The sequence below is a fragment of the Choloepus didactylus genome, chromosome 8 (assembly GCF_015220235.1).
Source record: "Choloepus didactylus isolate mChoDid1 chromosome 8, mChoDid1.pri, whole genome shotgun sequence".
In the NCBI taxonomy this organism is placed as follows: Eukaryota; Metazoa; Chordata; class Mammalia; order Pilosa; family Megalonychidae; genus Choloepus; species Choloepus didactylus.
Genome location: NC_051314.1, coordinates 74496125 through 75485371, shown reverse-complemented (window position 1 = coordinate 75485371; position 989247 = coordinate 74496125). Strand labels below are relative to the sequence as shown.

The following is a 989247-nucleotide window of genomic DNA, read 5'->3' as shown; positions in this document are numbered from 1 at the left end:
TAGAGGTCTAGAATAAGTTGAACTGAATAACAGAGGCCAGAAAACAAAGCCAACCAACAAGAAAACCACTAGGTAAAAGACAGAAAACAAGCTCCAAAATAAACTAATCAAGAGAATCAGATGCCTAGACAACTTAAGATAACAAGCCATACCAGGAAACACGAAAACATGGACCAGCCAAAGGAACAAACTAATAGCTCAGCTGAGACACAGGAGTGGAGGCAACTAATGCTAAATAAATTTGATGAAATGAAGGAAGATATAGCAAAAGAGCTGAAGGATATAAAGAAGACACTGGCTGACCATAAAGAAGAATTCATAAACTTAAAAAAACAAATGGCAGAACTCATGGGAATGAAGGCCACAATGGAGGAGATGAAAAACACAATGGAGGGACACAACAGTAGATTTGAACAGGCAGAAGAAAGGATCAGTGAACTGGAAGACAGGTCATTCGAATTCATACACACAAAAGAACAGATGGTGAAAAAAATGGAAAAATATGAGCAGGGTCTTAGGGAGCTGAGTGACAACATGAAACACACAAATATACGTGTTATGGGTATCCCAGAAGGAGAAGAGAGGGGAAAAGGGGCAGAAAGAGTAATAGAAGACATATTCACTGAAAATTTCCCAACTCTTATAAAAGACAGAAAATTAGAGATTCAAGAAGTACAATGTACCCCAAATAGAATAGATCCCAATAGACCTACTCCAAGACACTTACTGGTCAGATTGTCCAATGTCAAAGACAAAGAGAGGATTCTGAAAGCAGCATGAGAAAAGCAATCCATCACGTACAAGGGAAAGTCAATAAGACTATGTACAGATTTCTCTGCAGAAACCATGGAGGCAAGAAGACAGTGGCATGATATATTTAAGATACTGAAAGAGAAAAACTGCCAAGCAAGAATTCTATACCCAGCAAAACTTTCCTTCAAAAATGAGGGAGAGATTAAAACATTTTCAGACAAACAGACACTGAGAGAGTTTGTGAATAAGAGACCAGCACTACAAGAAATACTAAAGGGAGCGCTACAGGCTGATAGGAAAAGACAGGAGAGAGAGAGTTGGAGAAGAGTGCAGAAATGAAGATTATCAGGAAAGGTAAAAGGAGAGGAAAAAATAAGATATGACATATAAATTCCAAAAAACAAAATGGTAGTAGAAAGTACTGCCCTTACAGTATTAACACTAAATGTAAATGGATGAAACTCCCCAATAAAAAGACACAGACTGGCAGAATGGATTAAAAAACAGGACTCATCTATATGCTGTCTACAAGAAACTCACTTTAGACACAAGGACAAACATAGACTGAAAGTGAAAGGTTGGAGAAAGATATTTCATGCAAACAACAAACAGAAAAAAGCGGGAGTAGCTATATTAATACCAGACAAGTTAGACTTCAAAAGCGAAACAATTAAAAGTGACAAAGAAGGACACTATATATTAATAAATGGGTCAATTCATCAAGAAAACATAACAGTCATAAATATTTATGCACCAAACCAGAATGCCCCAAAATTCATGAGGCAAACACTGTGATCACTGAAAGGAGAAATAGATACCTCTACAATAATAGTTGGAGACTTCAATACACCACTCTCATCAATGGATAGAACATCTAGACAGAGGATTACTAAAGAAACAGAGATGTTGAATTGTATGATAAATGAACTAGACTTGACAGACATTTATAGAACACTACATCCAACAACAGCAGGATACACTTTTTTCTCAAGTGCTCATGGAACATTCTCTAGGATAGACCACATGTTGGGTCACAAAGCAAGTCTCAACAAATTTAAAAATATTGATATTATACAAAACACTTTCTCAGACCACAATGGATGAAGTTGGAAATAAATAAAAGGCAGAAGGTCATAAAATTCACAAACATATGGAGGCTAAACAACACCCTCTTAGAAAACCAGTGGGTAAAGGAAGAAATTACAAGAGAAATTAGTAAATACCTCGAGGCAAATGACAATGAAAACACAACTTATCAAAACTTATGGGATGCAGCAAAGGCGGTGCTGAGAGGGAAATTTATTGCCCTAAATGCCTATATTAAAAGAGAAGAGAGAACAAAAATTGAAGAGTTAACTGCTCACCTGGAGGAATTAGAGAAAGAACAGCAAACTAACCCCAAAGCAAGCAGAAGGGAAGAAATAACAAAGATTAGAGCAGAAATAAATGCAATTGAGAACAGGAAAACAATAGAGAGAATCAAGAAAACCAGAAGTTGGTTCTTTGAGAAAATCAATAAAATCGATGGACCACTGGCTAGGCTAACAAAAAAAAAGAGAGAGCAGATGCAAATAAATGCAATCAGAAATGGGAAAGGAAATATAACTACCGACCCTGCAGAAATTAAGGAGATAATAAGAAGATACTATGAGCAACTATATGCTAATAAACTAGACAACTTAGATGAAATGGACAACTTCCTAGAAAAGCATAAACAACCAACATTAACTCAAGAAGAAATAGATGACCTCAACAAACCAATCACAAGTAAAGAGATTGAGTCAGTCATCAAAAAGCTCCCAAAAAGGAAAAGCCCAGGACCAGATGGTTTCACATGTGAATTCTACCAAGCATTCAAGAATGAATTAGTACCAATCCTGCTCAATCTCTTCAAAAAAATTGAATAAGAGGGAAAGCTACCTAACTCTTTCTATGAAGCCATCATCACCCTAATACCAAAACCAGGCAAAGATACTACAAAAAAAGAAAATTATAGACCAATTTCTTTAATGAATATAGACGCAAAAATCCTCAACAAAATACTTGCAAATCGAATCCAGCAGCACATTAAAAGAATTATACACCACGACGAGGTGGGATTTATTCCAGGTATGCAAGGCTGGTTCAACACAAGAAAATCAATTAATGTAATACACCACATCAATAAATCAAAGCAGAAGAACCACATGATCATCTCGATTGATGCAGAAAAGGCATTTGACAAAATTCAACATCCTTTCCTGATGAAAACACTTCAAAGGATAGGAATAGAAGGGAACTTTTTCAATATGATAAAGGCAATATATGAAAAACCCACAGCTAACATCACACTCAATGGAGAGAGACTGAAAGCTTTTCCTCTAAGATCAGGAACAAGACAGGGATGCCCACTATCACCATTGCTATTCAACATTGTGCTGGAAGTTCTAGCTAGAGCAATTAGGCAAGAAAAAGAAATAAAAGGCATCCAAATTGGAGAGGAAGAAGTAAAACTTTCACTATTTGCAGATGACATGATTCTATATGTAGGAAATCCAGAAAAATCTACAGCAAAGCTACTAGAACTAGTCAATGAATACAGCAAAGTAGCAGGCTACAAGATCAACACGCAAAAATCTGTAGTGTTCCTATACACAAGTAATGTGCAACAAGAGGAGGAAATCAAGAAAAAAATCCCATTTACAATAGCAACCAAAAGAATCAAGTATTTAGGAATAAACTTAACCAAGGACACAAAAGACCTTTACATAGAAAACTATAAGAAACTGCAAAAAGAAATTGAACAAGACCTGAAAAAATGGAAGAACATACCATGTTCATGGATTGGAAGACTAAATATAGTTAAGATGGCAATTTTACCTAAACTGATTTACAGATTCAATGCAATACCAATTCAAATCCCAACAACTTACTTTACAGAAATAGAAAAACCAATAACTAAATTTATTTGGAAGGGTAAGGTGCCCCAAATAGCCAAAAATGTCTTGAGAAAGAGGAGTGAAGTGGGAGGTCTCACACTACCTGACTTTGAAGCATATTACAAAGCTACAGTGCTCAAAACAGCACGGTACTGGCATAAGGACAGATATACTGATCAATGGAATCGAATTGAGTGTTCAGAAGTAGACCCTCACATATATGGACAACTGATCTTTGATAAGGCAGTGAAGCCGAAGCAACTGGGAAAGAGCAGCCTGTTCAATAAATGGTGTTTGGAGAACTGGATATCCATTTCCAAAAGAATGAAAGAGGATGTCCATCTCACACCTTATACCAAAATTAACTCAAAGTGGATCAAAGACCTAAACATTAGCACCAAGACCATAAAACTCTTAGAAGAAAATGTAGGGCAATATCTTAAAGATCTTGTGAAAGGAGGTGGTTTCTTAGACCTCACACCCAAGGCACGAGCAACCAAAGAACAAATAGACAAATGGGATCTCCTCAAAATTAAACACTTTTGTACATCAAAGGACTTTGTCAGAAAAGTAAAAAGGCAACCTACACAATGGGAGATGATATTTGGAAACCACATATCAGATAAGGGTTTAATATCCCGAATATATGAAGGAATCCTGCATCTCAATAACAGAAAGACAAACAATCCAATTAAAAAATGGGCAAAAGACATGAACAGACATTTTTCTGAAGAGGAAATACAAATGGCTCAAAAGCATATGAAAAAATGCTCAACTTCACTGGCTATTAAGGAAATGCAAATCAAAACCACAATGAAATATCATCTCACACCTACCAGAATGGTCATTATCCAAAAAACAGAAAATGACAAGTGCTGGAGAGGATGTGGAGAAAGAGGCACACATTCATTGTTGGTGGGAATGTAGAATGGTGCAACCACTCTGGAAGACAGTATGGAGGTTCCTCAGGAAGCTAAATATAGATTTGCCATATGACCCAGCTATTCCATTGCTGGGTATATACTCAGAGGAACTGAAACTTAAGACACAAACAGACATTTGTAAACCAATGTTTATTGCAGCATTATTCACAATTGCCAAGAGATGGAAACAGCCCAAATGTCCATCAAAGGACGGGTGGATAAACAAACTGTGGTATATACACATGATGGAATATTATGCAGCTGTAAGACAGAACAAAGACATGGATCATGTAATAATGTGGATGAACCTTGAGGACATTATGTTGAGTGAAGTTAGCCAGAAACAAAAGGACAGATTCTGTATGGTCTCACTAATATGAACAGACATTAATGAACAAACTTTGGGAGTTAAAAGCTGACAACACAGGCGACCAGGAGACAGAAAGAGGGCAGAGATCAGCCATTTGATGCTGAAGGACTACAGAATGTTTAGGATTGATTGCATAGATCCGGAAATAGACAAGATAATACTGTGTGATGGTAGCACGGTATTGTAAGTACACTGAACAAAGATGTCTGTGAGCAAAGCTGAAAGAGGTGGGATAGGAGAATGTATGACACCAGAGGTAAAGATAGATGATAAAGACTGGGACTGTATAACGTGGCAAAAACTGGAGTGGCCAATGACTGTTACTAAATATACAAATATAAAAATGTTTTTGCATGTGGGAAAGAAAATGAATGTCAACCATGTAGAAATTTGAAAAAGGGATGGTATTCAGGAAAAAACATAATCAAAGCAAACTGGAGTCTATGGTCAACAGTAACATTGTAATATACCTCCATTAAATGTAACAAAGGCAATACGCCAATGTTAAATGTATATGAGAAGGGGATATAGGGGAGTAATGTGGGATTCTTGGTAGTGGTGTTATTTGCTGTCCTTAGTAGTATATTGTATTGTATGACATGTTATTTTTCTTTTTATCATTTTTTCTTATTGCTAAAAAAAAAAAACAAAAAACAAAAAAAACAATTTTTCTTGTAGTAATAAGTATTTTCAAATGCTGATTGTGGTGATAAGTGTACAACTTTATGATGATACCATGAACAACTGATTGTACACTGTGGATAAATGTATGGTATGTGAATATAACTCTATAAAATTGTAGGAAAATATATATATAGGAGTAAAAGTGTTGGAGAAAACATGGTGAGAGGGATGATGCCTCACCAATATGGACTAACTACAATGTGTAAACTCAGAATTGAATCTTAGAACATAGCCTAACGTGGACACAATAATTGTAATAGTCCCTAGATTGTAAGCTCTTACAGCAGTTAACTCTATCCCTGAAGTGTAAGGCCTATCTCTAAACTTTGAGATGCTGATCCCCTAACATATGTTGTCACAAACATTGGGACTGGCGGTTTGATGTGCTGAGCCCTCGAGCATGGGACTTGCCCTTATGAAGCTCATTACCACAAAGGAGAGTCTAAACTTGTATGTAATGGTGCCTAAGAGTCTCCCCCTGAGTACCTCTTTGTTGCTCAGATGTGGCCCTCTCTCTCTCTAACTGAGCCATCTCGACAGGTGAACTCGCTGCCCTCCCGCCTACGTGGGACCCGACTCCCAGGGGTGTAAATCTCCCTGGCAACGCAGAGTATGACTCCCGGGGATGAATGTGGACCTGGCATCGTGGGACTGAGAGTATCTTCTTGACCAAAAGGGGGATGCAAAATGAGACGAAATAGTTTCAGTGGCTGAGAGATTCCAAATGGAGTCGAGAGGTCACTCTGGTGGACATTCTTATGCACTATATAGATAACACCTCTTAGGTTTTAATGTATTGGAATAGCTAGAAGTAAATACCTGAAACTACCAAACTCCAACCCAGCAGTCTGGACTCCTGAAGACAATTATATAATAATGTAGATTACAAGGGGTGACAGTGTGATTGTGAAGACCTTGTGGATCACACCCCCTTTATCTAGTGTATGGATGAGTGGAGGAATGGGGATAAAAACTAAAGGACAAATGGGGTGGGATGGGGGGATGATTTGGGTGTTTTTTTTTCACTTTTATTTTTTATTCTTGTTCTGGTTCTTTCTGATGTAAGGAAGATGTTCAGAGACAGATTGTGGTGATGAACACATAACTATGTTATCATACTGTGGACAGTGGATTATATATCATGGATGATTGTATGGTGTGTGAATGTATTTCAATAAAACTGAATTTAATTAAAAAAAAAAGAAATTAACAAAAAAAAAAAAAAAAGAGCATATATGAACAACCCACAGCCAGCATAGTACTCAATGGTGAGAGACTGAAAGCCTTCCCTCTAAGATCAGGAACAAGACAAGGATGCCTGCTATCACCACTGTTATTCACCATTGTGCTGGAAGTGCTAGCCAGGGCAATCCGGCAAGACAAAGAAATAAAAGGCATCCAAATTGGAAACGAAGAAGTAAAACTGTCATTGTTTGCAGATGATATGATCTTATATCTGGAATACCCTGAGAATCGACGATACATCTACTAGAGCTAATAAACAAATTTAGCAAAGTAGCAGGATACAAGATTAATGCACATAAGTCAGTAATGTTTCTATACACTAGAAATGAACAAACTGAAGAAACACTCAAGAAAAGGATACCATTTTCAATAGCAACTAAAGAAATCAAGTACCTAGAAATAAACTTGACCAAAGGGTAAAAGACGTATACAAAGAAAACTACATAACTCTACTAAAAGAAATAGAAGGGAACCTTAAAAGATGGAAAAATATTCCATGTTCATGGATAGGAAGGCTAAAAGTCATTAAGATGTCAATTCTACCCAAACTCATCTACAGATTCAATGCAATCCCAATCAAAATTCCAACAACCTACTTTGCAGACTTGGAAAAGCTAGTTATCAAATTTATTTGGAAAGGGAAGATGCCTCGAATTGCTAAAGACACTCTAAAAAAGAAAAACAAAGTGGGAGGACTTACACTCCCTGACTTTGAAGCTTATTATAAAGCCACAGTTGTCAAAACAGCATGGTACTGGCACAAAGATAGACATATAGAGCAATGGAATCAAATTGAGAATTCAGAGATAGACCCTGAGATCTATGGCCGACTGATCTTTGATAAGGCCTCCAAAGTCACTGAACTGGGTCATAATGGTCTTTTCAACAAATGGGGCTGGGAGAGTTGGATATCCATATCCAAAAGAATGAAAGAGGACCCCTACCTCACACCCTACACAAAAATTAACTCAAAATGGACCAGAGATCACAATATAAAAGAAAGTACCGTAAAACTCCTAGAAGATAATGTAGGAAAACATTTTCAAGACCTTGTATTAGGCGGACACTTCCTAGACTTTACACCCAAAGCACAAGCAACAAAAGAAAAAAATAGTTAAATGGGAACTCCTCAACCTTAGAAGTTTCTGTACCTCAAAGGAATTTGTCAAAAAGGTAAAGAGGCAGCCAACTCAATGGGAAAAAATTTTTGGAAATCATGTATCTGACAAAAGACTGATATCTTGCATATATAAAGAAATCCTACAACTCAATGACAATAGTACAGACAGCCCAATTATAAAATGGGCAAAAGATATGAAAAGACAGTTCTCTGAAGAGGAAATACAAATGGCCAAGAAACACATGAAAAAATGTTCAGCTTCACTAGCTATTAGAGAGATGCAAATTAAGACCACAATGAGATACCATCTCACACCAGTTAGAATGGCTGCCATTAAACAAACAGGAAACTACAAATGCTGGAGGGGATGTGGAGAAATTGGAACTCTTATTCATTGTTGGTGGGACTGTAAGTCTGGAAGTCAGTCTGGCAGTTCCTTAGAAAACTAGATATAGAGTTACCGTTCGATCCAGTGATTGCACTTCTCGGTATATACCCGGAAGATCGGAAAGCAGTGACACGAACAGATTATCTGCACACCAATGTTCATAGCAGCATTATTCACAATTGCCAGGAGATGGAAACAACCCAAATGTCCTTCAACAGACGAGTGGATAAAGAAAATGTGGTATATACACATGATGGAATACTAAACGGCAGTAAGAAGCAACAATCTCGTGAAACATATGACAACATGGATGAACCTTGAAGACATAATGCTGAGTGAAATAAGCCAGGCACAAAAAGAGAAATAATATATGCTACCACTAATGTGAACTTTGAAAAATGTAAAACAAATGGTTTATAAATGTATAATGTAGGGGAACTAGCAATAGAGAGCAATTAAGGAAGGGGGAACAATAATCCAAGAAGAGCAGATAAACTATTGTGGGTAAATTTAACGTTCTGGGAATGCGTAGGAATGACTATGGTCTGTTAATTTCTGATAGGTATAGTAGGAACAAGTTCACAGAAATGTTGCTATATTAGGTAACTTTCTTGGGGTAGAGTAGGAACATGTTGGAAATAAAGTAGTTATCTTAAAAAAAAAAAAAAAATCTAGTAGGGGAGACATAGTACTCCACACCCGGACCTTGTCACTCCCAGCTTCCTGTAATCCGAGCTGGAGCGAGAGAGACAGGGAAAGTTCTGGCTAGGGAGAGTTCCTGGAAGGTTTATTAGAACTTAAAAGAGCTAGCCAGGCAAGAAGGGCAGGGAGTGGGGAGGGCAGGGAGTAGAACGGATGTGAAAAGCGCATTCTCTCTAAGCAAGTAGCATCCTACACTATGAGTAGCTGTGCTCTGTTCTGCCGTTCACCCCAACCACATTGGAAGATCCTGGGTTCTCTCACTGCACCCATCAAGACAGAGTATGTGCTCATGGATGCTTCTTTAGTGAATGAACAAGCAAAAATCAAAACGTGATAGGAAGGATGAGCCACAGAGCAGCAGATTCTATTAAGCTAAACTGGGGTTCCTTCCTGCCCGGCCCTGGACTGGCCCTGACTTGGTCCTGCGACCCTGCAGGCACCCTGCCAAGTGTAGGACCTGTATATACCCAACCCAGTGTGTTCGCGGCTGTATGGGGGGGAGGTGTCTGTGTCCTGGGATGGACAATGGCTTGGGGCCCAGGGAAGCACTCAGAGGCCTCAGGCTCCTTTGTCCAGCAGCTCCCTCCCGTTTTGTCATCTTTGAAACTGAAATGCTTCACTGGTTCTTGCAGAAGTTCCCTTTTACCACCAAACTTTCTAGGCTTGACAAGGGAAAAAGATTGGGTCTCCCATCCCTACCCCATCAGGTTCTGGAGCAGTATCTCACTCACCACACCCTCCTAGCTGCTTAATTCTGTCTGTTGATTCTGACTCAGGTTTGGGAACTCTAAACCCACAGATTAAATCCTGTAGTCCAGCCTGACACACAGGCTAAACCTTTCCAGCTCCACTCCCACATACTTCCTAAACTCATCTGGCTCACAGAATTAATTTCCTTCTCTCCCCCTTCCTCAAGTCCCCCCTCCTCAACCACCACCCTTCCAAAATCTCTTCTCGGCTAAAGTCCCCTATCCAAACCAACCCTAGACTATAAGGACCCCTGGAGCAGAAGAAGCCTCAAAAATCCTTGAGTCCTTGTGTCCAGCAGGGCCCAGAGGAGGCAGCAGAGAGCAAAGCAGCAGGGACAAAATGCCACCTCTCTCATTGTTTCTCCCAGTGTGGGTGTGACTGGAGATTAGGAATAAACTAGGCCCTGGTGCAGGAGGCAAAAATCTCTTCAAGGCTGAACACCCATGGGCTGGTTGACTTAACCCAACACTGCTTAGATTCCTTGGTTTTGACATATCCCGAACTATTTCCTTCACACTCACCTTTAAATCAACATTCCCCTTTTTTTTTTCCTTAAAAGAAATGTATTTTGAGATTTTGCTTTATATCACCATACATATTGAAAGCTTGCTATAAATAGGTTATTGTCAAAAATAAATAAGGATGATATTGTTAAATTATAATTCCATCATACATACTGCTAAAGATTCTGAGCTTCCTCTGCTAGAGTTAGAGGGTCTTTAAAGTCAGCCCAGTGAGTTAATGCATAATGGACGTAGGGTTTCTGTTTGGGGTGTTGGGAAGGTTCTGGCAATGGATACGGGTGATGTTAGTGCAACATTGTGAATGTGATTAATCCTTCTCAATCATATGCTTGGGAGTGGATAAGATGGGAAAGTTTATGTTCAATATATATGTTGAATATATATATATATATATATATTTTTTTTTTTTTAAAGAGCAACTGAAGAGACAATGACAATAAATGCAACCTGTGATTCTGGACTGGGTCTAATAATGGAGGAGAAAGGCTCAAAGGGACATTATTGGGACATATGAAAATATTATAGTCTGTAGCCTTTCTATCAATGTGAAATGTCTTGAACTTGATAACTGAACTTACGGTGGTTATATAAGTGTATATCCTTGTTCTTAGGAAATGTACATTGGAAGTATTATGTGTTCAGGGAGCATGATATATACAATTTACATTCAAATGTTTAGACAAGAGGGAGAGAGAAAGAGAAAGAGAGAGATGGATTGACAGAATGATACAGCAAATGTGGCCAAATGTTAAAATTAATGGATCTGGGTATGCAGGAGGGTGTTAGAATTCCCTGTATGGGTTTTGTATTATTTTTGCAGCTGTCCTGTAAGTTTGAAATGATTTCAAAATTAAAAGTTTAAGGGAAGAATAGAAAAAAAAAAAAAAAGAACATGGCCTTTTATGGGGTACATAATAGATTCAAACAAGCACATACCCAAAAAAAACTGAAAGCAGTAATCAAACAGATATTTGTATACTAATGTTCATAGCAGCTTTATTTAACATAGCCAAAAGATGGAAGCAACCCAAATGTCCATCAACTGATAAACAAAATGTGATATATACATACAATGGAATATTATTCAGCAGTAAAAAGGAATGAAGTTCTGATACATGTGACAACATGGATGAACTTTGAAGACAAAATGTTGAGTGAAATAAGCCAAGCACAAAGGACAAATTTATCAGCTCAGTGACATAAAATTAGTATAAGCAAATTCATAGATTCGGAAACTAGAATAAAAGCTACAGCAGCTGGGGAGGGGGTAGGGAATGAAGAATTAAGACTTAAATTGTACAGTTTCTATTTGGAGTGATGGAAAAGTTTTGGTAATGGATGGTGGTGAGTGATGGTAGCCCAACATTGTGAATGGAATTAACGGCACTGTATTATATATTTGGAAGTGGTTAAAAGGGGAAATTTTAGGATATATATATATATATATGTCACTAGAATAAAAATTTAAAAACTATAGGACTCTACAATGCAAACAGTGAAACGTAATATAAACCATGGGCTAAATAGTACAATTTTCATAATATTCTTCCATCAATTGTAACAAATGTATCACACTAATGCAAGGTGTTAATAATACTGCGTGGGTGCGGGAGGGTATATGGGAACTCTATTTTTGGCATGATTTTTCTGTAAACCTTCAACTTCTCCATAACAAAACAAAACCAAACAATTGAACTAATTAATTCCATAAAGAGGTACCTAATTATCATTTCCTATCAGTTTTACTTTCTAAATGTTTTCAGTCTGTTCCCCTCTCCTCATTCCTAATTCCATCCAGGTACCAATTCCAATCTTCAAGAGCCAGGCATGTAGAGACAGCAGGCAAGAAAATACAGACTATAGCAACTGGAAAGGTCAAGTGTGAAAGCATTAGCATCCAAATACTGTATTAAACATCTCCATACTGCCAAACATTTCTATGGGCCAAATTTGGTCCAGCATTTCATCTCCCCTATTATAGACAGATAAGGGCAAAAATATGGAATGTACCAGGTATATTGGATGTATTATGTCCCCCAAAACTCCATGTTCTTCAGTGCAATCTTGTGGTGGCAGACATATTAATGTTGATTAGGTTGGAACCTTTGGATTAGGTTGTTTCTATGGAGATGTGACCCACCCAACTGTAGGTGATAAAGCTGACTAGATCATTTCCATGGAGGTGTGGCCCCGCCCATTCAGTGTGGGCCTTGATTAGTTCACTGGAGTCTTATAAAAGCTCACAAATAGAAGGACCTCAGAGCTGCAGCTGAGACAGACGTTTTGGAAAATGGTTGTTGAAAGCTGACATTTTGGAGAATGCCATTTTGAAACACAACCTGGGAGCAAGCAGATGCCAGCTACATGCCTTCCCAGCTAACAGAGGTTTTCCAGATGCCAATGGCCTTTCTCCAGTGAAGGTACCCTATTGTTGATGCCTTACCTTGGACACTTGATGGCCTTAAGACTGTATGTGTGTAACCAAATAACCCCTCTTTTATAAAAGCCAGTCCATTTCAGGTATTTTGCATTCTGGCAGCATTAGCAAACCAGAACAACTGGTATTTCAGGAAAGAACATAGGCAAAGGATTGCAAAATAAAGGTTCACTTTAAGTAGTCTTATGTATTGGCTAAATGACTAAGTTTGAAAGCTAAGTAGTTTTATGTTTTGCTAAATGACTTAAGTTTGAAATTTGCTTTATTCAATAGGGCTTTAGTAGGAGAGAAGGTTTTAGAACCAGTCCACTTATGGGAGCAAGCTTAGAGGGATTCTTAGTGGAGGGTAGGAGACTAGTTAGGAAGCTGTAGCAATAGCCCACCCAGGTGGATCTCAATTATGGTAATGGCTTTAGGAATGAGAAGAGGGGGATGAACTGAAAATATTTAGAAAGTAAAACTGGTAGAAAATGGCTAAGGATGAGGAAGTCTGTGAGAGAGGAGACTAAGATGATATCCAGGTTTCTTTTATTTATTTATTTTTAAATGCAATTTTATTGAGATAAACTCACACACTATATCATCCATCCAAAGTATACAATCAATGGCTCAGAGCATCATCATATAGTTGTGCATTCATTGCCACAATTAATTTTCAAACATTTTCATTACTCCAAAACAAAGGAAAAAATAATAAAATTAAAAAATATAAAAGAACACCCAAACCATCCCATACCCCTTATCCCCCTCTATTATTTATACATGTTTTTTGCCTTTATTTTATTACTCATCTGCCCATACACTGCTTAAAGGGAGTGTCAGTCACCAGGTTTTCACTATCACACAGTCACAAGATAAAAGTTATATAGTTATACAACTATCAACAAGAATCAAGTCTACTGGATTACCATTCAACAGATTCAGGTATTTCCTACCAGCCATTCTAATACACTAGAAACTAAAAAGGAATATCTATATAATGCATAAGAAAAACCTCCAGATTGACCTCTTGACTCTCATTTGAATTCTCTCAGCCATGGAAGTTTTATTTAGTTTCAGTTTCTTTCCCCCTTTTTGGTCAAGGCAGCATTCTCAATCCCATGATGCCAGGTCCAGGCTCATCCGTGGGAGTCCTGTCCCTCGTGCCAGGGAGACTTACACTTCTGGGAGTCATGTCCCACGTAGGGGGAGGGTAGTGAGTTTATTTGCAGAGTTGGCTGAGAGAAAGAGGCCACATCTGAGCAACAAAAGAGGTTCTCTGAGGGTGACTCTTAGGCATCATTGTTAGTGGGCTTAACTTCTTTGCAGGAATAAGTTTCATAAGGGCAATCCTCCAGTGAAGGTACCCGATTATTAATATGGTACCTTGGACACTTTATGGCCTTAAGACTGTAACTGTGTAACTAAATAAACCCTCTTTTATAAAAGCCAATCCATTTCTGGTGTTTTGCATTCCAGTAGTATTAGCAAACCAGAACAGTGAGTCCTTAACAATATTTGTCCTTTTGTTTCTGGCTTATTTCACTCAACATGTCCTCAACTTCATTCACCTAGTTGCATGCCTCATGACTTCATTCCTTCTTGTAGCCACTCAATATTACCTTGTATGTATACACCACAGTTGGTCCTTCCGTTCACCTCACAATGCACCCTTAGGCCACCTCCATTCATTGCAAATCATGAATACTGCTGCCATAAACTGCAGTGTGTAAATGTCTATTTGTGTCCCTGCTTTCAGTTCTTCCGAGCATATACCAAATCACCAGGTTGCAGGATCACCAGGTTTCTTTCTTTTTTTTTTTTTTTACATGAATGTTCATAGCAGCATTATTCATAGTAGTTCAAACGTGGAAACAACTCAAATGTCTATCAACTGACGAATAAATAAAATACGGTATTATCATATAATAGAATATAATTTCACAATAAAAAGGAACAAAGTACTGATACATGCTACAACATGATGAACCTTGGAAACTTTATGCTAAAGGAAAGAAGCCAGTCACAAAGGCCCACATATAGCATGATTCCATTTATATGAAATATTCAGAATAGGCAAATCTATAGACTACAGTTGTGGTTGTTTAAGGATAGGGGAATGGAAAGATTGGGGATGACAGCTAAGGCATGTATAGTTTCTTTTTAGGGTAATAAAAATGTTCTGAAACTGATTGTGAGATGGTTGCACAACTCTGTGAATACATACTAAAAGTCACTGAAGGGGTGAAGTGTATGGTATATGAACTATATCTCAAAGGTTGTTAAATAACACACACACACCCGACTTGCTGTACCTCACCTCCATGGTCCCTGATTAGGTATGTACCAGGAAGAGTCTGCAGATTTACAGTTCCAACAAATTCCCAGGTGGTGTCAATGATTTTAGTCCAGGGACCATATTCTGAGGACCACCACAGTAGTGGTTTTTCAATCTTGGTTGCTCATGAGAATTACCAGAGAGCTGGTAAAAATCTGATGCTCAGGATTAAATCAGTATCTCTGGAGGTGGGACCCTGGTAACTCCTAGAGGTCCCTAGGTGATTCAAATCAGTGTGCAATAAAGTTTGGAACTCCAGGCAAATAGGTTAATAGTAGTCGCTATGGGGATAGATGAGCAAAATAAATAAGGAAGAGAGGAACAGAGCCCCAGCTCTCAACCAGATGCCTTATACATCACAATATTGTAAACAGGGTAACTAGCTATAAGTGAAAATTAAGAAAATAATTATTAATTCAAATGCAATATTGACATATAAGTTAAATTGACCTTCCAACACCCAGAGCATTAATATATCCCGAATCCAAACAAGATTCAACAAATTCTTAAAGATACTCCAGAGTCTTTTCATTTTAGGTATCTAAGATCTCTCAGGGACCATCTTCTTCTCCCAATGTAATCCTGAGCCAGAAGAGTGACTGCTTCTGTTTTCTCCTTCTTCTTTTCATAACATAATCAAATACACACCTCCCTCTTTCTTAAAATAACAAAAACAGAAACAAACAAACAAAAAAACTTACAGCAGATACAAATATTACCTACTAGCATGGCCATTATTATAATTATCCAGATGTTCAACCCAGGTAGGTAGCACAAAGGTGTAGTCAGAGCAAGGACTCACTTGGTTTTGCAGTGGCAAGCTGGAAAGCCAGCTCATGTAGAAACAGGATCCAAGAACATGGGGATAAGACAGGATATGGCACTCAAACCAAGCATGGAGGAACAGTTAGGAAATGACATCCAGACATGTAGACTGAGAGCAAGTGGGCAAGTTAACATGCCTGGAAAAACAGTAAATTATGAAGGCCAATCCAAGGAAAGTTCTACCAGCCCTCTGCTCTGGTTTAAGAAGCAGAATCTCTCCTGTGGGTTAACAAGGGCAAGCAACTGCATGGGCAAAACTCAGTCCTACAGGTGCATGAAAATGCAGTTGGAAGTCAGGTGTTCTGGAGAGGCCCTAGATTGCTCAAAGCCATCTTCAGACCCTCCTTTGCCATGGTTTCTGAAGGTTGGTTTTCTGCTAATTGACATCATGACTTACAATCATCCATGGTGTATAATCAACTGTTCACAGTACCTTCTTATAGTTGTGCATTCATCACCCTAATCTATTTTTGAACATTTTCTGAATGGCTCTCCCACACTTTTGCAGGTTAGGATTCTGAATGCAGTCATTACCCATATAATGGCGAATGTTTGGTAGTATGTAAAATGGTTAAAGAAAAACAGCATTGGAGTCATAGTGATTTCATTTAACTCATCTCTTTGGGTGTCTTCTTTCAAAATTTCCTTCCCATCCTTATCCGCCTCTCCAACCACCAGGTGTCTTTTTTATGAGTGGATAGCTATGTCATTCATTAGCTGCATTAGGAAATACAGATGGAAAAATTGTGGCAGGGAAGAAATAATTTTGGACATCTTGAAAGTGAAGATTAACCAGAGTGGTATCAAGGAAACTAATTTGAAAGAGGAAAAACAAATGTAGCTATGTCTGAAGAGTATCCATTGGAATTGGTAACTAGGTGATCTTGTTGAGAGCCATTTTAGTGGAGAGGTAGAGGTAAAAGCCAGATTACAGTGGACTAGAAAGGGAATGAATCGAGTTACATCTATCATTATAGATAAATCTTGGAAACAAAGTTGAACTGCCAAACAATTTACAGGAAGATACATCATGCACAATACAATTCCAAGTTTTCAAAGTGGCAGAATATTAATTTCTTGGATATATAAATATTATTGAGAGCATCAACTCATACACAGGAATTATAAAACATGGTAGTGGTTACACCTGAGGAGGCAGGAAAATAAGATTGAGGAAGGGTACACAGGGGCTTCTAGTGGTGCCTGTAATGTACAATTTCTTAAAAAAAAAAACTGGTTGGTAGGTACACACAGCCTCTTTTTATATGTATGTTTGAAGTATTTCCCAATAAAAAGTCTATTTTTAAGTGAATGGTAGAAACATTAGGAAGGGAATGAGAAATTGTAGCTAACTAATCCGGCCCACAGGGATATTTTTTCCCCTTTTGAATCAGAAGTCTTAGTGAATAAATTAACCTGTGCCAATTTCACATATTCCTAGTAAATGCTCTTAACAATCCTGTGTATCATTGGAGTATCAGGTCTATTTTCACAAGAGAGCTCAGAGAGATTACATGATTTCAGATGCAATTGTTAAATAGTATTGCATTTGAACATAGGCCTTTCAATCAGTTTGAGATTAACCAGGAAGGAGTAATTCCTCTTTCACAGGGAGAGGTGAGAAAATTGGAAGTTAATATGCTACATCTCTAAATTTCTCCCTGAAATTAAAATTGCTGGGTTGATCCAGATTTGGCAGGCAGGGGCCTGTCTTTAGCCTCACAAGATTTGTTCATCAGACGATCTAAGCTGTTCTACCCCAGTGAGATGGAATTATGACCATAATCCTCAGCCAGTCTTTTTTTTTTTTAAGCCAGTCCATTTTTGCTATTTCTATAGACCCTACCACATTCCTAATTGTGGGAATAATGAAAAGGTCCTGCTTTTTGGTGACCATCTTTGGGGAAGTCATTTAACCCTTTTTGGTTTTCAACTTTTACACATCTGCTAAAAGAATGTCTACTCTATCCTAGACTGAATTTAATAAAAATTAAAAGTCTAAATTTCTTAGTTCCAAAACCCTTCCATGAAGTTAGCCTATTTTATTCCCATCCTAACATATTACTTCTAGGTATATTATCACTTACTCAGTTTAGGATCCTTACCTCTAAATTTTCCAGTAGCCTTCCCATTTCCAAATGTTACTCGTCTTTCAAGTCTTCTGCTTCTTCACAAAACCATTCTGACAACCCAACCTTAGAAACTTTCTTCTCTTGACTCCTATATAGCTATTATTTAACATAAACCAGCTACTCACATGTCCCAATTTGCCAGTGTTGGTTTTTACTTATTATGCTAACACAATTATGATATCCCAATCATAACTTATTTTGTAGATGATCACTTTTTGTATTCTTTACTATGATTACTAGATAGTAATCATTCAATAAAACTTTCCTGATTGGGTTTCAAATTCTTGATGGCTTCATTCTCTGCAGTATGTTTGTACAGTGTTTAACCCGTATACAGTAGTAAAACCTCCCCTTCATGAGGTAGATTTTCATTTTCTACAAAGTGCCGTCTTCTCATCTACCTTCTCCAAGCCCTGACATGTCAAGATGTAACCAATGTGACCTGCTTCTTCTCAGGGACCAGAGAAGCTCCAACATATATTCAGAAAGACTGTAGTTCATTAAAGGGCTGATTATTAGCTAAGGAAGAATCAGGATTTGCTAAGGGTTAATATCTGGGGCAGAAATTGGAAATGAGAAACTTTATATTGTCATATTCTCTGAAGACAAGGGGTCCTAATAGATTACCAAAAACAGTAACAATTTATAAGAGGTGAAAAGGCTGAGATTTTAAGAGGGCAATCTGTGGTACTAAACTTTTCAACTGAGTTCCTAAGAGTAATTAATAAGTCTGTGTTCTCATCTCTCTAGAACCTTCACATTCTTTGAAGGAAAGAGACCAAGACCCACTGAGTTCATCCAACAAGAAGCCATAACTTTATTAATGATAGAAACAGTACAAATTTCAAACCAAGCTGAAGGTTACTCTTTTGAAACACCAAAAAAAAGTCCTCATTTTCAGATGGTTACATAGTTAATTCCTATAAGAGAAGAGAGATAATCAGATGTAGTTACAGGCAAACTGGGTGAATTCAGTTCATTAAAACCTAAGGCAAATCAGAATAGGCTTTAGAATGAGGCTTTCTAATTGGCTGATATCAAGCAGAGTAAACAAAGAAGGTTTTGGTATCTTTTTATTTCAAGATATTATTCAAAGTCAAGATGCCATCATGAACGCTGTAGGGTTCAATTCAATGATGTATCAGGCTCTTAAAAAAGTCACTCACATAATTGGTCAGGATAGAGGAAGTCAAGGAATAAAGGATTGGACACTTACCATAATAGCATTTACAATATCATTACTGTTGTTCTTCAGGGCTCGGACCGCCTTTGCTCTTGACACATTTGCTTGTGACATGACCAATTCTATGTCCTTAACTTCCACGCCTGTTTCATCAACCTAAGACAAAAGAGGAAAAAAACCCTCAATAAACCAAGGCAAGGACAACTCCAGTAATTCTTTGGCATCAGGAAGCTGATGAATCTAGTTCTTAACTAAAAAAACCCACATAACTCAGTGGGGTTTGAGAGCCTAAAACAATATAGGATTCACCTATTGATAAAAAACATATATAGAAAGGATTAAAAGCATAAAAGATTTCCTGGTATACCTCTTCCTCTTCACTCTCCTCTTGTACAGTTGGAGTCTGTGTGTTTTCTTGAATGTTTGAGACAGCTTCACCTTGTACTTTGAATTTCTCAGCAGCTGCTAGTTGCGCTTGTTGAGATAAATCCTCAATCTATAGGGCAGAGAATATAGAGATTCATTTGAGTAGACAGTCTGCAGTAATGAAAAGAAACCATATATATCATTTCTAAACTCCTGCTCTCACTCAAAACTATATTACTGTAGAAAGAGACATGGCTTAGGTTTAGAGCAGTTGTTTTCAACTGGGGGAGATACAGCACCTCAGGGGACATTAGGCAATGTCTGGAGATATTTTTGGCTATCACAACTGGGGGGTGCCATAATGCAAAATATTCTATAGTATATAGGCCAGCACCCCCACCCCCCACCCCTAAAGAATTATCTAGCCCAAAATGTCAATAGTGGTGAGGGTAAGCGACTCTCAAGAAAATTTTACTTACCTTGGCTTCCCCAAAAACTATGTAGGTATCTGAAGCTGGGCTCTTGTAGACATCTGGCTTTGTGATGACAAAGAGGATATTCTTAGATTTTCGGATAGTGACTCTAGTAACCCCTGTAACCTGTCGAAGACCCAGTTTGGACATAGCCTAAAAGAATAGAAAAGCATACCAGGTTTTCATTCTTAGAAGCAGCTTCAGGAAACAAGAACATAGTAAGACCACGTCCAAAGCAAAGCCTATACATGTGGAATCTAGTTTTTAGTAACTCAAAAACCAAATAACTCAGTGGGGTCTGAGAGCCTAAAACAAAGCTTTATGCAAGTTAAGATTAGAGAACCAGTTTCCAGGATTCCTGTGTTCTCTGCCATAATAACTCTTGTCATTTTAAACATGACCACCACTACCAAGAGTTCTACTACACGTGTTCCACTCTAAAGCTGTTTCATCAAAACCTTTAATCCTTGTTTATAACTTAAAATCTTACCTTCCGTGCCTTCTTTTCACTCCGACTCTGTTTTGCTTTACTGACTGGTTCTTCATCAATTTCAGCTGCTGCTGCCAGCTAAGGAGATACAATAGCTCTGAGTAAACTGGAACCACAATCCCCATGTCGTTTTCCCTTTATTAAGGTCACAGTTCCACATTCACAAGTCAGTTTTTCTAATCAACCCTAGTTCTCCAATGCTTCTTTGACCCTAGTGCTTTTACCAGTTAATCAGAGAACACCCACCTGGGCCTGTTGTGTGGTTGTTTGTGTAGAATCCTGTTCCTCCAGCTCTGGTACTGATTCATCACTGTCAGATTCTGTTCCAGATCCTAAGATGACAAACAGCTTTTGCTATTTAATAGTAGAGTGTAGGGAGCGGTCATCTCACCATGGCTTGCCTGAACCTCACAAAGTTATTTGTAAACCAACTGAGTTGGCTGAAGTCAGCTCCATGGCTCCTGATATAGAAACTAGTGTGTACACATTCATTAGAAGACCCAGCCCCAGAAATGAGGGGTAATAACTAGAAACAACTGAGCAGTTTACATACTCTGCTTCCTTTCCCTCAGGGTCTTTACTTCTTGGCCAGGAAAACACCAATAACCCACCGAACTCTAAAAACCCAATACCACCACAGAAAGGTTCTGGCAGACAAGGTGTCTCCAGATACATTTAAGTGAAAAAACAAAAAACAATGATGTCACATTGTGGAGGCAGGGCACTTTCCCCTCATCCTGGGTTGGGAGAGGCAAGAAGCAGTTGTGTATACACGTTTGGTCTTATTTTCAAACCACTTCACCCTAGCAATTTGATCTAATCAATATAGCTTGAAGATTCTCAGTGACGTCGACCTATAACTCTAATAATCATCTCCTCCACTAGATACTGTCTTGTGTCCGCCCTCATTTCTTCCAAACATAATTCAGATATTTTAAGTTTCCCTCAATTGAAGGGCCAAGCATCAGTAAAGATTACTGAGGGAAAAAAGCATATACCACCATCATTCTCAGGCAAGAAAAAACAGGTCTCTATACAGTTTTAAGGGTGTCCCTGGGCAACTGGTCATTACTAAGTTTAAGAAGAGAAAAGAAATTCAAATTACTCCAGATTCCCCCATATTTGTAGCAAATTCCAGGCCCAGGGACAAGGTTAGTGATGTGGTAGAGATTAGAGCAAATTAAAGGTCTGGTAGGTCTTGGTTTTCAAAGTCAGATTAGTTAGGTAAAAAAATATGGCAGACCCAGAGTTCTGTCTGGAGATCACTTGACACAAGTTGATTCACAATGAACAATCTGAGGTGATGAAAACCAAGATTTGATTTCATATCCGGAGAGCTCTTGCATGTAAAATTATCATTCTATGTTCTATGTCCAAACACAAGCAGATACATCAGAGAAAGCGGCGCATCCTAGGGTTAGTATTGGTGGGTAGACCCCAAGAGGGGTGTGGGCGACACACCATGCACACAGCAAACCAAGGCAAATACCCTTATTGTTCTTCAGAACAGGTTGCTTGGTGGAGGGGGTTGGGGCAGGGATTCCAGCAGGTTTTGGGATAGGCATGTTGACGAGGACGGACTGGAAAGGCACTCCCCCTGAGACTGGTTCCGGGGGAATCAGAGGCGGCAATTCATCCTCATCAGCAGGGGCTGGGGGCTTATGGGGTGATTCCAGCACCAGCCCAGGTGAGGACGGTGGAAGTTGCTGTTTAGGAAGCAGAGGGGGAACCGGGGAGGGAGCAAGAGGCAGAGAGACTGCTGGGGTAGGTCCTGGAGAGACAGATGCTGACCCAGCTTTAGGAAGGACTTTCTCAGAGGCAGCTGTTGCTAGAGGGATAGAGGTCTTAGACTCAGGAGCCTCCAAGGAACCCTTTGGGGAATGAACAGAATCTTTGTCCTTCACTGCAGAGACAGGGAGGACTTTGGGAGTCTTTGGAGGGGCTGGAGGCACTGAAGAAAGGGGTCCTTTATTTCCATTCTTAGCTGAGGAATCTGGGCATGTAGGAGGCGAAGCGGCAGAACCTTTCTTGGCTGGTGGACCTTTCTGGGTGGCAGCTGGGATGACTGGTCCTGGGGCAACAGGTACTTCCTGGAAAGTTGCAGGACCTTTCTTTGTAAAGGGCTCCCCTTTAGATGACTGAGGGGCAATGGTCTCCAAGGGACAGTTGACTGAAACTGGGGAAGGAGGGGCCCCTTTGGGGGAGGAAGGAGCCACAGCTGGAATAGCAGGAGTGCCTTTGGGGGATGGGGCAGCAGAGGCCTTTTGGGGGGACAGAGGAGTCTCAGCTAGGGGAATGGGGGTCCCTTTAGAAGAGGGAGGAGTTATAGCTAGGACAGTGGGGGCCTCTATAGGGGATGGAGTAGCTGGGACCCCTTTGAGAGATGGAGGAATAGCAGCCGGAGGACTGGGGTCCTCTTTAGAGGAAGGAGGAGTCATAGCTGGGATAGCAGGGGTCCCCTTGGTGGGTAGGGTAGGAGGAGACCCCTTGGTGGATGGAGGAGTCTCTGCTGGAAGATTTAGGTCCCCTTTATAGGAGAGAGGAGTTATATTTGGGGCAGCAAGGGCCTCCTGCTCCCTGGCGGGTGGGATAACAGGGGTCCTCTTTGGGGAAAGGGAAGGAGGGGGCCCCTTGGTGGGTGGGGTAGCAGGGGCGCCTTTGGTGGATGGAGGAGTCTCAGCTGGAGGATTGGGGTCCCCTTTAGAGACCCCCTTGTTGCGTGGTTTAGAGGAGGTCCCTTTGGTGGGTGGAGTAGCAGGGGTCCTCTTGGGGCATGGGGTATCTGAGGCCCCTTTGGTGGATGGAGGAGTCTCAGCTGGAGGATTAGGACCCTCTTTAGAGGAGAGAGGAGTTACAGGGTGAGTAGCAGGGGCCCATTTGGTGGGTGGGGTAGGAGGAACCCCCTTAGTAGGTGAAAGAGCCTCAGCTGGAGGACGGAGGTCCCCTTTAGAGGAGAGAGGAGTTACAGATGGGGTAGCAGGGGACTTCTTGGTGGCTAGGGTAGCAGGTGTCCCCTTAGTGGGTGGAGGAGTCTCAGCTGGAGGACTGGGGTCCCTTTTAGAGAAAGGAATTTCAGGTGGGGCAGAAGGTGACCCCTTGGTGGATGAGGTTTTGGGGACCCCCTTGGTGGGTGGAAGAATCTCAACTGGAGGAATGGAGTCCCCTTTAGAGGAGAGAGGAGTTACAAGTAGGGTAGTAGGGGCCTTCTTGGTGGTTGGGGTAGGTAGAGGAGTCTCAGCTGGAGGATTAGGGTCCCCTTTAAAGGGAGGAGTTACAGCTGGGGTAGTGGGATCCCCTTTAGGGGATGAAATAGCAGAGGTCCCCTTGGGAGATGGAAGAATCTCAGCTGAGGGATTGGGATCCCCTTTAGAGGAGGGAAGAGTTATAGCTTGGGGAGTAGGGGCTCTTTTGGGGGATGGGGTTAATAGGGTCTCTTTGGGGGAGGGAACCAGAACAGGGGTAGTAGGGGCATCTTTGGGGGATGGGAAAGCAGAGGCCCCTTTACAGGATGGAGGAGTAGGAGAATGCTTTTTGGCTGGTGAGCCTTTAGGGCCTTGAAAAGAAAGACTGGCTTCTGGAAGAAAGGGAACTTCAACTGGAGAAATAGGCAATGGGAGATTTCCAACTGGAGAATCAGGGATAGCAGGCACACTTTTAGAAACTGAAGGAGCAAGAGTCAAGGTAGTAGGGGAAGGAGCTGAACCCTTCTTGGCTGGAGGTCTTTTAGTCTGAGGAGACACACTGGTCCCTGAAGGAGATGGTGAATCAGCTAGGTAAGTTTGAGTTCCTTTGGAAGATGCAGTAACAGAAGCACCCGAGCCTTTCTCAGCTGGGTGCCCATGAGTAGAGGAAGCAGCAGGTGCCAATGCTGCTGTATGAGAAATATCATCAACTTCCTCTGCATTTGGAGGAGGCATCCCAGTTGGGGGAAGAGAGGGCAAGGGCACAGACTTGGTTATTTCAGGGGCCAGTGCCAAGGTAGCTACAGAAGTAGAAACAACCTGGGGGGATGAAATCACAGCTGGAGCCACAGGGCAAGTTACAGAGGCTGAAGGAAGCAAAGGTAGAGTGGAAGCACCTTTCTTGGCTGGCTGACTTTTAGGAGCTTCTGAAGAGACAGCTCCTTCTAGAAAAGGGATGGCTGTAGTTATAGGAATAGCAGTAGCTGTGGCAGTTGCAGGAGCTACCCCAGCAGGGGCAGCAGGATCTTTCTTATTTGGGATGTCTGTAGGAGCTGCAGAGGCACCACTTTCCAAAGAAAATGTAGCTACTGTTGGAGTAGTGGGAAAACTTTTGAGGAGCACACTAGCAGGGCCTGGGCTGGTATAAGAATCTGTCTTGATTACAGAGGCTGGGGAGTTAAGAACACCCGGAGAAGAGGTAATAGTGTTGGCTAGCTCAACTACAGGAAGAAATTTTACAGGGCTCTCCTTTGCTAAGGCAGCTTTAGGAGAAAGAGACATCTCCAGAGAAGGCAAACTCTGGGGAGAAGGGGAATCTTTAGGGGCTGCCAGAGCCAATGGCGGTAGAGTAGGGTCTTTCTTGGTGGAGAGTCCTGGCTGGTCTGGAGAAATAGGGTCTCTTACAGGACAGGCAGGTACAGTTTGGAGATCTTTCTGTGTTGGAAGTTTTACAAGTACTGAAGTGGGGAGACTTCTGGAGTCTTCAGGAACTGGCAGAGGAGGAGGAGAGACTGCTGTCCCCAGAGTGGTTAGTTCTTGAGGAGTAGGAAGCTCTTTGGGAACCACAGGTGCTATAACCAAGGTAGTATGGGAAGCTGATGAAACTGGAGAAGAGATACAAGTAGCTACCTCACAGATGGGAGGTGCTGCAGAAATTGCAGATGGGCTAGTTATCACAAGTGGTGTGGCTCCAACAAAAGAAACAGGAGCTTCTTTTAAACCTGGACTCCCTGGAGAAGCAGGAACCTGGGACACCAAAGACTGATCATGAGCAGAATCAGGAGAGTCTCTGGGAATAAGAGAAGCTGTAAGAGATAATGGAAAAGAGGTAGCTACATTTGGAGAGCCAGAAGTGCTGTCACTAGTGATGGTAGAGGGGGAAGTCAAAACCAAAGGGGAAGTCACTGGAAAAGCACCCACAACTGCAGGAACCACCTCATTTCTGGAAGGAAGGGGAGGAATTACAGATCTCTGAGAATGACCCACAGGGACAGTATCCACTGTAGGATCTGAGAGAACATAAGGGCCTGTTTGACCTGAAGGTTGGACAGGAGAACTAAAAGAACTCTCATGTAAAGGTACAAGATGAGAACCCAGAGAAGTGAGGAAAACTGGGGGCACACTGGGAGCTGCAGTCTTTTGAGAAGAGGTGGTCGTAGGAACACACTGGGTTGAAAGTGGTAAGGCAGCAGGTGGACTAAGGGACCCTTTTAAGGTGATGTTTACTGGGTTTTGTGGAGAAATCAGAGCTGAGGGAACAGGGATGCCTTTCACCTGAGAGGAAGTGATGGTTAGGGGAGCAGCGGGTGGTGTTTGAGGACACGGGGTCACTACAGATTGAACAGGGGCCAAAGGAGTTACAAAGTGGGGTGAAACATCACTGACTATACCTGGAGGACTGGGGGTACCTTTTGGGTTAGTGACTACCTGAGAGGGAACCTGAATAGAAGTCTTTGGGTCTGAGGGAGCAACGGGAGTTGAAAGAGATGTCATTAATCCTGACTCAGTGGCAACAACTGGAGGAGGCGAGGTCAGAGGGTTAGGTGGAAAAGCAGAGCTCTTCTGAACTGAGGGGGGAGCCAAGGCCACTAGAGCCAAGGGAGCTGAAGAGGAATGGGCTCCTTTCAAAGCCGGAGCTATCATGGGAGAGGCTAGAGCTAAGGCAGCTGGGGAGATGGGAGGCCCTATTAGGTCTGGTAGGAAAGTGGGGGTACCAGCAGGGGAAGGGGAACCTCCCAAAGCTAGGGCTGTCTCTAAGGATGAGTGGGGAAAAGGGACCTCAAAAGGGGTTGAGGGAGTAGGGAATGGGGAAGGCTGGTTAGCAGTTGCCAGAGGGCCTTGTTGGGGGACCAGAGAGCAAGGAGGCGGAAGGGTAGGTCCAGGCTGTTCTAAGGCAGCAGTGACACTCAAGGCTGAAGGTGTAGGAAGTATAGCTGGAGCAAAGCAAAAAAAGGGGATAAAGAAGGAAAGAGAAAGGAAAAACAAAGATGAGTTATGCAGCCCCAACTTGGTTCAACATGCCTCACAGGAAACACTGGAGTTTTTAATCTGAGAATAAAAGTCATCACAAAGGATTAGACAACTGTGACAGGCAACACCAACCTTCCACAAACATACTTCAGTGGTCAAGTGAGAATACATCCCCTCTCTCCCATCTCCCACACTTCCCAAGTTCTACCAAAATAAGTGAACTATTTTAGGGTGGGAGAACAGTCTAAGAGCAGCCTATTAGTCTCTAAATGGGAGGAAGTCCAGGAATGGGGTGGGAATAGTATGCTTTCTACCCTTTCCCGGCTGTGCCTTCCCCCTTCCCTCTTCATATGAATCCCATTCAAAGTCATTCTTTACAGGCAGCGGAATTACCACTAGAACAGCTGTGCTACCCTGTCCACCTAAGGATCATGAACTAACTGAAATAGATATTGAAAACTGGAACAAGGAAGGTAGTGAGTGGTGCTAATGATGGGGGATCAGACCTGAATGAGAAAAAGCAGGGCTTTATACCCTTGGGCCATCATGAGATCAGGAAAAATCTGACTTTGCTAAAACTTTTCGGAAGGGGTACCTGGCACAATTCAGATCTTCCTGAGGTTGAAACTTAAGAATTAAATACTAAGTCACTTAGCTTCCTTATGTCTCAGTTTATTCACCAAAAACCCAAACTCCATCATGTCTAGATTCTCCTGGGTAATGGCAGCTCTCAGACATTCAGCTAAGATGAATTAGACTCCCAGGGAGACAGCTTAGTCACAAGGGCAAGGACTATATTATAAAACTGTAACCTAACTTGTCAAACCAGACTACAGTTCTATTTTGGAAGTAGAAATTGGAGTGGAGAGAAAACTCTGGATCCCCTGAATGTGGATAAATAATTCATTTTGCCAAAGTATACCAATATTTGTCACAAGAGTAAAGCTAATAGGTTTTCTGAATGATGGAAAAAAAAATTATGCCTGTCATTCAGGAGATAACAGGATTAGACCAACAAATGCTCAACCCATAGAAGAGAGCATCAAATCAAGGGGAGAAAACAACAAATGCACAGTATCCAAATTCTCAATTCAAATACACAACCAGTAATTCTGAAGTTCTTACAGTATCCTACTGTAGAAAAGATAAGTGGCTCAACCATTTCTACCAGAACTTTGTAGGTCAAAGTCTTCCGATTACAGTGCAAATGCTTTCAAATAGATTAATTAGAATTAAAGACATGGAATGTGTTTTCCTTTGACTGGACCTCAAGACAGGATGAGACCCATATTGCTTGCTTTGAAATCATAACCAATTCCCTGCCCCAGTTTTCTCATTCATTATAAAATACATTACTTAATCATAATTATAGGCAAAATCCTGAGTGTTTACCACTACTCCCTTAATATTACAAAATCACTGTTCAAGCTCAAACTATTCAGGAATAAGTTTAACAGCACTGTCTCAGGATTGCTTTAGAGGTAAATAGCATTAGTTTTGAAACCTGAAATCAGATTTTCCAGTCATCTGATTTTGTCTCCACATCTGTAAAATTAAGTTATTCAATGACACAGATGTCCAAGGTCTTGGTTAGCACTGAAATTACAGGACCTTTAGAGATCAGTCCTTTAATTTTTTCTTTCCTTGAAGTTCAAGGATTTCATATGGCTCATTTCCTAGCTCAGAGGCCCCTCATTTCTCCTTCCTAGCAGCTGCATTAATCCTTTCCGCTGCTAAAATCAGACAGGTGAAGAGGGAGGACCTTAATGCTTTCAACAATAAACAACTCCATTTTAACTCCAAAAGGGGGCAGAAATCGCCCTTAAGTGACAGGTGGAATTAAAAAAAAAGTGAGGAGGATGGAGGTTATAGTTCAAGATTTCCTTCACTTAGTTCTGCAAAACTGACTCAATGGGGTTAAAATTTTTTTCACTACTACCTCCCCAAGTTTTCTATAGAGAGGTGTTTTCACCAGAACTCAACTTGCCTTCACACTGTACTGTATGCCCATTAATTTCAAAACTGAAGAGCAGCCAAAAGAAGGCTTTATTTCAATCCCAGGGTTCCAGACAAGCTGTTGGTGCAGGCACTATTCCAGCACACTAGAAACATTTCAACACCAATCCACAGAACAAGGTAACCGACCTCAGAGGGCCCAGTAAGACATTAACCACTAGTATGCATCTCATTCAGACATGTGATGAAGGCACAATGCCAAGCACTGCTATCCAAAACCTTGATGCAACTTGCTGGCTGGAACTTCACAAAAGATCAGGTCTCCTTGGCCTGTGTGTCATCCAGTTCCAAAAGGCAAGAATCACTGAGCCCCCTCTCCCCTCAGTTTTCCTCTGTGAAGTAGAGGTTTCATAGCAGAGCTCCCTTTGAGGCAACTGGCATAAACAGCAAATCTGGCTAGGGCACTTTTAATGTCCCCAAATGTTAAAGATACTATTTTTTACTCCATCCCCCTAATGCAGCTCCTCCAGAGTAGGAGTTAACCTTCTCGTCTCCCCTTCCCGGTAAAGCTGCAGCCCATATTCTCTAATGAATCGCGTTAATTCTCTGAAACGCAGACACGTATTCCCTTGGTCGTTTTACTCACCAAATACCTTAAGGCCGATCTTAAAATCCTAATAACGACAAAGGGGCTAGAGGAACCTACCTGTCTCAGCCTGGGGCTGTGGCAACTCCTGCTCTGTAGCAGGGACGGTTTCTGTGGCTTCACCGGGCATTTCTGAAGGAAGGGAATAAAAAGGTCTGAATTGACTGGATCCATCTTCCTGCCTAACCCAGAGTCAAGTATTCTTAAAAACTCTGCGGAAGGCCGTTAAGAAAAACATCAGGGGGCTTGGGGACAATCTTCCCTAAAGTAACTGGGAATGCGTGAGAAATATGACGTGACCCTCACATCTCTGATGAAACGAATCACCACCTCTCACTGCGTCCCTTCACTCCGCAGAGCGCAGACTTCCCAGTGTCCAGGGTTCATTTTATTCCACACTCCAAAATCCCCTAAGCCAGCAATCACCACTGCGTTCTCAACCCAAGGGCGAGGATCCCGGTCTGGCTCCCAACCAGGGGAGACATAAGACGCTATCTCAAGCCTCATTTCCCCTTCTTCCATTCACAATGCCTGGGCTGGAGGCCCCGGGACTCCCATTTGCCAACTTTCGGGAGCCAGGAGGGGCGGGGAAATAGGGTGCCTAAGTTCTCCACACTCGCTTGTCACAATTAAGAATGGTGGGTGTGTGTGTGTGTGTGGGGGGAGGCGTTCCAAGGCTGTGACCCCTTAACCTCCTCCGGATTCTCGTGAAGCGGCTCTCAACCTCAGACGCACTCGGCTAACGCCCGCAACACAGCAACGCTCCTACCTCCCCAGTCCTGGATTCTGCGCTCGGCCACCGGCCTTCTGCCCTGCTTTTGCCAGGACACCAACCTCAGACCCCATTTTGAACGGAGGCCTCAAGGCAACACTTCCCAGGGCCGAGTAGGGCCCCGGTGGCCCCATGGAGCCTTCGGCTCACCTTAACTCAGTCCCTGCGGCGGCCCAGCCCCCAAAGAAAGCGGATGACTGCGGATAGAAAGAAACGGCGCAGACGGCACTTACTGTGCGGTAAGCGCGGAACCAAGATGGCGGCAGAAAGAGAGGGAGCAGGAGCGTAACCCACGCCTGCTGCAGAAGGAAGCCTGGCCCGGAGTGGGCGGGATCAGGATCCGATTCCGGGTTAGGAGGTGCCGGCAGCCACTTCCTTTAACCAGTGACTCGTCCGGTTGTCCCCAGGACGGGGCTGGTGATGAGCTTTAAATAAGGGTAAGCACAGAACAGCACGCGCTGGCCAAGCAGTTGCTCCGATAGCCGACCTCCTCCCACCCCTTAAGTCGGGGCTTTTTTTGGTATCTGCATTTAAACCATAAAGAGAGAACCAATCTCTGCTTCCCGGTTGCCAAAGGAGTCACAGCGGTATTAAAGGGACCTCCCGATGAACGTTTCTCAACTAACGCAGGAAAATACGAGACATTAATATCGAATGCCACAGAGATTGCATTCACGCCATTGGGATGTGGCAGTGGCCAAGGTTAACTCCCAATTCTTTTTATTTTTGAAACACGATTTAGGTCTGTGTTGAAATTATGCATTCTTTGGGTGGACCTCAGTTGACAGTGGAAGAGAGACGTGAAGCCAACCTATTCATAATTTGCCACCTTCTACAGTTTGAGTTACAGTTTGGTACATTAAGGTTTGTAGAGCCGTCTCCCTTTACTAGTAATATCTCCCTCCAGTTTATAAGGCTACAGGTTCTCCTCCCTAGAAAAGAACATAGACACACACACCATTCTTTTCTTTCTCGTTATTCTGGAGACTTTTTAGATCTGAAACTCTAGGAGTCCAGGACTCCACATTAAGAACTCATGCTTTATACAGTAGGATTCTTGAATGATAGTGTGGGTATTTTTGACATTCTTTTCAGAGAGGAGATAATGTTAGTGATTAAGAACATGGACTCTGAGGCCAGACTCCTATGTCACCTAAGAGTAACCTTAGGTAATTTAATTAACCTAGTTATGCCTCAGTTTCTCGTCTGTAAAATGTGGATAATAGCTACTTATAAGATTAAGAATATTAGATAGGTAATATATGTATAGCCCTTAAAAAGTATTGTTACTATTAAAATTGTAGCTAGAACTTCTTCCTCAGCAAATAAGTGATCTGGAAGATTTTTAGTGCAATCCATTTCAGAAGAGGGTCAGAAATAACTAATTATCTTTTTAGACAAAACAACATTTTGACTATTCTCCTTTCTTCCCCCAGCAATCTCACTGATTTTTTTCTGTCTCTGTTGCAATCATTAGCCAAGGATTTTATTTTTTCTTTGGATTTCTTTATAAATTGGGCAAGTTTGGAGATGGAAGTCATTTCTGCATGCTCTTTATATCCACAATCCTAATATATTGGGGAATTGGCAAATCAGGGGAAAGGGAAGTCAATAGTGTTTGCATGTTTCTGCTGTCTTCAAGAATCAAACATTTATTCTTTTTCATGAGCACATGTTCTGTAATTAATAATTTTATGGGCTAGTAAACCAGCTTTTATCCAAGGTCTTTAATATCAAAGCATTAAAATGTGTTAATGCTAGACATATTTATATAACCATAATGAAAGCTTAAAGCATCTTTTGTTGAAAGCATAATACCATCTTTCCACTCTCATTCTTGAGTTCTTATGATGGACTAGGAACTGATGAGTCCTTAGTAATTACCTGTATTCAGGAATTTTAATTGACCTACTGTTTTTAGAACCAGAAGAGTGAACAGTATAATAAACAGAAGCTCAAATAGTGAGCCATTTTGTACAATAGCCTTTAATATTTTTTAAAAAAACTTACAAAAGAGAAAGGAATGCAAGGCATTTCAGTGAATTGGCATTAAGATGTTTTATATAAACCAAAAGATAAAATTAAAAGACTATATAGAAGAAACAATGTTAAAGGAAGTACAAAGGAAGGAAAATTTTAAGTCACAGGAAAGCACTGGCCTAATAGCTTGCTTCTTAATGTTTCTGAGAAGGTAGAATGTAAATTAGAACCACTGCTTTGTTTAGAGTGGTTTTAAAACCAGGCAAGCAAAATCTGACACAGACTCTATCACACAAAACCAAACACTGAAGAAATGAAAGTTTAAGTATTCTATCTAAATATATAAAAACTTTTTTGACAAATAGAGCAGGTTTCATGTTGGTGAAGATGGTTATTTTTTCTAAGCTGCTTTTTTATGACAAATCCAACTGCTCTCTGAGGGAAGAAGTTAGGAGCTACAATTCCAAAAGTTGTAAAAAACACTATATTAAGCCCTAATATTGTTTATGTAGTAACTAATATCTTTTGAATTGAAGTTTTGCTAAGTTTAGATTCCTTGTTTAAAATGAGTTTTAAAATACGGGCAGTGGGGTGTTGCCTAATCAATAAGAACATTAGTAAGCAAAATTAGGAAGTGACTGGATATACACTCCAGGTATAATTTACTTAAGGGACTAAGAATTAAAGACAAAGCCCTCACTCATTCAGAAATTGGAGGCTACAGTGAGCTGAGAGGAAAATCTTGGGTATATTACTGCTTACCTCTATTTATAGCAACTGGTTGAACAGTATTTATATATCAGAAACCTTAGAATTATCTTTGTATATTATTAAATTTTACAAATCTTATCTGAAATCCAACATCAATTTTTCCTAAAGAGCATCTTTCCAGGAACCCTGACACTCTCCATTGGTGGTCTCAAGGAATCTTTTCAGCATATTTCTTCAGAATAGGAAATTTTACTTTGCGTATTAAGACACATACATAGTTCTGCCACATTTATTAAATGGCTCTTGAATTATTTGATCTTTGGTTTGAAGGCTAGAAGATAGCCACATTGGTTTAAGGGGAGTTGTTATCTTCAGAAATCTTTCTGTAAATCTAAAATAAAATAGATTCTGTCAAAGGATAATAAAGGAAAACAAAACAAAACACATTTATTTTCACATTTTGATGTGCTTACTGCTTCCATTAAATTCACATCATACATAAAGATTTGCTTTCACATTTGCTAAAGTCCACATCATAGGCTGAGCTAGTACAGAACAAGAATACATTTAGTAAGGCAGGTTGAAATGGCAGCTTTAACCAGGCTTTCCAAGTTCACAGTCATCATTGTTCATTCAATAAACACATATTTGAGTGTCTACTAAGGCACCACTTAAACCATCACATTTAATTAAAAAAAGAAATGAAGTGGAGAGGGAATTTGTATTTCTGTAACATTGCCACAGTTTTTAGGGTATCCATTGATCTCTTCAATAATATTCTCTCTGCTGATTTTTTTCCTTTTGGCTTAAACATATGCTCAGGTCTCTCCTATTCCTAGAACTCTGCCTTTGACCTTGCTATCCTCCTGGTTCCTCCTTCTAGTTGCCATATCCAACAGGATTTTATCACTTCCCTCCTGCATTTGAAACTTGATAATCTCCTTGAAAGTCTCCTTTCTCCTTGCTTCTGTGACACTTTTCCTCCCTTTGTTCATTTTCCACTTCCAAATCATTACCAAGTCTCAAGGATGGCTCCAGCATCTGTACCTTTTGGAGATCTCCAGTGCTATTGTCCTAATGGCAATAGCCCACCTGGCCTCTTGAGCTCTAATCTATCCTTGCCTCTCCCCAGATGTATTGTTACCAGATTTATACTTATATCCTATCATTTCCGGCCTCATTTTTTTTTTTCAGACTAGCTGTACCACTTGATGGTTTCTAGAGCCATTGATGCTTTCTTGCCTCTATATGTCTTTGTTCCTGTTGTTCCTCCTAGAGTGAACAACCCTTTTTCTTTTTCCATCTTTGTACCCTTATCCAGCAAATCTTTGGTTGTGGAAATCCTACTCATGCCTCAAAGCATGGGATCTGGCATTTGGGAATTAGAATTCTTATAGCAGTTCACTGAGAGGACTTCAGATACCACCCTTTCATATGAAGTCATCTCAGATTCTTTCAGTCAGATGTGATCTCCTTCTTAGCATTTTGTACTTCTTCATTTTGCTTCATGTTAGTAAGACTATTCATTTCTTAAGGGCAGGGAGGCACGGTGTGGAATTCATTTTTGTATAACTCATCTTTGTTTCCCTCATAGGACCTGATACATAGAATGTATTGAACTGAATTAAGGGACCTCAACATTAAAAAACACTATGAATAAGACAAATCAATGAATTTTGGGGGAAGAGGGCAAACACTAGACTCTGGCTGCTTTAAACTACCCATACTAAGATCCAAACAGATAAAATGGAAAGGTAATGGAGTCTTACCACTCTTCTTGAGAAGCTCTCCTTTTCGGTATTTATCCAGTTTATCAAGAAATTGTTCAAAAATTTTCACATAAGGAGCTAGACCGGTCTTCTTATAATCTAAGTTATGAAGGACATACATTATAGTTAGTATTTTGACAGCAAGAATAACATGAAAGTATATTTTTTAAGTTTCTTTTATGAATTCTGTAGAACAGTGCTGCACAATAGAAATCTAATGCAGGAAACATGTAATTTAAAGTAATCTAGAAGCCACATTCAAAAAAGCAAAAATAAAAAGGTGAGATTAATTTTAATATATTTTATTTAATCCAATAGATCTAAAATATTGTCATGTCAACGTGTAAAAAAAAATTGACATATTTTATATTCCTTTTTCATACTAAGTGTGATGGTTAGGTTCATGTGTCAACTTGGCTAGGTGATGGTTCCCAGTTGTCTGGTCAAGCAAGTACTGGCCTAACCATTACTGCAAGAACATTTGTGGCTGGTTAATAAACCAGAAGGCTGGTTTATTAAATCAGTCAATTGATTGCATCTGTGGCTGATTACATCAATGAAGGGCCCTATGGAATTTGGACTCGTGCATCCTGCTGTACAGAATTTGGACTCATGCATCCCCACAGTTGTGTGAGACACTTTTATAAAATCTCATATTTACAGACATTTCCCTAGAGAACCCTAACTAATACACTAAGTATTCTAAATCCAGTGTGTACTTAAAGTACATCTCAATTCAGATGCTAAATTATCAACAGAAATATTTGATCTATATTTAAATTTAAATTATATAAAATATGCAGTTAAAAAAGTAGGCTTAAAAAAAAAACAAACAAAAAAAACAAACAAAAAACTAGGCTTCCATACCCAAGTTGTTCCAAACATAATTAAAACTTTCCAATAACCCAACTGAATCAGTTTTTAAATTAAAATTAAATAAAATATTTTAGTTGTACTAGCCATATTTCAAATGCTTAGTAACCACATGTGGCTATAGTATTGGATAGTGCAGCTCGAAAACTTCTAAACCACATGTATATATCTACTCTACTAGTCAGGTTTTCTAGAATTAGACAAACATAATTGATTCCTATGTTAAGTCCCATTCAACATTCCTTTCTTTAAAAATTGTGACGTCAATATTAAATACTTTAACAGAGCAAAATTTTAAAAATATAAATTTAGGGCTGTGCCTTCTGGAGACAATCATAAGTTCATCCTCACACAGCATTAAGTATAGGTTTATAAAACCTTTGATATATAAAATAGTATTAAAATGTACATAAATTTTTAAATACAGAATCTTATCCATTTAGTTGTACAATTTATAATTAATGCCCAGCAGGGGAAAAATCTGAATGAGAACAAGAAAGGGGTTTAACATGAGATTTGGATTTTGGTAGTATGTTATATCTGCATGGAATTAAGAGACCTCATAGTAGTTCCCTGAAAAGTTAAAAAAAAGAAACTAATTCTTAAAAAAAAAATTTAGTAAATATTATCTGACTTGGTACTGAAGAAGGAATCTTGATGAGGGTATTGAGGATGAATAGCTGAATAGTGGCAATTCCAATAGTACAATTTTGATTGTACTATTATAATTTTAATTATATAAATACATAAGTATATAAATATAAATTATAATTGATTATAATTTTGCTCCAAATTTTTATATCATGAATTTTCATATAATGAATAAACTTCTCCAAAGAAATAATTTAGTTTGGGCTCAACCACATAGTACTTTGAATCTTTAATTCAATATTATAAGTTCCTTGGCTGTAAGTCTATAGGTTTGTTTCACTATTGCAGATAGAATATATAAGAATATCCAAAAGATTTAAATTATAAAATGTGCAGTTTAAATATATATAATTTAAACAGATATTTACTGGTTGCCTATTATATATCAAGTGCTATGCTAAATTTTTAAAAAGTATAAGCCAAAGTACTTGGTCTCAAGAAGTTTATAAGTTAATTGGAAAAAGAAGACATATATTATAATAGAAAACAATATATGATTATATGCCACATAGGCATATGGATAATTATAGGAGTCTAAAGAATTGACCACTCAGTATTAACTGAGGTAGATACGAACTGTGTCTTGGAAAAGATACAATTAGAATACTTAGAGAGGAGGGTGGAGAATGTTCCAGGATTTGGGGATTAGAAAAAAAGGAATATAAACTGGTAGTAGTGTGAAAAAGAGCAAAGGCTTAAAATCACAGAAACTAAAGAGATAATAAGGAACTTATATATCTTATATTTCAACCTCCCATCACTTCTAGAGCATTTCTGATTGATGGCTATTAGCCTATTTATGAATTAACATATTTATGAATACTTGAATGACAGGCTGTTTTTGGACAGTATATTATCAGAAGTTTCTCCTTATAAGGAGCCAAAACTTGCCTCCCTAAAACTTCTGAACAAAGGAAAAATATGCCCACAAGGAGACAATATTAAATTTTAAAAATTGTTTTAAAGCAAAATATGCACATTGTTAAAAAGAGTAAAATGGTACTAACAGATTTATAATGGAAACATAGCAGTCCTTTGCCCTAATTCTGCCCTTTCCCTCCTCTTGAATGGCAAGCACTTTGAACAAATGAACAGTTCCACTGTTGTTTAGAAGTCTGAGGCCATTCTGATTCCCTTTCTTAGGTCTGTGGCTTTTTTTGGGGGGCGGAGGGGAAGGGTGCGGTTGAGGTTGGGTGGTGTGAGAGTAGGGAGGACTTTGAAGCTCTTTGGATCCTTTCTTAATTCTCAGTGCTTTAAAATTTCAAAATCATGTGCCTTGGTGTAGGTCTGTTTTTCATTTTTTTGTGCTGAGCCCTTTCATAAAGGGCTTATTTCTGGGACGTTTTCCTATTAATTTTGTAATTACTTTTTTCATGTTTTACCTCTTTCTGAACTCCGGTAGTTAGACATTAGAACTTTGAACCCAGTCCTCTAATTTTTAAAAATGTTTTTCTTAAAACAACAATAAACTTGTTTTTTTTATATTACTTTCTGGGAAATCTCAACTTTTCTAATCGTTCCATTCCTAATGATTATGTTTTTGATTCCTAAGAGCTCTTTCTTGTTCTCTGAGTGTTCTTTTTCATAGCATTCTGTTCCTGTTCTTGGATGCAGTATCTTCCCTTACTGTTCTCTGATATATTACAGTTCTTTAAAAGAGGTTCTTTTATTCCATTGCATTGTCTGTTTTCCCTGAGTTCCTTTTATAGTTTATTCTGATCTGTCTTTCATGTTGGAGACTTTTTTTTTCAAATATTTTAAACAGAATAGTTGTATTCCACAAACATTAATAGTGGAAATGTACTATGCTTAGGTATTATGTTAGAGCTGGTAAAGATGAAGCAAGATTTGAGCTTAGATGTTAAAAGAAGGGTAGCAACATTGGACTAAAAAGGTCAGAGACCACAGATCTACCCTGTCCAATTTGGTAGCCAGACCTACCAAATCCATTTTTCCAAAGATGATATACAGATGGCCAATAAGCACTTGAAAAGATGCTCACATCATTAGCCATTAGGAAAATGCATATCAAACCACAGTGAGATACCACTTCATACTTACTAAGATGGCTATTATTAAAACAACAACAACAGAAAAATAATGAGTAGTTGGTGAGGATGTGGAGAGAAATTGGAACTCTAGTGCATTGTTGGGGTGAATAGAAAACGGTTTAGCCACTGTGGTAAAAAGTTTGGGAGTTCTTCAAAAAGTTAAACATAGAATTACCATGACCTGGCAATTTCACTCCTAAGAATATAGCCAAAAGAACACCAATGTTCATAGCAGCATTATTCACAAGAGCCAAAGGAGGAACAAATGTACATCAACTGATGAATGGATAAGCAAAGTGTGGCATATCCATACAATGGAATATCATTCACGCCATAAAAAGGAATGATGTGTCTGAGACATACTACATCATGGATGAACTTTGTAACATTATGCTAATAGTTGTCAGACACAGAAGGCTACATATTGTAGGATTCCACTTACATGAATGTCTAGAATAAGCAAATAAGTGGGAGTTATTGCTTATGAGTTCACAGTTTGTTTTTGGGTGATGCAAATGTTTTGGTAATGGATGATGTTGATGGTAGCATGACTATGAATAATTAGTGGCACTGAATTGTACACTTAATTCTGGTTAAAATGGCAAATTTTTTGAATTATTTATGTGTTACCACAATAAAAGAAAATTAAGTGAAAATAAAAGTTCAGTTTCTCAAGTCACATTAGCCACATTTCAAGTGCTTAAAAGCTACATGTGGCTAGTGACTAACATATTGGACTGTGAAGATATATATTTCCATCTTCAGAGAAAATTCTATTAGATTCTATTGCTATAGAGTATCTTTTGAGTGTTGGTAGATTTGATTTCCATTAGTAGTAGGATTTATAAATTCCTAGTTCCTTCAAGTTCTTGAGTATTTGAGTTAATTTTAGTTTACATCTGTATTTACTATAAAACCCGTCTGGATACATCAAAAACAAAGTAAAGGACAGAAGCACTGTGTATGTAGTAAGTGTTTAATAAACAACAGTTGAATCTAAGAGACTGTGAGATTCAAATAACCGTCAACAATAACAACAAAACAACTATCAACACCAATTGACAATTTTTTCTCACAATATCAATCCCATCAATTAGAATTTGCTTGGTAAATATTTGTTGAATCAAATTGGATCAATAGCACCACTTAAGTAATTGATGAAGAAAAGACAGAAACATTATTGCTACAGCATTATTTGTTACGAGCTGGCTTCAGGATAAACATTGACCCATTCTGAGCTGAATCCAAGGGGAATTAATTAATTGTTGGGATGACAGAAAATATCACTAAAAAAAGTGAGATTTCAATATACTAACCTACCTCTGGTTCTACGTTTGATGTCAGATTCAGCTTTATTCTCCTCTTTTTCCTCTTCGTTAGTAGAAATGGTATCCAGTTCATGGCAGATGAAGCTACAAGTCACAGAACAGGAGAATTTCACAGTTGGCTCCTGGTTAACATTACCCAATGAATGATAGCACATGAACCCCACAAGCTTTTCTGTGAAAAAACTGTGGGGCCAATTAAATTTGAGATATTCTAAACTAACCTTGGAGTTTTTTCATGTACATTAGCATATTATAGACTGGGAAATCTTGCAGAAATGAAACTTTTATTTTGTTTAAGTCAACATTTCCCAACCTTATTTGACCTTAAAATCTTCTCATGCATAACAGCAGCTGAAGAACTTGTGTTCTGTAGAACTCAGGAAATGTTGCTCTACTAGGCATCATTTTGTAAACTCAGAGCCAGGTGGCTCCATAACCAAATATACATTCCCATGCAGCTACCTTTCTGGAAGAATCTAATCCAGTGTACTTCAAATTCAGAACAAAAATCACAAACAAACTCAAATTAGGAGTGATCTGGACTATACCTTATGGTTGGAACAGCAAATGGGTCAAACTGATCCACTTTCTGTAAATCAATAGGAACAGAAATGCGACCTGTAAGAACCAAAAGTTATAAACTGATGATTGTGGAATATAAACTATTATAGCCTCTCTCTCTCTCTCTAAGCAGTTTTACTGAAATATATTCACATACTATACAATCATCCAAAGTGTACAACAGTTGTTCACAGCACCATCATATAGTTGTATACCCACACCACAATTTTTAACATTTTCATTACTTCAAAAATAATAAAAATAAAAGTAAAAAAGAAACACCCCAAACATCCCACACCCCCCCCCCAACTCATCTACTTCCTGTCCCCATTTTTCCACTCATCTGTCCATACACTGGGTAAAGGGAGTGTGAGCCACGAGGCCCTCACAATCACATGGTCACACCATATAAGCTATACAGTCACACAATCATCTTCAAGAATCAAGTATACTAGATTGCAGTTCAACAGTTTCAGGTATTTCCTTCTAGCTATTCTAGTAAACTAAAACTAAAAAGGGGTATCTGTATAATGCATAAGAATAATATCCAGAATGACGTCTCAACTCCATTTAAAATCTCTCAGCCACTGAAACTTTGTTTCATTTCTCTTCCCCCTTTTGGTCTAGAAGACTTTCTCAATCCTACGAAGGTGGGTCCAGGTTCATCCCCAGGAGTCATGTCCCACATTGCCAGGGAGGTTTACACCCCTGGGAGTTGTGTCCCACGTAGCAGGGAGGGCAGTGAGTTTACCTGCCGAGTTGGCTTAGAGAGGGAGGCCACACCTGAGCAACAAAAGAGGTTCTCTGGGGGTGATTCTCAGGCACAATTATAAGTAGACTTAGCCTCTTCTTTGCAGTAACAACTTTCATAAGGGCAAGCCCCAAGATCGAGGGCTCAGCCTACTAAAATGGTAATCCCCAATGCTTGCGAGAATATCAGGAATTCCCCAGGTGAGGAATTTAATGTTTCCACCTTTTTCCACAGGCCCTCAAGGGGGCTTTGCAAATACTTTTTATTCTCTGTCCAGATTACTCTGGGATGTATCAGGGCTGCACGCTAACCTGTACAAACCAACCAGAGCTCACTCCCTATTCAAGGTTCCATGTAATTATGGTGTTTGAGTAAACTGACCATATAAGTTAAATTATATAGTGTACTACAGAATATATCGATTTTGTACCAAATAAACATCTTTTTCTTTGGTCCCATACAGAAGCCAAAGTTTTAAAACACAGTTAACTGAGCCCTCGATCATGGGACTTGCCCTTATGAAGCTCGTTACCGCAAAGGAGAGTCTAAACTTGCATGTAATTGTGCCTAAGAGTCTCCCCCTGAGTACCTCTTTGTTGCTCAGATGTGGCCCTCTCTCTCTCTAACTGAGCCATCTTGACAGGTGAACTCGCAGCCCTCCCCCCTACGTGGGACCCGACTCCCAGGGTTGTAAATCTCCCTGGCAATGCAGAATATGACTCCCGGGGATGAATGTGGACCCGGCATTGTGGGACTGAGAGTATCTTCTTGACCAAAAGGGGGATGCAAAATGAGACGAAATAGTTTCAGTGGCTGAGAGATTTCAAATGGAGTCAAGAGGTCACTCTGGTGGACACGAGAGGTCACTCTGGTGGACATTCTTATGCACTATATAGATAACACCTCTTAGGTTTTAATGTATTGGAATAGCTAGAAGTAAATACCTGAAACTACCAAACTCCAACCCAGCAGTCTGGACTCCTGAGGACAATTATATAATAATGTAGATTACAAGGGGTGACAGTGTGATTGTGAAGACCTTGTGGATCACACCCCCTTTATCTAGTGTATGGATGAGTGGAGGAATGGGGATAAAAACTAAAGGACAAATGGGGTGGGATGGGGGGATGATTTGGGTGTTCTTTTTTCATTTTTATTTTTTATTATATGGTCTGGTTCTTTCTGATGTAAGGAAAATGTTCAGAGATAGATGTGGTGACGAACGCATCACTATGTTATCATACTGTGGACAGTGAATTGTATACCATGGATGATTGTATGGTGTATGAATGTATTTCAATAAAACTGAATTTAATTAAAAAAAAAAAAAAAAACAACACAGTTAATATCATCCTCTATCTTTTAGTCTGATCTACCCCAGTCTCAACGAAGTCCATTTCATTCATATCTCCAATTGAAGTCTGATCTCTTTTTTTATCCTTTTTAACAGTAGCTGCATGGGGCAATGCTGACACTCATAGCTGCCAAACTGTGGCTCCGAGTTCCAGGTGCCACACAGACACCTGAAGCTCCAGGGACCGACCAGGTCACACACAAACAGCTCAGTATCTCAGAATTTAGAAATAACTGTTACAACTCATGAATAGATGTAACTGCTGTAAGAGCTTACAATCCAGGAAACTTTACATAAGCCCTCCCCTGATAACACATGCTCCCAGATTCAATTCTCAGAGTTTGCACATTATTATTAGTCCTTATTAGTGAGGCATTATAATGTTCATCTTCTCATTTCTGGCTTCTTTCACTCAACCTACTGTCCTCAAGGTCCATTCACCTAGTTGCATACCTCACAATTTCATTCCTTCTTGCTGCTGCTCAGTATTCCATTGTGTGTACACACCACAGTTCACCATTCGGTTTATCAGATGATGTACCCTTAGGCCACCTCCATTCATTGCAAATTGTGAATACTGCTGCCACAAACACCAGTGTGCAAATGTCCACTTGTGTCCCTACTCTCAATTCCTCTGAATATACAATCAATAACAGGGTTGCAGGACCATATGGCTTACTTAGCTTCCTGTGGAACCACCACACTGCCCTCCAGATGGGCTGCACCATTCTACTTCCCCACCAACAGTGAATAGGTACATCCCTCTCTTCATTTTCTCCAGCACTCGTATCCCTCTGTTTATTTTTTTCAAAAGTTTTGTTCACATACCACACAATCCATCCTAAGTAAACGATCAGTGATTCCTGGCATAATCACATAGTTATGTATTTACCACCACCATCTTTATGAGGACATTTCCATTTCTTTCACAATGAAAGAGGAAGAGGAGGGAAAAAAAACGAAGAATAAAAGATAGAAGAAAAAAAAATACAACGAAAAGATCATATAACCCCACCACCACCACCACCAAGATTCCCATACCACTCCCTTATATCCCCCACTTACAGACATTTAGCTTTGGTGTATTGCCTTTGTTATAATTAACGGAAGCATCTTACAATGTTACCATTAACTAGACTCTAGTTTGTACTGATTATATTTTTTCCCCTATACTATACAGTCTTCAACAGCTTGCAATGTTGACATTCATTTGTTCTCCCTCATGTAAAAACATTTTTATATTAGTACACTTAATCACCATCATTGACCACTCTAGGTTTCACTATTTTACAGTCCCAGTCTTTATCCTCTATCTATCTTTCTGGTTTCATACATGCCCCTAGCCTTCCTCTTTCACCCATACTCACATTCATCTTTGTTCACTGTACTTACAATATTGTGCTACCATCACACAGTATTGTGCTATTTCTGGATCTATATGATCAGTCTTGTGAACATTCTGTACTCCTTCAGCATCAGATGCCTGATCTCTATCCTCTTTCTAACTCCTGATAACCTGTGTTCTCAACCTGTGTTAAAGTCGAAACAGCAGCATGTTTCTTATAAGTAATTTTTTTTTTATTTTTATTTTGAAATAATTTGAAACATATAGGACAGTTGCAAATACAATACAAACCCCATACAGAGAACTCCATCACCCCCCCACCCCCAGATATCCGTATCTACCAATTTTACATTTTGCTACCATTGCAGTTCCTTCTTTCCTTCCTTCCTCTCTCCCTCCTTCCTTTCCTCCCCCCCTTTCTCTTTCTTTCAACTATATATATTCTCTTTCTATCAATTATCTATCTACCCATTTAACATCTTCTGAACATTTGAGAGCAGGTTGCAACTGATAAGTTATTTTTGGTTAAAATTTTTATCTAAGGCTTAGAACAAGGGTTAGACTCATCTGTTAAGAACAATATTTAGAAATATAAAGTACTTCTACAACAACAAAAAACAGATGTTAAAGAGTACTGAATTATTTCCTGTTGCTGCTTGTTTCTACTTTTATTTCTTCTCTCTCTTTCTAATATCCTCCCTATATAAGTTAGAACAATCTCAGATTTAGTGAACCCTAAAAATGGAACAAAATTGATGGAAATAGTTCATTATATTAGCTTGGTTTATTTGCTGAGATCAGAGTAGACACCCATATATTGGCATCTTTAGAAAGCAAGTTGGAAATAAAATGGACAACATTAACCTACCCTTTTACAGTATCCACACTTGGAACACTACATAAAATTCTTCACATCTTAAAACTGACATAATGAACCTAAAGAATTCTGGGTGAGTAACAAGTAAAATAATTAAGGGAACTGGGAATTGCTGCTTAAAGACAGAGTAAAAAGACTGCAGCTACTTAATATGAAAGGGAAAGGAATATAATAAAAACATATACGTTATGAGTGAAGATAAATATTCACCCAAACCTTGAATATTAGAGTGAAGGGATACCCATTGAAGCTTTAGAATTAAGCTTAAAACAAATAATAAGAAATATTATGCTTATTATCAAAACAAACAAACAAACAGGTTTGAAGAAGGCCTATATAAATGTATGGACTAAAGTCATATAGGTTATTAGAGGAAAACTATGCAGTTTGGGAAAATTGAATATGTGCCAGACACTTTCTAAGCACTTTACATTTGATCTTCACAATAACCCACTGAGGTAGGTACTATTATCATTTCCATTTTACAGTTCAGAAAACTCAGACATAGAGAAGTTAACCCACAATGAGTAAGTGACAGGGTATGACTGGTAACACCAAAGAGGACAACTATAGACTTCTCTTTATGTCTCCTAGTTGGATAGAGAAAAGTTTTGTGTCAATACAGCTACTTTTATATCTATTTTAAAGTCAATTTCAGTCCACTAAATCTAATCTAAGAGAAATGTAAAGAATAAAGCTAAAACTATTGAAAAAGAACTGAAGGAGGCAAGAGAGTAGAAAAAACACAGAAGTATTAAGATCTGAACTCTCTTCCTAACTCTGACACAATTTGTTTATGACTGGACAAGTCACCTTAACCTCTTAGCCCACTATTTTCTCATCTGTACAATGAGTACTATGATTCCTAAGGTCCTCTCCAACTCTAATTCTAATTCAGAGCCTCAGAAACTCAACTGAAAAATATTTACATAGTAGAACTGAGCTGGGAGGTATTTAATTGACAATGTAAAAAATAAGTTAATTAGGTATTAGCTGACAGCAATTGTTCAACCTTCTATTATCTCGGAGATTATATGTATTCATACCCAATAAAGTGCTAAACAAAAAATAACTTTCATTTTTCTTTTGGTTGTCCTTACTTTCTTTACATAGTACCTGTTTTAGGATGAACACTAAAAGGGCTTTTCAGTAGATGATTGATTCCTTTGCTAACATTGATATCCAGCCGTGGAAAACAGTACTGGAGCATGATCTCCCATTCTAGCCAGGGTCCACATTTGTCATTTTTGGTATTCTGAAAGCAGACGTAAGTCAGCATGAGGATCAATAGGAACGAGAGATTTTCTTGAAAGAAGGTTAAAAAATGATCTTCAACCATCTATAACCATCTATAACTTACTAAACAAAAAAATCAGAATTTAAATAACAATAATTGCATCATTATATTTGTAGTACAGATTTCAATGGAATATACCTGGCATCTGCTGGCTACTTTCTTCAAAAGCTCCCAGCGCTGAAGTGAACTGTGTTGTTTTTGGAAGCCTTGCTGAAGTTCATCATGAATTGGTGATGGGTCATTAAGGAACACACTCATTTAGGGCATATCAATGAACAACTTAGTTTTCAGTATGTATTACCGTAAGAATATCTAAAGCTTATAAATATTTAGAAAGTAATTATTAATGTTCTCTACAATGCAAATGTTAAAACATTTATTTCCTTAAAGATTCCCCTGTTAAAATACAGTGGAGACTTGACAGAAAGAATGCCTATAAGGTTTAATGTAGAAGAGTTCCCTGGTCTGCACATATTTTGACTCAATGATTCAGCATTCCTTAAATAGCCATTAATTCTAGGAGGACTATCTTCCAGAAACAAGGAAACTGATTTGTGAAATGGCCTCATTTCTCATTGTATTCAGACTAGAGATACAAAAATGCAGGAATTTAGGAGGCATTTTGTGTGAAAAACATTAAACTTATAGGAATAAGTATATGAGACTATACAGGCAGAACACATATATAGATCAATATAACTAGCTCAAAATGGTCTCAGGAAAGGATATTTTCAGGAACAAGGGCTAAAATCTTATCCCAGCATTCTTTATTTTCAAGAATATCTTGATTGACCAAGGCATACTCTTCAAAGTATTTTTTTATTATGTTTATAGACCTTCTGTAGGAACAAAACCAACAAAGCCCCAGCATTTGGCACATATAACATCACATAGGTATTGTTGCTGTTTGGTGGGACACTAGTGCTTTTTCAATTTTCAATGATTTCTAGAACTTAATGGAGTAAAATGAGAATAATATTCCATTGCAGAATCACAAGAGTTAAATGAGACACTCTAAGGGGAAAGAACCTACCTAGCATAGCACCTGGCTGAGAATAGATATTCAAGAAATGTTGACTTTTTAATTAAACTCCACAACCTAGAAGTTTAATAGCGTCAAAAATAAATATGTATCAAGGATAGAAAGCAACCAAGCAAGGACAACACATCAGCAGTAGAATGTGTGGGATACAGTCTAAAATTTCTATTCTGAATATTCCTTTAACATCTTAACAATTATATAGAGCTCTGCAATTTGCAGATACACTTCACACCTCCTGTTTCATTTAATTTTTTGCCACAATATTTAGAGATAAGTAGAACAGACTCTGTTCTCCCCATTGTACAAATGAGGAAATGGAGGCTCTAATATTTTATTAAGTTCATAGGAAATGGCAGGATAGGGATTCTTATTCCTAATCCAATTCTCTTTTCACTATCCCAGAGAAGAAGTGAATTCAATGGAAAGAGCATGGGCTTTGGAGTCAGGCAGACTGGGACATGAACCTGAATCGAGCAGTTACTTGTTTTGTGATGCCAAGCAAGTTATACAGTCTCCCTGAAACTTACTTTCCTCATCTATAAATGGAGATCCTATCATAAACCTCATGACGCTGTTGTGAAGACCAGTGAGAACATTTGTAAAACATTCAATATGGATACTGCAGCATGTACTGAAGCACAGAATAGGCACTCGTTAAACTGTAGCTATTATTATACTATGAATGCTACCCCAACAGTGAAAATTGATAACAAGGTAATTCTAAAAGCACACGTAGGTAAATCAAACACAAACTACATGGAACCTTTTCCAACAGACCTGACGAAAGGGTGAATTTTTTCACCAAGGTGAACTTTCTTTTTAATTTCTTGACCACCCTAAAAAATAAACCATCAAAAAAGAATTTTGTGTGTATCACATAAAACATAAATGAAATTAAACTATTTCTTTTCAGTATTCTATTATCATATTTAAAATTATATATATATATGCAAAGACATTTCTTACATTCTGTCAAAGTATAGAAGCTTAGATGCTATTTCATATAATCTCAATACCTGTAACTTTCTGTGTTAACTTTTCTTGAAATAATTGAACCAGAAAAGTAAATTAACTGTCATTTTGCCACAAAGGTGGACACATTGTAAAATACGAAATATCAAAAAAAAAATGTAGCTACTATGATCTTATTTAATTTATTGATAAGATCATCTACTCTGGGAAGTGGATGCTACAAAAGATAGTTTAATTTTCTTTGTTACTAAACATACGAGACTTGGCAACATGGGCAAAAAAGAGATGTAAATTACCATTAAGAGGATCTTACCTTTAAAAGACTCAAATACTCAACTATCCCAGAACGTACCGCGGAGGACAATTTTCTAACCGATTCATCACAGACCCAACAGTGAACACCTCTCCTTCCGGAATATACCCAGAGACGATGCTTAAATCCAAAGTCCTCTGAGGAAGGCAGGAATAATAGGATTTAAAACAAATCTACAGATTCCAGGTTCTTGCTTACTTCTTTAGTCTCATTTTAAATCTCTTATTCACATGTACATTCCCTTTAACCATACTGGATTATTTGTAGTTTCCCAAATGCCCCACACTCTTGCCTTTATGTGTTTACCCATCCTGGTCTCGCTGTCAAGAATTTCTTCATGCCCCAGCACTTCCATTTCTCTCCCTGACCATTTATCCTTAAAGACTTGTCTCAGGATTTTAAAGGAGTTAATATATTTAAAGTATTTTAGAATGGCACCTGGGACATAGTAAGCCCTATATAAGAGTCAGCTATCATTATTATCATTATCATCACTTCTTCTGGGAAGCCTTTTCTAACCCACTCTCTTCCCATTCTTGTGCACATTCCTATTGCTCTATATCCCCAGAGCACCTTGTGCATTTTACTTAATACAAATATATCTGTCTCCTTAGAGTGTGTGACCTAATAGAGGTAGGAAGTGTTATCTTTCATATTTCCTTCATCTGGAACAGCACCTAGTCACAGAGTTGCCCTAAAAATGACTGACTTGGGAAAAAATGCACTTGTTTGCTCAACAGCTTTATTAGAATTCTGACTGCAACTTTATTCAAATCTTTTATTTCCTCATCATATGTTTCAAGGAAACATATTAAAAATTCATAAGATTAGATTATAAAATGGTACAGATAGACTAACATTCAGAGGAAACAGATTCTTGCATCTGTCCCCACTCAGATACTGCCGATACTTGCCCTTCAATGCTCGGTCGATGATGTGTATGGCCATTGTCATGAGGGTCCAGCACTTAGAACATATGTCTGCAGAACTGGAGCAGAGGCATCATTACTCACTGTCAGTGACATCACCCACCCCAACAGCAAGGCCCGGGGTCCCTTACCTACAACATCTCCTCACATCGTCATAGTCTGTCATATCAATGTCAAACACCAGCTCTTTCTCCTGAGCCTGGAAAGCTCCCAGCTTCACTGTATTGTATTGACTAGGCTACAAATACAAAGTATTTATCAGTTTCTGTGAGAGCTGCCATGCTGTTACATCTGCTATGTTCTACCCACACAGACAAAGTGGCCAAAGAGAAATGGAAAAGCCACATAATGCCAAGTCTATGTCAGTTAAAGTTTATTCATTTGGATCCCCCAAATCCAGAATTGATGACAAATTAACATTTATAAGAGTTAGATAAATATATATTCACCATAAATATTTGTTGCTTGACAGAAATCATAAACTTTTTTGGTTTCTGGTAAGGAAGGGTACTTATAAATAATTAATACCCTGTTGCAAGGGGTTTTAAAGACCTTTACTTGTTATTGTATACGCAAGTAATCAAGATGTAGTTATTTTAAGATATTCAATCATTCGAAAGGATCTTCTCAATGCATATGAATTGAGCCTTTATAATAAAAAGGTTATGGTCTACCAATAAAGAAGGTGGAATGAATACAGATACTTTTGTTCCCTTCAGAGCCCTACAAAAATGTTAGAAAAGGGTTTTCAAGGCATAACCCTTTTTTTTTTTTAAATTAAATTCAGTTTTATTGAAATACATTCACACACCATACAATCATCCATGATATACAATCCACTGTCCACAGTATGATAACATAGTTATGCGTTCATCACCACAGTCTATCTCTGAACATTTTCATCAAGGCATAACTCTTTTAAAAAAGAACCAAAGAGGGGACAACACTGTTACAATTTTTATAACTGGAAATCAGAAGGGAGTTGTAACTGAGGAGACCCGTAGAAGCCGAATCTTAAGCTGTCAGTAAGGAGAGCTAAGAAGCAACCCAATTTATACAGGATCTCCAAAAGGCTCAGGAATAGGTATCTCTGGAGTGTGTGTATGTGAGGTATGGTGGAGGAGGCTGGTGGTGAGGCTGAGATTTAATACAGGAGGACTGGTTCAAAGTCTTTTCAAGAAGCAGTTAACTCCCAAGGTTCCTACACTTACTTTGCAGAGTTGGGTAACTGCTCTTTCTTTTATCTAGCACAAGACACCTAATTTATTATCTGGAGAATGTAAAACAGGCTTTCTGCATGAGGGGGACAACAGGCACAGTCAAAGAAAGGGGGTATTATACTGATAATAGGAGGATTAACTGGACATTTTTACATATGGAATGTTGAAAACCAACCTCCTTCCCCCCACTTCTAAAACCTTCCACTACCACCCCAGGCAGGAGACTGGAATTCTTCTCTGAAGAATCTGACCAGGTTAAGAGGACACTTTTTCAAAAACTTTTGTGGGTCAGACATTGTTCTTAGCCCTACAAATAGATGAGTGATCAAACCAAAGATCTCTGCCCTAGTAGAGTTTTTACCAACAAAGATCTAGAAAAACTGACACCAATTAAATGGCCCAGCCAGATCATCCTGCAGTAAAGAAATCTCAATCATGCGTACAGAGCTTCCAATATGCTTTTTGTACTCTTAAATATAAGCAATGAGTAAGAAAGTAGCAGACATCTGAGAAAAGCCTCTAATATGAAATAGAAGGGGGAAAACAGAAAATAAAGCAACTTAGAGAAAGCAGACAGTGCAAGAGAAGAAAACTTAAAAACCATCATAATGTCCTCAGAGAGATATTTTATCAATGAAAAATGTACAGGATGCACTAAAAAAAAAAGAGCTCTTAGAAATTAAAATATAGTAGCACAAATGAAAGCCTCAAAGGATAGATAATAAAAATGAGGAAATACCCTAAAAAGTAGAGCAAAACGAAAGAGATGGACAGCCAGGAGTTACAACATCTGACTTGAGGATTTCTAGAGAGAACAGAGAAAACAGACAAGAAAAATTATATATATTTTTTTTAAAAAAAGAAATTTCCCAGAATTGAAGGACATGAGTCTATAATAGAAAGGGTCCACTAAATATCCAGCACAATAGATGAAAAAAGATGCACTCCAAGGCACATTACTGTGAAATTTTAGAACACTGGGGATAAAGAGAAAATCCTAAGAGCTTCCAGGTCTAGCATATAGGAACAACAATCAAAGTAGGTGTCTTAATAGCAACATTGGAAACTAGAAGATAATGGAGCAATCCATTCAAAATTCTGAGAGATGATGATTTCTAAACAATCATCAGTCAAGTCTAAAGGTAGAACAAAAGATATTTTCTGGATATTTAAGGTGTCAAAAATTTTGTCTTCCACACACTTTTTCTCAGGAAGCTCCTGGAGGATAGTTGGTGCCAAAATAAGGGAGTAAAACAAGAGGAGGACATGGGATTGGGCAACAGGACATCCAATAAAGGAGAGAGGTGAGAGGAATCCAAGGTGATGGTGAAAGGAGATTAAAGATCATATTTATCCATCAGGCCTAGACAGCCATCAGTCTAGACTGGAGAAGTCAGAATGCTCCTGGAGGAATTTCTTCAAGATGAAATTGAAAGACTACCTGAAAGTTCTGAATATATTGGGAGATTTAGACAATTGGCAAAGAGTTTGGGATTGAATTAGTGATCTAACCCCAGTTATTAATTTAATCAAAATTGTATTAGGAACATAAGGGAATGGAAAGGTTGCATGTGTGGTAGGAAGTGAGGTAAAAGAAAGCTAAATCTTCATCTCCCAGTGTGGAAAGTCAATAGATAATGCTTAAAATGAAAAAAAAAAAAAAAAAAAGAAGAAGAAGAAATATAAGCTGTTATCTAAAGACAAGAAGGCAAAAACTAAGAATCGGCCAAAAGAAAGTGGTTGTCCTTAGAGAGCAGTAAATGGGAGGAGAGGAGAGTGACTCTTTTTTAAGCCTTATAGAGCTGCTTATTCTGTAAACTATGTGCATATATAGCTAATAAAAATCACAAAACAAAATACAAACAGAAAATGGTTTATAGATGTCTTGGCTCAATAAAAAAATGAGACATTCCCCCCCTCTCCAGGGTTAGAGAGAAGGAAGTAGAGTAGAACCCTGGCCTTCATTTTGAGAATTCAGTTTTATGCTTCACCTACTAAGAGGTATAATCTGCTCCAAAGCATTTTTCCTGCCTTTTCTGATCCTGGTGAGGGGTGATAAGCCTGGGATTTAGAGTAAAAACACCTGGGTTCAAGTCCCAACTCTATCAGCTGGAAATTCTGTGACTTGGGAAAACTGTTTTACTTCTCTGGGCCTGTTTTCTCCTCTGTAAAAAGAATAATGAGGATTGATATGAGGACCAAATCACTCAACATAAGAAAAAGCTCCATATAAAAGTTTATCATTCCTGTGCATGTATTTTTTTCCCATGTGTTGTATCTTTAAGGAGGAGAAGAAGGGCAATTTTTGGTTTATTCATTCAATAAATGTTTACCGGGTGCCTTCTATCAGCCAGGTGGTATTCTAGGCACTCAGGATACATCAGTGTCAAGAGGGTAGGGAAAGTAGCAGGTTGCAGTAGGTTGCATTGAGAAAGGGCTATTTGAGCAAAGACTTGAAGTAAAGTGAGTGAACAAGCCAAGCAGATATCTGAGGAAATGGGTTCTAGGCAGTGGAAACAGCTTGGGCAAGTCACTATGGCTGGAGGAGAGTGAGTGAGGGGGAGAGAGAGGCTTTTACTCTGGATGAAATGAAGAACATGTGGAGAATAGTTTTGAGAAGAATCGTAGAATCCGGCTTGTTTTTAACAAGATCACTCTGGTGCCCGTGTTGAGAATAGACTTCAGAGCATAGAGTGACAAACTATTAGGTTTTTATAGTAATTCAGGTGGGAGATGATGATGATAGAAGCACTGGTGGCAGTGGTTGGATTTTAGATATATATTATGGTAAAGTCAAAGGGATTTCCTAATCTAAAGGATATGAGAGTCTGAGAGAGAGAGGAATTAGGAATAAGTCCAGTGCTGGGAGAAAACATGGTTTTTTTTTTGGTTCCCTACCATTGACTTCCTTGTTAGTCTTTTAGCCAGATATCCACTTTTATTTTTGTTCTAGTGAGAATGAAACCCATTCACTTCTAACTGATTTTGAGTCAGTAATGTAGAGTGTCAAAGAACAAAGAGATTACAATTTACTTGCAAAAGTCAAATAAGCAGTCTTAACAATGTTCTTAACTTAAATAAACTCTAAAAAATAGTACCCCAAAAGCTAGGGCACTAACAGATCCTTGGTTTAAAAAACAAAACAACAAAATACATTTAAAAAGATTTCTTACTCTGTGGGAATATACTGCGCCTATGTCAATCTTGTATGGATTCATTTTCTGCATCTCCTTTTCCAGCTCACTCTGATTGTTGAAAGATTGGTAGCGAATATAAATATCATCTTTCAAAGTGAATGAAAATTCACGGTGTTGAAAGTAATTCTTTACCACTGCAAAATAAATTTACATGTTAAAATTAATTTGGTACTTTATTCAATTCAAGGCATATGACATTAATCAATGAGAAGATATTTAATGAGCTACCTGGGCTCAACACTGCGCTAGATGTAAACAAAAGCATAAGGCTTAGTCCCTAATTTGAATGGGTTTACCATCTATTATCTGCTAGGAAAAAGCAAAAATGAGGATAAAGATGAAGAAATATCTTGCAAAATACAATGCCATTTCTGTCTACTTGGTGGACACTAATAAATGAAATCAGGTGCGAAGATGAAAGTACTTTTCCGTCTCCGGGAGACACTGAACTGTCCCTCATGCAGATCACACTGCTGCAGCTTCAGGCTACAACCGCGCAACCCCCGGGGTTTATGGACCGCAGCAGGTAAACCGGCCACCGGATGTGAGCCTGACCAGGTGGTGGTAAGGAGCAGCGGCCCTGCCTTTCACTGTGCAGTCGTAGGCTGGCTGCCATATCCTGTCTCGGCCCACGTCCTCTTCAGGGGTGGTGGGGAGGGTTGGAGATAATGCATAAGGGCGCCTGGCACAACGCCTGGCGCACAGAAGGCATTTCGTAAAGTCATTCCAAGAACACCCCGCCGGAACCTCTCACACTCCCTCCCGCCCCACCCCGCTCCTCGCGTCCATCACCTCCGCCATAGTTGAGCCAGCGATAGTACTGGGAGTAAGGAAAGAGCCTCCGGTAATAAAGCTTAAGCAGTTCAGGTAGCTCCGCGGGGTCAAACGTCTCCATGGTGCAAGGAACTTGACCCAGGCAAATTTAACTGCAGGAATTGGCGGGAACCACACCACCGGAGCCTCCGCTAGTGCGCAGGCGCGCTGCGGCCGCGGCCCATCCCCTGCCGGGGCCTCTGGGAATTGTAGTTTCCTCTTCGGATTCAGCCGGGGCGGGGAAGTGCTCCCACTGAGTTCCACGCTCGGGGCGCCGGATAAATGGGCGGGGAAGCTGGAAGAATCTCTGTGGAAAGGTGAGACCGTTTTCAAAAGGTAAGCATATTGGCTTAAGTTATAAAGATGAAGGAAAAAAAGTTCCTCACTAAACTTTATAAATGTTTTAGAAATAACACATTTAAACAGTGTAAACCGGTATCCTTTTAAGAGGGCTTGGAAATTAGTTCTTTTAATATTTCATGGAGTTATAAGGCAATGGAACACCCAGGATTACTGAAATATAAATTAAAGGCAACTGCAGAATCATGGAATGCCTTACGAGTATGAAAGGATCCCGTTTGCTACTGATGTAGCGGAGCTGCCTTGCCCGGTAAAGATACATCTCTTTGCAACTGTGGATTGGGATGGGCCGTCTGTTAATTATATCAGTATGGTGTCACTTGAAAACCATCATTTTCATGAATTTTATTTTTTACGGTGATGGTAAGAAAGGAGAGAATAGCGTCTCCTGTAAGCTTTGGATTTCTGTGCCTAATCTTGAAAATGATCATTGCCTTCCATCTCCTGTGGGCAGGGTGGTCTAAAATGGGCTCTGTGCACATCATATTTACTTGAATGTTGCTGGAAATCTGGCTTCCTGCACAAATCTTTGTTGATTTCTGCAGTCCTTATGCATCCTGGTTAAGGCAGGCTGAATTTCAGGGCAGGGAAGGTCTTCACTCCCCCAGTAGTAGGAGTGCTATGTGGAGGGCCCTTTTCTGGAACCACTTCCACCTTGGACTTCTTAATAGAGGTTTCTCAGCTCCCTAATTGCTGCCTTTAAAAACTGACTTCCTTAGGTTCTTTAGGAGTCCCCTATTAAAAATCTAGGACCACCAAGGAGAGCAACATCTTAAGGAACTAAGACATAAGGGAAGAAAGGTTTATTGAGTTCTGACTATATACTTGATTTGCTAAACATTAGTTTTCTCATCAGGAAAAAGGGAATAATAACAGCTAACATTTACTTGGCACTTACTCTGCTCTCAGGTACCATTTTCAGTAAGACTTTATTTCTCATTAGAACCAGATGTGGTAGGTACCAATATTATCCCTAATTTACCTATGGGGAAATAAGCACAGAAAATTTAAGTAATTTTTCTTCGGCTAGTAAGTGGAAGAGACCATAAGTGGGGAGCCAAACAGCCTGATTCTAGAGTTTGTGCATTTAACTCCTAAGCTACATGTTGTGTCTCTACAATGTTGTCAGGGTTAAATGAGATAAAGTAAGGAGAGCCAGAGCCACTCAAGTGAGAAAACCCTAATTTCCTAGAAGTGCTCTGGCATAGAGACCTTTATCCCAAGTGCCACTGGGAGGCAGTATTGCCATTCAGTTAGTTTTCCTCCCTTGCTTTCCAGGCCATTGTTCTTCCACCTAGGTGCAAAGCCCCTTTCTCCTTCAGGCCTTACTCTATTATGACTCTGCCATCCTCTTTAGTCTGCTTTGGTCAGCCCCACGTCTCTTCCCAAGTTCCATGCAGACTGGGACACCCTTAGTGTCCTCATGGACTTCCCTTCCACTTCAATTCCTATTGTTATTTAGCATCTAAAAGGATGATCTTTGTGGTTATGGTATGGTCCATCCAATTATTCTTTAATTCATTGATTTACTAAAAAAATAGTTAATGAACATATGTGTGGCACATGTTGGTAGGCTCTGGGGAGAAGAAAAATTACTGACATAGTTTGTGCCGTCAAGTAAGTTATAGTCTAATAGGAGTAAGACACAAATCAAAAAGTGCAAAGAAGGGTTATAGATGCATTTGTAACTCAACTATTGGTATCAGCATGTTCCTTAAGACTTGAATAAAATTGGCTTAGATCCCAAGTCTACAATTTGGGACATATCCAGTGACTTCTAGATTTCTGCAAATCTGCAGAGAGCTCACTTTCTCATGGTCTAACTCAGAGCTCCTGCCAGCATAGTCAATTTTGTTAAGAAATCACTTGTCATCCTGCACAGGTTGTCCTTTTTCTGTCCTAAATTGACAGAAGATATTGAGCTCACCCATTACTGTAATTTTCTCCCTCCCCACCACCGCCCCCCCCACATATTAAATTATTAAATTGAAGGTTTGGGAAATTTGAAGGTAACTTTACATGAATAATCGAACTTAGGGAATTCGACACCCCTGTTCTCCAAAGTCCTGCCATGTTTCTTGACTGTCTTCTTTCTCATCCCTCCTCCCTCTGCCAACAAGCTTCCCACCCCCAGGTTCCTATTCGTTTCTGTTGTAGAGCAGTTTGGCTTTCTCTTGTGCCCCTGTTCTATACATGGTCTTGGCCAAAAGGGCAAGAAGTGATTCCCTTCCTCTCTAGAGACAAATCACATTAGTTTTCTAAACAAAGTTTTTTCCCCAAAAGAAATCTGTGCCAACTGTTACAATAATTATTGTTTTTCACCTCACTACACTTCACTAGAAATATATAAGGGGAAGACTAAAGTCACAAAATAATAAGTGGTAGATTTTCCTTTTAAATAGGGGACCAATAATGGTTCCTAGGCAAGGTGGAATTGAGGTGATTCTGGAAAGATGGGTGCGGTTTGCTAGATTGTAAGGGGGAGGGAATTGCATGTAAAGCAGGTAGAGAGAACACACGGTCAAAGGTGTAAATGGCACGGCACCTTCAGGAAACTGCCAACAGTTCCTTAGGGACAGAGCCCAAACTTCCGGGAAAGGCATCCCGAGAGGTGGGCTAAAGGGGCAAGCCATGGCCAGAGCATTGCATGACAAGCTAAGGAGTGGGGGGGAAAATTACTCATCTTCCACTTTTATTAAGCTTTGGTTAAAGTGAAAATAAAATGCTGATCAGATCAGCATACCCCACCCTGAATGGGTGGGGTAACACCTCCATGGAAATTATCCAATCAGAGTTATCACCCACAGTTGGGTGGGGCGCAGCTCCACGGAAACGCTCAAAGAATTACAATCTAATCAACACTGATACTCTGCCCACACAAGATTACATAAAAAATAATGGCGTTTTGGGGGACATGACACATTCAAACTGGCACAGAGGGTGTGCGCAGTGAGAAGAGAGGAACGACCTGCAAAGAGATCTTAAGGGTACTGACTTCAGAAATTGAGCGGAGGAAGGAAAGCCACAAAGAACAATGAGAATGAATGGTAGTCAAAGCAGGAGAGCTAGGAGGGAATGATTTCACAGGGGCCAAAGGAGCTTGAGAGAGTTGTGAAAGGGTAAACATGATCAATTAATATGAAGACTGAGAAGAAACCCCCTCAGTTAGGGCAACCAGGAAGTCGCTGATGATTTTTGCCACATCTGTTTAATGGAATGTTCAGGGCAGTAGGCAGATTTCAGGGGGTTGAGGAAGGAATAGGAGGGTCTTCCTCCTGTTTTTCTGATCTTGTTTACTGGCACCATCACCACCCACCTGGTTGCCCAAGACAGGAACCTGAGAGTCAGCCTGAGAGTTCCTTCCTCTGCCTCACTCCCACCACTAAGGTGTCAATAATCCCTTTTAGTTCTAACATTCCTGGAGTATGTCTTCTCCTCTCCATCCCTATTACTGCTGCCTCAGTCCAGGTTCTGTCTGTCTCTAATTTAGATTGTTGCAGTAGACTCCTAATTGGTCTCCCCATTTCCAGCCTTGTGCCATCTTTCCCACTGTTGTAGAGGTAAGATTCTTCAGTTGCTCCCCAGGCTGATTCCTGACAGGGCTCCTGCCAGACTCTAACTAGATCTTTGATTCCCTTCCTTGTAGCTTGCACTTCAGTGAAATAAAACAGTCTTTGAAAATCTGATGCTCTTCCATGTTTCTGAGGCTTTGTACATGCTATTCACAATGTCTGGAATGCCATTTTCTGCTGGTGAATGTCTTCTGATTTGTTTTCCTCTTTGGGGAAGACTTCCTCCCTCTACTAGAGATAGGTCTTCCCCTATCTCCTGTTCTTTATTATGAACTATTGCAAGTATACGGGAATAAAATAACAAACACCCTCATATCCATTGCCTAGATTTGACAAATCCTTACATTTTCTGCATTTTTTGGATACAGTTTTAAAATCTCTTTTATAGGAATTGTTGCATTATACTGTAGTAGTTTCTTTAGGGCAGGAACTTTTTTTTCTTATTTTTCTTTGTTTTTTAGCTTTAGCATGATTCCTTGCACATAGTAGGTATTCAGAATGTTAACAGAGATGGGATTATGGATGATTTAAAAATTTTTTCTGTGACCTTTTCTATAGTTTTAAAGTTTCCACAGTTATTATTTTTGAAATGAAAAAAAAGTAATCTGGTAATTTTGTTGGCAAACGTTTTCCAAGCGTAAGAGCCAGGAACCCAGTTATTGCTGGAAGGAATGACCAGTATCGAGTGGGGCTTCCCCTCTAAGTGTGTGGTTTTCTGTAGTTTGGGTAACCTCTGATGTCACGAAGGCCTTCCTCATGCTTTGTTTGTGTTATGGGTTGCCAGGTTTTTCTAGAATTCTTACTGTCATTCCCCACATCCCTTATAATTGAGTAACTGCTTAATGTGTCTGGAGTTTCCTTTAGGGATGATGAAAATATTTTGGAACTAGATAGAGATGGTGGTTGCACAACATTGTGAATGTAGAAATGCCACTGAATTGGTCCCTTTAAAATAGTAATTTTATGTTATGTGAATTTCACCTCAATTAAAAAAAATGGGCAAAGGATTTAATAGACCTTTCTCTAAAGAAGGTATACAATGGCCAATAAGCTCATGAAAAGATATTCAATATCAATAGTAGCTAGGGAGATGCAAATCAAAACCACAATGCGATCACTTCACGCCCACTAGGATGGCATAAGACAGACGATGACAGGTGTTGGTGAGGATGTGGAGAAATTGGAACCCTTATAAATTTCTGGTGGGATTGTAAAATGATACAGCTGCTTTGGAAAACAGTCTGGTAATTCTTCAAAGTGTTTAACATATGACCCAGCAATTCCACTCCTAGGTTTATACTCAAGAGAAATAAAAACATATGCCCACACACATATATTCATAGCAGCCATTTCACAATAGCCCAGAAGTGGAAACAATGCAAATGTCCATCAACTGATGAATGAATAAATAAATATGGTATAACCATACAGTGGAATACTATTCAGTCGTAAAAAGAAATGAAGTACTGATACATGCTCCAACATGAGTGAACCTTGAAAACATTATGCTAGATGAAAGAATTCAGTCATAAAAGGCTTTCATTTGTATGAAATGTTCAGAATAGCCAAATCCAAAGAGAAAGGAAGTAGATTAGTGGTTACCAGGGTTGGGGAGAAGGAGGAATGGGGAGTGAATGCTCTGGATGTGAGGTTTCTTTTTGGGGTGATAAAAATGTTTAGAAACTACATAGTGATGATTGTTGCACAACTCTGTGACTATCTAAAAACCACTAAATTGTACACTTTAAAAGGTGAATTATATCTCAATAAAGTAGTTATTAAAAACAAAAAAACAAAAAACAGCAGTATGTATAATCCTGGTTGCAGGACCCAAGACATGAAGCAGCTGCCGTTCTTTTGGAAAGGGGCTGATAGCATCAAGACTGAGAGCCCCAGTTTGCAGCAGCCCCTCTCACACTGGCAATCATAGGCATGGGCTCTGCTGAAATTGGTCTGCCCCTTCATCCCCAACACTCCAGCAGGGCCTTTGCATCCCAGTATCCCAACTTAAATTCAGAAAATGGAGCTACAGAACACAGGAAACTGTCTCTGACAGACCAGGATAGCTGTTTTCTTTTTTTTTCTGGTTTACATTTTTTTTTCTTATTAAATTCAGTTTTATTGAAATACATTCACACACCATACAATCATCCATGATATACAATCCACTGTCTACAATATGATAACATAGTTATGCTTTCATCACCACAATCTATCTCTGAACATTTTCCTTACATCAGAAAAAACCAGAACAAGAATAAAAAATAAAAGTGAAAAAAGAACACCCAAATCATCCCCCCATCCCACCCCATTTGTCCTTTAGTTTTTATCCCCATTCCTCCACTCATCCATACACTAGATGAAGGGGGTGTGATCCACAAGGTCTTCACAATCACACTGTCACCCCTTGTAATCTACATTATTATATAATTGTCTTCAGGAGTCCAGACTGCTGGGTTGGAGTTTGGTAGTTTCAGGTATTTACTTCTAGCTATTCCAATACATTAAAGCCTAAGAGGTGTTATCTATATAGTGCATAAGAATGTCCACCAGAGTGACCTCTTGACTCCATTTGGAATCTCTCAGCCACTGAAACTATTTCATCTCATTTTGCATCCCCCTTTTGGTCAAGAAGATACTCTCAGTCCCACGATGCCAGGTCCACATTCATCCCCGGGAGTCATACTCTGTGTTGCCAGGGAGATTTACACCCCTGGGAGTTGGGTCCCACGTAGGGGGGAGGGCAGCGAGTTCACCTGTTGAGATGGCTCAGTTAGAGAGAGAGAGGGCCACATCTGAGCAACAAAGACGTACTCAGGCGGAGACTCTTAGGCACCATTACATTCAACTTTAGACTCTCCTTTGTGGTAATGAGCTTCATAAGGGCAAGTCCCATGCTCGAGGGCTCAGCACATCAAACCGCCAGTCCCAATGTTTGTGACAACATCAACACCAGTCCAGGTGTGGATGTCCAACACATCCGCACCTTCCCCCAGATCCTCGGGGCTGGGGAGGGGGAGGCTGTAAATATATTTTTTATTATCTGCCCAAATTACTCTGGGATGTGTCACTATTTCACTCCAGCCTATACTAACCTACCGTATCTCACTTCCTATTCAAAGTTCCATGCAGTTGTGGTGTTTGAACAAATCGACTGTAGAGTTGTACCGTTTAGAAAATTTAGATCCTGTACCAAATAGATATCTATTCCCTTGGTCTCATATGAAAGTTGAAATTTTAAAACACAATCAGTTTCAACCTTTATCCTTTGGCCTGGCTTGCCCTGGTCTTATCTGGTTTACATTTTGTCAACAACTCAGCTGAGTGAGGGTACTGGTGAGAAACTGCTGGCTTGGCACGAGGGAGGGGAGCAGGCCAGATTCCTACCATAAGAGGGAGGTGTTGTCAAAATAGCGGGGGAAGGAGGGAGCGAGGCTGCAAGGGGGCAAAAAGCAGGACCCGGGAGGCTGCCCAGAGAAGGAGATTCACCTAGGTCTCAAGTCGCCAGCACTGAATCCTTCTCTGAGGAAATAAGGTGCGTGTGTGTGTGCATGTGTGTGTATGTGTATGTGTGTTGAATGAAAGAAGGGATTGGGGGTATGTTTGGAGAGTGGTCTCCAAACCTTTTTTTGGTTGTTTTGTTTTTGTTTTTTTAATTGTGGTAAAAAATATTTAACATAAAATTTGCCATTTTAACAATTTTTTGTGTGTGTACAGTCAGTGGCATTGATTACATGCACGATGTTATGCGGCTTTCATTGCTATTTATTTCCAAAATTTTTTACTTTCTTTAAAGATCCTCCAATGTCGTCACTAATCCCTTTGGGTTGTACTAAACGTTCCTGAAAGAAATTTTGTCACCATCCTTGCATCACTGTGTTTTCTCTGCTTTTTAATCTTCACTGCCTTGCAATGTGGGAAAGCTATTGGTTAGAAGTTGGGGGTGATTTTACACTTAGAAATAGGTGTAATACCTGGGTATGCTCTGCATATGTGCATTCTTGAAAGTGGGGGAAATCAGCTCTTTCATGGTTAATACTGATAGCTGTGGGGCAAGTTTTTGAAACTTGGGGTAAGCAAAAGGGACCTTTTTAATTAGGCCAAGAGAATTGTGTTACTGAAGCTCTGTACTGTAATCTGGGTTGCTGCTCAACTCCATCCCCTACTCTCCCTGTGACAAACTCTTGGCAGAGGGAGTGAGGAATTTTTTTTTTATTCACATGCCCAGTAAACAAGGACTTTAATAGTCCTATTATTCCTCCCTACTTGTTACATATTTGATCTGTGGAGAACAGAGTGGAAGCAAAATTCCAGAGGGTGTAAAACAGGAAGTGTCTGAAATCCAAAATATAAAAACCATTTCCAAAACAAGAATTCTTCAGGTAAGGTTTTTCTTTTCTCTTTGGAATTTTATATACTGACATGAAGTGAGGTGTAATATGAAAAATGCAAGTACAAGGTATAAGCTGCCTATTTGCTAACTTTTTCCCAGTTGGCAGAGGAGGTGAGTCAACTTTTGCGATAAGACTGAGATTGAAGAATCTGTTAGTCAAGTTTTATTCTTGGACAGATATAACTTTTCCAAAAAGGGTTTGGGGCAACCTGAAGTAAAAAGTACTATACAATAAGGTTATTAAAACGCAAATAGAAATACAGAGAGAAATAGAAAATTAAAATGATGAAAGTAATAGAAAAGAAAAAATGCTGACTACTAGGGTTAATATAATTGTTACAATTGAACATTAAATTTGGCCTTGTTCTTCTAAGAGATTATGAAGAATTAGATAGTTTTTAAATAATGAGTAGTATATAATTTACTTGGAAGAGACAAAATCTTTCCTGGTATTAAATGCGTGACAAGATTTATCATGTGGGGTCTTGCGCAGTGTACAGAGTGTTCTTGATAAGAATTTTAGAGCAAACGCAGAAGCAATTTTTCTCTGTTTCTTGTATTGGTTTATAGTAAAGACTTAAGACAAAACTTTAAAGCCTAATTCAGTGGAAGAGAGTGTTCCCCTTGGGGAGAAGGGTGTGAGTTGGTGGGAATGTCAGTGTGGTTTTTGGAGATTTGCCCATCAGAGTGGAAGGTGAACAGAGCCTTCCTGAGCAAGTGGAAGGTGAATAGAACCTTCTCACCCACCAGCTATGGCTGCTGCAGGGGTCTAGGAGTCTTGTCTGGGAAAGAGAATATTTCCAAGGGATGAAGGAATAGGTCTCCTTTGCTACTGGGCTCCTGCTTGGCACCACTTTTTTTTTTTCTTTAATGCTTGTGTATTTATTGATTTATTTTTTAAAGAAGAATTTTACAAATATACTCATATTTGGGGATTACTAATTCTGGGAAAGTTTCCGTTTTGCAAATGGATTCTTGGAGAGGGCATGATTATGGGCAGGTGGACTTTGAGTTTCTTTGGCAATTACAGTATTTGGGGAGGGCTTTCCCAGCATGTGTCCTCTTGGCTACTGATGAGGTGTGTCTTTTTCTTTTTAATATTAAAGGAGTTGTAGGTTTACAGAAAAAATCATTCATAAAATACAGAGTTCCCTTTTACCTCCCCCCCCACACACAATTTTCCCTGTTATTAACACTGCATTAGTATGGTACCTTTGCTACAATTGATGAAAGACTATTATTATAATTGAACTGTTAACTACAGTCTATAGTTTACATTTGGTTTCTATGTGTTGTACAGTACTATGTTTTTCAAAAATTTTAATTCTAGTAACATATGTACAACCTAAAATTTCCCCTTTTGACCACATTCAAATATTAATTTAGTGCTGTTAATTACATTCGCTATGTTGTGCTATCATCAACACCATCCTTTAAAAAACCTTAACAGGTTTTCCAAACCGAAGTTCTGTACCAATTAAGCATTAACTCCCCATTCCCTATCCTACCCCAGCCCCTGGTAACCTGTATTCTAGTTTCTTAATCTATGAATTTGCCTATTCTAATTATTTCATATTAGTGAGATCATAAAATATTTGTCATTTTGTGACTGACTTATTTCACTCAACATGAGATCCTCACGGTTCATTCATGTTATCACATATATCTGAACTTCATTCCTTTTTATGGCTGAATAATATTCCATTATATGTATATACCACATTTTGTTTATCCGTTCATCTTTTGATGGACACTTGGGTTGCTTCCATTGTTTGAAAATTGTGAATAATGCCACTATGAACATCTGTGTGCAAATATCAGTTTGAGTCTCTGCTTTCAATTCTTTTGGGTATGTAACAAGAAGTGGTATTGCCAGGTCATATGTTAATTCTGCCTTTAACTTTCTGAGGAACTGCCAAACTGTTTTCCACAGTGGCTGCACTATTTTACATTCCGATCAACAATGAATGAGAGTTCCTATTTCTCCACATCCTCTCCAAAACTTATAATTTTCCATTTTTTAAATAGTAGCCATTCTAGTGGGTGTGAAGTGGTATCACATTATGGTTTTGATTTGCATTTCCCTAATTTCTAATAATGTTGAACATCTTTTATTGTGCTTTTTGGCCATTTATATATCTTTTTTTGGAGAAATGTCTATTCAAGTCTTTTGCCCAATTTTAAATTGGTTGTTTGTCTTTTTGTTGTTGAGTTTTGTTGTTGAGTAGGATTTCCTTATATATCTATATATTAAACCCTTATTGGATATGTGGTTTCCAAATATCTTCTCCCATTTTGTAGGTCGTCTTTTTACTTTCAAGATGATGCTCTTTGATGCTTAGTTTTTAATTTGATAAAGTACCATTGATGTTTTTTATTTTGTTGTTTGTGCTTTGGGTGTAGAGTCTAAGAAATCATTACCTAATACAAGGTCCTGAAGATGCTTCCCTGTCTTTTCTCCCAGGAGTTTTATAGTCCTGGTTCTTATATTTAGGTCTCTGATGCATTTTGAGTTACTTTTTGTCTGAGGTATGAGGTAGGGTTCCACTTTCATTCCTTTTGAAATGGCTATTCAGTTTTCCTAGCACCATTTTTGAAGAGACTGCTCTTTCCACATTGAGTGGACTTGGCACAAAATCAGTTGTCAAAAATCAATTGGCCATGTGAGGGTTTATTTTTGAACTCACAATTCAGTTCCACTGGTCTATATGTCTGTCTTTGTACCAATACCATGCTGTTCTGATTACTGTAGCTTTGTAATAAGTTTTCAAATTGGGAAGTGTGAGTCATTCAACTTCATTCTTTTCAGGACGGTTTTGGCTATTCTGGGCCCCTTACCCTGCTATATAAATTTTTTTTTTTTTGAAGTTTAGACTAATTTATTAAAAGCCTCCCCTCTCAGCCCTCCCAGTCTCTTGGGTCACTTTTTCCACTTGTAGATCTTGTGCACCAGCCCCAAGAAGATAGCCAGGGGCAGGGGCTCAGAGTACTGCTCAATGAGACCCAGAAGGTGGCTGTAACTGTCTTCCTCGTATTGTGTAAAGGCAGCTGGCAACTCCATCTCCTCATACAGCGCCTTCACCTGGGCCACCTTCTCAGCCTCCTTCTGCCCGTAGTTCTCCTGCAGGATCTGGTGCTGTTCCGGAGAGGCCTATTGCAGACACTGAACCACCAGCCAGCTGTACTTGTTGTCTTGAATGTCAGTGACAATCTTGCCAGTCACATTGGATTCCCAAAAAGGTTAAGGTAATCGTCCCAAATCTGAAAGAACTCTCCCATCTCCAGCAGGATCTTCTTGGCATTGGCATGCTCCTTCTCCCCATCAATGCCCACCATATACATGGCAGCAGCTACAGGAAGGTAGAAGGAGTAGAAAGCTGTCTTGTACTTGACAATGGATTTGTACCTCTTTTCAGTGACTCTGCCAAGATCCACATTGCCCTGGGGGGCTGTGATGAGGTCCAACGTCTGCCCAATCTCAGTCTGATAGGAAATCTGCAGGAACAGCTCTATCAGGTTCAGATAATAGGGCTGCTCCTAGCAGTAGAGCTTCAGCAGGTGGTAGATACACGCTTCCAGCAGCATGGCATCATTAATGGCATCCAAACCTATACCTGGCTTCTGATACCAGCAGAGCTGTCCCCACTGGGTGAGGCATGAATCCATGATGTCATCTGACACCAGGAAAAAAGTTTGGAGCAGTTCCACACATCAGCCCACAGTCAGGGCCAGCTGGAGGCAATAGGCATCCTGCTTTTTTGGCTCCTCCAGCTCCTGGAACAGTGCCAGCACCATCAAACCCCAGTTGTACTTGCTTCCAATGAATTGTACTCCAAGATCTCCTTGAGCCGACCAATAGGATCTCCTGTCTCTTGGTGCCCCATCTCATTCTCGGTCAGCACCTTGACAATCTGGGAGAAGAGTTGGATGAAATTCTGCTTTTCTTGGGCGTAAACATCAGATTTCTTGTCTCCATTCATTCTGAGGGAGGAGCAAAGTGCTCAGTTCCTGGATGCTGGTTCTTGCTTAGTCCATGCTATATAAATTTGATGACTGACTTTTCCATTTCTGCAAGAAGGCTGTGGAATTTTGTTTGGGATTGCCTTGAATCTGTAAATCACTTTGGGTAGAATTGACATCTTAAAGATATTTAGTCTTCCATCTGTGAACACAGAATGTCTTTCCATTTATTTAGGTCTTCTTTGCTTTCTTTTAGCAATGTTTTGTAGTTTTCCATGTATAAGTCCTTTACATCCTTGGTTAAATTTATTCCTACATATCTGATTCTTTTAGTTGCCATTGTAAATGGATTTTTTTTTTCTTGATTTCCTCCTCAGATGGTTCATTACTAGTGAACAGAAACACTACTGATTTTTGCATGTTGATCTTGTACCCCACCACTTTGCTGAATTCATTTATTAGCTATAGTAGCTTTTTTGTGCATTTGCAGTATTTTCTATATAGAATCATGTCATCTGCAAATAGGAAAAGTTTTACTTCTTCCTTTCCAATTTGGATGCCATTTATTTCTTTTTCTTGCCTAATTGCTCTGGCAAGACTTCCAGTACAAGGTTGAATAAGTGTAGTGACAGTGGGCATCCTTGTCTTGTTCTAATCTTAGAAGGAAAGCTTTCAGTCTTTCACCATTGAGTATGATTTTAGCTGAGATTTTCATATAAACCCTTTATCAGATTGAGGAAGTTTCCTTCTATTCCTAGTTTTCTGGGTGTTTTTTTCAAGAAGGGATACTGTGTCAATTGAGATGTTTATGTGCCCCCCCCCTTGCTCTATTATGTGATATATTACACTCATTGATTTTCTTATATTCTTATGTTGAGCCACCCTTGCATACCTGGAATAAATCCCAGTTGGCCAAGGTGTATAATTCTCTTAATGTACTGTTGGGTTTGGTTTCCCAGTATTTTTTTTTTCCATTTTTCCAAATCACACATCCCCTTCAAACATATTTATTATGGCTACTGTTTATTTTATTTATTTATTTTTACAGCTTTGTTGAGATATAATTCACTTATTTAAAGTACACAATTCAGTAGCCTTTAGTATATTCACAAAGTTGTGCACTCGTTGCCACAGTGAGTGTTAGAACATTTTCATTACCCTCTGTGATGTTTAGGTTCATGTGACAACTTGGCCAGGTGATGGTGTCCATGTGTCTGATCAAGCAAGCACTGGCCTAACCATTACTACAAGGACATTTGTGGCTGGTTGGTAAACCAGAAGGCTGGTTTATTAAATCATCAGTAAATTGTCTGCACCTGTGACTGTTTACTTCAACAAAGGGGTGCCTTCTGCAATGAGAGAATTCAATCAGCTGGATTTAATCCAATCATTTGAAGACTTTTAATGAAGAGAGAGAGAGAGGACCTTCCCTTCTTCTTCAGCTAGCCAGTGAAGCATTTCCTGAGGAATTCATTGAACACATTCATTGGAGTTGCCAGTTCACTGCCTGAGCTACAGAATTTGGATTCGTGCATTCTGCCCTATGGAATTTGGACTCGTGCATCCCCACAGTTGCATGAAACACTTTTATAAAATCTTATATTTACAGGTATCTCTTGTTGGTTCTGTTTCCCTAGAGAACCCCAATGAATACACCCCCTAAAGAAACTCCATACCATTTAGTGTCAGTCCCCATTTCCCCCAACTGTTTCCTCCCACCTTGCTTGAGACAATTACCAATCTACTTCTGTCTCTATAGACAGCATGTATCAGTATCTTATTTCTTTTTATTGTGGAATAATATTCCATTGTATTGATATACCACATTTTATTTATCCACTTTTTAGCTATTGTAAATAATGCTGCTATGAACATTCTTGAACGAGAGTTTGTGTGGACATACGTTTTCAATTTTCTTGGGTATATACCTAGGAGCAGAATTGCTGGATCATATGGTAACTCTATATTTAACCATTTGAGGAACTGTCAGAGTGTTTTTCAAAACACTTGCACCACCTTACATTCCCACCAGCAATGTATGAGGGTTCCAGTTGCTCCACATTCTTGTCAACACTTGTCATTATCCAACTTTTTGATTATAGCCATCCTTGTGGGTTTGGAGTTGTGTTTCCTTGTGCTTTTGATTTTTATGTCTCTAATGGCTAATGACGTTGAACATTTTTTCATGTGCTTATTGGCTACTTGTAAACCTTCTTTGGAGAAATGTCTATTCAATCTTTTGCCCATTTTTCAATTGGGTTATTTGTCTTTAATACTGAGTTGTATTTATTCTTTTTATATTCTCGGTTCAAGTTGTGTTAATTCTCTATATATTCTAGATTCATATCTGATTTATAAAGTATTTCTACTATTCTGTGCATTGTCTTTTCACCTTCTTCACAGTGTCCTATGACATATAAAAGTTTTTAATTTTAATAATGTCTAATTTATCTAGTTTTTCTTTTGTTGCCTGTGCTTTTGATGTCATATCTAAGAAACCATTGCCTTATCCAAGGTCACAAAGATTTACGCCTATGCTTTTTGGCAAGTGTTTTATAGTTTTAACTCTTACAGTTAGGTGTGTGGTCTATTTTGAGTTAATTTTTGTATAGAGTGTGAGGTGGGAGTCCAATCATTCTTTTGCATCTAGATATCAATTTTCCCAGCAGCTTTGTTGAAAAGTCTTTTCTTTCCCCCATTGAATTGTCTTGGCACCCTGTAGAAATCAATTGACCACAATTGTGAGGGTTTATTTCCTTATGAGTATCATACTATACTGATTACTGTCGCTTTTTAGTACATTTTGAAATCAGGAATTATGAGTTGCCCAATGTTCTTCTTTTCAAGATTGTTTTGGCTGCTCTGGGTCCCTGTTTATTGCTCTCTGTAGAATGTAAGCCCTGCAAAGGCCGGAATTTTTCTTTCATAGTCACTGGTATATTACAAGCATCTAGAATAGTGCCTAACATGTAGATTGCACTCAATAAATATTTGTTTAGTAAATGAATATCTTTCCTACAAGAATGTGAGCTTCTTGAGTGCAGGAAACATGTCTTGTTTATTTTTGTGTCTTCTATACGTAGCACAGTGCCTGAATGCTATGGGTGCTCAGCAAATGTTTTATGAATGCATGAGTGACAAAGTGCAGGACACAATCCACATTCTTTACCATACCATCCAAAGTTCTTCCTGATCAGGCCGTTACATATCTCTCCAGAATCATCTCCTGCTACTCACTGTTGCTCCATGGCCTCTAGCCTTACCAGACCTCTGTGCCTTCTCACGTCTTCTTCCTGCTGCTTGGAGTATGATTCCCTTCCTTAATTAGTCTGCTGAGTTGGTAGTCAACTCAACTGCTACCTCTTCCCTGACCCTTAGGTATAAATAGGCACTTTCTCTTGTAGTGTTTTATACTTTTTCTTAATAATTTATTCCATTTCTGTGTCCTCACTAGTTCTGTGAGTTCCTTGAGGATAGACACTATGTTTGATTCATCTTTGTATCCTCAGCATCTACCGAGGGCTTGGTACAGAGTTGGTGTGTAATAAATGTTTATTTCAATCAACAAGCAAAGGAAATAGTAAGAGCAAAGTCCTAGAGGCAAAAATGCATGGCAGGTTTGAGAAACAGAATTTCCCAGCTTGACTGCAAGCTGGCATTTGTGAATTGGATCATAAGTGCAGGACCTTGAATCATCTGGGGAGGAGTTTCTACTTCATTTGGTTGGCCCTGGCAACTCCTGAAGGTTTTGCATAGGGAAATGATGTTACTGAGGCTGGACTTCTCTACAGGCCAGGTGAGAAGAGTGAAGGTAAAAACCATGACAGAATGTAAGGAAGGCAGAGAGTAAGACAATATTAAAGAAAAATCTGTAGGGTTCAGAAAGTGATTGAAGATGGGGAGTGAGGAAGACAGAGGAACCAAAGATTGGTCAAGGCTTTTGCACGTAGATACCGAGCAAACACAATCTTGGTTTATACCTGCTTCTATGTGTCTTCATGAAGTCAGACACTTTCTAAGTATCTGTAGAGAATGAAAAAACTCTGTAAAAACACAGTATGTGTCATATTGTAGTTGCTACCTTAAAGCAAAAGAATAAGAATGTAGAGACTAAAACAGCAACAGTATAGTGAATCGATTGGCTGGAGTAGCATTGTTCTATGAGTATGTCTCAAAAACAAACAGGCTCTTCCAGAAGTAGTAATTGTTTATTTAACAAATGTATCTTGGACCAAAGCCATGAAGTAGGTGCTGTTCAAGATACAAAGATGAATCTACCACAGACCTGCTCCAAGTGTTCCCGTCCAGTTGGTGAGATAAGTTACACATGAAGGTATGGATGGGATGTTATGGTAGAGCAGAGGGAGTAGTACCCACTGGCTGATAGTTCAGAGAAGGCTTTATGTGGAGGAAGTGTGATTGCAGAGCCTTGCAGAACAGGTGGTATTTGACATGCAGAGATGAGGAACAGGGCATTTCAGGCCAAGGGAACAGTGAGAGCAAAGTTCTAGAGGATTGAAAGGGCACAGCGTGAACGAATGGAGAGAAGCAAGCTCTTTGATTTACATGGAACACAGGCTGTGTGATTGGGAGTAGAGGGAGATAAGGCTGCATCCCAGTCATTGAGGGCCTTGTACACCTGACTGAGGTCTTAGATTTAGATTTATTTAGTAGGTTGGATGTTTTTCAGGTAGTGAAGTAACATCAACAGAGCTGTGTTTTAGGAAAATTAACCAGATAGCACTCTGTGGATGAGAGAGGAAGGGCTGACAATGTGGGGACCAGTGAGAAGTCCTCTGTGATAGGCCAGTCAAGAGGTACTGAGTACGGAAAGCTTGAACAATAGAAGTGGCCATAGGAATGAAGAGAATGGACAGATGCTCCAGATACTACTGAACAATAACATTAATAGAAATTGGAGGTCCTGGAAGAGAATCAGTTTTAGGAGAGAACATGATAAGTTCTATCTTGGATGTATTGAGTATCTTGCTGAACATTCAGCTAGAGAGTCCTGAAGGAAATTGGAAGTACAATAAGAACCTCAGAAAATGGTCAGACTTGGCAGCTGTGCAGAGGTGATAGTTGATGCCTTGAGAGGGGATGAGATTGTCAGCGATAGAATGAGGAGTAAGCAGGGAAGAAATCTGGGACAGAATATTGGGGAATCTCTGCATTTAGGATATGGGAGGGAGAGGAAGAGCTGGGGGGAGGGGCAGAAAGGAAGGGAGTCTGACAGAAGAAGAAGAATCAGGAGAGTAGAATGTCTCAGAGGTCAAGGGAAGAAATGATAAATTTATGTTATGTAAGTTACCACAATAACTCTTTTAAAAAAAAGTCATTATGTGTCTTATTTTGCCAGAGCTGCTATTACATGTACCACACAATGGGTTGGCTTAAACAATGGGAATCTATTGACTCATGGTTTTGAGACTAGGCAAAGTCTGAAATCTAGATATTGGCAAGGTTTGCTTTCTCTCCAAAGACTGTGTGTACTGGTGCTGGCTGTACACAATCCTTGGGGTTCTTTGACTTTCCAATCACGTGACAATGTTCTCTCCTTTTTCTACTAGGTTCCCACTGACTTATTGCTTCTGGTTTCTCCCTGCGGCTTTCTCTCATAAGGCCTCCAGTAATCCTGATTAAGGCCCATCTTGGTTCAGTTTGCCACACTTTAACTAAAAATAACATCTTCAAAAGTTCCTTTACAATGGATTCACATCCACTGGGGCATGGATTACAATTAAGAACATATCTAAATTGGGGTACTGTGCTGGTTTGGATGTAGTATGTCCCCCCAAATGCCATGTTCCTTGATGCAGTCTTGTGGGGGCAGATGTATCAGTGTTGATTAGGTTGGAACATATTGAGTGTTTCCATGGCGATGTGACTTAATCAAGGTGGGCAAGACCTTTGATTGGATAATTTCCATGGAGCTATCACCCACCCATTCAGGGTGGGTCTGAATTAAATCACTGGAGTCATATAAAAGAGCTGACAAACAAAAGGAACTCAGAGCAGCTGAAAGTGACATTTTGGAGAGAAGCCAAGAGAGATATTTTGAAGATGGCCATTGAAAGTAGACTTTTGCTACTCCAGAGTTTGCTTGGGAGAAACTTAGAGAATACCCCCAGATGCCTAGAGAGAAATGTCCTGGGAGAAAGCCATTTTGAAACGCAACCTGGGAGCAAAGGAAGGAGACGCCAGCCACGTGCCTTCCCAGACAGCAGAGGTTTTCCGGATGCCATTGGCCTTCCTTCAGTGAAGGTAGCCTACTGTTGATGCGTTTGGACACTCTTATGGCCTTAAGACTGTAACTTTGTAGCCAAATAAACCCCCTCTATAAAAGCCAATCCATTTCTGTGTTTTGGAAAAGAGCAGTATTAGCAAACCAAAACAGGTACATAATTCAACCTACCACCACAAGGGAGGAACATGTTCTCCAAGTGGGATAGTCAGAAGTATTAAAATATGGCCTCTGACTGTGAGAGGGAAGAACTGATGTGGGAAAAGCAGGGCAGGGCCAGACCATGGAAGGTCTTCCAGGGGAGAGGCAGTGGTTAGATACAAGGCTTTGTTGGTAGACACCCTGGACTTGATCCTATCTCTGCTACTGACTATCTGTTTGACCTTGGACAAGTCACTTAATTTTTGCCTTACCCTGTGCCTCAATTTCCTCATCTGAAAAATGGGCATAATGGTTGCACGTACCTTATGAGGTTGTTGTGTGAGGATCACGTGAGCTAATACATATGTAAGGTGCTTTGAACACTGCTTGGCACATGGTCAGTTGTATATAACTGTTCCTATTATTATTATTTATCAAGCTGAGGAGTTTTGACTTTTTCCTGTGATGTGACAGGGAGCCACTGACAGGTTTTAACAAGGGCATGGCATGATCTGAAGGCAATCTCCTTCACCTGTGACTCTCTTGGAATCTCAGAATCAGATAAAACCACTAGAAAAAGAAAGTGCTAAATATTGCAATGTGGTTTGCAGAGAAGAGATTAACAAGCCTTAGGAACTGGGTGCTAGTAAGGCCTTGGTGAGTTCTGAGGGAGCTTGTGGATAGCAATGGGGGTGGAAGGTGGAGTGTAAGGGCCTGGGGAGTTGGTGGAGGGCAAGCAAACAGAGGCTCTGTGAATATGTTTTTTTAAGAACTTAGCCATATAGGTTAAGAGAGAGGAGGGTTGTTTAAAGGGTGGCAAAGTAGAAGGGCCCTAGGAAGGAGGAAGAGTTAAAGAAGGAGGATAGAGGACAATATAGTGACGTTTATTAACAAGATAACACTGTGTGGATGAGAGGGGGAAGGACTGACAATGTGGTGTAAGAAAGCTAAATTCTCCATTTACCATAATAGGGAATCAGTTGAGAATGTCTCAAATTAATAAATTAAGAAATAGCAATATAAGTTTATGAATCTCCTGAGTCAAAGGCAGAAACATAAGTGATTGTACAGCATTTGCAGATGAATGATTGTAAAAACAAGCAGGCCACTTTGGGCTTTTATTTGAAACATTTAAGTCATCTTCAGGTATTTAATTCATGTTCGGGTTTGATCTGTGGTTTAGGATTCTGCCTGGCATATGTCTTCTGCAAGTGTAGTCTTTTTGCTGCTAGGCATGTGATAGTTAAATCATACTATCCAGGAAGGCTGTGGGGTCCAAGATCCTTCCTAATGGGGGTGGGGAGGGGCATATGGATTTTCCTCTTTGATTGGCATCAGGAAATTACTCTTTCAGTCAATGAACAGGCAGAATGAAGCCCTTTCTATTACCACAGTACACCAGAGAATGCCAATTGGGCAGAACAGAGGCAGCTGGCTAGAAAACAAGAGCTCTCAGATTGGAGAAAGGCAGAAAGCTTCAGAGAAGGGGGAAGAAAGAGAAAGAGTGGGGGGATGGGAGAAGGGGTTGCTTTTGTGCCCTTCACTCCCTAAGAGTCTTCTTGTTGACATCACCAGTGACCTTCTAGTCCTCACTGGACATCCCTGTTTCATTATTGATCCTTATTAAGCCCCTCTTCCCTTAGCTTCCATCAGCTTTCCCTCTCCTACTTCTCTTATTCTCCCATTATATTTTTCTCCCAGGATGATTCTATTAATATTACTTTATTTAACAACATTTATTAGGCATCTGCCATGTCCATTCACTGTTCCAGATACAGATGAATACATAGCCTAAAAATGGAGAGAAGCAATACAACAAAGTGCAGTGGGCATCATGATAAACCCAAGTTCAGGCTGCAGTGGGGAAACCAAGAAGAGAGTAGTCAATTCCATTAGATCAGGGGTCAGGAAAGTCTTCTTCCTGGACCACTCTTTTCTGCTCCTTTTCCTGTGCTGTACTGAATCTCTCAGTGCTCATCTATGAAACAGTATGGTAGCCATGAAGGTGCTGCTTAGATCTCGCTTCAAGAGAACCTACTCTGCAGAGCACAGTTGGCTTGCAGCCTCCAGTTGCCCCCAGCCAATGAATGATGATGGCAGTACTAGAGGGGGGCCAGTTCTGTCTAATCCTGAATTGGGCAGTCTTTGCTCAGACTACCCGTTGGTTGACTGAGACTTTCTCTGAGCTGTACGGCAGTCTAAGGCTCTTCCTACCTGTTCCGGTTTGCTAAAGTTGCTGTTATGCAAAATACCAGAAATGGGTTGGCTTTTTTAAAGGGGGTTTATTTGGTTACAAATTTACAGTCTGAAGGCCATGAAAATGTCCAAATTAAGTCTTCAACATGAGTATACCTTCACCGAAGGAAGGCCAATGGTGTCCAGAAAAACTGTTAGCTGGGAAGGCACGTGGCTGGCGAGTGCTGATTCCAGGTTGTGTTCCAGCTCCACTCTCAGCTCCTGTGCATTATTCAAATTGTTGCTCTTGGGGTGTTTTGTTCTCTTAGCTTCTCTGGAGCAAACTCTGGGCTAGCATTTCCAAAGTGTCAGCAAAAGTATGCTTTCAGTAGCTGTCTCCAAAATGTCTCTCTTAGCTGCAGCAACTCTCCAAAATGTCACTCTCAGCTGCTCTGAGGTCCTTCTGTTTGTGAGTTCTTTTATAGGACTCCAGTGATTAAATCAAGACTCACCCCAAGTGGGCGGGGTCCATATCTCCATGGAAATAGTTTAATCAAACGTTTTACCCACAGTTGATTGAGTCACGTCTACATGGAAACACTTAATCCAAAGATTCCAACCTAATCAACACGAATACGCCTGTCCCCACAAGAATGCATTAAAGAATATGGCATTTTGGGGGACATAATGTATCCAAACTGGCACACCAAGTGATCCAAAAAGTTGTTAGTTTTGAGTGGGGACTGGAACAAAATGAAGCTCTGTAACAGGTCCAGGCTGCTGTACAAGCTGCTCTGCCACTTGGGTCCATGTGATCCAGCAGATCCTATGGTGCTTGAAGTGTCAGTGGCAAATAGACATGCTGTTTGGAGCCTTTGGTGGGCCTCTGTAGGAGAATGGCAACTTAGACCCTTAGGATTTTGGAGCAAAGCCCTGCCATCCACTGCAGGTTATTACTCTCCTTTTGAGAAACAGCTTTTGACCTGCTACTGGGCTTTAGTAGAGACCAAATGCTTTATCATGGGCCACCAAGTTACCATGAGACCTGAGCTGCCCATCATGAACTGGGTGTTGCGTACCCCACCAAGCCATGAAGTTGGGCATGTACAATAGCACTCCATCATTAAATGGGAGTGGTTTATATGAGTTCAGGGGTCTGGGAGAGAGATATGTGAATAGACTTCTCTGAATGGGCAAAAAACATGAAGATATTTGTGCCTCATGTGAATGGTCACCAGAGGGCAACTTCAGCAGAGGAGGATTTTAATAAGGGAATATGATGATCCCTTCTGTTCATACCAGCCAGCGTCTTTCCCCAACCACTCCTGTCATTGCCCACTGGAATCATGAACAAAGTGGCCATTGTGGAGGGGATGGAGGTTATACACTGGCTCAGTAATGTGAACTTCCACTCACCAAGGCTGAGCTGGCTACAGCATTGCTAGCAACAGAGACCAATACTGAGCCCCCAGTATGGTTTCATTCCCCAAGGTGATCAGCCATCTAGCTTTTCCTGGGGAATTCACCTTCGCCTTCATCACTTTCCAACCTGTGGCCTGCCCTATGGAATCTGGACTTGCCAATTCCCATGGTTGCATGAGCCAATTCCTATAGCAAATATCTTAGTATTTACATATATAGATATAGATATCTCCTGTCAGTTCCGTTTCTCTGGAGAACCCTGACTAATACAGTCTATATTTATAAATTGCTTTGGCTGCAATATTTCACCCAAATTGTTGGGTCTCCTAACTGATCTCCCTACCTTTATCACATTCCTGTTTTGTCTATTCCCCATCTTGACCGTGAGATGGATCTGTCTGAAACTAAATCTGGCCATCTTCCTCTCCAGCTTACTACCTCCTAATAGCACACCCTCATTGCTTAAGGATAATATCCAGATTCCTGAGTGTGACCCACAAGGCCCTTTGTGATCTGGTCTTCACTACCTCACCTGCCATCTCTTCCTCTGTGTGCTGTGCACTGCACCTGTGCTGAACTCCTTGTGGGAATCAGGAAGTTTCATGCTTCTCACTACTCCATTCATGTACACAGTGCTGCTGCCTGGAGTGTCCTTTCATCCAAAAAGAGTTCACTTTTTGAACTCTGACTTATCTTGTAGGAAGTAGTTCCACAAATACCACCTCTGGGAAGCCATCCCTAACTCTGCCACGCAGTGGATCATCATCCTTTGCTGCCTCATTGGACTGTATGTATGGTTCTCTTATGGCATCTGTCACACTGCATATGTTTGGTTATCTGCCTGACTCCCCTCTCTACTCTGTGGCTTCTTGCAGGACCAAGTAGTAGTCAATACAGAGTCCCTGGCATCTAGTGTGGTGCATGGCACAAAGTAAATATGCAATAGACATTGGTTAAAGGAAAATGGAAGGAAAAAAATGAAAGCTGTTCTCTTTCTATTGAAGGGGACAGACAGACCTCTGCCATGTGGCTCTACCTGGTGGGCCTTGTGGGCCTGTTCTACCTTCTGCGCTGGTTCCGGGAAAGGCAGGTGGTGAGCCACCTCCGAGACAAGTACGTCTTCATCACAGGCTGTGACTCGGGCTTCGGGAACCTGCTGGCCAGGCAGCTGGACCTGCGAGGCCTGAGGGTGCTGGCTGCGTGTCTGACAGAGAAGGGGGCCGAGCAGCTGAGGGACCAGACGTCAGACAGGGTGGAGACGGTGATCCTGGACGTCACCAAGACAGAGAGCATTGCTGCAGCCACTCAGTGGGTGAAGGAGCACGTGGGGGACAGAGGTATGAAGAAGTATTTTTTCCTTTCCATATACTTAGGCCATATAGATGCTAAGGTTATGTATATGTCAAAAGCAGGGCTTAAAAGGCTGGCTTTGTCATTTGAAGGACAGCTGTGAGTCTTTGTGGTGGTTCATTTCCTTAACAATGTTTACACTGAAAAATAAGTCCAAAAGATTTGAGGGTATTATCTCACCTTGCAAGTAGAGTATTTACAGGCACAATTCTTGTTTGAAGAGTGTTCAAGGTGTTCTTAAGAAATGATTCTCCTTCCTTTTGCTGCCACTTAAAATATACGCATTCCTTGAAGTCAGCCTTTGGTTCTCTTCTCTTTTTAAGCATCATTTCCTCTAGATATTATTCATGTCCTCTCTGACCTGCTTCTTCTCCCTCCTCCCTCATTTTATGATTTAGTAGATCATGTTAATTTGACTTGATGTCTCTCAATGTCCTTTCCATGCTCTTTGTTGAGGCCTGTGCTAATGCAATATAGCCCTCTAGCCTCCTGCAGTATTTGGCCCCAACCTCTCCTCTTCCATCTAGACATCCACTGGAATCGTCTAAATCCTTGCTACTCACTGTGTGGTCTGGGGACCAGCAGCATCAGAATCCCTGGACACTTATTAAAAGGCAGGATCTCTGGCCCCACCCCAAACCTACTCAATCTGCGTCTTTATTTTAACAAGACCCCTAGGGAATTCGTAGGCACATTAAAGTTTGAGAAGCAGTAGTCTAAAACACATATTAGAATTAGATCCCCTGTTTATAACCCTGCAGTAATCATTCCCTGCCTCCACTGCTTCCAGGATAACATCTTATCTCTGTGTTTTTAAGGGCCTTCAAGACCTGGTCCCAGACTGTCAAATCTTACCTCCTAAGCCATCGCTTTACTTGTGTTCTACTTCCCATTCCCAAACACCCCATCCTCTTTCCTGACCCCGTACCTTTTGTCCTGCTCTTCCCTCATCCTCAGATGTTTTTCCTTCATCCTCTTGCACTTGTCTTCTTCAAGAGTCTTCTGTGGCTCTTCCTCAGGCCCTTTTCCTCCCATCAGAGTTAACCATACCTTCTTCTATGGTTGGGAAGCACATAATTTATATCATACTTTCTACTAAATTTGTTCTGCCTTTTGTAAATTAGTTGTTCACCACCAGATTCCATCAATAGATGTAAGTGTTTTCATCTTACTGAAATCTTTTCTATTTACTCTTGAGTCAGTTTTGCTAGGTTATACTTTTCTGGGAAATAGGAGCATTGGATTTATTCACATAAACTTTTCCTTAATATTCTCTTATTATTTTTTAAATGTTTTCAAGATTGGTAGTTTAAATAAATCCTAATATCATTAATTTTTTCTTAAAATCAGTGTTGTCAGAATTTTGTTAATTTTATTAGTCTTTTCAAAGTCTAACTTTTGACTGTTTTCTATAGCATATTGTTTTCTACTTCATTTGTTTCTGCTCTTAAGTTGATTATCTCCTTCCTTTGACTTTATTTGGGTCAATTCTGTTGTACTTTTCTAACTTCCTAATTTGAATGCTTACTTTATTCATTTTCAGCCTCCTTTCTAATAGAAGCATTAAAAGCTACTTATTTCCTTAGAAGGACCACTTTAGTTGTCTCCCACAATTTAAAGTATATTTTTGTAATTGTTCACTCCTAAATATTTTCTAATATCCATTATCGTGTCTTCTTCAACTATAAGTTATTTAGGGATGCTTCTTAATTTCCAAACATGTCTTTTTAAAAAGTTATTGTTATGTATTGATCTACAACTTAATTACATTGTAGTTAAACAATGTGTTCTGTATTTGTTGAGATTTGCTTTGTGGCCCAGTATGTTGTCAATCTTCATAAATGTTCCATGTGTCTTGGAAAGAATGTAGAATGTTTTTGGGAGGAGTGATCTCAATGTGTTCATTAGACCAAATTTGTAATTTTTATTGGTAAAATTTTCTATATCCTTATTGTTTTTTGTTAGCTTAATTTACCAATCACTCAGAAAAGACATTAAAATTTTCCCCTGTGGCGATTGATTTTGAAATTTCTTTTCAAAAAAATTCCTGTCAATTTTTGTTATGTATATTTTTGAGGCTTTGTTACTAGTTGCAATCAAGCATAGAGCAGTTGTATCTTCCTAGCAAATGAGAATTTTATTATTATGTAGTGATCCTCTTCACTCTAGTAATGTTTTTTTTTGTCTTACAGTCTGTTTTATCTGATGCTAATTTAGCTTTACTAATTCTTTTTTGGTAAAGTTTTGCCTGGTTTATCTTTTTCCATCCTTATACTTTCAACCTTCCTATATCCCCATATTTTATACAAATCTCTTATAAATAGCATATAGCTAGATATTTTTAAAAATTCAACCAGACATGGTATGTGAGAAAAACTGCCTATTGCATGCTATGGACTATATTTAATAGGAATACCCTACTAGTACCATACCAATACTAGGGGTAAATAATTGGGGGAGATAAGAGTTATGGGTGTTTTGACTTATGCTAATTGTCTAAAATTGAGGGTGATGATGATTGTACAACCAAGAGAGGATAATGTGAAACACTGATTGTTTATGTTGGATAGAATATATGCTATGTGAAATTAGGGACCCCCTACTTAATAAGTCAAGCCCTTGATCTTCAGGCTTGCTCTTATGGAACTTACTTCTGTAAAAGGGAGGCTAAGCCTACTTATGATTATGCCTAAGAGCCTCTTTTGTTGCTCAGATGTTGCCTCTTTCTTTCTAAGCCCAACTCTGCAGATAAATTCATTACCCTTCCCCCTACATGGGACATGACTCCCAGGGGTGTGAGTTTCCCTGGTGACATGGGACGTGACTCCCATGGATGAGCCTGGCCCTGGCATCAAGGGATTGAGGATGCCTTCTTGACCAAAAAGAAAAAGAAATGTAACAAAATAAGGTTTCAGTGGCTAAGATATTTCAAATAGAGTTGAGAGGCTGCTCTGTGGGTTACTCTTATGCAAGCTTCAGCTAGATACTGCAAACTGCCACAGCATGCCAAGCCCGAACCAACAGTATTCCTGAAAACCCTAAAGAATAACCGAGTCCTTATCTGAGACTCTATAAAATTTTCACTCACCAAGTTTTATTCTTCAGAAACTAATAACCTCCAGATTGTTCCTATGCCAGGTAAGTCCCCAAATCCAGAGGCACCAGCCTCTTCAAGAACATCAACCAGCTGCATCCCCCTTCCCCATAATGTCAACACCCCTTTTCAATATGAACAAATTGGAGTGGTCATTGCCTACGTATTCCCGAAGATTGAGACAGTGATCAAATGAGAGGGCAGAGTAGCAACAGATAAGATAGGATTTAACAAAGGACTATGACTACTGAATCATTATATAGATATTTCTTTTTAGTTTTTAGTGTATTAGAACAGCTAGAAGGAAATAACTGAAATTGTGGAACTGTACCTCATACCATACTTTGAAATTTGCTCTATGACTACTTGTTAAACCATATTTTGAAACTTATCACTTTTCTGCATGTATATTTCACACTAAGAATTGTTTAAAAAAAACCAACTCAACGTTTTTTTTTTTAAACTAGCATATTTGATTCATCTGCTCTTACTTAATTATTGCTATGTTTGGATTTATTTCTATCATCTTATTTTGTGATTTTTGTCTCATTCCCCCCTAAGATTCTTTTTCTCTCTTGCCTTCTTTTGAATTGATTGATTTTTTAATTCCATCTTTTCCCACTATTAAATTGAAAGTAATATATTCTGTTTCTATTTTCTTTCATGACTCTTCTAGAGATTTTAACTGCCTATTTAATTTATGAAAGTGTAAAATTAACATCTTTACCCTTCTGTTGAATAATCCAAGACCCTCAGAACAATTGAACTCCACTCTCCCCTCCTGACATATATGTTATTGCTCTTGTATGTTTTAATTCTATTTTTTAACCCTACAATAGATGAAGCTTGTTTAGATTTATCACCTATTTTCTGTTTTCTTTGCTTGTCATTCTTCCTTGAATCTTCCATCAAAAAATTACCTTCCTCCAGACTGAATACATTCCTTAGAATTTAGAATTTAGAAGGTGCTGGGGGAAAAATCTCTCTGTTTTTTGCATTTATTTAAATGTTTTTATTTTGCCCTCATTTTTGAAAGGTATTTTTGCTGGATATGCAATTCTAAGTTTACAGTTGTTTTTTTTTCTCAGCACATTGAAAATATAGTCCCACTGTCTTCTGGCTTCTTTTGTTGATATTGATAAGTCAGCTGTCAGCCTAATTGTTTTTCCTTTGAAATTAATCTTGTCTTTTCTTTATAGTTATTTTAAAGACATTCTCTTTCTTTGATCTTACTGAAGCTTTATTTTGGCATGTGGATTATTTTTTTGTTTATACTACTTGGGATTTATTTGGCTTTTTGAATCTGGATTAGTATCTTTCATTGGTTCTGGAAAATTCACAGTCATTATAATTATTGCTTCAAATAATGCCTTTATTCCATCCCCTCTCTCCTTTCTTTATGAATCTGATTAGGTATATGTTAGATTATTTTACTTTGTTCTGGTGTCTCTTATCTTTTCTCTCCTGTTTTCTATCTCTTTTTTTTCTTAATGCTCTATTCTGTATAATTGCCTTTTTCTGTTTTCCAGTTCATTACTTTCTCTTTTCAGCTATATCTATCTGCAGTTAAACTTGTCCACCAAATTTTAAAATATCAGGTGTTATACTTTTATCCATAGTTCTATTTGGTTTCTTTTCCAAATCTGCCTGATCATTTTTATAGTATCTTGTCGTTCTCAATATTTTCAATCCCTTCTTTTATTTTAAACATATTTTAGCATACTTACATTATGTGTTGATAATTCTATTGCCTAAAGTTTTTGTTAGTCTTTTTCTGCTGTCTATTGTTTCTGTTAGTTCTTGCATGTGATACTTAGTTTCCTTGTGTATTTAGTGATTTTTGACAATAAGCTTCTGCTTCTCTTGGTAACACTGCCTGGTGATGTCTGGTGAGGCCTGACCTAAAGATTCCTCCAGAGAGGGTCTGTATTTGCTTCTGTCAGAACCTGTGGCCACTTTACACTTAATTCTTGGCTTGCAGTTTTTGGACCACCCAGATGGTATGAATTTGGCCTCCAGACCCTTATGAGATATGGCTTGTGGTTATGATTTCTCAGGGGTGATTTTCCCCCACCCCCAATACCACAGTTCAAAACAGACAATTTTACTTGCAGTCTTTTGGAAGGGGATATTATTTCTAGTTCACCCTTAAACTTGTAGTGTAGCTATTTAGGATCCTAGTTTAATGAGAAGAGTGTCTTTGACTGGGCTCTCTACCTCAGTTGGACCCTGGCCTTTGTCTCCTGCCTTCTGTGCATTTTGAGGCTGTGAATACTGACATTCAAGTTCACACATGTTGGCCAGTTGGCTCAAATCAAAAGCCAGCATTGGTGCTCCATTTACCATTTACCCTTTCTTCTGGTTCTTGCATTTTATGATATTTTGGTCTGAGCCTTTATTTTTTTAACTTATAGATGCATTTAAGAAGGTTAAAACATACATTTTGTCTAGCATTTTTACTAGTTTTTAGCTGGAAGATTGGTCAAAGTAAACGGTCTGCCATTTTGTCTGAAACTGAACTCCTGGTTTGCCTTTTATTGTTTTAGGACTTTGGGGCCTGGTCAACAATGCAGGCATTATTCACCCATTCGGCTGCTGTGAGTGGCTGAGGATAGAGACCTTCGAGAAGATCTTCAAAGTGAACCTGACTGGGTTGATTGCGGTGACCTTGAGCATGCTTCCCTTGGTGAGGAGAGCACAGGGGAGGATCGTCAATGTTTCCAGCATCCTGGGGAGAATTGCTTTCTTTGGAGGAGGCTACAGTAGCTCCAAGCATGGAGTGGAAGCCTTTTCAGATATTCTGAGGTAATTCTCTTAAGTTAAAAACAAAACAAAACCAAAGCAACTATTGAATACTTAAATAAGGTTTAGGTATTGTGCTAGTTGCTTTCCTTTACAGTATCTTATTTCATCACTCCCAAAATCTTGAAAAGCAGCTATTACTACTAATCCATTTTACATGAGGAAACCGAAGCTCAGATTTGTTAAGTATCTTTACAGCAGTTTTCCAGTCATAGTCATGAGGCAGCAGAACTGTGTTTTGACCCCCGTCTGTTTCCTGTCACCATATTATACTTTATTTCCCAAGATGTAGCCTTGAAAAACTTCCATTTCTGAAGAGGATGACTGCCTTCTTTTTCCTTAAAGTGAACTTATTCTTGTTCTTTCATGGTGACTATCTCTCTGGTTGTTCATCTGCTTCCAACCATCTTCTTCCTTCCTTTTATTCTGTATATTTTTTCTTTGCCTAATAGCTTTTCTCTTACTTATAGCTTCAATTTGCTATGACTCCAGATGGCCCTGTCTCTACCTCCTAGCTTTTTTTCGTGCATGATTTCAGCTTGGTGTCTCTCTACCAGCTACTTCCTTCTCTTTATATTTCCTGGGTTTAATTCCCAAGAGAGGATCCTATTGGCCTTGTTTATGTGTGTGTATGTGTGTGTCAGGCAGTACCATTATGTGACACTGTTGTGCACTTACATGTCAGGCATTGTGAGTTTCATAACAACTCAGTGCAGAAGGTATTATTTTTATCCTTATTGTATGTATAAGGAAACTGAGGCATGGAGTTTTAGTAGATTGCCCGTGGTCATATGGTCTCCTCCCATCGAGTACCCTCCCTGGTCCAATCAGCTGTAGATATTAGGGTACAGTTACATAGTACAAAATATAGCTGCACAAACTCCCCTTTAGCAGGGGCTGACCATGGGGCAATTTCACTTGGAAATGAGTGGTGACTACTAAAGGCACAGTATAGGTGTATGTCTGTTATACATGTCATCTGCCTTGGAAGGGAAGGGGGAAATCAACCAAGGAAATCACCATGTGTTGTTACCATGTGGCAGGCTCCTCACCTGGCTGCCTGCTTACCTAGAGTCCCGTTAACCCCATGCGGCCCCTGCCAGCCGATACACCACCTCTCAGGACTGCTCTCTTGAACTCCTTAACTCATTCCCAGACCAAGAGCCAAGACGTTTACTTCCAATACTCAAATCGCTGTTTAATTCCTTTTGAAAATTTCCAGTTTGCCTTAGTTGTGCTAAAGTTAAACAGGGAAAGGAAGTTTTGTTCCACGTTTGGGTTGGGGTTTTGTAGGGGAATGGAGATGTGGTGGTAGGACTCAGAGTGAGAGAACTCCAAGGGGAAGTGAAATCCAGGAAAGCAGGGTCACCTCTGGCTTGCATACCTCTCCTTTATAGTTTTTTTCTTTTTTTTCCATTGTATTGAAATTATTTGTTTACTTGTCAGATTCACTCATTGTGAGCTTCTTGAGATGGGGAACTGTATTAGTTAGGGTTCTCTAGGGAAACAGAATCAACAAGAGATATCTATATAAGATTTATAAAAGTGTCTCACACAACTGTGGGTATGCACGAGTCCAAATTCCATAGGGCAGGCAGCAGACTGGCAACTCCAATGAAGATGTTCAATGAACTCCTCGGGCAACAAACTGGCAACGTCGATGAATTCCTCAGGAAATGCTTCACTGGTCAGCTGAAGAAGAAGTGAAGGTCCTCTATCTGTCTCACTTAAAAGTCTTCAACTGATTGGATTAAATCCAGCCGACTGCATTCTCTCACTGTGGAAGACATGCCCTTTGTTGATGTAATCAGTCACAGCTGCAGCCAATTGACTGATGATTTAATAAACCAGCCTGTTGGTTTATTAATCAGCCACAAATGTCCTTACAGTAACAGTTAGGCCAGTGCTTGCTTGACCAGACACCTGGGTACTATCACCTGGTAAACTGACACATGAACCTAGCCATCACAGAAACCAAGTCTTGATCTTCTGAGATTGTGCATGTGAAACACTAAGCACAGTGCCTATCATAATAAATTCTAATTATTTTATTATTCTTTGGATTCCCCAGTGTCTAGCACATGGTTGGTACTTAATAACTATTTGTTAAAGGAGTGGATTTGGGATTGAATGGTGGTGGTACTTTGTATCATCATGCCCCAAGTATTGGACCTCAGGATGTTTAAATTTTGTCTCCTCTACATTTCTTTGTTCTGTAAAAGACTCACTAAAAGTGTTTTTATAGCTTCCTTTTTTGTTTTCGTTTTCCCTGAAAGCATTGAAATTATGGTGTCTTTCAATCAAAGGAATTAACCTGAAGGTTTTGTTGCAGGCGTGAACTTCGGCATTTTGGGGTGAAAATCAGCATAGTTGAACCTGGCTATTTCAAAACGGCAATGTCAGACCTGCAGATGTCCTTGGCGGCAGAGAAGCAAAACTGGGATGAAGTCCCTACAGATATTAAGGAAGCCTATGGACAGCAATTTTTTGATGCCTGTGAGCTTTTTTCTCTTGATAGGGATAATGGGTACCCTTGCATGAGAGGGAGAAGAGAGAGTTGGTGGGGTGAGACAGGCAGATCCTCTGGGAACGAAGCTCCTTAAACAAAGCCTGCCTGGGCTGTGAGGGGATTGGGAAAGTCCCAGTGGCCTCATGCTTGGCTGGTGGTGTCTGTCTTGACTAAGGAAGGGGCCATATAGGCAGCCTGGGACTGGGGCCTGCCCTTCCTGCCATGTCACCTGTGGGCCTGGCCACCTGAGCAGGAGGGAGGTATTATGTAGAGGCATGAAACCTCTGGGTCTTGAGAGGGAGGGCCTCTGGGTAGTTTGGCAGGGCTGGTGTGAGAGGCCTGCTCAACTAAAGTACAGCTTTTACTACTGCCTATTCTTTTGGTAATGAAGGGGCTGGTCACAACTCTGTCTTACTGTGACTGGAAGGAAGTGCTGGGTGGGACATATATGTGAGTGAGGAGCAAGTTTGTGTGTGTGTGTGTCAGGGGTGGGGGTTGGCTATTCCAAGAGACTGGACCTTATGCGCAGGCCACGGAAGCCTTGGAGGAATGAGATGGTACAATTTCACGTAAGAAGATCCATTCCAATGGCTTGGAAGAGGAGGCAAGGCAGCCCTCTTAGTAGAAGTAAGCCTTGAATCCTGGTGTGGAGCTGTGTCTTCCTGGGAGAAGACAGTCTTTCTCTTCACACAAAGATGTCGGTAGCCTGCTAAGGCCAAAGGGAGCAGACCCTTTTCCATTTCACACAAAGGCCCTGGGTGGTGAGCAGCAGCCCTGTCACTGGTGATGGGTGATACTGCAGTCCAGAGAAAAGGAGGAGGGGAATGGGCAGACAGAAGATTCCTGGCCTAGAACACTCAGAACTCAGTCTGCTAGAGAACTACAGTTCCCAGCCTGCCAGAGGGCTGGCCATTGTTCTTAGCTCTTCTCATCTGAAGTTTTTAACTGTCTATTAGGGAATTTTTTTTCCCCTGTGGGTGTGTATCTATAGTTTAACAGTTGACTAAGAAGTGACTGTGTAAAAGGAGGGACATACATATTTCATGATTTGTGCCTTTTCTTTTTGAAAGGAGTTGAAATTGTTCATGTATTTGTTCATGAATTAGAATAATCTAGATCAGCACTGTCCAAGAGAAATATAATGAGAGCCACATGTGTAATTTTAAATGTTCTAGTAGTCACATTAAAAAAAAAAAAGAAAAAGAAACAGGTAAAATTAATTTTGTGGTATATGAACTATATCTCAATAAAAAGGTTAAAAATTTACAACTGAAAAAGTAGATTCACATACCTGTGTTATTCCAAATGTACTTCAGAGTTTTCTAATAACTGAATGGAGTATCAGTTTTTAAATTAAAATTAATTAAAATTACATTAAAAATTTTAGTTTCTTGGTTGCACTAGCCATATTCTAAGTACTCAGTAGCCACTGTGGCTAGTAGCTATCATGTTGGAAAGCACAGGTCTAGATTGGCCTAATCCTTGCAGAAACTAAACCTGGTTAGATTTCTATGACTATGTACAGCAGGATCTTAAAATAAAAATATGAAGAATAAGATTGCTGACCACTGTTTCTTTTTTTCTTGTTTACAGATCACAACAACACCAAAGAAGGGCTGCAGAATGGTAGCCAAAACCTGAACCTGGTCACTGACTGCATGGAACACGCTCTGACATCTGTGCATCCCCGCACTCGATATTCAGCTGGCTGGGACTCTCAGTTTTTCTTTATTCCTCTATCTTATTTACCTACATGGTTGGCAGATTATATATTGACTAGATCTTGGCCCAAACCAGCCCAGGCAGTCTAAAGAAAACTGGTGTGTTGGCCCTTGGAATGAAGAAGACAATTAAAAGTCTGAAATTGGTTGTTAGTCTCTTGCTAATTTTAATTTAGAACCTAGATTTTTTGTAACAAGATTTCTTACCTAAATTTATTTTTCTGGCATCATCAGAAAACCAAGTTCACATTCCAGGTGATGAATCTTTACTATTTTCCCCATTTTTGATAAGACTATTTCCTAAATGCCTTAGATGTCCTTGCCCTATTCAACAGAGTAGACTAAAAACAATTTAACCTGTTTTAATGTTACTTCTTTATGTATACGAACAGCTATTCTGTGCTGTGATAAACTATTGTTCAGGGACTGCTGAGGAATATGAGGTCTTTCCATGCTTGAAATGGCTCTGTATTGCATGCTTTTTACAAATATTTGATTTTGCTTTCTCCTCCTCTTTAGACAGCTGTTGTTTTTCAATGTATTTCTTCTTTATTTAAAACAAAATGATTTTTAATTTTTATGTCAAAATAATACACACATTGTTAAAAATTCAATTAATACTCAGTTAAAATAAAAAAACAGTCTCCCACCCTCATCTCCACCCTTCAGTGCTGCTCCCTAAAGGCAAATGCTTTCAACTTTTGGCGATTTCTTCTGGTATTTACTGCCCTATTTCTAAATAAAATACTTATACTACTACTTCTTGATTTATTAATTTTAGGTATTGTTGACTGACTTCCTGTTGTGGTAAATAAGAATTTCACTTACTTCTACCACTTTCCAGCCCATTTCCCGTAACTTCATATTTCTAATTATCACATTTTTGGTTAAATTAATAGTATTTGCATTGTTAAATATGTAAATGTTGTTTACTGTTTAGCCAAATAGTTTTCCTTTATAGTAACATTTTTTTGTTTTTCTTGGAGTTAATTATTGCCTTGGTTTAATTGCATAGTTTTTTTTTTTTTTTTTTTTATGTTTTTTTTTTTGTTGTTGTTTGTTTTTTTTTTAATCATCATTTTATTGAGATATATTCACATACCACGCAGTCATACAAAACAAATTGTACTTTCGATTGTTTACAGTACCATTACATAGTTGTACATTCATCACCTAAATCAATCCCTGACACCTTCATTAGCACACACACAAAAATAACAAGAATAATAATTAGAGTGAAAAAGAGCAATTGAAGTAAAAAAGAACACTGGGTACCTTTGTCTGTTTGTTTCCTTCCCCTACTTTTCTACACATCCATCCATAAACTAGACAAAGTGGTGTTTGGTCCTTATGGCTTTCCCAATCCCATTGTCACCCCTCATAAGCTACATTTTTATACAACTGTCTTCGAGATTCATGGGTTCTGGGTTGTAGTTTGATAGTTTCAGGTATCCACCACCAGCTACCCCAATTCTTTAGAACCTAAAAAGGGTTGTCTAAAGTGTGCATAAGAGTGCCCACCAGAGTGACCTCTCGGCTCCTTTTGGAATCTCTCTGCCACTGAAGCTTATTTCATTTCCTTTCACATCCCCCTTTTGGTCAAGAAGATGTTCTCCGTCCCACGGTGCCAGGTCTACATTCCTCCCTGGGAGTCATATTCCACGTTGCCAGGGAGATTCACTTCCCTGGGTGTCTGATCCCACGTAGGGGGGAGGGCAGTGATTTCACCTTTCAAGTTGGCTTAGCCAGAGAGAGAGGGCCACATCTGAGCAACAAAGAGGCATTTTTTATTTGACTTTTTTTTTTCCCAGTTCCTGCTGATCTGTCAGATCATTATCTGCAGTATTTTCTAGTTAGTTAAATAAATCCTAGAACCTACCCATCCATCCCTTCCGCTCTGCCCCCTGAGGCCTCCCTCTCATAGCTTTGTCTTCTTATTTCTATATGGCTGGCTGCTTTCTAGTTCTGCTATTTAGTTATTGTTCTAGGACTCCCCTTCTTCACTTCCCCTATGTATGATCATCTAAGAGCACATGGCTTCTTGGTTTTCCCCTTATTTTGATGGCACTCATGCTCACTAGCTTTCTAAATCTTTGCATATCTGAAAAGAAAGACCGTTCCATACCCAAGCATCACAGATTGATTGAGTATGGAAATCTAGGGTTGAAAAATAATTTTCTCTCAGAGTTTTTAAGATATTGCTCCATGTTCTTGTCATATCCGTTGTGGCTCTTGAGAGCCCCAGTGCCACTCTGATTCTTGTTCCTTTGTGTGGGAGCTGTTTTTGTCTACCCTCTGTGGGAACTTTTAGACTCTTTTTATCTCAGGTGTTCTAAAATTTCACAATGATGGATATGGGCTAAATCCTTTATTCAGTTATTGTGTTGGGTACTCAGCACAATTCATGATGTAGGAGACCAAAGGGAGACTTGCTGGAGCAATGCAAGTAGGTGAGAGTGGATGGGATTTGGGCCACAAGTGGAAGGATTGGCTTCAGGGAGTAGCGTGATTGGCTTCAGGTGGTAGCACGACTTAAACCGATAAAGGTTTGTTTTTCTTAAATAACTATAAGTTTGGAAGTAGGAGGTCACTGGCTGGTTCAGTAGCTCATCTATGTCAGGGTCAAAGTTTGTGTGCATCTTTTGGCCTCTTCCGGTTTGTCACCTTGAGGTTGTAAGATGATTGCTGCAGATCCAGACATCCCTTCAGTTTTCAAGACAGTGAGAGGGTAAGAGGGAAGGACAAAGTTGTTTGCATCTGTCCCCTTCTATGGGGAAAGCAAATGATTTCTGAGAAATCTCCACTATAGGTTTTCCCTTATGTAGTGTGACCATATAATTTATTGTGAAATTGAGAGTGAAAAGAGGCACTATTAATAATTTACAGGGAGACAACAGGTATAAACTGACACTGGCTTAGGTAAATTGGGACCCTTGCCACTCTACTTTGATACAGTACCAGTATCTAAGCCTTAATTCTTATACAAATTCTGCCAACTGTTCAAAAAATGTTAAGATAATAGCAAGTTTAAAGGTTTTCCAATCCAGGATCACACTTGGAGTTTAATTGTTATATCTTGTAATCACATTTAATCTGGAACAATTTGTTAACCTTTTTTTTTGTCTTCTATGATTCTGACATTTTTGAAGAGTATATACGTGTATATACACACACACACACATAAACACACACAATTATTTTGTAAAATGTCCAATTATTTTGTAAAATGTCCCCCAGTTTTAATTGTATGATCTGTCCTAATGATTAGATTCAGGTTATGCATTTTGACAGAAATACCATGAAATGATATTGTGTTCCTCTCAGTGCAGCATATCAGTAGGCACAGATGTCAGTTTATCAGTCAGCTGGTGATGTTAACTTTGAAAACTTAGGTAGAGTCTGCCAGTTTACTCCACTGTAAAAATATTTTTCCTTTACATCGTTGGTTAAATTTATTCCTAGATATTTGATTCTTATCTTTGCTATCGTAAATGGAATTTTAAAAATTTCCTCTTCAGATTGTTCATTACTAATGTATAGAAACACTAGATTTTTGTGTGTTGATCTTGTACCCTGCCACTTTGCTGAATCTGTCTATTAGCTAGCTTTGTTGTGGGGTTTTCAGGATTTCCTATATATAGGATCATGTCATGTGCAAATAGGGGGAAGTTCTACTTCTTCCTTTCCAATTTTGATGCCTTTTATTTCTCTTTCTTGCCTAATTGCTCTGGCTAGAATTTCCAGTACAATGCTGAATAACAGTGGTGACAGTGGGCATCCTTGTCTTGTTCCTGATTTTTGAGGGATAGCTTTCAGATTTTCCACCATAAAGTATTATGCTAGTGGTAGGTTGTTCATATATGCCCATCATCATATTGAGGAAGTTTCCTTCTATTCCAAGTTTTCTGAATGTTTTTTATCATGAAGAGGTGCTGGACATTGTCACATGCCTTTTCTGCATCCAATGAAATGGTCATTGGGCTTTTCCTTCTTCCTATTAATGTGAGTATTATGTTAATTGATTTTCCTATGTTGAACCACCTTTTCCAACCCTCTTATGGAATAAAGCCCACTTGATCAAGGTGTATAAGTCTTTTAATGTGTTGTTGATTTGGATTTGCTAGTATTTTGTTGGGAATTTTTGCATCTATATACAGAAGGGATATTGGTCTGTAATTTTCTTTTCTTATAGTGTCTTTATCTGACTTTGGTATTAGGGTGATGTTGGTCTCATAGAATGAATTAAGTAGTGTTCCCTCCTCTTGAGTCTTTTGGAAAAATTTGACCAGGATTGGTGTTAATTCTTTTTGCAATGTTTGGCAAAATTCACCCGTGAAACCATCTGGTCCTGGATTTCTCTTTTTTGGAAGGTTTTTGATGACTGATTCAATCTCTTTACTAGTTCTTGGTCTGCCAAGTCTTTTATTTGTTCGTGGGCCAGTATAGGTAGTTTGTGTGTTTTTAGGAAATTGTCCATCTCATCTATGTTATCTGATTTGTTGGCATACAAATACTTGAGTCTTCTCTCTTTTTCTTTGTCAGTCTAGCTAAAGGTTTGTCATTTTTGTTGATCTTTCAAAGAACCAACTTTTGGTTTTGTTAATTTTTATCTATTGTTTTTCTGTCCTCTGTTACATTTAGCTCTGCTCTTATCTTAATTATTTCCTTCCTTCTGCTAGTTTTGTGTTTATTTGCTCTTTTTCTGATTCCTTAAGGTATACAGTTAGATTTTATTAATTTGAGATCTTTCTTTTTTTCTAATGTAGGTGTTTACAGCTAGAAATTTTCCTCTGAGCACTGCCTTTGCTACATGCCATACGCTTTGGTATGTTGTGCTTTCATTTTCATTCATTTCAATGTATTTTCTACTTTCCCTTGTGATTTTGCCTTTGACCCACTTGTAGTTTGAGTGTGTTTTATTTCCACATAATTGTGAATTTTCCATTTTCCTTCTGTTATTGATTTCTGGTTTCATTCTACTGAGAAGGTGCTCTGTGTGATTTCAGTCTTTTTAAATGTCTCTGTATCAGCACTGTTTTATTCCTAATATATTGCCTATCCTTGAGAATGTTCCATGTGTGCTTAAGAAGAATGTGTATTGTGATGCTGCTGGGTAGAGTGTTCTATTTGTTGGATGGGATGTTGTATGTAAGTTTGCAGTTCTAAATTGGTTTGTAGTGTTCAAGTTCTCTACTTCCTATTATCTTCTGTCTGGTTTTCTATTCATTATTGAAAATGGGATATTGAAGTCTCCAACTATCACTGTGGAACTGTTTGTTTCTGCCTTCAATTCTGTAAATTTTTGCTCCTGTAAATTTTTGCTTCATATATTTTGGGGCTCTGTTGTTAGGTTTTTATATGTTTATAATTGTTATATCTTCTTAATGGATTGAACCTTTTATAAATATATATTTTCCTCCTTTGACTCTTGCAAACTTTTTTTGACTTAAAGTCTCTCTTGTCTGACAATAATATAGCTGTGCCAACTCTCTTTTGGCTATTTATGTGGAATATCTTTTTCTATCTTTTCCCATTCAACATCTTTGTTTCTTTTTATCTTAAGTGAGTCTCTTAGAGACAGCTGATAGATGAATCATGTTTTTTAAATCCAATCTTCCAATCTCTGTCTTTTAATAATAAAGTTTAATCTATTTACATTTGAAGTAATTACTGATAAGGATTTACTTCTGCCATTTAGCTAATTGTTTCCTGCATCTTTCATGTTTTTGTTCTTCAATTCCTCCTTTACTGATTTCTTTGGTGTTTAATTGATTTTGGGTAACATAGCATTTTGTCCTTGTGTCTAAAGTGAGTTTCTTGTAGACAGCATATAGATGGGTCCTGTTTTTTAATCCATTCTGCCAGTCTGTGTCTTTTTATTGGGGAGTTTAATCCATTTACATTTAGTGTTATTACTGTAAGGGCAGTACTTTCTACTACCATTTTGTTTTTTGGAATTTATATGTCATATCTTATTTTTTCCTCTCCTTTTACCTTTCCTGATAATCTTCATTTCTGCACTCTCCTCCAACTCTCTCTCTCCTGTCTTTTCCTATCAGCCTGTAGCACTCCCTTTAGTATTTCTTGTAGTGCCGGTCTCTTATTCACAAACTCTCTCAGTGTCTGTTTGTCTGAAAATGTTTTAATCTCTCCCTCATTTTTGAAGGAAAGTTTTGCTGGGTATAGAATTCTTGGTTGGCAGTTTTTCTCTTTCAGTATCTTAAATATATCATGCCACTGTCTTCTTGCCTCCATGGTTTCTGCAGAGAAATCTGTACATAGTCTTATTGACTTTCCCTTGTATGTAATGGATTGCTTTTCTCTTGCTGCTTTCAGAATCCTCTCTTTGTCTTTGACATTGGATAATCTGACCAGTAAGTGTCTTGGAGTAGGTCTATTGGGATCTATTCTATTTGGGGTACGTTGTACTTCTTGAATCTCTAATTTTCTGTCTTTTATAAGAGTTGGGAAATTTTCAGTGAATATGTCTTCTATTACTCTTTCTGCCCCTTTTCCCCTCTCTTCTCCTTCCGGGATACCCATAACATGTATATTTGTGCGTTTCATGTTGTCACTCAGCTCCCTAAGACCCTGCTCATATTTTTCCATTTTTTTCACCGTCTGTTCTTTTGTGTGTATGAATTCGAATGACCTGTCTTCCAGTTCACTGATCCTTTCTTCTGCCTGTTCAAATCTACTGTTGTGTCCCTCCATTGTGTTTTTCATTTCCTCCATTGTGGCCTTCATTCCCATGAGTTCTGCCATTTGTTTTTTTAAGTTTATGAATTCTTCTTTATGGTCAGCCAGTGTCTTCTTTATATCCTTCAGCTCTTTTGCTATATCTTCCTTCATTTCATCAAATTTATTTAGCATTAGTTGCCTCCACTCCTGTGTCTCAGCTGAGCTATTAGTTTGTTCCTTTGGCTGGTCCATGTTTTCGTGTTTCCTGGTATGGCTTGTTATCTTAAGTTGTCTAGGCATCTGATTCTCTTGATTAGTTTATTTTGGAGCTTGTTTTCTGTCTTTTACTTAGTGGTTTTCTTGTTGGTTGGCTTTGTTTTCTGGCCTCTGTTATTCAGTTCAACTTATTCTAGACCTCTAACTTAGGTTCTATTTAGTTGATTGGAATTTTTCCCCTCTTGTTTTTTCTGTTTCTTGCTCTGCCTCTATGTAACCTTTTTGTGAGTGGGTCTCCTCAGATATGGTCGACCCTAGTCAGATTTTCCCAGTCTAGTGAGGCCCAGGTCTCATTGGGAGGGTATGGAGTTTTCCTGAGAATGAGACCCTCCTATGAGGCCTTTAGAATTGGTGCTTTTCCTCTCCTGTCCAGCAGGTGGCGCTGGCCAACCCGCAGCTCCCCCACCAGTGTAAGGAGGTATGGAGCCTTTAGTTCTCCTGGTGACTCTGATCCTGTCAGGGGCGTAGCAGACTGAAGCTGGAATCTGAATTCCAGCCCCTGGGGTCTGAATTCCCAGAAGGAGGACTGCCAGTTGAGCTGGGCCTCCCTCCACTCTCCCAATCTTCAGAATTTCAGTTGTCTCCCAGGGGCACTATTCCCTTCTCCTCTCTCCTCTTTGGGGCCTCTCCAGGTAGATTCCTTGGTCAGCCTGAGTTGCCAATTAAAGACGGGGGTGGAGGCCTTCAGTAGTGAATACGGAATTCAAAGACACTGTAGGTACTCTGTCTCCCCTCAAGCCCAGCCTAGTCCCTCTACCTGGGCTTTCCGATAGAAAATAACCACATATATTACTTTCATATTTAAAAAAAAAAAAAAGTAGAAAAGAAATCAAGAAAAATAAAAATGCAAAAAAAAAAAAAAAAGAAAGAAAAGCGTCTCTTTTAAACGTTTTTCCCCAGCCTGGAAGTTTTGTCAGTGTCAGAATAGAGCATTTAAAGATATGCTTTGGGCTATTGTCTGATAATTACTCTCCAGCCGCTTCAGTTCCACCCCTGCCGGGGGCTATTGAAATACAAAAAGATAAGGGATCAGCGAGAAGCCAGAAGGGACAAAATGTAAGGGAAAAAAAAATGGCTTTTTTGGAGTCTGGGAATGGGTGCCCGCTTTTACGTGCCCCCACTTCTTGGAGCCCAGCCCTTCTTTAGCACCCCAGCTCCCAAAGTTAGTTAATTAATTTGTTAATTAATTCTGCAGTTGAGGCTGGTTTGAACCTCCCTTCTTGCCCTCAGCAGATTGCTGTTTTTTGTTTTTTTTTTTCCCCCTCCTTTCAGGGAGCCGGCAGCAAGACAGTCTGTGAGGTCTGGGTGGGGAGGGGCGCCAGACCCCTGGTCTGGGAAACTTAAAATGTTCGCTGCGATCTCAGCTTTTCCTCCAATTCCAAACTTGTGTCCAATGTGTGACTGGTTACTGGAGACCCCGAAAACACTGTTTCATATAGTTCTTGGGTAATTGCCAGCTGCTCTAGGGGAGAGACGAAATTCTGCTCCTCACCACTCCGCCATCTTGCCCCGCCTCTAACATAGCATTTTGATTTCCCTTTTCTGTATTTTCTTTTTTATTATATTCTTGGTGGTTACCTTGGGGATTATAATTAACATTCTAAACTTATAACTAAACTACCAACATAGTTTCTATAGTGTGCAAACTGTCTGCTCCTGTACAGCTCATCTCTTCCCCTTTATATTGTTAATGTCTCTGATTACCTCTTTATTCATTTTGTACTCATTAACATAGATACATAATTATTGTTTTATGCATTTGTCTTTTAAATAATATAGAAAAATAGCTGGATAAAAAAATCAAGGCATTATTGGAATGAAATCATTTTCTATTTGAATCCCATGGGGTACTGATATAAAATGTCATTATTAGCTGTTTGTGAACACCATCTTCTGCAGATGGTGTCAACACATCAACAGCTTTGGCTTCATTTTTCATGTATGCCTAAAGAAACTTGGAATTGGAACTGTCATTTGTCCAAAATGAAAAGTCATGCTTCACAGAATGATATGTAAATGTATCTTCTACAACTGCAGATGTTAAGTCATTTTCTTTGGGTATAGTCTTTTTAAAAAAATAATGACTAACTTGTGAAGTAGATGCAGATTCTTCTACCAGCCTATCAGTGATATCACTGTGGACCTCATGGTGGACAGCAAATATCAACAAACATTTTGCATGAGTTATTAATTTGTTATCAACTTTCTAAAGAAATGAAATTTATTTAATTTTTCATTAAATATGTGTAAGAAAGGAATAAGTTTCGTTTTCACATAGAGACAGCATGGAATAAGGGAAATGGAGGCAAAACCAGTTTAAACAAGCCCCAGACAAAGAGAAGAGAGAATCTGCCTGATGTAAAGAGACATGAGGTAGTATCAGAGGCGGGAACTCACAGCAAAAAAAAATAAAAATTTGGGGGGGGATTGGCTAATCAGTTCAAAATCTCAATAATGAGCTAGTTGGCTCTCTGGGATTGGCTGTACAAATTAAAATCTCAAAAGATGAATTAGTTAGTGTTCTCGGATAGGCTGTAACCTCTGTAGTACCCAGTCAATGGGGAAACAGGGGAGGGACTTGCGAATTAGGAGTAGGAGATTTAAACATCGCCATTCTCTTCCTCTGGCGTGCCAGCCTTCCGCGTGTTTGGCTGGACGCCCCATCTTGCAAGATCGTAAATAAATTCTTTTCTCTTCCAGAACCGAGAGAGCGTTTATTCCCTTACAGGTACCACTTTATTTCCGACATATGTACTTTTGAAACCCATTGCTGCCAAAGGTTTATTGCCAGATAAAAAAAGGATTATCAAACAATAAAATAAAAAGCTGTAGATTTATATCATATAAAACTACTGTAAGCAAGAGCATATACACTACAGCAGTACAACTCAGCCTGTTTCCTTACGTATTTCAAGTACACTTAATCCATAATTTTTCACTGACCTTTAGCTTGGGATTTGGTGCACATCAAAGGCCACAGCACAACTGGATGGTTCACTCACCAGGTGATCCAGAGACACATCTGCCAAGACATGCATTAATGCTGGTTTTGCTTCAGATTTGGCTATCTATTAAAGTGAGAACTCTTTCAGTGCTACTGGATAAGCATGGCAGAATGTAGAAGTACAAAGTGGAAATCTTCCAACCCCACCCGGTTTATTTTAATAATTATTAGTAATGCTTCATTAGAAAATGAAAATTCCAGGATAAATGTTACTCCAGATGCAACACGGGGACAATAGGCATAAACTGGGCTGCCTTGGGCAAACCAGGACATAGAGTCACCTTACAGCTGTATTAGTTAGGGTTCTCTGGTGGCAAGCAATAGAAATGGACTCCGATTAACTAAAAGAGAAAGACAATTTATGGGAAGAATTTTTGGGGGTGGAGTATAGAATTGAAGGCTAAAGAATCAGGTTTGGAGAAAGGTTCTCAGTTGCAAGAACTCCTTATCAGTGCTGAAATAACCGTCCTTTCTGCACTGATATTGCTCCACACTGCTCAAAGTCCTGAGGGAGAGAGTTCAGCTGGCCTAACTGCATTCCTGTACCTTCCCCTTGGTGAGGGTGCCGGGATTTACATACCTGCCAAACCTTGCAGACCATGAAAGTGGTGATTTTCCAAAAGGAGAACAGGTGTTATATTAAAGAGGAAGAAATAGAAGCTGAGCAGTCAAAAAACAAAGGCCCACCATTCAGATTTTGCTCCTTCTCCTGGTTTAAGGTCTTCCTCTCTGTCACAGTCGAGCCATTATTCTGGGTGTCCTCACTGCTCATGAAGATGACACATATCCTAGCATCACACTTTCTTGATCTCCCCAACTTTAGTGACTTTCGTTTGTTTCAGCCAGCCACAGATCAGAACCTCAGTCTGGACATTGAGTACCCAGAGCCACTCCTCTGAATTCTTAAGCTCCAGTTCCTACTTTCTGATCATTTAGTCCTTATCTTCCCAGATCTCTCACTTCTGTCCTCCCAAATCTTGTTCTTTGACCTCATGTAAATTGCAGATCCCTCAACCCTTTCTTTCATTTTCTCCAACCTATCAATCTGCTTCTACCTTCACTTTCTTCCCCATGGATCATAAACCTATGATCCATTGTTTTGGTCACTTGCTTGCTTATATAACATTGAGCTTGCAGTCTAATACTGAGTTTTCTGCAGCAGCTTCTATTCCCCTAACCAAATAAGAAATCCCTCAATTTTCCATCTTCCTCACTGACCAATACCATTTTCTCCCCTGCAGTTTCATAGAAAAAATGTCTGTCCTCCTATGGAAGGCCAATCTCCCTACCCCACAGCCTGCTCCAGCCCTTTTCTCTACATGGAACCAACTTTGTAAACTTCTTTATCCAGTTAAAAACCAAACTTACATTTCCATGCAATTTCGTTTTATGAGGAACAGTGGTGCATTTTGTTACGGTAGACAAAATGCTTCAGTTCTGCTGGTCTGAAGACATACTTTACTTATTTTTTATTGTGGTTACTTCTCATTAAGCATAGGAGCTTGATAAGAACCAGCTCTTAGGGGCCATCAACAAGCAGTTGCACCTGAACTGTACAACGAAGTTTTCCTAAACTTTAATAGCTTTACTTTTTTTTAATTTATAGAAATATTTATTTTAAAGTAAAGCACTTCTAAAACCCAGAAATGATTTAGATTAAAAGCTCCAAGGTGTGTTGTTTCAGGTAGGTACCATCCATACCTTCAACCCATTTATTAAGCCAAACCATTTCAAACAACTTCAAGTTCATAAATTTACAGTGAGGTATAGAAGCCCAACCAGGATGGGACAGAATGTGTTCCAAGTTAGAAGGGGCCAGCGTGGCTCCTCAGTGGCGTCTCCTGCAGAGCACCTGGGCTCCACTGTGCAACTAAGGTTTTCTTCCCTCAAATCTGAATGTGATTGTTTAGATCCTCTATCTGTGGCTGGTTTAGCTTCTGATTCTAATGGTATGCTGCTTTGTTGTCTAGAGGTTGATCCAAGCCTCCGGGTTCCTCTTTGGTAGGCCTCCATTACTTATGTGTGAGCCTCAGGAGAGCTGACCAGTCTGAAGGTTGGGAATACTTGCTGAAAGAGGAGCCTCCATTCCACCAAAAAGCTGTCCTGGATCCTACTGCAGAAGCTGTTTTCATCAGGGGATGGTGAGTCTAGAAGAGCATAGCCAAGAAGATGTCCTAAGGGGTTTCCTCTGAGAGTTTATCCCCAAGAGGGAGCCATCTGGCCACTTCCTTTTTTTTTTTTTTTAATAATTCAATTTTATTGAGATATATTCACACACCATACAGTCACACAAAGCTCACAATCAATTGTACACAGCACCACCATACAGCTGTGCGTGCATCACCAAAATCAATTTTTGAACACCTTCATTACCACACACACACAAGTAATAAGACTAAAAATTAAAGTGAAAAAGAACAACTAAAGTAAAAAAGATCACTGGGTGCTTTTTTTTTTTTTGCCCCTGTTTTTCTACTCATCTATCCGTACACTGGACAAAGAGGAGTGTGGTCTATGTGGCTTTCCCAATCACACTGTCACCCTTCATAAGCTACATTGTTGGCCACTTCCTTTTAAATGACATTTCTAATAGCTGCTCCATTTCCTCAAGGTCTGTTGTAACATTATCTATTTGACTGTTACATATGGTTGCTGTTCTAGGAACTGAACACTTTCTTAATTTTTCAGATACTTTCTTCATCTTTCAACTTCAACTTTACTTTTAAGGCCTGCAACTCTTCCATCTGCCTTTTGGCTGTTTCATTAAAAAGCTTTGGACTTAACAGGTAACAGACTCTTAGAAATGACTAGAGGTTTGTGTGTTTGCAGGCAGGCCACCGCTCAGCACAGAGGGGGGCTGCGGAGTGTACACTGTCTTCACTGTAACGAGGCGGCAAGACTGAACCCCAAATGCCTGCTGGCAGTCCTCGTCACTCACGTTTAAGTGGTGCTCTGCCTTAAGAGCGTTACTTTTAAAAGCTGGTTTTTGGCAGCCTAAATTATAAAAGTTTAAAAGGTACAGGGAAAGCTGGGATGTAGGCAGGGACAGGATGTAATGACTTTGAAAGCAGTATCAGAAGTAGAGCTGGATGCACCCTCATCATTATTCAGTGTCTGGGTGCTCATTTATAATAGCACCTTTATCTCTCGCAGTGGGTCTCAAGGGGCTGCAGGGGACATTAAAAGAGATTGTTTCTTGCACATAATAGTTGCTTAATAAATATTCATTGAATGAGAAAGCAGAGACAGGCACTTCAGAGCTTTGCAGATAGCAAGAGCTGTTCATTGAGATGTGCTGCAAGTTTTTGGCGTGGGTGGAAGTGGTAATAAAGTGGTAGTTTTATGTGGAACACGCAGGGCACAGAGGCAGCTGGATGGAAAATCGTGCCATAAAGAACTTTTGATGTGATTATGTAACCAAGTTACCCAGAGTGGAGGTCTCATTAATCTAGACCCATGGAATTCCGATGCCCCCTAAACCTTTCTTGTATTCCTTTTGCTTTTGTTTTCCATATGAACACCCATTTAATACAGCTGTGCTCCTGCTACCTGGAAGTGCCAAGCACTGGGGTCACAGAGACTTGAAGTCAAGTATCCCAGCCTTCGGAGAGCACACAGCTTAGGTGACAGCAAACAACTCCTGACCCATCCAGAGGTAACGACTGCCAGGGCTGGGGCTGTGGGGCCTTGGAGAAAGGAGCCATTACTCAGGCAAGTGGGAGACGAAGGGGAGAGAAATTTGGGGGATGGTTTCTCAGAGAATGTAAAGGGTGAAGCAGAAATTTGCTGCCAAAGAAGTTGTGTGTGTGTATGACTTTTTAAAGAGAACGGCCTTGTAAGCAGGAGCAGATAAAGCATGAAGTAAGTGGTAAAGCAAATATCAAGTTGCCAAAGATCATTTTCAAGACTTTGCAATCAGGTAAAAGTTATGCTGAGTCATTGCTTCCTGGAGCCAGATGTTCTTCAAGCTGGTCTTTTTTTTTTGAGAGAGAAAAGAAGTGAGAACCAAATCCCCAGATGAAAAGGGGAATAAGGGAGAGAAATTTCACTCTCATTTGAAAGAACAGAAACAATGAAAAACAGAAGAAGGAGAGAAGGGAAGGAGGTCAAAGCATGTGTCCACATCCTCTTTCAGGGTGGCCAGTACTTGCTGAGCCCCTGTTTGTACCACCTGCCATCTCCCGAGCCTCACTGAAGCCTCCCTGCTCCCTCTGGGAGACCCTTCCTGATCACCCGGTCCAACTGGGTTCTTGCTGTACTGTGGTGCCTCAGTACTCATCATTAATTGGTTCCGGGAGATGCCACAAGTACCCAAAACAATGGGAACCAAACAAATTTCTTCCCATAAGGAATAATGTAAATAAATTTAATGCATTTCAAAACCAAAGACAATGACGTTTTAAAGGCAATATGTAAAAAGATATGGTTGTATTATCATTACTTTACAAGAGAAATAAACCTAAAAATTAATAAATACTTAGATTAAATAAAGTAAAAACTTCACTTCACCTGTACTGAGAAGAGTCCATGGCCTGATGGGATGGTGGGAGGAGAGTGGTGAGGAGCAGAGGTTACACAGGGTGTTGCTTGGAAGGAGAGTCCCCCTCCAACAGAACATCGGGCACTGGCACTTCAGGTGTTCTGTCTCTTTTCTGCTTTTTTTCAACTTGCACCACAGCCTCTGACACACTCTTTGTCACCTTCACTAAAAATTTATCCAATGAGAACTGCTTCTGTCTTCTTTTCAGAATTCCTTGAAGATGTGAAATTCTTCGGTCATTCAATAAATTCACATTTCTGCTTGTCAGAGCTTTGTCCGAATGGTACCTCTCCACAAGTTTTGAACTTCTGCCCATTTTGCACACATTTCTTTTACCAAGGAACTGGGGACATCCTCCCTTATCTCCTCCTCACCTGAAGAGATCTCTTCAGCCACCTCTTGTTGCTGCTCCTTCTGTGGTTCCTGCAGCTCCTCAGTGCTGAGCTCTCCATGATGTTCTTCCACTGACTCCTCAACATCAGCCTTTTTTATCGCTTCTTTATTCTTAATGATGGTGGGGATCATTGTTCTAGGCACACTGTATTCCCCAGCAAGTTCAGTCATGTGAATACCACTCTCATATTTGCCTATTGTTTCCCTTTTTTGCTCAATGGTGGTGCAAAGTAATTTTCTTTACTGCTCAGTGCTATCGCTGCTCATTTTCTTAGGACCCATGATGAGAAAAAGTGCAAAAACACACAAAATGACCACAGAAGCTAAGATAAGACCATAAGGGAATGTGCACAGGGCAAGAGCTATAGCATGACAAACGTGAGACCCTTTGTTTTGGCTGGAAAGGGCAGCAAGTCATGAGACAACCGACACTTGTGCATTGAGTACCAAACAAACAATGAGTACCAGGACAAAACTTTCATGTCAAAATCTGTCGAGTACCAAATTCGACGAGCTTCAAAGCAGTTGAGCACCGAGTTACCACTGTACTTTTTCCTGGCTCTACTCCTGCGGCATTTTGCCCTCTGCCTCTGTGCATCCTATTGCCTGCATTTTCTGTGTGCCCCTTGACACCAGGACCTGTTTGCATTTTGGTGTCTCTTCCAGCTCTCTGGAGCCTGGGCACAGATTGTCACATTGGCCCCTGAATGGGCCTTCTGCCTCCATCTTTCTCTCTCTCACCCTTCTTTCTGGAATAGTTTTTCATGACAACCTCAATTCTCTTGCTCAAAAAATGTCAGGCCTCCACTGCCTATGATAGAATGAAAAACAACCATCAAAAGTCAAATGGTAGAAGGGTGATGCTTAATGCCGAGGAAATAATCATGATATATTAAGTAAAATTAGATTATGTTCACTATGATCCCAAGTTTGTTAAAAATATAGGTCAAATGACTGAAAACATATAAATCAAGATGCTGACTGTGGTGATTACAATTGATCTTTATTTTTATCTTTCTGTATTTTCCAATGATCTACAATAAACATGTTCTTTGTGGATTGAATCATGCTCCCTCAAAAGGCATGTTCAGTTCCCAACCCCTGGTCCTCTGTGTGTGAACCCATTTGTGACTAGGATAGATGTGCCCAAACCAATTGAGGGTGGGCCCTAATCCAATATGGCTGACATCCCCAGAAGCAAAGGAAATTGAACACAGAAAAAGAGAAGCCATGGGGAGCAGCCGGAAGCTGGAAGTCAATGGAACCCAGAAAAGAAAGGCAAAGATACCACCATGTGCACTGCCATGTGACAGAAAAGGGAGAGAACCCCAAAGATTGCCAGCCAGCCAGAAAACCCCAACCCCAGGAGGAAGCAAACCATGATCCAATAAATTCTACCTTCTGTATGGTATTTGTTTTAGCTGGTAGGAAACTAAACACATGTCTTACCTTTGCATTAAAAAAAAATCCCCCAGTAAATATTTTAAAAGCAAAAATATGTCCATCAATAGAATGGAGAAATAAATCATGGTATTGTCATATAATGGAAAATTATTCAGCAGTGAAAGTGAATGAACTACGCTAACGTCAACATGGACGAATCTTAGAAATATAAAGCTGAGTGACAAAAGCAAGTTTCGAAGACCACAGTATGAGAACATTTTTATAAAGGTCAGTAACAAGAAAACATAAACAATATGTTGTTTAGGGATACAACCTGTATGTGGTAAATCTGAAAAGAAAAACAAGGAAAAATTTAAAAAATAAATAAAGTTCAGAATGGTGTTTACTTCCAGGGGAGGCGAGATCTTGTGATCAGTAAGGTTGGTAATTTGGGTTGTGTTCTAGTTCTCAGGTTGGTGGATAGGCTCATGACTGTTAAGTTATTTTGTTTCATAGCAGACATGTATACACTACACATTCTTTTGTATATGCAAATGGTTAATAATTGAAAATGGGAATAAATAGCTGAGGGGTTTTACCCTGCTTCTGCCTGCCCGAGGCTTTCCTTCTGAGCTGCTTGGGCAGCGCAGGTGGCGGGCAGGGTGAGAGGTTGAGAGGAGAGACGAGAGCAGAGCCTGGCACGGGATCTGGAGAGAGGTGGAGACACAGGCAGTTTGCCAAACCAAGGTTGGGAACGGGCTGAGGATCAAGGGCTCTGGAACACCCAGGGGCAGTGGGGCTGATCCCACCAAGAAGGGAGGTGCGGCCGCTATTTGGGAACAGGCTGTATCAGGTGTTTCTCCCTCCTGTAACGCTGCTGCCCGAGTCCACACTGCGGACGTCCCACAGGGCCCTCACCCCTGTGTGCAGCTTCCCTCACGCGGCCCCTCACGCCTCGGAACAACCCTCTTTCCAGAGACTGGTCTTACTTCTCCTGTAAATGCCAGGCGCAGCCTCACGTCTGACTTCTGCTCGTGCTGTTCCCTCTGGGATGTCTTTCCTTCCCTTTCCTTACACGACCTCTCTGAAGTCTTCGCTGACTCTACTGACCCAGGCTCCTTTCTTTCTAGTTTGCTTCCTGGGGGACTCACAGTCTATACCATACACTTCGGCATTGGCTGGGATTGAAGCTTGTTTGAAAATTAATGAAAATGCATATAAAACCCCTTGCCTACTGTTTAACACGTGGCATATGCTAAACAAAAAGGGGGGAGGGGGTTGCTTTGGTCATGTAACTCAGATGCAGGTGTCTCCTGTGTTCTAGCCCTGGTAGCCATGTCTGTTTTCACCACCATAATTTGGAAAGCAAATCTGCAATTTCTCCCTAAAGAATCCATTTACAAAACAGTAGTGGTGGGCCACAGAGCTTTTACTCAGAATTTAGTAGGGAAGAAGCTGGAAGGTGTTTACATCACACACCTCAAAGCAAGCACTTTAAAACCCCATAATGGACTGGTTGGATCCCCCAAACCTCTTCTCTCTGCCTTTTTCACTGCAGTTTTGCTCCCTGGTGCTCTTCCACCAGTACCCAGCCTCTTGGCTTTTCCCCACTGCTCAGGATTTTCCTCCAGTAATATCAAATTTTCCATCACGCAGACTGTTTCAGCTCAGTCCCAGTTCCTGTCCCAGATGTGCAAACCCAGGTCTTTCTTGGTGCTCAGCAAACAAAGGCCCTTAAGTTACCCAGGTCTGACATCTTTATGGGATCCATACATCCTATTTTGCCCAATTTTCTCCTATTGTCTCAGCATAGCTATTAAAACCCCTCTGCACACTCTCAAAATGACTTGGCTTGGATGCTAAATTATATTTCCAATTGTAGATTACCATTCCCCCACAAAGTAGTCAGTTCTTTGATTCTATCTGGTTTCTCAGATGAGATTAATAACTCTTTTAGGTAAGGGACCCAATTTTCTATACATTTGTATCATTTGTCTTGGTAGCTGTTGAAAGGTATTTGTTAAATTGGACATCATGAGTCAACGTATATGGCCGGCCTGTGGAGGTGTGGGGAAGGCAGGAAGGGGCCTTCCCTAAGGACAGTGTTCATGCTGGGGAACACTGCCGGGAGGTCAGGTTGGATGGACATGGCAGGGCCTGTGAAGGGCAGGACTGCAGGAAGATTAAATGCAATACTGTGTGTCAGTGCACACTCATGTGCAGGTGTGCAGAGAGATGTTAGTGCAGGAGCACACGGTAGGTACTCAGTGAATGTTAGTTTCTCTCTCGTGTTTATAGCTCATCAGATTTTTAATATGACTTTTACTTTAGCCTAATGTTGGGTAGTTTCCTAAGTGCTGAAAAAAACATTGTCTAACTTTAAGTCTCAGGCATCTCTATAAGGTGTTTGTTATTATCTCTATTTTACAGAAGGGATAATAGGATCTAAGGTAAAATAACTTGGTTTTCAGATCATCAGTAACTAGATTCTTTTAAAAACAATTCTAAAATTTGTGCAAACAACATTCATGGAAATGAAAATAAAAGAAAGAAAAGCCAACCAATAAGACTTCAGTCACATTAATACATCAAACTATTGTGATCTCTTCACATTTCCTTCGAATTCTTGTCAAGATGCAGACATAATTTTAAAGTTTCAATTATAGTGTAAAAACAATTTTATTTTTTGCCTAGTATTTTATAATTCTAAATCATCTTTCAAAATTTTAGATTTGTTTTATAATTCATAATTCATGTAACTTCTAGTAGTTGGACATTTAGGTTGTTTAAAAACATTTGCAATTTTAGATCATGCTGCAATAAGCATCACTGGGACTGTAAGTCTTGTCTTCTGTTGGATTTGAATTTTCTTGGAAGGGGGTCATGGCTCTACAACAGCCCATGTGAAGATAGAAATATTTCTTCAGATTATGGCAAAAGTGCTTGAGGTCTCTGTAGAGCCTTTTCTTTTCTGTCCCACAGTACATATTCTCTGCTCTTTTATATAATGGGGTCTTGATGCTTTTGTTTACCAATTTGTATGGGACATTTTATATGACATACAAAGTAGATACCAACTACTTGCAAGTCATATTTGCCATACCTTCTATGTCCTATAGAAGAGATACAATTGTGACCAAGATAGTTAGAGTACTTAGAGTCAAATTAGTGGGGATAAAAAAGAGTGAGACTGAAGAAAGGGGCATCAGTTAGAAGGGTGCAAGGAACTAAAGACAAAGTGATGGTGATGACATCTGGGATAAGCTGGTGTTTTAGTTTCCATGAAATGGTCCAGCTCAAGCAATGGGAATTTATTCGCTTACAGTTAGAATCCTGGAAAATGTCCAAATTAAGGTATCATCAAGGCAATGCTTTCTTCCCAAAGCCTGGCTGCTGCTGAACTTTGGCTCCTCTGCCACATGGTAAGGCATAGGCAGCATCTTCCATGTTTCATTGATTTCAGCTTCTTGCTTCTGTGGCTTCCTCTCTCTGTATTCATTTCATTTATAAAGGACTCCAGTAAGAGGGTTAAGGACCACTTTGAATGAGGTGGGCCATACCCTAACTGAAGTAGCCTTGTCAGAAGGTCCTACTTACCATGGGTCCACACCCACAGGAATAGATTAAATTTAAGAACTTCTTCTGGGGTACATGCAGCTTTTAACCACCACAGCTGGCCATAATGGAAATAATAACAGTATCTCACATTTCTCTCATATTTTATGGCTACAGAAATTTTTTTTGTAAATCAACTATTTTAAAATGGAGAGGAAGGATGAATCCTAAAGTCACTTCAAAGAAAAAAATGAGTGGGGGTAGGTGACTGTTTCAGTTTGCTAAAGCTGCTGAAATGCAATATACCAGAAATATATTGGCTCTTAATAATGCAGATTTATTAAGTTACAAGTTACAATTCTAAGACTGTGGAAATGTCCAAATCAAGGCATCAACAAGAGGACACTTTCTCTGAAGAAAGGCCATGGCATCTGGGGTTCCTCTGTCACATGGGAAGGCACATGGTGACATCTGCTGATCCTTCTCTCCTGGCTTCTGGTTTCAAAAAATGGCTCTTGCTTTCCAAAATGTCTTTGGGTATTGTCTCTCTAAGCATCTCTGAGCTCTCTCAGTTTCATCTGTCTTTTCTCCTCTCATAGAGGACCCCCAGTAAAGGATTAAGACCCACCTTGAATAGGTGGGTCACATCTTCATTGAAACAACCTAATCAAAAGGTCCCACCCACAATAGGTCTGCCCCCACAAGAATGGATTGAAAGAACATAGGCATTTCTGGGGTACATAACAGATTCAAACCAGCACAGTGGCTGATAAATATATAAAGTGGCGAGAAGGATTACTGCACAATCAGGTATTTACCATGTATTTTTTTGTTGCAGAGATGTTTCTTCTTACCATGTCATGATTCTCAGTTTATAGATTTGAATTCTGCAGTTTTGTAAATTGCTTCATGTATATACATGCAAAAAAAAAAACCCACAATAATTTGGGGTTAGGCTGGAATGTCAACTATCTGACAAAATGCAATAAACCCAGCCAGTAAAACACCTTTTTAGAGACATGAGGTATTGACAAATGTATTGAAATAGATAGTTTTGACAACCTTGGGCTTTAGTGGGTCACATGTTCTTTGGATAGAGATTTCACAAGGTATCCTTTGAATTAAAAAATTTCTTTCATATAGAATATTTTGTCTTGAGTGGGCAGGTTAGCTTTCAGAACTTTGTGATATTTTCACAAAATGTAAGATTGATGTGTTTAAGGAGCAGAAAAGGAAAAGAGTTAAGGAAGAAACACCCCCAAACATCTTTGGAGAATGGAACCACAGACCGTTATTAAATTCATCCACTAGTTTTTCTAATCTTGCCTTGGCTGAGGTACAATTGTCTTGAGGAGCCTCTCATACTTGGCTTTTCTCCCTTTCTACCTCTCCCCTCTTGGTGAGGGTCAAATTCCTGTCTTGGATGTTCCAGAGTTTCTCAAGTGCAAGTCTTTTCTGCCTTGAATCCCTGTGGATCTGAATCTATGTGGTGGTTGACCTATTTTGCTCATTGAAAACTCACATTCCATTTGAGGCTAAACTGAAAGAGTCAGAGGAAGAAAATCTCCTTTGGGGGGAACTGGTTGTACTTTGAAACTGAACCATTTCCATACAATGAACTGACTTGCCTGCTCCAAGGCACAGGCTGTTCTGTATTAGCCTTGGGTGGCCTTCCCAAGATCTGTGTGCCTCCCACTGAGGCATCCCTGACCTCCAGTGGAGCAGGCCAGACTTCATACCAATTTCCAAAAACTGAACAAAATGACTTTTCAATAAATGCAAATATGAATGAGTCAGTGAAGCTGGTAGCCCCAGGAGTGCAGACTGAAGTAGTGCTCAATCTCTCCTCATCTAGGGGTTACTGGGCTGTGGCCGGTGCCATGAGTCATCCCTGTGGCTGTCCTCAGTGGCCCTCCAAAAGTTCCCACAGCTGGCAGCTCTTCCTCCCTGGTCTCTCTTTCTAAGGCACTTTACCTGTGCTTTAGGCCTCACACAGGTCCTCTGGCAGTGCTCAGGGCAGTGCCTCAGACTCCTGCCATAGGTGTGACTTGCCCCTCTTCAGTCAGCCAGGACCTGCCCTGGGGAGATGGACAGAGACCCAGGACTTTCCTCAGTAGCCAATCCCACTCCCCAGTTGTCTGTTGACCAATTCAAGTTGGGAGGCAGAAAAAAACCTCAGCACCCCTTTAGCACTTAAGCAAATGAGATGTTGGGGGCTGGAAAGGACAGTGTGTTTAAACAACCCTTGGAACTCTGGCCTTAGACCTGTGGCTCCCCCAAAATCTAGAGACCTCCTCTCCTCTGGCAGTAATGTGGGAGCTGGGCCCAGGCTGAGCACAGGGATCAGACGGAGAACAACATCCAGACAACTGCCCCCAAGTCTGCCAGCCATTGTGCAGGAGGCAGTGACACGGCCCTAGCCCTCCTTTGAGATGTGCCACTTGTGAAGGGTGCCCCTGAGGGGAAGGGGAGACTTAGCCATTCCTCCACGGGCTGTGCCGAGATCCCAGGAAGGAGGCTTGGGGGGAAATTTCCAGAGGAGTCCCTTCCCCTTGCTCAGAGCCATTCTGCGAGGATGTGGGAGCCACAGCTCTTGCTGGAAGGCCTCATGCAGCTCAGCACACCCCAGAACAGGTGGATCATTGTAATAAAAAAATGTGAATGATGTCTGGATTCAACTTCTGGGGGAGAAGGATAAACTACCACCCCACCATATGTATGTGACTTTTTGATTTCCCACTGCAGTTTCCATTTTTCAAATGGTAATTTTCAACCCTCTCTGCTTGTCTAATGTCTGCTCGGAAGAGTTTGAGACCCTATCCCTGTTTTAAAATGCATGCAGGTTAAGAAGAATCTCCAACCCAAGGGAAAATAAAACTCAAAAAGCTTTGCATAAAAAAGAAAAAAAAAAAAAAAAAAAAAAAAAAGCGTGTGTTGATTAACCCTTAAGATGACTGAATCATTGTAAAGTCAGAGACAAATAATGACTACTTAAGATGGGCTTTTAAGAGAACTGTAATTATGTTTCTTCAACAAAATAAAAACTTGGTGGGAACTCAGGGAACAATCTCAATGTACCTTTTTTTAAAATTTAAAAAAAAATTTTATTGTGGTAAAACATAGATAACATAAAATTTGCCATTTTAACCATTTTTACAAATATATTTAAGTGGCATTAATTACTTCACAATGCTGTGTAACCATCACCACTATCTATTTCTAAAATATCTCAGCACCCCCAACACAAAATCAGTATCCATTAACCAATAACTCCCCACTCCTTCCCTCCCCCCAGTCCCTAGGAACCTCTAATCAATTTGCTGTCTCTATGGTTTGCCTATTCTAGAAATTTAATGTAAATGGGCTCATACAATATTTGTCTTTTTGTGTCTGGAATATTTTATTCAATATGCTATCTTCATGTTGTAGCATGTATCAGAATCTCATTCCTTTTTATGGATGAATAATATCCCAATGTGTGGTACCACGTTTTGTTTATCCCTTGATTGGTTGGTGGATGCTTGGGTTGCTTCTGCTTTTTGGCTATTGTGAATAATGCTGCTATGAACATTGATGTAAAAGTATTTGTTTGAATCCCTGTTTCCAGTTCTTTTGGTTGTATACCTAGGAATGGAATTGCTGGGGTCATATGGTATGGTAGTTTGAAGCTGTTATGTAACCCAGAAAAGGCCAAGTTCTTTTAATACATTCCTGTGGGTGCAGACCTGTTATGGATTGGACCTTTTGATTAGGTTATTTCAATTGAGATGTGACCTGCCCCATTCAAGGTGAGTCTTAATCCGCATACTATAGTCTTTTTTTTTTTTTAACTTGAAAACAAGTTTTATTTAGAAAGAGTTTCTAACTTTGTTAAAGCTGGAAGCAAGTTCCTTTCACAAGTACAGTTCTAGAGACCTATTAATTTCAGAGATCCCAGTGTTCAAAACTATATTCAAAACTAATAACACAAACAAACTCACAACAAAAGGAAACAGTTTTTAGATTGGTTTGGAATGTGCAGCCATTGATTTCAGTTCTTCTCAGAAACAGGCCGACCACTTCTTTAGACATCAGATGGGATGGAGTCAGTACCCAGAGAAGGAAATGTCTTTTCAAAAAGTTACCTACTTGGACAAGACTGTTCAAATCCTTAGAAAAGACAATAGGATCAGAGAACTGTCTTTTCATATCTTTTGCCCATTTTATAATTGGGCTGTCTGTACTATTGTCATTGAGTTGTAGGATTTCTTTATATATGCAAGATATCAGTCTTTTGTCAGATACATGGTTTCCAAAAATTTTTTCCCATTGAGTTGGCTGCCTCTTTACCTTTTTGACAAATTCCTTTGAGGTGCAGAAACTTCTAAGCTTGAGGAGTTCCCATTTATCTATTTTTTCTTTTGTTGCTTGTGCTTTGGGTGTAAAGTCTAGGAAGTGGCTGCCTAATACAAGGTCTTGAAGATGTTTTCCTACATTATCTTCTAGGAGTTTTATGGTACTTTCTTTTATATTGAGATCTTTCATCCATTTTGAGTTAATTTTTGTGTAGGGTGTGAGGTAAGGGTCCTCTTTCATTCTTTTGGATATGGATATCCAACTCTCCCAACCCCATTTGTTGAAAAGACCATTATGACTCAGTTCAGTGACTTTGGGGGCCTTATCAAAGATCAGTCGGCCATAGATCTCAGGGTCTATCTCCAAATTCTCAATTCGATTCCATTGCTCTATATGTCTATCTTTGTGCCAGTACCATGCTGTTTTGACAACTGTGGCTTTATACTAAGCTTCAAAGTCAGGGAGTGTAAGTCCTCCCACTTTGTTTTTCTTTTTTAGAGTGTCTTTAGCAATTCGAGGCATCTTCCCTTTCCAAATAAATTTGATAACTAGCTTTTCCAAGTCTGCAAAGTAGGTTGTTGGAATTTTGATTGGGATTGCATTGAATCTGTAGATGAGTTTGGGTAGAATTGACATCTTAATGACAGTTAGCCTTCCTATCCATGAACATGGAATATTTTTCCATCTTTTAAGGTCCCCTTCTATTTCTTTTAGTAGAGTTATGTAGTTTTCTTTGTATAGGTCTTTTACATCTTTGGTTAAGTTTATTCCTAGGTACTTGATTTTTTTAGTTGCTATTGAAAATGGTATCTTTTTCTTGAGTGTTTCTTCAGTTTGTTCATTTCTAGCATATAGAAGCATTACTGACTTATGTGCATTAATCTTGTATCCTGCTACTTTGCTAAATTTGTTTATTAGCTCTAGTAGCTGTATCGCCAATTTCTCAGGGTTTTCCAGATATAAGATCATATCATCTGCAAACAATGACAGTTTTACTTCTTCTTTTCCAATTTGGATACCTTTTATTTCTTTGTCTTGCTGGATTGCCCTGGCTAGCACTTCCAGCACAATGTTGAATAACAGTGGTGACAGCGGGTACTGGCTGTGGGTTTTTCATATATGCTCTTTACCATATTGAGGAAGTTTCCTTCAATTCCTACCTTTTGAAGTGTGTTTATCAAAAACAGATGTTGGATTTTGTCAAATGCTTTTTCAGCATCTATTGAGATGATCATTTGATTTTTCCCTTTTAAATTTTTAGTGGGTTTTAATACATTGATTGATTTTCTTATGTTGAACCATCCTTGCATGCCTGGAATGTACCCCACTTGATCATGGTGTATGATTTTTTTAATGTGTCTTTGGATTCAATTTGCAAGTATTTTTGTTGAGGATTTTTGCATCTATATTCATTAGGGAGATTGGCTGGTAGTTTTCCTTTTTTGTAGCATCTTTGCCTGGTTTTGGTATTAGATTGACGTTAGCTTCATAAAATGAGTTAGGTAGTGTTCCATTTTCTTCAATGTTTTGAAAGAGTTTGAGTAAGATTGGTGTCAGTTCTTTCTGGAAAGTTTAGTAGAATTCCCCTGTGAAGCCATCTGGCCTTGGGCATTTATTTGTGGGAAGATTTTTGATGACTGATTGGATCTCTTTGCTTGTGATGGATTGATTGAGGTCTTCTATTTCTTCTCTGGTCAGTCTAGGTTGTTCATATGTTTCCAGGAAATTGTCCATTTCCTCTGGATTATCCAGTTTGTTGCCATACAGTTGTTCATAGTATCCTCTTATAATTTTTTTAATTTCTTCAGGATCTGCAGTTATGTCACCTTTTTCATTCATTATTTTGTTTATATGGGTCTTCTCTCTTTTTGATTTTGTCAGTCTAGCTAGGGGCTTGTCAATCTTGTTGATCTTCTCAAAGAACCAACTTTTGGTGTTATTTATCCTCTCTATTATTTTTTTGTTCTCTATGTCATTTATTTCTGCTTTAATCCTTGTTATTTCTTTTCTTCTACTTGGTTTAGGATTGGTTTGCTGTTCATTTTCTAAGCTTCTTTAGTTGATCCATTAGTTCTTTGATTTTGGCTCTTTCTTCCTTTTTAATATATGCATTTAGTGCTATAAATTTCCCCCTCAGCACTGCTTTTGCTGCATCCCATAGGTTTTGGTATGTTGTGTTCTCATTTTCATTCGTCTCTATATATTTAGCAATTTCTCTTGCTATTTCTTCTTTAACCCACTGATTGTTTAGGAGTGTGTTGTTTAACCTCCAGGTATTTGTGAATTTTCTAAGCCTCTGATGGTTATTGACTTCTAATTGTATTCCATTGTGGTCAGAGAATGTGCTTTGAATAATTTCAATCTTTTTAAGTTTATTGAGGCTTGTTTTATGTCCCAGCATATGATGTATTCTGGAGAAAGTTCCGTGAGCACTAGAAAAGTATGTGTATCCTGGTGATTTGGGATGTAATGTTCTGTATATGTCTGTTAAATCTAATTCATTTATCAGATTGTTTAGGTTTTCAGTTTCCTTATTGGTCTTCTGTCTGGTTGATCTATCTATAGGAGAGAGTGATGTGTTGCAGTCTCCCACAGTTATTGTGGAAACATCAATTGCTTCCTTTAGTTTTGCCAGTGTTTCTCTCATGTATTTTGTGGCACCTTGATTGGGTGCATAGACATTTATGATTGTTATTTCTTCTTGTTGAATTGCCCCTTTTATTAGTATGTAGTGGCCTTCTTTGTCTCTCAAAACATCCCTGCATTTAAAGTCTATTTTATCTGAGATTAATATTGCTACACCTGCTTTCTTTTGGCTGTAGCTTGCATGAAATATTTTTTTCCATCCTTTCACTTTCAATTTCTTTGTGTCCCTGTGTCTAAAATGAGTCTCTTGTATGCAACATATTGATGGTTCATTTTTTTTTGATCCATTCTGTGAATCTATATCTTTTAATTGGGGATTTTAATCCATTTACATTCAACGTTATAACCGTGGAGGCATTTCTTGAATCAGCCATCTTATCCTTTTGTTCATGTTTGTCATATATATTTTTCCCCTCTCTCTATTAATATCCTTTATTGTACCCATACCAAATCTCCTTAGTACTGAACCTTTCTCCAAGTCTCTCTGTCCTTTCTTTGTTTCTCTGTCTGTAGGGCTCCCTTTAGTATCTCCAGTAGGGCAGGTCTCTTGTTAGCAAATTCTCGCAGCATTTGTTTCTCTGTGAAAAATTTAAGCTTTTCCTGAAATTTGAAGGAGAACTTTGCTAGATAAAGTATTCTTGGTTGGAAATTTTTCTCACTCAGAATTTTAAATATATCATGCCACTGTCCTTCTCGCCTCCGTGGTGGCTGCTGAGTAGTCACTACTTAGTCTTATGCTGTTTCTTTTGTATGTGGTGAATTGCTTTTCTCTTGCTGCTTTCAGAATTTGCTCCTTCTCTTCCGTGTCTGACAGTGCGATCAGAATATGTCTCGGAGTGGGTTTATTTGGATTTATTCTACTTAGAGTTCACTGAGCACTTATGATTTGTGTATTTGTGTTGTTTAGAAGATTTGGGAAGTTTTCCCCAACAATTTCTTTGAATACTCTTTCTAGACCTTTACCCTTTTCTTCCCCTTCTGGAACACCAATGAGTCTTACATTCAGATGTTTTATATTATCTATCATATCCCTGAGGTCCATTTTGATTTTTTCAATTTTTTTCCCTATTCTTTCTTTTATGCTTTCGTTTTCCATTCTGTCATCTTCCAGGTCACTGATTCATTGTTCAACTTCCTCTAGTCTTGTACTATGAGTGTCCAGAATCTTTTTAATTTGGTCAATAGTTTCTTTAATTTCCATAAGATCATCTATTTTTTTATTTAGTCTTGCAATGTCTTCTTTATGCTCTTCTAGGGTCTTCTTGATATCCTTTGTATCCCGTACTATGGTCTTATTGTTCATCTTTAGTTCTTTGAGTAGCTACTCTAGGTGCTGTGTCTCTTCTGATCTTTTGATTTGGGTGATTGGGCTTGGGTTATCCATAGCGTCTGTTTTTTTCATATGCTTTATAATTTTCTGTTGTTTTTGGCCTCTTGGCATTTGCTGAACTTGATAGGGTTCTTTTAGGATTTGTAGACCAATTGAAGTCCTTATCTCTAATTTATCAGATTTACAGCCTCATGTAGTACACTCTCTCTAACTAACCAGCAGCTGGCGTCCACGAGCCACCTGTTCTCCACAAGCCAGTTCTCCCCTGCTTTGCCTTTGCGGTGAGTGGGGGAGTGAGTCTTATGGGGTCCAATTGGTGTACCAAGCTTGCGTGTGTAGTTGGTGTTGCCCACCCTGTATATGGGGCGTGTTTCTAGGCAGTCGGGGGGGGGGGTGGTGGCTCTAACAATCAAATCTCCCTGGTGATCCTGGAGTTTTAAAGCTGCTGCAATAGTCTAATCCTTCAGTTCAGTCCTGCCACAGTTTGTCTCTGCCACTGACCCACAAGTCCTTGGTATTGGCGTATGGCTCCTGAGACTTGCAAGTGGGTCCCTCTTCCAGGCCGTGCACCCCCTGGTCCTCTGTTGAGGGATGACTGTGCTATGTCACAGGTGAGTGCAGGGTGGTTCTGGGCTGCTGGACTGTGTAGGGAGGCTCCCAGTCTGCTGAAATGATGGCTGAATGGGGCTTTGTTAATTCACACTGCTCTACCTTCCCAACTCTGGGACAATCAGCTGAGGTTGCAGGGAAGGCTAATGTCCACGCCCAGTTTTTTTTTTTTTTTTTTTTTAGATGTCACCAGATAAAACACAAGAGGCCCAATTAACTTTGAATTTCAAGTAAATTATTTTTTAGTATATCCTATGCAATATTTGGAGCATACTTATACAAAAACATTATCTGTTGTTCATCTGAAATTCAAAGTTAATTGGACGCCCAGTTTTGTGGTGTGTGCCTGTTATTTGAAGCACTTCTGTCACACTGGATTGTCTGGGGCACCTCTGGGCTATGGGGCTGGCGATGGGCAGGAGTGTTTCCTGTCCACCAGGATGGTGGCTGTGAGCGGACACCCCCCTTTTCTTGGGAAGTTGTGGTGTTTAGTGAATTTTCTCAGCCACTGGATTATTGCCTTTTGTCTCAGAGCTCTCTTAGTTCTGCTCTTGTCTTGACCTGCCCAAATTGCAAGTCTTTGAAGCTTTCTATATTGGGCTTCTTAGAGTAATTGTTTTAGAAAAAGAAAAAAGGATTGAAAAAAAAAAAAAAAAGGCCCTCCTCACAGGTCTAATGGGTTATTGAAATGCTAAGAGACAAAGCAATTAGGGCCATTAAGGAAAGGTCCACAGGGCAGAGAGTTCAGCTTTTCTTCGGGATTTGCATATGAGCCTCAGGGCCTGAGCTCTGCCCTTCTCCTTTCTGTGTTCACTAGAACTCCAAAAAGCCTCCACTTTTATTTTGGAATTTTTTGTGCTGTTTTTTTTTCTATGCCTGTCTCCTCTCTGCTGGGCTGGCTGCTCTCAGATTCTCTGGTGTCTGGTCTCAGTCTATCTATGGTTGGAGTTTGGATCAGTAGAATGAGTTTCCGATAAGGGCTGCCACTGCAGTTCTCCATTCTCCTTCCTGGAGCTGACAGCCCCTCCTCCCATGGGACTGAGCCTGGCGGGGGGGGGGGTGCGGGTCCCCTGGCCACAAAAACTTATAGATTTCGCTGATCTCAGCTGTTCCATGTTTTCATGAGTGTTGTATGAAGTATGCCCAAAGTCAAATTGCTCTGTGGTGTCCAGTCCACGCAGTTCCTGGCTTTCTACCTACTTTCCTGGAGGAGTAACTAAAACATACAGCTCACCAGTCCACCATCTTGCCCTTGTATCCCCTATAGTCTTTTATAAGAAGATAAAGAACATACATAAAAATACTGGAGAGCTCAGAGAGGACCAACGGAAGCTCAGAGAGGAAGCCACTGAAACCAGAAGCTCAAAGCATGAAACCCAGGAGTGAAGGACCAGCAGACACTAGCCATGTGACAGAGGTGTCTCGGATGCCAGCAGCCTGTCCTCAGAGTCCAGGTATCACCCTCTTGATGCCTTAAGTTGGACATTTTCATGGTCTAAGAACTGTAAATTGTAAGTTAATAAATCTCCATTGTGAAAGTCAACCCATTTCTAGTATATTGCATTCCAGCAGCTTTAGCAAACCAAAACATATGGTTATTCATATGAAACATATGGTTTCACTTTTTGAGGAACACCAGAGTATTTTTTTTTTTTTATGATCAAAAACTTATATTTAGAATTTGCCAGCTGGACTCAGTTTATATGATCCCAATTTTGTTGGCAACATCTAAAGCATGATAGTCAGGAGCCAGTCTAACATATGCCACCTTCTCTCCATCAGGACTGATCAGGGTGTTGACCTTTGCCACGTCAATGTCATAGAGCTTCTTCCCAACCTGTTTGATCTAGTGCTTGTTGGCCTTGACATCCACAATGAACACAAGTGTGCTGTTGTCTTCAATCTTCTTCACGGCTGACTCAGTGGTCAGGGAGAACTTGATGATGGCATAGTGGTTAAGCTTGTTTCTCCTGGGGGAGCTCTTCCAAGGATATTTGGGCTGTCTTCTGAGATGCAATGTCTTGGGCCGTCGGAATGTGGATGAAGTGTGGATCTTCTTTTTCTTGTGACTATGGATACCTTTTGTACTGACTTCTTGGCTTTCAAAGCCTTTGCTTTGGCTTCAGTTTTGGGAGGGGCAGGGGCTTCCTTGTTCGCTTTCGGCGCCATCTTCATGAAAAAAGCACCAGAGTATTTTTTAAAGTAGCTTTGTACCCTAAATATCATTCACTAACTGTGACAATGGATTACTACATATCCTGGCGTTATCAAACACCCCTTTTTGAGAAATACTGGAGAAGGGCAAAGTGCAGAGTGCACAGGCCCAGGAGATTGGGGGAGTAAGTCAGGGGAAAGGTAAGGTTCTGTAGTCCACAAAGCTTGGGCTTTTTATCACTACCCCATGCCCACAAACAACTGAAAGGGTGAGGATGGCCCTGAGATGATTCTTTCTCTTACCCCACCTTTATGACTTTTTTTTTTTTTGGCCCCTTAGACCAAATTATTTTATATCCATTTAAAATATCCATCAAAGGACAATGAAGTTTATAGCTGGGACAGGTATACATAACTTGAGGCAGTTGCAGTCCATCATGCCCACTGAATAACAACTTTGCTGCTGAAATTTCTTAAAACTTAACAAACTTAAAGCAAAAGACTGAAAGACACAAAAGGAGGGGTAGTTTGCAAATGCACCCTGTTTCCCCAAGATCAGTAAATAAGCAAGAGCTACATGCAGCGGTGTGAGTATTAAGACATTTCTCAGATCTTCTCAAATGAGTCCAAAGTGGGAAGGGATGGGGGGAGGAAATTGGTAGGAAAGCATTGCTATAGACACCATAACAGACAATAAATTTAGATGATTTAAAATAAAAAAGGCAAGAGGCAGCATTTCAGCAGCAAAATGCTCAATAAAAATTATGTTGTAGAGGGTAATACATGAAAATTGGAGTAAGAAGAGGGCAGAAAAATGGGTCAGCAGGATGGGTGAAGGCCTCAAAGGAAATACGGTGTTGTTCTGTGAGGAATAACACGTTCTGAATTTGGAACTGCCTGGAATAACTTTGGTTCTCTTGTATTTATATCTTTGAAGAGCCTGATCAAGGCAATATTTCCACAATGATAGCAGTAGTTAGGAGCAAACCCTACTGTTACCAGCTTCTCATCAAACATAAATTTATAGCCTTCGTACATTGGTTGGTGTGCTCTGCAGATAAGTTTCAAGTTGTTGATATGAACAAACTCATTAGTGACCTTTGCTCCAAAAAGCCAACCTGCTCCTCAGGGACTGATTGCCTAAGTAACTGCATCTTCAGGATCTGACCAAACCAGGTCACAAAATGCTCCTTTATGAGGAATTTGCTGATTCCATTCAATAGTTCAAATTTGATCCAGTGTTTTGCTTTCAGGAGATAAACCACCATGAACACACAAAATCTGCTCATCTATTAAAGCTGCTACTGGGGGCATGTCAAAAACTTTGGTACAATATCTCCCGGCATCAGCATTTCCATATTTGGTTTGACAATCATCATAAAACCTCTACACCTTTGTTTTCTGTCTATTCTCATGATTTCCTCACAAGACTGTAACATGATCAGGCCATTTAGCCTTTAGTGCAAGAAGGTAAGTGAAAGTCTCCAACCTATAGTAATTTCTGTCTACAAAGTCACCCATAAATATGTAGTTTGTGTCAGGAACCTGACTTCCAGTTCTAAATAGTTCACAAAAGTCATAAAACTGTTCATACTGTTACTGGTGTTGATACTGGCTGAACATTTGACTCTTCCAAGAGGAGGTCACAACATAGTCACATATCTGCTTTAGGTCATTCTCTGGCAGGTACTTGCATAGCTGCACTATCTCCACATACTTGTCCAAGTCTAGTGGTGCCATTTTAGAAGTACAGTCCATGACACAGTGGTGGCAGCGGTGGTAGATGTTGTGGCAGAGTCTGAAGCTACAACTACTTTTTTTTCTTACATTTTTTTAATTGTGAAATATATATACAGAAAAGTGACAACATTCAAAGAATGTTATGGGTTACAGTTCCATAATTTCAGTTATCTACTTATTGTGAAATATAACATTTATACAGAAAGGTGATAACTTTCAAAGTACAATTTAATGAACAGCTATAGAGCAAATTTCAAAGAATGTTATGGGTTAAATTTCCACCATTTCAACTATTTCCTTTTAGCTATTCTAATACCCTAGCAACTAAAAAAATAAAAAAGGAAAAAGAAAATAAAAAAATATTTATATGAAGTTTCAGTTTTCGTAATCTTTTGTTAAATCCTATCTTTTTTGTTGCTACCCCTTCCTCTCGTTTAATCACTTTCTCAGTCTTCAGGGATGTCTAGGCAGTGCCACCCTAACTTTTTCATATTGAAAAAGGGTGTCAACACTATGGGAAGAGCAGATGCATCTGACTGATGTTCTTGAAGAGGCTCTTGCCTCTGGGTTTTAGGACTTCTCTGGCATAGGAACACTCTGGAGGATTTAAGTTTCTGAAAAATAAACTTCATGAGTGAAATTTTATAGAGTCTCAGATAGGGACCAGAGTATTATTTAGGGTTTTGGGGACTACTGTTGATTTGGGCTTGTCCTAGTGTGCCCATTTGATATATTTAGCTGAAGCTTGCATAAGAGCAACCTCCAGTATAGTCTCTCAATTCTATTTGAAATCTCTTAGCAAATGAAACCTTATTTTGTTGCCCTTTCTTTTCTCCCTTTGGTCAAGAAGACATTCTCAATCCCTCAATGTCACAGCCAAGCTCATTCCTGGAATCCATGTCCTGCATTGCCAGGGAGACGCACTCACCTGGGAGTCGTGTCCCACGTAGTGGGGAGGGTAATAAATTTATTTTTAGAATTGGGCTTAGAAAGAGAAAGGCCACATCTAAGCAACAAAAGAGGTTCTCTGGAGGTGACACCCAGGCATAATTATTGGTGAGCTTAGCCTCCCCTTTACAGCCATAAGTTTCACAAGAGCAAACTTCAAGATTGAGGCTTGACTTACTAAGTAAGGGGTTCCGAATTTTACATAGAATAGATTCTGTCCAAGACAAACAATCAATGTCTCACATTATCATCACTTAGTTTTACAATCATCATCACTCTCAATTTTAAACAATTATCATGACCCAAAACACCCCAAAGCCCAAAGTTCTTATCAGCCCCTAATTATTTATCCCTAGTATTTGTGTGGTACTAGTAAGGTATTCCTATTAATTATAGTCCCTAGAATGCAATAGATAGTTTTTCCCATATACTACTCTGGTTGTTAACTCTTTGTACCAGTGTATGACTACTTTTAATGTTGATTTTAATCTTCCCTCATATCTAATTTTTAAATCATATTTTTATTGTAGAATATGACATATATATATAGAAGTGATAACTTTCCAAGTGCAATTTAACAAGTAGTTAGAAAGCAAATTTCAAAGAGTATTATAGGTTACAGTTCCACAGTTTCAGTTATTTCCTTATTGTGAAATATAACATATATAGAAAAAGGTGATAGCTTTCAAATTGCAATTTAACAGGTAGCTATAGAACACATTTCAAAGGATGCTATGTTTTACAGTTCCACCATTTCAATTCTTTTCTTCTGGCTATTCTAATGCCCTAGCAACTAAGAAAAAGAAAATTATATAAAGATTCAGTATTCATAATCCTTTGTTAAATTCCATCTTGTCTGTTGCTACCCCTTCCTCTAGTTTAATCACTTTCCCAATCTTCAGGGATATCTAGACAGTGACCACCCTAATCTGTTCATGTTGAAAAGGGTGTCAACTTTATGAACAAAGGGGACACATTTACTTGATGTTCTTGAAGAGGCTATTGCCTCTGGGTTTTGGGACTTAGCTGGTGTAGGAGTTCTCTGAGGATTTAAGTTTCTGAAGAATAAACTTAGTGAGTGAAGCATTTATAGAGTCTCAGCTAGGGATCTGGGTATTCTTTAAGGGTTTTGGAACTACTGTTGACTTGGGCTTATCATACTGTGTTCATCTAGCATATCTAGGTGAAGCTTGCGTAGGAGTAACCTCCAGGACAGCCTCTTGACTCTATTTGAATTCTCTTAGCCACTAAAACCTTATTTTGTTGCCTTTCTTTTCCCCCTTTTGGTCAAAAAGGCATTCTCAATCCCTTGATGCCAGAGTCAGGTTCATTCCTGGAATCTGTATCCCACATCACCAGGGAAGCTCATTTATTTTGGGTGTACTGTCCCACGTTGGGGGGCAGGTGATGAATTTATTTGCAGAGTTAGGCTTAGAGAGAGAAAGTCCACATTTGAGCAACAAAAGAAGCTCTCTGGAGGTGACTCCTAGGCATAGTTATAGGTGGGCTTAGCCTCACCTTTACAGCCATAAGTTTCACCCAAGCAAGCCTCAATATTGAGGGCTTGACTTATAAAGTAGGGGTTCCTAAGTTCACAAAGCATATGTTATGTCCACAATAATACATCCATATCTCACGTTGTTATCACTTAGTTGTACAATCTTCATTACTCTCCATTTTAAACAATTCTCATGACCCAAAACATCTCATAGCACTTTTCAGCCCTTAATTATTTGTCCCTAGTATTTGTGTAATACTAGTGTGGTATAATTAATAGTCCCTAGTATTATTATATTATATTAATAATTATATTAATTATAGTCCCTAGTATGTAATGTGTAGATTTTTCCCATGCACCCTTTTGATGTCAACTCTCTGTGCTAGTGTCATACCTTAGAAGTATATCATGCAAGCACCTGTCTATATTTGTGGTGCTGATCTTTAAACAACTTCTTTCAATCCTATTTGCCTTCAATATGGCTCTAATACTTATAATCCCATTAACAAACAATCATCACTCCTATCCATTGCCATACCTTTGAATTCACCATTATTAATATATCCAAACATATTAGGTTATCATTCCCCCTTCACTAGCTTCTGCCTATCACTAGGATCCCAATATTCTACATTATAAGTCATTGATTTTACATTGTTCAGGGAGTTCATAGTAGTGGTAGCAAACAGTATCTCTCCTTTTGTGTCTGACATTTCACTCAGCATTAAATCTTTAAGGTTCATCCATGTTGCCATCTGTTTTGTGACCTAGTTCCTTCTCACTGCAAAGTATTGCATTGTATGTATATACAGTTTGTTTCTCCACTCTGCTGTTGAGGAAAACTTGGATCGTTTCCATCTCTAGGCAATCATGAACAGTGCTGCTATGAACATCGGTGTATCTAATTTTGAGGGAGAGAGTGAAGAGGCAAAGATCTAGCACAATATATGCCTAGACTCCACACCCCCACTCACCATCTACCTAGTACAGAGAATTTCTGTGAGAGATGGCAGGACATCTGGTGCCAGTGCTGTTCCAGCAGGAGACACTCACTGATGTTTATGTGCCAAGTGTCTTTGTTTGCCAGGGCTGCTCTGCCAAGTACCATAAAATGGGTTGGCTTAAGGAACAGTAATTTTTTTTTTAATTTTATTTTATTTTGAAATAAATTCAAAGTTATAGGAACAGTTGCAAAAACAATACTAACCCCATACAAAGAATTCCATCATACCCTGACCCCCTTCCCCCGATAGCTCAATCCACCAACCTTAACATGCTGTCACATCGCTATTTCTTTCCCTCTCTATCATCCATCATCTATTGCTCCATCTTCTGAACATATGAGAGCTAGTTGCACACATCCTTGAACATACACTATAATTCACGTATACACTTCCCATGAACAAGAACATTCTTTTATCCAATCCCATTAAGCGCAGCTGAGAAGTACAACAGGTTCAACGATACAAAGCTTACATTCTATATTTCCTTTACCTTATGTCTCAACTGTGTCCCTTTGAGCCACCTGTCCTCTATCCTCTAATTCCATCCAAGTTCATCCTTGGCATTCAATCATCTATTTAGACTGTCTTTTTTTTTTTTTTTTTTTTTAGTTGTGGGAACATATATGCAGCCTAAATCTTCTCATTCCACCCCCTCCCTAGCCTTCCATTAGTGGGATTAATCACCTTTAGAATGTTGTAATGTTCTTTCCCACCATCCATTACTAGAAATTTCCCTTCACCTCAAACAGCAACTCCACTCTCATTTCTTAACTCCCCATTGCACTGTCCCCCATTTCTCTTAACCCGAATTCTACAATTCATCTCTATGGTTACATTCTCTGATAGTTTCTTTGTGTTTGCTGTGGGGGTTAAAATTAACCTCTTATATCCATAACAATCTTGTTTTTCTTTGATACCACCTCCACTTCAATAGGACACATAAACTATGTTCCTATACTCCTCCATTCCCCTACCTTTATATAGTTGTCTAAAATTACATATTTTACATTGAGTTCAAAACCACTGATTTGTCATTAGGGTTTGTGTAATTTATATCATGTGGGAAGTAAATAGTGGAGTTACAGTTCAAATATTATTGACTTCTATTTGTATTCCATTGTGGTTGGAGAATGTGCTTTGAGTATATTCAATTTTTTTTTTTTTTTTAATTTCTTGAGGCTTGTTTTATGTCCCAGCTTATGGTCCCTTCTGGAGAAAGATCTGTGATCACTAGAGAAAAATGAGTGTCCTGGTGCTTTGGGATGTAAGGTACTATATATTTCTGTTACAATTCTCTATATCTCCTTCTTTCTGTTGTTTCTCTGTTGGTAGGGTTCCCTTTTGAATCTGTAGTAGGGCAGGTCTTTTATTGGCAAAGTCTCTCAGGATTTGTTTGTCTGTGAAAAATTTAAGCTCTCCCTCGAATTTGAAGGAGAGTTTTGCTGGATAAAGTATTCTTGGCTGGAAATTTTTCTCTCTCAGTATTTTAAATATGTCATGCCACTGCCTTCTTGCCTCCATGGTGGCCGCTGAGTAGTCACAACTTAGTCTTATGTTGTTTCCTTTGTATGTGGTGAATTGCTTTTCTCTTTCTGCTTTCATAACTTGCTCCTTCTCTTCAGTATTTGAGAGTCTGATCAGAATATGACTTGGGGTGGCTTTATTTGGATTTACTCTATTTGGAGTTTGCTGGGCATTTATGCTTTGTGTGTTTATATTGTGTGGAAGTTTGGGGAAGTTTTCCCCAACAATTTCTTTGAATACTCTTTCTAGACCTTTACCCTTCTCTTCCCCTTCTGGGACACCAATGAGTCTTAAGTTTGGACGTTTTATTTTATCTATCATATCCCTGAGATCCATTTCGATTTTTTTGATTTTTTTCTCCATTCTTTCTTTTGTTCTTTCATTTTCTGTTCTGTGGACTTCTAGGACGCTGAGATGTTGCTCAGCTTCCTCTAGTCTTGTATTGTGAATATCCAGAGTCTTTTTAATTTGGCCAACAGTTTCTTTTATTTCCATAAGATCTTCTGTTTTTTTATTTAGCCTTGCAATGTCTTCTTTATGCTCTTCTAGGGTCTTCTTTATGTAGCTTATATCCTGGGCCATGGTCTTCTTGATGTCCTTTAAATCCTTTGCCATGCTTTCGTTCCTCGATTGTGTTTCTTTAATTCTGCGAGGAACTTCGTTTCTTCTGATAACTTGATTTCTGTGTTTGGAATTAGATTCTCCATATCGTCTGGTTTTATCATATGCACTGAGATTTTCTGTTGTTTTTGCCCTCTTGGCATTTGCTCTGCTCGACAGGGTTCTTTTAATTTGTAAAAAAAAAAAAAAAAAAAAAAACTATCTTATTTTTCAGAAACACTGTTTGGTGACATACACTTTCTCTAATTAACCAGCAGATGGTGCCTGTGAGTCACCTATACCTCTCAAGTCAGTTCTCCACCTTGTCCCCGTGTTATATGGGGAAACAATTCTTGTGGCGTCCAGTCGGAGTACTCAGCCTGGGTGTGTTGTTGGACCTGTCTGCCCTGAATGCAGGGCGCTTGTACGAGTGGTCAGGGAGGAAGCACAGCCTCAATATTCAAATCCCCCTGGTTCCCAGAGATTCAAGGCCGCCACAAGAGTCCAAGCCTTCATTTCATTTCAGCCCCAGCCCCTCTCTCGATGTCCCACAGACCACCGGACTTGGTGTAGTGTCTCTGGGATCTCTGAGCAGGTCCCCCCGCCCAGCCGCGATCCTCCAGGACCTCTGCTGAGGTAATGCTGTGCTACGTCATCAGCACACGTCATCCCTCAAGGGAAGCCCCGGGCCGCCAGGCCTAGCCAGCTTGCTTTCAGCTTTATGCAAAAAATGGCCGAACAGGGCGTCTCCATACCCCCCTCCTCACACGGTTCCTCCTTCCCAGCTCCGGGACAACTGGTGGGGCTCTGGGCTGTGGGCACGGCCCCAGGCAGGAGTTTATCCAGCCCTCCCGGGAGCGAGCTGCTAGCAAACAGGGATTCTTTCAGCTTCTGGCTCTCCGCTCCGTTCCCCCAGCCCCAGGGATATCTGCAGCGGGCTATCTTCCAGGCCAGACACCGAGAGGCTGGCCCAGCCCCCTCTTGCTGTGTTTTACTGCGTGTTTCCCACGATCGCACCTGCAGCTGATTGCACCTGCAGCTGCTCCTGGCTTTTCCCCTTTTTTCTTTTTTTTTTTTTTATTAAAAGAGCCCGTTGGTCTCCAGATGCCAAACCCTGGCTTCCCCGGATCGCCGCGCGGCTGCGGGACTTCCAGCCAGCTTACTCACTCGTTTCAGAATGCAGACTCTCAGTTTCACCAAGTATACAGCCCCTGGGAACTAGCAGCTCTCATCCAGCTGGCACATTGCTGTAACCAGTATTCTGGGTCACTCTCTGGTCCTTATCTAGTGTTTTCCACAGAGGTGTTCCTTAGCCCTGTCTCACCTAGCCGCCATCTTGGTTTCTTCAAACAACAGTAATTTATTGTCTCATGGTTTTGGAGGCTAGAAGTCAAAAATTAAAATCTCAACAGTGCTGGCTTGCCTCAACACTTGGGGTTCCTTGGCTTGCATCTCTGCCTCCATTTCATGGCTTCCCATCTGGATTCTACTTCTCCTGCTCAGTAGTCTGTGTCTCTGTCTAGATTTCCTCTCCTTATAAGGACTGCAACCATATGGATTAAGGTCCACTCATATTCAATTTGGCCCCATCTAAATAGGATCTTTGAAGACCCTATTTACAGCTGGGTTCCCACTTCTAATAATAACACCACCTTCAGAGGTCCTCTTTACAAATGGGGGTGAGGACTTGAACATGACCCTTGTGGGGGACGTGATTCACTTCCCAACACCCAGGAACATCTTAGGACTTTGTCACGTGGGCTGCAGGTGCTCACCAGTATCCAGGTTCTCCTCTTCTTCCTAGATCCATTATGTTTCTTAACCTTCTTGAATCCACACAGGTTCTTGTCAATGCTCAGACCCTACACCGTTGCTGTTATCCACCATGTTTTTGCTCTCTTATCTCACCTGTCACCCTGTGTGCAATGGAAGGCCCTAGCTGATGGTGGAGCCACCAGATGGAAAGACCTGGGTCCCTGAATTACACATTGGTGTATGGGAATATTGACAAGTAGTTTCCCTGTTAAGCAGTGTTTGAATTGTAAAGCCCAGGTGAAAATGATCCCAGACATCCTTACAGGTTGTTCACATTGGGGATAATGTCTGATTGGTCTTTTTTTGGCTCCCAATATCACATATATGAATTAGGAAACATCATAAACTTCAAGGCAGGTTATATGCAGCTGGTGGTGAAGGCTCTGATATAGGTGCAGATGCAGATTCCCTGCTTTATTAAAGAATTTGTGGAATACTGTTTGAAACCAAGAAGGAACACTGAAGAAAGCAAGAGGACACACCAAAAAGGCACAGGTCAGATGTTGAAAAATGTATCCAACAAATAATGAACATGGTTCGCAAGAAACTGGTCCTGCACATTGCTGCTAACTTACAAGATTTTGAGAAAGTAATTGACAGGACAAAATAAAACCTCCTTTTACTAGGAGGATGAATTTAGTGGATGTTCCAGTTCGTTAATGCTGCCTTTTCAAAAACACCAGAAATGTATCAGCTTTTATAAAGGGGGTTTACTTGGTTACAAAGTTACAGTCTTAAGGCCATAAAGTGTCCAAGGTAAGTCATCAACAATTGGGTGCCTTCACTGGAGGATGGCCAATGGTGTCCAGAAAACCTCTGTTAGCTGGGAAGGCCTGTGTCTGGTGACTGCTCCTGAGTTCTGGTTTCAAAATGGCTTTCTCCCAGGACGTTCCTCTCTAGGCTGCAGCTCCTCAAAAATGTCACTCTCAGTTGCTCTTGGGGCATTTGTCCTCTCTTAGCTTCTCCAGAGCAAAAGTCTGCTTTCAAGGGCGATCTTCTAAATGTTGCTCTGTAAGCTGCAGCTCCTCTCTCAGCTCCTGTGCATTCTTCAAAGTGTCCCTCTTGGCTGTAGCAAGCTCGCTCCTTCTGTCTGAGCTTATATAGTGCTCTACTAAACTAATCAAGGCCCACGCTGAAAGGGCAGGGCCACAACTGCAAGGAAATTATCTAATCTGAGTTATCACCCACAGTTGGGTGGGTCGCATCTCCATGGAAACACTCAAAGAATTACAATCTAATCAACACTAATACATCAGCCCACACAGGATTTCATCAACGACAATGGCGTTTGGGGGGACATAATACCCTCAAACTGGCACAGTGGACAATGAAAATATTGAAGAACTCTTTTTTTTTTTTTTTTTTAAATAGAAAAGATTTTTCTTTTAATTTATTTTTTTTTTTTATTTTTATTTTTTTTTTAAATCATCATTTTATTGAGATATATTCACATACCACGCAGTCATACAAAACAAATTGTACTTTCGATTGTTTACAGTACCATTACATAGTTGTACATTCATCACCTAAATCAATCCCTGACACCTTCATTAGCACACACACAAAAATAACAAGAATAATAATTAGAGTGAAAAAGAGCAATTGAAGTAAAAAAGAACACTGGGTACCTTTGTCTGTCTGTTTCCCTCCCCTACTTTTCTACACATCCATCCATAAACTAGACAAAGTGGTGTTTGGTCCTTATGGCTTTCCCAATCCCATTGTCACCCCTCATAAGCTACATTTTTATACAACTGTCTTCGAGATTCATGGGTTCTGGGTTGTAGTTTGATAGTTTCAGGTATCCACCACCAGCTACCCCAATTCTTTAGAACCTAAAAAGGGTTGTCTAAAGTGTGCATAAGAGTGCCCACCAGAGTGACCTCTCGGCTCCTTTTGGAATCTCTCTGCCACTGAAGCTTATTTCATTTCCTTTCACATCCCCCTTTTGGTCAAGAAGATGTTCTCCGTCCCACGGTGCCAGGTCTACATTCCTCCCTGGGAGTCATATTCCACGTTGCCAGGGAGATTCACTTCCCTGGGTGTCTGATCCCACGTAGGGGGGAGGGCAGTGATTTCACCTTTCAAGTTGGCTTAGCCAGAGAGAGAGGGCCACATCTGAGCAACAAAGAGGCATTCAGGAGGAGACTCTTAGGCACAAATACAGGGAGGCTTAGCCTCTCCTTTGCAGCAACCGTCTTCCCAAGGGTAAAACTTATGGTAGAGGGCTCAACCCATCAAACCACCAGTCCCCTATGTCTGTGGTCATGTTAGCAACCATGGAGGTGGGGTAGGCGAATACCCCTGCATTCTCCACAGGCTCCTCAAGGGGGCACTACATCTTTTTTTTTTTTTTTTTCCCCTTGTTTGTCTTTTTTCTTTTTTTTTTTTTTTTTAACTTTCCCTTCTTTTTTCAAATCACCTGTATGAAAAAAAAAGTTAAAAAGAAAACAAACATACAATAAAAGAGCATTTCAAAGAGACCATAGCAAGGGAGTAAGAAAAAGACAACTAACCTAAGATAACTGCTTAACTTCCAACATGTTCCTACTTTACCCCAAGAAAGTTACATAATATAGCAACATTTCAGTGAACTTGTTCCTACTACAACCATCAGAAATTAACAGACCATAGTCATTTCTGGGCATCCCCAGAACGTTAAATAGCTTATCTGTTCTTCCTGGATTATTGTTCCCCCTTCCTTAATTGCTCTCTACTGCTAGTTCCCCTACATTCTACATTATAAACCATTTGTTTTACATTTTTCAAAGTTCACATTAGTGGTAGCATATAATATTTCTCTTTTTGTGCCTGGCTTATTTCGCTCAGCATTATGTCTTCAAGGTTCATCCATGTTGTCATATGTTTCACCAGATCGTTCCTTCTTACTGCCGCGTAGTATTCCATCGTGTGTATATACCACATTTTATTTATCCACTCATCTGTTGAAGGACATTTGGGTTGTTTCCATCTCTTGGCAATTGTGAATAATGCTGCTATGAACATTGGTGTGCAGATATCTGTTCGTGTCACTGCTTTCCGATCTTCCGGGTATATACCGAGGAGTGCAATCGCTGGATCGAATGGTAGCTCTATATCTAGTTTTCTAAGGAACTGCCAGACTGACTTCCAGAGTGGCTGAACCATTATACAGTCCCACCAACAATGAATAAGAGTTCCATTTTCTCCACATCCCCTCCAGCATTTGTAGTTTCCTGTTTGTTTAATGGCAGCCATTCTAACCGGTGTTAGATGGTATCTCATTGTGGTCTTAATTTGCATCTCTCTAATAGCTAGTGAAGCTGAACATTTTTTCATGTGTTTCTTGGTCATTTGTATTTCCTCTTCAGAGAACTGTCTTTTCATATCTTTTGCCCATTTTATAATTGGGCTGTCTGTACTATTGTCATTGAGTTGTAGGATTTCTTTGTATATGCAAGATATCAGTCTTTTGTCAGATACATGGTTTCCAAAAATTTTTTCCCATTGAGTTGGCTGCCTCTTTACCTTTTTGAGAAATTCCTTTGAGGTGCAGAAACTTCTAAGCTTGAGGAGTTCCCATTTATCTATTTTCTCTTTTGTTGCTTGTGCTTTGGGTGTAAAGTCTAGGAAGTGGCCTCCTAATACAAGGTCTTGAAGATGTTTTCCTACATTATCTTCTAGGAGTTTTATGGTACTTTCTTTTATATTGAGATCTTTGGTCCATTTTGAGTTAATTTTTGTGTAGGGGGTGAGGTAGGGGTCCTCTTTCATTCTTTTGGATATGGATATCCAACTCTCCCAGCCCCATTTGTTGAAAAGACCATTATGGCTCAGTTCGGTGACTTTGGGGGCCTTATCAAAGATCAGTCGGCCATAGATCTGAGGGTCTATCTCTGAATTCTCAATTCGATTCCATTGATCTATATGTCTATCTTTGTGCCAGTACCATGCTGTCTTGGCAACTGTGGCTTTATAATAAGCTTCAAAGTCAGGGAGTGTAAGTCCTCCCACTTCGTTTTTCTTTTTTAGAGTGTCTTTAGCAATTCGAGGCATCTTCCCTTTCCAAATAAATTTGATAACTAGCTTTTCCAAGTCTGCAAAGTAGGTTGTTGGAATTTTGATTGGGATTGCATTGAATCTGTAGATGAGTTTGGGTAGAATTGACATCTTAATGACATTTAGCCTTCCTATCCATGAACATGGAATATTTTTCCATCTTTTAAGGTCCCCTTCTATTTCTTTTAGTAGAGTTATGTAGTTTTCTTTGTATAGGTCTTTTACATCTTTGGTTAAGTTGATTCCTAGGTACTTGATTTTTTTAGTTGCTATTGAAAATGGTATCTTTTTCTTGAGTGTCTCTTCAGTTTGTTCATTTCTAGCATATAGATGAAGAACTCTTAGTATCACATAGCAATGAACTTAAATCTGATGAATTTGTTCAATTTATTTGATATTCATCATTGATTAGAGGAAAAGGGGAAGCCATGGATATTTGATATTACATCTTTAAGAGAAATTTAAATATTTTAGAAATTTTATATCATGTAGAAAAAAAAAGTGGCACTTCTTACAAATGAGAATGTGGAATGAACAAAGGCCACATATAAACAAATGGACTCCCAGACACACTCTTAACAATTAGTAACCTGTAAAACTAAGATAAAGAATTTATAAAAAGATCATCCATTTTGAGTTTTCTTCCCATTGCTTTATCTACAGTTTTGGACTGGAAGTTCACAGCAAAATACTTCTGGAGTCTAGCAATTCCTTGAATTTGGGGACTGTTCCAGTTTGCTAATGCTGCTGGGATGCAAAATATCAGAAATGGATTGGCTTTTATAAAAGAGGGTTTATTTGGTTACACATTTACAGTCTTAAGGCCATAAGGTGTCCAAGGTAACCATCAACAATCAAGTCAGTACCTTCACTGATGGCCAAAGACCTCTGTTAGCTGGTGTCTGCTCCGGAGTTCTGGTTTCAAAATGGCTTTCTTCCAGGATGTTCCTCTCTAGGCTATAGCAGCATCTGGGCCTGTGTTGCTCTTTTTAAAGTACTCCAGTGATCCAATAATGATCCATGCTGAACGGGTGGAGCCACACCTCCATGGAAACATTCAATCAAGAGGTTACACCCTAATCAAAGGTGTCACTCACAGTTGGGTGGGTCACATCTCCATGGAAACACTCAGCCACAAGTTTCCAACCAAATCAACACCAATACATCTGCCCGCACAAGACTGCATGAAAGATAATGCTGTTTTGGGGGCCTTAAAATGACCAAACCGGCACAGGGACCAACTTCAGGCATTTCTAGTTCTCCTTTCTCTCCTCACTCATCTTCACTCATCACCAAACAGTATTAGTGATCACTCCTCTCCCTCCTCTTGCCTCCAAACCTCACTCAGTCAGCAATTCAATCCCTAAGTAAACAGGTTGTTTTAAAATGCCTCATGTATTTATTTTACTTCACTAAATGTTATCTGCATTCATTATATCTTTATTGTATTATTTCATTGTTTGTTTATATCACAGTAAATGTTTACTGCAGGAAAGAAGGAAAATATAATTCATAGCAAAAGCTGTATAGTATCTTTGTGTACTACATACCCATTGTTGACTTTTAAGACTAAAGTAATCAGGTACTTGCTGTTTTACGTGTTTCATATTATGGGGGGATCTTTGGTGGATTATTCCATAGATGCTTCAGAGCATTTTGGGATATTCAGGGAAATTGATTGGAGTTTTGGGTTGGGCTGGGAACATATAACTTTTTTCCCAATTAAAATAATGAACAATGAATCAAAGGTTCCTGATAGCCAACACACTTTTAGGAATGGATTAGATTAAGATGAGGGATTAACCTAATTAGAAGCTGGGTTTCTGATTTATAGGGGCTGGTCTTTGTCAGATCACCAACACTGCTAGAGGTTAGCTGTCTAGGGGTCCCAACTGAAAACCTGTTTATCAGGGTTTCTCCTCTTTTGTGATCCTAGATATCCAATTTTTATCTTCTCATTCCCATAGGACTGCCAAAAATTCTGTTCAACCCCTTAACAGTGGTATTCAAGTTGACAAGATACCCTGAGTGGAAAAGTGGCTTCCAATATTTTGCTCACTTCTCTGGGCTTCTCAAGTCCTCACTGCCTTGGTTATGCTTTAATGTTTTTAAAAAGATTTTTGTATTTCTTCAGCTGTTCTAATTATTTTCAGTTGGATCTTTGATATGAAGGAAGTTAATCCACCCTGGCCAAAAGTGGCTATGGATTCCTTTTGTATTTTTAATTTCTTTTATTAGAGAAATTATAGGGTTACAGAAAAATCATGCAGAGTTCCATATACCCTCCATAATATGTACAATTTTCCTATTAACACTTTGCATTAATGTAGTAACTTTGTTATAACTGATGAACACTATTGTTATAATTATACTATTAACTATAGTCCATAGTTTACATTAGGGTTCACTGTTGTGTTACAACATCCTATAGTTAATAAAAATTTTTATTCTAGTAACATATGTAAAGTAAAATTTCACCTTTTAACCACATTCAAATATATACTTTAGTGCTATTAATTACATTCACTATGTTGTGCTACCATCACCACCTTCCATTAACAAAACTTTTTCATCACCCCAAACAGAAATTTTGAACCAATTAAGTATTAACTACCCATTACCTACCTGCGGGACACTGATTACGTGCTTCAACTTGGCGGGCCTGGGCTGGCGGACCGGATCCACCCCTGGGGAGGGTAGTGGGCACGGGCGACAGCGCCCTCTACAGCCCCCCGGGCCTGGGAAAGTGAGGCCGGAGGCAGGCCCCATTTCCTCACCCAAAATACACCACTGTTAGGGGAGGCTTGCTGGAGGGAACCGCCTTTTCCCCACCCCCTTATCTTGCCCGGACACTCCCCGTTGCTGGTGCAACTCCCATCACCACCGGTGCGCATACATTGTTGCCAGACACCGTTTCGGGAGTAACTCTCACCCCTTTTCAATCAACCTCCGCGCCCTCTCAGAACCAATCCAAGCCTTTAACCTCTACAGCTACCCCGCCCTCTAAACCGCCCGATATAAGCTTGTACTCTCCCCTAATAAACTCTCTTGGTTTTCTTCATCCTAAAAGAAACGTGTCCCGCCTGTTCCTTTCTCGCCGCCCTCCATACTTTGCACGCCTCCCGCCGGGGACCTGGCCAAGTCCCCCACCTTGCCCTCGCCTCCGGGAAAGAGCCCCCGCCGCCGGTACCCTCGGAGCAATCCTGGGAGCCTAGGATTTAGCAACCGGCCGCCACCCTCCCCCAGACGAGCCAACTGCGACCGCACCTACCCCACCCCAGCTCCTAGTTTCTGACTCTATGAATTTGTTATTAGTTATTTCATATCAGTGAGATCATACAGTATTTGTCCTTTCGTGTCTGATTTATTTCACTCAACATGATGTCTTCAAGGTTCATCCATATTGTAGCATGTATCAGAACTTCATTCTTTTTTCAGCTGAATAATATTCCATTGTATGTATATACCACATTTTGTTTATCTATTCATCTGTTGATGAATACTTGTGTTGCTTCCACATACTGGCAATTGTGAATAATGCTGCTATGAACATCAGTGGGAAAATATCTGTTAGAGTCCCTGCTTTCAATTTTTTTGGGTATATACCTTGAAGCAGGACTGCCAGATTATAGAATAAATCTATACTTAACTTTCTGAGGAACTGCGAAAAATTTTTCCACAGTGCTGCACCATTTTACATTCCCACCAACAATGAATGAGTGTTCCTATTTCCTCACAGATTCTCCAACACCTGTTATTTTCCATTTTTTTAAAAATAGTAACCATTCTAGTAAGTGTGAGGTGGTATCACTTTGTGGTTTGATTTGCATTTCCCTAATTGCTAATGATGTTGAACATCTTTTTGTGTGCATATTGGCCATTTATATATGTTCTTTGGAGAAATGTCTATTCAAGTCTTGCTTTTTGTGTTGTCTTTTGGTTGTTGAGTTGTAGGATTTCTTTATATATCCTTGATATTAACCCTTATTGGATATGTGGCTTCCAAATATTTCTTCCATTCTGTAGCATGTCTTTTTACTTTCATGATGAAATTCTTTGATGCACAATAGCTTTAAATTTTCATGAAGTTCTATTCATCTGTGTTTCCTTTTGTTCCTCATGCTTTTGGTATAAAGTCTAAGAAACCATTGCCTAACACAAGGTTCTGACACAAGCTTCCCCATGTTTTCTGCTAGGAGTTTTATAGCTTGAGTTCTGATATTTAGGCCTTTAATCCATTTTGAGTTACATTTTGTATATGGTGTGAGGTAGGCATTTTATATATGGTGCGAGGTAGGCATTTTATATATGGTGCATTTTAGAAACTGCAAGAAGTAAAAAGTGGAGTTACATATCAAAAATACAATATAACAGTACTGGCATTTATAATGAACTATATGTCTACCATTACTATATTTCTTTGTGCTTCTTCAACCCACTGTCTAGTGTCCTTTCCTTTCAGCCTGAAAAATTCCCTTTAGCATTGCTTGTAGGGAAGGTCTTCTGGTAGTGAATTCCCTCAGCTTTTGTTTATCTGGGAAAGTCTTAATCTCTCCCTCATTTTTGAAAGACAGTCTTTCTGGAAATAAAATTCTTGATTGGCAGTTGTTTCATATCAGAACTTTAGATATTTCATCCCACTAGCATTTTGTCTCCATAGTTTCTAACAAGAAATTGGCACTTCATCCTATTGGGTCTCCCTTTACATAAAACATTGCTTTTCTCTTGCAAATTTTAAGAACTCTATTCTTGTCCTTGTCATTGACAGTTTGAGTATTATGTGTCTGGGCATGGTTCTCTTCAAGTTTATTCTGTTTAGGGTTTGTTGGGATTCTTAAATGTGTATATTCATGACTTTTGTTAAATTTGGGGAGTTTTCTGCCATTATTTCTTTGAATATTCCTTTTCCCCTTTCTTTCTTTCTTCTTCTTCTTCTGGTACTCCCAGAATGTATATATTGGTAGGTTTGATGGTGTTCCACAGGCTGTGTTCACTTTTTCATAATTTTTGCTTTCTGCTCCTCAGCCTAAATCATTTCATTTTTTTTTTTTTCAGTTTAGTTCTCTGATTCCTTCTTCTTCGAGCTCCAATCTGCTGTTGAAACCCTTCAGGGATTTTTCATTTCAGTTACTGTTGTGTTCAACACCAATATTTCTGTTTGGTTTCTTTTTAAAATTTTTACCTCTTTATCTTGGACAGAATATAGGCTATGTGAAATTAGGAACCCCAACTTACTAAGTCAAGCCTTGATCTTGAAGCTCACTCTTATGAAACTAATGACTGTAAAAGGGAGGCCAAGCCTTCCTATAATTATGCCTAAGAAGCACCACCAGAGAACCTCTTTTGTTGCTGAGATGTGGCCTTTCCCTCTCTCTAAGTCCAACCCAGCAAATAAATTCATTAACCTCCCCTCTATATGGAACGTGACTCCCAGGGAAGTGAATTTCTCTGGCAACATGGGACATGACTCCCAGGAATGAGCCTGGGTGTGGCATTGAGAGATTGAAAATGCCTTCTTGACCAAAAGGGGGAAAAGAAAGGTAAAAAAAAATAAGGTTACTGTGGCAAAGAGATTTCAAATAGAGTTGAGAGGCGATCCTGGAGGTTAATCTTATGCAAGCACCAACTAGATATATCCCAAATGGCCACAGTATGCCAAGCCCTAACCAACAGTAGTCCTGAAATACCGAGGTCACTCTCTGAGACAATAAAAGTTTTACTCATTAAGTATATTTTTCAGATACTTAAATCCACCAGAGTGTTCCTATGCCAGTCAAGTCCTAAAACCCAGAGGCAACAACCTCTTTAAGAACATCAACCTGATGCAGCCCCCTTCCCCATAATGTTGGGACCCCTTTTCAATGTGAACAAGTTGTGGTGGTCACTGCCTAGACACCCCTGAAGATTGAGAAAGTGATTAAATGAGAGAAAGGGGTAGCAACAGACAAGTTAGGATTTAACAAGGATTGTGAATACTGAGTCTTTATACATATACATATATGTATATGTATGTATGTATTAGATGCTAGGGTATTGTAGTACCTGGAAGGAAATAACTGAAATGGTGGATCTGTGACCCATGGCACAGCTGCTTGTTGAATTGTACTTAGAGGATTATTAGCTTTCTGCATACATCTTAAGTTTCATGGTAGGGAAGTGACTGAAGCTGTGGAAATGTAGCCCATAACATTCTTTGAACTTTCCTATATAAGCGCTTGTTGCTTTGAGAGTTGTCACATTTCTGTATGTATGTTATACATCATAATAAGGAAATAACTGAAAAAAAAAGTCTTTCTGCTGTATGCCTATCCTTCTTTGTCAATTTCTATATTTTTATCTTGTTCCTTTTGTTGGGCCATCATTTCCTATTTCTTATTTGTCCTGTAATCTTTTGTTGCACACTGTACATTTTAATATTTTAATGGGTTAACTCTGGGATTTAGGCCCTGAGTTATCTGTTTTTTAACTTGGTATCTAGCTGGTGATATGACGGAGATTTTGTTGCATGCCAGGAGCTAATAAAAACAAACAAACCAATGCAAAAACAACTTTCACAATCTTTTCAAATTGTTGGGCAAGTTCTGGGAGGGTGAGCCAAAGGCAGTTTCCTGACTCAGTCTTTCAGGCTGCCATCCAATAAATTGGCATTAACCTACAGGCATTCCAGAATGAGCACAGGGGTTACTCTGCTCCCTCCAAAACAGGGCCAGGGACCCACAATGGAGCACAGGCTGGCTCCACACTGTCAGGGAAGTAGTTGGGGAGGGGTGAACAAGGACTCTGTGAGCTTCTCCTAGCATGTTTTTTTGTTTTTTAAATTCAGTTTTATTGAGATATATTAACGTATCATACAATCATCCATGGTGTACAATCAACTGTTCACAGTACCATCATACAGTTGTGCATTTATCACCCCAATCTATTTTTTGAACATTTTCCTTATACCAGAAAAAATAAAAATAAGAATAAAAAATAAAAGTAAAAAAGAACACCCAAATCACCCCCCCATCTCACCCTATTTTTCATTTAGTTTTTGTCCCCATTTTTCTACTCATCCATCCATACACTGGATAAAGGGAGTGTGATCCACAAGGTTTTCACAATCACACTGTCACCCCTTGTAAGCTACATTGTTACACAATCATCTTCAAGAGTCAAGACCACTGGGTTGTATTTCGGCAGTTTCAGGTATTTACTTCTAGCTATTCCAATACCTTAAAACCTAAAAAGTGTTATCTATATAGTGTGTAAGAGGGCCCACCAGAGTGATCTCTCAACTCCATTTGAAATCTCTGAGTCACTGAAACTTTATTTTGTTTCCTTTTGCATCCCCCCTTTTGGTCAAGAAGATGTTCTCAGTCCCACAATGCCAGGTCCAGATTCATCCCCGGGAGTCAGGTCCCTTGTAGGGGAGAGGGCAGTGAGATTACCTGCCGAGGTGGCTTACTTAGAGAGAGAGAGAGAGAGGCCATATCTGAGCAACAAAGAGCTACTTGGGGAGACTCTTAGGCACAACTATATGCAAGTCTAGCCTCTCCCTTGCAGTAACAAGCTTCATAAGGGCAAGTCCCATGATAGAGGGCTCGATATACCAAACCGCCAGTCCTCAATGTTTGTGAGAACATCAGCAACAATCCAGGTGAGGAAGCCCAACACTTCTGCATTTTCCCCTGGTTTCTCAGGGGGACCCTGAATAAATATTTTTTATTCTCTGCCCAAATTACTTTGGGATGTGTCACTATTTCACACTAACTTTACAAACCTACCAGGTCTCACTTCCTATTCAAAGTTCCATGTAATTACAGTATTTGAACAAACTGTATGAGTTAAATTGTTTAGGAAATATAGATCCTGCACCAAATAAACATCTCTTCCCTTGGTCTCACATGGAAGTTGAAGTTTTAAAATACAGTCAGTATCGTCCTTTACCGATTTGCCCTGGTCCTAGCTGGATCTGCTGCTTCATTCATAACTCTAATTGAAGTCTGGACTATTTTTCAGCTTTTTTAACAGTTGCTGTATACGCTAATACTGACATTCATATCTATGCTAATGCTGACTTTCATATCTGCTGAACTCTAGCTCTGAGTTTCAGGTGTCACACAGATACCCAAAGTTCCAGGGATCAATCATCTCCTAGCATTTTTAAAGCTGGGTTTTCTTGATTTGGCACTTACCCAGTTTCTGCAACCCTTTAAATGTTTTCCAGAGTTTTGAGGATGATGACTCTGGCAGCTTTCACTAGCTGTTCAAAGATTCTGTGGGGGAACAGTACCCTACAATATCTTATGCCGTCACCTTGGTCTACTGGAAGCAGTTGTGAATTTGTAAGTGAAAAAAGTTGTCCAATAGGAGAATAAACTGATCTGTATTTTACACAATTTATGTATTTGCAAATACATAAAAATCTGGAAGGATATACAGTCAAACTGTTAACTGCAATTACCTCTGGAAAGTTGACCAGTGGAGGGATGGTTTTCACTTTATATACTTTTGTATTTTTAAATTCATTACAAAAACTGATTATTACTGTTCCTAAAACAAAACAAAACAAAACAAAAAAACAAAACACATACACACAAAAAAATAACACTTTTGCAGGGACTAAAATAAAGACAATGCAGTTGTCACAGGACAGGAAGTTTCAGGCACAATGGGGTGATGAGCCTGAGTGATGGGCAAAGACAAAATCTATGGTTAGAGCCATGTAAGTAAGTTTGGTTTCAGAAGTGCTGGTGGACATGAAGGTGAAGCTATGGTGGTGAGTGGCTGAGAAGGAGGAGAAGAGAAATTCACTATAAACAAGGAGCTTCAGGCACAGGACTGGATGACATACTAAGAAAATATGTTGTTGAGAGGGAGGTGCTTTTTACTCAGCATTCTTTTCCCCAATGCTGAGGCAGGGAGGGGGACAAAATGAGGGGAAGGTTGAGAGCAGGAAGAGAGAAGCTGGGAAGGGACTGGGCTGATGCAAGGACCAAACTAAACAGAGCAGGTGTTTGAGGAGGATTGTCTTAGTCACGGACCTATAGAAATAGCAGGCACACAGTCACCAGGAGAGAATCTGGCCAGAGTTGTTTAAGTCTGGGTATTTCAAGAATTTAGAGGAAAGAGAAGGAAAGCATTAGCTTATTTAACTATAAGAACATAAATTCTGAAAATCCACTGGAAGGAGAAATCTTTATTTCCCAAATGGAACACCACTACTGACGTAAGAATTTAAGATTAGGCTATGATCTCGCACACATTCTTTTTTTCTGCCTAAGAAATCTTATTGCCTTGTAAAAAATTAAATTTTTAACTTTGATATAATTGGAGATTCACATGCAGTTGTCAGAAATTATACAGAGATCATGCGTACTCTTTCTAGTTTTCCCCAATGTTAATATCCTGCAAAGCTACAGTGCAATGTAACAACCAAGATATTGACATCAATATAGTCAAACTACAGAACACTTCCATCACCACAAGAATGCCCCATTTGTCTGTTTATAGCCACACCACTTCCCTCCTCTCTCTCCTTAACTCCTGGCAATCACTAATCTATTTTCAATTTCTAAAATTTTGTCATTTCAAGGATGCTACATAAATAGAATGAAACAGTATATAACTTTTTGATATTGGCTTTTTTCACTCAGCATAATTCTCTGGAGATTCATCCAGGTTGTTTCACGTAACAGTACTTTGTCCTTTTTATTGCTGAGTACTATTCCACAGTTTGTTTAACATTTACCTGTTGAAGGACATCTGGGTTGTTTCCAGGTTTGGGCTATTATGAAAAAAGCTGATATAAACATTTGTGTAGAGGTTTATGTGTGAACCTAAGTTTTCATTTCTTTGGGATAAAAATGCCCAACAGTGCAATTGCTAAATTGTATGGTAGCTACATCTGTAGTTTTTTAACTGCCAAACTGTTTTCCAGAGTGGCTGGATCATCTTGCTTCTACCAGCAATGTAGGAATGATCCAGTTTCTCTGCATCCTCACCAGCATTTGTGTTATAATTATTTTTCACTTTAGCCTTTCTGACAGGTGTGTAGTAATATCTCACTGTGGGATGAATGTGCATATCCCTAATGGTTAATGACATTGAACATCTTTTCATATGCATATTTATCATCTGTATATCTTCTTTGGTGACATGTCTCTTCATGTCTTTTGCCCATGTTCTTAATTGGATTGTTTGTTACTAAGCTGTGAGAATTCTTTCTTTGAAAGCTCAAGATACTGGTCCTTTATTGGTTATGTGGTTTGCAAATATTTTCTCCCACTCTCTAGCTTGTCATTTCATCCATTTAACTAGATTTTTTCTGGAGCAAATGTTTTAAATTTTGTTGAATTCCAATTTATCTATTTTTTTTTTAATTTTTCATACTTTATTCCCTGCATCAATAGGTTAAGAAAATAGAATTTTCCCAAGTACTAATTTATAGATAAAGTGAATAAGCGGCACACAAAATAGTCAGTTTCACAGATAGTAACATTCAGTGATCCCTTTAAATGCAATTTCAATCCTTATTTTAAGCTAAGTGCAATAATAATTTAATACAATATACCTAAATACACACACAACCTGTATCTCCCAAACTATAAGTGGTTTCCATAGTCACATATGGTTTTGGTCAAGTACATATTTCCACAATGAACAAGTACTAACAAATATGTTAAAAAACAAACAAACAAACAAAAACCCCACTACCCCAAATGCTTGTCTTGCCAACAGGTTTTTAAGCAATGCCATTCATGCTCCTGAAAGCATTTATTTTTAGAAGCTTTAATCTGATCTGGCAAAATTAGTTCTTCTAAAACTTGACAAACATTATGTATCAATGCCAAAGGTTCTAAATCAAAAAAGCTTTCCAACACTGAAGCATTCACATAAAACTTAATTTCTCAAAAAAAAAAAAAAAAATCACTCCTGCTATCTGAAGAAAATTAAAACAAATCACCATTTAAGACACTTAAACATTCTTCAAAAAGACTGTGTTTTCCTATATCATCCTCTACTTAAGAGAAATGCAAACCAGTTCACTGTCATTAATATGCTCATAGACTACTTTTGTCTAGAAACTTGAGAAAACGTTTCAGTTATCATAGGATCAAATGTGCCGTTTAGGTGTCACATATTAAACAGCTACAATATACCTTACAATGGCAAAAAGACACCTAATACATAAATACTACTCCATCATCTAGATAGTAAAAAGTCAGAAGGGATTACATGAATTGCAAAGTACTTTAACTTATCTATGGTCATTAAAACCCAATAAGTAATTCAAGTATGGCAATACAATGGCAGGCAATTAAAGGCTCAAATACTCTAAAATCAAAGACATGAAAATTAAGGCCAAAAACTGTGTGTTTCTCCAACTTTCATTTTCATGGTTAGGTATCAGGACCTTACTATTGGAAATATGCAGTTACTACATATGTAACCCAGAAGATAAGAAAGCTTCAGAAAGTACAAAAATTATCAAGATCCATAGTTTGCTTCATCAAATGCTTTTCTAGTTCCTTTCCATTCTTCATTCGTAGTAAGTCTTTAACCCTAGCCTACTTCCTTGGGTCCTTTCGAATCAAGAAGATGATATCTTCAATTTGTACTCAACCTTGTCTTCCAAATCACATTGTCTTATGAGTCATTTCAGTGATGAACTCTATCCACTGACTCAGTATAAGGATTCTGGTCATCCCCAAATCCATACATCTTACTCCGTAATTCTTTAGAAAAAAGTGTCTTTCTTTTACCCTGTCCATCTTCTGCACCTCCTCCAGTTTCTTCATTTTCTTCCTCAAATGTGAGGTCTTGTTTCCTCATCTGCCATCCCACCAGCCAGCTCAATTTATCAATTTTTAATTTTGTGGATTGTACCTTTGGTGTCAAGTCCATACTTTGGTGCCTAATCCTAGACCCCAAAGATTTTCTCCTCTTTTTTTCCTAAAAGTTTTAATGTTTTACATTTTATATTTATGAGACTTAGATCAAGGTGTTTTTCTTTTCTTTTTTCTTTCTTTTTTTGCCTATGGATATCCAACTCCTCCAGCACCATTTTTTTTTGAAAAGGTAACCTTCGTCCATGGAATTGTTTTTGCACCTTTGTCAAAAAAATCAGTTGGGTAAATGAGCCTGAACCCGGCATCGTGGGATTGAGAACATCTTCTTTACCAAAAGGGGGATGCGAAATGAAACAAAGTGAAGCTTTGGTGGCTGAGAGATTTCAAATGGAGTCGAGAGGTCACTCTGGTGGACATTCTCATGCACTCCATAGATCACCCTCTTTAGGTTTTAATACATTGAAATAGCTAGAAGTAAATACCTGAAACTGCCGAACTGCAACCCAGTGGTCTTGACTCTTGAAGATGATTGTATAACAATGTAGCTTACAAAGGGTGACAGTGTGATTGTGAAAACCTTGTGGATCATACTCCCTTTATCCAGTGTATGGATGGATGATTTTTTTCATTAGCATTGTGTAGTTTTTAGCATGCAAGTCCTGTATATATATTGTTAGATTTACACCTGAGTGTTTTATTTTTTGGAGTGATTGTAAATGGTATCATATTTTTTAAAAGAATGTTCATTTTCATTGTTAGTACAATTGATTTTTGTACCTTTATCTTGTATTTTGCAATCTTGCCAAACTCAGTCATTGGCTGTAGGGGGTGGGACCCAGGGATCAGGGTGTCCTCCATGTGGCTGGTGACCAGGGTCAGGTTCTTACGTCCTTGAGAGATAAACTTGCTAAATCTTGGCAAGCAGTTATGTAAAGAAAATATATTAACACATGAGTATGTGAAATGTTTTAGCACATGGATATGAAAGCAAGTAAGAAAACGACTGCAAAGAAACAAAATAATCAGAGCATCCTCTGGAGGAGAGGAGATGAAGTTTTTCTGTGTCCAGGTCTGACGGCTGGGTGGTGGCTGCTGGAGAGATGTGATAAGAAGCAGCAGCATGAACGGTTATGAGCCCAAGCTCTACAGTGATTGCCTGGGTTCCCTTTCCGACTTTGCAACCGACTTGCAGGGCGATCTTAGGCAAGTATTTCAACATATCTTACAATATTTCCGTTTTCTCATCTATGAATAGGGTACCTTATGGGGTTGTTGTGAAGTGCACTGAATTAAAAGGGCAGTGTCTGACATATATCACTCTGAGTGTTCTGCCCAACTGCTCAAGGGAAAGACAGCCTGTCAAGGCAGGTGGGCAGAGCCGCAAGCAAGCCTGGAACCAGTGCTCAGTAAATACAGCCTTCGATGTATTTACCTTGTAGTTCTCCGACACCCCTGCAGAAGCTTGGCTTCAGATCCCCTTGAACATATCTGATATATTGTCAGGGCTCAGGAGACCCGTTTTGCAGTGTGCTGGTTCTATGATAGCGACATGAACATCAAAAGAAAACCAAAGTTCTCTTCTGAAACACAAGGCCAGAGAGAGTGAACTGAAGGAAACCTAGGTGTGCCTGTGGACAGTCCTGCCCTGTCCCCTCAAGGATGCCCAAGGCAAAGAGCTTTGGGAAAATAGGGAACAGTAAACTCCGGGAAGCTGGAGTTCCTCAACAGAGGAAACAAACATTTCCTTACCAGACTCGAACATGCTTCAGGCCAGGGAGGTTTTAGCTACCCTAGACGTTCTTCCTCTCCATCTCAGGTTACAGCTCAGCTCTTTTGTGCTGCCTTCCTGAACCCCTGCTTTAAGGGAAAGCAAGTCAATCCCTTATTCTTGCCTCTAATCACTTGGTATAAACTTGTATTTGTTTAATGTGAATTTACCTATGTGAAAAGACATGGACCCTGCCCTCAGATTTCTTCAGTGACTGGTTGAGTACCTGTCATGAACTCTCCAAGTTCGTGACCCAATTAGGTTCTGTTATAATTAACTGCTGACTTATCAGTCTCCTGTGTGGGCTGGGAGCTCCTCAAGCACGTGGAGCCCGCCCAGTGCCTGGCATTACGGAGCAGCACTGAGCCCTGTGTCCAGTAAATTGTTAACCGAGAGAAGTTTCTGATGTCCGGAGTTCTTGTTCAGCATAAAGGACCTTCCTGCCAGGAGAGTCTGTGAGAATTGTGGGGTGGGCTAAGAGGAAGCTTGCTCAGATTTGAGGTCTGTTGGGACAAGTCCACAAAGGGGAAGGTGACTGGTGTCCAGGGGAAGAGTGAATTGAGCAACCTGTTTGGGAAATGTTTTGTTCCCTTACTTTGGTGTTCAGCTACCCATAGTGTCAACCGGAAAGAAAAATGTGCCTGGAGAATTTAAAAAGGAGCTGTTCTTGCCTTATGCAAGCGTATTTCCAGGAAGGCATTGATGACTGTCAACGCTTCGGAGGCACTGCTTCTTCAGACGGACTGGTTGGTTTTCTTACACAGAATAAAAGCTCAGGCTTTTATTTTGACTCAGAGGTTTTCTGTAGAACTAGATCTAAATTCCGGCTCTTCCCATGCTTGAATGGGGAGAGTATCACTTAGGTTACAGAGTTGCTTCAAATAGTAAAGAAAATGTGAGGCATAGTGCTTTGTACATATTAAGCACTCAGAAATTAAACCTTCCCTCATAAAGACTATTAGTTAATTTTTTCCATAACTCTTATCAGAAAATTTGAGCACCCATACAAGTATATTTATAAATTATATTTGCACATATTACTTTACTATTATATCCATTATAAAACATATTCAGACAGAAATTATAAAAGCATGAGATTTAAATAAACATAAATATCAATTTTAATATTTTCTTCCAATGGATGGATTGTCTCTCTCATCCCTAGGTATGTGCTCTCCACTTCAAATACTCCTTCACTTACAACACTACAAGTATGACTGGGACACAAACTTTTTTTTCCTCTTAAAAGTTTACTTTATTCATCACTTAATAGATGTTAGCAGAACATGAACATAAAGAAATAAAACAACAGAACTTTTCATCTTTATTGATCTCAAATACAATTCTCCTGACTAGTGGTTACTTTTGAAATAGTAATTGAATTGAAGAAAATTATTATTTTGTTTTGTTTTGTTTTTCCTTGTTTTGTACATAGGTAATTAAATGCAAAAAATGTATAGGACAGAATTCCCATTTGCTTTATTTATTTAATCTTGATAGATGATAGTTTTAAAAATGTATACGATCTCTCATTGAATCTCTATGTAATTTTCTACCCCATCTGACCCCCACTATTTTCAAAGAAACAAAATGAAGATAAAAAGTAACCTAAGGGAAAACTATCAGAAGTCTATTTCCAACAACAGATGGTTCAACTAACCCCTGAGAATTTGTTGTACTGTATGCACCAAGGTTTTGAACTTCCGGTTCCAATAAAATACCAGTTTGTGTTTCTTTTACAAAAATACATTACATTAAGCCTTGTTTCTATAATTTCAGGGTTTTGTCTCCACTCCAACTTTTTTTTTCTTTTGGCAAATGTAGAGACATTCTAATTAAAGTGGAGAGGAAAACAAGCATCATTCATCACCATAAGAATAATGCAAAAAAGAACATACTCATTTTTTCATTCTTTCTACTTTAAATAGTTTGGGGACTGGCATCATCATGCAGTCCCTGACTAATTCCTAGGTAATGACTTAAAGTAAGCTTGAGTCACTTGAAAATAAATTCCAAAGGTATCGATAATTCCTGTCCCAAGTTTAACCTTCTCTTAAAAATACCCTTCCGGTCTAAGAGGGAAGGCATTCCTTTGAAGTAATCACGTTACATCCAGGTTTCTGTTTCTGGGTTCTTCTGTTTCTTTTTCCTCATTCAATTTGCCAAGTGTATGCAGTTTAAATTTTTTTTCCTTTTTAAAAAACTTTTTATCTTGAAATACTTTCAAACTTACAGGACAGGTAAGAAAATAGTATGAACCCCATACAGAGAACTCCAACAAACTCCTACCCCCCAGATTCCCAGATCCACCAGTTTTAATGTTTTGCCACATTTGCTGTCTGTTTGTCCATCTTTCTGTCTTTCTATCTGTCAATCCATTTTCTGAGCACTTGATGTAGGTTGTATATATTATGCTCATTTCCTTAGAACAAGGATATTCACTCATTTTACCACCTAAAGCGCAGTTATCAAGTTTAAGAAATTTAACATTGACATAAAGATTTCAGCCCATATTTCAATTTTTCATGTGTCCCAATAATATTCCTTTGAACCTTTCTCCTGCCTTGCTAAATCCCATCCAGGATCATGTATGGCATTTAATAGTCATTGCTTCTTTAGTTGCTCTTTCTTTTTTTCAATTGTGGGAACATATATACAATGTAAACTTTCCCATCTCAGCCACTCCAAAAGCATACACTTTATTATTGCAGTTCCCTCACCACTTTCCATTACTAAGACTTTCCCATCTCCCTACACGGAAACCCTACATCCATGATGAGTTAACTCCACATTCCCCCTGCCCCTCCCACTCCTGCCAACCTGTACTCTAATTTCTGTCTCTGTCAACTTGCATATTCTCTCAGTTTTCTTTTAAAGATATTAAGATCAAGAAGTGGTCTCCTTATTTATGACCACGTAAACCTGAGTTGAAAAGAATATTCTTACTTCCCAGGGGCTCTTTACATTTTCACTTTTATTGAAACTTTTAAAAGAAGTACCATCTAAATAGGTTTAATGCTGCTGCAAACACACCAACTGATGAATACATTAAGTCTAAAATACTCAGGTAAGCGGTATTCTTCATGTTGCGCAGATATTATTGGTGAAATATTACTGCTGGGGACTGAATCATGTCCCCCACAAAAGGCATTTTTCAAGTCCCAAGACCTAGTACTGTCAGTGTGGACCCACTGCATACAAGATCTCTTCAAGATGTTACTTCAGTTAAGGTGTGAACCAACTGCATAAGGTTGGGGTTTTATCCAGATTGCTGGAGTTCTGTAAAAGCAGAGTAAAAGTCAGACACAGAGGAAAACCACAGGGAGCACAGAAGCTGGAAGTCAACAGAACCCAGAGGAGAAAGAAGATGCAGGCATTTGTAGAGCCATGTGGCAGAAAAGCCAAGGAACCCCAAAGAGGGGGAAGCAAGCCTTGCAGCTACTGAAACTGTGAGCTAAAAAATTCCTGATGTTAAGCCAATCCATTGTATGGTATTAGCAACCGGAAAATGAAAACAGTTACATAGGGATTTAAGTGTATTTGGAGAAATTGATTGGTATTTTAAAGTGGGTGAGGAACACATTATTATTTTTCCACTTAAAGTAATATATTTTGTACGAAATTGCTAAGGCATTCTTTCTTCTAGAATTTAAAAAACAGTCTGGATAATTAAAAATACATTAACCATATATAAATTTTCCCTTTTCAAAGATAATATTGCAATAATGAAATCATCTTGGGGATGAGCCTGGCCCTGGCATTGTGGGATTAGAAAGTCTTCTTGACCCAAAGGGGGAAGAGAAATGAACAAAATAGAGTTTCGGTGACTGAAAGATTTCAAATAAAGTCAAGAGATCATTCTGGAGGTTATTCTTATACATTATATAGAGATCCCTTTTTAGTGTATTGGAAGAGCTAGAGGGAAATACCAGAAACTGTTGAACTGTAATCCAATAGCCTTGATTCTTGAAGATGATTGTATATATATTGTATATTATATAACTCTTAAGGTGTAACTGTGTAATTGCAAAACCATGTGACTGACACTCCCTTTATCCAGTTTATGGACCAATGAGTAAGTAAACAAAGACAAAAAATAAATAAATAATGAGGGGGAGGGGGAATAACGGGTATGGGATGTTTTGGGTGTTCTCTTTTTATTTTTGTTTTTATTATTTTTGGAGTAATGAAAATGTTCAAAAATTGATTGTGGTGATGAATGCACAACTGCATGATGATACTGTGAACCACTGATTGTATACTTTGGATGATTACCTGGTATGTGAATATAGATCAATAAAATTGCATTAAAAATATTGCAATAATGTGCACTAAGCACTAAAAATGGAATAAATAGAAGAATGAAATTCAGACTCCTGTTATCCCATGTAGTTTCAGGGATGGCTTATATTTGGGTAAGGAGGAATATCTATACATGTTTAATAAATGTCCAGAAAAGACACGTCAACTTTATTAGCTGTTCATAGCCTGCCCATAAAATTATCACATTTCAAAACAATTTGATTGTGGATTTGTTCATTTCTTCCTTTAGTTTTGTCAATACGTGTTTTAAATATTTTGAATCCATGCTATGTATATATATTCAAGCAATGCAGTTTAGAATTGTTATAGCTTCCTGGTGGACTGACGCTTTCATCATTTTGTATTGTCCCTTTTTATCTCTGGTTATGTTTCTTGCCTTAAATCTTTACCTTCTGATATTAGTATAGCTGTGCTAACTTTCTTTTGGTTAGTGCTTGCATGCTGTACTTTTTTTCTTCCTTTCACTTTCAACTTTTCTCTAGCTTTATATTTTAGAAGTGTGTCCTGCAAGCAACATATAGTTGGGTTTTTCCTTTCTTTTTAAAAGCCACTTGATCTTTTATTGGACATATTTAGTTCATTTATATTTAATATCATTACTTACATAGTTTGGTTTAAATTTACCATCTTATTATTGGTTTTCTATTTGTTTCCCCATTCTGTGTAGTTTTTTACCCTTCTTTCCTGCCTTCTTTATTATTATTTCATTTTTTCTATTAGCTTGTTAAATACAGTATTCTTTTAATGTTTACCTTAGAGATTACAACATGTGCCCTCAGTTTTTTAACCACAAAGGGAAAAAGAATAACTGTACCGTGGAGAAGACTGGCAGACACTCCCTCAGCTGAGTGACCAAAGTGAAGATCACCAGTAATGGCAAAATTGAAATCATGCACCCCCTGATAGGGTGTATTTAGAACCTAGCATCCTTTGTGTGATATTCCTGCCAAAGATGTATGGCCTGAATTTAACCATGAGGAAATATCAGACACACACAAATAGAGAGGATTTCTACAAAATAATTGGTCTGCAATTTTTACAAATAATTATGGTAATGAAAGTCAAGGAAAGTCGGAAGAGCTGTTCCAGACTGAAAGAGACTAGAGAGGCATGACTATTAAATGTAATGTGTGATTCTGTACAGAATCCCTTTGCTATTAAGTGCACTTCTGAGACAGTGGATGAAACTTGGCGGAGGTCTGAGGTTTAGAAGAGTTAACAAGTATTTAGTGGCAGGTTGGTATTTCTGTATATATTTGCTATTGGCATTTTCTCTTTTGTGAATTGCCTGTATTTATCCTTAACCCCAAAATCATTTATTGAAAAATTCATTCTCTCCTCACTTGTCTGAAATGCTGACTTCAATATATCCCACATTTTCATATAGACAGAGTGTGTTTTGGAGATCTTTGTGCTTTTCCCAGAGCTATTTGTCTGTTTTGTGCCATTTCTACAGTGTGTTTTTTTTTTTTTTGTCAAGTTAATGTTAGTTTATTTCATATGTTACTCCAAGGAACATTCACTGGAGAACTTACTAATAGTCTTAGATTTGTGAACTTAGAAAAAATATATAAAAACAGCTTCAGAAATATAAACCAAGAGTTTTCTTTTTAAATTCTGTAGAAGTGGTTTGGCAACCTAGGCAGTATTAAAAAGCAGTGCTCTTTTCCATAAAAGCAGAAAAAGTTTCATAGTTCCTCAAAACTTAGTGTGCAAAATTTCCTGGGGAGCTTGTTGCGTGTACCGGAGGCCCAGGAAATTCTGATGAAAAGGCCAAGCACCTACTCTCTTCATGGGGAGTTTTTAGTTTGGAGCTGGGCACAGTGTAAGTACACTGGCAGCAGCCATATTTGATGAACCCACGTTAATCACTCCCCTACATAAATTCCTTCCAATAGGCTTATTCTTCTAATATGTCAGTCATGTGTAAACGTCATGCTGATTTGCATCGTGTTTCTGTCAGTGGCACCCAAAAGTGTCATACGCCATGGTTTATGGGTGCGTTACAGACGACTCTGGCTGAAGCACCAGATGTTAAAGTGAGGATGGTGATTATCACTGGACCTCCAGAGACTCAGTTCAAGGTATGAGCTCTGGAGTGTGTAACAAACAAATGGATGTGGGGAATATTTAGTGCTTTGTGCTTTTCCCAGAGCTATTTGTCTGTTTTGTGCCAGTTCTACGATGTGGGTTTTTTTTTGTCAAGTTAATGTTAATTTATTTCATATGTTACTCCAAGGAGCATTCACTGGAGAACTGTAACAAATGAATGGATGTGGGGAATATTTAGTGTCCTCTTTTTAGGAAATCTATAACCTGGCTTCTCCTTTAAATATACAGCAAAATCTGTCAGTGGAAATTCACATGACTAAGTGCAACATAGAAACTTGTCCAAATCACTTTTCAAAAAATAGTTAAACCAAAAGGTGTTGGTTTAATTTTGAGAATTCTGTAATAGTTGCTTATAGAATTTGTTGGGTCTCCCTGCCTTCTTTTTTTTTTTTTTTTTTAATCTTCATTTTATTGCGATATATTCACATACCACGCAGTCATACAAAACAAATCGTACATTCGATTGTTCACAGTACCATTACATAGCTGTACATTCATCACCTAAATCAATCCCTGACATCTTCATTAGGACACACACAAAAATAACAAGAATAATAATTAGAGTGAAAAAGAGCAATTGAAGTAAAAAAGAACACTGGGAACCTTGTCTGTTTGTTTCCTTCCCCTATTTTTCTACTCATCCATCCATAAACTAGACAAAGTGGAGTGTGGTCCTTATGGCTTTCCCAATCCCATTGTCACCCCTCATAAGCTACATTTTTATACAATTGTCTTGGAGATTCATGGGTTCTGGGTTGTAGTTTGATAGTTTCAGGTATCCACCACCAGCTACCCCAATTCTTTAGAACCTAAAAAGGGTTGTCTAAAGTGTGCGTAAGAGTGCCCACCAGAGTGACCTCTCGGCTCCTTTTGGAATCTCTCTGCCACTGAAGCTTATTTCATTTCCTTTCACATCCCCCTTTTGGTCAAGAAGATGTTCTCCATCCCACGATGCGGGGTCTACATTCCTCCCCGGGAGTCATATTCCACGTTGCCAGGGAGATTCACTCCCCTGGGTGTCTGATCCCACGTAGCGGGGAGGGCAGTGATTTCACCTTTCAAGTTGGCTTAGGTGGAGAAAGAGGGCAACATCTGAGCAACAAAGAGGCATTTGTCTCCCTGCCTTCTAAAGGTGAATTTGCTCTATGCCTGTTGTATGTTAACATGAGACCTTGAGACTAAAATTTACAAAACAGCCTGGTTAATATGCCTTGGAGAACTTGTTCCTAAATGTCTCCTGTTCTTAAAATGCCCCATATCCTTTTATCCTTTGTTTAACTCTGTTAGTCATCACCCATTGTCTCCTCACTAAATCTCCTGAATCCTTGGAACTTTAGAGGTGGAAAATGGCAGGAGCTCCTGTGGCCTTCATCTCAGTGTATAACCACAACACACGGTCAGTGGGCTATGGGACATTTGGGGCTGGGACACCTCTCATTGTGTACTGAAGGGTGGTGCATGTAGCAGGGCAATGAAGAACAGGGTCTTGGGAGGCAGGCTGCTAGTTCAAATCCCAGCTCTGCCATAATCTGCTGTGTGACCTTGGGCAAGTTACTTAACTTTTCTCTGACTAGTTTTCTCATTTGTGTGATGGGGATAATAGCGTCTACATTGTAAGGTGGGTTGCAAGGTATAAACGATGTGTAAAGTGCTTAGAAAAGTATCTGATGCATAGGAAGCACAATATAAGTGTGTCAGTGGTGGTATTTATTCTGCAGGCTCTGGGCAAATTAAAGTAAGACCTTGCCAAATCCTCAAATTCACAAATATATACCATTAGCATATGATTTCACCCATAAAATTTAGTACTGTTGTCTTGCATGGATGTAAACTACTGAATTCTTAGATAACTAGTTTATCCAAAATCCATGTCTTGGTCCTACTACTTAGCAGCTGGGCAATAGGACAATTATTTAACCTTAAACCTTAAACCTTAATTTCCTTAGTTCTAAAATGTGGCTAGTAATGGTGTCAGCCTTTCTCCCCATGTCCACCCCCTACCCCCACCCCCACCCCCACCCTTCTTTTTAAACCTTTACTTTCTCTGACCTCTTTTGTCATTGGGCCACTTTTTTTTCATTAAAAAATTCAAAGCTTTTTTCACTTCATTTACAGGAAGAGTAGGAAAAAAAGGAGGGTTTTTTTTTTGTTGTTTCATTTTGTTTTTTTGCAATGTGGGTGCTGGCAGTTGACCAGGCTCACACTCAGGCTAAGAGATTTACTCCCTCACCTCAGCCTTGTGGTCCAGGCAGCAACAATGATGCCTCAAAAATGTTGCAAATTGTTTCTTCTCCAGAAACTTCAGGGTCAGTCACCTGTAGTTTAAAATCTTATAAGATAAATACAATGTTTCTTCTTCTTGGTGCTGAGCTTTTCCCGTTTTCTAAATGGAATTACTATCTTACTATTTCTATAATGCTTGTATTCTGGAAAATTCAAAGTTGTTTTCCTTATAACCTCTAGTAACATCCTATTTTGCAGTTGTCTTAAATGTAACATTTAAGAGAAGTTATAATGGTTTAATCTCATTACGTGATTGGTGATAATTCCAAACGAATATTTCAGAGATCTAAGGAATAGTGAACCTCCTAACCCATATATATTTTTTTAAACTCTACCCTTATATTTAATTAAAAGGGCAAGCATCATGAATTAACCCAGCTGTTTTCCTAAATTACAAAAGTAACATGATTCAGTATGAAAATAAGAAACTGTCTACAAATGTCTGACAGTAATAAATCTCAATATACAATGCATACAGGAGTCATACAAAGCAACAAACTCTCATACAAAACAAAAATATTTTAATACCTTTAAAATCCAAATTTTTCTCTAAAATAATTCATGAAAAAGATTCTCAAGTCAGATTTAACACCTCAATTAGTCAAACATCAGGAAGCTACATTACAGCTATTTAATATACAAAGAGACATCTTTCCAATCAGTTGTTTCCTTCTAATGTCTCCATTCCAGAATTGTACAGCCTCTTCTGTTTCTGTACAGTCTCTATTCCTTCATTTCTTCAGATCATGGAAACTCAATTTGTTGAACACTAGAAATTTGTTGATACAATGTTGTATAAATTATAACATTTTGTTGTTGACCATCTGCAGTTATTAAGCCACCAGGTGTTAGCAAATGCTCCCTCTGCAAGCTCTTCACTTAGTCCATCTGTAGCTGTGACTGTTCCACCAACTCCTTTCTCTTCTTTCATAGCCTCTCTGAATTTCTGAAGGTATAATTTCAGAGGTTCTAGGTGACTGTCAAAGCCTAAAGTAGACATGGCAAAGAGAATATCCTCTCAATTGATTGTCTTCCGTTTCTCTCAATGGCATCTTTCACTTGCTTCAGATGTTATAAAGCTGATAAACTCACACATTCTGGAACACGTTTTTAGCATCTTTTGCAATCTTTCCTGTTTGAGGTATGGCATTTTTTTTTCATTATTCTTGCCACATTTGCAATTGGAAGATATATAACTTGTTCTCTGAAACTTTCTTTTGAGCCATTTGTGTCTTTAGGATCATTCAGGCTGTCCTCAGTATCATCCTGAGGCCATATAACATAATGACTTCCTCCAATATAGTTTGCAGAAATTCCAAGTTGGGAAGCATATGTTGTAGAATTGTCACCATTCATTGTCATGAAATACCATCAGAATCTATTGTGAATGGTGTTTAGGAACGCCTCCCTAAAAAAATGTCTGGTCTTTGCTTTCAATCTAAAAAATAAACATCTCCAATGCAGCCCTGGTTGGCTCCCATATCCAATTGGCTGTTTGGTTGGACAGAAACTGGCCCTAACCCATATTTTTTCCTATGAATTCAGGAGCTTCCATTTTGGAAGAAAATGTATATTCCTAGAGTTCTTTGCCTGTGTTAAGTATTAGCTACATCTGTGGCCTGATACTCTGAGGATGAGTGGAAGATAAGATATTAAGGTGGGTTTTGTTTTTTCTGTAATCCCCTAAAATAAGCTTATCATTTTGGCACCAATGAAAATGTCAGATGCTTTTGGACTTATGGTTTGCCCTGGCAATTTAAACCAACTCTCAGGCTCCTTTTTCCTTTGGTGTATACCAGAAAAATTAATGGGTTGTACATAATAGAAGAGTTCTTACATGTAACTTCTAGTTGTATATAGTGTGTGACAAGATGTGTTCAGTCTAAATATCAGAAGCATGCATTTACTTGATTTTGTAACCTCTTTACTCAAAGTAGAAACCATCTGGTTAAGATTAAGAAACGTGTTTAAATAGAAAATATTCCTGTCAGTAGGTATCTCACTGGGCCATTTAGACATAAGGTTGGCTTTGTGTGAGCCTGACATAGCTGGCTCTAGAGTTCTTCCAGAGTCTCTCCTGCTCAAGAAAAATGCAATTAATCTCTTATTGCCAGCATGAGAGGTCTTACCTTTAGGATTGGAGTGTAAATGCTTGTTTTTCCACAAAAATTAATTCTTAAAATTTTCAGTTAGGCTCACTACTAATTAATTGTTTGTAACTATTTTTGCCAGAAGTATACGGTTTATTCTTTCATCAGTTATCCAATTGCCTTGCCTATGATGGGTACTAGTTATGTTTAACCTTTTCCAGGGCTTCCTGACTTTCTCTGACTCTTATGGTATCCTCAAGAATCTGTCAAATTTGCAAGTATCATCCAGTTGGATCTGGACCATTTTAAAAGTTGATTGACTTTTTATGTTTCCTACATAATTGGCATCGATAGGATATGTTCTTTTTTGGGGTGAGGGAAATGTTTTAGAATTAGGTAGTGGTGATTGTTGCACAACATTGTGAATATACTAAAAACCAGTGAACTGTGTAATTTAAAATGGCTACAATGATGAATTTTATGTTATGTGAATTTTATCTCAATAAACATGTAAAACACAAATAATTAAATTATAATTAAGAAAAAAATTAAAAACACATGGAGGGTCATGGAATAGCAGGTCTAACTGGGGTGGAAGAAGAACAAGCAATGTGGTCAGAGAGTCACATACGTGAGTTTGCTTTCAGAGGAGATGGTGAGCTCTGGTGGGTGGTCACGGGGTGAGGAGCCAAGACGGAGGGGAGGGAAGGTCACTGTGGTGAAGAGACGTGGCTCCGTACCAACCCTGCAGGCTGGCTTGCCAAGAGAAGACAGCTGTGGGAGGGAAAGAAAATGGGACTGGGGATCAGGATTCCTGGAATCCGATCCTGGCCAGGCCCTTAGCTGGGGAACTGTGGGACGGCCATTTACCAACTCTCAGTGTCAGTTTGCACATCTGTCAGTAGGACAGCAAAGGAACACCCACCTTGTCAGGTTATCATAGAATTGAGTGGCTGTCATGTGACAGGTACAGAGTCCCATAGGATTAGAAATTAGTAAGAAAGATTCAAGCATAAAATTTATTTTAGACTAAGTGAAGAGTAGTTTCTCTGAATGTCCTCCAGAGTGAACATCGTCATCTTTTCTAACTCTTATAACAACCTTACGAGACATTTTTGAGAAAATGTGAGAAAGCTGGGCTCAGAGGGCTATCTTTGCCTACAAGTTACCCAGCAGAGTGGGGAAAGTGGGGGTTCGAAGTCAGGCCTTTTTGACTTTCTTTACTAAAACTTCTTTTCCCCTAACACTGAAGTATATATCTGAATATGATTAAAAGGGAAATGTTAGATTGTATATATGGTAACAGAATGAAATGAAAATAAAAATAAAAAGCCCATAGAACTACTACCCAAACAGGGAACCCTAAGCTAAACCATGAACTTTAATAGTACGATTATAAAATGTGCTATCATAAATTGTAACAAACGTTACACAACAATGCAAGGTATTGTTGGTGGGGTGGTATATAGGAATCCAGTATTTTATTTATGATTGTTATGTAAACCCACAAATTCTCTAATTTAAAAAAAAGATACAATTAAGGCACAAAAAAATACCACCAAACCTGAAACAAAACAAAAAAAGATGGTGGACTCCAAATTTTTTTGGTCATGGACCCTGATTAGGTTGACATTTGTGTACCCCCATGTGGATATATGTTTTTTTATAACTTACATAGATGCAAACTAAGCTATTATAATAGTTATTAAAATATGCAAATTAGATGTTTTTAAAGGATTAAGCTAAAAACAAATAAAAGTTCTAATATTTTTCCTGTATTCACATGGCATTCCTAGGTTGTGTATATCCCATTTCACTAGAGACCTTTGCCTTATATCAGTATGACTGGACAAAGCCTCATCGTAGAAGGAAACATTCCCTCAGCCATGCTCAAATTTTCCTCAGTAAGGAGCCCCTTACCTCAGGCTGTTGGAAAAAGCTTCTTCCATATACTTTACTTAGAAATGCAGTAGGTTACACCAAACACAGATACTCTCCTAACACTTCTAGAAACATTGACCATCTTCCCCAGTTTTACAAAACTGTCCTTGGTCAATCATTCATTGGGAATGGCAGACACAGCGATGCCAGCATTGTTCACCAAACCACAGAGGCCTGGCAGAAACAAGAGAAATTAGTTAGAAATGGGGAAAAAAATTCTACAAGCATTTCATTGTCTGGTTATCAGGCACTTTCCTTCAAAATGAGAACAGTTCGGATAAGCAGAAAACATTGTCATTGCCAAAGGGAAGCAGGTCTGATCTGCTCGTGGCCTTAGCAACTTGAGAAGCAAGCCTTAGTTTGTTTTCTTGCAGGCCAGAAGACACGGACTTTGGTTAGCTCCTTTAGTCGACATGACAAATATTTATTGAATGTCTCCCATGTGCCAGGCACAGTTCTGGGCACTTCTGGGATACAGCAGTGAACAAAGACACAAAGATCTCTCACCTTGCAGAGCATATACACTTGTGGCAGCAACACATATTAAACAATGAATGTTAAAAAATAATAAAATATATTATGTTAAAAGTTCTGGGAAAAATAAAAAGTAGAGCAGGGTAAGGGCGATCTGGGTAGTGGGACTAGATTGCAGCATGTAATGGAGTCATAGTGAGCTTCACTGGGAAGGTGAAGTTTGAGCAAAGGCCTGAAGGTGTGAGGGATAACACCAATCTATGGAAAGACTATTCCAGGCAGAGGAAACAGCTAGATCCAAAGGGCTGAGGTGGGACCATGTGTCTGTGAACAGTAGGAGCCCAGTGTGCATGGAATGGAGTGAAGGGGTGGCAGGGAAGGGGTTCAAGAGGTAAAGGAGGAGTATGGAGGGCCATGTTGGAATTTCATAGGCCATGGTAAAGAATTGGCTATCATTGTATGGGAAATGGGAGTGACATAATCTGGATTTAGAAGTATTATTATGATTTGTGCATGGAGAATAGACTGAAGGAGGACAAGGGTAGAAATAGAGTGTCTAGTTAGGAGGCCAGGACAATAATTCAGGCAAGAGATGATGGTGGCTAGCAAAATTAGGAGTTTCAGAGTAGGGATGAGAGACCAGGGAGGTAGGAGGAAAACCAGGGCAGTGTGGTGTCCTGGATCCCAGGGATCAAAGTATATTAAGAAGGAGGCAGTGATCATCTGAGTCAAATGCTGATAGGTCAAGTAAGGTAAGGAACCGAGAATAAAATCTATTAGATTTATCAATGTGGAAGTTATTAGAGGCCTTGACAAGAATGCTTAAAGGGGGATGGTGGAGCAAAGCCTGATTGGAATGGGTTTAAGAAAGAATGGGGAGAGAAAAATAAGAGACAGAATGTGTAGACCACCCTTTGGAGGAATTTTACTACATGGGGGAGGAAAGAAATGGGGTGCTATCTGGAGAGGGAATGTACTAGATTAAATAATGCCCCCCCCCCCAAAATTCATGTCCACCTGGAACCTGTGAATGTGGGGCTTTACTTGGAAATGTGGTCTTTGCAGATGGAATTAAATTAAGATGTGGTCATACCGGATTAGGGTGGAGTCTAAATCCAATATGACTGATTGGATTCATTTTGAAGAAGAGGGAAATTTGGACACATGGTTATGCTGCCACAACTCAAAGAACGCTAAGGATTTCTGGTGCCTATTCAAGCACCAGATGCTAGAATAGGCAAGGAAAGATACTCTCCTAGAGTTTTCAAGGGGAGGTGACCTTACTGATACCTGGATTTTGGACTTCCAGCCTACAGAACCATGAGAGAATTAATTTCTGTTGTCTTAAGCCACCCAGTTTTTGGTACTTTGTTATGGCAGCCCTAGGAAACTAACACAGGGAGTTAAGGTCAAGAGATTCCTTTTCTTTTCTTCTCCCTTTTTTTCTCTTCTCTTTCTTTTTTCCTTTTTTTTTTTTGGTAAGATGGGATAAATAGCATGTTTGTGTGCTGATGGGCTGCCTTGAGTAGGAAAGAGGGGAGAATCGCTGGAATGATGGCCTTTGGAGTGTGGTAGAAGGGAGCACCTAGTGCACAGGGGGAGGAACTAGCTCCAGACAGGTATACGGAGAGCTCATTTCTGGTGAGAAGTCTCTGCCTGTGTCTTCGCCTGTATCTATGTCTACGTCTACATCTATGTCTACGTCTACGTCTCTATCATCTAGAGAGAGCCTCACCTCTTCCGAGGATTTGTCCTGCCTAGACTGTGCCCCACATTTTGGTGCGTCTCATCATTGAATCATCTTCCTTCCGTGTCCTGTTCCCTCTGTTAACTGTCTCATAAAGTAATCACTGTGAAAAGTGGGAGCAGAAGACTGGGAGACTATGAATGAAGAAAGCTCCTTGAAGGAGTTTGGGTCTGATAAGGAACAGAGAAATGGGGCAATAGCTGGAAGGAATACTTCACTTGTTTTGAAGATGGGAGAAACATCAGCATATTGGTGTGCTAATGGCAATGATCCAATAGAAAGTGAAAAAGTTGATGAGAAAGGAGTGGGGGGATTGGGTTTGTTTGTAAAGTTGGAAAGTGGGACTGGAAACTAGTGTATGAGTGGAGGTGTTGACCTTAATGAGTTCAAGCTATTTATCCTCAAAGCGGAAGAGAAGGTGGAAAATATGGGCACAGACACTTGTAGGTGAGTAGATGTATTATAGCAGTGGAAACGTGTCTCAAAAAACCAGGAAGTGAAGTCTTCAGCTGAGGGAGAAAATTGGAGAGGAAGGAGTTGGAGTTTGAGTCATCTGAGAGTGGGAAAGCAAATGGACTAAGGAAACAGGTATGATTACAGGGCAGTTTTAAAGTCCCATTGGAGGCTGATGAATTTAAAATGAATTTAAAGTGGAGCAAGAAAGAGAAAGGGATTCTCTGGGAGAAGCTCAAGGCAATAGAGGATTTTGCTGCTGATGAACAGTCAGTTCTGGAGGGCACAGTGGTTTCATGAGTTGAGGAGATGTGGGAAATGAGGACAGAAAGGAGGGTCAGCAGAGTCATATGGGGATTATGCTGCAGGAGATTCATTTACTGATTTACTCTTTCATTCTTGCACTCATTCAGTGCCACCTGTGTTCCAGGTTGTGTTCTAGGTGCAGGGGACAGACTGGTGCACAAAACAGAAAAATCTCTGTTTGGATCTTAACATTGTAGTAGGGGTGAGCGTCACCTGGAATCTATGGATCCCTGTGGTGACTGACAAAAAATGTGGATAAAGGGCATCGTGAACTTATCCTTATGGTTTCAAGTCAGAAAGTGGGGGTGAACTACAAAGTGCTGGGAGAGGAGGGGAGGTGGAGGCAGTCAGGGGTCCCCTTTTCACATAATAATTTTTATACCTTCCTAATGTCTTGACCCATTTATCATTATGAAATGTATGTATTTGTCTCTAGTACTATTTCTTTTCTTAAAATTGATTAATATAGCCACTGGAATTCTCTTTTTTGATCCTTTTACTTTCAGTCTGTTGAATCTTTAGCTCTAAAGCATGGCTCTTATAGACTGCATATAGTTGAGGCTTGCTTTTGTATCTAGTCCCACAAACTACCTTTTGTCTGGACCCTTTAGTCCATCTACAATAAAAACAATTATTGATGTACTTGGATTTATGTTTGCCATTTTGCTATTTGTTTGCTATAGGCTTCATAATTTTTTGTGTTCTATAACTCATTTATCGCCATCTTTTGTGTTTAAACACTTTTAGTGTAACATTTTGATTCCTCTGTTTATTTTTTAAAACTTTTTTAAAAACTTATTTTTTGATGGCTGCTTTGGTGCAGGTTCTCAACTGGGGGAAATATTGCTCCTCCCAGGGGATATTTGGAAATGTCTGGAGACATTTTTGGTTGTCACAGCCCAGGGATGAGGGCTGCCACTGGCATGTAGTGGATGAGGCCAGGGATGCTACCAAATTCAACAGTGCAGAGAACAGATCTCACACAAATAATTTTCTGGCCAAAAATTTCAAAAGTGCCAAGGTTGAGAAACCTTGCTCTAGGGATTACAATATTATATTACAATATATATTTATATCTTAATTTATCACAATCTACTTCAGATTAATACTGGTAAAATACAGAAACTTTATTTAATAGAACTCTACTTCCTTTCTTCTCCTTTGTGCTATTATTGTCATATGTATTATATCTATAAGTGCTATAAAACCAATAATGTAGAGTTATAAGTTTTGCTTTATGCAATCATAGTTTTTAAAATAAATTTAAAATAAGAAATAAAAATATATATACTCATGCAGTCTTTGATACTTATCCATATATTGACCATCTGGTGCTCTTCAGTTTTTTCCTTTGGCTTTGAGTTATCATCTGGTGTCATTTCCTTTCCCCCAGGACTTCTTTGGTATTTCTTGTAGTGCTGGTCTGTTAGCAGCAAATTCTTTCAGTTTTTGTTTCTCTTGGAATGTCTTTATTTTGCCTTCATTTTGGAAGGAAAGGTTTGATAGTTACAGAGGTCTTGGTTGATCATATTTTTCTTTCAGCACTTTGAATATGTCATCCCATTGTCTTCTGGCGTCCATTGTTTCGATGGTTGCTAGTTGTGTTGTTGTTTCCCTCTATGTAATGAGTCATTTTTTTCTCTTGCTGATTTAAGATTTTCTCCTTGAATTTGGTATTCAGTAGTTACAACGTGTGGATTTTTTTGTGTTTATCCTACTTGGGGTTTGTTGCGTTTCTTGGTTATGTAGATTAGTGTTTTCCAACAAATTTGGGATGTTTTTGGCAACACTTTTCAAATTTCTTTTATGTCCTTTTCTCTCTCTTTGCTCTACCTGGGACTTCCATGCTTATGGCATGCTTGATTGGAGACAATCTTTTGTCTCCTTGTTCTTCATGTAGAATAATTTCTACTTATCTACCTTCCAAGTCACTTATCCTTTCTTCTGTCATCTCAAATCTTTGTTGAATTCCTCTTTTGATTTTTTCATTTAAGTTATTATACTTCTCAACCCTAGGATTTTCATTTGGTTCTTTTTTAATAGTTTGTATTTCACTGTCAGCATTTTCTGTTTGTTGAGTCATTACTGTCGGTTTTCTTTTAATTCTTTATACATAGCCTCCTTTAATTATTTGAACATGTTTATAATAACTGCTTTGGAATCTTTTCCTGCTAAATCCAGCATTGGGCCTACTCAGTACAGTTTTAATAGACAGCTATATTTTTCTTATGTGTGGATAACACTTTGCTGTTTCTTTGCATACCATAATTTTTGTTGAAAACTGGCAGTTTAGATAATATATTGTAGATATTACAGATTTTGATTTTTTCCTGAGGGTTTTTTTTACTTTCCTGGACTTAAACTGCATAATCTGGTTCTTCATTGGTTTGCAGTTACTGGTGTCTCTGTTCATTTTTTAAATTCTTATTTTTTTAAAAAATTTAAAACCTAGCTTCTGATTAGTTGCCCTAGCATCTGCATAGCTTAGTAGTCAGCCTAGGGTTTGGGAAGAGGTTGTGCTCAAACACCTCCAGCTGTTTACTTTCTGTCCATTAATCTGTATGTGAGTTAGGGAGTGCATTCAGAGTTCAATCAGTTCTCAAATTAGCCTTGACTTTTGCTTTCAGGGTGGCTTTTGCAGATTTCTCCTGTGCATGTTTGTAGTTTCCTAGTTAATTGGTGACATACAGAGAGTTTATCTCAGCCCTTCTACGGCTCTCATTTCCAGGATGTCCCGGTTAAATTTCTGACTTGTCTGCTGCTTACTCCACACAAACTCAGGCTAGAAGAGATGTGGGTTTTCCCTGTGTTTTTTTCTTCCCCCTAGCGAGTTTGCTACTTTTAGTAATAATGCTTGCGGTGTGTTTTCACTGGTCTGAAATTGAGCCTACCTCCTTTGGCAGCAAAGCTGCTGATTTTCTGGCTAGCTCTGCATTGGTAGCACTGCCAAACTTGCCCATTGAGCTGGAGTGAGGATGGGGGAGGGGGGTAGTTTTCCTGAATAAATCATGAACAAAACTGAAGATCTAGCAGCTTTTCATGGATAAATGCTTCTCTTTGTTGTTTATCTTCAGTTGATTTCCAGAGAGCCCAAAAGGTAGTTTTTGGTAGTTTTGTCCACTTTTCAATTGTTTTTGGTGGAGAGGAGCTGTTGACATCTTCACTCCACCACAGCGATAAGTCTCCCCACTTCTTTTGAGTTAAGGTTTGTATCGTAAAACCTGGCAACTTCAGGACAGACATTCACACCCCCAAAAGGGTAAACTGCATCATAGAGGAAGTCTAGAAACATTTTTCTCTGGAGAGGAGAGAAAACTAAGGTAGAATTTTTTTTCAAAACTTTTCTGCCATCAGTCAAGCAAGTATTTTTGACTTTCAGTTCAGGACAACTGATTTTGAGTCCCAAACAGGGCTTTGATTCATGTGGGACAAGTCCTCAAAGCTGGCTGGGTTAATCCCCAGCTATCTAAAGTCATATGTCATGATAATGGCTTCTCCCTAGTATATTAGTCTCCCTCACTTTTCTCTCATCCCTCCCCTTCCCACTGCACACACATGTGCACACGCACACACACAGATCTTTATGCCTATGCACACATCCTCACAGTTTGCTTTCAGAGTAATCCAACTTTGGCCTCAGTGAAATCAGCAATCTATATCTGAGGTGCATCAAAGAAGACTCTGGATGGGGCTTCTGAAGACAGTCTCCTCCAAGTGCCAAAAACCAGAGTTCATAGCTTATTCATTCATTCATTTAATTGATTTGTGCTGATGCGCTTATTATGAGCCCAGTACTGTGCTAGGAGCTGGGGATACAGCGGTGAACATGTCACAGTTCCCAACCTAGAGGAATGTTTAGTAGCAAAGAGTGGGCCCAAGTAAACAAGCACTTAGAATAAAGAGTGATAAGCATAATGGCAGAAGACATAGTGAGTTTAAACTCATGGCAGGGACACTGAATCCAGACTTAGGGGATCAGAGAAGGCTTCTTAGAATATGTGGTATATAAACCAAAGCTAAGAAATGAGTCAGGGTTAGGCAAGAAGCTGGTTTATGCTGCATATTATCCATAAATGTTCAAACCCAGACAATTAATTCAACCTTCCACCCACTCGCCATAATTCTAGGTCACCTCCTCTGCTCTGCTTCCTTGCCCCCTTATCTATGTCATTTGGTATGTGAGCCATTAGAGGAATGCCAGCTCAAGTTTAATATTTATTGAGCTAGATAGATTTAGGAAGATAAGTATGGAGCAATAAAAGCAGTCCTTGACCTGATGATTAAGAAACGAACTCCCACATTTCCTGGCAGCTTCTGAGCATGATATGTAAAACCAGCTGACAGGGCATCCCTAGAAGAGCTTCATGTACCTGATGGGGGTTCAACTAGAAAGCCCTGAAATTCTAGTCCTGGATCTGCCATTAAATAGCTGTGTGCCCTTAGGCAAGTTTCTTAACCTCTCCAGGCTCCCTTGTTGTTTTTTCATCAGTAAAATGAGATGGGTAAGCACTCCCTAGTTACCCTCACCTCGAATATAACGTGAATTGAGCTTGAGTTTTTTGGCAAAGCTAAATAGAAATGATTCTTGAGTGGCTGTGCCATAGAAAGCAAGCTGAGTCCCCACTAAAATGACAAAGGTGCTACCTATTGTGTCCAGGTAGAATGTAAGAGAAGAGCTAGAGTGCTTCCAGTCTACCCCAGCAACTCTCTCAGGCTTACCCTGCACTTCTCTGATACGTCTCCTTCCAGTATGAAGAGGTTAAAGAAGGCTTCCATTGTATCCCTACTTATTGCACCTACTTGCAAATGTTACTGATCAAAGCAGATCAGATCTATAGGTAGGGACAGGCAGCAAGGAGCACACACTGACTGTTTCATATCCCCATACTTCCTACTCTGCCAAGTTACTTTACACTTCTCTCTTTTACTAACCATTTTTCCTGGAGAACCTCTGCTTCTCACTTGGACGAGGCAAAAAACCTGCAGTGAATGAGGTAGACTCATGCTCTGGCCCACTACAAGTGTCAGATGCTATGTGGAAACTTAAGTCAGAAGTCTAAAATAATGCTAAGTCCTGTTCTGACAAATCCCACAATACATATGATTCAGAAGTCTTGGAGGAATGTCAGATTTTAAGAATGCTTGAGGAATCAAAGTTGCCCTTTCTGATCTATCCAAAGTTCCCAGTTTCCAATTTCCAGTTTTAGAATAAATGATTTTCCTTTTGACACTCCTGCACGAGTGGAAGGTGGTGGACATCCCTTTCATTCAGTGTAAACTGGGGGTTCTTATATGATCCAAGCAGTGGGGGAGAGGCACCCAAGGGTGTGAGACATTTGCTAATAGAGTCTGTGTGTGTCTGTGTGTTAGAGGTGGCAGGTGCTGGCAGGTTGGTTTGCATTTCATCTCAGGAAAATTGAACGTGTGTGGTAGGGCTGTCCATAATTGACACATGTGCAAGGGCAATGTCTACCAAGATGCATTCTAACCTGCCAATAGCAAGGTCTATTTGACTTTCCTGTAGCAGATAAAGGTACCCTAGTGCTAGTATCAGGTCACTAGCTTTCAAAGTGCAGTTTTCCCAGTGTCCTAGGTTTGAAAGCCTCCAAAGAGATGGGGGGAAAATAAAATAATACTAACATTATGCATTTAATGAGCCCTTTCTATAAGTCAAGTCCTGGGCTAAGCATTTACGTAATTGTGACCTTTAAGCTTATGAATTATTATTTCCCCTGTTTTGTAGAAGAGGAAACAGACTCACAGAAGTTATGTAACTTGCCCAAGGTCACACAGCCAATAACTCTGATCTGAACTTTGGAAAAGCTGCCCGGATCTTGGAACCAAGAGATTTTTGCTAATCTGCCTCAAACAAATCTTTGAACCTTTGCCTCCAGATGACATTCTGCACTTTGATCATGAGCAAACACTCAAGGGCCATTATGAACTTGGTCTTGATTAATTATATCTTGCCTCTAGAAGTTGTTTTGGGGATTAAGTGAGCTAAGCAGCAAAGTGCTAAATGGCAGTTTAATCATGACCAGTCCAATTACGGATTCCTTGTGCCCTCCAAGGCTTGCATTTCTATCTCTACTTCTTTTCTCTAAGCCAATTCCCTATCAAAGACATGAATCCATGCTAAAAAAAAAAAATTGTCCAAGTAATTCTTATCTACTCAATTATTACACACGCACATTATCTAACCACTACAATCCCTTCATTCCAGTCAAACCAAAATGGCTCATAGTCCACAAACATGTTACGAACTGTGCTGCCCCTGTATTGCTCATTTGTTTCAGGAAAGGTTATAGATGGGAACCTAATGAGGATAAAGTCCCACTTCCACAACAGGGATCTGCAGCTTAGGTTAGAATCAACCTCCCTTTCAGTCTCTGCCCCAGGCCAACTCAAGACAACATATCTAGAAGGGAAAAGCATACCCCAGAATGTCCTCTCCATCTTTTCTACACGACTAATCCCCACGAGTCCTTCACGGCTTCCCTGAACCCCTCCTGTGTTTAAGTTGTTATTTTATTATTACCTTAGGATAAATTTGGGGGAATACAAATGCTGGCCCAATAAGTGCGTATATTATATCGGTTTTTATTTTTTTAGGTGCTACCACTTTATTCTCAGTCCCTACTAATCAGTGTAAGAGTGCCCAGGTCCTTGAGTTCTTGCTAACCTTGAACTCTAGCATTGAAAAAATTCAATATTGGCACTGGTTTTTAACTGCTAAAATGTTACCATCTGGGCACATTTGAAATGCTGACAGGTAGGCAGGCCACCTGGGTCTACTGGCCAGGGTTTTTCATCACTGTCATAGAGTATTTGTCAGGAGAAGAAGGGAAGGACAATCTAAACAGAGGAACAGGATGAACAAAGTTGCATGAACAAATAGACGGGTGACAGAATAACAAACATTCAGTTAAGTAAGTGGTAAAGTAGGGAAAGGCATTGAAAACAAAACAAAGTACACAAGACAACTATTGCAAAGTCACCCTTGTTTTACTTGGGGGAGGTTAAGTTCCTTTTCATATGTTTATCAGTGCTTTTCTCTTATGTAAAGTGTGTCCTTTGTTTAATTGTCCATTGGGTAATTCAAATGTTCTCTGAACTCCCACTTATTACCCATTATTGTCATTGTGCCCTGATGGTCTTCTTCAGTAGACACTGTACTCCCTGAGGGCAGAGACATCGTTTTTCATTTCTGCGTTCCCAGCCTGTAGTAAAAGGCCCTGCTCATAGGACATGCTCAGTAATGTTTGTAGGATGAATGCCACATAATTATTTGTTTCCTGAAAGAAAGGTGTATTTGTCAGATATATTTTCCCTTAAAAACAATGTTGTGCCCAGCTGGAGGCTTCCTCCACTGACCGTGCACGGTGTCTGCAGGACTATGCCCTGGGGCTGCCTGGCATTGGGGTTCTCCTTGGAGCTGGGGATCTTTCTGGCAGAAGCCAAGGCTCACCTGCGTCTTCAGCCCCCTCCATGAGTGAGGCAACCCAAACCACCATGGGGTCCTCGAAGCTCCCCGCAGCATCAACCGTGTCCCCTGAACTGGGCACTGGGGCCCGAGTGTGGCCTGTGCTGGGAGTTATATCAATTCCTTTGATCCTTCTGACTCAAAATCTATTTAGTAATGATGGATGTTACATGAGGTTTGTGCAGGTGTGACTTGCATGTATATGTCCTTGACCAAGGCATTTATGAACAGAAAAAGTTTTTCTGGGGGCTACTTTGATAATTAAAATTAACATCTGGTTATTAAAGTTGTAATTAAAGACATTTTTCTTTAATCATTTGCTCATTTGATAGGTCTTATTATTCTATTATAAAATTTAGTAAATTTTATCAATTATTTCTAAGGGGGACTTTGATATTTGATTCTGTTAATTAAATACCCTTGAAAAATTTAAACTGCTGGAGTTGAAGACAGAGGAGATCCTGAGAGCGGAATTAAAAATTCCTGTAGACCTTCAGACTTCCAACACTGTGTCTTATTCTGTATCTTCAGATTCTCACATGAGATGGATGCTAAATAAATATGTGTTGAAAACAAAAACAAAACAAAAACAATGTTGTTTGTGTTATTCCGGAGCAGGTATCAAAGGAGGTGCTTGATGATACGTTTCGTAAGCCTCACCTGTGTTACAGATCCATGGGGTCTCACCTGTTTTACTCATGTCACCGTTTATCTTAAAACAAGCAAGCTAAACACAAATACAGCCCATATGCAAGATTTTATTGTTTTTCCTTAATATATTAGCAATATTTGCTCCTTGTAAGATGTTAGAAAACATGAAAAACAAAAAAGGAGGAAATAATAGTGAGCATAATTCTACCACTCAGACATCATGGTAAAAAAGTAAACAATATTTTTAAATAGAAAAATTTTTAATAAAATAATTAATATTTTTGGACCATACATGGAAGCTTTTCTTTATGTATATATAGGCTTTGGAAATGGACCTTAGTGATCATGTGATAATTTTTTCCTTCTAATAGGGTATTAAATATCTTTTATATCATATTTAGACCACAATTTTTTATTTCATGCATGTGCTACCTTTTATTTATTGACTGACTATATTGCTTCCAATTTTTAGAAATTATCCACAACACTGCAAGACAGTTAATGCATTTATACATTTAACGTTTTAAATTTTCTTTTAAAGTATGTCAATTCCGTGGCTGATAAACAAATCGCTAAATAAACCTTTTAAATCAAATAACACAACATGTAAATATAACAAAGCCAGGCTGTCTTAAATTTTCTAATACTGTTTATGAATTTAGCACAATTTTATCTTAAAACCACAAATCTAATTCTCATTATACACAAATACTCATTATACATTTTAACATTGGATTTATAAAGCTAATCTTAGTCTATTTGGCTAAAGTGTTCTTTAATGGATCAAATTTTCTTACATGTTTCATGTATTTAAACTACTATATATAAGTAGATCATCCCCAAATGTACTTCAAAATAATAATAATTATAATAATTCAGGTTTGGTTTACTTGACCATATCTATACTTAATTCTAAGTCTCCTCAGACATTTACCCACTAAGGAGGAGATTATTTTATCTCAAGTAATTTGACATTGCCCTGTAGGATGCCTGAGGTTGCATAGAGACCCCAGATTTTGGTTGGGATAAGATATTCATAGCTGTAGATATCTAGGGTGATTTTTCTCACAATAATGGGGGACAAGTATTACTAGGAATCTCTCTTAATGTCTTTACACCAATAGAAATGTTAAGCCTGGCCGTCCAGATTGGGGAATGAGAGGAGGTTCTGACATAGCCCATGCTTCCTGCACTCGCGTTTCACAATTCCTGATTCTCACGTCTGATTTAAACCCCCATCCAGGTTGCTTCATCGACTGATTGGATCCAATCGATCTATTTTCAGGTTTTATTCTACACTAACGTCTTTTCAGATTCTTCTGATCTGTAGTGCCACAATTCTTATAGATACTCAAATGACATCTGACAGCATGTCTATGTCTGATTCAAAGGTCACAGTTCTAAGATCATTCTAGTGACAACAGATTAGACTTTTTTTTTTTTTTTGGCCAAGACAAATAAAGCAAGTAACTATACAAAGCTTCAAAGCTACTTGAATAAATAATCAATTTTCCTGATTTAACTCAAACTTAAGTTCCTCTCTTTCCTTTTTCCTTTCTCCTCTCCTCCGCAAATCACCACAATCACATATTATCACTTCACTTACAAATATTGACTCTCTTAGTTGATGCATTAGGCATTAGGCAGCTGTTGGCTCTAAGTGGGGTGATAGCCTCAGAACTTGGGCATAAGATTAGAAATAATGTCATTCTCTGAATATGAGGAGAGTCATCTTAGAAGTAACTACACCCAAGAGATGGTTTGCAAGTGTAACTGGTGCCCTATTGGCAGCAGTGCCAGGAAGAACCCTGTTCCAGGTTCAGGACTCTCACCACAGAAAGAATTCAGAGATGAGAGGGGCCAGGAGGAATAAGTAGTAAAGTTTATTGAAGAAAAAGAGAAAGGACACATGCACTGAGTGGGAGTGGGCTGCTGTGTTATACAGGAAAGCTTTACCGTGATCTTCCTATCTCAACCTTTGAACACGGGATGTCTTCTTTGTTCTAGGAGGAGACAGTTATCACAGGTGATCAGAACTTGTGACCTGCCCTTGCATATCTAAAATTTGTCTTTGGACAGATGTTTAGCAACCTTTATGACCCCATGCTTTTTGGCATTAACTGAGAATTTGCTTTGGGCCCATGATTTTGTAAGTGTTTATGGTTTGGGGAGGCTTCAGAGCTTTAGGAAAAATTTTGGCTCCACGAAGTCTGCAGGTGAAGCTTTTCATGTTTGCATGAACTCTTTTGAAGCTGAAGGCCAGGGCCACAGCCTTGATGTCCTATTCTATCCTGCCTCACAAGTGTCTGCTGAGGTGACATGGGAAACTCCTGTTTCATTGAGGCAAGACAGGTCCTCAGGAAAGCAGGCCTGGAAGATGATGTATATGTACAGTACATGCATGTACTCAACACATGGCAAAAAGTTGTGGGGTTTTATCAGAGGGGTGATGGTTTGCATGGAGCTTGGGGGGTAGGGTAGTGAAAGAGAAGGGTTATGCCTGCTATGCTGCTGCCCTGCCCAGGAGAGAGACTGTTGTGGCCCTGAGGGTTGCTGCAGGCTAACAGGACCCTATACTCCTAGAGTGGAGAGAGGACAATACACTCAGAGTACTGTATTCTTTAAAAACATCTAATTCCTTTGATCTTTGAGACTCCAGGTATTCTTAATCTCCCCATACATTAGTGTCCTATGAACATACCCTAGGTAGATATTACATCTGCAATTAGTTTCCCTGTAAATTGGGTTCTCACCAATTATGACCTTCACCCTTGTGCTCTGACTGGACTGTTCCTGAGGATCCCTTATATCAGTGACTTTTTCTCTTGGATTGATCAGACTCCCCAGAGCAGCTCTTCGAGTCTCCTGCCTGGAAAGCTCATGTCTACTGCCAGCATTCTGGTTGCCAAATACAGGAGAAGGCTGGGCCTAAGGTTTCTGCACTCACTACATAAATTTTCTCTTCATCCCATTTTCAGTATAATATCTTTGCCCTCAGCGATGCCAGGTTCCCCTCTCCCATCTAGATGCTCTTTGTTTTACCTCCTTTACAAGAAGAACCTCAAATTTCTTCCCAGGTATGAGAGGGCCAGTTGCTGTAAGGTGCATAATTTTGGGAGGGGATCTGGAGTTCTGTTTCTTAAATAGGCTTTCAAACAATCCCCGTTTCCTGAGCCTTTGGTGGGTTCTTCTATTAAACTGAGTTGCTTCTTGACCTTCTCCATTGATGGCTTATTATTTAACATGTTTAATTCTGACAAATCATTTACCATTTTTCTATTTGCTTTCTAAATTCTAAATTGTTAGTGCTGAAAGTCTTTTTCCAAGTGGGTTTGTCTTATTAAAAGAGATATTTTAGTAGGTTTAGTAGTATTTAGTGTATTTTCAGTAAGAATCATACACAAATGAATAGGCTAAATCTGTCATTAGTATCACTTTACTTAATGCTCAATCTCAAAAGTCACAATGCATGCATGAACTGGTTCTTGGAACCTGTTTTTTGAAGTGTTCATGACACCTACCCTGAGAATGTGAAAGGAGGGAGATGTTCCTTATTGCACAGTCTAGAACCTAGCTAGTCAAAATACTTTCTGTAGACCAGCATCACTGGCATCACCTGGGAACTTATTAAAAATGCAGAACCTCAGGCCCCACACCAGACTTACTGAAACTGAATCCACATTTTAACAAAATCCCCAGGCAGTTTATAGCCAAATGATAAAAACAAAACAAAACTGAGTACCACTGGTTCATATCAATAGTCCCTGAAGGAGAAGCAATTTGTCCATCAATGTCCGATTTAACAGTATTAAATTATCTTTGGAAATCAATTGGCCATGATATTCCAACTTAAATTCATACAGCTATTCTTGGGGTTACAACCTACAGGGAAACAATGGTTAGTCACACAAGTTGAGGGGTGGTAATACTAGAACAGGCCCTGAAACTTTAAGCTTGGAACATAATTATTCCAGGTGTCAGGGCAAAGGCTATAGAAGTGACTGAAAAAAAAAAACAAAAAACCAAAAAACCAAATATATACAGAGTTTACTTTAGGAGAATGATGTACAACTTGTCATTCTTTGGGAAACCAAATAAAAAAAAAAGAATTGGTTCTTAATATAAAAGCTTGGTAAATAAGTAACTGTTGCTATAACAGATGTTAGAATGGTCAATTTGCCCTTGGCTTTTCTTAAAGAATTAGAAAGAAGCATCTGTTGCCTTTAAAATAAGGTAATCTATTCCTTCTTCCAGATCCAAGATGTTAAGCCCCAGGAGAAAAGCTCGCAGATTGGGATTTGGTCACTTGGGGCAAGTGGTGGGAGGGACTATGCTCTGGGAAGTCTCCTAGGACTGGAACGATGTAACTATCAGCTTTACGTCATTTAAGCTTAAGCGGCTACAGCTGCCAATTGATTTCATTGACTTCAAATGAACGAGTCTAGCTCCAGTGAACCAAGGCATAATAAGATTAGTCAGTTGTCTGGGGTACGGGAGACTGTGAGGTTTCTAGAAAAAGTTAACTCCCTAGGGGCAGAACTCATAAGAGCGTCAACTGGCTTATGTGAGTTACTGCAAACCATGGCTTCAGTAGAGCATAGAGTTAAACATTTGTCTAGAGTGAGCCTGGAAAATCTAAGCAGGGAGAGTGTGGGCAGCAATGTCATTGAAAAATAAAGGGACATTGTCTGTGCTCAGTTCTGCAGGATCAGCTGAACAGTCCTGGATGGATCCCAGCAAGAGGAGTTTTTATATAAGGGGGCAGAGGTTGCATAAACAGAGAAAAACCATGTCATTTGTAGAAAAATGGTAAGGTTGGTGCTAGCGCCAAACATTAAGTCAAAAAAAAAAAAAAGCGATGCAAGGATACAACTGAGTGGATGAGACAAAGATCAGCGGAGGAAAGCAGGATTCAAGGCCATCAGGCTAGTGTTGAATCAGGTGTGAGGAGCAGGTTGAGGAGGGTGGTACAGAACAAAGACCATGACTGATTTCCTTTGATTTCTGTGTACCTTGGAGTAGTTGCTTCAAAGAGCCACATGGGGTCAGATGTTAGCTGATAGGGATTTCAACTGGATGTGTTGACATGCTTCATTTCATGGAGAGCATGCTTTCTGAGACAGGGTCTCCAAAATGAATAAACAGGAAGTTTAGTAAAAAAAAAAAAAAAAAAAAAAAAAGCATTATATGAGTAGAATGATCACTGTGAACTGGAACATGATGCCTAATGAAGCTATTTTTCAGAGATACAAATCTGTTCAAAATGAAATCCTTTCCTCTCTTGTAAATGGTCAATGACTTGAATCTTCATTCTACTGAGGCATGGGAAAGGGGTGGGTTTTGTTTATTTATACATTTGTTTTTACCAGCTTTACATCTATCTTCCAGAGATGGAGATTATGATTGTACCCCAGAGATGACTACAATTAATGTTAGGACTTTGTTTCTTCTCATTATGGGGAAAGAACGAGAATGTCTTTATTTGTACAAAGTAAAGTTGCATCTCATCATCAAAGGCATAAATTGTTTTGATCCTGAACGGAAGGTCAATGTACATAGAAGGATTGAAAGCATTCTGAGTAGCCAAAGGGGTGGGCTATGCTGGTTATATAACTCTTTTTTCTTAGCTTCAAGTCTAGAAACAATACTAGAGGGAGGTCCCCAGACTGAAAGGAAAGGACACTAGACAGTGAATCAAAGTTGCATAAAAAAAATAAAGACCACCAGTAAAGATAACCATATGGGTAATTATAAACACCAGTACTATTGTACTGTATTTCCTGGTATGTAACTCCACTTCTTCTTATAGGTGCTAAAATGCAAATACATAAAAAGTAATGATAATTTATGGTTTGGGGCATATAATGTATAAAGAAATAATTTGTAAAAAGTGAAAAAAAAAAGGTGGGAAGACATAGAGATAGAGAAACAACGTATGTGTATGCTTATTAAAGTCAAGTTGGTAGCAAATGAAACATGGTTGCTGTATATTTAGGATTTTTAATTTTATTTGGCCCCATGGTAACCAAAAATATATGAAAAGAATGTATGAAAATATATCCAGATAGAAATGAGAAGGGATCAATAAAGTACAATACAAAAAATAAAATAAATATTAAAATAGGCATTAATGGAAGAATTAAGGATCATGAAAGATACAACACTTACAAAGACTAAATAGCAAAATAGCAAAAGAAAGTCCTGCATCATCAGTAGTGACTTTAAATGTCAATGGATTAAACTCTCCAGTCAAAAGGCATGAGACTCACCCTAAATTTAAAGACATAAGTACTTTGAAAGTGAAAGGATGGGGAAAAAAGGGCCATGCAAGTCATAACCAAAAGAGGGCTGGGGTAACTATACTAATATCAGATAAAATAAGTCAAAAACAGTTAAAAGAGAAAAAAGTTGGTAATTATATATTCATAAAGGGGCCAATTCAACAAGATGACATAACAAGTATATATATATATACATATATATATATATATATATATACCTAACAGCAGAGCCCCAAAATATATGAAATACTGACAGATTTGAAGGGAGAAATTGATGGTTCTATATTAATAGTAGTAAACTTTAATACACCCTTTCAATAATGGATAGAACATCTAGAGAGATGATCAATAAGGAAATGCAAGTCTTGAATGATACTCTAAACCATCTAGACCTAACAGACATATATAGAACACTTCAACCAATAACAACAGAATGCACATTCTTCTCAAGTGCACATGAATCATTCTCCAGGATAGACCATATGTTAGGTCACAAAACAAGTCTCAATAAATCAAAATATATTGAAATCAGACAATATATCTTCTCCAACCACAATGATATGAAGCTAGAAATAAGTAGCAGAAGAAGAAATGGAAAATTCACAAATATGTGGAAATTAAACAATGTACTCTTAAGCAGCCAATGGGTTAAGGAGGCAATCACAAGGGAAATTAGGTAATATCTTGAGATGAATGAAAATGAAAATACAACATACAAGAACTTATAGGATACAGAAAGACAGTGCTGCGGGGAAAATTTGTGGCTCTAAATGTTTACATTTAAAAAGAAGAAAGACTTCAAATCAGAAACCTAACCTCAGAACTGGAAGAACTAGAAGAAGAAGGGCAAACTAAACCCAAAGCAAGCAGAACAAAGAAAATAACATAAAGTAGAGTGGTGATAAATGAAATAGAGAGTTAAAAAAAAAATAATATAATCAACAAAACCAAAAGTTGCTTTTTGAAAAGAGCAATAAAATTGAAAAACTTTAGCTAAACAGATGAGGAATAAAAGAGAGAGCACACAAATGACTAAAATCAGAAATGAAAAGGGGGACATAACTACCGACCCCACTGAAATAAAAAGGAAATGCAAGTCTTGAATGATACTCTAAACCATCTAGACCTAACAGACATATATAGAACACTTCAACCAATAACAACAGGATTCTATAAATCACTGTACACCAACAAATTAGATAACTAAGTAAAATGGACAAATTCCTAGAAACACAAGAACTACCTACACTAGCTTAAGAAAAAATAGAAGATCTCAATAAACCAATTACTATTAAAGAGATTGAATCAGCAATCAAAAACCTCCCCCAAAAGAAAAGCCCATGACCAAATGGTTGCATAGGGAAATTTTACCAAACACTCCATGAAGAATCAGCACCAATTCATCCAAAAAATTGAAGAGGAGGGAACCCTCCCTAATTCAGTCTATGAGGCCAGCATCACTCTCTCACCAAAGCCAGATAAAGAGAAATCAGAAAAGAAAATTACAGATCAATGTCTCTTATGACTATAGATGTAAAAATCCTTAACAAAATACTAGCAAACCAAATTCAACAGTATATTAAAAGAATTATACACCATGATCAAGTGGGATTTATCCTAGGTATGAAAGGGTGGTTCAATATAAGAAAATCAATTAATGTAAGACACCACATTTATAGAATGAAGGAGGAAAAAAGCACATGATCATCTCAATTGATGCAGAAAAGGCATTTGATGAAATCCAGCACCCCTTCTGGGAAAAACATTTAGAAAAATAGGAATAGAAGGGAACTTCCTCAACATGTTAAAGGGCATATATGAAAAACCCTCAGTTAACCTCCTGCTAGATGGTAAAAGACTGAAAGCTTTCCTTCTAAGACTAGAAACAAGACAAGGATCCCACTGTCATCACTGTTATTCAACATTGTACTGGAAATTCTTGCCAGAGCAATTAGGCAAGAAAAAGAAATAAAAGGCTCCCAAATTGGAAAGGAAGAAGTAAAACTTTCACTATTTGCAGATGAATGATCCTATTACACAGAAAATCTTGAAAAATTCCACAACAAAGCTCTTAGAGCTAGTAAATGAATTCAGTAAAGTGGCAGGATACAAGATTAACATCCCCAAATCAGTACTGTTTCCTGTACTAGCAATGAATAATCTGAAGAAAAATAACAGAAAAAAATCCATTAACAATAGCAACTAAAAGAATCAAATATCTAGGAAAAAATCTAACCAAAGGATGTAAAGGACTTGTACACAGAAAACTACAAGGCAGTGCTAAAAGAAATCAAAGAAGACCTAAATAAATGGAAGGACATTGCATTTCTATGGATTGGAAGACTAAATATTGTTAAGATGGCAAGTCTACCCAAAGAAATTTACAGATTCAATACCATCCCAATCAAAATTCCAATACTCTTCTTTGCAGAAATGGAAAAACCAATCCTCAAATTTACATGAAAGGGTAAGGGGCCCCAAATAGCCAAAGCCATCTTGAAAAAGAATGAGGTTGGAGGACCCACACTTCCTGTTCTTAAAACTTATTTCAAAGCCACAGTAATCAAAACAACCAGCATGATACTGGAACAAGGACAGACATACAGAACAATGGAATTGAATTGAGCGCTCAGAAATCAACCCTCACCTTTAGGACCAACTGATTTTTGACAAGACCACTCAATCAGGAAAGAATACGCTCTTCAACAAATGGTGCTGGGAAAACTGGATCTCTATTTGCAAAAGAATGAAGGTGGACCTCTACCTCACACCATATACAAAAACCAATTCAAAATGGGCCAAAGACCTATATATAAGAGCCAGAACTATCAAACTCCTAGAAGAAAACATACAGATACATCTTCAGGACTTTGTGTTAGGCAATGGTTTCTTAGATTTTATACCCAAAGCAAGAGCAACAAAAGAAAAAAATACTTCAATGGAACCTCATCAAAGTTAAAAAATTCTGTACCTCAAATGGCTTTATCATGAAAGTAAAATGACAACCTACATAATGGGAGAAAATGTTTGGAAACCATGTATCTGATAAGGGTTAATATGTTAATATCCAGAAAATATGAAGAAATCATTCAACTCAACAACAAAAAGACAAACAACCCAATTTAAAAATGGGTAAAAGACTGGAATAGACATTTCTCCAATGAGGATATATAAATGGCAAAAAATACATGAAAAGATGCTCAACATCATTAGCCATTAGGGAAATGCAAATCAGAACCACAAGGAGATACCATTTCACACCCACTAGATTGGCTACTGTGTGTGGTGGGAATTAAGAAGGGAAGAGAGTGAACATGTGAAATAGTTATTTGTGAATATGGAAGGGACCTGACTAGGACACGGAATAGAAATGGGCAGCTGAGGCCCCAACAGTGAACTTTTAGTGGTACTAAACTTCACTTATAATTTTCCTCTGTATCTACATTATTAGTTCAATTACACAATCATGAGCATTATAAAGAAATCTGGAAGGAAATATACCAAGATCTCAATCATAATTACCTCTTGCTAGTAGGATTGTAAATTATGTATTTATTTTTCTTCATAACTCTGCTATGTTTTCTGTATTTTGAAATTTTGTGTAATGAACATACAAAAATTCATACGTAATTTATAATTATTAATATAAAAATGCACTCTTTTTAAATAAAGCTATTTCACTTAAAAAAAAACGCAATCAGTTCATATGTAACACTTGAAAATGAAAATTTTTTCCAGGGCAGTTGATTACAGGACAATTGGAACAAAACCCAGAATTTCTGTTTGCTTGTGAGCAATGTACTCTGGCAAAAACACTAGCAAAAACTGCTGCCAGCTGAACCCAGTCAGAATACATAAAAGGGGAGTTGGGGGAGGGGAAAGGAAGGGTGGAAAAATCAAGCACCTTTCTCCCACTCCAGAAGACCCTTTGAAGACCCTAATCAGAAATCATATCCTGCAGAAGTGGCTCCCTTTAGTGCTGGCAGCAGCCAGTTTAGGGGGCTCAGGCATGACACCCTTTGCCAATGCCTTCAGCTATCTGGCAAAGTCTGAGAGTGCAAAGAAAGTCACAAATTAGCAGTGATAGACAGAAGTTAATTGAAGAGGAAGGCTATGAATTGGATCAAAATCACTTTTGGTGAAACAAGTATCTGTTATAAAGGAAGGTCCCACATCTCAAAGGCAGAAAAACATGCCCCAGAATTGAAAGCTTAGAAAGATCGCTTCACTGTGGTTTCATGCCAATGCCAAACTGGGAACAGACCACACCCATCCACATCTGGGGTTACAACTTCCCATTGGGTTTCAGATAACCCTCCTTCTACCACGTCACATTGACTCCCATGCTCCTTCCCTTCTGATACGCATTTCAGCAGGCAAAGTCTTTTTCAAGGTAAAGTGCCATATCTATTGTAGTATTTTTGTATTTTTTAACCAAATAACACATGTAAAACTAGACTGTAGATTTTGCTGACAAAGGTTTCCCTCTAGTGCCCCTAAAGCATTTCCCCATAAGCCCTGTGGGTTTACTGCATAATTTTGAACTGCATGGTGATTTTTAAGGCAGCATATGTTGTGTCATAGCATGGGAAGACTGTGGGAAGACTCATTTATTGTCATTCTGCCGAAGTGAATGCCCAAAGTTAATGTAATCCCATCCAGAATTCCAATTGAATTTATTTTGGATCTTGATGAACTGATAGTAAAGTTTATTTAGAGCAGGGTTTCTCAACTTCAGCACTACTGACATTTGGGGCCCTTTGTTGTGGGGATCCTGGGCAGTGTAGGGTGCTTTGAATATCGCTGGCCCCTACCCACTAGATGTCAGGAACAGCATTCTCCCCACCCCACCCACCCCACCCCCAGATGTGACATCCAAAAATGCCTCTAGACATTGCCAGATGTCCTGGAGGGTAAAATCACCTCCTTGACAATCACTGATCCAGAAGAACACATTTTGTAAAAAAAACAAAAAAAAAAACCCAGAAAATCAGGGGGGGGGGGAGGGGGACTTGCCTTACAAATCAAAACTGTAAAACAATAAATATTAAAACCGTATGTTAGCAGGACAAATATTGTATGATTCCACTTATATGAAATATTTAGAATAGGCAAATTCATAGAGACAGAAAATAGATAGGCGGTTACCAGGGGATGAGGGGAAAGGACACTAGGAAGTCGTTGCTTAATGCATGCATTTGTGGTGATGGAAAAGTTAATGGTGATGTTGCACAACTTTGTGAATATACTTAATGCCACTGAATCGTACACTTAAACATGGTTAAAATGGTAAACTATGTGTTATATATATTTTACCACAATTTTTAGAGAACTATATGATACTCTCAGAAATTGACAACTTTATCTAGAGAACAGAACAGAGAATCCCAAATAATGAATATATGAAAATACAGTAAATTACAAAGGTGACATTTCAAATCAGTGAGGAAAATATTGTTTTTTTGAAGAGTACTTGAGATAATGAACTTTCCAAATGGAGGGAAAAGTTAGATCTCTATCTCATACTATTTACAAATGCAACTTTCGCATAGATTATAACTATGGCTTAAAACTTACAAAAATATTAAAAGAAGAGATAGGTGAATAGCTTTATCATCATTGAGGTAGAAAAATAATTTTTAAGCATTACACAAAACCTAGATGAGATAAAGGATTAGTTATCTATAGATTTAACTAAAAGTTAAACCTTCTTTATTACCAAAAGATGATTTAAAACAAAATTAAAAGATAAAATTCAGAGAAAATATTTACAACATGTTTAACAGACAAAGGGTTAATAATACTTACACACAAAAAAATTCAGATAATAAATAATGCATGGAAATTTTCATACCTCCAAGTTCAATTCATACAAAGAGATGTGTTATTAGTAAGTATACTAGTGTCCTGGCTGATAAAACAAATAACATACAATGTGTCGGCTTAAATAACAGAAGTTTATTGGCTCATGGTTTTGAGGCCAGGAGAAGTCCAAAATTGAGGTGTCAGCAAGATGATGCTTTCCCACCAAAGACTGTAGCGTTCTGGGGCTGGCTGCTTGAGACCCTTTGTCCTTGGCTTTTATGTCACACAGCTATGCACATAGCAATATCTTCTTTCTCCTCTGGATTCTGTGACTTTGGCTTTTTCCATGGTTTTTCCTATGTCTGAATTTCTCTCTGCTATATAGGAATCTAGTAATACAGATTAAAGCCCTATCTAATTAGGTTGGCCATACCTTAACTAAAAATAACATCTTCAAAATGTCCTATTTACAGTGGTTTCACATCCACAGGAATGGATTAAGATTAAAAACATGTTTTTCTCGTGCACATAATTCAATCCCCAACAAAAATTAAATGTAAAGAATATTTAAATATTCTTGTTATTAAAGAAATGGATCATAATACAATAGTGTGATAGTATATTTGTTAATCAAATATGTGAACATACTTGATATTCATCCAGTTAAAATGATTCTTCATGCATGTTCCGGTTTGCTAATGCTGCCAGAACGCAAAACACCAGAAATGGGTCGACTTTTATAAAGGGGGTTTATTTGGTTACAAAGTTACAGCCTTAAGGCCATAAAGTGTCCAAGGTAAGTCATCAACAATCAGGTGCCTTCACTGGACGATGGCCAATGGTGTCCAGAAAACCTCTGTTAGCCCAGAAGGCATGTGGCTGGTGTCTGCTCCAAAGTTCTGGTTTCAAAATGTCTTTCTCCCAGGATGTTCCTTTCTAGGCTGCAGTTCCTCAAAAATGTCACTCTTAGTTGCTCTTGGGGGGTTTGTCCTCTCTTAGCTTCTCCAGAGCAAGAGTCTGTTTTCAATGGCCATCTTCAAACTGTCTCTCATCTGCAGCTACTCTCTCAGCTTCTGTGCATTCTTCAAAGTGTCCCTCTTGGCTGTAGCAAGCTCGCTCCTTCTGTCTGAGCTTATATAGTGCTCTAGTAAACCAATCAAGGCCCATGCCGAATGGGTGGGGCCACACCTCTATGGAAATTATCCAATGAAAGATCTCACCCTCAGTTGAGTGATCACATCTCCATGGAAACATCCAATCAAAAGTCTCCAACCCAATCAACACCAATACATTTCCTGCCCACACAAGACTGCATCAAAGATAATAGCGTTTTGGGGGACATAATACGTCCAAACCAGCACAATGCATATAATGCAATAATATGCATTCATCAAAAATTATTAGAGAAATACATTAGAGAAAAATGTTAAAAACATGGAAATGATTTTATTATGTGCAAAAGGATAGTCATAAAATTAGTATGTATGTATGATTACACTTTTATTTTTAAAAACGTAAAAAGAGGATGGAGAAAACAAAAAGGATAAAACAACACACTAACAATGGTTATCCTGAGGTAGTATTGACTTTTATTTTCTTCTTCATCTCAGCTATAGTTACAATAATTTCTATAATTAACATATTTATAAATTTTTAATCAGAAACATAATATATACTTTTAAGAACAGTTGGATCTTGCTTTAAAATATGTGTGCTTTAAAATACTAGTAAGAATATACTCCTTCCCCCAATATTTGAGAGCCATGTCACATAACCCCTTCTTGGAAGATTTTCCCCACCCAGTCTGTTCAGCAAATTTGCTTACAATAGTACCTCATCAGTGTGGGTCAGATCTTGCCCTCAGCTCCAGCTAGTTAGATTAGGGGTGGAATTGACCCTAGTTAAGCCAATAAATCATCTCCATAAATTTGGAATTGGGACTCAGAGAATCTAATTTCTGTTGATTTCTTAGACTGGGAGCCAAGTAGGGCTGGAATGGCCATTTCCCATCACATGCATAGAAAACCAGAAAAATTAACATCCTATATAAAGAGAAAAAATACAGAGATGCAAGCAGACTAGAGACCATATGACATCAAAGAATGACAAAAAGTTTAGTAAAAGCTACATTGTGCACTAATTCATTTCTGTGAATGTGGATTCTTTGGGGGAATCCTGAAGAGGGAGCTGACTTCTATGACTGGATTGATGCAAGGCAAACATGTACGTGGAAGCTGGAGTTGAAGACAGAGGAGATCCTGAGAGCAGAATTAAAAATTCCTGTAGACCTTCAAACTTCCAACACTGTGGAATGATGGGTCCCAGATGAGCTCCCCAAGACAGGTAAACGGGGACCCAGCTATTATCTGGGTTATAGATGGAATAAATTCAAAATTTCACCGAGGTATATTTTTAAAATATGATGAAAGGTTGAAGGAGGAGTGGAGGGATTTGTTAGACTAGATGGTAGGGGAAAAGATTTACCTTCCTCTTTCTCTCCCCTCGCCTCCCCCCCCCCCAAGAACCCTTGTGACCATTCCATTGCTTTGTGATGCACACCTGGAATGCTTGTCTAGCGTGCACAGTCTCCTGGCTGGTTGCCTCAGGTGACAGTGCATGCTAGATGATGGAGAACTACCTCCTTTTTTCGGAGGGGCCTTAGTGTGGCATGACGGAGATCTAGCTCCACTTCTTGGCACATTGATTCACTCTTCTTCTTCCTGCATGGGATGTGACTCCTTTGGTTACTTGACAGAGGAGTTAACTTTTACCAATGTTTAGGAAAATCAGAGACATCCATCAGGTAAGGAACCCTAGGTCCAGCCCCCAACATACATCTTTTTTACTGGTTTCTCTTCCTGCTTTTCTACTCAATTATGTTGACACAGAGAGAAACCCACTATGGGAACTCTCAAAACAATTCTTCCTTCTAGGGGAACAGATCGGGCAGGGTAGGGGTTAGAGTCGGGAAGTGGGTTTCTATTCAAATCCCACAGACCTAGGTATGTTATAGGACTCCAGGGTGAAATCCCAAACACAGGAATTCACTGGCCACGGATTGTATTATTAGAACAGTTCATGCTCCCCACTGGAGAGCATAGTCTTTCATACTGGGTCATCAGTCACCTTCCCATGTCAGGTGTGCCTGTGCTAAGTGAGGACCTTTGTGTTGGTCTGATCTGGAGAGCAATGCTGAGTCTCTGAGTGCTTCTGACCAGATGCTAGAACCTGAGCTCTGTCCTCGGGGAGCAGAATCCTATTTGATGGAGCATGATGTACCTGTGGATCTGAGATTCTGTGCCCTTCTTCAGCAAAGGACTCCTGACAGATAAATCAATTGAGGATCACATACTGAAAACTGTTGTTTGAGTTTTTTACAGAAAAATAGAAAATATTTTTATCTACTTTAAAAATAAATAATTGCAAGAGAATCTTAGTTCTCTTAAGGCAAGCTACAGGCTAGGAGAAAATATTTGCAAACTATGTATCTGACAAAGGACTTGTATCCAAAATATATAAAGACTTAGTAAGACTCAAGGTTTAGTAAGAAAACAAAGAACAATGTAAAAATGGGCCAAGGATTTGTGATAAAGTAGAATTTCTAGGAATGACCCAAAAGAGCTCATGCATATATTAGTATTGGTTATATGGTGCAGTTGATCTTTAGAAAGGAAGATTATCTAGGTTGGCCTAATCTAATAACATAAGCCCTTACAGGCAGAGAACTTTCTCTGGCTGGTGAGGAGATAAAGACAGAAGAAGTCAGGGATATTGGACATACAAGAAGGACTTGGCACTCATTGCTGCTTTGAAGATGGTGGGAGTCACATGAGAAGAAATGAGTGTGGCCTCTAGAAGCAGAGCATGGCCTCCAACTGATAGGAAGGTAAAAAGGGACCTCAGTACTACAACCATAAGGAACAGAATTCTGCCAACAACATGAATGAGCTTGGAAGTGGGTTCTTTCCCACAGCCCCCAGATATGAGCCCAGGCTAGCAGATCCCGTTATATCATCCTTGTGATTCTTTGAACATAGAACCCAGCTGAGGCTGTCCAGACTTCTGATATACAGCATATAAGCTAATAAATGCATGTTGTTTTATGCCACTAAGTTTGGGATAATTTCTTATGGCACCATAGAAAACTAGCACAGATTTTGATAAGTTTGGTGCTGCTGTAACGAAACGTAAAAATGTGGAAGTGATTTTGGAATTGGGCAGTGACATCTGTAAGAACTTTAAGAAGCATGATGGAAAAAACCTACATTGTCTTGAACAGGCTGTCAGTAGAATATGGATGTTAAAGAGCTCCAGTGAGGGCTCAGAAGGAAATAAGGAGTGCTGTGGAGAAAATCTAAATCACTTTGATAATACCTAAATCTCTGTGAACAAACTGTAATCAGAATGATGGACATTAAAGGCACTGCTGGTGAGGGCTCAGAGGAAGTAAGAAACATGTCCTTGGAAAGTGGAGGAAGGGGGATCCTTGTTACATAGTGTCAGAAAGCTTAGTCGAATTGAGTCTTGCTGTTATCTGTAAAGTAGAAGTTGTAAATGAGAAGTTGGATATTTAGCTGAAGAGAGATCCAAGCAAAGTGTTGAAGGTGTGGCCTGATTAATTGAGGAAAGAAAAAAAGAAACTAGAACTTGACGGTTTGGAAAATTCTCAGCCTAAAAAGGTGGCAAAAGATGCTACAATTAGGAGTTTGATTTCCAAAACATGACATGGTGGGGGGGTGAAGATGAATGTGTTGGTATACAACCTTTTGCTAAAACATCAGAAAGATTAAAAAGGCAGAGTTTTCAGTCATACAGAAGTCTCTATGAAGAAATTAAGAATGTGACTCAGAAATTTTCTCAAACTAGAGGGCTTCTAGGTGGTTTAAAGACATTGTCCCCAAACGTCTCAGCATAAACCAAAGATAGAAAAGGGATTACCTCATAAATATCTGTGGATGAGACCTTTGTCTAATGGAGTGAAGCCCTGTGAAACCATGAAAAGCCAACAAAATTCTTTGTTATGCACCTTTGTCTCTTTCTAATTTTTGAAACAATCTCAAATATACAGAAAAGTTGCAAGTACAGTACAAAGAAATTTGTTTTCCATGAACCATTTGAGAGTCTATTTCCAACATGATGACCTACTACCCCTGAGTATATTAATTGTATTTCCTACAAACAAGGATATTGCCCTACATAACTACAATACAACCATGAAAATCAAGAAATACACTACCATCATACTAAGTCATTACAATCTAAGGATTATATCAAAAAATATGCTATGGAATGTAATCCTTAGACTCCAAAGAAGTTTTGCCAATTGTCCCAATTATGTCCTTTCTTCCAAAAGGATCCAGTTCAGAATCACATGTTGTATTTATTTGTTAGGCCTCTTTAGCCTCCTTCAGTCTGAAACAGGTCTTCAGTCTTTCCTTGATTTAAATGACCTTAATGTTTTTGAAAATTACAGACCAGTGATTTTGTAGCCTGTCCCTCAGTTTGGGTTTGCCTGTTATATCTTCTTGATTAGATTTAGGATATGCAACTTTGGTAGGAATATCATACAAGCAAAGCTGAATTTTTCTCATTGCATTCTATCAGGTGATGCCTGATTTCAATTTATCCCATTACTGATGATTCTCACTTTGATCACTTAATTCCGGTGGTATCTGCCAGCCTTCTCCACTGGAAAGTTAATTTATTTCCCTTTGAGTAGTACTTTGAAACAATGTAAATATTCCATTACTTATCAAATATTCAATTAATTAATTATCAATGTAAATATGCACTCATGATTTTCTTTTCTGATAAATTGGCTAAGTATCTGTTATTTTTAATATTTGTTTTGATGGTTGTTCTAGTTTGCTAATGCTGCTGGAATGCAAAATACCAGAAATGGATTGGCTTTTATAAAAGGGGATTTATTTGGTTACACAGTTACAGTCCCAAGACCATAAAGTGTCCAAGGGGATGCATCAGCAATTGGGTACCTTCACTGGCGGATGGCCAATGGTGTCTGGAAAACCTCTGTTAGCTGGGAAGGCACATGGGTGGCGTCTCTTCCAAAGTTCTGGTTTCAAAATGTCTTTCTCCCAGGATGTTCCTCTCTAGGCTGCAGTTCCTCAAAAATGTCACTCTCAGTTGCTCTTGGGGCGTTTGTCCTCTCTTAGCTTCTCTGGAGCAAGAGTCTGCTTTCAATGACTGTGTTCAAAAAGTCTCTCATCTGTAGCTATTCTCTCAGCTTCTGTGCATTCTTCAAAGTATCCCTCTTGGCTGTAGCAACCTCACTCCTTCTGTCTGAGCTTATATATGCTCCAGTAAACAAATCAAGGCCCATGCTCAATGGACAGGTCCACACCTCCATGGAGATTATCCAATGAAAGATCTCACCCTCAGTTGAGTGATCACATCTCCATGGAAACATCCAATCAAAAGTCTCCAACCCAATCAACACCAATACATTTCCTGCCTACACAAGACTGCATCAAAGATAATGGCATTTGGGGGGATATAATACATCCAAACCAGCACAATTGTCAAACACAATAGTTACAGATTTGGCCAATAGGAGCCCCTTTAATCTAGCTTCTGTGTCCTTCTGACCTGTACTCATCATTCTTTGAATACTTCCTGACTTTCTGCTTCACCAGGATGTTCCAAACTCATCTTCCATTTCTCTAAGTAGCTTGTTTCCCTTTAGTGGAAAAATATCTGGATTGTAGGTGTTCTCATTTTAATTGGGTGTCACTGTTCCCAGATCCTCTCAGTGTATAAGATTAGGGAATCTATCTATATGTGCATGTGTATGTATGAGTGTGACTATATGCATGCATATGTATACATATATATCTATATATATCTATCTATCTATATATATATATATATATATATATACGCACTACATATAGATACACACATTTAAATCTCTTCCTTCCTTCCTTTCTTCCTTCCTTTCTTCCTTCCTTCCTTCCTTTCTTCCTTTCTTTCTTTCTTTCCTTCTTTCTTTCTATTTATCTATCTATCTTACGCAAACCATGAGTTCACAGCATTACCTCTAGTGCCAATCCAACATCACAGGGTTCATTACAGTATTCTCCCTTCTCTAACAGTAAGAAATCGTAATACATGCAAAAATCAGTTGTGTTTCTATACACTAGTACTGAGCAAGCTAAAGAGGAAATCTGGAAAAAAAACTAATTTACAATAGTAACTAAAAGAATCAAATATCTGGGAATAACTTTAACCAAGGATGTAAAGGACTTGTACACAGAAAACTACAAAACAGTGCTAAAAGGAAATCAAAGAAGACCTAAATAAATGGAAGGACATTCCATGTTCATGGATTGGAAGACTAAATATTGTTAAGATGTCAATTCTATGCAAAATGATTTACATATTCAATGCAATCCCAATCAGAATTCCAACAGCTTATTTGCAGAGATGGAAATGAGAGTTCAGAAATAGACCCTAACACCTATGACAAACTGGTTTTTGACAAGACTGCCAAGTTCACTCAACTGGGAAAGAATAGTCTCTTCAACAGATGGCGCTGGGAGAACTGGATATCCACATGCGAAAGAATGAAAGAGGACCCGTATCTCACACCATCTACAAAAATTAACTCAAAATGGATCAAAGACCTAAATATAAGATCCAGGACTATAATACTCCAAGAATGAAATGTAGGGAAGCATCTTCAAGATCTTGTGTTAGGCAATGGTTTCTTAGGCTTTACACCTAAAGCACAAGCAATGAAAGAAAAAATAAATGGGACCTCCTCAGAATTAAAAACTGTTGTGCATCAGAGGTCTGTCATGACAGTGAAAACACAACCTACTCAATGGGAGCAAATATTTGGAAACAACTTGATTAGGGTTTAATATCCAGAATATATAAAGAAATCCTACAACTCAACAATAAACAGACAACCCAATTAAAAATGGGCAAAAGACTTGAACAAATATTTCTCCAAAGAGGATATACAAATGGCTAAAGAACACATGAGAAGATGCTCAACATCACTAGTTATTAGGGAAATGCAAATCAAAACCACAATAAGATATCATTTCACACCCAGTAGAATGGCTACTATTAAAAAAACAGAAAGTGTGGAAAACAGAGCCTGAAGTTTCTCCTCTCCTTCCCACATACTTGAGGTGGGGGCCTGGAACAGTGGGCCCCTGCTGAAGACAGAACACTATCAAAGCATGCCTCATTTAAAGTATGCGTGGATGTGAGAATGCAGCTGGGGAACTGTTTTTCTGTTATTGTCCTTGAGAATAAGATAAGAACCATTTTGCAGACATGATGTAAACCACCTTGAGAAAATGTCTATGTGCACATTAAAGCATTTCTCTATCCTAAAAGCATAATAAATAAGGGTCTTGGGAACGGGACAGACACACTCGCCAGACAGGCGGTGTGTCCCCTGCTCCCAGTCTCCAAGAGATATTTTTGTCTCAAATATTAATTTCTGCATCGCCCCCAGCAACAAGTGGTGCCCAACGTGGGGCCGGAATCTCAAAGTAGCTGGTCCATTCCATTCCGGGGAAGGCTCATTTAATTGACTAAGGTGTGTGATATCAGCGCAGGAACTCGGGTGGAGCAGAGTCCTCACTACTTCTCTAGGTAAGAAGACTCCCAAGCATTTTGTTAAAGCAGGGTTACTATGGGGAATGGAGACAGCATAACCAAGTATCTACCTTTTGTCTATCTCCTCTATCAGCTCCTAAAAGCTGACAGTGCTAAGGCTAATGAATCTCATATTCTAGAGCTCTTGCAAATTGTACAAAAGTATTGCTCTTGGTTTCCTTCTCTTGGCTCCCTGGAATCTAGTGATTGGGATAAGGTGGGTAAAGAGTTAAAAAAAATTGCATATACAGGGTGTCCCTTTGCCAGTCACTATTTGGTCCACTTGACCTTAATTAAGTCAGTTTTAAAGCCTCTCCTGATGGAGGATGAGGAGGAGAATAATGATAATAATCTGGCAGACCCAGAGGGTGAGAATTCTCTCCCCCTTAAGCCACGCTCTCCATCGTCCTCCTCAATTTAAGGAGCTTCCACCGCCTCCTCCTCCTTCCCCACCTTTACAAGGAACAAAAACCCCCAGCTATCTTCTATTCAACAAGGCACTTTGGATTTGGAACTTTAAAAACTGGTCAGCTACATCCTTAAGAAAACATAAATTAGGAAGCAAAATATCGGTCTCAACCTTAATAACCTAGGGGCTAATTTGTTCTGCCCTATATCCCCTTCAGTCATGCATTCAGCCCAGGGCTCTCCCTAAGAAGTCTGGAAAAAAAAAAGGATGTAATTAGAGAGGAGGAAGATTGGCCACCTCTGCCTCCTCTGCCTTTGCAGGATGAGCAACACAAAAAACAAATTCTTATTCCTAACAATTCTCCACGTCCTGTTATGGAGCAATGTAACACCTATACATTCCATTAATCCCTGCCAAAAAATTGTTTATCACTGTTTCAGAATGCATTAACTAAAGTGTTTTAAATGTCTAGCAGTGTTCTAGCAAGTTTAATTTTATGGTAATAGCATGTTGTATAAAAAGTATAAAGAATGTTTTTCTAATTAGAGGGAAAGAGAAAGTGTCTTTGCTCTAAATAACTGATTGTTTAAGAATGTAGGATAAAGCCAGAATGAATGCAGGAAGTTGCAGAAAGTTTGGGAAGTAAGAAATTTATGTCTGAATTTATGTAGAAATTAACTTCTAATCAAAGTTAGAAGATGGTAAAAACTAGTAATAACTGCTTAACAACGGAATCTCACAACTTTAAAAAAAAAGTGGTTTTGTAAAACAAAATAGCATTAAATATTCTAACCACCACCTAAAGCAGTAATTAATATTCATTGTTGTATGTATGTGCCTAATAATTCACAAAATATATTCCTGCTGTTTTACTATCAACCTAGCCACTCTCTTCCTGCTTCTCCTATCCTACTTCTCATCATAATAATTATATGTTATAAAATGTTTGCTTAAAAACAATTTCCAAAATCATTTTGGTAACTTTTAATATGAAATATTTTTTTAAAATGTGCTTTTATTAAAAGTTTCCTTAGATTATGAAGGCATTATTTCATAGTAAAAGGTTATAAAAATGTTTTCCTAAGTGATCAATGTAAAAGGCAAAAAAAAAAAATCTGTTTTGTCAATTCCATTTTTTCAGAAAGCCCCTGCAAGTCAATTGTGTGTGTGTGTGTGTGTGTGTGTGTGTGTGTTTTGTTTGTCTGTCTTATAAAAAATACTTCCTAAAAAAGGGTTCCTCCCAGCAGTGCCCAGTTCAAATGGCCATTTTGTTTAACTTACTTGTCTCATTAAAAATATACATAATAAAGGGAATATTTTCTTACTCGCAACTTGCTTGTCATTAAATGAGATTTACCACAATCAAATCTATTAGATTATATTATGGATTATAATATAATATAATAGCATTATATTATGGATCTGCCTGTTGTCCTACTCTTAACAAAGATAATGTATCTCTCTGAATTCTACTACTTTCAAATATTTATAAATAGATTTCACTGAGGACATATTATATTTAATTATGTCTGTCTGCACATAATAGACACTTAAAACATATTTTAAAATATATTTTAAAACATATTGAATCATTAAAGAATTATGTAAGTAAAGTGGAAACTATTTTTAAAAATTGTGTAAATATAGTATACTGTGAAAATGAAGCCTGGGAAAATATAACCACTTTACTTAGTTATCTTTTAAATTATAAAGAGTTAAATCAAGCACTTAAAATTTATTACTTCTATAATTTATATATATATGTATGTGTATATATGTATTATATATATAATGTCTATCATGCTCCAATAATAGCAGTACTTAGAAAAATATAGGGGAATATAATTCATGCTATTATTAATAGCTTCTTTGCTTTTAAAAACACTTAACTTACTTTCCTTTTTGTAAGTAATTTTACCAGACTAAGTCCATTTATCTAGATTAAATTTAATTCACTTGCAGTATCCTCATCTCTAAAAATTCTTATTGATGTATTGTGCTCATATTTCTCCTACTTGGTAAAATTATAAATTTAATCTTGTAAATTTAAACTGTAATTAATATCAAAGTGTCCAGTTACATTTGAGAGTGTTCATTTAAGAACTTTAATATGCAATTTATAATCATGAATACGTCAAAAGCTTTGTAATTCAGTGAACAAAGTATAAAATTGGTGAAATATAAAAGATCTGCTTCTTTATTCTTTGTATAACCACATAGTGAGCAATAAAAATAAATTTCCTCAACTATCTCACATTCTTTTTGTTGTTCTAATAACAAAACAATGCTTTGCAAAATAGAGAGTTAAGTTAGGGTAACTATTAAAACACTGAATTTCTTCAACCTACTAATGTAATCAACTACAGTTTAATAATTATTTTATAAATTATCAGTAATTTATTATGTCACTACAGTAAAATTATTAAAATCTTAATTTAAAAATGAAATTCATTTTGTAAAATGTCATTTCCAATAATCTAAATAGAATGCACTTAAATGGTATTCCAAACCTCATCAACTTTACATTTTGTAGCAAAACATTAAAAGAATATTTACAAAAACAAAAAGGGGAAGATGAGAGTATGGATAAAATCACACCTGTGGTCCGTCTCCCCCGTGTTTTGTTTACCTTGAATTATTTAAATTGTTATGAGAAACTTGATGGCACTTGATGGCACTCCTGTGGAAGGACATTTCTTCAGCCCTCCTACTACATCCAGATATATTTTTACTAAAAGTCCTCCTGTGTGGTGGAAGGACCCTGTGACAGGGCAGTGGACAATAGAAAATTGTTAACATGGGGATGAGGTTTTGCTTGTGTCTCTCCAGGTGAAGATCAAGCTCCTATTTAGATGCCCACATGACACTTGAAACTGTACCATGAGTGGGAAAAAGAGAAAGTTCATGTGGGACCTAGAACCTCTGATGATGCAGATGGAGGGCCTCTTGCTGAAAAAAACTCACATCGGACCAATGCCAGCCACCACTGAGGCTTCTCCTCCTATATAGGGACAAAGTATAATTCTACTTTGGCCTTCTTACATTTACCACTATGTTGGGACACGGGAAAAAAAAATGTTTGTCTTTGGGCAACAAGCATGGCTTTCAATAATTCCAAAGCATGGAAATGTCTCTCATTCTATGTTATATTTGTTGACAGGTCAGACTTTTGCATACCAAGTAATAGTAGGATAAATGATGGAACTCCACAGCATCCTGTCTGTCAAGCGCCCAAAGTATTGGTCTCCAGACCTTAATGAGAATACATTGGGAAACTTGTTGAGGGGCTAATGGTGTGCTACTGCTTAATGGTTCCTATGGAATTGTAACTGACTGGTCCCCTAAGGGGTTTGCAGTGCAGAACTGCAGTGGCCGAAATGAGTCCTGCTCGGCACATGAACAATTAAGATGGAAAATTCGTACACATAATTTGGCATCCCTTCTAAGTGATACTGATAGTATGCAAACAGAAGCCAGAAAACCTATAACATGGCATGGTATGGGAATGGTCCCACCATGGCCTTTTAAAAATAATTTTGCCCCTCAAACATCTATTTGGAAAATTCCAATCACTCTACAGTATATTAAAATATGGAATGGAACATATTCCCATAAAAATAATTACACTTTAAACTTGAATTAAAGTTCAAACACTTTAGTGTGCAGGCTTGTGTTAGAGACCCATATGTATTTTGGATAGGTAATCTCTCTCTTAACATAAGTTCTAAGGAGGTTTCTTGTAATGCTAATGCCACTTGTGCTTTATATTCTTGTGCAAATAGAACCTTAAGTAACAGCAATCTTACCTTAATTGTCTTACAAAGACCAACGGGCCTCTGGATCCCAGTAACTCAGGAAAGGCCCTAAAAATCCTCTCCTGATATGCATCTACTATTAACATTATTAAATAAAGTGTTACATAAAGTAAAAATATTTCTAGGTATATTAATTGCATTTATTATAGGTTTAATAGCAATAACCACTGCTGCTGCTGTAGCTGGCACTGAGCTTCATCAATCAGTACAGATGGCACACTTTGTATAAACATAGCATGAGAATGCTAGTTAAAGCTTGGGGAGAACAGCTGAGAATTGATAAGGAAGTTAACCAGCATTTGGTTAACTTAGAAAATGCTGTTCTCTTACTTGGAGAAGAAATAGAAGATCTAAGGCATAGAATACAATTAACATGTGATTGAAATATACCTACCTTTTGCAAAACTCCACATGAATACAATTCTTCAGCAGTAAGCTGGGATAAAATTAAAAAAAACATTTAATGGAACATCATAAAGTTTATCTATTGATATTTCCCAGTTACAAGCTGATGTTCATGCAATTCAACAAGCAAATCTCCAAGTTTTATTCTCATCTAAAATCTTTCAGAGCATTGCTGATGAAATACAACAGCTAAATCCTTTACCATGGGTTAAAAGCTTAAGTCGTGAAATGTTAGGAAGTGTCTTTATAATATTAATTTGTCTTTTATGTTTATGTCTAGTCCTCCAATGCACGAGACAAGCAGTCTCTGGTTTAACTGAGAAATCTACAATTCCAGCCATAATGTCTGCAATAAAAATAAAAACAAAAAGGGGGACATGTGGAAAACAGAGCCTGAAGTTTCTCCTCTCCTTCCTGCATACTTGAGGTGGTGGCCTGGAACAGTGGGCCCCTGCTGAAAATAGAACACTATCAAGGCATGCCTTGTTAAAGTAGGCGTGGACGTGAGAATGCAGCTGGGGAACTGTTTTTCTGTTATTGTCCTTGAGAATAAGATAAGACCCATTTTGCCGACATGATGTAAACCACCTTGAGGAAAATGTCTATGTGCACATTAAAGCATTTCTCTATCCTAAAAGCATAATAAATAGGGTCTTGGAACGGGACAGACACACTCGCCAGACAGGCGGGTGTGTCCCCTGCTCCCAGTCTCCAGAAATATTTTTGTCTTGATCTTAATTTCTGCATTGCCCCTGGCAACAAAGAAAGCTACAAGTGTTGGAGAGGTTGTGGAGAAATAGGAACACTCATTCATTGCTGGTGGGAATGAAAATGGTGGCAGCTGCTAGTGGAAGGACACTTTTGTGCTTCCTCAGGAAGCTAAATATAGAATTTCCGTATGACCCCACCATCCCACTGCTGAGTGTATACCCAGAAGAATTGAAAGCAGGGACTTGAACAGATATTTGAACACTGATGTTCATAGCAGTATTGTTCACAGTTTCCAAGGGATGGAGGCAACCCAGGTGTCCATCAGCTGATGAATGGATGAAAAAATGTGATGTATGCATACTATGGAATATTTTCAGTTATAAAAAGGAATGAAGTCCTGATGCATGCAACAACATGGATGAACCATGATGACATTATGATGAGTGAAATAGTCCAGATACAAAAGGACAAATATTGTATGATTTCCTGATATGAACTAATTATAATAAGCAAATTCATAGAATTAGACTTTAAAATACCAATAACTAGAGGATAGACTGAGTATAAGGAATGTGGAGCTGACGCTTAATTTGTACAGAATTTCTATTTATGTTGATTGTAAAGGTTTGGAAATCGATGATGGTGATGGTAGCACATTATTGTGAGTGTAATTAACAGCTCTGAGCTATGTATGTGAATGTGGTTGAAAAGGGAAGTTTCAGGTCGTGTATGTTACTAGAATGATAGAAGATAAAACATGGGACTGTATAACAAAGTGAACCCTGTTGTGGACAATGGACTGGGGTTAATAGCACAAATATAGGAATATTCTTTCATGTATTATAACAAATGCACAACACTAATACAAAGTGTTAATAATAGGGTGGTACATGGAAAAAATACACATAATATGAACTATGGACTATAGTTAATTATACTATTTTAATAATCTTTCATCAGTTGTAACAAAGGTACTACGCTAATGCAAAGTATTAACAATAGAGAGGTATATGGGAACACTGTATTTTTTTACATGAATTTTCTGTAAATCTACATCTCTAATTAAAAAAATAATAAGTTTTTTAAAAGTACTGCTAAACTTCTAGGAAATGGTTTCAATTTTTTGCTTATTTTAGAAAGGTTACATGGCTTTAATTTTATAGTTGTAAAACAAATTTCTTAGTATAAATCAAAACCATAAAACATCATTTCTTTCCCCTTATCCTTAGCCAAGTGAAATTTTTTCACATTTATTTAAAAAATGGGCGTATTGTTATTGTTTCTCCATGCTAATTTCAGAATTAAGGAGGACCTTGGCATTTAAAAAATATTAGTCAGTTTAAGATTAAACTTAAATTAGTAAACACTTGAATTGGATAACTAACAAGAGGTAATTAATATATGCATAAAGGAATGTAGCACATAGAACTCATTTCTTTGCTAATAAAATTACAGCATGTCTTCATGAAAAAAAGATTGATGATGTAGGAGAGAAAATAGAGTAGAATCGCTGAAGGTGTGCCTTGGGTAGGCAAAAGGGGATGTGCTCTGTTGCATAAGTGGATAGACTGGATTTATACAGGAGGGAAGGCAGGGTCTGCTGGTTCAGATGATAGTAGGTGGGTAGACGAGGTGTGGAGAGGCAGTAGAAATTCTCTTCTACTTGGTCCAGTTTTTCCTCAGTCAAGCTGGTCATCAGCTCCAAGACAGGATAGGAGAAAAGGTATTGGAGGTGTGAGGAGAGAGGAAGAGGTTTGAAATGGTTATGTGGAAATGGCGAGAATAAACAGAGTATGTAACCCCACTAGAGGTTTGCAGTCATGCGGTTTTAATGAGACCAATCATTCTGTGAGTTGGGCTTTCTCCATCCATATTAAACTCCAAGTGCAGGCATGATGGCAGTGAGAGTTGGATTTAACCAGGTTTGTGGTTTTGCCAACTGAATACCACTAGGCTGGGTGGGGGCATGGAAAAAGAATGCCATGCATATGCAGTGTGCTGATTATAGTGACAGCTCACAAATGTAGGTGGGTAAGGAAAGACGAGATTATCAAGGGGTCAGGGTCAGCCAAAGGGTGGTTGAATCAACAGATTGGAGGTTGTGGTGGGTCAAGAATATTCCAGATCTGGGGAAGAGATAGAGTGAGCTGGAAAGGGTGGAAGTGGTGGTTGTAAGAATGAGATGCATGTAACTGAGATTCCTAGATTTCTAGGAAAATGACAAGCACAGCAGATCTTGGCCTTGTTGCCCCTCTGGTTTAAGAAACTTGCAGAGCTTAGTTAACTTCAGAATCAAGGAATTAATTATTTTTAAAATTATGAAGCTTTGGTTGTAATATCCTGAAGCAGGGTGGTTATGGTATCTCAGATATTAACTTTTTCACTCTCAAACACCTGATAGATGATAGTACTATGAATGTACAAATCCTGTCAGTATTCACTGACTGCTTTTCTTCCTTTCCACTTAAGAAACTACTGGAATATGAGTGACCCTTAGAGAGTGATGTCTAGATAATCTTGCCTCCAGTCTAATGTATTTTTTTGAAGAGAATCCCTTTTTTACAAACTTTGTACTTTAAATATTACTTATTAATTGATAAATCGGTGTGCTTTCTTCATGAGTTATGTGACACTGTGTACTTTCACACACCCCCTTATTGAAAATTGCTTGTTTAAGGCAAAGTGCAGACTGAACTGGCCCAAGTGACCTGACACCTGGGCCTTGACTCAGCAAAAATCTCTGGGAAAACAGATGATAATTTACAAAAATAAACAAAGGGGAGGGGTCTTAAAGTTCACATACACTCAATCATCTCACAGCCTGGTCTTCCTACCACCACCCTCATTACCTGGAACAACTGAGAAGGAGGGGAATTATCACTCCTGCCTAGTAGGGATGATCCTTGGGTGACCACTCCCCAGTTTCAATATTTAACCTTATATTTTACAATCACTACACCTCACGTTTTCATTTATCGGTCTTTTGAGGGGTGTGGGAGTGCACAAGGCAAAAAGATGGCATCTAGCACAGTTTCTGCCCCTTGGCTCAACTCCCCACCTGAAGCCACTCCTCATTACAGAGAGCTTTATCCTCATGGGGAAGAGAGCAAGGGATCTGGTGCTCTGGCAATGTCCACAGAAAGCCACATGAGATACCCAGTAATATCCAGTCTTGTAGGAAAGTATGTATAAATAGTATGTATATGTATATGTGCATGTGTATACATGTCTTTAAGACATCATCCCTTCCCTCAAGAAATTAAAACTTGATTTTATAATAGAAGGTACATGGGGCAAAGGGAATAAAGTATGATTCATTAGAACTGAGGTTAAATATGAAAGGAGGAAAGAAAGAATGTGTAACTGGAGTTATCAGAGAAGGCTTCATAGAGGGTGGCTCTTAAAGGAAAGGCTGAGATTCAGGAGAGTTGGGAAAGATGACCATGGAAACTGCTGGCATCAGCAATCCTAAGGGCATCAGGATTTAGCTCCTGAAGTATAAAAGGCTTACTTCTGAAATGCTGGAGGCTTGTGAGGTCTTGAGCTCTTCAACCTTTTATTAACCCAACATATTTGTATCAGGAAGAGCCAAGGTCCTTCTTCATTTTGGTTTCATCCCTACAGGAGAGAGAAGGGAAAATGAAATCATAGGGTCCAACTTGCACATTTTGCAGGAGGCATAGTGCCTGGGTGGAAGAAATTTTCAGGTATCTATGGAAATGCCTGAGGCATCCAGAATATGGAAATAAAGTGACAAAATAAGACATTTATTGAAATAAATGATTACAAAATGTCAATCTCATCAAATTTTCTTTTTTTTTTTTTTTGTTTGTAATTGTTCTATAAATAATTCGGGGGTAAAATTTCTCACATCAAAAAAAAAAAAATTCCTGAGCATTCACAAATGACTGCTAAAAAGTCAAGACAATCATAAATTAAAATCAATTATGGGTAGTCAACAATTTGATAATCAAATTTTGAAATTCTTTATTTTTAACAAAAAAAAAATTTTTTCCCATGCGTGTTGTGGGTGCATTTCCATGTCTTTGATCTGATGTGTGGTGCAGTCCAGGCTGTAGCAAGGCAATATGTCGTCTTTTTTCTTCTGATTTTTTGCCTCAGTTTTTCTAAAGTATCTAGGAAACTCAGAAAAACACTTCAACCAGTGGGGTTTTGTTTTGTTTCACTTTAGTTTTGGTCTGGAATGTAAACTAGAGTATGGTGCTGTTGTCAATTGTGAAACAGCATGATTGGTGAAAGCCCCCAAAGGAAGACATTGAACTTTCCCCAAACAAAAAGCTCCCCACCCCACCCCACTCCCCTGCAAAAATGAAAAGCAGAAAATAAAAATGATGATATCATGTTGTCTTTCTCCAGTACTGCCAGGGGCTGGAGGATTACAAAGTGCAAGCAGATAAAATAATAAAAGAATTCTTGATTTCCTTTCAGAACTGGGAATGGAAGGGAAATGCAAAGAGTTTTAGTCTCCCAGCTGCTAAACCAAATACCAGGAATTTATTGGCTCACAGTTTCAGAGGCCGGAAGGCTTGCTTCCTCTCTGAGTCCTGATCTTCTGACTAGCTGGCAATCTTTGGGGTTCTTTGGCTTCTCCGTCACATGGCAATGCACATGGTGTCTTCTCTTTTCTCTTCCATGTTCTGTTGACTTCCAACTTCTGGCTGTTCTCCTTAGCTTCCCTCTCTGTCTGACTTTCACTCTGTTTATAAAGAACTCCAGTAATCCAGATTAAAGCCCAACTTGATTCAGTCGGGTTGCACCTTAACTGAAGTAATATCTTGAAGAGACCTTTTTTACAATGGCCCACCAGAAGGCAGACCAAGACCAAGAACATGCCCAGATGGGAGTACACAGTTTCATCCACTAAAGCAAGGAAGGAAAATGAAAGATAACTAGAGAGAGAATTTCAAAGAAAGTAGCAGTTCTTTCAAGGATCTGTATGGCTCCTGTGGACGGACAAGCAGCGGGCCATGTGCTGTGCTCCAGCACTGAGGTTCAGCCCTTCTTTCTCAGGGATTTCCTGTCCTCCCACTTCAGAGCTCTTGCCCAAGGTGTGTTCAGGTTAGTACAAGAAAAAGAGAGAGTAAACCCCTACAAGTACTAGTCTACAGGATGCTCAACTGGTTTGCTTTGGAGTTTTGTGTAGAAACCTGGGAGATTTGGCTGCTCCCTAACAGGGCTCAGGGCACCTGCTTAGGCTCACAGGTGTCAGGGAGCCCCATCTGCTACTTCCCTTGGTTTCCTCAGGAGCTCTTGTCCAGTTTGTCTCCCAAAACTGCCTGATCATAAAATTCACCTATAGACATTTGTTGAACAATAAAGTCCCCTCAATGGATGCAGTAGGTCTTTCTGATTCTCATTATCTGGCAAGTTTGGGAAAGATAAGTTATATCTTTCAGGAAAAGACATATAAAATTAAATTTAGTTGGTGCATTGGCATCCTGTATTAAAGGAATCCAAGTTAGCACTTTTTATCCTGGATTTGCCGAGGCCACCACACCTGCCAAGTTAGATTTTTTACACCAGTCACCTGTTTCTATTCCCTTGTCGCCTTTCTATCTTTCATTTTATCTTCTACAGATGTGTACACTTACCTGTTTAACTTAGTTCAAACTGCCAGTGTTACCGATAGAAAACATGGTCCTAAATAGTCAGGCCCGCCTGATCCTGCATCAAACAGAGAAACAAGTCTCTTTGTTTTGGTGAGAAGGTGAGCTTGTTGAAGATGAATCAACAAGGACCTGGAGGAAAAAAAAAAACTTTCCAAGACCAGTTCAGAGTGAAAAGAGTTGTTTGGGCTTTTATAACCCAAAACAGACAAAGAAATGTCCAGAGTCCGGAAGCAAGCAGAAAGGAAAAAAAAAAAAAAAAAATAGAAGAGAGAAAGCTGCTTGGTGAAATTCTCATGTTATCTTGAAGTCCTCCCCTCATTCATCCTTGTTTTTCAAGAAGAGGTTGCTTATCAGACCATATGGTTATTCTCCTGTGGGCAATGCTGGGAAAGTTACTGGGAAAAGAGAATAAGTTTTTTTGTTGTTGTTGCGATTAGGGTAACAGCAAGTTATTTTAACAAGTGCTTTTTATGTTTATAATAACTCAAGGCTGCTTGAGTGAAGTGATCTTGATAAACAGTTTTCTTCTCTATTGGCTATTGCCTATACTAGTATTATAGTATTGGCTATTGCCTATACTAGGCATTTTCCAGCTAAATAATTATATTGAGTATTTTCTGTTTATCCAGCTATCACCAGTATACTTCCTCTACCTTCCATCTGATAACATACATGTAACCCACAACCTGACTTTTCCAAGGCTGCCCTGATTGTAAATATTTCTTCGCTTACTCCATGAATACTACTGTACTGCCAATCCTCATGTAATGAAATCTACTCCACAATACTTTGCCCAATCCAACCCCTAAGACTTTGCATCTGGCACATCTTCTAGAAATTCTGAGACACTAAGAAAGAAGCATCTAGAGTGACTAAGGTCCTTGTTTGCCAGTGACTGCCTGCTTTAGCACTGAGTCTCATGTGCTGGGTAATTCCTCAGTCCCGGGGAAACTGGATACCAGTCAGCCTCTTTCCCCAGCCACTCCTGTCATTGCTCAATGGGCTCATGAACAAAGTGGTCATGGATTGTAGGGATGGAGGTTATGGAGGATGGAGGGCTCAGCAACATGAACTTCCACTCACCAAGAGTGACCTGGCCACAGTCACTGCTGATTGCCCAATCTGCCAGCAGCAGAGACCCACACTCAGTCCGCGATATGCCACCATTCCCCTGGGTGATCAGCCTGCTACCTGGTGCCAGGTTGATTACATTGGACCACTTCCATCATGGAAGGGGCAGCGATTGTTCTTATTGGAATAGACACATACTCCGGATATGGGTTTGCCTTCCCTGCATGCAATGCTTCTGCCAAAACTACCATCCATGGACTTACAGAATGTCTTATCCACTATCATAGTATTCCACAGAGCATTGCTTTTGACCAAGGAACCCACTTCACAGCAAATGAAGTGAGGGAATGGGCACATGCTCACAGAATTCTCTGGTCTTACCATGTTCCCCATCATCCAGAGGCAGCTGGGTTGATAGAACGGTGGAATGTCCTGTTGAAGACTCAATTATGGCACCAACTAGGTGGCAATAGCTTGCAGGGCTGAGGCAGTGTTCTCCAGGAGGCTGTGTATGCTCTGAATCAGCATCCACTCTATGGTGCTGTTTCTCCCACAACCAGGATTCATGGGTCCAGGAATCAAGGAATGGAAACAGGAGTGGCACTACTCACTATCACTTAGTGATCCACTAGGAAAATTTTTGCTTCCTGTTCCTGCAAGCTTAAGCTCTGCTGGTCTACAAGTCTTAGTTCCAAAAGGAGGAGTGCTTTCACCAGGAAACATAACAATAATTCCATTGAACTGGACGTTAAGACTGCCACCTGGCCACTTTGGGCTTCTCATGCCTCTGAATCAACAGGCAAGGAATGGAATTACTTTACTGACTGGGGTGATTGATCCTGACTATCAAGGGGAAATAGCACTGCTACTGCACAGTGGAGGTAAAGAAGAGTTTTCCTGGAATACAGGAGATCCCCTAGGGCATCTTTTAGTACTACCATGTCCTGTGATGAAAATCAATGGAAATCTGCAACAACCCAATCCAGGCAGGACTACCAATGGCCAAGAAACTTCAGGAATGAAGGTCTGGGTCACCCCACCAGGCAAAGAACCATGACCAGCTGAAGTGCTTGCTGAGGGTAAAGGGAACATAGAATGGATAGTGGAGGAAGGTAGTGATAAATATGAACTATGGCCATGTGATGGGTTACAGAAACAAGGACTATGATGGCATGAATATTTCCCCCTTGTTTTGTTATGAGTATGCTTTTATTTGTCTATAAAGCAAATATCTTTGTTTTCTTCTCTATCTTATCCCTTTATCATAAGACATAAGCTATATTGTTCATTTCACAGTATTTAAGTTAAAGGAAAACAAGTTTAAGAGTCAATGTCACCCAAGGACTTTCTCCCTATTCTGGAGAGATTTAGTGCATTTCCAGTTGTACGCAGGACAGCTGAATATTGTTAGGTGACATATATGTCTGTTATTATTCTCTACTTAGAGATAAAGTATGGTTTAAGATGATGTGTGTAACTGCCAATTTGACAAGGGGTGGACTGTGATGGTTAAGTTCATGTGTCAACTTGGCCAGGTGATGGTGTCCAGGTGTCTGGTCAAGCAAGCACTGGCCTAACCATTGCTGTGAGGATGTTTTTGGATGGTTAATAAAACAGAAAGCTGGTTTATTAAATCATCAGTTGGCTGCAGCTGTGACTAATTACATCAATGAAGGGGGTGTCTTCCACAATGAGAGAATTCAATCAGTTGGATTTAATCCAATCAGTTGAAGACTTTTAAGTAAGAGAGAGAGAGGGCCTTCATTTCTTCATCTAGCCAGTGAAGCATTTCCTGAGGAGTTCATCGAACACCTTCATTGGAGTTGCCAGTTTGCTGCTTGCCCTACGGAATTTGGACTTGTGCATCCCCACAGTTGCATAAGACACTTTTATAAAATCTTATATTTACAGATATCTCTTGTTGATTCTGTTTCCCTACAGAACCCGAACTAATACACAGCCTGTTGAATGGACAGACTCCCTTCGCCATACCTCCATCCCCCACACGTTCCTTCACCCACTGGGTGGCTGCAGCGATACTCTCTGTCTTGGTGACATCCAAGATCACTGTCTCCACCCTGTCTGACATCCAGCCCCTCAGCTGCTTGGCCCCCTTCTCCGTCAGATACACAGGCAGCACCCATGGGCCTTGCAGGTCCAGCTGCCTGGCCAACAGGTTGCCGACGCTCGAGTCACAGCTGTGATAAGTCATACTTGTGTCAGAGGTGGCTCACCACCTGCCTCTCCCAGAACCAGCACATAAGGTAGAACAGGCCCACGAGGCCCACCAGGCAGAGCCACATGGCAGGGGTCACTTCTTCTCTTTCTGTAGAAGAAGAAACTCAGCTCTCTCCTTCTCTGGCAAATTTAGGAGTCGGCATTTCTCTACTTAAGTATGAAGTTCTCTGAAATATCTCCTAAGTGAAGTCTTAAAATCATTTTCATATCCTGATTGAAACTTGTCCCTGACTACTAAATACACACACACACACACATTTTTAAAACCATCACCCCCTCTGCTCCTCTGTCAAAATTCCAAAAGGAACCTTTTCTTTGTTGTTCCAAGTTCTGCATTAATATTCTCCATATTTGTTTGTTCTGAAGCAACTTTTATTCAAAACTATCTCAAACAGTCCAGCCAGGCAATAGCACAATGACCAGATAGCTCTGGATTGCTCATCTCACCTTCCCCCTCCCCTCACTCTTTGGTTGAGGTTTACTGGAGATTGGGGAGCTTGCTGAGGTTCAGGGAACAGCAGGTATGTCCCTCAGGAAAGGAGGAGGCCCATAGAGGACAGAGGCCTGCTGTCCTCACAGCAAAAGGGCTAGAAGAGAGGGCTGAGCAAGGTTGGTTGAGAGAGGTTTCAGAATGTTCTGGAAAGACAAGAAAGCCACATCACAGCTGCTGGCCAGAAAACCCTGCTGCAAACATGTACAGAGGAGCTCCACAGAATGAAATAAACCACAGACATGGATAATGAATGGGGGTTTTAGAGCCAGAAGGACCTGTTCTGCCTTCTCTGGACCTTAATCTCTTACTCTTTAAAATTGTAATAATAATAACACTACCTCTCAGGATTGTTGTGAGGATTAAATATGTGTACAAAGTGCTTAGAACTGTGTCTGGTATGTAGTGAGCACTAGGTAAGCAGTTGCTCTTACAGCATGTGGGCAATCCCAGGGGCTGGAATCTTGACCCTGCCACTTACTAGCTGTGTACTCTTGTGCAAATTATTTTCTCTCTCTGAGCCTTGGTTTCCTCCTCTATAAAATAGGGATAACTTCACAGGGCTTGTTGTAGAGATTAAATAAATTAAATGGATAATGGATGGAAAACATTATAAACAGTGCTTGGGACAGAGTAGCTGTTCAATAAATGATAGTTATTATTTCTATTATTTTATTGTCACATTTCTCTTCTCATCTCTAGTCTTGCTCCTCTTGTATCCTTCCAACCTACTTCACTCCAATTCATTCCTCGATGGCAGAAAAAGTGATCTTCTTTAAAAGTAAATAGCCTCCAGATGAATCTATAGTGACCGCAAGCGATCAATGGTTGTTTGGAGCCAGGGTGGAGGGGGAAGGGAGACTAACTGCAGAGGGGTACAAGGGAACTTTTTGGGGTGAGAGAAATGCTGTATAGCTTGACTGACGGTGATTGCACAGGTATATTCAGATGTCAAAACTCATCAAACTGTACGCTTAAAATGGATGCATTTTAAGTTTTACCTCAATAAAGTTGATTTATGAAAAAAAAAGGTACACAGCCTCCCCAATAATCCACCATATTATGATCTCTACTCTTCTCCGTGGCATTTGTCAGTATCTAAAATTATTTCATTCATTTCTTCACATATTTTCATATTCATAAAATTAGAATATGAACTTTTCAAGAGTAAGGTCTCTGTTTTGTTTACTGCTGTAACTCCAGCATCTAGAACGAAGCCTGGCACATAAAGGTGGTCCCAAAATTCTTCTTGATAGACAGATTGGTTAAAATCCTTCAGTGGTTCTACCTCCAAATTATATTCTGACTTCTCCCATTCTCATCATCCCTACCATCACCATTTTAACATGTGTGTGTTGGTTTGGAGCTATTATGTATGCCATAAAAGCCCATGTCCTTTTAGACAATCTTGTGGGGGCAGACCTATTGTGGGTGGGACCTTTTAATTAGGCTTTTTGCAGGAGATGTGACCCTACGCATTCCAGGTGGGTCTTAGTCTCCTTGCTGGAGTCCTTTAAGAGAGCTCACAGAGACAGAAACTCAGAGAAACTGAGAGAGACATTTTGGAGAGAAGCTAAGATATGTAATCCAGAGTTTTCCCCCCAGGAGAAGCTAAGAGAGAAGCTAAGACGGAAGCCCAGATGTGGAAAACAGAGCCTAAAGTTTCTCCTTTCCTTCCCGCATACTTGAGGCGGGAGCCTGGAACACTGGGCTCCTGCTGAGATAGAACACTATCAAGGCATGCCTCGTTAAAGTATGTGTGGACGTGAGAATGCAGCTGGGAACTGTTTTTCTGTTATTGTCCTTGAGAATAAGATAAGACCCATTTTGCAGACAGATGTAAACAACCATGTGAAAATGTCTACGTGCACAGTAAAGCATTTCTCTACCCTAAAAGCATAATAAATAAGGGTCTTGGGAACAGGACAGACACACTCACCTAACAGGCAGTGTGTCCCCTGCTCCCAGTCTCCAAGAGATATTTTTGTCTCTAATCTTAATTTCTGCGTCGCCCCGGGCAACACCCAGAGACATTTTAGAGAAAGCAACGGAGCTAAACCTGGGAGAGAAGGACTAGCAGACTCCGGCCATGTGCCTTCCCATGTGACAGAGGAACCCCATCAGCCTTTTCTCAGAGAAGGTATCGTCCTGTTGATGCCTTAATTGAGACATTTTCATGGCCTTAGAACTGTAAATTTTTTGAACCAATAAACCCCCACTGTAAAAGCCAATCCATTTCTGGTATGTTGCCCCTTGGCAACTTTAGCAAACCAGAACAGTGGGGCACCATCACCTCTTGCCTGGGTTACTGCAGTGGCTTCCTTGTGGCACCCTTGCTTTCAACACTGCCCCTTCATCTCAGTCCCCAGTGAGCACCCACAGTGATCTTTTTAAAATGTAAATCAGATCACATTACTCCCCTGCTTAAAAAAAAAAAAATGTGGAGATAATGGGATTAAGAGGCTAAGTGAACAAGGAAAGGAAAGGCAATTTAAAACTCCAGGAAAGTAAAAAAGCTGAATGTAGTGGACTTGATTGTGGCCTCCAAATGATTTGTCCACCCAGAACCTCAGAATTTGACCTTATTTGGAATAAGGGATCTGGGTCTTTGCAGATGTAAGGATCAGGATCTTGAGATGAGGTCCTCCTGGATTAGGGAGGTTCCTAAATCCAATGACAAACTCTTATTAAAAAAGTGAAAACACACAGACACAGAGGGGAACACCACGTGAAGGTGGAGGCAGAGCTCGGAGTGATGCTGCCACAGGCCAAGGGATGTCAGGGGCCTCTGGAAACTGGAAGAGGCCAAGTAGGATTCTCCCCCAGAGCCTGCAGAGGGAGCGTGGCCCTGCAGACACTGTGATAGCACACCTCTGCCTCCAGAAAGGTGAGAGAATACATTTCTGTAATTTTAAGCCACCAGGTATGTGGTAATTTGTTGTGGCAGCCCTAGGGCACTGATACACTGCACAAGAGAAGTCGTGGTCATAAAATGAAATAAACTAAAACGTAATGTTGGAACAGGTATGAATCTCAGCCCACAGATTAAATAAAATACCACAACTATTAATAATTGGGGTGGGGGCCTTGGAGCATTAAGTCTTCTCTCTGCATGGGTTACCGCTTAAACGCCTGCAGTCCCAGTCCACGTGCCCTTCACAGCTGATGAAGCTCTACTTCCTCTCTGTCATAGTGGGACCTGCGGGCTTTCTGGGGTCACCCAGGGTCTTAGCTGCATAAACACACAATGCAACTGTGATTCTCTTGAGTCTTGCTACTTCCCCAGGGTGTTTCCAGAAACTGAACTCTGGCCCCTCTGCTCTGGTAGCCCCAAACCTCACCTTCTTTGCTCATTAGCCAGAGTGAATCTCCTTGTCCTAGGGGAAATGCCCTGCTCTTACCCCTGCTTCTCTGAGACATCATGTACACTCATAAATCACATTCCCTTTTGCTTCTTCCCCTAAACCCTGTGATTCCTAAGATACCAGGGTATAGGGAATCTAAAGCTGGAAAAGTCCAGATGTACGTGTCCTGTCCTGTCAAACATCTCACATCAGGTAAAGAAGTACCAAATTGACCACCTGCTCAACTGGGGAAAGTAGGAAAAGAAGGTGCAACAAAATAAGGGTAAATTTATATCTCAAAATATTACTTAGCCATAGTCTTTCCCTAGTAAATTTTTGTCTTCAACAAAGATAATTTACTTTTGACCTAGGTTCAAGCCTCTCAGCAGCACAGAAGTTTTAGTTTGGAATTTCCCAGGGCAGTGGGCATTGCGACTGACCCCTAACTCCCCTGTTCTGACCCATGATTAATCTAAGTAATCAAGGGCAACTTACCCTTTGTCAGTGATTGGTCTAGGGTTGGACACACCTAGACCAATTGGGCCCAATGAGATTCAAGGACCCAGCAGATGTGAGGTGGGGGTTCTGCTGTGTCTGTTCTGCAGACGCTCCCTTGGGTAGGTCATCCCGAGGTCTAGCCTTGGCATTCAAACCACATCCTCCAATCCAACTGAAGCTTTGATGCCCATCTCTCTGTCTCTTATTTATTTATTTTCTCAGAACTCAGGAATGGAAAATTTTTGACTAATTATCACAAATAAGTGGGAACAAGCTCTAGCCTCTATCTTGAATCCATGCTGGAAGAATTAACATAATTGAGTCAAATTTCAGTTTGGAAGAGTAGGAGGATAGAAAGTCTGTCTTAGTGAGTGAAAATTCTGAATTAGAAAATTTATTTTTAAATACCATCTTATTATTTTCAAGTTCAGCGGGATAAGGAAGAGATGTAAAAGACTTTATAATAAAAAATAATTCACATTTGAACTTTATTATGTGACCATTCCTCAAGATTAGAAATATCTTTTCAACAGAACTTCATATGGCCCAGAAGTTTAAGGCTTCTTATTTTAAAATTTAGTTCCATGACTTTTTTGACAAAGTTACTATTTCAGTAATAGATTCTCCTATAACTAAAAAGGAACCCTGGTCTGGGAGTCCGAGCCCCTGAGTTCAGTCCCTGTCTTGACCAGTAAGTGGGGGGCCTTGGGTAGGTCATTTTCCCTCTAGCATTAATTACTTTCTCTGTGGAACTATCGGCATCCACATACCTAGCTGCATCAGAGTCATGCAGACTTCTAGGCCCCATCCCTGGCCTACCGAATCAGATTTTCTTCATTGGGGCCCAGAAATCTGTATTATTAATTATCCAGGTGAATATGAGTTTGAGAACTACTGGATGAGATGACCTCTAGGGTTCCTCACAGCAACAAGAACCTGATTTTATGATTGCTGTTCCTTCTATCCCTGTTTGTTCTATTGTTGCTACTAGATGTTGTGCTCCTAAAAACAAAACAAAACAAAACAAAAAAAACTAAACAAATAAAAAAAAAACCCAAGACCATGATTTAATCATCTTTATATCCCCCAGCACCTACACAGTGCCTGGCATGTAGTAAGCACTCAATAAATATTTGAAGAATTAATCAAGGATAATTAAATAAAAGAATGACATTTAATGTGAATCCCAATCACATGGGGATAGAGAAATCTAAAGAGAGAGAAAATATGTAAAACTTTCACTTGATAATAGTCTTGCATTCCCTGCCTGCCCAGCTACATGCTCCAATTAATGGGTTGTCTGAATGAGTTTTAACGCATATTTAGAGGTGCAGTCGGAAGGTGATTGAGGTTCTCCTGTGGGCCTGATTATCCCTATAATATTTCCCAGTGGTGCTGATAACTGAGAGGGGCTCAAGATTCAGCAGGAGCTGGTTGTCCTCTCTTTGACTTCTCCAGGTCCAGTAAGAGCCAGATGCTGACTGGGTGGCAGATGTCCTGGGGCCATGCTGCAGGTCTCAGAACTTCAAAGGCTACCACAGGTTTCTGTGGGGCCTCAACAGGTTGGAAGAGGCACTCATCTTCTGTTAGAATTACGGGTAAATCCTCCAGCCACCGTGTCAGCCGAGCAAAGCATCTTTGCAGCCAGCACTCCCCAGGATATCTGATTCCACTTCTTGTGACCCCCACAGACCCTTCTCCCACCCCCCTCCTCTACACTCTGTTGACCATCCCTTGAGCCTCCCTGGCTCAGACACAGTCTGCTGGTCTTGGAAGGTACCGTTTCAGGAAGAAATCTGTCAGAGGGGTGGGAAATTTAGCCAGGGGGATATAGAGGAGTTTGGCATCCAGCCCAGGGTTGTAGCGGATGCGGGGACTCCGGGAAACAATGGCATGCTCCATGCTGCTGGTGACCTCATTGATCCTTGGCTCTGCCAACTGCATCGTGTGTTTTAACTTGTCAGTATCTGTTTAAAGGTATGGAGGAAAAATCAAAAGCGTCGTTATTCTTCATAAAAGATGATTTCTTCTGAATTCCACCCAACGCCCTCTTCCGTCAGATCCCTGATTTAGCATTTCAAGCAGGCCTGCCACATGCTCCAGGTTGTCCCTTACACAAATGCTCCCTAAATAATCTTATTTCTTGTCCTGTGTTCAACAATTTTGCATTGAGTTCCTGCTGTGCATTAGACTGGCAAAGAAAAGACCTGTGCCCAGTTCTGCCACTTGTTAGTTTTGTGATCTAGAGCTTGAACCTTGCATCATCTGTAAAATGGGGATAATAATACCTGCCATGGAGAATAATGAAAATGATTCACAATGGGGTAGATAGTCGGGGAGGACAGGATAGAAAACATGTGCTTATAAGCACATAAGAAAATTAGAAGGAAATAAAAAATGTTGTCTGAATGGTGGGATTCCTAGTTACTGCAGGCTTTTTTGTTTGTTTCTGTTTTATTATTTTATGTACTTCCTAGAGTTTCCAATTTTGGTACAAAAGCATGCAGAAAAAATATTGAATAATAATAAATTCTTATTTTTTAATTATTATTCTTGGATTCAAATGAGCTAAGGCACAGACAGGCCCTCTGAAAAGCACAAATGTGGGGGGTGGGTATTCCGTTTACCTTGTGCAAGGGTGTGGAGATGGGTACAGGGCACTGAATGTAAATAGGAGGTGGGAGCGGGGTGGAACCCCATCTGCACCCTCGCCCCAGGGTGTGGGGACAGGGGCAGTTTGGTGGGATTCCTACTTTATGGAGAGTCCCAAGGACTCCTGGAGGAAGTGGTGCCTGAGAGTCAGACTGCTAGGATGCAGGTTGAAAACTTGAAAACAAAGAAGGGAGCAAAAGCTATCCTGCCTTTGCAGGATTTTCCAGGCAGGCAGGAAATTCACTCACCCACTAGAGAACATCTGAAGACATTCTCCAGGTCAGTGGAAGGGGACATTTTAAGTGAGGTCCCGGAATGTGATGTTCAAAGGCCCTTCACCCCAGATCCCGAGGAACTCTTTTTATATTTCTCAAAGAGAAAACGGCTATGTTGAAAAAGCCAAACTACATTTTGAAGTCCTAAAAAAGACCCATGCCAGCGTAAAAGCCAGACTGTCCATAGAGCAACAGTATCTTAGGAGGCCAACACCCTGTCCTCCAACCTTGGGCCTGACACAGAGACAACCGCCAGCTGGTCCACAGCAGAGAGGAGAGTCCCAACTGATGAAAATGTTTAGGACTTTTCTTCTCCTCGCAGATTTCTAATATTTCTGAAACTAAATGATTATTTTTCTCCCTATAATAGTTCTCCCTGAGTCTTCTGTAAATCATATATGGAAGACACCGCCATCCTCCACATTCCTGAAGTCATAACCCTGGCGCTCATCCTTGACATGTCCCTCGCCCCCAGTCCAGCAGTCTCATGTACACCTGGAACCCCTCAACTTCTTTCCAACTCCTCCAACCTTTGCATCCAAATGCCATTGTGTTAAGCCTGAAGTACAGTGGTAACCAGAGCTGCCTTCACTAATCACAAATCAGATCAGATCCTTAATTCTCTTGGCACTTGGACCTCTCCGACTTGCCAATTCTGCTCCCTTCACACTACCGGGACCCTCTGGCTTCTTTACAGTTCCTCAGAGGAATTTCCTACTTCAGGGCCTTCCTTCCTAGTCCTCTCTCTTGAGAAAACTTCTCTGCCCCTTCCCCCTTGACACTTTCCAGCTACCTAACTCCTGTTCCTCCTCAAAGTCAACTCCAAGAAGGCTTTGGGCCCCAACTTCCAGCCCCATTCTTCTTTCATAGCCCCATACATCTCCTTCACAGCACTTAGCCACATTTGTCACTAAGCATCTGTGTTTTGTGAAGTTCTGTCTCCCCTACCGGGCTTTAAGCTATAGGAGGCAGCTTAAGTGAATGGTTGTCTTGTTCACAGTGCCTGGCACATGGTAGGATATCATAGAATATAAATTAAATGAATAAATGGCTTTTATGATTTCGGTGGCTTTTTACTTTCTTGATGGATGCTACAATGTCCTGGAGAGCATATCGCTAAGATAAATCCCCCTGGGGAGTTAAATACTTGCCATGGACTGGATCAAGTGATTATATTTAGTCCATCCAGAGTTTCTGGGTGTATTTCAAAGATTCATCACTTTGGATTTTGAATAATTGATATCTAAGGATCTCTCTTTGCAATACAAGAATTTATAGATTGTAGGCATCAGCGTCATGGAAAAGAGGAGACCACACTGTCTAAGGGAGAATAAAAATAACAGCGAACTTTTAAAGGACCAGGTGCTAAGAACTTCACATATCTTAACTCATTTAATTCTCAAAACCTGTTATATAGCAGCATTAGCAAACCGCAACAGGTGGTCACTGCCCAGACACCCGTGAAGATTGAGAAAGTGATCAAATGAGAGAGAGGGGTAGCAACTGACAAGATAGGATTTAACAAAGGATTATGAATGCTGAATCTTTATATTTAAAAAAAAAAAAAAACCTGTTATAGATGAGAGGCTAAGTGATTTGCCGAAAGCAAACAGGCAAGCTGAAATTTGCATTCAGGAAGCCTAGATTCAGAGTCTAATGCTTAACAACAACAGTAAATTGCATGTCAGAAATGTTCATAGAAGCCAAGTAAAACAGGGAGGACAAATTAGATAAATAGATGATAGATATAGATATAGACATAGATATAGATAGATGGAGATAATAGATATAGACATGGGGGTTAGGGAAATTTGTAAGTAGGCCACAGAGGTACAGAGGGAACAGGAACAGGGCTGAGAACTCAGTTGCTTCACCCTGGCCCACTGGAAACCTCCTGAGACAGCAAACTGGCAGCCCCATCTTCTTGGCTGGCCGCTTGGTCACAAAGCAGCAGTTGGAGAAGGGAGACACCCACCCCTGTGGTTGTGGCAGGCTGAATTATGTACTCCGATGGGACACATGTTCCAAATCCTCACTCCCGTGTGTGTGACACCATTTGTAACTAGGACCTTCTGAAGATGCTATTTTTAGTTCAGGTGTGCCCCAGCTGTCAGGGTTGGTTTAATCTGCATTACCGGAGGCCTTATAAGGAGAAGAAACCAGAAAGTGAGGCCACACAGGAGCCAGAAGCCATAAGTAGGCAGAAACTGGAAGAGCAGACACAAGGAAAGAGAGACCAGCACGTGAGGTGAGGCAGACATGCAAGTCAAGGAACCCCAAGGACTGCCGGCAGCCAGTGCCAGAACACTACAGACCCCGGGAGGAAACAGGGGTCTTGATTTGGACTTCTGGCCTCTGAAACCGTGAGCCAAAAAATTCTTGTTGCTGAAGTCTAACCAGTTGTGGTATTTGTGATAGCAATTCTGGCAAACTAAGACAGTGGTGCTGACTCCTTGTGGCACAGCCGGTTTCTATTGGAAGGTCGGGGGTTGCCCCACACAAGGGCAGCTACAGGGGTCTCTGAGGGGCTCTCCCACTAGGCCCTTGGGGCCAGAAAAATGGGGAGAGCTGGGTGATCTTCTGAAATCAACTGGCTCAGCTTCTAAATTAGATGCTGCCCAGTGAGCATGGAGACTTCTGGGCCTCAGGCTGGCCCTCCCTCTCTCCCCACCCCTATGAGATGGGCCCATTCCTCCTTCTCTGCACCTTCAGACCACCCCTCTCTCATCCTGCCACACCTGGGCCCATCCCATGCCCCAAAACAAAAGAACTGCATGAAGTTTGGGGAGGGATAGTTAACGTCTGTGGAACCCCTCCTCCACCCTCCCAGAACACCTGAGGTTCACAGGAAACTCTTCGCTCAAGGAGAGAGTGGGAGCTGCCTGGAGACCCTCCCTTTTAAATACCTGCATGCTCCTTTGCCTCTTTATTTTTTTAACAAGCACTTCGTGTGTGCAATACATGAATTCTCATAGCAACCCTGTGAGGCAGGCCCTATCATTAGCTCCATTTTATAGAGGCACAGGGTGATGTCCCAAAGGCTCCTTCTGGTAAGTGGCAGAACCAGGATTTGACCCCTGGCAGTCTGGCTCCAGTGGCCGAGCTCGCAATCTCTGGTCTAAATTCATCTCGGTGCAGTTTCGCCTGCATAATGATATGGACAGCATCTCTCCTGCCTCCCGCCCCGACAACTGTGGCTCTGCCACTCCCAGCAGTTGTCCACTTGGTCTCTATTCTGGAACCCCAGCTCTGCCACTAGCTGTGTGGCATCAGGCGCTTAACTTGCTGAGCCTCCATCTCATCATCTGCAAAATGAGGGTGGGTCAGTGACCCCCAAAATCTCCCCTCTCAGAACTGATGGTTTGGTTTGCCAAGCCCTCTATCTTGGGGCTTGCCCTTTTGAAGCTCATTACTGCAAAGGAGAGGCTAAACCTGCTTATAATTGTGCCCAGGAGTCTCCCCCTGAGTACCTCTTTGTTGCCAAGATGTGGCCCTCTCTCTCTAGCTAAGCCAACTCGGCAGGTGAACTCACTGCACCTCCCCCACCCCACCCCACCTCAACACACATGGGACCTGACTCAGGGGCATAAATCTCCCTGGCAACACAGGATATGACTCCCGGGGATGAATCTGGACCTGGCATCATGGAATCGAGAACATCTTCTTGACCAAAAGGGGGATGTGAAATGAAATTATTTCACTGGCTGAGAGATTCCAAATGGAGTCGAGAGGTCACTCTGGTGGACTTTCTTATGCACTATACGGATAACCCTTTTTAGGTTTTAATGTACTGGAATAGCTAGAAGTAAATACCTGAAACTATCAAACTCCAACTCAGTAGTAGCCTTGACTCTTGAAGACAATTGTATAGCAATGTAGCTTACAAGAGGTGACAGTGTGATTGTGAAAGCCTTATGGATCACATTCCCTTTGGGATGAGGGATGGATGAGGAGAAAAATGGGGACAAAAACTAAATGGTGGGATGGGGGGATGGTTTGGGTGTTCTTTTTTACTTTTATTTTTTATTCCTATTTTTATTCTTTCTGGTGTAAGGAAAATGTTCAAAAATAGATCAACTATATGATGGTACTGTGAACAGCTGATTGTACACCATGGATGATTGTATGGTATATGAATATATCTCAATAAAACTGAATTTAAGAAAAAAAAATTTTTTTTTAAATCTCCCCTCTCAGAAACCCGTCTTCCGCCCGGGGAACTTACAGATGCGGAAGTACTCTTCTCCGTAACTGTCCCGGGTTTCCTGAGGCAGCCGCTCCCACAGCTTACGCATGCGCGACCCCATGCCTTCCTTGCCCAGAATGGACGTTCGATAGTTTCCTGGCTCAATGATGCTGACCTTCACCCCAAAATAATGGAGCTCACGCCTAGGAGAGAAGAGTTGGATTCACTCTGGGCCCCAAGATGAAAGAGGGTCATCAGGGAGAGTCTCCCCTGACATCTCTGGAGGAGCCTGTCTCCCCAGGAGCCCAGGAGGTGCCCTGCACACCCTGCACAAGGCCGGCATTGCCTTCATGAAAATAAGCCATTCTTGAGGGCCCCAGCCCTTTCCCAAACCTGGTGCAGCAGCCACTGGACAATTTGCCTTAGGCAAGTCCAACGGGGAGGAAGTCAACTAGACCAAGGCTTTGCCTTCTAGCAGCCCCTTCCCTCTCCCAGCCCTACTCTTGGTACCATGGGGGAGGAGGAAGTAAGCAGGATCTAGGCAAGGCCTGCATCCTCCTTTGAGGGTCTCCTGACAGGCACCTCCACCCCCAGGCCTGTCTGTCTGTTTGGGGCTCTCTCCCTCCTACTCCCACAGGCCCAAATAGGATTTTTCTTTTTCTGGGACAGCTCAGGAAAGGCAGACCTGACTGCCTCCTGTAGCTGCCCTACCTCTTCTCCTCATTCCTTCTTCCCTTGGTCCTGGGGAAGGCTACTGTGGTCTAGGCTTCCCCCTGCTACTACTTTAGCTTCCCCTTCCAGAAACCCTACCCCCAGGCCATCACGCCCAGACCTCTTCCCGAGGTGAGACCCCCAGGACCCAGTCACCTGATGCTGTCGGAGAAGGCCTCGACGCCAAACTTGGAGACGCAGTAGCCACCACCAATAACGGCCACACGACCCCCACAGCTGGACATGTTGATGACCCTGCCCCGGGCTTTCTTGACCATGGGCAGCATGTGGAGGGTCACATCGATCAGTCCCACCAGGTTCACATTGATCACCTTCACAAAATCCTCCTTGGTCAACCACTCGTTGGGTCCACTGGGCAGGCCCACACCAGCGTTGTTCACCAGGGCCCAGAGGCCTGGGGCAAGATGGAGGGAGAGAGAACCATGGGAAAAATCAGTGTGTCTGTGGGAAAGAACCAGGATCCACTACCCACCAACTCAGACCACGGAGGGTGATAGAACAGGTGTCCAAGGGACAAGACAGCCCAGGTTGGGGAGGCAGGGTGGGGAGCTGTGCCAGCCTGAAGGATGACATGCCTTTTACTAATTAGTTTGTCCAGGAGGAGAAACTTTTTCTGATTCACACAGTCTGCCAGCTGGTTGGAGCCTTGTACCAGCTACAATCCAGGCTTTAGCTAAGAGCACCTAAGCTATTAGCTCTTAGACAAGAGACATAATTTTCATATCAATGAATAAGTAATTTCTTTCCCTACCATGCTTCCCCCCTCTATTAACCTGAGTATAAGGAGCCAACTCCATTTCACTTTTTACCCAAATCCATTCATTCATTTATTCATTCATTCATCAATTTACACAGTAATTTATTCCTACATCTTTCTCTGTGCCAATTACAGGGGAAGGTGCTAGAGGCATAGAACAACAAGGCAGGGACTCATCCATTAGGAGTTCACAAATGAGAGAAGAAATAAGTAATTTTTATAAATATAGAAAATTATTAAATAAAATAATTATGGAAAAATATGATAAGGGCTATCTTTGAAATATTTAAATTGGGTTGGTATAAATGGAGGGAAATGATGCTAAGTATTGTCATTCAACCCTGCGGTGGCCCAGGGTTGAAGAACCCTGAGTTCTAGTCCTGATTTGATCACCTCCAGCCATGGACAAGTCACTTCTCTCTGGGCTTCAGTTTTTTCATCCGGTTGGACTAGAATAGTTGTTTGTAGCCTGAGTTTTGCAGGCCTGAGGGCTTTCCAGGTGGAATCCCAGAACCTGCTAGGGGAGGGAGATTCTGGAGAAGCTCTACTTTCATTTGTTTTACATAATGAGCTTCCAAATAAACTCCCACTTGGTGGGGGAAGTTGGGACCTTTGCCGCTAAAAACATGCACCAACCAGACGTGTTCAGGGACTCTCAGGGGGGCAACAAGAAAGCATGCAAGAAACCTCCCCACCCACTCAGTCCCCAGTGCTTCTTAGAACAAAAATGCTGTCCGGCGTGGTAGGCAGAATACTGGCTGCTCAAAATTGTCCGCATCTTCATCCCTGAAGCCTATGAATATGTTAGATTATATGGCAGGGGAGAATTAAGGCTGCAGATGGAATTAAAATCACTAATCGACCCATCTTAATATGGGGAGATTACCCTGGACTAGCCTGTTAGATTCCAGAAGAAGAAACTAACACATGGAAGGAGTTTCTGACCCAGGGGCCCCACGGCTTATCTCACAGAAAGCAGGTGCCCCATAAACTAAAGAATGAAGGCTGTTCAAGGCTGCTCAAGGCTGTTCCAGCCACAGTGGCACCTCAAAGGCGGGTAAGGCAAGGTCAGATATGCCCATAAGATGAACAGCCAAAAAGCCCTGCTCTCCCTAGTTAGATAACGCAGCTGCTTTCCTAAAAAGAATACTGTCTCAGAACCCTAGCAACCAATCAGCCCAAAACTTGATAGGCACTTACCCAATCGAGGCACAGAACACCATAGCAGGTACCCTTCCCGGTGTGGGTTCCTTTTTTCATCAAAAAATGCTGCTCTCAGATAGAGAGCTGGAGCCATTTTTCTTTCTTTCTTTTCACTGGCTCCCACCTGCTTTCTTCTGCTTTCTTCCTCTAATAAACCTTAAACTGTCTACTTAAACCATGACTCGCTGCCTTGTGTGGATTTCTGAACGACTCCTACCTAACATAGCCCATTGGGCCCAACATGGTCAAAAGGGTCCTTCTAAGAGGAAGAGGGAGACACACAACCAGAGAGCAGGTGATGTGAAAAGGATTTGGACTGAACTTGCTGGGTTTGAAGATGGAGGAGTGGAGTGATGTGTCAAGGAATGAGGGTGGCATTTAGAAGCTGGAAAAGGCAAGGAAATAGATTCTACCCTAGAACCTCCAAAAGGAACGCAGTCCTGCCAACACCTTGATTTTAGCCCAATGAGACCAAATTTGAAGTTTTGACCTCCAGAGCTGGAAAGTGATACATTTGTATTGTTTTAGCTACTGAGTTTGTGGTAATTTTTATAGCAGCTGTAGGAAATGAACACACCAGTGAATCCTTAGCACAGGTGGCTCAGGCTGAATGTAGGGAGCCCGATGCTATGGTCTGTTGAAGAAAGAAACTCACCCTTGCCAAGTTATTCATTCATTCATTCAACAAATGTTTATTGAGCACCTACTAGGTTTCAGACCTTGTGCTAGATCCTAAGGATACAGCAGTATATAAGAGTCCAAAAGCCCTGCCCCCAGGAAGCTTCATTACAACAGAGGAAACAGACAATAAATAGGTAAAATATATTGGGCAGCAATAAGACCTAAGAAGAAGAACAAAGCAGGGACTGACTGTTTGGCTCCTCCCGGGCCCCATGGCTCTGCTCCCCCGCTGTGGGCAAGGATCCCCAGACTAGTTCCTTTGGGAGTGAGGACTCTCCCAGGCTGCTGCTTTGGTCACAGCACCGGCCTGCTCCTCCCGTTCCCCGGCCCACACCCTGCATGCAGGAAGTTCTGGAGTTCCCTGGCCGGCCCCACGCAGTCCTGTTTCAGTCCCAGCCCACAGCTTCCTTTCCCAACAGGAGCAGCTCCTCGCCTTGAGGTCAAACCAGCGTTGACCTTCCTGTAATAAGAAAACAGACCTCCCTCTCCCCTGCCTTCTTGCCTGACACAAACAAAGAGACCTAATGCCCCCACCTACGGAATCCCCACCTCATGTCCCCTTTTCCCTCCCCCAGCCTAATGCCAGCAGGAAATGGGCTTCTATTTCTCCTGGAGCTGATGGCTAGGGCTACTGAAGCCCCAGAGAAACACAACCATCTCGAAGGGTTTGGGAATAGAGCTCACGTCATCCCTCCCCTACATCCTTTTGTGGACCCTCTCCCATCCCTCTCAGTTTCTGGGAAATCACCCCTTCTTAAGAACAGGCCAAACCACACAATGATTTCCCATCAGACTCCACCAGAGCTGCGGCTGCTTTCCCTACATCGTCTCCCCCACCTCATCTGAACAACAGGGTCCCTGGTGCTATTAGATGCCTGTGGGAGAGAGAAAGAAGGGTGAACTGAGAAAGCCAAAGAATGCAATTCGCCCCACCTTGCTCGCCTACTTGGTCCCGCACCCACTGGGCCGCAGCCTTGATGCTCTCGCTCTTGGTGACATCCAGGAGGGTGGTCTGCAGCCGGTAGGAGGTCTCCTGCTGAAGCTTCTGTGCCCCCTCCTCAGTGAGGCAGGCAGCCAACACCCGCATGCCCCGATCCACCAGCTGCCGAGCCAGCAGGTTCCCGAAGCCCGAGTCGCAGCCAGTGATGAACACATACTTCTCTGAGAGGTTGCGGACCACATTGTAGTTCTTGAACCAGCGATACCAATAGGAGAAGTCCGTGAGAGTCGCCATGGGCAGGGGCGTAAGTGATGGCCGAGGAGTGGGCTCAGGAGACAGTGGGAGAGGCTGGTCCTCTGAGCCCCAGCCGGCAGTCTGCTGGCACCCACGGGGAAGATGTTCTCCTCCTTTCCACTGCTTACAACAGCAACACGGCTCCTGGGCGAGCCACTCTGTAATTTTTATAGGTGGATGCATCAGCACACCAATTAGCCTAGACACAAGAAATTCAAGTCCAACCTGAAGCCTTGTCACCTCCAATAGTCTCCCTCTCTCTCCCTGCCCTGGTGGCTGAAGGTGCCAGGGACCCCAATGGCAACATTGGTGCTGAGAGGCAGCTCATCTGGGTGGACCGCTGGGGCAAAAGGGAAAGGAGGACTCAGTCCAGATAAGGCCCCCCGCAAAGCCCCCACCCCAATCCTACCTCCAGCCCAGGCATCAAAATCATTCATCATGAGTACAGGCATGTAATAAATTTAATTTTTTATTTTCAGGGAAATAAATTAAGACAAATTCATTAATGCAAAACAAACAAAAATTGGTTTTGAGCCCTCCAAATCCCAAAGGAAATGAGTTTCAGGTCATTAGCTCTTTGGAATTCTCTGCCGCTAGGTACGTCTCCGTTATGAGAGATTATGAGGAACAAAGGGTTTCTCCAGGGGTGGAAGTGCTCCCATTCTCCTGAGGCCACAAGCAACAGGGCCCTCCTATTGGGGAGGCTGGTGATGTGATGCCCCAACTCCCAGAAGGTGGAAAGACCCAAGGGGCTCAGGGCCCAGCTGCTTGGGGACTGATACGCAGGGCACCAGTGGGGAGCTCCACTTCACTGTGGGCAGGCCCAGCTCCTCTCCCTTGACCAGGCTAAAGGAGGGAGTCAAGGATTGAGGACAAAACAGCTCTCTCGGACAGGGACCCCAGTGGGCATTTTCCTTCCAGCTCCAGGACCAGACTCAGTGTGGCTCTTCTGATGAGCTGAAACTGAAGAGGGGTGGTGATGGTGGGAGGAAGGGTCTATGAACAGTGGCTAATCGGATGTGCAGAGGGAAGGGGTCCAGGAAACAAAGTGATTCCAAGGTATGGGGTCAATGACAGGTAGACCTACGTGGTTGCAGATGGCAAGGAAAGTCAGAAGAGACACTTTGGGCATAGATGAGTCTGGCCAGATGACAAAAACAGATCATGAGTTCCCCAGGCAGCAAGCGGAAAGGCCTGGGGCAAAGTCCTTGGCTCTGAGAGGAGATAAGATGATAGAGGAACTCAGGGCTCAGGCCAGAGACTTGCAAATTCTCAGGGTCAGGATCTGGAGAAGAAGAGATTCTAGGCAATGGGACAAAAACTCTCAAAAGGTAGAAGGGGAGTTGGGAAAGGAAGTGACACAGAGGTGTGAGGTAAATAAGGGCCACACCCAGGACTGCACAGGCGGCTGGAAGGAATGATGCTGGGGATGGGTGGTTACTTGGATCAACCTCCAGGGTCATCCTCCCTCAGGATGAGCCTGGTCACCAGTTCACACCAAGGGATCCAAGGTTCCAACCCCCACACCTTCTCTGTCTAGAGGGACAGAACACAGAATTGGGGTCCAAAAGTTCTCCAGACTGAAGAGACCAGGATGCATTTCCACATTCCACTGTCTACCAAGCAGGTGAGGCCCAGAATCAGGTGAAGGAGACGCTGCCTTGGGAAAACCTGCAAGGCTCAGGCATTCACCACCAAGCGAGGCGGGAGTCGGGGGTCACATCAAACCCTAAAGAGCACACCCAGGGCCTGCAGGGGAGGGAGAGGGAAGCAGAAGGCAAATCTTGCCTGCATCATACCAGTCCCAAAACAAGGACACGTCCTAGGCTGGATCTGTCAGGCACCACCCAACCTTTGCCTGCCTCCTGGTCTTGGGATAAGGCAGATGATGTCAATCGAGTGCTGAGCAGGCAAGTGTTCCCAGGGGCAGACGCTCACCCAGTTCTTGAGGAGATGATAGGTGAGGTCCAGGGATTGGCACTGGACCTGGGGGAGGATGACCCGATACTGCTGCAAGCCGGGCCTGGGCCTGACTTAGCCGACTACAGACCTCTGCTGACTGCCGGCCAAGGCAGTGTTCCCCCAGTTTCAAACCCAACATGTTGAGTGAGGGGTGGGGACACGGTGAGAACCCCACAGAGGGGGCTTCTTCCAGGGCTGAGACCACCTCTCACTGTCGGATGACAGCCTCCCTGCTGTCAGGGAATTGGCACCTGAGTGAGGCCTGATGAGGACAGGCTGGTCATCCTCCCCATCCCACAGGTATCTTCAGCAGAGGGTGCCTTCACCTTCTCCAGGACACCTCCAGCCTGTGGGAGGGTGCAGAGAGGCCGTGGCCAACACCCTCGCCCGAGGAGGGACACAGCGGGCTGAGCAGGTGGGCACTGGGCCTCCTCACAACTGTTCACACCTTCCCAAAAGTGCAGATTCCTCAGGGTGGATCAGAGCCTTTAGTGGCCATCCAGGGCACTGGGCAACAGTGTGGGCTATGGGGTCTCAGTTCTTGAGCTGTGAAACTTGGTTCTTTCCTCCTACTATCCTAAGTCCTGATTAATGGGGCAGGAAGCCTGGGGCAGGAATTGAGAGGGGGTGAGCTAGGGGTCCTTGTCACTTGAGAGCTTCCTTCCTCAATCCCACTTCCTGCCTCCTGACCCATCGACCTTCACATAGCATCCCAGCTCCACCCCAGCATGTGCCCTGGTCCTTGCTTCCCAGGGCCTCTTTGGGCTTTATGGAACACTGAGGACCATGGCACCCACCAGGAAGGTGGGCATGTAGTACAGGGGGAGATAGAGGACCTTAGCATCCCAGTCAGCCAAGTACCCAGTCAGCCGTGTGACACATAAGGGGTGGAAGGCAGGCAATGCATGCTCAGTGCAGTCCGTCACCAAGGACACATCTGGTGAGCACTTTTTCTCTACCAAAGCGGCTTTGATGTCTGTTGAGAACGAAAAAGGACCCATGTGTACTTCCACCTTCCACCCATCCTGCCCTGAGATCCCCTTAGGGAGGAGAGTTACTAAGAATTTCTGTAGCCCCAAAGCCAAGACCCCAGCTTACTCCAACCAGGTTTCCCACAGATCCCTATCCTTCCAGGAAAAATTGCTGCAAACTAAGCCAGCTGTGTCTCTCTTCCTGACAAATAAATGTCTGGATGCATAGGGTGAAGGTCTCTCTCAATTCTAGAAATGTAAGCAAGTAAAAATCACCTGTTTCTGACACCAGCTTGCTTTGGGTCTATGGCTATCTTCCCTCTCTGGTTTCAAATTCCTTCTCCATATAATGAAGTATTCAGATAAATAGTCCTCAACTCTAACAAGACTGGAAACTTTCTTGAAGTCACCAGCTGAATACATGGGACACTTGGAATGGGGTGAAAGTCCCACAATTTGTGGAGGACCCAAAGCCTAGAGCATGGATTCTGAGGCGGTGGGAGGAGCTAATGATGGACCCAAGCCTTCCAACAATGGTTTGCTTCCCTTTCCATTGTCCACAGCTCACTCACAGGATGCCAGGAACTTCTTGCCACTAGCCCTATCCCACAACTCCTGGAAGGACTTGCATAAAGATTTCTTTGCTGGTGTCTCTGCTTTTGAAGAGAGTAGGCTCAAGTTATTTCATAGCCACTTTCACTCCAAAGTAGGAGAGCTCCCACCTGCAAGAAACCAGACAGAGGGGTCAAGAGCCTCAGAGGCCTTGGGAGGCACAAAAATTTAAACCCAAGGGCCAGTGGTTTAGCTGAAAGACTGGGGAGTTGCTAAATGCAGCAGCTAGTGGAGAAAATTAAAGATGATAGCACTGCCTCTGTCTAGGGTCTAAATGTGTTCTTTTTTACTTTTTTCTTTTCTTACAAAAGAAGTTGTGGTCTACAGACCAATCATGCATAAAATACAGGATTCACATATACCTCCCCAGCACCAACAACTTGCAATGGGGTGGAACATTTGCTACAATTGTTGATAGTACGTTTTTGTAATGGTACTGATTTTGTTTAACAGTAGTTACCTTTGTTATGATGGATGAAAAAATGTTAAAATAGTACTATTAACTATCGTCCATAGTTTACATTAGTTGTATTTTTTCATATATCACCCTGTTACTAACACTTTTTATTAGTGTCATACATTTATTATGATTCATCAGAGAACATTCTTATACTTGTACTATAAACTATAGTCCATTGTTTACAATAGACTTCACTGTGTTATACAGTCCTATGTTTAACTTTTAATTTTTATTCTAGTAACATATATGACCTAAAGTTTCCCATTTTAATCACATTCACCTATATGATTCAGTGCTGTTAATCACACTCACAATAATGCGCTACCTCACCACCATCCATTTTCAAACCGTTGCAATCAACCTAAATAGAAATTCTGTACAAATTAAACATCAACTCCCCATTCTCTCACCACAATCTATCCACTGGTAACCTATATTCTAAATTCTGACTCTATGAGTGGACTTACATTTAGTTCATATCAGGGAGATCATACAATGTTTGTCCTTTTGTGTCTGGACTATTTCACTTAGTGTAATTCACCCATGTTGTTGCATGCATAAGGACCCCGTTCCTTTTTACAGCTGTATAATATTCCATTGTGTATATATACCACATTTTGTTTATCCATTCATCTGTTGATGGTCACTTGGGTTGCTTCCATCTTTTGGCAATTGGGAATAATGCCACTGTAAATATCAGTCTGCAGATGCTTGTTTGAATCCCTGCTTTCAATTCTTCTGGCTAAATTCCTAGTACCAAGATTGCTGGGTCTATGGAAATTGTATACTTAGTTTCCTGAGGAAGTGCTAAATGGTCTTCCACAGTAGCTGCACCATTTTACATTCCCACAGCCTCTCCAACACTTGTGGTTTTCTGTTTTTCTTAATAGTAACCATTCTAGTGGGTATGACATAATATCTCATCGTGGTTTTGATTTGCTCTTCCCTAATAACCAGTTGTGTTGAGCATCTTTTCATGTGCTTTTTAGCTATTTGTATATCCTCTTTGGAAAAATGTCTATTAAAGTCTATTGCCCTTTTTTTTTTGCTCTTTAAGAAAAAGTTTATTTTCTGGTAAATAGTATTGTTTAACCGTTGGCAAAAATGTATACAGGTGTTTCCCCAAAATATTTATATACATACTGGTACAGTTAATGAACCATAATGGACAAGCCCCATTATAACCTACTGAATACAATGTGCTCTTCATTTATAAATGGGCTACCCTCAGTATATAAAATATATAGGCATGTATGTTACACATACAAGGTAAAAAATGTAAAAAGGAAAGATGAAAAGAAAAAAAGAAGGAACAAATATATCCTTCCCTATAAGATCCAGACAGCAATTCAGTATAATTTGTAAGACTGTGTAAAATGTCTGAAGAATTTCAGGTTTGTCAAATACTCTTTAGGAAAATATCTAAACTATAAAGTATTACATTTTGATTTCAAGAATTTAGGAGACGTTTCCATTAAACATTCAATGAAGATGTTGTGGTCTTGCTAACATGTAGAAAAGAGGACTTCTGAACCTGTTAACAACAAACAAAAAGTCCCTCCTTTTTTAGTTAGTTAATATAACATTTGAATCAAGTGTGCATATTTCAGAGAATCAAATCCTGGTCCATTAGCATTTGAAAATGTTGGGTGAAGGATTCCATGGACAGGATCTGAATTCTTCCTAGATCTTAGAGGGAATGGGGCAGGATATTATGGCAATGGAGGGGGTCAGCCCCAAAGATAGCCAGCCCAACCTTAACTATCAATGTTAAAAAACACACCAAATGTTTCTATAGCATTCTTTCTGCTGCATTTTCTTTATTTCAAGCCACCTGTTTACTTGGAGGGTCATGCAGCAAGTGGCTTATAAATAAAATCAGAGTCTATGAATAGTGCCACCACATTAAGAGGCAGAATTGCTGGATTCTCTTGTTGCGTATAAAGCTCGCTTCTTGGGAATCCATGAGTTGGTATTATTTACGGGACACCTGAGATGTACCTTGCTCCGATTAACATTACCATGCTACTCACTATAAAAAAGCCCAAGGGCAGACTACAGAAGATACTAGGGTCACCACTTTCAGGAGACTGACTTGTAACCCAGCCCATTGACTTCATCACAGCTTTCTTCCATGTAGAATAACGAATTTCACTTTCCTCAGCATTGATCTGTGGTTCAAACCGCTCCATGGTGACAGCTGACATATCTTCCGGATCCAGGCTCCAAACGCCTACTCCTTCTGCAGCCCCTGCTGCCATGGCAGCTCCCAGGGCAGTTGTTTCAGGCATCGAGGGCTTCACTACTGGGATATACAGAATGTCTGCTTGTAGCTGCATAAGAATTTTGTTGTTGGTCATTCCTCCATCTACCTGCAAATGACTGAGTGGAATTCCACAGTCACGGTTCATGGCATCCAAAATCTCTCGGGTTTGGAAACAAACAGCTTCTAATGCAGCAAAAGCAATATGGCATTTATTGGTAAACTGAGTGAGACCACAGATTATCCCTCTTGCACTGGGCTCCCAATAAGGTGCATATAATCCTGAAAATGCTGGGACGAAGTAGCAGCCATAAGAAGTACCTACTTCTTTAGCAAGTTTTTCGATTTCCTCTGAGGTTCTTATGATTCCAAGATTGTCTCTTAGCCAGCGAATAACAGCACCAGCTATAGCTACAGAACCTTCCAATGCATAATACACTGGCTTGTCTCTTCCTAGTTTGTAAGCCACTGTGGTCAGAAGGCCGTGTTCAGAAAATACACACTTATGGCCAGTATTACATAGTAAGAAACAGCCTGTTCCATATGTATTTTTGGCTTGTCCATCCTGGAAGCACATTTGTCCCACTAATGCAGCAGACTGGTCCCCCAAACACCCAGATATTGGCACACCTTCCAAAGCCCCGGCTTTCATTAGGCCATAGATCTCAGAAGAACTCCGGACGTTTGGAAGAATCTCCATTGGAATTCCAAAAAATTCGCAGAGCTCTTTATCCCATTCCAAAGAATGAATATTGAAAAGCATCGTCCTACTTGCATTTGTTACATCCGTACAATGGACACCTCCATTGATTCCTCCTGTCAAACTCCAAATAAGCCATGAATCAATGGTCCCAAAAAGAGCTCTGTCTTCTTCAACAGCCTTTTGAACTGTTCTCACATTGTCAAGGAGCCAACGAAGTTTCACTGCACTGAAGTAAGTGCTAAGTGGAAGGCCTGTCTTAGACTTGACAAAGTTATTGTTTCCTGGAATTCTTTTACTAAGAGTCTCAACGGTAGACTGGGTTCTTAGATCAAGCCACACCACAGCATTGTAAAGAGGCTCTCCAGTTAACTTGTCCCAGATGACAGTGGTTTCCCTCTGATTGCTGACACCAATAGCTTTTATGTTGGAAATATCAATATTGAGCTGTCCAAGTTTCTCACACGTTTTCTCTATACACTCATAGACAGACTGCAGAATTTCCTTAGGGTCTTGTTCCACCCATCCTTCTTTTGGGAACTCTTGTTTTATTTCCACTTGATGATGACTAAGTAGCTCGGCTGTTTTTGAATTAAAAACCAAAAAGCGCGTGGAACTGGTGCCTTGGTCCACCGCCCCTACCAACGGCCCCAAAACTGCTTTCTTCGCGGCTGCCATGAAACCAGCTTCCGGTCGGCCGGCGATCGCGGCCCGTTTCCGGGTGACGGCGACGAGCGGGGGAGGGGCGGCGACGAGTCCGAAGAGCGAGGCGGCGCGGACCGCAGAACCCCCATTTTTTAATTGGGTTGTCTTTTCATTGTTGAGTTGTAAGATTTCTTTATATTAAACCCTAATCTGATGTTTCCAAATATTTTCTCCCATTGGGTAAGTTGTCTTCTCATTTTCATGGCAGAGTCTTTTGAGGCACAAAAGATTTCCATTTTGAGGAGGCCCCATTTATCTATTTTTTCTTTTGTTACTTATGCTTTGGGTGTAAAGTCTAAGAAACTATTGCTTAACACAAGATCCTAAAGATACTTCCCACAATTTCTTCTAGAAGTTTTTTTTGGTCCTGGCTCTTATGTGTAGGTCTTTGATCCATTTTGAGTCAATTTTTGTATAGGGCATGAGATAGTGGTCCTCTTTCTTTCTTTCTTTCTTTCTTTTTTGGAAAAGTAATATCCAATTCTCTGAACACCATTGGTTGAAGAGACTATTATTTCCCGACTAAGTGGACTTGGCAGCCTTGTAAAAATCAGCTGGCCATGGATGTGAAGGTCTATTTCTGATCTTTCAATTTGATTCCATTGGTCAAAATATCTATTCTTGGGGCAGTACCATGCTGCTTTGACTACTGTAGTTTGTAATATGCTTTAAAGTCAGGAAGAGTGAGTCCTCCAACTTCATTTTTCTTTTTCAAGATGTTTTTGGCTCTTCGGGGCCCCTTACCCTCTCAAATAAATTTGATAACTGGCTTTTCCATTTCTGCAAAGTAGGCTGTGGAATTTTGATTGGAATTCTATTGAACCTGTAAGTTATTTTGGGTAGAATTGGCATCTTTGTGGGGAAATGGCCTGAGCTTGGAATGCGTCCTTGACATACTCAAGGGTGCGGACATCGGAACGCCAAGTCCTGCCCGGATGGAGCACTGTCCAGGGCAGCACCCGCATTGTTTATGCAAGAAGCATGCAAGTCTCGAATGGCTTGTCCCTGACTTTCCTATCTTGCTACCTTCCCTATCTTGCCTTCTCTGGCCTGTTCCTAACTCCCCTATTTCCTGTGATAAAATGAAGCTAATAAATATGATGTGGAACAAGCAGAGGCACTCTTTGCCAGCTAGGCTCTGAGCCCCCTGCTCCCACCTTTGCTGCAACTGTTATTCTGTTTCTTATGTTCTGTGTCGCCTCCCGACAACAAGTGGTACCCAACATGGGGCACGAATAGTCCGGGAGAAGGCTCGCGGCAAGCGAATTCGTGGTTACAATATCAGCGCAGGACCTCGGGTGGAACTTGAAGGCCTTCTACGTCCTCAAAGGTAAGGACACTCCTGAGTATTTTGTAAAGCAGGGTTTCCATGGGAAACAGGGACAGCACGACTAAGTATCGACCTTATGTCTGTCTCCTCCATCAGCTCTTGAAACCTGGCAGTGCTAAGGCTAGTGAATCTCATATTCTAGAGCGCTTGCAAATTGTACAAAAGTATTGCTCTTGGTTTCCTTCTCTTGGCTCCCTGGAGTCTAGTGACTGGGATAAGGTGGGTAAAGAGTTAAAGAAATTGCATATACAGGGTGTCCCTTTGCCAGTCACTATTTTGTCCACTTGGACCTTGATAAGTCAGTTTTAGAGCCCCTCCAGACAGAGGATGAGGAGGAGAATGATGATGATGATGATCCGGTGGACTCGGAGGGGGAGGATTCTCTCCCCCTTAAGCCAGGCTCTCCATTGCCCGCGGATTGTTTTCCTCTGCTCCCCCGCCTCAATTTGAGAAGCTTCCACCGCCGCCTCCTCCTCCCCCGCCTGTACGGGAACAAAAACCCCCAGCTATCTTCTATTCAACAAGGCACTTTAGATTTGGAACTTTAAAAACTGGTCAGCTACATCCTTAAGAAGAAACAAATTAGGAAGCAAAATATTGGTCTCAACCTTAATGACCTGGGGGCTAGTTTGTACTGCCCTATGTCCCCTTCAATCATTCATTCAGCCCAGGGATCCCCCTGAGGAGTCTGAAAAAAAAAAAAAGATGTAATTAAAAAGGAGGAAGATTGGCCACCTCCACCTCCTCTGCCTTTGTAGGACGAGCAACCCAAAAAACAAATTCCTAATCTTAACAATTCTCGGCGTCCTGTAATGGAACAATGTAACACCTATACATTCCATTAATCCCTGCCAAAAGATTGTTTATTACAGTTTCAGAATGCACTAACTAAAGCGTTTTAAATATTTAGCATCATTCTAACAAGTTTGATTTTGGTGGTAATAGCAAGTTGTATAAAAGGTGTAAGAATGTTTTTCTAATTAACAGAAAAAAGAAAATAGCTTTGTTCTAAATGACTTTAAGAATGTAGGATGAAACCTAAATGAATACAGGAAGTTGTAGAAGGTTTGTGAAGTGGGAAATTTATTTCTGTAGTCAAAGTTAAAAAATAGATACAGAAAGCTGTAAAAGGTTTGTGGAAACAATTATTTCTGTGGTCAAAGTTAAAAAATGGTAAAAACTAGTAATAACTGCTTAACAATAGAACCTTACAACTTAAAGGAAAAAAAAGTGGTTTTGTAAAACAAAATAGCATTAAATATTCTAACCACCACCTAAAGCAGTAATTAATATTCAATGTTGTATGTATGTGCCTAATATTCACAAAATATACTCCTGCTGTTTTACTATCAACCCAGGTTTAAGTAGAATTTATTGGGAAACGTGTCGAGGGACTAATGGTGTACTACTGTTGAATGATTCCTATGGAATACTCACTGACTGGTCTCCTAAGGGGTACGCAGTTCAGAATTGCAGTGATATGAATGAGTCCTGCTCAGCACATGAAAAACTAAGATGGCATATCAGCCAATATAATCATACTAGTATTATCACTAATTCACCACATCCCCTTATTTGGCATGGTATGGGCATGATCCCACCATGGCCCACGCTAGGTGCGAGCCCGCCTCAAGATACCATTTGGAAAACTCCCTTGAGCTTGGAGCAAGTTAAGTTATGGAATGGCACTTATCACTACGACACAAATTATTCATTAGGATTCATGTCTTTCCTCAATTTTACCATACAAGCTTGTGTTTGTAACCCATATGTCTTTTGGGTTAGTAATTTATCAATTAATACGTCCAGTCAGGAAGTAGTTTACACAGCTAATAAAAGCTGCCATTTATATACTTGTTTGAATTCCACTTTGAATAGTACCAACATTATGGTTCTTGTACTACGTCGGAGAAAAGGCATATGGCTGCCAGTATCTCAGTCAAGACCATGGGAGTCTTCTCCAGACATGCATGTCCTACTTACTATTTTTCAAAAAATAACCAAACGTACCAAGCACTTTATTGGCATGCTAATTGCGCTGATTTTAGGCATTATTGCAATAACTACAGTAGCAGTGGTGGTGGGGACCGTCTTGCATCAGAGTATTCAGACAACAGAATTTGTACAACAGCATAAGAACGTCAGTCAGGCATGGGGAGAAGAGTTGAGAATAGACAAGAAGTAAATAATCACCTGGTAGATTTAGAAAATGCTGTGTTATTGCTGGGAGAAGAAGTCCAGAATATACACGTGCAGCTGCATTTAAAACGTGATAGGAGGGATTCTGGGAAGATGGCAGCATAGAAAGAAGTGGAAGACTTAGTCTTCCCCAGAACAATTCATAAATGAACAAAAAACCAGTAAATAACCTGGAATAACAGCGGGGAGACAAACATGACTGTACACTCAACATCCACCAACATGAATTGGGAGGAATGCCCAAGATCACAGCATAAAACCTGTAAGTAAAATTGCGGACCCGCGCTGAGAACCAAGAACCTAGAGCCGGGAGCCCCTCCCTCACGGAAGCCGCACTGTGCACTTTCTCAGCCCAGCTCCAAGTGAGGTTTTAATATTAACTGCTCAATACAGGCAGCAAATCCTCAACAAGCAGACAGAGGCTTTTGGTGACAACTGACCTTGGGAGAATCGGGGGACATATCTGTCTCAGGATAGGGATCCCAGAGGATCGGGTGCCATATCTGGCTGATGGGTGAACCTGGGAGCTTTTCTGTCCCTCTCTCTCTCTCTGTGGAGAAAACCTCAGCTGTTCTCAGCTCGCAAGGCATTGCAGTAAAGACAGCCCCAGACATTCTGCATTCTGAAACGAGCTGAGAGCCCCGCGGCACAGCCCGGCGGCCCAGGGCTTCCCTTGAGGGATGGCGCACACTGGTGATGTAGCACGGCATTCCCTTTGCTGAGCTCCTAGAGGATTGTGGCTGGGAGGGGGGACCTACTCAGAGAACCCAGGGAGGCTACGCCAAGTCCAGTGGTTTGTGGGACTGCGAGAGAGAGGGTCTGGGGCTGAACTGAAATGAAGGCTTAGACTCTTGCGGCAGCCTTGAATCGCCTGGAACCTAGGAGATTTGAACAGTAGAACTGCCCTTCCTCCCTGGCCACCCGTACACACGCCCCACATTCAGGGCAGACGGCTCCAGCAACACACCCAAACTGAGTTCCTCAACTGAACCCATAAGAATCATTTCCCCACACACCGGGGAACAAGGTTGAGAACTGACTTGAGGGATACAGGTGTCTCACAGATGCCATCTGCTGGTTAGTTAGAGAAAGTGTACGTCACCAAACTGTGTCTCTGAAAAATTAGATCAATATGCTTTTTTTTTGTTACAACTTTAAAGAACTCTATCAAGCAAAACAAATGCCAAGAGGCCAAAAACAACAGAAAATCTTAACGCATATGATAAAACCAGACGCTATGGAGAATCCAGCTCCAAACACATGAATTAAGATTTCAGAAGAAACACTGTACCTCGCACAATTAATCAAAGAACTACAATCGAAGAACAAAAACATGGCAAAGGATTTAAAGGGCATCAAGAGGACCATGGCCCAGGATATAAGTGCCATAAAGAAGACCCTAGAAGAGCATAAAGAAGACATTGCAAGAGTAAATAAAAAAATAGAAGATCTTATGGAAATTAAAGAAACTGTTGGCCAAATTGAAAAGGCTCTGGGTATTCACAATACAGGACTAGAGGAAGCTGAACAACATCTCAGTGTCCTAGAAGTCCACAGAACAGAAAATGAAAGAACAAAAGAAAGAATGGGGAAAAAAATCAAAAAAATTGAAAAGGATCTTGGGGATATGATAGATAAAATAAAACATCCAAACTTAAGACTCATTGGTGTCCCAGAAGGGGAAGAGAAGGGTAAAGGTCTAGAAAGAGTATTCAAAGAAATTATTGGGGAAAACATCCCCAACCTTCTACACAATATAAATACACAAAGCATAAATGCCCAGCGAACTCCAAATAGAATAAATTCAAATAAACCCACCCCAAGACATATTCTGATCAGACTGTCAAATACTGAAGAGAAGGAGCAAGTTCTGAAAGCAGCAAGAGAAAAGCAATTCACCACATACAAAGGAAACAACACAAGACTAAGTAGTGACTACTCAGCGGCCACCATGGAGGCGAGAAGGCAGTGGCATGACATATTTAAAATTCTGAGAGAGAAAAATTTCCAGCCAAGAATACTTTATCCAGCAAAACTCTCCTTCACATTTGAGGGAGAGCTTAAATTTTTCACAGACAAACAAATGCTGAGAGAGTTTGCCAATAAAAGACCTGCCCTACTTCAGATTCTAAAGGAAGCCCTACCAACAGAGAGACAAAGAAAGGAGAAAGAGATATAGAGAATTTTAACAGACATATATAGTACCTTACATCCTAAAGCACCAGGACACTCATTTTTCTCTAGTGATCACAGATCTTTCTCCATAAGGGACCATAAGCTGGGACATAAAACAAGTCTCAAGAAATTAAAAAAAAAAAAAAATGAATATACTCAAAGCACATTCTCCAACCACAATGGAATATAAATAGAAGTCAATAATTTTTGAACTACAACTCCACTATTTACTTCCTACATGATATAAAACACACAGACTCTAAGGACAAATGAGTGGTTTTGAACTCAATGTAAAATATGTAATTTTAGACAACTATACAAAGGTGGGGGAATGAAGGAGTATAGGAACATAGTTTATGTGCCCTATTGAAATGAAGGTGGTATCAAAGAAAAACAAAATTGATAGGAATTTAAGAGGTTAATTTTAAGTACCACAGTAAACACAAAGAAATTATCAGAGAATATAACCATAGAGATGAAAAGTAGAGTTTGGGTTAAGAGAAATGGGGGAAGGGGCAATGGGGAGTTAAGAAATGAGTGTAGGGTTGCTGTTTGAGGTGAAGGGAAATTTCTAGTAATGGATGGTGGGAAAGAGCATTACATCATTCTAAATGTGATTAATCCCATTAATGGAAGGCTAGGGAGGGGTGGAATGGGAAGATTTAGGCTGTATATATGTTTCCACAACTGCAAAAAGAAAAAAAAAAAAAGACAGTCTAACTAGATGACAACTGAATGCTAAGGATGAACTTGGATGGGATTGGAGGGTGGAGGACAGGTGGCTCGAAGGGACACAGTTGAGACATAAGGAAAAGGAAATATAGAATGTAAGCATTGTATCATTGTTGAATCTCTTATACTTCTTAGCTGCACTTAATGGAATTACGTAAAAGAATGTTCTTGTTCATGGGAAGTACATACGTGAATTATAGTGTATGTTCAAGGATGTGTGCAGCTAACTCTCATATGTTCAGAAGACAGAGCAATAGATGATGGATGATAGATAGGGAGGGAGGGAGGGAAAGAAATAGTGATGTGAGAGCATGTTAAAGTTGGTGGATTGAGCTATCGGGGGAGGGGGGTCAGGGTATGATGGAATTCTGTGTATGGGGTTGTATTGTTTTTGCAACTATTCATGTAACTTTGAATTTATTTTAAAATAAAATATTAAAAATAAAAAAATTTAAAAATGACATTATTCTAAAATTGTAAATGGAGCAGTAACAGTCACTTGCCATTAGTGTCAGAGTCATTTTAATGAAAATTAGCCCCAGAAATGCTTGACTAAGCAATGGAAGCCAAGACTACATTTGAACTCTGACAGAACCAAGGCAGTTAAATCTTTCCTACCTGTATATGTGCTTAAGAGAATAAATCAGTCCAAAGCCAAAAAAATGTTATTGGAATACATCTAGTTTTTGTATCACTCCCCATGCTTATAATCAGACAGCCACGTCGTGGGAATCAGTGAACCACCACCTGTTAGGACACAAGGAAAATCTCACTATTGATGTTAGTCAGTTACAAGCTGATGTGCTTGCAATGCAACGAGCAAATCTGCAAGTTTTGTCCTTGTCGGAAACATTTGCAGGCATTGTTGATGGAATCCAAACTCTTAACCCTATAAATTGGGTTAGAGCATAATCGGTGGGTTTGTGGGGGGATTATTTGTTATCTGCATTATATTAATTTGTTTATGCTTAGTCCTCAGATGCACGAGACAAACCGTCTACAAATTAATGCAAAAGGAAACAGCTCGTTCAGTCATCTTCTCCATACAAAAACAAAAAGGGGGAAATGTGGGGAAATGGCCTGAGCTTGGAATGCATCCTTGACATACTCAAGGGTGCAGACATTGAAACACCAAGTCCTGCCCGGACGGAACACTGTCCAGGGCAGCACCCGCATTGTTTATGCAAGAAGCATGCAAGTCTCAAATGGCCTGTCCCTGACTTCCCTATCTTGCTACCTTCCCTATCTTGCCTTCTCCAGCCTGTTCCTAACTCCCCTATTTCCTGTGATAAAATGAAGCTAATAAATATGATGTAGAACAAGCGGAGGCACTCTTTGCCAACTAGGCTCTGAGTCCCCTGCTCCCACCTTTGCTGCAACTATTGTTCTGTTTCTTATGTTCTGCATCGCCTCCTGACAACACATCTTAATGATATTTAATCTTCCAATCCATGACCACAGAATATCCTTCCATTTACTTAGGTCTTCTTTGATCTCTTTTAGCGATGTTTTATAGTTTCTCTGTACAAGTGCTTTACCTCCTTTGCTTAAATTTTTCCTAGATATTTTATTCTTTTATTTCCTGTTCTGGTTTGCTAATGCTGCCAGAATGCAAAACACCAGAAATGGATTGGCTCTTATAAAGGGGGGTTATTTGGTTACAAAGTTAGTCTTAAGGCCATAAAATGTCCAATGTAAGTTATCAACAATCAGTTACCTTCACTGGAGGATGGCCAATGGTGCCCAGAAAACCTCTGTTAGCTGGGAAGGCATGTGGCTGGCATCTGCTCCAAAGTTCCAGCTTCAAAATGGCTTTCTCCTGGGATGTTCCACTCTAGGCTGCAGTTCCTCAAAAATGTCACTCTTAGTTGCTCTTGGAGTGTTTGTCCTCTTTTAGCTTCTCTGGAGCAAGAGTCTGCTTTCAATGGCCATCTTCAAAATATCTCTCATCTGCAGCTCCTGTACTTTCTTCAAAGTGTCCCTCTTGGCTGTAGCGCCTCTTCAAAACGTCACTCACAGTTGCACTGTGTTCCTTCTCTTTGAGTCAGCTCATTTATATGGCTCCACTGATCAAGGCCCACCCTGAATGGGTGGGGCCACACCTCCATGGAAATTATCTCATCAGAGTTATCACCCACAGTTGGGTGGGGCACGTCTCCAAAGAAACACTCAAAGAAATCTAATCAAAACTGATAATGTCTGCCCACACAAAGATTACATCAACGATAATGACATTTGGGGGCCACAATACATTCAAACTGGCACAGTTCCTATTGTCAATGGAGTTTTTTCTTGATTTCTTCCTCAGTTTCTTGTTACTAGTGTATAGAAACACTACTGATTATTGCATGTTGACTTTGTACCCCTCTACTTCGCTGAATTCACTAATTAGCTCTAAGAACTTTGTTGTGGAATTTTTCAAGATTTTCTGTATATAGGATCATGTCATCTGAAAATAATGGAAGTTTTACTTCCTATCTGATTTGGATGCCTTTTATTTCTTTTTCTTGCCTAACTGCTCTGGCTGGAACCTCCAGCTCAATGTTGAGTAATAGTGGTTACAGTGGGCATCCTTGTCTTGTTCCAGATCTTAGAGGGAATGCTTTCAGCCTTTCATCATTAAGTAAGATGCTAATTGTGGGTTTTTCGTATATGCTCATTATCATGTTGAGCAAGTTTCCTTCCATTCCTATTTTTCTAAGTGTTTTTATCAAGAAATGATGTATTTTGTCAAATGCCTTTTCTGCATCAATAGAGATGATCATGTGTTTTATTTCCCTTCATTTTGCTAATATGGTTTATTATATTAATTGATTTTCTTGTGTTGAACCACCCTTGCATACCTGGAATTAAACCTATTTCACATGCTGTATAATTCTTTTGATGTACATTGGATTCAATTTGCAAATATTTTGCTGAGGATTTTTGCATCTATATTCATAAGATTGGTCTGTAATTTTCTTTTCTGGTACTATCTTTACCTGACTTGAGTATTAGGGTGATGTTGGCTTCATAGAATGAGTTAGATAATATTCCCTCCTGGTGACATACATGATTCTAAACTCCCACTTTCCACCACATTCACACACCTTTCAGTACTGTTAATTATTCTCACAATAAAGTACTATCATGACCTTTATCCATTTCCAAACATTTAAGTTCAACCTAGTTAAACATTTTGCACATATTAAGCAACCGCCTCATTCTATATCCTGGTAACCTATAGTCTATATTTTACATCTATGAGTATACATACTATAATTAGTTTATATTCTCTCTTCGGTTTTGCCAGTGTCTGCCTTGTGTATTTTGGGGCACTGTGATTAAGTGCAGAAATATTTATGATTGTTATTTCTTCTTGGTGGATTTCTCCTTTTATTTAATATGTAGTATCCTTTTTTGTCTCCTATAACAGCTTTTGACTTAAAGTATATTTTGTCCGCTATTAGTATAGCTCTCCCAGCTCTTTTTTGATTATTATTTGCATGAAATAACCTTTTCCACCCTTTCACTTTCAACCTATTTGTGTCTTTGGGTCTAAGATGAGTTTCTTATAAACAACATATAGTTGAATCATGCTTTTTTATCCATTCTGCCACTCTGTGTCTTTTGATTGGGGAATTTAATCCATTAACACTCAGTATTATTACTGTAAAGGCAGTACTTAATTCAGCCATTTTGTCCTTTGGTTTTTATATATCATATTTTTTTTTTCTCTCTCTTTTCCTTTACTGGAACCTCTTTTTCTATATAGTTCATATTTTGTGATGTATCTGACTGATCCCTTCCTCACTTCTTTTTCTGTTTATTTTTAAAATACTTTCCTTGTGGTTACCCTGGGGTTTATATTACACATCCTACATCTATTGTCCCGGCCGGCGGGACGTTCAACGGAAGCTCCAAATCCTGTGAGGGAGGAATGGTATGGGACAAGAGACGCAAGGAACGACAGCAGACAGGTTTCTGATCAAGCTGCAAAACTTTATTGAAGAGGCAGGGTATATATACTCTAAGGTAGAGGGAGTGGCTAGTACGGACGGGTGGCGGCCTAGGATTGGTGGCTGCAAAGGCGGGTGGCAGTCTAGGATTGGCTGCTGCTGTTGCTAGGGCGGATGGCAGATGTAAGGCTAGCACAGGATTGGTGGCTACTGTTGCTGGGATAGAAGGCAGGTAGTAAAGCTAGCACTCTAGGCGCAAATCTTAGGCGCGAACGGCTATCACTTCTGTAGAAGGCTGAGGGCAACTTAAGCCGCTATTGCATCAGCCCCAGCGGCCATGTTGCATATCTCCGGCATCACTGAGGGTGGATTTTATACATGCTACCTTAATCGTCCCCAACATCTCCTCCCTTTGTTTTTCAAAAGGATGGAGGAAGAATGCTGATCGAGCACTCTTTTGGCATTAACCTGCTGGGGGAAATAGAGGCCTCATTCCCCAAGTTGTTTGTGGCTCTGTTTTTCTGGGGAGGGGAGTTTTTGGCAGAGCAAAACCCCTATGCAAATGAGGCATATTTCTCAAGGAGCTCAAAAATGGCCTTTAATTGCTTTGGCCCTCCTTTGCAGTGCTTTGCCTCGCACCCAGCGGTACCAATCATAGCATACGCTAGAAGCATACTTTCGAGTTATATGCTGCTCCCGTAGGACGGGGTTTCTTACCCGTAAGGGTGGGTAGCAGTCAGATGATCTGGATCCAAACCCTGGTCAGCGAGGTGAAGCCAGTGATAATGCACTTGAACAGGCTTGCTTAGGGCAGAGTCAAGTTGATCCTTAACTAGCTGTATTATTCTTTTTATGGCCCAAGGAGCAAAAGATATTATAAGGATTATGGTTATTAAGGGGCCTAATATAGGGAGGAAGTAAGGGAGGATTCCATTAAGCCCCCAGGAGATACCCCCTTGGGTTTCTCGCTCACGTTTGCAATTTTCAATTCCTTCCCTAAGTTTGGTCATGGAATCCTTAACTATGCCAGAATGGTCAGCGTAAAAGCAACATTCCTCACCTAGCGCAGCACAAAGCTCTCCTTGCTTAAGGAAAAGCAGATCTAAGCCTCTCCTGTTCTGGAGAACAACCTCCGATAGGGACGTAAGGGATTTTTCAAGATGGGTAATGGAGGTTTCAATGCGGGCTAAATCTTCGTCTATAGCAGCTCTTAGGTGGGAGAAGCCTTGGTTTTGGAGAACGATAGAGGCAATTCCGGTGCCTAGGCCAGTAATACCTAAAAGAGAAGCAATAGTAACAACCGTAACAAGTTCTCTTTTCTTTCTCAGCGTGGCTGGAGATTGCGCGACCAAGTGGTGATAAAGGTCTTCCTCTGTATGAAAGAGGACATGGGGTAACACAGCCACTAAGAGGCACATTTCCCCTGTTTCAGTTAGGGCTTTTGCTGATATGCAAGGAGTAAGCCCCGTAGAAGAGCACAGACATTTTGCCCCTGTTGGGGGGATATAGAATTTACCAGGCGATGGAAAGGACGACTGTGCACAGACTGTTTTTAAGGAGGCAGAAATATTACCAATACAATGCCCAGAGTGAAGAACGGATTGCATAGTGAGACCGATTTTTCTTGCATTCCAAGGGCATTGGGAAGGATTGTCCTCATTAGAAGTATTAAATGTAACATTAAGAGCTATAGCATCATAATAAGGAGGCTTGGCAGAGAAACACAGCCAACAACTACGAGTAAAATTAGGCTGGGAGGAGTTTAGAGAGAAAGGTGGCTTGGAGTAGTGGCCAAAGCGGGCTGTCAAATGATATGGACGGGCTTGAGGACGACAATATTGGGATGCTAATAAAAGGGGGAGTAGTGGGGTGAATTTTGGAAAGATTTTTGCTTGGCGTGCTCGGGATAGGAGGGGTAGCTGGAGGCGTGGGTTCTATATTTGGTCCAATGGCAGAAGGTTTTTGCTGTACTGCTTCCTTCTTTATTAGAATAAGGCTTCCTGGGTCGGTCCCTTTCATGTAAATCTTAAAGCCCCAAGTTCGACCGAGGAGCCAAGAGGGATCAGCAGGGAGCTGCACGGTGAGATTTAAATGTGAGCAGCTACCTGTAGGTGCAATGTGGTGATGACTTCCATAGATAACCCAGGTAATGGGTTCTTCAGGTGGTTTGCAGTTCAAGGGGGCCCATTTTAGAGTTAGGTAATGATCAGTGGCGTAAGGCTTCCAATGAGTGGCTAATGTTTCACATCCCCAATATGCACAGTAGTATTGGTTGGGAGCATTACAGTACGGTTTTCCGGGGTTTGAGGATGGGCACATGTAATATTGGGCTTGATTCCAACCAGTGGGGCGTACGGAAGGAGTGGGAAATAGATCAGTTGCGTTGACAAGAAAGGAAGGTCGCCCTGCTGTAACTTGGGTTTGTATAACTGTGGAATCTTCCCATCGTGCCAAGGTCCATTTCCAAGGTTGATGGGGGTTGGAGTTGCCGAAGGTGGCATGCACACTTTGCAAGAGAAAATATAAGGCGGCAACTTTAAATGGCAGTAGGCATAACAAAGCCATACTAATAGAGGCTATAGGTTCTTCCCTGTTAAGGGAGACAAGCTAGCAAAGTAATACACCCTACAACGCACAAATATGCTATAGCAAGCAGGGATCTTTCTAACGGATTCCAATCTTTTGGGGCAATGGTTGCTAATCCGGCTGCAAACAGCAAAGCCAGAAGACCAATTAAGAAAAGCCAATAGTAATTTAAGTTGTAATTCATGTGATTAGTGATGGAAGAAACCTGTAAGCAGGACTTCTTTCCACTTCCAGTTGTGTGCGGGCTGGTTGTCTCCGGATGGGTTATAGCAGGAGTTATTGATGCGCTGGAAGAGAAAAGAAAGACATTTTTCTCAGGGAGAGGCTTCTACCCTGGAAAGGTTATTATTAAGAGGAGGGGAAGGAAGTGTCTCAGGGGTTTGTTTCAGCAATGAAGAATTAATATGTTTTATCAGCCGTTCTGGAAGCCAGCGAGGACCTTCCCTCTTTTGATCGTATATGCAAGCAGAGCCTCGTCCCCAAATAATCACGGGGTCAGGCCCATTCCATTCTGACGTTAAGGGGTCACGCCACATAACAGTGGCTTGTTGCGTTTGCATTTTGGGATGCCAATGTCTGTCAGCTGCAGATTGTCCTTCATCATCCAGAGTTAGGAAGTTAAGAACAAAAAGAGCGTGATGTAAAAGGTCTCGAGGTCGTTGTTTGGTGAGATTGAGAGTACTTTCGGCTAAACGGCACAGGGCATTTTTTAAGGTGCGATGTGCTCGTTCTACCATTCCTTGCCCCTGGGGGTTATACGGTATTCCCGTGATATGCTTAATTTGTAATTGTTGACAGAAGGTTTGAAAATTTTTTCCAGTATATCCAGGCCCATTGTCTGTTTTAATGATTTTAGGTTGGCCTAAAATAGCGAAGCAGTGTAGTAAATGAGAAATAACATGCTTCGAAGCTTCTCCTGTTTGCAAACTAGCTTGAATAAATCCACTATATGTGTCAACGCAAACATGGATATATTTAAGTTGCCCAAAACCGGCAAAATGGGTGATGTCCATCTGCCAGATTTCATTTGGAATGAGTCCTTTTGGATTGACTCCCAAATGAGGGACTGGCAGTTGGGTTACACAGTTTTTACAGGTTTTAACAATTTCCCTTGCTTGTTCTCTTGTAATATTGAATTTTAAACGGAGGGTATTTGCATTTAGGTGGTGTTGAGCATGGGCTTGAGAAGCTAAAGTTAGAGAATTAGAAAAATTAGGACATATTAATTGGGTGGCAGCATCTGCCATTGCGTTGCCTTCCGTTAGAGGGCCTGGCAGGTTTTGGTGGGCACGGAGGTGTCCTATAAAAAAGGGATGCTGTCATTTAAGAATTAATTTTTGTAACCTTGAGAATAAGGGAACTGCATTGGTGGATGGTTTGATAAATGGAGTTGTTTCCAATAGCGGTACAGACTGAGCTATATACGCGCTATCGGTGTATAAATTAAAAGATCGGTCTTGGAGATGGGAAAAGACCTGCAGTACTGCATAGAGCTCCACAAGTTGAGCAGAGGTATAGGGAGAGGGCATGGAAAATGCCTGGCCTTGGATGACATACGCTGCGGTCCCATTTGCCGAACCGTCAGTAAAGACTAAAACAGCAGGGTTTATTGGTTTTGTTTTAGTGACTTTTGGGAAGGTGAATTGATGGATTTTAGCGAATTGGATTAACGGATCGCTGGGATAATGGTTATGAATATCACCCAGAAACGAAGAGCATGCGATAGCCCATTCGTCGTCAGTTTGGAAAAGCCAATGGATTTGATCTTGGGTGTACGGGACGATAAGGAAATCAGGGTCTTTTCCAAACAGCTGGCAACTAGTTTGTCGGCCTTTAGTTATAAGGGCAGCTATGAGAGAAATATACGATGAGAGCACCTTTGTTGGAGTAGCAGGGAGGTGAACCCAGAGCAATGGGTGACCTCGCCCGTTTGGTGATTTTAAATTGGATTGCCAGAATACACCTGTAGGTGTGTGGGTTGTGGCAAGAACTATAAAGACTAAAGGCTGGTGGTAGCTTATTTGATAGCAAATTTGATTTTGGATAGCCTGATTTATGATGGTGAGCGCCTGCATTGCTTCTGGAGTTAGGTTTCTGGGAGAGGAGGGGTTTGCATCTCCTTTTAGAATATTATTGAGCGGCACAAGAGTTTCAGTGGGTAGCTTTAGATAAGGGCGAAGCCATTGAATATCTCCCAAAAGTTTTTGGAAGTCATTTAATGTTAAGAGATGGGAGATTCGCAGTTGAATGCAGGGTGTTAAAACTTGCTGCTGGTGCCAAAGTTCAAATCCTAGATAGGAAAAGGGATCTGAAGTTTGTATCTTATTAGGGGCTATTTGAAGACCTTTTGCTGCTAGATGTTTAAGAAGGCTCTGAAAGCAAGAATGCAGTTTAGTATGTCCTGGCCTGCTAATAGAATATCATCCATATAGTGGAGAATATAAATTTGTGGCCTTAGTTGTCTGACAGGGTTAACGGCGTCAGCAACAAATTTTTGACATAAAGTTGGACTGTTGGCCATGCCTTGTGGTAAAACCTTCCATTGAAATCGAGGCATAGGGCCTTGAAAATTAATTTGAGGGACACTAAAGGCAAAATATTGTCTATCTCCCAGGTGAAGGGGTATGGAGAAAAAACAATCTTTTAAATCTATAACTATTTTGTGAAAATTAATAGGGATAGCAACCGGTGAAGGGAGGCCAGGTTGCAGTGCTCCCATAGGTACCATAGCTTTGTTTATGGCTCGCAAATCTTGCAACAATCTCCATTTACCTGATTTCTTTTTTATAACAAAAATAGGAGTGTTCCAAGGGGACTGAGTAGGTTCAATATGTCCGGCATTAAGCTGTTCCTGTACTAACTTTATAGCCGCTAGGGTCTTTTCCTGAGTCAGAGGCCATTGATCAACCCACACTGGTTCCGTAAATTTCCAGGAAATTTTTTCAGCATGGGGTACAGGGATGTCAATGGCCGTTAGGATAAATTTTGGGAGAACCCAAGTCCTGTTTTAGCTATATTAGGTGTTACAGAGATGGGCAGTTTTATCCCTTGATTAGTCTTGCCCAGGCCTTTGCCAGGGAGAAAATTCATTTTAAGCATTTGAGTAGTGACGGTATCACTAGGGCTGCACATAAAAACTTTCATTTGAGTTAGGATATCTCTACCCCATAGATTAGCAGGGAGATGGGGGATAACATATGGTATAACTGTACCAGTGTTTCCTTCCTCATCCTCCCATTTTAGGGTTTGTGAACTCTGTAAAGGATTTGCGGTTTCGCCTATTCCTTGTAAGTAGGTGGCAGCGGCTGTAAGAGGCCAGGATTTAGGCCAGTGATTTGAAGATATAATTGTGGCGTCAGCCCCTGTGTCTAAGATACCTTCGAATGATTTACCATTTAATTTTAATCGCAAGATGGGCCGATTATGGGATATTGGCTGTGCCCAAAAGATATCGGAAGATCCAGGGGCCTCTGTAGGGCGCTGGAGTTTTTTGAAGTTCGAGTTAACATGCTGAGCGGGGAGTATGATAAGTTGCGCTATTCGAGTGCCAGAAGGAATAGAGATAATATTGTTTGAGGTGGCTGCAATTATTTGTATTTCACCTCTAAAGTCATTATTTAGCACACCTGGGATGATTTGAACTCCACGCAGGGTGACACTAGCTCTTCCTAGAATAAGACCAAAAGTATTAGGGGGTAAAGGTCCATAGACTCCTGTTGGTATGAGGAGAGGACTGTTTTCTGGAGTTAATATTGATTCGGAGGCGGTACAGAGGTCCATTCCTGCGCTCCCTGCTGTTGCTCTCCATAAGTCTGAGATATAGCAGCGTGGTTTATGATTGGGAGCGCAGGTACTGCGACTGGGGATGGCTGAACAAACCGTACTGCCCCTGGGTTCGTTCTGGTTGGGGCCTGGGGCCGGCCCCATTGGAAGTTTCCCTGAGGCTTAGGCTTAAGGGGTTGGCCGTTTATGTCTGTCTGAGAATGGCATTCAGACGCCCAGTGAAACCCTCTTTTACAGCGGGGACAAATAGAGGGCGGCAATAGGGGTTTGTTGATAGTGGGTAAGGGGGAATTAATTCGCGGCACGGGACAATTTTTTGAGAAATGAACAGGTTGCTTACAATTATAGCATGTTGGAGGCTTTGCTTGTGCCGCAAAATTTTTGTGCTGCGCTGCAAAATTTTGAAGAGCGGCGCCAATAGCTATTCCAAGGGTTTGAGTGGGCCCGATGCCAGAACAGAGCTTTATATAATTATTAAGATTAGTATTACGAAAGGGACGGATTGCTGCTTGGCAGGCAGCGTTAGCATTTTCATAGGCCAGGTGTTTAATAAAATCACTTTCGTTTTCGCTAGCCCCAAATAAGCGCTCAGCCATGTTTTGCAGGCGGCTAAGGAAATCGGTATATGGCTCATCAGGCCCCTGTCTTAATTTAGCAAGAGAGGCAGTGGCGGCGCCCTTTTGCGGAAGTTTTTTCCATGCTCTAAGCGCGGCCATTTGTATTTGCGCTAAGAGACCTGGGGGGAATTGAGCCTGCTTATCACTTTGATGGTAGGGACTTTGACCTAAAAATTTATTTAAGGTCCAAGTTTTAGAAGTGGCCTTACGGGCATTGCGGGTGGCATATTTTTTACAATGCTCCTCATAATCAGATTTCCATAACAGGAAATCACCGCCAGACAAGGCAGCTCTGGCTAGCTGGAACCAATCGTTAGGAATAAGTTCCTTTTCACTAAGGCTTTCCAGCAGGGCGAGCGTGAAGGGAGCGGTAGCGCCATAATCACTCACTGCCTTTTTTAATTTCTCTAGATATGTTAGACTAAGTTTTTTATATTTAGCTGTTGAGGTGGAACTAGCTTCCTCCTGCTCTCCTTCGCTAGAGTCGGGGGAATCTGATTTATTACTCTCCTCGCTATCGCTACCAGAATCGCCATTTTTGGAGCCGGCGACACCATGTTGAGAACCGGCGGCGCCCTTTTGGGAGCCGGCGACGCCATTTTGAGAATTTTGAGTCTGACTACGCATAACTGGAAAAGCATAGGCGCGGCGAGTACAATGGAGGCGCGATGAGTGGGCATTTTCTGGAAGCGAAAGGGCTGCAATGCTTTGAGTTGCCGACCGGAGGTCGGCGAGCAGATCGGCGGCATGCTGCTGCTCCTGTTTAAAAGTTTCTCTAAAATTATCGGCGTGTAGCCGGAGATTTTCTGTGGCTTCTTCTAAAGCGCGAAACTGAGATAAGGGCGTGACTGGATAAGAATGAGAATATGGTTTGAGAAAATCGGGTGCGTAAGGGGGTGGCCGAAACGGAGGAAGGGAGTTATTTTCTAAAGAGGGAGAAATTTTAACCTCCGGTTCCTCCAAAGAGGGAGAAATTTTAGCCTTTGGGTCGATTTCGTGCTGATCGGGCGACAAACTGACTTGACTGGTTGGGGTATTTGGCCTATCCCTGTTAGAATTTTCATTTAAAGGATATTCAGGCATGTTAATGACTACTGAGTCGCACGCTGAAGCAGGGCGAGAGTGCTCTCTCAAAGCTTCCTCTCCTAATTTACAGAGGTTTTGAACGTCTGGAGCTGAAGAGTGGACTTTTAGAATTTCATTAATTAGGTTCCAATAAGAAAAGGCAGTAACCGGGACCTTTTCAGGACCAAAGGTTCGAAAATAATCTTTTAAACAATCTCCAACTCTTAGCCAGCACTGGTGATCTATAGTACCTTCTCGAGGGAACCAAGGGCAGGTTTGTAACAGGAAATTAAAAAAGCGCGTGAGATCTTTTTTCTTAACTCGTGTTCCTCGTGCCTTGAGTGATTGCTTAACTTGACTAACATATAATTCGTGTTGGGAAATTCCTTGTCCCATGATGAGGGTGGGGGCTTACCTTTCGTTGCTTTCTTTCCTTCTTCTTCTTTCCTTTCGCCGGCACTGATCGACTGCTGAACGGATCTGTCTCGCGAGCGCGCTTCCCCGCGGCGATCCCGGGTGCAGTGAGTGTGAGAGGCCTCTCTCTCCTTGAGTGCGGCGTTCCGTCTCTCACAGAACTTCGAGCCCCACGTTGGGCGCCAGTTTGTCCCGGCCGGCGGGACGTTCAACGGAAGCTCCAAATCCTGTGAGGGAGGAATGGTATGGGACAAGAGACGCAAGGAACGACAGCAGACAGGTTTCTGATCAAGCTGCAAAACTTTATTGAAGAGGCAGGGTATATATACTCTAAGGTAGAGGGCGTGGCTAGTACGGACGGGTGGCGGCCTAGGATTGGTGGCTGCAAAAGCGGGTGGCAGTCTAGGATTGGCTGCTGCTGTTGCTAGGGCGGATGGCAGATGTAAGGCTAGCACAGGATTGGTGGCTACTGTTGCTGGGGTAGAAGGCAGGTAGTAAAGCTAGCACTCTAGGCGCAAATCTTAGGTGTGAACGGCTATCACTTCCGTAGAAGGCTGAGAGCAACTTAAGCCGCTATTGCATCAGCCCTAGCGGTCATGTTGCATATCTCTGGCATCGCTGAGGGTGGATTTTATACATGCTACCTTAATCGTCCCCAACAATCTATAACCTACTAATTTGAAAAGATACCAACTTAGCTTCAATAGCATACACGTTCTCACCTCCCATATCCCTCTGTTTCCCCTCTTTCTGTGTTTTTTGTCCCACTTTACCACTTTATATTTTGCACCAGGGAGGGGCCAGGCCAATACCTAAGGGGTCTGAGAAGACCTCCACACCATACTTGGAGATGCAGTAGCCCCACCGAAAAGGGACAGCCGGCCCATGATGCTGGAGATGTTGACCACACGGCCCCTCGCCTCCCTCACTGGGGGCAACAGGTGCAGCGTCACCTCGAGCACCCCGAGAGGTTCACATCCAGTGTGTTCACAAAGTCCTGTTTGGTCAGCCCCTCACTGGGTGCCGTGGGCATGGCAGTCCTCATGCTGTTCACGAGGCCCTGAGTCCTAAAGACTGTGGGAAATCAGAAAGACTCTGAGATGGCTTGTACGGGGTAGACACAGTTATGGCTCATACTCACCTTCAAATCGAGTTTATTTATTGTATCAACAACCATGTGCTACATGCTAGAGGGAAAAAGAGGAGGGGAGATGAAATAAGGGTGTGATGGCTGCAGGGTGGTGTCGGGGTTTGTGTATACATCCATCTGTTGGAGGGCAGGGACAGTCCCTCATCTTTCTGCTCCCCAGTGGCTGCCACCCAACTAGCACTCACCCCAAGTTTGTTAAATGCGTGAACAGTTAGAGAAAATAGAGTGAGTGCTCAGCATGCATCTCTCAAGGGGAGTGATCCAGAGACAGGAAGAGAAGGATGGGGTGAGAGACAGAGGACAGGCAAAGATGAAAAGAGAGGAGAAAGAAAAAAGGGGAGAGAAAGAAAATAAAGGAGAAAAAGAGAAAACATGAAAAATTAATTTCCACACCTGATCGGGAAAGACACACTGGAAATCCCAGGTTTGGGGCCTCAGGGAGAAGGAGAACGGGCCTGCCTTTGGCCTCAGGAGGCCGGCCTTGAAACAGTAATCCCAGGTGGCAAACTCATGGGAAGCAAGGTTTACCCTCTGCCCAGGGGATTCAACACTCACCCTGAGCTGCTGCCCGGCGCAGGATTTGGGGAGGACATGATGCAGTCACAGCCCACACCCCAGTGCACGGACTCCACCCTCTGCCCCAGAAAATGTCATCCTCTGTTCCCACCCTCCCAGAAGGCCACCCTCACCCCACCCTCCTCAGACCCTCACCCACCTGCTTTCCAGGAAGCTCCCTGGAAGACATAGGGAAAAAAAAGACACAACATCAAGGATGTGAAATAGGTCAGCAGGGGCAGCATCTCAGATGAGTCAGGGTTTGGGTAGGGGTGTGGGTAGGGGGCAGAGTCTGACCCTGGAAGTATTGGAGAGAGAATAAAGCCCTGCAAGATTATTCCTTCCCCTGCTCAGAAGCCTTTCCTGGTCTTAAAGAAATGCATATTCTTTGATGTAATTATTTTATTTTACTTAACATTGCTAAGAATGTGAACACAACTTTTATTTATAGAAATCTTTACCAGAATGTTATTTATGCCAGGAAAATCAATCCATCTAGGATTGCTTAAATAAATGAATGTCCCTTCATATGGCAGAATAGATATGACATTGACTATTAGGCTTTGGAAGAGATTTGATGATGAAGATGCTGATCACAGGAGACATAATATACAGAGCAATTAACTCTGGATGGTGGATTGAGCAAATGTTCTATCTTTGTCCTATTCTTTGTTTTCTACAATGAATATTTAACATTTATAATCAGAGAAAAATAATCAATGATCTTTTCCACAAAAAAAGGCAGGCAGCATAGTAGGAACCCTTTCTCTTCATTTGACCTAAAGTCCCTTCAGTGATTCACGCTTCAGTAACCTCATATGTCACACAAGGATGATCTTAAAGCCCTCAAGGGAGACGAATGTGTGGCACCAATAAGAAAATGTGCAAAAGCTGGGAAGTTGAGCCCAGATCCCGCCATATCCAGCCCCAGCCATGCCCAGCCCCGCACAGCCCCCTGCCAACCCTCTTCTAGAGGAAATGCCCTGAACAAAGTGTGGGCCCAGCTAACCCTGGTGCTCAGCAACTATCGCTCCAGAGCTTCTGTTCTGGAAGCTCCAGAACTCAAGCTCTTGAAAATCAAACATCTTAGGAATCTGTCTTGGATCCAGGTCACTGTTCCTTTCCATCAGAGAGGATAAGTAGGAGCAAATTTGATAATGTAATGGTGTCTCTCTCTTATTTGGAAGGTTGCTGTTGTCTTCTCAGGGAACCAGCACTTGGAATAAGAGGAGATCCAGATAAGAACACTATATCTAAGTCATACTGTCTTAGTTTGCCAGGCTGCTATGACAAATATCACACAATGGTTTGGCTTAAACAACAAGAATTTATTGGCTCGTAGTTTTGAGGCTGGAAGGAGCACAGAATCAAAAATTTTGCGGGGCTTGCTATCTCCCTGAAGACTGTAACATTCTGGCTGGCTGCTGGTAATTCTTGGGGTTCCTGGGCTTGTATTTCTGCATCACATCATATGGGGGTGTCCTCTCCTTTCTCCTTTTGGGATTTCCAGATTCTCTTTACAAGGCCTCCAGCAATACAGCTTCAGCTGGGCCACAGCACCTTAACTAAAAATGACATCTTCAAAAGTTCCTATTTACAATGGGTTCATACAGTGGGGACACAGATTAAGATTAAGAACATGTGTTTGTTGGGGTACATAATTCACTTTGTTCCCCCATAGTCTCCTTCGCCCACTGGGTGGCTGCAGCAATGCTCTCTGTCTTGGTGACATCCAGAATCACCCTCTCCTGACTGTCTCACATCTAGCCCCTCAGCTGCTCAGCCCCCTTCTCCGTCAGACACGCAGCCAGCACCCTCAGGCCTCGCAGGTCCAGCTGCCTGGCCAGCAGGTACCCAAAGCCCGAGTCACAGCCCATGACGAAGATGTACTCAGAGAAGACTCATCATCTGCGGCACCAAGAACGAGCACAAAAGGAAGTACAGGCACACGAGGCTTGCCAGGTAGAGACAGAGACCAAAGGCTACATTTGGGCTAAAGTTGTAGCCAGTCTCATGTCAGGAAGACTGTGTGCTGACCTTTAGGCTCTGCACTGCAGAGTCCTCAGGAGTTTTCCTGTTCCCAGCCATTCTTGAATATTACTGATTTCAGTCCCATCCTGACTGCTCTATGGCCTAATCCTGGCAGTTCAATAGATGCCTGTACCGGTTTGTATAAGTTGTGTCCCCCAGAAAAAGCCATGTTCTTTGATGCAATCTTGTGGGGGCAGACATATTAGTGTTGATTAAATTGGAATGTTTGCATTAGGTTGTTTCCATGAAGATACGCCCCACCCAACTGTGGGTGATAACTCTGATTGGATAATTTCCATGGAGGTGTGGCTCCACCCATTTAGCGTGGGCTTTGATTCACTCACTGGAGCTCCATATAAGCTCAGACATAAGGAGCGAGCTTGCTACAGCCAAGAGGGACACTTTGAGGAACGCACAGGAACTGAGAGAGGAGCTTCAGCTTACAGAGACATTTTGGAGATGGCCTTTGAAAGCAGACTTTTGCTCCGGAGAAACTAAGAGAGGACAAACACCCCAAGAGCAACTAAGAGTGACATTTTTGAGGAGCTGAAGCCTAGAGAGGAACGTCCTGGGAGAAAGCCATTTTGAAACCAGAACTTGGAGCAGACACTGGCCATGTGCCTTCCCAGCTAACAGAGGTTTTCTGGATGCCATTGGCCATCCTGCAGTGAAGGTACCCGATTGTTGATGCATTACCTTGGACACTTTATGGCCTTACGACTGTAACTGTGCAACCAAATAAACCCCCTTTTATAAAAGCCAGTCCATTTCTGGTGGTTTGCAAAAGGGCAGCGTTAGCAAACTAGAACAATGCCATTGCCTTTTCATGTCCCACCCCTTCCCAGCCACTTCCCCCATTCCTTTCTATGCTAGAGCCTCCTCTAATCTTTATCTTATGGTTCAGGACTGCCTGTGTTTATCTTGTCCCCCCACTCAGTAAATGTTTCTGGAATGATTGAATAAATCAATGATTTGTAAGGTATGTGATATTGCAACATATTGTTCAGCAGCATCAAAGTCCCTGAACTCTCCATAAACATAGGTACCTCTCAACTACAATTTGTATTTAGCCCAGGAATCTGTATGACTTTCTGCTTATCCATTCCCTGATTATTCTATTCTTCGAACATCATCAAAATAGTGAAGATATGGAGAGGTGGGCCTCAGGAAGCCCTGGGTGACTCAAGGGAAATCCTATCCAGCACTCAGTAGATGCTAACAAAGACCGGAAGAAAAGGAAAGATAGGGGATCCAGAAAGGACTCTTATGGAGGGTAAGGTCATGGAGGGCCTCCGGGAAGTTGCTGGTGAGGGGAGGAGGCTTGAATTCCTGCAGAGAAAGGATCTGGGGCCCTACCAGTCCCCCAGTGACTTCTCTTGTTTTCCCACCCTTGCATCTAATCCTAGGGTCCCAGGCTACTTGGGAATTCAAGAAAAGGAAACAATTATCCCTCACTTCTGTGGAAGAAAGGGCAGGGGGGGGGGCAGAGATAATCCACCTTTGCTTTTCTAATCCCTTCCCAGGCCATCCCCTTCACCCCTGATCTCCATGAAGGCTCTTGACTCTTCTTTCTCTGGACCCCACCCCACCCCTCCATGAGGGTAGGAGTCAACCACTGAGCACAGTGAACTTTTTCACTTTTATTTTAAGGAAAAATAATCAAGGTAAATTCATGATTTCAAGACAAAGAAAAAATTGGTCCTGTGTCTGCCCGAGTTTCAGGTCCTGGGCTCTTTGGAATTCTCTGCTCTAGATGAGACTCTGTTTGAGAGATCAGGAGAAATAAAGGGCTTTACCCAGAATGAAGGCCAGAGTGAGCCTTCTTATAGGAGAGGCTGGTGAAGTGAGGCACGGAGAGTGGAAAGAACTAAGGGTCTCAGGGTCCAGCTCCTTGGGAGTTGATAGGGCACCAGTGGGGAGCTCCACCCTGCTGTGAGCAGCCCAGCTCCTCCCCCACGACCAGGCAATGGAGGGAGACAGGACTGAGGACAAAACAGCCTCTGATGGTATTTTCCTTAATCCAAGGACCAAGTACAGGGTAGGTGATATGATAAGTCAAGGAACCTAAAGGGTATTGTGACATTGGGAGAAAGGGACTATGAAGCCAGCTGACATGGTAGCTAATTGGAAAAGTAGAGGGAGGGAGGTGAGGAGACCAAAGTGATCCAGAGTCTGTGAACATCATGATCTAGGGGTGGTCTCAGCCTTGCCACTGCCAGCCCTGGAGACTGCTGTGCTCCCTTCCATCCTCTACCACCTACTAAAGACAGAGAACGTGCATAGCACATGGATAAAAATGAGCTGATACAGAAGTCCCAGCTGACTGAGCAGGCTAAGCAATATGACAACGTGGTAGCCTGCATGAAGTCTCTAACTGAGCAAGGTGCTGGGTTACCCAGTGAAGAAAGGACTCTTCTCTCAGTTGCTCATGAAGATGATGTAGGAACTCACAGGTCATCCTGGAGGGTCATTTCAAGTATTGAGCAAGACACTGTAGCTGGTGAGAATACAGAGAGAAAAACTGAAACCAAGCTAAGAGATATCTGCAATGATGCACTCTTCTGGAAAAATTCTTTTGCAACTAGAAAGCAAAATCTTCCATTTGAAAATGAAAGCTCACTATTAATCACTTGGCTGAGGTTGCTGCTGGTGATGACAAGAAAAACATTGTAGATCAGTCACAAGTATACCAGGAAGCTTTGAAAATCAGCAAAAAGGAAATACAGTCAACACACCATCAGATTGTGTCTGACCCTTAACTTCTCTTGTGTTCTGTTATGAGATACCTAACTCCCTGGGGAAAGCCTGCTTTCTTGCAAAGAGGTTTTGGTGAAACATTTACTGAACTTGTTGCATTAAGTGAAGAGCCATCAAAGACAGTGCAATAATAATGCAATTATTGGGAGTATTGTTTGTGGACATTGGATACCCAAGGAGACAAAGCTGAAAACAGCTATTCTGCCATGACAAGAAGGAAGGGAAAATTAACCACCTTCCAACTTTGGTCTGCATGTGTAGCATGTAGGGACAACTGGAATGCTAGAGGGAACAGTCCCCACATAAGACCGCCCTCACTTCTGACATCGACTGCAAGTTCAGGGGGTTCCCCAAACCATCTCTAGGTTCCATTCACTAGGAAGATGCACTGAAAAGTGTTAATACTCACGGTCACAGTTTTTTACAGGGAAAGGAGACATTAACATCAGCCAAGGGAAGCAGCACATAGGGCAGAACCCAGATGTGCCCAATGCCAAGCTCCCATTGTCCTCTCCCTCTGGTGTCAGGATGCAGTACACATCCATATGGATGTGTGAAAATACACACAGGGTATTGCCAACCAGGGCAGTCGTCCACACCTCAGTGCTCAGAGATTTTGGGGGGGCTCAGTCACGTATGCCTGCATGGCTGACCCTTAGTCTCCAGGCCTTCCCAGAGGTCAGGCTACTACCTTTAGACCCCAGTTCTTCCAGAGGCAGAATTGATACCTCATGGCTCCGAGTCCCCAGCATCAATCATATTGTTAGACTGTCCAGTGCCCAAAGCCCCCAGGCAAACAAAAGCACTACTACCAGGCATGGCATCTGGGGGTCTACATACCACCTCCCAGCAGCCAAGGGCACAGACCAGACCTCCCTTTGGTTGAGGGGAATCCTTTGCCACACATGGACTCATTCTAGAATTTACACAGTAGCCAAGTTGTCACCCATGCTGTCTCACCAATATTTCTGACAAGTCTATGATACTTCTGTTTTAATTTCTGTGTTTCCCATGTGGGTTTTTTTTTTTTAATAAATTCAAAGTTATAGGAACAGTTGCAAAAACAATACTAACCCCATACACAGAACTCCATCATACCCTGACCCCCCTCCCCAAATAGCCCAATCCGCCAACTTTAACATGCTGTCACATCACTATTTCTTTCCCTCCCTCCCTATCTATCATCCATCATCTATTGCTCTGTCTTCTGAACATATGAGAGCTAGCTGCACACATCCTTGAACAAACACTGTAATTCACGTATACACTTCCCATGAACAAGAACATTCTTTTATGCAATCCCATTAAGCGCAGCTAAGAAGTACAAGAGATTCAACAATGATACGAAGCTGACATTCTATATTTCCTTTTCCTTATGTCTCAGCTGTGTCCCTTTGAGCCTCCTGTCCTCCATCCTCCAATCCCATCCAGGTTCATCCTTGGCATTCAATTGTCATTTACTTAGACTGTCTTTTTTTTTTTTTTCAATTGTGGAAACATATATACAGCCTAAATCTTCCCATTCCACCCCTCCCTAGCATTCCATTAGTGGAATTAATCACATTTAGAATGTTGTAATGCTCTTGCCCACCATCCATTACTAGAACTTTCCCTTCACCTCAAACAGCAACCCTACACTCATTTCTTAACTCCCCATTGCCCCTTCCCCCATTTCTCTTAACCCACACTCTACTTTTCATCTCTATGGTCATATTCTCTGATAATTTCTTTGTGTTTACTGTGGTGCTTAAAATTAACCTCTTAAATCCCTATCAGTCTTGTTTTTCTTTGATACCACCTTCACTTTGATAGGACACATAAACTATGTTCCTATACTCCTCCATTCCCCCACCTTTATATAGTTGTCTAAAATTACATATTTTACGTTGAGTTCAAAACCACTGATTTGTCATTAGAGTTTGTGTATTTTATGTCATATAGGAAGTAAATAGTGGAGTTACAATTAAAAAATTATTGACTTCTATTTGTATTCTATTGTGGTTGGAGAATGTGCTTTGAGTATATTCAATTTTTTTTTTAATTTATTGAGGCTTGTTTTATGTCCCAGCTTATGGTCCCTTCTGGAGAAAGATCCGTGATCACTAGAGAAAAATGAGTGTCCTGGTGATTTGGGATGTAAGGTACTATATATGTCTGTTAAAATTCTCTGTATCTCTTTCTCCTTTCTTTGTTTCTCTGTTATTAGGGCTCCCTTTAGTATCTGAAGTAGGGCAGGTCTTTTATTGGCAAACTCTCTCAGCATTTGTTTGTCTGTGAAAAATTTAAGCTCTCCCTCAAATGTGAAGGAGAGTTTTGCTGGATAAAGTATTCTTGGTCTGAAATTTTTCTCTCTTAGAATTTTAAATATGTCATGCACTGCCTTCTCGCCTCCATGGTGGCCGCTGAGTAGTCAAAACTTAGTCTTATGTTGTTTCCTTTGTATGTGGTGAATTGCTTTTCTCTTGCTGCTTTCAGAACTTGCTCCTTCTCTTCAGTATTTGAGAGTCTGATCAGAATATGTCTCAGAGTGGGTTTATTAGGATTTATTCTATTTGGAGTTCGCTGGGCATTTATGCTTTGTGTATTTATATTGTGTAGAAGGTTGGGGATGTTTTCCCCAATAATTTCTTTGAATACTCTTTCTAGACCTTTACCCTTCTCTTCCCCTTCTGGGACGCCAATGAGTCTTAGGTTTGGACCTTTTATTTTATCTATCATATCCCTGAGATCCATTTCAATTTTTTCGATTTTTTTCTCCATTCTTTCTTTTGTTCTTTCATTTTCTGTTCTGCGGACTTCTAGGACACTGAGACATTGTTCAACTTCCTCTAATCTTGTATTGTGAGTATCCAGAGTCTTTTTAATTTGGCCAACAGTTTCTTTTATTTCCATAAGATCTTCTATTTTTTTATTTACTCTTGCAATGTCTTCTTTATGCTCTTCTAGGGTCTTCTTTATGTAGCTTATATCCTGGGCCATGGTCTTCTTGATGTCCTTTAAGTCCTTTGCCATGTTTTTGTTCCTCGATTGTAGTTCTTTGATTAATTGTGCCAAGTACTGTGTCTCTTCTGATATTTTGATTCGGGTGTTTGGAATTGGGTTCTCCATATCGTCTGGTTTTATCATATACATTAAGATTTTCTGTTGTTTTTGGCCTCTTGGCATTTTCTTTGCTTGATAGGGTTCTTTCAAGTTGTAAAAAAAAAGATACCAGTCTAATTTTTCAGAAACACATGTTGGTGGTGTACACTTTCTCTAACTAACCAGCAGATGGCGTCTGCGAGTCACCTATACCCCTCAAATCAGTTCTCAACCTTGTCCCCACAGTGTGTGGGGAAATGATTCTTGTGGGGTTCAGTTGGTGAACTCAGTTTGGGTGTGTTGCTGGAGCCGTCTGCCCTGAATGTGGGGCATGTGTCCGGGTGGCCAGGGAGGCAGGGCAGCTTTAATTTTCAAACCCCCCAGGTTCCCAGAGATTCAAGGCCGCCGCAAGAGTCTAAGCCTTCATTTCAGTTCAGCCCCAGACCCTCTGTCTCGCTGACCCACAAACTACTGGACTTGGCATAGCATCCCTGAGTTTTCCGAGCGGGCCCCCTTTCTCAACTGTGACCTTCCAGGACCTCTGCTGAGGGAATGCTGTGCTATGTCACCAGTGCACGCCATCCCTCAAGGGAAGCCCCGGGCCACCAGGCCGTGCAGGGGTGCTCTCAGCCTGATGCAAAGATGGCTGAATGGGGTGTCTCAACCCCCCCCTCCTTGCACAGTTCCTCCTTCCCAGCTCTGGGACTACTGGCGGGGCTCTGGGCTGTGGGCATGGCCCTGGGCAGGAGTTTATCCAGCTCTCCGGGGAGCCAGCTGCAAGCCGCGGGGTTTCTTTCTGCTTCCAGCTCTCCCCTCCACTCCCCTGGCCCTGAGGGTATCTGCAGCGGGCTATCCTCCAGGCCAGACACCGAGAGGCCAGCTCAGTCCTCTTCTGCTGTGTTTTACTGCGTGGTTCCCACTGTCACAACTGCAGCTGCTCCTGGGTTTTTCCCTTTTTTTTTTTTTTTTAAAGAGCCAGTCGGTCTCCAAATGCCAACCCCTGGCTTCCCCACACTGCAGCGCAGCTGCGGGTCTTCCATCCAGCTTACTCACCCGTTTCAGAATGCAGACTCCCGGTTTCACCAAGTATGCAGCCCCTGTGGTACTAGCAGACCTCGTCCAGCTGGCACATCGCTGATACCGGTATTCTGGGTCACTTTCTGATTTTTATCTAGTGTTTTTCACGGAGGTGTTTTTTTGCCCTGTCTCACCTAGTCACCATCTTAGGTTCTCCTCCGTGTGGTTTTTATGATTTATATCAGGGGAGTAAAGCCAGGTAACATTTGGGAAGTTCTCTGTTTCCATCTTGACATGGCCAATAAAGGGATGTGGAATTTTTAGACAAGTTGTGATTGTGTGGCATAGCACTTCTGGTACTTTGTGGCTTCACAAGGGCCACTGTTGAAATAGTTTCATGTGTGAGAAAATAAAACTGCCTTCATTTTGGTTTGTCCTGGTGGTGGATAAAAGGGATCATTTTTTCCAGCCACAGGTGTAACTATTGTTGATAGTGAAAGGTTTAGAGCACTTGCAAAGCTGTGGTAGAAATAGGTAACTCATGGATATTATATGATGAGCCTCGTGTAGCTGTGGCTCACCTTTAGGTGTGCACACCTTTAGGACAACAGCTGTAGAACTGTTCCTTTAGCCAAAGGCATGATCCAATTTACTCTGAAGAAGGGCAGAAAGTTTCACAATCCATTATTTGTAAAGATATGTTTGCTTTCATTTTTTAATTCAATTTTATTGAGATTGTTCACATACCATATCATCATCCAAAGTGCATAATCAATTGCCCACGGTACCATCATACAGCTATGCATCCATTATTCCAGAAAGAAAATAAAAACAAAAAAGAAATCTCAAATCTTCCCATACCCCTAACAACCACCCCCCCTCATCATTGACTCATGGTATTAGTATAGTACATTTGTTACTGTTGATGGAAAAAAGTTAAAATACCACTAACTGTAGTACATAGTTTGCAATAGTATATTTTTTCCCTATATACCCCTCTATTATTAACTTCTAGTTTTGGTGTCATACATTTGTTCTAGTTTGTGACAGAGATTTCTAATATTTGTGCAGTTAATCTTGGACATTATCCACCACAAGATTCACTGTTTAATAAATTCCCATATTTTAACCTCCAAATTTCCTTCTGGTGACATACAAGATTCTAAGCTATCCCTTTCCACCACATTCACACACTGTTCAGCACTGTTAGTTATTCTCACAATAACTGGCTACCATCACCTCTGTCCATTTCCAAACACTTAAGTTCAACCTAGTTAAACATTCTGTTCATAATATGCAACCGCTCCCCATTCTTTAGGCTCGTTGTATATACTGGTAACTTATATTTCATGTCTATGAGTTTACATACTATAATTAGTTCATATCAGTGAGACCATACATATTTGTCCTTTTGTGTTTGACTTATTTCAATCAATATAGTGCCCTCAAGGTTTCTTCATCATTCCGTTTTTTTTTTTTAAGATGGTTTCATTCACCCACCATACATTCCATTTTAGTAAACAATCAATGGTTCCCTGTATAATCATGTATTTATGTATTCACCACCATCACCACTATATAAGGACATCTCCGTTTCTTCCACAAAGCAGGAGGAACAGTCAAAGGAGATAGAGAAACAAAAGAAAAAGAAAAGGAAAGAAAAGAATGACAGCTAAAAAAGCAACAAAAGCAAAGATAGAATTAAACTAAAGTACAATAAAAGAGACAACATCACCAATGCCAAGAGTCCCTTACCCTTCTCTTATATCCCCCTCTTATATGCATTTAGCTTTGGTATATTGCCTTTGTTACATTGAAGGAAGCATAATACAATGTTTCTGTTAACCATAGTTTCTAGTTTGGATTGATTGTATTTTTTCCCCAATGCCACCCCATTTTTAACACCTTGCAAGGTTGACATTCATTTGTTCTCCCTCATGTAAAAACATATTTGTACATTTTATCACAATTGTTTAGCACTCAAGGTTTCACTGAGTGATACAGTCCCAGTCTTTATCTTTCCTCTTTCCTTCTGGTGCCCCACATGCTCTTAGCCTTCCTCTTTCAACCATACTCACAGTCATCTTTGTTCAGTGAACTTACATTGTTGTGCTACCATCACCCAAAATTGTGTTCCAAACCTCTCACTCCTGTCTTTTCCTATCTGTCTGTAGAGCTCCCTTTAGTATTTCCTGTAGAGCAGGTATCTTGTTCACAAACTCTGTCATTGACTGTTTGTCAGAGAATATTTTAAACTCTCCCTCATATTTGAAGGACAGTTTTACTGGATGTAGGATTCTTGGTTGGTAGTTTTTCTTTTTCAGTATCTTAACTATATCACACCACTTCCTTCTTGCCTTCATGGTTCCTACTGAGAAAGCTGCACATAGTCTTATCAAACTTCCTTTGTATGTGATGAGTCGCTTTTCTCTTGCTGCTTTCAGGATTCTCTCTTTGTCTTTGATGTTTTATAATCTGATTATTAAGTGTCTTGGAGTAAGTCTATTTAGATCTATTCTGTTTGAGGTATGCTGTGCTTCTTGGATCTGTAATTTTATGTCTTTCATAAGAGATGGGAAATTTTCATTGATTATTTCCTTTATTATTGCTTCTGACCCTTTTCCCTTATCTTCTCCTTCTGGGACACCCATGACCTGTACATTCATGCACTTCATGTTGTCATTCAATTCCCTGAGACGTTGCTCATATTTTTCCATTCTTTTCCTTATCTGTTCTTTTGTGTGTAGGATTTCAGGTATCTTATTCTCCAGTTCCTGTTTTCTTCCACCTCTTGAACTCTGCTATTGTATGCCTCCATTGTGTTTTTCATTTCTTGTATTGTGCCTTTCATTTCTGTAGATTCTGCCAGTTGCTTTTTCTGATTTCTACCTTATGTTTGCCCAGTGTTTTCTTTATATCCTTCATCTCTTTTCCATATCTTCCCTGAACTCGTTGATTTAGTTTTTTGTTTGATTTAACATATTTCTTTGAAAATCTTTAATTGACTGTTTCATTAAAGTGAAACAATATCTCAACTGTATCTTGATTGAGGTGTTAAGTTTGTTCCTTTGACTGGGCCATATCTCCGCCCTTCCCAGTGTAGTTCGTAGTCCTCTGTTGTCTAGGCATCTGGCTTCCCTGATTACCCCAGTCAGATTTTCCCAGACCAGAATGGGTTCAGATCTCAGAATGGGATTATATTCAGTTTCAAGTCTCCCTGAGGGTGTGTCTTAGAGTTTGCTGAGGGAGGGGCAGGCCCTTGAGCTGGGCCCCACCTCCTTCCTCTTAGGGAAGATACACCCCCTAGGGAGCTATCTTCTGCATTTCATTAGTTTCTTTGTCTCTCTGGCTCTGTCAGCTCCACCCCTGTCTGGGTCAGAGTGCTGTGAACTGAAAATGGCTGAGGCTCCACTGAGCCACTCAGGTTGAGAGAGCAAAAAAGGGAAAGAAACCTTCTTTCAGAACCTGTCTATAGCCCCCCAATTTCAACCATCTGTCAGATAGAGCACCTGGTTTTATGGGCTCCACCTCCCAGGGCACAGGTGTTTTCCACCTCTCTAAGTTCAGTCTCTAAAAGTCTCTGTATTTTTTTTCTTTTTTTAATTAATTTTTTCCTGTCAGCCCCACCTCCTCTCCACTGGGAGTGACCTCAGGGTACTTTGCTGCTTGTCTATATTTGTAGTTTGTATTCAGCAGTCCACATTAGTTAATTACAACCCCAGGTGGAGCTGGTCTGAGCTATGTTCACTTGCTCAGAGAATGCCGGTTTCTCCCACAGGGAGGTCCTGCCGCTTGACTTGCCGCGGGCAGATGGGGCTCCTGGCATGGTTCCGCAGTGTGGAGACACAGAAGGTCCCCTGGCTCAATAGATTATACATAGGGCCCATTTCCCAAAATCTGGAAGCCTGAAGGTGGGCTCCAGAATGGGAAAAGGCCAAAAGCCTTGCATGTCTGAAAGCGGACTGCAATTTAGATGAGGGAATAGTCTCTGAGCTCTTGCTGGGCTCCTTCCATGCTCCTGTCTCCTGCCTCCTGCCCCCTGCCCCTGCTGTTTCCTGTCTAGCCCCCCAAAGAAATTGTCTCTTAAGACTAAAGATATGTAAATACACCTCATGGCTTTGGAGAGAATGCACCCTCCCTGAAATACCTGCGGACAGTCACGTAGAAGACTACCTTGTATGCTATAAAGACCTGTAGAAATTAGTAGAATAAAACTTTCTTTTGCATGGACACTGAGGATGGAGTTGTGCTCCCCCTTCTTTCACACCGCAGTTTTTACTTACAGATTTTATGCTGTGATCTCAGGCTTTCCACCCAATCCAGGTTGGTGTATGATGTGTGGACAGTCACGTCTGTCCCCCAGCAATTGTTCCAGATTATTTACTAGTTGTTCCTGATTGTTAATTAGGTGTTTCAGGGAACTGACTAAATTTCACACCTCTCTATGCCACCTTCTTAGATCCTCCCCCTGCTATCATTATTTTTGCTATAGTCAATTTTATATGTAGTTAACTGCTTTAATCTAACTTTAAAAACTTGCACATTTAAGAACAAATGTACAAGTGAAGATGAAGTACAAATGAATTGTTTGATATCAATTATTTCAAGTAAAGTAAATTTTTTTATAAACTATTTAGTTTTTTTAGGGGTTTTTTTGTGATTTTTTTTATACTTGCCTAACATGAGTGGCTGTAAAAATAGTTAATGGGAATATAACTTGAGATGATAGCTAGCTTTGTTTAATGTCTTATGAAGTTTTCTTGATGAATTACAAGCATAAAATTGACATAAGTAGAAAAAAAGTTTTATGAACGGGCTTTTCAACTACTTCATAGTTTTAAATAAATGCATCTTTGGGTTCTCAAACCTCGCTAAAGGAAATTGTACATTTTTGTAAATGTGTTCCTTATTTTTCTTGCTTTTACCAAGTTTAAATACAAAGTTCATTTTAACAACAAAAATACTGCTAATATAATTACTACTGTCCCCAATCATATCCCATTCCCCTCTCGTGCGCGCGCTCGCGCGCACACACACAATACACACACACACACACACACACACACACACACACACGAACTGCTGTTTGGTGGAGAGGAGAACACTCTAAATAAAGTAGTATGTTCCATTTAAATTTTTGGTACATAGCATTTTCTAACTTAAGGAAGCCGCAATGTTCTTGGCCCATCGTGGCATTTGGGTAGCATTAAACTATACTTTCTTAAAGAGTGTCTCACTATCTTATATCTTGTCCTGGATTTTGAATCTTTCTTCTATTTGTCAGGTGTACAATATTAGCCTCCCTTTTTAGCCTTCCATCTTCTTCTGTCTTGTCACCTGCCACTCCTACTTTGAGGGCCATGTGCTTGCAAAATGGGCACTTTATCTTTCTGCCCCCAATCACGGTCTGCCATCACTCCTCTTTTGCTTGCACCCTATAAATTAGTTCCTAGTTCTATTTACTGCAGCAAATCCCTCCTCAGTCGATGAGAGAGCATTTACCTCCCTGTAAACCTTACCATATTGGTTTCTAATTGCTTCTAACAAATGTCATAAATCTAGCAGCTTAAAACAACACAAATTTATTATCTTGTAGTTCTGTAGGTCGCAAGTCTGATGCGGGTCTTGCAAGACTAAACATCAAGGTGTTGGCAGGGCTGTGTTCCTTTCTGGAGGTTCTGAGGGAAGGGGTTTCCATTTCATTGCCTTTTCCAGGTGCCTTGCCCTCCAGGGCCACCCTCATTCCTTGGCTTACAACCCCTCCCCCTCAAAACCAGCCATCCTTCTCACGTCACATCAGCATGACTTCCTCTCGTATAAGGGCCCTTGTGATTATATGGGCCCGGGCAGATAATCCAGGATGATCTTCCAATCTTAAGCCAAATGATTAGCATCTTAATTCCATCTGAAATCTTAATTCTCCTTTGCCATGTAACGCAACATATGCCCAGGGTCCAGGGATTAGGACACGGATGTCTTTGGGGACAGGTACTCTGCCTTCCACACTCACCTATCCCGAATGGTCTCTCATTGTCTGCCTTTAAATCCCTCTTCCTCTATTCTCTAAATAATGATGAGGCTGAATTCTATCAAAAGATCATCCTACAGAACATTTCCTCAGGATCTTGCAGTAAACACCAAACTAAAATACCTTATTAGGAGAAGTGTACTTTTATTCTTTTAGAAAAAAATTCCGGGGAAAATTATTTCTGTGTGTTCTATTGTGCCTAGTACATTATGTCCAATAAATATCAATGATGGGGGGCAGTGAGTCTTGAGCGTAAGGGTGAGACAATGAAATATCAAATACTGTTTTGTTGCTTATTCTGTTATAATTTTATATTAAATTGGCACTTTGGACAATTGGCTCAAATAGTACATTCAAATAAAAGTGAAATAGAGGCTTCAGGCATTTCTTTGGAGGAGAAAGTTCTCTTATGCATTTGGAACAACATATTAATGCATCTTCATCCACAGCTCTTTGTTTTACCTTGCCTATTGATTGCCCCTATCCTCCAACTCATTCCATAATTAAGGACAACTGAGCTAGACTAAAGAGACTAACTGAAAATTACATACTTCAAATAACAAAATCTGATACTGAAAAAAATTTGCAACTCAAAAAAAAAAAAAAGGGATTCCTAAGTACGGAACCAATGACAGGGAGAACCACAGGCTGTAGGCAATGGGAGAAATCAAGAGAGGAGACACTCTGGGGACATGGAGGGGAAGCAGGAGCCCAAAGAGTTCTGATGTGAACCTTGGCAAGCCTGAGGTCCAGCCAAATGATGAGGACAAACCATAAGTTCCCTCAGCAGCCGGAGGCAGGACACGGGGCAGAGTCCCAGGCTCTGAGAAGGGATGAGATGTGAGAGGAGTAGCCAGCTGAGCCCAGGGCCTTGGAAAACAATGTCAAAAAAACAGGTCAGGGGAGTGGGCAAAGTAACTGACAAAGAGATAAAAAGTCATCCAGAAAAGGAAAGAACCTGAGGTGGAAATGTATGGTAGTGAGGTGCTGTGCCCAGATTAAATAGTGTGCAGGAGAGAGTGATGCTAGAAATGGGGGTGGGGTGGGGGGTGCAGTCCTTGAAACAAATTTCAGTGTCATCATCAGGAAACAGTGAAAACTGGGGACCAGCTTACAGGATTGGGATTTCCAGTACCTAGAACCTCCTTGTCTGGAGGATCAGACTCTGAATCAAAGCCTTAGATTTCTGCAGGGTGAAAAACCCCAGGTGTGTATATACACAGCACTGTCAACAAGGCCAGCCAGCCCCACCGGAGATCTGATGGTCCAGGCATGGTACCTTAGCCATCCTCACCCATGCCCACAGGTATCTTCAAAGGAGGGATTGTCTTCACCACCGCCAGGCCATTTCCATCCGGTGGGAGGATGTAGAGAGGCCACAGCCAACACTCCCTCCCACCCAGGAGGGAACAGCAAGCTGAGCAGATTGGGGCTGGGCTTCCTCCAAGCTGCTCACACCCTCCATAAAAGTGCAGATTCCTCAAGGAGGCAAGCCGGCCAAGACAGCTACAGCCATCATTGATTGCACATGGCGCTGGGCAACAGTTTGTGCTATTGGGTCCCCATTTCTCCCTTGTGAAATTTGGTTGCTTCCTCCTAATATCCCAATGATGTTCCGAGAGAAGTCTGGGGCAGGAGGTGGGTGGGAGTGAGCTAAGAGTCCTGCTCACTTGAGAGCTTCTTCCCTCCACCCTACTTCCTCCCCTGACCCATCCCCCTCACACAATTACAGCTCTTACCCACCCTGCACCCCAGTCCTGGCTTCAAAGGGCCTTTCTGGGCACTGGGGAGTACCAACAGGCCAGGGCATCCACCAGGAAGGTGGGCATGTAGCTCATGGGGATGTAGAAGAGCTTGGCATCCCAGCCAGCCGAGTACCGGGCGCGGGGGTGGCAGGAGGTCAGCGCGTGCTCCATGCAGTCCGTCACCAAGAACAGATCGGTTGAGCACTTTTTCCTCATGACTTCAGCAGATTTGTTGTCTGTCAAGAATGAAAAGGACCCATGTATTCCTCCTCCTGCCCTGGGATGCCCTTAGTGAGAAGGGTGACTAAGCTTTCTTGTGGCTCCAAAGCCATGACCCCAACTTAAATCAGCTAGGCTCCCCAAAGATCCCCCACCCTTGCAGGAACAATTGCTACATACCATGCTACCTCTGGCTCTCTGCCTGACAACCTCTAGACTACAAAGCATGAAGGTCTCGCTCAATACTATAAATGTAAACAGATGAAAATCACCTGTCTCTGACACCAGCTTGTTATGAGTCCATGGGTGTCTTCCCTCTCTGGTTTCAATTTCCTACTCCATATAATGAGGGATTCAGATAAATGGTCCTCAACTCTCACAAGCCTGGAACCTTTCTTGAAGTCACCAGTTGACAACATGGGACCCTGGGAATGGAGTGAACTTCCCCACTTGTGGAGGACCCAGAGCCTGGAGCATAAACTCTGAGGCTGTGGGAGGAGCTAATGATGGACCCAGGCCTTCCAACAGTGGTTTGCTTCTCTCCCCACTGTCCACAGCTCACTCACAGTCTGCCAGGAACTGCTCGCCATAGATCTCCTTGATCTCCGTGCTAGTCTGGTCCCACAACTTCTGCAAGGTCCGTGAAAAGACCTCATTGCTGGTGATTTCAGTCTTGAAGAAACCGGGCTCAATCATGGCCACCTTCACCCCAAAGTAGGAGAGCTCCCGCCTGCAAGAAACAGCAGAGAGAGCAAGGGCTTCCGAGGCCTTGGGAGGCACACCAATTGAAAACCGGGGAGCATAATGGCTTCGCTGAAAGAATGGGGAGCTGCAAAGTGCAGTAGCTCATGGAGAACATTTTAAATGGTACCATTACCTCTGTATAGGGTTTGAATATATTCTGAAATAATTCTACACACGTGAACCCATTAGCTCTAAATCCTCCCTAGCCTGCAAGCCACTGCTTAAATGCTATCTGCTCTATTTCCCCTCACATCCCATCAACCCCAAACCTTGCTGATTTGTCCTCTTCCCGAGTCCTCAGTCACCTCTCTCCCCTCCTGCCCTAGCAACCTTCATGGTCATCTCTCAGCTGAGCCTTTGCCTTGTCCTCTAAGGAGGATCTCTCTGCCTTTGGACTTATCTCCCCCACACTCACAGGCAGCAAAGACTCTAGATGCTGACTGCACCAAGTAGCTCCCCTGATTAAAGCCTTTCCATGGAGTTCCACGGTCAACAGCATGAAGATCCAGCACTTTTCCTGGGCCAAAAGCCCTCCACAGGCCCAGCCATGCCCACCTCCCAGCCTCCTTCCAGCCAAATCTGGTCACGTCCTCTTATCCCTGGAGTGTCCTAAAGCACAGGCCAAATGCTAATACCCACCCCGGGCCTTTGCTGATGATGCTCCCACACCCAGAAAGTCCTTCCCACCCTTCTTCAACAGGCTGCCAGGCTGACCCTTGTTCCTCAGTCCTCAGCTCAGACCCCACCTCAAGGACCCTCCCCTAAATCTGGGGCTGTATCCTTGGATGTCATAGACACAAGCACTACCCCAGGTGGCAAAGACATTTCTGCCTCTTGTCCTGCTCTCACCTGGGAGAGGATTTAGGTAAGGGCCCTGATCTTGTTGTCCTAGGATGCAATTATTGGCACTCATGGAAGAGTCCTGTAAGTAAATACCTGATGAATGGAGTCAATGCCCTAACCCTACTCAGTGCTCCATGAAACTGAATATCATAGCAGCTGTGGCAGGAGCTCTGGAGCCAAATTACCCAGGTTCCAATTCTGCTTCAAACACTCTCCAACTGCATGCCCTCCTCCAGGGCAGGCATTTGTTTAATTAAGCTCTTGGCCTGGGGCCCCTCGCTCCACCCAGGACCTAGAATGGTGGTAATCAATGAATGGTCAGCAAATTCAGGGAGGAGGTAGGAGCACATGCCAGGGAGAGGGGACCTTGAAGAAGGGACCTCCAGGGCTGGGAGTAAATAGCCGTCCTTAAAAAGGCTCCCCAGTAGACTAGAAGCAGGAGAATCAGGGAAGGCCCAGCTCAATACCTGAGGGAGTCTGAGAAGGCCTCCACGCCATACTTGGAGATGCAGTAGCCCCCACCGTAAAGGGACAGCCGGCCCATGATGCTGGAGACATTGACCACGCGGCCCCTCGCCTTCCTCACTAGGGGCAGCAGGCTCAGTGTCACCTCGATCACTCCCAGCAGGTTCACATCAAGTATTTTCATAAAGTCCTGTTTGGTCAGCCACTCGTTGGGTGCCGTGGGTACGGAGATGCCAGCGTTATTCACCAGGCCCCAGAGCCCTGGAGATAAGGGGAAGATCGAATAGCAACAATGTCCAGAGTGGACCCAATTATGGATCCAATGCACACTACAGTGGAGTAGAAACATCATGGTAGAGGCTGGATGTGAGGCGAAGGGTTCGTTAAATAAAGACGTGGTTCTACAGGGCGGGTGAAGGGATGCAGAGCCTGTATTCTGTTAGAGGATAGAAGCCCTGCTTTCATACCCAGCGCCCGTTAGACAACAGGTAACCACCCATTTGATGGATGCAGGAACTGATGTTGAGGAAATACAGGTGTACAGATAAAAATGTTTTATTATATACATGAATGATGTCTTAGAAGGCATTAAATATAATTACCACAATTTTCAGATTTTATGGATACCTTATACACTGAGTGCTCAGCAATGATCTATTAAGGAAAGAGAGACACACAGAGAGAAGGAATGAGGAAAAGAGAGGAAGAGAAAAAAGAGAAAAGACAAAAAAAAAAGAGAGAGAGAGAATGAGAAAGAGACAAGGATAATACATGGGCATGGCTCAGTTGGGAAAGACATACTTGATATCTGAGGTTTGGGGCAACTGGGAGAACAGGCTGGCATTTGACATCAGGAGACTGGCCCTGAAACCACATATCGATCCGGGGCAGCACCCTCACAGGAAGCAAAGGCCACCCTACGCCCCGGGGAGTCCAGTGCTCACCCTGGGGTGAATGCCCAGAGCAGGCTTTGGGGAGGACGTGAGGCAGCCACACCCCAGCCCCCAGCGGGCAGACTCCACTCTCTGTCCCAGAAAATGTCACCCTCTGCTCCCACCCTCCCAGAAGGCCACCCCTGTGCTTTCCCTAGACCACCAGCTTTCTGGAAACCTCCCTGAAGGACTCACAGGGAAAAAAAGACCAAACTCCAAAGAATTAATGTAGACAGAGTTACCAACCGGCAGCCCTCGGAACAGCAGGAGTGGGCTGCTGTTGAGGCAGGGCAGGAGGGGGCAGGTGTCGCCCTGGGAGTTTTGCGGGGAGAATAAAGCCCGAGAGGTGAATCCTCCACTCCTCTGAAACACTCCCAGCCCTCAAAGAAGTGCCAATTGTTTGACCCAGATATTTTATTTCTAAGAATCCAATCACTATACATATTTATGAAGGTAGAGATTTAGGATAAAAGAGGTTCAACATGACATTGTTTATGACAATAAAGTATTGAAAACAATTTCCACATCAAGTCATAAAGTACTGTTTAAATAAGTACACACACACACACACACACACACACACACACACAAGCCACTGCATTAAAACAATAGATATTCTAAAACATTAAATATTATGTATGAAGAAAGAAGTAACTACTAATTTGACTGTCCTAAAGCAAGTTCCTAATGCTCAGTGCCCTCATCTGAATATGGGATGATCTTAACTCTTTGAACAGATGACTGCGGGTTGCCATAAGATGTCACAGTGCTGAGAAACTGACAACAGTTCCAGCACTGCCACCAACCACCCAGGCAAACCTTCAGAGCGGTGCTTAGTCTCTGGAACGGCTGCCCTGATACTAACCCTGGCACCAGTGCCTACCACTCCAGAACTTCTCCTTTCGGAAGCAGCAGCAAAAGGCAGAGAGGCTAGACATGAATTCCAGAGGGGCAAAGTCTCATCAGTGCAAACTCTCACCAGAGATATTTAGCTGCAATTCTGGGGTGTGGGGAAGGAACAGTGAGAGTAGAAAAGAGAAGGAACTCTTTTGGCTGGTGAGTGAGAGAGAGATGGCTGGTATTAGTTAAAGGCTTGGAAAAATAAAAACTTTAGAAATTTTCCCAAGTAGCAGCAAAGAGGGCTCTTTTTTACACAGAAAAAAAAACACAAATGGATATGAGGATCCACATGGTACCTCTGTCCCCCACGTGCTCCTTCACCCACTGGGTGGCTGCAGCAATGCTCTCTGTCTTGGTGACGTCCAGGATCACTGTCTCCACCCTGTCTGATGTCCGGTCCCTCAGCTGCTCAGCCCCCTTCTCCGTCAGACATGCAGCCAGCACCCTCAGGCCTCGCAGGTCCAGCTGCCTGGCCAGCAGGTTCCCGAAGCCCGAGTCACAGCCCGTGATGAAGACGTACTTGTCTCGGAGGTGGCTCACCACCTCCCTCTCCCGGAACCAGCGCAGAAGGTAGAACAGGCCCACGAGGCCCACCAGGTAGAGCCACATTTCTCTGCAGGGGACAGACACAGAAAGGCTAGGGTCAGAAAAAGATCTGGCCTCCTCAATCTGGAAGGCTGTGCAGGCAGGCTAGTCTCCACTCTCTCTGGCCTGGAGTCCTGAATTTCTCCCCTGATCAAAGTCTTTCTGAAACAGTATAAATTCTGGGCCCCACCTGCTGCCCTTTGGACTACTTTTGGAAGATCTGATAGAAGCCCTTGAAAATTCTAAATCAAGCCTGGAAAGAACACACACACACACACACACACACACACACACGAGCCACTGTGACAGATTTCAAGGTTCAGAACCATCTCAACTTGCCTTGTTCACCAACATACTTGGGACCCCGTCTTCCTGACCAGGGGATGTTCTTACTAGGAAGCTATTGTATGTTCAAGACACATTTAGATTCAAATCCCTCTCTGAGCATGGATTCACTCATCTGCTTAGCACACAAAATATTGTTCCTTAGAAACCGTCAGTCACCATCAGTCTTTCTGGGTTCAGAAGGAGAAGATAGACAGTGTAAAAGAATAGGTCCCTCCAAACATAGTACTCTTGGGCCAAAAGGAGTACAGGATCACAAAGGGGTTTCTGACACAGAAGCAAAAGAAAAGGGGTGGGGGGGACCTGAATGGTGGCTGGGGACACACAGCAGTGCGCTTTCTCAGTTGTCGGGAGGGTTGAATGGAATGACTTGTGCGGGGTGGGTTCAGTTTTTAGCCTTTCACCTCACCAAATTGCCCTCTCCCTAGTTCCAGTGTCCAATCACGTTGCCACTGGGATGTGTGACTCAAAAGCAGAAATCATCCCAAGGAAAACAGGGATGGGAGGTCCAAATCCTCACCTAACCGGAGCAGGCTCTCAACTGTAGTAAATGGAAAGGTCTTAGATCAGTTGGGATCAAGGTGCCGATGGAGAGGAGGGGGGAGAGGCCCCCTCAAGAGCTGGAGAAGAGGACTTTTAAAGCCCCTGGGCCACTTAAGAACTCTACATGAAGGGACCTACAGAGTGATGCCCGGGAAAAATGTTGCTACCTCTCACCAGGGCCAGGGGCCATAGAGGGGATGGGGCAAGGGGAGTGGGGTAGGGGCAGAAGGAGCCAGGATTTTGTTGGCCTGGGTGTCTCCTCATGTCCTTTTTAGTCTAAAGGAAGACGAGGAAACAGACTGGGAGAGGGAAGAGGAGGTTCAAACACCCTCCCTGTAACACCCGGGAGCACAGGCTGGACAGACAGACATGGGGCACTAATTCCAGCCTCTGCCTGAAGGTACACCCCAGAAGCAGGCTGACAGTCCTGGAAGAGTGTGTCTCTCAAGGTGTGCTGCAGCAACAGCATGACATGGGCTGTTCCTGCAGAAACCAGCATCTCCCTGCTTCCTGGGGGACTGCCAGGACCTCCTACCAGGAAGGCAGAGGGAGAGGCAGGGGGAAAACGGCAGAGGAGGAAAGAAGGAGCCCTAGAAATTCTGAACCTGTGCAAAGGAGAGTACAAATATTACGGGCAGGCTCAGGTGTTCTTTACTCAGAACAAGTTGGATTTTTTTTCCCCTCAGAAACCGCAATTTCCTTAAACCCCAAAAAGTCCAAGGGGCCATCCAGCGAAAACATTCCGCTGCCACCACCCCTGCTGTTTCACTCTTGTTAAGGCTGAAAGCAATATAACTCCTGTCAGAACCTTAAAGTCCCTTCCGCAGTCTGCAAAACCCCAAGAAATTCCGTTGTGTGCAACGAGGTCAGGGCTGGAGGTGTGGCTCCAGGAGCGGGAGGGTGGGACAGACTCACTCACTTGGAATCCAGGGGGTCCAGAGAAAGAGAAGTCCCTTAGAGGAGCTCCCCGGATGGAGACTGCACAGCCGCCAGTCCCTGGACTGCGACTCCCGCCCAGGGCGTTCCGTTCCGACACAGGCAGCCCCGCCCGCGTCCCCGGAGCCACTGCCTGGCCGCGGCCAGCGCCGCACACCTAGGCTCCGGGCGCGGGAGGGGAGGCGCCGCCCCCTGGTGGTGAGACAGAGCGCGGCAGAGGCCGGCGGGCCGCCTGCAGGGAGGGGTCTCCCAGGGGAGCCTCGGCTCAGCCACGTGGGGATCAGCGTCAGGGCGCTGCGCACCTGCCCTACTTTCTCCAAGTAGATAGGTCTGCTGAAGACACGGAGGTGCAGGGAACGTAACTGGGTGCCTGAACAGACCGTCAATGATGGTGAATTGGGCAAACCTGTTTCCAGTCCTGGACCCAAGAAATTAACAGACGATTACGATTACTGAATCATTATATAGATGGCTTTTTTTTTTTTTCTTTCTGTATTGTAGACTAGCCAAAAGGTAATACCTGAAATTACTGAAACTCTGTCTCATCCTTGTGTATATCTGCTAGTGTAATGGTCATTCTAGCCGAGGCTCAGCCCTGTGTACTTACTAGTGTAGTGGTAATAACTGCAATTCCCCTTGTTTGAATCCCTAAAAGCCCTGGACTCCTTAGACCCGGGGAGACAGATTTTTGGGCCAATAGCAATAAACTCTTTCTCTCTTGGAAGTCCTGTTGTCTCAGGAATTGGTCATTTGAGTGCATCAGGCAGAGAACCTGCATTTGTCTGACGTCATGAAAGGGTATCTGAACACAACTTCCCTCTTCAAATTTCTCCCCAGGTCATGCCACTGGTCCTTTGAACTCCCATAGGCACCTGACTCATCTTCTTTCTCATTCACCACTGTCTACTCCTCCCCAAAGCCACAGTTGAAATCACTGGACACAGATAAACTTTTAAACTTTTATTGTAAGACAAAAATACTCGAAGGAAATACATGGTTTCATGACCAAGTAAAAATTAGTTTCTTTGTCCACAGTAGGATCCCTTTTGAGGTCTCCCTTTCCCAGCCAGTAATGCTGAGTGAGCACCTGAGTTCTGTGTGCTCTGGCTGGTGTTGTCCCCTCACCTCCACACTCCCCCACCCTCTAATGCTGAAAGGTAACTTCAGAGAAGGGCACAAGCTTCTCAAGTTTCCTTCCCAGGCACAGCCAAAACAGACTTTATGGAGGACAGGAGGCTGAGCAGGTGTGGGCTGGGCTGCTCACACCCATCCCCAAAGTGCAGATTCCTCAGGGTGGCAGAAGGGCCCACACACCTTAAAGCCTTCAGTGGCTGCTGATGGCACCAGGACACCATTGTGTGCAGTTGGGTCTCCGTTACTCTGCAGCTAAACTTGGTTCTGTCCTCCTACTATCTCAAAACTCCTGAGAAATATCCCTGAAAAAGTCTGAGGAAACAATTGAAAGGGGTGAGCTATGTGCCCCAGTCCCTCCATCCACCTGATTTCCCTCTCCCTGGCACATCCCACTTCACACAGCACCCCAAATCTCCTCACCATGCACCCCAGTCCTGGCTTCACTGGGTGTTATACGGCCTTGAGTAGACCCAATAGACCAAGGTGTCCACCAGGTAGGACGGCATGTTGCTCAAGGTAAGTTAGAGGAGATTGGTGCATGCTCCAGGCAGCCCTTCACAAAGCACAGAGTCGGCTTCCACTTCTCTTCCATGATTTTCATCAACTTAGGTATGACCTAAGTTGGGATGATAAGAACCCAAATTTATTTCCACAGCTCACCATTCCTGGCCTGAGCTCTAAAATTTTCAGGTCCCCAAGACATACCCCCACAGATCCTGATCCATCTTGTCCAGGGGGATTCCCAGAAACATTATACCTCCCATCCCTGCTCAGTAACAATTGTGGCCCACAGTCCTCCAAAGGAAGGACCCATCTCAGGAATATCTGGAGGCTGCATAGCTTGAAATGCTCATTCAACATTAAAAACCTAGGTATAAAACCACAGTGAGAAACCACTTCCCACCCACCAAATGGCTATCATTTTAAAAAGCAGAAAATCACAAGTGTTGGCCACGATGTAGAGAAATGGTAATGCTCATGCACTGTTGGTGAGAGTGTAAAATGGTGCAGCTGCTGTGGAAAACAGTTTGGCAGTTCCTCAGAAAGTTAACATACAATTGTCATCTGTCCCGGCAATCTCACTTTGTAACCGAGTAGTTAGGATTTAAGGACTGATTATGATTACTGAATCATTATATAGATATTCCTTTTTACTTTCTGGTGTATTAGGGTAGAGAGAGGGAAATACCTGAAACCTGAACTGTAATCCAGCTGCCTTGATCTCTGATAATGATTGCATAGCCTTTATCTTGTGCCCTTGTGATTGTGAAAACCTTGTGACTAACCTTCCCTTGTACACATTTATCTGGTTTTTTGACTTTAAAGTCTTTTGATCACTAAAGACAGCCCCTAATGTTTATTAATGAAGGGTCTTGGGTCAGCCCAGAACTAACCCACCCCAAGTCCAAAGTTATCTAGATAACTGAAGCTGGATGTAACCAAAATGGGCCCATCTGACATGCGCAGTAGCTTAGACTTTAACCTACAAGTCACCTACATCTCATTATAATACTAAAAATCACACCCATCCTCATATTAAGGCTGCCATTTTCTTACATATGCTCTGTGACTAAGCATGTAATCAATCTACACATGCTCAATAATTAAATCACTTCTAATTACATCATCTGGGGCCATTATACACATTATCCTAAAACCTGCCCATCTTTTGATACTATAAAACTACCAGAATTATTGCAGTTTGGAGAGACAGATTTTGGATCCATTGGCCATCTGTTCTCCTGCTTCGTGCCTAGCAATAAAACTCTTTCTCTCTTTGAAACCCAGTATCTCAGGAATTAATCACTTGAGTACATTGGGCAAAAGAATCCACCTCCTTTGTCCAGTAACAACTTCTAGGTATATACTCAAAAGAATTGAGAGCAGAGACTCAAACAAATAATTGAACACCATTGTTACACCCGAAGTGTTCATAGTATTACCGGACCAAGGCAGTGGATTCTAGTCTTCAAAATGTGTCTCTCAGCTGCAGCATTTCTCCAAAATGTCACTCACAGCTGCACTGAGTTCCTTCTGTTTGTCAGCTCATTTATATGGCTCCAATGATTTAATTCAGACCTACCCTGAATGGGTGGGGTAATGCCTCCGTGGAAATTATCCAGTCAAAGTCATCACCCACAGTTGGGTGGGTCATATCTCCATGGAAACATCCAATCAAAAGGTCACACCCTAATCAAAAAGATTAATCAATCTGCCCCCACAAGAATGCATCAAAGATAATGGCATTTGGGGGGCCATAATACATCCAAACCAGCACAGAAGGGCGCAAGATAAAGGTTATACAATCATTATCAGAGATCAAGGCAGTTAGATTACGGTTCAGGTTTCAGGTATTTCCCTCTGCCTACTCTAATATACCAGGAAGTAAAAAGGAATATCTATATAATGATTCAGGAATCATAATCAGTCCTTAAATCCTAATTTTTTGGTTACAATAAGTGGCATTATTCACAACAGCCAAAAAAATGGAAGCAACCCAAGTGTACTTCAACTGATGAATGGATAAACAAAATGTGGCACATACACACAATGGAATATTATTCAGCCATAAAATGGAATGAAGTGGGTTTTTTTAAGGTTATTGAGATATATTCACATACCATGCAATATACAATCCACAGTGTACAATCAATTGTTCACAGCACCATTAGATAGTTGCACATTCACCACAATCAATTTTTAAACATTTTCATTATTACAAAAAAAAAATAAGAAGAAGAATAAAAATAAAAGTAAAAAAGAACACCCAAAATATCCCTTACCCCCTACACACATTAAGTAATTTCCTGAAGGACACACCCCTAAGTTACTATGTCAATAAAACAAAAGCTTCTAAATCATTGAGACACAGTAACTCCAAAAGTCATTAAGTGGGTTTTTTAAAAAAATGGAATCCAACAACCTGCTGTTTCTAAGAGACCTGAAAATAAAGAAATATTAAGGAGACCAAAAATAAAGAATTGTAAGGTTAGCTATATCTGTGAAATAAGAAAAATAATGGTCCCTATCAAGGTATTAGAGAAAGTTTTTTGAACCTAAACAAGAGAGATAAACAAGGTTACTATAACCCAGGAAGAACTGCTTATTACACAAAAATGTTAACATTCTTTGCTTTTGACATAGCAATTCCACTCTTGGAAATGTACTGTGGGGGTTTTCTATTACAAAACTCATACATGTTCATTGTATAAAATTTAGAGCACAACCAAAAAGTTAAAAAACATTTTCTATAAGTCTACCACACTACTTAAAGTAACCATTTGAAGATTACTATGTATATCTTCAGCCTTTTTTTCAATCAATATACATTATTTTTGCTTTACCCTAGCTAGATGAGAACATACTAGTTGTATTGCGATGTGTTTTTCCCCATTAAAAATGTTTATAAACACACACACACAAATAGATATTTTGGCTGACTAGACAAAGTAAAAGGAAAAATTAGGAAAGTGAAATAGAATACAGATCAGTAGAAAATATTCTAGTGTAAGCACACTGAGAAATAAATGCTGTAATTGAAAGTACAGAAAAAGACTTCAGACACATGTGGGCCATGGAAAAATGTCTCCCTTATGTATACGTGGTGTTCCAGAGGGAGGGAACCAAAAATTCATACAGAATCAATTTCTGAAAATAATACTGTCTGAGAATTTTCCAAACTGTGAAAACATTAGGAGTCACTTACTCAAGGAGTTCCAAACACCTCAAGAAAGCATGCCTAGGCACATCATAGTAGAACTACCCTGAACCAAAGGCATAGCGAAAATTTATAAAGCAGCCAGACTGGGGGTGGGGGTGAGGGGATATGTTCAAAACAGCAACAATAAGGCTGACAGCTGACTTCTCAGGAGAGATTAGATAAGTCAAACGGCAACTGAATGATTCTTAAAGAGATCAAAGAAAACAGTATCCACCTATACTAAACCAAAAAGTCAGTTAAAAATGAAAGCAAAATAAAGTCCTTTCAAATAATGAGAAATTGAGACTTTCATGAGGAAAGGTGAACTAAAAGAAAAAAATACTCTCTCACGTGTTCTTCAAACAGAGGCTAAATGATCCAAGAGAGATCAGCATCATGCAAGAAGGTGTGAAGAGCACCAGGAGGTATAAATCTAAATGAATATTGACTTTTCAAAATAAGAATAGTTTTTCTGAGTTTAAGATAAATGAAGACTTAAAATGCACAACAGCAATACCACTTAAGGAGGGAGAAAAGTAAACTAACTGGAAACACTATAAGGTTTTTATATCCAGAAAGTAGTAAAAGAACTAATTTAAGGTAGAATATAATACGTGATGCATGTGTGTTGAAATCTCTTATGCTGAGCCATAATATAACTATAAGAAATTTTAAAAGAATTATAGTTAACAACAATATAGAGGGAGAAATGGAACGATAAAAAATATAATCCCAGAGAACAGAACAAATGAAGAGAAAAGAACCAAAGAGACTGGGCAAATAGAACACAAAATTTTAAACAAGAACATATTAATTTAACAAAAACATACCATTAATGATATTAAATGTGAATGAATTAATATTTCAAATGAAAGAGATCTATAAAATGTATTTTTAAAAAAAACAACTACATACTGATTTTAAGAAATAGACCTTAAATATATGAACAAGGCTTTAAACATTTTCAGAAACATAGAAAACATAGAAAAACATATTCCAGGCAAACTCTCAGCAATGTAAAAGTAATGTTGCTATAATAATTTTAAACAAAGTAGACCTAAGGGAAGAGGTATTACTAGAGGAAAAGAGGGAGATTTTATAAGGATAAAAGAGTCAATTTAACAGAAATAGATAATATTCATAGATATTTATGAGCTAAACACATAGCCAGATAGCATAAATTCAAAATATATCCATCAAAAGACAGAACCAAATGGAGAAATACACAAATCCACAATCAAGTTGAACCTTTTAAAATGTTTCTCTCAGTAACAGATAGAACACACAAACAAAAAATCAGCAGTGATAGAGAAGACCTAAATAACATGCTTTAAAAATTTTGGCCTAATTGACATTTAAAGAACACTAACACCTAACAAGAGCAAAAGACATATTCTTTTCAACTGAATATGTAATATCTGGAGAAACTTATCCTATGATTGTCCATAATGCTATTCTCAAAAAAATTCATAAGGAAGTATTCAATAAAACAGTGTAATTAAGCTAAAATCCAGTAACAGAAAAGTAACTAGAAAATCCACCCAAATATTTGAAAATGGAGGAATAGACTTCTAAATAATCTATGGGTCGAAAATATAGCATATAGAAATAAGAAAATATTTCAAAGTGGATGATAATAAAGCTACTACATTTCAAAAAAGGGGGATACAACTAAAGCCATGCTTAGAGGGATATGTATAGTCTTAAACAACAATCTAAGTTTTCACCCAAGCACAGATGCAAAAAATTCTGAACAAAACATTACTGAATCAAAATTAGTGATTTGTAAAAGATTAAGATATCATCACCATGTAATATTTATTTTCAAAAAGTAGGGTTGGTATGACCTTTCAAAAATGCAGTCAGTGGAAATCATCAACTGTACAGAATAAGAGACTAAAACAATATAATTATCTCAATAGAGAAAAAGATTTTGAAAAGATATAAAATATGTTCATGATCTAGAAAACAAAAAAAAAACCCATCAGGTTAAGAATACAAGGCAACCTTTTCAACTTTATATGTTATCCACAAAAAAAATTTACAACATAAATCCTAAGGGTAAAATATTAACTTACAGATAAGATTAAGATATCTGCTATCTAGGTTGTCAGGGGGAAAAACGTGGGCAGAGATTGGGCAATCAACAATATAGGAGTGCAGAATGTTCAATAACATTGTAAAGGTTCATAGATTGTAAGCTCTTACAGCAGTCACATTTATTCTGAGTTTTAAATGTTATTTAAGAAATGTTTATTTGGTACAAAAATTGTATTCTCTGCAGCACACTATCTAACTTAACCTGTATGGTCAGTTTATTCAAACAACATAATTACATGGAATCTAGAATAGGGAATGAGATCTTGTTATTCTGCACAGGTTAATGTAATACCTTGATACATCCCAGAGTATTTGGGGCCAAAAATAAAAAGTATTCGCAAAGTCCTTTTGAGGTACTGGGGGAAAATGTGGAAATACTAAACTTCCTTACCTGGGGAATCCCTGATATTCACATATGCGTTGGGTACTCCCAGTTTGATGAGTCAAGCCCTTGATCATGGGGCTTGTCCATATGAAACTTATTCCTGCAAAGGAGAAGCCAAGCCTACTTATAATTATACCTAAGGGTCCCCCCCAGAGAACCTCTTTTGTTGCTTGATGTGCCCTCTTTCTCAGACAACTCTGCAAATAAACTCATTACCTCGCCCCCTACATGGGACTTGACTCCCAGAGGTATAAGTCTCCCTGGCAATGTGGGACATGACTCCCAGGGATGAGCCTGGCCCTGGCATCATGGGATTGAGAATGCCTTCTTGACCAAAAGGGGGAAAGAAATGACAGCAAGTAAAGTTTCAGTGGCTAGGAGATGTCAAATGGAGTTGAGAGGCCATTCTGGAAGTTATTCTTATGCACTATATAGATATTCCTATTAGTTTCTACTGTACTAGAATAGCTAAAAGGAAATATGTAAATCTGTTGAACTGTACTCCAGTAGACTTGATTCTTGATGACGATTGTATAACTATATAGCTTTTATTGTGTGACCCTGTGATTGTGAAAACCTTGTGACTGACACTCCCTTTACCCAGTGTATGGGCAGATGAGTAATAAAATAAAGACAAAAATATATATAAATAATTGGGGGGGATAAAGTGTATGGGATGTTTTTGGTGTTCTTTTTTTAGTTTTTTCTTTATTTTGGAGTAATGAAAATGTTCTAAAATTGATTGTGGCAATGAATGCACAACTATATGATGATACTGTAAACTGCTGATTGTATACTTTGGATGGATTATATGGTATGTTAATATATCTCAATAAAACGTCATTTAAAAAAAAGATATCTGCTATCACTATTTCTATTCAAATTTCTACTACCTTTCCTAGCCTGTGCAATAACAGAAAAAATATAAAAACAATTGGAATCTGTCATATTAGCAAATAATCCTGAAATAAACCTTTGTGCCCCAAAACTCACACACTTGTCTGCTATTTATGATCCTTAGTTATTCAAAGATCATTGTAAATATTCATACCTTTTAAGAGCAAAGTTCTGGCTTGGAGCTAAGATGGCGGCATAGAGAGGAGTGGAAGACTGTTAGTCTCACCCTGGAACAATTCATAAATAACCAAAAAACTAGTAAATAACCTGGAATAACTGCGGGAAGACAAACGTGACTGTCCACTCATCATCCACCAACCTGAATTGGGAGGAATGCCCGAGATCATAGCATAAAATCTGTAAGTAAAAACTGCAGACCTGCACTGAGAGCCGAGAGTTGAGAGCCCCTCCCTCACGGAAGCCTCACGGTGTTAGAGAGCAGCACTCTCTCAGCCCAGCTCCAACTGGGGTTTTAATGTTAACTGCTCAACACAGACAGTGAATCCTCACAAGCAGACAGAGGCTTTTGGTGACAACTGACCTTGGGAGAGTCAGGGGACATATCTGTCTCAGGACGGGGAGCCCAGAGGATCGGGTGCTATCTCTGGCTGATGGGTGAATTTGGGAGCTTTCTGTGGAGAAAACCTCAGCCATTTTCAGCTCTCTGAGCTTTGCAGTAAAGAAAGCCTCAGCCATTTTAAAATCAAAACACTTTGATCAGCAGAGTCAGAGAAACAAAGAACTTATTGATATGCAGCTGACATCTCTGGAGGGGGCACAGCTTCCCAAGAGGAAAGGGAGGGGCCCAGCTCTACTGCCTGCCTTTCTGGAACCAGACCCCAAAGCCTGGGGGAGGAGAGCCACAGGCCACACCCTCATACACAAGCTGGTGACAGACTGACAGGTGCACCTGCAGGGCAGAAAAGCACAGGTGTGTCAGTCCTCTAAGAAAAACTATCAGGGAAACCGGATACTGAATATTTCCTCCTTCCATGACCTGAGCCTGTTCTCGTCTGAGAAAACCTGATTGGGGTGGCCTAGGAGGTCAGATGCCTAGACAACAGAAAACTACAACCTACACTAAGAAAAATGAAGTTAGGCCCAGTCAAAGGAACAAATGTACACTTCAACTGAGATACAGGAATTTAAACAACTAATGCTAAATCAATTCAAAAAGTTCAGGGAAGATTTCACAAAAGAGATAGAGGCTGTAAAGAAAACACTGGGCATACATAAGGCAGAAATCGATAGTTCAAAAAAACAACTAGTAGAATCTATGGAAATGAAAGGCACAACACAAGAGATGAAAGACACAATGGAAACATACAACAGCAGATCTCAAGAGGCAGAAGAAAACACGCAGGAACTGGAGAACAAAACACCTGAAAGCCTACACACAAAGGAGCAGATGGAGAAAAGAATGAAAAAATATGAGCAACATCTCTGGGAACTTAAGGATGAAACAAAGTACAAGAATTTACATATCATTGGTGTCCCAGAAGGAGAAGAGAAGGGGAAAGGGGCAGAAGCAATAATAGAGGAAATAATCAATGAAAATTTCCCATCTCTTATGAAAGACATAAAATTACAGATCCAAGAAGTGCAGTGTACTCCAAACAGAATAGATCTGAATAGGCCTACGCCAAGACACTTAATAATGAGATTATCAAATGTCAAAGACAAAGAGAGAATCCTGAAAGCAGCAAGAAAAAAGCAATCCATCACATACAAAGGAAGCTTAATAAGACTATGTGTGGATCTCTCAGCAGAAACTATGGAGGCAAGAGGGAAGTGATGTGATATATTTAAGATAATGAAAGAGAAAAACTGCCAACCAAGAATCCTATATCCAGCAAAGCTGTCCTTCAAATATGAGGGAGAGCTCAAAATATTTTCTGACAAACAGACAATGAGAGACTTTGTGAACAAGACACCCGCCCTGTAGGAAATACTAAAGGGAGCACTACAGGGTGATAGGAGAAGACAGGAGTGCGTGGTTTGGAACACAATTTTGGGAGATGCTAGCACAGCAATGTTAAGTACACTGAACAAAGATAACTATGAATATGGTTGAGAAAGGAAGGTTGGGAGCATGTGAGACACCAGAAGAAAGGAGGGAAGACTGGGACTCTGTAACTTGGTGAAATCTAGAGTGTTCACAATTGTGATAAAATGTACAAATATGTTCTTTTACGAGGGAGAACAAGCAAATGTCAAACTTGCAAGGTGTTAAAAATGGGGAGGCATTGGGGGAGGGATGCAATCAACATAAACTAGAGACTATAACTAACAGAGTCATTGTATTATGCTTCCTTTAGTGTAACAAAGGCAATATACCAAGGTAAATGCAGATAAGAGGGGGGGATAGGAAAGGCATGTTAGAAACTTGACATTGGTGGTGTTGTCTGACTCTTTACTCTACTTTGATTTAAAGTTATTTTTCCTGTTGCTGCTTCCTAGCTGTCTTTTTTTTTTCCTCTTTCTTTTGCCTCTCTACCTTCTTTGACTCTCCCTACTGCCTTATGGAAGAAATGTAGATGCCCTTATATGGATAGTGGTGAAGGTGGTGAACACATAAATATGTGACCATACAGAGAACCATCGACTGTTCACTTAGGATGGAATGTATGGTGTGTGAACAAAACCATCTTAAAAAAAAAAAAATGGGTTGATGACGAAACCTCGAGGGCAATATACTGAGTGAAATAAGCCAGACACATAAGGACAAATATTGCAGGGTCTCACTGACAGGAACTAATTATAATATGTAAACTCACAGACATGTAATATAAGGTACCAAGATATAGGACGAGGCTTAAGAATGGGGAGTGGTTGCTTAGTGTGAGCAGAATGTTCAACTAGGATGAACTTAAATGTTTAGAAATGAACAGAGGTGTCGGTAGCAAGATGTGAGAACAACTAACAGTGCCGAATGGTGCGTGAATGAGGTGGAAAGGGGAAGCTCAGAGTCATAAATGTCACCAGAAGGAAAGTTGGAGGTCAAAAGATGGGAATGTATAAAACTGAATCCTATGTCAGACACCCAGGGGAATGAATCTCCCTGGCAACGTGGAATATGACTCCCGGGGAGGAATGTAGACCTGGCATCGTGGGACGGAGAACATCTTCTTGACCAAAAGGGGGATGTGAAAGGAAATGAAATAAGCTTCAGTGGCAGAGAGATTCCAAAAGGAGCCGAGAGGTCACTCTGGTGGGCACTCTTACGCACAATTTAGACAACACTTTTTAGGTTCTAAAGAATTGGGGTAGCTGGTGGTGGATACCTGAAACTATCAAACTACAACCCAGAACCCATGAATCTCCAAGACAATTATATAAAAATGTAGCTTATGAGGGGTGACAATGGGATTGGGAAAGCCATAAGGACCACACTCCACTTTGTCTAGTTTATGGATGGATGAGTAGAAAAATAGGGGAAAGAAACAAACAAACAGACAAAGGTACCCAGTGTTCTTTTTTACTTCAATTGCTCTTTTTCACTTTAATTATTATTCTTGTTATTTTTGTGTGTGTGCTAATGAAGGTGTCAGGGATTGATTTAAGTGATGAATGTACAACTATGTAATGGTACTGTGAACAATCGAATGTACGATTTGTTTTGTATGACTGCATGGTATGTGAATATATCTCAATAAAATGAAGATAAAAAAAAAAACTGAATCCTATGGTGGGCAATGTCCATGATTAACTGTACAAATATTAGAAATCTCTTCCATGAACCAGAACAAATGTATGACAATACAATTAGAAGTTAATAATAGAGGGGCATATAAGGAAGAAATATATACCTATTGCAAACTATATACTACAGTTAGTAGTATTTCAATGTTCTTTCATAAACAGTAACAAATGTACTATACCAATACTACGAGTCAACAATTGAGGGGGCTTGGTTAGGTATATGGGAGGATTCGAGTTCCTTTTTTTTTTTTTTTTTTTTTTCTTTTTTCATCTTTCACTTTATCTCTTATCTGGAGTAATGAAAGGGTTCTAAAAATTGAACAAAAATTAAGTGTGGTGATGGATGCACAGCTGTATGAGGGTACCAGGGGCAACTGATTATATACTCTGCATCTTTGGATAATCGTATGGTATCTGAAAAATCCCAATAAAAATTAAAAAGGAAAAAAAAAAAGGGCAAAGTTCTGCACCTGATGCCCATGAAGATGCTACTCAAATAATGGTATAGACATCAGGTCTGAATGCTGCAACCCGGCAGGCTTGACAAATTTGGGTGAAGGGATAATGGAAGTGTGTAAACTCTCTGTCTTCAGTTGTCTTTTATTGTGTACAGGTACCATCTCTCCTAGGAGGAAGTCAGCTCCTACGTACTTGTGTCTTACTCATCTCTATGATCCGCACCCTCCCCTCCACTCTCAGCATTTATTTCTCAGTTAGATAAATGGCCTTTGGAATCCAGAAAGGGAGAGAGTGAGCAAAAGGGGAGAGAACCAAGGGCTTTGAAGCAGGGACTCTAATACTATGATTAAATGAACCCCTAGAAATGGCTCCCCAGAAGAACAGAAGCAGGAGAACCACGGATGGGCCAGCCCAATACCTAAGGGGTCTGAGAAAGCCTCCACACCATACTTGGAGATGCAGTAGCCCCACCAAAAAGGGACAGCCGGCGATGATGCTGGAGATGTTGACCACGCGGCCCCTCACCTTCCTCACTAGGGGCAGCAGGCTCAGCGTCACCTCGATCACCTCCAACAGGTTCAGGTCCAGTATTTTCACAAAGCCCGTTTGGTCAGCCACTCATTGGATTCCCTGGGCACAGAGATGCCAGTGATATTCACCAGGCCTCAGAGCCCTATGGACAGGGAAAATATTAGAGAGAGACACTGCGGGCTTGTTCAAATTCACATTCCAATGAGTTCCTCTTTATTGAGCCACGTGCTGTTAGGGGGCATGAAGGTTGATGAAATAAAGATGTGGTGGCTGAGGTCTTGAGGTCTTGAGGTTGGCATCTACTTGGAGCTGCTAGAGGGCAGGGAAGGTCCCTCCTTGTCTTTCCAGTCCCAGGGCCTAGCACCCAGATTTTGAGTAAATAAGGTAAACTCAAGAAATATATGTTAAGGGAATAAGAGAGCGAGAAGAAGGAGGAAGAGGACCAGGAGCAAGACAGGGAGGCGACGATAGAGCCAGAGAAGAAAGGAAAAGAAGAGGAAGAGAAAGGAAGAAAACCAGAAGAATGGAAAAGAAAAGAAAAGCCAGTAATTACTGGCCTGCTGTGGTTGGGAAAAGACAGACTTAAAATCATAGGGCCTGGGGAAACTTGGGGAGGAGGCCTGCATTCAACAGCAGGAGATGGGCCCATCAAACGACTTGCATCAATTCAGAAACAACATCATTTTACTTCATTCTCCATGATGGAGAATTTGGGGGTGGATCCTCAGAGAGGCTTTGGGGTAAAGGTGAGGTGGCCTCAACCCACACCCTAGGGTCCAGATCTCACCCTCTGGCCACATAGAGGGTCACCCCTCCACCACGCTCCTAGATGGTTACTCTCACCCCATCCTCCTTAGTTCCCAGCCCACCCAGCTTTCAGAAAGCCTCCCTGGAAGACACGCAGAAAAAATAATTACAACCCCATCAACTTGAACTAGTCAGAGTTCCAAACTATAGACCTCAGGACAGAAAGAGCAGAGCTTGGGCCGAGCTAGGGAGGGACGAGAGAGCCTTGAGTCTGGGAGTATTAAGGGAGAATAAGGCCCTGAGAAACGAGTCCCTCTCCTGCCCAGAAACTTTTCCTGGCCACAGTTTTTGTCCCAGTTATTTTACTTTACTTCAGAAAAATTCCTGAGAGTGTGACACAACCTCCATACAAGATGATTATTAAGATATTATGTATGCAAGGAAACAACTTCAACACATGCCAATAAGAGTTTGATGCAATGAATACACAGATATCATTAGGTTGGAATATAGAAGACACCGGATATTATGTTCTGGAAAAATTTTTGATGATAAAACTGTTGAAAATGTGTTGTTAACTAAATACTAGGATGTGAAACTATATATACCTATATATATATATGCCATAATGCAAAACACCAAATCTCAGCAGTACTTATTTCTGGGTGGGAGGACTATGGTCTAATTGAGTTTTTATATTTATACCTTTGTATTTTACATCATGCGCGTGTTTTACTTTTATATTCAGGAAAGGGAGCAAGTGTGCTATTCTTTTTTTCCCCCTGAGAAGAGACTGGCAGAGATGTGCAGTAGAAAGAACAGGGCCCCTCACTAATTACTTCCCCGGAAGCAAGTTCCTCAGCACTCCATGCCTCAGTGGCTTCATCTGCAACACTCCCTGGTGCCAGCTCTCAAGGCCGACAGCGCCACCCCTCCTCCACAACGTCCGCCCCGAACTTATTCGGAGTTCATCTAAACTTGAGGTTCATGTCAAGCACTCCAGAACTTTGAACTTTAAAGGGAGGGGAAGAGATAAAAATGAATTCTGGAAGGGCAAATTCCCATCAGTGCAAACACTCAGCAGAACTACAGAGCTCAGAGGTCAGGGGGTTGGGGAGAGAAGAGGATCAAGCTGGAATTATGTGGAAGGCTCAGAGGGATTTTGAGGGGTGCTGGTAACCTAAAATTTCTACTCTCTCTAGGGTAAGAAGGCCAGGAGAATCAAGCCCTGGAAAATCACAGCATCTTACAAATCTTCCCAGGCAGCACAAGAGAAGGCTCCCCTTCACAGACAGAGAGTAAACAGGTACCAGTGGCACCTCTGTCCCCGACACGCTCCTTCACCCACTGGGTGGCTGCAGCGATGCTCTCTGTCTTGGTGACGTCCAGGATCACCGTCTCCACCCTGTCTGACGTCCGGTCCCTCAGCTGCTCGGCCCTGTTCTCCGTGAGACACGTGGCCAGCACCCTCAGGCCTCGGCGGCCCAGCTGCCTGGCCAGCAGGTTGCCTAAGCTGAGTCACAGCCCGTGATGAAGACGTACTTGTCTCGGACATGACTCACCACCATGGGTTCCCTCATCTTGCTTTACACACAAAATTTTGCTTCTTAGAAAACAAGTTATTGTCAGTCTCTCTAGGCTTAGAGGGAAAAGGTGAAGAGTGTAAAGGAATAGATCCCCTCCTGACAGTCTTCTATGGGGCGGGAAGCAGTAGGGGGTGGCCAACAGGGGGTCTGCCCACGGAGGGAAAGAAGAGGGAGAAGACAGGAAATGGTGGCACACCCAGTAATGACCCTTTTCAGAGTTGCCGGGGTGGGGAGTGTAGAATGAAATGACTTATGCAGAGCAGGTCCTCCTATAAAAGCCCCTTCCCCAGTCCTGTCAGGTCGTGTTGCCCTCTGCCCCTCCTGTTCCGAGGCCCTCCCCTGACCAGCCCCACATCCAGAACGCCGCCCCTGAGATACTTGGAAAGCAGAAATCATCTTCCCAGCTTTATTTTCTATGTGTTGCCACCAAGACTCTGTTCAACAAGGATCACGCAGGACAGGAGGGCTCTAAACCCTGACAACTGGTAAGGTTCAGATGGAGAGGATGGGGGATCTTCCTGCTGAGGAGGCTAAAGGAAGAACTAGAGACTGGGCCCTACGGAAACTGTCGATGGAGGGGCTTTCAGGACGAGGGTGGGGATGATTACCACGTTTCACCACAGTGGGGTGGTGTGAAGAGGAGTGTGGGGCGGGGACAGGAGAAGCCAAGGTTTCACAGCCCCAGGCGACTCCCCCATCCGCATTTACCAAGGTTTATCCTTTAATAAGAGAAGAGGGGACACTGGGAGAGGGGACGGGAGTGCCCGAGAGGAGTCACGCGCCCTCTGGTGGTCATTGCGCGCCACTGCAGTCTCGGCTCGGGCGTCCTCCTAGGATCTGCCGCCAGGGGGAGCCTCAGCCCATCCTCACAGTAGCCAAATTCTCCAGTATCAGGGCGCCCTCTGATAGCCCCCATATGGGTCCTACAGAGCAATTCTGAAGGCCGGGAAGGGAAGGATGAAGGGTTAATTGCACAAACCTGTCCCTAGCCCCGCAGGGTTTCTAGCACCCTGCTAAGCCCAGAGCAGAAACCCCCAGGACTAAAAAGGGCACACCCCTTCTTTGCAGGAGTTGAAGAACTGGGTGGCAAAGGAAGGGCTAGAGGTGGACAGACGCTGACCCTCTGCTCCTCGGAAAGGATCAGAACAGCAAAAAGAAGGAGTGAGGACCACTTCCTCGTGGAAGGCCAGGGCACTCTGATGAGATTGGGCTCTGGCCGGAGCCCAGATCTGACTGGACCAGGCTCCTTCTGTGAGGAACGAGGGCTGGAATGCTGAGGGGCTGGGAAGCTGGGGGTTGGGGCTGGGGGGCTAGGAGGACTGAGGGGCTGAAGAGCTGAGGGGCTGGGGGCTGAGGGGCTGGGGGACTGAGCGGGGCTAGGGAGACACTGGGCTTCTCTGTGAGTGTTCTCCTGCCCTCTCGGCAAGGCAGTCCCCTGGAGAGGCAGCCTCAGGCGGAGCCCAGCAGCAAGTGGTTTGTGTCCTCCATCGGGAGGTGCTAGAAGAAACCAAAGCCCTGACCAGTCCACAGTTCTCTGACACTCTAGAGAGGACTCCTGGAGGTGGGCCCAAACCTCTTTCCCCCAGAGACTACAAAATGGGTCAACAATCCTTGCTTTCTTTTTCTTTCTTTTTTAATTAGAGAAGTTGTGGATTTACAGAACAATGATGCATAAAATACAGGATTCCCATTCACCGCCCCACCACCATCACACTGCATTGGTGTGGAGCACTTGTTACAACTGATGAGAGCACATTTTTATAATTGTATTATTGAAGTTCACGGTTTAACTTAGGGTTCAGTGTTTGGGTAGTATAGTTCCATGGATTTTTTATTTTCATTCTGTTACCATATATACAATCTAACATTTCCCCCTTTTAATCATATTCAGATGTTTATTTCAATGCTGTTAATTGCATTCACAGTGTTATGCTATCATCATCACCATCTATTACCAAATATTTCCTTTATTCCAAATAGGAACCCTGTACATTTTAAGTCATAACCTTCCATTCCCTATCCCCACCCTGTCCCATAGTAACCTATATTCTAGATTCTGACTCTGTGAGTTTGCTTATTCTAATTGTTTCAAATCAATGAGATCATACCATATTTGTGTCCTTTTGTGTCTGGCTTATAACAGTCATTGTCTTTTATGGGAAGAAAAATAATAGAAATCCAGAAGCTCCACTTTGTGCCTTGAGTGGGCTAAACACTAGAACACGGTTGGACTCGGAGCCCCTTGAGGACAGGGACTGGGTCTTATCATTTCTGAATTTCCAATACCCCTCAGTGATGAAAGAATGAGGTAGATGGTAGATGGCACTGCAATATCTGACTTCACTTTCCACTTTCACCAAGTTTCTTACATTGTCCAACAATACGAGGTTCCCTGGAGTCTCCATTTCCCCATGTTTATAACGAAGGAGAATCAAGATGACTTCCTAGAGGCCTCCCAATGCCATCTTTCAGAAAGTCTAGGAATCCATTTGTCTTCATCAAAATGGTGAAACCTCAGAAAATCAGCACTGCAGAACTCAAGGGGGATTTCTGTCCAGCACACATTAGGTGCTCAATGTAAATTAGCAAAAACTAAATAAATCTGGAACCAGCTGCGAATTATCCCCACATCTACCGAGAAGCCCAGGGAAGTGATGGAGATCAGGAGATGGGGGAGTCTCCGGATGGACAGAAGCCAAGGGAGGGGTGGAAAACTGAAGGAAGAGCTGAGGTCTGCTAGGAGGTTGCTGGGTGGGGTTGGTTTCCCTGGGGGAAATGGTATCTGGGGCCCTTCCAGCCTCTTATCAGCCTTTCCAAGCTTCCTCTTCCTTAGACTACTGTAGCAACTCCCAGCCTCTTGGGAAATCATAGAGAGGAAACAGTTGTCCTTCATCTTGTGGAAGGATGGGTGAGGAGGATGGGGGGATGGGAAGGACAAAGACAATTCACCTTCCCCTTCTCACACCCCTCCTGGAATCATCACACCTGTCCCAGAATTCCCAGGGCTGAAACACCTTCATAGAAGTGGATGCCCTACATGCTTCTGTATCCTAGCCCTGTCCTTTGGAAGTTCTTCTAGGGCATTTTTTTAAGAAAACAGTTTTATTCACACACAATACAATCCATCCAAAGCGTACAATCAATGGTATAAACACAGAGTTGTGCATTCATCCCCACGATCAATTTGAGAACATTTTCATTGCTCCAAAAAGAAAAAAACCCATACCCCTTATCTCCCCCCATTATTGACCCTAGCATTGGTACAGTACCTTTATTATAAGTGACAAAAGAATATTAGAATATTACTGTCAACTATAGTTCATAGTTTGCACTAGCTGTATTTTTCCCATATACCACCCTATTATTAACACCTTGTAATAGTGATGTACATGTGTTCTACTGCATGGAAAGACATTCTTATGTTTGTACTATTAACCACAGTCATCGTCCACTACTGGGTTCACTGTGTTATACAGTCCCATGCTTTATCCTCTAGCTTTCCTCCTAGTGATATACATGACCCTAAACTTTCCCTTTCAAACCAGGTACAAGCACACTCATAATTCAGCACTGTTAATTACACTCACAGTAATGTGCTACCATCACCCCTATCCATTTTCAAAACTTTACAATCAACCTTATTAAAATTTCTGCACAAATTAAGCATCAGCTCCCCATTCTCTCCCCTCATTCTATCTCCTGGCAACCTACACTCTAGATTTTAACTCTATGAGTTTGCTACTTTAAGTAGTTCATGTTAGTTCATATTAGCAAGACTATACAATATTTATCCTTTTGTGTCTGGCTTATTTCATTCAACATTATGTTCTCAAGGTTCATCCATGTTGTCACATGCAGCAGGACTTCATTCCTTCTTAAAGCTGTGTAATAGCCCATCATTTATGTTTACCACATTTTGTTTATCCATTCATAGGTTGATGGATATTGGGTTGTTTCCATCTTTTGGCAGTTGTGAATAATGCCCCATTATGAACATGTGTGCGAATGTCTGTTCACATTCCTGCTTTCAGTTTTTCTGAATATATATCTAGTAGCAGGATTGCTGGGTCATATGGCAATTCTATACTTAGCTTTCTGAGGAACTGCCAAACTGTCTTCCACAATGGTTGCATGCACAATTTTACATTCCCACCAGCTACAAATAAGTGTTCCTATTTCTCCACATCCTCTGCAACACGTGTGGTTTTCTGTTTTTTTAATGGTGGCCATTCTAATAGGTATGAAATGATATCTTGTGGTTTTGATTTGCATTTCCCTAATAGCTAGTGATATTGAGCATCTTTTTCATGTACTGTTTAGCCATTTGTCTATCCTCCTTGGAAAAGTATCTATTCAAGCCTTTGCCCATTTTTTAATTGGGTTGTTTGTCTTTTTATTGTTGAGTTGTAGAATTCTTTATATTTTCTGGATATTAAACCCTTATCAGATATGTGGTTTTCAAATATTTTCTCCCACTGAGTAGGCTGCCTTTTCACTTTCTTGACAAAGACTTTTGAAGCACAAAGATATTTCATTTTGAGGAGGTCCCATTTATCTATTTTTTCTTTTGTTGCTTGGGCTTTGGGTGTAAAGTCTAAGAAACCACCATAGGGCAGTCATTTTTAAACTTTTCAATGTCATAGACCCTTTTGGGAATCTAAGGAAGGCTCTAAGCCCCCATAAAAATGTGCTTAACACAACAGACAAAATTTTGCATATGCTTTCAGGGAGTTCATAGACAGTTCAATCCATTAGATGTAAGGAATCCAGGTTAAGAATCCTTATAATATGGGTTTATCAAACTACTAGCAGTGTAACTCGTGCAAGTTATTTAACCTCTCTGTGCCTCAGCTTTCTCAACTCTGATAGGAGAATTAAATGAGAAAATACGTGTAAAACATCTTACAACCATGTCTGTGAAATGGTGAGTATTCAATAAATGGTAGCTGTTACTATTATTGCATCTCTTCTGTGTGATTTATAGTGGCATTTTGGAATGTGCTTACCCTTCTTTGTAAGAAACACAACCTCAGACAACTATATAAAAGAGGGAGCTGGTATTGATGCAGTTCAAAAAAAAACTGGCTACTGATGGTGGGAATAGAGAGAGGTATCTCAAGACCAATTCCACAACAGCCGATCAGCAGATCTCTTTTTCCTTGTCCCCACAAGTGGGAAAAAGGCACACTTATGCCAAGTATTTTACATCTATTCTCATGTAGGCCACACAATAACCCTGTGAGGGAGGCAGCATTATCCTCACTTCACATATAAAGAAACTGAGGCTCAGAAAGGTTAAGTGACTTGCCCAAAGTCACACAGCTACTGAACAGAGGATCAAGGTGTTAAAGCTAGTTCTGATCCCAAATCTGGCATTATCTCCAGTATGTCCCAATGAAGGTTAGTGAGAAGGGAAGAGCAGAGCACAGAGAGCCAAGGTCAGGGGAACTGGGCCTCATCCTCCTTTAGGAGTTGGGGGAGGATGGGGAGACCCTTATCTGGTGCCACTAAGCAGACAAGTCTGTCTCTCCGGCTTGGGGAAGCCTTAGCAGGATGGTAGAGTGACCCCCACAGCCGGACCTGGCTTCGGCACTCAGTGACCTCCTGGAAGCTCAGGCTGGGGGTGGGTGTGCAGTCACTGCAGAACTCCTCCGACTCTCCACCCCCCACCTGCCCTCACCACATTAAGGCGGGTTCTTGGCCACGCTGCCAGGTGAGTAGGGGAATCCCTGGGGCAACCTGCCTCACCCCTTCCCCCAGAGTCCAGGCACAAGCCCTTTGCCCCCTCCTGACTTGCAGAAGCTGCCTGCCTTTATCTAGGCCTCTCAATACCCCCTCCCTGGTACCTTCCTTCCTTTCTGATTGTTGACCACAATGTCTTGTCTATATTTTTTGAAAAAAAAAGGGGGGGGTGGGGGAAGAAAAAGTAAATTTCCATGAATTGTTTCAATGCTGTGGCTCCTGCTGCTTGGAGCAATGCTGTTTGCCCCTCCTCCTGCCTAGGTTGGCAAGGAGCCTGGCCTGCTGCACCTCCCTCTTTCCCTTCCTCTTAATCTCTCTCTTTCCAGCTGCCCATACCACGAATCCCTCATCCACCACCCCCTCAAAAAAAAAAAAAAAAACCCATAGGAAAACTGCAGAGTTATCACTTAACTCCTTCCTGAGGAAGCAACTTTCTCTCTGAGTCTTTGCCAGAAGGAACCACCATCACTTCCACTTGCTGCAAATATGCATCAGGAGATGTGAGCAGGTGGAGCTGGAGGGGAAGGGGGAAGGCTCCACGCAGGAGGAAAGAGGGCCCGGCGGGGGTTGGTGGGGGGAGATTCTGAGACCCAGGAGACATGAGCCGCTAAAATGCAGCCGCAAGAGGAATGAATGGCCAAAGGTCAGAAAGTATGATCCATGTGGAGAAAGCAGAGCCCACAAGTAGGGTCTTCCTTGGATCCTTCCACGGACACGGGTCAAAGGCATAGAGAGGGCAGCGAAAATTCTCAGAACGCTCCTTATTGGGGGGGGGGGATACTCATAGGATAGAAACTGAGATCCCAAAGAGAGTAGAACTGTCTGAAAAAAAAACAACAAAGTAAACCACATCCCACATCATCGTGGCAAATCATGACAGATTTCTTGAGCTAAGAGTGATCTGATATGTGAGGGGAAGTTTTAAGGAAACTGAAAAATTAAAAATATCTGTTCCAGACAACACGCACTGGACCCCACATCCCACAAAATATGGGCCCAGCTCCAGGCAGCGCTGACAAAAGTGTGGCTTGTGTGAAACAGGCAGCCTCTCTGGGCCGCAGAGGCGATACAGCAGCCCGTCCTACCTCCCCAGATGGGTGTCCCAAGAGCAAATGAGATTAACCGAGGCAACATGCTCTGGGATGCACGAAGCTCTGCTGACACAAGAAGTTCACCAGTGACACAAGTTGATGGACTCAAAATTCGGGAGCAACCCCCCAAGCCCCCTGGTGATACTCTCCTGGCTTGGTGCCACACTTTTTAAGAAATATAGAGCTGGGGGTGGGGGAGTGGGGTGCTGTTCTCCTTCTGGTCCGCAAGCCTCCCTGAAGCTGACGCAGCCAACTTCCCCACCCCATATTCAGCCTTTTCTCCCTCCCCAGATTCTAACCACAAATCCCAGAACGATCCCCTTGAAAAGGGCTGAGCAGAACGGAGGGTGGTGGGGGGCAGGACCCAGCAGCAGAAGGTTCAGTCATTAAAAGTGTGACAGATATTTAGATTTATTTCAGACCCCTGCCCAGTTCAGTTCTGCTTTGGTAGGGATCAAGACAGACACAGGACCATGGGAGCCCAAGCAGAGGCAGAGAGAGGAAAATTCGTGCATCTCGGTTAAGCATTTATCACATGCTGTGCCCTGTGTTAAGCATTTCAGCTTGAGGGCTCACTTAATTCTTACAACCCCTATTAGCAGATCCTACCGTGGTCCCCATTTTGCAGAAGAAAGAAGGGAGGTTTAAAGAGGTAAATTCACATAGCTGATGAATGAGGAGTCTGGATTTTAATGCTTGCAGCCTGACTCCTCCCCACCACTGGCACAGAGGGTCTTTTTGCTGTGACTTCCCCTCTAACTGGATTGGGGAAAGGCAGGAAAAAACACGGTCCTGTCCCACAGAGCCTCAGCCAGTGATAGCTACTTCCCGCCTGAGAGGGGCGGCCCTGAAGCCAGTAGCAAAGCCAGCCCCTCAGCCAGAGCCCCTCCAGCGTCCATGCAACTCCCCAACAGCTCAGACCCGCCGGCCCTCCAGGACCCCAGGCCGAGGTTCTCCCAACCAGAATTCACGTGAGTGTCACCCTCTCCCAGGGAAGAAGGTACCAGGGCTTTGGGACAACCTGCCTTCCTACATGATCTACAGGTTTTCCAGGGGATGAATTAGAGGGGTGTGTGTGTGTGTGTGTGTGTGTGTGTGCACATGTACATGCTCACACCCATATCCCAAATGGCAAGACGGAGCAAGAGAGCCCCTAAGGAAGACTATGTGAAAGGGCCAAAGCCAGAAGGAAGTGGAGGATGGAGACCACCTGGGGCTGGAGGTGGGTGGGACTGGCTGGAGCTGGGAAGAAATCCTTTTGGGCACAAATGGTCTGGGTCTCTTCCAGCACTGAAGACCCCTAATAAAGCCATCTCTGCTCTTGAGTCAAAGCTGGAAAGCAAGTTGTAAATTACTGAGTCACAGTTTGAATGCTCAAGTTTCTTCTTTCCTCTTCAGGCCTAGAATCTTTCCCCCCAAAACCCCAGTCCTTGCGTCCTTCCACCTTGGGGGCACAAGACTGCTTTTGAGGTCTGCTTTCTCTTCCACCCCTCCCTTCTTTCCAACAGGTGTTTGCTGGTCCTGATGTCAGTCAAATCTAGCTCAGGGCCCAGCCCCTCGGAGAATTCCACCACAGTCACTGCCAGTGACTTTGGAGAGATCCACAACTGGACAGAACTGATGTACTTCTTCAACCACACTTTGTCCGAGTGCCACGTGGAGCTCAGCGAGAGCACCAAGCGAGTGGTCCTCTTTGTCCTCTACCTGGCCATATTTGTGATCGGTCTGGTGGAGAACCTCCTGGTGATATACGTCAACTGGCGTTGCCCAGGCCGGGCAGGGCTGCTGAACCTCTACGTCCTCAACATGGCCATAGCAGACCTGGGCATTGTCCTGTCTCTGCCCGTGTGGATGCTGGAGGTCACGCTGGACTACATCTGGCTCTGGGGCACCTTCTCCTGCCGCTTCACTCACTACTTGTACTTCGTCAACATGTACAGCAGCATCTTCTTCCTGGTGTGCCTCAGCGTCGACCGCTACATTACCCTCACTGGCGCCTCTCCCACCTGGCAGCGCCACCAGCACCGAGCGCGGCGGGCCGTGTGTGCAGCCGTCTGGGTCCTCTCGGCCATCATCCCACTGCCCGAGGTGGTCCACATCCAGCTGGTGGACAGCCTTGAGCCCATGTGCCTCTTCATGGCACCCTTCGAAACGTACAGCACGTGGGCCCTGGCGGTGACCCTGTCCACCACCGTCCTGGGCTTCCTGCTCCCCTTACCTCTCATTGTGGTCTTCAACATACTGACAGCCTGCAGGCTCCGGCAGGCAGGCCAGCCCGAGGGCCGGCGCCACTGCCTGCTGGTGTGTGCCTACATAGCCGTCTTTGTCCTCTGCTGGCTGCCCTACCACGTGACCCTGCTGCTGCTCACGCTGCACGGAACCCACGTCACTCTCCACTGCTACCTGACCCACCTGCTCTACTTCTTCTACGACATCATCGACTGCTTCTCCATGCTACACTGTGTCGCCAACCCCATCCTTTATAACTTTCTCAGCCCGAGCTTCCGGAACCGGCTCCTGAGCGCTGTGGTTCATTACCTTCCCAAGGACCAGGCCAGAGCCAGGAGACATGAATCCTCCTCCTCCTCCTCCACCCAGCATTCCATCGTCATCACCAAGGAGGGCACTCAGCCCAGTGCAGCCGGCTCCCACCCCCACCCAAGCCTGAACTTTCAGGCACCCTCTTCACCTCCAAATACCTCACCCATCTCCACGCCTCTGTCTCTTAGCCAGCTGGGGTAGATTCCAGTTGTCCTCAGTGAAATGAAAAGGCTGGAGGTGTAGATGAGAGATTTTTTGGGGGGAGAGGGGAGGTCTGAGCACCCATGGTCAGTTTTAAGTGTGTCTTAAAATACCGGGGCAGGAAGGGAGAGAGAATGGCTCCTCGGTGTTGTGCTATTTGTCTTGGTCCGTGTGTCTAAGAGAGGCAGGCAGTTAAAAAAAAAAAAAAGGGGTGGGTGGGTGAAATAAATAATAGACAGCCATGACTCTGGATCTCTGAAAAATCTGCACTTCCAACTGGGTTGGGAAGGCAACGAAGGCTAAAGGGATGTTCAGCAAAGGAAACCAGACGCGCTCATTTCATAAATCACCCTGGCCGGAAAGAGGGAGCTCTGCCGGAATCTCACAAACTTTCCTTTTGCGTTGGTGTGCTTGTTGACTTCCCAGCACACTATGCAGGTTGTGGGGACAAGGGGGCAGAGGCCAAGGAACCAGGAGGCCCCCGCAGGACATTCCTTAGCTGTGCATCCTCAGTGCTGTGACAAACGGCAGGGGGTGGGGACAGCAGGGGCGGGTGAACCCGAGGTCGGAGGCAGGCGCCCTGCAGCTGGGTTGGCAGGATGATCTTCCCACCCCCAGCCAGCCAGGAAACGCGGCTCCATTTCCTTGCCGATACCCACCCCTTGTCCATTCTGCTCCACCTCCCCTGGAAGCACTCGGTCAACGCTTCTCACACCTGACCTCCTCCCAGCTCTGAATCTAGGACATGCCAGATTTCTAGGGAGACAGCCTGACAGAAATCCCCCATCTCTCCCTTTCCCTTCAGATCGTAGGAGAACATCAAGGGACATCCATATCGGATGTCGCAGCAGGCAGCGACAGCCTCTGTCCCTGCACAGGAAAGGGGAGGCCAAAAGTGGGAACTCAACAACTCTGCTGCAAGGCAGCATTCTGGCGTTCTTCTAAGTCACTTCTCACCCTTATTCTTGTTTCTCTCTGGCCAAGTCTTTGCAGAATTTTACTGTCTAGCAACTCACCTCTACTGACACTTGTCCTATAGAGAGGCAAAGAAACCCTCTTGTTAACAAGTAGGTCTTCTGGGAAAAGGCTCATTGATCATTTTGGGAAAATATGACAGTGACTATGACAAACTCTGATTTAAACAAAAAAGCCAAAGAACAGGTCCTAGTTTCTGCCTTCCAGTTCCAAGTCCTTAGCCTCTTAATCCTGCTGTGGAATGAAGGCATGGTGGATGTAATCACTGATATCTTCTTTTCCGCCTCCTCTGTCCTGCTCAAGTGCTCTGAAATATTTAATTTGGAGTAACTACTCCCTTACCCGGAGAGCTGTCTTCTCTGTTCTCAGACACCTGAAACTGTGTTCACCAGATGCATTAACCATGTGCTTCAATGTGTATGTACCCAGGTTTGCCAGGAGCATGGAGGAAAATCTGTATCTGCAATTGCCCTGCTTATGGGGCGCAAACCTGGAAGGGTCTTAAACTATCCTCAGTGGTGCAGAGCTGAAGGTTTTTTGAACCAGGAGAGTCTAGGGTTGCAGTAAAGGCTTAACCTAACAGTGCAAAAACGATGCATTGAAAAGACTTCTCCCTTGTTCCCAGGTAAAAACCAAGCCAAGATCAGATGCCTGTATCACAGCCTGCTCTGACTTGGGCTCCAGAAGTTTTCCAAAGGAAACCGAACTTTGCATTTCTATCACTTCTCAGAGGCCACTTCCCCAAGATCTTGCTCTTTTTCCCACAGATTCCAATTTGGCAGCCACTTACCCACCTGGCAGCATGCCTACTTCCTCAGGGCCTTTCCTTCCACGGGAGCGGGGAGAGCAGGGCCTGGCTGTGCAGCTCAGCACTACTGAGCACAGATGGGACCCAGTGCCGGCCGAGTGCTGACACCAGACAGGCTGCGCCAGTCCCTAGTTTCTCGAGGCCCCCACCTCCTTCTCTCTGTGAATACATCTGTATCAACCTCATGAAATTATGCCAAACCTTTGCCTCCTCCATTCGATTCTTCCTTTTTCCTTACTCTCCATCTGCCCCTCCCCGCTCAAAGTCACACCCAGTCACAGAGAATTAGATAGTATTGGCAAGACAATTTGTGGCCAACTCTCAGGACTGTCGAGTCCAACTGCCCACTGCCTTCTCCAGGCTGAAAGAAGATGCCCTCAGGGATGTTTCCTCTGAAAAAGGCTAGATCATTGACTTAATTTTCCACTAAAAACAGGTTAATGAATTCATCCAGGGAAATTCCAGCTACAGGAAAGGAAAATGTGCTATCTGAAAGAATTCTGGCATCTGCTGCTACAAAAAGGGTGATGAGCCCAGATATTCAGAACTCAAGGTATGAGTGTGTTCACAGCCAATAGGAAAACAACTTGTCTTTCAAATTTCCTTTTTTTATTCTAAATAAAAACCACAGTTTGTGCCGAACAATGGAATATAAAAGAATCAGATGTACAATGATTTTAGACATCTACTATTTGGGGAAAAAAAGTTTACAAAATATACAAAACTTTACAGCAATAGATAGTAAACACTTAAATATTAGGAGGTCAGTACTTATTAATTTAATGGAAGGAGTCAGACGTCAAAAAACCTTGTCTGCTTCATAAAAGACCCTTTAGCTATTAGAGGTTGGGGGAGGGGTAGACCGGACAGGAGAGGGGTGTTAGAGAAACATCAAAATGAAAACAATTTCATTTTCATTCTGATGTTACGCTTATGGTACACAATCACACTGAGACCAATGCTGGGTGCCCTGTTCCCTGACTCATTCGGTGCTGGATTTAGGGAAAAGGCCCTGTGGGAACAGGCCTGCCACACACCCCACACCCATGCCAACAAATTCAGAGTGTCCATCTATAAAGAGGTTTAAATTCACCTCCAAAGTTGAGTAGTCTAGAGAATAGGACACAGCAGCAGGCCAGAAGGGATGACCGGGAAGGAAATTCATCAGTAGCAAAAAGCTGACTAGAGAGAAGATATTTAAGCCCAAAGGCTTGTCTTGGAGCCAAAGGGGTGCTGGCAGATCAGAATAGAAGAAAGTCAGAAAGAAATTTTACCCATTTCCTTGTTCTGAGGGGTCACCTGGGCCCAACCCCCATCCCCACCCTTGCCCCTTCTTCCCCACTAGCCATCAACTGCAGATTCCAGAGTCTTAAAATTTAGGACCAAATACTAGGGCAGAGCAGAGCTTCCCAGCTGGTGCGTTGGCACCAGTGAGCCATGAACAGGTTGCAGGCATGTGTGACATTGACCCCTTCCCCTGGCCACAGCAGCCTCCCCACGTGCCATACAAATATCACCATTTTCCATTAGGAAACATCTTGAAATTCCCGATAATTTTTAACAAGGGGCTTGTAAATTATGTAGCTGGTCCTGAGTAGAAAACAAGAAAAAGGGGAAGAGAGGAAGAGAAGACATTCAAGGGTCAAACAGAACCTCAGAGCAATACAGCAGGAGATAGGGCTGAACTGGGCTTCAGGGGAGAAGAGGAAACAAAATCAAATGAACAGTAGGTTGAAAAACAAAAAAAGACTCAAAATAAAACAAATACATTCTACCAGATATCCTAGAGTGCCCTCTGCCACAACAATATAGTGTTTCAAGTAAAACAGCTCAGATAAGTGTGAGCTGGAGGCAGAGGACACAAATAACTTCAAACAGAAGGAGAGTTCAGGTGTGAATACGGGGGACACACAGAGGGACCGGGTTTGGTCGATGAGACTCATGAGCTGCTGATCCTGCTACATGTCTGACTGGGACCAACTGGACCACCCTGATCAACCACTTAGCCTCAGGGGGATCATGGGGTACAGTTTTCAGTTTAGTGTTTCAAGGGCAAAATTTCAAGGGTTTGCTTTTTGGTTTACTGGCAAAAAGGGAAAACTTCACAGTTTCAGGTTAAGTATACAGACCACCCAGCATCTTAGATGCCCTCCATTCAAGAAAAGGGTTTCTCCAGCACATTTCTCCTGACTAGGTTCCAATGCTAGCTCTCTCAAATTCGACCATTCAAAAATAAGTCCTTACCACTAGTCTGGGAGGTTTGAAAAGCTTAACAGATACTTGATTGCAGTTTTGCACACACTTTCCTTCGTACATTTCTAATGGTGAGAGAAAGGGAGAAGCCGAAGAGTGATGAAAAGTCCCAACACTGCTTTCCTGACAAGAATGTCTCACCGGGACATTTAACAAATTGGGCTTAGAGGCCGAAAGGTGAGCCTTTAAACTGGCCACTGTGCAAGTCCCTTCATCTGATGGTCAGCTCAACAGAGAGCCATGGGCTCCAACTTGGAGGCTCCACCATTTTCGGGCTTGGGAGAGAGGCAGTAGGTCCAACAGAGAGGGAGCTTTGGTTTGCCTGCACGCCTCATTAGAGTCAAGGACAGGGGGATTTCCAAGTTCTGGAAGGATGAGAAAATGCGCAAGGAGGTCCTCCACGAGACTTGAGCCCCTCAACCCCATCCCCAATCTACTCTATCACAGGATGGAATGGGGATGAAAGGCCTGGGAGTTTAACTGGCCTCCATCATTTTACTACTCTGTCCCAACTTCCTAGGACTTCGGTCCATTGTCTAAAGTGTTCCCTGGGTTTATTTTGCTAGAAACTATCTGGAGAGGAAGAAAAGAATTTGCTTGTTTAAAAGGCTTGGCATGTTCTCCCCTAGTGATAACCCTGTTCCCCAAATCTCTGGCCAGGACTGTCCCCTGGAATATGGCTACTTGCTGGGGAGAAACTCCCTTTCCTGAAATTTCTTTAACTAAAAGAGATGCTGGGTAATACGTATACAAAAAAACAAATAAATAAATATTAATGTTCAAAAAGGCTCTGTGAGTTAATTCAAACCACTTGCTTGAGAAACAGTCCAGGGTGCTGCCGAGTTCCACCAGGAGCAGTGCCAGGGCTGGGGCCAGGGACTCCAAGAGCTCGCTGGAGCAGGGTGAGGTAGTATGAATTACTGAGGTGCCACCTGTGAGTACTTAAGGTCCGAGGACCCTCTCCCCTCCCTCAAGCCTTCTTTGGGCAAGGCCCCTTCAAAAACCCACTAAGCCCTGTGCCAACCCACCCTGTGCACTGGGCAGACACGTTCCCCAACCACCTAGGTAGGGCCTGAACCAGCACTCATCCAACAGCGCCCCCTGGAGGTGACGCAATGACAGATCAGGATAAATTCCAGCAGGTCAAAGGCGAGCTGCCAAAGCTCCGGCCCTGTTAGCACAAATTAAACAACAGTTACCCGACTGGACGGTCGGAATGCACACCCCACCAGTTACTCAGGTTCCTTTTATCCTGAAGGGCTCACAGAGTCCACCACTCCACCACCTCGTGGGGTCTTCTAATACACACTACAGGCCAAACACACTTCTGGGTAGGAGACCAGGTGTAAATTAAGGCAAGGCTGCTGCTGTCAACGACATCCCCACCTCTCCCCCAGGAAACTCAAGGTCAACAGAGGTGGCCAGAATGACACGTGACTATGTCAAAGTGGCTACCCATCCTGTGCCCACAGGGAAGGCCTGATGTCCTGGGCCATCACACCATAAAATCATTTTTCTTTGGAAATGAGGAGAAGAGAGAAACCACCCTTCCTGTCCATCCACACTGCCACTTAGGTAGCACCGCTGGACAACCCCTTCTGGAGGGCAAGGATTCATCCCAAAGCTTTCTCACTATCCCTTCCCCTAAACAGAAAGCTTTGTCTCCAGTTTGGATCTAGCTGCCAAAAGATTTTCACCATCCTATCAGAAGATTAGGCCCTTGGAATAAGCAGGCACCTCCATCCCTGACACCTCTTCCCTGCTGAGAGCTGGGACTAGAACCTAAGTTGAGCTGCCCTGCTGACAAGTCTTTTCTGGATGACATTTCCAAAATCTTCCTCATAGCTGGTTGTCCCAGTTGGAGGTCTGGCAGCAATACCTGTAGTGAAACCCTCTCTCCACCTCCTCTATACTGTGAGGCTGTTGGTTGGATTCTTAGCAGCATAAAACCTATCAGTAAACTAAAACTAGAGAGGCTGAGGAAGGGGGATCTAGGTGACACCAACTGCTTGACTAGATCCCAAAGCCAGCCTCAAAAGAATCAAAAACACAGCCCTTCGTGGGCAAGAACAGATACGGAGGTAAACGCGATAGGGCCATTGCTTCTCAAAAACAGTAACTCAGCTTATGTGCTATCTCTTCATTTTTCTTCTTTAAACACAACACAGAACAGAATTCCTAACAAGGCAAAATTGTAACGTCAGCTGGGGAAGGACCAACAGCTGTTAGAAAACCTATGTCCTGGCTGTCCCCTGGGAGCTGTCCCTGGCTCTGCCAGGCCCTAGTCAGCTGTCTGGGTTCTTCTCCGCCTCTTTGGAATGGATAATGTACATGAAGGTCTGCTCAATGGTGAAGTCAGGCGGGAGGCTGCCCTTGTGCACACCGACATGCTTGCTCATGAGGTTAAGGGTGGAGCTGTAGTGGCCGCAGACCGTGCAGCGGTACATGAGGGCCCCCGAGTGTGTTTTCAGGTGGCACTTAATGGTCGAGCGGCCCCGGAAGAACTTGTGGCACACTTTACACTGGTACGGCTTCTCACCTGTATGGATCCGCCGGTGGTAGTTGAACTCGCTTGTGTGAGCAAACCTTTTGCCACAGACCTTACAGCTATACTTGCTATTCCCTGGTTGGCCCTGCAGTGCCAGCTCCTCACTCAGGAACTCCTCTGCTGGCAGCTTCCGCTTCTGGAGAGCTGGATGCTGGAGCCCAAAACCAGGCCGTACGTCAAGGCTGCTGTTGCATTTGTGCTGGCTGACATGGTAGCGATAGGCAGCCTCTGACTTGTAGCTCTGGCTGCACAAGTGGCAGTGGAAGAGTGTGTCTTCTAGGCTTTGGTGCACAACCATGTGCTTCTCTAGGAGATGCCACTCTACAAAGCTGTTAGCACAGACAGAGCAGGAAAAGACTGAAATGCCGAGATGGGAGAGCGTGTGCCACATGAGGCTGCAGAGGTTGAGGTGGCGCTGGTCACAGACACTGCAGGCCTGGCCCTTTAAGTTCAGATGGTCAAGGATGTGGCCCCGGACCACGTGGAAATCTTTGGCCAATGCCTTCCCACAGGCTGCACATTTCAACTCTGGGGAGGCTGCCCCCGGAAACAGACTCAGCTTCCCAGGCAGGGGATCACTGGGGCGGACAATGATGTTGTTCTCAGATATCCCATCCCGTCGGTGGAGGGTCAGCTGCCACTGGGTAAAGAACTTGGTTTCACACATGTCGCAGGAGAAGAGGAAAATACCAATATGGGACAGGACGTGGGTCACCCGGGAGTTTCGGTCCTGGAAGTGGGTCTCACAGACTTTGCAGTTGCCTGTCAGCAGGTCCACGTGGTCCCGAGCATGCTGTCGGATCAACTGAATATTGGGCTCCAGAACTTTCTTGCATACTTGGCAGGGCATGGCCTTATTCTCCCGGTTGTCATTCTCTCCAAAAGTCAGCTCATCCTCACTGTCATCGCTCAGCTCAATCACCTCCTCAGCCGTGCCTATGTCTTCAGTGGGGTCTTCAAACTGCAAGTCATCCTCCCCCAGGTCCTCCAGCTGGAGCTCATCCATCTGTCCAAAGCCTGGATCTTTGGAGGGGTCACTATTGCTCAGACAGGAGTTGCTCCCAGTGGTGACGTCTATTGCATTGTCAGGAATGAAGAAGCTGTTTTTACTGAAGTCTCCATTGCTTTGAACTTTGCATGGCTGGCTGGAGCTCATGGTGGCCTGGATCATACTGACGGTGCCCAGGCCTGGCTGCGTCACCACACTAGGAACAGACGGGAAGGGAGCAGGGGCATCATGGTCTTCTGTCTTTGGCGGCAGCGGTGGCTGTGGCAGGCTATGGTTAGTGTCACTGGGAACATTTTTCTCTTCCTCTTTATAGTTTCCTCCAGCCTCACTGGACAGCAAATAGTTTCTATCAACACCAAAGTGCTCCCCGCCACCCCGGAGTTCTCCCAGGGGAGGGGTGGGTTCTGCTGAGGTGCCAGTAGGGGTACCAGAGTGACTCTCACTGGTGCTGGTCAAGGGCTTGGCCACGGCTGTGCTCTCCAGGTCAGGGAAGGTGGAGTGACAGGCTCGGAGGAGATCTTCCATGCCCAGGCGTTCAGCTACCTCATAGATGACCCCGACATTGATCAGGTCCGTGAAGAGCTCTGACGTGTAGACAAAGCTCAGAATCTTCTCAAAGTTAGCAGGGGTGATGAAGTCTACCACATAGGTTCTGGCAGCATCAAGCCCGGTATTCAGGAAGAGGTTCTGGAAGTAGCCGGCGGCGCAGGCCAGCACAGCTTTGTGGGCTGGGAATGAGCGGCTCCCCACCACGATGGTGACATCGCACATGGTCTCTGAGAGCCGGCACTTATTGAGTTCCTTCAGCAGGTTGTTGGGGTGGTTGGTGCTTTGCAGTTTGATCCTCATGCCCATCTTAGCAGCTCCTAGGCAGTTGCCTCCTTATTAGCACGGTTAATCTGTGGACAGCAAAAGGAAAAGATGGATGGCCAAACGCATACCTGCAAGTGAAGGGCCCTGCAGGAGAGAACACCAGCAGTCTGAGTGTTTCTAAGGTCCGGGAGGGGAATAGAAGTGAACAGACAGGCAAGGGCTGCTCCATCCACTGGGAGCAAGGCCAGCAAATGTGGTGGGACAATGATTTCTCCCCCTGCACATACAAAAATACTCAGTCATCATGACAAAATCCAAAAATACTGAAAAAAGTCTGACAGTTTGGTCTTGAAGAGTCAGTAAGAGAGGCCAGCCTGCTGGGACAGAAGCTAGTTCCCTGTGCCTGAGAGACACGCCAGAGGCATTTCCGAGGACACAATCGTACACTTCATCGCCAGAGCAACTGGCTCAAATTTATCTCCTATTAATTTCCTGCTAAATACACACCTTCCTACCTCACTGAATAAATTCTCTTCCCTCTTGATGCCATATATACACTTGAACACAATTATCAAAGCTCCATTAGCTATGGGGAAAAGATAAAGATGCTCCATCTTTTAGTTTTCTGTCATCACTGTTTCCATTCAGCCTTTAACGAAATTTCTTGCTCTTTATTGAATCCCCATCTCTCTCTAACTAAGCTGCATGCCTACTCTCTGGTCTTTCTATTACCCATCCAGATACTGCTCTATCACATTCTGTGGATGAAGTTAAAACACTCAGAACCCAAAAGGGCAAAGCAAAATAGAACACAGCTGTGGCACTGAAGTGTTTTATTCCTTTTTATCACTGTATACTAACAAACTTATATCCTGCATAAGAAAGGCATCTAATTACATAGGTGAGACTCCCAAAGTCCTGCTCAGTACCACCTATTCCCCTTTATGAGTCCCGACGGCCTAACGAAGATAAGGTAGTAGCAATCTTCAGTCCCACCACTGGCCGTGAGCAACACGGCCCCTTTCTCTATCTCACCAGATTCTACCAACAACTCCCAACTTTTTCTGGGGCCCAGGAAGCTTCTGAGCCTTCTTAGGCTCCAGCCACCCATCTCCCAGGTCCTGGTGGTCACACATCAACGGATGCACAGATCGGGATACTAGGAAGCCGAGTGGGGGTGCTAAGGGCAGCGGGGAGGGTCGGAACTTCGAAGGGCATCCCAACAATCCGGTGGTGCCGCAGCTCCCCTCTGCAGCTCCGAATCCGAGAGGAAGAGCGTTTCATCGGCTTTGGGGCGCTCCATCTGGAGGACACCAAGCACCTCGGTCCCTCCACCAAGAGGCGGGGGAGATTCACCCGGCGACCCCGGGCGGGGGGCGGGCTGCGGGGCCGAAGGTCGGCGCGCGGGCTGGGAGGACGGGTCCGGTCGAGGGGAGCGGGCAAAGGGGCGCAACGAGAGCGAAGGGAGGGCCGGCCCGGGGGTCGGGCCTCGGCCAGGGCAGCCCTCCTCCCTGCCGCGCTTACCCGGCTCCGCGGGGCCCCGAGCACCATCGCCGCCGCCGCCTCACACAAAGGCCCCGGCCCGCTGTGCCCGGCCCGACGAGGAGGCGGCGCAGCCGGCCGCGGCCAGACTCTCCATCCGCCGCGCCGCTCGCCGCGCCGGCCCGGGCCGCCCCCGCCGCCAGGGCCGCAGCGCCCCCCGCCGTCCCGGAGGAGGCAGCGCCCCCCGCCGCACGGCCGCTGCGTCCCCAGCTGCCCGGGAGGAGGCGGCGCCCCCCGACGGCGGGGCCGGGCACCAGGCCGGCGCGGCCTCAAGCGACGAAGCCGCGGGCCGCCCCTCCGCGACCGCACGACCCCATCCCTGGCCCGGCACTGCGGCATGTTTCCAAGCCCTAGCGCCTTTCCATCCCAGGCCCGGCTTTTTCGAAGCGCTGATTCACGGCGTGGAGGATCACTCCCTCCGCGCCCTGGTGCCTGGAGAAGTCAGTCAGTCTGTCCAGACTCTAAGCTCTCATCGCCTCCCCTGTTCTGTGCCTCTTTGTTCCAGAAGCTTCTGTTCAGAACTTCCACAATTGTATTTTTACTAAAAGATGTACAACTATTTGATCAATTTATATCTCCTCCCCTGGGCTGTGAGCTTCCTGAAGGCGGTGATCTGTGTGGTTTTGTGTGTTACTGCATCCCACTCTTACCAGGCTTCCTGGTACATAGGATAGGTGCTTAATAAAGCTTGTTTGAAAGAATGAGCAAGGAAGGAGCACTTGCAGACTAGATCCCCACTGCTGCCCCTTCTTCCAGCTAGATGGCCAGATGAAGAACTTCATAGGATTCCACTGCACATTGCCAGCCCATGCCTGTTTCTTGCAGCCTGCCTTCCCCAACTCTTTCTACAGCTACATCACTCTGCCTTCCCCCACCTTTCATCTACAAGGTTTGCCCACAGATCCTCTCCTCAAATATGCCTGCCCAAGAATTGCCATCAAACTTAAAGTACCTGACCTGCCTGTCTCCACCACCACCACCAAGTCCCCTCCTCAATGCCGAGGAACCCCACAGGCTCAGGACCCTTCCGTCTTGCCTCTCTTTGGTTTCACCCACAGCCTGACTGCAGAGGGCAACCCATCACAAGCCTCCAGGGCAAGCACATGGTAGGGTTCAGTAATTCCCTGATGAGTAAATAGGGAGAGGGGAGCAGGCTTCATCTTGCCGACTGCCCTGAGCCAGTTCAGCTGTTCAGCAATTGCTACAACCTCATGAACTAGTGATAGCAAGCATTATACAAAATGCTGCCTAATATTTAAAATTTACTAGCAAGAAGACACAAAAATAGCCATACAACCTGTTTTTGTAGTGTAGGAATGAGGAGTCCACTTTGCCTTCACATGAAAGGGTCACTCAGAGGCTGATACAATGTGTTTCAAAGGCCTGTCCAGCCTCCGTGGCTTGACAAGGTGGCAGAGTTCCCCTGATGTGGAACGTCATAAAATGAGCCGGGTGGCAGGCCTCCAGCTTGGCTCTGGAGACATTAGGCTGCTGGCCATGCAAGGGCCTTGGACCTTTTCAATCTTTCTAACCAACTGCCTTAACCACCTCTGGAGTGTTGATCCCAGATACACCTACCTCAAATACTAGCTAGCCACCCCAAGGGTGTAAATTAAACTTACCCAAACACACATCATGCTGTTTATACTGAACATTTTTGTTTTGTTTTGTTTTGTTTTTGAGTGAATCACTACATAGTCACAATAACACTCACAGAAAGCTAAAAAGAGAAGAAAGGGCGAGGAATTCAGTCAAGGTCTTCTTGACCAGGTCTCGCTGGGCATCAACCTGTTTACAACAGGAAGGGGAAGGCCAGGTCCCTTCACGCATCCTCCAAGTACAGAAAGAGGAATTGGAGTCAAAATTTATCTTTACTGCTGCTGAAATCCCCAGGACTGCAATTTGTGTCAGTCCCACCAGAGAGCAACCTTTCTACATTTATGCTCCTACTTGGCAAAGCAATTTGTCTTCATCTTCCCACACACACCCGACTCCCTGCGTGCCTGGACAGAGCCAGCTCTTTCATCCGTGACCTAAAGAAATTCTCACAGATGCTGCAAAAGTTTCCCTATTTTTAAACCCTTAGTCAATTTTGAAAAGTCAGCAAGATGACTAGCCCAGGAAAAAAGGCTCAGAGATCTAGGGTGGGGACAGCCTTTGACCTCTAGCAATAAACCTGACACCAGGGATGCTGAGGTGAGCCTTTCCTTCCTTCCCCACCCCTATGCATACAGCTGTGGGTCCAAAGTTGCCCCAGTTAGGCCCTGGGAAGAGCTTTTCCCTGGGGTGAAGGAACTACAGGCTTGGCGGCCCTGTGCTTTCACTGCTTTAGGAGAGCTGAGTGGAGATTTTCTGTTGGGGTGATCTAGGGTCAGATCAAGTCCCCATACCAGACTAAGAAAGGGAATCTGAGGATTTCCCAGACTGTTCCATTAGGGTACAGAGCCCCCCTTGGGATCAGTGGGCTGCGATAGTTGGCACATCAGATTAATAAAAGACACCCACACCTACGCACACCACATTTAAGTGCCTTTCACGTACTGGAGACTTCCAAAGACTAAGGCTCCAGGGGCTGGTAAAAAGTACGTTACCAAAGAGTCTGGAATAAAGGTTTTCACTTTATAATAACTAAGGCAGCCACTTATTGCCCCGTTTTTCCCTGAAGATGTCTGCCCCCCTCTTTCTCAGCTCCTGCAGTAATGTCCTGTCCACCTGCAACCTAGCTGGGTCAAGCTCTGTTTGCTTATCTGCAGCCCTGCTAGACAGTAAATTCTGGGTATGGGTCACTGTCTCTTTCTCAGGACCTGTCACAGGACTCGTGCTCAATGTCTGGGGACAGAAAAATGATATGGTGCTGTAGATGTGTCCTCTCTCACTGGGTTTTCGCACAGCCTTGTTCCCTCCCCTGCCACGTACCTAAGTAGGTTCACATTCCAGGATTGGTGTCTACCAGGCCCATCCCAGAAATCCAGGCAAGCCATTCAGATACTCCGTTTTTTTCTTTGTCTGATACTGGTCTGTGAATGTCTGTGTGCTAGAAACCAACTATCGAATTTATTCATTCATTCTTTTAATCACTAAATAAATCTTCTGCTATTTATTGAGTGAAGCACATGTAAGGCACTGTTGGGGAAATCAATACATGTAGAAAATAAAGGAACTTCCATTTAAATATTATACATCATATGTATATCATATTGAGGTATGTATGATTCATCTGGAAAAATCAAAGAAAAGAAAAACCCACCAATCAACCAAACAAACCCATCACTGTAGGTCATATGTAAAAATCCTTTATTGTTGAGGAGTAGAGCGGGACATCATATTTTCCATGTAGGGTACTACAGAAACTCCAGGGGATTCTGTAGTCGATGCTGGGACTGGGAATACCCACAATGCAGTTCTACACCAGGGCAGGGTGGAGGGCTGAGAAGGAAGTCAAAGCACGAGGATGCTACAGTTATGAGGATGAGAAAGGGAAGTAGGAGAGGGTCTCTGGAGAGGGTGACAGGCTGTCTTCATGATGCCACCCAGGGATCCAGAATGGAGTGCTAAAAATGAAAAAGAAAAGAAAAAAAGGAAATCACATCTTACATTCTGTAAAACTCCTGCCCACCACCCACTGAGGGAGCAGAGGGCATCTGTAAGGGAGAAGGAGAAAGAACAGAAATTTTGTCCCTCAGCTTTCCCCACAGCCTTTGGAATAGAGGACCCAACTCTCCAGACAGCAGGTGCTTGCACCTTCCCAGCTGCCATATTTATTATGCCACTTATAAACACCCATGTGCATTGTGGGGGTGGAGGGACACACAGAAAGATGTTGACAAAGTTCATAACCTCCTAGCATCCCCATGAGCCAGGTGTACACCCAGCCCCACCCAAGCAGCCCAGATGCTAAAGCTCCCCCAGCCCTTCATATTCTTCCCAGATACCTCCCAAAAGGAAAGACAGGTCCAGGGATCACATGTTTGGTTTTTTTTTCAGCAACTTGGCATGAATGAAATAAAAAGACAGCTTCCCCTGGACTGCCCCATAGAAACACAATGGTCTGTGTTGATCCATCTCGTTAAATTTCCTTTAAATGCCAGTCCCCAGAGACCTTATGTCCTGTTCTGCCTGGCACCTAACAGGTTGAGATGCTCCATCAGTGGTGATGGTGAGATTTTGAAGCCTGCAATTATGGACCTGGTCCCTCTGAAAGAGCCAAGATTCACCAGCAAGCATTAAAAGTAGATTTCTGCAATGCACTTGTTTCTGCCATTTGTATAAAATACTATGGCAAAATTGCACTGTAATTATCTTTATGGCCGGTGCATAACGCTGGAGGAGAGTATGTCATCCAGATATAGCTGCCTATATAATTATCTGGCCGTCAGCAGGACTGAAATAACCATCTAATGAGAGCAAAATGATACGGTAAGTACCATGCAATCAGCGAGTTACGGTTATTACGGCTCTTTGTGCCCTCTCACCCAGCCCTGAATGGGGGGCCAAGCCCAGTCTCCGGTCCTGGGGAGTCAGGCCCGGGCAGCATCAGGGAGAGCCAGCTCCTGGGACCTCGGGCTGGCCACCTTGAGACCAACGAGTATGGGTAGCAGGGACAACACGGGAAGTGGGCAGGGCTCTCCCCATGATAATTGAGGCTGGTGAATCCCTCTCCTTTTCATGCCCACCCCTCAACACCTTCTTTCTGTGAAAAAAATCAGCCATCAGTTGAGCTGTTATTGCTGTGTGTGGGAAGACGGTATCAAGAAGGAAGATTCTGTGTTTCGACTAGACACTTCCCCCAGGGAGTCTCACACTCACGTACCAAGTGAGAGGTCAGGCAGCCCACTCAGGCCTGGGCTCAGCCCAGACAGCTCTAGGCAAGCAGGCCAGGGACGTGCAGGGACATCCCCCACACCTCCCAAACCGTAACAGTGATAAAGCTGACACCCAGCGCTGTGTGTCAAATACATGTTCTGAGCATTTTACCTGAACTCAATCTCCAAAGCCTCAACCTGCAAATGACCTATTATTCCTCTTATTTTTCAGATGAGGAAATCAAGACCCAGAAGGGTTACGCAATGTGGCCGAGATCACACAGCTAGTGAGGGGCAGATCCAGGATTCAAGCTCAAGCCATGCTCTTATCTATTATGCCACACAGAGGGACACAGATACAGTTCCCAACTACTCCCCCATTAGAATTTAGAGTTCCTACTATTTCTTCCTAAATCACCCTTACGCAGGACTATACAGAGGCACTGGACCAGCTAACTCAGAATTCTGAATAATTGGAAAGGTTCCGCCTGCCTGGGAGCAAAACCACTTTGCCTGTGAGTTGGATGTGGTGCCTGTAATTATCAGTGCTGATCTCTCCATCTTTTGTATGTAAGAGAAATGAATCCAAATGACGGAAGCCCTTCCCTCCCCATCTTCCACCACTCTCCCCTTGTGTTCAATATAGTCTGGGGTCCATGATACAGGAGAAAGAGAAAAAAAAAAAAAAAAAAGAGATCTCTGTGTGTCCCCATGCTCTAAGTGTTTGTGTGTTTGACCAAGAATGTGCTGGGCCTTGGCAGAGTGTTTCAGGGCAACTTTAAGAGTGTTAACTGCCTGTGGCATCAGAGGAAATGCACAGCTGGCAGCCCTCCACCCCAACCCACACGCACGGTCGCCTCTCCTCTCCCCAGCCAACAACCCTTACCTCATTCCTCAGTGGGGGGATACTTCACTTTGCCAAAGCTGGGGATGCTCTCTTGGTTCTCATCAATGGAAGTTTCTGGGGTAAAGAAAGCAGTGTAGTTAGGAGGGATTTTTCTGAGCATGACCTTCACCCTGACCCAATAGTGAAGAGCTGCCTGTGTGGGCAGTGTTAGAAGACAGAGCTGGGAAGGAGAGACAGGCTCCGCTTGGGAGAATGGGAAAGAAGCAGAGCCTCCCTGGCCCCCCTCCCAGCTACAGCAGGGCTGTCTCCTAAGTGTCTCCCTGCTCTGCTCTCAGGGAGGGCTGGTCTGAGGATCCAAGCCAACTGGATGGAAGGGGCCCAGGAAACCTTACTGTCACTAAGAAAAGCCCTGTGTTTCCTCTGGTGACAGATATGAGGCACTGGGCTTTGGCCATATCCTCATCAGTGTCCCACATCCTTCCACTGGACCTCCAAACACTCCTACCTGACTGAATGTTCCTCTTGCCCATAAGTCCCACAAAGAAGTCATGCATGTCACCTGCAGAAAGAAGGCCGACATTGTCAACAGTGATGATGGCCAGCGGGCAGGGAGCAGGATGAGGGATGCGTATCCCCAGACATGTTCCAAGACTTTTTGGGACACCCGAGATTTCTGATCTGTTTCTTTATCTTGGTCAGGCATGTGCCACTTGCTACAGCTTGGCTCACCAGTTAGCAGACATATCCCCTGAGCTTACCCTTTCCACCCATCTCTCCCTCCTCCACATTTCAAGAATTCTCTCCCCAGCAGGTATCTGGCTAGTCCCGAATCTTGGTTCCCAGTGATTAGCCAGTGGAGGGAGTCCACCAGGCCCCTCACACCTGCTTCCTCCCAGTTCCCAGTGGCCTTTCAAACTCTGGAAAGGCTGGCTGAGCGGGTGCAGCTGGTACATTGTTTGTGCCAGCTGAGATGGGGCCAGCCAAAATGTCCACCGGGCCCCATGCCCGTGGAGCTCTGAGCAAGTGGTCAGCAGAGTTAGGGAGGAGAAGGGGCTACTCACGTTTCTGGGGAAGTGAGGATTCCTTAGGATCTGTGAAACCAAGAACAAGTATGTAAATTGAGAACAGAATCCAGAAAGTGAAAATTAGAAGAGGCTTCAAACCACAACCCTCAACAATACAGTAAACCATCTCCAGTTTCCCTCCCACCTAAAGAGGTTCCCCAGGCCTATTTAATCTTCAAGATCCTGCCCCTCACACCCCTCTCTTCCCAGGGCTGTTTCTTACCCACACTAGCCTTGCTCAGCATTTTGAGCAATCCATCCAGAGAGACCGAGCGGCTGTCATAGAGTCTCCTGAGCAACGACGGGGGCAGCTGGTAGAGATAAGAGTTCTTCTGGGGGAGAGAAACCAAGAGGACTGAGGCAGGACGCTCACACCCCAATCCACTCACTCTCATTTCCCACAAGAAACCGACCCGACCTGTCTTGAGCCCATCACAGCTGAACCCGATATCCTGTTTCCTTCTGAATCTCCTTGGGTTTACACTGGGAGAGAACTGAGCTCTAAGTGTGGTCCGTGGACCAGCAGCATCACCAATGCTGGCTAGAAATGCATAATCTCAGTCCTACTCCAGACCTACTAAGACAGAATCTGCTTTTTCACAAGAGCGATAGGCACATTATGGTTTGAAAGCATTGGTGAATGGGGACATGTTGACCCCTGGAGTTCTGTCCATCTTCTCTGCCCAGGCCAGGATGTGTGTGTCTGGGGACAGGGAGGGAAGAGGTCTGATCTGACATACAGAAAACTCACCACATGGGCAGGTGGTGACACACTGACTCATGGTATGGCGGTGTTGGTGGTGGTGGTGTCTTTTGGCTTTGATTAGGCTCCATCACAGCTGGTGGGCTGACCAATTGTCCCAGCGTGCCCAGGACTGAGGGACTTTCTGGAATGCAGGTCTTTTGTTGCTAAAAGTGGGACAGTACCAGGCAAACCCGAGAGTTGGCCCCCTACTACCCGATTACCAAGGGGGACTGTTCTTTGAGGCCATCTCCTGGATCCTTTTCTCCCTGGCTCATCAGGAACCAGTTTGCCCACAGATGTGATTGCCCCCACTAAGTGAGCCCTGAATTCCGCCACTTCCAGGAAAGGCCATCAGACAGAGTCCTCTGGTCTGTGCTCCACGACTGAATCCCAGATAAGAGATGGACTCGGGCCTTGGGGTGGGTGGGGGTGGGCAGCTGGGGCACACCTGCAATCCTGAAAGTCCCCTGCTCTGTGCTATGTCCATGGATGTTCCTCTCCCTGTTTTTTTCCCACTGCCTCTCATGCTCTCTTCCTCTCCATGAGTCTCTGCTTCTGGTTCTCTCTCCCTCTGCCCTTTCTGCCCTGGACCTAGAATTTCAGGAAAGGGCATGTTCAGAATGGCCCTTCCTCTTCTTCCCCCTACCCTGCAACCCCAGATCCTGGAACTGCTGCTAAGCAGGGACTTTTGTCTTCATGATCTTTTTTTAACAACTTGGGACACAGCAAGACAGTGGTCACATACCCCACACCCAGTTAACTGCAGCTGCAGAGAGGCAGTAACAATGATCATGTCTGGAGATTCTCACCTTGGATCTCGGCAGTGCCTCCCTCGCCAGAGCCCAGGTGTCCTCGGGCTGCTGTGCGTACTCAGAAGCACATTTACCCGGAGGCACCCACACACATACAACCCAGTTGCATAGACACATAGAGTGCACCTCATACCCCACTTTCCCTCATCCGTACAGACCCATGGAGGAGGGGTGGGGTGCAGTGCTTCTCCCTCACTGACCAAGAGGGGAAGAGAGGACATCTCGGTACCGAGGTCCTGCACCAGGTACTCTGATGATCCCAGGCTGCAAGGCTGCCAGCCTGTCGTGCCCTGGGATGCCTCTGCGGCTAGATGATGGCTGCTTATTTATCTCTCTTTGCCCAGCTCAGGGCTTCCCAGGCAGCCACTTTTCCCAAATTGTTCAAATACTCTGCCCATCTCCTGAAATGAGATGCTAAACAGATTTGAGCTGGAGAGGCAGACTTCACACACTGAATTTGTAATAAGTCCCACCTGTAATCATCCTAAAAGAATTTGTACCAATGTAATTGCTGTCATTTCAAAACCTTGAAAAGACTTCCTCTGTCTCCTCAGTACCCCTACCCTGACAATTCTTTCCCTTTTTCTTCGAGGAGCTTTCGAAATTAGTATTCAACCTGACTTTTTTTTTTTTTTTTTTTTTTCCTATCCTGACTAAATAGAGGCTGGAAGGGAACAAGGGAAAGAAGAGAAGAGACTGGGATTTTAGGAGCGCCTTAGGAGGTTACCAGGGGTGGATAAGCAGAGAATAAGTGAATCGATTTACATTTTGAAAATAAAAAAATACACATACTGGTAGGTAAAATAGCATACAAAAGACCATTCAGGAGAGAAAGTCTGAGTGTGTGTCATATCATCCAGGGCTGTGCCCCCTGCAAAAGGGACAGGACTTGAGTGTAGAGAACCTCGGACCACCCCAGCTCACTCCTCACAGCAAGTCACCCATCAGTCCTTCGGGCACTTTTTACATACAAGGCATCAAAGACACACACAGAGAGACAGACACTCACAGAGAGAGAGAAATTCAAGAGGAGGCTAAATACCCTCCGATGGTTAACATGGGTAACTCCCAACCCCTGCCCATACCACACGGCCTTCCTGCCCACAGCTGTCTGGCCGAGCAGAGGCCCCCAGGATGTGGCTGGTTCCTCTGCCAGAGCGGGACCCGTGGAGGAGGTGCCTTACCTTGCTCCAGCTCCTGCCGGGAGCCGCCTGCTCCTGTGACTCCTCACAGACAGCCCCGCAGCTCTGAGCCAGGCTGAGGGCCAGGATGGCTGCACACAGCAGGGTGCTCCGCATGCTGCCTACGAGGGTGAAGGGCCAAGACCCAGGGGAGGGGGCAGGGGACGGGGACACAGCGCCCTCAGCACTGGTGCAAGTGCAGCAGACATCAGGACCAGAGCCTGGCTTGACCCTGTTCCCCAGCCCCCGACTCTCCCATCCGAGCCCCTGGTCTGGGAAGAAGGTAGAGATTAGCTCTGAGCGGGCTCAGTCTCCATGCTCTCCCCCACTGGACACCTCCCCAGGATGTGCACTGGCAGTGAACGATAGTACAATGGCCCTGGGGGACTCTGGGCTCCCGAGGAAGAGGATCGATTTATAGGATACGCATAGATCTCTTCCTTTAGTCGGCCTACGGAGGGATTCTGGATGCTATTTGCCACCACAGGTAACCCCAAGACTTAGGTAAAAACTTTCTAGTGTGGAAGAATCAGTCTCACCCACAGGCTGCAAATATTAACCAGCTCTCTGTCCCACTGGCACTTTCTGCTCACCTCCCAGGTACCCTGCTCCCCCACCAAAAGCTGCCACCTCCTTTATTCCCTCTTAATTCTGGTTCCTGCCCCTGGGTGTTGTCCCCCCACCCTCCAAATCCAACATTCTCCAGCTAGCTCCCTGCTCACCCATGCCTACCTGCGGAGCTGCTCTGAGCCTGAGGCAGGGTGGTCTGGCAGGACCAGGGGGTTGGCTGGGAGCGCTGCCCACTCCCCACACGCGCTCGTGGTGCCGTGAAGAGAGGATTGGAGTGGAGGGGATCTGGGAATATTGCGGGGAACTCAGTCCAGCTCCCTGATAAAGGCTCTGGGAGGGTCTGGGGAAGCCAAGGGGAGGGGCTAAGAGTCACCAATCCCAGGGTGGCTGGAGCGGAGCGGGGAGGCCGGCGGGGGAAGGAGGATGTAGGCTGCAGCCACACACCCACACACACACCCACACACACCCAAACACACATGCAGGAAAAGCACAGACCCAGTAGTGAGCTGGAGTTGTCCCGCAACTCAGGGCAGCGGCCCAGTTTGCAGCAGCACCTCTAAAGGAATGTTGTGGTATATGGCTGGTCATGAAACTTCCATGCTCACTAGGTGTGGACCCCTGGGCCTCTGTCCCCATCCTTGTTAACCCACCAGCAGATTGTCCTTTAAACCTTCAGGCTTGACTGCCAGGCCAGAATGATTTCGGAGAGAGCTCTGCGTGACCAGCCATCAGGCAGGTGCCCCTCTGCCCCTCCTTCCACCGGGACAACCAGGCTCAGGCTGCTGAGCCCTGGGGGGTGAGCCTGGCAACTCCTCCAGGCCTCATTTCCCTCTCTGTGCTGGAAACTGCCCCAACTGGAGCGCTGGAGCTGCCCTACCACATGGTTCCTCCTACCAGGAGAGGGTCCATACTTCTACCCTGCTATGGAATCCAGAAACCTCCAGGGGCCCCCTCTACCAGCTCTCCAGGGCTAATGCCTCTCCCCTCCGCCTCCCCACCCCACTCCTCCTTGACTCGACTCATCCAGACTCAGGAACTTCCAGAGTTCTAGCTTCTGTCCCTCCTGCTGTAATCTCAGGGGAGAGGAACAGAAGGTGAGGCTGAGCTCTGCCCCTGCCCCTGCCCCAGCATTGGTCTCTTCACTGCTTCCCTTCCCCCCCTACACACACAGTTACGTTTTTCCTGGCTCTAATCTGCCTCCCTGCAGCTCAGCCATCTTCTCCCCTGATCTTTCAAACCTCTAGTCCTGTTCCCGCCTCACCCTGTTGAGGGGGCTTGTTCTGTTCACCTCACACCTGAGATAGAAAGCCCCAGGGGAGAGTCAGAGTCAGGATTAGGCCCAGAAAGAGCCAGAGAGAGATGATGCTGCTGAAAGATATGAGGGGAGATGCAAAGTGGAAGACAGTGTCAGAGCAATTAGTCATTCCCAACGTTTATGATGGGTGCAGGGCTTGAACACTTGCAAGGTGCTTGGGCATAGAGCAGTCCATTTGATTTTCATCACCAGTGCCAGATAGGTAGGTACGAAATATTCCTACTTTTCAGATGAGGAAACTGTGGCTCAGAAGATTAAGTCACTTCCCAGGAGTATAAATTTCCCTGGCAATGTGGGACATGACTCCTGGGGTTGAGCCTGGACCTGGCATCATGGAATTGAGAACATTTTCTTGACAAAAAGTGGGATGCAAAATGAAACAAAATACAGTTTCAGTGGCTGAGAGATTTCAAATGGAGTCACAAGGTCATTCTGGAGGGTATTCCTATGTACTATATAAATATCCCTTTTTTAGTTTTTAGTGTATTGGAAAAGCTAGAAGGAAATACCTGATACTGTTGAACTGCAATCCAGTAGCTTTGATTCTTGAAGATGATTGTATAACTATATAGTTTACGGCGTGATTGTGAAAACCTTGTGGTTCACATTCCTTTTACCTAGTGTATGGACAGGTAAGTAGAAAAATGGGGACAAAAATTAAATGAATAATGGGAGGGGGAGTGGTATGAGATATTTTGGGTGTTCTTTTTTACTTTTTTTTAATTCCTATTTTTATTTCTTTTTGGAGTAATGAAAATGCTCAAAAATTGTGGTGATGAATGTATAACTGTATGATGGTACTGTGAACAGCTGATTGCACACTGTGGATGATTGTATGGTATGCAATTATATCTCAATAAAACTGGATTTTAAAAAAAGAGAAAGAAAAAAGGTTAAGTCACTTGCTCTGGGACCTACATCTACTAATCAGTAGAGAACAAATTCACATTTTTCTCACTCCAAATCTGTCCTTTTTACTGCACTAGAGTGAACTTTGACCTGTAGAGGGAGCAGTTAACTCTACCCGAGGGAGACTTAGGAGTTTTGGGGTCTTCTGTTACATCTTGGAATTCAGAAGAAAGTTATCTCTGCACAAGTTTACTACAAAGACTCCTGCTCCACTGAGGCCTTCTCCACTCGCCCTATTTAAAATCACAACCACCCCAATATTCCACATCCCCAAAAAAAGTGCTTTTTGCTTCAAAGCACTTATTACATCCAACGTGCTAACTCTTCTACTGATTTGTTACACTCCCCCACTGAATGTGAGCATAATGAGGCCAAGGATTTTTGCCTGTTTTGTTTGCTATTGTATCCCTAGCCCTATACTGTTTGGCATGTAATAGTTGTATAAACATTTAATTATAAAATGAGGAGAAAAAAAAAAAGACAGCTAAGCTTCTTGTATCATCCCCCAAAGCGTGGATATTCCATGGAGCACTGGTAGGGTCCTGAAACATTTGTCTCCCCACCTCACATTCCCAAACCAACCCCCAGCAAACCCCAGGATTGAGACAGGCTGAGAGAAGTCACCCTGGCTACACAGGGCTCTGCATTCAGCTCAGAGTGAGGGCAGCAGCTGGGTCTCCAGGCCTCTTTATTATGCAAGAAGCTAATGGGACCTCATTAAAAGCTTCCCATCACACAGCTAATTACAGGGCTGTATGGGCAAAGAATATGGGCCAGACCCAGGACTGGGAGCACATGGTGGGAAGAGGGACTGAAGTAAGGCGGCCGTTTACATGCAGATGGCATGACTGAGATGTTCCTTTGAGAAACTTGGGTGCTGTTCCTAATTGGACCTCCCCATCCCTCTCTGCCCCCTCCCACGAGGAGAAGGCCCAAGCTAGGCCTGCTGGGGTGGGGTGGGGGGGGCAGGAGGAGTTGCTGCTAGACCCAGGACCGCCAAACCTCCTGGGTCCCTTCTCTGTGTCAATACCCAACCCCAAGCCAGCCATCCCTGCCCCCGAGGCCCTGGCACCAGGGAAGCAGGGCTTCTGCAAAGGTCCACCATGAATAATGCCCTTTGATGACGCAGCATCTCACAGAGGATGGTGGGAGCCAAGGATGGGGGGAGGAGAGGGATGGCTGGGAGAACTGATCACCCCTTGATCTCTAGGATTAGGAAAGACTTCAAAGAGCTAATGCTGAACAAGTTAGAGAGGTGGTGAAGGAGGGAGGCTTTGGAGGGCTGGAGCAGGCCTGGCTTCATATTGCCACAAAGCATATGCAAATAGCATATAAAGTGGGTGTTGAGAGATACAAACACTTTTTTTTCCTTTTTTTTTTGGAACACCTACATTTTATTTGAGCCCCATCACAGATGCTAACTGTCACTACCCAGAGAAGCAGGGTACTCGGATTTCAAGGTCCCCAGCAGGCCCTTCCCACTGCAGCTCCCTGTCCTCATGCTGGGGCAGGGCTGGGGTGAGGCAGGAGGAGGCTGGGTAGTTATGTTGACATGAGATGGGTTACTCAGTCATTTCTGAGGAGGGAAAGCTGGAGGCAGACACAGCTCAGGCCTTGTGCACACAAGATAACCTGCACATGTCAACTTCAGATGCACAACTTGGGTGCACACATGTGGACCCTCTCAATACCCTGGAGGGGAGCTGGAGGTGCAGAGAGATAAGGAGGATCCAGGGCCAAATGCAACTTTGGGTGGGAGACACTAGTGAAGAAGGGAAGGATGTTGGGTTCTGCCAAGTCCCGCAGCCAAGAAACAGCTGGGAGACAAGCCATAGCAAGGGGTTAGAAGAGCCCCTCAGTGACTGGGGGAGAAATGGGCTGACCGGGAAGGACTGAGCTGGTTTGAGCTGAGATGCTGGACTGGCTCCTCAAGGAGATTAGGAGAGTCCAGGGGAGCTTGTGCCCCCAGAGGCTGAAAACCTGGAGCCTTGAGTGCTGGACTGGCAGAGAAAGGAGAGGGCAGGAGGGGTGACTGGCAGCAGAACTCCGGCTTCTCACCGGTGGTGGAGGCCAGTTCAAGGCCTGTAACAGAGGTGAGGAAACTGCACCCTGAAGGCTGAAGGGGATGGAAAGACACCCTTGGGCCTTGAAGAGAGGCAGAGACAGGAAAAAAAGGAAGGGAGAAATGAGAGAGTAAAGGAGAAGAAGAGGAGCTTCTGCCCGTCCTTGAACTGGCATCAATCAATGTGACCGATGAGGGGAGGGCAGGAGAGTGACCAGTGACCCCGGCCCTCCCCCCACCTACCCCCAGCTCTGAGCTGACAGTGCCTTCAGCCCTGGGAAAGGAAAAGCAGGATAGGGAGCAGCCGCTGCATCTGCTCCTGAAATTGCTTCTGAAAATGACCAGACACTTCACTGGGAAAGTGACGACAATTTGGGCCCTGGGAGCAGGAGATGAGGCAGAGAGCGGGGGCGGTCAGGCTCAGGTCACCCACACCCTTCTTCTCTGCCAGACAGGATCTTCTCAGCAATTCTGAGAAGTCAAGGTTGGGGGTGGGGGGTGTCTGTCGGGGGTGGGGAAGGCCGGCCAGAGCCTGAGCTACCCCACTTTGGATATGTACCCGCCCACCCCACCCCCCAGGACAGGCTGGAGCATCTCCGCCACCTGGAAAGAGCTGACTCCCTGGATCCATACCCAGCTCAGAGCAGGGCGAGCCCGAGGCTCCTGGGGCTTGTGCTGCAAGAGCAAGATTAATCTGCAGGCGGGGGAGATATTAATCAGGCCTCCCCCGCCAGCGTGATTACCTGGGGCCGTAAGCCGCCTGCTGATGGAAGGCAGGCAGAGGGAGAGACCCCAGCCTCAAGACACACGAGCTCAGTGGAGGAGCCAGGGAAGAGGCAGGGAAGGCAGAGACCCTGAAGGAGAAAGGGACATCCAGAGACAGAGACACAGGCAGCCATTTGTAAGCACTCAGAGAGCACAGATTTAAAAACTGCAAACATATGAGCTGCTTGTTCCCCAAAGGTAAAGACAGTGTAGAGTCAATGAGAAAATAGATATGAAGCGGGGTGGGAAGATATTTAAAGCATTATACAAAATGTTATGTATTGACATTAGTCAGAGCCCACAGAAACAGACAAGGAGATGGTGCGAGACAGACGGAGACAGACAAAGATAATAGCGATGACACGGGGAAAATAAACAAAGGCTAGAGGGAGGAAGTCGAGTCATAGGGATGGGGAAGCCTGGGGGGGCCCTCCCCTGTCCAAGTGTCACCAGCTGCGGGACCCAGCTGTGGGACAGCGATCAGCTAAGACGGCTGGCAGCAGCTGGCACCCCGGGTGTATGGAAGGGAAGGGGTTGCCAGGGACGGGGAATCCGTGTGAGCAGGCCAGTGCCAAGCTTGGGGGTGGGGGCGGGTAGAGCTCCTGGGTGCGGGGAACCCTGCCTTCCCCAGCTCACCTCAGCTTACATGAATCTTCTGGCCTTGAGCCTCTTGTCAGACTAAATCTCCAAAGGATCCCAGTTTCCGCCAGGACAGGGATCCTCGCTTCTTCCCTCTGGGGACACACTTAATGAATCAGGCCATTGGCCACCTGCGACCTGGGCCCATCCCGGGTGCCCCCCTTCCCCACCCCAGCCTCTCCAACTGAACTCATCAGGTCAAGGAGCCCGGAGACAATTGCCCTTCTTTTCCATTCTTATTATCTGCCTTAGCTGGCTCCAAGGAGCCTGAGAGGGGAAAGAGAGTGGGGGAGGGGATCCAAGTGTAACTGGTGAAAAGCTGGGGAAGGGACATAGGCGCCACCCAAACTGAGCAAACCGTTCAGAAGTCACAAGTTTTATTAGTGGGCAAAGAGGCTGAGGGTGGAAGGAAGCCAAGTTTGGAGGAAAGAACTGGAAAGGTTTTGGAAGAAGAAAACTTGTCTTTAAAGGCTCTTCAATCTCTAAGCCCCGCCCTATGATCAGAGGCCTCAGACAGAAGATCCTCCCAAAAAGAGGGGGGAGGGATGGTTGGTGCCGGTCCAGGAGGGAGAAGCTGCCGTCTCTGCGTGAGGCTCCCACCGCTCTCACTGTACAGTCACCTCCAGGCGACCACTCCCCTTCTTCTTGCAGCTTAGCTTGCCATCCTCACCACCCCCAGGGCCCAGGACGACCTTGACAGTCACACTGCCCTCCTTGAACCTCACTGAGAAGCTGGAAGGGAAAGACAAAGCTAGTGCCTCCATCTTCCCACAACCCCATCCCCACATTTTCCTAAGAGCTCAGTCTCCCCTCCCCGAGGCATGTAGGCATGTCCATCCCCTAGATCCCTCAAGTCCCCAGAGAACATGGGTGGGGACACTGTGGTATGCCCCACTTTCTGACTGTGCGAATTCTCCCAGTCACAAGGACCAACAGCTTTGGTCACCTGCCCCTGGCCCTCCCTCAGCCCCAGCGCATGACCCTACTTCTCAGTCACAGTGATTGGCAGCTGCCTCTGCGTGGCATCCAGCACAGCCCGGTACATTTTCGTCAGCAGTTCAATTACGTGCCCGCTGACCAGCAGAAAGTCCCCCTTGGAGCCTGACGATGATGTCTTAGGAAGAGGAAGAAAAGATCAGGGAAGGGACTCATTTTCCCTCCTCAGGAACATCCTGAGGGACATCAAAGGATGAAGCCTCAGCCCCAGAGTGAGGGACGTGGTCCCTATCACCTCCAGGCCCTCCAGCCCCATGACACCCACCACCTTCTCCTGCCCAAGACCCTGTCCCCACCAGGCTCTGACACCTCACTCAGATGCAGGCTAAACAGCCCATCCTTGAGGCTGGTGACTGACACCCCGGCCACACTGTCCAGTCCAACGACAGTCTTGGCCTGGGACTTCTTGGCGTCTGTGAGAATCACATGCCTCTTGGTCAGGAGGAAAATCCGGGAGGAGGTCTGGGGACAGAACATGAAAGGGTGAGTAAAGGCAGGGAGCAACTGCCCCCCACCCCACCCCACTCGGAGCCAGAGGACAGGGGAAAACCCAGAGCGCACACACGGCCCGCCTGGCCTGCTTTCCAGCAGCCGGCCTCACCACCCTGGATCAGACCGTGGGAGTTCAGGAGGCTGCCTTCACCTTGCCGTTGCCACGATTGACCTTCTTCACAGTCTCTGCCACCAGAATGGGCCCTTCCTCCCTGCCCTTCAGTTTCTGCAGCTTGGGGTTCCCTTGCAGCCCGATGTAATCACCGCAGAATGGTATGGGGACACTGAGGACATGTGGGAGGGTGTGCAGCAGAGACAAGGGCTTCATCACTGACCCCCAAGGCCCCGTGCCTCACCCCCAGAGTCCCATCTTAGTCCTTCTAAACCCCTACCCACCCACCCTCCACCACATCTTCTATTCAGTGGTTCTCAAAGTCTGGTGTCAGACAAACAACATCAGATCATCACTGGGAACTTGTCAGAAAGCAAATTCTTGGAGTGCACCCCAGACCTGCTGAATCAAATCAGAAACTCTGAGAAGGGGGCCCAGCAATCCACCTGTTAACGAGCCTGCCAGGTGATTCTAAGGCTCCAGGGCTAAAGCTCGAGAACCACCACTCTATCCAGATCAGCAACCCCACTGCCGACTCTTCTCTTTGCACTTAAGGAAAACGGCTGCCGGGTCAGAGAGGCCCTCACCTCTGGGGGTAAGAAGCCTTCTTGCCCTTGAACAGCTCACTGGCACAGAGCTTCTCCCTCAGGACCTCTACCTGCTTCGGGGACAGCTGGTCCCGGAACTTCTTGCACTGGTGATGGGGGAGGGCAGGAGCTCAGATGGTGGAGGGAGAGGGGCAGGGATGGGGCAGGGAGGACACTGCTGGGAAAGGAGGAGGAGCTGGGAGACTGGGGAGAAGAAGGACAGGGGGTAGGTACACTAAGGCAGAAGAGAGAAATAGAGGGGCAAGGACAGATGCTAGAACCTTCAGAGAGAGGGCTGGGCCTGGAGAAACACTGGGGACGAGAGCAGGAACCGAGGGGAGGCAGGGGAGGTGAGCAGAAACAATTGAATACAAGCACAAAGAGGGCTGCGTGCCCGGCATACGGTGCAAGGCCCAGTCCCAGACAGATGCTCAATGGGTCGGTCCTAGAAAAGAATAAATGAGAGGGGAGGTGCTTGGACACTCCCCGGGGCCCCACTTACCTTCCACCGGTAGAAGAGCTGCTGCAGCTCCTGATTCGCTGTGTTAAAACACTTGTAAGGGGCGGGTGGCCACTCCTTGTCCAAGACGTTGGTAGACGGCAGACTCTTCTTGAGCCCCAGTAGGAATTTCTGTGCCTGGGTTGGGAGCAGGGAGAGAGGGAGTGGAAAGACGAGAAGAGACACCTTCTGGAATGCACAGGCACACACAGACCCTGCCCTGTAAAAGGAAGAGGGCCGCATGTAATGGGACGCAACATGGGGAGCTGCGGAGGAGCAGAGCAGGCAGTCTTCATTCCCATGGAGCTTACCTTTTACAGGTGGGTGGAAAGAGGACAGAGCGCAAGCAAATATATATATACATAAAACATGATATAATACAGAGATAAATACATAGAATGAAATGTGACGCTATCTGCTATGAGGGTGATAGCAGGTTCCAGCAACAGTGGAAAGGCAGTGTGACTGGAATAAACTGAGGAAGAGAAGAGGACAGTGAGATGGCCACGGGCAGACCACGAGGGACCCCGGAGGATGTGGTAAGGACTTAGGCTTTCTGCTGAGGGACACAGAACAGCATTAGAGAGTTTTGAGCAGAAGAGTAACCTAATCTAACTTAAGTTTTTTTAATTTAATATACACTTTTTTATTTTGAAAGTTTTTAAACATCAGACAAGTTAAATAAACCATACAATGAACATCTGTACACCTCATCCACATTTATCAACTTATAGTGTTAAAATCTTGCCCCATCTGCTCACTTGCTATCAATCATACACACACACACACACACACACACACACACATCCTCATGTAAATACATAAATGTACACCGCCCCATGCCATCCTAAAGTAGGTTACAGATACCATAACATTTTCCCCTAAAGTTTCAGCACACATTTCCCAAGAACCAGGACATTCTCCTACACATCAGTGCTCCATCACTACACCTAAGAAAATTAAGAATTAGAAACCCTCATCCAACAGCAACCCATACCCAAACTTCCCCACATGTCCTTTATAAACTTCTAAACATGTCTTTTATAACTTTCTTTTTATTTTTCCTGTTCCAGGATCCAATCAAGTTTCACCTGATGCATCTGTTTGGTCTCCCCTACCTAATCCAGAACAAATCCTGCTTGTTTATGGGATAGAATTATTGAAGGTGTCAAAAATGACTTGATTGTGCCTAAGAGTCTCCCCCGAGTGCCTCTGTGTTGCTCAGATGTGGCCCTCTCTAACTAAGTCACCTTGGTGGGTGATCTCGCTGCTCTCCCCCCTACATGGGATCTGACTCCCAGGGGTATAAATCTCCCTGGCAACGCAGGATATGACTCCTGGGGATGAATCTGGACCAGGCAGGCATCATGGGATTGAGAACATCTTCTTGGCCAAAAGGGGAATGCAAAATGAAACAAAATAAAGCTTCAGTGGCTGAGAGATTTCAAATGGAGTCGAGAGGTCACTCTGGTGGACATTCTTACGCACTATATAGATAACACTTTTTAGGTTTTAATATATGGGAATAGCTAGAAGTAAATACCTGAAACTACCAAACTCCAACCTGGTAGCCTTGACTCTTGAAGACGATTGTAAAACAATGTAGCTTACAAGGGGTGACAGTACAATTGTGAATACCTTGTGGATCGGACTCCCTTTATCCAGTGTATGAATGGATGAGTAGAAAAATGGGGACAAAACCTAAACTAAAAACAGGGTGGGATGGGGTGTGTGTGTGTGTGTGTGATTTGGGTGTTCTTTTTTATTTTTATTTTTCATTCTTATTCTGATTCTTTCTGGTATAAGGAGTATGTTGAAAAATAGATTGGGGTGATGAATGCACAACTATACGATGATACTGTGAACAGTTGATTGTACACCATGGATGACTGTATGGTATGTGAATATATCTCAATAAAACTGAATTTTAAAAAAAAATGACTTGATCTTGGGCTCTTCCAAGTGTTTGGACTTTTAATGAAAATTTTAGGTTAAAAAAATTATAATAGGAAAAGAGCACACCATCTATCACTCTCTAATTCTCCAGTTCTTTGGAGAGTCCACTAGAGGACAGTCTCCTGGGCTCAGTCCACAGGGTCTGGGCCTGGGGAGGCTTCCAGTCCACCCTTGAGTTCCAGTCCTTGGACTGGTTTGATTATGAGCATCTCCATTAATCCCTTTTGTTGCAATCAGTGTGGAGCCTCTGACCGTTTTTATTTTTTATTTTTTTAATTGTTTTTTTTCCCCCTGAATCCAAAAAGTGCTGCCCTCTTCTGTGCAGCCCTCCCGTCCTCAGGTCTTTCCAGGGCCTTGGATGTCTGTGTTGCCCAAGCATCAGCTGGGGTGGGGGTGGGAGGCAGTATTAGACAGTGGTTCAAAGCTCTGGAGTCAGATAATTTGAATCCCAGCTCCAGCACTTAACAACTATGGGACCCCTGGCATGTTATTTAACCTCCCAAGCCTTACTTTTTTGCCTATAAAATTGGGGAAAGAGCAGGACCTACCTCACAGGCTTGTTAAAAGCTTTACATGAGTTAAAGCAGGCAAACAGCCCAGCACATTGTAAGAGTTCCAAAGAGAGAAGGTACTATCCTAGTTATGGTCAAGGCAATGATAAAGAATGGATAGAAACACTGAGGGATCGATGCCCAGTGGCCCCCTGCAGGCTCCTATGGGGGAGCAATCTACTGAAATCTTGTTCCAAACCTAGCAGCTCCAGGGCTGACATTCAGCAGCTGCCTGATAATATACCGGTGATAAGACAGAAGAAGGGCCCGTCAGGAGATAAGCGCAAAATCAGATTACAGGTCTCAGGTAAGTGGCAAGACAGCAGGCATTCCGTGAAGGCCCACACACGGGAGCCTGCATGAGAGGGGACCAGATAGCCTAAAAGGTCTGGGAAGATGGAACTTCCCCAAGGAGGGAGGAGGAGAAGAAAGGCTCAGGAAGTAGCTAAGAGCCCCAGGGGTTCAAAACTCCCATTCCTTCCTTAGCCAAGGGATCCAGCCTCCCCAACAACCGAGGAGCTCCAAATGATTGTGTCTCATGTCTAAACGAGCAAGGTTAAGAAGAGTTTCTAACAACTGTTAAATCAGGGAGGTCAGTTATAATTTACACCAGCCCTCTGTCCAAGACCAGCTCTTCCTCCTTCTCAAGGTTTCCCTGGAAGTGCTGCTCTCTCACTGTCTGGTTTCCCACAAGTGCTTCTCAGAAGCATCATCACTATCTGATGGGTGTCTCTGGGAGGCACTCATCTCTTTCCCTGTTTTCTATCCACTGGAAACTGAATAGCTTGAATGCCTCGGCCTGGCCCCGGCTTCTCCTCCCCACCCTGACCTGAATCCTCCAGATTTAAGATGGGTCCTTCCTGAGCTCTACTTCTGACTCTCCTGCTATAGTTTCAGAGGCGAGAGAGGGATGATATGATTCCTCTTCCCCAAAATGGATTTCCTAAGGTCAGGCTTGTTAATGCTACGTGTCCTCAATCTGCTGGTCCAGAGACTCGGCCTCCTCAGCCATTGTTAAGCATCGAGCCTCTGTCTCCTGTTCACCCTCTGACCAGACAGTGGGTATGCTGGGCCCCCTTCCTGCCAGGAGGTTGCCTGGAAAGTCCACTCAAGCCAAAAGGCTCTCTGATTCTGCCCCTAGGTCCCGAGATGCTGCGGCCTGCATCCTCTCTTCTCCTAGGACTTAAGAACATACAGATCAAGGAGGAGCTTGGGAAAAGGCTTTGAATCACCTCCTCTCAAACCTCACCTCCTCCTCTTCCTAACCTGTCCCTCCCTCCCTCCACCCGCCACCGCTCACCATCCTCTTGTAGATGAAACCTGACAACGTGAGGGCAGCTCCCGACCGGAAATACTTTCGATAATCCTTGCGGACCTGCAGCAAATACAAGAAAGGAGCCAAAGTGAATACACACAGTGTATCAAGGAAGAGGTTCTACTATTTTTCAACCACACAAAAAGCAGAGTGAGATAGAGGCTGAGACGTGTCTGGAAGGAGGGGAGTCAGGTGGGACAGCTCGGCCGTGAGGAAGGCACTTAAAGCAGAAGGCGGCACTCCCCCTGTCAGAGGCACATCCAGACCTATAGATCCAGATCCCCCCAATGCACACCATACTCTCAGACACAGACACACACGGAGCAACCCAGAAACACGCCCAGACATAGGCATGCCATCGCACAGGGGTGTGTTCAGGGTGCAGGAGCGACTGGCTTTCTGCCAGTGTTTCTCCACAGCAGCTGGCCCAATCCAGAAGGATCCATGTTGGGGGAGGGGAGGAACTACGTGCAGAGAGGAAATCCCTGTCCCCTTCCCCATTACCTTCCACCCTCTCACAAATGCCTGGATCAGCAATGTCGATGCCTTTATCCTCCCATAGTGTTTCTTTTGCTGCAGAAAGCAGTGGGCCTGTTAGTAAACCCCCTGATGGACCTGCTCCCACCCCAAACTTCACCTCCTGAACCACCTCTCCCACATCCCGCCCTCCCCATCACAGTGAGGGGGACGGGACTTTGGGGGCGACTGATACCACGTTGCCCCGAAACCAGGAGGAGATGAGGATCTGACTTCTGCGCATCTGCCGGTAGTGCATGCGGCAGCGCCAGCCGCGGTACACCTTCTGTATGAGAGTGGCCAGCTGCTGCAGTCTCAGGCGCCGCTTCTCCTCCAGGTACAAGAGCTGGGGAGGGGGGGGCAGTGGGACAGAAAGGCTGGCCTGGGGGAACAGTGCTGTCCTCCCAGCCCCCACGGTACCAGAGGTTCCCAGGCAGCGTTTTATGTTTTATGTGATCATCGTTTGTCTTGTTAGTACATTCATTTATTCATTCACTCACTTAACAAGCATCTACTAAACTCTGACTCTGAACATCTACTGAACACTGTGCTAGGTGTTGGGAAATCAGACATGAGTGGAACATCGCCCCTACTCTCGAGGAGACCGTTTCAGGCACAGGCACTCAGAGGGCCATGCAAGCATACATGGTTCCCAAGGCTCAGGGCATGGGGGTGGTAGGGGTGGAGGAGACCCCAAGGTTCAGGTCCCAGGGATAAAGATTGCCTTGCTCACCGCCCATTCCAGGTTATAGACACTCGCCTCCCTCCAGCCTCACTCCAGTGGGCTCTCCCACTCTTCCACATTCCCCCACCCCCTACCAAAGGGAAGTGCATTCTCTGACTCACAGTCTTGGGGCTTCTAATGAAGATCTTTGTCTTCCCAAAGGCCAGCTCCTCTGGGGCCAAGCTCAGCTCCCCCATGACCTTCTCAACCCCCTCCCTACAGAAGTAGATGGGGGAAAGCTGCCGAGGGCTAGCCCAGGAGAGGGCCCTGCTCCACGCTTCCCCTAGCCCCTTTCACCCTGGGGAAAACACATTCAGAGCCTCTGAAAAGTAATAATTCAACTCATTTCCCCAAGTATCCACTCACCCGGCTTCAGCAGATGTGCACTGCCTCACCCCCTCCTGGTCCCTTCCTCTAGAGACGGTCCCTGCACTGCCCTTCCCTCCTCCCCAGCCTCCCCTCTGGGTCTTACCGATCTTCTCCATTCCAGGAAGGCCAGGTGCTCCGGCCCAGCAATCGGTACCTTTCCAGGAAGGGCCTGTACCCCTGGCGGTAGGCATAGCCTGCCCGTCGTACCCGCACATTCTCCAGCAGACCCAGGTACCGGACCTGCACTTCAACCAGCTTGGAGGAGAATTGACCTTGCTGCTGATGCTCATTGGGCTTAATGCACCTGGGGGAGGTGGGAAAGTCATGGGCTTCAGGACCTGACACCTTCGCCAGCGTTAACCCATCCTGGTTCTGTACATATTCCCCTTAGTTGATTTCAGAGGAAGGGGTCACACTGACTTTCCCAGTTTCACTCGCTATTGAGTGGTCCCTTCCAAAATCTGATGCTCTCTCTCCTCCTACAGGAGTCTCTGCTCCTCACCTGGCTGTTTTGCATGAGGAAAGGGTCTCTGATCCTCTTATCCCGGAGATCATCCCCCATGGACATGTTCTACAATGTACAGACCCTGCACAAGCCAGTATGTATGGAGCATGTTCACCTGTGTGCCCAGCATGTCACCTGATGTAGTTGGGGTTCTTGGAATACAGGTTCTTCATGAGGACAGCCACAGAACTCTTGAACTGGGACCCAGCAGTCAGAGGGCGTTTGAGAGATGCCTGCTTGGGATTGCCCTCGGGAAACAAGGAATGGAGGATAGGGTGCCGCGCCCTCCACATGGTCTGGGACAGGTCCCGGAAGAGTAGGTCATTATTCTTGTCAATGAAGCTGGCCACACTGTACGTCACCTGTAGAGGGGCAGCTACTAGTTTGGAGGTCCCAGGACACTGTCCCAGCACTTGACCTTCCTCAGTCTCATTGTAAAGACTCCCCATCTCTCGCCTCCCAAAACTCTTCCTCCATTGTCTTCAGCCTATGTGCCAGCCCTAGACATTGCCCTTCAGCCCTGCCATTTCACCTTGCCCGCATAGTGGCAGATGCGGAAGCAGCTGAGGCCCATGGTGTGGTCATACTGGTGCTGGGCATTCTGGGTGACTTTGCTCTCGTAGTAGTCATGCTTGGAGAAGAGCTGGTTCAGCTTCGCCAGGAAGGTGGAGTCACTGACCACCCCAGGCCGCAGGCACTCCTCGTCCAGCAGGGCCAGGATACCTCGCTGATTCTGGGCCAGGGGACAAGATCAGCCCAACCTAGACTGGGTCCTCCAAGACACCAGTTCTCACCACTGCCCCCTCTGCCCCCTCTGCTCCCTCTCATCCTTTGCCCTCATAATCATCCTTTCCAAGTGGGGCAGGGTGGAGGGGGTGGGGGACAGGAACAAGGGCAGATGTTCAGACAACCTGGAAAGGGAGGTCCTGGCTCAAAGAGAAGGATAACTCACATGCTCAATGAGGTTACAGATGATGTCATTATCAAAGTAGTCCACCTTGGTCCACGGTATGCCCTGGTGAGGGAAGGTGTGACAAATTACAGGGAGCAGGTCTAAGACAAGTCCCCAAAAGCCTCACCAGACCCAGCCCCTCTGAAACCATCAGAAAGTCCCTTAGTTTAGGGGGGGTCTTTGGTGTGGTTCCTGTTTACCTCCCCATCCCTCCAAAGGTGAAGGAGAATTGAGGAAGTCGGACATATGGGAGGAGCCAGTGCAGATGTGAGGGAGGGTGAGACAAGGCAGAGAGCCTGTGGGTAGTGTAAGAGGGAGAGGGAGTGTAATATGTTGGGTGAAGATTGGGATAGGGGTTACCCCATTGTGGGAGTGGGGAGGGATCTATATGCATGTGCAAGAACAAATGGCCATGCTACTATGGCAATGAACTACAAAACCTGAGCCCAGGAGTGAGAGTTTATCATCAAACAAAAAAGCTAATTTGACACATCTTCAAAGGTCTCCATCACTGATTCTCAAACTTGAATGTGCATCAAAATCACCTTGGAGGGTGTGTTAAAACACAGCCTGCTGATTCAGCAGGTCTGGATGGGGCCAAGGAATCTGCATTTCCAACACCTTCCCAGGCAATGCTGATGTTGTTGGTCCAGGATCATGCTTGGACAACCATTGATCAATGTGATACTTTGGGGACTGTTTAATTTTTTAAAAACATTAAATAAAAACAAACAAACAGAAATGGTACACAGCAGAAGACCCAAAGACAATCATTACCTACTTTAGGTAGGAACTTGCTGGGTGTCACCCCTGCAGGTGAGGTAGCTCCTGACCCCAGCCCAGTCCCGAGGGCCAAACCCCCACCCCCTCACCCCCCCCACTCCATGGCTGAGGCCATTCCTAGGTACAGCCGGAGAACACAAGCCTTTCTTTCCCTCCTCCCCCAGAGGTCTTTAGAGAAAGCAGAATGGAATTCAGTAAAGTTACCCTTCCATTTCATCCCCAAAATACTTCCCCAACTGGTTAAATGAATTTTGATATCCTTACAATCCTATCTATATACTGAAATGGAAAAATGAAAGCAAGGTGTAGGATGGAGTGCATTTACTACCATTTGTATAAAAGTGTGTGGGAAAATACATTTACAGATTGGCTTGTATACTCATAAAGGAGCCCTGAAAGAAGGCCCACTTCTGTTGTCTCTGGCTGCGGAGGGGAACTAGGAGGCTGGGACAGGGGTGGGAGGGAGACCTTTCACTATACACACTTTTAAGCTTTTTTGGGTTTTGAAACATGGGAACAAATTATCTATTCAATAATTAAATTTTTAAAGTAAGAACATGCAAAAGAACTAAAAATAAGTTTTCACACATGGAGGCCACATTGCCTGAAATTCTGCATAACAGATTTCTGAGTGCTCACAAAGGAACATCCCTGGGAGGGTTTTGACAAATGAGCCTCTCAGCCATTCACACTTTGGGATGGAATAGTTCAAGCAGAGAATTTTTCTAACACTTAAACATAGAAAACAGGGGTTTTCACTGAATCAGGGAAGGAGTGTGGAAATTTTGAGCCATGGGGCACTTCTGATGAGGCAATCGGGGATCAGCGTGCCCCAGGAGGGGCCAGCAATAGCAGCCAGGGCCCCAGAGGAGACAATGGATTCCGAGATGTTAGTAAAGGGCAAAGAAAGGGATATAGTGGGGTGCCAAGCCCAGGAGAAATGTCCCTTCTAAATTCGGCTCACCGTCTGACATAGACCAGTCACAACTGTCACTTCACTCTTAACAGGACTCTCCTCACGCAGTCCCTTCCATCAGCAGCCCCCTTCATGGCCTGGCCTGGAGCGGGGAGCGGGGAGCCGGTGGGGATGCAGAGCAGAGAACTGGGGCTACTTGGTAATGCTGAACATTCAGCTGTGCAAGGGGACTCTTTTTGCCCTTTGTGATCCCACCTGGGGATAACTTAGAGGAAATTGTGGTCGAGGAGAAAGATCTGCCTATGCCTGTAAGTCATTTACGACAGGGGAAGTAGGGAGAAGACTTAATTTACCTCTCTATTATATTCCTCTTGTTCCTCTTTCAGTGTCATCTCTATGAACACCTGCTGGAGCTTCTCATTGCAGTAGTTGATCACAAATTGCTCAAAGCTATTATTCTGAGGGAGGGTACACAGGTTAGAGAGAGAGCAGCCTACCCTGAAAGCCCTCCTCCCTCTCTGCCCAACCTCCTCTCACACCCGCTTTGAGTCCATCTGTACCTAACTCTAGGGATGGACAAATCGAGTGCAACTCTCACCTCTAATATTTCAAAGCCGTAGATATCCAAGACTCCCATGACCTTCTTCTTCTCCCCAGTGCCTACCTGAAGAGAGGGGAGGACAAATCTGAGGGCAGGCCCCCTGCACACCAGCCAGGCCCTTCTGGGGCAGACGTGGTTGTTACAGGGGGCAAACGGAACTAGGTTGAGTTGTGATTTTATGCTCCTTCCTCCTCCATATGCTGGAGAACAAGCAAGGCAGGAGGAAAGGAGAAAAAGGAAATAGCAAATCAAGTCCAGAATGGTGTTCCCATGGTACAGGGAGAAAGATATCAAAATCCTCTCAGGATAATAACCATTCCTTACATGAGTGAAACATTTTACAAACAAGTTCACATCCTTATTTCATTAATTCTTACCATAACCCTATAAGGTATGAGTATTCCCGTTTTACAGATGAAAAATCAAATCTCAGAAGGGCTAAGAATTTACTTAAACCTGGATTCAAATTCCATTTTACCTTGCTGGCTTCCTGCAATACCTTCTAAATAGATGGCACTCTCATGTACATAATTTGTAAAGTAACAGCTTTATTGAAGTATAATTCACATATCATAAAAGTCACCCTTTTGAAGTGTACAATTCAATGATATTTAGTATATTCACAAGGTTGTGCAACCACCATCACCATCTAATTCCAGAACATTTTTGTCATCCCAGAAAGAAACCCTGTACCCATTAGCAGTCACTCCCCATTTCTCTCTCCTCAGCTCCTGGTAACCACTAATCTAACATCCCTTCTCTTAGATTTGCCTATTCTGGGAATTTCATATAAATGAAATCACATAATTGGTGGCCTTTGTGTCTGACTTCTTTCACTTAGCATGTTTTCAAGGTTCGCCCATGTTGTCACTTGAATGTATCAGAACTTCATTCCTTTTTATGACTGAATAATAGTCCATTGTACGGTACACCACATTTTGTTTATTCCTCTATCAGTTGATGGACACTGGGTTGTTTCCCCTTTTTGGCTATTATGAATAATGCTGCTATGAACATTCGTGTACAAGTTTTATGTTTCTTTTGGGTATATATACCTAGGAGTAGAATTTCTGGGTTGTATGATAACCATGTTCAGAGTTTTATCTCACCTCACTAAACTCTGTGAACTTGTGCATATTATTGCCCCATTTTCCAAAATGGGAAACCTAGGTTCAGAATCTCTGTGAAATTGAAAGGCCACACAGCTGGTAAATGAGGGAGCCGGATTGTCTAACTCAAAAAACCAGTGATGTTTCCAGAACACACTACTTAAAGGAACTGTTCCCCATTCCTCAGCCACCTTCCTGACTCTGCTATCTCAGAATCCAAGGTACAGGGGCTGGTAGCTGGCACACGAAAGGTAAGACAGACAGGAGAGTTTTGAGGGGGGAAGGCTCTCTCTCACCTTGATACTCTCGTTGATTCGGTTCACTATCCAGTTGAAGAGGCGGCTGTAGATGTTCTTGGCCAGAGCGTCCCGAGCGTACTGTGCCTGCAGGGCGAGGCGAAGCTGGTCAGTGTGGGCAGCCCCAGAGCAGGCACAAAACTAGCCCCCTCCCATACGGCCCTTACCTGGATGATATTCAATGCAGTAACCACCTTTTCTTTGTTTGTTTCCATCGTTCTTGAGCACAAAGCTCTCTCTAGTTCCTGGGAACTCAAACCCGCTATCTCCCCAATCTCTCGAACACCTAAAGTGATGAGGAAATACAACACGGCCTGAGAAGACTTTCTCCAAGGGAGAGAGGTGGGACTGATAAGTGAAACTGCTTGGGAGACTGGGCCTGGGGAAGTTGCTAAGCCGATCTGGAACAAGGTTCTGGAGAAATCTCTGTGTGGAAGGAGAGAAGGGAATTAGGGCACTTCGCATACATTATGTACTTTAATTAGAGAATCTCCTGAAATAGATGGGATTATTCCCACCTATTTTGCAGAAGAAAAAGCTGAGACTCAAATAGATCCCAGAACTTAGGTCTATCAAATGTCAAAACCTCTTTCCAATATGCCTCTCTGGGAGTTCTCAATGAATCTGTTTGGAGGAGAATTCAGAGCAGGCTGAGTGGGACTGAATTAGGGTGAAGAGGAATAGGCTGAAGATGGTAGAAGAGCAGGAATTGCAATAGGAGATTCAGGGGTCTGGATGGGGGATCCAGCAAGATGGTGCAAACCTTGCCCATCATAGATGCCACTTGCTGGTGTCCCGTTGGCCTGGGATTCATCTGCCAGTTCCACGTTCCCCAGCTTCAGCACCAGGGCTATCACCTCTAGCACTTGTTGAATCTCCTCTTCTGAGAACCCAATCACAGTCATTGCACTCTTAGAGGGAAAGCAGAAATCAAGAGCTGGGCTGGTGGTGCCAGTACAATGTCTCCCTTCCGAATGCCTGGGCCTTGGCTCAGGGGATGGCCCAAGGGTTCAAGCCTACCCTGCCCTGGCACTCACCTGTACAGCCCTGAAGTTGGACGCATCATCCATGCCATCCACTTTGGACACTTCCTGGTTCAGATAGGCATAGCCACTTGTATCCCGCTTGAGCTTCAGAGCCTCTGGGAGGGCCAATGTGAGGGGAAGAGGGTTAGTACATGGGCCTTCTGGAACCCTTCAGCCTTGATACCTCATAGCTCTTGCCCTATGTTGGTTCATTCATTTATTCAAAGGAATAGGTTCTTCCCCCACCTCCTTTGTTTTGGGACCATTAATTCCTATGACAATAAACTAAATTTTTAAATGTTATATAGAGCTTGGGTGTTCATAGTTACTAGGGTTTTAGTCCAACCTTTATGGAAGAAAAGTCTCATTTTCTCTTCTCCTCACCCTTAGGATTCTAAATAATAAAAACAAACAAGCAAACCCTCCATGCTGCTCAGGTCTCAGTGCCTCTGGGAGCTGAAGGTGGGAGAAGAGAGGTAAGCATATATCTCCCACCTACCCCCAGCCTCAACACCTCACCCTTGGCCTGGATTGCTTTATTCATTAATTGTTCACTGAGCACCAATAAAGTGGCAGGTAATATGCTCCCTGGCCTTGACATCTCTTCTGGAAGGTGTTCTCTAATGCTGCAGTAGCAGAACCAAAGGGCTCTATTCTGTTCCTCCATGAGGAATCTCTATCCCAACTCATATCACATGGGTTAGGTTTTTGTGTCTGTTGCGCAAAAATGACTGACTGGTGTGTTGAAACTGTGTCTCCCATCTTCACATCCTGGGTGCCTGGCAGGCAGTCACGAATTTGTTTTTTAAATAAATGGATCAAGGGAGTGGTCAAAGCATTCATCTAAAATGGGAAAGATTGGGTTAATCATGGAGCTTGAGGGATGTCAGTTATCTGTTATGCAAATGATCTGACAATCATAAACTAGAGTTTAGTGGGAACTTCCCCCTGGAACACAAATTTTGAAACAGGAGCCTGCCAGGAGAGAGACATCTAGAGGGAGAAAGGGTCAGGCTGTAGATGAGACCCAGCCCAGACTCAGCTTAAACAAATAGATTAAAAGGCTTCCTCGGGCAGAATCAGGCAGAAAAAGACACAAGTGCTCATGATTCAGAAAACTGAACACAACCAAGACTATTAAGCCAGGAGGGAGGGTGAGACCTGTGGGTATCTGAGATCTTCAACCACAGAGATCTCCAGGAGGAGAAAAGAAGACAGGCACAAGTCTGGCACAGAATAACCAGAAACCCAAGGGACAGATCCCTGGGGGACAGACACCCGTGATGCTCACAGATAGAGAGGGGATTAGGAGGCAAACTCTGGCAGGGCCTGAAGTCCCACCAGACCCTGCAGTGATGCCTACCAGGGTCATCTCAGGCCAGTCCAGGATCTAGGACAGGTTGGCTGGACTGAACTCATCCCTAGGACAAGGTGAGGTTCTCCACGCCTTCTGCTCCTACAGTCACCTGCACAGGCCTGTTTGCTCTGATCATACTGTATTGAATTACATGTTCATACACCTGCATCAAGGTGTTCATCAAATTCATCAAGGACAGGGTCCCTGTCTTACTCATTTCTGTATCCCTAGAGGCTAGCACAATGATCATAGTAGGTGTTCAAGAGCTATTTAATGAATGAATGAATGAATGAATGGAACTTTCATAGAACTATGTAAGAAGAGAAAATCTGGAACAAGGTCCCAGGTGAGGTAGATGCAGACAAGGACAACTTCATCTAAAGCACACTGAGAGTTCTCAAACACTTGTAATAATATCCTGCCTGATTTCCTGCTGATCAATAAAATCCCTTAAAACTTAAAGCAGGAAAGGATGGTAGATGGAAATGAGTGTTCTATTTTTGAAGCCAGCTTGGGGAAACTGGAGCCCAGGCAGGATATAGGAGCAGTGAAGAGTCAATCAGGTTTATCCCTTGCAATAAAACCCCAGGAAAAAGGGAGAGACGAGAACACAGGTTAGGGGATTTGTTCCCAAGAAGGGGTGAGTAAGATCCCGGGTGAAGAACGCAGGCAAGGAGAGGTCTTGTAGGGGGTGGGGTGGGGGGAGTAGGGTGGATCCAAGGGATGAGGACTGTGGGGACCCAAAAAGAACAGAGGTTCTGGGGAGCCAATGGATGGGGATGCTCTGCCACGTGCCCAGAGCAGGCACCTACTTAGCAACTGTGCATCTGCTCCAACCAGTAGCTGATAGAAGATGTGGAAGTTCCTTTCTCCTTTGAGCTGCTTCACCACTCGGGATTTCTCCAGCAAATCTGGCAGAGAATCAGATAATAACGTCACAAAGGCCTGGAAGATACCACAGCTTCATCCTAATTCTGCCCTCGTTGCTGGTCTTCCTAAGGGTTGGGAAGTCTCCTGGTGGCCTAATGGTCCTCCCTTGTACCACGGCAGATTAGCAGAAAGGGACACCATGAGGCAGGTGGAAGAGAGAGGTGGGGAACGAAACGAGGGAGACACGTACAGTTTGTGATGACGCCACCGAGAGGATCTCCCTTGAAGTCAAACTCAATATCCATGTATTTTCCCTACAGAGAGACCAGAGAGAGAGATTTTGTTTCCTCCTCTTCTTGTCACCCTGTCTGGGTGGGGTCTGTGATGTATTCCTTCTTCCCAAGCCCCTACACCCCCTCCTCCCATGCTGGGGCAATGTTCACTCACAAAGCGAGAAGAGTTGATGTTGCGAATGGTCTTGGCATTGCCAAAAGCTGCAGAGATGAGGAGAGGGGAAATAAGGTGGAGTTGAAGGGAGAGGCGGGACTCTAGTGAAGGGAAAGGAGGAAGGTCTTCCAGTCGTCACACCAATCTGGGGCTTTCCAAGAGGTTGCTGGACTGTTGGGAAAAAGGGTCTAGGGCTGAGGAACTCTGAAGGGGTAGGAGGTCAAGCGGGGGAGAGGGGCAGAGGCAGGAATTCTCACCCTCCAGAACTGGATTCGACTGAAGCAGTTGTTCCTTCACAGAATTCACCTGCTCCCCTTTCCCACAGACAGCTGCCACGTAGGACATCACCTGCTTACTAGCCTCTGTCCAAGAGAAACCCTCACGTGGGTCCCCACCCAGAGCTGACCCCCACCCCACCCTGTTGAAGGCCCCTCACTGCAGCACCTCACACCCCTGTGGGGGGCAGGTCTAAGCCTGGCTTGGAAGGAGACAAACGGGGCAGTTCAGAGGTGACTCCATGTCACTTCCAATTGGGGGCCTCACCGGTCTTCCCTGCTCCGCTCTCTCCTGTGATGAGGATGCACTGGTCTTGGTCCTGGTTCTTCAGTGACTGGTATGCCAGATTTGCCAATGCATAGCTTGAGGGAGGAGGTGGACAATGGCTGTGATAGGACCAGTCCAGGACACTCCCTTTCACTCCATCCCCAGGCCGGTTGGACCGGACCGAGGCAAGAAGGGACAGGCTTACGAAGGGGCCTCCAGAGGGCCAGGGAAAGAACGGCCACCTGGAGATCCTCCCTCAGGGCAAGAATAGAGGAAGGTATGATTTCCCATAGTCAGGAATCTGGGTCTTTCCAGCCTTCCCTCCGCCCCTCTACTCACATGTGGGGCTTCAATTCATAGAAGGTATAGTCCTGGTATTTGGCAATGAACTCTGGGCCATAGATGGGTAGTTGCTGGTAGGGATTCACTGAGATCACCACGTTCCCAATATAGGTCTGGAGTGGGGGAAGAAGGTGACACGGCTGAGCTAGAGGGGCAGGTGAAGTGGGGAGGGGGCAGCGGGGTGGAGTGGGAGTACTTGAGCTCTGTGGCCAGTGGCACCCATACTGCACTCACATAAATCTCCTTGTTTTCATAGCGAAGCTGAAGGTTCTTGAGCAGAGACTCCTGCGCCAGAGGTTCCAGGAGGACAAGGTCCTCCACCCCAATGGAATCTTCCAGGAGAGCCATGTCCAGAGAGGCTACAGATCCTGGGATAAGGGGCAGGGGAAGCAGCTTGATGATGTCTGCTCAGCTTTAGGGTTGGTGGGGGTGGGACAAAGGTGGGACAGGACCACCTGACTCTGAACATCAGGGTCAGGAAGAAACCCAGTAAGCCATAACTAGGGGAGCACAGTTGTGCTTGAGGGAGAGTGGGCTGGGGAGGAAAGGCAAAGCAGAGCTTTGTGCCTCAGCCAGGATAGAAAGCTCTCTCCCTCCTGCACTGAAGCCCTGGCCAGGGTTCCGACTCCCTATTTGGCTGCAATTCTCATTCTCAACCCCCTCCCTCTCACAGCCCCTCTTTCAGTCACCTGATCCACCCATACCCAATCTTAAAAGTTCTTCCAAAGGTTTCTCTCTCCTCCCTTCTCATTGCTAGGGTGAGCTTCATTTTAAAATAGGAACTGCACAAAGAGACGAGTTAGAGCACAGAATCAGGAGTTCCTCCATAAAATATATTGGCATACCCCAAAGATTAAAGTAGGATTTGTTTCCCCAACAAGCAAGCAGCTGTCAAGACCCCCTGCTGGGCCTACAAGTCTGTCCCTATTTTTCTATCTCCAGCATTGACACCCATTCCTGTAAACTTCTGGCATGGACTTTGTCCCACAGAGACACACCTAGCCTTTTAGTTGCTGGCAAGGATGTACACAGAGGAGCTGCAGGGAGAATTATGGGGCTCGGGCCCCACTCGGTAGGCACATGGCAGGTGTTCCCTAAGGAGAAAGCCCAGCCCTCTTCAGTTCTATGGGACACAGTAGGCAGGGTGGCCGGGTGCAGGACATAATTATTAGTACAATGGTCAATGCCACTCCCAAGACAGGAATAAAGGAGCCATATCCTCCTACTCTCCTGGCATCTCAGAACTGGGGAGGAGGGGAATGGGGGCGGGGAGGGAAGCAGGAATGGAATGTGGGACAATAAGAGGGCACAGGCATCCTTCTCCTTTCACTCTGCTTTTTCCAAGCTCCAGAAAAGGAGAGCACTTGTCAGTTCCTGTAAGGGCACAACTAAGGAAGCAATAATAACACAGATAACAGCAGTCTAGCAATCATGTGGCACTTACCACAGCCAGACACAGTTCTAAACAGTACAGATACCAATTCATCTAATGCTTACGATACCCCCATTAAGTAGATGGTATTGTTATTCCCCGTTTTTCAGATGAAATAAATGGTAAGCTTTTAAAAGTAACTTGGCAGGGAAGGGCTAGAAGCAAAAGGAGGGTTTGGAGAAGACATCTCCTTTGGATTTGGATTTGAGGGGAGTGGGAATGTGATTGGTTGGGGGTGGGAGAGGGGAAAAAGGAGCATTCCCAGATCGGGCACCACATATGGCAAGAGGAGCTGTGACAGGTCAAAGCAGGACTCACCCAACACTGGAACCAGGGTGTAACTTCAGTGCCCCCTTGGAGAATGGTGGGTGAAATCCCAATTTGACAAGAAGGGGGTATAGGAATCCCGGATCTCAAGGATGAAGTGCCTTCGTTAGCGGGAGCTGTCCATGGTGTCAAGGAGGCCAGGAAAGAGCCTGCCCTCCGCTTGCCAGTGTCCACTCTTCTGATCTCGCTTTGTGCTGCCTCCTCCAGCCTGGCTCCCTGTGCCAGTCAAGCCAGGAGAGGCTGGAGACAGCGGCTCAGCACAAAGTCCGAGGCTGTTCCTGCTAAGGGTGTGGCTCCCTTAACCCTTCCGAGGCTTGATGTCCCAGGGAAGAAGTTTAGCCACTTCAGAAAGCCCACCGTAGATGGGGAGGGCGTGCCTCGCTGGCTTCAGGTGAGGGGCTCAATTAAAGGAGGGTTCTTGCTCCATTGCTCCCAAGTTTGGAATTGAGAGAAGTGGAATTTATAACCAAGAGAAAATTTTTCTGAATAGAAGTCAGGAATTTTGTCAGGGAGGAAGGCTGGCTAGGGAGTCTTCCCAGCAAAGAAATAGTACCTCCCTCAAACCTACACTTCGTATCCTATTAGGGATCAGGGATTGTCAGTGAAATTACTTGAGGAACTAATCAGACAAAATTCCCAAATTCCTCCCCACTTCTCTTCCCCTATGAAGCAGTCCCCATCATAGAGAACCAAAGACTAAAGTTAGTAATGATACCTGGCAGTTGTATAGCACATCCCAGTTTCATTGCACTCCCACCTGTATGGTCTCACCCTGGGAGGCAGGCAGTGCAGATCCCCCATTAAAAAGGAAAATTAGAGGCAAATATCAAGGCTCAGATAGGATACATGACATGGCCAGTTCCACATCTAACTCGGGACAGAACCAGGAACAGTTTGCAAGCCTCCTGACCTTAAGTCTGCAATGGCTTCCAGCCCAAGTTCAAAGGTTTCTAATTTTAATCCTAAAGCCCTAGAACAATGAATAAGACCCTGAGATGCCGTTTCCTGGGCAGTGGTTCAGCCTGAAAATAGCTGCAGATAAGCAGCTTATAAAATCCTATTTTTTCAGGATACCCCCCCTTCCACCCAGGAAAAATTCCTAAATAGCAGGCTCCCCACTGCCTACCACCCTCTCTCCCAGGCATGCACAAAGAGCAAATTAGGTAACTGCAGGCACTTAGCTGAATACAGGCTTGACTCGCCAACTCTCAGCCACAGCTGTGCGGTTCAAGGTCCAAACTCTATTGCTTTCTCAGAAGCACTCTGCCTAAGCCCAGCCCATCCGCAGTTCCATTATCAACCTGCCCTTACATAATTTATTGATCTACTCTATATATTGGAAAGAAAAAAAAAAAGGCAAGGATGAGAGAAAGCTGAGTGGAAGTGACCTAAGAACATAATCCCATGTATAGGTGAAACAGCATCACAGTGTCAGAGGCAGAAATGACTACAAAGCCCCTGTATGAATGGTGAAAACAGACCTAGAGTGAGGAAACAACTTTCCCAAGGTCACAACACTGTTCCCCAGGCCAGGGATCTGCAGCTGTCTTCAATTTGGGGTTTATGTGTGTCCACCCATTCACCCATTTATTAAGTGCCTACTACAAGCATTAGAGAAGTGACTCTAAAAATTTGATGGCAACCTTGGGTTTCGAAGAAGTGACATGAACATTACGATTAGCATTACCAACTGTGTGTGCTTGCCTGGGACTGAGGTGGGTTCCCTGGACACAGGTCTTTGGGTGCTAAAACTAAAGCAAACTGGGATGAGGCACACAATAACAGGTACACAAAACTCATTCAAGTCAGCTGAGATTTCAAAATCTGTCAAAACTTTCCCAGGACCAGAATGCATGGGGAGGAGGGGTAGGGAGGAGGTGGAAAAAGCAAGATTTGCCTGCTTCCTAGGCAAAACCAAAGTAACTGGAGGTTATGGGTCTTCCTGAATTCCATCTCTCTAACTCCTAAATTCCCTTCCTTTTTCCTCCCATCAAAATTCCTAGTCCATGTAAGGGGCATGAGAGAACTTTTGTGGTGATGGAAATGTTCTATGTGATTGTGGTAGTAGTTATACACAACTACATTCACTTGCCAAAACTTGTTAAAATTGTACACTTAAAATTGGTGAGTTCTACTATATAAAAATTATACTTTAATAAAGCTGACCAAACAAAAAGAAGAAGAAACAATTCCAAAGCCTTCAGTGTTGATTTCTGACAGGAGCTGGGAGGGCAGCAATCTGATTAAACTAATTCATACTCATTAACCCTTCCAGAGGTATTCACTTTTTCAAAGATGTCACACAGTAAAAACACTTAAGTTTTCAGATATGGTGGGGCAGGTATTTGGTGGCAGTCTTACTGGCTCTCATCAATTATGTATGTCAATAAATAGCATTTATCAAGTACTTACCATATGCCAGGCACCATGCCAAGTGCTTTACATCCTTGCTACTCAAAGCAAGATCCATAGATCAGCAGCATCCCAATCATCTGGGAGCTTATTCCAAATGCAGAATCTTGGGCCCCATCCCAGACTTAGTGAATTTTAATTTGCATTTTAACAAGAGTCCCAGATAACTACTATGCACGTTAAAGTTTGAGAAGTGCTTTGCATGCCTTATGTGGTTAAGTTCATGTGCCAACTTGGCTAGGTTATGGTATCCAGCAAACACTGGCCCAACTGTTATTAAGAGGGTATATCATGGACTTAAATCATTAGTCAGTTGATTACATCTATGACTGATTACATCTAAGATGAACAAAGGAGACTGCCTTCAGCAAGAAGAGAAGACTCATCCAATCCACTGAAGGCCTTAAAGGGAGAACTGATGATTTCAGCAGTCAGAAAGAATTTCTCTACTTCGACCCCAGCTTCTCCTGGGGAATTCATCGAAACCTTCTTCAGAGTTCCCCACTTGCAGCCTGCCCTACAGAATTTGGACTTACCAATCCCCACGGTCATATGAGCCAATTCCTATAATAAATCTTGTAATATTTATGTGTGTGTATCCTGCAAGTTCTCTTTTTCTGGAGAAACCTAATATACCTTATCTGTTTTAATTCTCACTAAAACTTTGTGAGGTAGCTTTAAGTTTTATTAATTCAACCAGTAACGATCACCCATGCCTAGTGATAGGTATAGATGGGAGAGGAGAAAAGATATCATTAGAGTGCATTAATCTACATAAATCTGTTTTCCTCCTAACTCCCCTATTTGTCTTTAAAAAGTGGACAATGGATTTTCATGTAGTCTAAATATCTGAGAAGAGAGGATACAGGTACATAATTAATACAAATACTATAAAGGATGTCAGCTAAGGAGCTGGAAATAGCCAATACGTAACAGCGAATGAGAAGTTCAACTCTGACTGCAGAAGCTGGGCCTAGACATAACTGAGATTCTTATTCCCTGGTCCCTAAATCCTCACTTCAACCCTGCTCCCTCTTCCACCCCACACAGAGCTTTTGGCAGGCATCCCAAAAAAGCTGGAACCATAGAACTCACCCAGAATGGTTCAAGGCCTATGGACAAACAATGGAGATACTTTATGCCACTTAAAAAATAATTAACTAAAGCACAATGAGAGTAATTGCATGTACCAGGAATAACCTATACTTGGTATGTTTTTCTGTGAGACAGCAGGGTGATAAGACCGGCTACTCCTGGAAGAACACTCCTTAGAGATCGGGCATCTTGGGAAATCATCAAATCCAAGGATGGAAGTAGACTAATACAGACCCAATCCAGGGAGATGTGGTTAAGAAAAAAAGGGAAATGGATGGCATGTGAAAACCATCTCATTATAAAGAAGAAACTGAGGCGTTATTGCTTTTTACCTTGAAAACAAGAGATCCAAACAAGTACATGGTCATTAAGTGAGACCACTATATAGTCTATAAAAGTTTATTAAAATTGGGATTACTTACAAACTATACAATAAAAATGAAAAAATATATGAGACATCGTTATCTTTTTTTCCTACAGAAAAGAGGATGAAAATGAGACCCATGGCAAAGAGCCATCCCTGATAATTTTGTTCCTTTCAAACATTCATGGACATTTATTTTAAATATAAATGATACAAATCTTTTTTTTTTTTTTTTAAATAACATTAAGGCATTACCCACAGGCTAAACTTTATCCAGTAACTCCTTACCACTGCTATTTCACCATTAATTTCAGAAACACGGAAAACTGAGGCAATTGAAGGCTCTAACAGTTCTAATACTTACATTCTGGGCTATCTATTAAGATAAGAATGTTGTTCATGTTACAGAAAAGTTCAGAGAATGTAATTTCACCACTGTGAGTAATCATCAAGAGTGTGAAAAGGAAGATAAAACACATGGTCTGGGGATATGGGAATCTACATTTTGGGAGGCTGTAAAACTATCCCTGTCCTCAGTAAAGCTGCAAGGTGATGTAGGTCTGAGTCTACTTTGTTTATTCCCAGAAAGCTCTAGCTGTCATCACCTAAGGCACCACACACTCCTTTGCAAGGTAATGACCATCTAGAATTCAACTCAACAGTACTCTAAATTCATAAACCACATCACCAAAAGACATCATTGGTTCACCACAATTACATAGGCTCCCCTAAAAAAAATAATCAATTTCTGCTACATTGAAAAAGAAACAAAAGGTTTAGTGCTTTTGCCTTGTGCAATGGGTATTTTATACGTTTAATACTTGATTTCAGGACCTATAGAAAAGGTAGGCACAATAAATCTGTCAAACTCTCCTCTCATTGGTTCAGATAAAATTCTTGGCACTTCAACATAGAGTTATTATCTCATATGTCAGGCCTGAGTCCAAAGGGATACTAGAAGGACATTTCATTTCCTTTCCTCCTACTTCAACTTTCACTACTCAATTCAGAGAAAAGTTATGACGACACAGCTAGGAACCATTTTTACACGAGCATCCATCCACCTGAGACCAGCTTTTTTCTGCAACAACAAAAAGACTGAGGGCAATTATGTAATCCATTCTCAAGCCTTTTATGGGAATCAGAGCTGGGATGGGGGTTCCTATTTGGGTCCTTTCTTCCATCAACCTCTACAATATATGCCAACTAGGGACTGGGGTGAAAAAAACACCATCAATGCAGAGAGGGTAGGGCCCAAGAAGGCGCTGTATTAGCACAAAATGGAACACTGGGACCCAAAGAGCTATCATAAGCAAAATACCCTTTGTAACAGACGTAAGTCATGAGTTTGGGGGGAGAAGTAAACTAGTTCTGGTGGAATGCATTGGCTGATAGGAATATCTCATTAAAAAAATATTGAAGTTGTTAAATTTTCCTTGTTTATGGTTATTGTGATTGCTTGGTCTCATGAAAGCATCTGTGTAGGAACGCGAAGGGGAAACATTTTTGGCCAGTAGCCTCTTACATTCCTATTAAAGGGAGTCATGTGCTACACCGTTTGGTCAGACCAATTAGAGGCAATAGATTTCCAATGCCGATGCGACCCTGAGCCACAGGGCCAATTTATAGCTTGATATTTGCAGAGCAAGATGCTGACGTGGCAGCAGACACGGCTCCAATGTCCAACTCCCTCCATAGTTATCCCTTCAATCCTCCTTGATGAGACTGGTCTGGAAGGAGATGAGACTGTACTGAAACTGCAAGAGCTGTAACTGCCAGAGGAAATTAAGTGGGGGTTTCAAGTAGTAACTGAGCCAGCAGACTAAGTGCCAAGAGGGAGACAAGAGCAGCGACTAAAGGTTTAGGAGTTGTGCAATCTCTGAGCACTCAGAGGCTCTGAAGTATCAGGGGCAGAGCCACTCAGGCAGGCAAGCAGGGAAAGGACACAAAGCACACGAAAGAGACATCATCCTTCACTGTCTGAGAGCAACTTTCATTCTGAGGGGCTGACTGTCATCTCCACTGCCTACTGCTCAGTGCTCCAACTACCAGACAGGGAATAACAGAATAAGTTTGATTTTACTCATCCCAAATTTAAATAGCGAAGACATTTAAGTGGTCTTGAGATGGAAACTACTTCATAAAGCAATCAATAAACAGAAAAGGAGGAGAAACTTTCCCTGTGTCACAATCCTTTCTCACTGAAAAATACTGGAGGTAAGTTACAACTTCCCTAAGTAGCTATTTTGAGGAAGTCACCAAAGTTCCCAGGGAATCCTGAAACCACTTGTACAGCTGAACTATTTTTTCAAAGCAACTTATGCTCAAATATGCTAGGTCTTGATTTCTGTAAATAAGGCAAAACTCAGTGTAAGTATAATTCAGAGGTTTCAGCAGTTCTTTATAGAGGAATAAAAGCTGACCACATATACAATTCATGAAGGCATCAAGCCCCCCCCCAAAGAAAAGCTCTTTTACCCTAAAACTTTAAGCCCTAGCACCTGCCCAAATACTGCTCATTTTTGAGTTACTACTGTGTGTCTATTTGCTGCCAACTGAGGTAGTTGTCACCTTATGGTGGTTTAAAGCTGTGGGAAACACTGGTGAAAATAATCAACTGGCCACCTGAAGGAGAATCTCAGTGCTGACATTTTGGAAGTTGGCAAAGGAGCCCATGGCATTTCAAATTATCTGTTAAATGGCTGGTCTGAAGGAGTCACTACAGCTTTTAGAAAATCATCTGTCTTGTCCATGACCATGATAAACCAGCAAACCTGATGCTGTGCTCTTGTTGTGAGCATCTATCTCCTTCTAAATTAATTACAGCTTTTTTCAAGGTACGAGGGTGAAGATCACAAAGACAGAATCCAGCAAATCTGTACTTGTTTATCAAGTATCCTGATAAACCAGCAATACCATTTAGGAATTTGCAATACCACTTAGGGTACTTTCCAGTAGTCAAGGAATCTCAAACTAATACCACTGTAATGAAAGGTAGCATGAATCTCTGGTCAGAAATGGAATTGCAAATAAGTATAAGATCCTGGAAAAACGCCTGATCCTGAGAGCTGAATGAGCATCCAGAGGCAGAAAGACTATCTGGAGGTCTATTTCCTAGCAATGCAAATTGTGGCAACTACATAGCTACAATTGTGTACCAAGTAACTTTGTAGATAGTTTCAGAGTTTATAGATTAGTCAGAATTGGGGGTGAGGAGTGGGTCTGGTTGCTCAGGTGGTACAGAAAGGCTGAAAGGAAAGGGTAGAATCAGTAGACAAAGGAAGGGAAAGGAAAAGGAGATAGTTTCTTGATTCCACAGCTTCTCAGAGATGTGATCCACTGGCAGGAAAAATGGAGAACCTGTACAATGCATTTAAATCCCCAAAATACTATCACTTCTCCTAGCAGGCAGGAATAATGCTATAAACCAAGGGGAGGTGGGTATAAGAAAGGAAGCAAACACTGACTAGTACACACTTCACAGGCGAGTTTAACAGACACTTCCTGAAAGGGTAAAGGAAACAGGGAGGAGAGGCAGCTAAGGAGGAATGGGAAGAGTACAAATGTGTTTTTAAGAAGGAAATGGAAGTTGAAGAGAATAAAAAGCCACAAAGATCTTGCGGACAGCAGAGCCTACAGGCATGTTCCTAAAGGCTGGGACTCAGAATACCAATGTATGAGAACTGATGCAAAGCTCAACCAACCACAACACCTCCCGGAGCTTTAATGGACAGTCCGTATTAATAAATATGCAGGGGCCTACGGACTTTGTCACTGTGGAGCACTGGCTTGTTCTGCAACATGAGTTTGTTACATCTTTACAAATACATTTGTTTTAAAAATAAGACAGACAAATAAAAATCCATATTCTCAAAACAGTTAAATCAATAATGTTTCTCAAGTCAATAAAATAAAAGCTGAAGTGAAGGAGGCTCAGATTTGTGGACTTCTCCATGGAAGATGCAGCCTTTAGTCTGAAAACCTTATAGCACTTTAAACAGTTCTCACTCCTGAAGGCCAGCCACAGTGGAAAGACACCACTACCTGGGAAAACCCAGGCAGAAATGCCACGATTGAATCAACTTTCAAAGAGGAGCTAGAATGCCATACTAGTGTGACCACCCACTCTCCTTGGGAATATACAGGTGGGCTAATAGTTTAACCTATGGGAAGCAAACTGCCCACAGCATTCATTACTTTACTCTCCTCCCCCTTTCTCCAGGGATTCCACAGAGACCATCTAGACCAGTTTCAGAGGGAGCCCTTACTCAGGTCTTTAATTTCAGTGGGAGAATTTCTGCACTCTCACCCTGCTTCAAAATGTTCAGAAGCAACTGCACAACACTTGTAACACGGACCACCAAGGTACAAAACCAGTCCACAAAAAAACAACTGAGCACCACCTAAGCCAGGAAGTTGTTCTGTCTGACAGTGAGGCACCGAGAATCCGAGTCCTCCTCCTCAGAGGATGTGTTCTCAAAGAGTTCATCCTGGGCAGTAATGCTCCCTAACCCATACTCCTGCTCATGGACAGAAACCTCATTAGGGGTCAGGTGGTAGGAGCCTTCCACGAAGTCAGCAAATCTGAAAAAAAAAAAGATAATACTTATCAGGAACCTGCCATCTGTCCTTTCTGGTTTTCTTTACAATTAAGAACCAACTGATACCCTTCATATGCTCACAACTCAAATTTTATTGAGTCTAGCCAACATCCCTGTTAAAGCAAGAAATAAGGAGAAAAGGAAAACTGGGATCATAGGCCACCATGAGCCTGTCCTTTTCAGTCATGGAAGTGCTAAGGTCCCATCAGTCATCCAGAATCCTGATAAGAGAAGATTAAGGGACATTACACATTTACTAGTGTTTAGGGCCCTATAAACTTTGCCATCAGGATTCCAAATTGAAGCTTCACATATTCATTGGCATTGTGGTTCCCAACTAAAAGGGGGGGAGGGGTTGGAGGAAGCAGCCGACTCAGAACAAGGCAGAGGGAAAACTTCATATGGTACTAGTTTTTCCACCTCAATGCTACAATCAAATTGGAGTAGTCGGTTTCTTAAGACTTGAGGAAACAGGCTACTAATAAACATATGATGATATACTTACCTTTTTTTTGACTACTCCTAGGTTAACAGGAAAACAAAAGCCACAAATGCAAAACAATTATCTCTGTTAGAACTCAAGATCACAATTATCCTGACAGATACTTGGCATATCTGGCCCAGAGATTACCTTTTTGGAGACTGGATTCGAGAAACAGTCTTCCAAGCAGAGCAGTTTGGACTGCAACAAAATTCTCGAAGCTCCTCTAAAGCCTTTCGGGTCTCCACCTCTCCTTGAATCCGATACTCTTCTTCTGTCAGGAGACGAGGGGGGACAGGCTTTTCTGTTGCTTTACACATTTTTCTGTGCTCACCAAAATAACATCACGAATCATCAATCAGTAATCCATACCCATCCTGATCTCTAGCTCCCTTCAGTGAGCCAACCATACAGTAGACAGCCTGAACATTACTAGTCACACCCCCACCCACCTTTCTCCCTCAGACATCTGTAGTTGTAACAGACTCTTGACATGTTAGACTATGAGTGACACATCACAGCAGTCAATATTATTCACTAATGCAAATAAAGCCACTTGTTTTCCAGTTAAGATAAAATATTTATTTATTTTCCAATAAATGGAAAAGACAAGAAAATGATGGTATAAGATCATGGCCCATTAACTTGGTTCCCCAAACTGAAGAAATCACTTTACCTATCTTTAATAGAACAACCACTGATAACCTCAGAACATATGACCATTCCATTTTCACAATGCAAGATGATAACATGCTATGAATTACATCTTAAAATGAGACTAGGGCTCCCAGAACAACCTAATAGCCAAAGTGAAATAATGTGAAAGTAGGCGACCTGGGGCATGTGGCAGAAGGGATATAACGTCTACCACCTAGTGGTAATAAGGACACATAGCACTTTATTGGATGCTTTTATTTTATATAAAATGACTAGAATAAAAATATAAAAGTTTCTACAGAGAGAGCTAAAACATTAGACTCAGGAACAACAGCAGAAGCATAATACAGTAACGTTTCATTAACAAAGGGGATCCCAGGTCAACAACTCTGTGTCCTTTAGATACGACTGCATCCCACATTGCACGTCAATACAAAGTTACAATGCCCTTCAGTCACCTGTAGGTGATGTACAGCCAATGAATAGGGTAGTCCAGGTTCTTAGTGCACAGTGCAATGACGATAATGGCAAGGGCTATGTGTGGTATCTGGATGCCAGAATACATGAAACATAAACCCATTAACTGCAATGTCCAGGTCAACAGGTTGATACTTCGTTCATTCTCCAAGGGCCCATACTTGTAACACACTGCAAAACTCATGAATCCAACTGTGAGGACGTAGCCTACAAAAAGAGTTATCAGAAGACATTCCTTTTCATCTATACATGGTAAAAATCATTTGTGCGGAGACCAGCAGTAAATTCACTACACAGCACACTGAACCAGTAAATGGGACAGGATCTTTACTCAATCATTCACACCTTTTCCATTATTAGGAAATATTTACCTCTGTAAGTTTCTATCCTTTCTGTTGTCCCAAATTTATCGGGTTTATCTGTCCCAAATTTATCTGGAGAATTAAAGCTACATGTTGAACAACTCTAGAACAGTCTATTAAAAAAAAAAAATCCAATACATGAAGATCCAGATTAATCACCTCTCAAAGGTGATAATCAAGAGTTACTATCTGTAGACCAAAGGATTTTAATTTATAGATAAGATTCAATTAAGGTTCTCAATAATTAAAATATTATATTAATAAAGTCTATTTACAGCTTTACAGAAAGATGCCTACCGTGTAAAGAAAGGTGCACTTACAAGCAGAAACAAAATAGTCTTCTTCCTAGCAAGACCATTTTAATATAAGAAAGGTGACAACTGTAGCAGGGTTAGAGTTGCAAGAAAAACTTTCATTTTTAAAAGCTAGTAAGATGACATGGACTATTACCACCTGTAAGCAGACACCAGTCTTTTTATGACCGAATTAACACTTTACAACCATATGAAAAGGAACAGCAAAATCAACAATACTTACTTAAAAGATACTGCCAGTAATACCTCCAGATTTCTTGTAAATTTTTAAAAACTAGTTGAATGAGGTACAAAGAAAAGGACCAGCCTCCCATCAGGACGACGTAAATGGGACTTTTCTAGGACAGAGGGCAGAAGTGAAAGCAAAAAGTTACAACAGACTTTCTACACATAAGAGAAGCAAAATGGAACTAAGATTTTTTAAAAATTCAGCTCACTCAAAATGCACAAAAACACATCCTTTTATATTTAAAATGGTACAATCTTCAAGGAACACTGAGAAAATGAGATGTTAAGTAATTTAAAAGCCTGGCTATGTAATTAGCAAACAGGAAGGAGACTTTAATCCATGCCACTGATCACAGGATTTTATAAAAAAAGTAAAGTTTGTACATAATCAGGCACCAAGTTACATCGTGGAAAGTATCTTTCTGAATCAAGGAAACAGTAGGACATTGACTTATCAGCCACTGATGCAAATTTTCAGTGTTCCAACACTATGCAGGGAAAACAATCCTTCGGCCATCTTAGCTCATCCTAACTGCATATGAGGATTCTACAACTTACCTTGGGCATAAACTTGGATAGTATGAAAATGATGATTAGTAGAGAGGCTACAATTCCCACACTCATCCCAGTGGAATAGTAGAAAATTTGACTTCTGCAGAGATACAATTTACTTCATAATTATAAGCATTTACTTCATATATGGCATTGTTCAAACAAGGACAACTATCCCAGACAAAAGGTAGAAAAAGGTACAATAGAGCAGATATTTGCCAAAAATTTGAGGTCAGAGAAGTGCAGAGACTGGTACAATACAGCTGTGCCAGATTATGAGGATCAGTTTCATAAGGTTCTCCCGAATAAATCTATCCCAATAAATAAACCTCTGCTTAGCCTCCCACCACCACCCCCAGCATCTCTCCCAACCCAATTTTCAGTAAGAAGCTTTCTTCTGAGGAACTGCACAGCTTCTCTAGGAAGAAGAAAGGGGCAAGAATACTGCCCAGGTGGAGACTGAAACCAAACTGCTTACCCAGAAGGACAAACAAAACACAGGGCCTAGCACAGACAATTTCTACTCCCATCTAGGCTTCTCCTACCAGATACTCTTCTCTCACCATGATTTTCTCTCAGGATCCCCAAAATAAGGGCCAACTTCACCAAACCCACTCCAGCCCAAACTCAAATTCCAATTGTTAATCTCCCATGCGCTATTCCACAAATACTCTGCGTTTGTGTATAAAGGCAATGTTTGTTCTACCTTTGTTCAATGTTTATTATTACATGTTTTCTTTGTATGTGTACATGTCAGTTTCACCTATCTTAGCTAGTAGTGTCCTAAAGGCAGGAAATGAGTAAGTGGATGATGTTTGTCACTTTAGCTTTGAACAGCATGAAACTCGTCATCACATGGCCTTGTGTAAATGAAGGCTTAACAGTTTATTTCTAGTGATGTAAACAGTGGTGATGTTCAAATTCATAGTATCTGCTAAATCCCATCATGTGATGGGTCAACTTAAAGGGAGAATTTCATATTGCCAATCTTATTCAATACAAGAAAAAAAAAACCGTAACACATATTAAAATTAGTAAAGAAACAAAAACAAAACCCTCCACACAGGCAATGGGCTAGCCATAAAGGTTCTGGAATACAGTATGGCAGAACTTTAAGTCTTGATGATAGAAGTAAAGCAGGGTGGGTCTGAGTTTCACCACACTGCACACTCTGGGAACCTACCTGCTCAGCAAGTCTCCACAAAAAAATAGCACAATTCCAAAGAGGAAAATGAAGAAGAGTTTGGGATCAAACCCTGAAATAAAGAAAGACTTCTGCTTAACAGGGGAAGTAAACTGTTTAAGGCACCATACAATAAAAGACAATTTTGGTATTATTGGTCAGCTACAGTAAAATCAATGCAAAGAGTACACCTAAACAGCAGTGTAAAATCCACACAAAGCATGAGCACCCTCCCAAAGAGAAAGCATAATTAGGTCTCTGTCTAACCTGTACTTTCCTGAAGATCTTATTTTTATTTTGGCTACTACACTAAGGTGAAAAGAAACTAAGTTTCACTTGGCAGACTCAGGCATGGTGCCATCAGCACTTCACACAATTGTCCACAAGGAGTCTCCACCACTCTTTCAATTCTTAAGTCACTCACAGGCCCAGAATTCAGCAGCTCTGCCCAGGGCTTTGGGTCAGGGCCTTCTGTTGCTCTCTAGCTCACTGCTTTTCTTGCCCACCAATACCATCTACTTTCCTTTGCTACACAGCACTGTGCTGGAAAAGCCTACACTCAAAAGTCATCTCACCCAGGACCAGGGAACCCAAGCAGATGCCCCCTCAGTGGCACACCGAACATGCATACAGCTTTCACATTTAAGAGCTCTGCAGTCTAGGGGAGGCTGACAAACAGAACAGGAGCAAGAAGGATCAGCAAAGGTAGAAGGAGCACCAAAATCGGGCCAATCTTAAGCAACCAAAGAACGATGGAACCTTAGGACAACTGGAAAGTCAGAACCTATTTTGTAGCAAAACCTAGGAACATTCCTACCACTCACATCGTTCCAGGACCCCAGGTAGTAACCAAGGAGAAACCCAAAGTCAGAGAGAATTCAACAGGATAATGATCTGCCTCCTTTGTGAAACTTTCTCAGCCACGTTCAAGAGAAGGAAAACTTCTCCCCGTCCCACCGAATAAGCCTTAAACTGCAGTGGACTCCCTCTTTATTCATGATTCCACAAATGTTCTTTTTACTTGTGAAGTACTAAGATTGAATTTTACCTTTCTTCCGTTTCTATTGTTTAACCATTCATGTCTTCAAATGTAGGCCTGTATATTTTGGGACTTCTACCTTTGTCTGAACATGCCCAGAAAGCAGGAACCAGTCTGTCTGATGTACTCTGAAGAGCATCAGCCACGTCAGCTCAGGAATGCCAGTCCTCATGATTCTAGGTAAGGAGTTTCTCAGAGGAACCTGAGGTGGTGTCTCAATTAGCCCCGAACTGCTTGAAGCAGTGGTGTATTTAGGGTTATAATCAGAACCAAAACAAGGCTGTCTTGGGCTGATTTCTCTTTCTTGCCAAGTATAGTTATAGAAAAAGTATTTATTATTATACAAAAATTATACTACACAAAGCTCAGTTTCTTCTTACTGTAGAACCCATCAGAAAAATAGAGGGGAGACTTACTCCGGGACACAAAGACAGTGTACTTGGTGTCGTCCTCTGTAATCTCAACTTTGAGGCAGGTTTTTGTGCTGTAGAGACCCACATTAACATAGGTGTCATTCAGTTTCTCCTTTAAAAAGGAGGAAAAAAAGTTCCAGATACTAAACTGCTCTAGCTCCTTCAATTTTTCTTCATTGTCCACCTGGGTGACTCGTACCAATTTGGAACTATGTATCCGGATCTGCAAGACCCATAAAACAGGGGGAAGAAAGAAGAAGGCATTTTGAATTTCCACAAATCAACCTTTTTAAAAACCCTTAGAATAAATAGCTAAATCCAATAACGGCATCAGCTTTCCACAAGCCTTATCAGAAACACAGAGGTGCAGCAGCTAAAACATAATTGGGCAAATAACACTGCACATGGTACAGAGAGGCAGGTGTTAGAATGTTTCATTGGTAACATGGTCTGAATCTACCTATCAGGGCAGGCCATGGGGGAAAAAAGAAGACTTCCCAGCCGAAACAGTTATCAGTACAGCTATAAATGAGAGAGCATACAAAGCAGAGGTCTAGAATATTAAGAAAATTGCCAGCATAAACAGCCCCAGAAAACTGAAAATGTTGCCCATAATGACTGGCTGAGTTCAACCACATAGTCACAAATCACTGACTATGGGTAAACGGTGGCTATAATGTGCCCCAGATGGAATATCACTATTGTTATCAGACAATTAAAAAAAAAAAAAAAGAAAGAAAAAGAAAACAGAATTAAAAAAAAAAACCCCACCACAAATCCACCCTTATATTTTTGATGTGAACAACAAATGCCCTTATCAGTGGCTATGCTTGTGAAAGCAGCAACATTTCCAGAAGGACTTATTTTGTTCAATCACTATTAGAGCCAGAGACTCCTGTTTGCCAGATGACTTAATAGCATTATAAAATAAATGAGACCAAAGTCATTCTATCAAGAGGTGCCTTCAGCTCAGGGGGTTTATGAAACATCTTGTGGAGAATCAAAATAGAATAGGAACAGCGAGACAAAGGAGTTTGCATCTTGACAGGCTCGCAACAGTTTCCAGCCCAAAGAAGGCATAAGATCTTTAAAGACAAGGAGAGAGAAGGCTGTATGTAGGAAAAGGAGAGGAGGGAGTGTTTCCTAAGGAAAAGGAGGATCTTTGCCACTGGATTTGCTTTGGAATTCAGAGTGTTTTAAATTACTTAAGGGAGCAGAGAGGGAGAGGAACAAAAAGTAGGCATAAGTGGTTACTGATAAAAACAAAACTCAGGATAATCTCAACCCAAACAACGTTGTTAGCAACATATTTGTGTGTGTGTGTGGGGGGGGGGTGTCATTAATCACAGACAGATATTCACAGAAGCTGCCCCTGCCAGGGACCTCTAAGTTCTTACCTGTATCCGTGTCCATATGTCATGCCACTTAGGGACAAGCACATTTTTATAACAAAGCTGTTGGCTGTTACTCCCATAATAAACTTGGGATTCCTGAAGCATGACCACATGGACATCAACTCCAGCTTTACACACACACACACAAAAAAAAAAAAGAAAAGAAAAAGAAAAGAAACAAGGATTAAATGTAGCATAACAGAGCAAGCTGATAACTTGTTTCATAAAAAGAAAAATAAAATGGCCACTTTCTTAAAGACCATATTTCAATTTGGGATTAAAATGTCAGCCAGGCTAGGAAATAAGAAAACTGAGATGACAAAAGAAATAAGGCAGTCTTATCTCTGCTAAATTTAATCAAATATTACAAATAATCATTAACCCAGAACATGTAATAATAAAAGTTTCAAATAAGTTTTATGACAGGCTGTATGCTAAGTAATTTACATACAATCTCTCACTTAACCCTCCCAACAATCCTGGAGTGTAGGTACTCTCAAAATCCCTATTTTAAAAATGAGGAATCTGATGCTTAAAATAGATTAAGTGATTTGTCCAAAGTCACACAGCTTATGAACAGCCAGACTGAAATTCACACCCAGGTCTGATTGTGATCTTAATAACCACCAGCTATCCTGCCAGCATTATAAGGCACAGGTAGAGTAAACTAAAGTAACCCCATCTGCTGACTTCTTGAGCCTCTATGGAGTGGAATGAATAGAACTGGCAATGTTTTCATATACACAGTACTTTAAGGGGATGCTAAAAGATCGCAAATCAGCTTTTCCCAACTGTTTTGTTTTATCTCAAGTTTTAAGAGCAACTAATGATTATACACATTCCCTTTGTTCTACACAAAAGAGATTCTTCTTTTATAAGTTTGTATTCAATCTCAGCTAACGCAAAGGCAAAGTTTAACAGTGACCACTCTCCTGGATCTTTCCACTCACATTTGCCCAGGTTACTTTCTTTACCACAAAAAATGTAAATAACTTCTTCCCTGACTTCAGTATTGTGTTCACTAACTTATCAAATGCTGCTATAATGGGAAATTTAGTTATCATTTTGGTTCTGAGTATAAAGGTGGGTAGAATTAAATAAACTAAAAACCGAAAAGAATGCAATCAAACTTCAGAAACTAAACCGAAGTTACACAATAAAAGGCCATGCCAATCTGTTCAAAATGGTTTTAGGCTAAAGCTAAGACTAATTTTGAAGTTAAATTCAGTCTTGAACCTAAAGATGTGAGGAAAAACAACAAAACACTTAGAAAAAATAAGTGTAAATCTTCATGACCTTGGATTAGGTCAGTGACTTGTTAGATATGACACCTAAAGCATAAGCAACCAAAGATAAAATAGGTAAATTGGACATATATCAAAATATAAAATATGTGTTTAAGAGATACTATCAAGAAAGTGAAAAGACAACCCACAAAATGGAAGAATATACTTGCAAACCAATGCAAGATTCACATTTATTAACCCCTTTTCTCTCCCACAGTACCAAGTAATGAAGCACTACACCTTTATAAGCCCCTTGTTATTTTCAAGATGTAAGAAACAAGGTGTCAACAGCACAGGGCAGTTGAAAAACTTAATGACAAGAGAAGGCCTCACTGTTTTAAACTAACTTAAAAATACCCCAATGCCATCTTCCTAAGTAATAAAATTGTTTTATAAAAAGTGTCATTATTATTACTGTATTTATAAAATCAAACTCTTTTCCAGAGTTCCACATATTCAAGAGAAAGAATAAAAAGAGGAAAGAAAAAAAAGAAAAAAATAAGAAAAAACCTACTTAATCACAACCTCCTACAGAAATCAGCACCTTGACCAGCCACACCTTTGGGAATTCATTGAGTGGGGAAAATAAATCAATCCAGCCTTAGAGGGATGATCTGTGTGGACTGATCACTCTGCAAGCTCTAACGTAAATTTTTAGAAACAGAACTGAAGCAAACGAGCTTAAACATATACAAGTTGTCAAAATATTCACATTAGTTTCTTGTGCTTCCCATGGCAAAAGGACACACATCACCTCTCTTCCCCTCCCCAAAGTGAGTTCGCCTGCATGTGAAAAAGGACAGCAAACTAAACATTCAGGAAAATGTCTTCTGAACCCAAAAATCAATCTCTTCCAGGAAAATGCCTTCTTGGAACTCAGTAAATCACAACTTGTATTTACCTATAAAGCAATTATTCAAAAAGGAGTAACTTCATATTTACTTGTAGTCATTAAAAACTTAACTTTTCACCTACTTTTCAATTAATAAACATTGATAATTTAACAGTACTGGCAGCAGATAATGAAAATGATTGGACTGGGAGGAACCCAAAAAGTCATGAAAAACAATCCATTCAAATTCTTATTAAACAGCTTCTGCTACTTTCTGTCAAGTGATAATCCAGTTCATACTTAAAAGCCTCCTTAAAAGCAAACATCTTAAATTGGTGGACTTAAAGGATTATTCAATAGAACACTGAGACAACTGATTGGTTATATGGAAAATTAAAATGTATCTAGATCCTCATCTCATACCAAATGGCAACATGAATTATAGAGATTAAAAAGTAAAATGAAGAAAAATTAAATCATATCAAGAAAAAAATAAATAACATCAATGCAATTTTGGAGTACTCTAAGCATAAAAGCAATGGAAAAATTCTAAAGAACAAAATCAAGTGATCATATAAAATATACAAATCTTTTATTTTAAAAATGAAAGGGAGCAAACAAATTAAGGAAAAGTTCTTGAATAAATAAATATATTATTTTAAAAACATATTCTCAATATATAAAAAAGCTCATACACATTGATTTTAAAAGGATGCAAAAGGCCAACCGATTTTCGACAAAGATGCCAAGTTTATTCAACGGGGGAGAAAGAATAGTCGCTTCAACAAATGGTGCTGAGAAAACTGGATTTCCACATGGAAAAGAATGAAGTTGGACTCCTACCCCAAACCATATACAAAAATTAACTCAAAATGGATCAGCGACCTAAATGTAAGAGCTAAACCATAAAACTCTTAGAAGAAAACATAGGGGTAAATATTCATGACCTTTGGTGCAGCAGTAGTCTCTTGAATATGACACCTAAAGCATAAGCAATCAAAGAAAAAACAGATGAATTAGACTTCATCAAACTTAAAAGCTTTTGTGCATTAAAGGGCATTACCAGAAAATGAAAAGACAATCTACAGATGGGGGAAAACATTTGGAAATCATATATCTGATACGGGTTTACTATCCAGAATATATAAAAAGCTCCTGCAACTTAATGATAAAAAGACAAACAACCCAATTTTAAAAATGGGCAAAGGACTTGAATAGCTATTTCTCCAAAGAAGATAAATGTAGTGGTTTGAAGTTATACATACTCCAGAAAAACATGTTCTTAAATCTAAACCATTCTTGTGGGTATAAACCCATTGTAAGTAGAATCTTATGATGAGGCTACTTCAGTTAAGGGGTGACCCACCTCATTCAGGATGGGGCTTAACCCTATTACTGAAGTCCTTTATATAGAGAATGAATACAGAGAGCGAGAGCAAGAGACAAAGTGAGCCATATAAGCAAGAAACTGAAACCAATGAAACCTGGAAGAGAAGGGAGAGACCAGCAGGCACCACCATGTGCCTTGCCATGTGGGAGAGGAGCCAAGGATTGCTGGCAGCCAGTCTTCGAGAAGAAAGCATCACCTTGATGATACCTATATTTAGACACTTCCCAAGACCCTAACTGTAAGCAAATAAATTCTCATTGCCTAAGCCAAACCATTTCATGCTATTGCTTTCAGCAGCCTAGGAAATGAAACAATACACAAATGCCAATAAGCACATGAAAAAAGGCTCAATATCATTAGTCATTAGGAAAATGCAAATCAAAACCATGAGTTACCACTTCACACCCACTAGGATGGCTAGCATTAAAAAATAATAATAATAAAGGAAAATAAGTGTTGGCAAGGATGTGGAGAAATGGGAACCTGTGTGCACTGCTGATGGGAATATAAAATGGTATGGCCACTGTAGAAACTAGTTTGGGGGCTCCTCAAAGAGTTAAACACAGATAGGGAACTGGAAATTCCCACCTCTCACTGCCTTGAATTTCTTATGAGTACATTATTAATTTTATAATTATAAGTAGAAAGCAAAAGCGTTACTTCAATTTAAAAGCAAAAGAAAAGTTAAACATAGTGTTATAATATGACCCAGCAATTCCACCCCTAGACACATCCCCAAAAGAAGTGAAATCAAGGACTCAGATATTTGTTCACCAATGATCACGGCAGCATTATTCACAGTAGCTGGAAGATGGAAACATTCCAAGTGGCCATTGACAGACGGATGAACAAAATGTAGTATCCATACAACAGAATACTATTCAGCCATAAAAAAAGAGTAAAGCTCTGACTCATGTTACAACATGGATGAACCTTGAAAATATGCTACATGAAATAAGCCAAACACAAAAGGACAAATAATAAATATTGTGATTCCACTTATGTGAAATATCTAGAATAGGCAAATGCATAAAGACAGAAGGTAGATTAGAGATTACCAGGGGTTGGGAGGGAGGGAGATGGGAAGTCATTGCTTAACGGGTACAGACTTTCAGTTGGGGGTGAAGAAAAAGTTTTGGAAAGCAGTGATGATTGTGAATGTAATTAATTCCACTGATTTATATGCTTAAAAAGAGTTAAGAGCTTTCATTTGCAAAAATTAAAAAAAATAAAAAATGCATGGCTTCATTTGCAAAAAAAACAGTAGCTAAGATGGCAAATTTTATGTTACACGTATTTTAACAATAAAATTTTCATAAGTACACAAAATCACAAGAAATAGCAATAGCAAAGAACAAAGGACATATGTCTCTCCAAAATTTTACAAAACTTAACATGGCTAATAAACAGCTGAAAAATGCTCATCCTCAATGCAAGATAATGCAAAGTAGAGTAAGATACCATTTTCCATTAATCAAAATACAAAAAATGTTAGTTTAGAATATTCAATACTGCCAAAGGTATAGGCCACAAGCAAATACTGCTGAGAATGGTGCAAGCGTTGCACCTTTTCAGGAAAACATTTTAAATATATTTTACCATTTGACCTAATAAACCTATTTTTGAGAATCTATCCTAAAAAAAAATCCAAATGCAATAAAACAATTAATACACAAAGATGTTCACAAAGTGTAATGTACAACAGTGAAACACCACAAAAATGGGGGGGAGGGGCATCACTAAATAAATAATGGTCTTGCATACAATGGAATATAATACAAGAAAAAATAATATGTAGGAAGACTTTGAAATGACTTAGGGAAATACTCGTGCTAGAAAATTCAAGTGAGAAAACTATCTCCCAGTAACATTTAGTGGCCTCCAGGAAAGGGAAATGGATTACTGACAGGCATGAGAAATTGTTATCAATTCAAAGATATTTGTTAATTAAAAACACGTGGAAAGATCAAAAGAAAATATGCTAAAATGGATTGTCTATGAATGGAATAAACAGGGTTTTTCCCTCGTTTATACTTACTTGTACTTTCCAAATAGTCTAAAATAATACACACTATTTTTATAATTTGAGTTTTTTCAAACTTCCAGTGAAAAGGAACTTGTTACCTTTTGAGGTACTCCTTTCATCTTTGGGTGTCTCTCTTAGAAAGTTCTTTCCTACTACATGTTTGTCTCTTTGTAGCTGACACCCATATGATCTATTAGACCACACAGGACAAATATCTTCCTGACTTTACCCTTCTCCCAGCCAAGAAACCCCAGCTCCTCTGCCCACTAAAGAAATTTAAGAGAAAAAGAGAATACCGATTCAGCCCTTAACTATGTAAGGACGTGTTTGCATACATTTTCTCTTTCATCCTGGAACCCACAACCGCATTTTAGACTTGAGCCATCTGACCCAAATTCATCAGATAATCGTCTTTCAAGTGTTATCCTGGGCCCTGCCTCTGGAAAAGTACCTTTCTGGATACCATCTCTCCACCTCCTACATTTGTTTTCAGGAAGACGCTACGCTTTGGAACTAGATCTATGGACGCTGAGACCACCTTTAAACTGAAGCTAAGTATAATCACGAGTGACAGCACGAGATAGGCAGCAGCTGAAGGGAGAGGCGAACATGTGCTAACAAGATAGGATTATCTTTATTCCGTGAGTTTCAACTCCCTCCAGTGGAAGCTTGGACACCATCACCTTTCCTTTCCATTGTGAAATTAACTGACAAGGGAGTAGGAGGTTTTTTACAAGTACACTCTAGGTTTTCTACATTTTAAGAGCGAAAAAGGAAAACAGTTTCCTTCCCAGTCCGAAACCAATACTCCAGTAGCAGTTTCCAAATGAATTTACTTGAAAGAAAGAATAAACGTCCGAATTCTACCCGATGCTGAATGGCAATTGTATTTCTTTTGGAAACAGGGAAACTGAATGATTTCAGGTCCGTTCTATAAAGCCGTAGACACAGATATTATATATAAATCATTGCATTTCTCTGAACAATAATGATCTGACAGACCCATACACTCAGAAGGTGTCTGCTAATCTGCTGAATGAATGGGATGCTTCCTTTCTGTAGCATCACCGCCTGCCCAAATGGTCCTCGGATCTCTTTTAACCAGGGAACTCGAGGATCCTGCAGCGCAACGCAGCCCCCAGGCCCGCTTCTCGCCCTGCCAAGCCTCTCTTCCTGTCTCAGCCAAAAGGCTGCAGGTTCCTCCCCACGCTGGGTAGCTATCCAAACTGCCCCAGGGCCCTGAAACCCCTCATCAGAATCAACGCCCATTCTCAGACGACCAAGCATCTTCCTCCGCCCCACGACCGCAGAGCCTCCGCCCCCGGGTAGGGTAACGGCCCAAGCCTTCCGGACTATCCCTGCACTCACTTTTCTAAAAATAACCCCGTCGGCACCCGCCCCCTTGGCAGCTACTGCCCGGGCGGTACCTGCGCCGCAGACCAAGCAGCCGGAGAGGACCAAGAGCAGCCACACTGCCCCACCGTCCCCGGGCCCGCAGACCCAGAGTCCGGAACCAACTGCCGGCAAGACCGCCACTTTCATTCCTCCCGCCATGGTCGCCGAACATCGCCTCCTCATCACGTGCCTCTCCCCGGCAACTAACCTAAACAGGCAGGGCTAGCAGCCTATCAGCTATAAGGTCCGCCCCCTAGCAACCAATCGGATAGGCGGGGTTTTGAGAAGACACTCCTTTACGTACCCCAGGAATCCCGCGCCTCAGCAACTGATGAGAGCGGGCGGGAGAAGCATCTTTTAGCCTATGAGGAAACGGGTTCTCACATCAGCTATGGCGACAGGAAGATCCCACCCCTTAACAACATGCTTCCGTCTCCAGTTTATTTACAACTGGTGAGACTGACGGTAAGCTTAACCAATAGAAAATCAGAATGGGCGGCGCCTCCTTGAACAGACTTGTGTCCGTCGAAAAGTGTCTCAATTTCCATTTTTTTCCTTTTTCCACGATCTTTTGTTACAGCTAGCCTAAAACTGAGATCTCTGTATGAAAAGGGTCGTCCTGAAGGGACAGTTTTTAAAATTAAGACGATTGATAAAGTGTGGTTCTCCTAAGTTCTAAATGAATTAAAACAGAAGTCACAAAAAAATTGTCAACGTTTTACAGGCATAAAGAGCATTAAAAATGTAACCATAGGGATTATTTTGGGAGGAGCGGGGGCAAAATGAATGGAGGATGAAAAGAAGGTTGGGGTTTTTGTTTTGTTTTGTTAATTCCTCATAACATCTTGTGAAATAAATAAAATTGTGTCCATTTAGGAAGCAGCCAAGGCTAAGACAAGCAAAGGAACTTGCCCCAGGCCGCAAAGTTAGTTGGGCTGGATTGCAGTTCCCACTCAAGTTTTACTGACCCCAAAACCTGAGTTCCTTCTACTGTGTTGGGCTGTTTCCCATAAAATGATTTAACCCAGCGGGGGCCTAGCAGAGTGCCTGGCACATAATAGGTGTTCCGTAAATGCTAACAGAAATCAAAGACCCCCTTTTTTACAGGATCTGATGGTGGTGGATAAGAAGACCAGAAATGATAGGCCTCATGAAGGGTGGGGTGGGTGGATCAGGGAAGGGTGTAGCTGCTGTGGAAGGTTCAAGCTGTCAAAACAAGGGATTTGAGTCATGGGCAAGATAAAAAATTCCATCCCCAGAAAGAAAAGTCTAGGCCACCACTGCTGCACTTGTCAGCCTGTCTCTCATATACACATACTAGTCTGTCAATAGCAACAGTTATAAATCACACTGATACTATGTATCCTTCACACAATGTATTGAAAATGGCACTTCACCTCTGTGGTTTTCCTCCCAAAGCCCATAGCATCTAATCATGCCAAAAACATTAAAAATCCAATAGGTAGGCATTCTACAAAGCACTTGACCAGTGTGCCTCAAAACTGTAAAGGTCATCAAAAATGAGGAAAGTCCCAGAAACTTCACATCCAACAGGCGTCTGAGGAGACATGAGAACTAAATGTAAATGTGGTATTGTGGATATTCCTAGAATAGAAAAAGAGATTAGATAAAACTAAGGAAATCTGTATAAACTATGGACTTCAGTTAATAATAATATACAGTACTGGATCATTAATTGTGGCAAATGTATGATACTAATATATATTACTTACAGGGTAAAGGGGTAAATAGGAACTCTACTATTTTCTCCATTTTTCTGTTGATCTAAAACTCTTCTAAAAATTAGTCCATTCAAAAAAAAAAAAATAGGCTTCACTTTCTACAAGTCTCTAAATTCTTACTATTCAGAGCTTGCTCTTTGGTTTTGACTAAAGGCCAGAGCACAGGGGTGTGCATGATTTGGGAGCTAATTCCAGAAGATCTCTATTAAAATGTACAAACAAGGTATACAGTAATGAGACTGACTGTCCACAAATATATCACAACTTATTATCCAAATGAGTGCTATCACTTCAAGGTGCTTTTAGTCTTGTTTTAATAACACAGGCACTGCTTAAATAAGTTGAAAATCACCTTCAGAGAATATAGCTCATATTGCAATGACTACCCATTATCTGCTAGTGAATCTGATTTATGCAAATAGCCAAAAGTGACTCAAGCTAGCACTGATAAATGTGGTGGTCAATCTGAGCAGTAAATGTGTTTCAGAATTGACTTTTTTAATTTTAGAAAGGTAATATGGTCATATATACTATATAAGGCAATAATCCCAATGGGTTGGGACAGCACAAAATAATCACTAATACTTTTGCAATGATATACATTAATATTCATTCTAAGTGAGATAAATGAAAACTATACATAACCTCACGTAAGTTTAGGTCAGGTTTTGCCACAAAATAAATTCAGATAAGATTAGGTTTTGTTGCCAAATGAGTTACAGAAAATGTTTGGTTTTCATTACTTTTTGAGTTTAGGAATTGTGGATTAAAGTCTACAGACTGTGAATAGTTCATGAAGACAATATCAAAGTTTTCAGAAGAAGCATTCCATTCCATCTATTCAATCACTCAAACTAGAAACCTGGGAGTCACCCTCAACTCCTCTTGCCTCCCACACTCCATCTCCAATCAAACATCAACTCCTATTGATTTTACCTCCTATCCTTTGAATCTGTCCTTTCCTCTCCACCCCTCCCTCCATCTGCTGGATTCCAGAAGACCTGACCCTGTTACTGCCATGTTATGAAGTCTGTATGATTCCATTGTATTACCACAGGATGAAGTCCAGAGCCTTTACTATGATCTAAAACAAACATAAATAACTTCAACAATGTTATTCAAAGTTTGTTACCAATCTTCAATAAAATAATTTTAGAAAGGAAGTGTAAGCATTTAGAAATTTCTATAGCAGTATTAATATTTATTGAATCTATAATTCACTTTTAGTGTATTTTATAAAAGTAGTGGACAACAGTGGATTGGAAATTTAAGAAAACAAAACAAAAATAAAAAACCAGTCCTTTGCCAAACTTTGAGAAGCACTGGTCTACAATATCATTAATTAAACTACCTTGTACACTTCCCTACCCTCATTTATAACCATTCCTCTTTGGCAATAATGAACAACTCCTAGTTTCTCAAACATATTCTGTTTCATATTTCTATCTCTGGCTCAACTGTCCCTTCCTCCTGCAAATCTCCTACTCACACTTCAAAATCCTGGCTGGCATCATCACCTCCCATGGATGCCTCTCCAAACTGGGTGTCCCACAACCCCAAGCAATTGAATAGATTACTTGACCCCATACTCTGTTTGTACCTCTATCATTTACATGTCTATCTCCCCGACTTATCTATGACTTCCTTAAAGGTGGAGGTTAGGATAATTTGTCTCTGAGGAGTGAAGCATCTCTTGTGAGATGTTTAGATTGAAGGACAACACTCCTGAGATGATAAATTCTGGTATGTTACTGAAAGAGGGAAAAAGGAGGATTAATACTTTATAGTCATATCTTTCTATTACCTGGAAGGATTTCTGCCTCTTCCTTTAGCACACGGGTGTAAATTCAGTTACAAGAAAAGTGAACATTTTAGAAGGCCAAGGTGCTAAATTTGTGAGACTCACCGGAAGCTTCAAGAGGGGGACAGACGTGGAAAACAAACTTCTTTGCTTAACAGCTTTGTCCAGGTTCAACCCCATTTGGAGTGAAATCTACCTGGACGCCTCTTTTCAGAGCTCCTCAGGCCTGCAAACAGCATCTTCCATTCATTTCAGAGGACCCATCGGATACCAGGCCCATCCTGGAGTGGTCTTAGGCTGAGGGTGAAACAAGCAACTAGAGCTGAAAGTGTACAAAGAGCCCAGAAGCCATGGAGGTGGGAGGAATTACTTCTGCCTGAAAGAGTGGAGGGGATCCAGGAAGCAGAGTTGGGGAAGGTGACTTTTGAGCCAGACCTTGCTAACTGAGTGGGAATTGGCCTGGAGAAGATGTGGGGGGAGGACTGTGAGCACTGCAATCTGCTAGATGAAAATCTACACGTGGCAAAGAAAGAAAATCTTTCTGGTTTTCTGTTTCCTTACTCTCCTTCCACCCACCTTTCCCCGTTTCTTCCCAACCTTTTCCCTTTTCTTGGAAAACTGGGACTGAGGATACTGTTTCCCTTTGCCTAAACTGCAGAAAAGCTTCCTGGAAAAGGCCAGTCTGGACGATAAAATAAAGGAAGGATTAATCCTTGATTAAATGGGACACGTTGCTCTCCTCTATGTGTCTCTGAGAACCCTGAGGGGGCCTGGGGGCAGGGCAGTTGAGTCAGGTGGGGAAGTGGTCCGGAATGAGAAAACGAGACACTAAGGAGAATGGGACCCATGGAGAAAAGAGAGAAGAAAGATTTTTGTATAGGTCACACTCCCTTTTGTCATCCCCAAATGACAATGTCTCTTATCTTTATGCTTTTCTGTAGTTTCTCATGGTCTCAGTCTCCTTTTGTCTCTGCGTCTCTTTCCCTTTTCTCAAAGCTGGAAATTCCTTGTTCTCAACGGGAGTAGGAGGGAGCTGGGGGTGGTAAGAGTGGGAGGGAAGCGAAGAACAGACATCTCAGCAGCTCCGGCTGCGGGGGCGCTCTGGGCCTCGGCGGGGCCTCACAAGTCAATGATTTTAACAATATGTATATTTTTTTAAATCCAAGCATTGGGACTCATACAAATCTAGAGAGAGCAGAGACACAGATACACAAGTGGATGTAAAAAAACATAAATACGTAATCTCAGGGTACAGAGGCACAAACCAGTAATAGCGTCTTAAATTTACTTAGCATTTTACAATTTACAAGGAGTTTTCATATATATCCTCTCATTTGAATCGCACAACCTTGAGAAACAAAGATACAAACACTCAGGAGTTTAACACACACACACACTCTCTCTCTCTCTCTCTCTCTCACACACACACACACACACACACACACACACACACACACACACACACACACACACACACACGTTGGCACTTGGACACTCCCCCCCACCACCCCCCGACTCCGGTAGGGGAGTGGGCAAGCCCAGTCCGCGGGACTTTTCTCCCCGCTTCCCTCTCTAGCCGAGTACCCGCTCCAGGACCGGGGAGAGGAGAACCCAGGATCGGCTCCTCCCTCCTCCTTTTTCCAAAGCGGGGACCCAGACGCCAGGCGCCTAGTAGGTTCCCACCTCCTTGCTTCACGCCCCACTCCGCCCCCCTCCCCGGGCCCGCGTCTCCCTCCGGATCCCAGGCTCAGCACCGCCCCAAAGGGGCCCGGGTGGGAGGGAGGGGGGCGCCTGGAGCAGAGTCTGCGTGGGCGGAGGATGTGCGTCACGAGGAGCGTGGGCAGGGGGAGGGAGGGGGCACGTGGAAACCCGGGGCCAGCGGCTGGTAGCCCAGGCTCCAAAATAACCAGAGAGAAACGGGGGGAGGGGCCTTCCCCGCAAATATGGGGGGTGGGGTTGGGAGCCAGTCTAGGCGAGCCCCCAAATTGCAGGATGGGGGATCGGGAGACGGCGGAACTCTGCTCGTTCCTACACACCCCCGTATTGTGTTTGGAGCTTAATGGGATGGAAAGGAAAATATTAACTATTGAAATCCCCTCCCCAACAACGTACCCCTCCTCCCCTACCCCCACCAGAGAAGTAAAGGTCTGGCAGGAATGTAGAACCGGCCCCCGCCCACGCCACCCACGCTCCGCTGGGCTCTAAGCCACTCAAAAGTGCAGAATAGCGGGGTGGGGCGGGACTGAGGTTTCAGACTAGGGGGGAACCTTGTCTCTGGCCTGACCATTCTTTTCCTGCCACTCCCCCCCCCTTTTCCCCAGGGCATTGAGACGTGGGCCGAGGCCTCAGAGCCCCCCGCCTGTCCCCCCTCCGCCCCAGCCCTACCAACCGTGGGAGGGAGTGAAATGGAAACCAGATGGGGCTGGGAGAAACCAACGGATAGGAGACTGTGGGTTGAAGGCAGGGGCCTGGCTCCTTGAAGGCGTTCATTTCTCCAACTCTTCGGTAGGGATTCACGTCCACTACTCCAACCTCTGGCAGGAATACCGCTTGACTCTCCCCGGCGAGGCCACCTAATAGATGGGTCTCTTCCCTATTCCAGCTTTGCCACACAGAATTGTTAAGGAGCAGGTACCCCACCTTAGCAAATAGGACGCGACGAGTAGAGGAAGGCGGGGTGTCCCCGCCATCCCTTCCTGACCTACGCGCTAACAACCCCCGACGCATCTAATCGACACACGTCTAAGTGATGGCCTCTAGCAGAACCCGCCCATTCCTGTTCCCCAAACTTCCGCAATGACTTCAGGCAGGGATGGAAGAGGCCTCGGTTTCAGAGAACGGCCTCTCCAAATTACTCTTTTGGGGGCTGAAGAAGGGCGCCGGAAAATCTAAGGGGGTCTCGCACAGCCTAACGCTCGCAGACGTGCCCTAAGTGCACACCCCACGACAGTAGGATGCACGCCCAAGCAGAGCCGCGTGTCCTGGAACCTCCGTCAACTTTTCTGGCTCAATCCTAACATTCACACGTACAGCACCGCGAGGCCTGAGTGTGGGCAGCGAGCGTCCGCGTAGTTGTTTCAGAGCGTGTGGACGTCCGTGCGCTTTTCTTTGTGTACCTGTGTGTGGTTGTGAAACTCCGCTCTCAGTGGGAGGTGGGGGGGATTGGAATGTGGTCGGCGGGGCGCTCACGTGGGTACGTGGGCGCGGAGAGGACCGGCTGTGCATCCGGCGTGGGCGGCTCAGGACGACCTCTCCCCGCCCGCTGGGTTCCCAAGTCCGTTCTCCACAGCCCGTCCTCGGTCACCTCGGTCCCCAACTCGGCGCCCCTGCTCCGGGTCCCCGCCCCCGCCTACGGCTCCGCAACCCTCCTCCCTGTCCCCGCCTCTATGGGCCTCTCTGCCGCGGCGTCTCCGCGGCCGCGAGGCCCGGGTGACCGCCCCTCGCCCCCGGCCTCCGCCCCCCGCCCCCGGCTCTGCCCACGCCCTCCGCCCGCCAGCCCGCCAGCCAGCGCCGCGCCGAGCCTAGCTCCCCGTGCGTCCTGCGGGGGCGGAGGCACCGAGAGGCGGCAAGCGCAGCCGGGGAGGGAGCGGGGGGTGGGGTGGGGGCAGAGGCACAGAGAGGCGCGGAGGCTCGGAGAGAGGAGACGTGGAGGGAGGGAGGGAGCCTGGACAGCGGCGGACACGGCATCGCGCGCCGGGAGGAGTGCAGCGCGCACCAGGTGCAGAGTGCCAGGCACCGACGGGGGCAGCCCGGGTGGTCGCCGGCCGTCCATGCACAGAGCACCCTCCCCAACAGCCGAGCAGCCGCCGGGCGGAGGGGACAGCGCCCGCCGGACCCCGCAGCCCAGACTCAAGTTAGTGGGCAAAGGGAAGCGGCGGGGAGTGGAAATGGGTGGAGCCGGACTCGAATGGGGTCCGAAGGGCGGAGGTCGAGGGGAGGAAAAGGGAAAGCGGGACGGGGGTGGAGGGTGGAGACTGATGGAAAAGGGGGTGAGTCTTCAAATTAGGGGACCCTGGGAGCAAGCAGGGATTTGGGATAGGAAAGAGTTGTATCTAGTTTCCCTTTTCCTTTTACCCTGTGGGCATGTCCTGGCAGGGGCCCGGAGGCATCGTGAACCCCCCCCCCCCAACCATAACAAAGAACGCGGGAGCCCCCAAGTGTCAGGGGAAGCCCGGGAGCTCAAGCTAGCAAAAGTGCTCGAGGAGGGCCGCTCAGCTGGCTCAGTCTGGCTTTGGCTCCCGGGTCCGGGAGAAAACGGCTCCTTTGGGCCAAGGAAGCATCTGCGGGACACTGGGCAAGCAAAGGATGCGTTAAACGTGTCTTCCCATTTCTGTTCTTTTATTCACGGTGGGGGGTGGTGGTAGCAGGGGAGCTGTCGGTGTGCCATTCCTCTCTCCTTGAGCCGCTCCCTCACTCTATTTGAGGATGTGGGTGGAAAATGAGGGAGAGGAGGATAGGAGGGAGCCCCCGGGCGGTTTTCGCCCACAGATGCTACCACTGTGGGAGGGTGTGGGGGCCGAACGGCCCCAGAAGAGAACAATTGAGGCGCCCCTCCCTTACCACCCCCCATGCCTGAGCTGAAGGGACAGACCTGCTGAGCAGATGGGAAGGTCAGTGCCAGGAGAGGGGCCAACTGTGGGGCATTGGGCAGCCCCGAAAGGAGGGGAGGTCCTGGGGGTAGTGAGCATGGGTCCCTTAAGAACATCTAAAGCAGGTGGGGGGAGCTAAGGAGAGAGAAGCATAGGTCCAACTGGTTCACTAGGTGGGAAAGGGCAGGGAAGGGGCCATACCTCCCTCTCAGCCACCTGGCAAAATGCCTTCAGGGTTCCAGCCAGCAGTGGCCCCAGTGTCCACAGTGGGAGAAGAGGCAGTCCTACAGTCACCTGAGCATGGGATGTCACCTTGAGTAGCGCTGAGACTGCTGGGTGTTTAGGGTGGAAAGTGAGGACTGTTCTGGGGGAGATGGAAGTTCAGCAATTTCAGGGATGAGCCCGAGGGCTCCTTGTCCCAAGCCTGAAATGGTACAAACTGAAAGTGGGGACTAAGAGTCTTTGATTTCTGCAAAGATTGAGCATTGGCTTTCGGTGCTCCTCACCAGTCTGAGATGGCTCCGGATAATCTATATGTCTGAGCACTATCTGATTCTCGCCGTTTGTGCTCAGGCCTGGGCAGTGGGCAGAGAGCATTCAAAAGAGGGGAAAAGATGGGAGGACAATTGTGGGTTTGGGGTAGCCCCCAACAGGGGGACCTGTACCGACTGCCTCACTCTCGTGCACTCCTCCTCAGGCCCAGTGCCCAAACCATGGCACTGCCTCGGACGCTGGGGGAGCTGCAGCTGTACCGGGTCCTGCAGCGTGCCAACCTCCTTTCCTACTACGAGACCTTCATCCAGCAGGGAGGGGACGACGTGCAGCAGCTGTGCGAGGCGGGTGAGGAGGAGTTCCTGGAGATCATGGCCCTCGTGGGCATGGCCACCAAGCCCCTCCATGTCCGACGCCTGCAGAAGGCCCTGAGAGAGTGGGCCACCAATCCGGGGCTCTTCAGCCAGCCAGTGCCTGCCGTGCCCGTCTCTAGCATCCCGCTCTTCAAGATCTCTGAGACTGCGGGTACCCGGAAAGGGAGCGTGAGCAATGGGCATGGCAGCCCAGGGGAAAAGGCGGGCAGTGCCCGCAGTTTTAGCCCTAAGAGTCCCCTGGAACTTGGGGAGAAGCTGTCACCACTGCCAGGGGGTCCTGGGGCTGGGGACCCCCGGATCTGGCCAGGCCGGAGCACTCCAGAGTCAGACACTGGGGCAGGAGGAGAAGAGGAGGCTGGTTCGCCACCCTTCTCCCCACCTGCAGGGGGAGGAGTCCCTGAGGGAACTGGGGCTGGGGGTCTGGCAGCAGGTGGGACTGCGGTTGGTCCAGACCGACTGGAGCCAGAGATGGTACGCATGGTGGTGGAGAGTGTGGACAGGATCTTCCGGAGCTTTCCAAGGGGGGATGCTGGGGAGGTAACGTCCCTGCTGAAGCTGAATAAGAAGCTGGCGCGGAGTGTGGGGCACATCTTTGAGATGGATGATAACGATAGCCAGAAGGAAGAGGAGATCCGCAAGTACAGCATCATCTACGGCCGCTTCGATTCCAAACGGCGGGAGGGCAAGCAGCTCAGCCTGCATGAGGTGAGGACTTTGGCGTCCCAGGATCACTCTTGACTTCAAGCCTCACCTCACTCACCTCCAGGAATCCCAGTGCTCGCCAAGGCTATCTCTTTGCCCCTTAACCTGGAGCCCTGCCCCAGCCCCCTCCCCCACATACCCCAACCCTAGCAGTTGCAGTGCTTCTTTCCTTAACTGCGGGAACCCAGCTGTCCAGTTCAGCATCACTCAGGGCCCAGTAGGAGTGGAGGAGGCCCCGGGCATTCCTCAGAAGCTAAGGGTGCTGACCTCTGTCCTTCTCCCTCAGAAAGCTCCTGTGTGGTGTAAAAACCAACCAAGCATCCATGGATGGGCCTCCTGTGGCTGATGGTGAAAAGCTGTAAGGAGGCCCGGGAAAGGCAATGGGGGGCATTAGTACCCTGACTGCCGGGCTGCCCCCTCTCCACAGCTGACTATCAATGAGGCCGCTGCCCAGTTCTGCATGAGGGACAACACGCTCTTACTGCGGAGGGTGGAGCTCTTCTCTCTGTCCCGCCAAGTGGCCCGCGAGAGCACCTACCTGTCCTCCTTGAAGGGCTCCAGGTAAGATCCCTATCCCAGGTCCTCCCTAGACTGAAATCCTGCCGAGGAACTGGATCATGTCCCAACCTCCAGTCAAGGCTTCTCCAAGGCTGCTTCCCACCCACCTGCACATCCTGCCCTTGGCCATGTCCTCTTTGCCCATGCCTTCCGTCCCCTCAACTCCCCCTTGTGCCCCCAGAACAACAGTGCTTGATCTGCCCAGCCCAGCCCAGCGGCTACCTTGCAGGGTCTATTTTTATCCTGCCCACCCTACGGCCCTTTCCTAGCCTCTCTTTCCATATCCCGCTTGCTCTTTGCAGGCACCACCCTGAAGAATTGGGAGGCCCCCCACTGAAGAAGCTGAAACAGGAGGTAGGTTTTCCAGGGTGCACGTGAAGGGGGTCACACAGTCTTCCCCAATCCCCACCCTTGCCAGGTCCTCATTTCCCCTTCGGGGCATCCACAGGTTGGAGAACAGAGTCACCCTGAAATCCAGCAGCCTCCCCCAGGTCCTGAGTCCTACGCACCCCCATACCGCCCCAGCCTGGAGGAAGACAGTGCCAGCCTGTCTGGGGAGAGTCTGGATGGCCACTTGCAGGGTGAGTGGGCATCAGAACACTTCTCTCCTCACTAGGGTGGGGGTGGGGAAGAGGGCACCAAGAGGCAGCTGCCTGGAACAGGAGTGGGAGGCCTGGCTGGATGGGGAAAGAAGGGCCTACGGGTCTGGCTGTGCCACTGAGGGTGGGGGTTGAGTTGGCTGCAGCCCCTTATCTGACCCATGCCCATGCCCACAGCTGTGGGGTCGTGCCCAAGGCTGACGCCGCCCCCTGCTGACCTGCCTCTGGCATTGCCAGCCCATGGGCTGTGGAGCCGCCACATCCTGCAGCAGACACTGATGGACGAGGGGCTGCGGCTCGCCCGCCTCGTCTCCCACGACCGCGTGGGCCGCCTCAGCCCCTGTGTGCCTGCGAAGCCGCCTCTCGCAGGTGAGGCAGCGGCAGTGCTGTCCCGAGCACCCCAGCCACCCTGGCCCCACACGGCAATCCAGGAGGGAAGGAAGAGGGATGTAGTAGTCATCGGGCAGGAGGAGGGTCAGGCTCTGGGCAAAGCAGGCTTGGGTTGAGGAGAGGAGAACTCTGCAGGGCTCTTCCCTCTGGAGAAGGTCTGACCCTAGGATATCTGCCAAGGGAGAGCTGGGAGAAGCAGGGAGCAAACAGTGGCAAATGAAGGGGAGCAGGAAGGAGGGTCACCAGTCAGGGAAGCTGGGATGGAACTTCCACCAATGCAGTTGGTTGGAGAAGGCTAGGAGTCGTGGGGGTGGGGTTGCCCAGCTTGGATATGGAGGAGCCCAAAGGTGGGGGATGCATTGTGTGTGGATGGGGGAAGGGGCCGGCAGAGGCTGGGCAGCGGCTGGGCCGAGAGAGTGACGCAGCAGACAAAGCCACCAACCCTGGCTTGGTATTTTTAACTGTGCGTGGGTGGGAAGTGGGGGCGGGACTAGAAGGGGGGGTTCTTCTTGGGGGAGGAGCTGGGAGGCTGACTTCCTGTGTTCCCTCTGATTTGCCTTCCTAGAAATATAGGGAGCCGTGGTAGGGTGGGTGGGGCCTGGGAGGGGGCCAGGGATGAGTGGGGGCAGCAGAGCCTGGAGCGGGGAGGGGAGGAGGTCAGAGCCAAGCCACCCCCGCAGCTCCTGACAGAACCAGAAATTCCAGCAGAACAGAGGCGGGAGACACATACAGAGACAGAGACACATACAGAGACAGAGAGCTACACACAGGCAGAAAGGGGAGGGGGGGCACTGCACGTGCTCTGGTATGGGACCCTCCCCCCCCATACACATGCAGTGGACAGGAGGCAGTGATTCAATAAGTCGAGCTCATCTGTCACAGTTCTCTCTGACCCTGCTTCTGTTCCCAACCACTTCTCTCTGCAGCCTCTACCCCACAGCCTCCTAACCTATTCCTTCTCCCTTCAGAATTCGAGGAAGGTCTACTGGACCGATGCCCTGCCCCAGGACCCCATCCTGCTCTGGTCGAGGGTCGTAGGAGCAGTGTGAAAGTGGAGGCCGAGGCCAGCCGGCAGTGAGAGGTGGACTGGAGTCCTCGGATCCAGGATCCTAGACTTCTGGCTCACACAGACCCCTACACTCCTGATCCCCAGAATCTAGTCACAGTCCTGGATCCTTCTGCTGCCCTTCTCCTGCCTCCCCACCTGCTCCATGGGCAAAAAACTATGGGGCTTCAAGCAATAATGAGCAGGGGCCTGGCGAGAGGACACAAGGAGGGTGCGTGGTGCCCTCTCACCCCTGCCCAGAGCAAGGGGGCAAGGACTCTGCCTCCAGGGCATTTGGGGTTCTCCCCTCACTTACACAACATATTCCCATTGTCTCTAGGTTTGAACTGGTGGTGTCAGCAGTTGGACTCAGTTTGGACATGGGGGAAAAGGGGGACTTCCCTGGGAAGGTCCAGCATCTAAAAATGCAAATGTTTTCCCCTGGAACTGGGGGCTTGAGAACACTGGACCTGCTCCTTCTCCCTTCCCCTTCCCCATTTTTGTGCTTCTAGTTTGTTTTGTTAATTTAACAAGTGCTGCAGTTTGCCCACCCATCCCGATCTCTTCCCCGAGTCCTCAGCAAGCCTTTCCCTCCTGCTCTCTCTTGCAGGGGTGGGGTGGATGTGGGATCTCCTTCAAGCTTCGGCCCCCTCGGGAGGCCTGGGTTGGTCTCAGGGTCTCCCCAGCTGGGGGCCAGGCCACAGCACCTATCTGAGCAGTTATAGAGCATCTTTCTTTTCAGATTGTGTACAGTAGATTATTTATTTTGTTATTTTGGAATAAAATTTATTTTATGGCTTAGGATCTATGACTCCCAAGAGGGAGAAAGGGTGACATGGGGTGGGGGCGTGGAGGAAAGCTGGTGGTGGGGGGGTGGGGATAGGGGAAGAGAAGCAGTGGGTAGGGACACTAGTCCACTCAGAGAACCACACACATAGGCTGAGTCCCGGACTCTCCCCACCTGACTCCGGGAAGTGGTGAACAGCCGAAGCTACAGCCATATGCAAATGTCCTGATCACACAGACCCACCTGGACAGTCCAAGTCAAAACTGAGTACATTTGGATTGGCACACAACAGATACCAGCACACTTGCTGGTGTCTTGTGCATTGTCTTACACTTCCAAATTTCTATCATCACGCAAGCAAATCAGACACATGTTCTCCTATGGCCATACCCCTAATGTCTGTACATTAATGTGTCTTGGATACACACACTTGGACACAGCTATACATGAAGAAATGGCATTTATACTTACTTGTATACAATCTCATACACATACCAAAAGCCTCCATCTGACGCAGGAATTTGGGGTGGTTTGGGATGTTTTGTTTCTTTTTTTAATCTGGTCAGAACCCACATCAGTAACCAAATGTACAGACCCCTCCTCTCCTTACCCCCAGGGCTGAGCCCCAGCCTTTCCATTCCATCCCCAGCCTCTGGTGCGAATGTGTGCACGTGTCTGTTTTTTTTCTACATGTGCGTCCTGGGCCCTGGCACAGAATGGGCGGAGAAGCACTCCATGCCCTGACCTGCGCTGCTGCCCAGCTCCCATCCTGCCCAGCCCTGTCTTCCAAGGAGAGCTGTGTGTGTGTGTGTGTGTGTTTGTGTGTGTGTGTTCTGTATGTGCAAGCAGGTTGGAGTGTGTCCCACACTGAAGCCTGAACTTCCCTTCCTGTGCTGGAAGGAGGTGGCTGGGGTATGTGTCTGTTGGGGTGGGAGGAAAGGAGTGGATCTGCTCCACCCACAGTGTATTCCCCTGGCAAAGTCTCTTGGCCGGGGAGGGGGTGGGGGTGGGAGGGCACCCTCCCCATGTGCTGCTTGGCAGGAGCATGGGCAGGTGTCCAGAGCAGGTCCCGTGGGGGTAGAATAGCTGTCTCTCTGGGCTTCCCCTCCAGCTGGGATCACCAACTGGGGTTGGCTCTTAGGTCCAGGTGGGACATGGAGATCCCAGGCTGCCCATAGCGGGAGGGCTGCAGAAGGGGCTGAACTCCCAAGGGCCCTCCACCTGACTCCCTCTGCCCCTCCAGGAGAAGCTTGGTGAGGTCCTGTTCAGTAGGGGGCAGCAGGGGAGGGAACATGTCTTCACTCACCCTGCAAGGAGGAAGCGAGAGAAGCGGTGGGATAAGCGCGGTGCCTGTTCTGCTAGAAACCACCCAGGACCCACCCCCAGGTGAGCCAACACTCACCAGGTACCCTGAGGGAACCCTTCCACCTGCTGGCTAAGGCAGCTTTCTTCCACCATGGTCACATCTGGGCAGAGCAGGGGCTCAGGGGTGGACACAGCATGATCCTGCGGCTGGCACGGCATCAGGCCCCTGCCCGGGACCAGAAAAGGAGACGAGGTGAAGGTGGGTTTGGCCGGGAAAGAATGGGAAGGGCAGGGGCAGGGGCAGGTTTGTCACTCACTGGGGGTGAGGCTGGTCAAAGGACTGGCTAATCCGGCTCAGGCGAGGGGGCATCTGCAGGTGAGGTCTGGAAGCAGGAAGGTGGGAACAGTCAGAGGGAAGAAGGCTGGGCCAAGGCAGGGGATTGCAAAGTCAAAACCATTAAGGAAACAGAAGTTCTGTCTCCTTGTTCTGATTTCATCACTCAATAACTGCAGGGCCGTGGGTAAGCCATTTCCACACTCAGCTCAGCGCCCCAGTCCTCACCCCCACCTCACCTCCTGGGAGAGGACAGGTTATGCCTTTTCTAAGAGGTAATAAGCACCTAGTGTTGCTGGGGAACAAAAATGTCTAGGCCACGTCAGGGCCAAAACAGATGAATAAGTAAAAACCAAGGCAGCAGATAAGCGGAATCAGATTTCAGGAGCAGGAGAGCTGAAACTAATACTTACATGGTAGCTCTTGCTGTGAGCCAGGTACTGTGATCAGCTTTATACATATTATTCACTCATTTAATCTTCACACTAGCCTTATGAGGTAGGTATCATTATATTACCCCCCAGTTTACAGATGATGGCACTAGAGGTAACTTGCCCCAAATCTGTCAGAGGTGGAGCTGGAATTCGAACCCAGGCAGTGTGGATCTCAACCACGACCACCTCAATGGAGTCAGCAGAAGAGACAAGGAAAAGGCAGTAGCATTTACTTCCCCTTTCTCACAGAAGAGCCTCTCCTAACAAATGCAAACCCCCCTTGCAGGTGGAAATCCCCCCACCCCAAGAGGCCAGGGGTTCCAACTTACTCCTGGAAGGGTGGCAACACATTGACCGATTCTTCCGGGGAGAGGGCTGGATATGAGGGGATGGAGTGAGGGTGTGGTGGGTACACCTGGGGCCTGGGGAAAGAAAGCAGACCCCCTGAAGCCAACCCTTCTCCAAGAAAGGAAAATTCTCTGCTTCAGCCCCCAATGCCAGCTCTCCCGGCTGCCCCTGCTGAAAGCCTGTGTGCCCAGACCAGCCCTATCCCTGTGTCTCAAGCTCCTTACACCATATCTGGGCTGAGCTGCATGTTCATGGAGGATTCAGGGGCCATTCCAAGATCATAAGTGGGCACCATAGTAGGCATCTGAGTCTCCAGGGTGGGAAGTGGCTGGTCCCTGGAATGGGGGAGGGTAACGTGTCTGACCAAGGGCTGATGCCACCATCCCTACCTGCAACTAAATACCAGCCCTCAGGCCCCACTCCCCATTCACAGCTCATGCTCACCTTTCCACAGTCATCTTGATGGTAGCTGGGACATAACCTCTGCCATCCTTACCCATCTGTTCAACTGTTGTGGGGAAGAAAGGAGAGCCATGGGGTGCTCCAGAGTATGGAGGAAGGGAGATGGAAAAGACAGGCATGGAAAATGGGGGAAGGAACAAACAGACAAAGGCACCCAGTGTTCTTTTTTACTTTAATTGCTCTTTTGTACTTTAATTATTATTCTTGTTATTTTTGTGTGTGTGGTAATGAAGGTGTCAGGGATTGATTTTGGTGATGAATGTACAACTATGTAATGGTACTGTGAACAATTGAATGTACGATTTGTTTTGTATGCGTGGTATGTGAATATATCTCAATAAAATGAATATTAAAAAAAAAAAAGAAAGAAAGAAAAGACAGGCATGGCTGATGGGGATCCGGGAGAAGTGGAGCTAAGAAGAAGGGGAGGGCAGTCAGGGGTGACCCACAGCAGGCAAGGAGGGGGGCAGTTGGGAGCAGAGATGTGGGAGACAGGAAGAAATCAGCACTGCTGCCCCAGCTCACGCTTGTAGTGGCTCCGGAAGGCCTCGTCCTTGGGTTTCTTGGGGTAGAGGTTTTTGAGCTGAGCAAGGTCCCGGATTCGGTCCCCTAGTGAGCGAATGGATAGGTCCTTGGCAGAGAAGGGCTGGATGTTCTCTATCTGTGGGGTGCCTACAACAGGAATGACAGCTTGGTTCCCTCTGGTCAGACTTTCTTCCCCTTCCGCAGCCCCCACCTCAGGACCCACTCTCAATCTTCCCAGGCAATGGGAGAGGTTCCCAGGGTGGGGGTCCTAAGGGAGGGAGACCCACTACTCTGCATTCCCACAGAGCTCCCAGTGAAATGATGGAAGGAAGAAGGGAAGTTGGACCTAAAGGAGAACTTCCTGAAGGTCAGGACTGGCATCAAGGAAGCCAGGGCATTTCCTTCCCAGAAGCAACCCCACAGGCCCTGGCTACAGGGGCAGAGGACTGGCTGGGGTGATCTCACCATCCTGGCCGCGGATGACGTGGGCAATAGTGATGCCCCCGATCTCTGAGTCGCTGAAGCGGAGGAGGAAGGTTCCATCGGGCTCATTGAGAAGAAGGCTAGTGACGTACTGTTTGCTGATGAAGCCTACAATCAGCCTGGCCAGGATGAAGGGCGGGAGAGAAGATGGGAGTGGGAACACTGGGTATGGAAAGGGAGCTTGAGGTACAGTTGCCCAGGCCACCTGGGGTAGGGACTCACCGGTCTGACCAGTAGCTCCGGAGACAGCGTTTGGTGAGGTCCAGGACACCATCAAACCACTGCCAAAAGGTGAAGCCCCGACCCAGCAGGATCTCCTGTTGGAGAACTGGTGTGAGCAAGGGAGGGCCGGAGCTGGAGCCTGCTTGGGGCAGGCACTGTGCCACGAGTACACATACTGGACATAAGACCCCTCCCTCATGTTTACTATGCACCAGGCACTATTTCAAGCCCTTTCTATATTAATTTATCTGCTTTCTACAAGCCTATGGAAGAAGGCACTAAAATTATCCCAACTAAGTGCAGAAGCACAGAAAGGTCAAATGCCTTGCCCAGGTCCGCACAGCTGATGAGGGATGGAACCCTGATGAGGGATGAACTGGGATGGAACCCCAGGCTCCAGCACTAGAGCTCCTCTACCCACTAGGCTGCACCCACTCCCTAAGGAGGCCTGGCTGCAGTGGAGTCCAGAGGAAGGCGAATCACTGGGTGTGAGTCATGCTCCCTTTACTGACATATCCTCCAGTCACGTGGGTGTGTCTTTCTTCTTTTTTTTTTTTTTCCTAAGAGAGCAGTACTGTTTACTTAGCTGGTCATCAACCAAGACCCCTACATCTCCTCTTTTCCCCTTGTAATCCACCCAGTTCTGGGCCACCCCTATATGGGAGACAGTAAAATATAGTAGTTAAGAGCAAGAATCAAAAAAAAATGGGGTTCCATTGCCATGCCACTGACCTGCTGTGAGACCTTGGACAAACTACTTAACCCCTCTGAGTACTGGATTCCTCATCTGCAAATGGGGATCGTAATAGTGCCCACCTCAGAGGGATGTCGGGAGAATTAAATGAGACAACACTCATCAAGTGCTAAGCACAGTGTCCGGCATGTAGTAAACTGGGAGCTATTTTTACTGCACATGTCCCTGTGGAATTCCATTCCAGTTTTAGCAAGGGGTCAAAGTCATTTTGAATCAGAGCTCTGTTGACAAACAATCTGGGAGGGTTCTGCAAATCGCTGGTAAAGAGAGAGGACAGAGAGCCTCCCAGGCCAAAACCTGAGGGATGCCAGAGGCGGCATCCTCTGGGCTGATCCCTGGCGCTGAGGGGTTTCCCGCCTGGGCCATGGCAGAGGCCTGCATGATGGACCTGATGGGGCGCCGTGAAGAAACCAGCCATCAGAAGCCAGGCAGAGACCCCAGAGTGCCCTGGGGATGAGGAGCTTGGAGGTGGAGATCTGAAGGGCAGAGGGGAATGACCTTGTTGAATTGTGACCAGGACACGGCGCGGTGCTGGAAGGCCTCCATGCTGAGGCTGTTGTCATTGAAGATCTTCTGGGCCAGGAAGAGGAAGTGCTCAGGGAGCAGCCCCCGGTTGGTCCCCACCTCAGCCATGAACTTGAGGTTCAGAGTTTCACACATCTTCTCCCAGGGCACCCGCTCAGCCACCACAAAGGGCACGCGCTCCTGGGGTGAAGGGGAAAGGAGAGGGTGCCTCAGGCCATCACTTGTCCCTCCCACCTCCCCTCAGCTCCGTCCCTCCCCAGAACTGTCTCCCTGTGCACAATCATAAAGACGGCGCTTTTCCAACAGTTCTGTGGTGCTACGACATGATAGTTGTTAAGGCTGGGACAAAAGATGTCAGAAGGAGTACAAAAGCAGGTGCACAAGCATCAGTCATTCCATGCCCGATACCCCACCAGCCTGCAACATGGGTGCCCTCCCAAGTTAGAACCCCCTCAGCCCCTGCTCCACCCACCCCAGGTCTTTCCTCACCATCTCAGAGAAGGCATTGTCCCACAGGATGGTGGCTTTGGCATTGTTGTCTTGGTTGCCATGGACGATGACCACCAAGGGCAGAGACAGGACCTAAAGGGGGTATGGAGGGGGGGTTCTTCTTAATGGGGCCTGGCTCTGAAGCTGCAGAGAAGCTACTGGACTCACACGACATAGTTAAAAGTTTCACATGCTTTCTGACGCTCAGTAGGGTCTGACCGAGAAAAGTGGTTATGTGTCAGTGTTCTGCAGCCAGACTTCCAGGTTTCAAATACCAGCTCCAACCCTCACAGAGTGTGACCTCAGGCACATTACTCTCTCTATGTCACGATGTCATTATATGTAAAATGAGGCCAGTAATGGTACCGAGGTGCGGGTTCCAGCTCCCGGAAATGGAGCAGTCTCCACATAACCCAGCACCCAGCCCCTCACCCTACTGACCATGCTGTCCTGCCTGCCGAAAGAGCACCAGGCCAAGCAGAATGAATGCAAAGAGCTGCAGGAGAAGAGGAGGCGAGAGGCTACCACTGCAGCCACCTGCTTGACAGATGCTTTAGTGGATCACCTCAATGTGGTGTGGTCCAGGCCTACGTGAACCAGAGGAAGCTAGACCACGAGTTGAAGACTCTCCAGGTCCAGGCTGCCCAGTTTGCCAAGCAGACCGGCCAGTGGTGGAGAACTTCAACCAGGCACTCAAGGAAATTGGGGATGTGAACTGGGCTCTGAGCATTGAGCTGGACATGCGCACAATTGCCACCGCACTGGAATACGTCTGCAATGGGGAGCTGCAGTCTGCCCCCTCCTAGCCTCGCTCCCCTTCCCCTCTACCCCAGCCCTCCTACCTCACCCGTGGAGGCTGGAGGGAGGCTGAATGAAAACACAAGACTCCATTGCAAAAAAAAAAAACTTCATAATGTTATTGTAGAATGCAAATGTGTGTGGATATATATATATATATTTCACTTAAAACAGTGCCCTGGTCTATAAAAGTGCTTCTAAGTGTTGGTTGCTATCATGCTGTTATTCTCAGGGACGAGCACTGAGTGTTCCTGCTCCTTCCCATTCACCCAGACACACGGGTGGGGATTCAGGGCCCCAATGCCAGGCAGGAAGGGGCATCTGGGGTCCCAGATTGGGGCAGGGCTGGGGCCTCGGTTCACCTGGAGCTGGATGGGGAGTTTGTTGGGGCCGAGCGGGAAGCTGGTGGAGAAGAGCACAGCACACTTCTCCTCGGTGACAGACTCGGTGCCTTTCCGCTCACACCGCTTGATCTTCTTCAGGAGCTGCCAGGTGGGGGGAAGGAAAACAAGGGTGAGGGCAGAGACCATGTCTACCGGGCACCCCACACCCCTACAGTCTGAGGCCCCCTGGCCCCACCTCCATCCCTGCCCACTGCATCCTGAAGCCCCTCACCAGGTTTTTGAACAGGGCAGAGCAGCAGTTCCCGGGAATGCTGTTCTCCAGGGGCACTGTGTTGTTGATGATTTCCCCAGTGCTTTCTCTGCCAGGGGAGGGCCGAGAGTGGGCGAGCTTATCCTGGCTGGGCCGTGTGCCCCCGTGAGAGTGAGGAGCTTGAGTGCTTGGGTGAATGGCGTGGACCTCCACCCCCACTCCCGTTGGCCCCAAGTCTCCAGCTCCCCGCTTGAGTTCTTAAGGGAGGAGTCTCCATCTTAGTCAAATCCTGATGCCCCCCCACCCCCTTCTAACCCCTGAATGGGTCCTTCCCCTTCTTCTGCTTTGAACAGTCAGGTTCCCCATACCCCATGGCCCTTTCCCCACCACCCCAGCCTTCATGATGCCAGCCCCCCAGGCTCCTCTGGTCTCTAACACCCTAATAGGCCTCTCCAGCCCCAGCTCCAGCCCCAGCTTACGCTCCAGCACCGGGCCCCTGGGGCATGCTCAGTTCCCTTGCTTGCTTCTCGGTCACCATGTCAGCCTTGACCACTGGGGGCTTGGCTGGGGCCCCCAGGAACCGCAGACCCAACAGGAACCGAACTCCAGCCTGGAACTTGGTCTGAGTCTTCAGAACCTGAGGGGGCTGCTTCTCCACCAAAAAAGAGCTGGGAGGAGTGATGAGGACACAAGGGGCGTTAGCGCTGGTTTCCTCTTGATACCCTCCCCTCCACTCTAACCCCTTTCTGTCCTTGGGGTCTGCTCTAGGCCAGGCTGGGGGCTCACGGGGCATACCTGGTGACGAGGGTTCGCAGGACTTCATCCAGCCGGCCAATCAGCGATGCCCGGGTCTTGGGCTCCAGCTCCCCACCAGCCGCCCCCACCTCCTGCTGCAGCTGGGAGTAAATGTCCACCAGGCTCTCACACCTGGGGCCAGGACAGTGGTCGGGGGCATGGACTTTAGACTGCCTGCTCCAGCCCAGACCCCCTCCCCTAAACCCAGGAAGAGAGCAAAATAGTGTTTGTGGAGCAGTGGGGAGGGGTATTGGGTGTGACTGCAAGGCAGCTGAGCTGGAGGGGCTCTGGGACCTGCCTTGGCTCTGGGTAGGAGGCTCATTCTCGAGACCTGGACCCTGGCGGAAACCCAGCGCCTCTTCGCCAGGGCTCTGGTGCCCAGGACAGCTGCCAGCACGCACGGTGCTTTCATGCAAACTAAAAGGTGCCCCCCACCCAATAGGCCTAAGAGTAAAATTCTCCCCACACTCCTGGGCATAGGGCTTGAAAAGAAGAACATGGGGTGGACAAACACCCACTTGTGCCCACTTGTGCTCTCCTGGCTGAGCACTTGCACAGCATGCAACCCAAACAACAGTGTGCACAGCCCTGGTGGATCCGGCCTCTTGGCCCACCCCAAGGCCGTCCCACCCCAAGGACCTCTCCCTTACCCCTGTGGGTCCTGCCTACAGGACCTCTCCAACAAGGATAGCAGGTGCCCACCCCCCGCCTGCACCCTTCCCCATCAGCCCCACCCTACCTCTCCTGTAGAGGGGCCAGGCTCTCCTCGAAGGGTGCTCCATTCCCTGCCAGCTGCTGCTGCCGTTTCCAAATCTGGATCCTCTTCAGCACCAGGGCCTGGGCGGCCTCCAGCTCCCCCACAGCCTCTTGCAGCAACACTGGCAGGGCCTATGGGCAGGAAGGGGCCTGAGCCAGGGCCACACACTGCCTCCTCACCTAGCTCTTGGACAGAGGGTCTCTTTCTCCCCTCTCTGACATTCCCCTACCCACCTCAGTCCATGTCCTCTGAGGTCTGACCTCCATCCCTCCAGCTGTACTCTGAGCTCAGCCTCCACCTCTCATCCCGTTACTTACCTCGCTTGGCCCAGTCCCATTGGCAGGAGTTTCTATCAAGCTGTGCAGAGACACTGAGGGTGGGGGCAGAAGGGGTGGAGGTTTGGTCAGGATGAGCTCCAAAGGGGGATTACCCCCTATACACTCCCCAGAGCCCTCCTGGGGCTCCAGGCCCTGGCCCTCACCTTGGCCAGCTTCAGCCCCCTGCTGCAGGGCTTCTCGGAGAAGGCGGGTCTCCCCCACCCGGTGCTGCAGCCTCCGCAGTACTGTGTTAAACTTGAGTTCTTCCTGCTTCCAGTGGAAGGGCATTGGCAAGTGGTGGAACTGCGTAGGAGGTACAGATGCCAAGAGGTGAGACACTCTGCCCATCTCTCAATACCCAGCCTCCACTCCCTGAATGGTTGCCCACTGCCACACTGTGCAGAAAAGGAGACGACCACTCCCTTGCCTGGCTCCCCTTTTCCCCTTAGGCAGCTCTTCCTGACCTTTTGGAATTCCTGGGGGATCAGACTTTCACCCCCTGGTGGATGCAGTTCCTTACCCCCTTGCTCTATTCTCCCCAGGCCTTTCTACCCATAGTCCCTCATTTGAAGCTTCCCTGAGTTTGGCCTGAGGTTCTCTCTGACCCCAGGAACCTCCTTTGGTCATCCTAGGCCTAGAACACTGAGCCTGTCCTGAGGTTCAATTCTTTCTGGTTTCTCATGGCTCAGACTAAAGCCCAAGGGAGCTGAGTTGGGGGGGGAGGGGGTAGTATCACAATACCTGTTCCATAACAGCTTTTTTCTCCCCTTGAAGTATTTGTTTGAAAGTGGCCACCAGCTTCAGTGGGTCCCTCTGGTATATGCTCTGTGGAGAGGAAGGTGATGGACAAAGTTAGCCTAGCTCTTACCCACATCCTTCTCCCCCTCCAAACACACCTCCCCCAATTCACACATACACTGAAAGATGGCACAACTTCAGACTCCAGAAGTTTCCAAGCATTCACATGTTTTAAAATCTCATCTGCATGCTAGCTAATACCTAACCACAGGAACACCAATTTTCTTCCAGCAGCCAATGCTCACCCCGGCCCTGCCCCGTCCCCACCCCAGCCCTGTCCCCTCCCCTCCTGTCCTCACCTCCAGGGTGCTGATGTGTTGCAAGAGGGCGCTCCCCTCTCCCTGTTCTCCAGCAGTGGCCTGAAGGCGCTGGATGGTGGCTGAGAGGAGAGCACTGGCCACTTTGCAGCAGAAGGCGTCTGAGCCGAGCAGGAACTCCCTGCGGGAAGATGAGCTACCTCAGCTCTCCTGACCTTCCACCCCACAGCAAACATCTCGGCATCTCCTTTCTCCCTCCTAGTTCTCCATCCAGGCCCTCTGCAGCCCTCACCCATGCCCCTTGTTCCCCAATTTCCCAGCTGTTACGGGAAGTGTCCCTCCTCTCTGGCTCAGCCTCCCCAGGGGAGGACTCCATGTGTCAACATGCATGGTCTGGTTTCGATGGGGCAGACTCTCTTCTAAATCTAGGCCACCAAACATGGAGTAACAGGTTTCAAATCCAGAATTCCATGGGTGGAAAGAGAACCCAATGGCGGGGCTGGTGGTGCTGGTGGGGGAAACCAGCGTGGGGCAGCCAGGACTCACCAGGGCTGGTTTTCCAGCCAGTCGCCCAGGAGATGCCGCAGGTGTTGGGGAAAGTCGACATAGAGCCGCTGCAGTTTTTCGGGGGGCATCTTGGAGACCAGACCCCACAGAGACATGATCTGGGGTTGGGAGGGTGCCTAGAGAAGAGGAACAAGGCCACTGTAGGAGATGCCCAAGAAACTCAGCCTACCTTTTGGGGCAGGCTGAGGATTGGCCCACCAGAGCCCATCCCCACTGCCACTCACAGACTGCCTCAAACCAGAGACATCCTTGGTCAATGCCTGAGTCAGGATAACAACTTCGAAGGTGAACATGGGGTGATGGTGGTGGGAAGGTCTGTGCTGCAGCCAGAGGTGTGGGGAGACAAGGGGAGACAGTGTAGTGGGGAAAGAACTCTCTTAGAGAAGGCAGAGGACTCAGGTTCCAGTTCTCCACCTGGCCCTCCTTCAGTGGGCAAGGGACCCCCCCCCCCCACTTTGTGGAACCTATCCTCCTCATCTATGATATGAGGGTTAGACGAGTACAGAGCTTTCCATATCTCTTTTAAAGCAGTAGACAATTTTAGTGTTTAATCTGTGAAATCTCAATTATACAGATGCTAAAAAATTAGAGTCACTGTTGAAAGCAAGTGTGGAAGACCTGGAACTCTAGTGCATCCCTATCTCTTGACCTCAAAGGTGTCCCTGGAGAAACCCCTCAAAATTCCAGGACTCCACAAGACAATTTGAAAACCACCAGGCTAGATGATGAAGAAGAGGATAAGTAACAACAGCTGCCATTTATCAAGCACTCATTATATGAGGCATTATGCTATGTGCACTATCTCATAAGAGCCTCACAACAATTTCTAAAATATATAGTTATCCCCTTTCACAGATGAAGAAATTGAGTCTCAGGCAGGTTCTCTGACTTGCTCAAGGCTACTCAGCTAGGGAATGAAGCTGGGATTTGAATCCACGTCTGTGCAGCTCCTGAACTTTAACCACCGCACTGGGCTGTTGGGATCCCTTCCAACGCCAAATCTCATCATTCTAGGAAAGGGGGGAGGGTGGGAGGAGAAATGAGGGAGGAGAGACTGAGAAAAGGGGAAAGTAGAGAAAACCAAAGAAGAGTGTAAGAGAGACTGGAGGGGGAAAATGGGGTTAATAAGCCTGGAGCGAAGTGCCTAAAAGAGGGAGAAGAAGTGAGGGAGCCTTAGAGAGGAAAAAAAAGAGGGAGAGAGGAAAGGAGGAGGTGGAAGAAGTAGGGGAGATGGTTGTATCCCCACTTCTGTGTGGGCTGCAGGGTAGGGGGTAGACCAGTGGATTCCCAGGGAGATGTTTCTCATCTCCGAGAGAAAATGGAGAGGATGAGAATGGAAAATCCCTGGATCTCCCCCCACCTAGTAACCCCAAGTCTTCTGTTGCACTTTCAGCCTCTTCTCTCACCCAGGGTTCCCAAAGGGATGGACAACTGGCTCCAAGATCCTCCAGCCCCTCCCCTCACTCTTGACCCCAGGGGGCTCTTTTCTCCCAAAGACAGAATCCTCTCTGCCCCTCCCCACTCCTGCTCCAACAGGGTCCTCCAACAGGCCTTGCTCCCCCCGCCCCCACCCCTTATGGGGTAGCGGCCCTGGGTTGGGTCTGTATTTCAGATTCCAAGGAGGACTCGGTTCCTCTATCTTCTCTTTCCCTCTTGTGACTCTCCTGGTGCTCAGATTCCAGACCTTTTGTCCCCTCCCTCTAACCTATAGGGATTGAAGTAACCCCAGGCCTCAGGCAGTCTCCCCTCACCCTCCACCCCGTTCCCTTTATATCTCCTGGGATGGTCCTGGCTTCAAACCTCCTCCTTGACTCCCCAACCCCCCAGCAAGGTGCCGCCGACCGACCTAGACAGGCCAGGGCAACTTTCGCCTTGAGCCCCCGAATGGGGACGGGGAGGGAGGAGCCACGCTGAGAGGGGGCGGGGCCAGCGTTCCCTCCGAAACCGGGAAGGGAAACCCGACGTCCAGGATCCTCGGAGGCCCACAGCGTGGCCTACACCCCATCACCTCAACCCCTACATTCTCGAGTCCTCTGACCGTGGGACCACAGGATCAAAAGTCAAGAGTTTCTCAGAGTTGCCCAATGTGTGTATGTGGCCGTGGGGGTGGGGGCGGGGAGGCGGAGCCAGCTCAGCACGAGGAGGGTTAACTCGGCGCCACTGGGAAATCTGTGCGTCTGCAGCGGCCAAGCGTGGAGCAGGCTTCAGGGGGGAAATTCCCCCTCCTCTGGGGCACCATGAGGTCTACGTCTGGGGCTTGCTCACCCCCCAAACAGGCCACACCCTTCAACAGGGCCCTTTATGGGGGATCAGGATAAAGGTTTGACAGGGACCAACTGCCCTCTGGCATCAACCTTCTAGGGAGGGGCGGCCACTTCCCTCCACTCGGAGGGCAGAGGGCACCTCCTTCCCTCCTTTCCCTGCCTTTTCATCACCCTGGAGGTGCGGTGGTGGGGGCGTGGAGAAAGTGACACCCCTCACCCCACCCCGGCCAGGGTAGGGGCGCTGGGACTTGTAGCCACCCCAGATTCCTCTGAGAGTTTGAAAACTTGCCAAAACCCAGTACCAACACCAACCGAAGCAGTTTGTTGGGGGCTCTCCACCCTGCCCAGGGGAGAGTCCTCAGAGGGCCTCCCCACCCCCCCGCCTCTGATCGACCTTCCCCCTTCTCTGACTGGACGCCCCCACCCTCCCCTCCTCCGAGGCATCCCCTCACCTTGGCAACCCCTCTGCCGTCTTCTCCCTCTCTCAGCGGGCACTGGCAGTCCCCATGGGTCTGTAGCTCTGTCCAGCGAGTTGAGGGCCGGCCCTGCTAGCACCTCCCCCCCTCCACCACCACCACCACCAAAAAGAAAAAAAAATACACACACACAATCCTTTCCCGTCCTTCCTCTCCAGTGTAAGCAGTGGCTGCCCTAGCCACTGTTTCCGGCTTCTCTGTCTACCCAGGTCCCTCCCTGGAGCTCTGACGACACCGAGAAGAGAAAGTGGGCTGGAAGAGGAAGAGGAAGAAAGTGGGGTGAGCGTGCTTCTACCGGGCCGGGTGGGAGAGCGCCGGGGGAGCCAGGGCTGGGGGCCTGGGGCCAGGCTGGAGGCCACGACGCTGCACCCCTCCCACTTACTCTGCCCCCCGGAAGTCACCTAATACCAAGCAAGAGATGTGCTTCCCCACACTGCCTCTCTCCCACACTCAGACTTTCGTGGGGGCTGGGGTTTGGACCCACGAGGGACTGGGCTCCCCGGGGCCTCTGGAAAAGCAAATCCCTTTGGACTGTGCGCTCCCTCCAGTGGAGGACCCTGAAAAGCAGCTGAGGAGCCCAGCGCCGTCTGGAAATCCTAGCTCCCCCTCCCTTCTTGGCGGGGAAACGCCTTAGAGGTCGCGTGACCACTGATGGGAGGAATGGGGGAAGGGACTGCCCTGCTCTGAATTCTGGAGGACTGGAGAAGGCACCCTGAGCACGGAAGACCGTCTGCACCCCCTCCTCGCGGGGTACCACTCCACTCACCCCAGTGGGAACCCGTGCAAGCTGGAGCTGCTGCCTGCAGATTCCCGAGGGGCAGGTTTGAATACCAGTCTGCTGGGCAGCCTTGGCAAAGTTCCTATCTGTTTCTGGGTTAAATACTGAGACACACCCCAGAAACACACATGTACAGTGTCCCCAGCCACAAGACTACCCACACGCACACACGCACGCACACATGCACACACGTGCAGGCAGGCTCACAGACATGTCAGCACTCTCAGCCACAGTCATAATGCCCACCTCCACCCCGCCACCCCCCCACACACACACTCCTGCACTCAAACTCACAAAACTTGTTCAGCAAATGCTTCTGAGTCATCTTCATAACTACTGGATGGTTTCTGCAGCTTTTGAGGAGCTGGGGGAGACCAAGAGACCCAGAGAGGCCTCCATGCCCCCAAACCGGAGAGGCAGGCTATTCAGAAGGGGTGGTATGTGTGTGTGTGTTGGGGGGGGGGGGGGGCCGGCGGCTAGTTTCCATTCCCCTTCTCTCCTAGTACAGGGCTGGGTGGAGAGGCCAAAGCTTAGCCTACGCTGCCCCCTGGTGTCTGAACGAGCTCCTACATCTCCAACCCATGCAAATAGACATGTCTGTACTTGAGTGCGCATAGGTTTGAGCCCTCCAGGCAGCAGAGGATAGGAACAAACAGCAGAAGATCACAGTTAGGAGCTGGGCTCTGGAGACAGGCTGCTTAGGTTCAGATCCTGCCAATGCTGCTAAGTGCACAACTCTTGGCAATTTATTTAACCCCTTCATGTTTCAGTTTTGTCATCTGTAAAATGGAGCAAATAGTCTTTACCCTACAAGATTGTAAGAATGAAATGTGACAATACATGTGAAGGCTTAGCATAGTGCCTGGCACATAGAGTAAACGTTAGGCACTGTTTTTATGATCCAGAATAAATCAGGTGTGAGGAAGGCCAATTTGGGGGTGATGTTACCACCACAAAGACAGAGCCTGTTGGTGTGTGTGTGTGTGTGTGTGTGTGTGTGTGTGTTAATTGGGTCTGGAAGGCAGTTAGACTGAAGAGGACAGAGAGCGGAGATGGGAATGGCAGCCAGGAACCTGTCCATGGGCTTGTACAGCCAGCCACGCTGGGATGGCACTTTGTTTGCAATCCCAGGTGCCCACTCTACCTGAGGACACCCACAGTCAGTAGCTGAATTCAGGCTTCATCAATCTAAGGGGTCTCAGGAGGGCCAAGTACCCCCTAACTTGGGTAGGCAGAGTGAAGGAGTGGACAGTCACCAACCCTGGCTCATTTTGGGAATGAGTAGGTGAGGAATAAGTACTGCTGGGAAATTAATATTTAAATTGTCTTCCTCTCCAACTGATTGTACCAATGGGCAAATTGTGATGTCATGGAAAGAACCTAGGCTTTAGAAGCAAATCTGGCTGGGGTCTGACTCCATTTAAGAGCTTTGTGACCATGAGTGTCAACTCCTGAAATGGGGACAGTAGTTATACCTACTTCACAGGGCTTGGACTAGGATGAGGCAAGTGAGTTGCCCAGGGTACAGAATTTAAGGAGGCAGTCATTCTCACGTCATGAAATTGCAGGCTTGGCCAGAAGAACTTCAGTAATGCCACCCGCACTTACACGACCCTGAGAGTGAGTGCCTCGCTTGCCTTACCTTCCTCCTGGCCCTGCCATCCCATTGGGTGGCTCTAAGGATTGCATGAGGAAAAGCATATGAAAAAAATTTGTGGTCTGTGAACTGCAGGTTGCAACCCAATAGTAGGTCACAAAATCAATTTGGTGGGCCTTAACTATTTTTTTTTTAAACTGAGTAAGAATAGAATAAAAAAATACCAGAATGCATCACACAAAGGATAAGTATTGTTTCATGAAACTTTTGTTCCTGTTTTATATATGCATCCAATTCTAGATCATGACATAAAACATTTCTTAGGGCAGGTTGTGTCTGAAAAAGTTTGAAAGTGCCATTCTGATGTTGGTGACTGCTAGTCTGGAGATATTATGGACCCCAGAAAGCCATGTTCTTTTATCCCAATCTTGTGGGGTGGAACCTTTGAATAGATTATTTCCATGGAGGTGTGACCCCGCCCATTCAGGTTGGGTCTTAATTAGATCACTGGAGTCCTTAAGAGAGCTGAGAGCCCACACAGACCCAGACATCTGGAGACACTTGGAGATACAGAAAGACAGATGTTGGAGATGCTAAGCTAAGAGATGAAGCCAGAGTTTGCTCCAGAGAAGCTAAGAGAGGACCCCAAGACACTTAGAGAGAAATGCCTTGGAGAACAAGCAAGAATGCACAGGAGCTGAGAGAGAGAAGCTAAGAGACACAGAAGCGCAAAGACATTTTGGAGAAAGCCATTTTGAACGTGGGAGCAAAGGACAAGCAGATGCCAGCCATGTGCCATCCCAGCTGACAGAGGTCTTCCAGGTGCCATCAGCCTTTCTTCAGTGAAGGTATCCTCTTATTGATGCCTTAGTTTGGACACTTCTATGGCCTTAGAACTGTAAATTTGTGACCTAATAAACCTCCACTGTAAAAGCCAATCCATTTCTGGTATTTTGCATTCCAGTGGCTTTAGCAAACTGGAACAGTGACCATCATCTTTGACTTTGCATTGCTTTTTAATTATCCTGAGTACATCCTTCTTCCCCAACAAGAACATAAGCTCCCAGAGGGCAGGGACTCATATCATCTTGTACACTCTGCCATGCATCTAGAGAAGACAACATGCATTCTTGCCAGTAAGTACCATGGCATCAAATTTACTAAGTGTTTACTATGTACCTGGCACTACTAGCTAGATGTTTAACATGCACTCTGTTATATAAGGACCAAACTTATTGATAGGTTGATTACTGGGGCTCAAGACGTTTTGCAGACAAGATGAGTGGGTGTCACATTCAGGAGGACTGGATAGTGGCCTGGGATTTGGGGAAGATTGAGGGATAGAAGGAAGAGGCCATGAAAGAAGTGTGGGCAGTAGCTGTGGACCTCTAACCTGCTCTCTCTCTCAGGCCTTCACCATTCTCCCCAAGTTTCCATCCATCTTGATAGCAACTCACCACTCAGAGGAACAGAGGCCATCAGTTGGGAACTCCCCCAGTTTCCTGCCTGCTCCCTACCAACAGCCTATTCAGTGGCACTTGCATCCTCCCTGCAGGCTCAGAGGAGAAGGCGTCTCTGCCCCTGGCCCTGCCCAAGGGATGTTGTTTCACCTGTGTTCAGACCCCTCCCTTCTGCCTCCTCAGGGACTTGTTCTATTAATTATCCCCTTGATTCCTCAAATCTCCAGCCTCTTACTCTCTAATTATTACAACTCTTTACCCTCAGCATGTAAACATGTTCAAAACCCTCCCACCTTTAAAAAGTAAAATCAAACTGATATAAAACAAATAAAACCAATCCTCTCAGAACTTATGTCCAGTTAATTCAACAAACATCTTTGTAGTATCTCTCCTCAAGTGCTTGTAGCTGAGAGGAGGAGTCAGACCAGTTAACAGACAGTGATACTACAGGATAATCAGGGCTGCAATTCCTGTGAACACGGGTGGTGGGGGGAGTGGCAGCACGTAAGAGGGGCATAAGCTAGGTAGGGATTTGGGGAGATCATGGAGGGTTTCCTGGAGAAGGTGATGCTTGAACTAAGTCTTGAAGGAAAAACAGTTATTCAAGCAAAGAACAAGGGGAGAGTTAAAACAGGAGAGGAACTACCATATGCAAAGGCATGGACACCAGTGGGAGCCTGGTACATTCTGGGAATGGCAGTAGTTGGTGACGCAGAGCCATTGAGGATTTAGGCACATGAGTAACGTGACGAGATTTAGTAGAGCGATCACTTTAGCAGCAGTGTTGAGGATGGTTTGCAAAGGACCTGTCTGAAGCTGAGAGACCAATTCAGAAGGTTACTAACACTAGAGGAAACCGTATGGTGAAGTAGAAGTGAAGTACTGCGGAATCAAGGCTGGTAGAAAAAGAGGTGAGAGGCCGATGGGTAAGGAAAGAATGGAGTCAAGGAAAGGAAGTCTCAACCAACCTAAAGACCAGCCATCCTGAGATCCCAGGAAAGAAAGAGCTGGAGGACTGAGATGGGGGTGGGGGTAGGGGTGAGATTTCAATCCCGCTCACCTGGGAGTGTGTGGTATGGGCTGTGGCTATGGGAGTGAGGCTGTGGCAACATGGAGGTGTCATTGGCATTGAGGAGGCCAAAGAACCAAGAGGCCAGGGTGCTGGCTGGACTACCTGCATGAACATTACATCTGGGTTTGCAAAAGACCTGAGATGGACAGGAAGACAGTGAGTCAGGTGCCATAGTCTTCAAAGGAGTGTGGGCAAGTGACCAGGACATCAATGGATGACCACAAAGATAATAAATAACATTTAGTGAAGCCTCACCATGTTACTTCAATTCCAACTTAAAAATCTAAGCATTGTATATTTTATCATACAACTATACTCTGATATAAAACTGTGCTGCCCAGTATAGTAGCCACTAGCCACACAGGGCTATTTATTTATTCATTTTTAAATTTTTATCATGGTGACATTTATGCAACAAAAATATTTCTCCATTTTAACCACTTTTATGTGTACAGTTCAGTGATACTCATTACATTCATAATATTGTGCTACCATCACTACCACCCAGTACCAAAACTTTTCATCACCCCAAAACAGAAACTCTGTACCCATTAAGCAGTAAGTCCTCACCAACTCCCCACTCCTGGGTATCCTGGAATCTACTTTCTGTTGCTGAGAGTCTGCCATTTCAGGGGCATCATATAAGGTATATCATAGAAGTGTCTGGCTTATTTCGCTCAACATGATGTCTTCAAGGTTCATCCATGTTGTAGCATGTAAACATGTGGCTATCTAATTTTAAATAAAAATTCAGTTTCTCACTTGTACTAGTTACATTTCAAATGCTCAAAGCCACATGTAACTGGCAGCTACCATACAAGCACATTGAACAATTCCATCATCACAGAAAGTTCCCTTGGTTGGCACTGATACCCCACGTTTTACAGAAGAGGAAATTGTGACGTGGTAAGGTTGGGTAACTTGCCCAAGATTGCAGAGCCAGTAAGTGAGAGAGCTGAGATTTGAACTCAGTTAGTCTGGCTCCAGCACTGCTGCCATTAAGCAGTGTGCTATACATCTTCTCAACAGAAGGTGAAATAGCTGGCCCTAAAGGAAGAGGAATTTTATATGACTATTGGGGCAAATGCTGATGCCTACTCAGTAGCCAATCCCTTCTTCTTTACTGGCAGAGTCTGGATTTGTTCAGGTGTTCCCCTCCCATCTATTCGGGGATGAATCTCACTTGGTCTAGACAACAACCTTAGTTCCATTCCCCTGGCCAGCCACCCAGTCCTGGCCAACAGGACTTTAAGAGGCTGCTGAGAACAGTTTTGTTCTTCAGTGCCCTTTTCACATGTGACACCTGAACAGGGGCAACCACATTGCAAACAGAAGTGGAGACTCCGCCTACCACTGAGGGTAGAATAGCAGTGTGAAGAGTTGGAAAACCTCTGATGAATCATCCAGCTCTGGAACTGCTCTAGAACTCCTCACTGTTCAAGCTACTTTAATTGGGTCTCTGTTACTTGTCACTAAAAGCATCCCTATCTGGGACCTTGGTGGAACCACTAGGGTTAGAGCAAACAGAGAGCTCTTGTACTCCCACACCCATCTTGTGCACGTGGGAAAATAAGGGATATCTCATTAAAGGAAGAGTGTCCTCAGGGAACAACCAGATTTCAGGCAAGCAGAGGGGCAGGGACAATCTGAGCTGAGATGGCCAAGGCCTTCATGCAAGGAGGTTAGTGGATGCAGTGCAGGGGTGGTCAGGAAGAGGAAGCACTGGGCTGAGTGGAGAAGGGTGGCCATCCATTGAGGTTTGCCAAGAATGACAGGATATGAGCAATGTTGGGGTCAGCTGTTCTCAAGGATCCAAATGGAGTCCTGAGGCTGTGTGAGTCTTACCACGGCCAGCAGACCTTCACTTCCCAGAAGGACAAGCAGCAGCCTTGGCGGATGGGCGAAGTCAAGCCTCTCTGGATGGAGCCAGCTGTGGTCAGGATTGAGCCTCTGAGAGGAAATTCTAGCCCTCCAACTAGACATCTAATTATTGTCTGGCCTGTCTTCCTCCTCCCTCCCCTGTGCAGCGAGCTTCTTGGGAAAGTTACTCACATTCCCTGTCTTGCCTTTCTCACCTCCTCAGTACACTGCCAGGTGATGGTTGCCCCCCACCAGCCAAATGAAACTGTTCAGGCCCATGTTACACATGCCTTCCTACGTGCTGAGAATGACAGCTCACCCTTGTCCTAGATTTCTCCTCAATATTCAACACTGTTAGCCATCCTTGAGTGAGCTCTCCCCTGGTTGGCTTTCATGGTCTTGCTCTCTCCTGGTTTTCCTCCTACTTCTATGGGTGTCCTTCTCCTGTCTACACAGACTACTCTTCCTATATAAGTTCATCCATAGCCAAGGCTGCACTATTCCAGAGGCAGGTTGGCATAGTGTGGTGGCTAAACCATGGCCTCTGGGGCCAAACTGCCTGGGTCCAAATCCCTGCCCTACCACTTCATTGCTATGTGACCTTGGACAGGTTGTTGACTCTCTCCACTCTCTAGTTCCCCAATCTGTAAAATGGGGAGAATAATAATAATACCTGCCTTGTAGGGTTGCTGTTTTAAGAGTTGAGTGAATTAATTTTAAATAAATCTCTGCTAATAATGCCTTGCTTTCTATAAGTCTCGAGCTATCACTTGTTCATCACCACTTGTAAGTCTCATGGAGATTTAAAAGTCAGATAATCCAAAATTGAAATTATCACATACTCTGATCAAACTAGCTCCTCCTCCTCTATTCCCTGCTTCAGTAAATGAAACCTTGGATGCACCTAGTTTCCAAGGACAGAAATCACCGGGGACCAGTGATTTTCAACTTGGACTGTGTATTAGAAGCACTGGAGATTCTGATTTAATTGATCTGGAGTGTGAACTGGTATTGAAATGTATTTTTAATTATTAATTTGCTCATTATTTTTTACAGTTTAATAAACAATCTGAGTTAAAATTTGCAACCCATGAAATGAACAAGTCTTAGGAATACGTTCACTGAATTTTGACAACTCATTACTGGAAGAAATTAAACAAGACATAACTAAATGGAAAGATAGTCCATGCTCATGGATTGGAAGACCTACTAGCATTAAGATGTCAATACTATCTAGGGAGATTTACACATTTAACGCAATCCCAATCAAAATTCCAACAGCCTTCTTTGCAGAAATGAAAAAGCTAATTATCAAATTTAGATGGCAGGACAAGGGACCCTAAATATCCAAAACCATCTTGAAAATGAACAAAGTTGGAGGACTCACACTTCCTGGTTTCAAAACTTGTTACAAAGCAACAGTAATCAAAACAATGTGGTACTGGCACAAGGACAGATATATAAATAATGAAATAGAATTGAGAGTGCAGAAATAAGCCCATACATCCAAGGCCACTTGATTTATGACAAGGGAGCTACATCCACTCAATAGGGAAAGAATAGTCACTTCAACAAATGGTATTGGAAAACTTCATATCCACACACGAAAGAATGAAAGTGGACCCATTCCTCGGTGTACGAAAATTACCTCAACATGGATCAAAGACCTAAATATAAGAGCTAAAACTATAAAATTCTTAGAGGGAAACATAGGGAAATATCTTTAGAACTTTACTTATATTAGGCAATGGATTTTTAGACTTTACACCAAAGGCACAAGCTAACAACAACAAAACAGATAAATTGGACTTCATCAAAATTAAAAACCTTTGTGTTTCAAAGAACATTATCAAGAAAGTGAAAAGATAACACAAAATGGGAGAAAATATTTTGAAATCATATATCTGGTAAGTGTTTAATATCAAGAGTATATAAAGAACTCCTACAGCTCAACAGCAAATGGACAAACAACCCAATTTAAAAATGGGCCAAGGCCTCCCCACTACATGGGACTTGACTCCCAGGGGTATAAATCTCCCTGGCAACGTGGGACATGACTCCTGAGCATGAGCCTGGACACGGCATTGTGGGATTGAGAAAATCTTCTTGACCAAAAGGGGGAAGTGAAATGAAACAAAATAAAGTTTCAGTGGCTGAGAGATTTCAAATGGAATCGAGAGGTCACTCTGGAGGGCATTCTTACGTGCTATATAGATATCCCTTTTTAGTTTTTAGTGTATTGGAATAGCTAGAAGGAAATTCCTGAAACTGTCAGACTACAACCAGTAGATTCTTGAAGATGACTGCATAACTATGTAGCTTACAGGGTGTGGCTGTGTGATTGTGAAAACCTTGTGACTCACACACCCTTTGTCCAGTGTATTGACAGATGAGTAGAAAAATGGGGACAAAAACTAAATGAAAAATAGGATGGGATGGTGGGGTGGGATATTTTGGGTGTTCTTTTTAACTTTTATTTTTATTATTTTATTTTATTTATTTATTATTATTATTTTTTTGGAGTAAGAAAATGTTCAAAGGTTGATTCTAGTGATGAATGCACAACTATATGATGGTGCTATGAATGTACACTGTGGATGATTGTATGGTATGTGAATATATCTCAATAAAACTGCATAAAAAATTGGTCAGTGACTTGAATAGACATTTCTCCAAAGAAGATACATAAATGGCCAATAAGCACATGAAAAGATGCTCAACATCATTAGCCATTAGGGAAATGCAAATCAGACCACAATGAGATACTACCTCACACCCACTATAATGGCTATTATTAAAAAAAAAAAAAAACAGAGAATAGTAAGTGCTGATGAGGATGCAGAGAAATAGGAACTCTAGGACATTGTTGGTGGAAATGTAAAATGGTGCAGCCACCATGGAAGTTTTGGCAGTTCCTTAAAAAGTTAAATATATAACTACCATATGACCCGGCAAGTCCATTTCAAGGTATATACCCAAAGAATTGAAAGCAGGGGCTTGGACAGATATTTGTATACCAGTGTTCATTGCAGCATTACTCACAATAACCAAAAGGTGGAAGCAACCCAAATGACCATCAGCAGATGAATGGTTAAACAGAATGCGGTATATATATGTACATATATATATATACTCACACACACAATATATACAATGAAATATTACTCAGCTCTAAAAAGGAATAAAGTTCTGACACGACATGCGTGAACCTTGAAGATATCATGTTGCGTGAAATAAGTCAGACACAAGGGAACAGATATTGTATGATTCCACTTATATGAAATAACTGGAATATGCAAATTCACAGAGACAGAAAGTACAGTACAGGTAACCAAGGGCGGAGGCCAGGGGAAGAGAATGGGGACTTATCATCTATTTTCTAAACATATGAGAGTAGGTTGCATACGTCATGATTCCTTATCAAGTAATATTTCCACGTATATTTCCTAAGAACTAGCATATTCACTTATGTAACCACATTAAGTACAATTATCAAGTTTAGGAAATTTGACATTGATACAAAGCATGCAGTCTATATTCCAGTTTCTTCAGTTGTCCCAGTAATGTCCTTTGGGGCATTTTCTCCTCCATTATTAGATTCAGTTCAGGATCATGTATTGCATTTAACTGTCATTGTCTCTTTAGTCTCTCTCTCTCTCTCTTTTAAATTGTAATTTGCATTTTCTTGATGACTAAAGACGTTGAACACTTTTCATGTGCTTATTGACCATTTTGTGATGTATCTGTTCAAATATTTTCCCCATTTTTTCTTTTTATTCTATTTTCTTTTTTTTTTCCTTCCCCCCCCCATCTTTAAAGAAATCAGTTGTTTGCTTTGATTACTATATTACAGGAATTCCTTATGTATTCTGAATACCAGTCGTTTGTCAGACCAATGTTTTACTTACCTATTTGGCTTACTTTTCCATTTTGTTAATGGTGTCTTTTGATGAGCAAAAGTTTTTTCTTTTGATGCTTAATTTATCTTTTTTTTCTTTTATGGTGATTGCTTTCCATGACTTAAGAAACTTTTGCCTACCTCCAAGTCATGAAGGTATTCTTCTGGATTTTAACCTAAAAGCCTTAAGATTTTAGCTTTTATGGTTTAGGTTTATGATCCATCTTGAATTTCTGTGTATGGTGTGAGATAGGGGTTGAGTCATTTTCCCATACAGATATTCAGTTGTTCCAACACCATTTGTTGAAAAGATATCCCTTTCTCCACTGGATTACTCTGATGCCTTTGTCAGAATCAAATGACTTTTAAGTGTGAGGTTATTTCTGGCTCTCTGGTCTCTTCCACAGATCTGCATGTCAGTCTTCAAGCTAGTTCCACACTTTCTTGATTACTGTACCTAACAAGTCTTGAAGTCAAGTGGTATAAATTCTTTAGCACTGGGAGTTTTAAAAGTTCTCCATGTGATTCTAACATGCAGCCAAAGTTTGAGAGCTCTGAGAACATTCTAATGTGAGCCAAAGTTCTTATTAGGCCCAGCTTTCTCTGTCACCATCTTCTAGATCTATATGAAAAACCAATTATTATACTTGACCTGACCTCCTTAATGCCTCTGGAATTCTTCTCTTCCTCTAACTCGATCACTGGTGCATTAGTTAAAAACTTCTTTTCTCATCTGGTTTCCTATCCCTCCTATGGAAAAAAAAAATTTAAGTCCTTAGTGTGGCACACAAGGCCCTTTGTGATATATCCACTACTGTTCCAAAAAGCACCTTAAACTTCAGCCACACCACATTTGCAGTTTCTCAAATGTTTTAAGCTTCCTCATTTTGCCTACCCTCCTTTCCTCCTGTCCTCACTTGTCATCTCCCCCATCTCTTTCCAAGTTTATCCTGGCATCAAAAACCCTGCTCTGCCCTGATCCCCTTAGCTGCAATAGGTGTCCTTCCCAGGTTCTCAAGGCCCTCTGTGCACACCAGGTGCTGTGCTATAATTGTCAGTCACCTTGTTGAGCATCCCCACTCACCTGTGAGCTTCTTGAAGGCTGAGATTGTGTGTTTGCATAGCTCATCCCTAGTGCCTAGTAATGTGCCCGGCAAATATGAGGTACCCAATGAATGTTTATTAAATGAGTGAAACCTGGGCTTAAATCTGCACTGTGTTTTGGGGCAGATTCCTTCATCTCTCCGAGCCTCTAGTTCCTTATTTACCACTGGAAATAATCCCTATGTCACAAGGTGGTTATGAGACTTAAGTAAGCTAATCCATATAAAATTCATTGCATGTGCCTGGCACATGATAAGGGCTCAGCAAGTGTTGGCTCTCCTCCCTTTTCCCAGTTTCCACCAGACCCTTCAGAGATATCCCTTCCTACGCACACTTCTATAACTGACCACTAGGTGGTGTGAGTCTGCGGCCTGACATTGAGTCCCAGAGCTGCCCCATTCCAGACCCTGTTACGCTCAGGCAGAAAGAGGGGGATGGTGGTGTTAGTGGTGGTGGTGAACAATTTGCTGGGGGTGGGGGTCCAAAAAAAGACATATCCTCTTCCTGCACCCATACTAGACATGCCCACTCTCACCATACTAGGTATCCCAATCATGGATTGCAAGATTTCCCACTACTTTCCCTATATTTGATTTCCCACTACTTTCACTATAATCCCATCCTAAGAATTTGAAGACAGAAGAAGCATCTTAAGAATAGAAGTGGAGACAAAGAGAAGAAACTGAGGTAGAGAGGGATTGAATGATGAATACTATAGGAGAAATACGGGGAGGTGAGATGCTTATAGTCATATCCCACTTGATGTCAACTATTTATGACTGTCTCTTCTAGCAGGGCAGGCCCCCCTCGTCCTGCCTACCTCCCTACCAGCCAATCAGGAACTCCTAACCCCAGGTGGATACAAAGAAGTAAAAGACACGGTCCCTGCCCTCCAGGAGTTTACAGTCTGGTGGTGGACCCAGGACCCGCACAATTGAGTGCTAAAGCTCTGGATACTGAGGCTACCTTGAGTGCAAGTTTAGAACAGGATAGAGGGGCAGAGCGAGAATAACAGGAAAATTTTTCTGAAGAGGGTAGAGAGAAGCTGGGGGAACAGCGTAATTAAAGGCTCAGGTAGAAAACAGCATTCTTTCATCTTAGAGACACCCTCAGCAGTCCACATCCTAGAAATAACGCAAGTGCCCAATGATCCCAATAGATTGGGGAGTATCCAAGCAAGGAGATGCCAAGTGGTGGATATAAAGAATGAGCTAGATCTGGAAGTATAACACAGAAAGGAATCAAGATGAGTTCATTGAACAAAGCCAGTTACAGAACAGTATATATTGTATGAGCTCATTTGTGCTATTTAAAGATATTCATTTATATTTGTCTGTCGTTAAGAAAGGAGACAGAAGGAACTGTTAGCAGTGGTTACTCTGGGGACGGAGCTGAGGAATGGGACTGTGGAGACTGGCAAGTTTGCTTTTCACCTGTATCTTCCTACACTAGTTGGTTTTAAAACCACTAAGCCTATGTTATTTTATTTTATTACAATATAAAGTTAATAAAAATAAATACACATTCACATTCAAGAGACAGCAGTGGTGGGGAGGTAGCAAGTGAGAAGTAAAGGTCCACATGTTGAGGCCAGATTCTGGAAGACCATGACTCAGTTGTCTCCAGACACCCAGTAGAGTTTCACCAGCCAGGAAGAGCCACCGGGAAGGCAGAGTTTTAGGAGGATTCACCAGTGTAAGATAAACAGAAGGGAAAGGAATGAGGCTACCCCTCAGGCCACACATAGTCACTACAGATGTCTTTTTCCTTTAAAAGCTGCAAGAAGCCCCTTTTCAACTGATTTCATTTGGACTGAAATGTGGGAAGGGTCCCGGGGGGAGGAAGGCATCTAGTAGCATTCCTTAAAAAACATTTAGTGAGTCCCTGCCTGCTGTGAGTTAGGCCAGGAGAGCTGCATAAACCGATGAATAAGACCCCAGCCTTGCAGGAGACACTTTCTCTGGCAGTGGAAATGGAGGAGATGTAGATACATTTCAAAGGAAAAAATGACACAACTTGAACACAGGCTTGCCAGACTGCAGAGGGCCCTAAGGAATCCCTGGTTTGGGTAAAGGTGGAGTTCCTTCTGGATTCCTCTCCTGCTCACACTGCCACTAACAGGCCATTTCTTCACCCTGCTTCTGTAAGGGAAGACTGGAGTGGGGACCTGGGACCCTTCTTGGCTAGAATTTTAGGAAGGGAAAAGGGTGGTGCAGCTGTCACTCATCGCTAAAGCAAATTTCTGGCAGCCAATGTCGCCTCCCCCAGGTCCCTGAACCCCAACTGCCACACATCCAGAAAGGCAGATACCAACGATATCGCCTCAAGACACCGCCCAGAAGGGGGCAGTGGCCAGAAGCACCTTCTCCGGACTCTGGGAACCGCCGGAGCCTTCGGGACTCAAAGCAGCATTCCCGTACAGGCTCGGGGCGGGGGACAAAGGTCGCTCAGCGGACATCCCCTTAGAATCCGAGGCTTGGAAACCGAGGTGCAGAGTCCCTCCTCTTATCCCTGGTGCTCGGAATCTAAAGCCCTGACTTGGTGGGAAGCCAGCCAATAGGTAAAAAAACAAAAAAACAAAACAGAATGAGGCTCAACCTCTTGGGGCGAAGGGGGGTGGCCCTTCCTCAACCCCACCCGCTAGTGACTCACCTCCCTCCAAACCAGGGCCTGCCCCTCCCGCGCCCGGTGCCAGGCGAGCAGGGCGGGGCGGGCACTAAGGTGGGCTCCATCCCCGAGCCCTCGGCGGGCGGACAAGCTCTGGCGTGTCCCCGCGGGTGTCCCTGTTTACTCCGAACCCCGGAGCGACGAGGGGGCGGGCCCTCGCGGCCCCTCCCCCACCCGCCCCCCTCCGCTGCAGGCCCCAATCCCGGTCCCGGTATTACAAAGTCTCCAAATCAAAGCCCAGCCTCTCCCCACACCTTCCCCACGGACTGGCGGCCCCGCCCCCACCCCAGGCGGGGGAGGCCTCGTCAGCAGACCTCGGAGTCTTGGGCACCCCCCCGGGGAGGGGGGGTGGTACTGAAATCCTAGGGAACGACACAGAGTTTCAAAGAGGAGCGGCTCTCCTCGCCCACTGCTCAACTCCCCCCTTCGCCCGTTCAGCTCTCAGGACCGCAGAGTAAAGCGCCACTCAGGAGACAGAGCGCTCCGTGTCCTAAACCGACTGGCGGACCCCCGGGACCCCCATACTCCGACCGCTTCAGAGATCCAAGTCTCGCCGCTCCTTTGACTCCCCCTCCCCAGGGCAGCGCGCCAAATCGGCGCATGCGCACTGACAGGATTGCCGCGTAGCTCTTTCTACCCCCCCCTTTTCTTTCCCCGCCCCTTCCCTCCCTCGCTCCTCTCCCGTTCCCCTCCCTCTCCCCCCCTCGGCCCCCCCGCGGCACCTCAGTCCGGGGAACAGCGGTGCGAGCTCCAGGCCCGTGCACTGAGGAGGCAGAAACGAGGGGAGCCCCCAGAGCTCCATCAGACCCCTTCCAAGGGTTCCCCCACCCGGTCCACGCCCCCCACCTTCCCCCCTCCCCGCCTCCTCCCAATTGTGCATTTTTGCAGCCGGAGGCGGCTCCGGGATGGGGCTGTGAGCTTCGCCCTGGGAGGAGGAGAGAGGAGCGAGGAGAAAAGCAGGGGGTGAAGGGTTTGGATTTGGGGGCAGAGGGCGCACCCCCATCAGCAGGCCCTCCCCAAGGGGCTCCCAACTCTGCCTCTTCACGTACACCCCCGGTGCGCTTTGCCAAGGGAAAGGATAAGAATAGAGGAGGAGAAGAGGGGAAGGAGGAAAAGGGGGGACCCCCCAAATGGGGGGGCGAAGACGAGAAGTAGCAGGACCAGAGGGGAGAGGGCTGTTGCTTGCATCGGCCCACACCATGCTGACCCCGCCGTTGCTGCTGCTGCTGCCCCTGCTCTCAGCTCTGGTCGCGGCGGCTATCGACGGTGAGTGACATTCCGCAGCCCCCTTGCACTCCTGGGGACACCCCCTCCCCAGCCCCCACTCCTGCGTAGGGACGGAGAACCCAGACGCGGGAGGGGGTGCCTTTTGTTATACCAGTCCAGCTGACACAGCAGCGGCCCCACTGGGGGCGGGGATGGGGGTACGATTTAGGGGGATGGGGGCCCTGGGCAAATGATGTTTCCTGGGTCCCCCAGCCCAGACAAAGACCAGAGGCCTGGGTAGGGAGATGAGGGCTCCCCCTTTCTGAAACTGGGATCCAGAGGCCTTCTCTTCCTATCACTGGTGGGGGAGGGCCTCTGTCTCCCCTTCATCCTGCATCCCCCTCCCCAATCTGAATTGTGAAGGAATCCCGATTTGCCATGTGTGGCTGCAAAAGGGGCTGGGGGTGGGGGTGGGGTTCTGCAGTGGCCTCTGAAAGTGGGGAGCAGGGCCAAGGATGCCCCGCTGGGCAGAGGGCAGGCAGGCCTGAGAAAGCTGTGGGTGGGGAGAGGGAGGCCCATGGGGAAGGCCCCCTGCTTGGGTGTGGAATCTGGGCCTGGGAGCCCAGGCCTGGAGGCCTGGGTCCAGGATCTAGCAGGCTGCCTGCCTGGGTCCTGGAGTCGGCACTTCCCGGCCTCAGGACCTCTGTCAGTAGCCTGAGAAGAGCTGTACTGGGGGGCTGAGGGGGTGCAGGCGATGCTTTGTGACTGAATTTTCCTTCTTAATTCCTGGGAGCTTTGAGATGAAAAAACGTCAGATGTCATCGTTAGGGAAGGGTACTGGAGAATGGCCTGGAATGCTGGGGCAGTGGGGGGGGAGCTGCTTTCTCCCTGGCTTGTGACTTGATCACAGTTGGGTCTAGGAGAGTTGGAGGGTGGGTTGAGGCTATAGCTATGCCCCCACCCCCCCAGTCCCCTGATCCTTTGGTAAATGTGTTTATTTATCCCACCCTCCCCCAGCCATACACACACATTTTGTATACCGCAGAGTTCAGCTTTTGCTAGAACGAACTGTGTCCCTTTGGGGAAATGGGATGCCCCCTCTGGCCTTTTTCTGTCAGCTGTTTTTTTCCTTTTACTTGTGAGTCACTGATTCAAGTCTTGCCCAAGATTTGAGCTGGAGTTGTGGGGTTGGGCCGGGCTGGGCCAGGCCCCTGATTTGAGAAAGGGTGGAATCTCATCCCTTGCTGTGGTCTGGGGACAAAATACCAGCATGCAACAAGCAATCTCCCTCCTTCCCCCAACTACCCCCTCCTCCATCTTCTGTATTTTGCCAGGTTGGGATTGGGAAAGTTTCTCCCTGAAACCAGATTATCTCTCCCTCTCCTCCCCTACCCCCAACTTGCTTCTCTGGGGGAGGGGTTTATGGGGTCAGGAAGCAACTGTGCCCAGAATATTCAGGGTATATTCAGTTATACCATCTTTGTGACTGTGTCTGCATCCTTCCCCCACCTTGATCGTCAGCCCAAGAGGAAGAAAGAGACTGCCCTGAATAGCCTCCAGACCAGCCCTCACAGTTCTTCCTTCTGGTTCTCAGCCCTGTAGGTTGGGAGGGGAAACTGAGGCAGAGAGATCTCAGTGCTTCTGGGAAGTTATGGAAAAAATATATGTATTTTTTAAGATAGGAAAAGAAAGAGAAAGACCCATCAGGAAGCCCCTGAAGGAGGGTGATTGGAGTGGGGTGAAAGCAAAGGGGTCTCTTTGGAAAGCAGAAAAGGTCCCCCAGCCCACCAGGCGTGTGCTCCAGGAAGCTTCACTTCCAGGGTTGCATAATTGCCACAACAAGTTGGTTGGTGATTGTTGAAGGGGGGAGATGGAAAGTTCTTAACTATCCCCCTACCCTTTCTTAAAATCTCCATCCATCCCCTGCTGTAGCCCCAGCTCAGGCTGAACTCTGCTGAACTCTATCCTGAACTCTATCTGAAGTCCTGGGAAGAGGACCCCTCCCCCAAAACACACTGATATTCTCACCTGGGGAATGGGAGTGGGAAAAATCAGGTCCGTCCCCTTGGGGGGAGGGAGGGGTAATTGCCCAGAACTGTGCCACAGTCCAGCTGTATCCGGGGGCAGCCTGGGGGAGTCTCTTCAGGCACTCAGACACTGAACTTTCTCCTTTGCTTTCCAGAGAAGGTAACTGCCTGGCCCCAGGGTATCCGACTTGGTGTCTAACCTCCCTCCCTTCTGCTGTCACAGACCCTGCTGATTTCCTTCCACAGGGGCATTTCTGGGGCTTTCTCTTCTACACCTAAATCCACCCCTAGAGTCCTTCTCCTTGGGGAGCAGTGTTAATTCCCACTGGTACTCAAAACTGAGTGCTGCTGCTGGGGAGGTTGGAGAAACAAATGGGATGGGGAATGGGAAGAGGGATTATCAAGAGTGTGGCTGAAATCAGGGAACATCCTGTAGTGGGGAGGGCAACCCCAGGCAGGCATGGTTTAGGGAAAATGCTGACGTCTTTCCTCTCTTTCTAATTCTCTCCATACCTCTTTGAGCGCCTCGGTGTATTACCAGTTAGCAGGCAAGGTGGATGGTTGAAGTGCCTTATGAGGTTGGGGTGTTACCCTTCCGGCTCCTTGAGAAAGGGTACCCTTTCTCTTCTGGCCAGACCCAAATCCTTGACCGTACCGCCTCCCCTCATCTTTCAAGGTGGGGATAAGACATTCATTTTGGGGTTGGAGGAACTCTTTGATGTTTTGGGGCTGCCTCACATGACTTCCTTTCTTCCAGTCCTGCTCGCCTTCCCTCTCCATCCATTTTCTCCCTATTTTTGCCATCAACCACTCTCCCATCATCAGAGCTCCCAAGGAAGTAGGCCAGGGCCTTGGGTAGAGCCAAATCCTGCCTAAATCCTCCCAACTCTTAAAAACTCCTTCCTTCCCTTTGGGAAGTCCTTCCTAACTCCATCTAATTCTCCTCCTGCTGCAGTCTCAGCCTTTGCCCCTCAGAACCCCCAGGTTCCCCCACCCCAGTCTTCAGGTCCTCTAGCTCTGGCTGGGGAGCTCTCTGCTCTTGGGAAATCTGGGTGTGGTTGAGTAGGACTACACGAAGGTCCCCAACCTGCACTCTGGGTGCCGGGTGTGAGCATTTGGGGAACCTAGTCTCCCTACCTCCCCTCTCCCCCCCCCCCACCCTTGTGTTCTGTCCCAGATTTCAGCTGGGTTAGCAGGATCTTGCATTGTTTGGAGAAGGAAGCAGTTGGCTCTGGAGTGCTTCCGGAGCAGTGGCCCCAGGCACCAATGTAAAGCCACCCTGGGAAAGACGTGGGGGGTGAGGGGGGTTGGGGAGGAGGAGTGGGTGGAGAGGCAGTTGTCCCTCTTGCTCCCATAGGGAAGGTGGGAGTCTCTCCTGGGGCCTTAGCTTCCCTGGCAAAGGAGCTCCAGTCTTCCACCCTCCCTTCCCCCCGACTCTGTCGGAGGCAGTAGTCCCTATTCTGGGTGTCCCTTGGGTCAGATGCGGCTAGGGCAGGCACTTGATTCCCCCAGCCCAGGGTGTCTGCTGCCTTTCACCCTACCCAGAGTCTCAGGGAGGTTGTCATTCTCTGGGTTCATCCCAGGGCAACTGTGTCATTGTCTTGGCAGCCCCTGGGCTGAGATCCTTCCTGTCTTTTTTGCCTCTGTCTGTCTGTTGGTTTGAGCTGCCTTGGCTGCTCAGAACCTCTCGGTTTCTTACCCTCTCTGCTCAGCTCTCTCATTGCCCATCCTCTGTGGCATTCTCTGTCCTGTCCTCAGTCTCTGTCACTTGCCTTGTTTGTCTCTGCCTGTCTCCAGGCCTCTTGGTGCCCTGAAAACTACCCGGGAGCCAGAGTCTCTCCCGGGCCTTCCCACTCACTCCCCAGCTCCCCGTTGCTCCCCAGCTCCCCACACCATTTTGGAGTTGTTCTTTCTCTCCCCCAGCCAGACCCAAGAGGGCCCGGTTCAGCCGGGAAAGTTCCCCCTCCACTTTCCTCCAAGTTCCTCTCTTTCCTTCCCCCTCCACTGATTTTTGGGAATGGGTTTTGGAGAGAATGTTTCTGGAAGAAGGGAACTTGATCCCCTTTATGGGCTGAGTAAGAGGAAGGAAGGAGGTTAGACTTCTAGAGGAACTTCCTCATGCCCAGGAGTCTGAGAACTGGAGAAAGATGAGGAGAATGAGTCAGGGGCTTAGAGCTTTTACTTCTAGCGAGCATCAGCCGTGTGTGTGGGGAGGCGGGGGGCGGCTGGTGAGAGACGTGGTGACCTCTGGAGGCACTCCAGGGGTCTGGATTTTATTTGTGGGGAAAGGAAAAGATGGTGGGGAAGTCACGGTCCAGGCTAATGTCCTGCTGAGTCAATATTGACTCAGGATGGAGGGGGAGACCCTTCCCCTCTCCCTGCGGTCCAAGCCACCCCGTCTGTCCGTCTGTCCAGGCCACAAATCAGAGGCCCAGACTCAGGAATGACAAAAATGTGTCTGAACCTCACTGAGCTGCGGGAAGGAGCCACAGGGTAACACCCAAAATACATAAAATTAAGTGAAAAGCTCTAGGTTTGGGTCTGGGAGGCCCTCACTTCCCCACCCAATGCGTTTGAAAGTTCAGATTCCTTCAGGCTGTCTCCCACTCCCCTGGTGACCCCCAGCTCCTCTGTTCCCTTAGATGTATCTCACAGTTCCCTTTAGACAACCCTCCCACCCCCATGCACACTCGGTCTCTCTCTCCCTCTGCCCTGTCTGCTCTTGGAAAGGGTCTCCAGGGACCCCTTCATGCTTTCCCTGTCTCCTTGTCCTTGTCCTTTGGGAAGGACCCTCTGAGGCGTCCCCTGTCCTCCTCCCCCTCGCTGCCCCCTACGGGCTTGCCACTGAAGGGCCCTCTCCTCTGGAGAAGATGCCTGCAGGGCCTTGTGCTTTCCCGTCACCCTCTCTTCTCAGGCCAGGCATTCTGCAGCCCCCCTTACCTACTCCCCACGGTCCCAGGACAGGACGGAGGGTGGGAGCCAAGGCCCCAGCAAGGCAATGGGGTCTGTGTTGTGTCTGGACGCACACCCGACCCTCCACATCCTCTCCTGGCTCCCGCTTGATGGCCCCGGGGACCATGGCTGGGCCGGGCGCCTGGGTCTGGGTGGGGGGGGGCAGGGGTGTTGGCCAGAGTTAGCATGGCGGTCACATTCATCTCCAGGCAAAGCTGAGAACAGTCGGCCCTGTGTCCTGGTGTTCTCCCCGCAACCTCGCTCGCTCTCCTCCCTCTCTTCTCTCCTCCTTCCTCTCCCTCTCTCATCCCTGCTCCCTCCGTGCTTGTCCCTCTGGATGTCCTCCTACAGTCCCTCTCTGCGACCCCAGTGACAGAGTCAGTGTTCTCCCTGCTGTTTGCCTTCTTAACCTGGGCCCCTCGGCATGGCCAATGAGGAAACCTCCCACTCTCTGCGCCTCAGTCTCCCCATCTGTAAGATGGGAATTTCCAGGGTACCTACTTCACGGGGTGGGGAGGAGCTAAATGAGTTCCTGTGGACAAGGCGCTTCGGGTCAGTGTCTGGCACGAGGTGACCTCTAAGAAGTCTTAGTGCTTATCTTTGGGAAGCCCCAGCTCTGGGGGGCAGGGTTGGCGCCTGACTTTTGGGCAGTGCTGTTCCCTTGCCTAAACTGCAGGTCACAAAAGTGGGTTTTCCGGGTGCTCAGCTGAGGGGAGGGGTGTTGGCCGCTGGCTCCAGGCAGATCCCACCCCCCACCCCCACCACAGCTCCCTCCCAGCCTGGAGCCAGGCTTCCCTCGGCTGTGTAGACTGCCCCAGAGTAGGGTATTTGTTTCTTTCCTCCCCTCTCCCTGTGAAGGAAATCAAAGACAGGCCTCAGCCTCCTAACTTGAGATTCCTGGGGCTTTCTCCACCATCCCTGGCAGGAAGGGAGGAGGGAGTCCTTTCGCCTCTCTCTCCTCCATCCTGGGGTCCTGGTGCTGGCCTGGCCTTGGGAGATGTGCCACCCCCCCCGCCCGGGCCTGAGGAGTTGCTGCTGTCGGGCAAGGGGCCCTGAGCCGTCTTCTTCCTTTCACTCCCCCTCCCCTCCATCCGAGAAAGAGCACATCTGGTTTGTGAATCTCTCTCATTCCAGCTTTCTGAGTTTGCCAGCTGCTGTTTCCTCTGTCGAATTCAGGCCAAAGATGGGGGTGGGGGACAGTCAGGGGACCGAGTGAGGGCCCAAGGAGGGGGGACGGTGGCTGGGACGTGGAGTGGAGGGGAGGTCAGAGTGACCAACCAGTGACCTCAGGCCCTGGCTGCGAGACCTGCCTCAGGGACGAGGCCCAGGTGGAGGACTGAAGACATGCAGTGTTGCCTGGAGTGGCATAGGGGTCTGTTTTGGGGCTCTAAACATCCCATCTGCCTCGGAGTTCCATTCCAGCGCCCCCAGCCCCCCAGCCGGCCTCGGCTGGCCAGGGGAAGAGGATGGTTCTCCGGCATGCTAACTAGGCTGGCAGGCTGTTTCCCGGGAAGACCTCACAGCTGGCCCAGTGGGGCAATGAACTCAGCATTATCCACCTCCTCAAGGGGCCTTTATTCCCAACTCGGGGGTGGGTGGGGATTGGAGAGGGAGACTCTGTGGTGGGGAGACTGGCGGGGCCATCCTTGATGCGTTTCCTGAACTCAGCTCTCCTCCTGGCCAGGAGCCTGAGTGCCCCCCCACCTGCCGAGATGGGGTTAGGGCGGAGGGACACCTTCCAGACCCTATCTCTCTCTGCTCAGAGCTCCCACACTTTACATACACCTCTGCCCTGCATTCGAGTTAGTGCACAGCTGTCTTCCCAAGGGACTGTGAGCCCCTGAGGGGTTGGGGGGGGTCTCACCGTCCCTGGCACCCCCAGTGCCTAGTGCCGTGCCTGCACAGAGCTGCCCTTCAGTGCCTGCCAGCTGAATGGACATGGAATTAACCCAGGCCGAGGAAAAGGCCATGAGGGGCTGGGAGGCTGGGAACCCAGCGCTGAGTGGGGGTGCAGGTGGAGGGGTGCATCTTCCCATGGAGGACATGGTGACGGGGACAGGAAGCAAGCTCCTGAGGACCTCCCTGTGGGAACGGGGAGGCTGGTGGGGGGTGTTGTACTGGTCGATGCAGAGCTTGAACCAGCTGAACTGGATCTGAGTCCTGATTTTGTCACTTGCCAGGCAAGTCACCCACCCCCTCTGCAGCTCAGTTTCCTCGTCTGTGAAATGGTGGGGTTAGTAGTACTTCCTTTGTCATTTTGTGGAGGGGATTAAATAAGATAATACATGGAAAGAACTAATTTACCACAGTGTACTAAGCCCACAATAAAAGTCAGCAATTACCATTTGTAGTTTCTCCTTGGAGAATAGGGTAACAGAATGGGGCAGGAGTGGGGGGTGGGTACAGGCTGTGGAGGGAAGGTGAGGGGGGTGGGAGATGTCCTGGAAACCAGCTCCTAGAGGTCTTCCCAACTCTCCCTCTGTCTCCGCTGCTCTCCAACTCTCATCCTGAGCACTCTTTAGGTGCCTTTTACCTCCAAGGACATCTGCTGGAAGTCCTGCCTGAGATCTAAGCAGCAAGGGAGGCTGCCTTCCGCGCTGCCCCACCCTGCCCCGCCCCAGCCTTGCCCTCCTGTACCTCTGCTGATAACATCTTCAAACCACCACTGTGCAGCAACCCCCCCCACACACACAGACACAGACACAGACCCACATACCATTCCTGCCTGGGGGCCTGGTGCTTTGGGAGTGGAGACGGGCAGGATGACGGGTTCAAGGGACAAGGAGTGTCCCAGGGGGCAGGGGATCAGATTGGTTAGAGAAGACCTGCTCTGGGCTTCTAATGGGAGGGAGAGGAAGATACAGAGAGAACATATCAGAAGCCTCAGTGTGCCCCCACACACACACATACCCGTTACTGTATATCTGGCCAGAGTGACCGAGAACACCCAGAGCTCTGCGAGTGTGTCTGTGATGGGGGTGGTTCAGTCGGACTCTTTTTCTTGTCCAATGCCACCTTCCTCCCCCAACTTTCTGACTCTGGAGGGCAGTAAAATGTGTTCCCTGGAGCCCCCTCTCACCCGACAGTGTTGTAGGCACCTCCACGCCACCCCTGCCAAGTCACATAGACCAGCCCAGGGTCTGGCCCAGATCAAGACTCATGCTGAGGAGAGAGGGCAAGCCCAGGGGAATGTTGGAGTTGGCCTCCTTCCTTCATTTTACACCCGCTCCCTTTTCTTTCCTTGCCTCAGCCCCCAAGACTTGCAGCCCCAAGCAGTTTGCCTGCAGAGACCAGATCACCTGTATATCGAAGGGCTGGCGGTGTGACGGCGAGAGGGACTGCCCGGACGGATCAGATGAGGCCCCAGAGATATGTAAGTGCCTCTCCTGGATCCCTTCCTCCAAACTCCCGACTTATCCCTTTTCCTTTGGCCTCAGGCAGCTGTTTGGAACAAGGACTGCTGATTTCTAGCCCGGTATGGACCTTGCTCTGTGATTGTGTTTGTCCCTGACAAGACTGAAACTATCCTCTCTCCCTCTTCAAAGTGCCCGCCATGTGCCTGGAGGGCTCGGAGACGGCCAGTCGTGTTCCTCCCTTGGCCACTGCCCTCCCAAGCCTGCCAGAGACGGTGTTCTCCGGGCTGACGTCTTTACTAGAAGGAGGTGGCCCAGCATCCCTTCCTCTCCAGATCTCTTCCTCCCACATCTCAGCCTCCCTGACCCTTGTCGAGTGCCCCCAGGTTTTGCCAGATCCCGTTCCCGTCCTCAGGATCCCGGGCCAAAGGCCACACTCTTACTCAGCCTCTGTACCAGAAGCCCCACCCCTGTGCTCACAGTTTCCCGCCACCCCCGCCTTCCCCTGCCCCCCAGTAAGTGGTGTAATCAGAGGCAGCTGTTTAAACTGGGAGAAAGGTCCCCACCCAGCTTTTACCCTGCCAGTGGGGAGGTGGAGGACTTGCTGGCGGGACCCCAGAGTGCTGGGTCTCCATCTCCACCTTCAGCCTCTCCCCTGCTGGGCTAATCTGGCCAGGGTCTAGGCAGCCCCTCCATTCCTAGGTGTCATAGGCGACTGTTCTCCTTCCTGGGCTTTATCCCGCTCTGCGCACCCCCTGCCCTCTCCCCACACCCCCACCCATAATTATCAGAGGTAATTTTAGGGCTGGAAGGGGAGCCACCAGTTCTCCCTCTCTCACCCCCACACCCTGCCCCGGAGGGGTAGAGGCCAGGGATATTCTGCGAGTGTGTCTGTGGCGGGGGTGGTTCAGTCTGGACTCTCTTCTTGTCCGATGCCACCATCCTCCCCCACCTTTCTGGCTCTGATGTTTGGGTGTTAGGGGCTGCATCTGGCTCTTTTTGTCCATTCTTCCTTTAGCTTGATGCAAATCCCACTTTATACACGTCCCCACACTGTTCACATCAGACACACTCCTGGACCCATCACACCCACACACAGGCCCACCCAGGCAGTGACACTCCCGCATCCACACACGCACACAAATGCTGACGCCCACACGTGTGCACTGTCAGAGAACACAGAGTCAGCACTCTCAAACATGGATGCAGAGCTCAGACACACACGCGGCCACAGAAACACACCCAAGCCCAGGCTCACTCACCCAAGGACATGGAGACTCACATACCCACCCCCTGGAACACCCTCACACGTAGGACAGGCGCCTGCACTGCTGCACAGTGACACGCCCCGCCCCTGCTGGGACTCCTGCCCAGTCTCACCTGTAGATGTCCTCGCACACACACCCTCTCTCGCTCACATGCCCTGTCCAGGCTTGGGAGCAGCCAGCAGGCTCAGCTGGTACCCTAGCCCACAAGGCCTCCTTGGGATTCCCCACGGAACTCTATCCCGTCCCTCACCCTCCACCAAGCCCACCCTCCTGGGCAACAAAGGAAGTACCATAGATTTCACCAGTTCACCACAATCTTTGATGCTTCCCAAATCCTTCCATCAGACCGACTGCTTTGGGGTTGGAAGTCTACAATAGTACTGCCCGATAGAAATATAATGCAAGCCATATAGGTAATTTAGCATTTTTTCTAGAAGCCACATTTAAAAAAGGTAAAAGGAAACAGGTGAAATTAATTTCAATAATAAATTTTATTTAACCCACCCAATGTATCCAAAATATCTTTTCAGCTTATCTTCCATATAAACATTATTACTGAGATCTTTTGCATTCTTTGTATTGTCCTAGGTCTTTGAATTCTGGTGTGTATTTTGTATTTACACTTTGAACCAGCCACGTTTCAAGTGCTCAGTAGTTACATGTGGCTGTTGGCCACGTGTCAGATAGCAGGGTTCTGGAAGAATGGGCCCAGCTCTCAACCCCAGGTTCTGGGACCCAGGGAGATATGGGAAGGAGGTATTTTTCATCACTTGAGCTTCTCTGCTTGTCTCAGCTCATCAAAACCCTGCACCTCGAACTTCTGCCTGTTTCTTGAGCATAGAATGCTGAGGCATTGAGGCCCATGAGCATGAAGCATTTGGAGAGTTGAGTCTTTGCTGAAGGCCTAGTGTCCCCCTCTACCTGGCCACCACCAGTGGGAGTGGTTTAGAAGAGCTCTAGGTGGAGGAGTCTACCCAGCCCCTGAGGCCTCCTAAGATCTAGGGAATACCTGTGTCTGAAACCCCAGCCTCAGTTGATCCCCACCCCCAATAGCCTTGCTCGGTGGGCAGCTGGCCAGATGACCCCTAATAGCCAGTGGGTGCATCGTGACCCTTCCATCTGCCCCCAGGTCCACAGAGCAAGATCCAGCGATGTCAGCCCAATGAGTACAATTGCCTGGGCACCGAGCTCTGCGTTCCCATGTCCCGCCTCTGCAATGGGGTCCAGGACTGCATGGATGGCTCGGACGAGGGGCCCCACTGCCGAGGTAAGGGCTCGCCCCACACTCTCCTGTCCCAGCCCAGCCTCACCAATGGGAGAGTGTTCTCAGCTGGCCACCTGTTGGGTTTGGAGGCCCCACATCTAAGGATTGTCCTCTCACCTTCTTTTGGGATGAGACTTTGTCTTGCTCCCTGCACAGATTTACCAGCAAACAGCAGCCAAAACTGGGGGACTCCTTGGGCTTGGAGCATGGTGGGACAGCCCCGTGGACCTCCCACAGTGACAGGCCCCAGCCTGGACACTCCCACAAATGCAGGTCCCCTTGGACAAGTCACTGCCCCTCTCCAGGTTGTCCATCTATAAAATGAGAGTTTTGAATGTCGTCAGTGTTTTCATACCCCCCCCCCTTTTTTTTTTAAATAGATCCTTTCTTCCAGTGGTTATTTTACATGAGAGAAGAGCAGAGCTCCCAGGATTGAAGCTGGGGTTGGGGCGTCTAGAGCCGTGTTCACCTGGCCTCCCTGTCAGTGCCCCCTAAGGCACCCCCCAGGAACTGCAGATCTTGAGGCACCCTAAAAGCTGCTTTGGTCCCTCTGTCTCTGACAGTCTGGGATCCAGGCGGTGCTTTCTGGTGCCTCAGAAAACTTAGAAAAGTCACCCGGGCTGAGGTGGGGACATTAGGACATTAAGTCAGACTTCCTTCCCACCTGTAGTTCAGGTCCCCAACTCTGTCATCCTTGCCCAGTTGGTCCCTGGGGGCCAGGGAGAGTCAGGGTCACCGTGGGAGCAATTAGGGGGCAGCCACCTATGGGCGGAGCAGCAGAGCCTCAGGCCCGCATGGCAGAGGATGGAGCTGTGGCTGCAGATGGAGCAGGAGGGCCAGCTTTGCCTTCGTGAGGCCCCAGCAGGCCCCTGGGGGTGGGGCAGTCTTCCCAGGCTGTGGGGGTGGTGTCCTCTTGCCTGTGCGCATGTCAGAAAACATCTGCCTGTGGAAGGAGACACATCTGGATCCTGTTCACTCAGGACAGGGGGTGTGGAGCAAGGAAGTTTGTGGAAGATTTTCTTCCTTCCCTTTGGTTTATTTTGCATGTTTTGGTCCCGGGCTCTTGGGATGGGTTGCAGAGTGTGGGCCCAGGGGCTGACTTCAATTACCATGCACACCCCATCTTACTGGATGGCACATGTTAAAATAGCTTCCTTTTGAATACCTTTTCAGTTTCAAAATCAACAAAGAAGCTCAAAAACTTACTGTTTGAACTTCCTTCTCTGATATTACAGATTTGGGCCTCATCCCCACTCCCTCACCCCCCCCCCCCATATCCAGAAGAGAAACTCCTTTCTAGGTTTTCCAGAATAAACATTTTTTTTCCCTTTGTGGAGGAGGGCTGGGCAGGCAGCACATTTGGGCTCTCAGATAGAAGTGGGGAGCAGAAAGAATAACTGGGAACCAGGCCCCCCATCCCAACCCCTCCTGACAGGCTTAGTGCCTCCCAACGCCTTAGCATCTTGGTCAACTCTCTCTCCTAGGTGGCAGCGGGGGCGTGAGGCAGCTGGACAAAGGGGTCTTTGTGGCCAGGCCGCCTGGCCCCACGCAAGGGCCGTTAATTGGGTCGCTGGTCTGGGGGGGCAGCTGCTCTCCTACCTCTCCCCCCTCCTGTCTCATTCCCTTCTGTCTCCCCTGTGGAAGTGGGTCAATGGCAGGAGAAAGATTAGAGAAGGATCCCGGGGGAAAGTGTTCAGCTCCTCCTCCACCTCCTCCACCTGGGCCTCTCTCTGACGGCCCTGGGGCTCTGCGGGTGGGATTGGAGGGGTCCTTCCAGAACAGAGCTGGGATTCTGCAGGGACCACTCTGCACCCTCAGCCCTCAAGCCCACGTGGCAATCCCCAGGCAGTGCAGATGAGACGAAGCCTACGAAAGGGTTGAGACTCACTGTCCCCCACTCCCTCTTGACTAGAACCCCTCCCCATGGGGACAGAGGACGTCCAGGGCACCCAGAGCAGGGAGATATGAGTTCTCAGCCCAGCTCCACGTAACTGGCTGTGTGACCTTGGGCCTGTCTTATGCCCATGCTGTGCCTCAGTTTCCTCACTTCCCAAGCCCCCTCCCACCTGTGACATTGCAACTCTCTGAAGTGGTTTCTGAGAGGTTGATGGGAGCCAGGGGAAGGGTCTGGGCTGGGTGTGGATGCCAGGTCTGGGGGCCTGAATGTGTGTCTCCCACCCCCCACAGAGCTCCGAGGCAACTGCTCTCGGCTGGGCTGCCAGCACCACTGTGTCCCTTCCCTCAGCGGGCCCACCTGCTACTGCAACCACAGCTTTCAGCTGCAGGCAGACGGCAAGAGCTGTAAAGGTATGCCATTCATGTGCCATGGGCATGGGTCGGGGGGGGGGTGCTGGGCAAGACCAGGGGGCCTGGCCGAGGTGGTAGAGAAGGTGATGGAAGTTGCAAGAGGTGGGGGTGGGGGTGACTCAGCCCTCAGCATGGGCTTCCACCTGATGTTTAAAAATTCATCTCAAAACTAAAGGTCATATGTGAATTTTCTTGTCATAAAAAAATTAAAACATTGCAGATAAAATCAAAGTTGGCAAATCCTCTTCAATTCTGGTCTCTTTTCATCTCGCTGGAGGTGAGCTCTGCTATCAGTTTACTCTCACTGTTTCCAGGCCTTTTTTGTGTGTTGGTATACATGTACTCATGGGAAATCTAATCAGAAGCATTGTTTATGTGTGTGTGCTCTTTTTTACATAAATGGTATCATACTCTACAGTATCAGTATGTTCTAGAGATCTTTCCATGTTACTATATAGACATCTACCTCATTCTTTTAAAAACCGCTGTGATGTATGACAATTTACTTAGCCATCCCCTTATGGATGAATAAGATGTTCCCAATTGTTCTCTGTTACAAGCAATGCAAACTTTTCTGTTGTAAATTTGCCTCCCTTGGGTCTTTGCACAAGTGCCACCTTCTCAGGGGGGTTGTGCCACCCCCACCCCCTGCACTCTCTATCCCTTTTCTCTACTTAATTTTTTCCTATAGTGCCAGGCACCTTCCATGCACTGATACTCATAGCATATTAATTTACCTTTTTGTTTCATTTATTATTGAAATAACAATATTTCATGTATTATCAGAATCTAAGTTTCATGAGTGCAAGGATTTGGGTCTGTTTTTTATAACTTTTTATTTATTTTGAATACTTTCAAACTTGCAGGACATTTACAAAAATAACACAAATCCCGTATTGAAAACTCTCTCATACCCATACCCTTCACCCCAAGATACCCAGATCCTCCAATTTTAACATTTTGCCACATTTGCTGTATCATTCTAGCCATCTAGCCATCATTCTATCAATCCATCTACTCGTCTATCTGGGTATCTCTCTGTCTATCTACTTATCAATCCATTTTCTGAACACTGAGTGTAGGTTGCATACATTATACTCCTTGAACATTTAATACTGCCACGTACATATCCTAAGAACAAGGATATTCACTTATGTATCCACGTTAAGTGCAGTTATCTAGTTCAAGAACTTTAACATTGATGTAAAGTGTATGGTCTGTATTCCATTTTTTTGTTTGTTTGTTTTTATCTAATAATGTCCTTTGGAGCCTTCTCTCCTCCCTAGTTAGATCCTGTCTAGGATCATGTATTGCCTCTAGTTGTCATTATCTCTTTAGCTGCTCTTTTTTTTTTAAATTGTGGGAACATATATAGAACATAAACTTTCCCATCTCAACCACTGCCAAGCAGACCAGTGGGATTAAACACATTCACAATATTGCATGCCCTCAGCACCTTCCATTACTTCCATCTCCCCAGACAGAAACCCTACAGCCATTGTGCATCAACTCCTCATTCCCCCTGCTCACACTGTCCCTGGCAACCTGTACTCTAACTTCTATCTCTATGAGCTTGCATATTCTCTGATATTTTCCTTGTAGTTACCATGGAGCTTGAATTTAACATCCTAAATCTCTAACAGTCTTATTTGCTTTGATACCAACTTCAGTAGTATACACAAACTATGTTCCTATACTCTTCTGTCCCCCACCTTTATGTATTTCTTGTCACAGATTACATGTTTCTACATATGAGTCCAAAACCACTGATTCATCATTACATTTTCTGCATTTGCCTTTTAGATCCTGTAGGAAGTAAAAAGTGGAGTTACAAACTAAAAATACAATTGTACTGGCATTTATATTTACCCCAGTCATTACCCTTTCCGGAAATCTTTATTTCTTCATGTGGTTTTAATCCATTGTCTATTGTCCTTTCCTTTCCATCTGCAGAACTGTCTTTAGTGTCTCTTGTAGGGCCAGTCAAGTGGTGATGAACTCCCTCAGCTTTTGTTTATTTGGGAATGTCTTAATCTCTCCCTCATTTTTCAAAGACAGTTTTTCCAGATATAGAACTCTTAGTTGGCAGATTTTTGCTTTCAGCACTTTAAATATGTCATCTCACTGTCTTCTTGCCTCCATGGTTTCCGATGAGAAATCAGTGCTTAATCTTACTGAGACTCTCTTGTACGTGACATGCTGCTTCTCTCTTCTGGCTTTCAAAATTCTGTCTTTATTTATGGCAGTCAACAATTTGATTATAATATGCTGCAGCTTGGTTCTATTTGTTTTTATCCTGTTTGGAGTTCATGGAACATCTTGGATGTGTATATTCTTGTCTTTCATTAAATTTGGGAAGTTGTCAGCCATTATTTCTTTGAATATTCTTTTTGCCCCTTTCTTTCTTTCCTTTCCTTCTGAGATTCCCACAATGTGTATGTTGGTACACTTGATGGTGCCCCATAAATTCCTAAGACTCTGTTTGCTTTTCTTCATTCTTTCTTCCTTCTGCTTCTCATACTGTTTGATTTCAATTGTCTTATCTTCAAGTTCACTAATTCTTTCTTCTTCCAGCTCCAATCTGCTGTTGAACCCCTTTAGGGAATTTCAAATTTCTTTTACTGTGGTCTTCAGCTCCATTTGGTTACTTTTCATAATTTCCATCTCTCTATTGACATTCTCTTTGTGTTCATCTATCATTTTCCTGATTTCCTTTAGTTCTTTGTCCATGTTTTCCTTTAGCTCTTTGAGCATAATTAGTACCATTTTTTAAAAGTCTTTGTCTGATATGTCCCAGATCTGGTCCTCTTTATTGATGGTTTCTAATGCTTGAATCTTCCTCTGTACCTGGGCCATCATGTCCTGTTTCTTTGAATGTTTTGTAAACTTTTGTTGAAACCTGGTCATTTTGGTATTTTTAATGTGTACCATTGGAATTTAGACTCTGAGGAGGTGTTCCTTAAGTTTGTATACATTAGTGTTATGCAGAGCTTTCCTTGAATGCCAGGAGCTAACAATAGCAGCAACAAAAACATAGAAAACACCTTTCCCATCTTTACATGTTGACCAGTGTGCATGCTCTCCTTTAGGGCTTAGCCATACGATGAGTTTAGAGAATAGCTCCGGACCAAAGCACTGGGGCCTCCCTGATCCTTTCTGCACATGCACGTGTGGCTCTAGGAATTTCCCCATTTACACAGATACAAATGTCACCTCTCCCATAGGAAATAGTTTCCTCATGGTCCTGGGCACTGTACTGTATGTCCTACAGCCAGCAATCCTTGCCCCAGGCAGTACGACTTGACAGCGTTCTGTTGGAGAGTTCTGGGAGCCACTTTCTATATGCAGGGCAAATTCTGGGGCAGCGAGTCCCTCAGGCCCCAACCAGACATACATGTCCCAGTATGTGCACAAGGATTACTCCGCTCCCTCCAGAACTGGGCCAGTGTTCTGCACTGGGAGTGCCACCTGGCTTCAGCAGAGCTGGTGAGGGTTGGGGGGTGGGCCAGCCAGGGCTGCAGGAGAGCCTACCACTTTTAAGTAGCCTTTTTTTATTTGATCCTTGCCCTGTTACTGCAGTTCTTTAACTGTTTTCTGGAGCTTTGAGAAAGATGTTTTTGCCAGTTCTTGCTGGTTGTTCAAAGCTTCTGTGGCAGGACTAAGCCCTAAAGCATCTCTTGGGTCTGTTTTATTCATGGATGTATCCCCAGAGCCTAGAACAGTATGTCCAGCACAGAAATCTTTACCAAATGAATGAATGGATGTGCACATGTGCGGATGTTTCTCCAGGGTAGGTACCAGGAATGGACTTGCTGGGTCATAAGATTCACACATTTCAAGTTTTAATAGACTCTGCTAAATTGTCTCCAAAGCAGCTGTAAGGATGGACACACCCACCAGTGGTGTGTGAAGGCACCCACTTCCCTTCTCTCCTTGCTCTGGAAGTAACCAAGCTCTTGCCTTATTCCTGCAGACTTTGATGAGTGCTCGGTGTACGGTACCTGCAGCCAGCTGTGCACCAACACGGATGGCTCCTTCACATGTGGCTGCGTCGAAGGATATCTGCTGCAGCCAGACAACCGCTCCTGCAAGGCCAAGAATGGTGAGTGGGGTCACCTGCAGCCACGGCCCTAGGCGCCCTCAGTGCCGTTCCCTGGTGGGCAGTGGCCTGAGAGGTCCCAGGGCTCTTGGCTGCATTGACCCTCCTCTCCCCTGTCCCCAGAGCCCGTGGACCGACCCCCTGTGCTACTCATCGCCAACTCCCAGAACATCCTGGCTACATACCTGAGCGGGGCCCAGGTGTCTACCATCACACCCACCAGCACGCGGCAGACCACGGCCATGGACTTCAGCTATGCCAACGAGACAGTGTGCTGGGTGCACGTTGGGGACAATGCTGCCCAGACACAGCTCAAGTGCGCCCGCATGCCTGGCCTGAAGGGCTTTGTGGATGAGCACACCATCAACATCTCCCTCAGCTTGCACCGTGAGTCTCCTGCTCCCAGCTAGGGTGGGGAGGGCGGGGAGCCTGGGCAGGATGGGTCCTGCTGTGGCAGAAGCTGGGAAGGGCCTTAGAGGATGGCCCTGAGTGGGGCAGGACCAGGAGATTAGACAGGATGGCTTCTGTCTGGGGCAGAGGCAGAGGCTCGATAGGACAATCCCTCTCTGGGGCAGGAGCCTAAACTGACTAAGGCCGCGGCAGGGGGGCTGGACACGACGATGCCTGTTTGGGGCCCCTCTCTTGGAGACAAGTGTCTGGATGGCTTCTGCCTTTCTGACCCAGGCTGCAGAAGGACGTGGAGGAGAAATGAGGGAACAATGAATGACCAGTGTGTGGAGACCAGGGATTCTTCCATTTCGTGGAGGCAGAGAGAGGAGTGATGGTTTGAGTGCCTAGGGGCTTTCCCGTGCAGTGGGAGCCAGGGCAAGAATAAGAAGGGGATTGGAGCCTTGGGGAGCCCCGTTCCGCTGTGACCGAGGGCAAAGGAGCCAGGGCCTGGCTGGGCCCAGCATCTCCCTCGGGGGCATCTCCTGCTGCAGGGGCTGTGGGGTTTCTGCTTTGTGGCAGTGAATGAGACCAGGGGAGGAGCCTGGAGGGCTGGGGCCACATGAACTTTGAGCTCTCCTTTGCTGTTTTAGGGGTGGAAAAGGGATGTTCCAGGGGATGGGGCGGGAGCCCTGCCAGGCATAGATCCGCTGCCTGGAATGGCCCTTCTCATCTCAACTGCTGGAACACAAACAAACAGAAAACCCAACAGCTTTAAAATCAGCATCTGGTGTCATCACATTTCCACCGAATTTGGAATGAGGGCAAGAATCTGTGGCCTGTGGCTGATCAGACCCTTGGGGGAGGGTAACTGGCTCAGTGACCTTGAGCCAACCAGAAGTTCCTGTCTCTGCCTTGGTTTCCAAATCTGCAGAATAGGTGTGAGCTTGTCTGTCCAGATCAGATAAATGGAAGTGGAAATGGAAGCCAGGACGACACCCACAGGAGGTTTAGGATGGCGAGGTGGGAGGGACCTTGGGGCTCTCTAAAAGATCTATGACTCTCTTCATTCAGTCCCAGCGGGTGATTCCCCACCAAAGACTAAGACCCCAGCAAGGGGGGGGGGGGCTCCAGGAGGGCCCCAGAACAGGGGTGCTCTGAGAGCCCTCATTCCCTGGGGCCTGTTCATACTGTCTATGCCTCGGCCTCCGGGTCCTGCAGAGCATGCTCGATGATGCCCAAGCTCATCTGTGATCAGACATATGCCCTCCTTGGGTGTTGGGCTGGGGGCTGCCAAGCCTGGTTGGCTGAGCCCTTGAGGAGGTGGCAGGTAGGGTGGGATTGGGGCAAGACCCCATGAGGCAGCTGTCCTCCCCTGCTCCCATCCACTGTCCCACCCAACAGGCCTGTCTGGGAAAACAGCTCTGACGGTTGCCTCCCTGGTCTGGCCTTAGGGCCCAGTGGCGGGCTCACAGGGAGAGGGCTAGGGGATGCCATGATGGGAAGCTCCTCAGCTTCTGCTCTGGCCTGGACCCCTCTCCTGCCTTTCTTCCCAGGAGAAGCAGGAAATAACCTCAGGTGGGCACCCCCTCCCTTGGCAAACAGAGCCTGCCTCCCAGTCTGCTAGATTCTTGGGCCCCTCTGGGGCAGAGTCCAGGAGGCTGGAAGAGATGGAGGTTCTGGGAGGAAATGCTAGTTGGGTGAATGAGTGGGTGCCTCTTGCTTCAGCCTCTGTCCCTTCCCCTCCTCTCTGCCCCCACCCCACGCCCCATGCCGCCTGAATGTCTGGCTGTCACCCCAAGGATGGTTATTTTGCTCTCATCCCACAAACTAATTATGGGCCCTGCACTGAGGATGTCAGAAGAGTCCGTTCCCCAGTCCCCCCCCATGCCCCCACCAACCCCAGTTCATCTCCCTGCCCAGGAGGGGCTGAATGGCCGGCCCTGCTGTGTTCAGTGGCCCATCCCAGGCACTCACCTGTGCAGGGGCTGCTGGCCTGCAATTAGCTCCCCAAGGGGGTTTGGGTGAAGAAGAAAGACTACTGCCTTCTCTCACCCTCTGGGGCAGCCCTCCCTGCAATCATCCCATTCCTTATTGTGATTTTGGCCCCCACTGGATCCCTAGGCTGAGCCCCAGGCAGGATGGGCAGGCCTGGAGGGAGGAATCTCACAACTGAGGGGTGCTGAAGGGAGGCCGGCCCCAGAGAAAATGCTGGAAACAGAAATAGAATAGAAGGAAGGAAGGAGGCCAGGAAGTTAGCCTGTTTCACATGGGTCCTGGGACATGTGTGAGTCCTTGGGCCCTGCAAGGCTCTGCGGGTGGTTGGTGCAGCTTCAGGGAAAGGCTCCTGGGAGCCAGGCTCAGGATCAAAGTCCAGTGCTTTCCCATCTCAGTCCCAGTTCCTTCCCTTCTGTGTGTATTCAGGAGTGGTCGGGAGACCCGAGGGCCAGTGCCCTGGACTGCTGACCCTTCCCCCGGCGTTGGGTCTTTTATTGGCCTGGATTTGGGTGGCCCTTGGGGACTCAGTCCCATCCTCACCTCTGCTGTTGTCCTAGCAGAATGGGGAGGTCTGTAAGGACTGGAGAACGTGACAGCCGAGGGCTGGAAGACCCTATAGAGAGCACGAGACCAATCCCTCGGTTTTTAATACGTTTCCCAAAGTGGGTCTACCTTCATTGTCAGTGACACATAAACAGTCATTTTTTTATTGTAATAGTTATGTTTTGATTTAATATTCATTAGGAAACTCCTACAATTGGCATTCCAAATCTATGATTTCATAGATTACTTAGGATGCAGCAAAATAAGAAAAGTGATTTAATTTAAAGAAATAGTTAAGTAAATAATAGTGCAAGCGCAACATAAACATGGCAAACATCTTGGAGGTGGTGCGTAAAAGACTGGAGTTCTGGAAACAGGCCCAGCAGGGTCAACTGGCCTGGCAGTACGAGAGCCAGGACCTGGCCTGCCCCCCCTAAAGCCCCCTCCACTTTTCTGATCACGCCCTCGAGGAACCTCATGCCCCATTCAGCCTCCTGCAGAGCTGGGGGTCAAGTCTCCCGACCCCAGCCCTGCATTTCCTAGGCTGGGCTCCTCTGCCCTGTCCTCCCTTCAGCTGCAGAGCTCTCCCAGGCCAGAGGGTGTTTCCATGTAGAGGGAAAGAGTGAGGGCAGACTGCTGGAGAGGGGTGCCGGGAGGGGGCGGGGTGTGGTGCAGGGAGGCTCTGGGGCTGCAGACAGGGTCTGCTGAAGTCACTCCGCAGTTCTGGACTGTGTGTGAGGGGTGCTCTGGAGGGGTCCTCGGGTGTCCCAGGGTCTCCCTCGCTGCACCATGCTGCACAGGGATGGGAAGGGGGTAGACAGGGAGGCCCAGAAGAGGCCCCCTAGGCTGCAGTCGGCAAGGTTGCGAAACGGGTCCCCAGGTCCAGCTGGCCAACTTCACTTTTCCCTCCCTCGCTCTTTGTTTTTGTGTGTTTAAAATCACAACAGGAAATGAGGTAGCGAATCGTCTAGCGGGGAGACAGTGAGGGGGCAGACGGCAGCCCCTCTGTGATGGACGGGCGCCCCGGCTGGAAGGGGTGCTGTCATCCCGCTGAACTGCCCCCCGCCCCAGGCCCTCTTGGCCCCCCACTCCTGGCCTGAGGAATACTCCAGACTACCTGGGAAGGCCAAGCACCCACTGCTTTGGCCTTTCTGACCCACAAAGAGTGTCAGAATGTTGGGGGGTGGGAGGGGGTGCTCTTACCACCCCACTGTCTGGCCTGGAGCCCCCTGCGCTCTGGCTCTCTTGCTTCCCATTCCCATTCGGAGTTTCCTCATCCCGTCGCAGCCCCTTCCTCGCTCCACTCCTCTCCGCAGGCAGGGCCAGCCCCACGTCTCCCGGCACAGAGCCAGCCCTGTCCTCTCCTCCCGCGCCATCTCCTTGAAGTTGCCTTTCCACCCAGCCTGCTCCCAACACGCCCCCTCCCTGTTTTCAAGCCAAAGGAAGCAACTTAAGCAAGAGAGATGTGTTTCAGAGCCCAGAAAGGATTTCTCAATAGTGGGAAGATCCAGAACATAGAATCCAGGCGTCTCATCCCTGGGGACCCAGGATTAGACGCCTCTTGGGGGCCTGCGGCCAGTGGGGCCAGGGGGCAGGGCACAGACCCCAGGTTGGAAGAACCACAGGGCAGGAAGGGCACCAAGGGGAAAGCAGTGACGCCGTGTGGCTGAGCCCTGGCCTTGCTGGTGGAACAAGGAGGAGCTGAAGTCAGGACGCGTCAGGAAACAGAGGAGCGTGAGGACATGCATTTAGCAAAGCTGCTTGCCCCAGCGGTCTCCCCTCCCACCTCCCGAGCCCCCAGACCCCTCCCCTGCTAGGAGGGCTCCCACGGCAGCAAAGATTAGCAGCAGACCGTCCTCTCCTCTGTCCTGGGGTGTTCCGAGTCTCAGCAAGGCCAGAGAAGGAGGTTCCCGGCAGTAAATGAGAAGGGGAAAAATTGATGTACCAGCTGTAGGACAACAGAGTGAGGACTCAGTACTCCATAAATATTTGCTGAATGAATCAATGCATGTGTGTCAGGTGCTGGGGACAGAGCTGAAAGCCATCGCCCTGCCCTCACAGTACCAGGGCTTGCGGGAGCCCGGAATAGGGAAATCTTCCAGGAGCCTCAACTGGTCCTGAAGAATTGGAGGTGTTAGCCTCAAACTGCCCACCTGGAGGGCCCACCTTTAGGCAGGAGGCCTCAGGGGTCCGGCTGGAGGCACAGATGGCAACTTGGTGGAGAAGGTGGGGATGGATGGGGCTGGAGTGAGGGGATGGGGTGGTTGTCCGAACATTAGCCCCAGTTTGTGGAGTGTTTATTGTGCACCAGTCCTGGTGCTAAGTGTTGTTAATGAACTATCCCATTTTACAGATGAGAAAACTGAGACTCAGTTAAGTAACTTGTCCTGAGTCCCACGGTTAGAAGGGGATAGAACCAGGATTCAAAAGCAGGCTTTCTGTGTCTAGAGCCCAGCTGCGCTCAGGGCAGAGCAGAGTGATGGGAAGGGACGCAGGGAGGTGCCTGGTGCTGGGCGAACAATCCACACACCAGGAGCCCCCCCCAGATCCTCACCAAGCCAGAATCAAGTATGTTGGCTAGAGATCTAACTAAAGTGGAAATGGGATTCCCTTTCCCCACCCAGGGACCTCGTGCCCTATCCTACAATCTTTGGGTGTGTGGATGTGTTGGGGAAATTTTCTAAGGGCACAGAGGTCCCTTTCTTTCCTGGAGTTTCTTTTAGGGAGAGTGACTGGAATCCTACAGCTGAAACTAGGGTGTGGGGGCCATTTTTGGGGAGAACTCAGCCACTATTTAGGGAAATGCCTATTGAACAATATGAACGATGGAGAAGTTGAGAAAATCTGGAGATTGTGGGGAGCACAGAGTACTGAGCATTGGGGAGGGGGGTGTGGGGAAGGCTCGGCAGTTACAAACGCACACCCCAGGTCTATTCTGGGACCTGGAACTGAAAGTCCTTTGAGTCATCACAGCGGGCTGTGGTCTCTCCTGTGTCTTCCTCAGCCCCCTCCCAGCTTCCTAACCTCCCTTCTCTGTGCCTGCACCCCGGCACCTTGGCCTTCAGACACACCCCCAGACTCCTCCCTCAACACACTTCTCTTTGGCTTATCTGAGATTCTTCCATCCTCAGGCTTTGGGGTTTTGGCCAGAGCCTTCCGGAGCAAACGCTGGGGTGGGCCAGCCCTGAGAAGCCTGGGTTGGGAAGAGACAGCTGCCCTCTGGGTTTGTGGAGCCAGAATGCTCACAACCCCTTCTGCCATAGCCTGGCATTTCACCTGCCCACCTGGAGGGAAGGTACCCCCCTCCCAACTTGAGCTTGTCTCTCTAAGCTGGCCTTTGAGTGATGGCCAAGCTTACGAGTGTGCATGTGCGTGTGCATGCATGTGTGCGAGTGTGTATGTGGTGGGGGCAGGCAGAGGAATCTGAACTTTAGGAGAGAGGAAAATAATGCTGTGGAGGGGGGTTGGGTAACAAAGGATTTTGCTTGCAACTAATAGTCTCCAGCTGCAAAAATACCAAAGAGGAGGCCAGGCCGGCCCGGGACTCTGGTTCTTGCCAACCCTCACTGGCCTGCTGAGTGGGGCCCTGCCTGGCCTTTGGGGAGGTGGAAGGGGAGATGGCTTGAGTTCCCCCACCTCCCGACTGAGGGTAAATATCTGAGAGCAAGGACGCTCCCGTTGTCTTCCTTCCCAGAACTGGGAGGGGATCCAGGCTGGGAGGGAGGCTCCAAGGATGGGCACATGCTGGGTTGGGATGATTGTGGAGCGGCACCTGGGGTGAGGGCCATCAGATCTTTGCAGGTTTCTTCCTCCTCCCCTCTTGCCCAGGGAAGGCTGGATAGGAGCAGGGCAGGGTGTGCCAGGCCTGGAGCCGGGCAGTGACTCAGGGAAGCCTCTGGAAGTTGGAAAGGAGGACATAGCCGTGCCAGCTGGTACTGGGAAAACAGTATACATGCCAGGAGCCCCCAGACCCCTGCTGTGCCCACCAAGTCAAGGGCACATAGCCCTGTTTGCCTTTCAACCTCCCTGCTGGCGGCCTTGGGCCTTGGGCAGGTCCCTCCCTTTGGGACTTTGGTTTCCTTTGGAGGTGGCCCAGCAGCACTCACTGTAATCTGTTTTCTCTGTGGCAACAGTGTGTGGGGGGCAGAGAGTTGGATCACCTTTCTCCTGAACTGGGCTCTCCTCCTGCGTGGTTGGGGACCTAGACCCCCCAGGTGACTCTGTCCTCGCCCTGGGACCGCGTCAGGCTGGGACGGCTCGGGGAGCCCAGAGGAGAGAGGCAGGGTTTGGGGAGGTGTCAGCACTTCCAGGGGTGACCCCTCGTCCCTGTGACCTCTTTCTCCAGTCATCTCAGGGTGGGGGGTTAATAGAGGCGACCTGTGGAGGAAACTAGTTTGATGAGGGCCTCAAATTGGCTCTTTCCTTCCTCCCCAAGTCCTGTGACTGTGAGTCAGTGTCAGGGCCCGGCCAAGTTTCTAGGGAGCCATGTTCCTGTTCCCTTTGCCCCCCCCCCCCACCTACTGTTAGGAAACAGCCCCTGATCCCTGGGGAGATGGGGGTGGTGCTGAGTAGAAAGCCAAGACCTTGTACCTGTAGCAGAGGGGGCCAGAATAACCCCTGCTGGGTTGAGAATGGGTGTTAGGGGAAAGCTTTCAGCCAGGGTCGGTAGTCCAAAGATGTCTTTATTTGTTGGGGTAATTGTTATCAGTGGAGTGCAAGGTTGGGATTCTGGAGTCACTGCCTTGGAAATTTTTCAGTTTGCAAGAGAGGTCACCTCTGGTGGTAGGAGTTGGAGGGGGCAGTGGTGAGTGAAGAGAGGGAGGTCTGGAGAAGGCCAGCAGGAGGTCCTTGCCCCTGAGACTTCCTGCCTCCTAGACTTCCTGATGCCCTTGCCCCCGCCTCCTCTCTTCAGCCCTTCTCCTTGGCCTCGTCTGTCTCTTCCAGAACCGTGGCTTAAACTGAGTGTGGACACCAGCTGTCCCCCATCTCAACACGTCTGAAGCTTCTCTTTCTGAGCCAAGCCTCAGTTTACCTTCAGGTCCTTTGATGGGCCTCCTCCTATGCTCTGTCTCCTTCAGCCCCATCTCTTATTCCCCCCTCCTTCTGACTTTCCCCAGGACATGAGGAAATTGAGCAATAGGAACCATGAGGAAACAGGGGAATGGAGGCAAGTAGAGGAAGTTTGGCCCACATCACTGGTTCCCAACCTTTTGCCACCAAGAACCTTCCCTTTTCCATTTCTTTGGGCCCCATGTTTCAAAATACTTCTCCTCAAACTGTGTTTTTTGATGAGTACCCTGCTTTTCCGTCTTTAAAATCCATGCAACATGTATAGCTTCCAGCCAGTGCTTCTGGTTAGCACAAGATAACTACAGTTACCATATAAAATTGATAAAAGTCCAGCCAAAAGCCGAGATGTAGAATGTTTTACTTAACCTGGGCCCTGTTATCTCAAGTAAAAGCAGATTTTAAATATATATATTAGAATGAGCTAGTTGACCTGTCCTCACTCGCTTTTGTTACCTCAAGACAGTCCCTGTTCATGGCTGGTGAAAACCTGCCAGTCAACCAGTCGGCCAGCATTGACCCTTTATCTCCTGGGTACTGACCCTGAGCTCAGCCTGGGGGGTTGTGGGGCATGTGTGATGTTACTCATAAAGACCAGATATGTGGAAAGATGTCCAAGAATACAAGACACAATGTGATGCTGCGGGCAACTCCCACAGGAGCTCAGGGAAGGGAGAGAGCCATAGCCTGTTTGGTGAAGGGAACGTCCCGAAAGAGGCAGGTTCTGCAGCAGCAAAGGGACGGGCACGTCTGTTGGAGGACCTGTCCACAATAACTCTTTCATTCACCCTCTCCAGACGTGGAACAGATGGCCATCGACTGGCTGACTGGCAACTTCTACTTTGTGGATGACATCGACGATAGGATCTTTGTCTGCAACCGAAACGGGGACACATGTGTGACCTTGTTGGACCTGGAGCTCTACAACCCCAAGGGCATCGCACTGGACCCTACCATGGGGTGAGAGTGGCGGGCGAGAGTTCTAGCCCGGAAGCGGGGAGGCAGAGGCTGCCGTGGAAGGAAGGGTGCTTGATACCCAGGCCCCGTTTAACAAGCCCTCTGCCCGCAGGAAGGTGTTTTTCACTGACTATGGGCAGATCCCAAAGGTAGAGCGCTGTGACATGGACGGGCAGAACCGCACCAAGCTGGTCGACAGCAAGATCGTGTTTCCACACGGCATCACGCTGGACCTGGTCAGCCGCCTCGTCTACTGGGCCGATGCCTACCTGGACTACATTGAGGTGGTGGACTACGAGGGCAAAGGCCGTCAGACCATCATCCAGGGCATCCTGGTGAGGGGGTCTTGTCAGGGGCTTCGGGGAGGGGAGCATGATCCGGGGCCTTCTGGTGAGGGGAACCACTGTCCAGAGCCCTTGGTAAGGGGGGAAGACGATGTGGGGAGCTCGGTTGCCCCGGGCCCTCCTGGGGGTGGGAGTTGAGCATGAGCTCTTCAGGGAAAAGATGGGATATGGCTTCCACTCAGATAGGAACAGTAATTTTAGAGAGATCTTTTACTTCCCCTTTTCTTATTCGATCTTTACAATGACCCCTGAGCAATGCGCAGGCAGATGGCTTAGTTCCCTTTTGGCAGATGAAAAAAGCATGAGTTCAAAGAGATGAAGTGATTTCCCTGAGGTTACACGACTGGGAAATTGTACTTGAATGTAGTCTAGAAGCTCTGTCGGCGCAGAGAGGCGCCTCCATTCTGGGATAATTAGGGTGATCAACCACCCCAGTTTGGTGTTAGCCCAAAAAGTCCCATGAACCAGCAAATCCCTTGGTGTTGGGCAACCCGGGACGGTTGGTCACCCTCGGTAAGCTCTGCGGAGGGGCGAGTGGGGCGAGGCGGCTGTCATAAGGCTGCGTCTGCACATCTCCACGCCTCAGTGGTAGGGGCTGGGGTTGGGCTAAGGATGTTCTCTGTGGATGGAGTTTAGAGCCCAAATCTAATTCAGTCTGAAATCATTAAAGCGTCTACTGTGTGTCTAGTTCCTTGAGGAACGTGGTCCCTGTCCTCAAGGGATTTGAGTAGAGTCGGGGGGATAAGTTCACAAATCACCTCTCCATGCACTGGATAGCACCCAGAGAAACAGGGTGTGGAAGGAGAGGTGCTTTCTGGCCAGAAGATTCCAGAAGCTTTTCAAAGCACTGCTCTGTAAAGGATGATTGGGATTTTGATGAGCAAAGATCTCAGAGGAGACAGGAATAAAGCATGGAGTTAAAAAAAACTGTAGCGTGGATTTCAGAATGCGAGTGATGACGTTTGGATGGGAAGCTGAGGGGCTCTCCAGGGGCGGGGAGGGAGTGTTCCCTGCTCGTTTCGTGTTGACCATTTCTGCCTGCTTGCCTCAGATTGAGCACCTGTACGGCCTGACTGTGTTTGAGAATTATCTCTACGCCACCAACTCGGACAATGCCAACGCCCAGCAGAAGACGAGTGTGATCCGCGTGAATCGCTTCAACAGCACCGAGTACCAGATCGTCACCCGTGTGGACAAGGGCGGTGCACTCCACATCTACCACCAGCGGCGTCAGCCCCGAGGTGAGCGGGACCCACAGCCCCTCCACAGCTGGCTCTGCCCAAGGTAGCTTCGGGCCCTGGGGATCACCACCCCTCCACAGACCCTCCTCTAGGAACCCCGATTCTTTCATATTGTGACTGCTTCTCCTAGCCATCTACCCAGGCCCTCGGCTGCCTCTGCCAGCCTCTTCCTGCCCCTACCCTCCAGATCCCACCCATAGAACCCTCTTCTCCCTTTCTGCTCCCAGAGGGACATGGGTTGCCCTTCCCAGGCTAGAACAGAAGCAGCTGGCCATGGATGGGCTGCTGCATGACTCCCCAACCACTGAAGCTGTCACCCAAGGGGTTTTCAGGCTAGGCTGTGGCCAAGGAGAGGAATTCTGGTCCTGTGGCTTATAAATCCTAAAATGGGCAAACAGGAACAAAGACCACAGCAGGAGAGAGTGTGATCAGATTTAAGGGAAGCCTTCTCAAGGCCCGGGCGCAGGGGCTCGGATGGGTCCTGAGCCCGCCTCCCCCTCCCCCCAGTGCGGAGCCACGCCTGTGAGAACGACCAGTATGGGAAGCCGGGCGGCTGCTCTGACATCTGCCTGCTGGCCAACAGCCACAAGGCTCGGACCTGCCGCTGCCGCTCTGGCTTCAGCCTGGGCAGTGACGGGAAGTCGTGCAAGAGTGAGTGACGGGGGAGAGGGGCCCTGTGCCTGCTGGGATTGGTAGTGGGGGGAGGTTCCTTACCCGTCCCCCCACCCCCTGCCTGCATCTGTCTGAGACACAGAGAGATTAAGGAACTTACCAAAATGTCACCACTAGTGAGGGGCAGAGATGGAATTGAACCCATGTGTAAGAGCAGGGCTTTTCCCACACAGGTACCGCAGCATCATTCATTCATTCATCCATCCATCCATCCATTCATTCATTCACATATTTATTGAGCACATACATGCGTCTGGCACTGATCGGCAGTGAGGATTCAGCAGTGAACAAGAGATAGATGTCGTCCCTGCCCTCATGGAGCTTACTCTCTGGTGGAGAAGACAGACAAACAAATATAACCTCAGGTGGTGATAGGTGTTATGAAGACTATGAAGCAGACACTAGAGTGATGAGGGCTCCAATAAGGAGATGGCATTTGAGCTGAGCTCTTGTTGAAGCAAAGAAGCAAACCATTGGCCACCTGAGAGAAGAGCTTTTCTGACAGAAGGAATAGAAAGCATGTGCGCTCTGAGGCCGGCGCGAGCGAGGCATGTGCGAGGAACAGCACAGGCCAGTGGACTGGAGTGGGGTGAGCAAGGAGAGGTCAGATTATGTTCTAATGGTGATGAAAACGCTTAGTGACTTTTTTTTTTTTAACTGTAGTAGCATATATAACAAAGATTGCCATTTTAACCCTTTTCCAAGTGAACAATTCAGTGACATTAATTTTATGCTACCATCATCACCTTCCGTTAACAAAATTTTTCATCTCTTGGTAACTTTTGAGCAGGAAGTGATACGGCTTGAATCACATTTATAGAGATCGTGCTGGCCGCTGGGTAGAGGGTAGGCCTCAGGGGAGTGGCTAGGGGGCTACTTCAGTGGTCCAGGCAAGAAGTGATGGTAGCAGAAGAGGTGGTTAAGAGTGATCAGATTCCAATATATTTTGAAACGGGCCACCAATGTCACTACTGAGCAGTGGGCACGCGCCTCTTCCCCCACTCCCCCCGCTAGAGTGCAGAGGTAAAACCCCCAGGCCGTGGTGGCCACGGACCCACAGTTGTGCATGCCTGTGTGTGGTGGGGGTCTGCCCTGCCTCCCCCCGCCCCCACCCCAGCACCAGCACCTCAGGCCTCGCGGCCCCGCTGGCCGTGGCCCTCCCGAGGTGGGGAGGTGACCGTGTGTGCGTCTGACTTTGGGTCTCTGCTCCTGCCTGCCTCAGAGCCGGAACACGAGCTGTTCCTAGTGTATGGCAAGGGCCGGCCGGGCATCATCCGTGGCATGGACATGGGGGCCAAGGTCCCCGACGAACACATGATCCCCATCGAGAATCTCATGAACCCCCGGGCCCTGGATTTCCACGCCGAGACCGGCTTCATCTACTTTGCCGACACCACCAGCTACCTCATCGGCCGGCAGAAGATAGACGGCACTGAGCGGGAGACCATCCTGAAGGACGGTGAGGGACCCCCCCCCAACCACACACACAGTGGGGAGCGTGCAGGCACTCCTGAGGGGTGCGGGCCAGCATGGGGCCTGGGCCTCTCTCCTGGGTGCCCTCTCAGCATGGACCGTCCCCTGCGAGCTGGCTGGCTGGGCTGGTTGGCATGGAGATGAGGGGATAGACAGATTGACCCCGGTATGACCCTCTTCTTGGCTGAGCCGTAAAGAGTCAAGAGGATGGATGGTTTGGGCAGCGTGGGCCGTCCCTGCCAGCCCTTGGGAAAACGCAGGGTCTGCCATTGGCTCCGAGCCCCTGGAGCTGCACACAGCATACAGCCTGGAATGGGCCTGAGGCCTTGAAATGGAAGTGGGGCCTGCCAGAGTGAGGGCACACTCACACACACACACACACACACACGTGTGCACACATGCAGGGTTGTGCAGGTAGACCCCACCGTCCTGCCAAAGGCCGAACGCTTACACAAACTGAGAAAATGATGTTTTTGTGAACCGAATCCAATTTTTCCCTCTAGCTGTCCTGTCAGGTCAACAGTATATTGTCGTCCAATATCCATCTGTGTACATGTTCTGCCCCTTCCCTAGGGATGATTAGGAATTCACAACCCTGCACTAAGGCCTCCCAGGATGGGGCTCCCTGGCCAGTCAATCTGGCCAATGCCAGTTACCACCCTTTGCCCCGGCCCCGCCCCCACCCAGCTCAGAGAACCTCAGCAGTCAGCAATCATAAGACTTGCAGGAAATCAGAAGTAGCTCCTCATCAGGAAAAGATCGGGGTTCACTATACTGGAGGAACTGCTATTTAAAGGACATTTGAGATGAAGCCTTTGGCTAAGTGAAAAATCACTTCCTAATTTATTCATTTTGTTAGTTCAGGATTTTTTGGCCTGGGATGTGGCATCACGCTCGTGCCCACAGCTGTGCATCTATTGCTCCCGTGCCCACCCACGCACGGGCCCAGACGTGCCCCGCGTAGTTTTACGGGTCGCCTCATGCAGTTTCGAGGGACTCTGTGACTCAACCCAGATGTGGCAATGCAAATGTTCTTCCTGGAAACTTCCTCCAGCCTCCCAGCCCCCTCGGCTGCCCGGGGCACAAAGGCTATCTGCCCTCCCTGCCTAGCCCTGGTTGCCCAAAGGAGCACGTGTCCTGGAGGTCAGAGGAAGGCTCTTTTGGAATTCTTTTCGAGGCTCCATCACTCTCCCCCCACCCCCCACAGGCATCCACAATGTGGAGGGCGTGGCCGTGGACTGGATGGGGGACAATCTATACTGGACGGATGATGGACCCAAGAAGACCATCAGTGTGGCCAGGCTGGAGAAGGCTGCCCAGACCCGCAAGACCTTGATCGAGGGCAAAATGACACACCCCAGGGCCATTGTGGTGGATCCACTCAATGGGTGAGTCCTTCCAGGGACTTGGGCTGGGAGGAGCCGAGGACTGTGTGAGTCTCAGAGAACTCGGGGATGGATGGGAGAGAGAGTGAACCCAGTATGTGGGAAGAAGAAGGCAGCTAGGGCAGGAGACTTCGTCAGGAATCGGAGGCTGAGAAGGGAGAAGGGCTCCTTGTCTGCAGGGGAATGGAGTGATGTTTTAAACACATAAATGGAAACCTGATCCTGCCAACCCCAGCCCAGAGCCCCCCACTGGCCCCCTTTGCTCTTAGAATGAGATGCTCACACCTTCTCAGGCTTGCACAGCCCCATGGGATCTGCCCCTGGCAACTCCTCTGACCTCATCTGCACCTTGCTTCCTGCACTTGGAAGTTCTGGCAGCACTGGCCTGCTCTCTGTTCCTCAAACACCCGGCTCCTCCTGCCTGCTCTTGGAGTTCCTCCACCCTGAACCCCTGTATATTTGCAGGTCTGGCTCCACAGAATTCAGATTTCAGCTCAAACGCTGCCTCCTCAGGGATGCCCTCCATGATCACCCTTTCTAGCATTCACACACCTGCTGCCCGGCCACTCTCCATCCCATCACTCTGTTCCTTTCCCTCCGTGGCTTTTATTGCTCACCACGTGACCTCTCGCTAGTTGACTTGTTTCTTGTCTGTCTCCCCAGTGGGATGTGAGCTCCACAAGAGCTGGGGTCCTGGCTGACTCGGGCTCTGCTGGGTCCCCACGTGTCAGCATAGAGCCCAACTTAGAGCAGGCGCTCGGCTAATATTTGTTGACTGGCGGAATGAATGAATGAAATGTGTGGGCTAGGAGTTAAGCAGGGCGGGAAGTCCCCTGGGAGGGGCTCTAGGGATAACATGGATGGTCGAGATCACAGGAGAGGACGTTGATGCTGGCAGGGACGGCCCACATGGTGCTGACCACCTCCCACCCGCAGGTGGATGTACTGGACGGACTGGGAGGAGGACCCCAAGGACAGTCGGCGAGGTCGGCTGGAGAAGGCCTGGATGGACGGCTCACACCGAGATATCTTCGTCACCTCCAAAACGGTGCTCTGGCCCAATGGGCTGAGCCTGGACATCCCAGCTGGACGCCTCTACTGGGTGGATGCCTTCTATGACCGCATCGAGACCATCCTGCTCAACGGCACAGACCGGAAGGTGGGCCAGCATGCGCCTGGGTGCAGTGACTCGCGTGTGTTGAGTGTGAACGAGTCTCCATTTGTGCGAATGTGCCCGTATCCTGTGTGCTTTGTGTGTGTTTATCTGTGTCTCTATAGATGTCTGTGTCTGTGTGCTTTTGTGTCTTACATGTTATGTTATTTGTCTGAGGATGGCCTCTGTTGGTTTTATCAGTGTCCGTGCATCTTGTCTGTGGGCTTGACCACCTGTTTGCCCTCCTGGGTACACACATCGTGTTTGGTGTGTGTCTGTGCTGTTTGCCTCCATCTGAGTGTGAGATGCCTGGGGACAGTGGCTCTGCTTCATGAGCCACGTGCCTGCCTGGGTGTGTGGGCCAAGCTCTCCCATGATGCACAAGTCCCTTCATGATACAGCCCTGACTACCTCTGTGGTCTCATTTCTGCCCCCACCCTCTGCATCCAGCACTAGGCAGCTTGTTCCCAGCACACGTGAGGGCGCAGCTGCTCTCCGTGCCACTGTGCATGCAGCTCTTTCTGCCTGGAAAGCCCACCCCAGCTCCTCAGCCCCTGGTGGGCTTTTGCTTAGGGGTCATCTCCTTTTGGAGGTTGTCTCCAAACCCCTCTTCCATACGGATTCCCTGTGTGTGCCTTCATGAGACAAGGAGCAGCTTGAGGGCCTTAGGAGATCCTGCTGGATGAAGAAGTGGATGGATGAATCCTGGCTCTCTGGCTGTCTGCTGAGTAGTGTGTGCGTGTGTGTGTGTGTTGGGTAGATAGGAATGAGTATGAATGAGCCCAAGGGAGGAGGGTGTGGACAGCCTCGGCCGTTAGCATCCTTGCCGGCTCATCTCCCAGGTTCCGGCATCCAGGGAGCATCTTACCATATGCAAAGTTATCACCCTCAGGAGCTCCCAGGCCAATGTGGGGGAAACAAGACCCACGCCCAGGATGTAGACAAACAAATGAACCAAACAGTGATCCCCAGTCCTCCTTGGCACTCCCCATTGGTCTGCCAGCTCCCTGGTAGCATCCCCTCCGTTCTAGATTGTGTACGAGGGTCCTGAGCTGAACCACGCCTTTGGCCTGTGTCATCACGGCAACTACCTCTTCTGGACCGAGTACCGGAGTGGCAGTGTCTACCGCTTGGAACGGGGTGCAGGAGGAGCCGCCCCCACCGTGACGCTCCTGCGCAGCGAGCGGCCTCCCATCTTTGAGATCCGCATGTATGATGCTCAGCAGCAGCAAGGTACGCCCCTGGAGCTGGGGCTGGGGCTGGGGGAGGACTACTTAGATGGCGGGGCGGGGTCTAGGCCAGGACTTGAGTCTCCTCTGGAGGTGAAGGCACTCTCCAGAAGTCCTGCTCCCTGATTTCTGGGGGTCTTGGGAAGAGAGGCCAGCCAACCCAGTATGACTCTCTGTTCCACGTCTCCCTTCCTGCCCCATGTCCACTTCTCCTCCCCTTCCTCTCTCTATCTCCTCCCTTTCTGTCTCCTCTCCTCTCCCCTCCCCTCCTCTCTCTGGCCACTGCTGACCTGGCCACAACCCGGCCTCCCCCCCATCCCTCGCTGTGACCCCTCCCCCGCAGTGGGTACCAACAAATGCCGGGTGAACAATGGCGGCTGCAGCAGCCTGTGCCTGGCCACGCCGGGGAGCCGCCAGTGTGCCTGCGCTGAGGACCAGGTGCTGGATGCAGACGGCGTCACTTGCTTGGGTATGAGGGGCCCGGCCGGGGCAGGCGGAACAGGAGCCAACCCCAGTGGGAGAAGGCCACAGGGAGGACAGGGGAGGGTCCCAGTCAGGTGGAGGAGGTGAGGAGGGGGCCTGTGGGGGTGATAGGAAGCAAGGGGTGGGGGCGGGAGAAGGCTCCAGGGCGGACGAGGGGTTTGGAGGAAGCCTGGGCACTGGGGAAGCTTGAGAGGGCTTGGAGATTAGGGGAAACTGAGTGAGAGACCATGTAAGAAGGAAAATAGTCTTTATCCTCATTATTAAAGTTATATAACAATAGTTCAAAATATTGGAAATTAGGCTGTTATTTTAAAAATGGAAAATAACAGGTATTGGATAGGATGCAGAGAAACTGGAACTCTAGTGCATGGTTGGTGGGAATGTAAAATGGTGCAGGCATCTGGAAGGGAATATGGTGGTTCCTTAAAAGTTAAATACAGAATTGCCATATGACCTGGTAATTCCACTTATAGGCCTCAAACCAATTATTGTCCACCAATGTTCATACAGCATTATTCACAATAGCCGAAAGGGAGAAACAACCCAAGTGTCCATCAGCAGATGAATGGATAAGCAGAAGGTGGTAGTACACAGAATGGGATATTATTCGGCCATAAGGAAGAATGAAGTTATATTCATATTGCAGTGTGGAAGAACCTTGAAAACATGCTCAGTGAAATAAGCAAGGCACCTAAGAACAGAGATGGATGATGAGTGACTACGATGTCACTTATAAAAGATGTTTGGAAACAGTAATTTCTCAGAGTCACAGTATAGATTAGAGGTTACCAGGGGATAGGGGCAGAGGGAAGGAGGGGGTATATGTATGATGGGTATGGAGTGTTTGCAACTAAAATTAAATTTAAAAAAATTGGAAATTAGAGAAGAGATAAAAAGCCCAAATTCCACCAACAAACACCTTTATTACTAGCATAGTGGTAAATTGAGCTCCATCTTGTTTCCTTAGATGGTCATGTTAGCATTTTGTACATTGTTATAATCATACTGTAGATAAAACATGTTCTGCTTTTTCAGATCATATATATCATGAGCATCTTCTATAATAGCATAATTTTAAATTGCCTTGTTTTTTAATAAAAGCAGGGCATGCTCACTATAAAAATAAATAAACAATATAGAAAAGCAGAAAGCAGAAAGTACAATTCACCCCAAATCCCAACACCCATAGATAACCACTGTTAGCATTTTGGGGAATATCGCCCCATACATTTCTCCATGCATTTCATTTTACATAAATGGGAATGTGCTGCACACGCTTTTCTGTTTCCTGCTTTTTTCACTTGACGATATGTAAGCATCATTTTTTAAAACTTTTTACTTTAAAATATTTCAAATTTACAAGACAGTCGCAAAAATAATACAAAACCCATACAGAGAACTCCAACATACCCCCACCCCTGATCCAGATCTCCAGATCCGCCAGCTTTTAACATTTTGCCATCCACATTAAAGCATCATTTTTAATGGCTGAAATATGTTTCATGTAGTAGACATTCCATAATATATTCAACCACTGCTCTACTGTTGTATGTTTAGGTCGTTTCCAGTTTTTAGTTATAACCACAACCAGCATTTGTTGGCCGCTATGTATGGGGCACTGTTGTAAGCATTTCCCGTACAGTGACTTATTTACTCCTTACAACAGCTCTGTGAGGAAGGGATTTTTATTTTCCCCATTTTACAGATGAGGGAATTGAGGCCCAAAGTTAGAGCAAGAATTCGAACCCCGGAAGTCTGACCCGGGGCCCATCTCCTGCCATTTCTCACATCTTCCCATTTTCTGGATGGTTTCCCTAGGGTAGAATCCCCGAGGTGAAAATGGGTCAGTGGGGCCTTAGCATACAGCTGTGGGGGTGAGTGACCAAGGCCGGGTGGGGAACAAGAGCACATTGGTGGGGTGGGGGAGCCGCTTCAGGAACCGAGGGGCTGGGGTAATGGAAGGACCATCTTGCATGGACGTTAAAATCACCAAGAGCTGACCTTGGAGAGAATGACACTGAGCCAAGAGCTAGGAACCCTCAAGGAAAGTCAAGGAGTGACCCGGGGACCAGTAGAAGTAGGGGTGGGTATAGTCTGACAGCATGGAAGTCAACCCTGGTTTTTAAGAAGGAGGCAGGGCAAATAGAGAACAGTAGTGAGGACAAGGAGGGCCCATGCCCACCCCCAGGCCCAGTGGCGGGCTATGAGAGAGATCAGTCACCCCTGGAACCCACAGGAAGCCTCAGGGATTAGAGGGGGTGCAGGGTTGCAGGCTCTGAGGATAGGGCATCTTGAAGTCACCAACGTGGACACAGACAAAGGCTGATGGTCTAAGGCAGATGGTGGTGGTGCGGTGGTGAGTGTAGGGGCGCAAGGAGGATGGAGCCTGCAGAGCTGTGGGGCCCGTCTTCTCTCCTGCTGGTGGAGTCGGAGCCAGGGACCAGGGCAGGGCCTTGGGAGTCCCGGCGGCGTCTTCCGAGAGGTGTTTGGTGGAGAGGCAGGGAGGGCACGGAGAGAGGTCTGCTTGGGAGTGGCGGGGAGTGGGGGCTTGGTACCTTCTCGCGATCTGGGCCTGACTTTCCCCCTCTCGCCCCCATGGTGCCCACAGCGAACCCATCCTACGTGCCCCCACCCCAGTGCCAGCCGGGCGAATTCGCCTGTGCCAACAGCCGCTGCATCCAGGAGCGGTGGAAGTGTGACGGGGACAACGACTGCCTGGACAACAGCGACGAGGCCCCGGCCCTCTGCCGTGAGTCCCCCGCCCCTCTCCGCTGGACAGCAGGCCGGCAGGGCCCGGGCAGGGTGCTGGGGCTCCACCCACACGCTGACCACTGACTGTCCCCTCCCCAGATCAGCACACCTGCCCCTCGGACAGATTCAAGTGCGAGAACAACCGGTGCATCCCCAACCGCTGGCTCTGTGATGGGGACAATGACTGTGGGAACAGTGAAGATGAGTCCAACGTCACTTGTTCAGGTGTGGGACGTGGGGCGGACAACACCGACACCCTTCAGGGGGGGGAGGTAGGGATGGACGGGAGACCCAGGCCTGGACGGACAGAGACGTGAGAAGAGGACGGAGGAGCTCAGGGCAGAGAGGAGGGGGCCCTGAGCTCTGAGCAAGAGGGGACGGGGTGCTGGGCCCCGGCCCAAGGAGGACAGAGGGGCTGAGAGAGAGATGGGGTGAAGCATCTGGTGTGAGGGCACCGATGGCTTTGGACTTCTCTAAGAGAAACAGTTTTGAGGCCCTTGGGAAGACTTCCTGATAGGGAATAAGAGGAAAGAAAAGGAAATGAGGAGAGGGGGCAGGACTCTGAGAACTCACGCCTGTCCCCGCCCGCCAGCCCGCACCTGCCCACCCAACCAGTTCTCCTGTGCCAGCGGCCGCTGCATCCCCATCTCCTGGACGTGCGACCTGGACGACGACTGTGGGGACCGCTCCGACGAGTCGGCCTTGTGTGGTAAGAGGGGATGGACAGCAGGCCGGGCAGGCCCAAGGGAGGAGAGGCCCATGAGAACTAGCCCTGGGGGAGAGGGGGGTGTGGGGGCTGGAGCCTTGAGCGAGTGACTCAATGTCCAAGAGCCTCAGTGAGTTTCATCTGCACGGTGGGCACAGTGGGGCACCTAAATCCCAGCATTCCATGTGGGCCCAGCACACTCATGCTCGGAAAGCACACGCACGGGGCCTGTGTCTGGTAGCCAGTAGCTTGGGAAAAGGATGCTAGCAGGGGCAGGAATAAGTGAGCAGAGTTCCAGGACAAAGCAGTGCCGCTTGGCCGTCGCTCCCTGTCTGACTTGGCCACGGGCTGGGAGAGCCCCCCATGCCCACCCCACTCGGTGCTATGACGCTGTATGACCTTGGGTGTGCCCTACTGACCTACTCTTTCTCCCTGGCAGCCTATCCTACCTGCTTCCCCCTGACTCAGTTTACCTGCAACAATGGCAGATGCATCAACATCAACTGGCGATGTGACAATGGTGAGAGCGTGCCTCCTCCTCCTGCCCTGATTCCGCGGACAGCTGGAAGCTGCAGTCAGACCCTGGACGGGGAGAAGGGGTTTTCAGAACCTAGCTGGGGCCTCTCTCCAGTAGAGTGAAGCCCCACTGGGTTGTCTGGGAGAAAAGTGGAGGAGCCAGAAATGCCATGGGGGTGCCTAGATGGGCTAAGGGGAGACCCTGCCCACCCCCCATCAGCGCTATTCCTACCCCAGGCAGGGCCTGAGCGGCCCACCTCTGGGGGGTAGTGGGGAGGGTGTTGGAGTTGGGGGGCCGGGGAGACAGATGAGCAAGAGGGCCAGAGGGCCAGAGCAAGGAGAGCCAGTGCCCGACACCTTTGTTCCCCCAAACCCCCATCCCCTGGAGTCCTGGTGCATCCCCCGGGCTCCTCGCTCGGGAGCCCACCTGGTGATCAGCCACAGACCCGGCAATGTCAGCCCCGAGCTGAGGGGCCGCTGAGTGTACCATGGGCAGGTGGATGGGGGGAGGGCGTGCGCTGCCTCAGGGCTCTGGGTGTGTCTGGTGTTGTGTCCTGACGTGTTGCGCCAGGGGCTCTCGTCCTGGCTACAGCGTGAGAGGATGTGTTGGTCACTGCCATGTTGCCCCTCACCCTTGTCGTGTCTCGTGTGTCAATGGTTGCCCTGGCGGTTTCTGTGTTTCAGAGAAGGATTGTGGGGACGGCTCTGACGAAAAGACCTGTCCTGAGCCTGCCGGTCAGTGCATAGAAGCACATGCACCATCACCCCAGAGCCCCAGCCTGGCCTCAGGGCACCTCCAGGCCCCTCAGGCAGCTCCCCTCCCCAAGAGTTCCCAGGACGTCAAGAAAAAGCCACAAGGAGAGAGCAGGAAGCAGAGGGAGAAAGAAAGCAGTGGAAGGGAAAGGAGAGAGGGCAGAGGAAACTACTCCGAGGAGAGGAGTTGATCGTGATAGGGAGGAGGAGGAGAAAGAGCGAGTGAGCGAGAGAAGCAAATCCTCTTAGAAAAAAGGCAGGAACACAACCCTGGGGGGCAGCCAGGCCCCACACTTAGCAAGTTTTCTATAAATCTGGAGGGAAGTCTGGTAGCCTGGAGCCCCGAGGCCTAGGGATGTTCATTCAGAAGGCTCAGGCGCATTCTGGCCAGAAGTGGACCCCGACCCTTCTTCCCAGCTGCAGGCCCCGGGGGAGAGCGGCCTAGCATTGCCCACCCTCAGGGGGGCCTGATTGTGCCCCTTCCCCTCCCAGCAGAGAAGAGTCGCCTCTGTTCCTCCCACTTCTCTCCCTCCACGACCAGAAATTCCTGCCTCACCCCAGACTCAAGCAGACCCTGTACCCACCAATTGCCAAAGACGGGAAAGACCGTTTCCTGTCCCCCAGCCCCAGCCTTTCCAGGACTCAGGGAAAGGGCCCTCCTGGAGCCCCCCTGCCTCTTCCCGCCCCAGCTGCACGGGCCATGGTGCATGCTGCAATCTATGCAGTTTCTGTGTCTTTTCTGTTTGTTATTTTCTCAGTGGGGGGTTTGGGGTGGAGGATGGGAATGGGGAGTTGGGAGTGGGGGCCCCAAGCTGGGGTCACAGAGAAGGTTGCTCTGCTGACCCCGTTTCCCCTCCCCTTGTCCCCTTTCCCCTCAGACAATGACTGTGGGGACAACAGTGACGAGGCCGGGTGCAGCCACTCCTGCTCTAGCACCCAGTTCAAGTGTAACAGCGGCCGCTGCATCCCCGTGCACTGGACCTGCGATGGCGACAATGACTGTGGGGACTACAGCGACGAGACACACGCCAACTGCACCAACCAGGGTGGGCACCACAGGGCCAGTGGGCAGGGATGGGGAGGTGCCCACTGCACCCTCCCTTGGCCCGGCTCTCCACCCATCTGCCCCACTGGGTGCCAGCCACCTTCTGGGAACCAGAGATGATGCAGAGATGGTGCTTGTCCTTCTGGAGCTTCCCGTCCTGTGGGAGGGAGATTGCCTGCACATCCCTGCCCCACACTGTGAAGATCACGAGCTTTGTGGTTGGGTGGCCTTGGGTTTGAGCTTCAGCTCTGCAACTTCTTATTATCTGGGTGGCTTGAGCAAGCTACTCGATCTCCAAGAGCCTCTGTGAGTCTCATCTGCATGGTGGGGACGACAGTGACACCTCCATCCCAGCGTTATGTGAGGGTCCAATGTGCTCGAACAGTTCTGCATGCAGGGCCTGTGTTTGGAGCCAGTAGCTTGAGAAAAGGATGGTAACAGGGGCATGTATGAGTGAGCACAATGGGGATGAAGGAGTAGGGAGTTGGCTCTGTGAGGGTCCCCAGAGCCCAGCCCGAGGGCTGGTGGGCACCGAGTTTGCTGGAGGGCCTGGGCCCTGTCAAGGGGATGTTGGTTTCTTAGCTCTGGCCAGTTGCTTGCCCCGGCTTCAAGGGAAGTCAGAAATGCAGAATCATCTGTGAAATCTACCAGTTTTTACACACTGGCCATTGACTTAAAAAGTGATAAAAATGCAGGCCTCGCCTGGCCCTGGCCCTACAACCTCCACCCACTGCCTCGTAGAGTTCAGGAGCAGGAATAGGACTGATGGCACTGAGCACTCGCTGTGAGCCCAACCCAGGGCAGGGAGCACAGAGAAGTTCATGGGGGTGGGGGAGGCAGGAGACAGTCACCAGGTCCCCAGGGCCATCTCTGAGAAGGGCCCTGTGAGTAGGGCAGGTAATAGTGCCCTAGGGCTCCGAGAAGGGAACCCTGGGAGGCCGAGTGATGTGGGAGAGCTCCCTGCCCCTCCCCTGATGGGCCATACAAACTTGGCCAAGTCGCTTCCTCTTAGCCTTGGCTTCCTCCTCTTTGAAATGGGGTGAGATACAAGGGGCCTGGCAGCTGGAGCAGGGGTGTTGTGGCTGGAAGCAGTTAACTCTGATTAAGAGCCGAGGTGGTCTGGAACCAGTCAGGAGGAGGCAGGATCTGAGCTGGGTCCTCATGAAGGACGGTGGGTGAGTGGACAAGAGGGAGGATCTTCAGAGGGCGGGGGGGGGGGGGGCGGGTAGCCTGGAGAACCTGCCAGGGAAGCAGCAGGAGCAGGCAGAGCGGAGGGACGGCCTCGCGGGGCAGCAGTGACAGAGGGGCTGCCCAGGGAGGGGGCCGGTGACGACAGCAGGTGGAAGTCAGGCAGAGGCTTGGTTTGGGGGCCCTGGTGATGACCTCTGAGGGGTTTTGAAGCTGGAACGGGATATGAGGTAGGAGGTACTTTGGGAAGACAACCCTGGAAGAAGATTCAATTGGAAAGAGGAAGGGAGATCAGCTGGGAGGCTGCTGCTGAACCCCGGCAGAAGAAGAGTGCCGAGAGCAGGCTCACGCCGAAGAGTGGGGGAGTGCGTGGGGAGTGGCAGCGGGAGCAGGTGTGCCCACCTTCCCCCTCGTGCCTGCATTGCTTACCTCAGGCTGCTCCTTCCCCTCTTCCAGCCCCCCCACCAAGTTGGCTCCCCGTGGAGCAGCCACAGGGAACCTGAGCTCACTTTGAGAACATAAGTCAGACCCTGCCCCACCCCTGCCCACAACCCAGCCGTGGCTCCCTGCACACCTGGAGTAAGTGCTGAATCCCTTTGTGTGGACTGCAGGGTCCAGCTAGGTCTGGTCCCTATTTTGTCTCTGACCTGCGTTCCTGCCATTCAGCTCCTCGTTCATTCAGCTCCGGATGCTGCAGCCTCCGGGGCGTGTTCCAAATCTGCCCAGGATTGTTCTATCCCAGAGACTTTGCACTGGCTGTTCCCTCTGCCCGGAATGCCCTTCCAGGCACTCTCATGGCTCAGCCTCTCTCTCCACTCAGGCCTCCGCTCAAATGTCTCCTGCTCAGGGACCTTCCCTGACCATGTTATCTAAAGTGTCACCCCCATCATTCTGTAGCCTTTACTTGGTTTTGTCTCCACGGCATTTATCACCACCTACAGTTACATTCTGGGTGTATTTGTTTTGTCTTTACTTGTCCCTCTTCCCCGCTAAGACCTAAGCTCCATGAGGGTAAGGACTTTATCTTGTTCTCTGCTGGCACCGGGAACAGTGTCTGGCACACAAAAGGCCCTCAGAATGTTTGTAGAGTGAATGAATGAAACAGAGGCTGGGCTGAGGGGGTGGAGGGACATTTGAGCTCTGGCCTCAAGAATTATTTATCCGGCCGAGATCTCATCTGTGAAACGGGAAGATTAGACGAGACAATCTTGGGGTCCTTGAAGGTGTCGCACCTCGTGGCTCTCATATTGTTAGTGCTTCCAGGGAATGTCAGCAGGGCTCAGAGAACTTTCCATCCCGGCCTCGCTCACGGCCCCGGGCAGACAGCGGGAGGGGGTCGGGGAGGCCCTGGTGGGAATGGCTGGGGGAGCTTGCCCACCGTGCTGACGGCCCACCTGTGCCCCTGCAGCCACGAGGCCCCCCGGTGGCTGCCACAGTGATGAGTTCCAGTGCCGGCTGGACGGGCTGTGCATCCCGCTGCGGTGGCGCTGCGACGGGGACACTGACTGCATGGACTCCAGTGATGAGAAGAGCTGTGAGGGGGTGACGCATGTCTGTGACCCCAATGTCAAATTTGGCTGCAAGGACTCAGGTACAAAGGAGGACTGGAGGGAGCCTGGGTCGGGGAAACGTAGGCAGGAGGAGACCATATTGAGAGCAGAGAACAGTGGCAAGAAGGCAGCGTGCGGGGTGGAGGTGGGGATGCTGTGTGAAGCAACAGGTGGTGCAGGGAGAGCTTGTGTCCACGGTGCATGGGGGAAGCCGTGAACAGGCTGGGGCCTACCCAGAGGGCCCTGGGAACCAAAATCCTCAGCAGAGCTAAGCTCTGCACCTCCCACGGATTCCTGTCTTCTTTGTTACCTGTCAGAATTTGACAGAAAAAGCCCCAAAGTTCCTTGTGGACTCAAAGCATTGCATTCATAACCCTACTAGAGAATCCTGCTGGGTCTGAAAAGAGGGGCAAAGGGCAGGGAGAGCCCCACTGCCCAGGCCTGGCCCCTCACACTGCACCCATCCCTCAGCTCAGTGCATCAGCAAAGCATGGGTGTGTGATGGCGACAGTGACTGTGAAGATAACTCAGACGAGAAGAACTGTGAGTCCCTGGCCTGCAGGCCACCCTCGCACCCCTGTGCCAACAACACCTCGGTCTGCCTGCCCCCTGACAAGCTGTGCGATGGCAACGACGACTGTGGAGACGGCTCGGATGAGGGCGAGCTTTGTGGTGAGGCCCAGGCCCCAGGCAGAGGAATGGGAAGGGTGACTGAGTAAGGAGCCTGGGCCCAGGCCAGGGCAGGTGGAACAGAGCAGGCTCTCAGGGGAGAGAGTCTGAGACTAGGAGTGGGTAGCTCTGGCTGTTTGGCAAGTGGTACCCAGACCAGTTACCAACAGCCGGCATTGATTTGGGGCTCAGTGTGCTACATGCTGCACAGCGCTGGGGCGTTTAATCCATGCAGCAGTCCTAGAAGGCAGATGCTATTACATCTCCATTTTATAGATGAGACACTGAGGCAGAGAGAGGTTAAATAACTTGTCCAAGCTCACACACTTTCCTGTGGAGACTGAGTGGCACAACCTATCCCTCTAGGCACAGACCTTCACCCACACTCGTGTACCCCATCGCTACAGAGCAGTGGCGAGCAGGCATCCCTGAAGATGGAGAGCAACCGGGTTGAGTGTTGATGTGGTCAGGGCAGACTTCCCAGAGGAGGCAGGGCTTTAACTGGGTTCCCAGGGATGGGTAGAACGTGCAGAGCGAGTGAAGTCAGGGGAGGAGGGTGTGCATTCAAGATCAAAGGAAACGAGGCTATGAGACTGAGGGTCAGGGAGGGCCACATGCTGTGTCTTGGGGATGATGAGCAGAGCAGCCTTATCTCCTCTCACCTCTCTTCCAAGCCTGGCAGAGCACTGGGTTCCTTCAAAGGAGAGGAATGGGAGATAAGGCAGCCTGGGGTTGTCCCGGGAACTGCTGACAGGTCATCGGTCAGGGCAGCCAACTCAGGATGGCAGATTCCAAGGTGTGTCAGAGGACATGGGGGCGGGATACTCCCTGCCGCACCCCTACGCCAAATCACACCCAAGTCAGGAGAGAGGGAAGAAAGAAGACTGAACATAAGGGCCCTCCCAGAAAGGAGGCAAAGAACGGGGGCCCCCACTGTGGGCCTGAGAAGGAGCAGGGAGAGACCAGAGCGAAGGGGCAGGTGCTTCTTAGGGTCAGGCAGGGTGGTCGTCAGTTTTGGGGTCCCCACCCTGGGCCCGAGGGAGCCCGGGAAGGGTTGGGGCAGAGCCTTGGCAAGGAATGGAGAAGGAGGCGTGGTTCTGTCTTGGCTCTGCCACGGTCCTGCCTCCTCCTGGGGGGCCTGACTCTGGGCCTGTCCCCTGTCCACCCCCTAGACCAGTGCTCCCTGAATAACGGCGGCTGTAGCCACAACTGCTCGGTGGCGCCTGGCGAAGGCATCGTGTGCTCGTGCCCTCTGGGCATGGAGCTGGGGCCCGACAACCACACCTGCCAGATCCAGAGCTACTGTGCCAAGCACCTCAAGTGCAGCCAGAAGTGCGACCAGAACAAGTTCAGCGTGAAGTGCTCCTGCTACGAGGGCTGGGTCCTGGAGCCCGACGGCGAGAGCTGCCGCAGCCTGGGTGAGACGGCGAGGGGCGGCCGGGCAGGCTGGGGCAGGCCCTGGCAGCCGGGGGCCGGACTCGGGCGGCTCAGTGCCAAAGCCCGTGGGTTCCCTTTGGGCCCCAGTGCCAGGGCCAGCTGAGACCCTGCCTGCGCCCGGCCCCCCGCTGACCCCTGTCACCCCACCCCCCCACCCCTCCAGACCCCTTCAAGCCCTTCATCATCTTCTCCAACCGCCACGAGATCCGGCGCATCGACCTTCACAAAGGGGACTACAGCGTCCTGGTGCCCGGCCTGCGCAACACCATCGCCCTGGACTTCCACCTCAGCCAGAGCGCCCTCTACTGGACCGACGTGGTGGAGGACAAGATCTACCGCGGGAAGCTGCTGGACAACGGAGGTGACCGGCCGGCCTGGGGCACCGGACGGGCACTGGGGCACACTCAGCCCGGATCCGGGCGGCCCCAGAGCCCTTAGCGCCCCCATCCCACCCCCACCCTCCTGTTAATTGGGTTAGAGTTTGCTGTGGGTCTCCGTGCCTGACGCCCCATAATTATCAGCAGCAGAGCTGCCAGCCTGATAATTAACAAAACGATCAGCCTTTCCTTGGATTGGCCTAGAGCTCGGCTCCCCACATCCCAGAACTGCAGGCTCGAAAGGAAACAGCCTTTTGGGGGATGGGGTACCTTAACCCTGTCTCTGTCCCAAGGCAACTGACCTGTCAGACTTCATTCATTCAGCCAAGGAAGGGGCAGCTGCTGTGTGCACTGGGCGCTGAGGATAGAACCATGGCCAGAACAGGCCAAAGTGTCTGCCCTGATGGAGGTTCCAATCCAGCAGGGACATCAGATAATAAAACAAATAAGCAAAATACGGAATATGACAGATGGCAATAAGAAGTATGGATTAAAAGAAAGGAGATAAAAGGGTAGGGAGGATGTGAGTTGCCATTTCAAATTGGGTGGTTAAGGAAGGCCCCCTGAGAAAACGACTTCTAAGCAAAGACTTGAAGGAGGCACATTTTGCCAGAGGAGTTTCTATTGTTTGTAATAGAGAAAACTGGAACCATTTCAAATGTCTATCAACAGGGGAATGGTGAACTCAACTGTGATAATGTTTATACTGTACAACAGTTTTTAAAATAAGGAGGTAAATATATATGTATTCACATGAAAAATTTCTAAAATATTCTGTGGAGTGACTTCTAGAAAGTTCTGTCCTCATATTGAGTCCAGATCCGCCCCAAAGCCTCCACCCTCTGCTCTGACCGCCTCCCATGGGTTAGGTCTTCAGAGAACTGTGAGCAGAAGGTAGCTGCCCTGGTGGGGCAGGGGCCGGGTGAGCAGAGTAAGGGGTCTGGGAACCCACTTTTGAATCTAGGGGCATCGGGGGTATTGGCAGGTCGTCAGGTTGAGGGTGGGTCATCAAGGGATCCTGGGACCCAAGGGGACTCTAACCTCCCACACCCTCTCTTCTCCAGCCCTGACCAGTTTTGAGGTGGTGATTCAGTACGGCCTGGCCACGCCCGAGGGCCTGGCTGTGGACTGGATCGCAGGCAACATCTACTGGGTGGAGAGCAACCTGGACCAGATCGAGGTGGCCAAGCTGGATGGGACCCTTCGGACCACCCTGCTGGCCGGCGACATTGAGCACCCAAGGGCGATCGCACTGGACCCCCGGGATGGGTGAGGACCCTGCCGAGGGACACCTGTCACCCCGCTCTCACCTTACCTAGAATCCTGCCACAGACCCTCCCCCAGCTCCTCTGACAAGGCCCTCCTGACACCGCCCACTCCCCAGGATCCTGTTTTGGACGGACTGGGATGCCAGCCTGCCCCGCATCGAGGCGGCCTCCATGAGCGGGGCCGGGCGCCGTACCATCCACCGCGAGACCGGCTCAGGGGGTTGGCCCAACGGGCTCACCGTGGACTACCTGGAGAAGCGCATCCTCTGGATTGACGCCAGGTCGGCACCTGTTCTCCTGTCCCCTCCTCCAGGGACAGGGCCCGGCCGCGATGGGGATGGGCGGAAGGCTCAGGGGGTCTAGAGCCAGAAACAGGCAGCCAAGGGCTGGGCCCACTGGAAGGAGCACCATGGGGAGGAGAGCCTGGGTGGGGGCTGCAGGAAGAGGTGTAGATGGATGGAGGACTGTTGTACCCTGCAGGAAAGCACCCAACCGAGGGGTGGGCGAGGGCTGAATCACAACCTCCTCTCCACGCACAAATACGTGCCCTCTCCTGGGGGCTGCGTCTGCCTCTTTCCCTTCCCACCGAGGCCTTGTATGTGCTAACAGCAGCCCTGGGGAGAAGCAAGCCCCAAGACTCAGGGTTTGGGAATCGGGGTCCCAGAGCTGGGGACCCAGACCTTTGGGTTCTGGCACCACAGTTGTTCTCTTGGCCTTGTCTGGCCAGCAGGGTTGGAGGGGAGCGAGTGCTTGAGCATGACGGGGTTGGGAGAGCCAGAGGCTGGGGTGGGAGGGTGGGTTCCCTGGGTGGGGTGCTCTGAGGCCCGAGATCCCAGATCTTACTCTGCCCCGACCGCACTCTCAGGTCAGATGCCATTTACTCAGCCCGTTACGACGGCTCCGGCCACATGGAGGTGCTTCGGGGACACGAGTTCCTGTCGCACCCGTTTGCAGTGACGCTGTATGGGGGGGAGGTATACTGGACAGACTGGCGGACAAACACGCTGGCCAAGGCCAACAAGTGGACCGGCCACAACGTCACCGTGGTACAGAGGACCAACACCCAGCCCTTCGACCTGCAGGTGTACCACCCCTCCCGGCAGCCCACGGGTAAGGGGCTCCCGGGACCCCCAGGAGAGCAGGAGCAGTCTGCGCTGGGTGGGCAGGGCCGGGCCAGCCTGTTGACCGAGGAGGGTGTGGCAGCGGGAGATGTGGGGACAGGGAGCCTGGGGGAGGTGAGAGACGGTGAGGAGGGGGTGGACTGGGTGAGAAAGGCAAGGTAGGGCCACGAAGTCACAGGATGATCTGGCTTCTCCTTTGCCCTCCTCGCAACCCCCAGCTCCCAATCCGTGCGAGGCCAACGGGGGCCGGGGCCCCTGCTCCCACTTGTGTCTCATCAACTACAACCGGACCGTCTCCTGCGCCTGTCCCCACCTCATGAAGCTCCACAAGGACAACATCACTTGCTTTGGTAGGGAGGCCCCACCCCCAGGAGCCAGTGGTAAACTGAGGTTAAGGGGAAGGTCTCAGGCACCCAGGCTGAAGGGACAGAGTCCCAGTTTTGAAGGCCCCTGATAAGAGAGGTTCCAGAGACAACCACTGTAAGCCAGAAGAGGCCAGAGCTCTGGCAGGGAGGTTACGCCCAAGGTCAGGGGCCAGCAGCCAACAGAATAAATGGAAGGAGGGACCTCAACTGGGTGGGTGGGAAAGCACAGAGGCAGGGGGCTGCCCCGGATGACCTGCCCTGTGCCCTGCAGAGTTCAAGAAGTTCCTGCTGTACGCCCGCCAGATGGAGATCCGCGGTGTGGACCTGGACGCCCCCTACTACAACTACATCATCTCCTTCACGGTGCCCGACATCGACAACGTCACCGTGCTGGACTACGACGCCCGCGAGCAGCGCGTCTACTGGTCTGACGTGCGGACGCAGGCCATCAAGCGGGCCTTCATCAATGGCACGGGCGTGGAGACCGTCGTCTCTGCAGGTTCTGCCCCGGCCCCCTCAGGGCCGACATCCCTTCCCCACGTCCTCTGCCCTCTCAGGGCACCCACTCTGCCTTCCCCCACCTCCGCCTGACCCCTGATCCCAGAGCCCGACCGCCCGGCTCCCTGTCTGCCCCCAGACTTGCCAAACGCCCACGGGCTGGCCGTGGACTGGGTGTCCCGGAACCTGTTCTGGACGAGCTACGACACCAACAAGAAGCAGATCAACGTGGCCCGGCTGGATGGCTCCTTCAAGAATGCTGTGGTCCAGGGCCTGGAGCAGCCCCATGGCCTGGTCGTCCACCCGCTGCGAGGGTCGGTCCAGGGCCCGGGGCTGGGAGCCTGGGGTGCGGGGCTGGGGAAGCAGAGGTCCCTGACTCTCCCCACTCGCTGCCCCTCACCCCCAGGAAGCTCTACTGGACCGACGGGGACAACATCAGCATGGCCAACATGGACGGCAGCAATCGCACCCTGCTCTTCAGTGGCCAGAGGGGCCCCGTGGGTACGCTCTGGCCCTGCCTCCCCACAGCCCTTCCTGGATTCCCAGACTCTGAGATGCTCACAGGGTCCCCCGGTTGTCCCTCGGCCTCCCCGAGCTCCGAGCTGAGTGTTTGTCCTCGCCACCACCCTCCCCCTAAGACCGTGCCCCTCCCTCTCACCCATCCTGGGTCCTCAGCCGTGGGGCCAGGGTGCCGGTGGTGACACCCCCCACCCATCTTTCAGGCCTGGCGATCGACTTCCCGGAAAGCAAACTCTACTGGATCAGCTCCAAGAACCACACCATCAACCGCTGCAACCTGGATGGGAGCGGGCTGGAGATCATCAGCGCCATGCAGAGCCAGCTGGGCAAGGCCACCGCCCTGGCCATCATGGGTGAGGGCCGCTGCAGGGGGCCAGGGTGGGGGCGGAGGGGGCCAGACTGACCAGCTGGGGAGACAGGGCCCGGCCTGGGGCGACTCAGGATCCAGAGGCCTTCAGGAGAGTGTGGGGGGTTTTCCAAGAGCCTCACGTCCTCCTGCCACCCCAGGGGACAAGCTGTGGTGGGCAGATCAGGTGTCGGAGAAGATGGGCACCTGCAACAAGGCCGACGGCTCAGGGTCGGTGGTCCTACGGAACAGCACCACTCTGGTGATGCACATGAAGGTCTACGACGAGAGCATCCAGCTGGGTGAGGCGGGGGCGGGGCGGAGGGCTGCAGCCAGGAGGGGGCTCTGGGAGCATGCAGGAGAGGGCAAGAATGGGGGGTGAAGTAGTCACCAGGCACCAGGCACCCTGCCCCTTCTCCTGACCATCCACCCAAAGGAGTTCCTTTTCCTGATTCTCACAAAGGCACCCCTACAGGCTCACTGCAGGGCTGTCACAAGGGCCAGGGGACAGGAGGTCAGAAGACCTGGGAGTTGGGTTGGGTGGTGACCCCCACTAGGTCCAGGGCAGCTCCAGGCCCACAGCCAGCTTGCTGCTCCCAGGCCTGATGCCAAGGGCCTGACAAGGACCACCTAACCCCCTCTTCCGGCTCCCGCCCCCAGACCATGAGGGCACCAACCCCTGCAGCGTCAACAATGGTGACTGCTCCCAGCTCTGCCTGCCCACGTCGGAGACGACCCGCTCCTGCATGTGCACAGCTGGCTACAGCCTCCGGAGTGGCCAGCAGGCCTGCGAGGGTCAGTGCCAGGCCTCTCCTCCCTGCCTCAGCCCAGACCCCCAACCCCGACCCCTCCTGCCCCTCAGCCTCACCTGGGGATAGGACTTCACCATGGATGGTTAGGCCTTTCTGGGTTGGATGCTTAGTAAACTCCCGCTAAACGGGGTGCTGGGGGAAATCCTGTGGGTAGAAGTCCCTGTCCCTGACCTCAGGAACTCTGCAGCCTTAACCAGAAGTTGGGGGCAACATGTAGGGGAAGCTGGACCATGAAGTGGCTCCGAGTGTCTGGCCCCTGCAGTAGGGTTTTGGAGAAGTAGACAGCAGCAGAGTCAGAGCTGGCTTCGTGGGAGAGGTGCGCTACAAGTTGGGTTTTACAGGACAAGGAGGGTTGGGTGTGTGGCTCAGAGAAGTTGGAACATCATGCAGGTAAAGGATGCAGGTAAGGGATACAGCTGAAGCAGAGTCCAGAGGAACCAGGAAGGTGTGTGCAGGGGCCCCCAGGACCCTAGAGGTGGGCAAGGTAGGGGTGGGTTGTGGGTGATTAGGCTGTGAGGTAGGGTGGGCTCCTGTGCGATCTCAGCAAGGAGTGACTGGAAAGGGAGATTTAGGTGGATTAACCTGGCAACAGAGAGAGGGCTGAAGTGAGGAGGGACGGACAAGCCTGTGAGAACAGTTAGCACGTTACCAAGTAACCCAAGTGTGAGGAGATGGGGTCTAGGCTGGGGGTTAGTGGCTGGGTGGAAGGGAAGGGCTGAAACTCAGAGACATTTCACAAGAACTTGCTGACTGATTTACAAGCTTGCCTGGGACAGCATTTCTCGAAGTGCATTCCTGGGAAACTCCTTCCTTTGATGTGGGTAGATGTTACCGAAAGAAACACTGGGTTGAACAGAGTTTTGAAAGTTGTTTTTTGTTTTTTTTTTTTTACTGCAGAACTTCTCAGAGCTTTGAGTATTTGAGTATGATCATGTGCTCTGAGAATTTTTCAAGAGAGAACTCTAGTGTTCGCAGTTTCCCTAAACTCTTTTGACCATTCTTTTTTTTTCCACGGAGCCTGAACAACCAGGGCACATTTAGGGATTCATTTTGGAACATACTGTTTCGAAAGGATAAAGGCCAGGGAAGATTCTGGGATGCATGGAAGTGGTGCCTCTAAGGAATGGGAAAGCTGGGAATGAAACTGGCTCAGCGGCAAGGTGTTGGGAATCCAAGTTCCAGACAGGCAGGCATCAAAGAGGAAACTGAGGCCAGACAGGGTGGTGAGCTGGAAATCTAGGTTTTGGAGCCATCCAGTCCTGATTGCTTTGTCTGAACTCCTGGGACTCTCCCTGAAGGACCTTGCCCAAGTGGGAGAATGTATTGGGTCAAGTGCACCTGGAGGGCCGGTTGCAGGGAGAGAAATCCGGGTCTCTGCTTCCCTCTAGTGGTGGCTAGAGGTCTTGCAGGTGGGTCCTGGCACTGTCCCACTTTGCCCCTCTCTCAGCAGGGGAACTTCTCCCATGCCAGGGACTGATGGCCGGGGGCAGATATCAAAGGGAAGCAGAGAAGAGTGGAAAATGACAGAAGTGGAGCTTAACAGTGTGCCAGCAAGGCCCATGGCTGAAGCATCCTTATGTTTCAGGCGTGGGCTCCTTTCTCCTGTATTCCGTGCACGAGGGAATCCGAGGGATCCCCCTGGATCCCAATGACAAGTCAGATGCCCTGGTCCCAGTGTCGGGGACCTCGCTGGCTGTTGGCATTGACTTCCATGCTGGTGAGCCTTTTGCTAGTGGGGGGTCTGGGACATGACTGGGAGCTTTGGAGGATGTGTGCTTGGGGTGGGGGAGTCTGGTGAGCAGCTGCCCGGACACCTCCTGAGGGGTCACATCCCACAGCTACCCTCCCCTCCCTGGCTCTCCCCTCCCCAGCACCCGGGCACCCCCGGCACTTGCTCCCCTCTCTCCCCATCCCCAGTATGATTTTTGGGCTCCCCACCTTACCCTTGCCCTGCATCCCTGCATCTACCTCCCTCCACCTCCAGAAAACGACACCATCTACTGGGTGGACATGGGCCTGAGCACCATCAGCCGGGCGAAGCGCGACCAGACGTGGCGCGAGGATGTGGTGACCAATGGCATTGGCCGCGTGGAGGGCATCGCGGTGGACTGGATCGCAGGTGAGCGTGGGGGCTGGGACTCGAGGTGAGACAGAGGAGTCTGCAGGGAGCTGGGGTTTCAGAAGGAGCGGTCCGAGGAGAAGGCATAGTTGGAGCAGATGGTGCAGCAATCGGGCTGTCTGGGGGCTGGGAAGGGACCAAGCATCCATCTCCCCAAGTCCCACCAACTTCCTCTTCAGGCAACATCTACTGGACGGACCAAGGCTTCGATGTCATCGAGGTTGCCCGGCTCAATGGCTCTTTCCGCTACGTGGTCATCTCCCAGGGCCTGGACAAGCCCCGGGCTATCACCGTCCACCCGGAGAAGGGGTGAGGAGCTGGGCAGCCCAGGCTCTGAGCTGGGTCCTTTCACTCTGGCCACAGCCCACCTCAACAAGGCCCCCCTCTGCCCAGCTCCCATCTGGAAGAGGCCCCGAGAGGTGGAAGGGCCTGGCCCCATCACTGTCCTGGCCACTGCCCAGTAGGAATGGGAAAGGACGGGACTCCCAGGGGGCTCCCCCGTGGTGTGAAGACTGACCCCACTTCCACCTCCCTCTCCACCTCCAGCTACTTGTTCTGGACTGAGTGGGGTCAGTACCCACGGATCGAGAGGTCTCGCCTGGACGGCACCGAGCGAGTGGTGCTGGTGAACGTCAGCATCAGCTGGCCCAACGGCATCTCAGTGGACTATGAGGTTTGGACGTGGACTTGACCCTGGGGTCGATGGGGTAGATCCCCACACTCAGGGGAAGCCCTTCCCCCCGCCCCCCACCAACCCTGCGTTCCTCTTTGAGTCTCCCTGGATGAGCTTCCAGCCAGTGGAAACACACAGAGACCAGGGGGAGTCATGAGGTATTATGGCTCAGCCCCCAACCCTGCCAACCACCACTGAGTGGAGGTCACTTAGAGGTGGAGAGTGGAGGGACCCCTAGAGGTCAGAGGGCAGGGAGGATGTGGAGGAAGAAGGCCATGCGAGGTGGGAGCGAGCAGGGGAAGCTGAACCGAGGGCCTCCCTCCCAGGCCCACAAACCCGGGGTGCTCGGGGTGGCCGGAGAGCGCCTGACCCTGGAATGAGGTGGGCGCCTCCGGCCTGCAGGACGGGAAGCTTTACTGGTGTGACGCACGGACGGACAAGATTGAGCGGATCGACCTGGAGACGGGCGAGAACCGCGAGGTGGTTCTGTCCAGCAACAACATGGACATGTTTTCAGTGTCGGTGTTCGAGGACTTCATCTACTGGAGTGACAGGTGGGGGCTGGTGTCCGGGCCACGTCCTCACCCTGTCTGCTCCCCGCTTCCTGCTCACAGCCCATTCCTGCCCCCAGGACTCACGCCAACGGCTCCATCAAGCGTGGGAGCAAAGACAACGCCACCGATTCTGTGCCCCTGCGAACAGGCATCGGTGTCCAGCTCAAAGACATCAAAGTCTTCAACCGGGACCGACAGAAGGGTGAGGCTGGAGAGAAGGCAGGCAGGCTGCTCTAGCCTGGGAGTGCTCCCTCCCCAGGGGAGCCAGGGTGAGGAGGACCTGGAGAGGAGTGCATCCTAAAGGGGGACTTACTGTTGGCCCAAGAGACCAGGGATGGCGAGGAGAGGTTGAGGAGCTCGAGCGCTGATCTGGGTGTTGGGTGCAGAGGTCTGCAGGGTTGTCTGAACCGAGGATACCGAGGCAGAGCAGGGTGCCCACTAGTTCCCACCCTGGCTGTAACCTCTGCCGCCCCCGCCCCTGCCCTCCCAGGCACCAACGTGTGTGCTGTGGCCAATGGCGGGTGCCAGCAGCTGTGCCTGTTCCGGGGCGGGAAGCAGCGGGCCTGCGCCTGCGCCCACGGGATGCTGGCTGAGGACGGGGCCTCGTGCCGCGAGTTTGCCGGCTACCTGCTCTACTCGGAGCGCACCATCCTCAAGAGCATCCACCTGTCGGACGAGCGCAACCTCAACGCGCCCGTGCAGCCCTTCGAGGACCCCGAGCACATGAAGAACGTCATCGCGCTGGCCTTCGACTACCAGGCAGGCACCTCCCCTGGCACCCCCAACCGCATCTTCTTCAGCGACATCCACTTTGGGAACATTCAGCAAATCTATGACGACGGCTCAGGGAGGACCACCATTGTGGAGAGTGAGCCCTGGGTCTCCCCGGGAGGTGGCTGCGGGTGTGGGCGGCAGGACACAGGGAGCGTCTGCACAGACTTGGGGGGTGGAAGGAGGAAGAGCCCTCAGGGATCAGCCAGCTCACACCTGCCCTGGATCCGAGTCCCACCAGCCACTGCAACCCTGACCGATGGCCATTCAAACCACACCAGACCCATGCCAGTTATCTGACAGTTTTCCCTTATTTGGAGCCAGAGTTGGCTTTTCTTACTCCCCACCTCTCCAGCAATCCTAGTTTTATCTCCCGGGCTACACAGTATAAGCCAAAAATCTCTTCCATGTAGCCTAGTGGTTATAAGCCCAGTCTGTGGAGATGGGCTTGGGTTTGACTCTAGACACTTAGGACTTCAGTAACTTTGGGCAAGTTTCCTAAGCACCCCAAGCCTGAGCTTGCAAAGAGCCAAGATGACGTGAGATGGTGCATGTGAGCCTCACTCAGCACAGGGCACGTAGTGCGGCTGCACGACAAGTAGTTACAGTCCTTAGCGTTACCACCCGGAGGACAGCCCTTTGCAAACTGCTCTTTTGATCTACTACCGTTTTCTCTTCCCCTGGCCATATACAGCAGGTCCTTTGACTTATTCACTTCTTCATTTATCCATTCATCAGTCTGTAAAGACCTGTCAGACTCTGACCCAGGTGCTGGTTAAACAGCAGTGAAAATAACAGACCTGGCCTTTCACCCTCCTCTGGACATATCCCACTCCACATAATCCAGGTTGTCGGTCTGAAAATGTAGTGTCCAAAGCTGAATGCAGCGCTCTGTAACTGCAGCTTGATCAGGAGAGACAGGCAGCTCTGTCACCTCCCTTGTTCAGGCTACAATACTTCTGTTAATGCAGCCTTTTGGCAACCACATTGTCACAGCTTGATGCTGCCAAAACTCCTGAGGCTTTCTCTCTGGAACAACTATCCATCTGTCCTTCTCTCCTTGTGCGTGTAATTCTTGGACTCGTGTTGAAAATGTCTACTTTACAAAACAGTCTGGTCCAGGATCTTTTTAAATGGGAGGCTTCCCAGTACAGCCCAAACAGGATTTGATTTACTAAAATCCAGTTTACACGCCACTTGATAGACCTCTAGCTCCAGAAAAATGTGACCACAGCATGAAGTCAAATCTACCTGAGGGTGGGGAGATGTAGGAAGAAAGGTTAAGGAAATGGGGACAGCAAATCCATTTTGGTGAGAAATAGGGTGGGATAGGAGGGGTCAGACCTTGCTGCCCCCCAAGCCCTCCCTGTCTGCTTCCCCCCATGGTCCCCAGCTCCCACACTTCCCTTCCCAGCCCCACATATGCCAGGGAAGGGGGTGCCTCAGAGCAGGCCAAGCTGCCCCCATAGCTCCTGCCCAGGCTATCACCTTCAGCTTTGCTCTCCTGCCCCCCACCCCACCCCCCAACCCATGGCTGCTTCTGTCTCCTTTTAGATGTGGGCTCTGTGGAAGGTCTGGCCTATCACCGTGGCTGGGACACACTCTACTGGACAAGCTACACGACGTCCACCATCACCCGCCACACTGTGGACCAGACCCGCCCGGGGGCCTTTGAGCGTGAGACAGTTATCACCATGTCGGGAGATGACCACCCGCGGGCCTTCGTGCTGGACGAGTGCCAGAAGTGAGCTGCTGGGCCTGGGGGGTGGGGATAGGTGCCTCCCAGGCAGACCCAGGCACAGGATAAAGGAGCAGGAGTCACGGACTTTAATCTGAGCTTGGCCACTTTCTTGCTGTGTGATCTTGGCCAAGCTGCATAACCTCTCTGAGCTCAAATTCTCTCCTCTATAATATGAGGATAATAATAATCAAGGGGAGGATTGAGGGGCGCAGTGGAGGATGTTTCTGACTTGGTAACTGACTCATTCATTCATCAGTCAGCCATGCTTAAGGCATGTAGTAGGTCCTCTATATCTGAGGCTCCAAACTTCAGGCACAGAATGGTCATTGAACAGCTGCTGTGTGGAGGCCCCAGGCTGGGCCTGTCCAAACCCCCTAGCTTGAGAGATACATCATATCCACGGGAAGCACTGATGACCAGCCCAGGGCCATATGTGCTGATCTGGGGCATCACAGAGGCGGCATGTGGGCCCAGGGCCTAGAAGCAGGAAAGCCAAGGGAGGGCAGGCCAGACAGGGGCGAGGTTTTGAGCATTTCGAGCAAAAGTCTGAAGGAGGCGAAGCTCACAGTGGAGAAGGACAACAAAGGGTGCCCCCCAACTCCCCTCCAGTGCAAAGGATTCCCGTGGGGGTGTAGGCAGGTCTGAGCGGCATGGGAAGTTGGGGTCAGTTGCAAAGGAGTCAGGAGCACAAGCCAGGAAGAACTTGGGAGGCAATTCCCCATTGGTGGGTACTCCCAGCTCCCTCCCCGCAGGGTCCAGCCCTCTCTCTGCCCACTCTGCCCCCCACCACAAGCCAACCCCCTTGCCTTAGCGCTCCAGGCCCATGGGTGAACAAAACTGCTTTTCTCCTGAATTCAGCAGCACCTGAAATTTTTTTCAAAAAGCTTTGCTAGGAAATTAAGGACCAACAAAACCCCAAAGCAATGACATAGAAAGGGTAGGTGTACAGAACCCAGATTGTTTTCCCTGATGGAACTGCCGGCCTGGCCCAGCAGACCCAGCACAAAGCTCTGCTCCCTTCCGCCTCAGGCCCGTCTGCCGGGGTGTTGTCTGATGTGTCCTCGGCTGATGGCAAAGATCCCGTCTTCCCTCTCGTGGGCCCTGGCGCCTCCACCTCTTTGGGGCTGGCCCCAGGCAGGTCCTTTACTCTCCCTCCTGGGCCCGGAGCCTCCGCAGGGGGCCACCGTCCTGGGCTCCCTGCCGGCTGGCCACCCCACCCCGGGCCACGGGCAGCCTCCTGCTTCCGAAGCCCCCCCCCCCCCCAGCTGCCCCCTGCTTCCTGTCCTCTGAGCCTGGGGGATTCCACTGTTTGTTCAGCAAATGGCTTTTGAGAACCGATGGCATAGGAACGGACATCAGCCCCACCGCCTGGGGGTGAAGAGCTGATTTGACTCTCCTCACAATGAGGCTGCAGGGAGCTGTGAGTGTGGAATGGGGACCTGACCCGGCTGGAACCCAGGGAATGTGTCCTTGAGGAGGCGGCATGTGAGGATAACACATTAACTGAAGCGGGCGGGTGCAGAGCCCCCCAGGAGAGAGAACTGAACTGGTGGGAGAAGGCCCTCCCTGGGTCCCAGGAGCAGGGCAACCTGGAGGAATCGGAAGGAGGCCAGTGTGGGCAGAGACCGAGGGGCTGGGGAGGGCAGAGCCCGGAGGACCAGCCTCCCACTGAGCCTGCCCTGCAGCGGGCACTGGGATGCATGCTGGTGGCCGCGTGGAGCCTGGAGTCGAGCGGTCAGAAAGTCCACTGCATTCCAGGTTGCTACCGGCCGGCACCTAGAACAGTCTCTTCCCTCCTTCTCCACTGCCCCTCCCCAGGGAGTGGTTTTACCAACCTCGGAATCTACTGCCATCCCATGTATAATTCTTCCACATATAACAGTCAACGATAAGAGGAAAGCACTTCTCATCACGAGTAGTGAGCTGGGCCTTACCCGAGGGTGTGGAAGGCGCCGGTGGGAACTGGCACATCCGGTCCAGTGCTAACAAGTCCTGATGACTCTAGCTGCAGCTCCCCAGGATGCCCATTTCCTCTTTTAGGGACTAGAGGGAGATAACACCTCCGCCAAGCTCCTTGCAAACCCTTATCCTCATTCCAAGAGCTACCCGGAACCTCCTGCCTTTCTCCAGGACGAGGGCTTTAGGATGGGAGCCTCATCCTCAGAGGAGCCGGCGTCTCCCTAAGAGAGAGAAGATGAGCATCATTTTCCGTCCTGAGCATGCAGGAGGAGGTGGAAGCTCACAGGCAACTGAGAGACAATGGGCAGGGGTTGCTGGCTGAAAATCTCTGGGATTGAGGGCCCAGGAATTGTGATGCCAGGGCTGGTGGTCTGAGGACCACACTTTATCACCCCCAAGGCAGTTCCCAACCCTCCTCAAGCTCTTTCCCCCTCCATCCCTCCAGCCTCCCCACCACCCATCACCACTTCCACTGGTGAGGCAGCCAAGGCGCCCCCAGAGTCAGAGCCAACAAGTGGCAGGGCTGGAGCCCAAACTCCTCAAATTTTGGAGAAAGTGATTCTCCAGGACTTCTTGAGGATAGGATCTATGTGTTCCCAAGATCTAGGACACACCAGAGACTCAACAAGGGTTTGCTGGATGATTGGAAAAGAGCCATGTTCACTGCAGGGAGAAGAGAGCAGTTAAAAATAAAATAATAGAAAATACTCTCATGTCAGTCACCATCTGTCTTCAGGATGGATATTAACTTACTCAATCTCACAACCACCCTGTGAGATAGGTAGCACTGTTACCCCACCTCTAGAGAAGGAAACCGAGGCACAGGGAGGTCAGGCGTCTGGCATAAGGTCATCTTGCTGTGCCTGGCTTGCTTGGCTACACTCGGCCTGATAAACACAGATGGTGGTTTCACAGACACCGAGGTGGCCACATGCACACATGCTCACACGCACGTGCACACACACATGCACGTGGATTAAAGCGGACTCCAGCCTTCCACCGAGGCATGAACTGTCTGCTGCCACCTGGGCCCTTCCCAAGCCTTGTCAGGCTCCACGCCTGCTGAGCTGCTGGGGTGCGCCCCGTCCTGGCGGAGCCCTGGGGGCCGGCCATCCACACGCCCTGGCCCGTGCCCTCCAGGCCGGCTCCCGGTGCCCAGGTGGCCTCTGGCTTTGACTCCTGTCCTCGTGCCCCTGTCTTCCCCCAGCCTGATGTTCTGGACCAACTGGAACGAGCTGCACCCCGGCATCATGCGAGCAACCCTGACCGGAGCCAACGTCCTGACTCTCATCGAGAAGGACATCCGCACCCCTAACGGACTGGCCATCGACCACCGTGCCGAGAAGCTCTACTTCTCTGACGCCACCCTGGACAAGATCGAGCGGTGCGAGTACGACGGCTCCCACCGCTACGTGAGTCTGCGGGGCTGGCTGGCGGGAGGGCCGGGGGCAGAGGGGGCATCAGTCAGAGGAGACCGCCAGGCTCAGGGCACCAGCACGGGGGCTACATGGCCCTGCAGGAGGAGCCAGGAGGGGGCGAGGGGTCCGGTGCAGGCCCTGGCCTTAGCCAGGTAGCCTTGGGTGACCCCCAGCCCCACTGGGCCTGTTTTCCTCATCCGTGAAATGGGAGCAAAGGCCCCTTCTGTGGCTCTGGCAGCATCCGGGATGGGGCCCAGCTGTTCCAGTGATGGTGACAGCGCTGTCCCCACAGGTGATCCTGAAGTCAGAGCCAGTCCACCCCTTCGGGCTGGCCGTGTACGGGGAGCACATCTTCTGGACAGACTGGGTGCGGCGGGCGGTGCAGCGGGCCAGCAAGCACGTGGGCAGTGATGTGAAGCTGCTGCGCGTGGACATCCCCCAGCAGCCCATGGGCATCATCGCCGTGGCCAATGACACCAACAGCTGTGAGTGCCACTGCCTGCTCTCCTGCCCACTGGGCCAGCACACACACACACACACACATACACACACACACTACACCCTGCGTCCTGCCCACACACACATACCCGTGTCCCCCAAAGCCCCAAGACACCCAACACTTCTCTACTCCAGGTCCCCAAGACATCCTGGCATGCGTGTACACACACATGGACTTGGCACCCACCTGGACCCCTTGCATTCAAAGCACTCACATACACGCATCCAGACATCCCCCTCACCACAGGGTCTCATCCACATCCTCGGACCCCCACCATGTGGCCTGCTCACTCCCCCCTCCTTGGCTCATACACTCACATCCACACACACACTCACAAGGGCGCTTCGCTCAGCCCTATCCTCAGCATCTTCAGGCTTCTCCCACTCCTCATACGTGCCCTGGGACCCCACCCTTCACACACGACCCTTCACACTCCCCACAGGCGCCTTAGGCTATCTTCCCCAAAACACACCTCCAAGCGCACACCTCCCCGTGTTAGAATACACACGGCCTTGACCTTGGACCTACCCCAGAACACGCCCCACCACGGCCTCCCACAGCAGCCTTCCCTCCCACCCCCACCATGTCTACCCCGTCCCCAGGGTTCCTGCCACAGCTCCCACTGTGAGTGCTTTGCCATGGCCAGTGCCAGGCAGCTCGGTGAAGCTGTGAGTGGGTGTGAGGGCATCCTGTGTGTGTATGTGTGTGTGCACAGCAGCCAACAGCCCTCAGCCTACCCCTGCTCTGTCTCTGCCTCAGGTGAACTCTCCCCTTGCCGCATCAACAACGGGGGCTGCCAGGAGCTGTGCCTGCTCACTCACCAAGGCCACGTCAACTGCTCCTGCCGAGAGGGCCGCGTCCTCCAGGAGGACTTCACCTGCCGGGGTGAGGGGGTCGGGGATGAGGGAGGGGGTGGCAGGGGCCAGTCCCCCGCCCCCAGCCCTCACCACGGAGAAACTGAGGATGACCACAGATCCTGGAGGCAGAGGGGGACAGCTCCCAGGGCCCCAGGGCCCTGGCTCACGAAGCTTCCTCTACCTCCCCACCAGCGGTGAATTCCACCTGCCAAGTACCAGATGAGTTTGAGTGTGCCAATGGCGAGTGCATCGACTTCAGCCTCACGTGTGATGGTGTCTCCCACTGCAAGGACAAGTCCGACGAGAAGCCGTCCTACTGCAGTAAGCAGCTGGCCCAGCCTGCCCCTTCCCAGTCCCAGCAGGCTGGAGCCTGGAAGTGATGAGAGGAGCTGGAGGCTCCATGACCCAGCCCCATGTCCCAAGAAGGAGTATTGTGAGCTCAAGAAGGGCCCAGAGCGGGGGCTGGACACACGTTTGTCAAGGGAATAAATGCATGATATCTCCTGGGAGGCACTCCCATCCTGCACCCTGCCACTGCTGATACATGGCCTGCTTCCCCATCCACAGACACCCGTCGCTGCAAAAAGACTTACCGCCAGTGCAACAATGGACGCTGTGTCTCCAGCATGCTGTGGTGCAATGGAATGGACAACTGTGGGGACGGCTCTGACGAGATTCCCTGCAACAGTGAGTGGGAGGCTCCTGGCACCCTGTCCCCTGGGCTTCAGACCTCCCCCCAACTTGAGCCTGAACCTCTGTCCCTGTGTCCAGAGCCTCTCCCTCACCCTCACTCACACTGAACTTTTGTCCCCAGGCCCCAAAGGGTCTGGTTCAGGGCACCCTTATGACAGTGCCCTGGGCAGGTGCTTTGGTCCAGGGGCTCTGTCCTGGACCCTCCTGCCCCCAAGGGAAGGACTGTGGCCTGATGGTTCTGGGTGGACGCTGTTCTAGAGACGGTCTGTGGGGTGGGTGAATTCCACTGCCGAGACGGGACATGCATCCGGAACTCCAGCCGCTGCAACCAGTTTGTGGACTGTGATGATGCCTCGGACGAGATGAACTGCAGTGAGTGACTCCCTTTCCCGTCTCTCTCGGCTCCGCACCCAGGCCTGCAGGCCCTTGTGCTCCTGTCCTGTGCCCTCCTCTGCCTTCCCTCTGGCCCCTTTAGCAGCTTCAATCCCCCCACACCCTGATCCAGTCCCGCAACTCCTCCTGCCCCCCACCAGCCTGGACTTCTCTGGAATTGGGAGAAGGAGGCAGTGAGTGGAAGGACGTGGCCGCCATGCAGGCTTGTGTGGGGCGTGGGGTGCTCACGGCACCCCCTAAAGGGCACTGTCCCCATTGTGGACGACTGTCTGTGTGGGCTGCCCACGGAGGGTGTTTGGGGGTGAGCCGGCATCACCCCTCACCCCCGACCCTGCCAGGCGCCACCGACTGCAGCAGCTACTTCCGCCTGGGGGTGAAGGGCGTGATCTTCCGGCCCTGCGCGCGCACCACACTCTGCTACGCGCCCAGCTGGGTGTGCGACGGCGCCAACGACTGCGGGGACTACAGCGACGAGCGCGACTGCCCAGGTCTGGCCGGGACGGGTGTGCGGCAGGTGGCAGGGCCCCGGGCACGGGTGTGTGCTCACACTATCCTCACCCCCAGGAGGAGGCAAGCGCCGCCGGTGCCCCCTCAATTACTTTGCCTGCCCCGGTGGGCGCTGCATCCCCGTAAGCTGGACATGTGACAAGGAGGACGACTGTGAGCATGGCGAGGACGAGATGCACTGCAGTGAGCGGCCCGAGGGCCCCGCGGGGGGTGGGCAGCACTCGCCACGGCCGCGGAGACCCTGTCCAGGCCCTCCTCTTTGTCCCTGCCCAGGAAGGGCCCTCCTTGGCGGAGGCAGGCTTGGAAAGAGGGACCATCTCTCTAGGTCTTGCTGACCTGCCACCCCCCGCCCCAACCTCTAACTGTGCTCTCCAACCGCCCCAGACAAGTTCTGCTCCGAGGCCCAGTTCGAGTGCCTGAACCATCGCTGCATTTCCAAGCAGTGGCTGTGTGACGGCAGCGACGACTGTGGGGACGGCTCAGACGAGGCAGCTCACTGCGGTGAGAGGGGCCGGGATCGGGTCAGGGGAGGTGCTCTGAGGCGGGACAGACCCTCCTGCAGAGGCGCGAAACATGGTGGAGGCGGCAGCCCTTGCCGCCGCCCAGCCGGGTGGGGCAGTGGGCAGCCAGGAACAGCCTGCTCTGCCCACTCCTGAATCTCTCAGGGGCTCCCTGTCCTGCCCCACAGAAGGCAAGACGTGCGGCCCCGCCTCCTTCTCCTGCCCTACCACCCACGTGTGTGTCCCCGAGCGCTGGCTCTGCGATGGCGACAAGGACTGTGCTGACGGTGCCGACGAGAGCATGGCAGCCGGATGCTGTGAGTGGTGGGGTCCGTGAGGTGTGGGGGCGGGCAGCTGAGGCCTCGCCATGCAGAAGGGGAAACCGAGATCAAAGACAAGGAGGCGCATTGGCAAGGGACATGCCATCAGTTAGTGCAAAGTCGTACCCGCAACCCAGGTGTCAGGGCTCACCATGCAGGGCTGCCCACCCCCAGGAAGCCTGGAGCAGTGCGGGGGTGGCTGGCCGACTGAGGGGCTGTGCCTGCTTCTGTGCACAGTGTACAACAGCACCTGCGACGACCGCGAGTTCATGTGCCAGAACCGCCAGTGCATCCCCAAGCACTTCGTGTGCGACCAGGACCGCGACTGCGCTGACGGCTCAGACGAGTCCCCGGAGTGTGGTGCGTCCCACGGCTGCGGTGGGAGGTGGGAGGTGGGCCCCAGGCCCTGTGCAGGTGGTGCCGGGGGCCCCCAGCCTCACCGGCTCCTCCTCCCCTAGAGTACCCCACCTGCGGCCCCAATGAGTTCCGCTGCGCCAACGGGCGCTGCCTGAGCTCCCGCCAGTGGGAGTGTGACGGTGAAAACGACTGCCACGACCAGAGCGATGAGGCACCCAAGAACCCACACTGCACCAGCCCAGGTAGGGCCCACCCGCTGTCCCCTCTCCTCACCCCTCTCCCCCTGGTCCCCATTCCCCGGGACCCCACTGACCCGCCACCTCGCCCCTTCCCAGAGCACAAGTGCAACGCCTCGTCCCAGTTCCTGTGCAGCAGCGGGCGCTGCGTGGCCGAGGCGCTGCTGTGCAATGGGCAGGATGACTGTGGCGACGGCTCGGACGAGCGTGGCTGCCACGTCAACGAGTGCCTGAGCCACAAGCTCAGCGGCTGCAGCCAGAGCTGCGAAGACCTCAAGATTGGCTTCAAGGTGTGCTCAGCTCCCACAGCCCCAGGCCTGGCGAGGACACCTTCCTCCCTTCCCTCCCTCATTCATTCATTTACTCAAGTGTCAAAACCCCCCACCCCGACTTTGTGCCAGGCACTGTTCTAGACACTAGGGATCCAGCAGTGAACAAAACAGAAATCTGCTCGGTTGGATTCTGCATCCATTTGGAAGGTAGATTTGCTGACAGATGGGATAAGGATGGGAGAGAAAAAGGAGAGTGTACACGTCAGGGAGGCAGCAGATATGTGAGTCTGGAGTTCAAGGGAGAGGTCCAAACTGGAGCTGTAAATGTGGGAGTTGCCACCCTTGAGATGGCGTTTAAATCCACCAGCCTGGATGAGGTCGATGCCCAGAGGAGTGAGTGTAGATAGAGAAGGGAGGAGATCTAAGGCCTGAGCCCTGGGGCTCCCTAGCCCACCCTGAGAGGTCAGAGAGTGCGGGGAAATGGCCGACGAGCCCGGGAAGGACAGCTGCTACAGGAGGAGGTGCCAAGGGAAGGCATGTTTCTGGGAGGAGCACATGACCAGCTCTGCTGAATGCTGCTCACAGGTCACGGGTGATGAGGCCTGAGCATCCATCTCTTGATGGAACAACATGGAGGTCATTGTTGACCTCAGGCGGGGTCTTGGTGGGGGTGGGAGCCAGACTGCCAGAGTGGGCTGGTTCTGCATTTGTTGGCTGTCTGCCTCCTCCTGGCAAGGCTGGGCTTCCCCATCAGAGCCAGCCACCCAAGAGGGTTCCCTACCCCAGGTCTCCAGGGGGAGGCCCACAGCTCCCAGGAAGCAGGGCTCGCAGGGCTCCCCACGGCCCCGGCCCCAGCCCGAGGCTCTCTCTGCTTGCAGTGCCGCTGCCGCCCTGGCTTCCGGCTGAAGGACGACGGCCGGACCTGTGCAGACATAGACGAGTGCAGCACCAGCTTCCCCTGCAGCCAGCGCTGCATCAACACCCATGGCAGCTACAAGTGTCTGTGTGTGGAGGGCTACGCCCCCCGCGGCGGCGACCCCCACAGCTGCAAAGCTGTGACTGGTGAGATCCCCAGTTAGCTGCAGGCTGTGGCGGGAGAACTAGAGCAGGAGAACGCGGAGGGTGGGGAGGACTGGGATGTGCCCGGCCAGGAGCTGACCCTCAGCCTCCTCTATCTGCAGATGAGGAACCATTTCTGATCTTCGCCAATCGGTACTACCTGCGCAAGCTCAACCTGGATGGTTCCAACTACACGCTGCTGAAGCAGGTGCCCACACCCAGGCCCTCCTCCTCCTCCCATCTCCCCAGGCCCAGAGGTGCTTTCCTCACCTGTCCTGCCCCCACAGGTCCCTGGCCATCACCCCAGCTGAGTTCTCCAGCCATCCATCCCCCAACCCCACAGTCATCCCCTTCCCCAGAGGCAAACGTGGCTCCCTTGCAGCCATACCCACCCTTCTCCTCTCCCCACCGCCAAATCCAGGGCCTGAACAACGCCGTTGCCCTGGATTTTGACTACCGTGAGCAGATGATTTACTGGACAGATGTGACCACCCAGGGCAGCATGATCCGAAGGATGCACCTAAATGGCAGCAATGTGCAGGTGAGGCAGAGGGACCACCCACTCCTCAGCCGACAAATCGGGGGATCCCAGAGATCCAGCCCCCAGACCCCCTCCCCAGATGGCGCTCTCTGTTTTAAGGTCATCTCCCCTTGACCCCTGCAATGAGTCATTGCATGATTCCCCAGTGCATTGCCAGGTCTCCCCTAAGCCCAGAGGGCCAGGACTAGAGAATTCCTCTCCTCCCCTCCCAGCCATCCCCAGGTCTCCCTGATGATAAGGACGTTTCCCCCTTAATCTAGCTTCCTTAAACCAAAGCTCCCAGGCACTATTGGCTTGTCCGTCCTAGGGGGCGCTGGCCTGGGGTCTCCCTCACCTCAAGACCCTTTTCCCAGAGCCTCTAATACATGGGGCTCCTCCGTGGGGTCAGGCAAAGGGCTGGGCGCGCTCCACTCATGTTCCTCCCACCAGGCTGGGAGAGGGCGTTCAGACAGGCTCTCAGCTCCCCACCTCTGCCCCCAGGTTCTGCACCGGACAGGCCTCAGCAACCCCGATGGGCTGGCTGTGGACTGGGTGGGCGGCAACCTGTACTGGTGTGACAAAGGCCGGGACACCATCGAGGTGTCCAAGCTCAGCGGGGCCTATCGGACGGTGCTGGTCAGCTCTGGCCTCCGGGAACCCAGGGCCTTGGTGGTGGACGTGCAAAACGGGTATGTGGGTGAGGAGGACTGGTGGTACCCTTGAAAGCAGACAGGATGCTCAGACGGCCAGGCCCTGCTTCCCCCCAGGCTCCTGGTGGGACGAGGGGCTGGACCTCTCGGCTCATGGCCCACCCCCCTGCCCAGGAACCTGTACTGGACCGACTGGGGCGACCACTCACTGATTGGCCGGATCGGCATGGACGGGTCTGGCCGCAGCGTCATCGTGGACACCAAGATAACATGGCCCAATGGCCTGACGCTGGACTATGTCACCGAGCGCATCTACTGGGCTGATGCCCGCGAGGACTACATTGAGTTTGCCAGCCTAGATGGTTCCAACCGCCATGTTGGTCAGTGTGCAGTGGGCCTCCGGGCACAGCGGACTTGGTGGGACTGAGGCTCTGAAACTACAGGGGGATTGGGCTTTGGGGCAGGGGCAGGACACAGCAACTCCACCCGGATCCTGGGGTTCCAAGCACCCCAGGGTGCTCCCTTGCACCGGCCCAGGCATGAGGCTACCATCCAGCCCCCTGGGGAAGGAGGCAGAGAGGCTCCTTCTCCACTCTGCATGGAGGGGCCCCAAGAAAGGTGGGGGAGGAATGCCCACGGTTAGGGAACTTCTGCATGTCCCCCCTTCCTGATAGGAAGTATTCTAGTACTTGCCGTCAGACAGCCCCAGATAGGTGTTCCAGCTCTGCCACTCTTAGCTGGGCAACCTCAGGAAGCCACTTGCCCCTCTGGAACTGGGATTAACACCCCCACACACAGGGTCACTGTGGGGACTAAGTGGGGGCCAGTAGGTCAGGTGCCCGATGATTCTGGGCACCGACCGCCCCCTGCTTGCCTCCCCGCCCACTGCAGTGCTGAGCCAGGACATCCCGCACATCTTTGCCCTTACCCTGTTTGAGGACTACGTCTACTGGACCGACTGGGAGACAAAGTCCATCAACCGGGCCCACAAGACCACGGGCACCAACAAGACGCTCCTCATCAGCACCCTGCACCGGCCCATGGACCTGCACGTCTTCCATGCCCTGCGCCAGCCGGATGGTAAGTGACAAGGGGCGGGGTGGCCGAAGGGGGAGCCAGGGGTCAGTGTGCCCACAGTCCCAGCAGGGTTGCTGCCTGTCGTCCCTCCTCCAGCCCTGACTGGGCTCTCCTTGCCAGTCTGGGGGTTCAGAGGGGGTGAAGACAGGACATGGTCCAGCCATTGGGAAGTTGCAGCCCAGCTGGGTCCTGCCGTGCAGCCTTTAGCAACAAAAGTCCTGAGGCCCGATAAGTAGGACTCGGGAGAAGGGCATATCTGGGTGCAGACCTCAGAGACAGGGGCCTGGGAGGAAGAGCAGACCACAACTTAGGGAGGGGAGAGCTGAGGTTGGGTACAGGACTTCTCTGGGCCTGGCCTGACCCTGGGACCTCCACAGGAGCCTCTCCTGTCCCTGACTTTAGCTCCCTCCTAAAAGATGCAGGAACCCCAGCTCTGCCCAGGACATGGTGGCCAGGCATCCCTTGGGCAGGCTGGAGGATGTGTGCCCTGGGAGCACTGTCCTTGCTTTGCCGGCCACCCTTGAACCCCTGTTTCTCTGGCAGTGCCCAATCACCCCTGCAAGGTCAACAACGGTGGCTGCAGCAACCTGTGCCTACTGTCTCCCGGGGGCGGCCACAAATGCGCCTGCCCCACCAACTTCTACCTGGGCGGTGATGGGCGCACCTGTGTGTCCAACTGCACAGCCAGCCAGGTGAGGGCTCTCCCTTCAGACCCCCATTCACCTACACCCCATCCCCCTGACCCCTCACACCAATACCCCTGCTCCTCCTGGTTACCCCAACACCCGATCTAATATCCTCACGCATCTGTTTTCCCACACTAACACCCCCACATTTCTTGCCTACCTCTTGTCTCCCCACAGCAATACTTTTCACCCGTTACCTCACACAAGCACCCCCACACCCTAACCCCACCACCTCACCCGTACCCTGACCTCCACACACTCATATCCCAGCCTTCTCTCCAGCTCAATCCAAAATACCTGACCCCACCACCTCTCCAAAACATCCTAACCCCTCAAAAGAAAAACTTCTGAGTTCCCCAGACCCCCACCAACCCCTCTTGCCCCACCTGCCCTCCAGTTTGTGTGCAAGAACGATAAGTGCATCCCCTTCTGGTGGAAGTGTGACACAGAGGACGACTGTGGGGACCACTCGGACGAGCCCCCAGACTGTCGTGAGTGCCCAGGAGTGGTGGCGAGGGTGCCCTCACAGGCTGTTTGGGGTGGCCGGTCCCCCAAGAGGGGCCACGGCCAGGGTGCTGAGGGAGGAGGGTCCACTGGGCCCACCCCAGGCTCTCCTGATGCCGAGACCCCCTCCCCACCCCGCAGCTGAGTTCAAGTGCCGCCCAGGGCAGTTCCAGTGCTCGACAGGCATCTGCACAAACCCTGCCTTCATCTGTGATGGGGACAATGACTGTCAGGACAACAGTGATGAGGCCAACTGCGGTAACAGCTGCCCAGCCACTGGCCACCCTGTCCTCCATGCTCCCCCAGGATTTGGGGGGTTCGTACCATGCTCTAAGGGCAAGGGAAGCTCCAGCCCGGGATGGCCTTCTCTCCAAGCTGGACTCCCAGGGCTGGAAGCTCTGAGCCTGCACTCTCCCCACTGAGGGAAGAGGTCTCCCCCAACTTGCCCCTGCATCCCCCCCATCCCCATTAGTTACCCTCCCCCTCCTCCCACCCCCACAGACATCCACGTCTGCTTGCCCAGTCAGTTCAAATGCACCAACACCAACCGCTGCATTCCCGGCATCTTCCGCTGCAATGGGCAGGACAACTGCGGAGACGGGGAGGATGAGAGGGACTGCCGTGAGTGCCCGAGGCTGGGGCAGGAGTCCGGGTAGTGGGGACGGTCCCAAGGACCTGACCGCTTTCTTGCAGAGGCCTTTGCTGACCTGCACTAACTTTCATAGCTAGGCAACATAAATTATATTGGGCTAACTTGATTTGCTCATAAAATGACCATGCTCGGTACAGAAATGTGCCAATCCAGAAAAAAAACCACAAAGATTGGAGGGAAGGTGGGGCAGGGGGGATAAAGGGCTCCTTCCTCCCATGAAGTTGCTGTCCGACTGGGACCAAGGCTTGGAAAAGGGAGATGATAGTGGTCTTGAGCTGGGGTGGGAGAAGTAAGGGGCAGGTCCTCATTTTCTCCCCTGCCCCCAGCCGAGGTGACCTGCGCCCCCAACCAGTTCCAGTGCTCTATCACCAAGCGCTGCATCCCCCGCGTCTGGGTCTGTGACCGGGACAACGACTGCGTGGACGGCAGCGACGAGCCAGCCAATTGCAGTGAGTCGCCTGGCGCCCGGGAGCCGGGAGCCCACCTTCCCTCCACCTTCCCTCTGCAGCATCTGCTGCTCCCCACCCCCACCCCCACATCCGGGTGCCCCCCCAGGCGCCGCCCCCCACCCCCCACTCCCGGCACACTCCGTGAAGGAGCCTCCCCTCACAGCCCAGATGACCTGTGGAGTGGATGAGTTCCGCTGCAAGGACTCTGGCCGCTGTATCCCCGCGCGCTGGAAGTGTGACGGAGAGGACGACTGTGGGGACGGCTCGGACGAGCCCAAGGAAGAGTGTGGTAAGCAGGGGTGGCCCAGCGCCCACTCCGCAGAGCAGGGCATTCTGCTTGGGTGGGGGTGGGACAGTGTCCCCTAGCCGGGGGACCTGGGCTGCCTGCTGGCCATCTCTCAGCATGGCCCTGGGGCCGCTGCCGTGCCCACCACCTCCTGTAGGACTCCCCTGTCCCTGCCCTGAGCCCTGTCATATCTGGGCTCATATCATCAGCTTATATCTGGGCAGAATCTTCCCTGCCTGCCCCATGGGATCTGGTAAGCCCCTCCCCAAAGCAGCTCTCTCCTGCCCCCATAATCTCTTTGTAGACCCCACTTCTTAGAACACTGCCTGGACTCCCAGATCTGGCCTTTCTCAGGTTGGAATACCACACACACACACACACACACACGCGCGCGCGCGCCCCTGGCCCTGACCACTGCCAGCCATCCTGAGCACACCAGAGACCCTCATGCCTGCTGCCCTCCTCCTGGCCCTGATGCCCCAACCTTTGCCCCACATCTTGTCTTCCCTAGATGAGCGCACCTGTGAGCCATACCAGTTCCGCTGCAAGAACAACCGCTGTGTGCCAGGCCGCTGGCAGTGCGATTATGACAACGACTGTGGGGACAACTCTGATGAAGAGAGCTGCAGTATGTCCCCCACCCGGTCCACCGGGCCCCCTGCCCCAGGAGACCTCAGGCACCTCCTTTCTCTGCACCACTGCCCCTCCCGCCACCAGGCTGTGCCAGGACAGGGGTCCGTGCCCCCTCCCTCCTCACCCCACCCCACTCCATGGTGTGTATCAAGTTTGTGCCATTTCACCTCATCTCATGTTTCTCTCCATTTTCACACTGTCCTCTTGGGGTTGCAGAGGTAGGTGTCTCTGGCGTGCCCGTGTCCCCACCACACCCCTGCCTTTGCCCCAGAGCCCACCCATCCCTGTGCTGTGCCTCCACCCATCATCTTTTGTTGGCTCCTCCCTAAACCCTGATGCTTGTCTCAGTGGTCTTGTCCTTCCCTCCTCTCCCTCGACAGTTTGTCCTGATGGCAAGGCCAAGGACCCCATGCCCTCTCCTGTGCGTCTGTCCCAGTGGGCTGGGTGTGAGCACTCTCCATCCCACAAGGGCAGCCAGTCTGCTGTGTCAGGGCTGGGCCCTGGGCCCCGGGGTATCACTGCCAAGGGCTGGAGGTGCCTCAAGGGCTGAGTCCCTGTGCCCACCCTCCTGGGGGCTCTCTCCCCTGTCCTTCCCCAGCCCCTCGGCCCTGTTCCGAGAGCGAGTTCTCCTGTGCCAATGGCCGCTGCATCGCCGGGCGCTGGAAATGCGATGGGGACCACGACTGTGCAGATGGCTCAGACGAGGTGGGCAGGGAAACCAGGAGGAAGGAGCGACGGCCTCAGGAGAGTTGGGGCAGGGCCCCAGGGGGCCCAGCTCTGACCAGGCTGCCCACTCCCGTGCCCACAGAAAGACTGCACCCCCCGCTGTGACATGGACCAGTTCCAGTGCAAGAGCGGCCACTGCATCCCCCTGCGCTGGCGCTGCGATGCCGACGCCGACTGCATGGATGGCAGCGATGAGGAGGCCTGCAGCACTGGAGGTGAGCCCCCCAGCTTGGGTTCCCAGCCCTCCCACCGCCGCTCACCCCCTCATGTGGCCTATCATTCACTCATTCTTTCCTTCCTGTAATCACTGTTCATTCAACAAACATCTATTGTGGACCTACCACTGTCCTAGGCACTGGGGATCCAGCTGTGAGCCAGATCCAAGGCCCCTGGGTAAATTTGTGCCCTGCAAAAGGGCACCTAGTTGAGGGGGCCAGTCCAGGCTGAAATCCAGCCAGAGCAAGTCTATGGGCAAGTCCCCACAAGGCAGTCAGCTGCCCCGAGAGGCCAAGGCCCTGCCTGGGGTACTGAGGCAGCCCACAGGGGGCCGTGTGAAGCCTGGTGTGACAGAAGGTTAGGGCTTGGAGCAGGGACCCAACAGTGAGGACAGACATCCTGGCTCTGCCCCGGCAGCCGGAGGACAGGGACTTAAACCTAGACCATGGGCCCCGGTGCCCTGCCCCAGGGAGAACCAGCCCTTCTGCACCCCTCTGGACTCTCCTCCCAAAAAGTGCCCCTCCTCCCCTAAATACCAGAGGCAGCAGTTCCACCCTGGATGCCCATCTGGTAGAAAATTAGGAGACGTAGGTCCAGCCTGTGGTGCCACAGCTTGCCTGGTGACCCTGTGGAGGGAGGGGTCTGGGCTAGACCGCATCCTGCGGCTCACGGATCATTCTTCGCTCTTCACTTGGCTTGTGCCCAGTGCGGACCTGCCCCCTGGACGAGTTCCAGTGCAACAACACCCTGTGCAAGCCGCTGGCCTGGAAGTGCGATGGCGAGGATGACTGCGGGGACAACTCAGACGAGAACCCAGAGGAGTGCGGTGAGGCGAGGCGGGGCTTCCGGGCGGGGCGGAGCTTCTGGGCGAGGGTGGGGCCTGGGTGGGCGGGGCGGGCTTCTGGACCGGTTTCCCCTCTTCGGGGTGGGTGGGGCTTCGGGACAGAGGAGGGGCTCTGGGATGGGGCGGGGCTCCAGAGAAGGGAGGGGCTCCGGGGAAGGGAGGGACTCTCAGGGTCCCCGGTGCGCAGCCGTGGTCCTCGCTTCTGGGCTTGTGGGTTGATTCTCGCTGTCCGCTCACCTCCACCACAGCCCGGTTCATGTGCCCTCCCAACCGGCCCTTCCGTTGCAAGAACGATCGTGTCTGCCTGTGGATCGGGCGCCAATGCGACGGCATCGACAACTGCGGGGATGGGACTGATGAGGAGGACTGTGGTGAGCAGCGAACAGTGGTGGGGAGCCTGGGAGGCTTGCAGGGACGAGGCTGAGCAGGGAAGGTGTGGGCCAAGAGGGAACTGTGTTGCAGAAGGGAGCTCACCCCCGGAGGGGAAGATCTGCTGGGAGCCTGGGGGAGCCTAGGGGAGAGAAGCCCCTGGGAAAGGCGCCTGAGGCTTCCTGATGTTTTAAGTCTGGGAGTGTGAATGTTTCACCAGCTCCCCCTTCAAGCTTGCCACCCAGGTTTGGGACCCACCAGTATCTATGGCTGACCGTGGGAGGAGGGGCAGGGTGGTGAATACCCGGGATCTGAAGCCCCCACCCTCCCTAGAGTCTCCCACGGCCCAGACCCCCCACTGCAAGGACAAGAAGGAGTTTCTGTGCCAGAACCAGCGCTGTCTGTCCTCCTCACTGCGCTGCAACATGTTTGATGACTGCGGGGATGGCTCTGATGAGGAAGGATGCAGCATCGGTAAGGCCAGGCATGCTGGGGTGCAGTGGGGCACTGGGGAGGGGTGGAGGACCAAAGCCCAGGCCTGGGATGGCTCACGGTGTTCTCACCCACAGACCCCAAGCTGACCAGCTGTGCTACCAATGCCAGCCTCTGTGGGGACGAGGCCCGCTGCGTGCGCACCGAGAAGGCTGCGTACTGTGCCTGCCGCCCCGGCTTCCACACCGTGTCAGGCCAGCCAGGATGCCAGGGTAGGAAGGTGGGACCGAGAAGGGGCGGGCAGGAACCCCAGCCACAGGACTCTCCGTGATGCTCCCATGTCACCCCCAGACATCAACGAGTGCCTGCGCTTTGGCACCTGTTCGCAGCTCTGCAACAACACCAAGGGCGGCCACCTCTGCAGCTGTGCTCGGAACTTCATGAAGACGCACAACACCTGCAAAGCCGAAGGTATGGAGCCAGGAGAGGACAGAAAGGGTGGGGCTGGGCCACACCCAGAATGTGAACTGGGGCCGACCTGGAATGGGTCTTTTTCCTCCACACACCCCTGCTCAGACCAGGAACCCCAGAATCACAGGTGCAGCTTCCTACATCCCCATCCCTGAGCACAGGGGCTGGCTGGGGGCAGCCCTCATACAGCCCAACATGCCTCTTCCCAAGGCCAGCACACACACAGACACACAGGGACACACTGACACAGTCATGTGTGCCCCACCTGCATAATCCCCACATGCCTTCACGCTCATCTGCACCTTACACATGCCTGTGTAAACACTCCTGTGCATACCACTCTCATGCCAGGCATGCCCATGTATGTCTCACACCCACGTATGGGTCCACCCCTGCCACATATGCCCAAGTGCACACATGTGCCCATGCATATGCATCCCACATGCATGTGTACCACAAACACATTCAGGCAACGTGTAGCAGAGAACACACTGATGCCAGCCAGAACCCACGAGGAGGCAGAAGTCAGTGAGGCTGAAGGGGCAGGGACGACTTTGTTGGGGGGCAGGTCACACTAGATCAGCTCAGGGCTGGCAAGGAGGAAGGAAGGACAGAAGGCAGAGGCTGGAGCCCTCAAGCCTGGTCCTGAGATGGGATGAGCAGAGGTTTATGGCTGGAGCAGACGATTTGATTGGGAGAGAAGAGGTTGTTAGCGTGAAAAGGGCTGGGCTGAGGATCACATCGCAGGCACCTTCCCCCCACCACCTCTCTCCGTCCCAGCCGCCTTCCTGGCTGGCTGCCCCTGCCTCTTATCCACAATGATCTCTGGCATCTTCCCCCTTCAGGATCCGAGTACCAGGTCCTATACATCGCGGATGACAATGAGATCCGCAGCCTGTTCCCCGGGCACCCCCACTCAGCTTATGAGCAGGCCTTCCAGGGTGATGAGAGTGTTCGCATCGATGCCATGGACGTCCACGTCAAGGCTGGCCGCGTCTACTGGACCAACTGGCACACAGGCACCATCTCCTACCGCAGCCTGCCACCTGCCGCGCCTCCCACCACTTCCAACCGCCACCGGCGACAGATCGACCGGGGTGTCACCCACCTCAACGTGAGTGCCCGGCCCGGGGCAGCTCCACCCTCGGGCCACGGGTTGGGTGGAGGGCTCCACACAGCAGATGGCTCAAAAGAAGGAGGGGACAAAGGGCGAGACCGGAGGGCAGGGGCAGCCTGAGGGTGCAGCTAGACTGAGAGCTGGCTCTGCTACATTGTAGCCCGAACTCAGCATCTGGCGGGCAGATTGGCCTTTAGCATCAAAGCCACGTTCGATTCCTGATCTTCACTGCCACCCACCCTGAAAATCTTGGGCACCTTATTTAGCCTCTCTGGGCCTCACTTTGCTCATTGGTGAATCAGGGTGTAACACCTGCCTTCTAAGCTTTTAGTGAGGATTAACTGACATGACCTGTGAAAGCTCCAAGTCTGGCACCTCGGAGCCAACAATCAGTGTAGTTTCATCTCTTTATAGCCAGGGGGCTGCACTGGCTGTCAGTCTGGGATGGCTTTTTAGCAGGGACAGGCTGGCAGAGTGGTGGTGCGAGGGGAGGACAAGATCATGGCCCCTGAAGCTGTGTCTCCTATTCAGATTTCAGGGCTGAAGATGCCAAGGGGCATTGCCGTCGACTGGGTGGCTGGGAACGTGTACTGGACTGACTCGGGCCGAGATGTGATTGAGGTGGCACAGATGAAGGGCGAGAACCGCAAGACGCTCATCTCGGGCATGATCGACGAGCCCCACGCCATTGTGGTGGACCCCCTGAGAGGGTGGGTGGGGGGGGTCCCTGGGTGAGACACCTGGGCTGGTGCTTGGAAGCCCCTGGATCAAGGCGGGGCCCACCGCCCACAGGCACACCCTCCCCTCCCAGGCTAGCCTGAGGTCCCAGCCGCCCCAGGCCCTCCAGTCCTCCAGGCTGCCCCCAGCTCAGGCCTCCCCCAGGGCTGCCTTGCCCAGGACTCCCCAGTGGGGCCTGCTCAGGAAGGAGCCTGACCCTCATGGCTGGCTGGCATGGGCTCCTCCTGCTCCAGGAAGGCAGCTCTGCCTTCTTAATTGTTTCCAGATCCATATATTGTGTTTTTAGAGTAAAAGGTTCTTAAGCTGCTCCGGAAGTGGACTCCCCTCAATACTCTCAGTAGGAGTTGGGCAGCACACCCTTGTCCCAATACCCAGCAGTTCCTGGGCCCAAACCGGGATCCTGAGCCTGACCTGGGTCTGCCCCTCAGACAAGCCTCAGGTCTTACCTCCGTTCACCCCTTCTTTTCCCCAGCACTATGTACTGGTCAGACTGGGGCAATCACCCCAAAATTGAGACGGCAGCGATGGATGGGACCCTACGGGAAACACTGGTTCAGGAGAACATCCAGTGGCCCACGGGTATGTGGTGGCAAGGGGCAGTGGAACTGGGAGGAGGGGGTGGGCTCGTTGGACCCACCTGCTGCTGAGGTCACACAAAAGCTGGGGAGGGGAAGGGGCTTGGACTGGGAAAGGTCTTCTCAGCAGAGGTGGGGAGCAGTGGTCCTGTGACCAGCGGGTATCTCCCAGATATAGAGGCAGTTCTGTTTTCCACCTCCGGCCTGGGAGGGAGGAGGGACCGGGCTCTCACAGGAGCTCTCTGCGCCCCCAGGCCTGGCAGTGGACTATCACAATGAGCGACTGTACTGGGCGGATGCCAAGCTCTCAGTCATCGGCAGCATCCGGCTCAATGGCACAGACCCTGTCGTGGCTGCTGACAGCAAACGAGGTCAGGACCTGGTGGCACCTGGTTCCCCGTCCTCCCCACTGAGCCTGTGGGCCTCACCCAGTGCCTTCTATCCCTCACCAGCCTGCAGGGCCTCCCGGCTAGACTCTCACCTATGCCACTCCTGAAGGCCTGAGGCCCACCCTGACCCTCCACCCATTTGTCCCTTCATTTGTTCTCCCAATGAACACTGGGCTGTGTGGAGATAGCACAGGCAGCAGGAGGAACTCAGGAGGAGTGAGGAGAAGGAGCAGAAACCAATCCTGACCCCAGAAGTCTGGGGGTGATGGGACCTTTTGCCAGAAGTGACCATGGGAGAAGGAGCAGAGTGGGGGGGAGTTTGGTTTGAGATATGTTCAGTTGAGGGGCCTGGGAGTTCTGGGGGCTGATGTCCACGTGACCCCACCACACCCTCCTCTCTCCACCTCCCCCCAGGCCTAAGTCACCCCTTCAGCATTGACGTCTTTGAGGATTACATCTATGGTGTCACCTACATCAATAATCGGGTGTTCAAGATCCATAAGTTTGGACACAGCCCCTTGATCAACCTGACTGGGGGCCTGAGCCATGCCTCTGACGTGGTCCTGTACCATCAGCACAAGCAGCCTGAAGGTGGGCGGCAGGGAAGGCTGGGGCCTGGTGGGCAGGAGAGGGGTCCGGGTCCCCGGGGCTCAGCGAAAAGCCCCCCACCCCCACCTGTGCCTGCAGTGACCAACCCCTGTGACCGCAAGAAGTGCGAGTGGCTGTGCCTGCTGAGCCCGAGCGGGCCGGTCTGCACCTGCCCCAACGGGAAGCGGCTGGACAACGGTACCTGTGTGGCTGTGCCCTCTCCAACGCTCCCACCAGACGGTATGTCCGTGCCCCTCCCCACCCTGTGCCTCAGCACTCCCACCCCTGTCCATGCCTCCCATCCCTCCTCTGCCCTCTGACCTGTCCTTCCTGCAGCTCCCCGGCCTGGAACCTGTAACCTGCAGTGCTTCAACGGGGGCAGCTGCTTCCTCAACGCCCGGAGGCAGCCCAAGTGCCGCTGCCAGCCCCGCTACACCGGGGACAAGTGTGAACTGGACCAGTGCTGGGAGCACTGTCGCAACGGGGGCACCTGCGCTGCGTCCCCCTCCGGTATGCCCCTCACTCCCCTGCAGGACGGCCCCTCCTCGGCCCAGCCCCCAGCCTGCATGCTCCACCTCAGGCAGATCCCCAGATCCCCAGTCCCAAGACCCCTTCAGTCTCTGCTCCCACACTGGTTCTCCCAGCCCTGTTCCCCTGCAGTAGGGCTGGGTGGTTCCAGGGGCCACGGTCCCACTCACACATCCTCTCCCACCAGGCATGCCCACGTGTCGGTGCCCAACAGGCTTCACGGGCCCCAAATGCACCCAGCAGGTGTGTGCGGGCTACTGTGCCAACAACAGCACCTGCACCGTCAACCAGGGCAACCAGCCCCAGTGCCGCTGCCTCCCTGGCTTCCTGGGTGACCGCTGCCAGTACCGTGAGTGAGCCATCCCCGGGCGCCAGGGAAGGGAGTGAGAGGAGCCGGGCTTGCTGAGAGCCCTGGGGTGGGGGTCACCCTGGGCCCCAGACCCATGGGGTCAAGTTCAGGGGAGGGAGGCCACACCCAGCTCAGCAGGCCAGAGTTGCTCGTGCTTCCATGGAGGCATTGGCACATTTCCCCTCCGGCATCGGCACGTTCAAGCAAAAGCCATGCCCTGTTGGGATGCTCAGGGAAGTTCCTGTATCTGGAACCTACCTGCAGCGTGGGGGCAGCAGGGGCTCAGGAGGAGGTGGGGTCACCCCCAGGACCTGGAGAGCCCCTCAGGGGCCTGGCTCTCCCCCACCCTCCACCATCCATGGAGGCCCTTCCTGAGGGTGGGGCTTGAGGCACCTCCTCTCCCCCACCCTCCCCCCCACAGGGCAGTGCTCTGGCTACTGTGAGAACTTCGGCACATGCCAGATGGCCGCCGACGGCTCCCGGCAGTGCCGCTGCACCGCCTACTTCGAGGGACTGAGGTGTGAGGTGACAAAGTGCAGCCGCTGTCTCGACGGCACCTGTGTGGTCAACAAGCAGAGTGGGGACGTCACCTGCAAGTGAGTGGGGCCCTGCCTCCCCAGTTCTGCCAGGCCTGCCCCGGCCCTGCCCCAGGCCCCTGCCCCTCCATCCTGCCCTGCCCCCTCCTTGGTGTCACAGATACCCCTCCACCAGCCCCGGCCCCAGCCTTTGACCTTTGACTCCTTCCTGCAGCTGCTCCAACGGCCGCGTGGCCCCCAGCTGTCTGACCTGCGTGGGCCACTGCAGCAATGGCGGCTCCTGCACCATGAACAGCAAAATGATGCCCGAGTGCCAGTGAGTTGGGCCTGAGTCTCCGCCAGGCGTGTATCATCCCTCCCTTCCCCGAATCTGAGCACGGGGCTCACCCGGCTTCCCTGGCTGTGGAGGTCGGCCCTGCTCAGCTCTGCCCCTCCTGTCTGCAGGTGCCCACCCCACATGACGGGACCCCAGTGTGAGGAGCAGGTCGCCGGTGAACAGCAGTCTGGACGTAGGTGGCCAGAGGGGAGGGGACAGGCAAGGCTGCCGGGCCCTGGAGCAGGAGGGCTTGGTGCCTCCTGCTTCCCTGGGCCTTTCTGACTCAATTTCCCACCCTTTCCCTCCAGACATGGCCTCCATCCTAATCCCTCTGCTGTTGCTGCTGCTGCTGCTGCTGGTGGCCGGAGTAGTATTCTGGTACAAGCGGCGAATCCGAGGGTGAGCCACAGAGGGTCTGGAAAATTCTGGCCATTATTTTACCACCCTAGCCTTACCCCTTGTAGCCTTACCCCTGCCCCCTTACATTTCTGCCTCTTCCCAGGGCTAAGGGCTTCCAGCACCAGCGGATGACCAACGGGGCCATGAACGTGGAGATTGGGAACCCCACCTATAAGATGTACGAGGGTGGGGAGCCCGATGATGTGGGGGGCCTACTGGATGCTGACTTTGCCCTGGACCCTGACAAGGTGGGCTGGGGGGCCCGGAGGCTGTGGGTGGGGTGACTTAGGGTGTTAGGTTGGATGATGGGGCAGAGGTGGGGGGCAGGGTACCCCAGGCCCTGAGCTGCACCTGAACCCTCTGTCATCCCACAGCCCACCAACTTCACCAACCCTGTGTACGCCACACTCTACATGGGTGGCCATGGCAGTCGCCACTCTCTGGCCAGCACGGACGAGAAGCGAGAGCTCCTGGGCCGGGGCCCTGAGGACGAGATAGGGGATCCCTTGGCCTAGGGCCTTGCCACATCGGACTACCCCCAGAGAGCCTCCAGCCCCCTGCCAGAGAAGTCCTTCAATGAGCCCCTCGCCAGCCCCCCTCCTCCCCCCTAGCCAGCCCTCCCCCGGCCCTGCCGGCTGTATAAATGTAAAAATGAAGGAATTACTTTTTATATGTGAGTGAGCAAGCGAGCACAGTATTATCTCTTTCCGTTCTCCTCCTTCCTGCTCCTAGGGTCCCCCCAATGCTGCCTTTGGGGAGGGGGCAGGGAGGGCTCTGAGGGCTCCCTGTGGCCGAAAAGTGGGAGGGGGTCCTCCCCCCACCTTCCCACCCAAACGCACCCCCACTGGGAGAGCTGGTGGTGCTGCCTCCCCCTCCCTGTACAAGACATTTTCTCATGGTTCTCCCTCCCGACACCCCCAGATGTCCCCTCCCCCGTGCCCTCTGCTCTGGGGAGGGAGAGACCTTTGCTGGCCCTGTCTGGAAGATTTGGCTCTGGCTGAGATAGAAAGGAAAGGACGGAATTTTTTAGTTCTTGTTGGAGAGGCCACCCTAAGCCCCAGTCCCCACTACGGGGCATCCCTGCGATGGCCACGCTTCACACCCCTCTCGGTCAGGCCCTCCCCCTCTCCGGTGCCCTCACCGTGGCTTCCAGGGCTGGAGGTTCTTTGGTGAACTTTCCCCTAGCCTCCCCCCCGACACATTCCCCTGGGGACTGAGGAGGCTAGGAGGCCATGGGGCACGCCAAGGAAGGGCAAGTGGGCAGCCCCGTTTTGGGGACCTGAACATTTTAATAATTTTTGCTGAATTCCTTTACAACTAAATAACACAGATATTGTTATAAATAAAATTAAAAAAAAAAGCCTCTTGGGTCTGCCTGTGTGAGACTGGGAGCTGTTGCAGCCACTAGAGGGAGCCTCTCTGTGCTGGAGCAGACCGGAGAGGCTGGTCTCCAGTGGCCTTTCCCGGGTGCCCCCTCCCTCTTCAGCTCGCTGGAGGAAGGGAAGAGGGTGGCATTGGGCTTGTCAAAGAATACCAGCTTCTCCTGGATGTGTGACCTTGAGCCTGTGACTCCACCTCTGGACCTTGTGTTCACTCTGGATCCAGGACACTTACCTTGGAGGTCTGTCTCTGCATTCAGGCCACCCCCTCCCCACCCAAAATGATCTCCCACAGTGAGAAATCCCTCCATAAAAAGAACGAGGACATCGGGGTTATGAAGGCTTTCTAACCCTGGGGTGTTCTCGTATAGCTCTCTGCCTGAGTTTGCTCCTGGCGTGCTGACATCTCACACTTCAGGGAGACTAATCGGTTTCCAAGAGTGGAATCCAGGATGTGCCCTGGGGTACAGGAGAGCTGGAAGGCCAGTTTGCCAGGCTCCTCTGGCCACCAACAGACCCAGCTCAGCAGTCATTTCAGACATACCAGGTGTTGATGGGGAAGGACAGCCACAATCAAAGGGGCCCCGGGTCTATTTCAACCCCTGTCCAGAGAGGGAAAACCTATTGAATGTGGGGGGCCTACTGGATGCTGACTTACTGAAGAGGGTCACATAGCTTTACAGAGGCCAGAATGGAAAGAGAGGGCTAGAGGGCCACTTGCCCTTCAACAGCAAATATGAGCTCAGGAAGGGTGGCTGCAAACATATGAAGAATCTCACCCAGCCCCCAAAGGGGGAGGATGGCCTTCCTCACTGACTCAACTCCTCAAGTCTGTTCTTCTCTGGCTTCTTCCTTCTCTGGGGAAGCTATGGATCTAGGCATCTCCAGAAACAAGAGTCCTGCCCTTCCCTCTAAGTCCTGAGATCCAATCTCTAACTTCAGTCTCCCAGCCAGCTCTGAGACCCTCCCCTGCCTCCCGAGGCTCCCAAGGGTCCTGAGGTAGAGCCACCCTGCTGGGAAAGGGGACATCCTTGTTCCTCACTGGGAGGGAGGCTCATGTCCCCATCCGGCCACCAGGTGGCACATGCACTCTTGTATCACTGGTTAATCATGAAGCCCCCCACAGCCCCCTCCCCAACACACAACTAATTATGCACCTGCAGGTGAACCCTAGCCCAGACTGTCACTTTCTCCCCTCTGGGCTATTCTGCCACACCCCTTCCACCCAGTGCCAGCTGGCTCCCCTCCCTCCCCTAGTGCCTGCCAGCCCCCCCACCAGCCCCACCCCCTTTTCCCCTCCCTCTGCCAGCTGTGCATCTGGCGCCTCCAGGGAGCCACTGATTCTCTGCCTGTCGCCTCAAGTTCCTGGGCAGATTGAGAGGGGCCCCCAGCTGTGGGCTTGGAACACAGAGCATCTTCCCTCTGCCCGCCAGGATCAACTGGGAGAGGGTCCACCAGGAGGCAGTCGTCAAAAACTTCCCTCCCGGCAAGGAAGGAGGGGATGTGAGACAGAGATGGAGAGGAAACAGGGACAGAATCATGGACAGAGGCTGGTACAGACAGAAGGAAAGACAGAGACAAGGACAGAGGCAAAAACCAGGAGGCAGAGTGGTTGTGTGTGTGTGTGTGTGTGTGTCTGGAGAGAAAAGGGGTAACCTAAGATTGTAGCAAAAGGAGAAGAGATAAGATGTATCAGGACTTCAGAAAATGAGGCCCTGGGAGGGGCTTCTGTCGGGGCAGCTGGAGCCTGGGCACGCCCACTGCCCCCACCCACTGCCGCATCTGCTCCTATGCTTGGGGCTGAGTTCAGGATTCTGCTGGAGCCTCTGGCCTTAGGCCTGGCCACTCCTGCCCCTTCCTGCCTCTCTTGTCTACCTCTCTTGCACCCAGGTTCCCGCCTCCTGGCCCTGTCTGTCTCTCTGTTGGTCTCTGTGTCTGCTTTATGCCCTCAGCATCTCTGTCCTCTCTCTGACCATTTTTCTGTATCTGTCACATCCCGATGTCTCTCTGTTTCTTACTATGTGCTTCCATGTCTATGTCTGCCTTGGCTTGTCTTTTGCACTGCCAGTCCCAGTATACACTCGGGTGTGTGTCTCAGTCTGTGTGGCCATCTCCATCTGCAGATGTTTGTCGCTCTGTCAAGGCAAGGAGCAGGGCTCTCTGAGTACCTGGCTGGATGTGCTTGTCTCTTAGCGAAAATGTGCATCTGTCTCTGTCTCTGGGTGTGCACCTGTTTGGAAACCAAGCGTGTCCATCAGTGTGTTGGCGTGCCTCTGCATGTGCCTAGGTCTCTGGGTGTGTGTGCATGCCAGTTTCCATGGGTAACTGCGTCCTTTCCTCTGCTTGTGGCCTGTGTGCTCACCCCAGGGGTGTGACCTGTCCTGTGAATGCATCTGTGTGCATGTTGGGTGTGTATGTTTGTGCTTCCTGATATGCGTTTGTCTCTCTATATCTTTGCTTGTCCCTATCTCTCTCTGTCTAGGTGTTGGTCATTCCAGAACCTCAGCCAGAGCCTCAGTGCGTAGCAACAGCTGACAGCTGCACACTCCCAGGCAGAGGAGAGAGAGAAAGAGCCTTAGGGGAGGAGAGAGCTGAGAAGCAACGGGAAGAGGTTAGGGACAGAGATAGGGCCTGCGATGAGGACAGAGACAAGGACAGAGACAGACAGGAAAGGGGACAAGGAGCGAGAGGAGCTGATGGTGAAAGATGGGACAGTGGGAGGGAAGGGAAAGAGCGGCGAGGGACGGGGCAGGCAGCGCTGAGGGGAACTTCCTGCCCAGCCCCCATACGGGGGTGCGTGGGGGTCAACGGAGGGGGGTGGGGGGAGCAAAGGTACAGCGCCGGTTTAGCGAAAGGGTCCTGAGACCTCGAAGGTGCTATGGGAGAGGGCGGGGGCGGCGGGCTGCGTTTGTCAGCCCTATTGACAGACGTGATGGGGTTTCCGTCCGTGATCAATGATTCTCATCTCCGGGCCCGAATGAGCCGCGGGGCGCCCATCCATCCCCGTCAGCGCCGCGCGGCGGCAGCAGCCCGAGGCCCCGCCCGCCCCGACCTCGGCCCCTGCCCCGCTCCTGCCCCTGCCCCGGGCCCCACCTTGGCGCGGAGCCGCGAGGGACCCCTGCCCGCTGGGCTGCCGAGCCCCGCCGGGCTCCTGCTCCTCCGGGCCCCACGTCGGGCGCCCAGTCCCGCAGCCTCGAGCCCCACGCCCGGCCCTACGCCTGGCTGGTGCCCAGATCCGGCCTCTCGGGGACAGTGTCCCGGAGCCCCTCACCCTGCTTCGCACCTGGGCCGGGGGCGTGTCTGGGGCGTGGCGGGGTGAAAGTCACCTTCGGTGCCCCCCGCTGGGCGGGAGGGGGCGCGCGGGGCGCGGCCGGGATTGGAGCGACGCGGAGCCCCGCCCCCGCCCCCCCCGCCCGCCGGAGTCAGACCCAACTTTCTCCCCCGCCCGCGCCCCGCCCCCAGCGCCGCGCTCCGCTCCTCGCGCTCAGTCCGCGGGCCGCGCCGCCCGCTCCCGCCGCTCCCGCCGCCGCCCCGCCGCCCGCCGGCCCCCGCGCCCCTGCCCGGCCCCGGCCTGCCCCGGGAGCCGCCCTGCCCGCCCCGCTCGGCCGCCCGGGAAGATGCGGCTGCTCCCGGAATGGCTTCTCCTGCTCTTTGGCCCGTGGTTCCTGAGGAAGGTAAGGGCAGCGGGGCGGCAGTGCGAGCGCGGGGGTCCCGGAACGCGAAGGTCCGGGAGTGCTGGGGGTCCGTGCGCCCGCCGCGCCCTCGGCTCGGCCTGTCCCAACTTTGCACGGCGTGGGGGCCCTGGACAGACAGACTCCCCGATTCAGGACTGTCGCTCTCCCAGCACAAGTTGGCTGAGGCTGGGGGGGTACCGGGGGTGGAGGCCCGGCCGGGATCTGGCTCCAGGCGAGGCGGCAGGGGAGGGGACGAAGCCCGGCCCGCGAGTGCGCCAGGCGGAGCGGGAGTGCGAGACAGACAGACAAGCCAGCAGGGTGTCAGCCTTGCCTTCTTTCCGCGCCAACCTCGCTCGCCTTCCTCACTGTCTGTCTGTCCCTCCACCCCACTCCTCGCCTTCCCGTTTTTCATTTCTGCACATGTCACAGTGCCAGGTGGGCACTGTGTTCCGGGTAGATCACACATGGCCCGAGCACACACGCACACACGGACTCACACAAACACGGCCGAACTTGGCTACAATCTCCTATCACATTTCCCTCGGAGACACCAGTTCCCCTGCATAACCTCACAGACACACCCCCTTTTCGCACCCCGCTGATGGAGGAGGGGGGGCTGTCTGGAAGGGGAGTCTCCTTGTCTCTCCTCCCCTTCCACCTTGCCCCCACCTAGTCCCTCTCAGCTGCCTCTTTCCCCGAGGCTCCAGGATGAGGAGCCAGGGGTTAAGGGGGCCCAGACCTGTTCTGCCCCCCACCCCTTCCACTTGGAGGCTTCAGCCCATGTACACTGGTGTGAGTGTATGTGCTGGTGTGGTCAGCATGTGTACCTGTGAGCCTGCATGTGTGTCTGGGAAAGGCAGGCTTGGGCGTCTGGTGCTGGGGCCCGGGTGCATGTGTGCACTGGTGTGGTGTAGTGGTGTTGGCTTTGCCTGGGTGAGGGTGAGTGCCCACTTGCTTCATGTGCCTGGCAGTGTGCCCCGCAAGGAGGGCCCAGGCCTGGCCCCTGATCTCCTTCCTTCAGCCTTCCATGCCCATGGCTTCCCCTTTTCCTGCTTCCCAACTGTGACCCACCTAGTTTGGGAGCAGGCACACGGCTCTGTAACCCCCCACCCTATGTGCTCCAATCCTCTGCAGAGTCTGGAAGGGGTGAATTTCTCTCTCCACCCCTTGAACCTTGAACCTACTCAGTCCAATCGAACCCAGCAGCCCCCCAGCAGGGCAAGGGCTGCCCTCATGAGGCTGGTGAGAGAGTGCTCTAATTCTCCCAGACCCGCCTGGTGACCTTGAAGGACTGGAAGGTGGGCAGAGGAGCCCCCTCTGCACCCACAGCCTCGACTGGCAGGACCGTCTTGTGGACTTGCTGCCCAGCTCTGCTTTTTACAGGACTGCAGGGGGGTCTGTGCCCCATAACACACCCATGTGTGAAGGCCTGGGTGGAAAGGATGTAGGGAAGATCCTTCCCTACCCCTCCCTTCTACTCCCTCCCCATCAAATAAACTCCCCTGTGGACAGATCTGGTTTAATTTTCTTTGCCCCCTGAAGGGGAATGAAACATCTGGTAGAGACTTGAGGGAGAGTAAGCATGAGATGTAAGTGATGGGGATCCATCTGAGTGTGTGAGAGAGAGAGCTGCAGCTGTGGGCCTCCATGCTGGAGTCAGTGGGGGAGAGTGTCTATGCTGTTTAGTCCAGCTGTGTGCATGTAAGAATCTGTGTTTGTGTGTGTGTGTACACACTGTGGGTGTGTGAATATGCATAACTGGGGGGGGGTAGAAAAACGTTTGGGTGTCTGAGTACTTGTGTGTGCTTGTATGCACTTGTGAGTATGGTGTGTGCACATGTGTTTACCCCAGGGTGGGACTCTGGTGCATCTGTGTGCTGGGGCACCTGTGTTGTATGTCTGTATGTGAGTCTCTGGGATTTGTGCCTCTCTATGTGCTTGTGGTTTTGAGTGCTTCTGAGTGAGGGTATGGGAGTGTGAGCCTCAAGATATGTTCATGTATCTGAGTGTGTGCTTGCATCTGGTTTGCACTCAAGGGTGTCTCAGTGCCAGGACTGGAGTGAGCAAAAGGAGAGGCGACACTAGGCAAAAGGCTGGCGGAGGACAGCTTACAGGTCAGCTCTTTGGGAAACCCTAATCCTCAAATGCTAACAACCCTGCCTTCTCCCTCCTGCTCACCACCCCCCAACCCCCCTCCAGGATCTCTCTCCCTCCCACTTTCTCCAGGTTCCCCCTGTCCCCTCTCAGGGTCTGGAACGTCAGACTTCCACTGCCCCTGGGGCTCGGGCTCTACCAGAGCGTCTTCAGAATCTTTCTAAGGTAGTCTCTTGAGTCCTCTCCCTCTCTGTCTCTGTCTCTCCCACCCCCAGCCAAAACAGCTGACTTCCGGGAGAAGTGGCAGGTGATCAATAGTCACTAATCACTAATCACTAATTACTAATTAGCTGAGGGAGGGCAGAGGCAGGGCCCTGTGGGACCATCCAGCTCTATCCCGCCTTGGGGAAGGATTAGGCCGAAGTGAGTCTCTCAGAGCCAGCTGGCTCCAGCCCCTGGTCCAGCCATCCCCTCCTGCTTCCTTCCCCTCTCAGGACCCCCAACTAATCTCTGGCTAGGCCACTTAGACACGCGCAGCCTGGGCTAGGGCCAGGAGCCACTGGTGGGGATTTGGGGGTAATCAGGGGCTGCAGCTGGCTCTGGGGCACAGGGAAGGGGGTCGCTGTGACAGCTCCATGGGCCAGAGCCTGCCAGCAGAAGTCGTCGGGGCCCTGAATGGGAGGGAAACCCGCTGGAAAGGATAAATTAGAGGGTCATGTGGTGGGGTGGGAGAGAAGCCAGAGAACCTACCTAGACAGGGTGACTGGGAAAGAGGGGAGGTGATTGGGGGACAGAAATTAGGTAAATAGGGGTCACTGGGGTCAGAGTAATTGGGTAATTGGGTAGGGGTGAAATGACTATGGAAAGAGACCCCGTAAGTGGGGGGTGGGAGATCACAGGAGGTCAGAGATGGGGTAATTAGCAAGGAGATGGGGGAACTTTGGACAGAGCTCAAGCAACTCAAGATGGGGGGGGGGGGGTCCATGAGGGGGACAGGGAACAGAGAGGGAAAAGGATAACAGAAAGGGGTCAGGGTAACAGAGAAGGGGCAAGATTATGAGGGAGAGCTCGTGGGGTCAAGTTTGGCCCAGTGCAGGGGCAGGGCGGCGGGGTGAGGGGGCGTTGCCCCGCTTTGGATGGGAGCACGCTGCCTGGCGGGGATGGGAAGCAGGGAGCGCTACCTTGAGCGATGGAAATTGGCGAGTCTCCCCCTCTCCCCCGCCTGCCCCTCCTCCACCTCCCGCCCACTCCCCCTCCGGCTCCGGCTTCGGGAAATTACATCCTTGCTCCGCGGCTCCCCTCCACCCCCACCGCGCCCCAGAGCCGGCGCCTTTATAGGCACATTTATTGCAATAATAAAGTGAGGCGCGGGGCGGGGGGCGGGGGGCGGCCGTTCCCGGGGGGACCGCGCCGGCTCTTGGAAGCAGGGAAATAAAATAAAATAAAATAAAATAAAAATTCAGATAACGGTGAGCCTTGCGCTGCAGACCTCCAGCAGGCGGGGAGGCCGGGCTGGGGGGGGAGGGGGCGCCCGGCCCAAGGGCAGAGCGGGGCCCACCAGCGGTCCCCCACCCCTGGAGCTGTAGTGGGGTCTGGAAAGAGGTCCTCCTGCCTCCAGCTGCCGGTGCCATTCCCATAGCCTGATCCTGCCAGGTCTTCTGCCTTTTCCTCGGACTTGTCTCCTATCCCTGTCCTCAGCTCCTGTCTCTATCCCTGTCTCCATCTACCGTTCTTGTCCCCCATTTTCCATCCCATTCCCTATTCCTGTCCCCCATCCCTATCCCCTTGGTCTCTGCATCCATCAGCATCCCTGTTTCTGCCCAATAACCGCCCCCCCCCCCATTTCTGGTCCCACTCCCATCCCCATCTCCCAGTCTCTGCTCCATCCTGGTTCCTGCCGGTCCCTAATGCCCATCTCTCATCCACCATTCCTGTCCATCCCCATCCCCATTTTTGTCCCATCTTCATCCCCCTTGTCCCTACCCCAATGGCATCCCTGTCTCTGCCCAATGCAGTCCACCATCCCTGATCTTCTCCTCATTCCTGTCCCCCACGCCCGTCCTTGCTGTGTCCTCACCCCTGCACTCTATACTGTGCCCAGTCTCGGATCCCAGCCCTCTTCCATCTCTGTCCGAGTCCTCACCCCAGCTTATCCTGTCCACTCACTCCTGTCCTCATCCCCATCTCTGTCCTTGGTTCCCAGCCGGACTTCGGACTGCCCTGACTGCGGTTCCCGGGCCTCTTTCTAGGCGTCCGGGCTCAGTATGCTATTCCCTCCCCTTCCCCAACCCGGGCAGGAACACTGTCCCTTCCCCAACCACTGGGTGCTGTCCCTTCCCCCGGCCAGAATGCTGAGCGCCCCCGCCTGACCCACGCGGCAGGAGAGAAGCAACCGACCCGTCTCGTGACCCGGGGGAGGTGCGCCCTGCAATGCGGCTGGGGGGCCGACGGCCCGATCCTCCCCACCCCCACCCCCCACCTCCCTGCCATTCCCAGCGGTTCTATCCTGAGTACCCCTCCCCCCGTGGAGTTCGTTCAGCAGCAAGAGGCAGCCTCAACTCCCCTCTGGTGCGTGGGCCGTCCTGCCTTGGGGGCAAAGCGCTCTGGCGGGGCTCCCCCCAGGCATGGACCTGGAGGAGCCTGGTGCACCCCCCCCAATCCCCCAGCCACCACGCACCTCCGCCGACAGCTGCGCTAGCCTCTCCCCTCGGCAAATGTCACCGCGCCCAATTAGCTTAATTAAACCAGCTCCAGAGCGAGGGGTACCGGTCCTCGGACAACACCGTGCTAGCGCTTACAGTCGCGCAGCGGGAGGGACAGCTCCGTGGGCTCTGGGGCAAACAGGGGCACCCATCCCACCCTGTTTTCCCCTCACTCCCACCCCCAACCACGGTTGGAGAAAGAAGACCTGAAGGACAGAGAGAGAGAGAATCACAGCTAGAGAGACAGAAAGAAAAACAGAATGAAAGGAGGATATGAGAGACAGAAAGAGAGTGAGGAAGAGACTGAGAGACAAAAAGAGATTGAGAGAAGAGTCAGGGAGAGAGAAACAGAGAGGGAGAAACAGAGAAAGAGCAAGAGCGAGGGAGGGAGAGAGAGCCCGAGTGAGCAAGGAAGCCAGAGGGAGGATTTTATTTTATTTCATTCCATGTTCCCATTTCTCGGCTCGTTTCCTCCCAGACTCTAGCCCCTCCCTGTCCGAGCTCTGCCCCCACCCCCCAACCAAGGTAGCTTTGGCCATCCCCAGCCGTCCCTTTTATCTTTGCCATTTCCTGCAGTGGGTAGGGGGATACAGGCACCCAAAGCCTGGGGATTTGCTGGGATCAGAGAAGCGGAGACGGCAATTTGTCTGGGAGCAGAGAGGGGTTGCCCTGGCGTCCCTCCCCACCCCGCCAAACCTCATCCCCCAGCTCTTGGAGGAGTCGCTGTACTGAATGGTAGCCAATGAGGTCTTGGGCTAGGAACAGAATATGGGGAGTGGGGTGGGGTGAGCTGGGGGTTGTCTTCGGAGGCATTGGGGGTTCCAGCAGCAAACAGTGGGGACTGATGGACATCCCCAGGCTGGCTGGGGAAAGTGCAGCAGTTGGGCCTGGAGGGATGAGGCAATTAGGGGTCAGAGTTCAAATGTTCAAATGACCCCCCCATCTTTCAGCTTCCTCCCCCATCCCAAAGCCTTACCCACTCCCTCCTCTAGTACCCTCTCCCAGGCTCAGGCCTTGCCCTCCCCAAACCCACCTCCATGGGGGCTCTTCCCCCACCTCCTGTGGAATGCGACCCCTTCCTCCAGCCCCTCTCAAGCTGCCATCTCAAGCCTGTCAGAGTCTATCACTCTCGCTGCCCCTGCCCCCCTTACCTGGCTGGGAGGAGGGATGGAAGGGAGGAGGAATGAGGGGGGCAATAAATATGTATGACGAGCGGGCGAGTCGGCATTAATAACCTGGGATCGCTGTGCTGCAGGGATAGGGACCAGGCGGTGGAGATTCTAGCCCAGCAGCTTGGCTCTACCATTCCTGTCCCCTGTGGATGTGTGGTGTGGGCATATGTGGGTGTGCAAACAGAGGGGGGGCCTCCTTACCTACCCAACACTCAGTCTGCAGGCCAACATGGGACCCCACCCACTCATCTCACCCCCCACCCCAGACCATTCATGTACAACTCAGAGTGAGACAACACCACACGTGTTCTGTCACTGTCAATACACTGACACAAACCCTTTAGAAAGAGCTTGCCACATGGACAGAGGATGATAGGAGCTCACACAGAAAAAATGACACCCCTAAGCAATTGCACGCAGCTACCCTCAAACCAACATACACAGACTTACAGATGACCCAGGCACACAACCACAGCAGTCCGACATACACTACCACAGACACACACACAGCCTCACTCAGACCAAGACACATACAGACAGTACACCACAGCCAACCTGGACGCACATATATAGCCACCACAGACTGACACGACAGACCTGCAGCCATCACGTGACACCACAAAACACCCATGACAGACAGATGTATGCACACACACACAATCACCAAGACTGAAATACACATGCATGGCCACCCAGGCAGTCACAGATGACCAAAAGTCGACAGACACACACTTGTTTGGTCACTCCAAGCAGACAGACACACACACATAGCCATCCCAGGCTGACAGACACACAACCACTCCAGATTGACACACAAAGCAGTCAGGGCCACACCAAATGCGCTGGCTAGTACTGACTGACTGACACACACTGACACACACGGCTCCTCTCCCTCCCGCTTTCATCTCTGGCGCTGCGTCTCCATATTTCTTCCTCTCGCTCTCTCCCCATCTCCTTCCTAACTGGCCACCTTCCCCCCACCCCCACGCCCCAGATAATTGATGGCCCGGGCCTGGCCCGGTCGCTCCCGCCTCTCGATTCATCTTGTACTCGCGCCCGCGCTGTCTCCCTGATCGGCCGCCACCTGAGACGCGCGGAGATGGGCGGGGGCGGGCAGGGGACGGTTTCTCCCGCCCCCTCCGAACCCAGGGAAGGACCACCAGGAGGCGTCCACCGCAGTAGGTGCGATGGAAGCGGGGAGGGGTGTCCATTTGTCCCCTAAGCCTCAACCCGCGGAGCCCTGACTGTCAGAGTCCTCTCTGCCGCTCAAACCGTTTCCCGCGCTACCCCGGCAGAGTCGCGGCTGAGCCCGGGGTGGGGCCTCCGCGGTCTCGGCAGAAGCAATGGAAGGTCTTCAGGCCTCTTTCTTGATGCTGGATGTTGACAGTGGCCACTGTCTCACATGGAGGAGTCCAGCTTCTGGCTGGCCCATTATCCCGAACCAACCAGGGACCAGGCTAGGGCGTCATTTCTCAGATATGCAAGCTGAGGCCCAGATAGATGAAGTGACTTGGCCAAGACCACATAGCTTGAAAGGGGCAGAGGTGGTACTCGAATGCACACCCTCTGAACCACCCGATGCCAAGTACGCGATTCTATGTGGTCTCCTCCCGGCGGTGGAAAGGGATTGGCACGGGCAGGGCTCCGGCGGGGTGGCCAGGGACAACCCCAGCGTCTCTCTGTCCTCCTCTTTCTTCCTCCACAGGGCGTCAGTGCTCAGATGTCGGAGTCCGGGAGGCCGCAGTACCTAGAGCTGCGCCCTGCCGCCGCGGGAGGGGGCGCCCCTGGCCAGCAGCTCCCTGCACGGGGCTCTCCCGACGCCCTGGGCACCGCCCGCTCCTGGAGCTGGGCCTGGCCGGCTAACCACACCGGGGCGCTGGCCCGGGCAGGGGCAGCCGGGGCGCTGCCTGCGCAGCGCAGCAAGCGGAAGCCGTCCATCAAAGCGGCCCGCGCCAAGAAGATCTTCGGCTGGGGGGACTTCTACTTCCGAGTGCATACTCTCAAGTTCTCGCTGCTGGTGACCGGCAAGATCGTCGACCACGTGAACGGCACCTTCAGCGTGTACTTCCGCCACAACTCGTCCAGCCTGGGTAACCTCAGCGTCAGCATCGTACCACCCTCCAAGCGTGTCGAGTTTGGGGGCGTCTGGCTGCCTGGGCCCTCTCCCCACCCTCTGCAGTCCACGCTGGCCCTGGAGGGAGTGCTCCCGGGGCTGGGACCCCCGCTGGGGATGGCGGCGGCGGGACCCGGCCTCGGAGGCACACTCGGGGGCGCGCCGACAGGCCCACTCGGGGGCGCGCTGGGAGTGCCTGGGGCCAAAGAGTCACGCGCTTTTAACTGCCACGTGGAGTATGAGAAGACAAACCGTGCGCGCAAGCACCGCCCGTGCCTGTACGACCCATCGCAGGTGTGTTTCACCGAACACACGCAGAGCCAGGCCGCCTGGCTCTGTGCCAAGCCCTTCAAAGTCATCTGCATTTTCGTCTCCTTCCTCAGCTTTGACTACAAACTTGTGCAGAAAGTGTGCCCAGATTATAACTTCCAGAGCGAGCACCCCTACTTTGGGTAGCTCGCTCCGCCCCCGCCCCGTCCCCGAGCTTTCCGCCAAGTCCTGGCCTTGCTAGGTGGGCCCTCTCCCCCTGACCCGCCCTCCTGCGGCCGCGTACACCCCATCCTCTGGGGGCGGAGGGGAACAGCCCTCCCGGGGACACCAGCCGGTGTGGGTCCTCTTGTCCTTATCCGGAGTGCCCACGAGGCGGGACTTGACGGCGGTTCCAGCGTCCCCTGTGTCTACACGTGTTCCCCCTGCTCTTCTGGCGCTAGGCTGGGCGTTCCTTTCGCTCTCAACTTTAATAACGCCCGGCCTGGCATCCTCCGCCCACCCTGACTTATCCCCAGGCGCTTGTCCTCCCGCTGCGCCCTGTCCCCTGGTTCAGACTGGCCGCCTGTAAACTCCGGCTTGTGTCCATCCCCTACTGCCTGCCCCGCTGTACGCCTGTCCCTTTCTTCCCCCAAACTCCTCTAGGGTAGTGCAAGCGGCACTGGCAGAGGCACTGCCCGGGCCCTGCCCTCTCCCCGCCTCCCTCCTGTCCCCGCAGTCCAGCTCCACCTGCCCCTCTCCGGCTGCTTCCTCTCTGTGATATTTTTTCTACGCCAAAACAGACGGGAAAGGGAACAAAATAAAGTGAAATCCAATAGGTGTTTGCGTGAGACCTTTGTAGGGAAGTGGGGGGAGGGGTGGGCTTCTGTCTGGCAGAGACCTGGCAGGGGCTTCCTCCCTCGGCGGTTTGTGGGGAAACTGAGGCAAAGACTGTCAGAGCTAGGACCTTAGAAGTCATCCAAGACCGGATCAGAGCGAGATGAGGGCGACCCTTTGGGTAAAAGTACAGCCTAACGGGGGATTCCCCTCCCTGAGGCGGGGGTGGAGGGATGTTTGAAGCTGCAGCAGATAGGATGGGGGTTAGACTGAGAAGGGACTAACCAGTGGTCGATTCGGGAGAATCCAGTCTGGGGAAGGAGATATATAAGGGCTTGAATGGGATAGAGATGCAGGGACAGCATGGGCAGAGCGCCGACAACCTGCTGAGCTCCGCGGGGCCGGTGGGTGGCGGCAGGTAGGGGGGAGAGGGAAGAGTGCGGCATCTGGAGTCATCGATCTTCCTTTTCCTTCCTAATTTCGTGGGCGCTGAGTTTGCAGACGGATGAGGGAGGGAGGGAGGGAGGCCTGGGATGAGGTGATGGAGGAAGGGACAAGCGCGGGTTTGGAGGCCGGGCCGCGGCACCGCCTCCTGCCTCCTGCAAACCAGGTGGTCTTCAGCCAGCTGCCCACCTCCCCACCCCCACCTCCAGCTGCCTCTGGCAGATGTGGCTGGTCATTTTATCTGCCCCCAACCCCGGCCTGGGCGTTAATTGGCTGCGGCTTCATTAGCAGTTCTCAAACTCAGCCGCACCCTCCCTTGGGGACCCCTAGCTGGGTGGGGGGTGGGGGTTTGGACAAGCTGAGGCACAGAGCAACTCCTCGCCTTCCTTCGCCTTGCATCTCGGGTCAAGGTACCAACTCTGAGAGAGGTCTGTCTTCCAGGGGATTGTGCACTGGCTCCAGTGGGAAACCGAGGCAGAGGGCCAGTGACCCAGACACCCCAGGAAGTGAAAAGTCATAAGAGGAAAATAAATATCTGCTGGCTGGCTGGCTGGATGACAGGATCAACTGAAAGGGGGAGGGGGGTGGGAAGTGGTTCTGGATCAGAGCTTGGAGGAAGGAGAGGAATCTAGCTTTCTCCTAAAATCGACCTATTGCTGGAAAGACCTGAGAAAAATCTGAGGCTAGAGTGGGAGGGAAGGAGGTTGGCACTAAAGGGGAACTTCTGAGGCCTTCTATGGGGTAGGAATGATTGGAACTAGCAAGTTAGCCTGTCTGGGCCTCAGTTTCCTCATGTGTAAATTGACAATAAAATGGCACATCCTGGGGATTAAATAAGACTGCATGTGAACGTGCTCTGTGACATGCTCCTCTTCTCCTACTTTTACAAACCTGCTCCTCCTGGCCATCTCCTGCTCCTGGAGCAGAGTGAGGAGCCTCCTTCTGTTATTGCTCTTGTCCCATTTGTTACCTGCTCAGCTCATGATGTTCCAGCAGGCGGTGTCCTCTTATAACCTAGGGCTATGGACTCTTGTGACTTAAAAGGACATTCCTTTAAACCAGACTTCATCTGGATAAAACCCCTGGGGGAGGGAATAATTGACCTCTCCAAGGTAGGTTTCCAATGTTGGCTGGGCATCAGAATTGGCTGAGAAACATGGTATAAATATGAGTGCAGGGCCTCTCCTCTGACTCAATGGATGTGGGGTGGAATGCAAGCATTTGATGATCACACTGACATACACACAACCAAATCTCTCCTCAGTGATTCTGACAAGCAGTGGTTTTGATAACCACTGCCTTAGATAGCAATATTTTTCATTCGTTCATTCATTCAACAGACACACACTGAGCTCCTTTTCAGTGTCCGGCTATGCTATCACCCTGCGGATATAAAGAGAGCACACTGACTGCTGGGGCACCAAGAGGTAAACAGGTAACAAAATGGGACAAGTGCAATGACAGGAGGAGGCTCTTCCCTCTGCTCCAGAATGTCCAGGAGGAGGAGGAGATGGTCATAAGGGGACAGGTTTGTGAGGCAGCAGAAGACGGGAGGACAATCTATCGCAGAGCATGCTCACATGCAAAGTTTCATTTAATCCCCCGGGCATGCTATATTGATATCGATTTACAAGTGAGGAAACTGAGGCTCAGAATAAGCTAACTTAGTAGTCTCAGAGCTGGAACTCAGGTCTCTAACCCTTCCAAACCAGGTGCTTTCTGGAACACCATATCTCTCCATCTTGTACAGGAGTCTTTATCTCCCAGAGCACCTAACAATGCTAGTATTTAATAGGCACTTAATAACTGTTCCTGTCCAACTGGAAGAACAAAACAAAAAACTCTGAACAGCTTCAGGATAGTGAACAGATAGGTGTCCTTTGATTTTTTATCTTTCAGGCAAGGACCTGTAACCCAGGGGCTAGACATGTGAAAGTGAAGTGGCAGAAGGGGAAAAAACTACAATTTCCGAAAGGCCCTAGAGGGGCCATCTCACGCATGCGTAGATCCCTCCCCTTATTCCTGCGGCATCTCAGGCGACTCTTGAGGCGCATGCGCTCTCTGATCCGTCTTCTTCCGCTCTGCTTCTGCCTTAGGAGCTAGTTGGTGGCTGGACTTCCTACGATTTCGGACTGCAATGCTACCCTTTCCTTTGCTCTGGGCGGCCCGGGTAAGGCTGGAGCTCGGGAGACTGGGAGACCAGTGGAAAGGAAGCCCTTTTCCTTTCCTAACTCTTATTCACAAACTCTGGGGTTCTCCGGCTTTTTCATGCACGTGTTCTGGGGCCTGGGGAAGCGGAGGCGAAACTAGGCAATCCTAGTTTGAGACCCCGGCGCGCGCGCAGGTTGAACTGGTGCCCCTCCTCCCGCGGACAGACGTCCCAGAACTTCGTGGCCGCCCATTTCACGTGGCATTAATGGAGGGGACCGCGCCGGATGCCCCACGACTCTGGCGGGAAAACGACAGGGGTTCCCTACCTGCACCCAGGAACTGAGCTTTTCCGGCTAGCTCTGAGTCGTGCAGATGATGCAACCCGGCCTCATTGCTTGCTTCAGGGGGCTGGGGCTGTCTGTGTCCTGGAGGGAGATGGACAGGGTGGGGGTGGAGGGCGTCTCTGCCGGCAGATACCCCCACCCCCACCCCTTTTCCCCGGGGACTGTTAAAGGCCTATCCTTCCACTTTCATTCCTCTGGAGACCAGCTTTACGGCCTGTGGGCTTAACCCTGCCAACTTGACTTCTTCCCACCCAACTGGGGTATCAGTTTATGAGGGCCCTGAGAGAAGCCCTTTAATTCCTGTGGGTTGGGAGGTTCTGGGACCTCACTGGGCTTCTAGTGAGTTCTGGAGATACAGGCTTCTGGAAGACAAACTTTGCCCTGTGATTTTGCAGAGCAGTGGTGTGGGGAGGTTCTGAGGTGAGGGAAATGGACTGAATCAGAACCACCCTCTGGACATTGATCTCAGCCTTGGCTCTAGAACTGGCTTGTGGAGGTGGAGGTGGGGCTGGTGAGAACTGGAGCTTGACAACTGGCCGCTGAGTTTGGAGCCAGGGGGACCAATAGGCATTACTGAGGGTGGTTGGAAGACAGTTTATCTGGACTCTTCATTTGACCCTGGCTTTTCCTGCCCCCAGCCCCTGCAGAGATGTGGTCAGTTGATCAGGATGGCCATACGAACCCAGCACAGCGACGCAGCCCAGACCCAGACTGGGGAAGCAGCCAGGGGCTGGACAGGCCAGGAAAGGCTGTCAGACAGTGACCCTGAAATGTGGGAACTGCTGCAGAGGGAGAAAGACAGGCAGTGTCGTGGCCTGGAACTCATCGCCTCAGAGGTGGGACCTGGGGAGAGGGAGCTGGGTTTGGGTCATCTGGGTGCAGGAGATAAACAGGTCACCTTACTGATAATGCTCCAGAACTCCCTTTCAGATGTGGGCTCTTCCTGCTGGGCCTTTTCTCTCCCTCCTTAGTGTCCTCGAAAGCAAAGGCAGGACCAGTCTAGGTTCCGCAGAAGAGGAGGGACATTTGGGAGCCTCTAGGCTCCCAAGAGGAAAGAGGGGCTTAGAGGCACAAGTTTGAGCGAACAGGTAGCCTTCCTGGGGACATACCTATTGTGCCAGCTGGGTTTGAGGATGCTGCCTCTGGTGCTGTCCCAGGCCTGGTAAGAAACCCTGAATGAACAGAGCATTCTGTGGAATCCGGCTCCAGCAGGGTGGGGGTGGCAGTCCAGGGAAGGAACTCAGTACCTTCTGAGCAAGAACCCTGACACTGATTCCCCCACCCCCCACCCCAGAACTTCTGCAGCCGAGCTGCGCTGGAGGCCCTGGGGTCCTGTCTGAACAACAAGTACTCGGAGGGTTATCCTGGCAAGAGGTGAGGGCTAGGCACTAGAAGGCTGAAGGGCAGTATCAGGGACGGTGCTCCCAGTGGGGAAAACCTACCTGTACTCTCCCAGGGATTGTAGAGGAGTGATCTGCCCAGTCCTTTGCTGTTGGTCAAGAGGGGTGGTGGAGCCCTTTCTCTGTGTCCTCATGTATCTCCCCGCTCCCATGGCAGGTATTACGGGGGAGCAGAGATAGTGGATGAAATCGAGCTACTGTGTCAGCGCCGAGCCTTGGAGGCCTTTGACCTGGATCCTGCACAGTGGGGAGTCAATGTCCAGCCCTACTCAGGGTCCCCAGCCAATTTGGCTGCCTACACAGCCCTCCTGCAGCCCCATGACCGAATCATGGGGCTGGACCTGCCCGATGGGGGACAGTGAGTGTATATGGGGTGGGTGATGGACTTGGTGGGCAGTGGGCAGTATGGGCGTGGGAGAAGAGTTGTTAACTGAACAGCTGCTGTGTGCCGTGCGCATGGAACAGGCCTCTCCCTGACCTGCGAGTTACATTTTATGTAATGAGGGTGGTGCCTGCTAGGGGCAGTGTTTCAGGGTTGGAAGCCTTTGGAGTTTGGCACAAAGGGAGTGGGTAAGCCTGGGGTTATTCCACTCTGAGACCTCCTTACTTCCTCCCCCTGCCTAGTCTTACCCATGGCTACATGACTGATGTCAAACGGATCTCAGCCACATCCATTTTCTTCGAGTCCATGCCCTATAAGCTGAATGTGAGTGCTCTTGGGTGTGGGGAGGGGGTTGCTCTCCCCAGGAAGGTGAGGAACTGGAGCCCTGGGCAGCCCTCAGGGTCAAGAGGGAGAGTGAGCTGTCTGGCTTCCTTCTCAGGGCTTTCACTGTTTGTCTGTCTGTCTAGCCCCAAACTGGCCTCATTGACTATGACCAGCTGGCCCTGACTGCCCGACTTTTCCGACCTCGGCTCATTATTGCTGGAACCAGCGCTTATGCACGCCTCATTAACTATGCCCGGATGAGAGAGGTGGGTGGAGGGCACCTGGGGTGGGCGTGAGCAGGGGAATCTTGGAGGAGGGGCAGCCTTGGCCGGGCCTCTCTGGTCCATCCCCAGGCTAAGGCCTGTCTCCGTATCTGTGCAGGTATGTGATGAGGTCAAGGCTCACCTGCTGGCAGATATGGCCCACATCAGCGGCTTGGTGGCTGCCAAGGTGATCCCCTCACCTTTCAAGCATGCGGATGTTGTCACCACCACCACTCACAAGACCCTTCGAGGGGCCAGGTCAGGCTCCCCTGAGGCCAGACCTAGCCTTTCTCTGTCTTCTGTGCCCTACTCCCTAGGGCATTGTTGAGCCGTGTCTGAGAGGAATTCATTCCCACCCCAGCCCTGAAGGCCTCCACCGAGTCTTGCGATGAGTCTTCTTTTCATGACGCATGGTGGCCATTCCCTGGTGGGGGATTTAGGAGTGGGGGTGAGGACCCGATTCCCCACCATCACTGGAATCCAGAGCACAACTAAAGTGGACTCAGAGTCCTCAGGGGGCACAGGCCAGGCAGCTTCCTCTGCTTCCCCCATCCCTTGCCCTTTCTTGTCAGCTTCAATTCTGACCTTCTACCTCCCACATAGGTCTGGACTCATCTTCTACCGGAAGGGTGTGCGGGCTGTGGACCCTAAGACTGGCCGGGACATCCCTTACACGTTTGAGGACCGAATCAACTTTGCCGTGTTCCCATCCCTGCAGGGGGGGGCCCCACAACCATACCATTGCTGCAGTAGCTGTGGCCCTAAAGCAGGTTGGGGAGCCTGCCTGTGGGGTGGATGGAAGGGAGGGGACAGGATTGGGGGGTGGGGTGGGTCAAGGTTGAGGTTACAGGAGCTATGCTGGGGGTAGAGGGGCAGGGCACTGGGGTCCAGACCTAGGGTCACAGGTGCTGCTGTCCCATCTCCAGGCCTGTACCCCCATGTTCCGGGAGTACTCCCTGCAGGTTCTGAAGAATGCTCAGGCCATGGCAGATGCCCTGCTAAAGCGAGGCTATTCACTGGTGTCTGGTGAGCCAGGGGGGATGGGTGGGGGCCTCTAACCTCAGACAGAGGCCCAGGACTTGCCACTCCTGCTTTGGTCCCCCCTTAGGTGGCACCGACAACCACCTGGTGCTGGTGGATCTACGGCCCAAGGGCCTGGATGGAGCTCGGGCTGAGCGGGTACTGGAGCTCGTATCTATCACTGTCAACAAGAACACCTGTCCTGGAGACCGAAGTGCCATCACACCTGGGGGCCTGCGGCTTGGTGAGACCTAGGGTTTGAGGAGGGAAGGGTCTGGGTGGCTGTCAGGTGGCCTTGGCTATGCTAATCCTCCCTCTTCTGCCTCCCTCCCAGGGGCCCCAGCCTTGACATCCAGACAGTTCCATGAGGATGACTTCCGGAAAGTTGTGGACTTTATAGATGAAGGTGTCAACATTGCCTTGGAGGTGAAGAGCAAGACTGGTGAGTGGGCAGGACCCCCGAGCCAGCCAGTTTATACTCACCTATCTGCCCCTCCCCCGGCTGACCTAACTCACTGCCCTAGAGCTTTGACCACTTTTTCTCTCACCCCTCTCTAGCCAAGCTCCAGGATTTCAAATCCTTCCTGCTCAACAACCCAGAAACAAAGCAGCAGCTCAGAGACCTCAGGCAACGGGTGGAGCAGTTTGCCAGGGCCTTCCCCATGCCTGGTTTTGATAAGGTCTGAAGGCACCTGGAACATGAGGCCCCCCAGACTGGAAGTTACTCTCCCTACTCCCTACTTGGGCCAGTGGAGGGGAAAACCTTTCTTCCTGTTTTTTGTAGGGGGCAGGGAAGTCCTCCTGCTTAGGGGGAGAGCCAGGTATAATCCTCCTTCCCAGAATTCATAGCTGAGAAGAGCTTTTTTGGTAACAAGACTTAGAAGGGTATCCTGGGGCTTTGTGCCCTAAGTCTGCCAGTATCTCAGTGTTACAGACTCCTTGCTCTTTCTTGGGGGGGAAGTGGAAAGGGAGGGAGTTACTCTTCTGAGCCAGTGAAAGTGATGAGAAGGCACCCCCCCTTCCTGTTTTTATCTAATAAAATGCTAACCCACCCTGTTTCTATTACTGTGGGAGGGTTCCCCTGGCCCAGGTGGTGATTTGTCTCCCTCAGTGTGCTCCTCCCTTCCCTCCCACCACCACCCCAAGGACCCCCGGGGCTGCAGCCGCCTCTCTGTCTGTGATCAGAGCCGACACCAGACGTGATTAGCAGGCGCAGAAAATTCAATTTGTTAAATGAAATTGTATTTTGCCCACGGCTGTTTCTGTTTGATCCCGGGGGACCGAGGGGAGCAAGGAGGGGCCTGGAGGCCCAGGTGCGAGGGGGGAGGGAGCACTGGTGGGCGGGAAGGCAGCGGGCTTCTGGGGGAGGAGGAGCGAACTGCAGGGGTGAGCGCCCTATCCCCGCAGGCTGGGCGGCCCAGGACAAGCCACGCCGAGCCCGAGCAGCGCCGCCCCTGGGCGGGCACCCGGTGCCTCAGCTAACGTGGGGCTTGCCACGTCTCTTGGCACTCGAAGGCCCCTGCTCACTCTGACTCACGTAGGTCACGCTCAACACGTAGCCAAAGCCACACCCTGAAAGGCCCCCGAGGCTCGGCAGGGGGGCTGGCCAGCTCCTTTAGGGTCGACCCCCGCCGCAGCTTTCCTCCTAATTCATCCTTCCCTTTTCTTCTCCCACCCCCCGCAATTCCCCGTGGGGCTCAAGCCGAGGGTCAGAGGCGCTTCCGCTGAGAGCAAGCGGGAGGGGTGGGGGTGGAGCTGCCTCCCCTCCGCGTGGGAACCGGGCCGGGCCTGGGGAAGCGGGGCCTGAATGGGGCGGCAGAATGGTGCTGGAGGATAAGGAGGTGGGGGGTGAGGGGGCGGCTGGCGATGGCGAGTGGAAGAAATTAGTGGGCTGGGGACCGTGGTTTACATTCAACGTGGGCTCCAGCTCATCTTAGAAGTCTGGCCGGTCTTTCTTGAGCTTCTTATAGTCAGTGGAAACTGCAAGGAACTGTGAGAAGAGGGAAAACGAGGCTGCACCGGGCACCCTAGGCATCTTTCTGTGCTGCGGCGCTGGAGCGGTCGGTCCTGGGACCGAGGTATGAGCGGATGCATGGGGGTGTAGCCCTTGGGCCATCGGGAGGTACCTTATATTGGTCATTGGGACTCAGGCGGTTCCAGGGCTCTGGATTATTCTTTCGATCCCAGCTGTGGAGCAGGAGGGGAAGGGTTAGGGTCTCCTCTCCCGCAGCCTGGACTCTGGAGCATAACGTGACCCCCAAGCTCCAGCCCGGGTCCGCCCCTTCTTCCTCATCGCCTACCCTGGGGAGGGGGAGGGGTATTTCCCAAAGACTGACAGGGAAGGGTGCGAACAAGCGAGACAAGAAGCCTGTCGTCGTTTGTCAGCGTGGGGCCAGGTGACAGAACCCGGTCGGGGGATTCCTGCGGCTCCCCTAGGTTAGCCTTGCAGGAGGGCTGCAGGAATCGGACGGACATCCCGAGGAACTGGACTGGCCTTTCGGTGATTTGTCTCGAATTGCCATAATGCCTTGGGTGCCTTGGGATCGCCGCCACTCGCCCCCGACCTCCCGGCTCAGCCCAGTGTGGAATCTCGGCGCCACCCAGGCCCCTATGGCGCCCCCAGCCGCCCACTCGGTCATACCCCCAGGGCGCGGGCGCGGAGGTAGCAGTGCCCCATGGCCCGCAGCCGGCAGAGTGGCGTCGCCATGGCAACCGGGCAGGGAGCGTTGCGGGCTCCGCGGCCCGGAGCGGGCGAAGTAGGGAGCCATCGAGCAGTGAGTGGCCCTTTGTGCCCGAGGGGAGATCGGGGTTTCGCGGGTCGGAGCAGGCTCCAGCCCTGAGGTGTACTGGGTATCGTCGGAGATGCGTGACCTGGGGATCCCCGCTAGGGGACCCCTGCGAGGTCCATGTGTCCTCACCCCATCTTGCCCCACCCCAGGCCCCTTGCCTGAGTCCTAAACCCGGCCTTTACCAGACGTCGGGGCTGCGCAGGGCGAGCCGCAGCAGGTAGAGCGCCGCGCTGCCCATTCCCAGGCCGATGAAACCGATCATCGGGATGAGCTGCGGGAAAGAGGGAGGGCACATTTTCGGATCAGCCCTCCCGCCCTGCAGTTCCTCATCGTCCTTTGCAAACTTCTCTGCGCTCCCTCCCTTCTGGGAGAGGGGACTTGGAACCTCCTACACCACATCCCCCCATCCGTGGTCTCCCTCACCGGACAATGAGCCTGTCCGAGGTAGATTCGAGAGACACAGGGGCACATTGCAGGGATGGGTTGCAGACACCTTGGGGGAAAACTAGGCGAGTTGGAGGAATTGGGCAAGAGGCAGGGAACTGGGGCATTTGCGGGCCATGGGCTCTAGAGGCACAACTCACCGCGGGATGTCTTTTAATCTGCCGGTAGAAGCGGGCCCCCAGACTGGTTCCCGCCATATCGCCTCTCCAGTGTCTGGTCCTCTCCAGCGATCTGCACCCTCCCTCCTCCTAGGGTCCCTCCTCCTAGGGTCCCGCCCCCCGGCCGGGAGGGGTCAGCCCAGCCCAGCCTGGCCCTGCACACCCAGCTTCTTCAGACTCACCCAACCCCCGCCCAGCTCCCCTCCTCCCCCAATTCCAGGCCCAAAGCAGCAGGGGAATTGTTGGGGCAAGGAGATGTTCTGACTTCTTCATTTTTCTCCAGATGCCTGCACCCTGATCTGTGAGACATCATCATACCTGGGACCTTGGGCCTTGGGAGGGAGATGCTGCACACATGCTCAAGACCTATTGAGGAAGAATCCAGAAGTGGGCGGAGGGACCAGTCATAGAAGAGGCAGGCAGACAGACTTCTAGCAAAGCACCCCTGTGTGAAGTGCCCACAGGTGGGATCAGGAGGAGCCAGGGGCAGGTGAGGGCATCTGCAGTACTCCCTGACTAGTGTAGGGGAAGGGGGTGAGGGGTGGCGTGGGCAGACTCACAGCACTAAGGCTGCCCTGGCTTTTTTTGTCCTGGGTGGTTTTTCCAAGCTGCATTTGGCCTGGGATAGTGGTCGGGGACTGAGGAGCCTGGGACACATCTAGAACCTGGCTTGGGCCAGAATAAGTCAGTTGGCACTGTTTTGGGATTTGAGAGACTTACTTGCTGGTAAAGGTGAAGGTGGAGCCACCTAAGGAGACAGCCCTGTGCTTCTGGCCTTGGGGAGGAAAGAAAGAATGGAGCGATGGGGAGGAAAGAGAATGGAGCGATAGGGAAGAGTCAAGGAAAGATAGAAAAGGTGTTGAAGGAGGAAAGAGAATGAGACAGAACTGTGGAGCACTTGCCCGTTTCTGCAGCCAACTCAGATGTATGCTATGCTGCCAGGTTTGGAAGGCTCACCGCCCCCTTTGGGGAACCGGGTCCTAGGAGCACAGGAGCCGAGTCCTAACCGCCTCTCCTCACTCCCACGCTGCCCCAGCAGCCGAATCCCCTCTCCCCTCCAAAGCCGGCCCGGGGATAGGCGGAGGCAGGGGCGAGCTGTGCACACACCGCTGGACCCCTCGGGGTCCGGGGAGGGAGGGGACCCTTGCTGGGAGCGACCCCCTCCCCTTCCCCGGGGCTGATACTTCCCCTGCCCCCAGCGCTGACAAGCACGGCTGTAATTAGGCTGCGGGGTCCCCGGCTCTCCGCCTCCCTCCGGCGGATAATGAGATAAAGTGTCAGAGACACGGCGAGAACAAAGAGACAGAGACTCGCTGCGATATATGTGGGACGGGGAAGGGGGGCTGACAAGATGTCAGAGCCTCCAGCGGTGCGGAGCCCGGCCCTCCCTGGGCGCCCGCATCTCCAGGGCCGGCCGTGGACAGGAGCATCCCTTACCGGCGCCCCCCAACCCTCCAGTCACTGAGACTGATTATCTATCCTCGATTTCGAGCCGCCGCATATCTGGGCTACACATCTGGCTCTGTGGCACAGCTGGGGCGCCAGGACGCCGAGAGGGACTCCTGGCTCCTTCTCCCAGACCCCTTTGCTCCTAGCCCTCGCCCTTCACCCTGGGCCCTCTTTCTCCTGCGTTCGGGTTGGCACGTTCGGGGTCCTCGGTCCTTCCCACTTTGGGTCTTCTGCCCAGCTCTCCGAGCTCCTCATTCCATTCTCGCTCCTGCTCCGGCCTATCCACGACCACCTTAACCTTTGTGGTTTCTGTCTCTGACTCCTGACTGTGACTTATAAGACCCCTCCCCTCTCTGGGTCCGTCTAGATAATGGTCTCTTGGGCCGGGCTGAGACACAGAACTCCTTGGGTTCCGGATTCCACCTCCCTCCCTCCCTTTGGGACTCAGGACTGAGAAGCCGGGTGAGGGACGGCAGGAGTCTTTGGCGGCAGATTAAGACTGGCGGGACTCCCGCTGGGACTGCATTCTGGCGCGTAAAGAACGCTACACCGCGCGAGACCGGATCAGCGCGCCGGCCGCTCTGCGCGTCCAGCAGTGGTGGGCGCCGCAGGGCCACAGGGCCGTGGGTGCGGGCGCCCCCTGGAGGCCAGTTGCCAAACTCGGGGAGAGGCCTCGGGTGCCCCCTGCCGGTCCGCGCTCGCCCTGTGCCGGGTGAATTCAGGCTAAGTCGTCGCCTAGCGCGTGGATCTTTGCCCAGCCCGCCGCCAAGGAAGTGGGTCCTGCAGCCTCACTTCTTGTGCTGGGCTGTGGGACCTGGGTGCAGAGAGGGGATGCGGAAGCTCCTTTCTCATCAACCGCGGCGCAGCACCCGGCTTCAAGTTGGTCCCTTTCGCTGGGCTGGGCAGCCCCCATGCCTGGGCTCGGTCTCCGCTCTGGTTCCGTGCTGCCCGGCCGGGGCCTGCCTCTGCTCTCTGCCCCTGCCTGCCCGGGCTTCTGGGTGCTCTTTTGCCTCTTTCTTCAGGTCCTGTCTGTCCATTCGTCTGTGTATCTCTCTGAGTTTGTCTCTCTCTCTTTCTAATCATTCTGCACCTCTCCCCCTCTGCAGGTCTTTTCTACTTGGCTTTGTCTCTCTGCATCTGTTTTTCTGTCTCTCTGTCTCTCGCTCCCTCCCACTACACCTCTCTCTACTTTGCTCTTTATAAAGTTTCTCTTTATAAATGCCTGTCTCTGTCTCTATCTTTATCTCTGTCTCGCCCCCTCCCCATCCGCAACTCCATTCCTATTCTCTGGCTTGCTGCCCTTGGGGGGCCCGCAGCAGTCCAACGGGACAACCCTGGGACCTCGGGGCATTGCCCGAGGTCCCCTTCCTGGTCACCTCCTCATGCCTGTCACCTCGGCGCGGCCTCAGTCTTCCCGCTGCAGCTGTGGGTCAGGGAGGGGGGTGCCCGGGAGGGAAGACACAGGGCTCAGCATCTGCTCGGGAGTCCCGGGGCCCCTGACCCCCTCTCTGCCGTTATTAGGGGCACCGGGTCCCGAGGCTCCGAAATGATCATGATTGCATCAGCCAGACAGCGGCGGGGCCTGGAGCCGCGCGGCAGGCGAGCTAGCGAGACAAAGACGCCCGCGCCATCTGTTTATGCAAGCGCTCTCCGTCGGGGACCCCGGCGTCCCGGCGCCTGGCCTGCCTCAGAACACAGGGTCAAAAGGCCGCTCCCACCCGGCGCCCCCGCCACGCTGCTGCTTTCTCCCTCCCCAGCACCCGGAGGGGCCGCAGGGCAAACAGGGCGGGGGAAGCGGGGGTGTTGATGTGATTGGAGCGGACGCGGCTGTTTCTTCAATAATGGATGGAGATGATGCGGATGGCGGAGCCGAGTGGGCCGGGAGAGGAGAGAGGAATAGAAATGTGAAAAAGAGGGGGCGGAGGCGGGAGACTCACCCAGACACACACACGCGTGCGGGCACGTCACACTGTCATTCGGATACACGCCGCTGCGCGGTTCACACCCAGGCACACGCCCACGCACTGTCACTGAGACACACGCACCTGCAGGCAGAGACACCAGAGCAACACACATTCACTCGCGGCTCTTCCTGATTCTCACACACAGACGGAAATGCCCACGTGTGTACAACCAGGCGAGAAGAGTGCACAAACACACACGCCAAAGCACATATGCACACCAAGACACCCAGGGGCATAGACAGACACCCTACAGCTGGGGCTGGTAGCATGGGCCAGACCGACAGATCCAGACACATCCACCAACACAGACACACTCCTAGGGACACAGACACCAATACACACACCACACCTGGGGCTCTGATAGATACACCCCATACACCCTGGGCAAAAGCACACACATCACACACCAAGGGCATAGACAATCAAAATCCGCAGGGGTACAGACAGACAGACAGACACACACACACACACACAACTGCTGATATGCAGGAGTTGGCACCTGCTGGCGGGGGTGGAAGGTGGCAGCTAGATCGCTGGGCTCCCTGGGAGCAGGCCTGGTTAACCTAGCTGTATAATGAGGTAGTGGTGACAGGAAGCGCCTGGGGCTGTGGACTCAGCGGCCTGTGAGCCCCGTTTGACTAGGTTTCTGCTTGGGGTCCCCCAATCCGGGGTAGCCTGGGATCTTTATTCTGGGCCCCAGAAAGGTAGATGCTGGCCTTGGACAGCTTGGGTGCAGGTAAACCAGCCGGGCCATCCTGAGCAGCTGGTGGAGTTGGGGCATAAGGGGACATGGGCAGCTGCACTGAGAGACTCTTGGGATCTTAAACACAGCGGTGTGAAGAGCGGGTCACTTTGTGGCTCCCTGGTCCTTCCATACTACCAAATCTTCTAACTTCAAGGGGGCACTTCCTTTGTTAAGAATGGAGTGGGCCTTGGCAAGGAGTGGGGTGGCTGTTGTGTCCTGGATCCTGCCACTGTGGTCGCTCCTCCGGCCTGTTTTCAATTCAGTCTGCTCCTTGGCCCAGACTTATGACCTTTGCCGCATGCGGCAGCATCATCCATCACCCAGGCGGCTGCTTGCGGGTTGTAGGGATTTGGGGACTCACATGGGATCGCTGTCGCGTCCGCCGCCTTCTCTTGGGACCTGCTCTCCGGACGGTGGCCCGGGCTCAACCCGCTGGCGGGTACCTGGGGGGAGGGTGTGACCAGGGGGGTTTGATGGCGACGTTGGGCCTTGTGTCCCCACCCGGCACCCCTCCTTTAAGCTCAGCACGGCCCGCCTCTTCGCTCCTGCTACCCCCCACCCCCGCCCCACATCTCTCGAGCCCTTTGCTTAATTTCCTATTAACTGCTGATAAATCCAATTAAACCGCCGCTCTAATTAGGGACAGCTGCCGGCTCCGCAAGGCGGGGGAGGGAGGCGCTCCTCGAGTGTAAGGGGAGAACAGCAGCTCTCCTTGCTCCTTCGGCACCCCTCCACCAGCACCGCCGCCCAATGAGCCAGTAAATTGGTTTTGCTTCAGCATTGTGAGGGGGCCCGCTCCAGGATCTCGGGGAGCTCCGGTTTTGAGTTCCTCAGACCTTTTGATGAAGAGAGTCGAACCGAGCCTCGGCCGTCCCTCCCCGCCACACTTTCGTGGTAGGCGGGTCCGAAGGTGGGGTGGGGGCAAGAGGTCTGATTTGTGATTGGCGGGGTGGGTGATCTGTTCCTATTCCAGCTGGACAGTCTTTTAATCCAGCTGGATTTACGGGGTGGGGAGGGACGGGGGGCCTGCCTAAGTCTTTCTTTAGGACCCTGCCGCTGCCCCCAGGCGTCCGGGACAGTCAAGGGCAAAGGGAAAAAGCAAAGGGAACCCGTTCTGCAGCGAGACGTCTTCAGTGCTTCCCTACCCCCACCACACCTCAGCCTTCTGGAAGGAAGCGGGGCGCGCCCGTACCGGGCCCCCCTCCTCCTCAGTCCAGCTGAGCCTCTGCCCTTCCCCCGCCAGAAGCAGATGGTGCCCGGGCTCCCGCTGCCAACCTTGCTAGGCGGTGCCAACCTCAGGCCTGGCAGACAACGAGCATGAGAGCAGAGCTCCTGGCTGGCCAGGCCGACCCTCCCCCACTCGCCATCAAACCCAAGACCCTTCGCCTGCCCCACTAAGGCGACCACCCTACGCTGCCTCTCACTGATCCACTTCCAGGTCTCCAAACTCCTCGTCTCTTTCGGCTGCCTTCCCTGCACCTTCCCGCTTTCCGCCACCTGCCGCCCAAACCAGTGCCGGCGTACTTGCATATTTGCATATGCAAATAAAACATTTGCATAAGGCTATCCGCAGGGGGTTCTCAGCTAGAGCCGGGTAGCTGTCTAACCTGTGCCCTCTCGCTCGGTACCTGTCGGAAAGGGTTAGGGCGGGGGGCAGAGCGGAAGGGGTTAGGGCCCGCGGCCTCGCTCGTTCGGTTCCCCAAGGACTTGAGAAACTGTTGCCATGGAGACGGCACGCACCCCACCCCCTCGTAGGCCTAGGGTCTCGGGCTTGGTGTCTCCGGATCTCTTTCCCCAGGTCCCTTGCTCTCCAACCGAGATATTGCGTCGCCCCCTGGCGGCCCAGCTCCGCGCTGAGTCAGATTCTGAAATAGAAGACGCTGCTGGCGGCTGAAAAGCTGCCAGCCAGGGAGACCTACCCTGCTCTCCGATCCTGCTCCCAGCCGCAGAGGGACAGGGGCGGCGATTTCAGTCCTGCTTCCCTCTCTTCATAGACAATAAAAGCCTCGCCTGGCGGACGCACCTGTTTCTCCACCTCCCACCAGCCCCAGACCAGGCTGGTTTTGGTTTACTCAACGGCAGTGATTCTCTACCCCTCCACAGTCCCTCTCCCTTACCCCCGCCCTCGGCCCCTCGTTAAAGAACAAACTTCTCTAACTTTTGTCAAAACTTTAATAAATTCACAACCTCGACAGTCCCCGTCACCATTCCCTAACACCTAACCCCCCTCTCCCCCCGCACCTCCTAGTGGAGACGCGTCTTCTGTTTCCAGCTCTCACAAGCTGGGCCAGAGAGGGCGCAGGTGCAGGTGGCGGCTGTGGGCTGCTCTGGGCACCAGGTATTTGGGGGCCCAGGCCAGGGGAGGGGACTGGGAACCAGTCCCTTTCCAGAAGGCCCGTCATGCTCTGGTGGGCCTTCCCTCCCTCGCCCAGCAGTCCCTTTCTTCCCAACCTCCACTGGGCCCGCCCAGGATGGGGCAAGGGTATCTCCCGCCTGCAGGCACCCACATCCCTAAATCTCTTCCAAGAAGTCAGTGGGGAACAGCCCCACCTTTCGGCCCGTGTAGACCTTGACGTAGCCGCCGGCTTCGTCTCCTTTCTGCACCACAATCTGGGGAATTAAAGGGTAAGGTAGTAGTAGGAGAATCAAAGGAAAGGGTAGAACAGCAGAATACAGGGGCAGGGGGTTTTGGAGACTCTCATTAATGGGTTAAGATGTCCAAGGAGTGTGGTATGCAGAGGAGCAGTTTGTAGCCTGGGGAAGGGTTGGGATACCAGAGTTACCTGGTCCTTCTTGAGTGTGATCTGCCCTATCTCACGGTTCCCCACAAAGGATCTAGTTACTCGGTGCACACGCTCTCCTTCCCGGACTCGAATGATGAAGTTTGGAGGGAAAAATCCAACTTTCTCTCCAATTTTCCCCTAGGAGAGATGATAGAGAGAAACAATCTCTCAAGTACCAGGTCTAGGTACTCAATTCATGTCCCACCCTAGTCCCAATTTTCTCTGACCCGCCACCATTCCTCATTTGAGTCATCAATGACTATAATCTTCTCTCCAGGCCTGAGAGGAAGAAGGGAGGGATCTCTGAGATTTAGGGGTCTCGCTCCTTACCTGATACCTGGCTGTGCCTTGTGTTCAGCCCCAGTAGGCTCCAAGCCCTGAGCTCCCCTTTCCCTTTTCCACAGGGAGCCGGGCTCTTCCCTATCCTCTCCATAGTAGCCCCCCCTCCTCTCGAAGCTGCTCACGGGAAATCCAGATCGTCCTTCTCCAGGGCTTTGAACCGATAGAGAGCGACAAAGTAGTGCGACTGCTGGAAGCCAGGCTGCTTGTGCTGGGGGTGAGAGGGTGTGATGAGTCTCAGGGATCCTCTGCCCCACAGGGAGGGGCAGGAGTCCAAGGCTGGGGCATTCTCCACACACATTACATCTCAACTCTTTTACAGGTCCCTGAACTGCATTATTTCTTGGTGTGTGTGTGTGTGTGTGTGTGTGTTAAAGAGAGAGAGAGACAGAGAGAGAGGTGGAGAGGGTGTGTCAAGGGTGATGGGAACCCAAGAGGTAAGCATGAGCTTCTGCTGAGGCCATAAGTAGTGCCAGGTGTGAGTTGGGGAGAGGACTGGGGCCCTTGCAGGGAGAAAGGATTCTCACTTTGTCATCAGGTGTCTTCCTCTCAGCCTTCTTATCTCCTTCAGGGTTTCCTGGGACGGAAACACACCAACAACTTGTCTTTGGCTCCTGGAGGGCAGCCCTTATTTTCTTACCCTTTCACTGAAGGGCTCTTTCATCTCCAAACCTGGACTGTCCTTTGCCCCTCCCCTCTGTACCACAGCTGAGCTCCTGACTCTACTCCACCTAAATGGATAGAGGTGGTGACACTCACCAGCCAGGGGTTTTCCTTCCTCTGGTCTGGCAGACTCTGTCTCCTCTTCCATCATGGCTGCTAGATGCTAGAGAGGGTACCAGAGTTAAGGAGATGGGATCTTGGGAGTACGTGCTTGCCCTGGCTCCCCAGTCAGGCCAGAGAACTATAAACTAAGATCTCAAGTGTTGGAAGGAGCCTTGGAGGAAATATCTAGTCCAACCTCCTGCCTAATGCAGGGATTTCCTCTAAAACATCCTGGCAGGTGGGTCACCGACATTGTGCTTGAATGTGGCTAATGACAGGAGCTCACTATTTTACAAAGCAACCCCTTGCTATTTTGGGGCAATTTCCTTTATTAAACCTACGCTAGCTTCTCTGTAACTTTTGCTTATTGGTCTGATTTGCCCTCTGGAGCAATATAGAACAAATAAAGTCCCTTTAAAGATGTGAAGACAGTTGACATGTACGTACTCCCTCAGTCTTTTCTTCTCTAATCATTGTCAACCCCTTCAAATCACACCCCACCATGATGCAGTCCAGAACCCTCACTATTGCGAGTGCCCTTAGATACTTCAATGTGTAAGAGTCTTTATAATTTCATTAAGAGAATAGGACCCAAGAGTGTGCTAGTCTTTCTGGAAGAAGCCAAACTACACTGCTTGTGCCTAATAAGCCACAGCTACTCCACAGAAATCCCTCACCTGACCCCCACATCCATAGTCACTATTTTGAGACCAGATTTCCACTTCTGTTTTTGTGCAGTTGCTTTTTTGGATCCAAGGACAGATCTGTACATTTTTCCTTGCAAAATCTGAAATGATTAGTTTTGGCCCATTCTTCTGTTCTGTAAGATTTTTGAATATATGATTCAGTGTGTTAAGTTTTTGCTCCTTGCTTTCTACTTCCCACAAACTTGAATACATTTTCATTTGTGTAACTGAGAAAAATGTCCATTGGTGAGGACCAAGAACCAAATCATGTTATAAAGCATCTGAAATCTCTCTCTAGCTAGACACTCCCTAAGGCACCGGGACTCTTTGGGTATTGTCAGTCAACCAGTTTTAGGAATCCATCTTACTGAACCATCATCCACCTCAGACCATCTGGCTGTCCAGGAAGACATAAGGTTACTCTGTCAAATTCCTTGCTCTAATGGTACACACTAAATCTACGGCATGAACAATCTAGTAATCCTATTACAAAAGGAAGTGAGGTTGGTCTCGGCCACTAGCTTTGTGCCTCAGTTTCCTCATCTGTAAGATGAATGGGTCGGAACAGATGATCTTCATGGACACTTGCACAGCTCTTGAATTCTCTTACAACTTGGTAGAGCAAGTTCTCGTCCCTAAATCCAAAAGCACAGCTCCTGCTTTGTTTTCCAGCAATGCCAGGGGCCTGGGGCCTAGCTTTCAGGTGGCTGTAGTGATTAACCTTATAATTCAGAAGGGAGTTCCTGCGGAAAACATAATCCAGGGCAGGTATTCTTAACCTGAAGCCTACAGTGAGCTGCAGCAGATCCAAAATACCCTCTAAAATTGCATGCAAAAATTTGTTGGTTGGGTGCTAATTTTAGGGGAAGAAGATCCAGTTTCAGTGCTTTCCAGAGGAGGGAGGCATGACCTGCTCTATGGGGTCTCTGGGAGGGACCTCAGGGGGAGTATTTATGGTGCTCACAGTTTTCTTATCTGCCTGTCCCTTCTTCCGTTCCTTGTTTGCCATAATCACCCCAGTGCGCAGGGTTTCAAACACAGGGTCATTGCGACTGGCAGCAGCTGGTGGGAGTGGAAGAAAGCAGACAGACATTACTCGGGATGAAGAGAACATCTTGGAGAGAGAGACCTCTTAAGGAAGGGAGAGGTGGGACTGAGTAGATAGATATCCATGGGCAAGTGGAGGGGGATTAGGGAAGATCAGCAATAGCTTGGTTCCCAATCTATAACGGGCTCTAAAAACATCACTGGAAATGTAAAGTGCTGGAGAAAAATATTTCCAGATTTCCTTCCAGGCAGATTATTATATGAGTTTGGTAAGAAAACTGTGGTAAGTTGCTTGGGAGTTGGGGCATGCTTAAATAATAAGTGTCACTATCCTTCTAAGGAGAGTGGGTCTGTTAGCTGCTGGCTTTTGTTCTGCTGAGTGGCATAAGTAAACCGGGGTGCTGCCACCAGCAGATTATTCTTTTTCATCCATGTTCCTCACAGAGTTCGGCCTCTCCTCCAAATAAATGGGCAAAGCGTCAATGTTTTCAAGGGTTGCCAAATTAAGAATCTGTCCAGGATGCCTACAGCTCTTGGTCTGGTCCTGAATCTGGCATGACTCTGTAACAAGGATGAGAACAGTCTAGAATCCTTTTCTTGTTTAGAAATGGTTTTGCATACGAAAAGCACAGATCCTGAAGTCAGGCAGATGAGGCTCTGCCTCTTGCTAGCTGTGTGTGGCCCCGGCTAAGTCTCATCTTCCTCACCTACAGAACAGGGGAAATAATGTAGATTTTGCATGCAAGATGTCTAAGACCATCAGGTTGAAAGAGAACCATGGGAAACAGAATTTGCTTCGGATTTTGGCTTCCAAAGCTAGAGGTGGTGCTGAAACCATCTCTAGGCCTGCCCATTCCCTCAGGTCCCATATGGGGCACTTACAGAGATCTTTGACACAAGTGTACTGCTGGTTGCTGTAGAGTGGGGAGCTATAGGCCCGATGGAAACCAGGGGGCTGTAGAATGGGATGGGAAGGAGCATTAGAGATGGCAAGATAGGGCCCAGAGCCCCATCTCTCCCAAAAGTGCTCACCCTTTCTTAGAAAGGGAATGCATGGGATGACTCAAGGAGGGGCTGACAAGGTGGTGGGAGGCAACAATGTCCCCACCCTTCTACCTTCGTGCTCCCCAAAGCCTACTTACTATCTTGCCGAAGCATCTCTGCATCTCCACGTAGGGCTGACAATGCTCGTGGATGTTGGTTTTGCAGTTCTTACAGCGAAGCCCAAATTTGTTGTTGACTTAGGAGAGGGGAATAACATTGGGGTGAGGCTCCTGATTTCCTTTCCCCTTTGTACCACTGCTGCTACTCTAGCTCCTAGCGCCCCTTTTCTGCCTGGGACCCTGTAGTCTCCCAGTCTCTAATAGGATTTTCTTAAAGCCAAATCTGCCACTGCCAGTCTGCTATACAAATACTCATTTAAACTCTCTCCTTCTGCCCCTGCCTTCCACACTACATTCTCTCCACTTCCCTTCATGACTCACGCACAATCATCCGGGCACAGACATCACAGAACTTGGGCTTCTTGAAGAAATGATCTTTGAATTTGTGGGGCTTATCGTTGACAAGCCTGGGAGGTTCTGGGGGTGGCTCCTCCTCTTCTTCTTCCTCCTCTTCTTCCTCATAGATGTAGTAGATAGGCCCATCCCCAGCTCCCACTGCCTCCCCATTGGCCTGGGGCTCTGGAGGAAGCTCCATTTCCTTTGTCCCTGTAGACCTCTTCCGGAACAACTGCTTTAGCCTCTGTAGCTAAGGGAAGGAGGGAGTGAAGGAAATCCGATGTTAAAGGACAGACATCCTCTCTAGAGCAGATGAGGCTAAAGCTAGTTAGACATTTTTCTGGCTTGAAGCAAAGGATACACCCCAAGATTAGGGGGTACTGGGGGCTGCAGGTGCTGGCTGGCATTCTAAATGAGTCACATACAAACGAGAACAATTCAGGCACTTTTCTTGAAGGGCTGAATGGTTTCCCAGCTCCCCACATCCAGTGGTCAGGTGCCCAGACTCACCCCAGTTTGCCGAGTCTCTGCTGGGAAGGAGGGCTTTGGGGACTCCAGCACCTCCTTTTCTGTCATCCTGCAAGAGGTTGGACCCCACTATGAAATATAATCCCTGACTGCCATTCTTTCCTTCCTTATTACTGTCCTTTGCAGTAGGGTGACCTGTGAAGATGTGGCCTTGGGAGAAATCCAGTTAAACAGAGATTCTTTCCCAGGGCTTATGAGACTCCATGGAGGTCCAGAGAAGTCAGACAGACTGAAGAATTTCCCAATCTGTTCCTTAAACCAATACCCAACCTTCTACCCTTAGGGGCAGCCCCAGAGTTTACAGCCTCAACATAGTGCTCAAGGCTGCAGGGCTTGGGAATTTTCCTAAAGGCACTTTCTCTTGGGAGGCTGTGGGCAAGACAGATGTGACATGCCCTCCCAGATCCCTTCTCTTCAAGAGGTTTCATGTGTGCATCCACATGCATGCATGGAGGGATGGGCTGGAGACATTTGTTCTCCCTTACCTCCTTCTTAAACCCTAGGGGCCCTTCGCCTAGTTGATCCCCGCCTGTCACAGGCCTCAGCTATTTTAAGTTTTCAGAGTAATATGAGCCTTTCCCTCCCTTATTATTCCATCCCTTTGGCCCAACCCCCATTCCCTGCCCTGCCCCCCTCCAATCCTAGCTCTCTTCCTGGAGTAGGGTAATAATTTCACCCCTAAAATCCAAAATACTTGGAGATAAAAAGAGAAATGAAGAAGCCAAATAGACTAAGGATTGGGACAGCTGGGGTGAGCAGTCCTGGAAACAGAAAGAGGATGAAGAGGCAACTTACTTTTGGGATTCCCTAAGTCAGTCTGTGGAGGGAAGAGGGAGCCCCTGGGACCTTGGTGGTGGTGCTGGGGAAGATCGGTCCTCTTCCCTGGGGGCCGAGCCCCCCCAGTACCCTCTGTACTTACACCAGCTACCAGTCAGTATTTGTAGACCTTCTAGCTTCTCCCTTTGGTGTCAGAGCTGAAATGACAGGACTGGAGGAAAGTGGACAGCTGAGCAACACAGCTGACACAGAGAAATTAGACACGGGGAGGACTGGGGCAGGGCTGAACCCTAGCCCTCCCGTCCCCCAGAGCTGCTGTTTCCTGATTCTTCATCTATGGTGGGCAGGCCAGTAGTACATTCAGGAAGGGATGGTTTCGGTTCAGGCTGCACACCCACTGGAATGGATTTTAGAGGACTGAAGGTAAAGAAAAGATGAATTATAGACATTTCCCCATCCCCTTTTCCCAAGGTCCAACCTCCCACCCCCTGCAAATTCTGCCCTCCCTGAACCTACTTTAGGAACTACAGACTTCAACTTCTCAGGCTTTGTCTTCTTGTGACTTATGTGTTTGTATATCCTCAAGCATCAATCTAGTCTTAAACTTTAGGAAGGAGAGGGCTGGGGACTTGGTGAGGATAGGAAAGTGGTCTCTCATCATCCAAACTAGACTGTTTTCTTAACTGTGGGGAGTTGGAGGGATGGCCTTTCTTCTATCCTGTAGGGGAGTGAAGAATCTGCTTGTACTGCATGTTCCCTTCAGCTCTCTCCATCAACCTTTCCCCATATTCCTCCAAAATTTTGTCCTCAAGATAAAGGGAATCTTAAGGGCTTAAGACTTCCATCTGAGGGATTCTGGGGGAGCAAGGTTCTAATGACCAAGTAGGGATGGTCCAGTTAACACTGGCCAGAAGGCTACAGCTGCTGCATAGGGAGTTTTTATCAACTCTAATAATGTTCCTTTCCTTATGAGAACTGCAAACTCTTCAGAGGTAGGATGGCAAAGCCTCAAATTTCCTAAATCATTTTTATTCCTTGATGCATCTCCTTCCTCTGATGCCCCAGTATATGAACTGCTGGGTCAGTGAGATAGCTTGCATTCTTTTCTCATAGGGATGCAGCTTTCTCCTATTCTTTTGGGCTGTGGCATTGTTGGAAGACGAGATAACCCCATCTCAGAGAAGAGCAATTTAGACATAGTAATGTAGTGTTGCATCATCCGTTGTATCTGTTAGAAAGAAAGGATTAGGTTGGAGGTAGAGTCAGACAAGCTTCAGAGGAGCTTGGCTAGACATACAGTCATCCAGATCCAACAGATTTCTAGGGCAATGTGCTTTGCCGTTTCCACCCACTCCTCCTTTTTCTCTCTAAGAGGTGGGTGAGGTTGAAAGGGGGCCGCTGGATGGCAGGGTTCTATTGATTTTGAGTCTACAGGCTTTTTAATGGCCCTGGTTTAACAGGCTGCAGAAAGACCGGGCTAACTTTGAGAAGCCCCATCTTGCAAGCAGGGTGACCTCTGCTCTTCTTGAACTTTCTCCAACTGCATAGGACAGGGACTGCCGAGCATGCCTGGATAATTTAGCATCTTGGCACTGTAAGTTCAGCTAATATAGTTTTTATTGTAAGAAACATCTATTTCTGTTCTTGCCAGGTAGAACCCAATCCTCTGGCTTTAGGATTAAAGGAAGGCCCAAGTGCTCCATCACTTAAAGGTTTCAGAAGATTAGACGACAGGATATGAGGCCATATCAACCCAATTCTGGGCCTCACTCTTCCCCAGCTCAGCCACAAGGGCCCTAAATGAGTATCACAGAATTAACAGGCTGGCAAGAACCTCAGAGGTCACCTAGTCAGTCCAAGTCTCTTATTTTGCTGATAAGGACTCAGAGATTCAGAGCTGAGAAGTGATGTGCTCAATGAACCACAGGGAGTGGCAGAGTTGGAAAAGTCCAGAACCAAGGTCCCATTAGAAACTCAGCCATCCACCATAATTGTGGGCAGGAAGGAGGATGGGAGAGAGGGAATGGTTTTAGGAAGATACGTGTGCATATGCTAGGGAAAGCCATCCCCACCCACCTCAGACCTCTCCAGTGGCTGTGGGACTGTACCTACCCAGGACCCTTGTACCCACCCACACCAGGGCGGCAACAGAGAAACGAGGACTGATGTCCAGTGACAGAAGATTTTTTTTATATTTAAAAACAAAACCAACCCCTCCCCCCAAATAACCCCCAAACAAACAAAAAAACCAGATTAAATAAAATTTACAGTGAATATACCCAGCAAACATCTGTATGTGCAATTAAATACTGTGTGTGTTACTGTGGCACAAACTTCAAACAATATACAAGTGTTCTGGGGAGTGAGGAGGGACCCAAGTTTTAACTCTGTGGGGTTTGGGAAGACAAGATGAGGGAAGTGAAAGGAAGGGGAAATCAGTTTTGTTTTTCTTAATTCTGTCCATATAAATATATTCATAAAGACCAAAAAAGAAAAGGGAGCTTAGGATAGCAAGGAAATAGAATAGGGGAGTGTGGGACCCTCCCAATTCCACCTGGCCAAAGAATATGAAAGAAATTAATTTCATGGTGGGAGAAGAGATAAAAAATGATAGAAGAGGATGGGAAGGAGAGGGAAGCAGAGAGGAGCCAAATGGGGACAGAAAGGGGACAATGGCAGGGGGCGAGGTGTGTTCCTCTGTCCATCTTCATTCCTACTGTCTTAGGTTCCAGTTTAGTGCCTGTCTCCCTATTTTCTACCTCTGTCAGTGGTCTGTCTGGATCCCTCAACCCCCCTTCAACTTGTCCTCACCCCTACTGTGCCAGACCCTTAGTCCCTCCTCCACTTATTGGGAGCTGGCTCGCTCCAGGATCCTCAGGTCATAGTTCTTTTTGGCCACTCGAAGTTTGAAGCGACTCACGGAGTTGTTGAGGCGAAGGGAGGCATTCTGGGCAGCCAGGGGGCTGGGGAACACAGCTACGATGGTGTACAAGGCAGCAAGGTCCGCATGGCGGCCGTTCTCGGCAGTCCCACCATTGTCCCCCCCGCCCCCACCAGGCAGCCCCTGAGCATCCTTGAGCCACTGGATCTTGGCGCCAGACAGGGCGAGCTGAGTGAAGAGTTTGTCGGCCTCGGTGCGGGTGATGCCCTCGGGGAGATCTGTCACCTCCAGCACCCGCCCCAGGACTGGAAGGGGAGGAGAGAGGAAATAATGGTGAGAGGTGAGAAGTGGGGAGTGGCAGGGGGGTAGAGAACTGAACAGCGGCAAGGCAAGTATCCAGCTGACCAAGTCTGTATACAAGGTCCTCAAAAGCCCAGACATTTCCACTTTGCCCTCTTCTCCCTTCCCCAAAATCAACCCCAATTTCCCACCATCCAGACTCTGATCAGGGCAACTAGGAGAAAAAGATGAACCGTTTTCTTCTCCTAGCCTAGAGATGTAGGCAAAAAGGAAGGTCTGGGAATCAGAATCCCAGGTTTATGATCTGGGGGCCTGTACATCAGTTCTCTCACAGGGTGCCATTGGTATAAAGGAAGTGTGGCTTTTGCTGATGTGCTTTAACAAAATCAATGGATCCATCTGAAGTATGTTCCACAGTTCCCTTCCTACTCAGAGGCTGGCCCAAATAAAGTCTTCCTTTTTATCATCTAGGGAAGGTAGTTTCCTTTTCTTTCCTTGTTTATTGAACTGTTCCAAATGGGAGAAATCCTGAGAGATCTTGTATGGCTACTATGGAAGACTTGCAGGAGGAGGATTACTCCCCCACAATCTCTGGGAATCTTCTCAGTTGGGTCTAGGACCACCAAAGGGAGAGGTCCTATATTCAGGTCAGGACTGCTCCCAGAGGACTCTTCGCTAATAATAAGCTCAGTGACACCCATCATTGTGTTATTCCCAATTTTTACCACTATCTTCCCCAGCACCTGGGATGGCTTAGAAAGGAGGATTGAGACATTCGACTTCTCCCTCTCCTCCTTGCTCTTGAGCACAAATGGTTTGCATTTCCACTTTCCCTCCCACCCAGGGCTGGTAATGCAGGGCTGGTGGTGGGCACCTTCTTACAGGGATTTTTTTTTTTTTTCCAATATTTCATATTGTTTATTAATATAGTATACATTACATCCAAAATCTGCAATTTCTAAGCCCACCACATGTAGATCTTTCAGATCCTTCTGCAGTTTTAGGTTATGCCTACAGAGGTACCTTTAATTGAATGAACAACATATTCTATAATTATTGAAAATATAGTACAGAGTGAAATGATTTAAATATAATTTAGGCACATATTGATTATGAAAATAGATATCTTTCAATACAATACTTCTCTGTCTTGGTAAAAATAATAAAGCAAAGAAAATAATTCATTTCTGAAGTTGCTTTCCTTTACCTGTAAAGGTTCAATCTCCTCCCACTATGCATATGTACTCTTTACTGTTAAGGAAAGCTTTGCATATGTATATATAGAATAATAAACTACATAAATATTGAAGACGTGTCATTCTCCCAAAGGAGGCAAACTGGTTTTTAATGATTCACTGCCTCAAACTGATGAATCTATAGAATTCAGAACCCATTTGGACACAGCTTATATCCCTGCTCTTGGGGTAGACATAAAGACCCCAGGTTATTGGTAAGGAAGTACAGGCCCTATCTCTGCTGCTACAGGGAGATAACAACTCAAGAAAATCAGGGTAAAATTTGTTTAAAAAAAAAAAAAAGCAGAAAATATAAGTAAAAAAACCACAGGTGCCAACTGATTGGTATTATGTCTGGGACCAGCCAACTGCTTTTACTTTTATTTATTTATTTTTTAGTGGCTATAATCAAACTGTCAGTTTAAATTCCTCATTGCCCACTGTAGGGTTTTAGCTGCAGTTACATTACGTTGACTTCTAAAAGATGACTTTGCCATTTTCATTTATATTTTATAGCTTTGTTTGCAGTAGATTTGGATTTAATACCTATTTCTAAGCTGGCCCTACTTAAACTATTTTGCATTTGAATTAAATGAATATTAATGAAGTGCCTTGGTTTTTGGTATTGAAGTATTTTCATATGCTTGTATAAGAGATAACTAGGTTAGTAGTGTAATTAGATAAATTGCCCAGTCTGGTGTTGAGTGGAACTTGCTGAGAATGAATTTTTCTTTTCAATTAGTAATGCTCATTTAAAAATTGTAACTATAGGTAATTTTTTCCTCCACCTGGAGAGTTCCACTGTACTTTCAGTATGACAATGATATAGTGTGATATCTTTCTTTCTACTCTGTCTCAATCAGTTAGAAAGGGGGATTTCTTTAATTTAGCTACTCTTACAGGGATTTAGCATCTTGTCACTCACCAACGTCTGCTGTCCCCAGGTCAGTGGAGGCAGATTTGAGTGCTTGTCTCTTGCCCCGGTTTCCATGCTTTAATCCACTCTGTCCCTTCAACAATCAAAGGATTACTGTCATCTTGAGTAAATAACACTGACTGCCTTCTATCCCAATGCCTGCCTGATATTTGAGGAGTAGCACCTAGTCCTGAGGATCACACCCTCCCAGGCAATCAGAGTGCCCAGGAAGTGGCCACAGAAAAGCAAAGAACTCTTCCCTTTTGGCATTGGGGTAGGGTGGGAGAAATGAGTACAGGAGTGGGGTAAGACCCTTTAGCCCCTCCCACTTTATCTATTCTGTGTTGTTTCCATTATCTTCTGAACTAGATATGGTGGGTGGCTCAGAAATAGGGGACCAGATGTGTGTGTGTGTGTGTGTGTGTGTAGGGGGTAATCTGATGGCCTGAAGGCTAAGTGGGAGGGGATGGTAGACATCCTTACCTGGTGCACTGTATAAGTCGACTGGCCATGGAGCAAGGGAGGGCAGATGGACAGATTGTACTGTAATGGCTGGCCCAAGAGGGAGTACCGCCCATCACCTAGGCAGTAAGAGCAGATGGTTTTCTGGGAGCTTGAGCTTTGTGGTATAACTTTTATGAGACTTTGGGGATGGGGTGGGGTGGGCTTTGAAAATAGGTAGCAACAACACATACTATTCCTACTGTTTCTGTGATGGGAGTGCCCATGTGACTGATCTCCTTGGCTCTCGGCTATATCTTGCAGACAAATGGGGCTGTTAGATCCCCTCACCTTTACTTCCGAGACAAAAGCCTTAAAGAAATGCCCAGTTGTGTGGGGGGGAACTATACCCTTACAAATGTCTTTTATCTCTTATATAGATTTTCCCCACCTCAAAACCCAGGGCTCAAACTTCTGACTCATGTGAGAGTCAATTCAGACTTGGAGTCAATAGTCTAGGTTCAAATCCTAGCTCTGTCACTGGTAGTGAGATGATGGACACTTTTTCCCCTCATTAGTGTTACTGGGGAGGTTAAATGAATTTGAAACATGTAAAATACTTATAGCAATGCCTGGCACACAGGAAGCAGCATAAGTGTTAGCTATTATTATTGATAAAAATTACATTTCAGAGCACTTTTAACTTTTTAAACAATTGTCTCATCTTATAGTTTATATTTTATGTGACAGCCAAGGCAGAAAGCAGTTAAAATTCCCATCTTCTGTGTGATGAATCCCATCTTATAGATTAGGAAACTGAGGTTTGGTTCCAAGTGCAAGCAACATGCTCAACATCACAAAGCTAGCAAGTTAGTGGTGGGACTTGTACTTGAACCCAAGTCTTTCAACCCAAGTCCAGAGTTCCCTCTTCTAAAACTACTGTGTCTGATACAACCCCACTTTTCCAGCCCTCAGACTCAGTACTGATGGGTTAAATTCTGGTTCATTAGAAAGTTCAGTGAACTTCTTTTCCCTGGCCCATAGTACTAATCCTACTTAGTGGTTCCTACTAAGTAGCTAAAGGAAGTCTGGGTAGCACTAGAAAGGGTGGGTGTCCTTGACTTACATAGGGATGTTACAGTTTCCAGAGGTTCCCTGATACAAAGGAAGAGCTGGCTCCCAGAACTGGATGAATTCTACAGCAGTCAGCCCTGATCTAACTTACCCTGTGCTGGACCCCCAGGCCGGGGGAACTGTGTGAGGACAGGTAGAGGACTGAGTCCTGTGCAGACGCTGCTGAGGCTGGTGACAGGAGAGGGTGCCGGGGACTGGGTAGGGGATGTGACTGGGCTGCTGCTCATCTGTGTGTTGGCCTGTGGAAGAGAGCAGCACACATCACATAAACAGCAAAAACATATTCCTTATGCTTGGCTTAAAATTCACCTTTCTCAGGAAATAAGTCTTTCTTGCTGAACTCTGCCAATGTAACTGCTACTTCAAACTGCCCCCTTATTCCCTAGGTAATTAACTATAATTTTAATGTTCACATTTGGACACATAATTTTAAGTATTCTCTGTGCATTTTCAAGAATGTGTCTTATCTGCCGCCTTAGATCTTAAGTTCCCCGAAAGAGGATGTATTCTTCACTGCTTGTGTTTCTCTCTTAAAAGTACCCAGGGGAAGATGTATAAAAGAGGTTGTTCAGTCGATAGCAAAGATTGCTCCCTGGGAAGAATTTGGCCACCTCCTTGTCAAGACAGGGTGGGCTGCAGGACTCACCTGGGGGTTACTGTCAGGACTGTACAGGTCTCCAGGCTTCTGGCCCCGCTGGTCCACGCTGTAATATTTACAGTGACTCCACTGGACCATAGATGGGTTCTGGGGAGCTTGGGGTCCATTAGGGACATTCAGCTGCATGACCACCACACCAGGCCCAGAAGGTGACACTCCTGAGTAGCAGGGAGAAAGTGGCTGGTTGTGAATTCAAACTGTTTCAGCCTTCCAGCTATCCCTGAGTGTTTTGGAAAGGCAGTAAGCAAATCCACCCACTAGCCTCAGGGTTACTCAAACTGTGTCCTCCCAGGAATCTGAGGTGGTTGCTGAGTCAGCTTTTGAATCCCTCTCTCTAACTAATGAAGATGGGATGGAAGGAAGATAAGTCCCAGATGCCAATGCTCTCCTGGCCTTCCCCTGATGAGGAGTCCTTTGGCACAGCTGGCAGAAAATGACTCCATTCTGTCAAAGCTCAGGTCTGACTGCTCAAATGTGTGGGCAAGGCCCAGGTCCCAGTGTGGGGCTTGGGCCATGGCTGTGGGCACCTGTGGGCTTTTCTGGTAATGGTTGCAGATAGGTCAGTGATCTCTGGAGGTTTGGGGGATGAGGTATGCACAGATCGTCACTAAGCCAGACCTAGGAAGTACTTTGTGGGCAAGGGTTGAGTGAGTTGGGGAATATTCCAAGCAGAGGGAATGGCATGGCTGTATATCATATTCAGGAAATCACAAATAATTCAAGGTACTTAGGCTTAGGGGCTAGGTAAGGGACGTAACAGGAGATGAAATATGTGTATTCATTTATTCAACAAACATTTATTAGATATTTACTATGTGCTAGTTACTATGCTGGTCACTTGGTATACAAAAAGCAAACTGGTCCCTGCCCTCATGGAACAGACAGTCTATTAGGCAGTCAGACATTAACTAAATAGTTGCTGTCAGAGTCTGAATCACGTTCTCCTAAGAAGTTTAGACTTGATCCTCTAGGTGGCAGGAATATGACTTGTGCTCTGGAAAGCTAACTCAAGTGGCTGAATGTAGGATGGTTGAAGGGAGGGAGAGACTAGCAGCAGGAAGACTGGTTAGGAAGCTACTGAAACAGAGTGAAAACGAGGAGATTCTGAATTAGGGCAGCAATAGCAGGAATGGAGCAGAAGGGCCGGATCCTCTGAAGTTTACATAGACCCATTCAGGTAACTGACTGGATGTGACCCTGAGGGTTTTAACATGGGCAAGCATGGATGGTCTTACCTTCTCACAGGGTGGGGGAAGGAAAGGGCTCAGTGAGGAAGAAAATTAAGTCCTGAATCCTCATGGTGAAAAGCAGTTTGATACAGTCCCTGCTGGGAGGAACGGGCAGGAGCTCTGCTTCCTCATAGGGGACTGCCTAGTGTGAGGGTTCACTCTTGACCTCCCAGGTTATATCCCCATTGGGGGATAGGCTAGGTTCATGCATATGTGGTGGTGGAGAAATGTGGGTGGGGGTTGCTGAATTGGGAATCTGTTGCAGAGCTGCTGTTTTATGAAAATAAATTACAAAAAAAAAAAAAAAAAAAAGAGAGCTCAATAGCTCTGGGGCTGCGGCTGCCACTGCTGCTGCCATCGCATTGCTGCCTGTGATGGGAAATGTTGCAGCCTCTGACCTGGGGGCACCAGAAGTCCTGGGAAGTGAGTGTGATTGCTTTTCTCAGGTAGAGTTGGTCAAAGGAAAGGGCAAGAAATGGTGGGAGGCCTGAGAAAGAAACTCAAGAGACAGCATTTGTCATATTCTATTCCCCAATTTGTGCCCCTCACCCTTTACGGTTCATCTTATAAGAGAACACAAATACTCAGAGCCACCGTTTGCATCTCTCCATTCTATGCCAAGGGGCACAGGGTATTATTCATCAGCAATGGTTTGAAGAAGGGCCATGGGGAAAACTGCACGGTTGTGGAGTATCATGCACTTAAGGATGCCTTGCTTGCTATAGTTGCTTTGGGCATTTCATTTCCCTAGCCTGAGAGCCCCACCTGCTCCAAAATTCTCTATCAACAAAATTGCAATTGCAATTGACCTTATTCAAACACCTCATTGCCACCTGAGGAGCTAATGCAATAGTAATAAAATATATAGCTTTCCTGGAAGGCAGCTGATAATCTCAGCCTAATGCCCTGGGCCAGGAAAGGCAGGGGGGTGGGGAGTGAAGTGTATATATGTGAAAGTGCATATGGGGTGGGCAAAAGAAAAGCAGTGGGAGCTTTTTCTAATACCAACATAGAACCATAAGGGGCTATTAGGTGGTTTAAGGGGAGGAGGAAAAAGAACAAAGTCCTCATGTTATTTCCTCTGACCTCAACAAAAACAAAGCCAGGGCTCTCAGTTGCAGCATTGTTCTGAGCTCCTCCTCATGCTGAGTCCTCCCCCTCTGGCCTGGAGCATTGTTCCTTCTTCACTCAGCCAAGGACACGGAGCACTACTCCGCTGAAGAGCAGATTTTTATGCTTCTCTTCCTCAAGCCAAAAGCAGGTGACATCCATTAGCTGCTGAACTGTCGCTACTTTTTAACGGAGGTGGCAATAAAATAAACACAAAAACCTACTGCCCAGTAACAGCCCTTCCATATAACCAGGTTGGGAGAAGGAACCTGTGTTAGGGGGCAGGGTGGGAAGGGGGAGAAAGGGTTGAATAAGGAAATCAATTTTAGCTTGAAAGCTCTGAAAGGAGAGGGGACATATGAATGGTTTTTTAAGTGGCATCATTAAACCTAGGCAGAAAGGTCGATTGGGCAGAGCAAACCACATAAATACAAACAGATGACATTTATGTCTGGCAGAATTGTTTTTTGTTTAGTTTTCTTTTTTTTTTAAATCACTGAGGTAGAAGACGGATAAGGATTCTACCTTACCACCAGGAATCAAATCTGTGGAAAGCAATGTCCAGAGAAATAAAAGCCACAGGCATCTCCCAAATTACAGGATGAAATCCAATAATACCTTGGTCTTTTCCCTTTTTTTTTTGGTGGGGGAGGGGGCATCTGCAGGGAATGGGATAGAACAGAGTTATTTATCTTAGCTTTGGAAACCTCTCAGCTACAAAATGAGGCAGAGTGTGAGAGGCTATTTCTGTGTGCACCTCACTCTGCCTGTGCTACTGTGCCACTGTACCATTGTGGGTTGGAAGCCTATGTATAGGTATCACTGCCTTTTCATGTCTGTGCACATCTTCCTTAGACAGGCACCCCTGAAGCCTCCAGAGACCTGAAAGTCATCATTTTAGTGTGAAGGAAACTGTCTCTTGGGGTTATAGATATGTCCAATATCATAGTGGAAGAATTAAGGTCTAGACCCCCGGGTGAACTGAGTAACTACAAAAATGTATTAATAAACCAGAACAGCTATTCCAGGAACAGCCAATCCTAATCCCTGCCTTTATTTTTGGAAGAATGACCATGCTGCTACATGGGAGGAGGGCGGGTGACTGTCCTCTGAAGGTGACAGAGCAGCTCTGTGGGCTGTGTCTGCCTTTTATCTTCCCACTGAAGGGTAAACTAGAAAGGAACGAAGAAGCATTTGTTTTTTTTCTTCTACTTCCTCCTAGATTTCCATGAGAAAAGATTAAATACCTTTACAATTAATGGTATAGTGAATATGGCCCCTTGACCATGTGGATGGAACAGAGGCTCCCACCTCTGGGGAAAGCATAAGGGGTCAGTCAGAAGCCTAGGATCAGTCAGGGTAGCCAAGAAGAAAGAAGACAGAAAAGTCCAAAAGAAGCAAGGGAAACAGATGATGAAGAAGAGTTTTATCCATATCTGCTGATTTGGGAACAGCCTAGATTATCTCCTTCTTCCAACCCTAGCCCAGATCTCTAGAGTGGCAAACTTACAGATCAACAGCTGTTTCTTTCAGTTTACTTAACCCAATACTAGGTCCAGAGTAGGTAATGAAAAATTCTTCTCATTTGGCTTGTTGCTGATTCAAAGACCTTGTTTCTGAAGATGAACAGATATAACCAAAGACATATACTAACAGACCACTAAGGACACACAAAATGCACATATAAGTATACCCATATGCATACGCACACTTATCTTAACAAAGAGGAGAGAAAAAGCCCTGCGGTACCAAGCACCACCACAGGCTACAGTGGTTCTCAGAGCTGGTTTCTACAATTTCCATAGCCCGCTGGGAATTTCAAGACAAATGCCCCTGGGGGACATTAGGAGAAACAGCTAGAGAGACCAGTAATGTAATAAAGGTAAGGACTGTTGAATCTAAAACATCTCAGCTTGTGAGAAAGCCAAGTTTGGCCTGGATGAAGGCAAAAGTCACTGCTTCTTCAAGGTAAGTACTGATTACATCTTATGAACAAGATTAATATTGGAATCCACTCCATTGCGTCTAACATAGTAAGGGTTCAAAATATCTTAAATGAAAAATACTCCATTTCAAAATGGTGAAAACTGACAAAATACCTCCCTCTCACCAGAAGAGGGCATTCGGAGATCCCCAACAGTAGAGTGTAATGGGGATGCTCGGAGGCTAAATCGTCTTTCTCTCCTCTAGAAACCCTGAAGCTTCAACTGCAGTGTACTGCTGTGTCAGGGTAGAGTGAAGGGGAAAAAAACAAGGGTAATGGTACTTGGTGTACTGGTAAGTTCTTAGCAAAGGCAGACAGTGAGAGGCTACATGACATAAGCCAATTCACTTGGGATGGCTGGCCCCTCTGAAGAGGGCCTTTAGTTGTTTAATATGAGGTCCACTTTTTCCCACTGGAAGGAAAGGAACAGAATACAGAAGCCTGCTGAAAATGTGTTATTGAGGATGCAGCATGGGATACATATGGAAAGTCAAAAGACCCAGGACTGTGACCTTAGGCAAGTCATTTAACCTCTCCAAATCCTAAATTTCCTCTTCATGAAGGTGTGGCGAGGATTAAAATATCACAATATATGTGACACACTAAAAACTGCTAAAACAAACAAACAAACAAACAAACCCTAAGATATGATTTAGAAAGCACTTAATCAGACTCCCTCACACTCCCAAGGGAAAAGAAAAGCAGTCTATAGGAAGAGTGAGTGCAGAAGACAGAGGTAAGCACTTCATTTCCCAAAGGCATCTGAATGTAATGCTGGATTCAGGAGAAAAATAAAGGGAAACCAATCAGAGATGCAGTTTCTCTGGGACAGGGTAATCAACCTCACCTCTTGAGAGGTCAGCTTCAGCACCCCTAGAAAATACCAGCTAAGACTCTGGTCTCTCCCAGTGATGGGGTCGCAGTTGGGGACAGAGCCAATCCCTGAACTCTCTCTGTCCCTCCCAGCTCTAGAGCATAAGCCTTGCAGCAACATTTTGCTCTTACCAGTGCCCAAGACCTCCCAATTCTTTATCCTCTTACCTGAGTACTGCTGTGGCATCTGTGGTGGACTGCAGGGAGAAGGAGACTGAGGCATCTGGTACTGCTCAGAGCCAGGAGCTTGCAGAAACCCCACAGAAGGACTGGGGAGATGAAAAAGAAAGGAGTGGTGAAGTGGTAGAGGGAGGAACACAGCTCCTGGCAGACAGCTGCTTCCTGGGCCTCCCCTGTGGAAAGCAGAGGCAGCTCCAAGCCATTCCCAGACTAATTTGCCATGCAATTCTAAAATCACTCATCAGTTCAAAGTTAATTATATATATTTGTACTTGATCATCTTTCAATTAGGAAGCTGCTAATCAGTGCTACAGATGAAATGTTAGCAACACATGCTCTTTACAACAGTGTGGAAACACCAGACACATACACACACACAGACAGATTCTAAAAAACACAACAAAAACACAAGGAGAGTGCCACAGACAGATAAATGCACTAGAGAGAGATGGGTAAAAAGAACTAAGGAGAGGTGTGATTTTAGATATACATACAATTAGCAAACACAGATATCTAAAGATAAATGGAGTAAGAAACCATAAAACCCTAGGCAACATGGGAGACATAAATAGATATATACATATATAAACATACATCCCTAGCTGGAATTTTCTCATTTATAAAACAAGGGAGAGAAATAAAACAAGGAGAGTGGATAAAATTATTTCTAAGGTGCCTTTTATCTCTAAAATTCTATTAGCTATGACAAATACTCAGATAGACATAAAAGATATACAGAAACAGACACACCAAGATTCACCCATGAACAGAGTTACATAGAAAAATACACATATATATACTCCAAAACTGCTTCATTTAATGATGAACCATCTCTATCCTATAGTTCTGAGTCCCACTGGTTTGAAAAACCAGAAATTGGGGCAATTATAAAGCCTTTGTTTTTGAAGTAGGAATTTTTTTCTGTTGATGAGCGCTTATTCAAATGTCAAATCAAAGATGGAAAAAGAATGAACTCCTCATATTCTACCCTGCTTTTGGGCACCTCTGGGGTCTTTACCCTTGCCAACAGAAACTAAATCATGATGCAACAGTTGCTGAAGGTCGATGGGAAATGAGCCCCGACTCTTCGGGAGTCCTCACCTCGTACCATTCTGCTGAGCCGGTGGGATCATGCTGTAGTACACGGGTACGCCCCCTGCTGGGAGGCCCCCTTGTACAGATTGGCTTGCAGGGACCAGCATGGGTTGCTGGAAAGGTGGCTGGACCACATTTTGAGAGTCGTTACCCACTGGGACCTGGGTAGAGATAGAGAATGACTACTTGTATAACCAGTGAGCTCATGCAGAGAAGAGCCTCATCAGCACTAGACCAGGGCAATACAACTTCCTTCCCTACCTCTTAGAGACTCCGCCTGTTCTCCCCATCTGCCTAAAGGACATGCTTACAGTTTTATCTCCATTTCCGCCTTTTCCAAAAACTACTCTTGGGCATTTGACATAGAGAAAGGAGTCAGATTTCCTTTAGAACCTACTTCCCTAAATATATATTTATTTGCATGGCTGTATAAAGATAAAACAATTTTAATGATGACTCTTCCCAGACTCTCTGGGCTCTCTCTCTGAGAGGAAAAAACTTTAAAATTCTAGGGGGAAAGTGGGTAATAATATTTTAGTATTGGAGTTGTGGGCCCGGAGACTCTGGGAGACTGGCCTTTTTTTCCTCTCCCCAAGGAATGGGTGATCTTTCCCGACTCAAAAGGCACCCACTTGGTAAGAAGGCAGTGGAGTGTACTGCACCACCAGGCCTTGCATCTGGCCCCCCATGCTGCTCCTCTGGCTGCTGAGCAGGCCCTGGTTCTGTGGCTGCTGGACCCCAATCATGCCTTGGTAAGCCGCCTGCTGCTGGTTAGGCATCATGGGCTGTAAACCTAAAGATGGGTAAGGCAGAGAAGACATTAGCATGGTCTCAAAAATGTTTAGGTGGTTACACTCTATCAGTGATTTCCCGTCTCCATTCTTTTCGTTTTTCTGGAGATCCTGGGTTCTTCTTTTGGAGCTAATTATTCCTGCCCTTTTTGGGGGGAGGGAGATAGGGGGAAGTAACAAAATGTTCTCTTTCCCAGTCTCTATCCTTCCCTTAGATTTACTGCCTTCTTATACCAGAAGTTCTTCTTACCAGGCTGCTGGGATGGCTGAGGCAGCTGCTGACTGCGCTGGGGGCTGTAGGCTACCGGGTGAGAGAGAGGTCGATATTGCTGGCTGGAGTTAGGATACTGTCCAGGGGGATAGTAAGAAACCTGGATCTATGAGGAGAGGAAACAGAAATGTGAAAGGATCCCTCAAATTTAGCCCCAACATCCCTAAACTATTAAATGCATCAGGGTTGATGGCCCAAAATCTGCAAATGGAGATGTTTTAGACCTGCAATTGCAGGATATGTATATATATGTTTGAAATAGAACAGGAAGGACTTGTGTTGTTTAGAAAGAAGACCTTCTAGTTAGAATGACAACTCTCAAGCACAAGGTAGGATAGGTATTTCCTCTGCTCTGTCTAAACTAGAGGAAGAAAGGATTATAATATCAGATAAACAGAATTAGTGATTTAAATTGGGAACTCGAGCTGCTCACCTGTTGAGGGGGCTGCATGTAGCCCTGGGGCGGCAGGACTTGCTGAGTAGGTGGTGCATGGCTAGAGGTGGAATAGTTGGAGGTGGGGAGGGGCTGTCCAGTGGAAGCCATGATGAAGCTAGTCTGCTGAGGGTGTTGGGAGATAAGTGGGGGCTGGAACAGAGCTGAGGATGGGTCAGCTGCTTCAGCAGAACCTTGGCGGCTAAGGCTCATTTGTCCAAAGGGGTTGCTGAGGTCATCTGCCTGTTGAGAGAAAGGGGGACTCAAAGACTGAGGCCATATCAAGCCTCATCTCTTTGGCTTCAACACAGACAGAAAGACACACACACACACACACACACACACATACACACACACAAATACACATACAGAGAAACAGGAACCTTCTCTACAGCCTTCACTATGCTAATTCAGGACAGCCCTGCCTCTGTGCTCCTGGGAGGTACTTTTTAAGCCCTAAGCCTATGTCATGTGGTATTTTAAATTGCTGTGAATTGAAAAGCTGCTTGAAGCCCAACTCCAGAGTTAGTCTCTCTACCACATATGAGGTAAGTAACAATGGCCATCCTGATCATGACCTTTATTAGGATTAATTGTGGGGAAATAAGAGTACTGACACACAGAAACAAAACAAAACAAAGCAGGACAAACTAGCGAGTTAAGAAAAAGATTATATGAGTCTTTCCATTTCCTGTGTTCCTCATGCCCTCAATCATACAAAGGGGCCCTACCTTGCCATAAATCCTGTTTTTATACTAAAGGACCCCGACAACACCTTGAGTGGATTGTAGGTGAGAAGGTTCACGTGGCTCCCCAGCTCTGTCTATGAAGTGGTAAGACTGTTGAGCTCCCGATTCTGCAGCTTTTTCCCTTACTTCCTTTTGAGGTCATTCCCACCTCTGTTCTCTGACACTAGCCTGGAGTTCTCCTGCCCTTCAAAAACCACTTCCAATTCTCACCTCCCAAAGGAGGCCAGGGTGAGTGTCTGAGCTGGAGGATGAGAGTGACTGTTCAGTATGCAATTACCTTCTCTCTCGGGCCTCCTCCCTAAGCAGCAAGAGTGATGGTGTTCCGTCTCTCACTTGTGTGGTGATAGGTTAGGGCTTGTTAGCTTCCTCTTTTCTCTGCTTCCAGGACAGTAATCGAGACACACACACCCACACCCATACCCTCGCACATCACACATACCACACAGTCAAGAGCAGGAGCTCTTCTGCAAAAAAAAAAAAAACCTAGTAGAAACCAAAAGATAATACAAGATAATACTCTCCTGTAGCTTCACTCAATTTTCAGGGGTCTAATCTTCAAGTTAGCTGTTTTGCTACCTTATTGGGCAGAAGCAGATCATGAAAGGACTAGACTACAGATTAATTTGAAGTCCACGACTTTCCAGAATGGAGATAAGAAGTGGGAGGAAAGAGGGAATTCTAGTGAAAAAGATGTAATTAAACAAAATTAAAAATCAGGGTTCCTATAACCATGATGGATCTTAACAACTGCCAGGCAAATCATTATCTTCAAAGGATCGGTGGATAGAGTAAAACCAATTTAAACAGCATGTGCTATGTAGTAGAAGGAAGGTATTTTCATACAAAATGACATGGTAAGATAGGGGAACATTTTAAATTTTCACCAGTGGTACCAGAGAGTTCTGCAATTATGTTTTTATTTTTAAAGGAAATTATAGAGGACCATTCTGTTCAGAATAAACTGAGTTCCTCAGACATGTCCAGGGAGCAGATGAGATGAAGGACTTATATGGCAGAAAGAATAGAAGCCTAGGTTAGACCTGCATGCAATTTATTCCCTTTTCTGAAACTTAGGGGAACTCACTGTTCCTCTCTACCTTACGAATAAGCATGTTTAAAGTGCTGTGCTAAGGCCATTAGAATGGTGTATATAGTTCAGTCCATGCTGGCCTCACCAGAAGAAACACCTTTTAACATGGCCTCTAAAAACCACAACATGCTCCCAAGGTCGTCACAGACTGATCCAGACATACCCGCAAATACAGGGCACACATGGACAAGGACAAAAAAGGGGAATGGAGTTATACCATGTTGTACTGCTGGGGCGGAGAGACTGGAAGAAGGACTTGGGGACAGGAGCTTGGAGAGAACTGAACAGGCTGCGGAGAGGGCTGCAGAGCTGGGACTGGCTGTGGACCAGCAGAGAGGCATGTGGAAAAGGGAAGAGAGAAGGGAGGCAAAGGGAAAGGCAGAGGGGCAGGGATGGGAGGGAAAAGGAAGGAACAACAAGGTTAATCATAAAAGAAATCTCACAGGAATAGTAAGAGTGATGAGCAGGCAGCACATCAGGCTGCAGACCAAGGCTGGGACAGCTTGTGGTTTTCACATCTCTTTGACAAACAGGCAATCTCTCCTATCAGGAGAGACCCATGCCATGGCCTGCCCCATTAGCCATTTAGAATTCTGCAGCTGTTGCAAGGCATCTTAGGATGTTAAGGGCTTGGGTCTGCTGCCTGATTCCAAACCCAGCATTTTCCAAAGCATTTTTTCTGAACACACAATTCCTGTGGAGCAGTATTATAAGCCTTCTGGAATGCCCACTTAAGAAGGGATTCCTGTCTGCACTGCTGTACTGCTCCTATTAGAAGGGTCATCCAAGATCTGGCTCAGCTCTCCCTGCCAACCTCCTGATTTCACACCACAGCTGTCTCGGAGGAAATGCTCATTCACAAAGATCATCTCCCTCCCCAGGGCAGAGAAGGAGAAAACATCCGGCCTGGTTCTGGCTACTTCCTCCTGTTCCATGATTGCTATTGCGCTCCTCCTGTCTGTCAGGACCATATAAAAAAATCCCCCCATAAGCAAGCTGGGAGGGATCTAGGAATACTAGATAGCCTGGTTTTAGCTTTTGTACCTTCATTCCCTTCACTAGCCTCAAGCAGGGGGATTTTATATTAGAAACATGGTATGTTCTAAACCAACTAATGGGTGGTTATTTTTTTTTTTCCTCTCCTTCTTTCCCTTCCAGCCACTTCAGTCACCTCATCAGTTCTCCAGTCATAGCCCTTGGTTGTCAGAAGGATGGGAGGAGAAAGAGGAGAAATAATATTTATATACATTGTCTCATTACAGTCTCATAATAATCCTATAGGGAGATATCACTCTTATTTTGCAGTTAAGAAGGTAAAGTTCAGAGAAATTAAATCACTAATCTAAGATAACAGATTTGGAATTGAAGCCTGATTCTTCCTGCACATTGTTTCCGCTCTACTCTTGGAGTGGAGAGAAGGTGAAGAAGTCAAATAGAATAACCCAGGCATCTTCCACAGGCTCCTCCCTCCTTCTGGACTGAGAGTATTAAGGCATGGGGGTGGGGGGGCCATGGTACCAACATCCTCTCCTGCCACATATCTCTGGGGAGACTCTCACAGAAGGGAGGGAATCCTGGAATTAGAAACCTCCCTTGTGCCCCCGAAAAGGGGAGAATATTCCAGAGGTCTTGATGAGAGTACCTGATATCTGGAGTAAATAAAAAGCAAGTCATTTTGGTTAGGAAAATATTATTGAGAATCCACTGTCTGACCTGGGAGAGATGCTGCTGTAGCTTTTAAAATAAACTCACGTCTCCTGGCACACCTATTTCTCCTAAGTCCATGGCATTCCAAATACAACTGCTAGCCAAGTTACTCAGCATGAGCTGGTTGTGCTGGTGGCTTTTAAACACATTTTCTATCACCCAAATCTTCTTCCTTCTTGTGGGGGAGGACCTAATTTGGCTCAGGTCTTATGTTCTCTGGAGAGGCAGGGGTGGCCACAGGGACAGTGAAGTGGTAAACTTTAGGAAAACTCAGCCTGTTTTCTACATATTTGTGTTTTGAGTAAGAGTGACAGAGAAGAAATGATGCTCCTCTCTTTGATCTCCCCAACTGGGGAAAAGCAGTGGTAAAAGTAGTGGATTTCAGTGCCATTTTTTAGTTATTCCACCACCACCATCCTGAGCTACAGACTCTCCTTAGAGAGTCTCAAACTCCAGAGCCACAGAACTTCAGAAACCATGATGAAACCAGACTGGCCACGAGGGAGGTGACTGCCACCTACTGGTGAATTCTGGATTAGGTCACTGGCTCTCAGATGCCTGAATGGATATCAAGAGAGAGCCTGAGAGGGCTTCTTTTCAGAAGTTCCATTCCATTTTAAGCAAATTGGGCAAAAGGTGGCCACTGGCCCTTCAATCCTCAGCCTTACCTCTTGGTTTTACATGTTTTACTGGCATATGATATGAAGGCCTGCTCTGACCAAGGAGGCCTGCCAATAATAAGTGAAAGAGCCTAGTTAGCTCACATAGTCCCTGGTTCTGGGGCAAATGCCTCTTGCTGCAGAGCTAAAGGTAATTACCTTTTATTCAAAGTTTTTCTTCTAAAGGAAAACCTTTAGAGTAAGCACACTGGTGTATGTGTGGTCACTTCCTTCATCCCTCCAATGTTATGTACCATTTGAGAAACTGCACAATAATTATTCGGGGTCTCAGCAACTTCTTGAGTTTGTAAAGCCCTTAGTGCCAAGTGCCAGTCATGGAAAAAGAAAATAAATAAATAAATAAATAAAAAGGCAGCAGGAATGAGTAACAAAAGGAAAAATACATAAACTGGACTTCCATTGAAATTAAAAACTTTGTTTCTCAAAGGACACAAACAAGACAGTGAAAAGACAACCCTCAGAATGAAAGAAAATATTTAGAGATCATATATCTGACAAGGGTTTACTATCCAGAACATATAAAGAACTTCTACAACTCAACAACAAAAAGACAAACAACCCAATTAAAAAATGGGCAAAAGACTTGAATAGACATTTCTCCAAAGAAGATAATCAGATTGTCAATAAGCACATCAGCCATTAGGGAAATACAAATCAAAACCATGAGATACTACTTCACACCCACTAGGATGACTACTAAAAAAACAAAAAAGCAAACTGCAAGAAATAGGAACCCAACCGTCCTACATTGCTGGCAGGAATGTAAAATGGCATAGCTGCTATTAAAAACAGTTCAGGGGAGGCGGGGCAAGATGGCAGACTGGTGAGCTGTATGTTTTAGTTACTCCTCCAGGAAAGTAGGTAAAAAGCCAGGAACTGCGTGGACTGGACACCACAGAGCAATCTGTCTTTGGGCATACTTCATACAACACTCATAAAACGTGGAACTGCTGAGATCAGCGAAATCTGTAAGTTTTTGCGGCCAGGGGACCCGCGCCCCTCCCTGCCAGGCTCAGTCCCGGGGGAGGAGGGGCTGTCAGCTCCAGGAAGGAGAAGGGAGAATTGCAGTGGCTGCTCTTATCGGAAACTCATTCTACTGATTCAAACTCCAACCATAGATAGACTGAGACAAGACACCAGAGACTCTGAGAGCAGCCAGCCCAGCAGAGAGGAGACAGGCATAGAAAAAAAACAACACGAAAAACTCCAAAATAAAAGCAGAGGATTTTTGGAGTTCTGGTGAACACAGAAAGGGGAAGGGCGGAGATCAGGCCTTGAGGCGCATATGCAAATCCCGAAGCAAGGCTGATCTCTCTGCCCTGTGCACCTTTCCTTAATGACCCTGGTTGCTTTGTCTATTAGCATTTCAATAACCCATTAGATCTCTGAGGAGGGCCGTTTTGTTTTGTTTTTTTTTTTTTTTTAAATCCTTTTTGCTTTTTCTAAAACAATTACTCTAAGAAGCTCAATACAGAAAGCTTCAAAGAATTGAAATTTGGGCACGTCAAATCAAGAGCAGAACTAAGAGAGCTCTGAGACAAAAGGCAATAATCCAGTGGCTGAGAAAATTCACTAAACAACACAACTTCCCAAGAAAAGGGGGGTGTCCGCTCACAGCCACCATCCTGGTGGACAGGAAACACTCCTGCCCATCGCCAGCCCCATAGCCCAGAGCTGCCCCAGACAACCCAGTGTGACGGAAGTGCTTCAAATAACAGGCACACACCACAAAACTGGGCGTGGACATTAGCCTTCCCTGCAACCTCAGCTGAATGTCCCAGAGCTGGGAAGGGGGAGCAGTGTGAATTAACAGAGCCTCATTCAGCCATCATTTGAGCAGACTGGGAGCCTCCCAACACAGCCCAGCAGCCCAGAACTGCCCTGGGGGGACGGCACTCACCTGTGACATAGCACAGTCATCCGTCAACAGAGGACCCGGGGTGCACGGCCTGGAAGAGGGGCCCACTTGCAAGTCTCAGGAGCCATACGCCAATACCAAAGACTTGTGGGTCAGTGGCAGAGACAAACTGTGGCAGGACTGAACTGAAGGATTAGACTATTGCAGTAGCTTTAAAACTCTAGGATCATCAGGGAGATTTGATTGTTAGGGCCACCCCCACTCCTCGACTGCCCAGAAACACGCCCCACATACAGGGCAGGCAACACCAACTACACACGCAAGCTTGGTACACCAATTGGGCCCCACAAGACTCACTCCCCCACTCACCAAAAAGGCTAAGCAGGGGAGATCTGGCTTGTGGAGAACAGGTGGCTCGTGGACGCCACCTGCTGGTTAGTTAGAGAAAGTGTACTCCACGAAGCTGTAGATCTGATAGATGAGAGATAAGGACTTCAACTGGTCTACAAACCCTAAAAGAACCCTATCAAGTTCAGCAAATGCCACGAGGCCAAAAACAACAGAAAATTATAAAGCATATGAAAAAACCAGACGATATGGATAACCCAAGCCCAAGCACCCAAATCAAAAGACCAGAAGAGACACACCTAGAGCAGCTACTCAAAGAACTAAAGATGAACAATGAGACCATAGTACGGGATATGAAGGAAATCAAGAAGACCCTAGAAGAGCATAAAGAAGACATTGCAAGACTAAATAAAAAAATGGATGATCTTATGGAAATTAAAGAAACTGTTGACCAAATTAAAAAGATTCTGGACACTCATAGTACAAGACTAGAGGAAGTTGAACAACGAATCAGTGACCTGGAAGATGACAGAATGGAAAATGAAAGCATAAAAGAAAGAATGGGGAAAAAAATTGAAAAACTCGAAATGGACCTCAGGGATATGATAGATAATATGAAACGTCCGAATATAAGACTCATGGGTGTCCCAGAAGGGGAAGAAAAGGGTAAAGGTCTAGGAAGAGTATTCAAAGAAATTGTTGGGGAAAACTTCCCAAATCTTCTAAACAACATAAATACACAAATCATAAATGCTCAGCGAACTCCAAATAGAATAAATCCAAAAAAACCCACTCCGAGACATATACTGATCACACTGTCAAACATAGAAGAGAAGGAGCAAGTTCTGAAAGCAGCAAGAGAAAAGCAATTCACCACATACAAAGGAAACAGCATAAGACTAAGTAGTGACTACTCAGCAGCCACCATGGAGGCGAGAAGGCAGTGGCACGATATATTTAAAATTCTGAGTGAGAGGAATTTCCAGCCAAGAATACTTTATCCAGCAAAGCTCTCCTTCAAATTTGAGGGAGAGCTTAAATTTTTCACAGACAAAGAAATGCTGAGAGAATTTGCTAACAAGAGACCTGCCCTACTGGAGATACTAAAGGGAGCCCTACAGACAGAGAAACAAAGACAGGACAGAGAGACTTGGAGAAAGGTTCAGTACTAAAGAGATTCGGTATGGGTACAATAAAGGATATTAATAGAGAGAGGGAAAAATATGGCAAACATAATCCAAAGGATAAGATGGCCGATTCAAGAAATGCCTTCACGGTTTTAACGTTGAATGTAAATGGATTAAACTCCCCAATTAAAAGATATAGATTCGCAGAATGGATCAAAAAAAATGAACCATCAATATGTTGCATACAAGAGACTCATCTTAGACACAGGGACACAAAGAAACTGAAAGTGAAAGGATGGAAAAAAATATTTCATGCAAGCTACAGCCAAAAGAAAGCAGGTGTAGCAATATTAATCTCAGATAAAATAGACTTCAAATGCAGGGATGTTTTGAGAGACAAAGAAGGCCACTACATACTAATAAAAGGGGCAATTCAGCAAGAAGAAATAACAATTGTAAATGTCTATGCACCCAATCAAGGTGCCACAAAATACATGAGAGAAACATTGGCAAAACTAAAGGAAGCAATTGATGTTTCCACAATCATTGTGGGAGACTTCAACACATCACTCTCTCCTATAGATAGATCAACCAGACAGAAGACCAATAAGGAAATTGAAAACCTAAACAATCTGATAAATGAATTAGATTTAACAGACATCTACAGGACATTACATCCCAAATCACCAGGATACACATACTTTTCTAGTGCTCACGGAACTTTCTCCAGAATAGATCATATGCTGGGACATAAAACAAGCCTCAATAAATTTAAAAAGATTGAAATTATTCAAAGCACATTCTCTGACCACAATGGAATACAATTAGAAGTCAATAACCATCAGAGACTTAGAAAATTCACAAATACCTGGAGGTTAAACAACACACTCCTAAACAATCAGTGGGTTAAAGAAGAAATAGCAAGAGAAATTGCTAAATATATAGAGACGAATGAAAATGAGAACACAACATACCAAAACCTATGGGATGCAGCAAAAGCAGTGCTAAGGGGGAAATTTATAGCACTAAACGCATATATTAAAAAGGAAGAAAGAGCCAAAATCAAAGAACTAATGGATCAACTGAAGAAGCTAGAAAATGAACAGCAAACCAATCCTAAACCAAGTACAAGAAAAGAAATAACAAGGATTAAAGCAGAAATAAATGACATAGAGAACAAAAAAACAATAGAGAGGATAAATAGCACCAAAAGTTGGTTCTTTGAGAAGATCAACAAGATTGACAAGCCCCTAGCTAGACTGACAAAATCAAAAAGAGAGAAGACCCATATAAACAAAATAATGAATGAAAAAGGTGACATAACTGCAGATCCTGAAGAAATTAAAAAAATTATAAGAGGATACTATGAACAACTGTATGGCAACAAACTGGATAATGTAGAAGAAATGGACAATTTCCTGGAAACATATGAACAACCTAGACTGACCAGAGAAGAAATAGAAGACCTCAACCAACCCATCACAAGCAAAGAGATCCAATCAGTCATCAAAAATCTTCCCACAGATAAATGCCCAGGGCCAGATGGCTTCACAGGGGAATTCTACCAAACTTTCCAGAAAGAACTGACACCAATCTTACTCAAACTCTTTCAAAACATTGAAGAAAATGGAACACTACCTAACTCATTTTATGAAGCTAACATCAATCTAATACCAAAACCAGGCAAAGATGCTACAAAAAAGGAAAACTACCGGCCAATCTCCCTAATGAATATAGATGCAAAAATCCTCAACAAAATACTTGCAAATCGAATCCAAAGACACATTAAAAAAATCATACACCATGACCAAGTGGGGTTCATTCCAGGCATGCAAGGATGGTTCAACATAAGAAAAACAATCAATGTATTACAACACATTAAAAACTCGAAAGGGAAAAATCAATTGATCATCTCAATAGATGCTGAAAAAGCATTTGACAGAATCCAACATCCCTTTTTGATAAAAACACTTCAAAAGGTAGGAATTGAAGGAAACTTCCTCAACATGATAAAGAGCATATATGAAAAACCCACAGCCAGCATAGTACTCAATGGTGAGAGACTGAAAGCCTTCCCTCTAAGATCAGGAACAAGACAAGGATGCTCGCTGTCTCCACTGTTATTCAACATTGTGCTGGAAGTGCTAGCCAGGGCAATCCGGCAAGACAAAGAAATAAAAGGCATCCAAATTGGAAAAGAAGAAGTAAAACTGTCATTGTTTGCAGATGATATGATCTTATATCTAGAAAACCCTGAGAAATCAATGATACACCTACTAGAGCTAATAAACAAATTTAGCAAAGTAGCGGGATACAAGATTAATGCACATAAGTCAGTAATGTTTCTATATGCTAGAAATGAACAAACTGAAGAGACACTCAAGAAAAAGATACCATTTTCAATAGCAACTAAAAAAATCAAGTACCTAGGAATAAACTTAACCAAAGATGTAAAAGACCTATACAAAGAAAACTACATAACTCTACTAAAAGAAATAGAAGGGGACCTTAAAAGATGGAAAAATATTCCATGTTCATGGATAGGAAGGCTAAATGTCATTAAGATGTCAATTCTACCCAAACTCATCTACAGATTCAATGCAATCCCAATCAAAATTCCAACAACCTACTTTGCAGACTTGGAAAAGCTAGTTATCAAATTTATTTGGAAAGGGAAGATGCCTCAAATTGCTAAAGACACTCTAAAAAAGAAAAACGAAGTGGGAGGACTTACACTCCCTGACTTTGAAGCTTATTATAAAGCCACAGTTGCCAAAACAGCATGTACTGGCACAAAGATAGACATATAGATCAATGGAATCGAATTGAGAATTCGGAGATAGACCCTCAGATCTATGGCCGACTGATCTTTGATAAGGCCCCCAAAGTCACCGAACTGAGCCATAATGGTCTTTTCAACAAATGGGGCTGGGAGAGTTGGATATCCATATCCAAAAGAATGAAAGAGGACCCCTACCTCACCCCCTACACAAAAATTAACTCAAAATGGACCAAAGATCTCAATATAAAAGAAAGTACCATAAAACTCCTAGAAGATAATGTAGGAAAACATCTTCAAGACCTTGTATTAGGAGGCCACTTCCTAGACTTTACACCCAAAGCACAAGCAACAAAAGAGAAAATAGATAAATGGGAACTCCTCAAGCTTAGAAGTTTCTGCACCTCAAAGGAATTTCTCAAAAAGGTAAAGAGGCAGCCAACTCAATGGGGAAAAAAGTTTTGGAAACCATGTATCTGACAAAAGACTGATATCTTGCATATACAAAGAAATCCTACAACTCAATGACAATAGTACAGACAGCCCAATTATAAAATGGGCAAAAGATATGAAAAGACAGTTCTCTGAAGACGAAATACAAATGGCCAAGAAACACATGAAAAAATGTTCAGCTTCACTAGCTATTAGAGAGATGCAAATTAAGACCACAATGAGATACCATCTAACACCGGTTAGAATGGCTGCCATTAAACAAACAGGAAACTACAAATGCTGGAGGGGATGTGGAGAAATTGGAACTCTTATTCATTGTTGGTGGGACTGTATAATGGTTCAGCCACTCTGGAAGACAGTCTGGCAGTTCCTTAGAAAACTAGATATAGAGCTACCATTCGATCCAGCGATTGCACTTCTCGGTATATACCCGGAAGATCGGAAAGCAGTGACACGAACAGATATCTGCACGCCAATGTTCATAGCAGCACTATTCACAATTGCCAAGAGATGGAAACAACCCAAATGTCCTTCAACAGATGAGTGGATAAATAAAATGTGGTATATACACACGATGGAATACTACGCGGCAGTAAGAAGGAACGATCTGGTGAAACATATGACAACATGGATGAACCTGGAAGATATAATGCTGAGCGAAATAAGCCAGGCACAAAAAGAGAAATATTATATGCTACCACTAATGTGAACTTTGAAAAATGTAAAACAAATGGTTTATAATGTAGAATGTAGGGGAACTAGCAGTAGAGAGCAATTAAGGAAGGGGGAACAATAATCCAAGAAGAACAGATAAGCTATTTAACGTTCTGGGGATGCCCAGAAATGACTATGGTCTGTTAATTTCTGATGGATGTAGTAGGAACAAGTTCACTGAAATGTTGCTATATTATGTAACTTTCTTGGGGTAAAGTAGGAACATGTTGGAAGTTAAGTAGTTATCTTAGGTTAGTTGTCTTTTTCTTACTCCCTTGCTATGGTCTCTTTGAAATGTTCTTTTATTGTATGTTTGTTTTCTTTTTAACTTTTTTTTTCATACAGTTGATTTGAAAAAAGAAGGGAAAGTTAAAAAAAAAAAAAAAAAAAAGAAAAAAGACAAACAAGGAAAAAAAAAAAAAAAAAAGATGTAGTGCCCCCTTGAGGAGCCTGTGGAGAATGCAGGGGTATTCGCCTACCCCACCTCCATGGTTGCTAACATGACCACAGACATAGGGGACTGGTGGTTTGATGGGTTGAGCCCTCTACCATAAGTTTTACCCTTGGGAAGACGGTTGCTGCAAAGGAGAGGCTAGGCCTCCCTGTATTTGTGCCTAAGAGTCTCCTCCTGAATGCCTCTTTGTTGCTCAGATGTGGCCCTCTCTCTCTGGCTAAGCCAACTTGAAAGGTGAAATCACTGCCCTCCCCCCTACGTGGGATCAGACACCCAGGGAAGTGAATCTCCCTGGCAACGTGGAATATGACTCCCGGGGAGGAATGCAGACCCGGCATCGTGGGATGGAGAACATCTTCTTGACCAAAAGGGGGATGTGAAAGGAAATGAAATAAGCTTCAGTGGCAGAGAGATTCCAAAACGAGCCGAGAGATCACTCTGGTGGGCACTCTTACGCACACTTTAGACAACCTTTTTTAGGTTCTAAAGAATTGGGGTAGCTGGTGGTGGATACCTGAAACTATTAAACTACAACCCAGAACCCATGAATCTCGAAGACAGTTGTATAAAAATGTAGCTTATGAGGGGTGACAGTGGGATTGGGAATGCCATAAGGACCAAACTCCACTTTGTCTAGTTTATGGATGGATGTGTAGAAAAGTAGGGGAAGCAAACAAACAGACAAAGGTACCTAGTGTTCTTTTTTACTTCAATTGCTCTTTCTCACTCTAATTATTATTCTTGTTATTTTTGTGTGTGTGCTAATGAAGGTGTCAGGGATTGATTTAGGTGATGAATGTACAACTATGTAATGGTACTGTAAACAATCGAAAGTACAATTTGTTTTGTATGACTGCGTAGTATGTGAATATATCTCAATAAAATGATGATTAAAAAAAAAAACAAAAAAAAAAAAAACAACAGTTCAGTAGTTTCTCAACTCTTCGGTACATACCCCAAAGAATTGAAAGCAGGGACTCAAACAGGTATTAGTACATCAATGTTCATAGCAGCATTATTCACAATAGCCAAAAGGCAGAAACAACCCAAATGTCCATCAATAGATGAATGGATAAACAAAAAGTAGTATATGCATATAATGGAATACTATTCAGCCACAAAAGGAGTGATAACTGCTACAACGAGAATGAAACTTGAAAACATACTAAGTGGAAGAAGCCAGTCACAAAAGGACAAATACTATATGATTCTACTTATATAACTAGAATAATCAAATTCACAGAGACAAAAAAAAAATAGGGGTTCCCAGGGACTGGGGGAGCGTAGGGGGAATGGGGAGTTATTGCTTAAAGGGTAAAGAATTTCTGTTGGGTGATGAAAAAAGTCTCAGTAATGAAAGATTCGATGGTAGCACAACATTGTAAAAGTAATTAGTGCCACTGAAGTGTACACTTAAAAATGGTTAAAATGGCTAATTTTATGATATATATATATACACACACACACACACATATACACACACACACACACACACACGTATCTCCCCACAGTTAAAAAAAATGCAGGAAGAGTAAGAAAGGGATAAAGGGAGAGGGAGAAAAAACAGAGAGGAAGAGAAAGAGAGAGATATCCCATGGGGGATGGTAGTGGTGGTGGTGGTGATGGTATAATATCAGCAACTACCAAAGTGCTTCAGGTCTAACAAAGCTTACCCAGGATAAGGTTTTTTTGTTTGGAATGTGTGATCATTATTAAGCCCAAGAATAAATTTCTGAGGGAGGAGAGATCTCTGTACCAAACAATGCTCCCCTGTCCCCAATCTATAGTGTCTGGCCTAGCACCAAACTCTCTGCAGGAGATGAATCAGTACCAAGGGGCTGATGCACTGATCCTCAAGTTAATGATTCCAGCAGTAGGGACAGAATCTGAACAGAAGTCTGGAGTTTAAGGTGGTTACTTGGACATTCTGTCTAAAATTGTTCCAGTCCCAAATGGTTGTTCTTTTCACTTATCTCTTTATTCCTCCCTCTCATGCTGTCTGTTTCTAGGTATGGATGGAAGGTGGAGGCAGATGGACTAAGGGGGGAAAAAGGGAGCAAGACTATATTAGCATATACACATTTTAGAAAAGAAAATTAAAAAATATGGAGACTTCAGAAAGTATGATTACACACCCAGAAACACAGTATAAAAGAGCCAGAGGGAGTAGTTTACGCTTTTATAGATTTGAATCAAGACATAGAGAAGCATGCACACGGACACATGGACACACACACGCACTGCATTAGTCAGCAGGGAGGTAAGCTGATGTGAACAAGACTTAATGGGGTAGATGGTGACGGTGTAAAACAAGAGCGAGCGAGCATCAGGACTATAAAGAGGCTGATTTAGGGAAAGATGAAGGACTAGAACGCTCTGCATGTGCGTCACATTAAGACACAAAGTAGGGTTTCCTAGATTTTCATGGTTTTTTATTTAGCATCATTTCACTACATTTGAGATAGGGCAGAACTGGGCCATTCTGGGCCACTTCCACTCTAGTTTCTAGTTCCTGGGTTACTGGTGCTTGGGACTGGCTTACGGTATCCAGGGAAGAGATACATCTATGGCCAAGCTGAGCTAAGCAGTGGGAAAAGGGAGCCTGGGAGGTGAAATGAAAAGAATTGCAGCAGAAAAGTCAGTGTAGATATATGGGTTTCCTGACCAGCAGAGAGTGCTTCAGGATAAAGCTATGAAGCTCGAAATGGAAGGGCTCTCCTCATGGAAGAAGAGCGCAATTCTGCTCAGTATAGCAAGGTACCTTTCAAATCTAGAACAACTGGGTTCTTGCTCAGAAAAGGACCTGACGCTTATGCTGATGACTTGCATGATCTCCACAGAAGCAAAACTTCATTCAAACTCAACTCTAGTTGGTACCAAGATCTACCAGTCTAGCAACAAAAGTAGAATATAGCCCTTTTATGGCATATAGGAAACAAAGACAACATTTGGGGTCTTTGTGCCTTGTGTCATATACATGCATGCCAGCGGTCTTGAGTGAATTTATTCCCTTTGCCTTCAAACTATGACACATAAACATGTTCATAGACTGTGGTGGGAGCTGCGATCTGTTTAGCTCCGTATATGGACATAGTGAGCAAAATCACTTTGCTAATTACTCAGGATGTATAGGGAGATACGTTTCAGTGAAAAAGTGGGATGGGGTAAAAGATCTCACTGACACATTTTTGAGGAGGAAGAGGGAGAAATATAAAGCAAAAAACTAAAAACTCCCAGGCCAACCTTACTGAGGCACTTTGGCCAAATCTTCGCCTTTACTCTTCTTTGCCCACAATTAATAAAGGAGGGATAGGAGAGGGAGTGGAATGTCTCCCCAGACTGATCATTCCTGCCACTCACAGCACAGGAGACATGACTGTACTTCCAAAGCCTACTTGAATCAGAGTGGAGAGGGCGTTGATACCAAGTAGTGACTCACCTGTGAGATCATGTGATTATTCAAGGGTGGCTGTTGCTGAGGCGTGGGTGGAAGAGTAGGAAGCTGCTGCTGCTGCTGCTGCTGCTGCTGCTGCTGGGCAGTACAGGGGAGAAGGCCCCGGACAGACTGGGATGAGGTGACCTGGTTACACACTTCTGGGGCACCTAACGCCATACCTAAAGCAAAGAGGAGACCCACCAAGAGTTGTAAGCACAAACTATGAACATACCAGCCCGGGAGGGTCCAGAAGCAGGGTTCTAACCTTTCCTGGTCCTTTCTCTTCACTCCCCTGCTGCCCATTTCCCCACTGTCTTCTGAAGATACATGCATGAGTACAGATGCATTTCAGTTGCCCTGCGGATAAGGGTCCTCCCTGGCAGGTTTCTGTTCCCCAGAGACAGGGATGACTTTGTTAAGTATTTGGTTCTGGAACTGAATAAAACATGAGCTTGCTGAGGCACCTCCACTGAAGTGCCTAGAATCTGTCCCTCATGATTAGACAGCTGAAAACATGAATACTTACTTCCTGGGAAGATCCAGATTCCTGGTCCCTTAAAGGACCTATCCTCTCTGTGCTTTCTTCTCTACTTGCAGTATCTCTTATAAAAGTTGCTGAGAAGGCAACCCTACCTCTTCAAGTATGTGCATGCACACACACATACACACAACCTCACCCAACTATTTTTCTATTTCCAGGTTCTGCAAGGCATACACTCATTCATTCAAACAACACATTTTTACTGAGTATCTACTATGTGCCAGGCATTGTATAATGAACTGAGAACACAATGAAGGGAACACAGTCAATATTTGCCCTTAAGAAGCTCAAAATCTTTCAATGGGAGATGGACATTCATACAACTATGACAATATAATGATAGGGGATACATCAGTGACATGAACAAAGCTATATGAAAGCAAAGGGGAGGAAATAATTAACTCCTGGGAGGGCCTGGGAAGGATTTAAAGAGGAGGTGGCAAGAGATGGGCTTGAAGGATGAAGAGAAGCTTATCACATTGAGAGGGGCAAAGCTAATGCCATATTCAAGAAATAGGTAGAGGGCCAGAGGCAGATGGATATCTGGAAATGAGACAGAGGTGGCACATTGGAGTCAGGAAGTGAGGTTATGCCATATTAAGTAGTTTGTATTTTATTATATGGGCAATGTAGAAATAGGAATTTTTAAAGAGGGGACAGAGATGATTAGATCTATATTTTAGACCAGCAAACTGTTTCTAAAGGGGGCTAAAAATGGAGGAGAGAAATTAGCTTAGGGGCTGGTGTCTTAATTAAATAAAACAAGATAAAGACCTGGGCAAAGGCAGTAGGATTCGAAAGGAGGTAACAGAGAAGGGCAGCAGAGACCTAACAGTCAGAAGCAAAGTTGTCACCCTGACTGATGCCTACTAAGGACAAGGTCTACAGAATTTCTGGGATGAGATTCAAGAAATTCTTTAGAGGGACGAGGATGGTGACATAGAGGCCCACTGGGTATAAAGAACTAAATATAGTATAGCAGGAATAGATGGAGACAGGTACATGGCAGATCATGAGAGCTCAGAGGTGGTTATAGGACTTGTATGTAGAATATATGAGTGTTTGCTCCTTCCCAGTGACTGGGCTCCAGAAGAACAGCCACAGCAGCTCCCTCGAAGATCTAGCCTACTGGTTGCTACACAATTAACTACAAACAGCTAAACTGTAAGGGCTCCCTGTACAAACCCTCTTTAATAAGCTCAGAGGCCACAGAATGAAAGCAACTACCATTCTCACCTTGGAATATAGCCTTGACCTGTTGAAAGGGATGTCCCCCATTGATCAGAAATTAGACAAAAAAAATCTAGCACCAATCAGTTTTTGTGAATCAGGTCAGAAGACTTGAAAGAAAACCAGAAAGAGGACTCAAAAGAACAATGGATCCAAGTAATCAAACTTCCCCTCACCTGGCTGTGTTAGATCTCCAGGAAACTATACTGGTACGAGTGTTTTGTTACAAGTAAATATCAGTGATGAGCATGGCATCGAAGGAGAGAAGTTGTAGTACCTGGCCTAGAGGTTCTTCCTGTACTACCACCTTTACTGCTTCCAATGCTGTCGCCCCGGGTGAGGATAGAAATTCCGCTGAAGCTGCTGGCTTTGGTGACAGGGGGCCGCATGCTCCGGATAGAGCCGTCAGAGTCCGTGCTGCTCCAGGGCCTTGGCTCCAGAGATTTGAGTTCGCTGTCTGTGCTGCTCTGACGGCTGCTTGAGGTACGGCTCAGCCCCTCGCGGTTCCCCCTGCAGAGACCACAGTGATCAGAGAACCTCTCACCTACCACTTCGGCAGAAGGGCTAGGAGAGAGTTCATTTCTATTCTTTCAATAACAAAGGGTTGAGGGTTGGGGGAGAATAGACACTGACTTCTTGTTAGTTGGCTGGCCAACTGAGACTTGATGAGAGCAGACAGAACAAGATCCAGTACAGCAACAAAGAGCACAGAGGCAAACCTGGAAGACAGTGCACTGGCAACTAATTCAATATATCAGACCAGAGGTGGAAGGGAAACCACATACATGATGCTGAGATTGGCTGTGGTCTTTTCCCTACCTCCTGCAGGGATCCCACACATGCAGGAAATAGTGGGGAACAGAAGGGTACCAGCTCCTTCTGGGAGGTCTTAAAAACAAAAGGACTCTTATTGCTAGAAGACAGGAGTAGCCAATCACATGGATACATCACACAACAGGTCTTCCACATAGCACATGTCTAAGCCAGCAGAGGTGCTGCTTATGGCCACCTTTTTAGGAGTGGGAAGAGGAATCCAGTGGCCTAAAAGATCACTCTGGAGAACTTAGTCAGATAGTCTGGAATTGGCCCAACCTGTTTTGTGGAAGTTCCATGACAATCATTGGTTCCAGGGTCCCTTAGGGCTGAAGTCCTCAGCAAGATCAAGCAAATAGGCCCTTGCGACCTAGATGGCAAGGGGTGGGGGGTGGGGGAGGCTAACTGTCTCCACAATCTTACCTCTACTGTCCTAGGCATGGGAACAAGGCTTCTGAGAAAAGGGATTCTTCCTCTCTTACTCTACCATGGAAACATCAGGGTTATCCTAATGTTAAAACCATAGCCTGTGATTATAAATAGCTGCTCCTCAACTTAGCCTGGGTTGACCCGAAAACCCTAAGTCTTGTTGAGCTCTTACTGCTTCTCAATCAATAAGCAACAAAGAACCAGGAGTTTTCCTTTCACCATTCCCACAACTAATGACCTAAGTAAACCAAATGACAACAATTTCCAGAGTTTGGTATGTGTATCGGGGAGCAATTAAGCAAAAATCATACTAGCCTGGGCTCCTTTTTCACCACCATCTCACCAAAAGCAAATAGAAAACCCCATCCCAATCACCTCCATCTCCAAAACCACTAGGTTCAAAGTTATCTTAGTAAAGAAAGGTGTTACCCTTATCTGCTCCAAAGGCAATGTAGAGAAAATGGGCAAAATATTGTGTGAGTCAACTGTTCTAGCTCTTAACAAAGCCTACAGTGGTAGGCTAAGAACATGCTGGCACAGTTGATTAGGAAATGCTAATTCCTTTTTGCCACCTCAAGTAGATTCATATATAACATCAATGCTTCTCTACAAATAGAATTGAGAACTGGGAAACATTCCTGTTTCCCCCAGATTATACCCCTTCCTCACGGGGATGTCAAAAGTAGAATGGGAAACAAGAAAGAAGTGTATATAAAGCATGGATTCCAGGAACAGAACCAGACTGAAATGAGAGTCAATGGCTTTTTGTCTCAATGGACAAAGACAAGTCTACTGAGATGACTCAATAAAGATGTGTGTTTGTGAGGGAAGGGGATACAGCAGTAGCAATGGATAAGGCTGCCCTGAATGTTATGACATTAGAGCTTAAAATTTTGCAAGACAAGTCCTAATAGCTTTTCTACTTAAGTTAAACATTGTGCTATCTGTTAAAGCAATTTGCCATTTACTTTCTCTTTCTAAACAGGTAGATGGTGAATGAGGAAACTTTAAACCAAACACCCTGGAAAAGTTTGGGCCAAGGTAGCAGCACTTCTGTACTCATCTAGTTCCCCCAAGACATCAATGACCCAGTGCTCAAAATGTGCTTTGTCTGATGATTTTCTGACTAACCTTGTTGAGTGCACTATTCCCCTAAGGGTTGGGGAATTTAGGGTGAGTCTGGGCCAGGAGAGAGATCAGTTTTTCTCTCTACAACTAAATCTAATCTCTAGTCATGTCTTCCCACTTCACTAAAAACAAGACAGCTAGGAAAAACTATCCAGACTCAATTCTGAGCACTGGTATGGGTTGTGTATGTGTGCTGGAGAGATGGAGGTAAAGGACAGACAGCAGTCACATTGCATATTCCTGTAAAATCAGAGCTGATTTAGTTTTCACAAGCAGATTTAGTGTTGGTGAAAAGTACATTTTGTTGGGTCTGGCGTATAGGTAAGAGGCCTGTGGAAGACATGGCAATAAATATGAGTAAGCCTCATTGTGGCTTATTTATCAATGGGGAAGAATTTTCCGAAGAATTGGGAAGTTTCCATGGTTACTGCCAGCCTGGATGATGGAATTCGATGTCACAGCATTTGTTTAACCAACACAGACTTGGGAAGAAATACATAAAGCAGTTTGAGAAGATCAGCTTATCATCATCAAAGTTCTGGATGAGTACTCAAATAGGGGAAGAAGTTACTCCCTTTTAAGAGTCCATGAAGCTGCATTTTACATGACCTAGATCTTTAATCAAAGCTCAGGATGAAAAGTAGCAGCTTAAAAAGAGGTCTCCTTGCTCACCAGATCCTTCAAGTTATTACCTGCACAGTTTGAAGTAGTTTGATGCTCCACTGCACTAATAAAGGCATCATGCTTAGCGATGAATCTGAATTAGGGCTCCAAATAGGACACTATGCAGAGAGCAAGGGGTGAGACATTTGCAGAGGGCTGGCATGGTGTAGTGAAAAGAACACTGGACAAGGGGTCAGTCCCAGTTTTGCCACTAAATAGACACGTAAACTTGAGCTGGCCACTTAATCTCTCTGCTATTATTTTCTTAGATGTAAACCAGCTTACCAAATCAGGACGCTGAAAGAATTCAATCAGGTAAAAGATATTTTTACAACTTTAAAGCACTGTGAATTAAGTCACAGGATTCGCAGGACTTGGTTTAAAACTCCTGTTTATAACAGGTATTCTGGGATGATCTATTGCCCTGAAGTTCGAATATGGAAGTATAGAAGTGTAGAATATGGAGCAGAAATAAAAAAAATAAAAAAAGGGTGGGGAATTCTATCTATCCCCTACCACCACCAACACTGTGGAGCCCCCTCTCTGCCTGGGATTTTCAGATGGACCTCAGGAAAGGATAGGGTAGGAAAAAGAGTTCAGAGATATGGAAAGAGGGACAACTGTTCCTCCAAAGATAGGAAATCTCATTATTCCAATTTCCACATGGTTTGACTAGCTTTATAAAGGACAAATGGGAAACTGCAACTAGAGGCCTGGAATGAGATCTCTAGTCAACCAGATTTAATCAGATAGTCCCTTTTCAAACTCGGCATTCAAAAAGAGAAAACCCTTTGGAAAGGGTTGGATTAGAATCCTAGTTAAGTATGTAAGTTCTGTGAACTCTATAGTTTTCTCTTGGTAAAATGGGAAGTATATTCTCAAGATGAGTTGGTACCAAGATAGGGCCCTAAAGCAGTGCTTCTCTCACCACTGCCTTGTGTAATCCCCTGGAGTGGAACTGAGAGACTAAAATGAATGAGAGAGTCTCATGATTAATTGCTTTGTGGAGAAATGGAGATTAGGCTCTGGGGAAGTTAATACAGCACTTTTCACCAGCATTAAGAGCAAGTAATGGAAAATCATAAAGGACATACTCCATGCTAAGGCAGACGGGTCCTTTCAGACACCATCTTGCATATTACATTGTCTCAAGGAGAAAACTGTCCATAGACAGATGTGTCTGTATGTGTTTTTTTATGTGTGTATGTACTACTCTTTCTTAAAGACATACAACGTTCCCTATACTGGGTCAGGGACAAGCTCTTCAAATCTTTCCACAATTTTGGAAAAGATAGCCAGAAGATATCCATTCTTTTATCTTAATATAAATATGTGTTCAAATCCTTTCAAAATATCCAATTCCACCAAACTTTTGGGAGGGAGCAGTACCTATCCCAGATATACCCATTTGATCCTGTTTACCACCTATCTAGGACTCAAAATGGAATCAGCAACACTAAGGTCATTGTGCGGGAGCCAATTATTATTATTTTTTTAAATGGGGAAAAATATCCAATGTTGCAAATACCACAAGTTGAATTATTTCACAAGCAGCCATGCATGGAGCAAACTTACTCCGCTGAAAAGATTACAGCAAAACAAAATTAAAAATAAAAAAAGAGAAAAAAAAGGAGAGATATAGATCACACAGAGGTACCTAAAAATCTGCCTTCTCTTGTGAGAGCTAGAAGAAAAGGCTTCTTTGGAGAGTCTGTTGGTTAACATCAAAGAAAAGCATCATTACAGGATTATATTAACCTCACTGACAAAGCTCAATGAGAAGCAGGGAACATGCTAAGTGGTACTAACCTGATGTCATTTAGATATCCGTTCTGGCCAGTCTAGGTGAAGGGGAGAAAATGGAAAATAACTTATAAGAAAACAGCATGGCATAACCGAAAAGGGTGTCCATGATGCTATGAATACCCAAAGGTCCTCAAACCAAAGCTCACCCCACCAACAGGGAGAGAGGGAGCAGGGACAGATGACCCAAACCCACACACCCAATATTTCTCACCTTTAATGGAAAAGAGCATTAGGAGTTTTCAGCCTTCCCCCAGAGTGTTTAAAAAGAGAGACTGATAAAGGTAGGAGTATGGAAAAGGGAAAGAGGAAAGTATTAACCTAACTATTATTTAACCATTATTTCCTTTTTAGCCCTAAATTTATTCTTTCTAGAGGTAAGCTGAGCCTAACAGTTGGTGTGCCTGATTCTAAAAAGTGTGTTCAAAGAAAGGGAAAAGGGACACAGAGAAAGAAACAGTTTTTGGTATATCATCCTTAATGATTATTCCTTTTCTGTCCTCTACACAGGCCAAAATGAAAGACATTCTGACCTGGGACCCAAGGAGGGTAGGAAAATGGGGAAGTAGGTACTTCTCAGAGCCTAGAAAAAATGAGAAAATTAAAAGTCGGAAACATTCCCTTTGGGGATCATTTCCTGACAAAGCCACTGAGCTGAGTGAAGTGAGCATCTTGGTGGATTCCCAAGTCTTAGCAAAAAGTACCAAGAGTGTCGTCTAGCTGCTGAGCAGAGTGGGCTCCATGCAGAGCAGAGCCTATGTTGGGTGGCTTTCCCAACACAGAGCTCAGGCTCCAGAGAAGGCTGCAGCAGCAGCATTTCCATCCAAACACCCTTCTTACCACTGCCCTCTCTTTTTGGCCTGTCTCCTGCTCCTCTCTCCCCTGAGAACCTGTAACTCCACCCTTATTCAGCTCCCTTTGGCTGGCTAGGCTCTCCTCTATAAGGGAATCTTTGGAGTATGGTGGGCTCTGGCCATTTTTTCTTGTTTAGACCTCTGGAGATTCCTGTTGCCTCTACCACAGCAAGAGTTAGGAAGTGCTGAAATGAAAGCGATAAACCCACAAGGATTTAACAAAGAATACATATATTAGTAGAGGCTTGATAAGACTAGAAATCAGGAGAAAAATAGGAAAGAAGAGCTAACTTTGGCTTTGTTAGGTTGCAGGTTAATATATTCCAGTGTTGTTGATAATCAGTCTGAACACTATTAAAAGGTGCCTGTGCTTTCAGAATATCTGTGGCTTTGCTCATGGTTGTAGGGTGGGGCAGTCATTTTCCACGTGTTAGTAAAGCAGAGGAGAGCACATCACATAGTCAGTTAGGCTATTATGTCACTGACACTTAATCGAAAGAGCCTGGAACAGAACAAGTTATCAAGAGGTGGTTTAGTTTAGGGGTGAAGAGCATGGACTCTGGAGCCAGACCGCCTAATTTCAAATACCAGCTCTACTGCTAACTAGCAGTATGACCTTAGGTGGTTACTTAACCTCTCTGTGCCTCAGTTACTCACTTATAAAATGGGAAAAATAATATAACTTTCTCATAGACCTGGTGCGAGGATTTAAATGAGTTAATCTACATAAAGTGCTTAGAACAGGGCCTGAAAAGGGAGAAAACGCTCTAGTGTTTGCTAGTATTAGCCACTAACCTGCTCTGTCCACAGTTTAGGGTCATCGGTGACCACAGTTGCATACAAATGACATCTCTCCTCTCATTCCCACCCAACGGTTTTGCAGGTAAAGACAGAGAGCCCTCTTTGAACTACTGGTCGGATAATCTGGAGGAAGAATTTTTCTGACTCACACCGGAAGTCTATGTAACAGAAGGTAAGAAGATTCTTTCTCCTTGGCCTTTGGGCCAGAAGGCTTGTCGTTTATCTGTCCTCAATGAGGATCCCTGGAAGCACTTGGGTTTCTTGAGACAATGGAGCAAGTTCAAAGGGGAGTTCAGTTTTCTTGAAGTTGGAGACATTTTTCTGAGCTAATTGATGATGGAAAGTTATACATTTTTGGATCCTGCTGAGGGAGGGGAGAGTGGGGGAATGGGAGGAGAGTAGTGTCCATCTAATTTATTGATGAGACCTCGCCGTCTTTTAACAACAAAGGGAGGCTGGTTCTTCCTCCCTTGTTGCTAATATGACTTATAAGATGGTGCTGCTATCTGGGTCCTACATCCTCTCTTGCTTACCCACATCTTTTCCTGAAGTTCTGCTATATACCTCTCTTCATCCTGGTAGGCAAAGGCAACCAGATACAGGGATACCAAATACAGTTGCCTAAAATGATTCAAGTTGCTCTTTGGTCCATGGAGCCAGTCTTGTTCTAAGAAGTAAGGTAAGGAATATAGGAAGAAAGAGACTTCCTGTTTAGGTAGGGCCTGGAGGGAATAGTAGTACCCTCTGTGCATGTGGAATGCAGAGCTCACAGAGGATGGATGCCAAATCTGTGCTCTACCAATCACCAACACATTCTAAAAATGAGACTGGCCAGACAAGATGAATGTACAGGCTGTGTGGACGCTAAGTCTTCCACTTAGAAGCAAAGATGCCTAAAACGGATAGTAGGAGTGAAAGAGGTTAAGCGGGAAGACGGTTTGATAGGCAAGATTCAGGGCCCTTTCATAAGCCCTGCCAAAACCATTTCTGTTTTTCAGTCTAGTCATACCTACCACACTCAGCCACCCCAAGTTTTAGCTCTCTTTGTATGCTGTACAGCAGAATGTATGAAAAGTAATTAAAAAAAAAAAAAAAAAAAATCTTCAGCTTCCCAATAAGCCACTTTGAATTTTAGAGATCAAATCTGGGGTTGGCTGATGTTGGTTTTAAAAACATTCATAGAGGGTTCATTCCATTCACAGTTCCAAAGATTAAGAGCTAAAAGCTATGGGCTAACAACTCTCAGAAGCTACACTTACCTCTCGGGCAAATATTCTCTCTCGGACCCTTTGATATTCCTCCTCTCTCTCTTCTATTGACTTGCTCCTCCTTCCATCCTGCAATGGAACTCTGATCTAGATCGATGAGCAGAATTAAGCTAGTTAAGTTCTCCTCGTACTGCAAGCTCACTGCACACCAGTAAGGAAGAGAAACCGGGAGAGTTTATGGTTGCCATCAAAAAAATGGGAGGGGAAAAAAAAGAAAATTTCCAGTCGTGGACAGGTTTCACTGGGTATATCTGACCATGGAGTTTGGGAGATCAGGTTTTCTGGATGGCTGGGGGCTCTCCATATTCCCCACCCCACCCCCCAGAGTATCAAGAACAAGTATTTATAAGGATTGGGTTGCTTCTCTGTAATAATAAGGTACTCTCCAAGTCAGTAAGGATTCAAGAAAATAAACATCACTCTGGAGGGAAAGCAAGGAATAGAAAGAAGTCAGAGAGGGAGAAGAAACAGGTGTTTAGCAGAGCTGGATATAGAGGAGGATGTTTACAGAACTAGCACCTGACATTATCCCTTCTTTGGTCACTAATGCCATGGCCTGAAAGCCCAAGTCACACACAGCTCAGCAAAGAGAACCTTGGAAATGAAATCCCAAGGGCGAAGCTAAACCAAAGTCTCAGCACTTTTTTCTTCTCCCATCTTTACTATAGCCACTGGAGGGAGGGAATGAGAGAGAGGAGTTACAGAAATAAAGAAGAAAGAAAACAGAGCAACATAAAGAAAAGGAGAATAGAACAGAAAGAAGGATGGACAGAGAAAGGAACAGACAAATGTGGTACAGTGGAGGGAGAGGAGAGACAGAGATATAGACAGGGAAAAGAAAGAAATGGAGGCTAGAGAACCTTACATTCTCTGAAAAAATAAATACAGCAAGCTGCCTAGAATAGATGGCTGGGCACATCACTTCTCCACCTCAAGCAAGCCTATCACTCAACTCTCCGTCACTGTCCCTTCCTCTCTGGGCCTGCAATTTGTGAATACTATCTTGGTTAGGGTGTTAGAGTGTCCTTTCCCAGACTGGTCTTAAAGGTGAGGAGCTCTAAGGGAGATGATATGTCAAATGAATGTTATCAGGTTTATTAAAGATTCTGATGTTCAACCCAGAAGCTTTGAAAGCTTCAAATGAAGCAACTTGGAGGAGACTGCAGTTCTATGCTGATCTTCACCAATCTCCAAAGGTAGCCATAACTTCAGTGATGGAGTAGAAAAAGCATAAGGGGCTTTGGCGCCAGGCAGAATCTCAGCTCTGCCAACTCCGAGTAATGTGACTTCAGTCAAGTAACTTACCATCTCTTAGTCTCAGTTTTCTTGTACGTAACCGTCTACATAGGGTTGTCGATAGGATTCAAAGAGATAATGCATGTACTGTATTTAGAACAGAGCCTACTTTAGGGAAGACACTCAGTAACATAGCAATTACTATGCTTATTATTAAGACAGAAAAATAAACAGAGACTACCCTATTATGGATCAAGCTTGAAGCTGAGAGAAGAAAAGTTCACAATAGGGAAAGATTCCACTCTACCCAATATGCCTCCAGGCCTAAATAATTCTTGATCCACAGAAAAAGGGTTTTGGGAAAATGGAGAGAAGGGCATCAGGATGGAAAGGCTCTTTCTTGTTTTTTAAATTTTATTTTATTTGTTTGTTTGTTGTTGTTGTATCAAACACATCCACAATAGATATGGCACTTTTCTCAAAAGGACTCCCTCAAATACTCAAGTAGCAAGCAGGAAAGGTCCTGGTCTCCAGTCCGTACACTACCCCCCAAAATTAATTTTGACTCTAAAGCTAAGATATTATTATAATTATCATTAATTGGCAACAATCAAATTGCTCTACCCAACCATGCTCTTCAAAACTTATTCTCTACCTAATCCCTACTGATGGCTAAGTAGAAACAGGCTAGATCTAAAACCTCTACTTAGCTAGGAAAACTAACCCTCAATCACTATCTAAAAGGTAGGCCAGAGGTCAGGACAACCGCTGGGCCTATAAGTGAAGGGATGGGGCAGATTGTTCACCTCTTATTCCCATAGGAGTGAATCACAAAGGGGATACTGCCTAAGGTTCCCAGCAATAAAAGTCAAATCAACTCACCCACCTTGGCAGGATTTGGGAAAAGACTCAGGAGTTTGCAGGAGGGATCAGAAACATGTTTATAAGTGGGTAAGTTAGACTGCAACTTTGTGAGTTCAAGGCTAGCCCTGAGCTAGGATAAAAGTGGAAGTAGGGTAAAGCAGCTTTTAGTGGTTCCCAAAGAAATCCCTAACTACTAAAGAAAAAAATATATAAAACCATCAGTTGGATCAAGGGAGGGAGGGATCTTGCCTTGTCCCAAAATGACATGGAGTTGGAAGTCCGTGGCAGAACCAGGGCATCCTAGGCCAAATGAGAAAACCCAGCAAACCTCAGCACCATGTCTCTCTGGGGCTAAGGGGGTGGCATTCAGCTCAACAAGTATAGTCAGTCCTCAACATTAAGCCAAAGCCAACTCAGTATCACTCAATACATTTTTCCATACTGAGATATTTTGAGTTTTTTTCCATCCCACAAAAATTCTCCTCTCCTCCCAGTTTCTCTTACAGCAGTTTCTCTCTTAGGCCCACCCCTTTCCATTCTTCACCTGGTTATCATCTCGGTCCATACTGGCATCATCTCTCTTGAGAATGAATCTCTGTTGAAATTCTGTGTTCTTCTCATCCTTTATGTGTTCTGAGAACCTCTGTTCAGGGCTGGGATTGGGAGAGAAATATGGAAGGAAGGGAAGAAAAAGACCCTTTTGTTAGGAAACAGAAGAGGTCCTAAGCACAGCTGTAAGTTTCACAACTCCCAGTCAGGGGGTTTCTGGAGTCAAGCATCCAAAAAGTCACTTAGAGGCTGTAATGAAATCCTTAGGCTCTGTTCTTTTATACATTTACCACTTGTCTTGCACCAAAGTTATACCTATCATGAAGGTGAAGAGAGGCTAGGGCCAGTCTTCACGAAGCTCCAGTGCCTCTAAAATCTGTCCTCGAGGTCTCAAAAGGAATTTGATGATATAACCCTTGACATTATCCCCTCCCCTGGAAGAGATCCTGACTCTATACCTTCCTCTTCCACCCTAGCAGGTTATCCCAGGAAAGTCTTCCCAATTCGTGGTTTCTTCCCTTACATTCTTGTGTTACTGGTTTTGTTGATGATGACAGCTTTTCCAGTTTGATCGACATTGTGGTCCATCCCAAAATAGGCAGCTACCCGGTGTAATAGCATCCGGTGATACGAGGTCATTTGAGGGAATTTCTTGAACTGATTACTGAAGGAAACCCAGGGATAAAAAGTGAAATAAGGGCAAACAACAGCAGTAACAACTAATCGTAATTTTTCTTACAAGTATGTAAAGTGAGAAATTTCTTAGGAGAACGAGACATAGTACAAGGAAGTTAGATACTTTACTCAATGGGAACCAAAATGTTTCTCTCAGCTTCTCTATCTGCAGATCCCTTTGACCCACTATTCTCATTGAATCCTCCTTAAGACCTAGGTGTCACCCATCTGGATGACAGTCTATACAGAAAAAGGGAGAAATTTAAGAACAGTGAAATCTGGGACAAGAACTAGTTGCTGAAAAGATATAACTTTTCTTTTCCAACTCAAGTCTACACTATAGCTTTAAAACTTCACTTTGTTTTCAAGCACATATTTTAAAATTCCATTTGGATTGCCTCTCTCCAACTCCATTTTGTTCCCATAGAGTAATTAGCTCAAAATTCAGACTTTTAAGAGAAAGGTAAGAGAGGTGTCTTAAAATTGTACAAAATTGTACAAAATTGGACCTAAATTTCTTTCCAGTGCCCCCTCCCACCTCTAAATGTGTATTTCATACAAGTAACTTACTTGTTGTCATTAATAAATTCCAGAATCTCCTGTTCTAATTTTAGCAGCATCATTCTGTCCCTGTTTAAAAAAGATTAAAACAAAACAAAAAACGCAGCCCTCCCATAGACATTGAAAGCAGGGATTAAAACCCAACTTGCTCACTACAGAAGCTGAGGGGAGGGATATATCCAAACCCCAATAGTGGACTGTAATGAAAAGGCTGCTCAGCATCACTCGCCTGTCCTGTGATGTTTTGAAAAAGAAAAACAATCCAAGTATACATTTTGTAGTTCCCTCCTAATCATGCACTTTGTTTTCCACATCAGAAATCTAATTCTGTTGGCAGCCATATTCATATAAACACATACTTCATACTTATACATCTAATCTTTATTCTATAACCCACCTTGTTATTTATAGAACTTTGAAGCAATTACAACTTAGCTATGTACAATTATTTTTTTTGTCTGTGCTTTTTATCATCGTGCATGCCCAAGCCTTCATATTTCTTTGTCCCTGTGTTCTTCTTTCACAAAATTTTCCTCAACTCCCCCCAAAGCAGAAACCACAGTCTGAGGGCATCCTGAATTCCTCACAGAATATAACACTATGCAGGAGAGAAATTATGGTTGGGGGTGGGCATCTTAGATTCTAACTGGAGAACTTCTGGGAAACTGCTCAGCCTCTTGGGTATCCTGCTGGTCCTTGGCCTCATTCCCTTTTCTACCAAATCATGTTATTACCTTGGGTTCTTTTTCAGCGTATTTACAAGAAATTCATGTAGGTCTATTCCAGTGGAGTCTGTGTATTCTTGGCTGGAATCTAGAACCACCACAACAAAAGAAATTTAAAATAAATGAAACTGCCTTGCATGGGATCCGATCCCAAGCAGAAGACCATGACCTGATCAGGAGAGATGAGAATAGGAAAATAAAACCAAACTTCCTTCCCCATGACAAGGATAGAATGAGGAATCTGGGTCACAATGTTGTATCAATAGTACACCAAAAAGCTGCCTTTACTGAGTGCTCTAATCAAAACAAAGCAGGTTTTATTCTTACTAAGTAAAATAAATTCTAGGTAAGGGCAGTCAAGGCAAAATTTTCCAGAATCTAAGCAAATATGCTTAAAAAGTTGATTATTTATGCGTGAATCATTTACTCTGTGGACGATTCACTTCAAATTTTTAACCCTAAGGTTTCCTTTTTTCCTGCCAGCTATCATTTTTATGGACCATGTCTTTTTGCTACCAGCCTAAGAGTTTAAAACCAAAGTGAGCCTAATAACTGGGTAGGCAAATCTACATTAAAAAAAAAAAAAAAAAAAAAAAAAAAAAATTGTTCCAGGCATCCCCAAATCAAAATATAAACAGTATCTGGAGGATCTGCTACCAGTGATTATCCATGTCACTGCTTATTCTGGAAGCACAAATAAAATCAGAATTGACAAAAATGTCCACCAGTGGGGAGTGCCAATGCAGATAAAATAGCTCTCTGTGGCATGCAGGCCTCTCTGGCAGGGTTGGTTAAAGAAGTAAAGAAAAGTAACCTATTTAGGCACATCCCCAAGCAACCATGCAGTCAGCAGGACACTTTGAACTGTTGGGCTGGTAAGGCCAGTGGGTGTTAGGCTTTAGGATGGAAGGATAGGACACTGCAGAGACAGTCCATAGGGCACATGAAAGAGGGGACAAGTCCTCACCTCTGGACAGCATCTTTCTTGGGACCTTTTCTTTGTTTTTGTCCTTGTCTTCCTTTTCAGAGACATCCTTTGTGGACTTCTCCTCTTCCTTGTCAGAAGGGCAACTGATGTGCAATTGAATTATATCCTTGAACAAGGGGAAAGAAGAATATAATCAAAAGGGACTCTCCTGAAGTTCCCTAGGAATCTCAAAGAAGGCAAATCTTGGGGTGGCAGCTTTCTCTTATAGAAGAGTGTATGTCATTCATTAAATTGTTTTAGCTTTTGTCAAGCCTTTTCTGCCAGCAATCACAGCCAACTATATGGAGACGTCAGGTTACAATAGCTATTCTTGGCATAGGAATTGAGTGGAAATGATTCTAACCACTGGAGGAAAAGGGTGGGAGTGGGAAAACAAGACCCAATCCTGGGATCTCCTTGTTTGTATCATCCTGGGTGGTCCAGGTGTGAAGACCTATACTTCACGCTCTCACCTTCGCTCTGCTCTACCCCAATAGCTTTTGTTTTAAAGCTCCTCTACCCTGATTTCCAAGCCTGATGTTGATGCTACTGGTTGCTATACTATACTTTACCAAACAACTGCCCAGTTCAAAAGACACACTTACTCCTGTAAAGGACCTACCTGGGTTTCTAGTGGCCCATCAGTAAATGGAGTAGAGGACTCCTCACACACGGCCAGGCTGCGCACCAACTTCAGCTTGGAATTAGACTGGAAAATGGAAATACACATATATATTCCCTTGGTAGGCACTTAGAAAGCTTTATGACTGAATGAAGGGCATTCCCTTTGGCTCTGTTAGCTGCTGCTTTCATTAAACGGCATTTTTTCAAATAGGTCCTACTTGCCAGTTCCTAATTCACTTGAATGATAATTTTCTTACTTGTAACAGTAGATATGTAAAAATAAAATGGCTACTCTGGACGGATGTTAGGAAAACCACCTCACACAGCTTCCCCTTTAGCCCAATGAATGCTCTGATTTCAGGCTCAGTTTACTGGCAATACACAAATCACGGCATAGTAGAAAGACTGGATTTGAGAGTCAGAAGCTTGGCTTTAACTCCTGGTTTTGTACTTAAAACTTATGAGACCCTGAGCAAATTACTTGACCTCTCTGAATCTCTGTTCTTTCCTGAATAAAAGTACCTAAAGCATTATTGTGAGAATTAGGATGATATAAAGTAGGTAAACATACATATACATACATAGTGCTTAGCACATAGTAGACAATAAATATTAAATGACTCTAAACCTGAGGTGGCAAGGGTACCTAAGAAAAGAGTCCAGAGAAAGACAAAGAAACTTTATAACACCTGGGGGTTAATGCTATAAAAGACTAATCTGCCTGGCTTACTTCTGATGGCTGGAGAAGGCCAAAAAGATCTGAAATCCACTGTGCAAATCACTGTTCTCTTAGGGATTCCCTTCCCAAAGCCAATAACTGTATAGTGACTCATTAGAAACCTATCTACAAACATTTTCTGAGTTCTTGCAATACAACCAAGGTTTTTAGTGAATACACAAGCACAAAACATGGTATATCTGCTCCAGATAAAGCAGCATAATGAAAAAAACTTGCCAGTCTGAAGAACTGACTTCAAGTCTAATTTTGCCACTAACTACTGAATGTCCTTTTTCAAATCACTCAATCTTTACAAGCCCAAGATTCCTCTTCTACAAAATGGAGGTAACTGTTTTACTTGTCTCAAAAAGTTTGGAAGGAATATAAAAGCACCCTCTGTTTTGATCTTCAACATCAAGTCCATCACTGTGGATTAGGCTATGTGTAATGCAGGACATGGGCCAATTTATCATACTTCTTGGCCTTTTTCAAACCCAGACCACATACTGGCTGGGCCACTCCCAACTACTGTCATTATTTTTCTTGGGGAGGGAGCTGGACACCCTTCGTTATTACTTCTGGTGACAATTCTTCCCACTGCAAGAAAAGTTTAACATTTTACTGTTCCCTAGCTAATTAAAAAGCTATCATACACTAACGTATATCGTCCTCCCTATTAATTTTGCTTAAAATAATCTGTGCTGTTAATTTTAATTTTATCATACAATGATTAAAAACAAAATCCTCTTTCCTGTCCCAACCTAAAAAGCGAAACATCAAGAAATTCCTACACTTTTAAGAGATCTAAAAATGTTGATTCATTTCTAGTAGCAGGACAAGATTTATCTTAATGGAAAATTCAAATGGGGGGAAAAAGAAATGTGGGAAAAAAAAAAGACTCATGAGAGGCCAGGGTGAGCAGAGAAACTGATATTTCAGCAGAAATAACACCAATTCACTCAGGCACTGGCTGGGTATCCTTCTCAGACACCAGAAATAAACTGAACTAGAAATAATGAAGAAAAATAAAGCCAGGCCTTCCAATAGGAAATGTGTGTGCGTGTGTGCTCGATGGTTAGGGTTCAAAGCACAGGAAAGAAAACTTTGTCAATACATGAATAAGCTGGATATTGGTGATAAGTCCATCTTTAAAAAGTATTACGAATAACACTAGAAAAGATGCCTGTAGTGGAAGGGCGCTCACCTTGGCTCGCTTCCTGGCATGACCATGGTTGGATGTCCGCCTCTGTTAGAAGATGATTGGAAAATATTAAAGATCGGGGAAATCAACACTTAAATTAACAGCAACACATGTTTACAAAGACAATCACCAACTGCAAAAACCATTACAATAGTAGCCAAACTATGTATAATGAGCACAACTTGGTGTGGCTATCCTCCTATACTGCAACTCCTGCAACTGCAACACAGAAAGGACCACAGACTACCCAAAGGTAAAGCACTGCTCACCATGCAAAAGTAAGAAGACACAGATTGGTTGGGCCATTTCACAGATTAAGAAAAATTGCTTTTTGATACACCATAAAATCCTCTCCTAATTAGGATGCTTCTGGAGATATCACTAACACAGCTCGAGAGAGTGTTTTATCCCCAAGCTTGCTCACATGAGCCTATTTAACCCATAATGGGTATGAAATATCACCCCTTACCATCATTATTATGCCTGTATAGGAGAACACATTCAGAGTTCCAACTTGAGATACCTAAAACATCTGTCTCTATGGCTGCAGAAATGGGATGAAGACTTTTCCTCCCAACTGTTTCCCTCCCCAAGAGTTCTCTCAGTTGTAAGCTCCTGTTGGTGACTCTTCTAGCTAGTCTGGGCCAAGGATGTAAGATGGGACAGGATAAGATGGAGTGAGAATGAGAGATAGAGGTAAGACTTCCAGAGCAAAGGGGAGAGTGGAAAGGGAGCAGGGTAGAAGCTGAGGATGATGAAAAATAAGGGCCTGAGGTGGGAAGGGAGAAGGGATGACTAATTAATTGACAAGATTTCTGAAAGGCTGAGAAACCAAAATGGGGGCTTTTGGAAAGAGGTAATGGGTAGGGTTATATATGGGATGAAGCATGTAAGGGTTATGAAATGTTTAGAATGGAACCTGCTGCCACTAAGGTGTGTAGAGCAGCAGAAACAAGACAGAGACAGAGAACTAGCTTGGTCCTGGGTAGGTGGGATTTCTCTTTCCTTTGCCCTCTTTACTAGTCATCAAACAACACTGCTACAAGGCAAAATGGAGAACGGGAAAGTAGCTGGAAAACAGAAATGATGGTGGGTCTGGTCAGTGACAAGATCTGTTGCAGCAAGAGTCATAGTTCAAGACTACAAAGCAATATTTGTCACTATTTTTTCAGAGATCTTTTACATGTATATTCACCCATGAGTACAGGCATACACTCAATTGTAACAAAGAGGCTGTACCTATTTATACCCCTTCCAACATCATATGAATCCACTTATTTCCCAGAATGGATAGTTTTCAATTAACAATCCAACACATTTTGATAGCACTATACTACCTTACTGGGGGATACAGAGATAAAAGACACAAACCTTGTCAAAAATGAACTCATAATCCTGTTGGAAAGACAGACAAATAGACAATTACAATATAGTACATTAAATACATTACAGAGGTACTCTTGGTGTACTACAGGAGCACAGAGCAGAAGCACCTAACTCAGACCTAGTAATATACAAAGTCACAAATACTGAATTGCCTGCTATGAGCAAGGCACTATGCTAGGCCCTGGGGTACAATGGTGATCCAAACATTGACCTAATCCTGGACCTCATGGAGTTTATAGGTCTGTGAAGGAAAGAGACATTAATCAAAGAATTATACAACAAGGATAGACCTGGGATGGGTGAGTAAGGCTGTCAAGGAAGACTTCTTAGAGAAAGACACATCTGGATTGGGTTTTAAAGAATAAATATTACACAGAAGTTGGGAGGAAGGGGTCAGGGGTTGGAGGAGGGCCAGGAAAAGAATACCAAAGAGGACATTCTAGGCAGAGAAATTATGCGCAAAAGTATGTTTTCTCTAAACTTTTCAGCTCCGATTTATAACCAAGGAATCAGATAAGGCTGACGCATAAGATGCCAGAGGCGGATGGCTGGCAGGCAAGGGACTAAGTCACAGTATGCCATGCTCAGAAATCTGGGACTTAAGTTAGTGAGACACAGAGAAATAGTTTGAAAAAGAGAATTAACATGATCAGGTCTCTATTTCACAACCTATTTCTCTAAAGCAGTATGGTAGGTGAATCAGCAGGGATTACAAATTTAAAAGCAAAAAGCCCAGCTAGGAGGCCATACCTAAGCTGGTTACTAAAAGGACACATCTAAGTTCAGTATGAGTTAAGTGGGGTGTGCCCAACTGAATCTCAGTAGCTACACCTTTTATGGCACTGTTTCTATGAAAAAGATGTTCTGAGTTCCAACTGCTGATTCTAAGAATATATCTTGTACAGTACAAGTCATGAAAATCTCCTTTCCCCAAACTCTTTAAAGCTCTTTTAAAATAGGGACTCCCCTGACAGCATCAGTTAGATTCTTTGAGTGGGAGTAGGAGAAAGAGCAGAATTTTTAGTGCATGATCCATTAGGAAATTGCAGAGGGGGCAGAGTTTCCTAAGGGACCCGCTCCATAGGATCGAGGAAGGCAGACAAGACTGAAGACTTTGCAGAGGGAGCAGGAGTTCCAGTAGAGGGCAGCAGCAGCACCACTTGCTTTAGGAGCAGCAAAAGAAGCCAGAGGGGAGGCAGGCTTTGCTCCCATGTCAACCACAGAAACCGATTTGTATATCCAGGTGAAGACATTTTTAAAACCAAGTGAATGTCCATAAGAAGTATAAAGTCTTTAGGCATCCTTTCTTTTCTGCCTATCTTCAAGAAGTACATACAGTACATCAAGTGGTTCAGAATACTGCTTAAAATAGTCTCCTGGGAACAGAATAATTTGGACCCAAAAGTTGACTTAATCATTACCTTTACTGTAACATGATGGCATACAATTATTCACCATGTATCTGTCTTGAGGATTTAAAATTATTTATTGGTATCAATGGAGGCTGGAAGTATAGTTGAAACATGGCAGAATGTCTCCACAAACTCTGTAAGGATGGGCTGGGAATGAAAACCCACATGCAAAAGACAATGGGAAAAAAAGCAGCCAGGACAGAGATCTGGCAAATTGTAAAAGGAAAGACAGTAGAAAAGCAGGCAGCTAGCAGACATATTTCAGAGAGCTGTCTGATTTTATTTCATCGCTTTACATTTGCTGCTTGGTATTTTAATCATTAAAGGAGACAAGGCCTAGGTGAATTGAGATGTCTAGAGAAATTATGCTTCAAATTTCTAGACCTTCCTAAATATTTTGCTCCTGCTTTTTAAACTAACTACTCATTAGAGTTAACTGTCTACTTCCTGAACTTATAATAAAGACCAGTCTCTTCTCTGAGCATGAAGGAAAGAATTTATTTAATTTGGGCTTGGGTAACAGAAGAAACCAGAAGTAGCCATAGAAGAAGAGAAAATCTGGAGCAGGTAGTCTAAAGGAGGCTCCGAGACCAGGCTGGCTAAGGCACCAACGGAGAACCCTGGAAGAAGCTTGGCTGGCCATCTACTGCCACTATTTCTGTACTGCAGTATGAATTTGGATAGAAAACAACATGGCAACCAAAGAGTAAAATTCCTCTCACCCACATTTAACAAGTGGCAAGTTCAGAGACTATTTCTGACCCAGAAAATGCTGACTGTTTTAACACAATCAGGATATGAATTTAACACTGTGTGAACAGCCAGGCAGCTCTAGTTTTGAGAGTTTTAGGTATGAGCTATTTTATGACTCATTAAAAATGTTTGTACACAGTTTACTTTTTGATAGTTTGAAAATATCAAAACTTAATATATGTAGCAAGAACCAGTAAACTTAGGTCCAAATGAATTAGGAATTTCACTCTGTCCTCTCTAGAATTCTTCGTGAACTCTATGACAAAAAGTGGAGGAGACGTTTCCTGAGAGCTGAAGTTGAGGTTTTTAGGGAGAATCAAGATTCTTCATATGTGTGGCTCACTTCTTATTGATATCCAATGTCACCTATAATGATATTTCTACTCAGGTATATATAGGAAGTGTATGTACTTCTAATCCTTACCTGTGTCTCCTGACGTAAAATGGTATCCTCACCCTCTTTCTCATTTTCTTCCTTACTTGGAGCCTTAGATATATACTTGTTTTTGTTTACAGATTCTTCCACCAGTTTTTTTTCTGATTCTTTCATTATTTCCAGAGTCTCCTGAGTAGTGTTACTGTTAGACATCTTCTTCAATAGAATACAGTAGCCTCTATGGACTCCTAAAGAAAGATCAAACATTAAACAAGAGGTAAGCATCCATACTTAAACTTTATTCCTAAAGACTTAGATTTCACATATGGGCATTTTCCTCAGAAGTCTCCCTATGTCCTAGAAAAAAGAGTCCATTGATAAATGCTGTCCCTGGATTTGTTTCTTTTTTAAAAGCTTTATTGAGGTAAAAATGACATATAACAAACTGCACATATTTAAAATGTACAATTTAATGAGCCATGACACATGCATACACCTGTGAAACCATCATCACAATCAAGATATTAAGCATATTCATCACTCTCCAAAATTTCCTCATCCCTCTCTGTAATTCCTACTTCCCTTCCCAATCACTGATCTGCTTCTGTCACTTCAGATTATTCTGCATTTTCTAGAATGTTATATAAATGGAATCATACATTGTCTGCCTTCTTTTACTCAGTATAATTATTCTGAGATTCACCAGGATTCATTTCTGAAGTAATTTAGTATGAGTCCTCTTGGCACTTTGCTCACATTTTCAGCTCCATCATTCCACACAGTTAACTCCCTAGATTCTCTCAGAAAGAATAAAAAATATATTATAAAGCTGTATTCACCACTAGAGAGGAACACTTTCCCTTCCCAAGGGAAAACTCCCTTAACTATCACAAACCACAACACTGTTACCAACTTCAAGCTACTCCTTCATCAAACAGCAGCAAAGTCAAGACAATGGTTAGAAAATCTTTTCCTTTATCTTAAGCAAACTGAAAAAGCAAGGAGAGAACTCTGTAGTCATCTGTCCTTTAGAAAGACTGGGTATCTCCCCAGAGGAAAAGAGAATCTTTGCTCTGCTACTCACCATTTCGGTTCAGTCAATCTACTACCACCCAATGATTTAGGCTCTTCATCACATGCTATTGCTATCTGTGACATGAAGCCAACACAGTTCTCCAAGCATATGCTCAGAAACAGAAGTTAATACTCTATACACAGATTCGTGTCTTAAAAGCAACTGTTGACTCAAATGAGCTTAGCTCCAACAATGGTTTGTGGAGGTTTCTCTTCATATGGGCTACTGACTGTACTTCAATCCCGACTACTTCTTTCCCTTCTTAAAAAGACTAGAAACCCTCCCAGATGTCATGTCTGGTCCCAGTGTGGTCCTATTAATTGAGCAAAATAAGTAAATACGTAAGTAATAAATGAATGAATGGCTAGCAATGCTTCAATAAAATTGTCACAGCAGACATTTTTCCCTCCTTCAAATCAGTTCAAAGGGTAAGGTCCAGAGGGTCTCAAGAAGCTCAGGTAACCTCGTGCGGGCATAAGTTAGACAGTCTGCACCTGGGCAGCTACCCGTAGACTCAGTTTGCTTAGGGCCAGATAAATTCCCTTTAAAAAGCCAGGAAGTCATTTGTACAACCACAGTCATAAAGATGAATTTAAAGAGGAGAAATATTGGAAGAAATGGACTAAAAAAGAAAATGGTTAATATTCTATTTTTAAATTAATCAATTCAGTAAGGAGAGGCTTCTACAAAAAGAGTTATAACCTATAGAGCCTTATGAATCATTGATGGATAAATCAGGCCTCACTTCTTTTCAGCATATGCTTTCGCCATGCCTCTTTTTATTTTTAATACAATTTTATTGAGATATAGTCACATACCATATAATCCACCCAAAGTATACATATATACATATAGTTGTGCATTCATCACTACAATCAATTTTAGAACATTTCCATTACTCTGAAAAAAGAAATAAAAATAAAAAAAGAAAACCCAAAACATCCCATACCTCCTGTTCTAGTTTGCTAGTGCTGCTGGAATGCAAAACACCAGAAATGGATTGGCTTTTATAAAGGGGGTTTATTTGGTTACAGAGTTACAGTCTTAAGGCCATAAAGTGTCCAAGGTAACACATCAACAATCGGGTACCTTCACTGGATGATGGCCAATGGTGTCTGGAAAACCTCTATTAGCTGGGAAGGCACGTGGCTGGCATCTGCTCCAAGTTCTGGTTTCAAAATGGCTTTCTCCCAACATGTTCCTCTCTAGGCTGCAGTTCCTCAAAAATGTCACTCTTAATTGCACTTGGGATATTTGTCCTCTCTCAGCTTCTCTGGAGCAAGAGTCTGTTTTCAACAGCCATCTGCAAAATGTCTCTCATCTGCAGCTCCTGTGCTTTCTTCAAGTGTCTGTCTTGACTGTAGCTCATCTTCAAAACAATACTCACAGCTGCACTGAGTTCCTTCTGTTATGTCAGCTCATTTATATGGCTCCACTGATCAACTTAAACCCACCTTGGATGGGTGGAGCAACACCTCCATGGAAATTATCCAATCAGAGTCATCACCCACAGCTGGGTGGGGCGCATTCCATAGAAGCACTCAAGAATTACAATCTTATCAACCCTGATAACGTCTGCCCATACAAGATTACATCAAAGATAATGGCATTTGGGGGACATAATACATTCAAACTGGCACACCTCCTATCCCCTGGTTATTATTATTATTATTATTATTATTAACAGTTTTAGTCACACAACATACAATCCATCCTAAGTGTACAATCAGTGGCTCTTGGTATAATCACATAGTAATGCATTCACCACTAGTTAACATGAGAAAATTCTCATTTCTTCTGAAGAGAAAAATCCCATACCCCTTACATCTCCCTATTATTGACAGTTAGCTTTGGAATAGTGCCTTTGTTACAATTAATGCAAGAATATTACAACATTATTGTTAACTATAGACCTTAGTTTACATTAATTGCATTTTTTCCCTCTCTCCATGCCTCTTAGCTCAGACATTAATAAAGATTAGAACCAGAAAGTTTGTTAGATATGATCTCACACAATTCCCCACCCCTAGCCCCCACCCCACCTTCTCTAAGGAAAGAACAGCTCTTTTTTCTAACTTCCTGAGACAGGCATGCTACTCTCTCCTGGGATAGGAACATCTCATTATTTCTGAAACAGTCTTAACTGTTATACATAGTTGCTCCCTATAACAAGCTATGAACCAATTCAATCTTTTATGTGTGTGTGGTTAAGATATACATAACTTACAATTTAGCATTTTTAACCACTTTTAAGTGTATAATTCAGTGACATTAAGTACATTCATAACGTTATGTAACCATCACCACTACTTCCAGAGCAGAAACTCTGGACCCATTTATCAATAACGTCTCATTCTTTGCTACACCAAGTACCAAATCTCTATGAATTTGCCTATTCTAGAGAACTCATATAAATGGAATCATACAATTATTTGTCCTTGTGTGTCTGGCTTATCTTGGAATAATGTTTTCAAGGTTTATCCATGTTGAAGCATGTATCAGAACTCCATTCCTTTTCATTGCTAAATAATACTCTATTGTAAAACACCTACACACACACACACCACACTTTGTTTATCCATTCATCTGTTGAGGGACACTTGGGTTGTTTCCACCTTTAGGCTATTGTGAATAATGCTGCTATGAAAAGTAAGGTGCATAATTTTCTGTTTGAGTCCTAGTTTTCAATTATTTGGGGTATATACCTAGGAGTGGAATTACAGAATCATACGGTAACACTATGTTAACTTTTTAAGGAACAGCAGATGCACCATTTTACACTCCCAAGAGCAGTGCATGAGGAATCCAATTTGTCCATATTGTGGCCAACACTTGATATAAACTGCATATTTTTAAAAATTTAAATAATAGTCATCCTAGAGAGGGTAAAGGGGTATCTTGTTTTTTTTTGTTTGTTTGTTTATTTGTTTTTGTTTTTCTTAATTTTTATTGTGGTAACATATATACAACATAAAATTTCCCAATTTAACCACATTCAAGCATACAGTTCATTGGTATTAATTACATTCACAAAATTGTACATTCACAAAATTGTGCTACCATTACCACCATCCAAAACCAAAACGTTCACCCCAAAGAGAAAACTATAACCCCAAAGAGAAACTCTGTCCCCATTAAAAAATTACTCCCCATTCCCCAACTTGCCCTGATAACCTGTACTCTACTTTCTATCTCTATAAATTTGCCATTTTAAGCATTTCATATAAATGGAATCATAAATATTGGTCTTTTTGTATCTGGCTTCTTTCCATCCACACAATGTCTTCAAGGTTAATCCATGTTGTTCCATGTATCACAGCTTCATTCCTTTTTATGGTTGAATATCCTGTTTTATGTATATACTGGGTTTTGTTTATCCATTCATCTGTTGATGGACACTTGGGTTTCTTACATCTTTTGGCTATTGTAAATAATACTACTGCTATGAACATTAGTGTACAAATATCCGATTGAGTCTTGCTTTCAGTTCTTCTGGATATATAACTAAAAGTGGAACTGCTGGATTATATAGTAATTCTATATTTAATTTTCTTAGGAACTGCAAAACTGTTTTCCACAGCAGCAGCACCATTTCACATTCTCACCAACAACATATAAGTGTTCCTATTTCTCCACATCCTTGCCAATGCTTATTTTCCTCTTTTTTTTTTTTTTTTTTTTAAATAATAGCCACTCTAATGGGTGTGGTGTGGTGGTATCTCACCGTGTTTTTGATTTACATTTCCTTAGTGGCTAATGACACTGAGCAGCTTTTCATGTGCGAATTGGCCATTTGAATATCATCTCTGGACAAATGTCTATTCAAGGCCTTTGCCCATTTTGTAATTGAATTGTTTGTTTGTTTGTTTGTTTTAAATAATTGTAATCCCTTATCAGATATTTGATTTCCAATTATTTTTTCCCATTCCATGGCTTGTCTTTTCACTTTCTTGAGTGTCCTTTTATGCACAAAAGATTTTAATTCTGATGGGCCAATTATCTATTTTTTCTTTTATTGCCTGTGCTTTTGATGTCTTAAGAAAACACCACTAAATCCAAGGTTATGAAGATTTCCCCCTACGATTTCTTCTAAGAGTTTTCATAGTATTACCTCTTAAATTTACGTCTTTGATCCATTTTGAGTTAATGTTTGTATATGGTATAAGGTGAGAGGCAACTTCATTCTTTTATATGTGTGCATGCTTCGTGACCTAGTTCAATCAAGCTCTCTATTCTTAATTTACTTCTAAATCGGGCTATCTAGTTTTCACAGCATCTTTTTTATTGAATAAAATATCATTTCCCTGATTGAATGGTCTTGGCATTCTTGTTGCAAATCAACTGACAATAAATGTGAGGATTTTATTTTTGAGTTCTCTGTATTATATTTCATTGACCTATATGTCCATCCTTATGCCAGTGTTACACTGTTTTGATTACCGTAGCTTTTTAGCAAGTTTTGAAATTGCAAAGTATGAGCCCTCCAACTTTGTTCTTCTTTTTCAAGACGGTGTTGGTTATTTCTCTTGAAATTCCATATGAATTTTAGAATGGGTTTTTCTATTCTGCAAAAAAAATGACACAAATTATACAGGGATTGTATTGACTCTATGGATCATTTTGGGTAATATTGTCATCTTTACAATATTAAGTCTTCCAACCCATGAACAAGTGATGTCTTTCCATTTACATTTTCTTTTCTTTCTTTCAGCAATGTTTTATAGTTTTTAGTGTACAAGATTTTTGTCTTCTTGGTTAAATTTAACCATAAGTATTTTATTCTTTTTGATCCAACTGTAAATGAAATTTATTCTAAATTACCTTTTCAGATTATTCATTGCTAGTGTATAAAAATACAATGGATTTTTGCATGTTGGTTTTATATCCTGCAACTCTGCTGAATTCATTTACTTTTTTTTTTTTTATTATTCTATAGGGATTCCTACATATAAGATCATGTCATCTGTGAACAGATAATTTTACTTCTTCCTTTCCAATTTAGATTCCTTTTATTTCCTTTACTTGCCTGACTGGTTTGGCTAGAACTTCCAGTACAGTGGTGAATAGCAGTAGCCAAAGTGGACCTTGTCTTGTGCCTTATCTTAGGGGGAAAGCTTATAGTCTTTAACCTCTGAATATGATTTTAGCTGTGATTTTTCATACATGGCCTTTATCAGGTTGAGGAAATTACCTTCCATTTCTAGTTTATTGAGTGTTTTTGTCATGAAAAGGTGTTGGATTTTGTCAAATCCTTTTGTCCCTTCATTCTATTAATGTATTATGTTGATTGATTTTTATATGTTGAAGCACTCTTGCATTCCAGGGATAAATCCCGCTTGGTCATTGTATATAAACCTTTTAATATACTGCTGAATTTGGTTTGTTAGTATTTGTTTGATGATGTTTCCATCTACATTTATAAGGGATATTGGTCTGTAGTTTTTTTTTCCCTGAAGTGCCTTTGTCTGGCTTTGATATTAGATTGGTCACATTGAATGAGTTAGGAAGTGTTCCTCTTCAATCTTTTGGAAGAGTCTGAGAAGCATTCGTGCTAATTTTTCTTTAAATGTTTTCATACAATTCACCAGTGAAGCCATCTGGTCCTGGGCTTTTCTTTGTTGGGAGGTTTTTGGTTACTGATTCAATCTCTTTACTAATTTTTGGTTTGTTGAGATCTTCTCTTTCTTCTTGAGTCAGTGTAGGTAGACTGTGCATTTCTAGGAATTTGTCCATTTCATCTAGGTAATCTAATCTGAGGGCAAACAGTTGTTCACAGTATTCTCTAATACTACTTTTTATTGCTGTAAAATGGGTAGTAATGTCCCCATTTTCATTTCTGATTTTAGTCTTTTTTTCTTTCAATCTAGCTAAAGGTTTGCAATTTTGTTGATCTTTTCAAATACTTTTGATTTCACTGATTTTCTCTATTGTTTTTCCAATTTCTATTTTGTTTATTAAAGCTCTAATCTTTATTATTTTCTACCTTCTGCTAGTTTTGGATTTAGTTTGCTCTTCTTTTTCAAATTCCTTAAGGTGTATGGTTAGGTTATTGATTTGAGATCTTTATTCTTTGTTGAAAGTAGGTGTTTACAGCTATACATTTTTCTCTTAGGACACCCTTTGCTGCATCCTATAAGCATGTTGTGGTTTTGTTTTGGTTTCAAGGTATTTTCTAATTTCCCTGTGATTTCTTCTTTGATCCAACTAAGAGTGTCGTTTAGCTTCTATATATTAATAAATTTTTGTTTTCCTTCTGCTATTAATTTTTAGTTTCACTCCACTGTTATCAGAAAAGATACTTTGTATGATTTCAATCTTGTTAGTTGGAGTATACTACATATGTCTCTTAGCTCTAACTGGGCAATAGTGTTAAATCCTCTATTTCCTTACTGATCTTGTCTATTAGTTTTATCCATTATTGAAAATATGATGAAGTCTCCAATTATTATTGTAGAACTGTCTATTTCTCCCTTCAATTCTGACTATTTTTGCTTCACATACTTTGGGAATCTGTTGTTAGGTGCTTATATATTTATACTTGTAATATCTTCTTGCTGGATTGGAAATTTTATCAATATAGAATTTCCTTATTTGTCTCTCGTAACCCATTTTGACTTAAAATCTCCTTTATCTGACAATAAGCCACCCTGCTCTCTCTTGGTTACTATTTGCATGGAGTATCTTTTCCCATCCTTTTACTTTCAACCTCTTTGTGTGTGTATCTAAAGTGAGTTTCCTGTAGACAGCATATATAGATAGATCATATTTTTCATCCTGTTAATCTCTGCCTTTTAAGAGGAAATTTAATCCATTTACATTAAAAGTAATTAATGATAGGAAGGACTGACTTAATTCTGCCCTTAGGCTATTTGTTTTCTATATGTCTTATATGTCTTCTGTCCCTTGATCCCTCCTATTACTGCCAATTTTTTTTGTATTCAGTTGACTTTTTTTTGGTAGCGTACCAGTTAATTCCTTTCTTCTTTCCTTTTCTGTATATATTTTTTAGTTATTTCCTTTGTGGCTAACTTGGGATTACAATTAACATCTCAACCTTATAATAATCTCATTTGAATAATACCAACTTTAATAGTATACATTCTTCTCCTGTACATTTCTGTCCCCCCTTTATATTATTGCCTTTGATTATATCTTTATATATTATGTGCCAATTAACATAGATGTATAATCATTTATGCATTTGCCTTTCATTTTTAAAAAGTGGAGTTACAAACCGAAGGCACAATAATACTTGTTTTTGTATATATCTATGTAGTTACCTTTATCAGTGTTCTTTACTTCTTCTTATGGCTTTGAGTGATTGTGTAGTGTCCTTTCATTTCAGCCTTAAGTATTCTGTTTAGCATTACTTATAGGGCAGATCTGCTGGTCATGAACTCCCTCAGCCCCCCCTACCCCCCCAGCACACACACAGTTACAGTTTATTACAGAGAAAGGATAAAGGTTAAAATCAGCCAAGGGAAAAAGCACATAGGGCAGAGTTCAGAGTCCAGGAAAAGTTCCAAACATGGAACTTCTGTTGTTCTCTCCCCATGGAGTTAAGACATGTTCCTTTCCTGCCATCTATGTGTGACAATACTCATGGAGTAATGCCAACCAGGGAAGCTCCCCCAAGTCTTGGTTTTTTATTTATCTGGAAATATCTTAATTTTTTGTTCATTTTTGAAGGAAAGCTTTTACCAGATACAGAAATTTTGGTTGACAGTTTTTTCCTTTCAGACTTTATGTCCTCCCACTGCCTCCTGGCCCTCCATGGTTTCTGAGGAGAAATAAGCTGTTTATCTTATTGGGGATCCCTTGTATGTGATGCATCCCTTCTCTAATGCAGCTTTCAAAATTCTCTGGCTTTGGGTTTTAATATTTTTACTATAATGTATCTTGGTGTGGTTCTATTTGAGTTTATCCTGCTTGAAGTTCACTCAGTTTCTTGAATATGTACATTCATGTCTTTCATCAGATTTGTGAAGTTTTCAGCCATTATTTCTTCAAATATTCTTTTTTCTCCTTTCTCTCTACTCCTTCTTGGATTCCTATAATGTGTATACTGGTATACTTCATGGTGTCATATAGGTCCCTCAGGGTCTGCTCATACTTCTTTATCCTTTTTTCTTTCTGCTCTTGAAACTGGATAATTTCAATTATCTTGTCTTCAAGTTCACTGACCCTTTCTTCTGCCTGTTTAGAAGCTGTTGGATCCCTCTGAGTTTTTCATTTCAATTATTATACTTTTCAACTCCAAAATTTGTTTGGTTCCTTCTTAATAATTTCTATCTCCTTATTTTGTTTAGATAGTGTTTTCCTAGTTTCCTTTAGCTCACTGAACATATTTAAGCAGTTGATTTAACATCTTTGAATAACAGTTCCAAAATATGAGTTTCCTCAGGAATGGTTTTTGTCAAAATCTTTCTTTTCAGTGTGAATGGGCCATACTTTTCTTATTTTGTAAATACGTTTTGTACTTTTTTGTTGAAAACTGGACATTCTGAATATTATAATGAGGTAACTTGGAAAATCTGGTTTTCCTATTCCTTAGGGATTACTGACTTTTGCTTGTTAAGGTCTGGAGCCATCCATTTGCAACTTTTCTGATTTATTTTTGCAAAGTCATATTCCTTGTTATGTGTGGCCACTGATGCACCTGTCCTGTTCTATCTGCAGTCAGTCAATGACGTGACAAAGATTTCCTCAGATGCCTGGCTTCAAGAAAGAGGGGCAAGGGAAGGATACTATCTCAGCTCAGAGAGGGTCAAAACCAAGGCAAACATTTGAGCCAGTCCCTTAGAGCACCCCCAGACCAACGAAAACACAAATGCGGAAGACAAGGTCCCAATCACCTGTCCTGGCACCAGCCAACTGTTCCAGAAATGTGGTCTGCAGTGGTGGAAATGAGAACTGCAGGATGGTCATTGGTTTGTGCATGCCTGTTCAAAAGATCAGCAGCCTCTTTCTTTACCAGGCACTCTTTAGGTTGTTGTTAAGTGTCCAATCAGGCAAATAGTTGCAAAATAGTTGCAAAATAGTTGCCTCTGATCACTGTTTCCAGCACAATGGTTGCTTCAGTGGAAGGACCAATGCCTAGAGCATTCTACAATGCCATTCTACCTAAACTTAAGCATTAATCTTAATCCTAAATTTACCTTAGAATCAAACAAAATTAAGTTAAATCCTTTTTCTACATGACAGACCTTTAATGTTTTTCTTTTACAGGCTTAAATAGCCTCAAATTTTTCTGTCAGAAAGAGAAGGTAATATGGAAAAAATATAAAGCAGCTGAGTGTTTCTTCTTCTAGGATGGGCCTAAATTATCGTGTATGTATATTTATTCAAATAAGATTGACAGCTTTATAGCTCCTCTTCACATGTGGGTTAGAAAAGGCTTAGCTATCTGGACACTTGAACTGACTTCACAGTGTTCAAACATTGTTTCGCAGTGAACACATTAAGACAGTCTTTTGTAACATCCACCTGTGGAATATGGTCGCATATTCTAACCAATTTTAAGGAGTCACATGTTCTTACATTCATCTGGGCAAAAGGAAAACTTGAGCTATCGATTCTTCCAGACACCATAAAACAGACAGTGATTACTCTACCCAGCTTTAAAAATTCACACAGTCACTGCCACTGAGACTACCAGACTCCTGAAGGACTATGTAAAACAAAGTCATTCTTACTCTGAAGAAAAAGGAAGCAGCCCAGAGAAAAAGGTAACATAGCACAGTGTACTGGTTGCCTACCCAAATCTCCCGTTTTTACCATTCATCAATCTATCCCAGATTTTCTTTTGGTGTTTTCCCTCTTCTAAGGACACAGGCTCAGGGAAGGTGACTCGATCCCTGTCTCCAGGAGGTGGAGCTTAATGAGTGTAAACCAATCATGGTAGTCCCATTTCCTTTTTTGTGACTGACTTAGGAAGGGACAAGTGACTCAATCATTGCCAGTGCATGGTAGGTAACTTCAAGGAAACTCTTCCTACTGTATTTAAAAAAAAAAAAAAAAAAAAAAAACACTAGGGGAAAAAAAGGTCTTCCTCTTCTGCTGAAGGTGTGCAGGTGATGCTTAGACTGTGGTAGCATCCTGCCAATACATGAAAGATGGTGGAGCAGAGAGAATAAGCCTGGATCCTTGATGCTATTGTGCAGACACTGAATTAGCCAATCTGGATTCTGATAAGAGATCTCTGGATCTCTGATAAGTGAGGTCATAAATCCTATTGTTTAAGCTATTTTGAACTGAATTTTCTGTACCTTCTGGCCAAAAGCATCTTGAGATAGAAAGGTTATGTCTTGAGGGGGAATATCTGGACCAGAGAAGCCCTACTCTGTAAGCAGAAATAACTAACAAGGACAGAGATGATAAAAATAATCAGCGAAAACTTAAGGGCACTTACCTGGTGCCAGCCACTATTCTAAAGTGCTTTACATCTCTTATTTAATCTCGCAACAATCTTATGAGGCACATATTATTATTATCATCACCACTGTTTCATAGATAAGTAAACTGAAGCACAGAGAAGTTAAATAATTTGTTTAAGGTCAAACAACTGGTACATGGCAGAACCAGGAATCAAATCCAGAAAATTTGGCTCTTGAGCTTGCTTTCTTAAACTTTATGCAATACTGCCTCCAGCTAAGGGATAAACAGTCAAAGACAAGACAGGACCTTCATTTGAAAGGTCTACTAAAGATGCAAAGGAATCAGGGACTCACATAATTGGAAGGGGACCTAGAAGTTTTCTGATTTAATGCCATCCTTCTACATCAATAGTCCCCACAATCAGGTTCTTTAATAACCAGTAACTGAAAAATGGTTGCACTGTCCCTGCTGGATACCTCTAGTGAAGGGAAAATTTTCACCTCCAGATGTAGCCTATTTCTTTTGGGGACACCTTCCCTTATATAAAGAGGCAGAACTCATCTCCCTGCTCCTTCCTCTCACTGTGCCAGTTTAGATCTCCAGGCAAGTCATAAATAACAAGCTTAATGTTGCTTCCATGTCAGCCCCTTACAGAAGACAATTTTATCTTATCTCCTTCTTGAAACATTCCCAGCTTCTTAAATCACAAATTCAAATCACATGATCTTAAGTGAGGACACCATTTTGCTTCTAGCATAACAGGGATGCCCTTGAATAGACAGAGGCTAGTATGAGGGGTCATTGTTTACATTCCAGAGCCAAGATTGCTCAGAAGAAACACTGAGTTCAAAACCACAGTTCTCGGACTGAGATTCTCTTTTGCTCTCCAAAACAACCTTTAACTGAAGTCAGTTGTAGTCCTTTAATCCTATGCAGAAGATCTCCTTACTCTTGGGGCATAAGGATATCTAGAAACAATTTTTTCTGAGCCAAAACAAAATTGAAAGTTACAGCTGAGGGACAAGACAATTTATTTACTAAAAAAAGAACTTAAAGAGTAAGCCAGTAGAAAAAGCTTAAAAGACAAAAAATTTCCATTTTTGATGGTTTATTTGGGATAGAGTGAAAATTAAGGGCTTGGGAGGTTTTTAGTGGGAGAAGAAAGGAACTATTTTGTATGTAACTGTGGCACAAAGCAAAGACATTAAGCTCCCAAGAGTCTAGATATGTGCTTCCCTACAACCAATTTGTGTACATAATACATTCGATCCAGGCAAAGAGAACAATATCTAAGGCAGAATGTCTCCTGGGTACACTCAGTAGCTCAAAGTGACACAGAGGGGACTGTCAGATGTGGAGGGGAAGAAAGAGGAGTGAAGAAATAGGATGACATGGAGGAGGATGATTGGGAGCCAAGACTCAGTGTTTTTTTTTGTTTTTTTTTGTTTTTTTCAGGAGAATACTGCATGTTTCCCATAAATTTTTTGACTGCCAAGGTAAGCAGCTTTCAGAGTACTCTGAGATTATATATCTTTCCATCAACTCTATAAGCAACTTTCTAGGCATTGGGCCAAAAGGAATACAATTATATAGGCAACTCAGAGACAGAAGAGCAGTTTCATTTTCTCCCTTTTAATATATGGCTAAGTAGAGAACACAGGTGAGAAGACAACAGCTAGGTGCTATTCTGACTTGTTCTGGAGCAAATTCCCAGTAAAGCTTTTCAGTCCTTTACTAATTTGTAAATCAGGGGTAATATTACTCAAAATTTATATTCAGATTTTATACAATTGTTTAAAATGTAGCGGCTCAGGAGAATAAATTGTGGTATACTCATATAACGGAATATTACTCAATAATAAAAAACAACATGGATGTATCTCAAAACTATTATGTTCAGTGAAAGAAGCCAGACACACACACACACAAAAATACATATTATGTAAATAAATATATATGAGGTTCAAGATCAGGCAAACTAACCCTTGGTAACAGAAATCAGAAAGTGATTGCTTAGGGCCTAGGGAGAGAATATTGATTAGAAAGGGACATAAGACACCTCCAGGAGTGATGGAAATATTCTGTATCTTTGGGGTGGTGATTACATTGGGTGTATATAATTGTCAAAACCTATTAACTAAATGTTTAAGATCTGCCCATTTTATTGTATGTCAATCATACCTCACAAAAATGTTCTAGGAGTCAAGACAGCAGGGAAAAAACATCCACAGGGTTAAAATGGCAGGTTAAAAACAAAACAAAACAAATCTAGCTGTTCACGGCAAGCGTATTTTTATATTCTTTGAAATTGGAAGTTAGGAGAAAAGGAAAAAAATATTATCAAGCATGATTATGAACCAGGTGCTTTATACACTTCCATTCACATACAATACTAATAGTTAAGCAACTTGCCCAATGTCACACCACTACTAAGTGGCAGAACTAGATAATAACCACCACGTTCTCTGATTCCAAAGTATAGTCTTTCCATGACTTTGAATTAACATTCAGGGATATTAAATGAATTGTTCAGGGCCATACAGGACATGTGAGGAGCCAAGATACAAACCCAGAAGGCCCTACTAAATTATAAATGAGAGATGGAGGTCTGACACCTTCTTTTCTTCAAAGAGATAAAGCAGAATGTAGGAATAGAGTGTAAACAGCCTATGGAACATGTAAAGCATGTGACAGTCACCAAGCCCTTAAAGACTGTGGAAGTCAACCATCATAGGTTTCACTAGTACTAAGCCATTAACAGTAACAATAATAAAAATAACACCAATTGTGCCCATTTTCCAAAACAAGGAAGCATGAAAATCATTCTCCTTTTTAACTGCAAAAGGATTCACTAGTACGTAAGGAAGCCCACGGGAGTTGGCTGACGTCTAGAGCAATTCCTTAGGCAAAGTAAAGAAAGAGAAACAAGATTAAAATGTTCTGGACATGTACCCTCTTTCTTTGCTCAATATCTGTTATGGCTGTACTTGCCATGAAATGAGAACTGCAGGTGCTCTGATTAATGGACTAAAGCATTAGTAGGACTTTGTTACAGTTTCTGTCAGCTTCCCTACATTCTTGGTCAAAATTGCCCATTTTACTTCCTCAAGTGAAACAGATCATATTTCCTCTTCTCTCAAAGAAAGAGCAGCAACGGGGGCTTTTCCCAATGCTGCTGCCATTTTCTTTAGCTTTACGAAGCAGTGCCACTATACAGAAAATATCACAGAACCTTATGGATGGAAAGGACCTTGGAAGTGCACACTGTCTTTTCCTGCCCCCTTGCAAAACTGCTTCCAACCCAACCCAGACAAGATATTGGGGGGAAAAAAGATCACAATTTACCTACTATTCATGGCACTTTCGGAAAGCCTTCCTTTTATTACTAACTTAAATTCCCTGCAGCTAAGTCTATCTGGCCCTACTATGACCTTAGTAGTCAATGCCCCAATGCTGTCAGGTGGATAGGATAGCTCAGTCAACAATTTAGTATTAACAGAATCTTTCATAATCTGAAATTGAAGTATGAGATTTGCCAGAGCAATGAGATTAGAACAATTAATTTCATAAGAAGGAACTGGGGACCTTCAAGAATCATTAGCCCTTAAGCTTCTGCTTTAGAGGAGACAGTACTATTTATTCTCCAATATCCACTGGTCCCTTCACCATAACATAACTCTTGATTTTCAATGGGGCACATGACTGCCCAGAACAAAGCTACATGTAACCCAGACTTCAATGCAGCTAAATATGAGTATGTGATTAAGTTCTAGTGAACAGGATATAAGCAGAAGTAGTAAATACTAACTTCCAGGAAGTGGGTGGCACTTCTTTACTCATTTCTCCTCCCTGCTGGCATTAATGTCAGTAAAGGTTGGCACTCTAACAGTCATCTTGGGCTGTGAGATGATATTATGACTGAAAACCACAGACAATGAGACAACAGAAGGAACCTGGGTCTCTGACTAGGCCAGCCCTGGAGTGATTACCCCTGGATTTCTTGAATTTGAGAGAAAAATAAACTTCTATATCAAAATCCTAATATACTCTCTACTTGGTATCTCATGTATACATATACTGTAAGTAATAATGATGAAAATTATAAACAATTATTTGATTGCTATAAGCAAGGAATCTTCAGCAACATCCTGGAGCTGATATGTACTTAGGAGGGAAGAGGTAAAATAAAGGAGAGTTGGCATTTTATAGAGGATATAAGGGCATCACGCTTGAATCCTAATACACCTCTGTAGCAAGGAAAAAGATGAGCATCGTTGTAGGGTAAGTTAGTAGCATCACCCATCAAAATAAAGAGCATTTGGTCTCCACAATGTGGGAGACAGCAAGCATGTTATAGCAGATAAGAGTATGGACTTTATAGTTTGACTTGAATTTGGCTACGTGACTACTGTCTCCACAACATACTAATTGTATAACTGTGTCTCAGCCTGCTCATCTGCACCACAGCACAATATATACCTCCCAGTCACTGGAAAATCACACAAGATAACAAATTTAAGGTGTTTGCATATAGTAGGTGCTCAGTGAATATTAGTTCCTTCTAATCATATTCTACAGAAGGGAGGAAGAAAAAGATAATGAGAGATCCCTTTTCCTCATCATTCACCGGTACTGTTTTATGCTTCTAAATTAACAGATTTCCACTCAGAATTGGCATCATATATGTACCTTTTCCCCAGTCAGTACTGAACCACATTATCCTGCATAGGTAAGAACTTCACCTGTTTTAATGATAATTAGACAGTGAAAGACTGCAAAGAAGAGAAAATATATGAATTCTATTTACTGTTCCTTATACTTGGCTTCCTATTTTTCTTGGGACTTTAGGTATTTTAAAAATTGTTTTTAGAGAAATTACTTTAGATAAATGCTACTTCTAAAAGAGGGAACTCCAAAGTTTGATACAGGTGTAAGCTTAGGTCTAAGAAAAGAGATGAATCACTAAAGAGTGACTGGCTTCTTCAGACTTTGTTATCCATGATGGTTGGTCAGGTGAGTAAAGAACTCACAATATTTGATGGTTCAGATCCTAACGAGGCCTCACTTCTAGAATATTTATCATTTATCACTCCATTGTGTACACAGAACTAGCTATTTACAAGTAGATATTACTATTCCTAATTTATAGAAGAGTAAACTGAAGTTCAAAGTAACCAGGGAGCAAATCCTGTTGACTCTAACTTCAAAATAGATCTAAAATCTGATGGCTTCCACTTCCACTGCTGCAAACCTGATCCAAGCCACCATTCTCTGTAACCTTCTAACTAGTCTCACTGCTTCCATCCTTGTTCCTCCCTAGGGCATCTTCTCAAGATAGCAGACTGAGTGACTGGGTTAAAACGCTGTCAGATCCTGTTACACCTTTGCTCAAAATTCTTCAGTGGTTCCCCATTTCATTCTGAGCATAAGTCCTTAAAATGACCTATAAGACCGCAAATGATCTATTAGTTTGCCCCCTGACCTCATCTCTTATTATCCTCCCCCCCACCCCCTTACCCAGTTCCAGTCACACTGGCTCCTCTAATGATTTCGGAGTGATTGCCTTTACTGTTCCTTCCTTCTGTCTAGAATGATTTCCCCCGGATAAACACAAGACTGACTTACTCAATTCCTTCAGGTCTTTACTTAAATGGTGACTTCTCAGTGAGCCCTTCTCTGGCCACAATAAGTAAAATTTAAAAACCCCCAATATTTTCTGTCTCACTTCCTTTCCTTTATTTTTCTGCTCAGCACTTACCACTATCTAATACTCTCTATTTTACTAATTCATCTTGTTTACTGTCTCCTTTCCCCTGTAAAAAGTACTTTTAAGGAGAGCAGAAATTTTGGTCATGTTTTGTTCATAGCTATATACCCAGGATCTAGGACAGTACCTAGCACATAATAAATATATTTTTACATGAATGAATGAAGTAAATAATATGCCTAAATATTCATAGAATGTAAGTGGCAAAGCTAGAATTCAACTCGAGATTGAGTCCAAACTCTCGCTCTTTCTCTTGCATCACACAGTTTTCTTGAAATGCCTACTGCTTTCCAAAATTAAGATCAGGATGGCTTTCCTAATTCTCATGTAAGAAATTAATGATTCCCATTCAAAGTAAAGCCTAGCAAGGAAGAGACCAATTTCTAAAAAAAACTGTGCAAGCTAAGTAAGGTGCAAGCTTATAATCTGACAGATAACGTGATACTTTTCTTCCTATTTTTAATTTTTATCCAGTGAACCAAACCATAGCCCTTACTCTTACCCAAGGCCTCCCCCATAAAAATCCTTCAATCATATACCAAACAGACTTTTTGCTCCTTTTGGCTTAACAGATGAATCAGAAGTTGTTTATTTCTTCTTAGAAAGAAGGCAATGGTATAATCTCACTTGTAGAAGGACTCAAATATATTCAAAACAAGGAGGAGAACTCAAGGACATTTTGAGGTCTCTTTCAATTCTGGAAATAGCCAAGCATGGGAATGCTGGTGGAGAAGAAAATAAGACCCACCATAACTTCTCAAGTATCTTGACATAAGGTATAAGAAGAGAAATATAATAATAATCTTGACTTCTTTCATTTACAAAATCTAGAGGGCAGGGTTTTCTTTTTATGAACAAATCAGTCTCTACGGCAGATAGGTACAGGGGAAGATTCATGCCATTATCCACTACGACAAGTAACCAACTTTGAGTTGAGTGAAATCTCCCAGACATAAGTCAATGAATATGAACAAGCTAGAGAAGTGAAGATGGAAAACACAGAGGTAAACTTTCTGCTAATTCTCTACCTCCAACAAAAGACTGACAGAGACTACCACATTGCAGTGGAAGAGAAGGAAGGAAAAGCAGTAAACAAAAAGCTGCCAGTTTCTGACTCAGCTTTAAACCTATCGAAAAGAGCAAGACAGTTTCAGATATAAACCTCCTCTGGTCTAGAAGGCCAGAGTTTGACCTAGACTTGGCACAAGCCCAACAGACTGCAGCAGCAGCTCAAGCCAGATAGGTGGTAGGTGTTTCCCTCCATATCCTCTCCCAATCAAACAATTTTAAGAAGCTAATATAACCTTACAGTGTTTATATTAAATAGCAAATTTTGAAAGAGAAGATAAAAACACCTTACACCATTCTTGAAAGATTTTTTTCACAGCTCTATATACAGTGATGGTATTAAGGTCATTTATCACTGAATAAATGAATTTTGCAAGGTTAAATGATGATGTGTTTATGTTCTATCTGCTCATTGGCCCTGAGGTCAGCCAATCTGATCCTGGACTCCACAGCAACAGGCTCTATCACCAAGAGCTATGAGATGAGAGTCCCCTTGCCTTTATTTTTTTAAAATAAGGCATTTTTCCACAGAAACTGTTGCAAATACTGGTCAGAGAATAGTCTCTACAGACAAAGAATATAAATGCTGCCAATGTGATATACTAAAAGCAAATGTGGGGTGGGAGGAATGAATAGCAGTGACAACGAATCTATACAAATAGCAAGGAATCCCAAAAACCCTGGAGATTTTCCCTTGTTTAATCTCACAACACTGAAGCTTTCCATTCCGTAAAATACAGAAAGAGCTGAAGGTTTTAGTTTAGGACTGCTGATCTTTGTAAGTTTCCATTAACTTTTCCTGAAATGTTAAAATCAGCATCAGGAACCTCAGGCCTTTACTCTTCATATTCTCAAATCACAACTCATACAGTCCGTGTAATCCTGCTGTGTCTGCCTTCTTCTCTATACACTCGTTCCCTACCACCTTCTAGTATCCATAGAGAAAAAATCAGCCACGTCCAAATGAGGAAATAAGACATTTGCCTCTTCACATTCCATATGCCACATTCCTGCTCCCTCAGCTGAAGGCCTCCTTGAAGCAAAAAGGAAACTTGAAAAATCACAAACTGCATCAGGAGACTAGACAAAAAACTGCTCTCCCCAATGGTGTTCATAGACAACCTAAAATCCTCCTGGTGTATTACAAGGTGTTTCCCTTTCCTGGCATGATTTCAGCAATAACTGATGTCATATCTTTGGCTTCAACAAACAACTTTGGTCCCCACCTTCTTGTATATGATAGTGAGTGAAAGCTGATAACTGGACAGAATCTGAGACATAAGGGTCAAAATTAGCTTAGAACCTGTGCATTTTCATCTGGCTCACACTTTTGTTATTTTTTTAATCATTGCACTGTAGGACAGAAAATGATCTCTCATAAAACAGCTAAGACGGTTATAGTGTTAAGAGATGACAGTCATTCTTTCAATGAGTATTTACTGAACATACATTTACTGTGCAAGTGACTTACATTAAGTAGTGGAATAGTAAAAATTGTGAATAGTGAAAATTAAGAATAAAAAGTAAAATGTTAAGCTTTTCTGACACTACTGACTAGTAAAACTAGTTACCAAAATTTATTTCCAGTATGTTTTTCACATGCTGAATGGAGTTTCTTAAATGCACATCTCAGTTTCCAAACAAGTCCAAAGTAGAGGGATATCTACACTACTTGTCAGTACTGAGTTCCAAGGGACCCATAAGGGCAGCCTAAATTGAGAAGCAACAGACAGTTCCAGAAATTCCTAGGACAGAGAAAACCTTTTCTGTAAAACTGTTTCAAGTTTACCAAGAATTCTTAAGGAGACAACCAGAAAATGGAGTAGAAACAACTTTTAGTGGGAGTCCTTAATATCAAACTTAAAAAAAAGAGTCTTAAGATTAGAAAGATCAAAACCCAGAGTCAAAAGTTTAAAAATGTTAAAAAACCAACAACCAATCATCATCTTGTGGAAGTCAAAAGCTCAATGATGGCAAAATAAAGAGAAAGAAAGTTGCTAATCTTCTCAAGGAACATGTTCTCAACTTGGCCTCTAAGCATCAAATTAGAAAAGATGCTTCCTAAAAGAATCAACCATGACTATTTTATACTTAATATTTAGATTATACTTAAATTCATTTTAAAAACTCAGTATCTTTCATGGCTTGAAAAATCTCTTCTGGCTACCTCAAAAATTTCATGTGATCTGAAGACATAAATGATATATCTTTGTTTAATTTCTAAATATTAATAATAATGGCTAATGTCAATTAAGCCTTTACTATGACCAGGAGCTGTCTCATAAGTTTTACATGTATTAACTCTTTTAACCCCCAAAACAACCCTTTGGGGTGGGTACTATTATTATCCTCACTTTACAACAAGGATACAGAAGCACATAGAGGTTAAATAATTTGCCCAAAGTCACAGAACCAGCAATTAACAAAGCTGAGATTTGAATTCAGGCAGCTTAGCCCCAAAGTCCAACCATTTAACCATCATACTTCTGAAAAGAAACTCTTAACAGGCTAAATAATAATGGTGAGTGGGTTGTAGCTAAAGAGGAGCACACGAGAGAGAGGAATTAATCAGGCACTTTTAGGCACAGAAATGGTCCCTTATCAATTCTGCCTGAAAGTCCTTTCAACAAGTATCACATTTTTAATTATCCAGATGATACTAAAACACCTTTTGCAAAAGCAGCTCTTGATATTTCCCTCCTAAATTAAAAAAAAAAAAAAAAAAAAAATTGGTGGTGGTGGGAGGAAAGACGAGAATGAAAAAGAAAGAAATTGAAAGCTTAGTTTCCCCAACACCTCTCAACAAATTTCCCTTCCCAGACCTTTTCCAAAAGCTTTGATGGTCAGAAAACAAAGGTTTAAAATGGAAGCACTTTCAATTGAAGTAAAAAGACCTCCTGGTAATTTTTACCCTGGTCATGACTGAAACATTTAAGATTTGAGGTCTATCCCACCCACCCCCAAATGAACGGAAAACCAAGTTAACAAAAACCATCATCTTTTAATTTCACAGCAGTCTTCTTCCCCCTCAAAGGCTATTCCTGTCCTTGTTGCAGACAGGGAACTGCTCCCAGTGACGTCAGAGCAGTCTCCCAGCAACTATTAATGAGGGTTGTCCACCACAGGGGTTTCCTGAAAAGCTAGCAAGAAATTACCCACATATTTGCTGTAATATCAAGATACAAGAATGCCATGGAATTTCTCTTAACCTTTTACAGCTCCAGTGTCAGCAAGCTTCTAAATAGGTTAATCCTCTGGAATGCTCTACTTTCACTCTACGATTATTCTTTTTTCTTTCTCTCACTCATCCCCAAATAAAGTTAGATTTTTGTTAGTTTGAAACATTTATGGTTATAAAAAATATTAAATATAATTCAGCCACCATAGAAAATAGGACTGCCTAATGTAAGTTACAAAGCAAATGTTAAGTCTTACCACTTCACACAAATAACTTAGAATAAATGAAACCACAGAACAAGAGAAGAAAATCAGGATAGAAAATAAACCAGCAAGTTCTTAAAAGCACTTCTCCACATATGCTACCAGAAGATACATCCAGAAGAGACAGGAAAACCTTAATTTTCCTAGGCTCTTGTCTACTGAGTTTTCCATACTGACCTCTGCAGGCAGCCCTCCAGAGATTGGTGGTATTAAAATGGAATTGCATAAAAAGGAACTGGAAGCCCACTTAGTTCAAAATCAGATGGTTTTGGCCGTTATGCTCACACCTAAAGGTATTTCTAACAATTTCTGCCTAAAGCTCTGCTCTAGCTACAGACATTCAATATTAATGAGTTTTACTCTAAATGAGGAATTTTATGTAACCACCTATTTCTGAGATCTGAGAAACAGCATACAAACCATCTGCCCAGGACCTGTGCAAATCAGGTAGAAAAATTCCAAATTACAAAACCCAATGTAGAATGATTAATGAATGCCAGGTTCCAGAAACCTGCTTATGAGCTTTTTCCTTCCATATTTAGAAGAAGCAATTAGGTAATATTAATTGGCAGTAGTACATATAGGGTTAATTCAGGCACTCTGCTTCAGCAGTCCTGACTGGCCCAATCCTTTTTTCTAAAAGGAAAGAAACATAATTGCATCGCTTTCACTATAAAATCCCACTTGGCTTCAGCCCCATTTAATGGCACCCACTTATCATCATCAAGTCATATGGGAGAACGCACTGCTTTGGATGAATTTTTCTTCTCTCTGTGCCCTCCCTTCTCAGGAGAAAAAGACTGCAAACAAAACCACTACGTCACTGGAGGTAGGGGGAATCCCATCTCTGCACTCTTTAGAAACCAAGACCAACAAACAAAAACAAGCCAATGGGAAGAAACAAACAAACAAATAATACAAAATAAGAAGCAGTAAACCCAGAAGAAATTCATGACAACCTGAATGTGTCAAAAGGCATGTTCAGTAAAAAGGATGAACAAATTCCAGTGACTATTCTGCAATTTGCCCTAGATGTTCATATTCAAAAAAAACCACACAGTAAACACACAGTAAAGGGAACATATTTCTTCCTATCACATTTAAAGACTAGGGGACAGTTATATAAAGACATAGGACAGAGAGGCATATTCACCTGCTGGGTGTGGATAGTTGTGTAAAGACACAGTGAAGGATATTTATAGGGGATTCCCTGCTTCCTGCAGTGTGCGTCAACAGCATCACCAAAGAGAATAGAAACCACCACTGTTCTCATAAGCTAAATCTGAATGAAGCATTGCTTGAAACAGCCATGAAGAGGGAGAATATGAATGAGATAACAGTTCCTAGCAAACCTAATTTTAAAAATATTTTAAAGATAAAAAACAGCAAATGAAAATTCCACAAATACAAAACTTAGCACTTTAAATTCTCTAATTTCCCTCATGTATAATATGCAGTTAAATTGGCTAAGATAAAAGAGCTATCCATCTTTCCAGCTTCTTCTTTACCAGGTCTGTGGAGTTCAAGGACTTTTATATAAAGAAAGAAAATTATCCAAAACTCACCCCAGACGGATCTGTACTTACACCAACAGCCAGCTCACATTATTAATGGAGACCTCATTGTAAGGATCTGTTCTGCCGGAATTTTGCCGGAATAAATTCCTTCTGGGAAACCTGTGCCTCTTCCCTCGCCCACAGTCTCCTCCCGCCCCCTTCACCCTTGAATGAAATGCTACTGATTCTTGCTGCTGCGTCTCCAGTAAGCTAATTGCTCTGACAAGCAGCTTTGAAGCAGACCATGGCCCAGGTGATCAGAGATGTCACCCAGAGCTCTGCCAACAGTCACACCGTGTGCGCGCACATACACACACACTCGCAAACACATGCACATGCTCACAGGCTGCAAGAGCACCCCCTCTCGCCGCCTCCTCTTGCTCTCATTCAAGTACTTCAGTAGCATGCCTGCCTCCACACCACTCTGAGGATAGCTTTTAAAGACACAGCATCAACTCTTTTTTGCTGCATATGTTGAGATGTTAAAACAGTCTTCTTAGTGAAGAATAACAAGTTGGGACCATGTTTTGAATTAGAAGTTCACTTTTGAATTTACCTCCTCTTTTTCTCACCTGCAAAATAAAAGAAGCCAGGGAAATTGCTTTTAAATAAAAGCTACTTGGACTGGATTTTTTTTTTTTTTAAATCTTCATTTTATTGAGATATATTCACATACCACGCAGTCATACAAAACAAATCGTACTTTCGATTGTTTACAGTACCATTACATAGTGGTACGTTCATCACCCAAATCAATCCCTGACACCTTCATTAGCACACACACAAAAAGAACAAGAATAAAAATCAGAGTGAAAAAGAGCAATCGAAGCAAAAAAGAACACTGGGTACCCTTGTCTGTTTGTTTCCCTCCCCTATTTTTCTACTCATCCATCCATAAACTAGACAAAGTGGAGTGTGGTCCTTATGGCTTTCCCAATCCCATTGTCACCCCTCATAAGCTACATTTTTATACAACTGACTTCGAGATTCATGGGTTCTGGGTTGTAGTTTGATAGTTTCAGGTATCCACCACCAGCTACCCCAATTCTTTAGAACCTAAAAAGGGTTGTCTAAAGTGTGCATAAGAGTGCCCACCAGAGTGACCTCTCGGCTCCTTTTTTTTTTTTTTTTTAATCATCATTTTATTGAGATATATTCACATACCACGCAGTCATACAAAACAAATCGTACTTTCGATTGTTTACAATACCATTACATAGTTGTACATTCATCACCTAAATCAATCCCTGACACCTTCATTAGCACACACACAAAAATAACAAGAATAATAATTAGAGTGAAAAAGAGCAATTGAAGTAAAAAAGAACACTGGGTACCTTTGTCTGTCTGTTTCCTTCCCCTACTTTTCTACACATCCATCCATAAACTAGACAAAGTGGAGTTTGGTCCTTATGGCTTTCCCAATCCCATTGTCACCCCTCATAAGCTACATTTTTATACAACTGTCTTCGAGATTCATGGGTTCTGGGTTGTAGTTTGATAGTTTCAGGTATCCACCACCAGCTACCCCAATTCTTTAGAACCTAAAAAGGGTTGTCTAAAGTGTGCATAAGAGTGCCCACCAGAGTGATCTCTCGGCTCGTTTAGGAATGTCTCTGCCACCGAAGCTTATTTCATTTCCTTTCACATCCCCCTTTTGGTCAAGAAGATGTTCTCCGTCCCACGATGCCGGGTCTACATTCCTCCCCGGGAGTCATATTCCACGTTGCCTGGGAGATTCACTCCCCTGGGTGTCTGATCCCACGTAGGGGGGAGGGCAGTGATTTCACCTTTCAAGTTGGCTTAGCCAGAGAGAGAGGGCCACATCTGAGCAACAAAGAGGCATTCAGGAGGAGACTCTTAGGCACAAATATAGGGAGGCCTAGCCTCTCCTTTGCAGCAACCGTCTTCCCAAGGGTAAAACTTATGGTAGAGGGCTCAACCCATCAAACCACCAGTCCCCTATGTCTGTGGTCATGTTAGCAACCATGGAGGTGGGGTAGGCGAATACCCCTGCATTCTCCACAGGCTCCTCAAGGGGGCACTACATCTTTTTTTTTTTTTCCTTGTTTTTCTATTTTTTTTTTTTTAACTTTCCCTTCTTTTTTAAATCAACTGTATGAAAAAAAAAAGTTAAAAAGAAAACATACAATAAAAGAACATTTCAAAGAGACCATAACAAGGGAGTAAGAAAAAGACAACTAACCTAAGATAACTGCTTAACTTCCAACATGTTCCTACTTTACCCCAAGAAAGTTACCTAATATAGCAACATTTCTGTGAACTTGCTCCTACTGTATCCATCAGAAATTAACAGACCATAGTCATTCCTGGGCATCCCCAGAACATTAAATAGCTTATCTGTTCTTCTTGGATTATTGTTCCCCCTTCCTTAATAGCTCTCTATTGCTAGTTCCCCTTCATTCTACATTATAAACCATTTGTTTTACATTTTTCAAAGTTCACATTAGTGGTAGCATATAATATTTCTCTTTTTGTGCCTGGCTTATTTCGCTCAGCATTATGCCTTCAAGGTTCATCCATGTTGTCATATGTTTCACGAGATCGTTCCTTCTTACTGCCGCGTAGTATTCCATTGTGTGTATATACCACATTTTATTTATCCACTCATCTGTTGAAGGACATTTGGGTTGTTTCCATCTCTTGGCAATTGTGAATAATGCTGCTATGAACATTGGCGTGCAGATATCTGTTCGTGTCACTGCTTTCCGACCTTGCGGGTATACACCGAGAAGTGCAATCGCTGGATCGAATGGTAACTCTATATCTAGTTTTCTAAGGAACTGCCAGACTGACTTCCAGAGTGGCTGAACCATTATACAGTCCCACCAACAATGAATAAGAGTTCCAATTTCTCCACATCCCCTCCAGCATTTGTAGTTTCCTGTTTGTTTAATGGCAGCCATTCTAACCGGTGTTAGATGGTATCTCATTGTGGTCTTAATTTGCATCTCTCTAATAGCTAGTGAAGCTGAACATTTTTTCATGTGTTTCCTGGCCATTTGTATTTCCTCTTCAGAGAACTGTCTTTTCATATCTTTTGCCCATTTTATAATTGGGCCGACTGTACTATTGTCATTGAGTTGTAGGATTTCTTTATATATGCAAGATATCAGTCTTTTGTCAGATACATGGTTTCCAAAAATTTTTTTCCCATTGAGTTGGCTGCCTCTTTACCTTTTTGAGAAATTCCTTTGAGGTGCAGAAACTTCTAAGCTTGAGGAGTTCCCATTTATCTATTTTCTCTTTTGTTGCTTGTGCTTTGGGTGTAAAGTCTAGGAAGTGGCCGCCTAATACAAGGTCTTGAAGATGTTTTCCTACATTATCTTCTAGGAGTTTTATGGTACTTTCTTTTATATTGAGATCTTTGGTCCATTTTGAGTTAATTTTTGTGTAGGGGGTGAGGTAGGGGTCATCTTTCATTCTTTTGGATATGGATATCCAACTCTCCCAGCCCCATTTGTTGAAAAGACCATTATGACTCAGTTCAGTGACTTTGGGGGCCTTATCAAAAATCAGTCGGCCATAGATCTGAGGGTCTGTCTCCGAATTCTCAATTCGATTCCATTGATCTATATGTCTATCTTTGTGCCAGTACCATGCTGTTTTGGCAACTGTGGCTTTATAATAAGCTTCAAAGTCAGGGAGTGTAAGTCCTCCCACTTCGTTTTTCTTTTTTAGAGTGTCTTTAGCAATTCGAGGCATCTTCCCTTTCCAAATAAATTTGATAACTAGCTTTTCCAAGTCTGCAAAGTAGGTTGTTGGAATTTTGATTGGGATTGCATTGAATCTGTAGATGAGTTTGGGTAGAATTGACATCTTAATGACATTTAGTCTTCCTATCCATGAACATGGAATATTTTTCCATCTGTTAAGGTCCCCTTCTATTTCTTTTAGTAGAGTTATGTAGTTTTCTTTGTATAGGTCTTTTACATCTTTGGTTAAGTTTATTCCTAGGTACTTGATTTTTTTAGTTGCTATTGAAAATGGTATCTTTTTCTTGAGTGTCTCTTCAGTTTGTTCATTTCTAGCATATAGAAACATTACTGACTTATGTGCATTAATCTTGTATCCCGCTACTTTGCTAAATTTGTTTATTAGCTCTAGTAGCTGTATCGTCGATTTCTCAGGGTTTTCTAGATATAAGATCATATCATCTGCAAACAATGACAGTTTTACTTCTTCTTTTCCAATTTGGATGCCTTTTATTTCTTTGTCTTGCCGGATTGCCCTGGCTAGCACTTCCAGCACAATGTTGAATAACAGTGGTGACAGCGGGCATCCTTGTCTTGTTCCTGATCTTAGAGGGAAGGCTTTCAGTCTCTCACCATTGAGTACTATGCTGGCTGTGGGTTTTTCATATATGCTCTTTATCATGTTGAGGAAGTTTCCTTCAATTCCTACCTTTTGAAGTGTTTTTATCAAAAAGGGATGTTGGATTTTGTCAAATGCTTTTTCAGCATCTATTGAGATGATCAATCGATTTTTCCCTTTTGACTTGTTAATGTGTTGTAATACATTGATTGATTTTCTTATGTTGAACCATCCTTGCATGCCTGGAATAAACCCCACTTGGTCATGGTGTATGATTTTTTTAATGTGTCTTTGGATTCGATTTGCAAGTATTTTGTTGAGGATTTTTGCATCTATATTCATTAGGGAGATTGGCCGGTAGTTTTCCTTTTTTGTAGCATCTTTGCCTGGTTTTGGTATTAGATTGATGTTAGCTTCATAGAATGAGTTAGGTAGTGTTCCATTTTCTTCAATGTTTTGAAAGAGTTTGAGTAAGATTGGTGTCAGTTCTTTCTGGAAAGTTTGGTAGAATTCCCCTGTGAAGCCATCTGGCCCTGGGCATTTATTTGTGGGAAGATTTTTGATGACTGATTGGATCTCTTTGCTTGTGATGGGTTGGTTGAGGTCTTCTATTTCTTCTCTGGTCAGTCTAGGTTGTTCATATGTTTCCAGGAAATTGTCCATTTCCTCTACATTATCCAGTTTGTTGCCATACAGTTGTTCATAGTATCCTCTTATAATTTTTTTAATTTCTTCAGGATCTGCAGTTATGTCACCTTTTTCATTCATTATTTTGTTTATATGGGTCTTCTCTCTTTTTGATTTTGTCAGTCTAGCTAGGGGCTTGTCAATCTTGTTGATCTTCTCAAAGAACCAACTTTTGGTGATATTTATCCTCTCTATTGTTTTTTTGTTCTCTATGTCATTTATTTCTGCTTTAATCCTTGTTATTTCTTTTCTTCTACTTGGTTTAGGATTGGTTTGCTGTTCATTTTCTAGCTTCTTCAGTTGATCCATTAGTTCTTTGATTTTGGCTCTTTCTTCCTTTTTAATATATGCGTTTAGTGCTATAAATTTCCCCCTTAGCACTGCTTTTGCTGCATCCCATAGGTTTTGGTATGTTGTGTTCTCATTTTCATTCGTCTCTATATATTTAGCAATTTCTCTTGCTATTTCTTCTTTAACCCACTGATTGTTTAGGAGTGTGTTGTTTAACCTCCAGGTATTTGTGAATTTTCTAAGTCTCTGATGGTTATTGACTTCTAATTGTATTCCATTGTGGTCAGAGAATGTGCTTTGAATAATTTCAATCTTTTTAAATTTATTGAGGCTTGTTTTATGTCCCAGCATATGATCTATTCTGGAGAAAGTTCCATGAGCACTAGAAAAGTATGTGTATCCTGGTGATTTGGGATGTAATGTCCTGTATATGTCTGTTAAATCTAATTCATTTATCAGATTGTTTAGGTTTTCAATTTCCTTATTGGTCTTCTGTCTGGTTGATCTATCTATAGGAGAGAGTGATGTGTTGAAGTCTCCCACAATTATTGTGGAAACATCAATTGCTTCCTTTAGTTTTGCCAGTGTTTCTCTCGTGTATTTTGTGGCACCTTGATTGGGTGCATAGACATTTGCGATTGTTATTTCTTCTTGCTGAATTGCCCCTTTTATTAGTATGTAGTGGCCTTCTTTGTCTCTCAAAATATCCCTGCATTTGAAGTCTATTTTATCTGAGATTAATATTGCTACACCTGCTTTCTTTTGGCTGTAGCTTGCATGAAATATTTTTTTCCATCCTTTCACTTTCAGTTTCTTTGTGTCCCTGTGTCTAAGATGAGTCTCTTGTATGCAACATATTGATGCTTCATTTTTTTTGATCCATTCTGCAAATCTATATCTTTTAATTGGGGAGTTTAATCCATTTACATTCAACGTTATAACCGTGAAGGCATTTCTTGAATCAGCCATCTTATCCTTTGGTTTATGTTTGTCATATTTTTCCCCTCTGTCTATTAATATCCTTTATTGTACCCATACCGAATCTCTTTAGTACTGAACCTTTCTCCAAGTCTCTCTGTCCTTTCTTTGTTTCTCTGTCTGTAGGGCTCCCTTTAGTATCTCCAGTAGGGCAGGTCTCTTGTTAGCAAATTCTCTCAGCATTTGTTTGTCTGTGAAAAATTTACGCTCTCCCTCAAATTTGAAGGATAGCTTTGCTGGATAAAGTATTCTTGGCTGGAAATTTTTCTCACTCAGAATTTTAAATATATCGTGCCACTGCCTTCTCGCCTCCATGGTGGCTGCTGAGTAGTCACTACTTAGTCTTATGCTGTTTCCTTTGTATGTGGTGAATTGCTTTTCTCTTGCTGCTTTCAGAACTTGCTCCTTCTCTTCTGTGTTTGACAGTGTGATCAGTATATGTCTCGGAGCGGGTTTATTTGGATTTATTCTATTTGGGGTTCGCTGAGCATTTATGATTTGTGTATTTATGTTGTTTAGAAGATTTGGGAAGTATTCCCCAACAATTTCTTTGAATACTCTTCCTAGACCTTTACCCTTTTCTTCCCCTTCTGGGACACCAATGAGTCTTATATTTGGACGTTTCATATTATCTATCATATCCGAGGTCCATTTCGATTTTTTCAATTTTTTTCCCCATTCTTTCTTTTATGCTTTCATTTTCCATTCTGTCATCTTCGAGGTCACTGATTCGTTGTTCAACTTCCTCTAGTCTTGTACTATAAGTGTCCAGAATCTTTTTAATTTGGTCAACAGTTTCTTTAATTTCCATAAGATCATCTATTTTTTTTTTATTTAGTCTTGCAATGTCTTCTTTATGCTCTTCTAGGTTCTTCTTGATTTCTTTTGTCTCCCGTACTATGGTCTCATTGTTCATCTTTAGTTCTTTGAGTAGCTGCTCTAGGTGCTGTGTCTCTTCTGGTCTTTTGATTTGGGTGCTTGGGCTTGGGTTATCCATATCGTCTGGTTTTTTCATATGCCTTATAATTTTCTGTTGTTTGTGGCCTCGTGGCATTTGCTGAACTTGCTAGGGTTCTTTTAGGATTTGTAGACCAATTGAAGTCCTTATCTCTAATTTATCAGATCTACAGCTTCGTGGAGTACACTTTCTCTAACTAACCAGCAGGTGGCGTCCACGAGCCACCTGTTCTCCACAAGCCAGTTCTCCCCTGCTTAGCCTTTTTGGTGAGTGGGGGAGTGAGTCTTGTGGGGTCCAATTGGTGTACCAAGCTTGCGTGTGTAGTTGGTGTTGCCTGCCCTGTATATGGGGCGTGTTTCTGGGCAGTCAGGGAGGGGGGGTGGCTCTAACAATCAAATCTCCCTGGTGATCCTAGAGTTTTAAGGCTGCTGCAATAGTCTAATCCTTCAGTTCAGTCCTGCCACAGTTTGTCTCTGCCACTGACCCACAAGTCCTTGGTATTGGTGTATGGCTCCTGAGACTTGCAAGTGGGCCCCTCTTCCAGGCCGTGCACCCCCTGGTCCTCTGTTGAGGGATGACTGTGCTATGTCACAGGTGAGTGCCGTCCCCCCAGGGCAGTTCTGGGCTGCTGGGCTGTGTAGGGAGGCTCCCAGTCTGCTGAAATGATGGCTGAATGGGGCTTTGTTAATTCACACTGCTCTACCTTCCCAACTCTGGGACAATCAGCTGAGGTTGCAGGAAAGGCTAATGTCCACGCCCAGTTTTGTGGTGTGTGCCTGTTATTTGAAGCACTTCCGTCACACTGGGTTGTCTGGGGCAGTTCTGGGCTATGGGGCTGGCGATGGGCAGGAGTGTTTCCTGTCCACCAGGATGATGGCTGTGAGCGGACACCCCCCTTTTCTTGGGAAGTTGTGGTGTTTAGTGAATTTTCTCAGCCACTGGATTATTGCGTTTTGTCTCAGAGCTCTCCTAGTTCTGCTCTTGACTTGACCTGCCCAAATTGCAAGTCTTTGAAGCTTTCTGTATTGGGCTTCTTAGAGTAATTGTTTTAGAAAAAGAAAAAAGGATTAAAAAAAAAAAAAAAAAAAGGGCCCTCCTTGTGGAGAGCCGTCTCCCGGGACGGGCATAGCGCATGCGCTGTAAACCTGCTCCAAAGTCCCCCCGCCCATCGAGTGGTGCCAAGATGGCGCCCACATCCTGCTTCCGGCTTCTGATGTATGTAACCACCCGCTGTATTCACCAATCATGCTTGTGTGCGTGGCGTTAGCCCATTGGATACACGCAAGGTTTATAAGAAAGTTCCCGGGCAAAGCTCGGGGAGACAGCCCACAAGGAGCCGTACCTGACGGCCGCATCGAGGTTGTTCTCCCCCCGAGGTGTCTTGCCCCGGGTGGAACCTGTAAAGATGATGATTGCCTAGTCCCATTAAAAGTTTATCTGCTTTACCACCGCGAGTCCTGAGTGATCACAAGTGCGTCGGGTAAGACATTGTCCGCACCCTCTCTCCCCTTATCTCTCTGGTCCCCATCGCCGGCCGACCGAGGACTCGAGGCGAGGCGGAGAAAGCGCCGGACAAGTGGTGGCCCGTACGGGGAACTCATTCGCGTTCCCCTCGACCCGACGGAGACGTGCTCCCGGGATCCGTGGTTTGACCTCCGCGACTGATCACCGCGAGAAGGTAAGCACCCCCTTTCCATACGAGGACTAGGGCCCGTGGGCGTTCAGGTAGCCCCGGGGACTCGGAAGAGCTCTCCGAGTGATTAAGAGATAGTGCCGACTGCAAGCATGGGGCAGTCTGGGAGTTCACCCCTATTAACCCCCTTAAAGACCCTTTTGAAACAGCAGGGTATCTCAATTAAGAGAAGTTCTCTCCAGCGATTTCTTGATGATGTGGCCACTTTTGCCCCCTGGTTTCCTTGTTCTGGCAGCCTTAGTCTGCCCTCTTGGATGAAACTTGGTCGTGATATAGACCGAGCGCGCCAAACGGGTGTCTGTTTGGACCCGATTCTAGTCCTTATATGGGAGACTGTTAAGGGCCATATCGCTCCCTCCACGTCACAGTGGAAAGGCCCTGACCCGGTGCTCGGCTGGGCCGGAGGCTCTGTTTGTGTTTTTCCCCAGGAACCAGGACGTCAACCAGTGTGGGTTCCGGAAAGACTGGTGGGAACCGTGGCATCACCTGGGGAGGCCGGGGAGCAGCTGTCAGAAACGCCAACGAATATACGGCCTGGGCCATTGGACCAAGCCTCCGGCCTTCAGGGACTTGAGAACATTAGGGAATTGAAGCCTGTTAGTTTCGACCTTTCCACACTGGGCGAGACTGTAAAAAATCTGTGGGACCAAGTCACCTCTTGGTTCTCTTGGCCCAATTTGACTAATTGGATTCTCTTGATGGTGGGACTATTGGTGGGATTAGTCATTGTTAAATCTTTGCTAGAACGCCTGTTTCAAGCGCGGCAGTACCGTGTTACCATTATGATGGCTATGTCCTCCACCTTTGATACCCCCAACAGCGACCATTCTGATGGCCATACCCCATCCTGGCCGCCTCGGGCGGGGCACTCGGGAGCGAGGTTTGTAGCTAAGCGCGCAGCTGTGTCCCGGGTATAACGGGCGACGCCAGCAGTCATAATTTTTGTCTCAGGTAGGTCCCTAAGGCAGAGTCATAGTTGTGGCCAGACTTGACTCTAGCCAATGCATAGGGACGCCTAGTGACGCCTCCGACTCTGGTTAATGCTATCCCTGCCCCCGCCTTTGTCCCCCAGTTGCAAGGCAAAGCACTGCAGGGAGAGTCATGTTGTTTCCAGCTCACGGACTCTCCTGTCTCCATATGAGGTGAGCATTCTGGTCGGTGCTAGAGGCTCCGCCGCTAAATGGCTGAGACCTAGTCCAGACTCCCCAAAGCACCGGAACAAATTGTGAGCCATCTGGGTTCACGGGAGCACACTCATCACTGGGGACACTGGGTCGATATAAATAATAAAGGGGGAGATGTGGAGAGCCGTCTCCCGGGACGGGCATAGCGCATGCGCTGTAAACCTGCTCCAAAGTCCCCCCCGCCCATCGAGTGGTGCCAAGATGGCGCCCACATCCTGCTTCCGGCTTCTGATGTATGTAACCACCCGCTGTATTCACCAATCATGCTTGTGTGCGTGGCGTTAGCCCATTGGATACACGCAAGGTTTATAAGAAAGTTCCCGGGCAAAGCTCGGGGAGACAGCCCACAAGGAGCCGTACCTGACGGCCGCATCGAGGTTGTTCTCCCCCGAGGTGTCTTGCCCCGGGTGGAACCTGTAAAGATGATGATTGCCTAGTCCCATTAAAAGTTTATCTGCTTTACCACCGCGAGTCCTGAGTGATCACAAGTGCGTCGGGTAAGACATTGTCCGCACCCTCTCTCCCCTTATCTCTCTGGTCCCCATCGCCGGCCGACCGAGGACTCGAGGCGAGGCGGAGAAAGCGCCGGACACCTCCTCAGAGATCTAATGGGTTATTGAAATGCTAAGAGACAAAGCAACCAGAGCCATTAAGGAAAGGTCCACAGGGCAGAGAGATCAGCTTTTCTTCGGGATTTGCATATGCGCCTCAGGGCCTGAGCTCGGGCCTGAGCTCTGCCCCTCCCCTTTCTATGTTCACCAGAACTCCAAAGATCCTCCGCTTTTATTTTGGAGTTTTTCGTGTTGTTTTTTTTCTATGCCTGTCTCCTCTCTGCTGGGCTGGCTGCTCTCAGATTCTCTGGTGTCTGGTCTCCGTCTATCTATGGTTGGAGTTTGGATCAGCAGAATGAGTTTCCGATAAGGGCTGCCACTGCAGTTCTCCCTTCTCCTTCCCGGAGCTGACAGCCCCTCCTCCCACGGGACTGAGCCTGGCAGGGAGGGGCGTGGGTCCCCTGGCCGCAAAAACTTACAGATTTCGCTGATCTCAGCAGTTCCACGTTTTCATGAGTGTTGTATGAAGTATGCCCAAAGTCAGACTGCTCTGTGGTGTCCAGTCCACGCAGTTCCTGGCTTTCTACCTACTTTCCTGGAGGAGTAACTAAAACATACAGCTCACCAGTCTGCCATCTTGCCCCGCCTCCTGGACTGGATTTTACAAAAGTAAAACTAAGACTGAGCCTAGTTACAGAGAATTTTATTTCTGTCCAGCTTTATTTAGTAAAATCATTAAAAATTTTTTTTATTTTCATTTTGGGAAAGAAGGCAGCAGCATAGGATACTAGCAGCTATCTGTTCCTTCTCCCATATCTGCCCCCAAAAGATTTTGGCTACAAAATGGGAGAGTGTTGAAACTGTGAAGGCATCTTATTGGTTGAACTGATGAAAAAGGACGAGAATAGAGAGGATAAGGATGAGGATGAGGATAAAGAGATTAAAATAAGGGATTCAAATGAAGTGTCACAAAGGAGACCAAGAAAGAGAGGTAATAGTTATAGAAAGTATGCATGACTCAGAGACGGCAGCCTTAGAAATGACCTTCAGGTCCTAATTTTTAAGAGCCCATGGAAATGTTGTAATATTATCTATTGCTAGAGGAGGTAATGGACACTATATGTTGTGCAAGGTCTGCAATAGCACAAAAAAATATACAGGTAGGGTGCAGGCATCTGGAGGTAAACAAATCTATCACAAAGATATATCTAGTCATTCAGTGAGCACATATTCATTGTATCCTTGCGTTCTTACTATGGGCTAGGTACTAAGATAAACTCTCAGAATATGAGACAGATTCATAAAGGGGAACACAGAAAAGACAGAACTCTGGCTTTTACTCTGAGTGAACTGAGAAGCCATTAGGAGGGGGTAAGGCTGAACCTGAAGGGGCAAGTAGACCACTGAAAGGAATCTGGATTTTATGCTTAGTGAGATGAGTAGCCATTGTTTTTTTGTTTTTGTTTTTTTTCCCTAAGCAGACAAATGTTTTGACCTATATTTATTTTTCAGTCCCATTTTTTTGTTTGAGAAATTTCTAACATACAAAAAATTTGCATAAGCAGTACAGCAACGACCTAGATCCAACTATATTTTAATTATATATATGTGCGTATATACATGTGTATATGTGGGTGTAAATTTTTCCCTAACTATCTGAGTTGTTTTCATGACCCTTCATACCTAAAACAGTTTAGCATATATCTCTTACAATAAGATTGTTCTGAACTATGGGACTAGCCATCAGCCAAATCCCAGATGGGTGACTGGGTGGTGCACATGCAAGGCAGATATAAACACCACTGCATGGCTTTGAAAACGGAAATTACTTTGGAAGGATGGCCAGAACTTGCAACCTGATCCCAACCAGGTCAAGACTTGCTAAAACACAAGTCAACGTTCAACAAAGGAGTTAAACAAGACCTAGACTCTCAAAACATAATACCAGAAATTTCCAGTATACAATCCAAAATTACTTGGCATATGAAGAACCAGGATAATCTCAATTTTCATAGGAAAAGATAATCTACAGGCATCAACATCAAGATGCTGCAGATGTTGGCATTACCTGACAGAGACCTCAAAGCAGCTATTATATAAAAAAATGCTCCAGTAAGTAAGGACAACCATTCTTGAAACTAATAAAATATAGACCATCTCAGCAAAGAAATTGAGGATACAAAGAAGAACCTAATAGAAATTTCAGTGCTGAAAAATAAAAACAATCACTTGATGGGTTCCACAGAAGAATGCAGTATGGAGATGACAGAAGAGTCAGTGAATTTCAAGCAGATCAACAGAAGTGGTGAAATATGAACAATAAAGAGAAAAATGTTTGAAACTAAAAAGAACAGATCATTAAGGACCTGTGAGACAGGTCAAACATTTGGGTCATGAAAGTCCCAGAAGGAGAGAAGAAGAAGGAAGGTAATGCAGAAAAATATCTGAAGAAATAATGGCTGAAAACTCACACAAACCTGTAAATTCAAGAAGCTCAGTAATCCCCAAACAGGACAGACTCAAGAAAATCTACTCCTGAATTCATTATAATCAAATGGCTAAAAGCTAAAGACAAAAAAAAAAAAAAAAAAAAGTCTTGAAAGCAACTATAGAAAAATGATGCATTAGATGCATTACTTATCAGGGAACAATGATTTGAATGACTTCATATTTCTTATCAGAACCATGGAGACAAGAAGTAACATTTTTAAAGTGCTGAAGGAAAAGAATTATAAATTCAGAATTCTATATTCAGAGAAAATATCTTTCAGGAATAAAGTTCACCTTCACTCAATGTCTTTAAAAAGACATGCTTAGATGAATAAAAACTAAGAGAATTCCTTGCCAGCAGGCCCGCTCTGAAAGAACGGCTAAAGAAGATTCTTCAGAAAGAAAAGAAATGATATACAATAAAACATGGAGCACCAGGAATGAAAGAAGAAAAACATAAATGGTAAATAACTGGGTACACGGAATATTCTCCTGTTAAGTTCTTTAAAATATGTTTGACGGTTGAAAGCAAAAATTGTAAGACTGCCTGATGGGATATTCAATGTATGTAGATGTAATACGTAAGACAACTACAAAATATGTATGGGAGGTAGGATTTTGACATTTCACCTAAAATGGTAAAATATTAATTATAAGTAGACCATTAAAAAGTTAGGTGTGTTTACATACACACACAAAATATACGTGTGTATGTATGTGTATGTATATATATACACAGTATGTAAGCATGTTATAAAATATATGTATGTACATGTGTGTGTATGTATATAGAAATATGTTTATACATATACTCATACATAGAGAAATCCCTATGGCAAGAGCAACCAGTTAAAAAACTATATAAAGAGATATAGTAAAAAAAATCTAATGGATAAATTAAAATGGAATACTATAAAATGTTCAAAATGTTTTCAAAAGACTGGAAAAGGGAGTCAGAGGAATGAGAAACAGAAGGAACAAACAGAACATAAATAATAAAAGGGTAGGCCTACATCTAAACATATAAATAAATGCATTAAATGAAAATGGTCTAGAAACATAAATTAAAAGAGACTGTCAGAACAGATTAAATAACATAACTCAACTTTATGCTGTCTACAGGAAACTCAGTTCAAATGTAATGGTATAAATAGGTAAAAAGTAAATGGGCAGAAAACAATACACCATGCAAACATCTAATCAAAAGAAGGGGCATCTCACCAAAAAGACATAACAATAAATGTCTATGTGCCTAATAACAAAGCTTCAAAAAACTTCAAAATACACAAAACCAAAACGGAGAACTGAAAGGAGAAATAGACAATGCACAATTACGTTTGGTGATTTCAACACCCCTCTCTCAGGAACAGATAAAACCATTAGAAAATAAGCAAGAAGTTAAAAGAACTGAACAATACCAACAAGAATACAGAAGAACTGAACAACAGGATCTAATTTACATTTATAGAACATTCCAACTAAAAACAGAATATACATTCTTTTCAAATGTTCATGAAATATTCAACAAGTTGGAGCATATCCCAGGACATAAAACAACCTTAACAAATTTACAAGTATTGAAATCACACAAAGTATGATCCCTGACCTCAAAGGAATTATACCAGAAATTAAAGACAAATATATACAGGGAAAATTTCCAAACACTCAGAAATTAAACAACACATTTCTAAAAAATCCATAGGTCAAAGAGGAAATCTAAAGAAAAATTGGAAAATATTTTTAACTGAATGAAATGTAAACACAATGTATCAAAATTTGTGGGATGTGAACTAAAGAAGGGCTTAAAGGAAAATATATATACAGCATTAAATGCTTTTATCAGAAAAAGAGAAAGGTCTTATCAATAATCAAAGTTTCCACCTTGGTTAAGAAACTTGAAAAAGAATAATAAAATAAACTCGAAGCAATCAGATTGGAGGAAATAATTAAAAGCAGAAATCAAAGACACTGAAAACAATTTAAAAAAAAGCCAATGAAACAAAAAGTTGGTTCTTTGAAAATATCAATAAAATTGATAAATCTCTAGTAAGACTGACAAAGAAAAAAGGAGAAGATATATATTACCAATATAACAGGAATGAAAAAGAAGATATCACTACAGATCCTGCAGACATTAAAAAGACAAAGGAATATTACAAACAATTCTATACACATAAATTCAACCACCTAGCTGAAATGGATCAATTCCTTGAAAACCACAAACTACCAACAGTCACTCAAGATGAAATCGAAAACTTGAATAATCTTACAACTATTAAAGAAATCTACAGGCCCAGATGTTTTCTCTGTAAATTTTAACAAACATTAAAAGAAGAAATAATACTGACTCTATATAATCTCTTCAGAAAACAGAAGAGAAGGAGATAATTTCCGACTCATTTTATAAGGCCAGCAGTACCTCGATACCAAAATCAGGCAAGAAAACTACAGACCAATGAAAATAGATACAAAATACCTCAACAAAACATTAGCAAATCAAATACAGTGATAAATAAAAAGGATAACATTTCAACCAGGCAGAGTTTATCCTGAGGGCTTCGATTTTTGAAAACTAATAATTGCAATCCCCATATTAAATCTAAAGAAGAAAAACTATATGATCATTTCAATTGATGCACAACAAGCATTTGACAAAGTTCATCACTCATTGATGATAAAAACTCTCAGCCAACTAGGAAGAGAAATGAATTACCTCATTCTGATAAAGGCAACTACAACAAACCTACAGACTGAGTGCAGTCCCCCTAAGATCAGAAACATGGCAAGGTTGTCCACTGTCACCACTACTATTTAACATCGTACTAGAAGTCCTAGCTAGAGCAACAGGGCCAAAAAAAAAAAAAAAAAGAGGCAAAAGGCATACGGGATTGTTTCTAATCGCAGACAATACAATTGTGTACACAGAAAATACCAAGGGAACTGCCCCATGCGCCCTACAAAACAAAACAAAAAACATCTACAGCAAATTTATGTGTTTGTCATGGTCACAGGATATTAAGTCAATACCTGCAAATCAATCAAATTTCTATATGCTAGCAATGAATAAGTGAAAAACAAAATTAAAAATATATACTAATACCATAGCTCATCAAAAAATTAAATACTTGGGTATATACTTAAAATAGTTACAGGATCTGTATAACAAAACTATAAAACACTGAAAACTGAAATCAAAGACCTACATAAATGGAAAGATGTACCATTTTAATGGACTGGAAAACAGCACAGTAAAGATAACAATCCTCCCTGACGTGATTTCTAGATTTAATTTAATTCCAACACAAATTCCAGCAAAATTTTCTGTAGATATAAATTTACCAATTCTGATATTCTGACCAAAATAGCCAAAACAATTCTGAAGAAGAATAAAATTGTAGGAATCAGAGTACTAAATTTTAGGACTTATTATAAACCTACAATAATCAATATAGCATGGTATTGGTGAAAGACAAATAGAATAATGGAAGAGAGTTCAGTAACAGACTCACGCAAATACACCAACTTATTTTTGACAGAGATGCAAAGGCAATTTCATGGAGAAAGGACAGTCTTTTCAACAAATGGGGTAAAAACTACTGGACATCCACATGCAAAAAAAATGTATCTTGGCCTCAACCTTATACCTTATATAAAGATAACCTCAAACTGGATCACTGATCTAAATATAAAATGTGAAAGTATAAAAGCACAATCTATAAAAGAAAAAAACTGACAAACTGAACTTCACAAAAATTAAAAACGTAGCTCTGCAAAAGACAGTCAAGATAATGAGACAAGCTATCAACTGGGAGAAAACATATGCAACTCATGTATCCAAAAGACTTGAATCCAGAATAAAGAACTCTCAAAACTCAACAGTAAGAAAACAATCTGATTTAAAAATGGGCAAATAATAAAATAAAAATTAAAATAAAAAAGAACATCTTTTTAATGCACAGCTATATGATGATACTATGAACAACTGAATGTACGCTTGGGAGAACTTTATGTTATGTGAATATATCTCAATAAAATTGCATTTAAAAAAATGGGCAAAAGATATAAATATAAAATACTAACAGTTCAAGTGCTAGCGAAGATATGGAGCAACTGGAAGTCTCATGCAGCCACTCTGGAAAAGTTTGGCAGTTTCTTATAAAGTTAAATATACACTCACCACACAACTCAAAAATTCCACACCTAGCTGTTTGCCCTAGAGAAATGAAAACTTATATTCCTACAAAATTGGTACAAGATTGTTTATAATAGCTCTATTCATAACTGCCAAAAAATGGAAAACAACCTAAATATCCTACAATGAATCAATGCATAAACAAACTATGGTACATTCATGTAATGAAAGTCTTTCTACTTAGCAATAAAAAGGAATGAATTATTGATGCATATACAACTTGGATGATTCTCAAAGGCGTTATGCTGAGTGACAGAAGCAGTCCTAAAATGTTACATACTATGTGATTCCATTCATACGACAACCTGGAAGAGCCAAAATTATAGGAGAAAACAGATTAGTGGTTGCAGGGTCTGGGAAGAAAAGGAATGGATGGACTACAAGGGGCACAAGGGAACTGTTTGAGGTGAGGTGACAGAAATATTCTACTTCTGAATTGTGGTAGTGGTTACAACTTTGTGTATGTTTGTGTTGTTTTCTGTCTTTACTATTATATTGTATTGTATGACATTTTATTTTTCTTTTTATTATTATTTTTTTAATTATTCTCCAAAAAAAAAACACTTTTTCATATTAATCAATATGTTCAAGTGCTGACTGTGGTGATAAATGTACAACTATATGATGATACTATGAACTACTGATTGTACACTGTGGATAATTGTATGTTATGTCAATATATCTCTATAAAATTGTAGGACAAAATATAAATAGGGGTAAAAGTGCTGGAGAAAACATGGAGAGAGGGATGTACCTATTTACTGTTGATGAGGAAGCAGAATGGTGTAGCCTTTCTGGAGGTCACTGTAGTAGTTTCACAAGAAGCTAAGTATGTGTGGGCCATAAGGTCCTGCAACCTTATGGGGTATGTACTTGGAAGATCTGAGAGCAGAGACATGAATGGACATTTGCACATTGGTGTTTGTGGAGGCAGTATTCATGATTTGCAGTGGGTGGAGGTGCCCTAAGGTTACACTGACTAAGGAACAGAATGGTGAACTGTGGTGTATGCACACAATGGAATATTGAGCAACTATGAGAAGGAGTGAAGTTGTGAGACACACAAGAAGGTGAATGGATTCTGTAGACAGCATTTAGAGTGAAGTATGCCAGAAACCAAGGCAAACACTATAATGCCTCACCAATATGGACTAACTACAATGTGTGAACTCAGAATTGAATCTTAGAGCACAGCCTAACAGGGAAATGATTATTGTAATGGTCCCTAGATTGTAAGCTCTTACAGCAGTCAAATCTATTCTGAATTGTAATGTCTGTCTCCAAACTCTGAGATGTTGATCCCTTAGTGTATAAACTGACTGGTCTCTGGAACACTGGGTATCTCTGTGACACCTGAAACTCACAGCTAGAGCTCGGCAGATATGAATGTCAGTATTAATGTATACAGCAACTGTTAAAGAAAAAAAAAAAAAAAGCTGAAAAAGAGCCCAGACTTCAAGTAGAGATATGAATGAAGCAGATCTAGTTAAGACTAGGGCAAACTGGGCCAAAGGATAAAGGGTGAAACTGACTGTGTGTTAAAACTTCAACTTCCATGTGAGACCAAGGGAAGAAATGTTTATTTGGTGTAGGATCTATTTGCTAGACAATATAACTTCTACAGACAGTTTGTTCAAACACCACAATTACATGGAACTTTGAATAGGAAGTGAGATATGGCAGGTCTGTATAGGTTAGAGTGAAACAGCAACACATCCCAAAGTAATTTGGGCGGAGAACAAAAATATATATATTTGGGGCCCCCCTGAGGAGCTGGGGGAGGATGCGGAGGTGTTTGACTTCCTCACCTGGATTGTTGCTGATGTTCTCACAAACACTGGGGACTGAAGCCTTGACATGCTGAGCCCTCTTGTCTTGGGGCTGGCCCCTATGAAGCTTGTTGCTGCAAGGAGAGGCTAAACCTGCTTTTAATTGTGCCTAAGAGTCTCCCCCAGTGCCTCTTTGTTGCTCAGATGTGGCCCTCTCTCTCTAACTAAGCCACCTTGGCAGGTGATTTCACTGCCCTCCCCCTTACGTAGGACCTGACTCCCAGGGGTGTAAATCTCCCCAGCAACACAGGATATGACTCCATGGGATGAATCTGGACCTGGCATCATGGGATTGAGAACATCTTGACCAAAAGGAGGATGCAAAATGAAATGAAATAAAGCTTCAGTGGCTGAGAGATTTCAAATGGAGTCAAGAGGTCACTCTGGTGGACATTCTTACGCACTATATAGATAACACTTTTTAGATTTTATTGTATTGGAATAGCTAGAAGTACATACCTGAAACTACCAAACTCCAACCCAGAAGCCTTGACTCCTGAAGACGACTGTATAAAAATGTAGTTTACAAGGAGTGACAGTGTGACTGTGAAAACCTTGTGGATCACACTCCCTTTAACCAGTGTATGGAGGGATCAGTACAAAAAAAAACTAAATGAAAAATAGGGTGGGATGGGGGGGATGATTTGGGTGTTCTTTTTTATTTTTATTTTTTATTCTTACTGTGATTCTTTCTGCTATAAGGAAAATGTTCAAAAATAGATTGGGATGATGAATGCACAACTATATGATGGTACTGTGAACGGTTGATTGTACACCATGAATGATGTGTTGTACATGAATATATCTCAATAAAACTGAATTTTAAAAAAAAGTTAAGAAAGAAAAAAATTTATAGAGAGGGCCTCGAAGATGGAGGAGTGGTGAGGCGCAGAATTTAGTCTCTCCTCTAGAGCAGCTGGTAATTACCCAGGAACTATATGAAACAGTGTTTCTGGGGTCTCCAGTAACCAGTCACACATCGGACACAAGTTTGGAAACGGAGCAAAAGCTGAGATCATAAGGAACATTGTAAATTCCCCTGACCAGGGGTCTGGTGACCCTCCCCACACAGACCCCATGGATTGTCTTGCAGCTGGCTCTCTGAAAGGGAACAAAAAAAACACAAAACAACAATCTGCTGAGGGCAAGGAGAGGGGCTCAACCCAGCCTCAACTGCAGAATTAACAAATTAATTAATTTTTGGAGCTGGGGGTGCTAAAGAAGGGCTGGGCTCCAAGAAGGGGAAGGGGGCACATAAAAGCAGGCACCCCTTCCCAGGCTCCAAAAAAGCCCTTTTTTTTCCCCCTACATTTTGTCCCTTCTCCCTTCTCACTGACTCTTTATCTTTTTGTATTCCAATAGCCCCTGGCAGGGGCAGAATTGAAGCTGTTGGACAGTAATTATCAGACAGTAGCCTCAAGTACATCTTTACATGCTCTATTCTGACACTGACAAAAACGTCCATGCTGGGGAAAGGCTTTTAAAAGGGTATCCCCTTTATTTTCCTTTTTTCTTTTCTATTTTTTAAATCTATTTTCTTTTCTATTTTCTATCAAAAAGCCCAAGTTGAAGGACTAGGCTAGTCTTTTGGGGAGACAGATAACCCAGAATTTCTTCGAATTCCAGCTTCACACCTGAAGACCACCCCCGTCTTTAACTGGCAAATCAGCTGACCAAGGAATTAAGCTGGAGGGCCCCAAAGAGAAGAGGGGAGAAGGGACTAGTGCCCCTGGGAGACAGCTGGAGTTCCTAGGATTGGGAGAGTGCAGGGAGGTCCAGCTCAACTAACAGCCCTCCTGCTGGGAACTCAGACCCCAGGGGCTGCAATTCAGATTCCAGCTTCAGTCAGCTGGATCAGTCACCAGGAGAACTAAAGGCTCCACACCTCCTGGTGGGGGAGCTGCAGACTGGCAAGCGCCACCTGCTGGACAGGCGAGGAAAGGCGATTCTAACAGCCTCACAGGAGTGTCTCATTCTCAGAAAACCTCCATATCCTCATCCTGAGACCTGGGCCTCTCTGGACTGGGAAAACCTGACTGGGGTCAACCATATTTGAGGAGACCCTTTCACAAAAAGGCTACAGAGAGTAAGGGCAAGAAACAGAAAAACAAGAGGAGAAAAATTCTGATCAACTAAATAGAACCTAAGTTAGAGGTCTAGAATAAGCTGAACTGAACACCAAAGGTTAGAGAACAAAGCCAACCAACAAGAAATGCCTAGGTAAAAGAATGAAAATGAGCTCCAGTACAAAAAAATTGAGAAAGTCAGATGCCTAGACAACTTAAGATAATGAGCCATACTAGGAAACAAGAAAATATGGATCAGCCAAAGGAACAAACTAATAGTTCAACCTAGATACATGAGTTGAGGCAACTAATGCTAAATCTATTCAATGAACTAAAGGAAGATATAGCAAAAGAGAAGAAAGATATAAAGAAGACACTGGATGACCATAAAAAAGAATTCATAAACTTGAAAAAACAAATGGCAGAACTTATGAGAATGAAGGCCACAATGGAGGAGATGAAAAACACAATGGAGGGACACAACAATAGATTTGAACAGGCAGAAGAAAGGATCAGTGAACTGGAGGACAAGACATTTGAATTCATACACACAAAAGAACAGATGGTGGAAAAAATGGAAAAATATGAGCAGAGTCTTAGGGAGCTGAGTGACAACATGAAACGCACGAATGTACGTGTTATGTGTATTCTGGAAGGAGAAGAGAGGGGAAAAGGGGAAGAAAAAATAACAGAAGAAATATTCACTGAAAATTTCCCAACTCTTATGAAAGACAGAAAATTAGAGATTCAAGAAGTACATCGTACCCCAAACAGAATAGATCCCAACAGACCTACTCCAAAACACTTGCTGATTAGATTGTCCAATGTCAAAGACAAAGAGAGAATGCTGAAAGCAGCAAGAGAAAAGCAATCCATCACATACAAAGGAAGCTCCATAAGACTATGTACAGATTTCTCCCCGGAAACCATGGAGGTGAGAAGACAGAGGCATGATATATTTAAGATACTGAAAGAGAAAAACTGCCAACCAAGAATTCTATATCTGGCCAACTTTCCTTAAAAATGAGGAAGAGATTAAAATATTTTCAGACAAAAATACACCAAGAGAGTTTGTGACCAAGAGACCAGCGCTACAAGAAATACTAAAGGGAGTGCTACAGGCTGATAGGAAAAGACAGGAGAGAGAGAATTGGGGAAGAGCACAGAAATGAAGATTATCAGGAAAGGTAAAAGGAGAGAGGGGAAAAAATAAGATATGACATATAAAATCCAAAAGACAAAATGGTAGAAGAAAGTACTGCCCTTACAATAATAAGACTAAATGTAAATGGATTAAACTCCCCAATAAAAAGACATAAACTGGCAGAATGGATTAAAAAACAGGACCAATCTATATGCTGTCTACAAGAATCTCACTTTAGACACAAGGACAAAAATAGACTGAAAGTGAAAGGTTGGAAAAAGATATTTCACGCAAACAACAAGAAAAAAAGTGGGAGTAGCTATATTAATATCAGACAAAGTAAACTTTAAAAGTAAAACAATTAAAAGAGAGAAAGAAGGATACTATATATTAATAAAAGGGTCAATTCATCAAGAAAAGATAACAATGATAAATATTTAAGCACCAAGCCAGAATGCCCCAAAATTCATGAGGCAAACACTGAGATCACTGAAAGGAGAAGTAGACACCTCTACAATAATAGTTGGGAGATTTCAATACACCACTATCATTAACGGATAGAACATCTAGACAGAGGAACAATAAACAAATGGAGATGTTGAATTGTACAATAAAGGAACTAGACTTGACAGACATTTATAGAACACTACACCCAACAATAGCAGGATACACTTTGTTTTCAAGTGCTCATGGAACATTCTCTAGGGTAGACCACATGTTTGGTCACAAAGCAAGGCTCCACAAATTCAAAAATACTGATATTATACAAAACACTTTCTCAGACCATAATGAAATGAAGTTGGAAACAAATAACAGGCAGAAGGTCATAAAATTCACAAATATATGGAGGTTAAACAACACCATCTTAGAAAACAAGTGGGTAAAGGAAAACATTGCAAGTGAAATTAGTAAATACCTTGAGGTAAATGACAATGAAAACACAACATATCAAAACTTACGGGATGCAGAAAAGGTGGTGCTGAGAGGGAAATTTATTGCTCTAAATGCCTACATTAAAAGAGAAGAGAGAGCAAAAATTGAAGAATTTACTGTTCACCTAGAGAAATTAGAAAAAGAACAGCAAGCTAACCCCAAAGCAAATAGAAGGGAAGAAATAACAAAGATTAGAGCGGAAATAAATGAAATTGAGCACAGGAAAACAATAGAGAGGATCAACAAAACCAGAAGTTGGTTCTTTGAGAAAATCAATAAAATTGATGGACTGCTAGCTAGGATAACAAAAAAAGGAGAGAGTGGATGCAAATAAATACAATCAGAAATGGGAAACGAGACATAACTACTGACCCTGCAGAAATAAAGGAGATAATGAGAAGATACTATGAGCAACTATATGCTAACAAACTAGACAACTTAGATGAAATGGACAACTTCCTAGAAAAGCATAAACAATCAACATAGACTTGAGAAGAAATAGATGACCTCAACAAACCAATCACAAGTAAAGGGATTGAGTCAGTCATCAAAAAGCTCCCAAAAAGGAAAAGCCCAGGACCAGATGACTTCACATGTGAATTCTACCAAGCATTCAAGAAACAATTAGTACCAATCCTGCTCAAACTCTTCAAAAAAATTGAAGGGGGAAAGCTACCTAACTCATTCTATGAAGCCAAAATCACCCTAATACCAAAATCAGACAAAGATACTACAAAAAAAGAAAATTACAGACCAATCTCTTTAAGGAATACAGATGCAAAAATCCTCAACAAAATAGTTGCAAATCTAATCCAGCAGCACATTAAAAGAATTGTACACCACAACCAGATGGGATTTATTCCAGGTATGAAGGCTGGTTCAACACAAGAAAATCAATTAATGTAATATACCACATCAATAAATCAAAGCAAAAGAACCACATGATCATCTCAATTGATGCAGAAAAGGCATATGACAAAATTCAACATCCTTTCCTGATGAAAACACTTCAAAGGATAGGAATAGAAGGAAACTTTCTTAATATGATAAAGGCAATATATGAAAAACCCACAGCTAACATCATACTCAATGGGGAGAGACTGAAAGCTTTCCCTCTAAGATCTGGAACAAAACAGGGATGCCCAATGTCATCATTGTTATTCAACATTGTGCTGGAAGTTCTACCTAGACAATCAGGCAAGAAAAAGCAATAAAAGGCATCCAAATTGGAGAGGAAGAAGTAAAACTTTCACTGTTTGAAGATGACATGATTCTATATGTAGAAAATCCAGAAAAATCTACAGCAAAGCTATGGGAGCTAATCAGCGAATACAGCAAAGTGGAAGGCTACAAGATCAACAAGCAAAAATCTATAGTGTTCCTATACACAAGTAATGTGCAACAAGAGGAGGAAATCAAGAAAAAAATTCCATTTACAAAAGCAATAAAAAGAATCAAATATTTAGGAATAAACTTAACCAAGGACAGAAAAGACTTTTACACAGAAAACTATAAGAAACTGCTAAAAGAAATCAACCAGGACCTAAAAAACTGGAAGAACATACCATGTTCATGGACTGGAAGACTAAATATAGTTAAGATGGCAATTTTACCTAAACTGATTTATAGATTCAATACAATACCAAATAAAATCCCAAAAACTTATTTTACAGAAATAGAAAAACCAACAACCAAATCTATTTGGAAGGGCAAGGTGACCCGAATAGCCAAAAATATCTTGAGAAAGAGGAATGAAGTGGGAGGTCTCACGCTACCTGACTTTGAAGCATCTTACAAAGCTACGGTGGTCAAAACAGCATGGTATAAACTTTCTTAACCATTAGCTACACAGCACAATAAAATTTTCTCAGAAACTTTTTAAAAGGCTTGATTTAACATGCCAGGAAAATGAGTATTTCTCTACTGAGATGCATTTAGGTAAATCATTTAAATTGGATTGAAGTCAGTGTAACACCTGGAATTTACAAATCCCTAGCAGAAGTACCAGCTGCTAATTAATATATAACTGAATGTTAAACTATGCAACTGTTGGTGCCAGTCTGCTTATAAAGGCAATGTTCTGGAGAAAAAGTCTTCTCACAAACAGTGGGCAAGCAGGTTTCATTATTATGTGTTCAACAACAATCCTGAGTTCATTAAACAAAGTCTGGCAATATGGGTTTCTTCGAGAGGAATATTGAAGAGTAAGAAATCTGTAGTATATAAAAGGCTGGAGTAAACTTCCTTGACCAATAAAAAGCATAAAAGCTGTAGCAGGCATTAAGAATATTTCATTACAAGCAATGAATTTCAGAATATTCTGTTGATTAGCACTTAATTTATCCAAGACAGATCTAAGCAGAGGTAAACTATCTGAACCCTTTGCATCAAGGACCTTTTTAGTATATGTGGCAGCATGAAGCAAAGAGAATGACAGGACTGGGAAAATACTCATTGTGACTGGGTATGAGTTGACAAAGATAAGAGAATACAACAGGTAGTGGCAGCTGTCCTCTAACAATGCCTGCGCCAGGATAGCTCTGCTTAACTGGAAGTGCGGTAATCTTTGGTCCAGCCTCAAAGCACTGGTAAGAGCATTTGCCAGCAAAGCACATTGGTAAAAGCTTGCTGCTTCATGCATCCCAAGAAGACTAAGAACAAACAAAGCACGGCAGTAAACTGTGAACAAGCGAAAAAGCCACACTGCCATATCCAGTTTATTGGTCATCATAAACTGCACTGTGCCCACCCTCTGTGGACCATTTGGGCTGGATGTGCCACAGGGGACTCACATGCATCTGGGATACTGCCTGGTACCGCCATGAGCAAAGCTGTGTTTCCAGAAAGACCGGAGCGAAGGCACATTAAAAGAATTATACACCATGACCAAGTGGGGTTTATTCCAGGTATGCAAGACTGGTTCAACACAAGAAAATCAATTAATGTAATACACCACACCAACAAATCAAAGCAAAAGAACCACATGATCATCTCAATTGATGCAGAAAAGGCATCTGACAAAATTCAACATCCTTTCCTGATGAAAACACTTCAAAGGATAGGAATAGAAGGAAACTTTCTCAATATGATAAAGGCAATATATGAAAAACCCACAGCTAACATCATACTCAATGGGGAGAGACTGAAAGCTTTCCCTCTTAGATCAGGAACAAGACAGGGATGCCCAATGTCACCACTGTTATTCAACATTGTGCTGGAGGTTCTACCTAGACAATCAGGCAAGAAAAAGCAATAAAAGGCATCCAAATTGGAGAGGAAGAAGTAAAACTTTCACTGTTTGAAGATGACATGATTCTATATGTAGAAAATCCAGAAAAATCTACAGCAAAGCTATGGGAGCTAATCAGTGACTACAGCAAAGCGGCAGGCTACAAGATCAACAAGCAAAAATCTATAGTGTTCTTATACACAAATAATGTGCAACAAGAGGAGGAAATCAAGAAAAAAATTCCATTTACAAAAGCAATCAAAATAATCAAGTATTTAGGAATAAACTTAACATCGGCCACAAAAGACCTATACAAAGAAAATTACAGGAAACTACTAAAAGAAATCGAATAGGACCTAAAAAAATGGAAGAACATACTGTGTTCATGGATTGGAAGTCAAAATATAATTAAGACGTCAACTCTACCTAAACTGATTTATAGATTCAATGCAATACCAATTAAAATCCCAACAACTTACTTTGCAGAAATAGAAAAACCAATAAACAAACTTATCTGGAAGGGCAAGGTGCCCCAAATAGCCAAAAATATCTTGAGAAAGAGGAACGAAGTGGGAGGTCTCACACTACCTGACTTTGAAGCATATTACAAAGCTACAGTGCTCAAAACAGCATGGTACTGGCATAAGGACAGAGATACCGACCAATGGAATCGAATTGAGTGTTCAGAAACAGACTCTCGAATCTATGGACAATTGATCTTTGATAAGGCAGTGAAGCCATATCAACTGGGACCTCTTCAATAGATGGTGTTTGGAGAACTGGATATCCATTTCCAAAAGAATGAAAGAGGACTCCTACTACACACCTTACACAAAAATTAACTCTAACTGGATCAAAGACCTAAACATAAGCGCTAAGACCATAAGACTCTTAGAAGAAAATGTAGGGCACTATCTTAAAGATCTTGTGATAGGAGGTGATTTCCTAGACCTTAAACCCAAAGCACAAGCAACCAAAGAACAAACAGAAAAACGCGATCTCCTCAAGATCAAACACTTTTATACATCAAAGGACTTTGTTAGAAAAGTAAAAAGGCAGCCTACACAATGGGAAACAATATTTGGAAACCACATATCAGATAAGGGTTTAATATCCCCAATATATAAAGCAATCCTACAACTCAACAACAGAAAGACAACCAACCCAATTAAAAAATGTGCAAAAGATATGGACAGACACTTTTCTGAAGAGGCAATACAAATGGCTCAAAAACAATGAAAAAATGCTCAACTTCACTGGCTATTAGGGAAATGCAAATCAAAACCACAATGAGATACCATCTCACACCTACCAGAATAGCCATTATCCAAAAAACAGAAAATTACAAGTGCTGGAGAGGATGTGGAGAAAGAGGCACACTTATTCATTGCTGGTGGGAATGCAGAATGGTGCAACCACTCTGGAAGACAGTGGGGAGATTCCTCAGGAAGCTAAGTATAGATTTGCCATATGACCCAGCTATTCCACTGCTAGGTATATACTCAAAGGAACTGAAAGCTGAGACACAAACGGACATTTGTAAACCGATGTTTATTGCAGCATTATTCACGACTGACAAGAGATGGAAGGAGCCCAAACGTCCATCAACGGATGAGTGGATAAACAAACTGTGGTATATACACATGATGGAATACCATGCAGCTGTAAGACAGAACGAAGACATGGAACAAATAATAACGTGGATGAACCTTGAGGACATTATGTTGAGTGAAGTTAGCCAGAAACAAAAGGACAAATACTGTATGGTCTCACTAATATGAAATAACACTAATGAGCAAACTTTGAGAGTTAAAAGCTGAGAACACAGACTACCAAGAGATAGAAAAAGGGTAGAGATCAGGCATTTGATGCTGAAGGGCTACAGAAATGTTCAGCAGGACTGATTGTATAGATCCAGAAATATATAGCATAATATTGTATGATGGTAGCACAATATTGTAAGCACATGGAACAAAGATGTCTGTGAGTAAAGCTGAAAGAGGTGGGATAGGGGAATGTACGACACCAGAGGTAAAGACAGATGATGAAGACTGGGACTGTATAATTTGGCAAAAACTGGAGTGGCCAATGACTGTTGCTAAATATACAAATATAAAAATGTGCTCACATGTGGGAGAACAAATGAATGTCAACCATGCAGAGTGTTGAAAAAGGGACAGTATTTGGGAAAAAACATAATCAAAGCAAACTGGAGTCTATGGTCAACAGTAACATTGCTACATGTTTCCATTAAATGTAACAAAGGCAAAATACCAAAGTTAAATGTGCGTGAGGGGGACATAAGGGAGGGATATGGGGTTCTTGGTAGTGGAATTTTTTGTCCTTACTATTATATTGCATTGTATGACATTTTTCTTTTTCTTTTTCTTATCTTTTTTATCATTCACCAAAAAACAAAACAAAACAAAACAAAACACTTTTTCATAATAATATGTTCAAGGGTTGACTAGGGTGACAAATGTACAACTATGTGATGATGCCGTGAACAACTGATTGTACATGTGGATGGCTGTATGTTACATGAATATATCTCTATAAGATTGCAGGAAAAAATATAAACAGAGGTAAAAGTGCTGGAGAAAACATGGAGAGACGGATGTACCTATTTACTGTTGATGAGGAGGCATAATGGTGTAACCTTTCTGGAGGTCACTGTGGTGGCCATAAGGTCCTACAACCTCATTATGGGGTATGTATTTGGAAGATCTGAGAGCAGAGACATAAATGGACACTTGCACACTGGTGTTTATGGAGGCAGTACTCATGATTTGCAATGGGTGGAGGTGGCCTAAGGGTACACTGACTGAGGAACAAAATGGTGAACTGTGGTGTATGCATACAATGGAATATTAAGCAACTACGAGGAGTGAAGCTGTGAGACACTCAATGAGGTGAATGGATCCTGTAGACAGCATTTTTTTTTAATCTTCATTTTATTGAGATATATTCACATACCACGCAGTCATACAAAACAATTCATACATTCGATTGTTCACAGTACCATTACACAGTTGTACATTCATCACCTAAATCAATCCCTGACACCTTCATTAGCACACACACAAAAATAACAAGAATAATAATTAAAGTGAAAAAGAGCAATTGAGGTAAAAAAGAACACTGGGTACCTTTGTCTGTTTGTTTGTTTGTTTCCTTCCCCTATTTTTCTTTTTTTTCTTTTTATCTTCATTTTATTGAGATATATTCACATACCACGCAGTCATACAAAACAAATCGTACTTTTGATTGTTCACAGTACCATTACATAGTTGTACATTCATGACCTAAATCAATCCCTGACACCTTCATTAGCACACACACAAAAAGAACAAGAATAATAATTAGAGTGAAAAAGAGCAATTGAAGTAAAAAAGAACACTGGGTACCTTTGTCTGTTTGTTTCCTTCCCCTATTTTTCTACTCATCCATCCATAAACTAGACAAAGTGGAGTGTGGTCCTTATGGCTTTCCCAATCCCATTGTCACCCCTCCTAAGCTACATTTTTATACAACTAGCTTCGAGATTCACGGGTTCTGGGTTGTAGTTTGATAGTTCCAGGTATCCACCACCAGCTACCCCAATTCTTTGGAACCTAAAAAGGGTTGTCTAAAGTGTGCGTAAGAGTGCCCACCAGAGTGACCTCTCGGCTCCTTTTGGAATCTCTCTGCCACTGAAGCTTATTTCATTTCCTTTCACATCCCCCTTTTGGTCAAGAAGATGTTCTCCGTCCCACGATGCCGGGTCTACATTCCTCCCTGGGAGTCATATTCCACATTGCCAGGGAGATTCACTCCCCTGGGTGTCTGATCCCACGTAGTGGGGAGGGCAGTGATTTCACCTTTCAAGTTGGCTTAGCTAGAGAGAGAGGGCCACATCTGAGCAACAAAGAGGCATTCGGGAGGAGGCTCTTAGGCACAATTATAGTGAGGCCTAGCCTCTCCTTTGCAGCAACCCTCTTCCCAAGGGTAAAATCTATGGTAGAGGGCTCAACCCATCAAACCACCAATCCCCTATGTCTGTGGGCATGTTAGCAACCATCGAGGTAGGGCAGGCCAATACCCCTGCATTCTCCACCAGCTCCTCAAGAGGGCTCTGCATTTTTTCCTTGTTCTTTTTTAAAACTTTTTTTTTTCCTAAATCAACTGTATGAAAAATAAAAAATTAAAAAAAAACATACAATAAAAGAACATTTCAAAGAGACCATAACAAGGGAGTAAGAAAAAGACAACTAACCTAAGATAACTACTTTACTTCCAACATTTTCTTACTCTACCTCAAGAAAGTAACCTAATATAGCAACATTTCTGTGAACTTGGTCCTACTATACCCATCAGAAATTAACAGACCATAGTCATTCCTGGGCATTCCCAGAACATTAAATTTACCCATGATAGCTTATCTGTTCTTCTTGGATTATTGTTCCCCCTTCCTTAATTGCTCTCTATTGCTAGTTCCCCTACATTCTACATTATAAACCATTCATTTTACATTCTTCAAATTTCACATTAGTGGTAGCATATAATATTTGTCTTTTTGTGCCTGGCTTATTTCGCTCAGCATTATGTCTTCAAGGTTCATCCATGTTGTCATATGTTTCACAACATCGTTCCTCCTTACTGCCGTGTAGTATTCCATCATGTGTATATACCTCATTTTATTTATCCACTCATCTGTTGAAGGACATTTGGGTTGTTTCCATGTCTTGGCAAGATGGTGGATTGGTGAGCTGTATGTTTTAGTTACTCCTCCAGGGAAGTAGGTAGAAAGCCAGGAACTGTGTGGACTGGACACCGCAGAGCAATCTGATTTTGGGCATACTTCATACAACACTCATGAAGATGTGGAACTGCTGAGATCAGCGAAATCTGTAAGTTTTTGTGGCCAGGGGACCCGCGCCCCTCCCTGCCAGGCTCAGTCCTGTGGGAGGAGGGGCTGTCAGCGCCGGGAAGGAGAAGGGAGAACTGCAGTGGCAGCTCTTATTGGAAACTCATTCAAATGATCCAAATTCCAACCATAAATAGACTGAGACCAGACACCAGAGTATCTGAGAGCAGCCAGCCCAGCAGAGAGGAGACAGGCATAGCAAAAAAACAGCAAGACAAACTCAAAAATAAAAGCGGATGCTTTTTGGAGTTCTGGTGAACACAGAAAGGGGAAGGGCAGAGTTCAGGCCCCGCAGGCTCATTTGCAAAACCCAAAGAAAAACTGATCTCTCTGCTCCCTGGATCTTTCCTTAATAGCCCTAATTGCTTTGTCTCTTAGCATTTCAATAACGCATTAGATCTGCTGGGAGGGCCCGCCCTTTTTTTTTCTTTTTTTTTTCTTTTTTTCATTTTCTAAAACAATTACTCTAAGAAGCCCAATACTGAAAGCCTCAAAGACTTGCAATTTGGGCAGGTCAAGACAAGAGCAGAACTGAGAGCTCTGAGACAAAAGGCAATAATCCAGTGGCTGAGAAAATTCACTAAACACCACAACTTCGCAAGAAAAGGGGGGCATTCTCTTACAGCCACCATCCTGGTAGACAGGAAATACTCCTGCCCGTCACCGGCCCCATAGCCCAGAGCTGCCCCAGACAACCCAGTGTGACGGAAGTGCTTCAAATAACATGCATACACCACAAAATTGGACTTGGACATTAGCCTTCCCTGCACCCTCAGCCGGTTGTCCCAGACTTGGGAAGGTGGAGCAGTGGGAATTAACAAGCCCCATTCAGACATCATTTCAGCAGACTGGGAGCCTCCCTACACAGCCCAGCAGCCCAGAACTGCCCTGGGGGGATGGCACTCACCTGTGACATAGCACAGTCATCCCTCAACAGAGGACCAGGGGGTGCAAGGCCTGGAAGAGGGACCCATTCACAAGTCTCAGGGGCCACACGCCAATACCAAGGACTTGTGGGTCAGTGGCAGAGACAAACTGTGGCAGGACTGAACTGAAGGATTAGACTATTGCAGCAGCTTTAAAACTCCAGAAACACCAGGAAGATTTGGTTGTTATAGCCGCCCCCCGCCCCCGACCGCCCAGACACACGCCCCTTACACAGGGCGGGCAACACCAACTACACACGCAAGCTTGGTACACCAACTGGACCCCACAAGACTTACACCCCCATTCACCACAGAGGCAAAGTGGGGGAGAGCTGCCTTGAGGGGAACAGGTGGCTTGCGGACGCCACCTGCTGGTTAGTCACAGAAAGTGTACTCCACGAAGCTGTAGATCTGACAAATTAGAGATAAGGATTTCAATTGGTCTACAAATCCTAAAAGAACCCTATCAAGTTAAGCAAATGCCAAGAGGCCAAAAGCAACAGAAAATTTTAAAGCATATGAAAAAACCAGAAGATATGGATAACCTAAGCCCAAGCACCCAAATCAAAAGATCAGAAGAAATACAGTACTTAGAGCAACTAATTAAAGAACTAAAGATGAACGATAAGACCATGGCACGGGATATAAAGGACATCAAGAAGAGCATGGAACGGGATATAGAGGACATCAAGAAGACCCTAGAAGAGAATAAAGAAGACATTGCAAGACTAAATAAAAAAATGGATGATCTTATGGAAATTAAAGAAACTGTTGACCAAATTAAAAAGATTCTGGATACTCATAGTACAAGACTAGAGGAAGTTGAACAACGAATCAGTGACCTGGAAGATGACAGACGGAAAATGAAAGCACAAAAGAAAGAACGGGGAAAAAAATCGAAAAAATCGAAATGGATCTCAGGGATTTGATAGATAATATAAAACGTCCAAATATAAGACTCATTGGTGTTCCAGAAGGAGAAGAAAAGGGTAAAGGTCTAGGAAGAGTATTCAAAGAAATTGTTGGGGAAAACTTCCCAAATCTTCTAAACAACATAAATACACAAATCATAAATGCCCAGCGAACTCCAAATAGAATAAATACAAATAAACCCACTCCGAGACATATTCTGATCAGACTCTCAAATACTGAAGAGAAGGAGCAAGTTCTGAAAGCAGCAAGAGAACAGCAATTCACCACATACAAAGGAAACAGCATAAGACTAAGTAGTGACTACTCAGTAGCCACCATGGAGGCGAGAAGGCAGTAGCACGACATATTTAAAATTTTCAGTGAGAAAAATTTCCAACCAAGAATACTTTATCCAGCAAAGCTCTCCTTCAAATTTGAGGGAGAGCTTAAATTTTTCACAGACAAACAAATGCTGAGAGAGTTTGCTAACAAGAGGCCTGCCCAACTGGAGATACTAAAGGGAGCCCTACAGACAGAGAAACAAAGAAAGGACAGAGAGACTTGGAGAAAGGTTCAGTACTAAAGAGATTCGGTATGGGTACATTAAAGGATATTAATAGAGAGAGGGAAAAATATATACGACAAACATAAACCAAAGGGTAAGATGGCTGACTCAAGAAATGTCTTCATGGTTATAATGTTGAATGTAAATGGATTAAACTCACCAATTAAAAGGTATAGATTTGCAGAATGGATCAAAAAAAAATGAACCATCAATATGCTGCATACAAGAGACTCATCTTAGACACAGGGACACAAAGAAACTGAAAGTGAAAGGATGGAAAAAAATATTTCATGCAAGCTATAGTCAAAAGAAAGCAGGTGTAGCAATATTAATCTCAGATAAAATAGACTTCAAATGGAGGGATATTTTGAGAGACAAAGGTCACTACATACTAATAAAAGGGGCAATTCAACAAGAAGAAATAACAATCATAAATGTTTATGCAGCCAATCAAGGTGCCACAAAATACATGAGAGAAACACTGGCAAAACTAAAGTAAGCAATTGACGTTTCCACGATAATTGTGGGAGACTTCAACACATCACTCTCTCCTATAGATAGATCAACCAGACAGAAGATCAATAAGGAAATTAAAAACCTAAACAATCTGATAAATGAATTGGATTTAACAGACATATATAGAACATTACATCCCAAATCACCAGGATACACATACTTCTCTAGTGCTCATGGGACTTTCTCCAGAATAGATCATATGCTGGGACATAAAACAAGCCTCAATAAATTTAAAAAGATTGAAATTATTCAAAGCACATTCTCTGACCACAATGGAATACAATTAGAAGTCAATAACTATAAGAGACTTCGAAAATTCACAAATACCTGGAGGTTAAACAACACACTTCTAAACAATCAGTGGGTTAAAGAAGAAATAGCAAGACAAATTGCCAAATATATAAGAGATGAATGAAAATGAGAACACAACATACGAAAACCTCAGGGATGCAGCAAAAGCGGTACAGAGGGGGAAATTTATAGCACTAAACGCATATATTAAAAAGGAAGAAAGAGCCAAAATCAAAGAACTAATGGATCAACTGAAAAAGCTAGAAAATGAACAGCAAACCAATCCTAAACCAAGTAGAAGAAGAGAAATAACAAGGATTAAAGCCTAAATAAATGACATAGAGAACAAAAAAACAATACAGTGGATAAATAATTCTTTTGTCTTTTTAGCAGCTGTAGAATCATCAAGATGGCCGCTCTCCCATTCCTGGTAATGTGTGCCTTCTTGACTATTTTCCTTTCAAGTCTAGCTAAAAGTCTATCAATTTTGTTGTAATCTTTTTAAAGAATCAGCTTTGGTTTAATTGGTTTCCTCTACTGTTTTTCTGCTTTCTATTTCATTGATTTTTGCTCCAGTCTTTACAATTTCCTTTCCTGTGCTCACTTTGGGTTTAGTTTGCTCTTCTTTTTCTAATTTCTTAAAGTTGAAGCTTGTGGTCATTGATTTTTAGAACTTTCTACTTTGCTAATATAAACAGTTAATGCTATAAGTTTCCTTTTAAATACCGTATTAACTGCACCCACAAATTCTGAAATGTCATGTTTCGTTCTGTTAAAAACATTTTCTCATTTGTCTTGTGATTTATATTGTGACCCATGTCTGATTTAAAGTATTGAATTTCCAAATATTTAGGGATTTTTCCACATAGCTTACTGTTACTGATTTCAAATTTAATCCTTCAATGAAAAATAAGAGCATGTTTTATATAATTTAAATCCTAAATTTAATGAAATGTATTTAATGGCCCTTAAGATGGTATATCTTGGTAAATATTCTAAGACCATTAGAAAAGAATGCGTAACTGTTGGGTTGTTCTGTGCAGTAGTATGTAAATGCCAGTTAGGTCAAATTAGTTACTGTTGTGCTTTTTCCTTCTTTTTTATCTACCTGTTCTATCAATTATTGAGAGAGTTTTTATTGAAATCTCCAACTATACTGGTGGACTATTTCTCTGTTCAGTTCTATCACTCTTTTTGTCCCACGTATTTTGAAGCTCTGTTATTAAGGGCATAAACATTAGGATCATTAGTTCTTCTTGGAAAACTGACCTCCTTTTCATCATGAAATCAGCCTCTTTATCCATGGTAATATTCCTTGCTCTGAAATCTACTTTGATACTAACATAGTAACTCATGCTTTCTTCTGATTAGTATTTGCATGATATTTCTTCTCCCATCATTTTACTTTTAACCTATCTGTATCTTTAAATATATTTAAAGTGAGTTTCTTGAAGATAGTGCTGAGTTGGGTCTTTTAAATACAATCTGATAATCCCCACCTGTTAAAACAATCTGTTAAAATAATCTGATACTCTCCACCTGTATTTAGACTATTTGCATTTAATATGAATATTGATATAGTTGGGTTTAAATCCACCATCTTACTATTTGTTCTCTATTTGTCCAATCTATTCATTTTTCCCTTTTCTGACATCTTTCAAATTAATTATTTTCATGACTCAATGTTATCTCTCTTCATTGGCTTATCAGCTACATCTCTCTTTTTTTTTACTGATTTCTTTAGTGTTTACAGTATGTATACATCTTCAATTTATCATAGTCCGTCTTCAAATAATACAAATCTTACAAAAGTATAGTTCTATTTCACCTCTCTCAACCTTTGGGCAATTGCTGCCATACATTTTACTTCTATATATGTCATAAACCCCACAATATAGTTTTAATATTTTTGCTTTAAAAACTACCTTTTAAAGAGATTTTTTTTTTAATAAAAGAATTCTTTTATTTCCCACACATACTTATCATTTCTGGTGTGCTTCAGAAGCATCTAAATTTCCATCTGGTATCATTTTCTCCTGCCTCTAACATTTCTTGTAACGGTGATCTGATGGTGATGCATTCTCTCAGTTCATGTATGTTTTGAAAACACTTTTTTCATCTTCATTTTTTATTGTGATATAATTCATATACCATACAATTTACCCATCTGAAGTGTCCAATTTGGTGGTTTTTAGTATATTCACAGAATTGTGCATCAATCACCCAAATCAATTTTAGAACATTTTCATCATCCCAAAAAGAAGCCCCAGACCCATTAACAATAACTCCTCATTTCTTCCCCAACTCCCAGTCCCAGGAAATGACTAATATACTTTCTGACTCTATAAATTTGCCTATTCTGGACATTTTCACCTTCATTTTTGAAATATATTTTCACTGCATATAGAATTTTAGATTGATAGGTTTTTTCTTCCAGCACTTTAATGTTAACACTCCAACATCTTCTGGCTTGCAATAGTTCTAATGAAAAGTTTACTGTTATTCTTATCTTGAATCCTCTGTATAGCTATCTTTTTTTTTTAACCCCTCTGTCTGCTTTGAAGATTTTCTCTTTATCACTGATTTTAAGCAATTTTATTAAGATGTTCCTTGGTTTAGCTCTCTTCAATATGAACAAAGTTTATATTTGGGATGATGGAAAAGTTTTGGTAATGGATGGTGGTGATGGTAGCATAACATTGTGAACATAATTAACAGCACTGAATTATATAGTTGAATGTGGATAAAAGGGAGAAATTTTAGGTTGTACATATATATGTTACTAGAATGAAATTTTTTGAAAAAAACCCATGAAACTGCCCAACACTGTAAACCCTAAGTTAAATCATGAACTATAGTTAATACAATTATTTAAAAAAAAAAAAATTCTGTTCTACGTTCCCACAGATCCAAAAAGTTCAAATTCCCGTAGAACTTTCTGTGACGATGGAATTAAGGCTATTGAACACTTGAAACTGATTAGTACAACTTGGCTGAAATTTTTATTTTATTTAAATATCCATATGTGGCTAGTAGCAACTATATTGGATAGTATAGGTTTAGGGGAACCCTCCGCAGATATCCAGAGCTCTTTCTTGCTTGTGAAGCTCCCTCCTCTCCAATACTCTGTCCCCTGAATTCCAGATACTCTGGCTTTCCTGAACGCTCAACTCTGTCTCCTCAACTTAGGGAGACCAACATCTCTGTCTGGTATCCCTTTCCATTACCTATGCTGCAGCCAAGAAACTTTCTCAGGGCTGAAAGGTGGGGAAAATCACATGGCTCTACTTGTTTGTTTCTCTTCTCTCAGGGATCGCTGTTCTGTGCTATCTTTTGTCCAATCTCTGAAAACAATTTTTGCATGTATTTCATATATCTTTATTCAGTTTTCCATTTTTTTAAGGTGGGGGTGTAAATCAAATTTCTGTTACTCCACCATGACTAGAACTGGAAGTCTCATTCCACTGAGTTTTAAATTTTCAATTGTTATATATTTTTATTTCTAAAGTATCGAATTGTTTATTATACGAACCATCCTGTCTTGCTTTGTTTATTCATGATTTGTATTCTTTTATTCCATTAAATATGATATTTTATAACCAATAATTCCAATATATGAAGTTTCCCTAGGCCTGCATCATAGTGAGAGTGTCTGCTGACTCTTGTTTATAGTAACTGCTTCTCTCGAGCTTTTTTTTGTTTTGTTTTGTTTTGTTTTTTAATTAACTCATATTTGTTGGAAATCTATCTTTGAAGCCAGGGTTGTAATAGGTTCCACTAGGGATGATCTCAGTTTGCTTCTCGCAGGTGCCTGGGAGTTCTTATCAATGTGGGTCCACCTTTTAAAAATAAATTCAATATATGTAAATATATTGAAAAGTATATATACTGAATTCTCATGCAAGGTATCACGGGGGTTTGGAAAATGGGGTTAACAGCTCTGCAGATAATATGGGATTCTGAATTAACAATGCAGACTTTCAGAGTAAACTGATATGAACTCAAATATATTAACAGAAGGATGTAAAGCCATACCATCAGATCATTTGGGACAGACTTTAGCCCAAGTAAGGCATCTGTTTAGCATGCCAGTAATGAACATGCATCAACTTCATTACACAGGCAAAACCTGGATGACTATTTTGGAAACTTAGCAGACTGTTCTGTGTTTTTTTTTTTAAATAATTTCAATTTGTTGTTTGTGTCATTTTAGTCCCCAAAATATAATTTCAGGTAAGACTTCAAAGTCTTGTATCCTCACCATTCTAAAAGATGACAAAGTAGAAAACCTCCAATACCTAGGATCCCTCTTTCCCTAAACTGATCCAAAGAATTGTCCTGTGATTAGGCAGATGGCTACCTATACCATGTGCTGAGAGCACTAGGAACAATTCATAGGATTCCACAGAAAACAAGATCCTTCCTTGCTCTTGCCCTTACAATTGAAATCTGGAATTAAAATACAAATATGTGAAATTCAAAAGCAATAGAAATTCAAAGTAATGCAGAAAAAAAAACCAAGCCCCTTAATTATTTGCATCCTGCGATGGTTAGGTTCATGTATCAACTTAGCCAGGTGATGATGTCCAGGTCTCTGGTCAACCAAGCACTGGCCTAACCATTACTGCAAGGACATTTGTGGCTGGTTAATAAACCAGAAGGCTGGTTTATTAAATCGTCAGTCAATTGGCTGCAGCTGTGACTGATTACATCAAAGAAGGGCATGTCTTCCACAATGAGAGAATTCAATCAGCTAGACCCACATTGATAAGTTGAACACTTTTAAGTGAGACAGATAGAGGACCCTCACTTCTTCAGCTGACCAGCAAAGCATTTCCTGAGGAGTTCATCCAACACGTTCATCGGAGTTGCCAGTTTGCTGCCTGAGGAGTTCACTGAACATCTTCATTGGAGTTGCCAGTCTGTTGCCTGCCCTACAGAACTTGGACTCGTGCATACCCACAGTCGTGTGAGACACTTTTATAAAATCTTATATTAAAAGATATCTCTTGTTGATTCTGTTTCCCTAGAGAACCCTAACTAATCCACATCCTAAGATTATAACTTTGTGAGTGCAGGCACTGTGCTTTAAACCATCTTTTTGTCTTCCCACAGTACCTTCAAAACAGAAAGTTGAATAAACTAAGAGTACATACAAACTAGTAGGAGTTGGGTAGCTTGAGTCATGGAGTTTCTTGGAGAATATAATTTTGAACTAGATCTTTCAAGTTGTGGAAATGCATTAGCAAAGAGATTTGGGTCAAGATAACTTGGAGGAGAGCAAAAGCACAACTGAAAGACAGCAAATTCAGCATAGCACAACTTGGCTGAAATAGTCCCCCAAAACAGGTTTGATGAAATATCAGAATAGTCAGTGGACTGTCCTAAATTCTGCTGAGAAATGTGGGATTTATGCAACAAAGAGCTACGTCTACAGGGAAGAGAAATGAAAACCATGACAATAAAAAGGAATCACTGAGCAGTGAGATACCAGTTTCTGGGTCAGTAGCAAGGACCAGAAGCAGATCAAAAGACCAAAAAACTTGTTCTTGGTTCAAAATATAAAAATGTTTCATCATCAGTACAAGAACCAGAACCAAATCTGTATCAATTACTTCTTTTTAAAAGGTACAAGCAAACTAAGAGATGACAAAGAAAGTACAGGGGAGAAACAAGGTTTCTCCTTCTCCAAAGACCAAACAATTGACAAGCACCCATTCTCTGCCTACAGAGATAGGAAAGGAGAAAATATTTTTAAAAGTGAAGAAAACTCAAATAGCAGTGTGTTCATAAATCAAAGAGGAAAAAAAGCAGAGATATCGGGACAGAGAAAAAATTTTTAATGAAAGATAGGATGCGAGCAAAAAGGATGAAGGAAAACAGAAACAACAGTTTAGATACATTGGAAAAGAGAAAAGGGAAGAAATATCGTTCAACATAATTGTCTCAGTCTTAAGTTTTGCCAGCCTTCTTCCAAGCCTATAAGAAGGTGAGAGAACAGGCAATGAGAAGAAATATACCCAAACAAAACAAAGCAAATCCTCGACAACCCTTACCACAAGGCCAGAGAATTTCAAAGTATACCCAAAGATCCAGATCATATTTATAACTAAAATGAATCCTGACTTATTACTATGCTTTTCAGAGGGATTATTCCTCCATCTCTGCTAAAGAGCAACATCAAATGGAACAATTATAAAAATAAATGTCGAGAGGCGGGGCAAGATGGCAGACTGGTGAGCTGTATGTTTTAGTTACTCCTCCAGGAAAGTAGGTAGAAAGCCAGGAACTGCGTGGACTGGACACCACAGAGCAATCTGACTTTGGGCATACTTCATACAACACTCATGAAAACGTGGAACTGCTGAGATAAGCGAAATCTGTAAGTTATTGCGGCCTGGGGACCCGCGCCCCTCCCTGCCAGGCTCAGTCCCGGGGGAGGAGTGGCTGTCAGCTCCAGGAAGGAGAAGGGAGAACTGCAGTGGCAGCCCTTATCGGAAACTCATTCTACTGATTCAAACTCCAACCATAGTTAGACGGAGACCAGACACCAGAGAATCTGAGAGCAGCCAGCCCAGCAGAGAGGAGACAGGCATAGAAAAAAAACAACACGAAAAACTCCAAAATAAAAGCGGAGGATTTTTGGAGTTCTGGTGAACATAGAAAGGGGAAGGGCCCTGAGGCGCATATGCAAATCCTGAAGAAAAGCTGATCTCTCTGCCCTGTGGACCTTTCCTTAATGGCCCTGGTTACTTTGTCTCTTAGCATTTCAATAACCCATTAGATCTCTGAGGAGGGCCCGTTTTTTTTGTTTGTTTGTTTGTTTGTTTGTTTTTTTAATCCTTTTTTCTTTTTCTAAAACAATTACTCTAAGAAGCCCAATACAGAAAGCTTCAAAGACTTGCTATTTGGGCAGGTCAAGTCAAGAGCAGAACTAGGAGAGCTCTGAGACAAAACGCAATAATCCAGTGGCTGAGAAAATTCACTAAACACCACAACTTCCCAAGAAAAGGGGGGTGTCTGCTCACAGCCATCATCCTGGTGGACAGGAAACACTCCTGCCCATCGCCAGCCCCATAGCCCAGAACTGCCCCAGACAACCCAGTGTGACGGAAGTGCTTCAAATAACAGGCACACACCACAAAACTGGGCGTGGACATTAGCCTTCCCTGCAACCTCAGCCGATTGTCCCAGAGTTGGGAAGGCAGAGCAGTGTGAATTAACAAAGCCCCATTCAGCCATCATTTCAGCAGACTGGGAGCCTCCCTACACAGCCCAGCAGCCCAGAACTGCCCTGGGGGGACGGCACTCACCTGTGACATAGCACAGTCATCCCTCAACAGAGGACCTGGGGTGCACAGCCTGGAAGAGGGGCCCACTTGCAAGTCTCAGGAGCCATACGCTAATACCAGGGACTTGTGGGTCAGTGGCAGAGACAAACTGTGGCAGGACTGAACTGAAGGATTAGACTATTGCAGCAGCTTTAAAACTCTAGGATCACCAGGGAGATTTGATTGTTAGAGCCACCCCCCCTCCCTGACTGCCCAGAAACACGCCCCATATACAGGGCAGGCAACACCAACTACACACGCAAGCTTGGTACACCAATTGGACCCCACAAGACTCACTCCCCCACTCACCAAAAAGGCTAAGCAGGGGAGAACTGGCTTGTGCAGAACAGGTGGCTCGTGGACGCCACCTGCTGGTTAGTTAGAGAAAGTGTACTCCACGAAGCTGTAGATCTGATAAATTAGAGATAAGGACTTCAATTGGTCTACAAATCCTAAAAGAACCCTATCAAGTTCAGCAAATGCCACGAGGCCAAAAACAACAGAAAATTATAAGGCATATGAAAAAACCAGACGATATGGATAACCCAAGCCCAAGCACCCAAATCAAAAGACCAGAAGAGACACAGCACCTAGAGCAGCTACTCAAAGAACTAAAGATGAACAATGAGACCATAGTACGGGATATGAAGGAAATCAAGAAGACCCTAGAAGAGCATAAAGAAGACATTGCAAGACTAAATAAAAAAATGGATGATCTTATGGAAATTAAAGAAACTGTTGACCAAATTAAAAAGATTCTGGACACTCATAGTACAAGACTAGAGGAAGTTGAACAACGAATCAGTGACCTCGAAGATGACAGAATGGAAAATGAAAGCATAAAAGAAAGAATGGGGAAAAAAAATTGAAAAAATCGAAATGGACCTCAGGGATATGATAGATAATATGAAACGTCCAAATATAAGACTCATTGGTGTCCCAGAAGGGGAAGAAAAGGGTAAAGGTCTAGGAAGAGTATTCAAAGAAATTGCTGGGGAAAACTTCCCAAATCTTCTAAACAACATAAATACACAAATCATAAATGCCCAGCGAACTCCAAATAGAATAAATACAAATAAACCCACTCCGAGACATATACTGATCACACTATCAAACACAGAAGAGAAGGAGCAAGTTCTGAAAGCAGCAAGAGAAAAGCAATTCACCACATACAAAGGAAACAGCATAAGACTAAGTAGTGACTACTCAGCAGCCACCATGGAGGCAAGAAGGCAGTGGCACGATATATTTAAAATTCTGAGTGAGAAAAATTTCCAGCCAAGAATACTTTATCCAGCAAAGCTATCCTTCAAATTTGAGGGAGAGCGTAAATTTTTCACAGACAAACAAATGCTGAGAGAATTTGCTAACAAGAGACCTGCCCTACTGGAGATACTCAAGGGAGCCCTACAGACAGAGAAACAAAGAAAGGACAGAGAGACTTGGAGAAAGGTTCAGTACTAAAGAGATTCGGTATGGGTACAATAAAGGATATTAATAGACAGAGGGGAAAAATATGACAAACATAAAGCAAAGGATAAGATGGCTGATTCAAGAAATGCCTTCACGGTTATAACGTTGAATGTAAATGGATTAAACTCCCCAATTAAAAGATATAGATTCGCAGAATGGATCAAAAAAAATGAAGCATCAATATGTTGCATACAAGAGACTCATCTTAGACACAGGGACACAAAGAAACTGAAAGTGAAAGGATGGAAAAAAATATTTCATGCAAGCTACAGCCAAAAGAAAGCAGGTGTAGCAACATTAATCTCAGATAAAATAGACTTCAAATGCAGGGATATTTTGAGAGACAAAGAAGGCCACTACATACTAATAAAAGGGGCAATTCAGCAAGAAGAAATAACAATCGCAAATGTCTGTGCACCCAATCAAGGTGCCACAAAATACACGAGAGAAACACTGGCAAAACTAAAGGAAGCAATTGATGTTTCCACAATAATTGTGGGAGACTTCAACACATCACTCTCTCCTATAGATAGATCAACCAGACAGAAGACCAATAAGGAAATGGAAAACCTAAACAATCTGATAAATGAATTAGATTTAACAGACATATACAGGACATTACATCCCAAATCACCAGGATACACATACTTTTCTAGTGCTCATGGAACTTTCTCCAGAATAGATCATATGCTGGGACATAAAACAAGCCTCAATAAATTTAAAAACATTGAAATTATTCAAAGCAGATTCTCTGACCACAATGAAATACAATTAGAAGTCAATAACCATCAGAGACTTAGAAAATTCACAAATACCTGGAGGTTAAACAACACACTCCTAAACAATCAGTGGGTTAAAGAAGAAATAGCAAGAGAAATTGCTAAATATATAGAGACGAATGAAAATGAGAACACAACATACCAAAACCTATGGGATGCAGCAAAAGCAGTGCTGAGGGGGAAATTTATAGCACTAAACGCATATATTAAAAAGGAAGAAAGAGCCAAAATCAAAGAACTAATGGATCAACTGAAGAAGCTAGAAAATGAACAGCAAACCAATCCTAAACCAAGTAGAAGAAAAGAAATAACAAGGATTAAAGCAGAAATAAATGACATAGAGAACAAAAAAAACAATAGAGAGGATAAATATCACCAAAAGTTGGTTCTTTGAGAAGATCAACAAGATTGACAAGCCCCTAGCTAGACTGACAAAATCAAAAAGAGAGAAGACCCATATAAACAAAATAATGAATGAAAAAGGTGACATAACTGCAGATCCTGAAGAAATTAAAAAAATTATAAGAGGATACTATGAACAACTGTATGGCAACAAACTGGATAATGTAGAGGAAATGGACAATTTCCTGGAAACGTATGAACAACCTAGACTGACCAGAGAAGAAATAGAAGACCTCAACCAACCCATCACAAGCAAAGAGATCCAATCAGTCATCAAAAATCTTCCCACAAATAAATGCCCAGGGCCAGATGGCTTCACAGGGGAATTCTACCAAACTTTCCAGAAAGAACTGACACCAATCTTACTCAAACTCTTTCAAAACATTGAAGAAAATGGAACACTACCTAACTCATTCTATGAAGCTAACATCAATCTAATACCAAAACCAGGCAAAGATGCTACAAAAAAGGAAAACTACCGGCCAATCTCCCTAATGAATATAGATGCAAAAATCCTCAACAAAATACTTGCAAATCGAATCCAAAGACACATTAAAAAAATCATACACCATGACCAAGTGGGGTTTATTCCAGGCATGCAAGGATGGTTCAACATAAGAAAATCAATCAATGTATTACAACACATTAACAAGTCAAAAGGGAAAAATCGATTGATCATCTCAATAGATGCTGAAAAAGCATTTGACAAAATCCAACATCCCTTTTTGATAAAAACACTTCAAAAGGTAGGAATTGAAGGAAACTTCCTCAACATGATAAAGAGCATATATGAAAAACCCACAGCTAGCATAGAACTCAATGGTGAGAGACTGAAAGCCTTCCCTCTAAGATCAGGAACAAGACAAGGATGCCCGCTGTCACCACTGTTATTCAACATTGTGCTGGAAGTGCTAGCCAGGGCAATCCGGCAAGACAAAGAAATAAAAGGCATCCAAATTGGAAAAGAAGAAGTAAAACTGTCATTGTTTGCAGATGATATGATCTTATATCTAGAAAACCCTGAGAAATCGACGATACAGCTACTAGAGCTAATAAACAAATTTAGCAAAGTAGCGGGATACAAGGTTAATGCACATAAGTCAGTAATGTTTCTATATGCTAGAAATGAACAAACTGAAGAGACACTCAAGAAAAAGATACCATTTTCAATAGCAACTAAAAAAATCAAGTACCTAGGAATAAACTTAACCAAAGATGTAAAAGACCTATACAAAGAAAACTACATAACTCTACTAAAAGAAATAGAAGGGGACCTTAACAGATGGAAAAATATTCCATGTTCATGGATAGGAAGACTAAATGTCATTAAGATGTCAATTCTACCCAAACTCATCTACAGATTCAATGCAATCCCAATCAAAATTCCAACAACCTACTTTGCAGACTTGGAAAAGCTAGTTATCAAATTTATTTGGAAAGGGAAGATGCCTCGAATTGCTAAAGACACTCTAAAAAAGAAAAACGAAGTGGGAGGACTTACACTCCCTGACTTTGAAGCTTATTATAAAGCCACAGTTGCCAAAACAGCATGGTACTGGCACAAAGATAGACATATAGATCAATGGAATCGAATTGAGAATTCGGAGACAGACCCTCAGATCTATGGCCGACTGATCTTTGATAAGGCTCCCAAAGTCACTGAACTGAGTCATAATGGTCTTTTCAACAAATGGGGCTGGGAGAGTTGGATATCCATATCCAAAAGAATGAAAGAGGACCCCTACCTCACCCCCTACACAAAAATTAACTCAAAATGGACCAAAGATCTCAATATAAAAGAAAGTACCATAAAACTCCTAGAAGATAATGTAGGAAAACATCTTCAAGACCTTGTATTAGGCGGCCACTTCCTAGACTTTACACCCAAAGCACAAGCAACAAAAGAGAAAATAGATAAATGGGAACTCCTCAAGCTTAGAAGTTTCTGCACCTCAAAGGAATTTCTCAAAAAGGTAAAGACGCAGCCAACTCAATGGGAAAAAAATTTTGGAAACCATGTATCTGACAAAAGACTGATATCTTGCATATATAAAGAAATCCTACAACTCAATGACAATAGTACAGACAGCCCAATTATAAAATGGGCAAAAGATATGAAAAGACAGTTCTCTGAAGAGGAAATACAAATGGCCAAGAAACACATGAAAAATGTTCAGCTTCACTAGCTATTAGAGAGATGCAAATTAAGACCACAATGAGATACCATCTAACACCGGTTAGAATGGCTGCCATTAAACAAACAGGAAACTACAAATGCTGGAGGGGATGTGGAGAAATTGGAACTCTTATTCACTGTTGGTGGGACTGTATAATGGTTCAGCCACTCTGGAAGTCAGTCTGGCAGTTCCTTAGAAAACTAGATATAGAGTTACCATTCGATCCAGCGATTGCACTTCTCGGTATATACCCGGAAGATCGGAAAGCAGTGACACGAACAGATATCTGCACGCCAATGTTCATAGCAGCATTATTCACAATTGCCAAAAGATGGAAACAACCCAAATGCCCTTCAACAGATGAGTGGATAAACAAAATGTGGTATATACACACGATGGAATACTACGCGGCAGTAAGAAGGAGCGATCTCGTGAAACATATGACAACATGGATGAACCTTGAGGACATAATGCTAAGCGAAATAAGCCAGGCACAAAAAGAGAAATATTATATGCTACCACTAATGTGAACTTTGAAAAATGTGAAACAAATGGCTTATAATGTAGAATCTAGGGGAACTAGCAATAGAGAGCAATTAAGGAAGGGGGAACAATAATCCAAGAAGAACAGATAAGCTATTTAACGTTCTGGGGATGCCCAGGAATGACTACGGTCTGTTGGTTTCTGATGGATGTGGTGGGGGCAGGTTCACAGAAATGTTGCTATATTAGGTAACTTTCTTGGGGTAAAGTAGGAACATGTTGGAAGTTAAGCAGTTATCTTAGGTTAGTTGTCTTTTTCTTACTCCCTTGTTATGGTCTCTTTGAAATGTTCTTTTATTGTATGTTTGTTTCCTTTTTAACTTTGTTTTCATACAGTTGATTTAAAAAAGAAGGGAAAGTTAAAAAAAAAAAAAAAGGAAAAAAAAAGATGTAGTGCCCCCTTGAGGAGCCTGTGGAGAATGCAGGGGTATTCGCCTACCCCACCTCCATGGTTGCTAACATGACCACAGACATAGGGAACTGGTGGTTTAATGGGTTGGGCCCTCTACCACAGGTTTTACCCTTGGGAAGACGGTTGCTGCAAAGGAGAGGCTAGGCCTCCCTATGGTTGTGCCTAAGAGCCTCCTCCCGAATGCCTCTTTGTTGCTCGGATGTGGCCCTGTCTCTCTAGCTAAGCCAACTTGAAAGGTGGGATCACTGCCATCCCCCCTACGTGGGATCAGACACCCAGGGGAGTGAATCTCCCTGGCAACGTGGAATATGACTCCCGGGGAGGAATGTAGACCCGGCGTCGTGGGACGGAGAACATCTTCTTGACCAAAAGGTGGGTGTGAAAGGAAATGAAATAAGCTTCAGTGGCAGAGAGAATCCAAAAGGAGCCGAGAGGTCACTCTGGTGGGCACTCTTACGCACACTTTAGACAACCCTTTTTAGGTTCTAAAGAATTGGGGTAGCTGGTGGTGGATACCTGAAACTATCAAACTACAACCCAGAACCCATGAATCTCGAAGACAGTTGTATAAAAATGTAGCTTATGAGGGGTGACAAGGGGATTGGGAAAGCCATAAGGACCACACTCCACTTCGTCTAGTTTATGGATGGATGAGTAGAAAAATAGGGGAAGGAAACAAACAGACAAAGGTACCCAGTGTTCTTTTTTACCTCAATTGCTCTTTTTCACTCTAATTATTATTCTTGTTATTCTTGTGTGTGTGCTAATGAAGGTGTCAGAGATTGATTTGGGTGATGAATGTACAACTATGTAATGGTACTGTGAACAATCAAAAGTACGATTTGTTTTGTATGACTGCATGGTATAAGAATATATCTCAATAAAATGAAGATTAAAAAAAAAAGACATAATGCTGAGCAAAATAAGCCAGGCACAAAAAGAGAGATATTGTATGTTACCACTAATGTGAATTCTGTGAAAAATGTACAATGTTTTATACTGTAGAATGTAGGGGACCTAGGGATACCAATTAGTGGAGGGGGAATGATAATCTAATAAGAACAGATAAACTATGGAGGGTAATCTCAATGTTATGGGAATGCTCAGGAATGATTATGGTTTGTAAACTTTCTTGGATATAGTAAGATCATGTTGGAAGCAATAGAGTTATTTTAGGTTTTTTTTTCTCTTATTCCTTTGTTTTCTTAGGGGTTGTTAATTTTCTTGGGGTATGGTAGGAACATGTTGGAAGCAATGTAGTTATTTTAGATTATTTGTTTTTCTTACTCCTCTGTTTGGACATGGTTTATTAATTTTCTTGGGGTATGGTAGGAACATATTGGAAGCAAAGTAGTTATTTTAGGTTATTTGTTTTCCTTAATCCATTGCTTTGTTTGAAATGTTGTGGGGTTTTTTTGGTTGTTGTTTGCCTGTTTGTTTTTAATTTTTTGATAAACAAAGTTAAAAAATTGAAAAAAAATCAGTAGAAAAATGGGAGTAAAAACTAAATGACAAATAGGGTGGGATGGGGGGATGGTTTGGGTATTCTCTTTTCACTTTTATTTTTTATTCTTATTCTGATTCTTTCTGATGTAAGGAAAATGTTCAGAAATAGATTGTGGTGATGAACGCATAACTATATGATCATACTGTGAACAGTTGATTGTATACCATGGATGACTGTATGGTTTGTGAATATATTTCAATAAAACTGAATTAAAAAAAAAATAAAAAATAAATGTCATCACAAAAACCAGCATACAAAAAACAATCTCTCACTCTGAGCAGATTATGAGGGAAGAATATAGCATTAGTTTCTCTCCCACTGCTGCTGAAACAAAATAATCTAAGTCTCAATGATCTCATAGCATATCACCGATTGTGGCCTGTTCCCACATTGCCTTGCAGCCTTCCCAGGATAGGTCATTAGAATTTAACATGAACCAAATCTGTCAACCAAGTTGAAGACAGAAACATGGGTTCTAATGAGCAATGTGAAAAAACACACCACTCCATTCAGCTCCAAACAATGATAAATAATTCAGGAAAAACCACTGCTGCAATACAGAGCAGAGCAGCAGGATTTAAAAATAAACCACAGCCAAGAGAACCTAGGTGGAGGAATCAGGAGACATAGACAAAAAGGATTTATGTCAACAAATTCCAAGTCCTTTGCAATACAGAACTCTGCTGAAATTGCAACTCAAAAGAGATACCAGATTCTAATATACTTTTTCAAAAAACAAGTTTTTTTTCAGGAACTTGGAAAATGTGAATACAAAAGAGTTTATAAATTGGCAATAGTAGGTATTATAGGAAAAATAAATCAAACAACATAGGAGACATGTTTAAAAAATTTTTGAAAGAAGGTTTAAAATACTATTTGTCATACCACCAAGTTCTATGTCTAACTTCAATTTAGACCTGTATTCCCTAGTTATGTGTCTAGTGTTAAGCACTCAGGATTTTTCTATTCACTTTTCTACCTCTAACAGACCTGATCATGAAAACACAGGATTCTCAACTATCAATTAAAAGAAGATAACTTGGAAACTGAACAAAAGATGATTATGCTCTTCCCAGATTTAAATTAGACTCTAACTTGAGTAACAGTGACAAACTTACAGTCAGATGTGGATAGTACAGAATCCTGGGTTCATGGGGATGGTGTGGATTTCAACCTACTCAAGAATGCTTTGAGTATGGAGTCTAATGAATAGTGTGACTGGATAGTCAATCTTAAAACTGGTGTCTTCAGGACTACATGAATGACCAGAACCCAAATGTATTCTACAAAATCAAGCTAAAAAATGTGTGAATACAACATCTAGACAGAAGATCAATGAGAAAACAGAAGACTTGAATAATACTATAAACCAACTAGACCTAATAGACATATACATACTTCTCTAGTGCATATGGATCACTTTCCAGAATAGGCCACATGGTAGGTCACAAAACAAGACTCAATAAATTAAAAAATACTGAAACCATACAATGGATCTTCTCTGACCACAACAGAATGAAGCTAGAAATCAACAACAGAGGGAGAAGGGGAAAATTCACAAATATGTGGAAATTAAACAACATAAACAACCAGTGGGTCAAAGATTCTTCCTTTTCACAAGGGAAATTAGGCAATATTTTGAGGTGAATCAAAACAAAAATACAACATGCAAAAAGTTACGAGATGCAGCAAAGGCAGGGATGAGCAGTAAATTTACAGCTCTAAATGCTTACATTAAAAAAGAAGAGAGCTCTGAAATCAGAGACCTAACCTCACAACTGAAGGATCTAAAAAGAACAAACTAAACCCAAAGTGAGAAGGAAGGAAATAGCAAAGATTGGAGCAGAGATAAATGAAATAGAGAAATTAAAAAAAAAAAAAATAGAGATTGCTGGGTGTCCGGCGCCGCCCCGCTCGACCCCTGTTCCCCGGCCGGCGAGGGGAGAAACAAGGGATGAGAGAGAGAGAGAGATGCAGACCACGCAAACTGACCTGGCTGGAAGTCACGACTCGAGCCACACGGCGGTTGCGAGAGCAAGTCTTTTACTGAAGCTAGATAAGCATTCTCTGTTACAGGTTTCCACGCGGGGCAGAGTGCCTCGCGGGAGAGCAGCCTCGATGTGGCCGTCAGGTACGGCTCCTAGTGGGCTGTCTCTCCGAGGTTCGCTTGGGCAAACTCTTAAGTACTCTACTCATAACCAATGATCTAGCACCGCGCATATGCACTCAATTGGCAGATAGGAATAGTGAGTGTGCACGTCATAAGCGGAAGCAGGATATGGGCGCCATCTTGGCTCATTCGATGGGCGGGGGGACTTTGGAGCAGGTTTACAGCGCATGCGCTATGCCCGTCCCGGGAGACGGCTCTCCACATCTCCCCCTTTATTATTTATATCGACCCAGTGTCCCCAGTGATGAGTGTGCTCCCGTGAACCCAGATGGCTCACAATTTGTTCCGGTGCTTTGGGGAGTCTGGACTAGGTCTCAGCCATTTAGCGGCGGAGCCTCTAGCACCGACCAGAATGCTCACCTCATATGGAGACAGGAGAGTCCGTGAGCTGGAAACAACATGACTCTCCCTGCAGTGCTTTGCCTTGCAACTGGGGGACAAAGGCGGGGGCAGGGATAGCATTAACCAGAGTCGGAGGCGTCACTAGGCGTCCCTATGCATTGGCTAGAGTCAAGTCTGGCCACAACTATGACTCTGCCTTAGGGACCTACCTGAGACAAAAATTATGACTGCTGGCGTCGCCCGTTATACCCGGGACACAGCTGCGCGCTTAGCTACAAACCTCGCTCCCGAGTGCCCCGCCCGAGGCGGCCAGGATGGGGTATGGCCATCAGAATGGTCGCTGTTGGGGGTATCAAAGGTGGAGGACATAGCCATCATAGTGGTAACACGGTACTGCCGCGCTTGAAACAGGCGTTCTAGCAAAGATTTAACAATGACTAATCCCACCAATAGTCCCACCATCAAGAGAATCCAATTAGTCAAATTGGGCCAAGAGAACCAAGAGGTGACTTGGTCCCACAGATTTTTTACAGTCTCGCCCAGTGTGGAAAGGTCGAAACTAACAGGCTTCAATTCCCTAATGTTCTCAAGTCCCTGAAGGCCGGAGGCTTGGTCCAATGGCCCAGGCCGTATATTCGTTGGCGTTTCTGACAGCTGCTCCCCGGCCTCCCCAGGTGATGCCACGGTTCCCACCAGTCTTTCCGGAACCCACACTGGTTGACGTCCTGGTTCCTGGGGAAAAACACAAACAGAGCCTCCGGCCCAGCCGAGCACCGGGTCAGGGCCTTTCCACTGTGACGTGGAGGGAGCGATATGGCCCTTAACAGTCTCCCATATAAGGACTAGAATCGGGTCCAAACAGACACCCGTTTGGCGCGCTCGGTCTATATCACGACCAAGTTTCATCCAAGAGGGCAGATTAAGGCTGCCAGAACAAGGAAACCAGGGGGCAAAAGTGGCCACATCATCAAGAAATCGCTGGAGAGAACTTCTCTTAATTGAGATACCCCGCTGTTTCAAAAGGGTCTTTAAGGGGGTTAATAGGGGTGAACTCCCAGACTGCCCCATGCTTGCAGTCGGCACTGTCTTGTAATCACTCGGAGAGCTCTTCCGAGTCCCCGGGGCTACCTGAACGCCCACGGGCCCTAGTCCTCGTATGGAAAGGGGGTGCTTACCTTCTCGCGGTGATCAGTCGCGGAGGTCAAACCACGGATCCCGGGAGCACGTCTCCGTCGGGTCGAGGGGAACGCGAATGAGGTTCCCCGTACGGGCCACCACTTGTCCGGCGCCGCCCCGCCCCGCCTCGAGTCCCCGGTCGGCCGGCGATGGGGACCAGAGAAATAAGGGGAGAGAGGGTGCGGACAGCGTCTTACCCGGAGCACTTGTGATCACTCAGGACTCGCGGTGGTAAAGCAGATAAACTTTTAATGGGACTAGGCAATCATCATCTTTACAGGTTCCACCCGGGGCAAGACACCTCGGGGGAGAACAACCTCGATGCGGCCGTCAGGTACGGCTCCTTGTGGGCTGTCTCCCCGAGCTTTGCCCGGGAACTTTCTTATAAACCTTGCGTGTATCCAATGGGCTAACGCCACGCACACAAGCATGATTGGTGAATACAGCGGGTGGTTACATACATCAGAAGCCGGAAGCAGGATGTGGGCGCCATCTTGGCTCATTCGATGGGCGGGGGGACTTTGGAGCAGGTTTACAGCGCATGCGCTATGCCCGTCCCGGGAGACGGCTCTCCACAGCTGGGATTTTCATTGGTATTGGATTGACTCTGTAGATCACTTAGGTCAGAACCGACATCTTAACAACATTTAGCCTTCCAATCCATGAACATGGTATGTCATTCCATTTGTTTACAACTTTCATTCTTTTAGCAAAGTTTTGTAGTTATCTGTATACAGGTCCTTCACATTCTTGGTTAAGTTTATTCCTAGGTATTTGATTCTTTTAGTTGCTATTGTGAATGGATTTTTTTTTCTTGATAACCTCCTCAAGTAGCTCATTACTAGTGTATAGACAGACTACTGATTTTTGTGTGTTGATTTTGCATCCAGCCACTTTACTGAACAAATGAAATAGCTCTAGTAGCTGTCATAGCTCCCCCCCTCTCCAAGGCTTCTTTTTTTTTTTTAATTTTATTTTGAAATAAATTCAAAGTTATAGGAATAGTTGCAAAAACAATACAAACCCCATACACAGAACTCCAGCATTCTCTGACCCCCCTCCCGATATCCCGATCCACTAACTTTAACATGTTGTCACACTGCTATTTCTTTCCCAACCTCCCTCCCTCCCTCTCTTCCTATCTATCATCCATCATCTATTGCTCTGTCTTCTGAACATATGAGAGCTAGCTGCACACATCCTTGAACAAACACTATAATTCACATATACAATTCCCATGAACAAGAACATTCTTTTATGCAATCCCATTAAGCGCAGCTAAGAAGTACAAGAGATTCAACAATGATACAAAGCTTACACTCTATATTTCCTTTTCCTTATGTCTCAACTGTGTCCCTTTGAGCCTCCTGTCCTCCATCCTCAGATCCCGTCCATGGTCATTCTTGGCATTCAACTGTCATCTGTTTAGACCATCTTTTTTATTTTTCCTGAATTTTGGAAACATATATACAGCCTAAATCTTCCCATTCCACCCCCTCCTTAGCCTTCCGTTAGTGGGATTAATCACATTAAGAATGTTGTAATGCTATCACCTTCCCACCATCCATTACTAGAAATTTCCCTTCACCTCAAACAGCAACCCTACACTCATTTCTTAACTCCCCATTGCCCCTTCCCCCATTTCTCTTAACTCATACTCTACTTTTCATCTCTACGGTCATATCCTCTGATAATTTCTTTGTGTTTACTGTGGGGCTTAAAATTAAACTTTTAAATCCGTAACAATCTTGTTTTTCTTTGATACCAACTTAATTTCAATAGGACACATAAACTATGTATCTATACTCCATTCCCCCACCTTTATATAGTTCTTGTCAAAAGTTACATATTTTACATTGAGTTCAAAATCACTGATTTGTCATTAGAGTTTGTGTATTTTGTATCATGTAGGAAGTAAACAGTGGAGTTACAATTCAAAAATTATTGACTTCTATTTGTATTCCATTGCGGTCAGAGAATGTGCTTTGAATATGTTCAATTGTTTGTTTGTTTGTTTTGAATTTATTGAGGCTTGTTTTATGTCCCAGCATATGGCCCATTATGGAGAAAGATCCGTGATCACTAGAGAAAAATGAGTGTCTTGGTGATTTGGGATGTAAGGTTCTATATAAGTCTGTTAAAATTCTCCATATCTCTTTCTCCTTTCTTTGTTTCTCTGTCGATAGGGCTCCCTTTAGTATCTGAAGTAGGGTAGGTCTTTTATTGGCAAACTCTCTCAGCATTTGTTTGTCTGTGAAAAATTTAAGCTCTCCCTCAAATGTGAAGGAGAGTTTTGCTGGATAAAGTATCCTTGGTTGGAAATTTTTCTCTCTCAGAGTTTTAAATATGTCATGCCACTGCCTTCTCGTCTCCATGGTGGTCGCTGAGTAGTCACAACTTAGTCTTATGTTGTTTCCTTTGTATGTGGTGAATTGCTTTTCTCTTGCTGCTTTCAGAACTTGCTCCTTCTCTTCAGTATTTGAGAGTCTGATCAGAATATGTCTCGGAGTGGGTTTATTTGGATTTATTCTATTTGGAGTTCACTGGGCATTTATGCTTTGTGTGTTTATATTGTGCAGAAGATTTGGAAAGCTTTCCCCAACGATTTCTTTGAATACTCTTTCTAGACCTTTACCCTTCTCTTCCCCTTCTGGGACACCAATGAGTCTTAAATTAGGATGTTTTATTTTATCTATCGTATCCCTGAGAACTTTTTTGATTTTTTCCATTTTTTTCTCCATTCTTTCTTTTGTTCTTTCATTTTCTGTTCTGTGGACCTCTAGGACACTGAGTCGTTGTTCAACTTCCTCTAATCTTGTATTATGAGTATCCAGAGTCTTTTTAATTTGGCCAACAATTTCTTTTATTCCCATAAGATCTTCTATTTTTTTATTTAATCTTGCAATTTCTTCTTTATGCTCTTCTAGGGTCTTGTTTATGTCCCTTTTATCCTGTTACGTGGTCTTCTTCATGTCTTTTATACCCTGTGCCATGTTTTCGTTAGATTGTGATTGTTCGATTAATTGTGCCAAGTACTGTGTCTCTTCTGATATTTTGATTTGGGTGTTTGGGATCGGGTTCTCCATATCACCTGGTTTTATCATATGCATTAAGATTTTCTGTTGTTTTTGGCCTCTTGGCATTTGCTTTGTTTGACAGGGTTCTTTCAAGTTGTAAAAAAAAAAAAATACCTATCTAATTTTTCAGAAATACAAGTTGGTGGCGTACACTTTCTCCAACTAACCAGCACATGGTGTCTGCGAGTCACCTATATCCCGCAAGTCAGTTCTCCCCAACTATGTCTCTGTGGTGTGTGGAGAAATTATTTTTGTGGGGTTCAGCTGGTGAACTCCGTTTGGGTTTGTTGCTGGAGCTGTCCACCCTGAATGTGGTGCGTGTGTCTGGGTGGTCAGGGAGGCAGGGCCGCTTTAATATTCAAACCTCCCAGGTGTTCCTGGAGATTCAAGGCTGTTGCAAGACTCTAAGACTTCATTACAGTTTTGCCCCAGATTTTCTCTGTCGCTGACCCACAAACCACCGGCACTGACATAGCATCCCTGGGTTTTCCAAGCGGGCCCCCCTTCTCAGCTGTGATCTTCCAGGACCTCTGCTGAGGGAAGGCTGTGCTACGTCACTAGTGTGTGTTGTCCCTCAAGGGAAGGCCCGGGCCACTGGGCCATGCAGGGGTGCTCTCTGCCTGACGCAAAGATTAGCCTGTAATTCTTGACTGGTGTAAGTTCTGAATGAAAGGCAGGTAGTAGAGCTGGGCCCCACCCCTTTCCTCTTGAAGAAAATAGACGCCCTAGGGGGAGGTCATTAGCATTTCAATGGTGTCTCTCTGCCTGTGCCACACCCTCATCTGGGTCACAGAACTGGGAACTGAAATGGCCAAGGCTTTCTCCACTGAGTCAAAAAAGGAACAGAGCTAGTCCAAGACAACCCTCGGGCTTTCCAAGGTCAGTCATCACCCAAAGCCTCTATCTACTTGAGCAGTTCACACTCGCTAATTAAAACCCCAGCTGGAGCTCAGCTGAGCTATATTTGCTTGCTGGGAGAAAGCTTCTCTCTGGCACCAATGAGGCTTTGTAACTCGGGCTGTGGGGGAGGGGTCTCCCAATCTGGATCCACAGTCCTTACTTACAGATTTTATGCTGTGATTGCAGGCATTCCTCCCAATTCAGGTTGGTGTATGATGAGTGGATGGTCACGTCTGTCCCCCTGCAGTTATTCTGGATTATTTGCTAGTTGTTTCTGTTTTTTTTTTTTCAGTTGTTCCAGGGGGACTATTAGCTTCCACTCCTCTCTATGCTGCCATCTTAGATCCTCCTTTTCCCAAGGCTTTCTAAATATAGGATCATGTTGTTTGCAAACAGTGGAAGTTTTACTTCTTCCTTTCTGATATGGGTGCCTTTTATTTCTTTTTCTTGTCTAAAAGTAGCTAGAACTTCTAGCACAATGCTGAATAACAGCGGTGACAGTTGGCATCCTTGTCTCGTTCCTGATCTTAGAGGGAAGGCTTTCAGTCTCTCAACGTTGAGTATGATGTTAGCTGTGGGTTCTTCATATATGCACTTTATCATGTTGAGGAAGTTTCCTTCTATTCCTATCTTTCAAAATGTTTCTATCAATAAAGGATGCTGGATTTTATCAAATGCCTTTCCTGCATCACTTGAGATGAGATCATGGGGTTTTCCATTTCAAATTGTTAATGTGGTATATTACATTAATTGATTTTCTCATGTTGAACCATCTGTGCATACCTGGGATAAAATCCACATGGTTCTGGTGTATAATTCTTTTAAAGTGCTGTTGTAATCGATTTGCAGGTATTTTGCTGAGGATTTTTGCATCTATATTCATTAGAGAGACTGGTCTATAGTTTTCTTTTCTTATAGTATCTTTATCAGGCCTGGTATTAGGTGTTGTTGGCTTCATAGAATGAGTTAGGCAGTGTTCCTTCTTCTTCAATTTTTAGAAGAGTTTAAGCAGAATTCGTATTAATTCTGCCTGGAGGGCTTGGTAAAATTCACCTGTGAAGCCATCTGGTCCTGGACTTTTCTTTGTTGGGAGGTTTTTGATTGACTGCTTTAATCTTTACTTGTGATTGGTTTGTTGACGTCTTCTATTTCTTCTCCAGTCAGTGTAGGTTGTTCACGTGTTTCTAGGAAATTGTCCATTTCATCTAAGTTGTCTAGTTTGTGGGCATACAGTTGTTTGTAGTATCCAGTTACTACCTTTTTTATTTCTTCAGTGTCCAAGGCAATGCCCCCACCCTATTTCTGTTTTATTTCTTTGCATCTTTCCTCTTCTTGTCTTTGTTGGTTTACCTAAGGGTTTGTCAATTTTATTAATCTTCACAAAGAACAAACTTTTGGTTTTACTAATTCTATCTATTGCTTTTTGGCTCTCCATTCCATTTATTTCCGCTCTAATCTTTGTTCTTTCTTTCTTTCTGCTTGCTTTGGATTTGGTTTGCTCTTCTTTCTCTAGTTCCTCCAGGTATTCAACTAGGTCTTTGAGTTTAGATCGTTCCCTCTTTTTAATGTAGGCATTTAGGGCTAAAAATTTCCCTCTCACTACTTCTTTTGCTGCATCCCATAAGTTTTGATTATGTTGTGCTCTCATTTTCACTCGTCTCAAGATATTTATGATTTCTCTTGCATTTCTTCTTTGACCAACTGACTGAGAAGAATGAAAGAGGACCCCAATCTCACTTCCTGTATAAAAGTTAACTCAAAATGGATCAAAGACCTAAATATAAGAGATAGTACCATAAATCTCCTAGAAGAAAATACAGGGAAATAGTGTCAAGATCTACTGATAAGGCAGTAGTTTTTTAGAACTTACAACCAAAGCACAAGCAGAAAATGAAAAACTAGATAAATCGGACCTTCTCAAAATTGAATACTTCTGTGCATCAAAGGACTTTGTAAAAAAGATGAAAAGGCAGTCAATTCAATGGGAAAAAATATTTGGAAACCACATATCTGATAAGGGTTTGATATCCAGAAAATACAGAGAAATGCTACAATTTGACAATAAAAAGACAACCAACCAACTATAACATGTCAAAAGACATGAATAGACATTTTTCCAATGAGGAAATACAAATGGCTAATAAGCACATGAAAAGATGCTCATCTTCACTAGCTATAAGGGAAATGGAAATCAAAACTACAATAAAGATATCACCTCACACCTATTAGAATGGCCACTATTAAACAAACAGGAAACTACAAGCATTGGAGAGGATGTGGGGAAATAGGAAACTTATTCACTGCTGTTGGGAATGTAAAATGTACAGCCCCTGTGGGAGATGGATTGGTGGTTCCTCAGAAAGCGAAGTACAGAGTTACCCTACAATCTGGAAATCCTGCTACTTGGTTTATACCCAGAAGAACTGAAAGCAGGGATGTTCACACCACTACTCACAACTGCCAAAAGATGTAAACAATCCAAGCGTCCATCAACTGATGAATGGATAAACAAAATGTGGTATATACACACAATGGAATATTATTCAGCAATGAAAAGGGATGAAGTCCTGAAGCATGCAATGACATGGATGAACCTTAAGGACATTATGCTGAGTGAAATAAGCCAGGCATAAAAGGACAAGTACTGTATAATCTCACTAATAAGAATTAATTATACTATGTAAACTAATGGACACAGAATCTAGAATATAGGTTACCAGGAGATAAAATGAGGCTAGAGAATCAGCAGTGGTTGCTTAAAATTTGCAGAATTTTTAACTAGGTTGAATTTAAACAAGTAGAAATGGATAGAGGTGATGGTAGCACATCATTGTGATTACAATTAACAGTGCTGAACTATGTGCAAATGTGGTTAATAGGGGAAGTTTAGAGTTATATGTATCAACTGAAGGAAAGCCAGAGGTTAAAACATGGGCCTGTACAACTCAGTGAATTTTGTGGTGGATGATGACCATGATTAACAATACAAATAATAAAAACTTCCTCCATGAACTAGAACTAATGTATGAAACAATTACAAGGAGTTAACAATAGAGTGGTATATGGAGAAAATGCATCTACTGCAAACTATGGATTATACTTAACAGTAGGATCCTAATATTCTCTCATCAGCAGTAACAAATATACCACACAAATACCAGGAATCAGTGATAAAGGGGATAACAGGTACAGGATGTTTTGGGTGTGCTCTTTTTTTTTTCTTTTTTTTTTCCCCCTTCTGCTTCCTGGAATAATGAAAGTATTCTAAAATCAGTTGTGGTGATAAATGCACAACTGTGTGATGATACTAGAAGCCACTGACTGTATACCTTGGATGGACTGTATGGTGTGTGAATGTATCTCAATAAAATTGCATTAAAAAAAATAATAGAGAGAATCTACAAAAGTTGGTTCTTTGAATACAGCAATAAAATCAACCAACCTTCAGCTAGACTGCAAAGAAATAGAGGCTACAAATAACTGAAATCAGGAAAGAAAGGCAGATACTACTGGCCCCACAGAAATAAAAAGGAAGAGGATACTATGAGCAACTGTATCCCAACGAATCAGATAACCTAGATGTGCTGGTTTGGATTTATTACGTCCCCCAGAAGAGCCATATTCCTTAATGCAATCTTGTGGGGGCAGACTGATTAGTCTGTTGATTAGGGTAGAAACCCTGATTTTATTATATCCATGGAGGTATGGCCCCACCCATTTAAGGGTGGGTCTTAATTAGATCCCTGGAGTCCTTTAAAGAGGGCTCACACAGAAACCAAAGGGGACAAAATGCCCCAAAAGAAGCTGAGAGAGACATTTTGGAGACAGCTGTAGAAAGGTGACACTTAGAGACACCCGGAGATGTGCATAGAAAGATGTTTGAAGATGCTATGCTAAGAGATGAAGTCCAGAATTTGTCTGGAGAAACTAAGAGGACCCCCAGACAGTTAGATGCATAGGAGCCAAAGAGCGTAAGAGAGACAAGCCCAGAGACATTCTGGAGAATGCCATTTTGAAATGCAGCCCCGGAACAGATGCCAGTCACGTGCCTTCCCAGCTGACAGAGGTGTTCTGGACGTCACTGGCCCTTCTTCAGTGAATGTATCTTTTTGATGATGCCGCCTTAGTTTGGACACTTTTACGGCCTTAGGACTATAACTTTGTAACCAAATAAACCCCCTTTATAAAAGCCAATCCATTTCTGGTAGTTTGCATAATGGCAGCATTAGTACACTGGAATAGTACCACACCAATGCAGGGTGTTAATAATAGAGTGGTATATGGGAATCCTGGATTTTATGTGTGATTGTTCTGTAAACCCACAACTTCTCTAATAAATAATACATATACATATATTTGAATGTGGTTAAAGGGGGAAGTTTTAGGTTGTATATATATTGCTATAATAAAATTAAAAAAGAAAAACACCATAGGACTGTAGAACATGAACATGTAAACTACAGACTATAGTTAATAGTACAATTATAATATTCTTTCATCAACTGTCACAAAGGTACCGCATTAATGCAAAGGTTAATAACAGAGGGAGTATGTGGAAAGTTTGTATTCAGCATCATTTTTCTCTAGACATACAATTTCTCTAATACAAGAAAATTATATTAAAAAACATGTGTAATAAAGTTAACATTCTGTATACAAAATTAGCATTTCCCAACTACCATCACAACATAGAATATTCTCTTCATATATCTGAGCTCAATCTCCAGACAACCATGAAAATTTTAAAACCATTTAAGATAACTAATGATGCCTAATCTACTCATATGACATAGAATTTAAAAGAAACCATAATCTGATCTTTTATTATACAAATAATATGATCAGATGGACCTGGGTTTGAGTTCTGACCTTAGTATACCACCCTTGAACATGGTTAAGGGACCCTATTCTGGGGCCCACACATCTTAGACAGACCACTGTGGCCTTCCTCTCGCCTGCTTCTTCCCTCAGGGTGAGATGTCCATGGGACCAAGGCAACATAACTACCCAGAGCTCCTGACTCTACCACTCATGAGTATGCTCTGAATCCCCAAATTCCCTGCCCACACAGCCCAAATCCCACTTGTAAGGCCTTCAATGGGCCTCTTCCCAAGATCTCTCCTCCCAGAAATAATACCCACTGCTATGAATATTCCATGGCCTTGAAGGGTAGGCAAAAGACAAATAATGAGAGGGTTGCAGAAAGAGACTAGACTTGTGGGGTGTCCCTGAACTACCCCATTCAGTCTCAGAACCTTGAGGAGCCCAAGAATTCTAAATTCTAACCTGGTCTTTCAGGTCATTACAAAAATATATTTGTCAAGATAAAAGGAGAAGACAATTTTTTTCTAACAGTTTTAAATTGTGATTAATAACTACTAAATATTTAGACCTATGGAAGGAATGTGGTTTTCCATTCATGCTCTTGCCTTGGAACTTAAAATTGTTAGGAGCACAGGAGTGTATATCTCCCCGGCAACGCAGGACGTAACTCCAGGGAATGAGCTTGGACCCAGCATTGTGGGATTGAAAAAATCTTCTCAAACAAAAGGGGGAAGCAAATGAAACAAAATAGTTTCACTGGCTGAGAGACTTCAAATGAGTCTAGAAGTCACTCTGGAGGGCTTATGCCTTATATAGATATCCTTTTTAGTCTTTAGTGTATTAGAATAGCTAGAAGGAAACACTTGAAACTGTCGAACTACAACCCAGTACCCTTGATTCTTGAAGACGACTGCATAATGACGTAGCTTACATGGTATGATTTTGTGAATGCAAAAACCTTGTCCAATGTATGGACAGATGAGTAGAAAAATGGGGACAAAAACTGAATGAAAAATAGGGTGGGATGGGGGGGATAAAATGTTTCTGGTGTTCTTTCACACTTTTAATTTTATTATTTTTATTTTTATTTTTTTGGAGCAATGAAAATGTTTAGAAAGCATGGTGATGAATGCACAACTATATGATTGTACTGTGAACAACTGATTGTACACTGTGGATGATTGTATGGTATGTGAACATATCTCAATAAAAGTGATTAAAAAAAATTGTTAGGAGCAGGCCTACCTTCTCCCATGCCAGCTGTGTGATCTTAACAAGTAACTGCCTCTCTAAGCCTCACTTTCCTCACCTGTAAAATAGCAAGTTAAAGCCTCCTTCATAGGTTTTAGTATGATTAAATAATTTTCCATGGTGCCTGGTACTTAACAAACCTGTGACAAACTGAAGCTATTATTACATGCTCTGCCATCACTCTGCTCCCTGGTATAGGCAAAAAGGGGATACAAAAGGGCAAAAAAAGAAAGCCAATTTGAGAAAAACTATAACTAAAACACAGTTGTTCCTGGGTCTCATTTTAGAGATCTCCTTTATTGATCATCTGGTGGTATTGTTTATTTTTCTTACAACCATTCCCCAACAAAAATGTACGTTCTTTGAGAGTAGGGATATTTTTCTGTCTTTGCTATATCCCTTGCTCCCAGAACAGTACCTAACACACGTAAGTATTTGTTGGATAAACCATTAGCCACAAAAGGTAAGTACGTGGTAGTTATCTAACACTCAACATCAATACAATATGTAAGCAAACCTGGCATAACCAGAAACTGAATTATTTATATACAGCTACTTGACTTAGCTGCTTTCTCTAGTTTCAGGACAGTTTCCTTAAAAACAAAATTAGTGAGAACAGTCATGAATTTTAGCATGTAATTTCAAGAGCAGCCCGTGGACAAGATCACTTAAATAACTTTCTGATAATTGGTATCATTGCTTTTTTATTTAAAAAGAAAATTTATAATTAAATGCATTTTTCTAAAAAAAAAAAAAAAATTAGTGAAAACATTAAGTTATGTGTACCAGTTTGAAACTGTTATGGACCCCAGAAGAGCTATGATCTTTTAACCCAATCTTAGGATGGAACCTTTTGATTGTTTCCATGGAGACATGACTCACCCAACTGTGGGTGATAGCTCTGATTGAATTATTTCCATAGAGGTGTGGACCTCGCCCATTCTGGGTGGGTCTCGATTAGATCACTGGAGTACTTAAGAGAGCTCAAGAGCTGACACAGATGCTGATGCTTGGAGATGCAAAGCTAAAATATGAAGCCCAGAGTTTGCCCCAGAGAAGCTATGAGAGGACTCCCAGATGCTTAGAGAGAAACACCCAGGAAAACTGAGCAGGGAGCTGTGAGAAGATAAGAGAGACAGAAGGCAGAGACATTCTGGAGAAAGCCATTTTGAAATGCAACCCAGGAACAAAGGACCAGCAGACGCCAGCCATGTGCCTTCCCAGCTGACAGAGGTGTTCCAAATGCCATGGGCCTCTGGAACATCCCAGAACTAGACTGGGTACTCATTCAAATACTTATTCAAATGCTTATTTTAATAAGATTGTATCCTCCATACTGGTCTGATTCTGAAACTCATCCACAACATCTTAAAAAAAACTATTCTTCATGACCTCAAGATGCTATTAGCAAAAGACAAATATATTCCTGGGCACTGGCAGAATAAACAAACTCTCAATAGCCCTAAATTCCACTATACTTAGATGGATTAACACAAATCTTCCTAAAATAGAATTCAAGATTCAAAAGCCAACAAGCTCCAACAAACACATCCTATCCTAGACCAAAGTTTCAAAGATATAAATGCCTAGAAATGCCTCAAGGTGTGTAATTATTGAAGCTAATTAGCATTCTCAAAATTAAACATCAGCTGCAGTATTCAATGCTCAAGGGACTGGAGGTGATAGAAAGGAGGTATGGGCAGATGAACCCTACCAAAAACACAGAGTTCAGATGTATCTCTATAATAAATAAACAAGAAAACAGGATTCTGAAATTATACAATGTAACTTGCTAAAAGAAGAAAAATGATATCTTTTCATAAGTGTTGACTAAAATGTAAAACCTTTTGTTGATATTATTCATGGGGAAAGTGGGATTAATTGTTCAGAAAGCTCAAAGGTGTAATAATAAATTACCCATTTTTTATTAAGACCATCAATCACACCATGGTTGCACCACATAATTTTAACTCTAATCCTCACTGCATGTTTATCTAACAAAGAATTTAACTATAAGGTCTTGGGTAAAGAAGATTCAATAAAGTATTCTGTACAGTATAGCTATAAAGAAGTTTGCTTTCTAGCTCTGCCACTTACAAGCTATGTGATCTTGGGCAGGTTACTTAAACTCTTGGTGGCTTAGTTTCCATTATCTGTAAAAAGATAACTACCTCATGGGGCTATAAAGATTAAATGAGTTAATATACAGGAAAAATGCTTGGACACACAGAAAGCATTCAAATAAATGTCAACTATTATAATTGTCTCCCCTAAGCTACTTCAATGAGATCAGTCACTTATATTAAAAAAAAAAAAAAAAACCTGAAAGAATTGATACAGAGATAATATGATTTGTTTCACTGGTCCTCCCAAACTGAGAGTCCTGCTTGCTTAGAATGAACAGAATAAGCAGCACCGGAGTGACATTAGGTTTTATGGTCCTCAATAGGCAGTTTTCTCTTAGCGACAAATATTCTGGGATGCAATCTAATATTTTTATGCCAGAAGAGCTCCTGTTCCACACCTACCAGGAAAACTGTGCAAGGAACAAGTAAATTATAATGTATTGTTAAGTGCTGGCTAGAGCTGCTCATAGGGTAAAATGAAAATGGAGGGGATGACTATCCAAATTAGACTGGAGAAAAGGTTTCTTAGAGGAGGGCTGCTTAAGCCTAATCCTGAAGGACAAATAGTATTTAGCCAAATACAGAAGAGGGGAAACAGACCTGGATTCCATATTTAGCAGCTGGGTAATTTGGAGAAAATTACTTAATCTCTCGAATCCTCAAGTTCATCATCTATAAAATGAAAAGGTAACATTTCTTTTGTAAAAGCTGTGTGAAGATTAACTGAGAAAATGAAGGGAAAATACTCACAACCGTGCCAAGAACATAGTGTAATCCCAATAAACAGTATTATTAACACAGATGTATGGGTCATCTTGATGGTTTCCCAGAACTGCAAGTATTGCATAAAGAAAGCATTAGGTTCACAGAGAAGTATCTTGAGAAGAAGCTACAGAAGTTAGTGGAAATAAGATAAAACATCTTATGTACTGCCATCCATTAGAAAACGTGAAAAATTTTCAGAAGGAATTATTTACATCACCAGATTTGCTATTTTAGAAAGACTACTTCTGTTACAACATGGATGGCTTAGAAAGAAGATAAACTAGAGGCAGGGACACCAGAAAGGAGAAAAGGGCTCCAGATGTAGAATCAAAGAAAAGGGGATTCTGAACAGAGAGGCATTAAAGAGGTAGAATTTTAAGACATAGTGACGTATGAAATGAGTGATGACTAAGAGAGGATAAGGAGTCTCAAAGAACATCCAAGTGACTAGACAGCACAGCTGTTCTCAAAGTGTAGTCCAGGATCCTGGGAATCCCCAAGAACTTTTCATGCGACCTGCAAGGTCAAAACTATCTTCATAATAATAAGAAGACTCTACTTGCCCCTTTCGTCTTCATCTCTCATGAGTATACGGTACTGTTTTCCAGAAGTTACATAACATGTAATACTGCAACCAACTGAATGAAAAGGCAGATGAGAATCCAGCTGTCTTCTACTAGTATTTAAAATATTTGCAAAAATGAAAAAACAATGCCACAATTCTCAATAAATTTGTTATTGCTGTTTTGGAAAAAAATATTTTTCATAAAAACGTGCTATTTATGTGAATAAGTAATGGTTTATTATCATTATTTTTAATGAGTTAATAAATATTTAATAAACATTTAAAAATTTCTCAGTTTTAATATCTAATATGTTAATATCGATATGGAATAACCTACATAAACAAAATCTCTTTGGAGGTCTCAATAATTTTTACAAGTTTAAAGGGGTCTGATACCAAAAAAGTTTGAGAACCACTGGTAATATTTCCATTCACTGAGATAGGAATACTGACGAAGGAACTGGTTTTAACCATACTTACCAGGTTTTATACTATGTACGTATGTTTTTTCTTTTTATCATACGTACATGGTAAGTCTGATGTGCCATTGGGCTGACAAAATCAAAATGTCAACAGGCTGTTACATATGTTGGACTGGATATCTAGATCACCAAACTATATGAGAAGATGAAGCCTTAGATTTTGATTGGAGTCACAAAGGGCAAGTACAAGGTGAGAAAAACAGCAGAGCAGCAGAAAAAAAAAGGCTGAGCAGAGGACTTGGGACACAACAATTAAGGGAGAAAGAAGAGGAAGAGGACCCCATATAGAGGAAGAAGAAAATTACAAAAATGTGAAATAAAAATGAAAAATAAGAGAGCACATCACTAGCTGTAAAATGGAAAGAGAAAGCTAATCAGGGCTTCAAAGAAAATCAAAAGCCAGCAAAAAGCCAATCTGCCACTGGTAATAGCAAGGAGAAATAAAATGGATAAATGAAATGCAGCATTAACTCCAAAATCTCATTTTAGCTGAGTGTTTCAATCTCTTCTTATATAATACTTTTTTCTTCTTTGAGTTACTCATAAAAAATAGAATGGATTTAGGTTTGTCTCCTTTGCCTTCTTTCCTCACCCTCTGCAAAAAATGCAAACAAGAAATAACCAAAAGGACAGAGATGGAAAGGAAAGGAAATAAAATACCCTGCATAAATACAAATGATGCTTTACTGAAGCAGTGACTCAATGAGAGACATTCACATTCATCAAATAAATATGAGTAACCACTTTTTGCAAGCAATCATGATAGGCACTATTGAAAAATAAGTGACCAATATATCAAGCTATGCCCTTGGTTCACCAGCAAATGTTAAAGACTGGAAACAGAAATAAAACTTTCCTAATGAGACTGGTATAGTCAGAGGCAACTCTATTCCAAAGGTGGCTCTAGCAGATTACCAAAGTCACCTAATTACTAAAATGTGTCTTAATTTCAGAAAAAAATTCCAAAGGAATATTTTCTTCAAATGTTTGATAGCTATGTGGTCCTGTGACAATGCCATACTTACCTGAATTTTTTGAAGTACAGAGATAAAACTTTAAGAAATCCTAATATATATACTAAATTGTCATGAACTCTGATTCTGATGTAAGCTCCAAAACTAATAACAGAGGTCAGAAGAGAATTACCTAGCTAGATGCACTTACACTGAAGAGGCTGCTATAACAAGTCAATTCTACCCTTTAAATGCAGAAGTTGTGATTTTGTAAATATGGCTATTCTTTTTGAGAAAAAGACTAAAAGGATAATAATAGAGAAAAAGCTTATTGCTTAATGAGTACTAAGTTTCTGTTTGGGATGATGAAAAATTTTGGCAACAGTAGCAATGATGGCATAACAATGTCGATGTAATTAATGCCATTGGATTGTACACTTAAAATAGGCTCATTTTATGTTACATATATATATTACTAATTTTTAAAAAAGAGTAGCTTATGAAAACACCCAAAATTTAGCATTACATACAAAGAGAACCCTGAACAAGAGAGGATACATTATCATACACAAGCTGTCACTAAAATCTTTTCACACCAACATCTCGTGATGACAGATGACCTATTTCAGGCTCTAAACCTGTATCTGATTGATTTGCAAACTTCTGGAAATAGCTGGGCTTCAACACATACTGAGCATTAGAAGAATCTTTTGTCTGAGCTCTATGTGGGCTACATTCCTCCTTTTTTAAGAACTTGAAAAAAGGAAGGAATTACTTGACAGTATTCTGTAACAACGGATGTTCCTAATACTAAAGGAAACTTTATGTGTCGAAAGAGGGACAGGAAAAGGGAGGAATTCCACTTTTAGCTAACATGCAGTAACAGGGATCAGATTTACCCTCTTGAAAGAAACAACTGAAAAACCAAACAACATATATGAAACAATGCTTTTTGATTGAGACAATGGCTATCAGGCAGCAAAGAACATTAATTCCTAAGAGCTGGATAACAAAAAAGGTGGGGACTATGACTGCCCAAACTTAATGCCCCAAGTGTTTCCAAACCATGTCATATGAAGGGAGAACTCAGGCAGAGTCCAGCAGGCTCCCTGAGCAGAGAAGACAGGACTGGGAGTCCGAGAAAGCCAAAGAGGCTATACTTGATAAGGCAGAGTAATTTAAGCTGCAGATTGGGAGAAAATATTTGTAAACCATATATCTAACAAAGGATTTGTACCTAGAACACATAAAAACTTTCATAACTCAACAGTAAAGAAACAAAAATCCAGTTAGAAAATGGGTAAAAGACATGAACAGACATTTCATCAAAGAGATATAGAGATGGCAAGCAAATGAAAAGATGTTCAAAATCATTAGCAGTTAGAGAAAATGAGAGTTAAGATGACAATGACATATCACTACACACCTATCATAATGGCTAAAAAAAGAAAAAAGTGAAAATACCAAATATTGGCAAGAATGTGGAGACACTGAATTATTCATATATTGCTGATAGAAATGTAAAAATGGCACAGCCACTCTGGAAAAATTAACCATTTCTTATAAAACTAAATATACAATTGCCATACCACCCAGCAATTGCACTTGCCCCCCAAAAAAGGAAAACTTGTATTTACAAAAAAACTTATGTGAATGTTCATAGTATTTTATCTGTAAGACCCCAAAACTGGAATCAACACAGAAGTCATGCAGCAGGTGAATGAGTAAACAATCTGTGGTATATGCATACCACAGAATACTACTCAGCAACAAAAAGAAACACTATTGATAATATACAGGAACTTGCATGAATCTCAAGGGAATTATGCTGAATAGATAAAAACCAATACTAAAAGTTACTGTGCCAGTTTGTATATATTATGTCCCCCAGAAAAAAGCTATATTCTTTGATGCAATCTTGTGGGGGCAGACATATTAGTGTTGATTAGGTTGGAATCTTTTGATTGAGTGTTTCCATGGAGATGTGACTCAATCAACCATGGACAAAACATCTGATTAAATTATTTCCATGAAGATATTGACCCCACCCATTCAGGGTGGGTCTTGAGTTAATCACTGTATTCCTATAAAAGAGCTCACAAACAGAAGGAGCTCAGAGCAGCTGAGAGGGACATTTTGGAGAGACGCTTGCTGACGCTTGGAGATGTGGACAGAAGGACGTTTGGAGATGCTAAGCCAAGAGATGAAGTCTAGAGTTTGCCCCAGAGAAGCAGGAGAGGAACCCGCCCCCACCCCCAACCCAGACACTTAGAAAGAAACACCCAGGGAGAAAGAAGCAATGACACACAGGAGCTAAGAGAGAGAAGCTAAGAGAGAGGAGCTAAGAGAGAGGAGCTAAGGCTAAAGCCCAGAGACATCTGGGAGAAAGCCACTTTGAAACACAACTTGGGAGCAAAGGACCAGCATTTGCCAGCCATGTGACTTCTCAAACGGACAGAGGTGTTCTGGATGCCACTGGCCATTCTTCAGTGAAGGTATCATCTTGTTGATGTCTCAGTTTAGACACATAGAACTGTAAATTTGTAGCCAAATAAATCCCCTTTATGAAAGCCAACCCATTTCTGGTATTTTGCATAATGGCAGCATTAGAAAACCAGAACAGTTACAAAATATGTGATTCCACTTATATAACACTTTCGAACTGACAAAATTACAGAGATAGAGGACAGATTAATGGTTACCAGGAGCTGGGGTTTAGGGAAGTGCAGTGGAGCTGGGTATATTATAAAAGGGCAGTAGGAAGGATCCTTTTGGTGAAAGAACTATTCTTTATCTAATTTATCATTTCTGTGGTAGTGGATACACAAATCTACATGTGATAGAACTATAAACACATACACACACACTCAAAAATGAGTGTATGTAAAACTGGTCAGATTTGAATAAATTCTATAGACTGTTCCAATGTTAATTTCCTGGATTTGATACTTTACTAAAGTTATGCAAGCTTTTACCAGCGGGAGAAACTGGGTGATGGTACATGGGACCTCACTGTACATTTTTTGGCAACTTCCTGTTTATAGTTATTTCAAAATAAACAGATAAATAAGTGACTTAGAAATAAGATTATAGAATTAGTAAAAAAAAAAAGTATATTAAAAAGTTATTATAGCTGTATTCCATATACACAAAAAGCTGAAGGAAATGTTAAGCATGTTATGTAGAGACATGGAAGAAATTTTTAACTCTCTGAAATGTCAAAGATAAAAATACACTAAAAAGGATTAACAGCAGATTAGAAATTGCTGATTTATAAGAAGAAAAGATCAGTGAATTTAAGGACAGCAATCAAAACTACCTCAAATAAAGCACAGAAAGAAAAATCACTGAAGTAAACCTAACAAAGCATCAGTGAATTGTGAAATATGTGTGTCCATGGTGTTTCTGAACGGAATGGGAAGAAAGAATACTAAAAGAAATAATAACCTCTTTCCAAATTGGATTAAAACTATAAACACACACAGATCCAAGAATCTCAAAGAACTGCAAGCAAAGGAAACATGAAGAAAATTACACCAACACACATCATTACTAAACTACTTAAAACTAGTGGTAAAGAGGAAATCTTAGGGCAGGCCAGAGGGGAAAAAAGGTACATTATGCACAGAGGAACAAAAGCAAAGACGACAACAGAATTCTTGTGGGAAACAAATCAAGCCAGAATACAATGGGGTAACATCTTCTAAAATACTGAGATAAAAACCAAGATCCTACACTCACAGAAAATATCTTTCAAAAAAAAAAAAAAAGGGAAATTAAGATCTTTACAGATACAAAAGAGCTAAAAGAATTTACTGTACTAGTCCTTCAGGCAGCTGGAAATCTAAACAAGGCAATGAAGATCTTCAAAAATGTTAATTTTAAGTGGATAAATATGAAACGGTGGTTTGCTCATTATTTAAATATCTTTAAAACATAATTGGCCCACAAAGAAAGGCCAAGGCCCAGAGAAACTTCACCAATGAATTCTACTCAACATTTGGAGAATTACCCCGGGTTTTGGTACCAAAAACAAAACAAAAACAAAATAAAACACAACCAAAAAAAAAAAAAAAAAAAGAAAAAAGAAAAAAGAAAACCAAAAACAGAGAAAGAGAATTATGCCACTTCTTCACAAACTCTTCCAAAAAATTGAAGAGGAAGCAACATTTCAAAACTCATTTGATGAGGCCAGTAATAATCTGATACCAAAAGCAGACAAAGATATCACAAGAAAACAAAACTATAGAACAATATCTCTTATAAATATGGATGGAAAATACTCAACAAAATAACAAATTTGAATCCAGAGACATAACAAGTGCGATTTATCCCAGAAATGCAAGGTTGGTTTAACATCTGAAAATCAATTGATGTAATAAGTCATGTCAACAGAATGAAAACAAAAATCACATGATCATCGCAACAGAAGCAGAAACAGCATTTGACAAAATCCATCGCCAAACTTTCATGATAAAAACACTCAATAAACTAGGAATAGAAGGGAATTTCCTCATCTAATAAATGGCATTTACAAAAAACCCCACAGCTACCATCGTACTTAATGGTGAAAGACTAGATGCTTTCTGCCTAAGATCAGGAGCAAAACAGGAATGCCCATTCTTGACACTTTTACCCAATATTGGACTGAGGTTCTAGGTAGGGTGATTAAGCAAGAAACAGAAGTAAAAGACATCCAGATTAGAAAGGAAAAAGTAAAACTGTCTCTTTGCAGATGAATGATCTTATTTATAAAGAATCCTGAGGAACCTATATATGCACACACACACACAACTACTAGAATTAATAAATAAGTTCAGCAAAGTGGCATGAAACAAGATCAATATGCAAAATCAATGGCATTTTGATACACTTGCAATGAACAACCCCAAAACAAAATTAGTAAAATAATTCCATTTACAACAGCATCAAAAAGAATAACATAATGAGGAATCAAATTTAATGAAAGAAGTACGAAATTTATAATCTGAAAACTATAAAACAGTGTTGAAACAAAATAAGACATAAATGGAAAAACATGCCATGTTCAGGGATTGTAAGATTTAATATTAAGATGGTAATATTCACCAGATTGATCTGCAGATTCAACACAATCTCTATCAGAATCCCTTATGACTTTTTTGCAGAAATTGACAAACTGATTCCAAAATTCAAGTGGACTGCAAGGGACCACAAATAACCAAAGCAATCTTCAACAAGTACAACAAAACAGAAGGACTCACAATTCCCAAGTTCAAAACTTACTATTAAAAAACAAGACAGTGTGGTATTGGCACAAGGAAAGACATATAGATCCATGGAACAGAACTGAGAGTCTAGAAATAATCCCACATATCTACAATCAACTGATTTTCAACAAGGGTGCCAAAACTATTCAATGTGGAAAGAACAGTTTTTCAACAAATGGTACTGGCACAACTGGATAGCCACATGCAAAAAAAAATGTACTTGGACCCTCACCTCACACAACCACCAAAAATTAAATCAGAATGGATCAGTGGCCTAAGTGGAAGAGTTTTTTAAAAAACATAAAACTCTTAGAGGAACACATAGGGGTTAATCTTCATGACCTTGGATTTGGCAAAGGATTCTTAGATAAATCTGACACAGAAAGCAAGAGCAACAAAAGAAAAAAAGAGATAAACTGGTCTTTATCAAAATCAAAACTTTTGTGCTTCAAAGGACACCAATAAGCAAGTGAAAAGACAACCCACAGAATGGGAGAAAATATTTGCACACCATATATCTGAAAAGGAACTTGTATCTAGAATATATACAGAACTCCTACAAATCAATACTAAAAAGACAAATAATCCAACTTAAAAATGAGTGAATGACTTGAATGACATTGCTCTAAGGAAAGATATACAAATGGCCAATCAGCACATGAAAAGATGTATACATCAGTAGTCATCAGAAAATGCAAATCAAAATCACAAGATACCACTTCACACCCACTAAGATGGCTAGAATCAAAAGAGGCAGGTAACAACAAGTGTTTTAGATGATGAAGAAAAATCAGAACCCTCACACACTACTGGTGAGAATGTAAAATGATACTGCTGATACAAATGGCCAATAAAGCACATGAAAGGATGCTCAACATCATTATCCATTAGGGAAATGCACATCAAAAGTATACTTATAATTATGCCTAAGAGTCACCCCCAGAGAACCTCTTTTGTTGTTCGGGTGTGGCCTCTCTAAGCCAACTCTGCAAATAAACTCACTACCCTCCCCCCCCCACACACACATGGGACATGACTCCCAGAGGTATAAGTCTCCCTAGCAGTGGGGGACATGACTCCCAGGGATGAGCTTGCCCTGGCATCCTGGGATTGACAATGCCTTCTTGACCAAAAGGGGGAAAAGAAATGAAACAAAGTTTTAGCGGCTAAGAGATTTCAAATAGAGTTGAGAGATTATTCTGGAGGTTACTCTTAGGCAAGCTTCAACCATATTTTGCAAATTGCCACAGTATGCCAAGCCCCAAGCAACAGTATTCCTGAAAACCCTAATGAATACCCTCGGCTCTGTCTAAGACTCTATAAATTTATTACTTAGCAAGTTTATTATTTCAGAAACTTAAGGCCTCCAGATTGTTCCTGTGCCAGAAAAGTCCTGAAACCCAGAGGCACCAGTCTCTCTAAGAATATCAACCAGTTTCATTCCTCTAACCCAAAAGGTTGACACCCCTTTTCAGCATGAAGAACTTAGGTCATTGCTCAGATATTCCTGAAGATTGAGAGAATGATCAAATGAGAAGGAAGAGGCGTAACTGAGACTGACTCATTATATTTTTCTTTTTAGTTTCTAGTGTATTCGAATAGCCAGAAGAAAATACCTGAAACTGCTGAACTGTAATCCAGAAGACATGATCTTTGATAATAACTGTATAACTATAAAGCTTTTATCATGTGATCATGTGATTGTAAAAACCTTGTGACTGACACTCCCTTTATACAGTGCATGGGTAGATGAGTAATAAAATAAAGACATGCATGAAAAGAAAAATAGTAGGTCTGGAATATGGGGAAAAAATACCCCCATGTAAACTATGAACAATAGTAATAGTACTACTTTAAATTATCTTTCATCAATTCTAACAAATGTAACTACTGTTAAGAAATAGAATTACAAAAAAAGTGTTATCAACTGTAACATTCTCCACACCAATGCAAGTGTTGGGAATCCTGTATCTTTTGCATGATTGTTCTGCAAACCCACAACTTCCCTAATAAAAAAAAAATGATAAAAAATAAAAAGCATGAGACCATTTCATATTCACTAGATTGGCTACTAAAAAACACACACACACACACACACACAGAAAATAACAAGTTGACTAAGATGCGGAGAATAGGAACCCTCACACATCATTGGTGGGAATGTAAAATGGTGCAACTGCTCTGTCTCCGTAAACAGCTAAATGTAGAATTATGTATGATCCAACAATCTTACTCGTACGTATATAGCCCCAAAGAATTGGAAGCAAGGACTCAAACACATACCTGTACACCAATGTTCACAGCAGCATTATTCACAATAGCCAAAATGTGGAAACAACCCAATGTCCATAAAGAGACGAATGGATAGTATTTCCATACAACAGTATTATTTAATCGTAAAAAGAAAATACTAATATGTGCTACAACATGAAGGATCCTTGAAAATTTAGGCTAAGTGAAAGAAGCCAGACACAAAAGGCCACAGAGCACACAATTCTATTTATATGAAATGTCCAGAATAGGCAAATCCATAGAGACGGAAAGTAGATTAGAGGTTGCCTAGGTCTGGGGAGACTAGGGTTTGTGGGGAGAGTGATACTGATCACATGAAGTTTCTTTTTGGGGTTATGAAAATGTTCTAGGAGAGTGATATTTGCATACCTTTGTAAACATACAATTACTGAATTTTACTTTGTTTATTAAAGAGATTATAAATTTACAGAAAAATCATGCATAAAATTCAGTTTCTATATACCACCCTATTTTTGCCAGCTATTTTACTGAAATATATTCACATATCATATAATTCATCCAAAGTGTACAATCAGTGGTTCACAGTATCATCACATGGTTATACATTTATCACCACACACAATTTTACAACATTTTCATTACTAACAAAACAAAATAAAACACAAATCCCATGCCCCTTATCCCCACACCACTTCTTGATCCTTACTTAGCATTGGTGTGGTACATCTGTTACTGTTGATGAAAGAATATTAAAACACTACCGTTAACTATAGTCCATAGTTTGCAGTAAGTACATCTTTTCCCATATACCACTCTATTATTAACTCCTTGTAATACTGACATACATTTGTTCTAGCTCATGAACGAACATTTTTATATTTGTAGTATTAATCACAGTCATCATCCAACACAGGATTTGCTATGTTATAAAGTCCTCTGTTTTATCCTCTAGCTTTCCTTCTAGTGACATCTCTTCTCTCAAACGTCCCTTTTTAATCACAATCACCCACATAATTCAGAGCTGTTAATTATACTCACCATACTGTTTACCACCCTATTATTAACACCTTCCATTAGTGTGGTACCTTCGTTACAACTGATGAAAGAAGATTTTTATAATTGTACTATTAACTGTAAGTTCATAGTTTACCTTTGGGGTTCACGTTTGTGTTGTACAGTCCTATGTTGTTTAATTTTTTATCTACTAACATATTTATACAACCTAAAATATCTTCCTTTAACCATATTCAAATATATAATTCAGTGCTCTTAATTACTTTACAAGGTTGTATTACCATCACTACCATGAACTGTATACTTCTAAAAGTGAAATTTACAGTATGTGAATTATATCTCAATAAAAAAAATTGACCAGTAACACACAAAACAAAGCATTATGCTAAGTGAAAGAAGCCAGTAACAAAAGACCTCTTGTTTTATGGCTGCACTTATATAAAATGTCCAGAATAGGTAAATCTATAAAAACAGAAAGTAGATTAGTGGTTTCCTAGGGCTGAGGTGGGAGGAAGGTAGGTTACTGTTAAGTGGTAAAGGTTTTCTTTTAGGGAATACAAAAATGCCCTAAACTTAGATTGTGGTGATGATTTTACAACACTGTGAACATATTTTAAAATAATGAATTATACACTTAAATTGTATGGTATATGAATTATATCTCAATAATGCTGTTTTTAACAAAATCTAGAAGAAAATCTTTGTGACCTAAGGTTAAGCAAAGATTTTTTTTAGATATAACACCAAAATCACAATCCATAAAAGAGGAAAATTGATAAATTGGCGATATTCAAAATTCAAAATTTCTGCACTGTTAACATAAAGACAAGCCAAGCCAGACTAGGAGAAAATATCTGTAAACTGCATATCTGATAAAAGAATTATATCCAGGATATGTAAAGAATTCTCAAAACTCAATAATAAGAAAAGAAAGTACCCAATAAAAAATGGCAAAATATCTGAATTTGACACTTCACCAAATAAGCACACGAAACGAAGCTCAACATCATTAGTCATTAGGAAAATGCAAATGAAAACCACAATGAGATACCCTACACATCTATTAGAATGGCTAAAATTTAAAACTGACAATACCAAGTCTTGACATGAATGCAGAACAACTGGAACCTATCATTACTAGTTGGAAAGCAAAATGGTACAGACCATTTTGAAAAACAGTTTATCAATTTCCTATAAGGTAAAAATATACTTATCACATAATCTAGACATTCCATTCTTAAATATTTACCCAAGAGAAATAAAAGTATATGTCTATACAAAGACCTGCTCAAATATTCATAGCATAGATTTATCTGTAATTGCTGAAAACTGGAAACAACCCAAATGGCCATAATTAGGTAAATGGATAAACTGTGATATATCGATACAATAGACCACTGTTTAGCAATAAAAAAGGAATGAACTATTGCTATATTCAACAACACAGATGAATCACAAAATAATTACACTGAGTTAAAAAAAAAAATCAGGTATCATACCCCCCCCCCCAAAAAAAGAGTACATACTTATGATTCCATTTACATAAAATTCTAGACAATACAAAGCATTCTTCAGTGACAGAAAGTAAATCATTGGTTGCCTGGAGACCAGAGGCCAAGGACATGATTACAAATGGGGATAAGGAAACTTGTGGGGTGACTGATATGTTCATTATCTTGATTGTGATGATTCTGATGGTTGTATACATATTTCAAAACTTGCCAAACTGTACACCTTCAACATGTGCAGTTTACCGTATGTCAAGTTTACCTCAATAAAGTTCTTTTAAAAAAAAACATATGGAAAGGGGAAGTAAGGCAAATGTACTCATACATACTGGTCACTCAATAATCAACAAAGCAGCACTAAAAGCAGTTTTAATTTATCCTGCTGAATGTACAGTCAACACCTGGAGAAACTAAACCTGGAAAACTACTCAGGGTAGCATATAAATGTGAATTTTTAGAAACTTAAAAATACTTCCACTATCCTATGTTACACTTTCAGAGATGTTCAATCTTCGTATTTGACTGATCTTCAGTCAGTAGTGTTGGAAACTCTCCCAGTTCCCCTCTACCTCTGTCAAGTACGGCAATTAATGTGATCTGTAAATAAGCATTTAGATCTGCCAAGAAAGGTCCCAGAAGAAACCCTACTAGGGTTCCTTCAAGTTAAAACATCTGAGTGAACAGTATTCAACAAAAGAGACTATGATCTATATATTAATTGAGAACTCCTTAATTAGATATATTTATATTATTGATATAGACATTTACTCAAACAGATTTATACTATTTCAAATTTTTTATCTACTATCTAAAAAATTATAAAAGCTTTAACGTAAAAATCCTAAACTGAATTCTTCTTTATAAAAAGGTAAGCTCATTGTTTTAAAGACAAACAAAAAGTATAATGTATTCACTAACAAGGAAATGTTATGGAATTTGGGGTGAAGTTAAGTCAGTCAAAACTGCTTTACATTCATGATATTTATGCCAGGTAAACAACGACATCATCTAACCAAAACTATTATCATTTCTCATTCTGACTATAGCAATAAGCTTTTTATTGTTTAATTTAGCTGAATTCAATCTTTATTTATTCTCTGAGTCTCAATTTCTTCATCTATTAATGGTGACAATAATATTTCTGACCCCATGAAGTTGTGTGAGGATTAAATGAGAATTCATTACAGTACTAATTTGTTGCTTGGCACAAAGAAAGTGTTCCATAAATGTTACCTATTATTACCTGAGTAAATGCTCAGCCTCCATGAGTCCAGTGCTGGAATGGCATCACATATAAGAAAAAACTCTAGCCCAAAAAAAAAAAAAAAAAAGAAAGAAAGAAAGAAAGTTAAAAGCAATTTAAATCTTTATATGAGATCCTAAGAGAAAATAAAAAAAGATCCAATACAAAATCCCCAGCAATATGTCTTAATATGTTCTTTCCCAATTCCTTTTGCTCAAAATGTTTTTCATAACCCAGTATTACTCTGAATCCCCTATATCCATTTCCAGAAACTCTGAATTCACCAAAAAATAAATAAACAAATAAATAAATTTTAAGCTGCTCATTTGGCTCTTTCCCCTCTATTGATTCCCTCTCATAAAAAGATCTTGTTCCACTCTCTAATATAAATTAATCATACAGCCTTACCGGTTTTTTACCCATTAGTCTTTTACAAAACACAAGTCTAGAAACTGAACTAGCAGATCTAGAATCTCTCTTAGTAGATGAGAAGCAGAAGTAAAAAGAGGACAAAGAATTGTCTTCTGTGAGTAGAAATAAATATTGCAAACATAATTTAAAATCTCCTCATCCCCATGATGATGAGGAGGAGGAAGAGGAGGAGGATGAGGACGACGACGACGATGACAGCAGCTATTAGAGGCCCTTAAGAACTAGCTGTTGCTTAATTCACTTCAGAATCATGAATGCCAAGTGCCACTCCTGGAATCCTTAAAGTGCCCAAGTCAGTTTGTGTTATTGGAAGCCCTGAAAATACCTAAGCCTTAATGAGTTCCATGCTGAAGTATCACTAACTTACCATTTTATTTTACATCTCTGTTCCATATATATAAAGTTTGTCCTCCCCAAATCTTACAAGATTGCTGTGAAAAAAACTCTTCTTGGGTTTTAATAGTCCTTGCACCTCAGGGTTTTGACATTAGGGATGTATAGAAACGTGGTTAGGGTTGGGAAGGCATGACCAAAGGCAAAAGCCACATGCACTAGACACTGCCCCTCAACTTTTCACTACCAACCTTAGTCCTGCAATACTGCCTATGTGGTAAATTTCTTCCCAAACATGCTTTGCACCCCTACCATACCATTAGTAGCTTTTACCCACAGGCCCACAAGCCACACCCAGTGGGCACAGTGGTTCACCTGAATGCCTTGCCACACTCCAATTTGTCACTCCTCCAACTCTGAGTGACAGAATCAATAGCTACATAATGCAAAGCACACACTAGTATTTATTGCTGTAATAGTTTTCTTGCCCTATTTGTAATCTATAATTAAAAGTAGAATATTTTCTGGAACAAGTTTAACTCCTTTCTGTCATCCATTTTCCATAACCGCCAAATCACTAGCAGTTTTTTAATAAAATGCAACAAATTGACTCTTAATTAGTCTACTTCCACTCTTGGCACCTGGTAATCTGTCCTACCAAAGTGATCTTTTTAAAATGTAAATCAGATCACTTAGCTCCCTTGCTTAACCTCCAACCCACCAATAGCTTCCCATCATCTCAACCAAGGCCTACGGAGCCCACATGATCTGCCCCTGCCTACTCTTGTACATATCAAACCATATCCTTCCCACAAAACCTTTGTATTTGTTATTCCTCCTGCCCAAAATACTCCTCTTTCATTAAAGGAAATGCCAGCTCTGCCTCCCTTCAAGTAACAGTTCATATTTCGCTATTTTCTGACCACCCAATCTTGCGGTGCCTTCCCCCTTACTCTCTATCACAATACCACACCTATTTTCTTCATAGCACTTATCATAATATGTAAATTATCTTATTTAGTTGAAAACCTTCTATCTTCCCAGGTAAGAACATAAGCTCCTTAAGGACAGAAATCTTGTATAGCTTGTTCTTATCTTTAGCTTCAATGCCAAGCAGTGGCTGACACATAATAAACACTGAAATAGTTTTCTAATTGCCTGATTCATTTATAAATGTAAGTACTTCCTCTGAGGCAGAGTAAAACTGTTAAGGTTTTTTAAACTAAATTATTTATATGGCCCGTAAACATAACCATGCTGTCAAAACCCTGTGTTCTCTTCTTTGCTCTAACAATCTTCCTTGCATTCTCAGAAACTCCCTTCCTTTCCAAATCTAACATGTGCACTCAGAAACTAACATGGCAACTGTTATCTGGCAACACTGTTCTCTGATTCTGTGGAGCCAGATCCAATCTTCTCAGTCAGCAATTGCCAAGGATCTGGCTACCATCATGGCCTCAGGGCCCAGAGCAACTCAGCTAAATTGACCCAAGCAGCAAACACCTGTGAGAAAATCACTGCTGGTAACAGTTCTGTGAAGTACTCCAAACGCCTTTCTTAAAGACAACCTCACAGGAGCAGAAAGAATCAGTTCAGCAATCTGACTAGTGAAAGCTTTAATAATGACCCTATCACCAGGAAAACACATACTTTGTCCTAGCCTTCTTCTAATCAGTTGTATTTAGTGTCCAAAATCCATCTTTTGCAATAAAATCACACTTCTGTATTCCTATTCCCATCAAATTATCACTGGTTTGGGCCATAGATAAATCAGAAACTACAGTCAACAAATCCACTTGTGTAGCACCCAAGACAATTAATTAAACTTATGTGGAAGAGGAGAATAGCTCTAGTCATCTGGAGACAAGTTTTAAAGATCCCAACTACGATAACCCTTGGGCACATCAAAATAGCTGTAATCTGAAAAAGAGACACATCATTCCCAATGGTGCACCTACACTGAAAGCAATGGGCCCCCTCCAAGATAAATAATTTTGAAAGTCAGCTGAATCTTGAACAATAGCTCTGACTTTTCTCTAAAACAAGGGCATGACAGCTACCTTAATAAAAGGTCCAACAGGCTAGGGGTAAGGGCTCATTGTGCTGACATTGTTACCTCACTAAGACTTCTGCTGATTGATCCTGATGGGCTGACAAGTCACTGAAATCTTCCTCTTGCCTAAGATTCTTGTTTATTTCACATATAAAAAGTGTCCATTAAAGACAACTGCAATCCAAACACCTTCTCTGCTGTAGAGCCTTTCCCCTCCCTGACTTCTCTCAGAACTTGGCAGAAAAGTTATCATCTCAGGTCCATTGTTATTAACTCCGGATGACTAACAAGCCATGGAAGGGCTGGCAACATGCCCCATAAAAGGACTACAGTTTAGACCATCAGCAATTACTAATTTATTATTTTTTAATCAAAATCACCCACTGATTGTTTAGGAATGTGCTGTTTAACCTCCAGATATTTGTGAATGTTCTAAATCTTTGATGGTTATTGATTTCTAATTGTATTCCATTGTGATCAGAGAATGTGCTTTGAATAATTTCAATCTTTTTAAATTTATTGAGGCTTGTTTTATGGCCCAGCATATGATCTATTCTGGAGAAAGTTCCACTAATGTGAACTCTGCGAAAAATTTAAAATAAATGGTTTATATTGTAGGATGTAGGGGACCTAGCAATAGACAGCAAACAGTGAAGGGGGAATGATAAACTACTAAGAACAGATAAGTTATGGAGGTAAACTTAAGGTTACAGGAATGCTCAGGAACGACTATGGTTTGTTAATTTTTGGGGGGTATGGTAGCAATGTAGTTGGCAGCAATGTAGTTATTTTAGGTTAATTGTTTTTCTTATTCCTTTGTTTTGGTTTTGTTTGAAATTTTTTTTGTTTGTTTTTTAATTTTTTGATAAAGTTAAAAAAAAAAAAAAAAAGAAGCCAGAAGAGCTGTCTTCTGCTCTAATTGTAGAGTAGAATCTATCTAATTAAATTTATTTTATTTTATTAAAAAAAAATACTGGACATAAAAAAACAAACAAACTCAATCTATAGCTATGCCTATAGAGCCAAACATGAAAGTCCTTTGTCGGTGCCCCACCCCACTCCACTCCCAGTCTCCTTTTTCCACGCTTACCTTTCCCTGGGCCACCTGGTAAAGTGCGGTGAGTTTACCACCAAATTGTTTCAATGCATTTACAAATGTATGCATGTATTATATAAAAACACACTTCAAAAATTATGCATAAATGGAATCAGACAAAACGTACTCATCTTTGAGACATTTCCATGCCAGTACATACTGACCTACCTTGTTGTTCCTGAACCGTTGCATGACATTTCATAGTATGGGTATACCATATTTGACCCATCATCTTATTGATGGATATTTAGATTGTTTCTATTTTTTTTACTATTAAGACAATGCTATAGTGAATATTCTTGCAAATGTCTCTTATCACACATGTACAAGTATTTTTTCAGGATATACTCAGAAGTGAAATTGCCATATCGAAGAATATGGCATTTAATCTTTTGTGATGACTACAAAACTGCCTTTCAAGAAGACTGTACCGATATATACTCCCACCAATATTGCATACGTGTAACTACTCCTCCACATCTTTGCTGGTGTGCATTATGAATCATTTCCATTTTGGACAACTTGAAGGGCAAAAATGACACTTTATTGTTTTAATTTGCATGTTCCCGATCACTGGTGAGATTATGTTAACCTGACATTAATTTTGTACTGTGAATTACCTGTTTGTCCACTTTTTATTATTCACCCGTAGGATCTCTTTACATATTATAGAAAGTGATCGTTTATTTCTTGTAAATGTGGTAAACACTGTCTGCCAGACCATGATTTCACTTTTTGGTTTTATGGTGCTTTTAGTAAAAATGGAAATTTTGAATTTGAAAAAGAATCTGTCAATCTTTTCCTTTATAACTCCCGGTCAAAGAAGTAAGTGAAGGGTAAGGTTTGTGAATATCTGGGGTAAGAGCATAGCAGGAAGAAGGAACCTGCCCCCTGGACAACCACCAGATTATAACAGCATTCTATCTTTCCAGGGATCAGCAAACCATGGAATATCTACTGATTAATACATATCTTAACTTTGTGTCAACAGTGGCTTTGACAAATGCCTTTTAAATCACCCAGCTATACTTTGCCAAGATTACTAGGCCATGCTATAATTGTTTCCTAACCACCCCTGTAGTAGCTCCATTCTTCTTTACAAGTAAATATGGTTTTAAAAAAGCATGACTCCAAAATACTTATAATTGTATTACAAACAATGAGGACATAGGAGAGTGCTCTGACCAATACACTGCTTTAGGAATTAATACTAACATTTGAGGGATAAAAAGTGGAGCCCTTTGTGGGTAAAACTGGTAAATTTTGTCTTCTCCTTATTGATGTTTTGGGGTTGAATTTTTACTTTTGTTTTTTCCAAAATGGAAATAGCTTGATTCATATTTTTTATGTTGTTAAAAGAAAAAATTCAGATGATCTAGAAAGGTAAGAAGAAGAAAGTAAAAGTTACCTGAATAAATTACTTGAAATCACACCACCTAAAGGTAACTATTGATAATGTACATTTTTTCAAAAATTATATATCATATAATGCTTTCAGTTTTACAAGCTGCTTTTCCCACTAACTATAGATACTGTTTCATATTAATAAATATAATCTTCGCTTAAAAAAACAAACCAAAACAAAAAACAAACGAAAAACCAAAATCACCTATTATCTTTTTGGCATTAAGAGACGCTTGGTATTATTATGATAGTTTGGAAGAGAGCTGCAGTCAGCACCATTAGTACCATGGCCACACCAAGTAATCACAGGAGACATCCTTTCAGCAAGTAAGCTTCAACTAGAAAGACATGTCAAGGCAGTAACACACACACACACACCCCCTCCATTTCATTCAAAAGGAATGAAAGGGGAAAAAAGGAATAAGGAAGAATAATGCCCACTGTTGTAGATTAAACATGGCCACAAATTATTTGCAGCAACTCCTATTAAGAACTGGAGTCTATTTCCCCACTCCATGAATCTGAGGTAGCTTTGTGACTTTCTTTGACCATCAGAATGTGGCATAAAAAACACTGTGCATCTTCTAAGTACAGGCCTCAAGAGTCCTTGTAACTTCCACTCTGGCCCTTGGAACCTAGATACCATGAGAGGAAGCCAAGCCAGCCTGCAAGAAAGGCCACAACATCTTGGCTGATACTCCAGCCCACTGCTAGATTAGTGAGTGAGGCCATCCAGGTCTAACCAGCCCCTAACCAGCCTGCCAACCCACAACACATGAGTGCATCCAGCCAATACAAACCATGCCAGATGAGCCCTGCCTAAATTGCCAACCTTCTCAAATCATAAGAAAATAAATAACTGTTTTAAGCCACTAAGTTTCTGAGTGGCTTGATACACTGCAATAGATAACTAAACATCCAGAATCAACTGAGACTAATTCAAAACTTCAACAGCAACCCACTCAAAATCAGCATAGGGAGTCCCAACATACAGGAAATTGGGAACTCTAAAGAACAATACAGTTATACAGCATCACCCTCCCTTGGTGAAAAAGGCACTGAAAAAAAATGCTCAGAGAAAATATATAGAAATAAATGCATCCAGCAAAGGACTTATATCCAAAACATATAAATTTCTTAAAATCAGTAAGAAAAAGACAAACAACCCAATAAAAATATGAACAGACTTGAACAGGCACATCACAAGAAGATATTTAAAAGACCATTATGTAATGAAGAGATATTCAGCATCAACAGTTGTATTAGTTAGGGTTCTCTAGGGAAACAGAATCAATGAGAGGTGTCTCTGATTATCAAATTGTAAAAGTGACTCACGCAACTGTGGGTATGCACAAGTCCAAATTCTGTAGAGCCGTCAACAAACTGTCAACTCCAAGGAAGATGTCCAATGAACTCCTCAGGAAACAAACTGGCAACTTTGACGAACTCCTCAGGAAATGAACTGGGATCTTCGACAAACGTGTTCAATGGACTCCTCAGGAAACGAACTGGCAACTTCGACAAACTCCTCAGGAAATGCTTCACTGGGCAGCCGAAGAAGAAGTGAAGGTCCTCTATCTGTCTTGCTTATAAGTCTTCAACTGATTAATTGGATCAAATCCAGCCAATTGCATTCTCTCACTGTGGAAGGCACGCCCTTTGGTGAGTCATCAGTCACAGCTGCAGTCAATTGACTGATGATTTAATAAACCAGCCTGCTGGTTTCTTAACCAGCCTCAAACGTCCTCACAGCAATTGTTAGGTCAGTGTTTGCTTGACCAGACAGCATGAACCTAACCATCACAACAGTCATCAGGGAAATGCAAATTAAAACTACAAAAAGACACTACTACACCCCCAACAGACTAGCTAAAATTATAAGGACTGACAATACTGGGTGCAGTGAAGGATATAGCTCAACCAGAACTCTCATACACTGCTGGTGACAGAATAAATTAATACAACCACTTTGGAAAACTGTTTGGTAGTATTTACATATACCCTATAACCTCACAAATCCAATAGAAATGAGTGAAACAACACGCCCAAGAATGTGCACAGCAGCATTATTCATGATAGTCCAAAATTAGAAACTGAACATTACACAATGATAAAGAACAAGCCACTGCTATATGCAACTACATTCATGAATCTCATAATGTTGATCAAAAAGACTCAGAAGAGCATATACTATAGTAATAGAAATCAGAATAATGATTACCTTTGGAATTCGCTCATGCAAAAGATTCTAGAGCATTTCTATTATTTGTTTAGGTTTACCTTTAGAGAAAACTGCCTGCACAAGAGTATTTGAGGGGACAGTGTATAACTGATGGAAGCAGCTGGTTGTGCTCCTGCCCACTGCTCCAATCAACAGATGCTGCTAGGCTCAGTTCTGCTCTAGGGGCATGCTCCAACCTTTGTACTGATCTGAACAGCCTTGGCCCTTTGTGGCTCCATGAGGAAGACCAATGTGTTAGCTAAGAAGCTCATCATTTTCTATGTCTTCATTACTACCAAGCACATTCTGACAAGGGTGATATTTGAAAATATGATGGTATCACCCACCCACACTTCTGCCTTATAATCCTTCAATGACTCCCCACTGTGTCTAAGATACATTCTGCACTCCTTAGCAGGTACTTTAGGCCTTTTATGATCTGGCCCTTGACGACCTTTCTTCTCTTGCCATGGAGTTCCAGCTACAATGAATTACTAGTAGTTGTCTTAAAAGGGTACGCTCCTGGGCAGGTGAAGATGGCAACAACTGAAGAGCAGCAAAAGCGCAAAAAGCTGAAGGTGGAGGTGCCGCGAGCACTGAAAACAACAGAAGATGGCGGCCTAGAGAGGAATGGAATTTAGTCAGTCCCCTGGAACAACTAATAAACAACCAGGAAACAACCAGGAAATAATCTGGAATAACTGCTGAAGGACAACCATGAGTGTCACACTTCATACAGCAACCTGGATTGGGAGGAACGCCTGAGGTCACAACACAGAATCTGCAAGAAAAAGCTGTGGAACCATGCTGAGAGCCCCCTCATCTCACGACAGACTTTGCTGCAAAACCTCACTGTGGTAAAAACTAGCAGCACTCTCCAAGTGAGCAAATATAGCTCAGCTGAGCTCCAACTGGGGTTTTAATTAACAAATATAGACTGCTTAACACAAGCTACAAAACCCCAACAAGCAGACAGAAGCTTTCAGTGACGACTCACCTTAAAGAACCCAGAAGACTCATCTGTACTGGGAAGGGGAGCCCAGAAGCTAGGTGTTACCTCTGGCCGATCAGTGAAACTGGGGGGCCATGTACTGGCTCCAAAAGGGGGCTTTCTGTCCCTTTTTCTCTCTCTCTGAAACTCAGGGGCTCAGAAGAGAGAGCCACAGCCATTTTCAGTGGAGAGAGCAGCAGCCATTTTCAGTTTGCAGGGCTCTGACCCAGACAGGGGTGAACATAACAGAGACAGAGAGACAATTCAAATGCAAATGATAAATCCCTACAGGGTGTATTTTCCCTAAGAGTAAAGAGGTGTGGCCCAGCTTTCCCTTCAGAACCAGACCCCAGAGCCTGGGAGAAAACAACCAAAACAGAAACTGAAGCCAAAACACATCTCCTTACACCAGCCAGGAGTGACAGGCTGACAGGTGCCATCTGCTGGGCAGGTTAGGAAAAGCACAGTGACTGGAAACCTCACAGGAAAGTCTGTCATTCCTCTAAGATACACCCTGAATGTAACCCCATTCTGAGACCTGAACCCGTTCTGGTCTGGGAAATTCTGACTGGGGTAACCAAGGAAACCAGAAGCCTAGACAACAGAAAAGCAGAATCTATGCTAGGAAAAATGAACATATGGCCCAGTCAAAGGAACAAACTTACACCTCAATCAAGATACAGTTGAAATAACGTTTCACTTTAATGAAACAATCTAATAAAGATTTTCAAAGAGATATTCTAAATAAAATCAAAAACCAAATCAACGATATAACAAAAGAGACAAAGGCTATAAAGAAAACACTGGGTGAACATAAGGTAGAAATCGCAAGTTTGAAAAAACAACTGGCAGTATCTATGGAAATGAAAGGCACAACACAAGAGATGAAAAACACAATGGAGACATACAACAGCAGATTTCAAGAGGCAGAAGAAAACATTCAGGAACTGGAGAACAAGACACCTGAAATCCTACACACACAGGAAGAGATGGGGAAAATGGAAAAATAAGAGCAATGTCTCAGGGAACTGAATGACAGCATGAAATGCACCAATAAATATGTCATGGGTGTCCCAGAAGGAGAAGAGAAGGGAAAGGAGAGAGAAGCAATAGAGGAAATAATCAATGAAAATTTCCCATCTCTTACGAAAGACATAAAATTACAGATCCAAGAAGTGCAGTGTACCCCAAACAGAACAGATCTGAATAGGCCTATGCCAAGACACTTAATAATCAGATTATCAAACAGCAAAGACAAAGAGAATCCTGAAAGGAGCAAGAGAAAAACAATCCATCACACACAAAGGAAGCTTGATAAGACTATGTGCTGATTCCTCAGTAGAAACCATGGAGGCAAGAAGGAAGTGGTGTGATATATTTAAGATACTGAAAGAGTATCTTAAATACGATAGGATTCAACAAAGAATCCTGTATCTGGTAAAACTGTCCACCAAATATTAGGGAGAGTTTAAAATATTCTCTCACAAACAGACAACGAGAGAATTTGTGAACAAGATACCTGCTCTACAGGAAAGGGAGCACTACAGACAAATAGGAAAAGACAGGAGTGAGAGGTTTACAGAACACAATTTTGGGTGATGGCAGCACAGCAATTTAAGTACAATGAACAGAGATGACTGTGAGTATGTTTGAAAGAAGAAGGTTAGGTGAATGTGGGACACCAGAAGGAAAGAGGAAAACATAAAGCCTGGGACTGTATAACTCAGTGAAACCTAGAGTGCTCAACAATTGTGACAAAATGTACAAATATGTTTTTACATGAGGGAGAACAAATAAATGTCAACTTTGCAAGGTGTTAAAAATAGGGTAGTATTGGGGGAAAAAATAAAATCAATGCAAACTAGAGACTATAGTTAACAGAAACCTTAATGTAACAAAGGCAATATACCAAAGCTAAATGCATTTAAGAGGGGGACATAGGGAGGGGTATGAGACTCTTGGCATTGTTCATGTTGTCTGACTCTTTTATTCTACTTTAGCCTAATTCTATCTTTCTTTTTGTTGCCTTTTAGCTGTCATGTTTTCTTTTTCTTTCTTTTTCTTTTGTCTCTCTACCTTCTTTGACTCTTCCTCCTTCTTTGTGGAAGAAATGGAGATGTCCTTAAATAGATAGTGGTGATAGTGGTGAATACATAAATACGTAACTATACAGGGAACCATTGACAGTGTACTTAGGGCGAAAAGTATGGTGGGCAAACAAAACCATCTTTAAAAAGGGGGGGGGGGTTACAAAATAAGAAAGAAAGGGGTTAATGAAGAAACCCTGAAGGCACTACATTGAGTAAAATAAGTCAGACACATGAGGACAAATATTGCATGGTCTCGCTGATATGAACTAATCATAATATGTAAATACATAGACATGAAATACAAGTTACCAGGATATAGAACAAGGCTAAAGAATGGGGAGCAGAGCTTATTATGAGCAGAATGTTCAACCAGGTTGAACTTAAGTGTTTGGAAATGGACAGAGCTGATGGTAGCAAGTTATTGTGAGAATAACTAACAGTGCTGAATGGTGTGTGAATGTGGTAGAAAGGGGAAGCTTAGAGTCACGTATGTCACCAGAAGGAAAGCTGAATGTTAAAAGATGGGAATGTGTAAAACAGTGAATCTTGTGGTGGACAATGTCTGTGATTAACTGTACAAATACTAGAAACGTCTTTCATGAACTAGGACAAATGAAAGAAACTATAACTAGAAGCTAATAATAGAGGGGTATATAGGGGAAAAAAATACCTCTTGTAAACTATGTACTACAGTTAACAGTACCTTAACATTCTTTCTTCAACAGTAACAAATGTACTATACCAATACTATGAGTCAATAATGGAGAGGGGTGGTTAGCGGTAGGAGAGGAAAGGAGTTTTCGTTTTTGTGTTTATTTCTTTTCTGGAATAATGCAAATGTTCTAAAAATTGGAAAAATTTGACTGTAGTGATGGATGCACAGCTGTATGATGATCCCGTGGGCAACTGATTGTGCACTTTGCATCTTTGGATAATTGTATGGTATGTGAACAATCTCAATAAAATTAAAAAAAAAAAAGAAAACAGCTATGCTTTTTCTCACCTCTGTATCTCTAGATAGAAAATCTATCTTCCATCTAGAACAGCAGTTCTCCAAGTGATCTCAAAGGATCTGTGAGGTCAAAGCATGTTCACATTAACACTAAGATGTTATTTGCCTTTTCACCATGCCGACAAAGGCAATGGTAGGCAAAACTGCTGGTGCCTTAGCATAAATCAAGACAGGGACATCAAACCGTACTATAATATTGTATTCTTCACAACCTTCCACTTGTCAAAAAAAAAAAAGTATGTTTCACTTAAGATTGTCCTTGATAAAGCAGTAAAAATTAATAATTTTCTTAAATTTCTACCCCTGAGCACATCTTTTTAATATTTTATGTGACAAAGTGGGTAATATAAAGCACTTGTGCTGCACACCAAAGAATAATAAATGTCTCAAGGAAAAGCACTTGTGTTAACTAAGCTGCAAGCGGAACTTGAAGCTCTTTGATTGGAATACTATTATTACTTGAGTAAACAATTAGTTATTCAGACTCAGATATTTGGCAATACTTTACGCAGAAATGAACAAACTGAACCTGTCGCTGCAAAGAAAACAAGTGACAGTATTTGTTGCCAATGATAAATTCGAATTTTTAACTGAATATCAAAATTACTTTTTTTCTGAAAAGCTTATATCTGCTATTGAGAGCTTGACAGCTTAAAACACTTTCCTGATGAAATGGTGACACTAATGAGTATTTTTTATATTGTGTAACGAACTTGTGTAAAACATCTGGAAGATCTGTATAATTCAGCAAGCCAAAATTTTCCAATTGACCAATTCATGATGTTTCAAAATCGTGCATGAATAAAATATTCATTCAAAGTACAAGATAAACCAGTAAGTTTTAATGTCCGTAAGTACAAAAGCTCATTAATGTGGTTTCAGATTCCACATTATAATCAACCTTTAAGAAACTACCATTTGTTGAGTTTGGATACAGTATGAAAGAGGAATATCCATAATTACCTGAAAAGAATATTAAAATACACTCCCTTTCCAACTACATTTCTCTGATGCTGGATTTTCTTCATATTCTTCAATCAAAACGAAATATTCAAACTGACTGAATGCAGAAGCAGATACGAAAATCCAGCTGTCTTCTAGTAAGTCAGACAATAAACATACTTCCAAAAATGTAAAACAATGCTCTCTCTTCTCACTGAATCTTTTTTGTTTTAACAGTGATTTTTTCATAAAAAATGTTTTATATGTTGATATGTAAGGAGTTTATTGCTATTTCAATGAATAAATACTTAAATTTCTCTTAGTTTTAATTTCTAATATAGTAATATTGATAAGTAAAACCCACATGAATTATTATGGACACTTCAGAGTCCATAATAATTTTTAAGAGTGAAGAAATCAGAAACAAAGAAGTTTGAGAACTCCTAATATACAATTTCCCTGCCCCAATTTCCAGACTCTGCTCCTCCAGAAAACTTCCCCTGATATCTTAGGTGAAGTTAACCTGCTGTAATTACTAACTTATAGTGGAGAGCAAAGACTATATTCTTTCACAGGTACTTAATTAATGGCTAAAATGCAATCCAGTGCTGACGCTCCACTACAAATGCACATGTATTGAGATGGTATTTAAAACTGGTTATTTTGCATATCTCCACCATGCAAAAAAAAATGTATCACAAAACTATCATCAACTGCTGGTGGGAACATGAATTGCATATATCTCTGTACAGCAATTTAAGCAATATCTATAAAAACTAAAAAAATATACAACCTTGATGAGGGGCAAGATGGCGGCATAGGGAGGTGTGGAATTCAGTTAGTCCCCTGGAGCAACTAATAAACAACCAGGACAACTAGTAAATAATCTGGAACAACTGCTGGAAGATAACCATGACAATACACACATTGTACACCAACCTGGATTGGGTGGAATGGCTGAGAACACAGCACAAAATCTGTAAGTAAAAACTGTGGAAACATGCTGGGAGCCCCCTCCCCCAATGGCAGGCTGAGCTGCAAGACCTCACTGTGGGAGAAAGCAGCATTCCCAGAGAAAGTAAATATAGCTCAGCCAAGCTCCAACTGGGGTTTTAATTAAAAATTGTGGACTGCTAAATACAAGCTATAAAACAGACAAACCCCTAACAAGTAGCAAAATACCCTGACGTTGTTCCCAGTGGAGAGGAAGTGGGGCTGATGGGAAAAAACAGTTAATTTAAAACAAGAAGGAAAAATACACAGGCTTTTAAAGACGACTGACCTTAGAGAGCCAGAAAACTCCTGTGCTCCGGGAAAGGGAGCCCAGAAGACCGGACGCTCTCTTTGACCAACAGGTGAAACTGAGGGGCCAGGGACTGGCTCTGAAAGGGGGCTTTCTTTCCCTTTTTCTCTCACTTAACCTGAGTGGCTCAGTGGAGAGAGTCTCACATATTTTCAGTTCAAAGCCCTCTGACCCAGACAGGGGTGGAGTTAACAGAGTCAGAGAGACAAAGGAGTAATTCCAATGCAGAAGATAGCTCCCTAGGAGGTGTATCTTCCCTAAGAGGAAGGAAGTGGAGCCCAGCTCTACTGCCGGACCTCCCTTCAGAACTCAGACCCCAGGGCCTCGGGGAAAAGAGTCAAAACAGAAACAACCTAAGTGGAGAATTAAACGGGCCACACCTCCTTATGCCAGTTGGGAGTGACAGGCTGACATGCACCACCTGCTTGGCAGGTTAGGAAAAGCACAGCGGCTAGAGAACTCACAGGAAAGTCTGTCAATTTTTAAGACACACCCTCAGGGAAACTTGACACTGAATATAGGCCCATTGTGAGACCTGAACCTGTTCCGGTATGGGAAATTCTGACTGCAGTAACCAAGCAAACCAAATGCCTAGACAACAGAAAACTACAAATTACACTAGGAAAAACGAAGATATGGTCCAGTCAAAGGAACAAACTTACACCTCAATTAAGACACAGTTGAGAGATCGCAGTTAGGAAAGACAGGACAAAAAAAAAACCTCCGTGAAAAATACTAGATAAAAGCCAGAAAGTCACCCAGAATACCAGTTCCAGCAATGCACCAGCTGGACAAGGTCTGCTAAATCTACAGGGACCATGCACTTGGTGAAACCAGGAGTCTGCGTTCTGAAACAAGTGAGTAAGCCTGCTGAACCCCGGCAGCCACACTGCAATGTGGGAAAACCGTGGGTTGGCATTTGGAGTCAGACTAGTTCTTTTTCAAAAACTCTAAAGTGGCTGCGGACACAGCAGCAAGAACCACACAGGGAATCACGGCAGGAACGGCATCTCCACAACCTGTGAGTATGCTTCAATACCTGGTGTGGAGGATAGCCTTTGCGCACCCACTGCTAACTGTCTCAGAGCTAGGAAGGCACAGGTTAGCCAAAAGCGGAAAAAAACCATGCCCCTTACAGCCATCTTCCCGGCGCAGGCTGGGAACGCTCCTGCCCGACGCCAGTGCCACAGCCCAGAGCTGTGCCAAAAAACCCAGTGCAATGCGCACACATGTCACAATATCTGGCGTGGAAAATAGCCTTTCGTGCACCTGCAGCTAACTGTCCCGGAGCTAGGAAGGCAGAGCAGTGTGAAAAGGGGGAAATTAACACTCCCCATTCAGCCATCCTTTCAGCAGTCTGGGAATGCCCCTACACAGCCTTGCGGCCCAGAACTTCCCTTTAGGGGCAGCGCACACTTGTGACGTAGCACAGCCCTCCCTCGGGAGAGGCCCTAGAAGAGTACGGCTTGGAAGAGGGACCCACTCGGAAATCCCAGAGACCATACACCAATATCAAGGACTTGTGCGTCAGTAGCAGAGACAATCTGTGGCAAAACCGAATGGAAGATTCAGACTCTTGGAACAGCATTAAATCTCCAGGAACACCTGGGAGGTTTGATTGTTAAAGCTGTTCTTGCTCACTAACCGCTCAGACACACGCCCCACATTCAGGGCGGACAGCACCAACTACACACACAAAACTGGTGCACCAATTGGACCCCACAAGAATCAGACCCCCACACACCACAAAGACAAAGTTGGGGAGAACTGGCTTGAGGGGAATAGGTGGCTCCCAGAAGCCACATGCTGGTTAGTTAGAGAAAGTGTATGCCACCAAGCCGTAGATCTGACAAGTTAGAAAGAAGTCTTTGAATTAGCATACATATCCTAAAAGAAACCTATCAAGTTAAGCAAATGCAAAGAGACCAAAAACAACAGAAAATTTTAAAGCATATCAAAAAACCAGACAATATGGATAAGCCAAACCCAAACACCCAAATCACAAGATCAGAGGAGACACAGTACTTGGAGCAATTAGTCAAAGAACTAAAGACAAACAATGAGACCATGGCACAGGATATAAAGGACATGAAGAAGACCATAGAAGAGCATAAAGAAGAAATTGCAATAGTAAATAAAAAAAAGATGATCTTATAGAAATAAAATAAACTGTCGACCAAATTAAAAAGATTCTGGATTCTCGTAATACAAGACTAGAGGAAGGTGAACAACGAATCAGCGACCATGAGGAGCACAGAATGGAAAATGAAAGAAAGAATGGGGAAAAAAATTGAAAAAAATCGAAATGGACCTCAGGAATATGGCAGATAATATACAACATCCAAATACAAGACTCATTGGTGTCCCAGAAGGGGAAGAGAAGGGTAAAGGTCTAGAAAGAGTATTCAAAGAAATTGCTGGGGAAAATTTCCCAAACCTTCTACACGACATAAATACACAAAGCACAAATGCCCAGTGAACTCCAAATAGAATAAATCCAAATAAACCCCCTTCAAGACATATTCTGATCAGACTGTCAAGTACTGAAGAGAAGGAGCAAGTTCTGAAAGCAGCAAGAGAAAAGCAATTCACCACATATAAAGGAAAAAATACAAGACTAAGTAGTGACTACTCAGCACCCACCATAGAGGCGAGAAGGCAGCAGCATGACATGTTTAAAATTCTGAGAGAGAAAAATTGCCAGCGAAGAATTCTTTATCCAGCAAAGCTCTCCTTCAAATTCGAGGGGGAGCTTAAATTTTTCACAAACAAATGCTGAGAGATTTCGCTAATAAAAGACCTGCCCTACATGAGATATTAAAGGGAGCCCTACCGACAGAGAAACAAAGAAAGGAGAGAGAGAGATGGAGAAAGGTTCCATAATATTAGATGAAGATGCATTTTTTAGCCATATAGTGACCACTGAATATAAGTTTGGCGTTATCATCACCATAGTCATAAGACACAACACTATATTAAATTACTTTTAATTCCATATTTCAGAGAGGACTAAATAGACATTACAGAATGGTGACATGATGAAGGAGAAAACATAACTTGGTAGCACATCCTATTCCATGCTACCATTTCCTTCACTCTATTTCAAATGGATAACTCAGGTTTATCGTACAGCATTCTTTCTGAAACACTAGAAGTCAGAAGATGAAGACATCTGGCTCACTTTTCTGACTTGCTGATTGTAAATGTGGTCATCTCACTTAACTTGTGAGATGACTCTTAGTTTCCCTAACTGATAAAACAGGAATTAGACTAAGAATAATTAAAAACTATTAAATTTAAGTCTGAAAATATAGACTTCTTTTGAAAATCCAAAGGAATACTCTTATACTTTTTGAGAGCATTGAAAAATGTGTATTCTCACTTAGGTTTTATTGGTTGGTGTAGATCAGATGCCATTGTCTGGAGACAGACATGGGATATATAGAGCAAAGGCATATAGAGAACAGTGTTGGTGAAAAAGTCTATCTCTATATGGAGAGACATCTGTTATTGTAGTCACTGAACCACTAAATTTAAGTGGCAATTATTAAGTTCTATTTCATACACTGAAACAAAAGCATATTAATTGTGGACCCAAGATTTGCTGTTTATTGCATAGTTAATGGAAAATACTGAACTATTATAGCTTTTGTGTTCAGACAGAGGGTTTGGAAAAAAAAAAAAAAAAAAAAAAAAACTATTTACTCTCGGATTCCTAAGCTTGTATAGTTTACTGTGAGAATTCCTATAAACAAACCAAAATCATCTCAATGCATTTAGTTCCTTGGTTCAGATAAAAATAATTTGAATAGCAAGGGTTATGTGTAGGTATGTTTGTAAATATACAAAGGAGGAAGAAGGGAAAGTATTGATCTGTATTCAGATTTATTCTGCAACCTATGTACGGTGAGAATAGTGCAACAATATCCTCATCTGTAAAATTTATAACACGGCCACCAATTTGTGATATCAAATAAGATGACTATAAATATCTGAAAATTAAATACTATTCTGAAACTTTAAAAAAAATAATAGAGGGGCATATTGCAAACTAACCACAGTTAGTAGTATTTTAATGTTCTTTCATCAACAGTAACAAATGTACTATACCAATACTATGAGTCAACAATGGAGGAGGGGTAGTTAGGGGTATGGGAGGATTTGAGTTTCCTTTTTTTTTGTCTATTTCTTTACTGGAGTAAGGAAAATGTTCTAAAAATTGAAAAAAAATTATTTTGGTGATGGATGCATAGCTGTATGATGGTACTGGGGGCAACTGATTATATACTTGGGATCTTTGGATAATTGTATGGTATGTGGACAATCTCAATAAATAAAAAAAAATTTTTAAAAAGATACAGTTGAGATACTGTTTCACTTTAATGAAAAAATCAATTAAAGATTTTCAAAGAAATATGCTAAATCAATTCAAAAAAATCAAGTCAATGAGTTCAGGGAAGATACGGCAAAAGAGATGAAAGATAAAGAAAACACTGGGTAAACATAAGGTAGAAATCGCAAGTTTGAAAAAACAACTGGCAGAATCTACGGAAATGAAAGGCACAGCACAAGAGATAAAAAACACAATAGACACATATAACAGCAGATTTCAAGAGACAGAAGAAAACATTCAGGAACTGGAGAACAAGACACCTGAAATCCTTACACACAAAAGAACAGATGGGGGGTGGGGCAAGATGGCGGAGTGGTGATGTGCAGAATTTAGTCTCTCTGCTAGGGCAGCTGATGATTACCCAAGAACTGTATGAAACAGTATTTTCGGGGTCTCCAGTGACCATCACACATCAGTCACAAGTTTGGAACGGAAGGAAAAGCTGAGATCACAGCAAACATTGTAAGTTCCCCTGACGGGGGATCTGGCGCCTCTCCCCACCCAGACCCCACAGACTGTCATGTAACTGGCTCCCTGAAAGGAAAACAACAACAACAACAATCTGTTGAGGGCAAAAAGGGGGGCTCAACCCAGCCTCAACTGCAGAATTAACAAATTAATTAACCAATTTTTGGAGCTGGGGGTGCAAAAGAAGGGCTGGGACCCAAGAAGGGAGGCGGACACATAAACGTGGGCACCCATTCTCTGACTCCAAAAAGGCCATTCTGTCCCTTCTCCTTTCTCACTGACTCCGTATCTTTTTGCACTTCAATAGCCCCAAGCAGGGGCAGAAGTGAAGCTGCCCAATAGCCCAAAGTATATCTTTAAATGCTCTATTCTGACACTGACAAAACATCCAGGCTGGGGAAAGTCTTTTAAAAGGGACTCCTTTTTACTTTTTTCTTGTTGTCCTTTTCTATTTTTTCAATCTAAAAGTAACATAGGTGGTTCTTTTCGATCGGAAAGCCCAGGTTGAAGGTCTAGGCTAGTCTTGGGGGAAGACAGAGTACCCAGAACTGCTTTGAATTCCAGATTCACTTCTGAAGAAGGTCTCCACACCTGTCTTTAATTGGCAACTCAGGCTGACCAAGGAATTAAGCTGGAGTTATCTCAAAGAAGAGAGGGGGAAAAGGGAATGGTGCCCCTGGGAGACAACTGGAGTTCCTAGGATTGGGAGAGTGGAGGGACATCCAGCTCAACTGGCAGCCCTCCTTCTGGGAACTCAAACCCCACAGGCTGCAATTCAGATTCCAGCCTCAGTCAGCCACGCCCCCGACAGGATCAGAGTCACCAGGAGAACTAAAGCCTCCACACCTCCTTACACTGGTGGGGGAGCTGCAGACTGGCAAGTGCCAACTGCCACACAGGATAGGAAAAGAAACTATTCTAGAGGCTTCACAGGAAGGTCTTATTCTCAGGGAAACTCCATACCTCTTCATAAGACCTGAGCCTCTCTAGATTGGGAAAACCTGACTGGGGTTGACCATAGCTGAGGAAACCCTCTCACAAAAAGTCTACACAGAGGCAGGGCAAGAAACAGAAAAACAAGACGAGAAAAATTCTGATCAACTAAATAGAAACTAAGTTAGAGGTCTAGAATAAGTTGAACTGAACAACGAGGTCATAGAACAAAGCCAACCAACAAGAAACCTCTAGGTAAAAGAGTGAAAACAAGCTCCAGAATAAACTGATCAAGAAAATCAGATGCCTAGGCAATTTAAGATGATGAGCCATACTAGGAAACACAAAAATATGGATCAGCCAAAAGGAACAAACTAATAGTTCAACTGAGATACAGGAGTTGAGGCAACTAATGCTAAATCAATTGAGTGAACTCAGGGAATATATGGCAAAAGAGATGAAGGATATAAAGAACACACTGGATGACCATAAAGAAGAATTCGTAAACTTGAAAAAACAAATGGCAGAACTTATGGGAATGAAGGCCACAATGGAGGTGAAAAATACAATGGAGGGACACAACAATAGATTTGAACAGGCAGAAGAAAGGATCAGTGAACTGGAAGAGAAAACATTTGAATTCATACACACAAAAGAACAGATGGTGGAAAAAATGGAAAAATATGAGCAGGGTCTTAGGGAGCTGAGTGGCAACATGAAATGCAGGAATATACGTGTTATGGGTATCCTGGAAGGAGAAGAGAGGGTAAAGGAGCAGAAAGAATAATAGAAGGAATATTCACTGAAAATTTCCCAACTCTTATGAAAGACAGAAAATTAGAGATTCAAGAAGTACATCGTACCCCAAACAGAATAGATCCCAATAGACCTACTCCAACACACTTACTGATCAGATTGTCCAATATCAAAGACAAAAGAGAATTCTGAAAGCAGCAAGAGAAAAGCAATCCATCACATACAAGGGAAGCTCCATAAGACTATGTACAGATTTCACCACAGAAACCATGGAGGCAAGAAGACAGTGGCATGATATATTTAAGATACAGAAAGAGAAAAACTGCCAACCAAGAATTCTGTATCTGGCAAAACTGTCCTTCAAAAATGAGGGAGAGATTAAAATATTTTTAGACAAAAAGACACTGAGAGACTTTGTGAGTAAGAGACCAGCGCTACAAGAAATACTAAAGGGAGTGCTACAGGCTGACAGGAAAAGACAGGAGAGAGAAAGTTGGAAAGGAGTGCAGAAATGAAGATTACCAGGAAAGGTAAAAGGAGAGAGGAAAAAATAAGATATGACATATAAAATCCAAAAGACAAAACGGTAGAAAAAAGTACTGCCTTTACAGTAATAACACTAAGTGTTAATGGATTAAACTCCCAAATAAAAAGACACCCACTGAAAGAATGGGTTCAAAACCAGGACCCATCTATATGCTGTCTACAAGAAACTCACTTTAGACACAAGGACAAAAATAGACTGAAAGTGAAAGGTTGGAAAAAGGTATTTCACACAAACAACAACCAGAAAAAAGCGGGAGTAGCTATATTAATATCTGACAAAGCAGACTTCAAAAGTAAAACAATTAAAAGAGACAAAGATGGATGCTATATATTAATAAAAGAGTCAATTCATCAAGAAAATATAACAATCATAAATATTTATGCAGCAAGTCAGAATGCCCCAAAATTCATGAGGCAAACACTGGGAACACTGAAAGGAGAAGTAGATACCTCTACAATAATGGTTGGAGACTTCAATACACCACTCTCACCAATGGAAAGAACTACTAGACAGAGGATCAATAAATCCAACAACAGCAGGATATACTTTTTCTCAAGTGCTCAAGGAACATTCTCTAGGATAGACCACATGTTGGGTCACAAAGCAAGTCTCAACAAATTTAAAAATATTGATATTACACAAAACATTTTCTCAGACCATAATGGAATGAAGTTGGAAATAAATAACAGGCAGAAGGTCATAAAATTCACAAATATATGGAGGCTAAACAACACCCTCTTAGAAAACCAGTGGGTAAAGGAGGAAATTACAAGAGAAATTAGTAAATACTCTGAGGCAAATGACAATGAAAACACAACATATCAAAACTTATGCAATGCAGCAAAGGTGGTGCTGAGAGGGAAATTCATTGACCTAAATGGCTATATTAAAAGAGGAAAGCAAAAATTGAAGAATTAACTGTTCACCTAGAGGAATTCAAGAAAGAACAGCAAACTAACCCCAAAGCAAACAGAAGAAAAGAAATAACAAAGAGTAGAGCAGAAATAAATGAAATTGAGACCAGGAAAACAACAGAGAGAATCAACAAAACCGGAAATTGGTTCTTTGAGGAAATCAATAAAATTGATGGACCACTAGCTAGGCTAACAAAAAAAGAGGGGGGGGGGGAAGATGCAAATAAATACAATCAGAAATGGGAAAGGAGACATAACTACTGACCCTTCAGAAATAAAGGAGATAATGAGAAGATGCTATGAGCAACTATATGCTAATAAACCAGACAACTTAGATGAAATGGACAACTTCCTAGAAAAGCACAAACAACCAACAATGACTCGAGAAGAAATAGATGACCTCGATAAACCAATCACAAGTAAAGAGACTGAGTCAGTCATCAAAAAGCTTCCAAAAAAGAAAAGCCCAGGACCAGATGGCTTCACATGTGAATTCTACCAAGCATTCAAGAAAGAATTAGTACCAATCCTGCTCAAACTAGTCAAAAAAATTGAAGAAGAGGGAAAGCTACCTCATTCTATGAAGCCAACATCACCCTAATACCAAAATCAGACAGATACTCCAAAAAAAGAAAATTATAGATCAATCTCTTTAATGAAAATAGATGCAAAAATCATCAACAAAATACTCGCAGATCAAATCCAGTAGCACGTTAAAAGAAGTGTCCCAGTTCAGGAAGAGGGTGGTCAGAAGCCAAGCTTAAACTGTTTCTGATTCCCCCCCAGCGAGGCCCTGGATCCATTTGAGCTGGGCCCCCCCACCTCCTTTTCTTAGGGAAGATGAGCCGTGGAGGTAATTATCTCCACTGAGAAGTCACCTGACTTTTTCCTTTGTCTAACTATCTTAACTCCACCACTGCAGGTCAGTTCTGAGGACTGTAAATGCCTGAGGCTTTCTCTAATGTACTACTTAGAATGAAAGAAAAAGAAAAAATAAAAAAAGGAAAAAAATCCCCTTTTCAGAGCCAGTCCCCAGCCCCCATTTTGCTGGTTGACCAGAATTGGTACCTGGTTCTATACAGCTTTTCATGGGATACAGCCCTTTTCCAGTATTCCGAGCACTGCTGACTCCAAAAGCCTCTTTATTTTTTTTCATCAGCCCCACCTATCTGCCAGGAGACACCTCAGGGTTTCTTTCCTGCTTGCTTCAGGTTTATATATGCCCATAGCTTATATTCAGTAGTCCAAATCTGTTAATTAAAACTGCAGTTGTAGCTTGGTTGACCTACCTTCCCTTGCTCCCAGGAGATATCACTTGCTTTTCCCATAGGGAAGTGTTCCAACTCAGCCTGCTGTGGGGGGGGGGGGGCGGTGCAGCAGCTCCACAGTTTGGGGAGCTTTCCTTACAGTTCTATGCTGCGATCTCAGCCACTCCACCCATTCCAGACTGGTGTACTATGTATGTCCAGTCATGGTAGTCTCCCCAACAGTATTCTAGACTATTTTCTAGTTGTTCCTGGCTATTTACTAGTTGCTCTAGGGGACTAACTAAATTCCACACCTCCCCATGCCACCATCTTGTCCCACCTCTCCCCATTTTTTGTGCTTTGGGTTTAAGGACTAAGAAGGTACCTTCTACTACTATGTCTTGAAAATATATTTAGATCTTTGATCCACTTTGAGTTAATTTTTTTCTCATTTTTTTTAATTGCAGGATATAACGTATACATAAAAGTGATACCTTTCCAAGTGCAATTTAACAAGTAGTTAGCAAATTTCAATGAATATTATAGGTTGTAATTCCACAGTTTCAGTTATTTCCTTATTATGAAATATAACATATACACAAAAAAGTAATGTCTTTTCAAAATATGATTGAACAAGTAGATACATAGGAAATTTCCAAAGTTATTCTGAGTTATAGTACCAAAGTTTCAGTTACTTCCTTACTGTGAAATATAACAAATATACAAAAAGGTATGGCTTTCCAATTACAATTTAACAAGTAGCTATAGAACAAATTTCAAAAGATGTTATGGGTTACAGTTCCACCATTTCAATTCTTTCCTTCTATCTATTCTAATTCCCTAGCAACCAAGAAAAAGCAAATTATATAAAGATTCAGTATTCATAATTCTTTGTTAAATTCCATCTTGTCTGTTGCTAACCCTTCCCTTAGTTTAATCACTTTCCCAATCTTCACAGATGTCTAGGCAGCAACCACCCTAACCTTTCCATGTTGAAAAGGGGTGTTGACTTTATGAGCAAAGGGGACATACCTGGTTGATGTTCTCGAACAGGCTATTGCCTCTGGGTTTTGAGACTTAGCTGGCATAGGAGCACTCTGAAGGATTTAAGTTTAACAATTATCACTCCTATCCATTACCATACCTTTGAATTTACCATCATTAACATATTTGAACATATTAGATTACCATTCCCCCTCGCTGGCTACTGTCTATCACTAGGTGTTCAATGTTCTTACATTACAGGACACTGATTTTACATTGTTTACATAGTTCATTGAAGTGGTAACATACAATATCTCTCCTTTTGTGTCTGAGTTATTTTACTCAGAATTGTATCTTCAAGGTTCATCAGTGTTGCCATATGTTTCAAGACCTTGTTGCTTCTTACTGTTGCATAGTATTCCATCATGTGAATATACAACATTTTGTTTATCTACTCCATCTCTTGGCAACTGTCAACAATGCTTCTATGAACATTGGTGTACAAATGTCTGTTCATGTCACAGCTTTCAAAACTTCTGGGTATATACCAATTGAGTCAATTTTTATATAGGGTGTGAGACAGGAGTCTTCTTTCATTCTTTTGGATATGCATATCCAGTTTTCAGAGCCCCATTTATTGAACAGACTATTTTGTCCCAGTTCAGTGGATTTTGGGGGCATGTCAAACATTAGGTGACCACAGATCTGTGGGTCTATTTCCAAACTCTCAATTTGATTCCATTGATCAGTATGTCTATCTTTGTGCCAGTATCATAACGTTTTGACAGGTTGGCTTTATAGTAGGCTTAAAAGTCAGGAAGTTCAAGTCCTCCTACTTTGTTCTTATTTTTTAGAACAAAAAAGGGGCAATTCAAGGCCCCTTTCCCTTCCAAATAAATTTGATAACTAGTTTTTCAAGTCTGCAAAGTAGGTTTTTGGAATTTTGATTGAAATTGTGTTAAATCTGTAGATCAATTTGGGTAGAGTCGACATCTTAAATGACGTTTAGCCTTTGTATCCATGAACACAGAATATCTTTCCCCCAATTTAGGTCCTCTTTGATTTCTTTTAGTAAATTTTTGTAATTTTCTGTGTAGAGGTCTTTTACATCCTGGTTAAGTTTATCCCTAGATATCTGAGTCTTTCAGTTGTTATTGTGAATGCATTTTTTTTCATGATTCCCTCTTCAGTTAGGTCATTACCAATGTATAGAAACATTACTGATTTTTGCACATTAATCTTGTATCCTGCCACTTTGCTGATTTTGTTTATTAGCTCAAGTAGCTTTGTTGATGTTGGGAGGTTTTTTACTATTGATTCAATCTCTTTATTAGTTATTGGTTTGTTGAGATCTTCTCTTTCTTCTTGAGTCAGTGTAGGTAGTTTGTGTGTTTCTAGAAATTTGTCCATTTCGTCTAGGTTAAGTTATTTGTGGCCTGAAGGTGTTTATGGTGTTGGCTTATAGCCCTTTTATTTCTGTGGGGTTTCAAGTAATGTCTTCCTTTTCATTTCTGATTTTAATATTGTGTCCTCTTTCCTTTTTTCCTTCATTAGTCCATCTAAAGATCTGTCAGTTTTATTTATCTTTTTAAAGAACCAACTTTTGTTTTAGAAATTCTACTGTTTTTTAATTCTTTCTTTCATTTATCTCTGCTCTAATCTTGTTATTTCCTTTATTCTGCTAGTTTTGTTTTCTCTTCTTTTCCTACTTTACATCTTCTTGTATCCTTGGAATTTTGAACCATGTAAATGAAGTATCAATTCAAAAAATATATTTATAATTTGGGTGGAGAATAAAATGTACTTCCAAAGCCTCCCTGAGGGACTGGGGGAAAATGAGGAACTATTAAACTTCCCCACATAGAGAATTACTGATATTCTCATAAGCATTGGGGACCACCAATTTAGAAGGTCGAACCCTCAATCTTGGGGCTTGCCTTTATGAAGCTTGTTACTGCAAAGGAGAGGCTAAGCCTAGGTATAGTTGTGCCTAAGAGTCTCCCCCAGAGAACCTCTTTTGTTACTAACATGTGGCCTCTCTCTAAGCCCCCTCGGCAGGTAAACAAACTGCCCTTCCCCATACATGGGACCTGATTTCCAGGGGTGTAAATCTCCCTGGCAACCTGGGACATGACTCCTGGGGATGAGCCTGGACCCAGCATTGTGGGATTGAGAAAGTCTTCTTGACCAAGAGGGGGAAAAGAAATGAAAATAAAGTTCCAGCGGCTAAGTGATTTCAAATGGAGTTAAGAGGTCATTTTGGAGGTTATTCTCATGTGTTACAGATATCTATTTTTAGTTTTTAGTGTATTGGAATAGCTAGAAGGAAATACCTGCACCTGTTGGACTGCAACACAGTAGCCTTGATTCTTGAAGACAACTGTATAACTACATAGCTTACATGGTGTGACTGTGTGATAGTGAAAACCTTGTGGCTCACACTTCCTCTATCCAGTGTATGGACAGATGAATAGAAAAATGGGAAGAAAAATTAAATGAATAATCAGGGGATGGGAGGAATGGAATGTTTTGGGTGTTCTTCTTTACTTGTATTTTTATTTATTTTTCTTGGAGTATTGAAAATGTTCAAAATTGATTTTGGTGATGAATGCACAAATATATGATGGTACTATGAACAACTGATTGTGCACTGTGGATGACTATAGGGTACATGAATATATCTCAATAAAACTGAATTTAAATATATATATATATATTTTTAAATGAATAAGAATCCTCATTTCACTTAAGGAGTAACTTCTAGCTTATCTTTTTTTCTCTAGCCTCAAAAAAATATCAATCCCTAATTTTTAACTCTGGCTTCAGGGCTGTCTAAACCAGTTTCTTTAATTGACATATAAGATTCAAAGAGACCCCTTAAGAAGCCTTTGAATTAGTTACGTTAAGTGGTTAACCAGTGATTCTGGAAAAGACCATGATATTCATCATTTACATTATATACTTCTGAACTATTTAAATTTCTAACAATGAGTACATATTACTTCTATAATTTGAAAAATATTTATCTCTATAAGACTGAAGAGGTTATAAAAAAAACCTATGGTAATAACTCTGAATTGGAAATACTGATATGCACTTCAGATACATTTTCTCAAAAAAAAAAAAAAAAAACCTTTATTTCCTAGACTTGTCCACAAAAACTGCCAAGAATAATGAATATTCCTTATGCTCACAGTCTAAGAACTCGAAAACCATTTCCCCATAAAAGGAACTAGGAATTTGGGGGCAATGGCTGATACAAATATGGGAAAGGACATGTAAAAGATGCAACATCATAACAGACCAGAAAGTAAGCCCTTATAAAGTACGGAATCTAGATAATAATCATCAATGGCTCCTAATAAGATAAAAAGGGGATCAACAGACACCACACATCTCCTGATGGAAATACACATCACCTATAAGATATTCTAGCCAAAAACACTGAACTTGAATCTGATCAAGTCTCTAAATGTAACTGTCAATTCAAAAGAAATACAGGAGACATAGAAACCTGTTAAATGACACCACAGTAAGGGCGACCAGCAAATCCAGCCAACTATGGGAAACTCTACTGGACAGATGATCCAATTTCTTCAACAAATAAACTGCAGAGAAAAAGAGAGGGAGGAGAAATCTTTCTGATTAAGTGATTTAAAAGACATATTGGCCAACTGTAACGTATACACCTCATATGTGGATCGTGACTCAAACATACAACCTATTAAAAAGAAATTATGATACAATCAGGGAAATATGAACACCAGATATTTGATATTAAGATATTATTGTTAATTATTTCAGGTGTGTAAATGGTATTGGTACTACATGTAATTTTAAAGAGTCCTTATTTTTTTAGAGATGCATACTGAAATATTTATGGATAAAAAATACATCAGGAATCTGCTTCAAAATAATCAGTAAGGACAATGGTACTAGGATAGATGAAACAAGATTAATCATGAGCTGATAACTGTAGATGGATGTTCATTTTACTGTTCTCTATACTTTCGAATGTATTTTAAATTTCCCATAGTAAAACATTTTTCAAAAGCAAATCTCAAAAAAGAAAATATAAAAATACAACAGATAGAAGAAAAATAGAAATAAAATACAATGAAAAGGTCAGACAACATCACCACCACCAAGAATCCCCTACCCCTCCCTTATATCCCCCTCTTACAGACATTTAGCTTTGGTATATTTCCTTTGTTACAATTAATGGTAGCATCTTACAATGTTACCATTAACTATAGACTCTAGTTTGCATTGATTGTATTTTTTCCCCTATACCATCCATCGTATAACTATGTAGCTTATACAGTGTGACAGTGAAAACCTTATGGCTCATACTCCCTTTATCCAGTGTACGGGCAAATGAGTAGAAAAAAGGGGACAAAAAGTAAATGAATGATGGGGGAAGGAGGAGTATGAGATGTTTTGGGTGTTCTCTTTTACTTTTATTTTTATTCTTATTCTTATTTTTTGGAATAATGAAAATGTTCAAAACTTTGTGGTGATGAATGCACAACTATGAGATGATACTATGAAAACTGATTCCATACTTTGGATGACTGTATGGTATGTGAATATAGCTCAATAAAATCTCATTTGAAAAAAAGAACTCGCTGCCCTAAAAACTAAAGGACAAATGGGGTGGGATGGGGGGATGATTTGCGTGTTCTTTTTTCACTTTTATTTTTTATTCTTGTTCTGGTTCTTTCTGATGTAAGGAAAATGTTCAGAGATAGATTGTGGTGATGAACGCATAACTATGTTATCATACTGTGGACAGTGGATTGTATACCATGGATGATTGTATGGTGTGTAAATGTATTTCAATAAAACTGAATTTAATAATAATAAAAAAAAATGAAACCAGTGAGGGTTAGAGAGATTAAGTAAATTTGGCAAGGATATAAAAGCAATATGCAAAAACCCAATTTTATTTCAAAATACTAGCCACAAACAATTGAAAATTTAAAAAAATTTAATGCCACTAACAAAAGCATCAAAAATATGAACTGCTTTGGAAGAAATACAACAAAAGATGTGAAATACCCACTGGAGAAGTCAGAATTTCAAGATGACTCCAATGTTTCATTCCCTTGAATGTGGGTGGGACCTGTAATTTGTTTCTAACCAATAGTATACAGCAAAGGTGAAGAGATTTTGCAAGTATAATTAAAGTCCCTAATCGATTGACTTTAAGGAAATCAAAAGGGAGATTATCCTGGGTGGGCCTGATCTCATCAGGTGAGCCCTTTCAAACAGAATCTAGAAGTTGCAGAGACCCTCTGTCTCTCTCCTGCTGCCCTATGAAGTGAGCCACCAGCCTTCCATAGCTGCAAGGAAATGAACTTTGTCAAAAACTACATGAGCTTGAAAGAAGAACCAGAGCCTCAGATGAGACTGCAGCCCCAGCCAACATACTGACTGTAGCTTTGTGAAACCCTGAGCAGAGGAAGCAGCTGAGCCATGTACAGATTTCCAGCCCAGATCATGAAGATCCTTGTGAAAAATTCCTGGTAGACCAGACATTACACTGAAATCAAGCAGAGGGCCTTAAAGAGTTCTAAGTAGGATAGTACACAGTACCATTTTTGTTTTAGGTTACACATTCTGATGGTGGAGACAAAGTCAAAAAACCTGGTTGTAAGGATAGAGAAGAGTGGAATCTTTTGAGATCTATTTAAGAATAAAGTAGATAGCACTCAGTGACTGATCAATGTGCCTAGCAAAAAACTATTTTCATAAGTGATTGTACCATTTTACATTCCTCTATATACTCATCAACATTTCATTGTGATTTTAATTTGCATTTCCCTAATGACTAATGATATTGAGCATCTTTCATATGCTTATTAGCTATCTATTTGTTTCCTCGGGGAAGTATTTGTCCAAGTCTTTTGCTTATTTTTTTAACTGTTAACTGTTTTTCCCTTATTATTGAGTTTTGAGAGTTCTTTATGTATTATGGATACAAGTTCTTTATAGGAAAACATTTGCAAATATTTTATCCCAGTAAGTAGTTGTCTTTTCTTGCTTTTAGTAGTGTTTTTTTTTTTTTTTTTTTTGAAACCTGGGCATTTTAAATTTTGATGATCAAATTATGAGTGTATGCCTAATGTTACATTAATTAAGCCTGTGTGGTGGGTACATGGATGTTTGTGGATTGTTTTCTACTCATTTCTGTACTTGGAATATTTCAGTTTTTAATAGTGAATAGGAAGTTTGAAATACTTCCCCAAGAGACTAACAGAGCAAGGAAAGCAAGAAATCTCCCAAAGAAAACACGAAAGGAGAAGACCTTGAAGAGATGGAGTCATGTCACCATACTTACCCTGGAGAAAATTAAGGTGACTGTAAATCAGTGTTCAAGTTGGAGAATGTCACCCATTCCACTCACAGCCTGCTACCTCCCGTAGCTCCCGAAGACAGCTTGCTAAAATGAAAACTTGGTCATGCTGTTCTCCTGCTGATACACACTCAACCATTGCCTTAAGTCCTAAGGATAAAGCCCACATTGAGTTCATGGCACATCTTCCCTGCCCATGGCCCGAACTCATCTCTCACCCGCCTTTCTTCCTGCCTCCAGCTCATTCCATCCCAGAAGATGACACTGCCAACGCCCCAAACTCATTCAATCACCTGAACTCACCCTCACACTTGACAGCGTCACGATTAGGGATGCACAGGTGTTTCTTCTCAGAATGTCCTCCCCTGCCCTGCTGCTTTTCCACCACGCCAAGCTCAAGCAGATCAGTGAACTCGGCCCTACCCTACCTGCCTGGGCTTTATCGTGCCAACTTGGAATGTTTCATAGAGCTTGTCACACTGTATTGTGATTGTTTCTGATGGACTCACCCACTATTCTGAGCTAAGTGAGAGTAGCTGCCTCTTAGATCTTGGTTCCCCAAGGCCTGATGAATGTCCAGTATACTCAGCAGTATTTGCCAAATGAAAAAAGGAATGAATGAATGGGTGAAGACACTGACATTTACCTTTTATATTTAGTAAGGTAATTTATGATAAGACTCTCATAGAATTTTTTTAAGCTCTGCAATATTATACCCATTTTCCAGGATTAGAATCAGATGTAGTCAGAGAAAGCAATTTGCATGATTTTTTTTTCAGAAAATGTATAAATAAAATTAATTAAAACTCATCTTTGAAAATAAAAAAAAAGAAAAATATGTATTTGAAATGACCACTGAAATAAATTTTGTATACTTATCTGTCTTCAAAGCCCAGCTCCATTCCTACCTCTTCAATGAAACCTTTCCATATGATTTCCCCTCTCTTCTTTTACATTTGCTGTTTGTACCACACAATTAGACTTAACCAAATTCTAATGTATTCCGTCTATATTACAGAATCTAAGCCATTATATTTACTGCCTCCACAGCTAGCCTGTAAGGTTCTCTAATACAGAAAAAAAAATTCTGACCACACAGCCCTGGAACAATTTTAAGCCTTCTTTCTAAAGGTCCCCAAATACCTTATCTGACACTCTGGTTGGCTCTGAAAAACCCTGGGACCTATGATAAAAAGGCAATAGTCTTCCCTGTCACACCAAGAGCCACTTTGTGATAAAATTTTCAGTCTAGTAAAAGCATTTAATATTGTGTTCTTCAAATTTGACTGTAGAACCTTTTATGACATCAAAATGCTAAGTCACCAGCAAGTTAGAGCAAGCTAATAAGCACAAGCTTTTCTTCCTCCCAGAGTTCAAATGGGCACATTCATACTTTTTCACAGCAACATAATTATACACTACTAGGTTTAAATAGAAATTTTGCTAGCTAACTAATTAATGATTAAGTACAGGAAAATTATTTAATAAAAACTTAACTTGCAAAGCCACCTTGAAAAAAAAAGTTGGAAAACTCCCACTTCCTAATTTTAAAACTTACTTAGAAAGATACAGTAATCAAAACAGCATGGTACAGGCATAGGACAGACAGAGCAATGGAATAGAATTGAGAGTTCAGTAATAAACCCACACATTTATGGCTAATTGATTTTTGACAAGGGTGCCAAGTCTATTCAATAGAGAAAGAATAGTCTCTTCATCAAAAGGTGCTGGGATAATTGGACAAACATGTGCACAAGAATAAAATTGGACACCTATCTAAAAGCATACAGAAATACTAACTTGAAATGGATCAATGACCTAAATATAACAACTAAAACCATAAAACTCTTAAAAGAAAACACAGAGGGAAATCTTCATGACTTTATACTAGGCAACGGATTCTCACACAGACATCAAAAGAAAAAAACAGATATATTGTACTTCATCAACATTCAATACTTTTGTACATGACAAGACATCATCAAGAAAGTAAAAAGACAACCTACAGAATGGTAGAAAATATTTGGAAATCATATATCTTACAAGTATTGAATATCCAGAATATATAAAGAACTCCTACCAATCAACAACAAAAAGACAAACAACCCAATTTAAAAATGGACAAAGGTTTGGATATTGTGTTGGTTTGGATGTATTATGTCCCCCCAAATGCCGTATTCTTTGATGCAATCTTGTGGGCCAGAGATACCAGTGTTGATTAGGTTGGAATCCTTTGATTGAGTGATTCCATGGAGATGTAACTCAATCAACTGTGAATGAAACATCTGATTGGTTAATTTTCATGGAGGTGTCACCCCACCTATTCAGGGTGGGTATTAATTCAATCATTGAAGTTGTATAAAAGAGTTCACAAACAGAAGGACCTGAGAGCAACTGGGAGTGACACTTTGGAGAGGAGCTGCAGCAAAGAGAAACATTCTGAAGACAGCCATTGAAAGTAGACTTTTGCTATTCCAGAGGTTGCCTGAGAGAAACTAAGAGAATACCCCCAGACACCTAGAGAGAAACGTCCTGGGAGAGCCATTATGAAACGCAACCTGGGAGCAAAGGAAGAAGATTCCAGCCATGTGCTTTCCCAGACAACAGAGGTTTTCCAGAGACGTCACTGGCCATTCTTCTGTGAAGGTACCCTGTTGCTGATGCCTTAGCTTGGACACTTTATGGCCTTAAGACTGTAACTTTGTGACCAAATAAACCCCTTTTATAAAAGCCAATACATGCCATCAGCTTTTTTTCAGTGAATGTATTCTCTTGTTGATGCCTTAGTTTGGACGCTTTTATGGCCTTAGGATTGTAAATTTGTAACCAAATACGCCCACTTTATTAAAGCGAATCCATTTCTGGTATTTGGCATAATAGCAACTTTAGCAAACTGGAACACTGCGTTTTTTAAAAACTGAATGTTTGTGATAATCCTGTGTCAAGCAAATCCATTGGAGCCATTTTTCAAAAACTCTTGTGCTCACTTGATGTCTCTGTGTCACATTTGGTAATTCTTACAATATTTCAAACTTTTTCTTTATTATATCTGTAAGTTGTTCTGTGGAAAAAAAAAAAAAAGCCAATCCATTTCTGGTATTTCGCGTAACATCAGCATTAGCAAACCAGAACAGATCTATCTCCCAGATTTACATCTTTTAAGCATCTCTACCCTGGGAAGAAAGATTCTGTGTCAATTATGGGCAAGATTCTCTTGGCCTTTGACTCTTTATTGCCATTTTAAGTATGTATTAAACATTTCATTCAACATTAATAAAGTATTCCCAATTATAAAAAAAAATGGACAAAGGATTTGAACAGTTTTCCAAAGAAGATAATCAAATGGCCAAAATGCAAACAGAAAAATTAACTCTATATAGAAAAATTGACTCAAAATAGATCAATGACCTATATATAAGAACAAAAACAATAAAAATCTTACACAAAAACATTGGGAAACACCTTCAGAACCTTGTATTAGATGATGGTTTCTTAGCCTTTACACCAAAAACACTAGCAACAAAAGAAAAAATAGGTAAATAGTACTCCTTGAAACGAAAAACTTTTGTGCACCAAAGTGCTTTATCAAAAAAGAAAAAAGAAACTGAATAGGAAGTGAGATACGGTAGGTTAGTATAGGCTGGAGTGAAATAGTGACACATCCCAGAGTAATTTGGGCAGATAATAAAAAATATATTTACAGCCTCCCCCTCCCCAGCCCCAAGGATCTGGGGGAAGGTGCGGATGTGTTGGACATCCTCACCTGGACTGGTGTTGATGTTGTCACAAACACTGGGACTGGTGGTTTGATGTGCTGAGCCCTCGAGCATGGGACTTGCCCTTATGAAGCTCATTACCACAAAGGAGAGTCTAAACTTGCATGTAATGGTGCCTAAGAGGCTCCGCCTGAGTACCTCTTTGTTGCTCAGATGTGGCCCTCTCTCTCTCTAACTGAGCCATCTCGACAGGTGAACTCGCTGCCCTCCCCCCTACGTGGGACCCGACTCCCAGGGGTGTAAATCTCCGTGGCAATGCAGAATATGACTCCCGGGGATGAATGTGGACCCGGCATCGTGGGACTGAGAGTATCTTCTTGACCAAAAGGGGGATGCGAAATGAAACGAAATAAATCTTCAGTGGCTGAGAGATTTCAAATGGAGTCGAGAGGTCACTCTGGTGGACATTCTTATGCACTATATAGATAACACCTCTTAGGTTTTTTGTTTTTTTTTTTTCATTTTTATTGAGATTGTTCAGATACCATACAATTATCCAAAGATCCAAAGTGTACAATCACTTGCCCCTGGGTACCATCATATAGCTGTGCATCCATCACACTTAATTTTTGTTCAATTTTTAGAAACTTTTCATTACTCCAGACAAGAAATAAAGTGAAAGATGAAAAAAGAAAAAAAGAAAAGGAAACTCTAATCCTCCCCTATCCCTAACCAACCCCCCTCAGTTGTTGACTCCTAGTATTGATACAGTACGTTTGTTACTGTTTATGAAAAAATGTTGAAATACTACTAACTGTAGTATATAGTTTGTAATAGGTATATAGTTCTTCCCTATATGCCCCTCTATTATTAACTTCTAATTGTATTGTCATACATTTGTTCTGGTTCATGAAGTGATTTCTAGTATTTGTACAGTTGATCATGGACATTGCCCACCACAGGATTCAGTTTTATACATTTCCATCTTTTGACCTCCAACTTTCCTTCTGGTGACATATATGACTCTGAGCTTCCCCTTTCCACTTCATTCACACACCATTCGGCACTGTTAGTTATTCTCACATCTTGCTACCAACACCCCTGTTCATTTCCAAACATTTAAGTTCATCCTAATTGAACATTCTGCTCATACTAAGCAAGAGCATCTACATTTCTTCCACAAGGCAGGAGGGAGAGTCAAAGAAGGTAGAGAGGCAAAAGAAAGAGGAAACAAAAAAATGACAGCTAGGAAGCAGCAAAAGGAAAAATAACCTTAAATCAAAGTAGAATAAAGAATCAGACAATACCACCAATGTCAAGTGTCTAACATGCCTCCCCTATCCCCCCCTCTTATCTGCATTCACCTTGGTATATCACCTTTGTTACATTAAAGGAAGCATAATACAATGATTCTATTAGTTACAGTCTCTAGTTTATGCTGATTGCATCCCTCCCCCAATGCCTCCCCATTTTTAACACCTTGCAAGGTTGACATTTGCTTGCTCTCCCTCGTAAAAGAACATATTTGTACATTTTATCACAATTGTTGAATACTCTAGATTTCACCAAGTTACACAGTCCCAGTCGTTATCTTTCCTCCTTTCTTGTGGTGTCTCACATGCTCCCCATCTTCCTCTCTCAACCGTATTCATAGTTACCTTTGTTCAGTGTACTTACATTGTTGTGCTACCATCTCCCAAAATTGTGTTCCAAACCACACACTCCTGTCTTCTATCACCCTGTAGTGCTCCCTTTAGTATTTCCTGTAGGGCAGGTGTCTTGTTCACAAAGTCTCTCATTGTCTGTTTGTCAGAAAATATTTTGAGCTCTCCCTCATATTTGAAGGACAGCTTTGCTGGATACAGGATTCTTGGTTGGTGGTTTTTCTCTTTCAGTATCTTAAATATATCACACCACTTCCTTCTTGCCTCCATGGTTTCTGCTGAGAGATCCACACATAACCTTATTAAGCTTACTTTGTATGTAATGGATCGCTTTTCTCTTGCTGCTTTCAGGATTCTCTCTTTGTCTTTGACATTTGATAATCTGATTATTAAGTGTCTTGGCGTAGGCCTATTCAGATCTCTTCTGTTTAGAGTACGCTGCGCTTCTTGGATCTGTAATTTTATGTCTTTCATAAGAGATGGGAAATTTTCATTAATTATTTCCTCTATTATTGCTTCTGCCCCCTTTCCCTTCTCTTCTCCTTCTGGGACACCAATGATACGTACATTATTGTACTTTGTTTCATCCTTGAGCTCCCGGAGACGCTGCTCATATTTTTTCATTCTTTTCTCCATCTGCTCCTTTGCGTGTAGGCTTTCAGGTGTTTTGTTCTCCAGTTCCTGAGTGTTTTATTCTGCCTCTTGAGATCTGCTGTTGTATATTTCCATTGTGTCTTTCATCTCTTGTGTTGTGCCTTTCATTTCCATAGATTCTACTAGTAGGTTTTTTGAACTTTTGATTTCTGCCATATACATGTCCAGTGCTTCCTTTACAGCCTCTATCTCTTTTGCAATATCTTCTCTAAACTTTTTGAATTGATTTAGCATTAGTTGTTTAAATTCCTGTATCTCAGTTGAAGTGTACGTTTGTTCCTTTGACTGGGCCATAACTTTGTTTTTCTTAGTGTAGGTTGTAATTTTCTGTTGTCTAGGCATGGTTTCCTTGGTTATCCAAATCAGGTTTTCCCAGACCAGAACAGGCTCAGGTCCCAGAAGGAAGAAATATTCAGTATCTGGTTTCCCTGAGGGTGTGTCTTAGAAAATTGCTCCACCCTTTGATGCCTCAGGTCACTGTGCTTTTCTGCCCAGCAGGTGATGCCTGTTAGCCTATAATTCTTGACTGGTGTGAAGAGGTATGGCCATGTTCCCCCAGGCTCTGGGGTCTGGTTCTGAATGGAAAGGGCCCCACCCCTTTCCTCCTAGAGATGACAGACCCCTCAGGTGGAGGTCATTAGCATTTCAATGGTCTTGCTCTCTGCTTGTGGTGTCTCCATCCTTCCTGGAGTCACAGCCCTGCAAACTGAATATGACTGGGGCTTTCTCCACTGAGCCAAAAAAGAAACAGATAGTCCCCTTCAGACCCAGTCCAAGGCGACCCTCCTGCTCTCCCAGGTCAGTCGTCACCCAAAGCCTCTGTCTGTTTTTTGGGGCTGCGTACCTGTAGTGAGCAGTTCACACTCGCTACTTAAAACCCCAGTTGGAGCTCAGCTGGGCTGTATTCGCTTGCTGGGAGAGAGCTTCTCTGTGGCACCACGCGGCTCTGCAGCTCGGGCTATGGGGGAGGGGGTCTCCCGACCTGGTTCCGCAGGTTTCACTTACAGATTTTATGCTGTGTTTTCGGGCATTCCTCCCAATTCAGGTTGGTGTATGATGAATGGATGGTCTCGTTTGTCCCCCCGCAGTTATTCTGGATTATTTACTAGTTGTTTCTGGTTTTTTGTAGTTGTTCCAGGGGAACTACTTAGCTTCCACTCCTCTCTATGCCGCCATCTTGCCCGAGTCCACCTCTTAGGTTTTAATGTATTGGAATAGCTAGAAGTAAATACCTGAAACTACCAAACTCCAACCCAGCAGTCTGGACTCCTGAAGACAATTATATAATAATGTAGATTACAAGGGGTGACAGTGTGATTGTGAAGACCTTGTGGATCACAACCCCTTTATCTAGTGTTTGCATGAGTAGAAAAATGGGGATAAAAACTAAAGGACAAATGGGCTGGGATGGGGGGATGATTTGGGTGTTCTGTTTTCACTTTTATTTTTTATTCTTGTTCTGGTTCTTTCTGACGTAAGGGAAATGTTCAGAGATAGATTGTGGTGATGAATGCATAACTATGTTATACTGTGGACAGTGGATTGTATACCATGGATGATTGTATGGTGTGTGAATGTATTTCAATAAAACTGAAATTAATTAAAAAAAAAAAAAAAGACAACCTACAGAAAGGGAGAAAATATTTGATAAGAGTTTAACATCCAGAATACATAAAGAACTCCTACAACTCAACAACAAAAAGACAAACAACCCAATTTAAAAATGAGGCTGCCAGCAGTAAACCCTCAATACAGAATGGAGATTTGATAGCTGTCTTGAGCTTTAACTATTGTTTCAGAATATTGCTACTGCATAAATTCATCATTATGTTAGCCAACCAGCTACAAGTATACACTGTGACACCGCAGATAGTGAGAGCTTGGTACAGAAGTTTCTGAAACAACAAAGATTTGTTTTTGGTTTTGTTTGTTTCTGTTCTCTGAAAAAAGAAGAGGAAAATATGCAAGATTGATAACATTCAAATTGGATAACCTGCTTGTACTCTGATCAGTCGCTTTCATTGTTAACATTTTGCTTATGATCATGATATCTATGTCAAAAGAAGCCAAAACTTGCAATACTATTTTAGCAGACAAGAAAAGAACTAAATATAAATGTATAAATATTTTTGATTTGAATATTTAGATGGCATCTGATGCAAATACAACATTAATCCTTCAGACTGGAATGTTTGGAGGATAGACATTTAAAAAGGAGACAATGTTTTAGAGCCTCTTTAGGGGTTAAAGTAAAATGCAACTCATAACTGTTAAATACTTAAAATGAGACAAACTGCTCCTGTATAGTCAGGAATGTTTCACAGTGCTACTAAGTTAGGTTTCTGCCACAAAAGATGCTAGCTTTTTTTCCTTTTTATAAAGAGGAGGAAACCTTTGTTTTATTCCTCCTGTGTCCTCGCTCACATTTATGCTTTATGTGTTATTACTCAATAGAGTCAAAAGTGTTACTTTTTTAGCCACGGCTGACATTATATCAATAAACAAACAACAGAAACATCCACCAACAACCAGGGAAACCCAAGGGCTTCAGGTATGCTCACAGCTTTTCCATAAGGTGGACATTCAATACAAACAAAAAAGGATGTGATCGTTAACTGTAAAGAGCTTTGTAAAATTCACATTTACAAAATAATAAAATCAGTTCAAACAGAAAGAAAAAGAAAATGGACAAAAGACTTAAACAGACATTTCTCCAAAGATATATGAACGGCCAATAAGCATGAAAGATGTTCAACATCATTAGCCATTAGGGAAATTCAAAACAAAACCATGAGAAACCACTTCACATCAACTAGTATGGCTTCTGTTAAAACAAAAAACAAAAAACAAAAAATAACAAGTGTTGGCAAGGATATGGAGAAATAGGAATCCTTGTACATTGTTGGTAGGAATGTAAAATGGTGTAGCCGCTGTTGAAAAAGTTGAGCAGTTCCTCAGAAAGTTAAAACATAGAATGACCATATGATCTAACAATCCCACTTTTAGGTATATACCCAAAAGAACTGAAAGCAGATACTTGAAAGGATATTTGCACACTGATGCTCACAGCAACATTATTCACAGTTGCCAAAAGGTGGAAGCAACCCAAAAAGTCCATGAACGGATGGATAAGCAAAATGGGATAAACACATGCAACAGAATATTACTCAGCCATAAAAACGAATGAAGTTCTGTTTACATGTGACAACATGGATGAAATTTGAAGACATCATGCTGAGTGAAATAAGTCAGATAAAAAAGGACAAATATTGTATGCCCTCACTTATATGAAATAATTAATATCTGCAAATTCATAGTCAGAAATCAGAATAAAGGTTACCAGGGACAGGGGTTGGGGTGGGGAATGGGCAGTTAATGCTTAATTAGTACAGAGTCTCTGTTTGGGGAGAGGGAAATGTGTTATTAATGGATGGTGTTGATAGTAGCACAACACTGTGAATGTTAATTAACACCACTGAATTGTACACTTGAAAGTGGTTAAGATGGGAAATTTTATGTTGTATATGTGTTACCAGACTTTAAAAACAAAAAAAAACAGAACCATACAACACAAAGAGTAAATCCTAATGTAAACTATGGACTATAATTAATAATATAATAATAATACTGTTGGTTCATCAATTGTAATAAAGTTACCACAATAATGCAAAACATAAATAATATGGACAACTGGGGGCGGGAGGGGCGGTTTATGGAACTCTTTATTTTCTGCATAATTTATCTGTAAACCTAGAGCTGCTCTAATAAAAAAAGGTGGTAAATTTTGTGTTGTATATATGTTAACATAATAAAAATTATTTTTAAAAAAACAATAAAACTTAAGCTTCCCTAAGTCTACCCAAAACAATAGTCATAAAGCCCAGGAAACAGAGAACCCACTAGCTAACTAGAGGACCAATCAGGAAACCTGAGGAACAGGTCTACCAACATACTTACGAGTTTAGAGTTGATTTATAAGTCCCTGTATCCTTTTTTAAAAAAATTTAAATAATTCTTTTTTATTCAAATTATTAAATAAATATTCTTTATAAATGGACATAAGCAAAAAGAAAACAAAATCCATCCCGCTACCTCCTTCATAACCTTTTGTCTTAGCGAACAGTAAGTCCTTTGAAGGCAGCTTATTTCTCCAAGGAACATATCTCCTTCTCCTAAAACTGATCTATGCAAGACCCAGAACAAAGAAGGAAAAAAAAAAGTACATAGTTTTAAATTCAGTGGGGGTAATATGTGGATTTACTTTTCAATTTTTTTTACATTTCACTATTTGTATAAATCCAAAGTCAGAATAACCACACATTCCATTCTTTATGGATTTTTCTTGTTGGTTTATAATAAATTTTTTACATTTTAAAAATGTCCCTAAGTTTTCTTACTCTAGTAGCAACAAATTCTACTTTGCCTAATACCAAATCAAGTAATAAACAACATATTCACTCTATATGTAAAATATTATTTCATTTTAACATATTTATCTTAAATTAGTTACTCATTCTCTTTATTTGCTATTTCTTATGCTGTGGTCCTACCACAAATCTTCACATTTCATGTACAGCTAAATGTACATGGAATAACTAAGTTTCTCGGCCCATGCTAAACTGAAGTCTGAACTTACACTCATGCAAAGCAATTCCAGTGTTACAAAATTCACCCACAGGCATCCAAGGGTAATGTTCACCTGATCTCTAGTTCAGATGTATTGCCTCATCCATCCAGATGAAGTATAAAAACTGGATTCATCGAGTGTAATTTGGTGGGACACTGGAGAAAGGATAGTTGATAGCCTCTAAAAATTCATCTGGGAGGGAAAAAAAATTATCCCTTTCACCACTCTGAACCCACACTCTAACAAGGTTTCAGCAATAGCCAAATAAAATTCTCATGTCAGTTCTGACTTATCATGGAAGTCCATGTCTAAATTAAGTAATTTGGGTGACAGTGTAAAAATTAATTTGAATGTATCTTTCTTCTCCCTTACTCTGAAAAGCTGAATATCGTCTGTCTTGACTATTAAAATCCCCAGAGATTTCATTTCTGCAGTTCTACATGGTTCTAAATTTAGCCAAGTAACAGAAATAGATGGAAGGCAGCAATTCATTTTAATATCTGTACTTTTATGTTGCCAGGCAGCTAACTTCTTAAGTAATCTTAGAGCAGTCATCCACATAAAATAAAAGAATAAATATATAAGCTACACAGTTGACTGATGGGTTAGTAATGGCGTTAATTAAAACATTACCTATGACTTCTGGAAATGACCAACTTCTTCCACCCTCCAAAAAATATTCTATATTTCTTCCACAGGGAAAACAGGCAGGATTTTAAATATTTCAACAGGACATGTTACTAGCACATCATTACAGCTTATTTACATGTTTCTACATTAAAGAAATATATAGTTAGGTTTAATGGGTGTTCTAGTTTGCTAATGCTGCCGGAATGCAAAACACCAGAGACGGATTGGCTTTTATAAAAGGTGATTTATTTGGTTACACAGTTACGGTCTTAAGGCCATAAAGTGTCCAAGGTAACACATCAACAATCAGGTACCTTCACTGGAGGATGGCCAATGGTGTCCAGAAAACCTCTGTTAGCTGGGAAGGCACGTGGCTGGTGTCCGCTCCAAAGTTCTGGTTTCAAAATGGCTTTCTCCCAGGACGTTCCTCTCTAGGCTGCAGTTCCTCAAAAATGTCACTCTTGGTTGCACTTGGGATATTTGTCCTCTCTCAACTTCTCCGGAGCAACAGTCTGCTTTCAACGGCCTTTTCAAACTGTCTCTCATCTGCAGCTCCTGTGCTTTCTTCAAAGTGTCCCTCTTGGCTATAGCAAGCTTGCTCCTTACGTCTGATCTTATATAGTGCTCCAGTAATTTAATTCAGACCCACCCAATGGGCAGGCCAACACCTCCATGGAAATTATCCAGTCAGAGTCATCACCCACAGCTGGGTAGGGTGCATTCCAAAGAAACACTCAAAGAATTACAATCCAATCAACACTGATAACCATCTGCCCACACAAGATTACATCAAAGATAATGGCTTTTGGGGGAACACAATATATTCAAATTGGCATAATGGGTTTCACCTTTAGTGTGAAATATGTTTCTGGGAGGGCCTAATGTGTCTCATTTCATGCAAAGTCCTAGAGACTAAGTACATTCTCGAGTTGCTGGATGTTTATAACTGATGCTGGTGTACCAGACCCCAATTCTAAAGCTAATCCTATTTTGGATTTTCTGAAATATTCAGGCCTCAAAAGGAGCCAGAAAACTATACTCCAGCAGAATTGTTCCATACAATAAACACCCTAACTTCGTGTTAGTTTTCTAGATTGTATTCATAGACCAATACGCAAAATGCATGTGCAGATAATGGAAGATGCAGGTTCAAAGCAAACAATTAGAAGCCTGGGTTTAGAAGCTTTCCTATCTGAGAGATTTTAATTCAGACAGCAAAAGATACAAAGAGGGAAACGACTCTTGAGTGACTACAACACAGGGAGAAAAAGCCTGTATTGTATGAGAGTAAGATGGCCATAAAAACTTATTTTGATCTTCACATGTCACCAAAAAGTTAGGAAAAAGAACAAAATACAATGGCAATCTTACATGCAATAATACCCTGTCTCCCAGGACAAGTCACCACAGCTGCCTATAATTCACTTAATTCTGTGAAGTAATTCAATTTAGACATTTTATTACCAAACACACCTGGGAAGATACAGAAGGCTCTTAGATCTGGAATCCACTCTCTTGTTTTGCTGGAAATAACTGATCCCATAAGGACAGAGAAGCAATTCCTCATTAAAGAACCATTCCTCACTAAAGTAACTCCCAGGTTCCTTGCAGAAATGATTGATTCCAGTTCTAAGGCAAGGTAAAGTACAAGGAGACTCAGAGTATAAGGAAATACTCAAAACTGATGACACATCAAAAGGACATAAAAGCCAGCCTGAAAGGGCTCCTACTGACCAAATTTAGGACAACTTCAGTATTAAAAATGACAATAATGGATTATAACATTGAATTTCTTTAACATACCGAACCTATAGTAACTCTCAGACACGGCAACAACAACAACAAAAAAAGGAGGCAGAAGAAAGTGCTTCTCTATAAAACAATGCCAGCTAGTAAGTGTAAAAGGAATGAGAAAATCAACACATTTTGCAACCACCAATGTAATAACTGATTCAGGCAAGGATCACCTATGGATGCTAAAACTACTAGGTAAAAAGTTGTTGAAGAATAGAAGAGTCACAAGGTTACTGAGGCATAGAAGAGTCAGGAGATCTTAAAAATATCACCCCACATATTGTTTCTTAATTACAAAGGGGGAAGGTACCTTAAATGAAAAAAATCTAACACATCAAATTAACCAACTTATCAAACTTAACATCACATGCACTAAGAAATACATTATATCACCTATGTAGTATTCTTGCCTAATCAGAACAAATCCAAACCGTAGACCACTCCTCAAAACAACTGGCCTACAACTTGAAAGGTGAAATCACTGCCCTGCCCCCCTATGTGGGATCAGACACCCAGGGCAGTGCATCTCCCTGGCAACGTGGAATATGACTCCCGGGGAGGAATGCAGACCTGGCATCATGGGACGGAGAACATCTTCTTGACCAAAAGGGGGATGTGAAAGGAAAATAAAATTAGCTTCAGTGGCAGAGAGATTCCAAAAGGAGCTGAGAGGTCACTCTGGCGGGCACTCTTACGCACAATTTAGACAACCCTTTTTAGGTTCTAAAGAATTGGGGTAGCTGGTGGTAGATACCTGAAACTATCAAACTACAACCCAGAACCCATGAATCTCGAAGACAATTGTATAAAAATGTAGCTTATGAGGGGTGACAATGGGATTGGGAAAACCATAAGGACCACACTCCCCTTTGTCTAGTTTATGGATGGATGAGTAGAAAAATAGGGGAAGGAAACAAACAAACAAACAGACAAAGGTACCCAGTGTTCTTTTTTACTTCAATTGCTCTTTTTTACTTTAATTATTATTCTTGTTATTTTTGTGTGTGTGCTAATGAAGGTGTCAGGGATTGATTTAGGTGATGAATGTACAACTACATAATGGTACTGTGAACAACCGAATGTACGATTTGTTTTGTATGACTGCATGGTATGTGAATATATCTCAATAAAATGAAGATTAAAAAAAAAAAAGAAACAACTGGCCTAGACTCTTAAAAAAAATAATCAGTGATGTTAAAAAACAAAAAAGGGACTGTTTTGGATTAAAAGAGACTAAAATAACCACATGACAATTAAATGCAACACGTGATCTTCGAATGAATCCAGGATTGTGGGGAAAGCTACAAAGCATAGTGAGATAATGGAGGAAATCTGAATGTGGACTATATACTATATGGCATATTATGTCATTGTAAAATATTTTGAATGTGATCATGAGTTTGATAATTCTATTGTGGTAATACAGGACAACATCTTTGTTATTACGCAATAATGCTTAAGAAATTTAGGGTGAAGCATACTACAACATATTTTCTAATAGAGTATGTGTGTATATAAGAGTATGTGGAGAGAGAGAGAAAAAGCAAATGTGGCAAAATGTCATCAATAGGTAAAAACGGGTAAAAGTTATACTTTTAACTTCTGTATAGGTTTGAAATTAAAAAAAAAAAAAAAAAAAAAAAGTTGGAGCTGGGGGCAGAACAAGAAGCAACATTAATCCAAACTCTCGGCTATCCAGTGTAAAGCATTTTCAAGTGGGGGTTAAAAGCAAAGACTCTGGCCCTAGACTGGGTCTGTATCCCAACTCCACCACCTAATGACTCCATGATGATGGACAAATGACCTAACCTCCCTAAGCCTCAATTGTAAAATGGGGATAATAAGGTACTACTCCACGAGGACTATTATTATGAGGATTAAATTATCTAGCACGTTATATTTTCATGATATCACATTCTTCGTTCACCTAACTACATTGTAAATATGGGGAAACTGGAACAATTTTTAACCTTTCTGTGTCTTTGTAGCTAGCTTATAGGCTGCACTAACTGTTAAAATTTTGTGACTTGTCAAATATATACATACTCAAATAAAGGAATTAAAATATATTCCACCGAAGGATACAAAATTTATATTCTCTGTAGTATACTATCTAATTTAACCTGTACGGTCAGTTTATTTAATCAATATAATTACATGGAACCTAGAATAGGGAAGGAGATATTATTCTGTACAGGTTAATGTAATACCCCGATATATCCCAGAGTATTCTGGACGAAAAATAAAAAAGTATTTGCCAGTCCACTTCTGGGGAAAATGTGGAAATATTAAACTTCTCCACCTGGGAAGTTCCTGATATTCTCACAAGCATTGGGAACTCCCAATTTAGTAAATCTAAGCCCTCAATCTGGGGGCTTGCCCTTATAGAACTTATTTCTGCAAAGGAGAAGCTAAGCCTACTTACAATTATGCCGAAGAGTCACCCCCAGAGAACCCCTTTTGTTGCTCAGATGTGGCTTCTCTAAGTCAACTCTGCAAATAAACTCATTACTCTTCCCCCTACATGGAACATGACTTCTAGAGGTGTAAGTCTCCCTGGCAACGTGGGACATGACTCCCAGGGATGAGCTTGGCCCTGTCATCATAGGATTGAAAATGCCTTCTTTACCAAAATGGGAAACAGAAATTAAACAAAATAAAGTTTCAGTGGCTAAGAGCTTTCAAATAGAGGTGAGAGGTTATTCTGGAGGTTATTTTGATGCATTATATAGATATTCCTTTTTATTTTCTAGTGTATTAGAATAGCTAGAAGGTAATACCTGAATCTGTTAAACTGTAATCGAGTAGAATTGATTCTTCATGATGACTGTATAACTATGTAACTTTTATCAAGGGATCATGTGATTGTGAAAACCCTGTGACTGACACTCCCTTTATCCAGTGTATGGGCAGATAAGTAATAAAATAAAGACAAATATATACAAATAATAGCAGGGGGGAATACAGGGTATGGGATATTTTGGTTGTTTTTATCTTCATCTTTTTTTCTTTATTTTGGAGTAATGAAAATGTTCTAAAATTGATTGTGGTGATGAATGCACAACTATATGATGATACTGTGAGCCACTGATTGTATATTTTGGATGGATTATATGGTATATGAATATATCTCAATAAAATGGCATTTTTAAAAAAACCAGTGCCATCAGGCCAGAAGTATCCGTTAAATTCTGATACTTTCTGACACTCCATCTTAGCTCCCTTATTACTTCACAAGTTTGCCTTGGATGATCCCATTCAGTATCATGAATTGAACCCTCTTTGTGTGCAGAGGACTCCCAAATCTAAAAACCCCCTTTCTCTCTCTAGAGCTCCAGATCCATCTAGACAACTAGCTGCTACACATTTCCAAAACTGAACTCTGTACTAACACTCCTCTAAACCCCAAATCTGCCCCTTTCTTATCTTAGCAACACCATTCAGTCCCCCAAGACAGAAACCATCAACAATCCCTTTCCTCTCACCTTACATTTAACCAATCTTCAAATTCTTGTACTATCTTCTGGATTCATCTGCTTTTCTCAGCTCCCACCCCTCTTTACTCCCATTACCTCTGCGCTGCTCTGTCGGTCTTTGTCCCTGACCAACCGCTATGAGAAGGTCTCTAGCCAATAAGAACTGCAGGATCTGCATTAAGAGTGAGAAATAAACTGCTATTTCAAGCTACTGAGATTTGGTATTTGTTTCCTATCCAACATAATCTGGTCTATTCTGATTTCAATATCTCTTGTATGGACTACCACAACAGCCTCCTAACCAGTCTCTCTTCCTCTATTCTAACTCCCTTCTAAGTATTTCCCCAAATTGCCACCCAATTACCTCTGCAAAACCCAAAGTGATCATTCCATTTCTCTGAATAAAATCTTCAGAGGTTCCCCTTTGCCTCAAAATATCCTACATTTCTTAAAATAGCTTAGAAAGCCCACTATAAATCAGGCCCTATATATATATCTATCTTTCTCTCCAGCCATTCAAAATACTAACTCTCCATACATACCATATTCTTTAATACTCTGAGATCTTGGCCCATGCTATTTTATCTGCTTGGGATGCCTTCCCACCCTTACACGATCCCACCCCACCTTTGTTTGCCTGTCCATACAAAACTCCTAAGCAGCTATCCTCTCACATTCTCTCAACAGGTATTCAAATTTGCCTCTCATTCTACCAGTCCTCTTCACCTTACCACGCTAGTCCTCCTGTCCCAATAGGATAATTCATCCTCCTACATCACAAGGAATACAAAGGTCATGAGGCAGGAACTCTCTCCAAATCCTCTGTCCAAGAATGTACCAAACATTTGTCTCCATCTGTGCCAGTTTGAATGTATTGTGTCCCCCAAAACGCCATTATCTTTCATGCAATCTTGTGTGGGCAGACGTATTAGTGTTGATTAGATTGCCAATTCTCTGAATGTTTCCATGGAAATGCGATCTGCCCAACTGTAGGTGATAATTCTGAATGGATGATTTCCATGGAGGTGTGGCCCTGCCCATTCAACATGGGCCTTGATTTAGTTTACTAGAGCACTATATAAGCTCAGACAGAAGGAGGGGGCTTGCTATAGCCAAGAGGGACACTTTGAAGAACGCACAGGAGCTGAGAAAGGAGCTGCAGATGAGAGACAGTTTGAAGACAGCCGTTGAAAGCAGACTCTTGCTATGAGAAAGCTAAGAGAGGACAAACACCCCAAGAGCAACTAAGAGTGACATTCTGAAGAGGAGCTGCGGCCTAGAGAGGAACGTCCTGGGAGAAAGCCATTTTGAAACCAGAACTTGGAGCAGACGCCAGCCACATGCCTTCCCAGCTAACAGAGGTTTTCTGGACACCATTGGCCATCCTCCAATGAAGGTAGCTGATTGTTGATGGTTACCTTGGACACTTGATGGCCTTAAGACTGTAACTGTGTAACCAAATAAACCCCCTTTATAAAATCCAATCCATTTCTGGTGTTTTGCAATCTGGCAGCATTAACAAACCGGAACACCATCCCTGTATCTTCTCCTTCTTATCTTAAGGAAGTCAATTCTACAATTCTACTCTGGATTCCATCCTCTCTACATGCTCAAGGACTTCACTCCATTATTACTACTCTCTATTGTCTTACTCATTCCTCTGAAAAAAAAAAAATATGCTCAAATCTCTCAACTCAGTATATATACTGTTGACTCCCAAATCTCTCTCCAGCCCTGATTTCTCTCTTTAACTGCCAGCAGGTACATCCAACTACCTATTAGGCATTTCCCCATGGCTCCACAAGTACCTCAAACTCAATCAATCCAAAACCAAACACCTCATGTTTTATTCCCAAACATGAATCTTTCTGTGTACCCTAACTCATGAATGATGTCACCATCCTCCCTGGCATGGAACCCAGAAAACTAGAGTTATTCAAGGTTCATCCTTCTCACTTACCACATATTCACACATACACACACATCTCCAAATCTAACAGATTCTACCTCTTAAACGCCTCTTGAATCCATCCATTCCTGTGCACATGAATGGCCACATTCCTGTGCACTGCATGGGATCATCAGGACTGCCCCTAAACTAGACTTCCTGATTCCAGTCTAATTTCTAATTCAGTCCTCAAATAGCTACAAGGGTAATCTTTTTAAAAAACAAATTCCTTAATAGCTTTCACAATTTAATACAAAATTCAAGCTTTTTAGGCTATCAAATAAAGCCTTCAAGATCAGGCCCCTACCTTTCTAGCCTTTTCTCTGACTAATCCCCACAAGCATTCTGTGTGTAGCCACCTCTAGCTCCTAGCAGTTTGGCAAAGGCATCATGCTGCTGTGCTCAACACCTCTACTCTTATAATTGCAGTTTCTCCCTAGAACTCTCTTCCCCATACTTCTCTACCTGGCTAACTCCTATCAGTCCTTCATGATTCAGGTCAAGCCTCACTCCTACAGAGAGTCTTTCCAGGGCTCTAACTCAGTGCTCATCAGGTTGCATTATCACTTATTTACTTGTCTGTCTAAACTCTTTGTGGAAAGAACAGCACCTAAAATTGCAGCCATTCAAATGCTAGTTGGATTATTGAATCTACTGAGACTCAATTCAAACTTTACTTCCTCTGCAAAGCTGAATTTGGTCCTGCCTTTAAACTAAACACTCCCTTCTCTTTGCTCTCATGTTATCTTTTATTACCTATTTGTAATACTTATTACCGTGTAGTTTATTTACTTTTTTTGTAACCTATAATAAACCATGAGCTCCTTGATAGGGACCACATCTCATTTATCTTGGTAGCCTTAGCATACAGCACAGTATCTAAACAAATAGTAAGCACATATTAAGTGTCTTGAGTGAATGAATGAGTCCATTCTTTTCATGAATTTTCTTGTTATTAGGTCTTACTTTGGAAGCAGTTCTGTAAATTTGACTTTAAAGATCCCTCATTCTATTCTAAAATTACAGAAGGGTCAGAAACTAAGAGAGGACCTTCTAACAGAGAACTGTATCAGGAACAAAACATACAGGTGATATTTACTCTAACAGACAATAAAGTGACAATTTCTCTGATTTCTAAGCTAATACTAGAAGATGAGATCATAGTGCTCCAAAGCAATTAAGCAACAGGACTGCATCTGTGTGAAGTGAAAATAAGCTGCGTTGATAAAGAGAAACAGTGGCAAGTGAATGCCTGCAATTCTTAAATAAAAATCTATAATCTCTTCAGGCGGCGTCATGTGACAGACTGTATGTATATTGGTATGGTTAAATTTGTGTCCCCTACATGGGCAATGAGCAAAATACAAGTCAACAAAAGGACAGGATAGAATAACGAAAGCAGAAGAGCATCACAAGGCCTAGAACACATTACAGATCTGAACAGATCCTATGGCTAGATCTAGCCAGCCCACTAAATTAAAAGCACAATTGCCATTTTCCAACCTATGAGAAAATAAAGAGACAGAAAAAGAGTTGTGAAAGCAAAGCAATGTTAATTCCAAAGAAAAAAGTGTAGAAAAAGAGGACAATAGAGCCCAGAGAAGTAAATAACCACCTTCTCACTGCCAACATTAACTTCAATGCTGTCCACAGTTAGTGAACAGTACTGGAGAGCATTATTAAGAGATTAGTAATTTGATGATGTTTAATATAGACTGTTCTTCTGTGAGGTAGGCTATTTGCTGACTGTGATGACAAAAGAGGTGTAAATACATCCCAGCTAAATGGAAAGTGTAGTCACTAATATCTGCAGATATTTTTTCCCTCTTCTGTATTATCTACTGAATATAAGTAGAGAAAAATATTGAAGCCAGTCTAAGAATCCATTAAATGCAGTTTCAATCTCAAGTGTTTATATTTTAAATCAATAAATACATTAAGAAATATTACTGTACTTAACCCTAAGGGGCAACTTACCTAACAGCTCCTACAAGAGTCAGCCATCCGCAACTAGTGAAGGGGGAACGATAATCTAATAAGAACAGGTAAGCTATTGAGGGTAATCTCAATGTTATGGGACTGCTCAGGAATGATTATGGTTTGCAAACTCTCTTGGATATGCAGGAACAGGTTGGAAGCAATACAGTTATTTTAGGTTATTTGTTTTTCTTATTCCTTTGTTTTGTTAGGATCTGTTAATTGTCTTGGGGTAGAGTAGGGACATGTTGGAAGCAATGTAGTTATTTTAGGTTGTTTTTCTTATTCCTTTGTTTTGTTTGTATTTTTTTTTTAAAAAGCCATTGCATTAAAAAAAAAAAGTCAGCTGTCCTCTACCCTACAGGGAAACATAACATTAACACCATTTTACGTATGAAGACACTGATTCAGCAGGGTTAAAGGTAATTCAGCAGGGTTAAGGGTAATTCAGCAGGGCCTCAGGGAACATCAAACAGGGTTAAAAATTCAAAGATTAAAGCATAAAGCCCACCCAGAATCCAAACGTGTTAGTATTCTTTCGACAGTCCTATCTTACCACTCAAATCTACTTAATTTTTCAGCCATCACACTAATTCAGTTAAAAATAAAGAAAAATATCTTGGCACTATCATACAGGGAAAATACTCTAAACTGCACCCACTCTTGGTCTTTCCCTTTCTTCATAGTCAAAAAATGCTGCTAGGAAAATAGGATGGAGAGTAAAACACAAAGAATAAAGTTTAAACCAAATAACTCTGAAGGGAAAATAAGGAAAATTGGAAAGGGGGATAATAAATATGAAGATACCACAGTATCAGAAAGGTAAAATTTTGGTGGTACAGGCAGCAAGGACAAAATTAATTCAGGGTTTCAGTTATTGGCCTTAGTATAGCTCTGGCCCAACTCAGTAATCAAAAACAACGTATCTCTTGGGTATAGGGTTAGCTAGGAAAACAACTAGCAAAATCACAGACTAGAACATATACTTCTAAAATATATGCCTGAAATCATTTAGCTTCCTTCTCGTTTCCTTACAGCTGACAGAGGAAGAAGACAAAAATCAACATACTCTAGAGTTCTTCTGGCAATGGAGAGATCATGATCTTAAACAAATTTAACTTCACTATGAGCAGAAACTCAGAATGGAATGAACAGAGAGAAATATGGTACAGGGAAGACAAAGAGCAGTCCAGCTTTGCAGAAATTGGCTCAAAAAAGGCAGACAAATTGAAAGGTTTTCGATGCCCTGAAAGGTTTCCAGAACATGTTATCTAAAACAGTGAGACTTTTTGTTGCTTTTGTTTTGGGATGAAGCTGTGCTCAGGGAGTAACAGTGGTATATGGGAAGGCAGCAAGGTGAGAGAACAGGAATGGTGAGAAAACAAGTAATTCATCTGTAGCAGAAGCCTAACCCCAGGAGCAAAGAAGAAACAGCAAAACATAAAGCAGGTGAGGTACTGAGGCGAGATTTAGAAAAAAAAAAAGTCTAGCCTTTGTCCTGGGAGCAAGGAGAAGCCATTGAGAAGTTTAAGAAGGAAAAAAATAACAAATTTCCATTTTCTTTAGCAGAAAAGACTGGAAGGAGCAGGACTAGACCAGTTAAAGGCCTTTAAAGTTGTCCAGATGAGAGATGACGGTGTCCTGAACTAAGGAAGTGGCGATGGTGATGGAGAGAAAGCGAAAGACTCAAGAGAGATTAAGGAGATAGAATCCACATAACTTCATGATTACTGGATATTAAAAGATAAGAAAGAAAAGATGCAAGTATGACATCCAGGATTCTGGTGTATGCAACTAAGTGGTGTCATTCACAGATAAAAGAAGTCAGGAGGAAGAACAGATTAACATGGAAAAATTGCTTTTGCTTTGGTCACGTTAAATTTGAGGTGCTGTTTGACAGCCAAATGGGGATGCTCAAGAGACTGCTGAATAAATGAGCCTAGAGCTCAGGTGAGAGATAAGAACTGGATAAAGAGATTCCCAAATCATCAAGTTACAGTAACAGATGCTAAGTGAAGCCAGACTATAGAGAGCTGTGGTTTTCAAAACGTCATCTAAGACAACTGACCAGAGATGTCAGAAACACCTGGAATGCAGAGCACAAATTCCTAGGCTCCTATCCTCTATCCCAAGCATACTAAATAAAAATCTCGGCTCCAGGGTCACTGGCATCCCTGTGCTCATGGCTTCTCCTAGCAAGGCATTTACTTCTAGCTATTCCTGGGAATGGAGGCAGGGATGTGGCCACGCACAGCTGGTACGGCTGGGTGAGAATGGGGCTGGAGCAGATACCTGGTTTCCAGTGTTTGGCTAAAAACATCCCTGACCCAATTTGGCTCAAGAGAGCATCTGGCTGCCCTTCTTGGAGACGGAGCTCCACTGTGATGACAAGACCATCATCATAGGCTACGGTTCCAGGGCCACTGATGCCATGAGGTATGCAGAGACACATTGAGTCTATGCTGTTATATTAGTGGCTGCCTACACATCAGACCCAGGGGATGAAAATGAGCGGGCAAGTGGATACTTCTACCGTCCCTGGCAGTGGGAGAAGATCAAGGCCAATTGCCCTCACATTGTACAGTTTGGGTCTACAGATGATCCTTTCCTTCCCTGGAAAGAGCAACAAGAAGTTGCTGATAGGCTGGAAGCCAAATTGTACAAATTCACTGATCGTGGCCACTTTCAGGTCACTGAGTTTCACGAACTGATTAGCGTAGTAAAGTCTACGCTGAAAATGTCAGAATAGACAGGATGATTTTTGCTATTTTGCTTCCTAATATGTAAGTACAGCAATAATAACTATTCTATATCAGTTCCTAGACACATAAAACATCAAGTTCAGTTCCAGAAATGCCTGAGAAACAAACACAAGTTTCAGTATTCAAACTAATTTACAGACAGCACTTCCATATTCTACAGAATCTAAATCTCCTAAACTGCTATGAATTAAAGCACTGTTTTTCCAACTTGATAAGGGACACAAGGACAGCTTAATCGCCCTTGTCTAAAGTGGAGAAGTCAAAACTAGAACCCTGGTTTCCTGAAACCCAGTCTAGATTAAAACTAAGTCAGTCTCATGTTTGTTTTAGGAGTTGCACTCTTTGAAACAGAACAAACCTTGCTATTTTATTGGGGAAAGAAAACACAACTGAGGATGCAGAGTGTTGGCTTGGAGGTCAAAACATTAGCTGCTATTTCAAGCTGGCCCAGGGTGTCAACCCCAGACTAGTGCTCACCTTTTGACACTCTGCACAGTCAGGGATCTGCACAAGTCAGGCAGGGAATATAAGCGAGTACAGCAGACTATACCAGTGTAAGATTACAAGAAAGCAGGGATTAGGATAATCTGGAGAGCTTATGTCCTGTCTAAAGGAGGCAGTTACTACTCAGGTGATCAGGGGAGTTTTGCTGAGACTGTGGAAGGGATTTACCAGTCTTCTGATTTTTTGAGGGAAAAATCTTCATATGGCAGGTTTACAATACAGGCAACATATATGTATGCATTATGTCCATTTACATACGGATTATGTTAGTTGGCAACTACAGTGTAAATAAAAAATTTACAAACACTGCACACCAAACAAACCCAAGCCATCCATTTGTGACCTTTACTGTAAACATTAATTTGGCCAGGTGCTTTTAGATTCCATAGAAAGCCTGAGAAAAGCCTAAAATAAACAAAATGAACATAATTTAAAAGGTGGAAATCATGGGAACAGTTTGGATTTTATGAAGTCTCAAGTATTTTTAAAAGTAACTTCATACCTCAAATTTTGTCCTTAAAAAGTTACAGCTTTTAACTTCCATGGTTTTAGAGCTCTCTCAAGAATCATTCCATGATTTTTTCGCTGATCATACTCCCTGAAAAAAAAATTTTTTTTTTCATTTCCCAACATTTTTTGGCTGTTGTGATCCCTGAGTATTACCTCAAACTATTTCCAGTGAACTGAATTCACACTTGATGTTGCAGAACCTGACGTTCTGCAGTGATGTGAATTCCCACATGTGAAGGCCTAAAGGGAATTCAGAGCCACTGGTTTATCCTGAAAAGCCTTTTGGTTTATCCTGAAAAGCCTTTTGGTTTCTCAGGGTGCTTAGACAAAGAAAAAGTCTGGAAAGATACTCTTAACTTTCAATGGCAATTATTTTGGGGAAATGGGAATTTGGCAGGTAAGGTGTGTTAGGCGTCCGTTTTACTATAAGTATGTACCTGGGCATTATTCGTTACACTTAACATAGATTACTTTTTATAACTAGAAGTAATGAAAATTTAAAACAATGTATTTGACAAGTTAGTGAAAAGCAAATTAAATAAGTCAGATAATAGTACTCTTAAAAGGACTGTTTAACATGTAACCTAAGCATGTAATCTTAAATTGGATTCTTTTTTAATTATTTGGAATTAATAATTGCTTTACTTATTCTCTGCCTTGTTTTCTGAAGTCCTTTTTAAAAATCTAAGAACTTCTACAAATAACAACAGTTCATAATATTTTGTTGTCCTCTTCCCCATAGAAAAAAAACAAATATACACAAATGAGAAATAATTCTGATACTGTTCTTTCCTATCAAAATAATTAAGATAGACCTGTATGATTGTTGAGCTATGATGCCCAATATGGGCTTTACAATTAAAATTTCAGTTCCTCAGTCATGCTGGCCATATTTCAAGTGCTCAGCAGCCACGTGTGGCTAGAGGCTGCTATACAGTGGTACAGAATATTCCTATCATTGTAGAAAGTTTTATTGGCTAGCACTGGTCTAGGGCGTGTAGTTCATCTTTCTTCACCTGCCATCTAGTACTGAATAGATGTTCAATGTAAAAATCAGTCCATCTGAAATTAAATATATATATATATATATATATATATATATATATATCTGGGGATGGAATCCAGAAACCTACTTTTTGTTCATTCATTCAATAAATGTGTACTGAGGAACTATTCTAAGCACTAGAAAGACAGCAGTAGTAAAATAAACAAGGTCCCCATTCTCACAGAGTTTAAGTTCTAGATGTGATTCAGATGGTGGTCAAGAAAACAAACAAGATAATTTAAGATGGTGGTTAAGTGATATGGAGATACTAAAGCAGAGGAATCTGAAGAAGTGCAAAGGGGAGGTTGACTATTTTGGATAAGGTAGTAAGGGAAGGTCTATGGAGGAATCATTTGAGCTGACGCATGAATGATGAGAAGAGGTAAATCAGGTGAAGATCTGGGGGAGGAGCATTTTAGGCAGATGGAATAACTAGTGGAAAGGCCCTGGGGCAGAAAAAAGCCACAGTGGCTAGAGCATAGTAAGAACAGGAAAGTGTGATATAAAGTAGGTCAGAGGCTAGCACAGGCCAGATCATGGCAGATTTTGTGAACCACATTCTTAACAAGTTATCCAAGAGATGCTTATTTCACTTAAAGTTTAAGAACCAGAGGCAAAGAGGGAAAATATTAACAGAAACCTTCAGGAAAACATTTAAGGGATGGACAGGAGAAAAAGAGCCAGGAATGTGAGTGGAAAACCAAGAAAGTACAGTATCACTGAAGCATTTTAAGAAGAAGAGGGGTCAACAGTGACAGATACTGCAGAAAAATCAAATAAGATAAAGATGAAAAGGGATCCATTAGATTTAGTGATAAGGTCTCCATCATGTTCTTCCCATTGATATTTTTTTAAGTTAAAACCTTCTAATTATGTGGAACTGTAACCCATAACATTCTTTGAAATTTGCTAACTTGTTAAATTGTATTTAGAAAGTTATTACTTCTATGTATGTATGTTATATTCCACAATAAAAAATATGATTAAAAACACTGCCAAAAAAAACTAACTAACTAAAAATCTTTTATTTCTTTCACGAAAGAACAAGGAAAGTGGACTTGGACATTTTATATTCCCACTGATTTTGATGGCTTCTGGGAGCTGCCTCCACCAACAGTGACTATTTCTCACATTTACCAGATACCCATAAAAATCACATTGTTTTCTGAAAGTTATCAGTTGGTTACTGTCCTAGATATTCTTCTCTTTCCCAGAGTCACAAAGGAAGGATAATTTCAAAACACAATGTGTGAGAATATGGAGAATGTATTTCAAATGTATCCACTGTTGAGTCTGGATTATCACTGCCTTGATTACATTCCTCCCAGCGCTCTGTTATTAAGACTGTAAAAGCTTTCACAAATCTGAACCACCCTTCTCCAAGGTATTAAGAATTACCTGATGCCAATACTACTACTCACATGCCAAAACCATGCATAAATTCTCACACAACTGACATTCGCAACAAAAAACTACCACCACAAAAATGAACTATAATCTTGGAAAACCTACTCTTTTAATATAAATGTTGACACTACTACAAGTCCTATTGAACTTTTAGGAAAGAAAAAGTATGGTTTTGATCATTAATAACAATAAACACTGCAGAACAAATGATGTTGCTATCAAGATTAAACACACCAAAATCCACACAAGGAAGCTAATGAACCAACAAGTAACAGATGAAACTAGTTAATGAAGTTAAAAAAGGCTATCTCTATTCTGTACGTTACACAAAAACTGTACCAAAGACCAGTAAGTGGGTGCAAAATTACCTCCAAAAGATCACAGTGGTACTTGACTGATGTACAGATCAGCTTTGTTCTTTCTGTTCCCCCCAAAGACCCACAATCAGTACCAATTAGAATTAAACTCAATTCTTTTAAACCTGCTGGTTACCTCACTTATCTTTACACTTCTAGCTCTGGAGGATAAGGGGTTAGCTGAGGTCTTTTGGGACCTCAAAATAATTATAGGGTGCAAAACTACAGATTTACTGTCTTGCAAAGATTTTGAGTTCTCCAATGGGGGGTGGTACTATAAAACATAATGTTAAAGCCTATAGAGAAATGAAGAATCAGAATACTGGCCTAAGTTAAGGAAAAGACCCTAGAGAAGCATTTAACATCTAGCTTATTCACCCTGCCAACACACACACACACCAAAAAGGATTGAAAGTTGTTTCCTAGGGAATATAAAAAAGTCTTTAAGGACAGATATACAGACCAATGGAATAGAATTGATTGGAGTTCAGAAATACACCCACACATCTACGGCCAACTGATTTTCAATAAGGGTGCCAAGTTCACTCAATGACTCTTCAACAGATGGTGCTGGAAAAACTAGATAAAGCCACAGACAAAAGAAGGATATTGAACCCCTACCTCACACCATATAGAAAAATTAACTCAAAATGGACCAAAGACCTAAATTTAAGGGCTAAAACCATAAAACTCTTAGAAGAAAACATTCGGGAAAATCTTCAAGACCTTGTATTACTTTTTGTTCATTCATTCCTTGTATTAGGCAATGGATTCTCAGATACAACACATAAAGCATGAGCAACAAAATAAAAAAATAGATAAACTGAACTTCATCAACATGTTTTTTGTACATGAAAGAATATTATCTAGAAAGTAAAAAGACAACCTATGGAATGGAGGGAAATATTTGGAAATCACACATCTGACAAGGATTTAATATCCAGAATATATAAATAACTCCTACAACCCCAAAACAAAAAGATGAACAACCCAATTTAAAAATGGGCAAAAGACTTGAATAGCATTTCTCCAAAGATAATCAAATAGCCAATAAGCACATGAAAAGATGTTCAACACATCACCAGCCATAAGGGAAATACAAATCAAAACCACAATGAGATACCACTTCAACACCCACTAGGATGGTTATCAAAAAAAAAAAAAAAAAAAAGAAAGAAAAAAAGAAAAATAACAAGTGTTAACCAAGATGCGGCAAAATAGGAACTCAACCTTTCTACATTGTAGGTGGGAATGAAAAATGGTGTAGCCACTATTGAAAACAGTTTAGTAGTTCCTCAGAGAGTCAAACACAAAATTAAGATATGACCCCGCAATTTTACTCTTAGGTATATACCCCAAAGAATTGAAAGCAGAGACTCAAACAGATATATGCACACTGATGTTCATAGCAGCATTATTAACAATAGTCAAAAACTGGAAACAACCCAAGTGTCCATCAACAGATGAATGCATAAATAAAATGGACTTTACAAATACAATAGAATATTATTCAGCTGTAAAAAAGGAATGAAGTTCTAATACATACTACAACATGGATAAACCCTGAAAACACTATGCTAAGTGAAATAATCCAAACATAAAAGGGCAAATGTTGAATGATTCTGCTTATATGAAATACCTAGAATAAGCAAATTCATTGAGACAGAAAATAGAATAGAGGTTACCAGGGCTCAGAAGAGGAGTTACTGCTTAACAGGTAAAGAGTTTCTGTTTTGGGTCATAAAAAAGTTTTACTAATGGAAGGCGATGATGGTAGCAGAACACTATAAAGTAATTAATGCCACTAAAATGTAAATTATATGTTTTATATGTTATCAATATAAATTTTTTTTAATGAAAAAAATTTTTTAAGTCTGGCAATTTAGAGTCAGAGTTTGACAACTAAGCAAGGAATTAAAGGGAATGAAAATATTTTTGATACTTCTATGGTTAACAAATTAAGGAGAAATAGAGTAAAATGAGTCTTTTAAAACTACCAAAGGCCTGAGGGTTTCTCACCTCTTCTCCTTATCTAATCTCATCTGTATGTAGGCAGGGGTTTCCAATTTGGTCAGTTCTTTTATTTTAAAAGCACTAAAAGGCACCCTGAGAAACTTACCGTCAAAACTACAAAGTTGAAACAACTTTCCCAGTATAGAACACTGAACAACTCACAAGAGATCCTGCAGAAAAGCAAAAGGAACACCTGGATTTAGGAAGCATCCCAGAATCTTTTCTTTCATTTCACAAGTAAAAAGAGATGAAATAACTGAAGATTATTGTCATTAGGGGTTTGCAACATCAGTATTAAAAAAAAAAAAAATGTTAGAAAAACAGATACATACTATGGAAATCTAAGAGAACTCAGAGGAGTCTAAATGGATCAAGGTTTAGGAAATCTTTCCTATCTGTATCTGTTTCCAAAAATAAACTACAGCTCCTAAAAAAAGGAATGGACAAATGAACTTCACTGGAGAGGTGGAAAAGTCCTCCAAACAGGTGCTACACTGCTAAATTGGCAACTATGGTAAGAACAGAAGTTATCTACTAAAAGACTTTTAAGTGGGATGTTTTCTACACAGAGGGGGGAGAAGGCTATAGCTAAAGGAAAATACTTAGACCACTGTGTAAGAAGGTCTCTAAAATTAGACCCACGAAACGTATTTATGCACACATCTTCATGCCCAGCATCCAGTTATTTTTCCTACTTGTAAGCTGGCAGCACATTCCACAGGGGGACAACCAGAGCCCCTGATCTAATCTTACAATGAGGCATAGAAAAACCTTAAACAAAACAAAACAAAATACACCATTACACAAAATTCTTCACTATTACTGGGGATATGTATGAAAAATGTAATACTGGGGTCTACCTAGATGCAGCATAGATGCTCCAGGGCGCTGTTTCCCCACAGAATCTTTGAACAACTAGCAAGGTCTGGCAAAGCCATCCTCCTAAGAACTCCAGAAAACAGTTAAAGGGTTGCACTAACTGTAATGCAAAATGAGTAAAGAGAAGCTTGTGGTGCCCTTGCTGGCCCCTCCCCCAGCCCCTTCTTGGCCTGGTGTGGAGACAGCTTGTGCTCCCATTGTGGGTCTCCAGCCACGTTCAGGAAGGAGCAGAGATAACCCTATATGTGGTACCTGTATGTCAGTGCCAATCTATCAGGTGGCATTCTGACAGACTGAACCAGAAAACTCCTCTCTGGCCCACCCTCCCAGAACTTGCCTTGCAGGCAGAAGAACTTGCTGACAGCTAAAGCAGTGTAAGAAATAATTAAATTAAACTGACCTGGGCAAAAGATTACCGAATACCCTGGAGAAGAGAACACCTATTTCATAGGGAGTAGAAAAGGTGTTTGAATTCTTATAAAGGGGGAATTCCTAAGAGGAAGCGCAAACCCAGGAAAAGACCCAGATTCAGAAATGACTGAGAGGACCCTGCACTTCACAATCATCTCAAGCTGCTCTTGGTAGGAGGGCTAAACCCGAAAGGAGAGCACCAGACAGCCCAGAGTCAATTAGCTAAACTACGAAAGGTGTTTTTTGCCTTGGTTGGTTTGTTTTTGTCAGCTCCTGCTACTCAAGGAAATCTCTGTCATATCATTAGCTGAATACAGACTTAAGGAACACACAGCTCAAGACACAAAATCCCAGAGTTAATACATTAAAATATTAAAATGCTATGAATGCCCCTCACCTCTTTCTTTGCATTAATGCCTGCATGTTCTTCTCACACACGTTCTTAATAAACTTTCTACCTCCTATCTCAACCTGTGCTGTGCTACTGAATTCTTACTCACGGCATGGCCAAGAACCTAGGAACCCAAATCCGGCAACATATTTTGGCGAGCCAGCCAGGAGATAATTCTCTCTGACTGTCTGGACTGGTAAGTCATGGCTATTGACAGGCAGGCTTGGCAGCATGCTTTCGCTTTTCTTCTTGCTTGGCTCATTATTATCCTTTCCTATGTCCTCATAAAACCCCGTGTCTCTGGGAATCTAGAGACTCTGATCTGGCTCCCCCAGGTCATAATCTCAGTCTACTCTGAGTTCTCTGGCTTCCTCCTTGAAGGTGGCAGGAGCCTGTCTCCATACCGTGCAGTAACAAGGAGACTTAGAGCAGCAGGTGATACTGCCCTTGAGACCTGACTGGGGGCTTCTCTCTGTGTTGAGCAGGAGTCTGATGGAGGCCAAATCAAGTCCCCCTGTTTCTCTCTTTCCCTCTCCTTGTATCTCCAAGACTTCCCCACAGTCTCTCCTTCTGCTGCCCTCCCCCCTACCAGGGACCACCTCTTGATTCTCACTTGCCTAATAGCATTTCCTTGCCCTCAGACCCTTCCTTCCCTGCAGAGGTCCTCTCCCCTGCCTCCATGAGATTCTCCTCCTTTCTCCTCTGCCTGGCCTTCCATGCCTTCTGAGACATTCCATCTTTTGTAACACAGGATTCTGGGCTAAGGATTCTTATACCAAATAAGGTGTTCTCTTTAACATTCTAGAAGTCACTTCTGGTCTAGGCCCATGGGAACTGGGTACTTTCCAATGGACTGTCTCCCCTCTATTGAGATCCACTGCAACTGAATATAAAGCTCCCCTTCTAGAGGATGCTCACTTTTTAGCCCTCAGGAAACAGGAAACTAGAGAACAAAGGTATTCCTGGGAGCATTATCCTAAACTTCTCTCAAGTGGTACAAGCACACCCACCTCGGGAGCAAAGGTCTAGACATCTCCTGGGGAGGAACGCCCCAGGTATGCCCAGTGACACATCCCAGGAATGCCCGGCAACATTACTCTCCATGTTCCCAAGACATTGAGCTGGTGGAAAGGAAAAACTCCTCGACAGTGTTGTCCGGGAATTCTTTCAGGCAAGGCCCAGGAAACACCCTGAAAGCATAGGTCCAGATATCTCCCAGGAAAGGTATCCCAGGAATGCCCAGGGACATTATTCCCCATGTTCCCAAGAGATTGGGCTGACAGAGAGGGAAATGCCCAGTTCTGACGCACGTTGGGAAGCCAAACAGTCACAATGGCGCTAGTGAGGTTCCTATTTCCTTTTCCAGAGAAAATGGGAAATGCAACAGTCAATATAAGCTAAAAGATGGGGAAGCATAGCCCTCCAATGGGACTCTCAATTACAATACCATCCCCCAGTCTCTAAAAGATAGGGAAAGTGGTCAGAAATTCCCTATGCCCAGATGTTTATAGCTCTTTATTAAGACAAGGACCTGAGAAGGAATTGTCGCTTATGTTATGCCCATGTCTCAATTCCATTAAAGGTAAAGCACCAGTTTGCTAAAAGGCATGAGAAAATATACACCAAGCCAGTTAATCATAAGCTAAGGGAGAACACTCAGGTGAAAGGAAAACTCGCCCCTACTCCAAGGGAGGCTAGTGGAAGCCCTAAAAAAGTACACCAAGGTAAGCCCGGATTCCCAGGAAGGTCACATTTTGCTGGGCACTCATTTCATCAGCCAGTCTGCCCCTGACATTTGCAGAAAGCTACAAAAGCTCTCCATGGACCTGCAAACTCCCACTAATGACCACTTAGAAACTATCTTCTCTGTCTTTAACAATTGGGACAGGGCCAAGGAGAAGAAGGCAGCAAAGAGAGGTAAGGAGGAAGACCAGAGAACAGGCTCAGCTTATTGCAGTCACTGTTAAAAGTGCCCTGTCCCCTCAAGGTCACCTGAATCATGGCTCTAAGCCTCAAGGGTCTTGCTTCAACTGTGGGTCAGAGGGCCACTGGCAGAGAGAGTACCAGAAACCTCAAGACAACCCTCAACCTTGGGACTCACTGAGGCCTTGCCCCAAGTGCCACCAACATGGGCACTGAGCTAGGGACTATGCTATCTCTCAAAGTGCAGGACAGTCCCTCGAGCCCTGCTCATAGCAAGTGAAGAAGACTGAAGGTGCCTGAAGCCGCATAAGGGTCTGCTGACTTCGCATCTGACCATCAACCTAGAGGAGCCTCAGGTGACAACTGATGTGGCAGGTGAGATTATTGGTTTCTTAATTACATACTAGAGCCATTTACTCTGTCCTGAACTGCCACTCTGGACCTACCTCCACTTGAACCTGCCTAGTTATAGGAGTTGATGATAAGTCAAAACTAAAACTTTTACTAGCCATTTCCTTTGCAGGCTTAAGGACATTCTGGTGTCTCATCAGTATCTCATTGTCCCTGAATGCCCCACCCCCCTTCTAGGGAGGGATCGTCTTCATGCTCTGGGAGCCACCTTAAGACTAGTAGACCCGGCTAGCGTTTACCCCCTTGTTTGTCCTGAGGCCCCTACTAGACGGAAGCCTCTCAGCATCCCAAAGGAGATCCTTGAGTAAATAAACCCAACCTAGACGGAAGCCTCTCAGCATCCCAAAGGAGATACTTGAGCAAATAAACCCATCTGCATGGGATGAAGGAATCCCAGGTCGAGGCAAACAAGTAGCCCTTGTCTGCATTCACATTCTCAGTCCTAGATCTTAAAAACACATTATTTGTATCCCTGTTCACCCTGCCTCTTAATACTGACACTCAACACCTATTTGCTTTTGAATGGCAGGGACTTAACGATAAGATTCATGCCCAGCCCACATACGAGAGTGCTGCCCCAAAGAGTCCCCTTACCTTTAAGAATGCCCTAGCAGCAGACCTTACTGACCTCCAACTGCCTCAGAGCAGTCTTGCAATATATTAATTCTGTGAACTAACATATTCCTAGTATGAAAGTAAATTTTGTTCACTGTAGGCATTTCTAACTACCAGCCCTAAATGGATTTAACAAGTGACAGGTTTGCTAAAATGAATTTTGTTTATTGAAACCAATGCTGACTTAAATTTGATAAGCTTATATACAAAGAATCTGTTCTTTCACCATGTAAAAGCAAAGTACTAAAATAGTTTAACATATTAAATATTACAATAATTAAAAAAAATTTTTCCTTCTGTTAAGCTAAATTAGTAAAAATAAAATGTTATTCATATATTTAAAAACTGTATAAAAGCTCGACAATGACCTCACTGTCCATGTTATATCCTGACACTGATATGTATGATGTTAGATTCTTAGAAAAAATTAGAGATCATAAAAAAAAATTTACTTTCAGTTATAGTACATTTATAACACACTATCTGATTTAACCTGTCTAGTCAGTTTATTTAAACAACCCAATTCAGCTTTATTTGACATGGAATCTAGAATAAAGAATAAAATCTTAATCAGAAAATGAAAATATCTGCAAAGTCCTTTAAAAGACCAGGAAAAAATGTAGAACTATTAAACTTACCCACCTGGTGAATTCTTGCCATTCTCTTAAGCAATAGGGGCTCCCAATTTTATAAGCCACACCCTCAATCTTGAGGCTTGCCCTTACAGAACTTACCTCTGTAATGGCAAAGCTAAGCCTACTTATAATTAATGCCTAAGAGTCACTCCAGAGACCCTTTTTTGTTACTCAGATGTACTCTACATATAAACTCACTATCTTCTCCCCTACATGGAAAATGACTTCCAAGGGTGAATGAAAGTCTCCCTAGTAACATGAAACATAACTTCTAAAAAATGAGACTGGCCTTTGAATCCTAGGATTAATTAACCCCCCCAAAAAAAAGAAAAGAAAATTTCAGTGGCTCAGAGTGGAGAACTTACTTTAGAAGTTATTCTTATGCAAATTTCAGCCAGATATTGCAAACTGCCACAGTATGCCAAGCCCAACCAAGTTCCTAAACACTCTAAAGAATACCTGAGCTCCATCTTACTCCTGCTTCTATTCATACCATGTATACTACAATTTCTCACCCAGTTTGTTCCTTCCAGATTAGAAGCCTTTCACAGCAAACTTCTCCCTGCCAAAGGCTACGCCCCTGTGCCCCATGCTCAACAAGCCACCTTCAATAGCATAGCCAGAGATTTCTGTTTCCACAAGTAGGGCCTGCGACCCACTGACAGCTTGACACATCTACAGAAGACTGACCGTTGGTCAAAATTCCCTTAAGATTAAGAGAGCTAGAAATCTATGAGGGAGAAATTGAGGCAGGGTTAGAATTAGGGCAGGGGCTGGTAGATGAGCAAAGGACAAATTCCAAGAAGTGGTCAGGCCACAAGGAGAAAGATAGCTCTGAGAGGAGCAGCAATAAACAGCACCTGGGGCCAAACAACCCCACCTGAACATACAGAAACAACAAAGAAGGGTGAAGGGTGGGGCCAACTGACCCCTCTATGTGAGTCACTTACGATCAAGCATCAACCAAGGAGGAAGAAGGGGAGGGCAGTGTGCTGGTTTGGATGTATTATGTCCCCCAAAACACCATGTTCTTTCATGCAATCTTGTGGGAGCAGACATATTAGTGTTGATTAGGGTGTGACCTCTTTGATTGGATGTTTGCATGGAGATGTGACCCACCCAACTGAAGGTAATACCTTTGATTAGATTATTTCCATGGAGGTATGTCCCCACCCATTCAGCTTGGGTCTTAATTAAATCACTGGAGTCCTATAAAATAGTTCACAGATGGAAGAAACACAGTGTAGCTGCAGCCTAGAGAAACATTTTGGAGACGGCTGTAGAAAGCAGACTTTTTGGAGATACTAGCCCAGTGTTTGCTCCTGAGAAGCTAAGAGAGGACAAAACGCCCCAAGAGCAACATTTTGAAGAATGCACAGGAGCTGAGAGAGGAGCTGGAACACAACCCAGGATCAGCAGACACCAGCCACGTGCCATCCCAGCTAACAGAGGTTTTTCAGATGCTACTGGCCTTCCTTCGGTGAAGGTATACTTGTGTTGATGCCTTAATTTGAACATTTTAATGGCCTTCAGACTGTAAATTTGTAACCAAATAAAACCCCTTTATAAAAGTCAATCCATTTCTGGTATTTTGTATAATGGTAGCACTAGCAAACTGGAACAGGTAGTAAAATAGTTGATAAAAATTATAAAAGGAACAAAAATACATAAAAGGTTGTCCCACAGTGCCAGGGCCTCTTGCCCCTCACCTCTTTCTTTGCAAGAGTGCCTGCATATTCTTCTCATGTTTTTTTTTAATCTTTTTGTTAGTATCAGATATACTATATATACATAAAAGTGATAACTTTCCAAGTGCAATTTAACAAGAAGTTAGAAAATTTCAAAGAATAATATAGGTTACAATTCCAGAGTTTCAGTTATTTCCTTATTGTGAAATACAACATATATACAAAAGGGTAATAACTTTCAAAGTATGATTTAACAAATATTTCCAAAAATATTATGAATTATAGTACCACAGTTTCAGTTATTTCCTTATTGTGATATATAACATATACACAAAAAGGCATAGCTTTCAAATTACAATTTAAGAAGTAACCATAGAACAAATTTCAAAGGATGTTATGGGTTACAGTTACATCATTTCAATTCTTTCCTTCTAACTATTCTAATACCCTAGCAACTAAGAAAAAGAAAATTATATGAAGATTCAGAATTTATAAGCCTTTGTTAAATCCCATCCTGTCTGTTGTTACCCCTTTCCCTAGTTTAATCACTTTCCTGATCTTCAAGGATGTCTAGGCAGTGACCATCCTAACCTATTCATGTTGAAAAGGGGTTATCAACTTTACAAGCAAAGGGGACACATCCGGTTGATGTTCTTGAACAGGCTATTGCCTCTGGGTTTGGGGACTTAGCTGGCATAGGAGCACTCTGAAGGATTTAAGTTTCTGATGAATAAACTTAGTGAGTGAAACTTTTAGAGTCTCAAATAGGGATCCAGGTATTCTTTAAGGTTTTGAGGACTAATGTTGACTTGGGCTTATATTGTGGTCATTTGACATATCTAGGTGAAGCTTGCATAGGATTAACTCCAGGACAACCTCTTGACTCTATTTGAATTCTCTTAGCCACTAAAACCTTATTTTGTTGCCTTGCTTTTCCCCCTTTTGGTCAAAAAGGCATTCTCAATTCCTTGATGCCAAGGTCAGGCCCATTCCCAGAATCCATGTCCCACGTCGCCAAGAAGGCTCATTCATCTTGGGGGTCCTGTCCCACGTTGACAGATTGATGAATTTATTTGCAGAGTTAGGGTTAGAGAAAGTTCACTTTTGAGCAACAAAAAAGGTTCTCTGGAGGTGATTCCTAGGCATAATTACAGGTGGGCTCAGCCTCCTCTTTACAGCCGTATAAGTTTCACCCAAGCAATCCTCAATATCGAGGACCTGACTTATAAAGTAGGGGGTTTCTAAGTTCACATAGCATATGTTAGATCCACGATAATCCATCCATATCTCACATTATCATCATTTAGTTGTACAATCCTCACCACTCTCCATTTTAAATAATTCTCATGACCCAAAACATCTCATAGCTCTTGTCAGCCCTTAATTATTTGTCCCTAGTGTGTGTGTAATACTAGTATCGTATTCCTATTAATTACATTCTCTAGTAGTGTCATACCTTAGAAGTATATCATGGACACCTGTCTACATTTGTGGTGCTGATCTGTGGGAAACATGCCTTTAAACAACCCCTTTCTATCCTATTTGCCTTCAATACAGCTCTGACACTTATAATCCCATTACAAACAATCGTCACCCCTATCCATTACCATACCTTTGAATTCACCATCAATATATCTGAACATGATAGATTATAATTCCCCCTCACTAGCTACTGTCGATCACTAGGTCCCCAAAATTCTTATATTATAAGACACTGATTTTACAATGTTCAAATAGTTCATAGAAGTGGTAACATACAATATCTCTCCTTCTGTGTCTCAGTTATTTCCCGCAGAATTATATCTTCAAGGTTCATCCATGTTTCCATATGTTTCAAGACCTTGTTGCTTCTTAGTACTGCATAGTATTCCATTGTATGTATATACCACATTTTGTTTATCCACTCCTCTGTTGAAGGACACTTGGATTTTTTCCATCTCTTGGTAATTCTGAACAATCCTGCTATGAACATCGGTGTTCAAATGTGTTCATGTCACTATTTTCAAGTCTTCTGGGTATATACTGAGAAGTGGAATTGCCAGATCATAGGGTAGTTCAATATTTAGTTTTCTGAGAAACTGCCAGACTGTCCTCCAGAATGGCTGCAGTCCCACCAGCAATGAATAAGAGTTCCAATTTCTCCGCATCCTCTCCAGCATTTGTAGTTTCCTGTTTGTTTGACGGCAGCCATTCTTATTGGCATGAGATGATATCTCATTGTGGTCTTGATTTGTATCTCCCTAATAGCTAGTGAAGATGAACATTTTTTCATCTGTTTTTTAGCCATTGGTATTTCCTCTTCGCAGAAATGTCTTTTCATATCTTTTGCCCATTTTATAATTGGGCTGTTTGTATTATTGTCGTTGAGTTGTAGGATTTCTTTATAGATGCAAGATATTACTCTCTTATCAGATACACAGTTTCCAAATATTTTCTCCCATTTAGTTGCCTGCCTCTTCACCTTATGGACCAATTCCTTTGAGGTACAGAAGCTTTTGATTTTGAGAAGTTCCCATTTATCTATTTTTTCTCTCGTTGCTTGTGCTTTGGGTGTAAGGTCTAAGAAGCAACCTCCTAATACTAGGTCTTGAAGATGTTTCCCTATATTATCTTCTAGGAGTTTTATGGTACTGTCTCTTATTTTGAGGTCTTTGATCCACTCTGAGTTAATTTTTGTACACAGTGTGAGATAGGGGTCCTCTTTCATTCTTTATCTTATGGCTATCCAATCCTCCCAGCCCAATTTGTTGAAGAGACTGTTCTGTCCCAGTTCAGTGGATTTGGGTGCCTTGTCAAAAATCAGTCAACCATATATCTGGGGGTCTATTTCCAAACTCTCAATTCAATTCCATTGATCAATATGTCTATCTTTATGCCAATACCACACTGTTTTGACCGCTGTAGCATTATAGTAGGCTTCAAAGTCTGGAGTGTAATTCCTCCCACTTCATTCTTTTTTGGGATGTTTTTGGCAATTCAAGGCCCCTTTTCCTTCCCAATAAATTTGATAACTAGCTTTTCCAAGTCTGCAAAGTAGGTTGTTGGAATTTAAACTGGGATTGCATTGAATCTGTAGATCAATTTGGGTAGAATTGGCATCCTAACAATATTTAGTCTTCCTATTCATGAGCATGGAATATTTTTCCACCTATTTAGGTCCTTTTTTATTTCTTTTGGTAAGATTTTTGTAATTTTCTGTGTAGAGGTCTTTTAGGTTCTTGGTTAAGTTTATTCCTAGGTACTTGAGTTTTTTAGTTGCTATTGTGAATGGAATTTTTTTTTTGATTGCCTCTTTTGTTAGGTCATTACTAGTGTACAGGAACATTACCAACTTATGTGCATTAATCTGATATCCCACCACTCTGCTGAATTTGTTTATTAGCTCAAGTAGCTTTCTGGTTGAATTCTCAGGATTTTTCAAATGTAAGATTATATCACCTGCAAATAATGACAGTTTTATGTCTTCCTTTCCAATTCAGATACCTTCTCTATCTTTATCTTGGCGAACCGCTCTGGCTAGAACTTCTAGCACAATGTTGAATAATAGAGGTGACAGTGGGCATCCTTGTCTCATTCCCGATCTTACGGGGAAGGCTTTCAGCCTCTCACCAGTGAGTACTATGCTGGCTGTGGGTTTTCATAAATGCCCTTTATCATATTGAGGAAGTTTCCTTCAATTCCTACCTTTTGATCAAAAAAGGATGTTGGGAGATCCTAAGCTGGCGGCTTGGTGAGACAGGGCAAAAAAACATCTCCATGAAAAATACTAGATAAAAATCAGAAAGTGACCCAGAACACCGCTTCCAGCGTAGGAGAAGCCAGACAAGGTCTGCTAAATACACAGGGAACGTGCATTTGGTGAAACCAGGAGTCTGCATTCTGAAAGGAGCGAGTAAGCCAGCTGAAAGTCCGGCGGCCGCACTGCGGTGTGGGGAAATGGTGGGCTGGCATTTGAAGACAGACTAGTTCTTTAAAAAAAAAAAAAAAAAAAGCCCAGGAGCGGCTGCAGATACAATGGGGAGAGCTGCGCATTGAAGCACAGTGGGAGCAGGCTGGGCTAACGCCTCGGCATCTGGCGTGGAGGATACCCCTTTCCACACCCAATGCTGACTGTCTCAAGACCAGGGGAGCAGAGGGGAGCCAAAAGGAGAAAAAAAACACATTCCTTGCAGCCATCCCCCCAGCAGACAAGGGACACTCCTGCCCAGGCCAGACCCACAGCCCAGAGCCGAGCCAAGAAACCCAGTGCGACGAGGAGTCTTTCCCGCAGCACTGCACACACGCCACAATACTGGCCGTGTACAGTGGCCTTTAGTGCACCCACAGCTGACTGTCCCGGAACTGGGAGAGCGGAGCTGTGCGAAAAGGGGGAAGTTAACCCGTCCCATTCAACCATCTTTGAAGAGGGCTGTGAACTCCCCTGCATGGCCCGGCGACCCAGGGCTTCCCTGGAGGTCAGCGCGCACTTGTGACGTGGCATAGCCCTCCCTCAGCAGAGGTCCTGGAAGAGCACAGCTGGGAAGGGGGAACTGCTCGGAAACCACAGGGACCCTATGCGAATACCAAGGACTTGTGGGTCAGGGCAGAGATAATCTGTGGAAAGACTGAAATGAAGGCTTAGGCTCCTGCAACAGCCTTAAATCTCCGGGGACACCTGGGAGGTTTGATTATTAAAGCTGCCCCATCTCCCTAACCACCCAACCACACGCCCCACATTCAGGGAGGACAGCACCAACAACACACTCAAACTTAGTGCACCAATTGAAACCCACAATAATCAGATCCACACACACCACAAAGACAAAGTGGGGGAGAACTGACTCGAGGGGAATAGGTGACTCACGGATGCCATCTGCTGGTTAGTTCGAGAACGTGTATGCCACAAGCTGCAGTTCTGATAAATCAGGGATCAAGTAAAGCAAATGCCAAGAGGCCAAAAACAACAGAAAATCTTAAAGCATATGATAAAACCAGACAATATGGAGAACCCAAACCCAAACAAGCAAATGAAAAGATCAGAAGACACACAGTATTTGGCACAATTAATCAAAGAACTACAAACAGGCAACAAGAGCATGGCACAGAATATAAAGGACACAAAGAAGACCCCAGAAGAGCACAAAGAAGAAATTGCAAGATTAAATTTAAAAAATAGATGATTTTTGAAATAAAGGAAACTGTTGACCAAATTAAAAAGACTCTGGATACTCACAGCACAAGACTAAAGAAGTTGAACAATGAATCAGTGACATTGAGGACCACAGAATGGAAAATGAAAGAACGAAAGAAAGAATGGGGGAAAAATCGAAAAAATCAAAAATGGATCTCAGGGACACGATAGATAAAATAAAACGTCCGAATTTAAGACTCATTGGTATCCCAGAAAGGGAAGAGAAGGGTAAAGGTCTAGAAAGAGTATTCAAAGAAATTGCTGGGGAAAACTTCCCAAACCTTCTACACAATATAAATACACAAAGCATATACGCCCAGAGAACTCCAAACAGAATAAATCCAAATAAACCCACTCCGAGACATATTCTGATCAGACTCTCAAATACTGAAGAGAAGGAACAAGTTCTGAAAGCAACAAGAGAAAAGCAATTTACCATATACCAAGGAAACAACATAAGACTAAGTAGTGACTACTCAGCGGCCACCATGGAGGTGAGAAGGCAGTGGCATGACATATTTAAAATTCTGAGAGAGAAAAATTTCCAACCAAGAATACTTTATCCAGCAAAACTCTCCTTCAAATTTGAGGGACAGCTTAAATTTTTCACAGACAAACAAATGCTGAGAGATTTTGCTAATAAAAGACCTGCCTGACTTCAGATACTAAAGGGAGCCCTACAGACAGAGAAACAAAGAAAGGAGAGAGAGGTATAGAGAATTTTAACAGACATATATAGAACATTACATCGCAGGTGACTGGGACACACATTCTTCTCTACTGATCACGGATCTTTCTCCAGAATGGACCATATGCTGGGACATCAAAACAAGCCTCAATAAATTTAAAAAAAAAAAAAAAAAAATTTGTTCAAAGCACATTCTCTGACCACAATGGAATACAAATAGAAGTCAATAACCATCAGAGACTTGGAGAAATCACAAATACCTGGAAGGTAAAAATGAGGGGGAGATGAAAACATTCCCGGATAATCGAAAGCTGAGGGACTTCACCACCAGTAGATCAGTCCTATAAGAAAAGTTAAAGGGAGTTGAGCAGGCTAAAAGGAAAGAACGCTAAACAACTGACTGAAACTACATGAAGAAATAAAGTTTACCAGTAAAGACCACATGGTAAATATAAATACCAATACTACTGTATTTTTGATTTGTAACTCCACTATTTACGTCCTACGGGATCTAAAATACATAAACTGTAATGATTAATCAGCGGTTTTAGACTCAATGTAAAATACGTAATTTCTGACAAGAACTACATAAAGGTGGGGGAACGAGAGAGTAAAGGAACATAGTTTATGTGTCATATTGAAGTTAAGCAGGTATCAAAGAAAAACAAGATTGTTACAGATTTAAGATGTTAAATTTAAGCCCCACGGTAAACACAAAGAAAGTATCAGAGAATATGACCATAGAGATGAAAAGTAGAGTAGGGGTTCCGAGAAGTGGGGGAAGGGGGAATGGGGAGCTAAGAAATGAGTGTAGGGTTTCTGTTTGGGGTGAAGGGAAACTTCTAGAAATGGATGGTGGGAATGTGATAGCACTGCAACATTCTAAATGTGATTAATCCCACTAATGGAATGCAAGGGAGGAGGTGGAATGGGAAGATTTAGGCTGTGTGTATGTTTCCACAATTGAAAAAAAAAAAAAAGACAGTCTAAATAGATAACAATTAAATGTCAAGGATGATCCTGGATGGAATCTGAGGATGGAGGAGAGGAGGCTGAAAGGGACACAGATGGGACATAAGGGAAAAAAAAAGGAAATATAGAAAGTAAGCTTTGTATCAATGTTGAATTTCTTGAACTTCTTAGCTGCGCTTAATGGGATTGCATAAAAGAAAATTCTTGTCTATGAGAAAGGCATATGTGAATTACAGTGTTTGTTCAAAGATGTGTGCAGCTTGTTCTCATGTTCAGAGGACAGAGCAATAGATGATGGATGATATACAGGGAGTGAGGGACAGAGGGAGGGAAAGAAAGAAATGGTAGTGTGACAGGATGTTAAAGGTGGTGGATTGGGGTATCCGGGGAGGGGGGTCAGGGTATGCTGGGGTTCTATGTATGGCGTTTGAACTGTTTTTGCAACTGTTTCTGTAAGTTTGAATTTATTTCAAAATAAAATTTCTTAAAATTAAAAAAATTAAAAATAAAAAAAAGGAATGTTGAATTTTGTCAAATGCTTTTTCAGCATCTATTGAGATGATCATTTTGATTTTTCCCCTTTGATTCGTTAATGTGTTGAATTACATTAATTGATTTTCTTATGTCGAACCATCCTTGCATGCCAGGAATGAACCCCACTTGGTTATGGAGTATAATTCTTTTACTGTGCCTTTGGATTCAATTTGCAAGTATTTTGTTTAGGAATTTTGCATCTATATTCAATCAGGGAGATTGGCCTATAAGTTTCCTTTTTTGTAGTGTTTTTATCTGGTTTTGTATCAGATCATACATGTTCTTCATAAACTTTCTACCTGCTTTCTCAAAAGAAAAAAAAAGCTATGAAAACCGTATACCAGCAAATTATGCAATGAAGATGAAATGGACAGGTTCCTAGAAACACAAAAACAAACTACACTAAGAAGAAATAGAGCAGTTCCAGGGTGCAACTGGCCAGACAGGGACTTCTACACCACATAGTGGGGACTTAGCTAGAAAGGCAGAGAGACTGCATTTGAAAGGATAGGGTGAGTGTGTTCAGCCTGGGCCACTGCCGCGGATAGGTGGCTGAAGCCAGCAGACAAGAGGAGAGGGAACAGATTTCCACACCCCACGTACCCTTCATAGCAGCTGGCTGGGGAGGTAAACCCCTCATAGCCCCATAGCCGAGGGCTCCTGTGGCAGTAACTGGCAGCTGGAGCTAGCCAACAAGCGTGGGAGGAAGCAGCTTTCCACAACCCAGGCATCCTCCTCAGCAGTTGGCCAGGGAGATAACCCTTCACAGCCCCATGGCCAAGGGTTCCCATGGCAGGGACTGGCGGCTGGAATCCACACCCCATGCACCCATCTCAGTAGCTGCCTGGGGAGATAACCCTTTACAGCCCTGCAGTCAAGAGCTCCCATGCTGGGCACTGGTGGCTGAAGCCAGTCACCAAGTGCAGGAGGGAATGGTTTTCCATGCCCCACACACCCATCTCAACAGCTGGCTGGGGAGATAACCCTTCACAGCCCCACGGTCAAAAGCTCTGGTGAGGAACTCGGAATTTGGCAGCCTTATGGTGAACACATTCACTCTTCCTCCATGGAAGCCCATGGTGAGCACAGCCAAGAGGCGAAGGCACCACACGGATGCACCAGCAGCCCCTCCCCAACCCCAGGGACTCACAGGTGCACAGTGGATAGGGACTGTGGTGCATTTGAGCTGGAGGATGAGACATACAGCTCCACAGTCCCACAGTGGTCTGCTTGCAGCCCTGGGAACTTCTGGGACCACTGAGACCTAGAGTAGACCTCCTGCCAAACTGTACAGGACCCACCCTCCACCCACAGGGCTAGCAGTCCCAAATGCACAAGGAGAACTGGTGCTCCGATTGATTTCCATCTGGGCTGGACCCTGCCTAACACACAGGGGAAGTTGGGGGAGAGCTGGAATGAGAGCAAGAGGTGGCTCAAGGGCACCAGCTACTGGAAGACAGAGAAAGTGCACCCCACCAAGCTGTAGCTCTACCAAATTATACATAAATGTTCAAATAATCCTACATATTCCAAGATAAGCAAATGCCTTGAGACCAAAGACAGAAAATCGTAAAGCACATGAAGAAACTAGAAGATGCAGATAAGCCAACTGAACAAATTAAAAAGCCAGAGGAGACACAGAACTTGGAGCAATTAATCAAAGAAGTACACACAAATCTCCAAAACAACTTCAATGAGTTGGCTAAAAATATAAAGGGCATCAAAAAGACTCTAGAAGAGTACAGAGAATAATTTGAGAGAGTAAATTTAAAAATGGCAGTTCTTATGGAAATAAAAGATACTGTTGATCAAATTAAAAATATACCAGTGATAAACAACAGCAAAGTTGTAGAGGCAAAAGAAAGAATGTGAACTAGACAGCAGAGTAATTCAGTGTAAACACAAAAGTGAACAAATGGTGAAAAAAATTTTAAAAATTTGAAATGGAGCTCAGGAAAATAATGGACAACGTGAAGCACACAAATATAATAATCACTGGTTTCCCAGAAAGTGAAGAGTAAAGGACTAGGAAGAGTATTTGAAGACATAGTTGGGGGAGACCTCCCAACCCTTCTAAATGATATAAATATGTAAATCAAAGATGCCCAACAAACTCCAAATAGAATAAATCCAAATAAATCCACTCCGAGACATTTACTAATTACTCCTGAAGGCAGCAAGAGAGAAGTGATTTACCACATAAAAGGGAAACCACATAAGACTAAGTACTGACTACTCAGAAGTTTTGGATTCTGAAAGAGAAAAACTGCCAGCCAAGAATTCTTTATCCACCAATGCTCCCCTTCAAAATTGAGGGAGAGTTTAAAATTTTCAGACAAATTCTGAGAGAATTTGTTAACAAGAGATCTGCCCTGCAAGAACTGTTAAACAGAGTTCTAACAGCAGAGAAAAAAGGAAAGAGAGAGAGGTCTGAAGAAGGGCACAGAACGAAGAATATTAGTAAGTGTGCTGGTTTGGATGCATTTATAGCCCCCAAACACCATGTACTTTGAGGCAATCTTGTGGGGGCAGACGTATTAGTGGTGATTAGGTTGGAACCTATTGTTTCAGTGTTTCCATGGAGATGTGACTCTATCAACTGTGGGCAAGACCTTTCACTGGATTATTTCCATGGAGGTGCCTCCCCACCCATTTGGGGTGAATCCTGATTGGATCACTAGAGTACTTTAAAAGAGCCACACAGATGCTGCTGCAGATGAGAGACAGTTTGAAGATGGCTGTTGAAAGCAGACTTTTGCTCCAGAGAAGCTAAGAGATGACAAACGCCCCAAGAGCAACTACGAGTGACATTTTGAAGAGCAGCTGCAGCTAAGAGAGGACAAAACACCCAAAGAGCAACACTTTGGAGAATGCCATTTTGAAACGCAACCTAGGAGCAAGCAGATGCCAGTCACATGCCTTCCCAGCTAACAGAGGTTTTCCAGATGCCAATGGCCTTTCTCCAGTGAAGGTACCCTTTGTTGATGCCTTACCTTGGACACTTTATGGCCTTAAGACTGTAACTTTGTAACCAAATAAATCCCCTTTATAAAAGCCAATCCATTTCTGGTGTTTTGCAAAAGGGTAGCATTAGCAAACAGGAACAGTAAGGGAAACTTAAAGGGGAAAAAAAGGAAAAAGAGAGAAACAGGGAAAAACAGATCTGACAAATAGAAACCAAACAATAAGATGGCTGATTCAAGAACTGCCTTCAAAGTAATAACATTGAATGTGAATGGATTATTCTCCCCAATTAAAAGATATAGATTGCAGAATGAATTAAAAAGTATGAAGCATCAGCATGCTGTTTACAAGAGACTCATCTAAGACCCAGTGATACAAACAGACCGAAAGTTAAAGGATGGAAAAAAACATTCCATGCAAGCTACAGACAAAAGAAAAGAAGGGGTAGCAGCACTAATATCAGACAAAACAGGCTTTAAATGCAAAGATGTCATAAAACACAAAGACTTTCTACAGCACACTAAATAATTTAACTTGTACAGTCAATTATTCAAACACCATAATTACATGCAACTTTGAAAAGGAAGTGAGATCTGGTAGGTTTGTACAGGTTAGTGTGAAATCCCAATTCACCCCAAAGTAATTTGGGCACAGAATAAAAATATATTTGCAGGACCCCCCTGAGGAACTGGGGGAAAATGCAGAAATGTTGGACTTCCCCGCCTGGGTTATTACTGATATTCTAACAAACATTAAGTAAGATGAGCCCTCAATCTTGGGGCTTGCCCTTATGAAGCTTGTTACTGCAAAGGAGAAACTAAGCCTACTTATAATTGTGCCTAAGAGTCTTCCCCAGAGACCCTCTTTGTTGCTCAGATGTGGCCCTCTCTCTCTAAGCACATGTGGCAAGTGAACTCACTGCCTTCCTCACTGCATGGAACATGACTCCCACAGCTATGAATCTCCCTGGCAACATGGGACATGACTCCTGGAGATGAGCCTGGACCCGGCATCACAGGATGGAGAAAATCTTCTTGACTAAACGGCAGGGAGCGAAATGAAACAAAATAAAGTTTCAGTGGCAGAAAAATTTCAAATGGAGGCGAGAGGTCACTCTGGAGGGCATTTTTAGGTGCTATATAGATATCTCTTTTTAGTTTGTAGTGTATTGGAATAGCTAGAAAGAAATACCTGAAACTGTCAAACTACTACCCAGTAACCTTGATTCTTGAAAATGACTGCAACCAGAACACACACCAATGTTCATAGCAATATTATTCACAATCACCAAAAGATGGAAACAACCCAAGTGTCCATCAAGAGATGATGAATTTTAAAAAGGGGCTTTAAACATACAATAGAATATTATTCAGCCATAAAAAAGAATGACGTTCTGATACATGCAACAACATGGATGAACCTTGAAGATGTCTTGTTAAGTGAAACAAGCCAGGCACAAAAGGACAAATACTGTAAGATCTCACTGAAATAACCAGAATAAGAAAATTTATAAGAGTCAGAAACTTGAATACAGGTCACCACAGGCCAGGGTGGGGGTAGGGAAACGGGAATTAATGTTTAGTCGATTCAGAATTCCTGTTTGGGTTGATGGAAAAGCTCTGGTAATGGATAATATTGATGGAAGCACAACATTGTGAATGCAATTAACACTACTGAGTTATATATTTAGATGTGGTTAAAAGGAGATATTTTGGGTTGTATATATGTTACTAGAATAAAATTTTTTTAAAATAGCCATACAACTGTCTAACAGAAAGAGTAAATCCTAATGTAACCTGTGGACTACAGTTAATAGTATAATTATAATAACACTTTCATCACTTGTAACAAAGGTACCACATCAATGCAAAACATTAATAATGGGGACAGGTACATGGGAACCGTATATTTTCTGCATGATTCCTCTATAAGTACACAACTTCTCTCATAAAAATATATATTAAAATGTACAGTATGCAACAAAAGATACATGCAAGACAAGACAAATAAACTGGATATAATGGCCCATCCAAAGGAAAAAGACAAAAATCCAGAAACAATCAACAAAGAAGACCAGACTCAATACATACTAGACAAAGACTTCTAAAAAATGACCCTCAACGTGCTCAAAGAAATAAGTGAAAACCCAGAGAAAGAATTAAGGATATCAAGAAAATAATGAATGAACAATATGAGAATCTGAATTTAACAAAAAAAAAAAAAAAAAAAAACCCTTTTTTTTTAAGGAACGAATGAGAAATACTGGAATCAAAGACCACAATAATTCAAATGAAAAATTCCCTAGAGTTTCAACAGCAGATTGGAGCTGGCAGAAGAAATCAGTGAACTCATAGACAAAACAATATAAATGACTCAGGCTTAGGAGCAGAAAAAAAATTTTTTTAAAAGCAAACAGAGACTAAGAGACCTGTGGGATACCATCAAGCATACCAATATACAAATTATGGGAGTCCCAGAAGGAGCAGAAAGAGAAAAAGGGGCAGAAGAATATTCAAAGAAATAACAGCAGAAAACTTCCAAAATTTAATGAAAGATATGAATATGCACATCCAAGAAGCCCAACAAACCACAAACAGGATAAACTAAAAGAGAACCTGCCCAGACACATAGTAGTCAAACTACTGAATGCCAAGGAAACAGAGAGTTCCAAAAGTTGCAAGTGAAGAGCAATGTATTACATACAAGGGAGTCTCAATCAAGATTAAAGCCTGAATTCTCATCAGAAGCCATGGAGTCAAGAAGGCAAGGCAGTGGGATGAAATATTTAAAGTACTAGAGAAAACAATTGCCAATCAAGAATATTACATCCATGAGACAGTATTTCAAAAATGAGGGTGAGATTAAGGCATCCCCGGACAAACAAAAGTTGAGAGAGTTTGTAACCAATACAAGCAATGCTAATGGGAGTTTAAAAGAATGATAGGAAAGGATACTAGACAGTGGCTTAAAGTGGCATAAAGAAATAAAGTCCTCCAGTAAAGGTAACCATGTGGGTAATTATAAATGCCAGTACTACTGTAGGGTACTTTTGCTATGTAACTCCACTCTTTACTTCTTACAGGTTCTAAAATGCAAATACATAAAAAGTAAAGATAAATCTATGGTTTTGGACCTACAATGTATAAACATATAATTTGTAAAAAGTACAACAAAAAGGAGGGGGAATCAAGAAGTATAGGAATAGTGTATGTGTAAACTATTGAACTTAAGTTGGTATCAAATCAAACAAGATTTTTATAGATTTAAGGTTAAGCCCCCTGGTAAATACAAAGAAAACCAGTGACAAATATGTACAGAAAGAAATGAGAAAGGATTCAAAATGGTACAATAAAATCAAATAAATATGAAAGTAGATATTAATGGAAGCATTAAGGGACAAAACAGACACAAGACTTAAAAAGACCAAATAGTAACATGACAGAAGTCTTGCATTAGCAGTAGTTACTTCAAATGTAGATGGATAAAACTCTCCAGTGAAAAGGTAGAGACTGGTAGAATGGATAAAAAAGTATGATCCAACTATATGCTGTTTACAAGAAACTCACCTTAAATTGAAGACACAAGAAGGCTGACAGTGAAAGGATGGAAAAAAATATACACTATGCAAGTAGTAACAAAAGAGAGATAAGGTAGCTATACTAACATTAAATAAAAGAGACTTTAGGTCAAAAACTGTAACAAGGGGCAAAGAAAGTCACTCCATATGGATAAATGGGACAATTCAACAAGAAGTCAGAACTATTTTAAGTATACATTCATTTAATGTCTGAGACCCTAAATATGTGAAACAAATATTGATAGATTTGAAGGGAGAAATACTTCTACATTAATAGTAGGTGACTTGAATAAACTACTTTCAATAGAACATCTAGAAAGAAGATCAGTAAGGAAATAGATGTCTCAAATGACACTATGAACCAACTAAACCTAAAAAATGTATATAGCGCACTTCACCCAACAGCAGCAGAATACACATTCTTCTCTAGTACACATGGATCATTCTCCCCAACAGACCATACGTTAGGTCATAAGACAAGTCTCAATAAATTCAAAAATATTGAAATCATACAATGTCTCTTTCCAATCACATTGGAATGAAGCTAGAAATCAGTAACATAGGAAGAACTGAACAATTCACAAATAAGTGGAAATTAAACAACGCACTCTTAAACAACCAATGCATCAAAAATGAAATTACAAGGGAAAATAGGAAATATCTTGAGGTAAATGAAAACAAAAACACAACCTACCAAAACTTACAGGAGGCAACAAAGATGAAGCAGAGAGGGAATTTACAGCTCTAAACGCTTACATTAAAAAAAAAAAAAAAAAAAGATTTCAAATCGGACACCTAATGTCACAACTAGAGGATCTAGAAAAAGAAAACCAAAGTACACCTAAAGCAAGCAGAAAGAAGGAAATAACAAAGATTAGACTGAAGCTATATGGGACATTGAATAAAAAAACAACATAGAGAATCAACAGAACTACAAGTGGGTTCTTTCAAAAGATCAATTAAAATTGATAATCCCTTAACTAGAGACAAAGGAAAAAAGAGAAAGGACACAAATAGTCAAAATCAGAAATGAAAAGGGGGACATTACTACTCACCCTACAGAAATAAAGAGGACAATAAGAGGATATTATGAACAACTGTACGCCAACAAATTAGATAATCTGGATGAAATGGACGAATTCCTAAAAACTACATACAATGACTCAAGAAAAAACAGAAGCTCTCCACAAACCAATAATCTGACACTGAATAAGTAATCAAAACCTCCCAACCAAGAAAAGCCCAGACCAGATGGCTTCTACCAAACATTCCAAGAAAAGTTAATACCAATCCTGCTCAAATTCAAAATAAATAAATAAATAAATAAAGACGAGGGAACTCCCTAATTCATTCATTGAGGCCAACATCAAGCTAATACCAAAGCCAGATAAAGATACCACAGAAAAGAAAAAATACAGACCAAATCCCTTATAATAGATGCAAAAATCATCAACAAAATACTAACAAACCGAATTCAACAGCACATTATACACCATGATCAAGTGGGATTCATCACAGCTATGCAAGGGTGATTCAACATAAGAAAATCAATTAATGGAATACGCCACATTAATAGAACAAAAGAAAAAAAGAAAAAAAGGATCATCTTAATTGATGCAGCAAAGGTATCTGACAAAATCTAGCACCCCTTCTTGAGAAAAACACTTAGAAAACTAGGAATAGAAGGAAACTTCCTCAATATGATAAAGGGTATATATGAAACACCAACAGCTAATATCATACTCAATGATGAAAGACTGAAATGTTTCCCTCTAAGATCAGGGAAAAACAAGGATGCCCACTGTCATCACTATATTCAATACTACCCTGGAAATTCTAGCCAGAGCAATCAGACAAGAGAAAGAAATAAATGGCATCCAAATTGGAAAGGAAGAGGTAAAACTCTCTCTATTTGCAGATGACATGATCTTATACACAGAAAACCCTGAAAAATCCACAAAAAAGAAACCAGAACTAATAACAAATTCAGCAAGATGGGAGAGTACAAAATCAACAACCAAAACTCAGTAGTGTTTCTATACACTAGTAATAAGCAAGCTGAGGAGGAAATCAAGAAAAAAATTCCATTTGCAATAGCAACTAAGAGAATCAAGTATCTAGGAATAAATCTAACCAAGGATGTAAAGGCCTTGTACACAGAAAACTGCAAAACACTGCTAAAAGAAATCAAAGAAGACCTAAATAAACAGAAGGATATTCCATGCTCATGGTTTGGAATACTAAATATTAAGATGTCAATTCTACCCAAACCGATTAATAGATTCAATGCTATCCCGATCAAAATTCCAACAGCCTTCTTTTCAGAAGTGGAGAAGCCAATCAGCAGTTTTATTTGGAAGGTTAAGGGGCCCCTAACAGCCAAAGCCATCTTGAAAAAGAAGAATGAAGTTAGAGGACACACACTACCCAAAGTCACAGTAACCAGGAGATGGAAGAAGATGGCGGCATAGAGAGGAGTGGAAGCTAGTTTGTCCCCCTGGAACAACTAATAAACAACCAGGAACAACTAGGAAATAATCTGGAATAACTGCAGGGGGACATACGTGACTGTCCACTCATCATACACCAACCTGAACTGGGAGGAATGCCTGAGATTGCAGCATAAAATCTGTAAGTAAAAACTGTGGATCCAAGCCGGGAGCCCCCTCTCCCCACAGCCCAAACTGCAAAGCCTTGTGGTGCTAGAGAGCAGCACTCTCCGAGCAAGTGAATATAGCTCAGCTGAGCTCCAACTGAGGTTTCAATTAACAAACATGGACTGCTCAATACAAGCTATGAATCCCCAACAAGCAGACAGAGGCTTTTGGTGATGACTGACCTCGGAGAGCTGGAGGGTGGCTGCAGACTGGCCCTGAAGGGGGCTTTCTGTCCCTTTTTCGGCTCAGTGGAGAAAACCTCAGCCATTTTCAGTTACCAGAGCTCTGACCCAGACAAGGGTGGCAACAGCACAGGTAGAGAGTCTGTTCAAATGCAAATGACCTCTCCCTAGAGGGTGTATTTTCCCTAAGAAGAAGAAGGTGGTGTCATGCTCTACTACCCACCTTCTATTCAGAGCCTGGTGGAAAACAGCCATGGCCACACCTCCTTACACCAGTGCAGAGCTACAGGCTGACAGGTGCCACCTGCTGGGCAGAAAAGCACAGTGACTTGAGGCCTCACAGGGTGTACCAGTCTTCTAATACACACCCTCAGGGAGACATGATACCATTGCCTCCTTCGGAGACCTGAGCCTGTTCTGGGCTGGGAAAACCTGATCAGATGCCTAGACAACAGAAAACTACAACCTACACTAAGAAAAACAAAGTTATGGCCCAGTCAAAGGAACAAACTTACATTTCAACCGAGATACAGGAATTTAAACAACTAATACTAAATCAATTCAAAAAGTTTAGGGAAGATATGGCAAAAGAGATGAAGCATATAATGAAAACACCGGGTGTACATAAGGTAGAAATCAAAACTTCAAAAAAACAACTGGCAGAATCTATGGAAATGAAAGACACAACACAAGATATGAATGACACAATGGAAACATACAACAGCAGATCTCAAGAGGCAGAAGAAAACACTCAGAAACTGGAGAACAAGGCACCTGAAAGCCTACACAAAAAAGAAAAGATAAAGAAAAGAATGGAAAAATACGAGCAACATCTCCGGGAACTTAAGGACAAAATAAAATGCAGGAAAGTATGTTTCATTGGTGTCCCAGAAGGAGAAGAGAACGGAAAAGGGGCAGAAGCAATAATAGAGGAAATAATCAACAAAAATTTCCCATCTCCTATGAAAGACATAAAATTACGGATCCAAGAAGTGCAGCGTACCCCAAACAGAATAGATCTGAATAGGCCTACGCCAAGAAACTTAATAACTGGATTATCAAATGTCAAAAATAAAGAGAGAATCCTGAAAGCAGCAAGAGAAAAGCAATCCATCACATACAAAGAAAGCTTGATAAGACTATGTGCAGATTTCTCAACAGAAACCATGGAGGCAAGAAGGAAATGGGGTGATATATTCAAGATACCAAAAGAGAAAAACCACCAACCAAGAATCCTTTATCCAGCAAAACTGTCCTTCAAATATGAGGGAGAGCTTGAAACATTCTCTGACAAACAGACAATGACAGAGTTTGTGAAAAAGATACCTGCTCTACAGGAAACACTAAAGGAAGCACTGCACGTAGAAAGGAAAAGACAGGAGTGAGAGGTGTGGAAAACAATTTTGAGAGACAGTAGCACAGCAATGTAAGTACACTGAACAAAGATGACTGTGAATATGGTTGAAAGAGAAAGGTTAGGAGTGTGTGGGACACCAGAATGAAAGACGAAAGATAAAGACTAGGACTGTATAACTCAGTGAAACCTAGGGTGCTCAATGATTGTAATAAAAGGTACAAATATGTTTTTACATGAGGTACACTGCAAGGTATGAAAAACAGGGTGGGATTGGGAAGAAATAATATCAAGGCAAACTAGAAAAAAAAATAAAGTCATGCCATAAATTACTTATTAAAAAAAAAAAGAAAAGTCACAGTAACCAAAATAGCATGGTATTGACACAAGGTTAGATACATAGACCAATGGAATCAAATTGAGAGCTCTGAAATCAACCCTCACATTTATGGCCAACTGATATTTTTTTAAATTCAATTTTATTAAGATATATTCACATACCATACAATTAATTGTTCACAGTACCAATATATAGTGCATTCATCACCACAATCAATTTTTGAACATTTTTATTATCACAAAAAAATAAGAATAAAAATTAAAGTAACAAAGAGCACACAAAACATCCCAAACCCCCCCCTTCTCCCTATAATTCATTTACTTTTTGTCCCCGTTTTTCTACTTATCTGTTGCTACACTGGATACAGAGAGTGTGAGCCACAGGTTTTAGTCACACCATGTAAACTATATAGTTATACAATCCTCTTCAAGAACCAAGGCTACTGGGTTGCAGTTTAACAACTTCAGGTATTTCCTTCTAGCTATTCCAGTACACTAAAAACTAAAAAGGGATATCCATATAATGCATAAGAACAGCCTCCAGAATGACCTCTTGAGTCTATCTGAAATCCCTCAGCCACTGAAACTTTATTTTGTTTCATTTCTCTTCCCACTTTTGGTCAAGAATGCTTTCTCAATCCCATGATGCCAGGTCCAGGCTCAGCCCCAGGATTAATGTCCCACAATGCCAAGGAGATCTGCACTACTGGAAGTCATGTCCCACATATGGGGGAGGGCAGAAAGTTTACCTGCAAAGTTTGGCCAACTAACTTTTGCAAAGAGGACCAAATCCACTCAATGGGGAAAGAATAGTGTCTTCAACCAATGATGCTAGGAAAACTGGAAGCCCATCTGGAAAAGAATGAAGGTGAACTCCCTCATATTATGAATAAAAAGCAACTAAAAATTCATCAAAGAACTAAAGATAAGAGCCAAAACTATACAACTCCTAGAAGAAAATGTAGGAAAGCATCTTCAGGACCTTGTGTTAGACAATGGTTCTTAGACTTTATACCCAAAGTACAAGCAACAAAACAATAAATAGATAAATGAAACCTCATCAAAATTAAAACCTTTTGCGCAAAGGACTTTATCTTGAAAGTAAAAAGGCAACCTACACAATGGAGGAAAGAACTCCTACAACTCAACAACAAAAAGACAAACAACCCAATTAAAAAATACTCAAAAGGTTTGAATAGACTTTTCTCCAGAGATACACACATGGCCAAAAAGCACATGAAAAGATGATCAACATCACTAGCCATTAGGGAAATGCAAATCAAAACCACGATTAGATACTATTTCAAACCCACTAGCATGGCCAGTATTTTTAAAAAGTGAAAAATAACAAGCACTGGAGAAAATGTAGAGAAATAGGAACACTTGTTCATCGATGGTGGGAATGGAAAATGGTACAGCCAGTGTGGAAGACAGTTTGGCAGTTCCTCAGAAAGAAGTGTAGAATTACCATATGATCCTGCATTCCCACCCATAGGTAGACACCCAAAAGAATTAAAGGCAGGGACTCAAACAAATATTTTCACATTGATGTTCATAGCGGCATTATCCACAATTGCGAAAAGATGGGAGCAACCCAAGTGTCCATCAACTGATAAATGGATAAGCAAAATGTGGTATATACATACAATGGAAAATTATGCAGCCATAAAAAAGAATGATGTTCTCATACATGCAACATAGATGAAACTTGAAGACACAATGTTGAGTGGAATAAGCCAACACAAAAGAACAAATATTTTGTGATTTCACTGATATAATTAGAATAAACAAATTTATAGAGTCAGAAACTAGAATACAGGTTACCAGGGGTGAGGGTGTAGGGAATGAGGAGTTAATGTTTAACTGGTAGAGCTTCTGTTTAGGGTGATACAAAAGTCTTGGTAATGGATGGTGTTAATGGCAGCATAATGCTGTGAATGTTAACTACCACTACTGAACGATATATTTGAATGCAGCTAATAAAAAGTTACAAGAATAAAAATTTTTCATAAAACCATAGTACTGTACAACACAGTGAATCCTAATGTAAACTATGAATTATAGTTAATAGTATGAGTATAATAATATTCTTTCATCAATTGCAACAAAGGTATAACACTAGTGCAAAATGTTAATGTCCTAGTTTGCTAATGCTGCAGAATGTAAAACACCAGAGATGGACAGGCTTTTATAAAATGGGGATTTATTTCACTACACAGTTACAGTCTTAAGGCCACAAAATGTCCAAGGTAACACCTCAGCAATCAGGTACCTTCACCGGAGGATGGCCAATGGCGTCCGGAAAACCTCTGCCAGCTAGGAAGGCAGCTGGCGTCTGCTCCAAAGCTCTGGCCTCAAAACGGCTTCTCCCAGGACGTTCCTTTCCAGCAAGCTTGCTTCTCTTCAAAACATCACTCCCAGCTGCACTCTCTTTCTTCCCCCCTGAGTCAGCTCATTTATAGAGCTCCACCAATAAGGGCCCACCCTGAATGGGCGGGGCCACACCTCCATGAGAACATCTCATCAGAATCATTGCCCACAGCTGGGTGGGGCACATTCCAAGCAAATCCAACCATCACCAAAACGTCTGTCCCACAAGACCACAAAGATAATAGCATTTGGGGGACACAATACATTCAAACCGGCACATTCCACCCCCTGGACCCCAAAATGACATTATCTTTCCAAATACAAAATACATTCATTTCATCACAATATCACAAAAACTTAAACCATTTCAGTAACAAAAGTTAAGTACAAAATCCCATCAAAATCAAATATAGGCATGGTCAGTCCTAAGGCATACTTTTCCTTTAGCTTGGATCTGTGGACTTAGAACAAGTTATATGCTTCCAGTATACAAAGGAGGGACATTCATAGGATGAACATTCCCACTGCCATAAGGAGAAACAGTAAGAAAAACAGGGTTAACAGGACCAAAACAGTTCTTAAAACCTGCAGGACAAACTCCATTAGATTTCAAAGTCTCAGAGTCATTTACAGAACAACGTTGCATCCTTGGGGCTTGAGAGAGTGGAAGCCTAACCCTTCCTAAGGGCCTTTTCGGCAGCCCTTTCCTCTCCAAACGCTTAGGTGAGTGCTCCAACATACCCACACATTGGGGAGACCACCTTCTCGGCCCCACCCTCCTCAAACATCAGGGCTGCTCCCGGATTCCCTTCCATCTCCGGGGCACACGCTCAACCCCTTCAGAACAGTGTGGTGGCAGCCAGGCTCACCCCAATTCCCTGGGAATGTGCTCCACTCTCTTTGGGACCTCAGGTGGCAAAACTCTTCCAGAGCATCGAGGTGGAATGCCCACCCTCGACCTCTGGGGCAAACTCACCCTTTCCATGCGTGTGGGCTGCTCCACTCTCCCAGCCCAAGGCCTCTTGACTCCAGACCTCAACCTCCATGGCTCTGTGTTTGAAGAAATTTTTCCCGCAATTTGCTCCTTGTCTGTCTCCTTCAGTCCAGACTGGCAGCGGCTCTGTCTATAAAGTTCTCGCAAAAATTCCGTTGGCTTTGCATGAAGCATGCAGGGGTCAAAGCCATCAGACAATAGGACTTTCCACAAATCCTTTCTGGATAATTCCATCTCCAATCTTGGCTTGTACTGATATGGCAGCTGGGTTCCATGTTTGGTTACGTCCTCACATTGGGCTGTAGCTTCTGGGATTCCACCCCCTGGAAGCTCATAATTTTCCAAGCCATTAGCTTCCGGTTTCTTAGAACCCAAGAGTTCAGTTCTAAGTTTATCTCTCTCTGCTCGCATTTTACTATAAGCTGCAAGGAGAAGCCAGGTTATGTCCTCCACACGTAGTCTGGAGATCTCCTCAGCTAAGTACTCCAGGTTGTCACTTTTAAATTCTTCCTTCCATCTGACACCAGGACTCAATTTTGCCAAATTCTCTGCCACTTTAAAACAAGGATCACCTTTCTTCCAGTTTGCAACAAAACATTCATCATTTCTGTTCAAGGCCTCATCAGAAGTATCTTTAGAGTCCATATTTCCACTAACAGTCTCTTTAAAGCAGTTTTGGCCTTTTCTATCAAGCTCCTCACAACTCTTCCAGAAACTCCCCATTATCCATTTAAAAAGCCGTTCCAACATGTTTGGTATTTGCAAACTCAGCAGCAAAAGCACCCCACTCTCGGTACCAAAATCCGTCCTAGTTTGCTAATGCTGCAGAATGCAAAACACCAGAGATGGATAGGCTTTTATAAAATGGGGGTTTATTTCACTACACAGTTACAGTCTTAAGGCCACAAAATGTCCAAGGTAACACCTCAGCAATCAGGTACCTTCACCGGAGGATGGCCAATGGCGTCCGGAAAACCTCTGCCAGCTAGGAAGGCAGCTGGCGTCTGCTCCAAAGCTCTGGCCTCAAAACGGCTTCTCCCAGGACGTTCCTTTCCAGCAAGCTTGCTTCTCTTCAAAACATCACTCCCAGCTGCACTCTCTTTCTTCCCCCCTGAGTCAGCTCATTTATAGAGCTCCACCGATAAGGGCCCACCCTGAATGGGCGGGGCCACACCTCCATGAGAACATCTCATCAGAATCATTGCCCACAGCTGGGTGGGGCACATTCCAAGCAAATCCAACCATCACCAAAACGTCTGTCCCACAAGACCACAAAGATAATAGCATTTGGGGGACACAATACATTCAAACCGGCACAGTTAATAGGGAAAACTGCAAGTGTGAGGGTGGTATATGGGAACTCTGTACTTTATGCATGATTTTTCTGAGTACCTACAATTTCTCTACTAAAAAATTATTTAAGAAGTGTAATATTCTTTACCCCTCCCTCAAAATCTACTTTTTCTTAAAGCTTTCTGTATGAATTTATGAAGAGATGTGGCACAGGAATAAGGACTGCCGATCATTCAGAAACTGTAATCTACACTCAAACTGCAGGTCAGTACTCAGTATTATCTGTTAAGAGATGAGAATATAGCATAGAGGTCAAATTATTTTAAATATCTCGGGGACCTGTGAATGACTTCATAGAAACTGTGAAAGGATAACAGGGGACAAAAATAGTTCAGTAGAAGCTTTTTGCCGATCTGCTTAAATTATATTAGAAATTATTTGCAAAACTAAAACTACTAACATATTTCTGATGCTTTTATTTCTTTATACAAATAATATCAGAACCAGATTCAGTCCAATGCATACTGGATCATCAATTCTTCCACCACCCACAAATCATTTTCTCAAAGGTCTGGCAGCTTTCAATGTCTGGCAAAAGTTTAAGCGAAAGCCTTAGCCTTGCCACCAGCATTCCTACAAAGTGTTGAAAGCACTACCTCATCTCCTTTGCCTCCCTAAGCTGGAGAAGAGTGACAGAAACTGTTCCATAGAGAAATCTCACCCAGGCCACTCTATCCGGAAGGTCAACAAAGGTAACAAATGCTCCAACTAAGAAATAAGAAAATAAATAAATAAATGAGGTATAATCCACAGAACTCAGGGTGCCTGCTCCTTCTACCCTGAGACCTAATATGGATGGAATTCAGTTGCTAAAAACGCCTCCTAAAATGGATTTGTGAAAAAAGGATCATATATTCTCCAGAACAGAACACTCCACCATTGTTAGAGAAAGCTATTTTTACAGGCTTTGGGCTCAGTTGTCTCCATTTGAATGAGAAGTGGAAATCTAACCCAGAGAGCCAGGACTATATACATTAACATCTTTATTCTCCTGAAAAATTCAAAGTGGAACGGGCCTGCTCAGCTGTCAGGGGTCATAGAGGTAAAGACAGTAGTATTTGCCTTAGCAAGGATATGAACAGATCCTAAGAGAAGAGTCTGAAGCAAGCAGTAGGTAAAAATTCCAGTCAAATGACAGATCTGAGATAATCTTCCTTCAAGCCCACCAACTAAATGTCTCCACACTCTAGCCCCCTCTCCACCTTCAGAGTGCTTTCATTCAATGACCTGAAAGCAAAGATTTGTCAAAATAGATATACGACAAGAAACGACAGAAAAAAAAACAGCTCAAGGTCTTCCAGAGTACCTTACAAAATCCTAGTGCAAACCCATCCCATATCTCCAAGGACAACCAATACCTGTTCTCTGATCAGGAAGTCATAACAATGAAAGAGTTCAAGAATAAAAACTCCTCTGTACCTATTCGTTCAGTGAATAAATTTGTTGAGCACTCACTGCATGTCAAGTGCTGTACTACCTGCTGAGGATACAGCAATTAACAAAACAGAAACATCCACCCTCATGAAGCTTACTTTCTAATGGGGGGAGACTAAAATAAATAGTATGTTATAGGTTGATAAGAGAAAATTCAGACAGAGAAGTGGGAAAGGGGGTGAGTTATGTAAAGGTATGGGGGTAAGGGCTTTGCAATTTAGACAGCCAGAGAAATGTCACTCACTGTTAGAGTGACATTTGAGTAAAGACCTCAGAGAGGTAATGGGACAAGCTAGGCAGCTTTATAAGGGGTGACTCTGGAAAACAGAACAAGCGCATAGGTCCTGAAACAGAAGTGTGCCTGGTATATTCAAGGAATGGCCAGGAGGCCCATGAGAGTGTTGGGGGGGAAAGGGGTGTTACAGACCTAGTGCCTTAAAGGTAATGGTAAAGACTGGTTTTTATTCTGAAAGAGAACGGAAGTCATCTCCTCTTCTAACTCCTTTCCATTAAAAAATATCAAGCACACTATTTTGATACACGCAAATTTTGTTAAAAAAAAACTTTTCAAATTTGAAGCTCTACAGTATAGATCACATGGTGGACAAAGAGGCAGCTGGAACTCCAACTCTGCAATTTGACTTTGGCTGACAGAATTCATCATACCTTCAAGAAAAGTTCTTCTCTCAATCCTCTGGAGAACAGCAACAGGAGAAGAAAAATACAAAAGTGAACTGAATTAACCCAACCTACCACTTTCCACTACTATTTAAACTTTTTCTGCATAATGTCATAGGCAACCCATAGGGTTCTATATGGAAGATAAAAAAAAATATTGGAGAAAGAAAATGAAAAAATGCATTAGGAAGAAAAAAGAGCCACAAACAACAATTAAATCTGAAAATACAATATAATGCTAGGAATTTGTGACATTCCTCAAGTGGAATCTGTCACCTCCCTCTTCTCCAGTCTCCACGTTGCCCAACATCAGAAAGGAATCAGGCTTCTCAAAAAGTTTGCGTAGACATTCTCCACCTGGAATCTGAATTTAAATCTTCCCACTTTTACTTCTTTGGTTTTGGTTTTACACACCTCCGAAACTGTTATTCGGTCATTTATCATCATTACCCAAGAACAATTCACTTTGAGTGAACAAATATTCCGTGGAGTTACTAAGATTATGGTCACAAATGTCGAAAAACGTTGGCTCAACTACAGAGAACCAAAATCGAGACGCTTTCAGGGACTCAAAAATGAGTTACGAGCTTAGTTAGTGTAGGCCCAACTTACAGGCTCCAGAAACATCTCCTTGTATGTGCCAACTCAAATACCTGCCCTGGAATAAACTCGGTCACCGGCATGATTTGAAACACTCCAACACCGTTCCCTCCCATTTTTCCAATGCTATGAAGGAAAACGGAGACCCAAGAAACACATGGAACTAGTCACCCCCAAGCACAAGGGCGCAACAGTTTTTAGGTCCCACCACACAGGCCACAAGTGGCGCCAGCCCCCCGCCCTCCGCCCAGCTTCTCTCCTGCACTCCAAGCGCACACTGGGGGATCTCGGGCCTCGGGCTTGTCCTTCCCGGGCGACTCCGGCCCTGACCCACCGCCCCGACGCCCCGACAACAGTGCGGGAGACACAAGCCGAGGATCCTCCGCCCGCCACGCCCCCTCCAAGGGGCCGCCCGCGCCGCCCGCCCTCGCGGCTGGGAGATAGCCTCACCTGGCGCGGGCCGTAGCGGGGAGGGCGCCCACGTCTCCGCCCGCCCGCCGCCCGGACCCACGGCCGCTTAGCTGCGGCTCGGTACCGACGGCCGGCGGCGGCGCGCTTCTGGGGGCGGGGTCTTCTCGGCGGGGGTTTCCCCGGGGCCTACGGCGGGAAAGCAGGGGGGACCGGGGCGGGGAAGGGGAAAGGGACTTGGGGAGGAGGGGAAGAGGGGGGAGAGAGGGGGAGACAAATCCGGAGAGGGAGAAAAGGGGGGAGGGGGAAAATCAGAAGGGAAAGAAAGGGCCAGAGTCCGCCCCCCGCTGCGGCCTGCGCGCTACGTCACCACGTCCGCCGTAGTCGTCACTGCGTTCAGCGCTCCGCGCGTCCCTGCTTCCTGTGTGCCCCTTTCCTTGCCAGCAAGCATCCCCCACCTCTCCAACCACGCCATGCACATGCTCCTCCCTGCACATACATATATACATGCATGCTTGCTCGCTCACTGTCTGTTGCTCCATCCGCGTTACCTTAGAAACTATGAAGCCACCAATCCAGATCCACGAGGGATCCTCAGTCCACCTTAAATCCATCAAGCCTGTTAGATCCACCTTAAATTTAAGCAACAGTAATGGTAACTGTAATTTCAATTCATTGAATACTTAAAACATCCTTTCACTTGGCACAGTAACTCTGGCACCCGAAACAGAGCATATATTCAATAAATATGTGTTGTATAAATAGATAAAGATAGCGTGGTGGGTAAATATCCATTCTACATATGAAAATCTGACCCAGAGAGAACTCCATCCTATTAAAATCACATTCTTACCATCACCCCTCTCTAAAATGTAGTTCATTTTCTAATGAATCATCTTATATTTCCAACCTTTCCCATTCTGTCCATTTGAGGCTGAATCAGTTTAGTTATTGATTGTGTGTATTTGGGGCACTTAACTAATCAACTCCCTCAGAGAAGACATGTATTCTTACATTGATAGAATTTGACCGTTGAATATTTACTATGCGACAGGAACTGCAATAGCAAAAAAATTTAAATAATTGTAGTACAATGTAAGTGGTATAATAGATAGATGTTCAATATGCAATGGAAACACAAGAAGGAACAATTAGTTCTTAGAGGTAAGAGAGGCTAACTTACAGAAAAACTGCTGGTGAAATTTAAAACTGGGCAGCTAGTGGGTAGGGGAGAGCTGGAGGGGAGCCACTCCACGGTTGGCCTGGGGTTCCCCAGATGGCTTGATTTTTTTCAAAACAAAGAGAGAGCTGCTGGACTCATCTTTGTTATTTTGAGACAAAGCCCCTGAACTTGGGCCCTCGCTTTATGTAGATGCAAGGGCTCATTTGTAGAAGGCAAGTGTTAGGGGAAAGCAGTTTTTGAAGTTGCTGTTCCATTTATTGGAATCGCACAACACCCAAAATTTCTGGTCTTTGTAGGAAACTAGCCACATGCTGGAATTGTCACAAAAATGTAATACTACAGCTATCTTGCTACCAGCTTGCAGATGAAACCAGGACTGAGAACAACAGGGCAAAGAGATAGAAGCAAGCTGGATCCTTGAGGACATTATTAAGCCATGAATCCCCCACCCTACCCTGACCCTCCTTATTAGGTCTCTGCTCTCCAGTTATAAGTCCCCGTTAGGACACTGATCATCCATGGGGTTCAGACTTCTGTTCCAGATTCCCTGGCCTAACCTTGAAGCCCTTTTGCTAGAGTATCACAGAGTGCTTCTGCAGGGAATCATAGCCCAGGCTTCTATGTTGCTCCATCCCAGAATGAGCATGGAGGAAAGACACCAGAAAAGAACAGGAGCTTTAGCCCAGAAACCTAAGGAGAGCTCTGCCCTTCCTCAAAAGAGAGATGACCTTTACAAATTACAGCTGTTTTTTTCTTACTGTGTGCTCGATTCAGAATGCCCCCTCCCCTGCTTCTGAATGCAGTGTCAGGAGCAAAGAGGGGGCCTCAAAATTCCTGGAAAGACCCCGCTCCTCCCTACCCCACAACCCTCACTACCTTAACAACAGTATCCATCCTGAAACCAGCAGAATTAATCCCATTATCCTTTTATCCATGTTTATATCAGCCCCAACAAAATGTTCTGGACTCCCAGGTCACCCTCCGTCTCCCTTACTCCAGTCCCCATACAGATCTGGAATCTTTTATTCTCTTCCCTTTTCCTACCCCTCCCTCCCTCTCAAAATATTTCCACTGTGCTCTCTGGAATGCTAGTGTGTCAGAAACAGAATCCCTACACCTTCTCAACCTCCTCTGTCCCCTTCATTATCTTGCTCGAGCTGAGACCTCAATCTCCCCTTCCAGTGGTGGCTGTTACCTCTATCACACCCAAATGACTTTGGGCCTGGAGATAGGATGAGAGTCCTCTCTGCTCCTCATCACCACTTTCAAACCACTCCTACTCCCTAAAATATACCACCTACTATCCCTAATTATCACTTGATCTCATTTCTCAAAGATGGCTCATATCATTCTCTCCAACAAGACTCCTATCATAATTCTTAATAATTTCAATATCCACTTGGACTGATCTTCTAATATCCTTGCTTCAGTTCCTTGGCCTCCTCACTTCCTGTGATCTTGCCCTTCACCCTGTATCAGTCACTCACTCTGAGATCATATCCTAGACGTTAACATTACCAGTAATAACTCCTCCATATTCTCAATGTCAGCCATCCCTCTAATACTCCCACTACTTTCTTTAGTACCCTGACTCCAAAAACCCTTTCAATCCACTGAGATCTACAGTCCCTTGGCTCTACCACCTTTTTGCTATGTCTCATCTTCCTCAGGCCCTCTTATTCCTCCTTACCTAGCATAAGTCCCTTGGTCAGTTATTATAATCACTCCCTTGTAGAGGGTTCTGATTGTCTGCTAAAATCCATCCTCCCCATTTCCGAAATGTTGAAGATTGTAGCTAAGCACTTAGCTGACCCTGTACACTACATCTCCCAGGCTTTCTTGCATTTAGGCATAGCCATGGTGCTAAAATCTTGCTAATGGAATGTGAGCCAAAGTAATATTTTCATGCTTTCTCTCCCCTTTCTGATAACCAGTAAAGGATGAGCCTCCTACCCAGCTTCTACCATTCAGGTGAGGAAAATGCTCCAGGACATGGCAAAGAAACAAGATGAAAGGACACTCAGTCCCTAAAGGACCCTAAAGGGTCATTTGAAGTCAAGACCCAAGGCATTGATCTGAAATCTATTTCTTTCTTGAAATAGAAATAAATGTCTTAAGTAAAAAAAATTTTAATTTTAATTTTAATTTAAATATATATATGTATATGTGTGTGTGTGTGTGTATTTTTTTAGGAGTTCACCAGAGAGGCAAGAATAGAGATTCCAGAGAGAGAGAATAACATAAGCGAAGTCATAGAGATATGAAATTCGTTCCATCAAGGATAAGCAAGTTCCAAGTTTTCAAGTCAGGGGCAGGGGAGATGATAGCCAGGAGGAAATATCAGCTAATAATCTTTACTACTTACCATGTGTGGAGTGTTCCACATCTATTATTTCTTTTTATTTAATTTTCAAAACAATAGGTATTATTATTATTATACCCATTTAATAGAGGAGGAAACCTGAGGCACAGTCTTTTAACCAAAATTCCAGATTTTGAGCTGAGGGAGTTTGTCCTCTGAAACTGTGCTCTCTTTTTTTTAACTGGAAAGGTCCCAATGTGCCATAATAGAGAGTGAAACAGTCTGTCTTTCTCGGGCAAGTGCAGTAACTAAAGAACAGCTAACGCCAAAATATCGGAGCTTCTGCCCCTAAAAGGAACATTCCTCTGCTTGTCCCCCTTTTGTTCACCTCTGATTCCCTCTCTGTTGGCTCCACAGGGAGAAGGGGAGCCACTGAAGTCATCCTAAGAGTTGAGGGCCTCTGAGAACTAAATACTGTAGTCAAGACATGAAACAAATAGCAAGACAACCATCTCCCCCAAACTCAAGATAAGGTTATCACCTAGAATGAAATTAGAAATATTAAATATTAGAGATAAGATCTGTTCCTATAGACTGGGGTAAAAAGGGTGGGGAGTGACAGCTAATGGGTACAGGGTTTCATATGGGGCTGATGAAAATGTTCTGGAATTAGGTCGTGGTGATGGTTGGTGCAATTCTTGGAATATATTAAAAGCCACTGAATTGTACGCTTCAAAAGGATGAGTTTTATAGAATGTGAAGTAAATTTCAATGAAACTGTTATTTTTAAATTAAATAAATTTACACTAGAAACTTAATAATAAATCTACTCCTTCATAGCTCTTAAAAAAAAAATCAGCCCTTATAGAAGAGAGCTAAGAGACGGTGACACACAAAAATCCAACCAAGGTGACTTGAGTATAACCACCCAGAAGCAGCTTAGATTGTAACATTTATTCATTCAGTAAATATATTTCAAGCATCTACATTATAGATCAGGCACTGTGCATGATGCCAGGAGTATAATGGGAAACAGCAGAGATGAGTCCAGAAGGGCAAATATTGGCAGAGTTTCTTCAGCACATCTAATATGGGAATACTTTGGCCCACAAACAAACCTGTGCGGCAGGAATAATAATAAACTTTTATTCAGCACTTATTATGTGCCAGCCACTGTTGTAAGTGCTTCACTAAATTATTTAATTATTAGAAAACTCCATGAGATGATCATGAAAGGTCTACAATCCCATATTCACAATCCTTAGGACCAGATCTACTTCAGAATTCAGAGCTTTTCAAGTTTTAGAAAGGTAAAATAGCACATACATCCCTAGGGTAGCATCAAATAATTAATACTTCTGCAGTAAAAATGTATAAATAGTCTCAGTGGGAATTTTTAGAAGACTATAAATAACCTCACTTCAGTTTAGGTCAGTTTTTGCCACCACATGAGTTACAAAAAAAGTGTGGGTTACAGAGCTTTTTAGATTTTGGAATTGTGAATAATCACTATTTCCATTTCTCAGAGAAGGGAACTGAAGCCAGCGAGGTCAAGTAACTTGCCCAGAAGTACACAACTAGTAAGAGGAACAGGCAGAATTTTAACCGAAGCCTTCTGGCTTAAAAGCCCACTCTCCTGATTCACTCTCCACTTCTGGTAAATTCCCTCTGTGGAAACAGGCCTGTTCCTAGAGATCCACTGCTCAGGACCTTTTGAAGAAAAGAGCAAGTTTCTGAGAAATCTCAAAACTTCTTTCCCTAAACAGAACAAACCCCAAAGGATGAGCGAGTCTGGCTCTCAAGCCCCTTCCCCACTTTCAGACTTCCGTCTGAGGACACAGGATCCAGCTGGGGACCTCGCCTCCCAACCCCCACCTTCAGAATGGAGGTGTCTTCAAGATCTGTTAACCTGAGGCTAACCCAGAAGGCTGGACCGTGAGTCCCAGGGAGGGAGGAAGGAGGGGTGGGAAAGGGGCAGGCTTTGAGAGGACAGCCTCAGGGAAAGGAGAATTCAGCCCTCCGTTTATGGTGCCCTAAAGAGACTGGCCAGTGACCCCTCTCATTTGAGTCACACTTGAACACCATTTTAACACCTCTACTCTCTCCTCTTTTCCTCTGGCTTCCCAGCACTGCCCACGATCTGAGGAGGAATTTCAGCTCTAACCTTTGTCCCCACGCCTGGCAGCTCACATGGGTAACTGTCTCCCGGCATTGACCGAGGGACATTTCTTTCCCCAAGCGAACCAACCTCCCCTCACTTCCCCCACTCGGTACTTGCACTGACATGCGTTGGCAGCTCCTGCCAGGATCTACCTGGGGCTGGCTTCACCTCTCAGTCAGATGTCTGTCTGCTCTTTCCCCTGCAACATGGAGCCGTGCCAGCTGGACACACACCCCTTCCGGGGCCCCCAGCAGCCAGGACGGGATTTCCACTGCTGTTGAGTCCCTGAGCCCCAGGTTCACAGCTCTGTCTCCACTGTTGCTGAAGGACAGCCTCTTCCAGCAATGAGCTCCGCACTGCTCCTGACCTTCTTGGTCCTGGCTCCAGCCACAGTGGCCACTCCCAGAGCTGGAAGTCAGTGTCCCACCTGTGGGGCCCCCACCTTGGACCTGGAGAGTCAGCGGGAGCTGCTTCTGGACTTGGCCAAGAGAAGCATCTTGAACAAGCTGCACCTCAGCCAGCGCCCAACACTGAGCCGGCCTGTGTCCAGAGCCGCTCTGAGGACTGCATTGCAGCATCTCCATGGACCCCCATGGGGGGCAATTCCAGAGGCCAACAGGGCACAGGAATATGAGATCATCAGCTTTGCTGAGACAGGTGCGTTCCTGGTCTGTAGATCTTTCCCAGAACCTGACCTCAAGGAGAGGAAAAGTTTCCTCATTAACCTAGATGACTCCCTTTCCCAAACCAACCCAACCCCTGCCTCCTACAGTCTTTAATTTCCTAATCCCAGGCTCCCACCCCTCAGTCTCTCTCTGGTAGCTCAGACCTGACCAATGGGCAGCTGGAAAGTCAGTGAATTTTGCTTCTTCCAAGACTGCCTGCCCCCATGTCCTCTGGCTCCTCTCTCTGCAGTTCTCACAAACTCCCACAGGCTGTGAGTCCATCCACTTCCGGGGCTGGGAATTGGGGAGTCTTTCCTTTCTCGGGCCCCAGGAACCAGCCCCCTTCTCCCCCCACAGTTGCCTCATTTGGGCAAAAGAGGGAAAAGTAAAACACGGGGTTATATCTCTCCACTCTGCCCCTGCCCTCTTGCCTTGCTATCTCAGGTCCCCACATCAGAACGTGTCAAACTGGGACTCGGAAAGGTGGATAGGGGATAGAGGGGAAGAGAGAGTTACTTCTATGGAAGGGGGAGGAGTTGGAGAATATGATGGGCAGCTGGAGAGATCAGGCATTCAGAGACAGGACCCTAGAAACCCAAGTACAAACTGAACACTCTGGCCTTTGGCAAGCTCTTTGTTAGGCCTGGAAGGCCCTTCCCTGCCTGACCCCTTTCCCCTGAACAGTGCCTTTCCCCTCCCCCTTCAGAACCTAGCACTCCTATCCTCAAGAAGCCCACCCTGACCTGAGGGGGAAGCTGTCCCCCACAACATGAACCACCCGCAGGGGTAGGGTCGCCGGTCTCCGTGCATCTGCGAAGTCTGTCTGCCCACAGAATGTCAACTCCTTGAGGTCAGCAACTGTCTTTTATTCCTCATGTTTTCACCAGGGGCTAGTGTGTGATAGAAATAACTAACACTTACACAATGTTTAATGGTTTATTGCGTTCAGTGCCCTGTACATATTAGACCTTCACAGAACCCAGTGAGGCAAGGACTCTTGTTCTCCCCAGAAGTGATGAAACTGGGACCTGAGAAGTTGAGTAACTTGTCCAAGGTCACAGGTCTGGTAAGTGATGGAGCCCCACGGCCCAGCTCTAGAAGCCATGGCCTTGACCACTACACCACTCTGCCTCTTGTAGGCATAGTAGTTGCTCAATAAGGATGAGTCCCATTAAATAACCAAACCACACCCTTATCTAGTTCAAAAGGGAGTTTCTGCTGGTGATTAAGAGCACAAACACGGGAACCAGAATGCTTGGGCTCAAATCCTTGCTCAGCCACTTATTAATAGTGTGACTGTTGTTTACAGACAGTTTTCCCATTTATAAAATAGAAATAATGAGAGGATAGTTGAGAGGATTAAATGAGCTAATACAGGTAAAGTGCTTAGAACAGTGCCCAAACTGAATAACTGCCATTAAAAAAAAAATTAATTTCTAAGACTCGGCTCCTGCCCATGAAGAGTTTAATTGCTGCCACTGGAAAACAATTAATTAGAATATAAGGCAGAATGAAATAAATGCTAGATAAGGGCGCGAGCGCATGCTGGGCCAGAAGTAATTCATTGGGTCCTGGTGAAATGGGGAAGTCTGTCAGAAAAAGGTGGCAAATGGGCTGGCATTATAAATTAAGTTTGATTACAATGGGTAGAGAATGGTAAATGGTATACCAAACCGAAGGGAAAACCTAAATAAAAGCCTGAAGGAGTAGACTGCATTTGCAGTTAAAAAGTAGTTTGGGTGGAGGAACATAAGATGAACAGAAGGCCATGAATCCTGAGTCCCTACAACACCGCAATCCTGGGTCTTTTTCACATTGGTGTCCCTGGTGCCTAGCACAGTTCCTGGCACTTTGTGACAACAAAGATGGTTACCAGGTATTGGGTGTACCTGCCCCATCTCATTTAATCCTCACAACCACCCCATGAGTGGGCTTTATTATTACCATTTTATGAGTGAGGAAACTGAGACTCAAAGAAGATAATTTATATGGCCCAGGTCCTGCAGCTTATGAGTGGTGGGGCAGGATTCAAACATAGTTTTCCCTAACTTCAAAGTCTATATACTTTCCACATATTTGCTAATGAATGAACTAATGAATACAACATTCAGGCCAGAGGGGGCCTGATCTGAGATGAAAAGAAAAATTTGGAGGTAAGGATGGCTGGTGCCTGGATTCCAACTTTTATATTTAAACATTTTAGCTTGAAGTTTTCATTCCAATTTAAGCTATCATCCACACCATAATGTGAAAGAAAGATCTAAGAATTGTTCTTGCTGGAGATGTGAAGAGCGAGAGCCTGGGGCACTGGGGAAACTAGAATTGGGAAGGGTGGAAACCCAAGGGCAAAGACCACTGGGAGCTCTGGGAGTTCTGAACTGGGTACCTGTCCCTCTCATTCTGCCTAGTGTCAGTTCAAATAGATTAGGTTTTAGGGAGAAACATCTTGAAAATGTCAATCACGATGTCCACCCGGCCTCCTGAGGTGCTGCCACTGCCTACAGCCTTGTTTTCATTATCTTCCGCTTATTAACAAACCTCTCCAAAAGTAGTGGCATAAAACAATAATGACTTATTATTTCTTGTTATTTTGGGGTTCCACTGGGCTCATTGAACAGTTCTGCTGCTCCATATGATGCAGCCAAGGTCCCTCGTGTGGCTGCATTCACCTGGGAGCTCGGGTCGGGCTGGAACATCTAAGATGGTCTCTCATCCTCCACAGCCTCTCTGGTTGTGGCCTCTTATCATGGTCAGTCCCAAGCTTCTTTAAAGTACAGTGGCTGGATTCCAAGCAGACACGTCTCAGTGTGTAAATGATTATCAAACTTCTACTTGCATTGTGCTTGCTAATGACCCATTGGCCAAAGAGAGTCATATGGCCAAGTCCAGAATCAATGTGGGAGGGAAATGCACAGTGGAGTAGAAACATGAGGAACTGTTCATTGGGGCCACTGATGTTAACAGTCTACAGCAGGCTGCCTTCCGGCCCCTAATAATTCATGTCCCTCCCACATGTGAAATACAATCACCTCCTCTCAAGACCCCCCATATGTCATCCATTATGGCATCAGGATCAGGCTTGAAGTCCAGGGTCTCATCATCGGTATCAGGTACAGGTACAAGTTCAAGTGAGGCTCCCCTGGTAGATTTCTTCAGGTCAGGAACCTTCAGTGGGGCGCTAGAGCTGACTCATCCCAGCTCATGAGAGCCAATTGTGCTTATCTCTTCCCAACTCCACAGTCAGTGAAGTCACTTTGGTAGCTTAAAATCGGCTGTGATGGGAATATTTACACCACAGAAATTAAAAACACTACGAGTTGGGGCTTTTTTATTTTTATTCTGGAGACCAGTTGTTAAACATTTACCAGCACAGCAATGCCTGTAACTGAAAAATACAAGTAATCTGCCTCCCGTACACCTAATGTACAATGCTGAGACAGGGACAGGATAACCATCATAGACACCCCTCTTGAAAATGGGGCATGAGTGGTCAGAGACACAAAGCAACCACTGCTCCATGGGAATTCTGATATCCAGTCAGGCACATATCTCAGTCTACCCCAAATCCAGAACTCTCTTGGTTAAGGCCTGATTCTGTGCCTGGGTAGGATTTTTCCCACTGCTCAACACTGCTGTTCTTGGCTGCTAGGTCCACCCTCTCATCCCTTGGCTCCACACTCTGAGGTGTCTTTCCTTTCAAATAGGAAATGACCTGTTTCAGGCTGAGTAGTTTTCTCAGCCTGCTTCCAGCCCAAAGAAGTTGGGGATCCAGAGACCTCATTTCATTTTGAATTATCTCTTTCTCTTTTATCTCTATCCCTGCTGCTTTCACTATTAAAATTCTCTTAAAAATTCTGTGGGCTTCTAAATAATAAATTGTAGTATACTCAATTAGACAAAAAACACCCCAGTCTACCAAAACAGACCCCTCTCTACTTTAGGCTACAGGTCAGGCTACAGTGCTGTGGGACAACACTCTTAAAATTCTGAGAATTCTGAGAGGGTCTATAAAACATCACCTTAAATTTTACATCCTAACAAAGACCTTAAATCCTAACAAAGCATCTTACAACTGACCCTTTATTTGTTTGGATTTTCACTCTGAAGCCATGTCCCTGCCCACACACACACATATACCCCCCACCCCCGTGCCTTGGATTCTTGGATTCGATTTTTGCCCTGAGACCATTTCTTACTTTGAAAAACTTTTGCCAGATGGAGAAGAAAGGAATGAAAAAGGATTTTATTTTTCAATCTAGCAAATTCTAGGTGGAAATAATTTCCCTAAATTCTGCATAAAAATTGAACGGTTCCTCTTTTAGTTCACCTCTCTCCTGAAATACCTTAGACAATTGGCACTTTCAGCATTCTGCTTGGAAACATCTTTGGCTAAATTCACAACTTTGTTAGATAGCTTTTCTGTCTTCCGAGTTACCATAGGCAACAGCCAATACATAACACAGGTTCCCCTTTCCCCCATTTCCAGTAGCAATTTCCTCAGCTCCATTAACAGTCTTCACCATCCTTCTAACCACGTCTCACCTTCCAGTCCCCAAACCAGTATCACATATTGTAGACTTGGGTTATGGCAGCACTTCACTTCTGATACTAATTTCAGTTATCTGTTGATCAACTGAACAAACCACCTCAAAAATATAGAGGCTTAAAAGAATAAGTATAGTATTTCTCATGGTTTTGTGGATTAATAGGGAGAATCTGGACAGTTCTTTTCTTCCATGTAATATAACTACGGTCTTTCATGCAACTGCATCCAGTTGGGAGCTCAGACGGGGCTGGAACATCTAAGATAGCCTCTCATCCTCCAGAGTCTCTCTCCACATGGCCTCTTGTCTTTGTAGTCTAGCCCAAGTTTCTTTACATCATGGTAACTGGCTTCCAAAGGGACAAAGCCTCAATGTGTAGGCGCTTATCAAGATTCTTCTTGCATTGTACTTCCTATTGTCCCATTGGCCAAATAAAGTCACATGGCTAAGCCCAGAGTTGATGTGGGAAGAGACTGCACAAAGACATGACCATTGGGAGATGTTGTTCATTGGGGGCCAACAATGTAATAGTCTACTACAGCAACTACTGGTCTTGTGTTTGCCTGCCGTAAATGGGGTGACTTAAGGGGCTCTAACTATAGGGTGCTTAGCAACGTAGCCAGAAAAGACTAGTTGGACAATCTTCTTCCAGGATTTGGGAATTGGGAAGAGCTGAGTAAATGGTCCTACAAACTCAAGAGCTGGTGCCACCATTTGGGGACTCAAGGAAGCTAACAAGGAGACAGAAGAAATAATACACAGACAGAAGAGAATGGAGTGGACTTACATAAAGAGATAGAGATGAGAGAGACCATGTTGGCTGTGAGAGCTATTGAGAGTAGGCTTATTCCTGATTTTCCAATTCACACAAAGCCTATTTGAACTTTATTTTCAGTCCTTCCATGCCCATGATAGTGTGAGCTGTATCCTAACAATAAAGCACTCTTTACTTGAAAAAGAAAAATAAGGGTAGCTAAGGTCAAATCATAATGAGCATTTAACTGCTTGCTAAAAGAATTTGGACTTTATTCACCAATAAAGTTCTTGAGACCATGCATTTTATGATCCAGCCAAGTTTTTGAAAAATAATCCTGGTGTCAGTGTAAAAGAAGAATAAAAGATCATTCATTCAACAAAAGTTTATAGAGTGCCTACTATGTGCCAGGCAGTAGGGATGCAATACAAGCACAATCTTGACCTTCCTGGAGCTTACATTCTATCTGGGGTGTGGAGGGAGAGGGGGAGAAGCACACAGTAAACAAATGAACAAATTACAGAGAGTGACAGGCGGCTATGAAGACAGTTAAGCAGGGTGATGTATTAGAGATATGTAGATAGAGGTGAAGGCTACTTTAGAGAAGTCAGGGAAGACTCTTTGAGGAAACATTTGAGCCAAATGTCAAAAAGGAGCCAGTTATACAAAGCTCTTGGGAAAGACATTCCAGGCAGAGGGAATAGCAAGTACAAAGACCATGAGGTGGGCAGCTACTTGGTGAATCCAAGAAAGAAAAATAAAAGCCAGTATAATTATTCAAGTTTTGTGTATATGTCACATTAAGGAGTTTAGATTTTATCCAAATAGCAATGGGAAGCTTTTGGAGTATTTTAAACTGAGGAGATTAAGCTGATCAGGTTTTTGAAAATAAAAGATCATTCTGACTGATATTTGGAGAATGATGTGGAGGGCAAGAGAGGATCACTTGGGAAGCTATCACCATAATTCAAGAAGAAGATGATTGGACTAATGTATAGTGAGAAGATGGGGACAAGTGAAATTATATCATGAATTAGAGGTAGAGTTGACAGATCTTGCAGATAAGTTCAAAGTACGGGATGAAGAGAATCAAGGTTTGGACTTAAGCAAGCATTTTACAGGGAAGGGGAGGGATGGAGAAGGACTCAATTTGGGTGGGTGGGGGTGGTAAATCTAGAGTTCTTTGAACATGTTAAGTTATCCAAGTGGAATGTTTTAAACAGGCAGCTGGATATACAAGTCAAAGGCTCAGGGAGAGGTCAGGGCCAGAGATATATACTCAGGAGTCATCAGCATATAGATAGAATTTAAAGCCATGGGAATTGCTGAGATCATTATGGGAGAGAGTGTGGATAGAGAAGAGAAAAGAACTCAAGACCGCCCACATTTAGAGGTCAGTTAGAGGAAGAGGAGCTGTGAGAAAAGAAGACCAAGATGGAATGGCCAGTGTCGCAAAAGTTAAGAGAAGGAAATATTTCAAGAAAGAATTGTTAACTGTGTTAAACACTGCTTATTGAGTAAGATAAAAATAAAGAGATGAGACCACTGGATTTGGCAATGTGGAAGGTGTTGGTGATCTTGACAAAAGCAATTTTAGTGGAGGGAGGAGAAGCCCAATTAAGAGTTTCAATGGGGGCAGCATAATGAGGGAAATTGGGGCAGTAGAATGAAATGCCAAGACATTAGAATCACTGCAGTGAGGGACTGGAAGTGGAGAAGAGGGAGGTGATCATAAGGTTTCTAGAGGTGATAAGAAAGGTAGTAGTATCACCAATTCAAATAAGAATGAAAAGAGAGGGTTTTAGGAAGGAAAATAATGATTTCCATTTAGTGCAAATTGATTTTAATGAGTGGGCAGGACATTGAGGTGGCAAAATTAAGCAGTTAGAAATTTAGGCCTGAAGCTTGGTGATTCCCAAATCTATTTGTCCAGTCTAGATGTGGAAAATGGTCTGGACTGGATGTACTGATTTGGGAATCAGCAGCATAAAGATTGTATTGGCTGGCCAGAAGTGTGGACAAGAGTTCCCCTCAGTGTAGAGTAAGAAAGAAATGAAGGTTAAAGACCTTCCCTTGGAGAACTCTTACATTCAAGGGATGATCAGAGAAAGAAAAGCCAGCAAGGACCAAAGAAGAATCATGAGAGCTATGTCAGAGAACCCAAGAGAGAAAAAAGCTTCAAGGAAGGGGTGGTCAGCTTCAGAAAGTTCAAGCATGCTGAGGACAGATAGGTAACCCTCAGAAGGCCACAATGACCCAGGCTTCTTGTGTCCACAGGCCTCTCCAACATCAACCAGATTCGTCTTGATTTCCATTTCTCCTCTGATAGAACCTCTGGTGGCATGGAGATCCAGCAGGTGAACCTCATGTTCTTTGTGGAGCTCCCTCCCAATATCACCCGGACTTTGCAAGTGAGTGTCCTTATGCCAGGCCCACATAACACCAACCTCACCTTGGCCACCCATAGACTGCTGGAGGTGGATGCCAGTGGCTGGCACCAAGTCCTCCTGGGCCCTGAGGCTCAGGCTGCCTACAGCCAGGGACACCTGACCGTGGAGCTGGTGCCTGAGGGCCAGGTAGCGCAGGGCTCAGTCATCCTGGGTGAGGCTGCCCATAGGCCTTTTGTGGCAGCCCGGGTAAGAGTTGGGGGCAAGCACCGGGTTCACCGGCGAGGAATCGACTGTCAGAGTGGGTCCAGGATGTGCTGTCGTCAAGAGTTCTTTGTGGACTTCCGTGAGATCGGCTGGCACGACTGGATCATCCAGCCTGAGGGCTATGCAATGAACTTCTGCATAGGGCAGTGCCCCCTACATGTGGCAGGCATGCCTGGCATTGCTGCCTCCTTTCACACCGCAGTGCTCAATCTGCTCAAGGCAAACACGGCTGCAGGTACCACTGGAGGAGGCTCATGCTGTGTGCCCACTGCCCGGCGCTCCCTGTCTCTACTCTACTATGACAGGGACAGCAACATTATCAAGACTGACATTCCTGACATGGTGGTAGAGGCCTGTGGGTGCAGTTAGTCTATGTGTGTGCAGGAAGCCCAAGGTGGGTTGGGAAAGCATGCCCTCACTGAGGAGCCCTTCCTGGGGAGGAGGGAGTGACCCCACTACTGCGTCTGTCCAGAAAACAGTCTCTCTTCCTAAGCAACCCATGGAAATTAGCCCATCTTTGACATGAGCAGATCTTGGGCTAAGCAGAATCATTGTACCATCTCCATGACCAACAGCCTCTTCAGGAAATCTGTCCAACAAACAACCCCCCAAAAGGAATGCCATCAGTTTCTCTGACAAAGATACCTTCAGTGCTCCCTCCTTAATCTGCCCCATAATGCGTTCTGCCTCCCTGCCCTTTCTGCTCCATGGCTCCTTCTCTAAGAGGAGTTGACCCAGCCCCTTCCCCCGATCTTCTGGATCTCCACAGAGCCCCTTCCTTGGATTCACCAAAGAATATGCCCCTGTTTTCCAAAGCGAGGCTTACCCCCCCCCTCCTTACTTCTGTGTCTCGAGCCCCTTTCCTTCTCACCTGCCCAGGTGGGGTGCTAATGCTGCTCTCTTCTGCACAATTCCATCCATTCTTTGTTCTTCTCTGCCCTACTCTATGCCCTTGAGAGCTGACCCACCCGAGCTACGTTACCTGAGCTCCTTTGCCCTCTGGCTTCCTGCTGCGTTTGACTAAGAGGAGACAAAGGCAGGAAATTGAAAGATAGAAGGAGACAGAGAACCGAATATTTCTTAATCCTGCTCCCTCTCTGGCCCTCTGTGACTACAGCTTACAGCTCCTGTCTGGCCACCCAGCTCTGCCTAGGTTCTGATATCTCCACTTCAGAGCGAGGAGTCAGAAAGGCTTTTCACTCTTGCTCATTCCTGGGTACTTCAACACCCCTTGGTTCTCTTAACCCTATCCATACATCTGTAAATAATTAGTTCACTAAGCCCTCTTCATGAAGCACAGAGGCAGCTTAATATGTCCGCTGTCTCCTACCATGACCCTGACTGACTCCCCAGAGGACACGGAGGCTGCCTGCCCTGCCGTTCTGCTCTCTCCTCACACAGGTTCCTCAGGGCTGAATGATTGTGTCTTTGCCTTTCATACTTCCTGCTCCTCCTTTCCCTGGCAGCCCCCTCTTCCTTCTTAGGCCTCCTCCACCCTCCCAGATTCCTCTTTGCTGGTCTTGTGGCTAATAAAAACCCGTGTTCTATCTGCTCCTCTCCTCCCTCTGTCCTCGCTCCAAGAGATGAAACAGATCCCTGATCAATCAGCGAGGAGGCCGGCAATCTGTGGGCATACACGTGGCAGGAGGCAAAGGGATGGCTCAGAGCTGGCTGCCAGGTCCTCTGACTCATCCCCTGGTTACTGACCCCCAGTGCTCCATCCAGGAGTCCTCCCTGGAACCTGGAACTGGCCACTGGACACCTGAGTGGGATAGGGAGGAGAGGACAGACTGGGATGAGGGGAGGGAGGCATTTGCTCAGAGACTGGGTCTCTTTAGACCTTTGCCCTTGGTCTCCCACCATCTCCTCCCTTTGGCTGAACAGCCCTGAACCATAGGGTCAATATTGTCTGCAGCCCAAGGCTGAGTTTGCGCAAAACCCATGTGCCCTTTGGGGAACGTGATGTCTGTGTTTGCTTAGCTTACCCTATCGGGGTAAGAGGTCCCGTCCTGGAATAGGAAACCCAGAGGAGAAAGTCCTCTCAGAGCCTGTCAGATGGACCCCCTGGGGGGCTCCAAATCTGAGCTGTGGATGGAATACATTCTGACATTTTAAGTCTTCTGGTGCCTTTTCCTCCCTCCCCCTTCTGCCAGTGTCCCCCTCCCTTGCCACCCTTTCTCCAATTACAGCTTCTTCCTTCTTCCTTCCCTCCAATTACAGCTTCAGTCCTCAGGGCCATGGCAAGATTTTAAGGGGATGCCAAAATATTCAGTAATCAAGATAAATAATATTTTAATGAGGTATTTTAAAAAATCAGACTGTACGCAAAAAGAATCCGTGATGAAACAATATAGCAAAATTTAAAATAAACCCAGAACCAGTATTAGTTCCCTTCTTTTTTAGCTCTGCCTTTTGTAAAAAAGGGGAAAGGGTGGGTCTGTCTTCTTCCAAGACTTTTCCTTCAGAATCCCCTAGACTCTAACCCTAGACCCCTTTGGGCTTTGCTCATCTGGGCAAGAAAACTGCTTGGGCTTCTTCTACTTCCTTACCCACCCCTAAGCCTGTCGTTACCCCCCAGCCCCCAACCAGGTTGGTGGTAGGGCGGGCTGTTAGGCAGATGGCTGGGGTATTTATAACCCCGGGAGCACTTCTTGGGAAAAGTGACTAAGATGCTAAGAGCATATTTATAGCTGCATATTGACGTAAGTGTCAGTGGGGAGGTAGGGCCAGGCCAGGCTCAGCAGTGAGGGGGTGGGAAGAGCTGGAAATTGGGGGCACCTGACAGAGTGAGGGTGGGGGTAGAGGTGGGGTCAGCGACTCCCACAGCCAGTTCCTGCTGCTTCCCCTGGGTCTGTCTCTTGGCACCTACAGGTAAGCTCCCCCGAGGACCACCATGAGCAGACACCTCCAGGCTGCAGTTGGATGTTCCAGACCCCACGGGTAGAGAGCTGTCAGTCACCAGCCCATACGTGGTCAGAGGGACCGGAATGTGCTGCAGGACCTGGAGGGGAGGATGTAAGAGTTCTCCCCACTCTCCACCACACCATGCCCTGAGTTTCTAGGAAGAGTCTGGCACCCATCACCAAGCTCCATTGCCACATGTCAGTGTGGTGACATCCCAAACCATAGGTAGCAGTGATGCGGGCCTTCAGGATAGCCTCTGCTCTCTGGCAAGGGGGACAGAGCAGAGGAACCAACTTCCGCCTGTCTCTTGGTGGGGTGGCAGGGTTCCCAGAGCAAGAGGTTGAGGCGCACTCCCCATCTCTGCTCTCTCCAGAGCAGCACCTTCCCCGGGGAGCGCTGGTCAGCTGCGGGCCTGCTGCTGTCCAGTGGCACGGCACTGCCACATGGTGGACACTGGCGGTACTGACGCCCATCCCCCAAGGCACCCGCAACCCTGCTCCCTCTGGAGAGGGAGATCACAGATTGTCCAGTAGTCTCTCTGGCAACCCCCACTGGCTAACTAGGGGGGAGAGTCAGTGTGAAGTTATCTGCAGAGCTTTAAAAAAAAAAACACTCATGCCTGATTTGGGGAGGGAGGGGGTGTATGTAGAGCATGTGAATTTTTTAAAGTTCTTCCAGGTGATTCTAAGGCACAGTTTGGCTTAACAACATCTACTCTAAAGCCTCAAGCACCAGAATTCCCTTTTCTGTCAAGAAATAAAACATCTTTCTAGAGCAGCTTGTTCATCTTAGGTGATGGAGTAGTGAAGGAAGGCCGAGTCAATGAATTCATGCTAAGATGTAGATGGTTGCTAGCCCAGCTCTCCTGAGTGTTTGCATTTTAAATGATCGGTAGAATGTGAAGCCTTGTGGTTTAAGCTGTGTGACAGGTGAAGAAAAAAATGTCATTTGGTGTGCATGGGTTTTCTTGGCCTTCTAAGTTCTTTGAGATAGATGATCCATTTTACAGCTCAAGAGGTGAGAGAAATATTTGAGTGACACTTTCTAGAATATTCATAGCAATATTTCAAAAATAAAAATCAGTGATTGTGAAAACCTTGTGGCTCCCACTCCCTTTATCCAGTGTATGAACAGATGAGTAGAAAAATGGGGACAAAAAGTAAATGAATTATAGGGAGGGATGGGGGGCATGGGATGTTTTGGGTGCTCTTTTTTACTTTAATTTTTATTCTTATTTTTTTGTGGTAATGAAAATGTTCAAAAATTGATTGTGGTGATGAATGCACAACTATATAATGGTACTGTGAACAACTGATTGTACACCGTGGATGATTGTATGGTTTGTGAATATATGTCAATAAATTGAATTAATAAAAAAATTAAAATTAAAATTAAAATCAGTAAATTTAAATAAATAAATAAGTGGGAGATGAATAAAAATGAAGTAGGGACACATTTCTAAACCAGCCCCACTTTACCCACAGCTTTCTTCGCTCCAGCTTCTTGAAGAAACTGGGGCATAAGGAAAAAAGCTAGCATGAGAAGATGGGGGGCCTTGGCCCTCCCATTTAAAGTCTGTGAGGAAGTGAGGTAAGGAGCGCAAAAATTGGAACTAAAGTCGTTGCATCTTCCTTGCTTTGCTCTTAAAAAAGACAAAATAAACCACCCCATTTCCCACCCAAGTCTCCATTTCTCACCCCATTAACTAAGGGGCTGGCTGAGACAGTACCACTTCTAGGATGCCCCAAATTTAGGCCACTCTCACAGCCCCAGAAAGAGAAGTGGCAGCTGGGTGCAGGCCCTCCCAAGTCCCATGCCCTTCTGCCAGCCTTGATGGACTCTGCCTGGCTGTGAGATTGCATCCACCCCTCCCCCCCACCTTTCTGGGTTTCCCCAGACACCACAGTACCCATCCCCTCCCTCCCTGCCCCCACTCCCTGCTCCGGCCCTCCTCCACGTTGTGCTCCAGTCCAATTGGACTCTGGGCAGCCAGCACAGGCAGGGTCAGGGAGTGACTGCCAGCCATGCCCCGTGGCACTGCCACCTCGACTTGGGCAAGAGGACTCCGTCCTCCCCAGATCCCCCACCTGTGCCCCGGCTCCCTTGCTAGAACCAAGAGACCAGAGTTCTTCTGGCCCAGAGGCCCGAGGAATAACCCCTGGGACTCGCAGCTGCCTGGTGGAAACCTCTGTGGCTGTGGTGGCCAGGCAAGCTAGAAAGACGGGAGGCATGGAGGGAAATCGTTCTTTCCCACCTGGCTCCTATGGCGTCCCCTCCCCCAAGTCCCAGACCTTGGGGACCGAGCATGTGAAATCATCCTCTCTCTTGCATCATGCGTGTCCACATTGCCTCCCCCCACCCATACCCCTACCTCAAGCCCAGTCACCATGGCCAGATGGTGAAACCCGAGCTCCAGGGGGGGACCTCCACCCCCTGCAGGGGCCTGATGGGCAGCAAAGGTGGCCAATCCTGGGGCTCAGAGCCTAGGTCTGCTGGCTGAATGCTAGGTGGGGAAGCCCCAGGCTCTAACCTTGGCCAGGAGTAGGTGTGGCACTGGTGTCTGCTGCCGTTGTGCCTTCATTAGCTCCTGTTCAATTAGACTCAAAGAAGGAACAACCGCCTGCCCTCCGACACTCCCAACCCAGGGCCATCCACGAGGAGCATGGGGCTCTGGCCAGTGCTACTGTGGGCACTGGTGTGGGCACAGGGGGCAGAGTCTGTGTGTCCCTCCTGTGGGGGCCCCACATTGGCACCTCAGGCAGAACAAGCTTTGGTCCTGGAGCTCGCCAAGCAGCAAATCCTGGAGGGGCTGCACATGACCAGTCGTCCCAGAATAACACATCCTCCACCCCAGGCAGCGCTGACCAGAGCCCTCCGGAGGCTCCAGCCAGGGAGCATGGCTCCGGCAACTGGGGAGGAGGTCATCAGCTTTGCTACAGTCACAGGTGAGTGAGAGAGAACCAGGCAGGGAGCAGGCAGAAGGGGATCCTAGCAGGAAAGGGAGAGGGAGTGGGGTGTGGTAGGAGAAGGAGGTGTGGGGGCAGGCACTGGTTGTGGAGGATGCAAGGCGGGTGCTAGGGAGAGCAGTGGGGGAGTCTCAGAGGAAAGCTTCGTGGATGCTCATATTCCTCTTTCTCCTTTCCATCTTCCGGGCAGACTCCTTCACTTCAACCTGCAGCCGCATGCTCACCTTCCACCTGTCCACTCCTCGGTCCCACCACCTGTACCACGCCCGCCTCTGGCTGCACGTGCTCCACACCCTTCCTGGCACCCTGTACTTGAGGATCTTCCGGTGGCGCCCAAGGAGGAGGCGCCGAGGCACCCTCCTGGCTGAGCACCAGATGACTACTCCAGGCTGGCACGCCCTGACTCTCCCCTCTAGTGGCTTAAGAGCAGGGGAATCTGGGATTCTGAAACTCCAGCTGGACTGCAGACCCCTAGAGGGCAACGGCACAGCTGTCCGACCAGGGCAGTGGCTCGTGGACATAGCGGGAGAGCAGCGGCCCTTCCTGGAGCTTAAGATCAGGGCCAGTGAGCCTGGAACAGGCCGGGCCAGGAGGAGGACCCCCACCTGTGAGCCTGCGACCCCCTTATGTTGTAGGCGAGACCATTATGTAGACTTCCAGGAACTGGGCTGGCGGGACTGGATCCTGCAGCCCGAGGGGTACCAGCTGAATTACTGCAGTGGGCAGTGCCCTCCCCACCTGGCTGGCAGCCCGGGCATCGCTGCCTCCTTCCATTCTGCTGTCTTCAGCCTCCTCAAGGCCAACAACCCTTGGCCCTCTGGTACCTCATGCTGCGTCCCCACTGCCCGAAGGCCTCTGTCCCTCCTCTACCTCGATCTTAATGGCAATGTGGTCAAGACAGATGTGCCAGATATGGTGGTAGAGGCCTGTGGCTGCAGCTAGCAAGAGGACCTGGGGGGTTGGAGAGAAGAGATCAAGTCTGGGGTTCCCAGGCAAAGGGTATCTTGAATGGAGGCATCAGATTCCTGATACATTCCCCCACCCATAGGCCACCTGGCAGCCCAGGATAACTGTTCAGACTCTTGTCTATTCCAGGCTGGTTGATGTGTGGGGAGATGAGTAAAGTGTTTGCTCTAAAGGATCTACCCAGAAAGGCTGATTTCCTAGCCTAAGCCCTCTGAGATGACAGGGGCTAGGGAGGGAGGGAGGGAAGGAGAAGGCAGAGAAAAGTTACTTAGTCTCTCCCAAGAAGAGACAGTTCTTGGGTGAGGAAAGGAGGAAGAAGGCAAAGGGCCCAGCAGACCCGGGGGCAGGGGAGAAAGGTTGGCCAAGGGTAGGGATTGTTGAAATGCTTTAAGGGAGGGTCAAGAGGGAGAAGGGCAAGGGGTTGAGGAAGAGTGTTTAGGAGAGCCCAGAAATGGGAGTCAGGAGAAAGGGGTGCTGAGCCCCAGAGAAGTTCCCTGGTTTTCACTGTGGGGGGCAGGACCCACTGGGGAAACAAACATTTATACTTTCCTAATAAAAATGAGAAAAACAAAAATCAACAAGTATGAGTCATGAAGAAGGGCTGGCGTGATGGGCTCGAGCAATGGTTCTCCAAGTGCGGTCTGGGGAAGCTCAAGGTGTCTCTGAGACTTTTTCTGGGGTGTCCACCAGGTCAAAACTATTTTCATAATAACACTAAGATGCTATTTGCCATTTTCATTTACATGATCTCAAAAATGTACAGTGGAGTTTTCCAGAGGTTGTGAGACATGTGATTACATCATCTTTCTGACATCGTTGTTAGTGGAATGTCTGCTTGTGTATTCTCGTGTTTAAAATTTTCCAGTTTTAATGCTAATATGGTAAACTGATAGACATACACCATATAAACAAAATCTGAATAATTTTTAAGAGTGTCAGTCTTGAGAACAAAAAGTTTGAGAACCAGTGGTCTAAATACTGGGTGGGGAGGGGAAAGCCCTGTGTTCAAAGAGAGTGCTCCCGGAGGACGGGCGTGTGGCTGGGCTGGGAGCACAGGTAGTGACCATTGCTCTGGCCTGGCTAAGCTGGGTCCCTGACCCTGTCAGTATAACCAGTGTCTGGGTCAAAGTCACGCAGGGGAGGGAGGCCCAAACAGGACTCTTATCTGCACCCTCCCCACAATCACTATCTATCTTCATAGCACCCCAAATCTGTCCCTAGCTTCCTTTACCCCAGGACCCTCCGACCAAACCGTTAACCCACTGACCCTCCACTGACAGAAAGGGGAAGGAACTCTTGTTCGCCACCATGCTTTCTCCCCTCTATGGTAAAGGTTGGAGAGACTAAAATAGCTGCCCCTTCCCCTGCATCTGATCACCATGGCAACACAAATCCAAAGGAGCAGGACTCTCCCTTTTCAGTTCAACACTACCGCACCGCACTAGCAGCTTCTGCCGGTGTGCCCCTCTGTTTCTTTGGGCTCACATAGCCCCCTCTCTGAGTTCCTAACTGGGCTTTGGGTGGGGGGTGGGGGGAGAGCAAGTGTAGCCAACTCCTTAGGCTCCCCTAGGCTCCCCTAGGATCCCTCCTCTTCCAACAGATTCCAAGAGGGTGTCATGTGCCAAAAAGGCCAGCAGAGGGAGCAGGAACCCTGAAGAAAGGAAAGAGAAAGCAAGCCGTTGTGAGGTGCGGAGGTGGCCTTAGTTTCCAGAACGGCGAGATGAGGAATATCGCGGGTTCTTGGGAAACAGTGCCTCAGGCCCAGGGTCTCTTAGCAGCCTTGTGAACACACTTTCTGTGCTCAGAAACTCCCTAGCCGCTGCTTCTATCTTTTATGCTCTACAGACCCCTTACTGTCCGCCCAGGGCCCCCAGCCCCGCAACCCATCTTCATCAGACCTCTGTCCTAACCCTTCCAAACTCCTTCCAAAGGGTGAGCTCGGCATACAACCCACAGGAAGGCAGAATGCTAAGTTAGCACCTATCACAGTCGATGACCCTATCTCCAATCAATATTGTCTTTCTCAGATAATCTTTTCGTCGCCGCCACTCCCCCAATATATTTCCCAGTCTGTTTTCTGGCTCTGGTTCAGGGTCTCTCCATGGGCAGCCGATCCAAGGATCCATGCCGGGATTTACTGCCCACCGACAGCAGCGTGTTCAGCGAGGGGGGGCGGTGGGGGAGGCAGTATAGGGTCCCTCAAGGGAGGGGGAGGATCCTGGGGGTCCTGGGGGTGCAATAAGCCCGGCACCCCCACTCTCCCTTCCAGTTACCCCGCCTCATCTTCCAGAAACGCAAGAGGGAGGGAAATAGGAGGGAGGTGAGGGGCGAGCGAGAAAAGCCGCGGCGCGCCAGAGGCGAGAGCGAGAAAAAGTTTTTGCAAAAGGGAAAAAAAGTTTGCGCTTCTCGCGGGTGGTCCCGGCTCGCGGCCTGGCGGGCTGGGCCGGCTGGAGGGCTGGGGGCCAGGTTGGGGAGGGTGGGGGGTGGCACTGAGGCTGCGCCGCCGTGGCCCTGTCCGCCCCCCTCCCTCCCCACCGCACACCCCCCAGCCCAGACTCCAGCCCTGGACCGCGCATCCCAAGCCCTGCGCCCAGACAGAGGTGAGAAGGGGGGCCAGCGGGGGACCACCTGGGATGGTGGGGGGAGGGGGCCTGAGGGGATGCTCTGCTTCCGAGGGATTGAGACCAGCCGAGAGGGAGACCTGGGGCACAGAGGCAAAATGGGGGTGGGAGAGTCTAGGGTGAGATATTAGAAAGTTTGGAGAACTTTATCATTTGTGGTTCCCTATCTTTATCTGTCTTTTCTTCTTCTTCTTCTTCCTTTTTTTCCCGGACTGACAGTCTATGTGTCTCTGTCTCAAGCAACTGTGGGTGTCTTTGTCAGCCTTTGCCTCTCCCATATATTAGAAACATCTCACTTTCATCACGTTGAGATAAACGGGCTGGAGGGATAGCTAGCTAGAGGTCTGCTTACTAGAGAGCGCACTCCAGGTGTGTCTCTGAGCGCTGGGCAAGAAGACATCAGTGTTTCTGAGAGGAGGGGACCGCGAAGGAGGGAGCCCTAGGTGGGGTGGGGATGGGTGTGCGGTTGGTAAGAGGACCAAGCCTCAGGGGGTGGGGGGGAGCTGGGCTTGAACCGCTGACCTGTCTTGTGACAGATGTGCCCCCCCGGGTGCATGTGTTTTAGAGGAAAGAAGTGTCTTCTGCGCTAGGAAAGGGGCTGGGGGGGGGGTGCTGCCTAGTGTGTGTACTCTAGGCCTTCGAAAGATTCCCCAAGGAATTTGGACTGAGTCTCTAGGGCTGTGGGCAGGGTGCTAAGGAGCAGCTGGGGAGACCTTGTCTTGACCCTCTGACCTCAGGACCACCAGGGCAGCTGGGGCCAGCTGCAAGGAGACCCCTACAGGGGCTGGGTGGGACCACTGGCCACTGCCAGCATGCGCATCCCTGTTGGCCCCCCCTACACACACACACAACACACACACACACACACACACACACACACACACACACACACACAAGCCCAAACGGGAGCTAGGAACAGAGGCCCCTCCTCTGGCTCAGACCACCCTGCTTGCCCTTGCTCCCCTCTCTGAAGACTCTTTCAGATCCCCTGACCCCGAAACAATCCGCTCTGGGAGCTAGCTTTGGAGGCAGGTTTAGGGAAGGTGGACCCCATAGATTGGGGAGTGAGAGTTTAGGGGCCTGAAGAACTGGGTCTTCATAGGACTTTATGCCCCAGAAGAGAGAAGACGGGGCAATTTCACTGGGAGGTGTAAGGGCTGGAATAAGGGTGGTTTTCCCTAGGGGGGCGGGGTCCAAAGACCTCCCCCCCATTATCTCTCAGGCATCCCCGCCGGGCGGCACAGACCCCGCCCTTGACGTCACGAGGGGGTTCCCAGGGGTCTGGAAGGAGTTAACCCTTGGGAAACCTGCTGGGATACCCGGGAATCTAAGGGATCCTGGACCCTTCTCCCATACACATCTTATGTTATTTACCCACTCATTTTATCTCCCGGTATTTTCTAGATTTTTCTTTCCTCCCCTCCCTACCAAAGGGACCCTCACTCTCCAACAGTGTCCTCAAGCCCCCAAGGCGCCACGGCCTGCTTTCTGGATGCACTGAGGGGAGGAGAGAAGAATGTGCCCCGCCTCTCACCTCCCCCCAACTACGGCTCGCTCGACCGGGCTCCGGGACGGGCGGGGGAAGCAGAGCCGTCTGCAGCCAGAGCCTGCGGCGGCGACTTGGGTGGGCCGAGGAGGCACGGGGGCGGGAAAGGCGGGACCGGGAGAAGGGAGGCGGGGCCGGCTCCTCCGAGATGGGGAGCGGGGGTGCGAGGGGGACTCTGGAAAATAAAGAGACACCAAAGATGATTCAGGGGTCCGGCAGGGGAACCTGGAGCTGCCTGCCCCATCCTGCACTCTCACCCACACCCCAGAGAAAAACTTTGCTGAAATTGGAAAAGTTGGCGAAATTTTCCTTTCACTAGTAGGACGGGGAGAGGGGAGACGTGGGTGGGCTGTGGCACGGTGGGCAGGAGGGATGTCGCCCCACTTCCATCGCGGTTCCCTGGTTGCCAGGCAGTGGGGCAGCAAGATGATAGAGTAGGCATGTTTGGGGGAGTCTCTCTAGTGTTTGGGGGGTCATTTGCGAGCCACCTCCTTCCTCTGGGTGAGTCATAGAGGAAGGAGGCGGGAGAAGTGCCCCCCCCAGTCCAGCTGCCAGCCAGCTGTGCCCCCCCCTCCCCGCCAGCTCTGCCCTCCCCCGCCCCCAGCTTTGTGCCAAGGTCGAGTTGGGAGGTCTTGGATGCGGGATCCGGATCTCGGCTGGAAAGGAGGAGTTGGGAAGGGGATGGCCCAGGCTGCGGGGCTTGGGCTAGGTCGTGGGGTCCGGGTTCCGCTCCCCATTTTACCCCGCCCTTACCCTAAATCCCAGCATCCCGGGATCACCCACCGCGCGGGCCGGCCCGCTCCCGGTGGTTCTCCACCCCACCCCGCCCCACCCCACCCTCAGTCCCTGAAAGCCGGAAAACCCGGGATGGACTTCAAACGGGAGTTGGAGAGAAGCGCAGACAGCAGCCAGCGCCCTCTCCTTCACAACGCCTCTCTAATGGATGACTTTCTTTTTTCATTCTCCCAAAGGCGTCCTTCACAAATCCGTTTCCTGCCCCGCCCCCAGAGACCAAAGAGGTTAAAATGGTGCTCAAATGCAAACCACTCCAGAATAACACGATTCTATCCCTTATACCCAACAGACCTGAGGAGACTCCCCTCAGAAACCTTTCCCACTCTTACACCCAAGTTTCTGCCTAAGAGAGAAAAGTGGCAGATTTATGCTTCCTCCTGGCCTCACCAACCTCTCCGTCTGGACTGTGGCGAGGGCTCCCTCTACTGGACCCTGGAGAGATTATGTAGAGGGCTGTCCCAGGGCAGGGACAAGTGAAGGAAAGGGGCTGTTTCCTCACCTCACCTCTCAAAGCTGGCCCTTGGCAGAAGCAGAAAGAAGACGTCCTGTGACATTAAAATCACTTGATGCTCTTATAGGCAAAACCAGTCCATAACAACCCACCCCCAACTCCACCCCTGCAAAAAAAAAAACAAAAAACAGAGTCCATCCCGACAAAACTCACACGGAGTTCCCACAAGAATCCCACAAGGATCCCCAAGACTGCCTCTGCCTCTTGAAACATCTCTCCTAGCCCCTCCCTGGCTGAGTGATGCTCTTTTCAACTTGATTTCCCACAGCAGATATCTTGGAGGAAGTGGGGGCACTGTTGTGGGAAGCTCTGCCCAGGGTTTTGTGCTTGGGATGGTTATCCAATCTTCCCATTTCCCTCCTGCCTTTATAACTTGCAGATCTCCCTTCTCCCTCTGCAGTGTCCCTACACCCACCTCTGAGACGCCATGTTCAACCCGATGACCCCACCACCAGTCAGTAGCTATGGCGAGCCCTGCTGTCTCCGGCCCCTCCCCAGTCAGGGGACCTCCAGTATGGGGATGGAAGGTCAGTGCATACTAATTCCAGGACCTTGAGGACTTGGCAGATTTCCTCACCCAGCCCCAGGGTTCCCTCTCAGACTCACCCCCTGCCCATGACAGTTTCCCATCTACAAGAGGAGTTGAGCCTCTATGTCATGTGGGCTTAGAATCTGGAATCAGGCCTTGCTTGGGGTGCCAAGGTGAGGTCTCCTGTGTCCTCCATTCCCTCCCCATTCCAGCTATCTCTCTTTTCTAGGACTGTCTAGTCTGCCCTTCTGCCACCAGGCCAGCCTCATGTCTGGCCCCCACGGTTATGGGCCAGCCCGAGAGACCAACAGCTGCACTGAGGGTGAGGCCTCAGGCATCACCCCCTTCCTTCGTTGCCCTTCTCAAACTTCTGAGGGAGAAAGTGGGCGGGCAGGGGATTTAACTTGGAGGAGAAAATGCATGGAGATGGGAGTGAGGGGTCAGAGCATGATCAGGAGTTCACAAATGGGTCTAGAAGGACGAAGCAGAGTCCAGTATCATTCTTTTGCTGAGAGTCAGGGCCCATGGCTTGGATGCATGGGAGACACATCCCTTAACTTTGTCTCTCTCCCCTGTCCCTTGCCCCAGCCCCACTCTTTCCTCCTCCCCGGAATGCAGTCAAGTTGACTAAGAAGCGGGCACTCTCCATCTCACCTCTGTCGGATGCCAGCCTGGACCTGCAGACAGTTATCCGCACCTCGCCCAGCTCCCTGGTGGCTTTCATCAACTCACGCTGTGCATCTCCAGGGGGCTCTTATGGCCACCTCTCCATTGGCACCATGAGGTGCAGGCAGCCCTGGACTAGTGGGACCCTAAAGACCCTACAAAACCCTATTAACAAGCCCTCTGAACCACCTGACCCTATTTGAATCTTTATCCTTTCAAAGGCATTAAAACCCTACTCAGTATTTCCCAGAGACTTCCTCAACCACTTCCCATACCAAGTCTTCTAGAAACCCTCCATACGGCCCAAGAACTCCCCAGAACTTCTGAGACAAAAGACTAAAGTAACTGTCTCCTCTCCTCCTCCTCAGCCCCTCTCTGGGATTCCAACCCCAGATGAATCACCAAAAAGGGACCTCGCCTTCCTTCGGGGTCCAGCCCTGTGGTCCCCATGACCCCACCTGGGTTGGGATGATGCCACATCCTCATTCCCGGGGACCTCTCCCAACCTGCCAGGTGAGAGTCCCCATATTGCTACCCAATTTCCCTCAGCTCAGGGAGGGGGTGGTGGTAGACTTTACAGGGGAAAGGTCTTCAAAGGAAGGATGGGGGATATAAAAGTTTTCCATACCAGAAAGATAAAAAGGGGTGTGGTGTTGGGGTGCAATCCTTGGGGTTGGATCAGACTCTTCCAAATGAAATCCCACCTGTTACCCATCTGATTCACCAATGCAGTCTGAGGAGGGAGTCCTTTCCAAACCCAGGGCTTTCTGCTACTTGGGTGGGGGCACTCAGGGCAGGAAGACCTGGCTTGGTTCCCTCTTCCTTCTACCCACTTCGACCCTCATCACCCTCACTTCTTCCCTTGGGGAAGTTGAAGTCCGAGCTAGACATGCTGGTTGACAAGTGCCCGGAGGAGCCCTTGGAAGGCGACATGTCCAGCCCCAACTCCACAGGCACACAGGTACTAGGGGGAGGGGACTTCACCTCTGGGACCTGAACAAAACAACAACTGTCATCCAAGTGACCCTAGGATTGCCTCTCCTGCCCTAGGATCCCCTGCTGGGGGTGCTGGATGGGCGGGAGGACCTGGAGAGAGAGGAGAAGCCTGAGCCTGAATCTGTGTATGAGACTGACTGCCGCTGGGATGGCTGCAGCCAGGAATTTGACTCCCAGGAGCAGCTGGTGCATGTGAGCCCAAGGGAGATAACAGGCGCAACTGGCCGGAGCCTGTGGGGGATTCTGGGTGGGACACTGCGGAACCCAGCTCAGGGCAGGAGCTCAGAGGATACTGAGGTGAGAGATTGATTGCCCAGAAGCTGTAGCTTTAGAAAGCTGAAAGAACTGAGGTGTGGGATATGATGCTCCCCCCATCCCTTCTTCCCCCTTGAGATGGGGTCATGGAGCACTATACTGGGGTGGATGGATAGGGGTCTAGGGAATGTCTGTCCTGGGTCTTGGGGGCCTGAGGGAGCTTTGGAAACCCTCTGCATCTTCTCCTCCAGCATATCAACAGCGAACACATTCATGGGGAGCGGAAGGAGTTTGTGTGCCACTGGGGGGGCTGCTCCAGGGAGCTGAGGCCCTTCAAAGCCCAGTATATGCTGGTGGTGCACATGCGCAGGCACACGGGCGAGAAGCCACACAAGTGCACGGTGAGGCACCCACTTCCTAAGCCCAGGGGCTCCCCATCAAGTCAGGGCCACACTATGACTTTCATGGATTCTATGCCCTTTGCCTTCATAGATCCCCTCCTCCACAAACAAATATTTAAAGTGGTGTTTTACGGCTGTGTTGGTATAAAGATGCATATATTAATATCATATAAAAAAACATTTTTTCAACCTAAAAGTTCATTTTTTTCCCCTTTATTTTAAAAGAAATTTAAACATTGTTATGGGCTCCTAAAAGTATTGTGGGCCCCAGGCACTGTGCCTACTGCTCTGCCGAATGGGGAAACTCTGCATCAAGGACATGAGACCCTCTCCTTATTGCCCATTCCCCAGGACGACCCTTTCCTAAGGCAGCCTAAGATCCCCATGTGGGGAGATCTCCTCTGGCTTGACCAGGAGATGCTCATTGCCTCGTCTCCACATCCCTGCAGGCAGAGGGCCTTCATCTGCTTCTGTTCCCCCAGCTCTTGCTCACCCTTGTGTCCTAATTTCGGGGATTCTCCTGAAACCCCAAATCCTTCCTATCTTGAGTTATATACTCTGATGTATGTCTCTTTTGAGATTTAGGTTTCCTCTAATCTCCAGGTCCTTCTGTCTTAGATCTAACCTTTGTCCTCCCAGTTTGAAGGGTGCCGGAAGTCATACTCACGCCTCGAAAACCTGAAGACACACCTGCGATCACACACGGGTGAGAAGCCGTACATGTGTGAGCACGAGGGCTGCAGCAAGGCCTTCAGTAATGCTAGTGACCGAGCCAAGCACCAGAATCGGACCCACTCCAATGAGGTGAATGCCCCATCTAAGAGACCCCCGACCCCTACCCCCTGAGAAGCTGCCTACTGGGAGCTTTCTCCCCTGTAAGAAATCCCCTAGCTCAGCACCCACCCCGCAGAGCTGAGTGTCCCCTTCCCCATATAATTCACCCAGAGAAGGTCTTTCTAAAACAAGAATTCCTGCTTACCACCCCTCCCCCTCCCTCCAACCTGCCAAAGGGCTAACCCAAAATAGACCCGCCTAATTAGAGGAGACCCCTGGCCCCTTCAACCCCTGAATTGATGACATTTCACAGCCCTGGGTTCACTCCCTCATCTTTCCCAGGTCTGACCTGTCAGTATTCCTAATCCTTCCCTTAATCCCCTCATCTTTTATTCCTATCCCAATGCCCCTCACCCTCCTCACTTCCTTGGGGCCTGTGTTTTCCTCCCTTGCCCCCCTCACCCCTCATTCAATGGCCCCACGCCCACCACTTTCTCCCACTCACTCGGCACTTTCCCATTTTGACCCCATGCCTTCTGTCTTCACTTTCCACTTAACAGAAGCCGTATGTGTGCAAGCTCCCTGGATGCACCAAACGCTACACAGATCCCAGCTCGCTCCGAAAACATGTCAAGACAGTTCATGGTCCTGACGCCCATGTGACCAAGCGGCACCGGGGGGATGGCCCCCTGCCCCGAGCACCATCCCTTCCCACAGTGGAGCCCAAGCGGGAGCGGGAGGGAGTCCCCATCAGGGATGAGAGCAGACTGACTGTGCCAGAGGGGGCCATGGTGAGTCAGCCCAAGTACCCCCTGCCTCCATCCCCAGCCTGCCTTACCGACATCATTCCAGTCCCCTCCTAACCCAGCCATCCCCTCCTAAGTAAATCACTCTTTTCTAGTTTATTGTCCCACCATTACTCCTTGGGCTACCCCAAATCTAGGGATCTTAGTTTAATTATTTCATTGGTTCAGGAAACTCCTTCTTATATAGCACAGTATAGATGGTATGGTTCTAAGCCCTTTACATGTATTATTTCACATTCTCCTCACAACAGCTTCATGAGGAAGGAACTATTCTTCTCCCCATTTCCAGATGAGGAATCTCAACCATAGAGAAATTGTCCCGGGGTCAGAGAGCTAAGGGCAGGAATCTGAGCTCAGGCAGCCTGTGCTCTAGTCTAGGCTCACTCTTGGCTCCCAGTCTTGTATGTGCTCAGCCCTCTCTTCATCCAGAAGCGTCCCCTCAGTCCCAGCAGTCACTGGGACACAGGCTTCAGGTGCTCACCACGTTCAGGGAGTTATGGGGAAGGGAGAAGTGTGCCGCCCTCAGCCCTTGTCTATCCCACAGAAACCACAGCCAAGCCCTGGGGCCCAGTCGTCCTGCAGCAGTGACCACTCCCCGGCAGGCAGTGCAGCCAATACAGACAGCGGCGTGGAAATGGCAGGCAACGCAGGGGGCAGCACTGAGGATCTGTCCAGCTTGGATGAGGGACCTTGTATTGCTGGCACTGGTCTGTCCACCCTTCGCCGCCTAGAGAATCTCAGGCTGGACCAGCTGCATCAGCTCCGACCGATAGGGCCCCGGGGCCTCAAACTGCCCAGCTTGACCCACACCGGTGAGACCTGGGTGTGCAGGGGTGGATGATGGGCTGAGATCTGGATCTGCCCTGAGGTTAAGGGGACAGGTCACCCTTCAGGACTGCCATATGGCACCTTTATGCAATTAGAAAATGGTCCCCCTGCTGCAAAACACTTTCCTTCCATTACAAAATTGTTCTAATATAGAAACATAGAATGTCTATGATGTGAATGGTGTTCCTCAGGATTGTGCAGCGTACAACCTGTACAACTGTTCACAGCAGCCCCAAATCTCTGGTGACTCAGAAGCAGAACAGGCATGAGAGAAGTAGTAGAACTGAATGGCTAGGGTTATGCAGCCTGTCCCTTGGACCAGGACAAGGCTGTCCCCTGAGGAAGGCAAGGTGAGATTTGAGGGGCTCCTGACCACTCGGCCTTTTCTCCCTGTTCTTTGCAGGCACCCCTGTGTCCCGCCGTCTCTGCCCCCCAGTTTCTCTTGACCGCCGCAGCAGCAGCTCCAGCAGCATCAGCTCAGCCTATACTGTCAGTCGCCGCTCCTCCCTGGCTTCCCCTTTCCCCCCAGGCTCCCCGCCAGAGAACGGGGTATCCTCCTTGCCTGGCCTTACACCTACCCAGCACTACCTGCTCCGTGCAAAATATGCTTCGGCCAGGGGAGGCAGCACTCCACCCACTGCAGCACCCAGCCTGGATCGGATCGGGGGTCTTCCTGCACCTCCTTGGAGAAGCCGAGCTGAGTATCCAGGATACAACCCTAGTGCAGGGGTCACCCGGAGGGCCAGCGACCCAGCCCGGGCTGCTGAACACCCTGTTCCAGTCAGAGTCCAACGGTTCAAGAGCCTGGGCTGTGTCCACACACCCCCAACAGTGGCAGGGGGAGGACGGAACTTTGATCCCCACCTCTCGACTTCTGTCTACTCACCGCAGCCCCCCAGCATCACTGAGAATGTCACCATGGATGCCAGAGGGCTACGAGAGGAGCCAGAGGTTGGGCCCTCCATGATGGGCAGTGGTCTGAACCCCTACATGGACTTCCCACCTGCGGATACTCTGGGATATGGAGGGCCTGAGGGGGCAGCGGCTGAGCCTTACGGAGCAAGGGGCCCAGGCTCTCTGCCTCTTGGACCTGGTCCACCCACCAACTATGACCCCAACCTGTGCCCCCAACAGGTCTCCTATCCTGGGATGGGGACCCCAGAAACATGGGGTGAGTTCCCCTCCCACTGTGGGTTATACCCAGGCCCCAAGGCTCCAGGTGAGACCTACAGCCAGTGTCCTCGACTTGAACATTATGGACAAGTACAGGTCAAGCCGGAACAGGGGTGCCCAGTAGGTTCTGACGCCACAGGAATGGCACCCTGCCTCAATGCCCACCCCAATGAGGGGCCCCCACGCCCACAGCCCCTGTTCTCTCACTATTCTCAGCCAACCCCTCCCCAGTATCCCCAGCCAGGCCCCTATGCCCAGCCACCTCCTGATTATCCTTCTTCAGAACCCAGGCCTGGCCTGGATTTTGATTCCCCACCTCACGCCACAGGACAGCTCAAGGCTCAGCTTGTGTGTAATTATGTTCAGTCTCAACAGGAGCTACTGTGGGAGAATGAGGGCAGAGGAGAGCCCCCAGGCCAGGAACCTTCCTACCAGAGCCACAAGTTTCTGGGGGGTTCCCACATTAGCCCAAGCCCTGCCAAGGCCCCAATGGGCACATATGGACCTGGCTTTGCACCCAACTTGTCCCATCACAAGTCAGGCTCCTATATCACCCCTTCATCATCAGGCCATGAAAATTTTGTGGTGGGGGCAAACAGGGCTCCCCATCGGGCAGCAGCACCACCCCGATTTCTGCCCCCATTGCCCACTTGCTATGGGCCCCTCAAGGCAGGGGGCTCCAACTCCAGCTGTGGCCACCCTGAGATGGGCAGGTTGGGAGGGGGTCCTGCCTTGTACCCACCTCCAGAAGGGCAGGCATGTAACCCTCTGGATTCTCTTGACCTTGACAACACTCAGCTGGACTTTGTGGCTATTCTAGATGAGGCCCAGGGGCTGAGTTCTTCCCCTCCCCATGAGCATGGGGGCAGTCCTGAACATACCCCACCTCCCTCTGGACCCCCCAACATGGCTGTAGGAAACATGAGTGTCTTACTGGGATCCCTGCCTGGAGAGACACAATTCCTCAACTCTAGTGCCTAAACAGTGGGGTGATACATCCATCACGGAACTCATTTCCTAAAGAGTTTCTATCCCCCACCCCCCAGAGAAGTTGGGGAGGAGCTTGTGGCCATCTCCATAGCTCCCTACATAGAAATCCCAAGGATGCAAGGCACGGATCGGGGGCTGTATATAGTCTATATGTTTTGGGAAGGAATTTGATAATGACACTGTTTCCTGATAATAAAGAAACTGCATCAGAAAGAGCCCTGCGTTAAGTGTTATTCTCTTGGGGGAGGGGTGATGACAGGATGACAGGGAACAAGAAGAGAAGCCAGGATTAACTCATCCAATTTCTTCTTTAGACAAGCTTCCCCACCCCATCTTAACCTCCCAGGTCAGACTCACAAAAATGGAGACAGTCATTTTGGAGACACAAGATTTAAAGGGACATCCTCAAAACAGAGACCCCCTTCTGCCAAAGGGTACCCGACAGAAATCACTGGAAGCACATTTTCACATTTTCTCTTCCTTCTGTGCCTTGTCCAAGTCAAGTGAAGAGGCTGGTGAAGTCGGTGAGCATCAGCTGAACCAGCTGCCCAGGGTAGAGGGCGTGGGCTGCCAGGTCAGCTGTCTCCTGCTCAGGCCGAAACAGGGTGGGTCCAAACACAATTCCCAGATTGTGGGGGGTCATGCGGTTCTTATCTGAGTGTGTTATCACCCTGTGGGCAAAGGCCAAAGGAAGGGGATATGATATGAGGGTGCAGCTTTGCCACTTCAAATAAATCCAACCCTGCAAAGGCTTGAGCAGGGGATCTGGGATCCCTCCATGTGGTGGCTGAAGGAAACCAAGGAGAGAACCTCAGGGGAATGGAGCTAGAATCAGTGGAGAAAACTCTGGAAACAACTGCTTCTTCCCAGCTGCAGGGATTTCCTCTAGAGTCCTCTCTGCTCACAACTTGGGAGGCTTTGATCCAAATGGCCATTCCCTCTCAGAAGCCTCTGCCCAGGCCCAGCTCAGCCAAACAAGCCATCACAACTGCTCCAATGAGAGTCAAAGATGTAGAGGGAAGGAAGAGATAAGATTTTCCTTATTTCTCTCACAGCATCCCTGGGCTTGCTTTGGTCCTCATTCCCCATTTGGTGCTGACCTGTCCAAAGGTTTTAATCCTGGTCATATGTTCCTGCACAGACATTGCCTGTTACCTCAACCTGCCCACCAGGGAACTGCTTCCCTAGCTCCACCGCACCTGAAGAGAGAATCCCTGCTGCAGGCCCCACTCCTCCCTCCCTCAGCACCGGCAAAGATGTTCAGTCTTCCTGACCTGCATAAATGTTCCAGGAGGTACCGCAGAGTGTCATGGTTGGGCTTTGGCATGGAGGCTATTAATTCCTGAAGTTGGGAGAGGCGCTGCTCTGACTCCGAGAGGGCTAGAGAGAGACAGAGAGAGTAATGGGAAGGGCATGGGAATGAGGCTAGGAAAGGTACTAAGTCAGGGTGGGTAAATTCCCTACTCTTTTCCAGGCCTTTGGAAGACATCATGAATCTATCACAGCTTTCTTTCTCTCCGAGCCCAAATGCCTCCTCAAAATGCTTTTCAACTCAGCACTCGAAACATTCACAAACAAACAACTGGAGGTGGCATGTGAATTGAAAGTTATTTTCCACCTATGTTCAGGATGGGACAGAACAGTGTCAAGGAACCTCTAATCCCTTCTTCACCACTTTTGTCCCCCCATATCAAGAGTATTGTCCAAACCCCCATTCCTTACCAAGAGCAGCACGAAAATGGGGCAGCAGCAGTGGGGGCACCAGAGGCTGGGGCAGCTCCCTGAGAAAAAGCTTCAGGGCTCCAGTGATGACGTGGATGTCATCCCACTCGGCACTGTCCAAGTCTAATCGGCCTTCTGGAAGGAGGAGAAGGTGTGGGGCGGGGAGGTGGGGTTCAGTGGGCTCATGCAGGGCCAGAGGGACTCAGGGACTGAGAAGTCAGGAGTTTGGGAGAAGATTCCAACAAGGCAGTCCACAGGAATGCCTAGAGGGTCCACAGTGAGGAAGACAGCAGAGGTGGGGAGGGGGGTGACCTTCCCAGGAGCCGGAAATAGGTGAATGCACAGGAAGCAGGGAAGTAAGTAGGGCAGTTTCAGGGGTCTGAGGGCCATCCATTTAAGTACCTTGTCCTGACTGTTCAGGAAACACGTACCTCCCATCGGAGGTGACCGCCCTCTCTGCAATATGAGTGAGGAGAGATCAGGAGCTAAGACAGGCAGTCCCAGGCAGAAGACCTCCCTGTCCTGCCAGTTCCTTCACTCCAAGCCCTCCTATGGCTCTGACTACCACCACTTGTCCTAAGCCTTCTCACCTCTGTCCACCAGGAAGCGGAGTTTCTGGACCACTGCCAAGTTCCCACTCACCCGGTAAATGCCATCCACATCTAGACCTAGGAGATGGGGCAGGGAGCAGATGGGATTCCTGCTCTAAAGCATGTGTGGTAAGAACTCATGGGGGATCTGAGGGTGAAGAGAAAAGGGGCAGGAGGAAGACTTGGGGGGTGGGGGGAGATTCTAGGCCTTGTCCTTTTGGAAGGGCAGATTCTAGGGTCTCTGGAGAAATGACCTCTCTTATCCACAGCAGCAATGCAGAGCTGTACAAAGCTGGGCACAGTGTCCCCATCACGCTGGCACAGGGATTCCAACTGGCAGCCAAATACCTGGTCTGGAGAGGCACAGAGTGAGGTGGGAAGCCAGAGCCAGCATCACCCATGGAAGCTCTTCTTAAGCACAACCCTTCGCTCCCAAGTGGGGCTGGCCTTCCTGGCTGCCTGTACCAGGCCTGGCTCCCTGCTCCCCTATCCCTGGACAATCTGGAGTAGTGGGTAAAGCAGTGGTCTCAGAAGACCAACCTTCTAGTTCCGGAAAGCTCTACTCTAAGTCTCACTGGGATTTTCTCATCCATGAAATGGGCTGGCTTCCAGATGAGGAATATAAAAGGGCTTGCAAAAAGCACTAAAACAGGCACGAGGAGCTGGGCACCAGTTGCCCCTGCCCCATCTCACCTCGGAGTAGACCCCGCTCCTGCAGGCTTTGCAGGGAAGGTCTCTTTGCGATAAGCCGCTTTAGTTTGCTCCGCACGCGGTTCTGCTCTGCTCCTTCCGGACACCGAGCTGTGGGAGACAGGTAGAGCTTGACAACAGCTCCCTGGAAGGGGACACTGGAGAAGCGCTCTCGCAGGCCCCAGCCCTCTTGGACCCGCCCCTTACTGGAGCTCCGGCGGCCGCTGAGCCTCAGCAGTGGCTTGGTCACCAGCCCTGGCTCGTCACCTTCGTCCTCCTCGGCGCTCAGCTCCGCTAGCTCCGCCGGCCCCGACCCAGACAGACGCAGCTCCAGAGGGTTCTCCCGATCCTAGACCCGGACGGGAAGGGCGGGTCGGATCCGGAGGTGGCAAGAGAGAGGAGAGAAATCTACAGCTCTAGCTCCACATTAGGAGTCCCTAACAGGCCACTGGGATCCCACCCCAGCCCCATCCCAAAGCGCAACACCGAAACCATCCTGTCCTCCCCTGCGCCCTGAACTCTACTGCTCCTAGCCCACTCTCTCTGCCACGTCTCGGCACGAGCCCCTCCCCCTTCTCTGCCCTGTCATCTAACCAGCCGGTCGATGACCGCCCGCAGCGCGCGGTGCCAGGCTCGCAGCTCGGCCTCATGATCCGATTGCAGTAGGAACTCGTGTCCAGGGACCGTGCGGATCTGAGCGTCAATGGCGGGGCGGGGGAAAGACTTGGGTCAGAGGGGAGGAGCAGGGAGGCCGAGAGGGAGACCCGTGCGGGGGCCTGGGAACGCACCCTGGGGTCGGGCGGGGTTATGGGGATTCGCGGGAGCGCACTCACGTGCAGGACGTTGCGGCGGCTGGACAGGTGACGGCCATGGGCCAAGGCCGCCCCGCGCAGGTCCACGCTGCTTTCCGGCCGGCTGCCCGCTGGTCCCTGGCAATCAGGGGAGAAAGTGAGGCCACGGCATTGGCACTGTTTCCTTCACCACCCCCCTTTCACCTGGTGCGCTGCAAGGAGATGACAGGCTGTGCTCCTCCTGAACTCCTTTACCTTCTCCTACACCGCCCTCCACCCACCCACGGTTGGCCCGAGGGAGGAAGGACGCGAAGAAGTCGTGCCCACACCCCTGGCGGTTCCCGGGGCCAGGAGGGGGCGGGTGCCCACCTCACCTCCACTCCTCTCCCTCACACTCACCCAGCCAGAGGAGGGCACAGTCGCTGGTGGCTCTCGGTAGAACACCAGGCTGTTGCCAGTTAACACCACCCAAGATGGGCCCCAGTTCTTCCTATGGGGCAGAGGGGAGGGAGGGCAGCGGTGGTAGTGGAAAGGTCATCCCAGAACCCCGTGGGGAGGGCACTCTCCCAACACCCTGCGCTGCCCTGAACAGTCCAAAAACAGCCCCAGGCCCCAGTGTCTTTTCACCTAAGTTTGCGCCCACCCTGGGCGATCTTGGTCATGTTGAGCAGGCCGGACTTTTCCACCTCCTAGGAAGCAGAGGGAGTGGGATCAAGCTGTGCCCCTGCTCCCCACAACAGCAGCCAAGGTCCTTCCCCAGGGGGTCTCCCAGCAGTGAGGACCCTTACAGCTGGGAGGGGGGCTGGGTTAAGAGAGGATACCCGGTGACACTCAGAAAGAGGAAGATGTTTTTGGAGGAATTGGGGGGTGGGGCAGGGAGGATCTTGGTGTTCACAAGGAAAGACTCACGTGGGGGTCATCCAGGAGCTGCGGCAGAGGTCGTGGGGGCTGCAAGGCTGGAGGCTGGCCCAAGGGGTCCAGTTGGGAGGAGCGCTGGCAGAGGCTGGGGGAGCCCTGGAGGAGGGTATTGGAGAAACAGGTGGAGGAACCTTCAACCTTGGAGTCCCTGGCTATAGGGGAAGAGAGGTTGTGCGTGCGGATGTGGGTGAGAGGCAGGGGGTGGGGTGTAATGGAGAAGAAGGTCTTGCATAAAACAGAAAGTCATAAAAAGTTAACTATTCCTGGATATAATCGCCAAGATGAGAGGGATCTCACCTGGAGGTCGAGCAGTTCTGGGGTCACTGTGTCGGATCCGGAGCCCTTTGCCTGAGGTTGCAGGATACCATTGTCCCTATTCAGGATCTGTATCCCCTCCATGGAGCCAGGGTTCTGGGGTTGGGGGAGAGGGAGGGGAAGCTACATCCAGAGGCCACCTCAACCCTCTCTCAACACCCTTTTCACAATTTGCTGCTTCTTCTGACCTTCTGGGGGGCCCAGAAAGAAAACACACTACTTTGAGGTTCAGTAGGGGTAAAGAGAAGGTTGAGGTTGAGCAGACAATGAGACAAGCAAGAGGGAAGGTCTCACCGTCTCTCGGGAGCGAGTGTGGCGAGGGGGCTTCCAGGACTTGCAGCCTGTCAGCGAATTTATGTAGAAGCAGCGTCCAGAGTTGGGGTCCAGGTGCTGCTCCCAGGCGTCCAGCCTCTGCAGCGGGGGGCATGCAGGGCCTGGGGGTGGGGACCGGGGACAGCGGCGAAGGTCCACCAGGTTACAATACACAGGGGGCTCTGACATGAGGGGCTGGGGTGGTGCCTGCCAGGAAAGGGGGAAGAAAGAGGTGGTTATCCTGCCTGGGCTCCTCCCCAATCTTCTCTCTGCCTAACCATCTCCTCCTCCTGCCCCCACTATTTTCTCACCACCAGCTCCTGCCTGGGGTGACCCAAGTACTGGGGAAGAAACCCCAGTCCCCAGCCGTTTTTTTTTATTCCCTCCCTCACAGTCTTTGCTTTTCTCCTCACTTCCTGTTGCCAACTTCCCTCCTCCCCCACTCACCCCACCCCACCCCAGGGCCGGGCCGCAGGAAAGGGGAACAGGCTTTGTGTGTGTATGGGTGTGGGGGGTGTGTGTGTGAAGGGAGCACCCTACCCTCATGCCCAGTAGTGTAAAAGACCGAGTGGAGTTAGAGACCCCTGCTAGGGGAGTGTGAGGGAGGAGGGGCAATTTTCCATTCACCAGTAAGTAAAAGAGAGGGGAGGGGCTGAGCAGGGAGTTACATCTTCAGAGCCGATTTGCTGGTGACTGAGCTGGGAAGACAGGACACAGAGAAAACCCTGCCTCTGGGTCAGGAGGAATAGAGAAAACCTAGCTGGGTTGGCCTTTTTTCCAATCCCTCTGTTGTGCCAAGTGCCATGTCCTCTCAGGGCCTTTGCGATTAACTTCTTGTCCCTCAGTGTGGAATTCAGTCTCCTTATGGCTCCTTCCTCCTCCTTACTCAGCTTCAACTAAATGTCACCTGGGAGATGCCTTCCCACTCTCCACCACATTTACTCTCCTTTGTAGCACTTGTCAGTACCAAGGGGTATCCTACTTATTTCTTTATGTGTTTGTTTGTTTTCCCCATAGGAATCTCTTGAGGGCAGAGATTCTGTTCATCCTGTTCACATTGTGCCTAGAATAGTAAATATCTGTGGACTGACTATCCTCAGAAGAAGAGCTGTGACTCACCGTGTTCACACTGGCCTCTGTCAGCAAGTCTCCCTGAGAGAGGGATCTTCCACTTGGTCCTTCCTGGAGGGGCTTCTGGAGGCCGGGCCTCAAATTGGCAGTACTGACACTTCTAGTAATTTTGGGGGGAAGAGGAGGGGGCTGCTCCATCCTAGCCTGGGCTCTGCCTGGGGGTGCCTGAGACAGGTGCAGCTCCTCCAGGGAGCCATGAAGCAACTTTGGCCCTGGGAACATAGAAATTGGGGAGCAGGTGGGTCAGGTGATCAGAGGTGTGACCTTGACTGGGTCCCCAATCCTGGGGACTTATTAGGAACACAAGGGCAGTGGAAGGCTGTGGGAAATGTCATGAGACCTAGAAAGCTTGGGGCTAGGAGGAGAGCCAGTGGGATAGGTACTCTGGGGCAGGGACAAAGGCCAGGTCAATCAGAGAGAAATAAGAGAAAGGGATCAGCAGAAGCCTGGGAGATCCTTCCAATGATTTCCACAAGCCAGGGACATAGGAAGGTGATGGGGGATGGCCTACTTACCAGGAGTCCGGAAGGGTTGGCTGGGGGTAAGGGTGGTTGGGCTCTGGGAAGGCGTAGATTCCTCTGTCATGTAGGCAGCTGGGATGAAGATGGGTCGAGAGTTGGAAGGTGTGCCCAAGCGCCTTGCCAACCACCAGTCTGAGTTGGTCTTTTGAAGCAGGAGGAACCTGTCCCCTTCAGCCAGAGACACTTGCCGGCCATCTTCCCCAGTGTAAGTGAAGGCATAGAGGGCACAGAGCTGGGATCCCCGAGAAGGGCCTCGGGACCCTAGTCCTACGCTCCCCCTGGTACTTGGCCACCACCGGCCCGACAACATGGTGGTCAGTACTGTCACCTGTGGGTAAAGAGGAGGTTGGAGACCCAGAAAGGGATAGAACTGGCTACCTGAGGGTAGAGAGACATGGCTTTAAGAGTGGTGTCAGCAGGGTTAGGACAGGAACCCTGTGTTGAGAAGAGTGAATAAAGCAGAAGGCCTGGGTGGGGGTCAGTAAGAGGCTTTTGGGGCTGAGAACTTCTGGGTAGTGTGTCTGGTGAGGAAGTATATGAGTAAGGTGAGAGAGGATGTGGTCAGCAATGCCGTGTGGCCGGCGAGGCAGGAAATCAGAGGAGATGGCCTAGCTTGGTGATTTTCTTCCATTTACCTATTGGAAGATCCAGCAGTAGGAGACTTGGTCCTGGGTGATGGTAGGAATCTTATGCTGGACACAGGAAGGAGATGAAGAGAAAGAACCAGATCTGAGACAGAAACACAGGGAAAGAGACCAGAGGTAATGACAAATACAAAATGTTTGTGATCCTGACTTAAATTTGCACAGGCACCAATGTTTCCGTTACCGATCACCTCAGACCTAAAGCTGCGTGCTTCCTGTGCAGACTCAGAGAGACAGAGAAATAGTAAGACTGAATCAGAGAGAAAGAGAAAGGGGCTGGAAGAAACACAGAAGGCTTCTGAGTTAGAGGCAGAGGTGAACACCACCACCCTCCCAATCTAGGATGTACTTTTTTGGCAGCTGAGAAGCCTTGATATGATCCCCTATCCATAAGCCTCTATGGTGGGGCCTACCTTAGGTTGGGTGTTCATTCATTCGTTCATTCACACTCTTTAAAAAAAAAGTGTTGAGTAAGCACCTCCTGTGTACAAAGAACAGTATTAGACACTGGAGGTAAAGGAGGGAACAAGACAGACACAGTCTTTGCCCTCTTGGAGTTTCGGAAAGACAGACCTTAACTAATGACACAATGTATTTGTTAATTCCATACTCCAGGACTATGGAAAAGTAGCAAAGGATGCTATGAGAGCACATGCAGGGGAAGTTGGGTGGGGGGCTGATGCCAGCTCCTCCCTGCTGGAAAGCAGAAATAGAAGACTGCCTCTACTTGGTTTCCTGCATTTGGGTGGCTTCCCTTGCCAATTGCTGTTGCTTTAAAACCCACACTTGTGCTTCCTCACCTGACCAACTCCTTCATTCCCCCTACTCTCAATTTCTCTACTGCACAGTGTGAGGTTTTCTGTCTAGACTTGGAGAGAGGTGGAGTTGGGAGTGCTCCCCACTTTGGGGACATCAGAGAGCCAGCTCTCCTCCCCTGACCTGAGGGCTAGGTTGCCAGTACTGGGTTTCTGCCTCAGTGATCTTCCTTAATTTGTTCCACTTTCAGCACGTGCACAACCCTACCCCTCGACTCATCTTTTCTACTTCCAAAATAGGGTCTAACTTCATTCATTCATTTCTTCATTCACTAATCTGGTGTTCAAATGCTTGAAACTCATCCTCTTCTACCTTCTCTGAAGCTACCTCTCCTGCACTTTATCCCTCTTTTACTAACTCCTCAGCAGCTCTTACACATGTCCAATCTCCCCATAGTTAGGCCAACCTCCCTTGTTGCTCTCCAGCTACAAGCTATCTCTTCCTTCTTCTTTAGAAACTCCTTGAAAGAGTTGCCTACATACAGGGGTCTCCATTTCCTCCCTTCTCACTCTCTCACCTTTCCAAGCTCACTGCTTACTAGGGTCGCCCTTGACCCTCCATAGACACCTTGCAGTCCTTACGTTGCTTGACATCACAGCAGCAGCCAGCACAATTGACCTCCCTCTCCTTTTATGAACACTGAACACTCAGGGGGTATCTCTCATACCTTTCTAGCAGCTCCTTCCCTGTTGCATAAGGAAGGATCTTCCTTTGCCTGTCCCTTAAATCTCAGGCATCTGTCTGAGACCTTCTGCCATTTGTACTCTACACTCTTTCCCTGAGCGGTCTCACATCCTCCCCAGCTCAAATGACCTCTGTATGCTGCTGAGTTCCAAATCTCCAGTCAAGATCTTTCTCAGGAGTTGTCCCCTGAAAAAATCCACTTGGGTATTTCACAGGTACCTCAAACTCAATTTGTTCTAAACCAAACTCATTAGCTACCCCCACAAATCTGCTTCTCTTACAGTATCACTATTCAGTTAAAGTTAAATTCAACAAATATTTATTGCATGTCTACTACCATACATGTCAGGCAGGAACTGTGTGCTAGGCATTTTCAATTAAGATGCAAATATGTTCCCTGCAGTCTCATAACAATTAAAATACAGGGTGATAATTCCTATGATAAGGGGAAGTATTATCATCTGTTGGAGCACATAGAGGGTATTACCATGCCAGAAACCTGGCAGTCAACATTAATTTCTCTTGCTTCCTTACCACCATATAAAATTGATTACTAAATCCTACAATTTACATCTTTCTAATCTACCTATTTCTTTTTTCCCCCTACAACTATCATCCTCTTTAGCCCAGTTGATATAACTTCCTAATTATGTCATTTGCAGAGTGGTGCTCCCCTCCAGTCCATTCCTGGCACAGCAGCCAGAGCGACCTTTCTAAAATACAAATCTGCTCTTGCCATTCCCCTAAATTAAACCTTTCAAAGGCTTCTCATTATCCTCAGACTAAAGTCCAAATTTTACAATGTGGCTAACAAAAACTTCCCTTTTCTAGCCCAACTTTTTCACACTCCCCAATACAAACTCCACACTCCAGCCACACACTAATTGCTCACATCCCTAAAGCGACTTGAGATCTCTGATCCTTTGCATATGCTATCTCCTCTGCCTGAAACATTTCAAGCCCTCTCCACTCCCACCAACATTCACCTGGCTAACTTTTTGTTTTGTTTTCTTTTTTACCTGGCTAATTCTTGCTTATCATTCAGATCTTAGCTGAACTGTCACTTGCACTTCTGATCCCTTAAAATTAGGTAGGGGCCCTAACTAGGAGCAACCAATGGAAGCTTTACCTTCCCATCATAACTTTCATCTCACGAAGTCTGTAGAACAGAAGCCTGTATCTGTTTTGTTGATTTTATCTTCAATCCCGTGTACAGTTCCTGGCACAAAGTAACTTCCCTGTGTCTCAGTTCCCTCATCTGTAAAATGTTTTTTGTTTAACAACAACCATTTTATTATAGCTCACAATTCTGGTAGAAATTTGGGTAGGCTGCAGCTTCTGTTCCACGTGGCATTAAGTACGGTCACTTGGTGGTATTCAGTGGGCAGATGGGCTTCACTCACATGTCTGCCACCTTGATGGGCATGGCTGGAATGCTGGGACCAGCTGGAGCTGTCACCAGAATCAGGCCTCTCCAGCATGGCGGTGTCAGGACTTCTTACACATTCAGGCAGGAACTGCATGCTAGGCATTGTCAATCAAGATGCAAATATGGTCCCTTGGAACACATCTAGTATTCCAAGACACCTGAGGGGAACCACCAGGCTTCTTATTACCCAACTTCAAAAGGCCCAGAGCCTTCACAGTTTTTTTTTTTAATACTAAATGAATTAATATATGTAAAATGCATAGAACAGTGCCTGCTACATAATAATAATCACTATTAGGTAGTAATTATCCTTAATCTGAGCACTCAAAAATACTACCGACTTGGGAACTAACCAGGGATACAAAGATGAATAAGAATACCCTTTTCAATTAGTGATATGCTCTTCCTTGCATAATATTACATATTGCCAAACTCTGCCTTCTTACTTCCCCTCAATCTGAACTGTTCTCTACACTTGTCCCGCTCCCCCTTTAATGAGATTGTAGGAGCCTGGGGATATGTCTAGCTAGCTCCACAGGAGCTGCAGACTAGTGTTAAATCTGTCACATTCTTTTTGATCGATAGGATATCTACACCAATTTTAAGTTTGTGGCTAAAGTAAACTTATCGTAACTTCCCACTCTAATATTCTGACTTCCATGAGCTCGAATAGAGAGACGGCCATTGCGAGTGGCCACAGTGATGACATTGCCACTTTATCCTCCACAATGACACGACGAGTCACCTCCGTGGTTTCCGACATCACCCTCCCGCTGTGTTAAATCGTGAAAGTCTGCCGGGCCCTAAACGTAAACGCTTCCTCCGGCTTGCCCACCAAAAATGTACCGCTCTAGCGCTGCATCCACAGCCTCTCCGTCTCTGTGATACTCTTTTCCTGTGTCTTAGTGTTGCATGATGGGAGAAATAGTCTACTTTCCGGGAGCCCTGCGCAGGGGATGGACTAACGCTGAACTTCGTTTCCCGGCGTGCCTCGCGGCGGCCGCTCAACCCAAAGGCGGGAGGCCGGTTCCGGTTGCATCAGCGTGGAGTACAAGGCGAAATGAGGCTGTTCGTGAGCGAGGGCTCCCCGGGGAGCCTGCCAGTGCTGGCCGCGGCCGGGAGGGCCCGGGGCAGAGCGGAGCTGATCATCAGCACTGTAGGCCCCGAAGGTACTCGGGCTGGTGCTGGTGGGTGGTGGTTGAGGGGGACGGACGTAAATATGCTCAACACCCACCCCGCAGTTGTCCTCGCCAAACCCCCAGCCCCATCATACACCCCCATCGACCTTCTCCCCCATTATCCTTTGTCACCCCATTCCCTCTTCCATTCCCGTCATATCTCTAAGTCACTCCTTTTAATTATTCTCAGTATACCTTTATTTCACATCTAGCCTCCTTCCCTTCATCTTCTAGATCCCGTCATCCCAGTGAACCCCTCACTTCTTCACAACCTTCTCCCACACGTATGAGATACCCCCTTACACTCTCTAGTCACTTATATGACAACCCCTAAAGACTCCTTTACCATTCTTAGGAAACTCCTCCCCTTCTAAAACACACACAGCGACACACATATGCTATGTTTGGTTTACCTCTTCTCATTTCCAGCCACCTGTCTGATGTCTTTTAAGCGGTCCCCTTGTCAATCTTCCGAGTCATCTAATTTTGTTCCCCATTGTTCTCAGATTATTCCCTAGATATCCTAGTTAATTTCGGTTGTTCCAGCTCGCTGCTGCAGCACTGTCCCAATACCACTACCCCCTAGTTGCAATCCCCATCTGTTGTTTCCAGCTGGCAGTCTCAGCAGCTGAACTGCTCTGGCTCATTTTGCCCCACCCCCCACCCCTTTTCAGTGGTTCTATCTTGGAACCTCTGGGTTGAAACTGCCCATCTTTCTTCCCCTTTTTCTGAACAATATGTGATGGTTCTTCTAAGTTGACAGAGCATTTCTTTTCTTTTCCCTGTTTTTCACCCCCTTACCTCTCCTGCATCAGAGTGTGTGGTCCCGTTCCTGACCCGGCCCAAGACCCCTGTCTTGCAACTGGATAGCGGCAACTATCTCTTCTCCACTAGTTCAATCTGTCGGTTAGTATTGGTCCTTGGGTGGGCCTAAAGGTGTGGGGAAGTGGCTAAATAAAATCAGGCATACTGTCCTTGTGTGTGTTCTTGTTAGCAACCACTGTTTCACTGTGGGGTGGGAAGAGATGATCATGAAGTGAGCTGGACAAATGGGCCCCTCTAATTCCATTTTCTGCCACTCTCTCCCTGGACAGATACTTCTTTCTGTTATCTGGCTGGGAGCAGGATGACCTCACCAACCAGTGGCTGGAATGGGAAGCAACAGAGCTGCAGGTGGGACTGAGTCATGGGGGATGGCAGGCAGGCCCTGGCTTTGCATGGCCATCCTGACCCATGTCCCTCACATTTTAGCCAGCTTTGTCTGCTGCCTTGTACTATTTAGTGGTTCAAGGCAAGAAGGGGGAAGATGTTCTTGGTCCAGTTCGGAGAGCCCTAACTCATATTGACCACAGCTTGAGTCATCGGAGTGGTCCTTTCCTGGCTGGGGTGAGTTGGGTGTTGAGCTAGGAACTGGGGAATGCTATGTGGTGTAAGGATTAAGTGAGAAGACTGTATTCAGAATATTCAAATTCCAACACTATCGCTAACTAGCTTTGTAACCTTAACAAATCACGTAACTTCACTAATGCTTAATTTTTTCTTCTGTGAAATGGGAGCAATATTAGGAACCGTCTCAGTGGGTTATTGTGAGGGTTAAATGAGATAATGTAAAGTGCTTAGCACAGGGCTTGACACATAGTAAGTGCTCATTAAACATTATTACCACCGTTGGGAAGAAGCTGAATGTCTCACTTGTGTACCTTTCTCTTTTTTTTTTCCTTAACATAGGAGACGGAATCTCTAGCTGACATTGTTTTGTGGGGTGCATTATACCCATTACTCCAAGACTCAGCCTACCTCCCTGGTGAGAACTGTGCATATTATTTCAACCCCAGCCCAACCATAGGAACTTGCTGTAGGGCATTACAGAAAGGGCAGTAGGATATTGAGTACCCTCTTCAGGGTGCAGCTGGGCAGGGGAACTCTGGCAGAAAGATGATGGAAGAACTGGACAAGGTGATTAGAGAAAGCTTACGGAGGAAGTGGGGAGGTCCACCCATGCCTGCCCATACCAGGTCCCCAGATTTGCTGATTCCCTCTTTTCTCCCATGCCGACAGAGGAACTCGGTGCCCTGCGCAGCTGGTTCCAGACACTGAGTATCCAGGAGCCATGTCAGCAAGCAGCAGAGACTGTGCTGAAGCAGCAGGGTGCCCTGGCTCTCCGACCCTACCTCCAAAAGCAGCCCCAGCCTGGCCCTCCTGAGGGGAAGGCTGTCAGCAATGAACCTGAGGTTTGAAATAGCAGAGGAGTCCCCACACAGTCTTGGAGTCTGAGGTGGGGGTGGCTAGGAGATGGCCTTTGAGCATAGTCACTAAATGTTTTCAATTGTTGGAGAGCAAGTAAGAGGTTTCCTTATCCTGTGGGCTCCCCTCTCCTGGTAAGGGATTCTGTTCATTCTTCATAGGAGGAGGAGCTGGCTACCCTATCTGAGGAGGAGATTGCCATGGCTGTAACTGCTTGGGAGAAGGGCCTGGGAAGCTTACCCCCACTTCGGCCCCAGCAGAATCCAGTGTAAGTACGCACAGAGGAGTGGGGCTTGATTTCTTAAGTGAAATTGTTGATAGAGCCAATATCTGACTGCAAGGTCCCTTTGCTGACCTTTCTTTAATTTTCCATCTGCTCCTTTTTATTCCTAAACCTCTTCTTTTTTGCCTGTATTAGCTTGTCACTTTGGACATTCTCTTGGTCAGTCCTCTCTGCACCCAGGTTTTTGGTTACTCTTTACCCCCTGATAGCACGTAAATATGTTTTCCCCATCTGGGTCTCCATTCTGAACTCCGGGTGCTTTTGTCAGACTTACTTCATAGATTTTTTCCACCTCTGCAGGCATCTCAAACGTAACATGTCCAAAACCAAACCTATTATCTTTCCTGCCATTTGTTCTTCCTCCTTTATTATCTGCCTTAGTGAATGACCCCCACCTTCTACCTAGAAATCCAAGCCAGAAATCTTGGTGTCATCTAGACTCTTTTCTTGTCCCCTCCTGCATCATTTATTCATTACAAGTCATTGATTCTAACTCCTAAAAGTCCTTGAACCCATCCTTCCTCTCTATCCTTACTGCTACTATGTTAGATGAGGCCTCACCATCGCTTACTTTCTCTTTCCCTTCTGCCCCATGGTCCACACTGCCACCAGAGTGACTGCTTAACATTGCACATATTATCATCTTTTCCTTTTTCAAATTCTACAGGGGGTTTCTTTGTGTAGTTCACAAGGCCTTTTGTGATCTGACTCCTGCCTGCATGCTCGGTTACACACACACACACACACACACATCCATTTTAAATTGTTGTTGTGGTAACATATATACAACATAAATTTTCCCATTTTAACCACTTTCAAGTATACAGTTCTGTGGTATTAATTACATTCACAATATTGTGCTACCGTTATCACCATTCTTTATCAAAACTTTTCCTTCACCCCAAACAGAAACTCTGTACCCATTAAGCTTTAACTCCCTTTCCCCCCCTCCCTTACCATCTCTGGTAACCTGTATTCTACTTTCTGTCTCTATGAATTTCAGCATCATATTTTGTCACCGTCCTATTACACTAAGACAATATGCACACATAACATAGACTTTTGATCATAATGAGTGTTTACTGCTTGCCAGGCCCTGTGCTAGGAGCTGGGTATACTGAGGGGAACAAAACAGACAAGGCCTCTGCTCTCCTGGAACTTTGAATCTAGTAGGATAGACAGATATTTTTAAAACTGCTGCACCAATATTTAATTACAGATTTTGATTAGTCCTACAAAGGAAAAGAACAGAATGCTGTGAGAGAAAATATCAGAGGATACTGATTTAGAGGTCTCTAAAAAAGTGACATTTAAATTACAACTTGCAAGATGAGTAGGAGTTAGTCAGGTAAAGGGTGGGGGAAAGGGTATTTCAGCTGAGTAGAGATCTAGATGTGTTTTGAGAGGGAGGCAGGGCTGAGATCCTTTCATACTCTCACACTTCTGTGTCTCTGTGCATGCTGTTCCTTCTGCCTGGCATGCCTCTACCTTATCTACCTGATGTACAACTGTTTCTCCAGAGGGCAGCAGAATTATTTCCCTCTCAGTAGAGCTTGAGACAGTTGAAGTGCTTCATCTTCTGAGAGCTCCAATTGGCATATTATATTGTAATTGTTTCTTTACATGTCTATCTCTTCACTAATCTGTAAGCTTATTGAAGGCAGGTTTGTCTTTTCATTTATGTGGCCTAGCACAGGGCCAAATGTTCGGTAGATATTGATAAAATTTGAATGAATTAAAGTCCATACTTTGCTCATTCATTAGTTTTGAATGTTTCTTAAGTGTCTGTTGTGGGTTCAGTTTAGTACTGAGCACTTTGGGGCTAATAAAGAATAGGAGATAGAATTTCTCAGGTTTTAAACAGGTTAAGATTTAAATGCATATGTGGAGTAGACAATTGCCATTTAAGACCCTATAGCCAAAATGTCCTCTGTGTTGTCCTCTCCAACTGAAGACTATCCTCAGTTCTTTGATCAGTAAAATTCTACCCATGCTTCAATGCCTAATTCAAGTGGTTCTGCCTCTTTGAAATCTTCTCTTAATTCTAGGCTGGAGTGCTTGCTTACCCTCCTTCAAACTCCCTTGGAACTTTGTACCTCTCATTGCACTGGTCTCAGCCAGCAGTTTTTTAACAGAATGTAACCCCCTTGAAAGCAGAACCATGCAAAATCATCTATCTGAAACAGTAATAAGCACATTCATAAATGTGTGACAGGTGGGTAAATGAGTGAAGTCACAGGGTAACGCCAAAGGAGCACTATGCAATATGATACAAAGACACAAGAATGACCATGGGGGAGGCTGGTTGTCAGTGAAGAAGGCTTTTCTGAAGGAGCTGATTTCTAAGCTAGAGTTATGAGAAAATTATGGTATTCAGTTAGAATGAGAAAAGTCAATGAGTGCAGAAAAAATTAATGGGATCTGTTGTGGGAAATTTGCCATAAAATTTTCTAGGAAGTAGGTGGGACATCTAACTGGGATACATAAGAGCAGCTGGGAAGAATGGGTGAGGTCAGTGTGGGGGAGTCATCTGAGTCCTTGCTAGTAGTAGAAACTATGGGAATCAGTGAGCTCTGGGGATGTCCAGGGTTGTAGGGTATGGTAAATGACAACGATGGGGACCAGTGATAATAGGATGAGAATGGTTAGAAAGATGAAAGGAGCTCTTTTGATGTGTCAGTGCTAAGGAGGTGAGGGTGATGATGTGTGAAAAAGAAATACTGAATTGAGTGACTTCAGACAGCAGGTTGATGGTATTTGGGGGAAAGTGGGGAGGAGAGGGCAGCTGTGGAGGCAATAGTGGGTGCCTGCTAGTTTGAGTTAGTCCATGAGGTAATGACACACATGAGTTAGGGAAAGAAGAGTCAAAGTTTATAAAAGGAATTGGTAAGACTTGTATTTGGGGTGATGAGCTGTAAGGGTTTCAGATAGCGACTGGAGGTAATATTAACATTACACCTGGGGAGAAGGGGAAAGGTCAGTGCTGGGGAAGTATCCTTGGGTGACATTTGAGCTCAGGCGGTGGGGAGAATGATGGTGTTGGACAGAGCCTGGGGAGCGTTTTGGCAATACCTGGGAAGTTTGAGCCAGAGAATGAGCTGATGGGGCAGAAGTGATGGTAAAGAGACTGTTGTCGGAATGAGGCTCCTTAGTAGCAGTACATGAAAGCTGCTCACTGTGGGCAGGGCCCTGTATTCAGAACTGTAGTGAGATCTTATGGTCCTGTGGGAAAGACAGTTCATGCCAGGAAAGGCTTCAGATGTACATAAGCCTGTGAATATACAACACAAATCAGTATCTGGGTATTCTGTGCAATTTTGGTCCCCTCTTGAATCGGGCTTCCTGATGCTGCATGTCTCCCATGGCCTTTTCTGATCTTTCTTCCCTATCAGGTTGCCTGTGGCTGGGGAAAGAAATGTGCTCATTACCAGTGCCCTCCCTTATGTCAACAACGTCCCCCACCTTGGAAACATCATTGGTTGCGTGCTCAGTGCTGACGTTTTTGCCAGGTGGAGCCAGCTATTGAGGAGTGGGGATGGTCTTCTGAGGGTGTGGTGGGCTCTGAGGGAATAAGATGCCTTGAGGGTGGAGGCTGGAGGGATCTTGGAGACAAGGGAGCAGTTGAGATGCCTCTCCCCACCCCATTATTACCACATTCTCTTCCAGGTACTCTCGCCTCCGCCAGTGGAACACCCTCTATCTGTGTGGGACAGATGAGTATGGTACAGCAACAGAGACCAAGGCTATGGAGGAGGGTCTAACCCCCCAGGAGATCTGTGACAAGTACCATACCATCCATGCTGACATCTACCGCTGGTTCAATATCTCGTTTGATATTTTTGGTCGCACAACCACTCCACAGCAGACTAAGTAGGTTTCCTGTGGTTAGAGACAGAAATGAGGGAGTAATGGCTGGGGCTGGGGATATTGAGACTATTCTGGAGACAGAAGGAACCAGGGTGGCTGTCTAGGAACTCCCTCTAAACTTGGGATCTGAATGTTGCATTATAGACGGGATGCAGTGTGTACAGAAGCCTGACTAGCGAAGGGAAGGGAGAGACAAGACGTAGGCTCATGGAAGCATCTGCTCTCCCTCTGCCACTTCCCTTCTCCCTGGGTGCCACGAAGTGTTAAGGCATACCCTCCCATTCATAACAAGTGTACTCATTCTTCCTCTATGTGATCTTCATCTTTATAAATACTCGATATTGGAGACAGGCTGCTAGCTCACACTGCTGTGCCATTCAGCATTTGGTCTGATTTAATTTTAATTTTTAGGACTTATTAAAGAACAGGCACAGTCCTGTCTTTTTGGAGATTTTTGTTAATGAAGACTACAAAACAGATATATCTGTACTCAACAAAAATAAATTCTTAAATGTAGAGGAAAGAGTGTGTGGGCAGGTAGGGAATAGGAGTGAGTGTTCTCTGGATGAGTGGACTCATCCAGTAAAGTTCCCTATAGATGAACAAATGGCCTTTGCCTCGAGGGGCCCTTTGCCTGATTTCTTTGGAGCTTAGCCTAAATGAGCTTGAGGTCCTTGGTTGGAGTGGCTGGAGGATGACTTCCCCTGACCTCTTCTGACCTGCCACTCCCCTGTCCCTTACTCACCTCGCCAGAATCACCCAGGACATCTTCCAGCGGTTGCTGGCACGAGGTTTTGTGCTGCAAGACACTGTGGAGCAACTGCGGTGTGAGCACTGTGCTCGCTTCCTGGCTGACCGCTTTGTGGAAGGCGTGTGTCCCTTCTGTGGCTATGAGGAGGCCCGGGGTGACCAGTGTGACAAGTGTGGCAAACTCATCAATGCCACTGAGCTCAAGGTGAGAGGAGGCCTCATGAAAGCCAGGGAGGAGACCATGCATACTCCCAGTCTCATCCCATTCAGGATTTTTATCTTAGTGTTCAAGATGTCTTACCAGTGGCCCTTTTCCACCCCATTTCAGCAACTCTTCATTCAGTTCATTTGACAAATATGTATTGAATGTTTACTGTGTGCTCAGTGCTGTGTTAAGAAATAGACAAGTTGAGATTGTATTTCCCTTTTGCTCTTGCTTCAGACTGCCTGATCTGCCCTTTTTGGTATCATTCTCTTTTTCATAAGTACCCTGTCTTTTCTGCTAGTCCACTTTTACTCATTTATTAATTTATTTATTCATTTATTTTTTCAGCAGACACTTATAGTAGTGCCCTCACAGTGGACCAGTCGCTGTTGTAGGTGCCAGGATATAGCTGTGAACAAGATAGAGTTTTATCTAGTGTGGGGAGGAGACCAACACTAAACAAGGAAATAAATAATATAATCATAGAGTAAACTGACAGGGAGATGAGAAGTACTTCCTGGGGAAGAGTTTAAGTTAGGTGATTAGGGAAGACCTCTCAGAGGAGGTAATATTTGAACTGAGATTTTAACTGAAGGACAAGAAAGAGCAAGCCAGGTGATGAGTGGGGTTAAGAGTGTTTGAAGCAGAAAAGCCAGGGAATTCAAAGGTTCTGAGGAGGCAAAGAGCTGAAAGGGTGACATTGAAAAGAAGTCTAGTGTAGCTGGAACACAGTGAGTGAGGAGAATGGATTGAGACGAGGTCAGAGAGGTAGGCAGTGGCCAGATCACAAGGGCCTTGTAAGCCATTGTGGGAATTTAGATGTTATTCAAGTTTAATGGCAACCTGCTCTGGAAAATGGATGGGAGGGAAGCAAGAGAGAAAGTGGGGAGACCAGTTTGGCGGCTAGAGTAGTAGTCCAGAAATGATGGCTTGGACTATGTTAGTAGCAATAGAAATGAAAAAAAAAAAAAAAAGAAAAGGATTTGAGATCTATTTTGGAGGTAAACCCTATAGAGCTGGATGGATTAGAAGTTGGGGTTTGAGGGGACAAGATGTCTTCTAAAATCTTGGCTTGAGTGGCTTGGGTGGATGATAGTACCATTTGCTAAAATGGGGAAGATTGGGAGAGGATCAGGCTTTCAGTCAGAATTCAGTGATACTATTTGGATATGTTAAGTTTGAGATGCCTACTAGACATCCAAGTAGAACTGTTAGGTAGGCAGTTGGATATAGGCATGTGGAGTTCAGGAGAGATGTCCTGAGAGTTACAATTTCTCATCTTCAAAAGCCCAGATCAGAACTCATATGGAAGCTTTCATTGATTAGCCCCATCTAACTATTTACTCCCTTCGGTGTTCATATACTCAGTTTGTACCACAGCTATATGTATTTTTTGACGTTTTGAAAAATCTGCAGTTGTTTCTTATGGAAGCCATCTCTCCCTAACTTGATTGTAACTTCTTCAAGGAGAGGGAAACTGTGTCTTCTGTTTATAGCTCCTTCCTCCCCTCACACAGCTGTGCTCCGTACCTAACATATGCTCAGAGAATGCTTTTTCCTACCCTTTGGAGTAATAGCACAGAAATGTGAAAGTCTGAGGAACAAGTACAGTTATACAGGTTTAGAGAAGGCCCAAGTAGTTGATGAACTGACTGCATATAATCATGAAGCTAAGCTGGTGACATACTGGAGAGTTCATCTCTCTGCCTCTCCACTGGTCTGTACAGCTTCCCTGGCCTGCAGTCCTGATCCTGACTGTGTACCCTTGGTCACTGTTCCAGTTTGCTAATGCTGCCATTATGCAAAATGCCAAAAATGGATTGGCTTTTATAAAGGGTATTTATTAGGTTACAAATTTAGTTTTAAGGCCATAAAAGTGTCCAAACTAAAGCAACAAAAAGAGGATAACTTCAGTGAAGAATGGCGATGGCATCTGGAACACCTCTGTCAGCTGGGAAGGCATGTGGCTGGTGTTTGCTGGTCCCATATTGTGTTTCAGCTCCTCTCAGCTCCTGTGCATCCTTGCTTAGTTCTCCCAGAGTGTGTCTCTCTAAGCGCCTGGGGGTCCTCTCTTAGCTTCTCCGGGGCCAATTCTGGGCTAGCCCCTCCAAACATCTCTTAAGTGTCAGCAAGCATCTGGGTCTGTGGGCTCTTAGCTTCTATCTTAAATACACCAGTGAACTAAATCAAGACCCACCCTGAATGGGCGGGGCCCACACCGCCATGGAAATAATTTAATACGAGTTCTCACCCACAGTTGAGTGGGTCACATCTCCATGGAAACATTCATTCAAAAGGTCACACCCTAATCAAGATTAATAGGTCTGGCCCCACAAAATTGGATTAAATAACATGGCTTTTTGGGGGACATAATATATCCAAACAGGCACAGTCACCCTGTCTCTTGACTTTTCCTTCACAGAAGCCTCAGTGTAAAGTCTGCCGTTCATGCCCTGTGGTGAAATCCTCCCAGCACCTGTTCCTGGACCTGCCTAAGGTAAGTGGACTTTTCCCTCAGCCAGCTGTGGGTGACCTTTTTAGCTCCCTCAGCCCCAGCCACAAATACTGATACCATATGGCTTTCAAATGTTTTCAGTTAAAAATTATACAGGCTTGATTGTTAACTGTAACGGATTAAAGGGTAAACTGTGAAAACACTAAACTCCTGGCCCACTTGCCAGAGGTATTTTCTATTGCTCATTTTCCTTTGTTTCTACTCAGAAATGTTCTATGCATATTACAGCATTTCTGTGCCTTTTTTCTTAATACAAATTAGATCATGGCATTCACACTGTTCTTCAACCTGTTTTTGTATGCTTTACATGTCTTGACCAATTTTCCACATTAGATCTGTCTCCCATTTTTTTTTTTAATTTTTTAACTTTTTATTTGGAAATAATTTCAAATGGACCAAAAATTTGCAATAGTACAAAGAACATCCATGTACCCATTGTCCAGACTCTCCAGTTAAGATTTTGCTCTATTTGCTTTACCATATTCTCTCTCTCACTCTCTATAAATATATATATACACACACACACGTACCTGTATATCCTCTTTACTTCTAAATATTTCAGTGTGTATTTCCTAAGAAAAATGACATTTTCTTGCATAGTCACAGTACAGTTAACAAATTCAGAAGACTTAATATTGAAATAGTTGTCTGATCTACCATACATATTCAGATTTTGTCAGTTATCTCAATAACGTCCTTTATAGCATTATTTTTCTTCTTTAATTAAGGATGATGTATTAAGGTTTTTTGGTGTTTTGTTTTGTTAACTTTTTATTTTGAGATAATTTCAAACTTGAGGACAGCTGCAAAAAATAATACAGAACCCATATAGAGAACTCCAGCGTACCCCCATCCAGAAACCCAGATCCACCAACTTTTAATATTTTGCCAAATTTGCTGTGTAATTCTGTTTATCCATCTATCTAGCTATCCATTTTATAAACATTTGAGAGTAGGTTGTATACATCATGCTCTTTGAACACTTAAGACTTCCATGTACATTTCCTAAGAAACAGGATAGTCACTTATATAACCACCTTAAATACAGTTATCAAGTTTAAGAAATTTAACAATGATATAAAGCTTATCAGTCTATGTCTTGATTTCTCAGGTGCCCCAATAATATCCTTTGGGCCTTTTCTCAACTCTGTTATTAGATCCAGGCTAGGATCATGTATTGCATTAAATTGTCATTGTCTCTTTAGTTTCTCTTTTTTTTTGAATTATGAAAACATGTATAGCATAAAGTTTCCCATCTCAGCCACTCCTAAGTATACCATTCAACAGGATTAGTCACATTCACAATGTTGTACTGCGCTTGCTACCATCCATTATCAGAACTTTCCCATCATCTCAAATAGAAACCCTATGCATTCTCTCTCCTGCAGTCCCTGGTAACCTGTATTCTTTCTGTCTCTGGATTTGCATATTCAACATGATGTCTTCAAGGTTCATCCATGTAATAGCATGTATGAGAACTTTATTCCTTTTTCAGGCTAATAATTCCTTTATATGTATATTCCACACTGTGTTTATCCATTCATCTGCTGATGGACATTTGGGTTTCTTCCACCTTTTGACTATTATGAATAATGCTGCTCTGAACAATGGTGTATAAATATCTATCCAAGTCCCTGCTTTCATTTCTTTGGGATTGCTGGGTCATATAGTTCTATGCTTAACTTTGAAGAACTGCCAAAATCTTTTCCAGAGTCGCTGTATCATTTTATATTCCTACAAACAATGTACTGAGGCACTTACTATTTTTTGTTTTTTTGTATGTGTTTTTTTTAATAGCCATTCTAGTGAATGTGAGGTGGTATCTCATTGTGGTTTTGATTTGCATGTCCCTAATGGCTAATAATATTAAACATCTTTTCATGAGCTTATTGGCCATTTGTATATCTTCTTTGGGGAAATGTCTCTTCAAGTCCTTTGCACATTTGAAAAATTAGGCTGTTTGGCTTTTTGTCGTTGAGTTGTAGGAGGTATTATATATTCTGAATATTAAACCCTTAGCAAAGATTTCCAAATATTTTCTCCTATTCTTTTGGTTGTCTTCTCACTTTCTTGATAATGTCCTTTGATGCACAGAAGTTTATATATTTTCAAGAAGTCCAGTTTATCTGTTTTTTCCTTTGTAGCTTGTGATTTGGTGAAAAGTCTAAGAATCCATTACTGAATACAAGGTCCTGAAGATCTTTCCTTATGTTTTCTTCTAAGAGTTTTATAGTTCTAGCTCTTATATTTAGGTTGCTGAAACATTTTGAGTTAATTTTTGTATATGGTGTGAGGCAAGGGTCTACTTTCATTCTTTTGCATGTGGATATCTAGTTTTCCCAGCACTATTTGTTGAAGACAGTTCTTTCCCCATTGAGTAGACTTGGCTCCCTTGTTAAAATATCATTTGGATACTGTAAGTATGCGTGTGTGCCTGGGTGTGTGTGTGTGGGGGGTGTTATATAGGAACTCTGTATTATCTGCATGATTTTTCTCTAAGTTTACAATTGCTCTAATAAAAAAATCAATTGGCCACAGATGTGTGGGTTATATTTAGTTTTTATCTCTCTTTAGTCTCTTTTAATCTGAAACAGTTCTTTAGCTTTTCTTTGTCTTTCATGACATTGCCATGTTTTCAAAATACTGGCCCTGACCTTCTTTTCTTAATAGAACATTCGTCATTTGTTGGATGTTTTCTCTTAATTAGATTCAGGGTATACACCCCCAGTTGGCGTACTACATGAATGATATTGTGTCCTTTCCGGTGGCACTTGGTAGCTATCTGTTTCCTCATTGGTGATGTTAATTTTGATTGGTTGAGGGGTTGTTCAGTTCCTCCGTTGTATAGTTAATATTTCTCCCCTTGCAACTTATAAGCAGTCTGTGGGAATACACATTAAAACCATGCAAATACTTTGCTCTTCATCAGAATGTTCCCTCTAAATACAGCATTCATTGACCATTCTTACCTGAACCAATCTTTATTATGATGCCTTTCCAACTCTACTACTCCTTCCACGTTTATCAGTTGGCATTCTGTCCTCCATCATTCATTTTTTATTTGTTTGTTTATTTAATTATCTGTTTATTATGAGTATGAACTTAGGGATTCCTGTTCTTTCCCAATGGCTTATAATTTATTCCTGACCTAAATTGTTTGCATGTTCAAATTGTACCTTATCTTCCAGTGGGAGCTGGCTCCTCTGTGTGCTTTTAATATCTCCATCATTTTTTTAGGGGGTAGGGGGGTACTTCCTTAATTTCTGACATAACCATATATTCTAGGCTCATTTTGTCCCAGCCTTGGAATCAATCATTTGTTCACAAAGCTCTGGTTCATTTTAGTGATGAACAGTATTAGAAACCAAGATCTTGGTGCTAGGTGTGCTCATTGCTTTTGGGGTGTTGTTGCTTCTAGGCCCTTTCTGCAAAAACAGGCATTTATTTTAGATTCCTACTGACATTTCCAATTCCAATGCTTTCCCACAGGATTTTTCCTCGCTTTCCCTCATTCCATATCTGTTTTTCTCTTCCACAGTAAGAACCCTGGTTCTCAACGTCAGCACTTTTATTCATTTGCTCAATCCTAGAATACAGTAATTACAGAATTGCCTCATCCATACCACTATAAAAATACAAACCTACTAAAAAGAGTCCAGGATCTGATGATAGTTTTGCTTTCTCTCTTCTTTCCTCCCCTAGTCCCCACTGAGGGTATATAGGCAAATCATGTGTTCAAAGTTTCTTGGATTCGTTTTTTCCCTCTTCATTGAAGTTAAATTATTGAAATAAGTTAATGAGTTTGATTCATTAGCTATTTCCCCCTTCATCCTTCTTAATTTAATTTTTAATATTTAGAACATCAACATGCTTCCAGAAATCAAAACCATTCAAAAAAGTATACTTAGAGAAGTGTTATTCCCTCTCTTTGCCCATTCCACCCTCTTTCCCACCCAGCCCCTGTAGGTGATCAACTTCAGTGTTTTCTGATTTATCTTTTTGTGTTTATTTTCATAGTCACTTCTTCCTTAAACAAAAAGTAGCATATGTTCCTTTTCACTTAATTTGTTCTAGAAATCACTCCACATCAGTTCAGAGAGAATATCCTCATTCTTTTCTTTCCTTCCTCCCTCCCTCCCTCCCTTCCTCCCTTCCTCTGTACAGTACTCTGTTCTGTGTTAGGTACCATAGTTTATGCAATCAATTTCCTATGTTAGACATGTAGGTAATTTGTAGTATTTCATAATTATATAAATTATTTCAGTGTAACCTTGTACCTTTGTATTTCTGGAAGTGTATCTTCAGGATAAATTTCTTAAAAGTGATCTCTTGCTGGGTCAAGGGGTAAATGCATATGTAGTTGATTGCCAAATTGCCCTGAACATGGATTGTACCATTTTGCATTCCCATCAGCAATGTATGAGTGTCCCTGTTTCCCCATAGTCCTACCAACAGCATGTATTGACAGGCTTCAAAAGCTTGCCCCATTCTTTTAACAACAGTATGGTATTGATGTGGATGTGTCATCTATACCATCGCTTCAAAAAGATTTATCTTTGTGTTTCTGCTTACAGAAGTGGTATAAGCTTGTTTAAAAATTTTAAGATCCCCATATATGATACAGAAAGTAGAAGATCCCAGAGTCTCACCTGAGAAAAAGTACTGATATATTCCTTCAAATTTTTTTGTTTATGTTAATTGTGTATTGTTTATTTTTATAATAGCATTATATCATATATTACTGTTTTGCAGTTTGCTTTAATTAATGTGTATTGGAGATCTCTTCATGTCAGTATACATAGGTCTACCTCATTTTTTTTAATGGCATTATATTTCCTTGTATTGATATGCCATGTTTCTTTAAACCTACTGAACTATGGGAGTTATTTTTAATTTTTTGCTGACAAACAGTGCAATCTTATATACACATCCCTGCATTCTTATGTGAATATTTCTGTTAAAAAAATTCCTAGAATTGGAATTGCTGTGTCAAAGCATAAAAGACAAAAAGTCTTTTATGTTTTAATTATATGTTGCCAAACCGCACTCAAAAGAGGTTGTACCTGTTACCTTTGGGAAAACCATATAAGACTGTCCTAAATCGGCCCTCTGTCTTTCTCTGCCTGTCCCAGCTAGAAAAGCAACTGGAGGAGTGGTTGGGGAAGACACTGCCTGGCAGTGACTGGACACCCAATGCCCGGTTCATCATTCGTTCTTGGCTTCGGGATGGCCTCAAGCCCCGCTGCATAACTCGGGACCTCAGATGGGGAACACCTGTACCCTTAGAAGGTTTTGAGGACAAGGTAAAAACCCTGTAATCCTTATTCATATTCCAAATTTTTAAGCCTTGGGGTTGAGACCCTGTATTAGGAGAATAGACTGTTGGGTATGTATTGTTTCCGTCTGAAAGTGTGGATTGGTGAATTTTCTCTGTGTTCCTTCATCCTACCATGTTTCCCTTCTCCTGACCTTCCAGGTATTCTATGTTTGGTTTGATGCCACTATTGGCTACCTGTCCATCACAGCCAACTACACAGACCAGTGGGAGAGATGGTGGAAGAACCCAGAGCAAGTGAGCAGTTCTTGGTTAGCCTGTCTATGGGGACATGTTTGTGTGTATGGTGGGGGTGGGGGCTAGAGTTGGGTGTCTGGTCTTTCTTGAGCCTTTGCAGAAGGTCTCAGGAGATCTCTCTCCTGACCCTGTTCCCCTAGGTGGACCTATATCAGTTCATGGCCAAAGACAATGTTCCCTTCCATGGCTTAGTCTTTCCTTGCTCGGCCCTAGGAGCTGAGGACAACTACACCTTGGTCAGCCACCTTATTGCTACAGGTACCCTGGAAGACTGGATGTTTCTGAGGAATGAGGTCTGATGCAGTACTTGGAAGATTTAGAGCAGTGTTGGGTCTTGAATTGGGAGTTGAGATGAAATGGGAAATAATTAGAACATAAAAACTCAGTTCAGAAAAAGGAAATAAGATCCTGAAAAAAAAGCAAAAGTCCAAAGCTAAAATTTTTGTGATGTGTACAAAGAAAGGGAATAACAGCCAGAAAGGAGAGAAAGTCATTACAAGTTCTGTGCAAGCCAGCTACTCGATGAGATATGTTGCTGGACTGGTTGGGGGAGAAGAAAGAGGAGTGAGTAGGTCAGAGAGGGAAAGACACAATTTGAACAGATGGCTCTTATTTTTCTTCTCTGTCCAGAGTACCTGAACTATGAGGATGGGAAATTCTCCAAGAGCCGGGGTGTGGGAGTGTTTGGAGACATGGCCCAAGACACAGGGATCCCTGCTGACATCTGGCGCTTCTATCTGCTGTACATTAGGCCTGAGGGCCAGGACAGTGCCTTCTCCTGGACAGACATGCTGCTCAAGAATAATTCTGAGCTGCTTAACAACCTGGGCAACTTCATCAACAGGTGGGACTTGTGAGAGGTTGGAGTCAGTAGATAAGCTGTCATGGGGCTTTCTCTCTGCTCCAGATGGGAGTGTGGAGAGAGCTGGTAAATGAGTTGGAGGGTTATGAGGAGGATGATAGTGGAAAGCTGATTTTTATCAATCAGGATCTGCTCTTAGCACAGTGTAGTTTGTGCTTAGGGAACAGTTAGCTGTAGAGATGAGATTTAGCAAAGGTGGTCCCAAAGTGAATTTTTGCAAATTGTTTTCTTACTAATGTTCTTTATAGAACTGGAAATGTGTTCTCTCCTAGCAAAAAAAAAATTCACAGCAGACCACTGAAAAATTTGGCTGAAGAAAAGGGTTATTTTGGAATAGGGGCAGGAGGCTTCGCTGTACTCTTCAGAGTTGTTGTTACTTTAGACTCACAGTCCACTCTTGGTCCTTATCTCAGCTATTCTGTAATATAAATAAATATCCTTCATGATTTAATATTCTTCACTCCCACACTCTGAATCCTGGGCCTTTACCTCAGCCTCACCGCTACCCTTTCAGGTTTGGCCATTAATCACATTTAACAGATAGTCCTTACTGGGACTGGTATTTCTTTGATAGCAGTTAATACATAATATTATTTCAAATTGATCAGGGTTTTGACTTCTTAAAAATAAACAGTTGCTTAACTTCATTAGGTTTCTTTAAGGCATGTCTGGTATGGGAGTTGTCTATTATGTGCAGTTATATTTCTTAGGGGAGAAATAAAATAGGGAATTAATTTGTTAAGCTTTGCCTTCCTGCCTAAGGGAGCCAAATGGGGTCAGTTCTGGGCATTAATCTTGAGAGAATGCAGAATTATGGAATTTGAGTCAAATTTCTATAAGGAGATTGGGCAGTAACTCCCCTTCTTTTTTCCCTTTCCCTTCCTCTACCACTATCAAGAGCTGGGATGTTTGTGTCTAAGTTTTTTGGAGGATGTGTACCCGAGATGGTGCTCCTCCCCGGTGATCAGCGCCTGCTGGCCCATGTCACCATGGAGCTTCGGCACTATCACCAGCTGCTAGAGAAGGTTCGGTAAGTAATCTATACCTCTGTCTCATCTCAGTGACCTGCTGGAATGCTGTGGGCTCCACAGTGGTTCCTCTAGGGCCTTACACCTTGGCCTGCCTCCCCCTTCCAGGATCCGGGATGCCCTACGCAGTATCCTTACCATATCTCGTCATGGCAACCAGTACATTCAGGTGAATGAGCCCTGGAAGCGGATTAAAGGCAATGAGGCGGACAGGTAAAAGGATGGGGTTAGTTACGGGAATGAAATATTTGATAGGTTGTGTCTTCCTGGAGGTCCTGACTAATCTCTCTTCTTCCCCAGGCAGCGGGCAGGCACAGTGACGGGCTTGGCAGTGAATATAGCTGCCTTGCTTTCCGTCATGCTCCAGCCTTACATGCCTACGGTGAGTGCCACCATCCAGGCCCAGCTGCAGCTTCCACCTCCAGCCTGCAGTATCCTGCTCACAGACTTCCTTTGTACCTTGCCAGCAGGACACCATATTGGCACAGTAGGTCTCTGAGGGTTTGAAGAGCCACCCTTTCCTAAAATTCCTACCCTTGCTGTACAGCCTTTGGGATAAGGTCAGAGAAGATCTGATAGTTCTCCAGCTTTACTTTGGGTTTGGGACTCTCACAGCTGTTATCTGAACCCCTTCCCCACTCCTCCCAGCTCTGCACTTAGGCTTTACTTTTGTCTGCTAGAAAACCCTTGGCATCAGTTTTTACAAGTCCAGTATTATCTGTAGCTTCTGTATCCTTATCATTCATCATGCCAGAACCCAATACATGGCACATAAAACTAATAGGTGTACCGTAGAAGTCTGAAGAAACTCCATAATGCTAATAGTGGGTGAGAACTTAGAGTAAGCCCTTTCCTCTTTGACAGAAGATGATTAAGTACACCCCTAAGCTCCTATGTGGGACCGGCATCCATTGAATAGTTTATTCTTTGACCCTATGAATATTTTGGGTTGTCATAGTAAATGCCAGTGCTTTTTCTGGATTCTTTCCTGAAATCAGCAGGTATGTACTCAGTAGTATGCTCAGTTTTCTTCTAAAGTATATTTAGGGTTCCTAAATGTCAGAGATTGCAGAGGATCTCTGGTTAGCCTGGTTATCATCTGGTTTGGATGATTCACAAATTCTTTTTTCACAGGTCAGTCCCTTGTTCCAAAAGTTGGAAAATGACCAGATTGAAGGTTTGAGACAGCGCTTTGGAGGCGGCCAGGTGAGAAAGCTAAAGACTGTGCTCTCTCTCACCGAGCAATAGCCACAGCGTCACTTCCTTCTTAGTTTCCCTAAGTAGTTCTTCCTCATCACTGTTTCCTTTTGATCCTGCTGCTTCCTCACTTCTAGTTTTTCTTTCCTGTCTTAGCTAGAAGAGACCTTGGTGTTAAAGGTAATTACTTTCCCCATGAGAAGTTATTAAACTGGAGGTTGGGAGGGTATTTATGGTAGTGGGTGATAACTCTGTTGTTCTTCTCCAGGCAAAACCTTCCCCCAAGCCAGGAGGTGGAGGGACTATCACAGCTGGATCCCAGCAGATACAGGTGCTGATGAACGAAGTGGCAAAACAGGTATGAAGCTTAAGCCCTTTGGGACACTGGGAAAGCTGAATCGTAAAGTCCTTTTCTGGTCTCACTGTTGTTATTTCCCCCAACCTTCATCTCTTAGGGCAACATTGTCCGAGAACTGAAAGCACAAAAGGCAGACAAGAACCAGGTGGCTGCAGAAGTGGCTAAACTCTTGGAACTAAAGAAACAGTTGGCCCTGGCTGAGGGGAAACCCCTTGAGCCCGCTAAAGGCAAGAAGAAAAAGTGAAAGAGAGAAGTTGGCTCATAGTCACTTTAATAGATATGGACAGTAATAAATAAATGTACAATCTCTATATACAAGCTGAGACCATTTCCTTTTGTCTACCCCAAACCTCCCCGCTACTGAATACATGGTGTTGAGGGTCACATCATTGGCATTAGTGACATAGTAGTCAGTAGTCACTTCTGGGAAAGGCAGGCAGTGGCTCAAGAGGGAAGTAATAGTCTCAATTGTTCATGCTTGGTGTAGGTTAACCATTCGGTCAATCAGAGCTCGGCGAGTCGCCTCCACTTCCCTGGTCAGGCGCTCAATTTCTTGCTTGAGCCGTTCATTCTCTTCAGCTAGCTGTACCACTTTCCTTTCATTCTCCTGTTCTTTCTCCTTCATGCGCTGCTTCCCTGCCCGGGCTGGGGACTGGCCACTCTGTTTTCTTTTCCTGGGTCTTCCTTGATTTTCCTCTTCTTCCTCCTGAGCCAGGGAGCTCTGACTGGAATCTGAAGAGTGAGGGCTCTGGGAGGTGCTTGTGACCTCTGCTGGTCCTGGCTCCTCAGTCAGCCAAGCCAGAGAGGAAGGGTCAAGAGTGGTGAAGGTTTTTGATTCTTCCTTCAAGGAAAGTGGGAAAGGTAGGATAGAAGTTATCTGAGAAGGGAAGGACAACATCCTCCCCTAGCCTTAGGCCTAAGCATTCTTTATTTTTTTTTATTTTTTATTATGAACTTTAACCTATGTACATAGTGATAACTTTCAAAGTATGATTTCACAAGTAGAGAGCAAATCTCAAAGAATGTCATGGGTCACAGTTCCACAACTTCAGCCATTTCCACTATTGTAAAATATAACATACAGAAAGGTGTCATCTCTAGATGTACAGCTCAACAGGCAGTCATATAGGTAATTTCAAAAATTGTTATGGGTTACAGTTCCGCAGTTTCAGTTCTTTCCTTATTATGCAATACAAGGTACATACAGAAAGGTGAAGACCTTCAAGGCACAATTCAACGAGCAGCTATAGAATAAATCCCAAGGGATGCTATAGCCTACAGTTCCACCATGTCATTTACCTCCTTCCAGCCATTCCAACACCCAGCATCCAAAAATATACATATACTCATATAAAGTTTCAGTATTCATAGACCTTTGTTCAATCTTGTTTGTTGCTACCCCTTCCTCTCAATCTCTTCATCTTCAGGGGTGTCTAGGCATTGAGCACCCTAACTTGTTCATATTGAAAGGGGGTATTGATGGTATGGGGAAGGGGAAGCCTAGCATTCTTACCTCCTCGTGTCCAAGGGGTGAGACGTAGGTACCCCCGTTTTCATCTGAGGACAGGACCTCCTGCAGGTCCTCATACCAGGCTTCTAGCTCCCAGCTGGACAGTGTCCCGAAGGAGAAAGGCAATGACTCAGCTGCCATCTCTGTGGTTGGATCAGACTCTGGAAAAGTACATACTCAAGTTAGTGTGAGTGGGCAGAACAATCACAAATATTTCCTCCTTGCTTTTGCCCAGCACTTGATGAAGCAGAGTGCCTGGAGATACATTCTTATGGGGACCTAGTAAAATTCCTTAGCCCCTGCACAAAATCCTCCTGGTAGTTTCCAGGGTTCATTTATGCTCCTTTCTCTTTCTGTGGGAAGCTTGGACAAATAGTCCTTTGGGTCAGTGTAACACTGATAGGGACTGTGGTTTGGTGAGAACAATTGTCTTTATTGGGGTTGACTGCACAATTTAGGACATGCTCTAAGAATAATGATTTGAACACCTTGTGAGGAGCAGGCCAGGAAGATGGACGTGGCTGGCAGCAAAATCTTGCTCAGATTCAAACCCTTCTCCCCCACTTTCTCTAGGTCTTGTCCTAACTTCTTAGGGTTGCAGCAAAGGGAAGTGAAGCAGCATCTCTTAAGACTTGATCTTGGGAAAGGGTTAGTTAAATTTACCTGCTTTCAGGTGTGGTGATGTATGAAGATACTCTTCCTTCTGGAACACTGTGGGGGAAAAAAAATAAATGTTAGCCATTTTTGGAAAAGGGAGGGGCAGATTGCTTACTTCTATCTCCAGCCTCCTACTTGTCCTTCCATTTATCCTGTCTTGAAGTGTATGGGAGCAGTTTGGATAGTTAATGGTCCCTGTAGCCATTTCCAAGGACAGAAGAGAGCCTGACTTCCTTTTATTTTTAGTTTGCTGATGTTTTGTAGTTCTGATTACACAATAGCAAAGTCCTGGCCAACTCGGCTTTCTCTAAAATCACAGCAGGCCTCCAAGCTGCCAGGGTAAGGACTGGACCACAGGGAAGGGAACAAATCAAGGGGCATTTTCCTAACTCCATTCCCATACTGACATCCTTCATATGTACATTTCCAGTCTGGACCTCTCCTGGGAACTCCAATTCAACTATCTTAACTGTCTACTTACCATCTCCATTTGGATATCTTACAGGCATCTCAGGCTTACTATGTCCCAAACTAAACTGCTGATCTTCCCCTTCCAACATCTTCCCCATCTCAGTAAATTGATCTTATTTTCTCTCTTCTCTCCCACCCCACAATCCAATCTAAGCCACAAGCAAAATCTCTTAATGCAGTCCTGAAAAATAACCAGAATATGAACACTCAACATTGTTTCCAGTCTATATCAAGTTATCATCCTCTCTCCCTTCGATTACTGCTGTTCTCCCAGTTTCTGTTCCTGCTACTACTCCTCAAGTCTATTATCCACAATACAGCAGACAGAATGAGCCTTTTAAAACCTAAGTCAGGTCATGTTTCTCTGCAAAAAACCCTCCAATGACTTCCTATTCCACTCATATAAATGGCTCAAGTCCTTAAAATATCTTACAAGGTACTATACAATCTGCTCCTCCCCTGCCCCTCCATTTCTCTCCTCACTACCCTCTTGTTGCCTACTCTAGTCCATCCAACTGGCCCTTTGCTCCCTAAAGACCCCAGGCATACTCCCACCTTAAGGTCTTTACTATTGCTCTTCCTTCTGGAAAGCTCTTCCAGATATTTGCATGCATGTCCTTTAGGTCTTTCACTTAAATGGCACCTCAGTGAAGTAATCCCTGACCACCTTTTGTAAAACTGTAACCCCTACCATGAGCATTCTCTCTTCCTTTCTCGGCTTTCGTTTTCTCCACTGCATTTGTTTACTCTGTGCCTCCTTCCACTAAAATGTAAGCTCTGTGAGCACAGAGATTTTTTTTCCCTCTTGTTCACCAATGCACCCTGGGCCCCAAATGTGTCTGGCACATAGTAAGTGCTGGATAAATATTTGTTAAGAATGAGTGGATAAGTTTCCCCCATGTGTCTTACGGGGTAGGGAGGACTAAGCTCAGAAGCAGAGTGGCGGCTGCCTATCCCTGGGGACTGCAGATGCAATATCGCCTTCAGTGTTTCTCTGCAGGGTTGTCCTCCCTGGGGATGGCTCCCTTGCCTTCCAGTGCGTGGGACCTGGCTTTCATCAGCAGTGGAGCCCCAGGCCAGAGGGCTGCAGAGCCAAACGGGGCTGGCCTGATGCAATGGTTACACAGAGATTGGTTGGGAGACAGGATGGGGGAAACAGGCAGGGACCAATCCCAGAGGAAGGACAATACACCAGGGAGACTCCAAATGGCTTCCCACACTTAGGCTGCTCTCTTATGCAGGAGGCCGGGAGATTCTGGGGAAAGGGAGAATCCATCTCTGCTCCTTGTCCATTTACACCCCTCCTCCCAGAGATTTGGGTCAGTCTCCTTAAAGTTCTCCTGTCCTTTGCCAGGTGTGGAGTAGCTCTCCCATGGAGGGTCCAGGAGCCACCAGCTACCAATGTGGCCAGGCTGGTCCCAAGAAGCTGTGGCTGGGACAGGATTTCGAGTGGCACAAGGGTAGGACTGCTGGTGGCTAAGCGGCGGCGATAGCAGCCCGAGCCACGGTCACCTAGCCTTCTCGGCGCGGGGGTATGTCCTGTTGACCCGTCTCCCACTAGACAGGTCTAACGAGGAGGCCTGGGGTCAGCAACCCGAAAGACAGGAGTCTCTGGGAGGCAGCCGGCGCCCCCTCGCCCAACAGCACAGAGCAGGGCCCGTACTCCGGGCAGAAGTGGAGTGACGCTGTCATCCAGAGGAAGAGAGGTCTGTGAGCACCACTCCTGAATAAGGGATTCCTCCCATCCCCCCCCCCCCGGAGGGTCACTAACTTCACTGTGGAGGGGGTGGGGCCACATCCTAAAGAGCGGATGCCTTAACTTTGGAGGGACAACCCATGTTCGTGAGAGTGGGAAGGTAAAGGGCAGATGGGGAGCCAGTACTCACCTCTCTCCTCAGATTCCGGATCTGACTTTGGCTTCGTCGCTGCCACCCGCTCATCTTCAACATGATCCGCTCCGTACCTTAGACTCAAGCCTCTGACCTCAGCTGAGCTCAGAGCAGGGATCTTTTAACGTGGCCTTGCACTCCTCTCTGGGGCGGGAACCAGAAGCCTACCAATTAGAAAGCGGCACGCCGGCGCTGGCCCCGCCTCATCCCCTACATCCACCACTCAGGAGCCCCGTGGCACCAGCCCCATCGTTCCCTCCCGCTTGGGGGGTCAACGTCGCGTTGGACCCGGAAGTGGCTTCGGATCACGAGGCTTCGCGGAGGAGGTGGGTGAGTCATGCGCGCGCGCGGAGGGGAGAGCTGGAGGGGGAAGGGGAGGAAAGGGGGGCGGGGATGATGCAATGTTTGGCAACCGGAGCCTGCGCGCGCACGCGCAAGGGACAACGAGAGTGGTGGGAGGCGTGGGGCGGGGAGGGGGAAGAGGAGAGAAGGCGGGGCGCCAACTCCCGGCACCCAACGGCTCCAACAGCTATCAACCGCGGCTGCTCCCAGGCTGTCCATATGCCGCCCTGCGCGTGCGAGGCCTCAGCAGCTTGTCTCTTCAGGAGCTGTTGTTCCGCCGACCTAGCGTTGCCCTCTGTTTTACCTCCTTCGTAAGGGACTCCCGTTTTCCTTGCCCCCTGCAGCTAAGGGCACGTACTCCTTTTGAACCTCCCTCCTTTGAAAATCTCCATCCATCCACCAGAATTGTCAACACCTTCTCAACTCTTCATAAGAGGATCTCCTCTTTTAGTCCCCTAACCCTCCGAAAAGGGGCCGAGGTACTCGAATCCCCTTGGTAATCATTTCGGCTTCTCTTGAGAGCACACCCTTTATCTTTGTAAGTTTCTGATGAGCCCTCAGCTTGCCAGAATCCATATTCTTTGCCCAGTAGACCTGATTCTGAGGAATCACTTATCTTCCACCAATTGCCCTCTTGTGCCCTTTGCCAATCTTCCACCTGCTCTTTTCACAGTCCTATGACCCCGCTGCTGTGAGGAGCAGGGCACAGGCCTCCTGCCTCCAAGGTGTTGGGAGTTGTGACCACCAGTAGAGCCTTCCTGTCCGGGATGTGTACGTGCACTTGAATGTTAGACTGCTCCGAACTGCGTTGTCAGGAGCCCAAAAGCTAGCCTCAGCTGCCCTTCACTTGTCCGGGGACCTTAGACAAGCCACCTAATATTTCTGTGCCTCACTGTTATCGTTTGTAAATTAAAGATGAGTTATGAAGGTAAAATGAGAGAAGAACTATGAATTTGGAAGCAGCATGAACAAAAGTAAAAAGCATCAATGCAAAATGCAAGGTATTTTTCTCGTGCCATTAGGTAGAGAACAGACCACGTGATGGCCTGCTACATATCCTGTCAGTTCCCTCACGGGGCAGCCAGAGTTTGTCTCAGTGGAAACTGTCACAAGGCCGGCTGTGACTGGATGGCAGGCCTCCGTGGTGGTGTGACAGTCACAGGTCCTCGGCCGGGCTGCTCCGTCGCTCTAGAACTCCATTTCCCCGTCTGTATGTGGAGGTGGGTTGGGTTGGACCAGATGGTCTCCCTTGGCCCAAAGACAGATCAGGTTGTCAGTGACAGGCAGAGGTCACGTGACTTGACAGGCCGAGGTCATGTTGTGACATGTTGACCTGGGGAGGCGGGTCAAGTCCCAGCACACTACCCGGGAAGCCTTTGGGGCGGGGCAGGGCAAGTCGCGACTTTCATCTTTTGGGGCTAGCTCCTCCCCGACCTGGCATTCCTGGTTCCCCTTGCAGATTATGGCTTTGTAAGGGGCCCCTCCCCGAGGAGGGTGGGGATTGGCCACCAGTGGCCTGGGAAGAGGCGCAGATCCTTCCGCGGAGGATGGGGGGGGCCTGCGTGGGGTGTTTGTTCTCTTGAGGATTAATGGGGGGTTGTGGGGGAGGGGCAGGCGCGCTCCCGCATGCGCACTGCGGCCCCTCCTGTTGGCTCGTTGCTGTCCGCTGGGCGGGGGCACAGCCCCGCCCCTCTACCGTCCGGGCGGCGGCGGCGGCGGCGGCGGCGGCGGCGGCGGCGGCGGCGGCGGCGGCGGCGGTAGCGGCAGCAGCGGCGGCGGCGGCAGCAGCAGCCTGCGCGGTGCCTTCTGGGAACGGAATCCCCAGGGCTGCCCCTGGCCCCCATGGCGCATGCGCGGGAGGCCGCTCGGTGATCCGCGGCGGCGGTGGCGGCGCTTCCTGCTAGGACTGGCCGGGGCCGTACCGGAGGCTCGGGCTCCACCGACCCTCCTCCCACCCCCTCCCACTCACCCTCTGGGCCGCGACTGCGCAGGGCGGGGCCGGCCGAACCATGGGCCGCGGTGAGTGCGGGGCCCGGCCCCCCCAACACTGCCCCTCCCCCTCCCCTCTCTTCCAGTTCCTACCCTCTGCCCCCTCCGCGTCCTCTCGGCCCCTTTCCCCGGCCCCATCCCAGTTCCCCCGCCCTCACCTGCCCCCGCCGTTTCTCCTTCTCACTGCCTGACTTCTGCCTTCTTCACCTCCCTCCCCTCAGTGCTTCGCCCACCCTCCGCCCGCCCTCTCCCCAAGTTCCTTCCTACTTCGTGCGCCTTCCCCTCCTCCCCAAGCTGAGGGAAGCAGGCCGGGGTGACAGGGCGCCTTGTTATGAGAGGGAAAGTTTGGAAGCCGCCAATGTGGTTTGGGAGTGACGGTGAGGTCGAGGGGGATACTTGCAGGTTTGAGAGGCGTCCGCACATATCAGAGGAGAATCTCTCTTAGAGCTAATTTGAAGCCGAATCTCCTTGCCTGAGCTTGGGGGAAATTCAGGAGCTTCTCAGTGTCCTGGGAGAAGACAAGACTGATTCCTACATCTCTTAAGACCCACATGAACTTGATCAGTGATTGTCTAATGGAGCAGGCATGGGGGGTGTTCTGCTGGTACCACCACAGGGGGCAGTTGGGTAACTGCCCGGTGACCTGTGGGGCAATCTATAATTTTTATATGATCTTCCTTGGGGAGGGAACAGCAAGGGCCAGACACTCTGGGAAACTGCGTAGTGGTCTGGCATTATGGGAATTTGCCCACACTCCTGGGTAAGGTCTCCTGTCCTTAATGGGACAAAGGGCCTTGTTTTTCCTATATCTAGGCCTAGGGCTATGATTCCTTGGTCCCTGGGAGTTGAGGCGCTGATCCTCTGGTCCCTAGGGAATGGGCTTGGAAAGCATGGTTGTGGTCTCAGCCAGCAGATCCCTGAGAGCTTTCCAGGCACTTATCTCACGTTATTAAGGCTCTTTCCCCGAGAGAGTCATGGACTGTGGTGCTTTCCTGAGTTGGGCAGATTCCTGACAGTTCCTTCTGTGCTTGCGTTGCAGGTGTGGGCTAAGCTGGCGGCCCCCGGCTTTAGACTGGACCCCACAATGTTTGCAGAGATGTTCAGGTAGCCATGGTGGTATGGCAGAGGGTTCCCTCGTTCTTCCTCCCAGCTTTCTTAAGAGTTTCCCCTTGCCACCCTGCGGCATCCCTCAGTTCTCTTGGGTCTCCCCACAACCTTTGCCTTCTGGGAGTATTCCCTCAGGTACTCAGCCTAGCTCAGTCCTCTTAGTGCCCACATCAATGTCTGTGTTATCAGGCACGTGGGAGCTGATTACACACAATGAATGGGGGCAATGAGAGCAGTGGAGCAGACAGAGCTGGGGGCCCTGTGGCCACATCTGTCCCCATTGGCTGGCAGCGCTGTGTTCGAGAGGGTGCTGTGCTCTATATCAGGTACGGATCTTTAAAGCTCTCCAAGTTCTATTACCCCGACCGTCCTTTGGTTGCCTGGTTTATGTCTTTCCCACCATTTCTCTTATAGCCCATATCTCTGGTACCCTGTTGCTCTTCTCCAGTCCATTTGCCCTCTTCAGTCTTTTTGTTCTCTATCTCTGGCTCTTTGAATCCATTTTCCCTCTCTCTGCCTCTTCCCACATCCCTTACCCTTTGCCTTTCCTCGAAAGGTCCTTGACTGACTTAGGAACTGTCCTGTAGGAGTATCTTGTGATTCAGTGTCAGCTAACCCCATACCCCCCTCTCACCCTGTCCTCTCCCAGCCCAAGTGGCACAGAGCTGTCTTCCTTGGAGCAAACTCGGAGCTACCTCCTCAGCGATGGGACCTGCAAGTGTGGTCTGGAGTGTCCACTCAGTGTCCCCAAGGTTAGAGTCTTGAGGGGTGCCAGAGAGCACAGGGATAAGCCAAGAGATTTAATGCAAATCACTGATCACAGTAGCCCTTCTCACAGATTCCACCCCCTCAGGGTCCCTGTCCGTGCCTTCTACCATACAGGTTTTCAACTTTGACCCTTTGGCCCCGGTGACCCCAGGTGGGGCTGGGGTGGGGCCAGCATCAGAGGAGGACATGACCAAGCTGTGCAACCACCGGCGGAAAACTGTTGCCATGGCAACTTTGTACCGAAGCATGGAGACCACCTGCTCACACTCTTCTCCTGGTGAGTCTTCTTCACACTACAGGAAGACTGAAGAAAACCTAAGTGCCTGGAAGAAGGGTGGTGGGAGGACCTCTGTATAGAGAGAGAGCAAGGAGAAGGGTGTAGTGGGGAGAGAAGCGGGTAGGGAGGTTGGGAACTTGTGGGAAGTGAGACTGGGGAAGATGGGAGGACATTTTTAGAAGGGGAGCCTCAGGCTGACCTTCCATTTCTCATTTATTGCAGGAGAAGGAGCGAGCCCCCAAATGTTCCACACTGTGTCCCCAGGGCCCTCCTCTGCCCGCCCTCCCTGTCGAGTTCCTCCTGCAGCTCCACTTAATGGGGGCCCTGGCTCCCTTCCCCCAGAACCACCCTCAGTTCCCCAGGCCTTTCCCCCTCTAGCAGGCCCCGGGGGACTCTTCTCACCACCAAGGCTTCCTGACCCAGTTCCCTCTGCGGGTAGCAGCAGCCCCTGTTTCCTCCCAAGGGGCAATGCCCCCTCTCCAGCCCCACCTCCTCCATCTGCTATCAGCCTCAATGCCCCCTCATACAACTGGGGTGCTACCCTCCGATCCAACCTGGTGCCCCCTAACCTGGGCTCTCCTCCAGCTCCCCATGCCTCTTCCTCACCACCTTCAGACCCCCCCTTCCACTGTAGTGATGCCTTAACACCCCCTTCTCTGCCCCCAAGCAATAATCTCCCTGGTCCCCCTGGTCCTGCCACTCAGCCACCAGTGTCTTCAGCCACTATGCACCTGCCCCTGGTTCTGGGACCCCTGGGAGGGGCTCCCACAGTGGAGGGCCCAGGGGCATCCCCGTTCCTTGCTAGCAGCCTGCTCTGTGCGGCAGCCAAGGCACAGCATTCCCCGCTACCCTCTCCCAGCACTTTACAGGGCCGACGGCCCCGTGCCCAGATGCCCTCAGTTTCCCACTCCTCATCGTCCCGTCCCTCTCAGCGTCGTCCCCGCCGACCCCCAACTGTATTGCGATTATTAGAGGGAGGAGGCCCTCAAACCCCTAGACGGAGCCGTCCTCGGGCCCCTGCTCCCACCCCACAAACTTATTCTCTTCCTGAGCCATCTCAACCTATGCTCCCTTCTGTGCTGTCCCTGCTGGGACTCCCCACCTCTGGCCCTTCCCACTCTGATGGAAGCTTTAACCTTTTGGGGTCAGATGCACACCTTCCTCCTCCCCCAACCCTCTCCTCAGGGAGCCCTCCTCAGCCCAGGCACCCCATGCAGCCCTCTCTGCCTGGGACCCCCAGTGGCAGCCTCAGCAGTGTGCCAGGTAAGTATCACGGAGCCCTTCCTCACCCTTGGTGGAAAGAGACAGCCAAGGCATGTAGTGGGGAGTTTAGAGAGCTTTTGGGTGGTTGACAGGGTTGGGGGCACGGAGGTTGGGTTCTTTGGACATGGGGAGAAAGGGCCTCTTTTGAGCTGAATCTCTTTCTTCCTTTGCAGGTGCCCCTGCCCCACCAGCTGCCTCCAAAGCCCCCATAGTCCCCAGCCCTGTTCTTCAAAGCCCATCTGAAGGGCTGGGGATGGGGGCGGGCCCAGCCTGCTCTCTGCCTCCCCTGGCTGGTGGGGAGGCTTTCCCTTTCCCCAGCCCTGAGCAGGGCCTGGCGCTGAGTGGAGCTGGCTTCCCTGGGATGCTGGGGGCCTTGCCTCTCCCTCTGAGTCTGGGACAGCCCCCATCTTCTCCACTGCTCAGCCACAGTTTATTTGGTGTGTTGACTGGGGGAGGGGGACAACCTCCCCCTGAGCCCCTGCTACCCCCACCAGGGGGACCTGGCCCTCCTCTAGCCCCAGGCGAGCCCGAAGGGCCGTCGCTTTTGGTGGCTTCCTTGCTTCCACCGCCTCCATCAGATCTTCTTCCACCCCCTTCAGCACCCCCTAGCAACCTCCTTGCCTCTTTCCTGCCCCTGCTGGCCCTGGGCCCCACAGCTGGGGATGGTGAGGGATCTGCAGAGGGAGCCGGGGTCCCAAGTGGGGAGCCATTTTCAGGTTTGGGAGACCTGCCCCCCCTACTTTTCCCCCCACTTTCAGCCCCTCCCACCCTCATAGCTTTAAATTCTGCGCTGCTGGCTGCCAGCCTGGATCCCCCCTCGGGGACACCCCCCCAGGTGAGGATAGGAGGTGGCTGGGTGGGACAGAACAAGAAGTAGTGTCAGAGATGGGAGCTGGGAATTGAAGGCCTCTAGTGTCCATGCCTGAGCTCTTCCTCAGGTCCTCTCGGGAGGGTTTAGTTCTTGACTGGGTGTAGGATGGCTACAAGAACCAGGTCTGTATTTAATAAGCCTGGTCTGTCTCATTGAGTTTTCAGGGAGATTGTGTATGTGAAAGTATTATGAATCTGCTGACTAATTTATATATGGAAATGTTACAACCATTCTCTCTCCTTAGCCCTGTGTCTTGAGTGCCCCCCAACCTGGACCACCTACCTCCAGTGTCACCACGGCAACTACTGACCTGGGGGCCTCCTCTCTGGGCAAGGCCCCCTCCAACTCAGGGAGACCCCCCCAACTCCTTAGCCCTCTGCTGAGTGCCAGCCTGCTGGGTGAGTCTGAGGGTTGATTCTTGGAGAGAATGAGAAAAACGGAAGAAGTAAAAATTGGTAGTAGTGGCTGGGTGAATTTGGGAAGAAAGTCTGGCCACTGGTTAAAGAGAATAATAGGGTCTGTTCATCCTAATTTGCTTGCCTAGGGAGAGCCCTGACCTTATAATTCCTCAACAGGTGACCTGACTTCGCTGACCAGCAGCCCTGGAACCCTCCCCGGTCTGCTGCAACCTCCTGGTCCACTTCTCTCTGGCCAGTTAGGGCTGCAGCTCCTCCCTGGGGGGGGAGCTCCTCCACCGCTCTCAGAGACTTCTAGTCCCCTAGCCTGCCTACTACAGAGTCTCCAGGTGAAGGGTGTGGGTGTGTATGTGTGTGTCAGGGAGAGAATTTTTTTCCAAACTGGAAATTTAAGGCTTTCCAAATTATATTAACATGGGACTGTATTTCAAACTGACTGGAATTTTGTTTTTTTTGCCTGCAGCTTCCTCCAGAGCAGCCAGAAGCCCCCTGTCTGCCCCCAGAGAGCCCCACCTCAGCCGTCGAACCAGAGCCTGCCCGGCCTCCCCTCAGTGCCTTAGCCCCACCCCATGGTTCTCCTGATCCCCCAGTCCCTGAGCTGCTCACTGGGAGGGGGTCAGGGAAACGGGGCCGGCGGGGAGGAGGGGGACTTAGGGGCATTAATGGTGAGGCCAGGCCAGGCCGGGGCCGAAAGCCTGGTAGCCGGAGGGAGCCTGGCCGGTTGGCCCTGAAGTGGGGAACACGTGGTGGCTTCAATGGACAAATGGAGCGGTCCCCAAAAAGAACCCACCACTGGCAGCATAATGGGGAGCTGGCTGAAGGGGGTGCTGAGCCCAAGGATCCACCCCCTCCTGGGCCCCACTCTGAGGAGCTTAAGGTGAGTGCAGTGATGGAGGTTGGGCTGGGAGGGCTCTGAGGAAAAGCTAGGGCCATGGTGCCTTTTTCTAACATTTCCTACACATACAGTCCATCTTTTCCCAGGTGCCCCCTGGGATAGTCAGAAAGTCTCGTCGTGGTCGGAGGAGAAAATACAAGTGAGTGTTGAGCCCATCACAATCTTGACCTTTCCCTGCTGCTTGTTGAATTTATAGAAATGTCCAAAGAGTGACTTTTAACAAGGCCATAAATGTACTGGAATTTGAATAAGGATATGATGCTTTTACTGTCCAGATGTAGAAAGGTTGTCAGTCAAACTCTGAAATTCACCTTGTGCTTGGGGAGTTGGTCCTGATCCTCTGTGCCCCTTATTGCAGCCCTACCCGAAACAGCAATAGCTCCCGCCAGGACGTTACATTGGAACCCAGCCCCACAACCCGAGTAAGTGTGTGTAAGTGTGTGTGTTTGGGGGCGTGGGTGGGAATGGTGAGTATGAGAGATGTATAAGGGAGGAAAGAAAGGTTAGAGGGAATGGGGAGAAAAATAAAAGAATTCCTGATGCCTAGCAGTTTGATCACTTCTTTCAACCTCCCATCTCGTATAGGCGGCTGTCCCTCTGCCTCCCCGGGCCCGCCCTGGCCGTCCTGCCAAAAACAAGAGGAGGAAACTGGCCCCATAGCAGCCATACCTGGAGATGGATCTGACCCTGACTGGGGAGAGCTGAGTGCTGAGCCTTGGGAGCCCCTGCTAGCCACCTGTACCTGTGGACAGTGGGTGGGGGCACTACTCCCCACTCAGAGCACAAATGCAACTCCTTCCCCTACAATCCCATCCTGAGCCATTGCAGGGGTTAGGGAAACTCACCCCCTCACCCCCAAAGCCATGTCACTGAAAAGGTCTGGGGGTGTGTGTGTGTGGTATATGGCCCTCTCCCCACCAGGCGCTAAGGGGAACACCCCCTTCCCCAGGTCTTTTATTTGTTTAAGTTATTTTTGCACAAGTGACTCTTTTATATTTAATTCGACTTCATTGCCTCCCTTCTTAAAGCCAGCAGGCTCAGTTTACAAACCTGTGAGCTACTGTTGGCTGCTGCCCTCCTTCCCAGTGAAAGGTACAAAGCAATAAGCATCATGCATCCTCCCTCACCCCTCCAACACCCCTCTGTCTCTGGCTCAGGTTGCTCAAAGCACAGATGCCCCTCTTACCCTGTCCCCAGGTTTGAAACACATAGCCTCAATTCAGGGTGTAGCCAGGTTCCCTTCCATTTTCCTCTGGGATATAAAACGGGGGTAAGGGGGCAAAGAGAACCCTCTGGTCCTCTCCTCCCATACACACTACACTGCCCCTTCTCCCCCCATCAAAACGCTCAGAGACGTTGTGATGATGCGACTGAGGATTATGCAACGTGGTCCAACCGGAGCGGCCAGCATGACCAGCTGTCCAGGGGCTGCCTCCTGCCTTTTCTTTTGTAAAGACAAGACCCTTGGGAGTTTTAATTCTGTTTTGTACTTGCCCTGTGGGGCCTCCACTGCTTTTCTATGGGAGACACTTAATTTAACAGATGAGAATATTTTGAAACTCTGGCTCTGGCTCTGTACTCATTTTTCTTCTTAGTTCTTTGGTGAGAACAGGTTACAATTTAAATCCTTCTCTTGAGGTGGAGAGTGGCCTAGGACCCCTATTTTGCTGTGAAGGTCTGTCTGTCTCTCAGCACTGCCTCTTCCCCAGGAAACACAGCAGAGGCCACACAGAGTACAGCATTTAATGGTCAGAAAAAGTTGTACAGTATTACAATCAGCCACAGAAGCTGTGTCAGAGGACAGAACTCAAGCCTTCTCCCCCACCAGACAAAGGAGTATTGGACCTTTACTGGGCCCATATCCTCGTCCCTGGGGCTTGAGGGGAGACCACCATTTACTATCCCCCAGCTACCATTCTGTATTCAGCAGGGGAGGGATGTAAACCCCACATGCAAGAAGAACCCCTTGTCCCCCCCCACCCCCGGTGTCAAATAGATGAGGATTCAAAAGTTACAGTTAAGGGGAAACCACTGAGGGGACAGCCCTAATAAGCTGTTCAAGTTCAAAAGAGTAGGGATTACCCCTTTTCCCCATCTCTCAACGGTGCTCACTTTCCCAGCTTCTTCGTCCGTTCATCAATGCTGGCAAAGTTCCCCTCGACTGTGGCCAGGTTTTCACGCATGGTTGTCTGCACCTAGAAAGTGACAAAGAGGTTTGCCTTTTTGTCAGGTCCTGGTGATCAGGGCATCTGGATGAAGACCTGAAGAAATTCTCTCGGAAGACAACAATAAATAAATAAAGGGAATTATAGCTTATGGGCCCCGGAAGGGAATGTTTACAGCAGCAGTTTTCAAACTGCCCTTGTTGAGTACCGTGGAACTGGCTTGGAGTCTGTCAAGCAGTCAGGAGTCCAAAAATTCCCAACCTGATTTCAACCAGAAAAGTTCTTTTATTAGTTTATACAATCAAGTAAGATTTTGTTGAAATGAGGGTTTCACTGGTTCAAAAAATTTAGAAGACCACTCTAGAAGGAAATATATTAAGTACTTTGCATATATTTTCATGTATCCTGATTGTCCTGTGATGCTGCTCTCTTGACTTTAAAGCTCCCTCCAGCACTGAGAACACATCTCCAGCAGAAACTGAGGGCCCACTATGTGCCCAGCATTGCTAAAGAAAGAATGACGAAGTGAGGCTCACTGCCGAGGGTCAAAGGAAGTGGCAGAACAAGGTTGGAGCCCAGCTCCTGACTCCAAAGCCCATATTCCTTTAAATGTACTGTGAGCAAGAGCACGTGGAGGATGACTCCATGGAGAGTAAAGCAAAGCTGAGACTACAGAGAAAGGATAGGTTTTGTAGGCAAAACTCATGTTGACTGACACCTTAACAATTTGCCCATATTATTTCACCTAATCCATATAACTCTGAGGTAAGTGTAATCTTACAGATGGGAAGATGGAGGTTCATGGGTTAAATGAGTTGTCAGATGTCCCACAAACACTGACAATGTGGAAACTCAAACCAAGCCCCTGCCACATCATCATACTACAAAATGGACTAAGGCAGAACCCTATGAGAAAGCCGGAGAACCTAGTCTGTGTGTGCTGGAGAAGGGAGGTGGCAGATCAGTAAAGGGGTACACACCTGGGTCAACAGAGTGGTATTGTCCTTGAGGGAACTAGCAATCATCTGCTGGGTGGTATCCAAGTGTGTCAGGAGCTGCCCAAACTGCATGGCTACAAAAGAGGGTAAGAAAGATATGGTTGAGACTAAAATCTGAGACTAAGGAGGGAGGGGAACAAAAGCTGCCCACTTTTCAATTCCTTTTATGGCATCCCTGGCTGCTGGCTTCCCACCTTGCTCATGCAGCTGCTTGATGGTGACAAGTCTTTGCACCAGCTCAGGAAGGGCAGAGGCAATGGGGCTCCAGCGCTGTATGGTTTCATATAGCTGGTGCACCTAAAAAGACATGACCCAGCACAGAGTGGGTGGAGAAGGGATCAACTAGGCAAAGGGAAACATTGCCTTCTCTCAGCTAACTGCTGAAGACAGGGACCTGAGGACTGATGTTCTACCAGGAAGACTCGGACAATATGAGGGAGCAAGAAGGAATATGAGGATGGGGAAAAAGGTGTCTTCCTGACCTTGTTTTGTGTATCTGCATCTTCTACAGAGGCTTTATGCTTGGCAATCTCATTCACCTTTCCCAGGACACTCTGAAAGCACAGATTGTAAGGTTGGTAGTGAGGGCTTCCAAGGGCTTCTAAAGCTACCCATAATTTAGTCTGCCTTCCACTTAATACCTGTAGGCGAGCTTCCACTTGGTCCAAAACCGCAAGGTCCAGGGCGCTCACCTTTGCCTGCAACAGCTCTACAGTCTCCTGGGGGTGGAGTCAGGACAAGGTTCGTGAAGGGGGAATGATCAGACTAGGAAGAGGCTCCCCCTTGTCCCACTAGGGTTAATTAACATAAAGCTATAGACCCTAAAACAATTCTCAAAACAAACCCAATCCCAAAATCCCCCTCCATAATCCAAACACTCCAGTTCCTTCTATACTTACCATAAGACAGGCTCCCTGAAGACCTGCAGAAAGAGGATTCTGGTGGGAAAGGGAGGGAAGAAAATAGTGGTCCTTATGTCTCCATGTGATTACCACTTTCTCCCATCCTTTCTGGTTCTCAGCTGGCAACCCACTGGCTGACCCCTATAACTAAGGCCCTTTCTTAACTCCTCCCAGGCTTATGTGGAATGCTATGGTCCTTAAAGCTTAGGATCCAGGTTATGAGGCTGACTACATATAAGAGAACACCTGACCTGGGCATCCTGATCACAGCGTACAGTAGCCTCCAGCTCTGTCAGGCGCTTCTCAAGTTCTGCAACCTAAAGGAAGGAGGTGGGAGGAACAAGATCCTGCTCTTCCCTGCTTGCTGTTCTCACACATACCCCCCCCCCCCACCACCACCACCACTGGCTTCCTTTCCCCGAAACACATCCCTAGCCACAACCTGAAAATCTTAACTGAAAGGAGGGAAACATGGAGAATGACACATTGTGGAATCAGAAGCATTCATTCCCAGCTAGCTTTTCCCATGTCTGATCCCCCTGCCCCCCAATCAAGACCACATACATACTTACTCTGGCAGCTTGAGAGAATTTGTCCTGCTCAGGTCGAGAATGTAGTTCATATGTGACAAGGCTGCTATCGGGGGGAGCCCCACAGGTTGTCTTTCCCCCTGAACCAGCCCCTTTGCTGTTCTTTGTTGCTTCCAGCTGCAGCAATAGGCGCCTGGGGCAAGAGGAGACAAAACAGACGTGAGCTGGCCCAGTCACTCACTCTCACTTTTGCCTCACAGTTGGTATTAAGGAAAAGCTAGACAAACTCTCCCCTTAGTATCCTTGTCAGTACCTGGCTGAGACCCTCCTTAACCCCAATCAGCAGTGATTTCCCAACAAAGTAGGGTACCCACTTAGCCAGAGCTCCATCAGGATCAGTGAGGTTGATTGCAGCATCTGGTCCCAACAGTTTCTCCAGGTGGGAAGCAACCAGCTGCTGCTTCAGGGCTGCAAGCTGTTTAGCCAGCACCACAGGGGTCAGCTTCTCCTCAGCAGCTGACTCCTTCACTGTCATCTGGTATGAGAAGAGGTGGAGACAGTGAGGAATGGTAAGAATGAATCAAGAAAAAACAAAAATGGATCAAGACCCTTAAGGATAGTTGTAGGTGAAAGTCACTGGGATGGTCCTTAGTATAGTGGATTGTTCACCCATAGCACTAAATGTAGATTTGTGTGTACTCCTCAATGCTGAAAGCCTCAGCTCCCTTATCCTGGAACTTTAGGGAATCTTTCTCCTCCTGCTGGGTGTTCTAGGGATCAATGCCTATAAGCCATAGCCGAGTGGAGAGAAGAATTGGTAGTTACCTTGATTTTCTCAACTTCAGTTGTTAGCTCTTGGACCTCATGCAGTAGTCGCTGGTACTTTTGCTGGGGTGTCTCCTTCACTCCCAGACCCTCTCCAAGCTAGAGAGCAAACACAGAGGGTGAGGCTACACCTCCCATTACAGAGAACCTCAAGGATTTATCCAAACCTCAGGCCTAAAACATAGGGGATCATGTCCAACCCAGAATCCACAACACCCCAGGATAAAGGAATGAGAAGTAGCCAGAAGCTTAGACACACTCCACAAGAAACAGAAAAGGGGCAAAGTGTCCTTAACTGCATTCTTTTGGGTTCCCCAGGACCCCCAACCAGAGAGAAACTCCTCCTAAGTGCATGCTAAATGAGATCCCTGTGACTTCCTGTTCTCAACACACATACAACAAACCATTTCATAGTCTCCAGATTCATATCCTGTCCTCTTGGTTTTTCCAATACGATCTGAGAAATCTGCCAGAAAAAAAGAAAATGGAACTGAGGGCCTGACTTAGACCCAGGGCAGTCATGATTTCAGGTGACTGAGAGAGTTTCCACAAGAGATCTCCATGAGGGGCTCTTCCCCAAAACAAGAGTCACTAAGACCTGAAGACAAGCAGCCACTTCTCATGCTTGCCCTCCAGGCTTCCCCCCACCTAACTTTCAGCCCAGTCTCACCAAGTCCCTTTGTTCCCACTCTCTTGTCCTTGAACTTGTCGTAGGCAGCATTGGGATTGACAATGATGTGCTCCACACTTGTGCTCGTCAGCTCCTCCTGCAGGAATAGGTGATTCACATCAGTGGCAGAATCAGTCCCACCCTCATTTCCCCATTATCCACAGTATCCCCAAACATTAGGAGACTGGGCCCAATTTTTCCAAGAAAGAAGGGCAGCTCCATTCCAAGCTGTTGACACAGGCTCAATCTAGGAAACTGAAGCTTCCTGATAACTTTGGAGTCTCAACTGTATAAATATTACTAGCCTGATTCAACCAGGAACAGAAGCAGCACAAACTCCCCACCCACTCTGTACATAAGTCTCTCCACCCCCCCCCCCAAAGTTATCTGGCACACACCATGCACTCTAGGCCAGAAACCAACCTGACCTCTTTTAACCTCCCCCTCCCCAAAGCAAATCTGCTTGCCGACTGAGGAAGTCCACTTTAAAGCTACTCTCCCATTCCTGCAGGAGGGAAAGAGGAGGGAAGGTAGACAATCAGGCCATTAACTCTGAGGGTAAACACTAGGACTTTAAACCCGCTGAAGGGAAGACACCAGCTCTCAGATAAGAAGGAAGGTTGGCAGAGGGCCTGACCAGCAGCCCAGTTTCCAGGCTGCTATTTTAAGGCCAGGGAATTCAGGAGGTAGGGAGATGGGGCAGGGCATACTAGCTTATTTTTTAGGGGACATCTTAGAAGCAAGAAGCATAAGCAAATATGCTTGTCAAAAGAACCCTTGGGGATTGGCTACATGCAAGCCCTGAAATGGAGAAAGCCCCGCATCTTTTCAAAGAGAAGTGCAGCACCTGCCTCTTCTCTGACCCCTCTACTGTGTCTCAAACAATGAAGTTCCTCCAGAAGCAGGGGGACACAGTAGAGGAAAGTGAAAAAGAGACTCTGCCCTAGAAATTGAAGCAGTTTCCTTTCTTACTAGAAACTGACTTCCTGTCCAAAGATTCCAGTAATTACATGAAGACTGGGCTCTCCGGACTGCATGTCCCTCCTTCACTTGTCAGAAGCCCAAACACTCTCATTATAGTTCTAAAAGGGGGAAGGAAACCCAGAAGTGCTTTTCTGTGGGAGATGATATCTCCACCTTCTACAGGAGAAAGGCAAAATGAGTCTTCTGTCCTTCAACTAGGACAATGGTTTTCAAACCTAGTTGCACATTAGAATCATTTAGAAAATGTTTAAAAAAGTTGTGTGTTGGGGGCGGGTACTGGGCCTACCTCTGTAGATTGTGAATTAATTATTCTGGGATAGAGCCAGGGCACTAGGCTGGTTTAAAAGCTGCCCAGGTGAATCTGATATGCAGCTGGGACCGAGAACCTCTGCCTCTGTGTGCAGGTATGTGTGGGAGGTGAGGGGGAAATAGAGGGACATCACGGAGAAAGAGCAGCAGTTGGAAGGAAGCCCCATCCCTCACCTGTGCTCTGATATAAGCAAAGGAATCAGTGTGAGTGGCAGCTTTAAAAATTAAGGGAGGAGAGGGGGTAAGGAAAAAACAGCAACCTGGGTCTTTATCTCTTCTCCAGGGAAGTGCTGGGCAGAGGATAAGAGTTAAAACTCAAGGGAAAGCAAGAGGGCCCAACATCCTGCTTGCAAGTGTCTGGGGGAAGGGGCAATTAAGTCCCAAATCATTATCTCTTTAACCTTCTCTGAAATGTCATGGTCAAAGCACCCACCAGCCACAGTTGTGGTCATCGGTACGAGAAGGACTCATGCTCAGGACAGACAACCATCTTCCCTTAAGTTCACACTCAAGAATATGCTATTCCTACCTGTGAGAGCCCCAATCAAGAACAAAGATGTACAAATCCATTAAAAACAAACAAAAGCCTCTTCAAGAAGAGGAATAGGAGGCATAATCTACAAACCAAGGAAAAATTAAACATAACTACCATTTGTTAAGCCCTTATTATGGGCCAGGGACTGTGCAGATGAGAACATATTTTCTTATTTACTTTCCTAAGTAGGGCAGTGGTGGAGTAAAACTGCGTAAACACAGAATGGCTGGACAATAACAGGGATGAGCAGCACTTTCAACCCACTATTCCTTGTTGTAGGAGCGCGTCCTGGGTCAGAAGGGCTGCCCGACTCTGGCGTCCTCTTGGAGCCTCTTCGAGGGTGTGGCCCCAGAAGATGCACGTGGACAGCACATGCTAGTCCTCCAGTGGCACCTACTCCATCAGTGTCTAGGAGCTCTGGGGCATGGGTTGGGGGTAGTGTCATTCCAGTGATTTGTGAGATGGGAAAAGATTGTGAGCTGGGGGGTGGGACTGAATAGAGGGATAGAAGCTTTAGTCGAGACAAAAGGACAGAGAAACAACTGCCCATCACAGCACACCCCATTACAAAAGCAGATGAAAGGTCAGGCTTCTTACCAGCTCCTTGCGGTTTCCCCAGAGGTGAGAAAATCAAAAGAGTTAAAAGGAAAGGGAGCAAAGGGGATGGGGGTGAGGGAGGGAAAAAAAAGACAAAATTGTTATTAGCAAATTGTCACATGCACTACATGGTAGTCTTCAAACACACTTGCACCACAGGGCCCCAGGGGAGCCTAGCACAATTTGGGGGCCAAGAAATTTCAGCTGGGGTCACCACATACCCCAAGAGAAAGGAGAACATGGGACCCTTTCCTCTCTGGTGGTGAGGATGTCATGAAGCTTTGCCATCAGTGGCAGCAACTGAGGATTGTCTGAGGACTAGCAGATGTCATAAGCTAGTGCCATGAAGTAGGAAAGTGTGGAAAGAGAAGGCTCAGGTGCAGAGGAAGCTGTGGAGATGGTCAAATATGAAGCAGACACTATGGAGGTTCTGAGGGCCTGTAGGTAACTGAGGTCCATAATTCTCAAGGTGGAAGCTCCCCTTACTAGTTCTTGGCCCAAGTCTTCCTGTCTCCTGTTTTCTCTAGTTTTGAGAGAATTAGATACAATGAGAGTAGAAAGATGCACATGCTCATGTGGGTAGTTTGATTTGACGTTAGGTTAGGCAGAACAAATTATGTCAGCTACAGATGGTAAGTTTAAAGAAATGTGAAGTACCTAATTCCAGTCCCAATCTTATTTCCTGCTGCCAGAGGACAGGTTCGGCAAATCCTGCTCCCTCATGCAGCCTAGCCTATTGGTATCTGCCTTGATCATGACTGGTAACTTACCCTGCGGCTCTGAGGTGTCCAAGGCAATCTGCCATGATGTGTTAGCACAAAGAGTCCAGAGTACACCAAGATTCCCAGCTACCACCCCATGTGCAGAACATATTTCCTCAACCCTTAGTTCACAAGAGTCACAGGGGCTGGAGGGCAGACAAGGGGGAAGCATAAGAGTATTTCAAAGAGGCCTTATTTTAGTCCAGGCCACACAGATAAAGATCCCACTTCCAGGCAAGGCTGCTGAAGAACTGACAGAAGGGAAAATCCTGCCATATGCCCTGCCTCTCTTGGAGCTCTGTTGATGGGTAGGTCAAAGTTGAGGATGGCTATGTGCATAAGAAAATACATGGTGGAGTAAAGACCATGCTGCTTCCTGCCACAGAGAGTTCAGCCAGACACCTCTGAATGTTAACCTCTCCATTCTCTGTCTGATGCCAGGATCCAGCCCAGCCAAGATGCCTCCTTCAGCCCAGGGTAGAGGTGACTCCAGGTCCTGTAGTCCAGGCTATGATGTATTGGCTCAGAGTGGGCAGTGGGGTATACGCACTCAGGGGTGCACATCTGAACACATGAGGGGAGGCACATGCTCTGTACCTTTCTTTTATTTGCCCCACCAACCTAAAACCAGCTTGGGAGAAACTCAAGGAGGGAGAGAGGACAGTGGGTCATGCATTCAAGCTCAAACCAGGAGGAACAACAGAACAGGGGAGGACAAAAAAATCAACAAAAAGGAAAACTGGTGTATTAGTTTGTAAACAGTATATATCACTTCCAGGTCTGTCCTTTGAGTGGGGGTGAGGAATGATGAGATTTTATTCATAATTCCTGAAACGTGGAGTATTAAGTAAGAGTCACTATGGAAACCTAGTACACCACAGCCACCTTGATTGGAAAATCCCAGGTGCCCCGATCACGGGTACCAGCTTACCTGATACATAACTCCCAATCGTTCTCACTAATGGACTCCCAGACTCCCCAGGGCTGTGTGGCTAAGTGGCTGTGCCTCAGAAGACAAGATCTGAGGTTCTAAATCAAACAGACAGGAGGCCATTGCTGCTCTCTGAGCCTGTTCAGGCTCTATGCCAAAGCTGTAGCCAGGGTAACTTCAGAACCATGATGACAAGGAAGATGGATAGTACTGTAGAATAAAACTGTCCAGGATGGACCTCATAATACTGACTATCCATCCATTTCTAAAGGAGGGGTACAGAAGCAGAGAGACTTGTGAAGCATAAACAACCCAAGTTATTCTTTTCTTAAGAGTGTATACAACACCCTTTCTCTCCTCCCCGTCCCAATTTACCTTTCTCCAAACATACAGGGTATTAAAATGAAGTTTTTTTCCCAGCAATAATCCACACACAGCTAAGAAGTGATTCCTGTGGCCAGGCCCCTTGTTCTCCACTCTTGTCTGAAATGGCTAAAAGTCCGATTTCTCTTAATTCCATTCTAGTCTGAGCAGGAGAAAGGCGACCCCCTTCTAACTACTTCTAAATACCTCATGTCCAAAAGCATTCACAGCCTCCATGTTTTATCCCATCCTTCAATGGACAGTTTTATTCTGCAGACCTCACAAAGGGAAGAGACAATGATTCATGGATGAGAGTTGTACTTCTATACCTTGATTAATGATCTTTAAACATAAGGCCAGCAGGCCCCACAGTGACCCACCTAGGGACTCATTGGAATTTAAAACAATTAGCTACAACAACAGCACAGTGGCAGAGCATTGCATGCGAGACGGCAGATGAAAAAAAAAACATGCAGAGAAGAAGCATTGAATGGTCTTACTTGTGCAAACTAGTGTCCAGGCAAGGTGGTAAGGAGGGAGGATGGGGGAAGCATTAGGAAAAACTCAGGTAAGTTCAAGTGCGCCAACAGTCAATGAACACAATCAAGCATATTCTATGACATCCCAAACTGTAAGGAAGAGAACCTACTGTTTCTCATCTCAGGCTGGAGGAGTGTCCAGCAGTATCTAATCTTTGGAGAACTAAAGCTCTGCCAGGGCCCCACCAAGCTATGCCTGGTCATTTTATTCCCTTTCACGTGGCACTGGAGGTGATTTTACCACAAAGGGAGGAAATAAATCCTGTTTCTAAGGTCTTCTTAATTTACTCTTCTTGCTCCAATGGTTCAAAAGCCATGAGCAGAATGCCTCACAGACCAAGGAAGACTGTGGGCTCAGAAGGGTGGGAATCCCATTTGGGAACTACCTTTCCTGTCCAGACATATTAAGATAAGTCTCCAAACAAGCCCATCATCCCAGTCAATGCAGAGTGTCTGAAATGCAGAGGAAATCCTCCCAGATTGAGGAGGAAAAGGCTATTCTGCTCCATTTTCTGGCCCATTCCTAGTTTGGAATATTCTATTTCCTGCTAAAATTGTTTTAAGGGGACAGTAGAAAAAATCAGGATCATCTGCAGCAAAATTAAAATCCTCTACCACTTTCCTCTCCTCTTCCCCCCACCCCATGTGGGAACAGCAAAACTTTTAAATATGAGTTAAAGTAGCAAGATCTTAAAGGGACATTAGAAGACATTATTTCCTTCAGCAGTCCAATTTCATCCACAGAGGAGAAATCGGAAGGAAGTAAGAGGACAGTGAGGGTTAACAATACCTGACATTCCTTTAAATAAAAACCTGGAGACCCTCCAAAAGGTTCCACAAGAAGCTGGTTATATTGGCTGTCTCCAGGGAAGGGAACAGAGTAGTGGCGGGGGTGGGGGGGGATGGGGGGGTAGGGGGTGGTGGATAGACTTTTCACTATAAAGTCCTGAATCTTTTGTTCTATGTGTAGATATTACCTATTTAAATTTTTTTTTTAATTAAAGTTGAAAATAATTTGGAGACTAAGGCAGAGAACTCTGTTGCTAGGAGTTAGGAAGGTGACTGAAAACCTCACAGTTCAGCCACAATAGTGCTAATGTGCAGCTGTCACCTGTGCTAGGTTTGGGGAGGGTATGTGAGGAGACAGACTGCTGCAGAGAATCCAGGCCTCATGGACACAAGATTCCTGGACTGTAAAAGTGCAACCCACTGCTCCTCACATTGCACATTTACGTTAGTATTAAGAACAGCAGAAGAGCTATTACTCAGCTGACTTCCCAAAAGCTGTCTCCTAAGGCCCACAGGGACCTGCAAGGGCCAGATATTAGCTGACATCAGGAAACATCTCAGCCACACGGGCTCTTGCAGCAGTGGAAGGTCTCCCCACCCCATTCACTCCTCCCTAGTGATGGTGAGCCACTTAACTGGCCTTAGGTGGTGAGGCAACTCGGCTTCCCCTGTATTCACCGTCAAGCTCCTAAGCACTGTTAAATGACATCCTGGGCAATGAGCCTCAGAAAATGAAGACTCATGGTATCCTTTCCCCACCAATCCCCCCCCACTCCCCCATGCTACTAAAATAGGCTGCTCAGGCTCAGCAGGAAGAAACAGCCAATCTGAGCCACACATTCAGCTTCTGCCATGCCTGAAATGGGTGTCATATTCTTATTATTAAGAGATCTCCCAGGTCCTTCAAAAGGAAAATGACAAGGTGTTTTCTTCCACCTGGAAAGGGGACACCTATGATACTACCCATTTATATCACAGTTAGTGACAAAGTTCTATTTACTATCTCACCATGAAGGCTTGATATCTTTTTGGCAGAACTGAGCAATCTCTGCACTGTAGCAGTTCAGTGAAGGCCTCAGCATCCACACCCTTACCCTGTGAGGCCAGAGGCTGCTTCCTACTAAGATACCTCTTGGAGTACAGGTGAGCACCCAGGTCCTTAGGCAATGCATTATTCTGCATTGATCTCCACATACTCAAGCTTTGGGGACAGACTAACATGCCAGCAGATACAGAAGCCACAAGAAACACCACTGAGAGAGGGGACAGTGAAGGCGTTCCCTAAAAGGCAGAAGCTTCTTCCACATGGGGGAATCAAATAAGGAATAAGTGAGTACACCAAGCCATACATTATAAGCCAGCAATCAGCGTTTCCCTGAAATAACCAGCTCCACAGATACAGCCACAGGACTTACAGTAGTACATGCTGAGCCTGATCCCGCTGACTCTTGGTCACATCTTCACTCAGCTCTCATACCATCAAAGTGACCCCAGCTCAGCTTTCTTTGGAAATAACAGAATCTAAAACACATCCTATAAGACATGCTAATCCATCTTTATCCCCTTCAGCACTTACATACAGAGTTTCTACTATGCTGATTTTCATTCATTCAGTTTTGTTTTCTCCTCTGTGTATTTCCTGCATATATCCTAACTCCCCCATTAGTCTAGAGCTCCCTGAGGTCAGGAACATTTCTTCCTTTCTCCGCATTGCACAAAAATCAACACAGAATGAAAACTTTCAAGAAACAATGCTAAGTGGTGACCCTCCTGGTTAAAGTGTGTCTACAGCTAATTCCTTCCTCCTCAATCTAGATGTCTTCTTAGACCTGAAAGTGATACCAGGGTCTCTCCTCAGCTGATACGAAAGATTTATGTTCTCTCTCAAACTTATTTTGCTCTGATCAGGTTCCTTATCTTTATAAATTTTCCAAATCCTTTTCTTCCTTGTCCAATGGATACTGAATATTGATATAAAAAGTATTCCTCTATATTTCAAAGTCTAGCTTCTGGTAGGACACTACTGAACATGTACTGAGTGAAATACTTTATGAAAGGGAAAGCCTCGTCCCTAATGTCAAGCAGTTTATAAGTGCTCAGGTCTCAGGATTCATTACCAGGAGACTAATTAAGTCTCCAGCCCCAAACCTAATTGATTTGAGATAGTCCGATTTTATTTAAAAGGCCCAAGGATCAGGGCTTTGCCAATAGGTCTTCTTGTTTTAAGTCCATGAACGTGACTCTCCTTCATGGCACCGCTCATTGTTGGCTGTGAGGCCTCTGCAAGCCCTGAAACCTATACCCATCTAGGTTGGGGTTGGCATACATGCTTATTGCTCGCCAGAGAAGGGAGAGGGCCTGCCCTGGGGAAGACAGATCAGAGTCCAGAGGAGTCCTGAGGCAGCACACAGTCTTACCGCATCAAACTCTGCTTGATCATCCTCAGGTAGGTCGCTGGTTTCATAAACATCTGGCTCGTTCCTGGCCTGCAGGTAGAAGCAGTGATCACCCAACCTCACTACCCAGCATCCAACACACCATTTGAACAAACTAACAAAGAAAGCAGAGTGTGATGCCGAGACTCTGTCCTTTCACAATCACCTGCCCGAAACAGCATGTCAATTCCCCATATTTTAGAGGGGTGAGGATGACAGTGAGGACAACTGGGACCCGATGGTAAACGGTGTTAGTGATAACAAAGATGTTACCCTGAATCTGGAGGGGGGCAAATCCTTGCACTCATTATGTCAGAAGTAAGTAAGCGCTATCCTCAAATTAGCCCCTATACACCATTACCATAGCACAACTCCCACCCCGAGGATGCAGGTAGGGTGACACAAAGATAGCACACGTCGGCATGTGCATCGGGGAACAAGTTCCCGTAGGACAGAGTTCCACTTCTGGCACAAAATTGGTGCTACCACCCTAACCTCTTCCTTGGCCGGGTGAAGGCCATCACTAAACAACCTGTGTGTCTGGGGCGGGGTGGGAGGAGGGCTTATGGAGAGATTTGGGGCAGCACGGGCAGTGTTGACAGGGCTGATAGAAACAGTAGGGCACAAGTGGAAAGCGCCTGGAGCATTCCGGGGCTGGGGAAGCGGCAACTGCCGGAAAGTGGGCCTGCTGCTCCGTCCGACAGTCTGACTCAGTCGGGTCGGAGGAGTCCAGAAGGTGCTGCGGTCGGTCGGGGAGGGAGCGGCAAGCGCCTTTGGAGCGGAGGAGGGGCTGCAGGCGGGAGGGGCCGCGGGTGTGTGTCTGTTGGGGATCCTTGGTAGGTCGGGGGGGCAGTCGTGGGGAGCCGGGGCCGGCCCTGTACTCACAATGCCGGGAAGGTCGGCGTATTTAGGGTCCGCCATGGCGGCGGCGAGGCGGGGTTGGGGGACCTGGCCTCGGAGAAGCCGGGGCTGATGTTCGGATAAGGAAGAGGCTGAGGCCGGGTCCCAGGCTAAGGCGGCAGCAAAGGGAGCGGCGGAGGAGGCGGAGAAGCTGGAAGTCTCGCGACAGGGGCAGAACAGGGAGAAGGGTAAAGCAAAAGTCGCGAGAACAGCCCACTACCACACCCCTGGTGGAGCCATGATTGGCGAGGACGAGACCAGGGAATGACGTAATCGAGGGGGATGGGAGCGCCGCCTAGGACTGTGGGTTGTGTAGTCTTGGCAGGCCAGGGCTTGGGCCCGGTACGACAATAATGCGCCTTCGGGAGCTATTCGCACGACTTATTTCCTTTCATGTTTACATCAAGTCTGTGAAAGAGCTTTTGTAATTTCTGTTTACCAGTTGAATAAATTGCAACTCCCAGAAATTAAGTGACAGATAAAATCACACAGTGAGTCCCGCCGTAGGACATCCAAAGATTTCAAAAACAAGTAAAATGTAGTAAACGCTTACTGTATGTTAGGAATGGAAAGGTTAAGTAATCTTCCCAAGTTAGGGCTGCCAGATAAAATACAGGGCGCTTGTTTAAATTTGAATTTCGTATAAACAACCAATAGTTTTTTTAGAGTATGTCCCAGGCCATATTTTAGCAACATACACAAAAAATTATTCTTTATCTGAAATTCATATGTAACTGGGCAGCCTCTTTTTTGTTTGTTTGTTTAATTTGGCAACGTGCTATCTCAAATTCACACAATTGGTAAGTGGGGTAAGTGGTGGCTCCACGGTTGGCTGACCAGTCTCTGTCCTCTTAACCATTTTGCTAATAGTTCCCAGACTTTTGGATTTCACAGTTTAATAAAATTAACAACAATAACAAAAAACCTTTCTGAAGATAGATATAATACAATAAAAAAAGAAAACCTGCTATCTATTATCACCATCATTACTTAGTAGAAAAGTAAGAAGGGCATACTCTTAGAATAAAGGACAATTCTTTAAATTTAATAAATCCAGCTTTACGAAAAATGCACCACATTTGTTTATTTGGAGGGAGGGGGTATACCTATAACTGGCACCCTCATGGCAACAGTGCCAGGCAGAACCCTGTTCCAGGTTCAAGACTCTTGCCACAGAAAGAATTCAAAGACAAGAGGGGCCAGTAGGTATAAGTAGTAAAGTTTATTAAAGAAAGAGAGAAAGAACACTCATTAAAGGGATAACATGGATGCGTTCAAGGGAAAAGTATTCACTGAGTGGCAATGGGTTAGCTTGTTATATAGGAAAGTTTTACAGTGATTTTCTTATCTCAGCCTTTGAACACAAAGTGTCTTCTTTGTTCTAGGAGGAGATAGCTATTGGAACTGTGACCTGCCATCATGTATCTAAAAATTGTCTTTGGGCAGTTGTTTAACAACCTTTATGACCCCATGCTTTCTGTTATTAACTAAGAATTTGCTTTGGGTCCATGATTTTACAAGCTTTTATGGTTTGGGAAGGTTTCAGAGCTTTAGGGGAAATTTTTGTCCCATGAGATTTGCAGCTGAAGTCACAGCTCTGCATTAACTCTTTCAAAGCTGAACAGAAGACCAGGGACCACAGCCTTGATGCCCTATTCTGTCCTGCCTCATATCCAGTGGACTTGAGCCTCTAACCAGTGATTCTCCACGTTCTGGCATTTTGAAACTACTTCACTAAGGATGCCACCCTGGAGCCCCTGGGAGCCTAAGGTTAGGATGTTTCCTAAGTTTGAAGGATGCTGCAACACTTAGAAATAGTGCCAAACCAAGTGACTGGAGAGAAGTCTACTTTCCTGAGTTGGAACTCATTGTCATTCTAGCCATCCTCTCCTGGCTCCTCCCCAAACCTCTGTCTCTCATTCTCCATAGTCCTACTGCCTTCTCATCCAGTTCCTTATGCTGGATCCTTTTCTTTCCATTCCTTTAAGATGCAGTTTGGGATAGAGGTGAAGACCCAAATGTGGGATGAGTAGTTGGGTTTTGTCTGGCCAGGCCATCTGCCTCCAACCCTTGCCCCATAGTCTCTAAATGACCTTAGACATTCACCAGACAGAACTTCCATCCCTTCCTCCCTTCTCCCATCATTCTGCCCTTCCTCCCCTTGGCCTAGAGCCTCAACCTGCAGTCCAACTCCCTGCTAGCCAGCAGAGGCCTGTGACAAGAAGAAAAATCAATCTGGCCAGCTTCTCGGTGGTTCTATCCAGGGGCTGCAGGGAGGGAGGAAAGGACAAGCAATCTCTGGGCTTGGCTTTTGCTAGGGAAGGGGAAGAACCAGAGAAGAAAGGCCTGAGAAGGGAGCTGGGGTGTTCAGATTCTGTCCAATGGTAACTGCCATAGGAAACACACACTCACATAGGTGCCTAAATCTGCCTGAAAACCGAATGCAGGCATTTGTCCTAGAAACCTCACCCAAGCCCCTCTGTCCTCACCTACCCCATCACCACTTCTGCTTCACTACCTTCTGATTCTTACAAAAGTTACTCCCACCCACTTCCACTCCAATCCCAAACTAGGAAGCAGAAATGAGAGTTTCATAGGTTTTCAGATCCTGAAAGCCCAGAATGGGAGTTTGTCATCACTTAAGCTGGGGACCTGGTGTGTATGTTGGGGAGAGAATACAGTGCACCCTGGGATGTAGAAGGGGAGAGGAGTAGCCAGCACCTTCCTTCACTCTGCTCCCCCAAGAATGGGACCTGGTGTCTCATTCTCCATCGGGGTAAAGCAGCTGTCCTTGGAGGTGAGTGGGTTGGGAGGGGTTGGGAGTCCGGCATCTGTATGCGGGGGTGGGGGGGTTGGTGGGGGGATGAGGGGTGGGGTGGGGGTGCGGGAGTGGGGGGGTGTAAATGGGGGAATAAGAAATGTGCTCCCAGTTAGGAGAGAAGATTGTGAAGGGCGTGGGGGGCTGCCCCGGAAAAAAAGGGGGGGATGGAAACCTTGTTGACACTGTTCCCTAGAAGAGGCCCACCTCCGACCCTTTATTCCCTTCCAGGGGGCGGAGTCCGACAGAGGGACAAACTGTTCGCGGGGGGGGGGGGGGGATGCAGGGAGTGAACTGGTTGGAGACGGGGGCGGGGTGGGGTGGGGTGGGGGTGGGGAATATCTCTGAGCAGCGGCCTGGGTAGGTAGCCCGGAGGTGGGGAGAAGACAGGAAAGGTCGCAGCGTTGGGTGGTCGACGTCAAGCGGCTCGCCCCCAGCGGAGGAAGCCCCGCCCCGGCTCCTCCGTCGCGGCCCCGCCCAAGCCCGCAGCCCGGCGCTGCAGCGCGAGGGGCGGAGAGGCAGAGCGCGGAGAGAGGACCAGACGCACGGGTCTCCCGCATCCCCGTGCCGCAGGAGAGAAAACGCGCCGCGTCCTGCTCCCCAGCCTTTGCCCCGGCGACCCCACATCTTTCTCTGCCCCAGAGACCGAGCATCTGTCCTCCGCCTCGGCCTCAGCTGGGCGCCCCCTCCCTCGGAGCACATACCGCCCCTGCAGCCGGAGAAGTGCCCCAGCCCCACGCCGGGGACCACGATGGCGGAGACAAACAACGAGTGTAGCATCAAGGTGCTCTGCCGATTTCGGCCCCTAAACCAGGCCGAGGTTCTGCGGGGGGACAAGTTCATCCCTATTTTCCAAGGGGACGACAGCGTCGTTATTGGGGTGAGTGCCGCCCCCGGAAGGGATTTCGGGGAGGGGGCGAGAGAGGTCGAATCTTCGCACTGCAGAGCCTTAGTCCCTACCTGTCACTTTGCGCCCCCTCCCCACCGCTCATCCTCCACCCTCCATCCTCCGCCCTGCAGTCCCTCCTCTCCCCTGCGTTTGGATGGCTGGGTGTGGCCTGACCAGGCCGGTGGCCAAGTCCCCGCAGAGTGGGAGGGGGCTACTTCCCCGCGATCAGGGGACCCCACTCCCCTTTGCTGCTCTTTGCCACGTCCCCACCCCTTAAAGCTAGCCCCCTATTTTTCTGATGTTTTCCCTCTTCCCTAGAGAAGGCCCATCTTCCCTTTGTTATTGGTTCAGATCTCTACCCCAACCTCTCAGAAAAGGAGGGGGAAGGCTAGTGAATGGGCTAGAATCGAGATGGGCAGGCCAGGGTCTCTGCGGAGGTAGGAATGGGAGTGGGCTCCAGGACCAAGCCCTCTGTCATCCCCCGAATTAGTTAGCCTGGACTTGAGGGGAGGGCACAGGTCTAGTGAAGGGCTTTCTGGAAATGGAATACTTCTATGCCACACCCAGTTTGGGGGGAGCCCCTGGGGTCCTAAGGAAATGTCTGCCTTTCCTTCCCGGGTACAGTAGTAAGTGGATTTCAGACCCCTCCCATCCTACCCCTCCCTAAGGTAAAATGCGGGAACCCTGAGATCCTAATAAATACTTGCTTATTCACCCTTTCTCTTGAAGATCCAGTAAGAAGTAGCAAGCCACTGTTACCTCATTGTGACAGCCCCTACCCTGGAGGAGACCTTATTAAGAGAAATAATATTTATTGTGTGTTTGTCACTCTATGTATATTATTTAATTCTCAAAACAACACTCTGAAGTAAGTACTGAGATTTCCATTTTGCAGATGAAAATTAATGACTTTCTCAAGGTCACACAGTTAATTCTTGAATCTGAATCCAAATCTGCAACCCAAAAAACTCATGTTTTTTCTTGACATCCTGCTGCTCCCCAGATATTTGTTCTGGACCTTTATCTGTTATGGCCTTACTCATTCCACCTTTTCTAGGTTGGTAGGGACCACCAGGCTGTGGGGTGAAAGGACCTGGGGGTTGAGTCCTGTGGGCTTGGAGAATGCTGGGCCAGGACACTGTGGCCCTATTAGAGAAGGGAGTGGCACACATGAGGGCAGTCCCCAGTCTCCTCAAGGTCAGGGCCACTTCTTATGCATCTTTGATCTACCTTGTTTGCCACAGGCAGCTGGAAACAGAAGGAATTCTGTTAAAGGATTGTTAAAGGAATAAAGGAGGGGAGGGAGCCTGGGCCACCTGAGTCAGTGAGAACAGGACTTTGAGTAAACATGCCTGAGAAAGAGACCTGCTTAGCTGTCCCCAAGGGCCCTAGTCTGTCACCGCCCTGGGCCCTCACCCATGCTGTGAACTCAGATGGGTGCTTTGGCCTTGTGAGTGTGTTTGCCACACGGAGAGTTTGTCTTTTTTTGCCTCAGGGACCCCAGGCCTTGCAGTCTTGTCAGTCTGATTAGAATGAAACAACAACAACAACAAAAAAGCCTAGGTCAATCCAGGGGAGAGGTGGGGGAGGGGACCTTTATCTGAGTAGCCTGGACAGCAGGCATTAGCTATGAGAGTTGGAGTTTGAGGACCCCCTTCGATAAGAGGGCTGAAAAATAAGAGAGAGATGGTTATGGGGGAGGAAGCCCACAAAAGGCTTCCACTTTTAAGCCCGGGTTCTTTGCCCCAGAAGGTTTTTCGGGTAAGTCTGAACCAACTCCTTTGGGCTCTCTGGGCCGTCCTGGTGTGCTGAGCGTGGGGCAGAGGGTGATGATGGAAGAAAGAGGTAAGGGGCTGATCTGTCCGGTTAGCCTAGCTGAGCAGAAGACACCCCGTGGGAGGTGGAGAGGGAGGAGAGATGAAGAGAAGTCAGGGCCCTCTGCCCATCCAGATTCTATCTCAGCTCCACAGCTGGCACTTCCTTGTCTGTTTTGCCTGATACTTGTAGAGCTGTACCTTTGTCTTGCTGGGGACTTCCCCTGTCCTGGCCCTCCCAGTCAATCTCACTCCGAGATAAATGCTTGTGAGGGGCCATTTTGTCTTGGGTAGCAACCCTGGAGTCTTGCGTTCCCAGCTTTATTATTCCTTCCTTATTCAGGGGAGTGAGGGCTACAGGAGAGTGATTTTAAGGGAACAAGGGAAGGTAATCTACTCCCATCCCTCCTTTTTTCCCTGGTCTATCTTTAGGACCCAGTGTATGGGAAACTGTTTGAGGAATTAATGGAGGAAGCTGCTTCAGAAGCTGCTTCATGGTGTCTGGGAAGGTGAGGGAAGAGGAAAGCTGGGAAGGGCAATCTCTCCAAACCCAGCCCTATTCCTTCCTATAACCGCTCTCCTCTGCACCTCTGCAGCACCCCAGCTAGCTCTGGGCTTCACAGTCTATGTTCGTAGGCTTTGTTCTGCTTGGCAACGGGTAGGTGAATAAGCTGGAGAGACTGCTCTGGGAACCTTATCCCTCCCCGACTCCCCTGACTTCTCCTAGGAATCTGGGGGATGGAGCTTAGCCAAAGTTAATGGCCTGAGTCATAGCAGAATGGTGTCTCGGTCACCATCTCTGACTGGTGTGTATCTCGTATTGCTCTTCGTGTCACTCAGAATCCCAATGTGATGTTGTCACTGGACCCATTTATATGTCTCTCTGTTTATCTCTCTTGGCCTTGGTGTTGGGGGGCAGCATGTCCCAGTGCCTGCTGTCTGGACTGCTGCAGCTCTACCAGGCCGTGAATGGAGCACCAGACGTAGGAGGGATGACAGTGAGGAAACACACACACACACACACACACTCCTTCATTCAAGTGTCCACTCCATGCCGCCTCCCTCAGTGGTTAAGTGGGTTGTTAAGGGAGCAAAAACCAAACCAGGGACATCAAATACCTCATGTGGAAAAGTCTAGGTTGGGGCCTGCAGGGTTATTGGAGCAGAGTCAGTACAGTTTGAGGTGGCCCAGGATTACTTTGATATCAGAAGAGAAGGGGAGCAGGGCTTCTCTTAGCTTTGGAGAGCCTCATAAAGGACAATGGAGAGGGGAGATAATGTTCCTGTGACCAGAGCCTCTTCAGCATTACCATGGCAACAATCCCCAGGGGTGTCACCATGGAAATCGGGTCTCAAAATTCAGCCTCTACCAAGTGCTTTAGTGAGGGTTGAACAGGTTGGTCATCTTTGGAACCCTTGGTATTAGGTTCTCCCATTAGCTTTGGTCTGCACACGTGGCAGGTGCTGGGAAACACAAACACAAATGGACAAGAAGATGACAAGGAGGCTTGGAGTGGGGTTTAAGGAAAACAAGGAGCTCTGGACTGTGGGACTCCAAAGAGAGGCTCTCCAGAGAAGGCTGTGAGGCGTGCTTAAGACTGCTGTGTGTGTGTGGGGGGTGAGGTGGGGTAGGGAGAGTGGATCTCAGGGGACATTCCTGAAAGGTGGAAGGACTCTGTGAGTGTTTCTAATTTAACAGGTCTCCTAGTCTCTGGTGTTGCACCAACTCAGCATGTCTTCCATGACCTGGAGGAGGGGTAATGAGGGAGGCCCCACTGAGAGGATGGGTGGAGGGATTGCATACTTCTGAAAATGGGATTGAGGTTGGGAAAGGGGAGTGTCAAAGCACTTTCCTTCCATCTGGAAACATTTGGAGCATGTGGGGGAGGGGAAGAAAAAGCCATGATAAGGATCTGACGCAGCATTGGCATTTCACTTCATCGATCATCTTGGCAGGGTGGGTCTGGAATCAGATTGCTCAGCTGTGTGACTGGGCAAGCTACTTTACTTCCCTGAGTTTCAGTTTCCTCTTCTATAAAATGGGAATAATAATAGTACCTACCTCATAGGGTTGCTGTGAACATGCAACAAAATAATGCACATAAAGTGCTTACTTAGCACAGTGCCAGGCACATAATATACTCGCAATAAGAGTTAGGTGGTATTATTTTACACAGTCTCCCCATGAGCTAGCCTTTGACAAAATTGGGAAGTTAACTTAATATTTTCCCCTCTCATTGGTTGCTTCATGCAAATATCCATGTCTCCAGAATTTTCTTGCTCTCTTCCTCCATCTAAACCTATATTTATTCAACATGTGTTTGTAAATGATCCAGGGATTGTGCTTGGTGTTGGGGGTGTAGGAGGGAATCCCTGCCTTTAAGAAACTCATTCTGGTTAGTGACCCTTAATTCAAGAGGCGGCCTGCACAGGGGTAAGGGTGGGAGTGGACAGCAGAACCAGCTTTTGCTACCTGTACATACACTCCTCCAGATTCTGTTAAAAGTAACCATATGTGTAACGAGAGCTTTCCCTTGTGAATAGTCTAGATGCAGACAAAGTAGAAAACTACTGGTCTCGTCCTCATGGAAACATCTGACAAAATTAATTCATTCCGAGTATAATCACTAGCAAATGGAAAGAAATTTACAATTTATCAGAAATAAAAATCTTAAGAGAAAGAAATAAGACGTGAATATAAGGGCTCAGCTAGGTGGGGAGGTGGGTAGCAGGTCTTCCCATGAAATTATAACCCATACCACATGGCTTTCCCTCACAGATCGCTGAATCCCACCCTTCCTCCCTCCCTGCTCTCTTCCTTCTCTTCTGCCCAGGCTGAGGAGAAAGGGCACCTCAGACAGTAATTGGCTTCAGCATTTGGAGAGCGCCCGCAGCGCCCTCTGTAGTCCCAGAACCCGGAGTGTTTGTATGAGAGTGTATGTGTATGTGTGATTGTTTGTGTGGGTGCCCAGGTTCCCAGGGGGGAAGAGGGGAGAGGCCAGATTGGCCTGAGAGTTAGTTTAATCCCCTTTGGCTGGATGCCTGGTTTCATGAAGTGGGGATGGAGATCATGGTTGAGAAGAGATGAGAGCCATTGGCCTATGAGAAATGTGTTTTGTTTCTTTCTGTTTCTTGGCCACCGGGTGGGAGAAACGTTGAGACAGGCTGAGAGATTACAATTCAAGAATTAAGATAGATTTTTCTTTAATAACATTAAAAATAATATTATTATAACACTGATACATTTTAATTTTTGACAAAATTAGAAACAAAGAAAAGCACAGAAAAGAAACCAAAAATCACCCCAAATCCCAACACCCAAAGAAGAACACTGTTAGCAATTGATGTATTTGCTTCCAATCTTTTTTTCTGCATATATTTATTAATTTTAATAAAATTGAATCATGTACTATATGTTTTATAATCTTTTTCAGTTAACTAAATATTGTGGCTATTTTGCCATCATTAAATATTTTTAAATAATTTTATTTATTGTTTTTTAGAATTTTACTAAATTTTTGAATAGGTCTTACATACACATGTGATAAAATTGAAATGATACACAAGGGTGTACAATGAAAAGTAAGTCTCCTTCCTACTACTCTTTCCCAGCTACCTGGTTCCCCTTTTGGGAGGTAGTCATTATTACCAGTTTCTTACAGATCCTTCCAAAAACATGCTATACAATTACAAGCAAATACATATATACATGCTTACACTTTTTTTTTACACAAATGGTAGCATGCTATACATACAGTTCTGTACTTTGCTTTTCTTACTTAACCATAAGTCTTGGAGATCCTTCCATATCAGTACATAAAGATTTATTTCCTTATTTTTAACAACTGTATAATATTCCATTGTAGGGATATACCATAATTTATTTGACCAGGTCCCTGTTGATGGCCATTTAGGGTTGTTCTAATCTTTTGTTATTATAAATAATTGAATGGCATTGTATATACATATTTGGCATATGTGCAGCATGTCTGTAGTATAAATTTTTAGAATGGAGGTCCTAGGGTATATGCATTTAAAAATTTAAGAGATAGTTCCAAATCGCCTTTCATAGAGATGGCCTCACTTTACACCCTCACCAGCAGTATGTGTGAATGTCTGTTTCCTCACGTTCTCACCAACACAGTGCATTGTCAGACTATTTTATTTCAGCCATTTTGGTAGGTAAAATGGCATATCATAGTTTTAATGTGCATTTCTCTTAGTAAGAGTAAGGTTGAGCATCAACGTATGTTGAACAGCCATTATAACGTCAGTGTTATGGTTTTATATTTGATAGAAGTTTTTGAGGTGTAATTTAATGCACAAATCTTAAGCAAACAGTTTGACATATTTTAACACACAAAGAAGCCTGGATAACCACTACTCAGATTGGGATCTGGAACATTCTACCACCCTTGAAAGCTCCCTCATGCTTCTTTCCAGTCAGTACCACCCTCAGGTAACCGCCATCTTGACTTCCATCTCTTTGGATGAGTTTTGCCCATTCTTAGACCTTCATATAAAGGGAATAGTACAGTGTGTGCACTTGGTATCTGACTTCTTTTCCTCTACGTGTTTTTGAGATTTATCCTTGTCCTCTTAGGGCATCATTTTAAATAGCAGCAAAGAGTAAAATCTATGTGCATGCCATAATTTAATCGATTCCTTACATTAACCAGTGCTCTAAATGTTTTTCCTTTACGCTGTTTTCAATTTCTCATTATTATAAACAATCCAATAATAAACATTCTTACAGCTAAATGTTTGCCCATGTGTGTGATTTCCTTAGTATAAATTCTTAGAAGCAGAATTTCCAGGTCAAAAGATATGTACAGTTTAAGGCTTTTGATTATATATTTTTGAATTGCCCCTCTGAAAGTTGCATGATTTCCTCGCCTACCAGAAGCAATGAGAATGCTTGTTCCCTCATCTACACTGGATATTACAACTCAAATTTTGTTTTCCAATTTGATAGGTAAAAAATGATGTTACTGTTTTAGTTTCCTTTTCTTTGAAAATGTGGAATATCTCTGTTTATTGAACATTTGCATTTCTTCCTCTGTGGTTAGTACCCAGCTCTTGTGCGTTTGTTTCTGTTTAGTTTTTGTCTTTTGTTAATTATTTATGAGTTCTTGATGTAGTAAGAATATTCATCTTTGTTTTAAAAACTTTAAATTTTCTTATTTAAAATTACATTTTTTTTCATTTTAGAAAAGTTTTAAATCTAAATCAAAAAGAACAAATACTCCAGAAAAATCATACTATCCATGAATGGCCACTATTAACATTTTTCTTTTTTCTATGCATGGTATATAGACATCCATGTACATATTTTTTTAACAGAAATGAGATAATCCATTACATACTATTTTAAAAACCACTTTTTTTGCTTAACAGTATTTTGTGCACACCTTGTCATATCATTGCACACTCTCCTATAATATCAGCTATAATATATATATATGTATATATATATACACATGTATTTTTTTTTACCATGTTCAAGCAGAGTTTATTGTAGATGTGCAAGAATATATTTTAAAAATATATTTAAAAATTGTGTCTTATCAGTAGACCAAATAAGAGAAGTCATATGACAACTCATTTAATACCCTGGATTTTTTCTTAATAATTCAATTTTATTGAGATATATTCATATACCATGCAGTCATACAAAGCATACAATCAATTGTTCACAGTACCATTACATAGTTGTGTGTTCATCACCAAAATTAATTTTTGAACATTTGCATTACCACACACACAAAAGTAGTAAGAATAAAAATTAAAGTGAAAAAGAACAATTAAAGTAAAAAAGAACACTGGGTGCTTTTTTTTTTTTGCCCCTGTTTTTCTACTCATCCATCCATACAAAGGGGAGTGTGATCCACATGGCTTTCCCAATCACATTGTCAGCCCTCATAAGCTACATTGTTATACAATCATCTTTAAGATTCAAGTGTTCTCAGTTGTAATTTGATAGTTTCAGGTATTTACTGCTAGCTATTTCAAGTAGCTGTAATATGTTTTTAAATTTAAAAGCAATATGTTGTCATTGTAAAATATTTAAATGTCACAGAAAAAATGTAGAAAGTATAAGTTCCTGTTGTTCTGCATTCCAGTGATAACCACTATTATCAGTTTTGTGTAAAGTCTTCCATATGTTTTTTTTAGTAGACTTTATTTTTTTAGAGCAGTTGTAGGTTTATAGAAAACTCAAGCAGAGAGTACGGAGAGTTTCTATATACCCCCTTCCCCACCACCAGTTTCCCCTGTTATTAACATCTTGCATTACATTAGCATGGTACATTTGTTACAACCAAGGAACCAATATTGATGCATTATTATTAAAGCCCTTAGTTAAATTAGGGTTTACTCTTTGTGTTTTACCATTCTATGGGATATGACAAATGCATAATGTATATAGTGATCATTCCAGACCTTTTTTAAAAGTGATTTAGTTTTTTTTTAAATAATTCAATTCTATTGAGATATATTCACATACCATGCACTCATACAAAGCATACAATCAGTTGTTTACAGTACCACCATACAGTTGTGCATCCATCACCAAAATTAATTTTTTGAACATTTTCATTACCACACACCCAAAAGTAGTAAGAATAAAAATTAAAGTGAAAAAGAACAATTAAAGTAAAAAAGAACACTGGGTGCTGTTTTTTTTTTTGCTCCCGTTTTTCTACTCATCCATCCATACACTGGACGAAGGGGAGTGTGGTCCATATGGCTTTCCCAATCACATTGTCAGCCCTCATAAGCTACATTGTTATACAATCGTCTTCAAGATTCATGGGTTCTGGGTTGTAGTTTGATAGTTTCAGGTATTTACTGCTAGCTATTCCAAGTAGCTATAATATATTTTTTAATTTAAAAGCAATATGTTGTCATTGTAAAATATTTAAATGTCACAGAAAAAATGTAGAAAGTGTAATTTCCTGTTCTGCTTTCCAGCGATAACCACTATTATCAGTTTTGTGTAAAGTCTTCCATATCTTTTTTTTAGTAGACTTTATTTTTTTAGAGCAGTTTTAGGTGTACAGAAAACTCAAGCAGAGAGTATGGAGAGTTCCCATATACCCCCTCCCCCTTGAGTTTCCCCTGTTATTAACATCTTGCATTAGCCTTAGCGTGGTACATTTGTTACAACCAAGGAACCAATATTGATGCATTATTATTAAAGTCCTTAGTTAAATTAGGGTTAACTCTTTGTGTTTTGCCGTTCTATGGGTATGACAAATGCATAATGTATATAGTCATCATTCCAGACCTTTTTAAAAAGTGGTTTAGTTTTGTTTTGTTTTATGCGATTTTATTGAGATATATTTACACACTATAGAAACCATCTGAGGCAAATCTTTTTTTAAAGCTATTCTATCCATATGCCTTTTTAAAAATATAATCACATTCTACACATTGTTTTTATTTTTCACCTAACAATCAATCTTGGACATGTCGATATATATGTAAACTAACTTCACTCATTTTAATAGTGGTAGAATATGGAGATATCATAACAAACCTCCTCTTGATGGATGTTTGAATTGTCCCTGTTTTTCTTTAATACAGAGCGCTGCAGGGAACATCCTTCTACATATAACTTTAAGCACTTAAGCAAGTGTTTTGTAAGATAAATTCCTAGCACTGAAATTGCTGGTACACAATATGAACAGTATGGTCATTTAAACATTTAATAGAATTGTCCTCCAGAAACGTTCTATCAGTTTACAGCATTCCTTTCATTGTAGAAGATGCCTTTACAACTTCTTTTCCTTTGTGGATTCTTGCTTCAAAGGCTTTCAGCAAAGAAAGTCCAGATAAATATTTCAGGTACATTTTTTTTTTCTATAAGCCAGATTTTTAAAAAATTTTAAATATTTTAAAAATAGTATTTAAAAAATAAAAACAAATAAAAATAATATTTGTTAGTTTTCCTTTTTGCAAAGAAATATAAAGAAGAAAACAAAATAATGCACTACTGTCTCATACTTTCGACATTAAATATATATATATACATATTAAAAATGTAAACAATGAAGAAACAAAATGAACAATGAGGACTCCTCTCTGTTTCTCTCCTGAAAGTAGACACTTTCATATAATTCCTTCAAAAATAAATTCCTCATTTATCAATGCAATATTGTAGACATACAGAGAACTACCTCTTTAGCTGAAGCCATGTTTTATGACTTTCCTGAATTAAACATGAATCCCAAACTTTGGTTTGGAGACTGCATAGACCTAGAGGTTTACCCTTTGGGTGTATAAAGATGGACTCTGTGGTAAAGCAGTTTGACAACAACTAAGTTATAGTTTCTTTACACCAAATGGCAGGAAAACCCAACTGAGAAATGTCACTTAAAATAGAGAACAGAATATAGTTTCATTTACTCTTACCTGAGACCTTCACTTTAAGACAGTTAGATTTCAAATGTATCCTTTGTTTAGCTCCCTGGGTTGTAAATATTTTGTACCTTTAGCATTCCTATTAGCACACAGAATTTAGGACATATTAACAGAATTAAATGATGTATTTGTAGGCCCAAGTGATTTGCTTCACAGTTTCCCTTTAAATAAAGCTGATTCCTTACCTAAAAGGAGACCCATATTTCTGATTCCATATATTTCTCTCACAAAGAGAGAGCTCTTGTTAATGCTTCCTCAAAACAGCTCTCTCTCTTTCTGTGTAGATAGATAGATAGATAGATAGATAGATAGATAATTTACACGATAGGAAATGTACTCTCTGTATGTCCTTCACTTTGCGTCTTTCATTTAATACGTGTTGAAGATCTTTCTATTAGATCTATGGATCTACTGAGGAAGATATTTTAAACTTTAGGTAGTTTTCAATGTTAATCGGAATTGCTCTCCTCAAGTGGCCCTGTTGTCTTTTCTCACCTGGTTTCCCAGGGAGGGGATTGGAGGTGGTGGAGTGCTAAAGCATCACAGCAAGACTGAGAACCCTTTGCACAATCTCATTGGATGACACTCCTCAGTGACACTCTACCACACAGATACAAGTCCTGCTATCAATACTAAGCTTTGCTTTTCTCTCTCTAGTTTCCCTCATCCCCATAATTATCTCTGCATATGGCGGGTTGAAGAACAGGGTGCCTTTCTCAGGGTTGTGCAAGGGGCTGCAGTATGTCTTCTCTTTCACATCCCGCCTGCTAATGTCCCTCATCTTTTATGTCCACTTCAGGGGAAGCCATATGTCTTTGACCGTGTGTTCCCCCCGAATACAACTCAGGAGCAAGTTTATCATGCCTGTGCCATGCAGATTGTCAAAGGTAATGGATATATTCTTTAAATGTTTTTTTTTTTTCAGGTTTCCCATTCCCTTCCCCACTTCTCTCCACCAGAGTTCTTTATCCCCCATCTCTTCCAGATGTCCTTGCTGGCTATAATGGCACCATTTTTGCTTATGGACAGACCTCCTCAGGGAAAACACATACCATGGAGGTGAGGACTCTGACTTCTATTGGGGGGGTGAGGTGCTGGGAATCTCAATGAAAAACCAAGGACTCTCAATGGGGAATCAAGGAACCTAGGAATCCAGGACTACCTGGTCCAGAAGTAGGTGGGCACAGAGGATGAATTGAGGGGCAATGTGATAGTGGGAGTTTATTGTAATTCCTTTAATCTGCTGAAGTGTACTCTCCTTTCTAATATTCCCATTTTCTTCTTTTGATCTGGAGAATCAGCAGCAATGAAAGTCCAAACACTGCTCAGTTACCTCCTTCTTCCACTAACAGGTAGACATGACAGTAACCTCCTAGTTTAGGATGGTCTTCTCGACTATAACCTTTGCATTGGCCAGTGTTCCTCTCAGTTGTCTCATTCTTCCTGAGCCCCAGCCTCACTCTGGACTGTCCTTACTCCACAGGGAAAACTGCATGATCCCCAGCTGATGGGAATCATTCCTCGAATTGCCCGAGACATCTTCAACCACATCTACTCCATGGATGAGAACCTGGAGTTCCATATTAAGGTAATCTGGGCATGACAGCTGGGCCTCCTCAGATGGGAAATGGGAGGGGAAGATGTAGAATGAGCCCATCGAAGATCCTGGGCATCCCATCTCTACCCTCCCCCTCTGGTTATCTCAGCTCCCCTCTGCCAGGATGTTCTCTTCTGCTCTTTCTCTCCCACCACCACCATCTTTTGAGCAGGTCACATTGGCTTAGGATTTCTATGTCAGATTTAAGCTAGGCATTCTTCACTTCATACTTCTTATTTCTCCCTAACCAGGTTTCTTACTTTGAGATTTACCTGGACAAAATCCGTGACCTTCTGGATGGTGAGTGGTGTTGAGGTCTAGTTGCTGGGAGGAGGGTGGGTGGGTACATGTGAGGAGGGTGAGGAAAAAGAAAGATCAGATTTCAGAGGGCACACAGAGATGCTCACACTTATACCCCAGGCCCATGGCTCCACTCACCAAGAATTTCCAGAACCCAAGAGGGTCAGCAGATGAGTTTGTGGGCCCAGGCCTACCTATAAAGAGCCAGAGAGGAGCCAGAGCCCTGGGGCTGGAATCCTGAAGAAGGAGGAGGAACTGAACCTTCAGCATGTTCAGGGAGTTTAGGCCACGGGGGTGGGGTGGGGTGGGGTGGGGTCTTCTTCCCATTAGCACACAGAAGAAACCACCATCTGAGTAGACTGCAGGGTGCAGAGGGGGTGGGGAGAAGTGCTGGTCGTCCTCACCCTGCATTGTCTTGATTCAGTGACCAAGACAAATCTGTCTGTGCACGAGGACAAGAACCGGGTGCCATTTGTCAAGGTGAGAGTTGGGGCAGGGGCTCCCATGTGGGGCCAGTGTATTGAGAGTGTGGGTGAGGGAGGAGGGTAGGGTCAGTGACCCAGAAGTTGGAGGGTAGATGCCCTGGTGGGGTGAGATTGTGCCAAAGGTCTGGGGAGAGTCTGGGGCTTAGAAAAGACACTGTCTTGAAAGGTCATTTGGTCATTGTGCAAGCAATTTCATTTGCAGATCAAAGTTTATGGGTCACTGTCCATTCGCCCACTGCAGGGTTGTACTGAACGCTTTGTGTCCAGCCCGGAGGAGATTTTAGATGTGATTGATGAGGGGAAATCAAATCGTCATGTTGCTGTCACCAGTGAGTGGGGACATAAGGAGCTCTTGAGTTTGGGGGTCTGCCTCCACTCTGCTCTCTGGGGCTGAGAGACTTGCAAGTGAGCAAGGGAAGACTGTGTCCTCCAGAGGAGGAGGGACCCTTGTCTTGAGGCTCTGCTGCCCTGTCATGGCAGGGCTAGTCTTGGTGGGCACCCAAGTGGATGGGGGAGGGTTTAGTGGTGCTGGGGCTGAGGGCTTCCACTCCCTGGGATTGATAAAGGGACTGTCTCTCCCTTGCTCCTGCAGACATGAACGAACACAGTTCTCGAAGCCACAGCATCTTCCTCATCAACATCAAGCAGGAGAATATGGAAACTGAGCAGAAGCTCAGTGGGAAGCTGTATTTAGTGGACCTGGCAGGGAGCGAGAAGGTTGGGGCTCCTTTAGGGATGGCCTGGGTGGGTAGGGAAGGAGATGGTCTCATTTTTTAATTAAACACATTTTAAAAATTGAGATATAATTCACATGCCACAAGGTTCACCATTTTAAAGTGTACAGTTCAGTGGTTCAGATGGTTCACAAGGTTGTTACCATCACTATCTAATTACAAAACAATTTTATCACCTCCAAAAGAAACCCAATACCTGTTTGCAGTTACTCCCTAGTCCCCCTCCCCACCCCACCCCTTTTCCCCACTCCAGGCCTGGCCACAGCCCCTGGCAACCTCGAATCTATTTTCTGTCTCTATGGATTTGCCTGTTCTGGGCATTTCATATAAAAGGAATCATGCAATAGGTGAAGGGGGGTGACCTTTTGTAAGAGAGTTTAGGGGAACAAGGGAAGGGTCTTCCTGATCCTGACCAAGCTTCCCTTATACTCTGACCCCTCTTCCTGTCACCTCTTGGACTGGGCCCCCCTAAGTGGAGAAGAGCTGGTGAGAGCCCACTCCCTCTGCTGGTGCTCATGGCACACTCATCCCTTAATGCCTGCCTAGGTCAGCAAGACTGGGGCAGAGGGAGCTGTGCTGGACGAGGCAAAGAACATCAACAAGTCGCTGTCGGCCCTGGGGAATGTGATCTCCGCGCTGGCTGAGGGCACTGTGAGTTCCTTAGGTCCCTGTCACTGCTCAAACTCCACCCCTTCTCCCCACCTTCTCCCAGAGCCCTGGCTCATCAGGGCCCCATCCATGGGTTGGCGATCCCAGTTAGCATCTCCATCCTCTCTGATTCCCCTGTCAAATCTGTTTTTTTCTGACTCGTGGTCTCCCACCTCCCCCAGAAAAGCTACGTTCCCTATCGTGACAGCAAAATGACACGAATTCTCCAGGACTCTCTGGGAGGAAACTGCCGGACGACTATGTTCATCTGCTGCTCGCCGTCCAGTTACAACGATGCGGAGACCAAGTCCACCCTGATGTTTGGGCAGCGGTCAGTGGCAGGGTCCCCACGGGATCCCTGGGGCGCGGCTCTCTCCCCTCAGTGTCAGCCAAGCCTTAATGTCGTTCTCCTCTCTTTCTTCCTCTTCTCCCCACTCAGGGCAAAGACCATTAAGAACACTGCTTCAGTGAATCTGGAGCTGACTGCTGAGCAGTGGAAGAAGAAATATGAGAAGGAGAAGGAGAAGACAAAGGCTCAGAAAGAGACGATTACAAAGCTGGAGGCTGAGCTGAGCCGGTGGCGCAATGGTTAGGGAGGGGAGCGGTGGGAGCGCGAGGCTGCGCGAGGGGAGGGGGCAGAGGGGCCAGGGAGGGCCCCACCTGGGGTGATGTGTAAGGTCAGGCCAGTCTCCAAGAAGCCGGGCTGTGTTTATGGAAGGTCTTGAGGGGAGGGGTGGAGGGGGCTGGCGAGCCTCTTAAACGGTTGAAGGGCCCCTTGGCAGGAGAGATGGAGGAGCTGGAGATCTTGGCTTGGCTGAGGAGGGAGGGAGGAGTCATGGATGCAGCTCTCTCCTCTCCCATCCCTCACCTTGTTCTGCCCCTTGGCCAGGAGAAAACGTGCCTGAGACGGAGCGCCTGGCCGGGGAGGACGCGGCCCTGGGAGCGGAGCTCTGTGAGGAGACCCCTGTGAACGACAACTCGTCCATCGTGGTGCGCATCGCGCCGGAAGAGCGGCAGAAGTACGAGGAGGAGATCCGCCGCCTCTACAAGCAGCTCGACGACAAGGCGAGGGCCGCCAGGGGGGGGCGCAGGGCTGGGCCCCGTGGGAAGGGAGGTGAGGGACTCAGAAAGGGAACTTAGGCTGCCTTTTTTTCTGATGTTAAAAGTGATAGATGTTCATTATTGAAAATGTGGAAAATGGATACAAATATAAAGAAGAAAGTTCAAATCACTCACCATCCCACATCCCACCATTTAAAGATAACAGGACATTTTGCTTTTCTCTGTGCATATATCATGCAATTGAAGTATTATATATATATATTAACAGCTTTTCATAAAAGTATTTTTTAATGGCTGCTTGTTAGCCCATTTATCAAAATGTATTTAACCATTCAGTTATTACAGGGTTTCCAGTCTTTGTTTTTGTTTTGTTTTGCTATTATCAATAACTGAAATGGACATCTTTGCCTCTTATGTATAATACTTTGCTTCTTGGATGACTTGATTAGAATAGCGGTTAGAGCTGGGTTAAAGGATATGAGCATTTAAAGGCTCTTGGTATATATTGTCAAGGTTGTTACAACCAAGTTGGTATAACTTTTAGGAAGAAAAGAATTTAAAGGTGGGGGCAGGAGGGAGAGGAAAGAAGCAGAGGAAAGACCTCTTTTTAGGGGATGGGGGCTTCTAACTCAAAGCCTAAACTCTCTGGATTTTTATCAGGCTCCTATCTCTGTTCTCCCCCCATAACTCTAAACTGGCAGCATAGCTTCCTTTCACTCTGACCTTCCCCCTCCCCTCCAATAGGATGATGAGATCAACCAGCAGAGCCAACTCATAGAGAAGCTGAAGCAGCAAATGCTGGACCAGGAGGAGGTAATGGGAAGGCACACAGGACATAAGGGAAAAGGGGTTCGTGTTCATCCCTGAAAGGGATGGAAGAAGAGGCATTCTGCTTAAGGGTTAGTCACCCCTCAAAACATCAGGAGTCTGGGAAGCTAATTGGGGCTTTTCATGTAGCACAGATTGTAGTATCACGGTGCTTCTGCATTCTGAGTTTAATTTCCTTTAGTTTCCCTATTTCCATGAAGCCTAAGTCCCCTTTTCTCTTAACTCTTGCTATACCTGGGCAGGGGTTTCAGCCTCCCCAGACCAAGGGGCCATGAAACTGGCCAAGAAAGCAAGCTCCCTCACCAGACTCACTTTCATTGAAGCTGCTGGTATCCACTCGAGGAGACAACGAGAAGGTCCAGCGGGAGCTCAGCCACCTGCAATCAGAGAACGATGCTGCTAAGGACGAGGTGAAGGAAGTGCTGCAGGCACTGGAGGAGCTGGCAGTCAACTACGACCAGAAGTCCCAGGAGGTGGAGGAAAAGAGTCAGCAGAACCAGCTGCTGGTGGATGAGCTGTCTCAGAAGGTGGTGAGTGGCCTACTAGAGGTCCAACAGCTCCCTGTCCTCAGAACATTTTCTATGTCCAAAGGGACTTCCACATCCTTACAGGGCTGTGTCGCATTTGCACCTTTGCTCACTGTCAGTGTGTCATGAGACCCTCCCCTACTCTGTCACTGCACTTTGCTCCCTGGGCCCCTCTCACTTCCAGACCCTTCTGCAGGGCCCTGGCCCCTCTTGCTTCCAGGTACTTCTCCATAACAGCCCTTAGGTCATACACAGAGGGAGAAACTTCTGCCTGGGCTGGGAAGGGGAGCTGGAAGATGGCAGTGGGAATGATCCAGGGTCTGTCCCCAGGCCACCATGCTGTCCCTGGAGTCTGAGCTGCAGCGGCTACAGGAAGTCAGTGGACACCAGCGAAAACGAATTGCTGAGGTGCTGAACGGGCTGATGAAGGACCTGAGTGAGTTCAGTGTCATCGTGGGCAACGGAGAGATTAAGCTGGTGAGTGAGGTAGGCGGCAGTGGCCTTGTGCAGATCATTCTTGTTCTGGGCACTGGTGGGAGATGCAAGGAAATAATCCAGGCCCTAAGGTAGACTGAAAAAGGTAGGCCTGAGATCCAGGAAACATGCCCTCAAACTAGACCCAGGAAAACAAGTAGAGGTTTGCATAGACTCAACTGAGAATCCACATTCTAAAGGGTGTGGAATAAAGAAGCAATCGAGATGTGCTTGTAGTAGAATTTAGAGATGGAGGCACTGAGTCAGAAATGACATATGCAGATATGTGGAAGTGGGAATGACCCAGCTGGGGGATCAAGCAGATCAGTTTGGCTACAAAAGAAAATCCTACTCCTTTGTAAAAATGGAAGGGGTGGACTGTTGGAATTGGATGCTAAAATGCAGATAAAGGAATTTAGATGTTGTCTTAGTTTGCCTGAGCTGCTATCACAAATGCCACAAGCTCGTATAGCACATATTGTAGTATCACGGTGCTTCTGCATTCTGGGTTTAATTTCCTTTAGTTTCCCTATTTCCATGAAGCCTAAGTCCCCTTTTCTCTTAACTCTTGCTATACCTGGGTGGGGGTTTCAGCCTCCCCAGACCAAGGAGCCATGAAACTGGCCAAGAAAGCAAGCTCCCTCACCAGACTCACTTTCATTGAAGCTGCTGGTATCCACTCGAGGAGACAACGAGAAGGTCCAGTGGGAGCTGGAATTTATGAGCTCCTGGTTTTAAGGCTAGAAGAAGTCCAAAATCTAGATATTGGCAAGGACTGCTTTCTCTCCGAAGACTGTAGTGTTTTGATGCTGGCTGCCGGTGATCCTTGGGGTTCCTTGGCTTTCCCATCACATGGCAATGTCCTTCCTTTCTGGCTTCTATGGGTTCTCTTTATAAGGCCTCCAGTAATCTGGATTAAGTCTCCCCTAGTTCTATTTGCTGTACCTTAACTAAAATATAACATCTTCTAAAGGTCCTATTTTCAATGGGTTCAAACAGCTACAGAGACACAGATCAAGATTAAAAACATGTTTGTGAAATGTGTGAAATGCCAGGTGATAGGGTTAATCAGAAAATACCCATCCCTTCTGAGTCCTTGTGTGTGTGTGTGTGTGTGTGTGTGTGTGTGTGTTGCACAGAAAGTGGAAGGGAATGGATTAAAGACTTCCCTGCAGCAGAGAAGCATCTATTCCCTTTTTTGCCCACCCACAGCCAGTGGAGATCAGTGGGGCCATTGAAGAGGAGTTCACTGTGGCTCGACTCTACATCAGCAAAATCAAATCCGAAGTCAAGTCTGTGGTCAAGCGGTGCCGGCAGCTGGAGAACCTCCAGGTTGAATGTCATCGCAAGATGGAAGTGACTGGGCGGGAGCTCTCATCCTGCCAGCTGCTCATCTCCCAGGTGAGAGCCTGAGGTCAAGAGCCTTTGGCTGCTATGGGAGAAAGAGGGCTGCCTCTGTGGTTATGGGATGGAAGTCCCAAAACTCATCTTCATGTCAAAATTCTATGGTTAACTGAAATCGAGGACAGGAGAAGAGCTTGGGTGGCAGGGGGGAGGGTCCAGGCTGGAGAAGGAAAGGCTCAGGGATGTACTATCCTCTGAGCCAAGAGGACCTAAAGGAAGGGTCTCCAGAGGAATGGACCTCTACCCTCCATCCCTAGGGAAGGCATAGTAGGGGTGGAGGGCAGAAGGGAATTTATGGAGGTCTACACAGCCAGGAGTTGTGTCCTTTGCTCCATCCATCTTCCTCCTCTCTCCTCTTCCCTACCAGCATGAGGCCAAGATCCGCTCGCTTACAGAATACATGCAGAGTGTGGAGCTAAAGAAGCGGCACCTGGAAGAGTCCTATGACTCCTTGAGTGATGAGCTGGCCAAGCTCCAGGCCCAGGGTGAGACCTTCTTAAACCTCCATCTCACCCATCCTGGAATCTGAGATCCCAGAGGGGACAGAAAGGGAAACTAACTGACAAACATCAAAAGAAACTGCCTGCTAACTTGGTCACCCAAGCATCAACCTGAAATCACAGATGCCAACTCACATGCTCTTTAGCCAAGTTGCATGTAGATAATATTACATGAACCCTGAGCTTACATCACAGAGAACCCAGCCCCCCATTGCTTTCTGTCCCTGCTACATCCAATTGGATTACCCTAACCCAGAAAAACATCCCTGTGGGCCCATTCGGTGTGGACGTCCCCTGCCCTGCCTGGAGCTCTTGTCTCAATGTAGGGAGAAGTTCTTTCTGAAGGAGGCACATGTGATACTATGTCTTCCCCTCTTTCCCTCAGAAACTGTGAATGAAGTAGCCTTAAAGGATAAGGAGCCAGACACACAGGATGCAGATGAAGTGAAGGTGAGTGGGGAGGGTGTGGGGGACGATTGGGGCCTAGCCTCACAGAACTGGTGTCTGGGAGTCTGGCTTGGAGCTCAGGGTGGGGTTGTTTGCAGAAGGCTCTGGAAGTGCAGATGGAGAGTCACCGTGAGGCCCATCACCGGCAGCTGGCCCGGCTCCGGGATGAGATCAACGAGAAACAGAAGACCATTGATGAGCTCAAAGAGTAAGGGCTCCCCACTCTCTTCCCCATCCTCTCACCTTGCTGGGCTCACTCAAATGCTCCCTCTTGGGCCTCAGATCCAGTTCTTTTACTTCCATGTGTCTTTCCTTCAACAATGATGCAACTTAGCAGAGCATCTTCAGGAGACTATCCTTGAGGCCCATAGGATTAGATAATCAGTGTTCCTTACTCCATCACGGGGACTCTAACCTGTCTGCCTCTCATATCCAAAGGGAGACACATCAGTTCCAACTGCACTTGCTTGTACATGGAGGGGGAGCATGTTTGAGGAGCTGGTTTCCCTTTTCCCCTCATCGACATCTTTTTTTTTTTTCTCCCCAATAACTCCTTACCCTTGGTAGCCTGAATCAGAAGCTCCAGCTAGAGCTAGAGAAGCTTCAGGCTGACTACGAGAAGCTGAAGAACGAAGAACATGAGAAGAGCACCAAACTCCAGGAGCTGACGTGAGTGACAGAGCCCCCCTGAAACTCACGGCCATACAGGCTCGGGGCTGCTACTCAGTCACATGTGCACAGGCAGGATGCACATGTAGATGTGAGTATGGTGATTCACATGAAGCAAATGCCTCAAAAGAATGATTTGGTGGAGTGGAGAAGGGGGAAAAAAAAGACTATCAGAAATAACCCCTGTTGAGTACTGACTGACATGGAAAGATGTCTGTGATGTTCTGCCAAGTATAAAGAGCAGTTTATGAAACAGCATGAATGATCCCATAAAAATTTACATGTGAATACAGATGCATTCAAAAAATAGCCTCAAAGATGGACACTGACATGCTCATGTGTTTCCACCCCTATTTGGTAGAATCGTGGGCTTTAAAAAAAACCCCTTATTTTACATATTTCTTTTTTCCTCTAATTTTTGCACACTGAACATGGGTAACTTGTATAATAAATAAATAAATAATTAAATGAAATAAAAGGTGTGGAGGGAGGGAAGGAGGAAGGAAAGAAAGAATCCTGAAGGATTTTTCTGTTTCTCTCCTTATTTCTGTTGCTGTAGATTTCTGTACGAGCGACACGAGCAGTCCAAGCAGGACCTCAAGGGTCTGGAGGAGACCGTTGTGAGTGGTTTCCTCCCATGCTAAGTTAATAGGGTGGGGGAGTTTCATTTCTGTCCCCCGATTTCCTAACCCATTCCTCTGGTACTTCACACAAATTAGTCAGTTAGTCCTGTGACATATCAAGACTTATCTTTTCCTAAAGGATGAGTGACTCGCCTGGTTATGTAGGCAGAAAGTGACGGTAGTTTTGGAGGGAGAACGTTGACCTTGACTGGCACTAACTTTCCATCCTTCTTTCCAGGCCCGGGAACTCCAGACCCTCCACAACCTTCGCAAGCTGTTCGTTCAAGACGTCACGACTCGAGTCAAGAAAGTGAGTGTCATCCTGGTTGTCTTCTCAGCCCCTACCTTCCCCTCCCATCCTCAGTGCTTCTCTATCCCCTCTACCCGCTGCCCTGGGTGAGACCTCTGTGGGCTTGGCCTCCAGACAGTCACGTCTCTTCCTCTTTATCTACATCAGAGTGCAGAAATGGAGCCCGAGGACAGTGGGGGGATTCACTCCCAAAAGCAGAAGATTTCCTTTCTTGAGAACAACCTGGAACAGCTTACAAAGGTTCACAAACAGGTGAGAGTCAGAAAAGAGGTGAAGAGAATTCTTGAAGCCAGGTACCCAGTATACCCAAATCCTCAGAGGCCCCTTGGATTTAGGAAAGTCTAGTTGCATGTTTTCCTTACTTGTCCCTTTTACTTTCCCTACTAACCCCTTATTTATATAATATTTAGTTCCAGTTTTACCTTATTCTTTCTCCCATGCCTGTTTTTCCCTTCTCAAAGCTCTCAACCCACCTCTGCTAGAAATGAAATTCCCCAGCCCTACCTTGGAGGGAGAGGTTGACACTGACAGAGGTTTGCGAGGCATGGGGCTGTGACTATATGTATAAGAGGGATTCTGGCCAGACTTTAGCCAGAGATGGAAGGCAGGCAGGCATGGTGCAAGGGAAGGTGGACTTTCTGTCAGAGAAGGAACTCCATTTGCCTGGGCTGGGGCAGGCATGCATGGAGATGAAATTATGTCCTCTAGGTGGCCCCTCAGCCCCTGGTTGGGGCCAGTCAAAACTCCTGTGTATTAAGTTGCTGCCTCTCTGTCCCCCTCCTTGCTGCTGCGGTTCCTTAGGTGGATGACTGGGTTTCCAAGGTATGGGGTGGGGAGGTAGAAGGGGCCATCCAAAGGAGCCAGGACAGGAAATGTTTGGTGCGTACAGAGCAGAAGCACTCTCCCTAGTGCCAAATATCTGAACCTTGAAGACAGGCTCAACAGTCTGTCAACTGGCTCTTTTACCTAATTATAAAGTGAATCCTAACCTGAACCTCATTCCCTTCCTCTCAAATCCACCTTAAAATTCCAGTTAAACACATTTTCTTGCTTTCCTACAGTTTAAACTTCTTTTCCTCCCCGTGCAATGTTCAGCATATGTAGTAAATACTCAGTACATCACCCTCTTTTTTTTTTTTAAATGGGAACAATCCCAGACCTGTGGCTCAATTAGAATCTGCAATATTTATTTGTTTTATTTGGCCCCACAGAGGGTGTTACTACAATCTTTTTGCCTTTGCTTATTATGAAGTATAATGGTATTACCAAAAAGTTGAAAGACAGAGGGGAAATACCTGTAATCAATTCTGCCATTTATTTTAATTTCACTTTCCCTCTCTATCCAAATGCATATTGCTTTTAAGGGAACATGTCCTCTGGGAAACCACAGGCTGTTTTCTTCTCCCTCACTGAAGCTTCTGCCTCTGCTCTAAGTCCTAAAGACCACCTCTGCTCACTACAGAATTAATAGAGGACTCACAATTCCCCGCCTCAGCAGACACAAGACTAGAAAGGGAAAGGAGAGTGATGTAGAAACTTCTCAGTTGACAGAATCTCTGTAGTCAGAGCTAGTCCTATTACAAATTAAAAGAAACTACTGTCACAGCAAAACATTGCTATACTTTGTAATTGTCCAGAATTAAAGCTGCATGGGAAATTATTTCTAGCTTCTGCTCCTTTCCCCCAGTGTTCCCCGCTCTGCTGATTTACCTGATAGCTTCCAAGGCCCTGCTTCTTTTGCAATCTCTCTAGTGGAACCCTGTAAAAAAGATCGGGGAGTCGAGTCTTTTCTGGTTGCAAGGTGGTTGCTCCCACATGCTAACTTTATTTAGATGGGGGAGGGAGAGCCTAGGAAATACTTGAATGTGAAGGTAACAAGCACAAGGCTGTGAGACCTCAAACATTTTCTTTCCTTCCTATGGAGGGGAGGGAGCTGTGTGTCTGTGTAGGGAGGGGTGGGGAGGGCTCCTCTTTTCCAGCTTCGGCTCCTGCTCTGCACTGCTCCTAACCCGTACTCATTTCCTCAATGCCACGTCCGCCCTCAAAACTGCTGTTGTGCATTTGCTGCCCCCCACGGTGCATGCCCACAAAGCTGTCTCTGGGTGAGGGGGTGTGAGGTCCCCATGGTTGCCCTGGGGCTCCTGGGATGGCACAAGCTGTGAGATAAAAGGGGTGGCTTGAGGCCAAAAGGAGACTGGGACAGGACGCTGTCACAAGAGTTCTGGGCTTCCGTGGCAACAGCAGGTTTTGCCGCCCAGATGATGTCACTTTTTAATGCCTGGCCACTAGTCCTTCAGGGAAAAGGAAAGAAACGAACAAAACAGCTCATAGGTAAACGGAATGAGATCTTTTAATGAAGCATCTTCTCTGACTCTTGATCTTTCTTGTTCCTCTCTCCCCACCTCCCATGGGGGGGCTCCGACTGGGTCGCTGGCCTTTCCTTCTGCCCCTTCCCTGCGGCTTGTCCCACAGCTGGTACGTGACAATGCAGATCTGCGTTGTGAGCTTCCTAAGCTGGAAAAACGACTTAGGGCTACAGCTGAGAGAGTTAAGGCCCTGGAGGGTGCACTGAAGGAGGCCAAGGAGGGTGCGATGAAGGACAAGCGCCGGTACCAGCAGGAGGTGGACCGTATTAAGGAGGCCGTCCGCTACAAGAGTTCGGGCAAGCGGGGCCATTCTGCCCAGATTGGTGAGTAAGTGAGTGTGTGTGTGTGTGTGTGTGTCTGTAGGCAAGATGGGGTTATCACCTGGAGCAAACTCTACAAATTTCTAAGTGCCAAGCAACTAGATTATTGCTTCTTACCCATCCCCACCCTCAGGCTCAAATCCATCCACCCCCCCAAAAAAAGTATAAAAGTGAATTATCTTATAAGCAACTCAGTTCAACCATAGCTGGATGACCTCGGGGAGCAGGACAGACTTCCCTCAAAGTCATTTTCCTTTCTCAACCACAGCCAAACCTGTCCGGCCTGGCCACTACCCAGCATCTTCACCCACCAACCCCTATGGAACACGGAGCCCTGAGTGCATCAGCTACACCAACAGCCTCTTCCAGAACTACCAGAATTTGTACCTGCAGGCCGCACCTAGCTCCACCTCAGATATGTAGTGAGTGACCACGGGCACGGGCTGGAGTCCCAACCCAGGGCTCTCTGGACCCTATAAGGTATAGGGTTGGTCAATTATTGGGTGAGACTTAATGATTTTCCTAAGTGGCTTCATTTCCAATTCCTTCTTGACTTCATACACGCATCTCTGATGAGAAGGTAGGCATCTGCCCTCCCAGCCTAAGCTAGGTTTGCGGTCCTAAGTCCCTGGGGGTGAGTGTGGGAAGGCTGTGGTTAGTGGAGGTGGGTGCCAGAGGCTGTATCTTCCTCCTCTGCTCCATCCAGCTTTGCAAACTCCTGTACCAGCAGTGGGGCCACGTCTTCTGGAGGCCCCTTGGCTTCCTACCAGAAGGCCAACATGGACAACGGTGAGTGAAAAAGATGGGTAATCCAGCCACTGGGATCCCCGGGGCAAGTCGAGAGGTATAAGAAAACTAAGTGACCCTGTACCTATCTCTTCAGTACTGCCCATCCCTTCAGGGTCTCGGATTCTCTTAGAAGTGGATTCCTCCGATATCTCTGCCTACCCCCACCCTTGTCTTCCTATCCCCTTCACCTCAACTTGGTGAGGGGTCAGGGAAGCTTTTTCTCAGACAAAATAATGAGGCAGCTTTGGGTAGTGGGGGATAGACTGCAACAGTCCCAGATGATAGCTGCATTCCAAAGTCGTACCTTTTTCTCTAAGGGATTAGGATGAGAGAGGGTTTGGGGAGACTGTTTCTAATGTCCATTCTTTTTTTTTTCCTTCTAATCCTGTGTTCTCAACGGTGGCTCTTTCTTCAGGAAATGCCACAGATATCAACGACAATAGGTACACTGGTCCCCCTGCCCTTGGGTTCTCTGGGTGGAACAATCATTAAATTTCCCTCGTGCCTTGCTTAGAGGTTCCCTGGATCTTCGGGAGAAGGAGGAGGAATCAGAGCCGCTCCTCCCATCCCTGTGTTGAGTCACTCCCCTGCTTCTGGTAGAACACCATCCCAACACTGTCCCCAACTCCAATCCCCTCTGTGGCTTCTCCCTATTCCATATATAGGGTCTGGAGAAAATGCTGTGGACCTCCAACGACCTGGGTCTCTCGCCTACCTTTTGGGAACTTTGTGACCTTGGGAAAGGCAGCTTTTTCTCAAACAAAAATTTTCCAGAATTCCTGTAAAACATGAATATTCCCTGCCGTTGGTTATCTCACAGGATTGCTGTTAGAGAAAAGTGGCTGGGACAGGAATGCTTTCATTGATGTGGAGTTGACATGATCCTGATCGTGGCGGGTCTCTTCTCTCCCTCCAGGAGTGACCTGCCATGCGGCTACGAAGCTGAGGACCAGGCCAAGCTTTTCCCTCTCCACCAGGAGACAGCAGCCAGCTAATCTCCCACAGGGACTGCTGCATACCTGCACTTTCAGGTAGCTTCAGGCTGCTTCCTCCCACCAGCCTCGGGTCGCCTCCTTTCTCACCCTTTGGCCTCTTTGGTTCTCCTGCCTTTTTTTTTTTTAACATCTCCAAACTGTTACTGTCCAGTTACCCCTCAACTCCTGCTCTTCCCTCCTAGGGCTGACATCTGTGCTGCCCCTCATCATCTGGACACGGGCCCTCTCTTGCCTTTATGCTTTTACATTGGCTATTGTCACAATAGTACTACCTTTCTGCCACTAGGGGTCACTGCCACTTGTCAAAAGAAGACCCGTGAGCACATGGGTCACAGAGGGTGGATACTAGGAGACCTCTCAACCTCCCTTCACCTCCACTCTAAAATGTTGGGTGGATAGGTCTTTTCTGAACTAAGAAAGCGCCAGTAAAGGAGATGTTTGGTTTCCTCCTGTCCTCATATCTGTGTGCCACCATTAAGCTTTAGGAAATTCCCCAGGAATTTTTTGTCCCTCTGGCTGCGGTGTCAGCACTCCCCTCCCATCCTGCTCAGTGGAGCTGGAAGTCAGCTGCCTCCCCAGCTCCCAGCCCTCCCTCTCCACCTCTCCCAGGTCCTCTCCTCTAGCAGAACAGGCACCCTCCTGTTCTTGCATTGTCATCGGGCTTCTCGCCAAGGTTGCTTTTAGGCCCAGAACTGGGCACTGGGATCTTGTTTTACTGTCCACTGTGGGTCCTTAGAGAACTAGAAATGAGAGAGCGTGACCTGTCTCTTAGCTGGGCTGCATCCAAGCTGAGCCCTCTCCAGGGCTTTCCCAGGAGGTAGGCCAGGCACAGGAGCAGAAAGGCATGAGAAGCAAAGAAACAAGAACAGGGAAAGCAACTTCAGTGGGTATGGAGGAGCAGGGGCGGGGAGTGGGGCATCTGTGTGTTGGTGTTAAAGGAACAGGACTGTAAGCCAAAGTTGGTACAAATGCCACCCTGTTCCTTTGGAACCAACAGCACAGGCTCTTCCAGTGGCTGGGCTGCAAGGTGGGTCCTCACACCCTCTTTCTCTTTCTTTCCCAGTTTCTAAGAGGGACTGAGGCCTCTTCTCTCAGCATGCTGCAAACCTGTGGTCTCTGATACTAACTCCCTCCCCAACCCTTGTTGTTCAACTGTACTATGTTCGATGTCTTCTCTTATTCTCTTACTCTGTATATCTTTGTATTCTGTATCTATATATCAAAAGCTGCTGCTATGTCTCTCTTCTCTCTTTGTCCTACTCTCTAAGTATCTGAAGATGTATTTAGCAATTTCTAAGCATAGTCTATCCTTCTCTTTTTGGGGTAAGAGGGAGGAGGGTGAATGTTTCTCCTTTCTCTCTCATTTATTCATCTCTCACACTGAGTGGTGTTAGTCACGGAGATGATAAAAGGAAAAATGGGAGCTAGTGGGCTGAGATCCTACACACACATGTGTGCGTGCACACACGTGCAGGCACACACCCATGCACAGGCACACACACGTATGCACATGAAGCCTTAAGCAGAAGAATGTCTCAGCATCATAAGAAGACACAGAAATGGACTCTTCCTCCCTCCTCTCTCATACACAGCCTAGGGGAGTGTAAAATGGAAGGGCTGCTAAATTATACATGTAATTTTCTTCATACATCCCTCACCCCAACCAGGGGATGCCAGGTATTCACCTATACCCTGTAACATCTGCTTTTTGCCTCCCTCTTCCTGTTCTGCCCTGGACTGAGAACAGGGATTGCTCAAGGGACCACTTCCCTTTCTCTCCAGGTCTCCTTTTAATATCCTCTACCTTATAGCTCATAAACAGAACCCAGAGTCGATAAAAAATATTTTGAAAATTTGAGGAGGCAGACCTTCCCAACAGTCTGTCAAATGGTGATAGTTTAGTTGTGTAGTGGAAATTATTGATTCCTTGGGTTTAAGGGATGAACAGACATGCTGGGAAATCCCTACTTTTTTTTTTTTTTTTTTTTTTTGCCACAGTGCTCTCAGGTTGATACAATGAGCAAGACTCCTCTCTTTGTCCCATATTGGCTGCATGCTCCTCCCTTTGCCACCATTTGGCTTGGTGGCCTCCAGTTCATTGGCAAAATATCTATCTCTAGATACCTTCCTTTCAAGCTGGAGCCTGACTTTTTCTCATTATACATTTTTAATTTATTTTTTTCCCCAAGAGTTTCTTTTCTGATGCCCCATCTGGTATGAAGTGCACTTTAAGGAAAGGGGCAAGGCAGAGTTTCCAGAGGTGGAGAAGCCCAAGGGCCTGACCCCTTTGGGTGCTTCCATGCCCCTCTCTCAGCCCGTATATCCCCTGGATAGTCGAGAGGACTGCTGCCTTGGTTTTGGACAGTCCTCTCTTTCCACATGGTGCTCAGGTGGTTTTCCAGGTGACTGCAGGAATGGAGGATGGAAGTCACTAGCCAAACCAAATCAAGAAAGAAAAGTCTGGTGTCCAGATATCCAGGCTTATCTAGGCTAGAAGACAGGAATCCCCCAGTATGAGGGCACCCATATCTAGCTTTGCAGATAGGAAAGCAGGCTTAGTGTGAGTGCAAGCTAGTAAACACAGGCTTTAGTGGTGTGACTCCTGCAAGGGGAAAAGTCCCTGCTCCCTTTACTTGTTGGGCCCCTTTTAGCAGCTAAGGAGAAATGCAGGGAGAAAAAATGCTGAAGGGGTGTGGATTAAATTCCAAGGCAGTGATTTTCAAACATTTTTTAAAACAAACCTTACATAGAACCCCAATTTAAAAACTAACTACAAACCATGCAGACCTGGGCACTCTGTAACTTCTTAGTTTGAAAGAAAATGCTTCATTACTTGAGGAGCCATTGAAACAATGAGAACTCCTGAGGGCCTGAAGTTGGAAAACCGCTGCTTTCTGAGGACAGGGGTTCAGTCTGGCTCCAACCTGCCACTCATAGCAAAGAAGGAAAGGTGCGGGTGGATGAGCCACATTGTCTCCAGACCCAGTAAGAAAGGAAGGAAGATACCTGTGCACCTGTGATCTGGGAGTGAAGGGAAATATGCTGCTACATAATTTGAGTCCCCTGTTTAGGAAAATATCAATAAAGGGGCTTATGCTAATGTTTGCCACCAGGGTATCAAAGAATCCAGTGGGTTTTATATAATTTTGCCATCAAATGATTCTTTTGAAAAACACATAAGGAAATTTGAAGGTGTAGAGCAGAGGTGACACAGAGGGGACAGCCTTCTCTTTAACAAGATATAAGGGATATATAATTCACTTACATAATTAAGAAACAAGACACAAACAAACCCTTCACTAGAAACGTCATACTGCATCCTCTTCCTCCTTCCTACCCTCACTGCACCCCTTTCAGGAGCCAGGGTCACCACAAGGGGTACCTGGCCTGCCCAGTCACATCTGCCAAAATGTTGCATGCCAGCGTGGAAGACAAACCAAACCGCACAAACCCCAGTGTGTATTTACTTGATGTACATAGATATCTTTAAAATAAAATAAATTCAATGATGACTCTATGGTGTTGTAAATCTTCTTTACCCCTTCCCAGTCTCGCTCCCTTCCCTACAGGTAATGGCATTTGACTGTGTGGCACATATCTTTCAGGATGTCTTTTCATATATTTCTACACAAGTGGGTTTTTTTTTCCCAGTCAACAATATATCTTGGAGATCTTTTCATGTCAATATACAGACTTACCCAATTAAAAAAACATATAATTTCCCATACGTTTGTTCTATAATTTATTCCTCTATTGGTGGAAATCTAGGTTGTTTGCAATTTTTAACAACAACAACAAAAAAATGGTACCTTGTTCTTTTCTTCATTTTTTTACCCAGACCATCACTTCAGTTGCAGCATCAATTCCTTCCTTCTCCAGTGCACCTCTCCATCTCTCCCTTGCCAATACTCAACTCTCTTGTCCCAAGATCATCTACAACATCACCTTGCTAACCCCCATTTATATACTCCAACCAACCTGTTCTATTCATATCTAAAGCTTCTGAGATGAATGAAAAAACTGCACAACCAAAAAAACTGGGCCACTAAAAGCGAAGTGCAACAAACCCAACTTGACCTTCAGTACTGCTCAACATTCCTTATCTCTGCTCAGATTCCTCTCCTACCCTCCAGAGCAACTGGATTAAACCCTTGCTCCTCAAGATCCTTTCCAACCCTCCTCTATCAGGCAACAAAGGGAAAATTAAGGCAACAGCGTGATATTCTTCATCACCCCGACACACCTACACATTTACCTCTATCTGCACATATCCTTTCCTTTCTCTCCTCTGACAAGTGATAAATCTCCCTTCTCTGGGCTAAAGTGAGTCCCTTGTAGATGGTTCATTCTCAAGATACACAGAGCCCCAATATATAAAATAACCAAAAGTGATACAGTCATGGGAAGTTTGCATCTTCTTTGTTAATGTCTTGTTAACTTCTGTCTCAATGGTTTCTTCCCTTCTCCACTTAAGGTCTCCCTCTCTTAAAAGTCCCTCCCTTCATCCTGTGTTTATCTATAAGCTACTCCCTTATCTTGTTTTCTTACAGGCAAGTTTCCTGAGAAAGTTCCAATTCCTATCCCCACTCCACCTCCCATTCATTCCTCAGCCCACCTCAATCTGGCTTTTGTTCTGCGGAAACTGTTTTTCCAAAGGTCACTAGTTATTAATATAATGGACACTCTCCCTCCTGGTCTTGCTTCAACTCTCCATGACATTTGACACTGCTCTCTAGGCCTTCCTTCTGGAAACTCCCTTGGCTTCTGTGACCCTGCTATCCCAGCTCTCCTCTTACTCTCCAGTCACCGTGTCTCAGTCTTGTCTTTCTCCACCACCCCCTTAAATGCTGCTCTATCCCAGGGTTCAGCCCTTGAACCTTTCCTTGTTCTTTCTGGGAGATGCCATCCACACCCACAGATTCCACAGCAGTCTTTAAATTTGTACCTGCAGCCCAGACTATTCTGCTGATCCATTAATCCATTGCCCATAGGTACTTAAAATGTATTCCAAATTGAACTCATCTTTTCCTCCAAACTGCTCCTTTTCATGTTGCCACTGGTCCTCCTTGCCTTAACCAGAAACCTGGGTCTCACATTCAATGCCTTCCTTTCTCTCAAAACCCATACGCACTAAGAATTTTCCCAATCAACACCAAACTACATCTTCAGATGCTGTCCCTTTTTTCCCATACCAACAGCCACTGCTTTAGTTCACTTGTGCCTGGACTTTTTTGCAATACTCTAGTCACCTTCCAGAATGATGCCTGAGTGGTCCTTCTGAGAGCAAATTTAATACCTTAAAACCACTTAGAGGATCTCCAGTGCCTACCCTCTCCAACCTTAAGTCTTGGTTCTTCCTGATGGTTCTCAAGTTCCAGCCCTACTTTGCTACTTACATCTCCCTGAAACAGACTCATTCTTTCTAGCTTCCAGGCCTTTGTAAACTGTTATCTCTGCCTAGAAAGCCTTTTAACCCCTTGTCCTGAACTCCACCCTGCCTTCCATATCCAGCTAAGAGTCCATCCTCTTTGAAGCCTTCCCTAGACAGCCACACTTCCTTTCTTTGTGTCACCAACCATTGCCTCATACACAGCTCTAGTACAACACTAATCTCGCATATTGCAGCTTTCTCCTGTGGCCAGTCAGTGCCATTAGACTCTGAAATCCTTGAGAGCAGGAGCTGTCTTATCTCCTGCTGCAATCAGAGGAGAATCAGCGCCAAGAACTCGGCACAAGTAGACAATCAATAAATACTGATGAAATGAATAAATGAATGAATGAAACATAATAAAAAGGAATAAGTCTGCCCTTCTCTAATTCCGACTTTGTAAAGAAGTGCTTTCGGGTTAGGTTCAGGCCCAAAGTCATTCTTTAGAAACGGCAAAACCCAAAGGCGGCGACTTTGCAGCAAAGAAGCTCCAGAACCAGGAGTGAGTGAGGCCAGCCCAGGCCGCACCCCGTCGCTTCGTTGACCCGTCAGGCCCTCCCGGGTGCTGGAGGACCTCCACGAAGAGGGTTCCAGCGCGCCAGCCGCTGAGTCAGGTGAACCCACCCACCGCGCGGGAGTCCCGGCGGGCGGGCGGTGGAGCGGGGCGGAGCCAGCCCCGCCCCGCCCCCTCCGCGCGCCTGCGGGCCAGCCTCCGGTCACGTGACAGCCGCGCAGGTGAGCGCCGCTTCCGGGGTCGGGTTCCTGGATCGCGGCCGGCTCCGGCTTCTGCTTGGTCGGGTTGCGCGGGTGGCTATGGCGTCCTCTTCGGTCCCGCCGGCCACCGTACCCGCGGCGACAGCGAGCTCCGGCCCGGGTTTCGGCTTCGCCTCCAAAACCAAGAAGAAGCATTTCGTGCAGCAGAAGGTGAAGGTGTTCCGGGCGGCCGACCCGCTGGTGGGCGTGTTCCTGTGGGGTGTAGCCCACTCGGTGAGACCCGGCCCCAGTCCCCCGCAGCCCTGCCCGAACCCCTCACCTCCTGCGCCTCGAGGCGTCCCTGTTTCCAGGATCCCGCCTCCGGAGCACCCCCCCCGCGCTGCCACTTTTCTCCCGGGCTGCCCTGGTCCCTGCCCGCCAACCTCCAGTTCCTCCAGCGTATCATCTCGCTGTAGACTTCTTGGTTTCGCTGTAGACTTACTGTCTTACCCGTTTTTACTCCTGCACTCTAGTCCCACCTTCCCCATCTGAAATCCAGCTCCCTGTTTCTTGATTCCTTTCTGTTTACTCCAGCCTCAGCCCCAGGCGACGGAGACCGGCCAGGACCGGGCTCCATTTGGGGTACATTAGGGCAGTGGCTCTTCGGGGTTGGTGGTAGTGAGGTCTCCGGTGAGTGCGGGGTAGGGTGGGTGGGGACAGGGGGTAAACTGGACAAGGGGGATCGTTCACTTTCCTTCCCACCTTGCTTTCCAACCCCGGTCCTTGACTTTGGAAACTTGGCTTTGTCTGGGGGAAGCTCCAGGCTTCCTGGACCTTATAATCCTGCTTGTCCGTTTCTTTCCCTTTCAGAGGTACAGCATTTCAGAGAGGCTACCCCACCCCTGCCCTGAGCCTAGTGGATGCTCTCATTCAGGGCTTCTGTATGTATGCCTTCCGTCTTACTTGCATCTCCATTGGTGGCTGGAGTGATGGTGTTTGGTGCAAGTGAGGGTCTTCTTTGACCACAGAGAAGGCTGAGGAGCTCTGTCCCCAGGACGTTGTGGTGGTGAACTTTAGAAGCAGGGAAACCTGCTGTAGAGGGCATGGCCTGGGAGTCCGGAGTCAGGAGGAGACTAAGGAGGCCAGTGTATCTTCTTTTCTGAGGATTCCTCAAGTGAAGGAGGCACAGCCATTCCCCACCATCCTTCAGATCTGGAGTGGGAGGGATGTAGTGACTTTGAATGTGACAGGGAATATTTTAGAAATCAACTTCCTTGAATCGTTATAGTCATGGCAGGGTTGTGGAGGTGGAGGGCGGTGAGGGGGAATATGATTTTTGTCACATTTTTTATTGTGGTTTAGAATGTTATTTAGGGTCAGTTGGCTCCCTTTAGTTTTTGTGGTTCTGTGAACTGCTCCCAGCTCCCTGGTTGTTAATACCTTAAGAGCCAAGTGTCCAGTTTGAGGCACTTGGGATGGGCAAGACTGATGGAGATGGGGCTGCCTCTTATATGTGCCTTCCAGGTGATTCATCCATCTCTGTGGGGGACCTTAACAGGTAGGGTTTTCCTTTGGTAGGGATTGGGGGAATTACACAGAAGATCTGCCTCAGCTTCTCTTGGTATATATGCTTTACCTCCAATACCCCACCTCCATAGTCAACACACATTTACTTCAAGTGCCTGGAATGGAGAAATTCCTTGAACATATGTCTTAGTGATGATTCAGTTTGCTTAACAGCAGGTGGGGAGGAGGGGGCAGGAAGAGCTATAGCTGAATTCCAAGCTGGGAATCTCAAGTGGCTTTTTTTTTTTGTCTGGGAGGAATATGTTCTGTCCTCCTTTTCTACTGAGAACGGGAGGAGCTGGGTTGTCCTGCAGTATATGGGATTTAGGTTAGACTGTACTTTATAACCTCTGCCAAATGATCAAGGAAGGATAGGCAAGGCATTCATTTATCCAGTTAAACACTTCAGGACCACTATGTGTCAAACATTGTGCTAACTAGGCACCTGAGAGATGCAGATGACTACAGTGGGCACTCACTTGTTTTTGAAGAGCTTATAGTCAAAGTGGAGAAATTTATATAAACTAGTGAATAGCATTGGGAAAAGTGCACTGTTAAAGGCAGGTGAAAGGTAGTATGGCAACACCCAGGAGAAAGCACATCTCCTTGGGATTTCTTAGTATAGGAGCTCCCTTTTCACCCTGAATTAGCAGACTGCAGATTCTGAGGGCTTAGGGGAGCATGTGGTACTTGCATTCTTTGGGTTGTGGGTTGGTGTGACTTTAGTGAACAGGTGCCTAATGAGCTCATACCCTCTAACTGCCTGCCTTCCCTCAGAAATAGCTGTTCTTCCTTTACCTTACACCTCAGCAGGCTGGGACTACAGAGAACTGGGTCAGAGTGGGCTGGATGGACTGGCCCTGTTTGTTAGGAGATGCCTCTTACAGGATATGAACATTTCATCCTTCTTGCCCCTCAGGGTTCCATTAACTCTCTTGTGCACTTTAAAAATGCCTTTTATTTTTTTTAACTGAGCATGAAACTGTCTTGAGTGTCTTGAGTCTGCTGAGGGATTTTGTGTGTGTGTGTGTGTGTGTGTGTGTGTGTGTGTGTGTGTTTCTCTAGAATTTCTCACAGCTTTAAAAATAGACCTGAGTTGCTTGCAGGGTTTGCCTAATATAAAATGACTGTTGTGAGCATGAAGTTCCCGGGTGGGGGTGTGAGGGACTGTGCATGAGGATTTCTTAAATGCATTGCTTCTTGGGCAGCAGAAGGGGTTAGACACATTCTCTTGCTTCTGTCAAGCATATGCATAGCCAGTGTTTTTAAAGGAATAAGGTCTGAGTTGCCCTTTCGCCCAGATACAGTATATGAGTAGCTGTCTCTCCACAGTCCTACTCACTGCCTCCCTATTCACATTTTTGGCTTATCAGATCAATGAGCTCAGCCAGGTGCCTCCCCCAGTGATGCTGCTGCCAGACGACTTTAAGGCCAGCTCCAAGATCAAGGTCAACAATCACCTTTTCCACAGGTCGGTGGCGATTCCCAACCTTCCTTCTTGTGTCAGTGTTCCTAGAAAAGAGTAATAAATTTAAAAGTTAAGATTCAATGAGTTGAAGGTTTTAGATCTAGAAGGCAACTTAAAAGTTGTGTTGTCTAATCACTTTCCTATTAAGAAATTCAGTTTTGTGCAGAGAATCATTATGTTCCCCAGACCCTTATATTTACCAGTATATTGCTCTTCTAGCCCAGCAACTCCATAGAGTAAATACTTTCAGATGCTGTTACCATTAGCTTCTGATAGGAACTCTCTGAACAGTAGCACCCATTGCTGACTTTAGGATGTCTCCAGCTTGCTTGAGATTTGGGAACTGCTGCTGCCTCTACTCACTACTTACCACTTAAGTCACTCAAGCACCCTGAGCAATGTCTCCTCCTCTATAAAACAGGAATATTATACCTTTAAGGGACCTCACAGGGTTTTATGAGAATCAAATGAGGTAATACGAGTGAAGGCGCTTTATAACCCTTGGAGCCCTATAAAAATGTAAGGTGATGTTGTTACTTTAATTGTTTTTTTTTATTTTGAAAACCCCTATTCCAGGGAAAATCTACCCAGTCATTTCAAGTTCAAGGAGTATTGTCCCCAGGTCTTCAGAAACCTCCGTGATCGATTTGGTATTGACGACCAGGATTACTTGGTGAGGGTTCATTATGGGGTGAGGATAGTCCTTTCTACCTAGCAACTGGGGAGTCTTTGGGACCAATCATGTTTGGAGAAATGAGAGCCTTGGCAAGTATGATTCTTTACCTTTTTGCAGACACAGGCATCTTAAAAAAATCTGCTGAAAGCTTTAAACCTTGGTATTCTTGGGGAAAAAGTGTAGATACTCTCAAAAATTTGCCTTCATTTCCATTCACTTCATATATGGACACCAGGTTAAGAACCTTGCTCACCCTCCTACTCCAGGGTTTCATTCACTTTCAGATGCATTCAGTTGACCATAATCCTATTATTTGCACCTCTATGTAAAGGGGTCAGAGAAGAGCCTCTGGCCTATTCTTTGCCCCCAGGTGTCTCTTACCCGAAGCCCCCCGAATGAAAGTGAAGGCAGTGATGGTCGCTTCCTCATCTCCTATGATCGGACTCTGGTCATCAAAGAAGTGTCCAGTGAGGACATTGCTGACATGCATAGCAACCTCTCCAATTACCACCAGGTCAGGCTTGTCTCCAGTCTCATTCTTTTCTTCCCCTTCCTACTCACAGCTGAGCTGCCAGAGCAGATTGGGAGACTACTTCCTATCCACTTTTCTTCCTATGACACATTTGCTCCCCCAAGAAGCACTTGACATTATGTTTTTGAAAGTTAGGAAATATCCAAAAAGGACCTGTCTGTACCTATTTGTGTTTGACTAAATAGAAGAATTTAGACATGTTCCTTCCCATCTGGTACTTACAATCTAAAACCAACACTATGGATTGATACATAAAGGGCACATGTGCTAACTATAAAGTATAGGCTAAGTCAGAATCAGATGAAATGTTAACACCAAATATAATATTAAGAATGAATATAATTTGGAAAGAGAACCAGGATAAGTGCACAATTGGGATAAATTGGAAGGGAGAAGCCATGATCATATCCAGCACCATTCTCCATTTGGGAAGTCATTAAGTCTGATCAGATTAACTTGGAATATTGGGTTTATGGTATACTTTGATGATAAAAACAACACTCTGCCTGAATGTTTCTGGTGATGAAAAATCTCACCAAAATCAATGAGTAAGAAATGTAGGGAATAAATAAAAGACTCCAAAAGGAATCTTTTGTTGATTCAACAAATATTGAATGTCTTGTATTAGTAGGCCCTATACTAGGCAGTAGAGAAAGGTGAATGAAACAGTCATGGCCCTCCAGGATCTCTTGGTCTAATGGCAGAGACCAGTAAACCAGCATTAGCACAGAGCATGATGTGTGCAATAGTAGAGGTAGAAATGGAAAGCTCCAGGTGTAGAGGAAGAATGTCCCAACTCACCTGGAAAAGAATTGCAGTTGGGAGGTTCAAAGAGTTTTTTAGGCATTGATTCTTGAAGTAGTAGGGGTTAGCCATTGAGCAAAAAGGAAGGGAGCACTCTGGGCAAAGGAAAACAGCACTATCAAGACACAGAGCATGAGGAAGCTTGGTTTAGGGAATTATAAGAAATTCAATGTGGCTGGGTTATGGTATAATGAAAAAATAGTTTAGAAGGGTCCAGATTAAGAAGGGGCTTCTAAGCTACACTAAGAAGTTTGAACTTTATCCTGAAGGTGATTTGCTGGGAGTGATGTATCTGTAATTTAGAAATATCACTGTGACAGCATTTTAGGAGGGGTGACACTGTGAGTGGCTATACCAGGAGGTATTATAATGGTCCAGGTAAGAAATTATAAGGGCTTGAAGAAGCAGTAGCAGTGGAAATGAAAAGAAAGAGCTGATGGGAGGTTTGTGGGAGTTAGGCAGAGGGAGGAGGCAAAGGATCCTCCACGTTCCTGGGTGCCCATCCACCAACAATTGGGAAACAGAGGAACAGGTGTTAAGAGGAAGACAGTTATGATCAACATGTTAGGTTTGAGGTTCCTGTAGTTCATCCAGATAGAGATGCCTGGTAAGTGGTTGAGAGTACGGGCATGGAGTTCAGGAATGAGGATTAGAATAGCAGTATAGATTTGCAAGTTGTAAGTGAGTAGGTGGTAAGTAAAGCAATTAATATAGATAAAATTATTGAAGGGGGAGTGTGTGGAGTGTAACGAAAAGAAGGTTGAGGAAAGAACTTTAAGGAGCAAGTGGAGAAAAGAGCCCATAAAGTAGACTAAGAGTAAACGGATACTTGTAATTTATTTATGCCCTACTTCATTCTATAAAGGATTTGAGAACAGAGAGCAGGAGAATCAGAAAAGTGGTGTAATGGGAGTTGAGGATGAAGAAAGTTTCAGGGAGAGGCCAGTCAATAGTATCAAGTGCCATACAGAGTTGAAATATGACAGTGACTAAAAAGTACCCAATGGATTTGGCAACTGAGAGATTCTGGGGATGGGGGAGTAGGGCAATTTCGAGGAGAAATAAGGGTACAAATTTGATTTCAGTGGTTTGAGGTGTGAATGAGAGATAGGAAGTGGAGATTTTGATTGCTAACTACTTTTCTGAGAAGGTTGGCTATGAAGAGAAGCAACAGTTAGAAATGGTAGCATTGAAAGAAGAATTTTTTTTAAGAAACCATATTATAGGCCGTCAAGAAGAAATTTTTACTGCAAGAATCTAGCCCACCAAGAAACACTGGTCTAGATGAAATTAATAACATTTGATAAGCAGATAGAAGTTCCAACCCTGCTTCTGTGACCTCTGGCAAATTACTTGCGTGTACAAGAGGGTCTAAAGTGAAGATAATATCACTTACCTTCCCAATCCAAAGAATGATACAGATGAAATGAGAGAAGTCACTTTAAAATTAAAAGACTTTATGTAAATGGAATAAATCCGAGGAGATGGGGGCTTGGGAGCAGTGTGGATAATCAGGAGTATCTTCAGGGAGCCCCCACCACTTTTGACCTTGTAAGCTCTCTACTTGAAATTTTCTTCCCCATTCTGGAATGGTAGTATTTGAATTTCCATCCCTGGGCTGTTGGTGTCTGCTTCTCAGCCTTTTCCCATTCCTTCCTCCCCTTCCACCCCAGTATATTGTGAAGTGCCATGGCAACACGCTGCTGCCTCAGTTCCTGGGGATGTACCGAGTCAGTGTGGACAATGAAGACAGCTACATGCTTGTGATGCGCAATATGTTTAGCCATCGCCTTCCTGTGCATAGGAAGTATGACCTCAAGGTAAGGAGACGTAGGGCTTCAGGAGAGGCTCCTGAATAGCCTGAAAATGGGGAAGGGCCTGGGAGGACATTGGAAGATTTCCTTTTAAAGGAAGGAAGGTTGTGGGTTTGAGTACTCATCTTAGGAACTGGGTCCTGACTGTTCTTTTAGCCACATCTGCTGACTTGATCTTTGAGTCTCTCCACAGGGCTCCCTAGTGTCCCGGGAAGCCAGCGACAAGGAAAAGGTGATACTAATTTTTAAAAATAGGGTGAGGGATGGAGGAGGGCAGATGAAAGGGATTTTGGTGGGATTAGGGGCTGTTCTTCATAAAGGAGTAGAGGTCACCAGCTATTTATTGCTATTTTAAACCACTGAAATAAAAGAGAGACATAAACTTATACTGATCCATGGATTGCTTGGAGGGAGGAGGAACAGCTGCTTTGTCACTGGCATGGATTGTTCTGTGTGGCGTGTGTGGATGGTTTGGGGATGGGTGAGGATACCAGATTTTTAACAGTAAAATGCCTACTCTTCATCTTCCATTTTGGGCTCTTGTATTCAAGCAGCTATTTTTGCTTAAGAAGAAAAGTCAGCAGTCAGCCTGGAGGGTCTCCACTGAAAACCATTAGTGGTGGGATGTGATTCAGGATACAGATGCAGTGACTGATGAGTTTAGGGACGCCAGCAGAGTTGAGGACAGACTGTGGGGCAGCTTCACAGTGTGAGATCAGATTTGGGGGCGGGGAGGGGGGTGTTGTAAGGGTCTTTTCCCTAGAGGCTCCTGAGATGCAGAACAGTACCCTGGATGAAAGGCAGGGTTTTCTGAGACTTTGGGGGAAGGGAGAGATATATTTCAAGATGTCTCTTTACCTATTCTCAGGTTAAAGAATTGCCTACCCTTAAGGATATGGACTTTCTCAACAAGAATCAGAAAGTTTATATTGGTGAAGAGGAGAAGAAAGTATTTCTAGAGAAGCTAAAGAGAGATGTAGAGGTGATGATTGGGGTGCTCTGGGAAATGGCTTTGTATCCTTTTGTTGCTCTCCACAGGGCACTTATTGCTCCTGTTAACAATATAAGGGAGTGTCTCCTCTTCCCTTTATTCCTTGTATGTAGGGAGTTGGGTCTGAGACATGAAACCCGCCCCCCCCCCGGAGCTGACCCATGAGGGTGGCTGGACATCTAACACTAAAGGGTGGTGGTATGCCCCAACCCTCACTTTTTACAGTTCCATTCCCCAGGAAGGCCCCAGGAATTCAGGGGGGGAGGTGTTAGGGTGGTACCTGGGAGTGGGGAGCAATAGGTGGAGTGTCTCATTCTTTGGTGGGGTCTCAGTTCCTAGTACAGCTGAAGATCATGGACTACAGCCTTCTGCTGGGCATCCACGACATCATTCGGGGCTCTGAACCAGAGGAGGAGGGGCCTGTGCGGGAGGAGGAGCCAGAGGGTGATGGGGACTGTGGCCTGACTGGACCTCCTGCTCTGGTGGGCTCCTATGGCACCTCTCCAGAGGGCATTGGCGGCTACATCCATTCCCATCGGCCTCTAGGCCCTGGAGAGTTTGAGTCCTTCATTGATGTGTATGCCATCCGGAGTGCAGAGGGTGAGAGAAGTCCTGGGAATTTTAAGGGGAGGGAGGGTTGTCTCTGGTGGTGAGTGGAAAAGCTGGTTTGCTTTTCATAAGAGATCTGACTGGTTCCCAGGGAGAGGGAATCGGGACTTTACCTGCTCTTCATTGTTGATCTTCCTCCCCAGGGGCCCCCCAGAAGGAGGTGTATTTTATGGGCCTCATTGACATCCTGACACAGTATGATGCCAAGAAGAAAGCAGCTCATGCAGCCAAAACTGTCAAGCATGGGGTGAGGGTTCCCCAAAGCCTTTCCTTTCCTGCCCCATCCTCTATCAGGAACTACTGGCTTGACTATTCTCTGGGGAGAGAGTCATTTGTGCCAGAGGAATGGGGAGACAAAAGGATGAAGAATTGGGGGTGGAAATGGTCTGGGGTGGAATGGAGTGGGGAGAATGGGGAAGGGCAGTGGGGTGGGAGGCAGAGGTTGCCGACACCTTATTCCATACCTCCTCTCACAGGCTGGGGCAGAGATCTCCACTGTCCATCCTGAGCAGTATGCTAAGCGATTCTTGGATTTTATTACCAACATCTTCGCCTAAGAGATGGCCTGACTCAATGGTGACTGCTGCTTTATGTTCAAGGTGGTGGGATTCTGAGAAGCTTGGGGGAATTGTGGATATTGTGGCCACTGCTTCTTCTCTTCTCCTTTGCTAAATTCAGGCTGCGGCCTCCTACCATTCAGATAGCTCTGTTTTGTTGAGTAGGCTCTTACTGGTCCCCAGAAATACCTTGTCCTTTCTCCCCTCTGCCCGTTTTTCTTCCCTCTTTCCCTCCCCTTGACAAGTATGCTTGCTTCGTTAGAGTGTTATTGTTGACTCTCTCCCAAGTGCCTTGATCTTTGTAAAATGTCCTATTGTTTCTATAAAATAGGAAGCCTGGGGAAAGGGGGTTGTTTGCCATCTTCAGAACCTGACTGGACAGATGGACCTGGCTCAAGCAATTACTGGATGCACTTTGCTGTGTGGGATGAACTAAGAGGGTCTGAATTTTGCTGTTAACTCTGTAGAACTCACTGTGGCATTCTTCCTTCCTGGTATGCCCTAGAATGGAGGACTTTCAAGCTATTACAGATGCAGGTGCAGGCATGCACACATGTGATGGAATATGGCCACTCTTACACATGGAGGTGGGGTGGAGAGTGGTCAGCAGGCTGGCTCCTCACAGGGGTGGGATTTAAGAGGACTCCTGCATGGAATTAGGGTTTCTGTTAAGGCTAAACTACTCTCCAATCTTTTCCCTTAGCCTACTTCCAGCCCCACTTACCTGTACTTCTGGGCCCAGGAGCCCCGAGATGGCCATGGTGTTCAAGCCTGGTAAAGGTGTTTGGCTCTTGCTGCTCTTCATTAGAGCCTCACACCCCTCCTGGGGCTGGAACCGTTCAGTGGATGTGTGGCCAGTTCTGGAGGCTGGGATATGGGCCAGGGGTGTGAGGTTCATTCCTCATGTTAAGTGTCCTTTCTTCCTGTCTGTCCATCCCTGAGATTTATTCCCAGCAGAAGGAATTTCCCCACCTGGATCAATCCTGGTCATTTCAAGAGGATGGAGGTGTCAAGTGTGAGAACCTCCCCCACTTCCTGCTCCCACGCCTTCTCAAACTCGTTTTCTAGTTTGGTTTGTCATCATTCTGTTCTCTTGTGTCCTGTCTTATGCTGCTACTTTGTCTCCCAGGGGACAGATGGCCTTCTTTGTCATCTTCACTCTCCACCCCCAGAGAGGAGTCAGAGCCATAACTCAATCATGCGCATGCACGCGTGCGCACACACTCACACACACATACACACACACACACCCTGCCCTAAAAGTGTTGAGTTGATGTGTGACATTTTGAATGTAGAAGACCTTGATGAACTGAGATACATTGCCCTCTCCTCTCCCCTCCCGAATGCTTTTGGGGCTAAGGCAGCCATTCTTCTTGCTATCTTCCATCCTCCTTGAGGCGTGTACATTTTTCTAACTTAAAAAGACGGGCACCAGGCAACTGGGTTGTGGGGGATATAAGAGCTTCTTTGCTCTTTAGCTGGCTGGATTCATCTGTCTCACAAGAAGTCATGAGGTCATAAGGAAGATTCCTTCTCTCCCCTCCGTCTTCTCCAAAGGAGGTAAAAAGAGAAATCCCAGTTAGGGGTTGGAGCCCTTAAAATATCTTCCTGTGAGGGGCCCGATGGATGTTTTTCATTCCAACCATACACCCTTCCCCCTGTTGAATGCAATAAAACTCCATGCCACCAGCAACTGTTGTTCTTTAGAAATGGGTTTTCTGACCATTTGGCTGATGTATCATGGGCAGTATGGTCTTCATTTGTTGCTTCTGTTTTTCATCTTTTTTGTTTTATTAATTAATAAAAAAATCTTGTGTATTTGCTCCCATTGCTGTCACAATATAGAAAATAAATTATTGACTTCCGATTGCTTCACAAAAATGCCTGTTTTTTCCTTTCCTTTTTCTGAGGAAGTATGTGCTCAGGGGTGCAAAAACCAGATGAAGAGTTCTGGTCTTCATTGTGTTGGGCTCCTAATTAAGGATGTGGGTTTCAGGACAGAGATGGCCATGAATGGCTCAGGTTGGGAGTGTCGGTAGTATGGGGATCAAAAATTTATTCTCCATCGTTGCGGGAATTCAGCTGTAGTGAGGGCCCGGGAGAACTGGGATGATGTGACCCTCCCTTGTTCCCAGGGCCCTGGGTTTGATCACGCTCCCAATTCTGCGAAGGTTGAATGAGCTTCTTTTAGCTAAAAACTGAATCCAGTGTTCCCCCCAGAATTCCTGGAAAAGATGTCCTCTGCCTGGAGGGCAAGAATGATACAGCAGGGTCCTGGGACAGTGAAGGAGAAAATGTCCGCCCTCTAGCCAGAGGGGCAGTGAAGAAAGTGGGTGGATGAATAGAGGTTGTCTCCTGTACTTCTTGGCTGAAGAAGTCTTTTGGCTGGTAGAAAAACCTGGCATGATGTGGCCCCAGGGAAGTGAGTTGGACTGGGGGGCAGAGAGTGCTCTGATGTGGGAAGTGAAGCAGAGCTTTTTTTTTTTTTTCCTTTGAGAAATTTTAACTTTATCTGAACCATAGACTTGACACACCACCCCAACCCATTAAAAAACAAACAAACAAGAAAAGGTGTTCACTTCCGATTCTGCACCAGCCTCAGTATCCCTATTTGTGGAAAGAAAAATCTGAGGCATGTTCCAATATCCAGCTGGGAGCAGGCTGTAGGGGGTCATAGAAGGTAATAACCTAGGAAGAGGCAAGAGATGAGAAAAAGGAACTGAAAATAGTTTAGTACTGGGGCTTGTTTATTGTTTTTAGAACCAATGCTTTTCTTTTTACTATGATTCTTCTTCCCATCCCACATTGTTCCTCAAAGGCCCTTTTGGCATAAGGATTTTAGAAAAATTGCTACCCCCCTCCCCATTCCCATATACCTAAAGCGACACTCCTCACCCACCCATCCACTACCAGCTCCCAGAAGCTGCCAAGCAGCTGGTTGAGAAAGAAAAGGGAGAGGGCTCCTCCCGGGAGGGGGAAGCGTGAAGGGTGGCAGCGACGTCTCTAAGGGATTTAACCTCCTACCCTCGCTGACACGACACCACCCCCTCCCTCCGAAGAAAGACTGGGACGGCGCCTCCATTTTTGTTTGGGGGAGGGGGGCAGGGGTTCAGGTACCGAAGGGGTTAAAGGAAACGGTGATTATCACCTGTGAGGGGCAAAGGGGTGCTGTCCTTCCCTTTCCCTCAGTCTGCACCCCCTGCAAATCTCTCTCGGGGTCTCCCCCCCTTGTTGCTAAGGCCCGGACCGTCATCCCAGCAACAGCCTCAGTCATGTGACCGGCAATGGCGGCGCTGACGGGAGGTAGGTGAGCCCGGCGTCCCCCACACCCACCGCGCGCCCCCCGGATCCCGCTAGCGCCCCCCGCGCGCCCCCCGCTCCCTCTGCATCCGCTCCTCCGCCCTCTTCCCCCTCGCATGGCTCCGGGGGCCCATTCCGTGCCCGGCCGATCATCTTTCCACCACCCTTCAGCCTTGGCCTCCATTTGGGGGTTCCGGGGACCGCAATCTGGCGGACGTGCACCCCCACCCAGCGGCAGGGTTCCGTGGGTCCGGCAAGAAGGGGGTGTAGGGGTTGGTTCCGGCTCGGGTGTTGGTGGGTCCCTGTGGGGGGAGGGGTGAAGCTGCCTCAGTGGATGCCCCCGGGGACCCTGGCCCTTCCCGGCCGCCCCTGTCCCAGGCCTCGGTCTGGAGGGAGGGCTTGGCCGGCGTCCGGCCCAGGTTGCCCCAGAGGAATCACAGACCCAGCACAAACTGTGGTGCTGCCTCCCTTTTCTCTGCCAGCAGGACTTGGAGCTAGGACACCTGGGTCCTAGGTCTCCTCTGCTTGGGGGTGTAGGAGGAGGGAGGTTCCACCCTGGAACACAGTGGGGGCTGAGGCCTAGGGTTCCACATTCACTTCATGAATCTCGAGGTGAATCCGGCCTTGATGGAGACGCAAACCAACAGCCGCTCCCCTTTGGATCAGTCAAGGAATTGAGGTCACACTAATGGCCCCTCTTTCCATTTGAGCTGCCTTTGGAGGTGTTGTGTGGGGACAGCCCTATAACTGAACATGACAAGACTCAGGGGAAGCCTCGGCTGAGCCCCCGTGTGAGCCCCACCCCTCCCTAAATGCAGATGATGGAGACAACAGGCTGTGCTGGGTTTGAAAGGTGACAGTGAGAACTTTGTTATTGCAGGGGCTGCTGCCACTGTGTTTGCATCCCTAACAAACTTCAACACAAGGGCCTGAGGTCAGCACTCAGTGAAGGCTCCCTGGCAGTAGGGGCTGAATTATTTGAGAATGTGGAGCAGGGCAAGGAGTCGAGGTGCATAGAAAATATTCCTGTTCATGTGATCTGAGGGAAGTGGCAAGAAAGACCTCCGCTTGTGTAGGATTTTCCCTTTCTGACTTCTCTCATCTGTGCCCTAGGCTTTCTTGAGGGCCTCAGAGCTGGGGGAAAAAAAGAGGGAAGGTTAGCACGTAGAAGTTCCTTCTTCAACAACTTGGGGAGAGCGTGGGCATGGGATTCTGCAGGAGTGAAGGAGAGGAAATGGAAGAGGAGTTTTAAAATTTTATTTCTGGGCTGGCTGGGAAAAAGTGGTAACATTTGCTGTCATAACCCTTTACCTTCTCCTAGTCCTGGTCAGCTGAGTGTGGAAATAGAGGGACTTCTGCTATCCATGGGCTTTCCAGGTACCTCCTCTGCCCCCCACCCACCCAGGGAACGTCAACTTCCACCCTTCAATTGGTTCCCTCCCTCCCATGTCCAAAGTAATCCCATTGCCAGTAATCTATACCCAGGCTCCCATCTCTGTGTTACATGGCTGCTGGGTTAGGGTATGTGGGGTTTGGGGGAAGGGGTTTCCTGACTTTCCCCCCTTTTCCTTTCCACCCCACCAGGTCCTACAACCCACAAGTAGGGAGCAGGAAAAGAGAGAGAGAGCCTGCATGCCAATTCTAAGCTCTTCAGGATCAAAGTGAGCGAAAAGGAGGGTCAAAAAGTCTTCCCCTTTAAAGAGCCCATTATTCACCCAGAGAGGGGAGGGAGCAGATTGTCTCCGTGGTCGTGGGAGAAGTATAAGGAGAACCAAGACTGAATGCTTGGCTTAGTTGATAATAAAATTATAGGAGCTTTCGAGCTCTTCAGGGGGTGCTGGGGTTTGGAAGCTATGGGAAGATAGATAATGAATTTGGGGGAGTATTGGGGGGTTGGATTTTGAGAGAATAGAGGTAATAAAGTGTTTTTTGGAAGGAAGCTGAAGTAGGAGGCACTGATATTTGTCAAATGGGGATCCCCCACCCTGAGTCCCTTTCACCCTTGGGGCAGTGTCGTTCGTCCTGTCCAGAATGGCAGCCTGTGGAGGCACCTGCAAGAACAAAGTGACAGTCTCCAAGCCTGTGTGGGACTTCCTGAGCAAGGAAACCCCAGCGCGGCTGGCCCGACTTCGCGAGGAGCACCGTGTGTCCATCCTCATAGATGGCGAGACTTCTGACATCTATGTTCTTCAGCTTTCCCCACAGGGCCCTCCCCCGGCCCCTCCCAACGGGCTCTATCTTGCCCGGAAGGCTCTCAAGGGGCTGTTAAAAGAGGCAGAGAAAGAGCTGAAGAAAGCTCAAAGGCAGGGGGAGCTTATGGGCTGCCTGGCTTTGGGGGGTGGGGGAGAGCACCCTGAGCTGCACCGCCCAGGCCCACCCCCTCTCCGAGCAGCTCCACTCCTGCCCCCAGGGGCACGGGGGCTTCCTCCTCCTCCCCCTCCCATGCCTCCCCCTCTTCCTCCGCGTCTTCGGGAGGAGGCAGAAGAGCAGGAGAGCACCTGTCCCATCTGTCTGGGGGAGATCCAGAATGCCAAGACCTTGGAGAAGTGCCGGCACTCATTCTGCGAGGGCTGCATCACCCGGGCCCTGCAGGTGAAAAAGGCCTGCCCCATGTGCGGGCGCTTCTACGGGCAGCTGGTGGGCAACCAGCCCCAGAATGGGCGGATGCTGGTCTCTAAGGACGCCACCCTCCTACTGCCTAGCTACGAGAAGTACGGCACCATTGTCATCCAATATGTCTTCCCGCCCGGTGTCCAGGGGGTAAGACCGCAGCCTGCCCTTAACCCTTTGGTTTTCCCCAAGTTCATTTTCTGACCTAGAAAAACTGGGTGAGGATAATGTGTTTGTTAGATATAATACAATCTTGCTCTCTCCCAGTATGTGTTCCTACTCAGTGACCTGGAGCTAGGAGGTTCCCTAGAGGCCCAGCTTTTCCATCCCTATGACCCCAAGACACACATGAAAATCGGGTTATGAGGAGAGAAAGGGATTGGCTACTATTCCCTTGATGAACCTGGAAAACAACAAATATTCTTGGCTGAGGTGAATTTTCTGGAGATGGTGGCTCAGGCACAGGCAGGCACAGCAGGGAGTATTACTCTCTCCATTTAAGAGAGAGTAAAATCTTCATGACAGTGGAAGGTGAAAACTGGTAATGATCAAGACACTACAGGTGTCCTGCTGGACAAAGAATAATGTCCAATTCTGGTTTGCAGTGGGATGAGGAGGCTCCAAAGAAGAGTAATAGAGAAATGGAACAGGTTAGACAATGAAAGAAACACTGAGGTTGTTCTCAGGTGGAGAAAGAAAGGCTACAAATATAAATTATTCTTAGTCTTTGCATTTCTGAGTTTTCTGGCAAGTGAGGACCAGCTACCTTCCATCATTTCTGAGATCTGAATTGGGACTTTAGGGATTGAGACAGCAGAAAGAACCCTTAACAATCAGGATTATGTTCAGAAACAGGATCTTGCTGCCCAGGCCCCAGGGTGTCTCCTTCCCTGGAAGGTTGTCAGCCTGCTGCTACCCTGTCAGCATCAGCTGGGGTATACAGACAGAAGGCCGGCCAGGATGACCCTAGGATGTCCAGATGCTCACTGCTCACTCTGCTTCCCCTTCCTCCCAGGCTGAACACCCAAACCCAGGCGTTCGGTACCCTGGCACCACACGGGTGGCCTACCTCCCAGACTGCCCAGAGGGCAACAAGGTGCTGACCCTGTTCCGCAAGGCATTTGATCAGCGTCTCACCTTCACTATCGGCACGTCCATGACCACAGGGAGACCAAATGTCATCACCTGGAACGACATCCACCACAAGACCAGCTGCACAGGGGGACCCCAGCTGTGCGACACCCCTTCATTTCCCTTCTTTTGGCTCCTCCCCTTCTCATGTCCACTGAGGGAGCAACATCAACCCCCTCACTCTGAGAGCCTCCTAATTGGAGAGGGCCACCCCCCAAACTGTTCAGCCATCTCTCCCATCCCAGTTTCTCCTACATTCAACCTTGCCCTGATGTGCCCAGCTTAATCTCTAAAAATAAGCAGAATTGGGCCAAATCATCTTGGGCTTGGGGGTCCCCCTCTAGGGGAGTCGGGAGGGATCTGAATGGGGCCTCCGCTACATCACCCAGAATGAGGGTGAACATGGCGGTAATGTGAGCAAGCAAGCCCCAATAGCTAACTCTGACCCTCATTTCTCTTTGCTCTCAGGTTTGGGTACCCAGACCCCACTTACCTGACCCGGGTACAAGAGGAATTGAGAGCCAAGGGTATCACAGATGACTGAAGGACATCCCCTTTGCCAAGGCCCCTGCTGTCCTCCACTCGACCTAACGGAAGCCGCTGTTCTGCTCTCTCCCCCTGCCCCCCAGGCCATACTAGTAGGGGACCTGTCTGACTGGAGAGGGAGTTCAGAGGGAGAGGGAGCAAACCCTTCCCCAGTACCCCACCAGCCAAGGCCAAGTGCTTCAGTGCAGTGTGAGCCACTCCCTCCTGGCAGACGCTCATCTGCAAGGTTCTGCCCAACTCCCTCCCCATGTACATACTCCCACTTTCCCTGCCCCCCTCCATTGCCCCTTTTCTGGTGTGTGCTGTGCTCCAGTAGCAAAGCTGAGAAAGGGCCTGGCAGGAAGGGAAGGTCTCTTGACCTCCCTCTCCACACAGGGCTCCATTGCTGAACTTCACTGGTTGGGAGGGAAAATCAGGCTGATGTGAACCCTGGTGGAGTCGGCTGTATGTCCATCAGATCCGATTCTTCTACCTAACCTTGTCCTTTCTCCCTCTGAGTCTCTGTCTTTGTCAGTCAGTCTTTCTCCCACTCTTCTCTGCCCCCTATAAGGAGCCTCCTTACCCTGTTCTGGAATCACCGCCAGATTGTAGCTTTTAATTTAATAAAAATAAAGTAAAATATGCAACTCTCTATGCCACACCCGTTCTGTTCTGTGAACTGGGTGGGGGTGGGGTTGAGGGTGGGGTGGGGAGCTGGGCCTGCTGAGAAGGGGAAGGTGGGGGTGACAGGGAAATCCCTGTGTTCCAACCCCCTGAGGGCCTGGGGAGACCGGCTGTACTTAGAGGGCTGCAGAGTAACACAGCGAAGCCCTGGGTCACACTTCGACGTTAGAAGCAGAATTGAGAGGGGTTTGTTTGTGGTCGGAATATGGTTGTAGAGAAAAGAACAACCGGACTACGGTTGTAGAGAAAAGAACAACCCTCCTACGAAGTTTGGGCTGGGTGGGAGTGGGGGCGGAGCCGGGCAGGGGGAGGATTCGGCAGCAGCAACTCCCCGGACGCACGCAGTCCTCAGAGCCCCCCAGCTTCCGCGCCCCCTCGGCCCTGGAACTTGGAGCAGGGTAGGGGTCCAGCATGAAGCTCCCAGACCGCCCCGCCCCTGGCCGCACTGACCGGATACTGGGGGTCATGGGGGGCATGCTGCGCGCATGCGCCCTTCCTGGGCAGGAGGGGGTAAGAAAAGGGGACCGCGGTGGGGTCGGGGTTTTTAGGGGCCTTCAGAAGAAGGGCTGCACCCCACGACTCAGTTTACCCACAAACAGGAGTCCTGCGGGGCAGTCACAGGAATCCATGAGTTCCACTACGAGGAAGAAGCCACGTTCTGTGTGACCCACTCCCTCCACCCTAGTCTTGGCGACCCTTCCCTAACAATGTGGAGTTTGACAGGAGGGAGAAAGGGAAACGGGAGGCTAAGACTGGGCGTGGAGGGCGGGTTCCTCACGTTCATTCTGTCCCCGCAGCCCCCGAAGAGAAACCCTCTAGGGCCTGGGGGGACCAAGCCACAGTCTGACCGTACGGACGGGGATCAGAGAGGGGAGCGCGAGCGTGAGGCCCCGGTCTGGGCTACGCAGCCCGGTAAGAAGCTTGGAGTGGGGTGGGGCACAGTTTGCCCTCCTGCGCAAAGCGGCGAACTCAAAATATTATGCTCTTATTAGCATAGAGGTTTGCATCTAATTTGCACGAGACCCATTAAATCGCAGAGACCTTTCTCCTTCTCTCCCTGTAGTCCGAAGTATGTCCCCCACCCCAGCCGGTCCCGAGCCCCCGCAGGCGGAGTGTCCCTGCGCCCCACCCCTGGCCCCTCGCCAGCCCGGGCTCTAGGACTTCGCCTTAATTGGTGATCAGTCTCAGCTGGAGTACCGGGGCCTGGAGGGAAGAAGGGTCCGGCGAGAGGGTGGCACCTGGGCTGGGTTCCCCACAAAGAGGTCCCCACATATGCAGCCTCTATCGGGGGGCCTTGTCCGTCCCCGCGCGGCCCGGGACGGCCCCAACCCCAGTCATCTTCGCTCAGGCTAAGGCTCCATCCCCTGAGCCCTTCACCGCAGAGGCCGAGAGGCGACCAGAGGAGACCCTGCCGCAAGATTTGACCCCCAACCCAGAGCTCGGCAGTCCGAATCGAATTGCGGGAGGGAGGGGAAACCCGGGCGGGAAGCCCAGGCTGGGGAGAAGGGGCGGAGGCATTGGGGACGTGGAGAGGGAACGTGGTGGTGCCTGAGGGGGAGGGGGAATTGGGGCGGGAACCCCGCACCAGCTGGAAGGGGAGCGCAGGGTAGAGGGCGGAGCTGGGCTGCAGAGGCCCCTCCCCGCGGCGGCACCGCGGCAGGGCCTGTTATTCCGCTCGCCACTCGGCCAGGACCCGCGCAGTGCCAGGGGCTCGGGGAGTCGGCCCTCACCTCCTCCCCCACCCGGGCCTAGAGCCACCCCCAACCTGAGAAGCCGGAGACGGAGCTGAAGCGGCTGCCGCATCCCGGCCCAGCCTTCCCCACCATCCCTCCCCCGGGCTGGACATCTGGACCCTGGGCCCTGCACCGACGGGGTTCCGGAAACCCTCCCCGCCCAGCTCGGCGGCCAGGCCCCGCATCGTCCTCTCTCCAGAGCCCCCCGCCCTCCTCCGGATCAGACTTCCGCCTACCCCTGGACACCCCCTCCCCATCCCCTCTCTCTCCCCCTCTCCCAGCCTGGACCCGGGTAGGAGGGAGGGGGCTGTGCTCCCTGCGCCGTCCCCGCCCCGCCCCCCGTGATTCCCTCTGCATGGCCGGCCCGGGTGGGGGGCGCGGGGGGGCCCGGGCGCCATGCGGGGGGGGCACAAAGGGGGTCGCTGTGCCTGTCCCCAAGTGATCCGAAAAGTGCTGGTAAAATGCGGCTGCTGCTTCGCCCGGGGGGGACGTGGTGAGTGCCAGGTCTGAGGGGCCCAGAGTTGAGTAGGGGGTGGGCTGGGGGTTCGGGGCATCTGTTTGCCCCGACCCTAGAGATATCCCGACCCTAGAGATTCAGGAGCGGGAGACAGTGCGCGTGTTTATCAGTAAAACAGTAAAATGACTTAATAGATGATCTGTAAGTTACTTTCTGCCACCAGATTTCTATCAGTTTAAGTTAAGGAAATTGGGGAAGGGACAGGGGACTCATCTCTTTCCCATAGTTAATTGGGTATGAGAAAAACACATCCACAAACCTCTTAGGCCTAGAACCGGTATCTTCCCTCAAATTCTTTTGCCCAGCATCTACTTCAGATCCGAAGAGGAATGAGGAATTAGGAATGAGGGGGTCTATATGGGGCTTTCTAGAGAATCACAGTTCATCTGTCCCATGGGTTCCTGAGCCCAGCCCAGGGATAACCCTGATGAGCCTCCTCACCCTACTGGGTTTGTGCATGTGTTGGGGAGGTGGGCTGCAGAAGCTTTTCTTTTTATAGTGCTTAGTGCAATAGGTATGTATGGGGGGGGGGGGTCCTAGCAGTGGCAGATGGACTCCTAGCTCTCTCCCCCTCCTTCCCAGAGAATGGTGTGTACCCATTGGAAGGGGGGGGAGGGTTGTGGGAGAGCAGATGGCCACCCCCAGCTTCTAGTGTCTGCCCAGATGGCTGCCCCCACCCCCACAATCGTGCCATGACTAGGATATGGGGAAATCTCCACATGTACCTGGGGCCTCCAGGCCTGGGAAGCCTGGTGTTTACAGTACCTCCTTCCAAGAGTGCCCCAGTGAAATTTTCTATCCTGGCCAGCTCAAACAAAGATGGTGAGCTAGTGAGCCTGGGGGGCTGGGGGTGGGGGGGAGCATCGCGGAGAGGAGACCCTGGGTGCTCTCTGGAGATCCTGAGTCTGGAGTTGGAGACATAGTGGTATCCATCTATCACCCCTTCCCTTTTTCCCCTCCCACCAGAATCCTATTCCATTGCTGGCAGTGACGGGAGTATCTCAGTTTCGGCTGCCTCGGGTCTGGCAGCCCCCTCTGGCCCCAACTCTGGCCTCAGCTCTGGTCCATGCTCTCCGGGCCCCCCAGGGCCAGTCAGTGGCCTGAGAAGATGGTTGGATCATTCCAAACATTGTCTCAGTGTGGAAAATGAGGCAGATGGTGGCCAGGCGGGGCCATGTGAGGTGAGCAGAGAGTGCCACAGAAGCATGTATGATAGAGAAGGACACTGGGAGAGAGGGCAAGTGGGGGACACTGGTCACTGGAGAGACCCAGCCACTGTCCCTGACTTCTGGCCCCCCAGAACTGGATACCAGAGCCAGCTCTGGCTACAGGAGAGGAGCTCCCAGAACTAACTATGCTGACCACATTGTTAGAGGGCCCTGGAGATAAAGCACAGGTATGAAGAAACAGGTCTGGGGGAGGTTCCCCTCACCCAAGGTGCATCCCTTCGCTTACCTTACTCTAGGTGGTCTTTCCTTCCAGCCACTCGAGGAGGAGGCTTCGTCCCAAGCCCCCAAAAGTGAGGAGGAACAGAAGAAAGCTGCTCTGGAAAGGAGTATGTAAGTCCCCCTGTCCACACACACACTCCATTACACAATTTCCAGAAGAACCTCCCTCACTCTTTAGATTTGGGACTGGCTCTGGTAATGAAGGGAAACAAGGAAGGGGCTTCTACTCCAGGAAGGAAGAAAAAGTTAAACCAAGGATATGCTCAGACTCTGAAGTGGGGTGCCATCTTGCTCTTTCCCTAGGTATGTCCTGAGTGAACTGGTAGAGACAGAGAAAATGTACGTGGACGACTTGGGGCAGATTGTGGAGGTAGCTCCCTTTACCCCTTCCCAGTCCATCTGCCTTTTCCCTCTGCCTGGGCTATTTGCAGGAGAGGCCCTGGTGTTCCTGGGTCCCACCTCATGGTCCCTCGTACATCCTGGACTTCTTCCTGGGGGCCGGGAAGGTTTCTTCCGGGTCTGGCCCCACACCCTCACGCTCCCATCCCAACCTTCCCACAGGGATACATGGCCACCATGGCTGCCCAGGGAGTCCCCGAGAGTCTTCGAGGCCGTGACAGGATTGTGTTTGGGAACATCCAGCAAATCTACGAGTGGCACCGAGAGTGAGTGGTGGAGCCCAGAGAGCGAGGGGCTGGAGCGGGGCTCACCTCTCGTCCTCTCTGTATCACACAGGTGGGCCCAGTGTGGCCTGACGGGGAACTAGAGCAGAAGACTGAATGTTTGCAGGGGCTTGGTGGGGAGCACTAGTAGTGCAGACAGCTTGAAATTAGATGTGTGTGGAAGGCAGGTTCTGAAATGTATTTGACCTCCCTTTTCCCTGCCAACCTCTCCAGTTATTTCCTGCAGGAGCTACAGCGGTGTTTGAAGGATCCTGATTGGCTGGCTCAGCTGTTCATCAAACACGTGAGGCTGGAGGGCGTGGGGCTTATAGAGGAGGGGCTTGGGAGCGGGTCAGGGCTCTCTGGAGATGCGCTCTCCCTCCTCGCCCACCCTATTCTCCCTCACACTTTACCTTTACCCTCAGGAGCGCCGGCTGCATATGTATGTGGTGTACTGTCAGAATAAGCCCAAGTCAGAGCACGTGGTGTCAGAGTTTGGGGACAACTACTTTGAGGTCAGTGGCTGAGGTCCATTGGGGAAAGGGGGACAGAACCGACATGAGCAGGGATTCCAGACTGCGTCACCACAATGTCCCTGTCCCCAGGAACTCCGGCAGCAGCTGGGGCACCGCCTGCAGCTCAATGATCTCCTCATCAAACCCGTGCAGCGGATCATGAAATACCAGCTGCTGCTCAAGGTCAGGACTACCTTCTTCCTGGGTGGCACAGCTGGCTGGGACAGCCCTTCCCTCATTCATCTCCCCAGGGATCCTAAGACTCTCAGACCTCCTGGGGAGGGGGGGAGGTCCTCACCTGTGTCCTCAGGGAGGCTGTGAGAGCTTCTGAGGAGGTTCTTGTGACCTCCCTGAGCATTTCTTCTCCACGTTTTAGGATTTTCTCAAGTATTACAGCAAAGCTGGGATGGATACTGAAGAGCTGGAGGTGAGAACCTCCAGATCTCCCTGGATACACCATGTACACCTTATCATCTTGGCCTTGTGGGTTCCCCCAGTCCCTTGGGTAGTTGTGAGCTGTGCTGGTGTTTAGGGGGAGGCTGATTGGAGTTGAGACCCAGTTTGAAGAGGCAGCAGCTGATTCTCCCTCCAATGACCATGCCCCTCTCTTGGCCTGCAAACCAGCGAGCTGTGGAGGTCATGTGCTTCGTGCCCAGACGCTGCAATGACATGATGACCCTGGGGAGACTGCGGGGGTTTGAGGTACAGGGATGGGGCAGGAACCTGGAAGCCTGGCACCCAGTCTTAGCATTTGGGTCATCCTGATGGGGAACTGTTGTTTCCTGGGGCTGACCCCATGGTTGTGGTTGGGGGGAAAGTCAGGGAAGGAGGGAGGAGAAGAGAGTTGCTCTTTTTCCCTTCTTGTTTTTTCCTGAAGACCATTGTCTTTTGGTTCCAGGGCAAACTGACTGCTCAGGGGAAGCTGTTGGGTCAGGACACATTCTGGGTCACGGAGCCTGAGGCTGGGGGACTGCTCGCTTCCCGGAGCCGAGAGAGGCGTGTCTTCCTCTTTGAGCAAATTGTCATCTTCAGCGAGGCCCTGGGAGGGGGAGTGCGAGGTGGAACACAGCCAGGATATGTGTACAAGAGCAGCATCAAGGTGGAGAATGGACTATGAGGGAGGGGTGTGACATGGATAGCAGGAGGCCTCAGAGAGGATGTTTGCTTCTTGGATTTGTTGGAGGGGGTAGGAACCAGAGAGGACCTGAAGATTCTGGGGGCTCTTTCGTATTTGCCTGTCCAGGTGAGCTGCCTGGGACTGGAGGGGAACCTCCAGGATGACCCTTGCCGCTTTGCCCTGACCTCCAGAGGGCCGGAGGGTGGGATCCAGCGCTATGTCCTGCAGTCCACAGACCCTGCAGTCAGCCAGGTCTGGGTCAAGCAAGTGGCCCAGATCCTGGAAAGCCAGCGGGATTTCCTCAATGGTGAGGCTCTTGCCCTCCTTTTCCCACACATTCTCTCAGCCCTTTGACCTCCTGAATCCTTCCCTGCCCAATCTCCAACACCTGCCCTCTGATCCTGGCTTCTCCCCACCCCCATCCCCCCATATCCCCACTTTTTGTCTACCAGCCCCAAATTTGTTAACTCAGAATCCCCTAAAGCCCTAAGCAGTTTACCCTGGCTGACAGTCCCTGGGAGGAAGGGCATACTAGGAGGGTAACATGAGCAGAGCCTTTAGGAAAGGAACCTGTCTCTGCTGTAACCCTCCTTCTGTTCCTCTCTTTGCCCAGCATTGCAGTCACCCATTGAGTACCAGAGACGGGAGAGCCAGACCAACAGTTTGGGGCGGCCAGGAGGGCCTGGGGTGGGGAGCCCTGGGAGAACTCGGCCTGGAGACCGGGCCCATGTCAGGACACACCCCCCCATCAATGGCTCTCTCCCCTCCCTGCTGCTGATGCCTGAAGGGGAAGTGTCCAGAGCCCCCCTGCCCCTGGACTCACAGGTATGAGAATGGTGTTCCCTGGTTGTAAGAGCAGAATGGGGAGAGCTTCTTATTCTGGGATCCCCAGATCTCTCTCCCCTCCATATCATTCTGCTCTTCCACCACCTTCCTTTTGCCTGCCTCTTCCTACTTCCCATCCCTTATCCTCCCCCTCCAGCTTAACTCTGGGAGAGGCTGATGTTCTCAGATATCTGGTTAGAGGAGGTGGCTCAGCTAGAGGTTTACACAGAAAAGAGGGGAGTGAGAGTGGATTCCTGACCTTTTTTTGACCAACTCTGACTTGAGTCTTTCTTCAGGTCCTCAGTGACATCCCCCAGCCTCCTCGTGACTCTCCTGCAGTCCTTCCGACTCCATACAGCCCTCCCTGCCAGGCCAGACTTGCCAAGCTGGATGAAGATGAGCTGTAGCTGGTGAAGGCCATGGGGGTGGTGCTGACTCAGCCCCTCTGCTCCCCAAGGAGCTTCAGAGCAGTCTTTCTGGCACCAGCCCAGAATCCCTCCCCTCTCGGTGTCTGGAGGGTGGTCAAGGCTGGAGTGGTGTCTACTTGGAGGAGGGTACCCAGACCCCAAAAGACTTCTTTTTGCTCAAGGAACACAAGCTCCCACCCCTATGCATGCATCACAAGTCCCCCCACAAGGAGGATATGTGGGTGGGTGGGTGGGCAGGGGCAGGGGCCAAGTAGAAATTATTGGTTTTGATTTTGATTTTGTTTTTTCCTGTTTTCTCAGAATAAAGGTTTTGTTATATCACCAAGGCTGCTGTCTTGACACAGGGAAGGAGAGGCTGTAGTAGGGGTAGGTAGGACCCAAGAGGTCTGGCTCATCATTTGAGGAGAAGTCTGGAGAAAGGAGGAGGGCACAGGGTATAAGATAAAAGTTGTTTTGTCCCTCACCTGCAGTTGCAGTCCAGACCTGGGACTTGGGGCCACTGGAAAACCCTCGATCCTTGACATATCTTCTCCTTTCACCCAGCCCTTGTTTTCCTCCCATCCATCCTCTCTTCCAGACCCTACAGGAGAGGTGACTTCCCACCATCACCCAACACCCAGGTGCTAGAGCACAGGTGCCCAATGTACCTTTCCTTCTGAGGTCTCCGTGTTCAGCTGAGAGAGAATAAGAAAATGGAAAAGATTCTGGGGACTGTGGTCCCTTCTTGGCTCTGGGGCTTCCACCAGAGGGGCCTTCTCTTTCTTGTCTGGAAGGCCATAGGCTTGCCCATATTGAGCAGGAGGAGAGTCTTCTTCAAGCCAGAGTGGAGATCTGGAGGGGGTCTTCACCCCTCCCCAACATCTGGGACAGGCCTTGGAACAGAGGGAGCCAAACATGCAGAGATCCATGTCCAGATGCCCTGTCCTGGGTCCTTGTGCATCTGTGTGTCCACTGTGTCTGACTGTCCCCTGGGCTCTGTCACGTGCCCTTGGGTTTCCTCAGCAGACAATGGGCACTTGGGTGGGGGGGTGAGGAGGAGCTGGAGCCTCCCTGAGTCCCCTCTGGCCGACAATGGGGGGAGGGATCTATAGAGGGGGGACAGGACGTAGGCCCCCGATAAGACTTCTGGGGAACAATAGGAGGAATTGAAGAGAGGGGACCCACCCTCACCGTGCCCCACCCCCAGGGCTTTGGGGTCAGGGACTGGGGTGCCAGCTGGTGATGGAGAGGGTTGCTGAGGATTCTTGTAAGTGGAGGAGGGGATGAAGACAAATAGCAGGATTTCTGGGGCTCAGAACCTTTCCATTTCTTTAGGGAACAAAGGGGTAGATGAAGTGGGTGGGTGGCCCCTTTGTGATTAATTTAATCATAAATGGATTTTTAAATGCCTACTTTGTGAATAGACCTTGGATATAATAAATGATACTTCAATTTTTTTTTTGACTCACAGGAAATAAAATAAAAATTTCCTATCAGTTCAGCATTTCCCCTGAGGACCTGGGCTGGGAGCACAGACCCAGCCACTCCCAGCCGAGTTGTGGGGTCCTGGTTCTCTGTCATTGCCCAGATCCTATACATTTCAGTTTCCCATCTCAGCATTTTGTGAAACTGCTGAGGCCAATAGATCCCCTTATGCTTTCTTGGAGCAAGCAGTGCCCCAGGAGGGTTTGGATCTGGGTGGGGGTTGGAACTGGGGCTGAACTTAATCTGGGCTGCTGTCAAGTGAGGGACTGCAGCGGTTCAGGGCAGCGCTGTGACCCCAGTGGAGCCAGCCGCTGTCTCTGCCCAAAGTGCAGATGCGGAAAAGAACCCGGAGTGAACAGGCGGGGGAGTCAAAATTTCTTTTAAAAAGGACTAAATAGAGGGGTGTTGAGTTTTGGGATGGGGTGGGGTGGGGTGGGACGTTGGTATTTTGGTCTTTCTCTTCAGTCCCTGCCTTCTACCACCAACCCCATAGCAGTCCCAAAGCAAGCGATCAAGCCCAGGATGTCCCAGGAAACGCCCAACCTAAAGAACCCCCTATCCCCAAGCCTCAGTTTTCTCCCAACGGGAGAAGGTCCCCAAGGAAGGGCCCCCTCCGGAGCCGGATTGAACCCTCCTTGGTGGAGGCGGGGCTCAGGGCAAGCGGGCGGAGGGGTATTTAAGAGCAGCCCAAGAAGGGGGTGGCCAAGGGCAGAATGAGCGGGCTACTGGGCACCAGGAATCGCCCAGGCCCAGGAGAGGCCTCCGACCTTAAGTCCCCCCTGGGCACCGGGCTCAGGAAACCTCTCACCGAGGCTCGATTCCGGCAGCTCTTCGGGGGCGCAGAGGAGGAACCGGAGCCATCAGCCGAGCCCGGCTTACCCTGGCTGCGCCGGCTGTGGAGCCCGCGCACCCGCGCTTGTTCCAGGCGGGGGGCGTGGCGCCTGCTTCTGGCGCGGCTGCCCCCGCTGCGCTGGCTGCCCCGCTACCGCTGGCGGACCTGGTTGCTCGGGGATGTGCTGGCCGGAGTGACCGTGGGCATCGTGCACGTGCCCCAGGGTGAGCGGCTCCAACGTCAGCCTGCCAGAAGCCCAAGTTCTAGGGGGCTTCGGGGAAGTGGCACGGGTACCGGGGAACCGGGAGGCCGGTGGTTGGTTAGTGTCGCTGAGGGTTTGGGGAGAGGGACCCGAGACCAAGTTCAGGGTAAGGATTTATGGATTCGTCACCTCTGCTCCATCGGGTCCCCACCCCCACACCCCCTCCTCTGAGCAATCCTGAGATTTTACACGTTCCGGCTCAGGGAACTGGAGACAGGCACCACGTCTGCCCCCCGCCAGGACTTCGGGCCGACACGGATCTGTGACCTCGTACGCCCCACGACCTCCCACTGAGGCCCGTTAACCCTTCAGTTGCCTCGTGTGACATAATTTAGTGTCCATTGATCCCAGCTTTTTAAGACTGTGGGGAGGAGGCGGGGTCCAAGATGCTGGGCACCCCCCACCCCACGTACACATCGTGGACCTTTCCTTCCTCTCTCCCAGGCATGGCCTTTGCCCTCCTGACCTCCGTGCCCCCAGTGTTCGGACTCTACACTTCTTTCTTTCCAGTCCTCATCTACACCTTGCTGGGTACTGGGAGACACCTGTCCACGGGTGAGAAACCCAATGATCTCCAGGGACTCCTCTCATCTCTGGGGTGAAAATGGACAGGGGTTTGAGGCTTGCATTCTTGTAAGCCCACTACCCCTTATTCCCTTCTTCACTCTCCCACCGTCCCTTCCGCCCCCGCTCCATTTTGTCCAACCCTTCTCTGATCCTGGCCCTGCTCGCTGGGGTGCCGAGTGCGTGCAGTGAGGCGGGGGTTGTCTCGTGAAACTTGGTTAAAATGAAAATCTCCGGGACTTGGAAGGGAGAGAAGAGATCAGCGGCTACCCAAAGAAGCACGCAGTTCGCGGTGGTAGGGGAATGGGGTGGGGGTCTGTAGGATGGGGTGGTGATGCAGTTTCAGGGCAGTTTTGCCGGCTGGTGTACCCTTCTCTCCTCCCTCACCACCGGCCCCGGGCTGCTGCACTAGCTCACGGCCGCACATTGTCGCGGGGCCAGCAGCCTTCTCAACAGTAGGGCCCGACAGCAGCACCCCCGATTCTAGAGCGCGGAGCCTGAGCTGTCGCCGGGCCCTGGAACGCACAGCTAGTGATCTGTTTGTCCCCGGGCCCTAGGAACTTTCGCTGTCCTCAGCCTCATGACCGGCTCGGCCGTCGAACGGCTGGTGCCCGAACCCCCCGGGGGAAACCTGAGCGGCATCGAGAGGGAGCAGTTGGACGCGCAGCGGGTCGGGGCGGCAGCGGCCGTGGCCTTTGGGAGCGGGGCGCTGATGGTGAGAGAGAGGCTGGGCAGATCCCTGGGGGAATCCACGCTGGGGGCCGAGGGAATTGAGCGGGCAGACAGGAGCAAGTCTCCGGCGCCGGTCCAGTGTGGAGAGAGGCGCGGAGAAGCTGGCGCACCGCGCTGGGGCTGGTCGGCGCCTCCGCCTGTTGGTGATTGCTCATCGTCCCCCACGCAGCTGGGAATGTTCGCGCTGCAGCTCGGCGTCCTGTCCACCTTCTTGTCCGAGCCTGTGGTCAAGGCGCTGACCAGCGGGGCCGCGCTGCACGTGCTCGTGTCACAGCTGCCGAACCTTTTGGGGTTGCGCCTCCCGCGCCAAATCGGCTGCTTCTCTCTCTTCAAGGTGGGTCTGGGAGGACAATGGGGAGGAGGCTCCCAACAGTCCCGGGAAGAGGAAGGAAGACGGGTGGAGGGAGAGTGTGTGGCGGGGGCGTTGGAAGGTTAGAGCTGTGTGCCCTGAATGAGGGTCCCTGCGGAGATGGACGTTCTTATGAGGGCCTTGCCTCGGCCTGGTGGGTCTGTGCTGGGATCAGTGGACCCTGGCACCGGGTCTCTGCTCACCCGCCCGGCCCGCAGACACTGGCCGCCGTGCTGACTGCGCTGCCAGGGAGCAGCCCTGCCGAACTGACCATCTCGGCGCTCAGCCTGGCGCTCCTTGTGCCGGTCAAGGAATTGAACGTCAGATTCCGGGACAGACTGCCTACCCCGATCCCAGGGGAAGTCGTCATGGTGAGGATGGCCCCGGAGTCCCGGCCCCCTGCGCTGAGCAGACCCTGCCTACCCTCTAGGAATTGGCCCAGGATGTTTCCGCGGGGCTGCTGCTGCCCCCTTGTGGAAAGCAGAGGGGCCACAGTCGAGGGGTTGTGCTCACATACATACATTTCCAGGCCTCCTTCCAGAGTGCAACCCCCTACCCCCACCCCCGTCCTCCCACCCCGTTCCCCCGACTCCTCTGAAGGAGCCTCCTCTAGACCTCTTAGAATGCCTGCTTTTACTCCCTACAGCACTCCCTTATGGTCTTGCTCGCCACAACACCTCCACTCACATCTTCCCACCAGGTCCTTCACTGTAATTCAGTTATCCCCCTTGACACCCCCCATTTACCTTTCTCTCTCCCCCCAATCAATTGTTTGAGGTCTTCACAGATACCCCATACCCCCTAACACAGCCCAGATTTCCTACTTAGAATGGCTATATTGATATCCTCTTGATAGCCACTATCCCTCATGCTAGCTCCTCTTTACTTCGTCCAGTCCATCTTTCCATAGCACTAGGTGTCCATCTTCCCTCTTTCCCTTCTCCACATTCCTCCACTTTACATCTGTTGTCAGGCATCCATCCCAAATACCTCGGCTCCCTCAGTTACTGGGCTCCTGCCACCACCTAGTGGTGCACTGTGGTCTTCTCATGTGGAGCCCCTTCTGGTCTCTGCCAGGGGTCCTATCTCCTATGACCTAATTTGCTCTTTTTCCTAGGTGCTCCTTGCCTCAGTGCTCTGCTTCACTTCTTCCCTGGACACAAGATACAATGTCCAGATAGTGGGGCTGCTGCCTGGAGGGTAAGATGGAATGAAAAGACATCAGCTTTCTCTTCCCACATCTTCCTTGGTGTCCCAAGCCCTCTCCCACCCAATACCTGCTCTTGTCCTGTCCCACTCTATTTTCTCTGCCTTCCCTACCTCCCTGAAACACCCAACCAATCCTCACCATGAATCTCTCCCTCTCCAGATTCCCCCAACCCCTCCTCCCCAACCTGGCTGAGCTGCCCAGGATCCTGGCCGACTCGCTGCCCATTGCACTGGTTACGTTCGCTGTGTCCGCCTCCCTGGCCTCCATCTATGCAGACAAGTATAACTACAACATTGACTCCAACCAGGTGTGACTGACTGTGGACTTTAACCTCAATCAGGAGACAACCCCTAACCTGACGTCCCTCCATGCCTTTGTCTCTCTCCCCTTCATCTCACTGCCCCCTTCCAGGAGCTCTTGGCACATGGTGTCTCCAACCTCATCTCCTCCCTCTTCTCTTGCTTTCCCAACTCAGCCACCTTGGCCACGACTAGCCTACTAGTGGACGCTGGTGGGAATACACAGGTAAGAGGGCGTCTTCCGGTGAGAAGGTGAGGGACATCCAAGTCAGGGGTGGAGAAACAGGTAGATACCCAGCTGGCATCTAGATAGAGAAGGATGGGAATCTGTGAGGTAGGTCAAGAGAGGGGATGGGATTATCTAGATAGGAGAGATACAAGATAACAAGGCCCAACCAAGACCTTTGCAGGCTCTAAGCACCAAAAAACAAAACAAAACAAAACGAAAAACAACAAAAACAAAACAAAACAAATATTATGGTGCCCCATGTATAGTTCAAAATAAAAACAATACTGAACTGTAAAATAAATTTGAGACAAAATTTTGATTTTTCCCATAGGATTATTCTGTTGAATTGTTAAAAAGAAATATCACATATCAAAGCCTCCCCTTAGTATTTTTGGTTTCCCTTACTTTGCTGGTGCCATAGCATGTGTTTAGCCTGCCTAGTGGGTTATCCAACAGTGGCTTTAAAACTGGAGGTGGACTACAAAATTAGGGAAGTTGGAATATGTCTAGAGGGAGACTGGCACAAGATAGGCATTTAGTTGGGGGAAGGGGAAAGATAGGTTTGAATGGCAGAATCACTAGAAAGAGGGTGAAGAATCTGTGTGGGAGGTGATCTGGAGGAGGGACTCTTCCCAGGGAGAAGAGGCAGAGCGGGCAGAGGGGCTGGCCCTCACACGGGCGTGGGGACAGGTTCCCTGTCTTCTTTTCTTCTATCCCTCCTTCCCTCTAGCTGGCAGGCCTCTTCTCCTGCCTAGTTGTCCTGTCAGTGCTGCTGTGGCTGGGGCCTTTCTTCTACTATCTGCCCAAGGTAAGGAGCAGGGAAGGCGTGGGGGTGGTGGGGAAGGTCGGCTATAGGTTGGCTCTGGGATGGTCAGCCCTCCTCCTCTGCCCCAAGGCTGTCCTGGCCTGCATCAACATCTCCAGCATGCGCCAGATGTTCTTCCAGATGCAGGAACTTCCACAACTATGGCGTATCAGCCGCGTGGACTTTGTGAGAAATGGCAGTATTGCTCCCCTAGATGGTGCCCTCCCATCTTCCCAGCAGCCCTGGCCTCTGCCCTGGGTCAAAGCAAATTGCCCTGGTCTTAAGTTCTGCAAACTTTCCCCCTCCCCCAACACACATACATCCTAGTACCCTTAACTCAGAGACAAGGTGAAGGGTGGGGTTTCAACTCCTCAGGCCTGAATGTTTGTAACCACCTAGTGGTACAAGGTCTGGGGTCATTACACGTGGTCAATCCTGCCCCAACACCCTGTCATTTTTTTCCACCTTCTCCTGAACCTTCCTTCACTACTGCTTGCCCTAGCAGTCATGTCCCTGGACCCCTTTCCCTGTCAGTGATGGCCCTGGCCTTTCTCCTGGGAAATCCACTCCCCTCGATGTCCTGCAGGCTGTGTGGATGGTGACATGGGTGGCTGTAGTGACCCTGAGTGTGGACCTGGGCCTGGCCGTGGGTGTGGTCTTCTCCATGATGACTGTGGTCTGCCGTACCCAGAGGTGGGAATCGAGAGGTGGGGAGGGGAGGGGAGGTGATGCTTGGAGCGACCCCCCAGCAGGGGTAGGCTAGGAATCTCACTCCAGCTCCCTGCCTAGGGTGCAGTGCCTGCCACTTGGACTGGCTGAGGGGACTGAGCTCTACAGACCACTCAGGGAGAGCCACAAGGTGAGTGGGCTACAACCCAGGAAGGAAGGGAAGATTAGATCTGGATGCTTTTCTGACCCTCTGACCCCTTAGCTCCTCCAGGTCCCAGGGCTCTGCATCCTAAGCTATCCAACACCACTCTACTTTGGGACCCGTGGGCAGTTCCGCCACATCCTAGAGAGGCATCTAGGGCTTAGAGAGGGAGACAAGGTGAGGGATTTGGTCAAGGAGGAGTGTTTCCTGTGGGAGTGGGAGGCAGGTGGTTGTTCTGAGGGGGATCCTAGTGCTCAAGGGGTGCACATCCAGGCTTGTGTTTGCCCAAGTATCAGACCCAAGGAGGGGTGACTGCCCTTCTTTACTCACAGGAAACCTCAAAACCAGATGGCCCACATGACACAGGTGAGATGGGATGAAGAGGAGGGCGATTTGGGCATCACCCGTGGAGGCATCTGGGTACTGCTGTCTTCTTTACCCTAGTTGCTGAGCCTGTTAGAGTGATGGTCCTAGACTGCAGTGGTATCACTTTCACAGATGCTGCTGGGGCCCGAGAAGTGGTCCAGGTGAGGGAGAGGGGAGGTTGAGGAGTATCATCTCACTTAGACCCTCTGACTTCGTAACTTAACACTCTCTCCCAACCTCCGCAGCTGGCCAGCCGTTGCAGAGACGCTGGGATCCACTTTCTCCTCGCTCAGTGTAATGGTGAGAGGCATGGGAGGGTAGAGGGGTCTGGTGACTCTGGAAAGCCTGAGCACTTGGGAAAGGGAAGAGGAGGACATGGTGTGGACTTGGGAGCTGAGAGCCTGATCCCTTTCCTCCACAGCCTTGGTGCTGGAGACATTGACCTGGGCAGGACTCCTGGACATAGTGACCCCAGAACAGCTGTTTGTGAGTGTCCAGGACGCAGCTGCTCATGCCCTGGAGAGACTGGTGTGTGGGCAATAGCAACAGGAGTGGGAGCCAGAAGGGGCTGGGCTTTGGCAAGCAAGGGGTAAGTCACTGGCTGAAGACCCAGGAGAGGGAATTGGGAAGGGGTAGGGATGAAATGATTTGGCAATTTTAAGATGAAGCCAGGGAGACTGGGCTCAGCTGTGGGTGAAGAAGAACCGAGGAGCTTAAGTCTTGAAGAACCCTGGAGTACTGCCACTTCTCAGGCAGAGGAGGTAGTACCCGATATATCCTAATCTATTCATGACATATCCTTTCCTTTCTCCAGGAGCTCACTGGGCCAAAGGCTTGTACCGCGTGAGTGTGACCCATTTGCTTGGAGCGTGGAAAGCCTCAACAGCCCATGTGTATGGATGACCATGGTCCCTGAGTCCTCTCACTTAATGTAACTAATAAAACGAAGCTGGAAGCCTCTGGGGTCCACGCATTGAGACTGGATGTCTGCACACAGAGCCCTGGTGCCCCTTCCTCTATGCCCACAGCACTGCAGAGACACAACTGAGGATGGCTTTGGCGGCGTGTTCACCAGCCTCCACCCCAGCTCCACAGTCACAAGTTCCCTCCATGGGGGTGGGGCTGAAGCCGTTGTACTGAGTCCTGGATCCAGAGACAGAGTGGAGGACACAGCCCTGGGATTACACATTGGGGGGCTTCCCCACCCATTCAGTCCCAAGGAGACTAGAGGGGAGTGTTTCCATTTCAGTTTGTTAGAGTCCCCCTTGGCTCTTTGGCACTTGGAAAGCAACCCCCCATTTCCTGCCCCATGAGAATGGGGTGGAGGGAAGACTTGGCACTGGCTGTGGGAGAGATTTTGGCTCCGTCACACCACTGGGCACTCACAGAGAGGAGGGATGTCACCAGGACAAGCCCTTCTTTGGGATCAGGGATCTGAGGGGGAGGGCTGAGGGGCTGGAGGATTGGGGATAGTCAGCGGGGTGGGCACTGGGTGGTGGTGCTTGTTGGAGATTCCTGGTAGCAATTAGGAGGCAGGCCCAGCCTGACGGTCAGTTGGGGGGCCCTGTGTGGCCATCACTCCGTGGTTATGCACTGCAGCCGGTATTTGAAGAACAGCAAGCGGTGTTTGGCCACCTGACTTTCATCCAGTGATCCTGGGTAACGGTACCGGGCATAAGTCTCTGCCCCAGCATCCCTTGACACCCAGGGCAACTTCAACTTGGATGCATGATCCACAACAACATCTGAGCAGGAGCCCACACGGAGGGAACCAAGCCCATCCAGGAAGAATTCTGAGGGTGGAGGGAAGGAGGGTACACAATGAAGGGTCCTGAAGATGCAGGTCACCCCTTAAGAGCAAACTAAGATTTCAGGTGTCCAGGGTGAGCATGCAAAGATCCCATTTCTAAGGACATTGGACATGTAAATGAACCCCTCTGAGTCTCAGTTTTACTCTTCTATAAAATGGAGTCAATATACTTGCGCTTTGAAAAAAAAAAATCGCACCACCACCACACCCACACCCACACACACCACTCTCAGAACTTCAATAAATACTAGATGGGCTGCTCCGAGTGTGATCTGAACCAGGGGAAGTGGCTGGGAGTGAGGCAGGGGTGGTGGTGACAGTGGCTGGGAGGTTCACGTACCCAGGTGGACCCAAAGGCTGTGTTGGGGAGTGGAGGTTTAAATGGTGTGCTACCTGGGAGCGAGTGGGAGCTCTACGTCTCACTGGGAATTCTCTGAGCTAGGCCGCGGGGGTGGGCCCGGAGGCGGAGCCGGTGTCCTTGTTGCCAGGCTGCAGCCAGCACCCCGGGGTGTGTGTGTGTGTGTGTGTGTGTGTGTGTCCCTGCTAGGTCCGGCCGGGAGGGGTCGCCACTCACCCAGATGCGCGACGCGGTTGAAACGCGGATCGAAACCGACCTCGCGCACCTTGTCGGTTCGCGCCAGGAAGAAATTGACGACACCGTCGGTGACCACGCAGCCTGGGAAGCCCACGAGCTCGTGGTGGAAGCCGCGCTTCTGCCGGAGGCAGTCTCCGCGGCCTGGCGCGCCAGGCTCCACGCTCAGCAGCTGCCGGTACGTGGTGGCGAAGCCCGTGATCTCACGCACCGCGCCCCCCACCTGCCGGGAGTGGGAATATGGCTCCAGGCGGGGCGGAGACCAGGAGAGGTAAGTCCGTACCCCCTCTCCCCACCCCGGGGCCGTTTGCCTGCTCCCCCCCCCCCAACCCCCATCTCCTGCAGGACCCAGACAGTCACCCACCACTTCCTCGTCTTCTCGCCGTCCCAGGTCTCGCCTTCTTGACCCCGTCCTCTCCCCGCGCCACTTTCCCCAAACTTTAGCCTGCTGGGGGGCCCCTTCCCCTACCCAGCCTCCCGCGGTTCCTCCCTCACCAGGTCCAGCGGCGTCCGCTCCAGCACGTCCACCAGCTTCTCCAGCCTCGTCCGCGCAGTGAAGACAAAGTCGTCGTCCACCCACAGCACGTACTTTGTGGTTACTTGAGACACAGCCAGGTTCCGGCCTGCGAACCAGCCCTGGGGATGGGGTTGAGGGTGGCTGTAGAGGTAGGACGTGCTCCTCTGCCTCATTTCCTCGTCTTCCCCTGACCCCTCTCGACTGCCTGGGTCCCTATGCAAACTTTCGAGTACTTACGAATAGCCGAGAAGTAGGTTAAAAAAAAAGACTCCCATTTCCACTCCCGGAAGCTCTGAGTCACTGTTTTGGGGAGGGGTCTTGGGATTCATTCGTTCACTTATTCACTCGGGCGTTTACTCATTCATCAGCTATTTACTGAGCGCCCACTAGGTACTAGGAACCATTCTAAGAATGCATCAGGGAACAAGATGGACCTGATTTCTGCTCCCACGGAGCTTGCACTCCAGGGGTCCACGTGCTTAATGGGCACCCAGTGATTCTGAGGCGGGTGGCCCTCGAATCACCACCTTGGAGGCTGCAGCCCGAGGGCGCGCCCCTTCCCGGGGTCCTGTGCTCCACCCAGCCTCGCACGCTGCGCACCTTGCCGAAGGGCATGAGATATTGCTCAATGTGCGGGCCGCTGACGCTCTCGGGCTTCTCGCTGTCGTCGGCGATGACCACAGTGACGGTCGGGTAGAAGCGGCGGATGCTGGCGATGAGCGCCCGTAGCCGGTTGTAACGAAGGAAGGTTTTGGTGGCAATGGTGACCAGAGCGCTGATGTTGTACTGAGCTTGGAGCGAGGGCGCAAGGTTAGGTGCAGACAAGGAGGGTCGCGAGTGAGGAGCACGAAGATGGACCCTCCCAGAGCCGCCCCCTCTCAACTTGCTCCTCACCAGCCTCACCTCCCTGAGGTGGAGCCCCAGGCGGGTACAGCCGCGGGTTGGGGGGGTGTCTGATGCGGATGGTGAAGGCAGCCTCATGGCCCTCGGTGAAGAACCGGACTGGAGAGAAAGGAAAAGGCATGCAGCTTTAGGGGCGGGGCAACATCCCCGATTCAGGCAATCAATATTTAAGTGCCTACTCTGTGCCCCACCTTTCTAGGCCAGGTCCTTACCTACCTGGAGCTTACATTCTAATGGGTGGGAGAAAGACAGTAAAAAGCTTCAGTTAAAAGCTAACCTTTATTGTTACTTAATAAAAGTATTGTACTTCTTAATGGATTTTGTGTTTTAGTGATATTTTCAGCTTTTTCAAATATGCAATTTTTCTGATTTTCCTCATGCTAAATAAACATTCACTGTTTTTTAAAAAACTAATCTTTATTGAGCATTTATTATATGCCAGGTACTTTTAAGTTACCTCACATTTATTAACTCATTTTACCTTCATGATAGTTCTATTAAGTAGATTCTTACTACAGTAGAAGAAACTGAGGCACAGAGAAATTAAGTAACTTGCCCACATTTATGTAACTATCAAAGCTTCAAAGCTAGCATAGGGATCTGGTCAGTCTGGTTCCAGGCTAAGTAAATAAGAAAAGTCAGTTACCAATAAATATTGGATAGAAGACAAGAAATATGATAGTGAAGAGGACATATTTGAGCTAAGATCTACATGACAAAGGAGCCAGTCATGCAAAAATCTGAGGGATGAGGAATCCAGCCGGAGGGGAAGAGCAGGTGCAAAAGCCCAGAGGCAAGAGCAGACTTAGTGTAACAAGTCTTGGAGAAAAGCAGAAAGAATGTTATGCACCTTTTGCTATAGGAGAAACAAGAGCTCAGGGAGGTAAAGCCCTTTGCCATTTAGTAAGTGGTGGGCTGGAAACAGAGCCCAAGCCTTCTTGACTCTTGGGTCAGGTCATTTCCTGGGGCCCTCATGGCTGGTCTAGAAAGCGGACACACCCGAGTCTCAGGTTTCTTTCTGGCCTGCTCCAACCCTAGAGGAACAAAGGCTCCTTCTCTTCCTCTTTGGCCCTGCTGGCCCAACTGAAACACACATTGTGTGACTGGGAAGCTCTGATCATTGACCCAGTGCCTCCTACACCCTCTGCCTTTTGCCTGCTCCAGCCTTTCTTTGCAGTCTTTGCCCGCCTGACCAGCCCCTACCTGCCCCTACCTGCCCCTACCTCCACCCTCGCACCTGTGTCCACTGTGTTTGCTTGGTAGCTTCGGCTGCTGTAAGTGACCAGCTGCAGTTGTCGGTTGAGCTGGTCCAGCCCTGGGCTGGTGAGGGTGAGATCAGGCTGCCCCTCTCCTATTAGAGTTACTCCAGTCACTTCCCCTGCTACATCCCAGGTGCCCAGGGACGCAGTCAGGTTCACCTGGGAGAGGCCATTGGAGAGTGCAGGGTTAGTATGCAGCCCCACACTTTGCCTCTCAGTTCATCTCTGTCTCCTTGACCCTGTCACCCTCCCAGCATACTCACTGCCCACCTGGCCTCCCTGCCCTCCTCTCTCCTCTCACCTGGTATACCTCCTGACCAGCAGCTGCCTGCAGGCTCAGCCCTGGGAGGAAGGATGGGGAATGGTATCACAAATAGTCCTGAGTTCTTCCTTATCTTCTCTCTCCTCTTTCACCACACACAACACATGACTTTTCACCTATTCCTCTTTTTGAGGCCTCAGCAGGTACATTGGTTAACATAGCTTGGAGTGACTCGTTTTTGACTCCTCCTCATCAAAGCTGTTATCTCTCCTTTGACCGTTGGTTACTCAGCAAAAAAAAAAAAAAAAAAAAGATTCTTCTCTGCAAACCTCCCCAGTTAGTCTTCTGCAATTCCCGAGACAACCCTAGAGTACCTTCTGTCCCCACCTCCCACCTCATGAGCTCCCTCTTCTAGCCTCTAAGCAAGTCTCCTTCTCATCAAGCATCTCGCCTCCTCTCATCGTTCTCTGTCCATCTTTGAGTCCTGCCACCCCCAACATGGCTTAGGTAATTCTCTAGGGCCCTCTTCCCCACCTGGCACCAAGATGGTCCTGAGTGGTTGCACCTCCACACCCTGCAGGGGATATTGTAGAGGGGAGTTGGCAGGGGCTATGAGCAGCTGGTCAGCAGGGGACTGGCTCCTGGCATTGGAGAAGGACAGAGGGGGAGTCAGGGGAGAGGGGCTCTCCTTCCTGCCACACCCACCCTCCAGGACTCCCACTGCTCTCCCCCTGCAGAGTCACCCCCTTTCTTCTTGCTGGTACCTTGAAAGAAAGGCCTGGAACTCCTGCTCTCTCATGGCAGAAGCGGCCCTCAGCTCCTCAGGGTCAAAGGCTTTGGTGAGGTCAGTGGCTTGGACCTGCCTCTGGAAGAGGGAAAGCCCTCCCCCACTGGACTCACAACTGCAATTGTTCTGAGTCAGCAGCCTGGAGGGGGCCGGAAGGGGACATCAGAGCCCAGCCATACATACTCCATTCATTCCAAAAATATTTGCACAACATCCAACACCTTGGCCCCTCAACCCTGACCAGCCAATATTTATCTCCTTAAACATCGTCACTAGAGGGAGGAAAGCAGACTGGGCGCCCTGAATCCGTTTTTTACAGAGATATAGAATAGGATTAATTTCTTGAAATTCAGGAGCTGCCTACCCACTATTGAGGACCCCAACTGGAAATCTCCTGTCATGACTGAAACACATCAAGGAGACTTTCAGGCCCCTCCCTTGACACCCTCCCGTCTCATTACCACGACCAGGTTCAGGGAGGATAGATTTTTACACCAGCCTGAGCCTCAGCAACCCACTCCATCTCCCACTGCACCCCACACAACCAATCAGGAGAACCCACACATCAGAGCCCAGCAGTCTCGAGGAAACAAAACTCCCCTACACCACCCCCAGCGAGCACCGCGCTGCCGCCGCCGCCGCCGGGTTGGACCCAGCACTCACCTCATCACTTCCTCCTTGATCCTGATTGGGATGTGTGCGTAGCGGGGCTCAGGAGCAAGGTCTGGCAGCTGGGGCCTGGGGGGGCCCTGCAGGGACACCCACAGTGCAGGGGGAGCCCGGAGGCCCGGCGCGTCCCGGGTGCTCACATATAGGAGACCCAGCGAGGCGCAGGCGAGCAGCAGGACCAGCGCGCAGAGTGCCCTGCGACCCAGCCGCATCCTGGGGGCGAAGGGTGGGAGGGAGGGCAGAGGCTAGGACCCTTGACCCTAGAGGCTCAGAGGCCGGGGCGGGCTCCCCAGGGCGCTCTCCACACACGGCGCGCTAGGATTTGCACAGCGAACGGCTCCCCAGTACCCTCTGCCTTCACTCCCCGGGGCCGCTGGATCCTCCCGGCCTCCTTTCTTCTCGCCCTCTCCCGCATCTCGGTTTCCCCTCACACCCGAAGCCCGGCATCTTGACGCAAGAGACAACTGGATGTAGTGGTTTCCATTCGTTGGCACATAAGCGGAAAAAGGCTGCTTTATCAGAGCAGCGGGCATCTCCGAGCCCGCCGCCCGCCCCGGACCGCGCGTTCCTCCACCCCTCGGCTCGAAGATCACCGGGGCCGGGGCGGGCCGCAGAGGGCGGCTGCACACCTTGCCAGTCATGAAAAATGCAGAATCACGCCCGCGATATTAGGTGCCCCGGCGGGAGGCAACCCCGAAACTGCGCAGAGGCCAGGGTGGTCCCGCGAGCGCTCCTCCTCCCGCTTCTAGCTCGACCCCTCATCCCGCCGGGGCACTGACCTGTCTAACGCTCTAAGGCCGCGCCAAGATTTCCGTCCGGGCTGCGCCGGGCTCCCAGCCACCGCCTGGGAGTCCTCATGGGGCCGGAGACGGCCTGATTGGGGGAGCCGGGCGTGAGCCTTAGAGTATGGGGGTGTTCTCTTGCCTTCCGAGCGCTCCTGATCCCTCCCGCCTTCAGACTCGGGGGCTTTGTGGATCGCCGCGCGGTGGTAGTTCTGGGCGTTGCCTGCGGGAGGAAAGCCGAGCTGCGAATCCGCTGCGCCCGGGCCGCGGAACAAAGCCAGGACTCCCTGGCGTCCTGCCCCACTTGCCGGACCTGGAGGGCTCAGGAGGCCGCCTGGCTCTTCATGCCGCGGCGCCGCGCGGCTAGATTTCTGGGCTCGGTGCGGCGACTGCTCCCGCTCCGCGCCGGGAATACGAGCTCCGGGGCTCCTTCTGGTGGGCACCGCGGAAAATGCGGAGGAGGCTCCCCCACCCCAACCCCTATCTCACAGCCCTTCGCCGCTCAAACCCTGACATCTCAACCGCCCTTTTGCAATCCCAAGCCGTCCTGCTCCCCACTCATTCAGTCTCCCTGCCATCGAGATTGTACTCAAGGCTGGGCTGTGGGAAGGGGTGGGGCGCAGACGCCCTACTAACGAATTTCGCGGTTTGGACACTTAGAGCGAGATAAAGGGAACTAGTCTTAGCCCTGGAAAATAAAGATTCTGCCTAGCTGACAGAGACAGATCCAAAGTCTCCTTCCCTCCCCATTATCTAACACTCAGAATAAGTACTCAGTATTTCAAAGGCCTACTTTCCGCTAACCATCGCTATAGAGCTGACTTGCGGGAAGAAGGAATCCCCCATACAGTGGCCAGATCAGCTGGAGTTCTGCCTGCAAGCCTTGGATCCACAGACACCTTCCCCTTTAGCCCGGTTCCTGACTCTGCCCTGTGGTTCCATGGTTCCAATCAAAGACGGACAAGGTATAATTGGGGGTAAACGGCATCATAGGAAATGTAGAACATAATGAAAATGTATGTGTACGTGGGGGTGGGTTGAAGGGTGGATTATTGGAAGAATTATATACAAATAAATGACCAATCAGCTGGAAAAAAGTGGGGATCCCACCCTCCTTATATGAAAACTAATTCCAGGCTGAAAATAGAGATCAACCACAATGGGCAATAAATCAATCAATCATGTCTACGTTATGAAGTCTCAATGAAAACTCTGGACACCCAGACCCTCCAAATGTATCTGGCATCTAAGTTGTCCTGTACATCACAGAAGAGTTGCCTACTTCCTTTCCATGTTGAAAAGAACTTCAAGGGAAGTAACTCTCAATGCAGGGCGTTTAATAGTTTGTTAGAGTTATTTCAACCCATCAGGCCATGAAGCTTAGACATGGCCTGTGGGGCTTCTAATCCCAAAGGGGGAAGAAGATGAACATATTTGGAGTCAGGAATCTAGCTTTCAAAGGAAGAGACCCCATCCCAGGGAGATCTTTCACCAGTGTTTCAGGCAGTTTGCTTCCAAAAGACACCTGGGCCCCATGAAGCTCTGAGGCAGCCCCGGGAGCTCTGCCGACAGTTGCTAAAGCCGGAGACCCATGGCCTGGAACTAATGGTGCTGGAGCAGTTCATGACCATCATGAGGAGGGGGACTCCAGACCTGGGTACAGGAGCAGCCTCTGGAAAATGGGAGGAGGCAGCAACTGTGCTGGAGGATTTAGAGAGAGCTGGATGAGCCAAGAGAGCAGGTTCTTGTTAGTACACAGGCAGTACCCGGGAGGGAGACACAACCTGTGGAAACAGCACAGGAGTCATCCCATTTCAAGTTCCTTTCCTTAGCGGCCTAGCCAAAAAGTGAATCACCACAGTCCAGCCACTCCTTCCAAAAGAAGGATAATAGGCCCAGGAATGAAAACAGGGAGTTGATTGTACAGCAGAAAATTTCTGAAATAAAATCCCAGGTGGAGATATTTGAAAGATCAGTGGAGTCAGTGCCCAGAGACCTGATAAAATAGAGAAGCCTATAAATACAAGAGAAGCTCTGAAAATCCAAGGAACAATTCTGAAGGGTTAAAAAAAAAATTAATATGATAATGTGGGGAAAGTATCCCACAGAACTCTGGCCTTATTAAGCATTGGAGGATTCACACTGGAGAGAAACCATATATGTGTGTGGTGAGTACGGAAGAGCCTTCAGTGTGACCTTCAGCATAATTCTGCATCTGAGAATCCACTCTGGAGACCACCCCTACAAAATGCAGTGACTGTGGGAAAGACTTTAGTGCAAGCACCTGTCTTATCCAACATCAGATAATCCACACCAGAGAAAAACCCTACAATTGTGAAGAATGTGGTAAGGGTTTTAATGTCAGTGCCAGCCTAATGCTCCATCAGAGAATCCCCTTGGGAGACAAACCCTATAAGTGTAATGAATGTGAGAGAGCCTTCAGTGACAAGTCATAACTTGTTCAATGTCAGAGAATCCACACAGGAGGGAATCCATATAAATATAAAGATTGTGGGAAATGCTTTAGTCAAAATTCAGATCTTATTCAACATTTGCGAGTTCATAATAGGGAGAAATCTTACAATGTGATACGTGTGGAAAAGCTTTCATTAAGTGCCGAAGATTTTATTGACATCAGAAAGTTCATTTCAAAGAAAATTCTATAAATATAGCAAAAAAAAAGGTAAAACTTTAATCTAAGCCCATTTAGCACAGACTTATACTGAGTGGACACTAGAAAAAAAATGTAAAAGAAGATACATATGGATTTTAGTATTACAGGAAGCACATTTTTCCAACCTAGCCACAAGCATCTCCACCAACAATCAACTCCCCCCCATTTTTTAGGTAGTCCTAAAAATATTATTTTACAGGTAGTCCTCACTTTGCCCAGTTCTGATCAATAGGTATAAAGTACACTCAGCACAGTTTACTTAAATAAGCAAGTCCTCCAACAACAAAGTTCAAATTTCAGTTAACACAGCATGCTAACTGAATAACTGCATAAGTTCAACCTTAGAGGCAAGCTCTTCAGGCCATGTATCACTACATAAATAGTAGAAGTGTATCATGAACAGAGCCCAGTCCCTTGTTTCGAAGTCTGTCAGTGATTGGTGACTGCATCTATGATTCAGTTCATGCACAGACAATAAAGCTTGCAGTTATGTGGCTTCTTTCCTGGTGATAAGCCCATGTGCCATTTTACAAAATTATAAAATTTATAAAATTTTTATAATTAAAAGATTATCCACTTGGGTAACAAAAATAAAAGTACAGACTTCCTTTGTCCAATGTATGGATGGATAAGTGGAAAGGTGGAGACAAAAACTAAATGAGAAATAGGGTGGGATGGGGGGTATGATTTGGATGTTCTTTTTTACTTTTATATATGATGGTACTGTGAACAGTTGATTGTACACCATGGATGATTGTATAGTGTGTGACTATATCTCAATAAAACTGAATTTAATTAAAAAATGAAAGTGCAGAAAAGAAATAATGATAAAACTGGAAGAGAAATTAAAATTGAATGTAAGTGAACTTATATGAGAAATAGCTGACCAAGAGAATGCTGACACTACAGCTGTTTGAGAGGCTCTAGATATACAGCCAGAGAAGCTTTAGAAAAGGCGAACTTAACATACTTGAGGAAAGCGATTCTGATGAAAAGGGTAAGGACGCCCCAGAGAAAGTGATGCCAACAAAAAACTTCACATTAAGGGAGCCATCAGAGATATTTCATGATTTCGAAATTGCAAAGGATAAACTGTTGGAAGCTGATCTAAACTTAGAAAGGAGTGTAATTCACCAAGGCATAGGAAAGGTGCTTTACACTCTAAGCTATACAACTAGAAGAGGGCAAGCACTGTTTAAACTACTGTTGATAAGATATTTACAAAGAAATAAAACACTTCAAGTCTCCAGAAAATTAATTCCAGATCAATAAAATATTTAAGTATTAAAAATTAAACCACAAAAGTAGTAAAATAAATCATGGATTTTTTTTACAGTTTTGGAGTAGAGAAGAAATATCTAAGCAGAGAAATATTAATAAATTTTCTTATATAAAAAACTTGAGTTCAAAAAACACTATAAACAAATGAGAGAGAAATGAGAAACTGTGAAAAACTCTGTGCAACATTTAGGACAGATAAGGGTCTACTTTCCTTAAGAGTTAATAAAGAAAAAATGATCAACTCTTCCCAAATGGATAAAAATCATGATTAGGTAGTTGACAGAAAAAGTGAAAATGGCTTTTGAATAAATGAAAGTATACTTGACTCATTCACAATAAAGGAAATGCAAATTCACTTCAGTAGTGAAATGTATTTTGACTACCAGTTTATTAGAGATCAAAGAGTTTTCCAAAACACCGTGTTGTCAAGTATTTGGGGAAATAGCTACTACCATACATTGTTGTTGTGAGTGTAAATTGTTACAACTTAGGAGTGTATGCCAGTTTGAATGTATTATGTCCCCCAAAATGCCATGTTCTGTGATGCAATCTTGTGGGGGCAGGCATATTAGTGTTGATTAGGTTGGAACCTATTGATGGAGATGTGATTCAATCAACTGTGGGCAAGACTTCTAATTGGATAATTTCCATGGAGGTGATACACCACCCATTCAGGGTGGGTCTGAATTAAATCACTGGAGCCATATAAAAGAGCTGACAAACAGAAGGAACTTAGAGCGGCTGTGAGTGTCATTTTGGAAAGCAACTGAGAGAGACATTTTACAAAATGCCCCAAGAGCAACATTTTGAAGAATGCACAGAAACTAGGAGAGGAGCTGGAACATAATCCAGGATCAGCAGATGCCACCCATGTGCCTTCCCACGTAATAGAGGTTTTCCAGATGCTATTGGTTTTCCTTTGGTGAAGGTATACTTATGTTGATGCCTTAATTTGGACATTTTCATGGCCACAACTAGGAGCCTCATCCACACCTGGACTTGATTTAGATGGCAAGATTCTGGATTTTGAGCTGATAATGTAATGGGCTGAGACTTTGGGGGACCTTGGGATAGAGTGAGTGTAAATATATTTTGCATGTGGGAGGGATGTGAATCACTGGGTGCCCAATGGGTGAACTGTGGTAGGCAGACATATAAGATGACCCAAATGATTTCCATCTATTCATATTCACAACCTTGGGTAATTCTCTCCCCTTGAGTGTAGGCTGTACCCTAGTGCCTTGTTCTAACAGATAGAATACAGCAAAGGTGGTGAGATGTTACTTCCAAGACTAGGTTATAAGACCATGACTTCTGGGTGATGTCATCAACATGTCAGCATAAGGCATCCTTTGAAAAAGCCTCCCCAGAGATTTAGTGAATAAAAAAACAAATCCCACTTGCTCAGAACTCTAAAAGATGGTAGAGACTGGAGAAAAACCCCACAAATGTTGAATCAAAGAAACAGAAAACTCTCAGGTGCTGGTTGATTCCCATTCTGCCCCCCCTACTTGGTTCTGCCCAGCTTGGGAGTCAAGCAGAGGCAGCATGGCCCAGGCCTCTCCCACCATGGACTGAGAATGTAGAGTGACTCACAGCAGAGAGAGAGAGAGAGAGAGAGAGAGAAGGTGGGGGGCAGGAGAAACTGCAATAGAAAGGCTGGTAGGAACTGTTGTGCCCTCATGCAATCCAGTTTCAGTCAGCTGGACACCTGAAGGCAAGAGGGACTTTTCTGGAGTGACCCAGCTGGCTCTCCAGGGTGGGATACCCTAATGGGGAAGAAACTAGAAGCAGAAAAACCCTACAGAACAAAAAGGGGGGTTAAACTGAACTCCTGTCAGATAGGACAGGTTCCAGAACTGAAAAGCATAAGGAACACAGGGCAATGAGTGAGAGAGAGAATTTAAATAAATCATGGGAGCTGGGAAGAAAAGTTTGCATAAAAACAAACAGAACAGATCATGATTCCCAGAGAAGGAACAGAGGAAGGGAAGCTCTCTCCTGGAGGTGAAACAATTGCACAAAAAGTGCAATTTAAAAAATTGCACTGCATATCCAAGGCAAGAATCATATGAAGGAGAGCTGAGAAAATCTGAACATTTAAACATGGGCTATTCTAAAGGTCTAGAATAAGTTAGACCAAGCTTCAAAGAACAGCATTAACACAAAACCAATCAACAATAAAACCCTAGACATGAGGGAGAAATGGACCTTCAGAGGTAACTCAGCAAAGTAATTAGATGCCTAGACATCAACAAAAAATTACAATCTGTCCTAAGAAACAGGAAGATATGGGTCATTCAAGGGAACATATTAAAACTTCAGAGGAGACTCAGAAGTTGGAACAACTAATCAAAGATGTTCAGACATCTCCTAAATCAATTAAAGGAGATGAAGGAAAATATGCATAAAGAGATAAAGGATGCTAAGAAGAAAAATGTGTGAGGATAAAGAAGAATTTGAAAGTATAAAAAGAAACAACAGAAATTATGGGAATTAAAGGTACAATAATAGAGATTAAAAATACACTAGAGGCATACAACAGCAAAATCTGAACAGGCAGAAGAATCAGCAAACTAGAAAACAGGACAATTGAAATCATACAGTCAGAAGAACAAAGAGAGGAAAGAATAGAAAAAAATAGAAGAGTCTCAGAGATTTGAGTGACAGCATGAAGCATACAAAAATGTATGTCATTGGCATCCCAGGAGAGGGGAAGGGAAAGGGGGCAGAAAGAATACTTGAGGAAATAGTGGCCCCAAATTTCCTAGACTCTTATGAAAGACATAAATATACATGTCCAAGAAGCTCAGCATACTCCAAACAGAATAAATCCTAATAGACCTACTCCAAGACACATACTAATCAGAATTTCATATGCCAAAGATAAAGAGAGAATTCTGACAACAGTAAGAGAAAAGTGATCCATCACATACAAGGAATCCTCAGTAAGACTAAGTTCCAATTTCTTATCAGAAACAATGGAGACAAGAAGTAGTATGATATATTTAAGATACCAAAAGAGAAAAAATGCCAGTAAAAACTTATTTTTTAAACATTTTTTTCACTCACTAAGTTTATTTTTTTAATTCAATTTATTGAGATATAGTCACATACCATGCAGTCATACAAAGCACACATTCAGTTGTTCACAGTATTATTATATACTTGTGTGTTCATCACCAAAATTAATTTTTGAACATTTTCATTAACACACACACAAATAATAAGAATAAAAATTAAAGTGAAAAAGAACAAAGTAAAAAAGAACACTGGGTGCCTTTTTTTTTTTTTTTGCCTCCATTTTTCTACTCATCCATCCATACTCTGGACAATGGGGTGTGTGGTCAATATGGCTTTCCCAATCACATTGTCACCCCTCATAAGCTACATTTTTATCCATCGTATTCAAGATTCAAAGGTTCTGGGTTGCAGTTTGATACTTTCAGGCATTTACTGCTAGCCATTCCAATTCATTAGAACCTAAAAAGTGTTGTCTATATTGTGTGTAAGAGTGCCCACCAGAGTGACCTCTCGGCTCCTTTTGGAATCTCTCTGCCACTGAAGCTTATTTCATTTCCTTTCACATCCTCCTTTTGGTCAAGCAGATGTTCTCCGTCCCACAATGTCAGGTCTAGATTCCTCCCCGGGAGTCATATTCCACGTTGCCAGGGAGATTCACTCCCCTGGCTGTCTGATCCCACGTAGGGGGGAGGGCAGTGATTTCACCTGCCATGTTGGCTTAGCTAGAGAGAGAGGGCCACATCTGAGCAACAAAGAGGCATTCGGGAGGAGACTCAGGCACAATTATAGGCAGGCCTAGCCTCTCCTTTACAGCAACAAAAACTACTTCATCTGGCAAAATTGTCCTTCAAGAATGAGAGAGAGTTTAAAATATTCACAGTAAACGGAAACTGACAGAGTTCATTAATAAGAGACCTGCCCTACAAGACTTACTAAAGGGAGTTCTGTAACTCCCTTTAGTTGAAAGGAAAGAGAGTGATTTGGAGTAGTGTGAAGAAATGAAGAGCATCAGTAATGGTGACCAAAAGGATAAATACAAAGCCCAATAGTACTGTATCCTTAATATACAGCTCTACTCTTTAATTCATGTAAGAATCAGAATACAATTGAACAAGAGAAAGGCATATTTCCTGATAATGAGTGTGCAAAATATAAAGTGGTAAGGTGGAACAAAAACAACCTAAAGAGGGGAAACAGAGGGATGTATGAACGTGTATGCTATTGAAGCTAAGTTGATGTCTTTTCAAATCAGTAGTTTACAGACATAGGGTATGTAACATAAACCCCAAGGTAATCACAAAGAGAGTATTTCAAAAATATACAGAAACAGTTATATTTCACAATAAGGAAATAACTGAAACTATGGTACTGTAACTCATAGCATTTTTGGAAATTACCTATATAACTACTTGTTAAATCATACTTTGAAAGATACTACCTTTTTGCATATATGTTATATTTCACAATAAGGAAATAACTGAAATGGTAACTGTAACCCATAACATTCTTTGAAATTTGCTAACTGCTTGTTAAATTGTACTTGGAAAATTATCACCTCTATGTATATATGTTAAATTCTACAATAAAAAATGATTAAATAAAAAAAGTACAGAAACAGAAATGACCAGATACGTAATAAAAAGATCAACTATACAGAAAAGGAGGTTGCAGTAAAGGAAAACAGAGACACACAAAAAGAGATATGACTTATGAAAACCAAAGGACAAAATGATGGAAGTAAGCACTGTTTTTATAGTAATGACACTAAATGTCAATAGATTAAACTTCCCAATCAAAAGACACAAGTTGGCAGAACGGATTAAAAAAAAAAGCATAAGCCAACTATTTTTGTTTATGAGAGACTTACCTTAGACCCAAAGACACAAATAGGTTGAAAAATGAAAGGTTGGAAAAAGGTATTCCATGCAAATAGTAACCAAAAAAGAGCTGGGGCAGTGTTTCAGTTCACTAAAGCTGCTGAAATGCAATATACCAGAAATGGGCTGTTTTTTAACAACGGGAATTTATTAGTTTACAAACTTACAGTTCTGAGGCCATGAAAATGTCCAAATCTAGGCCCTCTTCTTCCTCCTGAAGAAAGCTGTCTGGTGATCCAGAACTTCTCTGGCACATGGTAAGGCATATGGCCAGTATCTGCTGTTTTCTCCTGGGTTTCATTGCTTTCAGCTTCTGGCTGCTCCCTCTGTGTATTTCTTTCTGAGCTTCTGTGTGTCTTTATCTCTCAACTTCTATACTATCTCTCTATTTCATGCTCTTATAAAAGGCTGCAGTAAGAAAGTTAAGATCTACTTGGGGCATGCCTCAACTGAAATAACCTAATCAAAATGTCCCACTGCAATAGGTCTACACCCTCAGGAATGGACTGACTTTAAGAATATGATCTTTTCTGGGGCCCATAAAGCCTCCAAACCATCACAGATAGCTATACTAATATTGGACAAATAGACTTTAAGTCAAAAGCTATTATAAGAGACAAAGAAGGATACTATGTAGTAATAAAAAGAGCAATTCACCAAGAAGAAATAATGGTACATATTTATGCACCTAACCATGGTTCCCCAAAATACATGTGGCAAACACTGATAAAACTGAAGGGAGAAATAGACACCTCTACAGTAATAGTTGGAGACTTCAATACACCACTCTCATCAATAGACAGAACTTCTAAATTGAAGATTAATAAGGAAACAGAGAACTTGAATAATATAATAAATGAACTAGACCTAACAAACATATACAGAACATTGCACCCCAAAACAGCAGGATATACATTTTTTCTAGTTTGCTAATGCTGCCAGAATGCAAAACACCAGAAATGAATTGGCTTTTTATAAAAAACACAGTTACAGTCTTAAGGCCATAAAGTGACCAAGGTAATGCATCAACAATCAGGTACCTTCAATGGAGGATGGCTGATGGCATCTGGAAAACCTCTGTTAGCTGGGAAGGCACGTGGCTGGTGTCTGCTCCAAAGTTCTGGTTTCAAAATGGCTTTCTCCCTGACGTTTCTCTCCAGGCTGCAGTTCCTCAAAAATGTCACTCTTAGTTGCTCTTGGGGTGTTTGTCCTAACTTAGCTTCTCCAGAGCAAGAGTCTGCTTTCAACAGCCGTCTTCAAACTGTCTCTCATCTGCAGCTACTCTCTCAGCTTCTGCGCATTCTTCAAAATGTCCCTCTTGTCTGTACTCCTCTTCAAAATGTCACTCTCAGCTGCACTGAGTTCCTCTGTTTGTCAGCTCATTCATATGGCTCCAGTGATTAATTTAGACCCAACCTGAATGGGTGGGGTAATACCTCCATGGAAATTATCCAATCAGGGTCATCACCCACAGTTGGGTGGGGCGCATCTCCACGGAAACACTCAAAGGATTCCAATCTAATCAGCACTAAAATGCCTGCCCCACAAGTTTGCATCAAAGAATATGGCTTTTTCTGGGGGACATAATACATTCAAACCAGCACAACATTCTTCTCAAATGTTCATGGATCATTCTCCAGGATAGACCACATTTTAGGTCACAAAACAAGTCTCAATAAATTTAGGAAGATTGAAATCATACAAAGTATCTTCTCTGACAATAATGGAATGAAGTTGGAAATCATTAATAGGTGGAGAACTGGAAAATCCACAAATACATGGAAGTTAAATAACATTCTCTTAAGCAATTGGTGCATCAAAGAAGAAAGTGCAAGGGAAATCAGTAAATATCATGAGACAAATGAAAACAAGAACACAACATCTCAAAACTTGTGGGATGCCATGAAGGCAGTCTTGAGAGGGAAATTTATAGCCCCAAATGCTTACATTAAAAATGAAGAAAGAGCTAAAATCAGAGACCTAATTGCACTTCTGGAGGAAAAGAATAGTAAACTAACCCCGAAGCAAGTAGAAGGAAAGAAATGACAAAGATTAGAGCATAAATGAATGAAATTGAGAATAAAAAAACAGTAGAGAGAATTAACAAAACAAAAAGTTGGTTCTTTGAAAATATCAATAAAATTGACAAACCCTTAGCTAAACTGACAAAGAAAAAAAGAGAAGATGCAAATAAATAAAATCAGAAATGAGAAGGAGGACATTACTACTGACCCCAAAGAAATAAAAATGATCTTAAGAGGATACTATGCCAACAAATTAGACACCCTGGATGAAATGGACATATTCCTAGAAACACATGAACAACCTACATTGACTCTATAAGAAATAGAAGTCCTCAACAGATCAATTATAAGCAAAGAGAATGAATCAGTCATCAAAAAATCTCCCCAAAAGAAAACCCAGGACCAGACAGCATCACAGGTGAATTCCACCAATCATTCCAAGAAGAATTAATACCAATCATGCTGAAACTCTTCCGTAAAATTGAACAGGAAGGAACACTACCTAACTCATTCTATGAGGCCAACATCACCCTAATAACAAGGTCTTACAAAGATACTACAAAAAAAGAAAATTGCAGATCAATTTCTCTTATGAATATAGATGCAAAAATCCTCAACAAAATACTTGCAAATCAAATCCAACAGCACATCAAAAAGAATTATACACTAAAATCAAATGGTTTTTATCCCAGTTGTGCTAGGATAGTTCAACGTAAGAAAATCAATTAATGTAATATATAATATCAACAAAATGAAGGGGAAAAAAACACACAATCATCTCAATTGACACAAAAAGAGGCGTTTGACAAAATCCAGCATACTTTCTCGATAAAAACACTTAGAAAACTAGGAATAGAAGGGAATTTCCTTAACATGATAAGGGCTTATATGAAAAACACACAGCTAACATTGTACTCAATGGTGAAAGATTGAAAGCTTTCCCTCTAGGTTCTGGAAAAAGACAAGGATGCTCACTGTTACCACTGTTATTCAACATCATATTGGAAGTTCTAGCCAGAGGAATTAGGCAAGAAAAAGAAATGAAAGTCATCTAAATTGGAAAGAAATAAATAAAACTGTCATTATTTGCAGATGATATGATCCTATATGTAGAAGTTCCCAAAAATCTACAACAAAGCTACTAGAGCTAATAAACTAATTCAGAAAAAATGGTGGGGTACAAGATCAACACACAAAAATCAGTAGTGTTTCTATATACTAGTAATGAACAAGCTAAGGAGAAAATCAAGAAATGAATTTCATTTACAATAGCAACTAAAAAAATATCTAGGAATAAAATTAACCAAGGATGTAAAGAACTGGTACACAGAAAACTACAAAACATTGCTACAAGAAATCAAAGAAGACCTAAATAAATGGAAAGACATTACAAGTGCATGGATTGGAGGACTAAATAAATATCATTAAGAAGTCAATTCTACACTGTTCTAGTTTGCTAATGCTGTGGAATGCAAAACACCAGAGACAGATTGACTTTTATAAAAAGGGGGTTTATCTGGCTACATAGTTACAGTCTTAAGGCCATAAAGTGTCCAAGGTAACACATCAGTTATTGAGTACCTTCACTGGAGGATGACCAATGGCGTCCACAAAACCTCTGTTAGCTGGGAAGGCATGTGGCTGGTGTCTGCTCCAAAGTTCTGGTTTCAAAATGGCTTTCTCCCAGGACGTTCCTCTCTAGCAAGCTTGTTCCTCTTCAAAACATCACTCACAGCGGCACTGAGTTCCATCTGTTATGTGGGTTCATTTATATGGCTCCACTGATCAAGGCCCGCCCTGAATGGGTGGGGCCATGCCTCCATGGAAATATCCCATCAGTTATCATCTACAGTTGGGTGGGGCGCATCTCCATGCAAACAACCTAATTCAAACATTCCAACTTAATCCCCACTATTATGTCTGCCCCACAAGATTGCATCAAAGAATATGGCTTTTTCTGGGGGACATAATACATTCAAACTGGCACATACACAAAATGATTTGTGTAGATTCAATGCAATCCCAATCAATATTCTAACAGCCTACTTTGCAGAAATGGAAAAGCCAAGTATCCAATTTATTTAGAAGGGTAAGGGAACCCTTCTAAATAGCCAAAAACATCTTGAAAACAAAGTTGGAAGACACATACTTCCTGACTTTAAAGAATATTACAAAGCTACAGTGGTCAAAACAGCATAGTACTGGCACAAGGATAGATATAGCAACCAATGGAGTAAAATTGGGAGTTCAGAAACAGACCCTCACACCTATGGCCAAATTGATTTTTTAATGCAGTTTTATTGAGATATATTAACATACCATACAGTCATCCACAGTGTACAATCAATTGTTCACAATATCATCATATAGTTGTACATTCATCACCCCAATCAATTTTTGAACATTTTCATTATTCCAAGGAATAAAAATGAAAATAAGAATAAAAATAAAAGTAGAAAAGAACACCCAAAACATCTCACATCCAGCCCATACTATTTTACATTTACTTGTTGTCCCCCTTTTTACTATTCATCTGTCCATACATTGGATAAAGGGAGTGTGAGCCACAAGGTTTTCACAATAACACAGTCACACCATATAAGCTATATAATTATACAATTGTCTTCAAGAATCAAGGATACTGGATTATAGTTCAACAGTTTAAGGTATTTCCTTCTAGCTATTCTAATACACTAATAACTAAAAAGAATATCTATAAAATGTGTAAGAATAACCTCCAGAATGACCTCTTGACTCCATTTGAAATCTCTCAGCCACTGAAACTTTATTATGTTTAATTTCTCTTCCCCCTTTTGGTCATGAAGGTTTTCTCAATACTATGATGCTGGGTCCAGGTTCATCCCTGGGAGTCATGTGCCACATTGCCAGGGAGATTTACACCCCTGGGAGTCAGGGCCCACATAGAGGAGAGGGCAGTCAGTTTATCTGCAGTGTTTGGCCAATTGATTTTTTTAATGTTTTGTAAAATTATGAACTTTAACATATATACACAACAGTGAAAACTTTTGAAGTATGATTTCACAATTAGAGAGCAAATTTCAAAGACTGTCATGGGTCACAATTCTAGAACTTCAGCCATTTCTATAATTTTAAAATATAACATACGTACAGAAAGATGTCAACTCCCAATGTACAGCTCAATAAGCAGTACATAGGTAATTTCAAAAATTGTTATGGATTACAGTTCCACAGCCTCAGTCCCTTCCCTATTATGCAATGCAAGGTATGCACAGAAAGGTGACAATCTTCAAGGCACAATTCAGCAAGCAGCTACAGAGCAAATCCCAAAGGATGCTATAGGTTATAGTTCCACCATGTCATTTACCTCCTTCTAGCTATTTCAACACACCAGCATCCAAATGTATATACATTTATATAAAGTTTCAGTATTCATAGAACTTTGTTAAATCTTATCTTGTGTGTTGCTATCCCTTCTTCTCACTTAATCTCTTTCTCCATCTTCAGGGGTTCTAGGCAGTGAGCACCCTAACTAGTTCATATTGAAAGGGGGTGTTGGCAGTATGGAGAAAGGGGGTGAATCTGATTGTTGGTCTTAAAGAGGCTGTTGCCTCTGGGTTTTAGGACTTGAATGGTATAGGAACACTCTGGTGAATTTGTTTCTGAGAGAAAAAAACTTAGTGAATGAATCTTTTATAGAATCTCAGGTAGGGACCTAGGTATTTGGGGACTACATTTGGTAAGGGTGTGGCATGCTGTGGCCATTTGGGAGGTCTAGCTGGAGCTTGCATAACAGAAACCTCTAGGATAGCCTCTCAACTCTATTTGGGATCTCTCAGCTACTGTGACCTCAGCTTGTTACCTTTCTTTTTTCCCCAGGTTGGTCAAGTAGGCATTTTCAGTCTTTCACTGCCAGGGCCAGGCTCATTCCTGGGAATCATGTCCAATATCAACAGGGATATTCATTCCCTTGGGAATCATGTCCCTTGTGGGGCTTATTTATTTGCTGAGTTGGGCTTAGAGAGAGAAATGGACAATTGATTTTTGACAAGGTGCCAAGTCCACTCAACTGGGAAAAAAAAGTCTCTTCAACAAACGGTGCTGGGAGAACTGGATATCCATATGCAAAAGAATGAAAGAGGACTCCTAGCTCACAACATATATGAAAATCAACTCAAAATGTATCAAAAACCTAAATATAAGAGCCAAGACTATAAAACTCCTGGAAATAAATCTAGGGAAGTATCTTCAGGATCTTGCATTAGTTAATGGTTTCTTAGACTTTACACTCAAAGCACAAGCAATGGAAAAAAATAGATAAATGGGACCTCCTCAAACTTAAAAGCTTTGGTGCATCAAAGGACTTTGTCAAAAGGGTGAAAAGGCAGCTGATTCAATGGGAGAAAATATTTGGAACCACATATCTGATAAGGGTTTAATATCCATGATAGAAAATTCCACTCCAAATGCAGGCTTTCACAAATGGCACATTAGACAAGCCTTTTGTGCAAAAATTCCTGGTAATCAGCCACTGCATCTTGCCCCAAACCCCCCTTCCTCAGCTATGTACATTCCAATGCCTAAAAGGACACTAAAACCCCCTACTCACTTCTCCATTGGCTCAACGCCATTCCTTCTCAATTCCTACCCTGACAGAACCCCGGGTCCAATCATCACTTCAACCATCAGCTAAACCCCTGTCCATCTTGACCAACTGATCACCCCTGAAAGCAAAGCATAAGTACAGCTCTCCCTTTGTCTTGAGTGGGCTGAAGCTTTACTTCAGACCCCCACCATGCTGCTGCTCAAATAAAACTTCATTGCCTGCCTGAAGTTGATTAGTCTCCATGCCCTCTATGACTGTGCACCAAAATTTCTAACAATCCAGAGTATATAAAAGAAATCCTACAACTCAACAATAAAAAGACAAACAAACCAATTTAAAAATGGGCAAAATATTTGAATAGATATTCCTCCAAAGAAGATACACAAATGGCTAAAAAGCACATGAAAAGATGTTCACCATCAATAGCTATTATGGAAATGCAAATCAAAACCACAATGAGATATCATCTCACACCTACCACAATGGCCATCATTGAAAAAACAGAAAATTACAAATGCTGGAGAAGATGTGGAGAAAGAGGCACACTTATACACTGTTGGTGGGAATGCAGAATGGTGCAGCCACTCTGGAAGACAATGTGACAGTTCCTCAGGAAGCTAAGTATAGATTTGCCATATGACCCAGATATTCCATTACTAGGTATATACTCAGAGGAACTGAAAGTTAAGACACGAACAGACATCTGTAAACTGATGTTTATTGCAGCATTATTCATGATTGCCAAGAGACGGAAATAGCCCAAATGTACATCAATGGACAAGTGGATAAACAAACTGTGGTGTATACACATGATGGAATATTATGCAGCTGTAATACAGAACAAAGACATGGAACATATAATAATGTGGATGAACTTTGAGGACATTATGTTGAGTGAAGTCAGCCAGAAACAAAAGGACAAATACTATATGGTCCCACTAATATGAACTAACATTAATGAGAAAATGTTGAGAGTTAAAAGGTGGTAACACAGTCTATCAGGAGATAGAAAGAGAGTAGAGATGGGGCATTTGATGCTGGAGGACTACAGAATGTTCAGCAGGATTGACTGTATAGATCCAGAAATGGATAACATAATACTGTGTAATGGGAGCACAATATTGTAAGTACACTGAACAAAGATGTCCATGAGTAAAGCTGAAAGAGGTAGGATAGGGGAATGTATGACACCAGAGGCAAAGATAGATGATAAAGACTGGGACTGTATAACTTAGCAAAAACTGGAGTGGTCAATGATTGTGACTATATGTACAAATATAAAAATGTTCTTACTTGCGGGAGAACCAATGAAGGTCAACCATGCTCAGTGTTGAAAAAGGGAAGGTATTGGGAAAAAATATAATCAAGCAAATTGGAGTCTATGGACAACAGTAACATTGTAATATGCTTCTATTAAATGTAACAAAGGCAATATACCAAAGCTACATGTGTATGAGAAGGGGATATAAGGGAGGGATAGGGATTCTTGGTAGTGGTTGTCAGACCCCAGAAAAAAGAGTCTAACATATAGAAGGAATGTCTGATCCAGGGGCCCTGCTGCTTATCTCACAGAAAATAGGTGCCCCATAAACTAAAGAATGAAGGCTGTTCAAGGCTGTTCCAGCCACAGTGGCACGCCAACCCCAAAAGGTGGGTAAAAGCAAGGTCAGATATGTCTATAAGATGAACAATTGAAAAGGCCTGCTCTCCCTAAATAGATAACACAGCTGCTTTTCTAAGAAGAATAATGGGCCAAAATCCTAGCAACCTGTCAGCCTAGAAATTGATAGGCACTCGCCCAGTCGAGGCACAGGACACACTCAGCAGGCACCCTTCTCCTCCAACACCCTTCCCTCCCCACATGGGTTTTTCCTTTAAAAAATGTTGCTCTCGGATAGATAGCTGGAGTCATTTTCTTTGTTTCTCTTTCGCTGGCACCCACCCACTTTCTTCCTCTAAATAAACTCTATACTTTGACTCACTGCATTTTGTGGATTCCTGAATGGCTCCAAACCTAACATTTTGGTGCCGGAAGCCCAGGATGGAGGTTCGACTGAGGCTTGAGTCTCTGGCCCCTTAGGGGGCAACGTGACAGCCTCTCTGTCAACCCCATTCAGAGAACTGACTGAGGTTTGAGTTTCCCGGCCCATCGGGGCAACGGGGAAGCCTTCCAGTCAACTCTGTTCCCCAAACTATAGCTCTTCATGTTTCCATACATTCAGCGGCTTGAGTCCATCAACTCAGACCACCTTGATGAGATGCCGGCTCACCCTCATGGCTCTCAAATCTCTACAACTAATTCAGCCTTAGGTAGGTAAGTGATGTCTTTCTGCCTAGATCCCCCCTCAGCAGTTTTGTTCCGTGTCCCATGGACACCCCAGCCCACTCAGTGTGGTACCTCAGCCCATTTTAGCATGGCGCCTGGCTTCGTAAGCCTAGGAAAACCTGAGCACTCAGTCAAAACTCTCCTATGCTCCGTAAGCATCTTTCCCCATTGCAGCAGTCAAAGTAACCCAGGGGACGCCTTGGGCAAAAGACTGCAGGCATTTCCTGACCCCCAATGACAAACCAGGGATATCTGCTTTGTTGTTGCAACCAGGTTGTATGGGTCTGGGCCGTTAGTCTCACTTGAGCAACATTTTGAGTGGCCTCTGTAAGCCTCTGAAGGAGCAGGGAACTGTGGGTCTCCCCATGGGTGATCTCCATAAGCCTCTGATGAGCAAAGCCCCAATCAGTGTCAGCCTTGTCCAGAGAAATTGTAAGCCTCTAAAGGAGCAGGGAACCATGAATACCTCTCACAGGTGATCTCCGTAAGCCTCTGACAAGCAAAAGTTCCTGAACAAACCACAAGCCTGTCAAATTTCTTAAATAATCATAGGTAATATACAGTTACTTTTCAATAGCTCCAAAACTGAATTTCCTCCTAAATCTACCCCTCAGATTTTTAAACTTCAGTTAAAAGGGGAAGTAGAACCAATACAATTTGGCCACAGCATCCTTTAGAACAACAAAAACATTAGCCAGAAAATGGCACTTTCAATTGGCAAATTCTCGCTGAACTTAGTAATTTTATTTGGCACAATGACAAGTGGTCTGTAGCTTCTAATCTGAAACTGTTCAGTCCTAGCTATCCTCCTGCCACTCTGTTGCCTCCCACCAAATCCTCCTCCTTCACAAAAAAATCCTTCTAAGTCTTCTGCTTTCCTCTCTACAAAAGTTATCCCTGAAAAGCCTTTAAGCAGCCTCTCTTCTTTAACCCTGCAAATCATCCCCCTGGTAACTCTTCTCTAACCCCTTCTGCTCCCCTCCCCTTGCCATTAACCCCTTCCCCTCCTTCTTGTCCCATCGCTGCCACCCCCTCCTCATCTCACCCCACCCGCGGGTAGCCCACTCACCGCATGTGTGCCCCTCCCCCCATCTCCTGCCCCAGCCTGCCCCTCCCGGGCAGGGGGGTGCATCACAAACCTGGAGCATGCACGCCTGGCGTAACTGGAGGATAAATAAATAAGGCAAGAACTCCTCAATTACTGTCTCCTGCTGTTTTACTATCAACAAACCTACCCCATTCCTAACAACCTTTATCCTCTGATTTACAAACACTAAACTTACATCCCAGTGAGCTGCTTCAATGTGTAAATGACCTCCTACTGTGCAGCTGCCCTAAAGCCTTATCGCACTGCCCTTAACTTCCTCCAACAAAAAGGATAAAAAGTTTCCAAAAATAAAAAACAATTTTCTAAGCCACAAGTCACTTACTTAAAAATTTCCCTCTCCCCTAACAAAAAGAAAACTTATTTCTCTATTTAATGAGAGATCAGGCAAGCCCAACTATTTAAAACCATGTTTTCAAATGCCCTAATCCATGTCTCGTGGGCTGTGGAGCTCCCCTCAGCTACCCAGAAATTTTTCCTAGAGTACCAGGACCCAGAAGTCCAGGTGGAAGTGCCTGCCGCAAACAAACACCAAATGCATCTGAGTTAAGGTAGCTTTGCAATTGAGACTTTCCCTGTGCTAGGTAAGTGTGTAATCTTTTGTTTATTATGCTCACTTTGCTTTCTTTTGTTTCAATTAGTCTATTGTGTAGTAATGCTAATTAAGTTAATCCAAGGGTCGTGCATGCAAACTCAGTGGGCTTAAGCCCCACTAACCATAACCCCAGATTTGTGGTTCTCTTTTTAAATTTTGTGCAGTTTGCACAGTTTGCATTTGTGTAAAAAACCAGTCACATTTAAACAGCTCCTACTCCTATGTTCTGTCTTTATAATTTCTTTTGCTGTTGTTCAGCCATGGGAAACTCTCAAAACATGCCAGTTACATCTTCCTTAAAAACTATTCTTATTAATTGCCCTAAATTTTAAAATGTCATTAAAATTCTTAATGAGCTATAGCTGCAGCCAGCTGGCCTTTATGTGTGGTATGGCTAGCTATAGCAAACTGTCTCAAGAAAAACAAAGAAATACCTAAGTTAAAAGAAAAGTTGCAGTTTAAAAAATATATGTGGAACTTCCACCTCTTCTTTAATATCAAGACTTCCAAAGCAATTAAAAAAAACAAATAATAATGTAAATGGGCTAGCCTATCAGTTTTTAAATTAAGAAGACAAAAAGAACCTAGTCAACAGGGTCCTTGCAAAAACCTGAAATTGCTGGAAGGACATCAAAAGTAATTAATACAATTTAAAAATCAGCAGAAGTGCAAATTGTCAAGCCAGTGTTGTAAAATAATATCTCTACTAAGGAATCTAATAATGAGAGCTTTGACTCCCTCTCTCTATAAAGAATGTTTTGTTTTAAATATTTAGCATCATTCTAACAAGTTTAATTTTGGTGGTAAGAGCATGTTGTATAGAAGGTATAAAGAATGTTTTTCTAATTAAGGGGAAAAAATATAGCTTTGTCCTAAATGACTAATTGTTTAAGAATGTGGGATAAAGCCTGGCTAGAAAGCCTGGATAGATAGGAATGTGAGATAAAGCCTAAATGAATACAAAAAGTTACAAAAGGTTTGTAAAGTGGAAAATTTATTTCTGTAGTCAAGGTTGAAAGATAGGTACAGAAAGCTGTAAAAAGTTTGTGAAAACAATTATTTCTGTGGTCAAAGTTAAAAAATGGTAAAAACTGGTAATAACACTACTTAACAACAAGACCTCAAAACTTAAAGAAAAAAAGTGGTTTTATAAAACAAAATAGCATTAAATATTTTAACCATCACCCAAAGCAGTAATTAATATTCAATGTTGTGGTTATGTGCCTAATAATTCACAAAATATAAACATTCCTCACCATACTGCAAGCTCCTCATGTTAAGATCTCCTGCTGTTTTTATAAAGAAAAATTTTCCTTAAATTATTAGGGTGTTATTTCTTAATAAAAGGTTGTAGAAGTGTTTTTCTGAGTAATCAGTGTAGGATGCAAAAAGTCTCTTTTATCAAAATAACTTCTTGTACTTTATGTTAACATTATTATGTCCTTAATTGTTTATTTAAATTCTTGTATTAAACACTCTTTACTTTCAAATTATTGTCTGTCCCTATATTCTTATTTGAATGGGAGGTTACTTAATAAAACTCAAACTGGCTAAAGGACAACCTGATGAGGCTCAGGCCTTGTCTAATAGAAACCATAGGTTTAAAGTGTAACAAACAAACCCATAACACTAGCACAAAGTCCCTTTAATGGCTTGTTTAGCCAGTGAATAAAACTATGTTTACTCATTTTATATTAAATAAAACTTTGTAAATGTATAAAAATATTATTTGTTTTCTAAGCTATCCATGCCTCAAATAAATATATCCATCTATTACTTAGTAATCACTACAATAAACCTGGAATATATAAAGAAAACTTAATATCTTCACTTCAACTTGTCATCAAACCTCAAATATTTAACAGTATTATGTTAACACACTACATTAAAAAACAATAATAATAAAGAGAATACTTTGCCAAGTAATTACTTAAATTAAAAACAAACAAACAAAAAACTTCTCCTTGTAATCACAAAGCAAAAGCTTTAACCCATATCCTCCTAATATGTCCCAAACCTACCAAGAAAGCTAAAAGCACATAAAAAGGTGGGCATAAAAAGCAGCCATAAAATGGCAAATAGCAAAATCCTCTCAAATACTCTAATTTAACAGTTGTTATACCAAATTATAAAGCTTATTCGTAACTGCACCCTTGTTCAGTAATATAGTAATCAACATATTCATAGAGCCAATATGCTATAAAAATTTAACAAAACTAAGAAAACAAAATACTTTCATGAATTTTAAAATTCATGCAAAGTTAAATCATTGTGTGCATTAAAAAAAAAAAAGTAACACTTATCCATTAACCCTTGCCAAAAATTGTTTATTACTATTTCAAGGTGCATTAACTAAAATGTTTTAATTATTTAGCAATATTCTAACAAGTTTAAACCTATATTATCTTTTTTTCAGTAAAATGTTTTAAAATGTTTTCCTGAATAATCAATGTAAAAGGCAAAAAGTCTGTTCTATCAAAATAATTTATTGCACTCTGTGTTAACTCTATCATGTCCTTGGTTGTTTTAAAATATTGTCTTCTCGCTTTTAAAAAAGCTAAGCCTTTTCCTTAACTTTAATTAAAAATAAATAAATAAATACTGCTTCAAACCTAATAACTTTTAACATTTCACTTTCTCAAGGTCAAACCCTAAAGAATATCTTTTTATTCCCAACAGTTACAAAGAATTTGTTCTTTCACCTTGAAAAAATAAATAAATAAACTACCAAAAATAATTAAATTCATGTAATATGTTATAAGTTGCAAAAGAAATGTTTAGACAATGTTATAAAAATTAAAAACTTCTAACTTTCTTTTGGTTACTAACGTGCATAGCATCAAACAACAATGTAGTACTGCTAGTTATAATTTCAGTTATTTTTAAAGTGTTATCTGTTACAAAAACAGCCAAATTTCCTTGTAAGATACATTGTTTTACTCTAATACTTTTCTAAAAGTGCTTGCAGTTAGCTACAAGTCAAAGCTGCATCTTCAACAACAGCAAAGAAACACTTTTAAAAAGGAAGCAAAGCAAATATATAAATTATGTTCTACCCATTATCTAACATAACCCTAGTAAAAATGTAAACAAAAAATTAAACCTATATTTTAATTAAAGTGCTTGCATGTTTAAACCAAGCTCCTAGTACTGTGCCTCCATGCTCTCTTCCCATCAGAGTTATTGGTAAGACCCATTTCTGTGGTCCCTAAAGCTATAAGGGTGTCAACCACATCACATGGTAATGGTCCAGAAAGAAATGGACACATGCTGTTACTGCAAACACCTTTTACTACAGACATCTTTGCCTCTGCCTACCAGAAAAGACTCGATCACTTTGGCTTTTCAGTGGACACTGCCTCCAGACTAGCTCTGCTGCATAGTGCTGGAAGGTGCTATGAAACAGCCGAATAGAACCCTGGAGCCCACTGTCCTGTTTCCCAGAGGACCAACAATGCTCCCCTACAACTGTACAAAGAAGATACCTCCCGGAGCTGTAATTGCCAGTGTGATGTGGTTGAAACATAAAAACATAATTAACACTAAGTCCTGCTCTTATGAGGGGACAGCATGTATGGTATTGTAAACTTAACACCCAATACAGCTCAGGAAAAACTTGAACATTCATTAGCATTCAGTGCTACACATATATATCAAATAAATATAACAATGTCTCTTCAATATTAAATCATATGCAAAATAATAATAATGTTAAAATTATAGTAAACTAAATGCATTTTCTAAGTGGGTAATGAATTTACTGTAAAATAGAGAATAGTCCTTATTACCATAGTTTTTATTCTGCTTGTCACTTTGTGTTAATTGTTGCCTATATTATATGTATAAGTTTATGTCCAGAGCATCTTCCAGATTAATATAAAAACCTATTAACCCTTGCTCAGCAAAAAGCAGTTACAAGAAAAAACCTCCACCCACTTCCCCTTTATAGAAGATGCTCACAAGACACTGTTTCTTAAAAATAAGAAAATGTCTCATAAAAAGGAGAAATTTAATTGCTGAGCAAGTTTAAGCAAGTAAGAAATACTCAATAAAACTTTCTCTCAAAATTTTCTTTCATTCTTCTCCATGCCTCTGCAAGCCATTCTACTCCCCCTTATGGGGCCTGTAATTATCCTTATATTAATTTTCCTTTTTGCTCCTTGCCTCTTACAATGTCTAATTAAATTTATCAATAGGTCAGTAGCAGCCGTGACCAACCAGAAAAACTGAAAATATACTACTGCTACAACAAAAAATTGAAAATCTGCTCCTGCCACAGCAAAAGAGTCACTACCAGCCAGTTCCAGCAAAAGATATCCAAACATCGATCTAATAATGCTAAAACTTAGTTCAAAGCAACTCTTCCCCAACTCCATCCATGCCCAGCCAGAAGTAGCTAAGAGACAAGTGCGACATCCCAATTCCCTACAAAAGTTGCTTTGAGCTAAGTTAAAGCGTTAACCCAAAACTCAACCCAAACCCATGCCAATTTTTTTTTATTAAAAATAAAAGGCAGGAATGTCAGACCCCAGAAAAAAGAGTCTAACATATAGAAGCAATGTCTGATCCAGGGGCCCTGCTGCTTATCTCACAAAAAATAGTTGCCCCATAAACTAAAGAATGAAGGCTGTTCAAGGCTGTTCCAGTCACAGTGGTACCCCAACCCCAAAAGGTGGGTAAAAGCAAGGTCAGATATGTCTATAAGATGAACAACTGAAAAGGCCTGCTCTCCCTAAATAGATAACGCAACTGCTTTTCTAAGAAGAATAATGGGCCAAAATCCTAGCAACCTGTCAGCCTAGAAATTGATAGGCACTTGCCCAATCGAGGCACAGGACGCACTCAGCAGGCACCCTTCTTCCCGAACACCTTTCCCTCCCCACATGGGTTTTTCCTTTAAAAAATGCTGCTCTCAGATACAGGGCTGGAGTCATTTTCTTTCTTTCTGTTTCACCGGCTCCCACCCACTTTCTTCCTCTAAATAAACTCTATACTTTAACTCACTGTGTTGTGTGGATTCCTGAATGGCTCCAAACCTAACAGTGGTGTTGTTGTCTGACCCTACTATTATATTGTATTCTGTAATATTTTACCTTTCTTTCTATTATCTTTTTTGTTATTTGTTAAACAAAAACAAATTTTTTTTAATAGCAATCAATATGCCCAAGTGTTGACTATGGTAATAAATACACAACTGTATGATGATACCATGAACAACTGATTGTATACTGTAGATAATTGTATGGAATGTCAATATAGCTGTATAAAATTGTAGGAAAAGATATAAACAGGGATAAAAGTGTTGGAGAAAACATGGAGAGAAGGATGTACCTATTTACTGTTGATGAGGAGGCAGAATGGTGTAGCCTTCCTGGAGGACAGTGTGGTGGTTCCACAAGAAGCTACGGATGTGGGGGCCATAATGTCCTGCAACCTCATTATGGGGTGTATATTTGGAAGATATGAGAGCAGGGACATGAATGGACATTTGCACACTGGTGTTTATGGAGACAGTATTCATGATTTGCAATGGGTTGTGCATTGACCGAGGAACAGAATGGTGGACTGTGCTGTGTGCATACAATGGAATGTTGAGCAACTGTGAGAGAGGGAGTGAAGCTGTGGATGGATCCTGTAGACAGCATTTTGAGTGAACTATGCCTGAAACAAAGGCAAACACTACAATGCCTCACCAATATGGACTAACTACAATGTGTAAACTCAGAATTGAATCTTAGAGCACAGCCTAACAGGGAAATGATTATTGTAATGGTCCCTAGATTGTAAGCTCTTACAGCAGTCACATCTATTCCTGAATTGTAATGGCTATCTCCAAACTCTGAGATGTTGATCCCTTTGTGTATAACCTGATTGGTCTCTGGAACTTTGGGTATCTCTGTGACACCTGAAACTCAGAGCTAGAGCTTGGCAGATATGAATGTATTAGCACATACAACTGTTTAAAAAGCTGAAAAAGAGTCCAGACTTCAATTAGAGATATGAATGAAGCGGATCTGGTTAGGACTAGGGCAAATAGGGCCAAAGGGTAAAGGATGATACTGACTGTGTTTTAAAACTTCAACTTCCGTGTGATACCAAGGGAAGAGATGTTTATTTGGTGCAGGACTATATTTTCTAAACAATTTAACTTGTACAGTCAGTTTGTTCAAACACCATAATTACGTGAAACTTTGAATAGGAAGGGAGATCTGGTAGGTTTGTATAGGCTAATGTGAAATAGTGACACATCCTAAAGTAATTTGAGCAGAAAATAAAAATATATATATGCAGCTCCCCCACCCCCACCCCAGCAAGGAGCTGGGGGGAAATGCAGAAGTGTTGGACTTTCTCACTTGGATTGTTGCTGATGTTCTCACAAATATTGAGGACTGACAGCTTGGTATGCCGAGTGCTCTATCTTGGGGCTAGACCTTATGAAGCTTGTTACTCAAAAGGAGAGGCCAAACCTGCTTATAATTTTGCCTAAGTGTTTCCCCTTGAGTACCTCTTTGTTGCTTAGATGTGACTCTCTCTCTCTCCCTCTCTAGCTAAGCCAACTTGGCAAGTGAACTCACTGCCCTCCCCTCTACATGGGACCTGTCTCCCAGGGGTGTGAATCTCCCTGGCAATGTGGGATATGACTCCCAAGGGTGAATCTGGACCTGGCATCATGGGATTGAGAATATCTTCTTGACCAAAAGGGGGATGCAAAATGAAACAAAATAAAGTTTCAGTGGCTGAGAGATTTCAAATGGAGTTGAGAGGTCACTCTGGTGGACATTCTTATGCACTATATAGATAACACTTTTTAGGTTTTATTGTATTGGAATAGCTAGAAGTAAATACCTGAAACTACCAAACTCCAACCCAATAGGCTTGACTCTTGAAGATGACTGTATAACAGTGTAGATTACAAGAGGTGACAGTGTGATTGTGAAAACCTTGTGGATTGCACTCTCTTTATTCATTGTATGGATGGATGAGCAGATAAATGGGGACAAAAACTAAATGAAAAATAGGGTGGGATGGGGGGATGATTTGGGTGTTCTTATTTATTATTGTTTTTTATTCTGATTCTGATTCTTTCTGGTATAAGGAAAATGTTCAAAACTAGATTGGGGTCATGAATGCACAACTGCATTATGGTACTGTGAACAGTTGATTGTACACCATGGATGATTGCATGGTATGTGAATATATCTCAATAAAACTGAATTTAAAATAAAAAAAAAACTAAATGAAAAATAGGGTGGGATGGGGGGATGATTTGGGTATTCTTTTTTACTCTTCTTTTTTATTCTTATTTTTATTCTTTCTGGTATAAGGAAAATGTTCAAAAAATAGATTGGGGTGATGAATGCACAACTATATGATGGTACTGTGAACAGTTGATTGTACACCACAGATGACTGTATGGTATGTGAATATATCTCAATAAAACTGAATTAAAAAAAGAATGAAATCAAAATAATCACTAATCCTACCACCCATTGATTATTCACTATTAACAATTGGATCTATGTGCTTTCATTATTAAATTGGTAAATTTGCCAAAAAAAAAAAAAATAGCCATGAGATATCATTTCACGCCTACTAGAATGGTCACTATTAAACAAACAGAAAACTACTGTTCCAGTTTGCTAAGGCTGCCAGAAAGCAAAATACCAGAAATGGATTGGCTTTTACAATGAAGGTTATTAGTTCACAAATTTATAGTTCTAAGGCCATAAAAGTATCCAAATTAAGGCATCAATAAGAGGATACCTTCACTGAAGAAAGGCTGATGGCGTCTGGAACATCTCTGTCAGCCTGTCAGCTGGGAAACCATGTGGCTGGTGTCTGTTGGTCCTTTGCTCCCAGGTTGCACTGCTTTCAGCTTCTGATTCCAGTGGCCTTCTCTTTAAGCATGTGTGGGTTTTCACTTAGCTTTTCCAGGGCAAACTCTGGGTTTCATGTCTTAGCTTAGCATCTCCAAATTTCTTTCTGTCTGCTTCTCCAAGTGTGTGGATCTGTGTTGGCTCTCTTAAGGACTCCAGTGAACTAATTAAGACCCAGCTTGAATGGGCAGAGTCATATCTCCATGGAAGTAATTTAATCAAAAGGTCCCACCCTCAATGTCTGCATCCACAAGATTGAATTAAAAGTATATGGTTTTTCTGGAGCACATAATAGATTCAAACAAGCACATTCCACCCTCTGAACTCCCAAAAGACATGCTTTTTCCATATGCAAAATACATTCATCCCATTACAATATCATGAAAGCCTTACATCATTTCAGCAACAGTATGTAAGTACAGAGTCTTATCAAAATCAGTTACAGGAATGGTTTGTCCTAAGGCAAAAATCTCTCTCTGGCTGTGGACCTGTGAAACTTAGAACAAGTTATCTGCTTCCAATATACAAAGGAGGGACTGTCATAAGATAAGCACTCCCATTGCCATAGGGAAAAAGTGAAAGGAAAATAGGGGTCATGGGACCCAAGTAGTTCCTAAAACTTGCAGGACAAACTCCATTAGATTTCAAAGTCTGAGAGTCATTTATAGAATGACATTTTATCCTTCGGGCTTGAAGAGCAGTAGTCCTACTCTTTCCAAAGGCTTATGCAGCAGCTTTGCTCTCTCCAAACACTGTGTCAGCTCTTTTAAGGACTCCAGTGAATTAATTGGGACCCACCTTGAATGGGTGGGGTCATATTTTCCACGGAGTAAAAGGGGACTCAACCAGATATTTGCACACTGATTTTCATAGTGGCATTATTCACAACTTCCAAAAGATGGAAGCAACTCAAGTGCCCATCAACCAATGAATGGATAAACAAAATGTGGTATATACATATGATGGAATATTATTCAGCTGTATGAAGGAATGAATTCCTGATACATGCAACAACATGTAAGAACCTTAAGAACATTATGCTGAGTGAAATAAGCCAGACACAAAAGGACAAATATTGTTCGATCTCACTGATATGAACTAATTATAATAAGCAAACTCATGGAGTTAGAATCTAGAATATAGATTATCTTGGGATAGGTTGGGGGTAGAGTTGGGGAGCTGAAGCTTAATTTGTACAGAATTTCCATTTAGATTGATTGCAAAGGTTGGGAAATGGATGGTGGTGATTGTGCACATTGTGTGTTGTAATTGACACACTGAATTATGTATGTAAATGTGGTTGAAAGAGGAAGTTTTGAGTCGTGTCTGTTGCTAGAATGAAAGTTTGAAAACAAAACATGGGACTGTGTAAAACAGTGAACCCTGTTGTGGATGATGGACTGGGGTAAATAATACAAGTATAAAAATTGTCTCATGAATTATAACTAATTTATGACACTAATATGAGGGTGTTAATAATAGGGTGGTATATGGGAAAAATACACCTAAGGTAAACTATGAAAAAAATTATTATAATAAGTACTGTAATGTTAAAACTTTAATTTGCTTCTGGACAAAGGCTGGTAACTGGAGAAATAGTTTGTGAGGGTGATTTATCTTCATCTGCCCACACCTTTAAAGACAGCAAGCAACCACAGACAAACCTGTACTGTTCACCATACTTCACTGATTGCAATCAGAGTATTTAGGTAACTTTTGTATTGTTCTGGACAGTATAGAGTTATACAATGTGTAAAAGAGGAATGGGGTGGGAGAGGGAGAAGTAAGAATCAGTAGTCGATTTCAGATCCACCTCAAGCAAATTAAGATGACCAAAATATCATCTCTTTATATGCATAATCTCTAAATAAAACTTTAAAAATCTGGTCAATTTTTATTAGAGAGTTTGGTTGGGTATTGGCAGCAGGGAGAAATGAGGGGAGTTTATCAATGGAGAGTTGCACTTGGGGAGTTTTGTTTTGTTCTGTTTTTTTCTTTCTAAGCAACCTCTTTTAGAGAAGTAAAAGTGTGTTTAATATAGTGATATATTCTGGTCACAAACTGTGCAAAGATATTGATAGGACACACAGGGGACTTGGCAGTAATTTTCTGTATTTTTACAGATACGTTACAGAAGCAAAATTATGATAACATGGGATTAAAAAACCTAACCCAGAAGCTGACATCAGAGCCATTACATATACACACTGATGATACTCTGAAGCTCCATTAATACATTTCTTGGAAGTTGCTGCCATTATTTCCTTTATAGGAAAACCATTGTTTTTCATTATACAGTGTCTATAGTAGTTACATACCATGTAAAATTTTGTTGCATTATGATATAGTTTGCATATTTGAAATGTGTTTTAATGTAACTTGGGTGCATGTTGGGGAATAGCTGATAGCAAATGGAATATAGACTGCTTTTAGCTTATTGTATTAGTTATTTTCTTATTACAGTAACAAACTGCACACAAATGTGCAGGGCTCATCTCATATTCAGAATGGTATTATCTAATATGTGATAAAAGGTAGAATGCTGCTTGCATAAATCTCATCTCTAATAATCACATATAAATTCCCACTATGGAAACACATGTTTAAACACACCAAGGGCAATAAATAACCACAAATGATAATAATAATAAAAGACCATGACTCCCATCTTGCTAGCTTTTGCTCTTTATCATTGCTTACTCTGATAAAACCAACTGCTGTGCTGTAAGCTACCCTGTGGAAAGGAAATCACTGCAAGGAACTGAGCCTGCAGTCCAAAATCCCACAAAAAACTGAATCCTGCCGACAACCACGGAGTGGACTTGAAACAGATCTTGCCTCAGTTGAACCTTGAGATGAATGTAGTCCTGAACGACACTGGGATTGCAGCCTTGTAAAAGACCTTGAATTGGAGGACCTAGTAAGCAGTGCCTGGGTCCCTGACCCACAGACGCCATGAGATAACAAATGTGTGGTTTTGTATTAACTTTTCGTTTTGAGATAACTCTAGATTCACAGACAGCTGTAAAAAAAATACTACATACATTTCACCCAGTTTTTCCCAATGATAGTAGGCTGTTACAACCAGGAATTGATGTGGATACCATCCACCAACCTTATTCATATTTCATCAGTTTTAAATACACTCATTTGTGTGTGTATTTACTTCTATGCAATTTTGTCACATGGGCGACCACCTCCACAGTCAAGAAGCAGAACAATTCCAGCACAAGAGTCCTTTGTGCTATCCAGTTTTAGCCAGTGAGTATAGAAATCTAGGTTGACAGTTTTTTTCTTTCAGTACTTTAAAGATGTTACTCCTCTGTCTTCCAGCTTGCATGGTTACTGATGAGAAATCTGCTGTTGTTCTTATCTTTATTCCTTTGAACATAACATGTCTTTTTTTCTTTGGCTGCTTTTAAGTTTTTTTCTTTATTGTTGGTTTTAAGAAATTTGATTATGATGTGCTGTGATGTGGTTTTCTTCATGTTTCTTGTGCTTGGAGTTCATTGGGATTCTTAGATTTATAGTTTTCATCAGATTTGGAAAATTTGGGCCATTATTTCATCAAATATTTTTCCTGCATTCCCTTCTCCCTCAGGGACTCCAATTACATGTGTAGTAGGCTGCTTAGAGTTGCCCCACAGCTCACTGATGCTCTGTTCATTTTTTTTAAGTCTTTTATCTCTGTTTCATTTTTGGTGGCCTCTATTATGCTTCAAGTTCACTAATCAATTTTTTCTGCAGTATCTAATCTCCTGTAATCCAGTCCAGTGATTTTTCATCTTAGACATTGCAATTTTCATCTCCAGAAGTTCAATTTGTGTCATTTTTATATCTTCTTTGTCTCTACATAATAGGCACAATTTTTCCTCCAACATCTTCAACATATATTATACTGTCTACTAATTTTACAATTTCTGAATCTGTTTCTATTACTTGAGTTTTCTCCTCATTATGGGTCATACTTTCCTGCTCTTTTCCATGCCTGGTAATTTTTTTAGAAGGCAGAAAATGAATTTTATTTTGCTTTTAGTAGTGTAACTAATGAAATGGTTTATGTAGGCTTGGGTTTTTTTAACTGATTTTTTATTTAAAAATTTTTTTATATTAGATAAGTTGTGGGTTTACAGAACAATCATGTATGAAATACAGGAATCCCGTATACTACCCTATTATTAACACCTTGCATTGGTATGATACATTTGTTACAATTGATGAAAGCACAATTTTACAATTGTACCAATAACTATAGTCCATGCTTTAACTTAGGGTTCACTGTTTGTGTTGTGCAGTTCCATGGATTGTTTTAATGTATTCTGTTACCATATACACAACCTAAAATGTTCCTCTTTTAACAGCATTCAATATATAATTCAGTGCTGTTAATTACATTCGCACTATCGTGCTTCTATCACCACCATCCCATCCATTATCAAAACTTTTCCATCATCCCAAATAGAAACTTTTCACTTTCTTGATAGTGTCCTTTGATGCACAAGTTTTTAATTATGATGAAACCCAATTTATCTATATTTTCTTTTTTTTGCTTGTGATTTTAGTGTCATATTTAATAAACCATTGTCAAATCCAAGATCATGAAGACTTATCCCAATATTTTCTGCTAAGAACTTTATAGTGTAGGTCTTACATTTAGATCTTTCATCCACTTTAATTTTTGTAAATGAGGTGAGGTAGGGGATCAACTTCAATCTTTTGGATGTCTATCTGCAGTTGTCCCAGCACTATTTCATGAAAAGACTATTCTTTTCCCATTGAATTAATTGCCTTGGCACTCTTATTGAAAATCAGTTGATGATAAATGTTAGGTTTCTTTCTGGACTTAACGCTTCTATTCCATTGAGCTATATGCCTAGCTGTGCTCTAGTATCACACTGTCTTGATTACTGTTGCTTGGTAGTAAGTTTTGAAATCAGGAAGTCTGAATCATTCTACTTTGTTCCTCTTTTTCAAGATTGTTTTGGCTCTTTTGGGTCCCTTGAATTCCATATGAATTTTAGAATCAGCCTGTCAGCTTCTACAGAGAAGTCAGCTGTGATTTTCAGATTGCACTGATTTTGTAGATCAATTTGGGGAGTATTGCAATCTTCACAATATTAAGTATTCTGATCCATGAACATGCAATGTTTTTCCATTTATTTAGATCTTTAATTTCTTTCAACAATGTTTGTAATTGAAATTTCAGAGTATAAATTTTGCATTTCTTTTGTTAAATTGTTACTTGGTATTTTATTCTTTTTGATACTTTTGTGAATGGAATTGTTGGCTTAATTCCAATTTTGATCTGTTCATTGCAAGTATGTAGAGATAGAACTGATTTTTGTGTATTGATCTTGTATCCTGCAACCTTGCTGAACTCAGTTAGTAGTTCTAATAACTTTTTATTAGATTCCTTAGGATTTTACTTATATGAGATTATGCCATCTGCAAATAGGGATAGCTTTATTTCTTCCTTTCCAATTTGGAGACTTTTATTTCTTTTACTTGCTTAATTCCCTGATTAGAACCTCTGATTTAATGTTGAATAGAAGTGTTAAGAGTGGACATCCTTGTCTTGTTCCTGATCTTAGGGGGAAAGCATCCAGTCTTTCACAATTACGTATGATGTTAGCTGTGGTTTGTTTGTAGATGTTCTTTACCAGTTTGAGGATGTTCCCTTCTGTTTCTAGTTCGCTGTTGGATCATGAAAAATGTTTTTTTTCTGCATGTATTGAGCTAATCACATGGTTTTGTCCCTTATTCTATTTGTGTCTCTGAAAATAAAGTGTTTTTCTGTAAGAACACACAGTTGGATCTTGTTTTTCATATCCCGTTTTGCAATCTCTGTCTTTTGATTGGAATGTTTATTCTATTCACACAATATAATTATTGATGTGCTTCGATTTACATCTGCCATTTTACATTTGATTTTTATAAATCTTATGTGTTTTTTTGTTCATCTGTTCCTCCTTTATTGCCTTCTTTTGTGTTAAATAGATGTTTTTTATGTACTTAGTTAATTCCTCCAGTCTTTTTTCAAACTACATATATTTTTAGTTATTTTTCTTAGTGGTTTCTCTAGGAATTACAATATGTATTTCAATTGATAAGAAACTATTTCAGATTAATATTAACTTTATTTTGGTTAAATTCTTTGTGGTATTATCATATTATATTGTATATGTATGTTAGAAACCCGATAATAAAGTGCTATAACTATTGTTTTACACAATCATATCTTTTAAAGAAGATAAAATATTTACCTTTTTGACTTTTTCATTTTTTCTGTGGTGACATTTTTCTTTCAACCTAAAAAAATTTAGTATTTCAGCCTTTAGTATTTCTTATAAGGCAGGTCTCCTAGCAACAAATTCTCTCAGTCTTTGTGTACCTGGGAATGTCTTTATTGCAACTTTGTTTTTATAGGATAGTTTTGCTGGATTTGGACTTCTTTTTTTTTATTAGAGCAGTTGTAAGTTTACAGAAATATCATGCAGGAAGTACAGAGTTCCCATATACCCCTCTCTCACACACACACAATTTTCCCTATTATTAACATTTTACATTAGTGTGGTAACTTTGTTAAAATTCATGAAACACTATTATTATAAATATGCTGTTAAGTCTAGCACACTGTCTCCATTGGTCATACAGTTCTATGGATTTTTGTGTGTGTGTGCTTATGGTAACTTATATGCAATCTAAAATTTCCCCTTTTCCCCTTTTCAAATACACATTACATATGAAAAGTTGTGTCTCCAACCTCCTCACCCATTGGCAAAACTTTTCCATCACCCTAAACAGAAACTCCAAACCAATTAAACATTAACTCCCCACTCCCCTCCAACACTTGGCCTGTGGTAACATATATTCTAGTTTCTGACTTCATGAACGTGTTTATTCTGTTCATTTCATAGAAGTGAGACCAAACAATATTTGTCCCTTTCTGTCTGGCTTATTTCACACACATGATGTCTTCAAGGTTCATCCATGTTGCAGCATGCATCAGAACTTCATTCCTTTTTATGGCCAAATAATATTCCATTATATATATATATATATATATATATATATATATATATATATATATGTATATATATATGTATGTATATATATACCCACACACACACACAAACACACACACACACCACATTTTGCTTATCCATTCATCGATTTATGGACCCCTGGGCTTCTTCCACCCTTTAGCGATTGTGAGTAGTGCTGCTATTAACATTGGTGTCTGTGCCAGTTTGGATGTGTTATTCCCTCAAAATGCCATCATCTTTGATGCAGTTTTGTGGGGGCAGACATATTGGTGTTGATTAGATTGGAATCCTTTGATTGAGTGTTTCCATGGAGATGTGACTCAATCAACTGTGAGTGAAATGATTGATTGGATAATTTCCATGGAGATATGAACTCTGCCTATTCAGGGTGGTTCTTAATTAAATCACTGGATTCCTATATAAGAAGGTCAGACAGAAGGAGCTCGCTGCTGCAGCCTAGAGAAGAACGTCCTGGGAGAAAGCCATTTTGAAACCAGAACTCTAGAATAGACACCAGCCCTGTGCCTTCCCAGCTAACAGAGGTTTACCAGATGCCACTGGCCATCCTCCAGTGAAGGTACCCAATTGCTGATGTGTTACCTTGGACACTTTATGGCCTTATGACTGTAACTGTGTAACCAAATAAACCCCACTTTATAAAAGCCAATCCATTTCTGGTGTTTTGTATAACGGCAGCATTAGCAAACCAGAACAGTGTGCAAATATCTTTTTAAATCCCTGCTTTCAATTTCTTTAGGCATGTACCTAAAGTTGCCAGGTCACCTGGTAATTCTATACTTAACTTTCTCAGGAATGACCATATTGTTTTCCACAGTGACTGCAACATTTTATATTCCCCAAAATAATGAATGAGTGTTACTATTTCTCCACATCCTTCCCAGCACTTGTTGCTTTCTATTTTTTAAATAGCAGCAATTTTAATGTGTGTGAGATGGTATCTCATCAAAGTTTTGATTTGCATTTCCCTGACGGCTAATGACTAAGCATCTTTTCATATACTTATTGGCCATTTGCATGTCTTCTTTGGAGAAATGTCTATTCAAGTCCTTTGCTCATTTTTTTAATTGTGTTGTTTGATTTTTGTTGTTGAGTTCTTATATATTCTTCATATTATACCCTTATCAGACATATGGTTTTAAATATTTTCTCCCATTCTGTTGTTTGTCTTTTCATTTTCTTGGTAATATCCTCTTTGATGCACAGAAGTTTTAGTTTTGATGAAGCCCCATTTATCTATTTTTTCTTTTGTTACTCATGCTTTTGTGTAAAGTCTAAGATTATGCTGCCTAATTCAAGGTTCTGAAGATATTTCCCTATGTTTTCTTGTAAGAGTTTTATAGTTTTAGCACTTCTATATAAGTTGTTGAACAATTTTGAATTCATTTTTGTATATGGTGTGAGGTAGGAGCTCATTTTCATTCTTTTGCATGAATTTCCAGTTTTCCAAGCACCATTAGAAGGTTACAGTTTTTAATCCATTCTGTGGTCATGTCTTTATGACATGCTTTTATTTTCTGTTGGGATTTGACTTTTCCCCTTTTTTCATATAATAATATGTTTTCTATTTGACTTCAATACATTTTTTGTTCATTTTTATGTGCATTATTTTTCTTGAAGGTTTAGAAAGAGACATGGTTCAAGTAAGCTTTTCTAACTTTCTAGAGCATTCTCTTCTGTTGTTATATAATGTTTGTTTTGGTTTGCTAAAGCTGTCAGAATGAAATTTGCCAGGAATCAGTTGGCTTTTTCAATGGGGATTTATTAGGTTGCAAATTTACAGTTCTAAAAGCCATGAAAATGTCCAAATTAAGGCATCAAGAGGTAGATACCTTCTCTGAGGAAAGGCTGATGGCATCCAGGGTTCCTCTGTCACATGGGAAGGGACATGTTGGTCCTTATTCTCCTGGGTTCTGGTTCCAAAATGACTTTCTCCTGGGGCATTTTCTTTCTAAGCTCTTTCAGCTCCCTCAGTTTTATCTGTCTTTTATCCTCTCAAAGAGGACCCCAGCAAGGGGATTAACAGCCACCTTGAATGGGCTGGGTCACATCTCCATGAAAAAACTTAAATCAAAAGGTCCCACCCAACAGTAGGTCTGCACCCACAAGATTGGATTTAAAAGACATGGCTTTTCTGGGGGTACATAACAGTTCCAAACCAGCACAATGTTAAAAAATACAGTGGCTTTTTCCCTGGGATTTCCTGACTCTGTTCTTCTCCCCCACTTTTAACTGGACTGTCTCCTTCCTTTCTCTCTGTTGTCCCTATCTTTCACAATTTCTATTCACTCCCAGAAATTTCTGTTCAGTGTCCTGTGCTGGATGGGAGCACTGGTATGCCATTTTCAAGAGTTTCAAGGGACTAGAGTGCTCCAGCCCCTTCAGACCTTACTGTGAGACCCTTTTATTAAACCAATATTGGAGCAAACAAAACTCCACCTAATTTCAGCCGATGTTTTCAAATCAGCCCTCTATGCTTTCCAGGGAGTATCTGTTGGCTATTTGGGGGTTCATTTGTTGTCATATATGTCAAATGCCCTGTTGCTTCCCTGGATTTCTCCTGCATGTATGCTGATACCATGGAGGTCTTGTGAATGTTGGTGATTTGTCACCCAACCATACTTTTGGGTTCATGGGATACCTTGTTACCTAGTTCTATTGTAAATGTCTTTCCAGTGTTTTTGGTGTTGCTATCATTTAGCTCTGTGTTTACATGAGAATTCAAAGAGATTAAAAAACTATGCTACTATTAACATCTCAAAATCCTAAACTCTGTGATTAATTTTAACAATATACCTATATATGCTTTTAGATTTTATGTATTCATAATCATAAAATGTATGCATGTCAGTTTTTTTTCTTCCATTCCAATCCTTGCACTGTTTAAATATTTTTCTTGCCTTACTGCATTGGCCAGTATTCCAGCAAAAATTGAAAAGAAATGATGATGCTGGGCATTCTTGTTTTGTTCCCTATCTCAGAGGGAAAATTTTCAACATTATACCACTAAGTTAGACATTTGCTGTAGGTTTTATGCAGTGGCCTCAATCTGTTGAGAAAGTCTTCTTCTATGCCTAATTGAGGTGTTTTTTTCAGTCATTAAAATGTGTATTGAATTTTTTGAGTATTTTTTCTGCACATGGTGAGATTATCATATGATTTTTCTTCATTAATCTTTTAAAGTAGTAGATTAAATTAACTGACATACTTTTTATTTTTAAATTATAAACAACCTACTCCAACCTCTCAGGCAACTAATTAGATGCTTCTAATTTTATTGGGTGTTGGGTGGCAGAGAGAGGCAGACATCACTACTTGTGAGCTGCTGTGTGATTTCATTACTCTGAGTTGCAATTGAGCAGGTACTTATTGATTTTCCTTTTAGGGACAGTGGAAGTTATGTAGCAATAAACTCTGGAGTTGGGCAAGAAGGCTGGTTGTTTCCATCTACTGGTTGCAAGAAAGTGGGTTTTCAGCATTTGAGAATAAAAGCTCAGACTTCAAACTGCCCATGAGTCAGTCTGTGAGTGTTTTTGGAGTCCCTGCCAAATCAGGGCTGGTGGTCAGGACTGGATATGGGCGTGCGTTGATATTTGCTCAACATGTTTACACAAAAAGAGGGAAGTTTGGCTTTCCTGAATTTATCTTAGGAAATTAGTAGCTGACAAAGGGCCAGTAAGTAGAGAGAGATGAACAATGGGGGAGGGGAGGGGAGGTGGAGCATTGAATGAGAAGTTTCCAATAATTCCCTTGCCTCTCTCATGGTAGAGGTTCTGTTAACCAAAATGTGAGGAGCTGGATATGGCCAAGTCTTTGAAGTTCAATAAATAAAGAACTCAGTGGATGGACTCAACATCAGAAGTGAGATGGCAGAGGAGTCAGTGAACTTAAAGAATATCATAGAAGTGTGTTGTGTTCTTCTCATTACTTCTTATCAGGTGTATCATTGCACCCTATCAGGTGATTCCAAGTCCCTCTCAGTGGACAGAGCTAGGAATATATGTACACACACATGCCACATACCCACCATCTTTATGTACAAATAGTCAGTGAGTTCCCAATTCCAATTCTACAGCATAGGCTTCATTCTAGTTTTCACCCTTTCCATATCTGTAACTCCTTTCTTTGACAGTGAGAAATCTTCCTTCTGTGATCCTTACTATATTATTTACCCCATCAGTATCATATTATTTATTCCTTCAGTATCTATGCATATAACCAATTTTCCTTCAATGCTGCACCCTCCTCATGTGTTCACCCTCCCGATACCACTTGAGCTCTGGCTCCCCATGCTGCCCTCCATCTGTGGAAATCCTTCTTATCTCCCTTGGGCACACACTCATAGGCCCTAACTCTCCACTCCAGGCCTCCTCTCTATTTGAATGCCCTCCACACCCTGATCAAGTTCTCACACCCAGCCTCCCTCCAGCTAATGCCCTCCTCTCCCACTTGGCTTCCTACATCAAATGCAGACACCCCTCTGCAGCAAAGCCTTCCTCATGCTTCTCGGGTTTTGACTCCCCATTCCAGGCAGCTCCTCTGCATGTATATTCACCTTTCTATGCCCCATCTAATGTGTTTCAGATTAAATTGCTCAGGAATTGAAAGAAAGGGAAGAGAAAGGAAAGAGATGTGACATTTTGAATTTTAAAACACATTATGTATTCAAACAAAACATACAAACAAAATCTAAAATTGAAAACAAACTAAAATACATGGTGCTAACCTTACATCAAATTGGTAGCATAAGCAGAGAAAAGGATTTATCTTGACTTTTGTAGTTTGACTATATATTAATTATTTGATTTTCTAATGTTAAACCAACCTTGCCTTCTTGGGATAACCCTATTTGAATATTATGTGTATTCATTTTAAGTAATGTTTGTCTTAGTTTGTAAGAGCTGCTATCAGAAATACTACAAACTGGTTTTAGCTTGACAGTGTTCCAGTTTGCTAATGTTGACATTTTGCAAAACACCAGAAATGGATTGGCTTTTATAAAAGGGGTTTATTTGTTTACAAAGTTACAGTCTTAAGGCCATAAAGTGTCCAAGGCAAAGCATCAACAATAGGGTACCTTCACTGGAGAAAGCCATTGGCATCCAGAAAACCTCTGCTGGCTGGGAAGGCACGTAGCTGGCGTCTGTTTGCTCCCAGGTTGCATTTCAAAATGGTGTTCTCCAAAATGTCAGTGTCAGCTTTCAGTGGCTGTCTTCAAAATGTATCTCTCATCTGCAGCTTCTTGGAAGTTCTTCTGTTTCCGAGCTTTTATAGGGCTCCAGTAATTAAATCAAGATCCAAACCGAAGGGGTGGGGCCACACTTCCATGGAAACAATCCCATCAACAGGTCACACCCTAATCAAAGATATAACTAGTCACATCTCCATGGAAACAATCAAAAGGTTCCAACCTAATCAATACTAATACATCTGCCCCCACAAGACTGCATTAAAGAACATGGTGTTTTGGGGGACATAATACAACCACACTGGCACAGACAGGAATTTATTGGCTCATGGATTTGAGGCTAAAAGATGACCAAATTCAAGATATTGGAAAGGCTTACTTTCTCCCCAAAGACTGAACCATTCTGGTGCTGGCTGCCAGAAATCCTTGGGGTTTCTTGGCTTGTATCTCTGTCTTCCATTGCATGGCAAGTTCTTCTTTCCGGCTTCTGTGAATTCCAGGTTCTCTTTATAAGGTCTCCAGCAATATGGATTAAGATCTACACTGATTAAGTTGGCCACACCTAAATAAATAGGTCATTTTAAAAATGCTATGATCCATCTTGCCATTGTTTTAAAAAATATTTTACATATTTAAATATATAATAGCTCCTATTATGGAGTGATCTTCAGGACATGTTGAAGAGTGAAAAAGCAAAGAAAATATGTGTAATATGCTCTCAATTACCTATGAAAGGGGAAGATATTAATAATAATAATTGTTATATATGTATATATTAGCATACTACATGTGCTTTTCTTAGTCTAGTCATCAAAGGGTGAGGTACAAAGCATGACCCAAGAGGTGTGTTACTCACCAAAAGGACTGCATGATCTTTTCCAGTTTATACAAACAGAAGAGAAGACACAGACATGCACACAGGAGAAAGTGACGAGAGGGTGGAGACTGGGATTGGAATGATGGGGACGCAAGTCAAGGAACACCTGCAGTCACCAGAAGCTAGAAGAGGCAAGGAATAGATTCTCTCCTAGAGCTTCCAGAGAGTATGGCCCTGGTGACACCTTGGTTTTGAACTTCTGTTCAAACTCCAGAACTGTGAAAGAAGAAATTTATGCTGTTTTAAACCACCATGTTTGAGGAATTTGTTTCAATGATCACAGGAAACTAATACACAAGGGAAAGTATTTTTTAAATTAATATAACCAATTTTATCAATTGTTTCTTCTGGATTTTTAATCATAGTTAGGAAAACTACTTCATCCCTTTCAACATTTTCATAATGACTCCCTGTTTTAAGTTCCTTCTACTTGAAATACATAGACATGTTTCTGCTTTCTTCATTGAAAAAATAGATTGCCATCTTTTGAGCCTCCAGTGTCAATTTTGTCATTGCCTGTCACCTGTTTGCTAAACGTCAGTGTCATGTATTTTGGTTTTTGTTACAGCTGCATTCCATTCCCACTATCAATTTCTGTATTAGCTAGGGTTAATACACAACCCTAAAATCCAGTGAATTAACAAAAGTTGATTATTTGCCCTTGGTGGAGTCTGGCATAGCTTGGAGGTGGTGGTGGTAGGATGCTGTGCTCCATGAATTCATTCAGGGAGAGAGGACTACCACCTCTAACGTGTGACAGCCAAGGTCTCCCTGGGAATTGCTCTCCAGCATGCAGGTGGGGATTAAAGAGAGTGTGGAAGAAAGCACAGAATATTTTAGGATCAAGGCCTGATGTCCATCACTTCTGTCCATCAAATTTCATTGGCCAGAACTCAATCACATGGCTCCACCTAACTCCAGGGAGTGTTGGTAAAGGTAGTTTATCTGTGTGACTAGGAGAAAGATAAAACTAGTTTGCTGAAACATTGCATTTGTCTCTGCAACAATAAACTTTCTTTTAATTATAATTTGTGCAGTGTATTTTTTCCACCTTATCATTGTTAAATATTCTGTATCTTTACATTTTAGATATTCTTCCTTATAAGCAGAATATATCATATTTCATGGGTCTTAAGAAAGACACTTTTTCATATTTTAATACCCCTGATGTTGGGATGCATATTTCTATCAGTAGAACATCATGTATTAATTGGTAGTGCTTATATCCTTTTTGGTAGTAGATTCAATAATGGTGTTTCTTGAAGTCAGAGTCATCGTAGATTGGCTCTTTTTTTCTCTTTGATTTTTTTTCCATTCACTAATTTGGAAGTTTTATATTCAGTTTGTACTCTTTTACTGGTTACCTACAACATAAATATTTAACTTATAAAAATCAAAAGTTAATCAGTGTTATCTGTATCACTAAGGGTTCAGTCAGGTAAACAAAAACCACCCTAGATACTTCAAAAAAGACAATGTAATAAAGAGAGTTGATTAAATAAGTGTTGGAGGAATGGAAACACAAAACAGAACATTGAGGTAACATAGAAGTAAATCCTGCAGGGAACAGCTACCGCCCCTAGATCTGAGGAACAAAGGGGCCGGGGTTATCAGAACTAGAAAGACAGAGGAGGGACCTGGCAGAGCTGCAGCTCAGACCTCTAAGGAGGGGACGCCTCCTGGTTGTTGCCAGTAACTCTGAGAGCACAAGGAGGCTGATTCTGGGAGTGTGGAAAGAACCTTGAAGTTGGGCCAACTACTGCTCCGTGTCAACACTGATAGGCACAGCAGGAAAACAGGAAGAAGGAAACCCCCTCTTCCTCCTCCAGCTTCCCAGTCTCCCTCTAGCACTCCTATTGGTAGAATCTAAGAGGGAACCAGCTGACAAAAAAAGAAATATGGCTTGTAGAACACCAGCCCCAGCATCACAGTGGTATATAGAAGGGAGGATTGAAGCTGAAAGACCATAGCTTGATACTTGGCACACTCTCCTTGCAGACAGTACAGGAAAACTAGAACAATTTAACTTTATTCACTTATCTCCCAGTGTACATGTTATTACTTTGGTGTGCTTTATTTCCACCTTAATATTTAAACTCCAAAAGAAATCATTATTATTGTCATTTTATACAGTCAATAGCCATGTAGGTTTTTTTTTTAATGTATTCCCCACTTTTGTTATTCTTCATCCATTCTTGTGTCTCAGACCTACCATCTAGGATCCTTTTCCTCTTGTTCGAAGTACATCCTTTAGAATTTTCCTAATGAGAGACAGATGGTCAAAAACTCTCCTGGTTTTTGTTTGTCTGAAAATATTTGTACTTCACCCTCATTATTGAAAAATATTTTCACTGGTTGTAAAATCCTCAGTGGAAGTTATTTCCTTTCAATCCATCAAAGATATAATCTATTGTGTTCTGGCTTCCATTGCTGCTATTGAGAAGTCAGTTGTCAGTCTGACTGCTGCTCTTTGGAGATAATCTGTTTCTCTGGCTGCTTTTAATTTTATTTTTTATTGTGATAAAATTTCCATGCAGTGAAATGCACAGACCTTGCATGTTACAAGTCAGTGAGTTTTGACAAATGTATAAACCCATGTAACCTACACTCTGTCTGCTTTTAAGGTCTGCTATTTCTCTTTAGCATTATTCAGTTTCACTATGATATGTTTATGCATAGACTTCTTTTTATCTATTCTGCTTGAAATGTGTTGGGACTCTTAAATCTGTAGTTCTGTATTTTTCTTCAGTTCTGGAAAATTCTCAACCATTATCTTTGCTCCATTCTCTCTCTCTCTTCTTCCAGAACCCCAATTAAACCTGTGTTATATTCCTCACTTTAGTTTCCATATGTCTTATTCTGTCTTTCATGGTCCTCCCTATGTTGCTCTGCATCTCATTCTGGTTAATTTCCTCAGACTTATCTTCCAGCTCACTAATTATATCTTTAGCTAAATCTAAACTTCTATTAAAACCACCATTGAGGGTTTTTTTTTTAATTGTAAATGGAAAATTTCAAACACAATCAAAAGTAGAGAATAAAGTATTGTGGATTCCCATGTACCTATCATCCAGCTTCAACAACTATAAAATACTGTCAATTTCATTTTATCTACATCCCCATTACTTCCCTCCAGATCTTCACATAATTATTTTAATGCAAATCCCAGACATCATACCATTTTATTGGTAAACACATGATTTATATTTCTAATAGATAAGGGTTATTTTTAACATAACCATAACACATTATATCCAAAATATGAACAATTTCTTAATATCATATAATATCCAGTCGGTGTCTACATTTCCCTACTTGACTCATAAAAGACTTTTATAATTAGTTTGATTCAGGATCTAAACAAGATATATATATTACATTTAGTTGATACATCTGTTAGCTCTCTTTTAATCTATAACAGTTCTTCTCCTTTTCTTTTTCTTGCAATGTATTTGTTGAAGAAACTGGGACATTGATCCTGTTTTCTTCTGATTACATTACTGCAGTCTCATTTAACATACTCTTCTGTTTCCCATATTTCTTGTAAACTAGTGATTATATTTAAAGTTCTGCTTTTTTTTCCCCCAAGAATCCTTCACAGATGGTGCTCTGCACTTCCTACTGTATCACATAAAGAAACGTGATGTCTGATTGTTCCTCTTTTTAGGATGTTAAGTTTTGTTAGTGGGTTCATATGGTATAAGCTTGATCCATTCATAAGTGTTTCATCTAATATTTTGGCAATTATTTATGATTGGTTTGTAATTTAAAACTTTATATTTTTCATATCTAGAAACTTCTACTTCAAATATGCTAGATAATTTTCCTAGTCTATGTTTTCTCAGATATTTTCAAGTTTATTTCCTTAAACACAGTAAACAAAGTTATTTCATAATCTGTGTTAATTAAAATATCTGAAGCCTTTTGTGTTTAGTTTCTGCTATTGTTTTTTCTGGTTCTCATTCATGGTGTGTTGTCTCCTTGTGTTTAGTTATTTTTTTTTTTTTATGATGAGCTACTAATTTTCCTTGGAAAATGATTAGTAGAAGTTCTTTGGTGGTAGGATGAAGGGAAATCTTTCCATAGTGAATTTACATTTGATTTCTTCAAGGCCTAGGGGTATTACACTTCCCCACAGAACCACTTAAAATCAAATTTACAACCCCTTGTGCTGAAGGGTTGTTCTGTTATAATACCTATTGCAATGCATCTCTGTCTGCAATTAAATATGACTGTTTGCCTCAGAAGTGCAGTTATAGAGGAATTTGCAACGCTGAAAAAAAAAAACTGCCATTGCCATGTAGGCTGGGATCCTCCACTATGTCTAAAACTAGGTTCTGGTGGAAGTATAGACAGTGGACCCCCTCCAAGGAGAACCTGGACCGTAACACCAACTGAAGAATCAGCGGTATATTTGAGAATGGTCTATGGTCACATTTAAGGCTTGATATTTGCATTCCTCATTGTGATGGCCACAAATGCACAATCTATTACAACTACCAAAGTCACAGAAGTCAAAGAAAAGCCAAAGGAAGATATGAAAGGTAAATCGACTGTTAAACTCACGGAAGATAAGTCCACAGTTAAAGGTAAAGCCCCTGCTAAACCTGTGGAAGATAAGAGTAAAAGTAAGAAGAAATAGACTAAAAAAGAAGTCAATCCCCCAATAAATGTAAAAACATAGGAAGTACATGGAAGGAACATTTGTGAAGAAAAAACAAAACAATTATAGAGACTGGAAAACAAATAAACAATTATGACAGCAAGAAATACAGGAAGCTTATGACAAATTATCTCTCTTTGAGAGATCTGTGACACTCAATCTGAAATAAATTTCAACAACTCAAAAAAAAATCAAGTTTACAGCTTGAATTTTTTTTTGTCTACCCAAATTTTCTGAAATTGGACTGAAAATTTCTTCAAGGACTGAAAATTTGTGGTCACAAATTCTAGGGGACATATTTTTTCCTTTGCTCTGTTAGTCACCAAGACAATCTTCCTGGTGTTTCCTGGGGGTAGGGAGTTGGGGTAGATTCACTACAGGGTGGATTTCCTCTCAGATTTCCCACTTCAGGTAAGTCTTTACTTGCTCTCAAAACAAAAACAAAATTCAAGCCTGCAAGTTTGGCAAATGCCCTCAAAGCAAATGTGATTGCAGTGTTTTGAATACTTCTCTAGGTTTCTGATTTCATTTATATTTTGGCCTGTTAATTCTTTACTGTCCTGTTGGTTCTACTAAACTTTTTTTAAATGCAGTTTTATTGAGATATCTTCACACACCATACAGTCCATCCAAAGTATACAATGAATGGCTCACACTATCATAACATAGTTGTGTATTCATCATCACAATCAGTTTTAGAACATTTTCATTACTCCAGGAAGAAAAAAAAAGAGGAAGCCCCAAACATCCTGTACTCCTTATTCCAATACCCCCATCATTGATCCCTAGCATTGGTGCAGTACATTGATATATTACTGTTAACTATGGTCCATTGTTTGCAGCAGGTGTGTTTTTTTCCCCAAATACCACTCTATTATTAACTTCTTGTAATACTTTTGTGCATTTGTTTGAGTTCATGGAGGAAATTTTTTGTATTTGTGCTGTTAAGAACAGTCATCATCCACCACAAGATTTACTGAGTCATACATTTCCATGTTTTAACCTCTGGCTTTCCTTCTGGTGACACAAATGACTTGAAACTTCCCCTATTAACCACATTCATGCAAAATTCAGCACTGTTAATTATATTCACAGTAATGGGCTACTGTCACCTCTATCCATTTCCACTTGTTTAAATTCAACCTAGTTAAAAATTCTGCACATCTTAAGCAACCACTCCTAATTCTCTAGCCTCATTCTATCTCCTGTCTACCACACTTTTAAGAAGGTGTTTACATTAACCAGAATTTTTAGTTGTTTTTGGTAACAGGATTAATCAAATATCCAAACCAAAATATTGAAGGAAACAGAAGTATGCTTAGCCTTTCCAGGACAACTTTTTATTTTCCTTAGAAGTAATACTTGTCTTTTTCCTTTCCTTAGCTTTCTACACACTTATCACTAATGTATTCCCAAACTCTCCTCTGATTATGCAAATCTGTTATCAATAAGCTCAAATGCTCTAGATGTTCTATCAATTTTATTTTCTTGAAGAAATAATCCCCAAACCTTTCTGACCTGCTCCAGTCTTGATAAATTGACCTCTAGTCCTGCTGTACAACTGGGATCTCCCTTCACCATCACCCTGGGAATTCCTTTTTGTCTCTCTTTTGTGGTGGATCCCCATTTCTTGGATTCCATGCTTTCCTCTTTTTTGACTTACTGATTTGTTTTAGCAGAACGAATCTTCTCCTCTCTTTCTGAAAAACAATACATGGAGTGCTAATATTTTGCATATCTGAAATTGTCTTTATTCTGGACTCCAATTAAATCATAGTCTGTCTGAGTGTAGAGTTCAATGTTGGAAATAATTACCCTTGGAATTTTTTTAAATGCAACTTTATTGAGATATAGTACACACCATATAATCCATCCAAAGTATACAATCAATGGCTTGCAGTATTATCATATAGTTGGGCATTCATCACCACAATCAATTTTAGAACATTTTCATTACTCCAAAAAAAGAAATAGAAATAAAAAGGAAGCCCAAAACATCTTGTGTCCTTTATATTATTTTTTGTCTTTGTTTTATTACTCATCTTCCCATACACTGGATAAATGAAGTGCCAGTCACAAAGTTATGGTTTTTTTTGGCTTTTATAAAAGGGGTTTATTTGGTTACACAGTTACAGTCTTAAGGCCATAAAGTGTCCAAGGTAACACATCAACAGTCAGGTACCTTCACTGGAGGATGACCAATGGTGTCCGGAAAACCTCTGTTAGCTGGGAAGGCATGTGGCTGGTGTCTGCTCCAAGTTCTGGTTTCAAAATGGCTTTCTCCCAGGACGTTCCTCTCTAAGCTTCATTTCCTCAAAAATGTCACTCTTAGTTGCACTTGGGGTATTTGTCCTCTCTCAGCTTCTCCAGAGCAAGAGTCTGCTTTCAACAGCCATCTTCCAACTTTCTCTCATCTGCAGCTCCTGTGCTTTCTTCAAAGTGTCCCTTTTGTCTGCAGCTCCTCTTCAAAACATCATTCACAGCTGCACTGAGTTCCCTCTGTTATGTCAGCTCATTTATATGGCTTCACTGATCAACTTAGACCCACCTGGAATGGGCGGGCCAACACCTCCATGGAAATTATCCAATCAGAGTCATCACCCACAGCTGGGTGGGGCACATCTCCGAAGTAACACTCAAAGAAATCTAATCAACACTGGTAACATCTGCCCACACAAGATAACATCAAAGATAATGGCATTTGGGGGACACAATACATTCAAACTGGCACAGATACCAACCAGAATCCAAGAGAAGCTTTCTGAGAAGGCAGAGTCACAAAGTTTTTACAATCACACAGTCACACAATAAAAGCTATATAGTTATACAATGATTATCAAAGATCAAGGGTACTGGATTACAGTTCAACAATTTCAGGTATTTCCTTATGGCTATTCTAATACACTAAAAACCAAAAATAACTATCTATATAATAAGTTAGTAGTCATACTCATTTGTTAAATCCTAAATTTTCAGTTACACCTCCTCCTTCTCATCTGATAATTCTCTCAATCTTCAGCCATGTCTGGGCAATGACCATTTTAACTTCTTTGTTCTGGAAAGGGGTGTCAACCTTACGGGGTAGAGGAATGAAACTGGTTGAAGTTCTTGGAGAGACTGGTACCTCTGTATTTCAGAAACAATCTGGCATAGGAACAATCTGGAGGCCTTAAGTTTCTGAAAAAATAAACTTATTAAATAAAACTTTTATAGAGTCTTAGATAGAACCCAAGATATTCTTTAGGGGTTTCAGGAAGACTGTTGGTTGGGGCTTGGCACACTGTGGCAATTTGTAATATCTGGCTGAAGCTTGCAATAGAGAACTTCCAGAATGACCTCTTGGTTCTATTTGAAATCTCTTAGCCCCTCTGCTGGTTTGAATGTATTATGTCCCCCAAAATGCCATTATCTTTGATGTAATCTTGTGTGGGCAGACTTATCAGTGTTAATTAGATTGTAATTCTTTGAGTGTTTCCGTGGAGATGCGCCCCACCCAACTGTGGGTGATGACTCTGATTGGATAATTTCCATGGAGGTGTTACCCCACTCATTCAGGGTGTGTCTAAATTAAATCACTGGAGCCATATAAATGAGCTGACAAACAGAAGCAACTTGGTGCAGCTGAGAGTGACATTTTGAAGAGGAGCTACAGCCAAGAGGGACACTTTGAAGAACACACAGGAGCTGAGAGAGTAGCTGCAGATGAGAGACAGTTTGAAGACGGCCATTGAAAGCAGACTTTTGCTCCAAAGAAGCTGAGAGAGGGAAAATGCCCCAAGAGCAATTAAGAGTGACATTTTTGAGGAAATGCAGCCTAGGGAGGATGTCCTGGGAGAAAGCCATTTTGAAACCAGAACTGTGGAGCAGATGCCAGCCACGTGCCTTCCCAGCTAACAGAGGTTTTCTGATGCCATTGGCCATCCTCCAGTGAAGGCACCCGAGTGCTGATTTGTTACCTTGTACACTTTATGGCCTTACGACTGTAACTGTGTAACCAAATAACCCCCTTTTATAAAAGCCAATCCATTTCTGGTGTTTTGCATTCTGGCAGCATTAGCAAACTAGAAGAGCCCCCAAATTTTATTTTATTTCATTTATTCTCCCTCTTTTGGTCAAGAAGGCATTCTCATTCCCACAATGCTAGGGCCAGGCTCATCCCTGGGAGTCATGTCTCACATCGCCAGGGAGACTTACACCCCTGAGAGTCATGTCCCTTGTAGGGGAGAGAGGAATTAGTTTCTTTGCAGAGTTGGCTTAGAGAGAGAGGTCACATCTGAGCAACAAAAGAGGTTCTCTGGGGGTGACTCTTACATATAATTATAAGCAGGCTTAGCTTCATCATTGCAGAAATAAGTTTCATAAGGGAAAGCCTCAAGATTGAGGGCTTGGCTTATTAAATTTGGATCCCTAATGCTTGAAATAATATCAGGAATTCCCCAGGTAGGGAAGTTTAATAGTTCCACATTTTCCCCCAGTCCCTCAAGTGGACTTTGCAAATACTTTATCTTCTGCCCAAAATGCTCTGGAGTGTATCAGGGTATGACACTAACCTGTACAGAATAACAAGATCTCATTCCTTTTTCTAGGTTCCATGTAATTATGCTGTTTAAGTAAACTGATCAGACAGGTTAAATTAGATAGTGTGCTACAGAAAATTTTAATTTTGGACCAAATAAACATCTCCTCCTTTGGTCTCACACAGAAGTTGAGGTTTTAAAATTCAGACAATATCATCCTTTACCCTGTATTCTGATTTACTTTAGTCCAAACGAGGTCCATTTCAGTCATATATGTAATTGAAGTCTGATCTCTTTTTCAGCTTCTTTAACAGTTGCTGTATGGAGTAACACTGACTTTCAGAGCTGCAGAACTCTAACTCTGAGTCTCAGGTGTCACACAGATATCCAACGTTCCAGGGGACTACCAGGTTATACACAAAGAGCACAGCATCTCAGAGTGTAGAATAACAGTTAAAACTCAGAAATAGATGTGACTGCTATAAAAGCTTACAATCTAGGAACCTTTACAATGGCCTTATCAAACATTCTGCACTCTTTAATTATTGATTGTCCAATCTCTGCCCAGTTTTTATCCCCTGATAACCTATGTTCTCAAATTCAATTCTAGGATTTTGCTCCTTATAGTTTATATTAGTGAAACCATACAATATTTATCCTTTTGTTTCTGGCTTATTTCACCCAACATAATGTCCTCAAGTTTTATTCACCTAGTCGCATATCACATGACTTCATTCCTTCCTGCAGCCACTCAATATTCTGTCATATGTATACACCGCAGTTTGCCCTTCTGTTCACCCATTGACATACCCTTAGACCAGGCCACCTCCATCCATTGCAAATCATGAATAATGCTGCCATAAATACCAGTGTGCAAATGTCTATTCATGTCCCTGCTTTCAGTTTTTCCAAGTATATACCCAATAATGGGGTTGCAGGATCATATGGCAACCCTACACTTAGCCTCTTGTGGAACAACCACACTGCCCTCCAGAGGGGCTGCACCACTTTACTTTCCTCCCAACAATGAATAGTTATATCTCTCTCTACACATCTTCACCAGCACTTGTATCTTTCTGTATATTTTTCAAACAGTTTTATTCACACACCATACAATTTATCCCAAGTGTACAATCAATGGCTCTGGTATAATCACATAGTTATGCCTTCACCACCACAATCTACATGAGGACATTTCCATTTCTTCTTCAAAGAAAGAAGAGGGGAAAAAAGGAGAAACAACAACAAGAATCCTGTACCCCTCCCTTATATCTCCCTCTTATTGACATTTAGCTTTAGAATATTGCCTTTGTTACAATTAATGAAAAAATATTACAATGACACTGTTAACTATAGACCCTAGTTTGCATTAATTGTATTTTTCCATATACCATCCCATTTTTAACACCTTGCAATGGTGACATTCATTTGTGCTACCTCATGTAAAAGCTTTCTTACATTTGTATATTTAATCACCATCATTGTCCACTCTAGGTTTTGCTAAATTATACAGTCCTAGTTTTTATCCTCTATCTTCCTTTCTAGTGTTATACATGCCCCTAACCTTCCTCTTTCAAACATACTCACACTCAGCTTTGTCCATTATACATACAATGTTGTGCTACCATCACACAGTATTGTGCTACCCATTTCTGAATCTTTACAATCAAACCCTTAGAATTTTGAAGCTGTTTCTCCATTATCTTTTAGCTTCCAGTGTTAATGAGCTGATAAGCTTAATGCCATTATGATCCTTGATCCTTGCATGAAATTTGTTTTTTCTCTCTGGAATCTTTTGGAATTTTTTCTGTCTCTACATTGTAGAATTTTTTTTTTTAATTCTATAATATGTCTTGGTGTGGGTCTGATTTGTTGTGTTAGTGTACCCTTTCAATTTGGAAATTCAGAGAAATACTTTTTAAATAATTTTATTTCTTCTCTCCTGATTCTCTTTTG

The 989247-nt window shown here is 44.6% G+C and overlaps 34 protein-coding genes, 4 long non-coding RNA genes and 8 pseudogenes across 110 annotated transcripts; 19 read left to right on the top strand and 27 right to left on the bottom strand.

Moving 5' to 3' along the window:
• Nucleotides 1-18881: 18881 nt before the first annotated feature.
• LOC119541837 (nascent polypeptide-associated complex subunit alpha) lies at nucleotides 18882-30452 on the bottom strand. Of its 3 annotated transcripts, XM_037846125.1 has the most exons (8): nucleotides 30360-30445; nucleotides 29415-29486; nucleotides 20847-20932; nucleotides 20601-20678; nucleotides 20117-20263; nucleotides 19639-19767; nucleotides 19305-19427; nucleotides 18882-19008 (listed from the first exon to the last, which is right to left on the bottom strand). In XM_037846125.1, exons 2-8 carry the CDS (start codon nucleotides 29482-29484, stop codon nucleotides 18994-18996), a joined length of 648 nt encoding a protein of 215 aa, XP_037702053.1. In that variant the 5' UTR covers nucleotides 29485-29486; nucleotides 30360-30445; the 3' UTR covers nucleotides 18882-18993. The 3 variants fall into 3 exon arrangements, with proteins under 3 accessions (XP_037702053.1, XP_037702051.1, XP_037702052.1); XM_037846123.1 differs by lacking the exon at nucleotides 18882-19008 and having other exon boundaries at nucleotides 19145-19427; nucleotides 30360-30452; XM_037846124.1 differs by lacking the exon at nucleotides 18882-19008 and having other exon boundaries at nucleotides 19145-19427; nucleotides 30277-30395.
• On the bottom strand, nucleotides 20939-27297 carry LOC119541564 (nascent polypeptide-associated complex subunit alpha, muscle-specific form-like). Its single transcript, XM_037845653.1, has 2 exons — nucleotides 27259-27297; nucleotides 20939-26788 (listed from the first exon to the last, which is right to left on the bottom strand). The coding sequence occupies exons 1-2, from the start codon at nucleotides 27295-27297 to the stop codon at nucleotides 21968-21970; spliced, it is 4860 nt and encodes a 1619-aa protein (XP_037701581.1). The 3' UTR covers nucleotides 20939-21967.
• A 2638-nt stretch (nucleotides 30453-33090) lies between the features above and the next one.
• PRIM1 (DNA primase subunit 1) lies at nucleotides 33091-54449 on the bottom strand. The gene is made up of 13 exons (XM_037846122.1): nucleotides 54140-54449; nucleotides 53324-53481; nucleotides 49062-49168; nucleotides 48916-48989; nucleotides 48002-48138; nucleotides 47494-47552; nucleotides 46404-46513; nucleotides 45813-45904; nucleotides 45494-45632; nucleotides 40038-40107; nucleotides 39482-39573; nucleotides 34587-34685; nucleotides 33091-33208 (listed from the first exon to the last, which is right to left on the bottom strand). The coding sequence occupies exons 1-13, from the start codon at nucleotides 54240-54242 to the stop codon at nucleotides 33189-33191; spliced, it is 1260 nt and encodes a 419-aa protein (XP_037702050.1). The 5' UTR covers nucleotides 54243-54449; the 3' UTR covers nucleotides 33091-33188.
• Nucleotides 54450-61495: 7046 nt separating this feature from the next.
• Nucleotides 61496-88662, top strand: LOC119541855 (17-beta-hydroxysteroid dehydrogenase type 6-like). Of its 2 annotated transcripts, none has more exons than XM_037846170.1 (5): nucleotides 61496-61627; nucleotides 77432-77764; nucleotides 83418-83676; nucleotides 86006-86169; nucleotides 87776-88662. In XM_037846170.1, the coding sequence occupies exons 2-5, from the start codon at nucleotides 77452-77454 to the stop codon at nucleotides 87991-87993; spliced, it is 954 nt and encodes a 317-aa protein (XP_037702098.1). In that variant the 5' UTR covers nucleotides 61496-61627; nucleotides 77432-77451; the 3' UTR covers nucleotides 87994-88662. The 2 variants fall into 2 exon arrangements, with proteins under 2 accessions (XP_037702098.1, XP_037702099.1); XM_037846171.1 differs by lacking the exon at nucleotides 61496-61627 and adding an exon at nucleotides 62324-62474.
• Nucleotides 65406-66498, bottom strand: LOC119541856 (annotated as a pseudogene).
• A 30987-nt stretch (nucleotides 88663-119649) lies between the features above and the next one.
• LOC119542086 lies at nucleotides 119650-120549 on the bottom strand (annotated as a pseudogene).
• Nucleotides 120550-143448: 22899 nt separating this feature from the next.
• On the bottom strand, nucleotides 143449-143793 carry LOC119542690 (annotated as a pseudogene).
• Nucleotides 143794-155040: 11247 nt separating this feature from the next.
• On the bottom strand, nucleotides 155041-155658 carry LOC119542689 (annotated as a pseudogene).
• A 27180-nt stretch (nucleotides 155659-182838) lies between these two features.
• LOC119542088 lies at nucleotides 182839-196209 on the top strand. Its single transcript, XR_005218417.1, has 3 exons — nucleotides 182839-183870; nucleotides 190019-190158; nucleotides 193400-196209. It is a non-coding gene; the product is annotated as an uncharacterized LOC119542088 (long non-coding RNA).
• A 14191-nt stretch (nucleotides 196210-210400) lies between these two features.
• Nucleotides 210401-220492, bottom strand: SDR9C7 (short chain dehydrogenase/reductase family 9C member 7). Its single transcript, XM_037846689.1, has 4 exons — nucleotides 220192-220492; nucleotides 216753-217011; nucleotides 215925-216088; nucleotides 210401-210739 (listed from the first exon to the last, which is right to left on the bottom strand). The coding sequence occupies exons 1-4, from the start codon at nucleotides 220490-220492 to the stop codon at nucleotides 210522-210524; spliced, it is 942 nt and encodes a 313-aa protein (XP_037702617.1). The 3' UTR covers nucleotides 210401-210521.
• Nucleotides 220493-226297: 5805 nt separating this feature from the next.
• LOC119541742 (glycerol kinase-like) lies at nucleotides 226298-228188 on the bottom strand. The gene is made up of 2 exons (XM_037845930.1): nucleotides 228061-228188; nucleotides 226298-227879 (listed from the first exon to the last, which is right to left on the bottom strand). The coding sequence occupies exon 2, from the start codon at nucleotides 227521-227523 to the stop codon at nucleotides 226477-226479; it is 1047 nt and encodes a 348-aa protein (XP_037701858.1). The 5' UTR covers nucleotides 227524-227879; nucleotides 228061-228188; the 3' UTR covers nucleotides 226298-226476.
• Nucleotides 228189-247781: 19593 nt separating this feature from the next.
• On the bottom strand, nucleotides 247782-251095 carry LOC119542688 (annotated as a pseudogene).
• Nucleotides 251096-263747: 12652 nt separating this feature from the next.
• Nucleotides 263748-272020, bottom strand: LOC119543189 (retinol dehydrogenase 16-like). Of its 2 annotated transcripts, XM_037847900.1 has the most exons (5): nucleotides 271864-272020; nucleotides 269768-270084; nucleotides 267642-267900; nucleotides 266154-266317; nucleotides 263748-265604 (listed from the first exon to the last, which is right to left on the bottom strand). In XM_037847900.1, exons 2-5 carry the CDS (start codon nucleotides 270078-270080, stop codon nucleotides 265387-265389), a joined length of 954 nt encoding a protein of 317 aa, XP_037703828.1. In that variant the 5' UTR covers nucleotides 270081-270084; nucleotides 271864-272020; the 3' UTR covers nucleotides 263748-265386. The 2 variants fall into 2 exon arrangements, with proteins under 2 accessions (XP_037703828.1, XP_037703829.1); XM_037847901.1 differs by lacking the exon at nucleotides 271864-272020 and having other exon boundaries at nucleotides 269768-270198.
• Nucleotides 272021-280971: 8951 nt separating this feature from the next.
• Nucleotides 280972-287115, bottom strand: LOC119542687 (annotated as a pseudogene).
• A 327-nt stretch (nucleotides 287116-287442) lies between these two features.
• Nucleotides 287443-299299, top strand: GPR182 (G protein-coupled receptor 182). Of its 2 annotated transcripts, none has more exons than XM_037848162.1 (2): nucleotides 287443-287606; nucleotides 295463-299299. In XM_037848162.1, the coding sequence occupies exon 2, from the start codon at nucleotides 295479-295481 to the stop codon at nucleotides 296694-296696; it is 1218 nt and encodes a 405-aa protein (XP_037704090.1). In that variant the 5' UTR covers nucleotides 287443-287606; nucleotides 295463-295478; the 3' UTR covers nucleotides 296697-299299. The 2 variants fall into 2 exon arrangements, with proteins under 2 accessions (XP_037704090.1, XP_037704089.1); XM_037848161.1 differs by lacking the exon at nucleotides 287443-287606 and adding an exon at nucleotides 294832-294925 and having other exon boundaries at nucleotides 295463-299298.
• Nucleotides 299300-299817: 518 nt separating this feature from the next.
• Nucleotides 299818-306746, bottom strand: ZBTB39 (zinc finger and BTB domain containing 39). Its single transcript, XM_037848055.1, has 2 exons — nucleotides 306627-306746; nucleotides 299818-305188 (listed from the first exon to the last, which is right to left on the bottom strand). Exon 2 carries the CDS (start codon nucleotides 305142-305144, stop codon nucleotides 303018-303020), a length of 2127 nt encoding a protein of 708 aa, XP_037703983.1. The 5' UTR covers nucleotides 305145-305188; nucleotides 306627-306746; the 3' UTR covers nucleotides 299818-303017.
• Nucleotides 306747-309915: 3169 nt separating this feature from the next.
• TAC3 (tachykinin precursor 3) lies at nucleotides 309916-317025 on the bottom strand. 3 transcript variants are annotated; one of them, XM_037847229.1, is made up of 7 exons: nucleotides 316828-317025; nucleotides 316099-316217; nucleotides 313581-313689; nucleotides 313355-313384; nucleotides 312799-312852; nucleotides 312333-312407; nucleotides 309916-310195 (listed from the first exon to the last, which is right to left on the bottom strand). In XM_037847229.1, exons 2-6 carry the CDS (start codon nucleotides 316210-316212, stop codon nucleotides 312334-312336), a joined length of 381 nt encoding a protein of 126 aa, XP_037703157.1. In that variant the 5' UTR covers nucleotides 316213-316217; nucleotides 316828-317025; the 3' UTR covers nucleotides 309916-310195; nucleotide 312333. The 3 variants fall into 3 exon arrangements, with proteins under 3 accessions (XP_037703157.1, XP_037703158.1, XP_037703159.1); XM_037847230.1 differs by having other exon boundaries at nucleotides 313581-313686; XM_037847231.1 differs by having other exon boundaries at nucleotides 313581-313668.
• A 5690-nt stretch (nucleotides 317026-322715) lies between these two features.
• Nucleotides 322716-342232, bottom strand: MYO1A (myosin IA). Its single transcript, XM_037846081.1, has 28 exons — nucleotides 341969-342232; nucleotides 340453-340586; nucleotides 340216-340331; nucleotides 339877-339971; nucleotides 339591-339695; nucleotides 339334-339380; nucleotides 339137-339200; nucleotides 338829-338927; nucleotides 336672-336775; nucleotides 336398-336545; nucleotides 335802-335920; nucleotides 335635-335721; nucleotides 334227-334292; nucleotides 333982-334086; nucleotides 331930-331992; nucleotides 331510-331710; nucleotides 331113-331339; nucleotides 330576-330776; nucleotides 330226-330319; nucleotides 329576-329725; nucleotides 329368-329436; nucleotides 328849-328923; nucleotides 325045-325179; nucleotides 324543-324649; nucleotides 323995-324127; nucleotides 323661-323813; nucleotides 323342-323469; nucleotides 322716-323087 (listed from the first exon to the last, which is right to left on the bottom strand). The coding sequence occupies exons 2-28, from the start codon at nucleotides 340564-340566 to the stop codon at nucleotides 322961-322963; spliced, it is 3132 nt and encodes a 1043-aa protein (XP_037702009.1). The 5' UTR covers nucleotides 340567-340586; nucleotides 341969-342232; the 3' UTR covers nucleotides 322716-322960.
• A 3637-nt stretch (nucleotides 342233-345869) lies between these two features.
• On the bottom strand, nucleotides 345870-370750 carry NEMP1 (nuclear envelope integral membrane protein 1). 2 transcript variants are annotated; one of them, XM_037845409.1, is made up of 10 exons: nucleotides 370411-370750; nucleotides 368127-369054; nucleotides 357553-357677; nucleotides 356159-356378; nucleotides 354704-354776; nucleotides 353527-353620; nucleotides 352964-353078; nucleotides 352046-352271; nucleotides 351081-351254; nucleotides 345870-350432 (listed from the first exon to the last, which is right to left on the bottom strand). In XM_037845409.1, the coding sequence occupies exons 3-10, from the start codon at nucleotides 357652-357654 to the stop codon at nucleotides 350252-350254; spliced, it is 1185 nt and encodes a 394-aa protein (XP_037701337.1). In that variant the 5' UTR covers nucleotides 357655-357677; nucleotides 368127-369054; nucleotides 370411-370750; the 3' UTR covers nucleotides 345870-350251. The 2 variants fall into 2 exon arrangements, with proteins under 2 accessions (XP_037701337.1, XP_037701336.1); XM_037845408.1 differs by lacking the exons at nucleotides 368127-369054; nucleotides 370411-370750 and adding an exon at nucleotides 364511-364687.
• An 881-nt stretch (nucleotides 370751-371631) lies between these two features.
• Nucleotides 371632-377574, top strand: NAB2 (NGFI-A binding protein 2). Its single transcript, XM_037845406.1, has 7 exons — nucleotides 371632-371874; nucleotides 373308-374181; nucleotides 374606-374739; nucleotides 375039-375090; nucleotides 375185-375317; nucleotides 375513-375704; nucleotides 376694-377574. The coding sequence occupies exons 1-7, from the start codon at nucleotides 371792-371794 to the stop codon at nucleotides 376801-376803; spliced, it is 1578 nt and encodes a 525-aa protein (XP_037701334.1). The 5' UTR covers nucleotides 371632-371791; the 3' UTR covers nucleotides 376804-377574.
• A 426-nt stretch (nucleotides 377575-378000) lies between these two features.
• On the bottom strand, nucleotides 378001-392261 carry STAT6 (signal transducer and activator of transcription 6). 2 transcript variants are annotated; one of them, XM_037845405.1, is made up of 24 exons: nucleotides 392134-392261; nucleotides 391828-391943; nucleotides 391190-391313; nucleotides 388301-388437; nucleotides 387797-387935; nucleotides 387441-387524; nucleotides 386864-387002; nucleotides 386700-386752; nucleotides 386365-386513; nucleotides 385626-385757; nucleotides 385310-385498; nucleotides 384852-384939; nucleotides 384599-384721; nucleotides 383439-383531; nucleotides 382923-383129; nucleotides 381671-381765; nucleotides 381431-381567; nucleotides 380966-381112; nucleotides 380423-380486; nucleotides 380203-380313; nucleotides 379960-380052; nucleotides 379180-379245; nucleotides 378960-379088; nucleotides 378001-378864 (listed from the first exon to the last, which is right to left on the bottom strand). In XM_037845405.1, exons 4-24 carry the CDS (start codon nucleotides 388414-388416, stop codon nucleotides 378675-378677), a joined length of 2544 nt encoding a protein of 847 aa, XP_037701333.1. In that variant the 5' UTR covers nucleotides 388417-388437; nucleotides 391190-391313; nucleotides 391828-391943; nucleotides 392134-392261; the 3' UTR covers nucleotides 378001-378674. The 2 variants fall into 2 exon arrangements, with proteins under 2 accessions (XP_037701333.1, XP_037701332.1); XM_037845404.1 differs by lacking the exons at nucleotides 391190-391313; nucleotides 391828-391943; nucleotides 392134-392261 and adding an exon at nucleotides 391038-391163.
• LOC119541435 lies at nucleotides 383881-384244 on the top strand (annotated as a pseudogene).
• Nucleotides 392262-401547: 9286 nt separating the features above from the next.
• Nucleotides 401548-405608, bottom strand: LOC119541360. The gene is made up of 2 exons (XR_005218238.1): nucleotides 405483-405608; nucleotides 401548-402476 (listed from the first exon to the last, which is right to left on the bottom strand). It is a non-coding gene; the product is annotated as an uncharacterized LOC119541360 (long non-coding RNA).
• Nucleotides 405609-406235: 627 nt separating this feature from the next.
• Nucleotides 406236-487167, top strand: LRP1 (LDL receptor related protein 1). Its single transcript, XM_037845189.1, has 89 exons — nucleotides 406236-406763; nucleotides 414933-415055; nucleotides 417433-417570; nucleotides 419755-419874; nucleotides 423848-423976; nucleotides 424097-424360; nucleotides 432766-432928; nucleotides 433038-433260; nucleotides 434321-434510; nucleotides 435018-435161; nucleotides 436405-436641; nucleotides 437863-438043; nucleotides 438977-439199; nucleotides 440225-440426; nucleotides 440766-440891; nucleotides 443514-443654; nucleotides 443756-443881; nucleotides 444249-444365; nucleotides 444802-444882; nucleotides 446510-446677; nucleotides 449273-449455; nucleotides 449886-450086; nucleotides 451256-451501; nucleotides 451684-451881; nucleotides 452962-453166; nucleotides 453282-453446; nucleotides 454031-454275; nucleotides 454505-454636; nucleotides 454923-455150; nucleotides 455289-455463; nucleotides 455556-455650; nucleotides 455872-456021; nucleotides 456176-456316; nucleotides 456675-456809; nucleotides 458412-458543; nucleotides 458811-458945; nucleotides 459125-459254; nucleotides 459492-459618; nucleotides 460021-460172; nucleotides 460250-460374; nucleotides 460663-461040; nucleotides 462498-462687; nucleotides 465851-466055; nucleotides 466354-466546; nucleotides 467320-467445; nucleotides 467610-467738; nucleotides 467985-468104; nucleotides 468369-468482; nucleotides 468842-468991; nucleotides 469068-469193; nucleotides 469395-469511; nucleotides 469699-469827; nucleotides 470068-470190; nucleotides 470289-470429; nucleotides 470523-470713; nucleotides 471574-471757; nucleotides 471877-471962; nucleotides 472176-472295; nucleotides 472776-472963; nucleotides 473099-473304; nucleotides 473816-474004; nucleotides 474545-474693; nucleotides 475085-475178; nucleotides 475333-475449; nucleotides 475693-475812; nucleotides 476170-476292; nucleotides 476456-476581; nucleotides 477090-477206; nucleotides 477810-477916; nucleotides 478020-478152; nucleotides 478860-478979; nucleotides 479246-479368; nucleotides 479700-479840; nucleotides 479936-480070; nucleotides 480150-480269; nucleotides 481115-481383; nucleotides 481918-482096; nucleotides 482597-482703; nucleotides 482954-483070; nucleotides 483503-483679; nucleotides 483776-483916; nucleotides 484013-484186; nucleotides 484392-484553; nucleotides 484975-485149; nucleotides 485304-485405; nucleotides 485534-485598; nucleotides 485714-485804; nucleotides 485908-486052; nucleotides 486179-487167. Exons 1-89 carry the CDS (start codon nucleotides 406628-406630, stop codon nucleotides 486317-486319), a joined length of 13707 nt encoding a protein of 4568 aa, XP_037701117.1. The 5' UTR covers nucleotides 406236-406627; the 3' UTR covers nucleotides 486320-487167.
• On the bottom strand, nucleotides 467274-478757 carry LOC119541359. Its single transcript, XR_005218237.1, has 3 exons — nucleotides 478690-478757; nucleotides 468011-468096; nucleotides 467274-467437 (listed from the first exon to the last, which is right to left on the bottom strand). It is a non-coding gene; the product is annotated as an uncharacterized LOC119541359 (long non-coding RNA).
• Nucleotides 487168-490727: 3560 nt separating the features above from the next.
• On the top strand, nucleotides 490728-500004 carry NXPH4 (neurexophilin 4). The gene is made up of 2 exons (XM_037845216.1): nucleotides 490728-490857; nucleotides 498531-500004. Exons 1-2 carry the CDS (start codon nucleotides 490801-490803, stop codon nucleotides 499392-499394), a joined length of 921 nt encoding a protein of 306 aa, XP_037701144.1. The 5' UTR covers nucleotides 490728-490800; the 3' UTR covers nucleotides 499395-500004.
• Nucleotides 500005-502346: 2342 nt separating this feature from the next.
• Nucleotides 502347-504712, bottom strand: LOC119541358. Of its 3 annotated transcripts, XR_005218234.1 has the most exons (4): nucleotides 504403-504712; nucleotides 504070-504132; nucleotides 502943-503041; nucleotides 502347-502751 (listed from the first exon to the last, which is right to left on the bottom strand). It is a non-coding gene; the product is annotated as an uncharacterized LOC119541358 (long non-coding RNA). The 3 variants fall into 3 exon arrangements; XR_005218236.1 differs by lacking the exon at nucleotides 504070-504132; XR_005218235.1 differs by lacking the exons at nucleotides 504070-504132; nucleotides 504403-504712 and adding an exon at nucleotides 503285-503312.
• On the top strand, nucleotides 502501-511041 carry SHMT2 (serine hydroxymethyltransferase 2). Its single transcript, XM_037845212.1, is given in 15 exon segments — nucleotides 502501-502635; nucleotides 503599-503796; nucleotides 504255-504334; nucleotides 504518-504718; nucleotides 504985-505066; nucleotides 505210-505332; nucleotides 505448-505587; nucleotides 505933-506047; nucleotides 506049-506099; nucleotides 506256-506355; nucleotides 506438-506593; nucleotides 506684-506791; nucleotides 506908-507029; nucleotides 507757-510230; nucleotides 510683-511041. Coding segments are annotated over 14 exon segments (1584 nt in total). The 5' UTR covers nucleotides 502501-502602; the 3' UTR covers nucleotides 507832-510230; nucleotides 510683-511041.
• On the bottom strand, nucleotides 507575-510260 carry NDUFA4L2 (NDUFA4 mitochondrial complex associated like 2). Of its 2 annotated transcripts, XM_037845218.1 has the most exons (4): nucleotides 509723-509823; nucleotides 509321-509409; nucleotides 508476-508536; nucleotides 507575-508339 (listed from the first exon to the last, which is right to left on the bottom strand). In XM_037845218.1, the coding sequence occupies exons 1-4, from the start codon at nucleotides 509777-509779 to the stop codon at nucleotides 508283-508285; spliced, it is 264 nt and encodes an 87-aa protein (XP_037701146.1). In that variant the 5' UTR covers nucleotides 509780-509823; the 3' UTR covers nucleotides 507575-508282. The 2 variants fall into 2 exon arrangements, with proteins under 2 accessions (XP_037701146.1, XP_037701145.1); XM_037845217.1 differs by having other exon boundaries at nucleotides 507575-508536; nucleotides 509723-510260.
• Nucleotides 511042-516052: 5011 nt separating the features above from the next.
• Nucleotides 516053-524351, bottom strand: STAC3 (SH3 and cysteine rich domain 3). 4 transcript variants are annotated; one of them, XM_037845214.1, is made up of 11 exons: nucleotides 521528-524351; nucleotides 521003-521267; nucleotides 520661-520758; nucleotides 520401-520473; nucleotides 519436-519533; nucleotides 517780-517846; nucleotides 517548-517597; nucleotides 517146-517231; nucleotides 516909-516960; nucleotides 516682-516819; nucleotides 516053-516508 (listed from the first exon to the last, which is right to left on the bottom strand). In XM_037845214.1, the coding sequence occupies exons 1-11, from the start codon at nucleotides 521591-521593 to the stop codon at nucleotides 516410-516412; spliced, it is 1092 nt and encodes a 363-aa protein (XP_037701142.1). In that variant the 5' UTR covers nucleotides 521594-524351; the 3' UTR covers nucleotides 516053-516409. The 4 variants fall into 4 exon arrangements, 3 of the variants coding, with proteins under 3 accessions (XP_037701142.1, XP_037701143.1, XP_037701141.1); XR_005218232.1 differs by lacking the exon at nucleotides 516909-516960; XM_037845215.1 differs by having other exon boundaries at nucleotides 516053-516819; nucleotides 521379-524351.
• A 139-nt stretch (nucleotides 524352-524490) lies between these two features.
• R3HDM2 (R3H domain containing 2) lies at nucleotides 524491-770336 on the bottom strand. 20 transcript variants are annotated; one of them, XM_037845192.1, is made up of 28 exons: nucleotides 770137-770336; nucleotides 732039-732134; nucleotides 677308-677370; nucleotides 574874-575073; nucleotides 572270-572293; nucleotides 570902-570943; nucleotides 568978-569064; nucleotides 568356-568482; nucleotides 567398-567476; nucleotides 566673-566732; nucleotides 565951-566091; nucleotides 565423-565531; nucleotides 562770-562865; nucleotides 559862-559893; nucleotides 559710-559763; nucleotides 555297-555529; nucleotides 553252-553427; nucleotides 539910-540011; nucleotides 537854-538096; nucleotides 537400-537526; nucleotides 536991-537151; nucleotides 536365-536519; nucleotides 535252-535352; nucleotides 529876-530045; nucleotides 529321-529468; nucleotides 528138-528235; nucleotides 527664-527748; nucleotides 524491-525508 (listed from the first exon to the last, which is right to left on the bottom strand). In XM_037845192.1, exons 4-28 carry the CDS (start codon nucleotides 575036-575038, stop codon nucleotides 525168-525170), a joined length of 3156 nt encoding a protein of 1051 aa, XP_037701120.1. In that variant the 5' UTR covers nucleotides 575039-575073; nucleotides 677308-677370; nucleotides 732039-732134; nucleotides 770137-770336; the 3' UTR covers nucleotides 524491-525167. The 20 variants fall into 20 exon arrangements, with proteins under 20 accessions (XP_037701120.1, XP_037701119.1, XP_037701123.1 ...); XM_037845191.1 differs by lacking the exon at nucleotides 732039-732134 and adding an exon at nucleotides 704941-705034; XM_037845195.1 differs by lacking the exons at nucleotides 677308-677370; nucleotides 732039-732134 and adding an exon at nucleotides 704941-705034.
• LOC119542686 (transmembrane protein 33-like) lies at nucleotides 623166-707923 on the bottom strand. Its single transcript, XM_037847386.1, has 2 exons — nucleotides 707836-707923; nucleotides 623166-624227 (listed from the first exon to the last, which is right to left on the bottom strand). Exons 1-2 carry the CDS (start codon nucleotides 707921-707923, stop codon nucleotides 623479-623481), a joined length of 837 nt encoding a protein of 278 aa, XP_037703314.1. The 3' UTR covers nucleotides 623166-623478.
• On the top strand, nucleotides 730453-731019 carry LOC119541355 (annotated as a pseudogene).
• Nucleotides 770337-775824: 5488 nt separating the features above from the next.
• On the top strand, nucleotides 775825-790110 carry INHBC (inhibin subunit beta C). 2 transcript variants are annotated; one of them, XR_005218562.1, is made up of 4 exons: nucleotides 775825-776397; nucleotides 783981-787372; nucleotides 788746-788851; nucleotides 790020-790110. XR_005218562.1 is itself a non-coding variant. In XM_037848155.1 (2 exons), exons 1-2 carry the CDS (start codon nucleotides 776085-776087, stop codon nucleotides 784724-784726), a joined length of 1059 nt encoding a protein of 352 aa, XP_037704083.1. In that variant the 5' UTR covers nucleotides 775825-776084; the 3' UTR covers nucleotides 784727-787936. The 2 variants fall into 2 exon arrangements, 1 of the variants encoding a protein (XP_037704083.1); XM_037848155.1 differs by lacking the exons at nucleotides 788746-788851; nucleotides 790020-790110 and having other exon boundaries at nucleotides 783981-787936.
• Nucleotides 788875-791881, top strand: INHBE (inhibin subunit beta E). Its single transcript, XM_037848156.1, has 2 exons — nucleotides 788875-790206; nucleotides 790418-791881. Exons 1-2 carry the CDS (start codon nucleotides 789924-789926, stop codon nucleotides 791167-791169), a joined length of 1035 nt encoding a protein of 344 aa, XP_037704084.1. The 5' UTR covers nucleotides 788875-789923; the 3' UTR covers nucleotides 791170-791881.
• A 1862-nt stretch (nucleotides 791882-793743) lies between these two features.
• GLI1 (GLI family zinc finger 1) lies at nucleotides 793744-804276 on the top strand. Its single transcript, XM_037844970.1, has 12 exons — nucleotides 793744-793793; nucleotides 797067-797193; nucleotides 797425-797517; nucleotides 797784-797979; nucleotides 798230-798374; nucleotides 798733-798822; nucleotides 798912-799049; nucleotides 799364-799513; nucleotides 800153-800317; nucleotides 800848-801078; nucleotides 801638-801905; nucleotides 802325-804276. Exons 2-12 carry the CDS (start codon nucleotides 797094-797096, stop codon nucleotides 804073-804075), a joined length of 3327 nt encoding a protein of 1108 aa, XP_037700898.1. The 5' UTR covers nucleotides 793744-793793; nucleotides 797067-797093; the 3' UTR covers nucleotides 804076-804276.
• Nucleotides 804277-804458: 182 nt separating this feature from the next.
• ARHGAP9 (Rho GTPase activating protein 9) lies at nucleotides 804459-839345 on the bottom strand. Of its 11 annotated transcripts, XM_037844976.1 has the most exons (20): nucleotides 839231-839345; nucleotides 836880-836927; nucleotides 836220-836377; nucleotides 811069-811402; nucleotides 810542-810765; nucleotides 809405-809629; nucleotides 809093-809206; nucleotides 808787-808891; nucleotides 808505-808566; nucleotides 808277-808367; nucleotides 807920-808015; nucleotides 807681-807779; nucleotides 807294-807435; nucleotides 807090-807197; nucleotides 806651-806749; nucleotides 806397-806474; nucleotides 806209-806262; nucleotides 805807-805941; nucleotides 805359-805464; nucleotides 804459-804755 (listed from the first exon to the last, which is right to left on the bottom strand). In XM_037844976.1, exons 3-20 carry the CDS (start codon nucleotides 836355-836357, stop codon nucleotides 804584-804586), a joined length of 2382 nt encoding a protein of 793 aa, XP_037700904.1. In that variant the 5' UTR covers nucleotides 836358-836377; nucleotides 836880-836927; nucleotides 839231-839345; the 3' UTR covers nucleotides 804459-804583. The 11 variants fall into 11 exon arrangements, 10 of the variants coding, with proteins under 10 accessions (XP_037700904.1, XP_037700905.1, XP_037700901.1 ...); XM_037844977.1 differs by having other exon boundaries at nucleotides 836705-839343; XM_037844973.1 differs by having other exon boundaries at nucleotides 836880-839343.
• MARS1 (methionyl-tRNA synthetase 1) lies at nucleotides 815708-835024 on the top strand. Of its 2 annotated transcripts, XM_037844971.1 has the most exons (22): nucleotides 815708-815816; nucleotides 816641-816731; nucleotides 816920-816998; nucleotides 817077-817211; nucleotides 817554-817629; nucleotides 817884-818056; nucleotides 818231-818337; nucleotides 821745-821861; nucleotides 822019-822222; nucleotides 822973-823174; nucleotides 825597-825671; nucleotides 830822-830992; nucleotides 831166-831261; nucleotides 831402-831519; nucleotides 831892-832105; nucleotides 833022-833153; nucleotides 833260-833364; nucleotides 833452-833638; nucleotides 834286-834357; nucleotides 834505-834528; nucleotides 834617-834706; nucleotides 834804-835024. In XM_037844971.1, exons 1-22 carry the CDS (start codon nucleotides 815708-815710, stop codon nucleotides 834948-834950), a joined length of 2724 nt encoding a protein of 907 aa, XP_037700899.1. In that variant the 3' UTR covers nucleotides 834951-835024. The 2 variants fall into 2 exon arrangements, with proteins under 2 accessions (XP_037700899.1, XP_037700900.1); XM_037844972.1 differs by lacking the exon at nucleotides 834505-834528 and having other exon boundaries at nucleotides 834804-834950.
• Nucleotides 839346-840153: 808 nt separating the features above from the next.
• MBD6 (methyl-CpG binding domain protein 6) lies at nucleotides 840154-848725 on the top strand. Of its 8 annotated transcripts, XR_005218322.1 has the most exons (15): nucleotides 841347-841594; nucleotides 842604-842668; nucleotides 842861-842997; nucleotides 843321-843423; nucleotides 843554-843716; nucleotides 843939-844979; nucleotides 845153-845814; nucleotides 846095-846248; nucleotides 846426-846595; nucleotides 846730-847143; nucleotides 847233-847300; nucleotides 847520-847583; nucleotides 847747-847916; nucleotides 848190-848253; nucleotides 848513-848725. XR_005218322.1 is itself a non-coding variant. In XM_037845868.1 (13 exons), exons 3-13 carry the CDS (start codon nucleotides 842885-842887, stop codon nucleotides 847819-847821), a joined length of 3027 nt encoding a protein of 1008 aa, XP_037701796.1. In that variant the 5' UTR covers nucleotides 840154-840795; nucleotides 842604-842668; nucleotides 842861-842884; the 3' UTR covers nucleotides 847822-848725. The 8 variants fall into 8 exon arrangements, 4 of the variants coding, with proteins under 4 accessions (XP_037701796.1, XP_037701795.1, XP_037701798.1 ...); XR_005218323.1 differs by lacking the exon at nucleotides 848190-848253; XR_005218320.1 differs by having other exon boundaries at nucleotides 848190-848725.
• A 165-nt stretch (nucleotides 848726-848890) lies between these two features.
• DCTN2 (dynactin subunit 2) lies at nucleotides 848891-862563 on the bottom strand. 3 transcript variants are annotated; one of them, XM_037845871.1, is made up of 15 exons: nucleotides 862380-862563; nucleotides 861477-861545; nucleotides 855677-855682; nucleotides 853252-853348; nucleotides 852986-853047; nucleotides 852582-852680; nucleotides 852131-852291; nucleotides 851799-851949; nucleotides 851478-851543; nucleotides 851224-851262; nucleotides 850966-851043; nucleotides 850807-850878; nucleotides 850519-850621; nucleotides 850307-850398; nucleotides 848891-849356 (listed from the first exon to the last, which is right to left on the bottom strand). In XM_037845871.1, exons 1-15 carry the CDS (start codon nucleotides 862413-862415, stop codon nucleotides 849270-849272), a joined length of 1218 nt encoding a protein of 405 aa, XP_037701799.1. In that variant the 5' UTR covers nucleotides 862416-862563; the 3' UTR covers nucleotides 848891-849269. The 3 variants fall into 3 exon arrangements, with proteins under 3 accessions (XP_037701799.1, XP_037701800.1, XP_037701801.1); XM_037845872.1 differs by lacking the exon at nucleotides 855677-855682 and having other exon boundaries at nucleotides 862380-862562; XM_037845873.1 differs by lacking the exons at nucleotides 855677-855682; nucleotides 861477-861545; nucleotides 862380-862563 and adding an exon at nucleotides 855344-855655.
• A 3142-nt stretch (nucleotides 862564-865705) lies between these two features.
• On the top strand, nucleotides 865706-894934 carry KIF5A (kinesin family member 5A). 5 transcript variants are annotated; one of them, XM_037847261.1, is made up of 30 exons: nucleotides 865706-866092; nucleotides 877139-877226; nucleotides 877325-877398; nucleotides 877823-877927; nucleotides 878188-878236; nucleotides 878661-878716; nucleotides 878963-879050; nucleotides 879314-879438; nucleotides 880002-880106; nucleotides 880286-880434; nucleotides 880543-880691; nucleotides 880993-881168; nucleotides 881910-881978; nucleotides 882317-882523; nucleotides 882851-883006; nucleotides 884207-884395; nucleotides 884766-884883; nucleotides 885284-885348; nucleotides 885444-885553; nucleotides 885913-886014; nucleotides 886574-886634; nucleotides 886876-886947; nucleotides 887095-887199; nucleotides 887749-887769; nucleotides 889420-889636; nucleotides 889902-890055; nucleotides 890340-890422; nucleotides 890838-890865; nucleotides 891339-891453; nucleotides 892481-894934. In XM_037847261.1, the coding sequence occupies exons 1-29, from the start codon at nucleotides 865964-865966 to the stop codon at nucleotides 891415-891417; spliced, it is 3129 nt and encodes a 1042-aa protein (XP_037703189.1). In that variant the 5' UTR covers nucleotides 865706-865963; the 3' UTR covers nucleotides 891418-891453; nucleotides 892481-894934. The 5 variants fall into 5 exon arrangements, with proteins under 5 accessions (XP_037703189.1, XP_037703190.1, XP_037703187.1 ...); XM_037847259.1 differs by having other exon boundaries at nucleotides 865964-866092; nucleotides 882851-882997; XM_037847258.1 differs by having other exon boundaries at nucleotides 865964-866092; nucleotides 885447-885553.
• Nucleotides 894935-897574: 2640 nt separating this feature from the next.
• PIP4K2C (phosphatidylinositol-5-phosphate 4-kinase type 2 gamma) lies at nucleotides 897575-908422 on the top strand. 2 transcript variants are annotated; one of them, XM_037847323.1, is made up of 11 exons: nucleotides 897575-897832; nucleotides 900478-900575; nucleotides 901149-901245; nucleotides 901619-901762; nucleotides 904258-904404; nucleotides 904592-904630; nucleotides 905267-905380; nucleotides 905722-905989; nucleotides 906142-906245; nucleotides 906475-906574; nucleotides 906887-908422. In XM_037847323.1, exons 1-10 carry the CDS (start codon nucleotides 897659-897661, stop codon nucleotides 906553-906555), a joined length of 1266 nt encoding a protein of 421 aa, XP_037703251.1. In that variant the 5' UTR covers nucleotides 897575-897658; the 3' UTR covers nucleotides 906556-906574; nucleotides 906887-908422. The 2 variants fall into 2 exon arrangements, with proteins under 2 accessions (XP_037703251.1, XP_037703250.1); XM_037847322.1 differs by having other exon boundaries at nucleotides 906475-908422.
• Nucleotides 908423-909631: 1209 nt separating this feature from the next.
• DTX3 (deltex E3 ubiquitin ligase 3) lies at nucleotides 909632-914773 on the top strand. 5 transcript variants are annotated; one of them, XM_037847848.1, is made up of 7 exons: nucleotides 909632-909858; nucleotides 910736-910789; nucleotides 911177-911232; nucleotides 911440-911516; nucleotides 911886-912615; nucleotides 913481-913698; nucleotides 914065-914773. In XM_037847848.1, the coding sequence occupies exons 4-7, from the start codon at nucleotides 911488-911490 to the stop codon at nucleotides 914138-914140; spliced, it is 1053 nt and encodes a 350-aa protein (XP_037703776.1). In that variant the 5' UTR covers nucleotides 909632-909858; nucleotides 910736-910789; nucleotides 911177-911232; nucleotides 911440-911487; the 3' UTR covers nucleotides 914141-914773. The 5 variants fall into 5 exon arrangements, with proteins under 5 accessions (XP_037703776.1, XP_037703777.1, XP_037703775.1 ...); XM_037847849.1 differs by having other exon boundaries at nucleotides 910736-910864; XM_037847847.1 differs by lacking the exon at nucleotides 910736-910789.
• Nucleotides 914774-915161: 388 nt separating this feature from the next.
• ARHGEF25 (Rho guanine nucleotide exchange factor 25) lies at nucleotides 915162-922268 on the top strand. Of its 5 annotated transcripts, XM_037845962.1 has the most exons (16): nucleotides 915162-915315; nucleotides 915603-915717; nucleotides 918022-918236; nucleotides 918356-918451; nucleotides 918538-918614; nucleotides 918807-918873; nucleotides 919065-919168; nucleotides 919400-919469; nucleotides 919591-919680; nucleotides 919771-919863; nucleotides 920057-920107; nucleotides 920305-920382; nucleotides 920579-920779; nucleotides 920924-921104; nucleotides 921411-921622; nucleotides 921919-922268. In XM_037845962.1, exons 1-16 carry the CDS (start codon nucleotides 915217-915219, stop codon nucleotides 922027-922029), a joined length of 1860 nt encoding a protein of 619 aa, XP_037701890.1. In that variant the 5' UTR covers nucleotides 915162-915216; the 3' UTR covers nucleotides 922030-922268. The 5 variants fall into 5 exon arrangements, with proteins under 5 accessions (XP_037701890.1, XP_037701893.1, XP_037701892.1 ...); XM_037845964.1 differs by lacking the exons at nucleotides 915162-915315; nucleotides 915603-915717 and adding an exon at nucleotides 916418-917031; XM_037845963.1 differs by lacking the exons at nucleotides 915162-915315; nucleotides 915603-915717 and adding an exon at nucleotides 917054-917877.
• Nucleotides 922269-924227: 1959 nt separating this feature from the next.
• LOC119541751 (solute carrier family 26 member 10-like) lies at nucleotides 924228-931003 on the top strand. 2 transcript variants are annotated; one of them, XM_037845960.1, is made up of 18 exons: nucleotides 924228-924570; nucleotides 925053-925163; nucleotides 925730-925887; nucleotides 926074-926238; nucleotides 926472-926624; nucleotides 927371-927453; nucleotides 927623-927770; nucleotides 927875-927988; nucleotides 928722-928799; nucleotides 928887-928982; nucleotides 929383-929489; nucleotides 929586-929655; nucleotides 929728-929844; nucleotides 930000-930033; nucleotides 930112-930194; nucleotides 930279-930333; nucleotides 930455-930519; nucleotides 930848-931003. In XM_037845960.1, the coding sequence occupies exons 1-18, from the start codon at nucleotides 924228-924230 to the stop codon at nucleotides 930878-930880; spliced, it is 2013 nt and encodes a 670-aa protein (XP_037701888.1). In that variant the 3' UTR covers nucleotides 930881-931003. The 2 variants fall into 2 exon arrangements, with proteins under 2 accessions (XP_037701888.1, XP_037701887.1); XM_037845959.1 differs by having other exon boundaries at nucleotides 930455-930622.
• Nucleotides 928238-946772, bottom strand: B4GALNT1 (beta-1,4-N-acetyl-galactosaminyltransferase 1). 4 transcript variants are annotated; one of them, XM_037845967.1, is made up of 12 exons: nucleotides 946638-946772; nucleotides 937612-937837; nucleotides 936827-937045; nucleotides 936141-936302; nucleotides 935911-936017; nucleotides 935416-935456; nucleotides 935093-935273; nucleotides 933847-933954; nucleotides 933553-933743; nucleotides 932931-933071; nucleotides 932418-932658; nucleotides 928238-931826 (listed from the first exon to the last, which is right to left on the bottom strand). In XM_037845967.1, exons 3-12 carry the CDS (start codon nucleotides 937042-937044, stop codon nucleotides 931609-931611), a joined length of 1608 nt encoding a protein of 535 aa, XP_037701895.1. In that variant the 5' UTR covers nucleotide 937045; nucleotides 937612-937837; nucleotides 946638-946772; the 3' UTR covers nucleotides 928238-931608. The 4 variants fall into 4 exon arrangements, with proteins under 4 accessions (XP_037701895.1, XP_037701896.1, XP_037701897.1 ...); XM_037845968.1 differs by having other exon boundaries at nucleotides 937757-937837; XM_037845969.1 differs by lacking the exon at nucleotides 946638-946772 and adding an exon at nucleotides 937928-938084.
• Nucleotides 946773-989247: the final 42475 nt, after the last annotated feature.

Coding starts and splice junctions, on each gene's coding strand:
- LOC119541837 (XM_037846123.1), bottom strand. CDS start 29,484: ATGCCCGGTGAAGCCACAGAAACCGTCCCTGCTACAGAGCAGGAGTTG. Junction 20,679..20,846: donor CAACCACACAACAGGCCCAG/GTGGGTGTTCTC, acceptor GTATCTCCTTAG/CTGGCAGCAGCAGCTGAAAT. Junction 19,768..20,116: donor TAGTTTTTGGGGAAGCCAAG/GTAAGTAAAATT, acceptor TCTGCCCTATAG/ATTGAGGATTTATCTCAACA.
- PRIM1 (XM_037846122.1), bottom strand. CDS start 54,242: ATGGAGACGTTTGACCCCGCGGAGCTACCTGAACTGCTTAAGCTTTAT. Junction 48,990..49,061: donor GATGTGAGGAGATGTTGTAG/GTAAGGGACCCC, acceptor CCTCTGCTCCAG/TTCTGCAGACATATGTTCTA. Junction 45,905..46,403: donor TTTAGCCCTTGTTCCTGAAA/ATATCCTTTCCT, acceptor ATGACCCATCAC/CAATTCATGATGAACTTCAG.
- LRP1 (XM_037845189.1), top strand. CDS start 406,628: ATGGGGGGGCGAAGACGAGAAGTAGCAGGACCAGAGGGGAGAGGGCTG. Junction 459,255..459,491: donor ACCGTCCACCCGGAGAAGGG/GTGAGGAGCTGG, acceptor CTCCACCTCCAG/CTACTTGTTCTGGACTGAGT. Junction 469,194..469,394: donor CGAGGACGAGATGCACTGCA/GTGAGCGGCCCG, acceptor CAACCGCCCCAG/ACAAGTTCTGCTCCGAGGCC.
- NDUFA4L2 (XM_037845217.1), bottom strand. CDS start 509,779: ATGGCGGGAACCAGTCTGGGGGCCCGCTTCTACCGGCAGATTAAAAGA. Junction 509,410..509,722: donor AGATTAAAAGACATCCCGCG/GTGAGTTGTGCC, acceptor TCTTTCCCGCAG/CTCATCCCGATGATCGGTTT. Junction 508,537..509,320: donor CTGCGCAGCCCCGACGTCTG/GTAAAGGCCGGG, acceptor CCTGCTCCACAG/CTGGGATCGAAAGAATAATC.
- LOC119541742 (XM_037845930.1), bottom strand. CDS start 227,523: ATGCTTTTCAATATTCATTCTTTGGAATGGGATAAAGAGCTCTGCGAA.
- NXPH4 (XM_037845216.1), top strand. CDS start 490,801: ATGCGGCTGCTCCCGGAATGGCTTCTCCTGCTCTTTGGCCCGTGGTTC. Junction 490,858..498,530: donor GCCCGTGGTTCCTGAGGAAG/GTAAGGGCAGCG, acceptor CTTCCTCCACAG/GGCGTCAGTGCTCAGATGTC.
- INHBC (XM_037848155.1), top strand. CDS start 776,085: ATGAGCTCCGCACTGCTCCTGACCTTCTTGGTCCTGGCTCCAGCCACA. Junction 776,398..783,980: donor CATCAGCTTTGCTGAGACAG/GTGCGTTCCTGG, acceptor TTGTGTCCACAG/GCCTCTCCAACATCAACCAG.
- GLI1 (XM_037844970.1), top strand. CDS start 797,094: ATGTTCAACCCGATGACCCCACCACCAGTCAGTAGCTATGGCGAGCCC. Junction 798,375..798,732: donor GACCTCTCCCAACCTGCCAG/GTGAGAGTCCCC, acceptor CCCTTGGGGAAG/TTGAAGTCCGAGCTAGACAT. Junction 799,050..799,363: donor CCCAGGAGCAGCTGGTGCAT/GTGAGCCCAAGG, acceptor CTTCTCCTCCAG/CATATCAACAGCGAACACAT.
- SDR9C7 (XM_037846689.1), bottom strand. CDS start 220,492: ATGGCGACTCTCACGGACTTCTCCTATTGGTATCGCTGGTTCAAGAAC. Junction 217,012..220,191: donor GGACCAAGTAGGCGAGCAAG/GTGGGGCGAATT, acceptor ATCTTGCCCCAG/GCCTCTGGGCCCTGGTGAAC. Junction 216,089..216,752: donor GCCTTCTCCGACAGCATCAG/GTGACTGGGTCC, acceptor CTTCTCTCCTAG/GCGTGAGCTCCATTATTTTG.
- NAB2 (XM_037845406.1), top strand. CDS start 371,792: ATGCACAGAGCACCCTCCCCAACAGCCGAGCAGCCGCCGGGCGGAGGG. Junction 374,182..374,605: donor AGCAGCTCAGCCTGCATGAG/GTGAGGACTTTG, acceptor CCCTCTCCACAG/CTGACTATCAATGAGGCCGC. Junction 374,740..375,038: donor TCCTCCTTGAAGGGCTCCAG/GTAAGATCCCTA, acceptor TGCTCTTTGCAG/GCACCACCCTGAAGAATTGG.
- INHBE (XM_037848156.1), top strand. CDS start 789,924: ATGGGGCTCTGGCCAGTGCTACTGTGGGCACTGGTGTGGGCACAGGGG. Junction 790,207..790,417: donor CAGCTTTGCTACAGTCACAG/GTGAGTGAGAGA, acceptor TCTTCCGGGCAG/ACTCCTTCACTTCAACCTGC.
- B4GALNT1 (XM_037845967.1), bottom strand. CDS start 937,044: ATGCGGCTGGGTCGCAGGGCACTCTGCGCGCTGGTCCTGCTGCTCGCC. Junction 935,274..935,415: donor CTGGTCAGGAGGTATACCAG/GTGAGAGGAGAG, acceptor GGCCTCTCCCAG/GTGAACCTGACTGCGTCCCT. Junction 931,827..932,417: donor CAACCGCGTCGCGCATCTGG/GTGAGTGGCGAC, acceptor CTCCACCCTCAG/AATTCTTCCTGGATGGGCTT.
- NEMP1 (XM_037845408.1), bottom strand. CDS start 364,661: ATGAGGAGGCGATGTTCGGCGACCATGGCGGGAGGAATGAAAGTGGCG. Junction 353,621..354,703: donor TGTGGAGACTTGCTGAGCAG/GTAGGTTCCCAG, acceptor GTATCTCTGCAG/AAGTCAAATTTTCTACTATT. Junction 350,433..351,080: donor CGAATCCAGTCTCCAAAAAG/GTAATCTCTGGG, acceptor TTTTTTTTTCAG/ATTTGCTGACTTCGTGGAAG.
- LOC119543189 (XM_037847900.1), bottom strand. CDS start 270,080: ATGTGGCTCTACCTGGTGGGCCTCGTGGGCCTGTTCTACCTTCTGCGC. Junction 267,901..269,767: donor GGAGCACGTGGGGGACAGAG/GTACCATGTGGA, acceptor CCTTATCTCCAG/GGCTCTGGGGCCTGGTGAAT. Junction 266,318..267,641: donor GCCTTCTCAGACTCCCTCAG/GTATTGAGCTGG, acceptor TGTTTCTTGCAG/GCGGGAGCTCTCCTACTTTG.
- KIF5A (XM_037847261.1), top strand. CDS start 865,964: ATGGCGGAGACAAACAACGAGTGTAGCATCAAGGTGCTCTGCCGATTT. Junction 880,435..880,542: donor ACCCTGATGTTTGGGCAGCG/GTCAGTGGCAGG, acceptor CTCCCCACTCAG/GGCAAAGACCATTAAGAACA. Junction 880,692..880,992: donor GCTGAGCCGGTGGCGCAATG/GTTAGGGAGGGG, acceptor CCCCTTGGCCAG/GAGAAAACGTGCCTGAGACG.
- R3HDM2 (XM_037845192.1), bottom strand. CDS start 575,038: ATGTCTAACAGTAACACTACTCAGGAGACTCTGGAAATAATGAAAGAA. Junction 572,294..574,873: donor TTTTACGTCAGGAGACACAG/GTAAGGATTAGA, acceptor TCTTTCCAACAG/GATTATGAGTTCATTTTTGA. Junction 538,097..539,909: donor CGCCCCAGCAGTACAACATG/GTATAACTCCAT, acceptor TTCTCTCAACAG/GCAGATGACCTCAGCAACCC.
- LOC119541855 (XM_037846170.1), top strand. CDS start 77,452: ATGTGGCTCTACCTGGTGGGCCTTGTGGGCCTGTTCTACCTTCTGCGC. Junction 77,765..83,417: donor GGAGCACGTGGGGGACAGAG/GTATGAAGAAGT, acceptor TTATTGTTTTAG/GACTTTGGGGCCTGGTCAAC. Junction 86,170..87,775: donor ACAGCAATTTTTTGATGCCT/GTGAGCTTTTTT, acceptor TCTTGTTTACAG/ATCACAACAACACCAAAGAA.
- LOC119541751 (XM_037845959.1), top strand. CDS start 924,228: ATGAGCGGGCTACTGGGCACCAGGAATCGCCCAGGCCCAGGAGAGGCC. Junction 928,800..928,886: donor TCTTCTACTATCTGCCCAAG/GTAAGGAGCAGG, acceptor CTCTGCCCCAAG/GCTGTCCTGGCCTGCATCAA. Junction 930,334..930,454: donor TCTCCTCGCTCAGTGTAATG/GTGAGAGGCATG, acceptor TTTCCTCCACAG/CCTTGGTGCTGGAGACATTG.
- PIP4K2C (XM_037847323.1), top strand. CDS start 897,659: ATGGCGTCCTCTTCGGTCCCGCCGGCCACCGTACCCGCGGCGACAGCG. Junction 901,246..901,618: donor TTGACGACCAGGATTACTTG/GTGAGGGTTCAT, acceptor CTTTGCCCCCAG/GTGTCTCTTACCCGAAGCCC. Junction 901,763..904,257: donor ACCTCTCCAATTACCACCAG/GTCAGGCTTGTC, acceptor CTTCCACCCCAG/TATATTGTGAAGTGCCATGG.
- TAC3 (XM_037847229.1), bottom strand. CDS start 316,212: ATGCGGAGCACCCTGCTGTGTGCAGCCATCCTGGCCCTCAGCCTGGCT. Junction 313,385..313,580: donor GCTGAGCAAGGCTAGTGTGG/GTAAGAAACAGC, acceptor TTGGTTTCACAG/ATCCTAAGGAATCCTCACTT. Junction 312,408..312,798: donor CAAGAGGAACATTCAGTCAG/GTAGGAGTGTTT, acceptor TCTTTACCCCAG/AAACTTCCATTGATGAGAAC.
- DTX3 (XM_037847847.1), top strand. CDS start 911,488: ATGCCAATTCTAAGCTCTTCAGGATCAAA. Junction 911,517..911,885: donor CTAAGCTCTTCAGGATCAAA/GTGAGCGAAAAG, acceptor CGTCCTGTCCAG/AATGGCAGCCTGTGGAGGCA. Junction 913,699..914,064: donor TGCACAGGGGGACCCCAGCT/GTGCGACACCCC, acceptor CTTTGCTCTCAG/GTTTGGGTACCCAGACCCCA.
- ARHGEF25 (XM_037845962.1), top strand. CDS start 915,217: ATGAAGCTCCCAGACCGCCCCGCCCCTGGCCGCACTGACCGGATACTG. Junction 915,718..918,021: donor GGTCTGGGCTACGCAGCCCG/GTAAGAAGCTTG, acceptor CCCTCCCACCAG/AATCCTATTCCATTGCTGGC. Junction 919,681..919,770: donor TTGGGGACAACTACTTTGAG/GTCAGTGGCTGA, acceptor CCCTGTCCCCAG/GAACTCCGGCAGCAGCTGGG.
- LOC119542686 (XM_037847386.1), bottom strand. CDS start 707,923: ATGGTTGAGTGTGTATCAGCAGGAGAACAGCATGACCAAGTTTTCATT. Junction 624,228..707,835: donor GCTACGGGAGGTAGCAGGCT/GTGAGTGGAATG, acceptor GATGCATGTGAG/TCCCCTGTGGCACATCCAGC.
- MBD6 (XM_037845868.1), top strand. CDS start 842,885: ATGAATGGGGGCAATGAGAGCAGTGGAGCAGACAGAGCTGGGGGCCCT. Junction 847,144..847,232: donor CCCACTCTGAGGAGCTTAAG/GTGAGTGCAGTG, acceptor CTACACATACAG/TCCATCTTTTCCCAGGTGCC. Junction 847,301..847,519: donor GGTCGGAGGAGAAAATACAA/GTGAGTGTTGAG, acceptor CCCTTATTGCAG/CCCTACCCGAAACAGCAATA.
- ARHGAP9 (XM_037844973.1), bottom strand. CDS start 837,078: ATGGCTACAGGGACCATTAACTATCCAAACTGCTCCCATACACTTCAA. Junction 808,892..809,092: donor CAGAACTGCTCGACCTCCAG/GTGAGATCCCTC, acceptor ACCCTCCTCCAG/GGCTCCCCCAGCCTCTGCCA. Junction 806,263..806,396: donor CCGCTTCCTGGTGGACAGAG/GTGAGAAGGCTT, acceptor CTCATATTGCAG/AGAGGGCGGTCACCTCCGAT.
- MYO1A (XM_037846081.1), bottom strand. CDS start 340,566: ATGGCTCTCCTGGAAGATTCCATTGGGGTGGAGGACCTTGTCCTCCTG. Junction 339,381..339,590: donor GTCGAATCCAGTTCTGGAGG/GTGAGAATTCCT, acceptor TCATCTCTGCAG/CTTTTGGCAATGCCAAGACC. Junction 323,814..323,994: donor TCAATCGTGGCAACGGCAAG/GTGAAGGCAGCC, acceptor TTCTGTCCCCAG/ACCTCCTCCCGGATTTTCCT.
- ZBTB39 (XM_037848055.1), bottom strand. CDS start 305,144: ATGGGCATGAGGATCAAACTGCAAAGCACCAACCACCCCAACAACCTG.
- LOC119541564 (XM_037845653.1), bottom strand. CDS start 27,297: ATGGCCCAAGGGTATAAAGCCCTGCTTTTTCTCATTCAG. Junction 26,789..27,258: donor CCCTGCTTTTTCTCATTCAG/GTCTGATCCCCC, acceptor TGTTGAACCAAG/TTGGGGCTGCATAACTCATC.
- STAT6 (XM_037845405.1), bottom strand. CDS start 388,416: ATGTCTCTGTGGGGTCTGGTCTCCAAGATGCCCCCCGAAAAACTGCAG. Junction 387,003..387,440: donor AAAAAGCTGTTATGGAACAG/GTATTGTGATAC, acceptor CCTCCTACGCAG/TTCCACCACTTGCCAATGCC. Junction 380,053..380,202: donor CAGCTCAGCCCAGATATGGT/GTAAGGAGCTTG, acceptor TTCTTTCCCCAG/GCCCCAGGTGTACCCACCAC.
- GPR182 (XM_037848161.1), top strand. CDS start 294,852: ATGCAACTCCCCAACAGCTCAGACCCGCCGGCCCTCCAGGACCCCAGG. Junction 294,926..295,462: donor TTCTCCCAACCAGAATTCAC/GTGAGTGTCACC, acceptor TCTTTCCAACAG/GTGTTTGCTGGTCCTGATGT.
- DCTN2 (XM_037845871.1), bottom strand. CDS start 862,415: ATGGCGGACCCTAAATACGCCGACCTTCCCGGCATT. Junction 861,546..862,379: donor ACGCCGACCTTCCCGGCATT/GTGAGTACAGGG, acceptor TTCTACCTGCAG/GCCAGGAACGAGCCAGATGT. Junction 849,357..850,306: donor ATACCACTCTGTTGACCCAG/GTGTGTACCCCT, acceptor GTCACTTTCTAG/GTGCAGACAACCATGCGTGA.
- STAC3 (XM_037845213.1), bottom strand. CDS start 521,593: ATGACAGAAAAGGAGGTGCTGGAGTCCCCAAAGCCCTCCTTCCCAGCA. Junction 519,534..520,400: donor CACTTGTGTCAAAGATCTCT/GTAAGTGCCCCA, acceptor CACTCCCACCAG/CTGCTGCCAGTCGCAATGAC. Junction 516,961..517,145: donor AAGGACGATCTGGATTTCCC/GTGAGCAGCTTC, acceptor TCTTCCTCTCAG/GCCTGGAGAGAAGATTATAG.
- MARS1 (XM_037844971.1), top strand. CDS start 815,708: ATGAGGCTGTTCGTGAGCGAGGGCTCCCCGGGGAGCCTGCCAGTGCTG. Junction 816,732..816,919: donor TCCACTAGTTCAATCTGTCG/GTTAGTATTGGT, acceptor CTCCCTGGACAG/ATACTTCTTTCTGTTATCTG. Junction 832,106..833,021: donor CTGGGCAACTTCATCAACAG/GTGGGACTTGTG, acceptor ACCACTATCAAG/AGCTGGGATGTTTGTGTCTA.